The sequence below is a fragment of the Pleurodeles waltl genome, chromosome 4_2, assembly GCF_031143425.1.
Source record: "Pleurodeles waltl isolate 20211129_DDA chromosome 4_2, aPleWal1.hap1.20221129, whole genome shotgun sequence".
NCBI lineage: Eukaryota > Metazoa > Chordata > Amphibia > Caudata > Salamandridae > Pleurodeles > Pleurodeles waltl.
Genome location: NC_090443.1, coordinates 267,445,775 through 268,599,207, shown reverse-complemented (window position 1 = coordinate 268,599,207; position 1,153,433 = coordinate 267,445,775). Strand labels below are relative to the sequence as shown.

The window sequence follows — 1,153,433 nt, the reverse complement described above, 5'->3', positions numbered from 1 at the left end:
CTCAGGCAAACATAAGCACCACACATCCCACAGGCACTAAGACAAGCACCATACCCATGCACACATGCCAACATCTACTTCCTCCACTGTGTCCCCCTGCTCCACATCCTCCACATCCCTCCCAGTCTCGTCTCCACTCACACCTGCATGCACTACATCATCAGCCACTACCTCCATCACAGCACGCCCATCACAACACACCGCTCATGTGCAATCACCACCCCCACTACCATTCACACGTCCCCTGTGTCCTCTCCCAGTGTGTCTGTGAACCCTCCTCCCAAAGTACACAAACACAGACACACATCCACTCAACAGCCATCCACCTCACAACAGCCTCCAGCCCATGCACCTTCACCCAAACTCAGCAGATGTACACCTCCTACAACCACTCCCTCTTCCTCCACTCCCACACCCCCTCCATCTTTCCCGTCCCAGTGTGTCAAAAAAACATTTCCTAGCTAACATTAACCTCTTCCCTACCTACACTTCCTCCCCCATCCTTCCCCTAGGGCCAGGATGTCTAGATCCCAGCCCAGCACCTCAGCCACCAAATCTGCATCTGCTGTGGTCCCAGCAAGTCTGGTATGATCAAAGGGGGCTCCCGTCAGAGCTGCCAGTGTGCCACCGACAGATATGAAGGACCACCCTATTCCGCCACCTGCAAAGGTCAAAATGGGGCTGGTTTCCAGCAGGGTAAAGTCACACCACCCACCCAGCAAGGCCTCGCCCAAACACAGAGAGGACCGGTCCAAGGTCCCTGCAGCGACTGGCAAGGTGGGGAGGGTCCACAAGCTAAAGGGCAAGTCACCTCAGGGCACGATGTCTCCTGGTGAGGGGCTGGTGACCAGCATATCATCAGGGATGGCAGCCACCTGCACCACAGTCACCACAGCCGCTCTGCCCACCACCTGCACCACCACCTGCAACACCACCTGCACCACCACCTGTAGCGCTGCTGCCACAACGTCAGGCTGCAGCATCAACCCCAAGGATCAGCCATCCGAGGCTGCCGGAGACGGTATGGTGTCTCCTTCCACCACAACAGACAGTTGCACCACGGCCAGCACTGGCAGCATCTCCGCTGCAGCCACCGCCACCTGTACCACAATCAGCACCTCCACAAGCACAGCTGATACCACTCTGTCGGACATCAGCACCATCCCTAGTAGGCAGCCGTCCGAGTCTGCAGGTGACGTCCTGGACCCTGGACACGCCACTTGAGGCACCACCTCCAGCACTGACACGAACCAGCAACTGTCAGCCTAAGTCGCAGCAGGATGGAGTGTGGCTCTGCCTCCATGGAGTATCATGCTACCTGTTCCAGGTACATCGCGTGGCTAAGATACCCAGGTGAGAGGATGACAACTGCCACATCCCAGGCGCAGCATCACTGGGCACAAAGCCCCCTCCAGAACCAGTGGAGAAATGCATCCACTCCCCCAATCCTTGGCAGTATGAAGCAGACTGGGCACAAAGCCCCCTCCAGAGCATGTGGGAAACCCACCCACTTGAGAGACTGTGGCTTTGCACTCCCCAGGACCAAGCAGTGGGCAAACCACCCACTTGAACGACTTGAGAGACTGTGGCTTTGCACACCCCAGGAACAAGCAGTGGGCATCCCACCCACTTGAGAGACTTGAGAGACTGTGGCTTTGCACTCCCCAGGTCCAAGCAGTGGACATGGAGCACCCTCGAGGAGCAGTGGTGTCGTACCATCATCCGGCTGAGGTGCCACCCCTCCCGTTCCCCCTGAGGTGCCTGTTTTTTTTCCGACCTGATGCCCTGCAGTGTTCTCTCCGTTTTGAGGCAGGTGTCATGTGTGGGCTTCGCACATGCTTTTTGGGACCACTGGTCCACGGACATTTCCAAGGGACAGTGTACAGACCTGTGTACTTGATGTAAATATTCGTATATACTGATTATTTGCTTTTCTCTTGATCTATCTGATTGTTCCAATATAACACTAGTTAAACTAATTTTGTTTTGTCCTTGCATTCTTCCAGGGTGTGAAAGGGTGTATCTGTGATGTTGTTGGATATGTGTGTGTGTATGTTGTTGTGGGTGAGGGTGGGGGTGTTGCGTGCCGCATGCATGTGTCACTCTCTTTTCCCTCCTCCCCTCCCCTGTGTGCTAGGTGCAGTACTCACAGTTGTCGCTGCAGCCGCCACCTTCTTTCTACTTCGTGGTGTATTAGTAGATACACCAACATGGGTAGGATCTGCAATTCGGGCTCCATGGCGTCCTGGTTCTTCGTGGACTGTCGAGAGTTGAGTGGTTCCCCTTCGTTGTTCAGTTTCCGCCGTGCTTTTGATTGCGTTGGTACCGCCCCGGAAAAGCTGGTGGATTGGTGCCTTGTAATAGTGTGGGCGGTACATTGTCTTCCACCTGTCTGTTGGCGGTTACCGCCGTGGTGTTTGTTGCTACCGCCTTGGCGGTCGGGGTGTTAAAGTGGCTGTCTGTGTTGCCGGCTTCCGCCATGGTCGTGATCCCATTTTTTTAACCGCCGGACTGTTGGCAGTATTACCGCCACTTTAACACCGACCGCCAGGGTTGTAATGAAGGCCTAAGTGTGCACACTCACAGATGATTCCAACATTTCTGTATGTCACTCCCAGATGCTAGACAACAGTCAGGTAATGAACCTTCAACAATTGACATGTGCAAAGCACTTAGCCAAATAATTCAACATAAATGGCATGGAAATGTGCATTGTAAGTACTGTAGTTCTGCCTGTCACATCCTTCATTGCTTCTGCAATTGTTCGTGATAAATGACATGGAGTAACTGTTTAGGATATGTGTGACCCAACAAACAATGTTGACACAACCCTGTCAGTGGTACCACATGAACTGTATACCCATCATATAAAACTATTTTCTAAGATATTTTGGCATGCACACATATGTGATGGAATCAAACATTATCCCATGAAGACAGGTAGATCATGTATGAAACAGTAGTGGAAATGATACTACAAAAGTACAAGGTACACATTCTAACATGTAGGCACAAATACCGATGCCCACAGTGATATTACCCAAATCATTTAACTGTACATTCCCTACTTACACAGGACAAATATTGCTCAGTGTCTGCACACAAAGGACATTGTATGCTATGTCACATATATAATGGCCACGGCTACATAAGAGACAGTAGTGTGGCACCAGCACTCTTAACACACTGAAGACAAGTGACCTGTTGGGTACAGATGCCAATATACTCTCTTGACCAGGCGCATGGCTGAGTACAGTGATCCATAACCTCATCTTGGCTGATGTTGGGGATGACACACTGAAGACAAGTGGACTGTTGGGTACAAATGACACTCACAACATGAAACAACTTGAGATTATTGACCACTGCACTCAGCCATGTGTCTTCCCGAGAGAGTATAATGGTAGTGGACAGTACTCTGTTGTATCCCTGGTCACTAGGGCAAGGGGCAAAGCACATCACCATGAACCAACTACCATACCTACACAAACAATAACTCATCTTGTGTATCGGACATTGACCATCTCCAATATTCATGGGGAGATGGCTGCCTCTAAAACATCAACCTGGCAATGTAACAAGTATGAATCTGTCCAGGACCCACCCCCTTGTAGCTGCTGTGCACCCCTGAATAGCAAGGTATGTTTGGTCTGATTAGTTGCATGTAACAAAGCTAGTGATTCATGTCATGATCTCCCCTGCATTAACCAACTATCTGCACTGTGGGTTTGTCACTTGTGCAATAGGTCTGTACTGTATAAACATGACTTCTGGAAAGGTGACAACAGACGTGTGGGATTAAGGATCCTGTCATTAGGCAATGACACACATTGACAATGAGGGTCTAAGGAAATAGGTACCAGATCAGGTGGTCACTTCAGTCCCAATTCCTAATGTAGTCAATGTAAACACATTTAGGCCAAATCTTGTTTCTGAAGACTCATTTTGGCCACATCCAAAGATCAGAAGGTCTACAGGGAGTGGGCACAGTGCCTCATTTGCATAGCCACAGTTACTGTGCACCAGCCTGGGCTATGTCCCATTCTGGGAAAAGGCTTTGACCAACCTTGCTGTCTGCAGGCTGAGCATACAGTGTACATAAACAGAACAGCTTGTGCTGTAATGCAAATACATTTATGATGTTATTTACAACCATCAGAACATCAGATACATCATTGTTTGGCTGTAAAGTTTACTTGCATAGATATATGAATGCAACACAAGGAGGAACTATGGCTTATCACACAACGCCATGGCTATTTGAAATATTCAGAGTATAGGGCTCTACAATCCACAACTTATATATCCTGTATATGGAACACAGATTGTAACAACAAGCACCCAAATAACTCACTGGGACTCAAAGAAACATTTTACCTGTGAGGAAGGAAAGGATGGTTTTGAACATAGTCAAAAATGGATGTAAGATAGTTACTTGTTCCTCTAGTGAGCCATAGAGCTGATCATACAAGGGAAGAACCTCTTCAACAAGTTTCTCCAGCTCCTCTATAGAGAATGCAGGGGCCCTTTCACCTTCCTTGGCCTGGAATGATTGCACCCAGAGGCGGCAAACAGCAGCTGAAGTGGTGGAGGTGTTGATGGCAGCTGTGTCAGGAGGCAAGTGAGTTACTTTTCAAACTGGGGCGTACATGTACGCCACATATGCGGTCATCACCACAGTGGTGTAACATTGGCCACTGTGGTGCGGGCGGCCTGAGCTCCAGGGGGCCCCCTCAGCACAGTTCCCTGACCTGAGAGCTCCTGAGTGAGTTCAGAGGGGGCCCCTCCATGTACTTTGGAGGTGGGGCCTGTGAGAGAACAGGGCTGATTGCAGAGGCCCCCTAACTTTTTGCCCCCATTTTCCACCTTTTGCTGGTGTTTTCCTGACTCTGATGGTGCCCTCGGTACTGCTAACCAGTTCCAGCACCTGTGCTCTGTGTAAAATCAGTATGCAAATTAGGCTAATTATAATTGGCTAAGTCAACCTACCTATAAGTTCCTAGTACATGGTAGGGCATGGAGGTTTAGGGGCCCCAGGATAGGTAGTGCCCCCATAGGTGCACTGCGGAGGTGCCCAGTGTCATTTTAAAGGCAGGCCTGCCTTGCTGGCTGCTTTTAAATTAAAGTTACATGCAAATCGGACTTTGGAATTAAAAGTGGTTCCAAAGTCTTAAACTACCTTATTTTTACATATAAGTCGCCCCTAAGGTGTGACCTATGTTCCCCTAGGGCTGGGTGCCATGTAACTATAAGCAGGGACCTTATAAAAATAGTTTTATATGCCCTGGTGAGGTAAAACAGCCAAATTCATTTTCCCTCATTGTTGTGAATGGCCTCCATAGGCTAGAAAGACTTTATTTTAATTTTAAAAAATCCCCTTAAATAACAGATACCAAAAGTTTGGTATCAAATTAATTGTCATAATAAATCCCACAAATTCCAGTTGTGGGATTTAATATAACTTGTTCAGGTAAAGAGTTTTAAACTTTACCTGAAAAGTTGCCAACTTCAGCCCTGCAGTGTTTTTGTTGCTTTGCTATGATTGGCCAGCCTCTGAGGTGTGAAGTGGCCTGGCCTCACACAAAGAGATGTGCCTGGGGGAGGAGATCGCCCCTCAGCAGATGGGGAAGCAGGTCTTCAAAGGCAGAGAAGGACATTTGGAGCAACCCAGCAACACCCTCACATCCTGCAAAGACGATTAGGTGCCCCCTTGATTAGATTAGGCGAGGGCAGGAGAGGGGTGTGTCTAGGATTTTTAGCCACACCAGTGGGTGGGCTCAGCCAGATGTAACCTCCAAAAATCACTTTCAGCCATGATGGATTTTGAGGAATGTTGCTCCCTGTGATTGATTTTTGCCACACTTCTCAGGAAGTGGTCATCACAGAGGGAAGGACTCTGCCCCTGATTGGAGAACAAGGACCCCCCTGTTTTTCACCCAGGAGCAAGGATAAAACTGGCAGACCTGCACCCACACCTCAGATCCCCATCAGATTCCAACAAGGAAGAACTACAGGAGATGAAGGACTGCCCTACTGGACCCCTGACCTGCACCTGGACACTGCACTCTGGAGGACTGCACCAGCTGCACACTTGGGCTTCACCACTAAAAGGACTTTACATGTCTTCTACTGCTTCAAGAAGGGACTCCGTGTTTGCTACAGGTAAAAAGGAGCTGCCCAGAGTCCCCTGCATCAAGTCCTGCAAGCAGAGCCCAGCTGACCAGCATCCAGAGGCCATTTGAGGATTCTGACCAGGTGCATTCTGGGAATTGTAGTCCCAACTTCCAAGGAGCGATTCAGAGCTTCTGGAACCTTGGATCAAGTTGTGGACACTTCAAGGACACAAAAAGGACCTCTGGAAGAAGATCCAGAAGTTTGGAGACGTTTGGAGAAACTCTATAAGTTGAAGAGGTGCATTGTGGGAGTTGTAGTCCCAGGCCCCAAGAGGCACACCAGAGCCTCTGAACCCTTGGCTGGTGCTGTGAACCACTTTCCTGAATCACAAACTTCTGAAAGTAAGTGTGACAGTGTTACCTCGTGGGTGGCCTGAACTCTGGACTTTGTTCTTTTCCAGTGCGACTTTTTTTTTATAATCCTCTGAGCGCTAAAATTGATTTTGGATTTTTAAACTGTTTCCTGTGTTTTATTTAATTACTGTTTTGTGATATATGAATGCTTTACGCTTTGTCTCCTAAGTTAAGCCTTGTCGCTCGTTGCCAAGATACCAAGGGTTGAGCTAGGTTTAATTTACTGAGACCTAACTGGACCTAGGGGAGGTTAGTGGCCTATTGCTAAGTGTAGGTACTTACCTGCCCTTACCAATAACTCATTTTACAACAGGGTCCCTCAAGTTTTGTTACGCCACTACATCACCATCGACTGGCACAGCCATTGGGCCGCGACCATCACAGCGCCACCGCCTGGTAGACTTCTGCCGGCGGCAGGGGGTTCCTAAACTCCAATGAATGATGTCAGGCATCCACCATTTTGGCATTTTAAACTACAGGTTTGTTGACTATTAAATGTGCCACAACATCTATTAATGTGTATCAAGATCTGGACAGATGTAAATCTCCTTTGATATGTAGATTCTCCTACATAATCAACAGTGTAGTGTGTTGCTGGTCACAGATGCCGTATAACCGGGGTGCACTGTACCCCGCCGGTGATGGAATGTTTGTCGGTCAGAACATACTTTACAATATCAAGAGGCATAAGAGGAGCAGATAGGTGTGTTATGTGCACATATATGTTATAGACACATGTCTGGACAACTATGGGGATCATAGTTGGACCTTGAGTAGTAGACAGTTCTGATGTGTAATGGGTGTAATGTATTTCCAATCAGCAATGTTTTGTCACATGACTTTGGTCTTACTCATCAAATATTTTGGTCTGGACACAGTGAATGATGCTTCAACTCATTTCATTCCATAAATAGGTACCCTGGGAGAGGGACAAAGCAACAATCTCCAGCCTACCATCCATTTCCAGACGTCCAGACCATGGAAGAATGTGACATAATAAAACAGTTCTGTCTATATAGGCAAACAATCCAAGATCTATGTCATCAGTTGGAGCCAGATCTCACGCCTCAAAACAATAATACAACAAGTATACCACCCATTGTGAGATTCCTGGCAGTATTACATTTCCTGGCCACAGGGTCATTTCAATATGCAGCAGCTATATCTGGTGGTATGTTACAACCTATGTTCAGTGGTGATTTAAAAGACGTGCTATCAGCAATGATGAAACACATTAACAACTATATCAGGGTCCCCAGACGTGAGGATTTAGCCAATGTGAAGGATGAAGTCTATAGATTTGGTCACCTCCCACATGTTGTGAGGGCCAGTGGTGGCAACCATACTGCATTGGTGCCACCGCATGCCAGAAAGCAAGTCTATCACAACAGGAAGCACTTCCATTCAATCAACCTGCAAGTTGTCTGCTTGCCAGATCTGTACATTTCAAACACAAGTGCCCGGTTCCCACGTTCAGCCCATGATTCCTTGTTATGCAGAACAGCGCCATACCCCAGCTGATGTCACAACTGCAACCAGAGAAGGCCTGACTTGTTGGTAAATTACATCTGTCGTGATCTTGTGTGTGCATTATCAGGTGCAACAATCAGGAAGTGTGTGGCTCATTGTGGCACTTGCGTAACATTACAAAACAGGAGACTCAGCATATCCCAACCATCCTTGGTTGTTAACACCGCTGAGGAATCTAACTACGCTAGGGGTAGTCTGCTTCAATGTGGCCCATGGAAGAACACAGCAGCCAGTTGAGCGGACTTTTGGCTCCTGGATAAGACAGAGGGAGCCCTCTTCTACCCACCTGGGAAGGTGTGTCAAATCATGATGGCGTGCTGTATGCTCCATAACATCACCTTGTGAATGAACATCCCTTACATACCAGAGGAGGGATAGCCTGCGGTACCACCGAATGAGATCTGGAAATGCTAAATGAAGATGATAGCAGTGAAGAGGAAGTAGCTGGCTTGCGACAAGGTCTCATTGACAGCTTCTTCTTATGAGTGTAAGTATGTAATTATATGTCATAACTTTGACTGTACAATGAACTCTTCCTGTGATGATGTGAGCAGTATATTTGTTGGAAAAGTTCGGAAGCTGAAGCTGTGGCAAATACTGGCAAAGTGTGTCTGATGAAGTAGCTTTTGACACAATCACATTTTGGATGTTGCTTTGTTTATATGGGATTTATTGCATGGACTGTGAATTGTGTCATATGTGTGGTTTCATAACTATACTCCTTGTTTTTGTGTTTGTTCAGGTACCCTCACCATGACATCTTCTTTGGGACATTTCCAAGTTGTGACATTGGCAGGTATTTGATCCTTCTTGGACACACAAAGTGGACATGGATTGTTCCTGGGAATGTAGGTCACAGACTTTGGGTGTACAAGACCTGTGCCAAGACAGTTTGCCCAGTGATAGGATGGAAGTGTCGCAGACTCCATTGGACCTGTTCCTTGTCGTGTGGTGGCCCTGATGCATCATGTGTGTCATCATGTGGTCAAACAATATGTAGTCCTAGGCCGAATTCATGTTACTTGCCCTTCACATTGGCTAAATAGAGTTTTTGTATGAACTACATGTAACTTTTGATGTGTTTCACCATTTTAAGCAAAAGTGCCTGTGGCACATCACTGACATTTGTTTGTGTCATACCACCAGGTGCAGAAGCACTGGATTGTAACTACCCTGTGATCAGAAACGTTTGTTCTGCCATCTGACTGAGTCTTGCATTATATGATATTGGATTCCTTTAATAAGGTAGGTTACATGGCTCCAGCTGATAACATCAGCCAATTCATGTTTGCCTATTCTACAGGACAATGTCTGATATATCCCTTTCTTCCATGGTCTGGAGGTCTGTACCTGTAAATTCAATAATTTACCCAGTATGATTCAATCATGTCTGATTTGCTATGTTTCAGACAAATTGACAGCCTATGAGTTGAACAATGTAATAAAATTCCTTCTTTTACAAGACTCTTGTATGTACGTGTTTGTGTGTAATGGTTGTAATCCCGAGGTGGACACTGTGTACATGCAACATATCTCTGCTCCACAAGTAACTTGTTTTTTAATTGTATGGTCCACATGTTCTTACATATCTACATTGCTAAATGTGAAATTTAAGACAGCAGACAATGAGTTTGTGACTGGTGACTTTATCATGGTGCTAAGAATGAAAACAAACATGTGGGAAAAAGTAACATACATAAAAAGTGAAGGGGTCAGTCACAGTGAATGAAATCATAGGAGTAGATGACATATCATTGGAAGTCCAAAGTCCATCAGAAACGGAATGTGGTTCAGGAGCAGTTCACAGAGTCAATGTGTGACACACAAATGAGGACATCATAGATAAGGTTTCTTGCTGGCTTTGGTGGATTTCTTGCCATCTGCCACTCCTGGATTTTTACATGGACGTCCCTGTTTGCAATAGTGGGGAGTGGGCTCCGCTGCTGCAGAGGCAAGGGTGTCTGAGGGTGGTTGGTTCTCTGGCAGGGCCTTCTTTTCTGTGTCTGCCACAGATGTACTTGGGCTTGATGTAGTTGGCCCACAGGAATGGGTAGATGTTGGGGGAAAAGCCCTGCTCAGGATTGCATGGATGTCCCTCAGCACCTCTGTTAGGGTGGCAATGTCAAAATTATGGTCCTCCATATGTTGGTTCATGTCCCTCTGCAGCTGCTTCATTTCCCGGAGTTCGGTCAGCACCTGTCCCATCATGCCTTGAGACGTCTGATAGATCCCCAAGACTTGGCTGATGGTATCTTGGTCGTGAGTGGCCCTAGTGGACTCACTCTGCTGGCCCATAGAATCCCTCCCACTGACCCTTCTCTCACAAGCCTGTGCATTTGGCACAGGGTGCTCTCCAACTGGGTCCTGGACCCTCAGTGTCATGATTGTTGATTTGCACCTCAGGATCCAGGACTAGAAGGCACAAGATGTTGGCAATTGTGATAGGTACACAGGTTAGCGGGCAAGTTGTTGTCTGTGATGTTGAAGCTGGGGTCGGACGTGTTGTTGTGGGCACAGTGAGCAGTGGGTTAACTTGGTCAGTAAGATTGGGGGGATGAGCTTCAGATTTCCCAACAATCACGCTAGCACACCAATGTTAAAATACATTATACAAAAAGCAGGGCGCATGAGAGTGGCCTAAAAGGCAGCGGAAAGGGAGAGGAATGTGGATTGGTAGACGTACTAAGTGGGAAAACCACAATAGTTTGTAAAATAATCAAAATTTATGAGCTTTTAAAGTAGAGATGATAGAGAGTGTGTGTGTGTTTTTTTTTACCAGTATGTGCATGCAAAAATCCCAGGTGATATCTGACACCCACCACACCGTACCCAACTGAAAAGCACCTTTACCCAACTATTCATCAGAAAAAAACATTTTTTATGGGGGTGCAACATCAAAAACACCCCCTCTGAAGCTATGCCCCTGACAGTGAGACTCAATGTTGCCATCTGACCAGGCTGCCCAGATTAGTCAGGACCGTCATCCACTTTTCCATGGGTGTCTTCACCACTGAGGGCTTCATCCAGAGGTGGGTTGGGAGTGTGGTCGGTGGACAATGTCTGGCCAGGTGTTGTGCCAGCTCCACCTATTGAGAAATAGAGTACATTGGTATTGGTTGAAGTGTGTGATCTACATCCAAAGGTTTTGTGTCACTGTAAGTAGAGACCTTGAACAATCTTGAGTGGTATGTTTGCTGTTTGTGCTATGTTACCATGGTATTATGTGAAGCTTGCAGAAAATATTAGACTCAAGCAGCTCTTTAGATATGCTGATCAGTTGCACTTAAAATGAGGGAATGTACATGACATTTTAAAATCATTTAAGCCAACACAGTGGAGAGGAGACGTGTATTTGACCATTCCAAGGCCTGTTGTGTGAAATATAGACAAACACACAACGTTGTTGTAAATGTAGCTGTAGCCATCATATGAGCAGTTCTGAGTCAATGTGTTAACTATCACTACCAATCCGACAAAGCAGCTTAATGCCTTAGGAATACTTGATGTACAAACTTAGTAAGGTGTCATTCCTGTGATCAATTGTTGCATTTTGGGATACCAGGACAAGAGAAAGTTTGGGAGACAGACACGTCTTTGAGTTGAGCATGATATGTAGATTGCTCACTCCCATGTGAGTCATCATTTGAGAGATGGCACACAGTTGTATATGGACAAGTGCAGAAAGACCTGTTGGTTTGAGGTACAGAAACAGAGCCTCCTGGTAGCTGTAGGCATGTCAATTGCTGACTCCCCACACTACACAAATGCTAAAACTCCAAAGGGAGGGTACATAATTTGAGAGTTGACACACAGGTGTATTTGGACAAGTGCAGAAAGGCTTGTTGGTTTGAGGTACAGAAACACAACCTCCCTATAGTTGTAGTTAGGTCAATGGCTGACTCGCCACACTACACAAATCCTAAACTCCCAGGGGAGGGTACATCATTTCAGAGATGGCGCACAGGTGTATTTGGACAAATGCAGAAAGGCCAGTTGGTTTGAGGCAGAGAAACAGGGCCCCCTAGTAGTTGTAGTTTTGTCACTATGTGCTACCCAACACCTGACAATTGTTTAGTCTTTCATATCTGTTGCCACACTGCGGTTAGGTGGAACATAAATTTACATGTTGACATATACCATGGGTCCTGGGATGATCGTTTGATATTGAAACACTTACAGACCCCGTTTCAACATATGACACCTAATGGGGATTCATACATGTTATGTTAAGTACGACAATGCACATTGACAAGTTTGCGTCTCTGCAACTCTGGGTACTGCATGTTGGGAATGTAGATGAACAACAAAGTGGCAAAAGGTGAGATGTGAGGATACCAGACATTGAAGATTTATAATGAACAATTTGTGTTATAAATTACCAGACTCCACTCCCCCCGCTATTCCTGTCAAGCCCTCAGGATGTAGGGTGGCCAAAACCTTCTCCTCCCAGGGAAAGTTATAATGGGGCACAGGGAGGACCATCACCAGTCTTCAGGGAGTCCAGGTGTTGCCTGGAGGCCAGAGAATGCACCCTCCCTCCTCAGGTAATTCCACCTCTTCCTAATGTCCTACTTTGTGCCCAGGGCGATGCCTACAGCATTCACCCTGCCCACTATCCTTTGCGCCATTTCCATTTTCTTACTGAAAGGCGCATGCTGGACTTGTGCTCCAAACAACTGTGGCTCTACTCTTATGATTTCATCTACCATGAATCTCATCTCCTCTTCAGAAAAACAAGGATTTTTGGGATGTGACATGGATGTAAGTCAAAGTGGGTGACATGGGCTTACTTAACAAAATGATATAGGGAGTAAAGGGACAAAAGTATGTGAAAGGTGTTAAAAGGAATGGTGAAAAAAGGTTGCTGTATCTATCAATTTTTGTGAAACTCGGTGGGCTCTGGTCTCTTTCTTTCTGTGGAGAGGCAAAGGATCATGGTCTCGGGAAGGGGAAGGTTTATAGTGTGATTTGCAGGTGTGTGCACTGGGCCGATGTATGTCAGCTGTGTTGTTTTTTAATCCATCTAATTGGCACGTGTCTTTTGCTTTGCTGAATGCGTACCACAGCAGCAGAGCGCTGTCAGCTGACCACCACAAGGAGACCACCACGTCGACAAGTAAGCTAGAATAGGTGTCATTGATTTTTTAGAAATGTAGTGTGTATGCAAGATTGTCCAAGTAGTCCAAGCTACCATTAGCAGAAACTGTTACATTTTTGTCAATAGTTGCTCTGAAATTTCTTTCGATTTTTTTGAAACATGTGGTTTCAGACTACCTATCAATTATTGCACTATTCTAATTTCTTGCAAAACTTTGCTCCTTCTTCAAAATTTCCAAGAAATTATAAAGGTTTGGGTGAAGCTTATTGGTAGATTTATTGAAGGAATAGTAGTAGGACCGATCTGTCCTAGTTTTGGGTAAAATAGTCTGATTCATTAATTTAGAACTCATCCCCACATTCAGGAGGCACAAAACATAGTGCAGTTCGTTTCCTTGATTCTCACTTCAGTTTACTGTTTGTCATGTAATCCTCAACAAAGGATGTTTTTTAAATTTTTCGCCAATATGCCTGAGAAAAGTGAAAAAAAAATCCTTTAATTTGGGTTTCGGGGTACAATTTAGTAATAGTATAAATCATGGTTATTTCAAAGTCAATTATCACTTTTCTAGGGCTTTAATTCATTGTTTTGTATTATATCACTGACAGAAATTCTGTGTACATTGAGGATTGCTTGTCAGGGAGTAAACTGTATACTAAAGAGAGTGTATTGTTATTTATGTTTACATGAATAGTGTATATTTGGGTGAATGGATGAGGTGTGGAATTGAGAATTGAGGACCTGATTTCGAGTTCAGCGGACGGGATGACTCATCCACTGAACTTCCGACTGGGAGGCTGCAGCCATACTGGCTACCTCCCCGCCAGGCCCATTACAACTTTCCTGCTGGGCTGAAGGGTGGAAACCAAGGTTTCGGCCCGTCAGCCCAGTGGGAAAATGACAGCAGCATTGTCGCTGGCTCGTAACTAAGCCAGTGGCAATGCTGCCACCCGTAGGGTGCACCTGCACCCTCGCAGTGCTGACTGTCTGCAAGGCAGACTGAGCATTGCAAGGGTGCTGGGCAGATTGGCCCCTGCACTGCCCATGCCAAAGGCACTGTTCTACGCCAGCCATATCATGGCAGTGAAACCACCATGAAAAAGCTGACAGAGAACCAGGTTGTAATCATCAGGGTGGCGCTGACTTCAGCGCCATCCTGGATGATTCCGACCTCTGCCACCATCAGCCCGCCAGGATCCAAGATCCCGGCGGAGATGGTGGTATGTTGGTGGGGCTGCCCACCAACCTCATAATGTGGCCATTGGACACCCAAAACCACAGTAGTCCGACAACCAAGGCCACACTTGTAATCAGGCCCTAAATTTGACATTCATCATCCAAATATCGCTATTCTCCAGAGCTACGAGGTTATGGGTTGTGCTAAAGATTAGTATTCTTTTCTGAGGTGTTTGATTGCCATGCAAAAAGAATGATTCACTAGTGAAAGTAACAGTTAGTTCAGGGAAAATGTTAATGTCTGAATAGATTTGTGGGGTTACAGGTTGGGGGTTACATGCCTGTTTTTGTATGTGCACAGTACTCCTAAGATTGGGATTGTGGGCATACAACTTGCTACATGTATGGGGATGTTTTGGGCTACGTTCCTCAAAACTGTGCCACGGGCTCATTGGAGGTGGATGCAAGCAGTTTTATTTGTTGGACATATTCATGCACTTCAATCTCCATTGCAGAGGCAGAGTGGTTATGCTCTATGGCCTTTGCACAATGTTACCCAAAGTAACTGTTCTGCCTGTGCAATGGGACAACAAATACTGCACACAACTCCAATAACACCTGGGCTCAGTTAACCTCTCCTTACAATAAAGATGGACACCATACTTAAGGAGCCTATTCTCGCTTCTTGATTTTACATATTTGGGTCAACAAGTAGATTTCTTTGATGTTGGTTCTGTAAAATATATTTTAAAAATAGAAAGTATATGCTAGAAAAAATATTCAATGGTTGCTTATCTTGGGCCTCATTATGAGTTTGACGGTTGGATGAGCTGGCCGCCAAAATCACGAGGAGGATGAGTAATTTCCCCAACGGAGTTAGAATAGTAATTTTTGCCCCAGTCTCTGCCCAGCACCAGCCCTGACTTATGCCCCTCACAGAGTTAGAATAGTAATTTTTTGCCCCAGTCATTTTCCAGCACCTGCCCTGAGTTATGCTCCCGTCGGAGTTAGAATAGTAATTTGTGCCCTAGTCACAGTACAGCACCTGCCCTGTTGAAGCTTACATTGCAAAAATGTTATCTATTATAGATTATTATTAATTTAGACAGAAATTCTAAAACATGCCTACTTCAATGTAATCTAAGATAACTGTATTTATTTAAACTAAGAACTTAAGTCTATTAGATTCCACTAAATGAAGCTAGGAAATCGGGAAATAACTGTGAATTTAAAAAAATAAACATTATTATGTGTAAATAAGATTTACTTAGTTTATATTAAATGTGTTTTGTTATCACTTTGTACTTACTTTCACTAATGGCAGTCTCACAGTAGGAAAGCCTCATTGCTCTGCAACTGTTGTGGATGCCTGTGGTCTCAACAGAAGTCATTGAAGCACTGATCATAAAATGGTGGACGGCTGTATTTATACGTTTTTTCAGTGGATACACGCTAATTTAAAGACATCTATATTTTTATCTGTATTTGTTAAGGTCTTTTAGAACCTGACAGAATGTGTATTTATCTTGTTCAAGGAAAAGTGTTCCTTTTCCATTTCCCTCAACCTAGAACAACAGCCACTTTATTTTTAGACTAGCTAGTGCAGGTTCTAAGAAAATAAAGGAACAACTACTGTACAAAATCGATATAGGGAAACACATTTATTTAGGAGTATTGCAATATGATTTTAACAAATTGTTAATCTGCTTCCATTTTGTATTTGCATATGTTCGCTGTATAAGTGTTCGTGGTAGTGGTATTCGTGGTAGTGGTATGCATGGTTGTAATGTATCTATGTATTAGCATGGTAATGGTGGTCGTGGTAAGGACTTTCGTTGTAATGGCATGTTTGTTGTTACAACTTTGTTGTAAAGGAATTCATTGTAAAGGCATTCGTTTTTCCATCATACAGCCGTCCAAAATGTGTTGATTCATTAAGGCACAGACACTATTGCTGGCATGTAGTTGCATCAGTGAGGTTGATTAAATCATAATTGCCCCACAGGCAAATCTAATAGCATTAGGCAAAAGCAAACTAACTGCTTAAATAAAACCTATCACATTGCTTAGGATGTCATCCTTAATTCACGTTTAAATTCATATGCAATTAAGCATTATAGTGTTTCCTGAACTTAGCACCCATTTTCTTACATTTAAATTTCGCTCTCAAATATACTTTAAAATTCAGTCATGTTGTCTTCAAACATCAATATCTCAATTTGTAAAAATGCATATATTTTGTAATCACATACACGTTTTTGATTTAAGATAAAAATAATCATTTCCCCACAAAAATGCAAGTATTTTTCATTAAGTATAATTTCTCTCCCAAAATACCATTTTTTCTTTTTAAGTAAATACACAAATGACCCCAGGTGCCAGTTAGGTACTTACATGTAGTACTTCCTCACATGACAGATTCTGCTTTAAGTTCCCATGCACCACCCTCACATGCTAAATGTCTACAACATGCCAAGCACAGGAATTATGATGTCATTGCTGTGATTATAGGTGAGGTGGGCACATAATAGTATGGATGTCCAGAATATGGCAAGAATTGCCTGCATCATGTCAGGGGTGGGTACCACTATGGCAACAATGCATACAATATTCCCAAAGTGTCAGCTATTATGCCAATGCCAGTATTTTACCAAGCAATAACACCAGTGATATGCACTATTGATTGCTGTTACGCACAGGTCTGTCTCATGCCAGTTGTGGTGGACATCGTCATGCCAGGAATACCCACAATATGCCAAAAATAGTCTTAATTGTAATTTCATTAATAGCTTATTCTGAATATTATTCCATAAAAAACACCATACATGAAGTAAATAGGCCACCAATAAAACACCCAACATGTCTGAAAATACAATACAATATTTATGAAACCCCTAAAGCAAAAATGAAATCATCATACAACATTTCATACCATAGAATGGTAGAGCTACATGTGCTATATATCAAGTTAAACTGAAACATTACATTTCTTTATTTTATTCCAGATGCTTGGAGATAGCAAATGTTCCTACTTGCATTGCTATTGTTGGACTTGGCCCTTTTTGCTGGGTTACCCAAACTTTTTCCCTCCCTCCATCTATTTTTCTGACCTTCTTTTTGTTGGCGTTAGGACTCTGAGCACTTTACCACTGCTATCTAGTGCTGCAGTGCATGTCCTCTTTCCTCTAAACATGGTATAATTGATTTACACCTGTTTGGCATATTTGATTTACTTGTAAGTCCCTTGTAAAGTGGTATACCATATACCCAGTAAATTAAATGCAACTAGTAGGCCTCCCGCACTGACTGTGCCACCCACAGAGGTAGCCTTTGAAACATGTCTCAGGCCTGCCACTGCAGTGCCTGTGTATGCAATTTACTGCTACTTCGAGTTGGCATTTAAAACTACTTGCCAAGACTTAAACTCCCCTTTTATTACACTTAAGTCACTCCTACGGGAGGCCCTAGGTAGCCCTATGGGCAGGGTGCTGTTTAAATAAAAGATAGTACATGTACCTTTACGTTTTGCATGCCCTGGTAGTGACAAACAGCCTATTTCGTATTTCACTACTGTGAGGCCTGCTCCTCTCATAGGTTAGCACTGGGAATTCCCTGATACACTTTTAAGTGGTAAATCCTAATCATGAACGAGGAGCTCCCAGATGGTAGAGGCCTTCACTAAACTATGTGACAGAATTAAGGAAAGCTTACTTTTATCAGCCAAACCCACCTCTACTACCCTTCGATGCTTCAATGCTGAGTGATCCACATCTAATAGGGCCCTCTGCACTGCACTAATAGCTAAGCCCAGGGATCCTGACTTAGTGCACAGTTTGCGCAAGTCATACAAACAAATCATCAGTAAATGCCACCACAAAGTTGTATCTTTGTGCTGAGAATTACTTTTACAGGCATCACAGCAGGGCAACAGTAGGATGTTCTGGTCTACTATTTCTGAACTTAAGACTAAATTTAGGGCCTACACCACCATTTCCTATCATATCACTGGCAGTAAGTGGGCGGAACACATTAGGGAAATTAATGCAGACACTTTGAGAGATTACCTGTCACTAGTTTCTTGCTTTTATGTTACTCTGTAGGAGCTTGAGCATGCGATTAATCAAAGTAAAAGCAGTAAGGCAACTGGCCCTGAGAGGGTTCCTATAGATTTGATTAAATCCAGTGTCCTGTTTTGGGCCCCTCTCCTTACAAACATCTTCAATTGTCTTTCACACTCCACTTTACCCAGCTCATGGAGCTCGTCAATCATAGTCCCTTTCTTTAAAAAGGGGAACTGCTCACTTCCATCATGTTATAGGCCAATCTCTCTCATAGATAGTACTGCCAAAATACTAGGCCAAGATATATATATAACAGGATTATTGAGTGGGTGGACACGGGATGTGTTTTGCACAGATGCCAGTTTGGGTTCAAACACAAACTAGGTGCCATTTAGCAATGCCTTAATCTTAACCTAGTGCTAAGTAAATATGCAGTGGCTAAACAATCTCCACTTTACCTAGCATTCATGGATTTGACTTCTGCATTTGATTGTGTCAACAGGACAAAATTATGGCACATTCTCATCGCCTGGGGACTTGACACCGCTCTAGTACACCTTCTGGCTTATATACACAAGGGAATGAAGGCAAGAGTCCACATTAGTCAACAGTGAGAGGTGTCAGGAAACATAGGGATTCACCGCGGAGTTAGACAGGGTTGCGTGTTGGCCCCTCTCTTATTCATCTTATATGTAAATGATCTCCACTTTTCACCTTTAGGTGCTACTCATGATGTGCCGATAATCGGGAAAAGCTCTTTCCAGCCCTTTTGTATGCAGATGATGCAATGCTCTTGGCTCAGACTCCAAGAGCGCTGCTTCTCCTTGTGCATGCCTTTGTCAACTTTATGTCCTCCCTCGATCTCAGGACCATTTTTACTAAGTCCCATGTTATGTCTTGCGGCTCAAAATGCAGATCTATGTCTATCCTTTTTATTGGTCTTAACTTGCTGCCTAGTTCGCCACTTTTCCTTATTTAGGAATCCACTTCTCTGCTCAAGGCTCTTGGTCACAAAACCGCACAATAAAATTTTCTAAGGCGAATGGATCTTTATGTAGCCTCTTCTCAACCCCGGGTGGTGGAGCTCTAATGTCGCTGCTTCAAATTTATAAAACTCAGGGCCTCATTACATGCCTGGCGGTCAACAGACCAAATGACTACTGTCTCCGCCAGGAACAGTGTTCCTGATGGGCTGACAGTGATACAGGTCCTAATTAGCCAGGGCGGCACTAAAGTCTGCACTGCCCTGCTGATTACGAACTGATTCTCCGCCAGCTTTTCATGATGGAGAAAAGGTGTATGGGGCCACAGGGGGCCAAGGGGCCTCTGCAAAGTGTCCCCCTACCCGGCACCCTTGTAATGCACACTGTCTGCACAGCATACAGTGCGCATTACAAGGGTGCTGGTGACCCCTGTGGGTAGCAGCATTGCCGCCAGCTCTATTACGAGCCGGAGACTTTGCTGCCACCACTTTCCCGCTGGGCTGATGGGCGGAAACCTTGGTTTCCACACATCAGCCCAGCGGGAATGTCATAATTGGGCCAGCAGGGAGGTAGCAAGTAAGGCGGCAACTTCCCATTTCAGAAGTTCGGCAGACCAGTCTTCCCATCTGCCGAACTCGTAATGAGGCCCTCAGTGTCTATCCATTGCCATGTACGATGCTGAGGCCTGTGGTATTTCGAACTGTAACGCCATTTAAAAAGAAGAAAACTGATTCCTTCAGAGAGTGCTATTTCTTCCCATATCCATCGCTAACTATATCAGTCACAAAGAACTCGGGCTATCTTATCTTGAAGATTTGATCTGGGCTCGACCGGTCCTGCTCTGGCTATCAATTCGGAAAAATCCAGAGACTGTCTTCACCAAGGAAATAATAGTGGGCTGTCTCTCCCTGAATAAGGGTTTGAAATCCCTTGGATTCGCTACGCGAACTCCGTATATCAACGCATGGGGATGGAATCCTTCTTTTCTTACCCTTTTTCCTGCTCCTCTTTAAGTAAAAGGTCTGTGGCTGATGAATTTCACCAGTTTATGGAATCCCAGCAGCTAAAAGGTCTTGCAGGGAGACCAATTATAGCCAGGTACCTGGACTCATGGGACTTCAACTGCTCCACTGATTACATTTGGATTGCTTGCAGTAGGTGGAAACATTCCTTATTATTTTGTTTTAGATCAGACACTGTCAAATGCCTGCTTTGTTTTCCTCTTCATCTTAAATCTTTACCTTGTCCATGTGATAAAGTATCTGAACAGACAATGCCTAATTTTACATTTTTTTGTAAATGTATACATGTTCTACAAGACTTTTTCTAATCCCAATTTTAAAGATGTACTGTTACTATCTTAACCAATGTAGACCTGCTTTTAGATTTTTATTACTGTTAGATAATGAGGAACTGATTTTTAATGTAAGTTTGTCCTTAAAAGCTGCTATACACGCACATAGCTCAATGCTCTGATAATCTTGTTGTTATTATCTTGCACTGTACTTCAATGTAGGTTAACATTTATGAACATTTTATTTTGATTGATGCACTTTGAAATATTAGTTATTTATTTATTTGCACTGCAATTGATTTTATGGTTGTTATTAGGCTACCGAATAAAATTTGTGAAAGAAAGAAAGGTTTGGTTTGTTTAGAATTATAATGATAAATCATACCTACTGGTAAAGTTGAATTTCACATTACTATTTTAGAAATGCCACTTTTAGAAAGTAGGCATTTCTCTGTGCCTATAACTCTTGTGCTCTGCATCCTGTCCCCTATACACATCTGGCCATTCTCTCCACACAGCCACAGCACAGGAAGGGCTGGATGTGAAATGGGAAACATCTTCATTTCATATTGACAGGCTTCCTGGGCAGGGAGAGGAAGAGCTGGTTCACACTTACATATGTATAGATTGTGTCCTGCCCTCACGCAAAGGGCTGATTTACTGATTGTCTAGAGCCAGGGCTGGGCTGAAAGGTATTGTTGTGCACTTCTGAGGGTTCTTTTGAAGACATCCCCCACATCAAAGGCATTTGTGATTATAAGTACTGGGGCTCTGACCCCTTATCTTTAGACAATGCATGGGACTTGTAACCACTTGCTGCTGACTCTACAATCTGCACAGTGCCAGGGGAACTGCTGTACTGCCAGGAGGAACCGCCATTTGGACTACCTGCTTTGTTGTGCCTGCCTGCTGCCTACTGACTGCTGGGCTGCAGGAGGGGCTGCCGCTTTGTAAACCTGACTTCATGTGCTGGCCTGCCTGCTGCTCTCTTTGTGCCCCAAGTGTTCTCCAAGGGCTTGTTGGATTCTTGCCCCCTGGTCTTTAGGAATCCCAGGTTCATCAAAGATTCTCCCTCTTCATTTCTGCCACAGGACTTGGGAACTCATGAGTCCAGCAGTTGGGACTAACAGGAGTTGCTTCAATTAATCTGCACTTCGTCTACAAAGAATAGCTTGTCTTGCCTACCTGAATTACCAGCACTGTGGTGTGGAACTCGTGCCTGGGAGCGGTGCCTCGTGCTGGGGGAGAGTGAGTCACTGTCATTTGCCACTTTTGGCCTCATTGCCTGGACAATGCCAGGGAGTCCTGCGATGTCAGCACTGCCCCTTTCTATTGAGGCGTTACCAAGGAACCAATTGCACTGTGCCCCTCTTGGCCACTGAAAGCTGAACACCCAAACGGTGTGGCCACATCATTTGTGTGCCACCGTCATGGGGTCCAACCCTGTATCAGATCACCACTATTGTGCTCATGGTCCACGGGGTGAGGAGAGGAGTCAAGTGACTGCCTGCCATCCCAAGTCTAGGCCAGTGCAGGCTGAGGGAAGTCTCTTGCTGGGTGGGCAGGCTGCCGGGTAATGCTGGACCCCGCCTCCTCTGAGGGGGGAGACCACTGCAGCCTCACCTGATTCTTGACTCAGCTCGTCTAGACATGGTACTGTGCCCCCAGGACCTGTGTGGGTCTGGGAAGTATCAAGGCTTCCCTGCTCTCATGTCGGATTGGCACGCTCTTTCATCCTTACCAATCTGCTGCAATCATGAGTCCCCTTTCGAGGCCCAATGCTATGTGACGTGGTTGGGGAGGCCCTGCATTTCCCATGAGGCATGAGTGTTTTCACCAACACCCTGTTTTGGGACTTTGAAACTATGGGGAAATACCTCCCCTCATTTCTATTGTAGTTTGTGCCATTTTGCTTGTGGCCCATTGACCTGAAGTGCTGCTTAGCACTGTGCTTTACCTTAGTACCTGAAAATATGCATATGTCATGCACTTTGGATCATGTAGTTTTGGTCTTCTTATGTCATGCATAATATAGTTCACTATTTTTTCATAAAACCTGTGTGGAGTCTCTTTTGTTATGTATTCTTTGTGTTGCTGTGTGAGTGTGTTGCACAAACGCTTTACACATAGCCTCTGATGATAAGCCTGCCTACCTGGTGCTAAGCTACCAGAGGGTGAACACAGCTTATTTTTAGTGTGTAACTGACTTACACTGACTAGAGTGTTGGGTTCTGCAAGGCTCAGGTGCATACCCTAGCTAACCAGAAACCCCATTTCTAACAGTCACGAATACTGACTCCTCTAGATTAGAAGACTCACAGGACAATACAAGGCAACTCACCTCAGTAAACCCATTTAAACCTGGTTTGTTTCACTGACTACGGTATTAGACACCCTACATTCACCAACATTACTTTCATCACAATATAGCACACCCTTCTACCCCACAGACAAGTGATGTATTGGTATTTGTATTTGTATATGTGCAGTGCTTCTCAAATAAAGTAGAAATGCTATATTTTGCATGGTGAGTATGACAGGACTCTTTTGCTTATATACTGGTGTTACCTATCTCAGTTATATCTTTACGTAATTAGATTATCAACAGCCTTGAGAAAAACCCATGATAAATTAGCTGAATGGAGCAAAACATGTGTTGACTGTCCCTTGATCTCTGAAATTCTGAAATCTGTGAACAAGACCAAAAGCAGAACCGTTCAAGCAAGAAGAAGAAAGATACTTTCGCCCAAAAAACCCAGTTTCAATTCATTTGACCATTAGAACTATTCTGCTTTATGCAAACTGATGTGCAAATGTAGACTTTTCATTGCAAAGCGTTTGATCATTGACTATGGTGTAAATGCATTGACCTTTTCCTGCCCATACTTAACTACTTTCTTCACAATAGATACTGATCATGCTGGCTCTACGCAGAAGTGTCTACAAAAAGAGGGCGATGAAATGTGAAGGCTCTGCAACAGGGTGTGATTAGCCTTCCTGAAGAAACAATCTGGGAAAAACAAGGGGCAGGCCTTGCCTAGAAGGCCTGCCTTGCCTCTTAACAACAGAATCCCCGTCAGAAAGGACTAATCAGCAATCACCTGCTAAAATGTCCTCATAGAATTATGAAGGGTATTCCTTTCTCCAATCTCCCATGCTTAAGTGTGTGGTACCCATCCCTTCAGCTCCTGGAATGTAGGCCATACACTTCCACTTCTTGTGGAAGTTATATAGCAGCCTCCCTCATGTGTTATGTTAGTTCAGGGGTTATCCAGCTCTTACAATAGCATAAAGCCTTGCTACCATCCAAATCTCCCATACACACGCAAAGTGTCAGCGCAAGTATTTGGGTGCCAAATCTAAGTGGAACTTTACACAAGTGGGACCGTTAGGCCACAGTCTTCCTGCACCAGACAAAAAGTTCTATTGATTATTATAGATCCACACAAATTAGTATGATGCCAGCACTGCTTCATGTCAATAACTCAGTACGTGGAAAGTAATTTGATGTCAATAGAGGGCACAGTTGTTTAGGCCATCCAGGTCTCAGAATGATCCTAACTCTTATAATCACCATGGAAAGTCATAAGTATTGGAACACAAGCTGTCATCTGGGGCATCTAAAAGTCAGCATACCAGATGCGCAGTTGGTTCACTCGTGGCAGGGGTACAGGCCTGTTTACTATGCAGGGGGCATTCTCGCCCCAAATGTGACTCAACTTCCACTCACGGCTTGTTTCAGCAACTCAAGCCTTATCTGACCCGAGGGCTCCTGTGACCTGTTAGTTTCTTTCCGCCCTCGGGCATCCTGTTTTCTTGGGGCTCCTGTCATCCCAATATTTCTCAGGTCCAAGGCCATGTGAGACCCTAAGGCTCACTACAGCTCCTTCAGCGCCAAGTAATCCCACCTGTGTTGGAAGGGTGCTGTGAGCCCCCAGTTCCTTCCCAGACCTTTGCTGTGACAAGCAGTTTTGGAAGCAAGAGCTCTTGTTTATCAAACCGGACTTCACAGCGATGGTGATAGAGGAGGCCTCGCGCTGGCACTATCCTGCAAAACAGCCATATAGCACGATGCACAGCACTGCACCACAGGTCTAAGGCGAGCCAGTGGGGTCTGGCTGACGTTGGTTTAGGAAGTTATTCTCACCACTCGTACAATTTTCAAAGCAATAATAAGTACTCACAGCAAGCCATGTGCAAAATGTAATTTTGTGAAAATTACACATTACGCATAGGAATATCACATATTATTCTGCTTGCCCAGTGTATGTCCCTGGTTTGATCTGGCACAAAGATTTCATACAAAGACAGCTTGCCCTCCACTAAAGGGCTGCCTCTTCATGGAATCATAGGGTCATTTGTGTGGTTCAGTGCCTTTACCCTCTCCGCGAACATTACCAAAGGGTGGGCACTCAGCGATCTTTTAGCCGCGTATTTGAATCAGCTTTCAGTACAAAGTAGCTTTTGTGCACAAATGTTAATTGGCACCAGGGCCGGACTAGGAGCCCAAAGCAGCCCTTACAAATGTTGTCAGACCAGCTCCCATATGGTGCTTACCCAGTGAGTGCAGCAAGCGAGACTCACCACTAAAAGAGGGTTTGGGGGGTTTCCCCTAAAAGAATGTGGGAGGAAATGGCTAAAAAGGTGCATTCTACAACACATTTTTAAGTATATTTTCAATTGTATTAGCTTTTAAAGCACAGTAAATGATGACCTTACAGTGCACCAGGATACAACAATGATCGTTGGTGCCCTTCAATGATTCCATCAATACCACCCTCCAACAATGCCCCTCACCTCTCCATGGCCCTCTCTCATATGTATTTCATTGGTATTACAGCACCTCTCATACCAGTGTAGGATGTCGGAACACTTTACATCACACACACCTAGAGACAATGAATCATATATGTGTAAATAAGTGGATAGAAAATGTTAAATAACACAAAAGGGAATACCAGGTGTAGGATTTACACGTCACCATACAGGTAGGCATTTTTTACGAGTGTTTGGTCTGGAGAAGCACAAACACAGGATTCAAATCCTAACACAGTAGCTGGGGTTTGATATACATTCCTGGACGCCAGCCGGGAGTCATATTTTTTAAGGAATGACGCTAGCCGGCGGTAAGGCCCAGTTAGAGTCAAAATAAATGACGCTAACCGGGTCGGGAGGCATAAAGGAAACAGGAGGTTGTGTCTAAAGGATGACGCTAGTCAGGTTAGAGTCTGAAAATGACTCAAACCTGACTAGCGTCATTTTTTACGCACAACCCCCATGGACATGACTCCTGTCTTAGTAAAGACAGGAGTCATGCGGCCCTGCCCAATGGCCATGCCCAGGGGACTTATGTCCCCTGGGCATGGCCATTGGGCCCAGTGCCATATAGGAGGGCCCAAGTTGGGCGCCCCGTGGCAATTAATTATTATTATTTTTTTAATTAAAACTTACCTGGACTTACCTGGGATGGGTCCCCCCATCCTTAGGTGTCCTCCAGGTGTGGGTGGGGGTCAGTGGGGGTGTTCCTGGGGGCAGGGAAGGGCACCTGTGAACTGCTTCCATGGCCTCTGACCATGGAAATGAGCCCACAGGTCCCCTAATGCCTGCCCTGACCCAGGCGTTAAATAATGGCGCTAAGCAGGCTTAGCGCCATTATTTAAGGCCCTCCTCCTCCCGTGCATGATTTTTGCGCAGGAGGATAAATAAGGCGCAAAGGCCTTTGAGTAATTTTTTGCCCGGGAATGCTTACCTTGCATCTCATTGACACAAGGTAGTTTTTTCGCAAGCAAAAAATTACGTTAACTGCAATATTTTGATGCTAGATGGGTCTAGCGTCAAAATATAAATATGGAGTTAAGTTTGCGCCAGATTTGCGTAAAAAAAATGATGCAACTCTGGCGCAAACAGAGTATAAATATGCCCCTAAATATCCATTCTATGCTGAGGCCACTGTAGGAAATGCTGCCTTTGGTAGCCCTTCCTTCAAGATATGGATGAGATCAGGGGCCGCTGGTGGAATTTGAAAGTGGTGGGTGAAATGAAGTGCAAGTGAAATGAGTTAGCCCGTTGTTGAAAAGGAGGGTTCGGGGAGGTTCTGCCCCTGAGAAATGCTTTTAAAATTGGTGTATTTTGGTACAATTTGAAGCACTATATTTGTGACAAATGGATCACAAATAAAGTTCTTATAGGCATCTGTGAAGTGAAACGTGTAAATCCTTTCATAGAATTATTTATTGGGGTTTTTATTTTGGTTTTATTAGTTGAGGCAGAGATACACATACACATCAAGTATACATTGTTATAGTTCTCACCGCCATAAACGATCACAGGAGTTAAAGCGACATGTATTAACGTCAATCCCACAACAATGTATTCAATTAAATACAATATACAACAGTTATAACACCCGCCCCCCGGCTCCCACCCCAAAGCTTCTAAGGAAGGCACATAGTAATACATGCAGCATTGTTGATCACATTGGTATTTTTTCAAATAGCAGTAGTCCATAATTATGGAATGTCTAATATTATATAGAGATACAATTTCCCCACCTTTGGATTTCATTCATTTTGTTCTTGCTGTGATAGGGTACACTCCCTCTGCAAACTGTGATATGCAAGCAGAGTTTGAGTCATCTCCGCCCCTCTACCAGAACTTCCTGAGCCTTCTCATCTTTCCTAGTCCTAGAACTTCTGCTGCTTCTGCCCACTCCACCATGTCCATCCCCCAAGCCTCCCTAGTTGGGGCCCGGGGGTTCAACCAGTGGATTGCAATACATTGTTTTGATACCGTCAGACCCATGAGGGAATATCGTCTGATGAGTTTCCCTTTTGGGGTTTACTGAGAGGAGGCCTAAGAGACACTTCTCAACTGTTTGCAGGATTTGCCAGTTTGTGGCCTTCCTCAGTTGGGCAAGAACCTCTGTCCAGAAATCTTTTACAAAATGGCAGTGCCACACCATGTGAATAAAATCCACGAGATCCATATAGCACCTCGCGCATCTCTGGTCTCAAGATGGGTATATAGCATATAGGCAGTTGGGGATAGGCAGGTCATGTGTATGAAATTGTATTGGATTTGTTTAAATTAGGTGCTCATCGCCACTCCCTTCACACCTGCATGTATGTTTGTCCAATCCAGTGGGGCTTGGGGGCCCTCAGTGAGGCTTTGCCAGGTGTCTTCTCTTAGTAGTGGTTGTACTCTCTTATCCGCTCGTAGGACTCGGTATAAATGTGTTATGAGCTTGCACCCTCCAACATCCCCAGCAGGGTGACCTGTGTGTGAGACGGTTCCGGGGACTTCTGGAAATGAAGGCCATAGCTGTATAGCCGTTGCCGCCATCTTTGAATACTGTAGAAATTGGCCTGTGCCCAGGCAAAACGACTCCTGTGCCACCTGCAAAGTAATACATCTACCCCTCAGGTAAAGGTCAGTGAGCATTATGCAACCCCCCTTCCTGTCATCTGGCCACTGACATTGTTTGTGCTATCTGTGCAAAAGGGGAGTGGAGCCAGATATCCATGTCTGGAGCATAAGGTGCCCTTTAAATCACCTGCCTAACTGCTCTCTCCCAAATTGTCCCCATAAGTGGGACCATGTGAGGGCATGTGTGGGGTATTCTATTGTCTTGCATTAGGGGTTTCCCTAGTTGATGTCCCTCGTCAGATCCTTCCAACAACGCCCGTTCCCAATTTTGCTCACCATCCAACCAGTGCACTGCATATTGCAATTGTGCGGCTATGCAGTACAGTTCCAAATCCAGTACTTCCAGTCCTCTCATTTCCCATTGCCATTTGAGGGTAGACAAGCTCACTCTGCATCTTTTATCCTGCCACAAGAGTTTCACTGTTCATTTCTCGAGCTCCTTAAAGACCTGTATGGGAATTTCATTGAAGGAGCCTTGCATTACATATAAACAGCGGGGTAAGACTACCATCTTTAAAAGTGCAATCTTCCCCATTAATGAAAGATGTAGGGTATTCGAAAACTGTATAGAGGGTTTTAGTCCTGCCAGAACCCTCCCCATATTTAGATCATAGAACTGTTGCTCCTGGTGGGCGATAAGGACACCCAAGTACCTAACTCAATCCAATTTCCAGGGCCGATCCGACAACAGCCTCTCCCCAGGAGGGCGCCCAGCCAAGCGTCCTAACGGATACAGAACAGATTTCAATATGTTTACCCTGAGGCCTGAGAACTCTCAATATACTTGCATGACATTCAGGAGGATTGGGACTGAGATATTGGGTTGCGTCAGGTATACCATGGTGTCATCCGCATACAGTGAAACTATACGCTCTGTACCATCCACTGTTATTCCCCATCTCCTGGCAGCTCCACAGCCATGGCAAAGATTAAGGGAGACAGGGAACATCCCAGTCGCATGCTGCGCTGTAACACATATTCCTCCACAATGTAGTGTCCAGTACGGACTTGTGGCCGTGGAAGTGCATAAAGCAGCTTGATCTAGCCTACAAAGGGGGGTGCCCAATCCTGCTCTTTCCAACACCCTCCACACATACTCCAGCCTGTTCGAGATCTAAGAAGGCAGGAGCATAACATCCCTCCTGCACATGCGGGGCATGTATCACAATGGCCAGACGCCTCAAACTGCGTATGGTGTTTCTACCAGGAATAAACCCCGATTGATCGTCATGGATCAGACTCAGGAGACTTGGGAGGAGGTGGGTCACCAGAACATGCCTGAGGAGCTTAAAGTCCAAGTTCAGTATCAAAATAGGGCGGTATGACCTCATTTCTAGCTGGTCCCTGACTGGTTTAGGGATCAATGAAACTAGGGCTTCACTCATCGAACAAGGAAGTACCCGACATTCGTATGCTTCGGCATATACCCCGACCAATTTATCCAGCAGTATAGATGGAAAAGCCTTATAAAATTCTGTTGGCACCTTTGTTGTTTTCAGGGACCAGTTCTTGCTTACTGATCTTGGCACCCAATTTTTTTGCTCTCCCTGAGGCAGGGTTGATAATGGGAACTGACTCAGGTAGTCTGATAAGTCCTCCATCTCCCCTGGCAATCATGGCTGTTCATACACCACGCACATATGTTCAGTAAATACATCATTTATGGCTTGTTGCGTATTGTCCTCTTGACCGCTGTGGTCCCTTATAGAAATAATGGGCTGTGGTGTTGATTCTGATCGGATCAGCCTGGCCAATAGCCTGCCTGCTTTGTCCCCCTCAAAGTACCATCGTTGTCTAGCCCTTTTCTTGGAGGATTTTTCTAGTTGGTCCCATAAATCGCACAGATTGTGTTTTTGCCTATCCCAAGCTGTTGTTGGGTTGGAGGAAAGCTTCCTTTCAAATATCTCGAGCTCTGTTTCCTGTTTGGATAAATCTTGTTCAAGTGCACGTCACACTCCAACTGAGGTGGGTATGGATAGTCCTCAAATGACTACTTTCAAAGTATCCCATTCTATGGCTCTGGCTCCTGTGGCTGCCCAGTGTTCCTTAAAATAGTGAGTTAAGGCAGTGTCTAATGTGTCCCTAAATGCTGTAACTGCTAAAGGCTCAACATTCAATCACCACAACAGGCCTTTGGGTGGTTCCCTATGTAAGAAATATGTTAATAAAAGTGGTGAGTGATCAGACATGTAGCGTGCTAAGTATTGGATGTCGTGGGCTCGGCGTGCCACCGTCACCTGAAGGAAAAAATAATCAAGATGCCTATACATGGCTGTGGCCAGAGTGTAACATGAGTATGTATGTGTGAGGAGATGTTGTTGATGCCAAATATCAAGCACTCCCAGGCTTTTCAGGGTCTGTTGGACCAGAACTGTAGCGCAGGGTTTTACTCCTAATTGGGGGGAGGGACATCTGTCTGCATTCCTATCTAAAGCACAATTAAAACCCACAGCCAATATAATTTCCAAGGCAGGTATAATCTGGGCAGCCCTAATTTCAGAGCCCAGGAAGTCCCCATCGTCAACGTTGGGCACATGAACATTAATAAGGCAGAGGGCATGGGCATCTAAAGTCCCCTCCAGGATAGTGTAGCGCCCTTTCAGTTCTGGAGCAACTCTTGTGGTTCAAAAGGGGATCCCCGAGACTAGCCAGATAATGTCCTCCTTGCACACCCAGAGCATGATGTAGCAAAGAGCTTGCCACACCATTGTTTCTGGAGGGATTTGAGACAGTATCCTCAAGTGTGAGTTTCCTGAGGGAAAGCTATTGCTACTCCATAGCGTTTCAGATATGCTATAACTCTGTTGCGTTTCAGTGGGTTGTTTAAACCTCTCACATTCCGTGCTAACTTGTACTGTGATTCCAAACACATCCTAGCCATATCATATGTCTATGCTCCCCTCCCCTTGACCCACAACGCCTCCTGAGTCTCCTACTGCTGTGTACTTCAACATGGAAGCTCCTCCCAAAAACATATGATGTGTTGAGAACTGAATATTGATAGAAACATTGAATAGAACATCATTGAACATATCTGCCTGAAACAGCATCTGTAGTGGGGAACAATGAACATAATATATCCAAAATCCCCCCTCCAACAGGCAGTAGCCACTGATCCTCTCCTGTGCAACCACCATCAAGAAGGGTGGTAAACCCAGCCCTAAATTCCCTTCCCAAAAAGTTAGTTTTGACATAAGTGAATTCTGTATATACTCAGTGTGAAAAACTGACCACAACACTTTCACCCTGCTTGTCTTGAGTCCTTTAAAAGGGGAGCTCAGTAATCCACAGAGGCCTGGTTAATTGACCCCATCAACACGGACTGTACACAACACCCCATTAAATGTCTCTCAATGTCTTCAATGTTTTTGAGTGGCAATCTGTGCTTGAGTCTGTAATCACTTTTCTTAGTCACATTACACCCTCCTTAGCACCTGGTGTTACTTGTTGATTCAGGTTCCCTTTGTTTGGACAAGCAGCCCCCAGGGCCTCTCGGTTTCCAGGGAATAAGGCAGCTGGCTCAGTGGAGTGAAAGGGTTTTGTGTTTCTATTGTAACCCTTTCTGCCCACAGTATTCCATCCTCCAGGATGCATTCCGTAGGTTGTTTCTGAAGCGTGCTTTGATGCTGCTAGGAGGCCTTTCATTTGCGATTGGGTCTCTGAGTATTTCTACGCCGTGGTTCACCTCATTATGGAAACTGTTTTCCACCACCTAGTCCCAGGGAGTCCATCCAGTTAGCTGCCTCCCGAGGGGTCTCGAAAAAAAAGAGCCTTCCCATTGGATTGGACCCGCAAGCATGCAGGTAAAATCGCGCTATATTTAATCTGATGGTCGTGCATTCTCCATTCCTGCGGAGGTCTTGGACCAGGAAAATCTGTATGGTGGTAACTTCATACTGTGGGGGGCCATACATCCGAATATATTGGAGGATGATGTCCTGGTCACGATGATTAAACAACTGTGCAATGATTGCCCTTGGCGAGGACGCGGCTCAGGACCCAAGGTTCTGTGTGCATGCTCTATTGTAAAGAACTTAGAAAGACAAATGGCATGCTTTGCGGTCAGTATCCAAACTTATAGAAACAGTTCCACCAAGGGCCCCTCCGCACGCTCAGAAAATCCTAAGAATAGTAGGTTATTCCATCCTCTGCGTCCTACAGGAGGTCGTCCAGTTGGGTTGTGCTGCTTTTTCGACCTGCTACCATTACCTGCAATTCCTGGACCGTAGCCTGAACAGTGGCTACCTCTTCTTCCATAGTTGTTACTCTTTCAACCACTTTGCGTAGTTGGTTAATATCCATGGCCATTGTACCCATCTTTGTTTCAAGCACCTTTAAGTGAGCCCATGTTAGCTTCTAGTATTTCCCAGCACAGGGTCCCTCCATTCCAGTGAAGGAGGAGTCTCCCGATTTGTGTCCTGCTGCCCGTGACCTGAGACAGTATATTGAACAAGTTTGTTTGCTTGGGTTCCTTTAGCAGGTTTAACCTTTCCCATGGTAACATATGAACTCTGGTGAGGGCCCCGGTGGCCTGGCCCGAAATTCGAGGCTGACAAACACTGCAGGTTATTCAACAGTCAGGGCCCAACCCTTCACTCAGATCTCTGAGAGACTTCTCAGGTGTGATTCTCCCCCTCAAGAGAGGAGGGAAGATGGTCTATCCAAACCCTTCACAATATATACCAGACCAATTCAGACCCTTCGCTCAAGATCCTGTCACCTCCTCCTGGCCTTTAGGATATGGACACAGAGCTAAAGCCTCCTTCTTTCAGGAACCAGCATAGATGGTGGCATATGTAGTCTACATCAGCTCACTATCATATGTGGGGGCTTACACTCTCCTGCATGCATCCGATTGTCGGGTCAGCTGGCTCTGAGGGGTGGGGAACCCACATACACTTGTTTATAGGTGAGTCCCACTCTCCTTCTCAATGAGCAGTATACTTTTAGGTCCCAAGGAACCTGGTGAGGCTGAGTGGATTGCTCCTCATTACTGGTGGCATTTCCAGTGATGGGGCGGGCCCAGTGGTGTCAGCTTTACTTCACCGCTCTCCTAAACCGAACGGCCTTCCCCTCGAATTGTAGGCCGCAGAAAACTACCAGTCTGGTGCGCTCACCTCAGGTCCGTTATCTTGCATTCAGGGGTGGTGAACATTCATTAAAAAAAGCAAACCAGCGCACTGTCCTAATTCAGCTGACCTGCTCTTGAGCTGTTATGTGCAGGTATCCTCACTGCCCATGTCCAGAAATCCTCGCACTGACTGGGAGCGTGGGTACTTGGAGGTAGGCCTCGCCCGAGCCAATGTGCTCCATTGACAGGGCCTGTGGTCAGGGCTGCCGCTCACCACTCGCCTCCACCTGCACCCTGCCTCTTTTGCTAGTCTCTGCCATGGCTCCCCTGCTGTTTCACTGGGTACCACCGACTCCGGGGTGGCCCCGCAAGTGTCGCCCTGGCTATCAATAGAGGTCGGACTCCATGTAGTTTGGCCAGCACTTTTGTCACTGCCACCAGGCAGGGCCTTGCTCCCCAATAGATTCCAGTCCCCGGTGCTGATTAATGAATCCTCTGTACCTGCACAGGCTCCGGGAGACCGCCCGTTGTGGTGCAAAAGCATAAAAGGCTAATTTTACTATAGTGGTTGACAGGTTTGTTAGGGATTATGCCATCTGGGATGCCATCTTGCTCGGCCACACCCCCTCATAGAATTTCTGGGTTGTAAGCTAGTTTGACCTCCGAAGGGGATAGGGTACCACTGAGTGCTTTAGATCATATGTACATTATATATTGACAATAAAACATGTGTGTCTAAATCAATGAACAGGATTGTACATCCAGTCGGTGACAGTTACAAAGTGTAAGAGTCACATGCCCTTCATAGCTCACTGTTATATTGGAAGGATTATAATTTATGAAACACAAATAACAAAAGGATCTTTGTTAAAAGAAGTAACCCACTTACCTAGCTACATAAAATATAAATCTGTCATCTACATATTACATGATGTGCTTTGCAGGAGGCATGTTAACCCTCTACGCTACTTTGATTCAAAACTAGAAGCAGATAAAACAGAGATATCTCAAACAAATGTGTTAACCCCCAGAGTTATCTTTCCATTATTATTATTCACTGAGATATTCTGGGCACGCAAAGATCCCTACAACAGGTGCCTTAACCCCATAAGATATCTTAAAATGCAGACTTTGCAAACAATTGAGCAGAATAGATTTAATGCCACATTTCTCCTTGTTACCAATTTCTTTATGGCAGAGATTTAAAAAATAAATGTATAATTTGAGGTCTATATTTTGCCTCGGGGTTGCCTTACTTTTTTGGGCACAACCCAAACCCAAAATCTTGGTAAATCTCGTACACCACTCAAATGTACTCATGGTAGATCTGCTACACGTATTATGACAAATCAATGTGCTTAAAAATTAATTAAAAAAGTAAATTATTTAACATTTTAACTTATCTTATCAGACAGCTTCTCTCCCAGTCAGTCCTGAAGGTTGATGCTATTAACAGAAATACACTTAACAGAAGCAAGCTGCAGTGTATTCCGTTTAAAGCATGAAGCAGGGGACTGGAGTCTCGACCTCACAGGGTCATGAGCTTAGTCTCATGACTCTGTGAGGTCCTCTCAAATTTGATTGAAATCTTTTTAAAGTGCAGCATTACTACAATAATCAAAGCACAATACAAAGTGCAATGATTATTGTTCTAATTTGCATAGGCAATATAAAATAAAAACCCTACCTTTCACATCTTCCTATAGAGATGGGTGGGGTCACTTAAACTTGATGACCCCACCTCACCCAGTGACGACTTGGGAAAGGGCAGGGTCGTCATGCAACAGATTTGGACATTGGCAGCCTTGGGAGGTACAGGGCTTATACTGTACCCACCCAGGGCAGCTTGAAAATATTACGCTGCCTGGTATCATTTGTGGGAGATTTCAAGGGCCCCCAAACAGTGAATACAGGGCCTGCATCATGTCAGACCAAGAAACCTGACTGACTGCCCGCCTACCCTGTCTGACGCCCTTGTCCGACTCGGTGCATCATTTATCAGGCAGGCAGCTGATGGTCTGGGTAAAGGCTTCCACATTTGTTTTTAAAATGCTAAGTAACATCACCACTGGTGTTACTTAGCATTTAAAAAAAATTATGATGCCGGTAATAAGATGCAGCCCCCGTACCTAGGGAAAGAAACCGCAGCTGGATTAGATGCTTACCATTTCCCACTGTATTTTTGGACATTATGAGGCCTAACTGATCTCGATCAAGTCAGAGAAAATCAAGGAGATCCTGATTGAGCATTGTGAGGATCTCTGTGACAAAAGCAGTGGCCCATGAGCTATGCAGATTAAATACAGTTCTGTGATCTGGATGGCACACGTTCTTTGCAGCAGTGATATTAACCCTCTGCACTACTTTAGATGAGTCACAACTGCTAACGGACAAAAATCCATCTCTCTTCAGCGGAAGGATTAATCACCAAAGATATTAATCTTGACACTTTTATTGTTGCCTGAAAACTACTTGATATACCTGGAACTATTGGATATACCAGGAACTCTGCAGCAAGAGTGTGTAGTGAGTGAATATTCTTGCCAGGCCTGCTGATTTGTTACAGGAGGCCGATATTCAGTGGCGGCCGGTAATTTTAGGAGATAGGGGGCGCGCTGCGCACACATTCATTCACACACACACATGCACATCCATTCACAACACTCATCAACATTCAAACATACACGCACGCCCCAAACATTCATTTAAAAACACACACACACACACTTACCTTCAGCTCGGAGGTCCTAGGAGGGTTGGGACTGCTGCCTTCCGTTATTGGCTGAGAGGGAAGGCAGCAGTCCCAACTTAGTCACAGAGTGGGATGGGGTCAGTGAGACTGCTGACCTCACCCCACTCTGTGACGAGGTGTCACTGATTGACACTTGGCCTGGGCGCTTCAGGGCTTAAACCTGAAGCGCCCAGGTCAAAGTCAATGGGTGATGCTTCCCCTCGTCACTGAGGGGAAGGGCCTTGAGGCACCATTGCCTGACTGAGGAGGTCACACCCATAGGTGCTGTGACCTTTTCAGCCCAGCAAAGTTCAGCTCAGGCATCCAGGATTCTGCGCAAATCGCGAATGTCTCACTCCTGGGTGCCTGATCTGAACATGAAGAATGTCTGTCAGGCTGACCTTTGCTCAGCCTGACAGGCACTCTTCATGAGGGGCAAAAGGTGGGGGGCATGGCCCCAGTAACAAAGCAGCCACGACCCCTCCAAACTCCTGTGGAAACGCCTGATGTTAGGTACGGCCGGTCTGGCCCCGATTGGCATTTCTGTTTCTTTGCACAGCAATGGGGTTAGGGGTGTGCACGGAGTACTATTTTCGTTTTGCTAATTTTGGGAGCCAGACCCTTTTCTGAGGTCGATCTGGAAGTTAAAGGTGTTCATTCATATCACCAGAACTAACAATAATCATGTTCTACTATTGTTGACCAGATACTTATTAAAATAAAAACATGTGCATTTTAATGTACTAGAATTGGACATGGAAATAAATGATTATTCTGCCTCGTTTAGTGTTTATATGTTCAGTGTTTAGCTCTTCATTTACAAAATTAGAAACTCAAGGCTAATTTTTTTATGGTTGTGCTGCAACAAACTGGGAAGGTTGTCAATAAAGCAGAGGAATGGAATTGCTAAGCAACCAAGTTTAAGACAGATTGTCAATGTGATCAAAAAGCAGCAGTGTTGAAGTGTTTGGAAAACACTCAAAGTCACAAACGTATAAAGCTGATGATGAATAGGAAGGCTTGATCTGACAAACAGCAGAATGTATCTGTCAATCAGAGATACAATATACAAGAAAGGCTTTATCAATCACAGCTAACCCAACACCACAATATGAAAAAACCCAGACTTGGTAGTTGAAAGGAAAAATACGGATAACATACTATTGCCTTGATATTACTCCTTCATTACCCGTGGGATGCTGGTAGGTGGCCTGATTAGGGTGACCATCTCACTCCTGGTCATTATGGACATTGTCTCCAGTCCTGAATCATTCACCCACAAGACATTGCTTTCAGATGTGTTGCTTTAATTATCTCAATGGACTCAAACAGGACAGAGATGTAGGGAGCAAAGCAGAGGCTGAGCAAACAGAGATCCAGTTGAGCTACCAGGGATGCTCTCCCTCCAAGTAATAAGGATGACCACATACAGCATTCCTTAAGCTTGGGCATGGGCCACCCTGTAAAGACTAAGGGGGTCATTCCAACCCTGGCGGTCATCGACCGCCAGGGTGGATGACCACGGAAGCACCGCCAACAGGCTGGCGGTGCTTCATTTGGGATTCCGACCACGGCTGTAAAGCCGCGGTCGCCCAGCCGGGTCCGGCGGTTTCCCGCCGGATTTCCCCCGGCTGGGAGAATCCTTGCAGCGCCGCCATGGGGATTCCGACCCCCTTCCCGCCAGCCTGTTTCTGGCGGTTTTTACCGCCAGGAACAGGATGGCGGGAACGGGTGTCGTGGGGCCCCTGGGAGCCCCTGCACTTCCCATGCCACTGGCATGGGCCGTGCAGGGGCCCCCTAACAGGGCCCCAGCATGATTTTCACTGTCTGCATAGCAGACAGTGAAAATCGCGACGGGTGCAACTGCACCTGTCGCACCCCTGCAACACCGCCGGCTCCATTCGGAGCCGGCCTCTGTGTTGCAGGGCCTTTCCCGCTGGGCCGGCGGGTGCTCCTTTGGCGCGCGCCCGCCGGCCCAGCGGGAAAGCCAGAATGGCCTCCGCGGTCTTTTGACCGCGGAGCGGCCAAATGGCGGTGACCCCATGGCGGGCGGCTACCGCCGCCTGCCGCGGTCAGAATGACTGCCTAAGTGATAGATGAGAGGTAGATCATAGTGTATCAGTGCCCAAGGTAAACTCCAGGATATCAAAAGATTCCAGGAGGGCATTGTGGTTAATGACGTTCAACGTTTTGTTCATCATGACTAAGTAGTCCAGAACTCGTTTGTAATCCTATTCACTACAGATTCCGTATTATCTGCCTTTGGACAGTAAAACAAAGACAATCCAGCAGGGGCTGAATACAATTCCCAAACTGAATCAGAGCACATTCTCAAGCTATGCCATGATTCCCCCTTTTGTACAAGTGACCACATGATATAGTAAAGTTCAACTGGACCTTTACCTTGAATTAATACTTAAAAATGGCAATATATTTATGTCAGGCCAGAATGAATTTGTTGATAGTTAACAGGGTACCATCATGGGCCCAGCACTCAGTTAGTCTGATAAATTAATATTGTGTAGATTCTAAAAGGCCAGCAAATCCAAATTCAGTTTAAACAATTCACAGTGCATTCTCACTCACAAATTATACATTTCACTTAAGAACTTATTATTATACATTTCCGAAGAAGCGTTTGGGAGTGGTGCATCACAGGGGCAGATCTTGATTGTTGTTTTTTGCTTGTTATCCCAGTTTTTATATTCATGACAGCTGCCGGCATGAAACTGGAAGCTCATAAAGGGAAAAGCATTGTACATAAAGAGCTCAAAATACAAAATATATTGTAATTTAAAATACATTTTCTATGTGACTCAATTTTCAGAATTACATATATTAGAAAAAGTAGACAATGTTAATATTACCTCAATATTATGAGGAATCAATTTACATTCCCAAATTCCTTAATTCCTTGCACCAGAAACAGTACCAGGTGAGACCAAATATTATTACATTTTCAAATATTATTTCCACTCATCCCACTTGTTAACAAACATTCTGTAGACACTTAATCATTCTTAATGCCCCCACACCCTCCATCCAAGAGCCTTAGCTTTGACAGTCATCTGGATCTATAATGCATTTATTACAAACCTAAACACTGGCAGAGCCACAAAGATTAAGGGGGTCATTATGAGTTTGGCAGACCGAGGACCGCCAAACCCATGGTGGAGGTCGGACTGCCGTACTCCTGTCGGTCCGGCTGCCAGATTATGACCCTGGTGGTCAGACCACCAGGGGACTGCCGCCACTGCCAGGATCATAGATCCTGACAGGGTGGCAGCGGTCGGAGTCGTGGTCAGCCACAACAGCGCTGAGTTCAGTGCCGCTGTGCTGATCACGAGTCCTCTTTCCACCAGCCTTTTCATGGCGGGTCCCCGTTATTAAAAGGCTGGTGGAAAGCCAGTGCTGGGAGCCACAGTGGGGCCCTGCACTGCCCATGCCCAGGGCATGGACAGTTCAGGGCCCCCCTGCTAGCATCGCAGACAGTGCAAATTTTGAGAGTGCAGTTGTGCCACAGCATTGGCCTCGGCTTCCTTGGGGGAGCAGAGGCCAATGCCATGGCACTGTTTCCACCGGTCTGACTGGCAGAAACATGATAATACGATGTTTCGGCCAGTCAGCCCTGTAGAAACATTGTAATATGACTGGGGGAGGCCACCAGTATGACGGCAGCCTCCTCCCTGCAGCTCTGGTGGCCAGCTCATTCCAACTGCCAAAGCCGTAATGAGGCCCTAAATTAAGCTGTTCACTTGGCAAAATCACTGCAGGATTTGGAAGTATTTTTTATTGCATAACTACATGTGCAGTAGAACATTTACCATGCAAATACTGCTTTACTTATTCGTGTACGACAACACATGTACCTGCTCATCCTTACGGGCCTCACACCAAAAACTCTTTTTAAATGCTTTGTGTAGAACTACTTAAGATTCTTATATTTTTACACAATTACACATAGATATTGTTGCTGATCCATAAGAGTAATCACAAGTACCATAGTATGCATGAACCTCTACCTTACATATCGACTGATATATGGGCTATATTCCATTGCTCATTTTCCATTGATACAGATTAACTTTGCTATAGGCTATTTTAGCATTTCTCTGTTATGAAGCTCACCCGCTCACTTCAAGAGAACAAATTCCAATGAGAGCTCACATAATTTCTGATCAGAGAGAATCTGAGAGAAAAGATTTGTGTTTGCTCTGTTTGTTCTAAAGCAATAGTAAGAAACTCATCTCATTGGAACTGATAAAATGTCTATGCTGAAGAACTCCTTTATGCTTCCAAATACTTTAACCAATGCACAGTGTTCCAAGATTGTTATATCTAAGTGGAATCCTCCCATTCCCAAATACTTACAAACATTCCACATTGCAGCTAAATCTAGAGCTATTTCTTTTTAAGTAACCTTAAAGAACATTTCCAAATGGAGATTTTGGCCTCTGTTATCTTTGTCTACACAGAATGTTCGACTTCCACATTTAATAAATGCCTCAAAGATATCAGTGTGAGTGTCTAGCTGTAATACTCAAATTTAGGTATTCCCTACTTACTCATAAGCAACATGATTTGTAATATCCTAGACCCACCCTTTTCCCATATATATATATATATATATACATATATATATATGTATATATATATGTATATATATATATATATATATATATATATATATATATATATATATAGTGGAGCCAATTTATGCAACAAAACATGGTGGGTGAAAGATAGGGTTACACCCAAAATTAAAATAAACATTCAGGAAGTACCATGGAAAATGCGACAAGGCACACTGCACCAACAATACAAGGCTTGCAAAGCCTTTCTATATAAAATTAGATCCAATTATTTACTATTGAATAGATACTGTGGAACAAACTGCATGTCACTATCGAGTACTGTCTATTGCAGTTTAGGCAAATTGTTGGTAACTGAATAGTTCATAAAAACAATGAAATATGTTTTTTTTTATAAACGAAGTATACCATTGTTTTCTGTAGATCGATTTCCCTTACAACTGAAAGTGCCACAATCCATTTCTACTCCATAGAATATACGGCCCTCAAAAACACACCACTATCCCCAGTATAATTTATTATTTATCTCAGAACTAAGTTTCAGTTAACTAACAATCTTCAAGAATCACTTCAATAATACAGGGAATTCTTTCGGGATTCATGGGCCTTGATCAACAGCGTCTGATGACAATCCCCCTCACTCCCCAGAAGCTAACTCTGCACGTGTGTGAGTGAGCACAAATAGCAGTATAAACTCGGGAGGCGTGGGGGAATGGGCGTGAGAGAGAAGAGGAAACAGAGATGTTGCAATCTTTTCAACCACACATTTCTCGAACCTCAGGGGATTTACTATGGCATTTCCAAAGTTGAATGTCAAACATACACTGAAGGTATGAAAAACAAACAAGTTGTTACTAGGATGCACAAACATAGGCATAAACGTTAAATAAGGATTGATGGTAGAGCTTACACACTTTATAGAGGCAGGCCACAGAGAACCTAAGCCATAGAAGAAGAAACCTCTATTATTAATGGTGGAATTCTGGGTCAAAAGCGGACCTGGAATTCAGGTGGAAACAGACGAATTAACACAGCAACCAATATCAAACTGTAATCCAGAACCATGTCAGAGTTCAGGAACCTATTCAGTAAACAACATCAAATCATGATCCAAAAGGCAAGTCAGAGTTCAGGCAATTGGTCAGGAAATAAAACTACTTGGTAATGTTGGAGTGTAGTTATTATAATCAAAAATTATCATTAAATATTTGCGAATTAGTGCCTAATGATACCGCATAGAAAACTGTATTGGTGTGTTTTTACTAAACGTGTCTTTGAAATGTGCCCACGGGGAGTGGCCACCAAAGTATACGATGATAATTGAAACTGACGAATAGTGAAACATTAATGTACTAATGTATGATTTTGTATTAGTATTAAGAGTTATATGTTAAGGGTTTGCTAATTAACCACTAGTCCTTAGTTAGCATGAGTCGGGGCCTAGCTGTCCGGTTTCATATTAAATGTGTTTTTCTAACATGCGATGTGCTGACTTGCTGAAGGACATGTAGCCGTACTTTTCCAGAAGCTAGAAGATGTGTGTAACTGTAGTAAATTCTTTCTCATGAGACTCGACTTGCTCAAGGAGACATTCTTGCTGAATGCAACAGTGTAAACTTGCAACAGGTACAAGGTCGCCTGAACTGGTATAGACAATGGAACTACTGACTAGGACTGTGAGAGGACTGCGAGAACATGAAATTGTACCTGACATTCTACCCGTTGGAGATGTCAATTACAGAAGCCAATAAACTACGAGAGAACTGTTCTAAGGTGACAATCTTAATGAGGCGACAAGTAACTCATTGGATGGAAATAACGGCGCACCAAAACTTGCCCAATTGGAAATTAGGGGACTGTACAACAAGTTTGATATAATCGTTTGACACAAGGAGAAAGCAGCCATTCCGAGCCATTTTCTAAAGACATTACGTGCATTTGCTATTGCCTAGACACTTTGTCACTCTGTCTTAAAGACTTTGCGGTTTATCTCTTCGAACCATCCTTATTCTGCCTTGCCCAATTCATACTTTCCTCCTTATGAGGGAAGTGTCTCTTATTGTCCCGTCTTGCTGAACTTTGCTGTGTTTCTTGTCGGATGGCGAATCAACTGATGTCCTGAGGACGAAGACTGACTCTGTATGCTGACCCATTACGGAGGGTAACTATATGATAATGAAATTGTAAATTGTCGGTTTGCCTTTCCTTCTATGTACCAACTGTTTTTCTTTTTATAGAGACCATAGTTAGATGTTTTCTAAATTTGTGTTGCTAAATTGTTTTGCATGAAGCCCAACATGCCAATTGTAATTCGAGGTTAGTTAAGGAGTTCACTAAACGGGCGCAAATAGACAAATGACTGAATCTATGCTTTGTTGAATAATGCGCTAATGATATTCTGCTAAGATTAACCCATGTTGACGTCGTGCTTTGTTCTAATGTTTATGATTTTTGCATTTATGAAGTCTTATTCGAGTTGCCATATTATTACCGTGTTGATGTGTTTTCTGGTATTGAGACTAATAAACTTACTCGTAGAGGTGTAACCAATAGGGAATAAATATAATAAATCATACAAAATCTTGTTTGGTTATTCATGACTGAGAGGTCTTGGTGTGTTTTGGTTCTTACCTATGCCATTATCCAATTTGAATCGATTTGCTATAGTGAATATTGATAATGTTATTGATCTATTGATTGCTATGTTGATTAATTGTCTCGTCCTAAGGTGTCTTCAATCAGGGTCAAAAGATTCAATGGCCTAAAACGAGTCCCAGACTAATTAATTATTTAAGACGGGACGCGTTATCAGTTCTGCAAAGGCAAATCAGCATTCAAGCAAAAAGGTCAGGGAAATTAGACGGGAAACAGAACAACAAAGCTGAAAAGGTGAGGGACAGAATAACAATGAACAGACTGAAGCAATAAGGAAGAAGCGAATGTAACACAGAAAGTTGCTGGGCACATTCCCAGGGGAAGTGGACTGCTCATAAAGGCCTGCTATTGTTTATGATTTGGAAGTTCCGCCTTCCCCAGTTTTGACCAGGTTCCCACAGCCATATCAATTTTCACATTGGAATTGTATAGGGAACATTCATATACATAAGTATCTCCAAATGGCCCCCTTATTCTTGGCAAGCATAGTCAAATTTACATTAGAAGCAGTGCTTACTTCGTAAAAGAAAGAGCGCAGGTGCCCAAATCTTGCTCAAAAGCCTTCAGCCAGTGCAATAAAATGTGGCATGCAGAATACCAAGGCTGTGCAGTCTCAAATCCACATCAGGATTTTTAATTCACTACTAGACACTCCCTGTCCATTTATCGCACTCTTGCAGTTCTCCTGCTTTCTCGCTTTGTGACGTTTTGTTCTGACTTTCTATTTCTCTGTCATTCCGATTAGTGTGCTTTTCCCTCTCTTGCTCTCCGAAGTATCTGATGCAGAAAAATAAGTGCCGGTCCCCCAAAATAAGTGGTGGTGGCTCCCTCTAGCCACCACCAGCTCAAATTAAGCACTAAATGGATTGTGTTGTGACCCAAAACATTAAAGGAAATTTAAGTTGCATTTTCTGCTATCTACAACTTGAAGTATTTAACTTTTATGCAATTTAATGAGGAAAAATCCCGAACTTTTTTTTATGCGAAAGGCAGATGGTAATAAACTATTTTCAGATCAAACTGAAGCCCATCTCATGGTTTTATTTCACAAAAATATGTTGATGACAAGAGCGGCAGTAAACTCATATATTACTACAGCAATGCTTTGTACATGGGTCTATCAAGATAGTTGTTAACGTGGCTCCAGAATGTTAAAAATTCTGCCTGCTAGAAAGATTTTCTGTTCACATAAGAAAGATCATGGGTCATCAGCCAATAGAAAAGTACCCCAGCTTCCAGTTCCCCCAACATAATAATTTCAAAATACTCTGCTAGGTCTAAAAATGCTTTCACAGATACACTCCACAGTACTCCACAGTACAGATCAAAAACAAACAACTCAGGGGGTTCTGCACAGTCAGACAAAGCATAGCTCAGATGCGATCTCTCCACCAACGGGGTATTCATTTTCTACAAAAAGTCTACTTTAGTGGAATTCACTTCGCATGAACCTTACTCTGCCATGCCTGATCTCTTTAGGCGCTAGAAAACAATCTTATTTAATGGCACATTTATAAATGTCATTCATTCATCCTTTTGGTAGAAATCATGCATTCCAACGGTGTAGCTGTCATTTTCCATCAATCACATAGTTGAATTTGTAATAATCCTGGTTTGTCTTAATAGTATTCATAACTCATAATAATAATAATACACTTTAATTGCATTCAACCTGTGTCCAGAAGTTTCTGAAACTTGTTGAGTAAACAAGTGCATATTGTCCCGATCTTTTTGTTAGGTCTTGCATGCACAACCACATAATCTGCTTAAAGCATTATTGCATCTGATGAAGGGATATCATTATTCTTCCGGAATACAGTCTGCTTAGGATTCAATATTTAATGTGAAAATGAAGGAGGCAGAGGGCACCTCTGCCTAGTTCCTCTCTCAATACCCACCTATCTAAGCACAAGCACTGATAGATCATTGTAAAGGCTTTTGAAAGAGCTGACATTTTTTTCCACAAACTCAAGCACTTCCTCATCAATGACTTGTGTTTTGAAACCATAATCAACAAGTGTGCGGTTCCAAAAGAAATACAAAATGTGGCAAGCCCCACGCAGGTTCTGTGCACTCCTCACAGGTTACGGAGCTGCAAGGCCCAACTGGCCCCTCAGAGGTGGGTTCATTGTCAGAGATCTTTTCTGTTATATCTGTTTGACGGAGGCCCTCTCCCTATTAAAGAAAAATTAAATCAGGACAGCTTTACATAGGGCCATAATGACAGAATATATCCGGGCTATTGCCGTCCCGAATGGTCTCTCAGGGCCAGATGTATCAAAGGATTTTGCATTCGCAAACAGTGCGAATCGGTAAATTCCACCGTTTGTGAATGCAAAATTGCCTTTCACGATGTATGAAAGACATTTGCTATGCAAATATAAGAAATCGCAAAAATAACGATTCCTTGCAACTGCGACGAGTAAATGCGAATCGCATACTGCAATTCGCAAATACCGATGCGCATTTGCAAATCGCAGTATGCAAATTGCAAATAGTGGCATGAATTTGTGAATCGCAATCTGCGATTTGCAAATTCTGTATCGCAATGCAATGCCTCAAAAAGTCGAAATTCGCGATTATTCGCAGAATAGCTTTTTGCATGTACAAATTACCATGAAGTGAAATCAGGTGGTAAACAGGTGCAACCTATATAAAGAGCCCCAGAATGATTGAGCCTCTTTTCCACAATGGCTCCACTCTACGTGATGGTGGGGAGAATGAGGATCCTGGCAGGTCTGAGGAGAGGGAGGAGGAAACAGGAGCGCATTTTCAGAGTGCTCTTTCCCTTTTTGACCAGACAGAGGAGGAGATATATGATAAGTACAGGTTAAACTCAGCCATGATACTTGACCTGATAGCTGATCTACAACCCCTACTGCAGCAAAACACACACAGGACCAATAGCATACCCACCCGTGTGCAGGTATTATGCTCCCTGCACCTATTAGCCTCAGGGAGCTATCAAGGGGTCATAGCAGCAGCTGGAGGTGTCTCACAGAGTCCTCTCTCACGCTTTTTAAATGCATTTCTCAATGCCATGCTTAGCAAAATTCAACATCACATAAGATTCCCCAACACCCCACAGGAATTACTACAAACAAAATTCAGTTTGTTCCAGATTGCCCAATTCCCACATGTAATACGCTCCATTGATGGGACACATGTAGCTATCTGTCCACCATCGGCCACAGAGTATGTTTATTGGAACCAAAAAAGTACACATTCCATGAACATACAAGTAATAAACAATGCCTTCGACATTATAACGGATCTCGTGGCCAGATACCCAGCTAGCACACATGATTCCTACATCTTTTGGCACAGTAGAATATACACAAGACTTCTTGCTGGGGAGTTTGGCGAAGGATACCTACTTGGTTATGTTATAGTTGACAATGTTGCTTTGATGTATATGTGATGTCACGGATGTTACTCATTTTACTCTCCTGTGATTCTAGGAGATAGTGCCTATGCCATGCGGTCCTTCATACTGACACCCTATCTGAATCCTGCCACACCAGCCAAAAGGAGGTATAATGCTGCTTACAGGACCACCTGCAGCGTTGTAGAGAGGACTTTCAGCCTGCTGAAGAGCCGTTTCAGATGCCTACACAAGAGTGGTGGGGCACTACAATACAGCCCTGAAACCACTTGCAAAATCGTGGCTACTTGTGCCATGTTGCACAACATTGCAACAACGAGGGGCATACCTGTAGAACCCGCCGAGCCTGACTCAGATGAGGATGACGATCCCTTGCCACCCCTTCAGCCAGCAGACAGAACCAGTGCAGCAGAGGACAGACACAGACCTGCTGAGATCACGCACAACTATTTCTGATGTAAGTAATGACAACACCACATCTAGTTTTATGTATTGCTGTAGGTGGCATCTTTATTGCCTTGACTTCAGGTAAACTATGTGTGATTAGGACATACGTATGCACTATACACAAACAGGTGCTAGGTGCAGTGTCACACTATTAGCATCATAGTATCACTACTTTGCTACATGATATGCAAGTCCCCTGTACCTCTCAACATTACTTTCTACGTCCACGCACTCCACTTGAGTGCTCAGTGGTCTCGGTGGCACCTCTTGTTGTGGGCTCCAAGACAGTACTATGTCTGGTACTGCAACGCATAGGGTCCATCACAGGGACTGTGAGACTGCTGAGGCTAGAGAGCTCCTCATTAAGGCCACCACCCAGTTTGCTGTTTGTAGCACTCCGTGCGGTTTGCATTGTCTCCAAAACATTGGTGATTTGCACCAATCCCTGTTCAATGTCCTGACTCCAATGTGCCATTTCCACTTGTATGCCCACAGCACGTCCTGATACTAAAGCAGTTGTGGTCATGAGCCGATTGACAGATCTGCAGAACCCATCCAAACGGCCCATCAATTGGTGATGCCGCCTACGGTGGCTGACATGCTCCTGCTGCATCACAGTGCAGAGTTCCCTAATGGCCTTTGTCATCTCCTTTGTGTTTTCTGCTGCTGGTTGCTGCCCTAATGCAGCTTGCACATGTTTTCATTGAGAGACTTGAACTGCTTGTGCATTGATCCCATGTTTTCATTGAGAGACTCTGACTGCTTGTGCATTGATCCCATGTTTTCATTGAGTGCATCCACCTGCTTGTGCATTCATCCCATGTTGTCATTGTGAGACTCAACCTGCAAGTGCATTGCGCCCATGTTATGATCGATTGGCACCAACTGCCTGTGCATTGACCTCATGTGTTGACACTGCAGGTGCTGCACTTTCAGCATGGGAGCCTCAAGGCCACATAACAGTGATGGGCCCTCAACTTCCTCTGTGCACTGTCTGCCTGCTTCGCGAAGCCTCCCGAGGGGAGTGGATTGATGCGGGGGCATGGACTGCTGCCTGTCAGTGCTTGTAGCCTCTGGGGGTGGTGTAGGTACTTCATCCGGCATTTCATCAGAGTCAAGGTTATACTCAGGGAGAGGTAAAACTCTTGCCCTGCCTCTAGTTGGTGCTTGTATGAAGGACTCACTGGTGTTTGAGTCGGACTGTGGCTGAGTTTCTCTATCCCCCACATGTCCACCTTCTGCTGTATCAAGGCCACAATGTGCAGCATGTCATTCTTGGATTAGTACTCAAATAGTTGCGTAATAGTATTAAATTACACTGGCATAGTATCACTGAGAGTCTTTTTTGTTGTTTCTCTGGTTTTACACTATTTTGCTGTTTATGTGTTAGTTGTACTTTAGGGGTGTGGACTACCACTCCCATAAGGCATTGTTGTGTTGTATGTAAGATGTGGCATGGACTACTTATCACACTGCATAGTACCATTGCTATTTTCAAAGTGGCTTTGTGCATGCACGTATGGGGAAACACATCATTACTGCCCTTACCTAGCTGGTGCTGGGTGTCCCTGAGGTGTCAATGTCAGTGACACCACTGACAGCTTCAGGAAGAAGTGTGGACTCCACCATGTCTTCCATTGGTGTAGATGGTGGCTGGGTGGGTGGTCCTCTTCCGGTGCTCCTTGCCTCCTTCAGCCTGCTTGCTACCTTCTCTTTGGCACGTACCAGCGCTTGCATATCTCCTCGACGGAGCGCTGCACAACATCCACCGTGCATTATTTTGGTCTGAATGTCTGACCACAGTTTCCTCTTCTCACTTTCAGGTACCTGTAGTGAGGTTTTTCCAAAAAGTTTGTCGTGGTTCCTGACCACCTCCTCGGTGAGCACCTACAGTTCCTGCTCACTGAATTTGACTTTCCACTTCCTGTATCCTTTCTCCTTCACATTCCCATCAGGAGCCATAATCCTGTTTGGTCCTGGCTGGCTCTCAAGACTGCCTACCTGGTGCTTGGCTGGGTCTCTCTGCCTGCTCCTGTGGGTGGGGCTTCTGGAAACAGCATGGACTGACTCACTTCCTGGTTGTGATGTCATCAGGCTGTTCCAGGTTGCCTTTTTCGCAATTTGCACATACAGATTTGCTATTTTTTGCGATTCGGTATTTGCAACTCGCAAATTGTGATTGCGAATTTTAAGGAATCACTATTATCGACTCGCAATTTTCATACATCCCATTTTGCATTTCAAAAATAGTGATTTCTTAAAATTCGCTATTTAAGAAATGCAAACCGGGAGCTTGATACATCTGGCTCTTAGTAACTAAGGAACCTCACATTTTTTTTGAATAACCTAATCTTCTGAAAAAGACTGGTTCCAAATTGTGTGGCAATGCACTAGGAACTGGCTAATTGCAATCGTAAACATGGCTGAAAAACTTTCAGATGTCTTACTGGCAATGATTGTTAAATCACAAAATGGCCTAAAGAGTACTGTTGAACCCACTCTTTACAAACATCACTTGGCAGAAATCAACGCCGAACTGAATGAAACAAAACAATTCTTGACTCAACAAAAAATAACCAAACTCCAGAAAGACATCAGCAGATGCACTATGGAAAAGGTGAATACATATATTAAAGAAAATTAATAAGCAAACCAACCCTCTACAAATGAGGAAACTTCTTACCAAAAAAAGAAAACCAAACAACGCAGGTGGACTTCAAGCTGTGAGGACTGGAGCAGTGGGTATGAACCAGGCATCGGGTCCCACTGGATACAACTCTTCCACATTTCAATATCAACAACCAATAAAGCCTCCCATGATGGGTGCCCTCCCTCCATGACCACAACCTCCACGACCACAACCACCATTCTATTAAACGTTTTCTAAGAAGAGGTAGGCAAATAGGAAGAGGCAAACAACAACAACATGTTCAATGGCCAACCAAAGAATCACAACTTGTGACAAGGAGCAAGGGGAAGATGTGAACAAGACCAACTGTTTATCAACCTCTCCAATGAAATCTTGACTGACAAGATAGAAATAATTTTGAATAAAGGATTAGGATTTGTACTGACACCAAAAGTGGACTTCTTCAAATTACAATCTTTTTAAGCAAAATGAGACCACAATTATTTTTTAGTGATAAGGACCTTGGGGAGGAATCGACCAACACAGGTCTAATACCTAACAAAATTTCCACCTTTGAACAGGCTGTTCTTAAGGAGATTCAGAGCTTGAAACTGAGGAACTGTTATCAAAACCTCACAAGGAATGAAAGAGAGGCTATCCAGTCCCTTTCTGAGGATAAGACTATCGCCATCAAACCAGCTGACAAGGGCAGAGCAATGATAATTATGCAAGCCAGGGACTATAAACCAGAATATGACTGACTTTTGAATGGCACAACAGTTACAGGATAATTACCAAAGATCCCGTTATGGATCTGAGTAGGAGTTTTTTTTACTATGATGGAAGAAGCTGTAAGTAAGGGATGGATTCTGAAAAATGAGGCATAATTCTAGCAGAATTAACACCCAACCATTTCATACTTCTACACCCTCCCAAAACCCATAAAAGTGTAGTCCCTCACCCAAAAATACCCATTGTTTCGGGAATAGGCTCTCTTTTTTAGAGCCTCTCTCTAAATTCGGCAACTTTTTCTTAAAACCGCTGGTGGAGAAGACACCTTCAGTTTTGAAAGACACTAGCAAGGTGTTAAACTTTATCAATATTGTCAATGAAGAATCTCCAATTGATCTACTCATTACCCTAGATGTTGAGGCACTATACACCAGCATCCCACAGGATGCCACATTGGAGGTTATAGAAACGCAATGAGAACAATGGGATGGGACTTGATCACACCTATAAACTTTGTGATAGAGTGCGCCACCATAGCCCTAAAAGAGAACTTCTTCCAATTTTAAGGCACCTTATTTGCACAGGTAAAGGGAACTTTGATGAGAAGCACCGTCGCCCCGGTTCAGCAAGGCTTTACTTACACTATTTTGATAAAAGAAACATATGTTCTGCGAAAGTGATCCCTTCAAAGCAAACATTCAAACCTGGTGAAGATACATTAATGACATCCGAATCATTTGGAAAGGGGAGAAACATTAAAAACAGGACTTTTTATAGTGTATCAACAATCGAGACCCTTATTTGCGGTTACCCCACACAATCTCAGAAAGGGAAGTAACATTTCTAGACACAAGGATAGAAGAAGGCTCTTTAAGAACTAAAACACATTATAAGATGACGGATTGAAACAGTCTGTTATGCTACAACAGACACCACCCCAAGGCCACTCGCATGAATTTACCATTTGTCCAATTTTTGGGGGCTACCTTGGAACTGTAGTGAAATTGTTGAAAATGACACTCAAGCACAAGACCTCTCCCAGAAACTAAGAAACAGAAAGTATCCAGAAGAAACCCTAAAGAGAGCACAGAAGACGGCAAGGACACTGACAGAGATGCCCTTTTGAAGACCTTTAGAAAAACAGCAAACAAAAAAACTTTCAGAAGGCCCTATTCACTTTTAAATAGTCAAGCAAATTGAAAGATCTGTTCATCCACATACAAACAATATAAGAAACAATAGTGTAATCAATTACGTCATGCTGGGGTCGCCCACCAATAATGGGTCACTTTCCATGTGGTAACTGCAATGTCTGTGACCTTGCAACACAAACGAAAGAAGTTGATCTTGGGTCTACATAACAATGAAAATGTTCAGGGACATACCAATTTCAACGCTAAGAATTGCATATACCTTATATTTGTGTCCCAGGACTCCACAATCTATTGGAATGACAACTATAGCTTTCAAGACCAGAATTAATGAACACAGAAGCACCATCCAATGCAGACAATCTGCAACTAAACTCACAAACGGTTTCGTAGCAAAACAATCGCAAAACCTGACAAAATCACTTGGATTGTTCTGGAACAAATATAATAATCAGGTAATGTCCAACAACTATTGTTCATCAAAGATGGATTTTTGATTTGCACACCCACAAGATTGGCCTGAATGATGAAATTCTCTAGGCCTTGGTAGCAAGAAAATAAATATATGCTGTAAAGATAAGTATTGTTTTACTCACTTTTTTCCACCAATGTTAGCATGTTTCACTCTGTGTACTAACTGAGATAACCCTTAGATCATCAATAACACCTGGTAGATTCAGACAACCAATGACCGGAACGAAACAAACATGATGTGTCAACACTTGGACTCAAACCTGGCCTTAATAAATAAATTTTCCTACATGCAATAGGGAAAGGGTATTTTGATAACCATTACCAAGCACAGACAATTATTTTTAGCTCATGATGGAGGCTTTCTATACATTTTCTTTCCCCTTGAATGAGACTACACAAATAGAAATTCATAATTAATCCCTGATTTTCAAGAAAATTCATGTAGGATATATAACCAATCAAGACATTATTAAGTCATGCTTGAATCCACTAGACTTAAATACATCACTATCACCCTCTCAAATATGGCATTTGTCTTAAAATATAAAACATTATAATCTATTCCTCATGAGAAATAGTAAACATAGTAGATATTCTTCCAGCATAAATAATCAGTCCAAATATTTATTGTAGTATCCCATTGTAGTCCGGTGCCGGACGCACCGGGGCTTCCAAGATGGCTAATGCAGCCATCCAAGTGTAAGGAGCATCACCGTTCCAATGGCTGAGGAAGGAGTTACATGGCCTCCTGAGTGTGTAGATCCCATATAGAAGGACCAAAGTGGCTCAGGGCTGTCGGCGGTACCATTAAGGAGGAGGATCTTGGCTGATGTGTAGTCAGCAAGGCAACGTAGAAAGGAGGCTGACACTGTGAACATGTGGGAAGAGTGACCAAGGACCGGCTTGTTACAGACACAAAGGAGGAGAAGAAAAGGACCGATTGTGGGGAATCCAGAGAGCAGGAGGAGACCTTCATTAGCACTGCCTGCAAGCCCTGTGGTCCAAGGGAGCAGGAGGATGCTGTGACTTCTGACACTGTGACCCCGGAGGGCCATGGCCTCAGGCAAGTCCCGTTTTCTCATGTGTATGCATTGCAGAGGTGATAGGTTGGGGTGAGAAAGGCATGATAATGTCACTTGAGGAAAGGGATATACGAGTGATTTAACGGGCACCACCTTATTCACGAGCAAAGTGATAGGCACAAGCCATAGATATAATTTAATTTGCCTATTTCCATATGAATTACTTTGAGGGCCATTCTACTCCTGCTCTGTGAGGAAGACGAGTAACCGAAAGGACGGAGAGAAAACAAAAGGGGAGCCAGAATGAAGTCAGAGAACAGAAGGAGAGGCGGATCGTTATACATGACTCAAGTCTGCTGCAGGAGACAGCAGCTAGACACTAAAAGGTGAGCTAGATACTCCAGCAATAAAGCATTAAAACATCAGTGACTTGGCGTATCCTTGAGAGGGGAGGTGGAGTTGTACACACCTTATACCAACTAAATGTTACCCGTGAACTTTTTGATGATAGAAGCATGTCTAGAGTAACAAATTGATTACCTCCTTTCCTTTCCCAGGATGGCGCCCGTATTGAAACGCCTCCTTTTAGAAGACTGAAACAGCATACTGGCTAAGGCACACATACGCAATGATGCTGAAGGATGACACATACAGGATTATTCAACGCACATCCCAACCTTCCTTTTTTAACCACACACCCCCAGTCAGGTATCCCACTTCGGGGATCATGGACGTGGGTAGGTTTACCTTATGTTTCTCGAATATGGTTACTAGGTGAATTTTGGAACAAATGTTATAACAGGCACATGTGATTTCCAAAACAGCCAACACGTGTTTTTACAGAACACAGCAGCGTTATCACGCGCTGCATTTATTCACTTACGTCGGCTTTCCCCTGCCTCTCGACTCCGGGGCAGCACAGGCTGGGTCTACTCAGGCCCTAGATGTTAGGGTTATCCTATACTACGGATATACTCCACGGTACAACCCTCCGGTTCCCCACATCACAAGGAACGACCTTTACATTAATGGATCACTTATCGATTTTGGATTAGAACCGATTTTTTGGAAGTTAACAGAAGGACTCTAAGAACTTGCCTTCTTCAACTGTGTTGCTGAGCCTTGAAAAAGTCAGAGAGGACGAAACACGTGTTGGCTGTTTTGGAAATCACATGTGCCTGTTATAACATTTGGACTTGAACATTCTTTGAGGACTAATTCAATTTCCCAATACAAAGGATTAAAATAGTTCCTGCAACTTCACTCATCTTGGACTTATTATTGTGGAGTGCCCTGGTTGCTTTTTCGTCTTGCACTTTGTATTTTACAGCACATGGCATAGGTGGTGAGGCCTCTCCGCCTGTGTTCTGTGCATTCTGAAACCCTTGGTGGTTGAGTTTCTTAACCAGGATGGCACCCTTCACAAGACTGTACATATGATATGATACCCTTGAGCTCCCTGTTTCAGATGTGCAACAAGTAGCATCAACCACCTTTTCTTTAGTAACGTGGTCCTTATCATGTTAGTAAATGACCCAATCTGGCTCTGCTGATCCCAATATTGTGTTACGGTCTGGGAGGAATTCACAAATCAAGTGAGTAAATGGCCCAGTCTGACTCTGATAATCTCAATATTGTGTTACGATCCGGCAGGAATTCACAAAGTCCTAACTGTCAGTTACACCCAGGTACCAAAAATGGTATAGTTACCTCCTCTGGTTTAGGATTTACAGCTTATTAAATATAATAAAGAACCCCCAGTGTTATCCTAAGAGAGGGGTAGGCATCACACTTTTAAAAAATGAATCTGGGAGATTTTCACTACAAGGACATGTAAAACTTAAAAGTACATGTCCTACCTTTTAATTACACAGCAACCTGTCCTATGGCCTACCTAAGGCATACTTTAGGGGTGACTTATATGTAATAAAAGAGGAGGCATGGAAATGCCAAGTCGACATGGCAGAGGGACAATGGCTTCAAGCTGCAGAGGCAGGCCTGGGACAAGTTATAAGGTGCTACTTAAGTGGGTGGCACAATAAGTGCTGTAGGCCCACTGGTAGCATTTAATATACAAGCCCCTGGTATATGATATACCACTCTACAAGGGACTTACATGTAGATTAAATGAGCTAATCAGGTATATGCCAATCAAACCATGTTTTAAGGAGAGAGCACAAACACATAAGCACTGGTTAGTAGTGGCAAAATGCATATAGTCCTAAAGCCAACAAGCAAAAAGTAGGAGGTGGAAAACAAAACGTTTGGGTGTGATCCTATAGAAACGGCCATTTCCAACATCATTTAACATGCATCCTCTGCGATGTGTCAATTCTCTTCAATAGAAACCAGTATCCCAAATGACCCAAAGCATTTTGAGTAAAAAAAACCTTCATCTGGGATAACTGAAACCAAAACAATATACAAACTGATTAATAATATAGAGTAGTGAGAACCAGCACATGAGCTGATCTGGGTGAATAAGAACCACTGAAACATGTTCAAGCGCCCCGTGTTTACATGTATCCTCGGGTAGCATTACGATAGTGGTGATTTCAAACCGCATGTGTGTGCGAAAATGAGATTAATTGGATCAGCATGAATGAAAGGCCATTAAATACCAAACACCGGAATATAACAAGTTAACCCACCGCAAACCTCGGATATGAATGATGAAGTTACCTGCAATGTGACTAACAAGAAACAAAGTGAAACGCTATGAGTATACTTGCATGAACATGTTGTCAGTCTTATAAATACACGTATACAGGAAGTCTTTAAGATCATGTGAACCCAGAAGTGAAAAACCAAAGTAGGATAAAAAATAAAAATAAGAAAAAAATGAATAGACTCCAAATGAGCCCAAAATATATTTTAGCGATTAGACAATCTAAAATAACGCGCACCAGCCATGTGAATTGTTAAAAATGATATAACTGAAAATATCATGAAAAAAATAAAATTATGAGTGTGTACCTATCATGCATCTCATCAATCCACGTGTGATCAGAAAACTTTGCATAAAGCCGCAAGTGACCCACCAGGTTTAGTAAACATATGATTATTGCAAAAATAGCAAATAAACACTATTCCCTGATACATTTACCTAACCTTAGTGATAGCACACTGCCAAGAGAAAAGAAAAAGAAACTGTTGTGTACATCACAGCAGATGCCATCTTAGAAAAGAAAATTCTCTAAGGCAAAAATGTACCCAATACATGAAGATAAATGCTACGTAGCAACAAACTAAGCCATGCCCAGTCAACGCAGTGTTATTTTGAAGGATACTTATTAAAATATACAGCTTAAAAAAATTGAAAACCAACAATGCACCTTAGTAGAGACAGTGAAGAAAAATGAAATTAAAGAAAACGTGCCATTTCCAATTTATCATTCATGCCATTTAGCTCTAAAGTGTCCAGTTTTTTGATCCCAAAACTTCTCTTTGTAAACGTCTCTTGTGATTGTCAATATCATGTTGAAGATTAACCAATTCTTATTTTGATTCCTCATGTTGCTTGCGTGTTCTTTGATTCTAGTTTTGATTTTCCTTTCAATTTTGTCAACATATAAAATACCACATGTTTAAGCAATAAACAATATTTTTGGTGTCTGCTGAATGTCTAAGCGGAATAGTGTATCCTTTCTTTGAATAGGAAATGGTGTTACCAAATAGAACATTGTTAACATGAATACAGTTATGGCATTTTTGAATAATTCTCTGCATAGCTGGACTTGTTAGCAGTTAAAATCAAATTATTTGTATACAATCGATCTAAAAATATTAAAGGCTTTCCACTGAATAACCCATGAAAATCAGGTCCAGCCTCTAATAATTCCATTTATTGATGATTTTGTTGATGGCTTGAGATTTAGTGGAGAACTTTGAAATAAAAAACTATCCTGGTGGATTTATCCTGATGTGTTTTTGCAACAATGTTTCCTTTTCAAATGCATGCACAAGTTGCACAGAGTTCTCCAAAATTGATTGAGGCTGTCCTCTATTCAAAAATCTGTTCTTGTCTATTGGGTCAATTTAATCAGTTAGGGAAAGAGGCAGACAGCCCTGAAGATCATTATTGTGCTCCATTTACGGATCACAAAGGGTCTTATGTAGGGTTTGGTGGATAGATGCTCACTCACGTGGCTGACATCAGGCCTTCCTTATTGGAAATGCATTATATCTTGATACATATGTAATACGGCAGACAGGATATCTGCCTCATTTGTGATAGGGTCACATTAGCCAAACTCAAACTCTAAACCAGGTCCAAAGTCTAATTCCTGCCATACCCAAAGAAGCAACTTTAGTGAAATCAGCTCAGATTGATTTAGTAAGCCAATATTTGGACACTAGTAAAATATTTTTCTTTCATCAAAAGGGGACAGTAAGGGAAAACGTGCCATGTCCCTTACTGTTCACTTTTTATAGATCCCTCCAATTTCCCCAAGCCTCTAGCCCCTTTTTTAAATAACACAACAATTTGAGATACCTAAAATGAGAATTAGAAACATACGTTAGTGTGAACATACAGAGTGAATATTTAAAGTGTGTGTGTGTGCATGTGTATGATAAAAAAAGGTTAAAGCTAATATATGGTTAGGAAAATATTACGTTTTTATTTTATTACAAACCAAACATTATAATACACAAACATTGGCAATGAACAGTTATACTTAAGGCACACATTTAATTGACACAACTCCTTCACACTCTGATAATTAACACAACTCCAAACACACTGTTTTCTACTCCGTAACCACACACCTATAACTCACACACTCACTTTATACTAATGATACCCTGCCACATTATCTCAGTTATACCATATGAAAACATAGCGCTTGAAACAACATCTGAAATCACATTATTTGAGAGAAAACTGTGTATGGTACAGTGACGAGTTATAATTATAGTTCTGCATAAAACACAAGAGTACTTGCAGTAGGTTTCTTCAAATTGCACCAATTATGCAAGGTCACATAACGACATATCTACTGAATAATATAACTCCTTTTCCAAAACGCCTCTGTAGGTTAATTGAAATGATTACGGTATGACTCAGAATATAGGATGCAAAATTAATAGTTAACTGTCTTATAAATTGTAAGAATGTTATCATCACATTCTGTCCAGCCTGTGGTGTTTTTTTAAGTAGATGTTATAGCATCCTGATGATGCAGTGTGTGCATGATGGAAAATGACAGCAGTACAAGTAAAGTCCAACCAGAAATATAAAGTTGAGAAGTAATAAAGTTAGAAATATAGATCAGGCTTTTTCTGTTATTCACAGCGCATATTTGAATCATCAAAATTATATCCTTTGTTACCAAAATGATATACTTTGTTACCATTCCTAAACAAATTGTTGACACAAGTTTTGAGGTACAGGTTGGACGGAAATTTCATTACACAACCTTACATATATTTTTTAATGAAATTGATTTGCATTCAAGGTTTCATATATGTACAAATCTTTCACAATCCGTAACAGGGGAGCTTGAATGAAAATAATGAAAGCATTCATGTTCCCAAGAGTAGCTGATATTAAGGGATCTGAATTTGGCTAAGTCGTATTAACTATTATTTGTAAGAGTACCATACAGAATTCCTGAGCATTTTGCTGTTCATTGATAGAACGCTGAACAGTGTCTCTACAGATATCTACTATAACTCTAATGCCACTTGTACAGTGGCATATCCGGTTGTCTGACACAATTTTTTAATGAAGCTTTGTCAAGGTGTGCCACAAAGGGTGATGTACATGATGCTGTATTAGTTCTTTGAATGACGGTAAGTATACAAGTAGATTAACAATCATGTTGCTATAGCAATATTTGATTTGTTGACTGATAGCCTGTAATTTCTGTGAGTTTTGTGTTTTTGTTTTTTTCTTTTCAGGTTGGTTCAAATCTTCTTGTAGTTACATATCATTTTTCTTTTGAATGAAATTTGAGGTTTAGTAAAAATGGGCTATAGACACAGATGAGGAACTATGGGCCAGATGTAGTAAGCCGTTTGCATGGTGCAAACTGAGAAAATCGCAGTTTGCGCCATACAAACAGCCTTCTGTGATGCACATTCACAATTTGCGAGTCGGTACCAACTCTCAAATTGTGAATGCGACTCGCAAATAGGAAGGGGTGTTCCCTTCCTATTTACGACTCGCATCGCAATGCAGAATTGCTTTGTGACCGCAAATGCGGTTGCAAAGCAATTCGCAGTTACCACCAGTGTCACACTGGTGGTAACTCATTCGCAAAAGGGAAGGGGTCCCCATGGGACCCCTTCCCCTTTGTGAATGTCTGAAAAAACGAAACCAAATGGTTTCGTAATTTTTTTTAATTTTGCAACTCGTTTTCCTTTAAGGAAAACTGGCCGCAAAATAAAAATAAAAAACTGCTTTATTTAAAAAGCAGTCACAGACATGGAGGTCTGCTGTCTTCAGCAGGCCACCATCCCTGTGAGTGCAGGGACTCGGTATGGGGTCGCAAAATGCGACCCACATCATTAATATTGATGAGGTGGGTCTTTGTGACCCCATAGCGAGTCGCAGACGGTGTCTGAGACACCGTTCTGCATCCGATTTGGCGAATCGGAAATTGCGAGTCGCACCGACTCGCAATTTCCGATTCGCAAAGTCGGACTTTGCTTAATGTGGCCCATATTTCTTTCTCAAACAATTGTATTCACTGACACAGCTACTGTCTGCATTAATTCTTGTATCATTCAAATTGATAACATACAAGGCCTGATTACGAGTACAGCGGTCCTGGAAGCGCTGTACCTGTGGTGGCTGTCCTTCTGCTGCTTCCTTGGTGGTCCAACTGCCAGATTATGAAGCTGGCGGTCAGACTGCCACAAGACCGCTGCAAATGCCAGAATCACAGATCCCGCGTTTGCAGCGGTGCGGAAAGCCGTGATCAGTAATGGCAGTGCCAGTGTCTGCACCTCCACGTTGATAACAATTGGCCTTTCCTCTGACTTTTTTATGGCAGTGTGCGTGCCATGAAAAGGTTGGCAGAAAGGCAGAGAAAGGGCCACAGGCAGCCCCTACACCATCCAAGACCGTTTCATGGGCAGTGCAGTGGCCCCCCTGTGAGCACAGTTGGAATGCCCACTGTCTGCAATGGCAACAGTGCGCATTCCGACTGTGCTGGCGAGCAAACAGTGCAGCAACATTAATCTCAGCTTTCCCTTAGAGCCAAAGCCAATGCCGCAGAACTGTCTGCACCATCCAGCCCTGTGGGAACATCATAATACGGCGGTCGGGAGGACACCAGCTTGGGGGCTTCTTTCCGACAGGTGTATTGGAGGTACAACCGCCAAAATTGTAATCAGCCCCATAGTCTTGTTAGTCTTTTAATGCAAAGCAGAGCAACATATGCCATTCCCTCATGGAAAAGTGTCAACCCAATGTTAATTATTGCATAATCTAAGTGTAATTCTTGTGATTTGTGTGTTGTGACAGCGCAAGCCAAATATACAGGAAACTGTCCTCTTCAAATACATAGATCATTGATAAGTAAGAAGTTTGCTGTATACCACAAGATTTATTTTTACTCTTGAATGTGGTTAAATTTTAGCAAAAAAAATCGAAGTATTCATTATTTGCAGACCTGAGAAAGTCCACCATAGATCCCATGGCTCCATTTACAAGTCCTTCTTCTACATGTAAACTGCACATAAAATAACATAAGAGTTTTTACACAGATGTAAATCTTTCTCCAATCTTGCTGTCCGGAACACAGATTTTTCCATATTTTGTAATTTTGTAGCTAAATGTTTGCTAATAGGTATGTTTAATCTGTGACTCTATTTTATCTTTACTAGGCAGATGTACAATTTCTTATTTTTCCAGATGTTATATTTCATTATTGATTTGAGCGCATTCATCAAGAGTTGGCATTAAACAAATGACTGGTTGTGAATGTAAAAAAAAGATACTGCATCACTTGAGCAGGTCAACAAAGGTTAGGAAACAATCTACTTACACTTTGTTGCTTTAGGATAATCCATGCTTCTTTTGTGACAATGCCAAAGCGAATGTCTATAATATTTTGCATTCTGTTCAGTATTAGCTTGCCTCATATTCTGTGTTAGTTCTCTGCATGTGAAATTCAACCAAATGCTGGCAATCCCTATACTTCCCAACAAAGTTTGAGTTTGCTCCTACAAACATTTTTTGAAAATTGGTTCACTTTCACAGGTGTAAGTTGTAATAAGTTTCCAAAAACAATGACATTTTTCCCTCCAAATAGGATGTCATAAGATGTTCTCAATATTTCTTGCATCCACAAAAAAACTGAAAACAATATTAAGGTGGAAACCATGCTGACTTCATCTATGGTCAAAAACGTTCATATTTTTAGAACTCTTTATTTTTAGAAGTTCTTGACATCATTTCAAGTATTCCAATTTGTCATTATGCTCCACAGGCTGCAGCAACAGACAATGTAACATAATTCCATTTATACTGTGTGCTCCTAATCCAGTAGGAGCAGTAACTACACATGATAAATTTGAATTTGTAGATATGCACATAGGCAGTAATTACTTTGCTCTGCTGCTGACATATTGTAATGAACGTTCAAAAGTAGTACATTTACGTAATCTATTTTCATGTTGAAGTACATGGTCTACTGACTATTAAATGTCATTGTATATTTGTAGTTGTTCAAAATTTAATTGTGATACTAAGTAAACCAAATTCCCTATGTTTTTTTTTAACTTTGTCCATGGCATATTCAACCTTGTCAATTATTGGTTGTCCAAGTGGCCCAGATGTCTTACAAGTGGAAGTGTTAGACCTGTAAGCCTTAGGGTGGTCTTTCCCCAAAATGTTTAGCCTTCACTCCTCCTATTTCTGCTGAATCCATTTCGGTTGGCTCTAGGACTTTGTGCACTTTATCAATACTAACCAGTGCTAAAGTGCTTGTGCGCTCTTTGTTGAACATTGTATAATTGTCTTTCATCTGATTGGCATATTTCATTTGCATATAAGTCCCTTGTAGAGCGGTATACCATATACCCAGGACCTGTAAATTAAATGGTACTGGTGGGTTTGCAGCACTTATTGTGCCTCTCACTTAGATAGCCCCTTCAAACATTTCAGAGGTCTGCCAATTCTGCCTGAATGCAGTTGTAAACTGCCAATTTGACTTGGCAATATGACTCCCCTTACCAATCCATAAAACTCCTTTTATTGCATATATGTCACCCCTAAGGTAGGCCCGAGTTAGCCCATAGAGCAGGGTGCATTGTATATAAAAGGCTGGACATGTAGTTTCAAATGTCCTGGTAGCGAAAAACGTCTAAATTAATTTGTCACTACAGAGAGGCCTACTACTCCCATAGGATAACATTGTGTTGCCTTATTACATTTAATACAACCTTGGGTTGGGAAAAGGTAAGCTTTTTGTGTTTGGTGTCTGAGAAATTTTAATTAAAAAACCTCTTAAAAAATATGGCCGGATTTTATGTTACAATTTTGAAAATGCCACATTTAGAAAAATTGCATTTTTCTGTCTAAAACGATTTGGTGCCTGCAGCCTTCCTTGGGCAAAAGACTGGAGATAGTTGGCAGTTGGACTTTGTTTATTCCTCCCAGACAGCTACACCATAGAGCAGTGGTCTTCAAACTTGCTAATGCTGCCCCCGTGGGAAAAAATAAATCATCGGGCCCCCCTCAAAAATTTTCAAAACAATTCTATTAAGTTGACAATGCTCAAATAAGTCTAGACTTATTTACACTTTGCAGTTAGGTTCTGTTACCTTTTTACAAGTGCAATAAACATGTTTCTTCTTTAAACAAAGCACTATTATCTGCAAAATCTTTCTTTTGGACAGAGCCTGGCGCCCCACCTGGGATCACTTGAGGCCCCCCTAGGGGGGCCCACCCCCCAGTTTGAAGACCCCTGCCATAGAGGGATTAGATGTGCCTGGATGAGCCATCAACTGACAGAATGGGGAGGGATCTTCTCTAGACACAGCCCCACTTATTATTGAATAGGCTGTGCTCCGTTTTAAAACAAGGGACGTGTCACTCCCTGCTTTGTTCAAGCAGCAAGCTTGGAGTCAGGGTAGGGGAGGTATTTTTCTTCAAACTTTCTTCAAAGCCTGAAGATAAGCATCAACTGGGCCATATCCACTTCTTGCATCCGCGTTAATCATGGTCGGCCATTTTTCTCAACTTTGACCCGGTCTCGCGTGACTAGGGGCCAGATGCAGGAAACACTTTGCGACTCGCAAACGGCAAAATCTGCCATTTGCGACTCGCAAATGCGTGTTTCCAATGCAGAAATGCATTCTGCGAGTCAGGACCGACTCGCAAAATGCATTTCAGAATCGCAAATAGGAAGGGGTGTTCCCTTCCTATTTGCGATTCCTAGTGGTATGCAATACCATTTGCGACCGCATATGCGGTCGCAAATGGTGTCGCAGTTACCATCCACTTGAAGTGGATGGTAACCCACTCGCAAATTGGAAGGGGTCCCCATGGGACCCCTTCCTCTTTGTGAATGGACCCCAAATTATTTTTTCAGGGCAGGTAGTGGTCCAAGGGACCACTACCTACCCTGACAAAATACCGAAACTAAAGGTTTCGGATTTTTTTTTAAGTGCAGCTCGTTTTCCTTTAAGGAAAACGGGCTACACTTAAAAAAAAAAAACTGCTTTATTTAAAAGCAGTCACGAACATGGAGGTCTGCTGACTACAGCAGGCCTCCATGTTTGCGAGTGCCCATAGTCGGTATGGGCCCGCAATTTGCGACCCACCTCATTAATATTAATGAGGTGGGTCATTGCGACCCCATACCGACTCGCAGACGGTGTCTGAGACACCGTACTGCATAACATTTTGCGAGTTGCAAATAGCGAGTAGCTATGACTCGCTATTTGCAAGTCGCAAAATGTTTCTTTGCTACATCTGGCCCTAGATGTCTACGGTGGTGCTTTGCTCTTTTAGGCTATAGATTTTTCTTTAAACTTTCAAATTTTGTAACTCTGGTTCTACTGATTGGATTTGTGGTGTGTTGAAGTAAAATAATTTGATAAAAATGTACTCTATTTCTCTAAATTGGTTTCTAAATTGGTGTGGCAGTTTTACCATTTGTGCACTGCAAAAATACTTTACACCAGTAGTTCTTAACCTTTTTGACTTCTGTGGACCGCCACTTAATCTTTACTGGAAACTGGGAACTTCCACTATATCATTATTGGAATCCGGGGCATTTTCAATTATTTGAACCACAGAAAAATATATAATTTTTGTGGCTCAGCCTGACAGGGATTGTGGCTGTTGCTTGAACAGGTGTCACCCCATTCAACCAACAACCTAAAATCTCACAGGAGGTGTTAGTAGTTGTTAAAGTGTTGATTTGTATTTCAGCATTAATGTTATACTTTTCTGCTATCTCTTGGTCCAACATTTCCAAATATGTATGAAATTGAGGTACAACTATCTCATCTTTATATACATTAAATGCATTTGCAAAGGATTCAAGGGACTTATAATTCCTTCTCCTTTCAGCCATGGTTTAAATAGTTGCAGAAGAGCTAAATAGTAGAACTCTTTTTTTGTCCAGTGTCACAACTGAGTTGATGATGATTAATGAGAGTAGGTGTTGGATTACGTATTAAATATCCATTGGTCCAGTCAACTCAAAATTTTGCAGCTTTGATAGCTTCTGCTAAATTATTTTGCTATGTGTAGATCTGAGCAATTTCATAGACCGATACGTTTGGTAATATATGTCCATTATTTTGGTTTCTAAAATGCCTTTTTTAGTTGGATCAAAATAAGCAAAGTATGCAATTTCAGGTAGGCTTTTGAGAACTCTTCAGCTTGATGATGACAATCCTAAGCTTAGCCAAGGAATTGTGCGGAATTTACCATTCAAGCTTTAAGAACTTAAACAGTTACATGCTGCAGACCTCCTGGTGAGATGGCCTTTGAAGGATAAATCTGTTTCTTAAAGATTTCTCTGCAGGGCTTTTTCCCATACTTCCTTCCTATCAGTTTTTTCAGCCATGTAATACAGAAAGTAATATAACATTCAACTGCTGTAGAGTTATCTGCAACACATCAAATATCCATGTTAGCATCCTACATATGTAGTATTAAAGAGTTGCAGTCGTTGATCTTTTGTAATGCTTGTGTACTTCTTCTCGGCTGCAAGTTTTTTTGGGTGAGTTGCTTGTAACTGCATGTCTTGCAGATGTCATTAAATTGCTCACTCTTCTCTCTATGAAATTGGTCTTGGCAAATCCAAAGCATTACTTAGAGAAATGTCTGGATTTGTTCTGATACTTTTGCAAGAAGTATTTTCCACACTCATGTGATTGAAAACATAAAAAGTGCTCCAATAGTTTCTTGTTTTGCTCTTTATAGGGGATAACGCAAGTGCCATAACATTCAAAGAGACGTAGAACGGATTCATAAGAATCATATTCAAACATATGTGCATCTTTAATCCAGAAAAGCATATGAATATGTGGTGTTCCTCTTTTTTGATACTCTTTTCTACAGAAGAAATCAAGAACCTCTCCAATGGAATTATTATTTTTGTTGGTTAAGTATTGAAGCATGGTTTGAAATTTGTGGTTGCAATATCTGCAAACATTAGCAGGGTCTAAAAAACATAATTCAGCTGCTATTTTGCAGTTAATCTCTACAATATTAGCATATATTATTGGCATTTGCCTCAAGTAGAAATTGATATAAGGTGTCCCATGAGTACACAGCATGGCTTAAAGTAATAAACTAAGTTGGTGGTCCTAAATTTCTGAGCATACATTTTAAAGTCTCCATGTCTTCAAAACCAATATTTCTTTGTCCCAAGCTGACACGCCATAATGTTGATAAAGTTATAGTATGGGTTCTCATCTTTGTTGTGCACCTTTTGAACAAAAGCCTGTACTGGTATGTTAATGAACCCAGTTCTAGTCTGCATAACACGTCCAATAGCACAAGAGGTGATAGGAAGTTCCCTTTCCTACAGTACTGTGAAAATGTTAGGAATGTCTTGGTGAAAATGTGGATGCTCAGAATATAATCTTGCTACTGGATAAGCCAATGGAGAAATTTGTACTAGACAATCATCATATTGTCCACTTTTCTCGTTGAGGAATAAATGTGGATAACATTTTGCTTCCCAGACACTAATTGGCTCTCCTCTGGCTTCCCTCATCTAATACATTTCTAAAGCTTTACTTACCCTATCTCAAGCATGTATTGGGTGTACAGTGTTATGGTCATAGATTTCTTGTTCCTGATTGATTTCTGATATTGTCCACTAGCATTTTCATTTCCAAATAAAAAGTATGTAGATTAGATACATTTTTCAATGTCCAAATCTTTATAGTATATGCTGTTTTCCTGAAGGCAAGATATTGATTTTTGAACTTTGTAAAGGCTTATCAATTGTTGCAAAACTTCTTTGCCTTTTATATGCATTCAATTGACTAAAACCACTACAGGGTTCTGTAATTCAGGATGTATCCCAAGGGTGTTTATTTTTCTGTTTAAATCTCATGAAAGGAAAACAATGTTTCCTTTCAGTGCACATACTAATTCATGTAGCTGAAATTTCCCAGGTTTTGTATGCATTCTAACAATGATTTAAAAAGGATGTACTGTTTGAATTAGAATATTCATATGAATTTAGTTGGATTGGTTCTGATGGTATTGGAGGTCCAACGTCTGTAGTGATTCAATTTTTTTTAGGATTGATGATTTTATAAATGCATTCAGAAAAGTCTTTAGTTTCAGAATGGAAGTATCTTGAAGGTTGCAAATGGAAGTGCAATTCCATTCATATACATGTTTTGTTTTTTTCCCTCCTGTAAATCATCAGTACATTTAGTTTGTTGTTTCACATTGTTTTCTACCCCCACTACATTTCCATGTAACACTCATAACAATGTCCGTCGTGTGTGACAGAAAGTAGACAATTGGTGTGTTGATGGTGTGTCTCTTCATGAACTATGATTCACTACTTGATGTATGTCTCCAATTTCTCTGGAAAATATTGCAAATGTATAGTGCAGTTAGTTGTTTCTTGTGTAGTTTATACATTTAATAGTTTGGAATTAAATAGTCCAGCCTTTAAATGTGATGCATGAAGAAAATAAACAATTTTCTTTTCACATGAAATGCTTTTTAGACAATATGGTGGACATATTGTTTCTGTTTGAGTTTGCCTCTCTTTTCCTAATAAAAGGAAGTATTTGTGTAGAATTGTGAGGGCAGACATTTTATAGTGCTTTGCAGTAATGTTGCTAATTTTCTCCCTTGTATTTTTTTTTAGAATACTCATTGTTTTTGTTGTTATAATGGATTAATGGACATTTTGTTCTCTTTGGGAACTGTTTACTATTAAGCTTTGCAATATTCATCTTGTGTCTATAAATAGTCCTAAAATCTTTAATACTCTCACTAGAAGTGTTGTTTTTCTTCAGACCTCGTCCTTCTATCTCTACATTTTGTTTTTGCTCTATGTCTCTGCTGTACAGTTTCATTTGTTGTTTCTTCCGGTAATGTTTTGTAGGCATTGTGCACAGCATCAGCCAGCCTAGTGGTTAAAAGATATAAAAAATTAATCGTTTCACTATTAAACAGCCAAATACAGGATCACCCTTTTTCACAGTATAAAGGTGTGCTTGTACTTGCAACCAATATAACATAGTAATATTTACCTGTCATATGTTGAAATTTGTAGATTATGATGTATATTGTGTACCTGTTGCTGAATTTATTCGAAGAACAAATAGAGCCATACTGCTTTCCAAAAGTCAGCAAAGTGGCTATGGTTGTGTCAGTTATTTAGTAATATTGGGCGGTATTTGTTATGAACCAATTCGATTTATCTTTACTTCTTTCATCTATTAGTTGTCTACTTTGACATTTGTTTTCATTGCCACGTGACCAGTAATATGTGTTAAGCACAATGAGGTTGTGTTTGTAGCCGACTTTCTGTTAACAACCAATCCCATACATAGTGCTTTATTTGTGTATTGTACTTCTTACGTATTTGTTTATTAGTACCTGCTAGACCTAGCAGCCTTGGCGTGGTTTCCATTGACTTTTTGCTTTCTGACTTCCTGTTTTGCTAACTTAATTTTTATTGGCTTTAGGATTCCAAGCACTTTGCCACTGCTAACCAGTGCTAAATTGCAGGTGCTCTGTACTCTAAACTTGGTAACTTTGGCTTATCCACAATTGACATATTTATTTACTTGTAAGCCCCTAGGAAAGTGCACTATATGTGCACAGTGAACAAATGCTGCTAGTGGGCCTGCTGCATTGATTGTGCCACCAACTTCAGTAGCACTTTACACATGTCTCAGTCCTGCCACTGTAGAGCCTGTGTGTGCAGTTTTAACTGACATTTTGACCTGGCAAGTTCACCTACTTGCCAGGCTCAAACCTTCCCTTATATTGCATGTTAGTCACCTCCTAAGATTGACCCTATGTGGCTCAAAGGGCAGGGTCCGTGTATTCAAAAAGTAGGACATGTACTTTTAAGGCTTATATGTCCTGGTAGTGAAATACTCTTAAATTTGTTTCTCAGTACTGCTAGACCTATCTCTCCCATAAGTTAAAACTGGGATTATCTCATTACAGTTTACACTTTTAATTTCCAATTAGGAAAAGACAGACATTTGTTTAGTGTCTCTGGACTCACAATTTAAAATCACAACTTATGGTGAAGTTGGATTTTAAATTGTAAATCTAAAAAGGCCACTTTTAGAAAGTTGGTATTTTCTTACTTTAACTATACTGTGCCTGTGCGTGTCTCTAAATACACGTCAGGGGTGGGGAACAGCTGGCCTTTGGCAATTCCCTCTAGACAGTCACATACAAAGAGAGCTGGGTTGTGACACTCACATTCTGATGGCCCATCACCAGGCTGATGGGCCTTTCTGAGCTAGATTGGGAGGAAGGATCTAACAATTGCACCTGAATAGGGATGTGCCTATCCCAACACAAAGAGCTGCATCTCCCCCCCTAGTGAGTCTGGAGCCGGGGCAGAAAAGGCAGAGACCTTGTGTACTTCAAAGACTTCTTTGAAGTCTCCCCCCACTTCAAAGGCACAACTTCGTATAAGTACTGGGCCTCTGACACCACTGACTGAGCACACTTTGGGATCTGAGGATATTCTGCCAGGAAGAAGGACTGCTATGCTGCCAGGAGGGACTGCCACTCTGCTGGACTGCTTTGCTGTGTTGGCCTGCTGCCTCTTGCCTGGGATTGAGAAGGACTGGAACTGCAGCTCTACATCCTCCAAGAATCTAAGTGACTCCAAGGTTTTACTGGCTTGCCTCCTATTTTGAAGTCTCAGCACCATCAAAGACATCAATTCTGCTTCATCTGCTGGACTCTGCCAACTGTGAGTCCTGCCCTGCCAGGGGTTGCCAATCCAGTCCTGAGACTTAAAAATGCTTTTCAGCTGTTTGTCTACATAAATCAATGCAGTGACGACTTTGCATGAATCTGAACCAACGCAGTGCCCTTTGCCACTGATGCAACACCACTTTGAGGACATCCCTGTGCCTCTCAATGACGTTGAGGGACCCAACTGCGACCTGCACAATGAGAGGTTTGATAATGACGCATCTACCAAGCTTGGTGGATAGGAACCAACGCATTGAATATTCAATGTCAACTTCAAGGACGTCCCTGTGCGGCTCGATGACTATTGAGGACTCAACTGTGAGGATCAGAACCAATGCATCGAGTCCTCAACATCGACGCTTGCTCCACCCAACATTCTTTTCAGTGGGGCCAGCATGGGCCCTGTAGCCCACCTGCCCTCCATCGCAGTCATCCTTGGTGTGGTCTACCCTGTCATTTCTTGCCTATGCTTCCCATGTTTTGACTTTGTACTGGACTTTGTTTTTGCTGGTGTTGTCAATCTGGGCACTTTACCACTGCTGACCAGGGTTAAAGTGCAAGTGCTCCCTGTGTAAATTGTATGTGTAATTGGGTTTTCCATGATTGGCATATTTGATTTACTAGTAAGTCCCTAGTAAAGGGCACGAGAGGAGCCCAGGGCCAGTAATTAAATGCTGCCAGTGGGTCTGCAGCACTAATTGTGCCACCCACATGAGTAGCCTGCAAACATGGGTCAGACCTGCCTCTGCAGTGTCTGCGCATGCAGTTTTTAAACTGCCAATTCAGCCTGGCAAGTGTACCCACCTGCCAGGCCCAAACCTTCCCTTGTTGCACATGTCAGGCACCCCCAAGGTAGGCCATAGGAAGCCCTATGAATAAGGTGCAGTGTATGTTAAAGGTAGGACATGTACTTGTGTGTTTTTACATGTCCTAACAGTGAAATACTGCCAAATTCAGTTTTCACTGTTGCAAAGCCTGTCTCTCTCATAGGTTAACATGGGGGCTGCCTTTAAATACCTTTTAAGTGCAGTTTCCCTTTGGGAGCAGATCGAGATTTGGAGTTTGGGGTCTCTGGACTCACAATTTAAAAATACATCTTTTGGTAAAGTTGTTTTTTAAATTGTCAGTTTGAAAATTATTTTTAGAAAGTGGGCATTTTCCTGCTTGAACCATTCTGTGACTCTGCCTGCTTGTGTATTCCCTGTCTGTGTCAGACTGATAGTTGGGCTGTTTGTGAATCCCCACTAGATAGTGAAAGAAAGGAAGCTGAATATCCTGATGGGCCATCTGGGCTAGAGTGGAGGGAGGAGTGGTCACTTACACCTGAAAGGGCTGTGCCTGCCCTCACACAATGCAGTCTCCAACCCCCGGTGTAAGTCTGGAGCAAGGCCTGTGCAAGGCAGGATCTTGTGAACAACAGAGACTTTCCTTTCAAGTTTGCCTACTTCAAACGCAGAAAGGGGTATAAGTAGTGGACCCAAAACACCAGATTTTTAGATTACTTCTGGAACTAAGAGGAACCTCTGCCAAGGAGACAAGCTGAAGAGCTGGAGGAGTAATACTGCTCCTTTGCCTGTGCTTTGCTGGGTTGGCCTACAGTTGCTGTTTCTGCCTGAAAGAGGACAAAGACTGGACTTTGTGGTATATTCCTGCTTGTGAAGTGTCTCCAAGGGCTTGGATTGAGCTTGGGCTTGGATCGAGCTTGCCCCCTGTTCAGAAGTCTCAGCGCCATCAAAGACTTCCTCTGCCAGCACCTAGACTCTCTGCTGAAACTCCTACCCTGTCAAGCTGTGCCTAATCCAGTCCCTGGGCCCTTAAAAGGAGAAGCTGATGAAAAACCAAGAAGAACCAAGTGCACCTACTCTGGACTGATGCCACTGCCGAATCCTGTGACACCGCCTGCAACTGAAGCTGTGGTCCTCACTGGAATGTGACGACCCTGCAGGTCTGATGCCTCCGCAGCCTTGCTAAAGTCCAACGCTTCGCACCGACAACGCCTCACCTCCATAGCTCCACAGCAAGGACCTGATGCCTCGCACCAACACCTCCATTCCTTCATTCCAGAGCACCAAAACTGATGGCACACTGGATCTAGCAGCGCCTCAATCCCTGACTCCGTGCCCTGGCTTGTTTCCTCATTTTCACAAGGTATTGTAACTGGGCTTCCATGTGACTCCGTTAACGGCACCATTAGCATTTGATTGTGGGGAACAAATCTGTCACAATGCCGTGATGTCACCAATTTGAAGCGTTTGTGTTTCTAAGCGGTATTTTGAAGTTTAATCTTTAAAAAATTATAACTTTGCTTGTGTAGGTTGGATTTTTGTCGTTTTGGTCAGATAAATATTGTCTACTTTTCTAACATGGTGTTGAGTTATTTTGTGGTGTCTTCACCTTAATTACTGTGTGTGTTGGTACAACTACTTTACATATTGCCTCTGAGATAAGCCTGACTGTTTGTGCCAAGCTACCAAGGGGGTGAACAGGGGTTATCCTAGGTTTTGTATCTCCCTTACCTTGACCAGAGTGAGGGTCCCTGCTTGGTCAGAGTGCATACTGACTGCCAACCACAGACCCCGTTTCTAACAGCCTGAACTTGGATTTACCCCATGTACTGCACGACTTCCAGTATATATATATATATATATATATATATATATACACATATATATATAAGCTTTATTCAATTCTTTTGGATAAAAATCCTAAAAGCACAATCGCTTAAAAATCACAAAAAAAATAGTTATATATGCAGATAAAAAGTATAATACATGTGCATAGTATTTACAATAATTATTCATTCATCAACTTACAGTCTTACAGCTTCGTCGCCTTCTCTAACCATGTCCGCCATCAATTAATGTAAAATCTTTCCAACCTTGATTACAGAACATAAGTAATTTGAAAGGCCACAGCATATTTCGATAGTCGGGAGAGTTTGAAGGTATAAATAAGCTTGCCGACTTTGGAGTAAGTGAAAGGATCTTATTAATGATATTACAGATCACTTTCTCTGTCTGACGTACAGTTTACAAAATAAGATGACGTGCATTGTGCTTTGTGGTGAGGTAGAAACACAGGGACAGATTGTTAATGTCACGCTCCAATCGATCATAGTGAGAAAGCTAACCAGGCGCTGGAACGTGTCCAATCTTAGGTGAGTGAGAACAAACCGGTGCCTGGTTTTCATAACATGCGTTAGATAAGGCTGCATGCCATCCACAGTCAAGATAAGTTGGTTCCTCAAAATTCTGGGTTTTTGTACTTCCACAGGCCATCTGAGGTCTGCTAAGTGATTGGGAAACTCAGTTCTCAAATCTTTTCTGCTTAATGCAGCCAGTGACTCTGGCGTCTCGTAATAGTCTGGGTGACTCAAGTCATTAAAACAGTTCTTAATATACTTCATCCAGGGGATTCTCAAAGAGAATCCTGAGTCCAGACAGTCTCACAGGATAGCGTGGTTTAAAACGACGTGTTCCGATGTCCAAACTTTCTGCCATAAAAGTACTGGCTGTGCCATTATGATATCTGTTATAAAAGTAACCCCCAATTCTGTTTGGCAAACAAATGATGAAGTGCCTTTTGGGACAGATAATAGGAATTTCAGGAAATAATTATCCGCTACTTGCAGCGCGTTACATTTGGTGTATCCCCAGACACCCGCCTCATACATGGCAGTCGGAATGCATTTTGCTCTATACATTTTTAGGATATACTTGAGGGAAATCATACCCAGCCGCTTGGAAACATTCTTCGCAGCCATGTTGGTCTTTATACATTGTAGTTTTCTGGCATTAGCACAATGTGCCTTCTTTATCAAACAAGATCCCCAGGTCTGAGAAAGTTGCTGTGGTATCAATTTTTTCGATGTTTGTTGTGATGTCACGGCACTTAGCTGTCTTATTGCCACATTTCATAACATAAGTTTTAGAACAATTGACTCTAAGACCTATATCTAGCATATAGCTAACAAAGGTTGTTAAAAGTCACTGAAGGGCCAATGGAGTCTGTGCCATAAGAATGGCATTGTCTGCGTAAAGAAGAGCCAGAATCGCCTGGTGCCCAATTTGGGGCATATCCTTGTATTTGTTTACTAGCTTTGTCTCTAACTTATTTATGTACAGAGAGAATAGGAACGGTGCTAATACGCAGCCTTGTCGCACCCCTTTCTGTACGCTAAATGATCTGGTACATTGCCCACTTGCCCGGTATCTGACCTTGGCTCTGCATCCTGAGTACAACTCCCTTATGAAATTATTGTGAGGTCTACCCCCAGATCTTCCAAAATGCTCCATAGTTTGCGATGGACTACACAGTCGAATGCTGAGGACAGGTCTACGAAGGCCAAGTATAGGTTTCCTTTCTTAATCTTAGTATATTTCCAAATTAGGATGCTCAGGTTCAGACCCTATTCCAACATCTCTATCCCGGGGCGAAAGCCATATTGCAGATCCAACAAGCTATTATTTGTTTCTGCCCATTCCTTTAATCTATTTAAGATAAACCATCCAGCTATTTTAGCTAGTGAGTCGAGGAGCCAGATGGGTCTGTAGCAAGTGGGGTTAAGGCAGTCACCCTTCTGAAATATGGGGACAATGATGGACTCTGCCCAAGTTAGGATAAACCCTGAGGTGCAGCATGCCTTCAGAACCAAAGTCAGCAAAAGGCCCCATAATGGGATGTTAGTCATATTTATATCCACTGGAACACCATCAGGGCCTGGGTCTTTCCCGCCTTTTCTTGCATTAATGGCCCAACAACTTCCTCTAAGCTAAATGGGGGTGTAATGATGGAGGAATTATCTATATGGTTGGCTGCATCCGCTAAGGGTGCACGCCAATCCAATTTCAGTTTAGAGCTGTATATGTCAGAAAAGTAGTCAATCCACTCTCCCACCGTTATGGCAATCTCCATTCTAGGAGTTACCATCGACCCCAGCAGGGGAGAGTTAATTAACTTCCAGAATGCAATATTGTCCTTTTTAAAGACTTGCTTCATGGAGTAATTCCCAGGACTCTTCTTTTAGGCATTACTTCCTCTTTTTTTTAACTGCAATCTCATACTCTTGTATAAGTGTGTGGACCTCATTCTTCCATCCAGGTGGTTTAATTAGAGCCTTCTTAAGTCTTTAATGGACCTTCATGCATGCCAAGTCAAACCATCCATTATTTTTACACTACACCGGCCTTCCCCTGGTCATGTTAAGACCCTTTTTCACACCTCGTATGATCAAGGTATAGGCACTGATGTGTTTCATTGGGTCTACATCGTCCTTAAGACATACCCCAAAATCTTCAATGTGATCACTAATTAACTGTTTCAAGAAGCCTTGTGGTTCAATTTGAAACCAGCGTAAAGAGTACCCATTTCGTGATGCCAGTTCGATGTTATTAACCAGCTCAGGGGTTTCGGTTTGCCTGGAAATAAAAAGACCTGTATGCCCTGGGGATAATGGTCACTGATCGCTATATCTTGTGTTTGATGGTTATACATACTATGGGAGAAATGGTTAGACATCTATTACAGTGCAAGCGCTTGTGCTATCAAAGGTGGGTTTAAATTGTGGGTTATTGGTGCAAATTTCATTTAAAAAAGACAAATCAAATCTATGCATTAATTCATTTATAGCGTAACGGTATTTAATAGGTATAAAGTGGAACTGAGCTCCGTTGCCCCCTTTAATTAGACCACAAACTTTTTATGAGGATTCCTTGTATGAGTGAGTATTGAAGTCCCCACCCCATAGAATAAGTATCTCTCTCCTGGTGCTTGCATAGACATTCTCTAAGTCGTCTCCCAACCGCCTTCTGATGCTAGAAGCCTCACACAAAGAGACGTTATTATAGAAATTGATGATCATTAACTGAATCGATCTTCGTGTGTTACAAACAATCATTTGATAACATGAGTTACAAGTTAACATGTTCGACTTAGTCAGTGGGAGCTTGTTTGAAATGTTTGTACATAGCCTCCCTTGTCCTCCCATGTGTAGGGGAAATGGCAGGTGTGTGTTATGTTCTATATCCGTTGACATGTACAGGGTTCAAGAGCCAAGTCTCCTGAAGACACAGGCAGCAAAAATCTCCTATGAAGTCCACTCTGTATCACAGAGTCCTGCAATATTCCAGAATAGGATCACCCCCCTCTGTGCGGGGGCACTGTATACAGAAGGGGGGTGATCAGCTCCACCCTCTGCCCGCTCTTCACTTTTCCTGTTATATCTATCATGCATGTTTATCTCAGATACATCCTTTTTACAAACACTTGGGTTGTCACTGCTCAGTCACAACTTGGAATCTGTTGAGTGGGTATGGTACTGTTAGACATGGTCGTTTCCCCTAATAGGTATGACCAGAGTCCTGGGACTTTTTGCCCTGCATTTGCTTGATAGAAGGAACCTAGCGGCAGTAACAAGATGTTGTGACGGGATAGTAGCCTTGCACTGGCCTTTCCCAGAATTCTTTCTACCAAACTTGGGGATTTAAAAGAGAGGACCATGCATTCTCTCAGGAATGATTTCCAGTTCCTGCCACCCCATTTGACTCTCCTCTCCATCTTTATGTCTTCAAAAAGGGAGCCTACCATGCCAGTTTCTTCTTGTGTTCCAATCCAATTGAGGGACTTGTTCCTCAATGCATTCCATGATTCCTGATTATGATCAGGTAGGGTGGGGACATTGGCCAGAATAACTACATAAGGTGTCGTGAATTGAGGGAGATGTAGGAGTCACTTGGCAGGATTGGTGTGTTTGATGATGAGTGGGTCATATTTTCCCTCTAGGAATTACTCAGGCTCTTGTTTACAATGGTGGGCCAGATTGCGCTGCATGGACGTTCCTCTTTGGTTGGCATATCGGCCTGAGGTTGCCTTTCAGGACCAGATGTTGGCAAAGATTGTATATCACCTGTGGGGGTTATGCTTGAGTAGCTTTTGCCATTGACTTGTGTGGTTGTGTTGGCTGTCCCTGCCGGCAAGTTCTTTAATAGGTCTGAAATGATTGAAACATTACTCTCAACCTGACTTAGACAGTTGGATAGAGAGTCCAGGGACGATTTGACTGATGATTCCAGAGATTCAATCATGTCATGAATATTTGCAAGGAGTTTTAAGGTACTTTCGGCTGATTTCTGCAAGGTTTTCCTTGTACTAGCTTTGATTAAGGCCGATCTGCCAGATGGTGTATGAGTTTCACTCTTCATTTCAAGCTGGGCTTTCCCTTTCTTTGAATCAATATCTGCCAGGTGCATCTGAGGCTTTCTAGTGCATTTGGATGGGGGTGGTGAGTCGCCAGAGGCTGAAATTACATTGGTGATAAATTGTGCACACCCATTGTTATCTTTATCATTGATAAATTTCTCGGTTGCCTCAGCCAGGCAATCGGAGTGGAGATTAAGTGGACTGTTGTTGGAGCCAGTGAGGAGCCCCCACAAAACAGCCTTTCTTCCATGCATATAATTTGCTTGTCTATGGCCCCCATAGTGTCTAAGATATGTTTTAATATAGATGAATGTTCTTTGGGGGTGGTTTACTTTTCGTGTTTGGGTGCTTTCTCTTACCTATCCTTGGCAATCACTTATTGGGAACTTTTGGCAAGTGAGTGTTGTCTGTGGGAGAGTGCATGGTCACACCTATGCATGTGCAGGGCCTGAGAAATTCTTCCTATTAGCTTGCAGGCCTAGTGTGCCTGTATCGTACCCTAAGAACCCGATAGAGTAGTAGTTCACCAATGTCTGTAGGTGAGCTGCCAATGCTATTCTAGATATATAAGGAAGTCAACTCAAACAGCAGTCTACTAGTCCATTGTAATAAGCCCTGCATCACCTTTTCATTGAAGCAGATAATCCTAGGGGGGTGCCCCAGCCGAGCCTTCTCCGTGCTCCGACGTGCATGGACGGGCCCGCCCTTGCCCCAGGCTTTCCACATGCCCGGCCCACCCTGCAGTGGTCCTCCTGGCGCTTTGTAGTGATCGTCAGGCAGTTCCTCCCCCACAAGCTGCAAAGGATTCTGGTGTCGGTAGTGCCCTCACTGGCCCCATTCGAGAGCAGTGCGTCCCGCACTGCGGTGGTCCTTCTGGTGCTTTGTAGCGCACATCAGGTAGCTCCTCCACCCACAAGCTGCAAAGGATTCTGGTGCCAGGAGTCCCCTCACTGGCCCCCACTCGACAGCAGCGCGCCCGCACTGCGGTGGTCCTCCTGGTGCTTTGTAGTGCACATCGGGCAGTTCCTCCCCCTCAAGCTGCAAAGGGTCCAGGTGCCAGGAGTCCCCTCACTGGCCTCCAATCGACAGCAGAGACCTCCAGTAACTCCTAAACACTATTTGCTCTTAAGCACTATACTGCAGGTTATTCTGTAAAGATTCATATCTCAAGTTCTACTAAATGGATTTTTGCCGTTTTGGTCCTGTTTTACTCATACAAATATTCTATATTTTTCTAAACTGGTGTGGAGTCTTTTTGTGGTGTTTTCACTGTGTTACTGTAATTCAAGTGTTGGACAAATACTTTACACATTGCTTCTTAAGTTAGGCCTGACTGCTCTGTGCCAAGTTACCTGAGAGTGATCACAGGTTAATTTAGGTTGTGTATCTGACTTACACTGACTTGGACTGTTGTCCCGACTTGGACAGGGTGCAAATCTCTGCCAACTAGAGACCCAATTTCTAACTATCCATTATCATGTGGCCATAAATGGGTGTTTCACTGAGCTACTAATTACTTCTGAAAGTTGACATGTACAGTTTAGTTTATTTTTGATATCATTGATGGTTTTGGTAATATTGTGCTACATCTGTAGGCCAAAATGAATGTAAGAAAATCATTATAATCCTTTAAAAATTTGTCAGTGCAATACATTCTGTTGGAGCATGGAGTTTTGGACCCCAATTACCCCTTTCTTTAATATAGCTGGCATCAGGTCACACACCGATATCCCCGGAATCCAGCTAGCCTTCAGGGTGCCCTGGACCAAATGTAGACTGCCGGCCGCTGTTGGATGCCCCGAGGATGCCCTTTATTACATCGCGGCCGTGACTGCTGTGGCAGGGCACAACGCTTCCATCTTGCCTGGGTTGCGGGCTATTAGATGCCTGCTGAGGGACGACAGTGACAGGATACGGCCCATCCCCTCTGGTTGGCACCTGACACGTGGGGATTGAGGCGGGGATAGGATGGTCTCCCCCTACCCCTTGTTGCCACAAAAATGCATCTGGTACCGCAGTGGGCTGAAGCCCATTGGAGCCCATCAGGCCTGGGGTGTGAATTGATGGATGGCCCAAACATGGTGAGTCTCCAGCCCCAACACGCTACAGCCACATGGAGCCCTTGGCCTGCCACCCCTGACTGGAGAGGTACCTGGGCAGATATGTAGGAGTCTCCAGAAGTGAGGGCCCTCCTGCGAGGCAATCGGGCCCGATCTTCATACTGTGCCCCCTGCTGGCCCTCACCACGCACCACCTCATGGTGACCCCATCGCAATTCTGATGCCGGCATCTACCTAGGGCCTAAACCTATGCTGCATCAGAAGCACCCCTCTAGGCAAAGCTCTCACCTGACCTCCATGAAGTTACCCTCCACCCCATATCGTCCTCCTCCTCCAAAGATGCTGCTGGGGGGTCTTGACTTGTGGTATTGGGTCTGCCTCCCTGTTGGGTGCCAGCTAGAGTTGCTGGGGATGCAGCACTGCTCCAGCCCAGATCGACGCACCCATGAACTACCAGCAACTCCACCTTGCCTGTTGTCAGTACTATGTGCTCCGCACAGGCCCCCACATAAACACCAGCCTACAGTAGCTAAACTTGCAGATGCCTGGGGGCCTGCTGAACCCAGAGGTCAAGACTCTGCGCTTGAGCCCATACTAGGATCCATGCCAGTGCTCCACCGTTCAGTGGAGCACTGAGGTGATCCAGCTGTTTTTGGCTCAAGGTGTCACAGGAGGCACCCTCCAGCCCATCCATAACATCTGCCCTGTCTGAACCTGACACTGTGAACAACGCTGCTCCTAGCATCCCCCCTTCACAACTGGGATCCCCACATCTAGCCCAAATTCAGCACTACCACCGGACATCGTGGTCCCAGCCCCTACGTCTGTTTCGGGAGCCACCTATTTGGTAGTGAGTGGTCAGGCCATGCCAAGCGGCAAATCTTCCAAGGTGACACCTAGGGCCCCAGATATATCCCTCACCTTCCTGCTGTAACTAATTTTGATTTGAATGCTGTAACAGGCACCTAGGTGCATACACTCTGGGATGGGTTTAAGGCCTACATCAGGGGTGAGATTACCTCTATCTCTACTGCCACGATGAGAGCGACTAATCTGGTAGACACAAATCTAATCACAGAAATCAAAGGCCTGGAACGGCAGGATATTGCCAACCCATTCTGGCACACTAAACAACAGTTAGCCCTTCTGCAGGGTCAAATACTCTCTAGTTGCACCAATAAGGCAGAGCGTATCCTCCTGGCGCTCAAACAACAATTCTATGAGGTGAGAAACAAAGTAGGGACCCTCTTAGCACGTAAGATAAGACAATAATGTGCACATGCCCACATCTTGGGCTTACAGATGATGCTCGGTGAATGGACTACATCAGACATTGCAAAACTACAAGCCTTCCACGACTATTATCAAACACTATGGGCCTCATTCTGGCCAGGGCCACGGGCAACGGAAGCACCGCCAACAGGCTGGCGGTGCTTCAGTGCCCATTCTGACCGCCGCCGTCAGAAAAGGGGATCCGGCGGTTTCCCGCCAGATTTCCCCTGGCTGGGCTGAACCTCCATGGCGGCGCTGCAAGCAGCGCCGCCATGGAGATTCCGACCCCCTTCCCGCCAGCCTGTTTCTGGCGGTTTTGGCCGCCAGGAACAGGATGGCGGGAACGGGTGTCGTGGGGCCCCTGCACTGCCCAAGCCACTGGCATGGGCAGTGCAGGGGCCCCCTAACAGGGCCCCAGCATGATTTTCACTGACAGTGAAAATCGCGACGGGTGCAACTGCACCCGTCGCACCCCTGCAACACCGCCGGCTCCATTCGGAGCCGGCCTCTGTGTTGCAGGGCCTTTCCCGCTGGGCCGGCGGGCGCTCCCTTGGCGGGCGCCCGCCGGCCCAGCGGGAAAGTCAGAATGGCCTCCGCGGTCTTCTGACCGCGGAGCGGCCATTTGGCGGTTCCCGCCAGGCGGGCGGCTTCCGCCGCCCGCCCGGGTCAGAATGACCCCCTATATGCCAGCGAGGTGGCTTACCCCAGTACCATCACACAAATATCTGACAGGATACCGGTGGGACACATAGGATCCAACCTATGCGGCCCTGCTGGAAGTCCCCATCACCTCGTAGGAACTCCAGAAAGCCCTGAGAGGCCTCCCACTTGTTGGCCTTCTTTAACACCTTCAGTGCTGCCTAGGAGCTTACCCCACTATGTCTGATGCAGAGATCTCTTTATTACTGAAACCGGGTAAGGACCCAACTCTATGCTCCTCATACCGCCCTATAGCACTTTTGAACACAGATACAAATCTCTACACAAAATTGTAGCTAACAGACTAGAGCCTTACCTCCCCAGCCTTATTGACCCAGACAAGGCCAGCTTTATCCACAATAGTCAGGGTGGAGAAGGCCCATCAACATGCCACTCGTGCTTACCTTTTCTTGCTTAATGTGGAGAAGGCATTTGATAGGATTAGCAGGCCCTTCTTGCAGGCTGTGCTCCAAAACATAGGCCTGGCCCCTAAGATAATCAATAAAATTATGGCCCCTTATGCATCCCCTACTCCAAGAGTCTGAGTCAATGAAGACCTATCCCCGTCTATTCACCTGAGGAGAGAAACTAGGCAAGGTTGCCCCCTCTTATGCCTTTTTTTTGGCCCTGGCGGTGGAATCGCTGGTGGTCACCATCCGGCAGACAGAGGATGTAGTGAGGATTCCGATTGGAGGGCAATCCCATAAGATTGCTCTATTCACCGATGACCTCCTGTTGGCCCTCACACAACTGAACAGATCGCTACCAACGTTAGTCCACGCACTTCAAGCCTTCGAGGCAGTCTCAGGCTTTTAGATCAATCTGACCAAGTCTCAAGGCCTAATTCTAACTATCCCTTAGCCAGACTTGCTGTCAATTCAATTACTTACCCCGTTTTAGTGAGCCCACTAATCTATCCAATATCTTGGCCTACGCTTTACCCCCACACTATCGATCTGGTCGGGCACCAACTAGCCAGTATGTAAGAAATCTGTTTTGGAGAACCTGCACGGCTGGAAGTCCCTTCAGGTATCCTGGCTGGGATGCCTCAACTCAGTTAAGCTGTCCCTCTTGCCAAAACAATTAAATCTCTTCCAATGCCTCCCAATGTCTTTTCCACGAGATAAGAATCTGTGTCTCCAATGGAACATTCGCTCCTTCACATGGGGAGGGAAACAACTTTGTTTTTCCAATGCAATACAGGTGCTCCTTCGCGACTGGTGTGCCCTACTCTTGAATACTATTGGGCAGTGCACCTCTGCTTCGTCTCAGAGTGGGTCGTACGTGAAAGTGACAAACACTAGCTGCGTATGAACAGAGCTGTGGCCTGTTATCCACTCTGGGACCCAGCATGGCTCCCCAAACATGCAAGGCCTCAAGTGCCTATCTCACCATCCCCACAAAAACTATCCTAGATATAGGGGACAAAATTGTGTGGTCTCTCCACATTCTCCTCCCCTAACACACCTTTGGTGCACAATCCCAACTTATCCCTCCATTGCAACCTAACCCGTACAGCCACTGGCATGAGGTTGACTGCCAATTCAAGCAATGCTGTTGAGAGTTCATACTTCCAGACTCCATTAAACTCCAATATTATCAACTCTCCATTCGGTCCTTCTCCCATCCAATAAGCGGGGGCACACGCAAATTGACAACCTTTGAGGTCCTAATCTGGACCTATAATGGATCCTGTGGCCTGATTTCACGCACGTTCCAATTCCTCCAAGATGCCCCTATCTATCTACACTCCTATCAAGCCCAGTGACATTCAGACCTGGGAGACAACCTGCCCGCGAAACAATGGGAACACCTATGGTGGGAGATGTCCTAAGTCCTAAAAAGCATAACTCAAAGGGAAACAGCCTACAAGGTTATGACATGCTGGTACCTCACCCTGACCCAACTTCATACCATATTTCCCTCAACCTCTTCCCGATACTGGCACTGCTCCTCAGCCCCCAGGGAATTTATATAAATCTGATGGTCATGCGCATGCACCACCACCTTCTGGAAAGAAATTCTCAGCCACATAAAGGGAACAATAAGTTATCCACTCCCAGACTCCTTCACAACTGCACTACTAGACATCCGACCTCTCTGTCTGCAAGCAATGACCCATGTGGAATTGAACTTAATCTCCCAAATTTTGAGAGTGGCTAAACAGCTTATAGCACTATACTGGGAACAACCTACCGCCCCCTACAGCCCTGTGGTTCACACATCTCTGGCACGTCATAGCCATGAAACTGCTCTCCCACAGATTAACCCATACTGAGAGGAAATGTCCCCGCATCTGGCAACCACTCATACAATACATCTCTTATTGAATACACCTGCTTCACACCACCTAGACTCAAAGCTCTCTAACTCTTTGACGTTTTCCCACCTTCTTGATTGAGAGCCCAGCCATCCTCCCTTGCCCTCCCTTCCCCTCACACCCTTCCTTGCCCGGTCCAGGGACACAAAGAGCTAACAGAGCATTACCTTTTTGCATATGCGGCCTAATTGCCCTCTTATATACAGTGTGTATTTGTCTTCTGATGTTTTAGTTTTCTCTTCCCCTCTAGTTAAGTTGACGGGGGAGAGACTTTCTATTACTGATGCACTGGTACAATACACTATTCTCTAGCTAGTAGGTCCCCCGGTCACTACGCATGTACTTGAACATTTTGCTTAATACTTGAGGACTGTCATTTATTAAATGTATTTGATTATTGTGGCCTTGCTATAATCAAGGCGATAAGGCTTTGTTGCCTTTCCTTCATCTTAAAATTCTAATAAAGAGATACTTGCAACAACAAAAAAATGCATCAATCCCCATACTACATGCAGATGGTAATATGTGTAAATATCAAGTCTCTGCACATATTGTGTGCTGCTCTAAAAAAGGTGACAGTAGGTATGATCAAAGAAAAATACCATTTATGATAATAATACGTTTGACTTCATTGTGTTTTTGGGGTTGCTAGTGTTTTAAACTTAAAGGGACACAATTAAAATTGAGAAATAATAAATCAGAGTGGGATTAATATTTTATACATTACATAAAGCAGTCTTGGAGTGCCCCCAAAAAATGTGTCACTGCTAACTATTTTCTATTGGGCAATCATCAATCCTGTTGTATATTTGTTTTTGTGGGTGAGTGGTCCTCTTTCTAGTATGTGAGAGCATAAGCAAGGTAGTTTGTGTTTGGCTTGGAGGCACAGTTTTCTTGTTTGGGCCAGAGAACATGCTAAGAAAGTATCTTTGGAAGCTAATTTGTGTTTGTTCGGAGTAGATATTACATGGATTAGTGAAAGAGGTTTGCGATGGAATCATTTACTCCCTCTACTTTCTTCTGTTAGTGTATGTGACCATCTACACTTAAGGCCCAATTACGATTGTGGCGGTCCTCAGACCGTCACACTCGCGGTGGCTGTCGAACAGCTTTGGTTGTGGCTTTCCAACTGCCACATTACGAGGTTGGGGGAAGTCCTGCCAACCTGCCACCGTCTCCACCGGGAATGGAGATCCTGACAGGCTGATGGCAGGTACAGGTTGCAATCAGCCAGGGTGGGGCTTAATGCAGCACCGCCCTGCTGATTACAACCTGGTCCTTCGACAGCCTTTTCATGGTGGTTTCATCACCATGAAAAGGCTGGCAGAGAACACGTAAAGAGGGCCACCGGAGTATGGGCAGTGCAGCGGTCCTCCTGCCCAGCACCCTAGTAATGCGCGCTGTCTGCTGTGTGGACAGTGGGCATAACAAAGGTGCTGGTTCCCTCTGCGAAAGGTAGTATTACCGCCAGTTCGATTTCCAGGCAGTGACAATGCTGCTGTCACTTTCCAGCTGGGCTGACCAATGGAAACCTTGGCTTCTGTCAGTCAGCCCAGTTGGGAAGTCTTAATGAGGCCAGCGGGAAGGTAGCCAGCATGGTGGCAACCACCCCATCTTGGAGTTTGGCAGACCGGCGTTCCCATCAGCCAAACTCATAATCTGGCCCTTTATGGTAATTCCTGTGGAGGAATTAATATTGCCCCCCTAACTAGAGTTAAACTTGAAATTGAGATGAAAGACACGTTTCACCAGTTAATGTCTATGTTATGAAAAACACATTTTTCGCCTGATTACAACCTTGGCGGATAGAATACTCCATCACAAACGTGATGGATATCCTGACCACCGTATTACAAGTTCCATTGTATCCTATGGAACTTGTAAAACGGCGATCAGGATATCCGTCATGTTTGTGACAAAGGTGGTCATGACAACCCTGGTGGTCGGTGTTAAAGCGGCGGTAAGACCGCCAACAGGTCGGCGGTAAAAAAATTGCAATTACGACCGTGGCGGAAACCGCCAACAAAGACAGCCACTTTAACACTCCGACCGCCATGGCGGAACAAACAAACAGTGCGGCGGTCACCGCCAACAGACAGGCGGGAGACAATGTACCGCCCACACTATTATGACATGCCAATCCGCCACCTTTTCCGGGGCGGATTCACTGCGGATAAAAACACGGCGGAAACAGGAATTCCGAAGGGAAAACGCTCACCTCTACACACCCCACAAGGAACCAGGACACCATGGACCCGGAACTCCAAATTCTACCTGCAATATTCTTCCTGCTCCTCTACCAAGAGCCCGAACGCCGGCGGCGAAGAACACAGTGAGTACTGCACCTACGACACTGGGGAGGGGGGAGGCAAAAAACAGGGACACACACACGAAACACCCCCACCCTCACCCACTACAACACACACACTAATACAGCATGATACATTACAGTTACACCCCTCAACCCCCCCGGAAGAATGCAAAGACAAAAGGAAATGAGTGTAACCATAATAATATATTAAAATCCAGTACTCAAAAATATATGTACACTGTAAACAAATATATACACCAATATTACAAGTCCAGGTATTGCACCGTTTATAGTCCGTGGACCACTGGGCCCAAAATGCATGGGCGAGGCCCACACTCGATACCCGATCAAAACAGAGAGAACACTGCAGGGGCATCAGATAGAAATACAACAGGCACCTCAGGGGGAAGGTTAGGGGGGGCACCTCAGCCGGATGAGTGCACAACGCCAGATCCACGAGGGGGCTCAGTGCCCACTGATGTATCCTGGGGAGTGCAAAGCCACAGTCTCTCAAGTCTCTACAGTGGGTGGCTTGCCCACTGCCATATCCTGGGGAGTGCAAAGCCACAGTCTCTCAAGTCTCTACAGTGGGCGGCTTGCCCACTGCCATATCCTGGGGAGTGCAAAGCCACAGTCTCTCAAGTCTCTACATTGGGTGGCTTGCCCACTGTTCCATCCTGGGGAGAGCAAAGCCACTGTCTCTCAAGTCTCTACAATGGATGGCGTGCCCACTGTTCCATCCTGGGGAGTGCAAAGCCACAGTCTCACAAGTCTCTACAGTGGGTGGCTTGCCCACTGCCATATCCTGGGGAGTGCAAAGCCACAGTCTCTCAAGTGGATAACAGTCTCCACTGGTTCTGGAGGGGGACTGGTGCCCAGAGTGCTTCATCCTGTGAAGGACAGAGGTAGAGGATGGATCTCTCCACTGGTTCTGGAGGGGGACTTGTGCCCAGAGTGCTTCATCCTGTGAAGGACAGAGGTAGTGGATGACAGTCTGCACTGGTTCTGGAGGGGGAATGGTGCCCAGAGTGCCTCATCTTGTGAAGGACAGAGGTAGTGGATGACAGTCTCCACTGGTTCTGGAGGGGGACTGGTGCCCAGAGTGCTTCATCCTGTGAAGGACAGAGGTAGGGGATGACAGCCTCCACTGGTTCTGGAGGGGGACTGGTTCCCAGAGTGCTTCATCCTGTGAAGGACTGAGGTAGTGGATGACAGCCTGCACTGGTTCTGGAGGGGGACTGGTGCCCAGAGTGCTTCATCCTGTGAAGGACAGAGGTAGTGGATGACAGTCTCCACTGGTTCTGGAGGGGGACTTGTGCCCAGAGTGCATCACTCACCCCGTGACGGACCTAGTTGTGTCAGTGCCCCTGCTGCTCATGGGCTAGCGGTGCTTGAGTTGGCGGGGCCCTGTTCAGCGGTGCTTGATTTGGCGGTGCCCTGTTCAGCGGTGCTTGAGTTGGCGGTGCCTGGCCCAGCGGTGCTTGATATGGCGGTGCCCTGTTCAGCGGTGCTTGAGTTGGCGGTGCCTGGCCCAGCGGTGCTTGATATGGCGGTGCCCTGTTCAGCGGTGCTTGATTTGGCGGTGCCCTGTTCAGCGGTGCTTGATTTGGCGGTGCCCGGCCCAGCGGTGCTTGATTTGGCGGTGCCCTGTTCAGCGGGGCTTGAGTTGGCGGTGCCCGGCCCAGCGGTGCTTGATTTGGCGGTTCCTTGTTCAGCGGTGCTTGAGTTGGCGGTGCCCGGCCCAGCGGTGCTTGATTTGGCGGTGCCCTGTTCAGCGGTGCTTGAGTTGGCGGTGCCCGGGCCAGCGGTGCTTGATTTGGCGGCGCCCTGTTCTGCGGTGCTTGATTTGGCGGTGCCCTGTTCAGCGGTGCTTGAGTTGTCGGTGCCCGGCCCAGCGGTGCTTGATTTGGCGGTGCTTCATGGCCCAGCGGGGTTTGTGCTGGCGGTGGCCTCCTGGGCAGGGGCTGGTGGGGCCCTCCTGGGCAGCTGGGCTTGTGCTGGCGGTGCCCTCCTGGGCAGCTGGGCTTGTGCTGGCGGTGGCCTCCTGGGCAGCTGGGCTTGTGCTGGCGGGGCCCTCCTGGGCAGCTGGGCTTGTGCTGGCGGTGGCCTCCTGGGCAGTTGGGCTGGCAGGGCCCTCCTGGGCAGCTGGGCTGGGGCTGGCGGGCCCTCCTGGGCAGCTGGGCTGGGGCTGGCGGGGCCCTCCTGGGCAGCTGGTCTAGGGCTGGTGGGGCCCTCCTGGGCAGCTGGGATGGGGCTGGAGGTGGCCTCCTGGGCAGAAGGGATGATGGCGGTCTTTTCCGCCGTGCAGCTCGTCCCAGACTTGCCGGATTTCTTGTGGCCCTTCCCCACCTTGGGAGGTGTAACAGCTGAGTCCACACTCCCACCGGGACCCCTGGGAGCGGCTTTGGTGGCTGGAGTCTTCCCCCTCTCCCGCCGGGCACTGGCCAACTTCTGATGCTTCACAGGGGGGGGACTGGCTGTGCTGTGGCTCCGTGCCACACTGGCTGTCCTGGTGGCCGGTGCACTCTACATACCTGTGACAACAGGCACCACTGGTCCCGTAGATGTTGTGGCTGAGGTGCTACTTCGGGACCTATGAGATGGACGGGGTGGGGGAGGTGTGGGAAAAAGGTCAAGGCTGGACAGGAAAATTCTTTTGGACACACTGGAATGGGTAGCTGGAGGGGGTTTGGGAGTGGAGGAAGAGGTGGTGGTTGTAGGAGGTGTACGTTTGGTGACTTTGGGTGCAGGTGCATGCGCTGGAGGCTGTCGTGAGGTGGATGGCTGTTGGGTGGGTGTGTGCCTGCGCTTGTGTATCTTGGGAGGGGGCGTCTCAGACACACTGGGAGAGGACACAGGGGACGTGTGAATGGTAGTGGGGGTGGTGACTGCACGTGAGCGGGGTGTACTGGTGGGTGTGCTGGTGAGGGACGTAGTGGCTGTAGAGGTAGTGCATGCAGGTGTGAGTGTAGACGAGACTGGGAGGGAAGAGGGATACGACGAGGAGGGGGACACAGTGGAGGCAGTGGATGTTGGTGTGTCTGCATGTGTGTGTTGCTTGCGTGAGTGCCTGTGGGATGTGTGGTGCTTATGTTTGCCTGAGCTTCCCTTGTGTTTTGAGGTGTGTGCAGGCTGGTCTGATGGTATGCTTGGGATAGGCAGAGGTACAGGGGATTGGGTCTGGGTGGAGGAAGTTGGAGGGGGGAGGCTAGATACGGGGACAATGGCTGCCATCAGTGCTGAGGCCAGAGTTTGAAAAGCTCGGTGAAGGGCCGCCTGACCAGAATGAATGCCCTCCAGGAATGCATTAGTTTGTTGCAACTGCCTTTCTACACCCTGGATGGCATTCAAAATGGTAGACTGCCCAACAGTGAGGGACCTGAGGAGGTCAATGGCCTCCTCACTGAGGGCAGCAGGGGTGACTGGGGCAGGGCCTGAGGTGCCTGGGGCAAAGGTGATGCCCACCCTCCTGGGTGAGCGGGCACGGGGCGAAGGTTGAGGGGCTGCTGGAAGGGCGGTGCTGGTAGGGGGGTGGCGGCTGTACCTGTAGATGCGGGGGGCACAGATGTTGCCGCCACCACAAGGGAGCTCCCATCAGAGGACGAGTCCGTGTCGCTGGTGTCAGCTCCTGTCCCCGCCGTGGAGCTCCCCTCGCCCTCCATCCCACTGGTGAATTCCGAATCCGTAGTCTCGCCCTCCAGGGCCATGTGGGATGCAGCTCCCTCGTGCTCCGGTGCCACTGCTCCTCCGCCTGATGATGCTAATGCACACAAGAACAGGAAGACCAAAAAAAGGGGGGGGGGACAGAAGAAAGACATGTTGAGAGCATGGATTACCACTACCGTTGGCGGACAAGACAGACACAGAGGCCCCCTGCACTACGCCGCGCTCTTGGGCTCCACAGTGCAATTCCCGGGAAATGGCCTACAAGGCTATGGGCGACATCTGCACACATAGATGACACAGGGGCATGAATAGCTGTACTTGGCACTCTAGAGACGTGGGGTGGGGGACCACAGGGCCATGCCTTATGGAGGGGCCTAGCCTACGGAACTCGTCCTGGCCTAGGGAAACCCACAGACCTCCTCCCCCACCCAGACAACTCCACTGCACGCAAAGTCAGCTGAATGAGAGTGTACTCACCCCCTTGTGTCTGCTGTGATGCCCTCAAGCGCCCATCCAACTTCGGGTAGGTCACCGCCAGGATCCTGAACATCAGGAGGGTCATGGTTCGACGAGCACCCCTCCCACGTCGGGAGGCCATCCCCAGCTGAGCCTCCGCCGTCTTCTTGCTCCAGCAGCGAATGTCCTCCCATCTTTTCCGGCAGGGGGTGCTCCGTCTGTGGTAGACCCCCAGGGTCCGGACGTCCTTGGCGATGGCATGCCAAATATCTTTCTTTTGGTGGGCGCTGACCTACATGAAATGTACAGGGGATGAAGAGAAGTCATTACCAACTGCACCGTCAAAGGGAGTGGCGCCCATCCCTACCCTTGCCATGTGGCACATGCACACACCGTCTTACATGCACGCAGCACTCTGCCCCCTTCCTTCTTACATCCAGCCCTCTCCACAAAGGCATAGGTCATGCAACATGCTCCCTGTGTATTTACCTGTTTGTCTGGAGGACCGTAGAGTAGCGTGTACTGGGGGAGGACCCCATCAACGAGTTTCTCCAACTCCTCCGATGTGAAGGCAGGGGCCCTTTCCCCAGACGCACGAGCCATTGTCTCTTCCAGACTGAGGTCACAGCAGCACTTGCAGTGTAGGTCCTCTCCTGTCGAAGATCAGGTATCGAGTGATTGAAGTGATAGAAAATGGCGGTCACGTCCGCGGCGGTCACGTTCGCGGCGGTGTGTACCATCACCGCCGGCGTAAATCGTCATTGGCTCCTGGGACCCATAGGGCCCAATGTTAACCAATGCAGCATTGCGCCTCGGTCTCCGACCGCCTACCGCGACGGTGTACAACGCCAGCGCAGTTAGCTCACATCCCATTGTCCCACTTTAGAGGTCAGGCAGCCGCCATTTCAGGGGCCCACATGGCCTCATTTTCAACTGCGTCACACATACCTAGGCCTAGCCTCAACACACATACAGGCCACCTTTTGTGTATGATTGGTGTTCTGTGTAAACTGTGGGTACGTACCTCTGAGTTGTTTGACTCTGTGCTCGCTGTTGTCCTTCATAGGCACCGTCCGCTGGGACATGTGAGGAGATGGCGGCATCCTCCGGTGTACCGACCGTTGGTGGACCTGTCGACAATGGAGGAGCGACATTTGATAATCACCTACTGGTTTGCCCGTGCCACAATCCAGGAACTGTGTACCCAGTTGGAGCCAGACCTGATGTCAGCAATCCGCCATCTCACAGGAATCCCCCCTCAAGTGCAGGTGCTGTCAGTGCTCCATTTCCTTGCAAGTTGGTCATTTCAAACAACAGTGGCCATGGCATCAGGGATGTCCCAGCCTATGTTTTCCAACGTGTTGTCCAGAGTGTTGTCTGCCCTTCTGAAACAAATGCGGAGCTACATCGTTTTCCCTCAGGTGGAGGATTTGCCTACAGTGAAAGGTGATTTCTATGCCCTGGGACATATCCCCAACATCATAGGTGCCATTGATGTGACCCATGTGGCTTTGGTCCCCCCCCCCACAGGAGTGAACAGGGGTACAGAAACCGGAAGAATTATCATTCTATGAATGTATAGATGGTATGTTTGGCAGACCAGTACATCTCCCATGTTCCCTGGCTCAGTGCATGACGCCTACATCCTGCAGAATAGCAGCATCCCTTATGTGATGGGTCAACTCCAGAGGCACCGTGTGTGGCTATTAGGTGATCCCCTGGAAGCAAGACCGTGGGAATGGTTGTCGGGGGATATCCCTACAGGTTAGTGTGTGTCTAACAGTTGTCCCTCGCCATTTGCAGGTGACTCTGGTTACCCCAACCTGTCATGGCTACTGACCCCAGTGAGGAATCCCAGGACCAGGGCAGAGGAACGCTACAATGAGGCCCATGGGCGAACTAGGAGGGTGATCGAGCGGACCTTCGGCCTCCTGAAGGCCAGGTTCAGGTGCCTCCACATGACAGGTGGATCCCTATTCTACTCACCAAAGAAGGTGTGCCAGATCATCGTGGCCTGCTGTATGCTTCACAACGTGGCTTTGCGACGACAGGTGCCTTTTCTGCAGGAGGATGGTCCAGATGGCGGTGGTGTGGCAGCTGTGGAGTCTGTGGACAGTGATGAGGATGAAGCAGAGGAAGAAGACATGCAGAACAGGGACTCAGTGATCCAGCAATATTTCCAGTGAAACACAGGTGAGAATGCAATCCTGCCTAATACATGTACTTTTACACTACTACCTCTTTCCTGTCTGTCGTTTTCACCCAATGTATGGTCACTGAGTTGTCACTTTCCCTTACGGTTTCACAGATGTGGGTCCCACTGTGTGTCATCTGCTTAAATTCCTCATGGACTAGAGCTGTGTGACATAGGTATTTTGACATTACTATTTCAAAAACATTTTGTCACTGTAATTGTAAATACACGATTTCGAAATCACAGACAGACTCCAGATCATTTTGTGTTTTAGGTGTGTTTATTTAAATGCAAAATATTGGAGGGGGAAGTTAAATGGTGAGGGGTGATGGCGGAGGAGTGTCCATAGCAGAGTCCAGTCTATTAGTCTCACAAGTGCATTGCCCATATGGGCATAGGAAGTGGAGCTGGGGCAGTTTAATTATGGACAGGGTGAAAAGTGGGACAGTAGGATGACAATCAGGGTGGTCGCATTTCTTGGTGGGGGTCTTGGCATCGTTCTCTGTCTTGTTCCTGGATCTCAGGGACCGTTTGCGGGGTGGTTCTCCGTCTGCAGGGGGTGGGGTGCTGGTCCTGTGGTGCTGCGTCCTGTCCACTAGCGCCGGCGGAGGTGGTGGGCAGTTCATCATCCATGCTAGTGTCAGGGGCCCCTTGTAGTGCCACAGTGTCCCTCCTGGTGTTGAGTACTTCCTTCAGCACCCCTACGATGGTGCCCAGGGTGGAGCTGATGGTTCTGAGTTCCTCCCTGAAGCCCAAGTACTGTTCCTCCTGCATGCGCTGGGTCTCCTGAAACTTGGCCAGTACCGTTGCCATCGTCTCCTGGGAGTGGTGGTATGCTCCCATGATAGAGGAGAGGGCCTTGTGGAGAGTGGGTTCCCTTGGCCTGTCAGCCCCCTGTCGCACGGCAGCCCTCCCAGTTCCCCTGTGTTCCTGGGCCTCCGTCCCCTGGATCGTGTGCCCACTGCCACTGCCTCCAGGTCCCTGTTGTTGTTGGGGTGGTGGGTTATCCTGGGTTCCCTGTAGTGGTGGACACACAGCTGATTGACGTGTCCTGGGAACGGAGGTATGGGCCGCTGGGTGGGTGCTATGCTGGTGTTTCCAGAGGGGAGAAGGTTTGTGGTGGCCTGTGCCTGTGTGAGGGGAACCAACTGTCCAGAGGTCCCCGATGGTCCAGGCTGGTCATCTAGATCCAGTTGGACAGAGCTGCTGTCATCACTGTGGGCCTCTTCTGTTGGTGGAGTGGACATGTCTGGACCCTCCTGTCCAGTGACGTTGGGTAGGGGTCCTGCAGGGGTTTAAAGGCATGATTATTGCATCTGTGTGTGCCTTGGTGTGCAATGGGTGGGTGACCGTGTACCCCAGTGCTGGCATTCCTGTGTGGGAGCTTGTGTGATGATGGTTTAGGGGGGTGTATGGCTATGTGCAGTGTGCATGTTTTAGTGATGGGTGTCCATGCTTTGTTGTTGCATGCAGGGCTTGGTGTTGGGATGGGTGGTTTGTCATATTGGGACATTTGTGAGGAGTTGGTGTGATGGGGTGAGGGTGGGGGTATGTGATAGAATGCAGGTAGGGTGGGGGATGTAATAGTTAAGATTTGTCTTACCAGAGTCCATTCCTCCACCTACTCCTGCGAGACCCTCAGGATGCAGAATCACCAAGACCTGCTCCTCCCATGTTGTTAGTTGTGGGGGAGGAGGTGGGTGTCCGCCGCCAGTCCGCTGAACCGCCTGGTGGTGTCTTGAGACCATGGAACGCACCTTCCCCCGTAGGTCGTTCCACCTTTTCCTGATGTCCTCCCGATTTCTTGGGTGTTGTCCCACTGCATTGACCCTGTCCACTTTTCTTCGCCATAGCTCCATCTTCCTTGCAATTGAGGTGTGCTGCAACTGTGATCCGAATAGCTGTGGCTCTACCCGGACGATTTCCTCCACCATGACCCTGAGCTCCTCCTCCCAGAACCTGGGGTGTCTTTGCCGTGCCATGGGGTGGTGTAGGTGATGTGTGGGGTGGAGTGTGTGGTGATAAGTGTGGTGATATGTAATGATGTGTTGTGTGAGGTGCATGGAAGTTGTGTGTGGATGCTGTTGTACTTGCTGGTGGTGTCTCTCTCTGGCCTTCTTTCTGTATTTTTTGTCGTGGGGGTTTGTGGGTGATGTGGGTGTGTGTTTTATATTGTAATGGCTGTGTGGGAGTGGTGTGTGTATGTGTCTCAGGTGTATGTATTTTGATTCGTCCAATGCGGCTGTGTTTAGTAAATGTGTGTGTATTTTGTGCTCGGCGGTGTGTACCACCAATGGAATACTGGCGGTTGAAAGACCGCCGCGTGGATTCGTGTGCCGTGATAGTGTGGGTGTATTTCTGTTGGCGTGACGGAGGAGGTTTTGTTTTCGCCAGTTTATCACTGACCTTTGGTGTGGCGAATTTGTGTGGGTGTCTGAATTTTGGCGGATTCCGAGCTGTGGGTCATAATAGCTGTGGCGGAATTCCACGGCCGCGGCGGTGTGTTGGCGGTCTTCTGCACGGCGGTAAGTGGCTTTTACTGCCAATGTTGTAATGAAGGCCAAAGTATCCCATCGCCAAGGTGGTAATCAGGCCCTTTGTCTTCTCTAACATTTGTAAGACGCAAAATTGGAAGTCGTCCACTTTAAATGCTGCAGAATTGAAAAATCTCACAGACATGTTAACAAGACTGCATCAGCATTCCTTAGAGTTTGTGAAATGTCTTCCTTTAAATATTCAAATGCTGTACAGTGTTATCCAGATAGCGTGCATTTTACCAGCTTGGGAAATCATGTTTTTCTTTTGAACTTTAAAAATTGGCTTATTGAACATATTTAACTGTGTTTAATTTTCAATAAACAAAAGACTCTTGGAGAGCCACCCTATATTATATGTGACTGATCATTTTTATTAGAAGTCTTTCTTAAAAATGTTTTCAGTCTTGCTGTACGTCATAGGTGCTTCCACAGTAGTACTGCAGTACTCTATAACATGTATTTTAAAAGCAGACATGTTGTTGTGGTACTTTTCACTACCACTGCAAAGTTATGTACAGTGGGTTAATCCTTCCTATAGTAGAAAACATCAGCAAACACATGTTTCTGAATAAAAGTCACAACACATCATAACTCTGTGGCATTCAAAATGGCTTTTCATTGTGTAAGTTATTTCATTAGCTAATCAGTTTTTGTTTTCTCATCACCATGTACTGCAGGCATACCATTGTAATAACACAGTACAACTGCGACAACAGATTTAGCAATTTCTTTGTCCTTTATGAGTTAATAACCACCAAACCTATTCACTGGAAATAGCACAAATTTTCATCTACACACTAAAACCTATGTTCCTGCCAAATTTCATTAAAATCAGTTCAGTGGTTTTTGTGCTATGGCAAATGCAAAAGTCTATGAAAAATACATTGGTGGAAAAAACAGTTTTGGAACCACTCCTTTTATGTCCACCCTTAAAAAAACACCACCAAATTTTCCATCATCAGCCAATCTCGAAAAGTCTATAGGTCTAGAAAGTTTTGTGGAGATTCGTCAAACATGGGTGTACACCATTTAATATGAAATTAAGAAACTGGTGAAATTACTCTACTGAACAATATTGAAAAGACTACACCATTGTTCCAAAGACTATGAAGATATTAGGATTTATTATGGGCATTGAAGTACTATGATCTAATGGCACGTGACTGAAAGAGATGTAAGCACCTGTTTTAACTCTCAATTACCTGGGAACAAGCCAGCAATTCCAAAACACGTCAGGAAGGAAAGTGATCTTTGCTGCCAGTAACATTGAGAAATAAATGTGTGGCTTTCATGGAATCGGAGCTCAAGCACTTTGTTTGGTGTATAGATTAATTTCACTGGATTGTCCGTCCCCGTGTTTTGGAGCCACCCTGCTGGGTTGGAGGCCCCTTTGATGGAGATTGCAGCGTGGACACATATATAAATATAAATTTATATATATATTGTGTTGCGGTGATCTGGGAAGGCATTCCATGGGGAGAGTGTGGGTGTTCTCATACTCCACCTGCATATGTTGGCCCATTCACAGTCTTACCATCAATGGTAGACCTGAGAATGTGTCAAAAACCTGTGCCTCGATAGGTGATGCTAACAACCAGAAAAATCTGTATTTCTCCTCATTACTTCCTCTTTCTATGCAGCACACATAGAAAGAGGAATATGAATAATGGGATTGTTTTTGAAGAGGAAGTTGTTTCTTTCTGCACAAAAACAATCATGTTTACAACACAGGTACCCTTGCACTATGGTGGCAGCACACTGTTAGCCAGCACTGGGAAATGACAGGAGTGCGCTGTTCAATGTTAAGTACGGCACATTCCTGCCCTTTACCTATCACACAGTGTAGCACAGCAAGATGACTTGCTGCGCTGCGTGCTATATTGATAAATATGCCCCTTATTCTTTACCCAGAAAGTATAATTTTTGTGATTTGGTGTAAATCCATTTAGTACAATTTAGTATTTGGTGTTAAGATCACACAGACATTTTTAACCTGGAGCACCCATAATAAATTGGTAAATGAATATAAAGATGCACTCCAGACAATTTTAACATCACATCTCTTTTCAGTTGATGCACACTTCATGTTGTAGATGCACATACACAGAATTCTTTAACCCGCTCCGTTATAATCAGGAAGAACACCCCGGAGGCATTAGGCACCTGGGGTGGGACCCCGGTGATGAAGCATGCCAACAGTTAGATCAGTAGGTGAGGGGTCTTTTACAAGAACAAAAATAATCTTTGAGGAACACAGAAATATGCACTGAGCATAATGACTATATATGAAATGACAACCAAATGGGATTTTACAAGTAAGAAAGCAATTGAAGATATGAAAACAAGCTTCTGTTAATTGTTAGCAATCATTCCCTTTTAAAATGTGCAAATTCTTCCATCCCTGGAAATAAGTGGCCAGATTGAGAATCATCCTGATTTACATTTCTTTAACTCTAAGCAGAATTGAAAACATAGGAGACAACAGGATTAATAAGAGTTCACATCTAGGCATAACGTTATGAGGGCGGATCAATCTGCAGGGTATTGATGGGAGGAGGCCCAGCCACCATGTTCACAGTTTTGTCACATCCATTAAATGAAATAAGCACCAACCCACACAAATATTATGCTATCCAAATCCATTAACAAAGGCCTGATTCACAATCAGCTTTATGCAGTACTTACGATTGTTCTATGATACAATACCAACTATAACAACATAGAACTACAGTAATAGTGCAATTTATTTTTACCAAACTATTGTCATTCTATACTATAAAAGCAAAAACACCTATCTATAAAATATTAAATACTATGGGCATCATTACTGCCGCCGGTTTGACGGTCCGACCAAAATATTTAGGGGCTGATTCAAGCAAAGTGGTGCTGCACTCAGTGCAGCGCCACTTTCCTTGCGGCCCTTAGTGCCCCCCTACAACCACAATGTGTGCACTATATTTAAAATATAGCACACCATGGCGCAGGGTAGGGGGCAATAGCATCAGAATTCCTGATGCTATTGATGTACTCTGCAGGAGTAGCACCAACATTTTTTTTTTACTCCTGCAGAGTACATGGGGCCCATTGTATTCAATGGCATGCCCCCTTTTAACACCTGGTCTGAGCAGGCATTAAAAGTGCCGAATAAAATGGCTGAAGGAAATCTCTGAGATTTCCTTGCACCATTTTGTCACCCCCCTTGCTGCCACTTGTAAAAATCCACTTTAGTGTTGTATTAGCATCAGAAACAATACGCTATGGCAGCGCTAAGGTGGCACTAGGGCCTCTTAAATCAGGCCCTAAGAGTTTGGCAGTCGGACGTCCAAACTACAGCCAAACCTGCCGGAAACAATATTCCTGATGGGCTGACAGTAGTGCAGGTTGCAATCAGCAAGGGCGGCGCTGAACTCAGCGCCGCCCTGATGATTACAACCTGGTTCTCCCCCAGTCGTTTCATGGTGGTTTCACAGCCATGAAAAGGCTAGCGGAGAATAGGTGCAGGGGGCCACAAAGGGGCCCTGCACTGTCCATGCCCAAGGCATTGGCAGTGCAGGGGTGCCCCTGCCCTCAACCTCGTAATGCGCATTATGAGGGTGCGGTTGCCTCCTGCAGGCAGCAGCATTTACACCGGCTCGATAACGAGCCGGCGTAATGATATTTGTGTTTTGACCACTGACTTTATGTTGCACTACTTTGCACTTGGCTTAGCTGTCCACGCCACATTAGTGGTCACAAGTTACAGACTCCATTTTGTATTTAGTTTAGCCTTAGCTTCACTGCCACGTTAAAGGTGCAAGTATTTTTCTGTGAACAACATGTTATGCAACGTGTTTTCTCATTCATGTTTTTATTCTGCACGTCTGCGTGTTCTTTCTTATCATGGGCTAGGACATAACGTGGAGGAGTCAGTCAGTCTGCAAGATAAGAATGTACTAGGATGATGTTTATCGTATGGCAGGGAACGGTTTTGTTTTGGCAGGGACACCTTGGGAACCTGGCTAGTTCCAACATGTTTCTTTCAAAGCTGACCTGAAGTAGCTTTGAATAACAGTGAGCGGGGAGGTTTTCTAGAAATCTCCTTTCTGGCTTGTTTAAAGTATATAAGAAACCCAGGGTTGACAGTGGGAGATTCAGAGACTTCAGCCAGGATTGAGACATCAAATGCCTGACATCCCGTGAGAGTAGATCTCTTTCTCTTCCACGGCGGATCTTGGAGTCTACGGCTTGAAGCTACTGAGAGAAAGCTGAAGAAACAGCTGTGCCCCATGGTGATGAATTTTTACTAAATATTTGCTTTGCATTGTGTATAAATATATATATAATATATATATATATATATATATATAGGTATCTGTACTTTTGCATGTATATATTTGCTGTTTATACTGAAGATACTTTGTACATGTTCTCACTTCGTTTTGCGCACATTTTAAAGGTGCACTTAAGGTTGCACTGACCTTCCTTTACAAGCCTTGCAGAGTGATTATTTAAATGTGTTCTTTAGACTAAGAGGCACATTCCAGAGATTCTTTTGACTCTTTTCAGTGTGTGTGTATTTCATCTCGGTCAGCAGTAAAGCAAAACAGCCGGTGACAATGCTGCCCCCACTTTCCCAGCTGGCTGAAGGGCAGAAACCTTGGTGTATGCCCGTCAGCCCACTGGGAAAGTCATAATGGGGCCAGCGAGGAGGTTGCCTGTAAGGCGGCAACCTCATCATCAGGAGTGCGGCCGACGGGTATTCCCGTCCACCAAACTCGTAATCGGCTTCTAAATATGTAAAATACCTTTATATCTACGACATAAAGAAAGATAAAATATTTCTATAACATGAAATATATATAACCCTACTAAAATATTGAGAATAACAGTACCGGCTACAACAATATCATCAATCACATATGAAAGTTTAACTTTATTTCAATTACATTACATAACTAATTTCTTATGCCTTAAACTACTAAATAACTTTGTATTTAAAAAATAAATAAAAACATCTAAAATATAAAAACACAATTTATCATTTATGAATATTTTTACAATAACAAATGCAAAATGACCCTTAAAAACATGTTGATATTATTGCAACCAAATTTAATTAAAAAAGGAAACTAACAAATAGAAAATCTTTAACACATACATAAAAATTAAAACATCTAATTAAAATATTTGTAAATATGTACTTTCTAAAATAAATACATATTACACATACATAAATACAAAAAGTCACAAAACAGGCTTTATCTTACAGCAAAATTCCCAAAACATCATGGGGCTGGCAAAATTGCAGACAGAGCAAAGAAAGAATCAAAGTCCAAGGGAAATACAATAAATTTTAAAAAGTAAGCAATATAAGCACACTCGTTTACAATTAAACAATATAAACTGCCTAATGTTTTTTTTTTTTAAACATTGTTTTATTGGTTGTAACAAAGAAATACAACAAAACAAGCATTGCATGTTCGAAAGAATACATATGGAAATATACCAAAGTCATGTATTAAGGCACTTCAGTAGGACATAACATCACAATTGGCAGAACAGAAATAGTCGAGAAATGGCAAAGGGGACAATATTGCAAGGATCCAAAGACATCAAGCCAGGTATATAGCACATGATGCAGCAATATTACAATTGGTTGTCTTATCAGGTGTATATATAGGCATAGCCTGTCCAAACTTCACACTTAGGCCCTCATTACAACCCTGGCGGTCGGTGTTAAAGCGGCGGTAATACCGTCAACAGGCCGGCGGTAACAAAAATGGAATCACGACCATGGCGGAAACTGCCAACACATACAGCCACTTTAACACTCTGGCCGCCATGGCGTTAGCAACAAACACCACAACAGTAACCGCCAACAGCTAGGCGGAAGACAATGTACCGCCCACCCCACTACAACACGCCCATCCGCCAGCTTTTCCGGGGCGGTACCAATGCCATCAAAAGCACGGCGGAAACAGTACTTTGAAGGGAAACCACTCACCTCTTGACACTCAAGGAAGAACCAGGACGCCATGGAGCCCGAACTACAGGTGTTAACTGTGCTGGTGTATCTTCTCATCTACCTGGAGTACCAACGGCGGCGGCAACGATCACAGTGAGTACTGCACCTAGTACACAGGGGAGGGGGAGAAAAAAGAGAGTGACAGACACACGCAACACCCCCACCCCTACCCCCACCCTTACGCTAAACACCATACACACAAACACATGCTACAACATTACATATACACCCCCTAACCCTCTGGAATAACGCAAGGTCAAAAGGAATGGAGTCAAATGAGTGTAATATTTGAAATTAAGAGAAAAACGTTCATAAATAAATAAACAGTATGTACAATATATACACTATATACAAAATGAGGCACAATGTCCACGCCCGTAACCCTCTGGAAGAATGCAAGGACAAAAGGAATGGAGTCAAATGAGTTTTATATTAGAAATAGTCAGATAGACGTTATAAAATCAAAAACAGTATTTACAAAATATGCAAAATGTACAAAAGGCGGTACATTGTCCACTCAAAATGTCCGTGGCCCACTGGGCTATTACACATAGGCCAAGCCCACACTTGACTCCTGCCTCAAAACGGAGAGAACACTGCAGGGGCATCAGGTCGAAAACACACAGGCACCTCAGGGGGAAGGGGAATGGGGGCACCTCAGCCAGAAGATGGTACTATGCCAATGCTCCTGGAGAGGGCTCCATGCCCATAGTGTGGTCCTGGGGAGTGCAAAGCCACAGTCTCTCAAGTCTCTCAAGTGAGTGGTTTGCCCACTGCTTGGTCCTGGAGAGTGCAAAGCCTCAGTCTCTCAGTTCTCCCAAGTGGGTGGTTTGCCCACAGTTTGGTCCTGGGGAGTGCAAAGCCACAGTCTCTCAAGTCTCCCAAGTGGGTGGTTTGACCACTGTTTGGTCCTGGGGAGTGTAAAGCCACAGTCTCTCAAGTCGTTCAAGTGGGTGGTTTGACCACTGTTTGGTCCTGGGGAGTGCAAAGCCACAGTCTCTCAAGTCTCTCAAGTGGGTGGTTTACCCACTGTTTGGTCCTGGGGAGTGCAAAGCCACAGACTCTCAAGTGGGTAACATGTTCCACTGGTTCTGGAGGGGGCTTTGTGGCCAGTGTGCTTCATCCTGCCAAGGATAGGGTGAGTGGATGCCTTTCTCCACTGGTTCTAGAGGGGGCTTGGTGCCCAGTGTGCTTCATCCTGCCAAGGATAGGGTGAGTGGATGCCTTTCTCCACTGGTTCTGGAGGGGGCTTAGTGCCCAGTGTGCTTCTCCTGCCAAGGATCGGGTGAGTGGATGCCTTTCTCCACTGGTTCTGGAGGGGGCTTGGTGCCCAGTGATGCTACACATGGGGGGTGTTAGGTCACAGTCCCTCACCTGGGTGTCAGAGCCACGAGATTTGCAGTGGCCAGGATGCATGATAGTCTATGGAATGGAGGGAGGGCTACAGTCCATCCACCGGCGGCTACGGCTGCACAGTGTTGGTAGTGCCAGTGCTGGTGGTGGTGCTGCCAGTGGTGGGGGGAGGCTCCAGCCCTTCTCCTGCAGCCTTGGACAGCTGCCCACTGAGGCTGCTGCTGCTGGCAGTGGTGCTACTGTCAGCGGTGCAGGTGGTGGTGCTGGCCGCGGTGCAAGTACCGGTGCTGTCAGTGGTGGGGGGAGGCTCCCGCCCTTCTCCTGCAGCCTCGGACGGCTGCCCACTGGGGCTGCTGCTGCTGACAGTAGTGGTGCAGGTGGCAGTGCTTGCGGCGGTGCGGGTCGCGGTGCAGGTGCCGGTGCTGCCAGTGGTGGGGGGAGGCCCCAGCCCTTCTCCTGCAGCCGCAGACGGCTGCCCACTGGGGCTACTGCTGCTGACAGTAGTGGTGCAGGTGGTGGTGCTTGCGGCGGTGCAGGTGGCAGTGGTGGCCACTGCGCAGGTGCCGGTGCTGGCAGTTGTGCTGGTAGTCACCAGGCCTTCAGCTGCAGACTCGGACGGCTGGCGTGGCTTGGCTGGTGTTTTGTGCCAGTTCTTGCCCTTGGCAGATGGTTGTGTCACCTTGGGTCTGGCAGCTGGAGTCTTTGAGGTGGCCTTGGTTGGTGGTTGTGGCTCCTTCCCCTTGCTGGATGCTGTCCCCTTCTTCACCTTGCCAGGTGGCAGAATGTTCTTGCCCTAAGCAGGGGTTTGTGGCACACTGGCTGGGCTGACGGGTGCCCCCTTTGAGCCTCTGACAGCTGCAGACACCACAGCGGACGTGGATTTGGTGGCTGAGGTGCTGGGCTGGGTTTTGGCCACCCTGGCCCGAGGTGAAGGACGGGGGAGGGGTAGGGAAGAGGTCAATGTTTGCTAGGAAGAGCTTCCTAGGGACATAGGGGCGGGAAGAGGGTGAAGGTTTGGGAGTGGAGGAAGAAGGAGTGGTTGTAGGAGGTGTCAGTCTGCTGTGTGTGGGTGCAGGTACATGAGCTGGATGCTGTTGGGAAGTGGATGGCTCTCTGTTGGTCCGCCACGCCAGAGTGAATGCCCTCCAGGTATGCATTTGTTTGTTGCAAATGCCTCTCGACACCCTGGATGGCATTCAGTATGGTTGACTGCCCAACAGTGAGGGATCTCAGGAGGTCAATAGCCTCCTCACTGAGGGCAGCAGGACTGACTGGGGCAGGGCCTGAGGTGCATGGGGCAAAGGAGATGCCCACCCTCCTGGGTGAGCGGGCACGGGAAACACGCTGAGGGGCTGCTGGGAGGGTGGTGCTGGAACGGGGCTGGCGGCTCTACCTGTTGTTGGGGTGGGCACAGAGGTGTCCGCCACCGCAAGGGAGCTTCCATCGGAGGAGGAGTTGCTGTCTGTAGTGTCCCCTCCTGTCTCCGTCGTGGTGCTCCCCTCGCCCTCCGTTCCACTGGTGCCCTTACTCTCGGTGGATTCGGCCTCCAGGCCCATGTGGGATGCAGCTCCCTCTGTCGCCGGTGCTTCTGCTCCTCTGCCAGATGATGCTAATGCACACAAGGACAGGGTGACAAAACAAAAAGGGGGGGAGAGACAGAGGATACATTTGGTCAATGCCAGCAACAACACTACCGTTGGCGTACACAAAACACAGGGAGCAGCCCTATGCACTAGGCCATGCACTACCAGTTACAAAGATAGTCACCAGCCCATGGGGTACTTAGCATAACGCCATCAGGTGCACACCTGAAACAAACAGGGCCATGACCAGTAGGAGATGCCCACTAACACCATTGGGGTTGGAGTGCTTCAGACCCTGCCCAAAAAGGGACCTACCCTGCCATGTTCGCCCTGGCCTAGGGGCACCCAAAGTCCACATCCCCACCCAAGTAATACCTTAACGCGCACAAAGTCATGAATCTGAATTTGTACTCACCCCCTTGCGGCTGCTGTGATGCCCTCAAGCGCCCATCCAACTCCGGATAGGCCACCACCAGGATGCGGTACATCAGGGGGGTCAGGGTACAACAGGCACCCCTTCATTGTTGGGAGGCCAGCCCCAGCTGGGACTCCGCCGTCTTCCTTGCCCAGCGGCGCAGGTCCTCCCACCTTTGCAGCACTGGGTGCTCCACCTGTCAAAGACCCCCAGGGTCCGTACCTCCTTGGCGATGGCACGCCAAATACCCTTTTTCTGATGGGTGCTGACCTGCAGGAAAAAGACAGCAGAAAAGGGATTAGTCATACCGTCCGGACTGTCATACTCATGGCCCACCATATCCCTCCCATCCCCTTCCGCACATACATTGACCACCATACATGCAGCACTCTGCCCAGGACACCTCAGCCCCCCCATACATGTGGCTTACACACACAGCACTCCATACATTCATGGCCCACTCATGCTCACAGTATACTCACCTGTTTGTCTGGAGGACGATAGAGTAAAGTGTACTGAGGTAGGACCCCATCCACCATCCGAAGTGAAGGCAGGGGCCCTTTCCTCAGACACATGAGCCATTGTAGCTTCCAGACACAGGTCACAGCAGCACTTGCAGTGTAGGTCCTCTCCTGTTGAAGGTCAGGTAGCAAGTGAGTGAACAGATAGAAAATGGTGGTCACGTCCGCAGCGGTGCTTATCGTCGCCACCGGCGTACATCGCCATTGGCTCCTGGAACCCATAGGGCCTAATGTTAACCAATACGAAGTTGCGCAGCGGTCATAGACCGCCGACCGCAATGGCACACAACGCCAGCGGAATTACCTCTTTTCCACTTGTTCCTCCTCACAGGTCAGGCAGCCACCATTTCAGTGGGGCACAGTCCATGGCACCTAACTGCGTCACAGCAGACATTGGCACATCAACTGACTCTCGGATTAACGTACTGGTTCTGTAAATGAAGATATGCATCATTATCACAATAGATGTGTGAATATGACCCTCTGCTCACCGTTTTCCTCCCTAGACTTCAACCGCTGAGGATGAATTTGAGATGGTGACATCCTCCAGGTTACAGACCCCCGCTGGACCAGGCAACAATGGAGGACAGACACATTATCCTAACCCACAGACTTGATTGGGCTACAATCCAAGAACTGTGTGCCCAATTGGAGCCAGACCTGATTTCAGCTATCCGCCAGCCCACAGGTATACCCCCTCTAGTGGAGGTCCTGTCAGTGCTCCATTTCCTGGCAAGTGGTTCCTTCCAAACCACAGTGGCCATGGCATCAGGGATGTTTCAGCCAATGTTCTCCAACGTGTTGACCAGAGTGTTGTCTACCCTGCTGAAACACATGTGCAGCTTGGAGGATTTGGCCACAGTGAAGGCTGACTTTCATGCCCTGTGCATAACCCCAACATCATTGGTGTCACTGATGGTACCCATGTAGCATTTGTCCCCCCCCCGGAGAAATGAACAAGTGTTTAGGAATAGAAAAAGCTATCACTCTATGAATGTGCAGATGGTGTGTTTGGGGGACCAGTACATCTCCCATGTGAATGCCAAGTATCCTGGCTCTGTGCATGATGCCTTTATCTTGAGGAATAGCAGCATCCCATTTGTGATGGCTCAACTCCAGAGGCACTGGGTGTGGCTAGTAGGTGAGCCCAAGGTCCCCACCCAGTATATATTGGTGTATGGGTATGGGGTTGTCCCTAAAGGTGAGTGTGTGGCTAACAGGTATCCCTCGATTTTTGCAGGTGACTCTGTTTACCCCAACCTCTCATGGCTACAGACCCCAGTGAGGAATGCCAGGACTAGGGCAGATGAACGTTACAATGAGGCACATGGGCGAACAAGGCAGATAATTGAAAGAACCTTCGGCCTCCTGAAGGCCAGGTTCAGGTGCCTCCATCTGACTCGTGGATCCCTGTACTACTCACCCAAGAAGGTGTGCCAGATCATTGTTGCATCTTGCACAACCTGGCCTTGAGACTCCAGGTGCCTTTACTGCAGGAGGATGAGCCTGGAGATGGTCTTGTGGCAGCGGTGGAGCCTGTGGACAGTGAGGAAGAGGAGGCAGAGGATGAAGATGTGGACAACAGATGTTCTCTCATACAGCAGTACTTCCAGTAACACACAGGTAGGACACCGGAACTTCACTTTACATTGCAGTTTTGTGTTGGACATTGGACATGGCTGCATGATTTCCCTATGTCTATGGCCACTCACTGTACCCTTTGGTGTTTCTTTTTTCAGATCTCTGTGCCCCACTCTGGCTCCTGGTGTGTTTACTGCTGCCCACTACAGGCCATACCAATGTACATATAACTGTACATATGAATTGCAATGCTTACAGATTGTTGAACTAATACATATTTCAATCAATTGACAGACTCCAGACTTGTATTTGTTCCAAGGGTGTTTATTTAAGTGCTAATAGGTTGAGGGGGATGTGCAATGGGCTTGGGTGATGGTGGAGGAATGTCCAGTTTGAGTCCAGTCTCTTTGTATCACAGGTGCATTGTCCAATGGGGCATAGGGGAGCAATGGCAGTTCAAGGTGGACAGGGTAACAGAGTGGGCCAGAAGAGTGACAATCAGGAGAGTCTTATTTCCTGGTGGGGGTCTTGGCAATGTTCTCTGGCTTCTGCCTGGATCGCAGGTACGGTTTGCGGTGTGGTTCTCCTTCTGCAGGGGGTGGGGTGCTGGTGGCCTGTTGTTCCAGTGGCGGGGCCTCCTGTCCAATAGCGCCGGCGGAGGTGGAGGGCTTTTCTTCGGTGTGGCTAGTGTCAGGGGCCCGTTGGTGTGCCACTGCCTCCCTCATGGTGTTGGCCATGTCAGCCAGCAACCCTGCAATGGTGACCAGGATGGTGTGGATGTCCTTCAAGTCCTCCCTGATCCCCAGGTACTGTCCCTCCTGCAGCCGCTGGGTCTCCTGCAACTTGGCCAGTATCTGGCCCAAGGTCTCCTGGGAATGTTGGTATGCTCCCAGGGTCCCTGCAAGTGCCTCGTGGAGAGTGGGTTCCCTAGGCCTGTCCTCCCCCTGTCGCACAGCAGTCCTCCCAGCTTCCCTGTTGTCCTGTGCCTCTGTCCCCTGAACCTTGTGCCCACTGCCACTGACCCCAGGTCCCTGATTGTCTTGGGTTTGTGGGGTTGCCTGGGGTCCCTGTAGTGGTGGACACACTGCTGATTGATGTGTCCTGGGGACAGTGGGATGGGCCCGCTGGGTGGGTGCGGTGCTGTTTCCTGAGGGGGAGGGTCTGTGGTGGTATGGGACTGTGCCTGGGTGCCCAACTGTCCAGAGGTCCCTGATGGGCCAGGTTGGTCATTGTGATCCAGGCGTGCAGAGCTACTGTCATCACTGTGGGCCTCTTCTGTGGGGGGAATGGATGTTGGTGGCACCTCCTCTCCATTGAGTGGGGGTAATGTGGGGATGTAAATGCAGTGTTATTGTATCTGCGTGTGCCATCTTGTGCATGGGTGTGCTTCCCTGTATGGTTGTGATAGCCCTGTCAGCTTTACCTTGTGTGCGTGGTGATTTTGTGGGCTAGGTGATTCTCTCTAATGGGCATGCTTTAGTGATGGGTGTCCATGCAAGTCTGTGATAGCTGTCCATGCATAGGTGTTGCATACAGGGCTTGGTATTGGGGTGGGTGGGTTGTGATAGTGGGGTATTTGTGAGTTGGTGGAGTGATGGGGTGAGGGTAGGGGTAGGAGTTTGTGATGGCATGTAGGTAGGGTGGGGGATATAGTAGTAGATTTGATTTACCAGAGTCCAGTCCTGCTACTCCTGCAAGGCCCTAAGGATGCATTATTGACAAGACTTGCTCCTCCCATGTTGTTAGTTGTGGGGGAGGAGGTGGGGGTGCACTGCCAGTCCTCTGTACAGCTACCTGGTGTCTTGCAACCACAGAACGTACCTTCCCCCGTAGGTCGTTCCACCTCTTCCTGATGTCATACCTTGTTCTGGGGTGCTGTGCCACGGCATTGACCCTGTCCACAACTCTCCGCCATAGCTCCATCTTCCTTGCAATGGACGTTTGCTGCACCTGTGATCCAAATAACTGTGGCTCTACCCAGATGATTTTCCTCCACCATGACCCTTAGCTCCTCCTCTGAAAACCTGGTGTGTCTTTGGGGTGCCATGGATGTGGTGTGAGTGGTATGTGTGAGGATGTGTGGGGTGATGTGTTGGGATGTGTGCTGTGAGGTGCGTGGATGGTGTATGGGTGATGGTGTTCTGTGGCTCAGATTGAGTGGTTGCTCCTGGCGTGTCTCTCTCTGTTTGCTATCTTTTTTTTCATTGAAAGGGTTGTGGGTAATGTGGGTGTGTGTTTTATAGTGGTGTGGGTGTGGTGTGTGTATGTGTGTCAGGTGTGTGTAGTTTGAATTGTCCAAAGTGGTGGAGTTTTGTAAGTGTGTCTGTATTATGAGCGCTGCGGTATGTACCGTCAATCGTTTACCGTGGTTGAAAGACCGCCGCAATGATTCGGGAGTCCTGATTCCTGTTGGCGTAATGGTGTGGACTTTGGTACTGCCAGTTCATCACTGACCTGTGGTGTGGCGGACTTGTGTGGGTGTCGGTACGGGTGGCAGATTTCTCTGTGTGGGTCATAATACCCGTAGCGGTATACCGCCGCAGTGATGGTATGTTGGCGGACGTCAGCACGGCGGTAGGCAGCATTTACAGCCAATGTTGTAATGAGGGCCTTAATTCTCTGAGCTATCCACCGAGCTAGATTCTTACTTCTCTTGGAATTTATTAAGAAGGAAGGAGCCCCCACATCACCCTCGTCTGCACGGGTAAGGCGCGGGTGTGTCTCCTCCACCACACCCTATTCTAGCAAATCCCGGAACCACAAAGAGTTCAACAGGACCCTTGTGCCCAACCAATTAATGGCTATCAGCCTTTTGGCTACTAACAGTGCAAACTGGGAAAGTCTGTAGAGAATCCTCCACTCCTTGGGCCTCACTACCACTCATAAAAAGGCATACCAGTTAGGTTAGAGGGATGACTGTGCCCCTAGCCACAACAATGGTAGGCACCACTCCCCTCCAGATTGCCTGATCCCCAGCGCAGGCCTGCACCAGGTACAAAAAGGTCACCCCCAACTCCCTGCATCATGCACAGCGTGCCTTCCTAGAAGGGACCATTTTGTTCAGTTGTCTATGGGTAACAGGTGAAGTTCAGAAAGTTGAAATACAGTAACTTAAATCTATGATTACAGGACACCCTCTTCACCAGCTCACATTCTTGCACCCAATTCGCATCTACAATGGGCTCCCTGAGTTCTCTCTCCCAGGCCCCCGTGCGGCACAAGAGGTGGTAGCCATGTCCCCCCAGATCGCTTTACAGAATAAGGTAATCAGATGCCTCCCCTCCCCCTATTGGAAGAGACCACCAAGCATTCGAGAGGGCCGGGGTGCTGCCGGGAAACCCTTCCACACCTCCCGAGCAGTGCTTTCCAGCTTGGCATAATACAGGAAATACCCCGGTCCTACCCCAAAAGTCTCCTGTGTCTCCTGAAAGGTGCTGAAAAGCTACGCAGGATAAATGCCCCCCACACCTAGCAACCTCTCACCCTCCATTTTTCCATGGACATATTCCCTTCAATCACAAGGAACAGTGTAAGCTCCCAGAAACAAAGTTCCCTGTCAAAAGGGGCTCTGCACTGTACCCTCCCGACCACTGTCTCCCAGATCACTGCCATCTGTTGTACCAAGTATGGAACCAGGCATTCAGATTGACGACCCCACATCACCAAGCGGGCCAGGGTGTCTTCACCCAGCATGTCAACAAACAACCCTTTTTCCCAGTTGTCAGTTTCAGATAACCACTCACTGCATAATAGCAATGTTGTATGTCTGAGAGAGCTTAGCCCCCGTCTTCTAAGTCACACTTCAAGACTGTAGGAAAGTAGCCTCTTTCTAGCATGTTTACCCCCACCTTTGGCCTGTTTGTGAGTGTGTCTCTGTGTGTTTTTACTTTGTCACTGTGATCCTGCTAGCCAGGACCCCAGTGCTCATAGATAAAAACCTATATGTCAGTGTGTTTTGCCTGTCTCACTTGGATCCGCCTAGCCAGGACCCCAGTGCTCATAGATTGTGGCCTAATGTGTATGCCTGTGTAGTGCCTAACTGTGTCACTGAGGCTCTGCTAATCAGAACCTCAGTGCTAATGCTCTCTCTGCTTTTAAATTTGTCACTGTAGGCCAGTGAATTCATTTACCAATTTCAATTGGCATACTGGATCCCCCTTATAAGTCCCTAGTACATGGTACCTAGGTACCCAGGGCATTTGGGTTCCAGGAGATCCATATGGGCTGCAGCATTTCTTTTGCCACCCATAGGGAGCTCAGACAAACCCTTACACAGGACTGCCATTGTAGCCTGCGTGAAATAGTGCACACACTATTTCACAGCCATTTTCACTGCACTTAAGTAATTTATAAGTCACCTATATGTCTAACTTTCACTTGCTGAAGGTTAGGTGCAAGGTTACTAAGTGTGAGGGCACCCTTGCACTAGCAAAGGTGTCCCACATAGTTCAGGGCCATTTCCTCGGACTTTGTGAGTGCGGGGACACCATTACACATGTGCACTACATATAGGTCAATACCTATATGTAGCTTCATAATGGTAACTCCGAATATGGCCATGTAACATGTCTAAGATCATGGAACTGTCCCCCCATTCCAAATCTGGCATTGGGGAGCCAATTCCATGCATCCGGGGGGCTCCACCATGAACCCCCAGTACTTCCAAACCAGCTCTCTGAGGCTTGCACTGCAGCTACAGCTGCTGCCACCTCACAGACAGGGTTCTGCCCTCCTGGGGTCTGGGCAGCCCAGTCCCAAGAAGGCAGAAGAAAGCATTTCCTCTGAGAGCAGGGTGTTACACCCTCTCCCTTTGGAAATAGGTGTTACAGGCTGGGGAGGGGTAGCCTCCCCCAGCCTCTGGAAATGCTTTGAAGGGCACAGATGGTGCCCTCCTTGCATAAACCAGTCTACACCGGTTCAGGGACCCTTTCTCCCCTGCTCTGGTGGGAAACTGGACAAAGGAAAGGGGAGTGACCACTCCCCTGTCCATCACCACCCTAGGGGTGGTGCCCAGAGCTCCTCCAGTGTGTCCCAGACTTCAGCCATCTTGCTTTGCAAGGTGTGGGGGCACTCTGGAGGGCTCTGTTTGGCCAGTGCCAGCAGATGACGTAAGAGACCCCTCCTGATAGGTCCATACCTGATAAGGCAGCCAATCCCCCTCTCAGGGCTATCTAGGGTCTCTCCTGTGGGTTCTCTTCAGATTCTGCTTGCAAGTTTCCTTCAGGAATCCACTGCAACAACTTCAGACTCTTCTGACCTCGGATCAACTGCAGCCTGCTCGAGGAAACACTGTAGCTGCAACAAAGTGTCTACAAGAGACACTTTTCTTCAGCAACCTCAACTCCAAGTCAGCAACTGCAACAGTCTCCACGGTGTGCATGCTCTGGGGACTCCCTGTCTTCATCCTGCACCAGAAGGACTGAAGAAATCTCCCGTGGAGTGACAAAGTCACTCCTCTGCTCCAAGCAGGCACCTTCCAAGGCGACAACCAGTACCCTGGGACTCCTCTCATGGCAACGAGTGTGCTCCTAAGGACACAGAGGGTGGACATCACCGTCATAGACTGTCCTGAGGTCCTGCTGACGCAATTTGGTGGAGGTAAGACCTTGCCTTCCCCAAGAACGACAGTACCCCTGTGTATTGTGTATTCTTCGCCTCCTGAGGCCTCTGTGCACTCTTTGCAAAATTCCTTCATGCGCAGCCTGGCCCAGGTCCCCAGCACTCCACCCTGTGATGCTCAACTCGCTGAGTTGTTCTCCGGTGGCGTGGGACATTCTTTTGTTGAGCTGCATCAACCACGTTTTTTACCTCCTTTGAACCCCGATCCTGCGGCTTCCTTGGGTGCTGGCTGGCATCCTGAGGGCTCTCTAAAGTGCTCCCTTCCTCCTCACACACAGTTGAGGCCCCCAGGTCCCTCCTGGGTCCATCCAGCGATGAAAAACGCACTTTTGCCATAGCCAAGGTTTGTTGGTGCCTTCTAACACGAAATTTCATCTGCAACGATCCTCACGACGTGGGACATCTTTTGCATTATGCAGGAATCCGCTGGCGTCTTCCTAGGGTGCATTTCTGCCCTCTTCTGGGTTGGCAGGGGCTCCTGTCCTTCCTGGAACTTCTTTCGACTTCTGGACTTGGTCCCCTTCCTTTGCAGGTCTTCAGGTCCAATAATCCAGCAGTTGTTCTTTGCAGACTTGGTTGGCTACTGCAAAATCCCAAAAACGAGGTGTAGTGTGTCCAAAGGAAACTTGCAGTATTTTACTCCTGCTTTTCTGGGCTCTGGGGTGGGGTAATTTACTTACCTTTACTGTATTCTTACTCTCCCAACGATTCTACACACACTACACTTGTCTAGGGGATATTCATGATTCACATTCCACTTTTTTATTATTGTCTCTAAGATATTTTTGGGACTGTGTCACCCAAATAAATACCTTTATTTTTGGTAACACTGATTATTGTCTTTACTTGTGTATAAGTACTGTGTAACTATAAGTGATATTGCATGAGCTGTGCATGTCTCCTAGTTCAGCCAAAGTTGCTCTGCTATAGCTACCTCTATCAGCCTAAGCTGCTAGAACACTGCTACATTCACTAACAAGGGATAACTGGACCTGGTGTAAGGTGTAAGTACCCAATGTACCCACTACAAACCAGGCCAGCCTCCTACAAGGACCGACAATGCCACCCTGCTACGTCTCCCAGCCCCGACCAAGAAGTAAGTAAGCTATCCAGTTTGTGAAAAAATTGCAGCCGGAGTGGAAATAATAGGTTTTGAACAAGATAGAGGCAGCTAGGAATGAAAACCATCTTGGCCACTGTGGTCCGACCCATCACAGACAAAGGAAGTCTCTTCCAGAAGGCTATGGACCTCTCTAACCCCTCCACAACCTTTTCCACACTCAAGCACTTATAAAGCGCCTCAGTGTGCGCAATCTGAATACCTAAGTATCGGAAACCCTTTGTCTCCTAAAGGAGGCCCAGCTCAGGCAGCTGGGCAGGTGGTGTACCAATCAGGCACTCAAGTTGAAAAAGGAGCAATTTTAATGCATTAGCCTGGAGTCCAGACACCCTGCCAAAGTCAGTTAGTAATTGCATCAATGTAGATACTGACCTGTCAGGGGAAAGGACAAAGACCAATTCCTTGAACAGTAGCAGGGCTAAGGGTTTGATTGCAAGAGTGAAAAGAAGTGGCGAGAGGGGATAGCCCTGCCTGGTTCTCCTTCCTACCGACCACATGTATGTTAGTTGTACCCAACTGCAAAAGAAGGGCCCAAAACACATTACTCTCAACGCTGCCAGTAAAAATTCCCACTCCACAGTGTCAAAGGCTTTTTTCCAGATATAGATAGACCAGAGCCAACTCCTGCCCATCATCAATGGTTTCGTGCAGCATGTGTGTGAGTCTCCTGAGATGAAACGCGGTGTTAAGGATTAGCCTAAAGCTGCATTGGTCTTAATGCACGAGTTCACAATTCACTCCCACCAGCCTTGTTGCCAGCAGTTTACACAGTATTTTTTTTTCTGTATTGAGCATTGTGAGGGTTCTATTTGAGGAAGGGCCTGTATCATCAACCCCGGGTTTCAGCATGAGGCAGACAATAGCAATCTCATGAAGGGTGGTAAAATCTTGTGGACTTGTGCCCAGTGGAGAACTGCTAATATTCTCTCCTTGAGTATGGTGGAGTAGGTCTGATAAAAATCCACAGGGAAGCCGTTCCCACCAGGATCCTCAGATCTGATGAGGGCACGAATGGCCTCACCCAGTTCTTCCAGAGTGATCTCTCTCTCCAGGTTCTGCGCTAGACCCAGTGACAGGGCAGACAGCTCTACAGCCCTCAAGAAATCCAGCACCATCCCCACTGGGCCTACCTCTCTGGCTCGGTATACCCCCGTAAGGTGTTCCAAAAAAAAACATGCAGGATATCCAGACGACTGGTCACCAGGTTGCCCCCTGGAGAGAGCACATGAAGGATAGGGGGAACCGCTTGTTCCCACTGCAGTATCCACTCCAGAAGCCTCCCAGATTTGAACCCCTCCCTATGTAAACTCTGGCAATATGGCAGAAGAGTGCAATAGTCCAAAATATCCCAAATCCTCTGTACCTCCTGCCGGGCCTGAAGCACCTTTGCACATGCCACCGGTGAAGATACCTCCGAACTCTGGAGGTCAGCCAGACGGCACTCTTGCCACTTCCGCTCATCCTCCAGTTGTCGCCCCATGCCACAAATAGTTCCAATACAGGCCCCCCTCCTTGACTGTCTTGAGGGATTCCTAATCCATAGCTCTGGAGGTCGCAGTCCCCCAATTAACATCTAGGTAATCGTGAGAGAAGTCACCAGCGTGTCCCGACAGACAGTATCTGCCAGGAGTTCGGAGGGCATACGCCAGCTTCGAACTTGCCTCATGTCATAACCCCACTCCACGTGAAGAAACACCAACGAATCAGAGAGGGACCGTCCCACAAATGTGATACTGCTACCAACCTCCAAGGGTCCACCTCAGTGACCAGTAGGCAATCAAGGCGACCATTTGTGTTATGAGTCAAGGAATGGAAGGTATACTCCTGACCCCTAGGATGCAGTGAGTGACAGCTATCGCAATTTTAAAACTCCGTCTCTCAGGAACCAACTGCTGATCTCACCCCAACCCATTTCCATTGTGAAGTATTCTAGCAAAGGAGAAATAGGCACTCAGGCCCTGATTTATACTTTTTGGTGCAAAACTGCACTAACGCAGTTTTGCACAAAAAGGTTTGGCACCAGCCTGCACCATTTCTGTGCACCAGCCGGGCACCATATTTATGGAATGGTGCAAGCCAGTGCAAAGGGTAGGCTAGCATTAAAAAAAAATGACGTTAGTCGGGTGGGGCTGGCGCTATGGAAGAAGGAGGTTTTGCACCAAAAAATGACGTTAGGCAGGTTAGAGTAAAAAGAAAATGACTCTAACCTGCCAAAGGTCATTTTTTGGTGCAAACCATCCATACCACGACTCCTGTCTTAGAAAGGGCAGGAGTCATGCCCACCACCCCAATGGCCAGCACAGGGGACAAGGGTCCCCTGGCCATGGCTATTGCACCCTGTGCCATGTATGGGGACCCATTTCGGGTTCTGGGGCCTGGGGAGGGCACCTGAGGGCTTATTCCCTGGTGTTCCACCATGGAAATAGGCCCACAGGTCCCCTAACACCTGCCCTGACCCAGGCGTTAAGAAATGGGGCAAAGCATGCTTTGCACCATTTTTTGACCCCTCCTCCCTCAGTGCACCATTTTTGCACAGGAGTATAAATATGCCATTAAGGCCATAGAGTCATTTTTTGCACGGGAACGCCTACCTTGCATCTCATTAAGGCAAGGTAGGTTTCCGCATCCAACAAATGACTTTAACTCCATAAATTTGGCGCTAGACACGTCTAGTGCCAAAGTATACATATGGAGTTAGTTTTGCACTGAATTAAGTAAAAACAAATTATGCTAATTCGGTGCAAACAGAGTATAAATATGCCCCTCAGTATCTCACATGCACTGTAATCAACAAATTGCGCTCTGCAACCAGCAGGAGCATGGGACATTCTAACACCCTCAACTTCAACACTCCCCATCCCGGATGAACAGTAAAACAATAACAAAGCATACTGCATATCCATTAAGAACCCAAAACCCGTAACCATGGCCCATCAGTAACTGTGAAGGTTCTCTGACACCTGTACAGTAGAACATGCTGTACAAGAACACAGTACAAACCATTCCAGGATAAAGTCAGCACAACAAAGAAGGATAATCCTCACAGCACCCCGGCAGGTTGCCCCCACCATCCCCCTCCCTGGAAGTAGAGAAGGGAAAGGAAAGAGAAAGCTGAGAGGTGCAATTAACATGCATATCACAGTATACTGGCAAACATTAGGCAGCGGATTCACCCATGTCCAGTGCAGATTCCTGAGCGGGCACCTTCCCACCAGAATCAGAGATTGCGACCAGGGAAGCCAGTGCCATAGTACTATCCCCATGTATCACAATCCTCGCTGAACTCTCCCCGCCAGGTTCTGAGGTCTCTCCAGACAAGAGCTCCTTCCTCATTCTCCAGTTCGGGCTGTGAGAACCCCAGGAACCCCCAGGACCTGCCCACCAGGAGCCTTCCTGCTCACTGGGTCCCTTGTCTGATACCTCCAGCCACCGCCAAACAACCTCTGAAGTATCAAAGAAGTGGGATTTGCCCCCAGACTAAACATTCAGTTGAGTATTGGAGGACCCCACAGCTACCTGCTTCAGCAAAGGGGCCCCCTCAGATTGAAGTTCAGCGATGGACCCCCTCAGCCACCTGGACCTTATCAGATACTTTGGAGATCTGCTCAGAGGAGTTTCATCTCGATTGCCACTGTTGCTATCTTGCCCTCAAGGGCCATCCTAGAGCCCTGTATAGCTACCAGCAGCTCTGTCCGAGAGGGTTCTTCAGGGGGTAGTCCCATTTCCTGACCCTCCAAGTGCCCTCGTCTGCTTTGCCACTGTTAGGATGGGGCTGAAGTGGTGTTCCATGGAGTTCCCCTGTGTGGGACTGGGCTGCCTGTTCCTTACCATGCCGAAGGCCAAAGGGACCCCCCTGTGCTTACCATGTGCTCACCAAGATCCCCAGTGCTGCTGCCCCTTGAATCTGGGGTGCTCCGGATTTCTATGCCTTCCCTTCAGCAGTGACCATCTGGACCCCAACCAGCTTACAAGTCATATAAGGAGTTGGGCCCGATGACTGGGCTACAAATAAGCACAAATGACCACCAAGTGGCCCTCAACCTACAGCGTAGGCTTCATCACTGTCCCCTTGTTCATTCAAGCAAGTGACCTCCGGACAGGGGCCTCAGGGCACGGACCGTCACCACGGCACTAAATGAGATTCCACCGGGGCCCCAATACAGCTGCAGAATCAATTTGGGCATAAAGTCTGGCCAGTCGCACTCCTAAGCAATCAGGCACACAGGGGCAGATTTAAGAAAAATGGTGTTGTATCCAATGCTGCGCCTCTTTTCTTGCACCCCTTAGTGCCCCCCCAATGCCACCATGTGTGCTCCATATTTCAGATACAGTGCACCATGGCTGTGAGAATATGAAAGACGGCATAGAATATGTCATCAATGATATAATATGTGGATTAATTTGCTGTGCACTTCGAAGTCACGAGTTATAGTCACCTTAGGGTGTGAGTTTTAGTTACTTGAAAGAACTATAACTATACCTGCTGAATTTCTATGGTTTTGTATGAGTGAATTCAGAAACTAACTATAACGTCCCTGTAACCTTTGTTTCTTTCACTGAATTGCTAGGGTTTTTAAATGTATAGAAATTTTCATTGCTATATGTGAATCCAACCACCACCACACACGCCCTTCAGCCTTGCACGGTGGCAGTTGGTCAGAGGGCCAACCCCCTATAAGCACCCAACCATGCATGGCCTTCTCCTGTGTGCAGTAGGGGTTGCCCGCAAAGGCTGACCTGCAGCCAGTCCTGCAGCCAACCCCACTAACCACCCAACCCGATGTTATGCACGGCCCTTTGCGCATGCGCGGCGGAAGTTGGCCACAGCATCTCTGGGTGTGAGAATAGGTGCGAGAGGCTGTATGTGGGGGTAAGAGTGGCTGTCAGAGTGTCTGTCTGAGTGTGAGAGTGCATACATTGGTGTTTTAGTTGTTGCTTCAGTATGTGTGCAGGGCTGTGAGTGGGTGCATCAGGGTATCAGTAGGTCTGTGAGTGGGTGTGTGACGGTCTGAGTGGGTGTGTGAATGGGTGCATAACTGTCTGAGTGGGTGCGTGAGGGTCTGGCTAGGGTTGTGATTGAGTGCAAGAGAGTCTGAGTGACTGTGAGTGGGTTTGTGAGTGTCTGAGTGGGTTTGTGAGTGGGTGCATAAGTATCTGAGTGGGTCTGTGAGTGGGTGTGTAAGTGTCAAGTGGGTGTGGGAGAATTGATTGAAAGAGAGATAGAGAGAGTGAAATAAAGTGAGAGGAAGGGAGATAGAGGTTTTTAGGCTTTGATGTCGAATATACTTAGAATGAGTTATTTGTCTCCAATTTAAAATAAAAAAATGTTTTTGTTTTTTTAAATATTATAATTAAAACAAAAACAAAAATTATAGAAATTAGTCCTACTGTAGTCGAACCCCCAAATCCCTCTTGAAACTGGGTTTATCTTTCTGTTCAGTGGCCAATTTGGACTATTCAAAGACTCAAATTGATTTGGTTTTATTCATAAGGAAATTAAAAGTGTTGAAAATTCATAACTCAAAAAAGAAGGGATATACTTATGATGTTGTATATGAGGATGTACTAATCAGTGACCACAACTTTGATGACCTATGTATTGGAGATATTGAAGGCTTGGCATGTTTGAGGGAATAGGAAGTAGGAGAAAAAGTCTGGGTGTCGGAAAGGGATCTTTTAAGTAGTCTGGTGCTGGAGGTTGGCAGGAAGAGTCAAAATGATTTTAAGCCTAAATAAAAATGTAATCCCATAACTCCTCATGACAATGTTGATTCTTTTCATGAAATAGTTACCAGAGAACTGATGGAGATCTGGAAAATGAGGAAGAACAGATATGCAAGTGATTTATCTCAAGCACAGAGAGGAGAACTCATTTCCTATACACCCAACCTTTATTTGTGATTAAACCTGCTGATAAAGGGGGTAATGTGGTGCTATGAGATGTCAATAAATATACACAGAAAGCTAGAAGGCAGTTGGATTTTTCAGGGAGTTATGAACAAAGGTGCTTTCTTGCATACAAAAGCACAATCTAACAATACCATGAGAAAATAATTGACTGGCATGAGAAATACCAATTCTTACATACAAAGAAACCAATAGCACCATGTTTTTATGTGTTGCCAAAAATACATAAGGACAAGGAGAATCTGCTAGGTAAACCTATTGTTTCTGCTAATGGAAGCCTATTAGAGAATACATCTATATATCTGTATTTTCTCCTATTACCTCATGTCCTTGGTTTGCCTTCATATTGTTAGGATAGTACCGATTTTATTTTGAAAGTTAGCAATATCCCATGGAGACCTGGATATACAATTGTAGACATAGATGTGGTATCCCTATGTACATGTATAGAACACAATCTGGGTATTCAAGCTTGTTGATATTTTTTTTAGAGGTAAGCCTCTGTTTGTTTTATGATCATTGTATGATGTTGCTTGACATGTTGCATTTCTGTCTGGAGAACAATTATTTCCTATTCAGGGATCAATGGTATAGACAATTGACAGGGACTGCAATGGGAAGCTGCTTCGAACCAAGCTTTGCCTGTTTTGGGTTGGTGGGAAGTCGAGCATGTTTGGACTGATAATAATGAGAAATGAACTAAACATCTAGTGCTCTGGACCTGATACATAATCTGGTACAGTTCAGGGAGAGAGCTACAAGATTTTTTGCAATTTATTTCAGATAACAATTTAAATTTGAGATTTACACACACAATTCCTAAACGTGAGTTTTTGGATGTTTTTGTTTAGATGCAAGGTGAGGCAGTGAATACTTGTCTTTTCAGAAAGGAGACAGAAGGGAACAGTATTCTGCATGCACGCAGTCACCACCCAAAGAGTTAAAAAAGGAGTATTGCCTTTGGGGAAATGCTCAGGGCAAAATGAAATTGCAGTAACCCAGTTTTGTTTGACACAGAGCAGAGGAGGATGGTGGCTAGGTTTGTTGAAAGAGGGTATCCTATTAAATGCATAACAACAGCCTGTAAGAAGGCAGAAAGTAGTTTGAGAGAGAGTTTATTACACGAAAAGCCAAAACACTTGAAACAAGAGGCAGTAAAGTGTATCAGTACATTTAATAATGATTCTATGATGATTAAATGTATGATGGACAAGTACTGGTATCTGACCAAATCTGATCCAATAATAGGCAAATGAATGAGTCCCAATCTCAAGGTTACCTATAAAAGGAGCAAATCTTTGAGGGACATTTTGGTACATAGTCATGATACCCCAAAATATGCAACAAGCTCTTGGTTGCAAGGACAACAAGGTTTTTTATAAATGTGGCAAGTGCAAAGCATGTCAAAATAGTGTAAATAAACAAATGTGCATGTTGCTGACAGGGAAATCTAAGAAAATACAAAAATGTATAACTTGTACAAGGGATTTTTTTATATATGTCTTATAATGTCCCTGTGGTTTGATGTATGTTGACAGCACTATTTTTCTAGTGAAAAAATTAATTTGAGAACATCTAAGAGCAATCAAGAATAGAGATCAGAATTATTCAGTTGCTAGACATTGGCATCAAGACCATGCAGGAGTTAATGATAAGTTGTCATTTTTTTGGTATTGACAGGGTGCCAGTGAACCAGCGAGGTGCAGACAGGGAGAGAAGGATGACGAGAATGGAATCTGAGTATATTATATTGCTTAACAGCAAGTTCCCTGGCGGTTTGAACTGCAATGAGGAACTACATGTCCACATTGGGCAGTAGCTCTTCCTTTTTTTAGTATCTAAGATCTCTGCAAATACTGCATTTTTTGTTGTATCCTTTATAATGGGGTTGTTCCTATAAAATGATTATTGCATTTTTGTTTCTTCTTTGTTGTATCTTCTCTCTTTTCTCTGTTTTCTTTCTATTGATATGCAAATATGGTTATATGAGTCTGACTCTTATAATAACCCCCTTTTGGAAATATCCAGTACTCATGTCCAAGGAAATGTATACAGGAAATTGCAAGTAGGGGCTTTAGATAGGGAAATATTTTTATTATATTGACTTTTGTGTAATTTTACATTTTGTTAAGTTAGTATCAGGAGTGGCACTTTGTGTTTGAGATAGATTATTATTGTACTCAATTTAAATGAAATTGGTAGGCATGGGTGTCATAAGGCCACTTTGTTATAAAGGCCGGTTTGTGAAACAATTATGAAAATCAGTTCTGCTACGTAGTCTGATTTACAATACTTGCCCACTTGGCATTTTTATAAACATTATATTATATACAGTCAGCCTTGGTAGACTGGACTAACTAAGAGTGTATATTCTCTTATATCCATGGATTATGAGGATATGAAAATATATACTAATCATGTATGAATATATTTTGTATGGTATTTATCACATAATGCTTTGGAAGAAGGATGAATATAAAAAACAAACAAATATTTTGACTATGTTTTCAAAAGGACACAAAGAAAACCTTTATGTGACCACGAATCGTTAGATCTTTCTACCATTTCTATTGTTTGAATGTTTTTTTAAAGGTGGTTGTGCACTTCTGATCTGGAATATGGCCGTGATGAAGACCTGTTGATTGAAACGTGTTGCTATTAAATTTTCCTTTTACGGTGCATCTGAGAGTGCGAGTTTCCATTTGGGAACGAAAACAGATTACCAAATATTTATATATATATATATATATATATATATATAGATATATATATATATAGAGAGAGAGAGATAGAGAGTTACTTCTGCTCCTTTTTTCAGTAGTAAGTTTACACTCATGAAAGAGAGCAAAGGTGCCCCATATCGACATAGATATGGGACAGTTCAGCTCTCTCCTTGTGCTGTGCACTTTGAGCTGCCTAGCGCTAACACATGAACCTTTGTGCCATGGTGCAAGTGTACTTGTGTTAGATCTGACAGCATTAGGGTGGTCTTCTCCGAACATTTTGCCCGCCACCCTCCATTTTTCTGATCTCCTTTTTGCTAGTTTTAGGACTCTGCACACTTTACCGCTGTTGACTAGTGCTAGAGTGCTTGTGCTCTCTCCCCTAAACATGGTAATATTAGTTTATACCCAATTGGCATAGTAAGTGTCCCTTAAAGTCCCTAGTAAAGTGCACTAGAAGTGCCCAGGGCCTGTAAAGTAAATGCTGATAGTGGGCCTGCATCACTGAGTGTGCTACCCACATAAGTGGCCACTTCATGTCTCAGGTCTGCAATTGCTAGGCCTGTGTGTGCAGTTTCACTGCCACTTTGACTTGGCACTTAAAACTACTTGCCAAGCCTTAAATTACCCTTTTCTTCCATATAAGTCACTCCTGAGGTAGGCCCTAGGTAACCCATAGGGCATGGTGCTATGTAAGTAAAAGGCAGGACATGTACTCATACGTTTTACATACCCTGGTAGTGAAAAACTGTTAAAGTCGTTTTTCACTACCGTGAAGCCTGCCCCTCTCATATGATTTTAAGCGGTAAGTTCTGATCTGAAAGGAATAGACTTGTCATAGTTGGTATGGTTGGAATGGTAATGAGAAATCCTACATAGTGGTGAAGTTGGATTCTACATTACTATTTCAGAAATGCCACTTTTAGAAAGTAGGCATTTCTCTGCACTTATTGACATCTGTGCCTTGCAGCCTGTCTCGCAGCTGCATCTGCATTCATCTGCATGCAAATGGATTTCCCTGAGCAGGAAGGGTGGAGGGGCTCTCGCTTACACTTCAAAGGCCAGTGGCCTCCCCTCACACAATGACTGATAACCCCCCAGAGGACTCTTGGCAGGCGAGGCTGGGTTAAAAGGGGAACTTGTGCATTTCATAACCACTCTTTGAAGATTCCTCCGCTTCAAAGTCACTTTTGGGTATATATACTGGGTCTGTAACCCCACCAAATCAGACACTTCTGGATCTACAACTGGACTCTGTCAGAGGGACTGCCTGGCTGCCCAAAGGACTGCTTTGCTGGAAGGATTGCTGGCCTGCTTGCTGTCCTGCTGCCTGCTGACCCCTGACTGCTGGAAGGACTCTTCTTTCCTCCTCAAGTGCTCTCCAAGGGCTTGGATTGAGCTTGCCTCCTGTTCTGAGGTCTCAGGGTTACCAAAGACTTCACCAAAGAGAAGAAAATCCAGTGCATTGGGAAATTGACACAATGCCTGCAAAATTCGATGCAATGCCGGATCGACGCAGCGCCTCCTCTGCAGCTGAAAAAATCATAGTATTGCCTGCCGGATCGAGGCAGCACCTTTTGTCTCTTCTCAACGCGTTCTGGGTTTTCCCTAAGGCATCCCTAGGCATCAAAATATTCCTGCATTGCAGTGAGGAAGCAAGGTTGCACTCCTGCAAACCTAAGTACCGCCTTGCAGAGCAGAAAGAAACAATGCATCACCTTGGCCCTGCCGGACAAATGAACGCATCGCTTTACTTTTCAATGCATCTCCTCCTCTGTGACCCCTCTGCATCATTATTTTTTACACTTCACAGGTACTGTGTGTTAAAAGGATAGAACCACTGATTCTTAAGGACTGAGACTCATTTAAACCTTTAAAAAGTGGTATTGTGACTTGTGTACATTGGCTTTTTGTCATTTTGGTCTTATTTTATTCAGATAAATATTATCTATTTCCTAAACTGGTGTGCAATACTTATTGTGTTGTTTTTACATTATATTTCTGTATGAGTTATTGCACAAATATTTTACACATTGCCTTCTAAATTAAGCCTGCCTGCTCTGTGCCAAGCTACCGGAAGGTGAGTACAGGATAATTTAGATTGTGTTGTGACTTACCCTGACTAGGATTGTGGTCCCTACTTCAACAGGGTGCATATCTTTGACAACTAGAGACCCAGTTACTAACAATCTGCACAAAACTATCCTTTGAGGCGCATGCCTCTTTGTTTGTGTGCTGCAGAAAACAGAGTAACAAAGAAAAATAATTATATTTCTCCTCATTACGCAAGCCTCGGGCAGGCACACCATTTTGGAGTAAACCCATATTTACTAGTCTTGGTAAATATAGGTTTGTGTCAACATACATGGGTCGATGCACAGGAACACTGATAGTCCACTAATGAAATGCATGCCTTAAGCAAGGTAACGCAAGGCATTGCTATGTGATGTCTTGCGTTACATATTTTGACTTCCAAACCCAATCAAAGCCTTGCGAAATCGGTGTACGGATGGATTTGTAAATCTCAAAATAAATTTTGTGTTGCAGCTGTACCAAAAATTGATGCAGCACCAGCGCAAAATCTTACTAAATTTGGCCTCAATTTTGTCAGACAATATTAATGCCACCCTATTCTGGTACAAGAGCAGGTTTGGCTGTCCTGGTAAGCATCTTGGAATTACTGTGCCCAAACATTTCATCCAGAATACCACTAGTGATTATTTATTTTCTCTTTCATCTCCTATTTGTAAACGATCCACCACTTGTAATATTTGAAATTGTAATCTGATTTTCATTAGGACCAAATTCCTGAGAACTGATTTGCCACTATTGGTTTTATACCACCCATGTTGCTTTAATGTTCCATCCAACTCATGTTTGTCTTTTAAGCTGGTTTCCTGTGTAATAAAGTTCACATGGACAGTTGATTATGTAAATAAAGACGAATTTGAATGTATCTGATGTCCACTATATGGATAATATATTACACTGTCACTAGTGTTAGTGTGACAGTCAAACAGGGGAACGTTCCGCTCTGGTCTGCAAATATGAATTGCTAACAGAAGCTATTTTTCAATTAATTATGAATGTCAACAAAACACTAGTGCTTCATAGCAGCTTTGATGCTCAACCTTTATGTATTATCTGTATAGCTATAGACATATTTTTAAATTGTTTTTCTTTAATTTGTCATACCTGCTCTCTATTTTTTTATTATTTGCTCTTTCTGGTGCTTCCCAACTACATCTAAATGCTTAAAAATGTTTACAAGGTATCTGTTTTTTTTCATATGTTCATCTTTTTCCATGGTTATGCTTTTCATTCACATACTTGACCATAGGGATACATTTTTTAATCGTTCTAGAAGGAGACTCAATGCATATAAAAGGTTACTACAATACCTGGCGTCTGTTAAAGAGTAGTTTCAGACTTGACCTTCTCATACCTTAATTCCACGTCTAAGAAATTATTTTTTGACATACTTATTATATTTAATTGTAATTTTATCATGTCATAAATTAAATGATTTTACCCTCTGTTCTAGTACCTCCTAATTTTATTTTTTTAACTTTTCTGTGCACAAGAAGATTCATGGAGAAAAAAGAGAAAAAAAAACACAGTTCAATCAGCATAGTATTTCATAATCACTAGTCTCGACATTCGTTGCACTATCACATTAATCAGATGGATGGTTAAAATCGAAATGTCGAATTCTAATTCATAATCCATTGTACAATTGGTGCCTACTCTTTTGCCCCCTCTGTCGAGCCGCCCTGCCCTTACGCGCATACAATCTAGTCACGAGGAAATGCACAGATAGCACTCTAGCCTGCCATTGGTAAAAGGTTGGTGGATCAGGTTTTAGCCACTCAGCCGCTATACAGAGCCGCATCAGTGCCACAAATACAAAGCATATGACGGAGGTCTGCTCTTAGATAAACGCGGGCAGGTGTTCCCAGCATTGCACCCCGTTTAAATATCTAAGCTGGAGTGTAATATAAATTTAATAACGTTTTATTATGTTGAGGTTGTACCCCACCAGAGAGCACTAATAAGGCCCTCATTACAACTTTGGCGGGCGGCGGAGGCCGCCCGTCAAAGTTGCGCGTCGTGAATACCGCACCGCGGTCGGAAGACCGCGGCGGGTATTCAGAGTTTTCCCCTGGGCTGGCGGGCGGCCGCCGAAAGGCCGCCCGCCAGCCCAGGGGAAAACGACCTTCCCACCATGAAGCCGGCTCGTAATCGAGCCGGCGGAGTGGGAAGGTGCGACGGGTGCTACTGCACCCGTCGCGTATTTCACTGTCTGCTATGCAGACAGTGAAATACATTTTGGGGCCCTCTTACGGGGGCCCCGCGACTCCCCCTCCCGCCATCCGGTTCCCGGCGGGAGAACCGCCAGGAACTGGATGGCGGGAGGGGGAGTCGGAATCCCCAAGCCGGCGCAGCAAGCTGCGCCGGCTTGGAGGATTCCTTGGGGGCAGCGGGAAACCGGCGGGAGACCGCCGGTTTCCCTTCTCTGACCGCGGCTAAGCCGCCGCGGTCAGAATGCCCCGCGGGGCACCGCCGGCCTGTCGGCGGTGCTCCCGCGTGCCGCGGCCCTGGCGGTTCTATACCGCCAGGGTCGTAATGAGGGCCATAGTAATTTTAAAAAACGTAGAAATTCACTGAAAACAACACAGGTTACAGGGACAATATATAGAGATTGTGAATTTATTCATACAAACCCATAGAAATTAAGCAGTTATAGTTAGAGTTATTTTAAGTAACTATAACTCACACCCTAAGGTAACTATAACTTTCAAAGGCCATGCATGGTGCAGGGTTGGGTGTCTATGGAGGTTGGCTACAGCACCTGGCTGCAAGCCAATGCGTGGTGTAGGGCTGGATGCCTACGGTGGGTTGCCCTCGGGCCTGGCCAGAGGTCAAGCCCTGCAGCCAAACCCCCCACCACGCACGGCAGAGGGCTGTGCGCTGAGTAGGGCTGGATGCATGCGGGGTGCAGCCAGGCCCTGTGACCAACCCCCCACTGCTCTAAAAAAAAACATAGAAATTCAATGACAAAACCAAAGGTTACATGGATGTTATAGTTAGGAATTAGTATTTAAAAAACCTTAGAAATTCACTGAAAAAAATGAAGGTTACAGGGACTTTATAGATAGCCTCTGAATTTTGAGTTTGTGTCATAAGGTAACTATAACTCGCACCCTCATCAGGCACAGTTAATTACCCCACATAATACATCATTCATGACATCTTCTCTGGCATTACTGATATTATCACTGCAACATTTGTAATGAAATAATTATTGATGAGAAAAGTGTGCATGGCAGAGGTGCATTATAGTTACGTTAGGGCAGTAACTTCAAATAACTCTAACTAAAACAGTTGAATTTGTATGGTTTTGTGTGTGTAAATTAAGAAACCTAACTATAACGTGTCCTTGTAACCTTTGTTTTGTTCAGTGAACTTCTATTTTTATTTAACGTAAAGTAATTTTCATCACTATACATTAATTCAACTATCCTTCGGCCGTGCACGATCAGGCCCTGCAGCCAACCCCCTAAAATCAACCAACCCGCACGTCATGCACAGCCTTTGACCATGCGTGGCGAGAGTTGGCCACAGGGCCTGGGCTGTGGCCAGTCTCTGCGGCCAAGTCCCCTAATCACCCAACCCTGTGCTGTGCACGGCGTTTGGGTGTCTCTGGGTGTGAGAGTTTCTGTCTGGGTGTGAGAGTGGGTGTGAGAGTGTCTGGGTATGACAGTAGATGTAAGAAGGTGTTGCTAGGTAGGACAGTGGGTGTGAGAGTGTCTCTATGAGTGGGTGTGTGAGTGTCTGTGTGGGTCTGTGATTGTATGTTTGAGCATCTGAGTGGGTCTGTGAGTGGGTGCGTAAATGTCTGAGTGGGTCTGTGAGTGGGTGCATGAGTGTCTAAGTGGGTCTATGAGTGTGTGTGTGAGCCTTAGTGGGTCTCTGATTGGGTGCGTGAGAGTCTGGGTGGGTCTGTGAGTTTGTGTGTGAGTCTGAGTGGGTCTATGAGTGGGTGTAAGTGTCTGAGTGGGTCTGTGAGTTGATGCACGAGTGCTCAAGTGGGTCTATGAGTGGGTATGTGAGTGTCTCAGTGGGTCTGTCAGTGGATGCGCAAGGGTCTGAATGGATCTGTCAGTGGATGAGTCAGTATATGAGTGGGTCTGTGAAAGGGTGCATGAGTGAGGGTCTCAGTAGGTCTGTAAGTGGGTGTGTGAGGGTCTGAGTGGGTCTGTGAGTGGGTTCATGAGTGTCTAGGTCGGTCTGTGATTGTGTGCGTGAGGGTCTGAGTAGGTCTGTGAGTGAGTGTGTGAGGGTCTGAGTGGGTCTTTAAGTGGGTGTGTAAGTGTCTGAATGGGTGTGTTAGTGGGTGTATGAGTGTCTGAATGGGTCTGTGAGTGGATGTATGAGTGTCTGAGTAGGTCTGAAAGTGGGTGTATGACTTTCTGAGTGGGTCTGTGAATGGGTGCATGAATGCCTAAGTGCTCCCATGAGTGAATGATTTAGTTTATGAATAAATCTGTAATTTATTTTTAATTTATTCACCAATATTCATGAATTCGTAGCAATGTTATACAGGGGAATGCACTGAGCATCACTGCATATTCGTGAGTATCGCCTGTTGCAAAAATTAACGATTTTAAGGTCAGAATTTCACCCTCAAAGACCCCTATATCACAGCCCTGGTTAAGGGTACTTCCACCCTGACCCCTTATGCCACTTTTCATTTTATTTTTCAGCCCCAGGGAACATGTCCCATTAAGTAAAATGGTGGCTGCAACTTTCTGGTCAGGTTGCGGCCAGTCAATCACAGCATTCCTGTTGGGAGTGCACATTCACAAATTCGACAGGATAATTGCAAAAAACGACACCACGGATCCATAGTCCTAGATATACAATTTATTTTTCTTTTAATTTATCTTAATCTTCAGAATGGATTTACACCAAATAACAAAAAGCGCAATCTGCCTACTGAAAGCTAATGTTCCACCACATTTGGTGTCATTCTGTCCAGCAGTTCGGGCTGTAGACGTTCAAAACGTCTATGGGAATTAACATCGGAGATGCATATTTTTGACTCCCCCTTCTTCTCGACCCCCGCTTGACGGATCACCCTGAAACTTCCCAAGCGCAACAATGATCACCGGCCCACTTGTCTGGGGTGCCAAATATATAGGCAAGTCAAAAACACTTTTTCTATGAAATTGCCAGTAGTGTATATAATATATATCACCAATTCCTGTGCCTACTTTTAGTTTAGACTACAACTACAAGTATTTCCTGAACCCCTTTTTGGAGAGCACAGTATATATGAAATATAAAAACAGAGGCATTTGCCACAAAAGTTATTGTTAAAGGTTTACTTCCACCTCTTACCTAATAGGAATATGTATGTGCGTAGTCACTTGATGCAGTAAAAAAAAACAAATTAGCACACTGTACTCTTGGCTTTACTGCCTACAACACCTTGCATTGTATTTTTTTAACATTTTTAGTGGCCTCAACAATCTGAACATGAAAATGGTTCAGCTAAACTGTTAGTACCAGTAGGTGTCATCAGAGATGTCACACAAGAAATAGGGCTTCTTGGTAGCTATGTAGTTCCAATAAATGAATGAACCAATTACTTATGAGCACTCTTTATTCCCCCAATTGAGAATCCTCCTCTAACCAGTCTTAACACAATGAGAAGCCCCGCCGCCCCTGACAGCTTTTCCCATGCTGAAATATATTGTTTTTTAAAGTGTATGGTCTCCCCGTACACCTTCTATGTTCAGTACATATATTGTATAAATAGTCCATCTCCCCAACCTCCACCTGTTGTATTTCTAAAGCCAGATTTCAGAAGGTGCAAGATCGTTGGGAGGGAGTGAAGTGGAATGGTACGAGAAGAGCTCTCAATCGGGGTAATGAAGATTGCGAGTAAATAATTGGTTAATTTCCTCCCCATGGAGTCCTCCATTTTTCAGACCTAACGTAATGAGGATGCACCAAGACAATACACTTGCATCAATAGCTCAAGATGCAGGGCAGAAGAATTTAATTTCAACAATCATTTTATTGCTGAAGACAGTACAGATGCACCAACACTTTCATGCAGAGTTCTGATACATGAAGGTGCTAGTGGTAGAAGAAAATATGATGAGACCACTAGGTGGCTACCCTACAAATCTCCAAGAGCACCACCAGCTTCTGCCCAGGAGGTGGAAACTGATCTTGTTGAGTGACCTTTGATGGTACCCAGGAGGGATTCACCTTCAGAAGAATAAGTCTGAGAGTTACCTGGCAAATCTACCTGCTGAATTGGGTGTAGAAACTGTCCTGCCCTTCCCTAATGTCCCATAGGAGATAAATAGAAATTTGATAGCCTAAAAGGTTTAGGATGATCAAGATAAATGACTAAGGTTTGTTTTACAGCCAGAGAAGAGGAAATGGAAATGGTGGAAAGCCACACTGGGAATACATTTCAGATCCAACCACACAATATCGAAAATATATCAGATAAGGGAGCGTCACTGTTACTACTCCTGGCTCTCCCAACCTTCTGGCTGGCAAAAAAAGTGTTTTTGCTGTTAATCATGATAAGTCAGCTTCTTCTAAAGGTTCAAAAGGTACTTGTAATAAACCTCTGAGCACCACTGACAAGTCCCAAACGGGTAATGGGCTATGGACTGTGGGTTTCAGCAATCTAAAACTTATAAGAAGGTTTACTGCTAAGGGAGAGACCTTAGAAATATCATCTGAGAATTGACATGGCATAATTGAAGTCCACTGGGTAGATATTGTTGATGGAGGCAAACTCTTCGGGAAACCTTTCTTTAGAAAATCTGAGATATAGAAGGGACTCATTAATATAGGATCTTCTGATTTTGATAAACACCCTTTTAAGAAATTTGCTCAGTGCTTCCCATATGACTTCAGTTTGGACTCCTTTCTGGAAATTTTGATCTCCAAAGCCTATCGCTGAAGCTCTCGATTGTTCTGAGAGACTTTGGGCGTTCAACTGGATTGTCAACATTTTGTCGTGCAGTAGAAATTCTGCTTCTAGAACCATATTGATGTGAGCTCTAATGAAGTTCTTGGTCTGAGATGAAGCCAGTTGAGATTCCTGGTGGTTCAGATGCACTCCCAGCTCTTGCAGTAAATTGGTCACCTTGGTAATTTCTTCCTGAGGCCTTAAAAGAGAAGTAGCAGAGAGTAACCAATCCTCTAAATATGGGAATAATGTAATAGGTTTGAGCTGCAAACAAGCTAATACAGGTGCAAATACCTTGGTGAATATTTACGAAGATGGGGCCAAACTGAATAGAAGAACTTGGAAATGGTAATGCTGATTGTCGATTGCAAATCTCAGGAATGGTTGGCAGTCAATGTGAATCAGAAAATGAAAGCACTCATCCTGAAGGTCCAACATCATTTAATAATCGCCCGTCGTGAGCAACGGAATGATAGACTGCAATGTCACCATCCTGAATGGTTCCACCAACTTGTTCAACTGTTTTAAGTGTAGATCTGAGCAATATGCTCAGTCTGTTTTTGGTACCAGAAACAGAACTGAGAAAAATTCCAAGTTCCTTTGTTCCAGTGGGACTGTAACTGTAATTCCCTTCTCATGAAGCTTTTGAATTCTGGATAATACAAATATTCGTTTTACTTTGTCTTTTGGAAACTGTGTACATTTGAAATGCAGAGGAAGCGGAGAGTTTCTAAACTTTATTCAATAGCCATATTGGATGACTGTCTGTTATTGTGTGACTCCACTGCTGAAATAAATCCTTCAGACTTTCTCCCGCCTTCATATATTCATTTTTGCTAGACATTTTCATTACTATGTGAAGTGATTGGATGGGTTTTAATATAGAACGCTGCCCCTGGACATGTCCTCAAAAGGGCTGTTTACACTGATTGCTGAAAACTGATATCTTTTGAAAATTTGAGTTTTTGCCAAAAGAACTCTTAAATGACTAAGATTTTTTTTCTCGGCTGCAACTTTTTTGGAACATGCTATTTAGTTCAGGCCATAACAACTTCTGGCCAAGGAAAGGTAACTTATACAACAAAGCCCTCTGATTTTATTCCAGTTTCCAAGATTTCAGCCATAAAACTCTCCCATCAGCAAACTATGCCCCAGCTGCTGACATTGATGCCAACAGACTGTCAAACGTGGAGTACAGCGAAAATTAGGCTAATAACTCGATACTGGCCAACACAGCAGATGGATCTTCTTTCACCTGCAAACATTTGAGTGCATGAAAGTCCTTCAAAGGCCTGGTATTGCGCAGGCACCATACATGTTTGCTCTGGTAGCATAAATAGCTGCTGCGTAACTTCGCTGAAGTGATGCTTCCACTTTCTGCTCTACAAGATCTTATAAAGTGAAATCTTCCGAGGCCAATGCTGACAAAGAGACCATGATGGCCACACTGTTATTGACCTTTGCCGGCTGTGGAAAATTGTCCTCAAATCCATCAATAAAACATCTTTTATTGAGAAATCTTGGGATTGTAATTTTGTCAATCTTTTTCCACTCTTTCACAAATTGAGTCCTGATGACACCATGAAAAGGCAAAGGTTAGTATCGTCAGTGTTATAGTGAGCATAGAAATCCTCTTCATTCTGGGGATTTGCCTCAAATCCCAGCATATCCCTTAAACGTTTTAACACCTCCATGGGTTGAGATGCCTGGATGTACTTCACTCTAGGGTCATCATGTTGTTCTGCTTTTTAATTCTTTCTTTCTCTTCGAGCAGAAAGGCACGAATATCCAGACCACTTTTGAGAGCAAAAGGCTTCTTTATTAGGACAGGTAGGCAAACTTCAAAACTTTATTTATTTACAAACATTTATCTGAAAATACCAGCCTCACTAATACAAACAAATTCCTGACCCCCATCCTTAAGCCTGGTCCCCCGCTAATAAACAGTCCCTCACCCATCATCCAAACATTCATACTTCATCATCCCTTTCTTTCCTTCGCTGTTCTTTGAACTCTGCCCAACCATCTCTCCCCTTTATTCCCTCAGCCATGCCTACCCTGCAAGGTCCCCAACCCTTCCAGCCTGTCTGGAGCTCCTAACTTTCTGGCACAAGAAAAATACCTTGTTGAGGCGCTTTTCCTGCCCCCCCCAGTTTGCGCCTTTATTTTAAACAGAATAAAAATGCTAGGGCTGTTATCACAGCAGTCTTCAAAACCACTTGGCCACAAAAAACCCTGTAGCATAGAGGCTGTCGCCAAAACAGTTGCTAATACCACTCTTTCCTTTCCAACACCTTGGTCAAGGTGTCTTGATCTTCAGTAAGTATAACTTGTTACCTATAAAGAAGAGATGCATCCCATTCTGTCTAAACAATAAAAAATCATCCTTCCCAATATCTGTGTGTTCTAACCACCCTATCCCCCTTGCTTTACAAAAAAAGTGCATATCCTTATTCACCTTTCTCCTAGCTTTCTCCACTGCAGAATACTGCCAGACCCATCTAGGAGCAAATGCTGTCTATAAATTATGTGTACCAGACCATGACCTTATTATCAATTCCAGATCCTTTTTCGCTCCTTCATTATTCCCAAACCCAATTCCTTTAGCAAATCACTTTACCCTAGATGGATAATCACAACATCAGGGCATATTCAATTTGCAATTAAATTCGATAAGCCAGGCAAAAGCTGACCCCATTTCATACTCCTCCAACTCCACCATTCCAGATGAACATCTTCAAAACAAAAACCCAGGTTTTGCCCCATGTTCTTTCCTCTGCATGCTCTACTGCCCACATCAGGAAGGAATGCCCCACAATCCAAATGGATAAGGCCACTGTGTGGCTGTCCTGCCACACAAACCTAGAAGGAGATTAAAATATTAGCCCAATAAATCATAACTCATCCAAATCCCTGATGTGGAGCGAACAGCAGTTGGATGACCATCTACCCAGCCTCCTATTTTCCCGCATGGAAAACCCCAACTTGGCAGCCTGCGATGTTGCACCAATGCGAAAAGAATGTGTACGAAATTTTGATCAAAGTTCCCCTGCATTCCCTATTACCGTCATCATTACCACTAGAATGTAGCTGTCAACCTAGAGCCATTCTCATGTCGGAAGAAAAAAATCCCCCTTGCTCGACCCACAAATCTAAATCGGTGCCAAACTTGCACTGTACATACCGTACCTCCAATCTTTTGAAAAAGTATTGTCATCCCTGATGTCGCTATGTGTTCTGTTGCCAAACCCCTTTCTTTATTGCCCCCTAGTAGCTCAGAGATCATAAACGACCCAAAAACAACCAAATCATACAGTCTGAACAATGCCATTTCAAACAGTGAATAACAACAATGTACCAAACCTTTAGCAAGCAACAGCAACTTATCCAGAGTAACTGGTTCTCTCACCAAATTCCACTTCTTGAATTCCTTTGCCCAACTGGCTAATATCCTTCTCCTCAACTTACCTGCTGAAGATTCATACCCCCAAAATAATTTACCATAAACAAAACTATTCCTGCTAACTTCCCTGCAATAATAGTGGCTGATACATTCTTGTCAATAATAGTTATAATAAACTCTACAACATCCTCCTGCCTGGCAGCACTACTAATGTCATCCTGAGGCCTGAAACGCGCACCTCCTCTGACAAACTCATCCCAAGCTCTTCTGCAGGCATTTCTTGTGCTCACAGTAATGGATTTCTCTACTAACTCCATGATGCTCTATGTGTTAACTCCCAAACCTCCTGCAGGGCCTTGGTCTTCTGCAAGCCTGCTCCAGATGCCAGACTACGGAACCTCTGCCACTGCAAACAAGACAAAGCGTCTGCAATGGTATTGTCCTCACCTGGCACATGTTTGGCTCGAAAGACAATGCTATGCGTGAAGCAGCCCAACATGAATCTCTGCAAAAGTCTCAACAGCTGTTTGTCCCTCACCTTCAGGAAATTTACTAGACCCACAACTGTCCTCTTACCTACATTGAAAGTCAGTATTGTGCACTAGCTCTCTGCCTCACAGTACAAGCACCACTGGTAGAGGGAAAAACTCTACGAATGCTATGCTTCTACCCTCCTCTCTCCATTGTGTTGGCCACTTCTCAGCGCACCATCTACCAGCCCAGAAAACACTGAAATCTTCTGAAACGGCTGCGTCTGAGTAGATCTGCATTATCCAATTCAAATCCGTATCCAGTGACCACATCAACACACAGTCGAAACCTTTCAATCAGTCGATCCTTACTACGTGATGTGGCAGGGCCGCTAACACCATTGCAAATTCCAGTTTGCGACAAAAAGCTCTCCCAGTTCAAATCACCATACATACAAAATTTAGGAGACTCAACAACTGCTATAATTGCTGCAACTGCATTTTACTGGCTGCCATAGCCAGCTCCAACAACCTCACCAATTCATGCACCTTTGCAGCCAGCAACCTGGCCTCCATCTTGACTGTGTCCAGCCCTATGCCTAGAAAGACCGACTTAATACTGGGCCCTTCCATTTTATCAGGTGCCCCATCTCGTCTGTCAGCTTCTGAAAGGCGTACAATGCTTCTTTGCACTCATCCCTGCCTCCTGTACCAATGGAGGGAAAGTCATCCAAGTAATAGGTAACTAGTTCATGCACCATTGCAAAAAGGAAGTTAGGCCCTTGTTACAACCCTGGCGGTCGGTGTTAAAGCGGCGTTAACACCGCCAACAGGCTGACGGTAAAAAAAAAAAAAGGGATTTTGTCCCTGGTGGTACCCGCCATCAAAGACTGCCACTTTAACACACCGACCGCCAGGGTGGTAACGGCCGCTGGGCTGGAGATTTCGGTCTCCAGCCCGGCGGCCGTCACAAACCCACCCTCGGGATTACGACCCGGCCTACCGCCATGGTTTTCGTGCCAAACTTACCGCCACGAAAACCATGGCGGTAGGCACTATCAGTGCCAGGGAATCCCTACCCTGGCACTGATAGGGGTCTAGATACGGTCGGCGGTGTTTTGCTGGCGTGGCGGTGCTGCTGTCAGCAGCGCCGCCTTACTGCCGTCCGCTGCCATGACTGCCGGCGGTGTTCCACCAGCATTCTGGCAGTATACCGTTGGCGGTCATGATACGCGTAGATGGCTGGTAGCCACGGCGGCGGTATGTTGGCGGCCATCTCTGTGGCCGTAGGCGGTAGTTACCGCCAATGTTGTAATGAGTGCCTTAATGTCTCAAACAACCTGCAAGAAATGGCACAGCCCATGGGGAACACCTTACTAACGTATAACTACTGCTGAAACTGAATATCAACTAGAGAAAAATCACTGGGATGAATAGGAAGAAGTCTAAAAGATGACTTTATATCACATTTTGCCAACTCATCACCAACCTCCACTTGCCTGTTCAAGGCTTCTGCCACATCCAAGGAGGCAAATTGGTCTGCTGAGTCCTTCTGAGTAAATAAATCATTGCCAGATTACCCTTCCGGCCAAGACAGATGGTGAATCAACCTGAATTCCCCTGCATGCATCTTTGGGACCACACCCAAGGGAGAAACCATCAGCTCTGGCAAAGGCCAATAGCTAAACAGACCAGCCATCCTTCCCTACCTGATCTCCTTGTCTACCTTATCTTTGACCACTGATGGATGTTGCTTGGCCGGCTGGAGATTATCCGCAAACCTTCTAGCTCTAGGACTTTGGTAGCCTAGACGAAAACCTGTCTCAAATCCCCACTCCAATGTCACTGCTTCTTCTCTATTGGTAGACAGTGCCAACCACTCCTTCAAAACCACCAGCTTAACTGGAGTAAAAGTCCTTGCTGCCAGACATGAATGTTCCTCGACCTCTACCATGTCCAGTGCCATCAAATTGTACCTGCTCCCCAATAATTGCAACACCTCATGCCTCCCTCCACACTTTGCACAATTGTGCTTGTATGTACAAGGATTTCTCAAGCAGAAACCTCTACTAAAGCTCCAGCATGACCCCGGGTTGGTATTCTGACCTCAACTCCACCGTCGCTGTCCCCAACTCCTCCTGTAAGACATCAATGGGGCGAGATACATTAGTGTCCCCTCTTCTCTGCCCATTCTGTTTCTCCCATGTCTCCTTCCAGTAAGGAATTTTCCCTTCTCCCAATTCCGCCACCTTCACATCATAACCCAACTCACACTCCATCTCTTTCTCCTACTCATATCCATTCACACCCAGTCTCTTACTGTCACCCACACCCCCATCAAAATGCCTCCAATCAATTTTCGTAGCTCCTGTGGGCATTGATGAGGAGTCACCATCCTGCAACTGGGTAACCCAGGCCGCTTGCAACCTGACGGGTTCACTGTCATCACAGCTGGAAAATCCCTGTGGTATCATCCCACTGGTGCCCTTCAGGTGAGGGATTTTTGGTCCTCGTCCCAACCCCCTACTTTCTGCCTTCTGCCTGTGCACCATGCTCCTGTTCCACCCACACCCTTCTGGCTGGTTGCTTGCTCCCCTTACCTACCTGCTGATTACCCTGCTGTGCTTGCCACTGTGCATTTGCTTGCCACTGATCTGTCTTCTGTCACTGCTCTTAATTCCAGCCAGTGCCACCTCCTTATTCACTTCAGGCATGCCCTTATGTAAATAGCCAAAGGAACCTTTTTAATGTGGTTTACTCCTTTTTTCTCCCCTTCCCCCCCCCGAATGTATTTGCTGCATCCTGCTGTTCCTTTACATTCCTCCCCACATAGTCCAAAATGTCCAAATTCTTCATTGCATCCTCTGATGTCCCTGCCCGCTCCCCCAACTACAGAAGTCCTTCTACAGTTTCTGTGGCCACTTTCTGACTTGTACTCACGCCTCCAAACAACAAGCACACTGCAGCCCCATGCTGTGCGGTTCTGTCCCCCGCACTATGCAAAGGTGGTGCTGAGGCTGTGAGAGCTGTGCAACCATCTAGAACTCTGCAATCTGAAAGCTGCATCACACCAGTGGCATGCTGACCCTGCTGGCCCTAAAATCGGGCCCTGCCATGCCCCACGTTGGGCACACTGTCCTCCCCACAAGTAGACGTACTTGCTTCAAAATTGCACGCTACATGCTCTCCTTTTTGCTCTCTGGTGAGTTTTTCCCCTCAACTCTCACTTTGGTTTTTGCCTTAGGGGGCAAGTACGCTATAATAATCGCTGTGATGCCACTTGTACAGATCGCTTTGGTCGCATCAGGCCCACGCACTCCTGAAAAAATACACCTGGCTGAAGCATATTCTCACTACCTGCCACACATAGGTGGTCATTCTGACCTCGGCGGTAAAAGGCGCCTACCGCCGGTCAGAAATCCTCCATAATCCCGCCGCGGTCGCGGAAACCCGCCACGGTCATTCTGACCCGCAGAAGGCAAACCTCCGAAAATCCGACCGCCACAACAGACCGCCAGACCAGCGGTCGGCGGAAAGGTGGAGGTGACCAAACCTCCACCGCCACGCCAACAGAAATACGCCCATGCCATTACGACCCACGAATCCACGCGGCGGTCATTCAAACGCGGTATTCCATTGGCGGGACACACCGGCGCGGTCAGAATACACACAAACGAACAAAACTCACCCACATTGGACGATTTGAATCCCACACACCTGATACACATACACACACCACTCCCACACACACAATACAATATAAAACACCCACCCACATCACCCACAAACCCCTACGCTTAAAAATTCGTAAAGAAGGCAAGAGCGAGACACCAGCATCCAAAACATAACAGCCACAGCCACTCAACACCATCACCCACACACTATCCACACACAAAACAACACACACCACCACACTCAACTCACTTAAATACACATACTCCACCCCACACATCATACACACCACCCCATGGCACCCCAAAGACAACCCCGCTTCACAGACGAAGAACTCAGGGTTATGGTGGAGGAAATCGTTCGTGTAGAGCCCCAGCTGTTCGGCACACAGATACAATACACCAGCATTGCCCGGAGGACGGAGCTATGGCAGAGGATTGTCGACAGGGTGAACGCAGTGGGACAGCACCCCAGAAATCGGGAAGACATCAGGAAGCGATGGAACGACCTACGGGGGAAGGTGCGTTCCATGGTATCCAGGCACAACATCGCCGTGCAGAAGACTGGCGGAGGACCCCCACCTCAACCCCCACAATTCACATCATGGGAGGAGGAAGTCTTGAACATCCTGCATCCTGACGGCCTCGCAGGAGTCGGCGGAGGAATGGATACTGGTAAGTTGAAGCTTCAATACTGCTTCCCCCCCACCTGCATGCCAAATCAGACCCCAACCCTCACCCCCATCCTCGAACCCCACCCTCACCCCCACCCCCATCCTCACCCCCACCCTCACCCCCACCACCATCCTCACCCCCACCACCATCCTCACCCCCACCCCCAGCACACCTATTCCCCGCCAATGTCTCACCATCACAACCCACACATCCCAAAACCTAGGCCTGCATGCGTCCACTAAGCATGGACACCCATCACCAAAGCATGCCCAATGCATATACACATCCCCCCCACAAGCCACCCTCACCAAAGCCCCCACACACGAATGCCAGCACTTGGGGACACGGGAACCCACAGATACACCCATATGCCACACATTGAAACTATAACCATACCTCTATACCCCTGCAGGACCCGACCGTCAACACACCGCGGCGGAGGGGCCAGAATTATCCACACCCCCCACCCAAGAGGCCGTCAGCGATGACAGCAGCTCTGTCGATCTGGACACCGATGACCAGCCCGGACCATCGGGGACCTCTGGACAGTCGGTTCCCCTCACACAGGCACAGGCCACTATAGACCCTAACCCCTCTGGGAACACCAGCACAGCTCCCACCCAGCGGGCCCATGCCTCTGTCTCCAGGGCGCGTCAATCTGCGGTGTGTCTACCACTACAGGGCACCCAGGATAACCCACCACCCCAACAACAACAGGGACCTGGGGGCAGTGGTAGTGGGCACACCGGCCAGGGGGCAGAGGCCCAGGGAAACAGGGCAACTCGGCGGGCAGCTGTGCGACAGGGGGGGGAGGAGAGGCCCAGGGAACCCACTCTCCACGAGGTCCTCACCACCATCATGGGAGCATACAACCGCTCCCAGGAGACGATGGCGACGGTACTGGCCCGGTTCCAGGAGATCCAGGTGCTGCAGGAGGAACACTATCGGGGGTACAGGGAGGACATCCGAGCCATCAACACCACCCTGGTTACCATGGTAGGGCTGCTGCAGGACCTCGTAAACAGCAGGGCGGACACTGAACAACACCCAAGGGCCCCTGCCACTAGCCTGGACCAAGAACAGCCATCCACCTCCGCCGGCGCTAGTGGACAGGAGGCCCCCGCACAGCAGCAGCCCACCAGACCCCCACCTCCTGCAGGAGAAGAACCACTGCAAGAGGGCCCTGCAAGAGGGCCCTGAGATCTCGCAAGACAGAGTAGGATGTCAAGACCCCCGCCAGCAATGGATACCACCTGATGTCATCCCACTGTCCCACATTGTCACCCTGTCCATCCTCGAACTGCCCATGCTCCATCTCTCCACAGGCCTCTGGACAATGCACCTGTGTGACTGTTACTCTGGACTCTGCCATGGACATTCCTTCACCATAGCCCCCACCCACTTGAAACCACCCATCCCATTTTGAGCACTTCAATAAACACCTATTTTGCACCAAAATATCAGGAGTCTGGCTGTGATTTCAATAGATTGTAATTGACATGACAGTGCAAATATGTCCTTGTACATGGTGAAGTCAACAAACAGCTGCCACAAAGCTGTAGTCCATGGGGAAACGAAGCACAGGACTCGTAGTGGGGACCCCAGATCTGAAATAGGGAGGGAAAAGCCAAAACTCAGTCATCATACACTGGGGCAAATAGACAGGCAGCAGAGATGCTGCAGAGTAGTTAACATTTACTAAATTATCTTTGAAATGTTACCTGTGTCCTATTGGAAGTACTGTTCAATGATTCTGTCCCTGTTGTCTGTTTCAGCCCCGTCGTCTTCCTCCTCGTCACTCTCCTCAGGTTCCACCGCTGCCACAACACCACCGTCTCGACCATCCTCCTGCAGGAAAGGCACCTGGCGGCGCAAAGCCAGGTTGTGAAGCATGCAGCAGGCCACGATGATGTGACACACCTTCTTAGGTGAGTACATTAGGGATCCACCGGTCACATGCAGGCAGCGAAACCTGGCCTTTAGGAGGCCAAAGGTGCGTTCGATCACCCTCCTAGTACGCCCATGGGCCTCATTGTACCGTTCCTCTGCCCTGGTCCGGGGATTCCTTACTGGGGTCAGTAGCCACGACAGGTTGGGGTACCCAGAGTCCCCCACTAGCCATACACGGTGTCTCTGTAGCTGTTCCATCACGTAAGGGATGCTGCTATTCCTCAGGATGTAGGCGTCATGCACTGACCCTGGGAATTTGGCATTTACATGCGAGATGTACTGGTCAGCCAAACACACCACCTGGATGTTCATTGAATGGTAACTTTTTCTGTTCCTGTACACCTGCTCCCTGTCTCTTGGGGGAACCAAAGCCACATGGGTCCCATCAATGGCACCAATTGCGTTGGGAATATGTCCAAGGGCGTAGAAATCACCCTTCACTGTAGCCAATTCGCCCACCTCAGGGAAAATGATGTAGTTCCTCACGGATTTCATCAGGGCAGACAACACTCTGGATAACACCTTTGAAAACATGGGCTGAGACATCCCGGAAGCAATTCCCACGGTTGTCTGAAATGACCCACTTGCCAAGAAATGGAGTACTGACATGACCTGCACCAGAGGGGGAATCCCTGTGGGTTGGCGGATGGGGGACATCAGGTCGGGCTCCAGCCGGGCACACAGTTCATGGATAGTGGCACGGTTAAGACGGTAGGTCAGGATAATGTGGCGTTCTTCCATTGTCGACAGGTCCACCAGCGGTCGGTACACGGGAGGATTCATCCGTCTCCTCGCCCAACCCAGCGGACGGTGCCTAGGAAGGACAACATGGAGCACACAGTCAGGCAACCCACAGGTACGTACTCACAGCTAGCACAGTATACGATTCTCTATGCAGTGAATGGCGTGTCTGAGTGGCTATGCAAGGCCTAGGCCTGTGTGACGCAGTTGAAATTGAGCCATGTGGGCCCTGGAAATGGCGGCTGCCTGACCTGTGAAGTGTGACAATGGGATGTGAGGTCAATGCGCTGGCGTGGCACACCGCGGCGGGCGGCGGGCGAAGACCGCGGCGCGAAGCCGCATTGGTTAACATTGAAGCCTATGGGTTTCAGGAGCCAATGGCGAAGGGCGCCGGCGGTGGCGGGACGCACCGCCGCGGTACGCACCGCCGCGGACGTGACCGCCATTTTCTATCTACTTATCCACTTGCGACTTGAACTTTCACAGGAGAGGACCTATACTGCAAGTGTTGCTGTGACCTCGGTCTGGAAGGGACAATGGCTGCTGCGACTGGGGAAAGGGCCCCTGCCTTCACTGGAGAGGAGTTGGAGAAACTTGTGGATGGGGTCCTCCCCCAGTATGCGCTACTCTACGGTCCTCCAGACCAACAAGTGAGTTTAATTCTATCTGGATTTGGGGCCACTGGCTGGCTTGGGGGCCTGGCGGGGATGGGGGGCATGTTGGGGCTGGCGGGGGGCCTGGCGGGGATGGGGGGCATGTTGGGCCTGGCGGGGGGCCTGGCGGGGATGGGGGGCATGTTGGGCCTGGCGGGGGGCCTGGCGGGGATGGGGGGCGTTGGGCCACTGGAAAGGAAAATGCTGAGTAACTTGAACGTGGTATTTCTCCCTCCCTGTACGTGTCACATAGGTCCGCGCCCATGAGAAGATCGGGATTTGGCGTGCCATCGCCAAGGAAGTCCGGGCCCTGGGGGTCCACCATCGACGGGGCACCCACTGCCGCAAGAGGTGGGAGGACATCCGCCGCGGGACCAAGAAGACCGCCGAGTCTCTGCTGGGGATGGCCTCCCAACGTAGGCGGGGTGCCTGCCGTCAACTGAGCCCCCTGATGTTCCGGATCCTGGCGGTGGCCTACCCTGATTTGGATGGGCGCGTGAGGGCAGCACAGCAGACACAAGGGGGTGAGTACAAGCATTATCTACTCTGTTGTCGCGCAGTGGAGGTGTCTGGGTGGGGGAGGAGGGCTGTGGGTCCCCCTAGGCCAGGGCGATATCTGTAGGCTGGGCACCCCCGTAAGCCCCTGTGTCCCCAGCCACCACCCTCAGTAGTTTGTCAGTACAGCCATCCCTGGGCCGTGTCATCCATGGGTGCAGTTGTCAACTCTAGGCGTGTAGGGCATGTTCCACGGAATGCGTAGCGGACCCCAAGTGCGCAACTTAGTGCAGGGGGCATCTGTGTCTGTCATGTCCGCTAACTGTACCGGAGATCCATGTACTCAATATCCCTTTATTTCTCTCTCCCCCCCCCTTTTTGTTTGTCTTTCTGTGCTTGTGTGCATCAGCATCATCAGGCGGAGGAGAAGTGGCATCGGGGCAGGAGGGAGCTGCATCTCACATGGCCCAGGAGGGCCATGCCACAGAGTCAGACTGGACCAGTGAGACGGAGGGCGAGGGGAGCTCCACGACGGGGACGACTGGACCCTGCAGCGACACGGACACGTCCTCGGAAGGGGGCTCCCTTGCGGGGGTGGCACCATCCGTGCCCCCCGCCATTACAGGTACAGCCGCCAGCCAGCGCACCATCTCCGCCCTCCCAGCAGCCCCTCAGCGTTCGCCCCGTGCCCGCTCTGCCAGGAAGCCGGGCATCTCCTTCGCCCCAGGCACCTCAGGCCCTGCCCCTGTTACCCCCGCTGCCCTCAGTGAGGAGGTCATTGACCTCCTCCGAACGCTCATTGTTGGGCAGACTACCCTTTTGAATGCCATCCAGGGGGTGGAGAGGGAGGTTCATCGCAGCAATGCGTACCTGGAGGGCATTCATTCGGGTCAGGCTGCCCATCAGCGATCGTTCCAGGCTCTGGCCTCAGCACTGACGGCAGCCATTGTCCCTGTCTCCTGCCTGCCTCTACTAACTCCCTCCTCCCAGTCTCCTGTTCCTCTGCCTGTCCCACCCACACCATCAGACCAGCCTGCACACACCTCAACACCCAAGAGAAGCTCATCCAAACATAAGCACCACAGATCACGCAGACATTCACACACGCAACATTCCGATGCAGACATGCCAACAGTCACTACCACCTCTGTGACCCCCACCTCCTCGTCTCCCTCCTCCCTCCCTGTGACGTCTACACTCACACCTCCATTCACCTCACCATCAGCCAGTGTTTCCATCACCAGCACACCCTCCACTCCAGTCCGCACACGTGCAGTCACCACCCCCACTGCCATTTACACGTCCCCTGTGTCCTCTCCCACTGTGTCTGTCACCCCCTCTTCCACACCACACAAACGCAGCCACCCACCCACCCAACAGCCATCCACCTCACGACAGCCTATCCCTCCTGCACCTGCACCCAAAGACAGCAAACGTGACTCACCTACAACCACATCCTCTCCCTCCACTCCCATTCCCACTGTACCTACCACTCTCCATTGTCCCAAGAAGCTCTTCCTCGCCACTACTAACTTCTTTCCTGACCCTGAGCCCCCCCCTCCTTCTCGTCGGGGTAAGAAGAGCACCTCAGCCACCACCAGCCCTGCAGCCCCCTTGACAAGGGTGCAGGGGTATTGGAGCCCGCCAGCCCGCATGTCTGGATCTTCGCCCAGCAGCAAGGGGACAGCCAGCCCACCCCCTGGGAAGAGGAGCAGAAGGCGGAAGGGGCGCCGCAGGAGCCCGCCTTCTACATCCCCCCCGGACACCACCCAGAGACAGTCACCAGCCACAGCTCCAAAGGGAGGAAAGGGCCACAGGCCGACGACTAAGGAGGGCAAGGGCAGCAAGTTGGAGAGGTCAGGCAGCAGGCCTGCTGCCCAGGAGGAGCCCACAACCCCCATAGCCGCTGCCCCGGGAGGAACCGGCACAGCTGCCCCGGGAGAGCCCACCAGCCCCATAGCCGCTGCCCAGGGAGGACCCAGACCAGCTGGCCAGGAGGGCCCCACCACCCACAGCCCAGGTGGGCAGTGAAGGAGCACCATCCCCGCTGCCCAGGAGGGCACCACCAGGCATTTAGCAGTTGGCCATAGACCGTCCGGCGTCTCAAGAACCGCTGAACTGGGCCCCGCCGTCTCCAGAACCGCTGAACTGGGCCCTTCAAGGCAAGAACCGCTGAACTGGGCCCTTCAAGGCAAGAACCGCTGAACTGGGCCCCGCGGTCTCAAGAACCGCTGAACTGGGCCCTTCAAGGCAAGAACCGCTGAACTGGGCCCCGCCGTCTCAAGAACCGCTGAACTGGGCCCTTCAAGGCAAGAACCGCTGAACTGGGCCCCGCCGTCTCAAGAACCGCTGAACTGGGCCCCGCCGTCTCAAGAACCGCTGAACTGGGCCCTTCAAGGCAAGAACCGCTGAACTGGGCCCCGCCGTCTCAAGAACCGCTGAACTGGGCCCGCCGTCTCAAGAACCGCTGAACTGGGCCCTTCAAGGCAAGAACCGCTGAACTGGGCCCGCCGTCTCAAGAACCGCTGAACTGGGCCCTTCAAGGCAAGAACCGCTGAACTGGGCCCCGCCGTCTCAAGAACAGCTGAACTGGGCCCTTCAAGGCAAGAACCGCTGAACTGGGCCCCGCCGTCTCAAGAACCGCTGAACTGGGCCCTTCAAGGCAAGAACCGCTGAACTGGGCCCCGCCGTCTCAAGAACCGCTGAACTGGGCCCTTCAAGGCAAGAACCGCTGAACTGGGCCCCGCCGTCTCAAGAACCGCTGAACTGGGCCCTTCAAGGCAAGAACCGCTGAACTGGGCCCCGCCGTCTCAAGAACCGCTGAACTGGGCCCTTCAAGGCAAGAACCGCTGAACTGGGCCCCGCCGTCTCAAGAACCGCTGAACTGGGCCCTTCAAGGCAAGAACCGCTGAACTGGGCCCCGCCGTCTCAAGAACCGCTGAACTGGGCCCCGCCGTCTCAAGAACCGCTGAACTGGGCCCTTCAAGGCAAGAACCGCTGAACTGGGCCCCGCCGTCTCAAGAACCGCTGAACTGGGCCCCGCCGTCTCAAGAACCGCTGAACTGGGCCCTTCAAGGCAAGAACCGCTGAACTGGGCCCTTCAAGGCTAGAACCGCTGAACTGGGCCCCGCCGTCTCAAGAACCGCTGAACTGGGCCCGCCGTCTCAAGAACCGCTGAACTGGGCCCTTCAAGGCAAGAACCGCTGAACTGGGCCCTTCAAGGCAAGAACCGCTGAACTGGGCCCCGCCGTCTCAAGAACCGCTGAACTGGGCCCTTCAAGGCAAGAACCGCTGAACTGGGCCCCGCCGTCTCAAGAACCGCTGAACTGGGCCCTTCAAGGCAAGAACCGCTGAACTGGGCCCCGCCGTCTCAAGAACCGCTGAACTGGGCCCCGCCGTCTCAAGAACCGCTGAACTGGGCCCTTCAGGGCAAGAACCGCTGGCCCTTTGGCAGACGTGGCAGGGCAGGATCTATCTCGGGCAGGGCTGCAGGATGTCCTCTGGCCAACTTGCCTCCTCCAGTGGCAGTGGGGTCTGTTATGGACTGTATGGACTGTGGCTTTGCTCTCCCCAGGATGGCCCAGTGGGCAGGCCACCCACTGTATGGACTGTTTGGACTGTGGCTTTGCTCTCCCCAGGATGGCCCAGTGGGCAGGCCACCCACTGTATGGACTGTATGGACTGTGGCTTTGCTCTCCCCAGGATGGCCCAGTGGGCAGGCCACCCACTGTATGGACTGTATGGACTGTGGCTTTGCTCTCCCCAGGATGGCCCAGTGGGCAGGCCACCCACTGTATGGACTGTTTGGACTGTGGCTTTGCTCTCCCCAGGATGGGCCAGTGGTCATGGAGTCCCCTCGTGGATCTGGCGTCGTGTACTCAAGTGGCTGAGGTGCCCCCCCTTCCCTTCCCCCTGAGGTGCCTGTCCTATTTTCTTTCTGATGCCCCTGCAGTGTTCTCTCCGTGGAGTTCTTGTCGTGGGACTGGGCCTTGCCCCTTTGCACAGGACCCCTGTGATCCACGGACAGTGGTTGGACTACATTTAGTAGCTGTATATATTTTGTACATAGTTTATTTATTTTTTGGGATTAATGGCGTACATATTTCAATATATCTGCCCGTTTATGATCTCTTCTTTTGGTCTTTGCATTATTTCGGAGGGGGGTGGTTTGTGGGTTGTGACAGTGATCTGTGGGAATGCATTGATGTGTGTGTTGTAGTGGGTGTGGGTGGGTGGGTGTGTGCCGGTAATCTTTTCCCTCCCCTGTGTCGTAGGTGCAGTACTCACGGATGTCTTCCGCGCCGCCGGGCGTGCTCCTGGTATATGAGGAGGAATAGGAGTGCGGGGATGACCTGTAACTCTGGCTCCATACTGCCGGAATCTCGCGTGGAGTGCGTAGAGGTGAGCGTTTTCCCGTTCGTAGTCTGTTTCCGCCGTGTTCTTATCGGCGGTGCTCCCGCCCCGGAAAAGGTGGCAGATTGGTGGGTCGTAATAGGGTGGGCGGTACTTTGTCTGCCGCCGGGCTGTTGGCGGGAACCGCCGCGCTGTTTGTTTGTACCGCTGTGGCGGTCGGAGTGTTAAGTTGGCGGGCTGTGTTGGCGGTTCCCGCCAGGGTCAGAATTGCATATTTTAGACCGCCGGCCTGTTGGCGGCTTGGCCGCCGCTTTATCACCGACCGCCAGGGTCAGAATGAGGGCCATAATACCTTAAGTGCCTCTCACTGCCTGAGCCTTATCTGCCATTGTATCCCTCAATATGGATTAAACCTCACTAAACCACTAAAATTGGTCTATACTCAGACAATACCTAATAGCAGCCTACCTCCAAGACCACATGCACTAAAAGGGGCCAAACACAAGGGACAGTGACACTAAGCTGTCACTTTGACCCCATTCACGAGCCCAAACCAACCAATGCCATCCCTTGGTGGCCTAGGTCGCACCACCCGCTCAAAGAACCCCAGAGGTGGACATCCTTTGGATGCCACCACCAGGATCCTCATTTAGGTTGAGACTCTAGTAAAGCTGAATCAACTACTTCCTTAATCAGCGACTAGAGGTCTGTCTTAGTTATCTGTAAAACTTCGTTGTCTGATTCCTGCACAAAGGTCTGCACGTTTTTTATATTTTTCGGTTGCCTTCTTGGCTGCCATTAACAGGAAACTAGAGCGTGCTACAGCAAAGTCTAGTTTCTGTTGCAAGTCTAGGTTGGGTTTAATACTGTTGTGTGGGAACAAATTCATGTTTTGCGAGTCTCCGCCCCCAAACAGCCCTTGACACACTCCCTTGCCTGAGGCATGAAAGAGTGCACCAACTAGGCTTAGACAGACCTAATAAAACTTCTGAGCAGCTCCAAGAGCCAGCACCGAAATTTCTCCCCGCCCCATCTCAGCACATGGGCGGGGGATGTGCTCGCTAGGAAATGAAGACATCTGCTCAGCGAGGCAGTAAGATGCAAACAATAAACAACAGATAAAAAACACAGACACACAAGCATGAGTATCTGCATGTCGATGTCTAAACAGAAAAGCTAACAAGTGTACGGATGCAGAAGGACTATTTATCTGTGATATGTAGTGAACATAGAAGACATACTCGGAGACGATACGATTTAAAAATTAAGGATGGGGAAAAGCTGTCAGGGAATGTGGAGCTCTTCATTATTTTAGGACTGGGACGAAGACGAGTCCGAGAGAGCGTATTGTAAAGTTTACTTTTAAAGCTTGTCAAGCAACACAGCTAATGTTGCTTATTTTTGTCCCTGCTGCTGTTATATAGCCTGCTTAGGATCCAAGCTACTGCATGTAAGGCATCACACTTTTAGCCACTAAGGACTATGACAATCAACAACACGTTACATGCTTGGATGGAACTGTGAGTACCAGAATGCAAATCGCTGTAAGCATATCTAAGGCTGGCATGAGGTAATAACAAGCTGCCTCTCTCCTTTCGGTTGGTGCTTTGTGGACATCCATTCTGAAATCGTAATTATTTATACTTAACGAAAAATTCAGTTGATAACTCATGTCGGATGCTTTAGTTTTGTTCCATCTTTAGAGCCACTGAAATCACAAGTTTGTTCCTAGTACAGAACTAATGTTAAAAATAGAAAGAAAATCATGTAGTACTGGAATGTGCCATGAGTAAAATAATTGTATGATCCTCTTACCGAAAGGCCACAGCTGGAAAGTGGCCCCATGTTAAGTGTGACATTGTCTGCAAGTCTGCGTTTTTTGGCCAATAGCACTTTGCATCTGTGGACATTTTATTTTGTTTGAACCTTTAAAAGTATGAATTTAAAAGAAAAAATCATGAAAAGTACTCCCGGATAAAAAGCACTGGCTTAGGCCTTAGCACATGCCTGGAACATTTGCCAGCTGTGTGGAACTACTTTCATTATTTGTTTTATTTTACATGATCAAAAACAAGGCAATAAATCACATAGCTCAGGAGGTAGGAGCTGTAAAGAATATTTCCTCTGAGTGTGATATAATATGTCTTTGCCATTCTTTTGCGCTAATATTGCTTTATTCAGGGTTGCAGTGGAGTGGTTTAAAATATGCTACCTGTTCTTAGAAATGGGGTCTTTGGTTGACAGTCAGGTTACCCCCTGTTCAAGCAAGGACCCTCACTCTAGTCAGGGTAAAAGAGAATCACCCTCAGCTAACCCTGCTTACCCCCTTGGTAGCTTGGCAGAGCAGTAGGCTTAACTTCAGAGTGCTAGGTGTAAAGTATTTGTACCAACACACACAGTAACTTAATGAAAACACTACAAAATGACACAACACCAGTTTAGACAAATAGGAAGTATTTATCTAAACAAAACAAGACCAAAACGACACAAATCCGATATACACAAGTCAAGTTATGAATTTTTAAAGATTAAACTAAAAAATAGCACTTAGAAACACAAAATGCTTCGATGAAGTGTTAACACGGCGTCGTGACGGAGTCATTCCCAACAAGCCGACACCAGCGGCGCCAGACACGGAGTCGCGTAGACCCCCAAGTACAGTACCTTTGGTGAAGAGTGAAAATGAGTTGAAGTCGGGGATCGCGGCGTCGGTGCGAAACATTGATTCTGCGCACTTCGAGCGACGTCGGAGCAATGACTTCCACGGAGCCACGGACTTCAGCGGGGCTGCAGCGGCATCGGGCCTGTGAAGATCGCTGCGTTACAGCGAAGATCACGGAGTCGGGTGCAGGCGGCGTCACCGGATTCGGCAGTGGCGTCGATCCGAAGTCGTTCAAAGTCGATTTGCTTGGATTTCCACCAGCTTTCCTTCCAGGGGCCCAGAAACTGGATAGGGCACCACTTGTCAGAGCAGGAGTCTCTCCAGGGCTCCAGGTGCTGGCAGAGAGAAGTCTTTGTTGTCCCTGAGACTTCAAACAACAGGAGGCAAGCTCTAAATCAAGCCATTGGAGATTTCTTCACGAGATGGAAGGAACACAAAGTCCAGTCTTTGCCCTCTTACTCTGGCAGAAGCAGCAACTGCAGGATAGATCCACAAAGCACAGTCACAGGCAGGGCAGCACTTCTCCTCAGCTCGTCAGCTCTTCAGCTCTTCTCCAGGCAGAGGTTCCTCTTGTTTCCAGAAGTGTTCTAAAATCTGTGGTTTTGGGTGCCCTTCTTATACCCAATTTCTCCTTTGAAGTAGGCCTACTTCAAAGTAAAGTCTCTTTTGAATTTGAAATCCTGCCCTTCCCAGGCCAGGCCCCAGACACTCACTAGGGAGTCGGAGACGGCATTGTGTGAGGACAGGCACAGCCCTTTCAGGTGTAAGTGACCACTCCAGCCCTCACTCCTAGCACAGATGGCTCATCAGGAAATGCAAACTACACCCCAGCTCCTTTTGTGTCACTGTCTAGTGTGAGGTGCAACCAGCCCAACAGTCAAACTGACCCAGACAGGGAATCCACAAACAGGCAGAGTCACAGAAATGGTATAAAGCAAGAAAATGCTCACTTTCTAAAAGTGGCATTTTCAAACGCACAATCTTAAAATCAACTTTACTAAAAGATGTATTTTTAAATTGTGAGCTCAGAGACCCCAAACTCCATATGTCCATCGGCTCCCAAAGGGAATCTACACTTTAATCAGATTTAAAGGTAGCCCCCATGTTAACCTATGAGAGAGACAGGCCTTGCAACAGTGAAAAACGAATTTAGCAATATTTCACTGTCAGGACATATAAAATACATTATTATATGTCCTCCCTTAACCATACACTGCACCCTGCCCTTGGGGCTACCTAGGGCCTACCTTAGGGGTGCCTTACATGTAAGAAAAGGGAAGGTTTGGGCCTGGCAAGTGGGTTCACTTGCCAAGTCGAATTTACAGTTAAAACTGCACACACAGACACTGCAATAGCAGGTCTGAGACATGATTACAGAGCTACTTAGTTGGGTGGCACAACCAGTGCTGCAGGCCCTCTAGTAGCATTTAATTTACGGGCCCTGGCACCTCTAGTGCACTTTACTAGGGACTTCCTAGTAAATCAAATATGCCAATCATGGATAAACCAATTACGTACAATTTACACAGAGAGCATATGCACTTTAGCACTGGTTAGCAGTGGTAAAGTGCTCAGAGTTCAAAAGCCAACAGCAACAGGTCAGAACAAATAGGAGGCAGGAGGCAGAAAGATTGGGGATGGCCCTGCATAAGCAAAAAAAGTCCAACACAACCCCCTACCAGCCTAAAGCCAGGGGCGAACAATCAATACCTTGATGTACTTCCCTGATTGGGGCGATAGAACAAGGACCCAGGCCCACAACAGCAGGGGCATGTTCCAGTTCTACGCCTTCCTGACTCCAGTCGGATCCCTCTGTCCATACTCTCAGGGCCCACTAAGCTAACCCACGGGGAACCCTTCTCCACATCTGCAGATACCATCTGTGCAGCACCTAACTTTACTTTGCTCACAGATGTATCCCAATGGGCAGATAGCACCACCAGGGCCAACACATTGGTGTTGCCCACTCCATCCCTGGGGTGTGACTCTCGTCTCCCCCCCCCCCAGGGGCAACTCTGTCCACCAGGACAGCAAGTCACAGTGGCCCCGGACAACTGTCAGGGATGAGACCCCGACCTCAGGCCTCTCCAACCACTGTGACTGCAGAGAGTGGGGGGCGGTAGCCCCAGGTGCCTGGCACCCTTTGACCACTCTCTCTTCCACCAGGTCAGGGATGACAACCTGACCCTGGTCCTTCCCTCTGGGGCTCTGTACCCTCCCTGCGGGAGCGGCACCCCCAGAGTCCAAAATTGTCAGGGTACATGTAGAAGCAGTCCTGCACAATTCTTCCACCAGTACAGGGATGCAAACCTGCAACTGGTCCTTCAACCTAGGGTCTGTACCTTCAGGTTGGACCAGGGCCTGGGGTGAGGCTTCCCTCCCCCACCCTCCCTTCTCGGGTCCTGCACCCCCCAACAAGGAGTGGTGCCCCCAGAAGACAACATGGTAGGGGCACTGTTAGCAGTAGCCCCTTCCTCCAGGTCAGGGGGGACACCCTGGACCTGATCCTCCAGTCCAGGGTCTGTACCCACAGACTGGACCTCCACCTGGCAACCCAGGACTTTCTGGGGGGCATACCTACCCCCCACCAGGTCAGAGTTTACCCTCTGAACCTGGTCATCCAACCCAGAGTCACCACCCTGCGGTTGAACCATTGCCTGGCACACCAGGACTTCTAGGGGGGCACACTTACCCCCCTTAAGGGACACACTGTCCCCAAGGGCCACACAAGAGTCTGGCTGGCGCAGGTCTCCTGACCTCTGCCCATCTGACAGAGTCTGGATTCCCCCCAACCCAGAAATGGTCTCACCAAGGTCATTCCTGGGGGGCTCTGCTCTCAGAGCTAACCCCTGACCCTCCAGGTTCTCCACTGGGGTCCGCGACCCCCTCTCAACCCTCTGTCTGGACTTCTGCACCCCCTCACTAGGAGTGGTACTGCCAGACAGCAGAACTGGTGGGACGCTGGCTACAGCCACCCCCCCCCCCAAGTTCTCCTGACACTGTGGGGTCTCCCTCAGCAGATGGCCCTACGGTACAGGCAATTGTATTTTGTAAGTTTGCACCAATTTTGCGTTAAAAAGCGACGCAAATGTGGCGCTAAAAAGGTGTAAATATGGGCCTTAGAGTCAGTAGAGTGTCCCTCCCACCAGTAGGAATATGACTCCCCATGCCAGTTCCCCAATCCACCTCAGGGACCCTGCGCACCACTGGAGCTACCTCATACCCCTGAACCTCCTGGCGTGTGTTAACTCCCTCCTTCAAGTAGGGCACCACATCTGTGGGCATTTGCACTTCTTCAGCAGCACTGGATATGAAATTGTTGCTGCCACCGTTCCAGCTGGACTCAGCCCTCCTGACTGCCAGCTCTTCCACTTTTAGCTCATAAACCAAAATCATCTTTTTTATCTCTAAGTCCCTTTTCCACTCGTCAAGCTCCCTTTGCAACCTCAACTTTTCTAACTCCAACCAGCGAGCCCTTTCTGCCTGTCTGTCCTGCGCATCTTTAGGAGTCAGACCCTTAGAGGACCAACTGCTACCACTCCTGGAGACCCTCCCCCCAGATGTAACAGGTACCTCTACTACACCACTGTGTAGACTCTGCACTTCCCCACCCATATCTTCTGTGTGCCCCCCAGCTTCCCTGACTGTCACCCAGGCCCTCAATGCCTCTTGCAGCTCCCCCTTCCTGGCGGAGCTCTTAACGGCACAGGCAAGATCTTCACAGAACTGTTTCAATTGAGCAACTGAGTACCTCTTCAGTTTCCCTAATTCAAACGCAGCTCCAGCTGTTGCATCTCCAGATTGAGACATGCTGGCAACAAGTGCAAAGTTCCAATGGCAGAAAACAAGTTCCCAATGAAGTGAAAAGAATCAGTCAAGTGATCAGCAAAATCATGGAAGTAGGAAAAAAAGGAGTCCTTAAGAGAAAAATGAAATATCACCAAACAAGTAGTATGTGGTCACGTAGTAGTCTGAGATCAAAACAGTAGTGTACACTTAATCACTGTGTGTCAAGTACAAATACAAGTCCAAATCCCAACCGCTGATCACCAATGTTAGAAATTAGGTCTTTGGTTGACAGTCAGGTTACCCCCTGTTCAAGCAAGGACCTCACTCTAGTCAGGGTAAAAGAGAATCACCCTCAGCTAACTCCTGCTTACCCCCTTGGTAGCTTGGCAGAGCAGAAGGCTTAACTTCAGAGTGCTAGGTGTAAAGTATTTGTACCAACACACACAGTAACTTAATGAAAACACTACAAAATGACACACCAGTTTAGAAGAATAGGAAATATTTATCTAAAAAAAAAACAGGACCAAAACAATAAAAATCCGACATACACAAGTCAAGTTATGAATTTTTAAAGATTAAACTCAAAAATAGCGCTTAGAAACACAAAATGCTTCGATGAGGTGTTAACACGGCGTCGTGACGGAGTCATTCCCAACAAGCCGACACCAGCGGCGCCAGACACGGAGTCGCGTAGACCCCCAAGTACAGTACCTTTGGTGAAGAGTGAAAACAAGTCGATGTGCCAAGTCGGGGATCGCGGCTTCAGTGCAAAACGTTGATTCCGCGCACTTCGAGTGACGGCGGTGCAACGACTTCCACGGAGTCGTGGACTTCAGCGGGGCTGCAGCAGCGTCAGGCGTGCGAAGATTGTCACGTTCCAGCGAAGAGAACGGAGTCGGGTGCAGGCGGCATCACCGGATTCGGCAGCGGCGTAGGGCCGAAGTCGATTTTCTTGGATTTCCACCAGCTTTCCTTCCAGGGGCCCAGGAACTGGATAGGGCACCACTTGTCAGAGCAGGAGTCTCTCCAAAGACTCCAGGTGCTGGCAGAGAGAAGTCTTTGTTGTCCCTGAGACTTCAAACAACATGAGGCAAGCTCTAAATCAAGCCCTTGGAGATTTCTTCACAAGATGGAAGGCACACAAAGTCCAGTCTTTGCCATCTTACTCTGGCAGAAGCAGCAACTGCAGGATAGCTCCACAAAGCACAGTCACAGGCAGGGCAGCACTTCTTCCTCAGCTATCAGCTCTACTTCAGGCAGAGGTTCCTCTTGTTTCCAGAAGTGTTCTAAAGTCTGTGGTTTTGGGTGCCCTTCTGACAACCAATTTCTCCTTTGAAGCAGGCCTACTTCAAAGTAAAGTCTCTTTTGAATGTGAAATCCTGCCCTTCCCAGGCTAGGCCCCAGACACTCACCAGGGGGTCGGAGTCGGCATTGTGTGAGGACTGGCACAGCCCTTTCAGGTGAAAGTGACCACTCCACCCCTCACTCCTAGCACAGATGGCTCATCAGGAAATGCAAACTACACCCCAGCTCCTTTTGTGTCACTGTCTAGTGTGAGGTGCAACCAGCCCAACTGTCAAACTGACCCAGACAGGGAATCCACAAACAGGCAGAGTCACAGAAATGGTATAAGCAAGAAAATGCTCACTTTCTAAAAGTGGCATTTTCAAACGCACAATCTTAAAATCAACTTTACTAAAAGATGTATTTTTAAATTGTGAGCTCAGAGACCCAAACTCCACATGTCCATCCGCTCACAAAGGGAATCTACACTTTAATCAGATTTAAAGGTAGCCCCATGTTAACCTATGAGAGGGACAGGCCTTGCAACAGTGAAAAACGAATTTAGCAATATTTCACTGTCAGGACATATGAAAACACATTACTATATGTCCTACCTTAACCATACACTGCACCCTGCCCTTGGGGCTACCTTGGGCCTACCTTAGGGGTGTCTTACATGTAAGAAAAGGGAAGGTTTAGGCCTGGCAAGTAGGTACACGTGCCAAGTCGAATTTACAGTTAAAACTGCACACACAGACACTGCAATTGCAGGTCTGAGACATGATTACAGAGCTACTTAGTTGGGTTGCACAACCAGTGCTGCAGGGCCCACTAGTAGCATTTGATTTACAGGCCCTGGCACCTCTAGTGCACTTTACTAGGGACTTACTAGTAAATCAAATATGCCAATCATGGATAAACCAATTACATACAATTTACACAGAGAGCATATGCACTTTAGCACTGGTTAGCAGTGGTAAAGCGCTCAGAGTTCAAAAGCCAACAGCAACAGGTCAGAAAAAATAGGAGGCAGGAGGCAAAAAGATTGGGGAGGACCCTGCATAAGCAAAAAAGTCCAACACATGTTAACAGAAATTCAATTTTATTCCAGTACCAGCGTGGGTGAGTAATTATTTAAGGCTCTTCCTTGGTTTATGCTTTCATTTTTAATTCCCCAACAGAAGATCCCTTGTTTCAACATTGGTTATCCGAGGTCGATTTGAAATAAGATGTCCAAAACAGTCCATTGACCTCAACTAGAATAACTATCAGAAGCCCTTCACTGTGTCATGTGTGACACCTTAAGCCATTCCTAGCTTCACAGTCAATAGTGCTATTGATTTTGAAATTTTTGTCACATATGACAGGGAGCCATTTGGCAGCCAGTGCACCTTCTAAGGGCCTGTTTGCAGCTGCACCCGCTTCTGTAATACGCGCTGAGGCAAAGAGATTCCCTCATTTGCTTAGGGGCAAAGTGCCTCTCATGAGAACGCTGGCGCTACATATGCACCAGCTCTATCAGTATTACTGAAGAGTTGTTGAAGAGCAGAAAGGCAGGGGACGGTTGGAAAGAAATAGACAGGGTGAGAGAGAGAGGGAAGGGTGGGAGACATGCTTGGATAGTATTGGGGAGTAGAGTCGGGGGAGTAGGAGACTTAGGTGCATTGAGAGGAATAATGAGGGTATGGTCATTGAGAAGGTCAGGAAAAGTGAGAAACGGATACGATGGTGGTGTAAGTGTAAGAGTTAGTAATAGAGGGGGGCATTGGGGATAATGGCAGCTGGAAGTTCACATGTTTAGGCATGTACTGATTGAGTCAATTTTGAGAGAGACATTTAGGGGGTCATTCTGACCCTAGCGGTCATTGACCGCCAGGGTCAACGACCGCGGGAGCACCGCCAACAGGCTGGCGGTGCTCCCAAGGGCATTCTGACCGCGGCGGTATGGCTGCGGTCAGAAACGGAAAACCGGCGGTCTCCCGCCGGTTTTCCGCTGCCCTGAGGAATCCTCCATGGCGGCGCAGCTTGCTGCGCCGCCATGGGGATTCCGACCCCCTCACCGCCAGGAACAGGATGGCGGTGAGGGGTGTCGTGGGGCCCCTGGGGGCCCCTGCAGTGCCCATGCCAATGGCCAATGGCATGGGCACTGCAGGGGCCCCCGTAAGAGGGCCCCAAAAAGATTTTCAGTGTCTGCCATGCAGACACTGAAAATCGCGACGGGTGCTACTGCACCCGTTGCACCCTTCCCACTCTGCCGGCTCCATTCGGAGCCGGCTTCCTCGTGGGAAGGGGTTTCCCGCTGGGCTGGCGGGCGGCCTTCTGGCGGTCGCCCGCCAGCCCAGCGGGAAACACAGAATAACCGCGGCGGTCTTCTGACCACGTAGCGGTATTCTGTTGGGGGAACTTTGGCGGGCGGCCTCCGCCGCCCGCCAAAGTTAAAATCACCCCCTTAATGTTCTCAAGTTGAGGCCTGCTCTACACCTATATACAGATGAGCCACACCCAGAAGCAGCACATGTGTGACCTAGGAATTACAAATGATGTACCCAGCACTCCATCAAGAAAACCCAGGTGTTATTTAGGTGTGACACAGGAAGGTGTATTGGCCAAGATGCTATAGGTGATTTACCACAAAACAAACTATGGGGTCCAGCCTAGCTGCCATGTATGTGTGACCCAAAAGGTTACCAAACGTTTGCCCAACAATCTATGGGGTCCAGCCAAGGGGGGGCTTACTTGTGATCCTTCAAGGTGCAGCTCTCAAGAAGGTACAATGGAATTACTCAAACATTTTATGTAGTCCACCCATGTGTGTTGTAAGTGTCACCCGGGAGACAAAGATAATAAGAAGTAACAGTTGATTTATCACACAACCTTTGTGGTCCACAATAATGCACATAGGTGTGAACTAGGAGGTTATGACTGATTTACCCAAAAAATCTTTGCTGTCCATCCACGAGTAATGTAGGCACACATTCTAATGAGCTCTCAGTTAGTTGCCCTGTACTGAAGGTAGACCAATTTGCATGTTACGAAAAACATTCCAATTTTTGCATAATGAATACCAGATGCCACCTTTGAAGGATTACAAATAGTCTCAATGCCACTCAAAACTCAGCAAGTGCACACCCATTTACTTAATGTGGAAAGAAAACCTGTGTTCGCTAGAAGAACACCAAATATCTCCAAAAAGATGTCAAACATGCTTTCTGGGATATGTAAGTACCAACGCAGAATTCACGCTACACTCAGGAGCTCAATACCTTACCTCTTAAATAGCCCACAATCGAATCACTAGTTGAGTCACCATATTCATATAGTCAATTAACTGCCTTCATTCGAGAATTACAATGCCTCTTTTCTGAGGCTTCCTCGTGTTAGAAGTCAACAAAGATAATTCACATTGGCAGATTAGGGTATCATGGACAGAATACGATTTAAAAGAGATCCCAAAAGTCTGAAATGTATCCAAGTGTAAGAACATGGCAGAAGGCATGACATACACCAATTTACAATAGGTTAAAACAAAATAAAAGCAAATCCTCATTTAGTAGTAATAAATCCTAAACTCTTCAAAAAGATTAAACAAATACTTCATGGTAGACGTAAGGTGCAAATACTGCGCAGACATTACGCCAACAGCATGTCTGCTAATTTATGCAATTGGGCATCATCTCGAAAGCATAATTTTAAGAAAGAAATGGAAAAAACCCTCATATAGTACCTAATTTTTCCTACTTTACTCCTTGCTTCAATCTCACCATTATCAGCGAGAAATTCTTCAACCTCAAACTGTCATGATAAGCAGTTTTGAGGAGGGGAGAATCAACAGTTTAAAGAACTGGAACCATCTTTATGACAATGGGGACACCATCCTCTCAATCATTGGGCAGGGATCATTATGGTAAATGGCATCCTTGGCACTAACCCATCGGAGTGGTCGAAGCAGAGGTACTGGAGGTAGGGGTAATAATATTAGAAGCAGTGGTGCAACTGCCTTGCAGAAATGTGATGTTGCATATTGGAGAATGCCATCTGGAGTTTAACTTTTGATGGGAGAAACCCACCATGGGTGGGTCATACTCCCACCTTGTTGGTACTTTGATCTCACAATAGTAGGAGCAGCTGTCTGGATCTTCACAGCCCTGCAAAGTAAACTGTGGTACCAGGGGGTGGAATCCCTTGATCTGGGATGCTGGTGGCATCAATATTTGTTATCACATCTGAGGATAGTGGTAGAGACCAGAGCATCAGACAGTCACTATGTAAGGGCAAGATACCCAATCAAAGGGTGAGGAAAGAATGCAAATTAAATTTCTAAGGGCTCGTGTTCTGCCTACAGAGGATACAGCTTGGACCCTCACACAGAACTGGTGCACAAGTAAGCAGATTTTTCCTTTTCTGAGACTAGCTAATCACCTTAAAGTAGTATGTCACCAGGCCTGAAAAACTGTTATGGGAATAAGAAGGGGATGTGTTATATTTCTTTAAGCCGACAATGGGAGAACGTAATGGAACTCATCTGAGTAAGATCATCGCAGGTCCTGTTCATCTGCACAACATGTTGTCTTGCTGCAAAAAACAGAAGAACCTACTGCTGTAATACATACAAAGCTGGACAAGTTGAACTGCTCCATTTTAAAATTGGAATCAAGAATAAATTATGTTGGAGTAGATGCAGCATTTTCATCTTTCGCAGGAATCAGTGGTCCTCGAGGTGGATGAATTTTTGGTCCCAGTAAATAGTGTGGTACAACCCCAAACAATTTGAACACTGTGACCAATGTGGCCACAAAAGGAAAACTCCAACTAGGTATAAGGTTAACAGATTTATTACAAACACAAGCTCAAAGTCATGCAGACAATGCACCAAACCCAGGGCCATATGTACGAACACATTTTCCCATAGACACAGAATGGATAAAATCCTTTGCTACATCTGGCCCCATGTTACTAAGATACATATTCACCAAGGGTTGCCCAAGGCGACGAAATAGGTTTAGACGAACTAACATTATCAAAACTAAGCATTCAAGAAGAATAAAACACATCATCAACAAGAATATTTAAGTTATAGAGATGATATATTGCTCAGAGGTAACAATCATCAGTCAAATCAAATTAGCAGAGTCCATAAACATTAGCTGGGCACAGGCCAACCCTACTACTGCTCAAGTCAGGGAAAGATATGTTGTAGAGAAATACATATGGGCAAAATACAAAAAGCATAAAAAGGAACAAGTAATTTGAAAAAAGATAATCTTGGGCTGTAGGTCACTAAGTTAGGCAAAAGATAAGGAAAAAAAAGAAAGCGTCAGCTTATCAGAAGCTCCGTCAAGAGTCTTTTGAAGGGAAAAAATAAAGGATTTCTAAATCTAAAAGGGTATTTCAAAGGGGCAATAATTTGCGAGGAAGATACCTCTCCAAGGGATACACCACTCAGGGACTCTTCATCAGCAAAGCATCCGGATCAGCAAGATGTCTACAAGCGTCAGAACAGCATTCATGAACTGATCAAATTCCAATTGTCTATCGATATTTTAGAATTCCCAAAGCATTCGTCAAAGGTATCAGTTCATGTCTTGTTGAATGGGCATTATCCAATAGAAACTGATCATATGACTTCAAATTGAAACAGTTCAATTCCTTCCCAGGTTCGTCATGAGAACATTTTCCATCTGTGAGACTCTGCGCAAGTTTGAAACAATTGTATACGATGTCAGTCTGTGTTCCACGGTGTTCTTCCATCACGGACACTAAGCTTCATTCTCTCTATACTTAAACAATAGAGCCAATTACTTACTAGCTAAGCTACTCATGAGAACCTAACCTAATGAAAGTTCACGTTACGAAATGAATCATCACTTCTAGCGTGATCACAAATTACAAGCTTCAACAGGCCTCACTCATGTTAGCATAAGGAATTATGACATTACATTCAATTATTACATTAATTAAAATATATAGAAAATACAAACTTATAAGTTTAGCATTAATAAGGCTTCATTAATATGAATAATACTTTTCATTTCACAAAGAATAGTTTTGTCAATGCATTTCATTAAGTACAACAGAGAAGTGTATTTCTCTCTTCTTTGCACGTATTCTAAAACATATATGATCAGAAATTCAACATTGTTTCTTTAAGCAGTTAGTCTGTAGTCTAAATTACACTCTGACATCAATTTTAACCCTCTAACATGTGATTTTTTTTTTTTAAAACCCTAAGTCGAACTCTCAAATACAAATTAATGCACTTTGAAATTGTGTGTCAGTGCAGCTTCTACGTTTAACAGTTAGCACATTAATTAACATAGGATGTAAACTGTCACCTTCTGATAACCTTTGTGACACAAGGGGCTCTACTAAATGTCAGACTACATCAGTGTTGATGTCCAGCAACTAGCAACTTTAATCAATTGGAGGTGAAAAGATTAATAAAGAAAATAGGTGTAAGAAATTGGATTATTATTTCTGGTGGGTCACTAGCCACCTCAAGGAATAATCACAACCTTTTTCTGGGTGAGCCCTTTAGGACACTAAATTAACCCGAGCTCCACCTACTGGTAGGTATGGCAGAGAGCAGACAGGCTCAACTTAGGGAAATGTGTAAAGTATTTATGCAGTACCAACACAGTACTAAAGTTGAAATGAAAGCAATAAAAATCCCAAACCACATTAGAAAACTAGAGTAAACTTTAAATAAGCAAAATGACAGAACAATTAATAAATATAATAAGGGGGAAATGGATATATTAATTTCTAAAGTTTTAAGTAGAAATAGAGGCAAACAAACTAACAGCAACAATAATTGCCAGTGGCTGTGGTAAGCCAGGACCAAGGTGCATTTTGAGGCTGACAGAGAGGGAGTGCCGGTTGGATACACCAACATGTTAATCCAAGTCAAAGGTTTTATCTTCTGACCTAGGGCCCAATTTAAATGTTGATGGAGGGACCTTGGTCCCGCCATGGGGACAAAGTATCTGTTTCCATGGAAGAGGAGCTGCCCGTCAAATTAATAAAAAAAACACCAAACACGCTGTCATTTATAATGCATTGGCAGGAATTGCTGTCATGGTGGTTCCTGTCAATTCATATTGCTTTTTAGGCTGACTACTACACTTAGGCCCTCATTTGGACTTTGGCGGTCAATTTCACTGACCGCCAAAGCCCAACCTGCCAGACAACCGCCATATTACGAGTGCTGAAAACTTTCCGCCATTATTGAGGTGGAAAGCAGTCAGCAGTTGTGCTGGCGGTCGGCGGGTCCCTTGCCAGCACCACCAGGCCAGCAGGACTCTGCCCGCTGTCTTACAAGCTGTACTATGGATTGGCAGAGTCCTGCTGGCATGGTGGTGGCAGCGAGGGAAGACCACCAGGACCCATTCCCTCCCAGATGACCGCCTTGACTGAGGAGGTAAGTGGGCATCTGAAGGGGGGATCTGTGTGTTTGGGTTTGTGTGTGCATGTTTGGGGAGGAGGGTGCTGAATGGGTGCGTTTATGCGAGTGAATGTGAATGTGTGTGCGTGTATGTGCGTGTGAATGGGGGTTGTGTTGATGAATGTGAGTGAGTGGGTGTGTCTGAGTGCATGTATGTGTATGCTGAATGAGTGTGTATGTGTATGCATGTGTGCATGAAGCGGCGTGGGGGGGGTGTGTGGATGGGTGGGGTAGATGTGTGCATGTGTGCGGACATGTGTGTATGTGTGTGCCAGCGATAGGAATGAAGATTCCTGTCGCCGGGTGTGTGACCGCCAGGGTTTTCATGGCAGGGTGACCGCCACAGAAAGCCAGGCGGTTTGCAGCCTCGTAATCCGGACGGCAGGCTGAGGCCTGCCGCCGGGTTGGAGGTGCTCCCTGTCGGCCATGGCGGTGCGACTGCACCAGCGGGCCTGGCGTGGTTGTGGAGGCTTGGCAACTGCCAAGCCTCACAACTCTTAATGTGGCAGTCCTTACTGCCAGCTCCGCGGCGTTACGACTGCCGCGGCTAATTGGTACTTTGCAGAGGTTGTGGCAAACCCTGCTGATCTGGTCTATGCAGGAGTTAGCAGAGTTGATCACTCCTGGGGGTGCTTCACGTGGCGCCAGTGCATAACATAGAAGTCAACAGAGTCACAGAATTTAGTAAAAAACAAAAGCTATCGTCCTTCCACAAATCTTCCCATTCTGCTACTGAAGATTAAGATTGTATTTTTACATCCCAATATTGATCACATCTTTACTTTTGCCCAAGTCTAAAACAATAAGGCCAATTCATTACGGCCTGGAGATTTCATGACTACACTTTGATTTGATGTAAACACATTCATAATTGACTGTAGAACATATGTTCATATCTTCATCATAACAGTCGGCGTTGTAGCCTTTAGAACATATCACGTTTTTACCAGGCAAAGGCTCATTTTGGGGAGACCTTTTGTTAATAGAAAACACAAGGGTGAATTTTGATTTCTCCATAAAAAAAAGTACCTAGAAACTGCACAGTGGAGAGGAATTCAGTTACGCCTCAAAGGTTAGTTGCCAAAGAAAGCCTGACCATTTTATATTGTTGGAGAACTGTAACTGGAAACAACAGCAGTCTTCATGTTGAAAAGTGAAATACAAGCACCAGTGTGCAGAATCAAGAAATATCACTTTGTATAATGTGAATGAATTTGAAGTAGGAACATGGAGAATGCGCTCCATTTTTAGGTCAGGCATTAGCCAAGATCTTTTGATTTTACTAAAATAATAAAGTGTAATATACTTTCTTAAAGAGGCTTTCAGACTTCTCCCTTCACCCATTGGTCTATTGTTGTGTCATTCACATTTTGCTTTAACCCACTACAGCATACAGCGTGGGCAATGGGTCAGCCTACTTAAGCCTTTGGTTAATGGCACAGTGAGTGATGTAGTTTGTTCTTTCACAAGGTGGACATCCACACACAGTGTAGTTCCTGTTAGTGCCAGTGTTGCCTGATGTGATAGTAGGGCGCATTTGAAGTGAGTGCAGGGCACACTCCAGCTTCAGCAGTTCCTGTCTCCTAACGCTGTTATACATTTTTTTTAAGTGGACTGCTGCTTTTTTACAGCATACTTTATTGTTTTCCTGTACTCAGTTTCAACAATGGTTCTTTAATAAGGTTTGCCCAGGAAAAAAAAAAACTTTATCACGTTTAGCACTTGTACGTTTAATTTAAATATAGGTGAGGTGTTCATTGTGTTACAGTATCCAATGCTTTACACTGTGAACCCTCTTTAATTCCTTCTTTCCATCTTCTTTCCTACCTTTCTTTCCTTTTTTTCCATTCTTTTCTTCTTTTCACCTGCCTTCTTTCTTTCCATCTTTCCTTTGTTCTTTCCTTTTATCATCATTCCTTTTTTGGCTTCTTTCCTTTTTTGGCTTCTTCCATTTCCTTTCCTTCTTTCTATTTCTTTCTGGTTTTGCATTCTTTGCTTTTTCTTCTATTCTTTCCTTCTTTTCTTTCTTTTTTTCTCCTTCCTTTATTTTTGAATTCCATTCTTTCATTTATTCTTTCTTTTGTGCCTTCTCTCCATTTGTCCATCTTTATTTAATGCTTTATTCCTTTTTTCCTTCTTTCTTTGTGCCTTTGTTTCTTTTTCTTTATTACCTTTTCCCTTTCTTTCTTGTTTTCTTACTTTCTTTTTGTCTTCTATATTTACTTATTTCTTTCTTGTTGCCTTCTTTCCTTCTTTCTTTCCTTGTTTCTTCCTTTCTTTTCTTCATTTGCTTCTTTCTTTTTTGCCTTCTTTCCTTAGTTTTTCATTTGTTGCAACCTTTCTTTCTGTTTTGCTTTCTTTCATTTGTTTCATGCTTTATTTATTTTTCCTTTTTTTCTTTTTTGGTTTCTTTCCCTTTTTTTTCCTTCTTTCTACCTTGTATGTTTTTCTTTATTTTTTTTCTTCTTTATTGCCTTCTTCCTTCCGTCAGTCTATCCTTCTTTCATGTTTCCCGTTCCTTTTTTCTTGTTACATTCATTTTTGCCTTCATTCAATTTTTTGCCTTAGTTCTTCCTTTCTTTCTTTCCTTTTTTTCTTCTTGTCTTATTGCCCTTTTCCTTTGTCCCTGCTTTTTTCATTTTTACCTTCCTTCTGTTTTTGTCCCTCTCTCTTGTTCCTGCCCTTCTTCCTTCCTTTTTTGTTTGTTTTCCTTCCTTTTTTGTGTTTTTTACTTACTTCCCTTCTTTTTTTACTTCTTTCTCACAGTTTAGTCTACCAGCCAGTGTGAGACCGATAAATTGTTTTGGTCTGTTTTAGCCAAAACATTTACATTTTACTACAAGTCTGTAATTTATAGGTGTTTTCAGACAGACGTCATTCATTATCCAGTGACTGTGTCATTCACATGTTTCTTACATCTACTTCAGCAATCATCATGGGGCAATGTTAGCCCACTTCAGCCACTGTCTAACTTCACTATGAGTTATGGCATGCTGCACTTTCACAAGGAGCACACCAACACACAAGGTAGTTCCCTTCAGTACTGGCTGTACCAAGAAATATGAACTTTGAACTTTTTTTGAGACCAGAAAAACACTTTTGCCTTTATCCAATTGGTTTTTAGATTAAACAAGGGCACGGCAATTTACCGAACAATAAGGTTTTGCAAAAACTATGACAAATAATAGAACTGCCAAGAGGCTGGCAGTCAACACCAGACCTATTGGCTTTGTCAAAGCTTGTTTAAATACGAGATGGGGACATTATTTTATGGCTGTGACTCAGACTTAACATATACAGAGCAATAAAAACAGCATACAAATTAAAAAAGACAGGCTCCGATATTTCCAAATGGCAGCAGTCTGTCTCATCTCAGCCCATTAACTAAGGATTCATTTTGTGAAATGGCATGCTTTTAGTGTGTCAGGGGCACCATAGACACCCCTCATATCAGCCAAAACACCATACTGTCCAACAGCCACGGTGGCCTCTTGTTACTGGGGAGAATCTTTGCTGTTTTGGTCTCGCAGCTCATATGACAATTCTTACATTAACTGCCCTAGTCTTGTGGCTGCAAAGTTGCCATTCACAAAATCATAGGCATTCTGAGTGCAGAACCTGTTAACGCTGATTTTATTAATGATTATTCATGTATTATGAGTGTTGAATTTGCATAGAAAATGTAATAATATAGAGAAAAATAATGCAAGCATTTGAATGTGCGTCCCCCAGTGTGGCCCCCACTGTTCACAAAGTGTACTTATTATTGGCTTATTAATATGAAATGATGGCCATAACTTAGCGAGGTCTTGGCTTAGTTGCACAGCCTCATGTCAAGCTGTATTGCTTAGGTGTTTTATAAAGTGGATGCTTAGAGAATTAAATTGTGATTTTCCAATGTGCTGACCAAATGCTCATAGCTCATGAGAACTGCTTGCTAGAAGATGATGTACTAGACAAAGCAACATTGTTAATGTAGTGTGTGTAAGACTGACTTTCCCAGGAGAAGACAAAGACCATACTGACTGGAGTATAGGCTGCAACAATATTCTTACCTGACGTGCCAGATGATGAGAACAGTACGAAAGGAGCCAATCACCGACATGTGAACCATGTACTAGTAGAAATATGAATTTGAAGTTTTTGTTTTATTGGACAAAATGTGAACATGCGATTCGTGAACCAATTAGGATGTGGGAAGTAGTTTTAAGAAATCTAACTTAGCCAGACTGCACAGAGAGGAGATACCGCCATTATTTTCTTGACCGTCTTGAGAAGAGACATGCTTAATTTTACTGCTTAAAAGACTTTGCCTTTTCTGAACTTTGATGCTGAATCCTGATGCCTTGCTGGTCAGACTGATGTCCTGATGACGAAGACTGTCACAGCTTGCTGATCCTAATTAAGGATCGTTATGTTGACTATGATGTTGTTTGCTATGTCTATTTGCTTTTGTTTCTAGGTACCAACCGCTATTTGATAGAGCCATAGATAGATGTTTTTCCACATTGGTGTTGATTAAATTGTTTTGCATGAAGCCCAAACATGCTATTCTAATCAGGTGTTAGTTAGGGAGCTCGCTGATGAAGTTCGCTACATGAAATAACAAATGATGTCTTTTCTTTGCTGAATCTAAATGTATGTAATATCATTTGCGCAGTTATTCTTGTTATTAATTTGCACTGTCATTTTAGAATGTGTAGAAGCTCAAGCTTTGATTAGATTGAGATTCTTTTGTCGTTTCGGTCAGCCAGTGTTGTTCCCATATGTTTATCAATTGATTTTGAGATTAACCTACATTACATTAGCGTTGTTAATATAGGGAAATAAACATTTTAACTTTTCAATAAAGGTGTGGTTATTCATGACTGCAAGGTCATGGTGTGTGACAATTACTGACACCTATTGATTACCGATGATAATGATTGTTATTGATCTGCATGTACGGGTTTATATGGTGGGGAAACCTCGAAGCGAGTCAAAAGGTTCATCGACCTATTCGTGTCTCCCTTCTAAGTTTACTTATTATGGTCTGACGCGCTAGCAGAGATGGTAGCAGAGGATGGTTTGTCTCCTTAAGAGCCCATCATAGATGCCCGGTACAGGTTTGTCTTTTAAGAAATTATCATCAATGAGATTTGGATTTATTTTTTCAATGATACAAATTAGAGAGAGAATGTGCCCCTAAGTACGTGAAATGACTTTCCCAGAATCTTGGAGCTTGCTAATGGTTATTTGAGGATGTTCTCTGCATTCTAGTGATAGTGTGAAAGAAGTAGGTTTTGCGCTTGCACAGCTTATGCAAATCGCAGGTGAATTGTCATGTTTGTGAGGGTTTAGGGAGTTTGCGAACTCCAAATGAAGTTGTGGAAGGAGTGTGCGTACTCCGCAGTGTGAGAGCAGGGAAGTTGTCGAACTTCACATGTGTGTGGCACTTTGTGCTCAAAAGTTTTCCACGTGGTTGTTAGTATACAGACCCTGCTTGGTCTAAGACTCTGGAGTACATTGAAAAGTGTATGAGACACTTGGTTTTCATTGTAATTTGTCTGGTTTGATGGGTCGATAGGGCGTGGTTGACAAGTCAGAGTGTGAGTCAAAGTGAGTGAAAGAATTTTTCGACTGAGATCTAGCAAGTCTTATGTGCACCAGGACAGACCCACTGATCAGTTGAGAGTAAAATTGGAAGGTCAAATTTTGCTTGAGAATCAGGGAAACTGAGAAAGAAGGAGTAGCTGCTAGAGCGAAAGCTGTCAGTGAAAAATCCATAAAGTTTCTGAAGCGATTGTTTTACCCTACCTGTAGTAAACAGACAAATTGGTTTTGATTTTGTTACTGCTCGCAATAAATTGCATTTGTTTAATGTGAATCTAGGTTTAGGAGGACAAGCCGCACTCTGTCAGCCGCAGTACGTGTGAGTGTGATGTCATTCACTCTGGGGTAGGTTTGTTAGAGAGAAGGGTCGCAAACGGATTGGCAGTCGTCCGTGAAGTGCAATTGGTTGAGAAGGTGGGTGAAGAGAATTCTGGGATTAACAGTCACTTCCTGATTTGATTTTGAATAACATAAAGGTTGAAAAGAGGAAGTTTGTTAAAGCTTTTAAGAGTGCTTCAAGGGGAGATACGAACATTACAACGAGTATAGGGGATATTGCACCGCTGAAGGTACACCAGCTTACATTGTAATCAAAGAAAAGGGCGTAGCGCCATGTCTTTGGCTAAAGCAATGGTGCAAAGTGACAGAGAAGGATGGGAACTTTAGTGTTTCCTATCAACAGAATATTTAATTTGAGAAGCTTAGAGGATTTGAGGAGGGTGCTGTATGATCTGAAACCCCCTCCAACACCAGCACAGTTTGAAGCATTGGCAATTTGGGAATTAGTAGCCAGACGGCACCAGCAACAGAAATTCGAGAGGAGAATGAGAAAGGCAGAAAAGACACTAGCGGAAGCTAGGTGGATCATGACCAGAGGTTTTGGAGCACCGAGACTTTACGGGGGATTAAGTTATTCCCGGCAATAACACAGGATAGTGAGAGAGAAGGAAGGAAAGCTATGAGAAAGACTAACAGAAGCCCCTCCGAGAGTGGGGAGGCTAGAAAATCTTGGACATTAGAGGAAGAGTCAGACGATGATGAGTTTATTTTGCAGTTATTGAGAAATCGTCCTTGTTGGACTTTTGCTTATGCAGGGTCATCCCGAATCTTTTTGCCTCCTATTTTTTCTGACCTGTCGCTGTTGGCTTTTGAACTCTGAGCACTTTACCACTGCTAACCAGTGCTAAAGTGCATATGCTCGCCGTGTAAATTGTATGTAATTGGTTTATCCATGATTGGCCTATTTGATTTACTAGTAAGTCCCTAGTAAGGCGCACTAGAGGTGCCAGGGCCTGTAAATCAAATGCTATTAGTGGGCCTGCAGAACTGGTTGTGCCACCCACATAAGTAGCTCTGTAATCATGTCCCAGACCTGCCACTGCAGTGTCTGTGTGTGTATTTTTACACTGTAAATTCGACTTGGCAAGTGTACCCACTTGCCAGGCCTAAACCTTCCCTTTTCTTACATGTAAGGCACCCCTAAGGTAGGCCCTAGGTAGCCCCAAGGGCAGGGTGCAGTGTATGGATAAGGTAGGACATATATTAATGTGGTTTATATGTCCTAACAGTGAAATACTGCCAACTTCGTTTTTCACTGTTGCAAGGCCTGTCTCTCTCATAGGATAATATGGGGGCTACCTTTAAATATGATTAAAGTGTAGATTCCCCTAGAGAGTAGATGGACATGTGGAGTTTGGGGTCCCTGAACTCACAATTTAAAAATACATCTTTTAGTAAAGTTGATTTTAAGATTGTGCGTTTGAAAATGCCACTTTTAGAAAGTGAGCATTGCCTTGCTTAAACCATTCTGTGACTCTGCCTTGTTTGTGGATTCCCTGTCTGGGTCAGTTTGACAGTTGGGTTGTTTTTCACCTCGTGACCGACGCCGCTCGAAGTGCGCGGATTCAACGTTTCGCACAGACGCCGCGATCCCCGGCTTCGCGCATCGGCTTGTTTTCACTCTTCACCAAAGTTACTGTTCTTGGGGATCTACACGTCTCCGTGTCCGGCGCCACTGGTGTCGGCTTGTTGGGAACGACTCCGTCACGACGCTGTGTTAACATCTCATCGAAGCATTTTTGTTTCTAAGCGCTATTTTTGAGTTTAATCTTTAAAAATTCATAACTTGACTTGTGTATGTCGGATTTTTGTCGTTTTGGTCTTGTTTTGTTTAGATAAATATTTCCTATTTTTCTAAACTGGTGTTGTGTCATTTTGTAGTGTTTTCATTAAGTTCCTGTGTGTGTTGGTACAAATACTTTACACCTAGCACTCTGAAGTTAAGCCTACCTCTCTGCCAAGCCTCCAAGGGGGTAAGCAGGGATTAGCTGAGGGTGATTCTCTTTTACCGTGACTAGAGTGAGGGTCCTTGCTTGAACAGGGGGTAACCTGACTGTCAACCAAAGACCCCATTTCTAACAGTCCTCCACCATATGCAGCCCAAGAGAGTGGTCCGAGCACTAGTGTAAATCCTTCAGCTCTGAGTCAGGTTAATGTGACAACGAGTCTGGTGCAGGTTAATCCTAGCCCGACACAGAGCCCAATGCAGAGCAGTCTTAACGCACCTACTACCCTAGTAGTCCAACTCAGGTGCAACAGCCAAATGTCCAGAGAATTTACCCTGACTTACCCACTGTGGAGAGTGCCACAAACTTAATAGTGCCTATAGGACAGGTTTTCGCTAGACAGATATTAGTTCAGACAGAACCCACTCCACTTTTACTGCCTCAAGTGCAGTCACAGACCATGCCGAAGTACACTCCGATAACAGGGACACAGTCAGATATGTCTGTACGGATAAACCAGAATGCATGAGTTACTCTCCCACAGAACCTGAATGTTAGACCAAGCCCAGATGCTGTATCCCTGCCAGTCACCATTGGTCCAATTGTACCTTTGTTTGCACAGGAGAATAACAGAGCAGGTTGACAGGGAGTCCTGGATCAGAATTCAGTGAGAGGAGGACTCAATGAGAAGACCCGAGTAGTCTCTCTAGTGGGACATACTTTTGAAGGGACGAGATCATTGCTAGACCTTAGGCCAGTCGGAGTTCCTCCGGATGCTGTCATAGGGTCATAGCCTGACATTATTGACACTGAATACCGTTGTACAACAGGTACCTCCTGTCCAGTCCAGCAACATTTTGTTGCAAGGTTTGACTGCCCAGCAATTGACTGAATGGTTGGATAAACTGAATACCCCGCAGAGTGCCCCTACGGGAGAGGAGTACTTGAACTATACAAGACTAGGAATGGAAGCAGGTGAGCTCATTGCGGGAACTATGGGTGTGAACAGGCTAGAGTCCTACACAGAAGCAGAACTGAGATATCTATGCCCTAAAATAACGAGGGAAGTGAGCAATGTGCATCAAAAGCTCGAAGGCCTGGCAGAGAAGTATGGCATAGAAATAGAGAAAACACAACATTTGAAAAGGAGTTACAGATTAGAATTTGACATAAACGATTTTTAACACATGAGATCTGCAGGAATGAAGGCACACCTTAGGGAGTTGCTTCAGAATGCCCAGACTTGGGGAGCATTAGACAGACAGGAAATGTAAATGGGTAAAGAAAAGAGATAAGAGAAAAAGGGATTCTGCGGAACTGACTGCAAATGTGCAGCAGAGCAAGGATCCGGTGACAATTTTACCAATGAGAGAGATTCCATGGAGGGAATGTTGTACATGTCTCTTGGAGCAGAAGTGACATTTTATCCTTTACAAATTATTATCCCAGGTTGCGAGAGAAGCCACTGGAATGGTATCAGCAGACAGACAGGTTTGTGAAACTTGCGAAGTGCCTGTGGGAGGACCTGAACACTCTTTTAGAGATAGTAGTTCCAGCTGATCTATGCATGGAGTGTAAGAGGAGTATAGATTGGCCAACAAAAGAACCAGAGAGAGATCAAGTTACAGGTACTCATCTCCTGAACTAATTAAATATTACTATAAAGTGATTGAATTTTTGAAGGCGAGAATCTCGCCCAAAAACATTGACTGGCAGAGAACAAACAGGACAGCACAAGAACCAAAGAAGTCAATACATGCCTATTATGAAAGATTGTTGCAAGCATTTAAGCATTACAGTGGTACAGAGACAATTCAGCCAAAAGACACAATTCATTTTGTGTTCAGATTTGTGGAAGGATTGAGACCTGAAATTAGCCAGATGATTAAGAGTCATTTGATTTGCTGGCAAGCTAAGCCGATTGATGAGGTGTTGCAGTATGCAAAGTACTGTAGTGACGAGACTGAATTGAAGCAGAGAAAGTTGAAAGAGAAGGCGATGGTGATGCAGATTAAAGCTGCACAAACAGGGATGCAGGGAAATTTTCCACAACACCTGCCGCAGCAGCAGCAGGTAAACATGGTATTTCAGAATCAGTTGAAAGGTAGAGGTCACAGAGGAAATGGAAACCGTAGCCCTGATTTGAATACGGTAGTGGTTCAGTGCTGCCTTGTTACGCTTGCAGAGCAGTCAGACATTGGAAACAGGAGTGTCCCATGATGGTGCAGGAAGGTATCGTTCAGCAAACTAATGACATCAACTCATTTCAAAACGTGAGAGGACAGAGAATGAGGGGTCACAATCCGAATCTTCAAAATAATGTGAATCAAATGCAGAATTTTCAACCCATGCAGCAGGTGCAATTGCCATGTGAACAAATGACACAGGTGCAGCCAATGCAACAGCAGGTTCAGACGGTACCAAGACGGCAAATTAAAATATCTCAAGCCCCAATGGAACAGCAGCAGGTGATGCTTCTTCAACAGGTCACAGGTCCAACCAAAGTAATAACACAGTTCACCTATTCCCGTTACACCGTGAGATTGGAATAAACGACGATTGGGTGAGTGAGAATTCAGATGAAGAGGAATGTGTGCTTGCAGCTTCTTTGGAAGTAGATCAGAAAAGGTCCCTATGTGAAGGGAAAGGTTATGAGTCACAGAGTTTCATTCTTAGTTACCACAGGAGCTACACGCTCCACAGTAAGAAGTGAGAAGTTAAAAATGTGCCTCTTACAGGAAAGACAGTCCAGATTGTAGGAGTAGCGAATCAGTATTTGACCAACCCAATTACAGAACCAGTTCAGGTTAAAATTGGCAACCTTAAGGAATTGCACAAATTCATAGTCTGTGATTCAAGTCCGGCATCCCTACTGGGAAGAGACTTGCTGTGCAAAACCAGGTGCTCGATTACTTGTTCAAATGACAGAATCGAGATACAGACGAATAGTGGTGATGAGGATGACCCAGCTCCAGAGACCGAGTGTGAGAGGATAAGTGAGGAGTACCCCTTGATTAATTTCTTTCCAGTGTTCACAGTGAAGGAGCTTCCGTCTGATTTACATGGAACAGTTAAAGAGAAAGTGTGGGATCTGACAGGAAAGGAGATAGGTCTGATAAAGGGAGTTCAGCCAGTTAAAGTTCCTGTAAAGCCAAACGCAATTTTCCCCAGATCCCCCAGTACCACATGCCACAGGATATCCTTATAAAGGTTGCCCAGATAATTGTGGAATTTGTAAAACAAGGGGTTTTGAAAGACGTGTTGAGCAGTTCATGTAATTCACCAATAATGGGATTGAAAAAGCCCTGTGGGAAAGTTTGAATTGTCCAGGATTTGAGAAAAATAAATGGCATTGTGATCAAATGTTGCCCCATGGTACCTAATCCATCTGTGATGTTTCAGATTCCATTTAATGCTAAATCGTTCACTGTCATAGACTTGTCACAAGCTTTCTTTTCCGTGCCTTTTCATGAGGACAGACAATTTCTCGTTTGTTTCAAATTTTTAGATCGAGTTTATTGTTGGTGTCGAATTCCTCAAGGGATTTCAGAGTCACCTTCCATATTCAATCAGATCTTGAAAAAGAATTTGGAGTCATTGGAATTGCCTCTCCAATTGACCTTGGTACAGTACATTGATGACTTGCTGATTGCGTCCAAAACGAGAGATGAGTGCAAGTATGACACGATTGCCTTGATGAACCATTTGGGAAAGAAAAGTCATAAAGTGTCTCCACTTAAATTGCAGTACTGTCAGAAAGAATTGAAATACTTGGGTCACCAGATTGAGAAAGGATCAAGGAAATTATCCAGAGAAAGGGTCACAACCATATTGCAGATGAGTCCCCCACCCACACAGAGTGATGTCAGGATGTTCTTAGGGATGGTAGCCTACTGCCGCCAATGGATCCCTAATTCTTCAGTCATTTCCAAGCCCTAGCAAAAGCTGACCCACAAGTAGGTCACAGATCCCATAGTGTTTGACCTGGCTTGCATGAAAGCGTTCACTGAGTTGAGAGTCTGTTTAAAGCTCCAGCTTTGGCTAAGCCTGATTATATGAAGGCTTTCACATTGTTTTGTCATGAGCGTGATGCATGTTCTTTGTCCGTCTTGACGCAGGTCCATGGAGGTGTAAATCGCCCAGTAGCATATTTTTCAGCTACTTTGGACCCAGTTGCAGCAGTTTTACCAGGCTGTCCGCGTGCAGTTGCTGCGGGTGGATAGAGCCTCACACAGTGTGAAGGTATTGTGATGGGGCACCCCTTAAGTATCATGGTCCCTCATTCTATTGAAATCCTACTTACAAAGACAAAAACTCAATACCTGACAGGCGCAAGATTGACCAGATATGGGACAAATATTCTAGGGTCATCAAATGTGTCATTGAAAAGATGTACACTGCTGAACCCGGCAACGTTACTCCCAAATGAAAATGTTGAAATTGAAAAGTTAGAAGACATTGAGCACGATTGTCTTGAAGTAACTGATCTGTGCACGAAACTGAGACCTGACATTAGAGACATCCGATTGGAGGAAAATTACCAGATTATCTTTGTCGATGGTGCCTGCCTAACAGACAATCCTGGAACACTGAGAGCTGGATATCCTGTGTGCACAATTTCTGGTATATTGGAAGCGTCTTGGCTTCGAGAAGTATATTCTACACAAGTTGGGGAACTGGTAGCCCTTACTAGAGCAGGCCATGTTTCTGCTCAGCTAAAAGTTACCATCTTTATGTATAGCCAGTATGGATGTGGAATAGTCCATGATTTTGGCCAGTTATGGTGCCAGAGAGGTTTCATTACCTCTTCTGGTTCACCAGTGAGAAATGGTGAGAGAATTAAAAAATTGTTACATGCTATCCAAATGCCATCTGAAATCACAAGATTTTGTGTCAGTAGGGAATGAATATGCGGATTAAGCCGCAAGGTTTTGCACATTGAACTGTATATTATTCAAGGACAAGTGGGAATTGTTACCTGAAGAAGAAGAAACATGTCCCACTTTTGCATTGCATGTAATAGATACATTGGAAGAATTGAAAACATCGCAGAATAATGTTGACAGGGAGGGAAAACGATCATGGAGCAAAATGAAATGTGTACAGAGACAGGATGAACTGTGGGTTTCAGAAGAGGGGCAATTGGTTTTGTCAAATAGTCTGTTGTCTCAAAAGGTATTATCATGGTCAAGCACATGTTGGGAGGGATGCCACGATTCATTTGTTTAAACACAATTGGTTCAATCCAAAGTTTAGACAAGTTGCTGAAGCAGTTTGCCATTGTTGCGTCATTTGCCAGCAAATGAACGTGGGAAAAGGGACAGTGGTTAATTTGAGCCACATTGAAAAAGCAGGAGGTCCATTCAGCAGAATGCGGATGGACTTAATTGAGATGCCTGTGTGTGGAGGTTTGAGATATGTGTTGGTGATTGCATCTTTAGTCACTGGATTGACACGTACCCTACATGAAGAAATTACAGCCTCATGGTAGCGAAACTGCTGCATAGGGAACTGATACCACGTTTTGGGTTTCCTATCTCTTTAGAGTCAGATAGGGAAGTCACTTCAACAATTAAGTGATTAAATTACTGTGTGCATCATTGAACATTGAGCAGAAGTTGCATTGTAGTTACCGCCCTGAAGCCTCAGGACTAGTGGAGCAGATGATTTGTACCTTGAAATCAAGAATGGCAAGGATAAATACGTCCACGAATCTGCAATGGCCTGACGCACTGCTGTTAATTCTGATGACAATGAGAAACACACCCGACAGGAAGACAGGATTGTCACCACACGAAATCCTCATGGGCCAAGCAATGAGGTTGCAAGCGGTACCTGCAAATGCACTTGTTAGCATTACAGATGATATGGTGTTGGACTACTGCAAAGGTCTGGCTGAAATGGTTCGCTCTTTCTCTCAGCAGGTGGAAGCCACCACACTGCCACCGATCCATGACCCAGGGCACAGCATGAGAGCCGGTGACTGGGTTGTGGTCTGGAAACACGTGCAGAAGACGTGTTTGGAGCCTCGCTGGAAAGGCCTGTTTCAGGTACTTCTGGTTACTACCACAGCTGTGAAGTGCGGTGGAGTTCCGAACTGGATCCACGCTAGCCATACGAAGAAAGTGGCATGTCCTTTGGACGATGAAGAGGAGTTGTTGAGAGTACCAATAACGACCAGACAAACCTCAGAACCAGAAGGAGAAGAAAGAGGAACTGAGACCGGATCTGAGCACATTGAGGTTGGTTCAGTCACTCCTGTGAGAGACGAAGGAGAAGTCCTCCAGGACGGTGACAGTGAGCCAATCTTAATTGAGGCAACAGGAGAGCCTAGTCAGAGGAGAGCTTTCACAGAAGTAGATGAATCTAAGAAACAAACAGAGCAAACACCAGACCCCAAGGGGGAAGGAGTTGAGGCGGATCAAAGCCAATGTGATCTGACTCCTCCTGAACCAGTTGCAGGTCAGGCAAGAAAAATCCTGCAGAGCAAGAAGAAGTTTCAAGTTCAACACTGGAAAGAACATTGACAAAAGGTCCTCTGAAAGGAGATGAGTGGCCGGAGTCACAGGCAAAGAGAGAGGAGGCAGTTGTTGAAACAATAATCGAGGAAGAAGTAGCTACAACAAGGAGAGAAGACCTGAGTGAAGGAGAATTGTATGGAGATCGAAAGTTAAAAGGAAAGAGAATAGCAAGTCAAAGTTACGCAGGTCCTGAATCGGAGTATGCAACTACAAGTGAATGGCAGAAATAATTTTTGTATTCCTCGAGACATTGCAGGTCAATATTTTGGCACTTGAAGGAAGCGAATGAACTGAACTGTTGAAACAAATTGAGAAAAAGTCAAAAGAGATTGTTGAAAAGTATCCGGAAAAGACTTTGATAACCTGATTTGACTTTTGATAACCATATTTTCACAAGCTGCTAAACCGATTTTGGCAAGCTTACCAATTTTTGAGAAAAGGATCCTGGAAGTGAAACTGAAAGCTGTAAATAACTGCTGAAGGATGATTTTTGTTTTTGATTTTTGCTCCAATTTCTACATTTTTCTCTTCTATTTTCTGATTCTTTACAAATCATGAGTAACATTAGCCAGCAGGGTAGGAAGAACAGGTGCTGTAAATACCTGAGTATTGGTTTGCAATTGTTTGTGTGATATTCATTGTGCGTATGACTGATCTTGATAAGAGTAAAGCCAACTATACTCCGGCTTTGGAGACAACTCCTGCATTAACAGCAATAGAGAAGTTTAGGTTAGATGAGAAGTATCTGCATGTAGATAGTGCCCAAAGGGAACTTTCTTCTGATGTCTTCTATCGCTTATTGAGTGAGTATGTTGAGACAATGGATGCAAAGAATTGTTTTGTGTGTGCGCAGATGCCTTCATCAGTCGAAGAAGGAGTTACCTATCAAAGTTTGCCTCTTACTTATGGGATAAGTTGTAGTCTGATACTAACAAGATTCTATAACCAGAAGTACATTCAGTACTTTTACTACAAACGTGATGTGGGGTTTTCGTTTGTCCCCATAATTAGGTACCTGAGTAGAGTAGCAAAGGATAATGACAGTATTAGTTAGAGGTTTCTTTGAGCCTACATTAACTTTTGGCACAGCTTACGCCCACAGAAATAACCTGACATGCTTGCTTATACCTTTAGAGAAGTGCGTTTTAGATTACACAGATGACAAGAGAAAGGCATTGAAGGAGAAGTTAGAAAAAGGTTTAGAGAAAAGGACTTACACAAATGATTATGCTTTTAGTGCAATAAAAACACAAGTAAAATTAGCTTTAGATGCGCAACACGTAGGGAAGCTTTGTGTGTATATACCTAAATCTCGCACTGACACTTTGTAGGGACGAGTGAATGTATACATGTGTTTTTGTTTCAGAGTAAATGGACATGTATGTTGAAGTAACAGGATCCAGCGATTCCTGGCATATATTACATCTGTGGGCCTAATGCTTATTACCGTCTTCCAAGAGGATGGTATGGGACATGTTACTTGAGGATAGTTTTCCCAAAGATTTTCCAACTAGACGACTTAAAGAAATTTCCGAAAGTGACTGAATTACATCACATTTGACAAAGGAGAGAGTCTCCTTCTGGTATAGTGGGAGATATTTTTGGAGCAATGATTCCTTCTGTAGGAGTTTTTCTGAATTCAATAAAGATTCGATGGTTGTCTACTATCGTGGATTATATGCTGACAAATTTTTCAGGAGCCATACTCCTGATAGATACTGAATTAGCTGTTGAAAGAGCTATGACTCTTTAGAACCGCCTTGCGTTGGACATTCTTTTAGCAAAAGATGGTGGAATTTGTAAAATGCTTAATTCTTGGCATTGCTGTTCATTTATTCCTGATAATAGTAAAGAAATTAGAAGCTTACCTACTATTCTCACTAATGAGAGTGCTGAAGGAGTTGAAAGAACCAGGTGTTTGGGAGAAAGTTGTCAAAGGATTTGCGTCAGTGGGAAATTGGCTCTGCAACATTGGGAAAAGGATATTATTGAAAATAATACAAGGAATATTAATTATTATAATTTGCATAATTGGAGCATGGGGAATATGTACATTTTGTAAAAGGATTAAATTGAAGAAGACGAAAAATAATCAGAGTAGGGAAGAAAAGAAAAAGGAAAATTTGTTCAGGGAAAATTTGAAAAGGGAACGGAAATATGAGGGGATTTAAATGACAGAATTTTAGCAGAAGCAACAATTTGTGTCAAAAGGTTTAGTGTGATGACATTTAATCATCAGAGGAGGGATTGTTAACGCTAATTTTATTAATGATTATTCATGTATTATGAGTGTTGAATTTGCATAGAACATGTAATAATATAGAGAAAAATAATGCACCCATTTGAAGGTGCGCCCACCAGTGTGGCTGCCAATGTTCACGAAGTGTACTTATTAATGGCTTATTAATATGAAATGATGAGCTTTTGTTTGATTAATTTAGTAACATGTCATATTAAGGGTTATGCATTATGTACTGGCTTTTATAATTGTGGGCCTTAACTTAGCAGAGTCTCGGCTTAGTTGCATGGCCTCATGTAAAGCTGCATTGCTTAGGCATTTTATAAAATGGATGCTTAGAGAATTAAATTGTGATTTTCCACTGTGCTGACAAAATGCGTGTAGCTAAAAGTCTTTCTCATGAGAACTGACTGCTGGGAGATGATGTACTAGCTAATGCAATATTGTTAATGTAGTGTTTGTAAGACTGACTTTCCCAGAAGAAGACAAAAACCATCCTGACTGGAGTATAGGCTGCAACAATATTGTTACCTGACATGCTGGATGATGAGAACAGTAAGAAAAGGGCCAATCACCGACATGTGAACCATGTACTAGTAGAAATGTAGATCTGAAGTTTAAGTTTTATTGGACAAAGTGTGAACATGCGATTTGTGAACCCATTGGGATATGGGAAGTAGTTTTAAGAAATCTAACTTATCCAGACTGCACAGAGAGGAGATTATTTTCTTGACCATTTTGAGAAGAGACGTGCTTAATTTTACTGCTTAAAAAACTTTGCCTTTTCTGAACTTTGATGCTGAATCCTGATGCCTTGCTGACCAGATTGATGTCCTGATGACGAAGACTGTCACAACTTGCTGATCCAAATTCAGTATAGATATATTGACTATGATGTTGTTTGCTATGTCCATTTGCTTTTGTTTCTAGGTACCAACTGCTATTTGATACAGCCACAGATAGATGTTTTTCCAAATTGGTGCTGATTAAATTGTTTTGCATGAAGCCCAAACACGCTATTCTAATCTAGTGCTAGTTAGGGAGCTCACTCATGAAGTTCGCTACATGAAATAACAACTGATGTCTTTTCTTTGCTGAATCTAAATGTATCTAATATTGTTTGCACACTTATTCTTGTTATTAATTTGCATTGTAATTTCAGAATGTGTGATAGCTCAAGCTTTGACTAGATTGTGATTCTTTTGTCATTTCAGTCAGCCAGTGTTGTTCATGTATATTTATCAATTGATTTTGAGATTAACCTACATTACATTCGCGTTGTTAATATGCAGAAATAAACATTTTAACTTTTACATAAAGGTGTGGTTATTTATGACTGCAAGGTCATGGTGTGTGACAATTACTGACTCCTATTGATTATCAATTATATTGATTGTTATTAATCTGCATGTATGGGATATATGGTGAGAAAACCTTGAAGCAAGTCAAAAGGTTCATCAACCTATTCGCGTCGCCCTTGTAAGTTTACTTACTGAGGTATGACGCGCTAGCAAACCCTAAGGCAAAAGGAGGAGGTATGAAAGCGGCAACCCCTTCTTACAGATTGCAATGTAGTGCAGCAATGATTTGGGACCAGAGATGTGTATGGAAACCATGGATCACATACCTTACTGACTTCTCAAAGGGGAGAGTATGGCATTTGCAAAGTGGATGGATTACTCCCACTTTCCGAGTGTGGGATCAGGCACTGGGGGAGCACCGCATGCTGTAAATGCAGGCGTGGGTCTGCTGTTCCACGGAGGCCCCCATCCCCAGTGTTTTCATTAGGATTCACAAGCACAATCTTCCCTCATTAATATTAATGGAGCAGGATTACACAAGCACATACGGAATAGTCATTTTTTCGTGGCGTCGCAATGCATAAATGATAGCAAAACGCAAACCAGTCACTATGCAAACACTGCCACTGTTTTACGACCTGAGAAGGATGCGTGAGGACCCAGATGTCTTGTGAAGCGAGCTAGGCACATTTAACCACTCTTCTGCTGCTAACTGCTCTGACTGCCTTGGAGGGGGTTTGTGCTTTTCAGAAGGAATTGAACACGGCGAATGCAGTGGCGGTTTGTGTTGGTCACATGAAAGGTGTAACGACCTACAACAAACAGATTCTTATTTCTTCGGAAGTCTAAATATAATCAGGCCCAGAATGCTTGAAGTCGGAAGTCTGCAACCCATCCGACTGCACACACCAGTTGTAGAGCAGAAGCAGGCCCCTAATGGCCCCATTATAAGTGACGTGCCTGGAATTAAATCCCGTCTAGGTACAGCGCGGCCATTATGATTGTTTTACTGAGCTCTGTGCAACGTGGTGTGTCCTAATTGATGAACATCAGGTGCAATTGCATTAGGCTTAAAAGGCAGTCATAAAATGCACAATTTAACAGACAAGCACCTTCTTAAAATAGTACGCTGCACAATGTTACACATTTAACTTGTAAATTGAATTGTAAGGGCAGAAACGAGAAACTGCTTTCTTTAAATGGGGACCAGATGGAAGACGCCGCTCCTGTCCTCTATCCACCGAGAGTGAAGAAGGACGAGGAAAGGCAAAGGCGGAAGTTTCCGGCGCCCGGGCGACTGTTTCCAGCTGCCACTGCCACTGTAAAGCGATTGGCAGTGCTCAGCAGCTCGCCCTGGCACCTCAGTCCTTAGTTGATGATAGAGCAGGGGAGAGACGAAGCTGAAGGATCAGCCTGTTGTTTCAGCAGAGTGGGGCAAAATGTCTGGGGGCTATATTACGATTGAAATTCTGACAGATCCAAGCAGGGCATAAAATGATGAACACCAGCATCGAACAGATTGCAGAAAAGGAGGCTACTCCAGGGAGCAATGATGCAGTTGCACAAGCGGGTACAACTGTGCAGGTCTGATTGGCAAACACCACAGAGAGAGAGAATATATCACTTACAAATAGGACCATTGTTGAGGACTCTAAAAAAAGGCCCACCTCCACAACCTTTTCAGCAAGCTGAGTAGGCCTTTTCTTCCTCATGGACTAAGTCTACCCAAACAGTGGACCACGTCAGCCGCATACCAAAGATGGGCAGCCTGATACTCGAAATGGAGGAGATTTACATCCGTGTGAGCGAAAAGCTCTTTTTTTGGGTAGTACAGCAATAACTCAGCAGAAAGATGAAATATATGCTGAAGCGCATTAACATTGTAATATATACATTAATTACATTTGAGAAGAATACACCATTTCTGGCTCAATTAGTCATCCATAATTGTAAAAACACACTGCTTTCATTATTTTAGAATTATCCCCAAAGTTTTAAAATTATTTCAGGAACCCAAACATTCCAAAACAAGTTAAATGAAGGCAACTAGACAACAGTTGACATTTGAATTCCCAGGGCAACAAACATGTATCCGCTTCCATTGCAGCTGGTGATTCTGTGTTACTGTCTGGCTACAAAAAAAGTGCCTCTTTTAGAGTGTCTTCTTCAGTCCAGAAAGGATCGGCAACAGGAGTTAACAGGTCCATCGGGAGTACAACTTAAGGCATTTACCAGAGATTTCCGTTGCTGCAGGCACGTATAGAGACCGTGTAGAGATCAGTATAAAAAGACTGACTGCACACGTCATGGGGAGTATTTCTACCTCCTACTCCACATCCACGGTTCCATATGCACACAGTATCTGTAACTAGAAGAAGGGGAGCAAAATGAAATATCAGGCAGGAATGTGCTCCTCCTGGAACCCCAAGTTTCCACCGAAAACTGTGTTAACACATGCTGCCTGTCGTCTGTCCTGCCTATGGTGGGGGACCATACCCATTTAAGCGGGCAGTGATTAGTGCACACTTCAAAAACCCTTCACTTGATGAGACTGACCACACTAGTATCACCACAGCCCATAACACCTTTGTGGCGCAACATGCCTTTGCAATGGACTGAGTAACTTCAGACAGTCATTGATCATAGCGGTCACTTGGCGCCCTTTCCAGGTAGGTCGACATCCACTGTAATGCACCAACAGTCTTTAATCAGCCATGGGCCTTGATTACAGAAGCATCTGCCAGCTCAAGTCGTCTTGAAGATTGCACTCAGGATTCAGTGTCATGTTTTTCACATAAAGGAGGTAGATTCCAACCACTGCAAATCCGTTGTACGCTGTTCATCCCCTTTTCATTTATAATAATATCTTGGGCTATACTTTGCTTTTTGCATCAAAGGCTGTCACTGGAGTTATACACTTAAACATACCAATGCTCTGTCTTTGATCTTCAGGAAATTGCCCCTAGGGTGCACACTTGTATTCGTTTTGGCACTAAAACCGAATAATGCCCCAAGGAAATGGTTTAAAATAAAACAATCTTTAAGAAATGATTTTCCTTCGAAAACACAGTTTTGCTCGCTTGCAGGACATCAGCCTTCAAGTTCAAGTTGGAAAAAGACTGGTCCTATTCATACAGGTCAGTAGTCAAAAGTCTAGTTACCACTGTTCTTGTTCACTTTCTTCACATATTATATTGTGAATTAGACATGAATGATCCACATAAAGCAACAAAGCGGCATGGGTCTTCCACTTGAAGTGTATCAGTCAGTAGCAACTAGGGAGAACGTGATAGCTGCAGTGTTAACTTTCAGTTTAAGCGCTTTTATAGCGAAAAGTTATACTGGTAAAATGAGAAGACTGGATGATTGTGGAAGGGGTTATATTGTGGATCGTTCAATGTCCAAAGAAATATCTTGGGTGGAACTTCCCATGTATTCATTAAGACCCAGATTCATCAAACTTTCACACAAAGCAACATAGCAAGACACCTTGCTGCATTGTGCTCCATGAAAGAGAGATGGCACAAATGTGCCATATTTACCATTATATGGTGAATTCCTGTCCTCTTCTTGCTCTGGTGCTTAATGTGCTGCCTTGCACCAAAGCAGCTGCCCGTGCAGAGTGCTGCAAGGGTGCCTGCTTTGTAGGCAGGATTGTTTTTGTGCAGAAAGGAACACCTTTCTGCACAAAAACAATCCTCTAAGCCTTGTTTTCCTCTTTCTGTGCTGCAGAATACACCACATGTAGAATGAGTTAAGAATGAGGAGAAATAAACATATTTCTTCTAGCTATGCCTCTCCTGAGAAGATGTAGCATTTTGACGCATTGCCAGGTCTACCACTCATGGTAAGTCTGGGAATGCACCAAAATCCATGGGTGGATGCATGGGAACACCCAACCTCCACACATGGAACACCTCCCTGGTGCAGTGTAACGTAAGGAAGCAACTTGTGCCAGATTTCTGATGACAGGAGATGCCTCCTCCTTTGACTGATAGAGATGCCTGCATGCCTGCTGTGGAGTGTTTTAAATGTTCTATGCCTCATCAGCTGCTCTCCCAGAAATGTAAACACTTTCTCCTAGAAGTCACAGTCAGTCATCTAGATCTGTTTGACCCACCTCTTTTTAAACGCCGACCTAAGGGACTGAAGCGTTTCTTTCCAAGCATGCTCTAATTCAGTTCCACAAGTGCCCAATTCAAAATGTTTCAGAAATTTCGAAGTTCCTCTTATGTTTTCTGTGTTCCTTTTATCAAATACTTTTATGTGCATATATACTGATGCTCTATTCCCAAAACACGGAAGAAATGAAGTCTTTTCTGTAGCAGGAACATAGTTATGGAACGTTCTTCCTCCCCTTGGAACCATGGCTAAGTTCAGAAAGTCACTCAAGACGTGGGTGTTCCGTTAGTCTTTGCAAGAAAAACTGATGAAGTGTTTTCTTGGATGATTAAAGCTATAGCACCATGTAACCTCGGTCAACTGTAAATAAAAACAACTTGACCTATACCTTTCTCCAAAAAAATATTGAAATTGCTGGCAGGATGCTGATGTTCAAGGATGATAACTGAGGCCTAATACACAATGTGAAAATCTGTTGGCCTTCCTCCGTATAGGATATTGACCAAACGTCGGTGCTCTACTTAGTACCATTTGATGAAGAGTACTGAGAGATTAAAGAATTGGGATAACATTGTACTATGACCCAAAAGAGATGCTTTTTAAGTTTCAAGATTTGGATGAGACTCGGGTTCCGTTTTTCTTTTTCATGATATTTAGTTGGCAATTCTGTGGGAATTACAGCCATTGTAGTCATTTCAGCTTTTTGCTCTAGCAGTGCTCTGTGCGCTGAGGAGTAGGTCGTTTTTGGACTTGGGCATATTTAGTTTTTGCCTCTCCATCCCAGATCAACATAACAGATGATGCGATTACCATGTTTAATGCTTTTTTGCATATTTTTGAGAAGGGATAGTTGTGGTAATGACAGGCCACAGAGGAAATCATTCTATGAGAATATTTTAACTAAGTCACAGATGTAGACCGGTATGGGTCTCTGAGTGAGGCATCCACAAAACTAGCTTCCAAAGAATATCTAAACATGCAGAAGGACGAGGGCCTGGTAGCTTGAGACCAAAACATGCCTGAGACGGGTTACACAAGCAATTTACATGTGCATTGACCACACTTTAGAACATAGCACACAGTGCTCCTATCTATACTGTATATGGACAACCGTTCACCTGCTATCAGTTGCATCACCATAACCATTGCATCACCATAACCAATCACACACCTGCTACTTTGAGATTTGAATATCTAACCCATACAACCAAAATTCTGATTGTGCCGAATGGGTACTGACATTGTAAAAGATATAGAGCCAGATTTTTCATTGTATTGTGTTGCCCCTGCATCGCACATGGTGTTGCAAAGGCAATGCAATCTTGAAGTAAGATTTACCAAGCAACGCAAGGCCAACTTGGTAAGTCTGGAGTAACAGAAGGCAGAGCAAGTCATTGCCATGCATTACTGTGCAGCAGGAAGGCATTCAATGGTTGGAGCATGGACGATCCCGTGCATCCACCCATGGATTTTGGCACATTCCTAGATTTACCAAGACTGGTAAACCTGGGAATGTGCCAAAATGCTATGCCTTCCTGATGTCAGATCAATGAGAGATTTCTTTATTTCCCCACGTTTCCTCTTTGTGTGCTGTATTCTGCAGCAATGAGAAAAATACTTTAAGGATTATTTTTGTGCAGGAAGGTGCTCCTTCCTGTACAAAAACAATTCAGCCTGCAACGCAGGCATCCTTATACCATGACGCAAGGGTGCCTGCATTGGTGCTAGGCTGTACTGAGTGCACCAGCCCAAGAAGAGAGCAAGAGTGCACCATATCTTGGTATTGTGTCACATTCCTAGCCTCTCTATTTGACACAGCTCAGTCCAGCAAGAGTTCTTTAAAGCTTCTGCTTTACACATGGGTGGCCATTGTCAAGACCAGGGGCTCCCTCATACTTTTGTAGTTCACTGAACTTTACTTTCTAGCCTCTAGCAAAAGGGCATCCATCTTTGTAGTTTTGAAGGTGTGTAATGGTGGCCGTTGAGGACAGCGGCCCGCTGGGACAGAGGGGCGTTTTCTCCACTGTGAAAAACATGGAAAATGCTTAGGTTCCAGTACATTCTTACATTCTTCAACATATAATTCAATGCAAAGAGTCTTGATTCTTTCAGGTCATGTCTCAGCCCTTATGTTGTTTCTTCCAACCCCACCTTCAGCATCTTGGACTCTGGTCATCAATGATTTTGTAGTTGTCTCTAGTTGCTTCAATGTCATCTGCATTGTTTTTATGGCCCTGTTAAGTTCCTTAACTACTTTCTCTACTGTATTCAGTCTATTTGACATTTTTCTGAGGTCTTCCTGAGTAGCTTGGCCTCATCAACACTAAGGGGCATATTTATGAGTTTTTAGCGCAGGGCAGCACAGCAAGTCACCCTACTGTGCTGCCCTGTGTCAAAGGGAAAGGGCAGGAATGCACCATTTATTTCCAGTACAGGTCATTCTTGTTCTTTCCCCTACTGCTGTGGCGCCATTTTGTCAGCCTAGAGCCAATGAAGGCACGGTTGGACCATAGTGCAAGGGTGCCTGTTTTGCATGCAGGAATTTTTTTGTGCCGGAAGAGACATCTTCCTTTTCCTCTTTCTATGTGTGCTGTAGAATTCACACAGGTAGAAAGAGAAAAAAAACAAGGACTAATAGTGATATTTCTCCTTGTTGCGCCTCCTCTGGGGAGGTGTAAGGTTTTGGCGCCTCCTCTGGGGAGGTGTAAGGTTTTGGCACATCCCCAGGTTTACAAGGCCCATGGAACGCCAAATAGGGCAAAGCAGCTGTGTTGCGCTACTCCAGCTTTGCGGGGCTTCATACATCTGATTTAGAGCCTTGCGTCACACATGTATTATGTTGCGTGGTGCAAACATGATGCAAGGCTCTCGTAAATAAGCCCCTTAGTTTATCTTTTGTTCTGACCTTGAGTCTGTAGCTGCTGTGAGTAGGTCTGTCAACATTGGTTCTAGGAGCACATTTTATTCAGCAGTTTCTTGTATCTCAACCTTTCTATGTCCTGCCTTTTTAAGTTATGGAAAGGCACACTTATCCATTTTTTTGTTGGAGCAGTTAGCCTTCCCTGGCTTGATCCATTCCTGATTTGTGTGTGCTGATTTTCCAAGGGATACTGGGGAGGGGTTCTTGTAAGTTGTGACTTTGTGTACCTTTTTGTGCTCCTCTCGGGGGGAGTGGCAGTATCTTTCATCCCCTCACCCAAACCCAGACACCCCTGCAGGTTGCCAGCCACAGGTAGCTCCGCTATCCTCCCATTGCAGCTAGCTATAGTTTCTTAATGATTACCTGGTTTGCTTTATGGGTCCGCTGACTCTCAGCTGGCCATGAGCTGACTTTCCACAGTGGCTTGGTCCTCCCACCTCTTCCTTATTGTCTGTTTCACTGCCTGTCTTGTAGTCGATCCCAGCTTCTTTGCGGCGGCCACAGACCACTGTTATCCTCAGCACTATCTGCGTCACCGAAGGGGAAGAGTGGGCCCCTTTTCCCAAAGGGCTCTCTCCACCCGGGAATCATTTTGCCCTAGTCTTCTATCAGCCTCAGACACACAGACACTTGTACCACATCGGTCTAGCATCATTTAGGTGGCAGATTATACAAGGATGTTGGGGTAGTAGGCAGAAGGGTGCGCTAGTGCACAGCCATTTTACTTGGCTTCTGGCCACACCCCTTACCTGAACCTTTTTTAAAAATCTGTAGTATAATCAACGCTATTTGTTTCAGTCATCCACCATCTGTTTTTCTGGCTTCTAAAGATTTTTCAATAAATAATGGCTGGACTTTCCTTTACACAAAGTGGGAGTAGCTCACTTGGGTAAGCTGATGTTGCTTCTTTTCGTTTTAATTTGGTCAATCTTGTTAGTGGTGGGTACAATGAGTTGCTCCAGAAACGTAGAAGTGATCCTGCTTGTGTCGCTAGCTACTTTTTCTGAGTTGGGGGTTTGCTAGGTAGGAGAGGAGAACTAATTCAGATATTGAAAGGGAACATAAAATACTCAGCGCATTCATTAGAAATGGATGTAGTCAGAGCCATCACATACCAAGTCCAGGATGTTTTCAATTTCGGGAGTGGGGGAGCATAATGTGCTGTTCGATATTGTGAATTTGGGTTAGGGTTTCAATAGCTAATGCATATCTGCAGTTTAGGTTCCTCCATTTTAGCTAGAAATCCCCCACTAATTTGTTATGTGTTGTGATAATACTTCCCTCCGAGATATATTTTATGAGTTGTCCTATGAGTTTAGAGTTTTTCTTTGGTGGACGATACATGAAGCACAGCATCAAGGAATCATGGGGGTAAATGTTGATTGCTAGTATGACATACTCAAAGGAATCATGATGAGTGTTGCATAAGGATTTGAAATATAACTTTTTGAGAATAACTGTGATACTATCAGCATGTATAGAATATGCAATAAAAGGTTATCAAACAACGATTCTGTAATGATAATAGCATCCAGATTATGATCACTAATTAGGTCATATGGTTTATTGTAATGAGCAATCATAGTTTTAGGCTCCAGGGGAATGTTTACTGTGTTTATAGAAACCCTGCAGGGAAATAGAATGAAGGACATCTGTTTGGTGGTATGCTCATTTCAACTAGGTTTGAGGATCACATTATCATTGAAACCAAGGGTGTAATAAATTGGCAAGAATTATTGGTGGTAGGAAACAGAAGCCCTGTTATTTTCTTGGTCAAACACTGAACCAGTTAACAAAAAGAAGTACTATTGACTTACTCCTGAAATTCGGTAGTAAGCTAAGAGTTCTGCAAGTGTAAGTCACCCCTGCGCATAGCAAATTCTTTATGAATCAGGCCCATAATGATCACCCAGGACAGGTTAAACATCTTTTAGAATTAGAAAAACTAGAGACAGGTCTTGGAACCTGAAGAAAAAACATACTTTCGGGCCAGTTCTTCAGAGTTTAGGACTCATGGGGACAATTAGGCAATCCTTTTTAACAAAAATGTTGTCAGCCTCAGAACCACAGTAACCACACACAATTGCAAGTTGCCTGAAGAATAAGTTACTTACCTTCAGTAACAAATTAACTAGTAGAGTCTGACGCCTGGAGGAATTCTAAGGTAAAAATCTGCAACTAGAAGTCTCTATCAGATTTGCCATGCCCCTCATTTAAAACTTTGATTTCCAGCAGGGTAATGAAGTCGACGAGTTAAGGTGTAATCTTCGTGGAAGATGTAAATTTAAAATAACATATAGTAAGTAGACTTTTATTCACAATAGAATAAATAGCCAGTACACATCCAACAGCTTTGCAGTAAATGGTTTCTACACAATTCTGGCAACAACCAGACTTCTCTAATGCAGCATGTTAGACCTGACATGCCTTAGGGTGGTCACCCCTAACTTTTTGCCTGCCTCCCTCCACTTTTTGGACCTGTTTTTCTGGCTTTTAGACTCTGCGCTCTTTACCACTGCTAACCAATGCTAAAGTGCATATGCTCTCTCCCTTTTTAAACATGGTAACTTTGGATCATACCTAATTGGACTATTTAATTTACTTATAAGTACCTAGTAATGTGCACTATATGTGCCTAGGGCCTGTAGATTAAATGCTACTAGTGGGCCTGCAGCACTGGTTGTGCCACCCACTTAAGTAGCCCCCTTAACCTTGTCTCAGGCTTGCCATTGCAAGGCCTGTGTGTGCAGTTTCACTGCCACTTCGATTTGACATTTAAAAGTACTTGCCAAGCCTAGAACTCCCCTTTTTCTACATATAAGTCACCCCTAATGTGTGCCCTAGGTAACCCCTAGAGCAGGGTGCTGTGTGGGTAAAAGGCAGGACATGTACCTGTGTAGTTATATGTCCTGGTAGTGTAAAACTCCTAAATTCGTTTTTACACTACTGTGAGGCCTGCTCCCTTCACAGGCTAACATTGGGGCTGCCCTCATACATTGTTGAAGTGGCAGCTGCTGATCTGAAAGGAGCAGGAAGGTCATATTTAGTATGTCCAGAATGGTAATACAAAATCCTGCTGACTGGTGAAGTCGGATTTAATATTACTATTCTGGAAATGGCACTTTTAGAAAGTGAACATTTCTTTGCACTTAAATCTTTCTGGGCCTTACAATCCACGTCTGGCTGGGCTTGGTTGACAGCTCCTTGTGCATTCACTCAGACACACCCCAAACACAGGGTACTCAGCCTCACTTGCATACATCTGCATTTTGAATGGGTCTTCCTGGGCTGGGAGTGTGGAGGGCCTGCTCTCACACAAAGGACTGCCACACACCCTACTGGGACCCTGGCAGACAGGATTGAACTGAAAGGGGACCTGATGCACTTCTTAGCCACTCTTTGAAGTCTCCCCCACTTCAAAGGCACATTTGGGTATAAAACAGGGCCTCTGCCCTACCTCATCAGACACTTGCTGGAGAAGAAACCTGAACCAGAAACTACATCCTGCCAAGAATAACTGCCTGGCTGCTCAAAGGACTCACCTGTCTGCTTTCTACAAAGGACTGCTGCCTTGCTGTTGGCCTGCTGCCTTGCTGAACTCTTGTCTGGCTGTGAAAGTGCTCTCCAATGGCTTGGATAGAGCTTGCCTCCTGTTCCCTGAAGTCTCAGGACCAAAAAGACTTCTCTTTTTCACTTGGACGCTTCGTGCGCCGAAATTTTCAACGCACAGCTTGTTCCAAGGCGAGAAAAACGCCGCACACCGACGCTGATCGACGCGACGCCTTCGGGACGACCGGAACTTCGACGCACAGCCTCGCAAGGACAACGCCGCCTGACCTCCAGAGGAGAAATCGACGCGACGCCTGCCGTGAGAGCGAAACTTCGACGCACAGCCCTGCAGAACTACGCGCAGCTGGAAAACAAGCAGGAGAATCCACGCACAGACCCGGGACATCTGGTAATCCCGCGACCCATAGAAAGAGACTGTCCGCACGCTGTAAAACGACGCACAACTTCCCCGCGTGAAAAATAACGACGCAAGTCCGTGTGTGCTGGGGAGAAATCGACTCACACCCTATTTTTCCACGTATCTCTCCTTCTGCGGCCCTTTGCGGAGATTTTCCACTCCAAACCAGGTACTTTGTGCTTGAAAGAGACTTTGTTTACTTTTTAAAGACTTAAGACACTTTATATCACTTTTCAGTGATATCTTCACAAATTCACATTGCAACTTTATTCGTTTTGACCTACAAGTATCCTGATAAATATTATATATTTTTCTAAACACTGTGTGGTGTATTTTTGTGGTGCTAAATGGTGGTATTCTATGACTTATTGCACAAATACTTTACACATTGCCTTCTAAGTTAAGCCTGACTGCTCGTGCCAAGCTACCAGAGGGTGGGCACAGGCTAATTTTGGATTGTGTGTGACTTACCCTGACTAGAGTGAGGGTTCTTGCTTGGACAGAGGGTAACCTGACTGCCAACCAAAAACCCCATTTCTAACACAGCAGTTATTCTCAAAGGACGTTGGCTGACAGATTGAATGCTAAAGTGTTTAATTACTTAATTGTGGCCTAGGTGCAGTACTGGAATTTCAGGATTATTGAGCCTAGGATGGCACGCTTGAGGGAAAGATGCTTTGGGGACACATATTCATAGCCTACAAGATGAAGTAAGAAATGCTCACTGGTTGCCCTGTAGTGGGTAACAGGTGTAGGGGTTGGTGGTCTCCATAGCCAGAGTCAAAACAATCTAATAGGTAACCACTGAAAAAAGTAAGGGGGCAAAATAGAATCTGCACTCTTCAGTGACAGAACAGGTCACGGGGGGAAGAACAACAGCTAGAGCAACACACAGCACAATGCTGTTTTACTCCTGAGGCTTTTGAGCTCTTACTTCACATAGAGAGGAGGACGTAAATGTGAAGTATGCAATTTAGGTCAAGCTGGGTGGTGGGACAGCAGCACTGCAGTCATGGGCACCTCCATTACCACAGCAAACTGTGGGGCATTATGACAGGGCCCAAGCAGCTCAGTCTCTGCAGTTCCTACAATATGTTAAACTGGGTTCTAAATTACTGGGCAGATTATCTCCTTTGCCTCAATTTCAAATTACTACAGGCTACGTATTTAATCCTAGAAATCTGGAATCTTATATAACCGACAGCAATGTGCTGCTCTGGTGCAAGCCTTCCTCCGTATTGGTCAATAGCCCTTCTGCTTGAAGTGAAAAGGGAAACTGATATTACGGCCGGCATCGCCACAAAGTCTAAGATAGTGGCAGTTGGTGCAAGGTCAACAAGCCATTCAGATCTTGTACACCAACTTTCAGTTGGGCAATTAAATGGAAACAAAGCTTCATTGTTGTGAAGTTAACTCTCATGGTATGCCATGAAAAGCACAACATGCAGACTGTAATTTCCATACCTGCCAGGCCTCATTAAATCAGATATTATTGGGCTGCAGCTCATCTTCCTAAGCTGGACACGTGTATGGTCATAGAGCACATCTTTTTTCCCAGATGAGAACAGATGTCTTTGACACCTCCCTTAAAGGTGCTTCTTTATACCCACATGCAGTCCTGCTTGAAATAGATCAGACCAGTGAATTGAACACAAAAGAAATGCCTTCTTCTTTGTTTAAATGGGTATTGATGAAAACTACATACACCATGGACATACAGACCTGCACAATCAGAGGGTAAACACACGAGAAGAAATGGAGCAGAAGATACAGCAGCCAGAAAGGAATATTACTGTCTCACGTGGCATCCTACGTTCTTTAAGGTACAACCTACAGACAGGAGAGCCCTCCCAGGCTGAGGGATTACCCGCCACTGACCACGGTATACCAGGGCCTGGATATAAGATGAAAGTTACTCATGTGGGAGGGTGGTTTACTCTGGTTGAACACCAATGCAGATTCTAATAGTTTGTAGATGTAAGGCCGCATAGGACTAAAACCATCTCTACCTTGCAAACATACACATACTCTCAAATTGTCAATTACATTAAGGAATATACAAACAAGTTACTTAGCTTTCATGACACTTTTTCTTATGAATACTATATCTGCATGCAGATACTTCACGTTTTGAATATTAAAGGTGTCAGATTGGGTCTGGAAAAATGTGAATAGCTCTCCCACACCGGTAGAGAAATGGTAACCAGAAGTCCCAGGTTTTTTGGGGAAGTGTCCCAACACTTTTCTCCAAATTAAAGAAATGTTCCAGTTTTTGGGTAGTGTCTGGGTTGAGCATGCACAATGGTTTAAGATAGATGTGCACATGCTCACTTCTCACTACTACAGAAGCTATGGTGTGACGTCGCTCAGGAGAGCGTTGTAGCGGAAAGGGAAATCCTTCAAAGAAAGGCATTTTCTCGCTGGATTTCACTTTTCTTTCTACAATGAAGCAACAATGTCGACATGCCAGCCATCGGGATAACAGCATGTCAGCATGTCAGAACCACCAGCAACCAGCAGGACCCGGCTTTGCCCACAGGAGTCAGAGGTCACCACCTGCAGCAAGATCCAGCCAGCCAGCCACCACTGTGTCTCTGCTCTGCCCTTTTAAAGCAAGTGTGCGGACTGCAGCAGAGAAAAGGGCTTGGAGTGGAACCAACCTACATGGCCCTTTCCCAGCCTTAACTGCACCAGCATGTTTGGGCCCTATCTCTGCATCAGAGCTGCTTCAGTCAGGATCCTTCAGCAGCCATACAAGACTTGCCCTTTGAGCCTGCAGTCAACACATAGCTTGCAACCTGGGTATTTAAATGGCTAAGGGACATTTTTTCTTTGTTGTTCGGCCTGTGTTGTGTTTCCACCCCTCCCCCCAAAATACTGACCATTTGTTTAAACTTTCTTGGGCACAAGTCGGAGTTAGATGGGGTTACTGCAGTGAAAACGTTGCCCAGACAGTATTATCATGTGTAGACATTACAAAATATTGAAGGAATACTACAAACATGTGCCACTTAATTTGCCTTTTCTTGCTACATAATTTAGTCAACCCTGCCACAGCCCTGCATATTATATAGAGACCATTAATTATACAAGCACGTAAATCAGTGCATAGGAAATAATGCATAAGAAGTGGCCCACAACGTGTTGTAGTCACAAGTCATCCATACTGCTGGCCATTATATGTTAAGAGTGTTTGGCCTGGAGCAACAAAGGGGCATGTTTGCTGAGTTCTCACACAGCGCAGTAACCAAAGTTGCTGCATTGCATGAAATGGAAACAGCACAACAGCACCATGTCCTCGGAGATCTGGCTCTGGTGCTCCATCCCCAGCGGTGGCATACATTAGGCTGCCTTGCACCAGTGCACACACCTCTGCATTATAGTGCAAGTGGGTGCATGTCAAGCATAACTTTTGTACTGGAAGAGATCAAAATACTATGCTGTGACAAGGTAAAGTAGTTTTCCAGTTAAAGACTACCATCAAAATCCACGGGTGGTTGCATGGGTACGCCCCATTGATGTAAACCAGCATTCAGCTCTATTTTAATTTATGGCTACTTTCCAATGCAAATTGGGATTTACTTTGGAAAGTAAAACCCAAGACAACTCTTTGCTCTGGGTTTGCTTCACTTTTGTGAAGAGAACAAGGTACAAAGCATTAGTAAATCTGTCTCCAAAAACTCAACGAGGAGATACTAAGGTCTTTCTCATTTTTGAGTCAGCAACAGTGATGTAAACATTTTCTGCAAGATCTGCTACTATACATTCTTCATTAGCCATGGTGGAAAGCCTGATGTAAAGGAGCACATGCAGGCAAAAAACAAACACAAGTTGCTTCAAGCAGCAATAGCAACATTACCACTATTTGGGGGAAGGCAGCCCCTTCACATGATGAATTCAGTAGGGCTGCTGCTGGAGGTACACTAGTATATCATCTTGCTAAGCACAACCACAGTTTTTGGTCGATGGACTGTACATCACCATTGATTCGGAAACTGTCAAATGAAAAGTTTTGCTGTGCTTGCACCAAGACGGACGCTTAATTATGAAAGTACTGTCTCCTCCTGAAATGAGTGGCCCTAGTTCTGACTTGAATAACTTTGCTTGTATATCTGTGTCTATTGATGCTTCCAAAAGGAAAGATGTTAAATTTATACCAACTTGTTTCAAGTCCTTTGAGGGTGTTAAAGTGAAAATTTCAGTGTTTATCCCCGTTCCTGGTGAAGTATCTTCAATACCCTTTGAACAAGGCATTGAGAAGCGTAATCTGTTTGAAAACGTAGTTGGGTTTTGTGCAGATATTAACACAAACTTTGGGGATAGGTTAAAGCAGGAAAGAACAGTGTGTTCTGCAAGCTTAAGGAAGCTCTTCCTGATAGAGTACATTTGATAGGGTGTGTAGCACACATTGTCTATAACGCAGTGCAGACCACTGCTGAAGGACTGCCTATGGACATAGAATCTTTTGTGTTCAGATTGTATAAATATTTTCACATCTACACTGTCCGAACTGAAAACATTTTGAAAGTTTGTTGATGTAGATTATAAAAGATTCCAAAATACTAGCAACACTCGCTACCTTCTCCCGGGGGAGGTGTTGAACTGTTTCTGGGTCCGTAGTTTGGCTCTTATGCAAAAATATGTATGTACAATAGATGTAATGTGTAGTTGCATCTTCACTCAACACATTTCAGCCCTCTCAGGGGCAGAGGGCCACCTTTCCCTACTTATCACAGTGTAGCATTATTCACCATTAATCAGTTAACACAGGGCCCCGACCAGGAGCTATTGTATTTCTTGCTTACTGAAAATCAAAGTATTGGATTGGCCTTGTGCATCCTTGTGTGGCACAGGTATGATGGTAATTCCTAAGGACTATGGGCATGAGTACCTGGCTATTATTAATAATTGTATTTATATAGCGCTTACTACCCCTGACAAGGAGTCGAAGCGATTTTTGTCGCGAGGCATGCTGCTCCGGAACCCAAAAGGAATTAGTGGTGAATTAGTATAGGGAAATATGAGTACAGAATAAGTATTACTATGAGTTTATTTGAGCAGAGGATATGTGAGTTTTCTAGTTGGATTTACTGGAGTAATGGAGGGAAGAATACAGAAGTGTTAATTGGGAGTTTATAGTAGTAGGATGAGGTTTGGGATGAGTAAAGGAGAGATGGAGGAGGGAAGAGTCTGTAGAGATCATAGTAGCAGAAGGGGTTTTGGATGACTCACAGATGAGATTAATGAGGGAGAATTTGGTAGCGTGTTTGGGAGACCATAGTAGTAAATTGAGGTTTGAGGTGAGCTAGATGCGGTACAGGAGGGAAGAGCTTAGGCAGGGTTATTTTGGAGATCAAAGTAGTGGAATGGGTTGGGATGAGTCAGAGTGGGGATGGAGGATAGATTGATAGAGACATGGGGTGATGGGGAGACAGAGTAAACCTTAAGAGAGAGTAAAATGTATATTTTTTATTTATTTATTTTTTAAATGTCATTATTTATTTTCATATTTTATTTATAGATGTAATTTTATTTATATTTATTTTTTCTCTAGTACAATGGGGCTAGAGTAATAAATAAATATGTACATACATAGTAAGGGAATATACATGCAAGGAATATATTAATGGGTAAAATAATATGAGAAGTAAAGTTGACTGTATAAACACAGACTTCGAGATATGTTATATTTGATGTTAATTAATAAGTATACTTTTATAACATCCATTTACCTTTCTTCAATAGCTAAATGCTTGCTGTTAAATGGTTAAGATAACATTTGCTCATTGTGATATAAAAAAGAAAGCAGGGATTCATAAGTATCTAATATAACAACTTATCAAGGAGCTATGTAATGATCTATGAACATGTTAAGCATAGCATTAAAAAACACATTTATATGTATATACACACACACACACACACACATATATATACACACACATAAACACACATACACATATATATATATATATTAAACCGTGACTAAATATACATTTGTTAAACAGACTTGAAGAGTACGTGTATAATTTATTATTATGAAATAGTTATGATACATATTTCTTAAATAACTATACATATCTAGAATATGCACATAACCAGATTATAGATATTTATCAACCAGAATATGCATATTTATCAGATTATAAATATTTATCAAATATTTATATGCACTCCATTGCTGTTTGAATATGGTGCTTATGAAGAAAGAGCCAACTTTTTAGGTAGCCTTCTGAAGACAAGAAAGTTATCCATGGATGTTATGTTTGGGGATAATGAATTCCATAGTTTGTCTGCTTGAACAGAGAAGGATGTACCACCTATTGTCTCTTTCTTGTATGGTGATGTTTTAAGGCGGGGTGCCAATCCTGAGCGAAGGTTTCTTTGTTGAATGTATTTGGTTATTTTGTTTCTGATGAAAGGCAGTCCTGTTCCATGTATAGCTTTGTGGATGATATAAAGCAGCTTGAAAGTGGATCTTCTGGCAACCAGTAACCAGTGTCGTGCTCTCAAGGCAGGGGAGAGGTGGACCTGTGGTTTTACATGTAATAGTAGCCTGGCAGCTGATTTCTGAATATGTTGTAGTTTTGTCATAATAGATAGAGATGATCCATGGTAGAGGCCATTGGCATAATCCAGTTTAGATAGTACAAGAGAGATAGTAGCCTGCATTTTGGGTGGAAATCTGAGGTGGGGGAAGATGTGTCGCAGAGTCTTCAAGATGATGAAGCTTGATCGTGCTAATTTGTCCACTTGGGCATTCTTTGTTAATTTGGAGTCCATGGTAATTCCAAGGTTTTTTAACTTCCTTGGATACTTGAGGAGGTGGTCTCAGAACGTGAGGCCAGGTGCACAGTGGGTCATAATGTTTACAGTCACCACATATGAGTATTTCCATTGTGGAAGCATTCAGTTTGAGATGGCTCAAAGTCATCCACTGATCAACGGCTCTGAGGCAACTGAAGATTTGTGAGTTTTCAATGTCTTTGGAGATTCCAATTTAAGTAGTATTTGTGTGTCATCTGCATTGTTGTAGCGTGCGAGGTGAAAATCATTGAACAATTCTGGTAATGATATCACTTAGATGTTGAAAAGCATAGGTGAGATGATTGATCCTTGGGGGATCCCTGCTTTTGTGATGTACAGTTTGGACGAGAAGGGGGAGAATAGATAATATTAGTTCTGTTTTGAAGGTAGGATGTAATCCAGTTGAGCGCAGACCCTTGTATGCAGGTTCTGTGGAGTCTTTGAATTAGAGTGTCATGGTCAACAGAATCAAAGGCAGCTGAGAGGTCCAAGAGAAATGGTGCAACAACTCCATTGCAGTCGACTGTTTTTAGGATCATCCCTGATTGCTATGAGTGCCAATTCAGTGCCTCTTCCTGGGCAGAATCCAGTTTGGTAGTCTGAAAGTATGAAGTTGTCATCAATTAATTGTGACACCTGGGCGAAGGCTGCTCTTTCTATCAGTTTGCTCAAGAAAGGTCCATTTGTAATTGGTCTGTAGTTGTTGGGGTCATGCGGGTCTAAGTTTGTTTTCTTTAATAATGGACAAAAAATATGCCTTTTTCAGGTCTTCAGAAAAAGTTCCTGTAGTTAAAGAGTTATTGATGATTCTTCTTACAGGTGAGGCAGCAGAAGTAGATAAAAGAATGTTCTTGAAGATGTGTGGTGGACAAGGGTCAGAAGGGCAGCCGGAAGGCCTACTTGATTTGACCAAATCCATAAATCCACCTTATGATATTTGTTTGAAGGGTTGCAGAGGCTGGGTTGGTTTATTCTTGGAGAATTTAGGAAAGGGGTTGATGCTGGCGGTTTTCTTCTGTTTTAAATAGGAGTCCAATGTGTTTGCCTTTGTTGTGTAATGAGTTGCCAGTTTGTTTATGAAATCTTGAGCAGTGGGAAGACTTCCTTCCATGAATTTAGGTTTTCGAAATTCATTTGAGAATATTATAAAATTCCTAAATTGCTGATTTAGCATTTCGAATTCTGTTTGAGTAGTACCATTTTTTAAAGCTTTTTTTGATTGATAATTTGTATATTCTGTTAAGTTTGTGTTGCTGCAGTTTGTCTTGAATGTTGTTTGTTTTGAGGCAGGTCCACTGCAACCTTCTGATTTGTTGCTTCACCTTTTTAAGTTCTATGTTTCTCCATGGTGTTGGTTTTCTTTTGTCTTGTTTAGTTTCTCTGTGTGGTATTAGGATATCGAAAGCTTCTTGTAGCCATTCAATATTTTGGAACAGAATTAATTGTGTCTAGATACGTGTTGGCTGTTAGTTTTTCTTCTAAATCTTCAAAATTGAGTTTGCTCCATGGTCGATAGATGCATATATGTAAGGTGCTATGGAGCGTGTTGATTTGTGGTGTATTATGTCGGAAAGTTACCAAATGGTGGTCTGACCATGTGATTGTTGTGATGCTTTGAATGTTAACTAGTTCAGGGTTTGCAAAAATGACATCTAGGATGTGTCCAGCAATGTGTGTGGGATTGCGTACAATCCGATGTAGGTTCAATGTGACTAGGCCAATGGTGGATGGAGCATATTGTGTTTGTCAAAACAAACGTTTAGGTCCCCAAGAATGCGTGGGTTTGAGTATAATGGTATAAGGTTTGAGACTGTATCTAGAAAAGTGTCTGGGAATGTTGAATTGTTAGGTGTAGGTCTGTAAAGGAGGAGAAAGTTACAGGAGGAAGTTGGTGTAGGGTTGCATCTGGTGAGGAGGGCCTCACCATCTTGTATGGAAATGTCTGTTTTACTGAAATGTATTGCTTGTTTGAATATAGGGCCAGATGTAGGTAGGAAAAATTTAGCGAGTCGGAAATTGCGAGTCGTTGCGACTCGCAATTTGCGACTCGCTAAATGGTATCCAAGAAGAAAAAGTGACTTCAATTTGCGACTCGTAAATGAAGTCGCACCGCAGATTGCGAGTCCGCTGTTTGCGAGGTCGCTTTTTGCGACCGCGCTAAAAACGAACACGCAAATTGCGAGTGGGTGTCGCAAATTGCGACTATGCTGGAAATTGAATGCAGGTGCAGCAGAACACTCTGGAAAACACTTCCTGGCTCCTGATGATGACATCACAGCCAGGAAGTTTACAAATACACCTGGGAGGAGGGAGGACCACACCCATTTTAAACTGCTGAATTGCAAACAGGAGGAACAGCAGCTACCATGGCAGGGACACCAAGAAAGCGCAAATTGAAATTTGCAGAAAAAGAGCTGGAGGTGCTGACTGAGGAATGCTGCCAGCACAATGAACAACTGTTTGGTAGGGCAGCCCTCAGTGTACCAGAGGTGGAGAAGAAAATAATCTGGACCAAAATACAGGACAAGGTGAACTCCATGGGTGTCAGCCACCGGAGTATAGAAGAGTTGAAGAAACGGTGGTATGACCTGCGCTCCCGGACCAAGGAGAGGGTGGCATAGCGGCTCCGGGAGATGAGGGGCACTGGAGGGGGACCATCCACTGTACCACCACCCACACCCCTGGAGGAGACCTTGGAGCCAGAGGCAGTGTGCAGGATGGGAGAGCTGGACACTTCAGAGCCAGGACCATCAACTGGTGAGCGCCATGAGACATGCATGTACACCCATATATGCCATACCCCCACCCACCTTGTACATAGCAGCATGCACAACCAAAATAGCTCCATTTCAGAGTAGCAACCACCTGCATGGTGCATTATGGGCAATGTAGTCAAGTAGGCAGTTGATAGGCAACAGTTTATTAGGAAGTTGATAACAGATGGTAGATACTGACAGTGTGTTCCCTATGTCCCACAGGTCTCCCACACGACAGCACCTCCAGCCAAAGCGTCCAGGGGCCACAGGTCAGCCACCAGCCTGCAGAGGACTCAGGACCAGCCACCACAGGGACCTGCACCACCCACACACAGTCCACTCATGATGCACCAGTTGCCATACTGGTGAGTGAGCCAGCACCTGGTCCCAGCCACAGTGCCGGTGTAGATGGCACAGAGCCTCCACTGCGCCGCAGGCGATGTGTAAATGTCCCTCCAGTGCCGCAGGCTGAGTCAGGGGACGCCTCCATGTCGGCCTGCCGAGGCTGCACTCCTACGGGGTCAGCGCCTGCAGACACGGGAGAATATCAGGGGCCATGCGGCGCATGGAGCAAAACCAGAACAGTGGGCTGCAGCTGGTACACACAGAGCTGCGACAACTCAATACCCATGTCGGCGACCTTGCACTCTCAATGAGACAACTGGTGGCAGAACTCATAACTGAGAGAGAGGGAGCAAGGCGCCGTGACAGGCAGCTAATGCACCCGCTGGACCGCATGTCTGCCTCCATCGTCAGGCTGGCAGTGAACACCACTGGCCTTTCACTGCGCACGGTCAGCCTTCAGGTAGACATGGGCCACTTTGCCAGTGATGTGGCACGTAGACTGGGACGTCTCAGCCACGCCGTAGATATCATGGAGGCACGGCAGGTGGCTAGGGGCGCAGCTAACACGCTGCAGGACAGCGAGGAGGGCTCCACCGTCAGCAGTGTCTCAGCCAGTGACACCAGGGTGTTGCGCAGTGGTAGCGCAAGGCAGGGCACTGCTGACACACCAGGGACCAGCCATGCTGGTCGAGGCCGGCGTAGAGTGTGAGCTCCGCACTGTCCTGGATTAGAGGCACATGAGGTCAATGTGTCCTCATGCCAGGTGGACTTTTACAGCCCCTGAACTGTTGTTAATGTATATAGTTTTTTGGTGCACATTTTTAAAATTCCTTGTTTGTTCCACTTCACACCTGGAGTCTTTGTGTGTGACATTAGTGAGTGCGGTGACAGTTAGCACGTACCTTCCAAAGTATTGGTTTGCAATGTGGTCCCGTCTCAGTCTGCCTTGATTTGCAATGCTTCTATCCCCATGATGGCGATGTGGTAGCTCTTGCTCTTCATCCTCCGAATCTGGGTCTTCTGGGGTGAGAGGTAGCCCACATCTGGTGGCAATGTTGTGCAGGATAGCGCATGCGCCAACAATCTTGAAAGCTGTTATTGGGGTATACTGGAGGGCACCTCCACTTCTGTGGAGGCATCTGAATTGTGCCTTCAGCAGTCCAAAGGTCCTCTCTCTGATATTTCGGGTCCTCCTATGTGCACTGTTGTATCGCCTCTCTTTCTCATTGCTGGGTGTTAAGTACGGGGTAAGTATCCATGGTCGTAGTGCATATGCACTGTCACCTGTTTGGGACAAAATGTACAATGTTAGCTGGGCATAGATGGTTTCCACATTGACCTGTGTGTATGTCAGCAAGGTGTATTCAGCTATACCTAGGAGGTATCCGTCTCCAAACACGTTCTAGGCGTTGGTGTATCCCACTGTGCCTGAAAATGTAGGAGTCATGTGTGCTCCCTGGAAATTTGGCAACCATGTCAGTGATAACATAATGGGCATCACATACCACCTGGATGTTCAGTGAGTGCGGAACAGATATTCCAGATTTGCAGGAGGGCAGATTTGTATATGTGTCCCGTCCACCACCCTATTACAGGGGGGAAGTTGGCAATCCTGTAGAATTCCAACTTGGTGCTGTTGATTTCCGCCTCATTCCTGGGTAGGTATATGTATCTGGACATGTGTGTGAGTAAGGCATCTAGGAATGCTCTAAAGAACCGTGAGAGTGAACTTTGGGATACCCCACCTGCGACAGCAATGACCCCCTGATAGCTACCCGAGGCCAAGAGGTGCAGTGAGCATAGCACTTGCACATGCGTAGGGATGGCGCAGCCGCGCACAGTCTGGCGTTGAAGCTGCGGATTGAGTAAATCTATTAAATCTAGTATTGCTGCATTGCTGAGTCTGTATTTATCATATATCTCCTCCTCTGTTTGTTGGAAAAGTGTCTGCCTGGTTCTGTATATCTTCTCCTGTCTCTGGCTCCTCCTCCTCCTCTGCTGTGCGGCGTGGGCTCTCCTCCTCATTGCTATCACATATATCTCCGCCATCTTGAGTAACCCAGGTGCCTTCTGGGTCTCCTTTTATACTTTGGTTCTGGTTACCACCTGCTCTGAGTTAGTGGTAAATTGGAAGTGCAAAATGGGCTTTTTGCAACTAGTCGCAATTTGCGAGTGGCTATTGCATTTGGTTTGCGACTCGCAAATAGCGACTTCCTATTTGCGGGTCGCAAAATGGGGTCGCTATTTTTGCGAGTCGGTAATGGCTTGCGTCGCATTTTGCGAGTTGGAAATGGGATTTTTGCATCCCGTTTCCGATTTTGCGGTGTCGCAAATTGCGATTCAGGCCATTTGCGACTCGCAAAAGTTTGCTACATCTGGCCCATAATAACTAGTACACCTCCTCTTTTGCTATACAGTTTTCTGTGATGGTTTGGTAGCCTGGAGGAACAGCTTTGAACAACACTGGGACCATGTCACCTCCCAACGATGATTCAGTTTTGAATAGTAAGTCAGGTTGTGTGTCAGTGAGCAGGTTGTAGATGTGGTGCTTATTTTGTGAGCATGATCGAGCATTTATTAGCAGGCAGTTTAGAAAATGTGTGTTTGTGGCCATATTGTTTTGGAGAAGATTGAGCAGTATACTTTGAGCTTGTAGCAGGTGTGTTAGTTGTGATAACTGTATGAGGGTCACAATAGTCCTGTTTTTCTATATAGTGTTCCTCTTCCAGCAGGCTTAGAAGGCATTTTGTTGGGTCTGTGTGTGTTGGTGGTAGACTTGGTGGCTGAGAGTGACACGATGAGTGTAATTCTTTTTAATTCTTTTTTGTAGGGTAGCCTTATTGTGTAATGGACAAGGGGATGCGAAGTTGTTCAGAGTGACATGTTGTTTATTTTGTTTGCATCTATTTGGTGTGGAACGAGTATGGGTTAGCAGTGGTGGAGGAGCATGTGGATCAAAATGTAAGGCTCTAAATTGTGCAATGGATGAGAGGCTAATGAATGAATGTTGCTTTGTTGGAGTGCTTGTGGTAGATGTTTCTGAAGAGTGAGAATTTAGGATTAAAGATTGGACAGGATTTGTATTATTTATGTAGTCATGAGGGTTGGAGTGAGTATGACGGAAAGTATGAAAGTGTGTTATTTTGATGAGCTGAAGTGTGTGGTTTGTTTTGTTTTTGTGGAATATGGAGAGGAGATATTGATGTAGTGGTTTTCTGTGAAGGATTTGTTGGTGCGTTAGTGCTGGTGAGTGGTGTTAGAATATTTCAGGGGGTGTTGATGTGTTTTGGAGAAGAGTGTATGAGGTGTGTTAGAGGGGATAGACGAGGGTTAGGGGTGTTTGTGTTAGTTTTATTCACGAAGAAATAATATATGTGGTGGAGTGGAGTGGAGTGTAAGGATTGTATGGTTGTGGGTAATTGGTGAAGAGAGGGGGAGGGTGTTTTGTGGATGGTGTGTTGGAAGGCTGGGTGACGGTATTGTCATGATAAAAGGCTGGTCTGGCAGGTGTAAATAGAGGATAGCGCTGTTGGTCTGTATGAACAGGGAGTGTGTATCTGGATGGCTGAAAGTAATGTAGGTGGTTTTGTGTTGTGTGGGCGATGGCAGTAAGTGTTAGTGGGAATGGACAGAGTAGTGTTTGGTGTGAGAATGAAGGTGTCCATTGTTGTAGTTGTGTATAGGTATGGTATGTGGGGTTTTGTGCTGATTGATGAAACATTGCAATCTGTATGAGGATTGTTTGTGGCACATGAGTTGGGTGCCTTTGCTGATATTGTATTTGGATGTTGGAAGATGTGGAGGAAATGAGGTCCTTTCTGGTAAATGGTAATTTGGGCCGCATTTCGTGCCTTAGGCCAGACCGTCCTGAACAGGCCCAAACAGGCAACTGCCCTTGTCCTCTCTGCCCTTAGCCTCAACACCCGGGCTGACCCCTAGGCTTAACTAGCCCTACTGGCCAATAGAAACCTAATCTTAACCATAACCAATCAGATTTGTAACCCTAAAACCTAGAGCCAGTGGAGACCTAGCCCTATAAACCAATCACACCCCTAGCCCTGAATACCAATCACAACAGTAACCCTAAAACCACAAACCAAAATAAATCCCAACTCTACTACCAATCACAACACTAACCCTAAAACCATGTACCAGTAGGAATCCCAACACTAGTACCGATCACAAAACTAACCCTAAAACCATGAACCAATACGGATCTAAACCCTAGTACCAATCACAACACTAAGCCTAAAACCATGATCCAATAGGAATCCCAACCCTATTACCAATCACAGCACTAATCCTAAATCCATGAACTAATAGGAATCCCAACCCTAGCATCAATCACAACACTAATCCTAAAACCATGAACCAATAGGAATCACCACCCCAGTACCAATCACAACACTAACCATAATCCTTAAACCAGTAGATATACTAGTCACAGCAGCCAATCACAACAACATATGCAACAACCAATAGAAACTGATATAAGGGTCACGTTAACTGAAGCCCAAGCCCCTGTGGGAGGGAGGAGGGAAATGCTGCTCTGTTAAGTATTTTCTTGGATACATACAGGCAGAATCCACACTTCCAAGCTAGCAGAGTCTACTTTCCAGGTAGGGGATAGTTTGAAAAGCACTGAAATATTGCTTGTCACACATTCAGATATTTGGCTTTTTCAAGGCAAAAACAAGGGGTGCAGACATTTTCCAAACACAATTTAAATCACAGAAACAGATTAAGCAGTCTCCTAAACACACTCTGGGTAGCCACTGAGGTATATGTATCTTTAATTAAAAAAAAGGAGTGTGTGTTTGTGTTGGGGTGGGGGGAGTGGAGGGGGTTGGTGTTTGGCAGGCGGTTGGCTTTATATAGCCTTTTGTCACAAACTAGGAGGGAAATTTCAAACAGTCACGGGTAAAAAACAGCAGTTTAAAAAGGCCAAGCTGACTGAAACACAGGAAACCTACAGTAAACAGGCACAAGAAGCAGTACTAACACTTTTTAACAAATAACAAGATTTCCCAGAAAGTTCAGGGGTCTTACCAGTCTCCTAGGATTTCTTGATCACTGGGATGTATTAGGGCCAGGGAAAAGCTGGACTCACAAAATAGAGGAGGCTGTCTTGGGGTTCCCTCAACAAACTTAAAGGGCCACTGCAGGTATAAGAGGAGGACTCAGATTGCCTGGGAGCTAGAGAGATAATCACCAGGCCCAAGCCCATATGTGTGAAAGAGGAGAGAGCTGCTGCTCTATTCAGAATCTCTTTGTATAGAGACAGGCAGAATTCACGCTTTGAAGCTAGCAGAGTCTACTTTCCAGGTAAGGAGTAGATTGAAAAGCACTGAAAAACTGCTTGCCGCACTCTCAGATATTTGGCTTTTTCAAGGCAAAAACAAGTGGTGCAGACACTTTCCAAACACAATTTAAATCACAGAAACAGATTAAGCAGTACAACCACGTAAATATATGTACTGTTCAATCTCTTCTGTGTGAGCAGTGAGGTTATCATATTAGGATGATCACGTTGTCATGTTTACTGAGCAGCAGATATGTAGATGAGTGGAACAGTGTTATGGCCCCACATGCCTCACACATCACATTTATAGATGGTAAGTATTTGTGTGATTAAAATCAGATTCTCACTGTGTCAATCAAGTAACTGCAGCTTGTTGTTACACTGATGTTCCACCGGGAGACAACACATTCCTCATAATATCATTGCTGTTGATGTACTTGGTGTAGGAGCATATCCAAAGACAGCATGTGCAATTGACTTTAACTCGCTCTTCTTGAGATGCAAACAAGTGGGTTAGGATTTTACACTTTCAGCATGGTGTATGTCGTCCTTTCAGCAAAAAAAATACAATACTCTTTGTGGTTTTTAAAATACTGGTGTATATGAGTTATTTTTATTCAAGACTGTAGGTCCCTCACAATGTTTTTCAGGAGTCTAATTGTAGATTTCTGAGCAACAGTTGTTGAAAGCTTAGATGACCAGACAGATGCCAGTTGAGAGGCATGTTATGCAACATGTGGAGGTGAGAAGTATTTCAATTAGGAGGTATAATTTGTCATTAGGGAAGGATTGTTTAAAAGTCCACAAGTGGATAAGATCAGCAGGTTCACAAAGAGTGCAGTAACGGGTAACAAAGAAGGTGGCATGATGTTAAAACACAGGACCCATAGGAAACTGGCCAAGAGGCACTGACAATCTTTAGCTGGCAGTTCGCCAACAAACTTGGGAGCTCCACATCTTCCTCCTTTGATGGGTGTTGTGGGTGTTGTGCGCCCCCTGCAGTTGTTGTTTTTTTTTAGAAGCATCTGAGACACACACACACCAGAGGCAAATGTAGCTCCACTGGACCCATCAGCATTGATCTGTGCCAGTAAGGCAGCCAGAAAATCCCTGACAAGGGTCTGGTGGATTGCCAACAAAGCAACAACATTGTAATTGAGGGCACCTATGTAATGTAGGAGTCCACCTTGCACTCCACCGATTCCATGGTGTTACAGATGGACCACAGCTGCATCACAACTTCACTGACGTCAAAGGTAGCGGGCTGTTTTTGTTCCCTCTGCATCACGACACCAGCGATGTCAGCTTGGGACTCATTAATCGCATTGAGCCAGGTGCAGGGTCTGTAATAGCCTTTGTCCTACCCATATTTGGGTTCAGACACCTACGGACTCCTTCTTGGGTGGCCGCTGTTGTCTCCATCCCCACCCACACCTCATTAGCCATTCACTGCTGGACTCCTACCACTTGCTGTTGAAAATCAACTTGGGGGCTCCTGAATCCTCAGCTGGGATTATACTGCTGGATGGGGCCTGTCCTGTGGATGGTGGTTCCCCTGGAGATCCTGCAACATCATCTTCTCTTACCAAGACAAGAGAAGGAGAATCAATAGAGACCAGGAGTTGTGGGAAGATGTCATCATCCATGGGGGGCAGGGTAGCATCACCAACAGGTTGGTCATCAAGGACAGGTTGCTCTACAGGAGGTGTTGGTTGTCCCTCTGGAAAGAGATAAAATTATGCCAATAATGGTCCATGATAGATGTAAACATAAGTGATTTTGGTGACATTCAGACTGATTTTTTTTTTTACTTTCAAGTACACAGGGATATGTGGAACATATGTTACTACAACTGGATGAGGCCATATTACACAATTGTTATCTTTCACAGTTCCTTTAAACTGTTCACACAACCTCTGCATGAACAGGAGGGCCCATATGTGTAAGGACATACAACGCAACACAGATAGGCAGCTTATTGGTCCGCCATGCCTGAAAGAGTGAGTGCAGATAAGTGCCCCATTTGACATTTGCACCATACTCAGACAATTGCACCATGTCACCATGGTGCCTGTATTCTCTCTCGCCATCAGTTAACATCACAGCACTGACCAAGCATGTTATTTTCTAAGGTCTTCTGTCCTTCACACAGTTGTTTTTAAAACTGTTTTTATTGGCATTTCTCAAAAGTTACAACGAGGTGAAAGCCTCCAAACAACAAGGGGAAAGAGGAAAAGGCGTTGGAGGGAATAGGGGAAATTGAGAGCAGCACAGTGTCAGAAGCATTACATTTAGATGACATTATGACATCAGCATTACAGCATATCCTTTAAAACATAGGGCTAGAGAGAGGGGCGCATCTTAGGGGGAGGTAGCAATTCTCTGTCCAGGGAGCGTCTAAATGCACAAGGTTACAGTTTACAGGTGATGCTCCCTTCTAGAGGTGTCATAAAATCATGGGGGTTAAAGAGTGCTATCTGGTGCACCTGTCCCAGGTCCTGAGTCTGCAGGAAGGTCTGTATTAGACAAATCCACCCCAAGCGTAAGGGAGGGGGGGTTGTCCCTACATCTGAGATGAGCAAGCAGTGGCTCACAGGTGTCCACCAATGTCCACTGGGCAGAAATTTGGTGGTAAAAAGTCCCAGTATGTGTATAGTTGTTCATGGTAATAGGCTGCATCCTGCTGGCAGGTGCCAGCCTTTGGTATGGTTTGTCAGCCTCAGTGCATAGCAACACATCGTTTAAGCAGAAGCATAGCCGTGAGACATCTGACTCCAGGCGGGGCAGCCTTGATGTAGCCCAGAAGTCCAACTAATGGGGTTTTTGGGAGCGAATGGTTCGTGATCTGATAGAGAATGGAGTATGGAGTACACCACAGACATATATCCCGCCACCTGTGGGCAGTCTCCTGCAAGGTGCAGGAATGAGGCCATCGGCACCGAGCAATGCAAACAGTGCACTTCATACACCAAACCCATAAGTATTAGTTGCAGTGGGGTGCGGTACAGCTTGTGTAAGAATTTAAAACAGATAAAGAGCAATCTGTAATTTGGTGACAGCACAGTAGTTTGGCTGCAGCAGTACAGCCATTGCACACCTGTGATTGGGGGGGGGGGGCTCAACGTCAAGGTCCCAGGCTCTGGTATGCCTCTGCAATGTGGCAGACATGATGACAGTGTTCCTTCCTCAATTCAAACTCAATTCACAGGTTTTAGCTTTGTCAGCTGTCATGTTATCTAGGGAGTTAAAGGAAAAACGTATTAGCCCAAGTTATAAATGTAAATGATGTTTGCGAAAATAGGCTGATAATGTCATACAATTATTTGTGCTAGTCCAGAACTACACCAAAAATTAAGATAGAGATATAGACACTATACCTTCAATACAAAGACATCTCCTAATCGAATAAGGCAAACTGAGTCAAGAGCGGTTAGTGTAGGTGTACAATATGGAGATGTAGTCACAACATGATTACAACCATGTCACTCAGAACAGTGAGTGCCACTTATGATGACGTGTCAATAGGAAATTTAACACATGGTCTAGATATCAACGCTTTTGGTGCTGGTATTGCATCATGCAAGTGGGGTGAAACATGGTCATATGCATACATGAAAGGTAATAAGGTAAGCAAGTCCAGGTAGTGTGCTTCTGCATTGCATGACTCATCTGGAGTTACACAAGGCAGCACAGTTTGCTGACTTTACTTAATCAGTGTAAGGTAGCCAATACATAGATGGAGGGTGGTTTGCTCCCTCCTGCAAGACATTACTGTAGTACACTTCACCAATTTACCCTCAGGTAAATACACTGAAATCTGACATATAGCTTCTGGTATACAGTCGAGGCAAAACCATGATAACCTTTTCCATAAACTATTTTCTGTACACTCATTCTCCCAGGGCTGCGTTCCTTAGCGCACAATTTAAATAAGACAATGCATCTCAGGAGTGTGTGTATGTATGCTGGAGTACTCATCTGTACAAGAACGTTGTTGGGTATAATGCAGGGACCCTTGCACAATGATGCAAGGGTGACAGTGTTGGTGCTAGCCAGTGTAACTTACACCACCAGTAGGTGAGCAGTGTAATAAGCTGTATGCTACTAACACAGTACATTCCTGCATGTGAACTTGCACACAGTGTGGCAACATAACCTTATACCTTGCATTGTATGAATGCCTCCCAGAAATGGAACATAAGGTGTAGGAGGCTGGCCTGGCTTATAGTGGGTACCTGATGGTACTTACACATTGACCAGGTCCAGTTAAACCTTATTAGTAGATTATTAGTGTTCTAGCAGTTTAGGCTGATAGAGGTAGCTATAGCACAGCAGCTTAGACTGAACTAGGAGACATGCAAAGTTCCTACTATCCCACTTATATCATATAGTACTATGTCATAAGAAACACAATACTCAGAGTTACTAAAAATAAAGGTACTTTATTTTACTGACAATATGCCAAAAGTATCGCAGAAGATAAACTCCCTTAGGAGGTAAGTAAAATACACAAAATACATACACAAACCAAAATCAGGTAAGTAAAACACGTAGAACAGTAGTTCAAACACTGTAGAACACAATAGAATGCAATAGGAGACAATAGTCCTACGGGCAACACAAACCATATACTCCAAAAGGAGAATGCGAACCACAAATGGACCCCAGGCCTAGTATAGTGTGTAGAGGGTCGCTGGGAGTGTAAGAAAACACAAAGGGTGTCCAAGATACCCCACTTCAAGACCCTGAAAAGTAGGAGTAAAGTTACCCTACTACCCCAGAAAGACAATAAAGTCGAGATAGGGGATTCTGCCAAGACAACAACTGACTGCAAAGCACTGAAGACGGATTCCTGGACCTGAGGACCTGCAAAGAAAGGGGACCAAGTCCAAGAGTCACGCAAGTGTCCGGGGGGGCAGGAGCCCACTAAACCCCGGATGAAGGTGCAAAAAGGCTGCCTCCGAGTGGAAGAAGCCAAAGATTTCGCAACAACGGAAGGTGCCAGGAACTTCTCCTTTGGTCAGAAGATGTCCCACAGCGTGCTGGAGGATGCAGAGTTGTTTCCACGCAGAAACACCGCAAACAAGCCTTGTTAGCTGCAAGAGTCGCGGTTGAAGATAATGGGTGCTGCCAGGGCCCAGGAAGGACCAGGAGGTCGCCCCTTGGTGGAGGAGACAGAGGGGGCGCTCAGCAACAGAGAGAGCCCACGCAGAAGCAGGCAGCACCCGCAGGATTACTGTCTGGCGTGGGGAGGCAAGGACTTACCTCCACCAAATTTGGACAGAAGGACCACTGGACTGTCGGGGTCACTTGGATCCAGCTCCTGTGTTGCAGGGGCCATCTCTCCAAGATGAGAGGGGACCCAGAGGACCGGTGATGCAGAAGTTAGGGGGAAGATTTTGTCGACCCACGGGAGATTTCTTCTTGGCTTCCAGTGCAGGGTGAAGGCAGACAGCCCTCAGAGCATGCACCACCAGGAAACTGTCAAGAAAGCCGGCAGAATTAGGTGCTACAATGTTGCTGGTAGTCTTCTTGCTACTTTGTTGTGGTTTTGCAGGCGTCCTGGAGCAGTCAGCGGTTGAGCCTTGGCAGAAGTCAAAGAGAGAAGTGCAGAGGAACTCTGGTGAGCTCTTGCATTCGTTATCTGAAGAGAAACCCACAGGAGAGACCCTAAATAGCCCTCAGAGGAGAACTGGCCACCTAACCAGGGAAGAGCCTATCAGGAGGGGTCTCTGACATCATCTGCTGGCACTGGCAACTCAGAGGTCTCCATTGTGCCCTCACACCTCTGCATTCAAGATGGCAGAGGTCTGGGACACACTGGAGGAGCTCTGGGCACCACCCCTGGGGTGGTCACGGACAGGGGAGTGGTCACTCCCCTTTCTTTTGTCCAGTTTCGCACCAGAGCAGGGGCTGGGGGTCCCTGAACCGGTGTAGACTGGCTTATGCAAGGAGGGCACCATCTGTGCCCTTCAAAGCATTTTCAGAGGCTGGGGGAGGCTACACCTCCCCAGCCCTTAACACCTATTTTCCAAAGGGAGAGGGTGTAACACCCTCTGTCAGAGGATATCCTTTGTTCTGCCTTCCTGGGACTGGGCTGCCCAGACCCCAGGAGGGCAGAAACCTGTCTGAGGGTTGGCAGCAACGGTAGCTGTGGAAAAATCCCCAGAGAGCTAGTTTGGCAGTACCCGGGGTCCATGCTGGAGCCCCGGGGATGCATGGGATTGGCACCCCAATACCAGATTTGGCTTGGGGGGACAATTCCATGACCTTATGAGTTACCATTGAGAAGATACACATAGGTATTGACCTATATGTAGTTCACACGTGTAATGGTGTCGCCGCACTCACAAAGTCCGGGGAAATTGCCCTGAACAATGTGGGGGCACCTTGGCTAGTGCCACGGTGCCCTCACACTTAGTAACTTTGCACCTAACCTTCACTAAGTGAGGGTTAGACATATAGGTGACTTATAAGTTACTTAAGTGCAGTGTAAAATGGCTGTGAAATAACATGGACGTTATTTCAATCAGGCTGCAGTGGCAGTCCTGTGTAAGAATTGTCTGAGCTCCCTATGGGTGGCAAAAGAAATGCTGCAGCCCATACGGGTCTCCTGTAACCCCAATACCCTGGGTACCTAGGTACCATATACTATTTAAGGGTGTTCCAGTGTGCCAATCAGAATTGGTGAAAATAGTCACTAGCCTGCAGTGACAATTTTAAAAGCAGAGTGACAATAAACACTGAGGTTCTGGTTAGCAGAGCCTCAGTGATACAGTTAGGCACCACACAGGGAACACATATAGGCCACAAACTATGAGCACTGGGGTCCTGGCTAGCATGATCCCAGTGACACATATCAAACACACTGACAAAATAGGCTTTCCACTATGAGCACTGGGGTCCTGGCTAGCAGGACCCCAGTGAGACAGTAAAAACACCCAGACATATACTCACAAACAGGCCAAATGTGGGGGTAACAAGGCTAGATAGAGGCTACCTTCCTACATAAGGGATATACAGGGCATGCGTTTGGTATCTTAATGCAGGCTAGTACATTTGTCCAGCTGGCCACACCATGCCAATGACACTGTATCTATGCATTGAGGCCTACTGGCTCTCCATAGGTTTAACAGCATTTGACATTTGCACAACGTGCTCCAAAATATACACACTGCACTGAGATATGAAGCCTGACATCCAGTTTAGACATGCAAAGCCAAATGACCAGAACCCTGCCATGTGGACATCTACAATCACAATGTGCATCATACAGACAGTCTGGTAATGATTTGTACAACACCATGGTTAAATAGAGTAGCAGGCCTACAGCCCTACAGCGTACAGGGAATCAGTGAAATTGTTCCTCTGTCACTCCATTTCACATAGGTATGACATGGACTACTATGAGGGAGGCTCAAGTACCCCTGAGGTTGGACTGCAACAGCCGTACCCCAGGCTAAGTAAATAATAAGTAATTAAGTAATGATACAAAAATACTCACAATAATGTAATAACACCCTTACAGAAACACATGTTGAAATCACATTTGTTCTCTGTCGTGGGTCAGACCCACAATTTGGAAATCCTTTGCCCCATCACAACAACATTCACAGAATCTCTCATAGGACAAATGGTTTGATTATGATGGCTACCCTGCTGTCCTACAAGATTTAACAATTTGGCTTTTGATGTGACACAGCTACAGGGACAGGTATGTGTCACCAAATATTTTAACTGTGGATCAGCAGGAATCTTTACCCATACCTACAGTCATTCACACTGAAATTGTGTAGCAGGAGAGCTTAAATGTATGCAGCATGTATGAGCATAGTATGCTGCAAGATGGAGCAATACATGTAGCATATTGACACACATTTCTTAACACTGTCTAATTGTTTCCACTTCCTCAGCACCAGTTTCATACTCAAATATGGACATGGGCAACAAAACTGTGTCCAGAAAACATTGGCCTAGCTCATTCCATTTTGCAGATACATCTGTTAAACCATTGTTTGTTATGTTTGTGCCATTTGTGGCATGACAAAAGTTGACTGTGTTGGATATCTGCAGATGTGATGCCAAATGAAGGTTTATGTGACAAATGCATCAAAACTGTAGATATGCTAACATCACAACAGCTGCAAAAAGCAAGAATCCTGTAAGCCTGTGTACACTGCCCCTACATGCACATTGATATACATCCTTGCCAGTTCAACATTATTCTGTGGACATGTTCAGTTATATTGGCGCACTGACTTTAATTTGGTTGCAGGTGATTGATACATTCCCATACACATCACAATGTTACATCAATCATGGATCTCACACACAGACCTTACAGAGCTACAACCGTGTACTCATTACACTTACTGGTTGGTCTGAGATCTCTGAAGGTGTCAACTTCTCCCCAGGTGAATGGCACATGTCCACCTACAAGACAAAGATTGTAATATTGCACTGTGAATAGTGCAGCAACACACTGTAAAAATTCCATAAGAAATACTATGACATCCAGTGATTTCAAATATTCATCATGCTTGTCACACATGTATACATTGTATAAATATGGGATGCAGCTAGTCACTTTGCATGGCACAGCTGGCTAGACGTTGAAGGTCAGAGGTCGCTAACATTACATTCTTGAAGCATGCCTCACGTCAGTAATGTTTTCTGTATTGCTGGGCATCATCAACTCAGGCCCTCTTGCACCATGACACAAGGGTGAAACCATTGGGCCTAGGCAGACCAAAGTAGTGCAGTGATGGGAAAGGACAGGGATACACTGTATGTAATACTGTTAGGATCATATCAGACTTTTCATGAACGTGGTGCACAAAGTGCAGACTAGCGGCAATGCATGCTACCTTGCAACATGGTGCAAGTGTGCATGCAGTGTAAGCAGGTTTATATTGTTTTGTCCTGGAAGGATCACCTTCCTGCACAAAAAGTTGCCAGAGGCATTCTTATCTGTCTACGTGTGCTGCACAATGCAGCACACCTAAATGTTTCACATAAATGGAGATTGAATATATATTTCCTCATTGGCCATCACCTGTGCAGGTTTAACAATTTTTGGATTATTCCCTGGTCAATCGTGTGTTCCATACAGGAATGCTTCTCAATCCATGCGTGTTCAATGTAAGTATGTAACCCCCCCTCCCCACAACCCATTGAACAACCCCCTGAGGCACGGTATAGCAATGCAGCAATTTGCTCTGCTTTGCATTGCACTGGATTTATGTACCCACTACAAGGCATACACAATGGCCTTGTTTTGCTTAAATAATAGCACTTTAATGTCCGCATTGCACTTGAAGCAATTTGCATGGTGCAAAATCAAACCACCACATTAATAAATCTGCCCCTTTAATGTTTAAATTTTGCATAAATGATATAGCAACATTACCACATGCAGATGGTACATACATACACACCTACTGGTTCTCCGATCTCTAATCCCAGGATGTGCACCAGATCCGCCTCATGTACCACGACATCAGCCCAGCTATGTTTGATATGGGAGACAGTGCGATCACCTCCGAAAACCTGGCAGATGTGCCAATGCAGTGATCCTTCCTGTCCTTGGGAAGGGTAGTCCTGGCTGACCCTACCCCAGAGGCCAGCATGTTGGGCAAGTAATGCATAAGGAGCCATATGGGCTCCCCAACCTCTTCCCTCACTATAATTTGTACCCCTACCCTTTCCCGACTTGACCCAAACCCTCCTTAACCGACTACACCCTTAAACTAGTGCCTTCACTTAATATATAAAACCCCCCTAAATTGACAAACACCGGACAATACAAAGCCAAATACTTAAACAATATCCTATAAATACACACAAAAGGTACACAATTGACACAAGACAGGGACACACCAGACACACCAGGCCAAAACTCACACAAATCCTCCAGGCACTCTCAAAACACCACCAACAACCAGAACAATCTAACAGAATATAAGAGAAAGTGAAACTAAAGTTCACACTTCCTAGTATGCATGTGCAGTCCTTATCACCCAGCCAGGGGAGCAGCAGGCAGCATGGAGGCACAGCAAGGCAGGAATCAAGAGTACAATGCTCACACAACAATTTTCACATGCGTTACCAGTGTACACACCTGGATGTCCCCCACAGTCATACGTGCATGTAAAGATTGATGCTGGGGCCTATGTCCCACTCTTTTTTATTCCCTAATCAGCCCAATCTCCCTCTTACTGTGATGTGATGTGACCCCTTCCTTGTGATGTGTCACTAATGCAACACACGCTTAGGGAAGCACAGAGACTGGCTGGTACCCTCGTACTCAAGTGTATTTCCTAGCTAGCTTGCAGCTTTGCTGGACTGTCAAACTCCATTTGGGGTAATTCTAATAACCCTCATGTTTAACCAGGCATCCAAGGTCATCCATGTAATGTAGTGCCACAGCAACGTCTGCACTCGGTATATGTATTAAAATTTCTATTTGCATGGATATACTTTTTTTTGGTTAGTTTTACATTGGTATATGTCTTTGTCTTTGATTAGTTACTGTCTGTCTACACATTTCAGGAAAGGGAGACAATTTAATTAGCATTTTATTTAGAATTCATTAGGATCTCTCATTCATCTCATTAAGATATTATATTATCTACAAAGTACAGACACTTTCTTGTTGGTGTGCCCCACTGAATTGTTTTTTCATTATTAGAACGGGTCTACTTACGTAAACCCGGTATTACACATCAAGGCAACGATGTGTGTCAGTGTATGAGCACCCATAAGTTTATTCTTACATATTTAGAATGTGCATTTATTTCAAGTAATGAGTTGCCTTTTGTTGTTGATTGTATATGTATGACTCCAGTTGCATGGAACTTGCACCATGCACCTTGGCAAGTGGGCAATCAAACTCAAATATAATATTTATGAAGCCATGTAAGGCCACCTTGCCTAGGTCTGAGTGGCTTCTTAAATCTCAAGGAAAGCAATGCATCACGGATCACTGCATTGCCTTACTCTGTGCTAGGGAGGTGTTCCATGGCCATTGCATGGGTGTTCCCATGCAACACCCATGATTTTAGATGCATTTCTGGACTTAACAGACCTGGTAAACCTGGTAATGGGCCAGAAGGATACCCAGGAGAGGTGTAACAAGGAATGAAAATGATTTATCCTCGTTACTTCCTCTTTCAATGTGTGATGCATTCTGCAAGTGTAACACACAGCAACAGAACTTTTGAAGCAGTGTGTGAGCCAGTAGGCCTCACAGTAGTGAACCAGGGTTGAATGGTAATTTACACTACTTGCTCACTACGCAGCATGCTGTCTTTCCCACTTACACTCTGTCTTACTCTTGGCAAAGTTAGTAGGGTATATCTAGTTTGAGGGCAGATGTTTGTGTAGCTCTCCTGGTCTAAGCAGACTACAATCCCTGACACAGTCCTATGTCATGGCACGCATGCATATTCCATATTCCACTTTGGGTATATCCCAGAGATATGGAGCAGCACAACTGTGCATTTGGGCACTCAGGGCAGCGGTGCACTACTCTTACCATGCAGGGGTAATTTCATACCCACCATTGCACCATGTTCAATGAGATTGTGTATGTACACATACACTTGTGCTTGACTTTAGACATAGAAGCTTCACACATTTACCATCTCTATATTCCTGCGGCGATGTGATGTGTGGTAAACATCTCCCTTGTCTTATTTCTCTGGTTAATGACACACATTGCTACTTCAGAAGTTTATTATGTTTTATTACAGGGTTTTGTGGCTCCTTGCATTGCTGTGCAAAGCATAGTAAATGTGTATTTTGTCAACTGTGGCCAGATGTGGTATTGGCATCTGTGTGCTCAGGAAAGGTGTCACATGTATAGTGTTTTGTGGCACCCCACAAATGCTTCAATGCCTTCTTTACAAATTACATTTTAGTATCTGCACCTGAGTCTAGGCATTTGCCCATGACAACTGTCACTCATTATCTTTGATGGTATGTGCTGCAACATTTGCTGCTGCAAAGTGATGGTATTCTTCATGCTATTACATAGGTGAAACAGGCTTCAATGACGAGTTTGCCTAAAATGCTGATATTTTGGGAGATTTGTGTTCCATCATACACTGAGCACCATATGAAACACACTTTGCTGCTGCACAACACAGCAAGACGGCTTGCTGTGCTGCACTGTTTAAGTGCCTGAGGACAGGAATGGCCCATTATTATGTAGATATGTGGCAGTTCTGCCCTATCCTTTTCATGAAGTACACTGCATCACATTGATTCCCATCAGGTGAAAATGAATTGAAAACAAATGTGACAATTTGGGTACGTTTGCACCGACCTGCATTTGTATTTTGGATCTCTTAATTGTTGTCTTCATCCTCTTCCAGGTCCTCTGGATTTAGTGGCTCATAGTCCCACAGGACTTTTTTTTAAAACAAATATTGTACAATATTACACATACTAGAATTATTTTATAGACCATAGGGGGAGAGTATAATAGCTTTCCGCCTGACATCCACCTATCCACCTGACATCTGAACCTGGACTTTAGAATGCCACTCTCTACAACCTTCCTCGTCTTGGTGAGTGTCACGTTCAATCTTCTATCAGCCTACATGTGAGGACTGATGAATGGAGTCATGACCCATGGCTGCAAACCATATCTTTGGTCACCTGAAAAACATACAACAGTAAATGAATTTGCATTGTTACGTAGACATAAGTGTCAATGTGTGTCATGCATGCTGGCAAAGTCATACACAGTTCTTACACTTTTGACCAATGTGTTAGATAGTGTTGACCATTGCTTTACACATGTATCTTCAAGTTCTATGAGTCATTATACATGTTGCCCATGTCCTCACACATAGGACACTTCTACATGCTGTCATGTTTGGGCCTTAGAGTTCTTAGATAGGAACTTTTGAATGTTCATGACAGTTCTATGGTATGTGTATGCAATATATGTGCAAAGTTACAAACATGATCAGAATCTCTGGCATACATTCTACCTTATGTAAGTTGTTGCAGTGCTAACATGTTTGACACTCACATATTCATTTGTCCTTTTGTCACGACTGATGTCCTTGTTTGCCTACATGACATTAGCACAGCCTTTGATTTTTTTTCACTTAATTTAACATGGCTATTTGCTCAGTACATGTAGTGACTTTCCAACATGTGACATGGATAGTTATATAGCTTTGACAAACAACAGCTAATGCTTTTTATATGGCATGAAGTTGTGCTGAACTTAGATTGACAAATAGGTATGGCAATGTAAACCGTTTTTATATTAGACAAAGTGATGTAGATAGAGGTAACTTTATGCTACAGACCTATACACTGCACTTTTATATTTCACATGTATATATGTGAATTTGCCTTGTAGTTTATTCAGTACTTATATGCTTGATTATGACATTACTGATGTGGCAAGAGAGGGTTCAGTTTAGGATCCTGAGTACACTGTGATACCTTACCCACCTTGAATTTATTCTCAATTATTTACTGGTGTACGACGTTAGACAGCATATTAACTGACTGTGCCAGTTTAACATTGATGGACTGAGATGCAGAAAATGCAGGCAACTTGACGTACCAAACTGGTCATCTATCACATAGATGAAGTTTGTCTATGTGGGTTGATAACTATGTGTATGTTTGGACCTAGACTTTAAGAAAGGCTGAGGCATATGAGTACTTTGTACTTTTGGTATTACATATGTACCTAGATTAGCAATTTCAAACAAATTGTAGCTATGCTTACAGTGCCTGACGTAAGTGGAATTTACAACAACTCTTTCCATTAGTGTTCCTGATACTTTCGTCAACATACACATTTACTACCATGTGTGATACACTTACTTAGGAACACGTGATTTGTTCAACACCACTTATTTTAATGTAACTTTCAAAAATTACAAAGGCTAGATACACCACTGAACATACACACCTCACACTTAGATAATATGTGCCCTTTCTACATATATTGACTTCACTTGTGAACCACATCATTATTGTGCTGATTTGTTAACCAATGCAGAAAATATGTTTCAGTCCACTCACACAGTGTGAGATGACAGTGCTTGTCACAGTTACTTTTTCACTAATTTCATTGGGGAAGTATTGAGGGAATGACAATTGAACAGCATTGTCTACATGTTAGAGTCCATACATGTTAGAGTTCATTATTTCCACTATGTTCATATGACAAAAGATCCATTCACAAACACAGAGATGGTTATTAAGTCATACATTCAACTTCTGAGTTGGTATTAAGTATAGTTGTGGTTTCCTTACTAATGAGTAGGACATTCCCAGATGTCCCATTCTGAAACTGCTCATTAATGATACTGTGGCAGAAGATGAAGGCATCGTGTGCACTCCCTGGAACACCTTGCTTCTGAAGATGTGCTGCAACCAGCTCCATTGCTTTCTTGAACTTCCAGGGGCACTGGTGAGGTTGAAGGGGAGCACTACAAATTTAAAATGCTGCTGCCCCCATAGTGAACCGCTGGTAACTAATGTGGGACTGCAGGATGGGGATATAGAAACACACATCCTCCAGGTTCAATACTACCACCCAGTTTCCAGGATTGAAGGGAGACAAGACCTGGACTATAGTAATAATCTTGAACCTATCTCTCCACAGAAAAGCATTGAGAGGGTAAAGGCCTTGTATGGAGCTAAGGCCTCTGTCTTTTTTTTCTTAGGTAGTGGGAGTAACAGCTAGTTCCCACTTCTGTTTCCAGCACCCTTTCTATGGCTACTTTGGCCAGAAGGGCCTCCACTTCCCATTGTAAGATTGAAAGATGATTCTATATTAGGGGTCCTGAAGGTGGTAGAAGGTGCAGTGCGGTGGAAAGTAATTGGAGGGCATACCCTAAAGGGTTTTGCAGTTATGAAAGCTTGGGATGCTTGGTATTGGGCTGCTTGCTGCCCTTGTCCACATTTTCTATGAAGGCTGTGGCTCAACCACAAAAAAGCTGAGGGCGCTGTTGCGCTGGTTGCATGGGTGAGTGCTGGTGACATGGAAAGCCCCTACTGTAATCAGGAGATTGAACTGCTAGCAAAACAGATGCATTCGAGCAGACGGTTCAGGAAGCATGCTGTGGCCCTGCTGTCTTTAAAGCACTTGCGGATTGAGCCCACCTTCTAGTCAGAGAAGCGACAATCATCAATGGTCATGTCCATTAGGGAAGATTGGACATCCTCTGAGAATCCCGTAGATCTCATCCCGGCATTTCTCTGGAGTATCACACTGGTGCCAGTTTGCCGACCAAGACAAACTGTAGTTTCTAAGCTAGAGCAAATTGTGAGTTTTACAGGATCACAGCCACCCTGAATAGCTTGTGAAAGGGTGGGGTGCAAGTCCTCCGGTACAGCAGGTAGTGGCTGAGAGACAGAGTCCCAGAGGGCATGAGTGTATTGGCCCAATAAGCGGCTGGTGTTTATGAATCCTAATGACAGGCTGGTGAGGAAAACATTTTTCACAAAGGTCTTGCGGCGCCCATACTCTATAAACAGTGGGGTGGTAGGAAAGGAAACTGAGTGTCTGTGAAAGCCCCATTAAAAGGCAATAGGGGCTCAGTGGTACTTTGTGCAATCTGGAGGAGTTAAGTGAGAACAGTGGTTTCCATCTCCATAGTAGTTTTTACCAACCTAGTAGGTAGACTGAGGACAAAAACCTCAGCCGCCCCACACATCACAACTAAAAAGGAGGCACTTTCCTCAGTAGTTGGCCTAGGTGGAGAGACCAGCTAGGGTTCTGCAGAGGTATCCAGTCCACTGGCATATTGTAGCTCATTTTACCAGTTGTCTTCAGTGTATGGTTGAGCAGACTCATCCCCTTACTCATAGCGGTCTTTATTAGATTGTGTGCTGAAAAACTGTGAATGATCTGGGTCCTTCCTTGAGTCACGGGCAAAGTGTCAGAGTCTGATGGGTTGCTGAAAGGCTTCAGCCCAGTGGAATTAGGGTGCAGCCTTGGTTCGAGAATAAAGGGGAGGAATTTAGGAGTAGGAGAGTATTGGTTGCGCCTCTTCCTCCTAGTGTTGGCACTGATGTCAGTGCTGCAGGTTCTGAAGTCAATGTTGATGCCTGCAGTAAAGCGGATGCAGGGTTTGTAATGGGTCCAGAGGTTTAAGTTGGGTCCGAGGGTGGACACACCAGCAGAATCCCAGTCAGAGGTCCTTGTGTTTCCTTGGGTATCAAGAGTATCTCAGAGGAGCAGGCAGCATAGGAAATAGAAGAAGCATACCGTCATGGAAGTCATGGATTTGCTGCTATGTTACTGAAGAATTCAGGAATTTGGATTGCCCTTGAATGACAGTCAGATTTGGCTCTGAAAGAGATCAAGTTTGGGAGTGAGAACGAGAGGCACATTTATGCCCTTGCTCCTTTTTAGCAGTTTGAGTGGCAGGACTTCTTGGGCTTCTTTTTTGACTTAGCCAATGACTTTTACCGTGACAAATGGAAACAGGACCTTCCCTTTGACTTCAACTGGCCACGCCGAGGAGTCTTCCGGTGTTTGGTGACATACAGCTTCGCCTCATTATCCAGCATGGCCTTTGCATTCATCAAGGCTACGGGCCTTGGAGTCGTGTTCCAACCTCAAGCACCAAAACAAATTTAGCAGTGCTCTGTCACAGATATTTGTGACTTTCCTTACAAGGCTTGAACCCTGTGATTTTAGGTTGTGACATTTTCCTTTGTACTGGTATCAGAATGTCTTTTTCTAAACAAAATAGCCATGTGAAGAGACACGGAGTAGCTCCGGATCTGTGCATGTTGGTACAGAAAGAAAAGAACTGATATCCGAATATTTGAGTGGTGCTTATATGTGGCTCTGCATGTGACTTCCGAAATGGAGCAACACTGGCATGGAGCCGCACAATACCACCTACGGAGCAGAGGTACTGCTTGAAAATTTCCAGATCAAGTCTGACCTATGGGGGATATTCACAAGAGGAGGAATATGTGGTTAGAAGTATTATCCAGAAATAAAATATAAAGCGAATGTTGGATGATGAAAGAGTCAAATAAAAGAGAAAAGTCAAGGCTGGAAGGTGAGAAGGGAGTGAAATACTGGACACAGTCTATAAGTGAAGCATAGACAGGCGCGCACAAATAGTTAAGAATCCATGCAGGGGCGGATCATGGCAGTAGTACATAAGTTCATTGCCTGACCACTCAAGAGATATTTACTAGATCCACTATGTTAGTAGTCTCTCCGGCCTCAAAAAGGTCCAGTCATTTCTGTCAGTAATGTGCCTGGATTCAAGCTCAACATTGGCAAGACTATATAGAGTCTGCAGTTAATGGACATGAATCAACTCTGAAGAAAGTCTTCTTGCTCTTGATGAGGTGAAAATTAGGAGTAGTTAAGAGAGCTTTATGTTTGCTCCAGAGGCTATGACTCTGAGGGTGGCCACATAAAACAGGGGAAGGTGGTTCAATCATTTTCTGTCAAAAGAGGTCTGCCATCTGATGCCAGAGAAGGGACTTCTGGCCCTGAGATGAGTGTTTTTTTTCCAGAGCCCAATGATGGCTGTAACCTCTGTACTTTGTATTTTCTGGAGCAGAGAAACAAGAAAATAAGACAGCCCAAAATACACTGTCGTAAGCTAGCTGGGAATTTATAGGGGCTTGGTCTTCCGGTTCTCAATGTTGAGAACGCAACAGAAGAATGATCACCACTGAACTGCAACAGCAAAGATGAAGCATTGATCCACAACTTTCTTAGCTAGTTTAGACATTAGATTGACATTTTTAAGAGGTTTGGTGATAGACAAGGAGAGTTTAAAACCAAAGTTTATCAACTCCCCTTTAGAACGTGTAGATGAAAAAAATGTCCAACACTTACAACTTTATTTCCATAAACAGATGTTTCAGGCCAAGGCCAGGAATGAAGTCTGCATAAAGTGTAATATATTTGTGTGTACTTTAATATGGGAGTGGACAGCTGGACATCTTTACTTGAATAAATCGAAAAAGGCAGAAAGTGCATATTAAAAAGACCAGGTAACAGGGCACCGCAATACAACCTTCTGGTCTCAAAAGTTGAGGGTCAGAACCAGCTTGTTGTGTTATGTGATATCCTCAGCCCGGGGGCCAACCTAACCCTAGAATATCTTGCTCTTGCAACCCCACTTCCATTAAACAAGCCTTTGCAATGCAATAGATTTTGCATTTACTTGAGTTGGAGCTACTGGCATTGTAAATGTATAACTGGACTTTTTTGCCACATTAATTGGTCATCTCTGCCACATATTTAGGTCCTTTCTGTCACATCATTCCAGTGGCCCAGCCTATCACTAAAGGGCTAGTAGGCCTACTGAAATATTTTTTAAACAAGGCCCTTAAAACATAAACTACTCCCAGGTGCAAAACATATTTACTTGGCAGTTCGAAAAGGCGTCATTGCCCACGGGGCAATTAATAAATTATTGTACTCCAAGAATGCCTGCTTACTGGATCACTATCCCTTTACTGCAGTCTGGGGAGTCAAACAGAACACCCAAGATTTTTCGCAAACTTGAAAGCCACCTCACATGATATTAGTGAGTCTCAAACTGAAATGTTAGTTATAAAATTTTGACCATTGTACAGCATAAGCAACTGTAAGCTATCCTCAAGGTTAGTTTAATAAATACACGCACACAGCTCACGTTTCACAGACTTAAACGTGTGTAGTTCATCTAGTCAGGATACTACTTTGTATTTGCAGCTTGTATCACATTATAAAAATAAAACTACAAGTCCCAGAATGCAAAGCTGAACAAACTAAATGAGTGAATCACGCATCGAACTAGGGAGCTGGACACCTCTACAAATTCTACTCGTAGGGCTTGTTTCCAGCTTGTATCATGTTTTAAAAATAAAACTACAAGTCCCAGAATGAATATATGTGCTGCAAAGAACGTGTACTAAGCAGATCAGAATGCATATAATGTAAAAATGTCAAAATAACTCTGGCGATTAATGTTCTTTTTTTTTTTTTTTTAAAGAAGGTACTTTTGTCTAGTGGATGTTTGGACTCATAAATTAACACAGAGGGTTGATGTTCTCTCTGGAGAGAGAACCAACTTTTGTCTAGTGGAAGCTTGGAGTCATCGTGAGGTAGCGCACAGGGTTAATGTGCCTGCTGCAAGGAACATCTACTAGGCAAATCACAAAGTGCATGTAATGTAAAAATGTCAAAATAACTCTGGCAATTTATGTTCTTTCTGAAGAGAGAACATACTTTTGTCTAGTGGAAGTTTGGTGTCATCATAAGGTAGCGCACGGGGTTAATATTTCTGCTGCAAAGTACTAAGCAAATCAGAGTGCATATAATGTAAAAAGGAATAACGCCGATAGTGGGCGCAGTTAAAAGCCCACAATACTTACACCAGGTCAAAGCGCTTGCACGCTCAACCAAAAGAAACTCCTACATGCTACCCTAAACTTAAACTCGAAATTAAATGATTTCTAATACCCGTAGATAGTCTGCATCGAACTTGCATGATCTTTAGTGCCATAATTCAAGATCTTGCTATGTAGGGCTCAGAGACACGATTTACCAAATAACCATGTGATTGTTAACAAGGGTTAACTCTGTAATCACTCATGCGGTGCGCCCTCATAAAGATACTACTCGTAAATGACTTTGCGAATAGAAAACAATCTCAAACCTACACAAAGTATAAGTTTACCTTTGTGAATCAGACCCTAAGGGTCTTGGGTTACGAAATTTAAAAAAAAGAAATGAGTTTCCCCCAGGCAGCGAGATAAAAAATGACTTTTTTGACGTGAAAAATAAATCTGAGATTACATATACTTAAAAATAATAACAACTTGCAGTTTTTTACGAATGAGAAAACATGTTTGATACTCAAACGTGGCTAGCATATTCAACTGATATAAGAGTATTACATATACTGTTTATGACATAGGTCAGAGGTCTTCAAACTGGGGGGTGATCCCAGGGGGGGCCCCAGACTCTGGCCAAAATAAATATTATACAGATAACAGGCCTTTGTTTTAAGCAGAAGCATGTTATTGCAGTTTTAAAAAGGTAACCGTACTTAACTGCAATGTTTAAATAGGTTTAGACATTTTTAAACATTGCCATGTTTATAAAATAATTGTGAAAAATTCTGAGGGGGGCCCAATGATTTTTATTTTTCAACTGGGGGGGGGCGCGGCATTAAAAAGTTTGGCGACCTCCTATGTCATAGGTGGTCATTCCGACCCTGGCGGTTTCAAACCGCCAGGGCCGGGGACCAGGGAAGCACCGCCAACAGGCTGGCGGTGCTTCCAGGGCCATTCTGACCGTGGCGGTAAAGCCGCGGTCAGAAAAGGGGAACCGGCGGTTTTCCGCCGGTTTTCCCCTGGCCCAGGGAATCCTCCATGGCGGCGCTGCTTGCAGCGCCACCATGGGGATTCCGACCCCCTTCCCGCCAGCCTGTTCCTGGCGGTTTTTACCGCCAGGAACAGGATGGCGGGAACAGGTGTCGTGGGGCCCCGTAACAGGGCCCCACAAAGATTTTCACTGTCTGCTTAGCAGACAGTGAAAATCGCGACGGGTGCCACTGCACCCGTCGCACCCCTGCAACTCCGCCGGCTCCATTCGGAGCCGGCTTCATTGTTGCAGGGGCTTTCCCGCTGGGCCGGCGGGCGCTCTTTTGGAGGGCGCCCGCCGGCCCAGCGGGAAAGTTGGAATGGCCGCCGCGGTCTTTTGACCGCGGGGCAGTCATTCGGCGGCCAGATATTGGCCGCCCGCCAATATCAGAATGAGGGCCATAGTATACTACCAATCTATAAATCATCATCATTTCCATGTTTCGTAAACAACAAAGTTGTCAGCATATATGGGATCATCATCATCAGGACTCAAGATAATAGGAGCTGAAGAGTGAGAGCTGAATTATACTAAAATAGTAAGGTAACAATCAGTGCAAACTTTCTCTGTGAAGTATAGACAGAGAAGTGGCTTGAGCCTTATACAATATCCAGTAATCATAAATCATTTTCTACAGGGGACGTTACAGGAGTGAAAATATCTGGGTTTCAAACAAAATCTCATCCCATAGAGCCGCAATGGGATACTTAGGCTGTGTTTTTCTTTCTAATGCATGCAATACCATGCTCTCACTGCGTGCCCTTTTATCACATCTCTGCACCATGTACAATGGAGAAGGAGAATGTGATTGGCAGTTGTTAGAAATGAGGCCTCTAGTTGGCAGTCAGTTTACACCCTGTCCAAGTAGGGACTCTCACTCTAGTCAGGGTAAGGGAGCCACACTCCTAAGTGTGGGCCAAAAGCAATTTATTTTCCTCCAGAGCAAGGACCCTTTCCCTCTCTTGTTGCTTTTGCTTTATTTCAAACATTTTGCTTTCTGCTTCCAACTTGAGCTTCTCATTTCCCAGCTCATGCTCTCTGGCCTGTGACCTGCCCTCCAACGTCTCTGGGGACAATCCTCTGAATGACACACTGCTGCCACTCCTGGAGTGTACTGTCCCTACAGGTAGATCCTGAGCTCCAGAGCCCCCTTGTTGGTTCTGTACCACCACATCCACATTCTCAGACTCCCCAGCTTCTCTTGCTGCCCACCAGGCCCTTAGCCCCATTTGCAGCTCCTCTTTCCTAGTGGAACTCTTCACAGGGAAATTAGGATCCTTGCAGAACTGTTTCAGTTGAGGCACTGTGTTAGATTTCAACTTCTCAGTCTCAAACAGAGCCTCTGCAACTTCACTTGCCGGTTCACCAGACAGAGACATGAATTGTGGATAACTCCAAGGGTTGTCAAAAAAACAGGAAAAAAAATCAAAAAGCAGTATGTAGTTCTGTAATGGTCTGCACTATGCAATAGTGTACACCAATCATTGTATGTCAGGTACAAGCACAAGTCCTATCCTCACCACTGATCACCAATGTTAGAAATGGGGTCTCAAGTTGGCAGTCAGTTTACACCCTGTCTATGTAGGGACCCTCGCTCTAGTCAGGTAAGGGGGTCACACTTCTAAGATAACCCCTGCTCACCAATTTGGTAGCTTGGCATGGGCAATCAGGTTTATCTCAGAGGCAATGTGTCAAGTATCTGTATCCACACACAGTAACACAGTGAAAACACTACAAATGGACACCACCCCATTTTAGAAAAACAGCCAATACTTATCTAAGTAAAACAAGACCAAAACAACAAATATCCAACATACACAAACAAAGGTATGAATTTTTAAATATTAAACCCCAATAAAGCGCTAAGAAAAACAGTAGCTCCAACTGGTGCTATCACAGCATCGTGACAGAGTCGTGCCCAACAGTCTGACACCACTTGCAAGGGGGTGCGGCGGCGGTCACGGAGTTGCACTGACCCCAGGTACAGTACCTTAGAAACAAGGCAGAGTCAAAGATGTGGCACGGGTCAGGGAGGTGAGGTGTTGCTGGAGCTGGTGCAGCGTCTGTTCCGTACTGCTACGCAGGGGAGGTGACATGTCAGTTCCTTACGGAGGCAGCAGAGGTGAGGCAGCGTTGGAAGTGAGGCATTGGTTCCTTACAATCAGGTGGGGTCCATGAGTCCAGCGGGGCAAAACGTGATGGGACGACTGGTGTTGTGGCCACATTACAGGGCCACAGGCACCACGTCAGAGGTGGGTGTAACAGACATTGGTGACACGGCACTCGGGACTCCAGAGGTGCTGCAGCGGCATCGGGCCACAGTATTGGTCACAGTCATCTCACTTCAGCAGTGACCACAGCTTTGGGTGCAGGCAGCGGCATGGAGTCAAGCAGCGGCGCCACTTCTGGAGCCGTCCAGAGTGATATGCTTCTTCCTTCTTGTTTTATGCCAGGTTACACTCCCAAAGGCCCAGGAACTGGAGTGGGAACCTCTTGGCAAGTCAGGGTCATCAGCAAGAGAACCCTAGAGCTGGCAGGTGAAGTCTTTGATGTCCCTGAGAATATTCAACAGGAGGCAAGCTCAGTCCAGGCCCTTGGAGAAACTTCATAAGCAGGATACATAACAAAGTCCAGTCTTTGTCCTCTCCGAAGCAGAAGCAGCAACTGCTGCCAACGCAGCAAAGCACACACAGCAAAGGGGCAATGCTACTCCTCACAGCTCTTCAACTCTTCTCCTTGGCAGAGTCTCCTATTGATCCAGAAGTGTTCTCAAAGTCTGGGATTTTGGGTCCAATACTTATACTCATTTATGCCCTTAAAGTAGGCAAACTTCAAAGTAAAGTCCTTGTCGTGCACAAGACCCTGCCTTTCCTGCCCTGTCTCAGGCACACTCTAGAGGGTTGGAGGCTGCATTGTGTAAGGACAGACACATTTCTAGTCAGGTGCAAGTGTCAGCTCCTCCCACCACTCTAGCCCAGGAAGACCCTTCAGGATATGCAGGGCACACCTCAGCTCCCTCTGTGTGACTATCTAGAGTGAGTTCACAACCAGCCCAACTGTCCTTCTGAGTCAGATGTGTATTCCACAGCCAGTCAGAGGCACAGCATGGTTAAGCAAGAAAAACACCCACTTTTTAAAAGTGGCATTTTCAAAGACGCAATTTAAAAACCACCTTCACTAAAAGATGTATTTTTAAATTGTGAGTTCAGAGACCCCAAACTCCATAGCTCTATCTGCACCCAATGGGAAATTACACTTAAAAGATATTTGTAGGCAATCCCCATGTTAATCTATGGGGGGGATAGGTCTTGCAGTAGTGAAAACCGAACTTGGCAGTATTCCACTAACAGGACATGTGAAACACCAGCAAATGTCCTTCCTTTTAAATACATTGCACCCTGCCCATGGGGCTACCTTAGGCCTAACCTAAGGATGCCTTAAATGTACTAAAAGGGAATGTTGGACCTGGCAAGTGGGTTTACTTGCCAGGTCGACATGACAGTTTTAAACTGCACACAGACACACTGCAATGGCAGGTCTGAGATGTGTACAGGGCTACTCACGTGGGTGGCACAATTAGTGCTGCAGGCCCACTAGTAGCATTTGATTTACAGGTCCTGGGCACACAGGGTGCACTATACTAGAGACGTAGTAGTGAATCAAATATGATAATCATGGATAACCAATCATAACTACAATTTACACAGGGAGCACTTGCACTTTGGCACTGATCAGCAGTGGCAAAGTGCCCAGAGTACCAAAACTAGCAAAAACAAAATCCAGCACACAGTCAAACATACAGCAGGCAGAGACAAAAGGACTGAGGAAACCACACTTAGGATGACAGGTTTAACACTAGTGAATTGCAATGCACCTTTTAGCTAGAACTACCAGTCAGGTCAAGCCATTTATTGCCAGCTTTGTTTCCACTTAGGTCATTGGAACACACCCAATATACATGCTCCACGACTATGCAATTCTGTCCTGTTAAATAATTCACTAGGCCAATCAGTGACACTCTTCCAGAATAGGTGTGCCACTGGACACAGCCTCATCAGATGAAAAACAAATCAGCATCTTCTGCATCACATCTAAGGCAAAGTATGTAATTCGTTCCCAGTCATGCATGTTCTGTGCAAGTAGATGAATTGGGTGTACTTAAACCTCAAGTGACAAGAAACCAAGTGTGTGCAACTCAGAACCCTGTCCCAGCCCTTATAAGTAAAAGGCTTATTTAAGCACAGTTCGTATTTTTACTAGAGTCTTAAAAATGGACACTTGACCATCCCCAACAAAGATCTGCTTTGCCAGGAGACAGAAGGCTGCATATTATCCATTGTGAAAATCAAATGGAGTAGTTCATGTATAGGAGATTCGGATTGCCCCATCCCCCACCTTCACGTAACAGTGAACACAGGAGGCATGTTTCAAAACTAGTGTGGCAGGGAGGCCCCAGTTTGTCACTAACTGATCCAAGGGAATGGCCTGCCCATCCAAAAACAGATCACCCACTGTCAGAAGTCCCAAATCTATACATTTAGTCGGAGAAGTAGCATGGACTCCCAATCCACCTGAAAAACCAATCAGAGGTATTGTTGGGGCATACAGAGGGAGCACCCTAGTAATGTGGGTAAGCCTAGGTCAGACTCACAAAGCTGCAAACAAAAGAATATTGGTTGCTGGGAATCACTTCTCCCCTCTTTTCACTCAAGACTCTGGCAGGCCTAGTTCATTCTAAAAGCCCCCATTAGCCATGTGGGAAACCACTGCACTTGTGTGGCAATGTAATAGAGCTCAATGTGCATGCATCCAAATTCCCCCTCTGTCATCCATTACTGAAGGACCTTAAGGGATGCTATATGTTGTTTGGAGGTCCAAAATAAGTCTCCTACCATCACCTCTGATTGCCAGAACCATGCAACTGGTGTCTACAGGGGTAAATTGCTAAAGTAATGTATCCGTCTTTGCAATGCACCATTTTCAGAAAGACAATTCTCCCAAATGATAATTGTAAGCACTACCAGAACCCCATATACTACCTTAAGTTGCCAATCACTGCGTTCAGATAGCCTTCAGAATGGTCAGAAGTCCCAAAAAGGTAGTACATTCAGAGTCAAACCAGGTATAGCTATGACTCAGTCAAACTAATTTCCCAGTGTAACAGCATAGAATTCTCCAACCGCAAAACTCTGCTGACTGGAAATACTCAAGTCTTTGATCAGTTGAAATGTAAATCAGACATTCAGCTAAACTCTTGTTGATAGTTAGTCATGGGAAATATATCTTAACTCATGTCTCTAAAAAACAATAACATGTCATCCACCTATAAGAAATATGACACATGACCTGTTACTCAATTGGACACCTCCAACACTGCTGTGATTTCTCATAAATGCGGTAGCTCAGTAGTTATGGCACACAGCAGCAGAGAAAGAGGACATCCCTACCGAGTGTCTACCGAGTGTCATGGTGAACATGACATGGAGAGAAAGCAATATTGCCGCTATGCACCTACACTGTGGGCTGGGAGTTTAATATTTATGAGGTAGGTTGCAATTTGCGACCCATTAGGAATCACAGCCATCACAGGGAGGGTAGGCTGCTAGGGTCAGCAGACCACCATGTCTGTGATTGCATTTTAATAAAACATATTTTTTTTTTTAATGCAGCCCATTTTCCTTAAAATGCAGTTTCATTTTTTAAGAGTAGGCAGGGGTCATTGGGACTACTGCCTGCTTTTTAAAAATACATATTTACCATTCTGGAAGGGGAATGGGTCCCCAAGGGAGCCTTTCCCATTTGCGAATGGGTTTCCAACAGTTTTAAACTGTTGGTAAAATAGTACTGTTTTGCAACCAGAATTGGATTCGGGATTTGAAAGGGACGCTCTAAATACACCCTTTCCAAATACCAAATTGTAAATGCAAATGGAAAATGCAATTTAGTGACAAGTTACTGAACCACGTTTTGTACCATAGAAAAAACAAACGACCGAATTGGGCCATTTGCGGCTGCAAAAATGCTTCGTACATCTGGCCCCAACTGCTTTTCCAGATCCGTGCTAGTACAATCACCCACAAACACTGGTAAAGAAGTCTTGTGTAAAACCCCGAGGAGGCGCCTGATGTTAAGATTGGTATTCTGCATGGGAATAAAATCTTTCTAATCACAGTGAATGTGTAGTGAATCCTAGTTTGTTTTAACGGGAAACAGGAGTTAGCTTAGCCTTTGGTTTGCAGACTCGTTCCCCTGTCACCTAGTGACTTTTACCCTACTTAGCTTGCTCTGTTTTTAGCTAATTTATTTAATTATATCTTTTAAGATGGCTGCCTTGTTTTTAGTTAGGCCTATGTTTTAGTTCAATGTTATCAGTGCCACCGTGCTAATACGTCAATATAAAGCGACAAAGATAAACTGTAGGAGCTCACATTAGGTACTTTCCCTCTTCATGCTTTTGAGGGAATTGTTTATATAAATTACCGTCCCAAGCTTGTCTTGCTATCTATTGTTTGGGAACAGACCTACGTCAAAGGTCCCGTCCCACCTGTATAAATGCACCTCACTTAGACAAATAGTCAGAGGGATTCCGACAAGAAGCCATCACTGCTATCGATGCTGCAGGTCGCTTTGACGCTGACCCGGTAAACGTGTACCTACGGAGTCTGAGCTAGAGACCTCATTCCAAGCTAATAAGGGTAGGGTTCTCTTCTCATTGACATGGCATTGGCAGATTAGGTTTAACACTCCTAGCTCTCTTTAGGTTAGAGATTAGTTTCATCATGCTAGGGTATTAGGACACATTCCATATCTCATATCATTTTATGTTATTGCAAGATGGTGGGGGTCTTTGTATTAATGACTCTTGTCTTTACCGTTCTGTTCCTTGCATTATTCATTATCCTAATCATTGCAGCCCATGCAACGTATCGCAGATTGTAGTTTTTCTAAATAAAACCTATTGAAACTTTACTGCATCGCTTTCATTGCCTGTGTTTGATTGAGACATGTTGTTAATGTGAGAAAGGGGCGCTCTCCGTTTAACCACAACACTCCCTGAGATGTCGCACTCTTGAGTCCATGCGTAAAGGTTGCCACAAGTCACCTTTTACTGTTTGGGTTTTTGGGTTTTTGGTGAGGTGCTGCTTGTGAGCCGGGAGGGTTGGGACGGCAGTTGTGATTTGTTGTAGGATTGGCACAGTCGCCTACAAATAAGTACTGTCATCTTGAAACCAGCAGTCTTGCCTAGAGCAAGAGTCAAACTATGGCAAATGAGTGATTATATAAGGTTGAAATTGGAAAGCAAGAACCTTTCTAAGGATTTTATAATTCAACGTTGCCATGGAAAAAGGTCTATTAGGACCTCTAATCTTTGGGGTTGCCCTACTTCTTGGGAACCGGTCTAATCGATGCTTCTACCATAGGAGGTGGGAGACAGCCTTTCTCTCAGGTCTCATTATAGATGTTAAGGAGGTGAGGTATCAGAAGATTACTGTACTTGTGATATAATGAAACCAGCAGGTCATACACGCCCTGCGTTTTACCTTGAGGAAGCTTGGCAAATCCAAACGTGCAAGTATGCAGTCACTTCCTCAACTGAAGGCATGACCAGAGGTCCATAATGCTCTTTTGCTCTGCTTTGCCCAACCGAGCCAACAGCTACCTTAACCTATCAGCTTCACAATGTACACAAGACAAATAAGTCTTAGAATCCAAACAACACACTTTCTCAACCAAGGTTGTTTATATCTTTCCTTACAGGCGCCAGTTCTTGCTTTCTAGTTCAGGATGTTGAAACCACCCTTTCTAAGACATGTATAGAAGAGACCAACTCCCTAACATCCTTGTTCAATGTATGTCCCTCTCCCACCACTGTTGCAATGCAGTTACCACTGCCTTAAAAGCCTCCCACTCAATGAGAACATCAGAAGCCAAAGCCTCAGTAGTAACATTCCAAAGGGTCGTGCAAAAAAGGTGATCCTTAAACGCCATCTCTGAAGTCTCGACATGATGATCGTGCATTGCTTCCTGGCCCCCATCAATGAACATTATTAGATGGCTATGTTCGGACACGGTCTTCCCAAGCACTTCACCCAATGAACCTGTGTAGATAGTCCTTGGGAGCACATCAACCTGTCCAGGCAAGCATGAACATTATGCACCGCTGAGCAAAGAGTAGTCCCACAGGGTATCATGAATGTATCTCCAGGTGTCTACTAATCCCCAATTCTTATGCAATTTTCCACCTGTGTGGGGCACACTAGTTAAGGAGGGTGGGGGGGACCTGACCAAATTAACCTCTAGAACTGAGTCTCGCCTCCCAACGACATTGCAATTTGTGACCATTGCTGTAGCTGGGTTGAAATGTGATTATGAGTCATGCTGTTTGGTGTTAGGAGCATAAAGACTACCCAAGACTATATCCAAACCATGCAATCTACCTTGGATTAGTCCACATTGCCTTGACAATCAATATCTTTTTGAAGTGCACGAAAACGGATCTCCTGGTCTGACCCAAATCAGGGATTTCCCTAGCAAATGCAGAGTATTGGGCAGCAGATAGTTCTCTCTTCCACCTACAGCTGTGGTGTGCAACTTCAACCGGAGTTAAAAGTGTTTCATAGAGAAATATAATGTCCACCTCCCCTATATTTAACATAAAGATATATTTTTAAGCACTTAGACATGTTTCCCAATCTTCTCATATTCTAAGTCAGGAAAGTGAATTTACTTAATTCAAATTCTCAGTAAAAAGCATAGAGTTTTAGCGTCTTTCTAGCAAGTATCTATCTTGGCGCTCCATGTGCAGACATGGATCAGTCGAAATGGACAGTTGCAAAAAGTTGTAGCAATCGGTAAAAACCATTGATAGAGCGTTCCGTACCAATAATTTACCTGTATTTGGACGCTCTTTAGGCCGATGAATCTTTTGGCTAAGTGGGACTCTCTTCACCCGAGATCAGTCAATTTAATCAGATCAATAATCAATAACGAACATAAGCAATACCCTGATCAACATAACACTTAACAATTAATCCAGAATACATTTCAGCGAACCCTGACCTTTCGGTCATGAATGACCACACCAGTTTATTCAAAGTTAATGAATTTATTTCCCTATATTAACAAAGCTAGCACAATATAGATGTGTCTCAACACCAAATGATAAACATAAATGAACATTAATAGCTGTCCATAACGACGAAACAGATGCAATCTATGCAGCATTTGAATAACAAGGCATTCGATGATAGCAATGCAAATCACTAAAACTATAATCTGTAATGAGCTAATTGCATACATTTAGTCAGCATAACAAGGTCTCAAATTGCATCGTGCAACAAAAGGAATCCTCATCTAACCTCAAATTAGTATCGGCATGTGGGACTTCATGCAAAAACAATTTAGCAACATTAATTTGGAAAACTCCTAGCTAGGGATCTTATCAAAAATCAGCAGTTGGTCACCTAAAAGAAACACAATGCAATTGTACAATTTCCTTTCATATTTACCAATTACAATCAGCATTCAAGGAAGTCTTCGTCTCACAGGTACCGTTTCTCAATCAGCATGGGACGGGGCAAAGGGGCAAGGTGGACGGGGCAATTGCCTCACGGCGGCAAGATAAAACTACTACTTCATGCAAAGGGATCAAAGTTAAAGTCTCTAGGGCAAGAATCATTTAAAGTCTCTTTCTCTCGATTAGAGAAAGCATCAAAGTCTCTTTCAAAATGGCGTCGCAGCAAGTTGGGCCATAATAGCTGCAATGTCCTGCAAAATGGCGGGATGTCCAATAATGGCTGCTAATGTCCGGGTAATGGCTGCTTTCTTCTCGTGCACCTGGTTTAAATAGACAACAGTTCAAATCCAGTAGGGTCTTCCATTGGAGGGTTCATAGGTTGGCTTCAAATTGTCCAATCAAAAACAACAGTTCTCAAGCTTTTACTTAAGCATACATTATCCTTGGAGACGGGTACGCAAGTTGCAACATTTTATACCAATTAACTCACTTTCAGAGCTTCCATTGTCCGCACCTGCAGATTGACCTTGGAGCAAAGAGAAAAATGCCAGGCTGGCACGAAACCTTAAGATAAGCATGTGAACGATCTCAGTGGAAAAGTACAGCTTCAAGCAAAAATACACGTTTATTAGCACATTGGAAAAATACGAGCATCTAAACCGTGAGACCAGGCAACTAGGCCAAAGCCTCCACTAAAGTAATGCTAAGCTAAAGCATTTCAAACAAGCAAATCATAGCACACGTTTACGATTATGGCAAATTCGTGCAATTCTAATACATTACGTTATATAAAGCACGCTTATAAATGTTGGTGAACTACTCTAAGGGCACATTTTGTCCCCGTACAATCTTTATTAGTTCGGTTAAAGCCACACATGATTATTGCAGTACTACGTTTAAGCGCTAATAAATGTAAAACCTTCATTTCTGCGTCATCAATCCCTCCTCTGATGACTACTTGTCATCACACAAACTATTTCCACAAATTTTATTCCATTAAAATTCTGTCAGTTCTCTTTTCCTTTTAGTTCCCCTAGTTCTTGCTTTGTATTCTTCTGCCATTCTTTTCATCATTTTCTCTTCCTTCCTTCTCTTAATTCTTGCCATGATCATTATTATTCCCCTTTTTATTCCCCAAATTCCAAATATGCAAATCAGTACTATTTATATTCCCTGTATTATTTTTAGCAATATTCCATTCCAAATGCCACCAAGCCAATTTCCCACTGAAGCAATTCCCTTTCCAACCTTCTCCCACACTCCTGGTTCTTTCAATTCCTTCAAGTCGGCACTCTCTTTTGTTAGATTAGCAAGCATAGTTTTAATTTTCACACTGTTGTCTGGAATATACGTGCAACAGTGGCGCGCACCAAGCATTTTGCAAACGCCGCCATCCTTTGCTAAAAGAATGTCTAAGGCAAGCCTATTTTGAAGAGTCATAGCTCTTTCCGCTGCAAGTTCAGCATCTATCAGGATTATAACACCTGAAAACTTTGTCAACATGTTATCCACTATAGTAGACAACTTCCTTATTTTGATGGAATTCAACACAACTCCCAATGAAGGAATCATGGCTCCAAATATATCTCCTACCACAGCAGCTGCGGTCTCTCTTTTCTGGATACGATGGGATCCAGATGTCTTTGGAATCATCAATAGGTCATCCAGTTGATAAACTTTTGGGAACACTATACCCAAATAACATCTCCCCCACCATCCTTTCGGAAGACGATAATAGGCATTATACCCACAAATGTAATATACACCTGGTATGACAGGGTCAAGTCCGTTCATCATGAATGTCCATTTGGCCTTAAAGATAAACGTATGTTTACACTCACTCGCTCCTACGAAAATGTTATCATAATAAGATTCACCTCGATATATACAAAATTTCCCTACATGCCAAGCATCTAAAGCTATTCTCCCTTGTGTTTTTATTGCGGCAAAATCATAATGATCTACTGAAGTCCTCTTACTTAGCTCTTTTTCTAATTTCGCATTCATTTGTGCCCTTCTATCATCTGTGCGATCTAAAAAGCTTATTTCTACTGCAGAGAGCGAGCAGGTAAGGTTTTCCCTATGTGCGTGAGCCGTTTCAAAAGGTTGCATTGGCTCGAAAAATTTCCTCATTATTTTAGCATCCCAATCTTTAGCAATCTGGCTTAGCTGTGCTATTATAGGAACATATGCAAAGGTAACATCATAATTTGAATAAAAATACTGTATGTTAGTTTGACCATAAAATCTAGAAGTTACTATACTACATGTAATCCCGTATGTAAGAGGCATGTGGTGATAAGTCACCCCTTCCTTTACTGATGTCGGTATCTGTGTACACACATAACAATCTTTCGCATCCATAGTCTCAACATATTCTGTTAGCAAGCGATAGAAAACATTATACGAAAGTTCCTTCTTATCATGCAAGTGTCTCTCATCTAATTTTAGTCTTTTCAATGCGGTTAGTTCAGTGACAGTAACAGGAGCAAAAGTAGAAGCATCAATTTTCTCATTCTCACCCTTTCCACGTGTAGCAAGCACTATTCCCACTATTATTAGTACACATGCAATTATCAAGCCTATACACGCATATTTACAATATTTCACTCTACTGTTTTGTGTAGCCATGATCTGTATAGAATCAGAGAGCTAGAAGCACCTATAAAGAAACTATTTAGCAATTCAGTTACAAAGCTGAACGAGCGCAATGTTCACACAGTTTTCTTCAAGAGGCCAGTCACTTATCGGTTAGCAGCATTTGTCTCAATTCGACAATTTTTTTTTTTTTTTTTTTTTTTCCAATTCGGCAATAACTCAATTCGGCAATAACTCAGTCCCTTTTTTTTTTTTTTTTTTTTTTTTTTCAAAGTTCAATCAATAACTCAGTCTTTTATCGGTTCAGCAAATGTCTCATCCGGTTTAGCAATGTCTCAGCTGGTTGTATCACGTTAAATTGTAGCAAGCAATGTCATTTATCACCCTTTCAATCAACACTGTCCATAAAACTTTTCTTTTCTATTGGTATCTCTTCTTCTTCGTTCTCGAGGCTTAGAGATACAAATTCGTCAGTCCAATCGTCATTGACTGCATATGCCCATTCTGGACCGGAATATCTCCTGTTTGGTATCCTTTTCCTTTTCAATTTTGCTTCTCTTTTCGATTCTGCCTCACTGGTACTTTCCTCTTTGGCCAAGTCTTTTCCTTCACTTGAGGTTGGTACCACGACAGACACTTCCTTTCTTTTCTCTTTCACTTTTGGCCTTTCTCCGTCATTCAAATTTTCTCTAGTTCTTAGTTTTATTGGTGATATACTTAGTCTCCTCTTTGCACCGTGTCCATTTGATGGACCTGAGATCTTTTCTGTGGAAGCTTGAACAGTTTCGTTCTGTTCTGCCTTGTCCCCTCCTTCTGGGGAATCAATCAGGTTCTCTTTCTCCTTTTCTGTACCGTCTGCTTCTGGGAAAGCCCTCCTCTGATCAGGCTCTCCTGCTTCTTCACCTCTTTCGAGCCCTTCGTCACCTTTACTTTCGTCAGGCTCTTTATCACTTTCAGCTGCTTCAGGCTCTTTGTCACCTTCAGCTGCTTCAGGCTCTTTGCTACCCTCAGCTGCTTCAGGCTCTTTGTCACCTTCAGCTGCTTCGTCGCTGTCTGAGGTTTCTCCTTGGTCTTCCCCAAGTGAGTCTGTTGCTTCGTCCTCAGAGAATATTTCTCTCTCTTCTGTTCCTGCCTGTTCGCTTTCAGTTCTATTTTGCTCTGTCTCAGCGCTCGGCACTGTGTTATCAGGCACTGGCAGTTTCAGCGCTTCAACTTCCTCATCTGTGGGACACAACACTTTCTTTGTGTGACTGGCGTGAATCCAGTTGGGAACTCCCGCACACTTCACAGCGGTAGTTGTCGTCAGGATCACTTGGAAAGGGCCTTTCCAACGGGGTTCCAAACACGACTTCCTCACGTGCTTCTTTACCACGACCCAGTCACCTGCTTTCAGTGTGTGTCCTGGACCTTGGATCGATGGCAAGGTGGTCGCTTCCACCTGGTGAGAGAAAGAGCGAACCACGTCAGCCAGACCTTTGCAGTAGTCTAACACCATATCATCTGTAATATTCAAAAGCGCGTTTGCGGGAACTGCAGGAAGTCTCATAGCCCTGCCCATGAGAATTTCGTGCGGAGACAATCCAGTCTTTCTGTCAGGGGTGTTTCTCATTGACATTAACACCAAAGGCAACGCGTCAGGCCATTTCAAATTTGTCGATGCACATATTTTCGCCATTCTTGATTTCAATGTACCATTCATCTGCTCCACCAGTCCTGATGCTTCAGGGCGATAGCTACAATGCAGTTTTTGCTCAATGTTCAGCGCTTCGCAAAGTAACTTTATCACCTCGTTATTGAAGTGACTTCCTCTATCTGATTCTAAAGAGATCGGGAATCCGAAACGTGGTATTAACTCCCTCAGCAATAGCTTTGCAACTGTAAGGCTGTCATTTCTACGTGTGGGGTATGCTTCAATCCAGTGACTAAAAATGCACACAATCACCAACACATACTTCAAACCTCCATGCACAGGCATCTCAATGAAATCCATCTGCATTCTACTGAAAGGGCCGCTTGCCCTACCAATGTGGCTCGCGTTCACAACCGTTCCCTTCCCTGGGTTCATCTGCTGGCAAGTGACACATCGATGGCAAACTGCTTCTGCAGCTTGACGGAATCTGGGGTTAAACCAATCAGTTTTGAACAATCTTATCATGGCATCTCTCCCTAGGTGAGCCTGCCCATGATAGAACCGCGCAAGCTGCGATAAGAGACCATTTGGCAAAACAAATTTTCCCTCATTTGAAACCCATAACTCATCTGGTCTCTTTATACATTGTGATTTAATCCAGGAATCTCTTTCATCCTCCCTGACGTTATTCTGTAATGCTTTTAATTCATCCATTGTATCTACGACCTTCAAGGCAAATGCTTCAGCTGGTTCGAGTTCTGGTTCACTTATTGAATTCCATTCATCCCTGAGTAATATACAATTCAAGGCACAAAATCTTGCGACTTGATCCGCATATGCATTTCCCAGAGAAACATAGTCCTGTCCTTTTGTATGAGCACTACACTTTACCACTGCAACTTCGGCTGGCATTTGAATGGCGTGTAACAATTCCCTTATTCTCTCCCCGTTTTTCACTGGGGATCCTGAAGAAGTCAGGAAACCTCTCTGTGACCATAGTTGCCCAAAGTCGTGTACAATTCCAAACCCGTACTGACTATCAGTGTAAATGGTGACTTTCATCAGTGTAGACAATTGGCATGCTCTTGTAAGGGCTACAAGTTCTGCTACTTGTGCAGAATAGACTCCTTGAAGCCAGGACGCTTCCAAGACACCTGTTACAGTACATACAGCATATCCTGCTTTCAAAATTCCCATCCCATCTCTTAGACATGAACCATCAACAAAAACAATTTGTTCATTTTCATCAAGCTTAGTATCCTTAATGTCAGGTCGAGGTTTTGTGCAAAATTCAGTCACCTGAAGGCAGTCATGCTCGACGTCTTCAGCGTTCTCAATTTCAGCATTTTCACCAGGAAGCAAGGTTGCTGGATTCAACGTAGTGCACCTTTTCAGCTGCACATTCGGTGAGCCCAGAATTATCGTTTCATACCTTGTGAGTCTTGCTCCAGTCATGTGTTGCGTTCGGGAGCGGGTCAAAAGTATCTCAACTGAGAGAGGGACCATGACTGTTACTGGGTGTCCCATCACTATTCCTTCACTCTGAGTGAGGCTGATACCAACTGCTGCTACGGCGCGCAAACACCCTGGAAGTGCTGCTGCGACCGGATCCAAAGTAGCTGAAAAATACGCTACTGGTCTGTTTATGCCACCATGGGCTTGGGTCAAGACAGACAAAGAACATGCATCACGTTCATGACAAAACAATGTGAAAGGCTTTGTGTAATCAGGCATACCTAAAGCTGGAGCCCTGCACATCCATTCTTTCAATTCAATAAAAGCATCCATCTCATCTCCTTTCAGCTCAATTTGATCCAAGGCATCCTTCTGGGTCAGTTTCAGTAAAGGCTTCGCTAGAGTTGAGAAGTTGGGAATCCACTGGCGACAGTAGCTCACCATTCCCAGAAACTTCCTCACCTCCCTCCTTGTCTTTGGTGGACTCATTTGAAGTACACTTGTTATTCTTTCCTTCATTATTCTCCGTGACCCTTTCTCTATCTGGTGACCCAAGTATTTCACTTTCTTCTGACAGAACTGCAACTTTGAAGGAGACACCTTGTGTCCATTCCTTCCCAAATGGTTCAGTAGAGCAATGGTGTCGGCTGTGCAGCCACTTTCTGTCTTAGATGCAATCAGTAAGTCATCGATGTACTGTACTAGGGTTGACTCGAATGGCAATTCTAACGCTTCCAAGTCTTTCTTTAGAATCTGATTGAAAATTGACGGTGACTCAGAAAACCCTTGAGGAATTCGACACCAACTGTAAACTCTGTCTAAGAATTTGAAACAAAAGAGAAATTGGCTGTCCTCATGAAGAGGCACCGAGAAGAATGCTTGTGACAAGTCGATGACTGAGAACCACTCAGCATCGCAAGGGACTTGAAACATTATCACAGCTGGATTCGGTACGACAGGGCAGCATTTTATTATGATGTCATTTATTTTCCTCAAGTCCTGTACAATTCGGACCTTTCCACTCGGCTTTATTAGTCCCATGATTGGTGAATTACATGGACTGCTTAACACTTCTTTCAGTACTCCCTGCTTTACAAATTCGTCAATGAGTTGGGCGACTTTCATGAGGGTGTCTTGTGCCATGTGGTATTGTGGGGTCTGGGGAAAGATTGCATTGGGTTTTACAGTCACTTTCACTGGTTCCACTCCTTTCATCAATCCTACCTCTTTCCCTGTCATATCCCACACTTCCTTTCCGACTGTTTCTCGTAATTCAGCTGGAATATCTTCTTCAGTTATCATCGGGAAAAGGCAAATCAGAGGATACTCTTCATCGACAGTTTCCATCTCATCCCCCTCTACACTGTCCTCTTCTTCCCCATCACTGCTCGTCTGAATTTTAATTCCATCGTTCGAACACATAATCGAACATCCCAACTTGCACAATAGGTCTCTCCCTAACAGTGCTATCGGGCTTGAGTCACATACCACAAATTTATGTAACCCTTGATAGTTACCGATGCTGACTGGTACCGGATCTGTAATTGGGTTTGTCAGGTGCCTGTTTGCTACTCCCACCACTTGAACTGTTCTCCCTGAGAGTGGCAAATTTGGTACTTCAATGCTCTTAACAGTTGAACGTGTGGCTCCTGTGTCAACCAAGAATTAGACATGATGACCCATGACTCTCCCCTCTACATATGGACCCTTTTGATCAACTTCCAAGGATGCTGCAAGCACACAATCTCCTTCCTCTCCTGAACTTTCACTCTCCCATACATTGTTTATTCCACTCTCACTGTGTAATGGGAACTGTTGTACTGTGCCATTTGTACTCATTACCTGACCCGAGACCTGTGGAGGAACCATCACTTGCTGCTGACTCATTGGTGCCAAAGGTATTTGCATTTGCTGATTAGGTACCATGGGAAACTGCTGTTGCATTGGCTGCATTTGCGTCATCTGCATACGGGGCATCTGCATCTGCTGCGGCTGCATAGGTTGTAATCCCTGCAACTGATTTATGGTCTGAAAATTTGGGTTTGGACCTCTCATTTTCGGTCCCCTCATTGTCTGAAATGCATTGACATCATTGTTTTGCTGACCAACACCTGCACCTTCCTGCACCACCATCGGGCACTCGCGTTTCCAATGTCCGACAATTCCGCACATGTGACACGGCATCACCTTTTTCAATGCCTGCACACCATTCGGAGTCACAACAGTGTTCAAATCCGGACCATTATTCCCAAAACCTCCTCTGCCTCTGCCTCTCGCCCGTGGCTGAAACATCATATTTCCCTGCAACTGCGGCTGCGGTTGCGGTACCTGCTGTTGGAACCCTTGCAACCCTTGCAAACCTTGCAGACCTGTCTGAGCTGCTTTAAGTTGCATCATCATCACTTTCTCTTTCAACTTTTTCTGTTTCACTTCAATTTCGTCGCTACAGTATTTCGCATAATTCAACACCTCATCAATTGGTTTCGACTGCCAACAAATCAAATGCGATTTTATCATCTGACTTATCTCTGGTCTCAGCCCTTCCACAAATCTAAACACAAAATGAAGCATGTCCTTCGCCTCTATTGTTTCCGTGCCACTGTAATTCTTGAACGCCTTCAACAACCTTTCATAGTAACTATGAATCGACTCTTTAGCCTCTTGGGCCGTTCGATCGATCTTCTGCCAATCCACATTTTTCGCGGCAACTTTCGTCTTCAAATGCTCAATCACCTTATAGTACAAACTCATCACCATAGGTGATGGTGCACCCGTATCCCTGTCTCTCTCTGGTTCACTTGTCGGCCAACCTACAGCTCTTTTGCAATCCTCCCACAAATCTGCCGGAACCACAATCTCAAAGAGGGTGTTCAGATCTTCCCAAAGACATTTTGCAAGCTTCACAAACCTATCAGTCTGCTGATACCATTCAATCGGTCTCTCTCTCAGTTTGGGAAAATCATCCGTAAAAGACTGAATGTCGCTTCTGTGCCACGGTACATGTATTAATTTTCCCCCTGCTGTCTCCCTCATTGGTAACATGGTTACTGCATCACTACTCTGCGGTCTTTTCTCGTTGAGCTCTGGGACACTGTCTTTCCTCTTTTCCTTTCTCTTTACCCATCTGCTTTCCCATTTGTCTAAGCACCTCCACACTTGTGCACTCTGCAGCAATTCTCTAAGGTGCGCCTTCATGCCTGCTGACCCCATGTGTTCAAAATCTGTGGTCCCGAAATCCAATCTATAGCTCCTGCTCAAGTGTTTTGTCTTGTCTATATCAACCCCGTTTTTGTCAGCTATTTCTTGCAAGCTTCTATGTACCTTGTTCACTTCTCTCGTAATCCTGGGACATAGATACCTCAGCTCTTCTTCCGAGTAGGACTCTAACCTGTTCACACCCATAGTCCCTTCCACCAATTCTTGTGCTTCCATGTTCAACCTGACCCTATTCAGATAGTCTTCTCCCTTCCCACTGGCTGAGCTTTGTGTGGAATTCAGACTGTTGAACCACTGTGTCAGCTGTTGCGCATTCAACCCCATCAGTGTAGCATTCACATTGACTGCCATTGATGGTTGCGGCAACTTTTCAGTGTTCGATGATAGCGGTATCATCAGTGGGGGACTCGACCTCACCAGTGTTGACTGAGCACATATGGGACTAAACTCCATCAAGGACCCAGATCCAGTTGGCAGAGCCGCTATCGGAGTTGTCTCTGGAGTGTTTTGAATGCACCTCCTTTCCATCACGCTCTGCACCATTGATCCTTGACTGCTCATACCTGAATTTGGCTGAATGTACAAAGGTACCGGTGGACCTACAGTAATTGGTAGGGATATCGCATCTGCGTTCTGTCCATTCCCCATGTTCTGAGACATGTTCATTCCCACACTATGGGTCATCATTGCCGGCATGCCCATCTGACTCCCCGTCATCTGAGCATGTGCGGTTCCCCCTTGCATCTGTTTTTGAGGCATCAAAAACTGGGTTGATTCAGCTTGTGCCAATGTTGGGTTGTGACCATTCTGTGCTCCCATTACTGTTGGATCTATAATCATTCCCGTACTGTTATCACTGCTGTAGTACCTTGGGACCTGCGGCTGATAATTTTCTGCTGGTTTCAATATGGGCACATCTGGATATATTCTCCTAACCTGCGGTATCTGCGGGGTGAACAGTAAACTCGGTTCCTTGGATCCCGATGATGCTCCTGGATTCTGAGTCTCACTGTTCTGTACCGGTGCCGGAGGGGCAGAACTGGTACTTGGACCTTGTCCATTCTCTGCATAAGGTGGTGGACGGTCGTTCAGCAATTGCATGATTAACTCCTCATCCTCTAACTCCTCTTCTCTCCTCAACTTTTCCTCGTCCTCTCTATCTTTGGAACACCTCCTGTTTGTCTTACAGGTAGCTTTCTTGCCTGTCATCTCTTCTTCCTTAGTGATTGCGGGAAACAGTTTTATTCCCTGCAATACATCTGACCTCCACACCTTCTGTGCATTATCCCACCTAGCGTCCGCTAGTGTCTTTTCTACCTTCCTTATCCTAGTCTCAAACTTATTTTGCTGTTGTTGTCTAGCCATTAGTTCCCAAATCGCTAGAGCATCAAACTGTGCTGGCCTTGGGGGTACCTTCATGTCGTACATCGCGAATCTCAAATTCTCTAGGATCCTTATATTGAATGTCCCATGGATCGGGAACGCTACGCTCCCATGTTTCTCTGTCAGCTTGTGCCATTGCTTTAGCCAAAGGCACGGAGCTACCCCTTTTTCCTCCATTACAATGTAAGCTGGTGTACCTTCGGGCGGCGTTTCCTCTCCTACGCTCGCTTTAATGTAAGACTCCCCCTTCATCGCACTCCTTAATGCTTTAAAAAATTTCATTTTCTCGTCTTTTGTTTCACAAAGTTTGTAATCAATAGGTGACTTTAATTCCCGGAATACTCTTCGCTTGCCTTTCCCCTTCCAATCGAGCCCCACGGACTGCGTCCAATCCGTGCGCGACCCTTCTCTGCAACCAACCTATCCCAGCGCGGCTCCTAGTGACGTCACACTCACACACACTGCGGCTGACAAAGCCTCGCGGCGTGTCCTCCTTCACTCGGCTCCTCTCGTAACAACTTCTGGCATGTATCGCGAGCTACCAAAAAAATTATAATAAAACAGATCTGTCGGTTTACTACAGGAAGGGTAACACAATCGCTTCAGGACCTTAGGGATTTTTCACTAGCCTCGGCAGTTATTCCATCTTTCTCGGTCCCCACATTCGCAAGCAAATCTGACCCGCAGACTGCTCTCAACTTGTCAGTGATCTATTCTAGTGCACTTAGAATTTTGTCAAAGCCCGAAGTCGAAGTTTTCTTTCACTCCCTTAACACACGTACCGACTCGTTGACCACGCCCGATCAACCTACTAAACCGACCAGACCACAACATAAAACAAGTGTCTCATACACTTTTCAACATACTCCGGAGTCTCTTGACCTCGCAGGGCCCGTCTCAACAACAACAACCACGTGGACCTTTTTCTGCACAAAGCGCCACACGCACATGAAGTTCGACGACTTCCCTACTCTCACACTCGGAGTCGCACCTCCGCTATTTCTATGAAGTTCGACGACTTCCCTACTCCTACACTCGGAGTCGCACCTCCGCTATTCTCTAAAATCCTCGCAACCTTTTCACACAATCTGCGGCAATAAGCTGTGCAAGCGCAAAACCCTAACTTCACTCATACCATCACTAGTACCGCCAACGCTGATTCCACACCTCCATTCTCTCTATTCGCAAGCTCCGAGATCCCGGGAAAGTCGCGGTGGACCTAGCCCATCATCATTCTGTCAATCTGTTTTACCCAAGAAAAATCTAATTCAACACCATATACCTCTCGAGTGGGGTCTCAAAAGTCTAAACCATTAATTCAACACCATGTATGTCTCGAGTGGGGTCCCAAAAGTCTAAACCGTCCTCTGCTACCATCTACTGATAGAGCATTCCGTACCAATAATTTACCTGTATTTGGACGCTCTTTAGGCCGATGAATCTTTTGGCTAAGTGGGACTCTCTTCACCCGAGATCAGTCAATTTAATCAGATCAATAATCAATAACGAACATAAGCAATACCCTGATCAACATAACACTTAACAATTAATCCAGAATACATTTCGGCGAACCCTGACCTTTGGGTCATGAATGACCACACCAGTTTATTCAAAGTTAATGAATTTATTTCCCTATATTAACAAAGCTAGCACAATATAGATGTGTCTCAACACCAAATGATAAACATAAATGAACATTAATAGCTGTCCATAACGACGAAACAGATGCAATCTATGCAGCATTTGAATAACAAGGCATTCGATGATAGCAATGCAAATCACTAAAACTATAATCTGTAATGAGCTAATTGCATACATTTAGTCAGCATAACAAGGTCTCAAATTGCATCGTGCAACAAAAGGAATCCTCATCTAACCTCAAATTAGTATCGGCATGTGGGACTTCATGCAAAAACAATTTAGCAACATTAATTTGGAAAACTCCTAGCTAGGGATCTTATAAAAAATCAGCAGTTGGTCACCTAAAAGAAACACAATGCAATTGTACAATTTCCTTTCATATTTACCAATTACAATCAGCATTCAAGGAAGTCTTCGTCTCACAGGTACTGTTTCTCGATCAGCATGGGACGGGGCAAAGGGGCAAGGTGGACGGGGCAATTGCCTCACGGCGGCAAGATAAAACTACTACTTCATGCAAAGGGATCAAAGTTAAAGTCTCTAGGGCAAGAATCATTTAAAGTCTCTTTCTCTCGATTAGAGAAAGCATCAAAGTCTCTTTCAAAATGGCGTCGCAGCAAGGTGGGCCATAATAGCTGCAATGTCCTGCAAAATGGCGGGATGTCCAATAATGGCTGCTAATGTCCGGGTAATGGCTGCTTTCTTCTCGTGCACCTGGTTTAAATAGACAACAGTTCAAATCCAGTAGGGTCTTCCATTGGAGGGTTCATAGGTTGGCTTCAAATTGTCCAATCAAAAACAACAGTTCTCAAGCTTTTACTTAAGCATACATTATCCTTGGAGACGGGTACGCAAGTTGCAACATTTTATACCAATTAACTCACTTTCAGAGCTTCCATTGTCCGCACCTTCAGATTGACCTTGGAGCAAAGAGAAAAATGCCAGGCTGGCACGAAACCTTAAGATAAGCATGTGAACGATCTCAGTGGAAAAGTACAGCTTCAAGCAAAAATACACGTTTATTAGCACATTGGAAAAATACGAGCATCTAAACCGTGAGACCAGGCAACTAGGCCAAAGCCTCCACTAAAGTAATGCTAAGCTAAAGCATTTCAAACAAGCAAATCATAGCACACGTTTACGATTATGGCAAATTCGTGCAATTCTAATACATTACGTTATATAAAGCACGCTTATAAATGTTGGTGAACTACTCTAAGGGCACATTTTGTCCCCGTACAATCTTTATTAGTTCGGTTAAAGCCACACATGATTATTGCAGTACTACGTTTAAGCGCTAATAAATGTAAAACCTTCATTTCTGCGTCATCACCATTACCACACTCCAAGAAGGGCAAAACAAGATATATGGGCCAACAGATTAAAAAAAAAAAAAAAAAAAGCAGGACTGCATGCATCTGCGATGTCTCGAGCAAAAGTGGCAGCCATCTTATAGGAAAACAATTAGCCAAATTCATTACATTTCAATGGCCCTCAGTGACTGCCATTTGTGCTTGTGGACATGGCACACATGCAAAGTCCTTTGTTAATCTGCTGGCCCAGTCATCTTGTTCTGTCCTTCCTGGAGAAAAGTAACAATCTTTGCCAGCCACTCAGACTTTCTGGAATTCAGACTGATCCCCGCCTGGTTTCACAGGAGGTCCTCCAAAGCTCAGTCACTGTCATTGCTGGCTGCAGAAATTTACTGAACTTGGTCCATAATTTTCTCTTTCTAAGATGGCTGCACTTTTTGCTCAAGGACATCACTCATGCTTACAGTCCTGTTTCCATCACTTCGGTAGGCACAGCTTCAGCTGGCCGTCCTGGGGTGCGCAAATGGTTACCTTTGGCTGCTCAAACTTTTTTAAAAAAATCTGTCTAAACTGATCCCCTCCTAGAACACAGTGACAGTTACTACGGATGCGTCAACAATTTAGACTAACCATCAAATACTGTACCAGTGTTCATGGCAGGGCCCCACCACCTCACTGCGAGTCCCACCCCCGGGGCCTTCTAGAAAAACTGTCTGGTGTGCAGAAGGCACACCAGACAGTTTTTCTTATGTTAGTGTTTATGTTATGTTTTCTTAGTTTTTCACTTCATATGTGGCTTTACTTACTGGCCTTATTTACCGATTCCTCACTTCTCGCTCTATTCTTTTAGTGCAATACAGCTTTCGTTCTCAGTCTCCAATCATCTTAGGTCCTGATGATAATTCCATTTACTTAAAAGATGGAAATTAGGTCAGCCTTGTTCCTTACGGAACTTGGAAGTTATGGTGATTTGTATAAGGATAGTACGTCATTATTAACAATATATGTGATGCACTATTGTCTCTGTATTACGCTATGTCACGCTTGAGCTCCAAGCACGTTTTCTCACTCATACAAAACCGGGAGACGTTAACTTTTTACGTATATGTAATCTATTTCTTGCATTACATGTTGAAGAGTATGATTTTGCATCACGCTGAATTGGGGACCCTTGTTCCCTTTTTTTAATTACCAAGTAACCACGACCTCGGATGGATCTTTTAATTTTCGATGGGAACAATATATTTTGAAAGGAAAGACAACTGTAGCGAGGGGTAGTTGAAGTTGCAATTGTCTGTTTAAATAAGTTGAATCAGGTCATCATATGCAAAACACCTACCTGCTCAAGTAATACTCCTTACTGTTATAAATTTTAAGCTCAGTGCAATTGACCACCATGTTACCACATCCCAAAATCTCAGTCACTGGGACAACTGAGGCAATCTCTGGGGTTGAAGACTCTAATCTAGTAGAATGAGTGTTGATTCCCTCAGGGGCTTTTTGGAAGGGCAGTTTTGATGTAAGAGAAGATCAAGTGCAATAAGAGCTTCTTCTGGTCTGCCATGCCATTCCTGCAGCTCACATTCCCCACAAAAAGCTGATCGTCAAACCTAAGCACTTTCTTGCTTTTTTGCAGTTATACCAGGATTCCAGCTGATATAATCTCTCATCGTCCTCGGTGGGATGGGGTGGAAGATAAAAGGTAAGTAGGGTGACAGACTGCCCCTGATGGAAAGGGTTCACTACCTTGGGTATGAAAGCTGCTTTACCCTACAGATACATTTCTCCAGATACTAGGGTGGATGATTGCTCAAGGCCTGTTACTAATGTCAGGTCTCACGAAGGTATGGCCACAGGGAAAACGGTCTTGAAGGTCAACAAACTTAACTTGTAGCTTTGAAGAAGTTGAAAGGGAGCACCATCAAAAAAGTCAAAACAAGATTTAAATCCCTTTGGGCCGCACAAAGGGTGTCGGCGATAATGCATATCAATCCCTTCCAGAACCTGATCAAGATCTGGGATTTGAAGAGGGATGGCTAATCTGGAAGGTTGATAAAATACAAACAGGGCCACAATGTTTCCTTTGACCGTGCCCATTACACAACCCCGCTGGGCTAGCAACAGAGCAAAATGAAGGACTTCCAAGAAGTGTGCCTTAAAGGTCTAGATTCTGATCCATATACCACAGGACAAACATTTTCCACTTTCAAGAACAGGCTGATTTTGCGGAGGAGTGATGAGCCAACTCAATAATGTCGACTCCCTCTGGTAACAGCTGGAAAGAGCTTAGATGCCCCCACTCAATCACCAGGCATAAGGGTAGAAGGGCTTTAGATTGTGTTGCGGCACCTGCCCTTCTGAGCAGAAAGAGGTCTGGCCTAAGAGATAGAATAAGTGGGGGACACAGGGACTGTCTGAGGAGTTCTGCTTAACACACCCTTTGCAGGGAGTTCAGGTCGATGAAAATGGCTTAAGCCCGGTCCTGAACTCTTGATTCCTCCTGAACAGGAGGAATCAAGAGTAGTGGGATAAACACATAGTAAAGTGGAAAACTTCACTTAACCAAAACGCATCCCCAAAGCTCAATGAAAGGGTACTGTAGGGCATGGAACTGCAGGCAGTGAGTGTTCTCTTTCAAGTGGTGAAAAGAGCCACACGAAGGTAGCCCCACTGGACAAAGATGGTCTAAAGACTTCCCGGTGGAGATGCCACTCATGGTCAGCAATGTGACACAAAGACTGTTGACCTTGATGTCACATCCTGAATGCCCCGGATTATCTGAGGCAGTGGGGACCTAAAGCAAAAATTCATGGCTAGTTCCTAGAGAATGAGGGTAGTCAAGTAAACGAGTGGGAGGCCATTAAGGTTACCTAAAGAGCATCATGCATTACGACCTCAAAAGGGGTGCGGAGGACACTGAAAAAAACCTAGAGTAAACAGAGAGAACACTAAGACAGATACAGAAAGCAGAGCCAACTGACCCATCAGTAAAGACTAACCTCAGCAAAGAGAGGGAAACATATGCAAAGTTACAGGAACACATTCAGGAGATCACCAGTGCACAAAGTGCAAAAAGAACACATACAGAGGGAGGCTGGGAAGACGCCCTACTGGCATGATTAATAACCCCCCCCCCCCCACACACACACACACACAGACTAACTACACTATTCTGAGCACACACACCCGTAGGAACAAACTAGCATGCACACAAGAATTAATCAACGCCACCTTCAAAGAATACTATGCAGCCTTGTGGTTGGATACAATATCTCAGCGTGAAACAGCATTTAAAGCTTTTTTGAAAGACATAAATCCTCCACAAATTCCTTGCAAAACTCAAGACACATTAGGAGCTCCCATAACAGAGCAAAAAAACATCCTGGAGAGACGGTCTGCCTATTGAATTCTATGCCATGCATAAACCATTAATGGCACCCAACTGGTTAAAATGTACAATTATTGGTTTTTGAGCTTGACTGTTATTTCTGGCGGTTTCACACAATCGGGGGAATTCTGTCTGCCGACTCCCCACAGGGGCTATTAGTGCTTCCCTTACCAGTTTAGCGCAAACTGTTTTCATCTTCATATCGTGACAATTAAAATTTCTGGATGTTATTTGAGATTTCATACTGACTGGCGGCCCAAGCCTCATACACTCATTTATGGGGTGGGAGGCTAAGGTCGGGTGGTCCACTGCAGTAATCAATTTGTGGGCCAATTAACCTAATATAGCTCTTGTGACAAGGCTGCCTCGTTCTGTTTACACTGTCTTCCTGGTGTGATGCCATTTCATGATGGAAAGCTGCTGGACTAGAGGAGGCAAATAGTTCCTTTTTACTTGATTTTCGCTTGTGGGGTGTAGCAATTTGAGGTGCTGCCATTACCCCGGCTCCAGTTTCAGACGAATATTGGGTAGACTCCTGTTTGGTCAACATGCTTAAATGGGTGGAGTTTGTTCCTTGCACGTTTCCTTCACCTTTTAGTTTGTTTGCCAGCAAGAACTGTTTGCGCACCTACAGAGTGTGTTTGTGATAGTTGCAAGGTCTGAGGTTGTTTGACAGCAAGGACTGTTTGGGCACTTACGGAGCCTTGTTGTGATGGTTGGAGGGCTGAGGTTAAGCTTCTGCCATCTCTAGCCTACTAAGGACTTTAGAAGGGTTGTCCTGGAGGGTATTTGTCTGTCCTTGTTCCCATATTTCTAGTATTTTGTCTTGCCCCTGTTTATTTGGCTCCCTCTTTCGAGTGCCAGTGCAAGGTTCTTCAATCAAGAGTGGTTGTTTAATGTAGAAAAGATTTCTCAAGGTTACTGGGATACTGCTTAACTTGTCTATTATTAGGCCGCAGGAGAATTTAGCTGGGGATGGTGAGTAAGTAGCTTGAATCCTCGACATAAGACTGCTTGCACTTTTGAGTTTGTATTGATGTTTGAGATATACAAAGCCATGGAATTCATGAGATCAATCTGGATGTCCAACTTGTCTGACTGAAAGTTAAGAGCATCAACGGAGCCTCGAAGAGTTGCTAGAAGCAATTTCCACGGACCACAGAAGTTGTCGGCCTGTGTTATTGGATTCTTGTTGGGCCTCTTCTTCATTGCTGACAATTTAATGGCAGCTGGTCTGCTGTTACACCTTATACTACCACTCAAAGGAGTTGATCGGTTGCCTTCCAAGAGTTCCAACAATGAATGCAGAGGTGCCCCAGGATTTATGCTGAGTGTATGCAGATTTCTTAGACAGGATACTTAAGTTGCGTGTGAGACTTACATGCTGTGCTATGCGCGAAATTGTCAGTGTTGTTGACCAAGTTGATTGTCCTCACATCCATTGCCTGGGCTAGGTCCAAGTTATTTGCAATTGAGATTGAGCACAGCCAGGAACTCTCCTCCTCCTCAATGCTGTCCATACAGCTATGATGCACCTGATATTGATCAGCTTGGTTTGAGATACTTTGACTTGATGTTCAAGGGATGGAGTGAGATTGATTAGTTTCGTGAACCAGAGCTTCTACAGGGATGAGATTCGGATTAGGATTTACTCCCGACATGGAAGGAGGTCCACTGCTGTTCAAGATCATTTGACTTGAGCTGACAAGAAAAGCAACCTCCAATACTGCGTACTTTAAAAGCCAAGTGGGCCTGATTTGTCTGCGGGTTCCATCTTTTCAGGAATTAATGGATTTGGCAGACCTGGTAAATCCTCTGAGGATGAATATATTACTGATATCAGGTCTTTGAGGAAAGTAATTGGTGATTTAAATTTGGTTTGCCAAAAAAAAAATCCCAATTGCCAATCTCAGGGGGCTGTTTCCCTGAAATAAACCAACTGCAGATGATTTGTTTACTGTTTTTGCTTGACTGATTTCATTTTCCTTGTTGGCCGTTTCTCAGATTTGTAGACAGGTGGTTGCCTGGTATTCACTGATCTCATTTTACCAGGTCACTGAGCAAAATGCCGCACTGGGGGTGAGAAACAGTATTTTGATTATGGGACAGATGACCAAGAGCCTGTTAGGGTGAGGGAATAGGCTGCCCTGGGACCTGACCCAGCCGCTTTCTTAACCTGCCCTGCTCAACCCTTGGGCTGTAGCCATTAATGACACAACCATACCCAACTTAGTAGTGGCTGTCAAGACTCTCAAGAACAAAGTTAAACATCAAGATTCAACCTCCTTGCACCTTCTTGCAGCACTACTTTGTTAGCCGATAAACAATGGGAGATGTTTCCTTTACGCTTTTGTGTTTGTTAGCTCTTCAACTTGAAGGGCAGCTTGCCGTTCTAGCCGCTGCCTTCTCCCCAAGCCTGGTCCTAGGGCAGTGAACCACACAGCCTGCAGCGCGACCAGGGGCTACCAAACACCTTGCTCGGAGGAAGCCCATAAGGCTTTGGGGGCTTGATGTCAAGGGGGCACGAGCACAGTTGAGTAAGTCCGCAGCTTCTAGCAAACCTTCAACCTGGGGTAGAGGTCCAATGTCCATATTCAGTTGACTGTGTCTGTTACAGCAGGAGTGCCAGGCGTCCTTTGATTCTAGTGAGGCACACTCGGTTTCGGTCTCTATACACTCTCCCAAAAAAGCAGATCGCTCATCACAGGATATCCCCACTGGGTTGGATGTGGGGAGGTGTGAAGAGAGCACACCAAGACCACACGCCACATCTGAACTTAGTCAGGCCGCTTCCGTGGCCAGAGGGCTCAACCTGCTGAGGTAACAGCACCTACTGTTGTATACACCTCTCTGCCCTTGCCCTATCCCCACCCTAAGTCCAGCGGCTACTGCAGCCAGCCAACAATCAGTGAGTACTAAGTAGATGTTGAAAGGGCAGTCGGCCTTACCTAATCTTGCTTGGCTCCTTACTACTTGCGGTGGCCCTCTGGAGTTTAACCCGATGCTGGAGTCAGGGGACTGGGCTATCTCCTTACCCCCTTTGCCTTGCTTCCTCACTCCCAGCTCACCGCTTGCTGTCTGCCATCTGGGGACCACTCAAACTGCAGAACAACTCAGGGGCACCAGGGGCTGCCCCTCAGCTGTTTCAAAACACCACCAACTGCAGCCTCTGGACATCCAAAGCCAGGCTCCAGCTGCAGAGCACACCCGATACACAAGTTTGGCATTGACAGAGTCTGGCACAGTGTATGCTTTTGGGGAGAACAGGCTGGGGCAACTAGGTATAGGGAATCAGACCAATTCAGTTGCAAGTCCTACACAGGTAATGCAGCATCTTATCATTTTTTCTATCCTGTTCTTCTTGTCCTTTCTTCCACCCTTGTGCCTATTTTTTCCTCTTTTCTCACTTAATCTTTCCAGCCTTGAATCTGTTATGCATTGTTATGCCTCATTTTTTTTGCTCAACTTTCTTTTTAGGCAGTGTAGGTGACTGTTTTTTAATGTCACAAGTCAATATTTTGTCACTATTTAATTTTGAAAATAAGGGGCTAGGTCAATGGGATGATGAATAATATTTTCTATTAGCACCACAAACGCAGATAACGTCAAAGCCGTTTGGGTGGAAGTCTGCTAAATACTCAACATAAGTGGGTGGGGAGAATGTTTGGGGGCTGGGTTTTTGTTAAAGCATGCCAGATTCAAAGCTTATCCCTGTGCCTACATAAGAAAAAAATAATTTAAGTGCGACTCTAAATGCACCTTATTTACATAGTGAGTGAACCTGAATTCTGACATGAGACGGTCTTCCTGGAATTATATTGGATATTCCTGCTCTAGCAACAGGCCCACCTGTGCTTGCTTGCTTCAGATTTGGCCAAGGGAGCAAGTCCAACTTTCCTCATGCTGATTTCAAGGTTTTTCGATACAAGAATATTTAGCGGAAAAAATGGTGCTTGAGTGGGCTGAAGCACAATTTTTACATACATTTGCTTCTTAAAAAGTAAGACTCAGAAATGGCACTCATCAACCATTCCATCAAATTGGTGAATTCTTCAGCACACTTTCCTTAAAAATCAAGTTTAAAACTTTGGCACACACTGCATTCACCAGCACATTAGAAATGGCATTGCACATACATGAATCACAGACCAGTCCCTTGGTTTAGTATAAATGTGCTCATAACAGCATGCATTCACAACCAGTCTCCTAATACTCCGCAAACAAAACACTATGGCATATCACAATTCACACAAGTGTATGCACTAATAAATGACACCAATCCAACAACATAACACAAAAAGACAACTCTTGCTGCACGTCTAGTGCTTCACAAATATTCATCTGAGAATATACATCTGTCAGGCAATGATTATGCACGTTAGTCAAATGGTATGTTAACTGTCTTGGTGTAGCCAAACAACAGTGTCCCCAAACCTTTTAATGCCATGCCCCTTGAATAAAAAATAAAAAAATCACCTGTGCACCCAGTTTCACAACTGTATAGTATTGGCAGCTCTAAAACATACGTAACTTGTTAACAAATCAAACATAGCAGTTCTGTTCAGTTATACATTTTAGAAATACAGTTAAATACATGATTCTCAACATGCGACAGCAGTCTGCTCTCACAAAAGTGTAAAAGTATTTGCAGTGTGAACCTTTACCAGAAATGGGGAGAGAGACTTCGAAGGTTGTTTGGATGGGCATCCCTCTTCGCCAACCAAACGTCTATTTTCTCACTCAATGACGCGAGTCACAAGTGATACTAGTGGCCCATTAGTGGCTTATTGACAACCTTTTTTTTTTCTTCTCTAAAATTACAGCTGAGCATCCAGAGAAGTTCAATTATATCAAGGTCCAGGTGCATTATGGGAAATAGGTGGAGTGGAGGCTAGAAAACAAAGCGGGAGCGGTTGGACTGTAACAGTCCTTTGAGAAAGAGCAGAGAGAACTCTTCTGTTGGGTTCTATCATCTCTCCTTTTTTATTCTTTCCCTCTTAATTTCCCTCTTGTTGTCTTTCTCTCCCTTTGTCCCCCTACTGTGACTTTCAGGTTCTTAGTTTTCCCTCTCTCCTGAGTTTCTCCCACGCTCTGTCCCTCTATACTGTGCTAGTGGATAAATTCATATAGCATAGCAACATATCTGTGTAGATACATATGTTTACATATCTGAAAATGTATATATAAAGAAGAAGCTTTCGCAAAGCCAATTAATCTCATACAGACCACTTACAAGAACACGCATTATTACATATGCACACACAGACTAACACAATTACAGGCTGCTATGCATACACAAACCACGTCCTTATTGACAACCCTACACATAGCTACCAATACTTCTCCCCCTCTGATTGGCTCCTTTCTTCTATCCCTTTCTATTTTCTCCTCCTCCTTTCTTCTCCCTTCCTCATCCCTCCCCACTCCCATTCCTCTGTCTCCTTTGCCCTCTACTTTTTCCCCTCTGGTCCTCTCCTTCCCCACTCTTCTTCTTCGTCACTCTTCCCTCTTTTCCTTGCTCTTCTATTATTCCCAAATCCATTTCTTCTCCTCTCCTGGCGTCTTCCCTTTATTTGTACCTTTTGCTCACTCCTATCCTACCCTTTTTTTGTCTTTCCCTTCTCCTCTCCACTACTCCCCTAATAAATTGATTATATGCCCGTAATGTCACAGAGGTGTTCTTTGGAAGGTATAAACAACAAGACAATGGTCAGGCTACTTGTTATTGATTCATATCTTTGTCTACCAATCACCATATGTCATGTCTCTATCAATCTATCCTCCATTCCCACTCTGACTCATCCCAAATCCATTCTACTACTTTCATCTCCTAAATAACCCTGCCTAAGCTCTTCCCTTCTCTTCCACATCTAACTCACCCAAAACTCACTTTACTACTATGATCTCCCAAACAACCCTACTAAATTCTCCCTCATTTATCTCAACTTTGACTCATCCAAAGCCCCTCCTGCTACTATGATCTCCCTATCCCTTTCCACAGACTCCTCCCTCCTCCATCCCTCCTTTACTCAGCCCAAACCTAAATCCTATTACTATAAACTCCCAATTAACACTTCTGGATTCTTCCCTCCTCTACCCCTCCATTACTCCAGTCAATCCAACTAATAAACTCACATATCAGCAGCTCAAATTACCTCATAATAATACTAAAACTGTACTCATATTTCCCTATACTAATCCACCACTAATTCCTTTTGGGTTCCAGAGTACCGTTCTACTCGCCAAAAAAGCACTTCGACACCTCGTCGGGGATAGTAAGCACTATATAAATACTATTACAATATACTACAATACAATACAAGTGGGCACTCAGAAAGCCCACCAAGATGCCAGATTATGGCTCCCCCTGGCAGAATGCGCAGGGCACGAAGGGCCAAAGGCTAGGTGCAAAGCAGGAACCGCGACAGGAGCAGTTGGGCCGATCAGCAGTGGCAGCAACAGGTTAAGCCTCTGAGCAGCGTTCGAGCTACAAGGCTCATCCGCCTTGTGTGCAAACTTGGAACCAAATGAGACTAGTTTTAACTTCAATGGGTAGCTTACTGGCTGGCGGAGCAACACAACCGAGACAAGCTATACACTTAAGCAAATCCAGGACAGGTATTCCAAGCACTGCTGAACACACCCACAAAGCCACAGAGAACTCTACCGTTACTGGTCGGAACAGCAATGGAGTAATTGAGAAGGGATACTGCCTATACGAAGCCAGCATTGACCTCTTCCAAAACGGTATTCTGAAAAGGTTCCAGACACTAATTGTGGAACGGGACCATACAGACGACTAGTTTTTACCATATGGCAGGATAATGCATTCTCTTAGCGACTGTGAAATGTGGATACATATGAACCACTGGTGCATGTGATGTTGCAGACAGCACACCATAGGATGCGGCCGCAGATTGAGGGCTGTGGATTTAATGACAAGGAATGGCAACAAGTGCTTCAATATCCTAAAATGGTGTTGAAAAATGCTAGATTAAGGTATATCCAGTTTAATATCCTCTTTAAGGCATACCTCAAGCGTTAGGGCGGAATTTTCTAGAGGACCAGCAACCTGCCCTAGATGTAGACACAAAATCACCAGTTTCCAGCCAGTGATGTGGAGCTGCTCTGCCCTGCAATCTTGTTGTACTACAGTTATAAATGAAGTAGGCTGGACCACTGGAAGAACAGACATGGGAAGCATAGAGAGCTGTATGCTTGAGATATCATAGTTGCAGGGGAGGAATGTTTAAAAGGGAAATCGGGTCACACTTTTGGAAGCTTTATAAAATACATGAAAGCGGCGGGAACCATTCTGAATGCAGTGGTTAAATAGCATTAGCATTTTTTGCTTGTGGTCAGAATGGCTGCACACTTTATGTTGACAGTTGGCCTCATACCCCTCTATGAGAAGGAGTTAATGAGCTTTGACTGAGGTTTAACTGCTCTTGCACTTTAAACAGATAAGTTATGTTATAATAAGGCTAAATGATGGAATAGCAAGCCACCAAAGCTCAGTTTGTTTTAATATACACTTTTTAAATTAGTGTTTAAAGAGTTTTTGGAGGACTTCAAAAGATATGTTATGATGATGGTATATTAAGTCGCCAAAGTTGAGTTTGTTTCAACATACACAATTTTAAATTTGTATTTAAAGAGTTTTCGTATAACAGTTTTTATATATTTTCATGACTCAGTCTAGGTTACGATAGCTATATTTTCTGCAATACTGGTACTTGTAGTAATTGTATGCCATTTGATGAACAGTCACCACTTCTCAGATATGGAGGTCTACCGTTTATATATATATATATATATATATATAGCACAGGTTTGAATCGTATACTCTTTTTAATATTCTACTGATTTTACTAGGATGATTTGGAATGATTTTACTTAATCATGCAAATAGAAATAACATTCTTCTTTTGTGAGATACATATGCAACCCAAGAAAAAATTGCCACGAAATTTGCAGACCTGTTGCTGTTGGTGGCAAAGAGGGCCATGACAAAGAGATGGAAGGCACCTGGGTCTCCGGATTGGAAACCTGGAGTAAAGAGGTATCACACTAGTGTAGGCTGAGGGCTGCACAAAAACCCAACTGTGGGACAATGGAATGGAACTGTCCTACTCCTTCAAAGAGAACTGAGAGGTCGAAGATAGCCCCCCCCTTGAATGTAGACACCAATAAAACACTGACATGAAGCTAGGCCACTGGATTATTAGATAGACACTGCTCGCTGGAACAAAGTGCATGTCCACCTGAAAATGGCCACTGGCCAGAGATAGAGGGTAGAATTACATTTACACCCCTCTGCAGTCTCTATACAACCTCATGAACACAAGGGACGTAAAATTTCACCCTCCAGGGGTAAATTAGAATTTGGGGGGGGGGTGGAGGGTGTAAAGTTAAACTGTTATATGCAAGTCTGCAGACATTTATGTATGTTATGTAATGACAAAGATATTTGTGTAAAGACTGATGAATATTAGCAATGTTGTGTTAAAGATGTATACGCACCTGCACCGTCAGTAATAGCTGCATATGCGTCTTCTAACACTGTCAGATAACCTTGAGATGAAAGAAGTGAACTGTTGAAAGTGCCAGTAAATACATGTTTTGTTATTTGAAAAAGAGAGCGCTATTAGTGAGATTTGGACACGTTGATAGAAATGCAGTCAAACAGCAGGGGGACTGTTGTTTGCAGGTGATCCAACACCATTCACCTCGAGTTGACCTTGACTAGACAGTCATCTAGGTAGAGGAAAACCAAAACACTTGACCTCACTATGGTGAAGACTCGAGGTGCTGATGTTATTCCAAATCAAAGGACCACAACAGGTGCCTCCTGGGCAGCTGCAAAATCGGTATGTGGAAACAGTCTTCTGGCAAGTAGAGGGATACCATCTACTCATCTGCTTACAGCACCAAAGGAGCCAGGGAAAACATCTTGCATAGGTACATGTTGAAGGTTCTGTGGCCCAGGATCAGATGCAGACCATCACCACCCTTGAGAACCAGGAAGTACCAATCCCTAACTTCCTACTTTGGGACCAACTCCACAATCTCCAGCATGGCTGCCATTTTGATCAACAGGTGATCCTCTGACCTAAGGTAATGAGTGGCGTATCTGGGGAGAAGCCTCTAGAAAGGCTAAGGCATACCCCCTTCTCCACGATCTGTAGGACACACTGATGCAATGTTATGATTTACATGACTTTAGAAAGGAGATTACCTAGTTCCCAAACCAGTTGTGTATGTTTCTTCAAGGGAAAGGTTTGACTGAGCTTCCCGGGTGGTGCAAGGGAGGACTAGTAGGAGGGCTGCTGGTCTTGGCTAACCTTGCCTCTGCAGCTGGTTCTGTTGCTGGATTGGTTGGGCGGAGCGAGGCAGGCAGAAGGTGAAACCTCTTGAGTGGCCCAAAACTTGTCTTCGGTCTGTGACTGGAGGCCCAAAAACTGGGCTGTCTCTCCTACTTTTAACCATTCCAAGGCGACAGAAGCTTTGTCCCCAAAGAGACGTGTCCAGCAAATAGCAGGTCCATTAATGCTGCCTTAAAATCACCGAAACTCTGGTTAATATGAGCCATGCATGCCGTTGCATGGTCATATAAGAGCCCATGGTTTTCTCCATCTTGTCTGGGGCAACTCTTAAGATCTGCCTGGAGTCATTGTGACCACCATCGACCCCTCCCCGAGACTGATCTTTGAGATAGTGCGGCAGTTTAAGCAACTTCACATCAGCCAGGCCCCACAAAGTATGGGTTTATCTGTGTGGCAGTCACGTAGCATTCAAACACTGGAAGGCTAAACTTCCTGCCAAGGACACCTTTTCTTGCCCGCAGTTTCCTGTTTTAAAGATTCCATCTCGTAGGTCTGTGGAGAAAGTACCAGCATTTTGCTTGGTGCACAAGGAGGGCTGCACCATATAGCTTTCTGGTGAAAGGTGTACAGGGAGGAAGGGTGAGTTTCCAGGTATTAATCTATATAGTTTAACTATCAGGTAGTTTACAGCTGGAGCCAATGGTGGGTTTGCTCAAGCTGCCTTCTCAAGGTCGAGCAGTGCCTCATTTAATGGTGGCTAGGACTTTCATGTTGTTGTAGCCGGCTGCAGGATCTCTGTCAGGATGTTTGATCTGGACTCAACTGGTGGCTGGGGCAACTGCAACAGATCTGCTGTCTTCTCTAATACTGTATGGAAGGATGCTATTTTCGGAGGGCCTGGCCCTAAAAGACATTCCATTTCAGTATCAGGGGATGTGTCCAACCCACTGGGCTTTAGCAAGACCAGGAAGTCGGCTGGAGCCATAGAGGGAGTCGGCAAAAAGTGTGCCGCTCCACACTGCTCGCTGCATTTGGATATGGTCCAAGTCAGAGCCATAAATGTCATTCATAGTTTGCCAGTAACACTTGTGTAAGTTGTCTGGCTAAGTTTCTTACCTAGCTTCCTGGATTATTCTCTGGGCCTCGCTCCCAGATTTCATTAAGATAGCTTCCACCATAGAAGGCAGATGTGAGGATATCAGCTCTGGTGGTGGCCTGCTAGAGGGGCTAAATGAGAGGATCTCTGTGTCAAAATTGCTCCAGTCAGTTATTCCCTAAAGAGAACTTACAAGGTTGAATAGCACTGAGGGAGGGTTTGCTGGTAGACACCTATGCAGAGCCCCAAACATGCCTAGTGGGCCTTGAGGCTCATCAAAGGGAACGGCAGAACACCTGAACATCTACATCAGATCATGGAGGAAAAAGCAGAGTATGCTCCAGATGCCGCTTGTGGATGAGAAAGCTAGGGGGGCGAATAGGCCCTGTGGCAGGAGCTGATGACGCTGTGGAGGGAGCTTCTCAGCTAGCTGGCATCTTCCAGCACTGATGAATCCCCTACTTGCGGCATAACGTACCAGGGTGACTTACCTCAGGACCTCCAACAGCACTGAGGGGTGCCATCGTCCAGTCCACTCTTCTTCTTGTATTACTAGCTTTATACTTTGAGGCAAGAGAGGAACACAACTTTGAGGCCGAGCTTGATCAAACCAACATTGAGCCAGGCACTTGTCATCCGCGCTGTCTATAATAACCCTGGCCTCACAGTCTTTGATGGCGTGAGAATGCATGAGGCAGCACTTGTTCATAAAAAATGGGGGGCCCCTAATTAAATCATGAGGTGTGGAACAGGGAAATACAGAACCACAAAGCAAACACACAACCCACCTCCTCTACTGCTCAAAAGAGTCACAAGATTATTAATAGGAAACAGGGTTACTTATATAACTAAATATATTATGCCTTATTAAAATATATTATCTTTACAGATACAGTTTGCAATACTACTTTAATCAGTGTTGTAAACTGTTTACACAATTTAACTTAGCCACTGTCTCATTATGTAATACACCGCCATTGCCCCATGAAAACCTTATACACTCATACTACATGCACAGCACTAGCATACTCACATAAAACTATTCTTCAAGCCCAGTCTACATCAACGGTATCTAACAAATAAAAATGTTTCTCTATTAAGAAAATCCTAAACAAATAATTTTTATTAATCTCCTGGGTACATGTGGTAACATATTTTTCTCATAAATCACCCACAATATCTTATTTCACTCAAGAATCGCATAGGTCCTGTAACAATATCCTTGCCATATGTCAGTTATAACTGCATGTTGCTGTAATTAGTGCTTGTTAAGTGCTGACGTGCGTTTCGGTGTCAAACATACAAAGCAATACGCTTTTCTCAAGGCACAGTGCACACACAAAACAGTTTAAAATCCTGGGAATGGCCGAGGCATTGACAAATGCCTACAGATATAATAAATTACAATAAGTTCCAAAAAATGACTACAGAAAAGGCTCCAGTATCATTTGTGCATGTACGATCAGATAACAAGTCACCCAGTGAACACTGCTCACCCAAACCCGATAGGACCAACATCATCATAGCATTAGAATGTGCATATAGACAAAATGAGCAAGAAAATAGTGAAATGTTAAGAAAAAAACACCTTAAAGATAAAAGATGTATTAGTGCTACCAAGATGTTAACAGTAATGCCCAACTAACCCCGACACAGCAGAGGACTAATTCTGTAGAGCAATAGTTCACAACCTGTGGTCCGGGGACCTCTGGGGGTCCACGAAGCCTCCTCAGGGGATCCGCGAATGCTTACAAAATGATACAATATTAACAAATCAGGTCACCAGCTTTCAATAATGACTCAGTGGGGGGGGGGGTCCCCAGATTCTAATGATGATTCAGTAGGAGTCCCCGGGTTCTAGTAATGATGAAGTGGGGGTCCATAAAGTCAAAAGGTTGGGAACCACTGCTATACAGGGGAGAGCAATTCGCTGGCCTGGCTTCTAACGCGGCGGCCTATACCTATGTATCACGGTCCTTCACCTGGTGTATAGAAACAGATTTAACTAGCTAGGAATTTCTACGCTCGCGCTGGGTTCTTCCCAGGAACATATAGACTACTCCCAACAAGGTGCCCAAAAAGGAACACGCCTTAATGTACAGGTGTTGTAAAACTACACGAGCGTTGCTCCTTACTGACCACCTGCACAACATTAAACTCACATAAGTATATCAAATGAGGTTAAAGTTATGAAGAGGAACCAAAGATGTCCAGATATACCTCATGCAGCTGTAGGCTTCCTTTCTTTTAAATCATACCCGTAAAGAGACCCCGAAAAGAGAGACGGTTCCTTTTAAGATTCGATCTCTCGATAAGGACTAATTGTATTCTCGATCTCGAAAATAAAATACTCTCGTCTTGTTCCCTATCACATATCAAAAGCCAGAAATACACCTCGCTTACTTAAAATCCAATGTTTACTACAGTGCTCTCGTGTAGCTAAATGTCGACAGAAAAGGGTCCACGCCACGCCACTGTGCGTGTTCGTCGATTATAATGTCTTCAGGAAGTCCCACGTGACTCGGACCGCCGCTACTTCCCCTTTTCTCTGTCTATTTGTGTGCCATCTTGAGATGGACAAGTTCAGTCCCTGGTCCTAGGTTCAATATAAAAGCAACCCCGTCGGGTGCCCAGATTCTAATCGGGAAGTCTATATCGATCATCATATCTTACCAGTTACCTACTACTATACAACATAATGAAAAGCTCACTGTGAATTACCAGTATATATAGCTCAACATATACCAATAGGTCCATTAATTGATGTAAAATAAATAAACCCTATCTTTAATGTTGGTCGACTTGAGGTAGATGACAAGATATCAAAGATTGTTTTAAAACTCCCTAGCTTGAGTTCAATGAAAAGCACTAAGCCTATAAAATGCAAAACGGCAAGGAGAATGCTTATATACAAAGCCACATACTGCGATTTACGCACAGAATAGACATCCAAATTTGTACCTGTCAGAAAGAGATGGTTTGACTTAGCAGCTGGCAGTGTCCCCAGAACCTGCTACAGGTACGATGGAACCTGGAACCGTAGGTGCTGTATTCTCCCTGGGGTCCTCTATCATTTTTAGGTCGAGCACGCAAGCGTTTTGACCTGTTGCAATATATCTTTGGCTTTTAACCACGCCCACCGCACTCCCATCATTTTCACTCGTTCATGAGCTTGCCTTTCAAAAATAATTTGTTATCATTGGTAAATGCTTTACATTTGTCCCTCCTTGGGGCGGTTTTGTTATCGCCTTCGACACCGACTCTGTTACAAGGATAATTGCACGTTTGCTGATACGTTTGACTGCAAGCAAACTTATTTTTCTGTCTCTCTTTCGCGCTCATGCTGGTGGCGGTCATGGTGGGCCCCAGCAAGGCAGAACCTACCACTCCCGTCCGGGGTGGGTGATACATGCGCTGTATAACTTGCACTCACACTAGGGTAGCTTGGCACTGAGCAGTCAGGCTTATTACAGAGGCTATATGTAAAGCATTGGAACAGCACTCAAATACACTTAGCGTTTCAGAAGAGACTTCACACGTGCGATAGGTAAACAAAGTTTGTATTCAACATACACATTATTCAACACAACATAAACGTCATGACTTCCGGGCATAAATCACATTAGTACTACTACTAGTAGTACTAATCCAAAGCATGTTAAAAGGACATCAGTAGCATGCATACCTAGGAGAAATCCTACGTCACCTCCCCCCCTCCAGCACCCTTATGAAGTGCGATACGTTGTTAGAACTGGGCCCACTCCGGCAGTTAATATAATGCAATACCACAGAGTTATAGGATGCACCACAGATCACAATGATATCCAGAATAAGTACACAAAGATAATGACAACACTTTTAGCAACGCCAAGGCAGAACGGGTAGAACCCCCACCCCCTGCATCAGACAGTTCCGGCCACACATACACATAGGCAAAAGTTAATTAGTGCTGCACAAGGTAGAATGAGGCACTACTACGGTTATGCCCCCACCGCCGAGAGTCACAACCTGTGAATTGGACACTGCACGCAATGAACATGCAGTTGGCGTGATGCACGAGAGAGACGCGGCCCGATGGATCAAGCGGCCTATGTGGGGTCCCGCAAACCTGTGAATCCGGTCACCACCACCATCAAGACGCTTATGTGCACTGAGGCCCCACTACGCAGGGGCCACACTCCTTAGATGCAGGCAATGTTTTTGGGGCTCCGTTCCAGGCAATTCATTCTCCAGGCACAATTCTTGGTTTCATCCTCACTCCGCACTGTCAGTTGGAATCTAGCAGACGATGTGAGCACAGATGAGGCCACCAATCTCCAGGTGTCACAAGCAAACTGTGTCGATCTCTCATGGGAGGTCTTTGATGTCCCTGAGACCTCCACAAGAGAACAGGGGGAAAGCTGACAAGCCCTAAGAGAGTACACTTTAAGATGCCAAACAGCAGCAGGCAGTCAGCCCAGGCAGGCCATGATTTAGGAGGGTGTGCGGTCACTTCCAAGGGCAGTAACCTTCCTTGTACACAACAGATTCTCTGGCAGTGTGCACCACGCGGTCCAGGGTCTCCGGTCCCACGTCTCTGAAAGTGTATCTCTCCCCTGCGGCTGTATGGCACCAGTTGTTATACTTAAGTGTGCCTTTGAAGTTGGGGGTGGGTAATGGCTCTCTTTGATGTACACAAGGTGGATAAACTGAGAAGTGGCCCTGCGCTCTCACCCACAAAAGTCGGTTTATCCTCCCGAGTACATATTATCGCAATTCAACAAGGTTGAGGGAAGTAAAGATTTAGTACATGAGCTCTTGACAAATTTAAAAAAATCCACCACAAATAGAAATTGTTTAAAGATATATTGCTGTATTATTCTGTAGATACAAATCACAATTCATAAATAAACGACAAATCATGAACAAATATGCCTACTACATCAAATTTTAACAATGAAAAGAACACTCCTAAGTTACTACAAATTGAATCAACATGCAATGACCCATTAATTTTCATAGCGTGATCGCCATCAACTAAGGTTGCTGAATTCACCAAGATATGTTTTACAAAAACTCCACTTCTTCGGGGCATTGTCCAATCAAATAATAAAACTATGGATAATATCTTCCCTTATACATAAATGATAAAAAAACATCAGGTCACATCTATCCCAAACAATATTTTGCACAAAAAAACAGAATCTCCATGTAAAATGTACATCACATCTTCTCAGTTCACTGAGATGCAATGACATTTGGCAAAATTCACCATCATATTTGATGTACTTCAAGCACAAATTAGTTCTCTCCAGATGTTAGAACCAACATAAAATTTAGCAACCCCGGGTAAACATTCAGACTTAATTGCATTTTTCCTGTGGCTCTGAAATAGAACATAGCATTGCTGCACAACCCTTTGAATGTATCTTTCATCAATCAACTCTTCTGCCCGTGGAATTGGATGGGCATCTGTCTGGGTCAACAAGTTGAGCCCCCTATAGTCCACAAAGAACCTTCGTTCAGTTGTGGTGCCCACCAGGGTGGCTTTTGTACCAGAACCACCGGACTGAACTAGGTGCTGCTAGAGAGTTCTAAACCCCCAGCTCTAGCATCTTAGACTCTTCCGCCTTGATGCTAGACCTCGCCTTATCTGACAACCCATAAGATTTGCTCTTGACAGGGAGGATATTGTCTGTGTCCACCTCATAGGTACACAGATGGATAGTCCCCGGATAAGGGAAGACAGTGATGGGAACTGTCCCCAACACTCAGTCACAGTCCCTCTACTGGTTGGGAGTTAGGGTGGGCGACAGGATTACTCCTTCCACCAACCCATTTCTTTCCTTAGAGGTCAGAGAGTGGTTCACTCTCTTCCTCATCTCCATCCATCATCATTAGCATGGTGACTTCAAACCTGTTGAAGTGTGGCTTGAGGTGATAGATGTGTAGTACCCAGAGGGGCTACCTCGGGGTCGTGAGATCCACTAGGTAGGTGGTCTCTCCTTACCTCTCAATCACCCCATAGGGCCAGGTCTATCGGTCCTAGAGGGCGCCTGGCTCTACAGCATCCATCACCCACACTTTCTGTGTAGGTGTCAGCTCCACGGTAGTGGTGTTCTTGTCATACCACTCCTTCATGACATCCTGGCTGGCTTCTAAGTTGCTACTATACTCCTGGGAGTTCTCTTGGGAGACTGCTATCAGCCCTCCTTGACCAAAGTTAGAGGTCCCCAGACCGGGTACCCAAATAGAAGTTTGAAGGGGCTAAACTCCACTCCCTTTTGAGGCACCTTCCGGTAGGCAAGCAGCAGGCACAGTAAGAGGACATCCCTCTTTTTCCTGAGGGCCTCTGTCAGGCCTCTGATCATGCCTTTCAGAGTCTTGTTGAATCTCTGAACAAGACCATTAGGTTTGGGGGTGGTACACGGTGGAGGATGTATGTGTCACTCCACACTCCTTCCACATGCATGTAAGCCAACATGAAGTTATGGCCCCTGTCAGACATCGCCTCCTTGGGGAAACCCACTCGGGTAAAGATCCCAAGCAGGGCCTTCTCCACCGACGATGCAGTCGTGGTCCTCAGAGAGGTCACCTCTGGGTACTGAGTGGCATGATCCACCAGCACAAGGATAAACCTGTGCCCTGCAGCCGCCTGGGGATCTATAGGCCCTACAATGTCAGGGCTCACCATTTCAAAGGGGGGTGTCAACGAAAGGCAAGGGGTTAAGGGAAGCTTTACTTTTCAGCCCCGCCTTGCCACTGGCCTGGAAGGTCACATTGGTCCTGCAGAAGGCCTCGAAGGACACCCTGGTTCTGGGCTAATAAAAGTGAGGGGCAAAATGCGCAAATGTCTTGCCCTGGAAGGGCTAGGGCCTGCTCATTGGCAGTCCTGGCAACCTCTAACTTTAACTTCCTTTCTTCCCTCCTATCCTTCAGGTCTTCTGGGGACAGGCTCCTTGAGGATATACTGTTGTTGGTTCTGGAGGGCCCACCCCCAGATCCAAGAAAAGAAGGTCCTCCCACTCTAAAGGTTGTCTGTCAGGGCCCCTCTGGTCCTGCTCTGTCTCTTCCTCACGCTCCAACTCTCCTCCATTATAGACTTCACTCTCTGGGTGGGCCTCTGCTCTCAAGGCTTCCAGCAACACCACCTTCATGGCTCTTTCCTTGCAAGCCACCCCATTTGCCTAGCACACCTCCTTGAGCTGTGTCACTGTGTAGGTGTCCAGATCAGCCAGCTCAAACTCTACCTCAGGTAGGCCCTCAGACATGTTAGTGAACTACTGGAAGTAGAAATATAGACCTCTGAGGAACAAAAATAAGTCGCCTCTCCCCGACTACCTCTCTGTCCCTTTTAGAGACACCTTAGGAAAGAAAGGAACACGTTGCCTATGTGAAGGCGTGGCGCACAGTTACCACACAATGCTGTGCAAATGCAAGTCCTGTCCCACGTAATAGTTGGCTGTGGCGGGGTCCCAGCAAGGCAGAACCTACCACTTCTGTCTGGGGTGGATGATTACACTCGCTATATAACCTGTACTCACTCATACTTGGGTAGTTTGGCACTGAGCAGTCAGGTTTATTACAGAGGCAATGTGTAAAGCACTGGCACCGCTCTCTCACACAATAAATACAATGAGCTTCACATGTGTGGTAGGTCAACAAAGTTTGTATTCAACACACACATTAACACAACATAAACATCATGACTTCAGGGCATAAATCACACTTGGGAATATTATTAGCAGTACTAAGCCCAACCACATTAAAAATACATCAGCAGCATGCACACTTGGGAGAAATCCTACGTCATCCACCCAGCCGCCTTATGCAGTGTAATACGTTGTTAGAACTAAGCCGACCCTGGCAATCAATATTATGCACTACCACACAGTTATGGGATGCAACGCAGATCACAACAATATCCGGAACATGTACACACAGATGTTCAAATTTTACCGGCACTGTGGTGTGTGTATATATATATATATATATATATATATATATATACATACACACACACTCACTCTCTCTTTTTCTCTCTCTCTCTCTCAGCCAGAGTCATACTTAGTTGAGGTCCCAGGGAAGAAGGCAAAGGAGGTGGGTAGTGGGTCAGTTAGGAGGCAGTTGACAAATAAAGGGTTGGCCACCACCCAGGAAGTTAACCCACAGGATGCGGAGCAGAAGCGGTTGAGGGCAATGGTTTAATTTAAGGATTCCATAACAGGGCTCCTGGCACCAGCCCAGTTCTGCAAAGCACCGGGTGGGAGAGAAGAGGTTGCACAGTCTCTTGACCCGCTTCTGATCGCTCTTGGAAGTGTTCTTTCAGCCTAGTCAGTTTCTCTCACCACCCAGGCCTGGTCTGGGCAACACTACCTGGCACACAATGTCGTCGGAGGCCGGGTGAGGAGAGTGAACGTTGTTTGCTGCAAAGAGGGCCCAAAAGGAATGATCAATATGATGGGGAATGTAGCAGGGGAGCCTCTTGGAAGGTAGAGAAGGCCCTTCAGGTACACCTTGATCAGAGTGGCACCCAGGCAGTCTGAGCACAACATTTGGTGCCCAATGATCCGAGTCCAAGCAGGCAATTCCGGCTTCACACACTAGTTTCCAATTCTGTGCCTTTTTGGGAATGAAGCCTGGTGCGCGTTGATATGCGTCGCATCAGACAGTTCAAATCACTTACAATGAAGAGTTACCAATCCCGTCTCTCCTGGAAAAGGAGGCACAACGCCTGGTGTGCGTTGATACGAGTCGCACCAGAGAGTTACAATCACATACAATGGAATAATTTAGTACCTCCCTGGAAAAGAGGCACTACGCCTCATGCACGTTGATACTGGTCGCATCAGACCATTCCAATGATGCACAATCAAAGTGATGCAAATTCAGTACCTGCCTGTAAATGAGGCACAACCCTCGGTGCATGTTAATATGGATCGCACAAGACAGTTCCGGTCAAACACACAAGCAAAAGTTCAGAGGTGTTGCACAAGGTAGAATGAGGCACTACTACGGTTACACCCCCACCATGAGGGTCGCAACCAGTGAATCAGACACTACATGCAATAAGCATTTAGTCGGTGTGATACATGAGAGAGATGCGGCACAATCGACCAAGCGGGCCATGTGGGCCCCCCAACTGATGAATCCGCTTACCACCAAGACACTTATGTGTGCTGAGGCCCCACAATGCAGGGGCCACACTGCTTAGATGGTGGTAATGCTTCTGGGGCTCCAGTCCAGGCAATCTGGTCTCCAGGCACAATTCTTAATTTCATGCTCACTCTGTGCTGTCAGGTGGAATCCAGCAGACGATGTGGGTAGTTATAACGGCACCACTCTCCAGGTGACACATGCAGATGGTGTGAGTCCCTCCCGGGAGTTCTTTGATGTCTCTGAGATTTCCACAATAGAACAGGGGCAATCCGACAAACCCTTGGAGAGCACATTTCAGGGTGTCAACCAGCAGCAGGCAGTATGCCTCAGCCAGGTGCAATACAGGAAGGTGTGCGGTCCCTTCCAAGGGCAGCAATTCTCTTTGTGTACAAGAGATTCCTCTGGCATTGTGCACCATGCAGTCCAGGGTGTTTGGTCTGATGTGCCTGCTAGTGTATCTCTCCCATGCTCCTGTATGGCACTAGTAGTTATACTGTAGTGTGCCTTTGAAGCTAGGGGTGGGTCAAAGGCTGTCTTTGAACCACAGATGTCACCCCTAAATTTCAGGCCTAACTGCCAAGATCCACTGGAATACAGATCTTTAGCAAGGCCATAATCTGGCTCCCAAAAGCCACGTGTCAAACCCTCTTTCGCCGATCTATTAAGCCAGGCCCTCAAATGGCAGAGGTCTGTCCTTCAAGGAGTGTGCCTATTGTTAACAGCTTTCACTGAGGAATGCACAGATGTGCTCCCCAACCTCCGGTGTCGACTGTAGCGAGGCAGAAAGGCACGCTTTCCAAAAGTGGCATTTGTCAGCTATTAATGACAAACCCACCCTTATCATAGAAAGGGGTTTATCACTGTGAATCCAATGAGAGGAAACATCACGAAGCTGCTTCACTACAATCCATTTTGCAGTTGGGAGTGATTTCAATCATTCCCCCATGTTAGCCTATAGGAAGAGCAACCCTCAGAGGTAGTGAAAACATACATGCATACTCTTCACTACATTTAGAAACCCCCTTGGTGCAAGTGCACACATACAGGCAAGCAATGGTAGTCTGGACACATGTTAAAACACCATAGTGCAAGCGTGCACACACTGGCCTGCAACTAGTTAGCGCCACTTCCTAACATTATGTAGGAATGGCACGTGCACTTTCCCACTGTACTTACAGTTGGAAAGTGCCCAGGGCCCTAACGCCACTAAAAGAGAATCAGCAAAACCCTCGAGGAAAAAGCAAAACAGTTTGAGAAAACAGTACCTCAGCATGTCAGGACTCACACATCCATTGTAGTCACCCAGTATTAAGTGAGGGCATAATGTTACGGAGTGTAATGGGTCATAGTTCTTTGTGTTGGTGGATGGAGAATGTCTGTTTCCAGGCCACAGAAAGGTTTGTTTTGTTTGTGATATACTGGGGAACGTCTTGTCTTATTTTTGACCCAAGATGTCTGATGTCGTACATGAGTGAATGTCGGTCTCTAGACATGTACCTTCTTATTAGTTGAATGAACAGTTATACATTTTCCTCCCTGGAAAACAGACTATGAGGTATTCCACTGTGTAACTATCCCTTTTAACGCATTAATATGGTGGGGCCTGCAGTATCCTGTACTAGTAGTTCAGGGCAGTGAGAGCAGGTCTTTGGCCTCATCATAAGAGATTCAGTCTGCTCTTGAAACATTCTGGAAAGGAGTTTCATTTTGTGTCACAGAATAAAAAGAGCCAGCTAACTAAGCATCAGACCTTAAATGCATCTAAAATGCCACAATGTTCAATTTGCTTTCCTGTAGAAAAGCCACATGCCTAGGGATGTGAGGTCCAGGCTCAGTGGTAGGTGGAAGTGACAAATGTTTAGCATATCCTATTCCCCCGAAGGAAGACGAGTACTCATCTAGAATAGACTAGGAGAAATATTTGAACATACATCAGTGTGCACCAATATTAGGAGCACATACACAATAACAACATGGTGCCTGTTATTAGTGTTAATGCAGAAGCCCCTAATGCACTTCCAAATGTGCTATTATATAGGGTGGCAATGACTAGTGCCGAGCTCAGGCAGCTGATGAAACTGTGGGGAGGGGAAATTGAACTGCGCGGCTGACCTTTTGTCAGAGAAGTCCTTTTCTATTGCCCCTGGGGATAGCAATAATGCTGTGCCCTCCTTACATGACCGGTTGAAAGAAAGCACCTATAGCTTATGTGATTAAAAGCACACACAATTTATGGAATACTCCTTTTTCTCCCCTGATGCATCATTTATGCACACTGTTAGGTAGTTTTTACTATGAACTAGATTCTGGTCATCTAATGACAAAAGTTGAATATCCGTTACAAGCTTTAGAACCACATTAATTACTGCTGACATTACACTTGGGCAACTTCTCCACACTAGGACGCAAGATCAGAAACTCACAAAGAAGGATTCTCAATCCACAGTTACTAGGAGGACACACCAGGACCTTAGTTGCCCTCTCCAGACCAACCTCTGTTACCGTCTCCCGGAGCCGATGTTCTAGGAAGTCCACCATGTTATTCTTATTGATTCGTCTCGGTAAACCAATTATGCGAATATTATTCCTCTGTGATCTATTTTCTGCGTCCTCTGCTCTCAGTTCCAAAGCATGGATTTGCCCCTGTAGCTTTCGCAGAGTGAATCAATTTCAACTGATAGGACCTCTTTGATTTGTTTTTCCAAAGTCTTTCTGCCAGGCGGCGGTCGTCATTACATAGTATGGTAAGGTCAGTCGCTAATGCATCAACCTTCCCCTTTAGGGTTTCGCGAGAGGCTGTGATTGCCTGGAGAATGTCCTGGAGGTTAGGGTTTTTCAGGCCGTTCATGGCATGAGGTTTTCTAATCCCCGGTCGTGGAATCGGGGATCCCGCAGTTAAGTCTTTCCTCACCTCCGGATCTCTTTTACATCCTGTCTTCCCTATGTCTCGCCCTCAGTCTGGCTGCAATGTCAGGCCCCAGCTCCACTTGACTCCCTCCGTCTGAGCCCCTGAGTCTGATCTGTTAATCAAGTGGAATAAAATGGATTACAGAGCACCTCATGGTGGGTTGCCGGATTGTTGCAGTGGTTGCACCTTCAGCAGATTTCCCGGGGCAGCCCTTCTTTTTGTGTGTATTTGCTCAATTATTGTGTTTGTGTCGGTGAAGTGCCCTTGTGTCATGCATTCTTCAGGGCCCCAGGGCCCACGTCACCTGGTCTATGCATCAGTGGATTCTTCAAAGTCCTCGCCAATTGGGTTCCTCTCCAAGCGGCCTCTCTAGGCCCTTTGTTAGTTGCCCCTTCGCTGCTACTTTTCCTTTGCTGAGTTCAGGCACTGCTCACCCGTCGCCTCTGTGTGCTGCAGCCTCGTTCCATTCCTGTGGGGGAAATGGGTCGGGTGTACTCCACTACGAGGCGAGGTGGATGCTGGAAAGAAAAGGTGACCCCAGAAACATCGATTCTGCTGGAGCTGGTAATGAAGGGGACAGCACCTTCCAAACCAGACGTTAAATGGGGGACAAACATGGCACTGAATATGCTAATGGTTACTGCAATGTGTTTATATTAATTGCCCTGTTATATTTTTAAGTTGGTGGGATATTTAAATAACATTTTTTTATAATATATATTGTTTATGGTGCATATAATTTGAATAAACTAACAATACTTTATATAGTATAGTATTAAATATGGTCTCTTGTGTTTCCCTTTTTACTGTGAGAAGTATCTTTGTAACTGTTTCTTTCAACAGGTTTACATCCACAATTTGCCTGCAAAAATGGTCAACCTGTTAGAACCCTTAAAATCCTGCAAGAAAAATCGGCCTTCTATCACTTTTGTATTTTCAAAACCACCCTCTGCTTCTTTTTAACTTCTTTCTAACTCGCTCTTCTGTGTACAAGTCACTCTAAAAATATCATGCCTCTCTGCCTTAAAGCTCTTAGGAAACCATAACAATATCTAAGAATTATGTCTCACCTGGCCCCCACACCCCTCTAACGATCACATATCTATGTCGACCATTACCACCAAATGCATGGAATGAGCATGCAAAACTAACCCTAACCCCAATAACTGGTTGACCGACTAGTAGCATGCCACTCACTGCAAAGCGATTCAACGCCTCGCCTCGCCTCATCAGGGGTAGCAAGAGCTATGCAAATACAATTTATAATTTATTATAACACCTCCCTACCCCCCCCTCGCTTGTGGCCTCCAAGCTGTCCTCTCCTCCGGCCCACCCCCAGTTCACCTTGTCGGGGGGGGGGCAGTAGAGTCACAGGTATGTCTTGTAGTGGGAGCTCCCCTTCGTTAGAGGAGAGGTGTGAGCAGGAGTCCCGGATCTGCCGATTCCCAGGGTCATCTACTTAGTACTTGTTGCTTGGGGCAATCACCAGTTTTTCAGTGGGTTGCGACCGCCATCTTGTGCGTGGTCCAGATTCTCCTGTGCGCCCAGGTTCTGTTGCTTGCCCTGTAACAGCGTCAATTAGCAATCATTCATCATCCGCTGGGGACTTTTAGATGCTCCATATGCCCTCTCTGTAGTGCTGTGTCATCGTCCTATGCAGCAGCTCCATCCCGCTGCCACTCAGAGGATGGACCCGCTCTTCCCAGACCGCATGCGGCATTCAGGCTGTCTTCTCGTCGCGGTACATTCTTACTGCACTCTGCCTTATCGCCAAAGTTGTGTAGTTGCTGTGGTGTTTCAGCGAGGGTGCAAACGGAAGCTGTGTATTTCCAGTCCCTTCTGTCCCTTCTCTGGGCCATGGCTGCTATCTTGCTTGTAGCCCGACCTCCGCTGCTCCCGCCGATTCTCCCGCTTACCTTGTTGCAGCCTCTATTATGGATCGCTCATTGCCCGAGGGGTCATTAAATGCCTTGTTTGTCCCCTCAGGGGGGCCGGGGGAGCGCTCTGGAAGACAGGATGGTAGGGGGTGGGGAAACACCGGCAGGAGCCTCACGGAGAGGCTTCTTCCTCCATTAGCGTTAAGCCACTCCTCCTTGCATATACTAACTGCAGATTCCTCACCTTTAGTATATTCCTAGGCACCAAACTGCATCTAGAAAATGTAAACAGCACAGCTCCCATGTACCGGTAGGTGGCATCACGCAGCTTCACAATGACTTTGTTGCACCACAGAAGTGACAATGGAGCCACATATAAGGCCAAGCATACGTGTCTACGTCAGTTTCTTGACTTTTGTTGACACTCTCTGACACAGTCCACCAATAATCAGAGGTATCAGACTGCAGATCTTTAATATAGAACCTTTTTAGATGAAAAAAACCTATTCCACAGAACGGGAAGAAGGGCGGATGGTGAGGAATCTATGGTTTAAGTAACCACCAGAATGAGTGTTAGTGAAGGTTAAATAACTTGTTCTTTTGATGGATACTTCTAACTGCATATTCCTCACCTTTAAAATAGATACCAAAGCAAAACCTCCCAAAGTGGTGGGTCTCTAAAATTGCTCAGACCAAAATGTCCTGCAGGGAGAAATGCTCTTCCTGTCAGACCTGGCTGTCAAGGCAGCAGTGCTTCATAAATGTGTGAGCCGACACAGACATTGCAGCCCAACAGATGTCAATGATAGGCACTCCGCATGCCAGAGCAGTGGTGGCAGCCTTGGCAAATTGTACTTGGACCTCAACCACTCCAGAGGCTGCTTCTTTGCCAGAGAGTAGCAAACTTGATGCAAACTCTTTTTCTGCATTGCCTTGCCCTTCTTTGCCGCAGAGAACCTCACAAAGAGATGATCAGACTCCTAGCTGTCTGATGCTATTGATGTAAAAGCTCAAAGCTATTTTGGGGTTTAACCAATAGTCTTTCTTTCTCTTTAAATGGTTGTGGCATATCAAAGAATATTGGGAGAGCCATGGATTACCCAATGTGAAAGCGGTCAAGCTTAATGGCAAGAAGACTGCCTTGCTCCTCAACACTAATTTGTCTGGGTAAAAAGGTGGTGTAAGCCAGTTGGACTTTGCCATTGTCACTGCAAGCGGAAATAGTCTTCAGTCTCAGGACACATAGTGGATAGCTGTGCATTGTTTCGAATAGCGTGCACATAAAGAAATTTAGACACCACTGAGGTATAACTGAGGGTTTCTTAGGAAACAAATGATTCAAACCTTTTGGAAATCTCATATCAGGTGAGCTGATCATGGACAGCTGGCCTGGTAAACGTAAAAAAGCCGAAAGAGCACACAAATAACCTTTATCTGTACCCACTGCAAGTTCTACTTGGCCATGGTTAAAATATTCAACAGTTTGGCCTGTAACAGGTCAGTATTCCAGATCGCACACCAGGCTACAAACTTGTCCCAGTGCCAGGTGTAAATAGACTTTGTACAGGGAAGCCTGGCAGCAAGGACGACATCCTTAAATTTGGGAGAAAGACTGAGCACAGTCAATTGCTGCTGCTAAATCTCCACATATGGAGGTGCAGATTGCACAAGTTCAAGCTCAGGACCCTCCCTTGCTGCTGACAGCGAAGATTCTCCCAAAGCACTAGCCTGATCAGGAAACAGTTGCCCTAGCTCAGAAGTTCTATGTATCACTCTTCTTGCCCAATCTGGAACCACTATGATGACTTGGGCCCAGTCTTTCCTGAACATCTTCAGAACTCGGGCAGGAGATGAAGCAGTGAAAAGACATACATGAGTCCAGTGCTGCACTTTATCCAGAACAAGTCTCAGAGAGACAACCGTCTTGAAAACTCTAGCATGCAAACGTTTTGACATTGTTCTTGATGGTGGTGAAAAGGTGTAACCATAGTTTTCCTCATCACAGGAAGATGGCCTGTGCCACCCTTGGGGTGTAACCGCCATTTGTGATCTGCCAGCCATAAGCACCTGAGCTTTTCTGCCTTGACATCCAAAGATTCCACCAGTCGGTTTACAACAAGGGAAATGTCCTGGCACTCAAGCCAGCTCCACAGACGAAGTGCCTCCTCGCACAACACCCAGGAACCAATCCCACCCTTGTTTCAGTATCACCTAGCAGTAATGTTGTCTGTGAGAACTTGACCCAGCCTCCCTTTCAGGAACGGTGGAAAGGCTTTTACCACCAGCAGAATGGCCAGCAACTTTAGCAGGTTGATGTGGAGACTGACTACACCTCTCTTAGTTGACCTCATCATCCCAAAAGTGAAGATTCCACCACTGCCTTTAGCTCTGGGTGAAGCAGCGAGATGGGTCTGCTGCCGTTCCAACTGTGGTTGAGTCACCACTGCAGGTCTTTTGACGTTTCCTCTGAAAACTGGATGGAATCAAACAATTCCTTTAATTTGGGGCCACTGAGACTTCAGGTTCCATAGAAGAGCTTGCATATGCCACCTGGCACAGTCAATGAGAAGGGTGCAGAACACCCAGAAGCCTCAGAGCGACTTTCAAAGAGACTAGAACATTGGGATCATAGCCTCAATGTTCTTGACTTGTGGTTGAGGAAGGCCTAAAACTGCACATTATCCAAAATGGCTCCTTTGAAAGGGAGCCCTTGTGAACAAGTCAGTTGTGATTTTGGCATATTGATTGTGAACCCCAACAATCTCAGGAGGGGAGTTGTCCTCTGGAGGTGGTCTACGTCTGACTGTGGTGAGCCTGCTTTCAACAACCATCTGTAGAGGAAGAAGAAAACTGGAATCTCCTACCTCTGAAGATGTGTTGTGACCACTGCCATGAACACCAGAGGGGCATAGGTGAGGCTGAATGGGAGCATTTCAAAACTGAATTAAGTTCTTGGACCACTTTGGACCACACCTAGTGTCAGCAAGACAGGTACATGAAAGCAGGTGTCCTGAAGGTCTGAAGCAACCATCCAATCACCTGAATCCACAGCAGGCCACACATAGGCAGCATGAGCATCTTGGATTTGTCCTTCCTCAAGAAGGCATTCAGAGGACAGAGAACTAAAATAGGATGAAGTCCTCGGTCCTTCCTCCGCATGAAAACGGTGGAAGTAACAACCAGTCCCTAGTTCAAGGGCCAGCACCCTGTCTACATTCCTTTGGACAAAAGAATGTGCACTTCTTGAGCCAAATGTCCAAGGCTCCTCTGAAAAATATTCTGATGTCGGTGGGAGATTCAGCAGGTCATAAAGGAATGGCAGGGTACAGCCTTGTTGGACAATCTAACGAACCCATCTGTCAGATGCTATATTTTGCTAACTGTGTAAGAAGGAAAATTATACATACCTTGTAAGCATCCGTTCATAACATGTACTGCTGGAGTCACATGCTCCGCATACTTATGCCTTCTAGTCCTGTACTCTGATGCTATTTGGGTGCTTTTCTTTGAAGAAGTTTTTTGAGTCACGAGGTATAGTGCCTACTCACTTAGCTGGCAATGCCCCAGACTACATGATTAATTTCTGTACAGCAGGTGGAAGGAAACTATATGAGCACATTTGTATTGCACAAAGAGGATAGTAACTGATAAAGTAAACATATCAGTGATAAGAGGCACATGCTTCAAGGGAGGAGGTTGGGCTCATGTAAATCGACAGTACTACACACTAAAAACAGATACTTACAGGGTAACATTTTCTGTTCATAGCATGTGTTGCTGTAGATATACATGTTCAGGAGACTGTAAAGCAGTACCCCTCCTATACGTGGTGGCTAGCATGTGGATGATGTACATGTTTGGAATAAGATCCTCAGGATCCTCTGACCAACCATTGTTTGCTGTCTAGCTAGAATGTCCATGCAGTAGTGTTTAGTAAATGTGTGTGGGGGGGGTAGCCACCTTACATATACTGGCTGGGGAATGTTCCATAAGAAAGGTCATTGGTGTGGCCTCCTTGTGAGTATAGTGAGTCCTAGGTGTAACAGGAAGGGTTCTTTTGGCTTTAGGATAGCAAGTTTGGATACACCACTATCCACCTAGCAATACCAGCTTTGGAAATTGCTTGCTCTTTGTGGGGTTTTGCAATGGCCACAAACAGTTGGTTTGCCTTGTGAAAAGATTTTGTTTGGTCAATGTAATACATGAGAGTTCACTTTAAGTCTAGGATATGCAGCGCTCTCTGGTACCAAGTATGATTGGGGGAAAACAGTAGGAGTTCTATTGTCTGTTCAAGATGAAATGGAGAAACCACCTTAGAAAGAACGTAGGGTTTGTCCTGAGCATTTGTATGAATGGTTCCTGCAGTGTGATGGCCTCTAGAACACTAATGTGGTCTGAAGAGGTTACTACAATGAGGAAGGCCACCTACCAACTAATGTACTAGGGTTGGGGACCCATAAGCCATGTAAACACAATATTAAGGTTCCAAATGGGCACTGGTGGAACCCTAGGAAGGATACCTCTCTTGAGACCTTCTATGAATGCTTTAATTACAGGGATGTAGAAGAGGGAGGATAACTCACTCTCTTGCAGGTATTCGTCCAAAGCTATTAAATGAAGCTGTACTGATGTGTACGCGAGGTCTGACTACTGGAGTGCAGGTAGCTGATGCTGTCTTAGACAGCAGTACTTAGAGGGTCTATCTTTTTCGCTATTGCAGTAGTGGACAAATAGTTTTCACTTTGCAGTGTAGCTTGCCAGGATAGAAGGCTTATGGCACTCGCACGGAATATCCTTGCATTCCTGTTGGAAGCCCAAATAACCAAACTCTTAAGACATAAGGTGCCACATCACTAGATTGAATTGCTTGGAGTGCCTGATTTGGCCTTGGTTCTTAGTGAGAAGGTCCACCCTTTTGGGAATCCTTTTGTGGGGGCTGATCAACATGTTCAGTAGGACTGAATACCAAGGCTGCTTGGGCAGGGGAGGTGGGGGGGGGGGGGGACCATCAGGATGAGAGTCTGCAATGTTTGCTGCATCTTTCACACCACCTGTTGAAGAAGCAGGAGGTGTAAAGGCATAGGCTAAAATCCCTGACCAGTTGATCCACAGTGCATTGGGTGGGTAGGGGAGGTTGGGGTGGAGGGGTGTAGACATCTGGAGATAAAGTTTGGGCATTTTCTGTTCTAGGTGGTGGCAAATAGGTCTACTTCTCAAGTGCCCCAGCACTGGTAATGCTGGAGTTCCCACTTGTGGTCTTGTTGATGCGTCCTGCTTAACAAGTCTGCCAGATTATTGTCCACTCCTGGAATGGACTTCACCATTCGGTGAATTAGGTGATGAATGACAATGCCAGATTATCTTAACAGGGAAAGGGTGAATGAGTACCCCTCTGCTTCTGAAGGAAGTATACATCACTCATGTTGTCCACCCGGACAAGAACCACAATGCCTCGAGTAAGTGATAGAAAGGCTTTTACGGGTGAGGGAGACCACCAGAAGCTCTAAGTAACTGATGAGGTGCCATTGCTGAATTGGAAACCACACATCCTCTACACAGTGTTGTGACTGAGGTGAGCTCCCCACCAAAACTTGCAGGCGCCCCTGGTAATGGTGACTTGCAGAGCTAGGTCCAGAAGGCCTGCCCAACATCAAGTTGTTGCTTTTCCACCACTGCAGAGAGCAATCAGCACTGACCACTAAAAATATTAGATCTTCCGCTTGTGACCTGACCTGACTCTGATCGGTGACGGTCGCTCCACCCGCCACGCAGCTCTCCCGGAGTGTGCCCGGTGTCCCTGCCTGCTGTTCTGCCCGCTTCTCTGGTTCCCGCTCCGGTTCACCTTTTGCCGTATTCTCGCCCTCCCCGCTCCCTGCCGCTGCTCCCCTGCGGGCCGCCCCCCCTCTTGCCTCTCTACCTGTTCCCCTCCCCGCGCCACCCCGCTCCCGCCACCCCGCTGCCGCCTCCCAGCTGCTCCTCCCTCCCTCCGGATACTTAAGGACTGATAGCGCGACGGGGAGCTGTGACCTGACCTGACTCTGATCGGTGACGGTCGCTCCACCCGCCGCGCAGCTCTCCCTGAGTGTGCCCGGTGTCCCTGCCTGCCGCTCTGCCCGCTTCTCTGGTTCCCGCTCCGGTTCACCTTTCGCCGTATTCTCGCCCTTCCCGCTCCCTGCCGCTGCTCCCCTGCCCCCCTCTTGCCTCTCTACCTGTTCCCCTCCCCGCGCCACCCCGCTCCCGCCTCCCAGCTGCTCCTCCCTCCCACGACGCCATTTATGGCGGAGTCCACGCGTACGCGCAGCGTTCACGCACCAAAGGCAAGCCCGTCCGCGCCCAGCGCCAGCCCCTCTGGCCCCCGCCGACCATACGACGCCGCCACCCTCCACGCACTCAACACCGGCCGGATCCCCGGCTGCCACCGAGCCACCCCAGGACGCACCCACAGACCCTTCTCCTGCCGACCCTGCAAGTTCTCCTGCATCCGGACCTGCACCGCACCCGCCAAGCCGAGCACCAGCAACAACCACCTGAAGTGCATCCTGCTCAACACCCGCTCCGTCCACAGACACGCTGTGGAACTATGAGACCTGCTCGACACCACATCCCCAGACGTGGCCTTCCTCACGGAAACCTGGATGAACGCCTCCTCAGCGCCCGACGTCGCCATCGCCATCCCGGACGGATACAAGATCACCCGGAGGGAGGGACCACATCAACCAGACAGGAGGAGGCATCGCCATCGTCCACAAGAACACCATCCGCGTCACGACCAACTCCGACGACACCCTCCCAGCCGCCGAACATCTTCACTTCCAGATACACACCGACCCCAGGACAACAGTCAGAGGCACCCTCATCTACAGACACCCAGGACCCCGCACACAATTCAGCGAAGACATCGCAGACTTCATCAGCCCACACGCCCTCCCCTCCGCTGACTACATCCTCCTAGGGGACTTCAACTTCCACCTGGAGAACAACAACGACAACAACACCACCACCCTGCTGGACAACCTCGGACTCAAGCAACTGGTGAACACCCCCACCCACTACGCCGGCCACACGCTTGACCCAGTCTTCTCCTCCAGCAAGTACATCTCCTTCAGCCACTCCACCGGTCTTCACCGGTCAGACCACAGCTGCGTCCACTTCAGCTTCAGAAGGACCACGTCTCACCACCACTCGCAACAGGTCCCCCGCAGAAGCTGGAGCAAGATCACCACCGACCAGCTCACCACATCACTGAACCAGAACCCCCCCGCCAGATCAGCGGACCCCAACAAAGCAGCCAACAACCTCACACAATGGATCACCAACTGCGCCGACGACCTCGCACCCCTGAAAAACCATCTCAGCAGGCCCAACAGCAAGAGAGCCCCCTGGTTCGACGACAACCTCAAGAACTCCAAGAAGAACTGCCGTACCCTCGAGAAAGCCTGGCGAAAAAACCCGACTACAGACAACATGACCGCCCTCAAGCACGCCACCCGCAAACACCACCAGCTGATCCACACCACCAAGAAGACAGCATTCAAGGATCGACTTGACAACAACGCACACAACAGCAAGGAACTCTTCAGCATCGTCAAAGAGCTCTCCAACCCCAGCGCCGGAATCAACGACATCACTCCCTCACAAGACCTCTGCGACTCCCTCGCCTCGTTCTTCCACAGCAAGATCGCAGACATACACAACAGCTTCGGCGCACAGACCACGCACCCAACCACAGAACCCACGCCCCCCACCACCACCCTCCAAGCCTGGACCCCGGTCAGCACCGAAGACACCATCCACACGATGAACACCATCCACTCCGGATCGCCAACCGACCCATGCCCTCACCACGTCTTCAACAAGGCTGACTCCGTCATCGCACCCCAACTCCGGGACATCATCAACTGCTCCTTCAACACCGCCACCTTCCCGGAGAGCTGGAAGCATGCAGAACTCAGCGCCCTCCTGAAGAAACCATCAGCAGACCCCACCGACCTCAAGAACTACCGCTCCATCTCGCTCCTCCCGTTTCCTGCCAAAGTCATCGAGAAGACCATCAACAGACAGCTGGCCGCCTTCCTCGAGACGAACGGATCCCTCGACCACTCGCAGTCAGGCTTCCGAGCCAACCACAGCACTGAGACCGCCCTCATCGCAGACATTGACGACATCCGAGCCCTGCTCGACAACGGGGAAACAGCGGCCCTCATCCTCCTGGACCTCTCCGCAGCGTTCAACACTGTCTGCCACCGCACCCTAGTGCAACGCCTCAGCAACACCGGAGTCCAAGAGAAGGCACTGAAGTGGATCATCTCGTTCCTCGCCGGTAGAACCCAGAGAGTCCGCCTCCCCCCGTTCAGATCCGAGGCCACCGAAGTCACCTGCGGCGTACCACAAGGATCATCACTCAGCCCCACCCTCTTCAATGTCTACATGAGCCCCCTCGCACCATTGCACGCCAACACAACCTCACCATCATCTCCTACGCCGACGACACCCAGCTGATCCTCTCCCTCACCAATGACCCAGCCACCGCCAGAACCAACCTACACGAAGGGATGAAAGACGTAGCCGAGTGGATGATGAACAGCCGCCTGAAACTGAACTCAGACAAGACGGAAGTCCTCATCCTCGGATCATCACCCTCTGCCTGGGACGACTCCTGGTGGCCCCCGGCCCTGGGCAGCGCACCCAAACCAACGGACCACGCATGAAACTTGGGCTTCATCCTGGACTCCTCCCTCTCGATGACCAAACAAGTCAACGCAGTCTCATCCTCATGTTTCAACATCCTACGCATGCTCCGTAAGATCTTCCGATGGATCCCCACCGACACCAGGAAAACGGTGACCCAGGCACTCGTCACCAGTCGTCTGGACTACGGAAACACCCTCTACACCGGAACCACAGCCAAACTACAGAAAAGACTCCAACGCATCCAAAACGCCTCCGCACGAATCATCTTGGACATCCCCCGTCACAGCCACATCTCCGGACATCTGAGAGACCTACATTGGCTCCCCGTCAACAAGAGAATCACGCTTCGACTCCTCACCCACGCACAAAAGGCCCTCCACGACCAGGGCCCCAAGTATCTCAACAACTGCCTGACCTTCTACACCCCCACCCGCCCGCTTCGATCTGCCAGCCACGCCCTCGCCGTCGTCCCACGCATCCGAAAAACCACCATGGGAGGAAGATCCTTCTCCTACCTGGCAGCCAAGACGTGGAACACCCTCCCCATCCACCTCCGCCGGACCAAAGATCACCTCTCCTTCAGGAAGCAACTCAAGACCTGGCTGTTCGAGCAGTAGCAGACACCTCCCCCCCCCCCCCTAGCGCCTTGAGACCCTCCGGGTGAGTAGCGCGCTATATAAATGCCTTGATTGATTGACCATTGTGCTGAGAGGTACTGTTGCAATGGACACCTGTAGCCAGGTGTGGCGTACAATAAAAATACAGGAAGCCATCATGCCCAAAAAGGTGCATTGCTGTTCTTACTGTGAGGTGATGTTATGGATGAAAAAGAGGCACAAGCTGGCCAAAGGCAATGACCCTTTAAAGGTGCAGGTAGGCCTTGCCGGTGACAGAATTAAAAAATGCTCCAAGAAAAGGTTTGAACTGGAAGGGTTGGAGATGGGACTTTAGTACAATGATCATAAACCCCTTAATGTGAAGAAGCAAAATGATTGTCTGAGCATGCTGCAAGCACTGTAGGAAGCCAATTGTAAAGGTAGGGGAAAACATATATGCCACTCCACAACCCTAAGTCAGTGGCCACTATTGCTAGGCACTTAGTGAAGACCGGTCGGAGTGTTGATGACAATGAAGGGGAGTACCTTAAACTAATAATGCCCATCCGCTTACCATGAACCACAGCTAGCGTCTGTGTGGGGAGGTGGATGAGGATTTGGAAATAGGCATCCTTGAGGTGACCCCCCCTTCCAGTAGTCACCCTGCTGGAGTATAGGTATGATATGTGGCAGCGTTATGTGGAAATGTTTGGAGAGAACATATCAGTTGAGGGGCCTGATGTCCAGAATGGGTTTGAGTGAGCCATTTTTCTTGGGGTTAATGAAGTGAGTAAACACCTTTGCCGTGCTGGCTGACGGGCATTGGCTCAATGGCACTCTATTGCAGGTGCGTTTGGACTTCCTTTTCAGAGAGATGCAGATGTTCCCTGCTGAGGTATCAGTGGATTGGAGGCAGGGGATGTTGCTTGGTACTTTGAGAAGTTCTAGACATTTGTTGTACAGAACTATAGCTAACATATAGACATTTGTTGTACAGAACTATAGCTAACAGCCACTTGCCTAATGCAGTGGAGGTGCCTTTCCCTGAAGGTCCTGTGCCGCTACCTGTTATTGTTTCTGTATGTTTCTCTGGAGTATCCCATTGGACCCTGATGGTGGTAGGCCTGCTGCTGTTTCTGATACAAAGCAGAGGAGTATGGAGAAGTGGTTTTGTTGTCTGCCCTGTACTGCTGCCTCCAAAAGGAGCCCCTCAGTGCACATCTAAGGGGCACCCATAGCACTGGCTGTGCTGGTGTCGTCTTTCAGTATCAACAGCAGTTGGTCAGCCTACAGACCTTAGAGGTGCTTGCCACCGAGAGGCAGGTTGTGCAAATGCTGCTGTACCTCTGGTTTCAAACCAGACACAAGAAACCAGGCATGGTACCAGGATGCTGGTATTGACTCAATAAGCTGCGGTGTTGACGGCATCTAGTGCATAGCAGATGGTGACATTGGAAATAGTTTTCTCCTCTGCCACCAATTCTTTACCCCTCTGCCTGTATTCCTTAGGAAGGAACTTGAGGAAGTCTTGAATTTCATCCTAGGACTCCTATCGTACCAGGAGATCAAACCAACAGAGTTAGTGATCTTCCAGTGGGTAGCTGCTTGCACCGCAACCCTTTTTCCTACCACAACTATCGTTTTGCTCTTACATTAAGGGGGGAGCCTCTCCTGTTGCCTGGGTGTTTGCAAACAGTGTGCACAACTAGGGTATCAGGTTGCATCTGCTGACAAACGTTGAGTGGGTTGTTAGGAGAGAATGTTATAATCATCCCACTGGTCATCTGTAGGCACAGGGTCATAAGGTGTGCAGCAGGGGTCTGAGGGGTACATTGGGCTGCCTTCCCAGTTTGATGAATGAAGTGATTCCTCTGGAAAGTGGGGAAGAGGGAATGTAAGTGGCGACTGTGGTAGTAGAGAAGGTGCGTGTGGGAGTGGAGGAAGAGGTGGGTGGAAGAGGAGGTGGATGACTGAGAAGGCTGATACCTCTGTCCTTGTGCCTGTTGAGCTTAGGAGTTGTTGGAGGCTCCAAAGCTATTTCCTCCACATATATAAACCTCCCCTTCTGTGGCAAAGTCTGCGGTCTTCAACAGATGCTTTGTTCTGATGTTTCTTATTTGAGGGTGTGTAAATAGGTATTTCTGTCAAGCATCCAGCTGTTACTGCTAGTGCTGAAAGATGGGTTGCTCTGAGTTATCTGAGCCAGTTGATGAGGGTACTTTCCACGAGTGGGCTGTTGCAATTGAAAATGTTTTGTACATCGAAGACTGTTTCGGTATCGAATTAGGTTTTGTTACAGAGACAGGTTTTGGTCCCTGCCCCAACAGTCTTTTCTGTTTCGGGGGCCTGGCCACGATCTTCAGGTTCGATTACCTCTTGTTTCAGTGCCTGAAGAAGGGAGTGTTGTGACACTCCAAAGACTTTGGTCTTGTTACAACATGGCATGAAGGCAGTGGTGGCCTGGCTAACTGTATTTTAGCCACTAGGCTGGAGTCTGGCCCTTGCAGTATGGTGCTCGGCCTAGGCTCGGGGCTGTTGGACTCGATTGAACAGAGTTTCAAAGGGCATGGTACTCATTATCAGTGTCCTTACACACTTCTTTGAAGCACTTGTGTTGTGCTACTGTTCATCCTTGGACTCTGAGGAAATGACAGCTTTGGGCACTGAGATGACTAGCAGAGCTGAGCTTCTGAAGGTACGATTTCTTCCTTCTCTACTTCAACACCATGCTTCCTGAATAGATCAGAGGTATCTTCCAACTCCTGTCTCTGCATCCTCAGACAGGTCCACCTCGGCTCATGTTGGTACCAAACTGTCTTTTTGAACCAAAAGGTGAGGTAAAACTCCCACATGGTGTGTTTAAGGGAGAGTCAGAGATTGCAGACCTGATGGTGGGCAGACTATAAAAATTTGGAGCGTCACTGGGGACAGTACTGGAACAGCTGTCGTTTGGAATGTTTTCTGGTGCTACCGGAGTCGAAGAGCAAATAAGGGGGCTTAAAGGAAGGAGCTAGTAGTGCTGAGCTCTGCCATTACACATCTGAACCAGATAGCGGACTATGGGGGGTCATTACGACCCCGGCGGTTGGCGATAATGTGGCAGTAGTACAGCCAACAGGCTGGCAGTACTTACCGCCACATTATGACATTGGCGGGTTGGCTGAAGCCAACCCGCCAATGTACCACTCTGACTGCCATGGTGGTAACAGCCGCCGGGCTGGAGATATCCATATCCAGCCTGGTGGCCGCCCTTGTGCCACCTGTGGGATTATGACCCTGGCTACCGCCATGGTTTTAACGCCACAAAAACCATGGCGGTAGGCCATATCACTAACAGGGAATTCCTTCCCTGTCACTGATAGGGATTCCCCCCTACATCCACGCCCCCTTCACACACACACATTTTCACACACATGCATGCATAAAATCCAATCACACACACATCTGCACACACTTCCAAACAGACATGCATTCACATTTCACAACATACACACACTCACAAGTCCATACATGCACACACGCATTCAACACTCACACACCTGCATTCACGCACACACATACATTCACATCCACCCCTACAAAACACCCCCCTCCGTTGTCTGAGATCCGACTTACTCCAGGGGGTCCTCTGGCAGGGGACGGGGCTGGCCAGCCAGCAGAACACTGGCAGGCCGTATCACGTCATGATATGGCTGGTGGGGGTTTACTGCTGTGGCACTGCTGGTGGTAGCAGCACCACCTTACTGCCATCCACCAGTGTGGCCACAGCCGGATTTCCGCCATTCTTGTGGCAGAAATCCAGCAGTGGTCATATTATGGCAGATGGCTGATAACCACGGCGAAGGTCTTTTGGTAGCCGTCGCTGTGGTGGTAGGTGGTTTTTACCGCGGAAATTGAGATGGGGGACTATATACCTTGTGAAGACACAAAAATAAAAAATAAATTAAAACTTGCAAACCGTTGGAAATGGCCCTTTCTGCAGGGTCATCTCCAGACATATTGACTTCCTCCTCTTTTTTTGTTGAATTCCTTTTTGTTGGCTTCAGTACTCTGTGCACTTTACCACTGCTAACCAGTGCTAAAGTGCTTGTACTCTAAACATGGCAGAATTATCTTATCGCCAAATGGCTCAATTAATTTACTAAAAGGTCCCTAGTAAAAAGCACTACATGTGCCCAGGGCGTTTAAAGAACAAGTTACTTACCTTCGGTAGCGCTTTTTCCAGTGGATACAGTATCTAACTGTGGATTCCTCACCTTTTGAATATCCAAGTGCACCAGCATTCTATGGAAACTTTTCTCCATAGCTCTCCCACATCAACGAGGACATCACAATGCCACGGCTACGCATGCAACTCCATGTAACGTCATAGGTGTCGTAAGAAGCCCTCGGTGTACAGACATCAGTTTCCACCAAGTTTTTCCATGCCTTCGAGGCAAACAGATGAAACCATCACAAATGCAACAAGTTGCAATCTAGATAGACAGATATATATCTCAAGAAATATATGTAATTAATATACAAATAGATTTCTCTTGGCATATGCAGACAAACAATGGGGTGGGTCAGTTAAAAATCCACAGGTAGATACTGTATACATTAGAAAAAGCGCTACCGAAGGTAAGTAACTAGTTCTTCTGATGAATACATCTGTGTGTGGATTCCTAACCTTTTGAATGGAATCCCCACACAGTCACACACTTTAATGTGGGTGCTTGTCTGCTTATACCAAAATATTGTGCAAGACAGGCAAAGTGATTGTCCCTCCTCACTTCAGAGTTTAAGCAATAGTGCTTTGCAAAAGTGTGGAAGGAGGCCCAAGTTGCTGCTTCACAAATGTTAACCACTGGTATACCCTGGCTAAAGCAGAAGTGGAAGACTTTGCTCTAGTGGAAAGATCTTGAATACCATTGTTGTGTAGCCATTTTAGTTATAGCTCCATGCATGTTATTTTAGCATACTAAGCCTGCCGCTGTGCACTTTAACCTATATATATTTTATTCAGCTTTGTTTATTATTCTTATAATAGCCAGTTTTGCGGTCTTGTCTTATTTCACTCTATCTAGCTGTTTTTGCCTAGGCCAGCACTACGTTCTCAAACAAGACATTCTTGCTCACTCTGTACTTCTTTCAAGGCTGCAGTTAGATAGGTTGCCGGTGAACGTGGTGCAAGTTTTGTCTGACATTCATAGAAAAACACACATCCTTACGTAGGGACATTTTCGCAGAACATCAGCTGTTTATTATTTTTAAAAAAACACCTCCCTGTCCCTTACACGTTGGAGGGAGATTCCGGCCAGAGAGCCACGACCGAATGCTGATTGCTTCGCTACAGCTGCTTATGCAGACTTCAGACCTTTGCTCAGGTATGGGGGATGTCTTCCCAGAGAAACCTGAAGGGCAGAATTAGAGCTTAACATGCTGTGCTCTATTATAGCCTAGGTAGGAATTGGTAGCGTTATTTCTATGCTTTACTCTCCTTGTCACAATTTTAATCTTGTCATGCTGTATCGCCCAGGTAATTGCAGTCCATGCTTTGCTATCTGAGATGCAGTCGCTTCATTAAAACCTTATTGAAACATATACTGCCTCGGTTTGTCATTATGTATGTGAGACTAATGTAACTGAGAGAAACGGGTGAGACCTGAGTGACCACGGTTTCTCTGAGAAATCAATTATGTCATGCACTCGGCTGCCCAAACATCCCTGCCTTTGGGTAGAGATGAGGCACTGCTAGTTAGCCGGAGCAAAACCCTGATTGGGGTGACAGGTATCATGTGTAGTGGGTCAGACTCAGTCTCCTACACCGCAGGCGATTCTGCTGCTCAAAATCCACTAGTCTCATTAGAATAATGAGAGGCTACGCAACACCTTCAGGAGGCTCTCGGTTTGCCATGGCACAGCATATCCTTACACATAGGATGATCCACCAGACAATATCCTATAGTGCACAGCCTTGTCTATGTAGCCCACAAATAACTGATCGTCCAGCCGGAGATCACATGTCCTGTCAATATAGAAGCTGATAGCCCTTTTAAGGGTCAAGGCGATGAAGCCTTTCCTCCTCCTTAGATGGATGGGGAGGATAGAAAGTGCGACTGTGAGAGGAGGTCTGTGCACCACACCCTTCTTGACCAATCCGGGGCTATTAATATGACTTGGGCTCAGTCATGGAGAATTTTCCTGGGGGGGGGGGGGGGGGGGAATAGAGGGGAGGGAAAACAGGTAAAGCAGCTGGGAGCTCCGGTCCAACTGAAATGCATCCCCCCCAATAGTCCCTGCATTGGATACTGGAGGCTGCAGAACGACAGGCAGTGCACATTCTTGTGAGTGGAAAACAGGTTTATCTGAAGGGTCCCTCGTAGTCAGATGTGAAGCACCACTTCCAGATGGAGACGCCACTCGTGAGCGGCTGAAGCATACCGGCAGACTGTCCACATGTACTTACAGAGCTCCGGGCAGGTGATTCGCAATGATGCAAATCCGATGGCCCTGAGCCCAGGACCAGAGTCGTAGAGCCTCTCTCCAGAGAGGATACGACTCCACATCTCTGTTTGTTGATATACCACAATGCGGTAGTATTGTCTGTCAAGACATGTATTGACTGAATGGAAGGGAGGAAGGCCTTGAGAGCCAGATGTATCACCTGCAAGTCCAACAGAATGATGTCCAACAACTGTTCCTCTGGAGACTAAAATCCTTTGATCTCCAGATCCGCCAGATGTGCTCCCCCCCTAGAGTGGAGGCCTCTAATCACCATGGCCACCGAAGGTGGAGGACAAAACTGTTTCCCTTGGGATACACTGCCATTCACACCCCATCACTGAAGAGCCTCTGCAGTGTTTCTGCAGATTCTGACTGACTCTCTGTTGTGTTGAGCCACTCCCTGCAGAGGCACTACTGAAGGGCCCTCATGTGCCAGCATGCATGCGAGACCAACAGAATGAAGGAAGCAATCAGACAAGCAGGTGTAAGACTTTCAGGGCTGGAACCATTGCTCCATTCTGAAACATCAGAATCATAGCCTAAATGTCTCAAATCCTCTGAGAAAGAGGGTGGGCACGATTTACTGTAGAACAATTTACTTACCTTCAGTAACACCTTATCTAGTAGAGACATCCTCTAGTTGCAGATTCCTTACCTTAGAATTTCCCCCAGGCACAAATCTGGGTCCAGATATTTTTATCAAGCAGTACGCCTACACGCGGCATTGGTTGGCTCAGAGTCCATTGTTGTGTAAGCCAGATTTGACATCCCAGGACCTATATAGGCACCACCCCATTGCTCTGACCTCAGTTTCTTTTCATGACTTTCCATGCCAGAAGGGCGGAGCAATGAAGAACACTGACCACTTGTGGGTCAAAAACTAGGGCCCTGAAAGAGAAATCCCTGTCCCTGAAAATCAGTTCCTAGAGCAGGGAGGGTGAGTGGGTCAGTAAAGAATCTGCAACTAGACTGTCTCCATGAGATAGGGAGTCACCAAAAGTAACTAATTCATCTGATAGAGACTTCTATTCTAGTTGAAGATTCCTTACCTTACAATAGATACCCAAGCAACATCATCCTCGGAGGAGGGTCTACGAATCAAGTTCATATTAGGAAATACTGCAGGACTCAACAGGCAGAGTACCCATCCCTTCGGAACAGACTGTCCAGGCAGTAGTGTTTAGTAAACATGTGCAAGGAGAACCACATTGCCGCATGACAGATGTCCAGGAACGGAACTCCACATGCTAACACAGTGGTTGCAGCTGTTGCTCTGGAAGAGTCAATGAGCAAACCCTCCGAGGGTTACTCTTTCACCTATATGCAGCACACTTTAATGCAAAGAACGATCCTCCTCCTCCTCCTCCTCCTCCTCCTCCTCCTCCTCCTCCTCCTCCTCCTCCTCCTGGTAGAATGTTAACGCTCTTGCTGGGTCCAGGTAGTGGAGTCTCTCCTCTTCCTTAGAAGGATGTGTAAAAAGTAGGCAAGGTAACAGATTGGGCTACATGGAAGGGTATAACCACTTTTGGAAGAAAGGAGGCCCATGTGGGATGCACCACTTTGTCAGGATAGATGGAAAGGTAGGGTGGCTTGGATGACAATACCTGCAACTCGCTCACCCTGCCGGCAGATGTAACCAACAAAATGAAGGCCGTTTTTAATATTAGGAGCCTGAGAGGACAATTGTGAAGAGGCTCAAAAGGAGCATACATGTGAAATGTTAGAATCAAATTAAAATCCCATTGGGGCATGATGAATGGTGAAGGAGGAAATATGTCGGTAAGATCCTTAAGGAACCTAAAGAGGGTTGGTCAGGCAATTGCAGAGATAGCAGACAAATAACCTTTGATGGTGCCCAAAGCAGAGCCATGCTGGGCCAAAGAAAGTATTTAACAATTTTTTTTTAAATCGACCTCGGAAAAAGGGGTGTGGGTGGTGAAGGGGGACCGGGGGGGGTCAACAGACATGACTGTGCACCATGCCACAAATGTATTCCATCGACATGCATGCACCGTTTAGGTGGAGGGATGCCTGGCTGCCAGGATAACGTTACAGACTTCGGGCAGATGGTCAAAAGTTGTCAACTGCCAACGCTCAATCTCCAAACAAGAAGGTGGATGCTGGACAGGCTCGGTGAAGAACCCTTCCCTGCTGCTGCGACAGGAGATACTCCTCAGTCTGACTGGAGTATCGATGGCCATGTTCGATAACTCGAGAAGCCAGACTCTTCGTGCCCAGTCTGACCCCACAAGAATTACTTTGGCCCAGTCGTTCTTCAGAACTCTGGGCAGGAGTGGTATGGGGGTAAAGGCGTACAGGCAGTCTGAGGTCCACTTGAGATGAAAAATCACTGTTGAGCGAGATCCACCTTGGAAACTCCAAAGCGAAAACTGTTGTCATTGAGTTTTCTCTGCAGAGGTGAACAAATCTAATACTCTTCTGACTGCTGAAAGAGATCTTGCGCCACTTCCCGATGGAGGCCTCTCCCATGTGGCTGCCCCCATCCCAGGAGTGATGCATTGGTCACTACTGTCAGATCTGGTTGGTGAAAGGATAAGGATCTGCCTCTGACCCAATTGCGGATCAAGAGCCACCACTGCAGATCTTGGACAGTTCCCTCCGAGATCTGGACCATGTTAGAGAGAGTCCCCTGATGCTGCACCGACTGGAAATTCAGAGCAGAATATGCAGAGCCCGCATATGCCATCTGGCATGTCACCAGCAGGATGCAGGTGACTATGAGGCCCAGCAGCCTCACAGTCATTCTCAACGAAATCAAGGATAGAGGCTGAAATATTGGTATCATAGCCTGAATTTCCTGGATTCGCCGCTCAGGAGGATAAGCCAGAAGCTGCACAGTGTCCAGAACAGCTCTGATAAAAAGAAGCATCTCTGAGGGAGTCAGGTGGGACTTCAGCACATTTATAGTGAACCCCAGCGAATGCAGGAGGTCTACCGTAGTCTGGAGATGACAGCCTGAGGGGAACCCTCCTTCAACAGCAAGTCATTGAGGTAAGGGAAGACTGAAACCCTTGACCTGTGCATATGAGCTGTGACCACTGCCATCAACTTGGTGAACACCCGAGGGGTGCTGGTAAGGAACTGAAAAAGGTTGTGGCATACCATGAACTGCAAGTAACATCTGTGGGCAGGCAGGAAGGCAATATGGAAACAGGCATCCTGCAAGTCCAACGCTCCCATCCGGTCTCATGGGTCCAGGGCAGATAGAACCTGAGCCAGAGTGAGCATTTTTAACTTCTTCTTGAGGAACAGATTGATGGACCGAAGGTCTAGGATAGGGCAGAGGCCCCGGTCCTTTTTGGGTACCAGAAAGTAGTGGGAATTATCACCACAACCTACTTCTGGCACAGGGACCCTCTATATGGCTCCCTTGGCCAAGAGAGCTGTAATCTCTTCGCAGAGAAGTGCCAGGTGATCCTCCATCATTTGATCTTAGAATGGTGGCATGGATGGAAGGGTAGTCTCGAAGGGGATGGAGTAGCTCCTGCAGACTATTTGCACAAATCCACCTCTCTGACGTGATGGACTGCCAGCAGGGCTGGTGATGGGTAGTTGCGCCTCTGACTGGTGGGGAAGAGTAAGACTAGGAAGGTTTGGAGGCCGTTGCAGAGGGGGGCAGTGGACTGGCTGGAATGCTGGCACCCAGATCCACAAAAATGTTGGATACCACATCTCCGGCTGTGCAGAAGCTAGACAGCATGGTGGCTTGGTGGTGGGAGGAGGGGTGTAACGGACATGGTTGGGTTCTCATTTCCTAGCCACAAAAGGGGAGAACGGCAGACTGAGGGGGTGAGGGGCAGCTGCGAGGCCCAAGGACCTGGCCATATCCTGGGACTCCTAAAGGCACTCGAGCACCAAGTCTGCTTTGTATCCGAAGAGACGGCTGCCATAGAAGGGTATGTCCTTAAGGGGGAAATTGGACATCCCTGAAAAGCCAGATGTCCTTAACCAGGTGTGGCACCTCAAGGCCACCTATCTGCCTAGTAAGTTAGACTTATCCAGCCCATATCACCATATCATATTGTGAACTTCTCTGCATCTCTCCCATCAACAACAGCTTGGGACAGAATAGCCTGGGCTTCCCCCGGGACCTGTGGCAGCAGCTGTGCAACCGTGTGCCACACAGTATGGGTGTAATGGCCCAAAAGGCATGCAGTGTTCACGAACCACAATGCCAGGCTGGAGGAAGAAAACATCTTCTTCCTAAGCTGATCCAGCCTCATGGATTCTCTATCTGGGGTGCAGAAGGGAATGCACCAGGGGATGTGGAGGCTTGCATAACCAAGCTCTCAGGTTGGGTCAGGAACACTGGGTCATTTGCAACAGGCCTATGGCGGTGTCCTGTTCACAGGAGCCCCTGTGCTGAGTTTGGACCAGGTCCCCAGCACAACATCAGTGAGGGCATCATTAAAGGGCAAAAGAGGTTCTGAAGTGGAAGCCTCAGGCTGAAGCACTTCTGTCAGGTTAGTCCAGACTGCCACTGAAGGTAGCTCGAGGCCCAGGACCTCAGTTGCTCTTCTCACCACCAAGGATACTCCCTCCTCCGTTGCCATAGTAGGTGGGGAAAGCATGCCAGTGTCAGGGGAAGTGTGCAGACAACTGGCCTCACCCAGGCCCATCCTCCAGTCTATGGGATCTTCCAGTTGGTATTCCAAAGGGTCCAGGGACCCCTCGCAATCCTCACCTTAGCCCCAACCAAAGAGTAGAACGGTCAGGATCCAACCTAGGGAGCAAGGTCCCTGTTGAAGTCTGAATCTGTGTTGTGCGACGCCAGTCTGGCCCGTGCCTGAATTAGCAATGAGGATGGGGCGGACTTCAACGAGGGGCACAGATGGTGTCGGGAGCATCAATGTCAGAACCGTCATCGTGGAAGGTCAAGGTGGCGCAACCGACAATGGATCAGATCGAAGAACGGATCCAAGGGTGCCCTCCGGAGTCGCGGCTGATTCAGAACGTGAAGGGGCCACTGCCTACCCCGTGGGGCCCAAAGGCGTTCTGGCAGAGTCGGACTGCCCAAATATGTGGCGCATGGCATCATAAAACTCATGGAGTTGGGCAGGGGTTGCTCTGGCTTCTAGAAACTTGGGGAGGCATGGAGCCGATCGAGACGCAGGTTCTGAGAACAGAGGCTCCTATTCCCTCGTCTGGTTGGCCAACAGATGGGATGAAGTCGAAGAATGCTTTTAATTCTTCTACTTTTTTGGGCCTTGACTTACCCAACCGTCCCGAGGACTAGGAGTGGGACCAAGAAGAATGGAAGCTCTGCGACTGTTCTCGGACATTCCTCTCGACCGGGAGCAAGCACTGGGCCGCAATGAGCTTTAGGGACCGCTCCCTCAAAGGTTTAGGATTGCCGGCACTCTGAGCACGACTTCGGGTCATAGTCGCACTCCAGGCACCACAAGCACATGAGGTGCAGATCTATAACAGACATTGCCCGATGACAGGATCCTTAGGGCTTGAACCCGGTCTTACGTGACGACATCGACGCACCAGGAGTGTCAACACTCAAAATTCCTAGACAAAAAGATGAAAAGAACAGTCAAAAAGTGACTAAGGGGCAGCTATTCTTCAGATCAGTGCGGGCTGGCGCAAACATAACTAATATCAGCGCACTGGAGTGGTGCCTATATAGGTCCTACCACATCATATCCAGTTTGCACGATGCTGACGACTGACACAGAGCCAACCAACGCCTCCTCACAACACGCAGGGGTACTTGTCGAGAAAGTCTCCAGATCCAGACTGATGCCTGCGGGAAATTCTAAGGTGAGGAATCTGCAACTAGAAGTCTCTTATCAGATGTGCCCCGTACTGCCCCTATGAACAGGGTGCACTTAGAGGGCTCCAGGGGAGACTTGGGCATGTTTATGGATAAGGCCAGGTTGTACAACAACTGACTGTCAACTGCAAATGATGCAGCATTAACTCTGGAAGCTTGGCTTTGAGGAGCCAATCATCCAGTTAAGGGAATTATGGTAGTCCCCACCTTCTGAGATGTGCTGCAACCACTGCCATCACCTTTGTGAAAACTCGAGGTGCGGAAACTAGTAAAGTGACCTTAATATGAAATGCAGACACTTCCTGTGCGATTGCAGAAAGGGTGTGTGAAAATATGCAAAGTAGTTTGAAACCATCCAGTCTTCCTTGTCCAGCGCAAGAAGCACCTGTGCCAGCATTCTGAATTTCTCCTTTTTGAGAAACCAATTCAAAATCCTGAGGTCTAGGTTCTGAGGCAAATGATCGTTTTTTTAGGAGATTAGAAAATATCAGTAGTAACAACATTTCTGTCCCTGTCCGTGTTCTGGAACTAGCTCCACTGCACCCTTTAATAGTAGCGTTTGAACCTAATGTTGAAGAAACAGATGCTCTTTGGAACAAAAACTGTTGAGGAGGGAAGGGAGGGGGAAACTCCTGGAAGGGTAGGTGTACCCATGTTCTATAATACTCAATACCCACAGATCTGATGTTATGGACCTCCACTGTGGTAGAAAATGAATTAGCCACCCTCCCACTAGTCTTGCTCCAAGATGGCAGAACTAGGGTTGCTTTCCTCCGGTTGGCCAGGAAGGAAGATGAGGAGTAGGAGGTAGACTGAAGGGTGGCTACTTGCCGTCTCACTTTGCCACGCCCTCTGTAGGACTTGTGCAGATGATTGGCTGACTGTTGCTGCTGAAACTGTTCCCTGCCATGAAAGGAATAGTTCCAGCCAAACCTCCTGACCTTACGAAACAGACTGTGTCCTTAGGCTGGTATGAAAGACCTAAAGACAACTTCTCCAAGGCAGAATCAGCTTTGGCGCCAAACAGTCTTGTATGATTGAAAGGCAAATCCATAATAGTGGCCTGCACAACAGGTGAAAATCTGGATCCTCTCAACCAAGCGTGCCCCTGAAGATCCTCAGCAAACAAACACAAATGATGGACGGAATGTGGAACCGATCAAACATTCACCCCAGTCAGAGATCTGGGTTTAATCCATGCCAGCCCAGTTTGGACACAGCCATATGCAAATCAGCTATGACCCTGTTTCCCTGAACATCCTCAGGCAGTTTTGGAACTACAGCCCTTGCCTAATCCATCAAGGCATGAATGTAGCATCCCAAAAGACAAGTGGCGTTGGCAGATGTCAAAGCCATACTCCCCAAAGTAAAAACTTTCTTTGCGGACTGCGCCATTTTTTTTTTTTGACTCCTCGACAGCTGGAGATGTTGGGGGAGACCATGGAGTTGATTTTGAAGAACAGGAAGCTTGTACCACCAAGCGATTACTGCTTAAAACAGAGGATCCCCTTGTGCAGTCTTGTACAATCTGGAAATAGGTTGAGACACTGTCGGAGTAGACAAGGGTTTCTGTCAAATGTCTTAGACAGGTTCAGTCAAAGCCTCACTAAAGGGTAAAAGTGGTTCTGGCACCAAAGAAGCAGAATGAAGTATTTCTGGCAGTAAGGCTTAAGCTCTGCTGTAGGAAGGGGCAACTCCAGCATGTCAGCAGCCTTTCTTATTACTACATTACATGAAGTGACCTCACAAGGAGGCATGCCCTTTAGTAACAATAACTCCAATTCTGGGAAAGTATCCAGACCACTTGCCACATGCAGTCCTTCAAAGTCAGGATCATGAGACAGAATCACACATTCCTCCAAGTCAGGATCCTGCTGTGAGCTAAATAGTTCTTCTTCCAGAAGCTGTTGAATTTCTCTATGGAAATCCATGCCTCAACTCCAGAAGCAGGTATCAGGCTGAAGATTTGGACACATGAACATCCAATGCCACAGGGACAGGAGTCAAACAATGTGACACCATCATAGAGCCTTCCGACATTGGTACGGATGCATCGGTGCCGATGACTCCTGCAGAGTGTAAGTCGGCAAAGGAGTCAACCTTCCTCGGCGGAGTAGGCCAGGGTACCTGGACCATCGGCATGAGAGGCAGGAATGGAAGCTGCTGCTATGGCACCAGGAAGCCTCTAGGGAATAAGACATTGAACCTATGGGGCCCACAGGCACACCAGTTGGAGTCACGGCCCTGGTAAAAATGCTATACATAGCAATAAGAAAGTTGGAAAGATTTGTCCCTGGAGCAGGGAAAGCCGGATACTCTTTCTCCTATCGAGGAGGCGGAGGAAGAACTGGAGTCTGAGATACCACTTTTGGCTCCAGATCAGATGGCACAGGTGAAGATGAAGATCTTACTGGACTTAAAGGTGATGCCGGATAAACCACAGGGGATGGAGCCGGGGAACCTCCTCTAAACTTGGGATGCGGAGACACCAATGCCAGAGAGACATCTCTTGAAGATAGATATTGAGAACTGTGACATTGCATCTTTTTGTGCTTCCCGTTAAACGACTTTGAGGAGTGGGGAGACAAGGACTCCGAGCCAAGTCATGAATTTAAATGGCTTCTCTTCTTCCTTGCCATGGCCATGTAGAGCTTCTCCTTCCTTTTTTCCCCAGGGGCTTCAGGATCATCTTCTGGCACGAAGAACAGGCCTCTACATCATGGCCCGAGCTGAGACACCAGAGAGAGTCATTGTGAGGGTCTGTGATCGTCATCTCACCCTCACAACATGGCTTGAGGCCGGACTTCCTAGGTGACAAGATTGTTGCAGAAAAACAGAATTCACTGGTTTTCTACCCTGAAACACTGTTGCCAAAAAAAAAACTAAGGGCGAGAGGGAAAAAAAATGTTACGCAACGAAGGAGTGGAAAAAAGAGAACTGACATTATTATGATGACAATGACTTCTTATGGCTCCTATGACGTCACTGAGTTGCGAGGGGAGGCATGGCAATGTAACATCTTCATCAACATGTGAGAGCTATGGAGAGAAGTTTCTGTGGAACGCTGGCGCATTGCAATATTCAAAAGGTGAGTAGTCCACAGGTGGATGTATATATCAGATTTAAATGCTGCAAAAGGACCTGCAGCACTGATTATGCCACCCACCGAAATAGTCCTTTAAACATAAGTCAGGCCTGCAATTGCAGAGCCTGCGTGGGCAGTTTAAACTGCCACATGGAGCTGGCAAAATAAATCTTTTGTCAGGCTCAAGCCTTCCTTTTTAATACCTATGTCACACCTAAGGTAGGCCCTAGACTACCCAGAGGACAGGGTGCAATGTATTTAGAAAGTAGGATATATACTTTTATGTTTTACAGGTCCTGGTAATGAAAAACTCTTAAATTAATTTTTCACTGCTGTAAGGCGTATCTGTCCCATAGGATAGCACCGGAGTTGCCTTATTACATTTTATAAGTGCAATTTCCAAATGGGAAGAGATGACTCTTCAAGTTTGGTGTCTATGGAATCCTAATTTAAAATCCTAACTAAGGTGAAGCCAGAATTTAAGTTACAATTCTGAAAATGACACTTTGAGAAAGCTGGCATTTTCTTGCTTTAGTCATTTGGTGACTGCGTCCTACCTGGGTCACATGACTGGGTGTAGTTGGCACTTGGGCTTTGTGTATTCCTCCTACACAGCTACACTTATTGGGAGTTTAGGTGTGACTTAATGGGCCATCACTGGGATGGAGGAGCTGGGCCCAGCCTATCTTACACCTGAATAGGCTATGTCCTGTCTCCACACCAACGACCCTGCATTATCACTTCAGCCAGGCAGGGAATTCCTTGCACATTGAAGACACTGTCTAGAAGCTTCTCCCATCATCCAGAACTAGGGCAACAGTGTAAAAAAGATGGACTTCAGACACCATCACTTCAGTACACTTCCGGACCAGTGGATAACCTGTTACAAAGAAGGACTGGATTGCTGCTACAAGGACTGCTACTCTACAAGGAACTGCTGACCTGCTGCTGTCTTGCCTGGGGAAGAACCAGAACTGCAACTTCATCTTGAACAAAGAACCCCAAAATGACCCATATGGCTAGTCTACTGGCCACCTGAGCTAAGCGCCAAGGACATAACAAGGTCCCCACACCTCCCTGTTCAGTCTAACAATTTACTGACCCCCAAGAGGCACTGTGTGGCTCTTAAAGTCAAGCTTTTGGGCTCTTCGTGAGAGTCCATTTGCACCGGAACCATGCTGCTTGCATGGAAATTCAGCACGAGCCGCTGCAAATCTTTTCCCAGCCCACCTATCTGTGACTCTCGCCCTCCTTGCCAACCATCGCCGGCAACACGCTCTTGCTCCCGGCGAACTTCTTCCACTTGAACACAACTCCTGGCACAAAAAACTTGAGAAGGAAAACGTCAGTGGGACTAATCTGGGACTGTATCCGACCCTCACACCATTGTGGTTGGCCTGAACATTTGTATTTGACCAGATAGCTGCAGATGGAGCTTTATGCTTTTAAAAAGTCATAACTCCAGTTATGATTGGATTTTTGTCCTTTTGGTATAGTTTTAGTCATTACATTTTGCTCTATTTTCTACCCTGGTGTGAAAACTTTTGTGAGTGGTGTTTTCACAGTTTGAAGTGTTGCACAAACACTTTACACATTGCCTCTAAGTTAAGCCTGACTGCTCAGTGCAAATCTACCAGTGGGATGAGCACAGGTTAATTTGAGGTTTGCTTGTCTTATGCCTTAGCCTGACTGGGATTGTGGTTGCTGCTCGACAAGGGCTCACACCCCAGTCAACCAGTAACCCAATTTCTAACACAAACATTCAAGCTCAACACTAGATAAAAGGACAACGCAGAGCATTGTTTGCAGCAGTATGTGCTGTAATCTTACCTGATCCTGCCTTCCAACGGGTGGTTGTGTGCCACTGAAGTCAAATTAATTGGTTTAGAGGCTGCTTCTATAGGGGCAGGGCACTAGGAAGTCTGTGGCCCCTGTGTCTTGGACATTATCTTCTTGATCTCCGCCATGACCCCAAAAGGACTGGGGTGCCTGTGGCAAGAGCAGTGGGCTTTAGCAGTACACCAAACCTCTGGAGGAGTCTTGAAACGGGCAAAACTGTTTAGGGCACTGTCTCATAGGGGTATGCACTGTGGCCTGGCTTTCTTTAAAGTGTTACAATGCAGAATCCGCTCTCTCGCAAAACAAGCAAGAACCATTGAATGGGTTGTCTATCAGGGAGGCTTGCACTTCCTAAAGACACCCATGGCTCCAAGTATGCCTCCAAGCACCAAAGCGGTCGGTAGTGGCTAGCTCAGAGTGGATACTGTAATTTGCTGAACCTTGATGGTCTGAGCCAGACTGACCTGAAATTCCTTTGAGGCTGGTGGCAAGATCTTGCAAACCACGTCCCATAAAGCATGGTTATATCTTCCCAGAAGACATCTAGTACTGACTGACTGGAGGACTAGACTGGCTGAGGAAAATATTCACGTTCCGAATGTTACGATTTGTTTGGAATCTCTATTTGGGGAAGTTGTAGGGAATGAATTGGGGCGAAGCCTGTAGGAAGTTGGCTCTGTATGTGCTATTTCAAAGTAAGGAATAGCATGCACAGAGTCCAAGGGTTCCCCTTAGAGGTAAAATAGTGGTAAAAAGAGATAATACTAATGCTCTATTTTGTGGTAGTGTGGTCGAGCAGTAGGCTTATCCAAGGAGTAGTGTTAAGCATTTGTTGTACATACACAGACAATAAATGAGGTACACACACTCGGAGACAAATCCAGCCAATAGGTTTTGTATAGAAAAATATCTTTTCTTAGTTTATTTTAAGAACCACAGGTTCAAATTTAACATGTAATATCTTGTTTGAAAGGTATTGCAGGTAAGTACATTAGGAACTTTGAATCATTTCAATTGCATGTATACTTTTCAAGTTATTCACAAATAGCTATTTTAAAAGTGGACACTTAGTGCAATTTTCACAGTTCCTGGGGGAGGTAAGTTTTTGTTAGTTTTACCAGGTAAGTAAGACACTTACAGGGTTCAGTTCTTGGTCCAAGGTAGCCCACCGTTGGGGGTTCAGAGCAACCCCAAAGTTACCACACCAGCAGCTCAGGGCCGGTCAGGTGCAGAGTTCAAAGTGGTGCCCAAAACGCATAGGCTTCAATGGAGAGAAGGGGGTGCCCCGGTTCCAGTCTGCCAGCAGGTAAGTACCCGCGTCTTCGGAGGGCAGACCAGGGGGGTTTTGTAGGGCACCGGGGGGGACACAAGCCCACACAGAAATTTCACCCTCAGCGGCGTGGGGGCGGCCGGGTGCAGTGTTAGAACAAGCGTCGGGTTCGCAATGGAAGTCAATGAGAGATCAAGGGATCTCTTCAGCGCTGCAGGCAGGCAAGGGGGGGCTTCCTCTGGGAAACCTCCACTTGGGCAAGGGAGAGGGACTCCTGGGGGTCACTTCTGCAGTGAAAGTCCGGTCCTTCAGGTCCTGGGGGCTGCGGGTGCAGGGTCTTTTCCAGGTGTCGGGACTTAGGTTTCAGAGAGTCGCGGTCAGGGGAAGCCTCGGGATTCCCTCTGCAGGCGGCGCTGTGGGGGCTCAGGGGGGACAGGTTTTGGTACTCACAGTCGTAGAGTAGTCCGGGGGTCCTCCCTGAGGTGTTGGTTCTCCACCAGCCGAGTCGGGGTCGCCGGGTGCAGAGTTGCAAGTCTCACGCTTCTTGCGGGGAGATTGCAGGGTTCTTTAAAGCTGCTCCTTTGGATAAAGTTGCAGTCTTTTTGGAGCAGGTCCGCTGTCCTCGGGAGTTTCTTGTCGTCGTCGAAGCCGGGCAGTCCTCAGAGGATTCAGAGGTCGCTGGTCCCTTTGGAAGGCGTCGCTGGAGCAGAGTTCTTTGGAAGGCAGGAGACAGGCCGGTGAGTTTCTGGAGCCAAGGCAGTTGTCTTCTGGTCTTCCTCTGCAGGGGTTTTCAGCTAGGCAGTCCTTCTTGTTGTTGTTGCAGGAATCTAAAATCTTAGGTTCAGGGAATACTAAATTTAAGGGCGTGTTTAGGTCTGGGGGGTTAGTAGCCAATGGCTACTAGCCCTGAGGGTGGGTACACCCTCTTTGTGCCTCCACCCAAGGGGAGGGGGTCACATCCCTAATCCTATTGGGGGAATCCTCCATCTGCAAGATGGAGGATTTCTAAAAGTTAGAGTCACCTCAGCTCAGGACACCTTAGGGGCTGTCCTGACTGGCCAGTGACGACTCCTTGTTGCTTTCTTTGTTCCCTCCAGCCTTGCCGCCAAAAGTGGGGGCCGTGGCCGGAGGGGGCGGGCAACTCCACTAAGCTGGAGTGCCCTGCTGGGCTGTGACAAAGGGGTGAGCCTTTGAGGCTCACCGCCAGGTGTTACAGCTCCTGCCTGGGGGAGGTGTTAGCATCTCCAACCAGTGCAGGCTTTGTTACTGGCCTCAGAGTGACAAAGGCACTCTCCCCATGGGGCCAGCAACATGTCTCTAGTGTGGCAGGCTGCTGGAACCAGTCAGCCTACACAGATAGTCGGTTAAGTTTCAGGGGGCACCTCTAAGGTGCCCTCTGTGGTGTATTTTACAATAAAATGTACACTGGCATCAGTGTGCATTTATTGTGCTGAGAAGTTTGATACCAAACTTCCCAGTTTTCAGTGTAGCCATTATGGTGCTGTGGAGTTCGTGTAAAACAGACTCCCAGACCATATACTCTTATGGCTACCCTGCACTTACAATGTCTAAGGTTTTGCTTAGACACTGTAGGGGTACAGTGCTCATGCACTGGTACCCTCACCTATGGTATAGTGCACCCTGCCTTGGGGCTGTAAGGCCTGCTAGAGGGGTGTCTTACCTATACTGCATAGGCAGTGAGAGGCTGGCATGGCACCCTGAGGGGAGTGCCATGTCGACTTACTCATTTTGTTCTCACTAGCACACACAAGCTGGTAAGCAGTGGGTCTGTGCTGAGTGAGGGGTCTCTAGGGTGGCATAATACATGCTGCAGCCCTTAGAGACCTTCCCTGGCATCAGGGCCCTTGGTACCAGAGGTACCAGTTACAAGGGACTTATCTGGATGCCAGGGTGTGCCAATTGTGGGATCAATGGTACATTTTAGGTGAGAGAACACTGGTGCTGGGGCCTGGTTAGCAGGGTCCCAGCACACTTCTCAGTCAAGTCAGCATCAGTATCAGGCAAAAAGTGGGGGGTAACTGCAACAGGGAGCCATTTCTTTACAAAGCCTAAACCACCAAACTTTCTGCTGTAGGGTGTCAAAAAGTCATGGTCACGTAGCAATGGCAACCAGCCTGTTCACTGGTGAACAGGAACAAAACTTAAGACCAGGTACCCATAAGGGTGCCACAATCAGTATTTCATTAAATGGAAGCGTTCTGGTGAAGTTTGTCCAGGATGTCAGCACCTTAGTTTTGACTTTCATAGTTGGCATTTTTAATTCCAGGAGTTCCCCTGCCTGTCTCAGAACAGCAAAGGAGCCCAGAAAACAAATCGGCTGGATGCTGTTTCCCCATACAGGACCAAAAGAGAAACATAGAAATCTTACAATGTGCTTGCCCTACGGGATGGTTCCCTCCGTGGATGACTGCGCCACATGGGGTACAGTCTTCACTGCAATTTATACTACCAGACATGGTACTCCGACACTTGCCAATTTACGGGAGGTATTAAAACAAATTCAGAGTGAGCATGGGGCTGTACCAGGTCTAGATTTGGGGATGAAACGTATGCGTAAGTTTGACGCAGTCTCCTCAATCATACTCAGTAATATTAAAGGGGAAGCGGTAGCACTGGCTATATGCCAGAGCCTCAGAGAGATTCCACATTTGGATCAGGAGAAACAGTTAAAAAAAATTATTTTTGACATCCATACCAGTATAGGACAGGATAGTTTGGGAGCAAAGCTGAAGAAGCTAGAAGAACAAGTTACTTACCTTCGGTAATGCTTTTTCGGGTGGCTACAGTAGCTACCTGTGTATTCCTCAACTTATGAATTCTCCCAATGCACCAGCATTCAATGGAAATTTTCTTCCTAGCTCTCCATGTCGACAAGGACGTCAGAATTGCAAAGCTCGGCACGCGACTCCGTCTGACATCATTGTGGCAATAAGTCGTCCTCGCCGGGGTGCTGACGTCTGTTCCCTTTTTTCCGCACCTTCGATGCTAATGTTTTTTTTCTGGCTCTCAAACAGTTATTGTTTTGAGGAGTTGTTGTTGAGTTACAATGTCTCCACCGAAAAAATAGAGACTTAAGCCTTGTTATGAGTGCTGGGGTCGCATGTCGGTGACAGATCCTCATGAGAATTGCTTGTAGTGCCGGAGCTCGGACCATGACAGATCCTGATAATTGCTTGTGGTGCCTGAGCTCGGACCACGACGTAGAGGGATGCGTGTCCTGCCAACGGATGAACCTGTAGGTCTTGAAGGAGAAAGGGGCTAAGCTTTTCTTGGTGAAAGCTAAGGAGGAGAAAAGGGGTCATCGAAGATCCTCGCGTAAGTCTTCGAGGTCGCATAAGAAGCGACACCGGCGCAAATCTTGATGCCATTCTTCCAGGGATCGGTCTCGGTCCCCTCCGAGACAGGGCCATGTGGCATGGGAGATCAGTCCTACAGTGATGCCTCAGAGTCCACAGGATTCTCTGGCGGCGACGTTGATGGAGATCTCCGAGTCCCCGGTGGACCCTATGGCTCAGTTTTCTCCTGTGTCCACTCAGGGTCAGGAATCGGGTGTGCAGGCATCAAAGTTGGTTCAGACGCCTTAGGAGGAGCAGAGGTTTCCTGCCTTCCCGACTCCGGGAGCAGATCCATCAGCATTCCACAATGCTATGTTTAGCTTTTTTAACAGAGCTATGGTCCTCACTGGTGAGCCTGCTGGTCCCACAGGTCCGTTAGCGTTTACGCTGGGTACGCTGGCACCATACAAGCAGGCTCAGTTTGTACTCTTCTATCCAGGTTAAGCATGCTAGTTTGGCGCTGATGACTTCGCTACCCCTAATGATGCTGCCGACGGCGCTGATTGAGTCTATGACGGCGCCGGATAAATCCCTTTCGACCCACAGTCTCTTCATCTTCTCCTCCGCAGCATCCATCCGCTTTGAAACAATTGTCGGCAGCTAATTCTCTGTCGACGCCACATTTGGAGTCTAGACTGAGGTCGATGAGAAGGGACTTGAGGCTCTTGGAGAAACAGGAGTATCGGCAACAGTTGTTGGAGGAAGGAGAAATCCCGGAGCCTATGGGTGAATTCCAAGGCCTAGACTCTGCAAATGGCTTGGATACATCCCCTGAGTGGGATTTCTCATCCCCTGGAGAGCTCACAGCGGAGGCAGCTTCTTACCACAGTGTAATAAGAAAGGCTGCTGAGTTTTTGGATCTTCCTTTGCCCGCATCAGAGACTAAGACAAACATTTTAACGGAGGTGTTACATCCATCGGCTACATCTTTTGAGCCTCTCCTCCCTTTTAATGATGCCCTTATTGAGCCCATTCTGGACATTTGGAGGAAGCATGTCATGACTCTGGTGGTTTCCAGGATTGTGGCTAGGAGGTAGAGTTGCTCCAGGGAATCTGCAGTTTCTTTCTCAGTATCCTACGCCTGAGAGCTTGGTGGTGCAAGCTTCTTGTTCTGCGAGGTCTGCTCCTGGTTCCTTCCCTACGACTCCTTCAGATAGGGAGTCTAAGCGTATGGAGCAAACTCGTGTAGTATGGCCTTGGAGTCTCTCAATGCTACGTGTGTGCTGGAGAGGTATGTCCAATGCCCTCATGGACTCGGCGAGAGCTGTTGTGCCAAGATTGCCTCAGGATGTGCAGGGACAGTTTGTTGAACTCCTGTTGGACAGTCAAGCGGCAGCCAAACAGATTATTCAATCTGGCTTGGACACAGCAGATTTGGTTGCCAGGGCGATGGGCACATCAGTGGCAACCAGGAGGCATGCCTGGCTCAGGGCTTCTGGTTTCTCCATGGATGTCCAGACCACCCTTACGGACCTGCCTTTTGATGGAGAAAAGTTGTTTGGGGCCAAAGCAGACTCAGCTTTAGAACGATTTAAAAACAGAAGAGCTATTGCGAGGTCTTTGGGGCTCCAAGCTTCATCATCTACACCCCTCAGATCTTTTATAAGATTCAGGGGTTTTGGCCGGGGGTCCTCTTTCCATGGAAGGCCACAATTTAGCATGCAGCAACCTGCCAACCCTCTTTACAGATCTTATAGAGTTTGGGGGAAGGGTTAGGATGCGAGGAGCCACTCCGCAGCCTTCCGCTTCATCCTCTTCCTCTGGAGAGCCCATCAAGGAAAGAGGCCCTAGTTTTCTCTCTATTTTTCATCATGTTTTTCCCATAGGGGGAAGGTTATCTCCTTTTCTCCGCAAGTGGGAGTTAATCACATCAGACTCTTGAATGCTGAGTATTGTGGGGAAAGGTTATACCCTTTGTTTCAGGAGTTTTCCCCTCTCATGCCTTCCCGTCATTCGTTTTGCACAGAAGATCATCTCCAGTTGCTTTAACAGGAGGTGCAGGTCCTTTAGTTAAAAGGTGCAGTGGAGTTAGTTCTGGAGCAGGAGAAGGGTCAGGGATGTTATTGAAGGTATTTCCTGATTCCCAAGAAGGATGGTCGATTGAGGCCTATCCTGGATCTAAGGATTTTGAATTGGTGCCTCAAACAGGAGAAGTTCATCATGCTGACCCTAGCACAGATGCTTCTTGCGTTGAACAAGGAAGACTGTCAACTTGCAGGATGCTTATTTTCATATCCCCATTCTGAAGTCGCACAGGAAGTATCTCCGGTTTGTGGTAGGGTCGCAACACTACCAGTTTACGGTCATTCCTTTTGGTCTTAATTCTGCACCTTGATTCTTCACGAAGGTGATGGCAGTGGTTGCAGCGGACCACAGAAGTAAGGGAGTATCTGCATTCCTTTACCTGGACGATTGGCTGATCAAAGCCAGGTCCCCAGAGCTCGTGCTAAATCACTTGCAGTGACAACCCGGTTGTTGTTCAACCTGGGCTTAACAGTAAATGTGCCCAAATTCTCACCTGGAGCCCTCTCAGCGCCTCCTGTTCATAGGGGCAGTACTGGACACAACATTGAATTGGGCCTACCCTCCAACTCACAGGATTCAGGACATTCAGGCGTTGATTCTAATGTTTCAGAATGGAGCGGCTGTTCCAGTCTTCAAAGTCCTACATCTGCTCGGTCTGTTTGTTTCTTGCATTCTGTTGGTCAGGCTAGCACGTTGGCACATGAGGGCTATCCAGTGGTGCCTCCGCAAGCAGTGGTTTCAACACAAAGGGGATCTCGAGGAATCGATAACTATCTCCAGAGAAGCTACTGTGGATCTTCAATGGTGGGCTATGGACGGCAACCTTTTCCAAGGAAGGCTGTTTTGCCTTCCACCTCCAGTGGCCACGCTCATAACAGATGCTTCCACTCTTGAGTGGGGCGTTATCTGGGGGACCTCGAGATCAAAGGTTATTGGTCTCCAGTGGGACAGATGTTTCACATCAATCTGTTAGAAATATGGGCAATACGTCTGCCTCTCAAGACCTTCCTCCTGTCCCTTCGCAGTCAGTCAGTTCAAGTCTTGACGGACAACACTACTGCGATATGGTACATCAACAAGCAGAGAAAAGTAGGATCGTACCTTCTCTGCAGAGAGGCTCTGCGGCTCTGGTCCTGCGCACAGGACCAATGGATCTGCATAGTATCAAACCATGTGGCCGGAGTTCTCAACACACGTGCGGACAGTGTCAGTAGGCGTTTTTCGGACGATCACGAGTGGCGTCTCCATCCAGACCTGGTTCTTCACATATTCCGGATGTGGGGTTCCCCACAGATAGACCTGTTTGCCACTCAGGAGAACACACACTGCCCATCATTCTGCAACCTCCAGTATCCGGTGCAGGGGTCGTTGGGAGACGCGTTTCAGACGTCTTGGTGCGACAAGTTGAATTACACGTTTCCTCCCATACCTTTGATCCCTCAAGGTCTGAGGAAGATTCGCCAAGATCGGGCTCAAGTCATTTTAATAGTCCAAGATTGGCCAAGAATGGTGTGGTACACAGAAGTTCTCCAACTCTCACTGTGCCTGCCGCTCTGTCTCCCTTAAAGGATAGACCTCCTCTCGCAGTTTCTACACCTCACCTCCAGAGCCTGCACAGACATGCCTGAAGATTGACCGGGGCAATCGGAGTTCTTTTTCTCTCCCTCCAGAAGTGGTGGATGTTATCTTATCAGCCAACCTACACTCCACCAAGACTGTTTATGCCAGCAGATGGACAAAATGTGTTACTTGGTGTGGAGAAAGGCAAATTGATCCCTTAAAGGCCCATCTGATGTTTTGCTTTTTGCCATTACCTTGGCACAGAAGGGTTGTGCAGTTGCGACTATGAAGGGTTATTTGTCAGCGCTGTCTGCCATTCTTTGCCTTCCTGATCAACCTTCCTTGTTTAAGTCCCCTATAGTTATTAGGTTCCTTAAAGGGTTAACTAACAAGTTTCCTCCCACTCAGTTTGTCATGTGGGGTTTGAATTTCGTTCCGACTTTTTTGATGGGTTCACCGTTTGACCCTATGCATTCTTGCCCGTTGAGGCTTTTAGTTTTAAAAACTGTTTTCCTAACGGCTATCACGTCAGCTAGATGTGTGAGTGAGCTTCAGGCTCTTAGTGTGAAACCTCCTTTTACAACCTTTCATGCTGACAAGATGGTGTTGAGAACCAGGGCGACTTTCCTTCCTAAAGTGGTGAGTCTATAACACACTCGACGTTTTACCCTTCTCCCCATCCATCGGAGGAGGAAAGACTTCATCGCTTGGATCAAAGAGGTCCCTGAGTTTCTACATCGAGAGGACAAAAGACTTTAGAGTTGATGATCAACTTTGAGTTGGATATGTGGGCAAGATGAAGGGCAGAGCCGTCCACAGGAGAACGCTTTCCAGGTGGGTCAATCTTTGCATAAAGATATGTTATTCGCTAGCAAAGAAGGTTCCTCCTGAAGGTATTGGGGCCCATTCCACTAGCGCTAAGTCTGCTACTTCGGCCTTGGCTAAAGGCTTCCCAGTTGCTGAAATTTGTAAGGCCGCAACCTGGGCTTCCAACTACACTTTCGTGAAGCGTTATTGCTTGGACTCGGAAAGTTAGGAGGGACTGCCATTTTGCACAGCAGTAATCCAACTGGAGTCTTTCATGGATCCTTGGGGCATGAAGGCACACCACATCAAGCCCGGAGAGTGCCAAAGATTTGCAACATGGTCTCTAAGGGTCTCAATTTGTTACAATATTGCAGATGGCCCCAGAAAGTCAGTGTGCATTGTAATGAGCTGCAGAATTGACCCCTCGCAAGAGACCGGGAATGAGACAAAAAGGAACCCTGATGTCCTTGTGACTTCTCAACCTGAAAATGATGGGACTGGAACGAATCCCGCTTGACCTTCTTGTGCTCCTGCTTTGACTTTACAAAAGACTGGGACCGCGATAAAGACTTGTCGCTGGGATGGCCCTACGAAAGCAAATGGGTCAGACGTTCAACTTCAAGCAGGAGTGGGACTTCTGTGCCTTCTTTCAGTATTAGGTGATGTGCAGTTTTCACTTCACGTTCCCGCTTTGCCTTCAGATTCAGAAGGTCACACCACTTGCAGGACTAGTAGTTGTGCACCAAATGTAAACAGCCAGCAGCAGTCCCTACAAGGCTTTAACTCAGTCATCTAAGGAGAAGACATCATTCTGTTGTACACTGGAAAAATGCAGAATTTTATAAGAAAAATCTCTTTAACCAATGAGGAAAATGTTGCAAGCAAGCACCAGATCCACATAAGAAGGTAGGACAGAAAGGAGGGAAGTGACATCAATATACAGGAGTGGGACTTATATGCAAATACATTGTCACTTCCCGGGTGGAACTACGTCAACAAGGAGACCCACTGGCATGCAGTAGAGATACTGTTTAAATATTTTGTATCTTGTCTAGCTTCTGATGAATTTCTAAAGGTGCGGAATATGTAGTTAGAAGTAACCATCAAAACATGATGTATAAATCTAAAACTCCTTAAGTCAATAAATATATGATTTATTATGTGTCTTGTGTACTGCATTTATTTTGCTTTTTATTGAAAGAAATTGGGATAGGATGCTGTACATTAGATTGGGAACACCATGCGGTCTGCAATGTTGTAAAGGATCAAATAAAAGATATGGAGTCTGGAATGAGGTAGAGTGTCCTAGTTTCAACAGCTGGTGGCTTAACAGGCAAAGGAAGGTTGTCTATCATATATGCTGTATTTAAAAACACGTGATAGTAAAACCTATGGAGAGTGTTCCTTTCTGGCCCACCAAGCAGCTACTGCGTTGAGAACACAAGAATTGGTGCTGAAAATATCATTTGGAAATGCAGAACCAGGATACAGCAGTAAGATGTCTGAAAGATCAGTCTATTAACTTTGCCATAGTTTTCTTTAGGTTTTTTTTGCATTTTTATTACAAACAGTTCAAGTATAGACAAACATTTGAAATACTTTTTTTTTTTTTTAACAAAATACATATTTGTGTACACCCGTTTTACCTCCTCCAATTACATCTGTAATGACTTGCACAATGATAAAAACACATTCTGTCCTGTCCACTTTCCCTCTTTTTTTCCAATTATAGTTTAACTGTGCAACCTATGTATGGGGGGGGGGGGTCGGTGGAAATGCCCTTATCCAAGGTGCATGAATAGCTAAAAATTGACCCAAATATTGGAGATGTATTATTTCATTTTAATTTTGTGCACATCTTTACCAGAAGAAGAAGATAACTAATCCTTACTAGATATATCTTTTCTAGCTTTGGGGTACTGATAGTGTGATCTAAAGTTGGCTCACTTCTCGTTTCAAACTTTGGCAAACAATGATCACAGTTCAACACAGGTACCCTATTTCAATGTCCCAAATAGACTTTACTGCATTTTAGTATATACATAGACTCGATTTACACCATGTCTAAACCATATATCAGTCGGAACACATTTTACAGCTTATATATCATACTTTATGTCTTTTTTTTGGGCCAACAACGGGATTTAAAGGATAGATGACAACCCAAAAAATAGATTTAAAAAAAATGGCTGTTAGGCAAATATATACATTCTGTCCACATGACATGTGGGTCCCTGTTGAAAAAGAGTGGGGAAACGGGGATTGCATTGTGACAGTCAATTCTTCATCCAACATTTGGACACCTGCTGAAAAAGGGGTTTGGGAGGGCTGAATATTGCAGGCACCTCTACATCTGGAAAGGTGCGCACATACTGAAAGGGTACATTCATAACTATTGACCATGGCAGAGAGATCTGAAAATAAATGTATTATAAAGACCATATAACACTAAGGTCTTTCTTTGATAATGTCAGAAATCAAATCAGGCTTTGTATCTATCTAGCCTGAGCTAGCCTTGTTCTGGGCTAACAGAATCATCAGCTGTTATTTTAAATCAAATTGTAATTTTGTAAAGTGATGCTTTCATTTCTACATTTTTTAATGAAGTGCTTCATGTTCGGAAAGTGTGGAAATGGCTGCAAAGTTTGAGCGGAGACTGCTTTCATAACAATTAGAAAAAACGCAACTATGTATACTTATAACTGAGCGGTGTTCATCGTAGAAGGAATGATACAATAAATGCAAAACAAGCATGAAGTAAAACAAACATTTACTGTAAGCTTATATAAACCTCAGAGAACAAAAGGGTAGCCTTGATGAGTAAGGGATCCCAGGAAAGTGCAGCTGAGCAGACTCTGGATTATGTGTATTGCAACAAGAGCATCAGGCAGGATGGGCTCTAGGCTCTATGTATTCGGATTCTAGTTGTTGTTCGTTATCTGAGTTAACGCACTAGGAAACCTTATGAACAAAGAATGCATTTACACTACTTCAACCTTCCCCCAAAACATGGGCAAACAGAATTAGCAAACCACTGTTCATTTCCTGTATAAACAAATATTTTCTTCAAGAACATTACATTCTGTAAAGTACACCAATGCACACTCACTAAAAATTATATTTCACACAGTTTGTATGAAGCGAATGTTTAAAGGTTCAACATTATCTTAATAGATTCATAACAAAGATTACAAAATTATCAGAGAAACTTGGATATTGTAATAGTTTTACATTTTTTGTACATCCCTTTTACACTTTTTCCCGAGGGATAAAATATACAATACATACATCGGGGCCTTTTTGATTCACGTAGAGCAAGCTTTTACACAATGATTAGTTCATCTAGCCCACACAGCTGCGTTGAAGTAACGCCTATCTAGAAGTATTTTCAGGGAGCAAGTGGAAAGGAAAAAAATAAATCGTTTTCAAGCAAGGTGTCTACCTTGCCTGCTATACAATTGCTTTTGCAATCTGCGTAAAGAAGAAAAGATATACATATATTTGCTAAACCTTAACAAAATACATTTCAACAAATGAGGGATGAGAAACTACCAAAATGTACAATTTGCCATGTAGACTAAAGACTAACGTTATTAAAAAAAAAAATAACAAGCAAAGCCCCGGTTCTTTCTTATTTTAAGTAACTGTCCGTATCAGTATGTCACTTCAAGTCTTATGGAAGAGCCTGGAAACAACCCAGTGTTTGGAAGTTCAAGGTGAATGTCAACAGTCCCAGCCTTCCACGTTCAACAGCTTGTTGTACTGTCCTCTGCTCAAGCGCCTCAGAAATTGGCAGCAACAGGAGTCCAAGCACTTCAAAATCTCAAGTGAGATTTATTTTTCACCATGTACCTGTAAAGAGGGAATGAAGAAAGTGAGTCGTACAGAATGCTGAAGGATTCTTAAAGGGTGCACCATTTGCAGGGGCCCTAGAAGTCATAAGCGGGCTGTTCGAAGCAAACACATCACATTTAACACCAACATTAGCTCCTAATTGTTCCACCTGCGTGGAACCAGAGCGCAGCGGAAAGCGCTGCCTTCTACCAGTGGTGCTGATGTCATCTTGCCTCCCAGCATCTCTATAAATAGAAGACCGGGTGAGTAATGTGCAGATCCGGCCTTGAGTGTGCTAATGCCTTTCATAGCTTCAGTTTAAACCAAGACCAGTGTAAGCTTCGAGCAAGGCTAGAACACGACCGAATAATTTCACAAGAGAATGGCAAACTGAGAACACATTTGCTACAATTGTTATTAAAAACTAAGTCAGTCAAAAACAGATAGTGTGAACAGTTATTTACAACATAACTAACCGTTTATATTCAACTAAAGGACAAGGGCTTGAGTGTGTGGAGGGGAAGGGAGTTATGCGGGATCTTTTTTAATCCCTGCTTTCTCATTTGTAACACTGTTGCTAACTTGCCCTTCTGCCTTTCTCTACCTATTCCTCTGTTGCTCGGGGTCAAAGTTCAATGATGAAAAATAAGTTTGCGATGGAACTGCAGGAATGACTGAGGTTTGCGTGAGGAAAACCAATTCACTTCCGGGACTGCAACGTAGACAACCTTTTTAAGCACGGTACTTATTGCAGTTTGGTCTGAATTCATCATCTCAGCTGCATGCTTCAAAATCTCATCAACTAAGTCTGTCTGAATTCTGCTCTACCAAACTTAGAACTTCTTAATGTGCACTCTAAATTTTTCGTATTTACTTTTTCCTATATCATTTGCCTTGATCTCGACAATATTGAAATGTGTTTCTCATCAGTCACATACGTTAACACAAATACGTCCATAGAAACCATACTATTTACACAGATATCAATAATCATTAAAATCATACAACAAAAGATAATAAGTTCCTTCAATTTATCATTCTTAAAGCAGCAATCATTTCGCCCTGAAGCTACAGTCACCAAGTAACACACATTAACCAATAATTCAATGGTGATTTTCCATTTCAGGGTGCCATTTTTTTTAAAAATGCATATTTATGAAGATTTTTTACAAATATCCATGAATAAAAACAATCCATTAAATTATGTAATACAGTGCAATTAATACCAAGTAAACAAAAATTTCGCTTTTTTGTATTGGCTGAGAGAATTCTGGCACTGAATAGTTAAGTGTTACAACATAAAATAAATCTTAAAATCCCTTGGTGCAAGTTATGGTCAATAAAATGCAAACACTTCCTGGTCTCGCAGTGATCCTAGTGTTGAATGAATTAAGGGCAGATTTTTAACATCAAAATTCTGCGACATAGCCGCATTTTTTTTTAGTTCTGTTTTTACTAGGATATAGCTCCCATGACTTTATATTAAGGATAATTTTGTGTTTTTTTCCACATTGCTTTATCATTTAAAGTAAGGAAGTTGCCCATTGTCTCACACTATTGAGGTCTGTCCACCAACAAAAGTAAGATACTTTATCTAAACTTTGTTCTCCTAACAGTTTAAAAAAAAGGTGAGTGCGAGCAAAGTTAGTCAACGAGGTCAAACTGAATTCACACCTGATATTGATAGCCTGTATCATAACCTATTTAGGCAAATCTAATACTCTTTTTAATATAACACTTTCTAATTGTTCCCAGGGTGATTTTATATCGGGATTTAAGCTCAAAGTACCATTAATGGAATTTTTAAGAAAGGGCAATTAAAAACAGAGACAAAGAATAACATCTATACTTTCAATTGAACTTTGTAAGTGCCCGGTTAAAAATGACCTTCTTATATTCACAAAATGAAAATATTCTGTCCATTTTAAATTGCCCGTAAAGAGCAAGCCTATTTACAGCTTTTAACGTCCTCTATTTTTCCCTTAGTTAAAAAAAAAAAAAAGAAAGAGAAAAAAGGTTGCTTTTTGCCAAATATCTTTATTGCCTCACTATTTATTTTAAGAAAATTATTTTGCAATATTAAGCAAGGGTATCCAGTCCCCTCTTTAATCCCAACACTGGAAGATCAAATCACGAGTGTTAATGAAGACATGAAATATGTGTATTATCCATTTGAGACAAGAAAGAATGAGTGGGTTTAAGTATAAAAGGGAGATCAGCAAAACAAAGACTAAACAAAATGGAAGCAAGAACACAGCCTTGACACAGGCCATTTAATACTGGAATTTTCTACAGCAATCATCTTAAACTGTCAAGACAGAAATTACAGTTCACAAAACAAAAAGGTTTTCAGTTGAGCCTTAAACAAACTTTCATTCAGGAAAGTGCGAAGGTACATTGGTAAGGCATTCCAGAGACTAGGGGCTAGAAAAGAAAAACGGACTGTCACTAAATCCAATTTTTCGCACGTTAGGGCCTACAGCAAATTATGGTTCACTGAATAAAGTACCCTAGTTGGGAGATTTTGTTTTTAGCCTATCTTGAATATACACTGGGCTGTTCTGATGAATTGCTCTGTCTGTGATCAAGAGTACTTTAAATTTAATTCTAGAATCAACTGGCAACCAGTGAAGTTGCTTTAGGCCTAGCCTAACAGAGTGACTTTTTGACATGTTCAGTACAAGCCAAGCTGCATCTTTCTGGACACGCTAAAGCCAAGTGAGCAGGTCCTGAGAAATTTTAAAAAAGAGAACAATGGCGTAATCTAGTCTGGAAGCAATCAGTGTGTGTACAACCCAAACCCTCCCCCCCCCCCCCGCTCCGGGAGGCTAGAGGAAGGTATTTTAAGAACTTTGTCAATGATTTTAGAAGCCCAAAACAAGGGACAGCCATGGACTGAACTTGGGGTTTAATAGATAAAGCTGTATCCATCAACACCACAAAGATCAAGACTGATTTGCATATGGCTGGGCCCAAAATGGGGTGGCATGAGGAGCAGAAGAAATGATGGATTAAACCTAAAACTGTGACTAAGGGTTAAGTCAATAATAAATACCTCTCAAAGTGTTCCTCATTCCACATCACCCAATCAACAACTAAAACTTTCAAATACCATCAATGCTGAACTGACAATTAAAAGTGAGAGCCAAAAATGAATTTTTAAGAGCTCAAAAAAAAAAAAGAAGAAAAAAAAACTACCAAGACCTACAAAGACCGGAAGAAAAGCATTTTACCAATTCCCCAAAAATATTTTTAAAAAGTGTTTGAAAAATTAACATTGTTTTTTTTAAAAATTATAGTTAACTTAAAAACTATAAATTAGTGTTCTTATTCACAAAACATGTACAAAGCCTTCGATTGAGCTCTGGTGACTCAAGCTATTGCCTAAATAGCGAAATGCCATTGAAAAACCTCTCTGAATCCCCCTGCTATTTCAATAACTGCTATACCTATAAACGAGTTAGGAGAATATTTGTAATGATCCTAGAGCAAATATCATTTGGAATAATTAGTCCATGGTTTTGAGGTAGTCTCCAATCCCCTTTTTAGGGTCGAGCCTCCATCGCATGCGCTTGTGAGACGCTTTAGGAGTTAGAAAAGGGCTCGGAGCCCCGTTGACGTCACGTCAGTTGTGTTTCATTGGTTCGTGGGCTTGCCTGTTAAAATCTGCTTGCTTTCATTAGTGAAAGGCATGCACACGTCATGCCTTTTCCGGTGTTTAGCCCTCCTAGAGCGCAGCGACCGAGTACTGAAAACATGTGAGGCTCGCTGTTTCCCGTCAGGTTTGTGGACTACTTTTTATCATTTGTTTGCAGCGCGATCTGCTAATAGCAGCGCGATCACGCTGTTTTTTTCTTTCAATTTGGAAAGAAAAATCCAGTTGGGAGTTTCCAACTGCTAATAGCTGTAACTCAGAGAAATGCGAGACCCTAGTGCATTGCAAATGCTTGTTAAATATTGGCTTCACAACCACACCATTGTAGGATATGTGAATTTCATAATTCATTGATATCCGCTAAAATATAGGAGCTTAAAATATAGCTCGATATTCCTATTATTGTGGACCACCACAGCCAGGAGATCATCTGGTCCTGTGGCACGAGGACGTTTTAATGGCTGAATAATGTTTCTTACATTTTTAACTGAGAATTATTTGCCAATGTAGTGATCTGTCATATGTTTACTTATGATTTCATTAACAAAAAAAAGTTACATTTTTCTTTTTAACTCACAAGCGCAATTGAAACAATTTTGCATATTTGTATTTACCTTCAAATATACAGCACCACAATTGTTTTTACCTGAAGGCAGCTAGCAACATTTTTTATTCTATATTAATACCTTTGAAGCTTACTTAAAAGGTCATATTGATAAACAAAGTATTTGAATATGTGTAGGGTCAAGATGTGTACTCAAATGCACAATTTCTACTGAAAGAACTCTATTAAAATTATACCATTTTCATTTGTTTTTAAGTCAAGAAACAACGCCAGTTCTCAAAGATAACCCCCCTCAATACACAACACCTGATAATCAATGAACCAATGAAATTGCCATGCTAAAATAAAAACATCTGATTTCTGTAAAGGAATGATTTGTTTGCTGGAGAGTTCAGGAAAATACATCTGTAGAGGCACGCAAATTTCACTTCTGCCAGCCACCTATCATCTGTTCCCCACTAGAACAAATTATAGACAAAGTTCTGAAGACTATTTTTCCTACGATTCTTAAACATCACCTAAAATGTCATCTGTAACTGTAGGTGGTAACATCATATTAAAATTCCCTGCCATTAATATTACTGCTTCTGGATATTCTCCCTTAACTCGCTAAGTGTCCTATTCCGTGTGTCTCATTATCTTTAATATTGTAGATGTCTGGTTTATATGCGTACAAATATTCACCAAAATCAGAATTTCATTTCATGCTGCGTTTTCATGGATTATAATTATCTGAGTACATTTTGAATTATTGTCATTGACACCAATATTTTTAAGCCACCAGACAATATCCCATATCCAATCTGAAAGCCATTCACAATGTAAGCAGCAAATCCTTTTTACCATGTGATACTCTCGCAACCAAGATTCCAGGAGTATTATAATGTGATGATTTAAAATATCTGGCAGAACATTCTCCTTGATTAAGGTTTTCAAGCCATGAACATTTCCGCTTAGTAATTTAATGCTACAGGCGCCCACACCCCCAATATTATTTATCCCAACATACATAGGAATTAATCAAGACCAATCAGACTGTTGAGATAAAATATCATATTAGTTGGATGTTACACATTTGAATGTGGATATCTCCGAGGAACAAAAAGATAGGCCTAGATTTGTGCTCTTTTCTCAAAGGCCTATAATCCTCTACCTCTAAAACCGTAGCAATGGTCTCTTCAGTCAGCAACTTATTTTTCTATTCTCTGTCACTGCCTGTCATCTAGTTTGCAATAATACTAAAGTTTCTCCTTACACCTACATCCCCTCCTCTGCACTTCCCTTTAACAATGCCACTTGCCTCTAGTCTCTAAACCAAGCCTTATGCCCCTGCCAATCAGGCTATCAAGGCTAACATTCCCTCTCTTCTTTTCTCTGGCTCCTACCCTATGCAACAGTCCCCAATTAAAGAACCTTTTCTTGTGGATCTTATACCAAAACAACTCACTCTCAGAACACTAACAGAGAGCTATTCAATTGCAGAAACTCTCTCTCTCGTCTTCAGTCTTTTTACTGATACTGCTGTAAAACTGGCATTCAAACAAGCTAGCCGCCTTTCTCCTCACTTCTCAGACACTTTACGTCTGTTCTATCTGTCCACACTTTTTAAAAATTGCTTGTTCTCTCCCAGCCAGATCCTCCCGCTCACTTGCCTGCCTATTACCTGCATAGACCCACTCCCAGCAATACAACTGACTCTCCGAGGTGGCCCTGCACATAGACAGGATTCTATATGCCTGCACCCCATAAATTTATGCTAAGATGCACTAGCATTAATGAAAAAATCCTCCCTAAAACATTATACAAAAGCTAATGCTCAGCAATGAAACACACCTAAATAATTTAGTTTACCTAGTTCAGTTTGGATACTTGCCTAATAAAGTACGCCATCCCCACAGTACCCATTACCTTTCTCAGGAACCGCCCCAAAATAGAATAAAGAGGTCTCTCTTTTTTAAGAAATCAATTGCCTACACCTCTTTCCTATCATTCTGATGCCAAGTCTTAATGGTCAGGAGTAACCTGACACCCCCCCCCTCCCCACCACCAAGAAATCCCGACTCTTACATAGAGCTCAACCTGGATACCGGACTCTCCGTGCCCAGTCCAGAGCCACCAGGATTACTTGTGCCCAGTCGTTCTTAATCTTCTTGAGAACTCTGGGCAAAAGTGGTATGGGCGGAAAGGTGTACAGGAGGCCTGGGCTCCACTCATGATGAAAAGAGTTGACGAGTGTGTGCTGCCTTGGAAACTCCAAAGCGGAATACTGCTGACATTGTGCAGTCTCTTTGGAGGCAAACAGATCTAACCAAGGCTCTCCCCACTGCTGAAAGAGCCTTGCGCCACCTCCGGATGCAGGCGCCTCTCATAATTTGCTAGCCAACAACTGCTAATTTTGTCCGTCCTGGCATTCAGAGAACCTGTCAGGAGTTGAACCACCAGGGTTATGCCCTGCTGTTCAAGCCATATCCAGAGTCGCCAGGCCTCTTGACAAAGGGTCCACGACTCCACACCTTCCTGCTTGTTGCAGTACCACATTGCGGTGGTGCTGCCCCTGAACACCTGCACTATCTTCCCTTTGACAACAGGAACAAATGCCTTCAATGCTAGCCGGATCGTCCGGCGCTCAGGATGCAGGAGGCCATGAGGCCCATCAGCCTCAGAGTGTCTCACCAAAATCCAGGATGAAGGTAGAAACATCGAAATCATAGCCTGAATATCCTGGACTTGCTGCTCGGGCGCATAGGCCCGAGACTGCTCTGTGTCTAGAACAGCTCTGACGGAAACAGATCGTCTGAGTGGGAGTCAGGTGTGACTTTGGCATGTTTATAGTGAACCCCAGAGAATGCAGGAAATTTGCTGTAGTCTGAAGGTGGGTGACAACAGCCTGGGGTGGAGGAGCCTTCAACAGCTAGTCATCGAGGTAGGGGAAGACCACCGCCATCACTTTTATCACTGGAGGGACACTGCTGAGGTCAAAGGGGAGCACTGTAAACTGAAAGTGCTTGAGGCCCACCCTGAACCGCATGTAACTCCTGAGGGACAGCAGGATGAGAATATGGAAATATGCATCCTGAAAGTCCAACGCTCCCATCCAGTCTGCTTGGTCTGGGGCAGACACGACCTCAGCTAGAGTAAGCTTTTTAAATGTTTCCTTTTTGAGGAAGAGATTGATGTCCCGTATGTCCATGATATATTGAAGACCCTTGTTCTTTTTGGGTATCAGAAAATAGCGGGAATCACAACCACTGCCCACTTTTGCTCTTAGGATCCTTTCTATGGCTTCCTTGGTCAAGAGAGGTGATACACATTTGGTTGGTGAGCGGTTGCCATAACCCAGGAATCCTTAAAGCGCTCCAGCGCAGAGTCTGTCTTTTCAACAAATAGGTGGGACCCATTGAAGGGCATGTCCATAAGGTTTGCCTGGGCATCCCCCGAAAAACCAGAGGTATGTAGCCAGGTGTGGCGTGTAAAGGCCACTGTCAATGAAATGACCCTACCCTTTAAGTCAGTTGTGTCCAAATCACATCCTAAGATAAACTTTGCTGCATCTTTCCCATCCTCAACTGCTTGAGAGAGAATGGGCGCACGTCCTCCGGAACCTGAGGCTCCTCCTGCTCCACCGTATCCCACAAAGTGTGGGGAAATGGCCTAATAGGCATGAGGTGTTTACCGACCTCAATGCCAGGTTGTTGGAAGAAAAGTTTTTCTTTCCAAACTGATCCAGCCACTTGGACTCCTATCCAGAGGTGAAGAAGGGAAGGTGCCACGGGAAGTGGATGCTTGGACTACCTTGCTCTTTGGAGTGGGGTATTGCGCGAGAAAACTAGGGTCGTCCAGTGGCAGGTGATGGGAGTGGCCAATTGTCCTGTTTACAGGAGCCCTTGTGATTAGTTTGGACCACGTTCTGGGCAGGACATCAGTAAGTGCTTCATTGAAGGGTAACTGTTCCGATGTGGAAACCCACCCCCACCAGCCCCCCAGCTGGAGCATCAAAGTCAGGAGGTTAGTCCTGACCTGCACCGAGGACAAAGACCTGCTCTGCCCTACGCACCACCAGTGAATTTGATGCACCTTCCTGTGTAGCCACTGTAGGAAAGAAGAGCAAGCCAGTATCTGGAGAGGTGTCCATTCCACTGGCCTCTCAGTTCCTCATACCAGTCCTAGGGTTCCATATGGATTTCTAGAGGGTCCAAAGACCCCTCCCATTCCTCACCAGTGCCTGGTTGATCGGCACCTGTTGGCACTGTTGACGCCAAAATCGGCGCAGTGCGATGGCATTTTAGCTCATCGGAGATGAGAATGGAGCTTAGCCACCGGGATCGTCTATGTTGGGAGCGGCGCAGAGGACGGTCGACTGTGTGAAGCCAGCACCGCTCTGGAATTGGATCCATGAGGCGCCATCGAGGCTGAAGCTGCCGGTGCAGAACCAGACAGGGGCTCTGCTGACACCACAGGGCCTAAAGGTGCTCCGGTGGGGCTGGCCCATTCAAAAGAAAAGTGTATGGTCTCATAAAACTCCTTTAAATTAGCGGGGGTTGTTCTGGATTCCAAAAAGGGAGGAAGGCATGGAGTCAGCCGAACAGGGAGGCAAAGTTGAAGTCCTTGGACTTCTTCTTGTGCCTCTTCCCCGAATGCCTGGGGACCTCGAGTGGGATGAAGAGAACTTGGGGCTCCTGGAGCAGTCCTGGGACCTTCTCCTGGACAGGGGCCATGTCCTCTAAGGAGTTGCACTGGCTGATGTTAGCTGCAGGGCTGTCATTAGCTTCAGGGACCACTTCCTCAAAGCTTTCAGAGCCATGGTCCGGCAGTCTGACCACGACTTTAAGTCGTGGTCACTGGTGAGACACCAAAGGCATACCTGATGGCGCTCCGTCACTGACATTGTTCAATGGTCGGTGCCACACTGCTTGAATCCAGTCTTCCTCAAGGTCATCCTTGCACAAACAAAAAATCTCTTAACAAAAAGGTCAAAAAGGCCAGTCACAAAAAGACAGTGGGGTAGCTCTGCTCTGGGTCTGCTCTTAACCTGTGTGCAATGAAAAGAACTAACATACGCACGCCTGGGTGGTGACTTTATAGGCGACTTTGACGTCACAGACGGCTCCAACGACTCCACGTGGATTTGAATGCCCAATGGCTTGGGCAGGGGTGCTGCTCAGCAAAAGTTCCAGATTACAAGCTGACTCCTGAAAATCCTAAAGGTAAAGAATCTGCAGCTAGAAGTCTATCAGATTAAGAAAAACATTGGTTCATCAAAGTCACATTTTTCAACAATAGACAGTATTATGTTTGAGTATAATAGGATAAAATAAAAAACAAGATGGATTCCACATCACATAGAAAAATTGGAATTCCACAGGCTCACCTTTCAGGGGCAAAGAGGGCGTGATCTTTAGAAGGGCAAGAGGGTGGGGGAGTTGGGCCTCCAGGATCTGTAGCGTGAATCTCGTCCCCAGTCTAGAGATTACATCTTTTACTCTCTGTCCCACAAAACATACACTAAACTGGACAACTACTTGGGGACCACCGGTATCCAAACTTTACTCATGGACATTGACATTGAACCCCGAAGCCTATCTGACCACTCAGCAGTGTCCCTGACCATCCAGCTTCCTCTACTACGGAGGCAATCCCGCCCTTGGAGGTTGAGCAAGATGCTCTTACAGCATCCTGCAGTGGTGAAACGAATTGAACAGGCCTTCTCGGGATATCTGGAACTCAACGATAACCCAGGAGTTTCCGTCTCCCTAATATGGGAGGCCATCAAAGCAGTCCCACAAGGGGAATTCATACTAATCACAGCAACAGATAATAAGATCAGGAAAAAGAAAAAGTAGCTGCTGAGCCATCGGGTGTTGGAGTTAGAGAGGATTCACAAGCGTACAGGGGCCCCACAGGTCTGACGGCAACTGGAGGAGGCTTTAAACAGCTGGTAGGGCTAGATCAGGATAGAGCAGAATATGCTCTACTCAGATTACGCCACTCGTTCTATGTGGGTGGACACCGTAGTGGTCATTTATTAGCCATCTGTCTCCGTGCTCAGAGAAAGTCATCAGTGGCGGACTCCCTTTGGTTGACGGAGGGGCATGTTATTACTGGAGATTGCCCCATCGCCTCAGCCTTCCGCCAATTTTACTAAACCCACTACACGCCAGTCGTCACATGAGCCCAAGGCATACCTCAAGGGTGCCGACATTGCCCACTTGACATCAGACCAGGCAACAACTTTGGAGAGCCCGATCAAAATATAGAAGGTCATATCGGTGATTGCCAAGGCTAAACCCCATTAAATTGCCAGTAATGGACAGATTTCTGTCAGCATTTTATAGGACCTTCTGCCTACTCTTGGCACCCATTCTGACACGCCTAATCAGTGCAATCACAGGTCCTGATAGGATCCCACCCTCCATGTTGGAGGCGTCCATTGTCGTCCTCCCCAAACTGGGAGAAAAAAAAAAACAACAGTGTGGGTCTTACCGACTAAGACTACTCAATGCTGATATCAAGCTTCTTACTGGCATCCCAGCTACCCACTTGAATCCACTTTTGCCGAGACGGATAGACTCTGGACAGGGAAGATTTGTGCCACACCAACAATGCAGTGATAATACAAAATGCATCCTTCATCTAATGGATAAAGCTGGCTGCACCCACTGGGATATTATACCTCTAGCCCTCGACGCAGAGAAAGCATTCGACAGGGTGCACGGTCCCTATCTGACTGCAACATAAGTCCATTTCAGCTTTTGCCCTAGGTTTTTCTTGTGGATACACAGCACCTACAGTCTGGCGTGGGTGACAGTGCGGGTTAATGGCTTGTCTTCATCGCCATTCCCTATATGCTGGGGCACTAGAGAGGGGTGCCCTTTGTCACCGCTGCTCATGCTCTCTACATAGAGTTGTTTGCCCAAAGGGTTCAGAAAAACCCAAACATAACAGGTGTCTCTTCTGAAGGAGAAATATACACTTAGGCCTTATACGCCGACGATACTCTATTGTCTTTAGACAACCTTCAGGAGGCTCTCCTGGCTCTTCTCTAGGAGATGGAGATCTTTGGCAAGGTCTCCGGCTTCCGAGTTAATATTCAGAAATTCCAAGCCCTTAATATATCGGTACCTCGGAAGGAGCAGCTCTATCTAGAGCAACAGTTTTCAATAAGCTGGAAATGTAAATCCATACCCTACCTAGGACTATATATTGCTCAGATTATCTCTGACACAGCCCACATCAACTACCGCTGACTGCTGCTACGGGAAGAACATGACCTGGCCCAATGGCAATTCTACCCAGTTTCGTGGCTGGGTCTCATTGCCACCCTGAAAATAACGGCCCTACTGAGGATCTTGTATCTCTTTCAAACCCTACCGGTAGAGCCTCCTCCCAGCAGGCTCCAGTCTCTGCAGGGAAAACTCCAACTCTGTGTGGGTTGGGAGGCGAACTCGTTTAAGACGCGTGCTCTGTTACCAGTTACCGACCTAAGCGGGACTGGGTGTTCCCATTCTCTTACACTACTTTCAGGCGGCACAACTTGGCTTTATAGTAAAGTGGTCCAGGGAAGAGTCCGACAGGTGATGTTTATGAACCAAGAGATTGCGGACATGTCATTGTGGAACATCCCGATTTTTAACACGCTCTCCGTGCCCACAGGGCTTGTATTCCCCACCGATCACACACCCAACTATGAAGGCAGGGGATCAGGTTGCGACATGGAAGGGAGCTTACTACATTTCCCTTGCCACTTACCCCAATAGTTCATAATTTGTCCTTTACACCAGGCATGGATTGAAAAAGCCTACAGCTACTTTCATGGTGTTGTTCTCCTGGGCATCTCTTTGATGAGGAGGGTCCATTACATTGCGACACATTAAAATCCAATCATGCGCTTCTGGAGACTGAACCAATGCGTTATTTACAAAACAGTCACTAAATAATGCAGCTGGATGTCCGAGAGCGGGCTCGGAGACCCCTCTCTGCTTTTGAAAAGTGGCTCCTGATGAAGTCCTCTGATAAAGGGCTTATCACCGAAATATATGGCTTCCTGCAACAGACCCCTGCCCCAGTGAAATTCCCAGGGGAAAAAGCTGGGAATGTGAACTTGGGAAATCCCTCACATCCAAAGACTGGGACGAAATATACTACAGGACAGGTCATACAGCTATAAACATGACAAGCATTGAAACTGCAACAAAATTGTTACATACTGATACTTCACACCAGTGCGTATTCATAAATGAGACCCCACTTGTAGCCCAGAGAGTTGGCGGAACTGCTAATCCCTGGGCACACTAACGCATCTGCTGTGGGAATATCTGAAGCTTACAAAATACTGGGAGACAGTGCTAAATGACAATGACCTACACCTAGACAGGCAACTCCCCCACTTTCCAGCCTATATCCTCCTGGGCCTGCCCAACGCTCTCACATATCCTCTGAAATCCCATAGGAGGCGATTAATAGGCCTGGCCCTAGGCGCTGCTACCTGGAACATACTTACACACTGGGGCACTGACACTATCCCTACTCACCTGGGATGAATTCATCACCTGTGGCACGCTCTGGGGATGGAGAAGCTACGGCACAGGGCGACTCCTTTTGTGAGCTATGGGGTCTGTTTTTGGCACTCCTCTCTAGCGAATTTAGGGAACTGACCTGCCCCAAGTACCTTCGACTCTTTGAAACATCTGCTCCGACAATGAACAGGGAATCCTGCACATAGATGTTTCCTTATATTTTGTGTTTATTAACTAGGCAATGTGTTCGGTTGGAGGGTACATGGTAAGGGGTTAGGTTTCTTGCCCTTTTCTTTGTTTCTATTCTCCAGTTATCATCACAGCTCCATAGATCTAAGAAATGTGCCGCCCCAGTGTATGATGGGGATGCATGGCGGTTTAATGTTATACCAATAAAAACAATTTGAACTAAAGCCTGTGGCTGCAAAATCTCTGCCAACAGATTGCTGTAAGTTACCACAGCAGGCAACTACAGGTGCAACATTTGAGTGACTATGTACCACCTAAAAAAAAAAAAAAAAAATAGGTACTTTTGGCAGCTGGGGCCCACTTAAGGTTTAATTGAGTGTAATTCAGTTTCAGGTAACCGGTCTATGCCACTGGCATTTTGAAGGTCAAGGTACAAGCCAGCATCAGCATAGTGAGGGGTGAGCAAATTATCCACCTGCTAGTCATCTTCATTATGAGGAACATGCTCCAGTCCTTGGAAAGCATTGGAGTCAGAACCAAAGAGGACCTTCATGCTACTGAATTTTTTCTGGCAAAGCAGAGGAACAAGAACACTGTCAAGAACAAGAACCTTGTTATGGACAAAAACACTGTCAAACTGAGGTTGACGATATTGCACAGTGAGGCATGGCGGGGTAGCCTTGCAGACATCAGCTCTGGATCAATCAATGGAGTCTGGGCAGGATCCAGAGCTGGAGTAGGGCAGGCACTGGTACAGAACTAACAGTTAAGGGTGTTGAAGTTCGATCTTGTGCAGTAGGTGGGATGAGGCTGAATGAGGTCAGTCAGTGTTGGAAAAGGACCTACCAGAGGAAGGCCAATCGGTGGCACCAAAAGAACAGTTGGGCCCAATAGCACAAGAGAGGGATGTGAAACCATTTTCAAAACTTGCAACATGGCCTCGTTAAAGGCCGCAATCTGCTGCAAAGTTGAAAATGGTCTAGGGAATTCAGAGTGCACTGGTTCCCATACTGGAACTGGGTCGAAACATGACCTCAACATCTGGGTCACCTTCCTTCAGAGACCTGGGATGCTTGCTTTGATTTCTTGTGTTTGGAATTGCCTTCTTACTTAGTCAATAATATGCCAAAAGATGACAAGCTGAAACAAGAATGGTCCCGCAACTTGCAGCTTGACTGATCCTTCTAATGCTTGGCGTCAAAGAGTTGGCTTACTGCTCTCTGATGGCCTTCGGCTGTGTCCTTAAGTCTTTACAGCAGGACCTGGAGTTGTATTTGGTGCAGAAGCATCTAAGGCAGAAATTGTGCACACGTGTAACTGACACTGGCATGTGACAAATATGAAATGGTTTAAAACATTTTGTATTGGGTGGGGGTGGGACGACATTCCAGCACACTGTTGCTTTGTACAGTTTGGAAATCTGTAAAAGAATAAAACCGTGGGAATGTAGCTCCAGACACATGACAAAGGGCGCAGAAAAGAAGTAACTGAGGTCCACACGCAGGGATAGCGCCTGTAGGTGACTCCTCTACTCAGGAGGAAAGTCAGTGGTGACAGAGGTTGGCATGCAGGTGGAACTGCAGAAAGGTTTTGGATTAAGTCTAGCACTTGGTGAGATTCACAACGTTAGAGATGTATGGTAAGAAGTAATCACCCCAAATGAAAATCTGTTCCATCTGAAGGCATGGTTATGCTTAATTGTGGTGATCCTGGTATTTCCAAGTCCTTAGGAGAGAAGTTGCCAGATGAAGGTGATTCGTGTTGCGGTGAAGGTCCCAGTGATCCATGGTCAGTATGCAAGAATCCAGCCAGAACTGGATAAGCAACTGACATGACACACAGATCTGTGTTATTAAAACGAGGAGCATAGTTTAGTGTTCATCTTGTTCAGAGCGTCAGTATCAGTGGAATGAGGAGGGACAAAGCATGAGCAAACATCATGAACTGGTTTCTCAAAAACACTTTCCTGTGCATCCGTGGGCACTAGAGGCTTCATGTTAAGTATTGACTTTTGATATTCTGTAAGTGACAAACAGAGCCCATTGCAGTGTTCCTATATCTAAAATATGATCTTCTACAGTCTGTCGACTATCTGCCAGTTCTGAGAGCTCATACTCATTCTCCTTAAAAAGACAAACATGTGTTGCTAATACCAGAAATAGGTTCCAAGAAGAGTGAAATGATGTGATTGATCACATAGGACTACAATTGCTGGGTTTCTTGAGAGCAGGTGGAACCTCACCTTACCTTCTTTCAATAAATAGAAGGGCTTGGTCATGTTGTCTACCCATTTCTTTACCTGAAAAGTTTTCACATGTGTAAGAAGGTCTTTGGCAGTCATTCTAACGACCTTCAAGCTTTTAGTACCATATGAGGAAACCAATGGCTGCAAGTTGAAAGTTTCTGCAGATGTGACAACCCACTGCCACCTTTCACAGAGATGTCCACTGTTAAGGAGTACTGCGGTTCCTGCATACAACAATTGACTCTTAAAGATGTGTGCCTTGACATGTAACAAGGGCGACCTTCAGAAAAAGTTCTGGTTTGGTCCTTCTTTGTTCTACTATTCTGCTCCATGATGCTACTGAGCATTAAGCTCCTCTTAAATGAGCTGATTTACGATGACACTGCGATACAGAATGGGAAAATCACATTAGTTTGTGTCCCACTTTTTGCAGAAGGATATGATTTTGATTCTGCTATAGGTAGTTGTGCCTTTAGGAACACTTCACCCGTGTTTGGAAAAAGACAGATTTCTTTCAGTTTTGTGTCAATTATAAGGTAGCCAATCACTGCATAATAGTTTGCATAGAGATCACAGCCTTTGACATGGTAAAAGCATTGAAGTACCACTGATTCAGGTACAAGCACATACTTATTCCTAGGCATCCTAAATTGCACACCACAAGTGCCATGCACTTTGTAAAGATATTAAGTGCCATCCGGAAGTCAAATACCAGTGCTTCGAACTGGTGATTGTGGCTGTCGACCATGAACAGCATAAACGGTCTGTTTTGGACAGGTGGAAATTTGTAAGCATGCATCATCCAGATCTATGGACACCAGGAAGTCACCTATGTCTATGGAGACATCCTGCAGGATGACCACCATGAAATCCTTCTGTCTCAAGAACTTGCTAAACCGACTTGTTCAAGATGGGTTGGTAGTTTCCTGCATGATCACCAAAAATCTGTAGCCCCATCTTTTGAATCTTTGTATCTCTCTTAATAGCACTTTTCAATAACACCCTTGTGATGTATTTAAGAAGAGCCTGATGATGCTGGTGTGTTCCGTATTCGTAGTCTAGGAAGCCAGCCTGGTGTGTGTGGTGGACACCTTTGCTATTTGCACCTTATACCAGGTCCAGGTAATCCCTTATTAGTTAGTGAAACAGTGTCTAGGAAGCTAGGGCTCTCTAGTGGTGAGCTGCCAAGACTTACCTAGGAGGAGTGTAAAGCACTTGCAATACCACAGTATGGGCCCACCATTGGAACCCATGCACTCTTGTCAGATCCAATTCTTAACTTGGAAAGTAGCATTTCTAGTGGCAATCACTTCATTACAAAGAGTTAGTGAAATACAAGCTTTCACGATTCAAGAACCATTTATACAAGTACACAAACAAAGCTGTACTACGCACAAATCCAAAATTTCGACCTAAAGTCATCTCACCGTTTCATTTAAACCAAACAGTGGAACACCCAATCTTCTTCCCACAGCCAGACTCAGTGGCAGAAAGAGCACTGCATACATTAGATATAAAAAGAGCTCTAATGTATTACATGACCGAACAAAAGCATTCCGTAAAACCAAACAGTTGTTCGTCGCATTCCAAAAACTCCATACTGGTAACCCTATATCCAAACAAGGCATAGCCAGATGGATACTGAGGTGTATACAAACTTGTTACCTGAAAGCTAAAAGACAAATACTCATTACACCAAAGGCACATTCCACTAGAAAGAAAGGAGCAACAATGGCCTTTCTGGGAAACATGCCAATGACAGATCTGTAAGGCAGCCACTTGGTCCACACCTCATACCTTTACCAAGCATTACTGTGTAGATGTGTTAGCAACACAACAAGCCACAGTAGGACAGGCTGTACTAAGAACACTATTTCAAACAACTTCAACTCCTACAGGCTGACCACCGCTTTGGGGAGGATTACTGCTTTGTAGTCTTTGCATAGCATGTGTATCTGCAGCTACACATGCCACCGAATGGAAAATGTCACTTACCCAGTGCACATCTGTTCGTGGCATGTTCCGCTGCAGATTCACATGCGCCCTCCCTCCTCCCCGGGAGCCTGTAGCCGTTTTGTTGTACATATGTATAGAAACATTCCTTTACTTAAACTTTGTATAAACATCTCTATCCCATTGCATTGACATATTTCTATTCTCACTCTATCACTCCTACCTTACCCTCTGCGGGAAAACAATTCAAGATGGAGTCAATGCCCATGCGCAATGGAGCCGAAAAGGAGGAGTCACTCGGTCCCGTGACGTGAAAAGACTTCTTTGAAGAAAAACAACTTGCAACACTCCGAGCCCAAAAATGTATTAGGAACTGGCATGGAAAACAGCAAGCATTGGAAAGAAATAGTAGAAAATAGCTATGGCCCTATTGGGGGGGCCTAACCATTTACTAAAATAGTGGAATGCAATGTGAAGTCCCCTACCAATGATATGGAATAGTTAGAAGGGAGCTGGGAGAACTAGGTACCCCCAAAGGTAAGTACCTAGATGACTCCCAACGACCTGGAGGGCAGAGGTAAGTTACTGATCTTCCCAGAGACTAACAAGGAGACTTTAAAAAAGGAAGACTGCAAGACCAGGACGAGTCCAGTGGAACCCAACGGTGGATTCCAGATGAAGAGGACCTGCAAAAGAAAGGGACAGAGTCCAGTCCACACAGGAGTGTACAGGTGGGGAAGGCGCCACTACCCACCCTTCTGTGGATGAAGATTCAGGTTGATGATGGAAGATGAAGATCAGCTGTGGAGCCCAGGAGCTGCAGAGAGGTCATTGGAGTCATGCCGAAAATGTCCCATGTCGGTCACCAGGTCTCAGATGGTCAGTGGTAAGGAGGACCACCAACAGGCCTTGGCAAATGCAAATCTTGGCAGAAGAGGATTTGCAGAGAAGAAGAGAACCAGCAAGGTACAAGGGACTCAACCTGTCTGGACTGACACTCAGCAGTCAGTAGAGCCAGCAGAAGCAGTGACAGCCTTCACAGGAAACCCACTGGCAGCAGGCAAAGTAAGTTGCAGTGAGGCTTTATCAGCATGCCTGGAGAGGAGTCTCATGTCGCTGGAGGAGGAGAGACTGTCCTTGGAAGGATGAAGTGCTGGAGGCCGGGGCTACTTGGAGACTGAAGATCCCTTGAAGGGGGAGTCAGCAAGCCTTGGTTGCTGCAAGAGTCGCGGTGCACAGGGGCACTGTCCTGGAGGAAGGGCTTACCGTCTCCCAAGTTGGACAGTAGTTAGAGAGGCCCCAGAGGAGCTCTCCACACCACAACCTGTGTTGAATATTCTTCCTGGAGCCAGATGGCCGAATATCCTTGCTGCAGGATGTCGTTGCCTTAGGTGCCTGCGGAGGAAGGCGAGTGACTCCTTCACTCCAAGGGATATTCGTTCTTGCTTCTTTGGTTTCTTGTGGACCCCAGAGGATGCACAGCCGTGGAAATGTTTCAATTGCTTGAAGGAGCCGGAGAAACAATGTTGCAAGGCGAGGTCAGCGCAGGAGTTGCAGGCTTGTTTGGTTCCTGTGAAGTCCAGCAGTGGTTCCAGTGGCCAGGATCATAAGAGTATGATGCAGAGGAGCCCTGGTGGAGTCTTGCACGCCAAATCTGGGGACCCAGCCACAAGGGAGTGCCTAAATAGCCCTAACAGGGGGCTTGGTCACTCTGCAGGGTGACCACCTATGAAAGGGGGTCACTGACGTCAGTCATCTGTCCTGACCAACCAGATGCTCCCAGGAGCCTCTGCACACCTGGTTTACCAGATGGCACAATCAAGTGGCCACCTGGAGGAGCTTTGGGCCCCACCCCTGGGGTAGTGATGGACAAGGGAATGGTCACGCCTCTTTCTTTTGTGGGCTTTCACGCCAGACCAGGAACTGGGGGTCCCTGAACTGGTGCTAACCGGATTATGGAAGGAGGGCACCAAATGTGCCCTTCACAGCAAGCCAGTGGCATTGGAAGGCTACTCCTCCCCAGCAGTGTAACACCTATTCCAAGGGTGGGTAGTGCACTTTACAAATTCCTGATTGATTGATTCATTGAAGGCAAAGGGTGTTGCATTTCCTCTCCCACAGGAAATCCTTTGTTCTGCCTTTCCCTGCTTACGCTGGTCAGGCAGCAGGAGGATAGAAACCTGTCTGAGGGGCAGCAGCAGTGTAGGCTGCCTGCAAACCCTGAAAGACTGGTAGGAGCAATACTGGGGGATCCAATAAGAAGCCCTCCGAGTGCATGGAAGCATTAGCATTGTGGTATGATTCCGACATCTTTGATAACAAACATGCCTAGGTTCAGAGTTACCATTATAAAGCTGGACCACACCTGTCCAGTGCATTGTACAAAGTCCAGTGCATTGGAACTGAAGTTCGTAAGGGTACCTCTGCTCATGCAGCGGTGCCCACACACACAGGAACCCGCACCCTGCCCTGTGTGCTAGGAGGGCCTACCATAAGGGTGACTTACAGTGAGCTGGTGCAGTGCCCAGTAGGTGCATGCACCTTTTCACGCAGGCTGCAATGGCAGCCTGCAGACACAGTTTGAATGGGCTCCCATGGATGGCATAGTACATATTGAAGCCCATGAGGGACCCCTGGTGTACCAATGCCTTGGATACCCAAGTACCATATACTGGGAACTTAAAGGTACACCAGTATGCCTATTGCGGGATGTAAAGGGTACCAAAGTAACCAAATTTAGAGGAGAGCACAATCAATGGGATCCCAGCGAAAACAGTCTAAACACACTGATAAACAGGCAAAAAAGTGGGAGTATCCATGTCAAAACAGTGACTTTCCTACACTTAGTACCAATAAAAGGCTGAATATACAGAGCCCACCTGTGTGGAGTAAGGGCCTGCGATTGCATGAAACCTGCATGATTGAAAATTTCCGAGCTAATACTGATACAGTTCTTGGTGTGCATATGGTTGATTCTTGTAAAAGGAATAGATTTGACCCTTTGAAGAGTGGCCAAGGACCTGTCAGTTTTGGTGTCTATTTTTATGGCTTGCAGGATACAATCCATGGTTGCAAAATAGGTTTTCCTAATGAATCGACACATCCAGTACTCTCAATTGGGCCACTTGCCTGCTAGACGTACTCTTTAGCAAGCAACAATGGCAAGATGACCAAAGTTAGTAGCTGCAGCATCCATGGATGCATCACAAGAGCAGAAGAGACCTGTTCTTGCTTCTTCAAGTCGCATTTTATTGATTGCCACAGTCTTCCGGCGATATATATAGGGTTGGAGTGATACTGTGCCACAATGTGTGTTATATATATTGATAAATGCCATCACATTTTCTACTTAATAAAATGGTTGCTGCAATTGCGTAGACTATGCATTGTATTGAATTTTTACCCTTCTCTGTAATAAGGGCAAAGAAGAAACAGTGACTTTTGCTGTTGCTGGTTCTGAAATGGGGTCTTTGGTTGGCAGTCTGGTTACCCCTGTTCAAGTAAGGACCCTCACTCTAGTCAGGGTAAAAGAGAATCACCCTCAGCTAACCCCTGCTTACCCCCTTGGTAGCTTGGCAGAGTAGTAGGCTTAACTTCGGATTGCTAGGTGTGAAGTATTTGTACCAGCACACACAGAAACTTAATGAAAACACTACAAAATGACAACACAGGTTTAGAAAAATAGGAAATATTTATCTAAACAAAACAAGAACAAAACAACAAAAATCCACAATACACAAGTCATCAATTAAAAGGCAAAAAGAGCCTTTATGTAGTTTAAAACACACACTAACACTCTTAGCGTGAAAATGTACCTTGGGGGCGTCAAAAATAACCCCGCACGGGTGAGTGTGTGTCAAAAAGGGCATGCGATGCATCGATTTCACTCACGAGCTAGACCTTGCGTTGTTTCTCCTTTCTCCTTTGGTCGATTCGGGGTGCATCGTTTCTTCTCTCCGCAGGAGAGTGATACGTCAGTCCGGGCAGCACTCGCGGGTCCGGGCAGGCCTTGCATTGTTTTTACACACCCAGCAGTACTTGCGTCGGAAATCGAACCGCACGATGATTCAAGAAACACGCATTGCGAGTTTCGATCTCAGAGTCTGTCAGCGATGCTGCACGTTGTTTCTCCAGCTCCGTGAGTCAATTATTCAGTCACGTTTCCAGCGAGCGTCGATTTTCAGCCGCAGAGCCGGCAGCACATTGTTTCTTCAGCCACAGATCAGAGTTGACCCGATCTTTTCCCCGCACAGCGCTCTGCGCATGGATTTCTCAATCTTGGGCTGCCAGCTTCCCCTTTCAGAGTCCCAGGAACTGGATGGGCACCACAGGGCGGAGTAGGAGTCTCTCCAGAGACTCCAGGTGCTGGCAGAGAGAAGTCTTTGCTGTCCCTGAGACTTCAAACAACAGACGGCAAGCTCTAAATCAAGCCCTTGGAGATCTTCACAAGATAGAAGGCACAAAAAGTCCAGTCTTTGCCCTCTTACTCTGGCAGAAGCAGCAACTGAAGGATAGCTCCACAAAGCACAGTCACAGGCAGGGCAGCTCTTCTTCCTCAGCTCTTAAGCTCTTCTCCAGGCAGAGGTTCCTCTTGATTTCCAGAAGTGTTCTAAAGTCTGTGGTTTTCTTATATCCAATTTCTCCTTTGAAGTAGGCATACTTCAAAGTAAAAGTCTCTTTTGAATGGGAAATCCTGCCTTGCCCAGACCAGGCCCCAGACACTCACCAGGGGGTTGGAGACTGCATTGTGTGAGGGCAGGCACAGCCCTTCCAGGTTATAAGTGACCACTCTTCTCCTCCCTCCTAGCACAGATGGTTCATCAGGAAATGCAGACTACACCCCAGCTCCCTTTGTGTCACTGTCTAGTATGAGGTGTAACCAGCCCAACTGTCAAACTGACCCAGAGAGGGAATCCACAAACAGGCAGAGTCGCAGAAATGGTATAAGCAAGAAAATGCTCACTTTCTAAAAGTGGCATTTTCAAACACACAATCTTAAAATCAGCGTTACTAAAAGATGTATTTTTAAATTGTGAGCTCAGAGACCCCAAACTTCACATGTCCATCCGCTCCCAAAGGGAATCTACACTTTAATCATATTTAAAGGTAGCCACCATGTTAACCTATGAGAGGGACAGGCCTTCAATCAGTGAAAAACGAATTTAGCAATATTTCACTGTCAGAACATATGAAACACATTACTATGGTGGTCATTCTGACCCTGGCGGTCTTTGACCGCCAGGGCGGAGGACCGCGGGAGCACCGCCGACAGGCCGGCGGTGCTCCAATGGGGATTCCGACCGCGGCGGTAAAGCCGCGGTCGGACCGGCACCACTGGCGGGGTCCCGCCAGTGTACCGCGGCCCCATTGAATCCTCCGCGGCGGCGCAGCTTGCTGCACCGCCGCGGGGATTCCGACCCCCCCTACCGCCATCCAGATCCCGGCGGTCGGACCGCCGAGATCCGGATGGCGGTAGGGGGGGGGTCGCGGGGCCCCTGCAGTGCCCATGCCACTGGCATGGGCATTGCAGGGGCCCCCGTAAGAGGGCCCCTACATGTATTTCACTGTCTGCTGCGCAGACAGTGAAATACGCGACGGGTGCAACTGCACCCGTCGCACAGCTTCCACTCCGCCGGCTCGATTCCGAGCCGGCTTCATCGTGGAAGCCTCTTTCCCGCTGGGCTGGCTGGCGGTCTGAAGGCGACCGCCCGCCAGCCCAGCGGGAAAGTCAGAATTACCGCCGCGGTCTTTCGACCGCGGAACGGTAACCTGACGGCGGGACTTTGGCGGGCGGCCTCCGCCGCCCGCCAAGGTCAGAATGAGGGCCTATATGTCCTACCTTAACCATACACTGCACCCTGCCCTTGGGGCTACCTAGGGCCTACCTTAGGGGTGTCTGACATGTAAGAAAAGGGACGGATTAGGCCTGGCAATTGGGTACACTTGCCAAGTCAAATTTACAGTTAAAACTGCACACACAGGCACTGCAATGGCAGGTCTGAGACATTATTACAGAACTACTTATGTGGGTGGCACAACCAGTGCTGCAGGCCCACTAGTAGCATTTGATTTACAGGCCCTGGGCACCTCTAGTGCACTTTACTAGAGACTTACCAGTAAATCAAATATGCCAATCTTGGATAAACCAATTAACCATACCATTTACACAGAGAGCATATGCACTTTAGCACTGGTTAGCAGTGGTAAAGTGCTCAGAGTTCAAAAGCCATCAGCAACCAGGTCAGGAAAAATAGGAGGCAGGAGGCAAAAAGATTGGGGATGACCCTGCATAAGGAAACATTCCAACATTCATGCAGAGAAGACTCTCCTTCCATAGAAGGTCTATGATAGGTGATCTTACAGAGCCTAAACTTTTTCTTCAAGTCAGTCAAAGAGATAACAGGGTTTTTCGCCTGCTGACAAGTCATACATTTGAGAATCCTTCTCAATTAACGTTCAAAATGGAACAATAGTGTCAAGTAACACACAGAGGTCACAGTCACTAGAAGCCTTCTGGTCTTTTTGCTGCTCCCTCTACAGTTACTCCTGCCTATTTGTGATGGACTGCAGCTAGCCTGGAACATGACAGACTGCTACTACATTCCAGACCTGTCCACTCCCCAGTGTCTGGGCTGGAACAGATTCAGTCAAAATCAGCAGGGGCATTCTGGAAGGTCCATAAAGAGGAAATCAATTGTAAAACCTAAGAATCACATCCATGAGATGAGCAAGAAATATGCTGTAACGAACTATAGGAGAAACTTCCTTCATGACCTCTGACTAGATCCAGAAGTCCTTGGGCAATACCTTTATGTGTTGACAGGTGCCACTGATCGTCCATGCCTGAAGAGACATGCACAGAGCCTATTTAGATTCCACCCCTGCACCCTGACATTAGATTCTTTTGTGAATATTTCTGCAACAAAAACACGGAGCCACATTAGAAAGCTGTTTGACCAGTGTCCAGAATCTAATAGGATGTTAGGGCGAAGAGCAAGGTTAACGGAACGGGGGAGTATAGAAGGGTCAGTGAAGAATCTGCAGTTATAGTCTCTACCACAAACAACGTTACAGAAGGTAAGTAATTTGTTCTTCTGATAGAGAAGTCTAACCACAGATTCATCACTCTAGAATAGATACCCAAGCACCCCTAAGGTGGGTCTGCAAACTGACTCAAACCAGAAAATCGAGAATAGACAAAATGCTTGTGTTGAAGGACCAAACTGTCCAAGCAGTAGTGCTTTGTAAATGTGTGGTGGGATGCTCTTGGAGCATCTTGGCAGAGGTCCAGTACAGGTACCCAGTGGGATATATGTTAAAGGACAGAAGTCTTTATGGACAAATATAGTGAAGTCTACACTTCCTTAGGATGAGGTAGAGCGAACAATGTTAGAAACGTGGTGTTTTGGCCAATGTGGAAAGAGGCCTCCATTTTCAGAAGGAATAAGGCACAAGTCCGGAGAACCAGTTTGCTCTGGGTAAATGAGGGTTAATTGAAAGAGCTGGAAGCTGACTGACACTCTTGGCTGATGTAATGGCCACTAAGAAAGCCATCTTAAGCGTTAGGAGTCTGAATGGACAACTATGCAGGGCCTCTAACAGGGAGCCTATGAGAAACGTTAGGACCAAATTAAGGTCCCACTTGGGCATGAAGAAAAGGGTAGGAGCGAACAAATAATGCAAGCCCTTGAGAAAACGTGTCACAAAGGGCGACTTAAACAGGGACGGCTGATCTAGCAAACATATGAAAGCAGATATGGGCAAAAGATAATAGTGTCCAAGCCACAGAATGGGCAGGCTAAAGACATCACAAACAATAACACTCAAACAAGGGTGCCAAAATTGAGACAGCATGACAGGAGGAGCACCAAGCTACAAATCTGTCCCAAGGGCTGGAGATTAAAGTCTTTGTTGACGGACGGCTAGCTGCCAAGATGACAATCTCGGGAGGAAGATCAAAGGCATTCAACTATCGCCACCCAATCTTTACGCATGAAGGACTTGTATGCATAGATTCGGATGCAGGACCCGGTGCTGATGTGTCAGGCGGTCTCCAAGAAGCACCCTGACTGAGGACAGATGCTCATGAGTTAAGAGATACCAATCATTCTTTGCCAAGTCTGGAGAAGCTACGATGGCTTGGGTCTGATTGCTCACTAATTCCAGGATAAGCAGAACGCATCTCAGAGCAAGAGCTGCTTTAGAAACTCCAATTTGCAGGAGAGCAGATATTGCATGCTCTCAGTGGTGGCAAATTAACTGAGGCATTGTTCTCCCTATTCTCGGAAGAGACCTTGTACCACCTCCAGGTGGAGTTGCCTTCATAATCCACAAGCCATTGGCGGCTGACTGCCCTTGTATTCAGCAATCCCACCAGGTTCTGCATGACCATGAAGATGTCCTGTCACTCCAGCCAGAGGTGCAGGGCCTTCTGACACAAGGTCCACAAACCTACTGCTCCCTGTCTGTTACAATAGCACATTGCAGTGGTGTTGTCTGTGAAGATCTGAACCAAACTTCCTTTAATGGATGGAAGACAGGCTTTTAATGCCAAGTGAATCGTCCTTAGCTCCAGAAGACAGTTGTGGAGCTAAGACTTCGCCGGAGACCACAGTCCTCTGATCTTCACCTCTCCCAGGTGGCAGCCCCAACCCAAGGGCAATGTGTCAGTCACCACTGTGAGTTCTGGGAGGGAGAAAGGAGAGAGATCTCCATTAGCCACCAGATAGATCTTTTACAGCCTCCTTGTCAATCTGGACCAGCTCGGAGAGATTCCCCTGATGCACCTAATGAGGTCTCAGGTCCCACTGCAGAGCCTCTGCATGTGCCTTCGGGCGTGCTTCACCATCAGGATGCAAGAAGCCATCAGACCCAACAGCCTCAGAATCAGTCTCATCAAAATCCAGATCAGACGTTGAAACATCAGGATCAAAGCTGGAAATTCAGGGCTCTCCACTATTGGTCAGTAGACATGGTACTGCACTGGGTCCAGAATAGCTCTGATGAAAGGGAGCATCTGGACAGAAGTCAAGTGTGACTTCAGCATGTTTTTGTGAACTTCAGTGACTGCAGGAGGATCGCCGTAGTGTGGAGGTGGCTGAGGAATACTTGGGGCAAGCCCACCTTGAGCAGCCAGTCAGCAAGGTAAGGGAAGACTGAAACTCCTAACCTCAGAGGGTGTGCTGCAACCACTGCCATCACTTTTGTGAACACTTGTGGAGCATTGGTGAGGCTGAAAAGGAGCACAGCAAACTGGAAAGATTTGCGGCCTACTGTGAACTACAAGTAACGCCTGGGAGCTTGAAGGACAAGGATGTGAAAATCAGAATCCTGCAAGTCCAAAGCTACAGTCTCAGTCTCCAAGGTCCAGGGCAGACAGAAGATGAGCATCTTGCATTTCTTTTCAGGAAGGTGTTGAGGGGGCGCAGATCTAGTATGGGGCAGAGGCTTCCATTCTTTTTCGGCTCCAGGAGGTAGTGGGATTAACAAGCACATCATACTTCTGGTGCTGGCACCCTCTTGATGGCTCCTCTTAATGGCTCCTTTGACAAACGGGACCTGCACTTCCTGATGGAGCAAAGAGAGATAGTCCTCTGGCATCCGTTCTGGGGATGTTGGCAAAGGCTGATGGGTTTCCACGAACCGAAGGGTATAACCCCTGTGCACAATCTGTAGCACCCATTTGTTGGAAGTCATTTCACTTCATTGGGACAAGTTATGTCTGATTCTGCCACCAACAGGACAGCTGTGCTGGGTGGAGTGCTCACTAAAGTGGCTTGCCGGATGTGGCAGTCAGAAGGACAGGGGAGTGGACAGTGTGCAGGGACATGGTCGCACTCCATCTGTTAAGATTCTCTTCCAAAAGGTGCTCCGCCGCTTAGATTCCCTGTGGGGTGGGAGTGAATGTGTTTGGGTTGATCTTAGCTGTTCAGGCTCCCACTACTAGGCTCTCAGGGGAGGGCATCTGGGAGAGAAAGACTAGGTCTCCTGTGGCAGGGTGATGGCGACCGGCAATCATGTGATGCACAGCAGTCACTTTGCATGTTTTAGCCCAGAAGAACATCTGTGAGAGCCTCTCGAAAAGGGGAGCAATGGCTTGACAGAGCTGGACCCTGGGTGTAGCACCTCCATCAAGCCATTGATCTTGAACATGATGGCTGACAGATGTAGGTCAAGGACCTCCGTTGCCCCATGCATCATGGTTGAAAAATATGCAGCTTTTTCAGAAATAGAGCATGGAGGGGGAAGCATGCAAGAGTCTGGGAAAGTATCCAGGCTACTGGAGTCACCCACTTCCTCCTACAAGTTGCCTTGAATGAATGAATAGGATTTCTATAGCACACACCAACTCAAACAAGTGTACCAGCACTAGATAGGGATTTGGAAAAAAAAAACCACCCTTCTTAATAGGCAGCCAATGTAGAGATCTTAACAAGGGGACGATCGACGTCTATCTAGGAAGTCCCGGAATAAGGTGAGCTCCTGGATTTTGCACAACCTGCAGGTGACGCAGCAAAGCTTCAGACACCCCCAGGTAGAGAGCATTGGCATAAGTCAACCTGGAAGTGCCCAGCCCACGGACCACTGTCTTTCCTACAGCATATGTGGAGTAAGTACAAATATTTCTTGAAGGTTCACAGTAACCTAAAGTAGATGCCGACCACAGCCAACATCTAAGGTTGCAGAGAGAGCTTATTGTCTAGTTTGACTCCCAGATTTTTTTATACTAAAAATAGAGGGGAGGGCGGCAGCAGAGAGGGATGCCATGCTGCTTCCCATCAATTGGCTGTGTGGCCAAAAAGAGGAATTTCAGTTTTTACGATGTTACATTTCAAAGGACTATTATGCATCCAAGCAAAGACTGCCTGCATACCATCCATAAATGACTTCTCCGCCAAAGAGGAGGCCTCCTCAAAAGCAGAGAGCAAATGGGTATTAAGAGTGTAGGAAATAATTTTGAATCCAAATGATTTCCCCAATGCTACTAGAGAGGTCGTAAATACATTAAATAAAGTAGGGCTCAATGACAAATCCACGGGCACCCCGTTTGACTGTTTTAACAGCAGAGGTAATAGTGCCACTCAGACTGACTGCCCTCCGGAATCAAGGAACAAGTTCAGCTAATCCCACACTCTACTTTCAACCTTCCCCAGGTCGAATGGTCGTAAAAGAATTGTATGAGGGACAGTATCAAACGCTGCTGAGAAATGGGTAGGATCAGCTCCTCATTTTCACCTTGACCCAGAGACCACTTGATATGGTCAGATATTTCTTAAAGTGCAGTACTGTGGCCGAGGCCAAATCCAGATTAGTTTGGATGTAACAGCTTCTGCTGCTCTAAATAATCTGATAGTTGTAGGTTCAGTTTCTCCAACATTTCTGGAGAAAGCTGACAAAGATGTGGCTGTAGCTACTAAAAATGTTTGGATCAAGAGAGGGCTTCTTGAGCAAACGAACCACCTTAGCCAATTTCCAGATGGCTGGCATGGTGCCGGATGACAGTGAGAGATTAAAGATTTAGCTGATAACAGGATTAATTCACCTCAACTGCCATCTTGGTTAGGGTCCTCCTCAAAGGCTCCATACCCCCTTCAGGTGGGACGATTCAGTATAAGGATGGCAAGTACAGAGGTGGATATTGTCTGGAAGGAGCTCAAGTCGGCTGGCAACTGGGGGCTACCAACTTGGAGTCGAAAACAGCAACAGATTTGTCATCTAGCAACACGGGTAATGTCAGGGACTGCGTAAGGAGGATCGGGGCCACAGTAAGTGGAGGCACCTGTGGCAGCAGCACACCGAAACCAGGGCTGGATTTAGCGGGCCCAGGCGGCGACGGAGTGAGCCTGCAAGCAGTAACCCAGCAGGGGCACCTCTTAGCTCAGTGGGGCCCAAAGGCGCACCACAGGGAGTCGGTGGCCGGAAAATGGCAGGCATCATATCTTTTAATTGGAAGGGAGTCGTTCCGGCTACAGGGAACTTGGGGAAGCACGGAGCGGGTCTGGCCGCTGGCCCTGCAGGTGAGTGCGAAAGTCTGACCTTGAAGCTGTACATTTGCATGGGGAAGCCGAAGAACACTTCGACGACTTCTTGTGTAACTTTGACTTAACAGACTTCAAGGAAAACAATTTTTTAGTGGGAAGACAACCGTCTGCAGGAACGACAGCAGGAGTCGCCTGGAGATCTCCCTTGGGAGCTAAAACGATGCAGAGGATTCTCCTATTATGCAAATAGGAACTTCACTGCCCACCTGAGGATCGACCTGGGGTGCATCGACATGCACTCAGCTAAATCTTTGGGGTAGTAGTCTGACCTCTCGTAACAAAGGGACTAAATGAGGATCAGACACGGATATCAGTCTGACATTCCTCACAAGGTTTAGAGCCCGTAGGCTCATTAGGGGACATATCCCAAGCACACTGGGAGCAAAATGCCCATAAAGGGTTGAATTAAAAAAAAATACTTAAAAAGTGACCGAGGTAGGTTTCTAGATCCGCAGTGCTACCATCGGAAAAAAAGTACCTGATCTCAGCGCACCGGGGTGGCACCTATATATGCACTGCACGTGTCACTTCTGATGCCACCTACTGGTGTGCAGAGACACTGCTCAAAATTTTCCAGACCCAGTCTGACACCGTGGGAATATTTTAGGGTGAGAAATCTGCTGTTAGAAGTCTCTATCAGAACTATGGGTTAAGTCTTGAAGCAGTAAGACTTGAGTCACCTGAGAGTTACACCAAATGCATTGAGGGGGATAGTTGTGATGCACAAAGTTAAAGTCCTTATAAAAGTCATAAAATAGCCTATATTGTTACCTGAGACTTTGTTACATATGGCTGGAGTAAAGAGACAGTGTGTGAAGCTTAATATAGAAGACATGTGCAACTTGAGGCATAGGTCGTTTCCCCTGAAGATACACACAACCACTGGTGTGAACCTTCAGCCTTCATGTACATATTTTTCACAGTGAATATATATATATTTTAAAATCTATTTACAAATTACAAACCTATGAAAAAGGTTTGATAATAAGTGGCTGCCTTTAAGACAGCACAAACTTTAAAGCACTGTATCAGACTAAATAAAACCCATTTACATGCTCCACTAGGAAAAAAAAAACATATGTATACATCTGCCTACTATTGACGCTTAACCAAACACAGAGGCTCCACAGTGTTGAAGCTTTAAGGTACAAACATACCTTGATAGTTAGAACACAAGTGTTTCTCTAGTCAGAGTCACATCATCACCTGCATAAAGGCAAGCAAAATCCTTTTAATTATCTTTTCTATTGCTTGTAGTTACCTGTCCAGTGTTTCCCAGAACCGTAAGAATACTGGTCTATCCAAATGCCGCTTGTGGTAACTCAGCTCCAAAACCATTACATCCCATTTCTGGACATTGGGATCAAGGCGCACTTCATCATACTTCAGGTGGAAAGCTTTAACTAAAGGAAACAAAGTCTTAATAAAGAAGTGTAGTAAAGCCAGATCTTGCCATGCAATTTTTAAAAACATCAGTTTAAGCACAAAAAATGAAACATACTTACCAAATAATTGCTTTGAGCATTTCACTTGTAAAAGATTATCACAATTGGACCCTACCACAATTCCACAAAAGTTCCAGATTATAATTATAATTTTGGAGAACCAGAATCTCCCACTAAGCTCTAAGTCCACTGGAGCTTCATTTATTAGTCTCTTCCAAGCCCCTTCCAACTTTTCAGCAAACTTCACCACTCAGGTGATATGTGCTTTTGTAACATACAAGCAATGATGGTAGTCTGCTTAGCTTATTTCCTTCAAAGGTTGAGGAGGTAGTAAAGAAATCCTTGGAGCTCTTCTAGTGCTTCCTCTCTTCCCCTACTGTAATGGTCAATTGAGGAAAAGGTAACTACTGAAACCAGAAAGTAATGCTAAGCATTTTTTGTACAGGGAAACGTTCACCAGTTGATACCCCTAGCGAACATCCTCGACTTGGTGTCAGCAAAAAGTCAGATGTAGATTTGTGGTTGCAGAGTGCATCCAGTCGTGCACGTGTGATCAGAAAATATGTGTTGCTGAGACTTGCTGCGGATGGTGTTCTCATGTGTGCTGTTTTCCATCTGAAGCCTAGAGGCTATGAATTTGTTACCAATAACTGAGTCTGTATTCAACTTCTTTGTGTTAGCTCTTTTTTTGTTTATCAGGACTATGATTCTCCTGTCATGGCCTACCATTAAGTGTGCAGTTGGATAACAAATCAAAAACACAGTGAAATTCATACAGTAAATAAAAACAGCCAGGTTCTTGTAGGATACCTAATTACAAATATGGTGGATATGCTGTATCATACATACGCCACAGCTGCGGTAAATAAAGGCCAGAAAACAATTGTAGAATTCCCTACAAATGGTGCTCACCTTGTAGCAGCACCGTATCACAAGGGCGTATGATCTGTCCTGAGAAAATACCCACACTAAGTACTGTGAAGAAAAGACACGAAGCACTCCAAGTAGTCCCACTATTGTTTGAAAAACCTTGATACGTCAGCAGTGAAAATGAGCAACAGTTTGGAAATGTCCTTGATTTTTATTCTTCTTTATATCTTCATAAATCAGAAGAGCATATCTTCCAAAGGCAATCGACAAGTGGTTTGCTTACAAGACTTTTTCAAGGCTGAACAAATGTGTATGTGTCTATTTCTGCGATGTGTTTAGCATAGAAATATCTATATATTGTCCTAAGAGGCTATTGATGCAACACTCTTATAGCCTTCGCCCATGCCAATTCTGGGCAAAGGATAGTGTAAAGCTCAAACTATCCAAAAGATGTTTCTGAAGAAGTTCAGACCTCCTCTGTTCGCCAAACATCTAAGAGGGACCAAAGTCGTAGAAACCAATTTTGTGGAGGGATGATGTTCACAAAAGCTGCGGGTGAATCAAAGGAGTGCAAGCTGCTCTGCTCAATCTCCAGTCATTAAAGTGGGAGCTCTAGATGTTGGGATGTAGAACTTGTGCCCTGTGAACCACCCCCTCCACAACCAGTTTCGCTCAACCAAGTTCACCTCTGAAGAGTATGGCTGCAACTTTTTCAACACACAAACAATAAGAGGGTTAGGAGGGAATCCGTGACGGGGAAATGTCTACCTCAGACAAAATGCGTCTCCCAGGTCTCTCTGCAATGGAAACTTAACAGCTGAGAAAAGTTGGTAATGCTTGCTCTAGCAAGTAGAGAAAGTGTCCAGCAGAGTAGTGCCTCAGTGACCAAAGATGTCCGGAAGAACCTTAGGGTGAAGCCATAACTTGTGGTCAGCCAGAGAGCGCTGACTCAGACAATCATAAGGTTCAGAAGTCTGCCAGATGGTTGACTACAAGGGACACATTGTGAGCCTGAGTCCATGACTACAGCTTCAGAGCCCCCCAACAGAGAACGTGAGCTTACATCAGCCTGCTTGCTGATGTACAACACTGCAGTTGTGTTCTCCCCAAGGACCTGAACTAACTAACCTGAATGTGGAGCAAGAACATCCTTAACGCGTGGCAAAATGCTGTTTGAGGAGGTTGAAATTACTCCATTGCTCCACTGGAGACCAAAGGCCTCTAATTTCCAATGTCTCCTGTTAAGCATCCCACAAAAGAGTCAAGGCACCAGTCACCGCTGCTCGTGGAGAGGAGCCAGCAAGATTTTCTCTCACTCCCCCCACTGAATCCTCTACTGTCTCCAGGAATAACCAGATGGCATTCTTCAGCACATACCAGCATCGAGCCCACTGGAAGCATAAGCACTACGGCAAGGCTTGCATGTGCATTAGTGATCAATAGGATACAGTACATGAGGAGGCCAATAGGATGTAAAACTGTCAGTGCTGGAAGAATAGACCTCTGCCACAACATCAGTGTCATTTCCGGAATGTTACTGGCAGGGTGGAAGGCCCTGAGAGAGGTTGTATTCAGCTCTTCTTTGATGAATAGGAGTCACTGAGTGGGATTCAAGTGCAACTTGGGCAGCCTGATGGAGAACCTAAAGTTGAACAGTAAAGTACAGCACAGAATTATGGTTGTCTGATATTAGCTTTGAACAATTGACCTTCAACAGCCAGTCATCGGGTTACAGGAATATGGATAACTCCACCCTGCAAAGATGTGCCATAACCACCACTATCACTTTGGCAAACAATTGAGGTTGTCGTTATCATATTAGAACAGGTGAACTGCAGCACAGAAGTGGGTGAATCCCACAAAAAAGCAGGTATCTCCAGTACAACTGCAGGATCCGAAGGTGAGGATACACCACCTACAAGTTGAGAATTACCATCCAGACTCCTAGCTCAAGAGCCAACTGAACATGTACAAGGGATACCATCTTAAATTTTAACTTGCAGGCAAAGGCATTCAAGATTGTAAATGGGCTGAAGACCTCCATCTTTCTTGGGAACTAGAAAGTAACACAAGAAATTCCCCTGCCGTATCGTAATACCGCTGCTGAGCTGTTGCTCTAGGACTCCCTACACAGCACTTTTGCTGAGCAGGATCGAAACTTCTTGCTGCAGGATGAATCATGTCAGAGGTGACCTAGGGGACAGAAGGAACTGGAGAGAGAAACTCCAGAAATGGGTGGACTTGCCATGTTCTATTTGCAGGATCGAACAATCTATCATGAAGCTGTTTAAACGTGCATGTGGTTAGAAACCCCCCCTACCACTGGCCTTACACGCTCCATCAGAGACAAGCTAAAGTGGTTTTGTGGGTGGAGCGGAAGAGGAAGGCTGCAGTTACTGCTGACCACAATTACCTTTCTAGGGGATAAATTGGTTCAGCTGTTGTATGGACAGTGCAGACCAGAAAAAGCACAACAATCAAATAAGGGGAATCAGAGATATGAATTTTGATGTTCTAAGTAAATATAGCACCAAAAAAACAAAGCACCAAGTATAGACAATGATTGCTGTAACCAATGCCCTAGGAGAAAATTGAGGTAGTGGAGTGCAGGTTGGGTATACCAACCGGGTTTGTCGTGGTTAAATATTTTACCTTTGGACTTAGTGTGTTAAGTTCGAATCAAACACAGGAGTACACTTCTAAAGCTCCCAGAAGCTCAGGGGAGACAATTAGAGACTAACAGGGTGTCAAGCCAGAGGCTAACAGCAGGGTCCAGTCCAGGTCAGGTTGCTGTAGTCATCTAGGTCCTGCAGGAAAAGGCCTCTTGCAGCTGTCTCCCTGTAGCTATAAAGGGAATTAACAAATGATCCTCTGAGTCCACTTCTTTGTTGTGGATACAAAAGGGAGCAGAACCAGTCCTTCAGGGCACCTCTCAAGTCAACGGCAGCAGGGTACAGTCCTGTCTGATCTTCTGCGGGTACAGAAAGTGTTCTGAAGTGGGTGCGTGGAGGTGCCATATTTATGCTTGGCACACGCTAGTGGCCCCTCCCTCAAAGAGATAAAAGTTCCCAGGCCCTGTCCCACCCACTTTTTCAGAAGATTCTATTTGCCTAACTGCAGACAGGCCCAAAATGTTACATGTCAGATAATTTTTAAGCTGGCAAATAAGTGAGTGTGTGAGTGTGAAGTACCCACAGGAAACTCAGAGAAAGATGTCAGGTAGGACAACAGCAGGTTCTTCACCAATCAGACAGTGGACACACAAGAATTGGCTTGGCATCCTGTGCTCTCCCTCTGATGTGTGCCTCAAGTGCTATTTATGAATCCTGCAACCTGTCAAGCACTACGTAACACTGTAGTGTCAAATCGGAAGCCCACAGGCACAACCCCGTATTTTCTCTAGAATAGAGTCGTCGTCTCTGCCTGTTCATGTCAGCCTATTGTTTCTTCCTGGGAGGCATTTTTACACCTCTTCTAGGCTAATCACTGGCTGATAGAAACTGAAGAACCAATGCAAAGTAGCCCCAAGGAACATCATACAGGGATAAGATAACTTTGTAAATGTTAGTGATCCTTAAAATTCAATAACAGTCCGACTTGACCTTTAAATTGGATTTTAAAAAACTATAAAAAAATTGCTGCACACATCCAAGACCAACACTAGATGGCAGGAGTATGCACAGCACGTGTATCTACAACCCCACACGCCTCAAACAGTTATTTACTATTTGTAGCATTATTTCTGGTGTATACATGCACTTTTCGCAGATTCCTTACGTTACGAATACTCCTTCCAGGCCTTAGACTGATTCAGAAAACCTATTCCCATGAATGACTCTACTATGCTGATAAGTGGCGTGCTGTAACTTCCGCTGCAACTGCACCTATGGATGTAGCATTACCGGGGTATAATAAGTGCCAACCAGAGTGTTGATGTCAGTTCCTGATATTCTTTCTACACACCCTCGACTGCATGGGAGAAAAAGGGGTCAAAGAGTGCGGAGTGCAACAGATTAGCGTAGCAGATTCTCCTCAACCACCTGGGATGATCAAATCAGCTGTCTTGATCCTCTCCCAACTTCTGCATCACTTTAGACAGAAGAACCTGTAGAGCAGAGCCCTACAAGAGTTACACTTAGGGAACCATTTAGAGGCAAGTGCATGAAGCAAAATAACAAGTTATTCACTATCTTTCTGGGGGATAGTCTATCTAACTTCAGATTTTTCACCTTCAAAATATCCTCAGACATGAGACCTTTTATGGAATCTGGAGAATTCTCAGCAATGTTCCCTCGTGACAGTAGCTTGCATTGTATGGCTCTACAGTGGCACCATACGGAAGTGCCACAGATAAGCAACGCCCATGCACCCGAATTTCTGCTGTCTCATCTTCGGTGCCCTCAGCTCACATGTGGCACACAGAACAAATCAAATACACTGTGCTGAATTTTTACCCTGGGCCCTTTTTAAAAAAAACAAAAAAAGCACTACACAGAAAGGGAAGGTTGGAGGGCAATGAAAACATACAAGTAGATTATCCACCAGAAGAACATCTTATTACTGGGGGGAAGGGGATAGGGAATTGTCTGGTGCAGAGTGTGGAGACTCATGCTTCCGGACTCTGGCTGGAGTCTCTTTGAAGATGGTTTCTTTGTTGTAGTTTTGGACCGAGCCACTGTCCGCACAAGTTTCTAGGTGCAGGTGAGTCCTCGGAGTCCTCAGAGGTTGCTGGTCCCGCTGTGCATGTTCTCCGATTCTGGAGACAGGCCGGTAGGGCTGGGGCCAAGTCAGTTGTTGTCTCAGTTGTCTCTACGGGGCTTTCAGGTCAGCAGTCCTTGTTTCAGGTTGCAGGAATCTGATTTCCTGGGTTCAAGGTCACCCCTAAATACTAAAATTAGCGGTGTGTTTAGGTCTGTGTGTAGGCCAATGGCTACTGTCCTGGAGGGTGGCTACACCATCTTTGAGCCTCCTCCCTGTGGGGAGGGAGGCACATCCATAATTCTATTGGGGGACTCCTCCAAAACCAAGAAGGGGCTGTCCTGACTGGTGGGTGACTCCTCCTTGTTTTTCTCATTATCTCCTCCGGACTTGCTGCCAAAAGTGGGGGCTGTGTCCGGAGGGGCGGGCATCTCCACTAGTTGGATTGCCCGGGGGCACTGTAACACAAGGCTTGAGCCTTTGAGGCTCACCGCCAGGTGTTATAGTTCCTGCAGGGGGAGGTGTGAAGCAGGCTTTGTTCCTGGCCACAGAATGACAAAGGCACTCACCCCACGTGGCCAGAAACCCGTCTGGATGTGGCAGGCTGGCAGAAACTGGTCAGCCCAACACTAGTAGTTGGACTAGTATACAGGGGGCATCTCTCAGATGCCCTCTGTGTGCATTTTTCAATAAATCCCACACTGGCATCAGTGTGGATTTATTGTGCTGAGAAGTTTGATACCAAACTTCCCAGTATTTAGTGTAGCCATTATGGAACTGTGGAGTTCGTGTTTGACAAACTCCCAGACGATATACACTTTATGGCTACCCTGCACTTAGAATGTCTGAGATTTGGCGTAGACATTGTAGGGGCATTGTATTCATGTAACTGTGCCCTCACCTGTGGTATAGTGCACCCTGGCTTAGGAGCGGTAAGGCCTTTTAGAGGGGTAACTTACCTATGTCACAGGTAGTGGGTTTTGGCCATGGCACTCTGAGGGGAGTGCCATATCTACTTAGTCATTTTCTCCCCAACAGCAAACACAAGCTGTGAGGCAGTGTGCATGTGCTGAGTGAGGGGTCCCCAGGGTAGCATAATACATGCTGCAGCCCTTAGAGACCTTCCCAGGCCACAGGGCCCTTGGTACCAGGGGTACCATTTACAAGGGACTTATCTGTGTGCCAGGGTTGTGCCAATTGTGGAGACAAAGGTACAGTTTAGGGAAAGAACACTGGTGCTAGGGCCTGGTTAGCAGGTCACAGCACACTTTCAACCATAACTAGCATCCACAAAAGGCAAAAAGTTAGGGGGTAACCATGCCAGGAGAGGCATTTTCTACACCATGTCTTTCTCTCAGTCACACAACTGCGGTGCCAGTTCAGCCCTTCAACAACATGAAATATTGCTTTTGGCCACCATCAATCCCATTGCTATCCAAATATGGACCATTTGGGTAAGCTCTGTCATCCCAGATATACAGGAGGCACCACTAAGAGTCTCCAAGCTACTCCAATATTCATTATCAAGGCAAGTTACTACAGATTTCCAGTATTGCTGAATGGCAGGACAGCATCAGATCGTGTGAAAGAATGTTCCCACTAGGCCACAGTTCCAATAACTCTTTGCGGTTGGTGCCCTCACCATCTTTTCCAGAGTAGTATAGGTATAATAGCACCTGTGCAGAACTTTCAGTTGTACCAGCCGAAACCAATATCGTGTGGCCACCTCTCAAGGGAACGCCAGGGCCAACCATCATCATCCACGTCGCCAAGGTCATGTTCCCATTGTATTCGCAGTGTGGCTAAGGTGATGGGGTAATTGTTTATTAGTTTACAATAGGTAAGAGTCTTTTTTTGGCATTGGATCATCCAACAATCTATCCTCTAGCGGGGAAACTTAAGAGAGGTCTTCCTCTTTCAGTACCTCCTTCTGCAATGAGTGACACATCTCCAAATATAGTTATGTCTCAGTGGGGCCCGCTGGTACTCTTTGAAGCTCCGCAAATGGAAACACCTCTCCCCCGTCCACAGATCCCCTATTCTAGAAAGGCCAAAAATGATCACATTTATCAAAACCCCTCTGCTTACACAGTGTACCCCCAGTCGTGATAAGTCCAACAGGGCAGTGGCTTGAGTGATTTTATCCCTCCAGCCAAAGGGATGCGTTGCTATATGCCATATTGCTAGTGTGACTGCTACTGGGTTCAGGATGGGCGTGCTGCGCTGCCCTCCACAGATGGCCTTCAGGTAGCATAACGTATCTATCTATAGAGTAAGCTGGTTTCCCCTCAGGGGCATGGACCCAGTGATTAATTACCATTAGCTGCGCTGCCCAATAGTATCTGAACATCGGGCAGGGCAATCCTACCATCGTACCAGTATCATGTCTGCTTTTTAAGAGCGATCCTTGGCGGCCCCCTTCTCAGAGTAACGTTTGGATTTCCCTGTCAATGGCCTGGAAATAGGATGTCGGAACCAAGAGAGTGTACTCTGGGGTACATTAAGAAAGCGTGGTAGTGCAATCATTTTAAATAGTGCAGCTTTCCTGAGGAGTGACAATGGCAGAGCTCTCCAGTGTTTAACCTCTCTCTTCAAACGTATAAGCGGGGAGATCTATATTGTGCACGAATAAGACACTTGAATTGCTATAACATGAATCAATTAAAATGGCGTAAAACCTGTCACAATGCTAGCCTCACAATCGCAGGGCAATGACGGCGCACGACCGCTGATGAGGTAGGATCAAGGATTTGTTCCAGTTAATTGTATAGCCCGAATAGTGTTGATGCAGTGTAGAAATATGCATTATCCTATCAAGCATTGTTAACGGGTCAGAGACGTAAAGCAAAATATCATCCGCATATAAGGAGATTCTATCTTCCCAGTTGTATGTCCACCGCAGCCCCCTAATCAATGGGTGTCACCTAATCCAGGACGCTAATGGCTCCGATACCAGGGCAAGAATCAAAGGTAAGGCTGGGCAGCCCTGTTGGGTGCCACGCTGCAGGCGGAACACGGAGGACGAGCGACCAATCACTGTTGTCACCTGTGATAGGGGATCTGTACACAGGAGTCGTTTCCAGTCCATAAAATGTGGGCCAAAGCCCCTTCTGGCATGGACCGCAAACAAGAATAGCCACTCGTCTGTGTCAAAGGTGACTTTGTGCATCAAGAGATAGCATCTGTGCATCTTCACGCATCGCTGCTGCCCTTCCCAAGATGCTGCGGAGGTGCTGCAACTTGAGTGCAGCGTTGCGCCCTGGTATAAAGCTGGATTGGTTCAGATGCATCAGTGTCTTGACCACTCGGATCTGGCACAAATACAATTTTACACTCTGCATTCAGCAGGGAAATCAGTCTATACAAGGCCAGTCAGGTGATTTGCCTTCTTTATATCAACAGCTATGCTGGCCATCCTCTGATCTCCAGGCAGGGATCCCCTCTCACAGCTCTCTGTAAGCATGCGTACGACCACCACTTTATCACAGTTTAGGTAGCGGATGGCCTGCACTATTTCTGTCTCCGCAACATCTTGGTCTAGGAGGGCTCTATCTGATTGCGAAAGGCCTGGGAGTTGGATGTCAGCTAAAAAGTCCAGTGCCTTTTCTGCTGTAGCTGTGCATGCCAGGGAGTAAATATGCAAGTAAAAAGTCACAAAGTTCTCTGCCGATTCCTGTCTGCCCCCCACTCGTTCCCCTTTCTCAGTCAGTATTTCTAGGACCCAGTGGTTGGCCCTCTCCCTCTCGTCTAGCCAGACCAGAAGCTTCCCAGTCTTATCTCCCACCTCATAGAGGGAAGACTGAGCGGCAACATTTGTTGGCCCTACCTGCTTCCCTCGCAATGTTACTATAGTCCTTCTATTTGAGAGTTAAACTGTGGTGCAAGCCCTCATCTTCTGCTGCTTTGAGTTTGGCCTCCAGCTCCAAAATCTCCCTTTCCAGCATCCCAAGCCAGGACCTTTTGTCCTTTATGTCCTACTGTCAGGGAGAGGCCCTGGCCCATTATGGCTGCCTTGTACATCTAACATAGGGTTTGTGCCGAGTCCACCGACCCCTTGTTCTCCTCAATGTATCTCTCAGTGTCTTTAAGAAAGCCAGCACGGATGTGATGCATCTTTAAGTCCCATGAGCTTAACACTATATGCCTGTGGTAATGGCTTGAGGTAGACTGTATACGGCCCAAACAGGGGAATGGTCAGAAATGCATCTCTTCATATGGCAGACCTCTCGAAAGTGAGGATGTTGATGGGAAAGGGTACGGATGCAGTCAAATGGTGAAAGATTGCCATGGACCCCCGAGTGGAATGTGAACATCTGTGTCAAGGGATTTAGAGCTCGCCAAGTATCGACAAGTCCCAGGGCCACCACAAAATCGGCCAGAGGACAAATAGGGGACCCATGTTGTCTGAAAGGTCAGCGGTCTTTAGTGGTAGAGTAGTGTTGAAGTCACCGGCCATCACCAGCCTGCTCTCCGGGAGGTGGAGAAGTGGCGAGCTCAGGTCCAAGAACATTGCATTGTTTAGCCTTGAGGGGACATACCCCAACATGATATTTAGCGTTTTGCCCTCACACGCCCCAGAAATTGCCACATACGTCCAACATGTCAGGCCAAGTGTGTTGCATAGTGAAGGGCAGTGACATCTGTGCAAGAATTCCTACTCCTCTGGAGCCTGTGGTGCAACCCACGTGGGCCACCATTTTATACCACCAAGCATCCAATGCCCAGTATGTGTTGCCCTGGAGATGAGTTTCTTGTAGGAGAACATTATCTGGGGAGTGCATCTTACAGAACTGCTCTCTTGTCTCCCAGCCCATGAACATTCCAGGAGAGCACCTTAAATCTAATCTCTGCTAACTTCGTGTCCATGATCATGCAGGTGAAAGGCTGCGCAAGGGTTTGTCTCACAGCGGAAAAGGGACCAGTAAGTTCAGAGAGTCTCTGAAGAGGGAGGTGCGTGAATGATGAACACATGAAACGTCTTAACAAGTACACTCGTAACCGGGTAACTAACTTCTCCCTACTCGCTGCATAGTGAACCTGAACATGTATGCTTCCCCAACAGCGCAGAGCGTCTGTGGCCCCAACACATTCAACTATCGGTAACCGGGGCCAACACCTAAATACCCTCCCATATGCACCCCTAAGAAGTAGGCAGCAGTGTTACCAGCACTATATAGGTTCTCATGAAGTCTTTCTGCAGTTATAGCAGCATCTTCTCTGTGGTGAGTAAGCAACCACAACAAAATCAGGGCAAAACAGGACTGACGTCCGGATTCTTTACTCTGTGCACCATCAATTAGTACTTACTCCATGGGAGTGCTTCGTGGACTGCCTGTCGCAAACGCTACTACGGTATTTGTTACTCCAGAGAGTCTCAGTGCCCTTGCGGGCCGACACCATCACTCTGAAGTTCTGTTGTGCCAGAGTTTTGTCTTTGTCTCAAGCCTGGGATTTTGGACCAGTCACCTTCCTCCAAACCTCAAGCCAGTCCCATGCATCCTCAGGGGTTGCCAAATACTAAGTTTTACCCTTGGTGACCACTTGCAGCTTTGCAGGAAAGATCCCCAAATAATTTATTGCATGGTCTCTCAAGGCTTTTTGCACTTCAAGGAAGCTGCAGCACATCTTTTGAACCTTAAGCGTAAAGTCTGGAAAAAAGGGTGGTGGTGGCTTTTTCATACGTAAGCCGGGGGCACTACCAGCTGTCTGCAGTATTATGTAACGATCTCTGTAGTTAAAGATGAGGGCAATTATTTGGTGAGGTGGCGCTCCTGGCCTCACTGGATGCCAAGAACTCTGTGGGCATGATCCACCGAGAAGAATGTAGACAGGCAACGCTGTTGTAGTTTGTTTAATATCAAGTCCTCAACAAGCTTACCGCAGGACCCTCTGATGACTCAGGCACTCCTACTATACGAAAATTGCTTCGCCATGATTGCCTTTCATCGTCTTTTAGTATCGCCTTCAGGGCTTTGGCAGTGGCAAATTTGCTGACCTGGGCCTTCAGCGCCACAGTGTCAATCTTAAGGGTGCCCGTGGAGTCCTTCTCCTCCTTAACACTTGCACCCATGTTGCGCAGGTAAGCCTGCACTAGCGTCACATCAGTTGTGATAGTCTATTCTGGCTTCTAGGGAGGTCGGCATGCCTTGAATCTTCGCCATTATATTATGGAGCATGAGTGGCGCTACCTCCGAAGGTTCACCATTATTTGCGGCTTGCGAAGCTGGGGTGTCTCCTCTTGGGGACATGTCTTTTGTAAGTATATACTTCTCAAGCTTGGTCTGATGCGCGCCCTTCACCCCTTTGGCTCCTGTCATGTTCTTGGTGACTGTATTGTAGAACCTACTCCTGGGTGGCACCGAGACTGACTGGTATGGTGAGATGAGGGGCACCGCAGTACTCGCCACTGCCTGGGGTGCATTATCAAAGCTCCAAGTGGCCTATAGGGTTTTCCACCCTTCTCCGCTTTGTTGACTCCAAGTGTGCGGTTAGGATGCTGGATGGGGTTGGCGGGTGGCAGGGGGAGTTGTTAGCGGGGGGTGCTATCACCTGCACATTATCCTGAACTCACGCCCACTCGTGTACTTAGTGACAAAGCTCCTGGCAAGCTCACCTCTTTCAGGAGCAGCCCCCGATGAGTCAGCACTGCAGGCCCTGTGGGGCACTACACAACTGTTGTCTTCTGTGATCCACTCTCACTCCCATCACAACAGCCACATCCTCTGCTCCCTCCACCAGGTCTAATGGGGCCTTTCTGCGGCATCTCCCTGTCTAGTCACTTATTCCACACAATTTGCTGTTTTCAGCTCTTTTTAAGGCTGTTTGCACTATGCTCCAGGGGCCCCCTTCAGCTCTTTGAGTTGTTGTCGCCATCACTACAGGGAAGTCAGAGGGAAACACAGAGTCTGTTGTTGTGGAACCCAGAACACTCTCTGGACGCGGACGGCTCCCGACTGTCAACTTCACCCTCAGGCTGATCTCCACAGCTTCAGTCTGTGACGCATGCAAGGCCGAGGCTGAGCCACATTACACGGGCGTCTCTTTGTGCGTAGCTCTTCGGATGGTATGAGGCAGAAATAATTAGAGCATTCAAATCCTCCCAGTGAGCAGGGGACAGATCTTGGGTTTTCTCCTCGATATGGAAGGATGTTGTAGCAGATGTTTACGTGATCAGGCCGATGAGTGGCAGGAGGTGCTCTAGCAAGCGGCCATCTTGTCAGGTGGTTGGCCCAGTAAATAACCTTTGACTGAGCCTTGCTGGGCCAGAGACAACACGAAGAGCAAAACCTCAGATAGTTTGGCTTGCAGTAGATCAATCTAGTGACCATGGCACCAAACCACAGACTTGACCGAACATCAGGTGTACTCTGATTTCGTGAAGGGACGCCAGGCTGCTAGAATGACATCTGCTTTGGGAGGATAGTCAAATTAATTCAACTGCTGCTGTTCAATCTCCAAGCATGAAGATGAAGATTGCATAGTTACGGGTGCAGAACACTGCCCTGCTGCTGTGACAAAAGACCCTCCCAAAGTGGAAGCTTGATTGGAGGACACTCACTCATGCCCAGAAGCCTTGGTATCATAATCTCCTTCCTCAATCCAGAGTGACAAGATAGCTTAAGCCTGGTCATGCCCGATCTTCTACAGAACTCACAAGAGAGGTAGCTGTGGAAAGGCATACTGGAGTCTTGAGCTACACTCTGTGAGCAATGAGTCTCCAAGAGGAGAGCATCTTGGGAGTCAGGTGTGACTTTGGCATGTTGATAGTGAACCCAAAAGATTTTAAGAGATCTGCTGTAGACTGGAGGTGGGTGATGACTGTCTGGCATAAGTGTGCATTCAGGAGACAGTGGAAGTAGGCAGAATACAGGAACCCCTGACCTTTGAAAATGGGCAGCAACCACCACCTCTACTTTTGAGGATACTCGACGGGCACTGGTGAGGCTTATGGACATATATCGAACTGAAAATGCTCTTGCTCCACTGTGGACAGCAAGTAACACCTGTGGGCCTGCAGGACAGGTACATTAAAATAAACATTCTGCAGGTTCAGTGCTACCGTCCAGTTTCCAGGGTTGAGGTCAAACAAGACCTTGGCCAAGTTAAGCATCTTGAACTTGTCCCTCCGCAGAAAGGCATTGAGAGGGCGAAGGTCTAGTATGGGATGATGGTCTCTATCATTCTTAAGCACCAGAAAGTAGCAGGAGAAACAGCCAGTCACCACTTCTGATATCAGCCCTCTTTTTGTGGCTCCCTTGGCCAGAAAGGCCTGCACTTCCGGCTGTAAGATAATCATATGGTTCTTTATCAGCCATCCTAAGGGTAGTGGAAGGTGTGGCGGGGTGGCAATAAATGGGAAGGCATATCCCCAGCAGACCACTTGCAGGGCCCACTCATCTTAAGTGATTGCTTGCCAGGCTGGAAGAAAATGTTGGACCTTGCCTCCAACTAGACAATGGTGTGTCTGCAACCATACACTAAAGAGGTTCTGCAGAAGCTGAGGTGAGTGGACTGCCGCTGTCCCAGCCAATGTTGTCTGTGGCCTCAGCCACAAAAGGGAAAACCAGTCTGCTGGGCTGGATCCATGGGTAAGTGCTGGTGGTACTGAAAAACCACATACCGTAGCCATGGAGGGAACAATTGCTGGTCAAACTGATCTGTTTGGACAGACAACACAAAACACTGTGGCCCTGCTGTCTTTAAAACACTTCAGAGCTGAACTTCCCTTTCACTGAAGAGGCAAGAGTCCTCAACAGGTATGTCCATTAGGGATGATTACACAACCCCAGAGAAGAACTCACCAAGGCATGTTACCTCCAAGTCCGGGTAATCTGTGGTATCTAGCCCAAGGCCAATTGTAAATCTTGTCACATCATGGCCATTCAGAATTATTTGTGTAAGGGCGCGGCTCAAGTCCTCCGGTACATGAGAAAGTACCTCGGTGGCCAAAGGGAATGAGTATATTAGTCAAAGAGGCAATTGGCTTTGTCAGACCTTGATGTCAGGCTGGTGGAGGACTCTCTACCCCGCTGTGTGGCAGTGAAGGTGTTTGGGTTGTTCATGCTTGTGGATGCTTGTTTTCTTGTGTCGGGTGCTGCGTTAGGAAATCTGGATCAACCAGGGCAGGATGGTAGCACCTCTCCATCTCCCTATTTACGGGTGGTCCAGAACATGGCTTTGCCCTTCTTCCAAGAAGTGCATCAGGAGGGTCTCATTAAGAGGCAACAATGGCTCAAATAGTGCAGTGTCCAACTTGGAGGACTTCAATGAGAACATTGTATTCACCTCCATAGTGAGCAACTGGGGGTCAAGAACCCCAGATCACCATTGCGTCACTAAAAAAGATGCACTTTCCTCTGTAGCTGGTGCAGGTAGAGAGTCGAGTCCAGCCCAGTGTCTGGAGAATTATCCAGGCCCCTGGCATCTTGTAGCTCATCATAGTAATTGTCTTCAGGGTACAATTAAGCAAACTCATCCATTAAATCATAGAGGACATTATAGGAACCCTTGGTAAAAAAGACTGTGGAACATTTTTGCCCTTTATTGAAGCAAGGGCAAACTGTCAGAGTCCAATATATTGCCAAAATGCTGCAGCCCAGTGTGATCAGGTCGTGGCCCCGGGTGAAGCACAATCAGCTTGGAGTTGGAGCGCACTAATGGTTGGGCTTTGTCATACAGCATCAATACTGTAGGGTCTGGCGTGAGTTGTGGCACCAAGATAGATGTCAGCACCTCAACTGTTTAAGATCCAGAGGTTCCAACTGGTGGTGACAGCAGTCCAGCTACCAGAGTCCCAGTTGGAGGTCCTTACAGTGCCTTGGGGTCAGAGGGAGCCAGCAGAGTGCCAAAGAAGAGCAGCAAAGTTTCATGAAACTATTAAATAATACTGTGGTGTCACTGAAGAACACGGAAAAACTGGTTGCCCTGGTATAAGAGTGAGAACCAGCTCCAAAGGAGATCAAGCTTGGGAGTGAGACCCAGAAGCACATTTATGCCCCTGCACCTTCTTAGAAGCTCAAGAATGGCAGGAAGGGGGCAAGTCCAGCTTGGTCTTCTGGTGCCTCTTTCTGGACTTATTCAACAACTTCAACACGGCAACCCGGATGAAGACTGAGTGCTGTAACAGGACCTTGAATTTGACCAGGCATGGCGTGGTTTCTTTTGGTGTTTGGCTACATACAGCTTCACCTCATGGTCTTAGATGGTCTTTGGATTCATCAGGGACCAGTAGCTACACACATACTGATATGAAAATGTTAAAAAAATATTTTGGACCCAGAGCCTTGTGAAGCGATGAGATGTAACTCCAAATCGGAGTCTTGTGGCACAGAAACGAAGGACCTGACCTCAAAGCTTGGATAGTGCCTATATGTGCTCCACACATTTCTTCTGGAGCACAATGGCATTGAGACAAAGCTCCTCAGTGCAACCTACAGGCATGCAGGGGTACTGCTCAAGAATTTCAGGATCCAGTCTGACACCTGTGGAGTACTCAAAAGTTGAAGAATCTGTTGTTAGAAGCATCCATTAGAAAAAGTGGAGTAGCTTGAGAAAGTGTCCTCGGCACAGTCTGGCCAAAATTTGCTTGCTGGTGAGCTAACATCTACACAGTAGTGCCTAGGGAATGTGTGTGGTGTAGACCAAGTAGCAGCCTTGCAAATGTCTGCTATTGGAATGTTTCCTAAAAAGGCATCTTTTTTCTGGTAGCGTGTGCTCTTGGAACTGTAGGTAATTGCCTTTAAACCCTTCGCTGCCAGGGCTTTGCCCCTCCTGTGCCGAGACTTTGGCTATTTAACTTAACATAACTTTTTCTCCACATAAGCTACCCATGCCAAATTTGCTTTTTTCCAACATCCTAGGGATTCTAGAAGTACCCAGACTTTGTGGGTTCCCCAGAAGGAGACCAAGAAATTAGCCAAAATACAGCGAAATTTTAGTTTTTTTTCACACAAATGGGGAAAAAGGGCTGCAGAAGGCGGCTTGTGGTTTTTTCCTTGAAAATTGCATCATCAAAGGGTTTGCGGTGGTAAAATCACCATCTTCCCAGCTTTCAGGAACAGGCAGACTTGAATTAGAAAACCCAATTTTTCAACACAATTTTGACATTTTACTGGGACATACCCCATGTGTACTATTTTTGTGCTTTCAGCCTTCTTCCAGTTAGTGACAGAAATGGGTAAGAAACCAATGCTGGATCCCAGACAGCTAAATATTTCTGAAAAATAGACAAAATTCTGAATTCAGCAAGGGGTCATTTGTGTAGATCCTACAAGTGCTACACACAGAAACAGCCATTTTTCACCACGTTTTAGTCTAACTTTTTCCTGCGCTGTCAGCTTTTTGAAAGCCATATACCGTTACGTCAGCTGGACTCTTCTGATTGTGGGGATATATAGGGCTTGTAGGTTCATAAAGAACCCTAGCTACCCAGAGCCAATAAATGAGCTGCACCTTGCAATGGGTTGTCATTCTATAGCGAGTATACAGCAGTTAATTTGCTGAAATATAAAAAGTGAAACATAGGTCACAAGAAAACCTTTGCATTTCCAAAATGGCCACAAGATAAGGTGTTGAGAAGCAGTGGTTATTTGCACATCTCTGAATTCCGGGGTGCCCATACTAGCATGTGAATTACAGGGCATTTCTCAAATACATGTCTTTTTTACACACTGTCTTACATTTGGAAGGAAAAAATGTAGAGAAAGACGAGGGGCAAGAACACTTGTTTTGCTATTCTGTGTTCCCCCAAATCTCCCGATAAAAATGGTACCTCACTTGTGTGGGTAGGCCTAGCGCCCGCGACAGGAAATGCCCCAAAACACAACGTGGACACATCACATTTTCACAAAGAAAACAGAGATGTTTTTTGCAAAGTGCCTAGCGGTGGATTTTGGCCCCTAGCTCAGCCGGCACGTAGGGAATCTAGCAAACCTGCGCAGTTTTGAAAACTAGACACCTAGGGGAATCCAAGATGGGGTGACTTGTGGGGCTCGGACCAGGTTCTGTTACCCAGAATCCTTTGCAAACCTCAAAATTTGGCCAAAAACCACTTTTTCCTCTCAATTCGGACACAAAGTTCTGGAATCAGAGAGGAGCCACAAGTTGCCTTCCAACCAGCGTTCCCCCAACTTTTCCGATAAAAATGGTACCTCACATTTGTGGGTAGGCCTACTGCCCGCGAAAGGGAATGTCCCAAAACACTATCTGGACAATTATCAAATGGAAAAACAACCTGATTTTGCGGGGGGCACCTGCGTTTTTTGGTCCTGGGCTCCGCAGCCATCTAGGGAAACCTACCACACCCAGACATTTCTGAAAACTAGACAACCGAGGGAGTCCAAGGAGGTGTGACTTGCGTGGATCCCCCAATGTTTTCTTACCCAGAATCCTCTGCAAACCTCAAATTTATCCCACATTTCTATATGAGATGACCGCACTGGGACATATTTCATACCACCCAACGTTCCCCTCATTCTCCCGGTAAAAATGATACCTCATTTGTGTAGGTGGGTAAAGTGCTTGTGTCAGGGAAGGGCTAAAAACGTCAAAATTGAGGGAGAACCAAAGCGGGTCCAAAAGGGCAGTTTGAAAAACAACATTTTTAGGCTGACAAGTGCAGTCGAATTTTTATAGATGAGACAATGCTGGGTGGTAGGAATTTTGTGGATTCCTGCAAATTCCGGAAGGTTCCATCACAAAAACGTGGGGAAAATGTGTGATTTCCAGCAAAGTTGGAGGTTGGCAGGGCATTGTGGGTACGAAAATGATGGGAATCACCCAGGTATTTATTTTTCAGATGTGTCTAGGTCTTGTGGATTTTTGCAGCCCTCATCATTCCAAGTTGAGAGTTAGCCAAGCTCTCATGGCCCAAATGTAAAACCAAACCCCAAAATTATCAAATGCCTTCTTGCAGATGCGGAGGAGATCTTAAAGACTATTACCCCCTTCAGTTGGGGTGGGGGCATAACCAGGCCCATACTGGTTGGTAGCCACCACTCCACTATATATATATTTTTTTTTATTCCCTGGCATCTAGTAGACTTTCTGCCCCCGGGGTGTGGATCGGGGTAATTGCCCCATTTGCCCACTGGTGGGCAGAACAACTTTGGCCACATTTATTTGGGATAGGGGTATGGCCATACCCCCACCCTCTTATTTTGGGGACAAAAAACGTCTCTGGTGGGCTTTCGGCCCCCCCCCCCACCACCCCACCTTTGGGGGCATATGGGCCTTCCAAAAATAGGCCAATCTGCCCCCAAGGAGGGGTAGATATGGCCAACAGTAATGTGACCCCATGGGGAGCGACCCTTACCCAAGGGGCTGCCCCCTAAAGAAAACACACACACACCAATCCCTGGTGCCTAAGTGGTTTCTGCCCACCCTGGGGGAGATCGCCTAATAGAAATACGCCTATCTGCCCTCCAAGGGGAGCAGAAATGGCCAAAAATAAATTTGGCCCCCCAGTGGAGCGACCCTTGCCTAAGGGCTTCCCCTTCCATCCCTGCCTTGGGTGGTGGGAGGGAAGCCCACAGAGAGAGAGAGAGCTCAGTGCCGAGGACGTAATGGTTACGTCCTCGGCACAGGAGCACTGTGCCGGTGGACGTAACCATTACGTCCCCAGCACAGAAGGGGTTAAGCTTTCAGATAAGTTTGAATACACTTGACAATCCATCTTGCAGTCCCATTTTTGGAAATTGGATTGCCTTTTGAGGCTGTGAAAATGCTATGAAAAGTTGTTTAGATTTTCTAAAACTTGTAGTTCTGTCAATGTAATGCATAAGAGCTCGTTTAACATCTAGTGTGTGCAAAGCTCTTTCAGCGACGGAGTCTGGCAGTTGCAAAAATACAGGCAACTCAACTGATTGGTCAATGTGAAATGGTGAAACTACTTTTGGTAGAAATGTAGGGTTTGTCCTAAGGACTACTCTATCTTGGAAAAGGGTTCTTCTAAAGTGAAAGCTTGTAATTCACTTTCATGTTGTAGAGAAGTGATAGCCACTAAAAAGGCAACTTTCCATGAAAAAAATTGAAAAGCACAGAAATGCATTGATTTAAAAGGTGGACCCATAAGCCTAGTAAGGACAATATTAAGGTTCCATACTGGAGCAGGAGAAATTCTGGGAGAAGTAACCCTCTTAAGTCCTTCCATAAACACTTTAATTACTGGAATTCTGAACAAAGAAATATGGGCCACATGTACCAAAGCATTTTCCCTTTGATACATCTGGCCCTATGTTGTCTGTTTTATAGGTAAGCAGCAATAGCTGCTAAATGAAGTCTAATAGATGAGCATGCTAAATTTGCCTTTTGTAAATGTAACAGATAAATAATGTCTTGTACTGATGCTTTAAGTGGATCAGTGTGTTTAGGATTAAAGTAGCATACAAAACATTTTCATTTTGCAGCATAACACTGTCTAGTTGTAAGTTTACGTGCCTCTCTCAGAATGTCCATAAATCCAGATGGAAGTTGTAAATAGCCAAATTCTATGACTTCAGGAGCTATATTGCAAGATTGAGTGTTTTGGGGTCTGGATGTCTGATCAGACCTCGGTTTTGAGCCAAAAGGTCTGCTCTGTTGGGAAGTTTCTGATGGGGACCCACATACACATCCAATAATGTTGTGTAACAAAGGTTGACATAACCTTGTGGGAGCTATAAGGATCATTATGAGTGATGTTTGTCTCAGTTTGCAAACCAGAAATGGAATGAGTGGGAGAGGCGGAAAAGCATAAGCAAATATCCCTGACCAATTAATCCATTGAGTATTACCCTTGGACTGAGGGTGTGGGTATCTGGATGCAAAGTTTTGGCATTTGGGATTTTTGATGGCGGCAAAAAGATCTCTCTCTGGTGTTCCCCAAAGGTGAAAGTATGGTGAAGTTCCCATTCTTGGACCTGTTGCTGCATCATGATTAGGAGGTCTGCAAACTGATTGTCCATTCCTGGGAGATATTGTGCCAGTAAAAGAATAGGATTGTGAATTACCCACTTTCAAATTGTCTGCGCTAGAAGGGTCAATTGAGAGGAGTGGGTGTCCCCCCCGTTTCTGCAGATAATACATAGTAGTCATGTTGACTGTACAGACTGGAACCACTTTGTGGGAGAGTTGTGTTAGAAATGCTTTGAGGGTTAGAAGGACTGCTAGTAGCTCCAAGTAGTTGATGTGATAAGTTTTTGAATGGGATCCCATCAGCCTTGTATTGAGAGGTTGTTGAGGTGAGCTCCCTAACCTATCTGTGATGCATTTACAGTGAGATTGATCTGAGGCAGTGTCTTGAAAGGGCTGCCCTTTGCAAAGGTTGGTGGGATTCGACCAATGCAAAGAACGGTGAGTCTGGCGGTCCAACAATACTAAATTCTGAAGGTGACCCTGTGACAGACCACTGAGGAGACAGACAATGCTGTAGTCGACGCATGTGCAGTCTGGCATGAGGAACGATGGGACTGCAGAAAGCCATCATCTCTAATAACTGCATCACTAGTCTGACTGTGTAAGTATGGTTCTCCTGTAATTGAGACAGAAGAGTTTGGAAAGCTTGAATCTGTGCTAGGTTTGGATTTGCCAACCCTGAGTGAGTTTGAGAATTGCTCCCAAATAAGACTGTTTCTGTGAGGGTTGGAGATGGGATCTGAGAATGTTTATTGTAAATCCCAGACTGTGTAGAAGTTTTACTGTGTACAGAGTATGTTTCTGACATTTTTTTATGGTATTGGCTTTGAGGAGCCAATCATCCAAGTATGGGAAACGTGAATATGTTGTCTTCCGAGAAATGCAGCGACTACTGATAAGCATTTTGTAAATACCCTGGGAGTGTATGGCAGAACCTTGAATTGATAATGTTTTGCCTCAATGACAAAACGGAGCTACTTGTGATGTGCTGGATGTATGGGAATGTAGAAATAAGCATCTCGGAGATCTAATGCTGCCATGAAATCTTTTTGCTGTAACAGGGGAATAACTTATTGCAAAGTGACCATATGAAAAGGCTATGAAAGTAGGTACAGGTTGAGAGGTCTGAGATCAAGAATTGGTTGTAATGAGCTGTCTTTCTTTAGTATGAGGACGTATAGGGAATTTCCTCCTAACCCTTGCTGTGATAGGGGAACAGGTTCTATAGCCCTTTTGAGAAGAAGGGATTGTACCTCTTCCTTTAAGAGAGTGAGATGGGTCTGTAAAAGTTTGTGAGTGCGCAAGGGAAAGTTTGGTGCAATGGGAATGAGTTCTAGACAGTAACCATGTTGGATAATTGATAGAACCCATTGATCTGTGGTGATATTGGGTCATTGGGGATAGAAATTGAGTAGTCTTACCCCACTGGAGAATTGTACGATGGTGGAAGATGAAGCCAAACACTGGCATGTGTTTGAGGCAGAATCTCCAGAGGACGACGGCTTCCCTCTACCTCTATTATTGGCACCTCTATAGGAATTTCTAAAGGAACCTCTGTTGTAGAAGTATGTGCTTTGTTTGGTTTGGAAGGCTCAGTAGATGTTGTCTTGAAGCCTCCCCTAAATTGTGGGTGACGAAAAGTACCCCTTTGTGGTGTAGTAAATAGGCTCCAATGAATGGCCTTTGCTGTGCTAGTGGTGTCCACCTGTCGTACAAATAAATATACCTTGTCAAAAGGCATATTAAGCACTGCTTGTTGTATTTCAGAGCATATTAACCAAGCATGCCTCCTAATAACGCTCCTATTAATGCCCCGTGCGGCTGTATCAGCAGCATCAGTGGCACACTTAAAGGCATTATTGGAAATAGTTTGGCCCTCTGAAGCTATCTCCTGTCCCCTTTTAGGGGGTTCTTCTGGGAGATACTAGAGAAGGTCTTCCATCTCGTCCCAGTGGGCCCTATCATATTGTGCTAGGAGATCTTGGGCATTGGCGATACACCAATGTTTGGCTGCTTGTGCTGCTACCAGTTTACCCGGTGTAGGGAAATGCCTCTCTTGGCATGTTTACCCCCTAACTTTTTGCCTTTTGTTGATGTTAGTTATGATTGAAAGTGTGCTGGGATCCTGCTAAGCAGGCCCCAGCACCAGTGTTCTTTCCCTAAACTGTACCTGTGTTCCCACAATTGGCACAGCCCTGGCACACAGATAAGTCCCTTGTAACTGGTACCTTTGGTACCAAGGGCCCTGTGGCCTGGGAAGGTCTCTAAGGGCTGCAGCATGTATTATGCCACCCTGAGGACCCCTCACTCAGCACATGCACATTGCCTCACAGCTTGTGTGTGCTGGTGGGGAGAAAATGATTAAGTCGACATGGCACTCCCCTCAGAGTGCCATGCCCTCAACCCACTGCCTCTGGTATAGGTAAGTCACCTCTCTAGCAGGCCTTACAGCCCTAAGGCAGGGTGCACTATACCACAGGTGGGGGCATAGTTGCATAAGCACTATGCCTCTACAGTGTCTAAGACAAACCTTAGACACTGTAAGTGCAGGGTAGCCATAAAGAGAATATGGGCTGGCAGTTTGTCAAACACGAACTCCACAGTTTCATAATGGCTACACTGAAATCTGGGACGCTTGATATCAAACTTCTCAGCACAATAAATCTGCACTAATGCCAGTGTGGGATTTATTGAAAAATGCACACAGAGGGCATCTTAGAGACAGCCCCTGTATACCAGTCCAAACACCGGTGTTAGACTGACCAGTTCCTGCCACAACCAGACAAGTTTCTGGCCACATGGGGTGAGTGCCTTTGTCACTCTGTGGCCAGGAACAAAGCCTGCATTGTGTGGAAGTGCTTCTCACCTCCTCCTGCAGGAACTGTAACACTTGGCAGTGAGCCTCAAAGGCTCATGCCTGTTACAGCGCCCCCGGGCATCCTAGCTAGTGGAGATGCCCACCCCTCCGGACAAAGCCCCCAAAGAAAAACAACTTGTAAGACTCCTAGCCCCAACACTAGATAGCGGACTTAGGCAAATCATGTTTATCTAAAGCCACACATGCCATTGAACCACTTTTTCCAAAACCATCAGTTCCTTTCATTATCCTATCTGGAGGGCTGGCAGGAAAATTATTTGAATTAACCTTACTTTTTGCAACTTCAAAAATTAGGCTTTCTGGTGCAGGGTGCTTAGTTAGGAGGTCAGGGTTACTGGAGGACAGTCTATATTGCCTAACCACAGGTTGGCTGACTCGAAAACAGGAGCACAACTTCGATCATGCAGCCAGAAGGGCAATTTTAATGCTTCAGCGTCAATCCATAACCCTACTACAAACAGCACGTTTCTTTAACTGGTGACCCATGTGGTGAACCTAGCTCCATTTCAGAAAATATACGTAGCCCGCTGGCATTTAGAGATTCTACGTACAATGAACTCTCAATATAATCAGCAGGAGGCAACCTATTCCCCTTTTCACGTCCCATGTCTGGAGTAACATTGGTACATTCTTGCCCTGGCTCTGAATCAGAACCAAAAATATTATGAACCCTCTACTGGTACATGTGTCGGGCATAGGTACTAGAACAGAATGTAGTGGCATAACCACCACTTGCCCTTTCGCAATTAGTGCAGCATAGGCCTTTAATGGGCAACGTTTCTGCAGGGATGGATGAAACCAGCATAGTTCTTGGTGTTGGTGTGTAAGTTAGTGCCAGAGCTGGTGTAGTAGCAGGTCCTATGTGCCAGACACACTGTTGGAAGTCCAACTGGGGCCTTCTGTGTCTCAATGGGGCCTGAAGGTACGGCAGAGTTGGAAGTACAAAGATCTGCAGCATATACTCTTTAAAGGCCACTAATTGCTGCAGGTCGAGGACGCCCTATGCCAGGACGAATTCTGGGATTGGTTATATTTAGGAGTCCTTGGAGGAAAGGCAAACTGAATCCTTGAGCTCTTTTGCCTTCTTGCTATACTTCGAGTGGCTGAATGAGGCCAAAGTTCTGCTTGGACTTCTTGTGCTTGTCTAGATTTCCATCTAGACTTCCTGGAAAACTTCCTGGAAGTGGACTTTTTGGAAGAGCGGCCTCAGGACCACGACAAGGCCTGCATCATTGTGCAGTAGCTTTGACAGCAACCTCCTCTCGTACTTGGCAGTGTAGAATTCTGCCTCCTGGTCTAGAATTGCCTTGGGTGCATAACATTAGTCACACAAATTAAGAGTCATGCACCCAGCGCAAGCACCACAGCCACACTTTGTGAAGGCCCATGAAAAAGACAGCCTTCCTGTAGTCTCTGAACAGTTTAAATATTGTTGTTTTCCCTGTGGTATAATTCCAATGCACCAAAAGTTTTGGAGTTGTCAGAGAACCGATGAGGTTGGAAGTGAAGTTCTAGATTTGCATCAAAGGACCCAGACGGAAAGGATCTGAGGTCAGTGTACATGGGTAGCACGTAAAATGCAGCTCTGCCTCATCACATCTAAGGCAGCATGGAGGCACAGCAGAGTAACATGGAGCCCCCTAATGGCACACAGAGGCACTGCTAAATAATTATTTCTGGGTATATTCAGGTGCCTATGGATATTCTAAAGGTGAAGAATCTGCCGTTTGAAGTATCCATTAGAATAGATGCTTTTTTCTGGTGGTCAGGCTGAGAATTTTATCATGCCCTTGGAGTTCAAACAAAGTCAAGGTGAGAGAGAGAGAGGCTATATATGGACTCACGTCTTTTAGAGGATATGGATTGAAAACAATTTTAGTAGGTTTTTGCAGTGCTACTTAGTGCATTGGGTTCCGTAAACTACTGCTTGAGTGTTAGGGAATTGGTTACTGGTTGAGAGGAGTGAAACCCTTCTCAATCAGCAACCACATTTCCTGTAACTGTGAAACACAAGCAACCCCTAAATTACCCTGTGCTTAGCCTTATGGTATCCTGGCACAAATGCAGTCAGGTTGAACTTAGAGGCAGTGTGTAAAGGAATTTATGCAGCACACAAACAGTAATAAAGTGAAAACACAACAACGAAAATCCTACACAATTTTAGAAAAACGTGAGTAAAAAGTACAAAAATGATGTGAGGTCAAAACAATATTCAAATCAGTAGAATCGGAAATATTCAATTTTAAACTTTTAAGAGAAAACAGTGGTTAGAAGCACAAAGAGCCAGCTGTGATTATTTGGTTGCGTGGAGCTGAGGCAAAGTCACAACTTCAGGCCTACCGTAATTGTGAGTGGGCCAGATATATGGACTAACTTAGGCCTGCTGAACAAAGTACCTTATCCTGGTTGTGGAGCATTTGTGAGATCCCACCTTTAAGATGTGTCTCACATCGGTGGTTTTAAGGAAGCTGCAGGGATGCGGTGCAGAATCCTTGTTGAGGGTGCCTTTGAAGAGGAGCTTGTGATGCACCGTCCTGTGCTGAGGATGTGTTCAGCAGTGGTTCAGAGGAAGCTGCGGGGTTGCAATGCAAAGTCCTGCGTCATCGGCGAGGATGCAGTCAATGAGGGGCTTGCGATGCAAAGGTCTGCACTGAGGATGGGTCACACAGCAGCAGTTCAGAGGAAGCTGTGGTGCAAGGTCCTGAGTCACGGATGCATCACGCTGTGGTCGGTTTCGATGTGGCTGTGAGGAGATGCTCCGCACTGTGTTGAGTCAGTCCACAGGACCACAACTGGACATCTAAAGGCCCACTTCTAAGTGACTGGGATGGCACCACTTGGGGTGCAAGACTCACAGCAGACAGACTCCATGTGCTTGATTCAAGGCGGTTGGAACATTTTCAGTCCCTGAGGCTCTATTCAGGAGGCCAGCCAACTAGCCCTTGGAGTCAGTTTTGTGGTCCGGGGTTCAACAGTCTCCCTCACTCAGGAAGTAGGGTAGAAGACAGCAGAATAGCAGTCCTTCTTGAAGAGCAGCACAGCAGTCCTTCTGGAGGCGTACCGAAGAGTTGGGTCTCAGGGTCCAATATTTATACTTTGGTAGTGAAAACTTCCAGATCCTTCTGCAACTGCAAAGGTGTTGGGAATTTCCTGCCTCCCTGCCACGGCCCCAGCTTGTGTGGAGACACAAATGATTTCTGTCAAAACCTTGAGTGTGTGATTAGGCAGAGGCTTTGTGATGTGCAAGTGGGATAGTTGACAGCTCTTCCCCCTATCATGTCAGAGATGGCCCAAACTGTCAACACCTATTCCACCTTAGTCTCAGTGTCTGGGAGCAATAACCAAAGACTACCTGCTAGCTACACCTAGTCATGTGACCCAGGATAAAGGCACCAAATGGTTAGGACAAGAAAATTCCAACTTTCTAAAAGTGTCCTTTTCACAACTGTGACTTAAAATCAGACCTTACCATTAAAGAGGGTTTTATATTATCGTAACTGAAAGCTACAACTTAATAAATGTAATCCAATGTTATCCTTTGGAAGAGGTAGGCCTTGCAGTAGTGAAAAGTGAACGTTTTTCCACTAAAAGGACATGTAAAACATAAAACTACTTGTTCAACTTTTAAATACACTGTGCCGATCCCTATGGGCTGTTTAGGGCCTACCCTTGGGGTGACATATGTATTAAAAAGGAAGGTGCACGCATGCAAAAGGCTTATTTTACCAAGTGGAAATGGCAGATTAAACTGAACACAGGCTGGAATGGAAGGTCTGAGGCATGGTTAAAAGCCTACTTAAGTGGGTGGTACAATAGGTCCTGTATGCCCACTAGTCTCATTTAATATACAGGCACTGGGTACAAGTAGTACCACTTTACTAGGGACTTGCAAAGTAAATTAAATGTGCCAATTGGGTGTAAGCCAATTTCACCACGTTTAAAGGAGAGAACATAAACACTTTAGCACTAGTCAGCAGTGTCAAATTGTGCAGAGCCATAAAAGTAATCAAAAATGGGTTCAGAAAACGTGAGGGTGAAGGCATAATGCTTGGAGATGACCCTGCTGTAAGGACCAAATCCAACAATAGTAAAAATCTGTTCAGAGCTTCTGTAATATATTTTATGGGGTACGTGTTTTCACTTCTTCAGATTGCATTGTGGCAGCCTCTTTTTTGCACCTAGTAGTGAGTTTTGACCTCTTCAGACTTTGATATGTGTCACTGGTTTTCAAGACTGCGGGCTTATGAATTTTCATTTAGTAGGTTCTTCGATGAATCACATAATACTTGCTTTAATGGTTTGCTTGAGTTTGTGAGACATGGTGGGCACAATAGATACCATAAGGATGTTTTTGAAGGGACTAATAGCTTGGGGAAGATGTTGTTTCAGTTACGAACAAGAGGTGTATATGTGAGGTTGGTTAGTTTAGTGGAAGTGTAGGTATGGACAGTTACAGACTGATCAGAGCGAAGGCGTACCAATAGGTTCAGAATTGTATGCAGTAAAGTGTGTGATCTGTCATACGAGTTTGGCTGCTAACTGTTTGTTGTAGAGTGCTTGCATGTTCTCAGTGAGGCCAGTTGGGGGTGTTAAGAATAACCTATTGCCCCATAAAATGAAGTCACTCAGGATCACAATTTTGTTGGCCTTAGTCTGAAGATATAGTGACAATTCCAGGAGAACTTCTATGAATTTGAGATTGTTGTTTGGGGGCTGTAGAGAATAGTAGGGATGTACAGGAACACTGAAATTATAAGAGGGTGAAGCGGGGGGCAGGAGGGTTGTTTTTGACACAAGGTTGTTTTTTGCCTGGGTTATGTTAGGATTTCAGTGGCAGTTGGTGTGGACTTTTTGAGCTTCTCAAATGTCTCCTAGAACACCTGGAGGTTCCAATTGTTGGCCTGAACCATGATGGTTCCACTGTTACAGATCACATTGATGAGCTTTTGAGTGGTCCTTTATGACGTTAGGACAGCAAGCCTTCAGTCCCCTTGGATGTCAGATATCTGTCTGAAGCACACGGCAACATCCATCAGTTTTGTATGAGAAGAGGCCCGCCATAGCAATGTTCAAGTTCGGTCTAGTGCAGGCATCCAAAATCAGGGTCTCAGAGTCTGCCTGCACGGCATAATTTCTTTTAGTGTGGCCTTTGCGTATTCTAGACAATTAATTTGCTAGGTAAATTATGGTTAAGGTCTCCGTTGTCAGTGAGGCATGCAGTGGTCAGGCTTACTAGGCCTACGTATTACTTGGAGAAGTCTTATGAGGTGTGTAACTGGTTAGGTTGCTCAAAAGATTGGGGTGTGCAGTTCATCAAATTACCCAGATTGCACGGAGCAGTGCAGTACAGCACAGTGCACATTCTAGTTATGTAGTCCTGTCCATACTGACATCTTAGTTCAACACCATCAACCACTGTTCCCTCCTCAACAGACTTTCCACCAGAATGTGTACAGAGGAGAAGTAGCTAAACTGGTTTTAATTTTTTCACAAGGCTAGAGAGATCAGTGTAACTTGGCTCATGTCTTTATGTTTGAGGGTAGAGTGCTTTCCGGCTCAGCTTCCTCACCTATTTACCATGTATATGGAACCTACTACAGGAATGGGCCAAGGTGATTACATTTCCAAACACCTAAAAGCAAAGTGTCCAACCCTTCATATTTAAACAATCTTGAAAAACTTCTTAAGGAAGCTAAATTTACAGTATGGTTGCCTTCTCTCCGACATTGAAGCCTGGAAGGACAGAATTATTACTATATTACTCCCAAGACTGCTTCCCACTGCCCCACTCAATCACCACTTGAAAAACAGCCGAAGATCTTTTACTCTCTTGGTGAAACAAAGACTTGTCATATGATAATACCTAAACCTGATTGAACATGTAAATTACCAAAAATTGCAGCATATCGACTTAAACTTAGGAACATAAAGAACACCATCCCTCCTCCTGCCTTCAAGGACAGCAAATCAACTCTACTACTTTCCCATTCTGACAGCAAAAATGCTCTAATAGCGAGCCTTCCCAAAACCACAATAGTTGTGCCTCACAAAGCCACACTGCAGTAAAACTTTATGCAAAAAATTAAGATCACCCAAATTCAAAACAATTAGTATGGTTACATTAGAAGCATGCATCCATTTCAAATTAGCCTGAATATCACTTATAGTTCTACACTTTGGACCACTGCCTTACGTTGAAGGCAAAATACATACTGCTGGAAGAGAAAGACCGACAAGACACAAATCCTTCCTCCTCATCCTGGAGATTCATTAAGGGAGAGACTAAAAATGAGGCCTTCTGCTCATCTCCCAAAATCTGAAACAGAGATTTGTGAAAATACCAGACTGAACCCTATTGTAGCCTGCTTTAGAAAAAAACACTGAAACGTCTTTATTACAGCTCTATCTACAAGATGAAACACCCTTCATCTGACTCCTTTCCTAGAATTCAGTTCTACTATACTACATTTGCTACTGCTCGATTCCCGGTTCTGCTAATTTGTACCGTGTTATGTTCTATGCAGAACATTCAAGTTGTCCTTGTGGCTCGAGCTGCGCTCTTTAAACACCAGAAATTAAAAAAACAGTTCGGACCAACTTGTTTTCCTGAGCCACCAGCTATATCAGATGTCAGTATACAAATGTGAGTGGGAACCTTGCTTTGCTAGAGCTTGGTTGGCCTGAGCCTGTATTACCAGCATGGGTCAATGAGGTAATGGGTAAACAAATTAAGGCAGTAGAGGTTGCTTGTATTTTCTACTGTATGCATTTGTGGCTCAAACGCTTGAAGAGTGCTGACTAACAACAGGTGTGATGGTACTATGGACTTTTATGTTTTTTTTGGGAGGGCGTGCAGCTGTTCTGTGGTAGATATACAACTTGATGCACTGCAGAAGATACTGGAACAGGGTTTGAAAATATGTAATCACTATCAGCTGCAATACACAGTATTTTACATTGGTGGAAGGCTAACATCCAAGATAAGGCTTCCTTGCTTTTGCTTCCTTCATTTTCCAGTGCAGTTGCTTGGCCTGATCTGTAGGAATATGATCACTGCCACTGGGGCATAAAATCTCTATTTCAACACTTGTTTGTTTGGGGCACAAAAAGAAACAATGTTATAGTATTCCTCTCCTTATAGTACCATAATCCTCCAAACCCAACTTCTGGGTGCCCTTCCTGATTTGAAGTACCCTGGAGAATGCAGTCTGTAGGACTTCTACTGCTTAATCACAATTAGCTACACTTCTTTCAATTTAAAACAATGTTAAAAAGGCTCAGTGTCTGTAAACTTAAATTTCCCAGACGGATTGTCTCCTGACTGTTGCTGCTAATGGATGAATCAACTTCAGAATTCTTCATCGTCGTGTCATTGCCTCTGCATTTTGCATTTAAGTTATGGAGTAGGGTACCGTTCTTATGGTGGGGGGGGGGGGGGGGGGGGGGGACATGGAGGAATTCAGGGTGGCAGGAAATATGTGGCTATTTGTAGATTCCAGGACTTTCTGTCACAGAATTATGAGGACAATGTGCTTTTAAAACAAAGTATGACACTTGCAAATGTTTCTAGGTAAAATTACCTAGTGAGAGCCACACAAGTCACACACCCATGGACCACCCCAGTTGTCTATTTTCAAAAAATGTGCATGTGTGATAAGTTTGCCTAGGTACCAGCTGAATTATGGCCCAAAATCCACAGCTACCTACTGTGCAAAACAGGTTCAGTTTTCAACAGAAAAAAGGCCAGAAAAGGCCTATCCACAAAAAAACACACAATTTTTAGCGGGAGACTTGGGGGGGAGGAAGGGGGAGAGGGAGTTGGTGGAAGGATGTTTGTGGTTCCCTGTGGGCCTTTCCATCACAGGAATGTGTGGAAATGTTGTTTTAGTCAAATTGTGAGGTTTGCAAAGGATTCTGGGTAAAACAAAAAATAACAACAACCACCTTATGGGGGCCATGGTCACCCCCACCTTGGTTCCCACCAGGTATCTAGCTTTCAAAAATGTTCAGGTTTGTTATGTTTTCCTTGGTGCCAGCTGAGCTAGGCCCCAAAATCAACAGCTACCCATAATGGAATAAAAGGGTCAATTTTCAGTGGAAAAATGTGCTGTGTCCATGTTGCATTTTGGGCTGTTTCCAGTCATTGGCACTAGACCTACTCATATAAATGAGATACCATTTTTATGGGAAGACATGCGGGAGCACAGAACAGTAGACTATTTGGCATTGCCAATTGGATTTTGTAACATCTGTGCCTTCCAAACGTAAGCCAATGTGTAAGAAAGATTATATTTTTTAAAAATAACCTGTAAATCATATGCTAAGATGGGTAACTACAAACTTAGAGATGTGCAAACAACCATTAAAGATCTACAAACTTTTCCAGTGTATTCCTTTTCTAAGTAAGAGTCTTCTACTTCCTTCTATGTTCTGCTCCATCTGCCATTGCTTGTATCCCAAACTAGCAGATCTTTGTACCTAAACCGTTCCTCACACCTCCCAAGAACAAGATTATTTACTTCAAATAAACAAAAAGGGTTGAATGGGAGCTGTGCCACCTTTACCATTGAGACCTCATTGAACTGAAAGGCTGAGTCTGAACAGAAGGAAACTGAGTACCATAACAAATGGATGTTCAGTACCTCAAGTTATGCACATGAAATTAGGTTTCTTGTCCGTCACTGGCTGTACCATCAATGTTTTGTGCTCAGTACAAAGAAGCCCCTATTACTAGGTATGAATAGTCCATTTATGCCTCTAAATAGGAATGTGGTAGCAGAGGCACTGAACAATGAGCAGGCACATGGCAAAACGGAGGAGTGGGACTAAATGGCACAATCCAAGCACGATAATTATAGCACCAAATAAAGGCCACATTATCTAAACATACTGTGCAAAAAAACTAATTGTGCAGAAAAAATAACTTCAGTTTCCATCAAATTGAAAACATTTGCAAAAAAGGCATCTGTGAAACAGGGCTTATCAATCAAAACCTTCCAGTGGAGGCCATGTAAAAATGTAAGACTTTCAAAACATTGGCATTTGAACTAATTCGGTTTTTCATTTTATGGAGTTTTGTTAAGAAATATCATGAAATGCACTGCGCATGCCAAAGGTGGAAAGTTATCTACTAAATAGTAGAGCAACAAAAACACAATCGTTAACACGCTCAAAATATTAACAACTTACTTTTCGCAAAGATGTCTACAGGAGACCCATCGGGCAATACCCATGGCCAGCCCTTGAACTGCCAGGCAGGACCTTGCACAAAAACAGCCACTACTCGATCCCTATACAGAAGAGGAAGAAGGTACATAAAATATACAGTCATGTGTCATGAGAGCAGCAACTCAAAGTCATGGGTACAGTTTTTGGATAGTTATGCACTTCACGTGTACTTGCTTACTGTGCTTTCTAGAAACTCGGACTTCAATTGAACAAGCTAATGCTCCACAAAGCTGTTCTTTATTTTCATTATTACAGAAGGTACTAAATAAAAGCAATATGCAACATCGTTATATTGAACTCTTTCTGAATTCAACTGCTGGTGGTGGTGCTGGAATGGGAGCAATGGGTTATGGCAGAGCTGGAATGGGTAAGTGTAGAAATTTGTCAGCTGGGCATCTGCACACACCAAATCTGGTTTGGCGCTGTCCCAGATGAGATGTTGGTGCCACTCTAATCTACCACCTCCATCTGCTCACATCAGTCGTTTTGACAGTTTTTTTTTCTCAGTGGTCTCTGTGTCTAAGGGATGACACTCTTGAAAAAAACGATTTTAAATCATGCAGAGACTGATTGCAGATGTCTGATGGACACCCTTCTTGTCATTGCATCAGTTGCAAGCTTCCCTCCGTAGTGACTGCTGTGCAAGATGAACCAAAAACCATACTCTGTTGCAAAGTCAAAATTCGCTATTGTGGAAGTCAGTCCTGTTTGAAGAATGATCAGCCACAAGAGTGAGTGAATACATGCCCATAAGTCACGAATCTCAATTAAGAAGGCCAACGTAAAGTCAAAAATGGTTCTCCTACTCTTTGGCACTTTAGCTGTTCAGACTCCCAGCACACCAGGTACTGCCAAGCTGCAGTCTCTATCCTCCACTTCTAAAGAGAGCCAAACTTTGCTCTCACTGTCAATTTTCCCTAGGGCCAATGACTACTCCACAACAGCTCAGAGAGTGGAGATGGAATAGTTTCTTACCTGTAACTCCAGTTCTCTCGTAGGGGTATTTCCATGATAGTCATGAGTTCTGCACGCCTGCGGGGACCCCGGAGCACTGTTCTGAAGTGTGTTCTTAAGTGTAGATGTTTGCCTTTCTTAAAAAAAGGCCTGTAAAGTCACTTAGGAATATCAATGTGCAGCCTAGAGGAAAAGCTACAAAGTCCAAATTGTTCATTCTTTTGGTTGAAAAAAAGGAACCTGTAGTACAGATATACCTTTAAAACAGATTTATTCTAGAAATGTAGTAGAAAACATCTTTCCCAAACTTTTTTACAACTTCAAAATGAGGATGAAACAATGCAGGACAGTGTAGCCCATAGGCTGCCATTATACAGAATGTAAATAGAGCTGTGCCTTTAAGAAGAGAAAGTCTTCCTGTAGGCTTTTTTCCACCAGAATGCCTTCTCTTTTTGATAAGTGCCCTAGCTGTGGCACGAAAAAGGCCAAAACAGACCCACATCAAGTCTGTATTATTTGCCTGCTGTCATCTCATAAGCCTGATGCCTGTGACATTTGTAAAACCTTCTCGAGGCGCACCCTTCGTGACAGGGAGAAAATCCACCTTCAGGCCAAGGAGGACAGGAGACGGAGAGGACAATCTACCACAGAGCGAGGAGAGGGTCAGTCTTCTATCAGGGCTCTCACTGTGTTCTCTGGAGCAGCTTCCAGATCTGCTCACAAGCGTCACAGGTCCCCGACGACGTCGAGAGCATCAACGTCGAGACAAGGAACGGCTCTGGCATGCTCGCCGTCGAGACAGCGTAGACATTCGCCGTCGAGAAGTTCCCGGTCCAGGTCACCGTCGACGCGAAGGGGAAGATCGATGTCGGTGGACAGTACTCGCCGTTGGAGACGATCGCCGTCATCCCACCGACGTCGAGGGAGATCACCGTCGAGGGGCTCTCCACGGCGAGAGGAGTCAACGCCGAGAGGTACTCGGCGTCGTCGTACTTCGACGTTGAGAAGCTTGTCGGCGTCGAGAAGGCACTCAGAGACCAAGGAGCGTCTATACCACCTCAGAATCCTCGGCTTCTCTCATTCTCTTGCCACCTTCGCCTCAGCCTTCTCCTCAGCCATCTCCTCTACCACTGACACCTCTGGCACCTACAGCTCCTCCGCCGGTGCCTCTTTCAGAGGCTGCCCCAGTGACTCCTGCAGAACCCACGAGGCAATCTCGACATTCTTCGAGACGCTCTTCTGCATCTAGACATCGTCATGACTCGGATCACAGATCTCCTTGTTCCCACCATAGACACTCCTCCTTATCCACAAGAGATTACTCTCCGACGTTATCTGACTCCCCGTCTCCGAGAGTTTCTCCCATAGACGATGTCAACACTTTTCAAGAGGTACTAATTTGCGGTGCTACCAAGCTGAACATCCCTCCGGCAGTACCCACTCCAACAACCTCTGTCATTGCAGCTAAGTCGATAGTGTTGTTGGACTTAACTTGCCTTCAATCGCAGAGGATTTGTATGTAACTTCAATTACCACCATCCAAGATAACCCGATATTTGTAGTGACTTTCTAGTGACTTTATTATTATTATTATAATTTTTTTTTTATACAAGATGCTAATTCCTCTGTAGGAAGCTGGTGCAGTGTGTGGTGGACACCTGTGGTGTTACACCTTACATTGGTTCCAGGCTGTAAGTAAGGCTCACTTGGTCAAGAGCCAGACGGCTTCTCAGAGGATGTCAGGGGGCATCTATATCAGCTGGAGAACCCTGGGACACTAACAGGAGGTCTGAGTCTTTGAGGCTCACCGCCAGGTGTTAGGTTTTGCAGAGGGGAGTTGTGAAGCACCTCCACCCAGTGCAGGTTTTGTTTCTGGTCAGCACAAAGGCTCTCACCCAATGGGGTCCAAAAATCATCTCTTGGTGGCAAGCTGGCACAAACCAGACTGTTGTGCACCTAAAGGATTAGGTCAAATACAGGGGGTATCTCTAAGATGCCCTCTGGGTGCATTGTTCAATAAATCCAACACTGGAATCAGTGTAGGTTTATTGTGCTGAGAAGTTTGATACCAAACATCCCAGACTTCAGTGAAACCATTATGGAGCAGTGGCAGCCGTAATGACAAACTCCCAGACCATGTATCAAAGTGGCATATTAAAAGACGATGCTCTACGTTTTTTTGGTAAGTGTGAGTGCCATATTTTTTTTTCACATTACTCTAGCCTTTCATGTTAAAGTTTTTTAAAGACAGATATTTCACATCTGAAAACATAACTGGTAGACAAAATAGACTGGTGAATTTTACTTTCTGGTTAATTGGTGTAAGCCAATTCCTATTAAATGTTTTTTAGCTGGTTTCACTTTAGTGTTCTACGTTCTTGCATTGTATCTACCCTGTATTGAGAGATAGGTATTTCAGTGGGCTCAGTCCAAAAAAAAAGTGTCATCCCTTCTAGACAGCTGCACTGTTGTGACTTTGTACTTCAGAATAAAGTACAGATACTTTTTCATCCACAGGATAAAGGTAATTATTTTAGAATGATTTTATTTATAAGACAGAGGCTACGTAAGCAGTATCTTGTTGCATAGAGTTCAGCCTTCTAACTTTGCATACAAACTCCCTCCATCAGCTCCAAAAACGAAGCAATCCTCATAGATTTTCCAAGATGGAAGCCTGAACAAGTGGTTAGGGGTAGAATTCGAATAGGAATTCGAACACCCATTTTTTTGGCATTGTACTTGAATGAATGAACAATGAAAAGATTTGTATATTACCTCGGTTACCCAAAAGATGATGCCCTGGCACTGAGGAATTAAGGAGGTAATTAAGCAACAAAAGTAACACTGAAGAGCCAAGCTGTTAGCCTCTTTCTAAATTGAAGATGGCAGGACATATGTATGAAGCTGACCTGGTGTGCGTTGGGTACCTAAGGTACTTACACCTTATACCAGGGCCAGGTATGCCCTATTAGTGTAGTGTAGGCAGTGTCTAGAAGCCAGGCTCTCTAGAGATTAGCTGTGGATGAGCAGCCAAGGCTTATCTATAAAACATGCAAAGCTCATGCACCCGCCTTAGAACACCACCATACACGAAAAAGACTATAGGTGGTACATCCTTCTCCGTTCAAGCACTGGCCCCCTGTCTCAAGTACAAAAGTACACGTCTTCCCAACAACATGTCAGCTAGCAGAAGAGACCTTGTGCGACCTGGGGGGGAAGCTCTAGACAATGGGAACTGAGACTGCACTGTTAGATACCAAGATGAAACATCTGCAAACAGCAAATGCGGTGAGAGGAAGGAACAACCTCCTCTGGCATTAAGAGACCTCTTGGTGCCTTCAATTAACTTGACAATTCATTGAACTGTCAACATTAGAGGGGCGTTTGATTAAACACAGGCATGGTGCCTTGCCTTCTGCTTTTATTGACACACTAACTTATATTTCAAACCCAGACCCGATGATGCTTCAAAATAAACAATACATTTGATAAGTGAGACAATGAACTACCATTGTGATATTAAATAGTGAGAAGGGGCAGCAGAAACACAAAGAACGTCAAAGCACATTTGGCTGACCACCAACTGACAGAGTAATATAGCCTGAAAACTGAGACGTTAATGCAGGAGTAGGACTGAAAAAAGGAAAGGTTTGTTTTTAGAAGCAAGATAAAGGATAGCAAGATAGGTTCAAAATAGATCTCAAGAAGAAGTAGTGAATTGCAGAACTCTGGATGTGGGTACCAAGGTATGCGAGGCAGTCTGGGTTTTTCTGTAGAAGGAACAGTGAGAAGGGGAGGATATCATTACTGTGGATTTAAAGAGGAACATTGGAGACAATTCAGAGAGGCTTGAAAGTCATGCAGGAAACTTTCGAAGACAATGTTTTTGTTGAAAGGAAGCTAGAACTGGTCACTGGTTAAACATATAGGCTAGAGTTGCACACATCAGCTTTGACGCAAGTGGGAAAGGGCACAATGTTTTGTCTCTTGGTGTTGGTGTCAAGTGTGTATCTGTTACCAACTAGGCTTGTTACTGTGAGTGTAAGTTACAAATTAATGTGTTGAGTGTAGAATATGACAGAGGACACCCTACATGCATTGCTCACGTGGCCCTTTACCAGACTGCAGTTGCGCCTATGAGCATGAAACAGCGTTTGTTGTGAGTGAGCCTACTAAGTGGTGTACACTATATGGTGTATTTGAAGCAGTGAGGATAGCACAGTATGCATGGGATGCTGAGTATATAGAACCATGCGCTAGTGTGTATGAACACATTAAAGTTAACTGAATGATGTGCATCTGGGAATTTTTGTCCAAATCCTGTGATTGTCCATGTTGCTTGTGGCAGTTTGAACTCCGTCAAAGTAATGAGTCGTCGGGTCTCAAGTGTTGATTAGCTATGGTGCGTGTTAAGTACGATTTATTTTGTGATTTATTTGTATGTGTGTTTGGCAAAAGAGTGAGACACAAAGTTGCGAACCTTGGTTTACCAACTTTCTGTAAGAATATTGTATTCATTGTATTACAAACCCCAAATCACTTCCCTGATGTGTGATGAATAAGCTACTTACCTTTATTAATGCCTGATCTGGTAGAGACAATATCTAACTGCAGATTTCTTACCTTAGAATAATCCCAAATGTCAAACTGGATCAGGAAGATTTTTCATGAGCAGAACCCCTGCGCGCAGGTAGGTGGAGTTGCTTGGCTCCAGGTGCGTTGACAGCACTGTCTGCAGCATCTATATAGTTGCCAAATAGGCACGCAAACGTCAGTTTATTTATACGACTTACCATGCCAGAAGCGCAGAGCCATGAAGAACACTGACCACTGGTGCAGACAACTAGGACCCTGAAAGGGATACAGCCCTGTCCCTAGAAATCTGTCTGCAGAGCGGGAAGGAGGGGTGTGCCGGTAAGCAATCTGCAGCTAGATATAATCTCTCCCAGATAAGGCGCTACTGAAGGTAAGTAACTTGTTTATCTGATAGAGACTTCTAGCTGCAGATTTCTTACCTTAGAATAGATACCCAAGCAATACCATCCCAGAGGTGCGTCTGCAGACCAGTTTCAGTCAAGGAAGTCCTACAGGGCCAAAAGGGAAAAACACCCATCACGCCAGATCTGACAATCCAGGCAGTTTTGTCTGGTAAACGTGTGCAGGGAGGCTCCTGTTGCTGCCTGACAGAAATCAAGGACTAGAAATCTACGTGCTAATGCGGCAGTCGCATCTTTGGTGGAATGAGTGCACAAGCACTCACAGGGTTGCTTCTTGGCCAATGGGTAGCAGATTTTAATGCAGAACACAATCTATCTGGAGATGGTACTTTTCTGAACAGCACAACCCTTTTACCTCTAAACACACCCCACAAAAGAGTTGATCATCCAGCCGGAACACCAGCATGCGGTCAAGTTAGAATGACAATGCTCGTTTGTGGTTTAGGTTATGGAGAATCTCCTCTTTCTGGGAAGGGTGAGCATAGAAGGTAGTTCAGGTGATGGACTGACCTACGTGAAAGGGTGTGACCACCTTTGGATGAAAGAAGGCCCATATGCGAAGCACAACATTGTCAGGATGAATGGATGGATGGATAAATGGGGTGGCTTAGATGACAAGGTGTATAAGCTCGCTATCTCAACCGGCAGTTGTGACAGCCAAGAGGAAAGCCGTTTTGATGGTGAGGAACAGCAGAGGACAATTGTGAAGTGGCTCAAAAGGAGGGCACCTCAAGAATATGAGAACAAGATTCAAATCCTACTGAGGTATTATAAAAGTAGAAAGTGGGAAAAGATGAACCAAACTTTTTAAGAACCTATGTACAATAGAAGATTTGGAAAGAGACTTAATCAGGCAATCTGAGGAACGCAGAGAATAAAGAGCTGTCAAAGCTGTCAAGATAACATCACTGACTTCAGGAGGAAGGTCAAAGGCTGTCAATTGCCGCCGCTCAATCTCCACACAAGAAGGTGGCGATTGGACAGGTTTGGGTAGAGAACACACCCTCCTGCTGCAACAGAAGATCATCCCGAAGGGGCAGCCTGATTGGAGGATCAATGGGCATGCTCAGTAGCTCGGGATACCAGACTCTTTGTGCCCAGTCCAGAGCCACATGAAAAACCTGGGCCTGGTCGTTCTTGAACTTCATGAGAACTCTGAGCAGGAGTGGAATAGGAGGAAAGGAGTACAGGAGGCATGAGCTCCACTTGAGATGAAAAGGGTCTTCAAGCTAGGCCACCTTGGAAACTCCAGAACGCAAAACTGATGACACTGCGTGCTCTTGGCAGCAGCAAACACATCTAACCGCGAGTCTCTCCACCTCTGAAAGACCTTGCACCACCTCCGGATGGAGATGTCATTTGTGATCCAGTAGGAATCTTTGACCAAGTTCGTCCGCCCTGGCTTTCAGAGAACCAACAGGTGTTGAACTACCAGTGACATGCCCTGATGTTCCAGCCACGTCCAGAGAAGCAAAGCCTCTTGACAGAGGGTTCATGACCCCACCCCACCCGGGTGAAGTACCACATGGCGGTGGTGTTGTCCGTGGAAACTTGGACCAGCCTTCCGTTGATGGAGAGTAGAAAGGCTTTCAATGTCAGTCGGATCACTCGGCGCCCCAGTTGATGTGGTGTTCAAATTCCACTGAAGACCAGAGTCCTTTGATCGCCACCTCTCCGAGATAGCCATCTCATCCCAGTAGTGATGCATCTGTCACTACTGTGAGATCTGGATGAGGAAGGGAGAAGGATCTGCTGCTGACCCATTTGTGGTTCTTTAGCTACCACTTCAAATTTTTTGCAGTTCCTTCCGGGACCTGGACCCTGTCTGAGAGATTCCCTTGATGTACCCATCGGAAATCAGGTCCCACTGTAAAACCCACAAATGCCATAGTGCATGTGTTATCAGCAGGATACAGGCGGCCATAAGCCCCAGCAGCCTCAGAGCCTCTCTCATTGAAAGCCAGGATAGAGGCTGAAACATCGGTATAGCCTGAATATCCTGGACTAGCTGTTTGGGAGGATGAGCTTGAAACTGCACTTTGCCCAGACAGCTCTGATAAAAGGGAGCATCTGAAAGGGAGTCAGGTCAGCGAGTGCAGGAGGTCCTCCGTAGTCTGAGGTGAGAGATGACAGTCTGGGCCAAGCACACCTTCAACACCCAGTCGTCAAGAAATAGGAAGACTGACAACTCTGTTCTGTGCAGATGAGCTGCAACCACCGCCACCACCTTGGTGTACACCTGAGCGGCGCTGGTCAGGCCAAAGGGGACCGTAACCAACAGTTAATGCCCATGGGCAGGCAGGACAAGGATGTGGAAATATGCATCCTGCAAGTTCAACGCTACCATCCAGTCTCCCAGGGCAGACAGAACCTGAGCCAATGTGAGCATCTTGAATTTTTCTTTCCAGAGGAAGTAGTTGAGGGGCCGCAAGTCAAGGATAGGACGAAGGTCTCAGTCTTCTTCGGCACCAAAACGTAGCAGGATTAACAATCTAATTTTGACATCAGGACCTTCTGTACGAGATCTCTGGCCAAGAGAGCTGCAACTTCCTTGCGGAGAAGGGGGAAGATGATCCTCTGTTAGACCGTCTTGAGATGGTGGTACAGGGGAGGGGGTGGTACAGGGGAGGGGTAGCCACAAAGGGGAGCGGGAAACCCCTTTGGATTTTCTGCAAAACCCACCTGTTTGATCTTTATGGACTGCTAGCAGGGCAGGTGATGGCATATACTGCTGTGTGTTCAAATAAGAGCAGATTAGCAGGGTGTGGAGGCTGCAGATATGGGAATGATGTGTTGGAATGATCTGGTCCTCTGGTTGGTGGCTGAGTGTGTATAGGTGTGGTTGGTTGCCCCTTCCATAGCCACAAAAGAGGCGAAAAGCAGACTGGGTTTGGTGCAGGTCTGAAGATAAAGGACCAGGTGGCAACCAAACTGTCCTTAAATCTCTTGAGCGCCAAGACTACTTTGTCTCCGAAGAGCCATCTAAGAGCATGTCCATCAAAGAAAATGTGACATCCTTTGAAAAGCCAGTAGTTCGTAGCCCAGCGTGCCGTCTAAGGGCCACCGTTGACAAAACTGCTCTGTCTAGCGACTCTGCTGTGTAAAGTCCACAGCAAATTCTGAAGTTTGCTGCATCTCTCCCCCATCTGCTACAGCTTGGGAGAGCACGACCTGAGCCACTTCCGGGACCATAGGCAGCACTTGTGCAACAGTATCCCACAGACCATGGGAGTAGTGGCCTAAAAGGCATGCGGTGTTCACAGACTGAAATACCAGGCTGGCAGAAGAAAACGTCTTCTCAAGTGTCTCCAGCCTCTTGGAATCCCTAGCCAGGGGAGAGATGGGGAACAAGCCAGGGTTGACATGGGAGGTGGAAGCCATGATGACTAAACTCTCAAGGGTGAGGTATTGAGTGAGGAAACTTGGAAGTGGCAAAGGGCAATTGTCCTATTGACAGGCGCCCCTGTGTTGGGTTTGTTCCAAGTACCTTAAAGGACATCTGTAAGCATCTCATTAAATTGGAGGAGTGGTTCAGATGGGGAGACTCCCGGTTGAAGCACCTCTGACAAGACTATGGTCTCGACCACCACTGAGGGCAACTGAAGTTAGAGGACCTACGCACCCTTCCGCACCACCACTGCAAAATATGTTCCCTCCTCTGTAGCCACGGTAGGGGGAGAAGACATGCCAGCATCTGGGCAAGTATTCAGGCCACTAGCTTCACCAAGTTCCTCACACCAGTCCATATCTTGGTCATGAGGCTGGACTTCTTTAGGGTCCAGTGACCCCTCCCCATTCCTCCCCTAGACCAAGCCTATAAGAAAAGAGCTCAGAATCTGATCTGGGAGGTAAGGTCGCTGGTGGACGCCAGGAGAGTCGGCACCAGGACCAGCCCGGGGAAGGTTGAGGTGGTACGACTGGCCTCTTTCCAGATCCAGAAATGGATCCTTGTGCCTCCACTGGTACTGGGACAGCCAACGCGGAACCAGTAGTGGACCCTGCCGACCCTGAAGGTGCAAAGGAGGGGGGGGGGTCAGCCCAAGCAAATATGAGGCGCATGGCATCATAAAAGTCTGTAAGCTGTGTGGGGGTCGCTCCGGCTCCCCAAAACTTGGGGAAGCGTGAAGTCAGTCCAGGCACAGGCTCAAACACAAAGCGAGGCCTAGAATGTGGCCACTCATGCATCTTGTTAGCAGACAGACGTGGAGGAGTCAAAGCATGCTTCATCAACTTCTTTTTGTGCTGGGACTTATCCGAGTCTCCCGAAAAGTTTAAATAGGACACAGACTATGAGCTCTGAGATTGATCCCACGACTTCCCTCTCAACCAGGACCTTGACAAGCACGGATTTGCACAACAGGCCACCATCAGCCTGATGGAGCGCTCCTTCAAAGCTTTGGGATTCACCACACGGCAGTCAGAGCATGACTTCGGTTTGTGGTTGTCCTGGAGGCAACACAGGAAAACGAGGTGCAGGACTGACATTGGCTGATGACATGTACCGCAGGGCTTGAATTCGGCCTTGATGAAATCCAGGAGGAAATCTTTAAAAAAAAAAAAGCCTTGCCAAAATATTTTACAAAAATTGCAGCCAAGTGACTGAAGGTGTGCCCTTCCCAGATCTGCGTTGGCTGACGCAGAAATTAAGTGACATCAGCGCACCTGGGTGGTGCCTATATAGGTGCTGCAGACATCACTTCCAGCTCGAACTATGGACCCATAGCCAAACAATGCTTCCTAGCTGCACATAAGGGTAGTTTTCACAAAAAATCCTCCAGATCCAGTATGAAGCCTGGGGTAACTCCAGGGTAAGGAATCTGCAGCTAGAAGTCTCTAGACGATGCAGCTAGCGTTTCATCTGAAATGTCCCAAGAGTGTCAGTCAGAACGGTGAGTGAGATCTGCGAAGAGTTAAATGCAAGGTAATTGGAGTGCATGTCCCTTATATACTAATTAAGGTATGCATAATTGGAATACACTATTTTAAGTTATCTAGCTCCATTCCTTATTATTGGAACACTGGCTTTGGTGTAAAAGCTGCAAAGTGTAGTCAAAAGTACTGCAAATTCTGACAGATTAAGAGGACTGCAAAGCTGAGAAATTACGAGTTGTATGGGCATGTACTCTTGGCTTAACTTGATGGTATGTTATGACAAACCTAACTCAGTCAATATGTCATTGCAAGGAGTGCAGAATAAGTAATTTTTGGATTAAGAAAAATCTATTTCAAGAGGAAGCCAGTCAATAGAAAAGGGACAGTTGGGCAAATTGTTCAGTCCTGATATTGGAAGAAGAAATCGAGGAAACAGCAAGCTAAGTGTTTTGGAACCAATTAAATGTCACATTAAAAAAAATCACTTAATTTCCCCCAAGGCTAGCTTAGATAAACACTTATTCAGAAGACAACTGCAGTCTGAACTACTGGGTGGTCTAACCATTTTAGGCTGAGAATATGGTGCATGCTACAACCAACACCCCAGGAGATTGAACTTCCCCCACTGACCGAAACACAAGAAGCCCCAATTAAGAACATCTTTGCTGCAGGGATTTTTGGTTTCTAGAACGCCACAGAGAAGATGCAATGATTATTTCAAGACAGGAACTAATAAAAGAAAGGTCTCTATCACATACATGATATCAGTCCTGGCATACCATATGACAGCTGGGTACCCTTTTCATAATTTTCTTCAACATCTACATATGCTCATTAGAACAAGCAGCCAAATGTCAGATTTAGAAATACAAGCATATGCCAATGACACTAACATCTACTACATCTCTCCGGAAAACAGAACAGGAAACGAGGTCAACATCACAGAGCACCTTGACCTTATACCAGAATATGGAGAATTCTCTCATGCCTACATGGTACAAAAACAGATCTCAAGATAGTGTGGAAAGCAAACAATTCCCCACCTTCTGAGTTACCCTACACATTTTGATAGCCACCAGCTACCCCAACGAAAGTTAAAAAAACTTTGGCTTCACTTTTAATTCAGACGTTATTTAGACAAGGCAAAGAGGTCAAAAAGATTTGAAACTTCCCCCTGCTTATCAAAAACCATGTTGTTGCAACAAACAGCTCATGCAGTGCAAGTAAAAAAAAAAAAAGAAATCACTGGTACTGGCACAACTAGACTGCCTCAGAGGAGACAATATGCTCATAAACAGCAGGAGAACAAAGTCTGAATATAGGATATTTGAACAGTAGGAAAATGTTGTGACGTTGCCAAAAGCCAGTATACAACAACTCTACAGAACCACTATATAAATACCATAAATCAAAGTTTGTTCGGTCCATGCTACAAGTATGTTGTTAGATCTTTCACTTTTGGTGTTTTAATAATTTAAAGTGGAGCCTCAGCATTGGCTATGAAAAACACTAAATACTGTTTGATGAAATATTTGAAACTGACAGCTGATTCAAAGGAAGATATGACAGTGGGAACATAGAAGTTCAGACAAACATATTTTTGCCTAACTGTACCAGGGACTATCCATACTTCCTCTCAAACAGTGGCACAATTGTAATATTTGGTATTTACATTTACAGTTTCAGGATTAAGATCCATCAACCACCAAGAAATCATAAACGTGATACATTTGCACCATTCAAAATTCATCTCTCAACATTTATCAGGGGGTTAACACTTGTAGGCACAGGCCTAAATGTGGCCTTTAACTTAAATGGGGCAATATAAAATAATTGTAGACCACTGACTTAAGAGGAGAAAGGAAGTTTGGTAGTCATGCCTTAATAGATCACGGCTTGACATACATAGCAGAACAAGTGGTGGGGAAACAGATTTGACCTTTAATGAAGATGGAAGGCAACATTTGTAGATTTAGTCAACATGAGCTCTGAAATTGCAAAAAGTAACATTTATTTAGTCAGGGAAGTCATTATTGAAGAACAACAAGACTATGAAGGGTGAAGAGTATGACATGAGAATAGTTCTTAAAAGGGGTGAGTTTGACGAAGTACAGAAAAGTTGTTAGTATATTAATGATTGCAGACTCCAACAGCACAAAGATTATGCAGCAAAGTCATGTAAGTATTGAAACGTGAAGAGAGAGGCACCACTCACTGAACAGACAAGCTCTATGTATGCTATGAAACTGTTTGAATTTATCATTCAATGGGTGCCTTTTTAGTCACTGGCAGGACCTTTCCCATCTTGACATATCTGCTAGCATGACTGCTCTCTGCATTAACTAAATTTCCACATGATCTTTTGCTTCGTTTAGACACCTTGGTTTGTGCTCCATCAATATCAGGAGAAGCAAGTGGACATATTATGGTTACATCAGCAAAAATGTTCTTGCTTGTAGATCTTCATCTACATACCATTAACGGACAAGTCACTTAAGTTCGGTAACGTCTTATCTGGTAGAGAAAATATCTAGTTGCAGATTCCTTACCTTAGAATTTCTATAGGCGTCAGTCACGATCTGGAGATTTGTCTCAAGCAGTACCCCTGCATGCCGTTAGGTGGCATAGATGTCCTCTGCGTCCGTTGTCTACGCTGGATAGGACTTTGCAGGTCTTATATAGGCGACACCCTGGTGCGCTGACAAAGGTTCCTCTTATGACTTTCCACACCAGAACCGCAGAGCCATGAGGAACATTGACTCCTGGTGCGTCAAAACTAGGGCCCTGAAAGGGAGTCCCTGTCCCTAGAAATGATTTTGCAGAGCGGAGAGGATGGGTGGCTTGGTTAGGAATCTGCAACTAGATATTGTCTCTACCAGATAAGGTGTTACCAAAGATAAGTAACTTGTCCATCTGACAGACATCTAGTTGCAGATTCTTTACCTTAGAATAGATACAAAAGCAATACCATCCCCGGAAGTGGGTATGTGAACTACGACCATACTAGAAAATCCTCCGCGACCGAACAGACAAAGTGCCCGAAGAGAGTAGGAGGTGTAAAAGAGAGCCAACAATGAGTTGATCCTCCACCCGAAACTCTTTTGTACGATCAAGGTAGAACAACAACGCTCTTTTTGGGTCGAGGTGATGGAGACTCTCTCCTCTTCCTTAGGAGGATGTTTGGGTGCGTAAAAAAGTAGGCAAGGTGAAAGACTGGCCTACATCAAAGGGCATAACCGCTTTTAGCAAAAAGGAGGCCCTAATGAGAAGCACCACTTTGTCAGGATTGATGGAAAGGTAGGGCAGCTTACATGACAATGCATGGAGCTCACTCACCCTGCGGGCAGATGTAATGGCCAAAAGGAAGGCTGTTTTCAAAGCGAGAAATCTGAGAGGACACTTGTGGAGAGGCTCGAAAGGAGAGCACATCAGAAATGTGAAAACCATATTCAAATCCCATGGGTGAATAATGAATGGAGGAGGAAGCATGAGTAAATCCTTCAAGGAACCCATTTACAATAGGAGACAAACAAGAAAGGTTTATCAGACAACCAGAAAAAAAGCAAAAATGGCTAACAGAAAAGCTTTGAGAGTGCCCATATCAGAGCCCTGTTGGGCCAGTAAAAGGTTAAACAGAGAAAGAGACTGAAAGAGGGTTAACCGACTCAGGTGTACACAGTTTTCGTGGAAGAACGCCTGGCTGCCAAGATTACGTTACAGACTTTAGTCAGGTCAAAAGCTGTCAACTGTCCCCACTCAATCTCCACTCAAGGTGGAGACTGGACAGGTTCTGGTGGACAACTCACACCCTGCTATGGCAGAAGATCCTCCCAATGGGGCAGTCTGATCTGAGAATTGAATGCCGTGCTCGGGATACCAAATGCTTCATGCATAGTCTGGAGCCACAAGGATTACTTGGGCCGAGTCGATCCTGAACTTTTTGAGAACTCTGACAGAAATGATATGGGTGGAAAGGCGCCACCTTTGAAACTCCAACATGCAATACTCCTGACATTGTGCATTCTCTGCAAAAGAAAACAGCTCTAACAAAGGCTCTCCCCACTGCTGAAAGAGACCTTGCATCACCTCCGGATTAAGATGCCATTCGTGACTACCCAAGCATTGTCGGCTGAGTTTGTCCTCTCTGGCATTCAGACAGCCTGAGAGATGTTTAACCACCAGGAAAAAGACCTGATATTTCAGCCACATCCGGAGGCACAGAGCCTCCTGACAAAGGGTCCAAGACACCACCCGCCCCTGCTTGTTGCAGTACCACAATGGCGGTGGTACTGAACACCTGAACCTACCTTTTCTTTGAGAGAGGGAAGAAATGTGTTAAATGCTAGTCTTATAGCAAGAAGCTCCAACAGGCTGAGGTTGAATCCATACTCTGCCAGAGACCAGATGCATCTCATCTCCACCTCTCCCAGATGGCCGCTCCAGCCTAGGAGTAACAAATCCATCACTACTGTCAGATCTGGTTGGGGAAGGAAGAGGCATCTGCTTCTGACCCAATCGTGGTTCATTAGTCGCCACTGCAGATCTTGTGCAGTTCCCTCCTAGATCTGAGCCATGATTCCCCTGATGCTGCAACCACTGGAACTTCGGGTCCCACTGCAGAGCCTGCATATGCCATCTGGCATGTGTCACTAGCAGGATGCTGGAGGTCGGAGACACAGCAACCTCAGTCATTTGCACCAAAATCCAGGACAGAGCTGGAACATCTGCATCATAGTCTGAATATCCTGGACTCGCCACTCAGGAGGATAAGCCCGAAACTGCACTTCCAGTACAGCTCCGATGACATGGAGCATCAGAGGGAGTCAGGTGTGTCTTCGGCATGTTTACAGTGTACCCCAGAGAATGCAGGAGGTCTGTTGTAGTCTAGAGGTGGTAGATGACAGCCTGGGGCGAGCCCGCCTTCAACAGCCAGTCGTTAAGGTGAGGGAAGACTGAATCCCCTGACATGTGTAGATGAGATGCGACCACCGGCATTACCTTGGTGAACACCAGAGAGGTTCTGGTAAGGCCAAAGGAGAGCATGGTGGATGAAAGTGCTCGTGGTCTACCGTGAACCAAAAGTAATGTTTGTGGGCTGGCATGATGGGAATATGAAAATAAGCATCCTGCAAGTAAAACGCTACCATCCAGTCTCCTGGATCCAGGGCAGATAAATCCTGAGCCAGAATGAGCATTCTGAACTTCTCTCTCCTGAGTAAGAGATTCAGGGACTCAAGGTCTAGGATAGGGTGGAGGCCATTGTCCTTTTTGGGGACCAGAAAGTAGCCGGAATAGCAACCACGACCTACCTCTCGCACAAGAATCCTCTCTTTGGCCCCCTTAGCCAAGAGAGCCGTAACTACTGTAACTTCCTCCTGGAGAAGTGCCAAGTGATCCTCTGTCATACGATTGTAGGATGGTGGCATGGATGGAAGGGGAGGGAGTAGCCCCTTTGGACTATCTGCAAAAACCCACCTGTCCAATGTGATGGATTGCCAGTGGAGGAGGTGATGGTGGATCTGGTCTCCAAATGGTCCTTGATTGGGAACAGTCTGACTCGGAAGGTTTGGAGGCAGCTGCGAAGGGGGCAGGGGGCACATGGGCTGACTGAAGAGCTGACTCCCTGATCCACGGGGCGGTGGATTCAATGTTCCCCAACCACACAGAGGCTAGGCAGTATGCACGGCATGGGGGCTTGATGGGTATGGACGTTGCTGGGTGAGTCTTCTGTATCCACGAAAGGGGCGAAAAGCCAACTCGGGGGACGAGGGGCTGCTGTGAGGCCCAAGAACGTGGCTGTAGCACACGAATCCTTGAAGTGCTCCAACGCAGAGTCTGCTTTCTTTTCAAAGAGACGAGTACCACCAAAGGGCAGGCCTATAAAGGTTTGCTTGGACATCTCCCGAAAAGCCAGACGTCCTGAACCAGGTGTGGCACCTCAGGACCACTGGCAATGCAACCACTCTGCATAATGAGTCGGTCGTGTCTAGTCTGCATGGGATCGTGAACTTTGCTGCATCTCTCTCATCAGCAACTGTTTGGGAAAGTACAGCTCGGACCTCCTCCAGGACCTGTGGAAGCACTTGTGCAACTGTATCCCACAGAGTATGGGAATAATGGCCCAGGCATGCAGTGGTCACAGACCGCAATGCCACGATGGCGGAGGAAAACAACTTCCCAAGTGTGTCCAGCTCTTGGATTCCCTATCTGAGGGTGCAGAAGGGAACACGCCATGGGAGGTACAGGCCTGGATGACCAAGCTCTCAGGGGTAGGGTTTTGCGTAAGGGAACTTGGGTCACCCAGAGCTGGGCGATGGCAGTGGGGAATTGACAAGGCCCCCAGAGGACATCTGTAAGGGCATCAATGAAGGGAAGCAGGGGTTTGGAAGATGAAGGTCCATGCTGAAGCTCTTGTCAGGAGGTCAGTCCTGACGGTCATCGAAGACAACTCAAGGTCCAGGATCTCAGCTGCTCTTAGCACCACCACAGAATACGAAGCACTTTCCTCCATAGCCAAGGTAGGAGGAGAAAGCATGCCAGTATCTGGGGAGGTATATACAGACCACTGGCTTCACCCAAGTCTGTCTGCCAGTCCACATATTATTGGAGCTGGTATTCCAGAGGGCCCAGCAACTCCTCCCAATCCTCGCTGTAACCTATGCAATAGGAATAAGGATTGGGATCTGACATTGGGGACAAGGCCCCTGCCGACACCGGAGTCGGCATTGTAGGACGCCCACTGGGTTCTGTGTTGGAGTCGGCAACGAGGATAGGGATGATGCCTCCTGGGGACACAGGTGGCGATGGGAGCTTCGGTGTCAGGACTGGTAACGGGGAAGGTTAAGGGGGCACAATCAACGCAGGTCTGTTTCAAAGCGTGGATCAAGGGGCGCCCCTGAAGCCGAGGCCGCTGGCGTGGAACCCCAAGGGGCTCCATCCAACTCCTAGGAGCCCAAAGGCATGCCGCTGAAGTCAGACTGTCCAAAACGGAGGCACATGGCCTCATAGAATTCTGAAGTTGGGCAGGGGTCGCTTCAGCTCGCGGAAACTTGAGGAGGTGCAGAGTCAACCCAGAGACTGGGTCTGCAGATGAAGGCTTAGAGCAACGACTCCCTCGCTCCCTTGTCGGCGGACAGACGATTTCAATAGAAGCATGCTTCGCCTTTGACTTCTTATGCTTTGAATTACCTGAGGGTCCAGAGGACTAAGGGCCAGATGTACGAAAGGATTTTACCCATTCTGTGTCTATGGGAAAAAGCTTTCGTACATATGGCCCTTAGAGTGGGACAACTACGATAGAGGACTCCGCTACCACTCTCAAGACCTTCATCTCCACTGGGATCTAGACTTGAGCATAGTCAGATTCAGAGACCGCTCCCTCAAAGCCTTCGTATGCATTGCCCGACACTTGGAGCACAACTTCAAGTAGTGGTCATGCTTCAGGCACCAAAGGAACATAAGGTGCGGATCGGTTACGGGCATTTCCCAATGACAGGGACCGCAAGGCTTGAAGCCGGACTTCCTTGAAGACATGCCTCGAAACACTAGGAGTTAAACAACTGAAAAATATTGGACAAAAAGTCACAAAAGAGCAATCAAAAAATGACTGAGGGACTGTTCTTTCTGTGGATCAGTGCTGGTTGGTGTGGAAAAAAAAGAACCGGTCAGTGCACCGGGGTGGCACCAACATAGGACCTGTGATGCCATATCCGGCGCGGACGATGCAGACAATAGGCGCTGAGCCGATCAATGCCATCTAATGGTATGCAGGGGTACTGCTCAAGAACAATCTCTGAATCCAGACTGACGGCTGGGGAAATTCTAAGGTAAGGAATCTGCAACTAGATGTCTCTATCAGATAACACTGCTGTATTACCAGCCTTTGTATAGTACACATCTGCTATTCCTATAGCTTTGTACCACTACAACCCATCTAAAGTGAGCCTTTTTGTGTAGTTATAAAATCTCTCAAGCCTAGAATGCAACAGTAATGTATTGACAGGGATACAGAATAGTTAAGGCCAAGGGCATCTACTGAGTGCCATGTCTGCTAAGCTGTGAAGTCATGTAGTGTCGTGGAACACTCTTCTGTAGCCATGAACTGATGATTGGCTATGAAAGGTTTTATCTATTCCATGTATATGTCCCAGTGTGTAAGAGAGGTTGACAAGCTTTTAGAATATGTTCTCCAACAATGAATAGCCCAGTTCCGCCAAAAAGGATCGATTGCAGGTAAGTATAGAATATAAGTGTAGGATTGTTTCATAAAAAGGATGCCGGTGTACTGCTCATGTGAGCTATAGATAATGTACCTCAGACAAACTAATCAGTACAACAGTACTGATCGCCCAAGTGTCCTTTTGTGGTTGCAACAAGAGGCATTTAGGTGTGCGCTCAATGTTGTGTCTTGAAAGTAAGCTGTAGTTTGTACCATTTTGTGGCATTCTAATAACTGGGTGTGAAGCATATTGTTGACACAGGAGACTGAGAATTCTCAATGGGTTAAAAGTGCTGCTTAAGAGGTACCTAGATATTTTAGGGCTGGGGTTTGTGATGTGCTACAAGTGAAGGTAAATAAACACCTTCTATTTCATTTAGTGTAGGATAAGAAGCACATCACATCTGTGATGTGTAGAGAGTACAATGAAAATTAACCACATTCCATTGCTGAACAAAGAGTTAATCTATCCAAAACATTTCAATTTTTACTGGAAAACTATAACAGTTAATTTGCATCAGTGAGTTCTACATTGCAGTTTGTGACACAAATGGTAATTTCAGCTGCACAGGTGATCCAACCTGAGCAGCCTCTTTGCAGGGAACTGTAATTCCAAGAAAGGTGGGTCCATGCCAGATATTAAGGATATCTAGTGACTATGTGAAGGCATTCTAATGAAACACATTGCATGTAGTTATATTTTGTGTAACAATAAGGAAACTCTGGAATGGATCTTGCACTCCAGGACCTATGCTGCACCCCCTCGCTCTCTCCTCTGAATTGAGGCAGAGCATCATGCTTAGCGACCTGTAGATGTACAATAGAAACATGATGCTGTGTTACAGTCCGTTAAAAAAGACCACTTTTTTTTTCTTAAACTTTAGGACAAAGTTGTGCATGGAGAAAACAAGTAATTTTTGGGGCAGGTTGAGGTTATTCTGTAAAGAAAATTCTGCCCATCACTGGTATGGATCGGTTAGAGGAAACACGCAAGACACCTACATCACATAATTTTCAGGCCACTGTCTTGGATATCATAAGTATGAAACCAATTTTGGTCATTAGTTTATATCTGGCAGAGTGACTATCCATATACTTGTCCTAATGAATGCGCAGAAATCCATGATAGGGCTGAGAGGCGGGCAGAAACATGTGGACCTGGTTGTTTCATTTAGGTTTAAGGAATTCCCTCCCCTCTGAATTTTATTCTGCCTATTGGGACAAAAAGTCTGCTATAAGTATACCTTAAGCCAGTTTTATTTTCACAATACTCGCACTCTGCACACCCCACCCATACCTAGTTCTCAAAGGGTACCCGACCTCTGTGTTCTAAAACACTCCTAAAGAGCTCCTTCCTTCCCCTGCTTTCGGTTGAGAGGAGTTGTAGCTAACATCATGGAAGTGACACGTACGGTGTGAGGAGGGGCCCAATGATGAAGCATGCAAGCTCAGGGTGGGTGAGGGTCTGTGTCCTAAAAAAAAACTAAAATATTCTTTCTAACATTAGCTGCAGAAATTAACCACCCTGATTATTGATAATTTCTCTGACCGTGTATATCCTTTTGTATTTTAAATAGTTGTCTTTGGGAAACTATGTTTATTTTGGTCATTAAACCTCCCCCAGACCCTCTAGTGTATGTTTATGAATAGTGTACACCCCAGTTACTTCCCATATGTTGCTTCCTCAAGCTATGACCAGCTGTTTGTATATGGTCATGAATGTGCCTAATTATGTGAGTCTTTGATGACATCAATCTTTAATGGAGGAAATCAAGAATGCTCCTCAAGCCAGAGTGGTACAGGTGCAAAACTCTACCATAACTATTATTTTTCTCAATCACACCAGAAAATGACATGAAACTAGGGAGCCTACTCATTGACCGGAAGCTGTAAATGTGTGCTTATCAGTCCAGTCCTCAAACTACAATGGTATTTACTGGAGCAAAACTAAAATTCAGACTTCAGGCACTAGTTACTAACCACTGTACAAAAAGCTTTTCTATATTAAAAAAACTAATAAAATATATATACCAAAACATATGGTGTGAGCCCAGCCATAAAATACTTGCCCTGAAGCTCAATGTGTGTCTTAAAAAAAACTCTACTACAGGTCCAAACTGTTACATGATCTTCATTGAGCAACTTGAGTTAAGAGACAATCCTGTTAAAAGTTCAGAAGAACTAGCCATCTGCCTCAAGATAACCTCACATAACTAGACAGCTACTATCACTGATAAACCTTTTAGATGCAAAAAGCATAGAAGCACTGTTGGATTTCAAACATTATGTCATGTCAATAAGTGCTGTGCGAAAAAACACTCAGTTAACACTTCAGATACTTCAAAAAACATTTCTAATCACAGATTAATACAGCTCCAACTGTACTAAAAAATTGACTTTCACCTACCAGGAAGTGAAGAAAATAAACCACAAAACGATAATGCGCTTACGAATGGTAGAAGAGTATCATACCAGTCTTGGGGCATAAGCTTGAGTGGCTGGTCTACTACTCGATAAGGAACTGTAACACTGACTGTAGTTCCCCCTGGTTGCATCTGGTCTTTTCTTCTCTGAATTAAGGTTTCATTTTCACGCTGACAGCCTTGCTTCTTCTTTTCCTCCGAAGAAACAAACCTGGATACACAGGGTAAGAAGTCTGTAAGTACATATGCTGTCTATATGCTGAGCACACAATCAGAAACTGAATTTCATCGCAGATGTAGTATAGAATTGTGAAACACCAGTGACTAATTTATATTGTAAGCTTTTGTCAATGATTAATATAGAGGTTTAAACCAAAAAGTATTAGAGTTGCTACTTGGAAAATAAATAGTTTTATAACCTTTGGTGAAGCTACGTTCAACACACCCCAACCCACCCACAAAATGTGGCACAAGGTCTTATAATAGATTAACAATTGGAGGCGGTGAAAACACTGGAGAGCATACGCAGAAAGGAAGGCTTACATAAAATGACCAAACAGTTTTTAGGGTCAACTCAGGAAAGGTATACTCAAAAGGAAAAACAAATGTAAGATGGTAAGGAAGATGTGATTCTATCTAAACATGGATTCTTCACCTCTTGAATTTGTCGGTGCAAGACTAACTGCTACCACGCACCAGCAGGTTGTGCCCAAGACTCCACTGTTACCTCCCTATACCTACAGAAGTGACATTGTGGTGCCATATATAGGCACTACACCAGTTAAGTAACAAATTCCTTCCTGTCCATGCCCTTCAAAACATATTCATAGCAAACACCCCAACTAATATCTGTTTTCACCAATGCCAAAATTGCATTTTTCAGCAAACTATCTCTAGGCATGACTCGGCCATGCAATAAATGCTCTCCAATTCACCAGAAGGGATCAGGATGCAGAAAACAAATCTATTTGCCACTAAACACAAAAGCAAGGTAGGTCATACTCCAAACATAAGTTGCAGCCCAGTTCAGCTCAATGTTTTGGCCCCACATCAAGCTACCGCCCTACGGTGAATCAGAGAAGTAGTTGAGGGACAAGTTACAACACAAGAAGCCCAATTAGGACTTATCGCTATCTTGTCACTCCTGCTCTGTAGAGATGCTGCACATTAGGCACTCCAAGAAGTCCCAACTACCAGCCTGCTCAGAAGCAGGTTCAGGCATGCCCTGACCTCCCCGGGATGTAGGCCCAGCAGCAAATGAAGGCCTTTAGAGGCCACGTGAGAACTTTTTATGGTAATGCTGTCTCAGTCCATAGCAACTTCAAGGCCAATGGAGATGTATTAGCCCCTACCACTACTTCCGTCAGTGAACTTACACTGGCGCAAACTGACCAATTCCAGTCACTGCTGGCTCATAACTCCTGTGCCATCAACTCTGATGCTAGCACCAACTTTATCAGCGCTCACACTGGTGTGAATCAAACACCCCTTTCCAATCTGGAACTGATGTAGGCACTCTAGGTCGATGTCTACGCTATGATACTACAAAGGTGCGGCACCCAACTTTGGAGGAACCACAGGCTCTCCCTCAACATCAATATTTTTGCAGGCTTTTTTGGATTGGAATTCTGATGCAGTTCAAAAACTCCAAAATGTTCTCAACAATGAGGATGGTGAGGAAGTGGTCAATTTACTCTGACTTCTCATTATAATGATGCTGACCTATATTTAGATCTCTAGAATGTCAGTGGCCTTGATACTTTGCTGGAGACAGAGTTTGACTGTCTGTCTCTCCCACACCCCACCCCCAACCAGCCCACTGAAAACAGGGTGCCTATTTTGCTGTAGTAGTCTGCAGAGCAGCTGATATGCAGGGCCTACATCTCCTTACTTTAGAGACTACAGCAAACCTAGAGGCAGATGTTTTGAAGTCTGGGGCCTTCTACTTCAGAGCTCTTACTACCTTTTCACAAAGCAGTAACACAAACCTTGATGGTGTCTTGCTCTTAGCTTTGCTCAAGTACCCCAATAAGTTGTTCAGTAGCTAGGTGCCACAAGCCTGCTCCTGGATTTTTGGCATTTATGATTCAGCACCTGACTCCCAAGAGCTTGGTGGTTCAGACTTCTACTAGCAAGGTGAAGAAGTTTCTTGCTAATTTGAAACCTCTCGATATTCAGGTTCAGATCCAACGGCAGAAAAAAATAATCTAAAAATGGTGAAGTGGGGTGGAGGCTTCCAGTTTCCTGTCGAAGATGTGGCCAAACCACTTTTATTCCCACTCCTGTGGTCATAAGCGACTGGTAAGAAGCAGCATTTGTAATATTCCTGCCTGGCTTATGTGCTATAATTTCAGACCACTGCTTGCTATTCCACAAGATTTCACCCTCCCCTTCATATCCACTCCCATTGGTTTCAGACTTGTTTTTGTTAAGACTTCATCAGATCAAGCCTCCATTCTTCATAGAAGTGGAAGGTTCCAGAGGCGGAGACATGCTCTAGGTCTTCCTGGACCCTTTACTTGCTATGTAGTCCCAGAAGCAATTAATGATGGCTTCTGAGCACTTAGTTTGCCTTCCTACCCTGCGACAGCCCTCTGCCTCTTGGGTGTTTACAAACATGATGGCGATGGTCAGAGAAGCATGTTCATGGAGTCTGGCTGCTAAAGGTGGGCTCGCTGTAGTCCCTCACAGACCATCTGCAGACAGCAAAAATCCCTCCCTGCATCCTACGCAGATGATTCTCTTCCTAGGGCTCGATCCTGGGCATGGTTGTGTTCAAGCCCTTTCCACCCCTGTATTTGTCAAGGATGGGTTTTCTATTCTATTCAGCACTTATAACTAATAATGAAGACACTCTGGAAGAAGGAATAGTTACTAACCTGTAATTCTAGTTCTCCTCCAGGAGAATCTTTATTATAGTTTTATATAACTTTCCTTTCACTCCAGAGAAAAGGCAAAGGAAATAACGTCAGTTATATCCATCTATCATCTTCATAAAAAAAGAAATGGCTCAATTACCACTGACATGATGGGTTATTAGTGGTATGCTATTTTTTTAAAGAAGCAGCGTCAACTTTCCCAGACTTTCAGGCAACAGCCTGTTAGCCAACATTTACTCTCACTCTTTCTTTAAAAAACATTGTGACAGTTTTTTTGTCAGTAAGCTTTTTATAGTGACCTTGTTCTTCATGTTTTATTAATTTCTTGTTTAAATAAAAATGAGCAAAAATCTGCCAATATAGCCTTTCATATACTGTGAAAGTATTCGGTTTAAAAAAATGGCTTTTTAAAAGAAAAGTGTATTATATAAAAAAAAATCTTAAAAAAGAAAAAAAAAAATACAAAAATAAATAAAAATAAAAACCTAACTCTGGGATCCTGCATGGACAGGTCAGTTCAGTGCATATGACTAATAATGAAGATCCCCTTGGAAGAGAACAAGAACCTGCCCGAGCAGACTCCACTCTGTTAGATGGGTAGGGGGGAATGTTGTCAAATTGCCTAGAGGAAGAATGTTCAAGGAATACTAGTCCACTGGTCACTAAGATCAATAACCTTGAGAACTATTCAAAACTCTGATCAAAAACAATGGCAAGATTACAAAGCTTTTCCTTATAACAAGAGAGACAACCAGGATGGGACATCTGGGGAAGGAGCTGTTGGAGGAGGAAAAAACAAATAAATAGTACACTAGTCATGACACAGTCAAACCAACAGAAGAAGCAATTACTTATCTGTTACTTAAAGTACCCCTGCATTCTATCTTCACATGCTTGAATCGTTTCCCATTGCCTATCTGGGACCTTCCCGGTGATTTACAATAGAAATACCAAAACGTGATAAAAGATTCAAAGGGTATCCTTAGGCTCATCTAATTGGAAGATATTGTGAAGAACGAGCTTCCCCACTGCCGTTTTTCTCACAGCCTTCACTTCCAGATGGATTGTGACACAATCCCTTTTTCAGATAGTTGCCTTGTATAGGTCTGCAAGCAGTACTCCAGAATAGAGAGCTGCAGTTGCTGCTACACCCCTTGCTGAATGCTTTGTCACTGTGCACCCAAAGAGATGACTGATTTTCACATGACAAAAGGTGATACTTCTGCCATCCATCTTGCAAACCCCTGCTTGACGACAGGAAAACCATTCTGTGGCTGGCAAAAGACAAGAAATGCTAGTTATTTGAAGTGAGGTTCATTAATGTTCTCTCAACAGAACTTTAGACATCTGAAGATGTCCTATGAACGCAGCACCCTTTCATGGTCTTTACGTTTGTTTGAATCATTCCGGTGTTTAGGTGATACACTGAATATCACACACTAATTGCTATATATTATACTTAAATGACACCTTGTTGGACATTATTATGTAAATTTGTACACACTTCCAACACTGGTCTACATGTTACTCCTGTGATTTATATTGTTGTGACAAAGACTAGAGTAAGGATGCAAATGAACAGGCTGATAGACGGTAAAATAGCAAACTGCAAACAACAAAATTAACATGACATACAGGGGAATCCCTTTTGAAGCTTGAAGCCGTAGGAGTGCATTTTTCAGAGCACAGTCACACAATTGGCTGAAGCTTGAGTTTTTTTATTTTTATTAAGTGATGGTTGTAGGAAGTTGGCTCTGTATGCACTATTTCAAAGTAAGGAATTAAGGAATAGTATGCACAGAGTCCAAGGGTTCCCCTTAGAGGTAAGATAGTGGCAAAAAGAGATAATACTAATGCTCTATTTTGTGGTAGTGTGGTCGAGCAGTAGGCTTATCAAAGGAGTAGTGTTAAGCATTTGTTGTACATACACAAGCAATAAATGAGGAACACACACTCAGACAATTCCAGGCCAATAGGTTTTTGTATAGAAAAATATATTTTCTGAGTTTATTTTAAGAACCAGAGGTTCATGATTTACATGTAATACTTCAAATGAAAGGTATTGCAGGTAGGTACTTGAGGAACTTTGAATAATCAAAATAGCATATACCCTTTTCACATAAATCACATTTAGCTATTTTAAAACTAGACATTAGTGCAATTTTCAACAGTTCCTGGGGGGAGTAAGAGTTTGTTAGTTTTTGCAGGTAAGTAAACCACCTACGGGGTTCAAGTTTGGATCCAAGGTAGCCCACCGTTGGGGGTTCAGAGCAACCCCAAAGTTACCACACCAGCAGCTCAGGGCCGGTCAGGTGCAGAGGTCAAAGTGGTGCCCAAAACGCATAGGCTTCAATGGAGAAGGGGGTGCCCCGGTTCCAGTCTGCCAGCAGGTAAGTACCCGCGTCTTCGGAGGGCAGACCAGGGGGGTTTTGTAGGGCCCCAGGTGGTAGAGGGGGCACAAGTTAGCACAGAAAGTACACCCTCAGCAGCACGGGGGCGGCCGGGTACAGTGTGCAAACACGCGTAGGGTTTGTAATTGAAATCAATGGGAGACCAAGGGGTCTCTTCAGCGATGCAGGCAGGCAGGGGGGGGGGGCTCCTCGGGGTAGCCACCACCTGGGCAAGGGAGAGGGCCTCCTGGGGGTCGCTCCTGCACTGGAGTTCCGATCTTTCAGGTCCTGGGGGCTGCGGGTGCAGAGTCTTTACCAGGCGTCGGGATCTGGGAAGCAGGCAGTCGCGGTCAGGGGGAGCCTCGGGATTCCCTCTGCAGGCGTCGCTGTGGGGGCAACTCTGGCTACTCACGGTCTCGCAGTCGCCGGGGAGTCCTCCCTGAAGTGTTTGTTCTCCACAAGTCTCACGCTTCCGGCGGGAAACGCAGGTTGTTTTAAAGTTGCTCCTTTGTAACAAAGTTGCAGTCTTGGGTGAACAGAGCCGCTGTCCTCTGGAGTTCTTGGTCCTTCTAGGGCAGTCCTCTGAGGATTCAGAGGTCGCTGGTCCCTGGGGAAAGCGTCGCTGGAGCAGTGTCTTTAGAAGGGGGGAGACAGGCCGGTAGAGCTGGGGCCAAAGCAGTTGGTGTCTCCGTCTTCTCTGCAGGGTTTTTCAGCTTAGCAGTCCTCTTCTTCTTAGGTTGCAGGAATCTGAGTTCCTAGGTTCTGGGGAGCCCCTAAATACAGAATTTAGGGGTGTGTTTAGGTCTGGGAGGGCAGTAGCCAATGGCTACTATCCCTGAGGGTGGCTACACCCTCTTTGTGCCTCCTCCCAAGGGGAGGGGGTCACATTCCTATCCCTATTGGGGGAATCCTCCATCTGCAAGATGGAGGATTTCTAAAAGTCAGAGTCACCTCAGCTCAGGTTGCCTTAGGGGCTGTCCTGACTGGCCAGTGACGACTCCTTGTTTTTCTCATTATCTCCTCCGGCCTTGCCGCCAAAAGTGGGGCCGTGGCCGGAGGGGGTGGGAAACTCCACTAGCTGGAATGCCCTGTGGTGCTGTAACAAAGGGGGTGAGCCTTTGAGGCTCACCGCCAGGTGTTACATTTCCTGCAAGGGGGAGGTGATAAGCATCTCCACCCAGTACAGGCTTTGTTACTAGCCACAGAGTGACAAAGGCACTCTCCCCATGTGGCCAGCAACATGTCTCGAGTGTGGCAGGCTGCTAAAACCAGTCAGCCTACACGGGTAGTTGGTTAAGGTTTCAGGGGGCACCTCTAAGGTGCCCTCTGGGGTGTATGTTACAATAAAATGTACACTGGCATCAGTGTGCATTTATTGTGCAGAGAAGTTTGATACCAAACTTCCCAGTTTTCAGTGTAGCCATTATGGTGCTGTGGAATTCGTGTTTGACAGACTCCCAGACCATATAATCTTATGGCTACCCTTCACTTACAATATCTAAGGTTTTGGTTAGACACTGTAGGGGCACAGTGCTCATGCACTGGTGCCCTCACCTATGGTATAGTGCACCCTGCCTTAGGGCTGTAAGGCCTACTAGAGGGGTGACTTATCTATACTGCATAGGCAGTGTGAGGTTGGCATGGCACCCTGAGGGGAGTGCCATGTCGACGTACTCGTTTTGTCCTCACCAGCACACACAAGCTGGCAAGCAGTGTGTCTGTGCTGAGTGAGGGGTCCCCAGGGTGGCATAAGACATGCTGCAGCCCTTAGAGACCTTCCCTGGCATCAGGGCCCTTGGTACCAGGGGTACCAGTTACAAGGGACTTACCTGGATGCCAGGGTGTGCCAATTGTGAAAACAAAAGTACAGGTTAGGGAAAGAACACTGGTGCTGGGGCCTGGTTAGCAGGCCTCAGCACATTTTCAAATCAAAACTTAGCATCAGCAAAGGCAAAAACTCAGGGGGTAACCATGCCAAGGAGGCATTTCCTTACAATGGTACTAAATAAATTATACTGATTTGAAACATGTGAGCCACTTAAGTGATATTGCATGTTATTGTAAACCACAGTGAGGCTTTCTGCTCTATGATGGGTAGCATGTCACACATGTGAACTGTTAAAGTTCCAATGCTGAAGAATCCCAGATGCTTCAAAAGTATTGCAGACAAGAGAAATCATAAGGGTGGCCCAACCAAGAATGGCCAGGGCCATAACCTTATGGAGTAAAGTTCAAGAAAAGAGGTGAGAGAAGAACATAAATTCCTGCCCACCTCAAGTATATTAGAGGGAGAGACTCTCTTGCTCACCGAAGTGGGATACAGCTCTGAAGAGGAAGAAGATGGACAAAGACATCATGCAGAGGTGGTCTTAACCCTGAAGAAATTAACAGAAAGAGACCTTTGTCTATTATGAGAGAGCCAAATACTTCACCATCGCTACAACCTTCCTGAAGAGTGAATCAATAGATTTTGTCACAAAACATTTAGACATAGAACAATCCACTCAAGTAGCTCTTTTGATTCACTTTAAAGAAATACAGAGTGAAAGGGGAGTCACTACACCTCCGAATGAAGAGAGCCAGAAGGAGACTTGAGTAAAGTCACATGATGTTTATCCCACCAACTTAAGTGTTATCACATGGGCAAAACGAGGATTCAATTCAAGGAATCTGAAGAAATACTGAAGGGTGACTACCTAGCACCATGCAAGCCAGAAGGGTCTGAGATGGAATACAAAATATGATGTACAGTTCACAGCACCGTTGGTGGGGGGGGGGGAATACTAAGAGATAACAATCTCTTAGTTCAAGGATAGAAGAACTTGAACTATTGTGAAAGAGCAGAGGTGAGACAAGAATGAAGCATCTGCAAGTACTGTAACCCTTTTCATTTTTGCCATAAGGAGGCGCTGATGTAAATCCTGAGATGACGGATCATGGAGATGACACAAATACCTAGCATCAAAGCAGTTTTGGCTTAGACCAATTTCACCTGGATATCCAAGGTGACACTGGTCACATGCATGCCCAAGAAACAAATTATGTTAGAAGTTAACAGTGATGGGGATGTGGTAGACAGAGAAGGAACTTCTATACCTATAAACATCACTGCATAAATACGTAGGCAGTGGTAAACAATAAAAATAAACTACCAAGATCATCAGAAATGAACAAAGGGGGAAAAAAGAAGTAAAGAACATCTATTTTGGGGTCATAAATACAGATTATGATTACATGTCTGGCACTGACATGCATACTGCTTCAGAGGATCTTGCTTCAAGGGCATGAAAAGGAAATGCAGATGGTAGGAATATCATAGAAATAATGACAAACACTGATTTCATCTTAATTAGAATAAGCATTACAATGTTTTACTATTGGGGGACAGTAATGACATTGTACAGTACTCTTCCCAGAATCCTAAACTTGTACTGCAGATTTAGTTTGAGAAATGAATGCTCAATTATTAACTGATGATATGGCATAACTGCAGTAATTGCTAGTCCTCTCACAGATTATATTTCCAGGCAAGCTTTGTAAAATCATGTCTGTGGCAGATACTTACTTGAGATCCTGCAAAAGGTCCTTTGAATTAAGCATGGTTATTAAGGAGGTGGTTGCTGCAGGGATGATGATTATAGGTGTCCGTGATCCTGTTAAGATCCAAAGGAAAACCAATAAAAAAAAAGAAATGTAAAGATCGATCTATGACAAAATAATTATGGGCACCATTGGAAAATGCTTTCAAATAAATGGAAAATAATGAGAAATTGAAAACACTGAGCATTCTCCCAAAAGGAGGACTTCAAACATCCATACTCACCTTTTTTCTGATTAGGAGGAGGGCGGGCCTGAGAAACTGTAAGCAGCAGAAAAAAAGTTCATTAATGAATTTCTTCACTGAGCAAAAAAAAAGTCTCCAGTGATATAAATTAACAGACTACAAAAGAGACAGAAAATTACTACAACGTAATAGCCAAATGCTTTTTAACGCCACATGACTTGCATTTGAAACAGATACTAAACAACATTAAAATAGTCAGGTTAAAACAAAAAAATAATTTATTAAAACATCTGCTACACAACTTCACTTTTAAAACTGCAGATTAAACTAATTTAGACTAAACATCCTCGTGACGATGTAAAGACTCGAGATATGGTGTGGTACAAGCAGTAGAATGAGAAAGCCCTCAGTGAGTACATGGTACAAAAGAGGGTTGTGGGAGAAATGGCAAAAGGCACAAAATGAACGTGAAGACAACTAATAAGAAGGTAGGTTGCTTTTTAAAGTCAATGGGTGGTAACCAAGGTAATTATTTCTGGATGAGAAGTTCCCTGAAGAGGGTCTTTAGGTTTGCCCCGAAGCTACAGGGTTGAAATGTGGTGGACCTATGCTGGGATGCAGTTTCAGATACCTGGTGAATAGCAGGTGGTGGCCACTCTTCTGAATCTGATCTTTTCATTCTTGCACTTATCTAGTTCAAGTCTGATGATGGTGGCATGCTCTATGTTCACTACTAGAGATATGTTGTCTATGTATGGTGGTGTGCTGGTGACTTGAATATAACATGCAGTCGATCCTTAAAGTGATTCAGAATTGCAGCAGTAAAGATTTAGCATTGTTCTTGAGGTGTGGTTGGGTTCCTTTCACTTTCATAGTCATGTGACTACTGTTGCATGGAAGATGTGGTTATGTGCTGCAAGGCTACTATCTGACATGCTATTGTGAAGGCTTGCTGCTGTCTATGACTGGGCAGTGATGTCAGTTCTCAAATTGTGCAGTTGGAAATATGCTTTAAAGTTTCAGATAACAATTGGTGTCATGTTGTCAGTGTCTTTTTAGTGATATTGGCATTTAAGTAGAAGCTGTTGTTGATGAAGTATCCAGGTGATTCAGCACTAGTGGAAAATTGGGATGTGAACTAGTCATCGGATAGACACATTTGCGTACCATAACTACACGTGAATAATTGTGGAATACAGTGACTTGAGAAGCAAAAAACCTTTATTTGAATATAGTTCATTGAGTTTCCTGCCATACCTTGGCATCTGCTTGGGAATCAGATTTTAGACAATAGCACCTAGGGAAAGGATCAAGAGACTTCAATATTGCATCTCTACAAATGTCAAATGGGACCATTTCTGATCCATGCTGTGGTACCCGCTTTCCCTCTTGTGGAGGGAGCTTTGTGCTTTTCTGGGCTGGCTTGTTTAAAAGTTGGAAATACAAGTCACTATCCATCGTGTGCTACTTTACAAGGTGTCAGATCTTTTCTAATGTAGCCAAAATGTACAAACGTGTTTTTTCTAATATCTTTGTTTACTGTAAAACCGTAGAACCCTTTTAATATCCAACAAGGGGAGAACCTTCTTTGCAGGCACAGACGAATTAGAGAGTAAAGTTGATAAGTGATAAGTTAATAGTCTGATTGATGCAGAAAACAGACAACTTATGGTGTGTTCTTAAAACAACCTGATTTCAATGAAAAATAGTTAACGCTGAATTCTAGCAGAGAAGAACAGCAATTAAAAAGGCAGATTTTCACTAGACATGCTGCAGTGATTCTCTATGAATAGGCTCAAAAGGAAAGATAATCAATCCTGAAAGTATTAGGTTGAACTCCCATGGTGGAGATGGCCATTTCACTAGTGGAAAAACCTTTCTGTGGCCTTTTACAAACTCTTTAATTATTGGAATCTTAAAGAAAAACCTTCCTGTGGTGACTTTCTATATGCAGTTATATCAGCCAGGTGGACTTGTAGCTTTATTTGGCTAGGTACAGCAAGTAAGGATATTTAGCAAGAAATAGGATTGTTACATTTACTGTGACCATATGCACAATCCCTTCCATTTTAGTGCTTGACAATCTCATTTAACATTTTTCTTCTTTTATTATCTCTATGCATTCCTGAGAAACTTTAAGATGTCTGTACTGCTCAACTTCAGGTTCCATGCAGACATATTTAATGACTGTAGGCTCGGGTGTTGGACTGAGGCACCGCTACTTTGTGTTTTCTTGGGGGGGGACCTTGGGGCCTTTTTACTTTTTAAATTTGAGAAGCGAAGAGCATGTGTTAAAGTGACCGCTTCAGAGGACACTAGCAATCATTGTGGTGTGCCACTCTTCCACCTGGGTTAGTGGTCTAGTCCTCGCACGCACGGCCTTAGAGCTCCTGTAGTGTGGACGCATGCAGCAGTCGCACCTAAGCCAAGTCCATCTTCATCCTTCCGTGCCCAAACGGGACCAGGGGCCAGTAACCCTGCATCTTTCAGCCAGAAAGGGTGGTGTTCTCACCCAGCCAACTCAGGGAACTTCAACCTGCTTCCACCGAAGTCTGCCTAACCTCCTTAGACCCTAAGGTGAGCCCTGTAAGATGTACCCTTAGCAATTTTGCACCAATGCTTGATGACAATATCTACAATGCTACCACAGGAAACGCTTCTCGTGCCCAGAGCTCAGCTAGCAACAAAGCAGTCCCCTTTGTCAGCATTGTCAGCATTGTCAATCCCTCCCAAGAAACCAGCAACACCTATTCAACTTCCTGTGGAATAACACCTCTGACATGGCTTCATCAGGTGTCACTTCTAGACCTTATTGTCCACACTCCCTCCAAACTATTCTGTAGCTAGAAGGGACTGACTGGATAAAGCTGAAGATACATTCTCTCCTTACATCCTTAGGTGTGCCAATTTTAAACTGCTTGGAGGTCTTAATATTCATCTGGAAGACCACATGTGCAGCCTGGGTGGGATGCTTATAGAAGATTTAAGTGTGATGAATTTAGCTCTTATTAATTCAATACCCACACAAGTCTTGCCACCTCCTGGATCTCATTCTTTCAAATATCAAAGATCTTACCACAGAACCTCCCTTGCCGTTATTATGGTCGGGCCATTTGATGGTGCCTTTTGCCATTAAGACTCAGCTGACCCCCTCCACAGGAGTGGCTGAACCTCAAGTCAAATCAAGAAATTGGCCTAAATTAGACATCACTGCTCTGAATGCTCAATTGCAAAGTACTAAACCAGATCTGAAGCAGAATTTTGACTTAGCTCAACCTCTGGTCAATTGCGGATTATGAATGCGCTAGAAGTAATGTTGCCAGCAAAACTCAGTTCCCTGCAAGACTTCACTACACTGCCCCATGATTCAACAAGGCTCTTTGCTTGGGGAAAAAATGCTGCAAGGGCCTGGAAAGAGGAGTTAACATCTAAGTATAAAACAGTTTTCAAACACTCTTAAACGTGGTCAAGTAATTTTCTGACTCTAGCAAAAGTTCTCCATCACCTCTGCTGTCTCAGTCACAACGAAAGGTGTTGGCTCACTGTTTTATTAAAAAGGTGGCTGAAATCTTAATCCATTTTGCTAACACTCAAAGAGCAGAAGGGTAGGCTGGTGACAACCCCAGTGTATGGATGCTTTCTCCAAAAGATAAGCAACATATCACTAATCTGTCACTAACTGGTCCAAAAATGAATTTGTTGCCTATTGGATACCCATCGTTGTCGGGCCTTATTACAGTTGATTAAATCAGGATCTCCCCAAGACCCCCCCCTCCACCGAATAAGCTCAACTTCTTGGATCCTGATTTGATACAACTTGTAGTAAATCTCCTTAATTCCTCATTACAAGAGGGACACATTCCCCAAGCATGGAAGCATACAATGGTCCTAACCCTTTCGAAAAAGCCTAACCTGAACTCCACCACATTGGTCTAATTTTAGACCGATTTCATTGCTGGCCATCTTTTACAAAATTCTGGAGAAACATGGGAATTCACAATTCACCAAATTTGTGGAAGCCCAAAACGTTCTACATCCCTTACAAACAGATTTTAGGGCAGGGCACTGCACCGAGTCTGCCCTCCTAGGAGTCTCAGAACATCTGAAGTGACTCTTGGATGAGGGTGGCTCAGCCATGCTGATTCTACTCAATCTTTGGGAAGCCTTCAACACCGTCACTTCATTCTTCTGGAAAAACTGGAGATGTTGGGTCTCTAGGGAACAGTCTTAGCCAGGATTACCTCATTCTTGAAAGATCATACATTCCAGGTTTTCTCAAACATTGCTGTGCCACAGCCCTGCATTCTCACTTCTGCAGTCCCCTAGGGCTCAGCCCTAAGTCCGATGCTAGTCAATGTACACACACTTGCACATCTAGAAGAATGTTGCGGCCTAACCCTGTTTACGTGTGCTGATACCCAAATCATCTTTTGTCATCTGCACATGGCCATAACACCAGGGCCCTCAACTTGTGTTTGGGTCAGATCTCCACCTGAATGAACAGCAATTCTCTTTAACTTAATGGTGAGAAGACCGAGGTATGGATGTAGGCAAGAATTCCCTGCTCTGGAGTCCCCAGCATTGGCTGGAGTCTTCTGGGGCCCTGTAGGAAGTTGGCTCTGTATGCACTATTTCAAAGTAAGGAATAGTATGCACGGAGTCCAAGGGTTCCCCTTAGAGGTAAGATAGTGGCAAAAAGAGATAATACTAATGCTCTATTTTGTGGTAGTGTGGTCGAGCAGTAGGCTTATCAAAGGAGTAGTGTTAAGCATTTGTTGTACATACACACAGGCAATAAATGAGGAACACACACTCAGAGACAAATCCAGCCAATAGGTTTTGTTATAGAAAAATATCTTTTCTTAGTTTATTTTAAGAACCACAGGTTCAAATTCTACATGTAATATCTCATTTGAAAGGTATTGCAGGTAAGTACTTTAGGAACTTTGAATAATTACAGTAGCATATGTACTTTTCACATAAAACACAAATAGCGGTTTTAAAAGTGGACACAGTGCAATTTTCACAGTTCCTGGGGGAGGTAAAGTATTGTTATTTTTTGCAGTTAAGTAACCCACCTACCGGGTTCAGATTTGGGTCCAAAGTAGCCCACCGTTGGGGGTTCAGAGCAACCCCAAAGTCACCACACCAGCAGCTCAGGGCCGGTCAGGTGCAGAGTTCAAAGTGGTGCCCAAAACACATAGGCTTCAATGGAGAGAAGGGGGTGCCCCGGTTCCAGTCTGCCAGCAGGTAAGTACCCGCGTCTTCGGAGGGCAGACCAGGGGGGTTTTGTAGGGCACCGGGGACACACAAGTTCACACAAAAAGTACACCCTCAGCGGCACTGGGGCGGCCGGGGGCTGTGTAGAAACAAGCATCGGGTTTCCAATGTAAATCAATGGGAGACCAAGGGGTCTCTTCAGCGATGCAGGCAGGCAAGGGGGGGGCTCCTCGGGGTAGCCACCACCTGGGCAAGGGAGAGGGCCCCTGGGGGTCACTTCTGCACTGAAGTTCCGATCCTTCAGGTGCTGGGGGCTGCGGGTGCAGGGTCTTTTCCAGCCGTCGGGATTTTAGAGTCAGGCAGTCGCGGTCAGGGGGAGCCTGGGGATTCCCTCTGCAGGCGTCGCTGTGGGGGCTCAGGGGGGACAACTTTGGTTACTCACAGTCTCGGAGTCGCCCGAGGGTCCTCCCTGAGGTGTTGGTTCTCCACCAGTCGAGTCGGGGTCGCCGGGTGCAGTGTTGCAAGTCTCACGCTTCTTGCGGGGATTGCAGGGGTCTTTAAATCTGCTCCTCTGTAACAAAGTTGCAGTTTTTTTGGAACAGGGCCGCTGTCCTCGGGAGTTTCTAGTCTTTCTTGAAGCAGGGCAGTCCTCTGAGGATTCAGAGGTCGCTAGTCCTGGGGAAAGCGTAGCTGGAGCAGGTTTCTTTGGAAGGCAGGAGACAGGCCGGTAGGACTGGGGCCAAAGCAGTTGGTGTCTTCTTTCTTCTTCTGCAGGGGTTTTCAGCTCAGCAGTCCTCTTCTTCTTGTAAGTTGCAGGAATCTAAATTCTTAGGTTCAGGGGAGCCCTTAAATACTAAATTTAAGGGCGTGTTTAGGTCTGGGGGGTTAGTAGCCAATGGCTACTAGCCCTGAGGGTGGGTACACTCTCTTTGTGCCTCCTCCCAAGGGGAGGGGGTCACATTCCTATCCCTATTGGGGGAATCCTCCATCTGCAAGATGGAGGATTTCTAAAAGTTAGAGTCAACTCAGCTCAGGACACCTTAGGGGCTGTCCTGACTGGCCGGTGACGACTCCTTGTTATTCTCATTATCTCCTCCGGCCTTGCCGCCAAAAGTGGGGCCGTGACCGGAGGGGGCGGGAAACTCCACTAGCTGGAGTGCCCTGTGGTGCTGGAACAAAGGGGGTAAGCCTTTGAGGCTCACCGCCAGGTGTTACAGCTCCTGCCTGGGGGAGGTGATAGCATCTCCACCCAGTGCAGGCTTTGTTACAGGCCGCAGAGTGACAAAGGCACTCTCCCCATGTGGCCAGCAACATGTCTCGAGTGTGGCAGGCTGCTAGAACCAGTCAGCCTACACGGGTAGTTGGATTAGGTTTCAGGGGGCACCTCTAAGGTGCCCTCTGGGGTGTATTTTACAATAAAGTGTACACTGGCATCAGTGTGCATTTATTATGCTGAGAAGTTTGATACCAAACTTCCCAGTTTTCAGTGTAGCCATTATGGTGCTGTGGAGTCCGTGTTTGACAGACACCCAGACCATATACTCTTATGGCTACCCTGCACTTACAATGTCTAAGGTTTGGCTTAGACACTGTAGGGGCACAGTGCTCATGCACTGGTGCCCTCACCTATGGTATAGTGCACCCTGCCTTAGGGCTGTAAGGCCTACTAGAGGGGTGACTTATCTATACTGCATAGGCAGTGTGAGGTTGGCATGGCACCCTGAGGGGAGTGCCATGTCGACTTACTCATTTTGTTCTCACCAGCACACACAAGCTGGCAAGCAGTGTGTCTGTGCTGAGTGAGGGGTCCCTAGGGTGGCATAAGATATGCTGCAGCCCTTAGAGACCTTCCCTGGCATCAGGGCCCTTGGTACCAGGGGTACCAGTTACAAGGGACTTACCTGAATGCCAGGGTGTGCCAATTGTGGAATCAAAAGTACAGGTTAGGGAAAGAACACTGGTGCTGGGGCCTGGTTAGCAGGCCCCAGCACACTTTCAATTCAAAACATAGCATCAGCAAAGGCAAAATGTCAGGGGGTAACCATGCCCAGGAGACATTTCCTTACAGGCCCTTCCTAAATTGGCCGCCCAAGGTAAAGAACCTAAGCTTCTGACTGAATGAGTGTCTGGCTATGAAACCACAGGTTGTTTCCACTTCCTTTGCAGTGATGAAGTAGTTAAAAAAGATAATTCGGACAATTGTACTGTCAGCCCGAACGACAGTGATCCATGCCCTGATACTCTCAAGAATAGATTATGGAAACATACTGTATCTAGGAGTAACCAAGGCATCCATTTAATGCCTACAAATAGTTCAGAACTTCGCAGTGAGACTCCTTTACGGACTCCCTAAATTTGCCTCTTTTCTCTAATCTCCTGCGCAAGCTCAATTGGCTTGCTATGGAAAAACGAATACCATTTAAAGTCTGATGAAACAAGCATAAGGCCAAGTCTGGTATAGGCACATGTCATATTCAAGAGTTAATGGTACCCTACCAGCCTCCGTGCAAGCTGCAATCACTGAACCATTTCCTTTGCATAGTGCCTAGAATCCAATTGGCTTATACGGGAGGTCACTCTTTTGCAAACTTGGGCCCAAAGTTGTGGAATACCCTGAGTCTTTAAGAAGTTGCTCCTCTCTGAGCACTGTTCACAAACATTCGAACACCTGGATGTTCTATTCCTGGTTGCCCGCATACCCTACCTCCACCTAGCACTGGGAAATGATCTTTGGGGACCTGTGCGCTTTACAAGTCACTATAATAATAATAATCTGGCCATGAAGTCTGGTTAGATCGTGTGTGCAAGGTATTCCTCTGGTGTATGACTGACAGATCTAGGAAGTCTGGCTACTACCACTATCTCGGACAACTCGGTGCCTTCAGAATCATTTTTATTTTGGGCTTTTGTAGCGTTACAGTTACCAATGATCTGAGAAGGATCAGAGCAAAGGCCTAGACAAATGGTGCGAAGCAAATGATCTGAAGGGCATTTCCCACTGAGTTCCATTCTGGTGCCCCAGACGAGAAGTGTCTTCACTTTTTGTTTTGATGTGTCAAACTATGCTGAGAATCCCCATTCTCCCAAGATGCTTCACATGACTGCCATTCAAGACGCAATTGTGATTTTCTTTGTGATGTCGACTGAGAAACTCTGCTTTCTGAATCTAAGTTCCTAGATGAGTAATGTAGTCAGTGTGATCCCGCTGGACAATGCCCACTGCCACATCAACTGTGCCTGTACTTGTAAAGGCAGCTGAGTTAATCATGTTTGTTTCCCCCTGCTTGATGGTAGCCAGCTCCCCTGCTGCTGTCAGCCTCTTGGCTCCTTTCTCCTTCTGCCAGTCCATTTTTGCCTTTTCTTATTTTTGTCTTTTGACAGCCCCTTCCAGTGCACACTAAGGTTCCTGTTCCCCAGGGCTGCTTTTTCCTCTGGCCCTACGCCCAACCCCCCCTCCCAGGCAGATATCATGGATGCCGCCATGCGGCCGCAGAGCAGGCACTCCGCTGGCAAACCGTCCGCACCCGTCCACACTTGGATCATGCCCAGCACCAGGACCCCGGGCCCTCTAGACTACTTCTAAAGGTACTCCACCGGTGTGCTTCGCTCCATGGACTCCGGCCGTAACAACCGCGGCCTCGCATCCTGTTGTGGCTGGCGACTGGGTAAAGTGGTGCGGCTGGGCGGGGGGGAATAAACAAAAATAAAATAAAAATAAAAAAGTACCTTTATCGCACCACCGCTGTCTGCCACATCGCCCAATTGACCACAATCGATCATGCCCGCACCATCCCCAATCAACTCAGCACCACCCAACGCTGCTGGTCCAAGATGTCGCACCAACAGTAGACACTACCCCTCAACAGCACACAGCCCATAGAAACCTCCAACCTGGACCTCGCAGTCAAATACTTCAATGATCGGATCACCAGCGCCGCTGACCAAGTTGCCCCTACCCAATCAGCCAAAACACACAGACCCCGCCAAACTAACCAACTGGTATCCTGCAACTCAGCACATCCAAGTACGAACAGTTTGAGATAAGATGGCGCACCAGCAAGAACCACCCTAACAGAACCACCCTCGAATCAGTCCTCAACAAACACCATTGATAGATCAAAGCAGCAAACAGGCCCTGATCCATTGCATAGACAATAGCCCCAGTACAAGGAACTCTTCACAATCGTCACGGTTCACCTGCCCAGCAGCCATGGAAAACTCAATTTCCCCCTGCCAAGAACTCTGCGATGCCCGCACCGATCACTTCTACAAGATAGCAACCATCTACAAGAACTTTGATGCCCAACCCTCAAACCCCTGCAGCCTCAGACTGATTACCACCGCCGACGACCTTATGCTTAACACATGGAGACAGCTCAGCCACCCTCATGAACTCCATCCACTCTGGAGCACCCACCGACCCCTGCCCACACCGTCTCTTCAACCTAGTAAAAGACAAGACCAGCCCCCAACTCACCACCGTCACCAATGCTTCCATAACCACCGCCACCTTTCCTGAATAGCCCCTTGGCAGACCCCATCGAGCTCATGAACTACCATCCCATCTCTCTGTTCCCTTTCCCCGCCACGATTGTGGGAAAAAAGCCATGAACCTGCAACTCATCGATCACCTGGAATGTAACAACTTGCTGGACCCTTTCCAATCAGAAATCAGGGCCAATCACAGCTCAGACACAGCTTTGATCACAATAAGAGACTATAGCTGCACCCTAATGGACACAGGAGAATCAGCAGCACTGATCCTGCTTGACCTCTCTGCCGCCTTCGATAGGGTTTCACACCACACCCTCATCATCCCATCCACCTATGCCAGATCGGAATAACAGACACACTCACATGGATGGCGTCCTTCCTTACAGGACGCACCCAGAAAGTCCACCTCCCCCTCTTTACATCACAAGCAAAGCACATCATTTACGGCATCCCCAGGGCTCATCCATCAGCCCCACACTCTTCAACATCTACATGACTCCACTTGGAGACATCGTCCAAGCACACAACATCAACACCATCTTCTATGCTGACGACACCCAGCTAGTCCTATTGCTCTCAGTCGACCCATCTGCAACAAAGGTCAACTTCCACAACTGCATGAAGGACGTGTCAGCTTGGATGAGGGACAACTGCCTAAAACTCAACACCGACAAGGAGGAAGTCCTCATCTTTGGCAAACACACCGAACTCTGGAATGACTCCTGGTGCCCATCGGAACTCTGACCCAACACCACACTGAAAGACCCCCCCCCCAACCAACCTCGGCATTAACCTAGACAGCAAGCGCTCCATGAAAAGACAGCAAGCGCTCCATGAAAAGACAGGTCAACGCAGTATCCTCAGTCTGCTTCCACACTCTCTGCATGATCTTCAAGTGGCTCGCCATTGACAGCAGGAAGACAGTGAGCATACCCTCATAACCAGCCGTCTGAACTACAGCAATGCATTCTATGCAGGCACCTCCACAGAACTCATGCAAAGACTCCAGTCAATCCACAATTTAGCTGCCAGACTGATCCTCAACATGCCCAGAAGAGCCCACATCACCCGAAAGACCTCTACTGGCTCCTGGGCCAGAAGAGATGCCTTTTCAAGCTCCTGACCGATGCCTACAAAGCCTTCCACGACCAGGGACCTGCCTACCAGAATCACTGATTTTATTTCCACCCCAACACACACCTCGCCCTCGCACAGATCCCCTGCGCACGCCACTGCCGCACCAGAGGACACTCCTCCTCATCTTGCCGCCAAACCCTGGATTACTCTCCCACTCCACCTCCGCACCTCACCCACGCTGAGACTTCTGAAAGGGCTTTAAGACCTGGCTCTTCAAGTGAGACCTGCACCAAGCGCCTGGATACCCTCGCGGGTGACAAGCCCGCTATACAAATAACACCTGATTGATGGTATGATGCACAGTGGAGGAGTTGCCTGTTTGAATCATGATGCCTTGAATTCAGAGCTAGTATGAAAGCTTTTAGGGGAAGGTGAGTCACCTTCAGTTCTAACAGCCTAATGTGGTATGTCTCTTCCTTGGCTGCTGAAAGGCCTTGAATTGTCAGTTGACTGAGATGGTGTAACCATCCTGACAGTGAGGCATCTGTTACTATAGGCTGTTATGGAAGAATACTCCTTTCTGGAGAGTCTGATTGTTGCACTAACCACTCATAGCAAATTGTACAGCCTGGGTTATAAACATTATATGGTCCTCCTACTTGTCTCTTCTGTGACCATTGAATCCTGAGACAATGTTGGAGGGGGTCTCATATATAGCCTTGCACGTGAGACTATGCATAGGCAGGGTACCAAGGATCCTAGGAGGAAAGCTTCCTGCCAAGCTGTAGGTTGTGTTCCTCTTCCCCCCAAATATTTATTTACGATTGATTAAACACTCTCCACTGAACAATACATTTCTTTCTCTTTTGATATCTATTTTCACTACCAAGTATGTGAGACATTTGATTGGCAGTGGGTTTGACATTTCCATGCTGGTAATCAGTCTTAGTCTCTTTAACAGTTAAGGGTGGTTTTAAAGCGTTGAGCTGCTTTTTGCTGCAAGACTGCCTTTATAAACCAGTTGTCCAAGTATGGTAGAAAAATATTTCCTCCCTTACATGCGCTGCAACAACTGCCATGCACTTTAAGAATGTTCTGGGAGCAGATTTTAGTTGCAGGGGGAGTATGGAGTATTGATAGTGAACGTCTCGCTCAAGAAATCTTAGGTATTTCTTGTGTTGATCTGCAAATGGAATCTGAAAAACATGCTGCAGATCTACGGAACAGAAGCAATTGTTTGTTTTGATGCATAGAAAAATCTAATGAAGCACCAGCATCCTGAATTCTTCTCTGAGAATGTACTTTTTGACAGGTGTAAAGGGTCCAACATTGGACAATATTTGTTTGATTATCCCTTTGACTACATTAGGAAGCACATGGAATACACTCCTTGTTTTGGTCATACTTTTTTCTACTGACCTTTGGCTAATAGGAGTCGAAATTCCTCTTTCAGAACAGAAAGTTGGTGTTTCAAATTTGGTTTAGGAGGGATGGGCAGTAGCATTGCCTTGATGTGAATCAAATAGCCTTGTCCTATGATGTTCAATATCTATGTCAGTGGATATAGACTACCACTCTTCCAGGCGAGTCATCACCACGCCCCCTATGTGAGTGGGTTACCTGGAGAACCTGCTGGAAACTCTTTGGGGATTATCAGAGGAATTACTTCCCCTGGAGTGTAATGTTGTTGCAGAGTCACTTTTAATGCCTATTTCTCGGCTAGTTGTGTTGGTGAGGAGTCTGGTAAGACCATCTCGGAGACAGGACCTTCTGATAGGAAAAAACACCACTCTTTAGGTGCATTTTGTTTTAAGAACTTCAGGTGTTCCACCAGCCCTGCAGTCTTCAGGGATTCTGCTTCACTCCTCCTTTATGTTGCAGAAGAAGGTGTTTCTGAATAGTGCAGGTTAGCTATTTTGACCCCAGATCTAATGACCTGATTTCAAACTAGGAAACCTTCATTTAGCATCTCTAAGAAATTCTGTTAATGATCTTTCAGTAAATCTGACACAGTTATATACCATCCCAGATCTCACTGTGGTATCTTCCAAGCAGCGCTGTTGCACTGGCATCCTTTAGATGAGTTGATGTTGTGCCACATATCTTTTACCACACAGTAGAGTTTTTTTAATCTCTTTCAGGTGGAGCAGCGGATTCTGGAGCAAATGTATGTTTATCTCTCACCGCGGTTATGTTAACTGAGTCCAGCGTTAGGTATACCCTAAAGAAATTTGGGCTTTATTGAGGTGGCCTGTATTTTTTCTGCAGGTGTAGTATTACTGCATTTACAGAGGCAGAAGTTATATTTTTTATTCTGCCACCTCTCATACTAAGACCCAGAGATAAGGTTAAAGACATGCCCTTGGTAAAGAGTCTCCAAATATTAGGGACACCTATGGTTGGCTGGGGTGTCTCCAAAGCAATTTTACATGTTACTGCCTCTCTCATGAGTACCTTAAGGCAAGTGGGGAGGTCATCAACCTGGGATACTCTCTAGATGGAAATGTGGGAGTGTATGATGAATGGGATAAGTCCAAATCAGAACAAAGAGAGCAAGACAAGGGTATAAGGTCTACGACCTGATGTAGAAGGGGAGCTTTAAGGTGAAACAGCTCTGCTTCTTAGGGTTCCTTGAGGAGAAGATGGTTTCTTCTTTCTTAATGGGGACAAGAAGTTGATTTTGATGTCTTCATATGTGAGGAGAGATCAAGAGGCCTCAAAGGTGTCTGCACCAGGTCTTGAAAAGTAATCAAAGGCCTAATGGATCGCAAAGGCAAAGGTGCAGGGTCCAACCATTCTGCTGTCTTTGAAAGGCCAAGCAATGTCTTATTGAGGTGGCCTGTACTTTTACTGCAGGTGTAGTATTACTGCATTTACAGAGGGAGAAGCTAAACCTTTTTCTCCTGCTACCTCTCACACTACAAACCAGAGGTAAGGTTAAAATAATGCCCTTGGTGAACAGTCTCCAAATATTAGGGCCATCTTTGGTCGGTTGGGGTGACTCCAAAGTAATTTTAAAGCCCCTCACAAGCGACAAGGTCATCAACCGGCGATACCCTAGTTAGAGATGTGGGACTGTATGATGAATAGGATAAGTCCTAATCAGAACAAAGAGAACAAGACAAGGGTATAAGATCTGCGACCTGTGGTAGAAGGGGAGCTTTAAGGTGAAACAGATCTGTAAGCAGGGATACTCGTGAAGAAGATAGTTTCTTCTTTCTTAATGGGGACAAGAAACTGCCTTCAAGGTCTTCCTAGGTGAGGAGAGACCAAGAGGCCTCAAAGGTGTCTGCACCAGGTCTTGAAAAGTAATCATAGGTTTAATGGGTCACTATGGCAAAGGTGCAGAGTCCAGAAATTCTGCTGTCATCTCTGACATCGACCTTGAAAGACCTGACAGATGGCAAATCATGATCAGAGTGCAGTTGGTATGTTGTCATTGAGCCATCCTTCGACAATGAGCAGGTCAGAACATTGACTCTCAACTGACATTTGTGGACTATGTCTGTCTCCTTTAGATGGCGCCAGAAACTATGACGTAATCTTCCCCTGTCACTTGATAATTTCTCCCAAGACGTCCCTCTGTGGGGGTCTTTTTCAGGAAGTGGTAAGAAACCCAAAACAGACTGGGAGGTTTATCAGTCTAGCCTCTTTTACTTTTTTGTCCCATTCTGCCCTCATGTCCTCCAAACATGCCTCTCAGTCGCATACCCTCTCAGTCTTAAGGATATTTTTTACATCTTCTGGGCGTCATATTCAGTCACAGAAGACAAGCACATATCTTGCTGGTAGCAGTCACTTCCTTTTTTTCCTCCCATATGGGGGCACTTGGCAGACAAGGGATGCATTTGGACTGAAAAGGGGTCACACATGTCCATATACCTAGGACATTGTAGGAATAACCTATATAAAGCAAATATTGGGATAAAATGGTGCCTTAAATGTGCAGGAGTCTCTCCCCATGGAGTGAGGGCTCTGATATATGCTATGGCAGTGTCAATGGATTCTGGGGGATAATGTTTAGAAGATGAATGACTCGTGCCTGCTGCCACTGGCCCATTTTGGTAACACTCCTACATACAGACAGACAGACAAAATAACTGCATACTATCCCCAAAAGCAGAGGAATATCTTGGAAGTGTATTCCTTAATACCGCGTGACAACAGTGATTCCAAAACATCTGAGTAAGAGCTACAACAGGGCTAAAGGTTAGGTGAAAGGGCCTTACGGGAAGGTGTAACTAAAGGGAAGTGGCCCTATTTGTGCAGTGTTCCTGGTTTCTGTGTTATTTGTTGAGCTGTTTAGGGGTAGACTATTGTGAAGTACTGTGGTGATGCACGCTTGCCTGCATTTTTGTGGGAAGAGGACAATGTTAATTGAATTTGCCATCTTATTGGGACAAATTAGATGTTCCAGCACTACTGTGCTTATTTACATATCAGTCTTTTTGCTGCACCAAATGAGGTTTCTTTTGGCTGCCTCTTCTCAGCTGTTTCACTATATTTTGCATATTCTTTGTAACTTCATTGTCCGTTTTTATTCCATTCACTTTACGTGCCTGATCAGCGTGTGCCTAGAACACAGTCAAGATCAGTCTTAAGCCTGCAGCCCAGCCCTTCCTTGTGCTTTTCCAGAAAGCCAGTTGTTATGTGTTTGGGAAGGGGGAATTCTCTTTTTCTCGGTCTTTATCCTTGGAGCTTATTACTGTTTTTTCTAATCTCTGGCTTTCTCTTTCCTCAAGACATGCACTCAGCCATATCTTGTTTAAGGCACGGAAGCCACCTTTGCACTGTAGGGGACTCCTTGGTTATGGTGGAGTACCACTAGAAGGGCAAGAAGAACAACAACAAAAATTAGGCGTACACTACGGGACTCCAACATTGGTATCTTTCATAGATTCACACAATTGAATTGTTCCCCATCAGCCTGAGAACATCAGTAGTTCAATCATCAGCATGGGGACCATCAGTAGTCATTTATATGAACCAAAGTGTTCTCATAAACTCAATTAACATCCCCTCAGCCATCTATTATATGTAGTCTTTCTCAAACTCACCAAGAGAGTCAAACTCCTAAAATGAGAAGAGAGTAGCTTGCTTGGGAAACTATGAAAACCCCAACACCGGAGAACAGTAATTACAGGTTAATAACTTTCTCCTTCTTCTGTATGGGATCTTTCATGGGTTCTGATGCTTCTGTTAAGACTAAATAAGCAGTTACAGTGTAAATGATGGCAGTTAGAAGAGAAGCTCACTACCAGTGAATACATTTGACACACTGGCAGTCCCATTTTATAATCCACTCTGGGTGTTGTATCAAAGTAGTAATGCTTGGTGAAGAAATACATTGTCCTCTATGCAGCTGCTTTGCAGATCTCTCTCAAGATTACACTGGTGAAGAGTGCTGCCATGCCTTCGGTACAGCAAGTTTAGTCACCAACATATAAAAGTCTAACCCCTAAGCGTGAGTTGTTGTATTGCAGGAAGCAATTCATCTAGCCACGCCTTCCTTCAACAAGACACTGCCCTTATTTGCATCATCAAAGGCAACAAAGAACTGGTCAAACTGACAGAAAATTTCATTTACCTAAATGGAATTTCACATATCTTTTAATGCCCAGAAAATACAATAACGTTTTGGCTGCAGTAAAAATGTAGGAAAAACAATACGTTGGTTAAGGTGAAATTAAAAAAAAACACCTATGGATTAAACCTTCGATTAATTATAGGGCGAAAACCATTTCTTGAGGAAACCCACAAAAGACTCAGGAGAAAGTTTCCAACTCGTTTATCTGCCTGGCTGAGGTGTTAGCAATCAAGAAGACAGTATTTCTAAGCAGATGCTGAATGGAAACATACCAAATGGGCTTGAAATGAGTCTTCATTAAATCAGGTAACAAAAAATCCTTGATATTCTGGAATACTGGGCTTATTAAACACATGGAAGTGACAGCCAAATGTACCCCTACAAATAAGTACTTATGCCAAAGGAGCCAGATGGAGAGCTAGGGCAGAAATTGATATTGTGAGCAAGAAAAAAGATCCAGATCTTAGCTCATGCCTATGCAGAAAAAAAGTTGCTTTTCAGGACTTAAGTGTGTGCCTGAAGAATTTGCTTATGGTCCTCTGGCAGCCTAGAGAATCAATTTAAGGAGTCCGGGCATCAACTCAAGTCACTGTTGACTGGGGTGAAGAACCTAACCTCGTTCTGAGAAAGCAGTCAAGGGTCCCATCTGAACTGAATATCACTAACAGTTCATGGAACTAATGCTGCCTAGCTAAACTCAAGCTACCAGAATCATCATTTGGGATTCCATCTTCAATGCACAACATGTTAGGGATCACACGAATGGGGATAAAGGTTCTACTGTGAACAATATGCTTGTCAAAAGATTGCTCTTTAGAACACTAAGCATCTCAAACTGCTGGTAAAAAAAATGGCCTTTTGACTTGTTGCCTCTTTATGGCATTGCCCAATGCAGGAACACCAGGTGAAGTGGCCTGTTGATGTCCCATTGATATCTGCATGGTAAGATCTGCTTAAGCATCCATAAGGGTATGGAACATGCTCAACTGAAATATCAACTTTTATTCGGAGAGCCACTGCCAAAGACAAGGGGGTTTCCTGAGATACAGAAGCTATCTCAGCCCCCATTCCGCTTCTGAATGTTGTGTCATACTGTCTCTTTACCACCCACTTAAGAGCACCTTCTCAGGGGAATTAATGCTTTGAGGGTTAGCTTAACATCACTGAACTTTTAACAGGTTGATTTAAGAGTAGCTTATGTTGGTGTACAAAAGCCAGCCACTGCCATTTAAGTAATGGAGATTAAATTACCTCCCATCCAGGCAGGGAAGAATTTGTTGCGAGGAACTAGGAAATGGGTACAGTGTCTGGCTTGCAAAGATTATTAATCCATAGTAACAGTCTTATTGTTGCTTTTATATGGTGTGACACAGAGATAAGGTCATCCCAGTCTCAAGGACAGTAGCTACCCTTAAATTTGCCTCATGTGAGGGTAGCTTTGGGAAAGAAGCAGAATATACAGCTTAAGGATGCTCTTAGTCATCAGGCAGTTACAACTCACTGGGAAGCAATACAAATGGCACGAAGCATCAACTTGTTTTCCCTTTCCAAGAATGAAAAGCCTTTCCCTGCCACCATAGCAATGCCAGCACATAAAAAGTTTAGCACTTTTGAAGGATGAAGACTGGGTTTTCTTTAACTGAGAGTGAGACCCTAGACAACAGAAGAGAGGCAGACTGAACCACTTGGAGTACTTGCTTCAGATAAGGACCCTTAGTAACTAATCCCCTAGACAAGAGCATACTGCCACTTCTCGTCTTCATAGGTATGCAGCCACTGATACCACGCATTTGATGACGATGCAGGGGTCATTCTGCAGTCTAAAATGAGGTGCCTTAAACCAAAAGCGCTGCTTACCTACCATAAACCACAGGTATTTCCAGTTACACGGATTGATGGGAATATGAAAAACTGGCAGGATCCAAGATGATGGAAATCAAGAAGTCGTCACTATTTCTGAAAGGAGGGGATACCCTTCAGGGTGACCGATTAAAAACCTTGTCTTTTCAGATACTTAAGTTTGCAAAGATCCAGTATTAGACACCTGTGTCCCTAACAACCTTGACCCTTATATGCTTTAAGCCATATAATCAACAGTTTTTAGGTATAAGCTTCAAAATCTTGTGTTTGTGAACATTTCAAGATGGCCTTTTTAATTAATTAAGGTTGCAATGACAACATTAGGAACTGACATTTTCATTGTTACATCCTGTCAGTTCTCAAAGTAATGCTGAATCTTGCCCCCACTGGCTGAGTCAAACGGTAGGCTGAAAGAGGGGATCCAGCACACATGTTGTGGTGCTGGGACCTGAAGAACCATGACCCAATTAGTCCTCATCCCGTCGTCTTGTTCTGACCACCATGACGCTTCTAAAGACTGGTTGAAAGGGCAATCACATTTGTAAAAGCAATACGATCGAAAGGAATAAAAACTTCCTCCTTGTAGTAGGGTAGCCTTTCTGATGTGCCTGCTGTTTATAGGCACATTATTCCAGACAGCGCTGAAGTGTTCCTAGGATCCTGTAGCCTTTGGGTTAGTTTGGATTTGCTGCAAATTATCGTACACACACTTTCCAAAGAGATTTTCTCCATCCAATAGAAATTTAATGAGTCTAGTGTGAACTTCAGGACATAGTCCAAAAAGATGGAAAACTGTCACAGCCTATTTAGCTGAAGTTAGCTGTGGAGAAATGTATGGATGCCGCAATGACGACAGTCAGATCACCTTCATTAAGTAATATGTTACTTACCCTGTGAGCATCTGTTTGTTGCATGTAGTGCTGTAGATTTACATGTTGTACGTATTCCTGCCATCTAGCGTGGGGTTTGGACGACGCAAATTGTTTTTCTTCAAAGAAGTCTTTTGAGTCAAAGTCTCAAGCGACTCCTCCTCTGGTCGCAGATGCACGTGGTCACAGACTCCATTGTTAGACTGTGAGTGGGTTGGTACATGTGAATCTACAGCACTACATGCAACAAACAGATGTTTACAGGGTAATTAACATATTCCGTTCGTATTATGTGTGGCTGTAGATACACTGCTATGCACAAACTGTAATGCATAGCCAGTGGCAGGTGCAGGGGTTGTGGAACAAAATCCTGAGGACAGCCTGACAAACTCTGGCCTGCTCTCTTGCCCAGATGTACACAAAGCAAAGTTTTGTAAATGTGTGTGGAGTGCACAATGTGGCAACAAACAAGCAAATGTCAACTTTGGGTATATTTCACAGGAAAACCATAGTAGCACCCTGTTATTGGGTGAAGGGTGGCTTGGGTAGGACTGTCTGGCTCTTTTAGCTTTAGGCATTGCAGATCTGGATGCATTTGATGATCCACCTGGCATTCCCTGCCTTTTAAATAGCGTGGCCTTTATGAAGCTGTGAGAAAACTACAAATAGCTGCTGTGTTTTGCAAAAGGATTTGGTCCAGTTTATGTAGTTCAAACAAATGTGCTTAACATCAAGCGTGTCAAGTGCTCTTAAGCTACTGACTCAGGCCATGGAAAAAAAGACTTGACCTCAATAGATTAAGGTGGAAATGGGACACCATCTAGGGTAAAAACTTAGAACTGGTTCTAAGAACCACCTTGTCTGTGTAATTGGAAAAAAGGGTCCTGAAGTATGAGGGCCTGCAATTGAAGGATGCACCTGAGTGAGGTGATTGCTTTGAGGAAGGCACCCTTCTAAGAAAGGAACTGCAGAGGACACCTATGCAGTGGCTTGAAAGGAGGCCCTATTAGCCTAGTGAGAACAATGTTGAGGCTCCAGACTAGGGCAGGGAGCACCCTTGGTGGAACTGCACACCTAAGCCATTCCATGAATGCTTTGATAACAAGATTTTTGAATGTGAAGAATGTGCCCTGATCTGCCAATAAGCAGCAATGGTGACTAGGGGTTGCCTGAATAAATGCAAGCCAACCCGGATCTCCACCTGAAGGTGTAGGAGATAAATGATGTACTGCACTGTATGGGTGAATGGACTTATGTTGTTTGAGATACAGTAGTGAACAAAATGCCTCCACTTAGCAACACAGCAAGTCTATGTGGCGGCCTTTGGGCTTCTCTGGGTATGTCAATGCACTCCTGCGGCAAACCAAGGTAACCAAACTCTAGGAACTCAGGAGTCAAATAGCTAGGATAGGTAGCTTCATGTGAGGGACAATGGACATCTTGAGCAGGGTTGAGGGCCATGGTTGTCTGGTCCACGTTGGAGCCTCCAGGATGATGGTAAGTGATGTTGACCTCAACTTCTTGACCGTGTACGGAATTAGAGGAAGAGGAGTAAAAGAGTAGGCAAAAATCCTGGAGCAATTCAATCACAGATCATTGCCCAATGACTGGAGCTGTGGAAATCTGGCAAGAAAAGCATTTTTGGTTTACCGCCATGGCAAAATGGTCTATGTCTGTGGTGCCCCACCCGCAAAAGTAAGAAAACAGGACTTGTGGGTGGACTTCACACTTGTGTCCTTGTTGCTGCGTCCTGCTAAGTATGTTTGCAAAATCGTTGATCGCTCCTGGTAGATACTGTGCCAGGAGGTGAACCTGCTGATGGATGGTTCAATGCCAAATCTGTTGCGCTATGGCTGACAGGTAAGGTCAGTGTGTGCCTCCTTGTTTCTGAGGATAGAACATGGCAGTCATGCTGCCCCATAAGCACCAGGGCTACCGTGCCTCGAATCCGTAGGCAAAATGTTTTGTGTGCTAGAGGAACAAACAACAACTCCAAGTGGTTTATGTGAAGACCCTTAGATAAAATGGCCTTGGACTGTCACCAGTCACCCTTTAGCCAGCTACAGATGAGTATGTGGTGATGGTCACCTGCAAAATTGGGTCTTCAAAGAGCCTGCCTTGCAAAAGATTTTTGCTGTTGCACCACTGCAGAGAGCGATGGTTGCTGGCCCTTACCAACACTGGATCCTCCATTTGACCCGCTGATTGTGAGCGTAGTTTAAGTGGTACTCCTGACGCAGGAACATATAATAAGCCATTTGTGGGGCACCATGGCGATGCAGGAGCCCATCCTTCCTAGCAAGCGAACAAAGGTACAAACTGGGAGCCGACTTAGATGGAAAAGAGGCAGGCGCTGCAAGAACGTCTGTGCTCTGAGGCTTAGGGAAAGCTTTGCCCACAATGGAATTGAGGTCTGCCCCTAGAAAGGATGTGAGCCAGGCATATCTAAGCAGGGGAAGATGTGAATTATGCCCCTTCTGGGGTGAGCGGATACTATCACCAAGCACTTGGTTTAGACCCTGGGGCCTTAGTGACAGTGAAGCGCAGCACTTTGAATTGTGAGTGCTGACCACCTACCATGAAGCAGAGGCTGCACCAATGAGCTGGATGAATGAGGATGTGAAAGCACGCATCCTTCATGTTGAGTGTGGCCACGAAGGCACCTTTTTGCTGCAGGGGGATGAAATGTGGAAGTCTTCCGATAGCATGGATCTGTTGAGAGGACTCGAGGATTGACAAGAGGGGTCAGTTCTTCTTGGGCAATAGGTAGTATAGCAAGTAGACTCCTAACCCCTAGAAGTGGCTAGGCACTGTCTCTATAGCTCCTTTGAAGAGGAGTGACTGAACCTCTTCCTGTAGTGGCGTAATGTGTTCTGGGCTTAGGGTGTGGGTAAGGGGTAAGGGGAAATGTTTAGTGGGGTGTGATGAGCTCTGAGCAATAGATATGTTTGATGATGGACAAGACCCACTGGTCTGTCATGATATCCTCTAAGCAGGAAAGAAATCCCTGAAGTCTCCCCTTGACAGGTGTGAAGTTATGAGGGGGATACACTGCAAGTAAGATCTTGGAGGTAAAGTCTCCCATACTGAGGGTGCCTCTGCCCTTAGACCTATTCTCTCTAAAGGAGTCTTGCAAGAAACCCCTGCCACCCTGCTGGTGATAGCCCTTTGGCTGCCTCTGGTAGGACTGTGTAGGTTCTCTTGAAGTGGCTTTTGAGACTGCTCTGGACTGGTGCCTTTGAAAGAAGCTACAGCTAGAAGGAACATGCAAGGTACAGATTGGCTTGGCGGTCTGCAAGTCTTTCTTGGGGTTCTTAAGCATCAGTGAACCTGAGGTCCAAAGACATGCTCACCATCAAACTGGAGGTTGTGAAGGTGCTGTTGCACCTCTGGCTTGAATTCAGAGACAGAGCCAGATGTGACACTGCAAGATAACTGAGGTGTTCACTCCTAAGGGGGCACCAGCTTTATCCAACCCACATCTAATGGTGGCATTGGAGATAGTCTTACCTTCTTCAACCAACTCTCCCCCACTCAAACAATACTGGCCAGGGAGGTGCAGCAGGAGACCCTCTATCCCATCCCTGTGGGCTCTGTCAAAGCTGGAGAGGAGGCCTACTGGGTTGCTGATGCGCCTGTGCGTGGCGGCACCTACAGGCACTTTTTCCCACAGCATCAATCTGGCTTGCTTTCCTTATCAGGAGGCAGAGCGTCCCTGGTAGCCCGGGCTATTAGAGTTTACCTAGCAGTGACGACTACCAGGTAGTACCGTGGGAAATGAACCCCAGATATAAAGCAGGTCAGAGGGGGCCAAGTTTGTACTTTTTCCTCAGTACGATGCATGATTACACAAGATCTGATTAGCCCCTTAAAAATCTCAGGGGAGGATTTAATACTCCCTTGAGCATTGGGAGGTACTGTACAGAACGCTCTGTCTTGGAGAGTATCTGTGCGTTAGATAACGTTGTGGTACAATGTAGTGTCATCTAGTGGGAAGGTCCTGACAATGATATGGTCTAAATCCATGTGTGTCAAGGGATCCACATTATAATCCTCCTGGGTTCTCCTAACGCACCAGGGTAAACCGGAGCAAAGCCCGGGGTTGGAAAAGAAGGGCTTGGGATGCCGGTGTAAGAGTAACATTCAGGGATCCCCGAGGAGAAAACGCAGCAGGTGATGAAGGAGGTAGTGGAGGAGCTTTTTGAGCAGAACCTTGCCAAAGGACTAACTTTTGCCTGTGTGTGGATTGATGACAATCCTCCTCCATCTCTCCTCCAGCTCATGCTGAAAGCTCGCGAGGTTGGGGGCATTCTTAGACTTCTAGGATGGCAGGCTTCACCGCTGAAGGCGGATGTTGCCTCGGTGGCTTCGATGGTGGAGCCCGCTTCAACAGCTCTGCACCCACAGGCATCCTTGCTTGAGGCCAACCAAGGATTGAAGGCCTTGGCTGAGTCTCGCCTTGGCTCAGAAAACTTTGGTTCAATGACAACAAGCACTTGAAGGCAGTGGTACACCTGAAGGCGGTGGTGCACCCTACAGTACTGGCAGTTTTGGTATCAGGCTCGATGCCCATCCCCCTGAGGGACAGTCGCTGGTGATGGACAGCCCTAGGCTCTCACATGCGACTATTGATGAGTGATAGTCCTTGGCTCCGACGTGCGGCCACTGGTGAGAGAGAGTACTTGGACCAGACATGCAGCAGATTGTGAGCGAAGAGGCATCAACAGTACTCACGCCTGGTGTGGACTTTATGCCTGGACCAGAGTGGACCGAGAGGTCTGGAGCTTTCTCAGGTCCTCTTCTACCTTTTCTAAGAACTCCTTTTCGCCCTACCTCGAGATGTCAGAGCTGATGTATTTGGGGCTGGCTAGTGAGATGGGAACTCTGGAGACTTGCACAACCCTGCCTCCTTTTCTTTAGCACCCAAGGGGTCAGCATCTCCGAAAATGCCTGGCATCTCCAAAGATGATTAGGCCATAGAGCTGTGTGCCCACTGTCAGTCTCAGCACTGGCATAAGGTCCTCTTGCTGCAAAACACCAAGCAGCAGACACAGTGACTCATTCTGCTCCAGCAATGGGTACAAGTTGCAGCCAGCGTGGAGGTCAGACCAGGGACCTTTAGATTAGCACTAGGGGCATCTTTTGAAGGGCATCTGTTCCATTACCTTGGGAGCGTCTTCATTCTCTGATGGTAGTCAGAAGCACACGGTAGCCCAAAGCTGAGAGACCGAGACGCCAGGATCGAAGGATGGAACCAGTGCCACAAGTGAAGAAGAGTTCTTGTGATGGGGTGGAAGACAGCAGACTCGAGGCGGCTAGGGAGGCTGACAAACTCACATAAGAACTAGATTGTAGAAAACAATTTAACAAAGTCTGTGTCAATGAGAATCTACAACCAGAGGAGGAGTCACTGAGATCTTATAACTCATAAGACTTCTTTGAAGAAAAACAACTTGTAACATTCGGGCCCAACACTAAATGGCAGGTGTATGTACAGCATGCTTATCTACAGACACACATGCTACGAACAATAAGTTTACCTGAACCACATTGTTCTCAGGCAGTCTTTTCTATGAATGGCAAGGTGTTGTGTCATAACGGTCACATCAAGAAATTACTGTTTAAGCACTAGCACTTATAAGTGATACATGAGTCAATACACTGATTCTGTTGACCACTTAATGCCTCTTACTACCCTGTTTGTCAGATGGCATGGTGCACTGAGAGGAGATATTTGGTGTTGGGCTGCAGCTAACATCAAACTCCATTTTAACCTGATTGAGAGAGCAGGCTTGATAGGTGTCTAAAGCCTTATACTTTTCAAATGTAGAAAGACTGACCCATGTAGAAGTTAGATTCTTCATCTGTACTAATCTCCCATCGGCCATCCAACATAGGAATAGTTCTAATGCCCTTCCAAACCTTTGATATGAAATCAAACGTCAAACTATTTTAAAAAAGAATGTATTGGCAGTCTGAATTTATGAGATACTCTCTCCAGGTGGCACAGGATATAGCCTGTGCGCAAGACCCAGGAACTGGATCTTGAATGATCACTATGAATGATGAAGGTATGCAACTCACTTTCTTTACCAGACAATGGTCAGGCTTTATTTTTAGAAACGTTGTTGTTGAGCCTCATCACTTGTATAATCTTCACTCTTAACCATCACAATCATGGTCACTGTCTATATCCTACTGCTCAAATTACATTATGCATCGACATTGGCACACTCTAGCCGGTTCTGGAGCTTGATTAACAATATTGAGAAAGGCCCCAGAGCTGCGAACAATGCGAACGTCACAGAGGAGGCATGGGTGGGATATCTGAAATCCCACTTTAAAAAAAGATCCTCAACCGATACTGACTCAGCTCAATGAGAGGCGACTGTGGATAGGTCTGAGCGTCAGGGGCCCATTACTTTTAGTTCACTTGAAATAATTAAGATAATAGAAAAAAACACACCGAGATTGCACATCTGGCCCTAATGACCTTCCACAGACCCTATTTAAACAATCTACTCCAAGATGGGCGTATTTCTTCACCATAATGTTCAATTACATCCTAGCAACAGGCTCCATCCCAGACAGTTGGAAGGGCTCAATTATCTGCCCCACTTACAAGGGAGGGAAGGCTTCCTTACCTTCCAATTATCGTCTAATCGCCCTTTTGCAGACTTAAAATACTTCTTCATAGGAATTCAGCAGCATTTAGAACAATGGGCCATGGACAAAGAAAATCTCCTCATTAATCAAACAGGTTTTACGAAAAAAACAAGGCAAGTTAACAAACCTCATGGCATTAAGGTGGTCATTCTAACCTCGGCGGTAAAAGGCGCTTACCGCCAGACAGAAGACCGCCATAACACCGCCGCGGTCGCGGTAAACCGCCACGGTAATTCTGACCCACACTAGGCAAACCGCCAAAATACCGCCATCCACAAAAGTCCGCCACACCAAAGGTCAGCGATAAACTGGCGATGACCAAACCTCCACCGTCACGCCAACAGAAATACGCCCATGCCATTACGACCCACGAATCCACGTGGCGGTCTTTCAACCGCGGTATTCTATTGGCGGTACACACCGTCACGGTCGAAATACACATACACCTACAAAACACTACCACATTGGACAATTCGAAATACACACACCTGATACACATACACACACCACTCCCACACACCCAATACAATATAAAACACACACCCACATCACCCACAAACCCCTACGGCCAAAAATTTCGAACGAAGACCAGAAAGAGACACCACAGTCAACTACCAAGCATCCACAGGCACACAATACCAATACCCACAGAACTTCCACGCACCTCACACAACACACCACTAAATAGCACCCCACCTATCACTACACACTCCACCCCACACATCATCCACACCACCCCATGGCACCTCAAAGACACCCCAGGTTCTCAGATGCTGAACTCAGGGTCACGGTGGAGGAAATCCTACGAGTAGAGCCCCAGCTGTTCGGGACACAGGTGCAGCACACCATCATTGCCAGGAAGATGGAGCTATGGAGCAGAATAGTGGACAGGGTCAACGCTGTGGGACAGCACCCAAGAAATCGGGATGACATCAGGAAGAGGTGGAACGACCTATGGGGGAAGGTGCGTTCCATGGTATCAAGGCACAACATCGCGGTACAGCGGACTGGCGGCGGACCCCCACCTCCTCCCCCCGAATTTACAACATGGGAGGAGTAAGTCTTGAACATCCTGCATCCTGAGGGCCTCGCTGGAGTATCTGGAGGAATGGACTCTGGTAAGTCTCATCTTCACTACTTCATCCCCCCCCACCCCACCTGCATGCCAACTCATACCCCCATCCCTCACCCCCTTCACAACTACCCCTTGCAAATGTCTCACCATCACAACCCACCCATCCATCCCAAAACTTAGCCCTGCATGCGGCCCCAAAGCATGGACACCCATCACCAAAGCATGCCCAATGCACATACCCATCACCCCCCCCCCCCAAAAAAAACACCGTCACAACAGCCCCCACAAAGGAATGCCAGCACTGGGGTACACGGGCACCCACCCATTGCACGCCATTGGCACACACAGAAGCAATAACCATACTTTTATACCCCTGCAGGACCCGAACGCCAGGTCACCGTGCAGGAGGGTCCACAAATGTCCCCTCCACCCCCAGAAGAGGCCCACAGTGAGGACAGCAGCTCTGTCTCCCTGGATCTAGATGACCAGCCCGGTCCATCAGGGACCTCGGGACAGTCGGTTCCCCTCAGACAGGCACAGGCCACAGCAGACCTACCCCCCTCTGGGAACACCAGCACAGCACCCACCCAGCGGGCCCATACCTCTGTCCCCAAGACACGTCAATCAGCGGTGTGTCCACCACTACAGGGAACCCAGGCTAACCCAACACCCCAACAACAACAGGGACCTGGGGGCAGTGGTAGTGGGCACACGGTCCAGGGGACGGAGGCCCAAGGAAACAGGGGAACTGGGAGGGAAGCTGTGCGACAGGGGGGGTGGGGGGGACAGGCCAAGGGAACCCACTCTCCACGAGGCCCTCTCCTTCATCATGGGAGCATACCACCACTCCCAGGAGACGATGGCGACGGTCCTGGCCAGGTTCCAGGAAATCCAGCTTCTGCAGGAACAACAGTATATGGGGTTCAGGGAGGAACTGAGAAACATCAGTACCGCCATGGGTACCATCGTAGTGGCCCTGAATGAGTTAATCTCCACATTGCGGACCACTCTGGCACCTCAAAGGGCCCCTGACACTAGCATGGACCAAGAACTGGCTACCACCTCCGCCGGCGCTAGTGGACAGGAGGCCCCGACAGAAGACCAACAGGCCACCAGAACCCCACCCCCTGCAGAAGGAGCACCACCCCGCAAGCGGGCCCTGAGATCCAGGAAGAAGACAGAGTAACATGTCAAGACCCCCGCCAGCAACGGATACCGCCCTGATTGTCATCCCACTGTCCCACATTGTCACCCTGTCCAACCTTAAACTGCCCCTGCTCCACTTCCCACAGGCATTTGGACAATGCACCTGTGAACCTGATAGTCTGGACTCTGCCATGGACAATCCTCCACCATCACCGATTTGCAACCACCCATCCAAATTAGAGCACTTGAATAAACACACTTATTGCACATAAACAATCTGGAGTCTGTCTGTGATTTTAACAAATGTATTAGACATGACCGTGCCAAAATTGTTATTCACATTGTTATGCCAACAAACCGCTGTCACACAGCTGTAGTCCATAGGGAAACTAAGCAGATGTCACGCAGTGGGGCCCACAGCTCTGAAAACGGAAGGGAAAGTCACAACACAGTTACCATACACTAGGGGAAAAAGTCAGACAGTAGAGAGGTAGGAGTCTTTAAGTAAATGTAATATGCCGGTGTCTACTCTTACCTGTGAGTCACTGAAAGTATTGCTCTATTACTGTGTTCCTGTTGTCTATGTCGTCCTCTTCAGCTTCCTCTTCTTCACTCTCCACAGGCTCCACAGCTGCTACAACACCACGATCTGGACCATCCTCCTGCAGAAAAGGCACCTGGCGGCGCAAAGCCAGGTTGTGAAGCATACAGCAGGCCACGATGATCTGGCACACCTTCTTTGGTGAGTACATTAGGGATCCACCTGTCATATGGAGGCACCTGAACCTGGCCTTCAGGAGGCCAAAGGTGCGTTCGATCACCCTCCTAGTCCGCCCATGGGCCTCATTGTAGCGTTCCTCTGCCCTGGTCCTGGGATTCCTCACTGGGGTCAATAGCCCGGAAAGGTTCCCTAATAGCCACACACGTTGCCTCTGGAGTTGACCCATCACATATGGGATGCTGCTTTTCCGCAGGATGTAGGCGTCATGCACAGAGCCAGGGAACTTGGCATTAACATGGGAGATGTACTGGTCTGCCAAACAGACCATCTGTACATTCATCGAATGATAACTTTTCCTGTTCCTGTACACCTGTTCACTTTCTCTGGGGGGTACCAAAGCCACATGGGTCCCATCAATGGCAACTATGATGTTGGGCATATGTCCAAGGGCAAAGAAGTCACCCTTCACTGTAGCCAAATCCCCCACCTCAGGGAAAATGATGTAGCTTCGCATGTGTTTGAGCAGGGCAGACAACACTCTGGACAACACCTTGGAAAACATAGGTTGAGACATCCCTGATGATATGGCCACTGTTGTTTGAAATGACCCACTTGCTAAGAAATGGAGTACTGACAGCACCTGCACTAGAGGGGGGGATCCCTGTGGGTTGGCGGATGGGTGACATCAGGTCTGCCTCCAGCTAGGCACACAGTTTATGTATAGTGGCTCGGTCAAGCCTGTACGTCAGAATGACATGTCGTTCTTCCATTGTCGACAGGTCCACCAGCGGTCTGTACACGGGAAGATTCCTCCATCTCCTCGCATTGCCAAACGGACGGTGCCTAGGAAGGACAACAGCGAGCACAGAGTCAATCAACCCACAGGTACGTTCCCACAGCTTGCACACAACACGATTCACTATGCATTGAATGGTGTGTATGAGTGTTGAGGAAAGGCCTAGGTATGTGTGACGCAGTAGAAATTAAGCCATGTGGGCCGTTGAAATGGCGGCTGCCTGACCTGTGAAGTGTGACAATGGGATGTGAGGTCAATGTGCTGGTGTGGCACACCGTGGCGGTAGGCGGTCGAAGACCGCGGCGCAAAGCCGCATTGGTTAACATTGAAACCTATGGGTTTCAGGAGCCAATGACGATGTGCGCCGGCGGTCGCAGTACGCACCGCCGCGGTACGCACCGCCACGGTACGCACCGCCACGGGCGTGACCGACATTTTCTATCAGCTTAATCACTCGATACCTGATCTTCCACAGGAGATGACCTACACTGCAAGTGCTGCTGTGACCTCGGTCTGGAAGAGACAATGGCTGCTGCGACTGGGGAAAGGGCCCCTGCCTTCACTTCTGAAGAATTGGAGAAACTCGTGGATGGGGTCCTCCCCCAGTATGCGCTACTCTACGGTCCTCCAGACCAACAGGTAAGTACACTAGGAGCATGCTTTGTGGGCAATGCCTGGGTTGAGTCGGGTGGATGAAAGATGGTGGGGAGGGGAGCGATTGAGTCATGCATCAGACGACAGAAGAGAGCATGTGCCACATGGCAAGGGTGGGAATGGGGGGCCACTCACTTCGAGCATGCAGAAGGTGATGACAATTTTTCTCTCCCTGTACATGTCACATAGGTCAGCGCCCACCAGAAAATCGCGATTTGGCGTGCCATCGCCAAGGACGTCCGGATCCTGGGGGTCCACAACAGACGGGGCACCCACTGCCGGAAGAGGTGGGAGGACATCCGCCGCGGGAGCAGGAAGACGGCGGAGGCTCTGCTGGGGATGGCCTCCCAAAGTAGGAGGGGTGCCAGTCGTCAATTGACCCCCCTGATGTCCCGGATCCTGGCGGTGGCCTACCCCGATTTGGATGGGCGCGTGAGGACATCACAGCAGACACAAGGGGGTGAGTACACTCTCATTCTGGTGACTTTGCGCGCAGTGGAGGTGTTTGGGTGGGGGAGGAGGGCTGTGGGTCTCCCTAGGCCAGGGCGAATTCTGTAGGCTAGGCCCCTCCGTAAGGCATGGCCCTGTGCCCCTGCCCCCCACTGCTGTAGGGTGCAAAGTTCAGGTATCCATGGCCCTGTGTCATCTGTGTGTGCAGTGGTCGTCGATAGGCTTGTAGGCCATGTCCCACGGATTGCATAGTGGACCCCAAGTGCGCGGTGTAGTGCAGGGGGCTTCTGTGTCTGTGTCGTCCGCCAACGGTAGCGGTAATCCATGCACTTAACATGTCTATTTCAAATCCCCCCCCTTTTTTGTGGTCTTCCTGTTCATGTGTGCATCAGCATCATCAGGCGGAGGAGAAGTGGCATCGGAGCACGAGGGAGCTGCATCTCACATGGCCATGGCGGGCCATGCAACTGACCGATTTCACCAGTGAGACGGAGGGCAAGAGGAGCTCCACGGCGGGGACTTGTGCTGATGTCAGTGGCAGCGACTCGTCCTCTGAAGGGAGCTCCCTTGTGGTGGCGGCAACATCCGTGCCCCCGCACCAACAGGTACAGCCGCCACCCAGCGCACCAGCACCGCCCTCCCAGCAGCCCCTCAGCCTTCGCCCCGTGCCCGCTCACCCAGGAAGGTGGGCATCTCCTTCGCCCCAGGCACCTCAGGCCCTGCCCCAGTCACCCCTGCTGCCCTCAGTGAGGAGGTCATTGACCTCCTGAGGACCATCATTGTTGGGCAGTCTACCCTTTTGAATGCCATCCAGGGTGTACAAAGGGAGGTGCACCGGAGTAATGCATACCTGGAGGGCATTCATTTGGGTCAGGCTGCCCATCAGCGATCGTTCAACGCTCTGGCCTCAGCACTGACTGCAGCAATTGTCCCTGTCTCTAGCCTCCCCCCCTCCAACTTCCTCCACCCAGACCCAATCCCCAGTACCTGTGCCTATCCCAGACACACCATCAGACAAGCCTGCACACACCTCAACACCCAAGGGAAGCTCATCCAGACATAAGCACCACACATCACCCAAGCATTCACACAAGCAACATCCACATGCAGACATACCAACAGCCACTGCCTCCACTGTGTCCCCCTCCTCCTCGTCTCCCTCCTCCCTCCCTGTGACGTCTCCACTTACACTTGCATGCACAACATCTTCAGCCACTACGTCCATCACCAGCACACCCACCAGAACACTCCGTACACGTGCAGTCACCACCCCCACTACCATTTACACGTCCCCTGTGTCCTCTCCCAGTGTGTGTCACACCCTCTTCCAAACCACACAAACGCAAGCAGCCACCCACCCAACAGCCATCCACCTCACGACAGCCTCCAGCCCAAGCACCTGCACCCAAAGACACCAGACTTCACACTCCTACAACCACATCCTCTTCCTCCACTCCCATACCCACTACACCTACCCGTCACTCTCTTTCCAAATTGCTTTTCCTTGCCAACCTTAACCTCTTTCCAACAACTCCCCCACCCCGTCCATCTCATAAGACTACAATCAGCACCTCAGCCACCACCAAACCAGGACCTATCAGGACTGTTGTCCAAGGACTGTGGAGTCCCCCACCCTCATGGGCAACAACTCCGGCGAGGAGCCAAGGCACGGCCAGCCCACCCCGGGAAAAGCACCCAAAAGTTAGCAGTGCCCGGCGCGAGAGGCCACGGACACCAGGGACCAAAATCCCTACCCTGGCTCCGTCTGGAAGTGGGGTGCCACCTGGCACACCGCCAAAGGTGTCAAAGGGCCACAGACGACCAGGGAAGGGTGGGAAGGCAGCACGCCCGACAAGTCCGGCAGCAGGCTAGCTGCCCAGGAGTGCCCCACCAGCCCCCTCCTAGGTGTGCAGGAGGACACCCAGAGGCCCGGTACGGCAGCCCAGGAGGGCCCCGCAAGCCAACGGGCAGATGGGCAGGAAGGCCCTGCCAGCCACATGCCAGGTGGCGAGTGACACCCATGCCTGGGCCGGAACCGCTGAACTGGGCCCTTTCAATCAAGCACCGCTGAACAGGGCACCGCCGTCTCAAGCACCGCTGAACAGGGCACCGCCGTCTCAAGCACCGCTGAACAGGGCACCGCCGTAGCAAGCACCGCTGAACAGGGCACCGCCGTAGCAAGCACCGCTGAGCTGGGCCCTTCATCTCAAGCACCGCTGAGCTGGGCCCTTCATCTCAAGCACCGCTGAGCTGGGCCCTTCATCTCAAGCACCGCTGAGCTGGGCCCTTCATCTCAAGCACCGCTGAGCTGGGCCCTTCATCTCAAGCACCGCTGAGCTGGGCCCTTCATCTCAAGCACCGCTGAGCTGGGCCCTTCATCTCAAGCACCGCTGAGCTGGGCCCTTCATCTCAAGCACCGCTCCGCTGGGCCCTTCATCTCAAGCACCGCTCCGCTGGGCCCTTCATCTCAAGCACCGCTCCGCTGGGCCCTTCATCTCAAGCACCGCTGGCCCATTGGCGGAAGGGGCAGGCCCGCATCTGTGTCGGGCAGGGCTGCACGAAGCACTCTGGGCACTAGTCCCCCTCCAGTACCAGTGGAGACTGTTATCCACTTGAGACTGTGGCTTTGCACTCCCCAGGATTGAACAGTGGGCAACCCACCCACTGTAGAGACTTGAGAGACTGTGGCTTTGCACTCCCCAGGATGGCACAGTGGGCAAGCCACCCACTGTAGAGACTTGAGAGACTGTGGCGTTGCACTCCCCAGGATGGAACAGTGGGCAAGCCACCCACTGTAGAGACGAGAGACTGTGGCTTTGCACTCCCCAGGATATGGCAGTGGGCAACCCACCCACTGTAGAGACTTGTGAGACTGTGGCTTTGCACTCCCCAGGATGGAACAGTGGGCAAGCCACCCACTGTAGAGACTTGAGAGACTGTGGCTTTGCACTCCCCAGAATGGGACAGTGGCCATGGAGGCCCCTCGTGGATCTGGCGTTGTGTATTCATGTGGCTGAGGTGCCCCCCCCTTCCCTTCCCCCTGAGGTGCCTGTAGTTTTTCTATCTGATGCCCCTGCAGTGTTCTTTCCGTTGGTGTCAGGTATCTTGTGTGGGCCTTGCCCATGTGATTTGGGCCCAGTGGTCCACGGACAATGACAGCTAGAATTATCGGACTTTTAATATTTATGTATATATTAGTTTTAAATGTGTGATTTTTTATAAGGCAATAATACAATATATTCGACTGTGTATGATCTATTCCTTTTGTCTTTGCATTCTTCCGGGGGGGTTTGGGGGTTGTAACAGTGATGTGTGTGTTGTAGTGGGTGGGGGTGGGTGTGTCGCGTATGTGTGTCCCTGTAATATTTTCTCCTCCCCCCTCCCGTGTCGTAGGTGCAGTACTCACCGTTGTCTTCTGCGCCAGCGTTCGTGCTCCTGGTAGAGGAGCAGGAAGACAATAGCTGGGAGGATGTGTAATTCGGGTTCCATGCTGTCCAGATTCCTCGTGGGGTGTATGGAGGTGAGCGTTTTCGGTTTGAAATGTCTGTTTCCGCCGTGTTTTTATCGGCAGGGCTACCGCCCCGGAAAAGGTGGCGGATTGGTGGGTTGTGATAGGGTGGGCGGTACATTGTCTCCCGCCTGTCTGTTGGCGGTGACCGCCGCGCTGTTTGTTTGTCCCGCCATGGCGGTCGGAGTGTTAAAGTGGCGGTCTCTGTTGGCGGTTTCCGCCAGGGTCAGAATTCCATTTTTTTAACTGCCAGCCTGTTGGCGGGTTAGCCGCCGCTTTAACACCGCCCGCCAGGGTTAGAATGACCCCCTAAGTCTGGTAATAAATAGAGCAAAGACAAGGGGATGCCCCCTTTATATGTGCTTTGTGGATTTTAAGGCTGCATTTGATTGTGTTCCCCGAGATAAACTATGGATAACATTACAACAGTGAGGGTTACCGGGGAATCTATTGAATGCCATTATTCCGCTCTATTCCAACACCTGGGTAAAAATCAAAGTGGGAGACGGCTCATACTTATCCAGGCCCATCAAAACCACGGTTGTTCTGAAGCAGGGTTGTGTTCTAGATCTGCTTCTTTTTAACCGGTATATAGCGGATTTATCTCCAGCCCTGGATAAACAGCCAGCTCACCCACCAACCCTGGGTGGTCGTCAAACATCCAAACTACTTTATGCTGATGTCCTACTGCTGCTCAGTAATTCCAGAGTAGGCCTACAGAAACACCTGAACAATCTAGGAGGATATGTGTTGGCTAATGACTTAGAGATAAATTATGGGAAATCTAAAATAATCCCCCTCAACCGGAAACCTACATCACACCACAAATGGTATTTGAATGGACAGCTTATTGACGAAGTAGCAGCATACACATACTTAGGGATTAAGATCGACTCTAAAGGCACATTTGCTGGCCACAAAGAAGTAATTGGGCAGAAGGCACAAGCCTTAAATCGGGCTTTTGGAAACTTGGCAAAATCCATTCTTGGGCGGCCACTAAAGCAGATGACCATGGTTATGACAGTAAAGTTACTTCCGACTCTTGCATATGGGACAGAAATAATGAGAGGGTCAGGGGTGGCCATATTTGATAAACTACTAGTGAAATCATATAAACAAGTCTTTCAACTACCGAGATCGGCTTCCCTGGCCCAAGTCAGATTGGAATTTTCGCTAATAAAGCAATCATTGGCAAGGCCGGCAGCGTTTGTCAGGGGATGCTATTAACTACATCTAGCCCGTAAAGGGACTTTAGCAAACAGTCTGGCAGGAAATCAATCTTGAGAGGGGCAATAATGTGTTTAAGGAGTATTGGGAAAAAGGCATAGCCTAGTTGAAGCTCGGCGACCTGTGGGGCAGCTCACTGCCGGCACCAGCTTTCAGAAAAGCAGTTGACAAATCAGCTAAGATTCTAAGCTGACTAGAAGATATGGAAACTCTATCGAAACGATCACATGGATGGCTAGTTTTAAACTCATATGCATTGGACAAGGTATCACGTATCCTGTCCGCCCTACTAGCCCGAACAACTAAACAGAGCCTCTTATGGTTGAGGTTGGGAGATATACCAACTCTTGACTTCCTACTAAAATGGAAAATAGAGGCCGGGTTGCAACCAAATATATACAGACTATGTCATCAGACCAGGGAGACCGTAGTCCATGTGATTTGCATATGTCCAGCTCTGAGAAACCAGAGAAGGGAACTACTGAAAGGAGAATTAAAAACCCTAGGAGTTCGATCCTGCAGTTCAGCTGTTATGACCGCTCTCAACCAAAGTAACGAAAAGTTAAATATCAGACTAATTCAGTTTGAGAATCTTTGCCACCCTGGTGGTCCCACCCAGTTTATCCTGTTCACCATAGGTAAAGAAAGGGGCTTTTTAATTACTTAACGTTACAGCCTAGTCTACAGATACTAGGTGCTTTCAACGTGAGGGTCCTGTCTATTTTTTTGCACGGTCAATAACAGGCTGCATTGCTGAAAAAGGTATTAAGGCCCTAGGGGTCCCTAATGTGAAGGTTCTGATCATCTTGAATGTAACTTAAAACAATGTGTTTGTGCCTTAGAATTGTAATAGGTTTTTCTGTGTCCTAATCATGAGGGCTTCTTTTAATTTTTGTTTATTTTTTATTATCTGTATAAGTTTTAGGATCAGTTGATATTGGAGACTACTCTGTACAATAGCCCAGCACGTCATATGGGAGGACCCAAAAACCTGCTATTGTATTTTTTAGATGTCTTTTATGTTTTTTATTAACTAATTAAGTATTTTATGACTGACTGACTACTGCCCTTGGTGTCAAAGTTATGTAGAGGCGAAAGAGTTGGAGGAGGTATTGTAGGCAGGAAAGGATGTGGCTGATGGAAAGCAGGTTACCCAGTTGCAGTAATGTGGTAGTTACAGTGCATAATGGTAAATGCACGGACAAAGGTGGTCCTTGAAATCATCAATAAAGGTCTTCCACCATCCTTTGAAGCAAAGTGAGGCAGACTTGTGGCCCCAGACGTACAGGAGGATAAGGACTGTTATATTGCCTATTGTTTCTGTGGTAGTGAAGAAGAGGTGGTTCATGATAGTAGGGATCTCCGCATCTAAGAAAGCCTGGATGCAAGTCCACTTACTGATATTCTCTGTGGATATCAATATATTTAAGTCTTCAGGACCATCACCTCTATGCCACTTGGAGAAACACCAACAGATCTCTTTGAAGTGGCCTGCGTCATCCTGAATAATTTTTCCAGGTTCAATCTTCTTAGACAGAAAAAGTGAACAAAGTGCTGGCATCACCTTCCCCTCTCTTAAGGTGACATAGCCCAAATAAAAAAAATAAAAACTCCAGAGAATTACCTTCCACTTGATGTGTGGCAGAAAACCTCACCAGTGAAGCCTCTTAAGGCAGATGACTGTGTCTCTGTCCTGCTCAATGGCAGTAGTTTGGATCACATAATGTGGTGGATAGACTACAAAAACTATGCAGCAAATGCAATGTTAATCCAGTGTAAATGTACATTGCTGCTTCTAAATTATCAAAAGATCCCTGCCCAAAAATGGGGAATAATTTAAGCATATGAATCTAAGAAAGACCAAATGGAAAACAAACGTTTTGCTAACTGCCTTTTACCATCTAGGTAGCAGAGCTGGTTGCGAATGCCTCAGCAGCTTCTCCATTCAGGGGCTAAGAACCAAGACATTATTCCTTTTAGTTATCTACAATGATGGCAACTTTATTTTGTTTTTCCTTTAACTTTGCAAAGCACTATGAGCTGACAGGAGAAGCTTTTCCTTGATTCTCTTCTTATAACTCATGCCACTGGAGGTGTTAGAATTTTGAAAAATATTCTTTCCCTTGTATAGTTCCAGATTCTTGTTGTTGTTTGTGTTATGATATACTAATCAATCAAGTTACTTTATTTCGGCAATTTATGCCATAAAAGTCACACAACAAACAATAAAATATTAGAAGGCTAAACAAAACATGAAACAAACACAATTCAGCACAACATCATTTAAGTGCATAGTACCATTCTAAGATGCAATTAGATCATTTCTAACGAGCGTGAAACTTAGATACATAAAAACACATCTTCTCTGTTGCTAAACGCTGAAGGTATAAAAACCCAGGGCTAGCCTGCTAAAAGTCCTGAGTTAATAAAAGGGGTTTTAAAACTTTGTGCTGAAGAGAAGTATAAAAAGGACATCATAGCACAATATGCAAGTGTCGCAAGTGGAAACTGAGTCACAAGTGCATGTAGATGAGTCAGAACTTAGACCAATTATTCTCAGGGGAGGTCAGCTGATGGAACATACCTAAATTAAAATAGTTAAGTAAACGGCGCTGGTAAGTTGGTATTTCAAGGAGCAAGTATGGCTCTATCCCTGGAACGGTGTTTACCATAACAAATCTACGGTATGATGACTTTAACAGAGCTGCTGTTTCCCTCTCACCTTCCTAACTAAGCAAGAATGTCTCCTTTAGCCAAGTGACATCCTGCTTGAAGTTATTTTCAAATCCTCAGTGCATTATCAGTCTCCCAAAAGCTGTGAAATTCTTCTTTATATATACCAACCACGGTATTCAAGACATATTCTCCAAACCAACACAATCTTGAATAATTGTCCTATTAAGACTCTGTTCTTCTATTAACCAAATAGCGCACCACAATAACAGAGGTCTCAGGCAGATGAGGTCCATAATATATCTCATCCCAACTCTTCATGAATTATTTCAGAGGGAATGCCTTGGCCAACTCCCAGTAAACACTTACAAAATGTATTCTTGGCTGTTCCAACAGAGTTTACCTTCACATACCCCCAAATCTCACAACCAAAAGTTGAAATTAGTATACATTTAGCTCTATAAAGCTCCAGCATAATAGTCCTGGGCTTGTGACCCAGTTGAGATGAAAAATCTAAAACTCCAGCACATGCCCTTTTAAGGTTGCAGATGTTCTTTTTGATCAGGGGCTGCTAGTTTAGCCTAGAATCTATAAAGATTCCTACATAGGTGAAGTTTTCCACCTTGCTTAAGGTCTGACCTTGAACCAAGAAAGAAGTACTGTTTGGCCTCACAACCATCACACGTAATTTTTAAAAATTTGTAAGCGAATCCAGACTGGACATAAAAACAACAAAGATTTAAAAGCCGTTGCAAGTGTCTGATGGTACGAGCAATAAGAACAGCATCATCTGAATATAAAAGAGCCTGTGAGCAATCCACCCCCGGCTTTAGGAACCAATGCCTGGTTCCAGAAATGCATGCTCCAGGCATTAATGTACATAATAAAAAGAAAGAGCCAAAATGCCCCCGTCGGTCCCCACTTCTAAGAGGGAAGCTCCCAGTGCATTCACCATTGCTTCAGTAGCAACCTAGGGCCCGCAACACATATTGAAGATCCCCCAAGAAATTAACCAAAGGCTCATTCACACCCATGGACAAAGCTCAGCCCACAGCTTCTCTCTATTTACTTTATCAAAGGCTGAGGTCCATGAAGGAAAGATGCAGAGATCCATTCTTAGCCCAGGTATACTTATTAAGGATGAGATGGAAGTTATGGTTCTGCTCAACTGTACCCCGCCTGGAAGGAAACCCATATTGAAATAAGAAAAGATATTGTGCTCCTCCACCAAAAGTGTTACTCTGCTCAGTATAATCCTACACATAATATTGACCTCCACCTCAATTAATTAGATAAGCCTATAGCAGGAAGGGTTGTTCTTGTTCCCTTTCTTATACACAGGAACAATCAGAGTGACGCCATGAGGAAGGAGAAGAATGGCCAATAACAGAAGTAAGATACAGAGTTAGGAGAGAAGCCCAGAGATCAATAAGAGATTTAAACAGATCCCTGGGAACACCATTTGCCCCTGAAGCCTTTCTCAAAGGGAGCGCTATAATGGTGTCTCCTACTTCTTCCCAGGACAATGTTACTTTTACGCCCTGAGCTAAATGAGAAGTGAGACTCCCAAACCTGCACAGGGACAAGTGTATCTCATCTTCCTTTAAAAAAAAAAAAAAAAAAAAAAAAAAAAGAGAAGAAAAAAGGGTGGTTAATCACTTCCCAGAATAACATGCTTACTTTCGGGAGGCTAGCCTGATGCAAGTTCTCCCACAACTCATTTTTTTTTTTTTTTTTAACTCTAGCTTCCTGCATTTAACCGCAGCTCGGTATATGGCTCTGTACTCTTTAACCACCTCCCTATCCTGTGGCAGTTTTTTTTTTAATGCAGCTAAAAGTGCCTTACGTGCACGTCTACAACTATTGTTGAACAAACAAAGAATCTGAGAGTCAGCCTTAACCGGCCTAGAGGGGGCTTTACTCATAGGAATACATATCTTCTCATATGCCTCCGGGATGTTCTGAATAGAAGCCTCTGGGTTCAAACAAATCTGGAATTCCAAAGGACAAGACATAACTTTGTGGTAGTAAATTGTTCTGAGATAGCACTGCACCACTTTAATCTACGTCTCTGATCCGAAGACCTGATTTGGGATTTAAAAAGAGGGCTGGGTTTCTCTAACTGAAAATCCCAGTGAAAACTAGCAACAAGAGGATTATGATCACTGTGGCAGTTACAATTCACTGAAAAGGAAGTACATGAGGATAGCAAAGCCACTGAAACATAAATGTGATCGATATAACATCCACTTCCATGACCCTTAAAAGTGGGAGCATTACGTCCCGCCAATAAACTCTCTAGGCTTAATAAAATAACCAGGTTAAGTTCAACCGACAGATCGTTTACGACATCCCCTTGTGTGGAGTGCTTGAGATGGACTTGGTACTGAAACACCAGCCCCGACCCATCTCCCTCATATAGATAGCAACCTTTAAATGGATGTAGGCTGAAATCATCAAAAACTAGTAAAACTATGAAGGAGCTGGAGTGATGAGAATAAAAAGAATGTAGAAAAGTGCTAAGTGATACCGTAACATTTTCTTGCTCATTCCACCTACTGCATTATAAACATTTATGCAAAGGATTCCAGAGTAGTTACTTAATTTGAGAAACACCCCAAGAATATGGGAAGGGAACTACCCACACTCTTTTCTATATCATATAATTTATTGAGCTTGACCAAAGTAACCAATCCCACCACTACCTCTCCCACTAGAAGAGGGCAGAGTGCTAACTGAAAAAGAAGCATAACCATCTAAATGAAACCCCCCTCGTAGATCCCAGGTATCGAGAAACAAAATAATATCATAGAGCAAAAGGGACTTCAGCCAGTCGGGATTGTCAAGTTTCCCCAATAGACCTGCACCATTTCAAGACATATCTTTAAGTGTCCAGGCAATGTTAACGCCAACAAGGGTAAAGCACTGGGATTAAGATCCCGCACCAGTCAGTCGTGGTCATCCAGACCATTAAAACTTTCAAAGTGATTAGCCAAAACAAGGATTTTTAGACATCCCCTTTCCAGTTTACTTTTAGTTCTATTACCACAAGATGGAGACTGTCCCCCATACCACACTACTTGAGCATCAACCATAACTTTATGGTTCAAACCAGACCTCGAACTACCTTCACAGGGTGACTTTTGGCTAGATCCAGCTTCTTCAAAATCTAACACGTGGGAAACAGAAGGCTCATTCACAACTAGAGCATCCAAGCCCAGTCTTGAGTTACTTATTTGTTCCTCAACAGACAAAAATTCATTGGCAGAACTCCCACAGCATCATTTAAAAAAGTTAAATAAGAACTGTTTGTTCTAGGATGTTTATCCCTGGAGTTATTAGCTTCGGCCTTCCTTTTCCCCAAGATGCAAATTATAACAAAACAGATCAATAGGCCCAACTCAACTTAACAAGTGAAGGGGCTAAAACAACAATGAACAAGAAGCCATACCATAATTCAGCAAAGCAAGATCTTATACAACAAGCAGCAGATTAAAAGACAAGAATAAGGAGGGTGGCCCAGCCTCGTACAGGCTATTAAGGGCCCGTTTTGGAACGGTCTTCGCCCGGGCACGTACCACACTACGGGCACTAAGAGTCCTTAATATCAGACAGGTCCCGCCCACTGGTTTCAATGACAGCTGGGGGCCAGAGTACCACCCCAGCTATACTGTCTCCTGTTGTTCTGGCAAGTATGCGGGCAGGGAAACTGCCAAACAAGGGACATGCTATGATAAACTAGCAAATATCTGGACAGTAATGAGAAAAAGTAGACCTTATCACAGTGGTCCCCAACATTTTTACTTCTGTACACCCCCACTTTGTTATTACTACTGAATCATTATTGGGACCCTTCCACTGAGTCATTACTGAAAGCTGGGGACCTAATTTGTAAATTTTATTAACTTTCTAAGCCATCGTAGCCCCCCTGAGGAGGCTTTGCGGATCCCCAGGGGCCCTTGTCCACAGGTTGGGAATCACTGCCTTAGCATAATGAGCATCATTAATAATTAAATAGAGGATTACTCCAACTCTAAGTCAGTCCTTTCCGTTTCACCCTCGCTAAATCCACTGTTTTGGCTTGGCATATGGTGTAAAGTGATGACATAAGGGGACTTATATACCATAGGAGATGGAGAAGCTATCCAGGAATCTTTGATCTGTTACAGGCTATGAGGATGGAGCCTTCAGCTAAGAATGATGCAAATTACTGGTGAGTAATTCTTGCATGGAGTGCTACTGAGGGTCCTTGGGTGTGCTGAAGTATTTTTTTAAACATACTTTATTTTAGCACTTTTGTAAATAACCTCTAGCGCTGCAGTACAAGTTTGGCATGGATAGTATGGATGTGCTATTCTTACATTATAACAATTATTGGGAGAAAAACAGATGTTTGAAGTGGGCAATGTAGTACATTATTGGTGTTGAAAATGTGCTCCATAAATAAAAGAACAACCCTCTAACCAAAGACAGGTACTATCCAAAGCTCAAATCTGTTTTTCATACTGTACGGCTCATTTAAAGTTTGTGGGCATTTCATTTAACTTTATATTGAAGGTCGAATCACTAACTGCTATTGGGCAAACCCAGGTGGTACCAAAAGAAAGTTTAAAAAAATACAGCGTACACCATCACATTCAAGGTCCTGATAGACTAAGACTAATATTTTATGTTGGAGATCTTTGGCACTTTCTGTATGGGAAAATCAAATCAATGTGGAACAACTAAATAAGCAACGAGCTCCTTTGACATCATAAAAAAAATAACACTATAATTGTAGGTAAACATATTTCAAAGGTGCACCTGTAAGCCAGTCAAAACGAGCTAAACCCAAAAGCAAGAAGCAAAGACTAACACTGCACATACATGTCATTGTTGCAATTTGTTTCAAATAATTCCTCCCACTCTAACAGCATGCATAATTACAATTCAATGTTCTTACCAGGTCGCGGCACAGGTTGTGCTGCAGGGGTCTGGGTCTTTCTAGCAGATGCTCCTTCCTTTTACAAACACATAAAATATAATAAATTATAACCTCCAAAGCATTTTTAGATAGATTTATTCATTTTGAATTATCAAAATTGTTGAAACTTAGAACACATGTTTAGCTGGACACTGTATAAATTACACAACAGCAAGTGAATACTTCAAAACATATTGTAACACTTAATTTACAGCAATTGCACCTCTGGCAGACTGACAGAAAATTGCAGAAGTTTTCTCTTTCTTCTACAGGCAAATGTTATAGAGCTAGTTTAAAACAAAAAGAGAAAAAAAGACTGCAAAAACACATAGCTTGTCAAAATATCCCTTCACTTGAATATTAACTACTATCAAAGTGTTGGACTACTAATTCTTAAATCCCATCAAACTGTCACCCATTGTAATACTGTTAATTTACAATTCTAGTACGGTTATATCTGGGAGCAAATATTTCAAAAAGTAGTTGTGTTATATGTTAGGACTATGAAATGAACGCTGTAATTAATGCTACAATAAAGCAGGAATCTATGCAGAAGTAAAGGAAGTGAGAGTGGATCGCCTGCATTAACACACGTTGGTTTATTTACCAAATAAAAGGCAGGCTGGCTTTGTCAAACAATTTACTGGGATACTGACAAATGCTGGGAACAGAACAATCCTTATAGTGGGAGATTTGACTCTGGCTCAGTATGATGTGTGGGAGCACTTATCCAGAAGGCCTAAAGCAGTAGCAATTTTCTTAAGGAGATTAAAAAGATGGCTGAAGAACTGGGAGTGGAGGATCTGTGAAGTATGTCACCTGATGGTCAAGAATGACTTGTTTTACTCTCCGATTCACAAATCAGTGAGTTGAGTAAGTCAAATTAACTACTTTCATCCACTACACTGGGTTTAAAGGACAAAGTTACAGGGATCATTACAGTCATGAAGGCAACATTTGTTTCCTCTACCATTGACTTACCAACAAAGAAGCTTGCCAGGAAGGAGCTGTTTCAATGCCTCCTATTAAAGAGATATTGGAACACTTTCTGTACTAACCCAACGTACATAACTCATAAGAAGCTACTACAGGACGGGTAAACACCACCATTAAAACAGTTGTAAAGGTGGAAACTAATGGCAGAAGCTCAGTTAAAGAGTGCAGTGATGCAGGAAGGGTAGAAAAGGAACTGGAGAAACTAGAGGTTAAACATAAGGAAGCAGACCGAATCAGCTATGACCTATTCAAGTTGAAGGCATGAAACTCATACAGCTCCATTACTGTCAAACGAGGTTGAGCACCCTTTATTTAAAGAAAATTTTCTATGAAAAAAAAAAATCAATAAGACAAACAATGCTAGCCTTCAAAAATATAGCCAAAATGATATGGGAGTTCTTTGAGGAATTGGAAGAAGATCGGTAAGAGGAATGTAAGCCGGGACTCAAGAATTAAATGCAAATCAATACACCGCTGATGCCATAAAAAAAAAACACTGTTGCAACCTGTGGAGGACTGCTTCAACAGATTTATCGAAGCAGAGGAAGGAACTAAAGACGTATGATTAAAGATTATGTTTTAGAAGTTAGAACCATAAAGGTGAATAAAGCTTCAAGCCTAGACAGAACCAGTTGTCAGCTCTTGGAGAAGCTGTACCTTTTGTTTCTGTAGGTGCAAATTAACCATCCTGTCAGAAGCAAACACGTCTATAACATAGAAATAAGGCAAAGAGCACGAACTGTGCTGTTAATAATGACCAACTGCATTAATGAATTTTGAGGTCAACATGTTTACTAAAAGTCTGGTGGCATCTAGAGACAATTACCCTCATCTTGCTGGACAAGAAAGCTGTTGACAATCTAAAGATTCTTCCTTGAAAATGTTTAGATAAAAATGTGTCACATCATCAACATATGGCAGTCAATATGGACTACCTATGACAATTTAAAGACTTAATTTCAGATGAAGGGTAAACTCATGGAGGTAGTGGAGTAGATAAATGTTGCCCACTGTTCTTGCATTGTTCCAATGGTGACAGAATATGTGGAGGAAACAAAAAAAGCCAACAAGGAAATAAAGGGCACTACATTAGACGAAGAGGAATACAAACTCAGTCTGTATGGTGACGATGGTATGTTATAAGTGAGTAATTCCAATAAGTAAGTCCCAACTGTGATTGTGGAGCTCAACTGCTTTTTGGAAGACTATGAATTCTAAATTCAATATTAAAAGGTATAAGATGTTTGATCGGTCTCTCTAGGAGGATAAGTAATTTGAACACCTAGTGCTCAAAGAATGATGTGGTATATAAGAGTAATGGTAATCAGGCAGAAAAGGGAACCACACATTGATTGACACGGAACAGGGGAAAACCCTTATGAGGAAACAAATGATTAATTCTAAGGATGACCTGATCTTTGTGCAACTGAATAAATATCTCCTTCTCTGTTAGGGACTGTAGTTCATTAACTCAATGGAGCGAAAAGATTGCAACAAGGAAGAACACCTTCCATGAAACGAACTGCAATGAACAAGAGTTTAATAACAAATGGAAGAACCACGCACCAGGTGAGAACAATGTTGCGGTCCCATGAAGGGACTGGTGGTGTCCTTTGAGGAATCACTCTTTACAGTCCTTCTAAAAAGGCTGCAACAGATATTCTGAAAACTGGCTAATGTTTCCAATTCTACAGGCAAGCTGCTACAGTGCCCAGGTGTACCCTCATTGAAGAGGGAAGTAATCCTGTCTTTTGTAAGTGCAGCAAGGAGCAGATGATATCTTGCACCAACGCTTTTAAATAAAGATTGTTTTTGGAGACTGGTACACTAGTGGAAAAAATGTTTCCATCTGGGAGTGTAGGAAGAGTGTTGTTGGCCTGCTGGCTTCCTTAAGAATATGCATGCACTCCTCTTGAAGGTAATGGCATTCAAACTCAGACTATAAGTGCCAAATCTAAAGACTATTTGAGGTTGGGACATAGCAGTTGATCCTGATGGTGACTGAGGAGGTCTAGATGTAGCTTTTAGTGGGGATACATGGACATGTCCAGAAGCAACAGCAACCTTGCCCATGTGGGTACTAAGAGCATAAGCTTTACTGGTACTTGGCACATTTGCCACACTACAGACAGAATAAGTTGAAGTAGAGGAAAAGCATATGCAAATATGCTGGAGCCAATTCATCCTTCAGGCTCTACCCATGCACTGTGACTACTGGTATGAAGAGGCATAGCTTTAGCATTTTCCGTATTGTTTGTGACGTCGAGTGCTGGAAGACCTCAACAGTGCAATTATGTTTCTGGGTGTCCTGCGTATTGACCTCCTATTTTAGTGTTTAATGATGTGTCCTGCAGAGCAGTTCCGCAAAATCGTTACCCACTTCCTTGAGGCATTCACCAGGAGAAGGACTAGATGATGAATTGCCAAATGCCCATTTGTCTGAGCTAGCCTGGACAACTGTGGTGACTATGTGCACCCTTGTTTCTGGTGGTAGTACACTGTGGTCATGTTTGTGAATGAGCACTGTTCTGTTGTAAATGAGTCTCTAAAATGTTTGAAGCGCTAAATCAGCTGCCATAATTTTAGGTACACTGAAGTGCAAACTCAGTTGTAAAGGAGATCATTTAACAGATTTGTTATGAGCACAGTCCTTAGGGCTGAGGCACGGATCATCCAAATGATCTTCCTGAGCCATTTAAGCACAGCAAAACACATGGAGGCCACTTTAGACACTTGAGGTTTCATAGATAATGTATCATCCAGCAAAAAGCCCACATTTGTGACTTTCGCAGAGGGAGTCGGTAGAACCCCAAGAGAAACTGGCCAGTACTGATGGCCCCTAAGCAACTGTTTTTTGCCCAGAATCATGACCTCCGTCTTATCCCCAATGAGCTTGAGCTTCAGGTTAAGATCAGAAGGTGCAGGACTGTGCTGACGACAGCAAAAAAATTATCTGAGTGTCATCTGCATAGCTATACAAGGTCAAACCACAGCTCTCCACAAAGTCCTCCTAAGGGTGGATAAACAAATTGAACAGTAGGAGGACGTAAGACAGAGCCTGGGGGACTCTATAAGTTAAAGCTTGTGAACTAGACTTGACTATTCTAGGAACTAAAGATTTTATTAGAATAGAAAGCTGCACAAACTGATTTACACAGCCTGTGATACTTCTAAAGCCCTGCTTTATACATGGCTTTGGTCCTCCTCTGCATACTACTTTCTCCAGGAACTTTACACAGCTTTTTTATCCAGGTGCAGTGTGTCAGTAAACCAAGGAGCTGGTAATTGGCAGCGGCCAGAGCGTTTTTCTGTGGCCAGTAGAACTTCCTTCACAGTCTTCATGAGCCAGTTATGAACCAAATCCTGATCTTCCTCAACTGTCAAATTTAGGACAGGCCGAGTGCACTTAAGTCTTTCATTGAGAGCTGAAATATTTAGTTTCTGTCAATTTCTACAACTAAAGGAAGACTTCGGACGTGTAGTAAGAAGGTCATGGGGGATTACTAACATTAAACAGTACAGCCAAATAATCGGACCACAGCAAATGTTAGAGGGGGATCAGTAACCAGATCCACCACATTAGGAAAAAATGAATCCAAAAGATGGCCAGCCGCATGAGAGGGTGCTGAAATGCACAGTCTGAGGCCAAGAACACCCAAGTCCTCTATCAGGGTCGCACTCTGAGTGCACTTGGTGTGTTCCAGATGGAGATTAATATCTCCAAGTACTGTAAAATTTCCAGCTTTTAATACGGGGGCGAAATTAAGTCCGGGAAAAGAGTGATCCACTTTGCAGCATTCACTGGGGGACGATAAATCAGAGCCCCTAATATTGTCAATTTCTCTGTAACAGAGAGTGCAAAGAGCAAAGCTTCACAGACAGGAGTGGCAAAATCTTCAATCTTACAGCAATAGTCATTCTTATAAACAATAGCAATCACCACACCTGTCCTATCATGTCTGTCTTTCCAAGCTATACAATAACCAGGAGGAAGAGTAGCAATTACATCAGGTGCAGATCCCCTCGTGAATCTAGGTCTCAGTAAGAAATAAAGCATCTGGGTAGTAACCCATAAGAAATTTTAAAGTGATGTTGGTGCCTGCTCTTTACTAGCCAGCTATGGAAAAACTAGAATGATGCTGCGCAAAGGGCACTGTTGTGACACCTAAGAGTAGTACTTTGAACAAATAATGCTTCCACTTACTTCAAATCTGAAGAACAGCTGATGTGCAGGGTAAATGGAGATGTGGAAGTAGGTGTCTGAGATCCAGGGTCGTCATCTAGTCCTCTGGAAGCACAGCAGCAACTGATGTCATATAGAAGTAACATCTTGACATCTTAAGATACTCTAATGAGGTACTGATTTAGCCGAGAAGAGTACAGTACTGGTCCCAATTGCTTAACTCTTTTGCACTAAAAAAGTAGAAACTCCTTGTCCTCGCTTGTGGGGATGAGACACATCTGATTGCTCCTTGTTGAATTAATTCCTGCACCTCTTACTGCAGTAGCCCTTGGTATTCATAGTATATGGTATGCTGGAATACTGGATGGTGTGGTATGTAACTCCAGGCAATACCCATGGACAATGATAAAGTACCTACTTCTCCGAAGTAATTGCTTCCTACTAGTCCAGATATAACCCTATGCTCCCCACAGGTTAAAAGTAAGCTTGGGGGTTGCAAGGGGGTGTTTAATTGGAGATGTGGTGAACATGACTGGTTGACGGCAGAGGTCCTTCACTCTGGAAACCCCAGGATGTTCAGAGGCCATTGTGATGGGAGCCTTCCTGGTGTCAGACTTGATAATCTTGTTCGTTAGGATACCCTCGTAGATGATGGTGCACTTTACAAATACACATTCCTGGATGCCTGTGTGATATGAGGTGGCTACTGTTTGACAGGATACAGTTCCAAAGATTGGTTATCTTGTGGAACTACATTATAATCATGTAAAGCGACATTTCCGTCACCATTAGGCAGTAGTTTATCACAGGTGTGAGAAAGAGCCTCAGTATGATCAAGATCTGAATCAGTATGAAGAGGGTGCGGAGGTGAAAAGAAATTTTGTTGAAAGTGCTGGTGAAGGTCTTGGTTCAGTGTTCCTGATCTTAGATATAAGATATGCCAAAGATCTTGTGAGACACTCTCCTAAAATGTGAGGCACAGTTTCTTTCTGTATGGCTGACAATTTGGAGGTGGTACTGCTGAAGGGGGACATACTAAGATGTGACCTGAAACTAGGCCTATATAGATCTTTCTCTGCATAGGTTGAGGCTGCTTGCCTTTGTCTTCTTGTGGTGTTAGTTGACTCTGCCCCAGGGCTGGAGGTGGTTTCAAAGTCGAATTCAGAGTGTACCTCTGTTCCAAGCTAGGCATCCAGGCTCTCGGGCCGAGAGAGCGTTTCTCGGAGTTGAAGTTCAAGACCTGTGTCGCTTTTCCAGACCTGATGCCCACTTTTGGGGCCAAGATGGTTCTGGAGATGTGGTTGGAGCTGACTGCAGAGGCCTTTCGGAGGTGGGTTGTCGCTTAAGACATTGCTCTCTCAAGACTGTTCCTTGGTTTGAAGAAAGGGCTTAGCTTTAGGTCAAATTATGGAGAGAGGATCCTCTAAAGGGGCTAGTTGGGCAACCCAAGGTGTAGCCTTTGTCCCAGGTGTGGTTTATACTAAGCCTGTGGAGCCTGTTGACGGCACACATTCTGGACTTCACGCCCCTTGGATCACCGGCGTATCAGAGGATGTTCCCTCTGCCCAATCGGCGTATGCCTCCTTGATGAATTGTCAGCCAGGCACAGTTGATGACTCTGAAAACCTCAGCACTGCTTTCTATATTAATCCCACAGCCATTTCAGTCTACTTAGGAGGATGATCTTTTTACACCTAAAGGCTTTGTGGGCCTAGCAGTCCGATTCCTTGTGGTCCCTTGAAAGGCAGAGATTGCAGATCCAATGTTGATCTGCCCACAGAAACTTACTGTTGCACAGAAAGTAAAATTGGAAGGGAGCACAATACATAATCCAGCTTGCTCCTCATCCTCGAGCCAGTTTCATATGGCCTGGCCTCAAAATTTCCAGTGTGATTTGGCTCTAAAGTGATCACGCAATGCCTCTATGTGACAAGGGTAGCAATTCAGGTGAGCAGAAGCCAACGAGCTGAATTCGGCAGCGTAACAGTCAGAGCTTTGAAGCACGCATTGAAACCAGATAGAAAAACAAGCATTTGCAATGGGTCTCGCATCTGCTCGAGTTAGAGCTATTAGCGTTATAAACTCCTAACCCGACTTTTCTTGCCACATAAATTGAAAATTGAAAGTTAAACACGTTCACATAAGGCAGACGATTCCCAGCACCACGGCCGCCATGAGCATCACCGTGAAGAGATACACAAAAGGAAAAGAAGTTCGCTCGCAGTTAAACTTATTGGCAAAAGTGCAATTAGCCATGTAACAGGGGCGATGGCCAAGGTGGTAACAAAACCCCCCCCAAGGAGGGACAAAGGTAAACCATTTACCAATGTAATCAAAGGATTTTTTAAGGGCAAGCCCACAAACGAGTGGTAGTGATGGGCATGAGATGGGCGTTGTTAAAAGCCCAGATACACACCAACACGTCGGAAAAGCAGCGCATGCGCACTGCAGTGCTCAACCTAATAATACCTAAAATAGATTATATGTCCTGTTGCATTGTGGTTTTGAAATGTCACCTCTGCACCCAACACTAGATGGCAGGAGTTTGCAATGCAAGTGATGTCCATTCTAGAAACACATTTAAATATACATATATATATATATATATATTCCCCACTGGAAAAAGCAAAGGTTACAGGGACATCATAGTTAGGAACTAGAATTAAAAAACAATTAACACATTCACTAAAAAAAAAAGTTGCAGGGATGTTATAGTAGAGTTCAGATTTTACACACACAAAACCACAGAAATTCAGCAGTTATCGTTAGCTCAAATAACTATAACTCGTGCTCTCAGGTAACTATAACTCACCCCCACCGCGAATATAGCAGGGGAGGGATTGTTGTGTTTACCTAGACCACCACCAGGCCTAGGAGGTCAGGGTATTCATTTATTCATACCCTGCCCACTTATGAATTTTTTTGCATCGTTTTAAGGGCTCAGGACCAAGACTTAGGACCTAAGATCTCAGTTTGAGATGTGTCGTATCCACAGATCCTGTCTCTCTAAATATGCATAAATCTTTTTTTCTTTACTCCAAAACTACTGAACAGATTTACAACAAATACAAAAAAGCACACTTTCTCGACCAAGATGGAGTTTTTTCACCAATTTTGAACATTTCGTGAAGATTCGTCAAAACGGCACCAAAGTTATAAGCAAAACAACAAGAAACGCTTTTCCTTTGGAAACTAGGTCCTTAATTTATCTACTGGTGACTGCTGATGTCTCCATATGCTATGTAGCAACATACTATCGTATGCAGATTTTACCCTGGCATTAGAAGTAGTTTCCCTAAACAGCTGGTGGAAGGATAATGTGATGGGAAATACTTTTGTGAGGGAGCAGATCAACTCCTTTGGAGGCGCTTATGTTGCACTGTATTCGGTTTTGGTGTATTTTGTCTTGCCAATTTAATTGTGTGATATGTAACACGATTTTGGGTTAACTGTTTAAGGGCGTGTCTTTTTTGGGAGGTTTTGTTGTACTGTTTGTACTTTTATGATTTTATGAGAAAAACGAATAAAGTTAATACTGACTAACTCCTTTGAGGCATGTTGGTGTGATTTGAAATGACCAGAGTCAGAAAGAATGTGTTGCTTTTAGATGAGGTACTGCAGAAATATGTACCTCAGCAACTCCGGAACTAACAGTCCGAAAAACTTTGGCTGATATTTAGACAACCTAGGAGCTTGATCTGGACTGTTTACAAGGGACTCCAATTATACACTGGTAAACACTCAATTCTGGAACACTGACTTACAGGAGGAGATCTCCGAAGAGGAGTGGGTAAAACGTCAGAGTATGATTCATACCTGGAATGTTTATCCAGCATGGAGATTTAAATCCTAAACTAATGACAGATAGTGCTAAACATCAGTTAGAATGAAGATGTTCTCAGCTGCTCGTGTGGGTTGCCAGCAAATAATAAGTGTGGCGTGAGGGGCGATAAACATCTGATGTGTCTGTCCTAAGCTAGCTCCCTAGTGCAGAAAGGTTCAGAAGTCCATTAGCACTATGATATGCCTTGTACTACCCTAAAATTGACTTTGCCGCCTTGCTAAGGAGTCTGGAAGCGTGTGGAGATAATAACTTCTGAATTACTGTGAATTGTTACAATCTAGGGATATTCAAAGATTGTTTTTGCCTTATACAGGGAGTGCAGAATTATTAGGCAAATTAGTATTTTGACCATATCATCCTCTTTATGCATGTTGTCTTACTACAAGCTGTATAGGCTCGAAAGCCTACTACCAATTAAGCATATTAGGTGATGTGCATCTCTGTAATGAGAAGGGGTGTGGTCTAATGACATCAACACCCTATATGAGGTGTGCATAATTATTAGGCAACTTCCTTTCCTTTGGCAAAATGGGTCAAAAGAAGGACTTGACAGGCTCAGAAAAGTCAAAAATAGTGAGATATCTTGCAGAGGGATGCAGCACTCTTAAAATTGCAAAGCTTCTGAAGCGTGATCATCGAACAATCAAGCGTTTCATTCAAAATAGTCAACAGGGTCGCAAGAAGCGTGTGGAAAAACCAAGGCGCAAAATAACTGCCCATGAACTGAGAAAAGTCAAGCGTGCAGCTGCCACGATGCCACTTGCCACCAGTTTGGCCATATTTCAGAGCTGCAACATCACTGGAGTGCCCAAAAGCACAAGGTGTGCAATACTCAGAGACATGGCCAAGGTAAGAAAGGCTGAAAGACGACCACCACTGAACAAGACACAAAAGCTGAAACGTCAAGACTGGGCCAAGAAATATCTCAAGACTGATTTTTCTAAGGTTTTATGGACTGATGAAATGAGAGTGAGTCTTGATGGGCCAGAGTGATGGGCCCGTGGCTGGATTGGTAAAGGGCAGAGAGCTCCAGTCCGACTCAGACGCCAGCAAGGTGGAGGTGGAGTACTGGTTTGGGCTGGTATCATCAAAGATGAGCTTGTGGGACCTTTTCGGGTTGAGGATGGAGTCAAGCTCAACTCCCAGTCCTACTGCCAGTTCCTGGAAGACACCTTCTTCAAGCAGTGGTACAGGAAGAAGTCTGCATCCTTCAAGAAAAACATGATTTTCATGCAGGACAATGCTCCATCACACGCGTCCAAGTACTCCACAGCGTGGCTGGCAAGAAAGGGTATAAAAGAAGGAAATCTAATGACATGGCCTCCTTGTTCACCTGATCTGAACCCCATTGAGAACCTGTGGTCCATCATCAAATGTGAGATTTACAAGGAGGGAAAACAGTACACCTCTCTGAACAGTGTCTGGGAGGCTGTGGTTGCTGCTGCACGCAATGTTGATGGTGAACAGATCAAAACACTGACAGAATCCATGGATGGCAGGCTTTTGAGTGTCCTTGCAAAGAAAGGTGGCTATATTGGTCACTGATTTGTTTTTGTTTTGTTTTTGAATGTCAGAAATGTATATTTGTGAATGTTGAGATGTTATATTGGTTTCACTGGTAATGAAAAATAATTGAAATGGGTATATATTTTTTTTTGTTAAGTTGCCTAATAATTATGCACAGTGATAGTCACCTGCACACACAGATATCCCCCTAACATAGCTAAAACTAAAAACAAACTAAAAACTACTTCCAAAAATATTCAGTTTTGATATTAATGAGTTTTTTGGGTTCATTGAGAACATGGTTGTTGTTCAATAATAAAATTAATCCTCAAAAATACAACTTGCCTAATAATTCTGCACTCCCTGTATAAGCCAACTGCACAGTATTTCCTCTTAAAACTAAAGTTAGTTGTCTTTTGCCTGCGTCAATTAACACCATACCAGTATGGCTCAGGATGAAGCCTTTGTTGAAAGACAGGTGGTCCTCATGTGTTTAAGTGCTTCACTTCTGGGAATCCTAGATCTGCAAAAACGTCATCCAAAACACTTCTAGCTGTTACACTCGCTGGGGTCCTTTGATGTGCACTTCACACATCTGTTTTAACAAGTTATTCCCCTTCCTGCGTGCAAACCCTGATTTAACACCGAGAGCAGCATATCCTCTGCGCATTCGAGCCAGGATTGCACTGCTGCCTTTTTCTTGACTTAAAAAATACATGTTGACGTACCTGTGGCCCAGCATAACTCGAAAAGGATTAACACTTGCCTGTCCTGGGAAAGGTTGTAGAACTATGCCAATTGCCTCAATCTCCAGGATGTCGATAGGCAATTTTATTTACACGCATGGCAAAATCATCGGTCGGGCTATATTACACATGAAAGTGAAGTGCTTGTAGGCTAAGCTGCTGCTGTCGGATAACACGTGCAGGTACCCATGGACTGGTGAGCAGGACTTTGACCTGCCCAAGGAATCACATAGGAGTCTTCGCACCTCTAGTGGGATGGTACAGAACAACAGGCAGTGCAGCTAAAATGGTCACTGCATTCTGGGTAACTGAAGCTTCGAGGTCAGTGATGCATATGCAGGCCAGGTGGTGTCCACCATCATCTCCACTGCTGTTGCGACTAACAACAAAGTGATGAAAGGCCTGCTTGAATTATTCTCAGCCACAGACGAATTATCTGGCCGCATTCCGCTCCATTGTTTTATTCCGGGTGTGCGACTCTAAACAGAGTCCAGCCGTAAGCAAGTCACCCTCGACTCTGCACCCAGAGGAACAGCTGCTGTAATCATGCTTCTCAACAAGGGAGGTGTCCTAGTAAGTGAGAACAGGAGGCGCTGGAGTGATGTACCAGTGGTTGAGGTGTGACCCTGGAGACCCATCGGACTATTTTGGGGGGGAAGGGGGGGAGAGAGGGTTGGCTCAGAGTGTAGGAGCTGATGGGATACTGAATACTGAAGAAGGGCAAAGTACTCAATATCCTAGAAGCCACTTCACTAAGCAAAAACCAACTTCTCCTCTCACTTAGGAAGGGCCGACTGACAAATAAGCAGCTGGCGACTCACTTTTGCACGGGGAGCACCAAAACAGCGGCCAGTCAATCAACCCAGAAAGGAAGAAATGTGGAGATAACACCCCTGGCTTCCCTCATCTTCCACTACAGAAATGCATGCCTAAGGGCCAAGCAATGGAAGTAGCAGGTAGTCTCTCTAAGTAAACAGAGAGGTGCACTGCACAGAGATGCCCAGGACTTGCGGCTAAGGAAAGAAAGTATCGTAAAACAGCCAGCGCTGTACAGGAGTGCATAGAAGCGAGCATTAAAACGTACGAGGTGCTGTGGGTGTCAGAGACTGTGCCAGCTGTCATTCAGTATCTGAAGCACTAAGCCCCGCACCGAAGTGAAATCACAAGAAGCATAAATATTTGTGGGTCTTGTAAGATCTCTACAGACAAGGAGAATCCAGTAATCTAGGACAGACATTGCTTTATAATATTCACATGCCAGACATCCTCTATAAGATGGCAAGAAGAAGACAGAAATGGCCTTTCACCTGTACAAAATATCACGTGTAAATTGTAAATAACGAAAACTCATCATATGATCCAAGATTTGGGAGACAGCACATCCAAAGCTAGATCTTGCACATTATTTTTCTTAGTTGTTTTCGGAGAACTGCTTAACTAAGCTATGACAAATAGCTAAATCTGTTTGCCGGACAACAACAAAAATCTGTAATCAACAGTTGATGAGGCGGTTGGGAAGGAAAAGTGACATTTAGAATTGCAAAAGGCTTCTCTACTACTGTGCCCAAGTGACATGTATCAGTTTTCTGTTACTATTCAAGTACAACCTTTAAACTCAGGCGTTTGGCACTTCTTCAGTGTAGGACAATATAAGCAAGGAGGACGTTCGCTGGAATGACAAGGTCCAGCACTGGAGTCGCTATGAAATATCTCTGGCTTCTATTATCTGATGAAAGAAGATTTCAGGGATGCACAAGTAAAAGAAATCCTCTGTAGATCAGCCACTGGCGGCTTTTTGATGTCCACTGACCATGGTGCAGAGAATGTACAAGTGGAATATTCTTGGACCACGCTGTTTCCCTCCACCACCATAATACCCTACACTAAAAGGAGATTTATTCTCCAAAGCGCCTTCCTGAAACGATTTGCTAAAAAAGTAACTATACATAAAAAACATGATAATAAATAAATAACTCAAAAGCAGGATTGTCTTCTAAAATTGTACCATCTAGACCGAAAGGAAAAAACGCTCTGTATGTATGCCAAAAGCGAACAGGGAAAAATTATACTCTAAAATATTTCACATATTGTAGAAATGTAAACCCAGAGTCTGTGGAGGGGTTGGGGATATCATCACCTGTGACCATTTAATAGTAAATAGTATTACATTAATTAAGTCATTTAAATGGTTTATGAGACACGCAATAGCGATAAATAATTTAAGAGCACTACTTAGCAAGAATTACATTTAAGAGAGAAACAGTCATCTTTCTGAGCACATTTAGATGTATTATCCTTGGGAGAAAGTTTTTCTATAAACGCAGACAACCAATTAGACGTTATCCAACACCTATAGTTAAAGCTTCTCAAATGAAATGGAAGTCAAATGACAGCTTTTTATCAGCCACCTAGTACTGCCAAGAATGTACTACAACGTTTATCAAGCACACCCTGACTTTACTCTACTGAACAACCTGGGCTCGGGGTTCCTAAAATGAGATGCAGAAATCCTTGAGCTTAGGGGGCGAAGACTCCCTCCCTGGCACTCCCACTCTTTTTGCGTTCATTGATCGACTCCTCAATTAAGTAGGCTTGTGGGAATGTCCGGCTGCTGCCACGGTTTCGGATGGGCCACTAGCCGCTGTTCTATAGGATTATTTCCTTAAGCGCACTACTCACCCGGTAGGGTCGCCACCCCACCTGAGGGGGGTGGGGGTAGGGGGTTTGTTACTGCTCGCAAATCCATGTTTTGAGGTGCTTTCTGAAGGTTAGGAGGTTCTGGGTCTTGCATAGGTCGGTGGGGAGGGAGTTCCAGGTTTTGGGGGCGAGGTCGGAGAAGGATCTGTCGCCGGAGGTGGTGCGTTGGATGCGGGGGACTGTAGCGAGGGCGGCGGAGCAGAGCTGTCGAGTTGGTTTGTGGAAGTTGATTCGTTCGTTGAGGTAGGCTGGTCTGGTGTCGTGGAGGGCTTTGTGAGCGTGGACAAGGATTTTGAAGATGATCCTTTTGTTGATAGGCAGCCAGTGTAGGGATCTGAGGTGGGCGGAGATGCTTGTGGCGGGGGAAGGTTGAGGATGAGACGTGCGGTTGCGTTCTGGATTCGCTGTCGTTTTCTCTGAACCTTGGCTGTGGTCCCTGCGTAGAGGGCGTTGCAGTAGTCCAGTCTGCTGCTTATGAGAGCGTGATTGACCGTCGTTCTTGTTTCTAAAGGAATCCATTTGAAAGTCTTGCGTAACATGCGAAGGGTGTTGAAGCACGGGGGATGATGTGGTGTTGAAGCAGGGGGATGATATGGTGTTGATTTGCTGAGTCATGGAGAGAGATGAGACCAGTATTATGCCAAGATTGCGTGCGTGGGTGGGTGTTGGGGGTGGTCCAAGGGTGGTGGGCCACCAAGAGTCGTTACATGCCGTCTTGTTGGGGCTGAATATGATGATTTCGTTTTTTTCTGAGATTAATTTGAGGTGGCTTGCTGTCATCCAGTTAGCGATGGCGAGGAGTCCAGCGTGTAGGTTATTCTTGGTGGTAGAAGGGTTCCTCTTGAGGGAGATGATGAGCTGGGTGTCGTCAGCGTATGAAATTATGGTGAGGTTGTGGGGGGTGGATGATGTTGGCAAGAGGAGCCATGAAGATATTGAAAAGGGTGGGGCTGAGGGAGGATCCTTGGGGGACCCCACGGATGGTCTTAGTGGCTGTAGACCGGAAAGGACGGAGGCGAACTCTTTGGGTTCTTTCGTTCTACTGTAGTCTACCATTGCCGCATCGCACTTCCAGCAAGCATGAAGTTGTACTCAGAAATAACAAGCAGAAGACAACTTGAACAAAAATGTATCAATTACTTAGTTTCCAAGTTCTAATTAACTGGTTACATGATGAAAAGGCATTTTCGTTGCAACAGCTGGAAAATCTAAGGTTTGTGCAGAAACATCTTAGACTTATCACTTTTTGGCAAGTAGCAACTCAGATGAGCTGTGACACAATTGGTCCCATATGACTGCCAGGAAACCAGCACTGTACTGAGGCTCTCCAGCAGAAGGCAAGCTATCACCGTACAACCACTGTAAAATATCCCCCCTCCTACAGACAGCCCCTGAAGGAACAGCTCCACATCTACATCTCTCATCTAAGAGTTCCTGTGAGAGACAGGAGCCTTTATACAACATTTCTCTCCTGCTGTCCTGCAGGTGCAATTAGGTGTTACTTCTTACGCTGCGGTAGACCACACTTAAGCTTGTGAGCTTTGATCTGGTTGTGATCAACATCCTCAGCACTGGTACCCTCTCGCTGCACTGATGGAAGGTCAATGTTCGCTTTTCATTTAGTCTGGGAGACAAACAATGGCCCTTATGCAGAGGGCAGTTCAGGATTGGCTTCAGGTGGGGGTAGAGGGGTTTTAATATTGCTTTTCGAAGTAGGCTTTGTTTGATCAAAGGCTTTGCTGCAACAGATGTAAAGGTGCAGCTGCGTTCACAGTGCCCTTTTGTCTATTCATCTACTCTCTGAAAACAGATGCCATGCAGGGCAAATTACTGATGTGAAAATGTTCGGAAGAAATAAATTATGTGATACAAGAACCGCCATGTTCTAATACAAACTGTGTAGGGCTAGCCAGAGAACAGGGACTGAAACAGTTATTCTCACCACTAAAAACTGATCTTCCATGCTACCAGTTTAATACAACTTAAAAGTACGGCCTCCAAACACCAATGACCCCAAAAGACAAAACAAAATTCGCACAATGACATGAAAATGCAACAGCATACCCAACTTTCGTTTAATTGTTTTGGAGCAAAAAACAAAGCTTGTCTGAACTTCTATTTAACCAACTAACTCACTGACAAACAGAACCTGCAAGACTCGTGGAAGGACACTGCACAAAACGAGGGCTCAAATTTTATTTGAGTACAAAAGCGAAAAATTATTTTCCCTGTGTACTTTGATGTGGACTCCCGGTTAACTCAATACACACCGAGGACTAATACTTAGCATAGAGCAAAAGGCCATTCCCACTTTGTGAATAACTTTGGATAGGATAAACTTGGAAACTGCACAAATGCACACTAACGTTAGCGATCTAAATTTAGAAGCAAAGCAATACCACCCAAAAAATCTTCCCCAGCAAAAAATGGCAGCTGCTTTGGTTAATGGAAAGTTTCTTAATTTCAGAAAGAGGTTAGATTAAATTCATTAACCGACATTCAGATGAGCACAAAATGGAACACCTACGGAGCCCTCTGGTATAATCATGCCATGCTATAAGGACATAAATGAAAGTGGTGTGAGATCTACATAGATAACATTGGTTTCGAGCAGGGAAGCCTTCATCTTCGCTCTGTCCTGCTCACTGCGGTTCTGAAAGGAAGAAACTACAGCATGTTCACCGATAAGTCCAAACTGAATACGGACTCTTCACTCAGATGAGAGAGAGTGCAACCTGAGGGACTCATATCATCACCATAACATCGTCCAAATATATAAGTAGTCTCCCTGTAATGAACAGCAACAAAGGTAAGATGCCAGTGTGAAGTAGGCTTATTCTTGCATGGATACTAAAATCCTTGCCCACAAAGTCATCTGAGGCCTCGAGATAAGAAAACGGAAGTCTTCCTTGATTGCTACAGAAAGCAGCTAGAGAATAATGTTGTTATCGAGGACTGGTAAAGGGAACAGCCAACCTTTTAATCAACACCCCCATAGACTGCACGAGAGCTGCCACACACAATGAATGAATGTCTTCCACAAAGTACAAAGGAAGTAGGAGAACCATCTGAAAACGATGACTATTAAAACAAGTGTAATGGCGTATGGGCGCCAAGAATACATAAATAAAGGAGAGGGGAAGACAAGAGCTAAACGGAGAGAAGGGGCAGCTTTCACCTATTTGCCCCCAATGAGGGTGAAAATATGGGACCAGTACAATTAGACTCTTCTGGTAGCCATGTCGGTACAGGTCTGGAAGAATCTGATAATAACCTAAAAACGGCCATCAGTGTTACCAGCCTACAGTCATCAAGACAAAACAATAGAAATGTAAGATAGCTACAAACGTGTGTATTTATTTCCTACAGTCAAAATGAATTCAAAAAAAGTAAAACAACTTCCTGACAATAACTGACCAACCCAGCCTCGAAAACACTGGGACAGAGGAACTTTAAAGATAAAATATCAAAATAAGACTATTGCAACACAGCAAGTTGCGAACATGTGGCATGCTGTAGTTTCAGATGAACAACATGAACGGTCCAAGACCATAAAAAAGTACCACCAGGCAACAGCATGAGAAAACCACATTGAAGCATTTTAACAAAATTTTCAGGAAAACTCCAAATAAATGAGGTAAAACGAAGATTACGTTCTAGCTTATAACATTGCAAGAAAAGGTAGTTAAACGCGAAGTATAGGCTAAACAGAGTTAGTTTGAGCACTGCACGAGCAAACTATAATCTACTAAGGCAGCAACTGTATCCACCATCTTTGACTGGAAAGGCGGCGAGGGAGAAGGTAATAAAAGTAAGATGAACAAAGCACCAGTGTGATAGTAAAACCATAAGACCGTTAAACAAATATAGGTAAAGCCATTGAGAAACCCCAAGAGAGTGAGAGGAAAACTGGAGGAAAGGACAAATAAAACAGATGAAGATGGAAGGATGAAATATCTAAGGCAGCAACTGTATCCACCATCTTTGACTGGAAAGGCGGCGAGGGAGAAGGTAATAAAAGGACGATGAACAAAGCACCAGTGTGATAGTAAAACCATAAGACCGTTAAACAAATATAGGTAAAGCAATTGAGAAACCCCAAGAGAGTGAGAGGAAAACTGGAGGAAAGAACAAATAAAACAGATAAAGATGGAAGGATGAAATATCTAAGGCAGCAACTGTATCCACCATCTTTGACTGGAAAGGCGGCGAGGGAGAAGGTAATAAATGGACGATGAACAAAGCACCAGTGTGATAGTAAAACCATAAGACCGTTAAACAAATATAGGTAAAGCAATTGAGAAACCCAAAGAGAGTGAGAGGAAAACTTGAGGAAAGGACAAATAAAACAGATAAAGATGGAAGGATGAAATAAGGTCAATGTGCGGCACAGATCGCAACCGCAAGGGGAGAGGAGACGTTAGTACAATAAAAGTGACTGACAAAATGGAACATGTATTTTGTTATTCATCTCAATAATCCAACCCCCTCCTCCAAGACCAGTTCTGCATAACAAACAGGTCATTTACCTTCATTTACAGTCTGTCTGGTGGATACTCTTAGCTACCTGCAGATTCCTCACATTGTGAATATCCCCAGGCAACTGCCTGGATCTGGAGAATTCTCACCAGTAATTCCCTAGTGCCAGCAATAGGTGGCATTGTGAGACTTTAGCTCAGATCCGTCCGATATCGGATGTGACGTCAGAACTCCTACAGTCACCATCTATCTGATATTTGTCTGCATTGTCAGACGCAGAGTCTTAGTAATCACATAGAGACAGAGTGTAGGTCTCTAATATGGACTCTTACTAGCATGGGCAAGAAAAGACAATTGCACAGAACAGGGAGGAGGGTGGGTCAGTGAGGAATCTGCAGTTAGAAAGAACATTAGCAAAGGTAAGTAACTTGGTCTTCTGACTGAGACTTCTAATTGCAAATTACTCACCTTGTGAACAGATACCAAATCGGTACCACCCAGGTGGTGGCTCTGTGCAATCTGCTTGGACGAGGAATTCCTGCCAGGCAGATCAGGGAAAATCCCCCTCCCGTCGGATCTGGCTATCAAGGCAGTGTTGTTTTGTTAACATGTGAACTGACACCTATGTAGCAGCCTGGCAGATAGCCAAGGCTCTAACAACACACACTAGCACAGTAGTAGCATCTTTTGCTCTGACAGAATGAGGGTATGGGCCTTCCAGACAATCTGTCTAGAGATTAATCTTTTTTTTGAACAGCTTTTCCCTTCTTCACCCCCAGAGAATCACACAATGAGCTGATAATCCACTTAATGCTCCTTGGTACAATCAATGTAAAAAGCTCAGAGCTCTTTTTGCATCTAGGCGATGAAGCTTCTCTTCCTCTTTAGATGGATGAAATGGGGTGAAGAAATTTAGCAGGGTAATGGACTGTCCTATTTGCAAAGGTGTGACAACTTTCTGAAGAAACGCTGATTGCTTGTCCAGGAACAAGGTATTATATGGCTGCTGGACAAATAGGGCTTGTAGTTTACACCTTCTATGAACTAATATTATTACTATGAGAAACATGATCTTTAAAGTGACCAATCTGATATGGTAGCAGTGCAATGGCTCGAAGTCAGTGCACATGAAAAACTAAGAATCAGTTTGAGGTCCTACTGAGGCATCTCAAATTGTGTTGGCAATAACATATGGAGTAGCCCATTGGAAAAAGGCATCACAACAGTTGATCTGAATAACAATGGCTGATTGGGTAAACATAAAAAGGCTGAACCTATAAATTACCTTTAGTAGTCATCCCAGCAAGACCTTGCTGGGCTAAGGCTAAACAAAAGAGTAATAATTCAGGCAACTGTGCCTGTAAAGTTTGGATATTTCGTGAAGAGCACCAGACAACAAACTTCTCTCAGCGTCCTGCATAGTTAAGGGATGCCTGGCTGCCAAGATGTCACTCACAACTTCAGAAAGGAGATCAAAAGCTGTCAACTTTAACCACTCGATCGAGGTATAGGTTATGCAGGCTCAAGTGAAGGCCCCTACACAATGCTGCTGCGACAGGAGGTCCTGCCGAAGTACTAGCTGCACCAAAGGACAGATGCTCATGAACAGAAGTTCCAGGTACCACAATGTTCTCACCTGGTGGGGTGCCACTGGAATTACATGGGCCCAGTCGTTGTTGATCTTCCTCAAAACTCTGGGCAGGGGTAGTAAAAGTAGGAAGGTGTGTAGGACCCCAAAGCTGCAATCCAAGTGAAACGAGTGTCCCAGCAAGTCCTGCCTTCGTAACTCCAATGTGCAAAGGTTTGGGCACTGAGCTGTCTCAGTGATGGCGAAAAGCTCAAATCAGGGTTCTCCTCAAAGTTAAAAGATGCCCTGTACCACTTCTGAGTGCAGATGCCATTTGTGATCCACCAGACAACTTGGGAAGAGTGTTTTCCCTGGCTTTTAAACATCCTATCAAGTGCTGTAGAGCTAAGGAAAAGCCCTGTTGATGACTCAGCCATTTCCAGAGCTGCAGGGCCTCCTGGCACAGTACCCACGACCCCACGCCACCCTGTTTATTGCAGTACCACATGGCGATGATACTGTCCACAAAATCTTAATCTAGTTCTCCCTTGATGGACGCGAGGAATGCTTTCAATGGCGAGCAAATCACCTGCAATTCCAACAAGTGTATATGGAGGCGGGTTTCAGCAGACCAGAGGTCTCTGAGCTGCTCTACTTCTCCCAGATGACATGCACAATCCAGTAACAAAGTATGTCATGGCCGTTCGTGCTCAGTGGGGTAGTCCCTGCCACTTGTTCAACAGCCATCACTGCATACCTTTTGCAGACTCCTCATCTAATGGATGGAATCTGACAAGTTCCCTTGGTGCTGGGTTCCCCAGGACTTCAAATCCTATTCCAGAGCCTGCATATGCCACCGAGCATGGTCCACAAGTAGGAATTAGGAGGCCATAAAGCCTCAGAGCTGTGCTCACCAACACCGAGGGCAAGGGTGAAATATAGGGATCATAGCCCCAATGTCCTGGATTCGTTGAGAAGGAGGGAAGAACCAGAGGAGCACAGAATCCAAGATGGCTCTAATAAAGGGGAGCCGCTGAGAAGAAGTTAGGTGTGACTTCGGAACATTGTTGGAAAACACTAGTGATGTCAATGAGTTGGCAGTTGTCCGGAGGTGGTCAACGGCTGCCTCAGGTGAAGTTGCTTTCAGCAACCAGGCATCAAGGTAAGGATGACTGGCATTTCCAACCTTCAAAGGTGGCCAGTGACCACCATCATCAATTCTGTGAACATTTGAGCTGCACTGGGAAGGTCAAAGGGGGCAACTGAGACCTGAAAGTGCTTGTGGACTAGCTGAAATCACAGATAATGGCAGGGAGACTGCACAACAGGGATGTGAAAATGGGCATCCTGGAGATCAAGTGCCACCATACAGTTTCCTAGATTTACAGCAGACAGAATTTAGACCTGGGTGAGCATCCTGAACTTCTCCTTCCTGAATCACTGTAGTGTGGGAGGCATTTCAGGAGGGATGGAGAGGAAAGGCAAGGTGTATCCATCTTGGACAATGTGTGGCACACATTGGTCTGATGTGATGCTCTGAAACTTAGGAGGTCAAATCTCCTTTTACCTTCATACCGGGTGACTGTATGCAGTGCAGGACTAACTAAAGGAGTTTTGCAGCAGCTGTGGAGGTGGCGCTAAGGATTGGGTAGCCCATTGCCCTTGGAAGCCTGGACACTGGCAGCGAGATCCCAAACCTGTGCCTCAAAAGGTTTGAGAGGTCAGCTGTTGCAGAGGCAAGGTCTGTTGAGACCTCTGCCAAAGAAAACTCTTCCAAAGACTCGTAAGGGACGAAATTGTTGTGGCCTTGCACTCTTTGAAGTGCTCCTAGGCTGAGTATGCTTTGCCTGTGAAGAGACATGCCGCATCAAATGCACTCCCATCAGGAATTGTTGTACACCACTCGAACACCTGGTGGAGAGTATGCAAGTAAGGCACTGAAGCACCATACTGGTCCCAACTGCCATACCCAAGCAGTCAGTAGTGTCCAAGCCCAAGAGATTCACATTTTACTGCATCTTACACATTGTGTATGATCTGTTGAAGGTTTCTTCCGAGGTCATTCAGGACTGCTGGTAATATCTGTCGTCATGTGCCACAACACATGCAAATTAGTGGCCCAGGAGGCAGCTGGAGTTAGCAAGGGTGGCAGAGGAAAACATTTGCTTTGCAAATATTTCCCTGCTCTCTGATCCTTGATCTGGTGGGGCGGTCAGAAATGCAACGGGTTTCAGCCTGCTGGCTGAGGCCTGGACCACCAGATTGCCCAGTGTGGGCAGGAGAAAGGCAGGGTCTCAAGGGGAAGATCTGTGTCTCCTAGCTATCTGTAAGTTAACTGGTGGGCATGATTGTGGCTTCACCAAGGACCCTATCAGTGAAAGCCTATTTAAAAGGAAAAAGGGGTCCCTGTGATATCTGCCAAGGCTGCAAGACCACTGTGAGGATATCTCATCTGCCTTAATTTTATTGGAGGTTAATTGCAGGTCAAGGATCTCTGCTGCTCTCCAGAAGACAATTGCAAGGGAAGCCAACTCTTCTGTGGCGTGCCATTAGTTGGAGAGAGTGTAGACCAGCATCTGAGGAGGCATAGAGTCCACTGGTGTTTTGAAGGTCTAAAAATAATTTTTCATCATCATAAACTTGTGAACAACAATCATCATTTGGGCCAAGCAAATTATAACAAGGTGGAAATGTCTGAATTTGAATATGCTAGGGGGATTAGATGGGTGAGACCTTGGTGGAAGTTGTGGTTGATGCTCTCTTGAGTCAGAAAGGACTATCAGCTCCTCCTCTAAGCGTTGCTAACGCTGGTGACTGCACTGAGGTGGCATGGTTCTCCGTATGCGGCTTAGCAGTAGGCCCTCGATGAGTCTGATTGGCTCTGAAGCGGGACCGAGGGCCACAGTTGATGTCTGGGTCAGAGTTGCTGGCAGTAGACAAACTTGCAGCACCTTCATATCCTTAAGGCCAAAAAGCACTCTAGAGGGATACGGTAGGGTAACAAATTCACAGCATGGTCTGTTTGAAGGTCTGGATCGGCTGCACCATCACCTATGGACCCAGGAACTCTGGAATCTGGGAAAAAGGTGGCACAGTTTCTGATGCTGGCGACCATGCCCCACAACTCCTTCTGTGTTGGGAGTTGTGGGACAAAGGGGAGATGTGCTTTAACTATTTTTGCTTCCTTTTAGGGGGGTGGTGAAGTCAGCCTGGGAGAGGGAGGTATTGGGGACAAATCATTGCATGCTGAATTTTTTTTTAAAAATAAAGTCTATTAGACCTGACAAAGGAGCAAGTCTGTTAGACCTGTCAAGGGAGCAAGTTCTTCCACATCATGAGGTAAGAAAGAAACTGACATCAGTGTGAAGAGGAGATACTATGTAGGGGCTGAGGATGTCGTATCTAGAGTAGGATGGATCTCACACTGAGCCGCACGACTCAACCTAGCAATGCTGGGGAATTACTGAAGAAAACTCTCCAGCTCCAGTCTGGCGTCTGAAGGATTTAACAAGGTTATACATGTGCAGTTAGAAGTATCCATCATAATATATATGCAATAGAGAACATTCAATCACATCCCAACACACAGCAAGATACAATGGCGAACAACACTGACCACATCTCAGCATGGTCGAAAGACAAAGAAGCAATTCATCTGAGTACATCCCATGGGTGGAGTTAGAGCTGGGAAACCTCTGCTGGCCTCTTTGGTTCACCCCTTAACGAGTGTTAAGGATCATAACGAGGTGAAATAACTTAAATCAGAATGAGCACTAATCATAGAACTCTGTAAAATAGTAAGAGCGCAGATGCGAAATACAGGCTAATTCACATTTCAAGATCAACAAAAAAAATTAGTAGGCCCCTTCCCACTATAAAACAAACTTCAAAATCCTCTCAACAGATGCCACAATAAATGTAAAAGTGTATAAACCAATAGGGTAAAGTAGGTTTTCGAGATCCACTGACCTCTCAACAAAGCAATGTCCTAAGAATAATCAAACACTTCTTACTCTCAGATATCAACTTCTGATCATGTACCCACAGGGTGAAAGGGCCCAGAAGCAAGTGATCTTCTGGTCACTGAATCAACATCTTGCCAACGAGGCACGATAGATGGAGTAGCTTTTTTACCCAACTACCCAGAAAAAGGCTTACATGTGCAAGTGCAACTATCTTACACCTCTTTACTTCATGCCACATTTAATTGAAGCAAGATGCTTGCATCTACACAATTGAAGCTCCCATTCAAAACTCATGGGCAACATGTAACGTACGCCACATAGGTCATACTATAAAGCACATTCAACCAACTAGCCACAACAAATGGTGTACACCTTTACCAGACCACCAGAAGTATTTGAAGGTCTCACTAAGTGTATGACGCAAAATACAACTGCTACATTGCAATATAACATCTTTGCTGAATTTAATCTCACCTACGAATGCTAAGGTAGGTACCTATTACCACCTACGAATGAATATCGACTGGGACACCGCCTGAGCCTTACCTTTCTCACAACCACTGTATCTGGAGTTCCTGCAACGTGGAACAAATCACGGTTTTAAGATGAGTGGAGTAGCCCCTTCACTGAACAATTCTTCCTTCACAAGAAGGAAAGTGAGCGTCTTTCCTTCTTAATACACCCAACGCTAAAGAACTCCACATTTTCTTGTGAAATAACTAAGCCATGTGCAACTCAATGCGGTAATACACTAAAAATGCAGAAAAGCAACATCTCTCTCAGAGGATTTATTTGATATTCCTTCATTCAGTCATGTGCTTACCATAATACTGTAAACAGGTGTTTTTATTACGCAATTTACCTAATTAAGGGGCAACTCATTCATTGTCTGGTCTTCAGAAGAATGAATAGGAATGAAACTTGTGACCTACAGGTTGCTGAGAGACTTTCAGACTGCATATTACAGACAATACAGACTGGGCCTGCTATCAGTGGCACTGTTACAAGTCCCTTCCAATTCCTGTGACTGTTCATCAGGAATGTTTATAAAGGCTGCTGCTGCAATAGGCAGATCACTGTGGGATTTACAGAGCTTGCACTGTTAACCAGCACGGAGGATTCTGCTGCCATAACTCAATCCTGATCAAATATCCTGAACAAATTATGCAAAGACAAGGTACTTGCAAGTATATAATGCTATGAAAAGACGGAACACTTAATATTAGCTAGCTGCCACATGTGTGAATGGGCATTGATGGTGAAGTTACGACCATCTAAAGACTGACACGTGGCCCGGTGAGTTAGATTGCATTGAACACTGAAATTTCCTGCATAACTTGTTGGTATTTTGATTTCCCCATTCATACCCAGAAAAGCAAATCCGTATAGTTTGCAAACCTCAGTGTGGACTTCTGCCCCACTTACGAGGGAAAATTTCAGCTTTGGTTCATGGCAGAACTTTTAACAAGCCACACTAAACAGGGCGAAGTGATGTGTACTAATGGGCTATACATCCATATCCGTAACAAATACCTGAATATACGCGGTCTGATACCCGCAAGTCTTTCCACTCACTTTGCAGCTGTACACAGAAAGCTGTGCAGCGAGCAGGAGAATGTCACAAGACTCAACCTCCTAGGAAAAAAACAGTCAATCTTCCGTTTGTCATTTATACACTGTCCAGAAAGTTCTCTTTGCAAGGCACTGTAGCCTCTGGGTCATCTAACCTGTGGATGGTAGCCTCCGATGTGAGAACAAAATGACCTGCCTTTAAGCTACTCATCAGAAATCTTGCTTCTGCAGCTCCATGTAAAGTGGACCTCAGCTTCTTAGGAATCTTCGTAGCAATCAACCTACAGGCAACCACACCGACCTGTCAAGACTACTACCTGATGACAGCATTTTCAACAGAAAAAGTCCTCTCCTTAGTTTGGATCAAAGACCTTATCATGACCTAGAAGCTCTTGCACAACTACCTAAGGTCGATCCTCTTCTCCTGATGTTTACATTTATGACACCCATCTTCCAGGTCAGATCTGCCAGGTCAGTTCCGCTCTAAAAGGGAAACAACCCCAGACTCAATAAGTCTTTTTTGCTATGACATATGGCATACATATGGCATTGCCGACCGCTCATTTACACAGTTCAACTGCCAGCCCAAATAGTTAATAGGAGTGACTATTCCTTTGATTCATTAAATAAAAAAATGACTGTGAATCTCTGAGTGGAACACTAGTACTATAGAGCTCATGACAGGAGGAAGTCTTGCAATACAAAAAAAGATTACCTTCAGCCCCAGCTTGTTTAGTGTAGAGACAAGATATGATCTGTATTACAAGATACTACTGGACAGTTTCTGTTATATGTCACCACAACTCATTCTGAGGGGGTTGTTAAGAGCACAAGCCGAAGATGGGGCTGGCGTAAGTTGCAATTTAACTGAAGTCTGGGAGCAAGGCTAGCAGGATTAGGATGGTCTTAGATTCTCCACCCATCAGCCGGTTCCAGTGCTACATCAAATGAGCTAGATGAAATGGCCACTACATCCAAAGCCTTGTTCTCGACTGCATGGTCGTGCATTGTCAGGTGCAGGTGTTTGTGGTGTCTGAAACTGTCATTGAGCACCTTTACTGATTAGGGGCACAGCAGGACAGATTACAAGCAAACCCAAGATCTGCAGCTGATTAAGAACGAAATGTATCAGTACAATCAGGACTGCAGTCTGAGGCTGGTCCTCAGGGCCCTAGGGGGCTATGGCAGGGTTGGTGGGAGGTGCACTGGGATTGATGAAAGCTATACTAGGTTTACCACTGCCAACCCCTGCTCCTTCAATATCTTGATTGAGAGGCTTGTAGAGTCACACACTTCTTTGTAAAATGCATCTGAGGTATCAGGGCGACTTCCGAACAAGAATGAAAGTCAAGGAATAATTAAGTGTCTTTAGAGCTTAGTGAACAAGTTACTTACCTTCGGTAGAGCTTAGTGAACACCACATTTTCTGGGAAAGACAGGATCTAGCTGCAGATTCTCTATTTTAGAATCTTTCCCAGGTGCAAGACTGGGTCCAGAAACTATTTTCCCCACAGCACGTCTGCGTGTCGGAAGAGGGTGTTGCGCGACTTTGTACCGCGTCATCCATCGGATGTGACATCAATGGAGTCCATATAACCTCCTCTCCGATGTCTGTTTCTTCTGACTATTTTGTCACACTCAAAACATGGAACCACATACAGAAACTGCTTATCAAAACAGTATATTAAAATAAAAGACACCTTTGTGTCAAATAGTCACTGAATTCTCAATTCAGGATGTGAATTTCCATAACAAAATATTTGAGACAAAAGAGGACTCAGTTTGCACAGCGGGGAGGGTTGTTAAGGAATCTGCAGCTCGGACCTGTCTCTTCCAGATAATGCGTTACCAAAGGTAAGTAACTTCTTTATCTGATAAAGACAGCTAGCCGCAGATTCCTTACTTTAGAATCAGATACCAAAGAAGTATCCTCTGCAGAGGAGGGTCCGCGAACTGAGACCATTAAAAATTTCCAAGTAGAATTAAACCAGTCTAGAACAACAGAAAAAGACCAAACTATCACAACAATTTAGGTGAGAAATAATATACTCTAAAACACAAAAACCTGTGGAAGGAACCACAGTTAAATAAAGTCATAAAATATTAAGAAACAAGAGAATTAAATTATCCGTTAGTACAACAACTGAGTGTGAGAATCGACCCAAAAATATGATTTTAAAACTATTTGCACCCTTAACGGCGTCCAAATCCAAGCATGCTCGCCCCATAAAAACTGGTGAAAATACCACAGTAATAAAGTCACAAAGACATAGAAAGCATGGGGAAAACATTACTCATGACAGCAGGGGAATTTTGCAAAATGAGCCTATGAATATAAATTCATTTTCTCCTATTTCTAGACCTGAACTGCGTGTTTGAAACTTGTGAATTATAGATCATCAGGCCGTGGCACTGAGCAATACCTCTATTTCATATCAAGGACTATCCTAGCTAGACCTGCCCTGGAAAAAAAGAAAAAACACAGAGAGAGGGATTTCTCCCATGGATAAAGCATAAAAGGCTCTATAAAAAAAAGAATTTGAATACAACAATAGCAACTATTAGCACAGAATAGGATTTTGCTTTAGGAAAACTCAACTAGAGATAATACAAATACTTCTAGGATACATATATATATATATATATATATATATATATATATATATATATATATATATATATATATATATGTGTGTATGTGTGTATATATATATATATATATATATATATATATATATATATATATATATATATATATATATATATATATATATACACACACACACACACAAACACTTTTAGATTCAAAACTAAAGCTGAGTGATCAGTCAAACCATACTGATACAACAATATGGAACCCATAGTGGATACCTTACCACTTAGCAAAGCAACAGCCATCCAAACCGAAAGAGTAATACAAATTGCCTGAGACACTACCATCAAGCATATGCATATATATATATATATAGTATAAGATTGAATACGATAATAAGTTTGAAAAAGAAATCTTGATAACCTGGTGGAAACCAAGGTTAGTACATGACCCTACCATATGAACAAAGACCCATCCACAGATGATCTAGAAAAGTTTGCCCATAATTAAACCAAAAAAATTATAGGATTCAAAAATAAAAAGAAACCAACTGATTTTGTAAATTCCAACGATTGGTGATTTGCTGTACTGGATTTATTAATTTATCACCTAGACGAGCACTGATTCCTCAATTCAGTAATAAAAGCCTTCTACATAAAGAATATATTGTGAGGCAAACACCTACTCCTCTCATGTACAAACTAATATGAACATCTCCATATAGAAGAAAATGTACATCATAAGAGGGAAGGTTTCTTCAGAGAAGAAGGACAGCTTAAGTAACAAGCAAAAGCGTTGTAACGACCCCTAAAAAGTCAAGAATATTAAGACTTTTCCCAATGGAGTGAACAAAATCCATCGAGAATCTAGGTCTCCTTGGAGATCTATAAAAGCAAGACATTTGTAAGGAAAACAAACAATGTTCAAAGAACATGTATAAACTATGTCTACAAGAAGGTACAGAATAGTCCCCAAAACCGTAATGGCTATTTGACAGAACCTTAAGAAGAGAAACTGTCTTGAGACTCACAGGACAACCTTCTGGTGTACAATGTTCCAAATCTAGCAAAATTAGAGAACATTACTATGAATAATAAGTAATGTCATGCATCACCAAACATAATGCATGTGCCCAGGGTAAAAATGGAGCCCGAATAAGAAGTAATGAAGGTCAAAATCGACCTTCTTTGAAAACACAAGAAGGAATTTTGATACAGAAATCCTCAATGGGGTATAATCCCATCAATGGAATATTCTGCTGGTGCATGTCCCACAAATACTACTCAGAAGTAAAAGGCACTTCTACATAAAGACCATGATTAATAAGAGATGTAGCTAAATAACTCCCCTATCAGAAGGTAAATAATATTCTGATACTCCCCTGGAGCTGCTAATATCAAAACTTCCCTATAAAGGATACTACGTTAGAAAAAATAACAGTACAGGGGAGGGGAATACTGTACCCTCAAACAAGAGACTAACAGTTCACAAGCTGAGCTGTTGCAGCCCAGCACAAACACACAAACCTAAATATGCTCACCAAGCATCCAAAAATATACTTCACCTAGAGTAAGGAACATACCATCAAGATATCAACTCTTAAGCCCAAGCACTTTTTCCAGAGTAAAGAAAACTGTAAGACAAGTATATTAGGTATCATTTAATAAACAAAAAGGATAAATATCTGAAGAACTGTTATCGATAAGCCTGGAGTGGAAATCTACCACTTCTGCACCACCTATTGTAGAACAGGGAACAAAGCAACAGTGTATATGCACACTGCTATCAAAACACCACTAAAAGTTGAGTGAAAGCAGCAGGCATGAAAATCCCCATAGGGTCGTAAGGTAATATGTACCCCAGGGAGAGAAAAAATAATAACCTTTCATTGACAGTGTAACAACTAATAAGTTCTGCAGAAAACAGAACACCCCACCAGGTGCTATCATTAGGTGGAACAGGCACAGAAAAGAAAAAACCCTTGCGGGCACCTTCCAAGCTTGGCTCATTCGTGAGAAAAAGTAATACAAATGTCCCCCCATAATCCAGTATGGGAGGAACTGGGCAGGCAGAGCTTATTGCAGAAAATCGCTAGTTTTCTGTTCCAATCAGACTGTCACAAAAACATCTCAAAGTAGATTCAGTATGTGTGCCAACCAAATAGGCACCATTAAAAGGCATATCAAAGTGGTTTGAACAGTATCTTAAAATCCGGAGGTACGTAACCAGGCACGGCGACGTAGTGCCTCTGAAGAGGCCAGAGCCGACCCACAAAGTCAGTGCTATCCATACCACAACTAATGATTAATTTCGTTCCCTGCTGCTCATCTCACGTCAATAGAGCAAGATCATTCTGTGTATCAGCCAGCAAAGACAACAAGATGCATTTCAATGAGTCCCACAATGAATGGTTAAACCTTTCAAGAACACCATCACTCTTTGTCCAAGCCCCTAACAAAATATCATGTAGGGCTTCACTATACGGAAGTATTGGTTTAAGGCCTAATTGGCCATGATGTAAACATCCAATCTGAGGATCAGTAGAGAACTTTACTGTGGGAAGAGCCATATCCAAAACTTCTGCAGCTCTCCTCAGCATGTAGGCTAGAGGAACTCTCCTCCGTAGCCAGACCAGGTGGGGAAAGCAAGCCATTGGTTGGTGAAGAATCCAAGCCACTAGCAGCCCCCAAATGAGCCAGCCAGTAGTCCTCTGTAGGAGGCTGAGCATCAAAAGGAAACTCCAGCACTTCCACAGCACCGTCAATACCAAGACCCACTGAAGGAAACTCTCCAGAACCCAGAGCGTGGAAACAATCAATACCTCCTGCGCTTCCCTTGGGCCCAGAGGCGCTCCCAGGGGAAGGTGGTTTCCTAAAGATTCTGTAAAGTGACTCATAAAATTCATGCATCTTGGACCAAGTCGCCCCTGGAAAGGGAGGGAAATGAGGAGGCAGACTCAAGCCTCAACTCCTCAACTGAGGAGTGAAGAGACGCTGTACGTGGCGAAGTTGGCAACTGCAGCGACTTAGACCACTTGCGCTGTGACTTACTGCCTGAAGTCGATGGAGCATGACGTCCATGAGAACGACTCCTTGAATGCCTCAAATGGACCTTAGACAAAGAAGAAGACCTCAGTTAGCAAGAAGTTTGGGATGACTGAGACAGCCTTTACACCATAAGCTTCATACGCAGTGCCTTTCGAAGTTGATGACGCACTCTACAGAGTTTCGGTGCTCACCCAGGTACCACATAAAATTGTTTGGGGGTCTGTGGCCGTCATTTGTCATCCACAGGACGCACAGGGTTTAAACCACAAAGATATGGAAAGAACAAAAGCACACTGATCTGTTGACAAAAATGCCGAAAAATGGCCTAACAAACTGTTAACCAGGCCCGCTTTGCAAGTGCCAAAAAGAAGGATCTGACACTGCATCAGAGAGGAGGTTATATGGACTCTACTGATGTCACATCCAGTGGATGACATTGTACTGAGTCGCACAACTCCCTCTTCTGATGCTCAGACATGCTGGGAAAAAAAGTTTCAGGATTCAGTCTTGCGCCTGGTGAGGAATTTGCTGTTAGATGTCTCTATCAGATATCCCCATTCTTGTGTCCACCGTGAATGAGGCAACCCACAGAAAGAAGGTGGCTCTGCTACCAAGAGTATATCAAGTACACATCCTGCATTACTGTAATGAACCACGACTATGTAGTCATCTCTTGACTCTGCTTCCCAGTGATGAAATCCAGCACATCTGCTTTGTCATCAGGAGTCTATCTTGACAGGGTTTCCAAAAGATTGTTTGGCACATGATTAGACAAGCTTACTAAACACATCCGAGAGTCCTTTCTAAACACTACTCTGGACCCAGATGAATAGGCTAAAACATCCACTGTAGTGAATTCAATTGCAAGGATGTGTGTTGGAGCTTACCACTCTTGAGGTTATTTTGTTGGAAAACTTCTCCCAAATCTTCTACAACTTCACTGGGCTCCAAGCCAGGACCCACATCCTCCTGGAGTGGAATGGAAGGACCATTTACTTGTCCTGTTTATCTTCTATATCATCCATAACCAATAATTAAAGACTAGGGCACCACCAGAAAAGAGGAGAAACTGATGGAATGCTACAAAGGAGTCTTTTGTGCTCTTTTCAATCCACCCTTCTCTCATTCAAAGGCAATCTTGACAGCGATTCAATCCTATTTAATCAATGGATCTGGATCTCTAAGGCACTGGATCCTCTTGCGCCCCAAAGACTCTTTTGGCCAAAAGATTCAAGCCATCTGCTCCCTGGTTTTCCCTCGACCTAAGAGCAGAGAAGAGCCTTTGTAAAAAGCTTGAGCCCAGCTGGAGAAGGTCTTCTGCGCGAGAGGCAACATTTTCCTATAGTGCAGCTCTTAAAAGAAAATGTGCAAACTCACATGCCAAGCCATGAGCTAGCATTTTACAAGGCTCATCAAGACTGCTGCCAATTCTGCTATGGAAATTTAAATTTTAAGTCCTTTATTTCCAATGAAGCAGTTAAGAGTGCCTTTCATCCTTTGCCTGCTCTCTGCACTAGCCTCTCAGAATTTTTTGATGAAAAAATTCAATAACATTACTCCTCTTTCCTGAATAAAGCCAGCACAGTAGACCTAATCTCGTCCCCGGTAGTCTAACACTTGTTCCCTCAGAGTTCTGCGCAATATCAGAAGAATTTGAGGACTTGCTGAAATGCAAATCTGGATCCCCGGAGGACACTTGCCGCCGCCCCCCCCCCCCCCCCCCAATTCTCAAACTGGTTTTCTCAACAGGATCTGGAACAACTATCTGAAATCTGGTATCTTTCCTGCTATCTGGAGTGTTCCTGTTACCGCTTATCGAAAAGCCTAATGCGGACCCCGGTGTGCTCACCAATTTTAGATCAATCTCATTGCATCTGCAAAAGTCATGGAAAAGATGGTAAATTTCCAATTTTCTTCCTTTGTGGAAGCAAACGGTCTGCTTGATGACACTCAATCCGTCTTCCATGCTGAATATTGCAAGGAGACCACCTTATAGGAAGTGCCAGAGTCCATCAGAGAATCCTTCAACGCCGGCACCTCTGTCATGGTGGTTTTGCTAGATCTGTCAGCAGCGCTCAACATGACGGCACACTTTACCTTGCTGAAGTCCACTTGGTTTTCAGGGCATTGTTTTGTCATGGATTCGATCACTCTTGGAACAGCACTCCTTGCGGGTTTTCTAAAACCCTTTTTCTTCTGCTTGAAAGACTCTGGTTTGTTGGGTGCTTCAGGGCTCTGCTCTCAGTCTAGCTCTCAGACCTGTACCTTGGCCTCTTGGCCACCTTTATTGAAACCTGGGGAGTAAGGGTAGTTCCGTATGCGGATGATACGCAACTGCTGTTCTCATTCCAAGAGCACTCCGAAGCGGCCCTTTTCAATTGTAAAGAGTGCTCAAAAGGCATTGCCAACTGGATGGATTCCAACTTTTTAAAAATGAACCATGATAAAAAATAAAAAATAAAAAAATTAAAAAAAAGTTCTCTTATCAACCAGCTGGCCTCTTCTCCTGCTAGCCTCTGGTTGGTCGATGAACTGAATCATCCCCTGGTACTGTCCTCCTCTGCTAGAAATTTAGGGATCCTGTTTGATTCCAATCTCTCATTCGCCACCCACATCAGGCAGATTGTATTGACCTGTTTTCTGATGCTAAGAACGGCTAGAAAGCTTTTACAACTGCTTCCGGAGGAGACCCGAAAACCCATAATCCATGTCCTTGTGACATTGAATTTGGACTATGCCAACAGCCTCTATTTGGGCCTTCCTGCTTTCATGAGCCACAGACTTCAGATCATACAGAATAGGGCTGCCAGGAAGATATGGTGGGTTCCTTTCCGCCAGCAAATCTTACCTCATTTAAAGCAGCTCTACTGGCTTCCTGTTACAAAGAGGAATGAGTGCAAATCCCTTACACTGACATTCAGAGCCATTGGGAGCAAAGCCCCTCGCTACTTGAGAAACAGACTTGGGCAGTACCATCAGGAGAGACCTTTGAGATCTAATCACCACCGACTTTTGCACATCCCCAAGTTTGCCAAGTTAGTCACGGTGGCAGATCATTCTCAGTACTAACGGCTAAGCTCTGGAACACCTTGTCTATCAAACTCAGTATGGCGGAGTCTGAGAGTTGCTCAGGAAAGACTTAAAAACCTGGCTCTTCAACCAAGTGTAGATATGATTGTTCATCTCTTTCTTCAGTCTCTGCTTTTGAGCATCAGGACGCCTCAGCTGAGGCAGCAGCACGCTTTACAAATGCTTATAATTGATTGATTGAAAACGGACTGCATGTGATCTGAAGAAATTTAGCAGTCAGGCTGTTCGACTGCCATAATACACAAACTTAAGACCAAGAGCAGTACCAGGACATCCTCCATACCAATCACTTTTGTCATTGCTTTGGCAAAGGAGGAAGTTGTTTTCATGATCCAACTCAGAAAAAGATATTTCTGTCTCACTGTATACACCATAAATGTTTTATGAATCTGATAAAAGCTGAGCATCAGTATTTATCTATGTCAAAATTTGAAAAGTCTCCTTGAAGCACCAGGCCTTGCGGCCTTCTTAACTTGGCTGGTCTCAAAAGAAAAGGATGAAGGTCAGCTATTTTATAACCAGTCAATTGTAAAAGTCTATGTACAGACAAATGCCTATGTTTCTGGCATCAAAGCCTACAGCAGCAAGGGGATTTTCGGCAATGACACAGATGTTGCATGAGCAGGGTCAGCCAGTGAAAGAGTGAAGGAGGGTCTCTGATGAGGTGGCATATCCCTGAAGTTGAGCATGAAGGAGTTAAACTCCTAAATTTTGGCCCTACTGCCAGAAGGAGATGGAAACGTATGTGACGCTTCAAGGATGGGCCCAGGGATAATTTGAAGAGGAAGAGGTCAGCTGTCCTAGCACCTTGCTTAGGACTCCAGTCTCCTCCTTGGTGTACCATTCGTTTATGGGCTCTTTTAGTGTCTTGGTGTTCATGTTCAAGCATGAAGGCTAATCACTTATGATCCAGGCCAAAACCATCAGACGCACCACTTTGTTTGGGTCTGACATAGAAAACTGGCAATTGTAGTCTCTGCAAAGATTGAACACAGAACTATCTATGATGTCATTCCAAAAATCGAAATACATCTATAGCACAATGTTAAAGATAAAGAAACAAAAAAACATTGCTTAAGCCATAATCTGAAGTACATATGGCACAAAGAAAAATGGGAAGGTGTCACAGATGTGGGAGACATTTTTATGGAGCAGCAATAAAACTTCAAACACTTCCATATCCCTTCTACTGGAGTCTCTCTGGCTACACCCATTCCCCAAAGTAATGAAAAACAGTTCTAGATCTAGTGATATACTTGGAAATAAGCAGAATCTGTTGGAAGGCATATTCATTAAGGGATGCCAACTACACAAAAGTGTGTCTATTTGTCCAAATTTCCTCCACCACTTCTTCAAATAGTGAATAGGCTTCCTACATCACGTTCTTAACCTCAGTTGAAGAAGGTAAAGAGTTCTTAGGTTTGGCTAAAGTAATGTACCTTTCTTCTGTGACAGAAAATCCTTCCTGAAGCAAAAGGCTCTGATCCAGAAACTCAACGAAACAATACAGAGCAAATCTGAGTCACAACAGGGACAAAGAGTTACATTGTGGAAAGCCCATATTCAATGACGATCTTATAGGGGTGTCCCACTACTGTTTAGAGGGTAGCATTCTGCTGGGCACTTCTGCATTCTCCAATTCTGTTACATGGGCTGTTGACACGCTCATTTATCCAAAGCAAGGAAACATAGCTCCTCTAAAGATTTATGGAGCCTACTCCTTAGTACCTTTTGATATAGTGTATAACTATTATTTTTTTCTTTTAAATATTCGTATTCACATTTTCAATACTCATACAATATCTAACAAAGTATCTTCATAAATTGTGAGTTAGTAAAGCACACTTTCCATCAACAAAAGGAATACAGCAACATAAATATGCAGCTTTGAGTGGAGTTTTTCCAATTCCCAGGTGGATGAGAGAGAGAGAGATGTGTGTGGTGGTGTGTGTGGTGTGTGTGTGTGTCTACTAAGTCACCCATGTGGGACTCAAGCATCCTGAATTGTTCTTCCTGTCCCATTAGTTGCCTCCGAGCTAGCTGGTGAACTCATCCTAACTTCGCCCCCCTCACTCCCCATCCTATTAACCCGGTCACTCCAAATCTCCAGGTCTCGTTCAACATGTTCGTCCACCCTGACCTTTTTGAGTCTACATTTCTCCACTATTGCCCACTCCAGTAAGTCCTCTTGACACTTCTCCAGGAGCGGGGGCCATCTGGTTGGCCCAACAAAACACTATTCTACATCTAGCCAGGACGGGTCCCGGCAGTATGCCATTTTACTGCCTTGTTTTGGAGTTTGTAGCAGCCCTAGTAAGCAATAAAGTATTTCAAGTGTCACTGCTATTTTCAGCACCCATCGCACCTGTTTGTACAACCTCTCAGAAAGGGCATATCACCCTGCATTTCTAAGCAATGTGTATGAAATCAGACAGCATCATATGGCATCTACCACAGTTTGACTCTCGTGTGGGACAGACCCTATTCAGTCTCTTCAGGGTCACAAGTACGGCCTATACAAGAAGTAAAACCATGTTTGTTTGAATCTGGTGTTCCTCGCCACCTCCTGTACTAACGCTCTAGTCTGTCTCCATTCTTCCCCAGTGAGTGGGGAGTCAATCTCCCCATCCCAACTTGCTCTCAAGGATTCCATATGGGAGAATCTATTCTCTTTAAGGGCTGCCTGTAGTCTGGAAATAATGCCTTTATCTGAGCCAGGGTCTAGGATCACCTGCCGTACCCTCGATTCACAGGGATCCTCAGGGAATGTTGGCCAAATCTCACGAATTGTTGAGCAATACTGCATATTATAAAAATTGTCCCAGAGCTACTCCGAACTGGGTTCTGGCCTCTACAGCAGTCAGGAAGTTGCTATTTAAATATAGGTACCCAGCCATCCGGCTACCTCCTTCCTCCAATGTGCCAAATCCATAGAATCTCATATCACAAATGACATAGCCACCAAATCGGTAAGAGTTTGGCATAAGGGGTGCATTTCGTAACCATCTTGACTGTTGACTCCCACGCTCGGGCAACCTGCGTAACTATGAAGGGGTGGCAGTAGGGAGCCTGCATCCCTTCATGAGCCTCTGCTTCTATCAGGCCAGACAGAAACACCTTTTCCCAATTGGGTTCAGTTTCACATCAGAGTGCTGTGTAACGTAGTAGTCCAGCCAAATATAAATAAAGATCTGGTAGTCCTAGCCGTCCCTCAGTCATGTCTAGTTTAAAAATCTTCAATCTGACCCTGCTGTTTCCCTGCCAATAACAAGAATTTCAGTAACCTGTCCAAAGAACAAAAAAGGGAGTGCAGTAGCACACACAGCAAGTTCTAAATGACATACAGGCATCTAAGTAATAAGACCATTTTGCTCAATGCTACTCTACTAATCATCGTGAGAATTTGTGTTTTCCAGAACCGCACCGAGGCTTCAACTATGCATCGGACTCTTCCCATATTCAAATCATATTGTTGCCTTGTACCATGCATGATCTGCATTCCCAGGTAATGGAAATGCTACAGTTGCCACTGCAATCAAAGTGCCGGGGGTTCTTCCACTACTCTATCAATTTAAGAAGCCAGTGGGAAGAGCACTGTCTTGTGTGTGTTGACTTTCAGCCTGAAAGTTCTACAAAATCAGCCATGAGTTGCATGAGAATCAGAACTGAGCGATCAGGATCTGTTAAGTATATTAATGTGTCATCAGCATACATGGACCCCCCATGTGTTGTGCTCCCCACCTCTATGCTGAATGAGCTCACTTCCGATCAGAGATGAACTGCCAATGGCTCCATAGCGAGTACAAAAAGAAGTGGAAACAGCAGGCATCCCTGCTTTGTTCCCTTCTCAATAAGTAACACAGGTGACACCACCTGCCCCATTCGCACTCTGGTGCTGGGTTCTGTGTATAACAGTTATGTCCAGGACAGCAATTCTTGCCCTAAGCCCATTTGCCTTAGTATTTCCCACAAGTAATCCAATGATATGGTGACAAATGCCTTCTCAATATCGAAGGCCACCAGTGTCGCTCGCACCTGTCTGACGTCTTGTGGAGAATGAGTCAGTCTTCGCAGGTTCATGTGTGTACCTCTGCCTGGTATAAACTCTGATTGATCTTATTAGACAAGGTTACTATTATTCTACTCAGACGCAACACCAGCACCCTGGGCAGGAGTTTGACGTCTACATTCAACACAGACAGTGGGCAGTAGGGCCCTGTGTTCATTCGGTCCTTCTCTAGTTTAAAAAGCATGTTGAATAGTGCTTTCGGCATGTCTGGAGGCAAGTTCCCCTTTTCCAGAGCTTACTGAAGTGTTTCCGGCAAGGCCTGGAGGAGCGTTGGGGTAAACACCTGATAAAATTCCACTGGGAACTCGTCCAGTCCACGATATTTTCCCGTGGCCATACTCCATAGCGCTTCCTGCAGTTCTTCAAGATGCAATTCCCCCTCCATCTCCCCCTGAGTCAGTCTTGAGAGCTCCAGTCTATCTAAGAAACCGGCGAAGGCGTGGGGATCCCCCCCGCAGGTGCTACATATTCTGCAGCAAGGTGTTGTGTAGCTGCACATTTATAGCTATGTGTCCTATAACCTGCTTTCCTTCGAGCTGTTGTAAAGAATGGATCAGGGGTGGCGGTCTTTCCTGTTTCAGCAACCAGGCCAGCATTCGGCCCGACTTCTCCCCTTCTCTATGCTGTATCTGCCTGTAGTCCCTCCTGGTATGGCAGTTCAGTTTATACAAAGTGTTGCAACCAGTCTCTGTGCCTTCGCCAACTCCTCCACATCTGTACCCCATTCAGGGTGGCTGCTTTGTAGTCTAAAGAGAGCTCCCTCGCCTTCCTGTAGTTCTTCCCCTTCAGTTTTTTTTCTAGACCGTATGTCTCGCTAATACTCTCCCCCCCAAGTACTACCTTCAATGCCTCCCACTCCACTTCCCGTGATCAAGTGGAGTTCCAATTAGTAGTCATATAACCCTGTAGCACCATTTGAGTATCTACCTTGCACCCAGGATTTTGTAATGAGTCCTGTTGCAAACGCCATTGCATTATCTCCGGTCTCCTCTCCCGTAGCCCCAGTTCTAAGAGCAGGGGAGCATGATCAGACAGAAAATGCACCTGATATATGACTGATCTAACATTCAGTCCTTCAGCGGAGAGCAAAAATCTGTCCAGATGGCAATATGTTCCATGAGTGGCGGAATAGCATCAATATGTCTTGGTGGTTGGGTAGAGATCTTGCCAGATATCCCCAAACTGGAGTGTGTTCATTGTGTCATGGAGGCCTGTAACCATAAGGAGTTTTTTACCTTGTTTAGGGGGTGTCGGTCCAATTGTCCATCAAAGATACAATTAAAATCTCCACATTCCATGTGAGTACTGATAGACTCTCACCCATCAAGGCAACACACACACTGCCGCCCCCCACCCTCCGCCCAGTACATTTCCCCTCCCACCAGTGGATCCTAGTCTCAACCATACTGCTTGCAATGCAAATAACCCCAAAACTAGCAACCCCTGCCAACATGGTTAACACTTCTAAATTCAACTTATGTTTCTCCACCCATATCTAATTCCACCCATCCCAAAAATAGAGGTCGAAAAATACAACTTGCTAATATTTAGCAACTTCCACTACTCAAGATCCCTACAAGTGGTGGGACGTGTGTCAAAGGAGTTAGTGTCCAGCTTACCGCCTGCACCCTGGCAAGAGTCCTATGGCCTCATCCAGCTCAGTCTTCAGCGCAGAACGGTGCAGCTGTGACAATAGAAAAATAAAAAAAGAGGGGTAAAGGCGTCTAGAAGTAGAAACAGGAAAAAGGAGCAGGAAGGAAAGGGTAAGAGATATAGAGCAAAGGAAGGGGAGAGAAAAGGAAAGGAGTGGTCCCCAAAACTCCCAGGGATCGATGTGGCCCAGTCTAGGTGTGCTCATCTGGCGGTCACCTCCATTATTGAACAATTTGAGTTTTTGTGCCAACTGGTCTTGTGATTCTTCTCGGCGAACCAAATTCAGGAGTTCCATCCAAACTATGGCCTCCGCCTCCCACATGTTATCCATCAGTGGACAGTCATGTTAGCTCAGCATCTGTCTCTGGTTTCTGTGTCGTCTGCTGCATTTGAGCTGGTCTGGGAGTATGTAGCTTAAGTGACAGACTTCATCAATGCTCTAGCCACGTCCCTTTTGATTCTCTGCCTTACCAAGACCAGGGCTCTGTCAGAGCAGACCAACACTTGTGCGGTAGATCAGCTCTGCTTCACTTGACGATTCTTTCCCATGTGGCTGTCATGTACTGTTTTCCCTTTCGCGACTCAGTATTTGCACTGCCCATTATCTGAGCTGGTATATGTTCACTTCCCCGGACCTCCAGCCAATCCCATGCATCCTCTTGTGTTATGAAGAAGTGTGAACGACTGTCATGTAGCACTTTTAATTTGCTGGGTAAAGTAGCATGGAAGTTATTCCCATGGCTTGCAATTTTTGCTTTAGACTGCTGAAGGATCTCCGAAGCTGTTGCACAGTAGTAGTCTGGGAAAATGTGAATTGTCCGATTCAGAAACGTGAGGTTCCCCCAACAACCTTGCCTCCTGCAAGATACTGTCACTGTCTCTAACTAAAATTTTTGCTATGATAGTTCTTTGGTGACTGCCAGGTGGTGGCTATGGTACCAATGCCCTGTGGGCCCTTCCCACTGCAAACAGCAACAAGAGCCTTTCTGATAACGTCTTCCAAAAAGCTCTCGGGCTTTGATCCTTCTATCCCTTTTGGAAATCCTACAAATATGAGATTACACCTTTTTGCCTGCCCTTCAACATCCTCCACTCTGTTCTTGAGTTGGTGCGTGTGGGTTTCTAATTTGGTTACCACAGATTTTAGGACTGACATCTCGTCTTGAAGCATTTTTACATGTTGTTTCAATTGAGCATTCTGCTACCTTACGGAGGTCTGTTCATAGGTGACTGAAATCAATGGCCACAGCTTCTCTTTTGGACTGGACTACAGCACTGGATGCTTCAACCGCCGCCATTATCTGGGAGCCTGTGGGTTCTGATCTGGTACCCTGGGCTCCTTCAGCTGAGGTCATGGGTACATTGGCGGCACCATTCACCGTGTACTCATCCATCCTTGTCTACTGTATGTTTCGGTGTGCCTTATCCTAGCCCATTATGAGGGAGATTAGCTGACAAGAACTGAGGGCAGTCAATTCCACTGTGTGACAGGTAGCGTTACTCCTTCCCAACTCTTGTGGGGTTTTGCCAGGTTCTTAGTCTTCCCAGGAAAGTAGCTGCATTACTTATGCCACTTGTCCCAATATTATGTTGGGCAATTACCAGCTCATTCTGTTGTGATGGACGTCAAGGCTCATGCTGCGCTGCCAGGGAAAAGTTGCTCCCAAGGCTTTACAAGGACAGCCCACTGCAACGTGATAGCCTAGAATCTGAGTGGCACGCGACAGATTCAGCTCAATCTGGTCAACCCTAACGTGGTGTCATAGGCATCGCTGTAGGGCCTCCAAATAATTAGGGGGGCTCCTCCGTATGGTTGTGAGATGTTGAATGGGCTCAGGCTCCCCCAACAACACCACCAGTGTGAAAGTCTCTGGGTACTGGGAGGAGCACGGGGACTCAAGCAGTGATCCTGTAACAGTCACTAGGCCAACATGCAGAATACAGTTAAAGTTGGTCACCTCCTGCTGTTTTATATGCTACCGGCACCTGGGCAAGCGTCCCACTGCACTCCAATTGTGCGGTTACAGTCTCACGCTTGCACTAGAGGGGCTGTTACTATCACGACTCCTGGTACCTACTCTGCTCCTCAATGGGCCCCTCTTGCAGTCACCATGAGGCCATCATCGAACCTCCCCTGTTGCACTGTGGGCCTGCTGGGTAGATTAGTGCTCAGGCCTCCCTCAGCCAGTAGGAACCTGCGGAGCTTGTTCACGTAGGCAGCTTCACTGTGTTGCAACCATCTTCTTAGGCGAGCAGGATTTCCACGCCCTGACTCCCGTCTCCTATGACGGGTCCTGGGGGTCTCCTCACACCTCCACTGCAATCTGTTTTAATAATAATGTTGTCTCAGATTCAGATGGTGCTCCATTCCCATCTCCGTCTCATTCAGCGGTCCTCCGGTGTCATGGGGGACACAGTGTGTGTGTGTGTGGGGGGGGGGGGGGGGGGGGGGGGGGGGTCCGCATCACATGGTGGGGCTCAATTGCAGGCATCTACTATGAGCCTCCCCCCTTCGGCTTCCGACCCACCACCTCTGCTTGCAGACCGTGTGAGGTCTGTTCTTCAAGCATTCCACCGCCTGGGTTTCTTACGTGGTCGCCATTTTAATGTCAGGCGCTGTGGGGCTTTACAGGCACACTTCAACGGCTATATGGGCACGCTGAATCAGATGATTCCTTTCCCCAACTCTTTTACTCAGTTACTTTTATCTGTGCTACTGGCCTGCAGGTTTATAGGGCCGCCAGGACGACAGATTCTTTAGAATAATAAGGCCAGAAGCTCCTACTCAGCACAGCTGGTCGGCCATTTTGAAGACCGCGCCCCCACTGATTTTAAGACTTACACCCCCCCCTCTCTACAGAAGAGGGAGAAAAGGTTTCAGTGTGGACAGCAAAAATGTATTCAGTGTTTATTTTCAGATTAAGAGGTGCTTCATCCATAACCACAAACCACAATCTAAAAGAGCTTTACAGGCAATAAGAGATGCATCTCTCACAACAAACGTCACTCAGTTTGGAAGGTTTTCCCTAGCATCGAGTTTCAAAGAATTCCACCAGCATCAGATACATGCAAAGCTTACTTAAGGTCATCAGTAATCTGAAATAGTAATTGCAGTTTTCACTGAGGTTTGTGGATCCACTGCACAAAGCTTGCTGAAGGCCTTGAATGGCCACTGCAACAGACCTTCAGCTTCAAAAGATGGAAGACTAAAATCACTTCCAAAGGTGAACTTTAACAAGCAAAGCTCACCATGTTTCAAAACTCACTATCAGAAAGAAAGGTGGCTCCAGACCCTTCCCAAGACATCATGTCCAAGAGCACCACTAAAGACTGTAATGCTGAAAGAGGTAGCAACTGTTTCTGTAGTCAGTGAGAACCACATATCATACAAGAGAGCAAATGTAATATAAACAGTTTCCTATATTGTATCAGGCAAACTAGTCAGTCAGAAGTTAACGAAAAACAAAATTTTAAATTACCTGTAGGAGTAGTTTTGCAGCTTGATGAGTCTTCTGGATTTACATGTTGTGCATTATTCCGTCATTTAGTAGTTGGGTCCAGAACTGAGTTTCCCTTTTTTTTTTTTTTTTTTTTTTGCTGTGGACATCGCCAACCACCATCTGGTGGTGTGCCCTTCCGCATCTGACATCTGATATCTTCAGATTCCCCTGACCCCCACCCTTTGCAGCCCATTGATGCTTAAACTTTTTTTTTTTTCCTTCTGGGTTGCCTGTTTGACCCATCTCATGTTTGGGTAAGCAGGCGGGTCGCATGTGAATCCACAAAACTCTTCAAGCTGCAATACTACTCATACTGGTAAGTAAGAGTGGGTGGAAAGGAGTGTGTGTTTTTGACTTTTGCCCCACCTGTAACTTTCCTATTGCTTGGCTATCTACATAATAGTGTTTTAGAAGGCATGTACGGAGGCCTTTGCTGCTCCCATGAGTATGTCCGGCATAGAGACATTTGCCGGGAAGGCAAGCTTTGCCCCCTTTTTTCTGGACCGGACTCATGGCCTTTCCTTCAATGATATCTGAGCTCCCTTTTAACATATCTTTATTGTTAGCGCTATCTAACGTGCCATGGTACCCTAGAACAAAAGTGAACTTCTTGTAGCTGAGCAAAGGGCATAAAGAGCTCTGTTCCCCTCCTGATTGTGTTTCCTGTGAGTAGTACTTCACTACTCTTTAGTGTCAAATACTTGAGCTCTGCCATATGCATGGGTTCAAAAGGTTCATTCATCATTTGGGTGAGCACCAAGTTTAGGTTCCCCATCAGTGCAGGTACCACCCACCCTGGGGCTACTCTCTACACTCCTTTTAGGAACCTCTTGATTATGGATTCAGTAAAGAGGCTTCTACCCACCAGCACCCCTGTGTATGTGATAGTGGCTGTTAAGCATACCTTAATAAATGCCCAGGGTAGCTTACTCTCTGAGAGATATGTTAAGTATCTAATGACCGTAGTTTCCTGTGTTCTAGTGTTAAGCAAACCTTCTATGTTGCACCAGTGAGCATATATGTTCCACTTAGATATGTGGTATTTCCTCATTTGGGGCTCCTTGCTGCCTTCAAAGTCTCTGTGCTTCTCTTTCAGTCCAAAGTGTCCAAATTCTAGGTCCTCAGGAGCCATGCTGCCAGCCTGAGGCTTGCCGGCACCGGGTGCCATGTCTGTTTCTTCTGCATTACAAGGAGGCCCTGGGAATACGTGACCTTTACTATTTCTCCTTGGGACATCTGAGGTCCAAGAAGCATGTCTGCCTTGCCCATTGTGGCACAATGAGGATTAGCATCAATTAGAGATTGCACTTATCACCAGTGGAATCAGTGAGATTGGAGGAAAAGCGTATGATTGACTACCGCTGACTAGTCTATAGATAGGGCACGGCCCTTTGACTGTTGGTGTGGGTACCTGGACGTGAAGTCTTGACATCTGCGTTTGCTGGTGTTGCAAATAGATCTATTGTTCGTTTAACTCACCTTTGAAACACTCCTTATAGAATAGTCTTTAGCTTCAACACATTTCTGTTATTTACAGCGTATTTTTGGCTACCTTTCCCCCTGATGTTAAGGTGCTCCATTGTGTGCCCCTCACCCCTTATGAGAACCCTCTGTTAAGAAGGTCACCGTTTGAATTGGTGTCCTGAATGGTCTCTCTTCTGTATCGTCTCAAGGTTCTACCACTTTCTCTCTTTCTGCACTGCCTGTGACCACTTCTTTAAAAGCCACTGCAGTATGGGTAGCATGTGTAACCTGGCATATGGACCAAGCAGAATGCAGGATTCCGTTTGTTCCTGAGTTACATGACAGTCCAGTCAGAGACTGTGCCCTCTGTTGGGAGATTAGTTTGGCCTTCCAATGCCTGGGCTTGTTTGTGAACAGGGTTGCTTTTCACTTCCTTGAGTACAGTGTTGCACCCAGGAATACCTTTTCCTGATCCAGTGTTGAGAATGATTTTTCCATTTTCATGGAGAACCCCAACCTGCGAAGGGTAAGCATGACTACATCCCTCTGGCATTGCTTTGGCGAACTTGCCTTTACTAGCCAGTCTACAAAGAGATAAATGTGGCTCTCTCCCCTTCTTAAGTGTGCAGGCACTACTGTCAGGCAGTTTGTAAACACCCTGGGAATAGACTTTCTCCCAAAAGGTAAGACATTGAATTGGTAGCGTACCTTGTCCAAGACGAACATGTGGAATTGCCTGTGTTGGTTCAGTATATGCAGGTAGGCGTCTTTCAGATCCACCGTGGCCATATAGTCGTCCCTTTCGAGCAGCAGTATTACATCCTAGAGTGCATTTTGAAGCCTTGTCTCTTTAAATAGGTGTTAGTATTCGTAGGCCCAGAATTGGCCTTAGTGACTGATCTAGTTCTGGCACCAGGAAGTATCCAGTGTATGCACCATTGTTCATCTGGTCTTTGGGTACTATTTCTATGGCCTGTTTTTGCAGAATCTCCCTATCTTTCCCATACCGCTGGTGTGTGGTGTGTGTGCGTTTGTGCGTGTGTGTGTGTGTGTGGTGGGACGACTTAAGTGAGTGACCCAATTGCTTGTAGTGTCAGAACCACTGAGTTTGCCCTGTGCCTCATACCCTGTTGTGAAAGTTGTTGTGGTGTGTTAAGGTGCTGCCATTGGGGTGTAGATGCCTGTGCCCTGCTCCCTATTGGCTGAATGTTGAATGGGGCATGCCTGGATGGAATACTACCTTGTTTGTTAGCCTTCTTTGTGACAGGCCCCACTTTTAAGGATGTCTTGTAATTTTAATGCCCCCATTGCTCTTGCAGCCTCGTATTTGTCGATTTGCTGGTGGACCTCATTGACTGCCGGTCCAAATAGACGCTCCCCTGTGAATGGCATGTTAATCATTGATGCCTATACCTCTGCAGTAAGGCATTCCCCCTTAATCCTGTACCAGTGCACATCTGCCTGCTTGCAGTGTCCACGGTGCTGAGCGACAATTTCAGGCAAACGTTTGCAATCATCTTGCCATCCTGTATGATCACTTTTGGCCTTTTGATATTCAAAATACCGAAGGGAGGAACAGCATGCACGCCCCCAATCAGGCAATATAGAAAGAAGGTATATGCAGCTGCTAAGCAAAAAAGAGAGGAAATACATTGGAAGTAAACTAAGATGCCAGATTCAAGGATCTGACTGCTCAAGAGCAAGAACCCTCATACACCTACACTGGTGTCATGCTTCATCATCCGGCAGGTCCTCATTGGGCCGGTGCAGCAATGCCCAAAGGGCCCAGCAAGGGGGCTCTCTGCTGGAGTTTTTATTTTATTTTGCCGATGTGAAGAGTGAGGTGCAATGTGCAGTGTGAAGGATGTGAGTAGATTGGTGTAAGGTGTAGTTTAAAAATAACTAAGGGATACCCTAGTCCTTTAATATAGAGGGGCCCTTGTTATGATTAAAACATAATAATTGGCCAAGACTTGGATATAATGGTCTGAACAGGCTCAAAAAGTGAAAATGTCTAAAGCAGGTTGTAGGAAGTTGGCTCTGTATGTGCTATTTCAAAGTAAGGAATAGCATGCACAGAGTCCAAGGGTTCCCCTTAGAGGTAAAATAGTGGTAAAAAGAGAATACTAATGCTCTATTTTGTGGTAGTGTGGTCGAGCAGTAGGCTTATCCAAGGAGTAGTGTTAAGCATTTGTTGTACATACACATAGACAATAAATGAGGTACACACACTCAGAGACAAATCCAGCCAATAGGTTTTGTTATAGAAAAATATATTTTCTTAGTTTATTTTAAGAACCACAGGTTCAAATTTAACATGTAATATCTTGTTTGAAAGGTATTGCAGGTAAGTACATTAGGAACTTTGAATCATTTCAATTGCACGTATACTTTTCAAGTTATTCACAAATAGCTATTTCAAAAGTGGACACTTAGTGCAATTTTCACAGTTCCTGGGGGAGGTAAGTATTTGTTAGTTTTACCAGGTAAGTAAGACACCTACAGGGTTCAGTTCTTGGTCCAAGGTAGCCCACCGTTGGGGGTTCAGAGCAACCCCAAAGTCACCACACCAGCAGCTCAGGGCCGGTCAGGTGCAGAGTTCAAAGTGGTGCCCAAAACGCATAGGCTTCAATGGAGAGAAGGGGGTGCCCCGGTTCCGGTCTGCTTGCAGGTAAGTACCCGCGTCTTCAGAGGGCAGACCAGGGGGGTTTTGTAGGGCACCGGGGGGGGGGGGGGACACAAGCCCACACAGAAATTTCACCCTCAGCGGCGCGGGGGCGGCCGGGTGCAGTGTTAGAACAAGCGTCGGGTTCGCAATGGAAGTCAATGAGAGATCAAGGGATCTCTTCAGCGCGGCAGGCAGGCAAGGGGGGGCTTCCTCGGGGAAACCTCCACTTGGGCAAGGGAGAGGGACTCCTGGGGGTCACTTCTGCAGTGAAAGTCCGGTCCTTCAGGTCCTGGGGCTGCGGGTGCAGGGTCTTTTCCAGGCATCGGGACTTAGGTTTCAGAGAGTCGCGGTCAGGGGAAGCCTCGGGATTCCCTCTGCAGGCGGCGCTGTGGGGGCTCAGGGGGGACAGGTTTTGGTACTCACAGTCGTAGAGTAGTCCGGGGGTCCTCCCTGAGGTGTTGGTTCTCCACCAGCCGAGTCGGGGTCGCCGGGTGCAGTGTTGCAAGTCTCACGCTTCTTGCGGGGAGATTGCAGGGTCTTTAAAGCTGCTCCTTTGGATAAAGTTGCAGTCTTTTTGGAGCAGGTCCGCTGTCCTCGGGAGTTTCTTGTCATCGTCGAAGCAGGGCAGTCCTCAGAGGATTCAGAGGTCGCTGGTCCCTTTGGAAGGCGTCGCTGGAGCAGAGTTCTTTGGAAGGCAGGAGACAGGCCGGTGAGTTTCTGGAGCCAAGGCAGTTGTTGTCTTCTGGTCTTCCTCTGCAGGGGTTTTCAGCTAGGCAGTCCTTCTTGTTGTTGCAGGAATCTAATTTTCTAGGTTCAGGGAAGCCCTTAAATACTAAATTTAAGGGCGTGTTTAGGTCTGGGGGGGTTAGTAGCCAATGGCTACTAGCCCTGAGGGTGGGTACACCCTCTTTGTGCCTCCTCCCAAGGGGAGGGGGTCACATTCCTATCCCTATTGGGGGAATCCTCCTTCTACAAGATGGAGGATTTCTAAAAGTCAGAGTCACCTCAGCTCAGGACACCTTAGGGGCTGTCCTGACTGGCCAGTGACTCCTCCTTGTTTTTCTCATTATCTCTCCTGGACTTGCCGCCAAAAGTGGGGGCTGGGTCCAGGAGGCGGGCATCTCCACTAGCTGGAGTGCCCTGGGGCATTGTAACACGAAGCTTGAGCCTTTGAAGCTCACTGCTAGGTGTTACAGTTCCTGCAGGGGGGAGGTGTGAAGCACCTCCACCCAGAGCAGGCTTTGTTTCTGTCCTCAGAGAGCACAAAGGCTCTCACCGCATGAGGTCAGACACTCGTCTCTCAGCAGCAGGCTGGCACAGACCAGTCAGTCCTGCACTGAACAATTGGGTAAAATACAGGGGGTATCTCTAAGATGCCCTCTGTGTGCATTTTTTAATAAATCCAACACTGGCATCAGTGTGGGTTTATTATTCTGAGAAGTTTGATACTAAACTTCCCAGTATTCAGTGTAGCCATTATGGAGCTGTGGAGTTCGTTTTTGACAGACTCCCAGCCCATATACTCTTATGGCTACCCTGCACTTACAATGTCTAAGGTTTTGCTTAGACACTGTAGGGGCATAGTGCTCATGCACATATGCCCTCACCTGTGGTATAGTGCACCCTGCCTTAGGGCTGTAAGGCCTACTAGAGGGGTGACTTACCTATGCCACAGGCAGTGGGAGGTTGGCATGGCACCCTGAGGGGAGTGCCATGTCGACTTAGTCATTTTCTCCCCATCAGCACACACAAGCCGGCAAGCAGTGTGTCTGTGCTGAGTGAGGGGTCCCTAGGGTGGCATAAGACATGCTGCAGTCCTTAGAGACCTTCCCTGGCATCAGGGCCCTTGGTACCAGGGGTACCAGTTACAAGGGACTTACCTAGGTGCCAGGGTTGTGCCAATTGTGGAAACAATGGTACATTTTAGGTGAAAGAACACTGGTGCTGGGGCCTGGTTAGCAGGGTCCCAGCACACTTCTCAGTCAAGTCAGCATCAGTATCAGGCAAAAAGTGGGGGGTAACTGCAACAGGGAGCCATTTCTTTACACAGGTCAACATGTTTCTTGCCTTATTTAATGTCAAAAACTGATCATGGCAAATCATCAGAACAACAATCCAAATCTACTTATGGTGTGGGCCACCAAATTTGCAGGACTTTATAATTGTACCCACAGGTGCTCACACAAGTTTATAATATATAAATTTAGGATTTAAAACGGGCCCTTTCACAAAAAATGTCATGCCTTAACATGGATGGCAAGAAGACACTCACGAATGCAACAATGGGAGTCAGGAGCGCACTACGCATGAGACCTACCCAGTCCTTTGCCTTCAACATCTTTTGATGATGTTTTGGGAGGTTCTGCATCAGGTGTTCAATTTATTCCCATTGTTGATGCCATATCGATTATGGAGAGTGCTTCAGTTCGCAATCCTCCACTGGCTTGCGGCCCCACTCTCCATATTCCTATCAGCCATCTCCATCTTATTACTTTCTCTGTCTGAGGTAGTGTGTGTAGACATGGGGTTGTTCCCTCGTTTCCTGGCTGTTGAGACGATGAATGAGTCAGTCCCCGATTAACAAGAGAAACCTATTCCAAGTGGTTATTCTTTCTCATTTCATGGGTTGACTGCCTTCAAAAGGAAACAGGTTCTATAAAAGCCTCCTCTTTGGTTCAAGATTGTTGGGAGCATTAGCATGTAGAGGCTTCTTTTCTGGCTCCGCATGAGCCATCCTCAGGAGGAAGCATAATGACTCCTCTGCCTCGAGCTGGCTTTCTTATGTGTCTGCAGCTTGCTACATCGACGAGATGTAGGTTAAGTCACTCAGAGGCGAAGTACAAGGGGTACAAGTTAATTGCTTTTTCTGGTGATTCCACATCAAGCTCCTGCCATACCTCTCCCTGTGTGCAATCCCCATCATAGAGAGATAGTTCCTCATTGCCTCCTTCCTCTGTGTTAAGCAGTGATTATTAATGTCGAATTCAGGGACCCTTAGGAGCTGGCGACTGATTAGTAAATTGAATAATAGTAGATTAATAATCTGGATATAAATAAAAAAGCAAACCTGAAAATGCAACATTTATATGTTCTGTGAATAAGAAGGAACTTGAAATTGGAGGTTAAAAATTAAGTTGGTATCCTCAAACTGATTCGTGGGGCAGTCAGTACAAGTGCCTCAAAGAGAATATAATATGGAAGATGGTGGCCTCAGTTTAATGTAGAAAAGCTCTGACCTTCTGAATAAAGTTAAAATTAGGATTTCTTTTATATTAGTTTGTAGCCTAAATAAAGTATTTCAGCATATGTATTTTTTTATGAATGCTTGTGTGTGCATTTTTGTTTATAGTTTTACAGTTCAAAAAAATCAACATTGCTTAGGCCTGGGTCCCTGGCTCCCAGAATTGACCCAGTGAGGGTCCTGGATTCTAAACTATTCTGATTTAGTTGGGGTCCGGTCCCCGGATTCCAGTAATCCACAGTGTGGTCAACAGAGGTCAAAAGGTTAAGAACCACTGGTGTGGAGGATATTAGCCTACTCGTCGTGTAGCTCCTGCGTTGAAGGTGCATCAAGCTCTTTATTCATGACCCCTCTTGAATCCTGCGTTTTCAAAGGGATATGAAATGTCTTTAAAGACTTGTTAACTTTCTCTTTCTTTTGCAAAATGGCCTCCATTTCTGCCTCAAGTTGGAGTCTTGTGTTCGACCTCAATGGCTTGCTGTTCCGCATTGAGTGTCGTCATCAACTTCCTCTTTGATGTCAGAAGTTCCTTGTCCCTTTTGTCTCTCTCCCTCTACTTCTCTTGATCGCTCTTCACCGTCAATGTGGTCTCAGATGGTTTGCCTCCGGCTGTGTCAGAACTGTTTTGTGGCTTTTAATGCTTTTGAATCCCTTGAATCGTCAAATATTTGGGAGTGAGAGTGAGGGGTGTTCATGGACTCTGAGTCCATCTTTGACGTGTCACTAGATGTGTGTGTTAGCTTCCTGCGTCTGCCGCTTCCACCACTTTCCTTGCCACATTCAACTTTTTCAGGTTAATGACACCCCTCGAACTCCTCTTTCAGTGTTGGAACCTCCTCCGTGTGCAAGCTTTGCCTGCTCTGGTTTCTCCCCTTCTTCCTCGCTGGCTAGCCCGATGTCGCTGAGTGAGTTCTGCTTTTGCTACAACTGCATTGTCGTATAGTGGGACCAGCTTAGTTTTTCTCTAGCCTTCAAAGTTTCCAGCTGAAATCTGGTGCAGGCCTTGCAGTTCTCAGCTCTGTGGTCTTTAAGAAAGAACAAGTTGCGCACTTTGACAGTTGTTCTGCACAAACTAGTGGTGACACTGGAGACAAAACCTGAAGAGCACATTCTACAGGTCCACCCCCCAAAGACCCAAAGAGAACATTCTCTGACCTCATGGGAAAGTGCTACCTTGCCCCTCGACTGGAACTCAGTCCCGATTATGTTTTCGCCCAGCTTTGCCTTTTTCTTCCTCACTTTTAACTTTCCTTAATTTTCTGTAGCTCTTTCTTTGACAAACTGTTGATGCAGTTTTCTGATAGTTTGAACTCCTCTGTTCTGCTTCCTGACCCGAAAGGTGATAAAAAATAATCTGAAGGTGGTGTCCATGCACAGGGGGACAGGCACACCACCAAATAGATTTTTGCCGATGACGCTCACAACAACAACAAAAAAAGAAAAAGAAATTCAAGACTTAATTACTAGATGGCGGAATAATGTACAGCATTTGAACCCAGAGAAGACTCACTGCAAAACCTCCATTAGCCATCTGCTTGGCTGAGCGACTACCACTGTAATCTTGTGACGCACACTGAAGATGAAGGTTAAACGAATGTGAACAGTGAACTTAAAAATAAATCTGTGTGCAGGTATATGAAACATCTATCCTACAAATCCAAAAGAAAATAACCAGTCCTAGCCCTCCAAAACATGCAAAGTCTCTACCTGCATTGCCATTTGGTTTCTTGAATATTTTTCAGAAGGGATTGACAATCTTTTCGGGGGCTACAGGGCAAAAGAGATTACTGGGACACAACCATAGTGGATGGGTCCTTTCCACTGCTGTCCCTGGGCCTGGCCTACTACGGCAAGGTAAACTGAACATCAAGAACATCCTTTCAGCACATAGCTCTTGGGGCAGGGTGCAAGAACTCTAATGGAAGAAAAGGTGTTGGCATAGTGACTCAACATTTACCAAATAAGATGGAAAAATTATTCCCAATTCAGTGCTTCTCATTTAGAAACCATCACTAAATTATACAAAAAAATATATATATATTGCACAGAGGAATATGCCAACTGGCAGAGGGTTCCTTAACAGGTACAACTACGAAAGTAGCAAAAATGGCTCTGGCTCAGAATAAGTGCATGCATGCCTGCAATTAGCATAAACAAACATCAGTCTTTGAGCACTAGGCCAGTCCTTTAATGCCTCAGTTATTGGCAACCGCCACAATAGCTTTTCCTGAGACCAAAACTGTCCTATTGTCTGCTGAACACAAGTTCAATGGTGTGGAGATTATCTTACTGTAAGGAAATGCCTCCTTGGCATGGTTGCCCCCTGACTTTTTGCCTTTGCTGATGCTATGTTTACAATTGAAAGTGTGCTGAGGCCTGCTAACCAGGCCCCAGCACCAGTGTTCTTTCCCTAACCTGTACTTTTGTATCCACAATTGGCAGACCCTGGCATCCAGATAAGTCCCTTGTAACTGGTACTTCTAGTACCAAGGGCCCTGATGCCAAGGAAGGTCTCTAAGGGCTGCAGCATGTCTTATGCCACCCTGGAGACCTCTCACTCAGCACAGACACACTGCTTGCCAGCTTGTGTGTGCTAGTGAGAACAAAACGAGTAAGTCGACATGGCACTCCCCTCAGGGTGCCATGCCAGCCTCTCACTGCCTATGCAAGTATAGGTCAGTCACCCCTCTAGCAGGCCTTACAGCCCTAAGGCAGGGTGCACTATACCATAGGTGAGGGTACCAGTGCATGAGCATGGTACCCCTACAGTGTCTAAACAAAACCTTAGACATTGTAAGTGCAGGGTAGCCATAAGAGTATATGGTCTGGGAGTTTGTCAAACACGAACTCCACAGCACCATAATGGCTACACTGAAAACTGGGAAGTTTGGTATCAAACTTCTCAGCACAATAAATGCACACTGATGCCAGTGTACATTTTATTGTAAAATACACCACAGAGGGCACCTTAGAGGTGCCCCCTGAAACTTAACCAACGATCTGTGTAGGCTGACTGGTTCCAGCAGCCTGCCACACTAGAGACATGTTGCTGGCCCCATGGGGAGAGTGCCTTTGTCACTCTGAGGCCAGTAACAAAGCCTGCACTGGGTGGAGATGCTAACACCTCCCCAAGGCAGGAGCTGTAACACCTGGCGGTGAGCCTCAAAGGCTCACCCCTTTGTCACAGCCCAGCAGGGCACTCCAGCTTAGTGGAGTTGCCCGCCCCCTCCGGCCACGGCCCCCACTTTTGGCGGCAAGGCTGGAGGGAACAAAGAAAGCAACAAGGAGGAGTCACTGGCCAGTCAGGACAGCCCCTAAGGTGTCCTGAGCTGAGGTGACTGACTTTTAGAAATCCTCCATCTTGCAGATGGAGGATTCCCCCAATAGGGTTAGGATTGTGACCCCCCTCCCCTTGGGAGGAGGCACAAAGAGGGTGTACCCACCCTCAGGGCTAGTAGCCATTGGCTACTAACCCCCCAGACCTAAACACGCCCTTAAATTTAGTATTTAAGGGCTACCCTGAACCCTAGAAAATTAGATTCCTGCAACAACAAGAAGAAGGACTGCCTAGCTGAAAACCCCTGCAGAGGAAGACCAGAAGACAACAACTGCCTTGGCTCCAGAAACTCACCGGCCTGTCTCCTGCCTTCCAAAGAACTCTGCTCCAGCGACGCCTTCCAAAGGGACCAGCGACCTCTGAATCCTCTGAGGACTGCCCTGCTTCGACGACGACAAGAAACTCCAGAGGACAGCGGACCTGCTCCAAAAAGACTGCAACTTTATCCAAAGGAGCAGCTTTAAAGACCCTGCAATCTCCCCGCAAGAAGCTTGAGACTTGCAACACTGCACCCGGCGACCCCGACTCGGCTGGTGGAGAACCAACACCTCAGGGAGGACCCCCGGACTACTCTACGACTGTGAGTACCAAAACCTGAGCCCCCACAGCGCCGCCTGCAGAGGGAATCCCGAGGCTTCCCCTGACCGCGACTCTCTGAAACCTAAGTCCCGACGCCTGGAAAAGACCCTGCACCCGCAGCCCCCAGGACCTGAAGGACCGGACTTTCACTGCAGAAGTGACCCCCAGGAGTCCCTCTCCCTTGCCCAAGTGGAGGTTTCCCCGAGGAAGCTCCCCCTTGCCTGCCTGCAGCGCTGAAGAGATCCCTTGATCTCTCATTGACTTCCATTGCGAACCCGACGCTTGTTCTAACACTGCACCCGGCCGCCCCCGCGCCGCTGAGGGTGAAATTTCTGTGTGGGCTTGTGTCCCCCCCGGTGCCCTACAAAACCCCCCTGGTCTGCCCTCCGAAGACGCGGGTACTTACCTGCAAGCAGACCGGAACCGGGGCACCCCCTTCTCTCCATTGAAGCCTATGCGTTTTGGGCACCACTTTGAACTCTGCACCTGACCGGCCCTGAGCTGCTGGTGTGGTAACTTTGGGGTTGCTCTGAACCCCCAACGGTGGGCTACCTTGGACCAAGAACTGAACCCTGTAAGTGTCTTACTTACCTGGTAAAACTAACAAATACTTACCTCCCCCAGGAACTGTGAAAATTGCACTAAGTGCCCACTTTTAAAATAGCTATTTGTGAATAACTTGAAAAGTATACATGCAATTGAAATGATTCAAAGTTCCTAATGTACTTACCTGCAATACCTTTCAAACAAGATATTACATGTTAAATTTGAACCTATGGTTCTTAAAATAAACTAAGAAAAGATATTTTTCTATACAAAACCTATTGGCTGGATTTGTCTCTGAGTGTGTGTACCTCATTTATTGTCTATGTGTATGTACAACAAATGCTTAACACTACTCCTTGGATAAGCCTACTGCTCGACCACACTACCACAAAATAGAGCATTAGTATTATCTATTTTTACCACTATTTTACCTCTAAGGGGAACCCTTGGACTCTGTGCATGCTATTCCTTACTTTGAAATAGCACATACAGAGCCAACGTCCTACACTTACCCTATAGGCAGCACAGTACATAGTGCAAGGCCCTCACTCTGGAGCGAGTGTGTAATGGCCCCAAGTTCTTCTGATATTGATGAGGAGCTCTGTGCAGACCATGACTGGTCAGCAAGTGTGGCTATGGGTTCCAGTGGAGGAAAGGATCTCAGCAAAACCCCTAAACCTAAACAAACAGCCTATCATTTAGAACTGGTGCTTTTTGCATCTTGAGTGCTTCTGCGCTCACAGGTGCAATCTTTGGAGACCGCAGACATGGTCCTATTCCCTTGCTACCTCTCACTGACTGGCGTAGCATGCTGGTAATGCTTTAAAGAGCTATCAGGAGTCATGGAGACCCACTTGCGTCTTCAGCACAACCTGCCAGGGCCATTTCATTAAGATCAGGGACACAAGTAGACACACTGAGCACATCGTTGGCTCTTGCTTCCCTCCCACACTTTCTTCTTGGGATCTCAGGAATTCAGTTGGTACTCTGTTGAGTACCACTGCATCAGTTAGTGAGAAATCTAGAACCAACTGAGGAAGTTAGCGTCCAACTTTTATTTCTTTACAGAGAGAGTATTTTGATTCTACTATCAGGGTCCTAAAACTGGTTTAAAGCAGTTCCCTCTCAGTGCATTTCTCTGCTCAGCAGACCATCTTTGTTTAAGGTGATGATTTCCACAGCATGCAGTGATATGGGGCATCATACTGGATTACTCAACACAAGAGCACAAACATGCATCAAGTCCTTGCACTGGACAACCATCAGCCTTTGGGAGCAGCACCTTAAAGAAACAAAAGAGACAGGCCCTGCCTGGATAAATCCCTCTGCACAAAAAGATACCACTTTCACCATCTCCCTGCAACCTTCATCAAGATAAATGGTGGAAATCAGGAAGAGACAATAAGCAACCCTCTGCTAAAAAGGTCACTGCTGCATAGGTAAAGCGGTCATGACTATCCGACACACCTTCATGGCTGACATTAAACCCCCAGTATGGGAAGGCCATTCCTCAGCCTCAATGCTTTACTACAGGTGTAGGAAGTTGGCTCTGTATGTGCTATTTCAAAGTAAGGAATAGCATGCACAGAGTCAAAGGGTTCCCCTTAGAGGTAAAATAGTGGTAAAAAGAGATAATACTAATGCTCTATTTTGTGGTAGTGTGGTCGAGCAGTAGGCTTATCCAAGGAGTAGTGTTAAGCATTTGTTGTACATACACATAGACAATAAATGAGGTACACACACTCAGAGACAAATCCAGCCAATAGGTTTTGTTATAGAAAAATATCTTTTCTTAGTTTATTTTAAGAACCACAGGTTCAAATTTAACATGTAATATCTTGTTTGAAAGGTATTGCAGGTAAGTACATTAGGAACTTTGAATCATTTCAATTGCATGTATACTTTTCAAGTTATTCACAAATAGCTATATTAAAAGTGGACACTTAGTGCAATTTTCACAGTTCCTGGGGGAGGTAAGTTTTTGTTAGTTTTACCAGGTAAGTACGACACTTACAGGGTTCAGTTCTTGGTCCAAGGTAGCCCACCGTTGGGGGTTCAGAGCAACCCCAAAGTTACCACACCAGCAGCTCAGGGCCGGTCAGGTGCAGAGTTCAAAGTGGTGCCCAAAACGCATAGGCTTCAATGGAGAGAAGGGGGTGCCCCGGTTCCAGTCTGCCAGCAGGTAAGTACCCGCGTCTTCGGAGGGCAGACCAGGGGGGTTTTGTAGGGCACCGGGGGGGACACAAGCCCACACAGAAATTTCACCCTCAGCGGCGCGGGGGCGGCCGGGTGCAGTGTTAGAACAAGCGTCGGGTTCGCAATGGAAGTCAATGAGAGATCAAGGGATCTCTTCAGCGCTGCAGGCAGGCAAGGGGGGGCTTCCTCGGGGAAACCTCCACTTGGGCAAGGGAGAGGGACTCCTAGGGGTCACTTCTGCAGTGAAAGTCCGGTCCTTCAAGTCCTGGGGGCTGCGGGTGCAGGGTCTTTTCCAGGCGTCGGGACTTAGGTTTCAGAGAGTCGCGGTCAGGGGAAGCCTCGGGATTCCCTCTGCAGGCAGCGCTGTGGGGGCTCAGGGGGGACAGGTTTTGGTACTCACAGTCGTAGAGTAGTCCGGGGGTCCTCCCTGAGGTGTTGGTTCTCCACCAGCCGAGTCGGCGTCGCTGGGTGCAGTGTTGCAAGTCTCACGCTTCTTGCGGGGAGATTGCAGGGGTCTTTAAAGCTGCTCCTTTGGATAAAGTTGCAGTCTTTTTGGAGCAGGTCCGCTGTCCTCGGGAGTTTCTTGTCGTCGTCGAAGCAGGGCAGTCCTCAGAGGATTCAGAGGTCGCTGGTCCCTTTGGAAGGCGTCGCTGGAGCAGAGTTCTTTGGAAGGCAGGAGACAGGCCGGTGAGTTTCTGGAGCCAAGGCAGTTGTTGTCTTCTGGTCTTCCTCTGCAGGGGTTTTCAGCTAGGCAGTCCTTCTTGTTGTTGCAGGAATCTAAATCTTTAGGTTCAGGGAAGCCCTTAAATACTAAATTTATGGCCGTGTTTAGGTCTGGGGGGTTAGTAGCCAATGGCTACTAGCCCTGAGGGTGGGTACACCCTCTTTGTGCCTCCTCCCAAGGGGAGGGGGTCACATCCCTAATCCTATTGGGGGAATCCTCCATCTGCAAGATGGAGGATTTCTAAAAGTTAGAGTCACCTCAGCTCAGGACACCTTAGGGGCTGTCCTGACTGGCCAGTGACTCCTCCTTGTTTTTCTCATTATCTCACCTGGACTTGCCGCCAAAAGTGGGGGCTGGGTCCAGGAGGCGGGCATCTCCACTAGCTGGAGTGCCCTGGGGCATTGTAACACGAAGCTTGAGCCTTTGAAGCTCACTGCTAGGTGTTACAGTTCCTGCAGGGGGGAGGTGTGAAGCACCTCCACCCAGGGCAGGCTTTGTTTCTGTCCTCAGAGAGCACAAAGGCTCTCACCGCATGAGGTCTGACACTCGTCTCTCAGCAGCAGGCTGGCACAGACCAGTCAGTCCTGCACTGAACAATTGGGTAAAATACAGGGGGTATCTCTAAGATGCCCTCTGTGTGCATTTTTTAATAAATCCAACACTGGCATCAGTGTGGGTTTATTATTCTGAGAAGTTTGATACTAAACTTCCCAGTATTCAGTGTAGCCATTATGGAGCTGTGGAGTTCGTTTTTGACAGACTCCCAGCCCATATACTCTTATGGCTACCCTGCACTTACAATGTCTAAGGTTTTGCTTAGACACTGTAGGGGCATAGTGCTCATGCACATATGCCCTCACCTGTGGTATAGTGCACCCTGCCTTAGGGCTGTAAGGCCTACTAGAGGGGTGACTTACCTATGCCACAGGCCGTGGGAGGTTGGCATGGCACCCTGAGGGGAGTGCCATGTCGACTTAGTCATTTTCTCCCCATCAGCACACACAAGCTGGCAAGCAGTGTGTCTGTGCTGAGTGAGGGGTCCCTAGGGTGGCATAAGACATGCTGCAGCCCTTAGAAACCTTCCCTGGCATCAGGGCCCTTGGTACCAGGGGTACCAGTTACAAGGGACTTACCTAGGTGCCAGGGTTGTGCCAATTGTGGAAACAATGGTACATTTTAGGTGAAAGAACACTGGTGCTGGGGCCTGGTTAGCAGGGTCCCAGCACACTTCTCAGTCAAGTCAGCATCAGTATCAGGCAAAAAGTGGGGGGTAACTGCAACAGGGAGCCATTTCTTTACAACAGGTGATCTAAAATTAACCCCCTTGGCATCGCAGTCTCACACTTGTATTCAATATGTAGTTGCAGTACCAGTCACCATATATACTTCCCATACAAACACCACTCACTCAAATGTCACAAGGTTCAGACATCTCATGGTAGTAGAAATTTCCCCGAGGGAGGCATTCAGGCAGTTCACACTTAAAGAATGGAAAAAGGCCTAGCCTACATTAAACATCAGAAAAACTGTATAAGAGGACCAAAATGCCATGGACATGAACAGCAGCCTCATGTTCTTGGAAGACACGCTTGGCATGCACACCCCCCAATAAAGGGGTCTTAGAACCTCTCACATAGTCTGCGTGTTAGCAAATGTGCAGAACAGCTGTGTGCTGGGCACAGAAAACGGCAAAATACCTGTGAAGACTACAGTTGTGTTACTGAAGGCAGCAGTGTACTTCCGTAAACTAATACAGCAGACCATTCCTTACAAACCGAGGTAGATCTAGAGTTGGCGTTAATGCAGAAGGGAAGCCTTCTCTACAACCCATTTCATCAACAAGGCCAGCTTTCTCATCAAGATATTGGTATAAGACATGGAACAGAAAGGGTTGCACAGGATGGGGGTTTCTTGAGAATGGTAGGCGATTACTCTAATTGAAATAACTAAAGGACCCTTCTGGTATGAGGAATTCTAAATTCAAATCCATCAGAAAGCTTAGCATTTGAGTTGAGCATGACTTTCAAGTCAGACAACCAAAGAGGATTAGGGTTGGGAATGTAGACTAAGAACAGGAGTTCTGTTTCCATGTTTCCTTCCCTGAGCTCTTGCCCCATGAATGGATGAAGTATTGTTAGAGTTTGTGCAACTAAGAAGTCTGGTGGGAAAGGGCCACCTGATTTCCTGTACTGATGGTGGAACTGGCACCAGAATAAACAAGCAATCATTTTTTTTATTCTGATTTAATCTTTCAAGTTAACTGTCTGCCTTCACGCTGAAGAGCTTTACTCCACTAAAAGTAATAAAAGTAAGGCTCACCAACATATTGCAAAGGAAAACAGTTGCCCACATCTAGGTCAGCAAAAAATGAAGTCCATGCCCATTTATATGGACAATGATTCTGCTGTGTTCAGACTGAGTATATGGTTTTGCTTGTATGCATCCATTCAACAATTAATCTATTGTTGTGTTATGTGGATTTGAAGGGCGTAGCTAATGACCTGTGAGGGTATCCAGGCACTGAGCAGGGCTGGCCTGAGGGAGGAGATCATGCCTGCTTCATCTAGAAGAGCCATGTATTGAGGTTCTTTCAGAAGTCCATGGGGGAGGAGGCTCTGAGGTGTTGCAGTGAGAGGGGGAGGGTTTTGGGTGGGGGTCATGGCTGCGAGGTATGGGAAAGCGTGCTGTTCACTATTAGCCTTCTTGATGAGAGGGAGGAGTGCTCTTGCCTGGGACACAAGTCCAAGGAGTCTTGCTGGGCTGGTGCTGTGAACAGCTTTGTAGGCATGGGTGAGTAGCTTAAACCTGCATCTTTCCTGGACTGGGACCAGGTGGAGACTGAGGTGAGGAGAACTGTGGTTGTTTCACAGGATATTTGGGATGAGTCTGGCGTCAGCATTCTGGATGGTCTGGAGTCGGTAGAACATGGGGCTGGGATTACAACGTTGAGGGTCTTACAACAGACATGTCTTGTGACAAGAGCCTGGGTGACCGTCTGGTGTTAAGTGGGACCCACTTAAATTTTGCGAAGAAATGCAGGGCGTGGAAGCATGAGGTGAAGGAGTTGATCTGTCTGCTCGTGGAGAGAGGGGTGTCCAGGATGACCCTAAGGTTCTTGCCATGGCCCTGGGGGTGGCTTTTTTTTTGGTGGCCATGTTGGGAAGGCCACCAAGAGGCGTCCCAGGGGGAGTGGTTGTTGCTGAAGATGAGCACTCCAATTTTGTCTGTGTTGAGCTGAAGGCAGCTGTTTTTCATCCAAGCAGCTATGTTCCTGAAGCAGTATGGAAAGTTTGCTTCGGTAAGGGAGATGATGAGCTGTGTGTCATCAGCATAGGATACTATGTTGATGCCAAGGACTCTGACTATGTCTGTGAGGGGCATCATGCAGCGGTTAAACAGTGATTCTTGAACGGCTCTACAGCAGAGTTTCTTGGGTTCTAATGCGGGGGCAGTATAACTTGTTGAGATCTGTTCGTGAGGAAGGAGGATATTCACTTGAGGGCCGGTCCACAGATATCCAAGTGCTGAAGCTTTTTGAGAGAGTTGTGGGAGACCGAGGAGAAGTCTGAGGAGGAGTGCAGCCATTTCTCCTTGGTCGAGGATGCTTCCGATGTCCTTGGTGGCCACAATGAGGGCTGTTACTGTGCTGTGGTTGGAACGAAAGCCAGATTGAGTGCTGTCTTGTAGTTCATGGTGGTCTGCGAGTTGGGTATTGATGGCTTTTTCTCCATGGCTTTAGTTGATAAAGGCAAGAGCAAGATGGGTCTGTAGCTACTGAAGGTGTTGAGGCCTCCTGCTGGTTTCTTCAATAGGACGTTGACCGCTGCCTTTTTTGAGCAAAAAAGGAAGATGATGGTGATTATGGAGGTGTAACTAGTGTTGGCATCTGAATGAACTTTGGCACCACTGGAGTTGCCTCTTATTGCTTCGAAGTGGAAAAAGACACCAAAAATTGCTCCAGATCCAAAGGCGCTCTGAAAGAAGGCACCAACCATTACCTTGACACCTTCGCCTGAGTGAAGGAAGGTACAGACTGAAATTGCAGAACTAAAAAGCATAGCTCTAGGATTGACTGAAGAGAAAGCGCTCCATAGATGTGGCTGGTGTATTTAACCTGAAGATATTACTTATAACTTGTGGCACAACTTTTGTGAACTGATCCATTTGATCAAGACAGGAGAAATTGGCAGGAAAACAATCCTGGTCTCCTGTTTTTTTTTTTTTTTTCAAGAACGATGACCTGCTTTGATCACTGTCAAGGATCAAACATTAGCATCTATTTGACATTACGATCAAGATCTAGGACCGGTAACTAAAGGAGAAATAACAGTGTTGTCTTTTTTTAGCTCTATGATTTCAGAATTGAGTGAAAAGTCCTCTTTGAAGGGGTAAGAGTTCAGGTAATGCAGGCAAAATTCTCAATGGATACTTGTATGTTGATGGGGTTTCCTTTTGGTGCAAGGTTACAAATAGCTTAGTATTGTTTTTACTGGTGGTTTGGGAAGCATCAATAGCAGAGGTCACAATATATTGAATTATCGAAAAGCCACAGACACACTAAACACATGGTATGAGCATCCATCATGACCATTTTCCTCCTAGATTCTAGGCATAGCTGAATGTCGGATGATCTAGGATAAAATGAGGTGGAAAATATAAATTGGGAAAAAATCTAAAAATGTCTGCGAAATAAATTGGAGGAAACTGAAGCAATCTATCAGCTAGCTCTAAATGACAACATGTAGGCCATGACAGGAAAAAGGAAGACCACACCCACCACAGATGGTACCTTTCTTTTAGTACTGCCACCTTTGTGGATCGCTGGATGGCGCCAGCTAGAGTTTGGCTGCTAAAGTTTGCACCACTAGATATTTGTTGATGAGGCATCAGCAGATTTTAAAAAACTAGCCATTAAGAAATATACAATCACTCGCATGAGTCAGGTGGTGCCTCAACTGCCTCCTGGTGGTGTACTCATGAATATTGTCTAACGCACTAAATCTCAAAATGGAGAGCCATGGGTGACGCAGATTCAAAAGCACTGCGAAGGAATGGGAATAGTATAGACAATAATTAGGCCGCAAGTGTTCTGCACTCTAGCAAATGCAAGCACAAATTGAGAAGGGTGGCTTCAGAGAAGTGAGTCAGCAGCATAAATTCAGAAGAATCTGGAGCACTGGGTAGGTTTCAAGGTGGACCACGAACGTCGAAGCAGTGAACCTTCGGCAAGCCCGTCTGTGCCTGTCCGAGCCTGGACCGCGCCCTGCACTCGTCCTCCTGGTCCACGCACCTCCAGTGTCCCCATGCGCCTCTACTCCACCACAGAGCTCCACACTCTCAACCCAGGCCGGCACACAGCCTGCGCCCTGGCCGACCCCAGACACACCACGGACCTTTCGCATTTCACTCATGCCACTTCTCCTGCACTCAAGCCAACAAACACCACAACAACACCGAGCACCCCAATCACCTCAGCTGCATCCTCCTCAACACCCGCTCCATCCACAAGCACGCCATCGAGCTTTGGGACCTACTCACGACAGCCTCTCCAGATATCGCCTTACTCACTGAAACATGGATGAACCCCTCATCGGAACCAGACATCGCCATAGCCATCCCAGAGGGATACAAAATCACCAGAAGAGACCGGATCAACAAACCAGGAGGGGGAATTGTCATAATACACAGAAATTCCATCAGGATTTCCACCAACACCAACGACACCCTGGACGCCACAGAGCACCTACACTTTCAGATACACCTCAATGCCAACACCACTTTGAGAGGAACCCTTGTCTACAGACCACCAGGCCCCCGTCCCCTATTCTGTGACACCATCGCAGACGTTATCAGCTCCCACACCCTCTCCTTCACGGACTACCTCCTCCTCAGCGACCTAAACTTCCACCTGGAGAGCACCAGCGACTGCAACTCCATTGCCCTGCTGAACAACCTCGGAAACCTCGGCCTCAAGCAACTGGTCACCTCACCCACCCCACTCAGCCGGACACACGCCTGATGACAATATTCTCTTCCAGCAGCCACTTCGCCTTCCCTCACACCACCCAACTCCATTGGACTGACCACCACTGCGTCCACTTCTCCTTCCTGAAGCCCACCACCCACAACATCCTATCCCTCACTGCAAGTGGAACAAGATCTCCAATGAACAAATGATCTCCAACCTCGCCCAATCTACACCACCCATTACCAACGACCCCAACGCCGCCGCTCTCAACCTCAAACGATGGCTCAACGAGTGCGCAAACTCCCTAGCCCCACTCAAAAAAAACAACACCCACATCAACAAGACAGCTCCCTGGTTCACCGCAGAACTTCAGACCTTCAAATGAGAATGCCAGAAAACAGAGAGCCTGGTGCCAAGAGCCATCAGTGAGCAACTTTTCCGTCCTCAAATCAGCAATGCGCAAACACCACCAGCTCATCCGGACCACCAAACGATCCTTCTACAAAGAACGCATAGACAACGCCGCACACAATAGCAAGGACATTTTTACCATCATCAAAGAACTCACCAAACCCAAATCCTGCGCCATCGACCCTCCGCACTTGCAAGACCTCTGCAACTCCCTCTCCAGCTACTTCCACCGCAAGATCACAGACATACACGAAAGCTTCATAACATCGCCACCCACCATCACCACCACCGACGCAGCCAACCCCACAGCACCCTGCTGCACCAACGTACTGAGCACCTGAACCCCCACCAACAATGGCTCCCCATCAGACCCCTGCCCCCACCAAGTCTACAACAAGGCCAGCCAAATCATCGCTCCCCAGCTCCGGGCCGTCATCAACAGTTCCTTTGAGACAGCCACCTTCCCATATATTTGGAAACACGCCAAAGTCAACGCCCTGCTCAAAAAACCCAAAGCAGACCGCGAATAACTCACAAACTACCGACCTATCTCTCTACTCCCCTTCCCCGCTAAGGACATAGACAAGATAATCAACAAACAACTGTCCCGCTTCCTGGAGGACAACATACTCTATGTCGCCCAGTCTGGATTCCGTAAAAACCAAAGCACCGAGACCGCCCTCATTGCCTGCACTGAAAACATCAGGACCAGACTTGACAAGGGTGAAACCGTTGCCCTCATCCTTCTAGACCTCTCCGTAGTCTTCTACACCGTATGCAACCAAACCCTTCGCACATGCCTCTTAGATGCCAAAATTTGCCACAAAGCCCTGGATTGGCTCACCTCCTTCCTCTCTGCAAGAACCCAAAGAGTTTGCCTCCCTCCATTCCGGTCTAAAGCCACCAAAACCATTTGTGGAGTCCCCCAAGGATCCTCACTCAGCCCCACCCTCTTCAATATCTACATGGCTCCGCTCACATCCTCTTGCTTCAACACCCTCTGCATGCTACGCAAGACCTTCAAGTGGATTCCAATAGAAACCAGAAGAACGGTCACCCATGCCCTCGTCAGCAGCAGACTGGACTACGGCAACGCCCTCTACACAGGGACCACAGCCAAGCTTCAGAGAAAACTACAGCGCATCCAGAACGCCGCCGCACGTCTCATCCTCAACCTCAACCTCCCTCGCCACAAGCAAATCTCCGCCCACTTCGATCCCTACACTGGCTGCTCATCAACAAAAGGATCATCTTCAAAATCCTAATCCACGCTCACAAAGCCCTCCACGACACCGGACCGGCCTACCTCAATAACGACTTAACTTCCACATCCCGACCCGCCAGCTCTGCCGACCTCGCAACAGTCCCCCGCATCCAACTCACCACCTCCGGAGGCAGATCCTTCTCCCACCTCGCCGCCAAAACCTGGAACTCCCTCCCCACCAACCTACGCAATACCCAGGACCTCCTAACCTTCAGAAAGCGCCTCAAAATATGCCTCTTCGAGCAGTAATACTCGTGTTCGGGGAAAGCAGCCTTTGCTAAAACACAGAAGGCAACTTAAGGAATGAAAACATTAGGGGCACATTTCAACCTGGCTAGTGACGTCTTTCTATCTGCTCTTTGTCCATGGTGACACCTTATAATGGACACATATCCGCTTTGGTCCTAGAGAAAAGGCTGCTATTTCTGGAGATTTTGAAGTGTGGGGGATTCTTCCTACATCAATACTTTAATAGATAGAAAACTGAGGCAGTGAGGAGCACTTTTCCCCAAAAATGGCTATAGTCGTAAATGTCACTGTCATGGAGTTACCTGGAGTTGCATATTCCACGCTCTCTGTGATGCCCGTGGATGTGAGGGTGCCTACTGCAGTGCCTGCAGCCGCATGTACTGACAGCGGCCAGCGTATGCGTTCTGTACACAAGCACGACCATGACCTGGCTCTCGCACAGCTCCAGATGCATCATAATGAAAGAATCGTCAGCACTTTAGTAGTGGTAAGAATCCATCTGACATAACATGGCTAACACTGCCTCTGGTGTAGTACTGCTATGTGTAGGCCAGGGCACCGCCGGGAATCGAAGCGGTTTCAGAGAGGTCATCGATTCGCTATCCATCTGAGTACAGGAGGGAAGTGACGGACGCGGGCCTCCCTGTGGCCTGGGGCGACGGAGGACAGCGCGCGCGCACAAGGATGAGGTGTTCGATCATGAAGCCTCAGGAAGGCCTCCCCACAGTGGGTAGCGTCCGGGATCCTAAGGATCTCCGTTACTGGCCGAACGTGCCTGTGCCAGGCTCCTGCCCTATGGTGCATGCCACAGTTACTTCAATGGCCAGCACCGGTGTCTTGGGCTGGATTCTGACCCCTAAGAAGGGTCGGTGACAAGGTTAGTGGGCTGTACCGCAGCAGTGGAAGGGTCGTGCACCCAGGTGCTAGATGACAGTGAAGTGCGCAATAGTAGACTAGTGGTACGCTTAGAAGTCTGGCTGTGTTACTGAGGTGGGCAGCAACAGACGAGTTCTGGAATCTGGCTGCCACATCTAGCGGTTCGTTTACTGTGTACTGTTAGTTTGATGCACGGCAGTGAAGGGTGTTCTCGGGTCGGGCTACCCGTCTCTGGGCCCGACAGTTACTGTTTGTGACTGCGGGCGGTGCTGGAACCGGGGCCCCTCACCACGAGGGTGGTTATTTACTGTCCCTGACTTGGACGGTAGTGGGGGTGCCGAGGCCGGCTTCCAATCCCTAGAAGCGGGAGTCTGTCCCTGATTTGGACAGCAGTGAAGGGCAGGTTGGACCGGACTCAAACTCCTAGGGAGTCTGTCAGTTGGATTAAGAGATGGAGAGGGCTGTTCTCATCAAGTGCCCAGGATAGGGTGACACCAGCGCAGTGGTTTTTTTTTTTTTTCAGGTTTCGACCATGGCCGCGGCTCACATCTAGAGGCCATGTCCCATGCTTGCTGCATGTTTTTTTTTTTTTAACATAGTGGATAGTGAATGCAGAACGCCAAAGAAAGGCAGGGATCTTCATACCCAGTAAAGCGCTCATGAACGGAAGCTCAAGATAGACTTTACACAACAAAACAGGTTGTTGGTGGAACCCCGGTCCCCCGAAACCAGACGGGAAGCACAACACAATAATATCAGAGACCAGCCCACCGCTTCCCAAACAGGAGGGAGCCTCCATATGCCTCTCACAGAGCAGACAGCCCCTAGTCACAGGCAGCAGGTCTTTTCCCCCGCCCTCTCCCCAAAATAAGAACGCGCAGGCAGCCACCTCGCAGAACAAGCAGCCCACTGCCCCTCAGTGTAGTCAAACCCCTCAGAGCAGGCAGGCACCACCCCATCTCCAGCTCGGGGGGCGGGGGGGACATGTGACTCCGCCGAGCGCTGACGTCCGAGGCTGGTCCAGGAGCAGCAGCAGCCGCCACAGCCTGCGCCGGGCGCACTCCGCCTGCAGCCGGAGATGGAGAGTCGGGCCGTGGAGAGCGGTGACGGGGCAGTGGGGCTCCCGGGGACGAAGGGGCCCGTGAGGATGCACTGAGAGTTGGTGTCGAGGAGGCAGGCACACTGCGGAGGATGCACTGAACGCCGAGCTCCCGGGGAGGAAACCACCCGCTGCCTCTGCGGCCCCGGAGGATGCGCGCCGAGCCCCGCGGGGAGCGCCGGGAGCAGCATGTGTGCACGGACTCCGGGGGGCCAAGGAGGCCCTGGACACGGACAGAATCTAAGCCAGCGCCCCTCCCCCGGGTCCGCCATGAGCGAGGCAGGTATGAACACTACCCTTTAAGGGGCCTTCTAATCGAGACAGGTGTGTTGTGTACGCCGCCCTCCCTGTAATGACACCCTTATTAAGAGACGTAGGATCCCCCCACCCCACCCCGCAGTGTCCGGTAGGACCCAACACTGGAGCACAGCCATCCATGCATCCCGCCCAAAGGCGTCCTCTTAAAAGGTGCCATCCCACCGGCGTCAAGCTGTCCCCGGGTTTCGCTGGAATCTGTCTGGGGCTGCAACGGTATCCAGGAGCAATCCCTGCCAGCAAGTGTCCTCGCAGCATTCTCCATCATTCCCCTTTCTCCCGCATCCTCTGCCCACCCTTCCGCCGTTTCCCGCGTCCTCTTCCACCCTTGTCTTCAGCATGCTCCCGGTACACTCTTCCTTCAACTCTATCTAGCATCTTTTCCAACCCTCCAAGTCTCCAGCCTCCTCCCAGGGGTCCCATTATTCTCTTGTCACTGGCCTGCCCCAGCCTCACCTTCAGCCCCCTCCCCATCCTCCCGCGCCCCACACCCCACGTGACTCCAAGTACCCACCCATACTGTCCCTTCAGTAGTATATTTACCAATCTCTAACAACACCCCGTCTTTGCATTTTCTCCAGAAGTTTTGCGCGCAACCCATCCCCCCCCAAAAAAAAATAATAATAATAAGAGTACCGCCTTAATTTCATTCCTTCCAGCACAGCCGCCTAATCTCTGGCAGTTTCCTTGTCTCCACCAAACTCTTCCCCCGTAGCATATCACAAGATTTCTCCTTAACCAAAGTTTCTAGGCCAACCTCTGGCAACCCAGGTCCCTCTGACAAACCAAGGGTCTCGCTGCCAACCTCTGGCAAACCATGCCTCCCTCGGCCAAACTCTGGCATACCGAGTGTCTCTGCAAATGTTTTACAGTCCTCGCCGCCAGTTCTTGGTAATTTAAGTCTCTGTCAATATATACACGGGTTACGGAGAGGTGGATCTTCTCCATCGAGACTTAACGAGGAGCTAGCTGTTTTAGGATGTACCACGCACATTTGGACAGGAATTTCTCAAGATAAACTACGAACAGTACTGTGCTCGATACCTGCAGCTGGCAGGACCCACGGCACTAACGCTACTGAAAGGGGACATTAAAAAGCTCCAATAAACAGACCAGCAGAATTCGAGACAAACTAGGTCACTGTTAATCCTTATGTGTGGTAATCTGGAAGCAAGGATAACATGGCAGGACCATGCAAGCAAGCTGAGACTGTCCTGAAGCTGCAACGTCAAATATAATTAGTCAAATATGACTTCTCGCGCTTCAAGCACTACCCTGTGATCTTCATTTTAACATTGGGCATCATCAGGGAGTTAAATCAGAGGACAGGCAGTGTCCACTGCTAGGCGCGCAAATTCCCGCTATCCCCTCGGAGCCTCTTGATTGTCATCGCTCATCCTTGCCGCACAAAAACACAATACGTCAGTCATATTAAAACAAGTAAGACTCAAACTTAACGAACGACACATCTGGGGTAATCATCAGGTTGCCCATAAGCTTGCTCCGAAATTTGCAAAACAAACAAAAAGGCTATTTATTTCCCAGGCGGTGAGTTCAGGATTAGCTGCACACAACCACAACACCCGAGAATCAATGGTCGAAGAGAGTACTCCTCTCCCCCCCCCCCCCCCCCCCCCAACATCTGGAGATCAATGGGGAAAGGTCACATGCCAATTAGCGAGCTCAGCAGAAAGGTCATTTTAAGACCTGTTCGAGTGGCATATTAAACAGTACTCTTCAGTTTCAGCTGGCAATGTTTCATTTAAAACCAGAGCAGCACCAAATACAGATGCGTGCGCTGAGAGGGGCACCCCCGCCCCTCCAGAAAGACTGCCAACCCACAACCTCGTACACTCATTTATTAATAAGATTTTGTTTGGCAAATGTGAAAACACTTGATGCAAAAACGTGTTCTACTTCATATTCCAAGTACTACACTACAAAGAACCAACAAACTACTCGAGGACTGCCGATTAATATCACCAAACGGTAATCAGGGGCTGCCTTATCCATAAAGTCTTCCCATGAAGAGTTCCCATAGTTTAAGTAGAAGGGGGCTTTTCCACAGTCTGCCAACCTGCCGAGAGTAACAGCCATTTCTAGTACTCCTGCCCATCGTCCAGATAGCAACGGCCTTTCTACAAAGCCTGCTCCATCTCCAGATAGCAACCGCTATTTATATAGTCTGCCCATTAGCAACCCCTGCCAGGTCGCTAAAGGATGCCCTCCCCTCAGACAGCAACTACCCTTCCCGTTCGTCTACCAATCGGCAGAGGCTGTTGGAGCCAAAAAAAGGTTGCCTTGTCCCAGATAGTGCCTGACTTTTCCATAAAATCCAGGTAGTGCCCATACAGTGACCCTCTGTGCTCTATGACAACTAGCTTTGCTCAGTCTCCAACTTCATTCTGCTTTTATTACCTATCTCTCTAAAATGCAAGCCACAGACACACATACGTGTGTATATATGCCCGTGCACACATTTTCAGTGATTGCATACAACACCATAAAACCAACTGGCATCCACAAGAACTCACACGCATTTCTAGCCGTCCACAGGGAATAGCTAAGCAGTTGGACTGAAAGTTCAAGTCTAAAGTAAATTAAGGCTTAGAGTGAACAGGGCCACTATTTGTTGTTTGGTTATTTGTATAAGTGCTCCAAGCTTCTGAATGTGCCCTGCATTCGTCCATTCTCCATAGGGTGAGGAAACTATGCAGTTCTGGCACCCAATGCGATGCTACAAGCAAATCTCAGTTTAAATGGTGTAGCTGAGAGCTGTGCTGTTGTCAAACTGCCTGAGTCAGGGCCTCGGCCAGGTTGGTCTATTTTACACAAAGAGCTTGGCAAAATTAACTAAAAAAAACAGTGACAGACACTACTGGATCCGGGTGTAACATGCAATGCAACTAAAAGCAAAATGAGGCGGATGAATAAAATGGAAATTCAATTTATACAAGTTCGTTTTTCCAGCAGATACACCCAGGCATCAGCAGCGGTCACACTAATTCAAGAAAACCTCTAACAGTAATAAAAGGAGAATGGCATACATTGGAATGGAAGTCCATATGGAGCCCTAAAAACTGCAAGGGAGGGTCCAAGCAGGCCCGGGCAGTAGGTGCTTGTGGCAGAAAAGGCCCACGTGCTTCCTTTTGTGGGCATATGGTCACTCCTTATTCTTCCACCCATAAAAGTGGACGTCGTCCATGTAGAAAGAGCCCCTCCATGGCCACGAAGTCACAACTTCATACTGGAGCAATTCACGCCACAACTCAACCTTCAGGGTGTCATGCCTGGATGGTCCCTCAGTGGGCCTTAGATCACACTCCGTATTGGGGCAGTGCTCAGTCTACTTCAACAAAGAGGCTATCCCTGGCTTAGGGGCTCTTCAGTGGGAGCAAGGTCTTTGTTACAGGTCCACAACAGGACACATCTCACCAGGTTCATTGGCATTTAAGCCTAAAAAAGGGGGCCCTCGCTGGACCTTAGGCCACACTCGGTACAGGAGTAGTTCTCACTCCAAGAGTGAGGCTATTTCTATCTAAAGGGCCTTCCCTTTAGCTCAAAGTCACACCCCCGAGGGGGGTTCGTGATCTTAACTTGGCTCATCAGCTAAATTATCCCCTGCAAATCCTTTCCATGCTTCTTGCACATTAAGCACGTTGCCCGCAACCCCCAAATCCTATTGAATGGCGAAAGCAGCTGATGTGTATTTTACAGAGGTCACAGAATGACGAGCACGGTGCGAAGCAGACACCGGCATAATTGGTCCAGAGGGAGCCGAGCCGCTAGAGCTGCAGGCCGAGGGCAGACCACAAGGGGGGCACGCGGTACCTCCGCTCCAGAAACACACCTTCAACCAGCTGACACACCGGATTAACCTTAAAAATAGGATATCATCAATTCCAGACATCCTATCTTCAAACTCAGGAATGTATTCCCCAAACGGCAGCACTGTGAACTCGTGTTATTTCGCACAACTAACGCTCTCCCTCCTCACAAAGTGACAGAAAATGTAAAAGCCTACCAAATAAACAAGAAACGCCAGTCTGACCTTTTAAATGCGCGCACTCCGGCTTTGTAATGATTAAAATACGCCGCAGCGAAACCGGAACCCAAGTGCTCATTCCTTCCTACATGAAAGCTCGCCCCAGTCACGCTGCTCACATTAACCATTTCTGAAAATAAAAGTGACAGTGTATGATCAAGGTAATTTATCATAAAGTAACATTGTCAGTCACCTGTACGCAGGCACAGAAAATACTGTCAAAGCTCAGTAAAGTATAAATTATCAGCATCGGCAGCCTGCGGCTACCCGGGGAAATGTTACAATTAATGGAGGGGCCCCTCCTGCAGGCGGGAAATGTTGTGAATCCAGAACAGAAATCACAGCCTCTCTTGCCGCACGAACAATGCTGTAATATGGAAGCGAGACAAAGCGCATGCAATCCGCCCCTACTAGCAATCCAATTTACCCCAAACACCGATGCTTTTCATTTCAAGCTCAAGTGCCAAATGCTGGTACGTGAGCTTCAATGCACACTTCAAGAAACCCAATATGTCCTAGAGTATGAGTGAGGTTTAATGGGGATTTTAAGACACTCATTGCACTCAGCTAATGTGAGCTCTAATGCACAATTTAAGATTAGTTGAACAGAAAAAGGGTGAGCTGTAACCCACATTTTAAGGCGTGGAATAAGAGTGAGTTGTATGCACATTTTAAGATACTGAAAATGGCGCTGAGTAAGGGTGGGTGGTAATGCACACTTCAACACAGATTGGCGTAGATAAGTGTGGCTGTGCTACAATTTTTAATACATGGGATGATGCTTAGTAAGGATCAGCTGCAATGCACATTTGAAGACAGGAAAGGGGTTGTAATGCTTGCTGTATGTAAGACAGATGATGGTGCTTATTAAGGGGGAACAGTAATGCACATTTTAAACTATTAAGTGATAGGAAAGACGAGTTATAATGCAGATGGCTCAGATAATGGTGAGTTTTACTGTACACGTTAAAACACAGGATTGCGCTTAGCAAGAATCAACTGTAATGTACACTGTAAGACCGGAAAGCGTGGCACAAGAGTGAGTTGTAATGCATATTTTAAGATACAGATGATGGCACTGAGTAAGGGTGGGTGGTGAGGCACATTTTAAGATAGAAAAGAGGGCACTGGGTAAGGGTGAGTTGTAATGCACGTTTTAAGACCAGGGGGCACAGAGTAAGGGTAAACTGTAATGTATATGTGATGAGAGAGAAGATGGCACTGAGTAAGGGTGAATTGTAATACATGTTTTACAGCATACATGTGAAGATGAGGTTTATTGCTCATTTTAAATTACAGAAGATGGCACAGTCGGGGTGAACTGCAATGTAACTAAGGGTGAATTCTAGTGCACATTTTAAGAAAGGATACCTGTTACTGCAGGGGCCTGCAGATATTCAAGACATGGCAGTGTGGAGAATGGGGAAGCTGTAATACAGAAGATAGTGTAGAGGAAGCTTTAATGTATATTTTAAAGTAGATGATGGTGTGGAATAATGCGGAGTTGTAATGCACATTTTAGGGCATATAATGGCGCAGTAGCGGGGCCTGTTTTACACATTTAAGATACAGAGGTGGGATTCTTCACATTGACTAGTATTTGATGTCAATCATATAAACCACCACACACTTGGAGGGGTGCCACGTTAAACCAGCTGTAATCAATAACCTGCCCCAGTAATAGCGCATGAGGATACTTCTGCGGATGGCCTTTCAACCTCGTTTGAAATGTCCAAGGTCGGGGCATGATATACAGCAGATTAAAAATCTGAAACCCGTTTCCACTGAGCGATGCAAGGCTCGTTTATCAGAGCTGTGCTCAGCTCGCAGCATGCATCATCGTGAAAAAGGACAAACTGATTCAGCGGAAAACAGTCACCGTCGATTCACCATCTGAAATGGTTAAGATTTACACCTAACCCACACTGCCGATTCTTTCACACACAAAGTCCCTCCGTCAGCAGAACACACCGGTTTCAGAAATCTAGGTCTTCTGCGCCCTACACAATACAATTGCTGAAAAACAGTTCCTAGTGCAGATAAAAATGGTGTCCGGGCTTTGCTGACTGAGACGTGCCTTCAATCTCCAGCTCTACGCCGTCCAGCATCCATCACCTGGGGGACAGATTGGCTCTCTGCACCTCATACCCTGAAGTGTGGGGTGAAAGGTGATTGAAAGGTGGAAGGAAACATTTATCAGCACGCCTCTGTGGCTGGCAGTGAGCTCACTGGACCTAGGCTATGAACCTCGACATGTCTATCATTCTATAGGGGGAGGGGGGGGGGGTAACAAAGTCAGAGCTAGGGAAATCCCAAGCCGTGCAGCGAATTGAACAATGCGCACAAAACGCACCCTATGCCCCGCTATTGAGGACAGCCCCTAGTTCAGTTAAATATAAGATATATTTGAAATGGTGGCTCTGTAAGGGAGAGTCAGCTCAGTACTTCGCAGAAGAGTTAAGTGCCCAACATGAAAGGCAGACCAAGTTCTTATTGATTATATCATTCAACGCAGGGTTTCGATGTGAAGGTGCTTGCGAATAGGTATGCAACATCGCATTTTCGTATATTTGTTAAGTAAAGATCAGCCCGCTGTGGTTAACATGAAAACTGTTCAGTCCCTTGCAATTTCAAGTAGGTACCCTGCTGTCTATTTCTTGTTATGTGCTGTTGCCCTATATATAATCCTGGAATTAATGCAGGGCAAAGACTCACATATTCTTGGTCTTTTTTTTTGTAGAAATCTACCTAACCCAAACAAACAGGAAGATGACGACCAAAGAACCTCTGTGACTGCAACGAAAAAGGAGCCCTTCTCACACATCGCTGGACGACAACAACATGCTCCAGTGGAGAAGACGACATTGCTGCTTTGTGAAGATGAACTGGACCAGCAAGAGGTCTCTCTTTCGGACACATCTCATAGGGCTTCTGTCGCTCGTCTTTGTCTTTGCCATGTTTCTGTTTTTTAATCATCATGACTGGCTGCCGGGCAGGGGTGGACTCAAGGAGAATCCTGTGGCATACACTATTCGAGGATTCCGGGTCACCAAGGGCGATACCAACAGTTCTCTCAGGAACATTTTGAAGGACGTAGCTACTCAGACTCTTCGGCCACAAACTGAAGACAATTCCAATAACACTGAATTGTCACCTCAGGGGGTAACAGGATTAGAAAACACGCTCAGCACTAATGGCAGTGTTTACAACGAGAAAGGTGCTGGCCGTCCAAACAAGTACCATTTCAAGTACGTCATAAACGAGCGGGAAAAGTGCAAAGGGAAAAGTCCTTTTCTGATTCTGCTGATTGCAGCAGAACCAGGGCAGGTGGAAGCGAGGCAGGCTATTCGGCAAACATGGGGAAATGAAAGCTTAGTGCCTGGCTTGCAAATGGTGCGCATTTTCCTGTTGGGAGTTACCATGAAGTTGAACCACTACCTTCAGAGAGCCATCATGGAGGAGAGCAGGCAGCACCATGACATTGTCCAGCAGGAATATCTAGACACCTACTACAATTTGACCATCAAAACCCTGATGGGGATGAATTGGGTCGCCTCCTACTGCCCGCACATTCCCTATGTAATGAAAACAGATAGTGACATGTTTGTCAACACAGAATATCTAATACACAAGCTCTTGAGGCCAGAGCAGCCTCACAGGCACAACTACTTCACAGGTTACTTAATGAGGGGATATGCACCAAATCGCAACAAGGACAGCAAATGGTACATGCCCCCAGACCTCTACCCAAGTGAGCGCTACCCTGTCTTCTGCTCTGGTACAGGGTACGTTTTCTCTGGTGATCTAGCAGACAAAATCTTTAAAGTGTCATTGAGCATACGCCGCTTGCACTTGGAGGATGTCTATGTGGGGATTTGTCTAGCCAAGCTACGGATCGATCCTGTTCCCCCTCCCAATGAGTTTGTCTTTAATCACTGGCGAGTTTCGTACTCCAGCTGTAAATACAGCCACCTGATAACCTCCCACCAGTTCCAACCTAGTGAACTTATCAAATACTGGAACCACTTGCAACAGAATAAGCTCAATGCCTGTGTCACTGCTGCAAAGGAAAAAGCTGGCCGATATCGCCACCGCAAGCTGCACTGAGAGGCCTCTTGGTCCCCGGCCCCGGGGATTCCACGTTCAATTTGTAAATCACCGGAAAGCATGTACTAAGACTGCTAATTTGGAGATGTACCAACACATTATAGAATTTTAAAATTATTTTTTTAATTTTAAAAGAACCAGTCCTTATTCACCTCTAACTGATAAGCACATTACAAAGACAACATGTGACCAAAATGTTTAACCTAGACAAATCCCAGGCTGTATTCACCGGCTTGTTTGTGTTCAGCGCAAAGAGAAGCATGCACACCAATGTTACAACTGCTATTTTATGAGCCAATAAAATATAATTGCGCACTTGTTTCATGTGGAAAATATTTTTATCAAGTACAATTATAAAGACCTCGTCCACTTTCACTACCCTGTAGGAAAGCTCAATTTTGAATACTGCTGAAACAAAACTGTTTAACCAGAACCACATGCAGGGCTCTTTAATATTTAGTCTTCAAGGATGGCTCCTAGGCTTTCACAGTAATGACGACATGCCTATAGAAGTAGGCTGCAAAGAAAGTAGGTCTGGTGAGTTGCACAGTTTTAAAACAAACCACAAGAACGTCTAAGAGAGTAAACACATAGCTAACATCATCACTTGCCAACATTTTGAAAAATAAATCCCATATGCTGTTTCACCCCTATTTCTATGCAAGAAACGTCCCTCTGTTATATGGGTGTCTGCGTTTTCACTGGGGTCTAAATGCTGCCCCTACAAGTGGGGACGGGAATACTCCTTTTTTACCCAAATATGAACCTCAATAGTTACCTCCACACATGCCCAGCAGGGTCACTCTTCCATACATTTCCTGGTTTAATGCAGGGGGTCACCAGGCAGGGTCACCAAAATGTAGGTGGGCCAGCATAAATCCAGAAGAGGGTGCTTCCTGGAAAGCAGAGCCATTATTGCCCCATATCGTACGTCTGGCCACAGAAGAAGGCAGTAGCATACGGGTCAAGAAGTCGCACAACTCTTGCATTCAGAGTTCTCAATACCTTGTGTGACTAGCCAAAAGGGGTTCTATCATTAGATATGTATGTGATTTTGCAACAGATGCACAAACTGTGGAAACAGCAGGGATGTGGAATTACTATCGCCCGTGACATACTGTTTGGAGTCAATGGCAACACATTTTCATGTCTATTTTGTCCTTGGGACTAGTAGGCCAAACCCCCACTTGCAGCACAAACCCTTTGCTTTCCAGTTTACAGAGAAGGGATCTGTCTGCACTTGAGGAAATGTGTGTCCATATGTTAATGCTGTTCGCAGTTGTATTTATAGTTCGTTAATTAAAAGCCTTCATTATCAGGATGAGCGCTGTAAATATACGTTTTAAGGTTACACTACGGACAGTGGTTCCAGTAAAAAAGAAAAAAAAAAGTGTACACAATTTTGAAAAGTTTAAGAATATGAGGCTAAGTATAATGCTCCCAGAATGCTCTCTGATTCGATGCACATGTTTGCAGAAGCTTGTAAGCAAGAGTGAGGATTCTTTGCTTTTAAAATAAAATGTTCAGGAAAAAAATGTGAGTAGGAAAAAACGTCTCTCCCTATGACATTTTAGGGGCTATTCCTTTGAAGTGTCATTTAGTAAAATGTGTTGATGCGGGCTAGTATTTCCAAAAAATATTCCTAATGGAAAATCACAGTAAGCATTTTCAACAAGATTATGGGGAGCATGACAATAAACCAGCACTGACAAAGCCAACCAATCCAACATTTTTTGAGACTCTCTTGGTTTCATCAATGCATGTCTTGTTTTGACATGGCTTTTGTAACACAATATTGTTGTGGAAGCTGCCAGGTCCTCACCATTGTAATAAACACTGGCAAAAAGAACACAACGTTTTTGGTCTCAAAGGCATACATTGCCATAAGTGTCGTAACAAACGCCCCAGCCCCCTCCAGGGGACCCCCTCTCAGCACAGCACCTGCCTTGAATGAGTCTGAAGGTAGGCCCTCCATGTTTTGTAGTGGGGCCTCCTCCAGATTTGTTACGCCATTGGTTGCCACAGTGGCGCCTGGCACTGAACAAAACTACTTTGTGTGCCAATATACTCCTTGTAGAAGAGCAGAATGCAATGACTCACAGTAAAGCCAGCCAACAGATAGCGAGAGAAATAGAAGTTTTATAAAAACAAAATGTCTTTGTTAACACCAGACCTAATTACGGACCCAATTCTTAAATATAGTCACAAAAGTGCACCCATGGTATATGTCTTTGAAATAGTGGCTTTCATGAATTCACAAGAACTTACAGAAGTAGACCAGGAAATCGTACTCCTAGAAAATATTTGTGAACTGTATAGTGAAAAGTTTGAGTCCCATATTTCCCGTACTTTCAAATCTTCTAATGCCTGATCTAGGTACTGTCCGGATTTGGCTGTAGGATTCAAACTAATCTCCTTCCAAATCGCATGGCAGTGTTGAATTCCCTTTGATAGCTGTAGGTGTTTCCAGGTTTTAATACAGCTACATTCCCTTGCTATATTTTGGTTTAAGTAACCAAACTCCAGTCTAATTTGAGCTTGGGAAGTATACCCTGGTAATTGAAATAGAGACCTAAATATTTTTCCAGCTATACCATTTAGGATGGCGGCATCTTGCCCACGCAGGGCTTTGCTGCCATACCCTATCGTCAAATTTAGTTTAGCTGCCACAACTTGTAGCAGGGGACGGTAACTAGGGCCGCTTAGTGACTTTTTCAGAGTGCGAAAGGCAAGCAGTAGAACATTTCCTTTCCTATATAAATCCTGCTTCTGAGGGAGAAAAGAACCCCGGTTATCAAATAGTATGCCCAAGTATCTATTATGCCCAGGTATCTATAGTGATTGCCTTGTTCTAAGACTCCCCTTTGTGTATGACCTTTTTTTTTTTTATCTCTAAGGGTTTTTTTTTTTTTTTTTTTACTGATTTCCATCAATTTGTTTTTTTTCGGATTGATTTCCATTCCATTGTGTTTGGCGTATTTGATTAAACTGATGATGAGCTGTCGTAGTCCTACTTTAGTTTGGCTCAGAAATACTACATCGTCAGCATATAGCAGATTAGAGATAAACATGTCACCAACTGTAGGGGAGTGCCAATTCACCTTATTAAGCTTAACAGTCAAATCTGATAGATTTGAAATTGAAAAGCTATGGTGCCAGCACGCAACCCTGTTTCAGACCTTGTTTGGTCTCAATTTTTCTTGAGAGGAAAGATCCATCCCCTATTTTTACTCTGATCCATGTATCAGTATATGACTGCTGAATGGAGTACAGGATACATAATGACTGCAGCAGCCTACTATTAGAACCAATGTGAGTATAAGAAATTGTCCAGCATTAACTACCCCCTGCACCAGCTACCTCACCAATGTTTCTGTTGTATATGTATATGGATGCAGGTACAAAGACAATTAATTTTGTATTCCAACGACCAGAGCCCATGTGTCACCCAAAATAACACGATTAACTCCTTGTGTATTTAAATTGACTTACAAAGTCATTAACACATTATACTTTCTTCCAACAGAAAAACATTTACATCTCATCTCTAGAGGGATTTGTGCATGTTTTTTGGTGAATTTTCACAAGTCAATTTCATACACCCAAAAATAATCATCCTTAATTGATAGCTGACATGGTTTGCGGTTTGTCCTTCTTTATCAAGGCCGTAACAATTATTAAGTCTAATCAGTACCTAGCAGTTATTTAGCTTTAAAGCAATACACAGAATAATAAAATATACAAGTTTAACTAGAAACAAAGGCTGATTTTCAACATGTTAGGCGCAGATTTCTCAAATCTAAGAAACAGTAATAAAAGACTATATAGTGAATATATATCTGTAAGGCTCTTTCAAAATATAAATGAAAACAATTGCAAGGCCAAGATAGGTTGGATACAAATATTTAGTTTTAGTAAAGTACAAGTGATATGGCTGTATATTTTATGTATTCTTGAGGGAATTACTTCAAACGTCCTTATGACCTAATGAACAAGCTACCTCAGAATGATGAAAACGCTCACTCTGAAAGACATGAATACAATAAGTATCGAATCTAGAGTAGACATAAAGAGACTGGCTGAAGCCTTTTTGCACTTGAGAAATTCAAAGACTATCCGTTTGTGATGGCACACCAAGTAGTTTGTTATATTATAAGTTAATGTATTGCTTACATTTAAATATAGGAAGGATACGTTGACCCATAACTAATAAAGGCCAATGTATTACCCCTGTGATTATGTGTTCCTCATCCATATTACTATTAATAGCACCTATTTATCGTGTGACCAACGTTGTAATATGAACACTGTGTTCTTGTATTTATTGTTTAATATGAGACTTATTTGAGAAGTACTTTATAATTAAAAACAGTAGGTTTATTGTTTCACTGCTCCTTGTATTTAGGGGGAGCTATATAATAATAGATACCGATTAATCATTATTATAACTACTATTGCAACCTCGATGCCCACAAAACAGGTCTGCTGTCAACTAAGGAAAATACATTTGGTGATATGAAGTTTATTTTATAAGGTTAATTGAAAAAAACATACATACTGAACTCCAGAAATTAGATGGAAAGGTGTAAGCTTTAACAAAAGTTTAAAAAGTATTAAATACACAAGGAACACATCATGTTATACTGGACTGAACACAGACTCAAACATTTTAATTAAAATAAATTAGGTTATCTTTGTACCTCTAGCCATATGAGCGTATATGAACAGTTAACTCGGGTGTGCCGGATCATACGATAACTGAACTAGGGCCAGATATCATGCCTCACACATCTGTACTACTAGCAACCTCCACAAGCACTTATTAGGCCAGGTGAGCTGAGCCCTTACAACAGACACAACACTTATGAATACCGGGCAATCACGGGAAATAGCCGAAACATTATTGTTTTAAATAATGTATCTAATTTATCTAGAAACAGTCAGTGATGCATTGGTCTTCCTCGCTCAAATATAACTAGAAAAACATGAATTTTACCCAGGCAGAACTCTAGTCATTAGGAAAGGTGAACAAAATTAATTATGCAGCACTGCACCAATGATGAGTAGTCATACAAAGCACTTCCGCTATGTTCCAATATTGCCATGCTCTGGTTCTCGAGACCTGATCTGTGCACTAAAGGCTGAGTTCTTTCAATGTTTTATCACAACCCCCTAGAGAGCATTACAAGAACAATTTTTGCTAATCTCCTGTTTTTAGATTACACGTTGCCTATGAAGAGAATTTTTAATTTATAGGCTGTAAATAAAACCTAAAAGATCTCAATCTATGATAGAAATGGCTCACAGATGACAAAGAACCTTCTTCCATAGAGAGGTACATAATTTTCAGTTACTGAAGAATGTCTCCTATCCCATGGAATGTGCGTAGCGATTTCACAAACAGGCACTTGTAAAGGCAATAGGTATGTCACTGGCTGGCAACATTTTGTCTCAGTGCTGGTTTTATGATGTTTGTGCAAAGCCTCACTGTTGGGGAAGCTTTTGGATCTTCATTGATGTTTTTATAAAATAAAATAAAAAGTGGCTAAAAGCCAAACATGTTTTGGTCTAAAAACACTAATTCACATCATAGCATCATAGTCCCTGCCAGTGAACTGCTTTGTGTGTGGGTTTTCTCCATATGAAAGGACAGAACACCATCACTGACAGTGAAGTTAACCCATGACTGAAGTGGGCTGATCCATAACTCCATGCTGATTGTTACAGGGGGTGAGAAAAAATGTGAATGGCACAATAACAGGTCAATGAATTAAGAGGGATGGTTGAAAGCTTGTTAGTAAGTATGTATATTACATATGTAAGTTTAGTAAAAAGCCAGCCCTAAAAAGACTAGCGGCAGACAACTGATTAAAAAATAAAAATAAAACAATAACACTGCTTGCACCATTTGGATTACTCCTGTTTGTTCCCAATTTATATGGAATGTTCATCTTTGGGCACTAGTTTGCAAGAGTTAAGTTGGTTTTCTAGAGTGAAGCAAGAACATTCTATATAACCCCATCACATATAATTTTAGTGGATTGCACATGAATAAAATGCTCTCAAAAGTGATGAACCTATGTGGTAGTTCCTGGCAAAGCAAGAGACCGTCAAAGTGGGTGAAAAGTTGATGGATGCTGCCAGGTAGAGAGTTCCAAAATGGAGGACACACACGATGCTGCAACCGTGATAAGGAAGGAACATAGATTAAGTTGTGATACATTATACACAATGCTTGCAACACCATGTGCCTTGGGCTAAGGTACTGAGAGAGACAGACTATGGATTAGCAGCCTTGAACTAAACATCGGGCTTTCGATTGAACATTACATTTTAGGTGGAACACCCGAAGACCATCAGTGATGTGCTTGCTTCATGGGCTCAGGAGATGTTACTGCTGCACTTTGTGCTTCTTATTAAAGTTGGTTCAGGAACAGTAGGTAGTCCAAAGCACAAGACATTGAACTGATGAGTCAAGAATTAACTGCATGACCAACAACTAAGCCCTTTTTTGATTTTCAAAACACAAGCCATATGCCAGCCTGTTTTTCAACCTGCCTGAGAGGTATCTAGGGCAATCCTACACCAATACTTGATAGAATCTACACTGCCCTAAAATGGAAACTTTCAGAGTGATCTACGTAGCATTCTTAGTATTAGCAATCTTATGACCAATTACAAGAACATTTATCTTAGAATTAGTGCGCTCTAAACACTTTACAAGTATTCATATGACAAAACGAATCACCAATACTACTATATTCTGCTATTTACCAAACTGAAAGTACAGAATACAATGTGTGAGACCAAGAATATGTTCAAGAGGACAATAGAACACTATACTGTCCAGGTGAAATCAATATTAATGTATACTGTCGATGAAATAACTACATAGTACTGTATATAGTTCAAGAGCCACCAATAGTACTGTACACTGTCCAGGAGATACCTGCACATGTATCCCTGAAGCATCAATAATAATTAAAAAAAAATGTTACTTACCTATGACACATTTTCTGCAGTATGGGAATCTTTCATAGATACACATGCTTGAAATCATACAAGTAGTGGAGCAACTTTCATAAATTCACAAGTTTGAATCAGAGTAGCAAGCAGTCATAAAACATGTTTAATGTATGTTATGAACTGAAAAAGCAGACAGTGGCTCTAAACTTACATTTGTATTAATATTAGGCTGAACCAATTGGAAAAGATGCTGAGTACTGCTTGTCCCACAGCTGCATCCCTGCAGTGATCTGCATCCAGACAGTAGTGCTAACAAAGTATGCCTGCTTTTCCACGTTGGAGCATGACAAACTATTGATAGAAACACCAGTGAACAGAGCAGGCATTGTTGAAATTGCTCTCGTAGAGTGAGCTTTAACCTTTCGATGCAGAGGCCTGCTGGCCTTAGAATGGGAGAACTGTATTGTTGTTGCGATCCATCTTATTAAGGAAGCTTTAGTCACTGGGCTACCTTTGTTACGACTACTGCATGCCACAAACAACTGGTCCGTATTTCAAAGATCCTTTGTACGTTGCAGATACGATTTCAAGAAGGAACAGTGTACAAGGCCTGCAGTGGTGAGAGAAAGGAGGTATGGGAAGATTTGTTCAGGAAGTGACAAAATAAGGTGTACGTTCGAAGTTTGAAACCATACGCAAAAACGTTTCCATTTTAAATGATAGGTTTTGTTTGTAGCATCAGCTGTGGCCCTTGCAAGAATATCCCTGCACTCCTGCAGGATGTCTAGGTGATGCATCTCATTGTGTTCAGAAGCCATGCCGATAAATGTAGAAAAATTGGGTCTGGATGAGGGACCTGTCCATGGCTCATTGATAGCAGATCTTTCTGAGGTTTCAGCTAAAAGTGGCTCTCCTCAGACAACAGTAGGAGCTCCATGAACCAGTGTTTTCTGGCCCAACATGGAGAAATAAGCATAGGCTGACAAGGTTCCCTTCTGATTTTCTTGAGAAGCCTGGGAATGAGAGGGATTTTTTTTTGTGTGTGTGTGTGGGGGGGGGGGGGGGGGGGGGGTTCTACACAAAGGTCTCTGACCTTCTCATCAAAAATGCATTCCCCAAGACCTCTTGTGGGGATCCTGACTTGCGTAGAACCAACATTTCTTGTCGTCTTGAGATGAAAAGCGATTCAGTCGGCTTTCCCCATCTCTGGAAAACTATACTGAGAATTACTTAATTCAACTCCCATTGGTGACAAGTTTGATGTGTTCTGCTTAATGTATCTGCCAAGCAGTTGTTGACACCCGACAGATGTTCTGCTCTTACGTTTATCCAATGAGCCAATGCTCATTTCCAGATGCTTTGTGCTTCTTGCAAAACGGCTTCAGATCTCACACCTCCTGCTTGTTGTGGTAATGCATGCTAGTTGTGTTTGTTCTGATCTACACCGATGATCCTTCTATCCTTGGTAGAAAAGCTTCAAGAGCAAGCAAAATCGCTCCAAGCTCCAGAAAACGGATTTAACTTTTTGACTGTTGCAGACTCCCTTTGCCTTGTATTTGCAGGTCCTGTGAGAGAGCTACCCAGCCTTCCAGAGAAACGTCTGTTATGACGTACTCCGAAATCGGGGAAAGTAAAGTCATTCCTCATGATATTGCCTGGATTTATCCACCAAGGGAGAGCTCTTTTCATCACTGGTATGATGTGGATGATGTCAAACGAGCCATCCACCTGGAGCCATTGTGCATCCAGTTCCTCTTGAAAGGTTTAATTTTCAGATCAGCATTTGGAATTAAAAGTAAAGCCAATGTCATAATGCCCAGCAGAGATTTGAGATGGCAAACCTAAGCGGACTGTCTTTTTACAGGATCGCTGGCCAGTGCCAACAGTTTTGTTTATCTGTCTGTGAACAAGAATGCTTTGTCTTCCAGCATGTCTAAGTCTGCCTCCAGAAAACTGAACCTCGTTGAGGGAGAGAGGCAAGATTTCTGAAAGGTTATTGCGAGTCCTAAGCTTTGAAACATCTGAAGGCAAGTTGTTGTAGCCACGGATGCTTGGTGAAAAGATGGTGCTTTCATCAGCCAGTCATAAAGATATGGAAAAACTCGAAGGGCCTTGCGCAATCTATGATTTCAGACGCCGATCCTTCACCTTCGTCCAATATCTTTTTTGCTTCCACTTTCTTGTCCTCTGGCAAAAAAAAAAAAAAACCTCAAGGTATGTGGCAATGTCCGACCACATCTGGCAATCGTATCTGCCAAGAATTGCCAGGGAATTTGCTGCTCATATATAAGTGGTTGACATGGTGAACAATCTCTTTACAATACTATTAAAGCGTCCACCTTTTCTGTCAGGTGGAACTATGATGGGAGCGGATGGATTTTTGGATCTGCGTTGAGGTGCAAGGGAGATTTCAGAATCTGGTTTCAGATGTCCTATGAAACAAGGTGATCCCTCTGAAACTTTATATTTGATGTCAATACACAGCAGTACTGCTGCAACAGTAGCTGGTGTCTTCGTTATTTTAAGGACTTCTTCCCATCAAGATTGCCCTTTCTATCTTTCTGGGCTGCTCTTTGAATTCACATAAAAAGCAATGAGACTGTTTAATTGTGATTGGTAAATGAAAGTGCGTAGCTGCTCTTTCCATGTGTGTATGAATTCCACCAATGTCTTCAGGCGGATAATCAACTGGTTGCGGCACTGGAGGAAAAGTGGTCAGAATGAGGTAGTCTCATTCATTTGCTAGAGACGATGTGGCTCCTCTGATGATGACTATGATGGGTCATTCAGAGAGGGGCATAGCAATATATGGTCTTGGAGTCATTCTCAGAGTAGGTGGTGGTACTTGCTGCAGTGAGTGAGGCGCAGGAGCAGGTATTTCTATAGACGATTGTGCTTGTAATAGTCCTGGAGCATGCCTTGTAAATCCTGGAATAAGGTAGCCGGAACCTGGACCATATCCTGTGAGGAAGAGAAGTGTTAGTGCTAATCAACAGGGTGACATGCTCAATGTACTGTTGTCCTTAGTAAACAGGTTCATAGTATCCCGTCATCCTCCTCATCTTAGAATTTTACAAAGTCAGATGGGCTGTGAGCTGTACAAAAAGGTCCCTGATCATCATCATCTGACTCTTCACCATTTAGTAAAAAGCCAGGTGGGAAAGGAGACACCTTGCTGGGCGAGGTAAGTTCTGGACACATTATAGGTGTTGACTGCAGTCTTGTTGACATTGTCGTTGACAGTGGTGGCACTGTCGTGGTTAGAATTAGCATGGGTGGTTTGTTAGATTTGGTCTTCTACACTGATATGTCTCCACCCAATTACGTCATCGAAGGTGTCATACACAAGGTTTTCGTCAACGGTGACGTCTATGCAGTCACCATTGATACATACACAGACGGCGTGGTTTTTGTCCCTGGTATGGTCTTCGTCGACTATGAAGGTTTTTGTTCACGGTGTGCCTGCCACTGACAGGTGCGATGATCATTGTCAACTGGGTGATCATTGACGAGATGGTTGTGGTCAGGGAGATTGTCGCAGATGGTGTGTCAGCAGACACTTTACATTTTATTGTTGATGATTTTGACCCTGTGCTTGTGACCATTGTGATGCTAGGCACTGTTGTAAGGGCCGCATGTGCAACCTTGCGTTTGGGACAATGGCTATGCATGAAGACATCATGCCTAGTAGTTTCATCACCAGTTTGACTTGTATCTTTTGATTTGGATACATGGTCTGTATCACATTGTGGAATGTGTGAACTCTTTGTGGACTTGGAGTGGCAATCCCTTTTGCTGTGTTGATTGTTGCTCCTAAGTATTGCTGTGTTTGACACACCAGAAGGTGTGATTTTGTGTAGTTGATTGAGAAACCTAGTTTGTGGAGGATTTCTATGACATATTTTGTGTGTTGTGAACACCGTCTTAGCGTGTTGGTTTTGATTAACCAATCGTCTAGGTACGGGAACACATGTATTTGCTGCCTTCTGATATGTGCAGCTACTACTGCTAGGCATTTTGTAAAAACTCTTGGTGCAGTTGTTATTCCGAATGGCAACACTTTGAATTGGTAATGTATCCCTTGGAATACAAACCTTAGGTACTTTCTGTGTGAAGGATGTATTGGTATATGGAAATATGCATCCTTTAGGTCTAGTGTTGTCATGTAGTCTTGTTGTTTGAGCAGTGGGATTACGTCTTGTAATGTAACCATGTGAAAGTGATCTGATTTGATGTAGGTATTTAATGTTCTGAGATCTAGTATAGGTCTCAGACTCTTGTCTTTTTTGGGTATCAGAAAGTACAGGGAGTAAACTCCTGTGTTTATTTGATGTTTTGGTACTAACTCTATTGCTCCTTTTTGTAGCAATGCCTGAACTTCTAGTCCTAGAAGATCTATATGTTGTTTTGACATATTGTGTGTTTTCGGTGGGATGTTTGGAGGGAATTTGAGAAATTCAATGCAATAACCATGCTGGATAATTGCTAAGACCCAAGTGTCTGTTGTTATTTCCTCCCAATGTTTGTAAAACTTGGTTAGTCTCCCCCCCACAGGTGTTATGTGTTGGGGATTTGTGACCTTGAAGTCACTGCTTGTTTGGAGGAGTTTTGGGACTTTGGAACTTTCCTCTATTCCTTTGAAATTGTCCCCCTCTATATTGTCCCCGGAAACCTCCCCGCTGATACTGGCTCTGGTAAGTGGTCTTTTTTTGTGAGGTTGTGGCTTCTGTGGTTTGCCCTCGAAACCCCCCTCGAAATTGTGTCTTTCGAAATGTGCCTCTGCTCTGTGGGGAGTAGAGTGCGCCCATGGCTTTGGCCGTGTCAGTGTCTAAGTTTTTCGATCGCAGTGTCCACCTCCGGCCCAAACAACTGCTGTCCGTTGAATGGCATATTCAGCACAGCTTGCTGTATCTCTGGTTTAAATCCTGATGTACGCAGCCATGCATGTCTCATTGTTACTGCTGTGTTGACAGTTCTAGCAGCTGTGTCTGCAGCATCCATTGCTGAAAGTATCTGATTATTGGAGATACCCTGTCCTACTACTTGCTGCACTCTTTTTTGGAACTCCTTGGGTAAATGTTCAATAAGGTGTTGCATCTCATCCCAATGGGCCCGATCATATCTGGCTAGCAGAGCTTGCGAATTTGCAATACGCCACTGGTTTGCTGCCTGTGCCGCCACCCTTTTGCCTGCAGCATTGAATTTTCGACTTTCTTTATCTGGAGGTGGTGCATCTCCTGAAGTATGAGAGTTGGCTCTTTTGCGCGCTGCTCCCACTACAACAGAGTCTGGTGTTAGCTGTTGTGTAATGTACACTGGGTCTGTTGGTGGCGGTATATATTTTTTATCTACTCTTGGAGTAATGGCTCTCCCTTTAACAGGCTCCTCAAACACTTGTTTGGAGTGTTTTAGCATTCCGGGTAGCATAGGAAGACTCGGATATTGGCTGTGTGTGGACGACAGTGTATTAAAAAGAAAGTCGTCTTCAATGGGCTCTGAATGAAGGCTGACATTATGAAATGCCGACACCAACTGTGCGTAGCCTGTACTATCCTCTGGTGGCGATGGTTTAGCTGGATAGCATTCTGGACTATTATCTGACACTGGTGCGTCATAAAGGTCCCATGCGTCAGGGTCATCTTGACTCATTCCTGTATGAGTTGGGGATTGCATCATTGGTGGAGTGGCTACCGGTGATGGTTGCGGAGAGTGATGTGGGGATGGTGGCGGTGTTACTTGTTTAGCCACCTTTGCGTGTGGCTGTTTGTCCTTGTCTTGGAAGGCAAGCTTGCGTTTCATTTTGACTGGAGGAAGAGTGCTGATCTTCCCTGTATCTTTTTGAATAAAGAGCCGTCTTTGTGTGTGATCTGGCTCTATTGCCTGTAATTCCTGTCCAAATCTATTGTCTTCATTTGTGTGGACAGTCCTTGTTCCTCAGTGTAGGAACTTGTTTTCGGTTCCGAGGCCGGATATTTCGGTACCGAAACCTTTTCGGCTTCTTTTTTCGGCTCCGACAAAACCTTTTTTTACTTTCGGCGTTGTGCTCTCTCGGTGCCGACCCGTTTCGGTGCCGCTGTCTCGGTGCTGAATCTTCTCTGAGCCACTATCTCGGGCCCGAGATTGCTGTGTGCCGGTATCTCGACCGGAGTAGGATGACTTAGACACCAGCTCGCCCTTTTTCGGTGCCGATGAACGGTCACCTACTTTTCGGGTTAAGCCATGGCCTGTTGGCGGTGGCGTCCCCTGGGCTTTAGCGCTTTTCTCGTGAGTTCTTGGTTTCGACGTCTTACTCACGGTTTTAGGCGTTTCCTCGGGATCGATCTCCTCAGGGTCCGACTCCTGGGTGGAGAATGTTTCTTCTTCCTCCTCCTCGAAACGCTCTTGTCCTGTCGGCGCCGACGCCATTTGCAGTCTTCTTGCTCTTCGGTCCCTGAGTGTCTTCCTGGACCGAAATGCTCGACAGGCCTCACAAGTATCCTCCTTGTGTTCTGGTGTCAAACACAAGTTACAGACCAGATGTTGATCTGTATATGGATACTTGTTATGGCATTTTGGACAGAAGCGGAATGGGGTCCGTTCCATCAGCCTTGAAGAGACACGTGGCCGGGCCGACCAGGCCCCTATGGGGATGGAAAAAAAAACCCTAAGGGCCACCGGAGCTCTTCTTACTTCGGTGTCGATCTGTTGTAACTAACCCGATACCGAACGCAAACAATACCGACGATTTTTCAGAGATTCTAACTAACTTTCCGACCCGAAACACGGAGCGAAAAGGAACACGTCCGAACCCGATGGCGGAAAAAAAAACAATCTAACATGGAGTCGACGCCCATGCGCAATGGAGTTGAAATGGGAGGAGTCGAAAAAAGACTTCTTCGAAGAAAAACAACTTGTAACACTCCGAGCCCAACACCAGATGGCGGGATTTGCACAGCATGTGTATCTGCAGCTACACATGCCATCGAACATATATATACACACACGTCACCCCTAAGGTAGGGCCTGGACAGCCAAGGGCAGGGTGTACTGTATTTAAAAAGCTGGATATTTATTTTCAAGTTTTACATGTCCAGGTAGTGAAAAACAGTAACATTCCTTTTTCACAACTGCACGGCCTATTTCTCTCATAGGTTAACACTGGAATTGCTTTATTACATTTTAGAAGTGTAAATTCCAATTGGGAAGAGATGGAGACCCCACGTTTGGTATCTATGGACCCTTCATTTAAAATCACAACTTATGGTGAATTCAGATTTTAAATTGTAATTCTGAAAATGGCTGTAGGAAGTTGGCTCTGTATGTGCTATTTCAAAGTAAGGAATAGCATGCACAGAGTCCAAGGGTTCCCCTTAGAGGTAAGATAGTGGCAAAAAGAGATAATACTAATGCTCTATTTTGTGGTAGTGTGGTCGAGCAGTAGGCTTATCCAAGGAGTAGTGTTAAGCATTTGTTGTACATACACATAGACAATAAATGAGGTACACACACTCAGAGACAAATCCAGCCAATAGGTTTTTATATAGAAAAATATCTTTTCTTAGTTTATTTTAAGAACCACAGGTTCAAATTCTACATGTAATATCTCATTCGAAAGGTATTGCAGGTAAGTACTTTAGGAACTTCAAATCATCAAAATTGCATGTATACTTTTCAAGTTATTCACAAATAGCTGTTTTAAAAGTGGACACAGTGCAATTTTCACAGTTCCTAGGGGAGGTAAGTATTTGTTAGGTTAACCAGGTAAGTAAGACACTTACAGGGCTTAGTTCTTGGTCCAAGGTAGCCCACCGTTGGGGGTTCAGAGCAACCCCAAAGTCACCACACCAGCAGCTCAGGGCCGGTCAGGTGCAGAGTTCAAAGTGGTGCCCAAAACACATAGGCTAGAATGGAGAGAAGGGGGTGCCCCGGTTCCGGTCTGTTTGCAGGTAAGTACCCGCGTCTTCGGAGGGCAGACCAGGGGGGTTTTGTAGGGCACCGGGGGGGACACAAGCCCACACAGAAATTTCACCCTCAGCAGCGCGGGGGCAGCCGGGTGCAGTGTAGAAACAAGCGTCGGGTTTGTAATGGAAGTCAATGGGAGATCTAGGGATCTCTTCAGCGCTGCAGGCAGGCAAGGGGGGGGTTCCTCGGGGAAACCTCCACTTGGGCAAGGGAGAGGGACTCCTGGGGGTCACTTCTCCAGTGAAAGTCCGGTCCTTCAGGTCCTGGGGGCTGCGGGTGCAGGGTCTCTCCCAGGTGTCGGGACTTAGGATTCAAAGAGTCGCGGTCAGGGGAAGCCTCGGGATTCCCTCTGCAGGCGGCGCTGTGGGGGCTCAGGGGGGACAGGTTTTTGTACTCACAGTCTTAGAGTAGTCCTGGGGTCCCTCCTGAGGTGTTGGATCGCCACCAGCCGAGTCGGGGTCGCCGGGTGCAGTGTTGCAAGTCTCACGCTTCTTGCGGGGAGCTTGCAGGGTTCTTTAAAGCTGCTGGAAACAAAGTTGCAGCTTTTCTTGGAGCAGGTCCGCTGTCCTCGGGAGTTTCTTGTCTTTTCGAAGCAGGGGCAGTCCTCAGAGGATGTCGAGGTCGCTGGTCCCTTTGGAAGGCGTCGCTGGAGCAGGATCTTTGGAAGGCAGGAGACAGGCCGGTGAGTTTCTGGAGCCAAGGCAGTTGTCGTCTTCTGGTCTTCCTCTGCAGGGGTTTTTCAGCTAGGCAGTCCTTCTTCTTGTAGTTGCAGGAATCTAATTTTCTAGGGTTCAGGGTAGCCCTTAAATACTAAATTTAAGGGCGTGTTTAGGTCTGGGGGGTTAGTAGCCAATGGCTACTAGCCCTGAGGGTGGGTACACCCTCTTTGTGCCTCCTCCCAAGGGGAGGGGGTCACAATCCTAACCCTATTGGGGGAATCCTCCATCTGCAAGATGGAGGATTTCTAAAAGTTAGAGTCACTTCAGCTCAGGACACCTTAGGGGCTGTCCTGACTGGCCAGTGACTCCTCCTCGTTTTTCTCATTATTTTCTCCGGCCTTGCCGCCAAAAGTGGGGCCTGGCCGGAGGGGGCGGGCAACTCCACTAGCTGGAGTGTCCTGCTGGGTTGGCACAAAGGAGGTGAGCCTTTGAGGCTCACCGCCAGGTGTGACAATTCCTGCCTGGGGGAGGTGTTAGCATCTCCACCCAGTGCAGGCTTTGTTACTGGCCTCAGAGTGACAAAGGCACTCTCCCCATGGGGCCAGCAACATGTCTCGGTTCGTGGCAGGCTGCTAAAACTAGTCAGCCTACCCAGATAGTCGGTTAAGTTTCAGGGGGCACCTCTAAGGTGCCCTCTGTGGTGTATTTTACAATAAAATGTACACTGGCATCAGTGTGCATTTATTGTGCTGAGAAGTTTGATACCAAACTTCCCAGTTTTCAGTGTAGCCATTATGGTGCTGTGGAGTTCGTGTTTGACAGACTCCCAGACCATATACTCTTATGGCTACCCTGCACTTACAACGTCTAAGGTTTTGTTTAGACACTGTAGGGGTACCATGCTCATGCACTGGTACCCTCACCTATGGTATAGTGCACCCTGCCTTAGGGCTGTAAGGCCTGCTAGAGGGGTGTCTTACCTATACTGCATAGGCAGTGAGAGGCTGGCATGGCACCCTGAGGGGAGTGCCATGTCGACTTACTCGTTTTGTCCTCACTAGCACACACAAGCTGGTAAGCAGTGTGTCTGTGCTGAGTGAGAGGTCTCCAGGGTGGCATAAGACATGCTGCAGCCCTTAGAGACCTTCCTTGGCATCAGGGCCCTTGGTACTAGAAGTACCAGTTACAAGGGACTTATCTGGATGCCAGGGTCTGCCAATTGTGGATACAAAAGTACAGGTTAGGGAAAGAGCACTGGTGCTGGGGCCTGGTTAGCAGGCCTCAGCACACTTTCAATTGTAAACATAGCATCAGCAAAGGCAAAAAGTCAGGGGGCAACCATGCCAAGGAGGCATTTCTTTACACAACCCCCCCCCCAAACGAAAGAGGATGAGACTAACCTTTCCCAAGAGAGTCTTCATTTTCTAAGTGGAAGAACCTGGAAAGGCCATCTGCATTGGCATGGGCAGTCCCAGGTCTGTGTTCCACTATAAAGTCCATTCCCTGTAGGGAGATGGACCACCTCAACAGTTTAGGATTTTCACCTTTCATTTGCATCAGCCATTTGAGAGGTCTGTGGTCAGTTTGAACTAGGAAGTGAGTCCCAAAGAGGTATGGTCTCAGCTTCTTCAGGGACCAAACCACAGCAAAGGCCTCCCTCTCAATGGCACTCCAACGCTGCTCCCTGGGGAGTAACCTCCTGCTAATGAAAGCAACAGGCTGGTCAAGGCCATCATCATTGGTTTGGGACAAAACTGCCCCTATCCCATGTTCAGAGGCATCAGTCTGCACAATGAACTGCTTAGAATAATCTGGAGCTTTTAGAACTGGTGCTGAGCACATTGCCTGTTTCAGGGTGTCAAAGGCCTGTTGGCATTCCACAGTCCAGTTCACTTTCTTGGGCATTTTCTTGGAGGTGAGTTCAGTGAGGGCTGTCACAATGGATCCATATCCCTTCACAAACCTCCTGTAATACCCAGTCAAGCCAAGGAATGCCCTGACTTGAGTCTGGGTTTTTGGAGCTACCCAGTCCAGAATAGTCTGGATCTTGGGTTGGAGTGGCTGAACTTGGCCTCCACCTACAAGGTGTCCCAAGTAAACCACAGTTCCCTGCCCTATCTGGCATTTGGATGCCTTGATAGAGAGGCCTGCAGATTGCAGAGCCTTCAAAACCTTCCTCAGGTGGACCAGGTGATCCTGCCAGGTGGAGCTAAAGACAGCAATATCATCAAGATAAGCTGTGCTAAAGGACTCCAAGCCAGCAAGGACTTGATTCACCAACCTTTGGAAGGTGGCAGGGGCATTCTTTAAACCAAAGGGCATAACAGTAAACTGATAATGCCCATCAGGTGTGGAGAATGCGGTTTTCTCTTTTGCTCCCGGTGCCATTTTTATTTGCCAGTACCCTGCTGTCAAGTCAAAGGTACTTAGGAATTTGGCAGCACCTAATTTGTCTATGAGCTCATCAGCTCTTGGAATTGGATGAGCATCTGTCTTGGTGACAGAATTGAGCCCTCTGTAGTCCACACAAAACCTCATCTCTTTCTTTCCATCTTTGGTGTGAGGTTTGGGGACTAAGACCACTGGGCTAGCCCAGGGGCTGTCAGAGCGCTCAATTACTCCCAATTCCAGCATCTTGTGGACTTCCACCTTGATGCTTTCCTTAACATGGTCAGATTGTCTAAAGATTTTGTTCTTGACAGGCATGCTGTCTCCTGTGTCCACATCATGGGTACACAGGTGTGTCTGACCAGGGGTTAAGGAGAAGAGTTCAGGAAACTGTTGTAGGACTCTCCTACAATCAGCTTGCTGTTGGCCAGAGAGGGTGTCTGAGTAGATCACTCCATCTACTGTGCCATCTTTTGGGTCTGATGACAGAAGATCAGGGAGAGGTTCACTCTCTGCCTCCTGATCCTCATCTGTTACCATCAACAGATTGACATCAGCCCTGTCATGGAAGAGCTTAAGGCGGTTCACATGGATCACCCTCTTGGGGCTCCTGCTTGTGCCCAGGTCCACCAGGTAGGTGACCTGACTCTTCCTTTCTAGCACTGGGTAAGGGCCACTCCATTTGTCCTGGAGTGCCCTGGGAGCCACAGGCTCCAGAACCCAGACTTTCTGCCCTGGTTGGAACTCAACCAGTGCAGCCTTTTGGTCGTACCAAAACTTCTGGAGCTGTTGGCTGGCCTCAAGGTTTTTGGTTGCCTTTTCCATGTACTCTGCCATTCTAGAGCGAAGGCCAAGTACATAGTCCACTATGTCCTGTTTAGGCTCATGGAGAGGTCTCTCCCAGCCTTCTTTAACAAGGGCAAGTGGTCCCCTTACAGGATGACCAAACAGAAGTTCAAAGGGTGAGAATCCTACTCCCTTCTGTGGCACCTCTCTGTAAGCAAAAAGCAGGCATGGCAAGAGGACATCCCATCTCCTTTTGAGTTTTTCTGGGAGCCCCATGATCATGCCTTTTAATGTCTTGTTGAATCTCTCAACCAAGCCATTAGTTTGTGGATGGTATGGTGTAGTGAATTTATAAGTCACTCCACACTCATTCCACATGTGCTTTAGGTATGCTGACATGAAGTTGGTACCTCTGTCAGACACCACCTCCTTAGGGAAACCCACTCTGGTAAAGATACCAATGAGGGCCTTGGCTACTGCAGGGGCAGTAGTCGACCTAAGGGGAATAGCTTCAGGATACCTGGTAGCATGATCCACTACTACCAGGATATACATATTTCCTGAGGCTGTGGGAGGTTCTAGTGGACCAACTATGTCCACACCCACTCTTTCAAAGGGAACCCCCACCACTGGAAGTGGAATGAGGGGGGCCTTTGGATGCCCACCTGTCTTACCACTGGCTTGACAGGTGGGGCAGGAGAGGCAAAACTCCTTAACCATGTTGGACATATTGGGCCAGTAGAAGTGGTTGACTAACCTCTCCCACGTCTTGGTTTGTCCCAAATGTCCAGCAAGGGGAATGTCATGGGCCAATGTTAGGATGAACTTCCTGAACAGCTGAGGCACTACCACTCTCCTAGTGGCACCAGGTTTGGGGTCTCTGGCCTCAGTGTACAGGAGTCCATCTTCCCAATAGACCCTATGCGTTCCATTTTTCTTGCCTTTGGACTCTTCAGCAGCTTGCTGCCTAAGGCCTTCAAGAGAGGGACAGGTTTCTTGTCCCTTACACAGCTCCTCCCTTGAGGGTCCCCCTGGGCCCAAGAGCTCAACCTGATAAGGTTCAAGCTCCAAAGGCTCAGTTCCCTCAGAGGGCAGAACTTCTTCCTGAGAAGAGAGGTTCCCTTTCTTTTGCTGTGTTGCAGTTGGTTTCCCAACTGACTTTCCTTTCCTCTTGGTAGGCTGGGCCATTCTTCCAGACTCCAGCTCTACTTGTTCACCCTGTGCCTTGCACTGTGCTCTTGTTTTCACACACACCAGTTCAGGGATACCCAGCATTGCTGCATGGGTTTTTAGTTCTACCTCAGCCCATGCTGAGGACTCCAGGTCATTTCCAAGCAGACAGTCCACTGGGATATTTGAGGAGACCACCACCTGTTTCAGGCCATTGACCCCTCCCCATTCTAAAGTAACCATTGCCATGGGATGTACTTTTCTCTGATTGTCAGCGTTGGTGACTGTGTAAGTTTTTCCAGTCAGGTATTGGCCAGGGGAAACCAGTTTCTCTGTCACCATGGTGACACTGGCACCTGTATCCCTCAGGCCCTCTATTCTAGTCCCATTAATTAAGAGTTGCTGTCTGTATTTTTGCATGTTAGGCGGCCAGACAGCTAGTGTGGCTAAATCCACCCCCCCCTCAGAAACTAGAGTAGCTTCAGTGTGGACCCTGATTTGCTCTGGGCACACTGTTGATCCCACTTGGAGACTAGCCATACCAGTGTTACCTGGATGGGAGTTTGGAGTGGAACCTTTCTTGGGACAGGCCTTGTCTCCAGTTTGGTGTCCATGCTGTTTACAGCTATGACACCAGGCCTTTTTGGGATCAAAGTTTTTACCCTTGTACCCATTGTTTTGTGAAGAGGCTCTGGGCCCACCCTCCTGTGCAGGTTTTTGGGGGCCTGTAGAAGACTCTTTACTATTTTTAGTTTTGGTTGTCTCATCACCCTTCCCCTGGGGAGTCTTTGTGACCCCTTTCTTTTGGTCACCCCCTGTTGAAGTCTTGGACACCCTTGTCTTGACCCAATGGTCCGCCTTCTTTCCCAATTCTTGGGGAGAAATTGGTCCTAGGTCTACCAGATGCTGATGCAGTTTATCATTGAAACAATTACTTAACAGGTGTTCTTTCACAAATAAATTGTACAGCCCATCATAATTACTTACACCACTGCCTTGAATCCAACCATCTAGTGTTTTCACTGAGTAGTCAACAAAGTCAACCCAGGTCTGGCTCGAGGATTTTTGAGCCCCCCTGAACCTAATCCTGTACTCCTCAGTGGAGAATCCAAAGCCCTCAATCAGGGTACCCTTCATGAGGTCATAAGATTCTGCATCTTTTCCAGAGAGTGTGAGGAGTCTATCCCTACACTTTCCAGTGAACATTTCCCAAAGGAGAGCACCCCAGTGAGATCTGTTCACTTTTCTGGTTACACAAGCCCTCTCAAAAGCTGTGAACCACTTGGTGATGTCATCACCATCTTCAAATTTAGTTACAATCCCTTTAGGGATTTTCAACATGTCAGGAGAATCTCTGACCCTATTTATGTTGCTGCCACCATTGATGGGTCCTAGGCCCATCTCTTGTCTTTCCCTCTCTATGGCTAGGATCTGTCTTTCCAAAGCCAATCTTTTGGCCATCCTGGCTAACTGGATGTCCTCTTCACTGGGGCTATCCTCAGTGATTTCAGAGGTGTTGGTCTCTCCTGTGAGGGAACCAGCATCTCTGACTATTATTTTTGGAGTCAGGGTTTGAGGGACCCTGTTCTCCTTAGATAGGACTGGTAGGGGGGAATTGTCCTCCAAGTCACTATCCTCTTCCTCTGAGTTGCCACCCTCAGAGGGGTTGGCCTTTTCAAACTCTGCCAAAAGCTCCTGGAGCTGTATTTTGGTAGGTTTGGGGCCCATTGTTATTTTCTTTATTTTACAGAGTGACCTTAGCTCCCTCATCTTAAGATGGAGGTAAGGTGTGGTGTCGAGTTCCACCACAGTCACATCTGTGCTAGACATTTTGCTTCTAAAAGTTGGAATACTTTTTAAGAATCTACAACTGGTTCTAGAATCTAATTCAAACTTTTACAAACTTTTAAACTCTAAAAGAAATGCTAAACAGGATCTAACACAAGGCCCTAGCAGGTCTTTTAAGAATTTAGAAAACTTTTCAAATTGCAAAAATGAATTTCTAATGACAATTTTGGAATTTGTCGTGTGATCAGGTATTGGCTGAGTAGTCCAGCAAATGCAAAGTCTTGTACCCCACCGCTGATCCACCAATGTAGGAAGTTGGCTCTGTATGTGCTATTTCAAAGTAAGGAATAGCATGCACAGAGTCCAAGGGTTCCCCTTAGAGGTAAGATAGTGGCAAAAAGAGATAATACTAATGCTCTATTTTGTGGTAGTGTGGTCGAGCAGTAGGCTTATCCAAGGAGTAGTGTTAAGCATTTGTTGTACATACACATAGACAATAAATGAGGTACACACACTCAGAGACAAATCCAGCCAATAGGTTTTTATATAGAAAAATATCTTTTCTTAGTTTATTTTAAGAACCACAGGTTCAAATTCTACATGTAATATCTCATTCAAAAGGTATTGCAGGTAAGTACTTTAGGAACTTCAAATCATCAAAATTGCATGTATACTTTTCAAGTTATTCACAAATAGCTGTTTTAAAAGTGGACACTTAGTGCAATTTTCACAGTTCCTAGGGGAGGTAAGTATTTGTTAGGTTAACCAGGTAAGTAAGACACTTACAGGGCTTAGTTCTTGGTCCAAGGTAGCCCACCGTTGGGGGTTCAGAGCAACCCCAAAGTCACCACACCAGCAGCTCAGGGCCGGTCAGGTGCAGAGTTCAAAGTGGTGCCCAAAACACATAGGCTAGAATGGAGAGAAGGGGGTGCCCCGGTTCCGGTCTGTTTGCAGGTAAGTACCCGCGTCTTCGGAGGGCAGACCAGGGGGGTTTTGTAGGGCACCGGGGGGGACACAAGCCCACACAGAAATTTCACCCTCAGCAGCGCGGGGGCAGCCGGGTGCAGTGTAGAAACAAGCGTCGGGTTTGTAATGGAAGTCAATGGGAGATCTAGGGATCTCTTCAGCGCTGCAGGCAGGCAAGGGGGGGGTTCCTCGAGGAAACCTCCACTTGGGCAAGGGAGAGGGACTCCTGGGGGTCACTTCTCCAGTGAAAGTCCGGTCCTTCAGGTCCTGGGGGCTGCGGGTGCAGGGTCTCTCCCAGGTGTCGGGACTTAGGATTCAAAGAGTCGCGGTCAGGGGAAGCCTCGGGATTCCCTCTGCAGGCGGCGCTGTGGGGGCTCAGGGGGGACAGGTTTTTGTACTCACAGTCTTAGAGTAGTCCTGGGGTCCCTCCTGAGGTGTTGGATCGCCACCAGCCGAGTCGGGGTCGCCGGGTGCAGTGTTGCAAGTCTCACGCTTCTTGCGGGGAGCTTGCAGGGTTCTTTAAAGCTGCTGGAAACAAAGTTGCAGCTTTTCTTGGAGCAGGTCCGCTGTCCTCGGGAGTTTCTTGTCTTTTCGAAGCAGGGGCAGTCCTCAGAGGATGTCGAGGTCGCTGGTCCCTTTGGAAGGCGTCGCTGGAGCAGGATCTTTGGAAGGCAGGAGACAGGCCGGTGAGTTTCTGGAGCCAAGGCAGTTGTCGTCTTCTGGTCTTCCTCTGCAGGGATTTTTCAGCTAGGCAGTCCTTCTTCTTGTAGTTGCAGGAATCTAATTTTCTAGGGTTCAGGGTAGCCCTTAAATACTAAATTTAAGGGCGTGTTTAGGTCTGGGGGGTTAGTAGCCAATGGCTACTAGCCCTGAGGGTGGGTACACCCTCTTTGTGCCTCCTCCCAAGGGGAGGGGGTCACAATCCTAACCCTATTGGGGGAATCCTCCATCTGCAAGATGGAGGATTTCTAAAAGTTAGAGTCACTTCAGCTCAGGACACCTTAGGGGCTGTCCTGACTGGCCAGTGACTCCTCCTTGTTTTTCTCATTATTTTCTCCGGCCTTGCCGCCAAAAGTGGGGCCTGGCCGGAGGGGGCGGGCAACTCCACTAGCTGGAGTGTCCTGCTGGGTTGGCACAAAGGAGGTGAGCCTTTGAGGCTCACCGCCAGGTGTGACAATTCCTGCCTGGGGGAGGTGTTAGCATCTCCACCCAGTGCAGGCTTTGTTACTGGCCTCAGAGTGACAAAGGCACTCTCCCCATGGGGCCAGCAACATGTCTCGGTTCGTGGCAGGCTGCTAAAACTAGTCAGCCTACCCAGATAGTCGGTTAAGTTTCAGGGGGCACCTCTAAGGTGCCCTCTGTGGTGTATTTTACAATAAAATGTACACTGGCATCAGTGTGCATTTATTGTGCTGAGAAGTTTGATACCAAACTTCCCAGTTTTCAGTGTAGCCATTATGGTGCTGTGGAGTTCGTGTTTGACAGACTCCCAGACCATATACTCTTATGGCTACCCTGCACTTACAATGTCTAAGGTTTTGTTTAGACACTGTAGGGGTACCATGCTCATGCACTGGTACCCTCACCTATGGTATAGTGCACCCTGCCTTAGGGCTGTAAGGCCTGCTAGAGGGGTGTCTTACCTATACTGCATAGGCAGTGAGAGGCTGGCATGGCACCCTGAGGGGAGTGCCATGTCGACTTACTCGTTTTGTCCTCACTAGCACACACAAGCTGGTAAGCAGTGTGTCTGTGCTGAGTGAGAGGTCTCCAGGGTGGCATAAGACATGCTGCAGCCCTTAGAGACCTTCCTTGGCATCAGGGCCCTTGGTACTAGAAGTACCAGTTACAAGGGACTTATCTGGATGCCAGGGTCTGCCAATTGTGGATACAAAAGTACAGGTTAGGGAAAGAGCACTGGTGCTGGGGCCTGGTTAGCAGGCCTCAGCACACTTTCAATTGTAAACATAGCATCAGCAAAGGCAAAAAGTCAGGGGGCAACCATGCCAAGGAGGCATTTCCTTACAATGGCACTTTTAGAAAGTTGGCATTTTCTTACACTACCTCGTCTAGTGCCTTCTGCTTGTGTCCGAATACATCTACGGGTGGGTGACAGCTGGACTCGTGTGCATTCCCTTCAGAAAGGCACACACAAAAGGAGCTTAGATGTGACTGAGTGGCCTTCTGCATGTTAATGACCCATCCTGGGCAGGATGGGAGGCAGGAGTTATCACTTACTTCTGAAAGGGCTGGATCCGGAGTTTTTATAAAGGGCAGCATGACCCCCTGCAGCATGTCTGGAAGCAGGGCACTTTGGGCTTTTCAAAGACCTCTCTCTGAAGCTTTCCCCACCTCCAATGCACCACTCGGTTTAAAAACTGGACTTCTAACCCTACCAGATCAGTACACTTCCGGACCGGAGGACATTCTGCCAGGAAGAAGAACTGCTTTGCTGCTGAAAGCACTGCTACTCTGCTGGACTTTGCTGGACTCCTGCTTTGCTGTGCGTGCCCTGCTGCCCTCCTTGCCTGGGAATGAGAAGGAATGGACCTGCATCTCGACACCCCCAGAACCAAAGTGACTCCAATAGCTTCCTCGCTTGACGAGACTTCTTCTGAAGTCTCACTTAAAAAACAATAGACTTAAACACATCTGCTACAGCTCCTGAACCAGTCTTCAACCAGCTCCTGAACTCCAAGAGACTGCCCTCCAGAGTCCTGGGACCTTTAAAGTGTTTTTGTGGTTCCAGAAATCAAGCTTTTGGTCTCTCTCTGACTGCGAATGGGCAAGCTTGCATGACAAATCAGCAGGAGCCGCTGTAAGTTTGTCTCTGTGCACAGCAAGCATCACAGCTCATGACAGTAAGGTTCCAGTCCACCTGTCCATGACATCCGGCCAACTCTTCGTGCTCATGGACCAGCAACTCTCTCTGTACTCCTGGCGAACTTCTCCCCCGATAACTGGAATCTTAGCTCAACTATGAGAAGGTAAAACTTCAGCTGGACTGGTCTGGGACCGTATCCGTCCAATGCTCCAACACAGTCGGTCTCAGCTTTTGGATTTCACCCGGTTAAGCATGACCAGATAACTGCGGTTGGTGATCTATGCTTAGAAGCACTATATTGCACTTTAATCTTTAAAAATTCTTATCTTCACTTCTAATTATTAGAGATATGTTGTTTTGGTATTGTTTTACTCAAAATTAACACTATTGTTCTAACCAAGTGTGGTGTCTTTTTGTGTGGCATTTTAAATTTTCACTGTTTGAAGTGATGCACAAATACTTTACACATTGCTTCTTAGGTTAAGGCTGCCTGCTCTATGCCTAACTCCCAGAGGGTGAGCACAGGTTAATTAATGTTGTTTATCTGACTTACCAAACTAGGACTGTGGTTCCTGCTTGGGCAGGGTGTATGCCTCTGTCAACCAGAAACCCAATTTTTAACACTAGCCATGTGACAACAATAGTTCTGTGTACTGCGAAAGAGATATTAACAGAACTGTATGTCCCATTTGACATCAATAGCGCTACATGCAGGGAATGGGGCAATGATAGTACTCTGTACAGTTCCAAGTGCCACTGTTAGCGTGTTAAACTGGGAAATGTGTTATTTGCGCTGGGTACTGGGGATCAGACATCAATCGGACTGTAAGCTGTCCATGAGATTGTGATACTTCAGTGTACAGGGAACCACTGCCACATGTCACACTCCACCATATGGACTACTGAATAGTATAAGGTGCAAGTGAGGGCTTCAAACAAATGATCATAGGAACAAACATTACACACTGAGGCGTTTCAAGCAGCAGTCACAGTGAAGTTAAGCAAAGTAACTGCAGTACTCTGCTTTGAAGGCAGAACCCAGGTTAATAAATTATCTGCTGTTTTTAACACTACTGTACAGAACTGAGACAGGTTGCAGCAACCAAGAACCAGAGCTAAGTCAGCAAATTTTATTGATTTAACACTGGTTTTAGGAAACATGCAAAGTAAGAAAACAGCCAGGGTCCCCTGCAGGGTACAACTGGTAGTCAAATTGATAAGGCAGATAACAGTCTCCCAAGAGTTGGTCATAATCAGGCAGGGCCACACCATTGAATAAAGTCTGCATCCTCCAACTGGCATCGAGGACAGGCGGTAAACCCTGTGTAGGTAATAGTATTGGATAAGTTTGAGGGTGGCACTGCAGGAGGTTAAAGGACTATAAGCTAGAGTTATAGACCAGTTTGTGCCCATAAGTTCCAAATTCAGGACAATGGTCAACTACCAACGAAGAGGGGAGAGCTCACATGTAGTCTGAGAGATAATGGATCTGTAAAGTAGAGTAATTGCCTGTGCCCGACCTGATGATGTACAGATGTCCTTCGGGCATTTATATATTCAGGAGGTTCCAGTCCCTCCTCATCCCATGCTCTTCGAAGCACAGCCACCAGTGCGCCTTGCATGAGAAAATGTCGCAGGTAAAGGGCATAGTCATCCATCAGATGTTGAAAGGTCAGCAGCTGACCATTCACATAGCAGTCTACCAAATAATTCATGCCTTTGAGTGCCCAGCTGCGTAAACCAGACCAACAGCCTTTATGTGGTAGATGAAGAGTTGTCAGGGGAAGGTCCTTGGCATATGGGAGTTTAGTCCCTGTGTTTTGGAGTACCTGAGCCCATGCATACCGCAAGGTCGACAATAGATGGGCCTACACATACTTTGAGGTACTAGCAAAAGTGGAAGTAAGGTGGCGCAGGTAGGAACAAACCTCTGCCCAACTACTGCTCCGTTCCAAAGTGTGTCCCTCCAATAGGCCATCCATTTTAGTTAAGAACAGGCTGAACATGTTTACATGGATTTAAACTGTACAGCAGTAGTTTGAACATATTAGAGATGGGTAGGAGTGGCTGCTGGCTCGAAGTCAGACACTATGTTGGAATGCTAACAATTAATCTTCCAAAGAAGTGAAACTGCTGCCTATAGGGACAAACATCCCTTACTAAAATTTGACTGAAACAGCTCTTGTGGCTTCTGACCTGCTCAATGTCCTTGAATATTGAGATCACTGGAGAAGGCCTACACATATGTTGTCCCTCTTGCAGCAACATGCTACAATTTGCTGACTAGAGGTATACCAGCTATTTTAAGGTAACAAACGCCCCTACCAGGGTTTGGTAAGGTAAACAGTTGGTAGCAGCTGACTGCTAAGTGCATATGTACAGACTTGGAACACTACAGCTGTACCATGTGGTTGAGGTATCAGCTGACCCTGAATTGGTTTTAACCTTTACTTCAGGTTTTAAGCAGCCTTGCTACATATATAAAAGGCACCACCTATATGTATGGAAATGACACTTAACTGATGTCAACCTCAGAGAAAGTCAAAATTCTACTAAGAATAGTGCTAGGCTGCATAAAAAGCTGAATGGGTTGAATGTTTTCAAAGTTGAACCCCTCCAAGTCAGATATTATCTCAGGGTTCTTTAAAGCCAATTTATAGGAAGCCTCCTTCTGGTCTAAATCAATATGTATCTGCGCTTCTGCAAATGAAGGTGGCCAGAAATCTAGGCCTGCTAAACGACTTGAGTGCTGATATTGGAGCAAAAACAAACTGCTATTTCAGGCTCCGAATTCAAAATCTTGTTTTTCCCTCCTCACCTTTTTTTTGCAGGGCTACAGTTGCAAATCAATTTGCATGGTCCACACTGGAGTTTTATGACACACTTTAATTGGGGCTTCTGAAGAAGAACATTACTAAACTACAAAAGGTTCACAGTGCTACTGTGAGGCTCATTTTCATTCTTCATAAAATTGATAGTGTCTCAAAGAACAACAATGGCTTCTATTCCATAAATGGGTTCAACGCAAAGCAGCGTGTATGAGCTACAAGATATACAATAACAGCACTTCTCTTCTAAGAAATTCATTCGTAAAATATGTACTCTTCCTGGCTGTATGGTCTCAATCTCAAGCCCTCTTCAGTATTCCAAAGAACAAAATCAAGCAGTTTGTCAGAAGTTCTTTCAGACTGGCAATATCTAAATTCAAAGTAGGATAGTACATGGTACTTACCTTTGGTATTGGATTATCTGGTAGAGATTAAATGGCTGCAGATTTCTTACCTTTGAATTTCCCCAGGTGTCAGACTGGATCCGGAAACCTTTGTTCGAGCAATACCCCTGCACATGCTGTCGGGTGGCACTGGTTGGCTCCGCGGTCATCTACATAAGCACCACCCAACCATGCGGACGTCAGTTACTTTAATCACAACTTTCCATGCCAGGAGCGCAGAGCCATGACAAGAACTGACAAAAATGTATGTCCAAAATAGGGCCCTGAAAAGGATCACCCTGTCCCTAACAAAAAGTCCAAAGAGCAGGGAGACATGAGTCAGAGTAAGGAATTTGCAGTTAGATAAAGTCTCTACCAGATAATGCGTTACCAAAGGTAACTAACTTGTTCATCTGGTAGAGACTTCTACCTGCAGATTCCTTACCACCTTTGAATAGATACTGAAGCCATATCCTTCTGGCAGTGAGCAGCAGACAAATTCTTTCAAACTACAAAGTCCTGCCGGACCGAACTGGCGAAACGCCTATCCCTGTGGACCTGACAGTCCAGGCAGTAGTGTTTGGCCAATGTGTGCAGGGACGCCCATGTTGCTGCCTAACAGATGTCCAGGACTGGGACTTCAAGAGCTAATGCTGTATTTGCAGCTTTTCCCCTAGCTGGATGGGCTTGTAAGCCCTCAGGAGGCCACTTCTAAGCCAGGGCATAGCAGATCTTTATACAGAGAAGGACCAAGCGCGAAATGATTAGTTAATGTACTGCCCAACCTTACCTTGCTCCCATATACCCCACAAAGAGTTGGTCCTCCACCCAGAACTCTTTTGTGTGGTCAAAGTAGAACAGTAATGCTCTTTTTGGGTCCAGTCTGTAGAGTCACTGCTCTTTCTTAGAGAGATGCGGGGGTGCAAAGAAGGTGAGCAGGGTGACAGGTTGTCCCAAATGAAACGGGGTCACCACCTTCAGGAGGAAAGAAGCACAGGTGAGAAGCTATACCTTATCAGGAAATACTGAGATGTGGAGGCCTGAAACAGAAGGCCTGTTTCTCACTCATCCTCCGGGCAGATGTTATTGCCACTAAGAAGGCTGTCCTGATGTTAAGCACCCGGAGAAGACAATTGTGCAGTAGCTCTAAGGAAGCACACATGAGGTATGTGCGAACTAAATTAAGATCCCACTGAGGCATGACAAAGGGCATAGAAGAGAAACATACGTACAAACCCTTTTAGAAACCGATTTACAATAGTGGACTTAAATAAAGAGGGCTGGTCAGGCTGCCGGAAAATCAGATAATGCAGACTGATAGCCCTTAAGAGCCCCCAGAGCAGAGCCCTGCTGGTCAAGACATAGAATGAAAAGAATAACAGAGAAAAGCAGAAAGAGAATCTAAAGACTTCTCTGTACAACATTTTACAATAAATAACATTACAGACTTAGGGAGGAAGGTCAGAGGATGTCAACTGTCTCTGTTTAATTTCCACGCATGAAGGCGTGGATTTTACAGGTTCAGGTGGAGACACTTGCTGCTGCGACAGAAGATCCTCCCGAAGGGGAAGCCTGATCAGAGGATTGATGCTCAACTTCAGAAGCTCTGGATAACAGACGCCATGCCTAGTCCAGAGCCACAAGGATTACTTGGGCTAGGTCGTTCTTGATCTTCTTGAGAATTCTAGGCAGGAGTGGTATTAGTAGAAATTCATACAAGAGGACTGACCTCCACTCAAGACGAAAAGTGTTGCTGAACAATAGCTGCCTTGGAAACTCCAACACTCAATATTGCTGACATTGTGCGTTCTCTTTGGAGGCGAATAGATCTAACCAAGGCTCTCCCCACTGCTGAAAGAGACCTTGTACCAGCTACTGATGAAGACGCCACTTGTCATCCGCTAGGAATTGACAGCTGAGTTTGTCCGCCCCGGTGTTCAGAGAACCTGCCAGTTGTTCAACCACCAGGGTTATGTCCCGCTGTTCCAGCCATGTCCAGAGACGCAGGGCCTCTTGACAAACGGTTCATGACCCCATCCCTCCCTGCTTGTTGCAGTACCACATGGCAGTGTTCGTGAACACCTGCACTCATTTTCCTTTGACAGAGGGAAGAAATGTCTTCAATGCCAGTGGGATCGGCCAGAGCTCCAACATATTGATGTGAAGTCTGGATTCCGCCGGAGACCAGAGTCCTCTGATCTCCACAACTCCTAGATAGCTACCCCATCGGAGAAGTGACAAACCTGTCACTACTGGAAGGTCTGGTTGGGGAAAGGAGAGAAGTCTGCTTCTGGCCCAATTATGGTTCAAAATCCACCACTGCAGGTCTTTTGCAGCTCACTCTGAGATCTAGCCATGTTGCAGAGATTTTTCTGATGATGCGCCAACTAGAACGCCAGGTCCCACTGCAGAGCCAGCATATGCAATTTGGCACGATTTAGCAGCAGGATGCATTAGGCCATGAGGCCCAGCAGTCTCAATAGTCTCACCGAAACCCAAGATAGAGGCCAAAACATCAGTATCATGGCCTGAATATTTTGAACTTGCTGCTCGGGTGGATGAGCCTGAAAAAGCATTGTGTCAAGAACAGCTGCTATGAAAGAGATCATCTAGGAGGAAGTCAGGTGTGACTTCAGCACTTTTATTGAGAACCCCAGCGAATGCAAAGGTTTGTCGTATTCTGAAGGTGGGAGACAGCGGCCTGGGGTGAACCTGCCTTCAATAGCCAGTTGTAGGGGAAGACAGAAACCCAACCTGCACAGATGAGCTGCAACGACGACCACTACTACCTTGGTGAACACCCAAGGGGCTCTGGTAAGGCCAAGGGGCAGCATGGTGAACTGAAAGTGTTTGTGGCATACCTTGAACCGCAGTTAACGCCTGTGGGCCAGCAGGATGGGTAGATAAAAATACACATTCTGCAAGGCCAGTGCTACTAACCAGTCTTCTAGGTCTAGGGCAAACAAGACCTGAGCCAACATGAGCAAGTTGAACAACTTCTTAAGGAAGAGATTTACGGTCCCTAGGTCTAGAATAGGGCAAAAACCCTTGTTCTCTGGGTATCAGAATGTAGACCCTTTCTATGGCTCCCTTGGACAAGAGAGACGTAACTTCTCAGAGTAGAGACAAATAATTCTCCACCAGCCTTTCAAATGTTGGTGGTATGGGGGGAGAAAAGGGCTGGAAAGGTAGGGTTTAGCCCTTTCGAATGATCTGCAGAACCCATGCGTCCGATGTAATGGACTGCAAGTGGAGGAGATGATGGTAAATTCTCCCTCTAACTGGGCAAGCATGGTTCTGAAGAACCAAACTAGGAGGGCTTTGAGGTTGCAGTTGCCGGGGGATGCGTGGTGAACAACTTCTGGCTTCCAGACCCTCTAGGTCCGAAGGCACCTGTAGGAGGCTGGACTGGCTTGTAGTGAGTACCAAGGGGTACTTACACCTTGCACCAGGCCCAGGTATCCCTTATTAGTGTATAGGGTGTCTAGCAGCTTAGGCTGATAGATAATGGTAGCTTAGCAGAGCAGCTTAGGCTGAACTAGGAGACGAGTGAAGCTCCTACAGTACCACTAGTGTCATATGCACAATATCATAAGAAAACACAATACACAGATATACTAAAAATAAAGGTACTTTATTTTTATGACAATATGCCAAAGTGTCTCAGTGAGTACCCTCAGTATGAGGATAGCAAATATACACAAGATATATGTACACAATACCAAAAATATGCAGTATAGTATTAGAAAACAGTGCAAACAATGTATAGTTACAATAGGATGCAATGGGGACACATAGGGATTGGGGCAACACAAACCATATACTCCAAAAAGGGAATGCGAACCACGTATGGACCCCAAACCTATGTGACCTTGTAGAGGGTCGCTGGGACTGTAAGAAAACAGTGAGGGCTAGAAAAATAGCCCACCCCAAGACCCTGAAAAGTGAGTGCAAAGTGCACTAAAGTTCCCCAAAGAGCACAGAAGTCGTGATAGGGGAATTCTGCAGGAAAGACCAAAACCAGCAATGCAACAACAATGGATTTCCAGACGAGGGTACCTGTGGAACAAGGGGTCCAAGTCCAAAAGTCACAATCAAGTCGAGAGTGGGCAGATGCCCAGGAAATGCCAGCTGTGGGTGCAAAGAAGCTGCTACTGGACAGTAGAAGCTGAGGATTCTGCAAGAACGACAAGGGCTAGAAACTTCCCCTTTGGAGGATGGATGTCCCACGCCGTGGAGAGTCGTGTAGAAGTGTTTTCCTGAAGAAAGACCGCAAACAAGCCTTGCTAGCTGCAAGTCGTGCGGTTAGGGTTTTTGGATGCTGCTGTGGCCCAGGAGGGACCAGGATGTCGCCAATTGTGTCAGGGGACAGAGGGGGCGTCCAGCAAGACAAGGAGCACTCATCAGAAGCAGGAAGCACCCGCAGAAGTGCCGGAACAGGCACTACGAAGTGGAGTGAAACGGTGCTCACCCGAAGTTGCACAAAGGAGTCCCACGCCGCCGGAGGACAACTCAGGTGGTCGTGCAATGCAGGTTAGAGTGCTGTGGACCCAGGCTTGGCTGTGCATAAAGGATTCCCTCGGAAAGTGCACAGGAGCCGGAGTAGCTGCAAAACACGCGGTTCCCAGCAATGCAGTCTGGCATGGGGAGGCAAGGACTTACCTCCACCAAACTTGGACTGAAGAGTCACTGGACTGTGGGAGTCACTTGGACAGAGTTGCTGGATTCAAGGGACCTCGCTCGTCGTGCTGAGAGGAGACCCAGAGGACCGGTGATGCAGTTCTTTGGTGCCTGCGGTTGCAGGGGGACGATTCCGTCGACCCACGGGAGATTTCTTCGGAGCTTCTAGTGCAGAGAGGAGGCATACTACCCCCACAGCATGCACCACCAGGAAAGCAGTCGAGAAGGCGGCAGGATCAGCGTTACCGAGTTGCAGTAGTCGTCTTCGCTACTTTGTTGCAGTTTTGCAGGCTTCCAGGGCGGTCAGCAGTCGATTCCTTGGCAGAAGGTGAGGAGAGAGATGCAGAGGAACTCTGATGAGCTCTTGCATTGCATTCGTTATCTAAGGAAATCCCCAAAGCAGAGACCCTAAATAGCCAGAAAAGAGGGTTTGGCTACTTAGGAGAGAAGATAGGCTAGCAACACCTGGAGGAGCCTATCAGAAGGAGTCTCTGACGTCACCTGCTGGCCCTGGCCACTCAGAGCAGTCCAGTGTGCCAGCAGCACCTCTGTTTCCAAGATGGCAGAGGTCTGGAGCACACTGGAGGAGCTCTGGGCACCTCCCAGGGGAGGTGCAGGTCAGGGGAGTGGTCACTCCCATTTCCTTTCTCCAGTTTCACGCCAGAGCAGGGCTGAGGCGTCCCTGAACCGGTGTAGACTGGCTTATGCAGAAATGGGCACCATGTGTGCCCATGAAAGCATTTCCAGAGGCTGGGGGAGGCTACTCCTCCCCTGACTTAACACCATTTTCCAAAGGGAGAGGGTGTAACACCCTCTCTCTGAGGAAGTCCTTTGTTCTGCCTTCCTGGGCCAAGCCTGGCTGGACCCCAGGAGGGCAGAAACCTGTCTGAGGGGTTGGCAGCAGCTGCAGTGAAACCCCTGAAAAGGCAGTTTGGCAGTACCTGGGTCTGTGCTAGAGACCCGTGGGATCATGGGATTGTGCCAACAATGCCAGGATGGCATAGAGGGGGCAATTCCATGATCTTAAACATGTTACATGGCCATATTCGGAGTTGCCATTGTGAAGCAACACATAGGTAGTGACCTATATGTAGTGCACGCATGTAATGGTGTCCCCGCACTCACAAAGTCCGGGGAATTGGCCCTGAACAATGTGGGGGCACCTTGGCTAGTGCCAGGGTGCCCACACACTAAGTAACTTAGCACCCAACCTTTACCAGGTAAAGGTTAGACATATAGGTGACTTATAAGTTACTTAAGTGCAGTGTAAAATGGCTGTGAAATAACGTGGACGTTATTTCACTCAGGCTGCAGTGGCAGGCCTGTGTAAGAATTGTCAGAGCTCCCTATGGGTGGCAAAAGAAATGCTGCAGCCCATAGGGATCTCCTGGAACCCAATACCCTGGGTACCTCAGTACCATATACTAGGGAATTATAAGGGTGTTCTAGTATGCCAATGTAAATTGGTAAAATTGGTCACTAGCCTGTTAGTGACAATTTGAAAGAAATGAGAGAGCATAACCACTGAGGTTCTGATTAGCAGAGCCTCAGTGAGACAGTTAGTCATAACACAGGTAAAACATACAGGGCACACTTATGAGCACTGGGGCCCTGGCTGGCAGGGTCCCAGTGACACATACAACTAAAACAACATATATACAGTGAAATATGGGGGTAACATGCAAGGCAAGATGGTACTTTCCTACAGCACCCCTCCCACGTCCTTGCATAGCATGGGGTCGTTGCATCTGGCGCTGGCTGGCATAGGGCTGGCGCAGTGCCATGCCCCTTCTGTAGCGAAAGAGGGGTCACCGAGAGGCCCAAGGACTTGGCCGTACACGGAGAGTCCTTATAGCACTCCAGTGCAAAATCTGCCTTCTCACCAAACAAGTAGGTCTCATCGAAGGTCATGTCCATAAGGTTTACCTGAACATCCCCCGAAAAACCAGATATTTTCAGCCAGGCGTGGCACCGTAAGGCCTCCTTCCAAGCAACTGCTCTGCCCAGCAATTACAGGGAGTGCAGAATTATTAGGCAAGTTGTATTTTTGAGGATTAATTTTATTATTGAACAACAACCATGTTCTCAATGAACCCAAAAAACTCATCAATATCAAAGCTGAATATTTTTGGAAGTAGTTTTTAGTTTGTTTTTAGTTTTAGCTATGTTAGGGGGATATCTGTGTGTGCAGGTGACTATTACTGTGCATAATTATTAGGCAACTTAACAAAAAAAATATATATACCCATTTCAATTATTTATTATTACCAGTGAAACCAATATAACATCTCAACATTCACAAATATACATTTCTGACATTCAAAAACAAAACAAAAACAAATCAGTGACCAATATAGCCACCTTTCTTTGCAAGGACACTCAAAAGCCTGCCATCCATGGATTCTGTCAGTGTTTTGATCTGTTCACCATCAACATTGCGTGCAGCAGCAACCACAGCCTCCCAGACACTGTTCAGAGAGGTGTACACTTTTCCCTCCTTGTAAATCTCACATTTGATGATGGACCACAGGTTCTCAATGGGGTTCAGATCAGGTGAACAAGGAGGCCATGTCATTAGATTTCCTTCTTTTATACCCTTTCTTGCCAGCCACGCTGTGGAGTACTTGGACGCGTGTGATGGAGCTTTGTCCTGCATGAAAATCATGTTTTTCTTGAAGGATGCAGACTTCTTCCTGTACCACTGCTTGAAGAAGGTGTCTTCCAGGAACTGGCAGTAGGACTGGGAGTTGAGCTTGACTCCATCCTCAACCCGAAAAGGCCCCACAAGCTCATCTTTGATGATACCAGCCCAAACCAGTACTCCACCTCCACCTTGCTGGCGTCTGAGTCGGACTGGAGCTCTCTGCCCTTTACCAATCCAGCCACGGGCCCATCCATCTGGCCCATCAAGACTCACTCTCATTTCATCAGTCCATAAAACCTTAGAAAAATCAGTCTTGAGATATTTATTGGCCCAGTCTTGACGTTTCAGCTTGTGTGTCTTGTTCAGTGGTGGTCGTCTTTCAGCCTTTCTTACCTTGGCCATGTCTCTGAGTATTGCACACCTTGTGCTTTTGGGCACTCCAGTGATGTTGCAGCTCTGAAATATGGCCAAACTGGTGGCAAGTGGCATTGTGGCAGCTGCACGCTTGACTTTTCTCAGTTCATGGGCAGTTATTTTGCGCCTTGGTTTTTTCACACGCTTTTTGCGACCCTGTTGACTATTTTGAATGAAGCGCTTGATTGTTCGATGATCACGCTTCAGAAGCTTTGCAATTTTAAGAGTGCTGCATCCCTCTGCAAGATATCTCACTAGTTTTGACTTTTCTGAGCCTGTCAAGTCCTTCTTTTGACCCATTTTGCCAAAGGAAAGGAAGTTGCCTAATAATTATGCACACCTGATATAGGGTGTTGATGTCATTAGACCACACCCATTCTCATTACAGAGATGCACATCACCTAATATGCTTAATTGGTAGTAGGCTTTCGAGCCTATACAGCTTGGAGTAAGACAACATGCATAAAGAGGATGATGTGGTCAAAATACTCATTTGCCTAATAATTCTGCACTCCCTGTAGTTGTATCCAAGCCACACCTAATGGTGAACTTTGCTGCATCACTCCCATCTTTTACTGCTTGAGAGAGTATGGTTCGGGCCTTCACTGGGACCAGAGGCAGCACTTGTGCAACCGTATACCAAATGGTATGTGAAAAACGGCCCAATAAGCACGAGGTGTTCACTGACCTCAGTGCCACACTTGTGGAAGAAGACATCTTCCCAAAATGGTCCAGCCTCTTGGATTCCCTGTCCAGGGAGTGGAAGGGAACGCGCCATGGGAAGTTGAAGATTGGATTAACAAGCTCTCAAGGGTGGGGTGTTTGGCTGAGGAAACTAGGGTCACCCAGTGCAGAGCGATGGCAGGCAGTTGTCCTATTTACAGGATCCCCTGTGCTGGGCTAGGACCAAGTTCCCAGCAGGACATCCTTAAGTTATACATTAAAAAGCAGAAGAAGTTCGGAAGTGGAGGCCTCTGGTTGAAGCACTTCAGTCAAGATGTTTGTCTTGAAAGCCACTGAGGGCAGCTGGAGGTCGATGACCTCCACTGCCAAAAGCACCACCATTGTCTAGGAAGCTCCGTTCCCTGTAGACACAGTGGGGGACGAGAGCTAGCTAGTTAGCGCTGGGATGCCTTAGGGTAACTACGTGCTTTATAAATCCTTAAAACTAAACTAAACTACCTGGAGAGGTGTCCAGTCCACTGACCTCTCCTAGTTCCTCATACCAGTACACAAGATCCTTCTAAATGGTTTCCTAAAGGGTCCAGTGACACCTCCCATTCTTCTCCCATGCCTGGCTGTGAAAGATAAGACTCAGGCAATGATATGGCACCAGTGGGTGCCGTCGGAATTGGTGTTTTGCAATGCCGTTCCGGCTCTGTTTCACATGGAATCAGAATGGGACTGGAACCTGGAGCATCAGCGCCAATGCCAGTGCGAGAAAAGGTCACCTGGGTACGACTAGCGCTGGTTGGAAACCTTGAGCCAGATCTGTGAGACCCCATCAGAGCTGAGGCCGAAGTCATTGGCACGGAAGCGGATGATGCCTCCTCCGATCCTGCGGGGCCCGAAGGCGCACCAGAGGGGTCCGCCCACTTAAATATTCGGTGCATGGCCTTGTTAAGTTTGTTTATTTGAAATGGCAGAGAGTCTAACTTGGCAACGCCTCTGCAGAACTGTGTGGGGAATGCCAATGATCCCCGCTTGTCTCGTCGGCTAACAGATGAGGTGAAGTGGAAGTCCTCTTGGACTTTTTTTTGTGCCTCTTACCCAAGTGTCCTGAGGACCTTGAGTGCGACAAAGAGGACTTGGGGCTCCTGGAGTGGTCCCGCAACCTCCTTCTTGACTGGTACTGAGAACTTCGAGGAGTCGCGTGTGCCGGTGTCGACTGCTGGGCCACAGCAGCTTTAGGGACCACTCCCTCAAAGTCTTCAGCGTCATCGTCCAGCAGTCAAAGCAAGGCTTGGAGTTGAGGTCACGTTCTAGACACCAGAGGCAGACGAGATGAGGGTCCGCAAGAGACATGGCACGGTGACAGGTGCCACACAGTTTGATTCCTGCCTTCCTAGGTGACATCCTCAATACACTAACTAGAAAAAACAGACAAAACATCGAAAAAAGGCCTGTTCAAAAGTGACAGAGGGGTAGCTATCTCCGAATCTGCACTAACTGGTGCGGAAAGAAAAGAATTGACGCCCGCCCAGCTGGGTGGGGCCTATATAGGTGACCGCAATGTCTCTTCCAGTGCCATCGCTGCCACGCGGAGCCTACCTGAGCCACCCAAGAGCATTGCTCGATCAAAAGTTTCCGGATCCAGTCTGGTGCCTGATATTCAAAGGTAAGGAATCTGCGGCTAGTAGTCTCTATCAGATTTCCCTTAACTACACCACCAAAAACAACCTTATTCAGACTCAGCAAAAAGCTACAAAATGGCTATTTTCACCATAAGGTGTTTATAACTGCAAAGAGTTGATCCAACAGTGAACTGATTTGTTAAATCGCTCTGGTTATAATCGAATTTTGTTCTCAGTGACCGTGTCAAGAGACTCCTGGAGAGTGATGCCTCTTAATAAATACATACATAATTGAATGCCTAATTGACTATCCTTTCCTCAGTATCCACTCCTGGGAAGACTTGATAGACATGGAGGTGATGGATTGGAGAGAAAGATACTACTTAAAGAAAGAAAGCTACAGCTTAAAGGGAACTTAGCCAATCTGCAAACTGCATCTCAAGAGTTGGGAAATAGTGATCTGTTGATAACTAAGAACAGCATTAAATGTGACACGCCTATAAAAAAATAAAAGCACAATAAGTAAATTCTTTGAATATCTTCTCCCAACCCAAGTCTCACTTAGTGAAAATTAATCAGCTCACCTAAATCATGTGTTTATCCACTGTAAATGCTATGAAAACTTTATTTTAATATATAAAATACACAATCCTTCAGGGAAAATACTCTAGGAAATGACCCTGGTTTAACAAAGCATGTCGATCTGAAATCCCACCTGATACCAGCAATCAAAAACAGGAAACAACCAGAGTTATGTTAAGCCACGACTTCCTACAAGGAAACATTAAGTAAAGCTAAAATTTATTGGGAAACATCCCTTTGGGAAGACCTTCTTGAGCCAGCCCAGACCAGAAATCATTAAAATTTCTGGCACATAATGATCCATGGAGGTTGTGACCAGGTAATCCGGCCCTAAATTAATATTCTGCCTCAAGAGTGGATGACCCATTATCAATCACTGTATAGTACTGGAGATATTGACACGCATAAGCTGAAGAAGCTTAAAAACCTGAAGATCAAACAGAACCTAAGGCCAGTAACTACCCCAAAACAGCCTAGTGAGGATGTCACTTTAGATTACCACAGAATCCCCCCCTCCGCCTCCCCACCCCACCACTGCTGTTTTGCAAAAATTATACTCTGTCCCACTAATGCCCAGAAGATAGGAAAGGCACTAGGACAAGGTAAGATTCCAGGTCACTTATTCAGAGCTGAACCTGTGGTGTGGGCTCCATACATTAATATAATTATTAATGCTACTGCAGCAAGGGCCCTAATCCATTCTCCTTGGAAGGGGGCAGAGATGCCTTTGATTCAGTTCCCAGGGGAAACTCTGGGAGATTTTATATTATGGTGTTGCCTTGACCACTTCTGAATTTAGTGATCTGCTTACACAGTGGCAGTTTTACCAAACTACGATGAGGCCTAAATGATGAGCTTACTGACCCTTTACCAGTTGAGAAAAGCATAAGGCAAGGTTGTACCCTTGCCCCTACACTCTTTCTCTTCTTCATTAATGGGTGCGTCAAATATTTGTTTGACTGTGAAAATGATTCATCTATTTTGGGTGGTTTTGAAACCACCACACGGTTTGCTGATGATAGCCTCTTGTCATCAAAAACCCTGAAAGGGATTGAAACACTCGTAGAAAGGTTCAACTTTTTCTGTTCAACCCATGGCTTACTGGTGAGCTCAAATAAAGTCAAGTTCCTTTCTATCAAACCCATAAGCATTTTAGAAGAATTGTAAGGTTGAAAAGCACAAATCTGGAAAGGGTGTCAGAATTTGATTACTTAGTGGTCTGCCTGTTGAGTTCTGGCAGATGCATAAAGTAGGAAACTAAGAGCATACTGTTGCTGAAACAGAGCAACCACTATAATGTGATTTGCTGATAAATCATCTTTCCAACCTATCTCTCCCACCCGTGCCATCTGGAGGGCCGACTTGTCGCTGGTGCTACCTACAAACTTGAACTCCGGGGAAATAGTAATGTAGAATCATTGGGGTTGGTTGAAAATGCGTTTGTGAGGTCTTTGCTGAGATTACCAAAAATTACACCATTAGTTCTGTTAAGAGTGAACCTAGACTTAAAACCAATATGTGCCTCAATCAAGCTGAAGCATATTCTATATTGGTTTCGGATCTGCTCGGTCAATGAACTGGAACCATAAAGCATATATCTTTGAGACATCAAGGCTAGCCCAGGTGTGATGAAGATAACATGGCTAAATTATGTTAAAACATCCCTAGTTAACCCGAGACAATGCAAATTATGGAATAACACAGAAAAAATTAATTCATTAGCGTAAGCTGTCAATGCTACGGGGAATGCGAGTGGGGAAAACTACATTGTTCACGCTCACTAGAATCTTTGACAAACCAGTTTTTGGAGATTAAAGCTGCCCCCTGTTTTAAAGCTTTCTTTAATTATATTATTCCGTCCCCCCACCCATGGGTCAAGTCAATCTACAATAAATTTAGACTAGGGTTACTGCATTGGCCAAATTTACATCTAATTGGAGCTCCACCACACCCAGACTGGACAAGTGCCTAGCTTGTGAAGAAGTTATAGCAACGGTGGAACACATCTTCTACTGTGTAGCTTATTTTAAACAGTCAAAAACGATGGATTATTTGAATTTGTAGATCCACGGTTGTTCAACACTATTAGATAGCTCTGAGGATATGTACATATGGCACTAGGCTATGCGTCAACCTCTCAGTATCAAAATGTTTAAAATTGATCTGGCCGATAAGAACCAAGAAAGCCCTGGAGGCAATATGAAAGATAAGTAAGAACAATCAAGTGTATAAGCTAGCTTGGTATTTTCGATCACATGTAAACCATGCACAACCACTTTGTATTGGTTCTTGCCTCTAGTTTTTACCAGGATAGCTAAGGTGGTATCACTTTTCCCATCACATTTTAATGTGGTTGAATATACCGCTTATAAAAGTTCTATTAGGTTAAGGTTCTTAAGTCTCTGCTCCTCTTTTGAATAATATACTTATTTTTTTTATACAGCAGCTGTTTTTAATGTCCCAGTAAAATTCTAAACAAAGTTTTAAAATATAACTCTGAGAATGTACATTATCCAAGAACTTTATGCATGGAATTTCTAATTATTTTATTTACATTTTTAATGCATGTTAAACCATATTAATTCTGTCATCTTGAAACGTTTTGCCTGTTTAAATTATCCAAGAAGACAAAATATAAATTTGAATGATTAAATAAATCTGCAGCTCCTTATAGATGTGTGTGTGGTAGTACTTCCTTGAGATCAAACCACCTTGTCTGCCACAAGGAAGTGGATTATTTCAACATGTATCAGGCTATTTTCTTGTCTGCTTTCTTTCCTTCACGCCACCCTACACAGGGCGATAAAAGGCTTCATATTACATCCTAGAACAGCTGTGAGTTTTGTATTCAGAAAATGTCAGCCTTTCTGAAAAAGGGTGATCTGTTTTCATCTTTTGATCGTTTGTATGCTCTAAAATGGTACTTGGTGTAAGTCAGAAGTTTTGTTTCACTGGATTTCGCTGGTGCTAAGCTCCTGTATCATGGCTGGGAAAGCTCCTCCTGAAATCTTTAATGCTCATTCCATGAGAAGTTTGGTTACAACCTTGGCTCTGTTGAGGCTATTTTTGAACTGTCTATTTGCAATGCTCCTATCTGGTGCACTCAACCACTCCTTCATGGACTCATGTTTGAAAGTAGAAGTCTCTTTCAGTCTCAGTTTAAGATTGTTATACAGTGCTTTTTACCACACATGATCAACGCCCTCACCCTTCCTTTTTATCAAATCAAATCAAATCATTAACATTTATAAAGCGCGCTACTCACCCGTGCGGGTCTCAAGGCGCTAGGGGAACAGGGGGGTTACTGCTGCTCTAATAGCCAGGTTTTTAGGAGTCTCCGGAAAGCGGAGTGGTCCTGAGGCTGGTGGGGAGGGAGTTCCAGGTCTTGGCCGCCAGGAAGGAGAAAGATCTCCCACCCGCCGTGGAGCGGCGGATGCGAGGGACGGCAGCGAGTGCGACACCAGAGGAACGGAGGAGGCGGGTGGGGACGTAGAAGCTGAGGCGTCGGTTGAGGTATTCCGGTCCCTTGTTGTGGAGGGCTTTGTGTGCGTGGGTGAGAAGTCGAAAGGTGATCCTTTTGCTGACTGGGAGCCAATGCAGGTGTCTCAGGTGTGCGAAGATGTGGCTGTTGCGGGGTACGTCGAGGATGAGGCGTGCCGATGCGTTTTGAATGCGTTGCAGGCGATTTTGGAGTTTGGCTGTGGTCCCGGCATAGAGGGTGTTGCCGTAGTCCAGGCGTCTCGTGATGAGGGCGTGGGTCACGGTTTTTCTAGTGTCGGCGGGGATCCAGCGGAAGATCTTGCGGAGCATGAGGAAGCAGGCGGAGGACACGGCGTTGACTTGCTTGGTCATGGTGAGAAGAGGGTCCAAGATGAAGCCGAGGTTGCGGGCGTGGTCTGTGGGGGTCGGTGCGGTGCCGAGGGCCGTGGGCCACCAGGAGTCGTCCCAGGCGGACGGGGTGTTGCCGAGGATGAGGACTTCCGTTTTTTCAGAGTTCAGCTTTAGGCGGCTGAGCCTCATCCAATCTGCGACGTCCTTCATACCCTCTTGTAGGTTGGTCTTGGCGCTGGCGGGGTCCTTGGTGAGGGAGAGTATAAGTTGGGTTTTAGGGTCGAGCCTACGTAGCATGCGCTTGCGAGAGGCTGTGTTAGTTAGAAAAGGGTTCGAAGCCCCGTCCATGTCACGTCAGTGTCTTTAAAATGCAAGCTCACGAACCAATGAAAATCTGCTTGCTTTCTTTAGTGGAAGGCCTGCAAGCGTCATGCCTTTTCTGGTGGGTAGCCCTCCTCGAGCGCAGCGACCAAGTACTGGAAACATACGAGGCTCACTGTTTTCCGTCTGGTTTGTGGACTACTTTTTCTCTTTCTTCACAGCGCAATCTCGCTTGTTTAGCAGCGCAATCGTTTTTATTTTTTCATTTAATGAGGCAAGAAAAGTCCGGTTGGGAGTTTACAACTGCTAATAGCTCTAACTCTGAGAAATGCAAGGCCCGTTGCGTTGCAAATGCTTGTTTGAAAGGTGCAGCCTCAAGTGAGCATTACAGATTTACTATTCTTTAGAAGAAGAAGTTATTCCACTAGTGCAATGTTTTTGCTAACTACATTTTCTGAAGAGCCGTCTAAAATCTTTAGTTTTCGTTTGACCACTCTTTAGGGTGAATTACTAGTTCACCAACTTGAAAGCATCATTTAACATTATTTTGACCCATTGTACGTTTTCACACTAAATGTATGGTTCGGGAGGGAACCATATGACTCGAGAATCCTCAAAGCAGATATTTGAAATACCATTTCATTTCTGACTGGGTGTTGTGGGGGGCACATACAATGTACTTTCCTTCAGTGCCGAGGTCACAGGGTGCTTTTTGAGACCCACATTTTTATTTTTATTTTACCTTTTTTTCAATTAAAAAAATTATGCTCAGCAGCTTTTCAAAAATATCAAGACTTGCAAAAACCATGACAACACTAAAAAGCATTGGCAAAGCCAAAAGGTTGGCAGTCAATGCCGAGATATTAGCTTTATCTATGATTGTTTTGATTTAGTTTGATCACCAAGATCAGACCTCGTTTTAAATAACTGCAAGAATCTGTCCTATGTTAAAGGGTTGGTTTACTATCAAACACGCTTTTCATCACAGTGCCTGTTTTTCAGATTCTTAAAGGGCCCAGAAAGAGATCCTCACAGTCATTCTTAATGGCTGTCCAGCAGACATTAAGGGTTTAAAAAACACATGAACCAAATATAAGTGGCTGAAGAGAAGCCAATCAAACTGTTTCAGCAATTCTGTTTGGCTACTTTTAATCAATTCAGAACTAAACTCTGTTTAGACCATTGTGATTGACTGTTGGAGAGTTAATAAGAAAAGACACGATTAGCCTGCATTTTCTTGGCACTCTTATGGTGCAGGAATACACAGGTAGTCCCACTCAAGTTGGGGGAGCTAGGCACCAGGAACCCACAGCAGTCCCTGGTCTGTTGCCCGATTTTGCCTATCTGTCTATCGTTTTCCTGGCTGGGAAAGGTCGATTCCCCCATGCGAGTGATGGAGTGGCAAATATGCCTATACATATCAACAACCAATGACCCCCTTGTCAACTGACAGGAGACACTAAATCAAGAATATTTTTTGTATTTTCAACAGAGATAACAGTCACATTCAAGCAAGACTAATATACTTTATAATGTATATCAACAGTACCGCAGAAGAAAACTTCCCAGAAAGCTCAGAGGCAAACAAACTTATTACAATAACAATGGCTATCCTTAAAGAAGCACAGAGAAAAATGCATTTTACTGGCCAAAGAATCACTGCAGAGCTGAAAAGAAACACGAACTGTGAGTGTACAGATTGCTATCTCTGGTCGTGGAAGCATCAACTTATTACAGATGTGGCCAAAAAAAAAAAACACAAACACTCCTGGGGTATATGAATATACCACTTTAACTATGCTGGCTTCAATCAATAGCACGCCCAGCCAAGATAATACAGGTGTTTTCCTTCTGCTTACTGGTGGTTCTGGGTATGATGCAGTGTAAAATATTTCTATGCACCAGTGCTTAATTTGTGCTTGTTGTTTCCGGTGCTGAGCACCGTCACTTATTTCTGAGAGCCGGCGCTTAGTTTTCTGCCTCAAGCAGGGTGGCTTTAAACGGACTGAAGATGCCCGAGGTGGCTTCAGGATTACCTGCCTCAGAATTCTGTGATCCCACTTTTAATTTCAGCAGCCACGTGTTTCAGAGGAGAGCTTTGAGCACCGGCACCTTTTTATTTACAAAGTAAGCTTTGCTTTGCACTATCTGTTGAAAAGCTTGGACAAGAATATCATGTATACGCTAAACTCAAAATGCCGATAAAGTTGTTTATAAAAACAAAAACAAAGGGCTGCAAATGAGTGAGGAAGTAGTAGCAAGCATAAAGAACTCCTTTAAACGTTAGGTTTGGGGACTTGATGAAAAAGTTAACAAAAACAGACATATAACCTGACTGACAATTTAGCGTGTGCAACCGATGAATGATCAGGTGTAATCTGGACAGATATGTTGAAGCCTAATGGAGAAGAGGCGGCGTGAGCACTTGACCAGCGAATGTAATCTTGAAGGCAAAACAGACCAAGATTGGCAAAGTTAATAAGTTTTGCCAATGCAACCTTTTTTTTTTTTTCTTTTTTTTTTAAGACGTTGCACAGCGGACCAGGCTGCTGGTCAACATGGCTAAAAGTTAAGAAAAAAGTGCTATGTCACAGCCTGCGTTGAATGCTTTGTAGGGCTTTTTTTATTTCTCTAAGTTATGCTGCAGTCTGTGCTGCTGGAGGAGGGAAGTGGCATTGGAACATGAACACAAACAATGGGAGGAGGGAGGGAACGGACTGCAATCACATACACTCACATAGAAAGCGTTTAAAAAAAACAAAAAAAAACTGCAGAATCACACGGGCAGTAGCAGGACACTGGCCACTGAAAGGAATCTGCACTTGGTCCATGCTCCACAGCAGGGACAAACTCTGGAAGCGCATGAAGGAAGGTGCACTGACCAATAGAACCAAGGAAAAGAATGAAGTCGAAGCCAACCAATGGTAAGTAATGGGCGATCCCTAAGCCAGTTTTAACCTTTTTTTTGTTTTGTTTTTAACAAAAGAATTTGCTGACAATGCATGCGCTGACTCAGGTAAAACCTAAAAAACACAGTAACACATTATTTCACCACAGATTATCCTAATATAGGTAATGTACACAGATCCTACATATAACAGTCATTGTGCCAGACCGAATTACACAAAGTTTACATTTTTGCTCTCCCCAAAAAAAGATTACTAAGGAAACAGAGCAAATAGTAAAAGCACTTGGAGAGGATAATCAAGGCATTTCTTTCTGCCATGTCCATGGTCGCACTTCCACAGCCTCAGGATAGGAAATCAGTAGCAAGTGGGAGATACTCACTGGGTGAGAGGGCCAGGACAACTGTAAAATGGGAACATATTAATTAAATCTAGATGACAAATATTACCAACAGCAGCTCACCATCTGAGAAATTGCTTCCAAGCAAGTCAGGACAGAAAAGGCGACAGCTGGTGTTAGGGAAAGAATTTACTGCATTTCTATGCATGTTACTCAATCCCCTGTGAATCCAGTCGATAAAGCATAATGTCTGAGGTGCAAGCCATGAGGCTTCAGGTAAGTGAGATAAGAAGAATCCCCTATTGGAGGGAGACTGGACTATGCTTGCTTTGTATCCACTCACAACCACACAGGATTCTACATTCACCTCAGAAGCATGTGATATTCCCTGCCCTCTTACCTTATCCTCCCACAGAGCGGCCAGAAAAGTGCCAGGTGAATAACTATTTCTCTACACTACCGAGGGGAACATGACTCGTGTGGTGCTCTCCGGGAGATTTCACTTCTTAAAGTAGTACTGTGAAGGGATTTGCCCCCAAGATTTACGGACCATGTACAAATTGCAAAGGGTGAGCTCTTCTTCAATGACCTGTATGTATTTGTCTTTCATTTATTTATCACACATTTTTTAAACAAACCTAGATTCTCAGCTCTGACAAATAAAAACGATGGATAACTGTAATAATGCATAATACAAGGGACGTTTTTACCACTATAAAAAAAAACAGGTAATTACAAGCGATCTGAAGTTTAAGTCAATAATGAAGAAAACATTCAATCCACTAACTGGACATAAGTATCTGAGACACTAACACTACAATCAATAGTTTTCAAATTATTTCATAAAACAGATCAAGGAGCAGCTTTCTGGCGCACACTGGCTCTTAGGAACAAAACGTCACCTTAGATAAGGGCACAAGGCTCATCTGCTCTGCAACGTTTGCGTTTCCACACAGACTCTTCATGTCACTACCTACATACTGATTCACTCAGTACGGCCATCCACTGTTCTAGTCCTTTTCAAATTCAAAGGCAGCAGACCGGAAGGCTCTCGCTGCTCAGCGGACCCAGTCCGTGCCCATCGTCACTAATGAACTGTTCTCCAGTTGACTACCATCCATCATTCCCTTTGGCGTTACATGTGCTATTAACAACGAGTTGATCATCTTCGAATAAAGCTTAACAAAGGGCGGTGACTGGAAGGAAATGTTGAGATCATTGAGTGACGGATGCTGGGATCTAATGCAAGTGAAGAGCCATTCCGTGGCTTCAGGTCAGATATTCACTCCTAGGAATGCACCTAAAGCATCGCTGAAAGAACGCATTGAACAAACTTCTCTTATCTTTAGAGAGCTGCAAGATCAGTTTCTTCATAAATTTAAACCTCACTACTTCATGGAGACCATTTGGTTCTAAATGCAGCCTCCGCGCCCAAACATCAGACTCCATCCTCGCAAACACTGCACGAGTGCCTGGACACAAATGGGTGTTGCATCTATAGAAATGTGCATTACAGTTTATGTAGCATATTAAATGGCCCAACACATGTTTTATCAGATAACAAGAATATAGCCCTGAGAAACAATCTGCATTTCATTTGCGAAAACAGAGATGCAGGACAATAGTCTAACAAATACCAGCTGCAGGGTGCAGTCGGTAATGGATTAAAAGAAAAGAAGGAATTTAGGATGGAAGACCCCCATATCCCTGTGAGACTGCAGCTACGAGAGCTTCTGCAATCATCTAATATTGGAATACTTCAACTGTGTCACTGATTGGGTTGACATCCCAAGGCGCTGCCTCGCTTACAAAAGCATCCGAAATAAGAGCCTCAAGCTGCGACTTCCTTAAACCTCACTTGGACGGCGTTGAAAGGGCAAATCGTAGTAGTTAACTCGGCTGCTGCACAAACGCCCTGAAGGTTTTACTTTTACCGAGTGACTTATCGCTGCAGCACTTCTCCACACCAAGGACAGACCAAGTCAGAGTTCTGAACCTTGGCGTTACAGGAGGGGCGCTGCAGAACAGCGCCACCCCTTTGCTAACACATATACGGAATCCAAGGTACTTTTCAGGAACACCAGCAGCCGATATGATATGAAAGTGCTGCTGCAGCGGTCTGCAGGTCACAAACTCCAATCCCCTATCCATTGGAGGTCGGCAAACTGAGCATCTCTTTAAAGGCGATACCTGTTTAAGCACAAACTACAGTATGGAAATATATATATATATTATATAATAATATGCTACTAGTTGATATTTCTTGACGGTGGCTAGCGACCCAGATCTCAGCCTCCAGAGAAAGTCGTTCGGTTCTTTTGTTCATCATCTCTGTCCCCCGGTTACTCAGATTTTCTTTCGTGGTCCAACAAAGCATGTTTAGGCATCATGAGGCACCGGTTGCACCTGCTGAGACCAGAATGCAAGGGGCACTTCCGAATTCATTCTGCAGAGCCACCGCACTCCTCTGCAGGCAAGTCCAACAGACGCTTTTCTTTTTCACCTCGTACCCTTCTGGAAAACCCTCCCTATGCTGCTAGATAACAGTTTCGTGAATTAGATTTGGCAATCACCTCCGAGAAACTGATTACTTACATATAAACATACACATAGATCTCTTTTTGAACCGCAAACTGTGCACTGCCATCTAGTGGTTGGGACCGGAACCGCATGATTACAGATAAGTAACTTTCTCTTAAAAAATGAATGCATTACAAAATCAAAAGCAGCGAACACTTTATAAAGTAAAACGTTGCTGTCGTAGGGTGGTCCTAAATAGTTGAAGCTACGTTTTCGTCAAATGAAAATCTCGCCTTGTGTGTGAATACATTCGGAAACAGTAAAAGTAGAAAAGGTATTCGATGTTAAAAATCCATATTTTTGCAACCATGGTAACAGATCAATTCGAATAAAGATACCTTTCGCCACAAGCCCTTGACCTCACAACTGCATGCGAGTTCAAAGGGTGAATCTATGAGTCTTCTGAAGCACTTAAGCTCCCAAGTGAGGTGGGCGCTGCTTCTTGAAGTACAATTCTATTGCAAAAACGTTTGGATCTCTGGTTCTCTGAACTGAGGTCCTTTGGGTAGCGTCTTTCTTAAGGCGTCAACTCAGCTACAACTACTGATCATGGGGAGGAGAGACACCTGAAGCCGATGCCTTGCCTTCCCTTCTTTTTGTAGCTAGTATTCACTTACACCTGCAATGTGGCTTTAGTACTAGGGACAGAGGAAACGGTGGGACGCACCCAATGGTCCAATCCTTTAGCAAAAGTGGTGAAGTGTTCTGAGGTGCGCTGTGCGTAAGACATATCCTCTCAGGGGCATTTCTATCTAAATGGAAAATAAAGAAACATAGATGGTGACGTAACACAACGACCTGACCGAATGCAGAACTTGGAGACAACCAGACAACTAATCAGCTGCAGTGTCACTGGTGAAGCCAGGTAACTACGTCATGGCCAGGAGCTGAACATGGCTACAGTCGCCTTCCTAAAATCATGAATAACCATCAGCTGTGATGAGATGCACGAAGGAGACAGCAACAGACTCACTATTCCTCAAAGATCAAAATGGCATTTGTGGATCTCGGCGGGGACATCATTTTAGGACTAAACAACGTAGTCATCGACACTGAGGATCAATCCTCCAAGTCAAATACCACCAGCTAACTGCAAACACTTCTTTGCACCAGAGTGCTTTGTGCAATGTCAAGCACTAAGTAGGGGAGTCCCTAAGTGACAAGTGTCTATATAAGACGCTATAGGATAAAGTTTTACGTCCTTTCAATCCATTATTTTCTGCTCCCTGCAGAAGCCAAAGAAGATAGAGAGTAGCTGGAGCAAAATAAAAACAAAAGAAATGCTACCCTCATAAGGAGAGGTATGAGGGAGAAAGCAGTACATCAAAATGATATTGCAAGTCAGTGAGGAGTTCTGTGCTGGTACAGAAGGACAAGGCTAAGGTCTAGTTTCTTTACAAGGTCATAATACGCCGAGGTTATTATATTAATGTACAGCAAATGGTATTTTTTTATTCCTGATAATACAAGATCACACCATCATCCTTCTCACAGAAAGCTTAAATCATCGACATCTTGCGAGATCACATAAAAGAGGCAATAAGGTTGCAGACATTAATAAAAATAAAACCACATTTCAAAAGAAACACGCAGTAATGTATTAGCATTTATTAGAATCAGATTAATGTAGGTCAGATTAAAATGGCCGTATCTCTGTAAAAGTAGTAACATGATGGGAGATTCTCCCTTTCCTGTAATGAGCTCTACCGTGCAAAAAAAGTGAACGTTGCAAAAAATATCTGCTTTTTGCTGATCCCTGTTCATTTTAGACAAGCAAAACATAAGAACTAAAACAGTTTTAACTGCAGGTCTAATGATGCGTCGTGACCTGCCTTACACACAGGCAGGCTCAGACACTGAGCATTGGTACAGCACAACTCAACTATATTAACATATTATAGTGTAGCAGCTACGCTATTCTGTTCTTACAGGTGACGAGAATCGTCACAACTCGCATCTAATGAACAAATTAGACACCGTTTTTATGTATTAACGGCAGGCTTCCAAATAGTATAGGTAAGACATCTGCTGGTGATGCCATTTCCATTAGAAAGAAAGGAACATAAAATAACTTCTCCCTCTAATGGATGTTTGCTCCCACAGATTCTTTACATGAATCCACTCTAAAAGCAACTCGGAAAAAGGGGCCATGGAAACCTTGCACCTAAACTAGAACACGTGGAAGAATTGCTCTCCTGAATTGAGACTTCCTAGCTAAAGTATGCAATGAAGGCTACGTGGCTGAATGACAAATGGACTGAACCGGAATACTCATAAGAAGGCAGAGGCAGCAGTCAGCTCTCATGGGATGGGCTTAGAATCCATTCAGGAGGATCCTTATTAGCCAACTCATTGGAATGACAACACACAAGGAAATCCATCCAGAGATAGCTTGTTCACTGACAGGTCTGCTTACAGAAGGTTCCTTAAACGCAATGAAAAACTTACCACCCGCTCTACATTGGACAAATCTAAGTGCTGTCTAAGTGCTGAGCTAAGGGCCCGCAGGAAGTCCAGCCTATGCAGTCTGTCTATATGGATGAGGTGACCGGGAAGGCACAGCGGAGAAGTCACATACAATTTTAGTCTCACACTAAACTTTCACCAGTCTTGGGCAATGAAAAGATTATGTGGTTCAAACTGTGACTATATGCCTTTTACTTCTGGTGTCCTGGTGCTTATAGTTGTATTGGTTCCCAAAACGGAGCACCAAGAACATCCCAGACCATGTGGGATGCTAGGCAAAATCGACCGAAGATTTACTGAGGGAGGTAGTGCTGGGTAGAGACTCAGACCTAAGTAAAGCAAATAACAGTTAATACATCTATGATCAGCCTCTAATTCCACTTGAAAGAAAGGCTACTTTAACCGTAACAGAAGTAAATACTATACAGGAAATGGAGGAGGTAAAAATAATATCCACAATTATCATGGGGGTACTGTGACGGGAAGAGCTAGCCAATGCGGACTCTAGCACTACTACCAGATTACAAGCGGAATAAAAAACTAAAAGAAACCCAGGGCTTTCGCAAGACTAGCCAGGTACAAACTCTTTTCCATTTCCCAAGGTAATCAAGATCACAATACTAGTTTCAAAGCGGTAGGGCTGTCCTTTCTGGTGAAGTAGTTATTTCTAAACCTAGTTGCTCACTCTACCTTTACGGAGCGACACTGGAGTGTCATTCGTTTTCTGTAATCAGCCGAGGGAGAAGCACCGCTCCAGCTGGTGTGTATGGACCCGCTAGCTTCAGCAACGGTCTCTGCAGGTCCCGTGGTGTAGAAATGCGCACCTCAGTTTCGGAAGAAGCGTGGCTGGGCAGGCACAGGTAAGCAGACGTGCACTCGCCCATTACGGTCACAGGGAACGGAATCTTTGGCACTGAATCATCTTCAAAGCCAAAGCTTAAGCTCACCACCCAAAGAAATAGAAACCCCACCCAGCTTGGGTCACAGCAGTGATCTTCAAAACCAACATCTTTAAAATGTGTGCTTGTCATATCCTTCTTGAGTTGCTATAAGTAGCTTAGGATGAGTTTCTGCTCGGACTTTACGGCGTCAAAATTCAAATCCCTGCTAGATGAGCTGCTTACAATTCAATATTCTTCACTATACAGGGAGTGCAGAATTATTAGGCAAGTTGTATTTTTGAGGATTAATTTTATTATTGAACAACAACCATGTTCTCAATGAACCCAAAAAACTCATTAATATCAAAGCTGAATATTTTTGGAAGTAGTTTTTAGTTTGTTTTTAGTTTTAGCTATGTTAGGGGGATATCTGTGTGTGCAGGTGACTATTACTGTGCATAATTATTAGGCAACTTAACAAAAAACAAATATATACCCATTTCAATTATTTATTATTACCAGTGAAACCAATATAACATCTCAACATTCACAAATATACATTTCTGACATTCAAAAACAAAACAAAAACAAATCAGTGACCAATATAGCCACCTTTCTTTGCAAGGACACTCAAAAGCCTGCCATCCATGGGTTCTGTCAGTGTTTTGATCTGTTCACCATCAACATTGCGTGCAGCAGCAACCACAGCCTCCCAGACACTGTTCAGAGAGGTGTACTGTTTTCCCTCCTTGTAAATCTCACATTTGATGATGGACCACAGGTTCTCAATGGGGTTCAGATCAGGTGAACAAGGAGGCCATGTCATTAGATTTCCTTCTTTTATACCCTTTCTTGCCAGCCACGCTGTGGAGTACTTGGACGTGTATGATGGAGCATTGCCCTGCATGAAAATCATGTTTTTCTTGAAGGATGCAGACTTCTTCCTGTACCACTGCTTGAAGAAGGTGTCTTCCAGGAACTGGCAGTAGGACTGGGAGTTGAGCTTGACTCCATCCTCAACCCGAAAAGGCCCCACAAGCTCATCTTTGATGATACCAGCCCAAACCAGTACTCCACCTCCACCTTGCTGGCGTCTGAGTCGGACTGGAGCTCTCTGCCCTTTACCAATCCAGCCACGGGCCCATCCATCTGGCCCATCAAGACTCACTCTCATTTCATCAGTCCATAAAACCTTAGAAAAATCAGTCTTGAGATATTTCTTGGCCCAGTCTTGACGTTTCAGCTTGTGTGTCTTGTTCAGTGGTGGTCGTCTTTCAGCCTTTCTTACCTTGGCCATGTCTCTGAGTATTGCACACCTTGTGCTTTTGGGCACTCCAGTGATGTTGCAGCTCTGTAATATGGCCAAACTGGTGGCAAGTGGCATCTGCACGCTTGACTTTTCTCAGTTCATGGGCAGTTATTTTGCGCCTTGGTTTTTCCACACGCTTCTTGCGACCCTGTTGACTATTTTGAATGAAACGCTTGATTGTTCGATGATCACGCTTCAGAAGCTTTGCAATTTTAAGAGTGCTGCATCCCTCTGCAAGATATCTCACTATTTTTGACTTTTCTGAGCCTGTCAAGTCCTTCTTTTGACCCATTTTGCCAAAGGAAAGGAAGTTGCCTAATAATTATGCACACCTGATATAGGGTGTTGATGTCATTAGACCACACCCCTTCTCATTACTGAGATGCACATCACCTAATATGCTTAATTGGTAGTAGGCTTTCGAGCCTATACAGCTTGGAGTAAGACAACATGCATAAAGAGGATGATGTGGTCAAAATACTCATTTGCCTAATAATTCTGCACTCCCTGTACACCATTAACACAAATGCATCGTTTCTTCACACAGTGCTTAGGAGCAGACTCCTCCATGCTTGTTCACGTAAAATAGAGCAGCAGGTGGTCTCCATGAGAACTTGCACCTTCTATCTGCACAGATGCGGGAGAAAAGCCAATCAACTTAGTTTACGAAAGTTTATTTATTTAATCTATTTTGCCGTGAACAGTTGACACTAATCCCCGTGATGACTACATAAGCAGCACAACAAATAATAGAGGCATTTCCTCTAGTGTCACTTTCGATTATGGGGCAGTCTTTTGAATATACTTCCAGAGGTTGGCAACCACTAGTGTCTAAAGAGAATGTGGAAGAATAACCATAAGACTGTGAAACAGTTTTCATTGTTGTGGTCGGGCCAACTGAAAAAGCCTAGTGTGCATACTGCAAATCCGTATGAAGTAAAGAGACCAAGACATGATGTGACCTAAATGTTAGTAATCAATTCTGGATAAATACTTCCAACATTTGCTGTTGATATTAAAACATCCTGTGGGGAGGAAATACTGAAAAACATGCTCAGAGTTCTGCCGATAATAAGAAATTGAGGTGGGACTAAGGGCGATGTCTCCGAATTTATGGAAAATGACCACCTTTACCAAAATGGTGTTTGTAGCTTTGAGATGCTGAAGGCTAGACTCAGAAATAACTTTTTCTTAACTATTCGTCCAAACATGGATAGTGATGTATTACTTAGCAATGCAAAAGGGGCCACCATCACCGCCATAACTTCTGAACACATTAAGTATGAAAATCTTTCTATGAGCCGTAAAATGCAAACCTGAAAGGATACGTTTTCCGAGTGTTTTTGTTGTATTGGGCATGGAGGAGGAAGACTGCACTTGCTATCCTCTGCCAGTCTAGACCTCAGGAGGGATGAAAAAACGTTACTGCTGATGCACGGGTTGGGGTTGTTGACGTGGCGTATTAGCCCAGTGGCTGTACCTTTGAAACATTCCACATTGCTGGGACCCCCTCAGTTGCCCATCTATGTCTGAAGGGATGCAAAGAACGAACAGCCTTTTAATCATACAAGGGACAGGCAATCAAAATACATATCCAACAACCGGCCTGAACATCACCCAAGATAGGAGGGAAGTGCATCCATGCACAACATATGTTAATTAATCCAAAACACAAACCCTGGGCACCAGTATTGTTGGTTTTAAGTCCAGTTTGCATAGATTGTTTAGTCACATGAAGGCCATTCTCAACCACCAGAGTGGAAGGACGTCTTTATGAAAATCGTGCGTGGCTAGCATAAGTATCACCGGAAGTGCACACAAATACCTGGTTAGTAGGCAATACACAATAACGGCACCAAGATCAAGGATGCCTGAAGTTAATACCTTGTGGAATAATGAGTTAAACCTTTATTTCTCACTCTGAATGTAATGCTGGAAAGGAGTTTGCCTTGGATCCAGTAGATGAAACTTTAACCAATCTCAGAAGTAGGATGGGCTGAGAAAAACGGTGCATCAGAAGGTGAAAAGAATGAAATTCTAAGAAACGTTAATTAGGACTACAAATGCAGATATGTGCCTTATCAAAAGCCTCAAGAATGGGCCCATTAAAAAGTAGGAGAGGCTTAGAAACTGTTTGCCAGAACGGAATCCAAGCAATTTAGCTTGGGACTACTCCGGAAGAAGAGAAGTCTCAAACGTTTCTGCAGCCTAGGACCAACTGCTGAAAAGTGAAACTTGTCTGCTGTCAAAAGTGCTTAGCAAGAATGGAACGTTCTTCAGGCAGGCTTCATGACAACGCATGATCTAAAGATTCATTGGAAGCGCAGAGCCACCTGGAGAGGTAGACGTAGGTAGTCAATCTCATGCGCATCATGCTTATTCCTACGAGGAATGGCACGGAAAGTGAAGGCATTAGTGTCTAACCCAAAAATGTTGAACATGCTTACACCTTTTTAAATTTAAGAATTTGAGGCTTCATTGACTTTTTCAAAGGATCTCTTCCAAGCTGTTTGGAAGATCAAATCAATTATAGATGGTGGGACCTGACTCTATGGCATGGGAGCTGATGCCAGCAATTATGGTGATGGTAAATGAATACACTTAGAGACAGAGGCACAAGCCAGTTTTGCTGATCTTAAGTCAAGAGATGTCTGAAGAAGTCAGGGCCAAAGCCACTCTGGAGTCAACTTGTGCCATGGAAGCACTACAGCACATGGCCAATGGAGCTGGCGCACCTGAGGATTTTTGCAGAGATGGCAACCTAGCTTTACAAAGCACAAGGTGGTGCAAAACTTGCTGAGGAACTGGCTGGTGGTGGTAGTGGTGGTGGTGGTTGGAGGGGGGGGGGGGGAGTTTAGGGGGGTAGGATCAAAAAAAATGGTAGGCTTCAGAAGAAAAGTTCAATTGTTCGCTCGAGCGCAAGCTGCACTTCTGAGTAAGATGAAGAGGAGAACTTAGGGGATCTTCGTGGTGTTGACTGATGAAAAATATCGTAAACTGGACCTTGAGCTGGGAGGAGACCCCCACACGGCTCTTTAACAGGGCAAGAGTTAATTTTATTTCCTCTTCCTGGGTGGTCTTGGGTGTGTCTGTGAGCACGCCAAACATACCAGAGACAGACCTTGCGATGGTCAGTTTACAATATCTATTTGAGGCATTTTCCACAGGGCTTACATATAAAGGGACTTGAAGGGGAACATGATAAACAGAGAAAAATCAAATCTCACCAGAGGAGAATAATCCTAATAACTTGAATGCTCATTGTCTGCATATATCAAAAACAGAGAAAAAATTAACAGATGAGGTTTTGAGCCGAACCGCTTCTCACTCTTAATGAGCACATGGAATGATGGTGGGGAGAGGCAAGTGTGGAGGCTGGTTTTTTTTGTGGACCAAGTTCAGTCCAGTTTGTGGTTGTTAGTGTACCAGTTCAGAGGGGACCCTGGCTTTGCAGTTTGGTTGTTCCAACTAGAAAAGGTCCAAGGCTGATTTGCATATGGCTGGGTGCTGCCTGAGGTGGCATGGTGGCAAAAAACAATGGACTGGGATGGGCCAGAGAAAGTTTAGAAAATAATTCTGCAGGTGTAAATACCATAGTGTTGATGGTGTTTTGGCCCACGGTGATAAGAGGGTCCTCATCAGGACAGTCAGTAATGAGGCCGAAAAGTGAAGATAAAGGATAGACTGTTCGTTCCAAATAAAGCCAGAAGTAAGTTAATGCAATGAAAGAATGGCTTTTTACAAGGAGAAGTGCTAGGATTCATGTTGGTAACCAAAGAGGGAAAACTATATATTGGTCGTGGAACAATGTGGGCCACTTCAGAATCTGGTAGGAGACCGGATGATGTAATAGTGGATTGAGCAAACGGGTAACAAGGGGATAGAGGGAGTGCCGAAGAAACAGTCTCAGTAAGTTATAAAATCGGCAGATCTCCAGTGTTCCCCAAATGTAGTCAATACATGAAAGTCTGCAGAACTATGGTATGTTTAGCATATTGATGCTATGCGCACTAGGACCCTTGTGGTTCTGGGCAGACTTAACAGGAACCATGCGATATGCGGAGAGGTGTCAGGGTGTGGTTTTGGGAAGTATGAACGCAATGTGTAGTGTGTGAATGGATGTTCGAGAATAAAGAGATGTTCAACTGCAGCCCCTATGTGTGTCAAAATCTATTTGCATGCTCCAGGGCTGGGAAAGGCTACAGTATGGACAAGGCAGCAGAGCTGTACTCTCTATTCCATGTTGTGAAGCAAGCTTTAGTGCTATGGACTGTTGGTCCTGAAATCCTTTTAACACATGATCAGGAACCACAGGGGCTGGCATGCAAAGCTACAGGGTCCAAAGTGATTAAAAAAAAAAAAAAGTACTTCAAATCAAATGCATGAGGAAAGCATTAATAAACTATATAATTAATGATGCTAAAAATATTTCATCACCTTTCTGCAACAAAGCCTGCCCCTGTGCCTAACAACTTGCCCTAGCAGGCCTCTTCATTGGCACCTGTGTCAGCCATGTTTCTAGTACACTCATGATAAGGCACAGTAGCACGAAAAGAGGACAAGGACAATGAAAAAGTCAAACTACCCATGCACTATTAACTCTTCCCTACTAAAGTCACTCCCACACAACCTTTGAGCCAAAGCTGTGATCTCATTGTCTAGGAGACCTCAAATATTTAAGTGCTATATATCTAAACTCTTTTTTGGTTTTGGAACGCTGCACCTATTGGTATTGCCACTAAAGACAACTCGATGCTGAGCTATTTTAAGCTTATATACAAGGGCAGACAGGCAACTTGTTGGATGCTGATTGCGGCCGATCCAGTGGCAATTAATGGAAGAGCTGCCATTATATTGTAACCTTAAATTCAGTGCCATCTGTTGATGCGTAAGGGAGGGAAAAGAGTAGGTGGGAGAAGAGTAGGTGGGAGAGTTGTGGGGATCCTTGGACACAGCATAGGAATCAAGCACTGTAAGCAGACCCCTTAGTGAATGTGGTATGCTTTTCAGCCAAAAGGAAACATGCATCAAAAGTTGGCATATTACACGTGCCAAGCATCAAACAATGTTCTCATTTGATTGCCTGATGGAAAGCAACAGGAAACCCATTAATAATTACATTCCTCAACATTCTTTATGGTACACAGAGATTCACATTTCTCGATAAAATGTTGAGATGTAATTGAAATACAAACGCCAGGTGGTTATTGCTACTATGAGCACTTGTTAAACATAAGCTACCAGATTCAAAAAGGGGCATTCCTATTAAGTACACCGTACATTAAACTATTGAACCCTAGATTCATAAAATCATATTTAATTAGTTTTTTTTTGGTGGGGGGCACTGAAAAAGTATGGTCATATTAAATGGTATTCTGAAACGTGACTATCACCTCCGCTGGTATCTACGTTTGCAGTACAAGTTCCCTGTCTCCAAACAGCCACCCTCTACTCACCTTGTTTGGTATCCTCCAACTCCGTTCTAAAGTGAGGAGGCCGCGTTTGGATATTTTTGGGAGACAGTTCTTCTGGCTACAATCTGCACCACCTAGTCCGATATCTGTAGCATTCGGCTAACCACATATGGAATATCTCCCTCCTTTTGATAGTGGCCACCAAGAGTTCTCTCAACCCTCTAGTCTGTGAGCAGAGTCCGGAGCACCTTCTCTGGAGGCAGTTCTCCTATCACCCCCACTATGTGTTGCTATTGATATGCAAAGTAGTAGGATTCAAAATCAATTAGGCAAACACAATTTATCTTAGTCTAACAGTAACCTGTGCAATGCTAGCTTGACACAGACAAGTGAGCACATATGACAACTCAGCTTACTAGGTATTTGCTTGGAGAAAAGAAACAGCGCGTTGGGACGCAGCGTTTTATAAGAGCCCTCGCCATCTTGATTAGCAGAATGCACCCATTCCCTGAGGCAGTTTAACAGAGAAAGAGAAATACCATGGCAACAGCAGACAACCTTGTTGAGGGTCTTATTCAAACATCTTACTCTCCGAGATCCTGCCACTGATCTTTACTCTAGCATTAGATGGCCTCGAGGGTGGCTTTGTTTAATTTTTGAATCATGGTACAAAACTAAACTAACATAGGTCCCATAGCAGAAACCGCCAACTACGGAATCAAATGTTTTTTCGATGTCCTGGGAGGCATAAGCAGGCTTCCTCTTGAGATTAAGCAAGTGATGTTTGGCAAGAGCCTAGGACAATCTTCTAAGATTAGTGGTCATGTGTGTGGCCTAAGAACTACTGCTATTAAGTCTCTACTCATTAAGCCTGGAAATAGTCCCCAAACGTAAGCTCCTCCAGACATACTTCCAAATGTTTAGTCACAAGACTATCTGGTGTACACCAACCGAATTCCACATGGAGTCAATCAATGCCTGGGTTTCCCCACTCTACATAACCTGTAGTGCTGCTACCATTTCATCCCTAGTAGGTACTACATGAAGCAATTCTCTCAGTTCTACGTTAAGTTGAGGGAATCTTCCTGCACCTAGAATAGGCGTGCAACCTATACACCTCCAGCAGAAGGTTTCTGAAACACTTCTAACCAGATTCCTTTCATCCTGTGAATATCCCCAGGAGCCATACTGGATCCGAAAACTTTTGGTAGTGATTCCGATGCACATCAGTAGATGGAGTCGTGCAGCTCCGGACAGGATCCATTTCACCCCAGATGTGACATTGGGGCCACAATAACTGCACCACTTCTGTGTGCAGACATCAGTTCCATTCTTTCAGCACTTTCCAACGCAGATCCAGAGATCCATTGAATTCTATTAGTCTGGCAATTTTGTGTGCAGTGATCCATCTCTTTCTAAAACAACAGGGTTTAAAGTCTTGGGGTAACTGTAATCGTCAGATGTCGATAACAGATACCCACAAGGGCTGCCTCGGCTTCAAACATCAGTCAGTGGTGTGACTGCTGCTCAAGATGAATTGCAAGGCCATCTGGGTCCATGAAGCCTAACTCCGTAAAAAAGACAAAAGACAACGAGGTCCAGATATAGGGCACGGAAACGCTTCAAAGGCTGATCTCGCCACTGATCATCATTGAGGTCACATAATACATCCCTGTCTGGACCTCAATCGTCCCACCTCTCTCACCACTCAGTTGCACAACACCCTGTGCACCTGTAGGTGGCAGTTGTTGTCTAATTTCTGCACCGATTCAGACCCTGCTTCCGATGCGCCCCAGGCCATAACAGCTCAGTGTGCTCAGGCTGGGCATGGACAAGATTTTTGGTTCCTGACTGGATCCCTCTGGGGCACCTTTGGACCCTAAGCATCTGAGATGATCTCCACGCAGGCTACCCTTGGAAGATCTCTCTGACTGCACCACTTGAGCTCATCACGAGAATGGTACCCATTGTGAGCTCCACTCCAATGTCTCAGACCCCGGCACAATATCAGATACCACCTTCAGTGGGGCATCCAACTCTGCCACTCTGAGTTTGACACCGGTAGCGACTTTGAAACTGGAGCCACCACTCGCGAGGTCACAGTCACCACATCCTTACACCCATTCTGACTCAGAAGTATGTCCTGTTAACATGGTGCTGATGACCCCACTTATAAGGACAATATTTATGAGAACTTCCAGGATGCCGGGTGCCTCAATACCTTTCCAGACATTGGCCTTTGGCCTATCCTCCCCCAAATCTCCTGTGGTAAGAAAGGAATCCATTTCTTCTGCCATCGTGATCAGCAAAGCTGCATAAATATTGGACCTCACAGTAGGTATCTGAGGTCTAGGACAATATGATGACAAAGGTTCTGTACCCAGCAGAAATTGCCCAAGAGCCTCTCCTACCCTTTACCAAGGCCTTCATAGATGTGCTGTGGTGCATCTGGGCAAAGCCAGAATCTTTTACTCCACTCAATAGGCAAACATCCACAACAGAGTATTCTGCATGCCAACACTGTGGTAGCAACTTTGGCCCTGGTAGAATGAGCATGCAGTCCTTCCGGAGGCTGCTTTTTGGCCACTGGTGAGACATAAGAGGGGGACAGCTAACTGAAAATGCTCCTGCCCGATCACAAACCGCCAGTAGTGCCAACAGACCCGCAGGATGAATATATGGAATTAGTAATCCTGCAAGTCCAACACCACCATCCAGTCACCAGGGTCGCGGCAGACAAGACATGGGCAAGCATGAGCATCTTGAAATGTTCCTTACAGGGAAAGGGATCGAGAGAGTAGTGGGAATTACAACCACAACCTACTTCTGGGGCAGGCATTATCTCGATAGCTTGCACTTTCTGCTGCAAAACAGACACATGGTCCTCAGTCAGTTGTTGGGAGAAGGTTGGAATGTGTTGTGGCATTTAAAGGAACGGCAGTGCATACCCCATCACGACAATTTGCAAGCCCACATGTTTGTTGTTATGGCCTGCCAACCAGGCAAGAGTCGTCCCATCCTGCCTCCTGCCAGGTGTCTGTGCTCCACTAAGAGCATGCTAAAGTGGTTTGGCAGGTGGGGCTGCTGGTGGGCAAGGGGTGTTGGTGGACGGGGCAGGCAGATGACCTTGACAAGTACTTTCCACATTCAGAGCAGATATCTTTAATCCCTGATCATGTAAAGCTCCGAATTTCAATATGAAAGTTGGTATTTGTGCCTTCTTCCTTCCCTAAGAGTATATCATTAAGAGTGTAGAAAGATTGGTCAACATTATTGCCAGGTATGTGGCCTAACCACACAAACTGAAACTCAGCCAGGAAAAATACAATGAATTTTATTATGGGATTTGTGTGGTACAGAATGTTATTCACGCCATACACTGATCACTTCCACGCTTGGGAGCATTTCCTGTAGTGCCTTAGAGATACTAGAATGGGCATATTGTTTTAGGGAAGCGGGAAACCGGTCTCTCATTTCATTTAGGCCACAAGCAACCCTCTCTTCAAGGGGACATTCAAATAGGGGATTATTTATTCAAGCAAGCTTTGGGAAAAGTCTACGTCTACCACATTTAGTGCATACAACCATGAGGCAAATATCTAACCATACAAGTAGCATTTTTCTCTCATTAGGGTTCGTACCCACATGCTCAGCTTTACAGGGTGTACCCACTGTTAACCTGCCATTCTCTAGCAAATTTAAGTGTTTCCTTCAAGAACACCAGTCAGGCCATCTTTTACCGGAGAAAACCGGTAAGTTCTCTTATAGTCCATGACGCGAATTTTATTCGTGCCCCACATTATGTGTCAGTGATGTGGATGGCTCAGCAAAGTCTTGAGTTGACTCCCAACTCCATTCCCTTCTCTCCCCTCCCCACAGTATCGATAAACCACTACTTTCTAGTGACCACAGACAGCAGCACAAGACAACACCACTGCAGACCAACCTAAACAAAAGTTAGAAAGTAGTATTTCCTGAAAAGCTTGCACATCCGCTCCAGTTTGAAGAATCCACCAAGTAAGTACATTAGTGTGCTAAAAGGTCCTTGACACCTGCTCAGGTCCTGCCAAGCATCCCCAGTCCGTGCATCTTGCAAACCGCAACACCCACTGTCATGCTACCAACCTGGACCATCAACATTAAGCCACACTGTTACCATCAAGACATGATCATTTTATGAACATACTGACTCAATCTTACAGCAAGAGGTAAAGCAATCACCAGCCAAGATGTCCAATTAAAGCCACAGAGTTAATATAGCATAGGCAACAGAATCGGAAACAGTACACCCTGCACAGTCCAGCAACACTGACTGAAGTCTGAGTGAGGTTCCTGTTATGCAAGTTAAGTTTACAGCCACCCCCCATCCGAACTCCACTTTCCACTATTACCACAATAGTGCCATGTGTCAAATACATATTTAAAGCTATGCCCTTCCGCCCCAATTCTAGTTAAGCAATGCTGCATCAGAAATCTATAAAACAACAGCCTGAACAGAGAAGACAAAGACATGGTTTACTATTGCCCTGCAAGAAAGTCTGATCGCAGTTCAAACGTCAATGACAGTCCAGCACACCACTTTTGTCACCAAACACCATTGCAGACAGTCGCGCCAGATTGGTTGCAGAGTACATGACACAGTAGTTTCTACTAGTTTTTCCAAAGAGCACAGCTGCCAGACTGCACTTTAACTGGCACTGTTATCTAGGGCATGTCCAAATGATGCAGATTGTGCTTGAGAAGAGTGGAGGTTGTCAACTTAATGTTCCAGGTGTACAGAACTTGCTTGTTCCATAAAATCCATACACTTGAAGGAACATTGTAGTGTTGAGCTGCAGCCTACTCTCTTCAATCAGATCAAGAACTGTGCTTGGGCAGCTTTGCTTTGTACGTAATCTGCTTCTACAATAGGTCTAAATCTGATTCTAAGGCAGTCTAAAAATGCTTATTGCTAATAAAGAGAAAGTACATACCTAAGAGCTTAAAATCGAAAACTACAGACACTGATCTAAAGGACTAACATTGAGCTTCACTTGGCATTTGAAAATGTGCAATTATTCGTTAATTCAGTCAATAAATAGATTCAAGCAATCCTGTTCTTCTATGTTAATCACTGTTGATACATACTGCTCACTTCAATGAACCAGGCTGCAATGTGTAACTCACCCATGTGCAATTCAAATGCACACAGTTATGCGCTACATGCAGCAATTATCAGTGTCATGTCGCACTGATGCTGTGTTACTTTTAGAGATGAAGAGTAACCCATATTTATTGCATGCTGTAAGTCTACCAAAGCACAGCATATGGCAAGCCGATCTGGAGAGCATGTAAAGACGACAACAATAAATCATTCTTTGGCACTATTTAGGTTTGTATGGCCAACTGTATCTCTCCTTGCTACTCCAATGCCACATGGCTGTACAATGGTAGCGGGAGGAACTATTTTGTTTAACTGTTACAAAATGGCCAACATACCCACAAAAGAAGCACTGCAGCATCTCTGCAATCTCAATATAAAATCTACAGCTGATTGGGTGCAGTTTTTAAGTCTACCACAAGTGACTTGTAAATTGTTATTCAAAATGCTGTCGCTTAAAAAATAAGCATTAAAATATACAGCTCCCCTAAAAGCTAAACAGAGATCCAGAGTGAAAGAAATATTTATATATATTTAAATATAATTAGTCTGAATTGTTTCTGCTCTGGAGTGGAGTCTGGGTCCTACTGTCAACTCAAGCAGACAGCAAGAAGGGCCCAGCCACCACTCTTGGGGACACCTGCTCACTTCTCTTTCCCTAACCCACTTCTTGCTGGCACCTTTACATTTCCTTACATAGTCTTGCTTTGATACTTCTTCTCCACACAACTAAATCAACTTCTCTTCCAATCAACCACTGCTTCCTGCCCAACCTCTTAGAACTCCAGAACGGCAAAGCTGAGTAGTAAAATCATCATCTAATCTTGCTGAAGGCTATGTGCCCTGTGGACAGTAGGGAGGGAAGGGGGGGTACTATTAATTTAGATGTAGCAAACTGCTTTGGGACAGGCTCGAGGTGGAGGACAGCTGGGAGCAAAGGCAGTGGGAACTCTCCAGTAAAGGCATAGTGTGTTGCCCTTTCACGTAAGAGGCCATTGCCTCATCTGCATTATTCAGGACGCTTCCTTCATGCACCTCCAGGCTACCCCACAGAGTCTAGCGTGGTGCATCTTTCAGTGGTAGAATAAGCACAAGAGCCGAGGACAGAAGCCACAGCCTCTTGGTCTCCAATGGAGAGCAGCAGGTTGTGCACAGAGGCAATACAGTCATGACCACTGATTTAAAGAGTAACACTGATATTGACCGATATGTTTCTGCCCATTCTTTACACATTTGTAGTACTGAGCTGTCATTTACACAAACTCAGTGAATCAGGTATTTGTAGCAAAGTCCCACAATGATTGACATTTTTTCAATACCTATTATTCACTAGCAGTATGAGCACAAGATTGATATATTTGCCTTATACTCATGGGAGTATGGTAGAGTCCCCGTTAATGTGGCAGTTTACTGTCAGAGCGGAGATTCATGATTCTTCCTGGTTTGTTGGGCTAAGGGCAACATGTGTCTGAGAGTAATATTAGGACTCACTGTGTTGGCTGTTATTTATAAGTGGCATACTACTGCAATGCTACAATCCTTAAATAATGAGTAATCATGGGCTAAATGACACTCCTCTATCTCTGCTTCTGGACTCGATATTGCTCATTCATCGACCTTTCTCTTTTTCCAAGGATCCACACACATTCTGTGTATACTGGCTACATTTATGAAGTTCCTTGCTTTATAGAAGTGTAACCTGTCCCAAGTAGAAGAGGAGACCATGTAAATGGCTAGGTGCCAGCATGCCAAGAGATGCTGGTCTTTTAACACCTATGTCCACCAAAAGAGATAATTGAAAGATGAGCATTGAGCTGGAGAAAGCGGATATAAGATGTATGGAGTAAGCTGTTCCTTTAATAAGGCTGAGGTTTGTTTTGCCACTCTAATTGGCTGCCCCTTCACTATCAGAGGGGATACGTCTCCTGCTGCTACATAGCTATCTGATACCCAATCTTAATCTCCTCTTCTTTGTTATAGGGGGTTCCCTATTCCTCACTCAGCCCCAGATAGAAATATTTGTACACTACAGGAAAGGACTCTTACAAAAGTACGTCCTTTTTTGCTCAGGTCTCAAAACTGGTATTTTTGCAATTTGTGCAATTGTTTTACCAGTGGTCCACCACCTCCCACTGACTCATCTGCTGCTTGTCCTCCCTCAGATGTGCCTCCTGTTCTTTTAGCAACCAGAATGATGTGTCCTCCCCTCCTTCTCTAAACCCGAGGATGCACTAGCTGTTGTTCCTCTGGACTGGTTAAGTAGTTTATACTGATCCTTCATACCTTGTTTGATTTCTCCCAGTTCTACCCCAGACAGCTCCTTTTTCTATCTGATGACTCATCTTGGGCTCAAAAATCCATACCATTGGCACTTGCATAGTGCCGCAAAATGCAGAATATGTCCACACACTCACTAAAACATTCATGTCTCCATTGTGGTCTCAAGATATCAGTCTCTCTTCTCAGCATCAAAGATGCCATTGTCGACAGTCTGCCTTCCTGAAGCACAAATATCCTTTTGCAGCTAGTCAGGATATTGACCATGCTTTGACGTGACTTCTAAAATGAGAAGCTGATTATCTCTACGTCAATTCGAAGCACCTGCACCTGAAGCGCAAGGGAACAATGAAGCACAGGAATCTATACTTTATTATGAGCACTTTAGGCCACCATCAGGAAGAACAAATCAGATATTTTGGAATGCAAATGTCAGAAAAGGCTCCATATAGAAAATCTGTGCCTGTGATCAGTGTACTCATTCACCCAAGCCATCACGAGTGCCAGTTTTTGATTTCTGTGTATTTTGTATTTAATTCTGTATTTATTATTATTCATAGTGTCACACGTGCACAGTCAAGGCTTCAACGCACTTGAAAGGTGTAGCAAAGCCAATATGCAAAATTCAACAGTGCACAATACATAGAGCATATGACCATAAACAGATACAGGAAAAATGCATTCACAAGGAAACACTGGAGAAATCACTGATACATAAAAGGTTAGCTATAGGTGTATTTGTTTTAGCTTTAACATTTTATTGAAAATAAACATCAGATGTAAATCTTCAAACTTTAAAATATTGTTATTAAACACAAAAGCAACACCACTTGCCAAGGAAATCACTGGATTCCACAGATTAGATGCAGAGGTTACTTCAACCCAAATCTCTACTACAACATTTTCCTGAAGCATGGTCTATAACAAACATATGAGTGCTCGTAGACCGGTGCTTAAGTTATAATAAATATCTAAAACAAACAATTGCAGAATCCCAACATATTTCTTAGAAGCCCACCACCTGCAGGGATTACTGCATTCCCAAGATCTCTAGCCTCAAATCCACATCATTGCTCATTCCATGGTCAGAATATGATATATATTATATATATATATATATGTGTGTACGATTTGCAAACATGCAAGTAGAAAGAACAGTCTTAACCGCCCCACCACCCCCCCCAAAAAATCCTACAAACATACACAAGCAGCTGAATTGCTACTTTCTTGCCAAGTCTCGTTAAAGTGATTCTTGACAGCAGAGAGTGTTCTAACTCGCACTGTATAAACCAACACAGAGTACTCAAGCACAAGAAACCATTGTATTAAGGTCAATCACACAAAAAAAGGAGGGTATTTAAGACAATGACAACTAGTGAAAATAGGTAGCTGATACTGTGAGAATGTGTACCCTCATCAAAACCTCTTTAAAAGTGGAACTTTTCAAAATACCCCTATGCATAGGGTCAATAGGACACAATATTAACCTAATTATTACTACATTTAGGTTCCAGGAGTGCCTCGTGGGGGAACCTTTTTTTTCACACCTTCTCGATAAAAAAGAATGATGGATTGTTAAAGATTATTGTGTAGTTTTCAAGTATGCAAAGAGAAAATAATGTACTTCGTGGGAGGTATAGCCCAATTTATTAATATAACACAGGAAAATTACTGAACTCCTGCTTTTTTGTTTTTTATGGTACGAAGTGATAAACCTGTTCTATTTTTTAGGGAGACCCACAGACTGCTGGCTTGTGTGTCTTCCTAAAAAACATCCTGCTGCAGTGAAAAAAACAAGACAAGCAAGTACAGGCAAACCCAGTAGATGGACTTGTAGGTGGTGCAATTGTTTTTAATTACTTATTTACAACAAGCATATGCCCAAAAAATTAAATGGAAAAAAAAAATACGGCGCAACTGAAACATGAGCATTATATGTTTGCAATAACAATTTAAATTTAAAAAACATTCAGTGATGTGGCGGTTTTACTAATGATGTTTTTAAATAACAATGATTACTAAATTGTAGGAGTAGTCTTGCAGTTTGAAAGCTTTTTTTTTTTTTTTTTTTTTTTTTTTTAACATACTGTGCATTATTCCGCCATCTAGTAGTTGGGTCTGGAATAGTCACTGTTTTCTTCTCCATTTCTCTATTTTTAGGTTTCGCTAGTGACGTGCTTGCGCCATGCTTGCAAAGTTTCTTGTTACGAAACAAAAAGAAACTTAAAAGGGGATTGAAGCCCACCCATTACTTACCTTTACTTACCATTGGTTGGCTCCCACATCTCTCATTTCCTTTCTTCCTGTTGGTCAGCGCTTCCTCCTGCCTCCAGCTTCCTGCTCAGCTTCACGTATTTGTCCTTGCAGTGAAGCTTGGACCAAGTACTTTATTTTCTTTCCAGCGTCAGCATTCCAGTTTGTTGCTTGCCCGTCCCTCCCACCATCTCACCATCTCACTTTCGTCGCTGCATGCCCCCTTCCCTGCTTGCCCTTTTGTCCTACCACCTCACTTCTCTCAATGTATGCCTCTTCACCGTTAGCTGCAATGCCCTGTACTAGTCCTTTGTTCAGAGGCGGAAGGAGCACATGTGAATCCAGAAAGTGATCAAACTGCAAAACTACTCTTACAGGTAAGTAACCACTGGATTTGCTGTATGAATCTTTAAGAATTCCATGCTGTGCATTGATTGTGTTGTGGTATTCCATTGTTTTGCAGAAAACTGGATAGAAAACAAGCTTCTTTCTACAAACGTGCTTGAGTACGCTCTCTCCCACCTGTGCTTCCTTCCTTGCTTGGATGTCAACACAGTAATGTTTGGTAAAATTGTGTATGGAGGACCATATGATATCGCAGATTGAGACATTGGCTATGACGGGTAGGGGTGCCCCTCTTTTCCTTGTGAAGTGCAAACTTAGTCTTTCATCTACTGTTACAACCGCTGCTGTGTGACATCTTTGTATTATCTGGACTACCCACCTTGTTATGGTTTCCTTATTTACTGCAATCTCATAGTCATTGGGACAAACATTTGTTGGCCTTCTTTATTAGTTTATTTTCACACATTTCGATCACAGCCTTCCGATGTCCAGCGTGGTGTAGGGTGTTGAAAACCCCCCCAGGAGGTGTAGCCCTAGGTTGACATGAAATTTGTGATACTACTTAGGGCGGGAATTTGGGATTAGGTCTTATTATCACCCTGTCCTTGTGAATTTGGATATTTGGTTCCTGCACTGCTAGTGCCTGCAGTTCACTAACCCTGCATGTTATTGCTACCAGGAAGGCCATTGTTAAGGTGAGAAACCTAGTTCTGCGCTATACATTGTTTTGGAGGGTGGCTTTTTCAGCTGCTTGAGGAACAGACTGAGGTTTCATGTGGGCATGGGTGCCTCTCTGGGTTGCACCCTTACAGGATACGTTTGACCTACTTCCTATGACATCACTTGTGTATGCTACAGTGGCTGCCATGTGCACCTTCAATGCTGCATAGAAAAGCTTACATCCAGTTATTTTTGTGCTTTGCGCACCATTTCCTAAACCCTTTCCATTTTTTTGGAGCAACCCCTCAGCATTGTCAGTTTTCCAGCTTCTTTGAGAACCGCCATGGTTCTTTTTGGGCAATATGAAGTGTCAATATTCTATGTCTTCAGGAACTGTGCAGCCAAGCTGAGTGTTTTTGGCTCAGAGTGGTTTACATTACCATTTATGCATGGTAAAATGTCCCGTGGTGTTGCCTCTGCACTGCTTGTTCAATTTTGTCTTTATGAGCCACTTGTCCCAGTAGGGGTGGACGTGGATTCTTTTTTCTTGGGTGCACCGCAACTGCAGCCAGACATTTTGTGAATGCCCTGGGCGTCAATTTCATCCCAAGGGGCAACACCGTGAACATGTAGTGGACCTAGTCTATCATGATTCTCAGGTACTTCCTGTGTCTTTTGTTCATTGCACATGTAGGTGCACGTCCTTGAGGTCTATTTCTGTCATGAAGTCTCCCTTTCTGATGAGTGGAATTACCTTTTTGCAGTGAAATATTGTGTCTTGATGTATCTGTTTAGGGCCTGAGATCCGGGATGGGCTTAATGGACATAGCAGTTTCTTATTACCTAATACCATATGCGTATACCCCCAGTCCCTTATAGGATGGTGATATCTTTTTATAAAGAGCTTTTCTGCAGCAGGCCTAAGGCTTCCATTTTCAAGTAGAAGGAGTTTTTCTCTTCTTTGGGGTGTCGCCTATGGTTGGATGTTGGGCAGTGGTAAAAGTAATTTACAATATCTGCGCCAGAATATGTTGGGTGCCCATTTATGAGAGGTGATGGCGTGCCAGTCCATGAGGAATTCATCGATCCTGCACTTACTGGTGTTGCAGTGAGGGGTTAGTCTCTGAGAGGCACCTTGCTGGTGTGGCCAGTAACTCTTTGTGCTTTGCCTCCGCTGTGTCTCTCCACCCCCGCCAAAAGAGCTGCCTCTTTGATCCAGTAAACTGCACTGATTTATTGTGTTGTGGCTTAGTTGGAGTGTGTTGAAGGACGTGCGAGGGATTACTGGCTGTGAATTTTTTCCATGCACATTCTTCTTCATGGAGTGGCTCCCCTGGACTGCAGTGTACCACAGACTTTACGTTGTCTTCCGTTCTCTGAAGGGGCTTGTCCACCACCAATCCAAACAGGGACTTCCCTATAAAGAGGATATTTAAGTCTGCTGCCTGCACCTCCAGCTAAAACTAACAAACTTAGCAAGGCGTTTCTCCTGAACGAGGTCCGGTGGAGAGCTGCTTGTTGGTGGTGTCCGCCAGGTCCACTGACTTCAAGCAGGTATTGCGGACTGTCTTTCATTCCTAGATAAGTGCCTTCTCTCTCTTCTGGTACTGTTCTGGGAAGTGCTGTAGGAGACTTTCCATCTCCTACTACTGTTAGAAGGCATACCTGAGTAGGAGGAAGTTGGGAGTTACCAATCCTCCACTGGACTTCTGCCAACCGCTCTACCATCCTGCACACCATGCCCACCCGCTTGCTCTATCGGATGATAGGCATACTGATGCAGCACCCTTGTGTCCTGTGGTGGCAATAATGTAATTGGCAGCAACTGATCCCCTGATGCAGGTACAGTCCTTTGTAGAGTTTCACTATATCTTCTCCATACATGGGGTAATAGCCTTCGGCATGGTTGGTGGCCTGAAGTCCTTTCCTGACCCAGCAAACTCGGGACCATTGGGAGATAGGGGCTGAATCATTAAATGGCAGCAGAGTGTTTAGTAGAAAGCAAGACTCCTGTTGTTCCTCCTCCAGTTTGACGCAGCAGGTGTCTGATGCTCATTTCACCATCCCGTTCTACACAGCTGTATCATCCGGTGGTAAGGGTTTAAAGGGCATGTTTTGATACATTCCTCTGGCAAGTAGGATTTAACGTCCTCAGAGGTGTCTGCTTCAAACATCGCTCTCTGGTAGGGGCTACTGTTGAGTTCCAATTCAAAAACCTGTTCTTCCGCCAGCTCTGGTGTTCGTGGAGTTCTAGCTCTTCGGCTTTGGCCTCCACTGGTGTTTGCTTTCGAAGGATGGAGCTGAATCTTGTATCCCCTTACAGAGCTATATTGTCCTTTCTTTTGCTTAAGTCCTCTATCTGAGCCAAGAAACTCTTCTTCCTTTCAACGAACACCACTCTTTTCCTGGTGTCTATGTCTACCATCAGAGACTTCTTTTTCAGCACCAAAGCATCCCCCTGGTGGGTCTACTTCTCCCCTTGTACTCTACACCCCCTTTTGTGGCTGAGGCGGGTTCTGAGGGTTTGCAACCTGCAGCAGCTCAGTGTTTAGATCAGAGACCTGTGTTTGAACACTGCCTTCTTCATGCTCGAAGTAGGCCTCTTGGGTTTGGAGTCTGACACTTTAGGCTCTTTTCTCCATTTCTCTTGTATCCTATTTCTCCGGCTTTTAGCATCTGTAAGGAAATGCCTCCTTGGCATGGTTGCCCCCTGACTTTTTGCCTTTGCTGATGCTATGTTTACAATTGAAAGTGTGCTGAGGTCTGCTAACCAGGCCCCAGCACCAGTGTTCTTTCCCTAACCTGTACTTTTGTATCCACAATTGGCAGACCCTGGCATCCAGATAAGTCCCTTGTAACTGGTACTTCTAGTACCAAGGGCCCTGCTGCCAAGGAAGGTCTCTAAGGGCTGCAGCATGTCTTATGCCACCCTGGAGACCTCTCACTCAGCACAGACACACTGCTTGCCAGCTTGTGTGTGCTAGTGAGGACAAAACGAGTAAGTCGACATGGCACTCCCCTCAGGGTGCCATGCCAGCCTCTCACTGCCTATGCAGTATAGGTAAGACACCCCTCTAGCAGGCCTTACAGCCCTAAGGCAGGGTGCACTATACCATAGGTGAGGGTACCAGTGCATGAGCATGGTACCCCTACAGTGTCTAAACAAAACCTTAGACATTGTAAGTGCAGGGTAGCCATAAGAGTATATGGTCTGGGAGTCTGTCAAACACGAACTCCACAGCACCATAATGGCTACACTGAAAACTGGGAAGTTTGGTATCAAACTTCTCAGCACAATAAATGCACACTGATGCCAGTGTACATTTGATTGTAAAATACACCACAGAGGGCACCTTAGAGGTGCCCCCTGAAACTTAACCGACTATCTGTGTAGGCTGACTAGTTTTAGCAGCCTGCCACAAACCGAGACATGTTGCTGGCCCCATGGGGAGAGTGCCTTTGTCACTCTGAGGCCAGTAACAAAGCCTGCACTGGGTGGAGATGCTAACACCTCCCCCAGGCAGGAATTGTCACACCTGGCGGTGAGCCTCAAAGGCTCACCTCCTTTGTGCCAACCCAGCAGGACACTCCAGCTAGTGGAGTTGCCCGCCCCCTCCGGCCAGGCCCCACGTTTGGCGGCAAGGCCGGAGAAAATAATGAGAAAAACAAGGAGGAGTCACCGGCCAGTCAGGACAGCCCCTAAGGTGTCCTGAGCTGAAGTGACTCTAACTTTTAGAAATCCTCCATCTTGCAGATGGAGGATTCCCCCAATAGGGTTAGGATTGTGACCCCCTCCCCTTGGGAGGAGGCACAAAGAGGGTGTACCCACCCTCAGGGCTAGTAGCCATTGGCTACTAACCCCCCAGACCTAAACACGCCCTTAAATTTAGTATTTAAGGGCTACCCTGAACCCTAGAAAATTAGATTCCTGCAACTACAAGAAGAAGGACTGCCTAGCTGAAAACCCCTGCAGAGGAAGACCAGAAGACGACAACTGCCTTGGCTCCAGAAACTCACCGGCCGTCTCCTGCCTTCCAAAGATCCTGCTCCAGCGACGCCTTCCAAAGGGACCAGCGACCTCGACATCCTCTGAGGACTGCCCCTGCTTCGAAAAGACAAGAAACTCCCGAGGACAGCGGACCTGCTCCAAGAAAAGCTGCAACTTTGTTTCCAGCAGCTTTAAAGAACCCTGCAAGCTCCCCGCAAAAGGCGTGAGACTTGCAACACTGCACCCGGCGACCCCGACTCGGCTGGTGGCGATCCAACACCTCAGGAGGGACCCCAGGACTACTCTAAGACTGTGAGTACAAAAACCTGTCCCCCCTGAGCCCCCACAGCGCCGCCTGCAGAGGGAATCCCGAGGCTTCCCCTGACCGCGACTCTTTGAATCCTAAGTCCCGACACCTGGGAGAGACCCTGCACCCGCAGCCCCCAGGACCTGAAGGACCGGACTTTCACTGGAGGAGTGACCCCCAGGAGTCCCTCTCCCTTGATCAAGTGGAGGTTTCCCCGAGGAACCCCCCCCTTGCCTGCCTGCAGCGCTGAAGAGATCCCGAGATCTCCCATTGACTTCCATTACAAACCCGACGCTTGTTTCTACACTGCACCCGGCCGCCCCCGCGCTGCTGAGGGTGAAATTTCTGTGTGGGCTTGTGTCCCCCCCGGTGCCCTACAAAACCCCCCTGGTCTGCCCTCCGAAGACGCGGGTACTTACCTGCAAGCAGACCGGAACCGGGGCACCCCCTTCTCTCCATTCTAGCCTATGTGTTTTGGGCACCACTTTGAACTCTGCACCTGACCGGCCCTGAGCTGCTGGTGTGGTGACTTTGGGGTTGCTCTGAACCCCCAACGGTGGGCTACCTTGGACCAAGAACTAAGCCCTGTAAGTGTCTTACTTACCTGGTTAACCTAACAAATACTTACCTCCCCTAGGAACTGTGAAAATTGCACTAAGTGTCCACTTTTAAAACAGCTAATTGTGAATAACTTGAAAAGTATACATGCAATTTTGATGATTTGAAGTTCCTAAAGTACTTACCTGCAATACCTTTCGAATGAGATATTACATGTAGAATTTGAACCTGTGGTTCTTAAAATAAACTAAGAAAAGATATTTTTCTATATAAAAACCTATTGGCTGGATTTGTCTCTGAGTGTGTGTACCTCATTTATTGTCTATGTGTATGTACAACAAATGCTTAACACTACTCCTTGGATAAGCCTACTGCTCGACCACACTACCACAAAATAGAGCATTAGTATTATCTATTTTTACCACTATTTTACCTCTAAGGGGAACCCTTGGACTCTGTGCATGCTATTCCTTACTTTGAAATAGCACATACAGAGCCAACTTCCTACATTGGTGGATCAGCGGTGGGGTACAAGACTTTGCATTTGCTGGACTACTCAGCCAATACCTGATCACACGACAAATTCCAAAATTGTCATTAGAAATTCATTTTTGCAATTTGAAATTTTTCTAAATTCTTAAAAGTCCTGCTAGGGCCTTGTGTGTTAAGTCCCTGTTTAGCATTGTCTTTTAGAGTTTAAAAGTTTGTTAAAAGTTTGAAATTAGATTCTAGAAACAGTTTTAGATTCTTTAAAAAGTATTCCAACTCTTAGCAGAATAATGTCTGATACAGAGATGCAGGTGGTGGAACTCGACACCACACCTTACCTCCATCTTAAGATGAGGGAGCTAAGGTCTCTCTGTAATATAAAGAAAATAACCATTGGCTCCAGACCTACCAAAATTCAGCTCCAGGAGCTGTTGGCAGAGTTTGAAAAAGCCAACCCCTCTGATGATGACATCACAGAGGAAGAAATTAGTGACTTGGAGGCCAATGTCCCTCCTCCAGTCCTAAATAGGGAGAACAGGACCCCTCAAGTCCTGTCTCCAACTGTGTTAGTCAGAAATAGTGAGTCCCTCACAGGAGGGTCCCACATTTCTGAAATCACTGAGGATGCTCTCAGTGAAGATGACCTCCTGTTAGCCAGGATGGCCAAAAGATTGGCTTTAGAGAGACAGCTCCTAGCCATAGAAAGGGAAAGACAAGAGATGGGCCTAGGACCCATCAATGGTGGCAGCAATATAAATAGGGTCAGAGATTCTCCTGACATGTTAAAAATCCCCAAAGGGATTGTGACAAAATATGAAGATGGTGATGACATCACCAAGTGGTTCACAGCTTTTGAGAGGGCTTGTGTAACCAGAAAAGTGAACAGATCTCACTGGGGTGCTCTCCTTTGGGAAATGTTCACTGGAAAGTGTAGGGATAGACTCCTCACACTCTCTGGAAAAGATGCAGAATCTTATGACCTCATGAAGGGTACCCTGATTGAGGGCTTTGGATTCTCCACTGAGGAGTACAGGATTAGGTTCAGGGGGGCTCAAAAATCCTCGAGCCAGACCTGGGTTGACTTTGTTGACTACTCAGTGAAAACACTAGATGGTTGGATTCAAGGCAGTGGTGTAAGTAATTATGATGGGCTGTACAATTTATTTGTGAAAGAACACCTATTGAGTAATTGTTTCAATGATAAACTGCATCAGCATCTGGTAGACCTAGGACCAATTTCTCCCCAAGAATTGGGAAAGAAGGCGGACCATTGGGTCAAGACAAGGGTGTCCAAGACTTCAACAGGGGGTGACCAAAAGAAAGGGGTCACAAAGACTCCCCAGGGGAAGGGTGATGAGACAACCAAAACTAAAAATAGTAAAGAGTCTTCTACAGGCCCCCAAAAACCTGCACAGGAGGGTGGGCCCAGAGCCTCTTCACAAAACAATGGGTACAAGGGTAAAAACTTTGATCCCAAAAAGGCCTGGTGTCATAGCTGTAAACAGCATGGACACCAAACTGGAGACAAGGCCTGTCCCAAGAAAGGTTCCACTCCAAACTCCCATCCAGGTAACACTGGTATGGCTAGTCTCCAAGTGGGATCAACAGTGTGCCCAGAGCAAATCAGGGTCCACACTGAAGCTACTCTAGTTTCTGAGGGTGGGGTGGATTTAGCCACACTAGCTGTCTGGCCGCCTAACATGCAAAAATACAGACAGCAACTCTTAATTAATGGGACTAGAATAGAGGGCCTGAGGGATACAGGTGCCAGTGTCACCATGGTGACAGAGAAACTGGTTTCCCCTGGCCAATACCTGACTGGAAAAACTTACACAGTCACCAACGCTGACAATCAGAGAAAAGTACATCCCATGGCAATGGTTACTTTAGAATGGGGAGGGGTCAATGGCCTGAAACAGGTGGTGGTCTCCTCAAATATCCCAGTGGACTGTCTGCTTGGAAATGACCTGGAGTCCTCAGCATGGGCTGAGGTAGAGCTAAAAACCCATGCAGCAATGCTGGGTATCCCTGAACTGGTGTGTGTGAAAACAAGAGCACAGTGCAAGGCACAGGGTGAACAAGTAGAGCTGGAGTCTGGAAGAATGGCCCAGCCTACCAAGAGAACAGGAAAGTCAGTTGGGAAACCAACTGCAACACAGCAAAAGAAAGGGAACCTCTCTTCTCAGGAAGAAGTTCTGCCCTCTGAGGGAACTGAGCCTTTGGAGCTTGAACCTTATCAGGTTGAGCTCTTAGGCCCAGGGGGACCCTCAAGGGAGGAGCTGTGTAAGGGACAAGAAACCTGTCCCTCTCTTGAAGGCCTTAGGCAGCAAGCTGCTGAAGAGTCCAAAGGCAAGAAAAATGGAACACATAGGGTCTATTGGGAAGATGGACTCCTGTACACTGAGGCCAGAGACCCCAAACCTGGTGCCACTAGGAGAGTGGTAGTGCCTCAGCTGTTCAGGAAGTTCATCCTAACATTGGCCCATGACATTCCCCTTGCTGGACATTTGGGACAAACCAAGACGTGGGAGAGGTTAGTCAACCACTTCTACTGGCCCAATATGTCCAACATGGTTAAGGAGTTTTGCCTCTCCTGCCCCACCTGTCAAGCCAGTGGTAAGACAGGTGGGCATCCAAAGGCCCCCCTCATTCCACTTCCAGTGGTGGGGGTTCCCTTTGAAAGAGTGGGTGTGGACATAGTTGGTCCACTAGAACCTCCCACAGCCTCAGGAAATATGTATATCCTGGTAGTAGTGGATCATGCTACCAGGTATCCTGAAGCTATTCCCCTTAGGTCGACTACTGCCCCTGCAGTAGCCAAGGCCCTCATTGGTATCTTTACCAGAGTGGGTTTCCCTAAGGAGGTGGTGTCTGACAGAGGTACCAACTTCATGTCAGCATACCTAAAGCACATGTGGAATGAGTGTGGGGTGACTTATAAATTCACTACACCATACCATCCACAAACTAATGGCTTAGTTGAGAGATTCAACAAGACATTAAAGGGCATGATCATGGGGCTCCCAGAAAAACTCAAAAGGAGATGGGATGTCCTCTTGCCATGCCTGCTTTTCGCTTACAGAGAGGTGCCACAGAAGGGAGTAGGATTCTCACCCTTTGAACTTCTGTTTGGTCATCCTGTAAGGGGACCACTTGCCCTTGTTAAAGAAGGCTGGGAGAGACCTCTCCATGAGCCTAAACAGGACATAGTGGACTATGTACTTGGCCTTCGCTCTAGAATGGCAGAGTACATGGAAAAGGCAACCAAAAACCTTGAGGCCAGCCAACAGCTCCAGAAGTTTTGGTATGACCAAAAGGCTGCACTGGTTGAGTTCCAACCAGGGCAGAAAGTCTGGGTTCTGGAGCCTGTGGCTCCCAGGGCACTCCAGGACAAATGGAGTGGCCCTTACCCAGTACTAGAAAGGAAGAGTCAGGTCGCCTACCTGGTGGACCTGGGCACAAGCAGGAGCCCCAAGAGGGTGATCCATGTGAACCGCCTTAAGCTCTTCCATGACAGGGCTGATGTCAATCTGTTGATGGTAACAGATGAGGATCAGGAGGCAGAGAGTGAACCTCTCCCTGATCTTCTGTCATCAGACCCAAAAGATGGCACAGTAGATGGAGTGATCTACTCAGACACCCTCTCTGGCCAACAGCAAGCTGATTGTAGGAGAGTCCTACAACAGTTTCCTGAACTCTTCTCCTTAACCCCTGGTCAGACACACCTGTGTACCCATGATGTGGACACAGGAGACAGCATGCCTGTCAAGAACAAAATCTTTAGACAATCTGACCATGTTAAGGAAAGCATCAAGGTGGAAGTCCACAAGATGCTGGAATTGGGAGTAATTGAGCGCTCTGACAGCCCCTGGGCTAGCCCAGTGGTCTTAGTCCCCAAACCTCACGCCAAAGATGGAAAGAAAGAGATGAGGTTTTGTGTGGACTACAGAGGGCTCAATTCTGTCACCAAGACAGATGCTCATCCAATTCCAAGAGCTGATGAGCTCATAGATAAATTAGGTGCTGCCAAATTCTTAAGTACCTTTGACTTGACAGCAGGGTACTGGCAAATAAAAATGGCACCTGGAGCAAAAGAGAAAACAGCATTCTCCACACCTGATGGGCATTATCAGTTTACTGTTATGCCCTTTGGTTTAAAGAATGCCCCTGCCACCTTCCAAAGGTTGGTGAATCAAGTCCTTGCTGGCTTGGAGTCCTTTAGCACAGCTTATCTTGATGATATTGCTGTCTTTAGCTCCACCTGGCAGGATCACCTGGTCCACCTGAAGAAGGTTTTGAAGGCTCTGCAATCTGCAGGCCTCTCTATCAAGGCATCCAAATGCCAGATAGGGCAGGGAACTGTGGTTTACTTGGGCCACCTTGTAGGTGGAGGCCAAGTTCAGCCACTCCAACCCAAGATCCAGACTATTCTGGACTGGGTAGCTCCAAAAACCCAGACTCAAGTCAGGGCATTCCTTGGCTTGACTGGGTATTACAGGAGGTTTGTGAAGGGATATGGATCCATTGTGACAGCCCTCACTGAACTCACCTCCAAGAAAATGCCCAAGAAAGTGAACTGGACTGTGGAATGCCAACAGGCCTTTGACACCCTGAAACAAGCAATGTGCTCAGCACCAGTTCTAAAAGCTCCAGATTATTCTAAGCAGTTCATTGTGCAGACTGATGCCTCTGAACATGGGATAGGGGCAGTTTTGTCCCAAACAAATGATGATGGCCTTGACCAGCCTGTTGCTTTCATTAGCAGGAGGTTACTCCCCAGGGAGCAGCGTTGGAGTGCCATTGAGAGGGAGGCCTTTGCTGTGGTTTGGTCCCTGAAGAAGCTGAGACCATACCTCTTTGGGACTCACTTCCTAGTTCAAACTGACCACAGACCTCTCAAATGGCTGATGCAAATGAAAGGTGAAAATCCTAAACTGTTGAGGTGGTCCATCTCCCTACAGGGAATGGACTTTATAGTGGAACACAGACCTGGGACTGCCCATGCCAATGCAGATGGCCTTTCCAGGTTCTTCCACTTAGAAAATGAAGACTCTCTTGGGAAAGGTTAGTCTCATCCTCTTTCGTTTGGGGGGGGGGGTTGTGTAAGGAAATGCCTCCTTGGCATGGTTGCCCCCTGACTTTTTGTCTTTGCTGATGCTATGTTTACAATTGAAAGTGTGCTGAGGTCTGCTAACCAGGCCCCAGCACCAGTGTTCTTTCCCTAACCTGTACTTTTGTATCCACAATTGGCAGACCCTGGCATCCAGATAAGTCCCTTGTAACTGGTACTTCTAGTACCAAGGGCCCTGCTGCCAAGGAAGGTCTCTAAGGGCTGCAGCATGTCTTATGCCACCCTGGAGACCTCTCACTCAGCACAGACACACTGCTTGCCAGCTTGTGTGTGCTAGTGAGGACAAAACGAGTAAGTCGACATGGCACTCCCCTCAGGGTGCCATGCCAGCCTCTCACTGCCTATGCAGTATAGGTAAGACACCCCTCTAGCAGGCCTTACAGCCCTAAGGCAGGGTGCACTATACCATAGGTGAGGGTACCAGTGCATGAGCATGGTACCCCTACAGTGTCTAAACAAAACCTTAGACATTGTAAGTGCAGGGTAGCCATAAGAGTATATGGTCTGGGAGTCTGTCAAACACGAACTCCACAGCACCATAATGGCTACACTGAAAACTGGGAAGTTTGGTATCAAACTTCTCAGCACAATAAATGCACACTGATGCCAGTGTACATTTGATTGTAAAATACACCACAGAGGGCACCTTAGAGGTGCCCCCTGAAACTTAACCGACTATCTGTGTAGGCTGACTAGTTTTAGCAGCCTGCCACAAACCGAGACATGTTGCTGGCCCCATGGGGAGAGTGCCTTTGTCACTCTGAGGCCAGTAACAAAGCCTGCACTGGGTGGAGATGCTAACACCTCCCCCAGGCAGGAATTGTCACACCTGGCGGTGAGCCTCAAAGGCTCACCTCCTTTGTGCCAACCCAGCAGGACACTCCAGCTAGTGGAGTTGCCCGCCCCCTCCGGCCAGGCCCCACGTTTGGCGGCAAGGCCGGAGAAAATAATGAGAAAAACAAGGAGGAGTCACCGGCCAGTCAGGACAGCCCCTAAGGTGTCCTGAGCTGAAGTGACTCTAACTTTTAGAAATCCTCCATCTTGCAGATGGAGGATTCCCCCAATAGGGTTAGGATTGTGACCCCCTCCCCTTGGGAGGAGGCACAAAGAGGGTGTACCCACCCTCAGGGCTAGTAGCCATTGGCTACTAACCCCCCAGACCTAAACACGCCCTTAAATTTAGTATTTAAGGGCTACCCTGAACCCTAGAAAATTAGATTCCTGCAACTACAAGAAGAAGGACTGCCTAGCTGAAAACCCCTGCAGAGGAAGACCAGAAGACGACAACTGCCTTGGCTCCAGAAACTCACCGGCCGTCTCCTGCCTTCCAAAGATCCTGCTCCAGCGACGCCTTCCAAAGGGACCAGCGACCTCGACATCCTCTGAGGACTGCCCCTGCTTCGAAAAGACAAGAAACTCCCGAGGACAGCGGACCTGCTCCAAGAAAAGCTGCAACTTTGTTTCCAGCAGCTTTAAAGAACCCTGCAAGCTCCCCGCAAAAGGCGTGAGACTTGCAACACTGCACCCGGCGACCCCGACTCGGCTGGTGGCGATCCAACACCTCAGGAGGGACCCCAGGACTACTCTAAGACTGTGAGTACAAAAACCTGTCCCCCCTGAGCCCCCACAGCGCCGCCTGCAGAGGGAATCCCGAGGCTTCCCCTGACCGCGACTCTTTGAATCCTAAGTCCCGACACCTGGGAGAGACCCTGCACCCGCAGCCCCCAGGACCTGAAGGACCGGACTTTCACTGGAGGAGTGACCCCCAGGAGTCCCTCTCCCTTGATCAAGTGGAGGTTTCCCCGAGGAACCCCCCCCTTGCCTGCCTGCAGCGCTGAAGAGATCCCGAGATCTCCCATTGACTTCCATTACAAACCCGACGCTTGTTTCTACACTGCACCCGGCCGCCCCCGCGCTGCTGAGGGTGAAATTTCTGTGTGGGCTTGTGTCCCCCCCGGTGCCCTACAAAACCCCCCTGGTCTGCCCTCCGAAGACGCGGGTACTTACCTGCAAGCAGACCGGAACCGGGGCACCCCCTTCTCTCCATTCTAGCCTATGTGTTTTGGGCACCACTTTGAACTCTGCACCTGACCGGCCCTGAGCTGCTGGTGTGGTGACTTTGGGGTTGCTCTGAACCCCCAACGGTGGGCTACCTTGGACCAAGAACTAAGCCCTGTAAGTGTCTTACTTACCTGGTTAACCTAACAAATACTTACCTCCCCTAGGAACTGTGAAAATTGCACTGTGTCCACTTTTAAAACAGCTAATTGTGAATAACTTGAAAAGTATACATGCAATTTTGATGATTTGAAGTTCCTAAAGTACTTACCTGCAATACCTTTCGAATGAGATATTACATGTAGAATTTGAACCTGTGGTTCTTAAAATAAACTAAGAAAAGATATTTTTCTATATAAAAACCTATTGGCTGGATTTGTCTCTGAGTGTGTGTACCTCATTTATTGTCTATGTGTATGTACAACAAATGCTTAACACTACTCCTTGGATAAGCCTACTGCTCGACCACACTACCACAAAATAGAGCATTAGTATTATCTATTTTTACCACTATTTTACCTCTAAGGGGAACCCTTGGACTCTGTGCATGCTATTCCTTACTTTGAAATAGCACATACAGAGCCAACTTCCTACAGCATCCTTCGACTGTTTCTTTGGTGCATTTTCCTTCTCAGCGTGGACCATCTCAGTGGCAGAAGGATGCCACTCACACACTGGTGCCATGGCACTGCGTCTGTGCCATGGCATAGAGCACCCACCTGTTTTTCTCTTGTTATATGGTATGAGAGCAAAATCATTGATTCAAAGCTTGGTTGGAATTTGGTGCAGGTGTTGCAGCCCTCCAGCAAGTGGTCTTTGGGAAGACAAGTTGCAAACCTGATGGCTGTATTCCTGTGCAAACCTGTGGTGGTACTAAGGGCAGAATCTGACTGCCGTGTGTTCCATGCTCTACCAGCATTCTTTGGCAATGCAGTTGAGGACCTTGTGGTCTGAAGGGTTAAAAAAAAAAAAAACTGGGATATTTGATGTAAAACCAGTGAACTTCCTTAGTGTTGGTATTTCATCAATTTCCTCCAATTCTCAAATTGTTTTGAAAAAAAAAATGCTTCTGTCTGTCCCCGAGCTACCTCCACTGCATCCAGATCCAACAGTGGAATTGTTTTTTTGAAGATAGCAACTACGCAATGGAACTTCCTGGGTGTACGTCTGACATCATTAAGGAGGGACAACACAAAATGGTCGACAACACCCAAACATTAGATGGTGGAATAATGCACAGCAGGTGAATCAAGAAAGATGAATGCTGCAAAACCAGCCTTTCAGATGCTCCATGTATTTATTTTTAATATTCTTGTTTGTGAAGGAGACAAAAACAAATCAGAACCTCCTCAAGCACTCAATTGATAGGAAGGTACAGTGTCATTTAAACACAGCGTATCAGCAACTTAAAAAACAGACGAAAAATAAATCCCTTTCAAACAGGGCAGCCAAACTGCAGGCAAACTACTATATGTAGATTTTAAAAAAAAGGTAATAGGTTAAGCACAGAGCCGTATTGTCAAGCCAGACTAAAAATGAGGGCGTTGGGTACTGTGACATTTACTACTCCACTGCGATGTGTTTACCATTTAAGGAAGGCAGAGCTTAGCAGTGTGATGGATTAATGTGAGAGTTAGAGCACCGGTTAGGTTTTTTAATCAGCTGCCAGCTCTGCAGGTCTCTTATGATATTCCTATTCTCAGATTCTTTAATATGTTAATGGACCTGAGCAGCCATAAGTTGGAAGAAGAGGGTTTGAAGATGAGGGATGGACAGGGGATCTGCTGGAATGGACTCTGGTACAATCATTCCTTTTTTATGAATGTCACTGTGAGATGTCAAGTAGAGGTCATAGTATGTAGTTACTTGGGAATTGCGGTGCTGAACTAAAATTAGACATCTCCAGCAGCCAGCAGTATGAGGCAGATCTCGTCAGTTATGATGATGGGTGAGTGGTTGCCATGACAGGCACAGCACTGACAGTCATGATGAAAGTGCCTTGAACATTGCTCACCTAGTTACAGGTAGCTACTGGCGTGTTTGCAGGACTGGTGTCATTAATTCTCTGAGGTGAAGACAGAGAAGTCTTGTTGCAGCATTTTGGATTAATTGTATCTTGAATCTGATGAAACACTGAGGACACCAAAGTGTAAGCCGCTGGTACAGTTCAGCTTCTATAGTCAGATGAGGCTTTGGAATATGATCAAGCATGATCTTTCTGAGAATATTAGGTAACTAGGTATGACAAAAAATAAATAAAAACCTTGACTGGACACATGGCATCTGGAATTCCAGATATATGAATTTGAAAACAAAAACAAAATAAGTCTAAACAAAAGTTTCCAGGTCTGACTTTGCTCTCATACCATGATAACATGTTAGAAATATAAACACATACATACAGACATACAAAAATAAAGAAGCACAGAAGTTAAAAAAGATGATACTTTTTCAAGTAAGCCTGGCTTTGCTCACACAATATCTCTACATTATATAGAGAGCAACAGATATGGGGATAAAATAGCCCCTATTGTACATTAGGATGCTGCAAGACACCAAGAGTTCAATGCTCAAACAGAGAATAAAGCCTAACGCAAAGTGCTTTTATAAAGTCACATTACTTCCAGGTGACTTTTTTTTTTAATGTCGTTATTGCTTTTTTAATACTTACAATGAACAGAAACACATCTAGTACACCACTGGGGCACTCCGTATCCTCATAGGGAGTCAAGTACATTTCAATCTCCAGTTTCCATAGCTCCCTTTCATGCAGCATGTGGCAGTTGTGTATCCATTGCGTAAACCAGTCAATACGGGAGGGCCATTGCACCTCCTCCAATAACCTGAGAATACTTGTCAATAACAGCTATGCATAACAGCGCCTCTCCATCAAGTCCCCTTGTTTACTTAGACCATGATGACCAAATAAATACCTTGCAACTTAACTGACACCCCCCACCCCTCCAGCCCACGTGTATAAGTCCTTGGATGTCATTGCAGTGTATTGTCCATGTCGCCCCTGTGTGTTGTATAGGTATTTGCTATGGTGTTCAAGGTCCAGCAACACTAGTGTTATCTTCCCTCTTGGGGGAGTTCGTGTCCATGCCTACCCTGCTCCGTGTGTGCCCCTGATAGTTGCCTGTGCCCTAGAGCAAGCGGTGGCACCCGCAGTATCACCAGTGCATGCAAGGGCTCTGAGGGTGTGCAGTTATCTGAGAGCACCTCGAGTTTCTCTAAGTAAGTACCCCAGGCCCTCAGCAGGTACTCATCACCTCTCATATGTGTTTGTCTAGGAACTGCTAACTTGGTGGCACCTATCTACACATCTGCCAGCCAATGACATAGTGAAGGTGCCGTGTTTGATTTCCAGGCCATGGTTGCACAGTTTCAGTGCCAGGTTATGGAATCTTATCAACCCCTTCGAATGTTTGGTGATCTGTCTCACATCCAGCAGGTATCGGACAGGATCTAGCAGGAACAGGCAGTTCGTCATCTCTGAGATAGCTTCTGTGACCTGCTCCCAAAAGGGGAAAGAAACTACACACATCCAATTACATACAGGGGCCAATTGCGCCACAATCAGGACATTCACCACTAGCACCTGGGAGCATTCTGCCAATCTCCTGTGGGGTGGAGTTAATGAAATTGAATGAGGTGAGAATGCACATTGCATGTTACTTTCCTGGCTGATTGAAAGCACTGCTCCCATAGTTTAGCCGGGATAACTACCCTGAGCGCAAAGTTCCACCAGTCCAGTAGTTTTGTAGCCAACCCATCGGTCCACAGCCATAATGACACACACAGGCATGTAATGGCCTTCATGGAATTCCTCACCATCACCAGGGGTACCCCTATAGCAGGCTGCACCCTGTCAGACCCCCAAGTTCTCCACATCATCCTGGTAACACAGAGGGGTCTGCTTTAAGATAGGCCAATGCGTGGTTGTAGTGAAATAGGTGTTTTGACCACTGACTTTGTGCTGCACCACTTTGCACCTGGATTAGCTGTCCAGTGTTCACGAGTTACAGACTACATTTTGTATTCAGTTTAGCCTTAGATTCATTCTGACTATTGACTTTATCATAGCATTAGACACTGTCATGTTAAAGGCTGCTCGTAATTTTTCACATTGTAAACTGTGCAGTCTTGTTCTCGTGCTTTTTCTCACCAAGGGCTTTGGTTGATAAGGATGTACTCAGATTGTAGGGAACAGCCTTGTTTTGATTTAACATCTTGGGATTGTGGCCAAACCAAAACGTGTTATTTTCAAAGCTTACCTAAACTAGCTAGCATGTTTGAATTGCGAAATCGGTTTTTTTTTCCAGAAAGCTCCTTTTGCTGTTTTAAGATATAAAAAGACCCAGTGCGACAGTGAAAGTGTCAGCAGCCTCAAACAGGATTCTAGACGTTGGATGCCTGATATCTTTCCCATGAGGGTAGAGATCTCTTTTGCACTCGAACAGGGTCATCGTCTTGCTAGCATGAGAAAGATGAAGAACCTGGCAGGCCCTAAGATGATGCATTTTTAATTAATTATTTGCTTTCCATTATAAAATAGATACACATATTTGCGGTGTATATTGCAGTGGAGAATCATTTTGGTTTATTTTCCTTTCATTGCTGTGACTATTTTTAAACGTGTGCTTTCAACGCGATGATCTCCTTTTAGGAACCTTGTGTTGAAATAATAAATGTCTTCTTTTGAACTAAGAAGTGCATTCCAGAGAATTTTGTCACTGCCTGGGCTCTCTTCCTGTGCTGCCCCTGCTCCTGTGTAGTACATGAGCGGATTTAGCGACTCGCTTGGCATCTAATTCACGCTGTTGATCAGCCCCTTTCGGCATCCCAGCGGTCTATAGGGGGATATTCTCTCGGATCCCAGCCAATCCCACGCCCCCAAAGCATCTGGAAGGTAAATGCCTTTTCTCCATCCATGACTGTGTTTAGCCAGGAAAATCGGAGCCGCATCTGGCTTCGCTTCATAGTACGATGCCCTGAGGTTCTGTACATCTTCTGTGTAATTTGAGAAGATCGAGACCACTTGATTCCCCACCTGCCAGGGGCCGTTAGAGTGGGCAATTTGTAATATTTTCTCTGTATCTCGATAACTGAACAAACGTGTCACTACTGGCACCAGGCGGGGGCAGGTCGGTACGCTATGTACTCTTTCCACTGAAAAGAAGATGGAGGTTTTGCCCCTGAGGACAGTTTGTTTCAACCACTATTCCAAGGAGAGGTCCAAACTTGGTCCCTCAACTCTCTCTCGGGAAGTCCAACCACTGTGACATTGTACCAGAGTGATCTCCCGTCCACATCATCTGCTGTGTGTTTTAGCAAATCCACTCCCCTCCTCAGAGCCACTATCTGGGCATGTGGGTCCAACACAGTGGGTCTGACCTCCTCCAGAACGGACTCTTGGGCCATTACTTTTGCTTTCAATTTGTTATGCTCCTCTCGCTGATGGCCCATGTCAATGATCAAAGGGTCCAGTTTAGGCTCTATGGTCTTCTTCAGGCCGAGCACAGCTGCCAGGAGCTCAGCAAACGTAGCATTTGTGTTTTCCAGCACCACGTCAATGCTGTTGGTTGTTCCCATTAGCGCCCCTACCCCGTCTAGTGGTTAAAAGAATTATCGTTTGGTTTGGGGCCTTTTGAGAAAACCATCTTGACATCGTCTGGCTCTGCAATGCTGAGGCAAGTAAGAGCAGATTAAGTTAGGAAATGGTATGCCACCATGTCTCTACCTCACGTCCCATCACCACAGAAGGCCAAAATGCAGAGAGGGACTCCGATCGCCACCTTCAAGTGTAGCCCCCCCCAGAAGCAGGCCACCAAATAGGGTTAGTCAGTACAGCATGGGAAAACGCAGCCAGGGTCATGATAATAGGTGCTAGCTGGGGTCCTAGTCATAGCACACACCAAGTCCATGATAACGTACAGGCACCTACCCCCACTCCAGTGCTATGATTTCACATGTACCCTCCAAACGAGGGCCACAACCAACCGTTGGGGGCTGGGTAAGGCATCCTATTGGCATACCCCAGTGTCCGTGTGCCAGGTAGTATGGGACGGACCCCAAGCCTCTAGGCAGGGTGACAGCAGCTTTCAGTGTATTAGTGTCTGCAATCCAAGTCCAGCAAGTGCCAGGTCTCTAAACCCACTGCTGCAGAGGCTACAAAGAATAGATAGAAAGAGTGGGCTAACTCACAGCATAGCTAGTGATGTCACAAGTAGATACAATTAGAACTGTATTTTTCAAAAGGGACTCCAGGTTTCTGTGAATTATAGTAAGATGCAGTCAGTAGCTTGGGTCTTTCAAGAGTACAGGGAGTGCAGAATTATTAGGCAAGTTGTATTTTTGAGGATTAATTTTATTATTGAACAACAACCATGTTCTCAATGAACCCAAAAAACTCATTAATATCAAAGCTGAATATTTTTGGAAGTAGTTTTTAATTTGTTTTTAGTTTTAGCTATGTTAGGGGGATATCTGTGTGTGCAGGTGACTATTACTGTGCATAATTATTAGGCAACTTAACAAAAAAAAATATATACCCATTTCAATTATTTATTATTACCAGTGAAACCAATATAACATCTCAACATTCACAAATATACATTTCTGACATTCAAAAACAAAACAAAAACAAATCAGTGACCAATATAGCCACCTTTCTTTGCAAGGACACTCAAAAGCCTGCCATGCATGGATTCTGTCAGTGTTTTGATCTGTTCACCATCAACATTGCATGCAGCAGCAACCACTGCCTCCCAGACACTGTTCAGAGAGGTGTACTGTTTTCCCTCCTTGTAAATCTCACATTTGATGATGGACCACAGGTTCTCAATGGGGTTCAGATCAGGTGAACAAGGAGGCCATGTCATTAGATTTCCTTCTTTTATACCCTTTCTTGCCAGCCACGCTGTGGAGTACTTGGACGCGTGTGATGGAGCATTGTCCTGCATGAAAACCATGTTTTTCTTGAAGGATGCAGACTTCTTCCTGTACCACTGCTTGAAGAAGGTGTCTTCCAGGAACTGGCAGTAGGACTGGGAGTTGAGCTTGACTCCATCCTCAACCCGAAAAGGCCCCACAAGCTCATCTTTGATGATACCAGCCCAAACCAGTACTCCACCTCCACCTTGCTGGCGTCTGAGTCGGATTGGAGCTCTCTGCCCTTTACCAATCCAGCCACGGGCCCATCCATCTGGCCCATCAAGACTCACTCTCATTTCATCAGTCCATAAAACCTTAGAAAAATCAGTCTTGAGATATTTCTTGGCCCAGTCTTGACGTTTCAGCTTGTGTGTCTTGTTCAGTGGTGGTCGTCTTTCAGCCTTTCTTACCTTGGCCATGTCTCTGAGTATTGCACACCTTGTGCTTTTGGGCACTCCAGTGATGTTGCAGCTCTGAAATATGGCCAAACTGGTGGCAAGTGGCATCGTGGCAGCTGCACGCTTGACTTTTCTCAGTTCATGGGCAGTTATTTTGCGCCTTGGTTTTTCCACACGCTTCTTGCGACCCTGTTGACTATTTTGAATGAAACGCTTGATTGTTCGATGATCACGCTTCAGAAGCTTTGCAATTTTAAGAGTGCTGCATCCCTCTGCAAGATATCTCACTATTTTTGACTTTTCTGAGCCTGTCAAGTCCTTCTTTTGACCCATTTTGCCAAAGGAAAGGAAGTTGCCTAATAATTATGCACACCTGATATAGGGTGTTGATGTCATTAGACCACACCCCTTCTCATTACAGAGATGCACATCACCTAATATGCTTAATTGGTAGTAGGCTTTCGAGCCTATACAGCTTGGAGTAAGACAACATGCATAAAGAGGATGATGTGGTCAAAATACTCATTTGCCTAATAATTCTGCACTCCCTGTATTTAACACATCAGTCTCCTTGACTTTATCATATCACATTTTCTTCTCTTCTTGTTGTCCAGGTATGTCTTTGTTCTCAACTCACAACAAGCAATAGCAGGAAATCACTGCACCCTGGACAGTAATTATCTTGGGACATAAAATCTTAAACTAAATTCCAAATAACTTTTAATCAACAGAATACTGCTTAAAACTGCGAAGTGCACACCTACAACCCATACAGCATGTGGTTGCCGCAGGCATGATATCGCAAACACCGTAACCAATGAAAGCCAGTGTGATTTCTCAGTAAAACATGTTCTTCATACACAAGGTTAACCTTAGCACAAAGATTTAAAAAGCTGAAGCTGCCAGAGCTCATATTATCATACTCCTGACCACTATTGACTCAGATTGTGCCATTAAAATAAAAATATCCAAGTCTTAGATGAATGAAAGTCTCTGCATTTATACTCCAAACATTTTGCAGCAATAATTCTACACAGTTTAGTAAATCAGTATTTCACTAAGGCATCACTGGTCATAAGCCACAGTGTCTGTTTATGGAAATCTTAGAAACTTACACATATTCAGCAACAATTACAAAGGCCTTTAAACTAAGAACTGTCAATCCTTTTTGATAATCACAGATCAGCATGAAGATTTTATTGCAAGTAAACAACCAGCATCCTTTGCTTATTTTGAGATAAATTAGATATGAACATTTTTGGTAGTCACACTTTTTGTGTACCCCGTATTGACAAGTCAACCTAAAACAAACAGTTTTGTCCTGGTAAAGGCTGTGTTTAGTAACATGACCCAACTTGAGATCACAAACAATGAACGTTAAAGTTAGTCAAAGAGAGGTAAAATAAATGTGACCGAAACCATCAATTTATTTCTAAAGAGTTAATGGTTTAATCATCTATGAATAAAAAGAGGAAATCCTCAAATGAGCACAATATATATTTTAAATATCAAAATTAAAAGGAAAAATAAGAGTAGCTCACAAAAGAAATGGTAGGAGATGCTAGCCATTAACCATTCTCTGGCTCCCTCCAGGCCTAACAGAGGTATAGAGGCCGCAGGGGACAGTGCTCAATCCACATCACCAGGCAGACAGACTGAAGGGCTATTTTCATTGTGGGAACTGCACTTAATGTTTTGCCAATGACCCTGAACCTGATAAACACCTGTATGTACAATCTGAAACTGGGGACATACAAGTAGCCTTAAGAGGATTTGTGTGAAAGGGGGGTGGGGGTAAGGTGGTTGAGTTAGTGTTAAACACAGCATTGATTTACTACCTACACCTGCCTGCAAGGATCCCTCATTTTGGCTTTCTTATTTAATAGCCGTAGCTCACAACCAGCCCTAAGGGAAATGTGCCATCCGTTTGTGCTTACATTTGTTGAAACCAGCATCTATCATTTACATTTCATTTAACTTGTTTAGAATCTTTGAATATTTTGGGGATTTCACATTGCTTCATATTTCTCCACTTCACAGCAGAACAAAACAGCTTGTCCATATGTGAAGACCTTCCTCTCCACATAAGAGCCTGCTCCCCAAACCTTGTATTTTTGAAAAAGCTGAAAACCTGGCTTTCAATTAACCAAGCTACCACAGGTAGGGCTAGGCACACACACACCTACTCAGCGACAGGATACCCGCACTGGTGAGTGCTTTTACAAATACACATAACATTATTTTATGTTGAACATTTGTATTTCCTTCAGTTAAAATAACTTTAATTATTTTGTTTGCTCGTTCCTTGTGCTTCCAGTATTCTGCTTGGTTTTTTTTAACGTTATTTGAGCTAGTTTCCGTGTTCCGACAGTTTTCAATTGTTCATCTCTTCCCCTACCAAGAGTTGATCCAGAGATACGTCAAAGCACATCTTCTTTAAGGATAATTTGACAGTCTGCACAATGAGTACAACATGCAACTAGAAGATGTGGTCCAGGTGAGGTGGCATTGTCTAATATTAAATGGATAGTTGGGGATAAGTGCACCTTGAGAAAAAGAAATGACAAACTAAAGAAAAATGGCAAAGCACACAAGAAAAAACAAAGATGCTATAAAATGTACCTTGAAGCATTAGCCAGGTTGCAAAGGAGACTGGGGATAGAACCTATTGTTAAAAAAAAAATCTAAAACATTTAGATCTATTTCTGACCTTTTGCAAGTTCAGAAAAACGTCTTGGCTCCAGTCAGTTCTACAACCATTAGATATTTCTTCTCATTTTGAGGATATGGTATTAAAAGTTAAAATCGTATTAAACTGATTCTTGTCGCATTGGTGGTAGCTACAGTAACAAATTAAGGTGTTCATCTTTAGCCTACAACCTAACAGTGACAATAACCAAGCAATGGAAAAGCTACAGCTACATTTTGATCTAGGATCAAATTTGTGAAATGATGCTAGATAAATTCCGCTCCGCCCTCATCCAAGTTGTGAACAATTTGGTAAATTCCTTGCTACATCAGTCACCAAATCTTTCAGAAAGTCAGTAACCACTCCTCTTATAAAAATAACTGATGCAGATAACACCATTTGTAGTAATTAGCACATGTAAAGAGGTCTATTTAGTCCGAAGAGCAAGCAAACATTACTTCCATGTGTTCACAGTTGAGTGATGCTACTAAGGTGATTGGGTGTAGATATCTTCCAATGTGGCTTCCATGCAGAATACTGAGTGGGCATTACTGATGAAATCTGAATAATAACTAACAAGGATCACACAGGGATCGTGGACTGGTCAGCAACACTTCATGCTGATGGCTTGATAATATTTGAACATGCAATGCCAAACAATAAAATGATGAACGGGATCTGTTTTGTCTGTTTAAAAAATGCCATACTCTTGACTCTGCCTACACAACATCCATGTTAGCAGAGTACTTGTCAACGTCAGACTGCACTATGAACTCATATTGCAGGCAGCCAAAGAGCTGCTTCCCAAAGTGCAGTTGGCAAAACATGTAAGCAGGTATATATGAAAATCACTGCACACTAGACAATTCACTTTGACGTATCATCCATAGGAGAGCTGTTTGATGGAGGCCAGATTGTGAGATTCTGTCCTTGACATTTAGAAGAAGGCTTTTCAAAATGCAAAACAAGTCTAAAAACAACTGTTTCTGCAATGACTTCAGCTATGCTGTTGGGACTGGTAATGTTACTGTGATTAATCCAGAGCAAAAAGATTTGCAAACATATTGGGTGCCACTAATATTCCTAAACCTTCTCTCTTGTAACATACAACATTTTCTATAAAACTGAGAGTGCATTCCCTAAGAAGTATTCCAAAAGGTATTTGGAAGACTGGACCTCATGTTGCTGTATGTTAGGATTCAAACTGCAATTGTAAGTTTTCCTTTTCCAGCTTTCCAGATTCCAGATTCAGAAGTAGATATGGTCAGACACAACAACTTTGGAACTTTCTAGCTCTGAGGTTTTGAAGCTCATCATCTAAAATACAGAAGAGGTTCAAAACATAGCTCATTCAACAATGAAGCCAGTGTGATTATTAACATGGCTGTAGGCAACGGCCCTGAATTCTCTTCAGCTCACTCTCTAATAAAATCAATACTCCTTTTAGGTTAAGCGTGGGCTGTAGAAAGAAAATACTTAACACAACAAACAGGTGACTATACTAAAATCCCAAAACACCAAAAGAAAAGGTATTTTTCCTAACAAAGGCAACTGTAACTATTTCCAATATAAAATGGCAACAGGCACATTGTGACCCTTCTCAACAGTTGATGTAAGATATGCTTGAGTGAATGAAAAAGTAGTGCCCCTACTCTAGGGCAGAGGTTGGATCTAGTTGCTCCAAATACTTGCTCCTTATATCATAACATAAATAACCAACACCAGATGAAATACTGCTGATCTACTGTGGCGTAAATATTAGCAAAACAGATGGTTATTTAACAGCTGACGTGTTCTTGAACTCAAATTAGTGTTGCAGTGTAGTTAAAGGTCTAAATTCTGACAATAATAAAGTCTTACTTAAAAAGTAATGTTGATACCAAACTTTAAAACCAGCTGATAGGCTTTCAAACTTTAGCTGTTTGCAAAGCCCCACTATGTGGGAGGAGCAGCAGGTGTCTGAGTAGAACATAAGGAAAAGACAAGAGAGGAAATAAGAAGCACAAAAAAATGTGTATCATAAAATAAGGAGGCCCCGGAAGAGTGGTGATGGATTACAAAACTAAAAGAACTATCTAAAAGAAATTGAGATGAGTGAGAACATTTCCCAAAATGTGATGTTATCAAGTAAACATAATACAGGTTCCACTTTTCTGACCTCAGCAGCATTTGACTCAATGTGTGAATGATGTCACCACTAATAATGACAGGTTTTTAGACATGCTTGCGTGAATAATTTTGATTTGTATTTGGGAAGTAAAAAAACAGATCTGATAAGGAGGTTGCCAGTTAAGTAGACAGCCTTTCATGTCTGCACTTGACACTTTAAGGACCTTTTGAGGACTTTTTCATACAGTTTACTTGACATATAACCTGCCTCATAAATAGAATGTTGGAAACTAATGACAATTATAATAACCTAATCTGAGTGCATTTCAATTAGGAGCAACATATTTATGAAAAATAACAAAAATAAACACTTTCTCCAACAGACCATTTTGAACAAAAAATTTAATGGTTTCCAAATTGGCTCAAGTGATAATTGTGACTATAGAACAACGATAAATATGTGGCACAACCATAAGATCAGACGCGTACTTTCCATGTTTGACAAAAAAATAAAAATACAGAATGGTAGGATGTGCATCATTGCGAGTTGGGATGTGTAGAAAAACTACATCAGGCATGTTTGAGAGTTTCTGTTGGGGTTAAGGAACGTTTAGGGAAATTAGAGACATACTTTCCTGGTATTGTCAAAGTAATGGTTAACAAATGATTCTTTCACTGAGAACGCTGGCGCACACAGAACAAACAAAGGCAGCACTTACCGTCACAGATTTAAGTGTCATCCCGTGATAAGTACCCATTGTATCGATCTTAAAGCCCTCGGTTTCTATAAAAGAACATAATTCTTTAAAGAACTGCTACTTGTACATGGCAATATGTTGATCTTTGTCATAGCTTATTTACAGTAATCATATTTTTAATAATTGAACAATATTGTATACTCATGTTCACTAAACTGTCAAGATGCAAAGCTCATGTTAACTAAAAAAAAACATTTGACAGAATACTGAAAACAGAATAATGTGACCAGACAGATTAGGTAAAAAGTCTTACAAGTACCGTCTCATTTTCTTGAGCTTCTTTCTTTCTACCTTCTCTCCCCTTCCACTCCTACTATGCGCAATACTCACTGACACAGCAACTGCTCTATTCTTATCACAATTGCCCCAGCACATGGAACATTTGCAGACACTGCCAATAGCTCTAGAATTAATGCTAACTACACAATGAGGACACAATTACAAATGTGCAGGGTTCAGTCTACCTCACATTACCCCATTTCCATGTGTCCTTTACATAATAACCTCATCAACTTTTTAACCATTAATCAGACCCATGGTTTTTGCAGGTGGGCATGAGATAGGTTAAATAAGTTAAGAATGTACAGTCCGTCACTAGGGCATTCTACAAGGCTTCTCGCTGAGCCTAACCCTTTTCACTATATATACAGATATTCCCCATGGCTCAGTTGATAAGTCAGTTTCATCAATTACACTGCTGATACCCAGCTGTTAATCTCAATTGACAATATAGTGCCTAATCCATATGGTCTTCCAGGACTATATGGTACAGTTGGTTCTCAGTAATCACTTAATTCTTTGAAATTTAATGTTGATAAGACTGAGATCTCAGTGTCACGTCAAAAACACTCACCGTCTCTCAAACTGCCTAATTCACAATAACATTGTAACTAGCATACGGCACTATTTTGTTTTCAAAATACAGTGTACAGAAAACATTGGCAACTAGTAGAACATTTAACCAAAACTGCAATTTTTAGGCACAGTTTCTTTGAGACATCAGTTTGTAAAATGTGTTTGATAATGGCTAGTTTTGCCAAAAATGTAAAATTAGGGTAAAATCTGTTTAAGCCAAAATAAAGGAAACCTAAAAAAATAAGCCAGCATTGGCAAAGACAGTAGATCTGTTGTTGATTCCCAACCTTTGTCAATGTGTTTTGTTTCAACAATTTTCGTAAAACTTTATGGTTGTCGGAGCTGCAGGGCCCTCACCTATGTACCACAAGAATATGAGAATATATATATACACCCGAACTCTGGTTAGTTCCCGAGTCTAGGTGGAGAGCACTCCCTGCAACACTCTACATTTGCTCACCTCAAATGTATTTTTTTCTATCAAAGTTTTTAAGCATAGGATTGGCACAGTGCCATCCACGTAGAGCTTGAAATCGAGTCTTTTGCCATTTGTACAGCAACATCTTTAAGCATAGAATTAGCCTGGTGCCATCCTTGCTGAGCTGTAAAATGAAACAAACCTTTCACCACTCCAGGTACAGTATTACAGATTTGGGGTGGTAAAATGTCATTCAACCCAACATGGAATGAGCAAAAGCAACCCCTGACGTGTTTCTCTATCATTGCATCTCTTCAGAGAGGTTTATCTTTGTCCAAACACAAGGGAGCACCCAGTATAACTTAAAGCAAAACCCTTATAGGGTTAGAGTAACTAAATTATGCAAAACAGAAGAGCAAACTCTGGGTATTTCCCAAGTTTAGGTTGAGAGTTTCTCCAGTAAGGTGCAGCCTGCGACACTCTAGATTTGCTCACTTCAAATGTCTATTTTTCTAGCAACGTTTTTAGGCATAAGATTGGCACAGTGTCATCCATGCCCAGCTTGAAAGCCACAAAGTTTTTTGCCATTTGTACAGCAAAATCTTTAAGCATAGGATTGGCCCAGTGCCATCCTAGTTGAGCTGTAAATAACAGCCTCTCACCACTCCAGGCACAGTACTACAGATAGATAAATATACATATGGAAAATGTTACTTACCCAGTAGACATTTGTTTGTGGCACGTAGTGCTGTAGATTCACATGCTTTGCATAAGTCTGCCATCAATTGTTGGGCCCGGAGTGTTAAAAGTTGTTTTTCTTCGAAGAAGGTTTTCAAGCCACAGGATCGAGAGACGACTCCTCTTGGTGATAGTGCGCATGGACATCAAGTACTTTGTTAGATTGTTTTCCCGCAGGAGGGTGAAGTAAATAGTGTAGTGTATATGTACACATATGTAGTAAAGAAATGAGCTGTCCATGCAATGTATATACATATTTATAATATATAGTACTACAATGACCACAGGCTTCTGGGGAGGAAGGAGGGCACATGTGAATCTACAGCACTACATGCCACGAACAGATGTCTACTGGGTAAGTAACATTTTCCGTTCGATGGCATGTGTAGCTGTAGATACACATGCTTTGTATAGACTGTAAAGCAGCCCCCTCCCAAAATAAGTGGTGGCTAGCCTGTAGGAGTACTTTGAAATAGCTTTCTAAGCACTGCCTGTCCAACGTTTGCTTGTTGGCAAGATATCACACCCACACAGTAATATTTAGTAAATGTGTGTGGTGTAGACCATGTGGCTGCTTTACATATATCTGCCATTGGTATATTTCCTAAGAATACCATTGAAGCTCTTTTTTTCCTAGTGGAATGTGCTTTAGGAGTTATTGGCAATTGCCTTTTAGCTTTAAGATAGCAAGTTTGAATACACTTTACTACCCACCTGGCTAATCCTTGTTTTGAAATAGGATTTCCGTAGTGAGGCTGTTGAAAAGCCATAAAGACCTGCTTAGATTTTCTGAAACCTTTTGTTCTACGTATACAGTACATGAGAGCTCTTAACTTCAAGGGTGTGAAGAGCTCTTTCAGCAACTGAATCTGGCTGTGGAAAGAAGAATGGCAATTCCACTGACTGATTAATATGAAAAGGTGAAACCACTTTTGGCATGAATGTTGGGCTGCTTGTAAAAACTAATTTGTCTTGATGGATTTAAAAGAAAGGTTCTTCTAAACTGAACACTTGAATCTCACTAACTCTTCTTAAAGAAGTTAATGCTACTAAGAAAGCAACCTTCCATGAGATAAACTGTAGAGCACAAGAATGAATGGGTTCAAATTGTGGGCCCAGAAGTCTTGTGAGTACAATTTTAAGATTCCATGCAGAAACTGGAGGAACTCTAGGTGGAATGACTCTCTTAAGTCTCTCCATAAAAGCTGTTATAACAGGAATTCTAAATAGTGAAATATCTTCTCAATTTTGAAGGTAAGCAGCTATTTTTAAGGTAAGAAGCCTAACCGAGAAGTATGCCAGATTTCCTTTTCACAAGCGTAACAAATAGCAACAATATCTTGTCTGAAGTCTTGAATGTATCAATATTTTTGGGTTGACAATAATACACAAAATGTTTCCATTTAGCAGCATAACATTGTCTAGTTGTGGGTTTGCGTGCTTCCTTTAGAATATCCGTACATTCAGGTGGACGTTGTAGGTAACCAAACTATGACTTCAGGAGCCATATCCCAAGATTGAGTGTGCTGGGATTTGGCCTCCCCTTTGAGTCAACAGATCTGGTCTGTTTGGCAGCTTGTGATGTGCTACCACAGACTGATCCATTAGTGTGGTGTACCAATGTTGATGTGCCCATGTGGGAGCTACGAGAAGAGAGACATTGAGTGTTCCGAATTGCTCCCAGATACGGCTGTATCTGTGCTGGCTACAGGTGAGATTTTTGATAATTGATTGTGAATCCTAGATTGTGTAGGATGTCTACGGTATACTGTGTGTGTTGTTGACAGATTTGGATTGTACTGGCTTTTATGAGCCAGTCGTTTGGATATGGGAAGACATGTATGTGTTGTCTTCTAAGGAATGCTGCAACTACAGCCAAACATTTGGTGAACACCCTTGGTGCTGTTACTCTAAACGATAGCACTTTGAATTGTAGTGCTTTCCTGCAATGACAAGCCTTAGGTATTTGAGATGTGCTGGATGCAAGGTGTAGGAAGTTGGCTCTGTATGTGCTATTTCAAAGTAAGGAATAGCATGCACAGAGTCCAAGGGTTCCCCTTAGAGGTAAAATAGTGGTAAAAATAGATAATACTAATGCTCTATTTTGTGGTAGTGTGGTCGAGCAGTAGGCTTATCCAAGGAGTAGTGTTAAGCATTTGTTGTACATACACATAGACAATAAATGAGGTACACACACTCAGAGACAAATCCAGCCAATAGGTTTTTATATAGAAAAATATCTTTTCTTAGTTTATTTTAAGAACCACAGGTTCAAATTCTACATGTAATATCTCATTCGAAAGGTATTGCAGGTAAGTACTTTAGGAACTTCAAATCATCAAAATTGCATGTATACTTTTCAAGTTATTCACAAATAGCTGTTTTAAAAGTGGACACTTAGTGCAATTTTCACAGTTTCTAGGGGAGGTAAGTATTTGTTAGGTTAACCAGGTAAGTAAGACACTTACAGGGCTTAGTTCTTGGTCCAAGGTAGCCCACCGTTGGGGGTTCAGAGCAACCCCAAAGTCACCACACCAGCAGCTCAGGGCCGGTCAGGTGCAGAGTTCAAAGTGGTGCCCAAAACGCATAGGCTAGAATGGAGAGAAGGGGGTGCCCCGGTTCCGGTCTGCTTGCAGGTAAGTACCCGCGTCTTCGGAGGGCAGACCAGGGGGGTTTTGTAGGGCACCGGGGGGGACACAAGCCCACACAGAAATTTCACCCTCAGCAGCGCGGGGGCGGCCGGGTGCAGTGTAGAAACAAGCGTCGGGTTTGTAATGGAAGTCAATGGGAGATCTCGGGATCTCTTCAGCGCTGCAGGCAGGCAAGGGGGGGGTTCCTCGGGGAAACCTCCACTTGATCAAGGGAGAGGGACTCCTGGGGGTCACTCCTCCAGTGAAAGTCCGGTCCTTCAGGTCCTGGGGGCTGCGGGTGCAGGGTCTCTCCCAGGTGTCGGGACTTAGGATTCAAAGAGTCGCGGTCAGGGGAAGCCTCGGGATTCCCTCTGCAGGCGGCGCTGTGGGGGCTCAGGGGGGACAGGTTTTTGTACTCACAGTCTTAGAGTAGTCCTGGGGTCCCTCCTGAGGTGTTGGATCGCCACCAGCCGAGTCGGGGTCGCCGGGTGCAGTGTTGCAAGTCTCACGCTTCTTGCGGGGAGCTTGCAGGGTTCTTTAAAGCTGCTGGAAACAAAGTTGCAGCTTTTCTTGGAGCAGGTCCGCTGTCCTCGGGAGTTTCTTGTCTTTTCGAAGCAGGGGCAGTCCTCAGAGGATGTCGAGGTCGCTGGTCCCTTTGGAAGGCGTCGCTGGAGCAGGATCTTTGGAAGGCAGGAGACAGGCCGGTGAGTTTCTGGAGCCAAGGCAGTTGTCGTCTTCTGGTCTTCCTCTGCAGGGGTTTTCAGCTAGGCAGTCCTTCTTCTTGTAGTTGCAGGAATCTAGTTTTCTAGGGTTCAGGGTAGCCCTTAAATACTAAATTTAAGGGCGTGTTTAGGTCTGGGGGGTTAGTAGCCAATGGCTACTAGCCCTGAGGGTGGGTACACCCTCTTTGTGCCTCCTCCCAAGGGGAGGGGGTCACAATCCTAACCCTATTGGGGGAATCCTCCATCTGCAAGATGGAGGATTTCTAAAAGTCAGAGTCACCTCAGCTCAGGACACCTTAGGGGCTGTCCTGACTGGCCAGTGACTCCTCCTTGTTGCTTTCTTTGTTCCCTCCAGCCTTGCCGCCAAAAGTGGGGGCCGTGGCCGGAGGGGGCGGGCAACTCCACTAAGCTGGAGTGCCCTGCTGGGCTGTGACAAAGGGGTGAGCCTTTGAGGCTCACCGCCAGGTGTTACAGCTCCTGCCTGGGGGAGGTGTTAGCATCTCCACCCAGTGCAGGCTTTGTTACTGGCCTCAGAGTGACAAAGGCACTCTCCCCATGGGGCCAGCAACATGTCTCTGGTGTGGCAGGCTGCTGGAACTAGTCAGCCTACACAGACAGTCGGTTAAGTTTCAGGGGGCACCTCTAAGGTGCCCTCTGTGGTGTATTTTACAATAAAATGTACACTGGCATCAGTGTGCATTTATTGTGCTGAGAAGTTTGATACCAAACTTCCCAGTTTTCAGTGTAGCCATTATGGTGCTGTGGAGTTCGTGTTTGACAAACTCCCAGACCATATACTCTTATGGCTACCCTGCACTTACAATGTCTAAGGTTTTGTTTAGACACTGTAGGGGTACCATGCTCATGCACTGGTACCCTCACCTATGGTATAGTGCACCCTGCCTTAGGGCTGTAAGGCCTGCTAGAGGGGTGTCTTACCTATACTGCATAGGCAGTGAGAGGCTGGCATGGCACCCTGAGGGGAGTGCCATGTCGACTTACTCGTTTTGTCCTCCCTAGCACACACAAGCTGGCAAGCAGTGTGTCTGTGCTGAGTGAGAGGTCTCCAGGGAGGCATAAGACATGCTGCAGCCCTTAGAGACCTTCCTTGGCATCAGGGCCCTTGGTACTAGAAGTACCAGTTACAAGGGACTTATCTGGATGCCAGGGTCTGCCAATTGTGGATACAAAAGTACAGGTTAGGGAAAGAACACTGGTGCTGGGGCCTGGTTAGCAGGCCTCAGCACACTTTCAATTGTAAACATAGCATCAGCAAAGGCAAAAAGTCAGGGGGCAACCATGCCAAGGAGGCATTTCCTTACACAACCCCCCCCCAAACGAAAGCGGATGAGACTAACCTTTCCCAAGAGAGTCTTCATTTTCTAAGTGGAAGAACCTGGAAAGGCCATCTGCATTGGCATGGGCAGTCCCAGGTCTGTGTTCCACTATAAAGTCCATTCCCTGTAGGGAGATGGACCACCTCAACAGTTTAGGATTTTCACCTTTCATTTGCATCAGCCATTTGAGAGGTCTGTGGTCAGTTTGAACTAGGAAGTGAGTCCCAAAGAGGTATGGTCTCAGCTTCTTCAGGGACCAAACCACAGCAAAGGCCTCCCTCTCAATGGCACTCCAACGCTGCTCCCTGGGGAGTAACCTCCTGCTAATGAAAGCAACAGGCTGGTCAAGGCCATCATCATTTGTTTGGGACAAAACTGCCCCTATCCCATGTTCAGAGGCATCAGTCTGCACAATGAACTGCTTAGAATAATCTGGAGCTTTTAGAACTGGTGCTGAGCACATTGCTTGTTTCAGGGTGTCAAAGGCCTGTTGGCATTCCACAGTCCAGTTCACTTTCTTGGGCATTTTCTTGGAGGTGAGTTCAGTGAGGGCTGTCACAATGGATCCATATCCCTTCACAAACCTCCTGTAATACCCAGTCAAGCCAAGGAATGCCCTGACTTGAGTCTGGGTTTTTGGAGCTACCCAGTCCAGAATAGTCTGGATCTTGGGTTGGAGTGGCTGAACTTGGCCTCCACCTACAAGGTGTCCCAAGTAAACCACAGTTCCCTGCCCTATCTGGCATTTGGATGCCTTGATAGAGAGGCCTGCAGATTGCAGAGCCTTCAAAACCTTTTTCAGGTGGACCAGGTGATCCTGCCAGGTGGAGCTAAAGACAGCAATATCATCAAGATAAGCTGTGCTAAAGGACTCCAAGCCAGCAAGGACTTGATTCACCAACCTTTGGAAGGTGGCAGGGGCATTCTTTAAACCAAAGGGCATAACAGTAAACTGATAATGCCCATCAGGTGTGGAGAATGCTGTTTTCTCTTTTGCTCCAGGTGCCATTTTTATTTGCCAGTACCCTGCTGTCAAGTCAAAGGTACTTAAGAATTTGGCAGCACCTAATTTATCTATGAGCTCATCAGCTCTTGGAATTGGATGAGCATCTGTCTTGGTGACAGAATTGAGCCCTCTGTAGTCCACACAAAACCTCATCTCTTTCTTTCCATCTTTGGTGTGAGGTTTGGGGACTAAGACCACTGGGCTAGCCCAGGGGCTGTCAGAGCGCTCAATTACTCCCAATTCCAGCATCTTGTGGACTTCCACCTTGATGCTTTCCTTAACATGGTCAGACTGTCTAAAGATTTTGTTTTTGACAGGCATGCTGTCTCCTGTGTCCACATCATGGGTACACAGGTGTGTCTGACCAGGGGTTAAGGAGAAGAGTTCAGGAAACTGTTGTAGGACTCTCCTACAATCAGCTTGCTGTTGGCCAGAGAGGGTGTCTGAGTAGATCACTCCATCTACTGTGCCATCTTTTGGGTCTCATGACAGAAGATCAGGGAGAGGTTCACTCTCTGCCTCCTGATCCTCATCTGTTACCATCAACAGATTCACATCAGCCCTGTCATGGAAGAGTTTAAGGCGGTTTACATGGATCACCCTCTTGGGGCTCCTGCTTGTGCCCAGGTCCACCAGGTAGGTGACCTGACTCTTCCTTTCTAGCACTGGGTAAGGGCCACTCCATTTGTCCTGGAGTGCCCTGGGAGCCACAGGCTCCAGAACCCAGACTTTCTGCCCTGGTTGGAACTCAACCAGTGCAGCCTTTTGGTCATACCAAAACTTCTGGAGTTGTTGGCTGGCCTCAAGGTTTTTGGTTGCCTTTTCCATGTACTCTGCCATTCTAGAGCGAAGGCCAAGTACATAGTCCACTATGTCCTGTTTAGGCTCATGGAGAGGTCTCTCCCAGCCTTCTTTAACAAGGGCAAGTGGTCCCCTTACAGGATGACCAAACAGAAGTTCAAAGGGTGAGAATCCTACTCCCTTCTGTGGCACCTCTCTGTAAGCGAAAAGCAGACATGGCAAGAGGACATCCCATCTCCTTTTGAGTTTTTCTGGGAGCCCCATGATCATGCCTTTTAATGTCTTGTTGAATCTCTCAACCAAGCCATTAGTTTGTGGATGGTATGGTGTAGTGAATTTATAAGTCACTCCACACTCATTCCACATGTGCTTTAGGTATGCTGACATGAAGTTGGTACCTCTGTCAGACACCACCTCCTTAGGGAAACCCACTCTGGTAAAGATACCAATGAGGGCCTTGGCTACTGCAGGGGCAGTAGTCGACCTAAGGGGAATAGCTTCAGGATACCTGGTAGCATGATCCACTACTACCAGGATATACATATTTCCTGAGGCTGTGGGAGGTTCTAGTGGACCAACTATGTCCACACCCACTCTTTCAAAGGGAACCCCCACCACTGGAAGTGGAATGAGGGGGGCCTTTGGATGCCCACCTGTCTTACCACTGGCTTGACAGGTGGGGCAGGAGAGGCAAAACTCCTTAACCATGTTGGACATATTGGGCCAGTAGAAGTGGTTGACTAACCTCTCCCACGTCTTGGTTTGTCCCAAATGTCCAGCAAGGGGAATGTCATGGGCCAATGTTAGGATGAACTTCCTGAACAGCTGAGGCACTACCACTCTCCTAGTGGCACCAGGTTTGGGGTCTCTGGCCTCAGTGTACAGGAGTCCATCTTCCCAATAGACCCTATGTGTTCCATTTTTCTTGCCTTTGGACTCCTCAGCAGCTTGCTGCCTAAGGCCTTCAAGAGAGGGACAGGTTTCTTGTCCCTTACACAGCTCCTCCCTTGAGGGTCCCCCTGGGCCCAAGAGCTCAACCTGATAAGGTTCAAGCTCCAAAGGCTCAGTTCCCTCAGAGGGCAGAACTTCTTCCTGAGAAGAGAGGTTCCCTTTCTTTTGCTGTGTTGCAGTTGGTTTCCCAACTGACTTTCCTGTTCTCTTGGTAGGCTGGGCCATTTTTCCAGACTCCAGCTCTACTTTTTCACCCTGTGCCTTGCATTGTGCTCTTGTTTTCACACACACCAGTTCAGGGATACCCAGCATTGCTGCATGGGTTTTTAGTTCTACCTCAGCCCATGCTGAGGACTCCAGGTCATTTCCAAGCAGACAGTCCACTGGGATATTTGAGGAGACCACCACCTGTTTCAGGCCATTGACCCCTCCCCATTCTAAAGTAACCATTGCCATGGGATGTACTTTTCTCTGATTGTCAGCGTTGGTGACTGTGTAAGTTTTTCCAGTCAGGTATTGGCCAGGGGAAACCAGTTTCTCTGTCACCATGGTGACACTGGCACCTGTATCCCTCAGGCCCTCTATTCTAGTCCCATTAATTAAGAGTTGCTGTCTGTATTTTTGCATGTTAGGCGGCCAGACAGCTAGTGTGGCTAAATCCACCCCACCCTCAGAAACTAGAGTAGCTTCAGTGTGGACCCTGATTTGCTCTGGGCACACTGTTGATCCCACTTGGAGACTAGCCATACCAGTGTTACCTGGATGGGAGTTTGGAGTGGAACCTTTCTTGGGACAGGCCTTGTCTCCAGTTTGGTGTCCATGCTGTTTACAGCTATGACACCAGGCCTTTTTGGGATCAAAGTTTTTACCCTTGTACCCATTGTTTTGTGAAGAGGCTCTGGGCCCACCCTCCTGTGCAGGTTTTTGGGGGCCTGTAGAAGACTCTTTACTATTTTTAGTTTTGGTTGTCTCATCACCCTTCCCCTGGGGAGTCTTTGTGACCCCTTTCTTTTGGTCACCCCCTGTTGAAGTCTTGGACACCCTTGTCTTGACCCAATGGTCCGCCTTCTTTCCCAATTCTTGGGGAGAAATTGGTCCTAGGTCTACCAGATGCTGATGCAGTTTATCATTGAAACAATTACTTAACAGGTGTTCTTTCACAAATAAATTGTACAGCCCATCATAATTACTTACACCACTGCCTTGAATCCAACCATCTAGTGTTTTCACTGAGTAGTCAACAAAGTCAACCCAGGTCTGGCTCGAGGATTTTTGAGCCCCCCTGAACCTAATCCTGTACTCCTCAGTGGAGAATCCAAAGCCCTCAATCAGGGTACCCTTCATGAGGTCATAATATTCTGCATCTTTTCCAGAGAGTGTGAGGAGTCTATCCCTACACTTTCCAGTGAACATTTCCCAAAGGAGAGCACCCCAGTGAGATCTGTTCACTTTTCTGGTTACACAAGCCCTCTCAAAAGCTGTGAACCACTTGGTGATGTCATCACCATCTTCAAATTTTGTCACAATCCCTTTGGGGATTTTTAACATGTCAGGAGCATCTCTGACCCTATTTATATTGCTGCCACCATTGATGGGTCCTAGGCCCATCTCTTGTCTTTCCCTTTCTATGGCTAGGAGCTGTCTCTCTAAAGCCAATCTTTTGGCCATCCTGGCTAACAGGAGGTCATCTTCACTGAGAGCATCCTCAGTGATTTCAGAAATGTGGGACCCTCCTGTGAGGGACTCACCATTTCTGACTAACACAGTTGGAGACAGGACTTGAGGGGTCCTGTTCTCCCTATTTAGGACTGGAGGAGGGACATTGGCCTCCAAGTCACTAATTTCTTCCTCTGTGATGTCATCATCAGAGGGGTTGGCTTTTTCAAACTCTGCCAACAGCTCCTGGAGCTGAATTTTGGTAGGTCTGGAGCCAATGGTTATTTTTTTGATATTACAGAGAGACCTTAGCTCCCTCATCTTAAGATGGAGGTAAGGTGTGGTGTCGAGTTCCACCACATTCATCTCTGTATCAGACATTATTTTGCTAAAAGTTGGAAGACTTTTTAAAGAATCTAAAACTGGTTCTAGAATCTAATTTCAAATTTTTAACAAACTTTTAAACTCTAAAAGACAATGCTAAACAGGGACTTAACACACAAGGCCCTAGCAGGACTTTTAAGAATTTAGAAAAATTTCAAATTGCAAAAATGAATTTCTAATGACAATTTTGGAATTTGTCGTGTGATCAGGTATTGGCTGAGTAGTCCAGCAAATGCAAAGTCTTGTACCCCACCGCTGATCCACCAATGTAGGAAGTTGGCTCTGTATGTGCTATTTCAAAGTAAGGAATAGCATGCACAGAGTCCAAGGGTTCCCCTTAGAGGTAAAATAGTGGTAAAAATAGATAATACTAATGCTCTATTTTGTGGTAGTGTGGTCGAGCAGTAGGCTTATCCAAGGAGTAGTGTTAAGCATTTGTTGTACATACACATAGACAATAAATGAGGTACACACACTCAGAGACAAATCCAGCCAATAGGTTTTTATATAGAAAAATATCTTTTCTTAGTTTATTTTAAGAACCACAGGTTCAAATTCTACATGTAATATCTCATTCGAAAGGTATTGCAGGTAAGTACTTTAGGAACTTCAAATCATCAAAATTGCATGTATACTTTTCAAGTTATTCACAAATAGCTGTTTTAAAAGTGGACACTTAGTGCAATTTTCACAGTTCCTAGGGGAGGTAAGTATTTGTTAGGTTAACCAGGTAAGTAAGACACTTACAGGGCTTAGTTCTTGGTCCAAGGTAGCCCACCGTTGGGGGTTCAGAGCAACCCCAAAGTCACCACACCAGCAGCTCAGGGCCGGTCAGGTGCAGAGTTCAAAGTGGTGCCCAAAACGCATAGGCTAGAATGGAGAGAAGGGGGTGCCCCGGTTCCGGTCTGCTTGCAGGTAAGTACCCGCGTCTTCGGAGGGCAGACCAGGGGGGTTTTGTAGGGCACCGGGGGGGGACACAAGCCCACACAGAAATTTCACCCTCAGCAGCGCGGGGGCGGCCGGGTGCAGTGTAGAAACAAGCGTCGGGTTTGTAATGGAAGTCAATGGGAGATCTAGGGATCTCTTCAGCGCTGCAGGCAGGCAAGGGGGGGGTTCCTCGGGGAAACCTCCACTTGATCAAGGGAGAGGGACTCCTGGGGGTCACTCCTCCAGTGAAAGTCCGGTCCTTCAGGTCCTGGGGGCTGCGGGTGCAGGGTCTCTCCCAGGTGTCGGGACTTAGGATTCAAAGAGTCGCGGTCAGGGGAAGCCTCGGGATTCCCTCTGCAGGCGGCGCTGTGGGGGCTCAGGGGGGACAGGTTTTTGTACTCACAGTCTTAGAGTAGTCCTGGGGTCCCTCCTGAGGTGTTGGATCGCCACCAGCCGAGTCGGGGTCGCCGGGTGCAGTGTTGCAAGTCTCACGCTTCTTGCGGGGAGCTTGCAGGGTTCTTTAAAGCTGCTGGAAACAAAGTTGCAGCTTTTCTTGGAGCAGGTCCGCTGTCCTCGGGAGTTTCTTGTCTTTTCGAAGCAGGGGCAGTCCTCAGAGGATGTCGAGGTCGCTGGTCCCTTTGGAAGGCGTCGCTGGAGCAGGATCTTTGGAAGGCAGGAGACAGGCCGGTGAGTTTCTGGAGCCAAGGCAGTTGTCGTCTTCTGGTCTTCCTCTGCAGGGGTTTTCAGCTAGGCAGTCCTTCTTCTTGTAGTTGCAGGAATCTAGTTTTCTAGGGTTCAGGGTAGCCCTTAAATACTAAATTTAAGGGCGTGTTTAGGTCTGGGGGGTTAGTAGCCAATGGCTACTAGCCCTGAGGGTGGGTACACCCTCTTTGTGCCTCCTCCCAAGGGGAGGGGGTCACAATCCTAACCCTATTGGGGGAATCCTCCATCTGCAAGATGGAGGATTTCTAAAAGTCAGAGTCACCTCAGCTCAGGACACCTTAGGGGCTGTCCTGACTGGCCAGTGACTCCTCCTTGTTGCTTTCTTTGTTCCCTCCAGCCTTGCCGCCAAAAGTGGGGGCCGTGGCCGGAGGGGGCGGGCAACTCCACTAAGCTGGAGTGCCCTGCTGGGCTGTGACAAAGGGGTGAGCCTTTGAGGCTCACCGCCAGGTGTTACAGCTCCTGCCTGGGGGAGGTGTTAGCATCTCCACCCAGTGCAGGCTTTGTTACTGGCCTCAGAGTGACAAAGGCACTCTCCCCATGGGGCCAGCAACATGTCTCTGGTGTGGCAGGCTGCTGGAACTAGTCAGCCTACACAGACAGTCGGTTAAGTTTCAGGGGGCACCTCTAAGGTGCCCTCTGTGGTGTATTTTACAATAAAATGTACACTGGCATCAGTGTGCATTTATTGTGCTGAGAAGTTTGATACCAAACTTCCCAGTTTTCAGTGTAGCCATTATGGTGCTGTGGAGTTCGTGTTTGACAAACTCCCAGACCATATACTCTTATGGCTACCCTGCACTTACAATGTCTAAGGTTTTGTTTAGACACTGTAGGGGTACCATGCTCATGCACTGGTACCCTCACCTATGGTATAGTGCACCCTGCCTTAGGGCTGTAAGGCCTGCTAGAGGGGTGTCTTACCTATACTGCATAGGCAGTGAGAGGCTGGCATGGCACCCTGAGGGGAGTGCCATGTCGACTTACTCGTTTTGTCCTCCCTAGCACACACAAGCTGGCAAGCAGTGTGTCTGTGCTGAGTGAGAGGTCTCCAGGGTGGCATAAGACATGCTGCAGCCCTTAGAGACCTTCCTTGGCATCAGGGCCCTTGGTACTAGAAGTACCAGTTACAAGGGACTTATCTGGATGCCAGGGTCTGCCAATTGTGGATACAAAAGTACAGGTTAGGGAAAGAACACTGGTGCTGGGGCCTGGTTAGCAGGCCTCAGCACACTTTCAATTGTAAACATAGCATCAGCAAAGGCAAAAAGTCAGGGGGCAACCATGCCAAGGAGGCATTTCCTTACACAAGGGAATGTGGAAATAGGCATCCATGAGGTCTAATGTTGTCCTGTAATCCCTTTTTGTAGTAGGGGGATGACATCTTGTAGAGTGGCCACATGAAAGTGTTCTGAAAGGATGTATAGATTGAGAGGCCTGAGATATAAAATAGGTCTCAAAGTGCAGTCTTTCTTTGGTATCAGAAAGTATAGTGAATATACGCCTGATCCTGTTGGGATATAGGTACTATCTCTATTGTTCCTTTGAGTAGTAGTGATTGAACCTCCTTTCAGTAGAGTGAGATGGTCCTGAGAGAGTCTGAGTGAACGAAGGAAATGTTTGGTGGAACGGAAATGAGTGCCAAACAATAACCATGTGGTATAATGGACAGAACCCAATGTCTGTAGTGATGTTGTGCCATTGTGGTTATAAATTCACCAGTCTTCCTCCCACAGGAAATGTATGCGCTGAGAGAATGGTAAGTCACTGTTTAGTTGAGGTAGAGGAACCTCTGGAAGTAGATAATTTGCCTCTTCCTCTGTTGCTGGATCCTATATAGGAACCTCTGAATAATCCTCTTGTGTAGAACTGTGAGGTCTGTTTTTGCTGGGAAATTTATGTTTCTGTGGCCGGTGGTTTGAAGCCACTTCCAAACTGTGGCCTACGAAAATTCCCTCTGGTTGGTGTGGTGTATAATGCACCCTTCACCTTAGCCGTCGCAGAATCTTTCTTAAGTTTCTCTAATAGTTGTGTCAACTTCCGGGCTGAATAGATGTTCCTTGCCAAAGGGCTTTTTTAAGTCTGTTGCTGTAACTCAGGTTTGAACCCAGAACGTCTAACCAAGCATGTCTTCTGATGGCTGCGGTACCAGCTGCATCTGTAACACATTTAACAGCATTATTATTAGATATTGCTTGCCCTTCTGTGACTATTTGTTGTCCCCATTTCTGATCCTCTGGTGGAAGATACTGCAACAGTTCTTTCATCTCGTCCCAGTGGACCCTATCATATCTAGCTAAGAGAGCCTGTGAGCTGGATAGCCTCCAGTGATTTGCAGCTTGTGAGGCTACCCTTTTACTGACTGCATCTAGCTGTTTGCTCTCCTTATCTGGAGGAGGAGCATCTCCCATTGACTGACTGTTGGCCCTTCTCCTTGCTGCGCTAACCACTATTGAATCAGGTGGTAACTGAGTTCTGATAAAAACGGAGTCTGCGGGTGCCGGTTTATATTTTTTTATCCACTCTAGAAGTGATAATTCTGGCCTTCACTGGTTCTTTGAAAATGTCAGATGAATGTTTAAGCATTCCTGGGAGCCATGATATTCCTTGTGTGTAGTGTAGGGAGCTGACCTGGTGTGTGGTGAGCACCTATGGTGTTATCACCTTATGCCAGGTCCAAGTATCCCCTATTAGTGAGGTTTAGTCAGTGTCTAGTAAGCCAGCTCTCTAGAGATAGCTGTGGATGAGCAGCCAAGCCTTATCTCGGAGACAAGCAAAGCTTATGTAATACCACTGTGGTCACACAGCACTTACACACACGAAAGAACCACACAGTGTTACAAAAATAAAGGTACTTTATTATGGTAACACAAATACTAAAACACTGAATAGGCAATACCCCAAGTGGAGGTAAGTAAACACACTATTATATGTACATTAGAAGTCAAGAATTAGCATTAAAGGCAATAGAAACAGTAAAAGCAATAGTAAGTACTAAATTCCCTGAAGGGGACCAAACCATATACTAAGAAAGTGGAATGCGAAAGTCGGGCCCCCACACAAGGAAGTGGAGGTGAGCTGGAGTACCCCCAAAAGGTATGTACCAGAGTGCCCCCGGCGACCAGGAGAAGAGAGTTAAGTATCTGGCTTTCCCCAAACCCACCAAAAGGACTTCAGAACAGGATAATGCAAGACCCAAAAAAGACTGCAAGAAACCAAATGTGGATCCTAAAGGCGGAAGATAAGGAAGGGGACCAAGTCCAGTTCTCGTTGGAGTATCTGGTGGTGGCAGGAGCCACTACCCACCCGTCTGTGGATGCAGGACCAGGTCAACATTGGACGAAGACAGTCAGCAGTGCAGCACTGGAGCAGCTGAAGAGTTCCTGATGCGATGCAGTGGACGGCTCACGCTGGAAGAAGGTTTGCAGTTGGTCTGTGGTGTGGAAAAACCACCAACAAACCATGGCAAAGGCTATTGTTGTTGGAGAAGAAATGCGGAGCTGCCAGGGACCAGCAAGGTCCAGGACGACTCAACTCACAGAGGGAAGTCCTGGGTGACCCTCAGCAGTGAGGAGAGTCATGGGAAGAGGAGGCAGGACCCACAGGCATAAAGCACAGGAGTGGAGATGAGGCCCACACAGCACACCTAGAAAGGGGTCCCATGTTGCAGGAGAAGCACGCAGAGGGCTGTGTGTTGCAGAGAAGAGTTTTGGGGGCTGGGGCTACACGAAGCCTGAAGATCCCTTGGAGGACATGCCAACAATCCTTGATAGCTGCAAGAGTCGCGGTACATGGGGCTACCGTCCTGCATGGAGAGGCAAGGGCTTACTGTCTCCCAATGCGGAAAGCTGGTAGAGAGGACCAAGGGGACCATTTCAGACCACTACCTGTGATGCAGGATCCACACAGATCTGGTCGAGAGGCGATCCATGCAGCCAGTCGTCGTTGCAGTTGGTGCCTGCGGATGCAGGGGAGTGACTACTTCACGCTATGGGAGACTTTTTTTGCTTCTTGTGCAGACTAAAGACTCGTCGCCCTAAGAGGATGCACAGCCAGGGAAATGTTGCAGTTCCTGTAAGGAGCCATGGAAACAATGTTGCAAGCATTGTTGTCGCTGTGGATGCAGATTGTCGGTTCTTGGAGGGTCCAGTTTCAGTTTCAGTGGCCAGAAGATGAAGTAAACGATGCAGAGGAGTCCTGCTAGAATCCATCACATCGAATCGGAGGACCCACCCAAGAGGGAGACCCTAAATAGGCCGGGAAGGGGGATTGGTCATCTAGCAAGTTGACCACCTATCAAGGAGGGGGCTGTGATGTCACCTGCCTAGATCTAGCCACTCAGATGCTCCCAGGGGCCTCTGCCCACCTTGGATTCAAGATGGCAGAATCAAGTGGCCACCTGGAGGAGCTCTTGGCACCACCCCTGTGTTGGTGATAGACAGGGGAGTAGTTACTCCCCTTTGCATTGTCCAGTTTCACACCATAGCAGGGACCAGTGGTCCCTGGACTGGTGCAAGGCGGTTTATGCAAGGAGGGCACCAAATGTGCCCTTCAAAGCATTCCAGTGGCTTGGGAAGGCTACCCCTCCCAAGCCGTGTAACACGTATTTCCAAAGGGAAAGTGTGTTGCCTCCTTCTCCCAAAGGAAATCCTTTGTTCTGCCTTCCTGAGCTTTAGCTGGTCAAGCAGCAGGAGGGGAGAATCCTGTCTGTAGAATGGCAGCAGCGCAGGCTGCCTGGGGAAAACCCTGCAAACTGGTAGGACTCTAAGGAGCCCCCAGAGTGCATGGAATCATACAACCAATACTGGCAACAGTATTGGGGTATGATTCAGACGTTTGATACCAAACATGCCCAGGTACGGAGATACCATTATGTAACTGGACACAGGTAGTGACCCATATCCAGTAAATGGGTAAAATGTCTTCCCCCGCACTTATGAAGTCAAGGGGAATGGAGCTGGAGTTCATGGGGGCAAGTCTGCTCATGCAGGGGTGCCCTCACAAACAGGTACCTGCACCCTGCCATAGGGGTGACTTACAGTGACCTGTAGTGAAAGGGTGCACGCACCTTTTCAGGCAGGCTGCAACGGCAGGCCTGCAGACACATTTTGCATGGGCTCCTATGGGTATCATAATACATGCTGCAGCCCCTGGGGAACCCCTGGTGCCCTAAAGCCCTGGGTACATAAGTACCGTATAACAGGGACTTCCATGGGGGCACCAGTATGCCAATGGTGGGGTGCACTAAGTCAGAAACTAGCACATTTAGGGAGGAGAGCACAGTCACTTGGGTCCTGATTACTAGGATCCCAGTGAACACAGTCAAAACACACTGACAGGAGGTAAAAAGCAGGAGTAACCATGCCAAAAAGTGAGTACTTTACTACAGTAGAATTTAATGTCTAAAAAGGAAATCCTTCTCTATATGATACGTATGCATCTGCTCTGGCTATGACCTGGTTATATGCAGTAGTGCCTTCTGGAGGAGAAGGTCTAGCAGGATACCAGTCTGGATCATTTGAAAGAATGGGATCCGTATCCTGCTGAATGTCAATAAGATCATCCCTGTGTGGTGATGCGGAGGATGTCTGTGGTGAAAACTGCATCTCCTATGTGGGTGATGGTGGTGGGATTTTTTAAGAAGGACAGGAGAATGTGGTGGTGAAGGCTGTTTTTGTTGTATAGACATTTCTCTAACCTTGTCTTTTGTGATCTTCTTTGGAGGAGGTCCAGCATCTAAGGTCTCCTGAAAAGTTAATTTCCTCCTAATAAAAACTGGATGTGAAGCAATTATCCATACTGTGTTTTTTTTAAATATGCAATTTTCGCTGTTTAACATCCATCACTTCTAAAATGGGCTGTATATCCAATGTTTCTTGTGTACAAGTAGTAGGTTTACCACTTATGGCTTTCGGCTCCGAAGGTTTAGACACCGAGTGTTTAACTAGAAGGTGTCAGCTTCGAAATTGGTAACAGTTTTTTTGGCTCCCAAAATTATGTTTCAGTATTTCTGCCCGGTACAGAGACAGCTGTGGCAGTCTGTTTCGTTGATGTTGAGTGCACTTTGGTCTCAGTGCCGAGCTGAAAGGTTGGTCATCTGGACTTCTTTTTTGGATCTGACCATGGCCCAAAGACAGTGGAGGATCAACGACCAGTGTTGGATTCTTTTTTAAAGTCTTTGGGTGGTGTGGCGGGGCAGGTGGGTGTACTTGTGTACTGCGCCAGAGGTATGGAGTGGCTGTCCGCATCGGAGTCTTGTTCGGAGTCTGAATCTCTAATGGAAAATGCTGTACTCTGTCTTACTTCCTCCTGCGCATGCTCCTCAACATTATCAGGTGTGTTTCTGTGGACTTGGATGCCATTTCCAGATGACGAGGTCTTCGGTACTGGAGAGTCTTCTTACACTGAAATGCTCTGCAGGCGTCACAAGTCTCTTCTTGATGATCAGGAGATAAATAGAGAGTACACACCGAATGCTGGTCAGTGTATGGGAATTTAGCTTGACACAGAGGACAGAATCGAAACTGAGTTCGTTCCATCAGCCAGACATTGAAGTAGGCCCTAAAAGGTCAAGGCCCCTCTTAAGGACGAAGAATCGACCCCGACATTCTAAATCGGAACTACAGATAGGAAACATGATCAAAACTATACTTCGAGAAAGGTAGAATAAGTTCAGAAGTACCAAACCGATATCCACCAGAGCGAGAGGAAACACGCCTGAACCTGATGGCGGAAAGAAAACAATCCAACAAAGGACTCTATGCACATGCACAGTGTCATCGAGAGGAGGAGTCACTCGATCTCGTGACTCGAAAACCTTCTTAGAAGAAAAACAACTTGTAACACTCCAAGCCCAACACTAGATGGTGGACTTATGCAAAGCATGTGTATCTCTACAGCTACACATGCCTTAGAACATATAGTTACAGAAACAGGTGGTCTTTGCTATTTATTAAATAAAGTTACGAATATCCACCCTCGCGTTTTAAACTTATGGCTCATGAATTAACAAGAATTTACAGAAGTAGGCCTGAAAACCATGTTCATACAAAAAGTTTCTGACCGCATTTTAGATTTAACAAATATGCATGTTTGCACAGGTGAAAATCTGGTAAGCTTCCCTTTTTCCCACCATAGAAAATGTTTTACTTTTGCACTTGTCAGAAGTAAATTTCCAAAGAAGAGATGAGTGTTTTTTTTTTTTTTTTTCATGCTAAGTCGATTTATGAAGCATCCCGTCCTAATGACGGGCAGATTTTTTATACACATCCAGGCCCCTGCAGATCTAACTTTTAGCTATTACTTGATGAATGGATCACTATGTTTGTCTGTTATAAACTAAAGTAGGGATGTTTGGTTCTATCTGGTGACATTGGGTAAGCCAAAGTAGCCTCCTTTCGGAGGCTAGGTCATAATGAGTATGTATATAATCAGTTTCTTTTCGACCCATAAGAAATCCTTAACCCCCTCATCTGAAATTTCAGGAGCAGCCCAAGCAGTATTGCTAGTTGCATAACTTGAAACCAGAATAACAGCTTTGATATTGTCATCATCTTAATCATAGCTAATCGATCTAGCCACAAAAGTTTCACGCTGTGCCAGGCTTGTAAGTCTTTCTGAATAGCTTTCAGCAGTGGCCCACAGTTGGCTTGCATTGCCTGCAATTTTGCAGGGGTGACTTTAATACTCAAGTAATTTATGGAGACTTGATCCCACTGGAAAAAAAACTGAAAACAGTGGGACCTGTTCTCCTGGGACTGATGTCTTTTTTTTTTTTAATTTACCTTGAGGTCAGATGCCTTACAGTAATCTATCAATTCATCTATCATGTACGGGACGGGAGTGAGGTCACTGGGTTAGCCACTGTGACCACATTTCTTTACTTATACATATTAAGTTAACCAAGGACGCCATAGCAAAGAAAGCATGGGACAGAGGGGGCATACATATCTGGTGCTTCCCAGAATCAGGAACAGAGGTGATGGATGCCCATTAGCTCTGATCTAGACCATGGGTACCCGCAAACATTTTCCCAGGGGCCACAAAGTTTGGTTCGCTATGTGACAGAAGGCTGCATTGCTGCCAGCAGGCAGGTGATCAGGGTTTGAAGTGAAATGGGTGTAGGGTAAGCGAAGCATATACATCTAGTGTGAAATACACACTGGCAAACCAAACACGTGGGATTAAGGCAGACTTTTGTTTTGTAATCACTTTCACTCCATTTCCATATATCACATATGAGGATCTCGAAATACATGACTTCAGGATGTGTGTTGTACAAAACCTTCACCTGTGTTTGATTTAATAAACCATAATGTTCAGGTATAATATAAACTCAGGTTACACAAATAGTGCACATAACTGGGGGGGCAGGGACGGAACCTATACTTCTCAATGCACTAACAATCTTAAGGTGAAACCGTTCTGCATGTTAATGGTAAACACTTTTTGATTTCAAACAGGCTTCATCATATTTTCACACTTTTGCTGCAATATGTCTTTAAAAATAAATGTGCTCCTAAATTTAAGCTGTGCAGAACACTCGAGTTACTTAACTTAAATTAACCTTTAGATAAATGTTTGCCTGTTTAACATATTTTAAATGTTCTTGCCGAGTTGAGTACAGTGCCTTTGTTGACCAGGAGGGCACATGTAAAGGTCAGGAGGGCAGCATGTGGCCTCCGGACCTTATTTTGAGTATCACTGATCTAGACCTTTGACTCCTATCTAGTCTTGACCAATTTCAGGAACCTGGGATCCAGCCTGAAGGATTACCACATGGCAGCAATAATGGACCAGCTTACTCAACCAAACTCCTTCTAAATTTCAGGCTCAAGCAACAAGGCTCTCTTCCCTGTCCATTTGTTCTATCTCTAGTTTCTAACAGTTACATATCCGTACTGATCCAATCCACGAAGCCAGGCAGCAGGGGACTCAATGTAGTGGCCACTATGCTTGTGCACCCAAAATGAGCAGGGATATGATCTCTATTAAGAATTAATAAAGTGCATGATGTTTCCCAGATTATATGCATGCCCAGGTAGAATAAGAGCCAATATGCCACAAATAGTTTTCTAGAATTTGGCCATGAACCATTGGAATGTGTGATTAACCAGCCTTTAATTTTACTATACTTTGGATTACTTCCTCCATCTCTATTGGGTGGTCCTTGTGTGCTGCTTATTCATCCATTACTGTAAACCGTTTCTCTAAGCATATAAGGGACATGTTTGTGGTTGAATGGAGCTTTGTCTAACAGAGTAAGTTAGGAAAAAAAAAAGGCCTCTACAACCACAGTTAGAAGAGCAGGGCCATCATGGAGTGATCAATAAGTATGTATTATACATAGTCTGTGTAATTAGGGTGTCAGTTTCTAAACATTTATCAAACTTATGTCTGGAGTCAATAAAGTCCCTCCCTCGAGATCAAACCTGTTTGTGTACATCTCATGGCACTCTCAGCTTTAATACCACCCAGTACGGTCTTCACCCAAAATTAACTCCAATGTTAGTTATCCAGTATGCATCTATTTGTGGCATGTAGTGATGTAGATTCACATGTTCTGCATACTTCTGTCATCTAGTGTTGAGTTCAAAAGATTGCAAGTTGTTTTTCTTCGAAAAGTCTTTTGAGTCACGAGGTATAGTGACTCCTCCTCTTGCAAGTAATGTGCATCGACTCCATTAGCAGACTTTTTTCCCACAGGCGCTTATGAATGGAGTGTATTATAAGGTAATGTAAATGAAATGTTTATGTGTATAAATGTGTAAAAAAAACAATTACCACAATTAAAGGTGTCCGGGGAGGCGGGTGAGCGCATGTGAATGTACAGCACTACATGTCACAAACAGATGCTTACTGGACAAGTAACATTTTCCATTTGATGGCATGTGTGGCAGCAGATACACATGCTCTGCATAGCCTGTAAAGCACAGCCTCTCAAAAAGTGGTGGCTAACCTGTGGGGTTGTTAGTATTTTGGAACAGAGTATGTAGCACTGCCTGACCTACATTAGATTGTTGGCGTGCTAAAACATTCACAAAGTAATGTTTAGTGCAAGTGTGTGGTGTCTCCCATGTAGCTGCTTTACATATGTCAGTTATGGGAACATTACCTAAAAAGGCTATAGAAGCACCTTTTTTTTACGAGCTGAGTGTGCTCTAGGGGGTATAGGTAATTGTCTCTTGATTTTTGCATGGCTAGTCTGGATACATTTGACAAGCCACCTTGCTACAGTGAATTTAGTAGTAGGGTTGCCATTGTGTGGTGGAGAAAAGACAATTAAAAGTTTTTTTTTTTTTCCCTAAAGGTTTTGGTCCTATCAATGTAGATCATAAGCACTCTTTTTACATCTAATGTGTGGAGGGCTCTTTCAGTGACAAAATCAGGTTGTGGAAAAAAGGCTGGCAATTCTATTGATTGAGATAAGAACCACTTTATCCTTGTGTATTTGGAAAAAGAGTTCTTATAAGGCTAATGCATTGAGCTCACTGACCAGTCTCAGGGAAGTTATTGCAACTAAAAAAGACATTTTCAAAGACAGAAACTATAAAGTGGTTCAAAGGATGGGCCCATGAGTCTAGTGAGGACCACATTAAGGTTCCAAGAAGGCAGTGAGGGGAGTCCTGGCGATATTACTCTTTTAGGACCTTCCATAAAAGGTTTAATAACAAGAATTTTGAAGAGTAGAATGTTGTCTGTTCTGAAGGTAAGCAGCTATAGCCGCTAAGCGTAACCTTATGGAGTGTATGCTTAATTTGCCTTTTGTAAATGAAGAAAATACAAAATTATATTTTGCACTGACCCTTGTAAGGTATCCCAATTTTGAGCAATGTAATTGTGCACAAAACGTTTTCATTTTGCTGCGTAACAAGCTCTAGTAGTTGTTTGATGTGCTTCCTTAAGAATCCCCAGACATTCTTGAGGTAGGTTTCAAAACCCACATTTTATGACTTCAGAAGCCAAACTGCAAGATTTAACTCCTTGGGATTTGGGTGTCTGATTTGACTGTGGTTCTGAGTTAGAAGGTCCGGGTCAAGGGTAAGCTACTCGTGTGGCACTACTGGTAGGTCTAATAGAGTGGTGAACCATGGTTGTCTGGCCCATGTTGGTGCCACTAGAATCAGTAAGAGAGAGGTTTGCCCAGGTTTTCCGGTAAGGAAGGAGAGGGAGAGGTGGAGGTGGAAAAGGATAAGCAAATATCTCTGACATGTTCATCTATAGAGCATTGCCCTTGGACTAGGGGTGTGGGAACCTGGAGGCAAAGCTTGGGCGTTCTGAATTTTCTTTTGTTGCTTATAGGTCTATGCTTGGAAATCCCCACTTTTGGAAGTAGGGTAAAAGGACTCTGAGGGAATTTCCTCTCATGCACGTGTTGCTGCATCCTGCTAAGGAGGATGGCAAAATAGTTGTGTTCATGGGTGGTGTTCTGCTAATATGTAGATGTTGTGACGAATGGCCCATTGCCAAATTGTCTGTGCAAGTCTAGACAACTTTAATGAATGTGACCCCCCCCCCCCCCCCCCACCCTGTTTTTGCACATAATACATGTCTGTCATGTTGTCTGGGCGTATGAGAACTACTTTGTTGGCAAGATGAATCACAAACGCTTTGAGTACTAGGTCAACAGATAGCAGCTTTTAGGTAATTGATGCGTAGAATTCGGTGTGTGTGATCCCAAAGACACTGGACTGCGAAGTCCTGGAGATGAACACCCCACCCTGTCTGAGAGGTGCCCGTTGTCAGGATGATCTGTGAAATGCAGTCAAGAAAAGGCCGCCCCTTGAAAACATTGGTTTTGTTCCACCATTGCAGAGAGCAAAAGATGCAGCTGTCTACCAATGCCAGATCCTCTAAGCGACCCTGTGCCCGAGACCATAGACGTGATTGACATCTTCATATGTGCCAGTTGCAGAATGTCTATGTGGCACAATCACACTGCAGGAAGCCATCATTCCTAGAATTTTGTGACTGATTTTATAGTGAATGGGTGATTGGAGCACAAGTGAGAGCTACGTTTGAAAATTTGGTATGCTTGCTGCATTTGGGTAGGCTATTCACAACTGTGAGTAGAGAACGGCCACTAGATAGAGCTGTATCTGAATTGGATTTTGGCATGACTTTTGGAAACGGATTGTGAAACCTAGTTGGTAAACCAAGTTATTGTGGTTTAAGAATGGCGCAAACATTGAGCATTGTGGCTTTGAGGAGCCAGTCATGTATGTACTGGTATACATTAAATTTCTGTCGACACAGGTGACCTGCTACAATAGCGAGGCATTTTGTGAACACTCTTGTTGCTGTTGTGACCCTGAAAGGGAGCCCTTTGAATTGGTAGTGTTGACCTGCTATCACAAATCTGACATTTCCGATATGCTGGGTATATCGGAATGTGAAAATAGACATCTTTTAAATCCAGTGCCAATAAAAAGTCACACTGTTGCAGCAATGGGATCACATCTTGATGTGTGACCATGTGAAAACGTTCTGATATAATGATTTAAAGGCCTGAGATCTAGGATTGGCTTTAGGGAGCTGCCCTTTTTGGGTATGAGAAAATATAGTGAATATACCCTGGTTCCCTGATGTTGCAGAGGAGCTGGTTCGATTGCTCCTTTCGCTAGTAAGGACTGCACTTCCTGTTTGCGGAGAGTGACAGGATCCTGTGAACGTTTGTGAGTGTGAATTTTTGGAGGTATGGAATTGAGTTCCAGACAATAATCATGTTGAATAATATTCAACACCCATTGATCTGTTGTGACTTTGTTGCAAATTTTGGAGAAAGAGCTGAAGGTGCCCTCCTACAGGTGGTTGGTAATCAGAGGGATGGTGCAGCAAGTTACTGCTTGGAGGCACTGGAAGAGGTTTGAGAGGAGAGTGTTTTTCGCCTACGGCTGTAGTTTTTCCCTCTATAGGAGCCTTTGTAGAATCTTCTCAGAGGATGTGTGGGGTTGACTCCTATTGTAGGACAGCGAAGTTTCTGAAGCAGAGGGCTTGGAGGCTGTCTTATATTGAGGCCTAAGAAAAGCATCATGCGAGGCAGGGAGTTGGAGCACCCCTCATGAATTAAGTTTCTGATGCAGAGGGGTTGGAGGCTGTCTTATATTGAAGCCTTTGAAAAGCACCAAGTGAGGCAGGGAGGTGCAGCACCCCCATGGATTTTGCCACTTCATTGTCATTTTTCATCTTTTCTAGCACCTGATCTACTTTTGGGCCGAAAAGATGTTTCATGTCAAACGGTACATTCAAGATTGCCCGATTTACTTCCTGCTTAAAACCAGAACTGCGTAGCCACGCAGGCCAGCGTAAAAGGACACTTGTGTTTATCCCTCTCACTGCTCACCTTAGTCTAAAGCACAACGGACAGAATTGTTAGATATTAATTGTCCCTCATTAACAGCTTCCTGGCCTCTTTTCCTGTGCTCCGCTGGGAGGTACTGGAGAAGCTCCTCTAGTTCGTCCCAGTTTTCATGATCGTATCTGGCAAGTAGTCCTTGAGTATTAGCAATACGCCAGTGATTGGCTGCCTGAGCAGCAACATGTTTGCGAGAAACATCAATTAGCTTGTTCTCCTTATAAGAAGGTGGAGCATGTTGAGCAGTTTGTGAATTGGATCTTTTCCTGGCATCAGACACAAATAAACAGTCTTCAGGTATCTGACCTTTGATTTAAAAAAAAAAAAAAAAGAGGGTTAGATGGGGCAGCTTTATATTTTTTCTCCACGGTCGGAGTAATAATGGGCGCTGTAGCAGGGCCTTGAAAAATATCTTCCACATGCCTTTAAGCAAGGGTAGATATTGTGTGGACTTAAGTTATTGCAGCCAGAAGGGCTCGGTCCTGAGGGCCTCGATCGAAGTGTGTAGATCCAATTAAAAGTTTCTTTGGTCCCAGAACACAAAGGAACAGAATACCACATTCGGTTAACAATTTGATGAATTTGGAAAGGTTTCCTAAACGAAAGAGCCATAACACGGTCTCAAATATGAGCTCTGTAAAAGCATGACCGGACCAGACAGTGGAAGAAAACAATTAAATAATGGAGTTGATGCCCATGTGCATTACCAGCAAGAGGAGTCGTCACTATACCTCGTGACTCAAGACTTTTCGAAGAAAAACAACTTGCAACCTTCTGAACCAAACACTAGATTAAAGCAGTATGCAGAGCATGTGTATCTAAAGGCACTAGGAAAGCACTGGGGCTTGAGGGTAACCAATATTCCTAAAAAAAAAGGATTGTTTCCTGCAAGAGGCTAATATTACATTTTGTGTCCATGAGGATGTTTAAGACTTCTAGGCATTTGGTAAGATTGCGGAGACCCTTTCCCATTGAAAGCCAGCAATTTTCAGGACATGTGTGTATACAGGGACATCTTATGACTTTCCTCTTCACTACGCAAGTGTCAGATCGAGTGGTAGTGCCTTGCCTCGTTATGTTCACAAATGCATCATAACCCTTTGGTAGTCAGATAGTCCCTAACAATTGGGAAAACACATTAGCACCTAATCTTATCTAATAAATGCACGCAGATCCCACTTTAGATTCTGGGTTTGGGAGACCAACACCTTGAAGCACAGTTTCTTATGTTCAAAACTTATCCTTCTGAGACACCCTAGGCCTGACTATATATCTCACATTACCCACCACTATGAGTTTGTCCTGCATAGCACTGTCATGGGCAAGTGCATACGCTAGCATTCTATGGATCTGAGCCCAAGGGTGTGCCGGGATCACCGACAGCATCAGTGCCTGGATTTACAGTGTATTGCAGGTGGTGAATTAAGTTGAATCTAGAAACAGTAAAGGCCTCCAGGGAGGAGCCCTTGTATTCATGCGGGGCTTTACGGTGTTCCACCCCAAAGGTGTACATCTCTCAGAGTCTTCGGCACTCTGGCAACCATTTTCTTTAAAATCCTGTTAAAGATGACGCAAATTATGCACCCCGTTGATATACAATTTTGTGTTTGTGGGTCAAGTCAGAGATGGGTCTGAATTCACTTTTTCTTTTAAGTTATGCAGGAGTAAGTTCCAACAGAGGCAGTTCTGATCTCCGAAGAGTCATCAACTCCTTTTTAACTTCAAAGTAGTGGTCTCTTGTGATGATATCCTATGAGCTGCTGATATTAAGCCCCCTGCCCTACACCAATTCAATCTTGTCTTGGTGGTGGTCTTTCCTGTTGGCCTCTAAGTGACTTTCACTATTGAAAGTTTTAACAGATGGCGCTCAGCTATGCAAAGAATGCTTCTTATTCAAATACTGTTTCTGCATGAACTATTTTCTAAATGTTCTTGTTTGAGATGCAGTTCCTCATTTTGTTCTTGAGCAGCATGTAGCATTGTTCACATTTGGTGCAGTTCCTCCATTCAACTGTCTACCGTCTTTTCAAGGTCATCAACTGTAGCTCATAGAAAAAAAGATAACACCTTTCCATTCCTAAAAGCCTGTGTTAAAATCTGTTATAATAAGGTCCCCCTCTGCCTTTGTATCGGTAGGGAAATGGTGAAGCTAGTTCAGGTGATTTTCAACTTATCGACCTCTGCATTTAATTATTTCTGGCACAGATGTAGAGTCTATTGTAAATATTTATGGACTGCTAATTTGGAGCATTTACTTCAAGAACTGATCTGGTTTGGCACTTGCTTTGATACAGCTGCAGAGGTTATGCCAGTGGTTGGGCTGGGGCCTAACAGCTGCTGGAAGTTCTGGTTCTTCATTTCCCGCTGTCCATCCAGGGTTTCAAAATCTTAGTTCCAAGGAGTGCAATGTGCATCACCATCTGGGGTCAAATGCACTTATGAGCAAAATAAACTAATGTAGGCCTATTCCCTGTGGAACATGGGAGTGGGCTTCGTAACGGTCAGACATTAGCATAGGTTATCACGATTGCCAAGCAAGGCAGATATATTTCTGGGGCAACCTGCTAAAAATAGCAAGCATCCAAATAACATTGTTGTGTTTATTCTGCTCGGTTATTAAGCAGGTATTCAGTACCCAAGGACTGAGCACTCTATCTTTGGGTCTCAGTGCACTGCTGAAGGCCTCTCCATGGGGAGTCCAGGGTAGCATAGGAGAAGAGTTGCTTGAAGGCCAGTGTCCAGGCTGCACCACTGTTTAGAGTCTTCAATTCTCTCTCCAGGTGGAGTCTCAGCTAGAACTAAGATTTGTTGCCCCCCCTCCATTGCTGGGGCCCCACACTGTCCATAAATTCCAAGGCTATGTATTATTGTTGGCACACACCCTTGCTATTTTTGCCATCTGGCCTGAGTCCCTGGGTAGGGAGCTGCTGATTTTATGCTCCTCTCCCCTGCCAACACATTGCACCTTGGAGTGAGTCCCAGACAGTGGGATACAGGCATACCAGCCTAGTGAGCTCTGCTCAAAGGCCACCCCTTGTGGTCTGGGCTTTCCCCTGCCTATGTGAGCAATCACTCAGGGCATAAGCTCACTTTTTGTCCTGTGGTTTCTCAGCTGGGGGTAGAGACACGAGATGCAAAGGACTCAGTTCAGTGAAGTAAGAGCTCCACTCAGTTGTACTCACTGCAGAAGGAAGTGCAGTACTCCCCAGGACTAACACTTACGGGCATGTTCTGCTGCCTCAGGTATGCAGACGTGTGGGCAAATAAGTGCACCACCATCTAGGTTACTGGCCTGTATGCCAATGGGGTAGACTTAACATTCCACACCGGGAATACTGCTCAAGTCGTACAGAGGGGCCTGGAGGAGACTTGGGAAGGTGGCTACTACATTGCACTGCGAACCATGCAACCATGGTGGAAATTAGAATCTGAAGACCGGTTTCACATACTAGACCATGTGGATTATTGACATTAGCAATACTTCAACAATCCCTCTCGCCACTCCTCCTTCCCTCCATGTCAACATATTTTTCTTTACGGACTCACTAGATGGCAGAAAAATGTGCATCACGTGAATCTAGAATGAGTTCACGCTTCATCATGAGAATCTAGAATGAGTTCACGCTGCAAAAAAACATTTTTTTCTTTGTAGATCATAAAATAATTTCAACAAAAAGTAGATATTTAAGAGTAGAAGGGAATATAGGTGTCTACTCAGTGAAAAGGAATTAAAAAGACAACTGTAACAATCATTTGGAAGCTTGTGTGTTGTACATTCAAAGGCAATGCAGTATCCTGCGACTGAGTGTTGAGTTCCAAAAGTACTGGTTGGTTGTTTTCTTTAGCCGTCTAGAGTATCAGTTTCAAGAATGTGTCAAATTACTTGGGTTCAAGTCTCCTGGGACAGGGACAGCCATCTCACCTTAGTTTACATAAATATATTTACCCAATGGCATAAGTGTCAATGTGCACAAAAATTGAATTGCCAATATTTGCTTGGCTACCTTCATGCCCCAAGGGAAGTTGGACCGTCACAAGTGAATCTACAACATAAGTAATCTCAAACTGATTATTATCCCTAAGTATATTTTCCAGCTGTGCTTCCTTTCTGGTCTATATAGCCACATTGCAGTGCTGTGTAAATATTGCTTTCAACATCAGCTAATGGAATGTTTCACAAAAAACATAGATGCTCCGTTTTTGAGAAAGGAGTAAGCACAAGGTATACCCTAAGAATTTATATCTGCCCATGCTAAACAAATATGAAGCCAACTACCATTTCACACAGCAATTTCTACTTTTGAAATGACTTCGGTTGCGCCCCTTCACACACGGACTTGCGTCATTATTTTTCACACGGGGAAGACGTGCGTCGTTTTCCGGCACGCGGACCGTCTCCTTCTATGGTTCGCAGGGATTACCAGATGTCCCGGGTCTGTGCGTGGATTCTCCTGCTTGTTTTCCGGCTGCGCATCGTTCCGCGGGGCTGTGAGTCGAAATTTCGCTCTCACAGCAGGCGTCACGACGATTTCTCCTTGGAAGTCGGGCAGCGTTGTCCTTGCGAGGCCGTGCATCGAAGTTCCGGTCGTCCCGAAGGCGTCGCGTCGATCAGCGTCCGTGTGCGGCGTTTTTCTCGCCGCGGAACAAGCTGTGCGTCGAAAATTTTGGCGCACAAAGCGTCCAAGTGAAAGAGAGAAGTCTTTTTGGTCCTGAGACTTCAGGGAACAGGAGGCAAGCTCTATCCAAGCCCTTGGAGAGCACTCTTACAGCCAGACAAGAGTTCAGCAAGGCAGCAGGCCAACAGCAAGGAAGCAGTCCTTTGTAGAAAAGCAGACAGGTGAGTCCTTTGAGCAGCCAGGCAGTTCTTCTTGGCAGGATGTTGTTTCTGGTTCAGGTTTCTTCTCCAGCAAGTGTCTGATGAGGTAGGGCAGAGGCCCTGTTTTATACTAAGTTGTGCCTTTGAAGTGGGGGTGACTTCAAAGAGTGTCTAAGAAATGCACCAAGCCCCCTTTCGGTTCAGTCCTGTCTGCCAGAGTCCCAGAAGGGGGTGTGGCAGTCCTTTGTGTGAGGGCAGGCCCTCCATCCTCCCAGCCCAGGAAGACCCATTCAAAATGCAGATGTATGCAAGTGAGGCTGAGTACCCTGTGTTTGGGGTGTGTCTGAGTGAATGCACAAGGAGCTGTCAACTAAACCTAGCCAGACGTGGATTGAAGGGCACAACAAGATTTAAGTGCAAAGAAATGCTCACTTTCTAAAAGTGGCATTTCTAGAATAGTAATATTAAATCCGACTTCACCAGTCAGCAGGACTTTATATTACCATTCTGGCCATACTAAATATGACCTTCCTGCTCCTTTTAGATCAGCAGCTGCCACTTCAACAGTGTATGAGGGCAGCCCCAATGTTAGCCTATGAAGGGAGCAGGCCTCGCAGTAGTGTAAAAACGAATTTAGGAGTTTTACACTACCAGGACATATAATTACACAGGTATATGTCCTGCCTTTTACCCACACAGCACCCTGCTATAGGGGTTACCTAGGGCAAACATTAGGGATGACATATGTAGAAAAAGGGGATTTCTAGGCTTGGCAAGTACTTTTAAATGCCAAATCGAAGTGGCAGTGAAACTGCACACACAGGCCTTGCAATGGCAGGCCTGAGACAAGGTTAAGGGGCTACTGAAGTGGGTGGCACAACCAGTGCTGCAGGCCCACTAGCAGCATTTAATCTACAGGCCCTAGGCACATATAGTGCACTCTACTAGGGACTTATAAGTAAATTCAATAGCCAATCATGGATAAACCAATCAATAGTACAATTTACACAGAGAGCATATGCACTTTAGCACTGGTTAGCAGTGGTAAAGTGCCCAGAGGTCAAAAGCCAACAACAACAGGTCAGAAAAAATAGGAGGAAGGAGGCAAAAAGTTTGGGGATCTCCCTGTCAAAAAGCCAGGTACAACAAGTACTGCTTCTCAAGCATTACATTACTACCAACACTATTAATCGTACACATCAGATGTACCCAGGCTGCTCCCAGATGCATTCTGTAAATCATCTACACTAGCTGTCCACACCCTGTGTATGTAGCAGACTTCTACTCTGTCATTCCTGTGTAGACTATTTAGCTCAGCATCAATGAAGACCTGTATATAGTGTATTTCTGCAGATTATTCAGCTGTTCTTATTGGACGAACCGCATATAATTTAGCATGGTAGTCTGATTCTAGAACATCTCAGTGGGTTCTTCATTCTCGCCCCTGGGTGGACTACGTATGTATCTGCTGTGGCTTGCTGTATCCAGTTCAGTAAGGGCTAATCCTCTGTCACTGCACGATGGACACTAAAGACCATTTATACTGACAAGCAAATACTGAAATCTGACAGTCGCTGTTAAATCAAGATGATAAAGAGCTGAATATGACTTGTAGAAGTATGGCATTAGGCCATAGCCTTTTTGATTTGCAGTTTGACACATTTGCTTGTTGCCTACCTTTTTCATTGTGAGCCTGCTTTCCTGATCACATCCTCAGGATTTTTAATGCTTTTAACCAAAGCTTGCCTGTAACTTGCATTATGGTTACTCTTGAAAGCACTACATATAACATCTGACATGGTTGGTATTATCCAATGCGTGTGGGTTGCTGCTCTCACTAGAGTGTGGACTCTTCATATCATTTCTCCCTGCCTACATCCAGCAAATACAAGTTGAATGCTAGCTGGTGCTCATGAGTTCACTAGGTAAATCTGCTGTGTCTGCTTGTATCCAAACCATGTGGTGGACTGCTAATATGTTGCTGCTGGTTATACATTATAGACCATGTACTATGAAGAAGAAAAAAAGCAAACACTGAGACCTGCTTGGCAAATTGTCAATAGCAAAATACTGAATGTGACTTGGAGTAGCTAGCATTTAGAACACAGTCTCCTTGATTTGTGACTTGCAGCATTTGTTTGTCTAATTTCTTTGTCAGTTGTGTAGTTTCAGAGATTTTTGGGTCTGAATGACCGGTATCCAACACAGCAACACCCCTCACCAACGCAGTTGTGGCTGTCTTGGCTCTAATGGAATAGGCCCAAAGGCCCTCCAGAGTGTCAACATCAGGGCAGTGTCAGAGTCCCTTTTTTTGGCCAGGACACAGGATGAAACACTTGGTCAAGATTCACTTCTGAACCACCTATCCCTTCTTAGCAATGGCAAAGCTGGTTAAAATGCTAATCATTTACTTCATACTCTTTTGTGGACTCAATGTAAGAGCTAAGAACTCGTCAGGGTCCAATCGGTGGAGCCTCTCATTCAAAGGGTAAGGCTAAAAATTAAAACAAAAAAAAAAAAACAAAAAAAAAAAGAGCTAGACTGTCCCACATGAAAGGGAGGTCACATTTTTGGCAAAAGTGAAGCATAAGTTTGTGACACAAATTCATCCAGGGAAAACCGTGTATGGCAATTGCACTGATAGCTCCTGCAGCTTGCTGACAGTATGCAGAAGTAACTTTTATGGGGAATACAGCTTTGAGGGTTATTAATCTCAGAACAATTGCGAACGGGCTTAAAAAGCATGCAAATGAAGAATTCAAGGATCAAATTAAGGTCCCATTGAGACATGATGAATGGAGCAACCAGAAAAATGCAAGCAAACCCATCACAAAATGTAATACAGCTAGTGACTTGAATAACAAGAGAAGACCATGCAAATGCAGAGAGACAAAGGGGTGACAAATAATTTAACAGTGTCACCACAAAGAATTTCTTGGCCAGATATACAACAAACCAAACAAAAAAAACAGCCTGCAAAAGGTCAACTTGATGGTCTCAGCTCCTGGCCAAACACTGTATATTTGGTAGATGAGCACGTACACACAAAGATAACTGCAACATAATTAAAGAAACCTACTTATTGCAAATGATTTAAAGTGCCTTAAATCCCAAAAACTCCCCATGAAATACTTTCCATCAAAGGAGACAAATACAGCTGGGGTGTGCTGTTGATCAATCCAAAGTGCAATTTCAGAACAGAGGGACACATGACAGACGAAGTGGGCAGAAGGGTGGTGGTAAAATACATATGTTAATCTCCTGTGTGACAGGAAATGCATCACATAATAGGTTACCCACAATGACACTAGGGAAGTTGGCGATGCACCTGTATGGGAGGTAGTCCTCAGGGTACATTTTATAGAAGATGCCTTCAGAAATGATGGAAGTGTTAAAAACTCAACTGAGGACTTAATTTAAGGACGTAAAGAAAACCCACAAGCATACACAGTTCCAAAGATTATGGAGAAAAGTTTTGTCAAATTGGAGAAATATCAGAACCCTGGTAACGGACAGGGAGAATAACCTATTAGCCAAACTAGACCACGGATTCTATGAACAGGAAACAAGCCAGGTAAATTATTGGCAAACCTGCTTAGACCAGGTCAGACGAGAAGGTGCATTGTTGACTTTAAGGATGAAGATGGTTACCTGTGTGTGAAGGAGGGAGGGAGACAAAGCAGAGTGCTTTCAGATATTGTACAAAAAAACTGTACGAAAGGGAGACAGCTAGGGTCCAACGACAGAAGGGCTACCTAAATGAAGCACACCTAAAGCCTCAGATGTAGATACAGTTAAAAAAAATAGACAAACTGCTTATGAAGAGATTCTAAAAGCTACTCCTGCCAACATCTCTCCAGAACACCTGGCCCAGACAGGGTTACTGTTGCTTTTATTTATCCTTCAGTGCCCCACTACTGCCCATACTTCTTAGAGTGTACCAAGAAGGAAAACAAGAAGGTGGTGACCCCAACAATACCCTGACCTATTATATCCCTGATTCCCAAACCAAACAAGCTACCAGGTAATTGAGCCTCACATCAGTCAATTTCCTGGAAGTATACCATGCACAAATCATCACAAAGAAAGCAACACTCCACTTAAAAATAGGAATTGAAGATCTTGTCCACCCCAATCAATCCCGGTGTATTTATGGCAGACAAATGAATGACAATACGAAAACAAAATCCCTCCATCTGCTGAAACATAGGGAATAATGGCAAACGAAAGGTAGCCCAGGTCTTCCTGGAAGCTGAACAAACTGTGACTCGGTGAAGATACTCAGAAGAGTTTTCGCAATTGGGCATAGTCGTGATATCAAACCATCAACGCAAGGGTCAAAGTTAACAGTATTGCTCACAATCGGTGCATAACCAGCATGGAACCAGGCTAAGGGGTCCACCTCTGGTACCAATTACCTGAAGGATCCATGCCAACAAATAATTAAAGTTAATAAAATTAGGGGCAGATAAATTAAAGCTAGGTTTACAAATGATCAATTATTTATTTTGACAGATCCAACTGAATTGCTGCCTACCTAATGAGGGACCTGCAGGAGTACAAGCAGTTGTCAGGATTTCAAATAATGTAGATAAATCAGAAATCTTAAACATTTCAGTCCCCAAAAGAATGATCCAGACACAAACAATGCATGGTGGGGGCAAGAAAAGGGGGGGAAATGGGAGTTAACAATCTATTCCATTACTGAATGGGAGTTACCAAGCTATTCCATTATTACTACACAACACAACACTTGTGGTTTCTTAGTTGGGCTAGATGTGAGACTGACTGAGTGGTGTATGATTGTTCATTAAGCAGTAGATCTTTGCTGGTCGCATTGCCCTTTTCAAGAAATCAATGCTTTCTCGTCTGCTATATTCTATTGTTTATTTGCCCATATAGCTTCCTGGGAAATGTTTTTGCACCTTAGGTGTGCTGCTGAGTGACCCTGTATGGCAAAATGTTTGTCGCAGAGTTGCTCTAGCAAAACTACGACAGCTCCCTACAGAGAACTTCTACCTGGTGGCACAGCTTTAATAGGTGTGCTGCTGGTTGGATGAGTGCGCAATCTGAAGACATGGCCAACACCCTTGCTCTACGGCCTCTGGACAAACTCCTGCAGCTTTTCTACCCCTTGTCGTGTGTGCACTGCCACTCCGTTCTCACATACTGCGAGCAACAGCTTTTATTTTTGCATACTGGCTCAGACTGCAACCTATGTGTCAGCAATTCCCCTTCTAAGCATTCCAAAACACAGGGGTATACAGAAGTACTCCGACTTCAGGTATTGGCATTCAGCAGGTATCCTGACTACAGATGCCCATGGCACGTTTTTGTCCTTTTCAGGTATCAGATGAAGTAATTTGAAGTATACAGTGGACTATTCTTAATATAATGGACCATAGCACATTCTCTTCATACTAGTTGGACTATCAAAAAAGCAGATCCGCAAACTCACACAGTCATGCCTTAACACATTCAGCTAATTACACAGAGCACCCCTTTCACTGGCCAAGGTGAATTTTTTTTTTTTTTTTTTTTTCCAGGGTCGAATCCTCTGTGTCCCAGTTGTAGCTCACCCAACACTGACTTGATACACATGCTCCGGACCTGTCCATTCCTATCCCTTTTTGCATCCATGATCACGACCCAACTCGCACAAGCTACAGACTGTACTGACATGTATACATGGGAGGTCCGTGCCCTAGATTCTTTCAAGCACAGAAAGAAAAAAACTACCAGTGTAATTCCTATACCTTGCGATACTGCTTGGTAAACGCACCATTACGTGTCAGTGCAAGGCCAGATCGCCACTGTGTGTTCTTGCGTGAAAGCAGTCATTTCTGATTTGGATGGAGGCAGACACTAAGGATCTGCATAGGGAGGAAGCTCAGGGACTCCGTAAGCACCATCAGTTCCAGGGTTGGGACGAAATATCACACTTTCAGGCAAACTGTTGTGGCTATGCTTCTGCCTTAGATAGCCGACACCCCCCCTCCCCCCATTACCAATTGTGGGGTCAAGCGCCTCACTCAAGATGTGAACTACTCCTTGCTAGCATCTCACACCCTCAGGATCCTTACTTGAACTGCATCCCCACACCTTCTATACTAAAATTCCATTGTACTGAATGTATAATGTTATATACAATAACTCTCTAATCCTTGCCCATTCCACAACACATTATCTTTTGTCTGTCATGTTTAACTTTTTCTACTGATCTTTCTTCTTTAAATCATGACAGCGGCAAACTATACAACTAATTAAGCTATAAATCTTTCTGCCTTTGTGGAAAAGCAAGATTACGATCTATGCAAAGTGCCTGTTGATGTACATGTTAAATAACAACAATGCAAATTTCAAAAACGAGAAAAAAAAAAAATAGAAAGTAGATATTTGTGGGAGATACCTTGACACCTTAACAACAAAGAGACCCTAAGCTATCTATAGCCCCAGTTGTGGGCGTGGGACAGTCCAAGCTGGACCCAATTCTCCTCTTGATTCACACACCTTCGAGGGAATAGAGATTTCCCACCTGGCCTGGATAGGCAACATTTTTAACAAATGGCGGGAGAAGGGGTAGGGAGGTTTAACAGGGGTTTACAGGACCATACAAAAGATCCTACGGAAGAGAGAAAGTAAAGCCCTATGAGCAGCTTAAAACAGAATACCTTTCAATACCAACAACTATGGCACTGGATCCAGCAACCTCAAATTAAAAAAACAAAAACGAGCAACAGAGGACCAACTCCTTTTGCAAAAATACCTCAATTTTAATCAAAAGACACACAATCTCCTGAATCTACAAAGTGCTGGGGACATTTGGAGAGGAATTTCTATCCTAGAAGGTGTGGCAAAGAGTGTAAAATCATACTAGACGAGGGAGACATTTTCAAAAGGATTACTCATTTTTTTAGCTATGTGGGAGGAAATAAACAATGCTGGAATTATCATCACTATCCCTGGAAAGAGTAGAAGCAATAGGACACTGGAAAGGAAGAGGGTAACAATGCTGGAGGAGATGCAGTGGTACCGGCACAGAGACACATTCTTCTGCCCTTCCCCCATATGAAAACTTGCTGTCAAAGTACTAGAGACTATTGAGGAAGTCTTAGGATCATATTCAGAGGAAGACCTAGAGGTTGCAATTCTAGGCAGCTCACTATAAAAATATATACTCCCTACATATTAGGAAAATATATATAGTACACGCTATTGGTGGCAAAGCAAACTATATTAGCTCTGCACAACAACAATACGGACAGAAAACATATGGGTGAAAAAGCTATTGTGGTTAAGGGAGATTAAGAATAAGGCTACAACTATCCGGGGTAACAAAAAAAAATTTAAAAAAAAAAAATACAAAAAAATCAGAGGCAGTGGATACTACTGATAAGACTTAAGGAAATACAATAATGAACTACAATACTCTACACTCCACTACAGACTCCATGAGGGCATTAGCCATGGAGAACTAACAGAACAATAGTCTCAACCGGGAAGAGTTGCATGGAAGAAGTTGGTGGGGGTGGGGTGTGCAATGTTGTTATTACTGATCACCAGCAATCACTGTGACTATTTTGTTGAGGACGCTTCCTATTTACACGTGTGAATCCTACTTACAGCCATCCTGCAGTGCAACAAGCCGAGATGAACACTCACTTTTTGCCATTGCCTATTTATCCTTTTGAACGCTGTTATTTACAAGAAACCAATGGAAAAAGCAAAAAATCTAAGCACTCACAAAAGAGAAAGATTTGAAAGGAGTTTGGATTTTTGTTTTGCTTGAATTCAGGCTTGAGGAAAATCAGTATAGACCCAGACTTCACTGGAAATAGACTTAATGGATTCAATGGATTCAGCAAATTAATGTTCTAAGTAATGAGAAGTTACTTAACTGAGAGTTTAACAAACGCCACATTTTATGTGAGAAACGTACCTTCTTTTCCTTTGAACCGCTCCTGATCGTATCTGTTGTAGGCTGCTGGAATTGGCTGCTTGGTCCTTATCGTGGGATCCTAGAATAAATGATTTGTATGAGACTGGTTTATGCAGGGCACTCAAAACAGTGCTACTCCCCTCAGTTCCTCGATACTATGAAACATTCTGAACAGCAGGAAAATGCACCAAGGCATTTTGGCACAACAATCTTAGAAAACATGGGCCACAGACTTTTTTTTATCTTGCAACTTTCCCTAGACTAAACACATATCTCAGAGAAAGGAAATCCAGAGAAAGGAAGTTGTAGGAAGAATTAGTAGTATTAAAGTTATGTAAGTGATTAACATGTAATCTCTATAACAGGCACCTTTATCAACACTACTGGGAGGATTACAATGTTCTTAACAACCCAGAAGCATCGAGATAGTGTGTGAAATCTAAAGACGAACAAGATTGTACTGTCCAACTTATTCAAAGCATGCATTAGCTCTAGAGTGTATGCTTACAAACAGCTACATAACCCAAGCTTCTGCTTTACAGGCCGCCTCCGAACAAAAACACTGCTAAAAGGCTACAAACGTTAATGTAGCTCAAACGGGAAAGAAGCCCTTGGATTATGCAACGCTCCATTACAGGAGACAATTTAACAAGCAACAAGAGCTATGAAAGAAAACATAACTGGGCAAAGGTGAGCACAAGTGACAAACTGAGGAGAGGACCTCTAAAATATCATACAATGTATAAATAATAACCTTCCCGATACTGAGAATTAGAGGAAGATTTCCTGCTGAATATGAAAATACCTGGACACTTTAGACAGAAGCGAGGGTGAGCTCTGAAAGGAACTATCACAGTGCAACAATGTAAGGGGCTCTTCAAAAGAGAGGGAAGAGATAATTGCTAATCTTGTAGCAGATGTGAGATGAGATCCACCATTCCATATCCCTGTTCTTAAGATACTGCATACTATGGGTTGAAAGGAGTTCATGAATCACTGTAACAAATTGTAAAGTCCAAAAAAGAAAAACTTCACACATTTAAAAAAAAAACAATTACATTCATTTCTTGAACATCTCAGTACAATATTAATTTCATTAGCTCTTCATTTTCATTTTGAAAATTCGTATCTTCACCTAAGAAGCATTACTTCCAGATTTCAGTGTTAATTGTTTAACTGTCATTGATGTAGTACGAGCAGTTGGCGGGATGATGAACATGTGGTGGAGATCAGGAAGATCAACAAAATGAATTATTAGTTAATGAAGAGATGCAATGCAGGACATTTAACCCAATACTGAAATTCAGGATCATGAATTGGAGAGTTTCTAAATGCAAAGGTACAATCTTGACCAAGACCAACTTAAATACTGCATCAGACCCAAACTTCCATTGGGGTTGGCTTGAAACTTTTACTTTGCCTCGGACCCAAAAATTCAAGGCTTATAAACTACCCCTAAGAGTGATAGCAGTTATTTACTAACGTTTTACAACTTATTCCAAACTTTCTGGAGTGACTTTTGTCCTGTTTGTGTCTAATTAAAGATACAAATATGAGTGGGAATTTGTGATGTGCTTATCATCTATTGACTGTTGTGTTACTGTTATGTTATGTCAAATTGCATGCCACAGCTTATCCCGTGAGGGTATCCAGGCTCCGGATCAGGAACGTAGGCCAGGCAGTGCTCCTAGCTGAACAGCCAGGTTTTTAGTTTCTTGCAGAAAATGAGGAGTGACAGTTGTGATGTATTGAGGAAGTGTGCACCAGTTCTTGTCGGCAATGAAAAAGGTGCGCCCTCTTGACTTGCTTCTGTTGATGTGGGGAACTCGTACGAGGGAGAGAGGGGTGGAGCACAGCTGTCTGTAAGGTTGGTAGATTTGAAGTTGTTGCTGAGGTATGCTGATCTGGTTTTGTGGAGTGCTTGTAGGTGTGGATGAGCTGCTTGAATCTGCAACGTTTCTGGATGTGTAGCCAGAGTAGTTCAGTGAGACAGGGAGCAATATGGGTGCTTTTAGGAACATCTAGGAGGAATCTGGTGCCTGTCTTTTAGAATGTCTGTAGTCTTTCCATGAGCTAGTTGAGAATTCTGATATAGTGTGTGTTGGCATAGTTAAGTCTATTGGTTATGAGGGTCTGGGTCACCATGCATGGGGAGCCATTTGAAGATCTTGCAAACCACTCTGAGGATGAGGCAGCAAGATGCAATCAAAACGTTGACCTGTTTGTCCATTGTGGTTTTATTGTCAGAGATGATGCTGAGGTTTCTGGCATCTTCTTTGAGGGTGGGCATGGAACCTAAGACAGGTGGCCACCAAGACGAGTCCCAAGGGGACCTCTGCTGTCAGAAAATTAGGATCTCCGTTTTGTCTGTGTTGAGTTTAAGGCCGTTCCCTCACATCCAGTTGTCCACGTTTGACATGCAGGAGGTGAAACTGGTCCTAGTGGTGTTGTTCGTGTCAGTGAGGGAGATGAGTTGAGTGCTGCTGGTGAAGGAGACATTGTGGATGCCTTTGGCTCTTATGATGCCGGCCAGGGGTTCCATGCACATGATAAACAAGGTTGGACTGAGAGAGGAGCCCTGGGGGGACACCCCCATAAACTAGCTTCTTGAGTTTGGAGGTGAAAATGTGGGAGGAAGGTTATCCAGCTCTGGCCAGATATTTGAATACCAGAGTTCTGCAGTCTGGCGTTGAGGGTGCCATGGAAGACAGAGTTGAAGGCTGCTGAGAGGTCAAGCAGGATGAGAGTGGTGGTTCCCCTCTGTCCATAATGGACCAAATGTTGCCTGTTGCTGCCAGGAGGGTGGTTTCCATGCTATGGTTGCCCGCAGAACACTGACTGGGTGAAGTCCAGGAGGTGGTGCTGTTCAAGATGGGCAGAGAGTTGCTTACTGATCTTTCGCAGGACTTTGGTCAGGAAAGGAAAAAGCGAGATGGGTCTGTCAAATCTTTCAGGCTGGCTGACTGTTTCATCAGTAGAGCTGTGACTTCTGCAGGTTTCCAGCTATCCGGGACGTTTACGCAGAGGATGGATGAGTTGACGATGGTGGGGAGGTTGGTGCTGATCAGTGTGCTTCCCAGGATGTAAACGTGGTGAGGGCAAGGGGCAGTGGGGTAACCCGAGTGGACGGTCTACATGATTCTGGCAGTGTTGACTGTGGTTAGGGGGCTTCAGTTTGTTAGAATGTAGGTGCTCTTGGTGGAGATGTGGGCTTGTGTGATGATGCCTTCTACTGTGGGTTAGGGTGCAAATTTGGTGTGTATCTCGAGTATTTTGTTGTGGAAAAAGTCAGATATGTCGTCACTGAAAAGCTGTGAGGGGATAGTGGTATAGGAGGCTGCTTTTGGATTGTTGAATTATTTGATGATGTTAAAGAGTTCTTTGCTGGAGTTGGAGCAGGATTCTAGCCTGAGCACAAGGGCAACTTTCCTGGCTTCTTTCGTCTGGGGGTGGTACCTTCTGCGTGTGGATTTGTAGATGGCTCTAGAGGTGTAGTCTCTGTTGGTTCTCTCTCTTCTGTCCTAGTTGTTTTCAATAGCGCTTGGAGTTTTTCAGGCCTTCCTTAGACCAGCATGCTTGAGCACGAGTTCTTGTATGCCTGACCATCATGAAAGCCAAGGTGCTGGCACAGTACGAGTTCCACTTATTGAAAGTGGATAGGTCACTCAGCAGGTCACATGTGCATAGGCTGGTTGGATTCAAAGGTGTGGTTCCAGGTGACTTATTTTATGTTGTTCTAGTTGTGGCTGAAATTGATGGCTGGCTTTAGTTTACTGGAGGGATGGTGTATGATGTTGGAGCGTACAATGGAGTGGTCCGTCCATGTGAGAGTGGTAAGGTGGCTGAAGGTAATCTTCTTACTGGCTGTGAAGCCTGGGGGAGGTGTTTGCCTGGCAATGTGAGCTACGCCTTGTATGAGTTGTATGAGTCTTATGTTGTTGAGGCTCTCTGAGGTCGATGGTGTTGCAGTACGCTGGGTCATTGAGGTGAACATTGAGATTGCTGAGCAGTAGGAAGCTATTGTATCTAATGGCAATTGGAGTGATCAAGTCAACGACTGTTACTGAAGATAGTGCAGGGTCCTGGCAGTAGACAAGCATGGTTGCCTGAGATGGTTGTGGAGGGGCTGATATGTAGTTGGAAGTATGTGTGTTCCCTGAGCATAGTCTGCTCACTGCAGCAGTGCAGGTGATGGTGTCTTTGTGGATGATCTCCTCCAGGTTTTCAGAGGCTGTAATGGTAGACAATCTTGTAGCCAGAAGAGATGGCCTTTGCAATGGCTGGGATGGATCACAGGCTGGGCAGATTTCAGTGAGAAAGAGGATGTCTGGGTAGTACCTATTGATGAAGTCCTAGACAGATCTGGTATTGAGGAGCACGAGGCAATGCAGGGCAAGTTGTGTGCAAAGGCTGGCATAGGGCAGATGCTGTAAGAGAAGCGGCAGAAAGCACATGAGTAGGGTCCTTCCATGAGATGTGGTGTGCATCGGGGTTAACAATCGTGACAGCATCTGGTGTGGAGTGCTATCAAGTCAGAGAAAGTGTACTAAGCCTAGGCAATAAAAATTGGCACAAACACATGCACAAAAAGACTAGCAAAGAGCGCAAAAAAGCACATAGAAGCCTGGGCTGAGCAATGAAACAGGCACAACAGACAAACTGGCACTAAAGCCAAGCACAAAAGACCACAACAGCCAAAACACCAAAGACAATTGGGCACAAAAGACAGATGGGCACTAAAGAATACTCAAAAGAACCAAAAAAGACAAACAGGCACAAAAAACAAACAGGAACAGACACCAAGCATAAAAGAGCACAAAAGATAGAGTACAAAGTGTGGGAAGCTGGCCTGGTGAGTGGTGGGTACCCAAGGTACTTATACGTTATACCAGGTCCAGGTATCCCCTCTTAGTGAAGTGTAGGCGGTGTCTAAAAGCCAGGCTCTCTAGAGGTAGCTGTGGATGAGCAGCCAAGGCTTTTGTAGGAGACATGCAAGGCTCATGCAATACCAATGTAGTCACAAAGCACTTACACACATGAAAGAAAAAAACTCAGTTGTACAAAAATAAAAGTACTTTCTTTTTGGAACACAATACCACAAAATACTAGAAGGGCAACCCTCCAGTAGGAGGCAAAACACTAAATATATACACTATAAATCAGAAATAGGCATAGAAAAGGTAAGAAAACAGTGCAAATGGAAATAACCAATAGTGACCCTAGGGTGAGCACAAACCATATACTACAAAAATGGAATGCGAACACAGGACCCCCCACCTAGGTAAGTGGAATGTGTAGAGGTGAGCTGGGGATACTAGAAAATCAAGAGGTAAGTAACACAACACCCCACAGTGATCAAGAAAGCAGGATTAAATCATTGGAATTTCTCCCAAGCCACCCAAAAGGAGGAGAAGAAAATGAAAATGTCACTTACCCAGTGTACATCTGTTCGTGGCATCAGTCGCAGTAGATTCGCATGTTCTGCAATAGCTCGCCATCTGGTGTTGGGCCGGAGTGTTACAAGTTGTTTTTCTTCGAAGAAGTCTTTCGAGTCACGGGACCGAGTGACTCCTCCTTTTGTCTCCATTGCGCATGGGCGTCGACTCCATCTTCGATTGTTTTTCCCCGCAGAGGGTGAGGTAGGAGTTGAATTGTAGTAATAGTGCCCATGCAATGGAGTGACTAAGTATGCACCTATTTAAGGTTGAGATGATACATATATAAATAATTGAAGGTAACTTCCAAACTGCTACAGGCTTCCGGGGAGGCGGGTGGGCACATGCGAATCTACTGCGACTGATGCCACGAACAGATGTACACTGGGTAAGTGACATTTTCAGTTCGATGGCATCTGTCGCTGTAGATACGCATGTTCTGCATAGACTAGTAAGCAGTTATTTCCCCAAAAGCGGTGGATCAGCCTGTAGGAGTGGAAGTAGTCTGAAATAATGTCCTTAATACGGCTTGACCTACTGTGGCTTGTTGTGCGGATAACACGTCTACACAGTAGTGCTTGGTGAATGTGTGAGGCGTAGACCATGTGGCTGCCTTACATATTTCTTGCATTGGGATGTTTCCTAGAAAGGCCATGGTAGCACCTTTCTTTCTGGTTGAGTGTGCCCTTGGTGTAATGGGCAGCTGTCGTTTAGCTTTAAGGTAGCAGATTTGGATGCATTTAACTATCCATCTGGCTATACCTTGTTTTGAAATTGGGTTTCCTGCATGAGGTTTTTGAAATGCAATAAAGAGTTGTTTAGTCTTTCTGATGTTTTTTGTTCTGTCAATGTAATACATCAATGCTCTTTTGACATCTAATGTATGTAGTGCCCTTTCAGCTACGGTATCTGGCTGTGGAAAGAACACTGGAAGTTCCACTGTTTGATTTAGATGGAACGGTGAAATAACCTTTGGCAAAAATTTAGGATTGGTCCTTAGGACGACTTTATTTTTGTGTAGTTGTATAAAAGGTTCCTGTATAGTAAACGCCTGAATCTCGCTTACTCTTCTCAGGGAAGTAATGGCGATGAGAAATGCCACCTTCCAGGTTAGGAACTGTATGTCGCAGGAGTGCATGGGTTCAAAAGGTGGACCCATAAGTCTAGTTAGGACAACATTTAGGTTCCATGAAGGAACAGGTAGTGTTCTTGGTGGTATAATTCTCCTAAGGCCCTCCATGAATGCTTTAATGACTGGTATTTTATATAGGGAAGTTGAATAGGTAGTCTGCAGGTATGCAGATATTGCTGCAAGGTGAATCTTAATGGAAGAGAAAGCTAGGTTAGATTTTTGTAAGTGAAGCAAGTAACCCACTACATGTTCTGGAGTTGTGTGTAATGGTTGTATTTGATTAATATGGCAGTAGCAAACAAACCTCTTCCATTTACTTGCATAGCAGTGCCTGGTGGATGGCCTTCTTGCTTGTTTTATGACTTCCATACATTCTTGGGTAAGTTGTAAGTGCCCGAATTCTAGGATTTCAGGAGCCAGATTGCTAGATTCAGCGATGCTGGATCTGGGTGTCTGATCTTTTGGTTGTGCTGTGTCAACAGATCTGGCCTGTTGGGCAATTTGATGCAGGGTACCACTGATAGGTCTAGTAGCGTTGTGTACCAGGGTTGCCTTGCCCAAGTTGGTGCTATCAATATGAGTTTGAGTTTGCTTTGACTGAGTTTGTTTACCAGGTAAGGAAGGAGAGGGAGAGGAGGAAAAGCGTAAGCAAATATCCCTGACCAGTTCATCCATAGGGCATTGCCTTGGGATTGTTTGTGTGGGTATCTGGATGCGAAGTTTTGGCATTTTGCGTTCTCCCTTGTCGCAAACAAGTCTATCTGAGGTGTTCCCCAGAGTTTGAAATAAGTGTTCAGAATTTGGGGGTGAATTTCCCATTCGTGGACCTGTTGGTGATCTCGAGAGAGATTGTCTGCGAGTTGATTTTGTATCCCTGGTATAAACTGTGCAATTAGGCGAATTTGGTTGTGAATTGCCCAATGCCAAATTTTTTGTGCTAGCAGGCTTAACTGCGTGGAGTGCGTCCCCCCCTGCTTGTTTAGATAATACATTGTTGTCATGTTGTCTGTTTTGACGAGAATGTATTTGTGAACTATTATTGGTTGGAAAGCCTTTAGTGCTTGAAAAACTGCTAGAAGTTCTAGGTGATTGATATGCAGTTTTGTTTGATGTACGTTCCATTGTCCTTGTATGCTGTGTTGATCGAGGTGTGCTCCCCACCCTGTCATGGAAGCATCTGTTGTTATTACGTATTGTGGCACTGGGTCTTGGAAAGGCCGCCCCTTGTTTAAATTTATGTTGTTCCACCACAGAAGCGAGAGGTAAGTTTGGCGGTCTATTAACACCAGATCTAAAAGGTGACCCTGTGCTTGAGACCACTGTGATGCTAGGCATTGTTGTAAGGGCCTCATGTGCAGTCTTGCGTTTGGGACAATGGCTATGCATGATGACATCATGCCTAGGAGTTGTAATACCATCTTTGCCTGTATCTTTTGTGTTGGATACATGCGTTGTATGATGGTGTTGAAATTTTGAATTCTTTGTGGACTTGGAGTGGCTACTCCTTTTGATGTGTTTATTATGGCTCCCAGGTATTGTTGTACCTTGCGTGGCAGAATTTTGGATTTTGTGTAATTGACGGTGAACCCTAGTTTGAAGAGGGTTTGTATGATCTGATTTGTGTGATTTGAGCACTGTTTGAACGAATGGGCCTTGATTAGCCAGTCGTCCAAATATGGGAACACATGTATTTGCTGCCTTCTTATGTGTGCAGCGACTACCGCTAGACATTTGGTAAAGACTCTTGGTGCGGTTGTTAATCCGAAAGGCAGTACCTTGAATTGGTAATGTATTCCTTTGAATACAAACCTTAGGTATTTCCTGTGCGATGGGTGTATTGGTATATGGAAATAAGCATCCTTGAGGTCTAAAGTTGCCATGTAGTCGTGTAGTTTTAGCAATGGCAATACTTCTTGTAGTGTGACCATGTGGAAGTGGTCTGATTTGATGAAAGTGTTCACTACTCTGAGGTCTAGGATTGGTCTCAGTGTTTTGTCCTTCTTTGGTATCAGAAAGTACAGTGAGTAAACTCCTGTGTTTATTTGTGTGTTTGGCACTAATTCGATTGCATTCTTTTGCAATAGTGCCTGCACTTCTATCTCCAGGAGATTGGAATGGTGTGTTGTTAAATTTTGTGCTTTTGGTGGTATGTTTGGAGGGAATTGTAGAAATTCTATGCAATAACCATGTTGGATAATTGCTAGAACCCAAGTGTCTGTAGTGATTTCCTCCCATGCTTTGTAATAATGGCCTATTCTTCCCCCCACTGGTGTTGTGTGGAGGGGGTGAGTGACCTGTGAGTCACTGTTTAGTAGTAGGGGCTTTGGGGCTTTGAAATCTTCCTCTATTTCTAGGGAATTGCCCTCCTCTATATTGTCCCCGAAAACCTCCTCTATACTGTCCCTGGTAACTGGACGGTGTGGCTTGTGAGGTGCTGGCTTGTGTGCTTTGACCTCGAAACCCCCCTCGAAAGGGCGTTTTACGGAATGTGCTGTAATTCCCTCTGCTCTGCGGGGAGTAGAGTGCGCCCATGGCTTTGGCAGTGTCCGTATCTTTTTTGAGTTTCTCAATCGCTGTGTCCACTTCTGGACCGAACAGTTCTTTTTCATTAAAAGGCATATTGAGAACTGCTTGTTGAATCTCTGGTTTAAATCCAGACGTTCGGAGCCATGCATGCCTTCTGATAGTTACAGATGTATTAATTGTCCGTGCAGCTGTATCTGCAGCGTCCATGGAGGAGCGGATCTGGTTGTTGGAAATGGTCTGTCCCTCCTCAACCACTTGTTTTGCCCTATTTTGTAAGTCCTTGGGCAGATGTTCAATGAGATGTTGCATCTCGTCCCAGTGGGCTCTGTCATAGCGCGCAAGTAGTGCCTGGGAGTTCGCGATGCGCCACTGGTTTGCAGCTTGTGCTGCGACTCTTTTACCAGCTGCATCGAACTTGCGGCTTTCTTTATCTGGGGGTGTTGCATCTCCAGATGTGTGAGAGTTGGCCCTTTTCCTAGCTGCTCCTACAACGACAGAGTCTGGTGGCAGCTGTGTAGTGATGAAAGCCGGGTCTGTAGGAGGCGCCTTATACTTTTTTTCCACCCTTGGTGTGATTGCCCTACTTTTGACCGGCTCCTTAAAGATGTCTTTTGCGTGCCGGAGCATACCAGGGAGCATAGGCAGGCTTTGGTAGGAGCTGTGGGTGGAGGAGAGGGTGTTGAATAAGAAATCATCCTCGACCTGTTCTGAGTGGAGGCTTACGTTGTGAAATTGTGCTGCTCTAGCCACCACTTGAGAATACGCGGTGCTGTCTTCTGGTGGAGATGGCTTTGTAGGGTATGCCTCCGGACTGTTATCTGACACTGGGGCGTCGTATAGGTCCCATGCGTCCTGATCTTGGTCACCCTGGCTCATGGTGGTGTGAGCTGGGGAGTGTGATGGAGTTTGTGCTGGTGAGACGTTAATCACAGGCGGAGGAGAGGGTGGTGGGGTAACTCTTTTCACCACTTTTGGTTGTGGTGTCTGTTCCGTCTGGAACTCCAACCTTCTCTTTCTCCTAATGGGGGGAAGGGTGCTTATTTTTCCTGTCCCCTGCTGTATGAAGATACGCTTTTGCGTATGGTCCACATCAGTTGCTTGCAGCTCTTCCTCAAACCTATGCTTCTGCATTTGGGAGGTTAGTGAGTGCTCTTCTGTATAAGAGCCTGAAGCTGGGTCGCTTGCAGTTTGTTTCGGCATCGAAACCCTGTCTGCGTGTTTTTTCGGCTCCGAGGTGACTCTTTTCTTTTTCGGGGCCGAAACCTCTCGGCGTCGATCTGTTTCGGTGCCGCTGTCTCGGCGTCGAGCCGTGTCGGCACCGGCATCTCGGTGTCGAGGCTTGTCTCCAGCACTTTCTCGGTCCAGAGAAGGCTGCGTGCCGGTGTCTCGACCGGAGTCGGACGATCTTGGCACTGTTTGGGCCTTTTTCGGTGCCGACGGGCGGTCACCGAATTTATGGGTGGAGCCATGGCCTGGTGGCAGTGGCGTCCCCTGGGCCTTGTAAATGTTCTTCTGAGTGGATTTCGACGTCTTACTCACGGTTTGTGTATCGTCGAATCCTTCGGAGTCTGAGTCTTGGATCGAGAAGGTACCTTCTTCTTCCTGTTCCTCGAACTCCCGTTGGGCTGTCGGTGCGGACGCCATCTGAAGTCTTCTGGCTCGACGGTCTCGGAGTGTTTTTCGGGACCGGAACGCACGACAGGCCTCGCAGGTGTCTTCGCTGTGCTCAGGTGACAGGCACAGGTTGCAGACCAAGTGTTGGTCTGTGTAAGGGTACTTATTGTGGCATTTGGGGCAGAAACGGAACGGGGTCCGTTCCATCGGCGTTCTTCAGCACGCGGTCGGGCCGACCAGGCCCCGACGGAGGATCGAAAAACTACCCCGAAGGGCACCGGAGCTCTTCGATCTTCGATGCGGTGTGGAATCAAAGTACGCCGATCCCGAACGCAACAATACCGACGAAAATCTTCCGAAATTAGCTAATTTTCCATTCCGAAACTCGGAGCGACAGGAACACGTCCGAACCCGATGGCGGAAAAAAAACAATCGAAGATGGAGTCGACGCCCATGCGCAATGGAGACAAGGAGGAGTCACTCGGTCCCGTGACTCGAAAGACTTCTTCGAAGAAAAACAACTTGTAACACTCCGGCCCAACACCAGATGGCGAGCTATTGCAGAACATGCGTATCTACAGCGACAGATGCCATCGAACAGAAGATTTCTGAAGAAAGAAGACCTGTAGAGAGAGTGGACCAAGACCAAAAGTCACAGTGGAGTCCAGGAGGAGTAGGAGCTACTACCCACCCAGCTGTAGTTGCAGTAGTTGATCAACGGTGATGAAGAACAGGTCAGCACTGTAGCCTTGGAGCCGGAGAAGAGTTCCTGATGGATGAAGATGCCTCACGATGGAAGCAAGATCGCAGATGGGTGTCGGTGCAGGAATTCCACCAACAAGCCTTGGCACAGGCAAACTCGCAGTTAGTGGAAAACTGGTGCTGCCCGGGACCAGCAAGGTCCAGGAGGTCTCAACCCAGGAGGGGGAGTCACAGGGGACCCTCAGCATCGCAGACAGACCACAGGAGCAGAGGCCGGACCCACAGGAGTCGCAGAAGATGCCCATGCAGCACTACAAATGAGGGTCCCACGCCGACGGAGAACCACACAAGAGGCTGTGCTTTGCAGGAAGGAGACCTAGGTGCTGGTGCTAAACGTTGCCTGAAGATCCCTTGGGGGAGATCCAAACAAGTCTTGGCAGCTGCAAGAGACGCGTGCACAGGGGCACTGTCCTGCATGGGAAGACAAAGGCTTACCTCCACCAAAGTTGGACAGCTGGCAGAGAGGACCAAGAGGACTAACTCCAGACCACCACCCCGGATTCAGGATCCACGCAGCTCAAGATGAGGGGAGATCCACGCAGCTGGTCATCGCTTGTTGTAGATGCCTGCGGTTGTAGGGGAGTGACTCCTTCACTCCAAGGGAGATTCCTTCTTCTTCTTGTGCAGGCTGAACAGTTGCTGTCTTCTGAGGATGCACGGCTGGGGATATGTTGCAAAGATGGATGGAGCCATGGAAACAAAGTTGCAGAAGAGCCTTTTTCGTGGACTGTAGCATTGTTGGTTCCTGGAGGGCCCAGTCGCAGTGTCAGTGGTCAGAAGTCTAAGTGCAGGTTGCAGAGGAATCCTGCTGGAGGTCTTGCAAGCCGAATCGGAAGACCCCATCCAAGAGAGAGACCCATAAATAGCACTGAAAGGGGGATTGGTCACCTAACCAGGTAAGCACCTATCAGGAGGGGGCTCTGACGTCACCTGCCTGTCCAGGCCACTCAGCTGCTCCCAGAGTTCCCAGCCAACTTTTGAAACAATATGGCAGCACCCAGGGACCCTCTGGAGGAGCTCTGAGCACCACTCCTGGAGTGGTGATGGACAGGGGAGTGGTCACTCCCATTTCCACTGTCCAGTTTCATTCCAGAACAGGGATTGGGGGTCCCTGAACTGGTGTAGACTGGTTTTTGCACAGAGGGCACATTTGCCCTTCAAAGCAAACCAGTGGCTTGGGGAGGCTACCCCTCCCAATCTAGTCTTACCTATTCCCAAAGGGAGAGGGTGTTACCTCCCTCTCCCAAAGGAAATCCTTTGTTCTGCCTTCCTGGGCTTGATCAGATCAAGCAGCAGGAGGGCAGAAACCTGTCTGAGGGGTGGCAGCAGCTTGGGCTGCCCGAACAATCCTGTAAGACTGGTGGTAGCAATCCTAAGGGCCCACTAAGGAGCCCCGGGAGTGCATGGAATCATGCTTCCAATACTTGCAACAGTATTAGGATCATGTTACCAAACATGCTGTACGAAAGTACCATCTTTCCTGGCATGTTACCCCCAATTTCTACCTGTTTGTCAGTATGTTTTGCCTGTCTCACTTGGATCCTGCTGGTCAGGACCACCCAGTGCTTGTAGTTTGTGGCCTAATGTGTGTGTTGTCAGTAGTGCTTAACTGTGTCACTGAAGTTCTGCTAACCAGAACGTCAGTGCTTATGCTCTCTCTGCTTCCAAATTAGTCACTATAGTTTAGTGACTTCATTTACCAATTCCAATTGGTACACTGGACCCCCCCCTTATAAGTCCATAGTATATGGTACCTACATACCCAGGGCTTTGGGGTTCCAGGAGATTCTTATGGGCTGCAGCATTTCTTTTACCACTCATAAGGAGCTCAGACAAACCCTTTCACAGGACTGCCACTGCAGCCTGCGTGAAATAGTGCACACACTATTTCACAGTCATTTTCACTGCACTTGAGTAACTTATAAGTCACCTATATGTCTAACCTTCATTTACTGAAGGCTAGGTGCAAAGTTACTAAGTGTGAGGGCACCCTTGCAATAGCAAAGGTGCCCCCAAGCTGTCCAGGGCCAAATCCCTGGACTTCGGGAGTGTGTCAATACCATTACACGCATGCACTACATATAGGTCAATACCTATATGTAGCTTCACAATGGTAACTCCGAATATGGCCTTGTATGGTGTCTAAGATCATGGAATTGTCCCCCCATTCCAAATCTGGTATTGGGGTGCCAATCAAATGCATCCTGGGGGCTCCACCATGGCCCCCCAGTACTGCCAAACTACAGCTCTGAGGCTTGCACTGCAGCTACAGCTGCTGCCACCTCACAGACAGGGTTCTGCTCTCCCGGGGTCTGAGCAGCTCAGTCCCAGGAAGGCAGAATAAAGCATTTCCTTTGGGAGGGGGGTGTTACACCCTCTCCCTTTGGAAATAGGTGTCACAGGCATGAGAGGGGTAGCCCCCCCACCCCCCAGAGCCTCTGGAAATGCTTTGAAGGGCACAGATGGTACCCTCCTTCCATAAGCCAGTCTACACCAGTTCAGGGACCCCCAGTCCCTGCTCTGGTGCAAAACTGGACAAAGGAAAGGGGAGTGACCATTCCCCTGTTCATCACCACCCCAGGGGTGGTGCCCAGAGCTCCTCCAGTGTGTCCCTGGCGTTAGCCATCTTATTTTCCATGGTGTGGGGACACTCTAGTGGCCTCTGAGTGGCCACCAGTGCCAGCAGGTGACGTCAGAGACCCCCCTCCTGGTAGGTGCATACCCGGTTAGGTAGCCAATACCCCTCTCAGGGCTATTTAGGGTCGCTCCAGTGGGTTCCTCTTCAGATTCAGCTTGCAAGTTTCCACCAGGAATCCTCTGCAACTCCTGCTTCATCCTCTGACCGTCGGATCAACCGCTGACTGCTCCAGGAACCGCTAAAACTGCAACAAAGTATCCAACAAGGATACTGTGACTCTGCAACTTCAGCTCCAGCCAGCAACTGCAACAGTTTCCAAGGTGTGCACGCTCTGAGGACTCCCTGTCTTCACCCTGCACCAGCAGAACCAAAGAAATCTCCTGTGGAGAGACGGAGTCACTTCCCTGCTCCAGCAGGCACCTTCTAAGATGACAACCGGTTCTCTAGCACTCCTCTCCTGGCGAGGAGCGTGCTCCCTAGAACACAGAGGGTGGACACCTTCGACCCAGACTGTCCTAAGGTCCAGCTGTCCAGATTTGGCGGAGGTAAGAGCTTGCCTTCCCGGTTTGCAACATTATCCGTCTGCACCGCGTCATCTCTACCTCCTGAGGCCCTATTTGCAAGAATCTTTTGCGCACAGCGTGGCCCAGGTCCCCAGCACTCCATCCTGCGACGCTCAACTCGCTGAGTTCTTCTCCGGCGGCGTGGGACCTTCTTTTGTAGTGCTGCAGCAACCGCAATGTGCACCTTCTTTGTCCCCATGTCCTGGGACTCCCATGGGGGCAGCCTGGTCATCTGTAGGTTCCCTCCAGTGTCGGGAGCCCCCTCTGTCTCCTTAGTCTGAGTTGAGGCCCCAATGTCCCTCCTGGGTCCAGGCAGTGCCATTTTGATGCAAACAGCGACATTGCTTGAACCAAGGCTTGTTGGACGAATCCAGTGATGCAACTCGCCTGCATCCAACATCTCGACGTGGGACATCCTTTGCATCACACAGGAACCCTCAGCCATCTTCTTTGGTGCTCTTCTGCAGACTTCTTCCAACCAAGGAATCCTCTTTTGCACCATCTTCTAGGTTGGCAGGGGCTCCTGTCCTTCCTGGAAACTTCTGCGATTTCTGGACTTGGCTCCTCTCTTCACAGGTCTTCAGGTCCAGGAATCGACCATTTGTTGCTTGCAGTCTTGCAATAACTTATCACAACTAGGCGTGTGTCCAGAGGAAACTTGCAGTACTTTACTCCTACTTTCCTGGGCTCGGGATGGGGTATTTTACTCACCTCTGTGGTTTTCTTACACTCCCAGCACCCCTCTACACACTACACTTGCCTAGGTGGGATTCGTGATTCGCATTCCACCTTCTTAGTATATGGTTTGTGTTGCCCCTAGGCCTATTGCTTCCTATTGCATTCTAGTGTATTTTTTTACTTTTTGCACTATTCTATGACTGTTTCCTTACTTGATTTTGGTTTCTAGTGTATATATTGTGTATAATACTTACCTCCAGAAGGAGTATAGCCTCGAAGATATTTTTGGCCTTGTGTCACTAAAATAAAGTACCTTTATTTTTGGTAACACTGAGTATTGTATTTTATTGTGTGTAAGTACTGTGTAACTGTAGTGGCATTGCAGGAGCTTTGCATGTCTCCTAGTTCAGCATAAGCTGCTCTGCTACAGCTATCTCTAGATAGCCTAAGCTGCTAGAACGCAGACTACATTTCACTAATAAGGGATAAGTGAGCCTGGTATAAGGTGTAAGTACCTAGGGTACCCACTACAAACCAGGCCAGCCTCCTACACATGCCCAGATTCGGAGTTACCATTATGTAGCTGAACATAGGTAGTGACCTATGTCTAGTACACGCGTAAAATGGAGTCCACGCACTCACAAAGTCCAGGAAAATGGATCTGGAGCTTGTGTGGGCACCTCTGCTAATGCAGGGGTGCCCTCACACTCAGGTACCTGCACCCTGCCCTCTGGGTTGAGAAGGCCTACCATATGGGTGACTTGCAGTGACCTGTAGTGAAAATGGGTTCAGGCACCGGTTTTACACAGATTGCAATGGCAGTCCTGCAGAACCCTTTGCATGCTACTTGGCTGCCCCTCCCCTATTTGGACCTCAGCCTGTGACCTTGCCAACAAGGCTCTTACACTATTAGTTGTGGTTAGTCTTACTGTAGTGACTAACCACAACTTGGGTGCTCTCTTTGTTAATTTGCATAAGAAACCAGTGTGGAACCAAAGTAACTGGACAGTGGAAGCAGAAGGAATTTTTGTATCCGTCTGAGACCTCCATTTCTAAACAGAGAACTTAGAGGCGAAATCCATTTTTGCCCATACATTTTTTACAGGTAGAGGGCTGCTCTCCTTTTAGAGAAACATCCCACTGACCTTTGAGAGTTACAAGATCTTAAGAAGTTGATTTTAATAACATAACTTATCAAAAACTAACAATAACAAATGAGCATTTAAAATCAATCTATGGTAAAATACACACAGCATCTAAATCTACAACAGATTCATGCCGCAAAACTCGACCTACAACCAACGCCACTAAGCTGGCGTGTCCTGGTAAGCCCAAGGACACAGATCTGTGCTTTCTGGTGTTCATGACAAATTCCTCAAACTTATTCAGACTATTTGAATTCAAGGCTTGGATCTAATTCTACAACGACCAGCTTGGAGTGACATAGCAAAAAGAGAACTAGAGCACCTGTAAGTCTAATTAACACTACCCCAGCAGACAGGGCAGTGCCTGTGGTTATCTAATATCAGCAAGAGAAGAGCATATCTTTCAAATAGGCTTCATCTGGACACGCATGCATCATCCGTGAAGTACGCAGCACTGGCGGATAACGTTGGGGATCATTTATTAAGGTCACTTCCTTCTATATGCAATATCTCTTGTCCATCCAGCTACAATGGATCATGCCATTTCCTGAAGAGTTGCAAGCGTTTAGCACTGAAGAGTCTGCTAGCAACAAGCATTTGCTTATTTGCTTTTAGGAGCAGCACATAGTTGTTTTTCATATGGCTGGGAGGGGTAGGTTCATTGTTTGAAAGGCAGCATACAGCTTCTGAAGAAGACTCAAGAGGTGAGCAAGCATGCAACCAAGGCCTGAAGAAACTTGCTTGCAAAGGAAACAGCATCCTCCGCTCTCCATTATATTTTGTTTACAGCAATTTGGTGAATTACAGAGGAAAAATAAACATGCAGCCAAAGGAATCGTTTAACCTTTACTGGTGTGCGTAAGAAAGGGAGGGGGTTATGGGGCTGATCACTGAGAAATCTGGTGTCCTGCCTCTAGAAATATGTTGCCATTTTTCTTTGCTCTATGGACAATAAAGCCTCATTCAGGAAGCATCTTAATACTCAGCTGTTCCCCAGCTAGCAAGCAGTGTTCTAAAAAATGCAACATCCTTATGGTCACAGTATGTACAACTGGTGATAAAAGGCCATTTTTATAGGTAAAGTGTGTATCAAATAACATTATGGGACAGTACTGCTTACATTTTTCATACGAAATGTAGGCTTACCGTTGGTGGGGCGGCTGGTACCGGCCTCTGTTCAGGTACACGTCCTTCTTCCCTAGCTTTTACAGACTGAAGAATTGCAAATATATTCTTTGCAAAATTCTGAAACAATAAGAAAAGAAACAGAAAGCTGTGATGAATTAAGCATTGAATTGCACATTGTTCACTAGCAGTACCAGACCGTTCAAAACACTGTAAACATGCTAACTACTCAACAGCAACAATGCATTTACTTACGAGAAAAGGATGAAAGCTATTATATTGGGGGAAAATAAATGTCACAGCCATTATGGTATTCCTAGTACTGTTTTTGCTCTGCTTTTGCATCTGGAAGAGAACTTACACAGGAGTAGAAATATACTTAAAAAAAAGAAGAGTATCAACCAAAAAGGAATTAAGACCATGTGCATGCATCTCTCTGCATGAGTGAGCTCCACCCCTCACCTGCGCCCAGCTCCTATACGGATCTTATGACAAGCAAAAGTACAGGAAAAAACATACAAAGTGAGAGGATGACTAGATTAGTTTTATGAAGGAAGGATAGCAAGCACATACAGTAAGTATTAAATCATTAAGATTATAATTGTTCCTTACTTTCTCACACTGCTCTCCCTTGTTTCCATCCGGCTGGCAATTACATTTCACAGCTCAAAATGCTGAAGGCAAGAAAAAACAGCCTACACTATCCAACTTCAAGCTAACAAGTCTTTCCAAAAAGACTCAAATAATCTTTGCTAGAAGCATTCCAAGTAGTTCACACTGCTAACCTACAAATGTATGCAATAGGGATACAGCTAAGGAATGCAACAGATGTATACACTGCGCTGGTGGAATGAATAGGACGCCTAAGTAGTCTGCACAGCCCTAATGACATAGGATGTTGAGATGCACGAGACTGCACACCTTGAATAGTTTAAACGGCAAAGAATCTTAAGTCTAAGCTAATTTAAAAAATAAAAAAAAGTCTGACCTTCAAAATGAAAGTAAAGAACTGTCTGAAGGACAGTCAAGTCCTTGTGGAAGGCAAAGTAAAATTCTTCAGAAAAAAGATCAAGAAATTCATTCATCCTTGTGGCAAAGCTGAACCAAAAAAGACTTTCATCTTAGTAAAGTAGGTCTTTGTAATAGAGGGGTACTGGGTTCAAATGTTTTTTACATGAGAGATGCCAGGACTTATCCTTGACCATGGAGAAAAGGCGGCCTTGATTCTCCTAGACCTCTCTGCCACGTTCAACACCATCTCCCAATACACCCTCACCTCCAGACTCCACCACATCAGGATCCGAAGCAACGCCCTCAAATGTAGCCATGCCTTTCATACAGGCTGCACCCAAAGAGTCCACTTCCCACCTTTCACCTCAGAACCAAAGAGCAACATATGAGGCATCCCCCAGGGATCTTCTCTCAGCCCCACCCTTGTCAACATCGATGTGCCAAGATTGTTTGTTCCCATGGACTCAACATCATCTCATATGCTGACGACACCCAACTCATACTCGCCCCCTCAGAAGACCACACCACCCCCAGAGTCAACTTCAACAACGCCATGAGACATGTCTCTGAATAGATGAAATCCAACTACTTAAAAGTGAACATGGACAAGACTGAGGAGATCATCTTCGGAAGCAACCTATCCCCTAGGGATGACTCCTGGTGGCCCTCCACACTGACAGCCCCAGACACCAACTGACCACGCCTGCAATCTTGGCATCATCGTCAAAAGCAAACCCCCCCCTTCAAACAACAGATAACCTCCACATGCTACGGAAGATCTTCCGCTGGATGCCCATGGAAACCATGAAGATAGTCACCCATCATCACCAGGGACTAGACTACGGAAATGCCCTGTACGACAGACTCCCCACCCAGCGCTCCTCCATCTCCAGACCATCCATAACACAGGAGCAAGACTTGTCCTTGACCTCCTCAGATGGATCCACATCACCCCCCACCTTAGATGTCTCCGCTGGCTGCCTGTGCACAAGAGGTGCAAATTCAAGGTTCTCACCATCGCATACAAAGCCCCCCACAACCCTGGACCCAATCTCATCAACCACAGACTCTCCTTCCACCAGAACACTCATATCAACAACTCTTGCCCTCGCTCAAGTCCCAAGAGTTCAACGCAGCGAAGGACGATCCTTCTCCCACCTCGCTGCCAAAATCTGGAACACCCACCCTTCCCACCCGCACACTTTGCACACCCTACTCAACTTCATGAGAAAGCTCAAGACATGGCTCTTTCAGGAGTAGATAACTGATTTGCAGAGACAACCCACAGCACCTGGATACCCCCAGGGTGATAAGCCGCGGTTTACAAATCTAATGATTGATAGTGCAACCATGATTTTAAGTCCATCACTGTAGACGGACTGCAACCATACAAAACATACAATGTAACCAGTCAAGATAACCCTTTTGGCAAGTACAAGCTTTCTTTCTAAATATTAGTAAGTTACCCTATGGAGGCCAGGTAGTCCACAAGGCGGGGTGCATGGTATTTAAACAAAGGACATGTGGAAATTTAAAGTTAATGTGTCTTTACAGTGATTAACAGCCAAATGTTATTTTGTCTGTAGGAAGGCAGGCTCACCCATAAAGAAATGCGACCAGCTAGAAAAATAATTAAACCACTATTTTAATAGCTATTAAAATCCAATTCAATAGTGAACTCAGATTTGTAATAAATATTAAGGAAAAGTAACTTTTAGAAAATTACCTTTTTGCCTGCCTGATATTCCTAGAGGCTAAATTCAAACTGACTCTCCGGCTGTAGCCCAGCTAGTGATAAGCCTTGAAGTGTGAAAAAGGTGAGAAATGCCCCCCAGGAGCAAAGAAAAAGCTGGCCTGAATGGGCAGAGAGGACTCCTTTGAACTGCCTAGAATATGCAGGATGGGCACCATGGGCATCCTTTTCAGACAAGAGTGTCAAATCCTGCTGGACAGGTATAGGTTGAGCCACATGTACCACAGGACACAAAGATAATTCTTGCATACCCACTGTTGCTAGAGGCCGCTGTATTAGAACTACCAGACTACAGTGTACGGGTTTCTTGTGGATACAGTGCCTCCCTGAAACTGGATTTTAGTGTTTGATGTGGGAGAATACTTGTATTATTGAAGTGGAACACACACACACACAGTCACACACACCCACCCCTCTCCCTCAGTTTAGGTTGGCTGAAACCTTTTGCTATCCTTTAAATGCTTTAACACGTGTTTGTTTCCAGTGAACCACCCAAGAACTACTGCAAAAGTGGTTATGGTTACCCTGGGAACCTTTACCCTATAGGTTAAGGGGTGTCCAGGAATCATTCCCTCCCACTAGCTAATGCCAGCAATAAACGTGACACCTCCAGGAACCCACTTCAGAACACTTTCTTGACCTGCAGAAGATGAGAACTTAAGAGCCCGGAAGGACTAAACCTGCTCCCTATTGTGCCCAGGGCAAAGTGGACACCTTCTTGTGTGGCTACAGGGAGCCAACATGCTCCAAGAGGCCTTTTCCTGGAAGTACCCAGCTGACCAGTGGCAACTGGACCTGGACTAGACCCTGCTATTGGCCTCTGTCTCACATCCTGAGAGTCCATGAGTGCCTTAAAAGTGTACTTCTGTGGTTGATTGGGACTTGAAAGACTAAGTCATAAGGTAACATCTTTCACCAGATTGAACCTGCTTGGTGTATCTAACCCACGCTCCATCGCAGTCAGCCTCAAATTGTGCCCAGGTCCAGGACTACCGCAACCATTGATAATCGTTGGCTCTTTGGAGCCATTTCTACCTAAAACTTTTAACATTAATATATTTGATTTCCTTATTGGATTTTTGTCATTTTGGTGTCCGGTTATTCATTAAATTTTACTCTTATTTTTTCAATTCAGTTTCTGATTTTTATTGTTTTTCCATTCTGACTTTATTACTGTTCTGGTACTGCATAAATACTTTACACAATGTCCTAGGTTAAACCTGCCTGCTCCGTGCCATATTTAGGAGGGTGTTGAGTTCAGGTTTATTTTTTGACTTAGAGATTCACCCTGGAAAGGGTTGCAATTATTTCTTGAAGCATGTAGTTACCGACCCTAAATTGAAATAATCATATGTTTTACACACATTATACAACACAGTGGAGCCAGGCTTATTCTGGGGCAGTACTATGTTCCCAAGTTATCAGGAATGAGCAAGACCACTGAATGGCCACATGAAGATAAGCAGTAAAGGCAGGCGGGGTGCAAGTAGACCGTATCAGGTTTAGGTTTGCAAGAACACATAGCTAACACTGAGCATTACATGCCTTTAATGTCAAAATATACTTCTAAGGAACTTAACAAGTTGGTTCTATCACAAACATCTTATATTGAGATGAGACGTGCAAACCACATTTAAACACATTAACATGCAGCTAGCTTTTTAACTTAAATACTAACCCACAAATAAAGGAGTGATATACCGACAAATGCATAGTGCATCAAAAGGTTAATCCAGGACTCCAAAATAAACATTTAAGAAGCTATTCTGGGGGCCAGAGGGCAAGCAGGACTTGCCATGGGTGTTATGGTGGTTTGTCTCAGATGTCCCAAGATATATCCTACTACAGCTCTGAAAACTGGGTCACGTACAACCCCTTCAGCATTAGACTCTTAGTGGTAGTGATGGCGAGCAGTCACAGGCTTCTCAGACAGGGAGCGTTTTGGTTGTGCAAATTCAGAACTCAATCACCTAGCAACAAAATAGCAGCTTGTTCAACCCAGTGCTTTACTTTGATTAAAAAAAAATCTGTAAGATAAATATGAAACTTAATACTACACGTAGACTGCAAGCACACTTACTTTACTGGCAATATTGCTACTGTTCCCTGGGTTAGCTCCCATCCCCTTCTTTTCTCTTGGGTGATCCTGCTCTCGGTCTAAGCAGGTAATTTGGGTGAAAGGTCATGGTTAGGCTCGGCAAAGATCTTGAAGTGTCATAATACACTCAGGAGGCCTTTGGACTGTAGAGACATGGTCTTCTTAAGGTGTAGCAGCTCAGTTCTCTTAATCACGCTTCTTGGCGCAGTTCCTGTCTGTTACTTTTCTGGTGGTGATACTGCTCTCAGTGCGTCCCTGGACCCAAAGATTGCTTTCTGTCTTACCCCAGCAAGCAGACCCAGACTACAGGGATCAAGCCGCTTTGGTGCTTTAGATCCATCACACAGCTGATTGACATCCATGCATGTCAGGTCTATGGATCAGCTCCTTCCAGAAGTCTCCAGGGGATATCCGAGCAAAACTGTGAAGATGGCTGTTGGGCAGAAACCATCTATTTGCACAACTGTCCATTAAGCACTCTACACAAGGCCTTCCCTTCCTTGGTCAAAGAGAACTTGTAAATTGAACAAGTGGGCCAGTGGTTCTCACTTTTATACAGTCATAGCAGAAAGTGGATGAAGGTTTTCGGTCTGTGCTTTCAGTACCGGTTTGGATTAGTTTCGCTTTCATCTGTCCTTTCTAGCCTAATAGTTGAGTGATGCCCTTCACAGCAAGGTAGTCTTCCAGCTTGGAGTACCCACAACAGAGGCAAGGGGTAGAGGTTTTCTGCATCTTGCTGTCACCAGTCACAGTGAACAATGATCAGGAAAGAGACAAATGGCTCGCCTCACCTAAAGAACACTTCTAACTCTAAACACGGGCTGCAGTCCCACCCTTCAACATCGTATACAAAATGGCAGTGCTCAGAAAGACTAAGCTGCAGCTCCTCTCAGCAAAAGAACGTAATCAAATTTCTAAAGGAGCCATGTTTCCTTTTTCCCACATTTCAGTGTCTTGGTCTTCTCCCTTCAGATTCAGGAATGGCAGTGATGCTCTTCTGCTGTCTGGGGGGGAAACAACCTCCCCTCCATCTTGTGCACAGAAACAGGCCAGCTGGGTTTCGAAATGAATCTGCTGTCCTTCATTACTGTGGCTCACTTATACACAATGCATGTATCCCTCAAGCCACACATACTTGTTAGCGCTAGGAAATGGGTTAGCACATAAAAGTGGAACTTTACACAAGTGGCCAGCAGGCCTCCACTCTAATGGTGGCACAGAAAGCGACCAGGTCACAACTATGGATTACAAACATGATCCTCTGCCACCAGTGCTACACGTTAAACCTTTGACAAGCAAAGACATTTGTGCGCGCGCGAACACGCACAAGTTTAGTGTTAGTCTAGGGCTAAAATAAAAAGCAGGGTACCACATAATGGCAGTCAGGGTAGGGAACAACTCTATATCAACCAGGTGACACTGCCGTCCCAAACAAAACGCATATTTATGTATATAATACCATCACCACGTCAATCTGCAGATCGCCTTCCACTGTGATTGAAATTATCCCTTTTATTCTGACAAGGTTATTTCTCGTCAAAAGTGGACCATAGGAATTAAAACGCTGTGCAGTAAATATGGAACCATTCATAAACGTACTCTCCTCGCTTCAACACAAGCTTTATAAACTGAAGTTCTCGGTTATCAGACAATTTAAAAGGATTTCTCGGCAACTTTTCCTCTTCACACTTCTAGTCGTCAGCTTACTATTGGGTACGGAATGTGCCAAACATAAGCCACAACAGCACAAGCTTCCGAAAAGAGCAAGGAGAAGAAAGGCAGCTCAGTTCCCTTATCTTAAAAGGCACACTGGCAGCGCAGTGCGGGAGTCTCGAAATGCCACGGTCTATGTTATCGGAAAACAATCTTGTGAATGGAAACGAGGTTTGGGCGCCAGAGACGCTTCTACAGAGGAGGGGCGGACGCCTGGGAATGCAGAGACAAATAGCTATCTGCTGTTCCTGCATCTTGCTGTCAGACATCACAATAAGACAAAGCTGTCATTTAACATGAACTCTAATAAAAGCAGGAGACGGGCCTCCAATTTAAAGCAAGAACCTTGGCCTTCTTTAGTACGAGAACAACCTTATTCTATGAATGGAGCAATGTGGCCATCTAGAGTCCACAAGTTGCAATGCTATTCAAGCAATCAAATCACTGATACGAGTAATAATAGCGACAAAGGCAATAGGTGGGTGTCAGTGAAATGAACCTGGCCACTTTATGCCACATATAAAGCAGCGTATAATATTTATCTTCTGCAAAGGGAACACAGGTCTTCTGCTAATGAGGCGGTACATTTCCGAGGCACCACCATCCACACACCTCTACCTATAGAAGTCACATTTCTGGGAATGGACAATCAATTTCTTGACCGGATCCAGTTTGTGGGTAAAGGGTAGTCCACTTTGCTCCAACAAATGACTAACCAAGTGTTTGAAGAGGGCCTGACGTTGCTTGTGACTGTGGTAAATGGTAGCCGCGACTGAGGCCCTTTGGGCGGCACAGATTCTGAGTCAGCTCTCACAGTAACCTTTGTAAGAAGCACCCTTCATTCAGCGTTCTGAGAGACAGAAATGCATCACAGTAACAATGAAGGTTTGTAATCGCTTACACTGAACGGCGTGGATTAAACGGGACAGCAGTTAGATGTAGTAATATCCTATTGTAGACTCTTATATCTCCAAACAGCAATTTGGAAGCAGCCTGTAGAATGAACAAACTGCATTGGTTCCAAGTGTTTGGTCTGGAACACTTCAGCTCATCGCAGGGATTGTAATGTGAGATAATAGTTGCTTTGGCCTCTGTCCTATCTGCCATGAACAGAAGGAGATTGATAAAATCCAGTAAATACACTTTATATTGCACGCAGGTCATCCAAACTGGATCAAGCAAGAGGAACTGCCGAGGAATCACCATTAAGACACAACCAACAGCAGGTAACTCTTGCATGGATATACAGATATGAGGCTGGAAAGGAGGATCATTTTGAAATAAGCATTTATTCTAGAGAAGCTTCAAGGAACACCGCCCACGAAGTGCAGGTAGGAGCCACCGGTCAGGGCTGCAGTCCAGTCCAGCGTTCAAGGAGAGAATGCCAGACTGGACAACGGCAACAACCATGCAAACAGAACCAACAGCTTTACAATTGAAAATACACAAAAGCGACGTTTGGGAGCTAATGATATACAGTAAAACAAAAACATTATACCTACAATACAACACCCCCCTTTCTACTAAATCATGAAAACAAAGACAATCTAATATAGAATAACATCTTTGTAGGTAAAAAAATTTTTTTTAACTCGTCTCACAATGGGACTAGAAATCGATTCTCTGGTGAATGTACTCTCATCTGTAGAGATAAAACTATTCAATATTCCATGTGTGCCACTGGGACTCTATCCAAGCTTGAATACTCAGTGCAATAGCCAGATACACACTGTGGATCGAGTACATCACTGTAAGGAAATGCCTCCTTGGCATGGTTGCCCCCTGACTTTTTGCCTTTGCTGATGCTATGTTTACAATTGAAAGTGTACTGAGGCCTGCTAACCAGGCCCCAGCACCAGTGTTCTTTCCCTAACCTGTACTTTTGTATCCACAATTGGCAGACCCTGGCATCCAGATAAGTCCCTTGTAACTGGTACTTCTAGTACCAAGGGCCCTGATGCCAAGGAAGGTCTCTAAGGGCTGCAGCATGTCTTATGCCACCCTGGAGACCTCTCACTCAGCACAGACACACTGCTTGCCAGCTTGTGTGTGCTAGTGAGGACAAAACGAGTAAGTCGACATGGCACTCCCCTCAGGGTGCCATGCCAGCCTCTCACTGCCTATGCAGTATAGGTAAGACACCCCTCTAGCAGGCCTTACAGCCCTAAGGCAGGGTGCACTATACCATAGGTGAGGGTACCAGTGCATGAGCATGGTACCCCTACAGTGTCTAAACAAAACCTTAGACATTGTAAGTGCAGGGTAGCCATAAGAGTATATGGTCTGGGAGTTTGTCAAACACGAACTCCACAGCACCATAATGGCTACACTGAAAACTGGGAAGTTTGGTATCAAACTTCTCAGCACAATAAATGCACACTGATGCCAGTGTACATTTTATTGCAAAATACACCCCAGAGGGCACCTTAGAGGTGCCCCCTGAAACTTAACCGACTGTCTGTGTAGGCTGACTAGTTCCAGCAGCCTGCCACACCAGAGACATGTTGCTGGCCCCATGGGGAGAGTGCCTTTGTCACTCTGAGGCCAGTAACAAAGCCTGCACTGGGTGGAGATGCTAACACCTCCCCCAGGCAGGAGCTGTAACACCTGGCGGTGAGCCTCAAAGACTCACCCCTTTGTCACAGCCCAGCAGGGCACTCCAGCTTAGTGGAGTTGCCCGCCCCCTCCGGCCACGGCCCCCACTTTTGGCGGCAAGGCTGGAGGGAACAAAGAAAGCAACAAGGAGGAGTCACTGGCCAGTCAGGACAGCCCCTAAGGTGTCCTGAGCTGAGGTGACTCTGACTTTTAGAAATCCTCCATCTTGCAGATGGAGGATTCCCCCAATAGGGTTAGGATTGTGACCCCCTCCCCTTGGGAGGAGGCACAAAGAGGGTGTACCCACCCTCAGGGCTAGTAGCCATTGGCTACTAACCCCCCAGACCTAAACACGCCCTTAAATTTAGTATTTAAGGGCTACCCTGAACCCTAGAAAATTAGATTCCTGCAACTACAAGAAGAAGGACTGCCTAGCTGAAAACCCCTGCAGAGGAAGACCAGAAGACGACAACTGCCTTGGCTCCAGAAACTCACCGGCCTGTCTCCTGCCTTCCAAAGATCCTGCTCCAGCGACGCCTTCCAAAGGGACCAGCGACCTCGACATCCTCTGAGGACTGCCCCGGCTTCGAAAAGACAAGAAACTCCCGAGGACAGCGGACCTGCTCCAAGAAAAGCTGCAACTTTGTTTCCAGCAGCTTTAAAGAACCCTGCAAGCTCCCCGCAAGAAGCGTGAGACTTGCAACACTGCACCCGGCGACCCCGACTCGGCTGGTGGCGATCCAACACCTCAGGAGGGACCCCAGGACTACTCTAAGACTGTGAGTACAAAAACCTGTCCCCCCTGAGCCCCCACAGCGCCGCCTGCAGAGGGAATCCCGAGGCTTCCCCTGACCGCGACTCTTTGAATCCTAAGTCCCGACACCTGGGAGAGACCCTGCACCCGCAGCCCCCAGGACCTGAAGGACCGGACTTTCACTGGAGGAGTGACCCCCAGGAGTCCCTCTCCCTTGATCAAGTGGAGGTTTCCCCGAGGAACCCCCCCCTTGCCTGCCTGCAGCGCTGAAGAGATCCCTAGATCTCCCATTGACTTCCATTACAAACCCAACGCTTGTTTCTACACTGCACCCGGCCGCCCCCGCGCTGCTGAGGGTGAAATTTCTGTGTGGGCTTGTGTCCCCCCCGGTGCCCTACAAAACCCCCCTGGTCTGCCCTCCGAAGACGCGGGTACTTACCTGCAAGCAGACCGGAACCGGGGCACCCCCTTCTCTCCATTCTAGCCTATGTGTTTTGGGCACCACTTTGAACTCTGCACCTGACCGGCCCTGAGCTGCTGGTGTGGTGACTTTGGGGTTGCTCTGAATCCCCAACGGTGGGCTACCTTGGACCAAGAACTAAGCCCTGTAAGTGTCTTACTTACCTGGTTAACCTAACAAATACTTACCTCCCCTAGGAACTGTGAAAATTGCACTAAGTGTCCACTTTTAAAACAGCTATTTGTGAATAACTTGAAAAGTATACATGCAATTTTGATGATTTGAAGTTCCTAAAGTACTTACCTGCAATACCTTTCGAATGAGATATTACATGTAGAATTTGAACCTGTGGTTCTTAAAATAAACTAAGAAAAGATATTTTTCTATATAAAAACCTATTGGCTGGATTTGTCTCTGAGTGTGTGTACCTCATTTATTGTCTATGTGTATGTACAACAAATGCTTAACACTACTCCTTGGATAAGCCTACTGCTCGACCACACTACCACAAAATAGAGCATTAGTATTATCTATTTTTACCACTATTTTACCTCTAAGGGGAACCCTTGGACTCTGTGCATGCTATTCCTTACTTTGAAATAGCACATACAGAGCCAACTTCCTACAATCACTTTCAACATCTGAAGAGCTAATAGATCCAGAAGATACATATTGTGGATTGTAAATATTACCATCATGACCAAAGTCCAACTGTCTTCTGATTCACAAATACCATGTTTTTTCTTTTCAAAAAGCTCCTTCTGGTATGGTTTTATTTTTACAACAGCTCCTTTGTTCCACCAACCACGGTTCTTAAGCAAAACTGCTGAACGTGTGACTAACATTTGTGCAGGATCAGAAAAAAAAAGTCACCCTAAATAGCTTTCCTAGCACTCATTCCCCAATTTCAAACTCTGAGTTTGAAGTTTCTCACAGGCCGTGTCTATGTTTCCATTTCTATGTGCAAAATTCTCACAGACAGATTGCAGATAGTTGTGTGATCCCGAGTAAAATCCTTACAACGTGGAAGGAGTTAGGTTTTGGTTTCTCTACCTTTTAATAAAAAGGCTAAAACTAATTGATGGATGAGGTAAATTTAAAAAGCTCACCTAATTCCGTAAACTCTTGTGTACATCAATGTTATAAGCTAAAGCAGTTTGCATACCCCTCCTTAAAGAATTTGTTACATCTTTAAACCAAACCATTAGCAGCCGGAAAATAAAGTGGAGTTTTTACCTGTTTGATATCATGCTCACTTAAAAATTCAGTCACTCTTTTAGAGACAAAGTGAGTACCATTATCAGAAACCAACATTTTAGGATTTCCTTCAGTGACGACAAACATTTTAGGAAAAAGTCAATAACTGTTTCTGTGTTCAGAATATGTACAAAATCATAAATTATCCATTTGTAATAATAATCCCCCAAGACAATCAAATATTTCATATCAGTAGGTAATCTGTGGAAAGGTCCAGAAAAATAGATAGGCACCTTACACCATGATGCGTCAGGCAAATGATTCACACCAGTTTTGGTCTTAAGTTTGCAGTGTTTGTCAGATTCAAGGCATTCAGCACCCTTACTCACAAATTGCTCAACACATTAATCCATCCCTGGCCACCAATAGTATTGCCTTAACTTCTTAGCGCCTGACATACCGGAATGGCCATTGTGAGACATAATAATCAATCTATGGTGCGAGTTTTCAGGTGGCATAAATGAAACTTGCCTAGTAACAATCATTTTCAACTGCTGCCCATCCTTTTGACATTTTTTTTTTTTTTTTTTTTTTTACCTCAGTCAAGACTATATCGCTGTTAGAAGATTTAATCCATTCTTCATCAGTGATAATGCCCGACGCATAACTAGATGCATCAATGGCAGAAACCACACACTCTTGATCCTAGTTCTCTTCAGAACTCAAATCACACTTCAGAGGCATACATGACAAGCAATCCGATCTGTAATTCCTCCCACCTTGAATATACATTATGGTGAATGTATACTCTTGCTATTTGGATAATAATCTAATAACCCTTGCAATAGCTTTTCCCAAGCCATTACCATTCATAAGGTAGATAAGAGGTTTGTGATCCGTAATTAAGTCAAAACTGCGCCCCCACAAATATGACTTAAATTTCTCTAAAGCCCAAGCACAGACTAAGGCCTACCTTTCAATTGTATCGTAATGGGATTCAGATTTATTTAAGGGTCTAGAGTTGAACGCTATGGTACTCTCTCCCATAATGAGACTGAAAGTATAGCTCCCAAGCCTACCGAACTAGTGCCTACAATGACAGCACATTTAACAGCACTATTGAAATTTGTAAGGCAGGTGCACCCAAGGTAATTTTTTTTTAACATTCTGAAATGCTTTTTCCTGTTCATCCATCCAAAAGAATGTCTCATTTTTTCTGAGCAGACACCTACACGGTTTCACAACAAGTGTTTCCTTGAACAAACCTCCCAATACTCACTAAGCCCTAAAAAATACCTTAATGAATCTTTATCAGTCAGAGCAGTTGCTTTGTTAATAGCCTCCATTAAATCTTGTTTTGGCTTTATACCATTTTCAGTTATAGTATGGCCCAAATAATTGAGTTCCTTCACAAGAAACTTACATTTTCTCTTTTGAAACAGTAATTTCTCTTTTACTCAAAATGCTTCATACCTTTTACCAAGATTTCATTGTGTTCAGTGATATTTTTAGCAGAGATCAGAATATGATCCTGAAACGCTTGCACACCCCTGACGCCTCTAAATAATGAGTCCATTCATTTTCAGAAAACACTAGCAGCAGATGCTAGTCCAGATGGTAGTCTCAAAAATGTAAAGCACTAAAGTGTGTGACAAATGTAGTCAGTTCTTGTGACTTAGGAGATAATGCTATTTGATGGTATGCCGATTTAAGGTCAGTGATGGAAAGGAATGCCGCTTCATTGATTGCCATAAGCGTTTCTTGAATTTTGGTAAAGGATGGCAATCCACAACAATATTTTTGTTAAGTGACCTTACAGCAGCACACAGGAGCAAACTGCAATTTTTCTTTGTGGCCAAAACGATAGCCAACACCCCTTCTGACAATTCACAAGGCTGTATGATACAATTTTTACATAATTTATCTAATAACATTTACATATCCTTTCTCAAACTGAGAGGAACAGGTCTTACTTTGTGCCTTTTAGGCACCGCATCAGATTTTAGTTTAATGTCATGAATAACACCCTTGACACAACCTACTTTGGAATCAAAGACATCGGAGTAGTTTGCAGGAATACCACTAACATTAATTACCATTTCCACTAGCGTCAATTTGCCACTTCGACAGATGCAATATGTAATTAATCAGAAACTAGAGGTTCTTCACCTGCAGGTTTAAGTATAATGCCCATTGTAGCTAAATCACACCAAGCTACAGTATTACATCCCTTTTTTGCTACATACACTTTTGTTACTATTTTGCGTTCGAATACATTCACAGTATCAATGAAATAACCCAACACATCTATTTCCTGTCCACCAAGTGCTCTTGGGTGAATATTGTGTCAGTAAGAACCTTATTGCATTTTTAGAATAAAATGTTATATCAGACAGAATCGATATTGGTGAACCTGAATCCGCCATTACATCCACACTAATATTGTCAGTTTGTGCAACGCCAGAAGGAGCCTTGAAAGAAGTATTAAAACAAGATTGTTAATCAGGTCTTCCTGAAATTGATCTGGTGGTAAATCCAAAGTGTTGATTCTTACTGACGTATTACTAGATCTGACACTGGATTTACATACTCTTTGAAAATGTCCTTGTCTTTTGCAATTATTGCACTTCCCATTAATAGCAGGGCAATTACGGTAATTTCCTAAATATTGTTTGGATCCACAACTGAAACACAAGTTTTTTTGTTAAGTATTTGTACTGTATTTTCCTTTGAAATTATCATGCTTACAGTTTTTATTTGCAATAGCGCATACAGAATTATTACTTAGCGCCGTACCTGTAATAACTTTTGTAGAGATGGAAGATTGTTCTATACTTTTAGCTAGATCAAGCGCTACACTTACTGTAGGGTTTCTGCAAGCGAGCAGATGTTCTTGTAATTTATTTCCAGAACAGTGCAATACAAACTGATCACACAGATAAATATCTAGATTTTCACCAAATCTGCAGTCCAGCGTTCAAGGCGAAAATGGTAGACTGGACAACAGAAACAACCATCACAACAGAACCAACAGCTATACAATTGAAAGTATGCAAAAGTAGTACAGTTAAAGAGACTCTTGAGAGCTAATGAGATGCAGTCTAACAAAAACATAATACCCACAATACAATAGTAACAGTTTTGAGTGTCACTCCATACATTTCAAGAAAAGGTCCTGCCTCCACTACATAGTAAATCAAAGGATTAAAAATGCATTAAAAAAACAAGAATCACCACTGTGACCATGTGGCCTAATATGCCAAAAAAAGGTGCTAATTGATTTCTAGCAGTGTATGCAATTTAGAAGTACTACATTGGCAGCACCATTCGTAGAAGGATAAGGCTACTGATACCACATTACAAATGGCCAAAATAAACAGAAAGAACACAATTACAGGTCTGGGAACTCCACAAAAAAAAAAAAACCTTCAATGGGACAACCAGTGAACTCAGATTATGACCCTGAGGTACTTCCCTGCTTGGGCCGGAACTCCAGATGATAAGCTCATCTACATTTAAACGAATGTCTTTTTGTTTTTTTCTCCAACAGAAAAATATAGCGTATTTTAAGAAAAATTTAGAAAACAAGCAATATCCTTGAAAATTACATAAGACTGGCATACCCCATCTCACGATCTCTAGAAACACTAGCTATGGTGGCTCTGCTGCTCGCACCAATAGAAGCAGAAAGAGCAGTCGCAGCTGGCGACTCGCCAAAGCATGAGGCGGTTAGGGAGGGGGGGGGGGGGGGGGGGTGGAGCGGGAGAAGGGCAACAAAAATAATTAAAAAATTAAACTTACCTAGTTGCTTCTGCCGCACCGTCACAGCACTCCAGGCTCCCAGCCTGCCCTGCGTCAATCACAGCACTGCTCAGAGCAGCGTTATGATTGGCTGACGCACCCTGGATGGGCGCTCCAACGTAGACTAGGAGCCTGGGCCAGCTTTCTCCAACTCGGCAACACAGTGCCGGGTTGGAGAGCCCTTGTGTGCATGTGTGTTTGGCTGGTCCGTTACGGCCGACAAAACATACATGCCTACTGAGGAGAGTGCTCTGTGGACTCCCCTCAATGCTCGTCACCCCCATGGCCCGGCCCATTTAAAAATTTCAAAATTTATTTCTAAAGGTCTGCTGCTCCTGCTGGCGGAGGGGCGGCACTCCTCCGCCCTAAAGGAGGAGCTGTCCCTGAGAAAGAGCAATGTACCTCTTTGTAGCTGGAACAAGATGGCTGAGAAATTCTGTAGACTATATTATGGCTACACTGTCCTACTTTTCACTCTTTGGCTTTAAAAATGCAGTCAAAGAGTTTATTTCTCGTCACCTTGGAGGTTTGGGGCTGCTCTAAAACAGGATTAATTAAAAGAAAATAATTTTAAAAAAAAACAAGCTAACAATTGGTCAACGTAACCTTCAGATATGCCATGAGGTATACATCTGAGTACAAACTGGCTTTTCTAAGGGGAAAAAAAAAATCAGATATTTATATTACTGTAAACATGCCATGAGATTCTTCCCATAGGTGGAACTTATTTAGTGCCTAGGACTATTAATGAACATCCTTAGAGAATTATGTTGGTGGTGAGCAAGAGACTGACCTAATCAGAACTGAAAAATGGATGCTCAGAATTCGAAGCAAACAATTTACTATCCGAAACAGATAAAGAAAACTCTGACTTTGCTTTAATCAATTATATTCTCTTTTTAAACTGTTGTGTGTGCACATTCTCGCTGGTTGATGAGCCCTCTGAGACCTAGTAAAGCATACGTAATCATTGGTTTCCCAATTTTATAATGTGAAGCATCAAAGATCATTGAAGTCATCTAGTTGGGCAGAATAAATGTGTGGGGCCTTGTCTTTAGGAACTCCCTTTAGGAAGCTATTTTTTATATAGTATACCAAAAAGAGGTATGCTGTGTAAAGAGTCCAGGGATCCACTTAGAAGCGGACAGGGCTTTCTCTAAAAATCCCAAGTGCTCTATTTGGGGTAGTGTGGTCGAGCAGTTTAGGCTAATCAAAGCGGAGTGTAGACATTTGTATACACACAGTCAAATGACATACACACACTCAAAGAGATCCACACCAATTTTGAAAAATAACATGCATTTTTTTTTAACCACCAAGACCTTCATTATTGTGTAAGTACTTTTTAAGCCAGCAGTTTTGAAGTATACAGCAAATACACTTACACTGACTTTAATGCGGTAATCTTATCAATGGGAAAAGAAGCATATACTGCATAAGGGTACTTGGCAATGACTTAAAGAACTTTTTAACTGGAGTTAAGGTGTTACTATTGAACGGTCGATGTAGATGCACACAATGAAGTCGCATCACCACCGTGAACTCTCCATCGAGCCCTGACACAAAGAAACATGGTTAGGCAGACTCTGGACTTAGGCCTGAGGTCACTGACTGACAGGTCACGGGTGGTGCGGCATGTAGCCAGCAGACAAACGCACAAACAGAAAACTTAGATCAGAACCTACAGACGGGTGCAGCAACACCACAATTGTCCCAGGAGATCAGCCCCAATGAAACACATAGCCAGAGGGGGGCATACATTCACAAAAACACCAAAAAGTTAGATGCCACAATTAGTTAGGAACACTTAACTAATCAGATCACAGCAACAGGCAGAGACCAAGCGCCCCCCAGGCCGGACATCTGGACACATAATTGATCTCCTTCTTAATCAAAAAAGGAATGTTTTATAATGTTATGTCACTCAGAGAAATGTATAAAACTGCACTCCAAACTGATGCAGATTGAGACAGTCCTCACGACCCCAGTTCTGTAATTGCTCTCTCGGATGTAATGTGTAATTAAGCAAACCAATCCTGTTTCTCCAAACGCCTTTTGTCTTCTGTTTAAGGTAAATTCACATTGGAGCAACATTTTGGCACAGCAGCCAGGAGCTGATTAGTACCTCGGACCCAACTGCGACTAAAGGAAGGGGACCCTGCCCAGACAGATTCACATTTGAAAAAAATGAAACATGAGCATATTCCGCAATTGATTGAAAGTTCTGCTGAATGCGCGGGGCAGACGGCCGTCCTCAAGCCATCATCAAAAGGGCAAGATCACACATCAGAGCCTTAATTAAGCATTTGGCGTATAGCAAACTAGGAAAACAGTAACCCTGCGGAAGTCACTTTTTCCAGTTAGTGTGCTAGGAAAGATGAATGTGTTTTTGTTTTTTTTGCTTGGCCACTAGGCGTGACACAGATGGTATGCATAGGCCTTGGGTGTGATATAGGGCTGAGGCCTCAATGCATGGACCCCTGGGGGTGACACAAATGGTACATATCAGCCCTGAGTGTGATATAGGGTCCGTATGTTAATCTTGCCGTCTAGTCTAAACTGGTTTCTCAGTGCCACCGGTTTCTTAACACTGTTGGTGTCTGTACGCATGGACCGCTGGGCGTGACACAGATGGTACACATTGACCCTGGGTGTGATTATAGGGTCCGCACTTCAATCTACTTGTCTAGTCTACAAGGATTTCTCAGTGTGACCGGTTTCTTAACACTGTTAGTCTCTGTAAGAAGACAGAGGTGTTGTTATTCACTTGACCGCTGGGTGTTACACAGATGGTACACATTGGCCCTGGGTGTGATTACAGGGTCCGCACCTCAATCTTGCTGTCCTTCCTTTAAAGAAATCCCAATAAGAAGAAAGGTACAGGTTACAGAAGCACACACTGAATATCCTATCTTCAAATGGGGGAAACAGGCTGCAAATGGATCTGGAGGTGGTCTCTTTCTATTCCCATTCCCCTTTTCCCCTAGCGGATGCAGGGATCAGATAATCAGTAAAGTCTGAGGACGCTTATGTTGGATGGAGTTGAGTAAAAGGCATCTGCTCCTGTGGAAGTTTGATTTAATGGGTAATCTCCTGACAGATTGAAGTGCCTAAAAAAATACGTATTTCTACCGAGCAGAGCGGCTGAAGATTTAGATTTTAATGCCTTGACAGCACTTATGGACAAAATGCAAACAAAGTTAACCCTTGCCCTAGATGAAAACAAACTTGAGAGAGGGAATAAAAAGATCCCATGTTGAGACCCAACAGCTCATGGAAAAATTAAATAACTTCACTTCTGGGAACACCGCTGGGACTAGTGTGCTTTCAGGTAAAACCTTCCCCATCTCTACCTCAGAAATATCCACACAAGTCATTCATTCCATATTCCCCTGGTCCCACCTGAACGTTTTAGTGGAGATCCTTACTAGGCGCAGATATTTTTAACCCAGTGCTCCCTACACTTCCTTTGTCGAGCCATTATTTTTACAGAGCATCAGTCAAAAACAGCGTTTATTTTGTCTTATTTGAGTGGAGATGCGGCTTCATGGTCCATGCCTTTGACGTCACAAAATGAACCTATATTATACGATTTTGAAGTTTTTAAACCAAATTCCTTTTAATTTGTGACCGCAGAACAATTTCCCAAGCCACAGATAATGAATTACTAGACTCACAACTAGGAAACAGGGATTTGATCTGTTATCTGGCCCAATTAAACAAATTAATTGTGGAGACTGGTAGGCCTGGGTGCAAAAGGGCTGCGGTTTTAAGAAGAACTAAAAGATGCGCTCTGCCAGATTCCTCATCGACCTACTGATGTGTCAAAATTAATTGATCTAGTCTTACAGATTGATCAGTGTCTGAAAGAAAAGCTGAACAAAAGAGAATTTCGTCCTACCCCACCGCGCTTCGGCAGGCGAAAGTGGAAAGTATCAAGACCTTCGAGAGACACTCTTCGGAAGAGCCCATGCAAATCCGCAGTGTTAGAGGTTCCCTGTTTAAAGAGGAAAATTACAAGCGAAGATCTAAGAATCTATGTCTCTATTGTGGGTTGTCTGGGCATTTTGTAAGAGAATGCCCAAAGAAGCCTAAACAAGATAATTCAGGAAAAGAGAAAACTCAATCTACTAAGAGTAACCCTGGTTGACTCAACACCAACCAGCCCCTGAATCCCAATTAGTGGCAAACACCTTACAGTCTCCTTCCACTCATCTAATCATCTCCTTTGACCTCGTCTTCAGAGAAAAGAAGCTGCAGCTTTCAGTGATGATTGACTCAGGAGCTACAGGGAATTTCCACAACATCCAGTATGCCACAAAAATTGGAATACATTTTGTCCAAAAAAAAAGAATCACAGAGCCTGTTTGTGCGGTGGATTTAACAAACCTGTCTTCAGGCCCTATCACGGATGAAACAACAGTTCTGAAAGATTATCTAGGACACCAAGAAAAGATACCTTTCAATCTCATAGGTGGTCCTCAATTTCAGCAGATCTTGGGCTTACGGAGCACAACCCTGAAATTAATTAGGAAAAGAGGACTGTCCAATTAAATTCAAGCTACTGCCTGAAACATTGTTATGGTCCTCAAGAGATACGTAGTGCACCATGTCCCGCTCAAGATTTAGCTACTAAATCCAATGTGGTTTGTGCTCTGGAAAAGGTTGTCATCCCCCCAGAATATAAAGAACTATCTGCAGTGTTTGACCAAACAGAGGCAGAGAAGCTACCTCCCCACAGATCTTATTATTGCAGTATCGAACTTGAGGCAGGTGCAAATCTACCTTGCAGTAGAAACTATGCCCTTACTGAAAAGGAGAACAAGTAAAAAAAATATTTGGAAAAATATCTGCTGAACGGTTTTATTCGTCCCTCACAATCCCCAGTCCCTTTCCCCCTTTTCTTTTGTCCCAAAGAAGAAAAATGACTATTTAAGAACTTGTATCGATGATAGAGCGTTAAATCAAGTTACAGTGAAGAATAGATATTCCCTGCCCTTGATTTCAGTACTGCTAGATCAGGTAAAAGACGCAAAAATCTACACCAAATTAGATCTTTGCGGAGCGTACCCATTTAATTAGAGTTGCTAAGGGAGATGAATGGAAAATGCCATTCCGCACCCAATTTGGTCTATACGAGTGCCAAGGGATGCCTTATGGGCTATGTAACGCGCCAGCCGCTTTCCAGCACTTTCTGAACGATGTTCTGAGAGTTTTTAGATCAATTTGTAGTAGTCTACACTGATATTTTAACCTTTTCCCAGAATTTGCGCGATCACGTAGATCACATGAGAGCAGTTCTAAAGATATTGTTGGAAAATAACCTATATGTGAAGTTGGAAAAGTGGGCCTTTCATTCGAAGGAAGTAGAAGTCTTGGGATTCGTCTTATTAGAAAATGGAGTTTCCATGGATCCTGCTAAAATTCAAACAATTCTGGATTGACCTTCTCCTAAAACGGTGAAGGAGGTGCAGTTTTAGTGGCTTTCCCGATTTTTTCAGCCCGTTTATAAAAAGAGTTTTCTAAAAAGGTGGTCCCCATTACAAAATATTTGAGAAAAGGAGTACCCTTCCATTAGTCAACTGATGCTGAAGAATCTTTTGAGCTCCTCAAAGGAGCCATTACAACAGCCCTGATCCTTCTCCATCCTAAGCCTGAGGAGCTATTTTTTATGGAAACTGACTCCTCCGATCAAGTAATTGGTGGTGTATTGTCTCAGACGCACAAGGAAATTGGTCAATTTCACCCAGACGCATTTCAATCCAGAAAATTAACTCCTCCTGAAAGAAATTATCCAATTGCTGACAAAGAGCTATTGGCAGTGATGTACGCCTTTCAGGAATGGCAGCAATATTTATTAGGGGCGCGTCATGTAATCACTGTGTTCAACGATCATAAAAAATGTTCAGTTTTTAAACACTTGTAGGAAGTTAGCTCTGTATGCACTATTTCAAAGTAAGGAATAGTATGCACAGAGTCCAAGGGTTCCCCTTAGAGGTAAGATAGTGGAAAAAAGAGATAATACTAATGCTCTATTTTGTGGTAGTGTGGTCGAACAGTAGGCTTATCAAAGGAGTAGTGTTAAGCATTTGTTGTACATACACAAGCAATAAATGAGGAACACACACTCAAAGACAATTCCAGGCCAATAGGTTTTTGTATAGAAAAATATATTTTCTTAGTTTATTTTAAGAACTACAGGCTCAAGATTTACATGTAATACTTCAAATGAAAGGTATTGCAGGTAGGTACTTTAGGAACTTTGAATAATCAAAAGAGCATACACAGTTTTCACATAAATCACATATAGCTATTTTAAAACTAGACACTTAGTGCAATTTTCAACAGTTCCTGGGGGGAGTAAGAGTATGTTAGTTTTTGCAGGTAAGTAAACCACCTACGGGGTTCAAGTTTGGGTCCAAGGTAGCCCACTGTTGGGGGTTCAGAGTTACCACACCAGCAGCTCAGGGCCGGTCAGGTGCAGGGGTCAAAGTGGTGCCCAAAACGCATAGGCTTCAATAGAGAAGGGGGTGCCCCGGTTCCAGTCTGCCAGCAGGTAAGCACAGGGGGGGGGGGGGGGGGGGGGGCACAAGTCAGCACAGAAAGTACACCCTCAGCAGCACGGGGGCGGCCAGGTGCAGTGTGCAAACGCGTCTGGTTTTCAATAGGTTTCAATGGGAGACCAAGGGGTCTCTTCAGCGATGCAGGCAGGCAAGGGGGGGGGGGGATCACTCCTGCACTGGAGTTCGGATCCTTCAGGTCCTGGGGGCTGCGGGTGCAGAGTCTTTACCAGGTGTCGGGATCTGAGAAGCAGGCAGTCGCAGTCAGGGGGAGCCTCGGGATTCCCTCTGCAGGCGTCGCTGTGGGGGGCTTAAGGGGGGGGGGGGGGGGCAACTCTGGCTACTCATGGTCTCGCAGTCGCCGGGGAGTCCTCCCTGAAGTGATTGTTCTCCACAAGTCGAGCCGGGGGCGTCGAGTGCAGAGTAGTAAGTCTCATGCTTCTGGCGGGAACCGCAAGTTGTTTTAAAGATGCTCCTTTGTAACAAAGTTGCAGTCTTGGGTGAACAGAGCCGCTGTCCTCGGGAGTTCTTGGTCCTTCTAGAGCAGGGCAGTCCTCTGAGGATTCAGAGGTCATTGGTCCCTGGGGAAAGCGTCGCTGGAGCAGTGTCTTTAGAAGTGGGGAGACAGGCTGGTAGGGCTGGGGCCAAAGCAGTTGGTGTCTCCGTCTTCTCTGCAGGGTTTTTCAGCTTAGCAGTCCTCTTCTTCTTAGGTTGCAGGAATCTGAGTTCCTAGGCTCTGGGGAGCCCTTAAATACAGAATTTAGGGGTGTGTTTAGGTCTGGGAGGGCAGTAGCCAATGGCTACTAGCCCTGAGGGTGGCTACACCCTCTTTGTGCCTCCTCCCAAGGGGAGGGGGTCACATTCCTATCCCTATTGGGGGAATCCTCCATCTGCAAGATGGAGGATTTCTAAAAGTCAGAGTCACCTCAGCTCAGGTTGCCTTAGGGGCTGTCCTGACTGGCCGGTGACTCCTCCTTGTCTTTCTCATTATCTCCTCCGGCCTTGCCGCCAAAAGTGGGGCCGTGGCCGGAAGGGGGCGGGCAACTCCACTAGCTGGAATGCCCTGGGGTGCTGTAACAAAGGGGGTGAGCCTTTGAGGCTCACCGCCAGGTGTTACAGTTCCTGCAAGGGGGAGGTGATAATCATCTCCACCCAGTACAGGCTTTGTTACTAGCCACAGAGTGACAAAGGCACTCTCCCCATGTGCCAGCAACATGTCTCGAGTGTGGCAGGCTGCTAAAACCAATCAGCCTACACAGGTAGTTGATTAAGGTTTCAGGGGGCACCTCTAAGGTGCTGTAAGGAAATGCCTCCTTGGCATGGTTACCCCCTGACTTTTTGCCTTTGCTGATGCTATGTTTTGATTTGAAAGTGTGCTGAGGCCTGCTAACCAGGCCCCAGCACCAGTGTTCTTTCCCTAACCTGTACTTTTGTTTTCACAATTGGCACACCCTGGCATCCAGGTAAGTCCCTTGTAACTGGTACCCCTGGTACCAAGGGCCCTGATGCCAGGGAAGGTCTCTAAGGGCTGAAGCATATACTTTGCCACCCTGGAGACCCTTCACTCAGCACAGACACACTGCTTGCCAGCTTGTGTGGGCTGGTGAGGACAAAACGAGTAAGTCGACATGGCACTCCCCTCAGGGTGCCATGCCAACCTCACACTGCCTATGCAGAATAGATAAGTCACTCCTCTAGCAGGCCTTACAGCCCTAAGGCAGGGTGCACTATACCATAGGTGAGGGCACCAGTGCATGAGCACTGTGGCCCTACAGTTTCTAAGCCAAACCTTAGACATTGTAAGTGCAGGGTAGCCATAAGAGTATATGGTCTGGGAGTCTGTCAAGCACAAACTCCACAGCACCATAATGGCTACACTGAAAACTGGGAAGTTTGGTATCAAACTTCTCAGCACAATAAATGCACACTGATGCCAGTGTACAGTTTATTGTAACATACACCCCAGAGGGCACCTTAGAGGTGCCCCCTGAAACCTTAACCAACTACATGTGTAGGCTGACTGGTTTTAGCAGCCTGTCACACTCGAGACATGTTGCTGGCCACATGGGGAGAGTGCCTTTGTCACTCTGGGGCTAGTAACAAAGCCTGCACTGGGTGGAGATGCTATCACCTCCCCCTTGCAGGAGCTGTAACACCTGGCGGTGAGCCTCAAAGGCTCACCCCCTTTGTTCCAGCGCCACAGGGCATTCCAGCTAGTGGAGTTGCCGCCCCCTCCGGCCACGGCCCCACTTTTGGCGGCAAGGCCAGAGAAGATAATGAGAAAAACAAGGAGGAGTCACTGGCCAGTCAGGACAGCCCCTAAGGCAACCTGAGCTGAAGTGATTCTGACTTTTAGGAATCCTCCATCTTGCAGATGGAGGATCCCCCCAATAGGGATAGGAATGTGACCCCCTCCCCTTGGGAGGAGACACAAAGAAGCTACTAACCCCCCAGACCTAAACACGCCCTTAAATGTAGTATTTAAGGGCTTCCCTGAACCTAGGAACTCCGATTCCTGCAACCTAAGAAGAAGAGGACTGCTGAGCTGAAAAACCCCTGCAGAGAAGACAGAGACACCAACTGCTTTGGCCCCAGCTCTACCGGCCTGTCTCCCCCCTTCTGAAGAAAACTGCTCCAGCGACGCTTTCCCCAGGGACCAGCGACCTCTGAATCCTCAGAGGACTGCCCTGCTCTAGAAGGACCAAGAAACTCCCGAGAACTGCGGCCCTGTTCACAAAAGACTGCAACTTTGTTTCCAAAGGAGCATCTTTAAAACAACTGTGTTTCCCACCAGAAGCGTGAGACTTGCAACTCTGCACCCGATGCCCCCGGCTCGACTTGTGGAGAACAAACACTTCAGGGAGGACTCCCCGGCGACTACGAGACTGTGAGTAACCAAAGTTGTCCCCCCTGAACCCCCACAGCGACGCCTGCAGAGGGAATCCCGAGGCTCCCCCTGACCGTGACTGCCTGACTCTCAGATCCCAACGCCTGGAAAAGACCCTGCACCCGCAGCCCCCAGGACCTGAAAGATCGGAACTCCAGTGCAGGAGTGACCCCCAGGAAGCCCTCTCCCGTTCCCAGGTGGTGGCTACCCCGAGGAGCCCCCCCGTTGCCTGCCTGCATCGCCGAAGAGACCCCTTGGTCTCCCATTGATTCCAATTGAAAACCCGACGTGTGTTTGCACACTGCACCCGGCCGCCCCCGTGCTGCTGAGGGTGTACTTTCTGTGCTAACTTGGGTCCCCCCCCCCCGGTGCCCTACAAAACCCCCCTGGTCTGCCCTCCGAAGACGCAGGTACTTACCTGCTGGCAGACTGGAACCGGGGCACCCCCTTCTCCATTGAAGCCTATGCGTTTTGGGCACCACTTTGAACTCTGCACCTGACCGGCCCTGAGCTGCTGGTGTGGTAACTTTGGGGTTGCTCTGAACCCCCAACGGTGGACTACCTTGGACCCAAACTTGAACCCCGTAGGTGGTTTACTAACCTGCAAGAACTAACAATTACTTACCTCCCCTAGAAACTGTGAAAATTGCACTGTCTAGTTTTAAAATAGCTATATGTGTTTTATTTGAAAAGTATATATGCTATTGTGATTATTCAAAGTTCCTAAAGTACTTACCTGCAATACCTTTCATTTGAAGTATTACATGTAAATCTTGAGCCTGTAGTTCTTAAAATAAACTAAGAAAAGATATTTTTCTATAACAAAACCTATTGGCTGGATTTGTCTCTGAGTGTGTGTTCCTCATTTATTGCTTGTGTATGTACAACAAATGCTTAACACTACTCCTTTGATAAGCCTACTGCTCGACCACACTACCACAAAATAGAGCATTAGTATTATCTCTTTTTGCCACTATCTTACCTCTAAGGGGAACCCTTGGACTCTGTGCATACTATTCCTTACTTTGAAATAGTGCATACAGAGCCAACTTCCTACATTGGTGGATCAGCGGTGAGGTACAAGACTTTGCATTTGCTGGACTACTCAGCCAATACCTGATCACACGACAAATTCCCAAAATTATCATTAGAAATAGATTGTTGCAATTTTAGCTATTTTTCTAAATTCTTAAAAGTCCTGCTAGGGCCTTGTGTTAGTCCCTGTTTAGCATTTCTTTTAGAGTTTAAAAGTTTTGTGAAAGTTTGAATTAGATTCTAAAACTAGTTTTAGATTCTTAAAAAGTAATCCAACTTTTAGAAACATAATGCCTGGTGCAGATGAGAATGTGGTGGAACTCGACCTCACACCTTACTTCCATCTTAAGATGAGGGAGCTAAGGTCTCTCTGCAAAATAAAGAAAATCCCAGTTGGCTTAAGACCCTCCAAACAACAGCTCCAGGAGCTTTTGGCAGAGTTTGAAAAAGCCAACCCCTCTGAGGATGACCTCACAGAGGGAGAAGATAGTGACTTGGAGGAGAATTCCCCCCTTCCAGTCCTAATTAGGGAGATCAGGGACCCTCAATCCCTGACTCCAAACATAATAGTCAGAGATGCTGCTTCCCTCACAGGAGGGGCCAGCACCTCTGTTATCACTGAGGAGAGCCTCAGTGAAGAGGACCTCCTGCTAGCCAGGATGGCCAAAAGATTGGCTTTGGAAAGACAGATCCTAGCCATAGAAAGGGAAAGACAAGAGATGGTCCTAGGTCCCCATCAATGGTGGCAGCAACATAAATAGGGTCAGAGATTCTCCTGACATGTTGAAAATCCCTAAAGGGATTGTAACTAAATATGAAGAGGGTGATGACATCACCAAATGGTTCACAGCTTTTGAGAGGGCTTGTGTAACCAGAAAAGTAAGCAAATCTCACTGGGGTGCTCTCCTTTGGGAAATGTTCACTGGAAAGTGTAGGGATAGACTCCTCACACTCTCTGGAAAAGATGCAGAATCTTATGACCTCATGAAGGGAACCCTGATTGAGGGCTTTGGATTCTCCACTGAGGAGTATAGAATTAGATTCAGGGGGGCTCAAAAAAAAAAAAACTCAAGCCAGACCTGGTTTGATTTTGTGGACTACTCAGTGAAAACACTGGATGGTTGGATTCAAGGCAGTGGTGTTAAGGATTATGATGAGCTGTACAATTTATTTGTGAAAGAACACCTATTGAGTAATTGTTCAAATGATAAACTGCATCAGCATCTGGTAGACCTAGGACCAATTTCTCCCCAGGAATTGGGAAAGAAGGCGGACCATTGGGTCAAGACTAGGGTGACCAAGACTTCCACAGGGGGAGACCAAAAGAAAGGGGTCACAAAGCCTCCCCAGGGGAAAGGTGTTGAGACATCCAAAAACAAAAATAGTAAAGAGTCTTCTACAGGCCCCCAAAAACCTGCACAGGAGGGTGGGCCCAGAGCCTCTTCACAAAACAATTTTGGGTACAAGGGTAAAAACTTTGATCCTAAAAAGGCCTGGTGTCGTAGCTGTAATCAGCCTGGACACCAAACTGGAGACAAGGCCTGTCCCAAGAAAAGTACCACTTCTAACTCCACTCCAGCTAACACTGGAATGGCTAGTCTCCAAGTGGGATCAACAGTGTGCCCAGAGGAAATCAGGTGTCACACTGAAGCTACATTAGTCTCTGAGGGTGGGGTGGATTTAGCCACACTGGCCCCCTATTATGCAAAAATACAGGCAGCAGCTCTGAATTAATGGGACAAGTGTAGAAGGCCTGAGGGATGCAGGTGCCAGTGTCACTATGGTGACAGAGAATCTGGTTTCCCCTGGTCAATACCTGGCTGGACAAACTTATCCAGTCACCAATGCTGACAATCAAACTAAAGTACATCCCATGGCTATGGTAACTTTAGAGTGGGGAGGGGTCAATGGCCTGAAACAGGTGGTGGTCTCCTCAAATATCCCAGTAGACTGTTTGCTTGGAAATGACCTGGACTCCTCAGCATGGGCTGAGGTAGAACTGAAAACCCATGCAGCCATGCTGGGTATCCCTGAACTGGTGTGTGTCAAGACAAGGCCACAGTGCAAGGCTCAGGGTGAAAAAGTAGAGCTGGAGTCTGGAAAAAGGGCCCAGCCTACCAAGAGGAAAGGAAAGACAAATGGGAAACCAGCTGCAACACAATAACAAAAAGAGAACCTCTCTTCTCAGGAAGAAGTTCTGCCATCTGAGGGAACTGAGCCTATGGAGTTAGAACCTTATCAGGTTGAGCTCTTAGGCCCAGGGGGACCCTCAAGGGAGCAGTTGTGTAAGGGGCAAGAAACCTGTCCCTCTCTTGAAGGCCTTAGGCAGCAAGCTGCTGAAGAGTCCAATGGCAAGAAAACTGGAACACATAGGGTCTATTGGGAAGATGGACTCCTGTACACTGAGGCAAGAGATCCCAAACCTGGTGCCACTAGAAGAGTGGTAGTGCCTCGGGAGTTCAGAGAGTTCATACTGACCTTAGCCCATGATATTCCTCTTGCTGGGCATTTGGGACAAACCAAGACGTGGGAGAGACTAGTCAACCACTTCTACTGGCCCAACATGTCCCCGAAAGTCAAGGAGTTTTGTGTCTCCTGTACCACCTGTCAAGCCAGTGGTAAGACAGGTGGACACCCAAAGGCCCCCCTCATTCCACTTCCAGTGGGGGGGTCCCCTTTGAAAGAGTGGGTGTGGACATAGTGGGTCCACTTGAGCCTCCCACAGCCTCAGGGAATATGTACATACTAGTAATAGTGGATCATGCTACTAGATACCCTGAAGCTATTCCCCTTAGGTCAACTACTGCCCCTGCAGTAGCCAAGGCCCTCATTGGTATCTTTACCAGAGTGGGTTTCCCTAAGGAGGTGGTGTCTGACAGAGGTACCAACTTCATGTCAGCATACCTGAAACACATGTGGAATGAGTGTGGAGTGACTTATAAATTCACTACACCCTATCATCCACAAACTAATGGCCTTGTTGAGAGATTCAACAAGACATTGAAAGGCATGATCATGGGGCTCCCTGAAAAACTCAAAAGGAGATGGGATGTCCTCTTGCCATGTCTGATTTTCGCTTACAGAGAGGTGCCTCAGAAGGGAGTAGGGTTCTCACCCTTTGAACTTCTGTTTGGCCACCCTGTAAGGGGACCACTAGCTCTTGTGAAAGAAGGCTGGGAGAGACCTCTTCATGAGCCTAAACAAGACATAGTCGACTATGTACTTGGCCTACGTTCAAGGATGGCAGAGTACATGGAAAAGGCAAGTAAAAACCTTGAGGCCAGCCAACAGCTCCAGAAGTTTTGGTATGACCAAAAGGCTGCAATGGTTGAATTTCAACCAGGGCAGAAAGTCTGGGTTTTGGCGCCTGTGGCTCCCAGGGCACTTCAGGACAAATGGAGTGGCCCTTACCCAGTGCTAGAGAAGAAGAGTCAGGTCACCTACCTGGTGGACCTAGGCACTAGCAGGAGCCCCAAGAGGGTGATCCATGTGAACCACCTTAAGCTCTTCCATGACAGGGCTGATGTGAATCTGTTGATGGGAACAGATGAGGACCAGGAAGCTGAGAGTGAACCTCTCCCTGATCTCCTCTCATCAAACCCTAAAGATGGCTCAGTTGATCGAGTGATCTATTCAGACACCCTCTCTAGCCAACAGCAATCTGACTGTAGGAAGGTCCTGCAACAGTTTGCTGAGCTCTTTTCCCTAACCCCTGGTCAGACACACCTGTGTACCCATGATATGGACACAGGAGACAGCATGCCTGTCAAAAACAAAATATTCAGACAGTCTGACCAAGTTAAGGAAAGCATCAAAGTGGAAGTCCACAAGATGCTGGAATTGGAAGTCATTGAGCACTCTGACAGCCCCTGGGCTAGCCCAGTGGTCTTAGTCCCCAAACCTCACACCAAAGATGGGAAGAGAGAGATGAGGTTTTGTGTGGACTACAGAGGACTTAATTCTGTCACCAAGACAGATGCCCATCCCATTCCAAGGGCTCATGAACTGATTGATAAATTAGGTGCTGCCAAATTCTTAAGTACCTTTGACTTAACAGCAGGGTACTGGCAAATCAAAATGGCACCTGGGGCAAAAGAAAAGACAGCATTCTCCACACCTGATGGGCACTATCAGTTTACTGTTATGCCCTTTGGTTTAAAGAATGCCCCTGCCATCTTCCAAAGGTTGGTGAATCAAGTCCTTGCTGGCTTGGAGTCCTTTAGTGCAGCTTATCTTGACGATATTGCTGTCTTTAGCTCCAACTGGCAGGATCACCTGGTCCACCTGAAGAAGGTTTTGAAGGCTCTGCAATCAGCAGGCCTCTCTATCAAGGCATCCAAATGCCAGATAGGGCAGGGAACTGTGGTTTACTTGGGACACCTTGTAGGTGGAGGCCAAGTTCAGCCACTCCAGCCTAAGATCCAGACTATTCTGGACTGGGCAGCTCCAAAAACCCAGACTCAAGTCAGGGCATTCCTTGATTTGACTGGGTATTACAGGAGGTTTGTGAAGGGATATGGATCCATAGTGACAGCCCTCACAGAACCTACCTCCAAGAAAATGCCCAAGAAGGTAAACTGGACTGTAGAATGCCAACAGGCCTTTGACACCCTGAAACGAGCAATGTGCACAGCACCAGTTCTAAAAGCTCCAGATTACTCCAAGCAGTTCATTGTGCAGACAGATGCCTCTGAACATGGGATAGGGGCAGTTTTGTCCCAAACAAATGATAATGGCCTTGACCAGCCTGTTGCTTTCATTAGCAGGAGGTTACTCCCCAGGGAGCAGCGTTGGAGTGCCATTGAGAGGGAGGCCTTTGCTGTGGTTTGGTCCCTGAAGAAGCTGAGACCATACCTCTTTGGTACTCACTTCCTAGTTCAGACTGACCACAGACCTCTCAGATGGCTGATGCAAATGAAAGGTGAAAATCCAAAACTGTTGAGGTGGTCCATCTCCCTACATGGAATGGACTTTATAGTGGAACACAGACCTGGGACTGCCCATGCCAATGCAGATGGCCTTTCCAGGTTCTTCCACTTAGAAAATGAAGACTCTCTTGGGAAAGGTTAGTCTCATCCTCTTTCGTTGGGGGTGGGGGTTGTGTAAGGAAATGCCTTCTTGGCATGGTTACCCCCTGACTTTTTGCCTTTGCTGATGCTATGTTTTGATTTGAAAGTGTGCTGAGGCCTGCTAACCAGGCCCCAGCACCAGTGTTCTTTCCCTAACCTTTACTTTTGTTTTCACAATTGGCACACCCTGGCATCCAGGTAAGTCCCTTGTAACTGGTACCCCTGGTACCAAGGGCCCTGATGCCAGGGAAGGTCTATAAGGGCTGAAGCATATCTTTTGCCACCCTGGAGACCCCACACTCAGCACAGACACACTGCTTGCCAGCTTGTGTGGGCTGGTGAGGACAAAACGAGTAAGTCGACATGGCACTCCCCTCAGGGTGCCATGCCAACCTCACACTGCCTATGCAGTATAGATATGTCACCCCTCTAGCAGGCCTTACAGCCCTAAGGCAGGGTGCACTATACCATAGGTGAGGGCACCAGTGCATGAGCACTGTGCCCCTACAGTTTCTAAGCCAAACCTTAGACATTGTAAGTGCAGGGTAGCCATAAGAGTATATGGTCTGGGAGTCTGTCAAGCACGAACTCCACAGCACCATAATGGCTACACTGAAAACTGGGACGTTTGGTATCAAACTTCTCAGCACAATAAATGCACACTGATGCCAGTGTATAGTTTATTGTAACATACACCCCAGAGGGCACCTTAGAGGTGCCCCCTGAAACCTTAACCAACTACCTGTGTAGGCTGACTGGTTTTAGCAGCCTGCCACACTCGAGACATGTTGCTGACCACATGGGGAGAGTGCCTTTGTCACTCTGTGGCTAGTAACTAAGCCTGTACTGGGTGGAGATGCTTATCACCTCCGCCTTGCAGGAGCTGTAACACCTGGCGGTGAGCCTCAAAGGCTCACCCCCTTTGTTACAGCACCACAGGGCACTCCAGCTAGTGGAGTTGCCTGCCCCCTCTGGCCACGGACCCACTTTTGGCGGCAAGGCCGGAGGAAATAATGAGAATAACAAGGAGGAGTCACTGGCCAGTCAGGACAGCCCCTAAGGTGTCCTGAGCTGAGGTGACTAACTTTTAGAAATCCTCCATCTTGCAGATAGAGGATTCCCCCAATAGGGATAGGAATGTGACCCCCTCCCCTTGGGAGGAGGCACAAAGAGGGTGTACCCACCCTCAGGGCTAGTAGCCATTGGCTACTAACCCCCCAGACCTAAACACACCCTTAAATTTAGTATTTAAGGGCTCCCCTGAACCTAGGAACTCAGATTCCTGCAACCTAAGAAGAGGACTGCTGAGCTGAAAAACCCCTGCAGAGAAGACAGAGACACCAACTGCTTTGGCCCCAGCTCTACCGGCCTGTCTCCCCCCTTCGGAAGAAAACTGCTCCAGCGACGCTTTCCCCAGGGACCAGCGACCTCTGAATCCTCAGAGGACTGCCCTGCTCTAGAAGGACCAAGAAACTCCCGAGAACAGCGGTCCTGTTCACCCAAGACTGCAACTTTGTTTCCAAAGGAGCAACTTTAAAACAACTGTGTTTCCCGCCAGAAGCGTGAGACTTGCAACTCTGCACCAGACGCCCCCGGCTCGACTTGTGGAGAACAAACACTTCTGGGAGGACTTCCCGGCGACTACGAGACTGTGAGTAACCAAAGTTGTCCCCCCATAGCCCCCACAGCGACGCCTGCAGAGGGAATCCCGAGGCTCCCCCTGACCGCGACTGCCTGACTCTCAGATCCAGACGCCTGGAAAAGACCCTGCACCCGCAGCCCCCAGGACCTGAAAGATCGGAACTCCAGTGCAGGAGTGACCCCCAGGAGGCCCTCTCCCTTGCCCAGGTGGTGGCTACCCCAAGGAGCCCCCCCCTTGCCTGCCTGCATCGCCGAAGAGACCCCTTGGTCTCCCATTGATTCCAATTGAAAACCCGACGTGTGTTTGCACACTGCACCCGGCCGCCCCCGTGCTGCTGAGGGTGTACTTTCTGTGCTAATTTGTGTCCCCCCCCGGTGCCCTACAAAACCCCCCTGGTCTGCCCTCCGAAGACGCAGGTACTTACCTGCTGGCAGACTGGAACCGGGGCACCCCCTTCTCCATTGAAGCCTATGCGTTTTGGGCACCACTTTGAACTCTGCATCTGACCGGCCCTGACCTGCTGGTGTGGTAACTTTGGGGTTGCTCTGAACCCCCAACGGTGGGCTACCTTGGACCCAAACTTGAACCCCGTAGGTGGTTTACTTACCTGCAAGAAATAACAATTACTTACCTCCCCTAGGAACTGTGAAAATTGCACTGTCTAGTTTTAAAATAGCTATATGTGTTTTATTTGAAAAGTATATATGCTATTGTGATTATTCAAAGTTCCTAAAGTACTTACCTGCAATACCTTTCATGCAAAGTATTACATGTAGAATGTGAACCTGTGGTTCTTAAAATAAACTAAGAAAAGATAATTTTCTATACAAAAACCTATTGGACTGGAATTGTCTCTGAGTGTGTGTTCCTCATTTATTGCCTGTGTGTATGTACAACAAATGCTTAACACTACTCCTTTGATAAGCCTACTGCTCGACCACACTACCACAAAATAGAGCATTAGTATTATCTCCTTTTGCCACTATCTTACCTCTATGGGGAACCCTTGGACTCTGTGCATACTATTCCTTACTTTGAAATAGTGCATACAGAGCCAACTTCCTACAGGTGCCCTCTGGGGTGTATGTTACAATAAAATGTACACTGGCATCATGGCAATGATACCAAACTTCCCAGTTTTCAGTGTAGCCATTATGGTGCTGTGGAGTTCGTGTATGACAGACTCCCAGACCATATTATCGTATGGCTACCCTGCACTTACAATGTCTAAGGTTTTGCTTAGACACTGTAGGGGCACAGTGCTCATGCACTGGTGCACTCATCTATGGTATAGTGCACCCTGCCTTAGGGCTGTAAGGCCTGCTAGAGGGGTGACTTACCTATACTGCATAGGCAGTGTGAGGTTGGCATGGCACCCTGAGGGGAGTGCCATGTCGACTTACTCGTTTTGTCCTCACCAGCACACACAAGCTGGCAAGCAGTGTGTCTGTGCTGAGTGAGGGGTCCCCAGGGTGGCATAAGATATGCTGCAGCCCTTAGAGACCTTCCCTGGCATCAGGGCCCTTGGTACCAGGGGTACCAGTTACAAGGGACTTACCTGGATGCCAGGGTGTGCCAATTGTTAAAGAAAAGTACAGGTTAGGGAAAGAACACTGGTGCTGGGGCCTGGTTAGCAGGCCTCAGCACACTTTCAAATCAAAACTTTGCATCAGCAAAGGCAAAAAGTCAGGGGGTAACCATGCCAAGGAGGCATTTCCTTACAACACTGGTAAAACATTACCTCCAAGGCAACTGAGATGGTCCTTGTACTTTGCAGATTTTAATTTTACCATTACCTAAGCGACCTGGTTCTGACAATGGTAAGGCAGATGCGTTGTAATGAATGAATAATATACCTGGAGCCGGAGAAGCTGAAAAGATTCCAATTATTCCAGCAGACAAGTTTGTTTGCACCTTACAATTTTCCGAAATAAAAAGGAAGGGTCGAGAATCCATGTTTGACCATGAAATTTCAGATTGGGCCAACAAAAATGAAGGAAGAAAGGTTCTAGAAAGTCCCCTTTTTGATGAAAATGCTTTATATTTGCCAACTCGTGAGTTGCAAGAACTAGCGCTACAAGCATGTCATGATGTTCCTTTAGCTGGCCATGAGGGAATTTTGAAGACTACCGAATTAATTAAGAGGTATTTCTGGTGGCCTGCCATGATCCCTCAAATAAGACAATACGTTCAAACCTGTGATAAACGCATTTGAGGAAAGACAACACAACTAGCTCCTGAAGGTGAGCTTCAGCCTCTTCCCATTGCACCATGTCACTGGCACACCATTACTATGGATTTGATCGTAGATTTACCTTCAAGTCAAGGTTTTGACACAATCCTAGTTTTTATGGACACCTTTTCTAAAATGAGTCATTTTATCCCTCTGAAGAAGGTTCCTAGAGCTGCTCAATTAGCACAGTTATTTTCACAGCACATAGTGAGAGCTCATTGCATTCCGGTGGTTCTAATCTCAGATCGAGGTCCCCAATTTGTTTCCCAGTTCTGGAGGGCCTTTATGAAACAACTTGGAATAGACTCATGTTATTCTACTAGTTATCGTCCAGAAACAGATGGACAGACAGAAAGGGTTAACCAGGAGATAGAGCAGTATCTACGCTTATGTCTTCTGGACCAAGATAATGATCGACCAGATTTAATTTGGACAGCAGAATTTGCGTACAACAATACTATTCATGCCTCCACGGGTTATTCTTCTATCTGAACTCTGGTAGGCACCTAAACATTATCTTCAGAAGGTCAGGAGGCTCGGTCCCAGTTGCAAATTAGTTTAGTAAGAAAATTAAAAAAAGATCTAACAATCCGCTATGGAACATTTGACAAAGGTGAAGGACTCTTACAAAAAGAATGCAGACAAAAGGAGGAGAGGCAATCCTGGTTATTGTGAGGGTGAGAAGGTCCGACTATCCACTCGACATTTACATTTAATAGGGAACAAACAATTCCTATCTAGATATGTATGGTCCTTTAAAATAAAGAAAATTGTAAATCCAGTAACAGTCAAACTCACCTGGTCTCCTCAGATTAAGGTTCATCCAGTGTTCTATGTCTCGCTACTTCAAAGAAGCCCACCCAATGTTAGGACAACCACCCCTCCAGATCCTATCCAAGTAGATTCACATTTAGAATATGAAGGGAATAGAATTTTAGAATCAAAGTTTAAAAAAGCAACATTATATTACCTCATTGATTGGAAAGGTTTTGGCCCAGAAGAAAGGTCCTGGTAAGCCTTCCAAAAGGTGCATGCTCCAAGGTTGATAAAGCAATTTCATGACACTTTCCCCAACAAACCTTCTGTGGGAGGGAGTTCTTTGGAGGGGGGTACTGTCAGGAAAACTATTCCCAGTGTTGCTAAGTTCTTCCCTCAGCAAAAACAATTCCCCTTTTCCTTGTACCCACGTTGGTTGCAGCAGCGTCCTCACTCCCGGTGGCTCTTGCAGAGGCTGTTCTTAGAACTAGCTTCTTCAGGTTTAACTGCCACTCAAGATGGTGGCTGCAAATCTTTGTGAGGTCAGCACTCTAGTGTTTCTACCTTAGTCTTATGCAGAAGCATCCCTCCAGCTGTTTCTCTCTGGGAGCTGTGCACTTCTGCTGTCATCCCAAAGAGAATGAGCAGTGCTTCGTTTCATTGAGAATTGTTCCAGTTTTGAGTGATTAATTATTTTTCTTGTTATGGTGTGCACACCAGCTACTTTTTTTCCTTCTGGAGAAGCTGAATTTCTTCCTTCAACAACTGGCTATACGTCAAGCAACGGCAGTGAGGAATTCTTTTGTATGATTTCCAGACTTGCATACATACATACATATATAGAAAATGTCACTTACCCAGTGTACATCTGTTCGTGGCATGTTCCGCTGCAGATTCACATGCTGTGCATATACTTCTGCCATATACTGTTGGGCTCGGAGTGTTATAAGTTGTTTTTCTTCGAAGAAGTGTTTGAGTCACGGGATCGAGTGACTCCTCCTCTTTGGCTCCATTGCGCATGGGCATCGACTCCACGTTAGACTGTTTTCCCACAGAGGGTAAGGTAGGAGTGATAGAGTATAAAGAAAAGATATGTCTATGCTAATGGAATGTTTAATATATATATATATATATATATATATATATATATATATATATATATATATATATATATATATATATATATATATTATGTCACTTACCCAGTGTACATCTGTTCGTGGCATGTTCCGCTGCAGATTCACATGCACCCACCCAACTCCCCGGCAGCATGTAGTCGTTAAAGTTAACAACATTTCTACATATGTAGATGTAGATATATATATATATATATATATATATATATGCTGCCGGGGAGTTGGGTGGGTGCATGTGAATCTGCAGCGGAACATGCCACGAACAGATGTACACTGGGTAAGTGACATTTTCCGTTCGATGGCTTCTGAAGCTGCAGATACACATGCTGTGCATAGACTACAAAGCAGTTAGTCCTCTCATAAAAGCTGTGATTAGCCTGTAGGAGTTGAAGTTGTTTGAAATAATGTTCCGAGTACAGCTTGACCTGCTGTGGCTTGCTGTGTTGCTAAAACATCTACACAATAGTGTTAAGTAAATGTATGTGGTGTTGACCAAGTAGCTGCTTTACATACTTCAGCCATTGGTATGTTTCCTAAAAAATAAATAAAAAATAAAAAAAGCAATTGTAGCACCTTTCTTCCTTGTGGAATGTGCTTTAGGAGTAACTAAGAGCTGTCTTTTGTCTTTAACGTAGCATGTTTGGATGCATCTTACTGTCCATCTTGCTAGTACTTGTTTTGAAATGGGGTTACCTGTATGAGGTTTTTGAAAAGCTACAAACAGCTGTTTAGTTTTTCTGAATGGTTTTGTTCTGTCTATATAGTACATTAGTGTTCTTTTAATGTCTAATGTATGTAGAGCTCTTTCTGCCACTGAATCTGGCTGTGGGCAGAAGTCTGGCAGTTCCACTGTTTGATTGATATGGAAAGGTGATACTACTTTTGGAAGAAATTTGGGTTAAGTTCGTAGTACGACTTTATATTTGTGTACTTGTATGAACGGTTGTTCAATAGTAAAAGCTTGAATTTCACTGACTCGCAATGATGTAATGCAACTAGGAAGGCAACTTTCCATGTTAAGAATTGCATTTGACATGAGTGCATAGGTTCAAATGGTGGACCCATAAGTCGCCTAAGCACTATGTTTAAATTTCAAGAAGGAACTGGAGGTGTCCTGGGTGGAATGATGCGTTTTATGCCTTCCATGAAGGCTTTAATAACAGGGACTCTAAATAAAGAGCTGTGCTGGGCATTTTGGAAATATGCTGAAATTGCGGTAAGATGTATTTTTATGGAAGAGAATGCTAAATTTGATTTTTGCAAATTAAGTAAATAGCATACAATATCTTGTATTGATGCTGTAAGAGGGGCAATCTGTTTAGATTCACAATAATATACAAATCTTTTCCATTTGTTAGCATAGCACGGTCTAGTAGTGGGTTTTCTTGCTTGCTTAATCACTTCCATACATTCTGATGCTAGTTGTAAATATCCAAACTCTATGGCCTCAGGAGCCAAACCGCTAGACTGAGTGTGTTGGCATTTGGGTGTCTGATCTGTCCTTTGTTTTGTGTCAACAGGTCTGGTCTGTTTGGGAGTTTGGAGTGTGGTACTACTGATAGGTCTAATAATGTGTACCATGGTTGACGGGCCCACGTTGGCGCTTGGAGTATCATACGGAGTGTGTTTTGATGCAATTTGTTGACTACAAATGGAATGAGTGGGAGCGGGGGAAAGCGTAAGCAAATATCCCTGACCAATTGATCCATAGAGCATTGCCCTTGGATAGGGGATGTCGGTGTCTGGATGCAAAGTCTTGGCATTTTGCGTTTTCGCTTGTGGCGAACAGATCTACTGTATGTTTGGTGTTCCCCATTGTTGGAAGTATTTTTGAAGTACTTGAGGGTAAATCTCCCACTCGTGTGTTTGTTGATGATTTCTGCTGAGAACATCTGCTAGCTGGTTGTGTATCCCTGGAATGTATTGTGCCACCGGGTGAATTTGGTTGTGTATTGCCCATTTCCAAATTGTTTGAGCTAGGAGGGAGAGTTGGGACAAATGTGTCCCTCCTTGCTTGTTTAGGTAATGCATGGTGGTCATGTTGTCTGTTTTGATTAGGACATTCTTCTAAGTGAGAAAAGGCTGAAAAGCTGTGAGTGCTATGGAGACAGCTAACAACTCGTAAGTGATTTACGTGTAGCTGTTTGTGTTGGGCATCCCATTGTCCTTGGATGTTGTGATTGCTGAGGTGAGCTCCCCAGCCAATCATTGATGCATCTGTTGTAATTATAGTCTGAGGCACAGGGTCTTGAAATGGCCGCCCCTTGTTTAGATTTGTGGAATTCCACCACTGAAGGGACATGTATGTTTGGCGGTCTATCAACAGTAGATCTTGAAGTTGACCGTGTGCCTGTGACCACTGTTGTGCAAGGCACTGTTGTAAGGGCCGTATGTTTAGTCTTGCATGTGGAACGATTGCAATACATGATGCCATCATCCCTAATATTTTCATGACAAATCTGAGTGTACTGTTAACCTGTGTGTATCTGTGCGATATTTTGGAATGCCTGTATTCTTTGTGTATTTGGACTTGCTAGCACTTTTTGAGTATTTAGTATTGCACCTAAATACTGTTGTATTTGCGCATGTTGCAGTTGCGACTTTTGGTAATTTATTGAGAACCCTGGTGTGTGCAGGGTTTGTATTACGTAAAGCGCATGGTTTTGACATTGCGTATGACTGTTTGATTTTATCAGCCAATCGTCTAGATATGGAAAGACATGTATATGTTGTCTTCTTAGAAAGGCTGCGACTACTGCTAGGCACTTTGTGAATACCCTTAGAGCTTTTGTTATTCCAAAGGGTAGCACTTTTAACTTATAGTGCTTTCCTTGAATGACAAACCTGAGATATTTTCTGTGCCCCGGATGGATGTGTATATGAAAATACACATCCTTGAGGTCTAATGTTGCCATGAAATCGTGTTGTTGAAGTAGTGGGATAACATCCTGGAGAGTTACCATGTGAAAGTGTTCTGACAGGATGTAAAGGTTGAGGGTCCTGAGATCCAATATTGGTCTTATGGTGCCATCCTTTTTGGGTATTAGGAATTATAGTGAGTAAACTCCCGTCCCAAATTGATTTTGTGGCATGGGTTCTTTATCTTGTTTGAGTAATAGACATCTGACTTCTTCCTGTAACAGACTGATGTGTTCTGTGGATAATTTGTGTGGTTTTGGTGGAATGATTGGGGTAGTTTGTATCAATTCTAGGCAATAGCCATTGCGGATAATTGATAGTACCCAACTGTCTGTGGTAATGTTTTGCCAACTGGTGTGGAACCTTTGTAGTCTTCCTCCCACAGGGGAGGTGTGGAGTGGAAAGGAATGAAACAAGTCACTGTTCAGTGTGTTGTGTGGTTTGCTTAGCTGTTTGATATTTACCTCTACTTCTGGGATACTGTCCTCTATATGTGCTCTTAAAACCACCTCGGTATTGAGGCCGGTAGGCTGGTTTTGCCTGCGATGTGGATGCCTCTGCCATTTGAGCCCTAAATCCACCTCTAAACTGAGGTTTCCGAAAGGATCCCCTGTATTGTGTGGTGTATAGTGCACCCATCGCTTTTGCGGTGTCTGAATCCTTACGCAATTTTTCAATTGCAGTGTCCACTTCTGGGCAGAAAAGTTGTTTTTGTTGAACAGCATATTCAACACCGCTTGTTGGATTTCGGGTTTGAAACTCGAGGACCCGAGCCACGCATGCCTCCTTATTGTTACAGCAGTGTGGACACTCCTGGCAGCTGTGTCTGCTGCGTCTAGGGCAGACCTAATCTGATTACTGGTGATGGCTTGCCCTTCCTCTACTATTTGCTGTGCCCTTTTTTGATGTTCCTTGGGGAGATGCTGAATTATATCTTGCATCTCACCGCAATGGGCCCTGTCGTATCTAGCCAACAAAGCCTGTGAGTTGGCTATTCTCCATTGGTTGGCTGCCTGGGATGCAACTCTCTTCCCTGCAGCATCAAATTTCCTACTATCTTTGTCTGGTGGGGGTGCATCACCTGATGACTGAGTTTTCCCTCTTTCTGGCAGCGCTTACCACTACTGAGCCTGGAGGGAGTTGCTGAGTTATATAGACAGGATCAGAGGGAGGTGGCCTGTATTTCTTTTCTATCCTGGGAGTTATTATCCTTGCTATCACTGGCTCGCTAAATATTTGATCAGCATGTTTTAGCATGCCGGGAAGCATAGGGAGCGACTGGTATGTTCAAAGCGTGGAGGAGAGTTTATTAAATAAAAAATCGTCCTACAACAGTTCAGTGTGCATGGTGACTCTATGGTATGCTGCAGCCCTAGCTAAAACTTGATTGTACCCTGTACTATCCTCAGGTGGTGAAGGCTTAGAGGGATAGCAGTCTGGGTCGTTGTCGGGAATGGGATCTGGATCATAAAGATCCCATGGGTCTACATTGTCTTGTTGCGAGTCAAACAAATGTGATGGTGACTGCATTGGTGTAGGACTTGGAGGAGAGATATGCAGGTGTGGAGAGTGAGGAGGAGAATGAGGAGGAGGAGGAGAATGAGGAGGAGACAATTGAGGAGGTGGTGGTCTCCCCTATGGCTTTAGCACTTTGGCTGGAGGCTGTGTAGTGTCCAATTCCGCCTAGGTTTTGGAGGAGGTGCTGTTAAGATTCTGCCAGTTTCTTTGTGGATATGAATCCTGGCTTCCCTTTCGTCCATTACTTCACTCCCTCCTCAGAAGTCTTATGGCTTTGAGTGTCTTAGAAAGTCCATGCTCCTCGGTGTAACCTGCTCTTTTCGGCTCCGAAGCTGGCTTTTTCGGTATCGAAAAAGATGGTGTTGTGCGTGGCCTCTGAAAGGGATTTCTGAAATTTCGGCTCCGGAGAGTGGTGTTTGATGGAGTCGGACACTGAGCCTTTCGTCGACTCCGATGGTTTCGGAGGAGTGGCCTTTTTCGGTGCCGAAATGATGGTTTGGTCACCGGGTGTCTTCTTTCAGGTCGAGTAATGGCGTACCGGCAGTGGCATACCAAAGGCCTTATATTTCAGTCTTTGTGATGGTACAGGGGCAGGCATACTCACGTGTTGTCCTGCCGTGACTGGTCTGTCTTCCTCGGACTCCTGGTCGGAGTCGGAACCTTAGAGACTGCTGTCTGCATGATCTCTTCCTCTTTGATGTTCGGAGCATTTGGACGCCACCTTGAGCCTTCTGTCCCCAAGTGTCTTTTTTGATCAAAAGGATCTGCAGGCCTCCCAATTTTCTTCACGATGATCTGGGGAAAGGCAAAGATTACAGACGAGGTGTTGGTCTGTATATGGGAATTTGGCGTGGCACCGAAGACAGATTCAGGATAGAGTTCGATCCATGAGGCTCCCACGCGGTTGGCCCAACCAGGCCCAAGTTGGGCGCGCACGCCCCGAAGGTCGAGTAGAGATGTCTCTTCCGATGGTACCGAAGTATCGATAGAAGATGTAACCCGATCAATACAATATGGACGAAAAATTAAGCGTTTTCAAAGTTTTCCAAATCGAACTATGGGAGCGAAAGGAAACACGTTCGAACCCAAAGGCGGAAAGAAAACAATCTAACATGGAGTCGATGCCCATGCGCAATGGAGCCGAAGAAGAGGAGTCACTCAATCCTGTGACTCGAAAACACTTCTTCGAAGAAAAACAACTTGTAACACTCCGAGCCCAACACTAGATGGCAGAAGTTTATGCACAGCATGTGTATCTGCAGCTACACATGCCATCGAACATATACATATATATATATATATATATATACACACACACACACACACACACATACGTTCAAAAACTCTTCGCCTTGCAGACTTGCAAGTCTTAGAGACAAACGTCAGTGCTCAGACTACTTCCTAGAGACTTTGATTGAGAACATTGAACCTTGAGAAGGAGCTTTCGTTTCCTGTAAAAGACATTAGGAGATTGTATATCTGTGAACCTTTTAACTGTTCTCCAGAGAACCTTGGATCCCTCTGACTCCTGGAGAAAAGAAGATATTAAGTTAACATTGTTCTCTTAGAGAGAGGCTAGTATCTCAAAAGATTCAGGTGAGAAGAACGATAGAATTGGGTGAATGTGATTGGCTGAAAAGTGGAATGCGCAGTATATAGAATGTACTTATGTATGCTCTTATCACCCGACTGCAGGGTCTTCCTTTAAAGAAATCCCAATAAGAAGAAAGGTACAAATTACAGAAGCACACACTGAATAGCCTATCTTCAAGTGGGAAACAAAGGCTCGATCTGGAGGCGGTCTCTTTCTATTCCCATTACCCTTTCCCCCTAGCGGATGCAGGGTTCAGATAATCAGTAAAGTCTGAGCACGTATCTTTTGGAGAGAGTTGGGTAAAACGCATCTGTTCATGTGGAAGTTTGATTTAATGGGTAATCTCCTGACAACTTGGCTCTTAGTTTACTAATAGCACTGAAATCAGGGCAGGACTGTTTCTCAGTTTGTTAAAACATGCACTTTTAATAAATATATTACGAAAGCATGATGTTGGTGCACACTTTCAAACCTCCGCACTAACTTGCAACTTTACTGATAAAATTATATAATGTATCAACAATATTCTGTGAAAATTGGGTTTCAGAAAACATACTTATCCTTTGCATATCACCAAGTAGAGTGTTCTGAATTGTTTTCATCCTATTAAAATATTTTTTCATCACACAGAAGCACAAATAAAAAATGGGCTTCCACAACTACTGACATTTTTTTGGAAATGTTTGTACAGTTGACTTAGTTATTTAAATGTTGTGTTAGAAAAAACCTGACACCCAATAGCATTTAATTTCACACTTAGTACAACAGGTCAGATAGTTCACCTTACAAAAATCCTGGCATTCTGCAGTCAGAAGGGAAATTAATTGAAGAAGACAAACTAACTTTTGACCTCCATCTCAAAATACAGAGCATATGTGACAAGGTATTTTGAATACGTCTTTATTGCTCCTTCACTTTGACTGACCAGAACACCTGTTCTTTGTCAACTCGCCAGAAGGGGCGAGTAGGTCTTAAAAATAACTCAACCTGCTAATATGTGACTCGCCATAGCAAGCTGGCAAGCAGATTGAGGCCTGGAGTCTATTCAGAAATTACCACTGCGCTTGCGTAAGTACCTCTCACACATCACCTATATTTACACTGCACCCAACACTAGTATTCCACACGCACTACACAGCACCCTTTTACACAACACGTGGTATCAGCACATGACCACTGTGGGCTCCAAGACATCAGCCGGTTCATGTTACGTCTTCGCTAATACCACATGGAGTAGGCGCAGATAAGTTCTACTTGTCCCAAAAGGTAGCCCGTGAAAAACAAAATACCATCTCCACCTATACCTATGTAACATTAGGCTCAAAACACAATCTAACAGAGTAGAGCACTACAGGGTAGTAGTATATCTGACCCTCTATGTATCAATTCCACAGCATTGTATGTTCTCACCAAGTCTAGCGATATCCAAACTGAACTAGATAGGATGCGTAAGAAGGATACCACAAGGGATACGCTGTTTGGTTGCAAGACTTTCCCCCCCAAAAAAAATACTGAAGCAGGCAGTAAAACCACCTAACCAGTGCACAAACACATCCGCTCCCATCTTTGGTTCCAGGGTGGCCCTTTGCATACCGGGGGCTGTCTTCATTGACAAAAAGTGTATCACAGACATGGAGTTTCAGTGCAGGGCTATCCACCTCAATGACACAAAGGACAAAGGTCTTGCAAGGGAGGGTTGAATAACAGTACAGATACCCATGTCAGGAAGTCAGGGACACCGAGATAGGTGTATGCGAATAGAAGGAAAGGGGCAACCCCTAGTTGTATGAAAACTCACGCTGTATTCCTTATGTTTCAGAGGCAAAGGAACCATTTCGCTGGGTATGAATCAAAATTGCAGCACAATCCTGCACACTGCGGACATGCAATGGGGCACCTCCAGGTTGATGGAAACTTACTGGCAGTGTGGTGAGTTTCCATACACTCAGCTCGTCCCTGGATGACGTGGCCTCTGCTCTCTCGTCACCATACCTACTCCAACTATAGTCATTACTGGAGAAGATCTGTCAGAGCTATACCAACACCGGCTAAGGAAGAAGACAACTGGTGCATCAGGCTCAAGAGAAAATAACTGCTAATGATTTTGGCTGGGCTCAGTACAAGGACATACTGAAATAATTCAGACTGTTCTCTGACGCACAAGTATCAGCGGGAAGGTCCATACCCTTCTTCACCATGCGGACTAAAGCAAATGCCCTCTGGCTGCAAATAACCATGTGGGAATGCTCAAAATGGTGAACACTACTGAGCTCGGGCTTAATTCACTCAAGGAAGAAATGAGAGCCATCTGCCTCATGGTGATGCAACATTGGTATGTGTTGGACTTGATGACTGCAATGGAGAGTGAGGTATGCACCAAGATCAGTGCATCTTGCTGTACGTTCATACTTGGCAAATGATGTGGACAATGGAACTCCGACTACTGTCATCCAAGCACTGCACTGACTGCAAAAAGACATGCATGAAGAGGGAGGTGCCCCAGAGCAGGAGTGGTTCACAAACTAGTTCTCCTGGCTCCCCTGGTGGCTAACCGATCTGTGCACGTCATTGTTGAACCTTTACATCGCATTACTGTTTTGTGTGGTTTCCTACATGTGGGGGCTTCCTGCTGAAAAAAAAAAAAAAAAAAAAGAAGTTCTCAAATTGGGTAGAATGCAAGTAGCTAGGGAAGTGGAACAACAAGCCCCAACAATGTGACTGTCATGATGTAGGGGTTAGATGGTGTAGTTGAAAATTCAAAAAGGGGGGAAATGTTAATATTGGAGGGGAATATTGGGGGGAATGTTAATATTCAACTGGGGGGAATGGTAATACAAATCGTCTATGTCGATGCACACGACGATACATTTACATATAAGAAAAAAGAGGCATCACCACTATTAGATTACCCTGTCGGGAACTCTCCATCAACCTCAGGCAGGCTCTGAGAACTAGGCTTGAGGTCACTGACTGACAGGTCACAGGTGAGGTGGCGTGTAGACGGCAGACAAATGCGCAAACAGGCAACTTAGATCAGAACCTACAGATAGGGGTAGTGACACCACAATGGTCCCAGGAGATTGGCCTCAATAAAACACACATTGCCAGAGGAGTGCATACATTCCCAAAAAACAATCAAATTTGATGCCACATGTATTAGGAACATCTAACTAATCAGAACACATCAACATGCAGCAGCCACATGCCCCTCAGGCCAGACATCTGGATATATACTCGCTGGCCCACACTGTGTCCATGCAAGGTCGAGGGGACCACCTGAATTTGTTATCAGGGCCTTATTTATGACTCCATGAAAAGTGTTTGCAATCTTAACCCGGGAAGGAATGTTTTATTTATTTTATGGCACTCAGAGGAATTTATTATACTCCACTCCAAGACAGTCCTCAGACCCCGCTTCGGCAGCTGTTCTCATTGCCGTAATGTTTAATTAAACAAATAGTTCCGGTTTTGCATAACACCTCGTCTTCTGTTTTTCAATGTAAATTCATATTCGAGCAACAAAGGTACATATGGAGCAAGGACCAAGGCAGCACCAATTGGTCACTTGAGGAGGCACTGGGCATCCGTGTGTGAAGGTGCTTTTCAGCGTTTGCCCTAATGTTATCCCATGGGAAAGAAACAGATACTGCATATGGATACTTGGCAATGACTTACAAGACTGTTTTTCAGAGTTAAGTAAAGTATGGGGCAAGGACCAAGGTACCAACAGTTCACTTCGGGAGGCACTGGGGTGACTGGGTGCAAAAGTGCTTTACAGCGTAGGGCTTCCCATTCACTTTAATGGGAAATGATCCTGGTGAAATGATTCTGCAAGTGAGGACTGGGTGACCAGTCTGACTGAACCCAAAGTGGGGCTCAAGTCTTGAGGGGTCTTGGCCACACGTGCACACCATTAGTCCACAACAACTCAGGGTGAAGTGCGGGTGTGCAGTGGGTCTTTGTCCGGCAGGGTTGTGTTGTGAAGTCTCCAAGTTATTTGTTCCTGGACAGAAGAGGCTGCAGGTGGTGACTGGGGGGGAGCAGTTTGGCCAAACCCAAGGTGGGGTTCAGCTCTAGAGGGTCTCAGGACCTCGTTGGCACCATTGGTCCACTTTGACTCAGGCTTCGGGGCTGCGGTGAAGTGGTTCTTTTAAGTATTGGGTTTTCACGGTCTAGGGCTCATGGCTCTTCTCTGGTGCCTGCAGGGTGCAGGTGAGTAGATCTGCTACTCCACAGGATATTGCTGGTTGTTCCTCGAATTGCAGGCAGTCCTCCTAGGCTTTTGGAGGCAGAGCAGCTACAGCACGAGATGACTTTGGAACAATTGCTTGGTTTAGGGCCAAGTCAGTAGATGCTCCTCATTTGCTTTTTGCAGCTCTTCAATGTCCTTCTCGGGTCAGTAGAATCTAAGTTCCTGGTGCCAGGAGCTTCCCTAAATATTACATTTAGGGGCATTACAGGGAGTGAATGGTAGGAGACAATGGGCTACTCACCCTTGGTGTCACTACACCCCTATATGAACATTTACTGTGGTAGTGGGCATAACCCTGTCCCAAAGTTCCTAATTCTGCCATTACCAAGATGGCGGAATTTTCCTGAAGTGAAACACATCAGCCAGCTCACCTTAGTTCCTGGCCTTGATATTCTAAATTACTAACTATCCTGCTTGGAGGAGCTGTGAGCACCTTCCGCCAGAGTAGGTATTGTTTCTGGCCTCCGAGAGCAAGGGCTCTCACCTGCAGGGGGTCAGAAACCGGTCTGTGGTTGCAAGCTGGACTGTACAAGTCAGCCAGCATACTAGAGGACTAATAGGTTTCAGGGGGTACCTCTTAGATACGTGTATTAATAAATCCATCACCGGAATCAGTGTGGGCTTATTAATACGAGGTGTCTGATACCAAACACCATAGGTTTCAGTGAAGCCATTACGTAGCTGGGAAACTCGTTCTGACGGAGTACAAACCTTATGGTTGCTCTGTTCACTTGTAATGTCTAAGAATTGAATTATACATCACAGGAGCATATCTGCTCATGCAGATACGTTCTCACATGTAGTGTAATGCATCCTGCCTTAGGGTTGTAAGTCCTCCAGTATGGTGTCTTTCATATGCTGCCTGTAGTGTCTGCAGCCACGACACACAGGATGTGTGATAGGTTATGTTTTCACTTTTGTCTGCACCATGTCACACAGCTTGCAATGACAGTTTGCATGAGTGCGGTGAGGGGTCCCTTAGGGTGGCACAATAAATGCTGCAGCCCTTAGGGACCCTTCTTAGTACCCATGCCCTAGGTACCAGAGGTACCATTTACTTGGGAATTACAGGAGTTCTAAAGGCATTGCCAATTGGGGAACAATTGCACAGTTTTAGGGAAAAATCTGGCACTGTGGACTTGGTTAGTAGGAACCCAGTCCACTTCTGTCAAAATTGCATCAAATAACAGGCAAAAAGTGGGATGATCATGTCAAAAAAGGGCACATTCTTACACTCCCTTGGAGCTATATTAAAACTGTGTGGGAGGGACCTCAATCAAGCTCACTACAAACGCTTTTTAGATAGGTACTGCTACCCGGCCTATTTATATAATTTCTATTCAAATGTCAGTCCAAAACGCTGGCGAGGCTGTAATGCGATAGGGGGATGCAAGACTTATGGTGGGGTTGTCTCTGTATTTTGGTCTGAGGTCCTTAAAGCTTTCAAGATAATTTTGGGCTATCTTATTTCTCAATACTTGTTCACAGTTCTGCTAGGAATTATACCATCAACTTTTAAATATCAAATCAAAGCAGACAGTGTAACTGCCTAAGAACGACCAAGGTTATGGAGGCTTCCTACTGGAAGAAACCTCTGACCTCGTCCATAATGCACTGGCATTTACGACTGTGGATTCTCTTAACGATGGAGAACTTAATATAATAGAAAGGAGAGGTGATTTTGACACAATCTGGAATCGAGAGCTCACCTATCTTTCAGGAGGTGTCCAATCCTTGTCATAAACACCAATACTGAAGGCATTAAATCTATTGACAATTTATTAACATTAGAGAATGCTGAAGGATTAAGATACTGGAGACCCTTGAGACTACTCAATAGTCTAACATACTGCAAGACACTGGATCCTCTTTTGTCATTCTATTTTGTAAAGGATCATCAAGCGAGCACATTGTAGATATTGCCATGTAGAGTGTTGAATGAGAGTATAGGGTGAAAGATGGAAGTTTAGTTGTGGGTAGGGAAAAACAGAACCTCACATGCTACCTACAGGACCGAATTTTTAATTTCTCTAATAATGATAGCACTGGCTGTTAAACTTTTAACTACAATCTGATGTGCACTATCCCCTTGGTGGTTGAAAAAAAAGCCTGTGGGTGGGCTAAACATTTACTGATGCAGCCTGCCTTCAAGTGTAAAGCAGGGGCGAGCAACGGACCCTTCATATTTCTCCTACCGGCATGTTCTACCTGCCCTCACAGGGTGAAGTGCCTTTTAAATAAGAGTTAGGTCCCTGCCTACCACAGTCACTGTAGTCAAACTGCTAATTGTTTTAGGACATTTAGGAAAACAAAAGATCTGAGTCAGAAATGTATTTGTGCTGCATTATCACTAGGTTTTCTGATCTGCAGCCCTTTATTCCTGAATTAGGATTTTATTTCTCAAATATCAAACTTGTCATTTGTTCAGGCCTCTTTGTTCTATGACTGGCAAATAGAGTTTTTCAGATCTGGTTTGTGGCAGTGATATGTACTATGAAAGTTCATATATGCAACCATTCAATGAACAGAGTTTCTGAATCCTCTTGTTTGAGTGTTTTCAAATTCAGTAATACAAGTCACCTGAGACTTCAGATCTACTCTTGCCCAGAAATGTCTGCTCTTCGGTATTTCTGCACATGAAATACATTTTTTGCAGTTGCTTGAACTGAACTCAAACTGACAAATGCAAGACGTCTAGCCTGCCTTTTTGAATTCATACATTTTTACTGGGTTCTTTAGGGGTATCAGTCTCACTCACAACTGATCCTTGTAGCATTTGAAAATAGGTTCTTCTAAAAGAAAGTATTGCTGAGTGTCAAAAATAAATGAACTTTGCAGGACCAGAACAATGCATTTATTTTAGAATTTGAATGAATGAAGACATTGCTGACCATCAACAGGTCATTTATTTAAGTGGTCATCAAACTGGCAGACGTCTGCAGTCTCCACTTGCGGACAATGTTCTATGCAGAATGAAGTAAAATGTAGGTCTATGACATTCACTTCGATCTCTTTCCTTTGTCAGACAGTCAATGAATTGCACATAACCCTCTCCCTGTAAAACCATTAAGCCCAGGCAAAATTTCAATTTTACCAGTGTTATCTTGGGTAAGTATGCACAGTTCACAGAGCACAAACTGCCCCTGTTTACGGTGCCTGTGTTTTGGGGCTTTTCCCACACCAAAATAGATACAAGGACACATTTCATAGTAAAATATTGCGCCAAATACATGTTTTACATTTTGTGTAACTTCCCCCCCCAAATTTGGCCAAATTATGCAAATTAAACGAAACTCAGACAACCTAGAAATCAGGATGCCTTGGATTCTTCACTGAATTTAGTACTTTATTCCTTATTCTTCGTGATTTTTTTTTGCCAGTGATTCCAAAACAGTTTCTCTGGCACCAGTCAGTAGTAATAAAGTATGGGGATGCTAGCAGGAGACGTGGCTTGAAGAGCCAACATGGCGGACGCAAAATAGCGGAGCTCCGCCGCACCGCCTAATTATCATGTTGAAATCTCTTACTTGGTGGGCCGTCAAGCTCGGTTATCAGCGCACATGGAGAGTTGACAAGTTTGACCGATGCACAGTGTCCCTGGCACACCCGCATGATACGCTGCACGCCGTCCTACGAGACCGCAAAGCGAATTGGCGCTCTGACCCGCTCCCTGATTGTCAGCGGATGCTCTGCCGGCTTGTGACATGACGGAGCTGAGGGGATTAGGTAACTGGCACCCGCAACAATCACAGGTAAACTGGCACTGTCTGTGTAACGGAGGAGGCGAAGGTGGCCACATGGACAGAGGGCCGCAGATGTAGTTGTGAATTATTGGTGCAGTATGGCCACTGTAGGCCATGGCCTGAAGAATAACTATCGCTTGAAACCGCACCCTGCAATCCTGGCTGGGAAGAGAAATAGGGTTTTGTGCTTTGCGGGTGGTGCCTGTGAGGTGGGGACTGGCATTACTGTGATTCCTTGTGGGAGCTCCTTCTTTTGGATGAGGAGGTGGTATCCATTCCTCCTTTTTTCCCCCCTCGCATGGGGCACCACATGCGAATGCAGGGGAGAGCTGCACATACCATTATACAGGCCCCTGGATCTGCACTAGTACTACTGAGGGCTCTACAGGCTATGTCTATGAAACATACCTGGCTCAATACATCCGATTATAGTGGCTACGTGATCTACTGGCACCCCAGTGCCTAGTGATGCTTGTGCGGCAGGTGGGCAGGAAAGTGCTGTACCATGACCTGCTGCATTGATACAAGACGTAGGCTCATTTACTTATCTACAGTAAGGTACAAGCAATGTCGCGAATCCTGATGCGCGTCTGCCTGTACTGCTGAGAGGGGCATTTACATTGCCAGAGTAGTACTGTAAACATCCGTTTGAACACACGCCCAGAGAATGCTGTGCTGCTGTTTGTCCTGTACTGAATTGCAGCGTTAGGCCACGTGGTGAATCTAGACATGGGCACCAACGGGCTGTGGGGCATTCGACCGCCTCCCAATCCCGGACAACCACACCACAGCCACACCCTGCTTTAGCTAATTTAACATGCCCCAACACACTGGAGGACAAGCTTGATGCTGTAATATTGGCAACAGACAACACATGGACATAATTGGAGTCTCAAATAGACACGGTTGCCTCTGATCTCAGTTTCCTACATGCAAACCATAGGAAGCATGCAGACAGGATGACACTTATGGAGCAAACTGTTGCAACGTTGCCAGAACTCATAATCTGGAATCCTCTCTGCAGCTGTTGGCAGAACAGGTGCGTATACTGGAGCAACAAGCGTATCCCGAAGAAATAATGTGCACCTGGTGGGATTGCCGGAGGGTGCCGAAGGTCAGAACACAGTGCAGTACCTCGAAGACTAGATACGAACAATTCCTCCCCCAGGCGCACTGTCACAATTCTACTCCATTGAAAGGGCACACTGTGTTCCCACTCGACGACCCCCTTGATACCAAATCAACGCCCGCTAGTGATACACATTCTACATTATCGCAACAGACATGTGGTGCTGAAGGAAAAACGCCTGCTCTCCAACATGCAGGTGGCAATGCCAAAGTTATGTTTTTTCCAGGTTACACGATTGGGGTGCAGAAGCAACGGACCACATTTCTGGCGGTCAAGCGACAGCTGCGTAAGGTGGGTCTGGTTACTCCCTCCTCTTTCCAGCTAAGCTTCAAGTAATGGCTGAAAACAACACACAATTCTTCACCACCCCTGGGGAGGTATGGACTTGGCTTGAGGGCCAATCCAACCACACCACACAAAAGGAGAGGATGAGGATCAGGAGGCCCCGGTGCAACTGACATGGGTGTTAGAGGCGTTGGACCCTCACCCCCAAACCCGGCAGCCCCAGGTTTGAAGCAAAGACTTCAGGAGCATCGTGGGGCCCTGTGACAGGCGGCTTCAATTTCAGGCATCAGGTGATGCTCCAGCCAGGACATTCTGGATTCTCCTTCATCAGATGGTGAGAGCTCCATGGCTACATGGCCATCTGTGCTGAACTCGCACATTACGCCAGACGTCAACCCGCAAACAGCAGATTCTATCATTTGATACAGAAAAACCTCACAGTGCCCTTAATGCCTTACATAATACGTTGTATGTTTACCCTTTTAATTTGTGGAATGTCACTTGTCAGCTACAGCCAGTATTTATATGTAGAAATATTCAGATGGCCACACGTCATGCTTGAAAGAAGGTGGTGTGATATGCTGCTCACAAAGTTAGCACCTTGCACTTTCTTTTGCAACTGCTGGCCTAAGTTGGCCTACCCCTGCTGTAAGGCCAATTCTTTTGTATTATTTGGTTTGGGTTGCCACGTGTTTTAGTGTGCTACTCGAATGGTATTCACTATGTTACTGTTACCTTGTGCTGTTAAATGTCACTTCTTGTACAATCCATTCCCTATTAGGAAATACATGACAAACAATTATACTCGGGCATACCCCTCTGCACACAATCTATTAGGGGGCAGGCATTCGTCTCACATACTGCCCCCATATCCACTAAGTACTCTCCATATAACCTGCATTAATATACATGGAACATCCGCGGCATGCACACCCAATCACGTAGGTATGCTATATACTCCTATCTGAAACAAAATACCCTTATTCTCCTACTTCAAGAGTCCCATCTGACAACGTCAGAGGCAGTCGCACTTAGAAAAAGATGGCAGGCCAGGTATATTCCACGAAATACTCCGCCTATGCACAGGAAGAATTGTTATGGGTTCAGCCTGGGGTTCCATTTGAAGTGATAGGAGACACTATAGATACCGACTGCCGTTATGTATCCGTTAAAGGGAGGTTAAACGGACGCCACATTCTTAATGGTAACTTAGAAGTCCAACACAGACCAGGCTCCTTTTCTGCATACTCTCAATGGACTGCTGGCCCACTTTTTCCTTTGTTTATAGGGGATTTCAATTGTGTATTGGATACACACTTGGACAGGTTCTACCCACTCTTGGCACGCACTGCAGCCACTTCAAATGCCCACTCACTGGTCCAGTCACTGTAAATTGGCTAAGTCACTGGCGTTTAAATCGACGTTTGGCATCATTACAATGCCACCTCTAAGGTATACTCATTTTACTCAGCCCCACATAGCTTGCACGTTCGCCTTGACAGATATAGATGTGTACTTCTAACCTACTTCCGGTGATAGTGCAGTCGGACTACCTAGGGTGGACCCATTCCGATCACAACCCTCAATAGAGTCAGCTCAATTGGGAAGGGATCGCCCCCAAATCCCCTCAACCCTCCTAAGCCTCTCTCTCTCACTCCCCCCCCCCCCCCACCCCACTCCCCTCCCAGTGGCAACTTCAACCCACAGCACTGGAAGACCAGGCATTCCGTAGCACAGCAGATTAGTTAATATTTCAAACTCAATGGGGGCTCTGCCACTTCACTTCTGTGAAGTGAGACACCTTTAAGGTCGCAATGTGCAGACACTGCCCTAGGCTCAGCTGGGGTACGTGTAAACAGCTGGATGGAGCGGTGTCTGACACTGAACAACAGTTATCATGCTATGAGTCAGAGGCAGCACAAAACCCTAACACTTTGCCACAGTTGCATGCAAAAGGTAAAGCTCACTCTGAGCTGTTTGACACCTGAGATGCTTAAACTATGCTGCACTCTCAGCTAACACACACACACACACACACACACACACACAAAGGCGGCTAGAGCAGGATCCCTGCTTGCGTGGTTAATACAGCACGAGTGTGCACCTCACCTGGTCACAATTTGATCGCCCTCTGGATCGCTGCTGTATACACAGGATGCAAACCATAGGGCATTCCACTTACATTATACTGCTCTGCCTCAGTCGTCACACTAGATAATATTGATCTCTTTCTTGCCGACATACCCCTCCCCCTTATCATAGCCAAACATCACTTGGAGTTAGAGGGTTCCCTAGGTCCTATCTGAAGTTCAAGACGCCATCCGCTCTCTTGCTAATGGCAGTGCCCCTGGTCCAGATGGACTTCCAGCAGAATTCTTTAAGACATATTCTGCCCAGCTTGCACACTAACTGCATGAACTGTATGAGGAGGCTCTAGACCGAACTAGACTGCCCACTACACTCCGAGAGGCCACGCCAATTTCATTGCTCAAGCCACAAAGGCACCACTAGCGCTTCTAAACCCAGACTATAAAACATTAACTAAAATGGCCACATGGCTTTGTGCCCAGTCGCATAACATCCCTCAGTCTTCGCCATTTTTTTTTTTTTTTACATATCCTGATATATGCCCCTTACTGCTGGTCCCTAGCGGGCTATCTTGTGATAGACCTGGAGAAGGTATTTGATTAGTTGGAATGTCCCTTCCTATTTTAAGTCCTACCGAGATATGGGTTAGGCCCTCCCTTTCTCCATCTGGTAAGATTATTATATACCCTCCCGTTGGCCTGAACCAAGATTGGACAACATATATCGTCACCAATCCACATCAAGAGGGATACAAGGCAGGTGTGTTCCCTATCTCCCCTGCTGTTCGCCCTGGCAGTGGAGCCCCTGGCTGTTGCACTTTGGGAGCCTGGGCATATCTGGGGTATACCCCACGGGATGGGCTTCATTCTGTATCCCTATATGGGAATGATCTTCTTGTATACGTTAGGGACCTAACGGATTTCCCTAATGATATAATAGCCCTCTTTGAACATTATTGCAACATTGTTGGACCTGCATGTTAATTGGGCCAAGTCCTGCATATACCAACCACTAAGCACTCCATTCCTGTTGCTCCCGAGTTAATAGAGCAGCCAAATACATATAGATATCTTGGTGTCCAGGTATACAATACCGAAACTGATCTTTTTGATGGGAACTTGACATGTGCACACAGTAGCTCTGCGAAGCCAGGTGGCATTCTGGAAGACCCTTCCGATATCGGTGATGGGCAGAGTGGCCCTCATTAAAATTATAATTTTGCCTCATCTTTTATATTAGTTTGTGAATCTCCCATTGTCTACCACAGCCTCCTTTTTTCGATCCCTAGAGTGTGACATACCCAGCTTTATCAGGAACACCTCCCGCTGCAGAGTAGCCCTTACTAAGCTCTATCGTCCAATGAATCAGGATTGGTTATCTCTGCCAAACCTAGAACACTACTACTTAGCTGTGCAGCTACAATGGGTGGCCCGCTGGTTCTCCTCCAGATATCTCTTGTATACCGCTACTAATTTAAATGTATGGTCACATCACAAACTGTTACACCTATTTCATCCTTGTGCCAAATCCCCTACCCCAGAACCCCTATTACTGAACGTAGTGTACCACTGTTACCGTAGGTGTTGTTACCTTACCAGAGATCTGGTCTCCTATGCACCAGCTGCAGGAAAATGGCCCTTGTTGCAGTTACCCTCCAACACTTTCTGCCTGATATTGATGCTGACTTGAGTGGTGTGTGCTTGGACCCTGCTAACCAGGCCCCATCCCCAGTGTTCTTTCACTAAAAATGTACCATTGTTTCCACAATTGGCACACCCCGGAACACAGATAAGTCCCTTGTAAAAGGTACCAGTAGTACCAAGGGCACTGTGACTAGGGAAGGTCCCTAAGGGCTGCAGCATGTGTTGTGCCACCCTAAAGGACTCCTTACCCAACACATGCACACTGCCATTGCAGATTGTGTGTGTTGGTGGGGAGAAAAAAGGCAAAGTCGGCATGGCACCCCCCCCCCCTCAGGGTGCCATGCACACAAAACACTGTTTGTAGCATAGGTAAGTCACCCCTCTAGCAGGCATTAAAGCCCTAAGGCAGGGTGCACTATACCACAGGTGAGGGCATAGCTGCATGAGCAATACGCTCCTACAGTGACCGAGTCAATTCTTAGACATTGTAAGTACAGTGTGGCCATATTAAGTATATGGTCTGGGAGTTTGTCAAAACGAACTCCACAGTTCCATAATGGCTACACTGAATACTGGAAAGTTTGATATCAAACTTCTCAGCACAATAAATCTGATGCCAGTGTTGACAAATGCACACAGAGGGCATCTTAGAGATGCCCCCTGTATTTCACCCAATCCTTCAGTGCAGGACTAACTTGTCTGTGCCAGCCTGCCACTGAGAGACGAGTTTCTGACCCCATGGGGTGAGAGCCTTTGTGCTCTCTGGGGCCAGAAACAAAGCCTGCACTGCGTGGTGGTCCTTCACACCTCCCCCCCTGCAGGAACTTTAACACCTAGCGGTGAGCCTCAAAGGCTCAGGCTTCGTGTTACAATGCCCCACGGCACTCCAGCTAGTGGAGATGCCCAGCCCCCAGACAAAGCCCCACTTTTGGCAGCAAGTCCAAAGGGATAATTAGGAAAAACAAGGAGGAGTCACCACCTGAGCCAGGATCACCCCCAAGGTGTCCAGAACTGAAGTGATCCCCCTCCTTGCAGAATCCTCCATTGTGATTTGGAGGGCAGGGACCAATAGGGTTAGGAATGTGCCCCCTCCCCAAAGGGAGTGGGCACAGGAAGGGTGTAGCCCCCAAAACACCCCTAAATCTCTGAACCAAGCTAGTCAGATTTCTGACAGCCTCAAGAAAGGAGGACTGCTGAGCTGAAAACCCCGCAGAGAAGAGAGGCAGACAACTGACTCTGCCCCAACCCTACCGACCCGTCTCCTGCTTAAAAAAGCTGCAAAAGATGAAGCAACACATTCTGCAGGACCAGTGACCCCTGAAAAGCCTCCAGGGGACTGCCTGACTCACCGAGGACCAAGAAACTCCTGTGGACAGCGGACCTGTCCAACAAGAAGACAAAGAAACCATCTTTAAAGGGACTCCCACCGCGCTCCAGAAGCTTGAGTCCCAACTACTCTGCAACCGACACCCCTGGCCCGTGTCCAGAGGAACCAACCAGCCAGAGAGAACTCCAGGCGATTCTAAGTATTACTATGCAAAGTACCTTTCATTTAATGTACTTACCTGCTAAATTAATCTTGTGGTTCTAGAAATAAATTAAGAAAGAATATTGTTCTATATAAAAAAAAAGATTGGTCTGGAGTTAAGTCATCGTGTGTGTGTTTTCACTTATTGCTTGTTTGTGTTCAACAAATGCTTAACACAACCCTCTGATAAGCCTAACTGCTCGACCACACTACCACAAATAGAGCATTAGTATATCTATTATTGCCTCTGTCAAGCCTCCTGGGGAACCCCTGGACTCTGTGCAAACTATCTCATTTTGATATAGAAGATACAGAGCCAGCTTCCTACACCAGCCATCCCATTGCTGGGGGACACCATGTGGTACGTACAGCACATCCACCACTATATTGTCTCCCTGGCATGCAACGGGGATTCATACACTGGGGAATCTTTACCCTGATGCTATGCTCTACATTCAGCGCCTTGGTGGAAGACATGGGCCTGTCGATGGGAACCTTTTTATTATATAGCTCCATTAGGGGGCACTGCAGCAAGCCTGGGGTGGCTTGACAAGGGAGCCCCAAATACATCTCACAATACAATATTTACATGTGTTTGGTGAGGAGAGACACCTGGTGCACTGGATAGCGGACTCGCTACAGCTCTCCACCGCCGGTCTGCTTATAGCTTTACGTGGGAAATGGGAGTTGGATAAAGGGGGAATACTAGAAAATCCACACAATGAGATTTCACCTAATTCAACATTATACCACAAAGAGGTCCTATCTTACCCCCTGATAAGATTAACAGATATTATAGCCGTACTGATGCTGCATACCCGCATTGTCAGAGGGTGGGAGCTGATCTGTTACACATGTTGTGGTCACGTCCGAATCTACAACACTGTTGAACAGCAATCCTGAACCGCCTGACTTTCTGTGTGGGCTAATCAGTGCCACGGACATGGGAGGTCTGTATCTCGGGGTTATTTCCAAGGAGCAAAAAACTAAGAGCTACGTCTCATTTCCTCAACTTGAGCTGGTTGTTGGCTAAATGCCCTAGAACTCGCACATGGCGCTCCCGATCCACCAACTTATGAGGCCTGGCCGCAATCGCTAAATGTCTGGGCAAGAGCGGAGGAAACAGCCCTTTGTCGTGAAGACATACATGTCTACACAAATACACGCTTGCATCTCAATGGAAGTAAATCCTAGCAGATCTCTATACACCCTTTACCGCCACACCGCATAGTCAAGAGACTCCGCTGCAAGGGGAGGATGATTGTGATGTATCAGCCTCTCTGGTCGCAAATCTGAGCAGGCAGTGAAACTCTGCAGGCAGTATTTACACCGGAATAATATGTTAGTTGCAATTACTGCTGAAATTGTGCATTGGAGGTGATTGCCGCAAGGACATAGTACTGCTCGATGTAATACAAAATGTCATTGATCTGATTGCCTATGCCATCCCCCTTCCTGAATGTAAGTTAATGCTTATCGCATATATGTATTGTGTACTTTATTTTTGCTATGTTGCATGATAATTGTATGCGTTTCAATATAGTAATAATAAAAATAAAAAAAAATTTAAAAAAATGGAGATGCTTCAGATTCATGGATTATTGCTTGGTGTGCCAGGAGGCACAATATATTTTCAAGTATGATTCTAGTCTCCTCTGTACCGTGTAAATCAATAAGATTTGGTTTTTGGTGACAGTGGTTTTTTATATTAATATGGGACCTATATTTATAATTTTTTTGATTTTTAGCAAGCTAATTTTACTCTGAAAACAAACTGGTTAGGCTCTTACCTTGCCTGTGCTTTGTAAAACTGTAGTTCTCGTTCGACACACACGCTCCCTGCTGACAATGTCCCTGGTAACATCCACTTCTGCATCAACAAAACTTCTTTGTTTTAAGGCAGTGATGTCATCATCCAAATCAGTCTTGATGGTAGACCTTTTCTTGGCAATGATTTTAGCTTTGATTGATGCAATCTTTTCAACAGACATAGCTTCAGAAAGGGACCTAACAGTAAACAAAAAAAAAAAAAAGTTACTTTCAAATTTATTGCTCCAATTTTGAAGGGACTGTAAGACAAAAGCTACCTTCATCACCTTTGCAAGTGCATCATTTGACAAACATCAGTGTTAAACATGCAATCTAATTTGAATACTAGTACATAAAATGTATCATTATACGTATCGGAAATACTACACCAAACGGTCGAAACACGTAACCACTTGAGTTTATTTTTTACAATCTTACATCATTTCCATCACCTTTTACTCTACTTTTGGATAACTGACTACTTGGCGGTGCTAGCTGGTACTGATTTTGAGGTCTGAGAAAGGGAGCTGTTGAACGTTGCGGAATGTGTACCGTTGGAATTAGATTCAGTCCTTCCAACAGTGCACACAGGACTTCTAATTAAAAAAGAGTGCATGCACTACTTTCATCTTAGACAGTAGGCCCTGCCTCTCAATGAAGCAATGGGAATTAAGCAGCGACCTCCTAAGAAATGTTTTTTCCATCATATTCCTCCCCCAAAAGTTTAATCTCCAATATATATGCTGTAATAAACCGTGTTCTTTCACCCCTAATGAAAAAGTTACTTATCTGCAGTAACTATCTTTCTGCAGGATACTTCATCTACCGTCAGATTGCTCACCTGCTAAACAAATCCCAGGTGTCAGACTGGATCTGGAAAATGGAACAAGGTCGCTAGTAGAGGGCAATGAACTCATTCAGCACCGGAAGTAAGGACAGGTGACTCGACTCCACCAAGGCCATAAAGCACCTGCTCATCTATATCAGTTTTCCTCTTTTTTCCAAGCCTTCGAGGTGAGAGGGCAGGTCGACTTCGATTAAGGAGTGCACTACTAAAATATTGTAACAAGATTGCTAGCAGCAGAGTGATAATGGCGGGCCACAAGCCAACTGACCACTGAAGCAGATGAAAGCTTCTCCCATGCCACCATGATGTGTTCCAGGGCTTCCGGGGTCGTTGACGAGTGCAGGAGAACCTCATTGAGGATCTTTCATTTGTTGGCCGCTTTAAGTCTAAAACCTCTGCAGCCTTTAATATGATCTTGTTCAACTAAACAACTTCCGGCAGCGGTGATGGTGGTCCAGTGGGGAAGTCCATAGCCAGCGCAGGTGAAGTATTAAAGCCACTGGCTGAAGAAAGGCCCAGGAATTCACGGGGTCCCGATTCGGGTCCCCAGTAGGGAAGTACTCCACAGTGTCAGAATCCATCCCAAATATTTAATAGATGTGTGTTCTATAAGCCTCCTCTTACTGAATCTCTAGGCCTCCCTTTTAGAATGGATCTGAGCCTTGGCACCATATTTGGAGCCGGAGCAGCCAGCGACTTACGAACTGGACCTGCCGCCGGGAAAGGATGCTTATCAGAGTAGTGGAGAGTCAGATCAAAACAATGTGGTGATCAGGGAGGCAGGAACTAGGAAAAGCCCGGGGCCGAAATCAGAGATTCAAAAGATGGTAGTGATGGTGCCAAAGGCTGAGGGAATGGAGGTCCATAGCAGAAGCAGGGCTGAGCAGAATCAGGTTGACAAGCTCAAGTTCCAAGGAGGAAGGTTTTATGGGTGACAGAGTGACAAGGAAACTTACCCCCTGGAACGCTGCTTCTTCCTCCTCTTATGTTTTCTCTTCTTCCTGGTACATTCGGCTACCGGTGTTCGTCCTTCACCCTGGCTATAACCAGTTTGGCCTCCCGCTTCTTGATGGCCGTGGGATGCATGCGGAGGCAAGAGGAGCAGATCTTCAATTCACGGTCGGAACCCTCAACACATCAGGCATACAGGCATGGGGGTCGGTAATGGCCATCTGAACTCCAAAGTCCCTACAGGGTTTAAACCTTGACTTCTTGGAAGAAGACATTTATACTAATTTTATTCAAAAATTTGGCGATGAAATTCCTCAGAGTGAAGCTCAGGGTCTGTGTTGAAGGTGTCAAAAAAAAAAAAAAAGAGAACTGACGTTGATGCCTTTATGGCCTCGACGATGTTGCCTAACATTTCCAACGCTGGCTGAATCCATCGTCCTCTTCTGGCGAACTTCTTGCTTTGAGGTTTTCCAGATGCAGTCTGAAACCTGAAGGTTGTTCTACAAGTGAGGAATCAGCAGGAATAGGTATCCATCAAAATGTCCTTTTATGAATTGCAAATACTATAAGCATACCCATAACATCTGCACTACGGCAGAAACTTTGGTCAGATACACCCCGGTTGTGTAAAAGTGTTCAGAATTGACACCCCCTATATAAACATGTGACAAGTTATCTCACACCACAAAAGCTAAAACAAATGTATAAAAACATTGATGGTTTGTGCTGGACAGGTAGTGAGCAAGAAGAAGATAATTTGCACATATGGTTGTCAAGCCCTAAATTACAGATCTACTGTAAGAAAATAGTTGGCCATATACGGGGAGTGTTTGGCTACCCATTGAAATCTACCTCAGTAACTATCTTACTGAGCCTTTGTCCAACTGATGTACTAAATTCGCCTTTGCCCGATTGGAGGGTGATTCTAAATATGCTTTTATTAGTCAAACAATTGATTGCTCTTAGATGGAGGTCAGCAGTAATACAAACTATACAGGAATAAGCTGAAAAATGACGGACTTTGCTAGCCATGGGGAAACAGCCTTGGAATCTAAATGAAAGAGAAAAGTTCGAAAAGTTGCAACCACTGGTAGATTATTTGTTGCACAAGGGAATGCTACTGGCATGCCCAAAGTTGCTAAGGTCCTTACGATTAACGACACCATACTGTATTTGACTAGACTTCTGTTACATGATGGTTAATATGTGTTTGAATATTTCAGGGAAACTTTCACTGTTGAACGATAACTCTTAATGTTGAATAGGCTATATTGTATGTCAAAGAGGTGGTCCTGAGATCCACTCTGAGGGTGGGAGTAAGGAAGGGTAGCAGGTTTGGGGTTTAATTAAAATTGGAACTAGATCTGCTATTTTGACACTGTACACTTGCTATTAGTGTGTATAAAGTTTTTTCTAACTAAGCTCAATTAAGTCTCTCAGAACAAAAGCTACAATTGTGACAAAAATCTAATCGCTAAACAAAAATCTGTCAACATAGATTTTGTACTCAACAAAATGGTGCTCCATCAGGCACTTTTTCAAAGCAATGTAACAATGCCACACACAACCACTGCTCACATCTTCGTTCTTGGCTCACCAAGATTTCGAACCTAGAGCACTTATTTCTTCTACCAAACCTTAGCAAAGGTCACTATCTCATTACTCAGAGCTCAATAAAAGACGATTCAGAAAATTTTAAGTGCCACACGAACATTTATTTACCAGCCCATGGGTCATGTTTGTATTCATTTGTAGTTTTTGGTTACAGCTGATGTAACCTTTGCACCATTTCAGAAGAACAGCAAATTGCAAGGATTATCAGTAATTGTAATGCAAATTAGAGCAAACAAGATGATGTAAAAGGTTAGGTAAATGCTGAGCAATACATGCTCGAACCCAGAAAGTACTTACTACAAATAACTGCCTTTCAGAAGAGTAAGCAACTTTACTACAGATACCTCATCTTAGAAAAATCTGTGTGATTTTGGGGGTGGGGGAAATCAGGCCAGATCTGAAGGTTTCACTAGTATCTTTTACATAATCAGTTGATTTGAGTGGATTTGTGCTTAGAGTCCGCTATGTCATCAGTTGAAGTGACAGACTTGATGAAAGCCTGAATAACACCTGACACTGCTGCTTCAACGAAGAACTGTTACAGAAGATTGGGAAAAAAGGACAATGAAGGATCTGTAGATCAAGAATTTATTGGAAAGAACATTAAACCAATTAAAATGCTGTTTCAATGCTCTCTCTCACCTCAGACGCCTCATCTTAAAAAAGTGTTTCAAAGCCATGCATGTCCAGGTGTTGGGTCTGAAGGTCATGTCTAGGCTTCAAACCAACTGTGGAGGTAGGCTCTTCAAACAGAGCCTACAAAGTTATACCCATTCTGAGACAGACATGCTTAGGATATTTATGCACCAAAACCCAACTTGCACTCAAGATGTGCATAAGTGGATAAGCTGCCAAACACCAACTGAGCCTTGATACTTTGAGGTGGCTTAGTCTTAGCGTAATTCACATTACAGCCCATCTGGAAATGGTTTGCTTGTGAACTGTCTTCAGCTGCTCATCGGTTATCTACTCACTGGATCCATTCACATATGTATCGCGCAAGCAAGAAACTGGAATATTATTAGGGTGGGTGGGCAAGTGCCCAACTCAAGTAATAACAATTCTTTCAGGGTGAACCCTTGAAGTCACTAAATGGTCCTGAGGTCAATCCCTTGGTAGCTGCAGCCTAGGGCAGACAGGCTGTACTAAGGACAATATACAAAGCATTTTTAAAACAGTAATAAAGTTTTTTTTAAAACTTTTTTAATCCATAACTAAATTAGAAAAACAGAGTGAAGTGATATATATTTTTTTCTTTTTTTTCACTTAAAGAAAAAAGAAAAAAAAAAAAATGTACAGGGACGTTATAGTTTGGCTCATACTGCAAATGTGCAAAACCATAGAAATTCAGCTGTTAGAGTAATCTCAAGTAAATATATCTTGCCATAGGTTAACTATACCTCGCGCCCTCGCCGTGCAGTTTTCTCCTCAATAGTTTTACTGCAAATATTACATTAATATTACCAATGATGTTATCAAAGATCAAGAGAGTTGCAATATGTGGGGTAAATAACAGTGAATGGCGAGGGCGCAAGTTATAGTTACCTTAGGGCACAAGTTAGTTACTTGAAAAAACTCTGTCACAGATGAATCTTTATGGTTGTGTACATTAAAAATGTTGGCGTAACAATAACATCCCTGTAACCTTTGGCTTTTTAAGTGAATTTCTATGTTTCTTTTAAATTCTCTTTCCTAACTATAAAGCCCCTTTAACGTTTGTTTCTTTCCACCGCGCACGCCGCCCTTCACCAGCCAGGCTACCTTGAATCCAGTGGCACAGCGAGTAAGGGAAACACGTCTGGGCACTCCACTGTGCCAATGGATTCAAGCTAGCCTGGCTGATGAATGGTGATACCCTGAAACCGGTCCCATGATGCTTTGTTCCGGACCAGGGAGGACCTGGACTGTTCCCATTTGCATTTGGCTGGGTCCAAACTGGGGTGGCATGGTAAGCAAAAAAACGATGTATTAAAGCCAGATCTGTGACTGGGGATGAGGGTTTGAAAAGTTTCAGCACTCCGTCCATCGCCCTTTTGTGTGACAAAAATTGCCCTTAGTGGGAAGGGTATGCCCAGACGTGGGTCCCATATTCACTGCCATTGGATTCAAGTTAGCCTGGCTGATGAAGGGTGATACCTTGAAACCGGTCACCAGGATGCTTGTTTCCAGTCCAGGGAGGACCTGGCCTGGCAGTTTGGGCTGGACTGTTCCCATGGGGGAACAGTCTCACCACTGATTTGCATTTGGCTAGGTCCAAACCAGGGTGTCATGGTGAGCGAAAGTACAACAGATTAAACCCAGATCTGCAACTGTGGGGTGAGTGTTTGAAAAGTTTCAGCACTCCGTCCATCATTCTTTTGTGTTGCTACATTTACCCTTTCCTAGCCATCAGGGACATAAGTCTACAGCAGGTTACTTTCTTGTAAAGCACATCAAAATTCAAAAAACCATCAACTTTTTGAATCTATTTCATAGCTAGTGACCTAACTGCAAGACCAACATTAAATGCCTCCTCCAGCAGTGCACTTGTATGCAAGAGCTTCACTTCAGCAAAGAAAGTTCAGGTGTAGAACCTGCTGCACCTTCTGGGTCCACAGATCTGAACAGCTTACTTCTTAGAATGACAAACACTCTGGTTAAGGAGATTAATATAGCGCAGAGATGTGGCCCGAGCACGATTGCACCCTGAGCCGACTGCTCGAATATGGGGGCCCGGCTCGTACCGTGTCTGTGCTGCAAACACCCACAGCACAAGTAACAGCACACAGGTGGCAAATATGTGCTCATAACTGAAGATTTCCTCGAGGATTCAGAGGATTCTGACTCTACGACTGTGGGTGCGCTCGCCTAATGAGATCTTCAACTTACATGCAAAGGAAATAAGGGGGCCTACACACTGCACCGCTTCCACTGCAAGAGGGGAGAAGAGAGGGGCCTCTGTTGCCAACCACACTATAGCAGAAGGGCTCATCTGCTCCATTTGAGGCCAACAATTGCTGTATGCCTACCATTAGGTCTGCTACATGCCACAACCACAGTAAACCACTTGGAATATATATCAGGAGGCACCGATAACAGCCTACCCCACCACAAATCCAGACTAACTGCAGAGCGACTAACCTTGTAGAGACCCTGCTATCTCCTCCCTAGAAGCTGAATAGCGTTGCCCTGGGCCTTTCCAAGCATGCCTTCACTCTCTTGAACTGCACATTGCAAGTGAAACCCATATACCATCACAAAAAATCCACAATAATAAGAGCACCATAATAAGGCCCATCAGCCAGTTTACCAGGACTACCATTTGTGGCATACTGCCACAACAGTGGCTCATGGCAGAGTGGCGAGGAACCGCATACACCATCAGTTGTAACGACTAGCTCCTGCACCCAAAGGTGCCTTGAGGGACAACAGGGCTCTGATCTAGGATGGAAAACGCTGGGCAATCATCACTCCCATCACTGTGACTTGTGCCAGCATATCAGCAATACCTGCGACTTCTCAGTATTAACTTGTGCTCCTTAGTAATCTGCAACAATTGTAGGGTGTATTTTTCTATACTTTGCCTACGTGCTAGCATCTATTTCACTGGTGGGACTAAGGATTGTTCCACCATACAAAAATCCAAACCCAAAGCAGTTATTTTTTCCCCCAAAGTCTGGCCCACTGTACCCAACCCTCACAGGCCCCTATAGTGGCAGACCACAGGGGCAAACACGCTAAAGACCTGCAGAGGCACCAAAGATAATAAAACAACACTAAAAAGGGCCAGACCTAAACCACCCTTACCGGAGACACCTGTTAAACCAAAAACAGACTTGGGTGCAAGTTTGGCTATTATCCTGCAAAGACTTGAGACCATGCATGATCTTGGTCAAGACACCAAAGCAAACACTGATGCAATGCACCAAGACACATCCACCGCTACGCAGCGACTTCAAGAGCCTAGCAGGCAGAATAAGTGAAGTGGAATCCTGGACTGGCACGTTGGAGGACTTTTTTTGCCTCAAAGAAAAAAAACGAGCTGAGGCGACTGCCAACAAAGTCAAAATGCTTGCTAAGGAGATGTCACATCTCCGAGACTGTAACCGTAGAGGCAAACTACGGATAATTGGCCTTCCTGAGAATGTGGAAGGAGGTGCAAACTCTTGTGTTGAATTTCTTTAAGCCTGAATACACCATACTCTTGGGCTTTCCTTCAATAAGGACTTCGAAATAGAAAGAGCTCACACAGTCCCAAAGGGCAAACCGCAGTCCAATACTGCAAACCCAGCTTCTAACCACAGAACAATGATATTCAGACCTCTCAGTTACTGCCACACTGAAGCAATCCTCACTCACATGAGAAAGGTCCAACATATACAATGGAATGGCTCCAGAATAAACACTGCTCAAGATTACTCCAAGTAAATGGTATCCATCATGGAAAGGCTTCCTTAGCACTTCGTCAAACACTGAAACACCATGCTATCCCTTTTGGGTTTGTAGGCTCAGCTAAATTTCACATTCTCTTCAAGGGGAAAACAATGATCTTTACAAACCCTACTGACCTTCATGCATTTCTGGACTCTTCAGTCTCTTGGGATATGGTAATATGATGCGACACTGAAACCACTTGCACTGGTGGGTGCTGATGCTCCTATTTCAACTTTTAATTGTTCAATGCCACTATGATATCAGATTTTTGTTAACCTCTTGATCACCACCCAGACTGACGGTGCTGGGATGGCTCAGAGAAAGGTCTATATCCTGACTGGATGTTTATCATAGCCACACGCTAACTGGATTGCTACAAAAGACAGACTATTTTATGTCCATTATTGTGCTCGCTAAGGTCAAACACGGTTTCAAGTCTACTACTGCATGTTACATTTTCTATAAGACACTGTTTTTCCCATATGACTAATTAGTACTGAATCCCTGTTCCTGGTTGCAGATATGGTCTCAAGAGTGCTGTTAGGATGTGAGCTCTCCTGAGCTGGGTATACTGTTCAATATTTGAGGAGACTTTATACAATTTTACCATAAAGAAGTCCTATACATCTCGCATTCAACCTCACTCCTGGCACAAAAGGGTTAGGTTTAGGCTACAGGGCTACCAGCTTGCGTATACTGTTACTGCTGCCACAATTAATTTGTGTGTTCGAGTCTTGCATACCGAAACACTTTGCTGTAACTGTCCGATTTCAACTGTGTTCTTTTCCTCAGAGGATCGGGAGGAGCCTTAGTTGGCTTGAGACTGGCCTGTTTGTGGCCCTTAGCATCCCAATTAGATGAGGGGTGGGAAAATACGTACTACTTGCAATTAAGGAGAAGAGTGGACAGTAGATATGGCTTTGTTTTTTTTTTTGTTTTTTTTATTGACTTGGGTCCCTAGCTCTAACTCTCTTCTATCACTATTCTTCTCCTTTGCTCCTACTCTTTTCAGGCTACTTGACAGGCCCACAGCAACACACCTACCCGTCTCTCAGTAGAGAATGTGGCACAACATGGGATATAGGCCCTTGTATACCTATCTCAATATGCCTAATCGCACACACAAGCGTATTCATCCTGGATGTCGTCTTATCCCAACATGGCAATAAACTGCAACTGTGCATGATCTCTTACAAATGGTGTGGACCTTCATGGGGAGGTCGCACCTCGTCCCTTGGCTAAATTGGATGATAATGACGGCCAGGGCACTGGATGGATTCCCAGGCACAATGGCCCAATGGGAGACCATAGTAGGAAGACAACTTGGGAACAGAGAATGAGAGCGGACTTTTGTAGGAAGTTGGCTCTGTATGTGCTATTTCAAAGTAAGGAATAGCATGCACAGAGTCCAAGGGTTCCCCTTAGAGGTAAGATAGTGGCAAAAAGAGATAATACTAATGCTCTATTTTGTGGTAGTGTTTTCGAGCAGTAGGCTTATCAAAGGGGTAGTGTTAAGCATTTGTTGTTCATACACACAGGCAATAAATGAGGAACGCACACTCAGAGACAAATCCAGCCAATAGGTTTTGTTATAGAAAAATATATCTTTTCTTAGTTTATTTTAAGAACCACAGGTTCAAATTCTACATGTAATATCTCATTTGAAAGGTATTGCAGGTAAGTACTTTAGGAACTTTGAATAATTACAGTAGCATATATACTTTTCACATAAAACACAAATAGCTGTTTTAAAAGTGGACACAGTGCAATTTTCACAGTTCCTGGGGGAGGTAAAGTATTGTTATTTTTAGCAGGTAAGTAAATCACTTACAGGTCTTAGTTTTGGGTCCAAGGTAGCCCACCGTTGGGGGTTCAGAGCAACCCCAAAGTTACCACACCAGCAGCTCAGGGCCGGTCAGGTGCAGAGGTCAAAGAGGTGCCCAAAACACATTGGCTTCAATGGAGAGAAGGGGGTGCCCCGGTTCCAGTCTGCCAGCAGGTAAGTACCCGCGTCTTCGGAGGGCACACCAGGGGGGTTTTGTAGGGCACCGGGGGGGACACCAGTCCACACAGAAAGTACACCCTCAGCAGCGCGGGGCGGCCGGGTGCAGTGTGCAAACAAGCGTCTGGTTCTCTGTAGATTTCAATGGGAGACCAAGGGGTCTCTTCAGTGGTGCAGGCATGCAAGGGGGGGCTCCTCGGGGTAGCCACCACCTAGGCAAGGGAGAGGGCCTCCTGGGGGTCACTCCTGCACAGAAGTTCCGTTCCTTCAGGTGCTGGGGGCTGCGGGTGCAGGGTCTTTTCCAGCCGTCGGGACTTTAGGATCAGGCAGTCGCGGTCAGGGGGAGCCTCGGGATTCCCTCTGCAGGCGTCGCTGTGGGGGCTCAGAGGGGGACAAGTTTGGTTACTCCCGGTCTCCGAGTCGCCAGAGGGTCCTCCCTGAGGTGTTGGTTCTCCACCAGTCGAGTCGGGGTCGCCGGGTGCAGTGTTGCAAGTCTCACGCTTCTTGCGGGGATTTGCAGGGGTCTTTAAATCTGCTCCTCTGTAACAAAGTTCCAGTCTTTTTGGAGCAGTGCCGCTGTCCTCTGGAGTTTCTTGTCTTTCTTGAAGCAGGGCAGTCCTCTGAGGAGTCAGGGGTCGCTGGTCCTTGGGAAAGCGTCGCTGGAGCAGGTTTCTTTAGAAGGCAGGAGACAGGCCGGTAGGTCTGGGGCCAAAGCAGTTGGTGTCTTCTTTTCTTATTCTGCAGGGGTCTTTCAGCTCAGCAGTCCTCTTCTTCTTGTAAGTTGCAGGAATCTAAATTCTTAGGTTCAGGGAAGCCCTTAAATACTAAATTTAAGGGCGTGTTTAGGTCTGGGGGGTTAGTAGGCAATGGCTACTAGCCCTGAGGGTGGGTACACCCTCTTTGTGCCTCCTCCCAAGGGGAGGGGGTCACATCCCTAATCCTATTGGGGGAATCCTCCATCTGCAAGATGGAGGATTTCTAAAAGTTAGAGTCACTTCAGCTCAGGACACCTTAGGGGCTGTCCTGACTGGCCAGTGACTCCTCCTTGTTATTCTCATTATTTCCCCCGGCCTTGCAGCCGTGGCCGGAGGGGGCGGGCAACTCCACTAACTGGAGTGCCCTGTGGTGCTGGAACAAAGGGGGTGAGCCTTTGAGGCTCACCGCCAGGTGTTACAGCTCCTGCCTGGGGGAGGTGTTAGCATCTCCACCCAGTGCAGGCTTTGTTACTGGCCTCAGAGTGACAAAGGCACTCTCCCCATGGGGCCAGCAAAAAGTCTCGGTTGTGGCAGGCTGCTGGAACCATTCAGCCTACACAGATAGTCGGTTAAGGTTTCAGGGGGCACCTCTAAGGTGCCCTCTGGGGTGTATTTTACAATAAAATGTACACTGGCATCAGTGTGCATTTATTGTGTTGAGAAGTTTGATACCAAACTTCCCAGTTTTCAGTGTAGCCATTACGGTGCTGTGGAGTTCGTGTTTGACAGACTCCCAGACCATATACTCTTATGGCTACCCTGCACTTACAATGTCTAAGGTTTTGCTTAGACACTGTAGGGGCACAGTGCTCATGCACTGGTGCCCTCACCTATGGTATAGTGCACCCTGCCTTAGGGCTGTAAGTCCTGCTAGAGGGGTGACTTATCTATACTGCATAGGCAGTGTGAGGTTGGCATGGCACCCTGAGGGGAGTGCCATGTCGACTTACTCGTTTTGTCCTCACCAGCACACACAAGCTGGCAAGCAGTGTGTCTGTGCTGAGTGAGGGGTCCCCAGGGTGGCATAAGATATGCTGCAGCCCTTAGAGACCTTCCCTGGCATCAGGGCCCTTGGTACCAGAGGTACCAGTTACAAGGGACTTACCTGGATGCCAGGGTGTGCCAATTGTGAAACAAAAGTACAGGTTAGGGAAAGAGCACTGGTGCTGGGGCCTGGTTAGCAGGCCTCAGCACACTTTCAAATCAAAAACATAGCATCAGCAAAGGCAAAAAGTCAGGGGGTAACCATGCCAAGGAGGCATTTCCTTACACCAGGGGAGCTACCATAGCTGGTAAAACTCCGAGCCAGAAGTCCTCTACCTTTGTGCATACAGGTACGCTACACACATCTCGAAACTCACTAAAGACAGGCTAATCTGATTGGGTGCTCTACAATTCAGACACCCTTGGTAAATTTGTCAGTTTAAATCGCTCACAATGTGGTGTATGTGGTGGATCAACATTGCCATTGCTAACAGATGTTCTGAATGACTGACACACATATCACGGTGAAATACTAAATATATGTATGTTTTCCTAACCCCTTTACAAACCTGATTAAATCAAACAACTTCACCAGTTACAACTATGCAGATGACACCGACATCGTTTTAAATATGGATAAACACAAAAAACATCTACAATGCAAAACTCTTTAACTGCCTTTGTGCCATAAGCACATGGATGGTAAATAACCATCCAAAGGTCAATACCACAAAGACAGAATTTTGTGGACAATAGCAAAACTACCAGCATACTGCCATGTGGCCTAAGGAACTTGATGCCATTCCAACTACATCAAGAGAAGTTAGAAACCTAGGAGTAAACAGATTCAGACCTATCCTTGATACTGTAAGCTAACAAGGTCACAACAATCACCTCTACACAATAAAAACACTATGATGCACCTTCCCATACCTTCCACACCAATTTACTGCAAGCCATCCTCATATTCATTATCTCCAAAATACAACTCATCCAGAATGCTACTGCAAGGATATTTCTCCACCTTCACCCAGTGGAATGCATGACTTTACCAATCACTCCACTAGCTAGAAGGGCAATATTTCCATATTTTCCAGTGTAAGTTATTCTAGATAGTACATGCTATTTAGAAATCCAAGTCTATCAGCACGCAACACGTGTTTCGCCCTCTATGTGGCGCGACAGCCTGGGTCTTTCTCAAGGCTGCAAGGAAACAAGTGTAATGGGTTACAGTGAGTAATTGATGTTTAACAATAAGCAGGTGTGTCCATTACCATGCATGAAGTGAAAAAATGAAGAGACACCGTGACTTGATAAAGTAGGACATTGCCACTGGTCACAAAAGGCTGTATGCACGTGTCCAAGTTTTTTAATTCTCCATTCGTGAGAGTAAGGTGTTTTTCTCAGATCAAGCAAAGTCAGAATATGTGATTAGGTTATTGTAAGTGATCGGTGGTACTGACATGCAACTATTTGCTTAAGTTTGTGATCCAAGCAAAAGATTTTACTACCTACAGACTAGATGCCGAAGATACGTAACAAAGGGAAAGTTTATAAGAAAAAGGAAAAAAAACAAAACTTCCACCAATTGTCGCATCAGTATCATGCAGATAGAAGGAAGAAATTAGAGTAGTAGTAAGTTATGATTTTTTTTTTCTCATAAATTACAGCAATTGTTTTTCCATAGATCATGTAGCTCCTTTTTTTTCCCCAGTATTGGCCAATGTAATTGCACCAATTAAGTCCATAATCATATAATTTCCTTGTCAAAGTCATCTAGATAAAGGTAAATAGATGTGAGAGTTCATATAATACATGTAGTTGAGGAGACACTGGTACAGATTTGGATCTACATATTGTTAGAGTAATTCACATCAGCACGTTTTATTCTCCCAATGTATGCCAACATCTAACCAACACTTAACAAGTAGAGTATTGTACTAGAACATTGTGATTGTGTTTTTCTATCCCAAGACACAGAAAGATTATTTGAACGTGACTGTAAAAGTGCATCTAATGCAAACCACATAGATGAAGAGGTAAAGCACTCCATCAAAGGCATTAGCTTAAGTTTTATGAGTTCACTAATCTCCCAGTGGTGACAAGACGACAATGTTGAAAAACATCCATCTGCATAATAATACAGCTGGCCAAACGAGGCCGAATACTTGGCAGGGGCCTGTCTGACCATTCACCCTTAATGGTCAAATTAGGCTTAAGCTGTGCGATTCAAGGTGGCAACTGGAGGCTACCCGCTTGCGAACTGCAACAAAGATATTGTAAAGGGTCTCAGAGGTGACATACAGCTCTACAGCCAAGAAAAACAAAGGGACCCTGGACTCCAGGGTAGTCCTATGGGAAGCCTTCAAAACGGTATTCCGAGATAAAGAGCAGAATAGGATAGCCCATAGGAAGAAGGCAGAAATAAAAAAAATTGGAAACTACAATCCTTCAACTAGAAGGCTCTCCTGGTATGGAACGAGATCTGCTGACACTTCGTCGAATCGTGCCACCTCAGACAGATTATAGGGACCTAGCACAAGAGAGGCAAAAAAAAAAAAAAAAAAAAAAAAAAAAAAAAAACACTGCCAACCCTACATCGACTATTCAACGCCGGGGACAAGGCTGGAAAGTTCCTAGCATGGTTAAATAAGAGGGAACGAGGCACGGTGGATGAGGGCTTTCACAGGACCCGACGAGGACAATAAGGAAAGGAACACCCTCATTGGAGGTGAATTTGTCCGGTACTTCGAAGAAACCTACAGGGCCCGGCCACTTCACAATGCTACTGATACTGCACGTTATACAGATGCATTCCCCCCACCAGTCCTGGACGAGATGGACAGTGAATCTTTAGAGGAGAAACTGACCTGAGTGAAATACTAGTAGCAATGCCCAAACTACACCCAGAGAAATCCCAAGGGCCTAACGGGCTGCCAGATGAACTTTTCAAGCGGTACCCCAACCTACTGGGACAACACCTTCTTGGCCTCTATAACCAAGCCCTGGCCAAGGGGGAACTCCCCCGATCTCCAAAAAGCAACAATAGTAGTTATCCCCAAAGAGAGGAAGCCTAAAGACCAATGTAGCTCATACTGCCCAATTTCGCCACTTAACATAGAGACCAAGATATTAGCATCAGTATTGGCCACAAGACTGACAGAGGTAATTTCCCCTTTCATACAGCAGGAGCAGACTGGCTTCATGCCTTGTAGGTCAATGCGCCTTAACCTCAGAAGAGCTCATAATTGGGTCTATGACACCATGCAACAGTGCGCCTCTTACTACTTCCTCTCTAAGACACTGAAAAGGCGTTTGACACGGTGCACTTGTGTAGGAAAGTGCCCTCTTTCTTGGCATGGTTACCCCAATTTTCAGCCTCTTGTCAGCATGTCTGAATGTGCCCGAGTTCCTGCTAACCAGGACCCCAATAGTTATGCTCTCTCGTCTAAATTGTGCCTTTTTCTTCCCACAATTGGCATACTGGTCACCCCAATTAAGTACCTAGTATATGGTACCTAGGTACCCAGGGCATTGGGATTCCAGGGGATCCCTACGGGCTGCAGCAGTTATTCTACCACCCATAGGGAGCCCATGTAAAGAGTTCTGCAAGCCTTCCAATGCAGCCTGCGTGAAACGGGTGCATTTACCAGTTTTTCACTACACGTCACTACACCAGGTCACCCTTATGGTAGGTCCTCTCAGCCCAGAGGGCAGAGAGCAGGTACCCGTGTTTGAGGGCACCCCTGTACTAGCACAGGTGCCCCCACAAACTCAAGATTCATTTTCCTAGAATTTGTGAGTATAGGGATGCCATTTTACACGTGTACTGGACATAGGTCACTAGCTATGTTCAGCTACATAATGGTAACTCTAAACCTGGGCATGTTTGGTATCAAACATGTCAGAATCATACCCAAATACTGTTGCAAGTATTGGAAGCACAATTCCATGCACTCTGGGGGCTCCTTAGAGGACCCCCAGCATTGCTACCACTAGTCTTACAGGGTTTTCCGGGTAGCCCAGCTGCTGCCACCCTCAGACAGGTTTCTGCCCTCCTGCTGCTTGATCTGATCAAGCCCAGTAGGGCAGAACAAATTAATTCCTTTGGGAGAGGAAGCTAACACCCTCTCCCTGTGGAAATAGGTGTGACTAGCTTGGGAGGGGTAGCCTCCCCAAGCCACTGGTTTGCTTTAAAGGGCACATTTGGTGCCCTCCATACATAATCAAGTCTACGCCAGTTCAGGGACCACCAGTCCCTGCTCTGGCCCGAAACTGGGCAATGGAAAGGGGAGTGACCATTCCCCTGTCCATAACCACCCCCAGGGGTGGTGCCCAGAGCTCCTCTGGAGGGTCCCTGGGGTCAGCTATATTGTTTCCAAGGTTGGCAGGGACCTCTGGGAGCATCTGAATGGCCAGGCCAGGCAGGTGATGTCAGAGCCCCCTCCTGATAGGTGCTTACCTGGTTAGGTGACTAATCCCCCTTTCAGGGATATTTGGGATCTCTGTCTTGGGTTTGTTTGACGATTTGGCTAGCAAGACTCCAGCAGGATGCCTCTACAACCTCTGCTTAGACTTAAGGCCTCTGTAACTGCGACTTGAATATCCAGGACCCGACAAGCTGCTTTCTAGAAGGAAGGACTCTTCAGCAACATTGTTTGCAGGGCTCCTGCCAGCTTTGCAACATTTCCCTCGCAGTGTATCCTCGGAAGACGAAACACTTCAGCCTGCACAAGAAGAAGAAGGAATCTCCCTTGGAGTGAAGGAGTCACTTCCCTGCAACCTCAGGCACCAACAACAAGTGGAGACCGGCTGCATGGATCCCCTCTCCTGCTGAGCACGTGGTACTGCATCACGGGTGGTGGTCCGGAGTAGTCCTCTTGGTCCTCTATGTCAGCTGTCCACCTTTAGTAGAGGTAAGCTCTTGCCTTCACATGCAGGACAGTACACCTGTGCACGTCTCTTGCAGCTGCCAAGGCTTGTTTGCATCTCCTCCAAGGGATCTTCAGGCGACGTGTAGCTCAAGCCCCAGCACTCCATCCTGCAAAGCACAGCCTCCTTCGTGGTTCTCCTGCGGCGTGGGATCCTCTTTTGTAGTGCTGCGTGGGCTTCTTCTGCGACTCCTGTGTCCTCGTCCTGTAGGACTCCTGTGGGTGCTGCCTCTGCTCCTGTGAATTCTATGCAACGCTAGGGGTCACCTGTGACTCCACCTCCTGGGCCTTGCTGGTCCCTGGCAGCACCTTTTTTCCACTAACTGCAAGTTTCCCTCTGCCAAGGCTTGTTGGTGGAATTTCTGCACCGACACCCGTCTGCAATCGTCATTCCAACGTGGTGCTTCATCTGCATCCATCAGGAACTCTTCTCCAGCTCCAGGGCTACAGTGCTGACCTGTTCTTCATCACCGTCTACCAACTCCTGCAACTACAGCTGGGTGGGTAGTAGCTCCTACTCCTCCTGGACTTCACTATGACTCGGTCCCCTCTCTCCACAGGTATGCTTTCTTCAGGAATCCACTGCTAGTTTTCTTGCAGACTTGTCTGGGTGTGTTGTTTTTCTTCTTTTCCTCCTTTTGGGTTTGGGAAAAATCCAGTGTTTTACTCCTGCATTCCTGGTGCCTGGGGGATACTGCGTTACTTATGTTTGTGGTTTTCTGATACCCCCAGTTCCCCTCTGCATATTTTACTTACCTACGTGGGGGTACCTTGTTCGATTTCCATTTTTTAGTATATGGTTTGTGCTCCCCCTAGGGTCACGATTGGTTATTATTACTATTTGCACGGCTTTCTAACCTTTTCTATGCATATTTCTGATTGGTAGTGTATATATTTAGTGTATTACTTACCTCCTAAGGGTGACTTACCCGTCTAGTATCTTGTGGGGATTTGTTCCAAAAATAAAGTTCCTTTATTTTTGTACAACTGTAAGCGGATGATGACTTACTGTTCATCACTAACCCAAAACACTTTTTCAGACCCTGGGAGAATACAAGGCCCACTCCGGATAGAAATGTAATTGGGATAAGTCACTGATATGTGTCATATATGTCCCCCTCTCCCCCCAGGCATGACTAACCCACTTACCCTCCGATCAGGACTGAAAGTGGTGGAAGACAGTCTCAAACATCTGGGCTTATTTCTCACTGCAACTCCCGGAGGCATGTATGCACCATAACGCTGGGAAGGTCCTCAGGGATTTTAAGGACGATGTGGCCAGATGGAGAACCTTACCCCTCATCTTAATAGGACGAGCAATCATGTTTAAGATGACTGCACGCCCCAAATTCTTGTACGCACTCCAAACTACGTACTGTCCCCCCTCCCTTAGGACACTTCAAAGCAACCAACATAATGGTGGTCTGGCACTCCCAGACATAGAAGGGTATTACTGGGCCTCAAGCCTAATTGTTATTAACAAATGGATTCACACCTTTCATGACCACTCCATGTACCATTTGGAAAGGGCCCTGCTGGCGCCCAAGACCCACTTATGCTACCTATATAGAGGAGGGGGACCGGGATCCTTCTACCAGCTACCAGGGTGGCCCTAGAGCCTTGGCATAAAGCCACAGCCATGATGGGATGGGGCTGCAAGATCACCAGAGAAATGCCCCTTTGGGAGAACAACTGGCGATGACAGATCACAAAATTAACGGGTTTTGAGAGATGGGATGCCATCGGCATCTCCAAAATAGTGGACATCTTGAAACAGGAAGATCTAATGTCGTTTACATCCATGCAAACAGAATACCACCTCCACCACAGAGTTCCTCCAAAATGCCTGTCTGAACCATAATTGCCATGCGGAAAGATTATAGGGAGACATACCAGAATATGCCCCACTTTAAGGCCGTATCCTTAAGAAGGAATTGGGGAGGGGAGCAGTGTCCGCCACGTATAAGACCATTAACAACAACATGCCAGGTACTCTGGGCCCACTAAGGGAGAGATAGCACAGGGACAAGGGAGACCCGAAAAACGTAGACTGGGAGGCGCACTGATGCACCCCCGCAAAGTGGCCATAAAGCCCAGACTACGATTGATACAATCCAAAATCCACCACAGGGTATACTACGACCATCACAGACTACACAAAATGGGACGTACACAAACACCGCATTGCATGTGTTGTGACACGAACCGTGGGACCTTCATTCATACAATTCGGGAATGTACGCACAAGACGATACTGGACTAAAATTGTTGAGAAACTCTCGACCATAGTGAGGGTAACACTCTTCACTGTCCCGAAGTTCATTTTATGAGAGTTCCCGTGCAATATAGACGTGCCACATCAAAAACTTGTATTCTGCTCCTTTGCCGTAGTAGTGGCCAAGAGGGATGCAGCCAGGCATTGGGGAGCCAAGGAAGTACCCTCAAAACACGAATGGCAACAGGGGATGGCAGCTGAAAAGGTGACATACTGAAGCAGGGGATGCCCCCAAAAGTTCCAAAAGGGGGTGGGGATGGTGGCGAGCACACTGTAGACTAGAATTGATGGAGGATGCTGACAGAGCTCCCCCAGCCAGCACCTGGGGAGATGTATGAATGACATACCAGCTACACTGGATGGGGACCCACACATTTTGGGAAACTAGAAATACTGTGATGTTTTTGATTGCCTCCAAATGTAATGGGAAGATGTGCATACTGATGATCGTGCTCTATGACCATGTTGTACTGATAATGGTTTATAGGTTTTTCTTCATAACAAAAATATTAAAAACATTTATTTAAAAAAAAAGAAAAAAAAGATAGTTACACGGGTTAAATCAAAGAGCATTTGGTATGCCAGATTGGCTTAATGGGCCATCCCATGGAAAGTAGCTCAAGTGCATATTTATAATGACTAGGATAATTGGCAGGTAAGTTTAATTAAGGCAGAGCGGACCAGGTGACAGTGTCTGGTCCCTTGAGTCAGTAAACAAGTTAAATCGGAGAACGTTTAAAGCGCCAGACACGCTATAAAGGGTTATCCCATGCAAAGTAGCTCAAGTACATGCCTATAATGGACTAAGGTAGGTTTAATTAAGGTGGAGCGGACTGGGTGACCGTGTCTGCTCCCTTGAGTTTGTAAGCAGGTCCACAAGCGCTCCATGAGTTAAGTCTGCACAGTTTTCACAAAAAAAGTCATTTTCCTACATCAAGTATCTTCATGGAAATGGTCTACATTAGTAAATGGAGGAAGGCAGGGCTTATCTTTAAACATTATGAATAACAACTGTTTTTTTTTTTTTTTTTTTACCACAATCTCAGGTATATTTATTAAGAGCTCCCAGGGCTTAGAGGTCTGCTTGCCCAATTCCGGAGTAAATCCCACAGAGCAAATCCACTGGCGTGGTACTTTAGCACCAAATTTCAAAAGATAAGCCATCTAGGTCCATTCTCTGTTCTACTACTAAGGTAAGAACAGTATTATAGGGGCGATGGGTAGCCGTCATCTTGGAATGTACTGAGAGTATTACGATTACAGAGCAAAAAGGTTCTATATTAAAATAGAAATATACACATCATTTGAATAAAGATATCTCAAGTTGTAATTCTTTCACAAACTTGTGTGACCTGAACTCCCTATGAGAGACCTCGAAATGTGGATGTGAATCTGAATCTAATAGCTAATTAAAGGATCAGGCATAATAAATACTTCTGAAAGGACTAAGAGGTACTAAGTGCAAACTGGTCATAGCTAGTGTAAAGGGGCTACTCGGATACTCATTAAGTAACTCTAAGCAGAGGCCTTTTTACATCTATGTGGGAAGCAGGTATGTTTTTTGCATAGCTTAATATGTACGTAAGCCAGTGGGCTCAATATTGGTTAATTTTCTTAAGAATCTGTAAAAGATAGCGACCTAAAGACAACACCTATTCCTGTATTGATTCATTACAGGAAGCAGTTGGCTAGATAGATGGACTAGTACTTTACTTGTACAGACAATTCCTAGTGCCCAAATTAAATAGACCATAGATTTTTAAGTGATTGTTAAGATAAATTACACACAACAATAGTTCATGGTAATGGTAAGTCAGGTTTCAACTGTACTCGTAATGCACTGAATGGAAAGGTCCATTGGTTATCATTATACAACATATCAGGTTATAAATCAAAAACTTTTCCTAGCGGTTAGAATAATCAACTAGGCAAGCCTTGTTCTACTCTACTCTATGGAGTCTCTATGGTATCTCTGTACGGCATAAGTACAAGTCAGTTTACATATTAATAGTACATGAAGGCCATCTTTACATCACATATATGACAGGCCATCTTTGCATCACATAAATGACAGGCTAACATACCCAGTAGTGCTATTCAGCGACTATTCGGTCCTCTATGTTCCGTTTCGAGCATGAATATAAAGGTTTTCTCTTTTTGTCATAGCTTTATATCCAAGTCACCCACACGTGGATGTTGCTTTTGTTTTTCAAGACCACAGAAGGGGAAAATTCATTGATGAGGGTGATAAAGTTCAAAATGTTCCACCAATGGCAATTTCTGGTCAATTTAAGTGCTCCTGGATTCTCTGTTTCAAAGGCCTTATAGTGCTTCCAATATAATGCTGGCTACATGGACTGGTGGTTAGACAGATCACGTTTGTCAACTCACAGCTAATAAAATCGCGTAATATGTGATGATACACATTTATTGATAATTCTTTCATTTTTGATATGCCAAGTTTATTCACTGAACAGTTTCTATAGGTATAGAAACTGGTTGGTTCTTGCAGAAAATGTGTTTCCTCCTTTTTCCTTGAAGGAAGGAGGAGCATAATTTCTCTCTTAAGTTCGGTGCTCATTTAAAACTCAGCTTCAGGAAGGTTTTGATATTGTCCATTACAGTTGGGTTACTTGTGAGGAGTGGCCGGTATTTGTTTAATATCTTATGAATAGATTGATAGCTATTAATAAATCTGGGGGCAAATCGAATAACAGGCTTTTCCTCAACATTTTTTGTATTTTGCTGGATAGAGTTCCAGTGTGTGTTTGAAAATTGGTGCTGAATTTGTACTAGTATAGTTGGTCATACCCCTTTTGGCACAGTATTTCAGTAACTTCCATTGCTTTCTGGTCATAGTCTTCTTGCTTAGAACAGTTTCTTCTTGCTCGTCTGTACTCCCCAGTCGGAATATTAGTAATTGCATTGTGTGGGTTGTAACTACTGGCATGGAGGGTTGTGGATGTTGCGTTCGATTTTTGTTTGTAAGCAGTCTTGGTCAATATAGTATGAGGTCAAGGAATTCTACTTCCTTTCTGGAAATTTTACAGGTCATGTGAATACCCCATTTGTTCGTCGAAAGACATTTGATAAATTGATGGTGTTACTCAGGACCTTGCAAGATAAGCAGAATATCATCTACGTAAGCTTCCCCAAAAGACAATAGTTCTGGAGAAATGCTCAAACTGATTGTTCTTTAACCAATATCTTTTCATCTCCCCCATCAGGGGACATGCATATGGTGGGACAAAATGAGCTCCTGTCACACTGTTCTTCGGCACCTAGCCTATGGGTATAAATATATCTTTTGCTTGGATCACCAATGTAAGCAAATAGATGCATACCGGTACCACCGATCACTTAAAATAACCTAATCACATATTCTGACTTTGCATGATCTAAAAAAAAAAAAAAAAACACCTTACTCTCTGGAATGGAGAATTAAAAACAAGGACACTTGCATACATCCTTATGTGACAAGTGGCAATGTCCTACTTTAGCAAGTCACGGTCTCTTCATTTTTTCACTTCATGCATGGTGATGAACACGCCTGCTTACTGATAAACCTCAATTACTCATCAGAACCGATGATACTCGTTTAATTTCAGCCTTGGGAAAGCCCAAGGCTGTCGCACCACATAGGGAGCGAAACGCATCACCTTCTGATAGATTGATTTCTAAATAACATGTACCATATGGAATAACCTACACTGGAAAAACATGGGAATATTCACTGAAAATAAAATTACAATTCAAAAGAATAGATAAAGGATTCGGCATCGATTTATTTATGGGTAGACCTACTTAATCTTTTTCTACAAGAATACTGACAGTGAGGTACAGGGGGTTCAAACTTCGAATAGTGGTCTATCCCTCCTTTGGGGACTATGGGTGTTACTCAACAAGGAGAGTGCTGGACATTGGACCATATTGGTAAACTACTTCTGTTAGTTATGTGCTTATTTCATACACAAAAAGAAGAATCTCTTTGTAAACTGGAATAAATTCAATTTACACTTACCTAATCTGCCCAGTCTGCACAATGCCTTCTTTATGACCTTCCAGCCGAGCGGCCAAACGGGCCTTGTCAAGACGCACACACTCTTCATCCTAAACCCAACACAAAGGTATACTTCAGACGGTGGAAGGGAGATGGCAGATACAACCTTCAGGTAATATATCAGTTTAAGAGAGATACTATACATGTGGAAGTTATCAACAACCATCTCTAGTAGACATATCACGTAGGAATGAAAAATGACATATGTGATGATATTCCATCATAATGGACAGTTTACTCATTAAATCGATGAGGGCTGGAAATGTTTTTGAATAATAAATATAGGATTTTCATTTGAACCAATAGAATACTTTAAACTGTAAATAAACCCTTTATCCTGACTATGGTATTGGACACAACAGACCACATAATCTCATTAACATTGGCTTTCCTTTCAGTACACAAAATTAAATTGGAGGTGACAGGTATGTCAGATACACCTCCTCTTCATAAACCACATGACCAACATTCATTCCATACAATGTGCCAAATAGTGTTTTAGAAGCATAAATCTCCAGGGCACAGGGGAAGAGTCCTAAATAACTGGATCCTTCGGTACCTTATATGGATATGTTTTGCTTCTTTTTCTTGGTATTTTGTCACTGAAAGAGCACATAAACGGGCATAAAGCTGTGCCTTTCAACCCCATTAGGACTATCAACATTATAGGCTTTCAGATTTAAAGCATAATTCTGAAAAAGGGTGCCAATTTTTTGTCTGGTTCTAGGATCACCGAAAAACCCAGGTCGAACAACAACTGGGTTGTTGACTGCAGATGATGCGACACAAGCTCCGGGGACTTGGCTTTGATCAACCAGTCGTCCAAGTAAGGGAATACTGCTATCCCCTTCCTTCTGAGTTCTGCCGCAACCACCGACATCACCTTCGTGAAGACTCGAGGTGCTGAAGTAAGACCAAACGGAAGGACCGCAAACTGATAGTGTTGCGATCCCACCACAAGCCGGAGATACTTCCTGTGTGACTTGAGTATCGGGATATGAAAGTAAGCATCCTGCAAGTCGACAGACACCATCCAGTCTTCCTTGTTCAACGCCAAAAGCACCTGTGCTAGGGTCAGCATCTTGAATTTTTCCTGCTTGAGGAACCAATTCAAGATCCTCAGGTCCAGAATTGGTCTCAAACGACCATCCTTCTTGGGAATCAGGAAATACCTTGAGTAACATCCTCGACCCCTTTCCTGCTCTGGGACCAACTCCACCACGCCCTTGGAAAGGAGGGCTTGTACCTCCTGTTCTAGTAACAGGAGGTGTTCTTCTGAACAATAAGAAGGGCGGGGCGGGAACTCCCGAAAGGGAAGGGTGTAGCCTTTTCCCACAATACTGAGAACCCAAGTGTCCGTTGTAACAGTCTTCCATTTGGTGAGAAAATGCTGTAATCTTCCCCCTACAGGAGAGGAGTGAGTGGGAAATGGTGGAAGCCTAAGGCTGCTTCCCCTGCTGCACCCCGCCAGAGGATGAGGAAGAGGCAGAGTGCTGCTGAGAGGCTCCTCTGGTGCGGACCCTACCTCTCCCCCTGAAAGATCTATAGGGATGGGAAGAGGCAGGTTGCTGATATCTTCCCCGAAAGGAAGAGGAGGAAGAGCCACGCCCAAATCCACGAAACCTCCTGAAAAATCTGAAAGAGGCCGTGGAAGAAGGAGCTTGGAGCCCTAACGACTTAGCCGTGGCCCTGCTTTCCTTAAAACGTTCCAAGGCCGAATCAGCCTTGGCTCCAAACAGTTTGTCCCCATCAAACGAGAGATCCAACAATGTGGACTGTACATCTGCAGAAAAGCCCGAGTTACGGAGCCAGGCCGGTCTCCTTGCCACCACAGTTGTGCCCATTGCTCTGGCTACCGAGTCGGTGGTATCCAGTCCCGTCTGGATAATCTGGGTCGCAGCAGCCTGGGCATTTGAGACAAGATCCAAAAGACCCTGGGGAAGCTCTGTAAACGATGAGGAAATGTCATCCATCAGAGCATGAATATACCTCCCCAGGATACAGGTTGCATTGGTGGCTTTTAACGCCAGACTGCAGGACGAAAAAAAATTATTCGCCTGCGCCTCTAGCTTCTTTGAATCTCTGTCCCCAGGCACAGTCGGGAAAGAACCAGGCGCTGACTTGGCTGAACAGGAGGCCTGCACCACCAAGCTCTCCGGCGTAGGGTGCCTAGATAGAAACCCAGGGTCAGTCGGAGCCGCCCGATACCTCCTGGCCACGGCTCTGTGAACTGCTGGGGAAGAAGCCGGCCTCTTCCACACCTCTATCACCGGATCCAGCAGAGCGTCATTAAATGGCAACAGAGGCTCCGCCGCAGCTGAGGCCGGATATAGCACCTCTGTTAAAAGGTTTTGTTTAGCCTCCACCACCGGCAAAGGCAGGTCCAAAAAACTAGCTGCCTTCCGTACCACTGCATGAAAGGAAGCATCCTCCTCAGTATACTCCCCCGGGGACGAAAGATCCCACTCAGGGGAAGTGTCCAGCCCACTGGCCGACTCCAGTCCACGCAGCCCATCACCCGAGTCCTCTAGCTCTCCTTCCTCCAGGGCTCGTTGGTACTCCTGCTCTTCTAATACACGGAGAGCACGTCTCCTGGAATGAAGTCGCTGTTCAATACGCGGAGTCGACAATGCCTCCGCCGAAGTCGAAGATCGGCGCCGATCTTCAGAAGCCACCGACGCCGCGTCCGGCGCCACAGGTAACTTCGGCGCCGACAAAAGAGCAGCTGAAGCAGATGGACCCACCGGAGTCACAGGCCGAAATCCCGACTTCGACGTCGACGGGATGGAAATCCCCGGGGCCAATCCTTCTGAAGCCACCGGAGCGGCCACCGGCGCCGACACTGGCGCCGAGCCCACGTTCCCAAAAGGGAGAAAGGGCATAAAGGGTGCCGGCCGAAGAGGCGCAGGATCACCCAAAGAAAAGGCCAAAGGCCCAGCCGGAGCACCCCCTGGAGCCATCTGTTGGAAGATGGCATACATCGCATTCAAGAATGCAGAACTATCGGCTCCAGGGGTGGGAAAAGCCAGATACTGAGGTGCCTGTCTCGGAGGCGACCCCGACGCCGGCCTCGGCGTCTGCGCCGGAGAAAACACCTGAGGCTCCAATACCTCAATCACCGACGCCTGTCCAGGTGAAGTCGGAGACGCCGGAGAGGGCAACGGCGTCGAAGGATGCGGCGTAACCGTAGGACTGATCTCCCATGTCCTTCGGCGCCGATCCGAAGACCTGGAACGAGTCTCCTTCGAATGACGCCGAGATTCTCTACGGCGCCGGGAGTCTCGATGACGCCGATGTCTTGGAGAAGAAGCCTTCTTGTGATGCTTCTCCTTCGATTTAGCCATAAACAGCTTCGCCTCACGTTCCTTGAGGGCCTTTGGATTCATGTGCTGGCATGAATCACAAGTCGAGACGTCGTGGTCGGAGCTCAAACACCAAAGGCAATCGGAATGAGGATCCGTCACCGACATCTTGCCTCCACACTCACAACAAGTCTTAAATCCAGACTTTCTCTGCGACATTATTACCACAGCGAAAGACTATGCAGCAAAAATACACTGTAACCAAAAAAGTAACAGTTGCTCCCTCGAAGATAACCGTTTCGAATGCACGGAAAAAAGGGAACTGACGTCCGCACGTCGTCGAGGACCTCTTATTGCCTGTATGACGTCAGACGGCGTCGCGTGGGCTAGAGTGACGTCCTCGTGCAGAGACTAGTAAGAAGATTTCCGTTGAATGCTGGCGCCATGGGAGTATTCATTAGGTGAGGAATCCACAGGTAGTTGTATCCATCAGAAATGTAAGTTCCAGCGCTTGATTTCAACTGACATTGTATTGATGAGCCACAAGAACCACTGAATAGATTTTGGATCATTTTCTCCATTTAAGAAACATGCCTTTTTGCCTACCCAAGTCCACTAGACTACAATACTGTCAGCTTCATCGCTGGGCCGTGACCCCCTCCAGTGCCCAGGGAGCCACTCGTACACTGACTGTGTGGTGGTCATGTGTAGGCATTACCACCTTCTGGAAATAAATTCTTAGTCATATTAAGGGGACAATAGGCTACCCGATTCCAGAATGCTACGAGACTGTGCCACTTGGTATTCAACCCTAATCCTTACAGGCAATGACTCTTGCTGAGTGGCACTTGATCTACCATATGTTGGGAGTGGTCAAACAGCTTATTGCACTACATTGGGAACAACCCACTGCTCCCTCCACAACCGCATGGTTCACACGTCTGTGGCAAGTCCTTGCCACTGAGTTATTATCCTACAAAACAACCCATACAGAGGGGAAATATACCTGTATTTGGCAACCTTTCCTACAATATTTTTCCCATTTGGAATTGACATGCTTCACACCATCTAGACTTGAAGCCCTTCAGCTTTTCGATTGACCCTCGCCTTTTGGTTGGGAATCCTGTCATCTACCCTCTCCCCCTCACTCATCCTTAGTTTCTCCCCCACATTCTCCAAGAACATCAGACTCCAACAGAGGAATGTCTCTTGCCTAGTATGCTTTGCCTCTTGCGCTGTGCACGCCTTTTTGATTGTTTGGGTCTGTTCTTCTCCTCCTAAGGTAATGCTATTGGGAGAGGGTTCATTATTGTTGATACTCTGGTACTCACTCAATAAGCCCAGGCTCCCTTGTCTCCCTATTGTAGAGTGTGTAATCTGTAAATTTACCTCAACAGCTGTGGAGATTACTATCTACAATGTAGTGGATCACTGTAACCTTGCTGCATTCAAAGTATTAAGGCATTTGTTGTTGCCTCTTTTCTTTTTAATTGTAGTAAAGAGACGATGTGCAAGAAACATGCCTTTTTAAATATCAAGTCGCTTTATAGTTAATCCTTATATTTGTTTTAGAGTGTGTCACCCTATGCAACAGAAAGGGATTGGAATGTATAATTCATCTGTCAGTGTAAGGAAAGAATTATCACATCCTACAACTCCAAAAGAATTATAAGTATAAATCAGTATATTTGATTTGGGGCTTCCAGGATGTCCAGATAAAGAGCTGGATTGTGAAATAGGTGACCATATTACCAGAGCAAAATTAGAAAATATCTGTGAGTATTAAACTGATAGATGAGTAATTTCCTAAAGAACCTGCAGTCTTCGAAGAAGCCTTGATCATAAATACCATCTGCCACCAAAATGATCAGTGTGAGGAGACTTAGGGGCATCAGGGCTCTTCAACAACAACAAGGCAAGAAGAAATACAAATTTTAAAATTAATGACAGTGTCGTTCCTCAATTTTAAAGTTCTATTTTAAAGGGACACAGACAAAATAGAATTTCCATTGTTCTTCCGTGGTGAATTCAGAATAAACTGATACACAAACATGTTACTGAATGTGCTAGGACTCACAACCTTACCTCTACTCTGGGTTTTTTTGCTTCAGCTAATGTTTCATCAGCTGCCCTTTTAACTGGAAGAAAAGGAAATAAATCAGATGAGTTTCCCAACTAGCAATTGTTATTCATAAAGCTTTTTTAAAAACTATATGTAATTTACCTTGTGTTGATCGTTGCAGCCCAATTTCAAGTGGAGCACTTCTGTCAATGCTCGAAGATGTTGCTAAAGACAATAAACATGGCAATTAGACAAACGAATGTGTGGTGGTTCTACGCAAAGCACAGGCCTGAGAGTGTGTGTTAGTGGTCTGACACTTGTGGGCTAAAGAAAACCAGATGCAAAGTTTGTGGGGCTGCCTGTGAAGACATCAGAATCCAGCAATCCTAAGAACTGAAATGAGCAAAGCTTAACTGCCATACTATCCGGGATCATCTAGCATGCCGTAGCCCTAAAATAAATCTAATTTGGAACCTTTTACATAGGCAGATGCTCTTCGCCTAGAACAGCCATTCATGTATTCAATGGAATACAAACAAGAATGGTAGCGTAGTGTAATGACTACCAGCAAGGACTGTCTGCAGCTACTGGCAGGGCCAGGGGAGGGGTGTATGTTATGCTATGAACTTTTTAATTGTACACATTTTAGACAATGGCAAAAACAAGTTACTGTCACAGGTTTACTATAACCCTAAATATTTACTGCAGGGATTTGTCTAGGTTTGCACTGCACAGAAAGTGATTATGCCCTATCCATTTTTGAGGAAGATTAAGATTGTTTTCAGGGTCTTATATGCTGTTTCATGTTACAGATGTGGGTGATCGTGATTATATTCGAAGATGGTCTTAAATAAGGATCTCCAGTAGTAGACACCTATAATGAGAGAGAAAAGGCAGGAGTGATAGACTAGTCCCTCTTGCTATGAAAGAGGTTCCATCGAATCCAGAAGCTAAAAAGGCACAAGACTAATAACCAAAAGAAGTTCCACCACTGACAATCATAGAGGTCATGAAGCAACCTAGATCCCCATAATCCTGAGAATGAAGGGGAGTACTGAAACCCAAAGGATACTAATCAATCAAGACCGGTGGCTTTTAACCACCCAAGGAAAAAGCGTCTTGTGGAGGTGCCATTACCTCTGCTTCTAAGGAACGTAACGTTGGGTGCTTCAGTGGTTCTAGTGAATTAAACATCACACCAAGCACCGTACAAGCAGCTGCTGGTTTGCCTCATGCATGTACAGGATTTTAAATGTGTCCTACTTTTACAGCAAAGGTGCACATCAAAACACCATATGTTGTTGCAGAAACTATTCCTTGCAGTTCCCTTTCAGATATCTACTTCATTCCTAATCTTTTGTAACAGCTCAGCAACATCTAGGCTCAACATGGGTGTGCCCCTGAAAAGCATGTTATTAATATGGCTCTCTACTTCTGGTATATAGGTAATTCCACAAGTACAGTAACAGTCCACCACACTGAGATTCTAACAGTTTTAAAAACTGATCTTTCCTTTGCAGAGGTTAAAGTCTCTGAAATTCTAGAATCTAACACTGCTTCTTAAATACCTTAACATGAGTGCTGTAGCATTTCCTTTGCATCGGGCATTTGCTGTAAAGATGCACATGATATGCTTTCATTAAACTTTAGGCTTGATTTGTTTTTGTGGTGTGACGGGGAGGTTAAGTAATAACACAGGGTCATAGCGACCAGAATAACGAACAAGGTCGGATGTTATGTAGTGCAGTATACAAATTCAAATGTCTTTAATTCATGCGTAGTTAATAAAAAAACATGCCGTAAAAAAAAAAAAAAAAAAAAAAAACTTTGCTTAATAAATATCAAGGTGCAACTTTTTTATTTCCCAAAAAATGTAATTTTGGCTACAAAATTGCTTTGCTAATGTCGCTTAGTGTGCTTCATCTGACCCGGATTCTACTGCTTTCGTTCTTGGTGGTGTCTGAAACACAATCTTTCTGGCTATTGTGGAGGTAGCCAGTGAACAATAAACCGAAAGGAGCTGCATGTCTCTAAATAAATAATGTGGGTATGTAGCAAGAAAGTGATATTTACTGTGACACAACCCTATAAATTAACTGTACAAATCATCTTATCATCTGGCTTAAGACTGCTTTCAAGAAAACTGCTCTTTGTCAATGCTCATGTTGTGCCTTAATAGTCCAAAGTAGTACGTAGGACAATACTTCCAAAGCCTTTAAGATCAAGTAGGCTTTTGCTCCATCTCTGTGTACTACAATTCCACTACAAATTCAACACTAATAAATATAGCACATTTTAGCCGTAGAGCTTGACTCCAGACGATCAGTTTAGGTTGATGGCTGGATCGATGTAAAAGCTGTCATGGCTGGTGCAAAGTCAGTCTTTTTAATACTAACACATGACTTTACCTTTTTATTTTGTGTGGTCAGTGATTCCAGAGTTGAGGAATATGAATGTGTATTGGCCATATTTAAAAACTTTGACCAGGAAGTCAAATCTGAATTTTTCAAGATGATGTGGAAGCAGAGAGCACTAAATCAGAGAAACAGTGTGTCAGAGGCAACATACCTCTGATCAGAAGGCACCTCATATTTAGAAGATTCTGCAACTGACACTTAGGGCTTATTACATACAGATAGAGAAGTGTAAAGTATGTGGAGGCTTTTGATCCTAGCTGGACTGGATGTCACTCTCTAAAATCAGCAATCTCAACCTTTTGACTTCTGTGGACCCCCCAACTTAATCATTCCTAGATCCCAGGGTCCCGCACTGAATTATTACTAGAATCAAGGCCCCTCCCACCAACAGTCATTACTAGAAGCCAGGGATCCCGGCTAAGTTTTTCCGATGATTTGAAGCACAAAACAATACAGAAAAAAAGAGAAACAAGAATTCATCAAATAAAAACACAAAAGATTACATATTTAATTCCAAAAGAAATACAAAAAAATAAAGTTTTAATGGAAAGGTTGGAGATCGTCTAAATTCAATTGAGACCACTCATCGTCCACACAGTATTTGGTTTGATGCACTTGCACTGCCTCCCCGGAATCAATCTGCAGATACTAAACTTAAACTCCAATTTTAAATTATTTCACAATTACAGAACGTTTTAAAATTTTCAATTTTGCTTCTTTTATATATACATTGTTATTCTGTTAAAATTTAATTTTCTAAGCAGTATTGGATGCCTTGAGCAGGCTTTGTGGACACTCAGGGGTCCCTAGACCACAGGTTAAGAACTGCTGCTCTACATCAAAGGCAGCAACACCTCACCCACTCCACCTGGCCATGCTTACATCAGGAGAGTAGCTGTACTTACTTCTTGAGCACACCTCACTTAGGTGAACTTGTGAAGAGAAAACACAAAGGGGATACCTTTGTCTGTACCTTCACTGTAACTATCATCACAATGCTATTTTCTCCTTGATAGATAATGAAAAGATCAGTCTAAATTTTACCAACAGTTTGTGCACCCATTTTGGCACATGCTGCCTGCTCTCAACCTATCGCTTCCCACTACCGGCACAATCTAATCTAATCTCTCTTCACAAATTCTGCTTTGCTTCTTTCATAATCTTTCAAATTTACAACCTTCACTCTTCCACCTCCTTTCTGTTTCAAACCCTCCCAAACCCATGACTTTTGTCCTTCCTTAATTTATTTTCTTATAATCTCACACTAACCTTTCAAAGCTAATCCAATGACTGCTGTCTCGAACCTGCTCCCTTCATTTACTGTAGCAAACCTCACCTATCTCTTTTCCTGCTATTTTTCAATCAGTACCGATCATCACTCATTTATATACAGATAACTTTTCTCCACATTCAAAAAGAGCTCCTGTGTAAACCATCCTCTCTCTCAAGTGATCATTCTGTCCATCTAAATCTTTATTTTATTTCCCTTGGCACATCTCTTAGCACTGTACTGATGTATTGGTCATATCTACAATCCAGGGTGATCCATCAGTCCCTACATCTTAATCCGTCTAGTCCTTTCCATTACTGTTTTCTCCTAGTCCATCATTACCACTATCTCTCTGTTGCTCTGCTATCTATGGCACAAACTTTGCATGAGGTACAGCTCCTCTATGTTTGGGCTATTGCAACTTTCAAGTTGCCATGGTTCTTTATAAATATTATCATCTTGACTACTGCTTCTCCTTTCCCGTCTGTATCCCATCTTATATTCTTTTCTCTCACTGCTCAGTTCTGCAACCCAACACATCAGTCTCGCCCATCTTTTACCGCTATGACCTCCCACCTTATTACTGCATGATGGCTTCAGTTTCATTCGTGCATTCCCTAATTTACTTTGAATCATATTTTAATATGTCCACGGGCATGCTCCACTCCTCATCTCTAGGTTCTTCCCTCTGGCACTCTTCCTTTTGCCTTTTAATTTGACCATGCACTTCCTTATCCTAACTGTGCCCAGTCTCATGTTTGATCATTCTTAGCAAATGCTCCCAAACAGCAGAATTCACTTCAGTTCCCTAGAGGGTTTACTTCTACACTATACTATTTGAACTTCCTCCTGAAGGATCATCTTCTCTCATTTATCATTCCTCCTCAATAAAGGTACAATTATTAATTGTCTGCAGCGGTTTTTAGTTTGCATTTACAGCATTTTGGTGAAAGAGCTATAGGAATTCAATGAAATGTAATGCATAGCAAAGTCTGCAAGGTAAGGATCATCCTCCAAGAAAAACATGCTTTTAGTTTGTGCACCTACCCTGAGATGACTAATCAAGATAAAGAAGATATTTAAAAACATATTTGATATTACACTGAATAAGCTTACACATAGCAATATCAAGTATTGCCTCTAAAGACATACCATTAATTTACTATCTGTATTTGGGACACCAGATAAGAAGATTACTAAAACATAGAAAAGTGGATAAATCAAGATAGCAAATGAAAAAGGAAAGCTTTGACTCACAAGTCTCCCCATTTAGGTATGCAAGGAGATCTTTCCTGTCCGGTCTTCTCACAACAGGAATATTCTCAGTCTGAAAAATGGAATTGAAAAATAAACGAGTAAATAAAAAAATCATCATTTTTGTTCACAACTTTAAATTTGTTTGTAACCCCCACCTTATACACTCTTGCGATCAGAAGACATTTATGCACAGAAGATACTAGTCTAAATAATTAGGGCTAGCATCAAAAAGACAGACTTCAAAAATGGGCATACAGACTCTTTATTTTAATAGCTAGCTTAACAGCATTCACAAATTGAAACTAAAGGCATCCTCAGCCCAAGACGTTTGTCCTACTGTAATCTGTAGAGTGGATTCAAGAGTTCACTCTGCTAACCCTATGAGTAGGTCTGTGTGAAAAAAAAAAAAAAAACAATGTTTCATCCAGTTGAAGCACAGCTGTGTCATATCTCAATCACACCAAATATCCCTCTACTAGTTATCCAACAAACAAAGGGTTGATTGAGACCTTAAGTCTTGTGCAAAAGGGCTGCACACGACCTCTGCCACCCCAAACCTGTTAAACCATATAAGCCAGTGGTTCCCAACCTTTTGACTTCTGTGGACCCCCACTTTATCATTACTGGAATCCGGGGACCCCCACTGAATCATTATTGGAATTTGGGGACCCCCCCAATGAGTCAATACTGAAAGCTGGGGATCTAATCTGTTAATATTATTTAATTTTCTAAGCAGTCGCGGACCCCCTGAGGAGGCTTCGCGGACCCCCAGGGGTCCCCGGACCACAGGTTGGGAACCACTGATATAAGCTGATCAGATGCCAAAGGAAAAACACCAAAAGCAGAATCTTCATGCAGATAGTGAGACACATACTGCTCAGGGGCAGAATTCTATGCTTACAAGGCCGGCATCCGAAGCACCCCAGATTTAATCTTACTCCTTTACATGCTGTTGTAACAAAGCAGAAGAGAGTAAATCGCCAGGATGTTTGAAAGTCTAACACCATTTATTTTTTGCCCTTTTATGACAACCCTAGGGTCAACGGACTGTTCCTATAAGAGGAAGCTAGGTTACAAACTGGTTGTCCATCTTTTATTTTCCTTAAGGTAATAAATAGTTTTAGAGTACGCCATACCAGGAATCTGTACCCATGTGTTTTCTTAAAAGATCAAAATATTTAAATATACAATAATTAGTCTTTGTGGTTGTATTTTCTACAACTAATCAGTGTACACATGTATTACTGAGTTTACGTTTACCATGTCTGCTAGACAAAGTATGTTTCTAATCAGAGGATTATAGTTATGTCTGAGGATAACTCTGGCTCCTGGTCTTATGGTATTTAGATTTTGAAAATGTATGTCTGTATTTGTCCAGATTTATTTTTTGGCCATCTAGTTAGTATTTATCCATAGTTATTTTGTGAACAGATGAGGAGATAACTCATTTCTGCATCTACATAACAGATTAACATGAACTCATACTCTGATGCCTAACAGGTTTTAGCACACCACGCAGCCAAAAATAATAAAATAACATTACATTAAAAGGTTAGCACAGCAGCACAAATACTGTTTGAGATATTCAGCAATTTAAGCAAATCTCATTGATCTTTGTAACTCCCCATGCTGCCAATATGTAGAGATATTGGCATGAAAGTCAATCTCGGCATGGAGACTCACTCAAAAGAAGTCAAACTATCTGTGTTTTTCAGCTTTTAAAAATAAATACAGAAAGGAGACAATGTTTTCTGTCTGTATTCATGCATACACATCAGTGAAAACTAAGTATAATGTATTAAAATTTATTTTTTAGGTTTATTTCATAATTCTGATATTCAAAATGAACTGGTCTGTGGAGGTAGCAAGGTACTTCCCTTCCGGAAACAGGGAATATTGTGAGCATATGTGTATATTTTCATTGAAACCAATTATTCCCTAGCGTAACACAAAATGCCTTAATGAAGTTTGGGCAAATTAATCAGCCCCCAGTGCTCTTTACGTTTTGCTATTACTAATAATGACTATTCACATAGACAACATCAATCTCTAAATTATTCAGGTACAATGTGAACTATTATAGTAGTTTTATCACCCCCAAATAAAGTGGATGCGGCTGACCAGAGCTTCTTCAATGATCACAGTACATGTACCGCAACCAGTTTCAAGAACATTTGAAAATAATTTATCAGAACTGATGATGGCATTAAACTCCAATCTATTTTTAAAATACTCTATATTTCGGAGCCTAAAAAGTTTCAAGTTTTAACAGATCTAATCTCTAAGCATTTCTAACCGTAAGAATTTTCGGGTCTATAAGTAACATTTTAGCCAATGCTTTACAAAAAACAATCAACATTAAGCCTTTCTCCTTCACTATTAACATATTTCAGCATGGGCTCACAAAGACCATATGTTTCATTGTCCTCCAGCATCTCTAGGGTCATATATATATAATAATAATTTATTGAACATCTAATCCAGAATACAACAATTTAGAAGGCTGACTTAGAACTCTGGAAAGAGAAATTAACTATGGTCACTTACAGCAGCACGTCTGACATAAACAGGATGTGAAAGGTGCACATTATTCAACAGGAACAAGATGGAATCCAAATTGTAATACTCCCTTGGCTGCCCCTCCTTTCCAGTCCTGCAATATGTGGTAAAGATAAAGTTTGGTTAGTACTCAATCTCAAGTCAAGCTTACTTCACAACTATAACGTAGATTGTAGATGGAAGCAGAAATTGTTTTCTTCCTACTTTTGAAGTTGGGAATACAGTTGTTTTTAAAGAAAAGTAAGAAATCCCTGAGCACAACTGTTTTTACCTGTTGCACATGTAAATCAATCATTGGCCAACAGAGAGCGGGAATCCCACAGAGATAATACAGTCAAAAAAATTGTATGAATGTTCTGAGGGATAAAAGACATTGGTTGCTGTACTTTACTATATTGCAATATTTATTTTGTGGTCTACCTTTTAACAATTTTTATGGGGAGACATGCTCCTAAAACACTTCACTCACCTTCACCCTTACTGTCCTGTTTGTCTACACCTGTGCTACAATTTACCAACTCCCCCTTTGGACATTTCCCTGAGAACTGTAGAGATTTATGTGTGAGTTATTCATGAAGAATAAAAATAAATAACCTGTGCTTGATCTAAGTAGTTTGGTTTTTTGGAGGGGGCACATGGAGAGAAGGGGACTGACAAAAACAAATATGGCTAACATACAAACCAACATGCACAACTGTGCATTCCTGCAATGTGTGTATTTATTTGCATGTTTAAGCCAGGCCTGTTAGTTTTCCCAATGCTTTTTTATATATCATATAAAACGAGGACTACTTCATTGATTCTAAATGTTGCAGTCACTGGAAACAAATAAACAATGATATTGTTTGTCACAGAAAAAACAGGTCTTGGTTTGCTCCAGACTTAAAAGAGGGGGTCAGTGCTCTGCCACTGCAGTAACCCCAAAAAGAATCCACCCAAGCCAGCCTGAAATGTATATCAACTAGACATGCACAGAATCAGACAAGGAACTCTATGCTTAACCACACAAACCAAAGAGGGACTTCATGATCAACCCATGTTTTAGGAATATTCCTTAGCACTTAATTCACGAAGGATGATTTCAAGGTAAAACAACAGCATCTTGATGGAATTTGGCTGAAAGGTGTAAAGCAAAAGCAATTAGATTGACATTTGAAAATTCAGAACAAGAGTAAAAATCATTTTGATTTTGAAAATATTTAAAATCCATGTCTGTTGTAACTGAGGTTGTGTACAAGAAAACTGGTATTTTGCTCTATAGTTCTTCCAATAAGATGGAAACAATTGAATTGTGTACTGCACTGATGTGATTGTAAGAGGAAAGTAATACAAGTGGAAGAACTGAGATGTCTTTCACGTTAATTATTAATTTCTTTTGTCTGTAGTATTTGCTTAACTTTCAACATTAGATCTAGTCCTCTAAACAACTGAAACAGCCTTCTGACATTCAGCCAGTTATCATTTAAGCAGTATACAGTGTTGCTGGCATGGACAATTCAATGTTGGTATTTGCAACACAGATACAAATCCTAGTCACACCCAGTTCAAGTAATTTCGCCCTTAAGATTTGACCATCTACTGCCCAACATCAGAGTGAGCCACCAACTTTACAACAGCACCAGTAAAAGCATCAGATTACTAGAATACACCAGTCTATCTGTCACAAGGGCAGTGTGTTGACGTGTTCAAGAGCCCATAAATCATAGAGCATGTTATTACAGATCTGTAACTCAATTACACACATCAAAATTATTTACTTCTCACCACTCTGCAAACATTCAACAATGGGGACGAAAATGTTCATCCAGGACATGTAAGATGACTTTAAAAAAACAGGTCCCTGATTGAATACATACACACATATTCTTGAATAGACATTCATGGAAAGTGCTGTAAGCAGAACACAAAGAAAGAAAAGACCATTTGACAATTGTGGAGGTGCTTGTATTTACAATCACCTCACTTTTTTTCATATAAAATATTGCACTCAACTGCATAATTCAATTACACATCTGTAACAAACCATCAATGAATTATGAGCATTGGGGCACAACTCAGTGTTTACACAGAATTCTCAAGTGGCAGCACGAGACATTCATGCAGGGCTCAGTATGGATATACCCTGCGCAAGAAGCATGCGCAGAGAAAAAAGAGCAGACAGGTATGAATGCAGTGAAGAGTACAGACATTATTATTATGTTCAAAGGCACACAGATTCCACCCCCATGCAGTCCTTAGAATTTCAACAAATAATTGCACAACAAAGAAAAGCAGTAGTTATCTCCTCGAAATCATAGAAAACTTTTACAAAAAGGTCTGGCAGAGCCAAACCTGTTATTAAGAAAGCTGGGGAAGACTATTACGCAATGCAGAGAAAACAAAAACATGTATATATTTTTCCGATATAAACAACGTGCATATGCCACCCAAGAGAATCGAAAAGTGCTTCCTAGACGTACATAGTTCTGAGATGGAGGATGTAGAATACTACTGCATGGTACGGAACTGCAGAGGGCCAGCAGAATGCCTGGAGGAGGTCAATAGCTCTATTATCGTGATGACAGGAATGTGGCAGAGGCACCTAGGGTTTGCATCCTTTAGGGTTCGGACCAGTCCAGAGGGTAAGAAAGACACCAGCAGATTTACTGATCGGACATTGATGCAGACGAAAAGGAAGATTGGTTGCTGTTCAAGCTCAATCTAGGGGGCTAAACTCAGAGGCATGTAATAAGGAAGGATAAGTAGGATACAATCAGATTCACTTACCAGAGATACAAATGAACAAGGCTGACTGTCTGGAACATCCCACTCACACCCCTTTCCTCCCCATCACCTCAATAGGACAATAAATCAAAACACTCACAATAGTTGTATAAAATAGCTGAGAAAGGACAAGTGAGGGATGAAATGGCTTCCCTGCTTTACTTTTCATCTCCTCCTTTCCCAAGACATTTAAATTCAAACTGAGTAGACATTGACTTGAGTAGTCCCCGCAAATGTCATCAGTAGCAGTTTTAACAGTTTTAGGTTAATTACTGGATGCTTTACTGCAAAAACGCCTAGAATAGGTTCCGAATGTATAATAAGAACACAGAATGCAAATAAACATAGGGGCAAAAAGTGCTAACGTTGGTTAAGACTAAGTGATACATTTGACAAAGCAAGATAATGTACTTGAGAAAAAGGTAAGCCAGAGAGCCTTTAAAATGTTTACAAAGAAATGCCTCTTCTAAATATCAACAATGGCTAAGTGAGGCTTGTCAGTATGATGTTTTTACAGTACTTTGGGAATGATTAACCTTGAGACGCAAACAACCTCAATTGAATGGCAGACAAACAAGGATGAAAGATTAATTATCATTTCTCTCTCCTTAAAATCATCTATCCAACACACTACCCCTCCAGACAGAAGCTCAAATGCAGACGTTAAGGACCAGCAACTTCCATGAAGTGTCTCAAAGTATAAATAACTCGGAAAAAAGACCTGCAAAGCCATGTAGCATAACAGTAAAACAGCAAAATGTTAAAGTTATTACTCATAAATGCAAAGTGTATCAGTAAGGTGTGCTAAGCGGACGCAAAGAGCTGAAGGTCTCTAAGAACGAAATAAAAACCATGCGTCACTTCTTGTACCAAGCTCTAGTTGATCTACAAAACCAAAACCAGGAATCGTGAATTCAGGAAATGGCTAAATCTTTAATGGGAGGTTAATTTGTTTAGTTGTAGAGAGAACAGAGTCAGAACCTTGCAGAGAAACTGATAACAGAATGATGCAAGCAAAGCTCTGCAGATGAAGCAACCTGTTGCATTTTGGATTCTCGTAACCTGCTGAAACTTGAAAATGGATTAGGAGAAGGCCCGGTAAGTTCACATTTCAGGCTTGTATTAATGAATGAGTAGAAGCCACGTGAAAAAAGACAGGGATAAAAAAATCATCTTAACTAGCGCAATTTACAGCTGTAGCCCAAGTCAAGAGTTGATCCTCGACCACGTCAAACCTGCCCACAATTACTGTTTAGCAGGCTATAGTTGGATCTCCAATCGCCCCCCCATTTTGGGTCTTGTCTACTAGACAGCACATATGCTTCTGCTGAGAGAGCTACTATGGGGTAACCAAGAACATACATGAGCTTGAAGCCCTCTCATTGCTCATTATTGGTTGGCTTTCCTGGCCGACTCATTTGCTTCCTTCTTATTTGTTTTCCAAACTGTCAATCCTCTTTCCCCCCTCCCACAGAGCAGTTTCTTTACCATACTGAAAATAACTGTTCAAGTTCACAAGGTTTAATGTTAGCCGGCTTGAGTGATGCACAGTAGGAGAGCTCGCTCTGTTGCAGTGATGTGCTATTGGCTTGGCTTCTATTTTGGAAACAGCTGAAAATGGACTGCTCAGAATAAGGCTTTTGAAGGGGAAGCTGTATTTTTCCTGTGAAGCACTTGCAGACAACTACCTGCTGCTTAGAGTCTGGATCCTGTGTTAAAGCTCCTGTCAGATTTACAGAAACTGCTAGAAAATGGCACCAAATACAAAACTTTGTCATTTCCATTGGAGGATGCATGCACAAAAAAGTGATTGAGCTGAAGGTTAAAGGGCACAGTAGATACCTGAACAAGGACACCACCACCCCCAACCAGTAGAAGTGTATTGGCTGGATTCCTTCAGCCTGAAGATGGCACCACAGGCTCTTTAGAAATTCAATGATTGCATTCTTAGGAAGGGGCTGGCTGTTGATTGCTGGTCTTCCTAAGAACTACAGGTTTGATAGATAGTAAGAATAAGGTGTGAGGCTGCAGTTTCTATTTTTTTGATGAGGAAGTTTCTAGGCAGGGCCTTGCCTTTCTGTGTCTGATTCCTGCTACAGGAAAGCTGAAGGACAGACATGCAAAATCGCACACTTCATTTTGCTAATGTTTAGAAAGCTACAGACTGGAGACAGCCAGTCGCTGCCTGCCCTGAGAAGCATCACCCTACACAAAGCCAGAGTTCGGGGAGGCATGCACAAAGAGGAGCCATAGGTTCTCAACCGGAACCTGGGCTCGTTTGACTCCGACCCGTGTCCTATGGGAGGCTCAGAAGGCCACCCTCCAAGGGGACATTATTAGCTATTACAAAGGACAGAGGTCCAGACTCCGGCCAAGGGTCAACGACCTCGAAACACAGGTGCTTACCTCGGAAAAGCAATATCTTAACTCACAACAGGAGGGGCTCCTTCAAGATTCCTTCCATGCGCAATTGATCCTCAAGCAGGAGCTTACCCAGAACGCAAGAGAGGCATGGATGTCTACCAGGAGTCACATTTATTCAGTGGGCTGCACTGGTCTCGTTGGGGGAGTGTTGCTGACCTACGTTCTTTGGAATGCTCCTTTATTATATGGCGGCTCACCTCCTCATCTTGAATGACTGGTGGTTTGCTGGCTGTGATGACCGGGCCTATGCGCTAGAAGCATTGGTTATGGGACGCACTAATCTGATGCACTTGCTTTCTGGAGGGACAGTCCAGAGTTGACTGCGCTTGACCACTAGTATAGTGTTAAGGGTGTGGGCAAATGTGCTGAGGGCTACGTGTGGGCCTCCAGACTGAAGCTGGAGACTACAATGTGGTGAGGATCTCGGCTCCCGCAGGTGGGGGCCCTCAGACGGTTTTCAACTTGGAATATCGTCAGACACTGGGAGACGTCCTACAGGACGAGCTCTTGAAATCCTTTGCAAGACCTTCAAACTGAAAAATATCTCCATCACTCACAATTATTCACTTATCTCCAGTTACCACATGCTCCGCAGCCCTATCTGCCCCCTAATGTGGAGATTCCCAAATATTCCCCCTTAGAAGCCAAGTTGCTCTTGACTACATAAAAGAGCTTAAACTGTCAGACAAATACCGTATACTTGTTTGGAATGCGCCTGATTGTATGACCCGGGTGCAGGAGGCATGTCAGGCAGACTTGGGGCCGCTGGAAGATGAGGACTGATTTGAAGCACCAGCAGCCCTGTACTAGACATCAATAGCCTCACAATTTCGATTGATAAAGTTCAGAATACTACACAGAACATACCACACACAAACAAAACTTCACAAAATGGGTTTGATCCCTTTGGGCCGCTGCCTGAGGTGCAAGCATTCAGAGTGAGACCTGCTCCACACCTTCTGGCAGTATTCTAAACTAGACACTTACTGGTCTTATATATTAGATACACTGGAGGAGGTGCTGGGGTGGCCGGTCCCCAAGGACACCAAACTGATCCTACTACGTGTCAATGAGAGCACTGAGGGTAATAGATACCATCAAGCTTTGTTGCCGCTGGGATTAGCGATCGCCAAGAGACACTGGCAGGCGTGGAAATGAGCATTGGACCCTGACAAATAAATGGGCTAAAAGTATGGATCATTGCATGGCCCTAGAGAGACCAATATACCAAGGCCATGGGTGTCCCCAAAAACACACCAAAATTTATCAGGTGCGGGCCGATTATAGAGACATTCATTATAGAGGACAATGAAACATATGGTCTTTATGAGCCCATGCTGAAAGAGACATCACCCTGGAACCCTGCCTGGTCTCTGCTTGGACATTCACCAGGCATAAGGAAGAGGGGGGGGGGGGAAATCAGACAATTAGAAACTATGGTACTAAGTTGCAATGATATGAGAAATGTGCATGCAGTGGAGCAAGTAATCATAATGTAAAGTGCATGGAAATGCATCTCATGTGAGTTTTTGTTTTCCATAAACAATAAAATGCTTTAAATGACTACATCCTCCGAAAACCCTCTCTGATCACCACAGTGAATGGGGGAAGGAGCATTTCAATCACGGAATACAAAATCCTACTTTGTGGCTTCTTTCCAATGGATTTTAATGGGAAAATTAAACTATATTTTAAATTCCATTTGTGCGGAGAGGAGAGGAGATTGAGTTCTCATGGCATAAAGATATTGCAAAACATGCAAAAGTTGTTTCTTTCTATACTTTTGCAAGACTCCAGAATATTCCTAAAACCCCTTCATGAAAACTGACTCGGACTTCTGTCTGTTGACTTTACTTTTCCTTTAGAATTACTCCTGCTTTCCTTTCCATCCTCTATTACTTATCACTGTAAATTTCCGACGCATTTCTCAAGGATCACAAATTTTACATTTTAACATTCATATCCTTGCAACCAAACAATAGATCTGAGGCTCATCTATTAATACTGCTAACCAATGCATGAATTCACATACCCCCTACCACTAAAGTTCACTCTTAATCCCTATTAATTTTATCTACCACATAGAAACAGGAATAAATGCATTGCATGGTCACCATAAGAGTGTATGGCTTATCTCAATACGCAACAATAACTCAAACAAAAGCACTAACCCAGAGTGGTTTAGTAGAGTCTTGCATGGCATTAAGCACTACATCGCCTCATCGAGGGTAGTAACTGCAGTATAATTGCAATAACAATAAAATACAATATATAACCCATCCTAATTTTAAGACCATAACACTCAACAGTTGGGCAGTTAACTGTAGTTTACAGATGCTGCATAATAATTTCCCTATACTGCTTGACAGTCTTACACTCATATAACACATTTGCTATGGTCCCTGTCTATGGTCCTGTAGTGTACCAGTCCACAGCATTAACAAACCCATTACCAACTGAACAGGCATGGAATAACGCAAGAGATTCGCCTCTTGCCACCAGTCCACTACTGCAGGGTCCAACAAGCTATATACTATGCAATCGTCTTGGCATCTCACAATGACAATCAGATACAAAATATGAAAAACCATATTCTTTACAAAACCATTTCTGAACCCAGTGTAGTAACCAGCTAAGTGATTTATGAATTTAGGAAATACCAGAAAGGGACCTGCAGACTTCTTCATCCATCACACTGCTAAGTGCTGCTACCCATAACATGATAACCGCACCTCAGTAGTCAACGCACATGACAACAGAACACTTTCTACATAGGATCAAAAACAAAGGTACAACACTTTCAAACACACAGTCTACACGGTGTATGTAGTGTGCTAACCATGTAGATAAGTGCATCAGCGCCCCACACAGCGGTAGTAAACGCTATATAAATGTGGCAATACAATACATTCACTTTTGATTGGGTGGCTTATGTGCCTTGCTTTCACTGCTTACTTTTCCAGCACCATTTTTTTTGCACTCCATGGGAGTGCATTGGTTCTTCCTCCGTCTCCCTTGTATACTTCTCTTCCTGTACAATATGTGTTGCTCTGTTGCCAGTGTGCTTCTCCCTGTCCCACTCTTCTGGTTGCTTTCTCATCAAAGTGCCTCTCCACGAGCCCCTCTTTTCTGCTCTTCCACCAGCTTGCTTCTCTGCCATACCACATTGCTCTGTCTGTTTCCCCCCCACCTGCTCCAGTGTTGTTTGCACCTCTCAGCTGCTACTGTGTACCCTACACCCTGTGTTGCTCCCCTCACCTGCATTAAAAAAATAAAAGTGCACAAGCATTATTTTTAGTTACTGATCCAACTTGAATCTATAAATACAGAGAGGAAAAGGAGCATGCACCTACAAAATGTTGCAGCCGGCTGCACTGCTATGATCCAATGAGCCGCAGCATCTGGGATGATGTGCGGCATGGCTAAAAACCACTGCCAATTCCAATTGGCACCAAAGAGACCAATTTGCATTGCCAATGTTTGCTCTCTTTGGTTAATGTTTCCCATCTATGGAAATGGACATACAGGCCAGTCTATGGAACATTAGAGATGCTCTTGGACTACACTGGGCTGGAAAGGGGTTTGTTGCCCAGGGTATCTGTTGATATATGAAGTTAGAGAGCAGACACCGGGTACACAAACCACGACCGAACACCAGTAATGCACACTGATTCACATGGCACGAACATTAAAACACATGAGGCACCAAATATACAGCAACAAATGTACATCCCCTAACTGGAATGTTAGAGGCCATGAAAATGCAACTCTGAGGCACCAGGTACACATGTATCTTAGCAAAGAGTCCATTTGACCTTCCTTCAGCAACCATTTCTCAAAAGAAAGGAGGGTGAGAAGCTGCATGAAATTGGGGGGCAATTACACTGGGCAACATACAATGTGTATGCTGATCTGGATTGAGCCAGCAGAAGCTTTCAGGGAGGAGAAATAACAGTAAGAGGCAGAGGTATGCACATCCAATTTCTTGGTATCTATGTCCCAAATACAAGTTAAGAAATATACTGCACATCACTGCTACTGGTGCCCTCCCCACTAAAGCTACTGATCGTTGTTGACAACCATTTTGCTGAATGTATATGCCAACAGATCACACCCAGTGCTGCAGGGTGGACCTCGAAGAAAGCTCAGTGAGAGGTGGGTAGCAAGGCTGGAGGGTCTGACTGAAATGTGGAGAGGTGCCTTTCCAACTGCATGCATGCTCTGCACACTTGCATGAACATGATCGTCATTACACAACAGCTGAGGGAAACGTGCCTACGGTCAAACACCTGGTCAACACAAAATCAGACCATAGCCCAATAATGATGGTGCTGCCATGTGGCAGGAGGTCTACCAGGGTCTCTAACTAGAATTTACCATCCATGCTAGGCAATGCAGCCTATTAAGCTCAAAGATTAAGGTTTACACTTTCGCCATACAAACACAGTAACTGTGGGTTATGTTCTAATTGAAGGGAAGCTTTCAAAGTGTATAGAAGGAGCATCTTTACTAAAACGTGTGCCAAGATGTGCACCGAACTAGGCAGACATTTGGACAGGTTGAATGAAGAGGCAAAGTATTTAAATAGGATGTGGTTGACTTCCCTACTGAGCAGCAGCGACTGAGACAAATTAGGAGACAACCTGCTTAGCTGCACACACGTTAAGACTTTTTAATTTCTCAGAATAGGTCACCTGGCAGCCCTTAGAGGGGAAACAGACTTCTCAGATTGGCTCATGCTAGCATACCTCAAGTGAAAACAACCATTCGATAGCCAGATGGTCATTTATTTTACACACACTATCAATCTTAAATTAGATCTCTGTGAATTACAATAAACAGCAAACTCTTTTCCCCCTCCACGAGGGAGGCGTGACTGCTAAGTTATTATGGGCACAGTGCTGCTCTGCGAGTACAGATGCAAGAACAAAAGGACAGACTCATAATGCATTGATTCTATTCAAGATTAAACTAGCTGTATACCAGCTGCAGACTTGTAATGCCACTGGCAGAGACTGCCTACTTGCTGGAAATGTACTTTAAAACCACAGGGAAGACCAATCTGCTGCATACCAGTGTGGAGGCCATTACTAAAGTCCAACTGCAACCCCACTGAAAGAATATCACACAGACAATGGCCAACACCTAACCTAGATAGCAAAATTCTAGGGAAAGTGTTTGCGAGTAGGATTCATAGTGTTCCCCGAGTGCTATTTCCCCTACAACCAAAGTGTTACCAAAGCGTGTTAATCCTGGTTACAAGTAACATCACAACATACAAAGGCTTTTTCATATGTTAGACAGCGCACCAAATGACCACACACAGTGTAGCATTCATAGACACAGAGAACGCTTTTGATGCCACTGACTGGGACATTCTATTCCTAGTTCTGCAGAAGATGGGAATCTGGAGTCAGGATACAGACCTAGAATGGTGGAGTAATATTTTCACCAATCAGCAGGAAGAGAGTGCAGGGATACCTCATCCTGTTGTTGCTCATTCTCGACATGGAACCTCAAGTCTACTCTACGCAACAGAAGAGCCCAAAACAAGGCATAACCATCACAAGAGAGACCCATGTTGGGGAAAATGGCCCGCTCTGCATGGAGACCCCAAAACCTCTGCCATTTCCCCCTCCAATTTTTGCTGAGCTTGTTTTTGATGGCCATAGGACTCTGCACTTTACCACTGCCAAAGTGCTTGTGCTCACTCTCTAAAATATTCTACAATTGGCATATACCCAACTAGCATATTTAATTTACTTGAAAGTCCCTTGCAGAGTGGTATACTATACATACCCAGGGGTCAAAAATTAAATGCCACCAGTGGGCCTGCAGCAGTGATTGTGCTACACACCTAAGTAGCCCACTAAAACGTGTCCCATGCCTGCAATTGCAGCCCGAATGCAGTATCACACTGCCACATCATGATCTTGCATTTAAATCCATTTGCCAATCCTCAAACTCCCCTTTTATTCCATGTAGATCACCCCTAAGGTATTCCCTAGGTGGCCCACTGGGCAGGGTTTTGTGCACTTAAAAAGGTAGGACATGTACTTTTAAGTTTTACAGGTTATAGTAATGAAAAACTCCCACATTTGCATTTCACTACTTTGAGGGCTACCCCTCTCATAGGATAACATTGGGGATTTATTATATTTAATAAGCTCTAATTCCTACATAAGAGGAGGATGTTAAGGCATTTCTGGCACCTATGGGATTGTAATGATAAACCCTCTTTAATGGTAAAGTTGGATTTATCATTACAATTTTGATAATGACACTTTTAGAAAGTTGCCATTATCCTGCCCTTAACCCTTTGTGCCACCAGCGTGTCCTGGGTCACATGACTGGGTGTAGCTGAATTCCTCCCAGATAGTCACACAATAGTGGGGTTAGCTGTAGTGCAATGGGCCATTAAGGGGCAAGTAGGTCGTGCACAGCTCCACTTGCACCCAGAGAGGCTGTGTGCTGCCTCATCACAATAGGCCTAATTAATTACCCTGTTTTTTCACTGCAGCCAGCCTGGTGCCAGCGAAGTCAGGAAATTCTAAGAACTTTAAAGATCCATTCCATAAACATCTCCCACCTTCAAGGAGAAGAGAACCATGGTTAAAAAATAATAATAATAAATAGGACCTTCAGACCCCCTCCTTAGTTCACTACTGGACCTGCGGAAGGACTCGGAGGACTGCCTGCTGCTGTAATCTGCTGTGCACTCTACCAGTCTGCTGCTGTACCTGGAAGGACTGCTTTGCTGCATGGAGCCTGCCTTGAACCCTCAGAGGCCAGCTTCGCTGTTGAGCCCTGCCTCTACATCTGCACCCAGGACATCCAAAACATAACAGACTTAACAGGCTCCCACCACCTTGAACCCGCACATGGACCCTGCCTGAGTGAATCCTGAACCCCCAAGAGGTCTCCATACACTCCTGGACCCTTGGGTGTGGTGTTGAATGTGACCAAATGTCCACAGTTGGTGCTTTTTTTATTTCTAGGTGCTATTTTGAACATTAAGCTTTAAAAATTCATAACTGCTGTTCTACTGTTTGGATATTTATCATTTTGGTGTCAAATACTTGATATAAATGTACTCTATTTTTCTAAATTAGTTTGGGATTTTTCTTGTGTTGTGTTTTCACTTTATTACTGTTTATGTGATGCATAAATAGGTTACACATTATATAAAAGTTAAGCCCAACTTCTTTTTGTGCCAAGCTACCCAGGATTAAACATTGATTAATTTAGTGATTTTTTGCGGTTTACCCTGCAGGGCACTGTGGCCGTTACTTGACCAGGAGTTTCACCCTAATCAACCAACAACCCAGTTTCTCACACATAGCATCTCATATGTCGATGATGTCTTTCTACACATGTGCCACACTTCAGACTGGTTGGCACCACTGTTTGACCGGATGGACAAATTCAGCTAACTGTTGGCCTGGAGTACAGTACAAATAAGACATGTCTCTTCCCTCTAACTAACCGTGAAGCGTTAGAGCCCAGCCCACTAATCTGGAAAATGACCTGGTAACCTCAGTCTTCTCAATACATGGAGATACAAATACAGAGACAACAGGAAGCTGTGTATTCTCAATTCCAAGACGATGCTTCCACTTCAAATGCTTTATTATTTTTGAACATACCAATAAGGCTTGATTTCATTTTTTTCTGGACTTCAAAGACCCATTTGAACTAACTAATCCGTTGGTTGGGCAGGTGCAGTGTAGCACTAGCTGAATTACATCTACCCACAGGTGAAACTGGACTGGAAGCACATGACTTTGAAGCAAATCACCTACTAGCGACTTACCCATCAGAAAACCACAAGGTAGGTGTAAGAAATTGAATTATTTGGTGTGGGAGACTGCACCTCAAGAAATATCCGTTGTCAGGGTGAAGCCTCAAAGTCACTAAATTAACCTGAGCTCAAAATGTTGGCATATGTGGCACAGAGCAGAAAGGCTTAACGTAGGGCAATGTGTAAAGTACTTATGCAGTACTAAAGTCATAAAACAAAGCAATAAAAATCCCAGACTAGTTTGGAAAAAAGGAGAAACATTTAAGCAACAAAATGACAAATCCAATAAGGGAACTAGAGATGAATTTTTACAACTGCAGTATAAATAGCGCAAAAAAAGCTCCAATGATAATTAATGGTTGCAGTAGACCGGAACCTAGGCATTTGTCCTGGTCAAAGAATTTAACTTTTGCCTTAGTCTTGAGACTAAACCCCCTACAGGAGTACACTTCTAAAGCATCCTGAGGACCACAGTGGAGGAACTAATGCACATGGTATCAGGCAGAGGTCAACAGCAGGGCACTCCAGTTCCAGTTGATACTGTTCTGCTGGGCACTTCTAGGAAAAGGCCTTTTGCAGCTTGGTATATGCCTGTAGCCACACACGAGGTCAGCCAACTGACCTTGGAGTCCCCTTCTTTGCCCTGGATACAAAAGGAAGCAGGTCCAGTACTTCAGGGTACCTATCAGGTCACAGAGAGCAGGTCTAGTCCTCATTTGGTCTTCTGCTGGTCCAGACAGTGTTCAGAAGGTGGGTGCCTAAAGAGGCCATATTTAAGCTAGCACCAGGGCACTCCTTAACCAATGGGGTAAAAGTTCCAAGACTCTGACCTACCTACTTTTGCAGTAGTTCCAGGTTGTTTACGGCTAACAGTCCCAAAATGCCTTGTTATCAGGACATTTTCAAGAAGGTGAAAGTCTTTGGCCACACTTAAGCTAGGCTCTGAGGTCTGGGTGCGTGTGATGAGTGTACTGCATTAATCCTATTGTCTTCCCACATATAACATTCAAATCCAGTTTGAGAAAAGCACTGTACTCACAACAAACCCAGAGACAGAATTCTGGTAGGACAAAAGCAAAGTCTTTCAACAACCAGACAGGGATACACAAGAATTGTTTTGGATCCTGGTGTCTCTCTTTCATGTGTGTTCCAAGTGTTATATGTAGCTCAACAGACCTGTCAAGCAGAGTTTAAAACTATGCTGTCAAAAGTACCCTCATCCCCCTCCCTGCATATTCTACTGAACTCTGAGGAGTCATCTCTGCCTTTTCAGGACAGCCTAATGTTTTCCCCTGGGAAGCATTTTACACCTTTTTCACACCTATTCAGGGGAAATTACTGGCTAGTAGAAGCTTGAGAACCAATGAAAATCAACCTCCAGAAGCTTCAGGCAGGGAACAGGTAACTTTCTAAAGTTACTTTTCTTTATGATTTATTAAGATTCAAGTACACCATCAATTTGGATTAATCAACTATTAAAGTAGTTGGTTAGTTATTTTTCTAGGAGGTCCCATTCCCGTATTATTATTTTTATCCGTTAGCTGATTTTCTGCATAGGACAGCGAAGCCGGCAACAGTGAAAAAACCTTTTTGGTGGTAGTCACTGCAAGGACATTAACATTTAATTTCTACAATCCCTACTCTTTAGTACCATATACCCTACACCTACTTTTTAGTACCATACACATTACATTCTGGACTACAAGGTCTAAATAGGGGTAAGTTACTAATATTTCAAAGGAAGATTTTTATGCTTTAAAAACTATTTTTAAAAGGGCAATGGCCATGTTTTGCAATGTTACAGTGGTGGGTGTGAAACCATGTTTGCACTGCCATTATACTGGATGGCACAATAAGTGCTCCAGTCTACTATTGTCATACAACTCCAGGCACTCAGGTGCATTTTGTACCACATACTAGCAAATTGTATGCAAGTTAAATATGCATGGCTGCTGAAAGTAAAAAAAAAAAAAAGAGGTTCAATGACAGGCAGCCCTGGCCGAATCATATTAACTGTCCTACCTCCGTGTCGCTTCTCCAGTAAGTGCAGCCCGTGTCTGTCGAACTCTGACCCCTGTCAGAAGTTCAAGCGCCCTCCTCTTTTCTCTTTCTCACTTCCCTCTCCCCGCTGCTGCTGCCCCGCCCACCTTTTTGCACCGTTTTGTCCCCTCCCGCCTCCCAGCTGTCCTATCCTCCCCCCTCTCCCTACTTAATGGCAGCCACTGCACAGTAGGAAGAGCAACCCCACTGACCTGGTCAGTGAACTGCTCTACCTCTGTAACACCTCCAGTAAGCGCAGCCAGTGTCTGTCGAACTCTGACCCCTGTCAGAAGTTCGAGGCCCTCCACCACCCGCAGGATCCTCCCTGCACCTCATCCCTTGTGTCTAGTGGGAGAGCTTTGCTCTTCTGCTAGGCTGCCCAATGGCACTCTGCCTCTTTTTACTCTATCTTCTCCCTTCATGCTTTTCTGCTTGCCCTTGCGCTTTCTGTGCCTTTTGTATCCGATTCTTCTTTTTTTCCCCCTGTGCTTTTTACTCTCATTTTACGTTTTTGTCTCTTCCGATTTTTTGTCTTTTCTCTTTCTCACTTCCCTCTCTCCGTCGCTACTGCCCCCAAGACTCTGCCCACCTCTTCACATCGTTTTTCCCCCTCCCACCTCCCAGCTGTCCTCTCCTTCCCCCCTCTCCCTACTTAAAGCGGCCACAGAGCAGACGCGCTGCTGGCGCGCCGAAGGTAAACCCGTCTGCGCCAGACAGCAACCAGCACCAGGACCCCTGGACCTCCCACCTGCCTCCTCTACACGCCAGCAGCTCTCCACGCATTCAACCTAGGACGCAACACCAGCCGACACCCACGGACCCTTCAGCTGCCTCCGCTGCCGCCAACCCTACACCACCACCAAGACCTCCGACCCAGCACAACCCACCTGCAACACACACTCACACCAAAGACCCTGAAATGCATCCTCCTCAACGTCCGCTCCCTCCACAAACATGCCCCCAAAATCTGGGACTTCCTTGACAGCACCACCCTGGACGTCGCAACCCTCACCGAAACCTGGACCGGACATTGCCATCACCATTCCCCAAAGATACAAGATCACCCAAAAAGACGGCCCCAGCCGCCCCCAGGGGTGCGTGGGGGAAATCACCACTGTTCACAAGTCTAGCATCCGACTGAGTACACACACCCCGAAGCCTGATGGAACACCTCCACTTCAAACAAGTCCAAAGTCCACCTTCAGGGGAACCCTCATCTACCGCCAACCCGGGCCCTGCGCACCTCTCTGACTCCATCACAGACAGTATCACTGCGCAAGCCATCGCAGCCTCCAACTACACCCTGCTGGGAGACCCCAACTTCAACCTCGACAACGTACAAGATCCCAACACCACATCCCTCCTACACAACCTCCACAACATAGGGCTCTGGCAGATCCTAACGGAACCAACGCATTCGGCAGGACACACCCTCGACCCAATCTTCACAACAGGAAACTCCACCACCTTCAGCCACACCTCTAAACTTCCACTGACAGACCATTGCTGCATCTATTTCACCTTCAACACACCATCACCATCAACACACCATCATCATCAGACCCAAACACCAAACATCCAGTAGAAGCTGGACAAGAATCACCAACGACCAGCTCACCGCCATCCTCGCCAACTCCACCGCCCCCCAATCGCACGCAATGACGAGCCAAACATCGCAGCCCGCACCTTGCACAAATAGATCGCCGACTGTGCCAACTCCATAGCCCCCATCAAAAATAACAGCAGCACCCACAGCAAGAAAGCCGGCTGGTTCACTGCAGAACTCCGAGAATCCAGACGCACATGTTGAAGCCTCGAGAAAATCTGGAGAAACACCAAATCTACAGAAGCCCAAATCAACTTCAGAGCCACCACCACCATCTCATCAAAAGCACCCAAAAGAAAGCAGAAAAAGAAAGAATCTCCTCACACGCACACAACAGCAAGGAACTCTTCAGCATCATCAAGGAGCTCGCCCAACCCAAAAGTGAAGCAATGGATATCCCACCCTCACAAGATCTCTACAAACTCAACACATACTTTCACCACAAAATCAAGACCATCTACAACTTCAGCGAGGAAACCTACGTGCAGAACCCCCGCCACCAAAAAAACAACAATCACCAATTGGACCCCCCTCACCACCAAAGATACACTGAAGAGAATGAGGACCATATGGGCCCCCACGAACCCATGCCCCTAGCACATCTTCAACAAAGCCACTGAAACCATCGGCCAAAAGCTCCGCCGCACCATCAACTGCTCCCTTGCAGATGCCTCCTTCCACGATGACTGGAAACACGTAGAGATCAACCCTCTCCTCAAGAAACCCTCGGCAGACCACACTGACCTCAAGAACTACAGGCCCATCTCCCTGCTCCCTTTTCCAGCAAAGTCATAGAGAAAGCCATCAACAGCCAACTCGTCACCTTCATCGAAGACCACAACATTCTTGACGCCTCCCAATCTGGCTTCAGAAAAAACCAAAGCACTGAAACAGCCCTCCTGGCTGCAACGGACAACATCCGCTCCCTGCTGGACAAGAGACTGCGGCCCTCGTCCTGCTCGACCTCTCGGCGGCCTTCGACACAGTCTCCCACCACACCCTGATAAGCAGACTTCACGAGGCCGGCATCAGAGACAAGGCCCTCATGTGGATCCGATCTTTCCTCTCTGGCAGAAATCAACGAGTAAGACTTCCCCCTTTCCTCTCGGACACCACACCTACCACCTGTGGACTTCCCCAGGGATCCTCCCTCAGCACCACGCTGTTTAACATTTACATGGCCCCACTAGCCGCCATCGTCAGAAACTACGGACTCAACATCAAATCTTACGCTGATGACACCCAACTCATCTTCTCCCTATCCAACAAACCCAACACAGCCAGACACAACTTCCGCAAAGGAATGGGAGCAGTCGCCAACTAGATGAAAAGCAGCTGCCTACAACTCAACGCAGACAAAACTGAAATACTCATCATGGGCCCTCAACCAGGCGCATGGAACGACTCCTGGTGGCCCTCCACCCCTGGAAGCTCCCCCACCCAAACGAACCAAGCCTGCAACCTGGGAATCATCCTGGACTCAAAACTCAACATGGACCGCAAAATCAACTCAGTCGCATCCACCTGCTTCCGCACCCTCCGCAAGACATTCAAATGGACCCCCCTCGGACACCGAAAGACCGTCACACATGCCCTCGTTACCAGCAGACTGGACTACAGCAACGCGCTCTATGCCGGAATCAACAAGAAACTCACCAGCAAACTACAGAATATCCTGAACGCCTCCGCCAGACTGGTACTCGTCCAACCCTAACACTGTCACATCTCCAAGCATCTGCGCACACTACAATGGCTCCCCATAGATAAAAGAATCACCTTCAAGATCCTCATCCATGCACACCAAGCCCTCCACGACACCGGACCAGCCTACCTGAACAGGCGACTTAATTTCCACGTACCCCACAGGAAAATATGCTCAGCCAAGCTCTCTCTCACCGAAGTACCCCGCACCAGAAAAAGAAGAGCAGGGGAACGCTCACTCGCCACCACAGCCTGTAACGCCCTTCCGCCCCACCTCAGACAGACTACACCCCTCCCCAACTTCACCAAAAAGCTGAAGACATGGCTATTTGAAGACAGGGCTATTTGAGGAACCACCACACTGATGGACGCTCCAGGCCCACCCCGCCCCACACACACACACACACACACACACACACACACACACACACACACACCTCAACGCCTTGAGACCCTCACGGGTGAGTAGCTGCGCTTAACAAACACTGACTGATTGAATTGTGGGTGTGAGGCTTCTATACCCTCCTTGTTGCACGTTACTCAGAGATACAGTCTGCCAGCAATTGTAAATGGCAGTCTCAGTTTTTTTGGGGGATTTTTTTTCTCTAAACTTTCAGGCAAGCCGCACAGTAAAAGCACAGTGCAACATGAATAGAAACGCTGACAAAGCCAATAGCTTGCATAGGTGAGACTTGTTTCCCAATACTTATTTTGTGTAGCTGGCCATCTGAAAATAGCAGCTGTGATTCAATTATAGAGGAGTAGATAAGTATGCCACTGAAAAAAGGATATTCATCGTCAGTGACGCCACTTGCATTTGTAGCTGATAATTTCTGCATAATTTGAAGCAGAGAACACTAGCTGAATCTCCTGCTTTCTGGAATGGGTTTTGCAGCCAGATGCTGGATTGTCACCTGGATTTATTTTTTCACACTTTTGCTCTTTTGTTGTCACGACTGGAGAAATCAGAAGCTGGCACCAAGGTGGGGAACGTGGTGTGTGATCTGGGAAAGGAGTTGAGGGTATAATATTTACAGAAATTCTACTAGGCTTAAAAAACTAAAATATAGTATTTCACAACAAGTATGACAAGTGGGGTTTTATTAACTAATGGAATACTGGACAGTGAAGCCCTGGGTTGCAGTATTGCTGCTGGTGTTGTGAACTTGAAGGTCCTGATGTACAATCCGTTGTCAATTCTCCACCTGGAAGGCAAACATTATCGACATTAATGACAATGCACCAGGAAAGCCTGTTTACAATTGCCAAGTAAACATATTCCGGTGCTCATTTCCAGCTAAACGGACCTTTCGATCCGATGTTGGTGCAAACACACTTTAAACTTATATCAGCAATAACTGTTTGACATAGAGGCTGAGTTATCTTCTGAGTAACAAGTCATGGTTCTTGCCACAGACGAGGGAGGGTTCATTCACCCTATGTATCATGAAAACAATAGTGATGAGCGCGTCTGATGTGAATGATAAACACTCACGCATTCTCGAAGCCTCGTTGTGTGATTAGTATTCAAGAAAATATTGTGCCTGAATAACACATTCTGTAGATGTCAGCAAAAGACCCGATTCAGATGACAATGCTTGTTACAAATTCCTTGGTAGAAAACAACGTGCATGCTATGTCTATTCTCAGTCAAACAAAACAAAAACATAGGAGGGTGGTCTAGGGGAAAAGGCAATGCAACAACCTGGGAGGAGGGCAGGAAAAAAAATAGGGAAAAGTAAAACCATGGCAGGGACAAACCAGAGCAACTACACCGAAGGGCATGGGACAAACAACTACAGGTGTGGAAGGACATGGTAAAGAAAATTGGTGTGAGGGGACAATGCAACAGGAAAGCAAACCAACAACATTGGAGGGTTGAGGCAAAGCAATGCCTGGGCAAGTACGTTGTTGACTGGGCAAGTAACAACAAAGACAGTGACATATACATGCACTGCTGCAACTAAGAGAAAAAAAATAGTACCTCCAAAGTATGACGAGCAGTGGAAGGGCACATACTGGACAAGGAAGCAATATTTGGGCCATGCTCCAGAAGAGAGCCAAACATACGAAGAGGAAGTGAAGTCTGCACACATTGATCAAGACAGAAATAATTGAGAGGGACCATAAAGCCAACCAAATGTAAGCAGTGGGTGGGCTCTAAGCCCACTGTAAGAAAACAATGACTCAAAAGCAACAGTGCATGTGTGGTTTCAGACAAGCCGTAAAAAGAGGAGCAGAGGCACTTTACCACAGAATAGCACAATTAAAGTGCACAGACTTCTATAGCTAGCAAGAATATAGAATCAAGTATAAAGCAAAAAATATGGGGTAAGCACGCAGAAAAGGCAGATTTCCTACAGCAGGGTACCTCCACAGCGAGCTGGGAATCACCATGCCAAATGAATACTTAGTTTGCACTAAAAGGCTGGGATTACCTAGTACAGTCCTGTTCAGCACAGCAAAATACTGTCAGAATAGGTCTCAGAAGAGATTGCATTGCATAGGGCATACCCACCTAAGCTACCACTCCACAGTGATGCCACCCAATATTCTAGCTAACAGGTAGTAGATACTCACCTCGCAGCATGATGTGTAGAGCACTGATCATGAAAGACAGGTAACTAAACGACTCATACACACCAAGCTGGCACACTGAATGTAATGCGAATGACCTCACACTTAAGGAAACTGATGCAATTAACTTTCAAATGAAGTTAAATATCAAACTACACTTAGCACTTTGACAAGGATGATTCAGAAAGTACTACTTTTTATTAATTTGAGAGTGTGTGTTGTTTTGTGACGTTTTTGCTTATAAGTGTTAGTACTTATTAGCATAGATATTGTGAGGTCATAGCATTGCAGTGTTATGGATTGGGATTCTAACCTTAACTTACAAATTGCATATTAATTAGTAAAACTAACTGCATGTAAACTGTATTTTAAAGCTTATTACTAGGTTTATGTTTTAAAAAATATGATAATGTTTTAAAACTAAAACTAACTATAACTTCACTTTACTCTTTATTTTTTAAAGTGAGTTTTTCAGTTCTTGGCCAAATACATACAAGCAACAGTTTCATGTGTCCAAACACTATGAGCAGGAATTCAACACTGTGCATGGTGTTTGCCTATGCATTGTTGGGGTAGGCCACAAAGCTTGGCTTCCAGCAGGAGGATAAACCCTTCATCCCAGCACATGGACTTCAGAGCAGTGAGGGAAGGCAGCAGACGGCCGGGCTCTGCACCAAACCAGCGGCATATGACCAACTCCCTCTGTGTAAGACCTTGCGGCCTGAGGGTTTGGGTAAGTTCTCTCTGCCCCTTTATGCCTTCATTTTTAGCTACATGATGCTGAGTGCGCTGTGCTGGGTAATAGCAGCAAACCCTGAATTTTTAGTTTGACAGCTTTCAAATGCACATTAGATTTGCTAATCTGCAATGCATTGCGGGAGAAAAAAAAAAAAGTTTCCTCATACAATGGTTTGTCGAATTTGCAAATCCATGAAGAACTGTGAAGCAACGGTCCAGATATATAAAAAATGTAACCTCTATGTCGAGGTCGGAACAATTTTTTTAAAAACAAATTTCTCAAAATACATACTGAATAGATTTACAACATTTCAAATAGATGCACTTCCTTCAGTAAAGTTTGACATGCCAAGGCTGGTGTAACGTTCTTCAGCAATGTTTTATAATGAGGAGTAAAATAAATATATATATATATATATACACATACATATATATGCATACATATATATATATACATACATACACATATATAGATAGAATAATCACATAACATTAAAATGGGAAATGTCACTTTTGGGATGCCCCCTGTTTGTGTCTAGCTTGACAGATCTGTAAAAACTTGCCCAAAAAAACTAAGGTTGATATACTTTTTCGGAAAGTTCTGTGCAGATTCTTCATACAGCATCAAAGTTATTAAGAAAATGAAAATGTTATTTCAACAGAAATTCAGACTTAACCATAACTACGGAGAGAGGCGCTAACCTCTGCCTTTGAAATTGTAATGTAATCCTTTGTTGATCATCGAGCAAGTTGACAAACATAAATACATGAATCTCGAGGAAGAATTTGCAATATGCACTGTCATCAAGGCCAGGAAGGCTGAAATGTGATGGCATTACTGTTGGCTTTAACAAAATAGATGCAAAGGATACCAAAGCATATCTTTTCTCTTGGAAAAAATGACACTGAGAATATGAACAGTGTTCTTATGCCCTGTGGCACACACTGATGCTGTGAGGCACTCTGGCAAAGTCTTCACAAGACTAGTTCGGTAAACTATTACCATCAGCTGCAGACCCATCATAGAAAGGATTGCTGGAACTCCAACTGTATTTCTGACAAACAACGTCTCCAGGTACAAGGCTGGTGAGCGCCGCTGGGAGTTGAACTGGAGGAGATGATATGAGGGACAATCTCCCATTGACTAGCCACTACTCTCCTTTAGATATTTCACTGAGAATAGCGTATTTATTAACAGTTGTATGCACAACACAATTTAATTTTAAAATGCAGCCTGAAAGAAATGTAACAAGCATTGTAAAAGCCAATTCTCACTCAGGTGAAAGCAATTAGCTTTGCCAATGTCTTTTAGCCATGTGACTTGCCACATGGCTAAGTGGAGTGGAGTGATGCAGGGTGAGAGTGGCACAGAACAGTAGGACTGTGGGTGTGAGTAACTAACGAGCCTGCAAATAGTGTGAGAGCAATATGAATAAAAAGCTGTAAAACATGAGACATGCAAATACATGCAGTGTCGTGAACTGATTCATTGTAAATAAGACCCAATGTAAAATAAAAGCCCATCTTTTGAAAGCAAGAAACCAAAATGGTAAAATGAAAGTGCATCTTTTGAAAGCATTCTTTAAAATGAAAACATCTTTTGAAAACATTTGGTTTACCACCCTTATTTTGTAATTACAAAACATAATTTAATGTGCTTGAGTGGTAATCTCAATTTTACTTAGGTGTCAAAAGACCCGGCAGATAGGGTGAAAGCAACATAAATAAGAAGCAGTGGCACACCAATGCCGGCTGGCGTGAAGACGGCCCTCATTATGCCGCAGATTGGTTCCCTGGCCGCGCCCCTCTCGCTGAAGCCACCATAGCTGCTTGCGGAGACTGGAACACCGAGCACCTCCAACTGTGAGACAGTGGAGCATCTGCTCCTCCCTGGTGCCTCGATTGCCCCTTGGGCGGGCCGCCCTTCCGGAAGGGGAGTGTATATGGTTAGACCGAGGGCCTTAGTGGAGGCCACCCCCAGGGAGCACAGCCCGGACTGGTAAAGGAGTGAGCTAAACAATGCATTGAATGTACTGATTTTATGAGCAGGACTCGTGGTCCGGCCCAGTCATAAGTTTTGAGTGACTTGGGCCTCTTGGGGGCGGTGAGGTTACTTATCCCCTGGAGGAAGGCCAGGGCAACTTCTTTTTACGGGGATTCAACAAAGGAATACCTGCCCACCCACCCGCATTAAATATGGTGATTAGGGGTGTGTTACACCACAATATAATTGTCGCAGGGGCTTATGAGACTTACAAAGCGATCCTGCTTGGTTGAGCATAAGCCTAGGTCTAAATTTTAACAGGCCTGCAGGAGCTAACGGTCAGAGCCAATGGGGCGCTGACAGTATACTGCAGGAGCTTATGGTGCTGAACAGGAAGGAAAATCTAAAGGTTGTAGCCTGTGACCTAGAAGAACTCGGTACATAGGTGACTGGGTTATCTTGTGGGTTGGAAGCAGACGCTTGCCCAGAAGTAAAGGTTGTGCCGGAAGTGAAAGGTCATCTGGCGGGCTGGAAGGGCTTGAAGCAGACGAACCCAGAACAGGAAGAAAACAAATAGTACAATGGAAGTGCAGGGGCACCCAGGGGGCTGGAAGCAGACATTTGCCCTGAAGTAGAAGGTAAAAAGGTCAAACCGGAAGTAAAAGGTCACGTCCAGGCTGGAAGCAGATTATATGCTTGCCCATGGCACGAGGGCTGAGGCAATTACAGAGCACTGAATGTAGGGTACAGTGCTCATGGGTATGGGTAGGAGCACTGAGTGCACGGCACAGTGCTTGTGGGTAAGTTAAGGAAGGCACAGGTTCAGTGAGTAAACAAAAGATATGGTGTGTAAGGATCGCTGGTAGGTTGGAAACTACCTAAATAAACTACAGCCTCAATTCCTCCATAAAGTTTAACCAGTGTGGTTGGAGTTTGTGAGATACAGGAAGGCGACCAAGTGGGGGGAGCCTCCACTATACTAGAACTGAGGAAGCTACCCCTGAGACCCCACACAGCAGGATAACCTGCAAGCACATTCCAGCACAACCAGAGAGGACGGATGACCACTTGTCAAAACTGTTTCATGGCAGCTGGGATGGTGTGTAGGCAGCTTTTGTAACGCTGCAGGTTTCTTCTCTCGCCCCATGCCAAAGCAGCCGAAACTGGTGACTGAGACTAGAATGCTGCCGGCCTTCGACTGAGGATTTTCTCCCGTGCCACCCCGAATGCCAAAACCAGAAGTACAGTAGGATAATTTCCACTGCTGGAGTATGATTCATGATTTTGATTGCTAGAAGCAAGGTAAATTCCCCTGATCTAGACGCATTTGAATGCAACTGTTTTGGCAGGCACTAACAACCTTATGCACAGAGAGTGGTACCAGGTCATAAGCAGCATACAGAAGATTGACATACAGTGCTGGATGGGGAGAGCACATCGGGGGGGTATTGCTGCAACTGCATTTAAGACTGTATGTGGGACTGGAATTATGCCGGGTAAATCCCTGAGAGGTACTACCAAGACCAGCAAAAGGACCCCCATCGGGATGCGCACTCAGTTGGTTGGCAGTATGAGTGACTGGGTAGAAGCGGAGCACACGTGCATTGAGTATTGGCCGTCCTCTGATCAGAGCAGTGAGAATGAGGAAACCTCAGCAGGCAGTATAATTCGTAGCAAACGTTTGCGCCTACTGGAGTGTCCCAGGGGACAAAACAGGACGTACATCTTTGGGCATCAAGCTTACAGAGTTCTTCCCTCTCCAATAATAAAGAGACTGCACCAAGCAGGTCCTGTGTCCAGGGCTCCGAATCTCTCCCCCCCCTTACACAAGAAGACCCTTCAGGGGAAGCAGAAACAGTTGAACAATCACTACAGGGTATCAAGCATTTGGCAACTGCTGAGGGTCACTTTTATCAATCACTAAGAAGCAGTTGCCCTCCAGCGGGAACGTCCAGTTCGCTTGAGATTACAGGTCCCTTGCAAAGACTGCTGGCGAAGATCCTGAAGGAAATAGAGTAAGTAAAGGCGACACAACAGTTAACTGCTAAGCACATGGAGAATTGGCTAGCCAGTCCGGAGGGGAAAATTACCCAAGCACTGGATAAAATCAACAAATGGAGCAGCACCTCTCTGATTCTGAAGACAAGTTGGTAGTGGTATCGGAGTCCGTGCAACAGAGGGAGAAGCAGCTGGCACAGCTGTGAAAATTTTAATCAAGAAAATGTTTCTTTCTGAGTAACTGCAGGATCTAACAATTGTGAGGGCACATCGAGTGCCAGCCCAAGGCCCGACAAATCAGAACCCAAAATTCCTTTGTACCCTGCTGATAAATTTTGCAGACTATCGTATTAAAAGGAGAAAGTGTTACAGAAGGTGATTCAGGAAAAGGCAAATCTAAGTGAACAATGAATTTACGTTGCAAATATTTTCCGATACAACAGTGGAGTCAGCTCATAGGTGAAAAGAATTAAAAGCTGTGCTCCCAGCTTTTCGTCAAGCTGGGGCGCAGGCTAGTCTTGTCCACCCTGCGAAGATGAAAGTTTTGCACAAATGACTAATCGCCCTCTGCACAATGTTGAAAGAAGCATGAAAGCTCTTGAAAGAACTTAAGAGTGTATTTAAAGGCACTGACGGATCCAGCTGTACGCAGATAGTTCTCTTAATCTTTCATAGGGGGTGTGAGGCGGAATAGGGAAGTTAGGCACGGTTGCATAGTGCCAAAAAAGAGGAAGACAGGGGTCTTGGCAAGCATAAGGAAGGCTCCAGAGGTTTGCTGTGGATTGGGGGTCACCTTGAGGGTAAAGGTGGAGGGCGGTGGGGAGAACAAGGGAAGGGGGCAAGGATCAATAAATCTGGGAGAGTTCACATGAGGTGGGAACCAAGATTTTGGATAGAGTTAGTCTAAAATGTTTTGGCATGTAAGGCCCCAATAGGGTACAGGTATATCAGAACTGTACCTTTTATAGTCTGCAGTTTTCTAGTTTTTGTAATGCACTTAGGCACAAGGCACTTTGTTTACTAGTGGGATTGTTCTCCCTTGCGATACTGGATGAAGTCAACAAGGAGGGAGGAGTATAGAGAGATCATGAGCAAATCGTCTATTATTGGAGAAGCTTGGGGAGAGCCAGTTCCAGGGGAAATATCTACCTCAGAAAGGACTCAGATGTTTTTAAATACTTATGTCATATACAAGTGCCGAAAGGGCAAGGATATTTTGCACTTTAAGCCGTTTGCACTGAGCACATTGCACTTTTCTTTTTTTTTTTTTTTTTTTTTTAATAATAAGGGGCACTTTACCTTCTGAAGTGGATGGAGGTGTGTGATGGAAAGAGTGGGCTTTGAGCTTTTTAAATGAAGGCGAACCCCTTTTTAAGGGAGCCAACAACGGTATTCATGGATGGTGCCCCCTCTTAAGTAAGGACACTGAAATTATGGCACACAGAGATGTGCTGCAAATACTTACCTATAATGTCAATGGGCCAAATAATAGGTGAAAACGTTGAGAAGTCAAAGATTAGATAGTAAGTCATTTCCCCAAAATTGTTTTACTCCAGGAGACCCATTTCAGACATAGGGGGGGGACCCACACCCTGTAATGTTCAAGAATTGGGCGGGCTATGCATGCTTTTCCAACACTAAAGCATGGCACAGAGCAGTAGCCACATATATGTTAACAAATTCCTGAAATTCCATATGGTTTTCACTCACACAGCTGGTGAGGGTAGATAGGCTCCGATACATGCAATTCTGAGTAATGCTCAAGTCACTATTACCACAATCTACACTCCAATCACTTATGACCCAGCTGTAATGTCAGACCTTATTCAAACCTTATCTGCTACCCCGGGTAAAGTAACAGTAGGTTAAGATTTACTTGCTTCTCCATCCCTTACTGGGCTCATCCTCAAGCACTAGGAAGCAGAACGAGCCAAGGTCCGCCAAACTTCTAATTGATTATATGAAAACCCTGCAGCTGGTAGATGGTCAGAGAGATAAATACTCAGCCAGACGCAAACTTTGATACATTTCTGAATGCTCTCGGAGTGTGTTTGTGAGGGATTATATGCATATGCCAAGTGGGTTTTTAGATCTCTCTTTAGTTACAATATTAGTCTTGGGGATGAGCCGAGCTAAATCAACCGTCAGGTGGACTTTCAGCAGGGTCAAGCTAGAGGACAAGGACTGGACTAAAGAGATTGAGATCAATTATTATTTTGAGGTGAATTTGCCAACAGCAAGCCCTGACATGGTATGGAATGCCTTTAAAGCTAGCACACGGTCCTGTATAACCCCGAAAAGCATAGTGGAAATGAAGAGCTTAGCAAGAAAGCAGAATGGGCTAAAGCAGGCTCTAATGAACACCAGTGCAAAAGCGTGGCATCAAAACACTAGTGATAATCAAGGAGAGCTTTGGCAAGCAAAGCTGTTGCTTCAGGAGTTCTACTATGAGAGAAAGCACACTGCCAACAACGCTTATCATCAAAAAATATACAAGGAGAGTGAGTAGACTGGGTTGGCCTGGCAGGCCAGGAAAAAAAAAAAAGGGCTCAGAATATATTTACATTACTGTACGCTGAAGAAACTAAAACCCAAATCTCTGACCTTGGACAGATTCAGGCTTAGTTTCTGGAACATTATAGGCATATTTATAGTGTTTTGAATGAGACCGAAGTAGAACATCTTATATGTTTCTTGGGAAATCTTCCTACTCTGAGGCTTAAATCAACTTTAGCACAGGGGTTGATAGCAGCATTCACGTTAGAGGTGGTAGTGGAGATTATTAAGTCCTTACCCAACGTGAAGACCTGTGGGGGAAGACTGTTTACAGGACAAATTTCCTAAAAACAATTCTTCCCTCTATTGGCATCCAAAATAACAGAACTTGCTAATTATATATTGGGGGGGGGGGGGGAGATATCCTCCCATCATTTAATACGGCCACAGTGGTAAGTATCTTTTAAATAAAAATAAAAAAAGACAGGAATCCAGAGAATATCGTATCGCCCCATTAGTCTCCTGAAAACAGATTTTAGGATAGTCATGAACCTGTTAGCCAACTGAATGAATAAAGTAGTAGGTGCCCTCATTCACCCAGATCAGTGTGGATTTATATCAGAATAGGCAGCTGTCTACAAACACAAACTTTCTGGTTAAAGCATTAGAATATTTTAAACAAAAGGCGATTACGGCACATATATTTTTGTTATACGCCGAGAAGGCTTTTGACCTAGTAAACTAGCAGAGCCTGTTTTTATCCTTGAACAATACGGGTTTCTCGCTACTCTTATTCAAATGATTTCTAGAATTTACAAGGGCGCAAAGTCACGGCTTGTCATTATTTCTAAGGAAATAGCGATTTGAAAAATACAGCGAGGTACAAGACAGAGGTGCCCTCTTTCGCCCATTTTGTTTGAGCAACTAGTGATTGACATCGGAGATGAGAAGTGTGGATGGCAAAAATAAAGTTATACACAGATGACGTTGCCCTGTTTTTGAAACCAGAGGAGGCTACTCAACAAAGAAGTTAGTCATTTTTCAGCAATTCCAAGTGGTGGGTGGGTACAGAATCAATAAGTTCAAAACAGAGATCCTTTTATGTAACTGGGATCAATACCCTGCCACAAGAATTTCACCCATTAGTGAATACAAGACCTAAGAGGTATCTGGGCACCTACATCATAGTGGAGGAGGTCGACTTATTTGTACATAATTATCTACCTCTTATCAAAAAAATAAGGGCTCTGTTTACAAGACAGTCAGGATTGCCATCTCCCTTATACGGCAGGTGGCATTAGTTTGCATGTTTGTACTCTGGCTATTTAATTTCTTACTTTCCACTCTGCAGATAACGTTTTTCAAAGAAATTGAAGGGCTTATCTCTACTTTTATTTGGTAGAACAAAGCACTACGCATCACATTAAGCACGTTATATAGGTCACTAAAGGTGGCCTCGCATTGCCGAACCTAAATAAATATTATTTTGCACATTCTTCCTTTAGACATTCACTCCCATTGCAATCAGGTGAACCAGTATATGTTTAAGGATTTGATTGCACAAGAATATAAAATTAAGCATTTCCTATGGCTTACAAAAGCTTCAACAAAAATGTTGTTACAAACACATCTAATGGTTTTTGTTTTTATATGTTAACATACTTGTTATTAATAGCTACACTCCCCTTACTGATATCCCTGACGGAACGTAGACCTTGGTTGAGAGAGGGTTTGCTCATAAAGGGAATCTAATGGTTATCAAAAGGTTGGGGAATTCCTCAGTATCGGGTCCAGGAAAACCTAGCCAGATATAGAATCCCTTACTGAGCACGGGAAGGTACCCCTTCACTGGTCCTTTGTCCATATTAGACATTTTATTCACATTTTAGATTTAGTTAAGATTAATGCAGTATCAATTTTGCCCAAGGTTTGGAGCATGCCAAATAGGTTTAATTTTTCGGTAATAAAGGGTGCAAACCTCTGTTGGATACAATACTACACAAAGTGGCACCTATATAGAACACCTGAATTTCTACACAATATTAACCCAAGATACCTGTTTTAGATGTTCTAAGGAGAGCATAGGGAACTGGTGGCATATAATAGATAGCAGGGTACTGGGCTTCTATTAACAAATACTGTACTATTAAGTTCAACATTGGTTTTGCTAATGACATTCAAGTTACAACACGGGGGTCTTTGCAAATCCTAGATTGCGGGTGGAAAAAAAAAAAAATATATTTCTGATCACACTGATAGCCAGATCCCTAATATTCCAAAACTGAAAGTCCGAGGCTCCCTCTACATTTACCCACTGGCAAGAGAAAATGGGGAAAAAATGAAGTGCCTTAAGATCCAGCACATATAAACAGTTTAGGAAGCTATGGCCTGGACTGTGACGCTGTGTGCTTTAATTACGTTTGCAATCCAGGGAGCCTGAAACAGGAACATGGGGCTGTTTATCTGGGCTACGCTGCTAGTGCCCTATTTAATTTAATAACAAATTGATTTTTTTGCATGGTTTTGTTTGATATGCTTTGTACTCCTGTGAACTCTCAGAATAAATAAGCCGTATACTGGTGTTAAAGTAGAAAAGATCATTGCACGTCCAGGAATAAATATAGAAACGCTTATAAAAAAATAACTGTGTGTTGCTAAAAGAGGAGGAAGAACAATGACGTGTAATAACACGTACTTGGTCCATGCTCCAGGGCAGAGCTAACACAAAAAAGGAAGAGAAGCCTACAGAAGCTAAGCAACAGGAAGACTGAAATTGAGATCGACAACGAAAACAAACAAATTATATGTTATGGGTGGGTTGTAACCCCACTGAATCTTAAATAGGTCATGCCAGCACAGTGTATGCACGACCTAAAAAGGAAGCAAGCTGTTGCAACATTAGTCGCTTCAAAGAAATTGAATCTTCTGGTGCAGACTACAGTAAATGTGAGGTAAAATGATTTGCAAATGATGGACCTCCTTATATGCTTAGAAAAAAACTTTAAAAACAAGAATTGAACAAACAGTGGGAAGCCAAAGCACTGGAAAAATATAGCAAAGTGGGGTGAATCCCTTTAGGCCTATGAATCTATACAATACCATCTACACCAGTGATACTCAAAGTACGGCCCGGGGCCGCATGCGGCCCTTTTGACCTTTACATGCAGCCCCAGGGCAGCAGTAGCACTAGGCTGCTGTTTACTCTATTGAACAGGGGACACTTTATTTAAACATGATTGAAGATAATGAAAGAAGTAAGGAATTTGTCCTGCACCAATTTAACTGCAGGAACACTTTCATTCTTCAAGAAATCCTGCAGCAAATGTCTACAACTATGATAAGTGTTCTTAAAAATTCTAAAAGTGTATTTAATCTACACACAGAACCATTTAATCTAAGTACATAAGATTATATCAGTGCATGGAGAAGCAAACAAGAGATTTCATACAAAAATTCAGAAACTTTCATTCTTTCACCCACCCCCAACATTCATTCTTACCCCCACCTTGAGAACAATGCCAATAGTGAACTAAGAGGCAAGTCAGTTGTTATCTGCACTCTTTGATTTGTCCGATTTGCTATTATACATGCACAACTTTATAGTTTATTAAATCAAACACAAGAAAAAGGATTGAAAAGCGCACATACCAAAGTCATGCATTGTGAGGTCCTCCTACATACAATCATGAAATAAAACAATTGCCTAGGATCACACAGTTTGGTAAAGTGGGGAAGCTGGGATTAATGCCAGCTTTTCTGGTTTCACATTGTGCGATTAAGCCACTAGATCTATATTGTTTGCTGCCCCCTATCGCCACCATAGCGCCACAAACCCTCCCCACCCAGAGCCCCCTCCTCCCTTTCATCGGCATGCTGCTAGCATCAATGCGGCCCTCGGTCGCACCACCAACCAAACTTTGTGGCCCCTGGGAAAATGTTTGCGAGTACCCATGATCTACACGGATATACAGGATCTTAAGCTTGATACTTCTAATAAATTTAAAAACAGCTAAAACCCAAAACAGCTAAAGTGGTAGCTGCAATTAAAAGCAATCTTAATTTAATAGATCCATGGCGTAAAAAAATAAAAAAATCCCATCTTTAAAAAAAAACCAGTCATTGGATGGTTGAGGAATAGGCAAATAATTACCACTTCGCATAATATGAAGGAAATATTAAATAAATGGGCATGGTTAAACCATACTAGAATAGCAAAAGAGATAGTAACAATAACGGGGAAATTAATGAAATTCAAAAACCAAAATGCAAATAAAATATTTAGGTAGGGCATGTCTAATCATCTACAAAAATATGAGGAAGTACAATCAAAGAAACAGAAAATCTGAAAGTGGCAGAATTGATTACAAGACGGGCAGAATTTTGACCTTTGAAAAAGTCTAGAAAACATTATTAAAGATAACCAAACACAAAGAATAGAACAGTGTACTTCTGAACCTAATTCTACTCTAATATTGTAATAAATTGTGAGTTTACTTCAGATACGGACATGTATGAATATAACGAAGAAGGCCAACTGAAGGAAACGCAACATCACACCACTTGAAGAGTGGTTCAGACTTCTGAAAAGAGGACAAAAAATGAAAACACACAAAGACCAGGTATAAGGGTGGATGAGGCAACCTAAGAATATAGCAATTACAACGTGTAGAGAAACACACAAGAAAAGGATCCAAAACCACAGAGTTGAACCAAGGATCATCAGGGGGCAAGAATGAGATCCTTTATGTCTTTAATGGTAATTAACTTTTCACGATAAAAAAAAAATGTAATTATGTCAAATCTAGAGTATATTAGTTACAACTCACTGAAAAATAAAAATTATATATATATACACACACACACTAAAGTTTCACAGGATGCTACAATTAAAAAAGAAGCAGATTTAAGAAATGTTGGTATCACAAACACTAATCTGGAACATATACAGATGCAAATTGAGGCAGAAACTTTAAAGACAATGCAAAAACTAGCCAATTTCACAGTAACTACACTTTACAACTCGGGGTTACTACAAGAGTTGGTGGCTGATGCATATGAACATTGTGAAAGTGGTTTCAAACCAATAGTGAATCCCCAGCTACCCTATGATGTCTCAGATTTGTTCCAAAAGGCTGTGACTCCACAATTAAAAAAAAAAAAAAAAAAAAAAAAAAAAATTATTGGCGGAAACATTTCTATATTAGAACCACCAACATCTTGGAAAACAAAACAATTTTTTACATTTATTAAGAGAAGCTCAATCATTGAATTAAACCTTTAGGTAAGTGTGGCAATGTATGTGCCATGTGACATGTATGTACTAGAAGCAACAACTGAGTTAACTGACAAATGTTTACAATGTTATAAGCACTGAATATTACAATTCAGTTAGACAACAATTCTATTAATTAATGGACTGGAGAAATAAAAGGCCCATGAAAAAAGAAGAGCACTGTTTTTTTAACTTTGAACCTCCACTTATTCTAATTTTATACTAATGCCAGTAAATTTACAAAAATTATAAGAAACCACTGGGCAGACCTAATGTCTTCTCTTATGAAAGTTTCTTGAAAAGGCTCTTAAATATATATATAAATTTGTCTCACCATTTGACGTAGCATTACCATCTTATGTCAGCTAGCTGTGACTTCCACACAAAAATCCAGGACATAGAATTGGAGACATATTTTTGGATGACAACACTAGACTTAAATTTGTTATATACAAAAGCAGAAGGCACACAAAAGGGAGTCAATGTTTGCCAATACTTTTTAAGAGCTTGAAAAAACAGTTGTATGAAGACACAAACGACTAGATCTATGATAGAATTTTTCCTCAGTGAAAATACCTTTTTACTTTGAGAATCCTCTAATAAGCAAAGGAGAACTACGAGCATGGGCATCTGCCTAGCACTTGGCTAGGCTATCCTTTTTATGGTGGGAAAAGCAGGTGGGCTGAGTCAAATTGCTACATATGACTGACTTTTTTTTAAGGAACACAGATACACTTTTTTATTGACTGAAATGGGCCTGAAGTGTAGCAGAAGAATTCTACATTACGTCCGATGAAGAGGATTATGTATTTCCTGTTCCAGTTAATCTCTCAGCAGCCAACAATTTTTTAAGATCATATCAACATAACCCATTAGACCACAGAAAACAAGAAACAGCACTCCCTCTTTCCTTACTGCTCAGCAGCCAGGTGTTATTCTTGACAATTGGTGTATTGCTAAAATAAATAAATTGTGTGCCAACGTTACTTCTATTGCAGCTTACTGTATTAATCATAATTTATATGTGCAGCATACTAAACTCTCTCTTCCACAGCCTATTCCCTGAGGATAATACCTTCTCTGCTGGCGGTTACACTGCTGTAGCACTGCCATGTAACTGCTGGCAGAGACGGGGGCCCATGCACTTGACATGGGCGGTGCAGGCCTCCCCAGCCTGCCCCATTGCAATGTTCACGAGTGCAGGAGCACCCTACGCACTACAGCATTGGCACAGGCTCTATTATGATCCGGCATCAATGTTGTAGTCCATTTCCCGCTGGACTCCGCCTGCTGACCCAGCGGGAAACTCAACAGAGCCCACAGGAAGGCGGCAGCACTGCGGCAACCTGACCGCCGGGACTTCAGCAGACGGCCTTTTCCGTCCACCGAAGTCGTAATCGACCCCTAAGTTTCTTATAAATGCTATTTCCATTGTGGTGACCTGTAGGGGCTGTTCGAAGCATTACAGTCTAATGCCAAGCGTTTGATCTGTTTAAGGTTTTTATTGGGTTTATATGATAATTGTATACGTTATATTAATCTCTCCTTCTTGCAATTATGAGCACACATCAGGCATAATTCAGACCAATTTAACATGCTTGTTACACTATGATTGTTTGAACATTCTTGATAGGTGTGGGTGACCCTTCTAGTTTCTTTCTTGTTCTTGGGGTGGTGAATGTGGTATTCTATTGGAATTAGCATGGTAGATTTAAATTAGGATGCTAAATGGCAACATTTTCATTTTTGGCTGCAGAAAGAGGAAGAAAGTAAATGGAAGTGCTTCAGTTGTATGCATGGCCATTAGAATTGTGTGTCAAAATGTGAGACCTACTGCATTGCAAATGCTTGTTATGTTTATTTTGCCCTTTGGTCATGTAGGACCAACCCCTTGCAGCACAAGTCTTTTGGCTGTCTGTGTACAGTACCTCAGTATGGTTCTGGGAAACAGCATTCTCTGCAGTTAAGATTTGTACCCACATGTTCATGCTGTTTAATAATGCAAAGCTTTTAAAAGGGTGAGCACCGTAAAGAAGTGTTGTAAGCTTGGCTTGCACTACTGACAGTGGTTCCAATACAAAAAGAAGAGCACACACGTTTGTAAAGTTTAAAAGTATGAGGCTACCTATATTCAGGCCCACTGGAATTATGTGACAGGAGAGGACAAACTATACGGTAGGGTCTAATAAATTATGCCGAAAGAAAAGACAAATTATGCTGCATAATATGGCACATTTTGTAATAGTATTACTTAATTATTTTGTCATTTTTAAACTTGGTAACACTGTCTGTTCGTTGGTTGCATCTCATTAGTACCATATTAACACGCTACTATAGCAAAAAGCAACAAAAAGGTGACCAGCCAGCTTTGCAAAGAGCCTTCCACTGCACGGTAACTTGTCGCTACATTTTTAGTAATGTTAGAATACTGAGCTTTTAAAAATTAAAATATGCTAATTTTGCAGGAGACAATTGGTTATGTGGCAAATCTGTAATTATCGCAGTGCTGCACAATCGCACAATTCCTGTGGCCATGCCTATGATGCTCCCAGAATGCTCTCTCATTAGATGCAAATACTAGCAGAAGCATGAAGGTAAAATTGAGGATTCTTGCTTTCTAATGAAATGCACACAAGAAATATGCAACTAGAAAAAAAAGTTTTGCTTAACAGTTGCCATTTTGGGTACCATTTCTGTGAAGTATAATTCAATACAACATTTCTGATTCATGCAAAAAGCCTGGTGATTGCCAGTTTTTTGGCTTTGCCAATGTGTGGTTTGTTTCGACATTTTTTTTGTAAAATGTCATAGTTGTGGGCAATGCCAGGCCCTGCACTCTGTAACAAACACTAACTAAAAGATTTTTAGCCCGCGAACACTGCCATAACAGTAGAAAAATAATTTGTGTGCCGATTACCTCCTTGTGAAAGATCAGAATGCCTTTATTCATGGTTAAGTGAGCTATGTATGAAGATATATAAAAGGTATACACACACATAGACAAACATTTTTACTAGGAACTAAAGGTCTTTGGTCTAAAGGCCTTTGGTAACACCAGATGTAATGAGGAACACAATTAATAATGGAAGTCACAAAAGTGTAAACGGTATTATTTCTTGCTTTAGTGAACTTCTACAGCTTTCTTTCATTCACAAGAATTTACTCAAGCAGGCCAGGAAACTATATTCCTAGAAATAGTTTGTGAACTGCATTTTAGCAAGAGAAAATGCATTTGTTTGCTGATGTGAAAATCTGCTGAGCATTTGCAACATAACTTTCTCTACAACCCCTTTTTCCACACCATGGAAAAATTTACTTGTGCCCTTTTTAAGAGTACATTTCCTACCATTCCCAGTGTAGGAAGATATCAGAGAAGACTTTGTGAAAAACGTTTATTAAACATGCAAGTTTGTAGGTGTGCAGCATCAAAATGGCATGCTAACTGAGGAAATACCACTTCTCGCTACTTCCAACCCCAGTATGTAGATTTGCGGAAATGTTGCGAAATCAAGGCGTTGCTACAATCAAAACCTTGCTATAATACAATTCTTTATTAGGGGAACTTTTTCATGTACACCGTGGGCCACCACTATTTGAAATATCTGAAAATTGTAAGGAAGAACCAGAGCAACAGGCACAAACTATCAGGGTAGGTGGGAAGTTACTCTCTACACCTGATGGTGTTAAGGATTACAGGGGAAAAGGGGAAATCCCTGGACTTTTATTCAAGCCTTCTTGTCTGAAAGCACATTTAAGAGAGACAGTTGGCCCTGAAGAACATGGTCCACCTGATGATTTGGACAGAACCGTATCCCCACGAGGACTGAAGTGGTCAATATCTTCAACTTTTTTTTCTGAATTGGCTGAGAAAGGATTAGCACAGAGGACTGTCAATGCTTGTAGATCAGAGATTTCTGCAGGTGACATGCGTGTAAATGGAATACATCTAGTTTCTAATCTTCTAAGAGGTATAAATCTCATTTGTACACCAAAATTTAAGTATTATGTCTAGGACATTATTGTAGTCCTCAGATTCCTTTTAAATTTGCATTCTAATGTGTTCCTTCCAAGTAAGAAATTTTCAGTAAAATCATGATACTGAACCTAATATCTTGTACAAGTGTCTCGGATGTGACAGCTCTTGAAATTTCTTCCAAAGTATACACTCTACATAGGGTCTCCTTCAATGTGTCTAGGAGAACAAAATCTAACATAGGGTGTGTTCCTTACCTAGCTTTACCAGACAGACCTAAACTATGTGGTGAAATGCCACAGGATATATGAAAAAAGGTGACCAGGAAGATAAGATTCCCTGAAGTGTGTCAACTTTTCAACTTCATCAGGAAGCCTCTCGCTCAAGTTTCTTTCTTCTCAAGCAATCACAAAATGGAAGTGTTGGACCATGGCAGAAGCAAGGTTTGATGCCTCAATTTTGTGAGCCAGTTCTGCTACGGGCCTAATGCCTGTAAGGCGTTTTCACCAGGAGGGTCACATAGAGGATCTGCACAGACTGGTCTGTGGAATAAACTTATTAAGATTTTACTAAGTATACAGAGGCAAGGACTTTCACCCTGCATCCAGCCCTCCCTCATAAATAATCAAAAGAATGTTTGGAATAGGTATGTTTATCAATAGCTGGTCACTAACTTTGTAGATGTCTACTCCGATAATCGATTTATTTTTTACAGGAAATGTATATGAATAATTGTTGTTTGGGATGCTAATATTGATAGTATCAATCGGATTACCTTTGTTTGAACAGGGACAGAACAAAACTGGATTTCCAATAAGAATCTATCTTTCCTGAACAGCTATGTTATAGTCTTCAGCACATTATGTGACATGCACCATGTGTGTAAAAGCACATGAGGTGTAAGGATGCACAAAGAGAAGAAAATAATTCCCACAAATGCCGATTTTCTCTCGACTGAAAAAGAAGGTTGCAAATTAACATAAAAACACTGACCCAAGAAATTGGTACAAATTTTTATCACGCCAATCAACTCTTTCGAAGACAGTCACCAAACCGATACCCCTTTCTTGGGATCATTATTTAAGTCAAATCAACTTACAATTGAACACTGAATATGTATTACTATTTGATGAAACTAGGACCTCACTAATTTGTTGTATTTTTGACCCAGGACTCCCACGTTTTTCCTATTAGCACATTTGGCCTGATTTGATTGTTTTTCCAATAATAAAAAGACTCACACTGCAATAAGTTCACTGTTGCAGCTCACTGTCAGCAATTGTTTTACTTTGTTTTGAAATTATATAGAACATTCCATTCCTGATTATTTTACTTTGTTGTATTTCTGCATATCAAAACATCTTTAAGATGTTCCTCCATAGCTATTGTATGGGATTCGCCAGAACATGATTTTTAGGGAAATTGCCATTTGCTCGATTACACATTATGATAGACCCAAAAAACAAGGACAGCTTTTAAGGGATCCACTCAGCTGTCGTTCTCCCATCCCTGAAATTACCACTGGAATAGAAGATAGGAAAGGACAGTGTTTTTCACTACCCTTTCGATGTTTTGACCATTATAAACCAATGTAATTTATCACAGCGACATTTGCCAGCAGTTGGACATCAAATTCAATTTTAACACTTTCAGCAATGAAATATCTCAGCACATCCAGTCACACGAACACTCCACAAAACTACAGGAAAGTGCATTTACGCCCTTTAGAGCATGGGATCAATCAAGAACCTCAAGCAGCTTAGAGGGTCATATGACCCACATCTCTAATGCGATGCATCTTGTACAGTAAACCGAAAAATACTCCACCCTCACATTGGTTTGGTTGGCAGATCACAATGACAATCTTCAGTCCCTTTAGGAACACAAACACACAAAAACGCAACAGCCAACACACCACCCCCTCGCTATACTGAATGACCTGCCTATGGGCGAGTCACAATCGACAAACTGATAAATGCCAACTCGAACACCTTGAAGTAAAACATAAAAGGTACCAAGTAAAGGGAAGAAGACTGTTTACTTCATTTGTCACTCTCCTCTCTCTGGCACACCGATATTCTAGAACACAATGCACTACACTAATCCTGTTTCAGATGACATAACACGTATGTGGCATCTACACAGCGCAAACCAAGCATAGGGGAGCGGGAAGCTATACATAATCAAAGGCCTTAGATTCCATACCAAAATATACCATTACAAACTTCATGATAACTTAAATACCGCCTCTAATAATAGCATATTACCAGTAACATTAAACAGCACAATGAATAAAAGAATATCACATCATCCCAGCCAACAAGATATAAAAATAACCTAACACTACATTCACAGCAACCTCGTCATCCTCTAAACTGGTTTAACATCATAGAACATGACAATGTTGCCATATCATAACATGAAATAACATTCATCATTAACAACATATAAAGTGCTTAAATCACTGTTGGTATTCTCATCCTCTCACTAAGCCCAAACATGTCTTCACTTAACAGTCTTCCTTCCCAAACCAGTGCCAGCCCCTCCTCTACGTACCTTTAGCTGACACCCAATTATCATAATATCACATCATAGTTCAAATTCCAAGAGACCTGTCCAGAGTAGATAGACCAAACCCACCTTCCTGTGTACCTGGCAAAATAAATGCCTTCTTTATATCCCCGTCACATTATCCCTGGGAAGGGCCTGCCCTTAGCTCTTCAGGAGCAACACAGACCTAGACATAGGTGTGGCAACCTCTGCTGTTCGAGAATACTGGCCACTGGGAAGAAGTCTGGAAATATGGTTTTGGTAAAGTACATATATATATATATACACACCTGTGTTCAAGTGTTCAACGAACTATCACCTGAAAATGGCAGCTTGGTACTACTGGCCTAGGTCTTTTCTCAGAAAACTTGTAGTAAGTGTGTCAGGGTTATGTACCCTTTGTTGCCTCCCTAATTCTGAATGAACCAAAACAACTGCTCTATGAAGCAGCCACACTAGAAGCCCAGGATGAAAACTCTGACAATTGGGACCTTTGGCACTAGGATCAGAAAGTGTCAGTATCCATCTTTTAACAACCTAACTTTTGAAGCTATTCCTCCTATTAATTATTTGTAGTGTACCATCTCTACATATAGATTAACTGATTAGTGAAGGGATGAAAGAAAATCGGGCAATACCAGGTGATAAATGCATTAACTTGTGAGAGGAAGCACCAATGGCCCACTATCCCGGGGTCACCCTGTCTAGAGGTCTAAAAACAAACTGTCACCCATTCAGAGATGAAGGCAAGAGAATAAACGTTCATGTACTACTTACAAAGATGTTTGATTGCCTTGTTTCTCACTAAGTGAGAACAGCAGAGCTATCGGTCACCTGCCAGACAGCAGCGCCAAATAGCCAAGATATTCTCACATGCTACAGACAACAGCTATCTGTCACATTCAGCAAAGTAATCTCTTCTTCAGCTGACTGATCCCATGGTTATCTCAAACAGACCAACCCACTACAGGGAGAACCGGACATCCAAGAACAAAGGACGTTCTGTTAGGCAACCCCAAATTTGCAGGCTTGAATTTCTACAAGATCATCAAGAAGCCTAGAAACTGGCGATCACTGCAAACCCATAAGCCCGTAAGAAGGAAGAGCAGGGATAGCATGCAAGAGAGACATGCATAGGAAAATAAAAGAACAGGTTCCTGGACCCACAAGATATTACTGGCATGAACAAACCACAACTACAAAGAGCCACATCTTTTGATTGTCTTGACAAACTGAAACCCTTTCAATGGGGTTACACCAATCACCAATCCAAAGCCTGACATAGGAATCTCCTTAAATGCTCACAGTAAAGTATTTAGCCCCAGTCACCTCACACACACACACACACACACACACACTAGCACCTTACTTATGCCTAGAGGTGGGTGAGCCATTGAGGGTCCAGCCAGATGCCTACCTCTGGCTCAGCTCAAGGTCCTCTAGGACCCTCAAGCCCAAAACGAGCTGAGATGTCATGCATCTTGGGCCTGCCAACCACGGGCTAACCTCATGTGTCAAGATTTAAAGATAAGCATTAATCTAACACAGAAACAAGAGATGCTCATCTGTTGGCTGAATTGCACAATGTGACACACAAAACCTGGGATCAATCTCAGCTTCCCAACTTGATAAATGTTAGGCTTTTGTTTTCACCTAATTTCCATTTCCTTCATTATTACATGACAGCCTCTTGAAATATGCAAGTTTGAGATGGCACTGTGCAAACATCACATGTGTTAGCAACTGTAGACTGTTATGTTGCTCTGTGTCTCATATATAAAGAATATAGGCCACTTGAAGGGTAAATTTGACAACTGGATTTTTCAAAGGTCAGAGTAGGGGAAGTTAGTTATGAATGATTCTAAGTTCTTCAAAAAAAACTTATATGCTTCTTAATTCAGTGACTGAATCTAGCGTACAAAGGTGAAACACTTCTGAATGTTCAAGACAGTGTGTGAACTCTGAAGACTAACATATTTTTACATGATGTATGCTGCACAGTTTACAAGGCAAACATTTTTATGGTTTGCCATGTGTGCATGTTCTTAGAGCCACAGAAGACCCTTGGCTTGGCTCTCCCTGTTAACTTGTCTGCTCACCTATCTCCACTAACACCTAAGAAAATACAATTGCACACCTACAGCGCTAGGCCTACCAAGACCCCAAGTAGAGAGGCTGATGAAGGTCATATGGTCAGCATCTCTATTGCAAAATAGCTTGCTCAGACAACCATAAATCTTGAAGCTTCAGATGGGTTTTAGCCACCAAGTCACCCACACAGCATCCCCCACCCATTCAGAATGTAACCCTAACACCACTCTCAGTATATTGGGCCTGGTCTGTTCAAAGACATTCCGCTAATGATCATCTGTGGTCAAACCCTGAAAAGCAGTCACAAATGTCTGCACATAAAAGTGCTAAGGGGTCAAATAACTGGAAGACGTGCACTGCATAACAATCAGTGGCAATGCCAAGTCTTGCTTGTAGCTAGGGAAAGTGTCTGGTAATAGTTTTGTGATTTTCTGTGCGCTTCACCAAGTTGTCCTAGAAAGAAAGTCCCATAATGAAGCAAGCTTTTGGGCTAGAATAATAGAGAGCAGAGATGAGGCCCCTTTCTTGAATAGTCTGCACTAATACTACTTGTTTCATGACTACTGTCAAGGAAGAGTTATGAAATGAATTCAGACGTTCAGAAGAAATCTGTGTTTTAAGTGATAAACTTTAAAGACATACACAGCAAAACATTGTAGGCCATGTGGTCAAGCTACTGCATATAAAAGGAAAACTATTTCTAAAAATGCCTTAGCTTCAGATAACATTCAATTCAAGAAACATACTTTTACACTAAGTGACTTTAAAAATTGATTTTAGTGTGTGGTGCTAGATATCCGGTTGAGAGATGTGCTTGGTGTTCAGTTGCGCGGTGCCTGCATGCTTACTCCGTGCCCACACTCAACACTTCGGTGACCTGTCACAATTTTAAGCAAAATTCAATTAACTGACCAGTTTTTTAACATATAGTGATTGTCAATGTGAAAGAACTGCATCCTCCACCTAATTATATTCCCTGGTGTGAAGCCAAAACACAGGATTATTAACCCCTGAGCCAATACAATAGGGATGCTTGGAATAGTAACCACCTCGGTGACATTCAAAACTGGGGGGAAAATATCAGGAAAGTATTCTACCATTTTTTCTATATATTCCCTGACACATTTCTGATGGTCCAACGGTATAGGAAGCACTAACAGTCACAGTGGTAAACACAAAACTGAGTGCAATTCTATAGAAATTGTATTTTGTCCTTTAAGCCCCACCTACCCAGAACACAAACCAGAGAATCTAATCAGACATCATAGGACAGGCAATTCAAACGAAACGAGAACCAATTATAACAATTTAAGGGTGCCACAATGGCACCAACATGCAGACACGTCCTTGGAGAAGTCTGGGCAGAGTGTAAAACTGTCAGACAATCTAAAAAAAAAAAAAATGATTTCTTTCTGGAATGCACTGTTCTGGTTCTGTGTAGGAACAAGCTATACCAGCCCAGTCAGGTTCTCACACAGACTGGTCATCTCCAACGCAGCGAGCCTCTCACCACTAGGGTGACGAACCATCCGTAATTTTCACGGACTGCCCGTAATTTAGCCGTGCCGTCCGTTGTCCGTGATGAAAGGCTTTAACAGACAGCATTTGTCTGTAATTTAAGCCTTTCAGCTAAAGGACAAATGCAATTAGGACAATTAATTTTCCCCAGCGGGATTGAAAGGATTCTCCTGTGCTCTGAACATGAGGGCAGGGCAGACAGATAAGAAACAGGCCTTCTTGCCAGGGTGTCTCCTCTCTAAAAGAAATATAAATAAATGGGCCTGGTAAATCTGCAAAATGTAAAGGGGCTTGAAAACCTGTATTGGCTTTAATCGAAGGAGTCTCTTTAAGCTTTCTGAGAGAAAAATTATTTTCTTCTAGAGAGGTACTGTAAGGGTGTTCCAAGCTGAGCTGTGTAATGTATGGTTTTAATAGACAGTTATAAAAATGTTTGCACTAGGTATAACCTGTATATAATTGAAAACTCTATTTTAGAAGGGCTTTTTTTTTTTTTTTTTTTGTAATTTAACCTAAATGTATTTGCACATCTTGTGGCAACCTAGGTCATGGTATGTGCAATGCATGTTTTAAAAAAAGGACTAACACATTCACAGTGCTTTCTTGGACCTCAGCACCTCACAGTAATAACAAGCGTTGCCAAAGTCAATAGGTCTCGTCTGCCCAAGAGTTACTGGTTTTGCCACTGTATTTTAGCCATGTTATACACCAGAGTGGCTGCTGTTCAGCATGGTTAAAAGTTAGTGGCATAGAGGAGAGTGGTGCGGAGTGTCGCAGAATGGCAAAGAGTGGACCAGAGTGTTATAGAGTGGAGTGGCAGACACTGTTGTGTTTAGGAGCGGCACACTGTGGAGTGTCAGAGTGGTGTATAGTGGGGTGGTATGCAGTAGAGTTGACTGGTGTAGAGTGCATTGACGTAGAGTGCTGAAGAATATAGTGATGTGCAGTGAAGTGGCATTGAATGCAGCAGCATAGAATTCAGGGGTGTACAATGTAGTGTCATAGAATGCAGAGACATAGATTAGTGTGGTGCACAGCTGAGTGGTGCAGAGTGGAGTGGCACAAAGAGTGATGAACAATAGAGTGGCTGAGTGTGCAGTAGTGCAGAGTGGTGTAAAGTGCAGTTTCAGAGTGCAGAGTAGACTTGAGTGGCAGAGTGCAGTCGTGTAGAGAGGTGCAGAGTAGAGTAACAGTGGTGCAGTGTAGAGTATTGTACCGTAGAGTGCAGTGGCATTGAGTGGAGTGATGCAGAGTAGAGTGGCATAGAGTGCCGTGGCGCAGAATGCAGTAGTACAGAGTGGTGTATAGTACAGTGGCGGAGAGTACAGTGTTGCTGAGTAGTGTCAGAGTGCGGTAATGCAGAGTAGAGTAGCATGTTGTGGTGCAATGTAGAGTATAGTGTTGAACAGTGCAGTGGCGCACAGTGGAGTGATACAGAGTAAAATAGCAGAGTGCAGTGGCATAAAGTGTACTGGCATAAAATGCAGTAGTACAGAGTAAAGTGATGAAGAGTACAGTGGTAGACAGTACAGTGTTGCAGAGTAGAGTGCCAGTGCAGTGGTGTAGAGCTGAGAAGTGTGTCAGAGAGTGGTGCAAAGTAGAGTGCAGTGGCGTCCATACAGTTGTTTAGAGTGCATCGTCCTAGATTGCATCATCGTAGAGTGCAGGGGCACAGAGTGGCGTGGGGCAGTGTGGCGTGGCATGGATTGCAGTGGAGTAGAGTGGCATGCAATAGAGTGGCAGAGAGTGCAGTAGTTTAGAGTGGTGTATAGTGCAGTGGTGTAGAGTTCAGAGTAGACAAGTGGAATAGAGTGCAGTGGTGCAGAGTAGGTCAGAGTAGTGCAGAGTATAGTCCTGTAGAGTGCTACAGTGGTGTTACAGAGTAAAGTGCATCAGCATAGAGAGTATTGGCATAGAGTGCAGTGCAGTATTGCAGAGTGGAGTTGTGCTGACTAGATTGGTGTGGCCTAGAATGGAGTGGTGTAGCGTGCAGTGGCACAGAGAGCAGTGGTGTAGAGAGGTATAAAGTGCATTGGCATAGAGTAGAGTGGTACAGCATAGAGAGGTGTAGTGTGAAGTGGCATAGAGAGCAGTGGTATAGAGTAGGGTGGGGTGGTTCAGAGTGGAGTAGAGAGCAGTGTTCCAAAGAGCAGTGGCATGGAGTGGTGCAGAGTAGGGTGCAATGGAGTGGAGCAAAGTACAGTGGCATATGCATGGTGCGGTAGCACACTGTAATTACAGACATGTTCTTGATTGAAATGACCATTATGTTTTCACAGACATAGTTTTTCTAATAAAACTATCCAGTACACAGACGAGGTGTTGAAATTGCATCACTTAGTGTAATGATTTGTTTTAATCATATTAAGCTATTTGTTTCCAGCACAGTTCAGAATCATTTGTGTTCCCAATTCTGATATCCTTGCACAGTTCATTTAAATAATGTTGTGCGCTAGAAAAAACTCTTTCCTACTCCCATTATCCATCAAGATTGTCACTTAAATCATCTCACTTTGAAGTCAGAGAAAGAAAAGTAAACACCAAGCTCCCATAGAAGACATAGCCTGACATTTCCCCTATTCTTGAATGCACAGCAAATGTGAAGAGATAAGAACAAGATTTACAGGCCTGTTTACATAAAGGGAGCACTCGGAAGTATACTGTAAATAAGGTTTGGGCAAGGGAAGGGACAAACCCAAACTGGACAGCCTTAAAAGAAAAAAAAAGAAAAAAACAGCAAACTGAAAGCAACTTAAATGTGAGTTACAAACTACAAAGCCAAGCAACGGGTGAAACGCATGCCAGGTAAAGCACTATTAATGTACTTAAAATGGCAGCCACATGATACTTTGTGGGTAAAGTCCAGTATTTTAGCCCATTCCGTATCTTGCAGAGGTTTGGCCACATCAATCTCACAGGCAGTATGACAAGAAGCCCTGGAGCGGTCTCCACAATGCAGGAAAGGTCTGTACACCCATCTTATCAGTTTGCCACCAGTCCTTATGGTGTAGAGCTTCTGGCACACTTCATGTAGGGTTAGTGCTAGGTAGCAGACATGAAATAAGGCATTTAATTATTGCTTAAGGTGTTTGTAAGTAAAGAGTTGGCCCAGGTGAAGATGGTAGTCTGCTACAAGGGTTTGAAAATCTAGTGGTTCACCATCCAGAAACAAAGCCCTCATTTTTATGATGCCTGCATCATGCCACTGACGAGTTGCTCTGAGCGCAGCCATCCTGTGTGAGTGGGAAGGCCTAGCAAAGGTAATGCAAGTGCACAGCGTTCTTTCATGTCAGTGAGCTTACAGGTTCTAGCAAGGCAAGAGAAAGATGCGCAGGATAACCCTGGATGGTGTTCCCTAGAATGGTCATTAGGAAACAATGAGTAGTGCAATAAACCCTTCTTAAAGTCTTTACGGATAAACCCCATCTCATGCATGGGACGGGAACATGGCCAGCCAGCTAAATATCAGCATTCTAAGTCCAGAAGGCCTAATCCACCCGAAGTCACGGGTAGCCAAAATTGAAAAGAGCTACCCAACTGCACCCCAGCAACCAAACTGTGGCGTGCCTGAAGAACGAATGAGAGGTGAACAGGGGGAGATTTGTATTATTATCGGGGTAGCACACCAGCTTCATTAGTACCACATGGCCCACTACAGAAAGTAGAGAAGACCAAAAAAGCAAACTGGGCTCAGAGGGGAAATGGTAGATAATAATCCCTAGGTATCGAAAGGTAATTGATTCCCAATTCAATCTGCGATCTAGTTGTATATAAAGGGGAAAACAATACCATATGAAGAAAAAAAACAATTTATTACATTTCAAAATCATTCTCATGTTCTTGCATTTTGTTTGTGTAATTTACATCCCAAATATTTTGAAGATTCTATATGTACTTTGACACTTAGAGATAAGTCAGATCACTGGTTTGGCTTTTGCTCAATTGCAAAGCCTTTTTAAGGAAATGAACAGAGTGGTCAATTGCCTTGCAGAACCTTGCAAGGGGTCTGGCCCCTGTTCACCCTTCACAAGCACAAACAGTGGACCATTGCACCAGAAGAGTTTGCCAAGTTGGATTGGTGCTGCTTGTTCAACTACTTCACAGTGCCTCTCCTATTTCTCTCTTGCCCGCAGAGACAACTCCCCAGGTATGCTATACCTTCTGACACTCTTGGTGGACCCATCTTGATCTTCTCTTCCTTATTTATCCAGTTCTTAGCAACAACCCTTTGAGTCAGTTGCTGTGGATCTCCCATGTGTTCTCGATTTCATCCATCCTTTGATTGTTAGTCCGTTCTCCTAGCCCTGAGATAAATATAGAGTCCCAGACAAACACTCTAGTGTTGTGAGACTACAGACACGTTGTGGGTACCTCACATCCTGACATTAGGTGTTAGACTGTCGCAAACACCATCTGCTCTGCCTCATTATTATTTTTTTTTATTATTATTTTTTTAAAGGTTGAAAGTCCATTGGAGGTGAGTCAAATGTTTTTATTCAGCTTGTTTAAACTAGCATAAGGTTACTTACATTAATATTTCGCAAATTGTTTGCCATGGGCTTTAAAAGGTTCAGAAACATAATCAAAATGCTGCTGTTGCTTTCTCTCCTAGAAAGATTGGGTAGATTTGGGTAGGGGTGATGGCCTTGACACAACACTGAAGGGCATTACTTAACTGCTGAAAAAGGACGTAATTGTAACACCTAAATGTAGCATTCCTTGCACGGAACATATTGTTTGGGGTCAAGGGCAACAGGTTCTCATGTTTATTTTGTCCATGGGACAGGTAGGCCCAACACCCTGCAGCACAAACCCTTTGGCTGCCAGTTTACATAGAGAGGAACTGACCGCAGTGGAGGTAATGTGTCCATATTTTAATGCTGATTAAACTTGTATTTGTGGTTCATTAAGGAAAAGCCTTCTGTATTTAGGGTGAGCCCCGTAAATAAATGTTTTAAGGTCACACTGCACAACTGACAGTGGTTCCAGTAATTTACAAAAAAAAAGTGTACACGTTTGAAAAGTTTAACAATATGAGGCTACGCACATTGCTCTCAGAATGCTCTTTGATTATATGCAAATGGTTGTAGAAGCTTGTAAGCAAGAGTGGTGATTCTTTGCTTTTAAAATGTTCAGTAAAAATGCAAGTAGGGAAAAAAAACACTTTGCCACTCTGACGTTTTAGGAGCTATTTCTTTAAAGTGTAATTTACTAAGTACTTCCAAAAAATATTCAGAATGGAAAATCAATGTGACCATTTTCAACAAGATAATGGGAAGCATGAAAATAAACAAGCACTGACAAAGCAAACCGATCCGACATTTATTTATGAGTCTTTTGGTTTCGTCAATGCATGTCATGTTTTGACATGGCGTTTGTAACACTTTACTGTTGTAGGAGCTGACAGGCCCTCAACATTGTAACAAACAATGGCAAAAACAAAAAAAAGTTTTTGATCTGAACAAGCACACATTGTCACCAGTGGCATAACAAAGGCCCCGCAGCCCACCTCCAGGGGGCCCCTGCAGCACGGCACCTGCCCTGAGTGAGTCTGGAGAGGGGGATCCTCCATGTTCTTTGCAGGGGGCCCCATCCAGATTCGTTACGCCACTCACTGCCACAGTAGTTCCTGGCACTGAAAAAAACTACTTTGTGTGCCAATATGCTCCTTGTGTAAGAGCAGAATGTGATCAATTACAGTAAAGCCAGTCGAAAAAGAAGAAATAGAAGTTTAATAAAAACAAAATGTCTTTGTTAACGCCAGACCTAATTAGGGATCCAATTCTTAAAGAAAGCGAAAAAAGTGCACCCACGATATATGTCTTTGAATTAGTGGCTTTCATGGATTCGCAAGAACTTACAGAAGTAGTCCAGGAAATCGTACTCCTATAAAATATTTTTTAACTATATTTTAGCATGAGCAAACATGCATGTGTAGATTTGCTTATGTAAAAATCTATTGAGCGTTTACAAGTCAACTTTCCCTCCAACCACTTTTTCCCCAAACCTGGAAGAACTTCTACTTCTCTCATTGTCAAGAGTAAATTTTCAAGTTTTCTCATTAAGGGAAAAGATTAAAGAAGAGCAGGGGAAAAGATTAAAGAAGAGCGGGGGAAAATCCTTAAAAACTTGCAAGTTGGTGGGTTTGAGATTCAAATGCATTCCAGCCCCGGAACTACTGCTTACTGCTTACTACAGCCCCAGTATGTAGATCTGTGGAAAGGTGGCAAAATAAGGAAAGTGCTATAGCAGGGATCAAAACTGCAAGTATTCAAACCCTATTATACTAGGAGCTGTGGCACAATCACAGAGGCTATTACCAGAGCTCATATATAATGAGATTTCTGCTATAATTCGTCGCTGAACTACATGGCACCAAAGGGACAAGTAGATTTTTTTTTTACAGGACAAGTAGATTGAAGAAGCAACCTGTCCCATGGACAAGTAGCTATTTTATTAAATCCCACCTCTCATACCAGGAGACCATCACAAAAAGACCACACGGAATAAATGGTGCTATGTAAGAAAAGAGAAAATAAATGCACTGATGATGTAACTGGGTGTGGCCTCTTTTGGATGGCTGTAAAACTGACTTTTGTTGTTTAATTTTTGTCCTGAATTTTTAACCTTCTTCCTGAATTTTTGTCCCAAATGTTGAAACTTTGACCTGATATTTTTACAGTCCTGTCCAGAATTTGCCTCGATGCTAGGTGGTCACACAACTCACCGCCCACAGATGTCGGACAACATTATCTATTGTAATCCAGTATTCCGCTCTCAAACTACAGGTTGTCATTAGTTTCTACCTCTGTTGATTCCCACTAACTGCACTAACCACAGACTAAGACCCCCATCTACAGCAATTATTCCTGCTCTCACCAAGCAATCTTCCACTTCACTCCATCCACACTAGTCTACTAAACTTCCGTACAAACGTAGACTGGTACCCCTTCATCTACAACAATCAGGTACTTCCTTTGGTCCAAATCAGTCTGCCACATCTGTACCCACAAACAGTAGTCTATTTCTTTAGTCGTCTATTGCCATAACAGCCTGCCAACTCTCCGTCTGCAACAGTCTATTAACATAGCAGTCTGCCACCCCTCCACTTTCGCTACCATCTTCTAGAACAGGTGTTTTAATTAGGAATTCAGTGTTTATATATTTTTAATAATAGGTTTATGTGGAAAATGAATAACGTAGAAAAATAATGCGCATGTTTGAAAATGTGACCTTGAAGAATGGCCAGCAACGTTCACGAAATGTACTAATTAATGATTAATACTTATGAAATATTGAAAGTGTACTAGATTAATGTAGTAATATGTCATATTAAGAGTCATGAAGTATGCTCTAGCTTTATTAATTGTAGGCCTCAACTTAGTGGGTGTCTTGGCCTAGTCTTGCCAGGCCTCATGCAGAAGCTATATTTCTTAGCGTTTAATAAAAATACTGACCGAGTGAATTAAACTGTGAAATGTCCATTGTCTTGTTAAATGTGCTCAACAGAAGCTTTTCGTGAGAACCGACTGAAAGGAGATGATGTCCCCGCTAGTGTAACAACTTAAGTGTAATGTGTGTGAGATGTACTTTCCCAAGATGAGAACAATGAAGATACTGACTGGCGCTGAAGATGCAACAATATTGTTACCTGACAAGCCGGATGATGAGAACATCGTAAAGTGAACCAATCAACTGCATGTGAATAGAGAAATATTAGAATTCAAAGATTTGGTGTAGAAATGTTATTGGGTAGAGTATAAATGTACAATTAACTGACCAATAGGGAATTAGGGGACAGTTTAGGTGACTTTGATATAACAACGTGACAGAGGAGAATTATTCAGAGATTTTGCCAAGAGACTAGAGATTTTGAGATGCAGAGACTTTAAAGGAGAGATTCAAGAGTAATTCTGTCATTGGGCTCATACTCTCTGTCTGAGAGCCTGATGCTTTGCTGATCGATTGATGACCTGAGGAGGAAGACTGATTCTGCTTTGCGGACCCATACCGAGGATAGGTAGATATAACGAGACCTGACTGTTATGTATTCTATGCTTTTTCTTTCTAGGTACCAACTGCGCTGTTTTGACAGATCCATAGCTAGATGTTTTCTAAATTTGTGTTTCTAATTTTTTTTCGCATGAAGCCCAACATACTGATGCTAATTTGATGTTAGTTAAGGGCCCTCACAAATGACTGACAATTACAGAGATTGGTGAATTACTTTGCTGAAATTCTATGTATGTTATATCTTTGTCGCAAATTACTTATTGATTTGCACTGTAGCTCTAGAATGTGTCGTGGTACAAGCTTTTGATTAGGTTACGTTTCTTCCGCCGCTCTCGACAAACTGTACTGTTTTCATATGTTTCATTTGATTTTTAGATTAATCTACATGACTTTAGTATTGTTAATGGTGCGTGACATTTACTGACTCCACTGATTATTGATTTTGATTACGAATTATTATTGTGTAATGATTATTGGTTCATGTACTGGAGCTATGGTACGAACTTCTTAAGACGAGTCAAAAGGTTAATCGACCTATTCGCGTCCCCTTGTAAGTTTACTTATAAAAGTCTGACACACTAACAAATCTAAATACTGGCATTTCCCTTTTCGTACTATGTTGCCATCTCTAGCCACCCACAACAGGGCACGTTCATTCTATAAGTTACAGCCAACTCTCTCCCCAAAAGCAGTCGCCTGCCACTTTTCACACAAATCAGTCTAAAACCATCTTGCTCCGCAGTAATCTGCTACTTCTGTCCGCCGATAGCCCTCCATTCCCGTGGGTCTCTGCTACCCAATCAATTACCACTCTCTATTGCCTCAACAGTCCACAACATATGTCACTATCCACCCCAGTCTATTTTCACTTTCGACCGACATCAGTCAATTTCCCCTTCACGCACCGCAGCAATCTGCCACTGTCTCTCCATCCATAGCAGTCCCTTTCCCGAGTACACTTCCACGACTCTCTATAAAACACTTGTGGCCACTTATCGCAGTTTAAAGTGCCTAATTCCTCCAACTTTACTCCATCCCGACTCACCCCCAGATGACGTAGTTGGTCTTGACATTCTTAGGCCAGGAGAATTCCCCGAAGATCACCTCGTCTCCCTTCACCACGATCTCCTTCTTCTGGATGTTGTACTGGCGCAGGACGCTCAACACGTCCGCCATCTTCAGCCGCTGCTTCGCGAGGCCCCTGTCTGTGCTGCCCGCGCAGCGCCTGATACTTCGCAGTTCTCGGCCAGGACCCGGCCGACAGCAGCTGCTCAGAAGAGGAACAAGGACCCCACGACCGGATGAGACACAGAGAGAGGACAAGCAATGAGGTGTCAAGAGAGTTCAGCTGTAGAGCTGCGAGTTATCCTTAACAAATATAATTATGCGTTATGTGTATGACTAGACGGACAAGTGCTTCCACGGCATGCTCCTTCGAAAACTTAAGAGATAATTTCGATTTGAAAACAGAATGACAGATTTGTCAGATTCCTTGCTTGTTCAGATGTTTGCTCCTGGTACGAACCGCCTCGAATTTACATGTTTTTTTTTTTTACTTTTGTTGTGTATATCCGTTGACTAGTTGAATGCATCATAGAGCATGAGGTAATCACCAAAAGAACAAACATTTGTAATGCAATTTGTTTTAAATTTGTGAGAGTTGGAGCTATTGGCTTTGTAAATGTCTTTTATCTATGTGATTTGGTTTTGCGTGTAGTGGATGTATGCCAGGTGCGCAGCAACCTGCCTGGGCTTGTTGCTGCAGGAGAGGACACAACAAGGCCGCCATCTTGGTAGTGTTTTGCCTCCATTCTACAGACTGTAGAATTTAACTAAACTTTTATAGCACCAAATGGCTGCCTGGTTAGGTGTGCCCAGAAAGGCCTGGTGATGTTTCTGTTTGACTGGTAGGAAACCCCGTTACATTTATTGCTATGATACGTTTCATTAGAGGTAAAAGGATAGTGTTTTTGAACGTTCTAGTATTTGAATCAACTGTTGCAGACATTGAACGATTACTGGAAATCCTCACTAAAAAGAAAAGGTGTCGCTCTTCTAACATGTCTTAAATGTGTGATTATTTTAATGTAATATAATCATATTTGTATGTCTTACTTTGATCTAAAGGTTTTAATACTTAAAACAAACCCACCTATATATATTTAGAACTGAAGTTTTCTGTCCATGCCGCCACCTTGGTACGGCGTGCTGTGTACCTGTGCTCTGTTAACACTGTGGTCAGTACTACACAGTTTGCAGATGAGGCTAGATAAGTGAAAACATAAACACATTTAGAGCAAACACTTCGAGTATACGGACAGGTGCAACTCGAGCAGCACTTTGTGAAAATTTCAAGTCTAACTCACAAAAGCACAATAAAGACATTCAGAACTGTTAAGAAAATGCAGTTGTCCTGCATAACTTATCAATTAAGTATTTGCGTAAAGCACTGGCCAGAACTGATCCATTCTGCCACTTGCTAAGCTACACATTGATTTAACTGCTTCGTACCTTTAGTTGCAACACACGAGTCCCATCCACACGTACATCCAGTAAATGTTGCTAGCAAATGCGGCAAAACACACATTATCACAGTTAAGGGCAAAGTCTAAATTATACCCATCATTTGCTAAAAGGAAAATACCTAACCATGGAGGAAGAATATGTGCTGCTCCTTTCTGTTGAGTTTTGACCACAACAGTTTTCCTTGGCTTGATGTGATGACATAAAATTTCCAGGAGCATATATAAAATGAATCATACTAGGATAACATATACACCAATCAATATACCCTTTACAATGTCTACAAGGCTGCCGGCTTCAGGTCTTAGTTTTAGCCAGTGCTATGTTTAATACACAACAAACAGCCTCTGGGCCAGTGCTACAACACGGAGCTCACAGAGGTCACCTCAACACAGAGGGCACCAAATGACAGTCTTGCTCAAACAGCAACAGCTGCTTTGAAGTCCTTTGAAGGGTATTCTTTGTTGATTGGTTGGAATACAGCAAAACAGACACGTGTGTACACACTGCTGGACAGGCTGCAGTATAGCTGCATGTTAGGAGGGCATAATATATACAGTTCTGGGCGTTTCTTTTACAACACATGGGGCCATATGTACGAACACATTTTCCCATAGACACAGAATGGGCAAAACTGCTTGCTACATCTGCCCCATGGCTCTGTCTCAGGAGTGTTGTTCTTAATTGTTTCAGCTCAAGTAAAGACCAAGTCCGAGAATGTTCAATTGGTGAAATAAGGCAGCAGTAAATGTAGCTTTGTGCAAAAGAGTAAGTCTTATTTGGACAGCCATGCAGCAGATATCAGTGCAAGAGGTTTGGTTGCTTTGTCATATGCCAAGAACCTGAAACCCGAGGTCTCGGGTTAGGGTCGTGGCCTTGGGGTAGACCTGTGTACAATATGGCACCACACCAGCAGAATGCTGCAGGCAAGACCCCAGCATGTGCAGAGTAAAGCACGACCCCGACTTGACCTCCTTTACAGCACTGATCATGAGCTCAGCTTTCTAGCATGGTTACCTTCAGCAGCTTTTCAATGAGGGCCTGGGGCCACCTACTGAAAGCAGCTGCTAGACACTCAGGCCCTCATTACAACCCTGGTGGTCGGTGTTAAAGTGGCGGTAATACCGCCAACAGGCTAGCGGTAAAAAAAATGGGATCACGACCATGGCGGAAACGCCAACACAGACCGCCACTTTAACACTCTGACCGCCACGGCAGTAGCAACAAACGCCACGGGGGTAACCGCCTACAGACAGGCGGAAGACAATGTACCACCCACACTATTACAAGGCACCAATCCGCCAGATTTTCCGGGGCGGTACCAACCCCATCAAAAGCACGGCGGAAACAGTACACAGAAGGGAAACCACATACCCCTCGACACCCAAGGAAGAACTAGGACGCCATGGAGCCCGAATTGTAGATTCTTCCCATGTTGGTTTGTCTACTAATACACCACAAAGTAGAATGAAAGGTGGCAGCAGCGGCGACGACGGTGAGTACTGAACCTAGCACACAGGGAAGGGTAGGAGGGAAAAGAGAGTGACCCAACACCAGCGTGTGTGTGTACACACACACACACACACACACACACACAAATGAGTTTAACTAGTGTTATATTGGAACAATCAGATAGATCAAGAGAAAAGTAAATAATCAGTATACACAAATATTTACATCAAGTACACAAGTCCGTACACATGACACCTGCCTCAAAACGGAGAGAACACTGCAGGGGCATCAGGGCAAAAAAAAAAACAGGCATCTCAGGGGGAAGTGGGGGGGGCCACCTCAGCCGGATGATGGTACGATGCCACTGCTCCTCGAGGGGGCTCCATGCCCGCTACTTGGTCCTGGGGAGTACAAAGCCACAGTCTCTCAAGTGGGTAGTTTGCCCACTGCTTGGTCCTGGGGAGTGCAAAGCCACAGTCTCTCAAGTGGGTGCTTTGCCCACTGCTTGGTCCTGGGGAGTGCAAAGCCACAGTCTCTCAAGTCTCTCAAGTGGGTGGTTTGCCCACATGCTCTGGAGGGGGCTTTGTGCCCAGAGTGCTTCATCCTGCCAAGGATTGGGGGAGTGGATGCATTTCTCCACTGGTTCTGGAGGGGGCTTTGTGCCCAGTGATGGTGCACCTGGGGTGTGGCAGTTGACATCCTCTCACCTGGGTGTCTTAGCCACATGATGTACCTGGAACAGGTAGCATGGTACTCCATGGAGGCAGAGCCACATTCCATCCTGCAGCGACTTAGGCTGCCAATTGCTGGTCCGTGTCAGTGTTGGAGGTGGTGTCTCGAGTGGCATGTCCAGGGTCCAGGACGTCACCTGCAGACTCGGACGGCTGCCCACTGGGGATGGTGCTGACGTCCGATAGAGTCGTATCGGCTGTGCACGTGGCGGTGCTGATGGTGGTGCAGGTAGCAGTGGCTGCGGCAGAGATGCTGCTAGTGCTGCCCGTGGTGCATGTGTCGGTTGTGGTGGATGGAGATACCATACCGTCTCTGGCAGCCTCGGATGGCTGATAATTGGGGAGGATGCTGCAGCCTGACGTGGCAGTGGCGGTGAAAGTGGTGGTGAAGGTGGCAGTCGGAGCGGCGTTGGTGACTGTGGTGCAGGGGGCTGCCATCCCTAATGATATGGTGGTCACCAGCCCCTCACCAGGAGACATCGTGCCCTGAGGTGACTTGCCCTTTGGCTTGTGGCCCTTCCCCCACCTTGGCAGTCGCTGCAGGGACCTTGTGTAGGAATGGCATGTTACCTCCATTTTTCACTGTATGTATGTTGTTTTAGCCCTTGTGTCACTGGGATCCTGCCAGGCAGGACCCCAGTGCTCATAGTATGTGCCCTGCATGTGTTCCCTGTGTGGTGCCTAACTGTATCACTGAGGCTCTGCTAACCAGAACCTCAGTGTTTATGCTCTCTCTGCTTTCTAAATTTGTCACTGCAGGCTAGTGACTAAATTTACCAATTCTCATTGGCACACTGGTACACCCATATAATTCCTTTGTATATGGTACTGAGGTACCCAGGGTATTGGGGTTCCAGGAGATCCCTGTGGGCTGCAGCATTTCTTTTGCCACCCATAGGGAGCTCAGACAATTCTTACACAGGCCTGCCACTGCAGCCTGAGTGAAATAACGTCCACGTTATTTCACAACCATTTTTCACTGCACATAAGTAACTTATAAGTTACCTATATGTCTAACCCTCACTTAGTGAGGGTTGGGTGCCACGTTACTTAGTGTGTGGGCACCCTGGAACTAGCCAAGGTACCCCCACATCGTTCAGGGCAAATTTCCTGAACTTTGTGAGTGCGGGGACACCATTACATGCGTGCACTATACATAGGTCACTACCTATGTATAGCGTCACAATGGTAACTCCGAACATGGCCATGTAGCATGTCTAAGATCATGGAATTGTCCCCCCAATACCATTCTGGTATTGGAGGGACAATTCCATGATCCCCCGGGTCTCTAGCACAGAACCCGGGTACTGCCAAACTGCCTTACCGGGGTTTCCACTGCAGCTGCTGCTGCTGCCAACCCCTCAGACAGGATTCTGCCCTCCTTGGGTCCAGGCAGGCCTGGCCCAGGAGGGCAGAACAAAGGATTTCCTCTGAGAGAGGGTGTTACACCCTCTCCCTTTGGAAATAGGTGTGAAGGGCTGGGGAGGAGTAGCCTCCCCCAGCCTCTGGAAATGCTTTGATGGGCACAGATGGTGCCCATCTCTGCATAAGCCAGTCTACATCGGTTCAGGGATCCCCCAGCCCTGCTCTGGCGCGAAACTGGACAAAGGAAAGGGGAGTGACCCCTCCCTTGGCCAGTACCTCTCAGGGGAGGTGCCAAAAGCTCCTCCCGTGTGTCCCAGACCTCTGCCATCTTGGAAACAGAGGTGTTGGGGGCACACTGGACTGCTCTGAGTGGCCCGTGCCAGCAGGTTACATTAGAGACCCCCTCTGATAGGCTCTTATCTCTCTTGGTAGCCAAACCTCCTTTTCTGGCTATTTAGGGTCTCTCCTCTGGGGAATTCTTCAGATATCGAATGCAAGAGCTCACCAGAGTTCCTCTGCATCTCCCTCTTCGACTTCTGCCAAGGATCGACCGCTGACTGCTCCAGGACGCCTGCAAAACCGCAACAAAGTAGCAAGACGACTACCAGCAACATTGTAGCGCCTCATCCTGCTGGCTTTCTCAACTGTTTCCTGGTGGTGCATGCTCTGGGGGTCATCTGCCTTCACCCTGCACTGGAAACCAAGAAGAAATCTCCTGTGGGTTGACGGAATCATCCCCCTGCTAACGCAGGCACCAAAAGACTGCATCACCGGTCCTCTGGGTCCCCTCTCATCCTCACGAGCGTGGTCCCTGGAACACAGGAACTCTATCCAAGTGACTCCCACAGTCCAGTGATCCTTCAGTCCAAGTTTGGTGGACGTAAGTCCTTGCCTCCCCACGCTAGACTGCAAACCTGTGTACTGCATGATTTTCAGCTGCTCCGGCTCCTGTGCACTCCTCCAAGGATTTCTTCATGCACAGCCTAGCCTGGGTCCCCAGCACTCCGTCCTGCAGTGCTCAACCCTGTGAGTTGGCCTCTGACGTCGTGGGACCCTCCTTTGTGACTCTGAGCCAGCTCCGGTTCACAAATCTTTTAAGTGCCTGCTCCGGTACTTCTGCGGGTGCTGCCTGCTTCTGTGGGGGCTCTCTGAGTTGCTGAGTGCCCCCTCTGTCTCCTCCTCCAAGGGGCGACATCCTGGTCCTTCCTTGTCCCCAGCAGCACCCATAAACCTGTACCCCGACCCTTGCAGCTAGCAAGGCTTGTTTGCGGTATTTCTGCGTGGGAACACTTCTGCAACTTTCAGCACGATGTGGGACATCTTCCATCCAAAGGAGAAGTTCCTAGTCCTCTTCGTTATTGCAGAATCCTAAGCTTCTTCCATCCGGAGGCAGCTTCCTTGCACCTTCATCCGGGGTTTCCTGGGCTCCTGCCCCCGGACACTATCGCAACTCTTGGACTTGGTCCCCTTGCCTTGCAGGTCCTCAGGTCCAGGAATCCATCTTCAGTGCTTTGCTGGTGTTTGTGGTTCTTGCAGAATCCCCCTATCACGACTATTGTGTCCTTTTGGGGGTAGTAGGGGTACTTTACTCCTACTTTTCAGGGTCTTGGGGTGGGGTATCTTGGTCACCCTGACTGTTTTCTTACAGTCCCAGCAACCCTCTACAAGCTCCCATAGGTCTGGGGTCCATTTGTGATTCGCATTCCACTTTTGGGGGATATGGTTTGTGTTGCCCCTAGACCTATGTTCACCTATTGCATCCCATTGTAATCCTAGACTGTTTGCATTACTTTTCTGACTCTTAGGGCCAGATGTAGCAAACAAAAAAATTGCGACTCGCATTTTGCGAGTTCGTGCGACTCGCAAAATGCAAGTTGCAAAACGAGATGCAGGCAAAACAACAGTGCCGAAATTGCGACTTGCACCCGGACTCGCAACGTAGTGTGCGAGTCCACCGATTGCGAGGTCGCTTTTTGCGACTGTGCAAAAAACGAACTTGCAATTAGCGAGTGGCAGTCGCAAATTGCGATTAGCTTGTTAATTGATTACAGGTGCTGCAGAACACTCCAGAAACCACTCCAGAACACTCTGGAAACACTTCCTGGCACATGATGATGACATCACAGCCAGGAAGTTTACTAATACACCTGGGAGGAGGGAGGACCACACCCTTTTATAACTGCTGAACTGCACACAGGAGAAACAGCAGCTGCCATGGAAGGAACTCCAAGGAAGAGAAAGCTGAAGTTCTCTGAGGGGGAGCTGGAGGTGCTGACAGACGAATGCTGTCAGCACTATGACGATTTGTTTGGTAAATCAGCCCTAAATGTGCCTGAAGCCACCAAGAAACAGCTGTGGCAGGACATCCAGGACAAAATAAATTCCCTGGGGGTGAGCCACAGGAGCATTGATGACATCAAAAAGAGGTGGTATGACCTCCGCTCCCGGACCAAGGAGAGGGTGGCTGAAAGGCTCCGGGAGATGAGAGGCACAGGAGGGGGACCATCGTCTGTGCCACCACCCACACCCACCCCTGGAAGAAAGGGTGGAGGAAACCCTGGAGCAGGAGGCAGTCTCCGGATTTGGGGACCTGGACACCTCACAGCCCAGCACATCAACCGGTGAGTACCATGTGACATGCCTGTACCCCTATCAATGCCATACCCCCACCCACCATGTACCCAGGGGCATGCTCAACTAAGATAGCTCCATTTCAGGGTTACAAACGCCAGAATGATGCATTATGGGAAATGTAGTCAAGTAGGCAGTTTGTAGTCAAATGTTTATTAGGAAGTGTGCAACAGATAGTAGACACTGACAGTCTGTTCCCCATGTCCCACAGGTCTCCAACAAGACACCACCACTACTCAAATCAGCCAGCCCCATGAGGACACCTCAGGACCCGCCAGCACTCCCACCTGCACGGCCAACAGCATCCCTGCAGTATCCACACCTGCTGCAACTATATCCCAAGAGGCTGCGCCAGCAACAGGCAGGAGTAAGACAGTGGAACTCACAGGGCAGCCACCGCTGCGCAGGCGACGTAGGTCCAGGACATCAGGGCTGGAGTCCGGCCAACAACCTCCCAGCACCAGTGAGGCACAGCTGCTGCATGGTCAGCGCCTACAAAATAGAATTTTAGGGAGGATTAGTGGTGTGCTGCACCGCTTCGTGCGCAATAACCAGGCCAGCATGCAGCAACTGAACTCCAGGATGGACATGATATGCACGAACACTGGGGACCTTGCCCTAGCCATGAGGGAACTGGCGGGAGGACTACTGGCCCAGGCCGAGGGTGGGCGGCGCAGGGACCGTCAGCTCCTGCACAGACTAGACAGGATGGCCACATCCATCGGCAGGCTCGCCATGAACACCACAGGCCTGTCGAGGAGGACAGTTGGGCTGCAGGTGGAAATGGGCCATTTCGCTGGGGATGTGGCTAGGGGCCTGGGACGTCTCACCCACATCATTGACTTGATGGAGGCACGGCATCTGTCTAGGGGCACAGGGGAAACACCCCAGGACAGTGAGGAGGGCTCGACAGTGAGCAGTGTCTCTGCCACTGACAGTAGGGTGCTCAGGAGTAACAGGCAGAGCACAGCAGAAGCACCAGGGACCAGCCAGGCTGGCAGGAGGGGCAGAAGGTCATAGAGATTACCCTGGTCCTGTAGAAGTGGCACATGACGTCAATGTGCCACATGCCTGGTTTGCATTTTCATGCCCATGGACATTCATACTTGTATATAGTTCAATTTCTGCACTAATAAAATAGTTATTTTTGTTCCACTTAACGAATGGTGTGTTTGGTCAATAGGTGAGTATGGTTGGAGTTGACACGTACCTTCCAAAGTATTGGTTTGCGATGTGTTCCCGTCTCAGTCTGCCTTGATTAGCTATACTCCGATCCCCATGATGGCGATGTGGTTGTTCTTGCTCTTCATCATCAGGATCTGGGTCTGCAGGGGTGAGAGGTAGCCCACGTCGGGTGGCTATGTTGTGGAGGATGGCGCATGCGACCACAATTTTGAATGCTGTAATGGGGGTATACTGGAGGGCACCTCCACTGCGGTGGAGGCATCCGAATCTTGCTTTCAGGAGTCCGAAGGTGGGCTCTATCATGTTCCTGGTCCTCTTATGTGCATTGTTGTATCGCCTCTCACATTCATTGCTGGGTGTTAAAAACGGAGTCAGAATCCATGGCCTTAGAGCATATGCACTGTCACCTGTTGGGCACAAAATGTACACTGTTAGGAAGTCCTGATTGTTGTGCACAGTGACCTGTGTGTATGTCTGCAAGGTGTATGTAGCTCTACCTAGAAGGTATCCATCTCCAAATTCCCCACGTTCCAGGCGTTGATGTATCCCACTATGCCTAAAAATGTATGAGTCATGGGTACTGCCTGGAAACTTAGCTACAATGTCAGTGATGACATAATGGGCGTCACAAACAACCTGAATATTGAGTGAGTGGGTACACTTTCTGTTGCGGAAAATATGTTCCAGGTTTGCAGGGGGGCATATTTGAATGTGTGTCCCATCTACACATCCTATGACATGGGGAAAGTTGGCAATGTGATAAAAGTCCAGCTTGGTGCTGTTAATTTCTGCCTCATTCCTTGGTAGGTATATGAAGTGAGACGTGTGTGACTAAGGCATCTAGGAAGGCCCTGAGGAACCTTGACACTGCACTTTGGGATACCCCACCTGCCACAGCAATGACCCCCTGATAGCTTCCTGAGGCCAAGAGGTGCAGTGAGCATAGCACTTGCACATGCGTAGGGATGGCGCAGCCACGCAGAGTCTGGTGTTCTAGCTGTGGTTTCAGTAAATCAGTTAATTCTAGTATGGCTGTGCTGCTAAGGCGGTATTTATCGTATATCTCCTCCTCAGTTTGCTGGAAAAGAGTCTGCCTTGTTCTATATATCTTCTCCTGTCTGTGGCCCCTCCTCCTCCTCTGCTGTGCGGCGTGGACTCTCCTCCTCACTGCTATCAGGTATATCTCCGCCATCTTGAGTAACCCAGATGCTTTCTGGGTCTCCTTTTATGCTTTGGTTATGGTTACCACCTGCTCTGAGTTAGTGGTAAATGGGACATGCAAACTGGGCTTTTTGCGACTAGTCGCAATTTGCGAGTTGCAATTGCATAAGCTTTGCGACTCGCAAATTGCGACTTGCTATTTGCGGGTCGCAAAATGGGGTCGCAACTGTTGCGACTCGCAAACGGCTCCCATCGCTTTTTGCAAGTCGGAAATGGGGTTTTTGAATCCCATTTCCGATTTTGCATTGTCGCAAATAGCGAATCGGCCCATTTGCGACTCGCAATTTTTTGTTACATCTGGCCCTATCTTACCTGTTTTGGGTTTGTGTACATATAACTTGTGTATATTACCTTCTTACTGAGGTTACTCACTGAGATACTTTTGGCATATTGTCATCAAAATAAAGTACCTTTATTTTTAGTAACTCTGAGTTTTGTGTTTTCTTATGATATTGTGCTATATGATATAAGTCGTATAGTAGGAGCTTTGTATGTCTCCTAGTTAAGCCTAAGCTGCTTTGCCATAGCTACCTTCTATCAGCCTAAGCTGCTAGAAACACCTCTATTCTACTAATAAGGGATAACTGGACCTGGGACAGGATGTAAGTACCACAAGGTACCCACTATAAACCAGGCCAGCCTCCTACACCTTAGCACTGTCCTCTCTGTGTTTGGGCGAGGCCTTGCTGGGTGGGTGGTGTGACTTTTCTCTGCTGGAAGCCAGCCCCATTTTGACCTTTGCAGGTGGTGGAATAGGGTGGTCCTTCATATCTGTCGGTGGCACACTGGCAGCTCTGATGGGTGCCCCCTTCGATCGTACAGGACTTACAGGGAAAACAGCAGATGCATATTTGGTGGCTGAGGTGCTGGGCTGGGATCTAGACATCCTGGCCCTAGGGGAAGGATGGGGGAGAGGTGTAGGGAAGAGGTTAATGTTAGCTAGGAAAAGTTTTTTAGACACACTGGGATGTGAAGATGGACGGGGTGTGGGAGTGGAGAAAGAGGTAGTGGTTGTAGGAGGTGTACGTCTGCTGAGTTTGGGTGAAGGTGCATGGTTTGAAGGCTGTTGTGAGGTGGATGGCTGTTGACTGGGTGTGTGCCTGCGTCTGTGTACTTTGGGAGGGGGGCTCACAGACACACTGGGAGATGAGACAGGGGACGTGTGAATGGTAGTGGGGGTGGTGATTGCACATGAGCGGTGTGTTGTGATGGGTGTGCTGGTGAGGGAGGCAGTGGCTGATGATTTAGTGCATGCAGGTGTGAGAGGAGATGAGACAGGGAGGGAGGTGGAGGACGTGGAGGAGGGGGACACAGTGGAGGAAGTGTATGTTGGTATATGTGCATGGGTATGGTGCCTGTGTGAGTGCCTGTGGGATGTGTGGTGCTTATGTTTTCCTGAGCCACTTTTGTGTGTTGATGTGTGTGCATGCTGGTCTGATGGTGTGTTTGGGATAGGGTGAGGTAGAGGGGATTGGGTCTGGGTAGTGGAAGTTGGAGGCGGAGGCGGGACACAGGGACAATGGCTGCCATCAGTGCTGAGGCCAGAGCCTGAAATGCTCTCTGTTGGGCCACCACACCAGAATGAATGCCCTCCAGGTATGCATTTGTTTGTTGCAAATGCCTCTCGACACCCTGGATGGTATTCAGAATGGTTGACTGCCCAATAGTGAGGGATCTCAGTAGGTCAATAGCCTCCCCACTGAGGGCAGTAGGGATGACTGGGGCAGGGCCTGAGGTGCCTGGGGCGAAGGAGATGCCCAACCTCCTGGGTGAGCGGTCACAGGAAACTCGCTGAGGGGCTCCTGGGAGGGCAGTGCTGGTCGGGGGTGGCGGCTGTACCTGTTGTTGGGGTGGGCACAGAGGTGTCTGCCACCGCCAGGGAGCTTCCATCAGGGGAGGAGTCGCTGTTGCTGGTATCTCCTCCTGTCCCCATTGTGGAGCTCCCCTCGCCCTCCGTCCCACTGGTCCCTTCACCCTCCGTGGATTCACCCTCCTGGGCCATGTGGGATGCAGCTCCCTCCGTCGCCGGAGCCTCTGCTCCTCCGCCAGATGATGCTAATGCACACAAGGAAAGGGTGACAAAACAAGAAGGGGGGGAAAGACAGAGAACATACATGGTCAATGCCAGCAACACCACTACAGTTGGCGGACACAACACACAGGGAGCAGCCCTATGCACTAGGCCATGCACTACCAGTTAGTAGGAAAGTCACCGGCCCATGGGGTACAATGCCTAATGACATTAGCTGCACACCTGAAACCCACAGGAGCCTGCCCAGTAGTAGATGCCCACTAACACTGTTGGAGTGCCTCAGAGCCTGCCCAACAAGGGACCTACACTGCCATGTTTGCCCTGGCGTAGGTGCACCCACAGATCTGCCACCCAGATACTTCCTAAACCGCGCAGTCAGATTTATGACACTGTACTCACCCCCTTGTGGCTGCTGTGATGCCCTCAAGCGCCCATCTAACTCTGGATAGGGTACCGCCAGGATGCGGAACATCAGGGGGGTCATGGTGCGACGGACACCCCTTCCACGTTGGAGGGCCAGCCCCAGCTGGGCCTCCGCCGTCTTAATACTCCAGCGGCGCAGGTCCTCCCATCTCTTGCAGCAGTGGGTGCTCCGTCTGAAAGACCCCCAGGGTCCGCACTTCCTTGGCGATGGCACGCCAAATACCCTTCTTCTGGTGGGCCTGACCTAGAGGAAAGGTACAGGAGGAAAGGACATTACTCACCCGTCCGGACCATCAGACTCATTGCCCACCAGTTCCCAACCATGCCCTGATGCACATACACTGACCATCCTCTCATGCAGCCCTCAGCCTCCCCAACATGTATCTTCCATCCACACCACTCCAAACAGGCATTGCCCACGCATCATGCTCACAGTGAACTCACATGTTTGTCTGTAGGACCGTAGAGTAGCGTGTACTGGGGGAGGACCCCATCCACCAGTTTGTCCAACTCCTCGCGGTGAAGACTGGGGCCCTTTCCCCAGACACTCAAGCCTTTGTCACTTCTAGACACAGGTCCAGCAGCACTTGCAGTGTAGGTCCTCACCTGTTGAAGGTCAGGTATCAAGTGAGTGAACAGATAGAAAATGGCAGTCACGTCCACGGCAGTGCGTACCGTCACCGCCAGGTACATCGCCATTGGCTCTCGGAGCCCATAGGGCCCAATGATAACTAATGCTGAATTACGCGGCGGTCTTCAACTGCCTACCGGGGCGCAACACAACGCCAGCGCAGTTACCTCATTTCCCCTTGTCCCTCCTCACAAATCAGGCAGCCGCCATTTCAGGGGGGCACATGCCATGGCACCTAACTGCGTCACAGAACATTTTGGCACATATACAGACTAACTACGTCACACTCAGATTTACTAACATTACTGCAGACACACTTTTGCAACATATGTGGTATATGACCCTCTGCTCACCGTTCTCCTCCATAGGCCACAACCGCTGGGGCAGATGATGAGATGGTGGCATCCTCCGGTGTGCAGACCCCTGGTGGACCAGTCGACAATGGAAGATAGACACATCATAATCACCTACAGACTTGATCGTGCCACAATCCAAGACCTGTGTGCCCAATTGGAGCCGGACCTGATGTCAGCTATCTACCAGCCCACAGGTATCCCCCCTCTAGTGCAGGTCCTGTCAGTGCTCCATTTTCTGGCAAGTGGCTCCTTTCAAACAACAGTGGCCATGGCATCAGGGATGTCTCAGCCAATGTTTTCTAACGTGTTGACCAGAGTGTTGTCTGCCCTGCTGAAACAAATGCGCAGCTACATCGTGTTTCCCCAGGTGGAGAATTTGCCCACAGTGAAGGCTGACTTTTATGCCTTGGGACATATCCCCAACATTATTGGTGCCATTGATGGTACACACGTGGCATTTGTCCCACAGCAGAAAGGAACAAGTGTACAGAAATAGAAAAAGCTACCATTCGATGAATGTGCAGATGGTGTGTTTGGCGGACCAGTACATCTCTCATGTGAATGCCAAGTATCCTGGCTCTGTGCATGACGCCTACATTTTGAGGAATAGCAGTATCCCTTATGTGATGGGCCAACTCCAGAGGCACTGGGTATGGCTAATAGGTGAGGCCAAGGTCCCCACACAGTGTCAGAGTCACCAGATCCTCGGGGTCTGTGCACGTTCCCAACACGTCCGCCACTGAACAGCTCCAAGACTCTGATAGATAAATCACAGAGACTGAGAGAGTTCAAGAGGTGAATAGGGGATTAGGAAGGGAACAGCTGGGAAGGAGACCTGTAGTAACAAAAAGGTTAGAACACACAATAAGAAAATTATATCTCCTGAAATCAATACTAGACTATGATTCTAAGCCTAGTCACTCTGCAAACATGAACAATCTAAGAGTTAAGTTTATAATGACTAAGTTTCAAGATGGCCGGATACCTGTAGGGGAATCAAGATGAATTAAATTAAAACTTTCTTATTCAAGTACTTTCCTTTACATGAGAATCAGAAAAACATTCTGACTAAATTTTATAGTCACATAAATCCTGTTTTGAGAATGTATACTAGGACCATACAATATTGCATCTAGAAACTCTGGCCTTCTGTGTACTCTTAAAATGTTTCAACACAAATTGCATATATTGCATATATATATATATATATATATATATATATATATATATATATATATATATATATATATTAAACACCATAAAAGGATTGTGCACCATGAATAACACAATATGGATTCAGGAAACAAATCACATCACTTGTCAACTTGAATATTATATAATAAATATCTTAGAATAGTGGCATACAATAAACAACATGAATTAAACTCGAGGAGAGAATCATGCGTCTTGCCGATTCGAGTGTCACCATGTAAAATACCAAGAAATGGTAGCACGCAATGAATATCAAAGTCAAATCATCATTAATCGAATTGCGCGTCTTGCCGATTCGTAAAACACGATATAAATGTCAAGAAATAACAGCTCACAATAAATAACAAGATCAAAGTACAATGAAACAAATCGCGCTTCTTTTGCCGATTCTTAAGCCACCATGTAAATGTCAAGAAATGGTAGCGCGCAATAAACAACAAAGTTAAATCCTCATGAAACGAGTTGCGCGTCTTGCCAATTCGGAAAACATTATGTCAAGAAATAGTAGCGCGCAATGGACAACAATGTTTAAACACCATAAAACGAATCACTTGTCTTGCTGATTCTTAAGCCACCATGCCTATGTCAAGAAATGGTAGCACGCAATGAATAACAAAGTCAGACCTTTATGAAACAAATCGCTCGTCTTGCCTATTTGTAAACTACCATATAAAGGTCAAGAAATGGTAGTGCGCAAGTAATCTGTTACTCATTTAAGAATTAAACCAAGAATATGAAAATTCTAAATAACAGTGTCGGGATAGTCCAACCACCGTCTTACCGCCTGGAACAATGATCACCAATGAAGGATGAAGGGCAGAAGACTGGAAGATCCAAATAGGCCGCCGGGACAGGAGCTCCGGAAGAAGCTGCTGCTCTGCACCGGGACCTCTGAACAGTGAGCACTGGGAGTTGGGCTGGCTCTCTTTTGTAGAGTCTTGGCCCAGCCCAGAACCACGCCCAGGCATGTTGCAGGGAAAGTCTCTGGAAGGCCCTGGAAAGGGACCACACCCTAACACACTCTGAAAACCTGCAGCAATACATTGCAAAGGAACAGTATTTGTAAGCATATTAAAAATAAGTTTTCAGGATTGAACTCTGCAATGCAAAAGGTTAAACCACAACATATCAGCACAATGCATAAATTACGTTGTTTTGAGAGTGCTGGGTTTTTGCATTTTTGTCGCCAATAGAGCACGTACTGCTCTGGTATTGACACACAGTATGAGTAGGTGTCTGGGTATGGGGTTGTCCCTAAGGGTTAGTGTGTGTCTAACAGGTATCCCTCGACATTTGCAGGTGACTCTGGTTACCCCAACCTCTCATGGCTACTGACCCCCGTGAGGAATGCCAAGACAAGGGCAGAGGACAGCTACAATGAGGCACATGGGCGAACTAGGTGTATTATTGAGAGGACGTTCGGCCTCCTGAAGGCCAGATTCCAGTGCCTCCATCTAACAGGTGGCTCCCTATACTACTTACCGAAGAAGGTGTGCCAGATAATCGTGGCATGCTGCATGTTGCACAACCTGGCATAGCGACGCCAGGTGCCTTTTCTGCAGGAGGATGAGCATGGTGATGGTCTTGCGGCAGTGAGGAAGAGGAGGCAGAGGAAGAAGATATTGACAACCGAACAAACATCATCATGCAGTACTTCCAGTGACACACAGGTAAGAAACTGTAATTCCTCCTCACATTTCAGAATACTGTAGGACATTGTATAAGTCAGCCTCTTAACCTCTGTCTATGGACACTGACAGTTCACTTTGGATTTCCATTTTTCAGATCTGGGTACCCCATTCTGCCTTCTGCTATATGTACTGCTGCCCAACAAATGTCATACATTGGTATGAGCAAATGAACATTTACATTGCTATTTGTTACTAATGTTGTCATTATACATTTGTGAAAGATCAGACTGACTCCAGATTGGTTTGTGCTTAAAGCGTGTTTATTTAGGGGCTAATGAGTATTGGGTATGTGCAAGGGGCTGGGGTTATGGTGGAGAAATGTCCAGGGTAGAGTCCAGTCTCTTGGTATCACCGGTGCATTGTCCAATGGGGCATAGGAAGGGGGTAACGGTAGTTCAGTTTGGACAGGATGACATAGTGGGACAGAAGGGTGACAATCAGGAGAGTCTTATTTCCTGGTGGGGGTCTTGGCAATGTTCTCTGTCTTCTGCCTGGATCGCAGGGAATGTTTGCGGGGTGGTTCTCCTTCTGCAGGGGGTGGGTTGCTGGTGGCCTTTTGGTCCTCTGGCGGGGCCTCCTGTCCACTAGCGCCGGCGGAGGTGGAAGGCAGTTCCTCGATTTGGCTAATGTCAGGGGCCCTTTGTTGTGCCACTGCCTCCCTCATGGTCTTGCCTATGTCAGCCAGCACCCCTGCTATGGTGACCAGGATGGTGTATATGTTGGTGAGGTCCTCCCTGATCCCCATGTAATGTCCCTCCTGCAGCTGCTGGGTCTCCTGAAACTTGGCCAGTACCGTACCCATGGTCTCCTGGGAATGGTGATATGCTCCCATGATGTTGGAGAGTACCTTGTGGAGGGTCGGTTCCCTGGGCCTGTCCTCCCCCTGTCGCACAGCAGTCCTCCCAGCTTCACTGTTGTCCTGTGCCTCTGTCCCCTGAACCGTGTGCCCACTGCCACTGACCCCAGGTCCCTGATCATCCTGGGTTAGTGGGGTTGCCTGGGGTCCCTGTAGTGGTGGACACACTGCTGATTGATGTGTCCTGGGGACAGTGGTATGGGCCCGGTGGGTGGGTGCTGTGGTGGCGTTTCCTGAGAGGGGAGGTTCTGTGGAGGTTTGGGACTGTGGCAGGGTAACCGACTGTCTAGAGGTCCCTGATGGGCCTGGCTGGTAATCTTGATCCAGGCATGCAGAGCTGCTGTCATCACTGTAGGCCTCTTCTGTGGGGGGACTGGGTATGGCTGGCACCTCCTATCCGGTGACATTGGGTAGGGGTCCTGTTGGGATTTAAATGCATTGTTATTCTATCTGTGTGTGCCATCTTGTCCAATGGGTGTGATTTTCCTGTATTAATGTGCTTGCACTATCGCCTTGGCCCTTGTGTGCTGGTCATCTTGATCAAGGCATGCAGAGCTGCTGTCATCACTGTAGGCCTCTTCTGTGGGGGGACTAGGTATGGCTGGCACCTCCTATCCGGTGACATTGGGTAGGGGTCCTGTTGGGATTTAAATGCATTGTTATTGTATCTGTGTGTGCCATCTTGTCCAATGGGTGTGATTTTCCTGTATTAATGTGCTTGCACTATCGCCTTGGCCCTTGTGTGAGTGGTGATTTTGTGGCCTGGGTCAGTCTCTCTATTGGACATGCTTTGATGATGGGTGTCCATGCATGTCTGTGATGGGTGTCATGCATTGTTGTTGCATGCAGGGCTTAGTTGTGGGAGTAGTGGGTTGTGATGGTGGGGTGTATGGGAGGTGGTGGAGTCATGGGAGTGAGGGTGAGGGTGGGAGTATGTGATGGCATGCAGGTAAGGTGGGGGGTATATAGTAGTAAAGATTTGACTTACCAGAGTCCAGTCCTCCTGCTACTTCTGCAAGGCCCTCAGGATGCATGATCTCCAAGACTTGCTCCTCCCATGTTGTTAGTTGTGGTGGGGGTCCACCGCCAGTCCTCTGTACGGCTACCTGGTATCTTGATACCACGGAACGTATTCCCCCGTAGGTCGTTCCACCTCTTCCTGATGTCAACCCTTGTTCATGAATGCTGTCCCAATGCGTTGACCCTGTCCACAATTCTCCGCCATAGCTCCATCTTTCTGGCAATGGAGGTCTGCTGCACCTGTGATCCTAATAGCTGTGGCTCTACCCGGATGATTTCCTCCACCATGACCCTGAGCTCCTCCTCAGAAAACCTGGGGTGCCTTTGAGGTGCCATGATGTAGTGTGAGTGATGTGTGAGGTGATGGGTGATGTGATGTGTGGGGTGATGTGTTTGGGTGTGTGGTGTGAGGTGCCTGGTTGGTGTATGTGATGGTGTTCTGTGCCTCTGGATGATGATGTGGTCTTTGCTTTTCTCTCTCTCTCTGCTTCTTCAAAATTGTTGCACATAAGGGGTTGTGGGTAATGTGGGTGTGTGTTTTATAGTGGTGTGAGTGTGTGTGTGTGTGTGGGTGTGGTGTGTGTATGTGTGTCAGGTGTGTGTATTTTGAATTGTCCGATGTGGTTGTGTTTTGTAAGTGTGTGTGTATTTTGAGCGTGGCGGTGTGGACCGCCAATGGTTTACCGCGGTTGAAACACCGCCGCGTTGATTCGTGGGTCCTGATACTGTGGGCATATTCCTGTTGGCATAACAGTGTGGGTTTTGCTATCGCCAGTTTATCACTGACCTTTGGTGTGGCGGACTTGTGTGGGTGTCTGTATAGTGGCAGATTTCTCAGTGTGGGTCATAATACCCATAGCGGATTTCCGTCACGGTATGTTGGTGGCCGTCGGCATGGCGGTAAGCGGGATTTACCATCAGGGTTGTAATGAGGGCCTCAGTACCTTAAAGGGCTGTTAAATGCACTGTAAAACACCACACCAGAGAGTTGCAAAAAGGGCTATTTATCATGCTGTAAAACACCACACCAGAGAGTTGCAAAATTCTGTGTGTAGTAACGAGCCGGGAGGGCTGGGCCACTGATCCTGAGATTACCTGTCACCCGTGTATGTGGTAATGAAATGAAATGCCTCTGGACTGACCACCAATCTAGGGTCCATAGCCTTGAATGAACCCAGTATTTGTACTAGCAGGACAGTGCTTAAGGAGAGAGGTGGGGCGCCCAGCAGAGTGGATGCAGAGATATTCCATCTTCACATGGAAGGCACCACATTGTCAGTCAGCAAAAGGATACAAACAAGGACAATGGGCAGCACTGCCCGAGATACTAACGGCCTTGGCCTTGGGAGAATGTCTTCAAGGTCTGAGAGAACAGGGAGATGTGGCGCAACGACTAGAGCTGCTGACTTTGGAACTGAGGACCAGGGTTTGAGTCACAGCTTTGGCTCAACATTACTTAATACCCCTGTGCCCACAAAAAATGAATATGTCCTTGTATATTGTAGCTGGTACTCATGTAAAGCCTCCAATACCTTTGGATCATGTTTGGGCTACCTTAGCATTGCAAAGTTATTACAAGTAATTAAATAAACAAGTGGGCCTCCGTCCTCGCTCCCGGCAACTGCGCGCAGGCACACTCAGTGCTGAGAGCTGACGAAGAGAAAATGTGACCAAGATAACGGCCTGATTTACAGCCTTGTTTACAGCTAAGCTAAGCTGAGGGCAAGAATGCTCTGTAAATGAAAAGGGAAGCTTTGTGGAACACAAGCAGGAAACAAATGAAAAAAATGAATACGTCCTTTTATAATGTAGCTGGTACTCATGTAAAGCCTCCAATACCTTCATATCGTGTTTGGGCTACCTTAGCATTGCAAAGTTATAACAAGTAATTAAATAAACAGGCCGACTTCAGCCCGCGCTCCCAAGGACTGTGCACAGGCATATTTGGTGCAGAGAGCTGACGAAGAGCAAATGTGACCAAGATAACAGTCTGACTTACAGCCTTGTTTATAGCAAAGCTAAGCTGAGGGCAAAAATGCTCTGTAAATGAAAAGGAAAGCTTCACCGAACACGAGCAGGAAACAAAGGAAAAAAGGTCCCCTAAAGAAGAGGACAAAGCATAATTATACAGTAGATGGTCCCTTCTTCCAAAGAGGACAAGGAGGGACAAAGAAGCATGCCTGATCACTGGCAAGGAAGGATTTTTAAAAGACAGTTAAACAAGCAATTGAAATGGCTCCAAGCCCACAGAAGTAGTATACTTAAAAGTATACCACAAGCCTTATGCTTACTCTTGACCTAAAAAGAAAACATGTATGTGTGAAGTATACACAATGTAACACAATTTCTTGGGTATTTTGTGGGGGAGGATATAAGCGGAAAGGGGAACGAAAGTGATGTCCTACTCCAGTCCAGGTTTTTTTCTTTGAGTTTTGGGACCTTTAGTCCTGTTTTATAATGAAATAAACACAACTACAAGCTCCCAGAATTCAAAGAAGAAACATGGACTGTAATGGCACATCGTGCATGGGCCTGAGAAAGCTGTCAGGGCTGATCATTTAACACTTCTTTTGTAACTCAATACTATTTTTTTATCTGCATACTAGGTTCCATTATCTGCTCAGGAAACGGGGGTAATTGTACACATATTCTTAGGAGCTAGTTCGATGTACATCCCTGGTACAGCGTGTAGAATGGAAAAAGAGAAATTCACAAAGAATTGTGGTGCAAATATTTACTGGATTGAGTAACATCAGTATGGACTAGAACATAGGTGCATGGACTATTAGTTTCAGTAAGGTAAATGACAAATAATTCAACAAAAAGGGGACGCTGCACTATGTTTTTATGGGACTTGGCGATAAAATCCAGACTGAGGCTTATCCAATTTAAAATGTTACACCGGATCTATTACGATAGAACTCAGCTGCACATAATGGGCAGGGTGACCTCCCCGGGATGTCTAAAATGCAGAGAGCCGTGCAAGGATTATTTTCCATATGCTCTGAACATGTCCCATCATAAACATATACTGGCATAAAATACTAGAATTGGGTAAAGTGATAGGGACGACTGTACCTGACGATCTTAAATTTGTGCTCCTACGCATACCCATTGACATAGACCTCCCACGGATTAAACTAATATTCTGTAACCTGGGACTAGTAATTTCAAAGCGAGATCTAGCCAAACATTGGGGAGCCCCTGATGCCCCTATAATGTCCGCATTGAAAGCAGGCATTGACCTATACACGGCAGCAGAGAGCGAGTTACTGTAAGAGCAGAGATGGTCCCTGTACAGTCCGCAAACCATGGGGTAACGGGTTTGAATATCATGGTCTACATGTGCAACATAATGTTGATGATGTGTCTTCATCCTAGGATCTCTAGTCCAAATTGTTTGACTCATTGTGTAAATCAATCTACTGAAATGTTTTCACTGTCTCCTCTATTCACTGTAATAATGGATGGCAAATTATTTGGTGCAATTATGCCTTCTGCTCGGTGCTTTTAGTTACCTTGTGCACCGATTTGTGTCCCTGTTGTTATATTTTACAAAACCAAATAAAAATAAATAAATAATTCAATGAAAAGTAACAGGACTAGAGGGATGATCAAGGCATCAGTACGGCGTCATGCTGAAAAAAGTTAAAGCTGGGGGTGGGGGGGGCAAACAGCCAGATAATCCTCACCTTACCTGACATGGGCAGGGCAGCTGCTCCAACAGTAAATAAAACCTCTTACCTGTTTCCTCGATCCACTATCATTCTAAGGACCTTAAACTAGAAATCACATTACAGTGCCCAAGGTGTAAAATAATTACCAGGACATATATTTTGAGGCACGAAAGCAAGAAACAAAGCACAAAAGATGCCTAGGATGAGAGTTTGAGTTATGCTACAGAGGCACAGTCCTCGGTACTGCAGCCGGCTGGTGCAAGAAAGCATTTGTTCCTAACTTCTGGCTCATGTAGCAAGCAGCCCAAGCTATTGCTAATGGCTGCAGCAAGGAAGGATTTGGTTAATACTTGTAGCACCTCTAGTAGCGTTGCTGCTCAATGTACTGCAGCTTGTTCCAGCAAGAAAAGATTACTCTGGGCCCAAGCTAGTGTTGTGTTTTGCAACAATGGATGATTCATGTCTTATTTGTTGTACCAGTAATAACATCCCCAGGTACTACTGCCTTCTGCAGCAAGGAGGGATTTGTGTTTGAGTCGAGGAATCTCAGTGAGCATCCCAAGATTCCAAAGTCTACTGCAGCAAGGATTTATATCTCACTCAAGGAACCACAAGTAACAGCCGAAGGTGCTACGACCTACATTTGGAAATTGCTCTTCACACATTTTCAAAACCTCGAGTGCATGCACATGTGAATGTCAATGCTTCTTTAAACACACAAACTATTGTCTTAGTCAGTGTTTGTTCTTTTAAGAACTTCCATGGCTTGAGTAAAGGTTTTCTGAGTTTGGCAGGTTATTCTTAGGTAAGTACAGTTCATACGTTTTCTCTAGGGGTTCAAATGTGAAATAAGTATGTTGCTTACGGGGTTTTCTTTCTTCTGAAAGATTCTTTGTTGTGTTTATTTTTAGAGACCCCACACTGCAGTACATTTCCTAAATGAATAAGCTTAGTTGCAGGTCTTCTTTGCAATTGGTTAATTCATTTATGCATTGTTAACACTTGTACGAAAGGGTAACAATGGTACATAGAATGATAGGCACATCTTATGGAGACAGTTATTATACTGATTGAGGTATTGTGCACAGGTGCTATTGTGTGTTAGATTAACAGCAAATACAAACAGTAAACAAGACACATAAATGAACTTTGCTATAATCATATCTACAATTTAGTACAGCGAGATCTTTAGTTTCATTTTTTCTTTCTGATTGAGTGAGGTAGTATGCATGAAGTGTACTTTAAGGCATTTTTAAACGCACAGGGGCAAGTCAGGATATCAGAAGGCAGTGAAAGATGGCAGGAATAACCCTGAAAAAGGAGATGATGTCACCAAGGAAGGTGACATATGGACAGAATAGGAATGCACCTTTGAGTGAGATGCAAGTAACCCTAACTGATGGAGAGTTGGTGACCATAGCAAGGAGCCCCAGTTCACAGAGAACCAGTGGTCAGATGGCTATGAATAGAATAATTGGAGGGCAGACCCCGTGATACCAAGGATGTTGAGAGAAGAGAGTAAGATGTTATACCCCACATCTAAAAAGTTCCATGTAAGCGCCAAATCCTTTATGCTACTGGTCAAGAAGCACTCATTAGCTGCTTCAAGGAGGGTTAAACTCTACAGGGAAATGTTGCAATAAATACATCCTAGGGATTCTGGTAAGTAATCGCAGGTTATTATTTTATATGAGAAATATCATAAAGAGGAGCCAACGTCCAGCCTGTTTCCAGCATCAACCGCCAAATAATGCCTGAGCAACTGATCCATTTGAGGCAGCATGGGCTAGGAATCCAAGTTAAACAATAATACGCAAATATAGAATTCAACTCAGGACAGAGCGAGAGCTCAATCACAACCAACTAGATACATTATTAGACATATTTGAATGGTAATACAACATGAATGGTAATTGAAATACAAAAACATGAATGGTACACCTTACCCTTTTTGGAAAAACAAAGTTGAAGACAAGGTAAAAAAAAAAAACTATGAGTAAATAAATATATAAGCACACAAAACTTTCTAAGTCATGTAATAATCCTTAAACCTTGAAAGCATGGCAACATTGCCTGAAACCCTGTAAATATTGGAACTAGAGCAAACAGTTTGATCAGAGTGAGCGTCTGCATCATGTCTAATATTGTGCTGCCTTTTACCATTGAGCTTCTTCTCTGCATTTAACAAATCATCAACCAAACCAACATCATCATACTGACATGAATCTCTTGACCCAACAGTATCCTCCCCATGTCTTTTAAGGAAATGTGCTTTCGTTCTTTCCCACCAAGAGCTATCAATTGAGGAATTGTGTTTACCACAGCCGCTGACTGCTTGTATTTTTTACACTTGTTCGGGTGTAATCTTAACTACATCTCTTTTACTCCACCACCCTCTGCCATTTATCAGAACAGAGTCCTTTGACACTTTATCAATCCATACCGGTTTGGAAAAATTTGTACACCTTTTCTGACTCTCTTGGGATTCTTGACTAAAACCCGATCCCCCATATTTAATGTTATTTTCTTGATATGTTTTTTCGTATCAAAGTTTTCTTTAACCTGATTCTGCAAAGCTTCAACTCTGGCTACTACAATCGATAAGCTCTTATTGACAAGCACTTTCATTTTGCTTATTTCTCTCACCCAGTTAGGAAAAACTGAGGATCTCAGAGCTCTTTTACGTAACATCTTACATGGACACACACCTGTAGTACTGAGTGGTGTTACCAGGTGTGACCAGGCTTTTTCACTCAGAAAGGTTTCAACCTCAAAACCGTCATCAAAGCTGTTTACAGTCGTTCCTTCCAAAACATAGAAATGCGCTCTACCGGACCATTTGAGGAATGTGAGTTTGAGCACCCTTGAGGTGTGTAATGTAAAATCGTTAATAAAATCCATCATGCGTGCTGATGTAAAGTGGGTGCCGTTGCCATTGACAATTTCTTTAGGTGCACCCTCAATATCGAGAATTTTAAGAATTTGATTATAGAATCAGTGTTAGGGACTGAAGTAAAATTGAAATACACCCATTTTGAAAAGTAATCAACCAATACCATCATGTGTTTTTTATTAGGCAGCAGGTCAAATGGACAAGCAAAATTGAGTGCTTCCTCCAGCATGGGACCATGTAAGTTGGGGATTCATGCAATTTCCAGTGCTTGTCAGAAACGAACGTGGTACAATCATCTATAAATTTGGAAACCTGAGCTTCAATAGGAGGCCACCAGTAAAACAGTTTTGGGATTTTTACAGTTACTACTGACCACTAAATGACCACTGTGAGCTTCCTTAATAAGAACATTTCTGATAGAGACTGCAGGGCATACAAACATCACGCAATCACTCTAATGACACCCCTTCGACAACAGATAGGTCCTCTGAAACCTGAACAGGATGTCTCAAAGAAGCTTCAGTGTTCCTCTCTTTGGGCCAGCCTTCCTTCATGAACTTGAAAATAGATTGTAAAACGGAATCTTGTTTAGAAGCCTATAACCATTGTTTATGAGTGATTGTAACTTTGTCTCCAAGTATGTCTTGCACAAGAGCACTCACAAACTCATTCTCTTGAACAGTGTTCGTACCCTCATCCCCAATAGGTAACCTGGAAAGGCTGTTAGCTTTTAAATTTTTTCTACCAGGTATGTATTTCACAGTGAAATTGGCCTCTTGTAGCTGGGAAAGCAATCTGACTAACCATGATTATGCTTTATCTGAACCATTGCCTTTAAATAGAAGTTGTAATGGTTTGTGATCAGTAGAAAGATCAAAGTGAGAGTCCCAAATAAATGTCTTAAATCTTTCCACTGCCTAGCAGCAGGCCAATGCCTCTTGCACAATGGTACTGTAATGCGATTCAGCATCACTGAGGGTGCGAGAGGCACAGCAAATTGTCTGTTCTTTATCATGAGACACTTGTGATAGCACAGTTCCCAGACCTATTGGACTAGCATCAACTGTGATGACACACTTCCTGCTAGTAACAAATGAAGATAATGCTGGGGCAGAAATGATGAGATTCTTTACCTTCTGAAAGGCTTCTTGCAGTGAATCAGACCAGACATAATTCACTCTTTGTTAAGCAGGTTCCACAATGGTTGCACGATGAATGCATAATCCTGCACAAATCGTGAAAAGTATTCACTAAGCCCAAGAAAGGAGCGAAGCATATCCTTGTCTTTTGGTGGTTGGGCTCCCTCAGTGTCTTTAATTAAATAGAATTTTGGGGATATCCCACTGGAACTAATAGAATGTCCCATGTAATCACTTTTCTGTGCCACAAACTTGCATTTCTCTGTGTGGGGAGTGATGCCATAATCTTTAAATTTGGTAAAAAGTGTTTCAAGAATATCATTGTGTTCCTTCAAAGACTTGGCAAAAATTAGAACATCATCTTGGAAAACTTGCAACCCCATCACACCCTCCAAGATGGTGTCCATAAGATGCTGAAAAATGCTAGCAGTAATTGCTAGACAAAGTGGAAGCTTGCAAAACGTACATGCTCTGAACACGTTGTAGGAAAGTACCATCTTGCCTGGCATGTTACCCCCATTTTTCACTGTATATATGTTGTTTTAGTTGTATGTGTCACTGGGACCCTGGTAACCCTGGCCCCAGTGCTCATAAGTGTGCCTGAATGTGTTACCTGTGTAGTGACTAACTGTCTCACTGAGGCTCTGCTAATCAGAACCTCAGTGGTTATGCTCTCTCATTTCTTTCCAAATTGTCACTAACAGGCTAGTGACCATTTTTACCAATTTACATTGGCTTACTGGAACACCCTTATAATTCCCTAGTATATGGTACTGAGGTACCCAGGGTATTGGGGTTCCAGGAGATCCCTATGGGCTGCAGCATTTCTTTTGCCACCCATAGGGAGCTCTGACAATTCTTACACAGGCCTTCCACTGCAGCCTGAGTGAAATAACGTCCACGTTATTTCACAGCCATTTTTCACTGCACTTAAGTAACTTATAAGTCACCTATATGTCTAACCTTTACCTGGTAAAGGTTAGGTGCAAAGTTACTTAGTGTGAGGGCACCCTGGCACTAGCCAAGGTGCCCCCACATTGTTCAGAGCCAATTCCCTGAACTTTGTGAGTGCGGGGACACCATTACACGCGTGCACTACATATAGGTCACTACCTATATGTAGCTTCACCATGGTAACTCCGAATATGGCCATGTAACATGTCTATGATCATGGAATTGCCCCCTCTATGCCATCCTGGCAGAGTTGGCATGATCCCAGTGGTCTGTAGCACAGACCCTGGTACTGCCAAACTGCCCTTCCTGGGGTTTCACTGCAGCTGCTGCTGCTGCCAACCCCTCAGACAGGCAGCTGCCCTCCTGGGGTCCAGCCAGGCCTGGCCCAGGATGGCAGAACAAAGAACTTCCTCTGAGAGAGGGTGTGACACCCTCTCCCTTTGGAAAATGGTGTGAAGGCAGGGGAGGAGTAGCCTCCCCCAGCCTCTGGAAATGCTTTGTTGGGCACAGATGTGCCCAATTCTGCATAAGCCAGTCTACACCGGTTCAGGGACCCCTTAGCCCCTGCTCTGGCGCGAAACTGGACAAAGGAAAGGGGAGTGACCACTCCCCTGACCTGCACCTCCCCTGGGAGGTGTCCAGAGCTCCTCCAGTGTGCTCCAGACCTCTGCCATCTTGGAAACAGAGGTGCTGCTGGCACACTGGACTGCTCTGAGTGGCCAGTGCCACCAGGTGACGTCAGAGACTCCTGCTGATAGGCTCCTTCAGGTGTTAGTAGCCTATCCTCTCTCCTAAGTAGCCAAACCCTCTTTTCTGGCTATTTAGGGTCTCTGTCTCTGGGGAAACTTTAGATAACGAATGCATGAGCTCAGCCGAGTTCCTCTGCATCTCCCTCTTCACCTTCTGATAAGGAAACGACCGCTGACCGCGCTGGAAGCCTGCAAACCTGCAACATAGTAGCAAAGACGACTACTGCAACTCTGTAACGCTGATCCTGCCGCCTTCTCGACTGTTTTCCTGCTTGTGCATGCTGTGGGGGTAGCCTGCCTCCTCTCTGCACCAGAAGCTCCGAAGAAATCTCCCGTGGGTCGACGGAATCTTCCCCCTGCAACCGCAGGCACCAAAAAGCTGCATTACCGGTCCCTTGGGTCTCCTCTCAGCACGACGAGCGAGGTCCCTCGAATCCAGCGACGCTGTCCAAGTGACCCCCACAGTCCAGTGACTCTTCAGCCCAAGTTTGGTGGAGGTAAGTCCTTGCCTCACCTCGCTGGGCTGCATTGCTGGGAACCGCGACTTTGCAGCTACTCCGGCCCCTGTGCACTTCCGGCGGAAATCCTTTGTGCACAGCCAAGCCTGGGTCCACGGCACTCTAACCTGCATTGCACGACTTTCTAAGTTGGTCTCCGGCGACGTGGGACTCCTTTGTGCAACTTCGGCGAGCACCGTTTCACGCATCCTCGTAGTGCCTGTTTCTGGCACTTCTCCGGGTGCTACCTGCTTCAGTGAGGGCTCTTTGTCTTGCTCGACGTCCCCTCTCTCTTCAGGTCCAATTTGCGACCTCCTGGTCCCTCCTGGGCCCCAGCAGCGTCCAAAAACGCCAAACGCACGATTTGCGTGTAGCAAGGTTTGTTGGCGTCCTTCCGGCGGGAAAACACTTCTGCACGACTCTCCAAGGCGAGAGGGATCCGTCCACCAAAGGGGAAGTCTCTAGCCCTTTTCGTTCCTGCAGAAACCTCAGCTTCTTCTGTCCAGTCGAAGCTTCTTTGCACCCGCAGCTGGCATTTCCTGGGCATCTGCCCATCTACGACTTGCTTGTGACTTTTGGACTTGGTCCCCTTGTTCCACAGGTACCCTAGATTGGAAATCCACAGTTGTTGCATTGCTGGTTTGTGTCTTTCCTGCATTATTCCTCTAACACGACTACTTTGTCCTTAGGGGAACTTTAGTGCACTTTGCACTCACTTTTCAGGGTCTTGGGGAGGGTTATTTTGCTAACTCTCACTATTTTCTAATAGTCCCAGCGACCCTCTACAAGGTCACATAGGTTTGGGGTCCATTCGTGGTTCGCATTCCACTTTTGGAGTATATGGTTTGTGTTGCCCCTATCCCTATGTTTCCCCATTGCATCCTATTGTAACTATACATTGTTTGCACTGTTTTCTGAGACTATACTGCATATTTTTGCTATTGTGTATATATATCTTGTGTATATTTCCTATCCTCTCACTGAGGGTACACTCTAAGATACTTTGGCATATTGTCATAAAAATAAAGTACCTTTATTTTTAGTATAACTGTGTATTGTGTTTTCTTATGATATTGTGCATATGACACTAAGTGGTACTGTAGTAGCTTCACACGTCTCCTAGTTCAGCCTAAGCTGCTCTGCTAAGCTACCATTATCTATCAGCCTAAGCTGCTAGACACCCTATACACTAATAAGGGATAACTGGGCCTGGTGCAAGGTGCAAGTACCCCTTGGTACTCACTACAAGCCAGTCCAGCCTCCTACACACGTTCACAAATGTAGTTAATTCTTGGAAGTTCTCATCTAATGGAATCTAGTGGTTCGCTGACTTGAGATCCAATAATGTAAAAAAAATTGAATCACCAATAATAGCTTTTTTAGTTTGGTTCCAACACTCAACAGAACAGGTCTAGCTTTGTGTATGACTGCAGTGGCATTCTTCTCCAATTTGATTGTGTGAACATACTTGTGAATGAGACCAATCTTGCCATTAACAATTTCTGGGAATCTCTTCACACTATCATCAGTGGGGTTTAGTTTGTCTACGACAACCAAAGAAATGGGTACATAAGCTATTCTGAAAGGTGGGTCTGCACCTTGAACTAACATGAGCCATAATCTAGCAATATCCTTCCAGCCCACAATGTTCCTACCCTTAAATGCCACATAAATGTTTGTTGATGTTGATCTACCAAGGCAAGATACAGTGTCTATGAAAAACTCAACCATTTTGACATCTTGATCACTGAATGCCTTGGGATGTATGTCAGGTGATTTTAAAATAACATGAGAACCACAATGTACAGTGTACCTGAGATGATAGTAATTGATGCACCCGAGTCCACATCATGTCAGGTGTTAATACCAAACCGAAGGTAAATTGACATACAGGTTCTTTCACTTTGTTAGTGGCTACAGAATCCATATCCAAAGTCAAAACCAAGTTGAATAAATCCAATGTGCTGTCACCATCACTTAACTCAATACTGCATACTTTTATCACGTTTTTATTGGATTTGCATACGCTGTGAAAATGGCACATTTTTTTTGTACACTTCATGCAGAGTTCACGTATTGCTGGGCAATGTGCGTTGTTTCTTAAATGCGACTTAGACCCATGCCTGAAAAGGAGTTATTATTGCATTGTAAACTTTTACATTTTTTGTCTTCAATGTGAATTGTTCTGGTAAGTTATTGTAGGTTTTTATTTTATATGATAAATACTGTAAAGAGGAGCCCATGTCCAGCCTGCCTCCTCATCGACCGCCGAATAATGCCAGAGCAACCGATCCACCGGAGGCAACACAGGCCTGGAACCCGAGTTAAACAATAACATGCCTGTATAGAATATAGCTCAAGACAGAGCAAGAGCTCTTTTACAACTAAACAGATACATTATTAGAAATACATGAATGATAAAACAAGAAGCCACACCACTGTGTGTGAATTAAAAGATACTAAAAGCATCAGGAAAATGTTTCTTTCCAGATGCAGGAGGGAGTGCTCTGGGCAAAAGGGATTCCTCTGGTGAGAATGACTGCAGCACAATCAATCATAACACTTGGGGCCAGGTGTATCAAAGATCCGTTTTGCGATTCTCAAATAGTGATTTTTAAGAAATCGCTATTTAAGAAATGCAAAATGGTATGTATCATATTTGCGATTCGGTAATAGCGATTTCTTAAAAATCGCAAATGCTATTACCGAACCGGAAATAGCGATTCTGACCCCATTTGCACCTATGGGCCTGTAGGCCCATATTTGCGATTTTTTTGCATTTCCCAAATTGCGAATTCCAGTTAGGAATTCACTAATTAGGAAATGCAAACCCCAGGGTGCTGGGGGCCTACGGCCCCCTCTGCTGCACCCCCCAAAAATATTGTAGGACATGTAAGGCGCACACATGCCAAAAGGGCATGCATGCGTTTCATGTCAATTTTAAAAATGCATTTATAATGCATTTTTAAAATTTGCTCATGGTTACCACCAAATTGAATTTGGTGGTAATTGCAATTCCTTAATGCACAATTCGCATTAAGGAAGAGCTTGATACATGTGCTTAAGAAATCGCAAATAAGGATTCCTTATTTGCAATTTCTTATTTAGAGACTCGCAATTTGCGATTCTCTAGCTGGGGTCGCAGTTTTAAGGAATCACTATTTTAGCGATTTCTTAAAATTGCACAGCGAATGCCTTTCATACATTATGAAAGGCATTTTTGCATTCGCAAACAGCAAAATTTTGCGATTCGCACCATTTGCGAATGCAAATTCGCTTGATACATCTGGCCCTTGGTGACTAGTTTGCAGTTAAATGGTCGCATTTGAGGCTTATACTCAGGATCCACTTTGCTCTTGCAGCTCCATTGTTCTCTGCATAGGAGGAGATCAGACATCATTTATGTAGGAGGTAAGTCAGTGTCCCATGTTTGAGGCTCCAGGGCACTTGATGATGCTGGCACTTGACAATCTTGGGTTGGGAGAATGGATACACAACTAAGAAGCCCATCAAACAAAGGTATATTCCATTCAGCTGTGTAACGGCTGCTTGGTAGCTAGCTACCAAGTTGAAACTATCACTCTTTGTGGCTTGGGTACCTTATGAACGCTCTTCTTCACTCTCAAAAGTGGTGGTAAAAAAAAAAGACAACAGGGAAGGTCACAGATTTACTGTACCAACTCCAAAGGCGCTCACGTGCTTTTCAGTACATAATGGCATTTCTAGTTTTTTGGCATCAGTTGTACCCTTAGGGCATCAGTATGTGGAGTTGTGCTGAGATGTTAGATTACATCGTTTCAAACCAATTTTATAGTACTTGTAGAATTTGTAAGCTTCTTCATATCATAGAGTTAGAAAAGAGAAATAGTAAAAAGGCTCCTTGGACTCTCTGATCTAAGAAATTAGTTAGAATATTAATTTAGCCTCCCCTGCATCTGTAATGAGCGTGTGTTTGCTGGAAATTGCGAAAATATTTTAAGTTACATTTTGTAAAAGCTGTCTTGAAGTGGCATGCGTGAACCCCGCAATAGATGACCTTTTATCGGTTGTTCATTTTATGGCAAGGAAGGGTACTCATATTAGCTTTCCCATATACAGTTTCCAGTATATAGTTTCTCTACTCTTTAATAGCAGCCAAAGGGAAATACAGAAGTACACTTCCCAGAAGTCTTAGGCCCTTATTTCAAGTTTTTCAGGGTTTGCAGACCCCTGTGCAAACCCCTATTTACACAGGGGTCAGGATTCAGATTTGGATAAGATTATTTTTTTTGAAAAAGAAATTTTATTAAATTTTGCATAGAACAATTATGAATACAGTACAACATGATGCCAACGGGCATCAAAACAATACAATAATGGTCAAGTCCTCGGTCCCTGCTGCTTTCATCACTAATGTTACTCACCATCCCCTCTTAAAGGCCCGCTACATCCTCCCATTTCCCCCATATCTTCTTGTGTTTGTGTAAGCAACCTCTGGCCTCGTACACAAGTTTCTCTCGCTGCGCACACCAATCCACTCCCCGTCTCCACTTAGCCAGTGCCGGAGCCACCCTGGCCTTCCAGTCTGCCATTATGTCCCTTTTGGCCACCAGACATGCCACCCCTAAGAAGGACCGATCTGCTCTTCGTAGCTCTGTATCTCCCATCACCCTGAGAAGGAGGGGCAATGGCGACCTCTTTACCTCCTTCTGTAGGGTCTCAGATATCTCTTGCACCACCCTTTCCCAATAGGCCATTATAATCGGGCATGTCCATACCATGTGGTAGAAATCCGCTGTATGATACCTGCAGCGGGGGCATTCCGCTGTGGGGCGGAGGCCTGCTTTATGTAACATGGCGGGTGTGAGGTATGCGGTGTGAAGGAAATAGGATTGTATTAAACGGAAGCGTGTGGCCATTGTTAGGGAGCGTGGGGCCATTAGTGCTTCTGTCCAGTCCGTTTCCTCCATGGGTCCCACCCAACTCTCCCACCTTTGGCGAAGCTCTCTCAGGGGTCCCCCAGTGGCGGTGATTAAGGTGCGGTAAATCTGAGAAACCCCTCCCCTTCCCAGGACTCCCATCAGTGCCTTGGCTTCCATGGGGCTGTGCTCGGGTATGGTGTCTCCTGTCTGCAGGTGAACTAGTAGGGCATGACGTAGTTGGAGATATCGATGGAATTGTGTTTTGTTTAAGGAATATTGTTTCTGGAGGTCTTGAAAAGATCGTATATGTGTCCCTCTCCAAATATCTCCCAGCGTGGAGATCCCTATGGTGTCCCATTTCTGGAAGCCCTCCAGACCTGCTACATGTATCAGCTGCTTCCCCTGCCATAGCGGAGTTTGTTGGGTTAGGCGCCCCCACCACCCCGTCACTTTCTGGGCTGTACGCCATCCCAGAAGTACCATTTTGGTCACATCTGGAGTATCCCGGGGTATCGGGCTCCCGTAGAGTATGTCAAGGATCTGTGGGTAGCCCATTGTCTGCAATTCTAGTTGGTATGCGGGGTCTGTCCATCCACCTCCCATCCAGTCATTAATTACAAGTATATGCATCGCTAGATAATAGTATTGAATATTCGACATGCCCAGTCCACCCTCATAAACATCCCTCTGACAGGTTTTTAGCGACAGTCTTGTACGTGAGCCACTCCATATGAATTGGCGTGCTAAAGAATCCATCTCCCTGAACCATCCCGCGGGGAAGGGGTGTGGAAAATTCTGCAGGAGGTATAAGATCCTGGGGAGAATCATCATCTTGTACAGCGCTATTCTACCAAGTAGATTCAGGGGGAGGGCCCTCCAGCGCAGAAGGTCGGTTTTGATTTTCTTTGACAGCGGCGTGACATTGAGTTCCCACGCTAGCTCGGGGAGAAGTGAGATATGTATCCCGAGATATTTAAAGCTGTTTCTCCGTATCGGGATATTCCGTTGCCAATCTATACAGCCGTGCGAGCGATGAAGGGGGATCAGTAAAGATTTGGCTGGGTTCAGGGCCAGCCCTGAGGCTTCCGTGAAAAGTCTAAGGATCTCTAAGACGCGTGGGCCGCTTTTGGATGGATTGGAGATATACAGGAGCACATCATCTGCGTACAAAGCCACTCTGTCTTCCGAACCAGAGGGCCAATGCCAGCCCTCGATCAGTGGGTCGCCTCTCATTAATATCGCCAGTGGCTCTATCACTAGTGCGAAGAGCAGGGGAGATAAAGGGCATCCCTGTCGAGTCCCACGACCAATGGGGATTGGGTCGGAGACTACTCCGTTCACCCTGATTCGAGCCGTCGGGTTAGAGTATAGGAGTTTCACCAGTCCCCGGAATTTAGGTCCGAGCCCGTTTTTATATAAGACCTGATTGAGGAAGGACCAATCTACCGTATCAAAGGCTTTTTCGAAGTCGAATAAAAGCAGTGCCAACTGCGTATGCGATAGCACTTTGCGGTGCGCCAAAGCAAGATGTAATCGTCTGATGCAGTGTCTTGTGCTACGAGTGGGCATAAAACCACACTGGTCAGGGTGCACCAGCGTGGGCATTACCTCCCTCAGTCTGGAAGCAAGGATCGAAGAGAGCACCTTGACTTCCACATTTAGGAGCGAGATAGGCCGGTACGCTGAACATTGTCGTGATGGGGGTTGAGTTTTGGGGATCACCACAATAGTGGCTTGATCAATCTCTGTTGGGAAGCGGCCTTGATTCTCCGCTTCTTCGTACATGTTGAGCAGGTAGGGACCCAGAATATCGCTACATTTACTATAAAATTCAGCTGGAAAGCCGTCGGGGCCTGGTGTTTTGCCTGATGCCAGTCCCGATATTGCGCTGCAGACTTCCACAAGATCGATGGCCTCGTCCAGTCTGTCTCTCGCCTCTGGAGTTACCACGGGAAGGGTAATCTCATTTAATAGGGGGGACTCTCTCTCAACAGCAGGGCGTGGATGCATGGCGTATAGACGGGCGTAGTAGGAGGCGAAGCTATGTGCGATTTCCACTGCTGTTTTGACAAGGGTGCCTGAGTCATCTAAGATCTCCGGTATAATACTGTTAGCCATGGGGCGGGTGGCCAGCCAATGCAGTAGTTTCCCGTTTTTATCCCCCCATCCATAAATTCGGCTTGCTGAGGCTCTCCACATGTGCTTGGCCGAATCTAGCATTATATGTTTAATATCTTCTCTTACCCTGGTCAGTTTCCTCATGGTCGTGGCCGATGCCAAGTTTATATGTTGGCATTCGAGTCTCCGGGCCTTGTTCTCTAGCTCGGTGATTTGGGAATTATGATCTCGTTCACGGGACCGAAGAATGCTTCTGGCATGTCCTCTAATAGTGGCCTTGCAAGCAGCCCATAGCATTCCTGGGGATCGAACCGAGCCTTCATTTAATTCGAAATATTGGTCGAGGTGCAACCTGATCTCTTGGGTGTACTCTGTATCTTGTAAGTGCCACGCGTTCAAGCGCCACATAGGCCGTCTGGTAGGGTCTGCTCTACCCAGCCGGATCCGTATTGGCGCATGATCGGAGACCCCCCGTGGAAGAATCTCAGCCCCTGCTACTTTTAAGAAATCTAGGGCGGGCATGAACACCAGGTCTATTCTGGATTGCGTCTGGTGGGCTGCCGAGGTATGTGTGTATTGGCGCTCCCTGGGATGCCAGGTGCGCCACACCTCACACAAGCCAAGGCTCTCCGCCCAACTACTTAGGGCTGAGGCCCGCTTGGATCTATGTATGGTAGCTTTCCCAGAAATGTCCAGCCTTGGGTCAAGGACCGCGTTAAAGTCGCCTCCCAGCAGGGTAGTTCCTTGGGGTAATCCTGAAGTTACTCGGTGGAGCGAAAGTAGGAAGGAGTCGTGATTTGCCGGGGGCGCATAAGCGCACACCAAGTTTAGCGGTTGTCCGTGAAGAGTCCCCGTGACCACCATGAATCTACCTTGTGAGTCAGATTGCGTGGAAGTGATTACCATGGGCAGAGATCGGTGGAGCAGAATGGCCACTCCTCTAGAGCCTCTGGAAAACCCTGCATGATATACCCTATCGTATCCTCCTCTCGCAAGCATAGGGCATCTGGACCCAAGAAGATGGGTCTCTTGTAGCAGAACTACTGAGGGAGAATACCTGCGGAGGGTGTTAAATACTGCCGATCGTTTGATCTTGTCTAACAGGCCGTTTACATTCCAGGAGAGGACCTGGGTTACTGAGGACCAAGCGGGAGGTGTGACACTGTTGGGCATGTTTGGATGTGCGGGAGCAAGCCCAGGGATGACCGTTTCGGACATGACCGTAAAATTTTAAATCTACAAACCAGGCTAACCAACTTGTCGCCTCTTAAACCTAACTTAAACTTCCCCTCCCCCCTAAACTCCCCCCCTCCCTATACTCCCCCCCCCGGAAGCATCTGTCGCCCATGTACCCAACCAAAACCAGACAGCCAGTAAAACTGTCATTGGGGTGGAGTGGTGGACCCCTCCTTTCTTTCGGATCAATTACAATTAGTAGTCACAAAACAAGCGTTCAACAGCATACTCTAGGAAGCCTCCGGAGTCATCAATGTTAATCTCGCTAGGGGTCGCCTGAGAGGATCAGGCGAAGCCCGAATCCCCCTACGTCTCGCGCAGGGGTCCTACATCTCCTGTCAGCCGAGTACCGGAGACTGACTCAATCGCCCATCCTCGGCGGGTTGGGACTGTGTTCGGGCCACCGGAAGAGTCTCAATGTTAGATTTAGTATGAGGACCAGAGTCCCGGGCTGCTTCGTCCTCTGCAGGAGCGATCGTGTCTTTCTGTCTGCCTCTCCGGGATCTGGTGCGCCGCCTGCTCCTCCGGGGCCCCTCTGACGGTGAGGGCCCGACATGTGGGGTTCTTCCAGTGGTCCCGGGGGGACCCTTTCGGGCTCCAATGCCCTCCTCCGTCAGCCAGTCCCAAGCCTCCTCCGGGGAATCAAAAAAGTAAGCTTTCCCAGTCATGAGGACTTTGAGGCGAGCGGGGAAAAGGAGCATGTACGAGAGCTGCATTGCCCTTAGTTTTTGCTTAACATGTTCGTACGACCTACGGCGGGTCTGGACTTCTCTGGTGTAGTCCGGGAAAATTAGGATTTTGTGGTTTTCCCACTGCGTACCATCTTGCCGCCTTGCTTCCCTGAGGATATTGTCTCTGTCCTTAAAGTTAAGGAATCGTGCGATCATCGGGCGCTTCGGACCGCCCGGAGGTGGGCGAGGCGCGAGCGCCCTGTGGGCTCTTTCAATTGCAAACAAGGGCGAGAGGGATTGGTCAGGCATCCAAGATTTGATCCACGTCTCCAGGAATTCGGCGGCCTTGTCATCCTCTATGCCCTCCGGGAAACCTATGAAGCGTAGGTTGTTGCGCCTGGCTCGGTTTTCCGCATCTTCTGCCCGACGGTGAAGCTCGCCGGTTCGGGACTGCAGCTGGGCTACTTTGGCTTTGAGGTCAGACAAATCGGTTTCGGTTTGGGAGACTCGGGTTTCCACTTCCGTAATTCGTGTTACAGCATTTCTAAGGTCCTGTCTGATGAGGCCCATGTCCACTCGCACCTCACCAATTTTCGTTTCCACGGCTATCTGCGATGATTGAATAGCTTGGAGAATGGCACTCACCCCGTCCGGGGTTGAACCCCCACCAGCCACTTCTCCCCCTCCTCGTTGGCCCGTCGCAGTCGTGAACTGGTCGATTTTTTGTTGGGAGGGCGGGGGTTGTTTGTTCGTTTTATCCTTCCCCATCGTGGCACTTGAGGCGGGCGTCAGGTGGGCCACACCTTCCTTAACGCGGTTTCAAGCCTGAGAATTTAGTGTGTTGTTAAGTACCATGGACTGTGGGGGGGTTCGATGTGTCTGATCACGCAAGGACGGCCGGCAATGACACCGTTGGCCCCTTCTTTTCAGCTCCCTTTCTCGCTCTCTCCACCAGTTGGGGGGGACCCGTCCGAGACCCAGACCCAGGTCTCTCCACCTTAAGGGCTCTGCGCCTCCATTGTAGGCCTCGTGCCGTCGCGATCACGCTCTCGATCTCTCAGGTCGTTCCGACCAGGGTCTAAAGTCAACCAAGCACGACCCGGAACCCAGGGTATCCACTTGCCTCAAGGTGTTGCCTTCCACCGCTCGGCTCGCAGTCCAGATTTTGCCGCAGTCCAGCTCGCGCTCCACCCGGGCTCGGGCTCGAGAGAGGCTGGAGCCAAGCCCCCAGGCCCCTGAGTCCCCCCTTGTTGCTGCAGGGATGGGGGGGGGGCGGGGGCGTCACCGCTCGTCTTCTCCCTCCACTCCCCCCCGGTCTTCGATTCACTTCCTTGCCTCCCCGGGCACCACTCTGCTTTTCAGCCGGGTCCTGGTCCCCAGCACGCCTTCAGATTTAAATTCCCCCCAGCAGGGGGATCTCGGTGGCCAGGGCCTCCGCCACGGCCCCAGCGCAGCACCGCAAGCCGCCCAGGCGGTCAGGTAGGGCCCCCGGTCCTCCGGGTCACACTTGCGCCTCGCGCGCCGGTGCGGCGCCGCTCACCCCGCGCCCTCCTCCACGACAGGAGGGGGGGGGCCCGCCGGCGCCCCCGCGGCAGGGATCCACCTTCGGGGCACGCCCCAGCTCTCTCCGGGCCTCTCGCCTCCAAATTTAAACTCCCCCCAGCAGGGGGACCTCGGGGGCCAGGGCCTCCGCCACGGCCCCAGCGCGGCACCGCAAGCCGCCCAGGCGGTCAGGGAGGGCTCCCGGTCCTCCGGGTCACACTCGCGCCGGTGCGGCGCCGCTCACCCCGCGTCCTCTCCACGACAGGAGGCGGGGGGCCGCCGGCGCCCCGCGGCAGGGATCCACTTTCGGGGCACGCCCCCAGCTCTCACCGGGCCTCTCGCCTCCTCTCAGCCCGCGGCAGTCAACTTCGTCGGGGCCCCCAAGACCACCTCAGATCCGCCGGGTGCATCTCGCAGCGGCCGCCATCTTGAGCTCCTCTTCACGGGAGCAGCCGGGTCGCCGTATGAGGGCGAGCCGCCGGCTTCCCATCGATTCGCCCCAACAAACTTCTCTACGGGTCCCCTGGACACCGGGGCGCCATGTACAGCGTTTTTCCGCTCTCTTGGACCACGGTGGTTAAGGGCGGATGACGGAGGGGTCCAGAGCACTCTCAAAGTGCGACCGCCATCTTGACGCCCGAAGCCACGCCCCCGATTTGGATAAGATTTTACCATACCTCTCAATTACTGAATGTGTAAAATGCCTCTCCCTTCTTTACATTTTTCATGTCAAAGCTGCCAGAATTTAACAGGGGAAAAGAATACTTTATTTACCTACTATGTGGATTTTGGTACATTAATCACTGAAATCTGCTTGCTTGTCATAGCAAAAATAGGATTTCACCTGATGAATAACGTACCCCACAGTATTATTATTTATTAAGTGCTATAAACAGCTCTTCAATCCAACAAACGTAGAATCAGGCCCTTAGTGCTAGAGACATAGATGATAGAGGAGAGAATATCCCACTTTGGACCAGTGACAGTTTATATAATGGTGCATATAAGTGTCATCACCTCCACTTTTCTTGCTGCTCAGGCACATATTAGTGTCAGGTTTTGGGTTTGTCCCTAATATTCTAATGAATGTATTAATGATTGTTTGAGGATTTTTCTCTACAGTCATTAAAGTTGAGGACGTCCTTGTTATCTAGAGTATATTTTTATTGCGGAGTGGCTAGAGCACTGTGCTCTGTCAATTTCCAAGCCAGCTTCCCTCCTGTCCTGCTCTTAGTGTCCACATGGGTATCTTCCGCTCAATGGCTTCGAAAATTTTCTATCACAATTTCATCACCCTCACTTGATGCATTTCATTTTTTTTGTGTTTTTCACCACCTAGATCTCTGTAATATGGCTCTCTTGATGCTTGATAGTCACATTATTGTTCCCACACAGACTGTTTTACTTATTTATTTCCAAAAGGGTGTTTGCCAGTTGGTTTTCGGTGCTAGGAGTGATAAAAACAAAAGACTGGGGGGCGTGGCCAAGATGGCGGCGTGAGCGGATGCGTTGGTCCGAGCTCCGCCGCCTAGGCCCTGGATTTGCTGCCCGACCCCGATCGGGGTGGCCGTGAGGTCCAGACAAGATGCCTGGAGATGTCGGGCCCGAGCATTGAAGGCGCCCGTGACCAATCGGCGGCACGCGCGGGGCCGTGTGTGTTGGGCCGGCGCTTGCGGCTGGTGGAGGCGGCGGCCCGCGGCCTGTTCTGGGTGGCGGGCCTGGAGGCGAACCAGGAGGTGCGGCGGTGCCCTTAGTGGGGGCTAAGACCCCCTGGAGAGACGGGCCGGTGGCGAGGCCTCGCTGGAGAGCTCGGCACCAGAGTGGAGAGGCGGCGGGGCCCACTGGCTGGGCCCTGTGAGCTGAGCCTTTGCAGAGGACGGCGGAAGGGCGAGGACCCCCTTGAGTGGCTGTGCTCTGCTGCGGTGGGGACGCAGGGGGTCCTGGATGCCGGTTGGCAGTGTGGGAGGCCCGTGGTGGCCTTTACCTGGCGCGGAATCGAGCTGTTTTTAGGTGTGGCCCCGCAGAGTGCACTGCTGAGAAGAGGCTGACAGCTGCTGGTGAGGGGCCCGCCTGGGGGAGTACGGAGTCCGGTGTTGGTGCGCAGAGGTCTGGCTGAATACCTGGGCTGTAGCTGCCAGAGGTAGTAGATATGGCGACCTCCAAGCCCAAGGGAGACCGGACGGTAAGAGATATGTTGACGGGGGGACGCCCAGTGCCGGGGGGGCCCCTGAATATCCACCAGCCGCAAGGTCCCCTAAAGCAAGGAAGGAGACATCGGAGGAGGAGGCGGCCCCGGTTACAAAGGGCTTCCTCACCTCCGTGTTTGAATCGCTCCGCAGGGACCTGAAGGAACTCCAGAAAGATATATTGCATGAGGTGAAGGAGTTGTGGGTGTATCTCTCGTCCCTGGGTGAGCTATAACCCAGGTTGAGGATGGGGAAGCGGCCCGTGGCGAGGAGGTGGCGGTCCTGCAGCAGGAGGTTATACGCTTGCGGGAACAGCAGGACCTCCTTCAGATTACAGTGGAGGACCTAGAGAACCGCTCGCACAGACACAATATCCGCATTAGAGGAGTGCCGATCGGAGCGGAGAAGGATGACATTAGAGACTTCGTGGTGGCATTGTTCTGCTCAGTTCTGGACCTGGAGGCGTCCCAGGAGATCGTCCTGGACAGAGTACATTGTGTGGGCGGAGCTGGGGGAGCCGGGGACCGCCCGCCGGATATCCTGGCATGCGTCCACAACTATGGACTGAAAGAAAACATTTTGCAGCGGGCACGCAATCTCCCGCAGGTCCACTTTAGAGGCCATCAATTGCAATTATACCAGGACCTGTCGGTTCGGACCTTACAGCGACGGCGGGAGTTTAAGCCTTTCACAGAGCACTTGCGTGCACATGCTGTGTCCTATACATGGGGTCACCCGTTCCGCCTTGTTTTCTGCTGGGAGGACCAGCTTCGCTAGGTGAAGTCGGTATCTGAGGCTCACCAGATTCGGGGCCTGTAGAGAGATACTCAGGGCTCGGACTTGAATCTGGGTCCGGCGGGAGGAGATCGCCCGCGCTGGAGGAGGAAGGAGAGAAGGAGGAAGCAGCAGCGCCCTACGGAGTCAGAGCGGATATCGGAACGTCAGTCGGCAGTGAGTAGTGTAGCAGCTGAGACAAGTGCCTAGGCGAGGAATGACGGAGTGCCATTGGTCAGCAAGGGGTCGCTTATTGCGGGCTGGTGCCCATTTCAGTGGGCCTGGGCAGCGGAGTCGATGGACTTAACGGGCGATCTGGTGTGGTTCAACGGCCCTGTTGAGACTTTTCCTCTTTAGGATGTGTGTGAGAGGACTTTTTTGTTATGAGCACCTGTTGTGCGTTATTGATATATGTTTGTATGCTTCCCTGCGGGTTTGTTCATCATGGGCCCTAATGGGTTGGTCATATTTCTTGGTGCGGCGGAGGTGCTGTTCTGAGTCCCGGCCCCTCTGTGGATTCTCTCCCCCCCGAGCGATTTTCTCCCTTTGATGGTATGACAATTAAGTGCTTAAGTTTGAATGTCCGTGGGCTTAGCAACCCAACCAAGCGGTTAGCGATACTGTCTGCTCTAGAGAAATCTGGGAGCCATATCTATCTATTACAAGAGACCCATTTGTTACACAGGGATACGTTTCGCATGCGCTCAAGATGGTTCCCTAGACAGCTTTGGTCCTCAACAACTACGAAACATGCGGGGTGGCAATATTGCTCTCGAGGACATTTGCTGGGGAGATAGTTGGGAAGGTACACAAAGTCCCAGGTAGGTTCCTGGCTATTAGAATAAGGCTTGGGGCCTTCTCTATTACCATTGCTTCCCTTTATGCTCTAAATTCCCAGCAGTAGACCTTCCTGAGACAGTCAGTTTCCCCTATATTTAGTTTGCCTGATAGTGCCATTTTGGTAGGGGGAGATTTTAATCTGGTGATGGATAACGAGCTTGATAGCTCGGGCCAGCGCTTTGGGCAGACTGGAGCCTTGTCGGAAATGGGGTGTCAATGGCTGGCTGAGTGGCTGGAGGATGTATGGAGGAAGTCGCATCCCACACTCCGGTATTATTCTTTTTATTCAGCGGCGACCAAGACATATGCACGGCTCGATCTTTTTCTGGCCTCACACGAGTTTATGCCCCGGGTCAGGGAGGCTACGATTGAGCCTAGGGCCTTGACTGATCATGCCCCTATTACGGTTGAACTGGCCATGGAGATAGGTCGCGTTGGCACACCGAGCTGGCGCTTTAGGGACTCCCTGCTTCAGAGCGAGATAGCGGTGGAATCGCTTCGACGGGCGATTAGGGATTATATTAGCTTTAATGACGAGGGCAGTACCTCTGTGGAGACTGTGTGTGAGGCGCTGAAGGCGGTAGTGCGGGGCGAGGTGATGGCATTATCGCGAGGGATAATAGAGCAAGGAGAGAGGTGAGGGAGAGGCTAGAGCAGAGGGTAGCTGTCCTGGAGCGTTCCCATAAATCCACTGGCGCGCCTAGAATCTGGCGAGAATTAGAGAAGGTAAGGCAACAGCTGAAATGACTGGACTGGGATAGGGCGCAGTACACGGTAGCACGACTTAAGCACAAATACTATATTGGGAGCAATAGATACAGAAAGCTATTGGCGCACCGGTTGCGTGCGCAGCGCGCGGTGTCGGCGGTCAAATTGATTCGTTCTCCTTCCGGTGAAGAGGTCTGCACGAGCGATCAGATTGCAGAGGCATTCGCGGGGTTTTACCGGGGGTTATACGCAGCGGATGAGCGGGATGACGCGGCCCTGGATTCTTATTTAGAGGGCATAGCAATCACTCCTCTTGGTGAGAGGGAGGCGTCCCTGCTGGACCAACAGATGGGTTCACGGCATTGTTTTATTAGACCTTTTGTGTGGAGCTCGCTCGCTTCTCGTGAGGCTTTTTAATTCCTTTCGGACGACGGGAACCCTGACGCCGAGTATGCTGGACGCTACCATTGCTGTTATACATAAACCGGGCAAAGACCCGGAGGAGTGTGCTTCATATAGACCGATTTCACTTCTGAATATCGATGCTAACCTATTTACGGGGATTCTTGCTTACCGCCTTAATCCTTATATGCCGGGTCTTATTGATCCGGATCAGTCCGGTTTTATTCCAAATCGACAGTGTGGCGATAATACGAAGCGACTTCTGCATCTGCTAGATAAAGAGGCGCTTTTTCTCTCTATCAACGCCGAAAAGGTGTTCGATAGGGTCCATTGGCCATATCTCTTCCGGGTCCTGGAGCGCTTCGGTCTGGGCCCGGGCTTTAGATCTTGGATCCAATGTGCCTATTGGTCCCCTAGAGCGGCGGTCCGAGTTAATGGCGTGCTTTCTACGCCGTTTCCGGTTGGGCGTGGGACCAGACAGGGATGCCCGCTTTCCCCCCTTCTGTTTGAGCTATATATGGAGGCCCTCGCACAGCGCTTGCGGGACAGCCCCTTGGTTTCTGGGGTGAAATTTGGCGGAGACCAACATCTTATTACCTTATACGCAGATGATGTAATTTCTTACACTTGCGGAGCCTGCGACCTCTTTACCTGCGCTTATGGAGATACTAGTTGAGTTTAGCCAGGTTTCGGGATTTAAAGTGAACATGCAGAAATCTCAGGTCCTTGGTCTGTCTCTGAGCGCTGATCACGAGGAGGATTTGAAGGCTCGATATCCCTTTATCTGGTCGTCCTCACGCCTTTCCTATCTTGGGGTCGAGTTGGCGACGTCTGCCGTTAAAATGGCGAGCTTGAACTACACGAAGCTGGTTCGCGATATATAGCGGGACCTGGAGTTGTGGGGAGACATAAACTGTCTTGGCTGGGTAGGGTGGCTGCGGTCAAGATGACAGTCTTGCCGCGAATACTGTACATGTTTCAGGTGCTCCCACTAACCCCACCTCCCCGGACGATTGCCACTCTACAATCGGCGGTCCTGAGATTTATATGGGAGGGTCGTCTGGCGTGTCTACCGCTGCAGGTTTTATATCGCCCCAAGGGCAGTGGGGGATTGGTGATACCATGTCTTCTGAGATATTTTCAGGCAACACAGTTGCGCTTTCTTGTGGAGTGGATTCACCCACTCACGGAGAAACACTGGTGTTTTATGGACCATGCGGTGGCGGGCTCTCATATATGGAAGGAGCCTTGGCTCCGGCGCCGGCATAGGACGGGAAGTCTTTATTCTTCCCCGATTACCGGAACAACGTTACGCGTATGGGACGCGGTTGCTTGCCGTCTAGGGCTGATTTCCTTTCTGTCCCCTATGACCCCCATAGGCGCGAACCCTGACTTCGAGCCCGTACTCCATTTGGATGGCCTGAGACGTTGGTATGAAGGGGGCTGTGGGTGAGTAGGAAGTCTTTTTGATTAACAAGGGTTGTAGTCCTTTGACCAGATGAGAGAGGCCTATGGCCTAGTGGAGGTGGATAGACATGATGTATTATCAGGTTCGACTCTGGGCTCTCTTGCCGGCGAACAGAGCTCTAATAGATAGGCCTGTTACGCCATTTGAGAAATGTCTGTTCCTAAAGAAGGATGATAAGAGAATCATCTCAGAACTTTATCGGCTTCTGCAAGGGGAAAACTGCCCGCCTAAGTCAAAGGGTCAGTTGCGATGGGAGAGGGAGCTGGAGAGAGAACTCTCAGATGAGGAAAGGGACAGCATATTCTATAGAATACACCACACAGCATATAATGCAGCAGGGACAGAGACATCATATAAAGTCGCTTCATACTGGTACTACACTCCAGCGCGGTTGCATGCATGGAATCGTGATAAGTCGGACCTTTGCTGGAGGGGGTGTGGAGCTACAGGCACGCTTGCACATTTGCTTTGGCACTGCCCAAAGCTACACCGTTATTGGGAAAGCATTATAGATGATATTGATGCAGTGTTCCAAGTTAAGATCCCGAGACTGCCATCGTACATCTTATTGGGGCTGCCCTTACTTTTCCTTTAAGGTCTCTAAAAGGGAGGCAGATGGCCCTAGCACTTAACGCAGCGCTGCAACTGATCCTAGCTCTCTGGGGGTACAGACAGGGTCCCGAAGCGTATCTCATGGCTCCAGAAGCTGTGGTTTATCTTAGCTATGGAGAAATGTACGCTAGCCTCCCAGCAGCGGATCGGAGACTTGGGCGAGTTGTGGAAGCCGTTCCTTCGGGTTCTTTCACATTCACAACAGTTAGCAGGCAAGGGACGAATTCAATCCTAATTTCTAATAACCAATATTAACTCTTGGTTACAGGGGGTACATTATTTGCCCTTATTTATTTAATCAATTCACAGCAATGCGGCATCGGACTCATTGGAGAGAAATCTGTCTCTATCTCTATACACAAGTCTACATACAAATATTTACATCTGACATATAAAACATAAATACATGTTCATAAAGCATTCTCATATAACAAAAATCATGACAATAATACAAACAAATAATACAAAAAATACAAAAAAGGTGTGCCCGTCTTAAAAGCTTGAACAAATAGTCACTATAACACTATTCACAATGTGATTTAATATCAAATGGTAACCAAGGACCTTACACCCAGCTGAACAATACCTAGATGTTTTTTTGGATAGGTATTGTGTAGTGTTCACCTATTTATGCGTCTCAATACATTATAATTCCAAGCCCTTGATTCCATTAAGAGATGTCGACGCGTTTCGGCCTAGCACTCAAGGCCTCTTCAGGACTGTCAGGGGGCACTGGCAACACTTTCTTAACGCTATGATTAATATCCAACCTTCCGAATTAATGTCCTCTTCCTTTGTTGGTTCTACTCCTAATCAGTCGTGCTACTCGATTTTAGGTATATCCAAGGAAATGTTGGGGTTTCTATTATAGCCCACTCTGTCCACGTTCGGAAGCCTCGCGGAACGCGTCGGCTGCAGAACGGATTCTTCAATCTTGCAACGAGCCGCGCAGATTCTTTCTGCAGAATTTACTGAGCTGACGTGCCCAATCTACCTGAGAGTCTTGAGGCTGATTTGAATTCTTGGTTGGAGGGCTGGGGGGGAGGTTGGAAGGGGAGGGCTTGGACGATGCAAGGGGTTGGGGAGTGGAGAGACAGGAAGATGACATGGTTTCTCGGAGGGAAGCATAGTTGAAGTGTTTACATTTATATGTTTATGTGTTCTCATCTGTGGGACTAGCACCTTGGAAGACTATAGGACACTGCCAGTGGACACATGACCCTGCAAAAGAGAAGACTGGCTGGGTGGTTCCACTGGGTGTGGTCTTGGGATTTATGAGAGAGACCTCTGCATGAAGATATGAGATTGCTACTGTGCTGATATATTTCATTTATGTCCTGCGATGAGCTGTGTTGAGCTGTGTTTTGTATGTTTATATTTTTTTTTGCTCTTCTAAAAAACAATAAACAGATTTGATCCTAAAAACAAAAGACTGAGAATGAACAAAAGAGCTGGTTTGCAACCTGTTCTTGAACTTTCCAAAGTTCGACAAGCGATAAAGCTCCAGGGGAAAGGAATTCCAGAGCTGAGGAAGCGAAAGGATTTGCTACTAGTACGGGCTTCTGATGACAGGTCGACATGGCATTTATAGAGTCAATGAGTTCCTCAAAAGCACTGTGCCTATCGTATGGTAAACGCAGTGGACACTCTCTCTGCTTTGTCAGCTAGCTTAGGTCTCTGTGAGCTACTGAAATATGATAATATTTCAGAAGTCCGCAAACCTACCTTACTTCCAAGTTCTGTAGGTGATGAAATTTTACTAGGGTCTTAATAGGGAGGCCAGCGTAAACGGAAGTAAAAAGGTCATGTTGCGATAACACATATGCCCCTCTATCAAAGCCCCTCTATCAAAGCATGAAGCTTTGAGGGAAAGAATGAAAACATTTTTTGGTCAGTGAGATCCAAGAAATAAGCGGTTTAAACCGCGTGTACCTAAGCAATAAAGGCAGGATTCCTATCTTTAGGAAAATACCCTCTTTTGGCATGGTTACCTCCACCTTTTGCCTGCTGTCAGTGTGTTTTTGTTACTGTGTTCACTGGGAGCCTGCTAACCAGGACCCCAGTGATTGCTTTCTCCCTCTAAATGTGGTTGGTCTTGACTTTGTGCACCCCACAATTGGCATACTGGTGTCCCCATGTAAGTCCCTAGTATATGGTACTAGGTATCCATGGCATTGAGCCACCAGGGACTCCCCTTGGGCTTCAGCATGTATTATGCCACCCATGGGAGCCCATGCAAAATGTGTCTGCAGGCCTCCCGTAGCATCCTGCATGAATAGGTGCATGCACCCTTTCACTACAGGTCACTGCACCAGATCACTATAAGTCACCCCTATGGCAGGCTGTCCTAGCCCAGAGGGTAGGGTACAAGTGCCTGTGTGTGAGAGCACCCCTGCATGAGCAGAGGTGCTCCCACAAGCTCCTGCTCCATTTCCTGTGAGTGCAGGGAAGCCATTTTCCCAGGTACAGTACATAGGTTACTACCTATGTCCAGCGAAATAATGGTAACTCCAAACCTAGGCATGTTTGGTATCAAACATGTCAGAATCATACCCCAATAATGTTGCCAGTATTGGTTGTATGATTCCATGTACTCTGGGGGCTCCTTACAGGACCTCCAGCTTTGCACCTATCAGTTTGCAGGGTTTTCCCGGGCAGCCCGTGCTGCTGCCATCCTACGGTGAGGTTTCTGCCCTCCTGCTGATTAAACAGCTCACTCCCAGGAAGGCAGAACAAAGAATTTCCTTTGGGAGAGGAAGGCAACACCCTCTCCCTTTGGAAACAGGAGTTACATGGCTTGGGAGGGGTCACCTCCCCAAGCCACTGGTATGCTCTGAAGGGCACTTTTGGTGCCCTCCTTGCATAAACTGGTTTGCACCAGTCCAGGGACCCCCGGTTCCCGCTCTGGCGTGAAACTGGAAAAAGAAAGAGGAGTTACCACTCCCCTGTTCATCACCACCCCATGGGTGGTGCCCAGTGCTCCTCCAGGTGGCCACTTGATTCTGCCATCTTGAATCTAAGGTGGGCAGAGTCCTCTGGGAGCATCTGAGTGGCCAGGTCAGGCAGGTGACATCACAGCCCCCTCCTGCATCACCTACTAGGTGACCAATCCCCCTTTTAAGGCTACATAGGGTCTCCCTCTTGGGTGGGTCCTTAGATTCGACATGTAAGATTCCAGCAGGACTCCTCTGCAGTGTCTACTTTTACTTCTGGCCACTGGAACTGCAACTGGACTTCACAGGACCCTACAATCTGCAACTCCAGTGATGACTTAGCTCTGCAAAATTGTTTCTCCGGCTCCTTCCAGTAACTGCAACATTTACCTGACTGTGCATCCTCTGGGGGCAGCAATTCTTTAGTCTGCACCAAGAAGCAAGAAGGAATCTCCCTTGGAGTGAAGGAGTCACCCGCCTGCATCAACAGACGCCAACTGCAATGATGACTGTTCGTATGGATCCTCTTTCCTGCAACTCTGCGTGGGTCTACAACACCGGTGGTGGTCTTGAGAGGTCCCATCTGTCCTCTCTACCAGCTGTCCAACTTTGGAAGTAGTGAGTCTTTGCCTTTCCTTGCTAGACAGTACCCCTGTGCACCGCGACTCTTGCAGCTACCAAGGCTTGTTGACTCTTCTTCCAAGGGTTCTTCAGGTGCCATGTAGCCCTGGCCTTTAGTACTCTTCTCTGCAATGCGTAGTCTCCTGCCTGCTGCTCCATCGATGTGGGACTCCTTTCCAGGTGTGCTGAGTAGGCCTCACTGTGACTTCTGTGCCTGCTGCCTGTGGGGGCTACATCCTCGACCTCTGGCTCGCCTCACTGCTGAGGGTCACCTGGGAGTCCCCTTCTTGGGTTGAGTCCCCTTGGACCTTCCTGGTCCCCTGCAGCTGTTCCACGCTTCTTCTGCAACCCTTGCCTTTGGCAAGGCTTGTTGGTTTTTCCACACCACTGAAGGACTGCAACTCTTCCTCCTATGTGGGACATCAACTGCATCACTTCTGAAACTCTTCCTTTGCTCCTATCCTGCATAGCCGACTCCTGGTCTTCGCCATAGAAGTGGTCCTGTACCTCAAGAAGGGTGGGTAGTGGCTCCTGTCCCAACCGGACACTCCAACTGGAACTAGACTTGGTCCCCCTCATTTGCAGGTACTCTTCTGTCAGGATCCATCTTCTGTTTCTTCCAGTCTTGCTTGGATCTTGCCTCATCTCTGCTAGTTGCTGGGGGGCACTCTGGTACTTTCCTTTTGAGGTTCCTTGTGCCTCCAGCTCCCCTCTACAAATTCCACTTAGCTGTGTAGGGGTCTGCTATTCGCATCCCATTTTTTTAGTATATGGTTTGGTCTCCCCTTAGGGTCTCTATTGTTTACTGTAATTTCACTGTTTTCTATTGCTTCCTATGCCCCTTCCTGATTACTAAGGTGTATATAATACTGTGTTTACTCACCTGCTAGAAGAGTATTGCCTATATAGTATTTTAGTATTTGTGTTACTATAATAAAGTACCTTTATTTATGTAACACTGTGTGGTTCTTTCATGTGTGTAAGTGCTGTGTGACTATAAGTGGTATTGCATAAGCTTTGCATGTCTCCTAGATAAGTCTTGGCTGCTCATCCACAGCTACCTCTAGAGAGCCTGACTTCCTAGACACTGACTACACCTTCCTAATTGGGGATACCTGGACCTGGTATGGGGTGGTGACAACATAGGTGCTCACCACACACCAGGCCAACTTCCTACATTGGTGGTGCAGCAGTGGGATAAGCACTTGCAATTGCCTTATCACCCTGTCACTAGGTAATTTCCACACGAAAGACCATTTACTAACTGTAGGTACACTATACACTTAGTGTTAGGGATCTAGGGCCAGATGTAGCAACTTAAAAATTTGCGAGGTGCAAAGTGCGAGTCCATGCGACTCGCAATTTGCACCTCGCAAATTGGTATGCAGTACGGTGTCTCAGACACCGACTGCAACTCGCTATGGGGTCGCAATGACCCACCTCATGAATATTCATGAGGTGGGTCGCAAATTGCGGCCCCATAGCGAGTATAGGCACTCGCAAACATGGAGGCCTGCTGTCGTCAGCAGACCTCCATGTTCGTGACTGCTTTCAATAAAGCAGTTTTTTTTTTTTAAGTGTAGCCCGTTTTCCTTAAAGGAAAACGAGCTGCACTTAAAAAAAAAAAAAAGAAACCTTTAGTTTCGGTATTTTTTCAGGGCAGGGAGTGGTCCCTGGGACCACTCCCTGCCCTGAAAAAATAATTTGGGGTCCATTCACAAAGTGGAAGGGGTCCCATGGGGACCCCTTCCAATTTGCGAGTGGGTTACCATCCACTTGAAGTGGATGGTAACTGCGATACCATTTGCGACCACGTACGTGGTCGCAAATGGTATTGCATACCACTCAGACTCGCAAATAGGAAGGGAACACCCCTTCCTATTTGCGATTCTGAAATGCATATTGCGAGTCGGTACCGACTCGCAATATGCATTTTTGCATTGGGAAACGCGTTTAGCGAGTCGCAAATGGCAATTTTTGCCGTTTGCGACTCGCTAAACGTTTCCTACATCTGGCCCTTAGTCTCATAAGTTTGGGTAAGCTAGGGTCTGGCATAGCCTTGCTCCAAACGTTGCTGGAAGCCTAGAGTTAGAATAGCTAGGGGCTCCTACACCACTCTACCTAGACATCATATCTTCAGTAGAGCCCATCCCCCAGGCCCTGAACTCTCAATATGAGGGTTTAACTTTCCAAGAGTTAAGGGAGATGAGTGCTGAGAGAAAACTAATTACAGGTAGAAATCCCAATAAGAGTCTGCTTCTAGGCCTGCTTCTCCAGGATGACCAGGACCATGCTGGTAATCAGGAGGAGGAGTAAGAAGAATTAGAATCTGACCCCAGAGTGCTATAGAGTAGATTTAGAAATTGAGGTGGGTCCGGAAGTACCCAGGGAGGATCAGAGAGAATCCTAGAAATACTCACAGTCCTGTTAGGAGCACTACTGGTAGTGGAAAGGAAGGGGGGGGTCACATAAGTAGCTCCACCTTTGTCCCTTTGGGTTGGTTGAGAGGATTTCCAAAAATAGGAACAGATCCTCCTCTACACATTCTCATGTCTCCTCAGTCTCTGAGGAGACCCACTGCTCAACTTCAGGTGAGAAATCCCTAGACAGGGAGCTCAGGCAACTGAAACTGAAACTGGAGGAGGTCAAGCTGAGGCTGCAGCAGCAATAGCTGTCCCTCGATAGGGAGGCCTTAGCAGTGGAGAGAGAAAGGCAGGGTATGGGGTTAGCACCCCGTGGTGACAGCAGTTTTAGTTTCAGGGACACCAGGGTCAGGGAGGACTCTTTTGACTCTACAAACGTTAACAAGGTTTTCCCACCTTACAAGGTCGGTGATGACATCTATAAGTGGTGCACTGCTCTGGACAGGGCCTGAAAGGTACAGAGGGTCCCTCAGAGGCAGTAGACAGCTGTATTGTGGCTCTCCTTCTCAGCGAAAGGTAGAGACAGACTTCTCCATGTCAGAGAATAGGGTGCAGACAATAATACCGTTTTGAAATCAGCACTGTTAGATGGGTTTGGTTTGACCACAGAACAGTATAGGATCAAGTTCAGAGAGACCAGGAAGGAGTCCTCCCAAGATTGGGTTGATTTTGTGGACTGCCCTGTGAAAGCTCTTGAAGGCTGGTTGCATGGGAGCAAAGTTAGTGACTACCAGGGCTTGTATAACCTAATTCTAAGACAGCACATTTTTAATAATTGTGTATCTGATCAGCTGCATCAGTACCTGGTGGACTCTGATCTGACCTCTCCCCAAGAATTGGGAAAGAAGGCAGACAAATTTGTCCACACCAGGTGAATAGGAAGGCGCAGACAGGGAATGACCACAAGTAGAAGGAAGCTGGTAAGTCTCAAGACAAGGGAGGGGTCAAAGATAAACACAAAGAGTCTTCATCAGGCTCACAAAACTTCTCTGGGGGTGGGAACAAATCCTCTTCCTCATCTTCCAACTTCAAAAAGCCTTGGTAGTATGTCTGCAGAAACAACGGCAGGGACAGCTCCTGCCCTAAGAAAAGCACCATACCTTCCTCCACTACCAACCCCAATCCTACTCCTAGTGCCCCTAGCAATAGCAGTAGTGGTGGGACTACTAACAGTAGTCAGTCCGAGTGTAGCTGGGCTCACCTTAGGGACTGTAGTGGGGTCTGGGCTAGTTAGAGAGGCCATTGAGGCTGTCTTGGTCTCTGATGGGGGCACTGACTTTCCCACCCTTGCTGCCTGTCCCCTTAATATGGGTAAGTAGAGGCAGCATCCCCTAATTAATGGTTTTGAGGCTGAAGCCTACAGGGACACAGGTGCCAGTGTCACTATGGTGACTGAGAAACTGGTGTCTCCTGAGCAACACCTACTTGGTCACACGTACCAAGTGACTACAAAGTGACTGATGCTCACAATAACACCCTGTGCCACCTCATGGCAGTTATTGAATTCAGCTGAGTGGTGGAGGGGGGGTGCTTACTGGTCCTAAGAAGGTTGTGGTTTCCTCAGACCTACCTGATGAGTGTCTACCAGGGAATGACTTGGAGACTTCAGCTTGGGCTGAGGTGGAATTGGAGGCCCATGCAGGAATGCTTGGCATCCCAGGGCATATCTTTTCCCTCCCAAGAGCACAGGCTAAAAAGCAAAAAGAACAAGGATCCTTCAAACTTGGAACAATGGCCCAAGAGCTTCCTCAACCCAAGAACAGGAAGGGTTAAGAAAGAATGCCTAGTACAGCCTCCAGTGATGATTCAACTCCTGAGGGAGAGGAATCTACTCCTTGGGTGGAACCTACACCAGAAGAGCTGCAAGCTGACATAGCTGAGCTCTTGGGTGCGGGGGGGGCACCAGGGAGGAGCTCAGTAGAGAGCAACAGGGTTGTCACACACTGGAGAGCTTAAGGCAGAAAGCTGCAGTATAACAGGCAGGGGATGTCAGTGGCACCTGTTAGACCTAGCAGCTTTTTGGCGTGTCTCCCCTGTCTTTTTGCCTTCTGCCTTCCTGCTTTTGAACTGTGTTTTTGCTGCTTTATTGTCTCTGCGCACTCTACAACTGCTAATCAGTGCTAAAGTGCAAGTGCCCCCTAGGTAAATTGTACTGTTGATTGGTTTATTCATGGTTGGCATATTTGATTTACTGGTAAATCCCTAGTAAAGTGCACTGGAGGTGCACAGGGCCTGTAAATCAAATGCTAACAGTGGGCCTGCAGCACTGGTTGTGCCACCCACATTAGTAGCCCTGTAAACATGGCTCAGACCTGTCAGTGCAGTGTCTGTGTGTGCAGTTTAAACTGCCAATTCGACTTGGCAAGTGTACCCACTTGCCAAGCCTAAACCTTCCCTTTTACTGCATGTCAGGCACCCCTAATGTAGGCCCTAGGTGTAGGAGGCTGGCCTGGTTTGTAGTGGTACCAAGGGGTACTTACACTCTGCACCAGGTCCAGTTATCCCTTATTAGTGTAGAAGAGGTGTCTAGCAGCTTAGGCTGATAGAAAAGGTAGCTTAGCAGAGCAGCTTAGGCTGAACTAGGAGACGTGTAAAGCTCCTACTATACCACTGGTGTCATATGCACAATATCATAAGAAAACACAATATACAGATATACTAAAAATAAAGGTACTTTATTTTTATGACAATATGCCAAAAGTATCTCAGTGAGAACCCTCAGTATGAGGATAGCATATATACACAAGATATATGTACACAATACCAAAAATATGCAGTAATAGCAATAGAAAGCAATGCAAGCAATGTACAGTCACAATAGATTGCAATGAGAGCACATAGATATAGGGGCAACACAAACCATATACTCTAGAAGTGGAATGCGAACCACGATTGGACCCCAAACCTATGTGAGCTTGTAGAGGTTCGCTGGGACTGTAAGAAAACAGTGAGGGTTAGAAAAATAGCCCACCCCAAGACCCTGAAAAGTAGGTGTAAAGTGCACCTAAGTTCCCCAGAGAGCACAGAAGTCGTGATAGGGGAATTCTGCAAGGAAGACCAACACCAGCAATGCAACAACAATGGATTTCCAGACGAGAGTACCTGTGGAACAAGGAGCAAAGTCCAAGAGTCACACTCAAGTGGGGAGTGGGCAGATGCCCAGGAAATGCCAGCTGTGGGTGCAAAGAAGCTGCCACCGGATGGTAGAAGCTGTGGATTCTGCAAGAATGAAGAGGACTAGGAACTTCCCCTTTGGAGGATGGATGTCCCACGTTGTGTAGAAGCTTGCAGAGGTGTTTCCGTGCAGAAAGACCGCAAACAAGCCTTGCTAGCTGCAAGGGTCGCGGTTAGGGTTTTTGGATGCTGCTGTGGCCCAGGAGGGACCAGGATATCGCCAATTGCGTGAGGAGACAGAGGGGGCGTCCAGCAAGACACAGAGCCCACTTAGAAGCAAGCAGCACCCGCACAAGTGCCGGAACAGGCACTACGAAGAAGAGTGAACCGGAGCTCACCCGAAGTCACAAAAGAAGGTCCCACGACGCCGGAGGACAACTCAGGAGGTCGTGCACTGCAGGTTAGAGTGTCAGGGACCCAGGCTTGGCTGTGCACAAAGGAAATCCTGGAAGAGTGCACAGGAGCCGGAGCAGCTGCAAATCACGCGGTACCCAGCAATGCAGTCTAGCGTGGGGAGGCAAGGACTTACCTCCACCAAACTTGGACTGAAGAGTCACTGGACTGTGGGAGTCACTTGGACAGAGTTGCTGAGTTCCAGGGACCACGCTCGTCGTGCTGAGAGGGGACCCAGAGGACCAGTGATGCAGTCTTTTGGTGCCTGCGGTTGCAGGGGGAGGATTCTGTCGTCCCAGGGGAGATTTCTTCAGAGCTTCTAGTGCAGAGAGGAGGCAGACTACCCCCACAGCATGCACCACCAGGAAAACAGTCGAGAAGGCCGCAGGATCAGCGATACAAGGTTGCAGTAGTCGTCTTTGCTACTTTGTTGCGGTTTTGCAGGCGTCCAGAGCAGTCAGCGGTCGATTCCTTGGCAGAAGGTAAAGAGAGAGATGCAGAGGAACTCTGATGAGCTCTTGCATTCGTTATCTAAAGAATTCCCCAAAGCAGAGACCCTAAATAGCCAGAAAAGGAGGTTTGGCTACTTAGGAAGGAGGATAGGCTAGCAACACAGGTAAGAGCCTATCAGAAGGAGTCTCTGACGTCACCTGCTGGCCCTGGCCACTCAGAGCAGTCCAGTGTGCCAGCAGCTCCTCTGTTTCCAAGATGGCAGCGGTCTGGAGCACACTGGAGGAGCTCTGGGCACCTCCCAGGGGAGGTGCAGGTCAGGGGAGTGGTCACTCCCCTTTCCTTTGTCCAGTTTCGCACCAGAGCAGGGCTGGGAGATCCCTGAACTGGTGTAGACTGGCTTATGCAGAGATGGGCACCATCTGTGCCCATCAAAGCATTTCCAGAGGCTGGGGGAGGCTACTCCTCCCCAGCCCTGACACCTTTTTCCAAAGGGAGAGGGTGTAACACCCTCTCTCTGAGGAAGTCCTTTGTTCTGCCTTCCTGGGCCAAGCCTGGCTGGACCCCAGGAGGGCAGAAACCTGTCTGAGGGGTTGGCAGCAGCAGCAGCTGCAGTGAAACCCCGGGAAAGGTAGTTTGGCAGTACCCAGGTCTGTGCTAGAGACTCGGGGGATCATGGAATTGTCTCCCCAATGCCAGAATGGCATTGGGGTGACAATTCCATGATCTTAGACATGTTACATGGCCATGGTCGGAGTTACCATTGTGACGCTATACATAGGTAGTGACCTATGTATAGTGCACGCGTGTAATGGTGTCCCCGCACTCACAAAGTCCGGGGAATTTGCCCTGAACGATGTGGGGGCACCTTGGCTAGTGCCAGGGTGCCCACACACTAAGTAACTTAGCACCCAACCTTTACCAGGTAAAGGTTAGACATATAGGTGACTTATAAGTTACTTAAGTGCAGTGGTAAATGGCTGTGAAATAACGTGGACGTTATTTCACTCAGGCTGCAGTGGCAGGCCTGTGTAAGAATTGTCAGAGCTCCCTGTGGGTGGCAAAAGAAATGCTGCAGCCCTTAGGGATCTCCTGGAATCCCAATACCCTGGGTACCTCAGTACCATATACTAGGGAATTATAAGGGTGTTCCAGTATGCCAATGTGAATTGGTGAAATTGGTCACTAGCCTGTTAGTGACAATTTAGAAAGGAAAGAGAGAGCATAACTACTGAGGTTCTGGTTAGCAGAGCCTCAGTGAGACAGTTAGGCATCACAAAGGGAACACATACATATAGGTCACAAACTTATGAGCACTGGGGTCCTGGCTAGCAGGGTCCCAGTGACACATAACAAACATACTGAAAACATAGGGTTTTAACTATGAGCACTGAGCCCTGGCTAGCAGGATCCCAGTGAGACAGTGAAAACACCTTGACATGCACTCACAAACAGGCCAAAAGTGGGGGTAACAAAGCTAGAAAGAGGCTACTTTCTCACACTAGGTAGCCCCAGGGGCCGTGTATGTTTAAGGTAGGACATATAGGCCCTCATTACAACCCTGGCGGTCGGTGTGAAAGCGGCGGTAAGACCGCCAACAGGCCGGCAGTAAAAAAAATGGAATCACGACCATGGCGGAAACCGCCAACATAGACAGCCACTTTAACACTCCGACCGCCACAGCGGTAGAAACAAATACAGCGGTGGCAACCGCCAACAGACAGGCGGAAGACAATGTACCGCCCACACTATTATGAGAGGCCAATCTGCCACCTTTTCCTGGGCGGAACTAACGCGATCAAAAATACGGCCGAAACAGGACTTGGAAGGGAAAACACTCACCTCTACACATTCCACGATGAACCAGGACGCCATGGAGCCAGAAATCCAAATACTCCCTGCAATGGTATTCCTGCTCCTCTACCAGGAGCACGAAAGACGGCGGCGACAACCACGGTGAGTACTGCACCTACAACACAGGGGAGGGGGAGGGAAAAGAGAGTGACACACACGCAACACGCAACACCCCCACCCCCACGCTCACCCACAACAACATACACACAAATACATGCTGCAACATTACATTTACACCCCCCCACCACCCTTCAATAACGCAAGGACAAAAGGAAATGAGTTGAACGATTGTAATAAATAAAAATCCATTAGTCAAAACTTGAAATCCAGTATAAACAATTATGTACACCAACTACACAAGTCCGGATAGTGCACCATTCATAGTCCGTGGACCACTGGGCCCAAAATGCATGGGCGAGGCCCACACTCGATACCAGACTCCAAACGGAGAGAACACTACTGGGGCATCAGATCGAAATGAAACAGGCACCTCAGGGGGAAGGGAATGGGGGGGGGCACCTCAGCCGTATTAGTGCACGATGCCAGATCCATGAGTGGGCCCCATGCCCACTGCTGTATCCTGGGGAGTGCAAAGCCAGAGTCTCTCAAGTCTTTCCAGTGGGTGGGTTGCCCACTGCTGTATCCTGGGGAGTGCAAAGCCACAGTCTCTCAAGTCTTTCCAGTGGGTGGGTTGCCCACTGCTGTATCCTGGGGAGTGCAAAGCCACAGTCTCTCAAGTCTCTCAAGTGGGTGGGTTGCCCACTGCTATATCATGGGGAGTGCAAAGCAACAGTCTGTCAAGTCTTTCCAGTGGGTGGGTTGCCCACTGTTGTATCCTGGGGAGTGCAAAGCCACAGTCTCTCAAGTGGGTTGGTTGCCCACTGCTGTATCCTGGGGAGTGCAAAGCCACAGTCTCTCAGGTCTTTCCAGTGGGTGGGTTGCCCACTGCTGTGTCCAGGGAAGTGCAAAGCCACAGCCTCTCAAGTCTTTCCAGTGGGTGGGTTGCCCACTGCTGTATCCTGGGGAGTGCAAAGCCACAGTCTCTCAAGTGGATGCCTTTCTCCACTGGTTCTGGAGGGGGCTTTGTGCCCAGAGTGCTTCATCCTGTCAATGACTGAGTGTAGGAGGCTGGCCTGGCTTATAGTGGGTACCTTGTGGTACTTACACCCTGTGCCAGGTCCAGTTATCCCTTATTAGTAGAATAGAGGTGTTTCTAGCAGCTTAGGATGATAGAAGGTAGCTATGGCAAAGCAGCTTAGGCTGAACTAGGAGACATGCAAAGCTCCTACTATACCACTTCTATCATATAGCACAATATCATAAGAAAACACAATACTCTGAGTTACTAAAAATAAAGGTACTTTATTTTAGTGACAATATGCCAAAAGTATCTCAGAGAATACCCTCACTTAGGAGGTAAGTAATATACACAAGTTATATGTACACAAACCCAAAACAGGTAAGGAACCGTAAGAAAAGTAGTGCAAACAATGTAGAATCAAAATAGGATGCACTAGGTAGACATAGGTCTAGGCCCAACACAAACCATATACTCCAAAAGTGGAATGCGAATCACGAATGGACCCCAGACCTATGGGAGATTGTAGAGGGTCGCTGGGACTGTGAGAAAACAGTAAGGGTGTCCAAAATACCCCACCCCAAGACCCTGAAAAGTAGGAGTAAAGTTACCCTACTACCCCAGAAAGATACAATAGTCATGATAGGGGGATTCTGCAAGAACCACAAGCACCAGCAAAACACTGAAGACGGATTCCTGGACCTGAGGACCTGCAAAGCAAGGGGACCAAGTCCAACAGTCGCGATAGTGTCCGGGGGGCAGGAGCCCAGGAAACCCCGGATGAAGATGCAAAAGGGCTGCCTCCGGGTGGAAGAAGCCAAAGATTCTGCCACAACGAAAAGGGCTAGGAACTTCTCCTTTGGATGGAAGATGTCCCACAGTGTGCTGGATGTTGCAGAAGTGGTTCTACGCAGAAATACCGCAAACAAGCTTTGCTAGCTGCAAGGGTCGCGGTAGAGGTTTTTGGGTGCTGCTGGGGACCAGGAAGGACCAGGATGTCGCCCCTTGGAGGAGGAGACACAGGGGGCGCTCAGCAACTCAGAGAGCCCCCGCAGAAGCAGGCAGCACCCGCAGAAGTACCGGAGCAGGCACTTAGAAGATCTGTGAACTCAGAGTCACAAAAGGAGGGTCCCACAACGTCAGAGTCCAACTCAGCGGGTTGAGCACTGCAGGACGGAGTTCTGGGGACCCAGGCTAGGCTGTGCACGAAGGAATCCTTGGAGAACTGCACAGAAGCCGGAGCTGCTGCAAATCACGCAGTATACAGGTTTGCTGTCTGGCGTGGGGAGGCAAGGACTTACCTCCACCAAATTTGGAGAGAAGGGCCACTGGACTGTGGGAGACACTTGGACCCAGCTCCTGTGTGTAGGAGGCTGGCCTGGCTTGTAGTGGGTACCTTGTGGTACTTACACCCTGTGCCAGGTCCAGTTATCCCTTATTAGTAGAATAGAGGTGTTTCTAGCAGCTTAGGCTGATAGAAGGTAGCTATGGCAAAGCAGTTTAGGCTGAACTAGGAGACATGTAAAGCTCCTACTATACCACTTATATCATATGCACAATATAATAAGAAAACACAATACTCAGAGTTACTAAAAATAAAGGTACTTTATTTTTATGACAATATACCACAAGTATCTCAGTGAGTACCCTCAGTAAGAAGGTAAGTAATATACACAAGTTATATGTACACAAACCCAAAACAGGTAAGTAAGAGTCAGAAAAGTAATGCAAACAGTGTAGAATTACAATAGGATGCAATAGGTGAACATAGGTCTAGGGGCAACACAAACCATATACTCCAAAAGTGGAATGCGAATCACGGATGGGCCCCAGACCTATGGGAGCTTGTAGAGGGTCGCTGGGACTGTAAGAAAACAGTCAGGGTGTCCAAGATACCCCACCCCAAGACCCTGAAAAGTAGGAGTAAAGTACACCTACTATCCCAAAAGGACACAATAGTCGTGATAGTAGGATTCTGCAAGAACAACAAACACCCGCAAAGCACTGAAGGTGGATTCCTGGACCTGAGGACCTGCAAGGCAAGGGGACCAAGTCCAAGAGTCGCGATAGTGTCCAGGGGGGGCAGGAACCCAGGAAACCCCGGATGAAGGTGCAAGGAAGCTGCCTCCGGATGGAAGAAGTTTGGAATTCTGCAACAACGAAGAGGACTAGGCACTTCTCCTTTGGATGGAAGATGTCCCACGTCGCGATGAAGGTTGCAGAAGTGTTCCCACGCAGAAATACCGCAAACAAGCCTTGCTAGCTGGAAGGGTCGCAATAGAGGTTTTTGGGTGCTGCTGGGGACCAGGAAGGACCAGGATGTCGCCCCTTGGAGGAGGAGACAGAGGAGACGCTCAGCAACTCAGAGAGCCCCCATAGAAGCAGGCAGCACCTGCAGAAGTACCAGAGCAGGCACTTAGAAAATGTGTGAACCGGAGCTGGCTCAGAGTCACAAAGGAAGGTCGCACGACATCGGAGGCCAACTCAGCATGTTGAGCACTGCAGGACAGAGTGCTGGGGACCCAGGCTAGGCTGTGCACAAAGAAAATCCTGGAAGAGTGCACAGGAGCCGGAGCAGCTGCAAATCACGCAGTACACAGGTTTGCAGTCTAGCGTGGGGAGGCAAGGACTTACCTCCACCAAACTTGGACTGAAGGATCAGTGGACTGTGGGAGTCACTTGGATAGAGTTCCTGTGTTCCAGAGACCACGCTCGTCAGGATGAGAGGGGACCCAGAGGACCTGTGATGCAGTCTTTTGTTGCCTGCGTTAGCAGGGGGAAGATTCCGTCGACCCACGGGAGATTTCTTCTTGGCTTCCAGTGCAGAGTGAAGGCAGATGACCCCCAGAGCATGCACCACCAGGAAACAGTCGAGAAAGCCAGCAGGATGAGGCGCTACAATGTTGCTGGTAGTCGTCTTGCTACTTTGTTGCGGTTTTGCAGGCGTCCTGGAGCAGTCAGGTATTGGGGTGACAATTCCATGATCTTAGACATGTTACATGGCCATGTTCGGAGTTACCATTGTGATGCTATATATAGGTAGTGACCTATGTATAGTGCACGCGTGTAATGGTGTCCCCGCACTCACAAAGTTCAGGGAATTTGCCCTGAACGATGTGGGGGCACCTTGGCTAGTGCCAGGGTGCCCACATACTAAGTAACTTGGCACCCAACCTTCACTAAGTGAAGGTTAGACATATAGGTGACTTATAAGTTACTTATGTGCAGTGAAAAATTACTGTGAAATAACGTGGACGTTATTTCACTCAGGCTGCAGTGGCAGGCCTGTGTAAGAATTGTCTGAGCTCCCTATGGGTGGCAAAAGAAATGCTGCAGCCCATAGGGATCTCCTGGAATCCCAATACTCTGGGTACCTAAGTACCATATACAAGGGAATTATATGGGTGTACCAGTGTGCCAATGAGAATTGGTAAATTTAGTCACTAGCCTTCAGTGACAATTTTAGAAAGCAGAGAGAGCATAAACACTGAGGTTCTGGTTAGCAGAGCCCCAGTGATACAGTTAGGCACCACACAGGGAACACATACAGGGCACAAACTTATGAGCACTGGGGTCCTGGCTAGCAGGATCCCAGTGACACATAACAAACACACTGACAACATAGGGTTTTCACTATGAGCACTGGGCCCTGGCTAGCAGGATCCCAGTGAGACATATACTCACAAACAGGCCAAAAGTGGGGGTAACAAGGCTAGAAAGAGGCTACCTTCCTACACTGAGGTAGTGGATGTGATTCTCCACTGGTTATGGAGGGGGCTTTGTGCCCAGAGTGCTTCATCGTGCCAAGGACTGAGGTAGTGGATGTGATACTCCACTGGTTCTGGAGGGGGCTTTGTGCCCAGAGTGCTTCATCCTGCGTAGGACTGAGGTGGTGGATGTGATTCTCCACTGGTTCTGGAGGGGGCTTTGTGCCCAGAGTGCTTCAGCCTGCCAAGGACAGAGGTGGTGGATGTGATTCTCCACTGGTTCTGGAGGGGGCTTTGTGCCCAGAGTGCTTCATCCTGCCAAACACTGAGGTAGTGGATGTGATACTCCACTAATGGTGGTGCAACATGCAAGCTGCCCAGGCTCCTGGAACTGACCACCAGCCTTGTATGACTGACCACTGGGGATGGCAGCCATGTCTGTGGTGGGGACACTGGCTCAGGATGTCGCGGGGCCGCTGGCGGTGCTGGCGGAGGTGTCAGTGGCATCGGTGCTGGTGGCGGGTTCTGAGGCATCGGTGCTGGCGGCGGGCTCTGTGGCATCGGTGCTGGTGGCGGTGTCAGTGGCACCGGTGCTGGCGGCGGGTTCTGAGGCATCGGTGCTGGCGGCGGTCTTTGTGGCAGCGGTGCTGGTGGCGGGCTCAGTGACTGCGGTGCCAGTGGCGGGCTCAGTGTCTGCGGTGCCAGTGGCGGGCTCAGTGTCTGCGGTGCTGGTGGCGGGCTCACTGACAGTGGTGAGGGTGGCGGTGCAGGTGGCGGTCCTGTCCACCGTATAGGTTGGCGTCGACGTGGACCTGCCCTTGATTTTCTGGCCCTTCCCCATCTTGGATGGTGGCGCAGCTGTCTTGCCGCTATCCACTTTTGTTTTGCCTGAGCCCTTGGTGCAGGTGTTTTCGCCTTCTCCCTCCGGGATGTGGGCAACTTTTTTAATTTTGGAGGTGGCGGAATGTCCTTGCCGTCGCTCCGTGGAACAGTGGCAGCCCTGATGTTAGGCGCACTCCAAAAGTCTGCAGTTGCTGCCACCACTGTACCCGGTGATGTGGTGGCTGAGGTGCTGGGTTGGGACATTGAAAGGCGTGCCCTAGGGGACGGATGGGGGGGAGGTGTAGGGAAGAGGTCAATATTAGACAGGAAAAGCTTTTTCGACACACTGGGACAGGTAGATGGAGGAGGTTTGGGAGTGGAGGAAGAGGTAGTGGTTGTAGGAGGTGTACGTTTGCTGACTTTGGGTGAAGGTGCATGGGCTGGAGGCTGTTGTGAGGTGGATGGCTGTTGGGTGGGTGTGTGGCTGTGTTTGTGTACTTTGGGAGGGGGGCTCACAGACACACTGGTAGAGGACACAGGGGATGTGGGAATGGTAGTGGGGGTGGTGAGTGCACGTGAGCGGTGTGTGGTGATGGGCGTGCTGGTGATGGAGGTAGTGGCAGAAGATGTAGTGCATGCAGGTGTGAGTGGAGACTAGACAGGGAGGAGGGAGACGTGGAGGAGGGGGACACAGTGGAGGCAGTGGATGTTGGTATGTGTGCATGGGTATGATGCTTGTGTGAGTGCCTGTGGGATGTGTGGTGCTTATGTTTTCCTGAGCCACTCTTGTGTGTTGAGGTGTGTGCATGCTGGTCTGATGGTGTGCTTGGGATAGGCTGAGGTACAGGGGATTGGGTCTGGGTGGAGGAAGTTGGAGGGGGGAGGCTAGACACAGGGACAATGGCTGCCATCAGTGCTGAGGCCAGAGCCTGAAATGCTCTCTGTTGGGCTGCCTGGCCAGAATGAATGCCCTCCAGGTATGCATTTGTTTGCTGCAACTGCCTCTCTACACCCTGGATGGCATTTAGAATGGTAGACTGCCCAACAGTGAGGGATCTCAGGAGGTCAATAGCCTCCTCACTGAGGGCAGCAGGGCTGACTGGGGCAGGGCCTGAGGTGCTTGGGTCGAAGGAGATGCCCACCCTCCTGGGTGAGCGGGCACGGGACACAAGGTGAGGGGCTGCTGGGAGGGCGGTGCTGGTAGGGGGGGTGGCGGCTGTACCTGTTGATGCGGTGGGCACAGAGGGGCCCGCCACCGCAAGGGAGCTCCCATCAGAGGACGAGTCGCTGTCGCTGGTGTCACCTCCTATCCCGGCCGTGGAGCTCCCCTCGCCCTCCGTCCCACTGGTGGCTTCTGACTCCGTTGTCTCGCCCTCCAGGGCCATGTGGGATGCAGCTCCCTCCTGCTCTGGTGACACTGCTCCTCTGCCTGATGATGCTAATGCACACAAGCACAGGGAGACCACAAAAAGGGGGGGGGGAGACAGAAGAAAGATATGTTCAGTGCATGCAATACTACTACTGTTGGCGGACACTACAGCCACAGCAGCCCTCTGCACTATGCCATGCACTTTGAGTTCCCTAATCAATCACAGGGACATGGGGTACAAGGCTAACGCCCAAATGCTGCACACCTGAAAGTCACAGGAGCCTGACTAGGTGTAGTTGGCTCTTACCTCTTGTGGGGTTGGGGTGCCACTTAGCCTGCCTCACGAAGGGACCTTGCCTACAAAACTCGCCCTGGCATAGGGGAACCCACAGCCCACCTCCCCCACCCAGACACCTCTTAATGCGCGCAGAGTCAGATGGATGTGACTGTACTCACCCCCTTTTGGCTGCTGTGATGCCCTCAAGTGCCCATTCAACTCCGGATAGACCACCGCCAGGATCCGGAACATCAGGGGGGTCATGGTGCAACGGGCACCCCTCCCACGTTGGGAGGCCATCCCCAGCTGGGCCCCGCCGTCTTCTTGCTCTAGCGGCGAATGTCCTCCCATGTTTTACGGCAGTGGGTGCTCTGTCTGTGGTGGACCCCCGGGGTCCGGACGTCCTTGGCGATGGCACGCCAAATATCCTTCTTCCGGTGGGCGCTGACCTAGAGGAATAGTACAGGGGAAAAGGAAAATCTTTAACCGTCTGGACCGTCACAGTCAGGACCCCATCCAGTAACTTCTCCAACTCCTCCGAAGTGAAGGCAGGGGCCCTTTCCCCAGACACATGAGCCACCGTCGCTTCCAGACTGAGGTCACAGCAGCACTTGCAGTGTAGGTCCTCTCCTGTTGAAGGTCAAGTATCAAGTGAGTGGACAGACAGAAAATGGCGGTCACGTCCGCGGCGGTGCGTACCGTCACCGCCGGCGTACTTCGTCATTGGCTCCTGGAACCCATAGGGTCCAATGTTAACCAATGCAGGATTGCGCCGTGGTCTTCGACCGCCTACCGCGACGGTGTAAAACGGCAGCGCAGTTACCTCATATCCCCTTGTCCCACCTTACAGGTCAGGCAGCCACCGTTTTAGGGGGCCACATGGCATTTATTTTAAATGCGTCACACCTATCTAGGCCTTGCATACACACAGTGACACGCACATTGCGGATTAACAAATGTGTGCAATAAACATTTTTGTAATACCTCTGTGTTGGCTGACTCTCTGCTCGCTGTTCTCGTCCATAGGGCACGTCCGCTGGGGCAGGTGAGGAGATAGCGGCATCCTCCGGTGTGCAGACCGCTGGTGGACCTGTTGACAATGGAAGTGAGACACGGAATAGTCACCTACAGACTTGATCGTGCAACAATCCATGAACTGTGTGCCCAGTTGGAGCCAGACCGGATGTCAGCAATCCGCCATCCCACAGGAATCCCCCCTCTAGTGCAGGCCCCGTCAGTACTCCATTTCCTGGCAAGTGGGTCTTTTCAAACTACTGTGGCCATTGCATCAGGGATGCCCCAGCCTAGGTTCTCAAACGTGTTGTCTGCCCTGCTGAAACACATGCGCAGCTACATCGTTTTCCCTCCAGTGGAGGATTTGCCCACAGTGAAAGGTGACTTCTATGCCCTGGGACATATCCTCAACATCATAGGTGCCATTGATGGGACACATGTGGCCTTGGTACCCCCCGCAGGAGTGAACAGGTTTACAGAAACCGGAAGAGCTACCATTCAATGAATGTGCAGATGGTGTGTATGGCCGACCAGTACATCTCCTATGTGAATGCCAAGTTTCCAGGCTCAGTGCATGACGCTTACATTTTGAGGAATAGCAGCATCCCTTATGTGATGGGGCAACTCCAGAGGCACCGTGTGTGGCTAATAGGTGAGGGCGCGGACCCTATACCCTGTGAATAGTTGTCTGGGGTTGTCCCTAAGGGTTAGTGTGTGTCTAACAGTTGTCCCTCCATATTTTCAGGTGACTCTGGTTACCCCAACCTGTCATGGCTACTGACCCCAGTGAGAAATCCCAGGACAAGGGCAGAGGACCGCTACAATGAGGCACATGGGCGAACTAGGAGAGTGATAGAAAGGACCTTCGGCCTCCTGAAGGCCAGGTTCCGGTACCTCCATATGACAGGTGGTTCTCTCTACTACTCACCAAAGAAGGTGTGACAGATCATCGTGGCCTGCTGTATGCTGCACAAGTTGGCTTTGCGACGACAGGTGCCTTTTCTGCAGGAGGATGGTCCAGAAGGATGTCTTGTGGCAGCTGTGGAGCCTGTGGACAGTGAAGAAGAGGAGGCAGAAGAAGAGGATATCGACAACAGAAACACCGTTATCCAGCAATACTTCCAGTGAGACACAGGTAAGAAGATGTCACTGGCTCACACATCTCATACAATTGTTAGACCTATCATAAGTCTGTCACTTTCACCCAGTGTATGGACCCTGACTTGTCACTTTGCTTTTCCATTTCACAGATGTGGGTTCCACTGTGTGACCTCTGCTATATTACCTCATGGACTAGAGCTGTGTGACATAGGTATGTTGGCAATACAATCGACATTGCTATTTTCCTTAGTTATTGCAAATACACATTAGTGAAAGCACAGACTGACTCCAGATTGTTTTGTGATTCAAGAGTATTTATTTCAGTGCAAATTAGTGGAGGGGGTTGTAAAATGGGCAGGGGTGATGGTGGAGGATTGTCCATGGCAGAGTCCAGTCTATTTGTTTCACGGGTGCATTGTCCAAAGGGGCATAGGAAGTGGAGCTAGGGCAGTTGATGGATGGACAGGGTGACGAAGTGAGACAGAAGGATGACATTCAGGGTGGTCTCATTTCCTGGCAGGGGTCTTGGCATTGTTCTCTGTCTTTGTCCTGGATCTCAGGGACCGTTTGCGTGATGGTTCTCCATCTGCAGGGGGTGGGGTGCTGGTGTTGTGGTCCTGTGGCGGTGCCTTCTGTCCACTAGCGCCGGCGGAGGTGGTTGGCTGTTCATCATCCAGGCTAGTGTCAGGGTCCCCTTGTTGTGCCACAGTGTCCCTCCTGGTGTTCACAAGGTCCTGCAGCACCCCTACAATGGTGACCAGGGTGGTGTTGATGGACTTGAGTTCCTCCCTGATCCCCAGATACTGTTCCTCCTGCAACCGCTGGGTCTCCTGAAACTTGGCCAGTACCGTTGCCATCGTCTCCTGGGAATGATGTTGGAGAGGGCCTCGTGGAGAGTGGGTTCCCTGGGCCTGTCCTCCCCCTGTCGCACAGCAGTCCTCCCAGTTCCCCTGTTATCCTGTGCTTCTGTCCCCTGAACAGTGTGCCCACTGCCACTGCTCCCAGGTCCCTGGTTTTCTTGGGGTGGTGGGTTTGCCTGGGTTCCCTGTAGTGGTGGACACACTGCTGCTTGACGTGCCCTGGGGACAGAGGGATGGGCCCGCTGGGTGGGTGCTGTGCTGGTGTTTCCTGAGGGGGGAGGCTCTGTGGTGGCATGTGCCAGTGTCAGGGGAACCGACTGTCCTGAGGTCCCAGATGGGCCGGGCTGGTCATCTTGATCCAGTTGGACAGAGCTGCTGTCATCACTGTGGGCATCTTCTGTGGGGGGAGTGGACATGTCTGGAACCTCCTGTCCGGTGACGTTGGGTAGGGGTCCTGCAGGGGTGTAAGGACATGATTAATGCATCTGTGTGTGCCATTGTGTGCAATGGGTGGGTGACCCTGTACTCCAGTGCTTGCATTCTTGTCTAGGACCTTGTGTGATATTTGGTTTGGGTATCTGTGTGGGTATCTGTGTGGGTATCTGTAGAGGACATGTTTTGGTGCTGGGTGTCCATGCTTTGGTGTTGCATGCAGGGCTTGGTGTTGGGATGGGTGGGTTGTGATAGTGGGGCATATGTGAGGTGTTGGAGTGATGGGGGTGAGGGTGAGGGTGAGGGTGGGGTATGTGATAGCATGCAGGTAGGGTGGGGGATATAATAGTAAAGATATGACTTACCAGAGTCCATTCCTCCTGCTACTCCTGCGAGGCCCTCAGGATGCAGTATAACCAAGACCTGCTCCTCCCATGTTGTTAGTTGTGGGAGGAGGAGGTGGGGGTCCACTGCTAGTCCTCTGAACTGCAATCTGGTGTCTTGAGACGACAGAACGCACCTTTCCCCATAGGTCATTCCACCTCTTCCTGATGTCATCCTGTGTTCTTGGATGCTGTCCCACTGCTTTGACCCTGTCGACTATTCTTCGCCATAGCTCCATCTTCCTAGCTATGGAGGTGTGCTGCACCTGTGATCCGAATAGCTGTGGCTCTACCCGGATGATTTCCTCCACCATGACCCTGAGCTCCTCCTCAGAGAACCTGGGGTGTCTTTGCGGTGCCATGGTGTGGGTGATGTGTGGGATGGTGTGTGTTGTGATGTGTGAGGGGATGTGTTTGTGTGTGTTGTCTGAGGTGTGTGGATGTTGTATGAGTGATGATGCTGTGGGCCTGTGGATGCTGGCATTGTTGATGGTGGTGTCTCTCTCTGTGCTTCTTTCTCAATTTTTGTCGTAGGGGTTTTTGGGTGATGTGGGTGTGTGTTTTATATTGTATTAAGTGTGTGGGATTGGTGTCTGTATGTGTATCAGGTGTGCGTATTTCAAATTGTCCAATGTGGTTGTGTTTTGTAAATGTGTGTGTATTTTGAGCGCGGCGGTGTATACCGCCAATAGAATACCGCGGTTGAAAGACCGCCGCATGGATACGTGGGTCGTGATAGTGTGGGCGTACTCCTGTTGGTGTGACAGTGTCGGTTTTGTTATCGCCAGTTTATCACTGACCTTTGGTGTGGCATACTTGCGTGGGTGTCTGGGTTTTGGCAGATTCCGGGCTGTGGGTCGTAATAGCTGTAGTGGAATTCCGCCGCCACAGCGGTGTGTTGGCGGTCTTCTGCACAGCGGTAAGCGGGATTTACCGCCAATGTTGTAATGAGGGCCATAGTGTGTTTTATATGTCCTAACAGTGAAATACTGCCAAATTCGTTTTTCACTGTGCAAGGCCTTTCTCTCTCATAGGTTAACATGGGGGCTGCCTTTAAATACCCCTAAATCGCAGATTCCCTTTGAGAGCAGATAAAATATGGAGTTTAGGGTCTCTGAACTCACAATTTAAAAATACATCTTTTAGTGAAGTTGGTTTCTAAATTGTCTGTTTGAAAATGCCACTTTTAGAAAGTAGGCATTTTCTTGCTTAAACCATTCTGTGACTGCCTGTTTGTGGATTGTCTGTCTAGGTCAGTTTGACAGTTGGGCTGTATTGCACCTTTCTAGACGGTGACACAAAAGGGGGTCAGGGTGTAACCTGCATATCCTGATGAGCCATCTGAGCTAAAGGGGAGGGAGGAGTGGTCATTCACACCTGAAAGGACTGTGCCTGCCCTCACACAATGCAATGTCCAACCCCCTGGTGTGCGTCTGGGGCCTGGCCTGGACAAGGAAGGATCTTGCAAACACTTGAGACTTTGCTTTGAAGTTTGCCGACTTCAAAGGCATAACAGGGTGTAAGAAGAAGACCCAAACCCCAGACTTTTAGAATTTTTTGGAATCAAGAGGAACCTCAGCCCAGGAGAAGAGCTGAAGGAAGAGCACTGTCCCTTTGCTGGACTGGCCTGCAGTTGCTGCTTATGCCTGAAAAGAGTGCAAAGGGTGAACTTTGCTGTGTGTCCTGCTTGAGAGAGTTCTCTAAGGGCTTGGAGTAGAGCTTGCCTCCCTTGTGGAAGTCTTAGGGACACCAAAGACTTCAGTTTCCTCGACCTGCAGCACTGGGAACTGTGTGTTTTGTGCTGTTCAAGAGGAGAAACCACTGCGAACTGCCAACAAAGCCACCGACCGCACTGTGACCTGCCGATGCCCCACAGAACCGCACTGCTCCGCTTCGCACCAGGACCTTGGTCTCACCGACGCCGTCATCAGATGACTTCACCAAGCCGCTGCTCGCACCGTGACCTGTGGGCCCTGCACTCTGGCATCGCCTCCTCACACTGCAGCCTCGGCCTCCCCGCTCCTGCTGACACCGGCACCGCTGCCTGCACGGTGGCCTGTGGCCAACACCTGTGAGGTACACAAAGCACTGTCCCGCACCTCAGCCCCTGTCCACTGACGCCAGCACTGACTCCAGTGTCATCACCAGACATCCCTACCTGCACCGTGGACACCGCTCATGAGTAACCGCCCCGCACGGCTGGCTTGGGCCTACCGACGACAGCGCTTTAGCAACAACGACGTTGCCTGCACCGTGACCTGTGTACACCACACGTAGCCCCGCCCGTTTCACATCGCAGACCTTGTCTCACCATCGCCGCTGGACGCCATCACCACGCCGCTGCCTGCACCATGACCTGTGGGCACCGCACGTCATATTGTCCCACTTTGCACCACAGCCCGCTGCCATCCACGCCAGTGCTCCTGATTTCATCAGCCCGGAGTTCGATCCACAACGCGTGTGACCTCAAGGGCCAGACAACTCCTGCACTGACTCCGAAACCTGTAACGCCGCTCTCCAGAGCTCACCGCGAGGATCACGATGCCCTGCAAATCCAAGGTACTGTTTGTGGGTCTTCCAGACACCGTAGATGGCACCCCAACGCCGGCCTGAACTATTGGTTTTGTTGATCGCGGCGTCGTGATAGTCCCAGGTGGAGCTATCGACATCAATGAACTCTATATTTAAGATAAATCTTACAAAATTCATATCTTTAGCACTGTATGTTGGATTTCTATAGTTTTGGTCTTGTTTTACACAGATAACTATTGGCTATTTTCTAAAACTGGTGTGGTGTCCTTTTGTAGTGTTTTCACTGTATTTTATTTGGATAACAAATTTTATTGATTTTGCAGAAACAATTGAATACACAACATAAAACAAAAGCGAAGGCAAAAACAAAGACAAAAACAGGTCATCTCTCGCGCCTCCAAGCAGACCTCTACATGGTTCTTCACATCGGATATGCATTTTTGCACCAACACATTCTAACAGACCACCAGTTCTTGGTATACCAGGGGTCCCCCATGACAGGTCAGTCCCAGTTCATCTGCAAATTAGGTACACCATGTGGCTTCCCACTTCCCCCACACCTTCTTGTATTTGCCCGGGCACCCACTTGCTTCATATACTAGTTTTTCGCGCTGGGCGCACCAGTCCACTCCCCGTCGCCACTTGGCCAACGTCGGTGCCGCCCTTGCCTTCCAGCCCACCACTATGTCTCTTTTGGCCACTAAACAGGCTACTCCCAGGAAAGTCCGGTCAGCCCGTCTAGATCCCACCCTCCCCCATGACCCCAAGCAAGAACAGCAATGGGGCCGCCTCCACCCCCTCCTGCAGAACCCCGGAAATCTCAGATGTAACCGCTCTCCAATAGGTCGCGATGACCGGACAAGACCACACTATGTGATCGAAGTTGGCATTCGGGCCCGAGCATCGAGGACAGTCCGCTTGGAGTCGGAGGCCTGCCCTGTGCAACCTTAGAGGCGTGAAGTAGGCTATGTGCAGGTAGTATGTCTGTAGCACCTGAAAGCAAGTGGCTATGGCTAGGGCCCAAGGGGCCATCGGCGCCTCCCTCCAGTCCTCCTCCTCGATGGGACCCATCCACTCCTCCCACCTCCGACGAAGCCCATCTAGTGGTCGAGCGGTGTTGGTGACCAGGGGGCGGTAAATCTGTGAGACCCCCCTTTGCCCAGGCTCCCCATCATCACCTTCGCCTCCATGGGACTGACCTCAGGGATAGTTTCTCCAGCCCGGATGTACACCTGCAGCGCATGACGAAGCTGCAGGTACCTGTGGAACTGGGTTTTATTGAGTGAAAAGAGTCGCTGGAGCTCTTCAAAGGATCGCATGCGCAGCTCCTCCCAACATCACCCAACAAGGAGATTCCTATACTGTCCCATCTGTGGAATCCCTCCAAATCCGAGACCTCCGCCAGCCACCCCCCATGCCATAAAGGAGTCTGCTGAGTGAGGCGGCCCCACCAACCTGTCACGTTCTGAGCCTCACGCCAGCCCAATAACACCTCTCTAGTCACCCCATGGGCCACAGGGGGGATGGGGCGTCCATAGAGCATCTCAAGTACCCCGGGGTAACTCATCACCTGGAGTTCCAACTGGTATGCTGGATCAGTCCAACCCCCTCCCATCCATTTGTTTATTACCAGCAGGTGCATTGCAAGATAGTAGTGGTAAATGTTGGACATCCCCAATCCGCCCTCGTAAACGTCCCTTTGGCAGGAGTCAAGGGCCAGCCTGGGTCAGGTATTGCACCATAGGAACCGACGTGCCACTGCGTCCATCTCCTTGAACCATTTCCGTGGAATAGGCTGCGGAAAGTTCTGCAGCAGATAAAGGAACCTAGGAAGGATCATCATTTTATAGAGTGCTATTCTGCCCAGCAGATTAAGAGGCAAGGTCTGCCGGCATTGAAGGTCTTCCTTGATCTGCTGAGAGAGCGGGGAGATGTTAAGCGCCCAGGCCAGTTCTGGCAACAAGGCCACTTGTACACCCAGATATTTAAAGCTATTACGTCGGATAGGGATGTCTTGCTGCCAGTCTACGCAATCCCTAGAGGGATGCAGGGGGACCAGCAGAGACTTGCTAGGGTTAAGAGTCAAACCAGAGGCCTCGGAGAATAAGCCCAGGAGTTGCAGAATACGGGGGCCGCCACGGGCCGGATTGGCCAAATATACAAGTACGTCATCGGCATAAAGCGCCACTCGGTCCTCCCATCCCACAGGCCAAGACCAACCATCTATTAAGGGGTCTTCTCTCAGCAACTTCGCCAGAAGCTCAATCGCTAGCACCAAGAGCAACGAGGACAGCGGATACCCCTGGCGGGTGCCCCGGCAAATAGGGAACGGGTCCGAGATCACCCCATTCACTTGAACTTGGGCGGTTGCGTTAGAGTAGAGGAGCTTCACTAGACCGCGAAATTTAGGACCAAGGCCGTTGCTCAACAATACGCGGTCCAGGTAGGTCCAGTCCACAGTATTGAAGGCTTTCTCGAAGTCCTGCAAGAGAAGAGTCAGGGAGGATGAGGCCAGAGTGTCACGGTGAGCCAGTGCAACGTGCAGGCGCCTGATACAGTGCCTTGCGCTCCGTGTGGGCATAAATCCGCACTGATCTGGGTGTATCAACAAAGGGAGCACCCCTTCAGTCTGGTAGCAAAGATCGTGGATAATACCTTAATCTCGGTGTTTAGGAGGGAGATGGGGCGGTAGGCGGAGCGATGTCGCGACGGGGGTTGAGTCTTAGGAATCACCACTATAGTGGCCTGATCAATGCCTGGGGGAAAGCAGCCTGCTTTTTCGGCTTCTTTGTACATGGCCATCAAGTGGGGGCCCAAAAGATCACCACACTTACTATATAATTCTGCCGGGAAGCCATCCGGGCCTGCGTCTTACCCGGGGATGGCTTTCGCAATCGCATCCTTCATTTCATCAAGGGTAATGGCCTCGTCCAGACTGCGCCTAGTCGTGTGTGAAATCTTCGGGAGGACGACATCTCCCAAGAGGGGGGCCTCTCTCTCTGACTGCGGCCGGGGCCTCTCTGCGTACAGTTGTGTATAGTAGGCAGCGATGCTCTGTGCAATATCCCGCGGCGTCTTGGAAACTGCTCCTGACTCATCCGCTATTTCGGAGATAATTCTATCCGCCAATGGCTGAGTCACTAGCCAATGCAGGAGCTTCCCATTTTTGTTCCCCCAGCCGTATACTCAGGCTGCCGAAGCTCGCCAGAGATGCTTCACTATCTCAAGTACCAGGTGCCTAATCTCTTCCCTGAGAGATGCCTCGTGGTGAAGGCTGACGCCGAGGCGGCGAGCTGGCGCTCAAGTCGCAATGCCTTGGCCTCTAGATCGGACACCTTTAGGTTGTGTGCACGCTCCCGTATACGCAAAAGATGCTTGGCGTGTCCTCTGAGGGTGGCTTTACAGGCGGCCCAGACCATACCCGGCGACTGCACCGACCCCAAATTGTGTTCAAAGTATTGAGTGAGGTGATCTTTTACCGCTTGTGTATACTTTTTGTCCTGGAGATGCCAGGCATTCAGGCGCCACATCGGGAGCTGAACAGGATGCGTACCTCCCAACCTGATTCGCAATGGTGCGTACTCGGAGACCCCACGTGGCAGAATCTCTGCCCCGGTGATACTGGCGGCATCTAGTGCCAGCTTAAAAATTAGGTCAATCCTGGCGTGCGTATTGTGAGCTGCTGAGGTATGGGTGTACTGTCGAGATCTGGGGTGCCAGATCCACCAAATCTCACACAAACCAAGGCTCTCTGTCCAACCACGTAGCTCCGACGCCCGCTAGGAGCGGCTCGCAGACACAGGACCGGAGACATCAAACCCTGGGGTCCAAGATGGAATTAAAGTCGCCGCCTATCAGGGTGAGCCCCACTGGGAGCCCCGACAGCACATCGCGGAGGGCAAGCAGGAAACCAGCAAATGCATTCGGAGGGGTGTAGGTACACACAACATTAATCGGTGACCCATGGAGCGTACCAGTCACCACAACAAACCGTCCCTTCGGGTCTGACTGAGTGGCAGTTATCACAATGGGCGAGGAACGATGCAGTAGAATGGCCACCCCCCTGGAACCCTTGAGAATCCCGCATGGTAGACTTTGTCGTAACCTCCCCGCATGAGCACGGGGCATTTGCTACTGAGTAAATGAGTCTCTTGCAGCAGAACCACGGATGGTGCGTAACTGCGGAGTGTGTTAAACACCGCAGATCTCTTGATCTTGTCTAGGAGTCCGTTCACGTTCCATGAAAGTACCTGGGTTACTGAAAGCCACGCGTGGGGTATAGTGGTGTGATAATGTGTTGTATGTTGGCCGGTGAGCCCAGGAGTGACCTTAAAACACCACAATTTAACATTTCAAATAACACCCTAACCCCCAAACACCCCCCACCAATACTTTGCCCCTGCAGCATCTGTGGCCCAAAAACCCAACCAAAACTTAACAGCCAAATGGTCTGTCATTGGTGTGGAGTCGTGGACCCCTCCATTCAGCCGGATCATCTGCAATCAATAAGCAAGCCGTCCGCTCTGGTCTGTATCCGCCAGCGCCAGTCAGGGCGCACCCCCCTGCAAGCATAACACACAGAGCCACACCAGCCTTCTTTAGACGAGTGCAGGGGTCTGGCTCAGGTGGTCCTCTTCCACCTCACGCGCAGAGCCCCAAGACTCTGGGGCGTCTGTAGCTGTCCCTTTCGTTTGGTCGCTGGGCACCAGCCCTGAGTTCTCGCCAGAGGGGCCGTCTGAACCCCCCCGCATCCTGCATCGGGACCTGGTATGTTTGCGTCCTCTCCGCGTACCCACCCGGATGGCGGGTCTACCACCCGGGGAGCTCCCCGCGTTCTGGGGGGGGCCCTCCGGGCTGCGACGCCCTCCTCGGTCAACCAGTCCCACGCCACCTCCGGGGATTCAAAGAAAAAGGACTTCTGACCCATGAGGACTTTCAGGCGTGCGGGGAATAGGAGCATATATGTGAGCTGCATCGCCCTAAGTTTTTGCTTGACATGTTTATATGAGCGGCGTCGGGCCTGGGCCTCACGAGTATAATCTGGGAATACCAAGATCTTATGATTGTTCCAACGGAGGTCAGGGCAGAGTCTGGCTTCTTTCAGGATAGCATCCCGGTCTTTAAAGTTCAGAAAGCGTGTGATCATCGGCCTTTTCGGGCCACCTGGAGACGGTCAGGGTGCGAGGGCCCTGTGCGCCCGCTCGATTGCGCACCAGGGGGAGAGATGCTGCTCTGGCATCTAGGATTTGAACCAACGCTCCAGGAACTCAAGTGCACGGCTGTCTTCTGCTCCTTCTGGGAAACCGATGAAGCGTAGATTGTTGCGCCTGGTGATGTTCTCCTCGTCTTCCGCACGGCGATGTAATTCACCACTGCGAGTCTGCAATTGGGCTTCCGTAGTCCTGAGATCCGCTAGGTCGTCCTCTGTTTGGGAGACGCAGCCCTCCACTTCGGTGATCCGACCCACTGCATTCTTAAGGTCCTGCTGCAGCAGGCCCATATCCTCCCGCACTTCTCCGATCTTGGTTTCCACAGCAAGCTGCGAGGACTGGATGGCTTGGAAGATTGCGGTCACACCCTCCGGTGGGGGTCCCTCCGACGCCGTGTCCCCAACACCCTGGGGGGGTGCCGGAGTGGTGAATTGATCAATCCTCTGTTGGGACGCCGGGGGCTGCCCGCTAGCCCTGTCCATGCCCATGTTCATTCAGGGAGTTCAGGCCGGCACCTCCGCACTATAGCGCGCCGCACGCCCCCTGAGGCCCTTCACTGCGCAGGGTCTACCTTGTTCTCACTCCTCTTCCGAGGGGGGGGTTATCTCTGGGCAGGACCGACACAGGCAAGAAGTCCCCCCGCAACACCCTGGTCCGTGGACCCAAGGTGATAGGTTTCTATCCTTCCACGGGGGCCGCTCGTCGGAAGTCTCTGTTGCTTAGCAGTTCATCAAGGCTGCTCAACAACGTCCTCAGGTCCGGGGGGGGCCCAGGCAGGACGCCCCCACACATCTCCAGCCACCACGTGTCAAGGTCCCTTGGGGCCTGCTGCCACGTAGAGTCCACCGAGTTTGTATATGCTCTCTAAGGGGGCTATCCCTGGGGGGCGAGGCCCACCGGTCACAACAATCCTTGCCGCGACTTTCCGGTTCGCGGACCCAAGCCAACGGGTCCTCGCCCTTCTGGGGCATATCTTGTAAAATATAGTATTCAGTGGTTCCAGGACGCCGTTCCTTCGCCGTGCATCTTGGCCCCCAACAGCACCCTCACGGCTGGGGGCCAGCCAGGCAGGTCACCTCCTCACGCGCTCCCAGGCAACAGCCTGGCCCTGGTCCCCCCAGTCCACAGGGGCTGGCCCAGGACCCTCTACCGCTCACCTGCGCTCCGCCGCTGCATGGGGTCCGTCTGTCCTCAAGGCACTGCTCACCGGCACTGGCCCGGCCTCCATCCTCCGGGCCCACCGCTGCACCCCAAGGGACCACACAGCCGCCCAGGACCAGGTTGGCCACTGCCACGCAGCCGCCCCGGGGGTTGCAATTATTGGCTTTTCCGATGCAGGGCTGTCACCTCGTCCCCCCGGACCTGCCGCCGCTACACCTCTGCGCACGGGGCTGCGGGCTAGGCCTCCTGTTACCTACAGGGTCCATCTCGTTCCCTCCAGGGCCTCCACTCTCTACACGATGCTTGGGCCCCAGATCGGCCAGCATGTTTCCGGGCACCACCAGGCCGTTCCTCGCCCACGGGCTGCTCCCGGATCTTCGCACAGCTCTCGGGGGCGATCGTGCCTCTCACAATCAGGCACTGCTACGGCCATGCGCCATCCACCGTCATTTCCCAGGCTGCCATTCTGCGCCCGGTGCTCTCACTTGGCCGATGTCGTCCCGGACGACCAGTGATCAGGCAGGGGTCCTTAGGGGTAAGACCTTGAGCAGGATGGCAGAGGCTTGAACGGGCCGATGACGGAGGGGTCCGGAGCACTCTCAGAGTGCGACCGCCATCTTGACGCCCGAACCCACCTTTTCAGTGTTTTCACTGTATTACTGTTTGTAATGTGCAAATGCTTTGCACATTGCTTCTGATATCAGCCTGACTACTCATCCCAAGCTACCAAGGGGATGACCAGGGGTTATCTGAGCAGGTATCTCCCTCATCCTGACTAGAATAAGGGTCCCTACTTGGACAGGGTGCAAACCGACTTCCAACTAGAAACCCCATTCTAACATTGGTTGTCAGCGCTGAGGATAGGACTTGCATTTGCACTTCACCTACAGTGATTGGTGTACACTACTACCATATCGCAGACCACTATGTGCCACATACAGATTTTTGGTGTTTGAATTTCTCTCTTTGACCTATTTTTGATCTTGAGTTCAAGTGAACCCCAGGACATCATGTCTCAAACAAGAGCATCTTCAGTTGCATCCCAGGATTTGGTTTTTGAGGAGGATAGACTGGAAACCTATTCCATGAAGGAACTGAAGGCAGTTTGTAAAAACCTCTAAGTTCAGATCAGATGCCTCACCAAAAAGGAGAAGCTACAGAAGGAGCTGAGGACCTGGGTAGCAGCCAGATACCAATGGGCAGTCTGAGGATACAAATGGGGACTCTGCGTGCACAAATCCTGGAGATGATGTACTGAGGGTGCAGGAACTGCTGGGGGGGTACCTCCTGGTTCAGGCAGCAGTGATGGTTCTAAGAGCCTGACTCCAGGGGAGCTGGAGGACAGGAGAGAAGCCAGGAGAAAACCAGATTGAGTTGGAGAGATTGAAAATGGAGGAGAAGAAAATGCTCTTGGAGCATGATCTTAAATTAAAAGAGGTGGATGTGAGGAGCAGGGCCAGCCAGGATGGTGGCAGCAATTCCTCAGTGCAGTCAGACAGAATTGTGCACATTCCTAAAAACGTAGGGAGAGAGTACAAGAAGGGAGATGACATACAGAGGTGGTTTCAGGGATATGAGGCATCCATCCACATGAATGGGTTCTCTGAGAAGAATTGGGGAGCAGGATTGTGGAACCACTTCACAGAGGAGGGGAGGGACACTTTGCTAGCTTTGGGTAAGGTGTACAATGTCATCTACGTTGACATGAAGGAGGCCCTTCTCACTCGGCATGGGCTCACTCCTGACAAGTACAGGGATCAGTTTAGGCAGAGTAAGAAAACTGAGTCCCAGGCCTGGTTAGAATGTGTAGATTTGTTTTGCAGAGCACTGGATGGTTGGGTGAAGAGCAGCAATGTGACAGATTTTCAGGGGCGTTACAACTTAGTTGCGTGGGATCACTTGTCTAGTCTGTGTTTTGCAGAGTTGCGCCAGCACTTGATTGATAGTAAGCTGACTGACCCCAGGAAGCTTGCTATAGAGACGGACCGCTGGGTGAGTACCAGAATCCACAAAAAGGTATATGGGGGAGATTCTGCCAAAGGTGGGCAGGGTTCCCAGCAGCACAGTGGGGGGGACAAGGGTAAACAAAAGGAGTCATCCAAATGGCCCCAGTCTAGTAACCCGGGAAAGAAATCCCACCCCCCAGGAGATAAGAAACCATGGGCCTCGGCAGGAAAGCTTGCAGAGGCATGGCACCATAAGTGCTTTGCTTGTGACTGGGAGGGTCACATGAAGAGGAATCCCAAGTGGACACCACCATCCAGCGGTGGGTGGACCAAGGGGTTAGCCAGTGCAGCGCTTGGGGAGGAGGTGGTCCCAGGGGGTTGTGGGGATCCCACAGAGATGACTCGTCTCACTAGGGGACGCTGAGATGGTCCAGAGAAACCTAATGCCTGATAACACAAAAAAATGCAGGCAGTGAGTGACCATCAATGGGCAGAGGGTCACCTGGTGTCTGAAGAGCACATAGTCCCTGGTGTATTCCACTCTGTAGTTGCAGTGGACAGCTCAGAGCGCCAGTGTAAGGTGGCGCAGGTTCCCTTTCAGTGGGGAGGGGTCTCAGGTTCCTTGAGGGTAGCTGTGAGTCCCACCATGCCAGTTGACTGTCTGCTAGGCAACAACCTGGAGACTTCTGCCTGGAAGGAGGTGGAGCTCAGGTCGCACTTGGGGATGTTGGGGTTGCCAGAGTGGGCATGCGTGACCACTCGGTCCATGGCAGCCAATCAGGGTGATCATACAGACCTGAAGCCTGAAACAGTGGCCCAGGTGAATGCCACAAGAAAGGGCAAGGGGTGCGGAAACCCGACCCAGAAGTTCCCACGGTCAGGGAGGAGGCTCACCTCGAGGGGGAAGTCCTCGCACCTACAGGAAAGCAAGTAGCAGAACTGGGGGACCTACCTGAGCTGACCCATTGGCAGCAAGAGGGGGGTCCCACCAGGGAGGAGTTCTGCACAGAGCAAAAGGTGTGCCCTACTCTCATGGGTCTTAGGCAGCAGGCCGAAGAGCAGACAGCTGATGCTGAGCCCAAGGATCACCTGACATACTGGGAGAATGATCTCCTGTATAGCGAGCCTAAGGTTGCTGAATCTGGGGTAGCCCATGTGCTGGTGGTACCCCAGCGCTTCAGAGCCTTCCTACTGGGTTTGGCTCATGATGTGCCTCTGGCAGGACATTTGGGGCAAGGCAAGACCTTTGACAGGTTTGTCACCCACTTTCATTGGCCCCAGATGAGAAAACATTCTGATACGTTCTGCAGATCCTGTCATACTTGCCAAGCAAGTAGCAAAAGTGAAGGGAAATGTACCCTTTCCTGTCATGAGCACAACATTAGAGCAGGTGGTCATTGACATAGTGGGGCCTCTGGACCACAAGACAGCTTTAGGCAACAGGTTCATCCTGGTCTTGGTGGACCATACTGTAGGAAAGTACCATCTTGCCTGGCATGTTACCCCGATATTTCACTGTATATATGTTGTTTTAGTGTATGTGTCACTGGGACTCTGCCAGCCAGGGCCCCAGTGCTCATAAGTGTGCCCTGTATGTGTTCCCGGTGTGATGACTAACTGTCTCACTGAGGCTCTGCTAACCAGAACCTCAGTGGTTATGCTCTCTCTGCTTTCCAAATTGTCACTAACAGGCTAGTTACCAATTTTACCAATTCACATTGGCATACTGGAACACCCTTATAATTCCCTAGTATATGGTACTGAGGTACCCAGGGTATTGGGGTTCCAGGAGATCCCTATGGGCTGCAGCATTTCTTTTGCCACCCATAGGGAGCTCTGACAATTCTTACACAGGCCTGCCACTGCAGCCTGAGTGAAATAACGTCCACGTTATTTCACAGCCATTTACCACTGCACTTAAGTAACTTATAAGTCACCTATATGTCTAACCTTTACCTGGTAAAGGTTGGGTGCTAAGTTACTTAGTGTGTGGGCACCCTGGCACTAGCCAAGGTGCCCCCACATTGTTCAGGGCAAATTCCCCGGACTTTGAGAGTGCGGGGACGCCATTACACGTGTGCACTGGACATAGGTCACTACCTATGTACAGCGTCACAATGGTAACTCCGAACATGGCCATCTAACATGTCTAAGATCATGGAATTGCCACCCCAATGCCATCCTGGCATTGGGGAGACAATTCCATGATCCCCTGAGTCTCTAGCACAGACCCGGGTACTGCCAAACTACCTTTCCCGGGGTTTCACTGCAGCTGCTGCTGCTGCCAACCCCTCAGACAGGTTTCTGCCCTCCTAGGGTCCAGCCAGGCTTGGCCCAGGAAGACAGAACAAAGGACTTCCTCAGAGAGAGGGTGTTACACCCTCTCCCTTTGGAAACAAATGTCAGGGCTGGGGAGGAGTAGCCTCCCCCTGCCTCTGGAAATGCTTTGATGGGCACAGATGGTGCCCATCTCTGCATAAGCCAGTCTACACCGGTTCAGGAATCCCCCAGCCCTGCTCTGGTGCGAAACTGGACAAAGGAAAGGGGAGTGACCACTCCCCTGACCTGCATCTCCCAGGGGAGGTGCCCAGAGCTCCTCCAGTGTGCTCCAGACCTCTGCCATCTTGGAAACAGAGGTGCTGCTGGCACACTGGACTGCTCTGAGTGGCCAGTGCCAGCAGGTGACGTCAGAGACTCCTTCTGATAGGCTCTTACCTGTGTTGCTAGCCTGTCCTCCTTCCTAGGTAGCCAAACCTCCTTTTCTGGCTATTTAGGTCTCTGCTTTGGGGAATTCTTTAGATAACGAATGCAAGTGCTCATCAGAGTTCCTCTGCATCTCTCTCTTCACCTTCTGCCAAAGGATCGACCGCTGACTGCTCAGGACGCCTGCAAAACTGCAACAAAGTAGCAAAGACGACTACTGCAACCTTGTATCGCTGATCCTGCCGCCTTCTCGACTGTTTTCCTGGTGGTGCATGCTCTGGGGGTAGCCTGCCTCCTCTCTGCACTAGGAGCTCTGAAGAAATCTCCCGTGGGTCGACGGAATCTTCCCCCTGCAACCGCAGGCAACAAAAGACTGCATCACCGGTCCTCTGGGTCCCCTCTCAGCACGACGAGCGTGGTCCCTGGAACTCAGCAACTCTGTCCAAGTGACTCCCACAGTCCAGTGACTCTTCAGTCCAAGTTTGGTGGAGGTAAGTCCTTGCCTCCCCACGCTAGACTGCATTGCTGCGTACCGCGTGATTTGCAGCTGCTCCGGCTCCTGTGCACTCTTCCAGGATTTCCTTTGTGCACAGCCAAGCCTGGGTCCCCGACACTTTAACCTGCAGTGCACAACCTCCTGAGTTGTCCTCCGGCGTCGTGGGACTCCCTTTTGTGTCTTCGGGTGAGCTCCGGTTCACTCCTCTTTGTAGTGCCTGTTCAGGCACTTCTGCGGGTGCTGCCTGCTCCTGTGAGGGCTCCCTGACTTGCTGGGCGCCCCCTCTGTCTCCTCATCCAAGTGGCGACATCCTGGTCCCTCCTGGGCCACAGCAGCATCCAAAAACCCTAACCGCGACCCTTGCAGCTAGCAAGGCTTGTTTGCGGTCTTTCTGCATGGGAACACCTCTGCAAGCTTCTTCACGATGTGGGACATCCATCCTCCAAAGGGGAAGTTCCTAGTCCTCTTCGTTCTTGCAGAATCCACAGCTTCTACCATCCGGTGGCAGCTTCTTTGCACCCTCAGCTGGCATTTCTTGGGCATCTGCCCAATCTCAACTTTGTCGCGACTCTTGGACTTGGTCCCCTTGTTCCACAGGTACTCTCGTCCGGAAATCCACTTTGGTTGCATTGCTGGTGTTGGTCTTCCTTGCAGAATTCCCTTATCACGACTTCTGTGCTCTCTGGGGAACATAGGTGCACTTTACACCTACTTTTCATTGTCTTGGGGTGGGCTATTTTTCTAACCCTCACTGTTTTCTTACAGTCCCAGCGACCCTCTACAAGCTCACATAGGTTTTGGGTCCATTCGTGGTTCGCATTCCACTTTTGGAGTATATGGTTTGTGTTGCCCCTATACCTATGTGCTCCTATTGCAATCTACTGTGACTATACATTGCTTGCATTACTTCTTTTTGCTATTACTGCATATTTTTGGTATTGTGTACATATATCTTGTGTATATTTGGCATCCTCATACTGAGGGTACTCACTGAGATACTTTTGGCATATTATCATAAAAATAAAGTACCTTTATTTTTAGTATATCTGTGTGTTGTGTTTTCCTATGATATTGTGCATATGACGCCAGTGGTATGGTAGGAGCTTTGCATGTCTCCTAGTTCAGCCTAAGCTGCTCTGCTATAGCTACCTTCTATCAGCCTAAGCTGCTAGAAACACCTCTTCTACACTAATAAGGGATAACTGGACCTGGTACAGAGTGTAAGTACCCCTTGGTACCCAGTACAAGCCAGGCCAGTCTCCTACATTGGTCGTGCAGCGGTGGGATAAGTACTTGCAACTACTTACCACTTGTCATTTTGTACTTTTCATAAGAGAATAATATACAAAACAAGTTCAGTGTATGTACACCTAACCAAAAAGTTTTGCTTTTCTTCTCTTACACTATCTGCTAAGTGCTGAAAAGTACCTCTAAACTTTCAAAAAGTTTCTAAAAAGTTGAAAAAGTTTTTTTTCAATTTCCTTAAAAAGTCCTGAAACCTTTTCTTTCTTTTATCTGTCCCTAAACCTTTTTCTATCATGTCTGATGTAGGTCCTTCTCTTGATCTGGTCAGCTCAGCTTATGACCACCTTAACTGGAAAGGTTTGAGGAGTCTCTGCATTGATAGAGGTTTAGGGGTAGGGAAGAATCCCTCTAGAGAATTGTTATCTAACATGCTTATTGAGAATGATAAGGCCTTAGCTGGCACATCCATTGAGAAGTTAGGAGATGGTTCACACTCTGACTCTGGGGCACCCCTAGGAAGAGTGTTAGATGGTATCCTTCCCAACTTGCCCCTTAGCAGACCACCTAGAATAACTGGTACTAATGTGAGCTCTCATCACAGTAGGGATGTCATTCCTGTAGGCCAGGTTGTTAGGGTGCCAACTGTTAGGGCCAGGTCTCCCTCTGTTCATTCACATCATTCTTCTGTGTCAAAGCATGCCCAACCCACCCACCCTGATGACAGAATGTTAGAAAGGGAACTCAGTAGATTGAGAGTGGAAGAGTCCAGGCTAAAGCTTAAACAGCAACAGCTGGCTCTAGACAGGGAATCTTAAGACTTAGAAAAAGAAAGACAGAGGTTGGGGTTTGGACCCCATGGTGGCAGCAGCAGTATTCCAGATAGTAATCATGTGAAAGAGCATGATTCTAGGAATCTGCATAAGATAGTTCCCCCTTACAAGGAGGGGGATGACATTAACAAGTGGTTTGCTTCACTGGAGAGGGCCTGTGTTGTACAGGGGGTCCCTCAAAGGCAGTGGGCTGCTATCCTATGGCTATCGTTCAGTGGAAAGGGTAGGGATAGGCTCCTTACTGTGAAGGAAAGTGATGCCAATAATTTTACAGTTTTGAAGAATGCACTCTTGGATGGATTTGGCTTAACCACTGAACAATACAGGATTAAGTTCAGAGAAACCAGAAAAGAGTCCTCACAAGACTGGGTAGACTTTGTTGACTACTCAGTAAAGGCCTTGGAGGGGTGGTTACATGGCAGTAAAGTTTCTGACTATGAAAGCCTGTATAATCTGATCCTGAGAGAGCATATTCTGAATAACTGTGTGTCTGATTTGTTACACTAATATCTAGTGGACTCAGATCTGACCTCTCCCCAAGAATTGGGAAAGAAGGTAGACAAATGGGTCAGAACAAGAGTGAACAGAAAAGTTCATACAGGGGGTGACAAGGATGGCAAGAAGAAGGATGGTAAGTCTTCAGACAAGGGTGGGGACAAATCTAAAAATGAGTCTTCATCAGGCCCACAAAAACACTCTGGTGGGGGTGGTGGGTCCAAATCTTCTTCTAATCAAGTAAAGAAACCATGGTGCTATTTATGTAAAGTAAAAGGCCATTGGACAACTGATGCCAGTTGTCCAAAGAAAAGCACCAAGCCTCCCACTACCACAACCCCTACTGCTACACCTAGTGCCCCTAGTAATAGCAGTGGTGGTGGGAGCAAACCTACTAATAGCCAAACCAAGGGAGTAGCTGGGCTCACTTTTGGTAATTTAGTTGGGGTTGGTCTTGTTAGGGACACTACAGAGGCTGTGTTAGTCTCTGAAGGTGCCATTGATTTGGCCACCTTGGTTGCTTGTCCCCTTAATATGGATAAGTACAAGCAACTTCCCCTAATAAATGGTGTTGAGGTTCAGGCCTACAGGGACACAGGTGCCAGTGTTACCATGGTAATAGAGAAACTGGTACACCCTGAACAACACCTACTTGGTCACCAGTACCAAGTGACAGACGCCCATAACAACACTTTTAGCCACCCCATGGCTGTTGTGAATCTCAACTGGGGGGGGGGGGGTTACTGGTCCAAAGAAAGTTGTGGTTGCCTCAGATTTACCTGTAGACTGTCTACTAGGGAATGATTTAGAGACATCAGCTTGGGCAGAAGTGGAGTTGGAGGCTCATGCAGCAATGCTGGGCATTCCTGGGCATATTTTTGCTTTAACCAGGGCTCAGGCCAAAAAGCAAAAAGGACAGGGTGACTTGGATCCTGGAACAATGGACCAAGTGCTCCCTAAAGCTAGGGTTAGTAAGGGTAAATCCCTACCCACTATCCCTCCCTCTACAAATGATTCAACTTCTGAGGAAGAAGAATTTCCCCCCGTGCAGAACCTTCACCAGAGGAGCTGGAAGCAGACACTGCTGAGCTTTTGGGTGGAGGGGGGCCTGCCAGGGAGGAGCTGAGTGTGGCACAGCAAACCTGTAGTTTACTGGGAGGACAACCTCTTGTATACAGAGGCAAGGGACCCTAAACCTGGAGCAGCCAGGAGATTGGTCATTCCCCTGCAATACAGAGAGTTCCTCCTAACTCTAGCCCATGACATTCCCTTGGCTGGACATTTAGGGCAAATTAAAACATGGGAAAGGCTTGTCCCCCTGTTTCATTGGCCTAGAATGTCAGAGGACACAAAAGATTTTTGTAAGTCCTGTGTCACCTGTCAAGCCAGTGGCAAGACTGGTGGCACCCCAAAGGCTCCCCTTATTCCACTGCCTGTGGTTGGGGTTCCCTTTGAAAGGGTAGGGGTTGACATAGTTGGCCCCCTTGACCCTCCCACTGCTTCAGGCAATAGGTTTATCTTGGTGGTAGTGGACCATGCCACAAGATATCCTGAAGCAATTCCTCTAAGGACCACTACAGCTCCTGCAGTGGCAAAAGCCCTCCCGGGAATCTTTTCCAGGGTGGGTTTCCCAAAAGAGGTGGTATCGGACTGGGGTAGCAACTTTATGTCTGCATACTTGAAGGCCATGTGGAAGGAATGTGGAGTAACATACAAATTCACCACACCTTACCATCCACAAACAAATGGACTGGTAGAGAGGTTTAATAAAACTCTCAAAGGAATGATAATGGGACTCCCTGAAAAACTCAGGAGGAGATGGGATGTCCTGTTACCTTGCCTCATTTTTGCTTACAGGGAGGTACCCCAGAAAGGAGTGGGCTTCAGCCCCTTTGAACTCCTATTTGGGCACCCTGTAAGAGGTCCTCTAACACTTGTAAAGGAGGGTTGGGAACAACCTTTAAAAGCTCCTAAGCAAGACATAGCGGACTATGTACTTGGCCTAAGATCCAGAATGGCTGAGTACATGAAAAAGGCCAGTAAAAACCTTCAGGCCAGCCAGGAGCTCCAAAAGCAATGGCATGACCAGAAGGCTGTTCTGATTCAGTACCAACCAGGACAGAAAGTGTGGGTCTTGGAGCCTGTGGCCCCAAGAGCACTCCAAGACAAATGGAGTGGACCCCACATTATTGTTGAAAAGAAGGGAGAAGTCACCTACTTGGTTGTCTTGGGCACTGCCAGGAGTCCCCTTAGGGTGCTCCATGTCAATCGCCTAAAACCCTACTATGACAGGGCTGATCTCACCCTGCTCATGGCAACAGATGAAGGACAGGAAGAAGAGAGTGACCCTCTCCCTGATCTCTTCTCTTCCACAGAACAAGATGCTCTAGTGGAAGGTGTAGTTTTAGCAGATTGTCTTACTGCTGAGCAGAAAGACCACTGCATAAATCTCCTGGGTCAGTTTTCTGAACTCTTTTCTACTGTGCCAGGCACCACTTCTTGGTGTGAGCACACTATAGATACTGGAGACAGCATGCCTGTCAAAAGTAAGATCTATAGGCAGCCTGACCATGTCAGAGACTGCATAAAACAAGAGGTTCAGAAAATGCTTGAACAGGGAGTGCTTGAGCACTCTGAAAGTCCATGGGCCTCTCCTGTGGTGCTTGTACCAAAGCCTCACTCTAAAGATGGGAAAAGAGAGATGAGGTTTTGTGTAGATTACAGAGGTCTCAACCAGGTAACTAAAACTGATGCTCACCCTATACCCAGGGCAGATGAGCTCATAGATACACTGGCATCTGCCAAGTATCTAAGCACCTTTGATTTGACTGCAGGGTATTGGCAGATCAAGTTATCAGAGAATGCTAAAGCAAAAACTGCATTTTGTACTATTGGAGGGCACTACCAATTCACAGTTATGCCCTTTGGTATGAAAAATGCACCTGCCACTTTTCAGAGGTTGGTGAATACAGTCCTGCAAGGGTTGGAGGCTTTTAGTGCAGCATATCTAGATGATATAGCTGTCTTTAGCTCCACCTGGGATGATCACCTGGTCCACCTATGGAAAGTTTTGGAGGCCCTGCAAAAGGCAGGCCTTACTATCAAGGCTTCAAAGTGCCAGATAGGGCAGGGGAAAGTGGTTTATCTGGGACACCTTGTAGGTGGAGAACAGATTGCACCACTTCAGGGGAAAATCCAAACTATCATAGATTGAGTTCCCCCTACAACTCAGACCCAGGTGAGAGCCTTCTTAGGCCTCACTGGGTATTACAGGAGGTTCATAAAGAACTATGGCTCCATAGCAGCCCCTCTTAATGACCTCACTTCTAAGAAAATGCCTAAAAAGGTATTGTGGACAGCTAGCTGTCAGAAAGCTTTTGAGGAGCTCAAACAGGCCATGTGCACTGCACCTGTCCTAAAAAGCCCATGTTACTCCAAGAAATTCATTGTTCAAACTGATGCATCTGAATTAGGGGTAGGGGCAGTCTCATCACAACTCAATTCTGAGGGCCAGGATCAACCTGTTGCTTTTATCAGCAGGAGGTTGACCCCTAGAGAAAAGCGTTGGTCTGGCATAGAGAGGGAGGCCTTTGCTGTGGTCTGGGCACTGAAGAAGTTGAGGTCATACCTATTTGGCACTCACTTCATTGTTCAGACAGACCACAAACCTCTACTTTGGCTAAAACAAATGAAAGGTGAAAACCCTAAATTGTTGAGGTGGTCCATATCCCTACAGGGAATGGACTATACAGTGGAACATAGACCTGGGAGTACCCACTCCAATGCAGATGTCTTTAGTTTGGTGGGGGGGCGGGTTATGTAGGAAAGTACCCTCTTTTTTGGCATGGTTACCCCCACTTTGTGCCTGCTGTCAGTGTGGTTTTGACTGTGTTCACTGGGATCCTGCTAGCCAGAAACCCTGTGACTGTGCTCTCTCCCTCTAAATTTGGTTGTTCCTCACTTTGTGCACCCCACAATTGGCATACTGGTGCCCTCATGTAAGTCCGTAGTATGTGGTACCTAGGAACCCAGGGCATTGGGGCACCAGGGGTTCCCACGGGCTACAGCTTGTATTATACCACCTATGGGAGCCCATGCAAAATGTGCCCTAGGCCTGCCATTGCAGCCTGTGTGAAAAGGTCAATACACCAGGTCACTATAAGTCACCCCTATGGCAGGCCCTCCTAGCCCAGTGGGGCAGGCCCTCCTAGCCCAGGCAGGGTGCAAGTGCCTGTGTGTGAGGGCACCCCTGCATGAGCAGAGGTACCCCCATGAACTCCAGCTCCATTTTCCTGGGCTTCGTGAGTGCGGGGAAGCCATTTTACCCGTGTACTGGACATAGGTTACTACGTAGGTCCAGCTCCATAATGGTAACTCCGAACATAGGCTTGTTTGGTATCAACATGTCAGATTCATACCCCAATACTGTAATACTTGCATAAACCAGTTTGTACCAGTCCAGAGACCCCAGTCCCTGCGCTGGCGCAAAACTGGACTATGGAAAGGGGAGTTACCAGGGGTGGTGCCCAGAGCTCCTCCAGGTGGCTGCTTTATTCTGCCATCTTGAATCCAAGGTGGGCAGAGGCCTCTGGGAGCATCTGAGTGGTCAGGTGAGGCAGGTGATATCACAGCCCTCTCCTGATACCATAGGTGCTCACCGCACACCAGGCCAGCTTCCTACACTATCAGTCCAGACTCAGGTTCTTGCAGAAGCTGATGGCATGATCAAAGGCCCTAGACTTCCTGATCTCCAGGGAAGGGACCAGACAAAATTACTGGTACCAGCAACCAGCTCCTCCATATTTCTACCATTAAAATTCTAGAAGCAGTCACAATCTAAATCTGAATGACAAGGCTCTCCACAGGATGATCCATGGAGTTAGTAGAAGATTGGTCAAATCTTAGTAGTAACTGCTTATTATCAGTGTGCAAAAACTCTTGAAACTGGAAGACTGCACCAGCTCACACACAGCCTGCACATATAAACCGAACAAAACTGGGCAAATATGCACCCCCACACCTCAGGAGAGTTGTGGCTGATTTAAATAAAGACAGAGCCACTCCTTCTGTCGTGTCTGACAGGAAAAACAGGAAACCACCTGAGGGGCATTTTGTGGGTGCAGGTGGGAAAAGGGCAAGTTGTTAACAATCCATGCACATTGCGCATACTGCATCACACCAGTTAAAATGTTTTTATGTTTATCTTCCCTTCGCTTATTATGAATTTCCTTGACAGTACTGTGCATTTTAAGTTAAACATGTAAAAAACGTGAATGTTGCTTGAAGATGAGGGTAGCCATTAATTCGACAAAATGTACACACCTTTCTATGTAATTCTATATCTACATCGATATACAAGCCCTCTCCTCTTAACTTGAAGTGGTTGCTAAGGATATTAGTACTTCATTTGCCAAAGCTACTGGCTGGTAATTTGGCCTCTTCTGCTGGTTGTATCAGGCTAGTTTCTCTTCCTTCTGGGTATGTGAGCAGCACTTTATAACCTGGCATTCTGCCTATAAAGATGCCCTTAAGAAATCAAATTTGCAAATATTCAGCAAAAGTCTACCATGGCAACCATTTCAATATTTCTCTTCAGTCATATTCAGGTCAATGGATTTCAATATTTCTATTAATTCATATTCAGTACAATACATTTCAATGTTCACTGGAATTCTGTCTAGTTATGTTCTTTTGCACCAGTATGAAGGTGTTCCTTTCAGCCTTGCAAGAGAATCTCATGCCTTGAGGTTGATCACTTACTAGGCATGGCCGATAGGGATGATCATGCTATGCCTGATACAGAAAATTATGCTGGAGAATATTTAATTGTCTTCGGGTTAAGGGCTCACAATAGGAAAGAACTTAAAATGTCCACTGCTTCCTCTTTGGCTTATACACTTCAGTGGACACCTGGTGACATTTTTTATGCAAATAGGTATACCATGTTTACCACGCTTACACTTCAATATCCTACTTCCTCTGAATAGCATCCTTTAGATTATGTGGCAGAATATGTTGGCCACATGATGCATGCTCAAAATGACCAAGCTGTCGGCAAAAAGCTCGAGGCAGAGCATAAATAGTCAACAAATTGACCACGACTCCAACTCTTATTCCCAAGACGTTCCTTTTTATTCAGTGTGTGAAAAAGATACAGAGAGGCATACAGTGAGTGTTAGACCTGTCAGCTCTTGGAGTGGTTTGTTCTTTCTTTTTGCTTCTGACCTCCTGTTTTTGATCCTGTGCTGGATTTTGTTTTTGCTGGCTTTAGGACTCCAGGCACTTTACCAGTTCTGACAAGAGCTAAAGTGCAAGTGCTCCCTGTATAAATTGTATTGGTGATTGGTTTATCTATGACTGGCATATTTGATTTATTAATAAGCCCCTAGTAAAATGCACTACGTGTGCCCAGGGCCTGTAAATCAAATGCTACTAATGGGCCTAATGGGAGTAATCCTGTAAACATGTCTCAGACCTGCCACTGAAGTGTCTATCTGTGCAGTTTTAAACAGCCATTTCGACCTGTCAAGTGCACCCACTTGCCAGGCCCACACCTTCCCTTTTACTACATGTAAGTCACCCCTAAAGTAGGCCCAAGGCAGCCCCATCGGCAGGGTGCATTGTATTTGAAAGGTGGGGCATGTACTGGTGTGTTTTACATGTCCTGAAGTGAAATACTGCTAGATTTATTTTTCACTATTGCAATACTGTCTCTCCCAAATGGTAACATGGGAATTACCTTGAAATACTTTTAAGTGTAGTTTCCCATTGGGAGCAGATAGAGATCCGGAGTTTGGGGTCTCTGAACTCATAATTTAAAAATACATCTTTTGGTGAAGTGGGTTTTTGAACTGTGAGTTTGAAAATGTCACTTTTATAAAGTGGGCATTTTCTTGCTTAACCATTCTGTGCCTCTGCCTGTCTGCTGAATGCACGTCTGAGTCAGGATGACAGTTGGTCTGTTTGTGCATTCACTCTAGACAGTCACACAAAGAGAGCTGAGGTGGGCCCTGCAGATCCTGATATCCCATCACCAGGCTGGTGGGTCTTCCTGAGCTAGAGTGGTGGGAGGAGCTGACACTTGCACCTAAATAGGGATGTGTCTGTCCTCACACAAAGCAGTCTCCAACCCTCTGAAGAGTGTCTGAGGCCAGGACAGGGAAAGGGTTGTGAGCACTACAAAAACTTATCTTTGAAGTTTGCCTACTTCAAAGACAGAAATGTGTATGAGTGCTGGACCTTTGACATCACATATTTAGAATCCTTCTAGCCTAAGGAAATTCTACAAGGAAGAAGAGCTAGATGCTGTAGGAAGGACTGTGGATCTGCCTGTTGCTTTGTTGTGCTGGCCTGCTGCTTCTGTCCTGGGAGTGAAAGGACTGGACTTGGCTCTCTACATCCTGCTTTGAAGGCTCTCCAAAGGCTTGGACTTAGCTTCCCTCCTGTTAAGAACTGTCAGGGACATCATCATCTGCCAGTGCCTAGGCTCTTCTGCTGAGAGTCCTAGCTTGCCAAGTGGTGCCAACTCCATTCCCTAGGCAGTTGGAAATGCAAGCTGGGGATCTGAAGGACTATCAATCAATCAAACATTTGTAAAGCGCACTACTCACCCGCTAGGGTCTCAAGGCGCTGCAAAATCCACGCATCAATGCGCCACACTGGAAGAATTGATGCAGAAACCTGTCTTGCGGCTGAAGAATCAACACATCACCTGCCCGCAGCTGGATAATCGATGCAGCACCTGTCTTGCGGCTGCAGAATCAACGCAGCACCTATTTCATTTCGTTCCCATCAACAAGGCATGTCTGGATTTTCCACGATTCGTGCCTGGGTGCCAATGTTTCATCAACCTCGCACCGCAATAAGGAACCTAGGCTGCATGTGTGAAAATCGACGCATCACCTTTCCTGCAAAGAAAGAATCAACGCATCACCTCCCCTGCCAATAAGGAACCGATGCACCGTCTCACCTGCAAGGAAAGAATCAACACATCACCTTCCCTGCGCAGTAAGGAACAGACACATCTCTTTGCTTTTCCAGCACCTCACTTCCCCTGTGGCCCACATCGTCTTTGTTTTTTACACATCCCAGGTACTTTGTACTAAAGAGACACATCCATTGATTCCTATCAATTAAGACTTGCTTAAACTTTTTAAAATAATTATTTTGACTTGTGTATGTTCAATTTTGTCGTTTTGGTCTTGTTTTACTCAAATAAATATTGGCTATTTTAAAAAAAAATGATTTGGAATCCTTTTGTAGTGTTTTCACTGTGTGTGTGTGTGTGTGTGTGTGTGTGTGTGTATATACACTTGACACATTGCATCTGAGATAAGCCAAACCGCTTGTGCCAGGCTACCAAGGAGGTGAGCAGGGGATATCTTTTCTGTGTGACTCCCTTACCCTGACTACAGTGAGGGTCCCTACTTGGACATGGTGCAAACCACTGACAACTAGAAACCACATTTCTAACAGTGAGCCTGGTCTTCCTGCCAGAACAAGTTACAGGATGCAGTTGGTCTCTAAAAAAGTAACGTAGATTTAGCTAGGTTAAGGAATATGATTTCTCTATAAATCCAGGCGTTCCTTATTTCCTGGACCCAGCAGGCTTTTGTTTCCTGGGAAGTGCCAGCAGCAGACATTTTTCTAGAGTGAAAATGTATTCAAAAGTAGAACTGGCAGGTTTGGAAACTTGACTGGAATCTTAGAACATTAACTCCATATACCTTTTTGTTAAGGAAATGGGAAAGTACATTTATTCTGTTTCCTCCATGACCAAGGCATAGCGTTTACTTGGGAGAGGCAGGCGTCTTTTTTTTTTTTTTTTTTTTTTTTTACCAGGCTGGCAAATTTATGAGCCCTACCTCTTTGTCAAATGTGCACACATTCCAACAGCCATACCTTCTACCTCGAAGGCCCAACATCCCATTTTCTTCCAGGAACAATGGAGGGGTGCTTGTTTCACCATTAGGAGTACTAGGAAACGCTAACCCATTGCAAAGCAAGTGCTCCACCTCCCTCTACTCTAAAGTTGTAGGCAGAAAATACCTTATCCTAGATAGACTGGTGAAACATTTCTATAGGTCCCCGAGATTTTCAAACAGTACGAGGTTTTCACCTAGGATTTTACTTATAGCTCTTCCAAGAGGTTCCTCGACTCACTTTTAATCAAAGTGATTTCTGCTGACAACATGGAGATTTCAGATATTCTTATGAATGGTGACATGGTGGTGTTTCTTCATCCAGTGGGTTGGAGGGTAGGGGCTTCACAGAAAAACAATCTTAGTAGAAAGAAACAGCAACAGATGAGTGATAAAACAGAGGGAAATCGGTGTGTTGGGTTGTTACTCCCACTTTAAAGTGGAAACAATAGTTTCTCTCAGCAATAGCCTGTTATTAGGAATTGGTTGGTTCAACTGGATCAACAAGATGCATATCTTTTGGTTCCAGTTTTCCAGGAACACAAAGAATTCCTCTAAATTGGGTGCCAAAATCTAGTTTTTTAAATCACTTCTATCACTTTTGGGCTGTATTTGATCCCTTGGTATGCCACCAAACGTCTGATCCCAGTGTTGCCGGTCAGTGCTTAATTTCTAAAAAAAAAAAAAAAAAAAAAAAAAAAAAATGTCAGGGATTAGGGTTCTGTTTTTAGAAGAGTACCACTCACTGCCATTGCTCAACCTGCTCATTTCCACTACTAGTGCCACACTACGTCTACGTATGGACTGGCAGCACTCTCCTGCCTTCAGGTCTTTCTCCTAAGACGTTTTTCCTGTTTTGCATCTCGTATTCCTCTGCCCTACGTTCCTCGCTGGTTCTTCCATTCCATTTTCTGCATTCTTCTATCTCACACCCTTTTTCATACCCTCCTATCCTCTTTCTTACTCTCCTTACTCTCTCATATGTCTCATCCCTTTTTATGTCATCTTCCCTCTCCTCTCTCGCCTTTGTGTATCCCCTCTGTGCTCTGTCCATCTTCTTCTCCCTGACCTGTCTTCCTGTCCCTAATCATTGGTGGCTGAAGAGGAAGGGTTGAACCATTTTCTCACAAATTCTCCCAAGTGACAGACAACTCACTTCTTGCCTGTAATACCATTCTATATGTTGTAGCATTGTGTGACGTTGCTTGCATCAGAGACCTGTCTCGCATGAGCAAAGTAAGAGCAGGCGCAGTACAGTATCTGCCTGCCACGTCAGATGCTGTGTGCACTCCTTCACTACGGACAGCACAAAGTATCTACGTTTTACTTTAGTGAGGGTATGTAGTCATAACATGGGGATACTGACTGTGACTGCACCTGCACACCACAAGTTTGTCCACTACGCCACACTTGTGTTCACAGTTTACTAAGGTATCCAAGAAGAATGGCCTACAAACGAATGTGAAAGTCCACTGTCGTATAATATAGGACATTAAAAATAGAGATGAACTTAAAGTGACAGAGAGGAGCTGCACAGCAACAGAAGAGTTGGAAGACATTCTGAACAAGAGTGCACACTATTTTTATGCCGGCTATGGTCCATAATGAAGAAATTATAGAGATCATCATAAGCCAGTATCGCACTAGACCCCAGGATAAACTAAATTCTACATGTGGGTTTGACTAGGAGGAGCTGGGGGGAGGTTATCAGATGCTAGATCAGAGAGGTACGGGAGAAGCTGTGTTAAGAACTTGTTAAGGAGAGATCCTAAAGTGAAGTTGGGATGGGCTGACATGCTTGTGCACATCATACCTTATTCCTGCCCCCCACACTCATTCCTCCCTCCTCCCTTCAAACAATCCTGGCTAAAACCTAGATGCCAGGAAGGATTGAAAAGACACATTCCGAGTCTTACAGGCAGTGTGATGAGTCACAGTCATTTATTAAGGGCACGTCGACTATCTCTCTGCCCCACTGCAGCTGAACAGATTTTAAGTACACAAGCTTCCATCTAAGGAAATGAACATCAGGGAGCATGTATTTGGCACATGCTCTGGTCCAATGCTCTTTGAGTAGACAGTGTTGAAATCCACTGCCTCAAGAGAAAATAATCGCATCCAATTTAAGGCTGTAAGAATGGGTCTTAACCGTTTCCCTCTACATTTAGCCTTCTAGATCTTTACACCCACAAGCTCGCTACGGGGTCAAAAGGGTGAGGGAGGTGAGAAGAAAACGACAAGGTGACCCAAAAAGGTAGTGGGCCAATGAGAGTTTGTTGGGGCGTGGATAGCTACAAGGAGAACCCAGGGTCAGGTGATGCCCTTGTTTTCTTTCTGGGCGATGAGTCTGTGAGAGTAGAAAGCGTTTGCAGCAGAAATCAGCTGCAAAACACTGCATCAGATGGCCTTTCTAGCTCGTTAAAAAGCGGACACGTTCAAAACCAGCAGCATGCACGTTGCCACACCAGTTGCATGGCCTGGACAACTGAGGGACAGTTATGTTATCCTTGTAACACGTTTTGCCATTGTCCCCAGAAATGTAGAGGTAGCACACAACTAAAAACCCAAGGAAATGCCAATAGGAGCGTTTTGGGTTTAGACTTTCAGGGACTCAACGAGTCGCACATTAAAGGACCACTCTTTAAGGATGTATGTCAGAATATCGAGCATACAAATATTGTAGCCAGAATATTGACCACAAACATATTGCGACTATAAATATTTATAGCCAAATAGAGATGTACTATAATTTCAAATCTGCTCACAGATCAAGGTATGTAGACAAGGCATGTAGATGTGGGGTTAAATAGAGCAAATCTATACTTACCAATATATACTTCCCTTCATAATGTATTTATGGTAGATATTCTGGCTATGGTAGTTTTGTAACATGATATTTAGAAGTCGCTATTCTGGTAGTATAACCTCTTGGAAGATCGTACGGTAGTGGTAAACCATCTAGTTTAAGCAGTATATATTATTATTAGAAATTAATAGGCCAAGAAATGTTAACGTTTTTATAAAAAAAAAAAACAATAAAACGTATTGATTATTTAGAAAACATCCAAAGTAACTTCATAAATTTATATGGCATATAGTTCACATTAGATTATTTCAGCACATACATTTCTATCACCCTTTAACCACAGCAGGGAAAATCAGAGCTACAAACAGATACAAATGTAACCTACGACATTTCTGTAATGAACTGGTTACTGTCTGTAGTCTTTTTGAAGTGTTCAGGGCCCCCAGGAGGTAGTTAGTATAGCCATGTTTTAGGTCCTCCGGGTCAGTAAAGGCAGTGAACGTGCACTCACCCATGCACAGTATTTCATCAGTGCAGGCAGGCCGGATGATGTTAAGATGGTGTGTGGCAGCACAAGCACAGACGTCTGTGCAGCGGTGCGGTTGGCATGGAGGAGAATCACGCTGGCCTCTATGAGAGTTGCATGTGTGCGGCATGTAGCTGTTGCAGCAGGGATGCCACCGCTCGTTTGGGTTGCACAGGCTTGTAGCCATAACTCCCCACCACATGTGGTGTCACGCAGCCAGATACAAAGAATCGTATTAGATCCTGACAATATCTCTATATGCTTCATGTTTTTCTATCCCTCACCTGAAAAGTGTGGCATCCGGCTTTGCTGGTTGCCAGGGTACTGTCCGGTTCTGGAATGTTGTGGGTGATTATGAAGCGGACTGGCAGTTGGTGAAGGCAGAGGAACTGGATAGATTGATGTGGTATTGTACTCTTATTGATGTACCTAGTCACTTGTTGTTAAGCACTGTACATGTACTTGTTTGTATTGGAAGCTCTATGTGTTGTGAACAAGACCGTTCTAAGAATATGGAACATAGAATGTGAAAGAGCTCAACAAGGTTCCTAACTTGGGCAGTTGGAGTGGAAGGTCTTGTTGACAGGATGAGGCTTCTTTACACAGGACTTATACATAATAAAATAGATCAAATATACAAGAAATGGAATCCTGATTACTTCATTTTGGCGACGAGGATTTAAAAGACTCACGTATCTGAAGCCTCAACTGGATGCCGCCTCTTTCCCTGATTACGTGAAACAGGTCGCTCACGATCCGGCACAACATTTGGAACAGAGGAAGACGATCGCATCTCTAAAATTGCCGGTGAGTGATCAGCCAGGATAATAGTTATAACTATTTTTGGCTTAATACTGCGAAGGAACTGAAATTGTGCTCGCGCACCAAGCGCGAGGCATAGACACGTCTTCACCAAGCGCGAGGCGTAGATGTGTCTCCAAGACAACGGAAAACTGCGTAGGCGTCCGTCTGCATGCTTGTGTCTTCAAGGCAACCAGGAAGTGTATCGAGACGCTGCTTAAAGTGGCACGCACACATTCTTGAGCGTATTGTGTTCGCAGAAACAACGCGTTTCCAAAGCATTGAGAGTACGCGTCTCCAAGGCATTGAGAGTACGCGTGTAGACGCTGCAGAGACACGATTGCTGCACTTAAAGAACGGTTAAAACTGAAATAATTTTAGAGGGTGGAGAGATATTATTTCAACACCAAATTTCACCCTCCATTGTAAAATTGGATTGATCTGATTTGATCCAACGGATACCACAAAATTAATTATATATATCAGAAATTGTTTAACTTTTTGGATAAGCATACGGGAATATTGCTGTTTTCTTTTCTATTCAAATTCATACTAGAATAACTTCAACATGCAAAATGTACCAGCAGCACCTTTTTTTCTTGATATCTCCGGGGGAGCCTCCTATCAAATGGCAGAAGTGGAAAAAAGTGTTCACGAACTACGCTAAAGTCTGTGGCACGTCTCTTAGTGCTGAGAGGAAGACTTCCTTACTAATGCATTGTTTAGGCACAGAGGGACAAGAAATTTTTGAAAACCTGCCAGAGTTATCAGACAGTGACTCCAATGGACTCAATGAATATGAGATTTGTATCAAAAAACTTGATTTGCATTATTTACCAAAGATATGCACAGTATTAGAACGTTATCAATTTGGAAAGAGGTTACAACGACAAGATGAAACAATTGAACAATACATCACGGCACTACGTGGTCTGGCCACTAACTGTTCTTTTGGGTCTTCTTATGAAGAGCGACTAAGAGATCAATTCATGTTGGGTTGTTCTTTAGAAAAGGCCAGAGAAAACATGTGGCAAAAAGACAATCCATCCTTGGATGAAGTGCTTACCATGGCTAAAGCCTGTGAACACTCTAAAAATTGTGTTCAAATTTTGAAAAATCAGAATACGACCATGTTTAATAGTGATGTGGAAGAAGGGGGGTCAGTAAAGACTGTATACGATACTAAGACAGAATTCAAACATGTTAGAGAGAAGAATGATGGTAAAGGGGTAAAAGCATTTAAGGGTAAATGTTTTAGGTGTGACAATGTAGGTCATATGGCCAATAACAAGCAATGTCCTGCTTGGAGGGTAGTGTGCAAAAAATGTGGCAAGAAGGGACACTTATCAAAGTGTTGCAGGTCAAAAATGGGTATTAAGGAAGTTAGTGAGGTGGATTATCAAGATACCACAGATGAAATAGATTTGGTGAATGAAATAGATATTTTGCAGATGGGGTGTACATTGAATGGTCCTCTTGAGACTATTTTAGTGAATGATGAAAGAGTAAAAGTTTTGTTTGATTCTGGTGCTAAAATAACCTTAGTCCCCAAGAGCTTTTATGATCAACACCTGAAAAACAAACTAAGCTTACAAAAACCGGACATTTCTCCCAAAGGTTACGGGGGGGTGCCAATCAAACTACTGGGGTACTTTTGGGGTACAATTGAGTTTAAAGGACGTGTAATACCAGCAAAAGTGTATGTATCATTGAAAGGAGATTCCTTGATAAGCTGGTTTCACCAACGTGACTTACGGGTTTATCTTGACCCGAATGAGGACCCATCTGTTCTTCTTAAAGATTCCCTCAGTATTGAACAAGTCGAAGGACAAGGGAAAACATGGATAGAAAAATTCCCTGGTGTTTTTAGGAAACAAATTGGCTGTATGAATAATTATCAACTTAAGATTAGTTTGAAGCCTAATATTCAACCCAAAGTAGCAAAATTAAGGTCAGTCCCTTTCACTGTTAGACACAAAATGAAAGAAGAAATAGATAGGTTACTCTCTAATGGTATCATTCAAGAAGTTGATGCTTCTGAATGGGTGGCCCCAGTAGTCATGACAAAAAAGGCTAATGGAGAGGTAAGACTTTGTGTGGATCTCAGAGAATTAAATAAAGCTGTGATTGTGGATCATCATCCTCTTCCCAACATTAATGAAATGCTGTGCTCTCTTAATGGAGCTAAGCACTTTTCTACTCTTGATCTTTCTTCTGCATATCATCAAATAGAACTACATCCTTCTTCTCAAGATCTTACAACTTTCATCACCCCTTTTGGTACCTTCAAGTATCTCAGGATGCCTTTCGGCCTAATCTCAGCGGCATCTGTATTTCAAAGAGCACTTGAAAAGGTATTGAGAGGGGTGGAAGGTGTTAAGATCTATCAGGATGATATTTTGGTATTTGGCAATGACTTAAGTAAACACGATAAGTATTTAGAAACAGTTTTACATCGTTTGGAGAATTCAGGTCTAACTCTGAAATTTGAAAAATGCAAATTTAACACCTCTACTATTGAATATTTGGGACATGAGATCTCGGGAAAAGGGATTCGTCCCAAATCGGCTTTAGTTAACACAATCATAAATATGCCAACTCCAGAAAACAAAGAGGAACTTATAAAGTTTCTTGGTATGGCTGAGTTTTATAATAAATTTGTATCAAAATTTGCTGAGAGAACAAGAAATATGAGATGTTTATTGAAGAAGGGTAGTGAGTTCTCCTTGAATGACCAATGTTCAAATGAGTTTCATGAGATTAAACGGTTATTGCACTGTGCAGTTGATTTAGGGAGCTATGATCCAAATGATGAAATTAAATTGATGTGCGATGCCAGCTCCAAAGGCATTGGTGCGGTGTTGATACAAAGGGCTGAGGGTGTTGATAGGACAATTTTATTTTTATCTAGAAGTCTGAAGGGAGCAGAACTCAATTATTCTGTTATTGAAAAAGAAGCACTGAGTGTTTATTGGGCAATAAGAAAATTGAGGAAATTTTTGTGGGGCTGTAACTTTGAAGTCATCACAGATCATAAGCCTCTAAAGGAAGTTTTCAAGAACAAGGGAATCGATTTAGTCTCACACCGCATCCGCAAATGGGTTGTGGCCCTACAAGAGTTTGACTATACAGTTGTTTACATACCAGGAGTACTCAACATACAAGCTGATTGTCTCTCTAGACTATGTAAGCCCTATTTCTCTGAGGAAACAGAGTGTGAGCATGATACTGTTGATGATGAAGACTTGTTCAGTGATGACTTTGACCAGGATATAAGAGTTTGTTTAGTAACAAATGCTGTTATCAATGAATCAGAATGGAGAAAAGAACTACAGAAAGATACCACCTTACAAAAAGTGATGGAATGTACTAGAAATGGGTGGGGTGTTAAAGGCAGTTATGGGGAAAACTTGATGCCTTTCTGGCAGATAAAGGATGAGTTAGTGATTGTGGATGATCTTTTAGTCAGAGGTAGTAAGTTGATTCCTCCCAGTTCTTTGAGGGAAAGATTATTGACACATGCTCATTCTAGTCATATGGGTATTTCAAAAACTAAAGAAAGGCTTAGATGCACATACTGGTGGCCTGCAATGGACACTATGGTAGAGAGAGAGGTAAGGGAATGTCGCTTTTGTGTTCAGTCAGACAAAGTCTTAAAATGTAGAACACAACCCATGGTGATAAGGGAGGATGCCTTATCACCATGGTGATAAGGGAGGATGCCTTAGGACCTTGGATGGATATAGCCTTAGATATTTTGGGGCCAGTGAGGTTGGGCTCAGTAGACAGGTATGTACTAGTTTCCATTGATATGTATTCAAGATGGCCAGAGATAAAGATAGTAAGTTCAGTGGAATCTAAGGATGTAATTGCCTTTTTAGAGGAACTTTTTGAGAGGGAAGGGTTTCCCTCTTCCGTTCTTACAGACAATGGGGTTCAATTTGTGTCAAAAGCCACGGAATCCTTTCTAAAAGATAGAGGGATTAAACATAAAAGGGCAGCTTTATATCATCCTGAATCCAATGGGGTAGTGGAACGCTTCATTAAGGTACTCAAAGAAAGTATACAACTGGCACAAAGACAAGGTAGTAAATGGGAGAGCGAAATAAAGAAGAAAGTACGGGAATATCGCTTGACTCCACACTCATCCACAGGGGTGACACCCTTTCGCTTATTTAAGGGAAGGTTACCTTGTCATGAGGTAGCCCCTCGTTGGGTACAAGAGAAACGTTTGGGTATGGATCCTCTTTGCGGGGATGTGAAGGGATGGAGGAAGAAAGAACAAGAGAAAAAGAATTTAAGGAAAAAATGGTATGATGTGCACAAAAGTGTAAAAGAAACTAGAATAAGTGTTGGAGATTGGATAAAGATAAAATCTCCTAGAAGGGAGAAAACAGATACCAAATTCATAGGTCCATTTAAGGTTTTGAAACTTTTTAAAAATGCAATAAAGACGAATGATCATAAGATATGGAATTTAAACAGAGTGGCAAAATGTGGTATCAGTAGACTAGAGGAGTTTCATAAATCTGTCACTCCGGAGGCAAGTACTCCGGAAGTAATTGATGGGAGGTCTCATGTTGATGCAACAAAAAAGGTGGGTTTCAGACCTGTGAGATCAACACGGAGACCAGAGAAATTAAGGGACTATGTATAATTTTATTTGTTTTATAGTCTCCAATGGTACTATGTTTTTAGTCTGTAATGTAAGGGAGGTGATGTGGTATTGTACTCTTATTGATGTACCTAGTCACTTGTTGTTAAGCACTGTACATGTACTTGTTTGTATTGGAAGCTCTATGTGTTGTGAACAAGACCGTTCTAAGAATATGGAACATAGAATGTGAAAGAGCTCAACAAGGTTCCTAACTTGGGCAGTTGGAGTGGAAGGTCTTGTTGACAGGATGAGGCTTCTTTACACAGGACTTATACATAATAAAATAGATCAAATATACAAGAAATGGAATCCTGATTACTTCATTTTACTCCTGCTTGCTCTCTAATAAACCTCTTATCTCTACCTTAATTGCGTGCGTCTCACTACAAAAAGCACCCTGGCTTACGGAATACAGGATGGCAATACCTTTCCTTGTTCCATTTACAGCCCTTTGATTTATTCAGACTTATTCAGTGTTTCAGCTCTCATACCTTAGACATACACACAAGGCAGGATTTTAAGTATTCCAATTAAAGATATATAACAAGCTGACTTCAGGATAACGATTTCTCCTTGATGAAGTAAGTTAGCTGTAGTTAGACTCCCAGAACAAAGGATACCAATCCAGGAGCCAAAGGCAAAAACAAAGAAGCTTGCAGTAAACCAAAAAACGCAACAGAAACAAAGAGATGAGGTTCATGAAACTAATACCATGGAATCTGAATAGCAAAAAAACAAGAAAGGGGAGAGGGAGTGTAAACGTGTGTTAACTATAAACAGAAGCAAAGAGTCTTCAAAATATTGAAAGTTGCCAGATGACAAGTTACTTCTAGTGGTGCTTCTACTTGTGACCCAGAAGTGCTTATGTCTCCCACAAGCAGTTCCTTTCGATGCTGTTCTGATCCTGCCCCTCTTATGTGTCATAGCTGCCACTGATTGGTCTGCTACAATCACAAATCCCCTTTCTGCTCTGTGAGGTGATCTGCCTAAATTCAAACGCTTTAAATGCCAAACCTGTTTTACATTATGTCCGATAGTGCAACTGTCAAAGATCTGCCCCCAGATCAACTGGAAAGAGTGGGGTACCAACCATAAAAGGTGAACACCAGGTGAGCAACAGGCTCAAAAGTTGTGAATTTCCACAAGCGTTCACAAGAATCCCAATCCAATACACTGAAGTTCTCCATGGATTAAATAAGGGTCAAGACTGACATCTACTTCAGCTCAGAAACTCATCAAGCATTAGATGTGAGGGAGGGGACACATAGGATGATAAAGCCACCTTTATTCTGACATTGTGCACTAACAAATTTTGTATGTGACCCCAGAATTGTCAAGTGGTGGGTGGATAACCAGGTGAAACAGCGGATTTTATATACAAGAGCTAGAGTGTGGTTATGTTTGACTTACATCATGTAGTGCCTGAATCATTCACTCTGTCTGTCAATCAGAGGATGATAACTCATGAATTTAAAGTTACTGGTGCCCGAATGGTGAAATATTTCATTTCAGAATGTACTGAGTCCACAGACAGAAATCACCATTGCTGGTAGTATCGGTTTGGTTCCCTTCTGGAAATATTTAATGATGATCCAATAATTTTGCCTTTTGAAAATCAATCATTACTTTGGCCTCACAACAAGAGTCATAATCTGATTCACTGAGGCAATCTCCAGTTGATGGCATGGGAAATGTATGTCTGCCAGGGCTCTTCCATGTCCTTTGTCTTCAGCTTTTATCCACCTAAACATTTTTTAGGATTCAGAAAATGTCAAAGTTTACAAGTCCCCTTCAATAACTTGGAGTGGTGAAAAGGAGCATCAATTCCACTTCACTAGATGTCATTCTAGTTTTGAATTTCTTGGCTTCTCCTACCTCTCAAGGAAAATCATTTTACACTATCAACTGTTTCAGGTTGGCCATGACTTACATACATTGGGGGATCTGTTCCACCCCATCCCCTCACCAACTCTATAGCTTTACCTATTACCCTTGGTTCATTGTTAATCGACCATGCAAAGCACCCCCCTACTACCCACACAACCTCTCTCATGTATATGGTCTACTACTGTTGAGGCCAACACACCTCACTATCCTACTGTCTAAATACATTGCATTGCTCTCTTAATTATAAGCGCAGTGCCTTGTGTGATATGCATATCTTTAATATAACTGGGCAATGTATTTTTAGGGTATGTTCCTATCTTTTGAAAATTCAATAAACAGTTAAAAAAAAAAAGTTTAAGAATGTTTTAAGAAATGAACAGGCACATCAGCAAGCTGAAGGTAAGGTAATTGCTTACTAGCATTCCAAGACATTGTTACTCATGGAAGAGAAAGGACCCCTATCTTAGCCATTATAAACTATCTTTATGAGTACACGGATTACATAGAGTCTCAGAACGTTTATTACTCCCACCTGGGATTTACAATTATTTAACTGTGCCCCATATTATTATCGGATAAAATGATCATTTTCCTTCTCCAGTAGGGTGACTCCAAAACATTAAAGCCACATTTGACCATATATTTTGGGTTAGTTTCAATATATCTGAAATTAGCCACTTTAGATATTCCAGTAAGATTCAAGACTTCAGTCACATTGAGTTTAAATACTGCGCCCAGAGGATAAGACGGCAGTTGGGCCCAGAATAAAAAGGGCTTATTACTAATCATCGCTTGAATATCCTAAAACCCTTATCTGATTTTCCTTAAGGTTGGAGTTGATTCATCCACTATCTTTTCTCTGCCTTGCCAGTTGGCATGTCTCCCAAATTAGCACCAGAAATAGCAGCAACTACAATCTTAGCTTTGTAAACAGCGTTCAAATTGACAATAGACTGCTCCTCAAATGGTGAATTAAACTTCAGGATGCCATCCTCTGATTGGGTCAAAGGCAGCTTGCTTTTTCCCATCTAGTAATACCCTGAGCCAGAGGTAATGACTCACATACACAGTTTGCAAAGGAGGTAATTATTTCTAAATTTGCACCGTCTACACTAAAAGGCCATCTAAGAATGTATTTTGAGATCGTAATCATGTCTTTCATTTTTGATCTATTCATAGCAAGCACAATCTGATTACAATAATTTAAAAATGTTTCTAAATAAGCAGGGAGCACAGTTTCAGTTTAAACCATCAATATAGCATCATCAGTGAACAGCAAAAAACTACTGGCAAGTGTCCAACTCTCTAGAGATCTGGGGCTGTATCACTCATATGGCACATTTACCTTGCAAACAAGGAAAATGCGCCATATTAGCATGAATGCGCTGCTCCTAGGGCAGCCGTGAACTTGCACTGCTCTGAGGTTAGTGTATTCATGTGAGAAACAGAGCAGCTGCTTTAAAGCCTCTCCATTTTTCACCGTGCAGGTGGCAACCTCCCTGCACTTTTGAAGGGGGATGAGAGATACCCTTGCAGGTGGGTGCAGTGAGAGCTGCTTTGCCCCTGTGCCCACGTCTATAATACGGTGTGAGGGCAGAGGCTAAGGGATTCCCTCATTTGCATGGGGCCATGCCCACATCCAAATGAGGGAACACCCTCTGGTGATAGCACTGGTGTTATATGTGCGCCAGTGCTATAGGTTACAGAAGGGGGCCGTACAAGCGTCTGCGGCCCCTTCTTTAATACCAGACTGCCCTCGGCATTTCTGTAGTACGGCCCCTGGTAATATTAGAGCCAACATATCTGGGCGGTCATTTAAAACATATTAAAAGGTGCTGGGGGCACTCCTACATCAAAGTGAATAGCCCGATTGTGCACCACTCCAGATGTGAACCTTGTATAACTGTGCATTCAGACAGTTGCCACCAGATTTAGCACAGGCTGTCCTAGGACAGTCTTACTGAGGGATTACTAGAAAAGTGCTCTATTAAACACAGTTGAAAGCAGTCTACATATCTACAAAGCCTAAAAACAGGTGTCCTTTCTTGAGCTTCTCTTATTTAATATAGAAGAGGTATAGACTAAAGCTTTGTTTGAGATTGGCAACCCCTTTCCAAATTCTTGCATGCAAGGAGATAATTTTCTTTTTGTCACTTGCTCATATCTTTCAAGATGTGGGTTATGGCATTTGCTGTGAATTACACTCAGGTCATTGGCACTCCATCAGTTACAGGTGCTAGAGATGCTGTGGTTTGCAGATTGGTACAAGCCAAAATTGTAAGTTGGTGCAATCCTGGCAGACATTCTTAAGTCTGTTGATTGGCCTAAAGGTCTAATGTTTAAACACATTATTACAAGCCATTGGGTCACACATTTTTGATAATTGACAATATATTTTAACAAGCAATAGTGAGCCTCGAGTCGTGCCACGAAATGCAGATTTCCTAAGTACAATATTAAAGGGCAGTAATGATTTTATTAAATACATGTAGGCGAATAATATGCCTTTGCAGTCTTTGAAAAGTTCTGCTCCTCCTCAGCTTATTCAGACATTACACTATATTTATATGGTTCAATTTTCGGCTCATATATGGTTCAATTTTCGGCTCCAGGCATATTCTGTTCTCCCCTAGTATCTAAAGAAAATTTGCTTCAGGGTACAAAAAAATAAACGTTTGCTGCTTCTCTTGAGGCTCTTCCCATTGTTCTACTGTTTCACATTTTCCATGGTTTCCAATCTGATGTATAGTATGGGAAGGAGGTGGGATCAAGGAGTCCATGTGTTCATGGAGCTCCTTTTAAGGCTAATCCTCTTCATAAAAGTGCAACTACCGCATCCTTCTTTTCCCCGATGTAAGCCTGGACATCTAGTTAGGAGAAAGGCAGTCATGGGAATCTGGAATTAACTCATAGCTAGGAATATTAATGCTTCTGTAGTGTTCCATGTACATTTGATGATTGTCTATAAGGGAAGCAAATTTGTCTCATCACAAAGTGATGCAACTACGTTGTTCTTCCTGAGTCTAGAGGAGGGTGAACGATGGGGTTTATACATATGTGATTCCTTATGTGTCTGGTGCCTCAGTGTTAGAGTGGGATGGGGGTACTGTACCAGCCCGTAATTGTGGTAGTGTTTCCCCTGGGGTAAGGAGCCTTTGTTTGGCAGTTTAGCATCTGAATAGTTCTCATCTCTGTTCTTTTCACTCTTCTGTCTTCTCACTTCCTCCTATAGCTTCTCTGAGAGCCACCAGTGAGTAGTACTGCTATTGTGTCGAATTGCAAAGTTTTCTAAAAACTGGAAAGCACTGCAGGAAGTTATCATACAATGTAATACTACAGATTTAGGCAGGAGCAAACATTTATTTAATGTGTCCTTCCTTGTGCAAAACCTACCCGCTTCAATGCATACTGTGGAAATTACTATCCACCATTTTTTACATATATTGCTCTCTTTCCTGGCCGGAAATGTTGCCAAGTATGGTAGTTATCTATATGTGCGCAAAAACTATATCCTATATATTTCTTTTTTGTCTCCTTTTGATAACTGCTAGTTATGACTCCACTGGCTAAACTTAAATAAAAAATGAACCACATTTGGTGTACCACATCAAAAGAGAGGCTTTTGTGACATCTTTGAACCCCTATGTAAACTCCCATTTGTTGTGATTGGTTTGGTACTTCTAACACAGTGGAAAACATAATAGCCTGTTTGTATTCTAAAATTAGGTCTTGAATTTACCATGCTAGTTAGCTATGGCTGGGTTGCAGAACTGCTGGGGTTGCAGAACTGCACTGCTGTCTACATTTAGCTAGGGGTGCTTCTGCCATTTATTGGCTACAGAGTCGTGGTGACTATGCATGGTCTTTGGATTGGCTAGAGAAAGGCAATCTTGCTTACCCCGAAGCAGGGGCCCTCAGGGATAGGAAAATAACCCCATTGTGGGCCCTTCGCACAGGGCTAGTAGCCTCCTCTTCCTTGGCAGAAGAAAGGTGCTGGAAGCAGTGTCATGAAAGGTCAAAAGGGGGCAGTTGATCCCACGAAAATTCACCCATAGTAGTAGACAAGTCAAATTTGGCAGGGGCCTGACCACCAACCTGTTTTGGAGAGCCTTGCATATAATAAGGATTTTTGTGACACACGTCATCTATTGGATCTGTTCGTCACAAAGCTCGCACCCATCCACACCACAACATTAAGTAGTGGGTAATGAAATAAAAACACAGCTTATGTCTTCTGCTGTTACTGAATATTACATGTTTGTGCTATTGCAGGAACAAGCCAGCAATGAGTGGGGTAGAAAGGGGCACGGCCAACTAGAACAGGAAGGAAGGGGGTGTCACCATTCCCCTGTGTCCTTGGGAAGCCAAAAGACAGGTGCTTCTGGTAGCCAAAGAAGTGATGCACCACAGGCTACTTACACAGCACTCCCAGCCTATTCCCTCAAAAATAACAGCTGTGTGAAGCCTGAATGTGTTGCCAAGTTCTTCATTAAAACGCATGGGTGGGGAGCAAAGCCTAGTTGGAAGGTGGCTGACAGCTTGGGGATTGCCTTGCCAGGTTCACATCGATGGATGTCAGTTCGCCAGAGGTAGCAGATGTCACATCTGACAGCCTTTATTCCCAATGACATCATAAGAAGGGACATTATGGCCCTCATTATGACATTGGCGGTAAATGTCGCTTACTGCCTTGGTGACGGCCGCCAACATACCGTCGCGGAGGCGAACATCCGTTCGCCATATTATTGCACACACACACACACTAAATCGACAGAATACTGCCACAAACACATATCCGCCAGACCAAAGGTTAGTGTTAAAGTGTCAGTACAAACACTTCATACCGTTACGCCAACAAAACAACGCCCAACACATTATGACCCACGAATCACCACAGTGGACATTCACTGCAGTAAACCATTGGCGGTATACACCGGCATGGCAGAAAGGCCACCCAAATACCAAACAACACAACACTGGCCAAAACTAAAATCACACACCTGACACTGATGCACACACCACATACACCCACCCACCCACAGCCCCATAAAACACCCACCCACATTCCCACAACCCTTTACGAACACGAAAAATAGCGAAGAGATAGCCATGCAAATCACAGCAACAACTACACACACCACAAATACCCATCCATACGTCACGCACCCTGCACCTCACCACATTATTCAACACCCACTGCACAGCACACACCACACAACACCCATGTCCCCACAAAGGCACCCCCATTTCACAGATGAGGAGTTGCGGTCATGGTGGAGGAAATAGTCAGGGTAGAGCCACAGCTGTTTGGAGCACAGGTACAGCAAATCTCCATTGCCAGAAAGATGGAGCTATGGCGGAGAATCGTGGACAGGGTGAATGCTGTGGGACAGCATCCATGAACAAGGGATGACTTCAGGAAGAGGTGGAACGACCTACGGAGGAAGGTACGTTCCATGGCAGCAAGGCACCAGCTCGCCATCCAGAGGACTGGCAGTGGACACCCACCTCCTCCCCCACAGCTGACAGCATGTGAGGAGCAAGTCTTGGCAATACTGCATCCTGAGGGACTCACTGGAGTAGCTGGAGGGCTGGACACTGGTAAGTCAATATTTACAACCTATCACCCCCCAATACCTGCATGCCATCTCACCCCCTCACCCTGACTCCCATCACTCCACTCCATCCCACACAGTGCACCTACACATTTGACTAACCCCAATGCCAAGCACTGCATGCCATACCAATGCATGTGCAGCCCTCCCAGCCCTGCATGTACACCCACCATCAATACATGCACGGCATGGAGAACAAACAATCCCACAGTACATCACCATACACAAACAAAGGTGGCAGGGCAACAGCAACGATATAGGGGAAGCTAGGGATGTAGAATATGTCACAGATATGAAGCATAGTACATCACTTACACCGACAGGTGCCCCAGCCAATCCCACTGACGAGGAGGTGCCACGACTATCCAGTCCCCCAACAGAAGATGCCCCCAGTGATGACAGTAACTCTGGACTTCTGGATCTGGATGAACTACCTGGCCTATCAGGGACCACTGGTCAGTCGCCCACTCCAGCCCACCCCCAGTCCACCACAGAGTCTCCCTCCTCAGTACCCAACACCACAGCACCCACCCAATCTCCCCACACCTCTGACCCCCCAGGACAGGTCAATCAGCAGTGTGTCTACCTGTACAGGGATCCCAGTCCCCACCTCACAGCCAAGACAATCAGGGTCTGGGGTCAGTGGCAGTGGGCTCACCGGTCAGGGGACGGAGGCACAGGAGGACAGGGACACTCGAAGGACAGCTGTGCGCCAGGGGGAGGCTCAGGGAACTGAATGTCCAGGAGGCACTCGCTAATGTCCTGGGGGCTTACCAACAATCCCAGGACAAAACGGGCCAGATTCTTAACAACATGCAGGAGATCCAGCAGCTGCAGGAGGTACACCATCAGGAGACCAGGAAAGATTTGCAGGCCCTCAACACCACCATGGTCTCCTGCAGCATGGGTGCTGGCTGAGATGGCCAACATCATTAGGGAATATACAGCACACCAGCCCGCCCCTCCCACTAGCCAGTCAACTGAACAGCCCACCACATCTGCTGTAGCTAGTGGACAGGAGGCCCTGCCACAGGACCTACAGGCCACCAGTACCCCTCCCCCTGCAGAAGGTGAACCCCCCGTTAACATTCCCTGCGACCCAGACACTTGCCAAGACCAAGACCACCGCCAGGAAATGAGACCCTCCTGAATGTCTCCCTTGTGTTCCACTGTCTCACCTTGTCCACTTTGAACTGCCATTGCTCCCATTCCTATGGCCCCTTGGACACTGGACCTGTGCTACAAACAGACTGGACCAATACCCTGGACTTACATCTACCATCACCCCATTCTATTGCACTATTCCTTCTATAAATTTCACTACAATAAACACCCTTGAACACTTGAGTGATAGTGCTTTATGTGATGAAACTGTGCAATTATGTTAACAGTTACATCTTGTGCAATTGACATGAACTTTGTTACAGTATACAAATGATGAGCTGTAGCTGTCTGTAGTCATCACATCAGTGCACAGTTGTAATAACACCAATATCTGCAAATTGAGAAGGCATAGGTGACAGTCAGTTGAGATGCAAAGGGAGTGACTGCCATCCTGCTACAGTCACACTGAAAACATAAATAATTAGAGGAATGGTCAATTCCACTGTCTTACCTGTGTGTCACTGGAAGTACTGCCGTATTACTGATGTTCTGTTGTCCACATCCTCATCCTCTGCCTCCTCATCCTCACTGTCCTCAGTGTCCACTGCTGCCACAGGGGCATTTCCAATCTCCTCCTCCTGCAGATAAGGCACTTGTCGTCTGAGGGCCAGGTTGTGCAACAGGCAGCATACTACAACTATCTGGCAGACCTTCTCAGGAAAGTAGCACAGGTATCCACCTGTCAGATGGAGGCATCTGAACCTGGCCTTCAGGAGGCCAAAGGTACGTTCTATTATCCGCCTGGTTCGCCCACGTGCATCATTATACCGATTCTCAGCCCCTGTCCTGGCATTCCTCACAGGGGTCAGGAGCAACAACAGGTTTGTGTAGCCAGAGTCACCTGCAAGAATTGAGGGACAAACATTAGCCTTACACAATGGTATGGGGTTGACTCCAGAAGGCATACACTGACATATATTGTGTGGGGACTCAGGCTCACCTATTAGCCACACCCTGTGCCTTTGTAATTGTGCCATCACATTTGGAATGATGCTATTCCTCAGGACAAAGGCATCATGCACCGAACCAGGATACTTGGCAGTGATGTGGGAGATGTACTGGTCCGCCAGGCACACCATTTGCACATTGAGTGAGTGTAAACTCTTCCGATTCCTGATCATCTGTTCATTGTGGCAGAGCGGGGGGGAGGGGACAAATGCAATATGTGTTCCGTCGATCACCCTGATAATATTAGGAATATGCCCCATTGCATAGAATCCAGTCATCACAGTGGCCAAATCTTCCACTTGGGGGAAAGCTATGTAGCTGCACGTGTTTGAGCAAGGCAGACAAAACCCCTGTCAGCACTATTGAGAACATTGGCTGTGACATTCCTACTGCCAAGCCCACTGTCACTTGGAACGAACCAGTTGCCAGGAAATGGAGCACTGATAGAATTTGCACAAGAGGGGGGATCCCAGTGGGATGACGGATAGCTGATATCAGATCAGGCACCAATTGAGTACACAGCTCTGTGATTGTGGCCCTGTCCAGTCTATAGGTCAGTATTATATGCCTGTCCTCCAGAGTAGCCAAGTCCACAAGGGGTTTGTACACGTGGTCTTGCCTCCTCCTCCTATTCCTCCACAGTGGTAGGTATCTAAGAGACACAAGAGTGAGAAGGGTGTCACAAACTGAACAATGGAACCACCACTCCAGTTTAACTGAGCATGGATGTAATCGGACAATGTGAATGGCAATGTAGGTACAATTCACAGCAATGACGCTGTTTCCAATTTGTGATTGATGTCCACAACCATAAAATGGCGACCGCCTGTCCTGTAAGTATGGACAGGTGAAAGTGATGTGACTCCGCCAGCGTTGGGCGTCATGACGGAAGGCGGTCTTGCACCGCCATGCTATTCCTCATTGGATAAAATGGGGCTCTATGGAGTATAGTGTCCAATGGGGATCACCGGCGGCAGTGACGGTTTACACCACCGTGGACGTGACTGCCATTTTCTATCTATAACCTCACTTGATTCCTGACTTTCCACAGGACAACACCTACAGTGTGCAGTGTGCTGCTGTGACCTATGTCTGGATCCTGCCATGGCCCGTGTTACAAGAGAAAGGGCCCCTGCCTTCACTTCAGTGGAGTTAGAGCGCCTGGTGGATGGGGTGCTACCCCTGTATGGACAGCTGTATGTGCCTCCAGACCAACAGGTGAGTACACCATGGTGGATGATTCATGCGACAAGGTTGCATGGAGATGTGAGTGCTGGCAGTGTGTCATTTGGGTGGAGGGTATGTCTGGTGGTAGTTTACATGCATGGCTCCGGGTGATACGTGTGCCAATGGAGATGGAAATGCAATTTGTGGGTGGTATGTGTGACAGGCTGAATTGTATGGTTAATGGTGCCCTCCTGTCTATATTACATCTGCAGGTCAGAGCCCATCAGAAGAAGGGATTGTGGCATGCCATTGCCAAGGAGGTGCGGACCCTGATGGTCTATAGCAGGCGGTCCACCCACTGCAGGAAAAGGTGGGAGGACCTGAGATGCTGGGCCCGGAAGACTGTGGAGGCCCAGCTGGGGATGGTCTCCCAACGAGGGTGGGGTGCCAGTTGGAACCTAACCCCTTTGATGGCCTGCATTCTTGCGGTGGTGTACCCAGAGCTGGATGGGCGCTTGAGGGCAGCATGGAAGCCAAAAGGGGGTGAGTACAGTGAGCGTGACAACCATTTTTGTTGGCTGGCATGGGATCCTGGTGGTGGGTTTCAGTTAGTGGGTGCCCCTTAATGCCAGCTCAGACATTACTGTGTGGTCCAGCACAGGGTAAATGGGTATATAGCAAAATATTGTAACCTAGCTAGGTAGGTGGCATTCCATGTCAGACAGGGCTTGGTGGTTTCCAGGAGATGTGCAGTTGGCGGTGGTTGGCTCACACCTTGCTGTGGTACCTAGCCAATGGAATGCCACTGCAATGCTTAGTGCTTAATCCTGTTCCCTGTGTGTGATGGTAATGTGAAAGCCATCTGTGTTGTTGGTGCTGTAATTGACCCAGTGCTCCTTTTCTCCCCCCCCTATTTTCTTCCGTCATCCTGTCCATGTGTGCATTAGCATCATCTGGCAGAGGAGCAGGGGCACCGGCAACTGAGGAGGCTGCATGCCACAGGATACAGGAGGCAGAGTCCACCGAAGCCGAGGGGACCAGTGGGACGGAGCGAGAGGGGAACACCACGGCGGAGACAGGGCGTGACAACACTGACTCTGATTCCTCCTCCGATGGGAGCTCCCTGGTGGTGGCGGACACCTCTGGAACCACCCCAGCTACAGGTACAACCGCCACTCCCATTCCAGCACTGCCCTCCCAGTAGCCCCCCACTGTGTTGCCCGTGCCCACTCACCTAGGAGGGTGGGCATCTCCTTCGCACCAGGCACCTCAGGCCCTGCCCCAGTGAGCCCTGCTGCCCTCAGGGAGGAGGCTATTGACCTCCTGAGATCCATCTCTGTAGGGCAGTCAACCATAGTGAATGCCATCCAGGGACTGGCCTCCTCTCTGCTGGCAGCCAGTGTCCCTGTTCCTACCGTCCCCACTCCAACTACCACTTCCCAGTCCCTGTCTCCTCAATCCCAACCCATCCCATGCACACATACAGACAAGCATGCACACAAAACATCACGCAAGAGTAGCAAAGTCTAACACAGGCAGCGCACTTCAGGCCACAAGCATTCACACAAACAGACAGTTGCACACACAACAACATCCACTGCCTCCACTGTCTCCACCTCCTCCTCCTCCTCCCTCACAGTCACATCTGCAATCACCCCACTTCAGAAGCTGTAGCCTTATACTTCCCACCAGAGAGAATTTGCCAAGTAGCCCCCTCCAGAACCATTGGGCATGTTCCCCACTTCAGCTGAGGTGCCCCCCTTTCCCCCTGAGGTGCCTGCCCATTTCCAACATGATGCCCCTGCACAGTGGATTCCAGATTGTGTCAAGAGTCAAGTTGGGCCTTGGACTGTGCCCTGTGGCCATGTGGCCCTTTTGTACTTTCGACTGGCCATTGGCCCATTCTGGACATTGACGCCTGCATTTGCTTTCGAATAGACAATATGGTGGCTGTTGGCATCAAATTACAGTGTTCGTTAATTCTCAGTGCGGTCCTCGTTTTAATTAGACGTAGGTCCTGTGACATTGGTTTTACTCTGCAACTGGTTCTGTGGATGGTGTGTGCGTGAATGGTGTGTGTTGTGTGTGTGTCACTCTCCTTTTCCTCCCTCCCTCCCATGTGTGCTAGGCAGCTGTAATTACCGTCATCGTCTTCGTCAGCGTTGGTGTTCCACGAAGGACCATGGCATAGAAGAGTATCGGGAAGCCTTGAAGTTCCGGTTCCATGGCTGCGGCGGTCTTCTCTTTGTCCCTGAAGGTGAGTCTTTCGTCTTCTGTGCAGTGCTGGTACCGGCCCGCAAATCCTGGCGGTTTGCTATGTCATAATATGGTGGCAGGTACCTTCGCTTCCGCTTGGCTGTTGATGGCTACCACTGTGGTCAGTGGTGTTAATGCCCTGGCGGTTGGTGTGGTACACTGGCTGCCTATGGGAGTTATCACCGCCATGGTCATAATTTAACGGTATTTACCACCAGCCTGTTGTTGGTATTTTCACCACTTTAACACTCACGCTAATGTCATAATGACCACCTATGTGACCTTTGACCCAATTTCATCTTAAGAAGTGATATCACTGAAGTTAACAACCATGAAGTAAGTGTGGTGCCTATTTTTGATAACACCTATATTTTAAGGACAGTGCCCTTTCACGTTTTACCCCTTTCTGTCTTTTTCCAGTCTCCTACCCACCTCTCTGTGTCTCTACTACCCCACTCATGTGCCTCACCTCTGTTGTACATATCTCTCACAACCGTTTTCTCTCCCAGCTGTGTATTCTCTATCTCTCTCACACATATCCCTTCTTTGTCTTGCTTCCTCTCATCTGTTCTTTACAGTGTCCTCTTCGTCTTTTCAATTCTTTCATCCTTTCCTGGTCCTCTCCCTGTGGCCTCTTTTATATATTTCCTTTTCATTCAGCTAATCAGGTACATCCAACGACACGAAGACGCCTTTTTGCAATTTGTTACTTTTTGTTTTTATGTTGTTTTTCATGCCTTCCTTCACAGGCTGCAAAGTAATCAAAGGGGCTCCTCAGAAAGGAACCACCAAGTCTCAAATTCTTGTAGGGTGCAAGCATTTTATTTTAGTGTATATGCTTTACACTGTAACATTATTTTACAAAACAGAACTGTCCCTGTTCCCTGCAGGCTATAGAAAGTAAACAAAGCTCAGAGAGTCTGGTTTGCCTTTGAGGCCATAGGTCGTAAAGACAGTATTGAGGGGTCATCAAGGGGATAAGGAGGGGTCTCAACTGCAGCCCCTGATAACTCCCAAATGACGTTCATGTTAACATTACTGTCAACGGATTGTGCAACAAGACATTTTGTATTTTGTAAGTTAACTGTCCACTGATAGTTAGCATTGAGCAGATGTGGCCTATTTGGCCTATTTGGAAATTTGAATGTGAGCTGACAACATTGGATGAGCAATAAAGACTGCAGCCACTTTATTTACATGAATAAAAGGGTGATCTTCATCATTTACAAGTAGAGATGGACGAACCACTGAAAGCTCAAGTCAGATGTCTGGCTGTAGCCAGCTCGAGGTTCCTTTGCAACCCCAAGCCCAAAACGAGACGCAATCCTGGCTTCACTGCTTGAACAAATTGTGTGTTCCTTGGCAAATACTTTGTCACCAAGCCTTCGTTTTGTTCATTATCACATAACAGAGCATCTTCAAATATGTGAGTTCTGGATGTGCATAGTACAAAAACCTCTCTTACGTGTGATTTAGTAAACTATAACACCGTGCTGTGTATAATAGGAATCCAGGCCACATATAAGGTACACATGACAACTAACTTGCTTTTATTTCACTAATAGCATTGTCATCAGGGCGGCTACAGGAATGGTCTTCAGATGCAGAGATATAATCTGATGTACTAAGGTGAAACACTTCCAAAAGTTAAAGAAAATACATAAATGTCAATAGACCAGATTAATTCTGGAGACTCACAAATCTTAACCCCAAAATTGGCTTTAGTTTAGCTGTCTTCCTCCTGAAATTGCCTGTGCTTCAATAGAGGGAGAAGGGAAAATACATACTTCATTTTTCAAAAGAAAAATCACCCATCTTCCTGTTCTAAAATGTTGGCATGTATGGAAAAATGATTTACTGAATTTTGAAGACACATTAAGATATTCTAACATGATGTTCCATGTTAAGCGAAAATTTTATAATATTCATGAACAGCAATTTTCAGTTCTACTAATGACACAGAGGCGAAGACTATACATTCTCCTCTTTGCTTTATTTTTAAAGCAGCCACATAAACACATAGAAACATAAAGATGTCAATAAAAATCTACAAATCCCAGAGTTCTCATATAACCACATAGCCATACAGAATGTCCACTAGCCAATCAGCAGTCATGTATGTGTAAAAACCAGTTGAACAGTATTAACTTCACCTTTTTTGTTGTGAGAAAGGCTCCTCTTGTGTAATGAAACTCAGTGTCATTCTTACTTTTGATCTGAACTGAAAATAAAAGACCTAAATATCTTTACTATAACCAGGAGGGTCACATTGCTAAACGTTTCAAAGAATAACATAAACAAACAACATCATCAGTCTAAACAGGATCATATTGTTCAAGTATACAGTTACCAGATGGGATAATATTCACCTTTGTGTCCTTAATAAAATGTAAAATTCTTGTTCACAAATGTTATTACATTTTTGGTTCTATGTCAGGACCGAAGGGCTTCAGATTATGCAAGTTTAAAGCTTATCAACCACCACAGAAAAGGGATTACTTAATGGTTTATGATAGAATTCGTTAACCATGGAATCTGACAATCAATCCGCCATGTGGATAATTTCTTCCAAACAAGCTCCTACTGCAAAAGACTTAGAAGCCATGGCTTCTTGGACCGAGTGAGCACCAAAGATGGAAGTGTCTATCCCTGCTTCAGAAAGAAACCATTTTACCCAGTGTGCTAATGTAGGGTAAGGCACTGGGGCATGAGGATGTAACAAAGAGGTTAATAGTGGACCATAAGGGGATTCTGTTAAAGGATCAGTAACTCTCTTGTGTTCCTGTACACATCAGACAAACAGCAGTAAACACCACCTGTCTGGTTGCAGATTTAGGTCACTTTGAAATCAACAATGAAACGCCTTCACAAGTAAAGAATTTACCTGTATTATCAAGCACTCAAACATCTGAAACTCGTTTGCAGGAGACAAGGCACACTAAGAACGAGAAACTGAGGGAGGATGGAAACATTCCAAAGAGAAGAATATTTTGGTTGAGGAGGAAAAGGAACATGCTTCTCTGAGAACTTTGGAGACAAGCATATGTTCTCCCACAGGTTTGCTGGCAACAGGGAGGTGACCCGCCGAATTTGCAGATCTGTTAGAATTGGTGGTAGGGTAAGAGAGGTCATCCAAGACCAGGAGGCCAAGAACTGGTGACATGAACCACATCTGCTGTAATGGGATCCATCCAAACCATGTTTCATGCACCAGCTAGGCCATTGTTTCCATGCTGTTTGGTAGCATTTATGTGTGGAAACTGTCCAGGCTTCGTCAATGAGATTGAGAGTCTGTTCCAAAAGTTCCAGGACTTGCCAGCGTCTCCAGAAAGTCTCCAAACTACTATTCTCAGCTGATTTGCCATGACTGAAGGATGTTGGTTTACGAAAGGGTCCAGAAGGAGAATAGGGAACCAAGAAAGTAGAAGAGGACAATTGCAAGACAGTTCCAGCAAGGTAAGAAACCAGCCCTGGGCTTTCCAAAGGGATGAGATCAGGATCACCTCTGCTGCTTGATGTCTGATCTGAAGGGTCACTTTCAACAGCTTAGAAAAAGGGGGAAAAGCATAGTTCAGTCCAGTCCAATTCTGCAAGAACACATCCGTTGCTACAGGTAGCAGGTCCGATCTCCACCTGTAGAAGGATGGTAATTGGAACACAAGGTGGAATGCAAACAGGTCTATGTGGCATGGAACCCATCTATGCACAAGCCTGGAAAATGGTTTCGGATCCAACCTCCACTCACTGGTATGCCTTAGGTACCATGATTTTCAAGAAGCCACTGAATTCCAAGTGGCTGGGAGGTGAATAGCTGTGACCAAGATCTGATTCTGAAGGCAATCATGCCAGAGGTCCTTTGTAAATTCCACAATGAGTTGTGAGCATGTGCCTCCTAATCGGTTGAACTATTTGGACTTCAGACATGCTGTCCATTTTTAACAGGATACAGCAATAGAAAGGATGGAGCACAAAAGGAGCAAATCGCAAAAGAAACGGTTAGCAGTTCTAGACAATTGATGTGTAAAAAGAGTTCTGATTTGGATCAATCTCCCCCAGTTGAGATGTCACCCCAGGGAGCACCCCAACGGCTGGCGTTGGTCTCCACCACCATATCCGGAACAAGACCAAAAATAGCCATGCCAGTGCAGGAGTCCACGTTATCAACCCACCACTCCACTTATCACGTACCTCTTGAGTAAGAGCAATCTGCTCCTAATGGGACAAGCCTTTGGGTAGGTGAGTGATCCTTAGATGCTGTAAAGCCTGATAGTGGAGGGGGAATGAAAAATGGTTTGGATGGATGATTACAAGAGGCCCACTAGTTGCACTAACCAGAGAGATTAGCAAATGTCCTTTTTTATTGCTCTGATCGTTTGTGGTAGAAGAGAAAGGTGGCTGAGACAGAATCTAAGGTGAATCTAAGAAAAGTCATTTTGTGTGCGGGGAAAAGGTCAGACTTGTCATAGTTGAAGTCAAACTCTACAGACTCAAACAGGGTAATGTGAGACTCAACTGCTTCTTTAGCAAACTGGGATCGTGAGCCATCAAGTCTCTCAAGAACTTTACTACCAGTTAGAGCAGTTTGGCAAAATACCAAGGGGCTGAGGAGGTGCCCGAAGGGCACTGCTAAAGATTTGTAGGTAATATTCAGACCATGTAGTTGCCCTCTCGCAGCAGATCTCGTAGCAAATGAATCCGTTACATTTTGAAATTACAGTAAAGGATCCAAGAGGTGAACTCTGAGATTGACGACTAGGCAGAAGCATCTGCCTTTTTTATCCACAAGCCAATTGTTGCTGAGAAATCCTGCAGGATGAAGATGGCAAGAGGCTATGGCTTGTTTTTGTAAGAGAACACAACACCTGGTCATAAGGCGACTCTTGTGAGATTGAAAGTAGAATTGGCGAGGAGTAATCTTCTGAAGTGAGGTCTCATAGAACCCTGAATGGCACGAAGAACCCACTCATCATGGGTAATGGAGAACCAGTTGTGTAGAAAAAAATGAGTTTTGCCTCAAGTTTTGCATGGTAAGAATGGTGAAGACTTACCTTGGGAAGAGGTATTGGTAGGTGTTCCAATGGCTATTCCAAATCCTCCTCAGGGAATGAGGCCATGAAATTCAAATAGGCTGTTCTTAGTTGCTCTAAGGCATCCGTCTTGGGCGTCACTTTGAAAGGAAGAGGTCTTTGCCCTGGAGAAACCGGGGATACTTGAGGCATCAACCAAGGCAGGTCTCCAAAACAGGACTGAAGTTTTTCAGTCAAAGATTCTAAAGATTTAGTAATGGTGCTGTGGACATAATTTTGCATGGCTTGGGATAGAGCCTCTTTGTCAGAGCCCGAAATGAAATCTGAAATGTACTCCTGCGTTAGATCAACAGGCAAGACAGCAGGATTGGACCAAGACATCCCGGTGAAACACAATGAGCAGACTCAATTTAATCCCCACTAGTTAATTGCCCTAGAGTTTTATAGGGCACACCTCATGTCAGCAAAAGGCAAGCCTGGTTATGACAGAGGGTGGACCCAGGCAAGTTAGCAAAACACTCCCTTGCTCCAAATGAAAACCAATATATAGCTAATATATGGGTGAGTAAGCACTAATAACCTAATATATATCTACATATATGTGAATAAACAGAATAGGAAGGCTAGATGGAGCACCAATTTAAAGGAACAGGAGGAGATGGAACGTAATGTGCAACCCCAGGATAAAGCATGTCTTCAATACTTATTGCAGCCCGGAAGGGCACCAAAGGGTTAATGAACATTACAGTCCCTTTGGAGGGTATCTTGCTGTGTGAACCAGGCGCCTCCACCAGAGGATAGGCCCAGAGATAGGTCTGCAGGCGTGGCCACAATGCGCTGAGGAGCTCAATGGGGTCGTGAGGCAAGCTGATAGGACATGTGGCGCCACTGCGGTTTCCACGGAAAACACAGGAGATCAGGGAGAAGATGGCGCTGTTTTCTGCATGCATCCAGCCCCAGAGAAAGAAGCTCTAAAATGGCAGCACAGTATGGTGCTCACTAGCTGGACGACAGAGAAAGAAAAACTACCTCCAACAATAAACTTTGCATGCATCCATTCCCACTCATAAATGCCACAGTATACGCTGAATACGTTTGGAAGTTAACGGCCGCAGCTTTATTTAACAGTGTCGTACAAATGCCCACCCCACTTCATGTTCATGGGGTCATAAATCATCAAACATGTCTGTAGCCTTGACTCATTATAAATCATCAACCAAAAACTTCACAGTGTCATAAATTAAGACTACTTTAGGGACTCCTGACCATAAATCAAGCCATAAATCAGTCAAACAGGTCAAAAGCCATAAATGAAAAACCCTATTGACACCTGATCATAAATCAAGTCATAAATCACTCCAGTGGGGCAATTAAGTCATAAATCAAACATACAGATATTTTTATGATGAATTAAGAGTTATATTAAGGCCTGCATCAGTCCCTGCGTTTACTGATGATGACTGGGGTCCCTGAGCTGGAGCTTCACCGTTTGTGCGGAGGGGTATCAAACCCTCCCTTTATGTTCTGTGCCCTTTCCCCACTCTGCCCGCCTTACCCTCTCGTGAGGTGAGGCGTCCCAAGGTAAGTCACAGGTCTGCCACCCCGCTGTGGCCTTTCAAAAACTCATTAAGCTCCATTCAAAACTGCCACGCTCACCCCTTCCTGCTCCCACAATCCTTTAGGTGCAGGCAGGTGGGTGTTGCAACCTCCAGTGGCACCATCCCAGGTGCAACAGTGGCTGGGCCCTGCATTTGCCCCATTGTTCATATGGGCATGGTGCCCTGAGGGCACATTTAAAAGTGCACTTGGCCTCTGTTAGAAATGGGGTCTCTAGTTGGCAGTCGGTTTGCACCCTGTCCAAGTAGGGACCCTCACTCTAGTCAGAATAAGGGAGATACCTGCTCAGATAACCCCTGCTCACCCCCTTGGTAGCTTGGCACTAGCAATCAGGCTTATCTCAGAAGCAATGTGTAAAGCATTTGCACATAACACACAGTAATAAGTGAAAACACTACAAAAGGACACCACACCAGTTTTAGAAAAATAGCCAATATTTATCCATAAGACCAAATACGATAAAAATCCAACATACAGTAAGAAAAATATGAATTCTGCAAGATTTACTCAAAACTACAGTTCCTTGAAGTCAATAGCTCCATCTGGGGCTATCACGGCTGATCAACAAAACCAGCAGTTCAGGCCGGCTGCGGCGTTGCGGGCCAGCTATGGTGTCGGGAAGATCCGCAAACAGTACCTTGAATCTGCATGGCGTTGTGATCCTCGCGTGAGCTCCGGAGAGCAGTGTCACTGACGTTGCGGAATCAGTTCCAGAGTCGGTGCAGGAGTCGTCGGGCCCTTGAGGTCACACGCGTTGCAGATCGAACTCCAAGCTGATGAAGTCAGGTGCACCGGCATGGATGGCGTCGGGCCGTGGTACGAAGCAGGACGATGCGACGGGCGGTGTCCACAGGTCATGGTGCAGGCAGCGGCTCAGTGACCACCAGCACACAGGCTGCCTCAGGCTCAGCAACCTTAGGCTCGCTGTACAGGAGATCATTGTCCCAGTATATCAGGTGATCCTTGGGCTCAGCACCAGCTGCCTGGTCTTCGGCCTGCTGCCTAAGACCATGAGAGCAGGGCACACCTTCTGCTCTGTGCAGAACTCCTCCATGGTGGGACCCCCTCTTGCTGCCAATGGGTTAGCTCAGGTAGGTCTCCCAGTTCAGCCACTTGTTGCCCTGTAGGTGCCTGGGCTTCCCCCTCAAGGTCAGCCTCCTCCTGAACCATGGGAACTTCTGGGGCGGGTTTCCCACGCCCTTTGCCCTTTTTTCGTGGCAGTCACCTGGGCCACTGTTTCAGGCTCCAGGTCTGTCTGATCACCCTGATTGGCTGCCATGGACCGAGTGGTCACGCATGCCCACTCTGGCAACCCCAACATCTCCAAGTGCGACCTGAGCTCCACCTCCTTCCATGCGGAAGTCTCCAGGTCATTGCCCAGCAGACAACTAACTGGCATGGTGGGACTCACAGCCACCTTCAAGGAACCTGAGACCCCTCCCCACTCAAAGGGAACCTGCGCCACCTTACATTGGCGCTCTGAGCTGTCCACTGCAACTACTTGGTGGAGTACACCAGGGACTATGTGCTTTTCAGACACCAGGTGACACCAGACCGTGGTCACACTGGCTTCAGTATCTCTGAGAGCCTCTACCCTCTGGCCATTGATGGTCACCCACTGCCTGTATGCTTTAGTGTTATCAGGCATTAGGTTTCTCTGGACCATCTCACCGTCCCCTAATGAGACAAGGGTCATTTCTGTGGGATCCCCACCCCCCTGGGACCACCTTCACCCCAAGCGCTACACTGGCCAACCCCTTGGTCTGCCCACCACTGGGTGGTGGTGTCCACTTGGGACACTTAGGATCTCACTTCATGTGACCCTCCTGGTCACAAGCAAAGCACTTACGGTGCCCTCCCTCTGCAGGCTTTCCTGCAGGGGCCCATGGTTTCTTATCTCCTAGGGGGTGGGATTTCTTACCCGGGTTACTAGATTGGGGCCCTCTGGAAGACTTCTTTTGTTTACTCTTGTCCCCCCCACTCTGCTGCTGGAAACCCTGCCCACCTTTGTCAGAATCTCCCCCATATACCTTTTTGTGGACTCTGGTACTCACTCAGCGGTCCGCCTCCTTAGCAAGCTTCCTGGGGTCAGTCAGCTTACTATCAGTCAAGTGCTGGTGCAGCTCTGCAAAACACAGACTAGACAAGTGCTCCCATGCAAATAGGTTGTACAGCCCCTGAAAATGTGTCACATTACTGCCCTTCACCCAACCATCCAGTGCTCTGCAAAACGAATCTACACACTCTAACCAGGTCTGGGACTCAGTTTTCTTACTCTGCCTAAACTGATCCCTGTACTTGTCAGGAGTGAGACGATACCGAGTGGGAAAGGCCTCCTTCATGTCAGCGTAGGTGAGGTTGTACCCCTTACTCAAAGCTAGCAAAGTGCCCCTCCCCTCCTCTGTGAAGTGGTTCCACAATCCTGCTCCCCAATTCTTCTCAGGGACCCCATTCATGTGGATGAACGCCTCATATCCCTGAAACCACCTCTGTATGTCATCTCCCTTCTTGTACTCTCTCCCTACATTTTTAGGAACGTGCACAGTTCTGTCTGACTGCACTGAGGAATTGCTGCCACCATCCTGGCTGGTCCTGCTCCTCACATCCAGCTCTTTTACTTTATTTTTGTGTTTTATATTTTTATTGTTATTTTTCAGAACAATATACAGCATACAGAAACAGAGAGCAAGCAATAAGCCCTTAACATCCGCATGCATCATACAGCTGAAAGTCTGAAAGGGCCACACCAGTGAGATGTCAAACAAATAAAACAATAGAGACAAGCAATGGAGGTAAAGCTTCCCGAAAATGTCTGCTATCTAGTAATAATTTCTAAGATATACAAAATCTACTGAAATATACCATATGAAGTATCTATAATACAATACCAAAACACTGCACCTCAATGGGGAGATGCGATGATATAGCATAATAGAACAGAATAACATAACGTGTGTATAGCAGCAAGTCATCGTCACCATTTTACAATTATATAAAGTTATGTAATTATCTACCTTATTTCAGGCCTCAAAAGAGGACACAGGTATATGTATTCCTAATAGAACTAATAGACCCGCTCTCTCCAACCTGCCCCATCATTAGAGGTCCCGTAACTACAGAGACCCCCAACTGAGTGTTGAAGGAACTAGAGGCACATAGCATTTTCGTACCTCCAAGCTGGAGACATCTGACTTTAGATGGAAAATGATGTCCTATGGGACCCAAATAGAGGGGAGAGATGAGTGTCTCTGAATAGTAATGTACAATGACATGGATATAGTCATAGTTAAGGGAAATATATCTGGCAGGATAGGAATATATACAAAATTAGGCTAAAAAAGTTGTATAAGGAGAAGAAGAAATGGAAGCTAGAGGGAAAAAAGAGGGAGAGGAGGAAAATATCAAAGAAGGAAACAGAAAAGGCAAAGGCAGAAGAAAAAGTACGAGGAAAAATAGAGAGGACAGAAGCCGGGAACAGGTGTAAAATAAAAATTAGCACGATAACGAGAGGAATAATGGTGATGTGAAGATGGTAATAATAGTGAAGATGATAATGATGATAATAGTAATAGTAATAAGAGTAAGAATGACTATAGTAATAGTGACCGGGGGGGGACAGAAAACACGTCTATGGAAGACCAGCGTACATAAGGGAAAGAGGGAAAGGTATGGAGGAGTGCATGAAGAGAATGCATGTGCGCACTCAGTGGAGTCCAACGCGAAATAAAGAAGGGTAAGAAGGACCGATTTGTACTGAGGTATAATAAGAAGGTTAAGATTAAGATTATTGGAAAGGCCACGGGAGCATCTGTGACGTATTCCGCATAGGGGATAATCAGGTAACCGGCCCTGAGAGAAAGGGCGCCCATGTCTGTAGAAACACATCTGTCTTATCCTGTAGATCATAAACAAGACGCTCATGGGAGGCAGTCTGATACATCAAGTGAAAGGGCAAGGGCCTCCTCCTGTGTATCCCGGGCAGTCCAAATTGCGTGGAGTAATGTGCGAAGATGATTTCTAGACGAACAGCCCGGAACAAAACCCACTTCGGTATGATGAATTAAAGAAGGGACGACTTTCCTGAGGCGAGCCGCCAAAATCCCTGCCAGTATCTTGATATCTCCATTAAGAAGACATATAGGGCGATAGCTACCGCATAGAAGAGGGTCTTTACCCGGCTTGGGGAGAACTACTATGGAGGCTTTGTTGGAAAGAGGATGTAATGTACCCGTTTGATCAGCCCCTCGAAATGCCTCATACAATGCATCTACAGTATCTGCATCTGTCCATTTATAAAACTCTGACGTGAATCCGTCTTCACCAGGGGCCTTATGAAAAGAAAGATTGGCCACAGCTTTCTGTATCTCCTCTTTGCTAATGTCACCCTCTAAGAATGCTCTACCCTCATCTGAAAGACACAGTATGTTTGCTCTATCAAGGAAGGCCTCCAATAGTCCAATATCTTCAGTAGTTTCCTGTGTATATAGGGTTCGATAAAAACGACCAAACTCCTCCACAATTGCCTGTGGGTGTGTGATAAACAAACCGTCAGGATTGTGTAAAGCTGGGATGGCTAGCGCCGCCTCCCTCTGATGGAGTTGAGCAGCCAGTAGACGACCTGCCTTCTCACCGTGTTCATAATGACGGCCTTTCAGTCTCTGTAAGGCATATTCCGCTTGCGACGTATAGAGCGAGTTGAGTTCCATTTTAGCTAGCTCCAGACGTCGACGAACGGTTGGGGTGGGCGTTCGAGTATATTCTCGGGTGGTCTGAGCGATGCAGATTTCCAAGTCGCTCTGTCGAACTCTCTTTTGGGCACTGGAAATGGCCGCAACCCTCATAAGCTGCCCTCTGATGGTCGTCTTTGCCGCCGCCCACAATAATTGTGGTGAGGAAACAGAACCCCCATTATGCTGGTGATATGTGGCAAGATGAGACCTGAGTTGTTCTTTTCCTTTCGGGGATCGATATCTGGAGTTTGAGAGACGCCAAGGCTTACGACCCGGTGAGGCCATTCCCAGCTCCAAAGCTAGCAAAATCGGGGAATGATCAGACAATGCGGCCGGAAGAATTTCAGACACACAAACCGATTGCAATAACCGGTGGTTAATTAAAAAGTAGTCTAGCCGGGATTGAGTCCCTTGTACTGCAGAGACGAAAGTATATTTGCGATCCAATAGACCATGGTCTAACAGAACATCACGGAAAAGGGCCCGGTCCGCATTATTGCCTGCATCCAGACCAGTAGAGCGATCCAAGATGGCATCCTGCACTAAATTCCAGTCCCCGCCCAACAAGTATTGGGAGGCCCCAATCTCTGTTAGAGTTCTGTTAAGAGAGGAAATAAGAGCGTTTGGAGCCGATAGGAGTGTAAATGGAACCAATACAAATCGTAGAAAATCCAAGGGTAAGCTTGGCCAATACGTAGCACCCTTCCAGATCGTTCCATGTTTTAAGAAGCCTAAACTGGAGAGATTGAAGAATAAGTATTGCAACCCTGAACCCTGAGACTCGCCATGCACAGCTGGCGCTCCACTACAAAGCACCTTACCTACCCAATCTCTGCCAAGTTTTTCTGACTCAGATGGAGTAAGATGAGTTTCCTGTAAAAGAGCAATGTCAGTACTTTTTGATCGAAGATAAGAGAGGACCTTTTGACGCTTGATATAATGAGTCATGCCAAATACATTCCAAGAGAGAACTGTGAGCGGTGTCGCCAACCTCATTATGTAGCAGAGTAGGAGCGCAGTCTTACAAATAATTGGGGAATTCGAGATCGGTGAGACAATAGATATATGTAAGAGCTAAATATAGCGGAGCTCTGCAAACTTGTGTTTTGAAATGGGACAATTAAGGAAGGCAAAACGGGAGATGAAGAGGAAACCCCTTGGTCACAGAAAAGAAAGAGAGGAGAAAAGAGAAGAAAGGGGAAGGGAGTGAAAGATAAAACGGGAAACAGAAGGGAGAAGAAAATAAAAATAAAGAACCAGAGCTACAAGAGGGAAGAAGGGGTAGCTGCAGTGATCGAGAAATGTCTTGTCACTATAAGTCCTGTTAAACTGCGGGTCAAAACCTGGAAGACCGGCATGCCGGGTGGTCATCAGAGGGAACCGGGAGGGGGACAAGGAAATCAATCATGTTAACTAGTATGATTTCCAAGGGGCCTCCCCTGCAAACAAAGCCATGGGATGGCATAAATTTGAGAAAGAGGTCAGGGAAGAGGAGGGGGAGAGAGGTACACCCTAATTGATCATTCTGACAAGGAGCAATAAAAAGAGAACCAACTATAGTAATAAAGAAATATGCAGTCCATATCATGTACACTAAAGTCAGTAACCGTAAGAGAAGGGCAATATATAAGTCCCAGAGTTGAAAAAAAAGGACATTTGAAGCAAGGAGTACCCAGAAGGAGGAACACAATCCCAGGAAGGCCCAGCATGAGGACAAAAGGCCTGTACCCTGAGTGGAAGTGAGTGGGACGGGGAAAGGGGTGAGCCAACAGCGTCGGACTGCATGATCTCAATCAACAACCAAAGCTGCATCAAAGAACATATGCAAGATTCTAGTAGCAAGAGGGTATATCCATTGTCACTCCAAGACATAAGCCATAGCCAATCCTCAGGACAGTGTAACATTCACAAGAGAAATGGCCAGATAACCCAACCAAGAGTAGAGTTCAATCATAACAAATACAGTTAACGCTTGAGGACCAGTCGCCAGCCCCTCCCCCCCCCCACCAAGAAAGAGGACAATTACATTAATAGCTTATTTTAGCACTTAGCTGTCCGAGCAATAGGAACCTGTTGCAGAGTAAGAGGTGGGAGGATCTCAGAGCTCTCCTAGATCCAGCAACAGGAGTGTTCCTCAGGAATTCGTTTTAAAGGGGAAGCGTGACTTGTCCCTGCCCTGATCCTGAGTATGATCAATCACCGCTTGGAGGACGTGGTCGCGACCCTCCAGAGTTTTGGATGAGCGATCGTAGATCCTGCCTCTCTTTTGCGAGACAAGACGCTGTGGTTGAGACAACGAAGAGGAAGCTGCTGATAGATCCTCATGGTTGAGACTGTCCATGTCAGGGTGCGTAGCGGTGGTGTCCATAGGTTAGGAAGCCAGGCCGCTCAGGAAGGCGCTGAGGTCCGCTGGTTCAGTGAAATACCTGGATTTGCCATTGTAGGTGATCCACATGCGTGCTGGCTCAAAAAGGCCATATTTAATCTCTAAGGTCCTGAGTTGGGGATGAAGGTCCAGAAATGCTTTACGCTTATTTGTTGGTCTGGAGAAATCAGCCGCCACCCTGATTTCATGTCCCTCAAGAGAGTATGATCCTTAGGATTTAGCTGCCAAGATGGTCTGACGAGCTTGTTTTGCCTCAGGAAGCATAAGATGATGGGCCGTGGTTTGCCCGGGGTCGCTCTATGGAGAGGACCAATCCTGTACGCTCTTTGGAACTCTAATGGTGGTGAATACTCCAAACCTGTAAGCTCGGGCTAGAGATTTTTGAGGAAAGTTTTTACATCAGAGCCCTCTTTGTGTCCTGGAATACCAAAAAGGCGTATGTTATCTCTACGGCTCCTATCCTCCATGTCAGTGACTTTTGCTCGCAGGGATCTCAGCTCAGCCTCCTGACCGGGTAAGACTGCCACATGTTCTTCCATGATCGTGAGGCGCTGATCCAAGTTATGCACAGTCTCTCGAAAGCCAGCTATGTCTGCCCGGATGGAGGAGGAGGCTATAGTCATTTCAGAGATTCTGGCGTCCATTGTCTCCAGACGACGCCCCACCACAGCAATCTCCTGCAGTATGCGATCTGTCACCTCCAACGGGGAGAAGCAGCGGGTGATGATGCAGAACCTGGAGAGGTTCCCTGTGTTGCCATGACTTTAGGTTGCGCCAGGGCCTCAGAGAACACCAGGTGGTAGGAGTGTTTACAAGAAGACTTCCCGCTTGGCATAGCCCCAGGATATCGGGCGTCTAAACTAAAATGCCGAGTAAGGATGGGCGTAGAGCGCTTTGTTAGCAATGTCGCTGTCAGGAAGACTGGTGAGTGTAGTCGACAGGAGGTAGCAAACAGACAGAGCAGGACCGTAATAGGAGATAAGGTCGACGCACAGATCACACCTGTATATAGGAGGCTCGGAGCACCGGGCTGCGCCCACTTTTCCTCATATTCCTCTTTCAATGTTCAATTTAAGAAATCCCTGGTAATGCTGGGCCAACATCATTCACCAGTCTAAAGCCATGACTTAGGAGTGGAGAGCAGAGGAGGGACGACTGTGTTAAGGAGGCCCGGCGGATCCAATTGATAGTGACCCAGTCACTGCGACATTGTAAGCAGACCAAAGGTTCCTATCCTGTAAGACACTCTCCGAGGGGCTCAGCTACTCCCTGAAACCAGTGGTTCCTCACCCGAGCTCCCAATGCTGGCACTGGCTTTCGTCGAGGAAGCTCCAGACGGAATAGAATGATGCCACTCTCTCCCGCATGCTTGTTAGAACTGCGACCCCTCAATACATCAGAATAGGCCCTCAGTACAGATCTATGAGGGCCAAGTGACCCCAGTATGCGTTCGTTGGCGCTTGATTAGCGCATCCCAGGGCTTCCAGAGAGATATGTGAGGCTCCTGGGATTGCGCACATTGGTGACTGGCTGCTGTCTACACTTGGCGCCCCCGGCGGTCTTCGTAATCATTTCTGCCACTTTGTTTTCAATTAAATTACATTAAATTGAATTAGTGGCCAGAAAGGGGTGGGGGCAGATACCCCTTAACTTGTTCCTTTCAATATGGGCGAAAACAGGTGTGCACAGCCACGGGGGGCAGTCCTTACCTCCCGCTCCACTGTTGACGCGCACTCGCCCAACAGAAATTAGCGGCCAGCTATTGTCACGGGATGCCTCCTCTCCCACTCCTTGGATCCCGTATGGCTGTGGGGATCTCTGAAATAGCAGGGGAGGCTCTCTTCCGGCACCGAGCCCCCTCCGCAGGCCCCCGATCCGACCCGGCACCCGGAGCTTCGCACTCAGGTGGCCATTCGGATCGGCGGCCAAACCACGCCCCGCTCTTTTACTTTAACCTCATGGTTCAAAAGCATCTTTATTTCCTCCATGGCTCGCTGCTCCCCTGAGCCTCCATTTTTAATCTCTCCAACTCAATCTGGTGCCTCCTGGCTTCTTTCCTGTCCTCCAGCTCCTCTGGAGTCAGTCCTTTTGATCCACCACTGCTGCTTGGCAGAGGGGGTACCTCTCCCCCGGCAGCTCCTGCACCCGCAGTACATCTTCCCTAGAATTTGTGTCAGTAGACTCTCCATTTGCATCCTCAGACTGCCCACTGGCAGATCTGGCTGCTACCCAGGCCCTCAGCGCCTTCCGTAGCTCCTCCTTTTTGGTGAGGCCTCTGATCTGAACTTTGGTTTTTTTACAAACTGCCTTCAGTTCCTTCATGGAATAGGTTTCCAATCTATCCTCCTCAAAAACCGAATCCTGGGATGCAACTGAAGATGCTCTTGATTGAGACATGATGTCGTTGGGGTTCACTAGAACTCAAGATCAAAAATAGGTCAAAGAGAAAAAAATCAAAAACAAAAAAATGTATGTGGCACCTAATGGTCAGTGATATGGTAGTAGTGTACACCGATCACTGTAGGTCAAGTGCAAATGCAAGTCCTATCCTCACCGCTGACAACCAATGTTAGAAATGGGGTCTTTAGTTGGCAGTTGGTTTGCACCCTGTCCAAGTAGGGACCCTCACTCTAGTCAGGATAAGGGAGATACCCGCTCAGATAACCCCTGCTCACCCCCTTGGTAGCTTGGCACGAGCTGTCAGGCTTATCTCAGAAGCAATGTGTAAAGCATTTGCACATAACACACAGTAATGAATGAAAACACTACAAAAGGACACCACACCAATTTTAGAAAAATAGCCAATATTTATCTATATAAAACAAGACCAAATATGATAAAACTCCAACATACAGTAAGACAAATATGAATTCTGCAAGATTTACTCAAAACTACAGTTCCTTGAAGTCGATAGCTCAACCTGGGGCTATCACAGCGTCGTGATCAACAAAACCAACAGTTCAGGCTGGCTGCGGCGTTGCGGGCCAGCTAAGGTGTCGGGAAGACCCGCAAACAGTACCTTGGATTTGCATGGCGTCGTGATCCTCACAGTGAGCTCCGGAGAGCGGCGTCACTGAAGTCGCGGTTTCGGAGTCGGTGCAGGGGTCATTGTGCCCTTGAGGTCACACCTGTTGCAGATCGAACTCCAGGCTGATGAAGTCAGGTGCACCGGCGTGGATGGCGTTGGGGCTGCGGTACGAAGCGAGACGATGCGACGTGCGGTGTCCACAGGTCACAGTGCAGGCAGCGGCTCAGTGACGGCGTCCAGGGCGTCGGTGAGACCAGGGCTGTGGTGTGAAGCGGGGCAGTGCGACGTGCGGTGTCCACAGGTCACGGAGCAGGCAGCGGCGTCATCACTGCTGAAGCGCTGTGGTTGGTAGGCCCAAGCCATTGGTGTGGGACGGGAGGGTGCTTTGTGATCCTCACGAGCGGTGTCCACAGGCCAAGGTGCAGGCAGTGGCGCCGGTGTCAGCAGGAGCGGCAGCGTCAGGGATGCCCAGGCTGCTGTGTGAGCAGGCGATGCCAGAGTGCGGGGCCCACAGGTCGCAGTGTGAGGAGCGGCTCGGTGAAGTCATCCAATGACGGCGTCGGGGAGACCAGGGTCACAGTGCAAAGCGGGGCAATGCGACTCCGTGTGGCGTCGGCAGTTCACAGTGCAGGCCAGCAGCGTCGTTGGCGGCGTTGCAGTGGCTTCTCCTCTTGAAGCATAAAGCACACAGTTCCCAGTGCTGCAGGTCGAGGAAACTGAAGTCTTTGGTGTCCCTGAGACTTCCAACAGGAGGCATGCTCTACTCCAAGCCCTTGGAGAATTTTTCAAGCAGGACACACAGCAAAGTTCACCCTTTGCACTCTTTTCAGGCAGAAGCAGCAACTGCAGGCCAGTCCAGCAAAGCAACACAGCAAAGGGACAGTACTCCTCCTTCAGCTATTCTCCTAGGCAGAGGTTCCTCTTGATTCCAGTAAGATTCTAAAAGTCTGGGGTTTTGGGTCTTCTTCTTATACCCAGTTCTGCCTTTGAAGTTGGCAAACTTCAAAGCAAAGTCCCAAGTGTTTGCAAGATCCTTCCTTGTCCATGACTGGCCCCAGACGCACACCAGGGGGTCGGAGACTGCATTGTGTGAGGGCAGGCACAGTCCTTTCAGGTGTGAACGACCACTCCTCCCTCCTCTCTAGTTCAGATGACTCATCAGGATATGGAGGCTACACACCACCCCCTTTTGTGTCACTGTCTAGAGGAGAGGTGTGAACAGCCCAACTGTCAAACTGCCCCAGACAGACAATCCACAAACAGGCAGAGTCACAGAATGGTATAAGCAAGAAAATGCCTACTTTCTAAAAGTGGTATTTTCAAACAGACAATTTAAAAACCAGCTTCACTAAAAGATGTATTTTTAAATTGTGAGTTCAGAGACCCTAAACTCCACTTTTTCTATCTACTCTCAAAGGGAATCTGCGCTTTAAGGACATTTAAAGGCAGCCCTTATGTTAACTTATGAGAGAGCTAGGCCTTGCACAGTGAAAACCGAATTTGGCAGTATTTCACTGTTAGGACATATAAAACACACTAGTATATGTCCTACCTTAAACATACACCGCACCCTGCCCCTGAGGCTACCTAGGGACTAACTTAGGGGTGCCTTACATGTAGTAAAAGGGAAGGTTAAGGCCTGGCAAGTGGGTACACTTGCCTAGTCGAATTGACAGTTTAAAACTGCACACACAGACTCTGCAATGGCAGGTCTGAGTCATGTTTATAGGGCTACTAATGTGGGTGGCACAACCAGTGCTGCAGGCCCACTAGTAGCATTTGAGTCACAAGCCCTGGGCACCTCTAGGGCACGTTACTAGGGACTTATTAGTAAATCAAATATGGCAATTATAGATAAACCAATCCACAGTACAATTTATAGGGGGAGCACTTGCACTTTAGCACTGATTAGCAGTGGTAAAGTGCACAGAGACAATAAACCAGCAAAAACAGAGTCCAAAACCAGGAGGTCAGAAGGCAAAAAGACAGGGGAGGCATGCCAAAAAGCTGCCAGGTCTAACAGCCTCCTATTGGCCAGCCATTTTGCGCTGCTCCACTGCCTTTAAGTGCCCTTAGCTGCCTTTCACCCCTTTTCCTGCACACTTGAGGGGAGGGGTTGCCACTTCTGCCCCATTGTCCTTTGTCCACTCGGGACACTACTACCTGGCCTTCGAGGCCTTTTATTGCACCGTCCCCTTATGCCACTCCAGGTGCGGGCCTCTGCCATAAACTTTGCACGCAGCCACTCCCACTCATAAATGCCACAGTATCCGCTGAATACGTTTGGAAGTTAACGGACAAAACTTTATTTAACAATGTCCTCCAATTCCCCACTCCCTTCATGTTAATGGGGTCATAAATCATCAAACATATCTGTAGCTTTGACTCATCATAAATCATCAACCAAATACTTCACAGTGTCATAAATCAAGATGCAACAGTAGGGACGCCTGTTCATAAATCAAGTCATAAATCAGTCAAACAGGTCAATAGCCATAAATTAAATACTGCATTGACACTCATAAATCAAATGTACAGCCATTTTTAGGATGAATTAAGAGTCCTATTAAGGCCTGCATAAGTCTGGCATTTATTGATGATGACTGGGGTCCTTCAGCTGGAGCGTCACCTTTTGTGAGTGGCGGGTTATTCCACCATTTCTTTATTTTTAGGCCCAACTTGTTACCTTGGTTATTCAGTCTACTCTGACGACCAGCGACCCGGGCTGTGCGTGCCGTGTTCTATGCCTCTGCCTCTCTCTGACCGCCATATCTTGTTGTGAGGCACCCCAAGGTAAGTAACAGGTCGGCCACCTTGTGGTGGCCTTTCAAAAACTCCTTACGCTCCATTCAAATCTACTAGGTTCATTGCCCATGCTGCATGTGGGCTTACATCCTCGGGCAGCTCCCTCTGTAAACAGTGTTTGTTCTACTGCCAACCTGCTAACGCTATGGGCGCCTATACGGTGGACCAGAATACCTCCAGGCCTGTGTCTGATAGGTGCACTCCGTCTTTTGCAAAATACTTTGGGCCGTGCCTGATAGCCTCCCAACCGCGTGCTAGGCTTCACTTCCCCATGGGAGTCTTACATAATGCCTGTATGCTGCTGACTGCCATCTCCCTATTTCTTTGATGCTGCCCTCTGACAGCACCCACTTGGCTCCCGGGGTTGCCGCCCCAATGAATAACGAAATCAGTCGCAGGCAAACCAGCTCTTGTGAGAGCCATCTTTAACACTGCCCAAAATTGAAATCTGCTCAAGCACTCCCCATTCCTGTGTTTGATAAGTGGGCCTTCTCCGGTCGGGCGGATTCCCCTTTATTTCTTAATCAAATGCACTGGACAGACATCATTGCTCGACAAGCCCTGTAGCTTTACCAATGCTCTTTCTCCCTGTTGATCGGTTTTTGACCTTCTCAAGATCAACTCCATGTACCCTGGGCCAAGTTGCACATCTCATGCCTGGAGGCACGATCCAGCTGCCTCATGCTTTGATGAGGCCACCAGCTTGCTCACCCTGAAAGCCCCAAAGGGGAGCATGAAAGCTGCCTTGACCAATGTAACCTCTAAGGCATTCTTACATATTTCCAGCAGGACCTCCAACAGTCATGACAGTGTGTCAAACTCCATGAGTTTCTGCTTGTCCACCTTCCAAACGCTGCCAACCCTTCATTGCCATCATCAGGTAGTGAGATGAGGTAGGATACTCCCCGTGGGCGGCTTTGAGAAATGGACTAACGTCACCAAATGCGCCTGAGTCCAAGTTCTAGATTTGCGTTGATCAAATGCCCACCTCACAAACTGCTCTGCCGCTAGGGCTGCTTCCTGCACGTTGTTGAATGAGTGCAACCCTGTAACTTGCACTGTTTTCCTGTATGCGGCGTACTTCTGTGCTGTCTTAGGCACCTCTGAGTGCCCTACCAACTGGGACAGGTCACATCCGCCAGGGACTACGGCGCCACTGGGGAAGGTGTCATGACTCTCTTAGCTGTGGGAGGCAATTCCCTGAATCTGTCCATCTGGAAACAAGAGTGCATCCGCTTGGGCGTTATTGATCCCTTGCACATGCCTAGCCCTCAGACTTGCTCTCCAGATTGTTAGCACCACTATGATGGGGAACACTTCCAGACATGATATGTTCCTTGTAATTCCTGTCTCTGCCCACTCCAGGTGCCAATTTTTTGCACACTATTTGTCTCCCAGGATTGCCCCAAAACGCAGGCTGCCTGCGGTGTCAGTGTATAGAGATAGCTCCGTGCTGGATACCCAGACTTCCCTCCATATGAGCACCCCATTGAAACCTTTCAGGGATAACCAAGTCCTCAAGTCCTGTTTTGCCCCTGCGCTCAGTCATACATGGTGGTGCTTTTTCTTCAACTCTTTGGTGATTTGTGTCCGTCTTCTTGCAAATACTCTCTCTACCAGAATGACCTCAACTGCAAAATTAAATTTACCAATCAGTTCTTGCAGCTCACCCAGTGTGGCTTTCTCTCTCCCTATTGGGCCCTTGATCTTGCCTCTTATATCCTGTACCTTGTCCTCGGGGATCCACGAGGTGCCAGCACCAGAATCCAGCTCTATCCCTAAAAAACAAATCCTGGTAGCAGGTCCCAGTGGCACTCACAGTTCGTCTGCTAGTTTCTGGAAGGCAATAAGAAGGTTCCCACATTCCTTGCTCTTCTGCGCTCCTACGAATAGGAAATCATACAGATAGTGGAGCTAGCCCCCTTGCAGGTGTTTTCTGTGTAGGGTCCATTCCAGAAAAGTGGAGAACTTTTCAAAGTATGCACACGATATAGAACACCTTATGGGTTGGGTCTTATTGAAGTATGTCTCCCTCTCTAACTGAAAACCCAGGAGGTGGTAGCTATCGGGGTGCACTGGTAACAGCCTACAAGTGGACTCTATGTCATGCTTTGCCATCAAAGCCACTCATCTTGCTGTGCACACAGAATCAATTGCGTCCTTCACTGATGCATAATTCACTGTGCAGTCATCAGGATGAATCAGGTTGTTAACCGGCTCTCTTTCGGGGAATAACAGAGGGTGGATTAGTCTATACTGGCCTTGTTCTTTCTTGGGTACCACCCTGAGTGGGAAAATAACTAGCCCTTCTGGATTCAATAAGCTAATGGGACCCTTTATCCTCCCCAATTCTTTCTTTCATGATTTTCTTGCACACAATTTCTGGGTGCTGTACAGCTTTGCAGAGGTTCTTGGTTACCTCTGACCTGACATATCTTATCACTGGGATTCTGAAGCCTTTGTCAAATCCTTCGCATATTAACCATGCATCAGCCTTAACATATTGATTTGTTAGCTGTCTTAGTTAGTGAGTGTTAATGGGAGAGCATGCTAGCTGAAAACCCTCCCATGCCTTGCTTGTCCTCGGACGCTTTGGGCAACTTCTTTCTCACCTTGTATTTCTTATCTCTCTCTCTCTACCACCCCTAATTTTTTTTTAAGTCGACTGCCGGGTGCCCCCCCTCCACTCCCGTACGTTGAGCACACGTCTAATTTGCAGGCCTCCAAGTGCACTCATCTTTGTTGAATCTGTTTCATATTGCTGTGGAGCTCTTTCCAGTTTTGGAAATGCTTATGCTTATAAAAAGACTTCTGCTTCTCTTGTTGCCCTTTGAAATTGCCTTTCTGAAAGGGGTGATTCCGCCTTCCTCACCCAGCTCTGGCTTTACTAGCTACCATTGTTTTATGTATGTAGCTTGATACGTCTTCTTCATCCCACTCCATGTCTGGCTGTGCCTGTATCTTTATCCTAAGGCTCTTGTCATTGTCTAACTATGCTTTTCCCTCAAATTGTCTATAGGCCTCGTGAGCCTTTGACTCATATAACCATAGGTCCTTAGCACAATGGGGGAATTTATGACTATCACACAGGACATTATCCTGAAGGTATCCAGCCAAATATCGAAATTCCTCTTTCTCCCTCCTGGCCTTTCTCTCCTATCTTCTTCTTTCTTGTTGCACGGCGCTAAGTCTAGTCCCTCTATTTGTATTTCTAGCAGTTGTGAAGATGTCTATAAATTATTTGCGCCAGGTGCGCTCTATCAGGCTAGCTAGGCCTGTGGCCCTTGTTACCATGTATTGGTGACCCAGTGTGCCTCTCTTTAAGCCTCCGGTGCTGATCCACCCTCATCCTGTCCCTGGGCTCTGCCCCCAGATCCGCTACACCATGCTTCTATGGATACGTACTGGCTGTGTGATGTTCATTGATGGAGCTTCCTCACTAGTGCTGGCTCTACCCATGGCCACTGTTGCTGTAAACTTATCGCTTGTCTCTATCTTGTCACCCTCAGCGCGTTTGCACGATTACGCTTATCTGCTTACTATTCACTGCTTTCACCTTTTTGCCGGGTGCTGCCACCTGAGGGGTCCTTGGTTTGTCTACTTCTCCTTGGTTCTTGGCCACATTCTTGTCCTCTTTGCCGGCGATGTGATGGCGCTTCTTCTTTGGCACCTCCATCTCCTCCTTTCCTTCCAGCCGGTCCTCCAACCGTTCCTCACTTTTGCTGCTGCTGTTGCTGGGCTCTTCTGGTCTGCTTTGCCCATTCTGCCCTTCTCTGTTGGGCTAGTAGACATTCTTTGTTGTGTGTGGTCACTGCTTCTCCTGCCGCTTTTATTATTTTCTCGATGTCCTCTGGCTGCAGGCCAATACGTGGTTCTGCCATCCGTACAGACAAGTTGCATCACCAACTGGTGGCTGCCCCTGCTGCTTATGGTTGCTATGCTCATCACCAGCCAGGGTTGCGTTGCCCCTTTTCAGGGCTGTCCCCAGCCGTATTCTAGTTCCTTGGTTGTGAGTACAGACTGGGTCGCGTCAGCCTTTTCCGGGCTGTCCCCGGACGTACGCAGGGCAGAAGGTGGGCTGTCCGACTACAAATCAGTAATCAATAGTCAATCAGTAATCAATAGTTGAGCTCCTAAGTAAATGCCTTAGGTGCCAGAGGTGCTTGGCATGTATAGTGCACTCAGTGGCCGCATCTTGTTTTAGTCGATCACGCTGTAGTCAACGAGCTTCTTTTTATCTGTAGATACCACTATTGTTCTAGCCACCCTTATTGCAGAGTGCGCATTGTTGAATTGTTCTGAAAAAGCCACAAGTTCAATAATGTCTTTAAAGAATTGATAGGTTTGCCCAGGTCCGCTCCCATTTAATAACAATGTCACTGCCCATTGAGCAATGCGTCTTAATAGCCCAAGGACGCTCAACCCCTGCCTGCGCAATTACTGCCAACTTTTCTTTAGATATTCCTTGCTCGTTTACCCAGAGCCACCACTTTGTCCATGTAATTACCGTCCCATTGATCGCTCGCGCTTGACTTGCCAAAGGGTGGTCCCCGTCTAAAATAGTTTAACGTTGCCAAAGTGCTCCAAATTGCCTGGGGCCGCCCCTCCCCCCAATGCAGCTTTAACAAGCTGCAGAGACAGTCAGCCGAGTGCTCCGGTGGTGAGGGTGTACAGAGTGCCGGAGCATCCAGCGGCGCAGTCACAGCTGCAACAGTGGCTGGGCCCTGCATTTGCCCCCTTTTCAATATAGGCATGATGCCCTGTGGGCACTTTTCAAAACACGCTCGGCCTCCTAATGTCCGGCCGTTTCGCTCCACTACGCTGCCTTTTGGTACCCTTTGCTGCCCTTTCAAGAGGTGCAAGGTAAGTGTTCGACGGGACTGCTGTTAGGGTAGCTAGCGCACAGCACACTGACACAGAAAACGCTGAGGGGGTCATTCTGACCCTGGCGGTCCATGACCGCCATGGCGGAGGGCGGCGGAAGCACCGCCAACAGGCTGGCGGCGCTTCCTGGGCGATTCTGACCGCGGCGGTAAAGCTGCGGTCAGAAAAGGGGAGCCGGCGGTTTCCCGCCGGTTTCCCGCTGGCCCAGGGTATCCGCCATGGCGGCGCTGCTTGCAGCACCGCCATGGGGATTCCGACCGCCTTCCCGCCAGCCTGTTTCTGGCGGTGTCCACCGCCAGAACCAGGATGGCGGGAACGGGTGCCGTGGGGCCCCCTAACAGGGCCCCACAAAGATTTTCACCGTCTGCTTTGCAGACAGTGAAAATCGCGGCGGGTGCCACTGCACCCATCGCACCCCTGCAACTCCGCCAGCTCCATTCCGAGCCGGCTTCATTGTTGAAGGGGCTTTCCCGCTGGGCCGGCCGGGGGTCTTCTGGCGGTCACCCGCCGGCCCCGCGGGAAAGCCAGAATGGCCGCTGCGGTCTTTTGACCGCGGAGCGGTCTTTCGGCGGGAACCGCTTGGCGGGCGGCAACCGCCGACCGCCGCGGTCAGAATGACCGCCTGAGTCTTCAGGGCACTGGTCACCGGTCAAGAACCATGAGGGTCCTTGCACCACTTTATTTATGATCTTTCTTTACTTGGAACCAAACCCTTGTCACGCCAAGGGCAACCAAGTATGGGAGAGCCTGGGTGGCTCTCTACATCCTTCCCGTGTTTTAATCAAACACCTTAACATACTAAAAACAGGGTGCTGTAATTGCGAAAAGGGGAGAAAAGAAAACTGAGAGAGAGAGAAAGACAGAAAAATATAGAGAGAGAGAACAGGAAGGCATTGCACCATTAGCACATGAAATTCGTCAACCTTTGGCTGGGGTTCGGATTGGGCCGTAGGTTGTGTCTTTCACTTCTCTTGGCCAGCCTTGGCTGCATCTCAGTCTCAGGGTCACTGGAACAGGGTCTCTCATGGTACTCTTGGGGTACACCTTCACCTTCTGGTCGACCTCCATCGGGATACCCCGGTTGCGAGTGATCGCACCCAGCATGCTCCTCGCAACTCTTCTCATTGCATCTGGTTTCCAGATCTCTCTCTCAGGGCTCCACTCTTCGGAACCATGAAACGTTCTGAGTTACCCGTCATTCCCCTGTGCTGGCCGTGACCATGGTCCCTTCGATCTTCTCCACCCTCTAGACGTCAGGCTCATAGGGTGTCTGAAATTTCCACCCTGGGTGGCGATCCTTTCAAATGACGGACCCCCCTACACACAGGTCAGGGTGCTTCGCCCTCCTCTTCTTGCTGGCCTCAGCATTCGTCCGCTGTCACTTCTGTTGCGCCTCGGAGACGTCCAGGGTAGTTGGTTGCCATAAAGCATCTGCTGGGATGCCGTCCTAGGGAGGCAGCCTGAGCAACAGGGCTGCCTGGGCGCACCCCATGGTACTGTGGGGCATCTGTTGATAGGCCTGCAGGAACGTGTGAAGGCATTGCTCAGCGTCCTCCTGTTGGTTTACCCTGATTCTCAGGGCACAGTTCAAGGTCCTCATGAATCTTTCTATGTCCCTGTTTGCCTGGGGCCATTGAGGAGTGATTTGCCGATGGGATATAGCCAGTGAACGTAGATAGACCTGAAATTCCTGGCCGTGGAACGGAGGGCCTTTGTCTGTTCGTATCTTGTAAGGCAAACCCAGGAGGGCGAACGTGTTCTCCAGCACAGGCTAGATGTGCTCGAATGCCGTGGACACCACTAGCTCCACCACAGGGAAACGGGTGCAGGAGTCTATCATCACCGTGGTTAACCTGCTATCCGGGAAACTACCAAACTCCAGTCTTATCTGGGACTACAGTTGAGTGCTGGGTGGCTCCGTTACCACGGGGGCAGGAGTGGGGTCTCGGGCAGTGATGGTGCACAGGTTGCAACTACTCACTAGTTCGTCCACCATGGCATCCATCCCGGGGCAAGCCTGGCTGTGCCCGCAAAGAGGGACACCAGTGGCTTGTGGTCGGTGACTACCTTAAATTCGTGTCCAAATAAATATAAGTGGAAATGCTGGCAAGCCCGCCGGATAGCAAGCTCTTCTCGCTCAATCTGTGCATATCTGGCCTCCGTTGCTGAGAAAGCCCTGCTTGAGTAGGCCATCTAAGTCCTCTGCTGGTGACTTAGTTCCTGCAGCAGCATGGCACCCAACCCGACGGGGCTGGCGTCTACTACTACTTCGGTTTTCTTTCGGAGGTGGAAGTACGCCATATTTACTGTGTCCAAAAGTGCCTTTTTTCAGCATGAAAAGCCTTGTCCGCCTCAGGGGTCCACTCCCATGGTGTGTTGATGTCCGTGAGACGCCAAAGGAGTTCGGCCAGTGTGGCCAAATTGGGGATGAATCCCCCACAGTACGTCACCATACCAAGGAAACTCCTGACCTCAGTGGCTTTGTGAGGTACTGACCCCCCTCTGATGGCGCCTACTTTCTTGGGGTCGACCTTCAGCCCTTCTCTCGAAAAGATGTAGCACACTTTTTCTTGTGCAGGGTCAGTCTGGCTTCTGAGAATCCCTGAAGTGCGGCCCGCAGGTGTTTGTGGTGCTCCTTTAAGGTGTCGGAGAATATTAGAATTTCGTCACTCAGATTGATGATGCCCACCAACTCCAACAGTGTCTCTCGGATGGAGTTCTGGAATATTTCTGTGGCTTAGAAGACCCTGAAGTTGAGCTGCTTGTAGCGTCGGAGTCCGATGTGGGTCGAGAATGTGGTGATACTGCGACTCTCCGGGGTTAGCTCCAGCTGGTGATACCACAAGTTTAAGTCCAACTTGGAGAACCATTGGGCTCCATTGAGGTCTGCTATAATATCGTCCATGGTGAGTGTGATGTGGTGTTCCCGCTTAATGGCACTGCTGGGTAGCCGCATGTCCACACACAGTGGGATGGCACCAGGCTGCTTTGGGGCGATGACTAAAGGTGACACCCAGGGGGTCGGACCGGTTATCTTCTTGATGACCCCTTGCTTTTCTAGGGTCTGCAGTTCTCGCTCCACCTGGGGTCTCAGGTGGAAGAGCACCTGCTGATGCCTTGGAGCGGTGGGTCTTACCACTGGTTCGACATGCAGGTGGAGTTGTTTCCCCTTCAACTTTCCTAGCCCTCGGAAGAGTTCTGGGAAGTCCGCCAACGGGGATTTAGAGTGAGAGTCGTGGATTTGGCAAGCGAAGAACACTTGCTCGAGGTCTTCTGCAGTGTGGCATCATAGTAAGGATCCTTTCCTGCCTTCAGCCACATGGAATTTGGTGCGTGTCGAGTGACACGTATCGAGTGGCAGTCGCTGCCCACAGTAACCTCTATTGCTCCTCACAGGGGTATCAGGTCTCGGCCCCCATAGGTGTATATCTTGGTGCGGCATGGTTTGAGATCAAGTGTGGGCGAAAGCTGGCTGTACTGCTCCAAGTCTAGGACGTTTGCTGATGCCCCTTTGTGGATGAGCGCGGTCATTGGCGTGCCATTGATGGTTGTGGTGCACATGGGTGGTGGTCCCCGCCTATGGTCAGGTCTGTCGGCAAATGAGACGACAAATATGTCTTCGTCCTTATCGTCTTCGTAGGGGATGGCCCTTGGGTAGGTACCTGCTGCTGCTGTACTAATGTCTTCAGCTGGCGTTACTTGCTGCACCTCATGTTGGTTGATACCTGTGCAGGTGATTGACAGCTTGCACAGTTGTGCGTAAAACATGTCCACCGATTCTTTGTCGGTTTGCTGCGCCTGTCTCAGATTGAATCTCTCACAGTCCGGGTTAAGCTGCAGGTCAAAGTACCTATTGAGGGCATCAACAACTGTGTTGAAATCGTTGTCCCTGCCAGTGTTTGGCAGTGTCTCAAATAGGTCACACAGTTCATTGCCCCAAAGTGCAGCATGAGAGACCTTTGCACTGCACCATCAGTTTACCGCATAGCTCGAAAGTAGTGCCTCAGCCTGCCAAGCCAGTGGCACCATCGTGGCGGGGCTGTGGCTGGATCTGCTAGCTGGCTTAAAAGGGGCAGTACTGTGATGGATGAATGTGTTCCTGGGTTGTGCACTAGGTGCTGGTACTCTGCCTGGGGCGGTGAGCTCAGGGTTCTAAGCAGGGGCCTGGCTTGATGCTCCCTTTTCATTTATCCTTCTGTTTTTGTATTTGTATGTTGCTCTGGCACTTCTCCCCTTTTTTACAGGACAGTTACTGGGGACTTGATGGTCTGTCCTCGTTAAACCCGTGCCGGTGGGTACACAGGTGTGCCTCATCACACAGAACTTCCCATGCCCACACACTGCTGCAAGGGTAGACAGGCTGTGTCTCCTGGAGTCTTCACAGGCACCATGTGGTGGCGCAGATGAACTGGGGCCTGGCAGGTCTATTGGATCTGTTTAGCCCTGCGAGGGGCCCTCTCTGTCCAGCTGGGTGATCGTGCCCGAGGCAGGGCTCCTTAGAGGAAACCGCCCGACACAACAGACAGTAGGCCTGGCAGCCCCCTGGGTCCTTGCACTCCACTGTGGTCTCTAAAACGCATGCCGGCGGCCGAGGAGGTGCGCTCGAAGCTCAGATCCCCAGGCAACGATACAGCTCAGGTGGGGCGCGCTGCACTCGCACTGCTGCAGGCCGATGTCGTTGTGCGGATAGGAATCCACACAGTCCCGTTGTCTGCAAGGTACTGACAGGGCCCGTGACCACGTGGAGGCCGTCCAGAGGGGCTGATCGCGTCTTGGATGAGCTGCGGCAGGCCGACCCCCCAGGTGAGAAAGGGCTCTGAGGTGCGCAGATTGGTGTGGGTAGTGCCCCGCCTCATCGCCAGTGTAGAGGTGCAAGGTAAGTGTTCAACGTGCCGCTAGCACGTAAGCAAGCTGGAATAGAAAACATGAAGTCTTCAGGGCAGTGGTCACCGGTCAACAGTGCTTTAATTGGAAATATAGAAGTGCAGGTACTCTGTACCGGACAGTACCTGCCCATTTAAAGCACTGCCTGTCAAGAAACATGAGGGTCCTTGCACCACTTTATTTATAATCTCTCTTTACCCGGAACCAAACCGTCGTCACACTGAGGGCAACAAAGTATGGGAGAGCCCAGGTGGCTCTCTACACCCTTTCACCCCCTTCTCCTGCACACCTGAGGAGGGGGCGCCACTTCCGCTCCATTGTCCCTGGTCCACTCTGGATACCGCTACCTGGTCTTTGGTGCCGTTCATAGCACCAGCCCCTTATGCTCCCTCCAGGTGAAGACCTCTGCCAAATTCTGCGCAGTCTGTAAGCAAGCCAGGCGGTACTGGCAAACTGCATAAACACAACAATAATTACAATAAGAATTACATTCTCAAAACACTCAACAAACTTTTGTAATAACAAAGATTGAGTAATCTGAGGTAATACATGGCCACTGAGCAGCACAGAAAAGGCGGAGTTAATACTGTTCAACCGGTTTATATGCTGACATGACTGCTGATTGGAAATTGGACATTCTATTATCACATATGTGATTATGTTGAAACTCTGGGATTTGTAGTTTTTTTTATTAACACCTCTATGTTTCTGTGTGCTTACATGGTCGCAGTAAAAAATAAACCAAAGTGGAGAATGCACAATCTGAAGCCCCCGGTCCTCACACAGAGTCTGTGGCTTGTCCACCCTTATTTTCGAGTTGGGCACAGTGCGGCATCAGTGCTTGGGTAGGGGCGTTAGTGGCATGCACGCTAGGGCTAGGCTTGTCAATGTCGGTGCACGCTGGCTCGGTACCCCAAAACTACACACGATGTTGTTACCTACGTTACCTATGTGACAGCTGCGGAAAGCAGGCACCCAAGCCCCCAACCGCCCCGAAACCCCTGTGAATGGGCGGGCACAGAGCTGCATGTGTCATTCACCCCTCCTCTCCTGTTTTCTGTGCGTGGGCGCCGGGTTCCATAGTCAAGGCGGCAGCTGGTTCTTTAAGTGCCAGGCTGGTCTGTGGATAGCCTGCGGCCTGAAGCCAGGTAGCCTGTCCGCCCGCCCAAGACCGGCAGGAGACACCGGGAAGGTGAGTATCAGAGTTCGCCTGGGGGACTTGTAGTTTAATCCGCCTCAAGCAAACCGCACCAATAACCACCATAACAGCTTCTGTGTTGCAAATCGCAGCCGAGAGCCACACGGCCTGGCTTGCGTCATAGCTCATTTTTCGCTGCTGTCCCTCGGCGTGCCCTCTGTTTTTTAGTCCCACCACGTTGTGAGGGCTCGTGCGAGCGGGCAGACACCAGTCGCACTGGTCAGCACTGGGCAACATTTCTCCCAAGTTTTCTGTTCTGCCTTTACTTCCTCGCGCGAGCTCGCCGTGGCCAATGTCCCTCCTTCCCCAGTTCCGCCCATGGGTGTCTCTGCTTCCTCTTGGGGACAAAATACGGGGTGGCATTCGAGGAGGAGGCTCATCTCCTATAATTGCTACCCTTGTTCCAGCCCGCCTTAATGCGGCCCTCGCCAGTTTAGTAGACCGAAACCAGGTCACCCCACAGATGATGGTTTTCACCTGTATACGAAGGATTGGACTAACCTGCACATCTGAGAAGAGACACATGTAATATATCTCTCACTTCTGAATTGGGTGCCAGAAGCTCATTAAAGATAAGACCAGTGGTCGAATTGCATAAAGAAAAGTATAGGATTGCGGTCTCTGTAATAGTGTAGACAGTGTAGTCATTTGTATTGAGTGTTCTGGGATGAAATAATTGTTACCAAATTAGGAAGCACGTGGTTTAACATGTACATTTGCTGCACATCCACTTTTGAGATGGGCTAGCCTAACTATTAACCTAACTGTTAATTTGATTTGGGCCAAGGAGTTCTATACTTTGAATTAACAAATCTGTGCATTCCTGGAGACGTATTCTTGTTTTGGTTCCATTACACCAATTGACCCAGTGCACCCCAGAACAATGATTGTTAAAAAGATGCACACGGGCTGAAAATGCTGCTTCCCAGTGACCTGGATTCTTCAGTGACAAGCATGTGTTAGTAAAAACAGCTTTATTAGGCACAAACCTGTTTGGCAGGCACCATTGCCAAGGTTCATATTCCAACAGTCTATACAATAACCCACCCCTATTCTATAATACCAGCTTCGCCCCAGAACACATAATGAACTCAACTTTATCACTCGGACACTAAGCAGGACTACACCATACCTTCCTCCTCAAATACACAAAGTCTAATATTCTAGACTCTGACTATTTTGGTAACCTAATCCTTCAGTGATGTGTCTACTCAACTCACCATTGTTGTCTTCACTGCTTTCTCAGACTCGTATTCCAAAATATGATGTACAGTCATATCTTACTAACAAATATTGTTTCCTAAATTTAATTTCTAAACATATGCTTCTGTTAAGTGTAGATGTTTTGTTATGTATTCCCATGGGTCCATGATGTTGTGGATATTTTGGCATAATATAATATCAGACACAATTCTGGTAATGATGTTTTTCTACCCTCCTTTCTCACTCAGTTTTTGTGTAAATTCTTGTTCTTCCAAATCCCCATCTAGGACATTCTCTTCCGTCTTCAATTGCACTCCAGCTTGTTCAGCCAAACTCACTATCTTTATTTTGGCAGTTTCTTCTACACAAAGGTATCATACTTAAATGCCACATTCTTCCACCACTCAACAAGCATTGCACAACACTTTCACTGCCTGCAGTGGATGACTATACTTTGCTCCTACTTTCTTCAACCACCTTTACCCTCATCCATTGTCCATTTTTTCATATTTCCACCTTCTCATTTTTTTACCCAAAAAAACATGCCTTTGCCATCCTTAGCATTCTTTACCTCCCCTGTACTCCCTCTACGTTTACACGCAGAGCAGCACCATTAATCCGATTTTCCTCAACAGCATGTTATGTGTATTTGTATAGGGCGCAACTCACCTGGGAGGGTTACCTGAGATCGATTATTCTTATATAAAAACGTTAATCTGTCAATTGGGTTATATTTACATTTCCTTTGCTCATGAGATGAATTACAGGATTTTGTTGTTGTTTTTGTACATTTCATGAAGGTTTGCACATAATGTACAATTATGTACAATAAGTATCAGTTTTATGTTTGATATTATGGCTCTTCATGTGAAATTCGAACCCATTTATATTCTAGCTGTCTCTCTACATGGTGAATTGCAATTAGACTTTACCATTCCCTGGGTTTTGAAATGTAGTCATGTATCACCTTTAAAGTATAATTATGTATCTTACTCAACAGCATGTTATGTGTATTTGTATAAGGAGCAACTCACCTGGGAGGGTAACCTGGAACAGAAGCAAGAGCTTTATGGGCAGTGCCACGGTCACTGCTAGGTGAAGAGCCAGGTGTTCAGTTTCTATATGTGTGTGTGAGGACTGAAGAGTGCTTGTTTGTCATGGCAAGTTGGTTGTCTGTTACTATTCTGAGGTTATTTTTGCAGGTTGCTGGAAGGGGTGTGGGCCATGTGTGTCTTGTTTCCTCTTTATACTACTCAACTGAATTTCCTAACCAACCCATTACAACTTGGACAACACACAGAGGTTACTAGATGTTCTAATCCTAAACAATCTACAGAATCTTTCAAGGTCAAGCCTTGTGTCTAATAATGGGCATGGAACCCACCCATAACTTACCGTTTGTTCGCATCATTGTCTCTCTTCTTTGCTGCTTTTCTATTGAGCAACCCTTTCTATACGTCACTTCCTTTTCTTGCTGTAGTGCACGGACCAAGTACAGATTAATTAGCTTTGATTAGTGTCCAGCTGCTGGTCATCTGGTGCTTGTGCTGGAATTCAGGTACCATTTCTGTTAGTTCCTTCTGAAATGCATTTCTGTGCATTCACCACGGTTGTCATGTTGTTACTAAGTGTCACAATGAAGTTTCTTTTTTGCCTGATAAACTTCACCTTTTTCTGCCTGCATTCACCTTTGCTTTAACATACTATTTGTCAGCCATTCGAAAAAATATTTGACGCAGATTAGACCATACGAAGGAGTTATGTGATCTACTGTGTGAGATGTTTTTTTTTGGTCTGTATGAGTTTCGGTTTTATGAAAGCCGTCCGCCTACACATTTATCTTTTAGAGTCTAAAATTATCACTGTGACCTGAAATCATGCTTACATAAAAGCTTTAATCTATTACTTGGTTTATATTTACATTTTCGCTGCTCTTGAGCTGAATTACAGGATTTTTGTTGTTGTTGGACATTTAATGGAGCTGTGCATGTAATCTACAATTATGTAAAATAAGTATCAGACTTATGTTTGACATTGTGGTTATTTCTACTTGTGAAATTCTAACTCATTTATATTGTAGCTGTCTCTCTCTACATGGTGAACTTCAGTTAGACTTTACCACGCCCTGGGTTTTGAAATGTAGTCATGTATCACCTTTAAAGTATAATTATGTATCTTGCTCGACAAGATATATTGTGTATTTGTGTAGGGCGCAACTCACCTGTGAGGGTATCCTGTAACAGATGCAGGAGCTTTATGGGCTGTGCCAGGGTCAGGGCTAGGTGAAGAGCTAGGTCTTCAGTTTTTATATGTGTGCATGAGGACTGAGGAGTGCTCGTTTGTCATGGCAAGTTGGTTGTCTATTACTATTCTGAGGGTATTTGTGTAGGTTGTAGGCAGGGGTGTGGGACATGTGAGTCTTGTTTTCTCTTTACACGACTCGATTGAATCTCCTAACCTACCCATTACATCTTGGACAACACAGAGAGCTTACTAGATGTTCTAATCCTTAACAATCCACAGATTTCTTCAAGGTCAAGCCTTGTGTCTAATAATGGGCATGGAACCCACCTATAGCTTACCCTTTGTTTACTTCATTGTCTCTCTTCTTTGCTGCTTTCTCATTGGGCAACTCTTTCCCTACGTCACTTCCTTTTCTTGCTGTGGTGCACAGACCAAGTACAGAATAATTAGCTTTGATTAGTGTCCAGCTGCTGGGCATCTGGTGCTTGCGTTGGAATTTAGGTACTATTTCTGTTCCTTCTGAAATGCATTACTTTGCATTCGCCACAGTTCTCATGTTGCTATTAAGCATCACAGTAAAGTTTCTATTTTTGCCTGTTAAACTTCACCTTATTCTGTCTGCATTCATCCTAGAGAGGCTGTTGTATACGATTTATTAAGAGTCCGTGTCACTCTGTTCCTTTCTCTGGCGCAGGGACCAAGTACAGATTGATAACATTTAATTGGTATCCGTTCGCTGATCACGCCTGGATTGAAGTGCTATTTTTTTTTTTACACATGGCAGCTTGACCCTCACTTCTCCATGTTGCTGTCCCATTCACCCCACCCTTCCGTTCTTGCTTGCCCATACCAGCCTCACTTCATCTCCCCCCCTCCAGTCCGTCCATAATTGCCGTCCCGCTCTTCCATCTGAAAATGAAGAGCTCTGTGCATGGTGCCAGCGCTGACCGTGTCATAGTGCTTTTTTTGATAACTTTAAATCTAGCCATGCTGCACACCCAGTCTGCTGTATAACATGGCTAAAAGGCAGTGACAAAGTCAGTAGCTTCTGCGTAGCCGAGACCTATTGGCTTTAACAATGCTTTTTTGACAGGAATGATTGAACATAGCTAGAGGCAAGACTTTATTTGTTGCAGCGTAGTAACTGTCAACAGTCCCAAGCAGAAAATATTTTAATTAGCTCAGAAGACTATTTTAAATGCATTTAATTCCCGTTAGTTACGCGTTGTATGTCTTTTCTTCGTTAGACAGTACTGTTAATTGAGTTACTCTGTGACCCTTGGTCGATTAAAGAGTGTAGTCCTGCTTTTATGTTTGTGGAACAAACTAAGTTACGGCTCTCTTTGTATGCAGCAATCCCCAATAACACAGCACTTGTGAACAAAGCGTACAATGTGTAAAGCAACAAATTGCTAGCAGCACTATACACCATAAGACAGTATGACAAACAATCTGGCACAAAATAAGACACAACATAAGATGGCATTCCACACAGAATAGCCCACAGGAAGTACACCGCGCCACAGTCCTCTCTCTCTCTATATATATATATATATATATAGAGAGAGAGAGAGAGAGAGAGAGAGAGAGCTGATACAACATAAGACAACAAAAGCACATCACATACCATACAACACATAGATCAACACAGCACAAGGTATTGGGTCACACAAACTAAGGTAACGCAGTAAAATATAACATATCCTGGCGTCTCATTGGAAAACACTACATCACATAGAACTTAGGATAAAACGTGACATCTTATTGTGAGCATGATGAGCAGTTTCCCAGATACTGACTTGCTGTAGATGCCCGTGAAATGCATTCAGGGCCGGACTGGCCGTAGCGGGCCTCGAGCGCCTCCCCAGGAGCCTGGAGGGGTGGGGGCCAGTTTTGTTACTGGGGGCCTGTTTTGCAATGGTGCTGCAATATCGCCCCCCACCCAGTAACAAAAGTAGCAATCCAGCATAATCCACTCACTCTTGTTTCCAGCCTATGTGTGGGGGCTGGTCTGGCAAATTGCCAGGGCTGCTTTGTGTTCCGAGTCCCAACCTGAATCGATTTTTTGTATTTTCCCCGAACAAACCCACACACTGAACAAACGCCTCAACCTCTCCCTTCCATCCCCACTTTCATTGTATTCTCCCTGGTTCTCACCTCCTTTCCCTCCTTTGCCCCCCTCCTTTTGTCACTGACCCCCTGTTGCTCCTCCCCACTTTTCACCCCTGGCCCTCCTTTTCAACTGCCCTTTAGCCACTCCTTTCATTACAGGTTCTCTGATTTCCACTTACCCTGCTTGTCTTTTCTCAACAGGCTCCCTATATCGTCTGCCCTCCACCTGCTCTCACTTTTTTCACACGATCCATTTCTCTCCTTTTTTTCTCATTTTGTCTCCATGTTTTATTTCTGTCACAACTGCCTCTCATCTCCTCCAATGCATCTTCTATCATTACAGATTACTTATAGCTCCTCTTCTGCTCATTTCATCACATGCTTCCTGTCTTTCCTATCCCCCCTTTCATCACGAGTCCAGCCTTCCCTCTCATCCATCAGCTTTTACTTTCATAAAGGGGTCCTTCAGTTTACTCTCTCCCCTGCTCCTCTTTTCATTAGAGGCTCCTTGGATGACGTCACGCTTTTTCCGTTTGTCTTTTCTCAACAGGTTCCCTTTCTCGTCTGTTCTCCTCCTGCTTCACGTTTCATCACAGAATCCAGTTCTCTCCTTTTTTTCTCCCTTTCTCTCTATGCTTTTATTCCCATCACAGCGCTGCCTCTCTTCTCCCCTGTATCTTGTTTCATTACAGACTGCATCTTCTCTTCTTCTCCTCCTTTCATCACATGTTCACTGTCTCTCTTATAATCCCCTTTCATCACATGATTCAAGCCTACCCTCTCATCCACCAGCTTTTCCTTTCATCAGGAGTCCTTCGGTCTGCTCTCCCCCCTGCTCTTGCTTTTGTCAAGTCTCCCCGTCGCTCCACTTAACTACCGCCTGGCAAACACACACGTTCATAAGCCTGGAAAGCTATTGTATTTTTCAACATTTTGTACCAAAAAAATGATAAAACTGGCCATATATAATTTTACATTTGAACACGTGAATTTGTGCTTTGGAAGATCTGCCAGGCCTGTCGAGAAAATAAAAATAGCTTGAACAGATACATGCAATTGGTGTGTTATTTATGGGAACACATCTATAACTGTAGAAACGTTTGAATACGTTTAGTGTGTCTCTGGAATCTTCTGGATTGCCTTGCTTTGGTGACTAGAGTGTCCAACATGAGACCAACAGGAGCCAGGCCGTGGTGGTGTGAGAGCTCAGCACATTCTGCAAGAAGTAGGTTAAAAGGATTGAAGAGTCAGACAGGGAGCGTATGGTGGTTGGTTGGAGAGTCCAGCAGTGGACTAAGCAGAAAGGCACAATAGCTGACACCTCGCTGACCACTCGGTACACTTCTGAGGCCCAACTCTGAATTCAGCTTCACATCATTCGAGTTTTGTCCCGTCTGCCCACCCCAAAAGGAGATGACAAAACCCCACAAGTGAAATTGTGCGGTGATGCAATGAAAGCTCTGGCCACTCTGCTTTGGTGAACTCTATAGAGGTATCCAGCTGGGCCCATGGACCACTGACCATGACCAATGACGCAGGCACGAGTGGGGCAGCAACTCATCGCCCTTGCCGAGGATTAGATACACTTCTATCCAGGCCACTCTTGCACAACTTTTCTCGAATCTATTCTGAATTAAATTCGAAATGCTGACCATTTCAATAACTTCAATTTTGGAGCACAGTCATGCGAGCGTTTTACATGAAAACCAGATTATATTACAGAAGGTCAGATTCATTCTTAAAGGCACAGGGAGATTATGTGATTTGCCCAAGGTCACAGGATGCTACGATGATTCTGGGACTCAACAGTCAAACATGGATTCCTAGTTCCAAAGCATGTTGCTTTGGCCCTTAGGTCACATCTCCTCACCCAGTTTTCAGGTCGAAGCCTACCAGACAGCAGAGCTGTCTGGTTTCTAATGACATCTTTGGGACATTTGGAAAGACTATCTGGGAATTCATTCTGCCCATTGCTTACCATTGGTTTTGTAACTCACACTTGCTTTCTGTTTGCTAGCTTTTGTCTTGTTTTAGGCTGTCTAGCTTGAGTTTGTCCCTTCTGTGGCCTAAACTCTATTTACAGTATTCTTCCACCAGTGGTCGATTGCTGTAAACGGGCCTTCAAATCTTGTTCTTATCATGTCACATTTGCTCTGTAGTCAAAGAAAAAGGTGAACTTTAGGCTCTGTCTTCCGAGGAAGCTTGGTGTTTACTTTTCTTTCTCTGGTTTCAAAGTGATAGGATTTATGTGACAATCATGCTGGCTACTCGGTGTGCTGGACAGAACTCTGTACAAAGTATTTTTTTCTCTAGGACTCAACACAATTTAAATGTCTGGAAATGAACTGTACAGGTATTTCAGAACACTCCAGATGTAGGGAAGCACATTTTGTGGTAATTCTGAAGTGTGGTGGAAATAAATAGTTTAATACAATCAAAACAAATCAATACACTAGGTGATGACATTGTTACACATTATCATTTGGGCTGTAGTGAATCCTAATTTGTTTTAATGGGAAACAGGAGTTAACTTAGCCTTTGGCTTGCAGACTCGTGCCCAGTCACCTAGTGACTTTTACCCTACTTAGCTTGTTCTGTTTTAGCACATTTATTTAGTTATATCTTTTAAGATGGCTGCCTTGTTTTTAGTTAGGCCCATGTTCTAGTTTCGCGTTATCAGTGCCACCGCGCGAATGCGTCAGTATCAAGCGACAAAGGTAAACAAACTGTTGGTGTTCATATTAGGTACTTTCCCTCTTCACGACTTCGAGGGAATTGTTTATATAAATTACCGTCCCAAGCATGTCTTGTTATCTATTGTTTGGGAACAGACCAAGTCAGGGGTTCGAGCAGATCTGTATAAATGCACCTCACTTAGACAGATAGTCAGAGGGATTCCGACCAGATGCCATCGCTGCTATCAATGCTGCATGTCGCCTTGACGCTGACCCAGTCTTCGTGTCCCTACGGAGTCTGAGCTAGAGACCTCATTCCAAGGTTGGGGGCACTTCTTATAGGCATGGCAGTGGCAGATTAAGTTTACCACGCCTAGCTCTCTTTTAGTTTAGGGATTAGGTACACAATATTAGGGTATTATGACATATTACATATCTCATGTCATTTCAAGTCATTGCAAGATGGTGGGGGTCTTTGTATTAATGACTCTTGTCCTTAGCATTCTGTTTCTTGCACTGTTCATTATCCTAATCATTGCAGGCCATGCGACCTATCATAGATAGCAGTCTTGTTAAAATAAAACCTATTGAAACCTTACTGCATTTTCTTCATTGAGACATGTTGTTGATGTGAGAAAAGGATAATCTCTGTTTAAGCATGACACTCCCTGAAATGTCATACTTTTGAGTCCATTCGTAAAGGCTGCCACAAATCACCTTTTACTGTTTGGGTTTTTGGTGAGGTGCTCCTTGTGAGCCTGGAGGGTTGGGACGACTGTTGTGACTTGTTGTAGGATTAGCATAGCCGCCTACAAACATAAGTATTGTCATCCTTAAACCATCATTCTTGCCCAGAGCCAGAGTCCAACCACGACAGGGAGATGTATAGTTTTATTAGAAAACTTTTTTGTCTGCGCAAATGTAATGGTCATTTCAATTGAAGATGCGTTGTCTGTAATGGCAGAGCACTACCACACCATGCATACTCCCCTTTTCCTCACTCTACTCTGCACCACTCAACACCACACTACACCACTCCACACTGCGACACTGCACTCTTCTCTGCAACACTCAACTTTATGCCACTTCACTCTACATCTCTCTACTCTGCACCGCACTCTTCTATGCCAATGCACTCTACCCCACTGTGCTTTGCTAAGCACCACTGTACTCTTTACCACTACACTATACACCTCTATAGCCAAGGCCACTTCCCTCTACTCTGCACCTTTCAATTTTACACCGCTCTACTCAGCAACAATTCACACTATGCCACTTCGCTGTTCGCCAAAGCACTCTACTCTGTACCACTCCACACCAAAGCACTCTTTGCCAATCCCCTTTACGTTACTGTAGTCTACTCTGCACCACTGTACTCAGTGCCACTGTACTCTACACTACTCTACTCTATGCCACTGCACTATACCACGCACCACTTCATTTTACATAACTTCACTCTACTCTTAATTTACTCTGTGCCATTCTACTCTACTCCACACAACTCTACTCTCTAACTGCACTTTGCTCTAACCACTGGACTCTATGCCAGTGCACTCTACACCACTTTACTCTGCAACACTAGACGCCATTATACTCTACAACATTTTACTCCACTGCACTCTATGCCACTATATACCATTGTACTCTACATCACTGCACTCTACACCACTCTTTTCTACTCTGCACCATTGTACTCTATGCCACTGTAAGCCTTTCTTCTCTGCAACACTGCACTCTCAGCCACTGAATGCTAAGCCAGCTACTGAAAGCTACGCCACTGTACTCTGCTCCACTGCACTCTATGCAACTGCATGCCTGCACTAATGCACTCTATGCCTCTCTACTAACCACCACTGCACTTTTTGGCACTGCATTCTACACCACTCCAGTCTAGGCCGCTCCACTCTATGCCACTCTACTCTGCAACACTGCACTCTATGCAACTGCACTCTAAGCCAGTACACTTTACTCTGTACTACACCATGCTTGTGCACTCTATGCCACTCCACTCTTCCCTGCACCACTCCATTCCACGTCACTTCATTCTACTCTAAAACAATCTACTCTAGGGCACTGCACTCTTTGTCACAGCACTCTATGCCACTATATATGCTGCTCCACGCTACTCTTCTTTGCATCATTCTGTTCTACACCACTGCACTCTACACCACACTACTCTAAGCCACTGCACTCTCCGCCAATGCACTTTACACCACTTCACTCAAAACCAATGCACTCAACACAACAGCACTACAGCAACTAGACTGCAGTCTACAAAACTCTACTCTGCAAGACTGCATTCTTCACCACTGAACTTTATGCCACTCTACGCCACTTAACTCTGCACCACTCTACTGCACTCTACGCCAGTGCACTCCATGCTACTCTACTCTACACCACTCCACTCTACTCCACTCTATGCCACTCTACACCTCTGCACTCTCCCCCTCACCACTCCACTCTATGCCACTTCATTCTACCCAGAGACAGCCTACTCTCTGTCAATCTACTCCACTCTACGCTGTGGCACTCCATGCTATGCCACTCTACACCATTCTATGATACTCTACGTCACTGCACTCTACGCCAATGCACTCAACACCAAATTACTCAAAACCAATGGACTCTATGCCACAGCACTCTATGTCAGTCTATTTTGTACTCTACTCTGCAACACTCCACTTTACGCCACTTCACTCTACATCTCTCTACTCTGCACCGCTCTCTTCTATGCCAATGCACTCTACCCCACTGTGCTTTGCTATGCACCACTGCACTGTTTAACCACTACACTCTACACCTCTACAGCCTAGGCCTCTTCCCTCTATTCTGCACCTCTCCACTCTACACTGCAAAACTGCACTTCACTCTAGGCCACTCTCCAACACTCCACGATATTCCACTGTATAACACTGTACTCCATTAAACACTACTCCACTCTGACACTCAACTCTGTGCCCCTCCACAACACTCTATTCCACTCTGCAATACAACTCCACCCTAAGACGAATTTGTATGGTTTTTTAAACATAAAGTAATATTTAATTACTGTACGTTAATACAACTAACGTTGCACACAGCCAAAGGCTCTGCGCTGCACGCGGCGAGTGTTTTACGTGTGAGTGGGAATATTTTCTTAAGTGCTTCGGATCTGCAGATTCTTCACAAAGCTACACTAGAGGGACTTCTGAGCACCTCCGAGGACCCTTGCCTATGCAAAAAGTAAATTCTGAGGCAATTTCTTGCCCATGAGTGATCTGTATCTTGACCCCTTATGTCTTATTATACTTTATTTTTCCCTCCCACTGGTCAAGCAACAAACAAAATGGAAGCCGCAACTTCCCTGTCACTTTGCAGCCATTCAATCAGAGCAGTGCTTTTCACCTAGATCCGCAGATCCTCAGGAATGGATCCATGGTGGATCCACGTCCCTAGATATCTATATATTTGTTTTCTTTGATAACTCTAAAACTCTTGAACCGATTTACACCAAATTGCAAAATGGACTCTTTCTAGACCAAATCTAGCTTTTTGCCAAATTTGGTATAATTCCGTTTAGTGGTTCTGGCTGTAGCCGTGTCTAAAAAGTGCAAAATCCCCATAGACATTGCATGGGTAAAAGGCATTTTGAGTCCCCCAATCCCTGTTTTGTCAGCCCACGCATGATGAATCTCCCCAAATCTTTTCCAGACAGCTGCTAAACTAACTTGTATGCTAATTTTAAATATTTTGTGGAGATTCGTCAAACGACGCCAAAGTTATTAGCAAAAAAAAAAAATGCTTTGTCTGTGGGAAAAGTTTGATCTATAACTACCTACTGGCTATATATATATATATATATATATATATGTCAATAAAAATCTCAATAAAAAATTAGGAGTCGAAATATTGAAGAAAAAATGGTGCTTGGCAGGGGTGCGAGCTATAGTTACCATAGGCCGCGAGTTATAATTATTTGAAATGCCTGCAACTATAACTGCTGAATTTTTTCTAGTTTTGTGTGAGTAAATTCAGAACCTATCTATAAGGCCCCTGTAACCTTTAGTTTTTTAAGTGAATTTCTAAGTACTTTTTAGTTTTCTATGTTTTTTTTAACGTACAGGCGGCCAACCACCCAACCCCAAACTGCATACGGCGTTTGGCCTTGTTGCGGCAGGAGTTGGTTTGCAGCACATGTCTCTCTGGGTGTGAGCATAGGTGTGAGAGAGTGTCAATGGATGTGAGAGTGTCTAGGTGTGAATGTGGGTGTGGGACGGTCTATGTGGGTGTGAGAGCGGGTGTAAGAGGGAGCACTTTCTAATAGTTAGTAAGTGCTATCTCATTGGGTTAATGGCCATTGTGGGGGAGGTGGGCTTGCGTGGCCCTCCTTCTCCGGCTATATTGATATATTGTCTATATTGTTAGACACTAGAGGCCATAACCTTATGAACAAAAAATAGGATAAAGTAATGCAGTGTAACTATATACTTAGCCCCTAGAGGTTGTTTTACAACTAGCAAGCTTACTGAAATGATGTTACAAACAAGGCCTTTAGAACAAAACTTCTCCCAGCTGTAAAACAAAAGTTCTAGCTATGAGAAAGCTTAAAAGACACTGAAAGGTGGGAGGGGTTATTATTTTGAGGTACCCACTAACCTAGTGCGAGGACCCAAAGATGATGTAGACAGAAATAGCGTTTTGAAGGTGGTCCATTGTGCTAGGACCACCACATGCTGAGTAATGAGCAAAAATGTTTTGTGAAAGTAGTGCCCTACAGAGCATTATGGGGTGAGTTTCCCGAGTGCAGTGAATATTGTATTGGCTCTCTGCTGTGCCGGAAGAGCCGCTTTGGCTTTGAGGATTTCTGTTTTATGCAAAGCATTTTCCAATTTCAGGTGTTTTAAGGTAAGGGCCACAAGATGTGACTCTGATTAGGTAACTTTGAACAATGTGACCAGTTGAGAGAGCCGTGAGAAATTACTCTGATTAGATAACTGTGAACAATGTGATCATTGCTCCAATACCGCTGATCGGGTTCACGCTGTTGTGCCTGTTTGCGCTGTGAGCGCCATAGCCGCCATGCAGCATGAAGGGGAGAGACAAAAGAAAAAAATAGTTTGCCCACGCTGCAATAATGCATATAACCAGGGCAGTCTGCAAGGTGTGACAAAAACAGCCTCAAGGCAGGACAAACATAAAACATTTACCAATGACATCAAGTGATTTCTGAGAGGCAAGCCCAAGAACAAATGAAAGTGATGGGTGTGAGATGGGCGTCATTAAAAGCCCATAATACTTACAACAGGTCAAAGCACTTGTATGCTTGACCTAAAAAAGGGCGCTTTTTTGACCAAGAGCTACCTTTCTGCCAAATTTGGTGTAATTCCTTCCTGTGGTTCGTGTACTATTCCTGTTCAAAATCCTTATGGGAATTAACATGGAGAAAACACGTTTTGGGACCCCCCCCTTCTTCTCGGCCCCAGCTTGACAGATCACCCAAAATCTTTCGAGACAGCAGCTGACGTGAGTGTCGATTTGTTTTGGAAAATTGTGTGAAGATTTTCAACCGATGCCAAAGATACAGGCAAGTAAAAAAACACTTTTTCTATATAAACTAGGGCCTAGCTATATATATATATATATATATATATATATATATATATATATATATATATATATATGTATATATATTTGTGTATTTAAAAGTGCTCCGCATGTGGGCAGGACTATTCTGTGCTTATGATTATCAGTGGAGATCCCCTAAGAACAAGTTTGAGGTGTTGCTGAATGTTTTGGCTCGCTAGATAGAGTGCTATTTTGACAAGTTGCAATGTTGTGAAGATTCCTGTACTATGCAATTGGAGTAATATATTAATTACCACCTTATTATTTGTTGTGTTGGTTATGATATTTTAAACATTATTTTGTGAGCAATGAAATGACAGCACTTGAGTCTGGGAAAAGATTTTGGGGGAGGGTGGTTGTCTCTTTCTTTCATTGAAAAGGAGAAAGGGGTGCAAAGGCGTGTGGCTATGGGTCTTTCTTGAGGGAGTGCTACCTAAGTAACATGAAGCACTGTCTAACAATGCAGACTATTCTTAATGTACATCCTTTTATATACGCCATTTACTCCACATTGCTTTTTTCAGATTAGCATTGAGCTGGCCATCTTTCTTTTGTTTTACCCCTTTTATTTGCACTGCTGATTCCAAACAACTATTTTTAAATTTGGCATCCCATTATGTTAATCAATTGGCAATACATTTAGCTTTATAGAATTGACTACTAAAAACTATACTCTTTACATTAAGGTCACAGCAGCAGAGGTATAAGACATGAGATCAGTATTGCATCCCCTGCTCATTAGCTGCAATTGAAGGCCTCCTGCACTACCAAATTGTGCTCAAACTTCTACATGTTAAGCAAAAATAGGAAGGCAAAACAAGGATATGTAAGCTTCTGTAGCAATACATTGTGAAGAAAAATGCTTGTGTTGCTCACCAAGTGCTCTTGCTAAATTGGTTGGGTTTTTCAATTTACTTAAGCCACTTTCATGATCTTGTTTGTTTGGGTTGTTGCCTGGCTCACGCTGCACATTTTACTTTTTTAATATGTTAGCTTAGTTACAAACAGGTTTGCTTGGTTACTTTAATTGCTTTAATTTATTGGTTTGTTCTTTCTGATAATTATCATTTTCTTATAGTTTGTTGCAGGACACTGCTTCTTTTCTTCAGTACATCATTCTTCCTATTGTCAAAGTAATACCACATCCACTTTGTGAGTTTGCCAGCGTAACTTGATCCACTGTGTTCCATCTCCAGTGCTTCCTACACTTCATGTAAATGGGTGCAAGCAGACATCATAATCCAGTACACCCTTACGGTCCATGCTTTACTTGTGCTTTGTTAAATGGTGGTTTGCAGGCTAAGAACTGTTACTATATCGAGAAGCATGATGTACACCTGTGTTTGTTCTGGAAACATACTTCTTGGGCCACTCTGGTCCAGACAGGTCCAAAGCATTTCCCTTAGGGTACCATATTTCATGTATCGACTGCCTGTCTCCAACAGGACGTGATGTTATCAGCACAACCTCTCTAAACGTCCCCCATTTTCCTATTGGAAACTCTGTTCTGATGACGCAGAGATTCTTACCATTAAAATTACACATTAGTTCTAAAAGCAGTATTATATCTTATTAATTCACTGTCACCCTGGGGCCTCAAGCTTGTTTCTGTCCTCATTTATAGATCCTAGATCTTCCCTCAAGTTAGACATGGATAAGATGGTCCTTCTAGTGGGGTACAACATTAGATCAGCTCATGTCCTGTTCATGACCATAATTCATAGAAGGGCCCACAATGTACTGCACACCATCAACCTTATATTTGTTAAATGTTCGTTTGTACAGTTCAGGTGTGTATAAGAAGTGATCTGGTCAGTCCACAAGGTCATATTTTTTATGTTAAGCATCATTACTAAGATTGTCTGCCCCAGACACCCTTGGGTTTAGTTAATGAGGGCCTTATATAAACCACACACCCATCATTTGCCTACCATTCACAATTCTTCTATTCCCGGTCTTAATACGGATGTAAGTGCTGGCTCTTTATACCTTTGTGTTTAATGTCACCATTCCTCTGAAGCCTTTTACTTTCCACCATAGAATTTCTCTGCTCCCAGGTTTACGGAATACTTAGTAGCAGCAAATAGTTACTGCAAGTTTGTCGAATTTGGAGGACTAGCTTCTTTCTACAAGTGACAACTGTGGAAATATAAGGAACTGCTAAGACAAGCTCAATCTACCTTTTATCATTCTTGTATTGAAAATACCAGCAGTGCCACTAGATAGGTATTTTCTGTATTCAAGATCCTTGTTGGACCTGGCCCTTTTACAGGGTCATTCCCAGCCTTTTTGCCTTTTTGCCTCCTTATTTTTCTGACCTTTGTTGGCTGACGTTATGACTCTGAGCACTTTTTCACTGCTAACCAGTGCTAAAGTATATGTGCTGTCCCTTGTAAAATTGGTATGATTGGCTTATACCTAATTGACATATTTAATTTACCTATAAGTCCCTTGTAAAGTGGTATCCCTATACCCAGGGCCTGTAAATTAAATGCTACTAGTGGGCCTGCAGCGCTGCTTGCGCCACCCACTGAAGTAGCCTTTCAAACCTATCTGAGGCCTGCTAGCGATTTTTGCCACAGGGACCTGGCACCTAAATTTACTTACCAGGCCCAGAACTTCCCTTTTATTACACGTAAGTCACCCGTAAGGTACGCCCTAGCTAGTACGCCCTAGCTAGCCCTGTGGGCAGGGTGCCATGTATCTAGAAGGCAGGACATGTGCCAGGTTGCGTGGCCTGTCCTGGTAGTGACAAACAGCCTAACTTGGTGTCTCACTGCTGTGAGTGCTGCCTTTTCATAGGATTGCATTATAAATGCCCTGCCTTATGTGTAAGGGATATTGTCTGATTTATGAAGGGTAGTGTAGGCATGTTTGGTATGGTTGTGATAATGATAAGAAATGCTTCTTACTGGTGTAGGTGTATTTTTTATTACTATTACAGAAATGCCACTTCTAGAAAGTGCGCACTTATCTGTGCTTATGACTCTGGTGTTTTTTCAGCTTGCCTCAAATCCACATCGGGGCTGACTGACAGTTGGGGCTTTGTGCATACTTTTCAGACAGCCTGTACACAGGGAGGGTGGAGGTGTCACAGAGGTGCATCTACATATTGTATAGCCTTCCTGGGCTGAGAGAAGGGAGAGGCGGGGCACACCTGCATTTGTAAAGGCTGTGCCCTGGCCTCGCACAATAAGGTCGTTTACCCCCCACTGATGTTTGGAGCCTGTGCTGGAGGAGAAAAAGGGCACTCCCCGAACCAGTTGTAACTGGTTGGAACCCCCTCTCCTCCTCATTGTAAAACACACTGAAAACTTAGTATAAGTACAGGGGAATATTCCTCACAATTTAGACACACTTGAGGACTGAAAGACTTTTTTGGGACTTCAGAAAACTTACCTGGAACTGGACACAGGACGCTGTTGAGACGACTCACCAGGACCACCTTGGACTGCTGCTGCTGTGCTAACCTGTGACCTACCTGGTCACTAGGAGGAACTGCCACCATCTGCATCCCTTGTGCTGGCCTGTAGTTGGGTCCACCAGCCCTGTCCTTCTTTTTGGTTCTCATTTGTCTCCAGGAGGTAGGGTGCCGTGGCCCCTGACCCATCCTACGATCCCCATCACGAGGGGTGCTTTACCTTTTTGCCAGGCCGCTTTTGTGCTGTGTGTAGTGCTTCCTTAACTGCTTTGAATGCTGAGTGCAGCACTCTTGTGGGGCCCTAGGCACTCAGGGCACCTCACTGCCAAAGAAGATCACTGCCGCAGCCCGTTGCCTCGCGCTCCAATGAGTGCCCCCGGGGCACGAAGAAGAAGAAACCGGAGCCCGTGTGCTCCTGTTGGTGCCCCGGGGGTAAGGTTCCCGCTAAGGAGCGCCCCCGGGGCACCACTGAGTGCCTACACTTAAGCCCAAGTCACCGGCACGGCCCAGGAGTTTGCGCACCATACTCGGGTGCGTGCGGGGCCAGCGGCGTACACCATCTCCTTTCCCTCTTGACGGGAGGGGATTCCAGCCTCGGGAGGGTCGTCCTCCAGCGAGGCGGTTCCTCTTTGTGCACATCGCAGGGCACGGGGAGCAGAAAGGGAGTTCCTTCCCCCCGGCCACTGCCGTAGGGGCGCAATCGCCCAGTTACTTAACCGTGGTGTTTCGTGGGCACTATTTCGCCCCCCCTTTGTTGGAGGGCCAGTGCAGGCCCGGTGGGGCCTCCAGAGATCACGGCCCCCAAGAAGGGTCTGTTTTCCACAATAGAGAGGGTGCCGACTGCCCTTCTCCCCCCAGGAGCACCACGTGGCCCCTGTTTGGCGCATAGGAGCATCAGGGGCCCCACATTCCTCTTCAAGGCACTAGGAGTGCCTTTTCTTCATTAAACCAGGTACATTTGGGTACATATTTGATCTGGGAGCTTAGTATGGATCGCAGGGAGTTTTATATGTTACCTAGCTACTTTTATGACGCTACATAGGTGTGCTGATGTTCCTTTTATGGGCATGACCTGCTGATATATGTTTTATGACTTGTGATATGTTCTCTAATGTTCCTTTTATGGATATTTACGAGGTATTCATGACAAGTACATAGATTTATTTACTGTAATTCCTGACTACTGCTTATGTTGCAGAATCCCGAGTACTTACGTGTTCTAATGTGACAACTGTTTATTCCTGCAGAGTAATAGTAACTTCTGTAACGTTCTGACAACTGCTAAGGTAGCAGGGTATTACTGACGTGTAATGTTGGTTTAATTATGTTTTGTGCAATACAGATTATTTTTACATAGCTTAGTGTTGTGTTTACTTTGTGGTGTACGTCTTGCGTCACGTGTGTTGTGTGTGTTGCGGAGACGCTTTACACATTGCCTCCGGGTTAGGCCTGACTGCTCGTGCCAAGCTACCAAGGGGGTGAGCAGGGGTTATCTTGGACGTGTAACTTCCTTGCCCTGACTAGAGTGGTTGGGTTCTGCCTGGCTTAGGTGCATACCCTAGCCAACCAGAAACCCCATTTCTAAAAATCCTTGTATATCATATAACAGCAAAGTTGTTGTACCCAATTGATTCTCAGGCTAGTGCGCGACTGCTACCCTTCAGTCTCAGTTTAAAATCTCTTAAAGTGCTGCCACCAAATGGATGGACCACATATTGTTCCTTCTGTAAACCAATAAAACTAAGATTATAGTTTTTGACAACTCTTCAGCTTGGTTGATTGCCTGGTCTTCCCCTGTCACTTGTGAAGGAACCTGAGTCATCTTTGACGACAAACTCCCATTCCATTTCCTGATCGACAAACTCGCTTCCACCCACTTCTATTTTATGAAGAACATAACAACGTATTCCTAAATCTCACTCCTTTTCACATCACTTCATTGGCTTCCCATGCAAAAACAATATCCCTTCCGGGTTTTATGTTTGTGTCAAAAAGCTTATTTCCTGTCAGTTAGAAGGGCTTACTATTTGACATGCTCTGACAAGAACCCTTCTCCTGAGCTATGCTAATCTTCTACAGGATCTCAAATGTAGAAAGACGTGCAGGATGCAGGGCCTTTTGGGTCTTCACCACCTATGCCTGGAACTCGCTTCATCTCTGCCTTTGCTCTACTAGTTGTCTTGTTAGATTTCAGAAGCTGTTAAACTCACTTTTTTCTCTGCTTGATTATATTCCTGCAGCGGAGGGAAACATAATAAGTCTAGGGTTTAAGCATTCAGTGTTTTTAATAAGTATATTTTTCTTCAAAATATGAATGGTACCTCAGAATGCTAGTAATAGTAATAATCAGTCAATACAATTAAGAACACCATAGCACACCGGAAAAAAAGGAGAGTAAGGCAAGCCCCATGTCCAACTTTAAACTTCTTATTAGACGCCATAACCCAATCCAGCAACCATACAAAGACATAAAGCCTTATGCGACAGAACTTTAACCCACATCTGTCACAAATATCTTTTTGGGGGATTTCCCACAACAAGAGATAGAGCTAACCCACTAATAACTGTTTCAGCCAAAGAGCAAACAATGGAGGGTTTAGTTCAATCCAGGACCGTGCTACATGTATCCAAGCAGTGATTGTCATAAATCACCTGACCGGAAGCATTCCTTAAATAATAGTTGAGTTGGTGTGTAGTAAAGGCCCTGCACAACCTTAAAATGATTGACCTTCAATGTAAATATATTCACACACAGGTTGTTAAGTCAAATTTATTCAATAATCATATTCACATCACTCTGTATGGACAAATGATGAGACCATTAAATTGTCAGGGCAGCTAGATTATCAGTTTGATTTCTAACTAAAAATTATAGAATTCACCAATCCTCCCTTTGTGTTGTAAACAGTAGTACAACAGAGGGTATACTTCTGGAAGATTCTTTATCTTATTGTGAAAAAAAAGAGATTTAATCTGCAAATATTTAAAAACACTTGTCTCCAGGGCAGCATATTGGACTACCAAATCAGAAAACAACTGAAATTGAAGGTTCACAAACAGCTGTCCAACATAGCTGAGACCTTGGCAAGCTTCTGTATGGTGATCATGTGAAAAAGAAGGCAAATCCCAGATTAAACTATAATGAGGTTTTTTTTAAAACACATTTTATTGGATTTTGCATAACATCTTCCACCCTGTCAACAAGTCCCCCCTCGATCTAGATGACAAACTATGTCCACAGGGGTGTGGAATTTATTAAAATATCTACTTGTCCAGGGGACAGGTTGCTTCTCAAATCTACTTGTCCTGTAAAAAGATCTACTTGTCCCTTTGGTGCCATGTAGTGTGGCGACAAATTATGGCATCAATTAATAGCCTCTCTGATTATGCCAGGGCTACTACCATAGTAGGGCTTGAATACTTGGAGTTTCAATCCCTACTGTAGCAATTTCCTTTTTTTGCCACATTTCTGCAGATCTGCATACTGGGGCTGGAGGAAGCAGTAAGCAATAGTTCCAGGGCTGGAATGCCTTTGAGTCTGCAAACCTACTAACCTGCATGTTTTAAAGATTTTTACCAGCTTCTCTCTAATATTTTCCCATAATAAGAAAGGTTGGACATTTACTCCTGACGATGGCAGAATTAGAACTTCTTCCAGGGTTGGGAAGAAAGTGGCTGGAGGGAAAATGAACTTGCAAATGCTCAATAGATTTTCACATGAGCAAATCTACACATCGTATTTACCCATGCTAAAATACAGTTCACAAATATTTTATAGGGGTATGACATATACCATGGGTGCACTTTTGTGACTTTCTTTAAGAATTTGGGGCCACATGTAGGTAGGTTCAGATTTGTGACCTGCAAATTGCGAGTCGCAAATCCGAATGTAGGATGGTGTCCTTGACACCATCTGTGATTCGCAAGGGCTTCGCAAATGCCCACATCATAAATAATCATGAGGTGGGTCGCAATTTGCGACCCCCTCGCGAATGGTGTCTGTGACTGCTTTTCAATAAAGCAGTTTTTTTTTTTTTTTTTTATAATGCAGCCCGTTTTCCTTAAAGGAAAACGAGATGCATAACAAAAACGAAAAATGAAACGTTTTCGTTTCATTTTTTCAGAGCAGGCAGTGGTCCACAGGACCACTGCCTGCTCTGAAAAAATGTTTACAGTGACATTCACAATGGGGAAGGGGTCCCATGGGGATCCCTTCTCTTTTGCGAAAGTGTTAGCACCCATTTGAAATGGGTGCAAACTGCGATTGGTTTGCGCCCCCGTTCGCGGTCACAAAACAATCCTACATTGCACTGCGAGTTGCAATTAGGAAGGGAACACCCCTTACTAATTGCGAGTCGCAAACCCGTTTTGTGATTCGGTAACCAGGTTACTGAATCGCAAAACTGGGTTTGTGCATCGAATTGTGCTTTTTGCACGTCGCAAACAGCGAAAGTCACTGTTTGCGACATGCAAAAAGCTACCTACTTGTGGGTCTTGGTCCCTAATTAGGTCTGGTGTTAACAAAGACATTTTGTTTTTATTAAACTTCTATTTCTCTCTCTTTCGGTTGGCTTTACTGTGAGTGATCGCGTTCTGCTCTTCCACAAGGAGCATATTGCCACACAAAGTAGTTTTGTTCAGTGTCAGGAACTACAGTGGCAATCAGTGACGTAACGAAACTGGAGGGTGCCCCTTTGCAAAGAACATGGAGGAGCCCCCTCTCCAGACTCACTCAGGGCAGGTGCTGTGCTGAAGGGGCCCCCTGGAGGGCGGCTGCGGGGCCTTTGTTATGCCGCTGGTGGCAACGTGTGCTTTAAGAGTTCAAAATCATTTTGGGGGGGTTTTGCCAATGTTTGTTACAATGTTGAGGGCCTGGTAGCTCCCACAACAATAAAGTGTTACAAAAGCCATGTCAAAACAAGACACGCGTTGATGAAACTAAAAGACTTATAAAAATATGTCAGATCAGTTGGCTTTGTCAGTGTTTGTTTATTTTCATGCATCCCATAATCGTGTTGAAAATGGTTACACTGATTTTCCATTAGAAATATTTTTGGGAAATACTAGCATGCATCAACACATTTTACTAAATGACACTTCATTTGCATATAATCAGAGAGCATTCTGGGAGCATTATACTTAGCCTCTTACCCTAAACTTTTCAAACATGTGTGTACACGGTTTTTTTTTTTGTACTGGAACCAACGTCAGTAGTGAAGTGTGATCTTAAAACATTTATTTACAGCACTCACCCTAATAATGAAGGCTTTCAAATAATGAACCATAAATACAAGTTCGAACAGCATTATCTTTTGGAAACACATTACCTCAAGTGCAGAGAGTTCCACTCTCTGTAAACAGGCAGCCAAAGGGTTTGGGCTGCAGAGGGTTGGGCCTACTTGTCCCAAGGACAAAGTAAACATAAAAACTTGTTGCCCTTGACCCCAAACAAGATGTCCTGGGCGTAGCACAATATTTCAGTAACGTTCCCGCAAATTTTCAATATCTGCAGTTAACATCAATATCAGTGCTTTGCATCCCTATCTGCCTACTCTTTTGGGTAGACCGACTGACCCTCCCAACCCGCTGGTGTGGTGCGAAAGTAGGCCTAGTGTGACTTTGGAGCCCATGTGGGTGAGCAGCATAGCCATTGTGTATCTGTTGTTTTTTACGATCTTCTCGTTATGCCCCGTAAGCTTTTCTTCTTTTTATTATTCCTCCAGGCGGTCTTGTAGGGCCATGACTAGTAGTTCCCAACTCTCGCATTTCTCAATGTTCCTATCCCCTTGTATGCCCCTCTACGCAGTAGGGTCCCTTCACATTCTGCCTATTTCTCCAGTTCCTTCATCCAGGACAGCAAAGAAGGGCCTGTAGGGTTTTTCCATTTTCTCATGATTTCCCTCTTAGCTAATACCAGACCCGGGTCCTGAAATCTGCTGGTGGTTTTGTTCTTAGTAGTGTGTGGATACCAGTGTAGTGAGCAATGGGCGGTTGTGAATGGGATCGTTTTTTCAATAATGTCGGCAAGTCGTTTTACAACCTGTGTCTAGTATTGGTTTAGAAGAGGCCATGTCCACAGCATGTGAATAAAGGACGCCCCCACCTCTCTACAGCGGTAACAAGCCGGTTCTTGGGTGTTGAAATATCTATGAATCCTTTCTGGGTCTAAATATGCTCTGTGTAGGATATAGAAATTGATGACCCTAAATCTGGCATTCCTGGGAGTTCTGGCCTCCCAATCAGTCTCTGATATAGAAATGCCCAAGTCTTCCTTCCACTTGGTCCGTATTCAATCTATGGGTCTGAGAGTCTCTGTTTGCAAATGTGAATATATAGGTAAGTAACCACTTTCACTGTCCCGGTTGCTAGTAGGACATAAGAACAGCATGCATGTGTTCGCGGGATTGCATCTCCCATTCCCCAGTGCCTACGTATGATTGTCAGTGCTGCCCTGTGATTCAAAAATTGACCCCCGGAAGATTAAATTCCGCACTGAACATCTCGAATGTGTTTATGACTCCGTTCCGGAATAAGTCACCCAGTTTAGTTACACCTGCCGCTGTCCATGTCCCCAGGCCCTGTCAATTCCGTCCCCTCCTCAGTAGCGGCAAGACTGAGAGGGGGAGTTCTGGGGAGTATAGCAATTGAGTATCTGATTTTTTCATGACTGCTCTCCAGCATTTCTGCATGGTCTCAAAGGCCTGCAGGTCCATTCGAGCAGGGGCCTCAGCTCTCAGGATCAATCCAAGTAGTGTCCGATATGCCGGTGTAAACCCATCTATGGACCCATCCTGCTGCCGCCTACTTATTATCCATCTGGCAAGCCACTGCAGCTGCATTACCAAATAGTGCAGTTCAAATTCCGGAGTTGCCAGACCTCCCTGCCGTAATGGAGTGTAGCAGATGCCATTCGCCGCCGCCCACTGTCCTATATAAATGCCGTGCTAAGTGAGGTTAGCTCTTTAAAATAGTATTGGGGCACCCACAGAGGGAATGTTCCAAGAGGTACAACAATTGTGGTAGCGCCACCATTTTCAAGAGAGCAATTCTGCCCGTCACTGAAATGGGCAGTGTCTGCCAAAAGGCTATAGATGTCTTCAGGTTTCGAAGGCCAAGCCTAGAATTACCTTCAAACATGTTCTGAGCAGTTTGATATATTTTGACCCCTAGGTACGGTAAGCAATGGGGCTCCACCTCCAAATTCCTGGGCAAGTCAACCGGGATCTCATTTTCCTCAATAAGGAACTATTTGGTTTTGGGCCAATTCAATTTAAGTCCAGAGAACTCTACAAAGTGGTCCAACAGGGATTGCGCCCTCTGCAGATCTCGTCCTGTGTCCCGTAGGAATAATAACAGATCGTCAGTGTACAATGCAATACACTGTACGTCTTCCCCTGCCATGATTCCCTCAAATTGAGCTTCTGATCTGGCTAACACCCCCAAGGGCTCCATGGAGATAGCGCAGAGCAAGGTGGATAGTGGGCACCCCTGTCTCATACCTCGCTCTACCCCAAAGCCCTCTGAGATAGTCTGCCCCATCCGCACCCTGTCTGTGGGTTTAGTATATAAGAGCTTTTTCCAGGCCACAAATCTCTGTCCGAGTCCCATATGAGTCATGAATTTGCAGAGGTAGTCCCACTTGAGGCTATCAAACACCTTTTCAATATCTAAACATAGTATAGCAGCAGTTGTTCGGTCATATGAGGTGTCAGCTAGTATAGCAGTAAAACATCTGATGTTAGCTGCCGTGTTGCGTTTGGGAATAAAACCTGATTGATCAGGGTGAATTAAGTTGGGCATGTGCCTTGTTAAACATCTTCTCGACGAAAGGGGCCAAGTTTGTTGAATAGGTACTATAAAATCCGATCAGTAGGCCATCCGATCCTGGAACTTTGCCTCAGCCCATTCTTTTAATGGTCCCAGTACTTCAGGCACAGTTATTCCTTTCCCCAGTGCTACTGCATTGTCACGGCTCAGGTGGGGAACAGTGATATCTTGCAAAAATCTAGTCCGTTGATTGGGGTCAGCTAGGGCTCTGCTATGGTATAAGGTGCAGTAAAAGGCAGCAAAGTAGCCCTTTATTTCTTCTTCAGTTTCCGGGGGGGTCCCGGAACTCGAGTTGATTTTCACTATCAGGGAGCCCCTCCGCGCTGGGTTCGCAAGCCACAGCAAAAATGTACTCCCCCGATCCCCTTCATTATGTTGCATATAATAAAAGCCTTATAATCAAAGGAGCAGAGTCCTTCTGTGTGCTCCGCCACTTGCTCCCCGACCTGCAGTTGCGGCTCCAATTCTGGGTGGCCCGGTCTATCCGACTCTAGAGAGCATAGCTTAATTTCTGCATCTCTAATATCCTTTAGCAAGGTGGCGTGAACCCCAATCCTCTCCAAAATACAGTGTCCTGTAGTCACCACCTGGAACGTTTCCCACTCTGTTTGAGAGTCTGAGGCCGTGCCCTTATTTTCGTCAAAATAATGCACTATTTGCTGACTTGTCTTTTCCCAAAAAGGGAGATCCTCCAACATCCCCGATTCAGCCACCAGCTCGGTATTGGCACCACTGGTTTACTCCAGGACAATCTAAGCAGCACTGGGTTATGATCTGATAGTGTGTGTAGGAAAGTACCATCTTGCCTGGCATGTTACCCCCATTTTTCACTATATATATGTTGTTTTAGTTGTATGTGTCACTGGGACCCTGTCATCCAGGGCCCCAGTGCTCATAAGTGTGCCTGAATGTGTTACCTGTGTAGTTACTAACTGTCTCACTGAGGCTCTGCTAATCAGAACCTCAGTGGTTATGCTCTCTCATTTCTTTCAAATTGTCACTAACAGGCTAGTGACCAATTTGACCAATTTACTTTGGCTTACTGGAACACCCTTATAATTCCCTAGTATATGGTACTGAGGTACCCAGTGTATTGGGGTTCCAGGAGATCCCTATGGGCTGCAGCATTTCTTTTGCCACCCATAGGGATCTCTGACAATTCTTACACAGGCCTGCCACTGCAGCCTGAGTGAAATAACGTCCATGTTATTTCACAGCCATTTTACACTGCACTTAAGTAACTTATAAGTCACCTATATGTCTAACCTTTACCTGGTAAAGGTTAGGTGCAAAGTTACTTAGTGTGAGGGCACCCTGGCACTAGCCAAGGTGCCCCCACATTGTTCAGGGCCAATTCCCCGGACTTTGTGAGTGCTGGGACACCATTACACGCGTGCACTACATATAGGTCACTACCTATATGTAGCTTCACAATGGTAACTCCGAATATGGCCATGTAACATGTCTATGATCATGGAATTGCCCCCTCTATACCATCCTGGCATAGTTGGCACAATCCCATGATCCCAGTGGTCTGTAGCACAGACCCTGGTACTGCCAAACTGCCTTTCCTGGGGTTTCACTGCAGCTGCTGCTGCTGCCAACCCCTCAGACAGGTTTCTGCCCTCCTGGGGTCAAGCCAGGCTTGTCCCAGGATGGCAGAACAAAGGACTTCCTCTGAGAGAGGGTGTTACACCCTCTCCCTTTGGAAAATGGTGTGAAGGCAGGGGAGGAGTAGCCTCCCCCAGCCTCTGGAAATGCTTTCTTGGGCACAGATGTGCCCAATTCTGCATAAGCCAGTCTACACCGGTTCAGGGGACCCCTTAGCCCTGCTCTGGCGCGAAACTGGACAAAGGAAAGGGGAGTGACCACTCCCCTGACCTGCACCTCCCCTGGGAGGTGTCCAGAGCTCCTCCAGTGTGCTCCAGACCTCTGCCATCTTGGAAACAGAGGTGCTGCTGGCACACTGGACTGCTCTGAGTGGCCAGTGCCACCAGGTGACGTCAGAGACTCCTTCTGATAGGCTCCTTCAGCTGTTGCTAGCCTATCCTCTCTCCTAGGTAGCCAAACCCTCTTTTCTGGCTATTTAGGGTCTCTGTCTCTGGGGAAACTGTAGATAACGAATGCAAGAGCTCATCCGAGTTCCTCTGCATCTCTCTCTTCACCTTCTGCCAAGGAATCGACTGCTGACCGCGCTGGAAGCCTGCAAAACTGCAACATAGTAGCAAAGACGACTACTGCAACTCTGTAACGCTGATCCTGCCACCTTCTCGACTGTTTTCCTGGTAGTGCATGCTGTGGGGGTAGTCTGCCTCCTCTCTGCACTATAAGCTCCAAAGAAATCTCCCGTGGGTCGACGGAATCTTCCCCCTGCAACCTCAGGCACCAAAGAACTGCATCACCGGTACCTTGGGTCTCCTCTCAGCACGACGAGCGAGGTCCCTTGAATCCAGCAACTCTGTCCAAGTGACTCCCACAGTCCAGTGACTCTTCAGTCCAAGTTTGGTGGAGGTAAGTCCTTGCCTCCCCACGCCAGACTGCATTGCTTGGAACCGCGACTTTTGCAGCTACTCCGGCCTCCGTGCACTTCCGGCGGAAATCCTTTGTGCACAGTCCAGCCTGGGTCCACGGCACTCTAACCTGCATTGCACGACCTCCTAAGTTGTTCTCCGGCGACGTGGGACTCCTTTGTGCGACTTCGGGTGAGCACCGTTTCACGCATCCTCGTAGTGCCTGTTTCTGGCACTTCTCAGGGTGCTACCTGCTGCTGAGAGGGCTCCTTGTCTTGCTCGACGTCCCCTCTCTCTCCTGACGCAATTTGCGACATCCTGGTCCCTCCTGGGCCACAGCAGCATCCAAAAACGCTTACCGCATGATTTGCAGCTAGCAAGGCTTGTTGGCGGTCTTTCGGCGGGAAAACACTTCTGCACGACTCTCCACGGCGTGAGGGATCCGTCCTCCAAAGGGGAAGTCTCTAGCCCTTGTCATTCCTGCAGAAACCTCAGCTTCTTCTGTCCAGTAGAAGCTTCTTTGCACCCACAGCTGGCATTTCCTGGGCATCTGCCCATCTCCGACTTGCTTGTGACTTTTGGACTTGGTCCCCTTGTTCCACAGGTACCCTCGACTGGAAATCCATCGTTGTTGCATTGCTGGTTTGTGTCTTTCCTGTAGAATTCCCCTTTCACGACTTCTATGTCCTTTGGGGAACTTTAGTGCACTTTGCACTCACTTTTCTGGGTCTTGGGGTGGGCTATTTTTCTAACCCTCACTATTTTCTAATAGTCCCAGCGACCCTCTACAAGGTCACATAGGTTTGGGGTCCATTCGTGGTTCGCATTCCACTTTTGGAGTATATGGTTTGTGTTGCCCCTATCCCTATGTGTCCCCATTGCATCCTATTGTAGCTATACATTGTTTGCACTGTTTTCTAAGACTATACTGCATATTTTTTGTATTTTGTACATATATCTTGTGTATATTTCCTATCCTCTCACTGAGGGTACACTCTAAGATACTTTGGCATATTGTCATAAAAATAAAGTACCTTTATTTTTAGTATAACTGTGTATTGTGTTTTCCTATGATATTGTGCATATGACACTAAGTGGTACTGTAGGAGCTTCACTCGTCTCCTAGTTCAGCCTAAGCTGCTCTGCTAAGCTACCATTATCTATCAGCCTATGCTGCTAGACACCCTATACACTAATAAGGGATAACTGGGCCTGGTGCAAGGTGCAAGTACCCCTTGGTACTCACTACAAGCCAGTCCAGCCTCCTACAGTGTGCAAGCGAGATATTCGATACCCGCCACCTTGATGTGGATTTCTGGGGAGCACAGGAAAATATCTGAGCGGACATGGAGCTCATGCATGCTGGAGAAAAAGGAGTAGTCTGTTTGTACGGGATGGAGTATGAGCCAGCTAACCCAGAATCCCCAGTGTTCCTGCCACTCTATCAGCACCTTCGCTGCTCTGCGCGTAGGTGAGTCCAGCAAGGGGGGGTGAGACCGATCCATCTCAGGATCCAGTACACAATTAAAATCACCCCCCAAAATTACCCTGCTCATTAATACATGAGGTAAACTTGTAGACAATTGGTCAAAGAAGAGTGACTGGTGTATATTGGGGCTATAAATGTTAATCCGTGAGATGTCCTGTCCATCTAGCCTACCCATCACTGCGACATATCTCCCCTCAGGGTCCACCTCTGCGTGCACTAGTGAAAAAGGCAGGCTTGCCCTGATCCATATCAGAGCTTCCTGCCCATAAACCGAGAATGTAGTGTAGTATAGTTGTGCTCGCCAGCGTCCCTGCAAGGCCATCCCCTCTTTGGCAGTCGTGCGTTTCTTGCAGGAATGCAATGTCCACCCCCATCTCTGTAGGTATGTGAAAACCTTATATTGCTTAGCTAATGCATGTATGCTCCTGACATTCCACTAGATTATTTTATAACTTTTTTTGTGCTCCATGAGGGGTACGTAATTAGGGACGGGAAGTGGACATTCCTCTCCACATGCCATAGGAAATTACACAGAGCTCCCCTCCTCAGCCCAGCATGTGTTGTCGACCTTTTCCACACCAGTGGTAAATCCCAGCATTCCCCAACTAAACCTGAGTAATTAACAACCCAACTCCCATTCCCCAGGACAGGAAAAAACATTCCCCCCCATCCAAATGTCAAATTAAACAACAGTTCTATCTCAGTATAAAACTTTTCAGGGAGGTATCCAGGCAGCGATCGGCTCCCAAGAAATCCAGCCCCCACCCGTCTTCAACCATCATTTTGCTTGCACCATCTTGAGCCCTCCATCTTGGGGACGTGTAAGACATAAGAAATTAGAAAAGCCTACGCTTGACTCTTCAGGGGAGTGCCTGATGAATGTACGTCCCCCTAACAGGCATTTCATTACCACTCTCATATTCAATATATCATATTATATCAGGTCATCAGCTGAGCGGGGGAGGTCATCACTCGTAGGCCCTCGCTGGAGGAGAGCGATATATTCGATTAATTGTCCGAGTCTGAACTTATGTAAGCGCTTGGTGGTGGCATTGTTCGTTGTCCAGGCATCTTCCCTCTAATAGAGGGTACTTCTTTAACCGCTTTCAGTTTTTCTTGCTGTACCTCTTCTGCTGTGGGGGATCCCCTCACCATGGATCTTCTCCTTCTCTGGGATTGTGCACGGCGTTTCCTCACTAGGGCCCGGTCCAGGCCAGCACTCCGCCGAGGACCAAGCCTCCTGTGGAGTGAGAAAGAACTGTACTCCTGTTGGGATGATCACTCGGAACTGGGCTGGAAACTGCATAGAATATTCCACTCCTAGGTCTTGTAACTTCTTTTTTCACCGTGCCAAATGCCGCCCGTTGTTGTACTTCCTTAGAAAATTCAGGGAATATTAGCACCTTATGGTTTTCAGTTACCAGATGATCATTTTGGCGGACACGCCGCAGGATAAGATCACGATCCCTAAGGTGTAGCAGTTTTGCCCCTACCGTGCTTGGTGGTGCTCCTGGAGTGGGGGCTCTGGCCGGCACCCGATGTGCTCTTTCAAAAGCCGAAAATGAGGAAAGCCCCTCTGGAACTAACTCCTGAGCAATCCATGTCTCCAGATAGCCCACCAGATCATTTTTCTCTATTTTTTCCAGGAGGCCCACTATTTGGATGCTGATGCAGCAGGCTCTATTTTCAGCATCTTCTGCTCTAGCCTCCAGCACTTTCAGTTGCCGTTCTAAATCATTTACTCTATTACTGGCCACAGTTATTGCTGGAGTCGTCTTCGATAGTTCCCTTTCTGTCGTGGTCACTCGTTCTGCCAGGTGTCTATGATCATCGTGTAAAAGTCCCAGATCTGTGCTCATGGCGTCTATCTTCTGCTCCAGAGCTTCCCGAGATGCCTCAATTGCCTGCATCACATCTTGAATTGTGGGAGTGGGGTGCATGTTCTCTAAATGCGGGTGGCTCCCCTGTGCTTTTAGTTCAGCCCCCTAGAAACCACTCATCTAATCGTCCGCTGTCATGTGTCATTCTTTATTAGCCTTCCCCATAGCTACGAGGTTCAGTGATAGTCAGTGTGCGAGGAATGGGGCACTCCTCTGCTCCTTCTAGGTGCCCCCGACTAGTCGCACCTATGGTCTTTCTGCTACTTCGTGGCCTCTGCTTCTCACTTTACGTGCATTCTTTCTTGTCTTTGTGGGCCCCACATGCACTTCTAGACTTATCTGCAGGCCTACGATTCAGCGTATGCAGGCCTTCTTTAGCCGGAGATCCCACCTGTGCTGAATTTCATCCCAATTAATATTTATGGTGTCTCCCTGGGTGTCCGCCAGTCAGGACATCAGAGGCGGCCCATACTCTCAGCAGTCTCCAGGGCCCAACGTTTAGCCGGGCCCCCTCTTCCTCCTTCCTTTCATTCCTCTCCCCCTTTGAATATTCTGGACTTTTCCAGCTAGGGTGTGTGTGGGGAGGGGTGGGGGAAGAGCCACCCCCCATGACGCGCAGGATCTCCCCTGCTCCAACCTCCGGGGCCCCCCACTATCTCGTAGCCGGCGGTGGGGCCCCCGCTTCCTTTAAGTTCAGGTCCCCCTTCTTTTTAACTGTTCCTTGTGGGAGGGGGCAAAGGGGAGGGGGCAGGCAGCCCCCACGCAAGCAGTGTCCAGTAAAAAGGGGAGGATGGCACTGTTCTTTGCCACGGGCCCGCACGCTGGCACGCAAGGGCCCGCGTCTCCTCCATTGCAGGCCCCCGCCCTCAATGTCATTGCCCGCTCCTCACCTTCCTGTGGGCAGTCGGCGCCTCCAGTGCAGCTGGCTCCTCTTCACCCGGGGCACCGGATCCCGGGACTCCTCGCGAGCTCCACCGGTGCAATGCTGTCGAGCCGTGGCTGCCGCCATCTTGGAGGCCCTCGCTGTGTCCTGGGCCTTGCGCCTGCCGCCTTTCTGGGCCCCAACAGTCCGCTTTTCTTTGAGTTTTCATCCCCGTGGGCCACCCAGCGCTTATGTGCCAGATTTGGTCCCCGTGGAGGGCTTTATGGCAGCCGGATGGGTCGGTTGAGGGACGGTTCTTCAGAGCTCTGAGGTTCCCCGACTCACTCCATCAGCCGCCCGGCCACACCACTCAACTATAATGATGTATATTGTGTCAATAAAGCTATTGCAAACTTATCCTTAATATTTTCAAAACCAGCGTTGGCACCTGAAGTTCTTAAATTTAGTGTGCTTAAAGCATGAGCCATCATGGAACTGTAGCCTACATTCAAAATACAATGGCTGTAGAGACCAAAAATAGCTTAAGCTTTGGGAGAGACCAGCCCCCCTTTCCTTTTGGAATTTGTAGTATTGAGATTGCACATCGAGGTCGCTTATACTGCCAAATAAACTTGCTCCAGTATCTCGTCACCTTGAAAAAGAAAGCCACAATTAAGAAGATTGGTATTGCTCTGAATAAATACAAGAAGTTTAGAAGAATCACTATTTTTATTGAATGACAAGGTCTGATACGACCCAGCGGTATCTATTAGATTGTTCAACGACTTGCCTAGGCTTATCAAGCGTGGATCTTAATTCAGTCATGCAATGTTTTTAATCACTGGAAATAACTGAGCTCTTAAATATAAATTCTACATAGCATTTGTCCCCCTCATAAAAAGTATCTGCATTTTTGCTGTATCAGGTTTATAGTCAGACAATGCTCCAAATGATGTAGCTTCCTTTTCAGCTGCAAGAATAGCCATCAATGGTTCAGATGAAAATACTGCCATATCATCAGCAAAAACTGCAATTTTAAGGGGTACATTCCTCAAATGATGCAAATACAGCTCAAGATAAAGTGCAAGTAGTAATGGAGAAAGAGGATACTCTTGACACAATCCACTTTTTTATAGCACCTTTCTCAGTTACTAAGCCTAGACAAACTATGCATGCAGATAGATTGGAATAGAGCCTGAATTCTAGACAACATTTTGGTCCCAAACCCTATCACCATCAGTGTATCCCATAAGAAAGGCCAAGAAACTTGATTGAACGCCTTCTCGGCGTCCAACATAATCATCCCTGCAGGAAGCAGGATGCTTTGGCTACATCAAAAATTGCCTCCGCAAGATTAGTATGACCCAGTCTGCAAGCCTAGAAGCAATACGATTTGCCAGGGATTTTGCATAGACCTTGGTGTTACAATTAAAGATAGGCAGAACACTTCTGGTGATCTTTTCTTTTTTTCAGAAATACAACAATGAAAGTTTCACACCAAGACTGGAGTACTTCCCCAGTTTCTTCTATGTATTTCTATCAAGACAGAAACATTATTCAAAGGAATATTAGAAAAATACTTTATAAAAATCTAAAGGTATTGCATTAGGTCCAGCAGCCTTTCCTGCCAGAAACGACTTAATGGCCCTAACGAATTTCAGCCAGGTAATCAAAGATTCCATATTACCTGATCAGCTTCCAATACCACTGCTGGTAAAGCTGAGTAATATAGTGATGGATAGCCCTGTGAGGGATACAAATTGTTTCCCCATATATCTTTTTATTGATTGATTGGAAAACATGCATAATCATTTTGGGCCCCATCTGAAACTAATAATTGGCATCTCTAATGGAATGAATGTTATTCCTATTCACTGTTTACATATACTACAATGCTAATAGGCAACCCATGTCTCCACTGTTTTCAAAGGTGCTAGGCTTTGAATTATAAGATGCTTTTACTACCTTCTTCCAGATTGCTACCTGAAGCTTACCTTTAACATGCTGAAGTCTATGGGATATCTCTTCAGTCAGCTTATCAGATTTCTTTTGGCATAGTGCATCAGCATGGCCACATTCCAAATATGAAAGCTCCTGACGCAGGAGATCATCCTGTCTAACCGATTCCCTATTCTTACGAACAACATACCTTAGAGTAGCACCACGTACCACCACTTTCATAGTATCCCATACACTATCAGGGGAGGCAGACCTTGATTTTCTTCGAAGAAATTAGTCAGGACAGTACTCATATATGCACGATAAAAGCCATGTTGCAGAATAGCACGATCGAAAGTCCAAGCTTTTACAAACAATTTTAGTCAACAGCGGGTTGTGATCAGACAGTATTCGTGGATAAAGAACAGTTAAGATACCATATGATACATCCTGTTAAACCAATGTCATATTCAGACTAGAGTGATGTTGATTAGGTACGTAAATCCTGACACCTTTGCATGTGTGAAACGTCAGCTGTCGACTTGCCCATGCATATTAACTAACTGACAAAGAACCGACAGAACTGTTAAGGCCCATATCCCCTATTTGAAGTATCAACATAGATGGGGACAATTAGTAACATTAATTTCACTCCAAATAGTCGTTGGATTAGCCCATGTTGCCAGTTGTACCAGGCGCTGCCGCAATTGTGTCATGGTCATTGGTACCATAAACAGGCCTTGAAAATCATAAACATGTTTCTAGACTTGCAGGTCTAGTAACTTGAATAATCTACTCAACCTAACTGTAATGTACTTGACCCGTAAACTGGTGTCAGATTGTGTGATCCTAGGCAAATATTTTATATTATGGAGCTACCTTTTTCTTTATTATCCCATATGAGAGCACGTTCTAATACGCAAGTTGAGCATTTCTGAGGTACAAAAAAACTGTTTTGATTTAATAGACTAAGGAAGTCATTACGACCTCGGCGGTCTTTTCAAAAGACCACCGAGGCCGCGGGAGACAGAATACCGCCATTGCCGGCGGTATTCATGTCTCCATATTATGAGATTTCCGCTGGGCCAGCGGACGGTAACAGTGTTACCGTCCGCTGGCCCAGCGGAAATGTCACATCAACATTGCAGCCAGCTCGTAATAGAGCCGGCGGCAATGTTGATGTGCAGCGGGTGCAGTAGCACCCGTTGCGCATTTCACTGCCCGAAATTCGGGCAGTGAAATGCGCGACGGGGCTATGCCTGGGGGCCCCTGCACTGCCCGTGCCAAGTGCAGGGGCCCCCAGGGGCACCCCAAGTCCCCTTACTGCCGGCCTTTCAATGGCGGTGTGTACCGCCACGGACAGGCCGGCGGTCGGGGACTCATAATCCCCAGGGCAGCAGTGCTTGCACCGCTGCCCTGGGGATTATGACCGCCAGGCGGAATCCTGGCGGTATAATGGAGGGGCCGGTGGTATGGCCGTGGCAATTCCGCCACGGTCATAATTGCTGGCGGAACACCGCCAGCCTGTTGTCGGTGTTACCGCCAACATACTGCCGGCCGCCAGGGTCGTAATGACCCCCTAAATGTTTACTCCAAGAACCAAGCCCACATATAGGGTATGTCACCTGACTTGCCTCCTGGTTCACTACAAGTATTGTCATCAGGGCATAGGCATGGGTAAAGGGCTCTGATTTGTTTTCATGCTATGAAAATCTTTTTTTTCACCTCACAGAATTACATAAATGTGTCTGCATAACTACTGAAGTACATTTTAAAAGATGTACAGTTCATTTACTAGATATTTCAATGCTGTGTTAGAAAAAACAGCCTGACATCTTACAGACTTTCATTTCACATGCATTGGACAGCAGGATGTTCACACAGTTCAATTCTGTAATTTCACAGTGAGAGAAAGAACAGCAAATGTTGCAAGATAAACTGACTTTTGAACTATGTCTCTGAATGCAGAGCAAACATGACAAGATAAAAACAAGCTTTAAAGGCATCTTTTTCGCTCCTTCACTTTGTGAGTGAACAGAACACCTATAATTTATCAGCTTGCCAGAAGGGGCAAGTATGCTCTAAAATTAGCTCATCCTCATGAAATCTAACTTGCAATAGCGAGTGGGCGAGTAGATTTCTTGAGGCCTGCTAAACATAGCACGACCCCCTAAAGCTGAGACTCACCGACACCCTTCCACCCTGCACTATCTCTTTCTATTTAGTACATCTTCACAAATTACCTTGTGCTAAAATGCAACCCCTGTAGTTGGCTTGTCGTGCCCTGACACACCTATCAGATTAAAACCTCGAGCCTCCAATCTGCTCAACTTCCCTTGGCAGGTAGGGTTCCTGTAAACAAACTAGTGATGGGTTTATCGCTGTTAGCTCATGCCTAATCTTACAAACCTTTGAGGTGGACCGAGGCTCATTACCATTCCAGTTTATTATACTCACCACCTGTGCAAATAAATTACTATTTAAGTTGCTCACATAATGAAATAGTAACACAAAATACTTTCATTCCGTGTACCATCAAAAAAAGAAAAAGAGAAGAACTGAAAACACCAAACCTGTCTTCCCTACTGCCACTTCAACCTCCCTTCCTCCCATCTTCCGCCCCCTCATCCACAGCTAAGAGGCATCAAACCTATCATAATCATAATCTCCTGCCTACCCATCCCTTTAGTTCATAGGGCAAGTCTACCCTCATAAGCCCACTCTGATCTCCCCGGTTCCCAGGCATCAGTCGGCACCACCAAGTGAGTTACTACATGTATTCCAAAGTGCCCTTACATTTAATCCATGTTGGTTGCTACTTAACCGCCACCACATTAACACCCCACACCTATGCTACCTAGACCCTAAATGAGACAAGCCTACTTATCATACCCTTGCTCAGTCCTTGTCCTTATCCTTGTCCAACTGAGAAGGTTTAGGCCATTGTTCCAAAAGTTCTTTAGCACGGGATTTGGTAGCTGCAAAAAAAACCTGCTTCTTGTGAATAACTTTGAGCTTTGCTGGCTCCAGCAAGTACACCTAGGCACCCAAGGCCTTAAACTGAGAAATCAGCCACTGGAACTGCCAACACCTGGTTACACTAGTTGGACAAAAGTCTGATTGGATTAAGAAACTGATGTTCAGAATTACATCAGATCTGTTCGGACAAGTTCTATGATAGAAAAGTGGGCAAAATAAGAAATTTCCAATTTAAATTAAAATTGCCCTTGGTTTGGAGCCCACTTCTGCCCACTCAGGTCTATAAAAAGGAAAACAATGAGCCCTGTGCATCTGGCAGTCAGTGTCCCATTCAGCCAAATCAGGAAAGGCCAGCTGAATCAATTGAACATTCAGTTTGAAGTCTTGTGTGGCAGATGCGAATTGATTTTTATGATGCACTTCAGATAGCATCAGCAATTGCGGAACAGATTAAAATATCACATTTTTTCCTCATGTACCTGCCAAATTGTTTAAATAAAGTTTTAAAAATGAAGACACTGTATTGGAGTTTGACAAACGTATTTCATTCTGTTTCACAGTATAGAAGCTTTTCGCACATGATGTCATAGACACATCCTTCATAACTGCTAACTAAACTAATGTCTGACCTTTTTTGTTAGTCAAAGCTTTCATTTATTAGTCCTTAGTCTATTACACCCATCATTTTCAATGGATAAAACATACAATAATTAGTTAAAAATACATCCAGTAAGTACAACATATAATAGAGAGTAGTGGGAAAGATTGGGAAACCACATACATATACCAGATTTCTGAAGTAATATCTACCAAATCTTTTAAAACCCCTTTGATCACAATTAAACATCTCCATCCTTATGGCTTGTATCAGAACTGAAGGAGGTAATGCAAGAGGTCTTTTCACACTTTTACCCTCTTCATAATTTCAGTCCAGTTTACCCCTTAAAGTTAGAACTTCCACTCCATACAGGACCTGAGATTGGACCATTGCATTATAGGGTGACAATATGGGGCTTAGGGAAGGTCCACCATATTTTCTGCCAAATTGCTTTAAGCCTCATATTAAGGTCAGTGCTGTAGCTTTTAACAATTCAATATGCTCTCTCCACTTTAGCTTTGGGTCATACCACATGCCCAGGTATTAATACTTTTCAACCATATCCACTTTATTCCCACCCAGTAGCCGGTTACACCCCCCTTTCCTTTCCCCAGAACCACTATCTTTGTCTTGTCAAAATTGACAGTGAGCTTTTTCTTTCTTCAGTAATCACGGAAACATGCAGTTTCTTTTGTAAGGCCACTTCAGTAATGTCCATTTATCATCAGCATATACAGGGAGTGCAGAATTATTAGGCAAGTTGTATTTTTGAGGATTAATTTTATTATTGAACAACAACCATGTTCTCAATGAACCCAAAAAACTCATTAATATCAGTCTGAATATTTTTGGAAGTAGTTTTTAGTTTGTTTTTAGTTTTAGCTATGTTAGGGGGATATCTGTGTGTGCAGGTGACTATCACTGTGCATAATTATTAGGCAACTTAACAAAAAAAAATATATACCCATTTCAATTATTTATCATTACCAGTGAAACCAATATAACATCTCAACATTCACAAATATACATTTCTGACATTCAAAAACAAAACAAAAACAAATCAGTGACCAATATAGCCACCTTTCTTTGCAAGGACACTCAAAAGCCTGCCATCCATGGATTCTGTCAGTGTTTTGATCTGTTCACCATCAACATTGCGTGCAGCAGCAACCACAGCCTCCCAGACACTGTTCAGAGAGGTGTACTGTTTTCCCTCCTTGTAAATCTCACATTTGATGATGGACCACAGGTTCTCAATGGGGTTCAGATCAGGTGAACAAGGAGGCCATGTCATTAGATTTCCTTCTTTTATACCCTTTCTTGCCAGCCACGCTGTGGAGTACTTGGACGCGTGTGATGGAGCATTGTCCTGCATGAAAATCATGTTTTTCTTGAAGGATGCAGACTTCTTCCTGTACCACTGCTTGAAGAAGGTGTCTTCCAGGAACTGGCAGTAGGACTGGGAGTTGAGCTTGACTCCATCCTCAACCCGAAAAGGCCCCACAAGCTCATCTTTGATGATACCAGCCCAAACCAGTACTCCACCTCCACCTTGCTGGCGTCTGAGTCGGACTGGAGCTCTCTGCCCTTTACCAATCCAGCCACGGGCCCATCCATCTGGCCCATCAAGACTCACTCTCATTTCATCAGTCCATAAAACCTTAGAAAAATCAGTCTTGAGATATTTCTTGGCCCAGTCTTGACGTTTCAGCTTTTGTGTCTTGTTCAGTGGTGGTCGTCTTTCAGCCTTTCTTACCTTGGCCATGTCTCTGAGTATTGCACACCTTGTGCTTTTGGGCACTCCAGTGATGTTGCAGCTCTGAAATATGGCCAAACTGGTGGCAAGTGGCATCGTGGCAGCTGCACGCTTGACTTTTCTCAGTTCATGGGCAGTTATTTTGCGCCTTGGTTTTTCCACACGCTTCTTGCGACCCTGTTGACTATTTTGAATGAAACGCTTGATTGTTCGATGATCACGCTTCAGAAGCTTTGCAATTTTGAGAGTGCTGCATCCCTCTGCAAGATATCTCACTATTTTTGACTTTTCTGAGCCTGTCAAGTCCTTCTTTTGACCCATTTTGCCAAAGGAAAGGAAGTTGCCTAATAATTATGCACACCTGATATAGGGTGTTGATGTCATTAGACCACACCCCTTCTCATTACAGAGATGCACATCACCTAATATGCTTAATTGGTAGTAGGCTTTCGAGCCTATACAGCTTGGAGTAAGACAACATGCATAAAGAGGATGATGTGGTCAAAATACTCATTTGCCTAATAATTCTGCACTCCCTGTAATAGACAAGAGACATACATGCTGTTTATCTTGGGGCATAGGCTTTTACTTCCTTTAACATGTTTGGTAAATCTGTCAGAAACAGGGAGAAAAATAGGGGAGCCAAAACACAGCCCTGCCACGGGACGTTCTTAATCTGTATTTTCTTTGATAGGGAATCTGCGGTATCTGATATAAGACCGCAGGGCCAATTCTGACTCTGTATCTCCTGGAGGCAAAAGAGAAGATCCTGGTGGAATCCGAGCCTCTTCAACATGTCCCATAGTAAATCTCGGTCCACTAGGTCAAAGGCGGCACAGAAGTTAACAAAACAACAGATCAATTTCTCTCTTAAATCTATAAACTTCCTTGCCATTGCCCATACACTAAAACAATGATCAAGAGTTGAGTGGCCTACTTTGAACCTACCTTGTTCAATTGGAATGATATTATTTTCTTTCACCCAAGTCTTCATCGGATGTAACAACACTTCGGAGAAAACTTTCTCCCTCCACTTCAAGTGGCTAATTTTTTTTTCTTGGGTGCCATAGCATCGTCCTTTGTACAAATCGGACTAATGATTGCCCCTTTCCAACTACCAGGGAAAAACCCTGAGGTCAGGGTCTTCTGAAAGCTAACATAATAGAAACTAGCCCACCAATCAACATTAGTTTACTGCAAGGAGGTTGTCTGGATCTGTCGCTTTGGTTAACTTAAGGGACAGAATAGTTTCTTTTATCCTTTTATGTGAGAAGTGTGACATTATCTCATCACTCACCTCAAGGTTTATCTTCGGACCCACCTCATTGTCCTCACTTCCAAATATGTTACTTAGATGGTTAAGCCAAACATCCTCGCCTACTAGGCATCTCATTTTCCCTACCCCACTTCCTTCATGTACCAATTGCCAGAACTTTCTAGTATTATTTGTTCCTATTACCTTAAGCATGGTTTGCCATTTTTTACTTATAAAATCCATTTTCCTCTTTCTCAACAGGTTCTTATATTCAATGTATGCAGAGTGGAGGATACCTGCTTGCACCTGGCCATGCTTTTTCTTAAACAATCTCTCCCAATTCCTTATTTTTTGTTTTAATTTCCCACATTCCCTATTAAACCAACCATTCCTCTTACCCTGAGAGACTTGCTCACTTTTCTTATTTTGGGCTCTCAGGATAAATCTCACCCTAAAACAGTTGACGGTTTGTCCAATAACTCGGTCATACCATGTTAAAAATCATCCTGGCCCTCTGACACCTCTGGCAACCTATCGTCCGACATAAATTCATTAAGGACTCTTAATATTTCATCCGATATGCGTGTCGTTATATGTCTTCGATACTCGAGTTGCAATGAGATACGTTTATCTCTTTGCTCACACTGTTCTGCCTTTCACACTAACTGCAGGGGCCTGTGATCACTTCCCTTGATGTGCAACAATTCAAACTCTTCCACCAAGAAAAAGTGAAATGTGTCGATCGGGCATTCCTTATTCCCTACGCAAAAGGTCTGAATGGCTGGGCGATCCACATCTGCCTTTCTGTTTAGACAAGATAGCCCTATTGACCCTACAAACTTTGCTGGGGCGGCATTGTGTGCTGAACAACGAGTTCTCGGGAAGATGGCCAGGAGCACCTGAGTGAAAGCAGCAAATCTTTATAGACTGAATTGCAAGAGATTGGATTTAGTTTGTGGTTAACGCCCCCAAGACGTGTTATCGACTGAGTAGGATATTCTGTGTCACATCTTTTCTACTTGACTTGCTTTTTAGGGCTGGCGTCACAACACAGTTGTCTGTGAGAGCATTTGTTACCAATATTTAATAATATATCTTTGATTTTGCCCACCAGGGTATTTCTTCCTCACCTCATGCTATTAGTACTTTGGTGTATTATTCTGCCCCATGGGATGCTTGTATTGCAGTGCATCAAAACTATTCTCCAACTTAAAAGCACACCGATTCATCACACCTTAACTCATACATGTATTGTATACCTACAGCAAGCAACTCCTTTTTGTAGCGTACAAATACAACACATGCAGCAGCTGTGCAATCTTCCTTCACGCGGGCACACGGCACAAGTATAGAGTGCACAAACTGCAGTGGAATTTTCTATCACACTAGTACAGTATTGTAAACGTGAAGGGAAACACAATGAATGTTTGTCACTGTCCGTGCCACCGGCTTATCATATCTGGAGGGCAGACTGTGGGTACTTACATGGGACCGAATTGTGTATATATGGGAGGGATCAGAGAAGGCGTATGTGGCCACACACATAGCACTTATTAAATATGTGTAGTTTTTCCTTTAGGGAGGGTTGCCCCTGCACTCCACTTCAACTGCACTGAGCCAACCAGGGCCATTGCTACTTTGAGGCCACTGTAAGGTAGTCTACTCATGCTACCGCAGAAAGCACGAAGATGGCACTAATGTGAATCAAATGGCCGAAAACAGGCATTGTTGATAGTGAGAAGGAGGTGACCCAACAACAAAATATTTAGTTTGGACTGCTTAAAATATTTGGCACACTCTGGACAGATAGTATTACAAGCCAACAGATCTGGCTTTAGTTGCTGAGGCATTCAAACAGCATTTGTGCATGCCTCTATTGGCACATAAAAGCCACATCTGATGGCTTTGCTAGTTATATAGCGTTGTTTGTGAAAGTGTGTACACTGTTTCTCAAGTGAAAGAACCGGCAGAATTTGTTTTCTGTTTGTGTGACTTACAGTATCTGATTTTGTTCCCACTGGTTCTGTTTCGCTGAGAGTACTTATTTCTAGCCATCCGTGGACTACTGGTGGATCGGGCCTGCAGTAGGACCCTGAACCACCTAACGTGTGGAACGTTTAAAGTCTTATATGGCAGGTGGCTTTGTTATGGGAGTAAGGGTATGACCTTGAGCACAGTGTTTTAACAGTGTTTAAAATGTGTTTCACCCTAACGGAAAAGAAAGAATTATTCTTTATCTGTAATCCTAGTTTTCAGGGTAATCTCCATTGAAATCAGTAGGAAGTGAATAGTTTTGCCTACATAACAGGATCCTGGAGTACCTCTTCCAAAGTAGCATTTTGTGTTACATCTTCGCCTTACTTCAGAAAGGCCAGGAAGTGCATTTAGATGATTATATTACGAATTCCATTAATTCACTTAAAAAAAATCCATTAAGTCCAGAAATGTCACTAAAAAATAAGAAACCCTTTTTTTAATCTTTTAAAATGAATGATAGAGAAGGTAGCTCTGCAGGATGCAGATATGGTAGATCAGTGCTTTACCAGATGGGGTCGCAGACCACTGGTGGGTCGCCAGCCGATTTCTAGTGGGTCGCGAAAGAGCAATAAATAAAGATGCCTTTATACATAATATTTATCTTGTCACATTTGCTGTGTTTCAAAGACAGAAGTTAAATATCAGGCTGTCTTCTGACAGACTGCTGCTTATCTTTTTAACATGGCGATTTGTGTTCACATTTCATTCTCTGACAGCAAAGTGAGAGGATTTTTTTAAAGTGAACTATCTGACATTTAAGCTTGAGAACAGAGTATGAAGGAAAAGGCTGTAGGGTGTCATTTTTTGTAATACACAGCAAAATGTAAATACCTGCAAATGAACTGTACATGTATTTTAGAATACAGCAGCAATTAGGAAAGCAAAAATGAAGTACATTTGTTTCTAATTCTGAAGTGTGATGGAAACAAAGATGTTAATAGGATAAAAACAAATCAAGACACTTTTACTTTGTGATGCGCAAATGATCAATATTCACTTGTACCTGATTTCCACACATCATTATTTGTGTGCTATATAGTGTTACCAGTAAAACTGTGTATCTGTGCAGATTTAGTGGCCATTTCAGTGGAAAATGTGCTGTCTGTAAATGACACTGCTTTAGTAATATATTTGCAACAGTGTGCTCCAAAATGGACCACCAGCTACATACTCTTTGCTTATCGCTCTCCTGCTGAAATAATTTGCTTTACTTTGTGTGAAGCTAGGATTTTTCACAGTCCCTATAACTTAAGTGATATAACATTGATGTTAGCTCCCCGCCTCTGATAAGTGTTCCAGCACCACTGGTGCAAAGATACTGAACTATGGGCCGTATGTACGAACACATTTTCCCATAGACACAGAATGGGTAAAACCCTTTGTTACATCTGGCCCTGTGTCCCTACATCCAATTTTAAAATTAGCCTTACAATTATTTCCAAGCAAGACTCGGGCGAACTATGCTGTATATTTTGCAACTGCTTTTTTTCACTACACAAAGCCATTTTCAACAGGAAATGTGCTCACTGTAAGTGATCAAACATAACCATCCACTTGTGTATGACTTTCACCCATACACTGAGAATTATAGATGTGACTTAACAGCTAGAGCTGCCTACTTGAATCTGGAGAACTAGGATGTTTCAGTCCTGGCATTGGTTCTAGGCAAATCTCATAATCTCCTGTGCTTTAATATATAATAAATCTGACCTTATGTAAATTAGTCTAGTGCTCATGTAAAGAGCTCCAATGCCCTGAGGCAGCCTTCGCACTATATCAGACTGCAAAATATATATCTGGGGATCAAAATGCACCACTGGACCTAGTTTTTAACACAAAAATGATTTTGAGGCCTTACCCTATACTCTGCTGCAGACACAGTTTTCAAATGTGCTAAAATCACTGGTATCAACACAAAGGTTTTTCAGAAGTGCTATGACTTTAGTAAAGAAATGCCACAGGCCAGCATCTCACTCTGAAACGTGTACCAGCTACAGTGTAGTTCACCATCTGCCACTTTTATAGACAGATCAATATCTTGGCCTAATCTGATAATAACATACTGAAGGGCGTGGCCAAGGTCATGACATTTGTAAACAATTTCTGTTAGAGAGGTACGCAAATAATTGTAAGTTTACATCATTTAGGTAATTGACAGCATTTTGAAAACATGTCTACTATAACATTAAAAAATCGCCCGAGTTATGTCCATTAAGGTGGGCCATGAAAGTCTGTCATTCTAAAAACTGGGTCATGATTCTAAAACATTTGGAAATCACTGCTAAAGTTAAAAAAAGGACACTGCGGCTGTAGGGGGTTCCCAGTCCTCCAGAGTCTCATCATGCCCTGTAGGTGGCAGTTACTTCAGTTCTTTTTAGGGGGGTGGAAGGGTTGCTTACAATTTTAATCAAGATTCCCCTGATGAAGAACCAGGGTTACATAGTCTGTGAATAGAACAGCTAGCTCCTCCCAGAATTTGCACCAGAAGAGACAAAACGAAATCCCTAGCCCCAAGCAAAGAGATTTCTCAAGGAAGCCTATCCCACTATTGACAGTGGTTCCAGTATAAAAACGTTCACGCACGTTTGCAAAGTTTAAGAATATCAACCTGTGTATAATGCTCCAAGAATGCTCTCTAACTAGATGCAAATATTTACAGGAACTTGAAATCAAGACCGATAATTGTTTGCTTTCAAAATAAAAGGTTCTCAAAAATGCAACTGAAAAAAGTGGCTTTGCAAACTACTGTAAAATTTTAGTTGATATTTCTTTGAACCATCAGTTAGCAAAATGTATTGATGCATGCTAATTTTTCCAATAAATATTCATAATGGAAAGTCAGTGTAAGCAATTTCAACAAGACTATGGGAAGCATGAAAATAAACAAGCATTGGTAAAGCCCAAAAGGTCGACATTAGTGGTCGGCCTTTTAGCTTTGTCTATTCGTGTCTTGTTTTGACATGATTTTTTCTAAAACCTTATTGTTGTGGGAGCTGCCAGGCCCTAAACATTATAACAAACATTTGCAAAAAAGCAAAAATATTTTTTGATCACAAAAAGCACACATTTTGACAGTAGTTTCTTTGTGTTCTAATATGCTTCCTTTTCTTTTAAAAAGCAGGATGTACACTGGTAGAGAGATACAGAGAGAGACAGCATTTTAGTAAAAACAAAAGGTCAAAATGCCAGACCTAATTAGGGGCCAATTCTTAAAGAAAGTCACAAAAGAGCACCCATAGTATATGTCCTTGCATTAGTGCAGATTTACACCTTCCATGAATTCACAAGAACTTACAGGAGGAAGGCCAGGACAGTGTACTCCTAGAATTTTTTATGAACTGCACTTTCCCACAAAAACATACATATGTAGATTTGTTTATGCAAAAATCTGTCAAACATTGACAAGTTCTTTCCTCTAACCACTTTTGTTCCCCACCCTAAAATAAGTTTTAATTCTGCCCTTGGCAGGAGTATATTTCCAACCTTTCTCTGTCAGAGAAAAGATTACCAAAAAGCTGGTGAAAACCCCAAAAACATGCGAGTTAGGTTTGCACGGATGCAAAAGGGCATTCCAAAACTGGAACTATTGCTTTCTGTTATCTCCAGCCCCAATATGCAGATCTGTGGAAAGATTGCAAAATAAGGGAATTGCTAGTATTCAGAACATACTATAGTATAAGCCCTTGCATAACCAGAGAGGCTATTATCAGAGCTCCAATATAATGAAAATGCTGCCAAAAGTTGTTGCTGCACTATGTGGCACCATAGGGACAAGTGGATTTTTTACAGGACAAGAAGATTTATGAAGTAACCTGTCCCATGGACAAGTACATATTTTATTAAGTTCCACACCCCTGCGCCTTTCTAAAAATCTTTCAGAGCAGAGATTTTGAGGAAGTTTGTAAAGGACATTTTCTGTATGGAGTGATTTCCTCAAGGTGGACTTCAATAGAGCAAAAGTGGAGTTTTGCCATGGCCAAATGAGAAAGATAGGGAAGCACTGCTTTTGGCAGGTGGTTGGGTTAAAATTGTTCTGAGCTCACCAGATATAAAACCTCTACCACTTAAAGGAGTAGAAAGTTCTTCTAGACAGGTCTTCTAGCTTTTAACATGTCCATGCACTCCTGAAGAAGGTTCAAGTGGGCGTATTGTATGAGTTCAGGAACCAAGCTGCCAGGCTCAAGGATGAATGTTTGGGTGGAGTGCAGTATCCGGCCCCCAAACGGGTACGGATCTGGACTGCATTTCAGCCACATTTGGGGACATTTTGAGAGATGGAGGAGGTCTGTGAACCACCACTGACAGGACCACTCTGCAGCTATCAGAATCTATCTAGGCCTCAAGTATGTCAGCTTCATGATTGCTTCTGGTAACAGAAATAGGAGGAAAGCATAGATAAATTTGCCTGAACAGTTGATCTACAGGTCATTCCTCATTGTGTCTAGTTGCTAAAAACCTCAAGGCGAGTTTGGGTGTTTTTTGTAATTGTTTATGAGCAATTTCTGGTCCTCTTTAATGGTTCTGCTCAAAGAGTTTGTTTGAGCAGAAGCGGGGTTGGGAAAAACTAACACATGTCTGGTGATATACAGCAGTGTCTGTTTTATCTTTGGAGAAAAACTACAGCTAATTTTGAAGTAAGTGCAAACTGCGTACTGCATTTACCAGGATGCAAAGAGGCGAACTGTGCTGGGATGTGAGGCAGTGTAGTCGCTTTAAAAGGCTTCCTTGAGCCAGCAAGCTGACGAGTTTTGGAGATGCACCTGTGTGCCCATGAGTGAGTCAGTGACCTGAGAGGAATTTGGCAGCATTTCCAGCAACCCCATATAAATTTTCTTTGCACTCTTATACTTCTGCTCTCTACTGATAAAGGGCTAAACTCAGAAACATGTGTCTAGAGCTATACAGCAATGTCTGCATCAACATTGGTGAAAAACTACAGCTAATTTTGAAGTAAGCGCTAATTGTGTACTGCGTTTACCAGGATACAAAGGGTGAGCTGTCATGCGATGTGTGCTCACAACCCCACTTCTGTTTAAAAGGCTCCCTTAAACCAGCAAGCTGATGGACTTTGGAAATAAGGCCTCAGAAAATCATAAAAATGTTACTAGAACTGCAGTTCAAGTAGCTTGAATAATCTATTCGACCTAACTGTAATGTACTTGACCGGAAACGGGTCTCAAACTGTGTGATCTTAGGCAAATATTGTATTTTACAGTCTCCTTTTTCTTCATTCTCACATATGAGTGCATCTTCAAATATGTGAGTTCAGCATTTGTACTCTAAAAAAAATCCTCTGTGTTTGATTAAATACACTAAATGTTTGCTCCATGCATAATAAATCTAGCCCACATATAGTGATTCATGCATGACTTGCCTCTTAGTTTACTAATAGCTTTGCCATCAGGGCAGGAGTGTTTCTCAGTTATTGTTTAAACACTCACTTTTTTTTTTTGATAAAGAACTTTATTGGTTTTTGCGAAAACAATAAAATACACAACATAATATCAAGAAACAGTCACCTCCCACGCCCGAGCAAGCTACTAAAAAGTACTTTACATCCAAGATACAGTTTGCATAGACATATTCTAAAAACCAATGAATTCCTGCCAGGAACGGGCTCCCCACGACTGGCCGTTCCAGCCCATGAGCAAATTAAGTACACCATGTGGTCTCCCACTTCCCCCACACCTTATTGTTTTTGTTTGGGCACCCCTTTGCTTGAGTTTTTCGCGCTGAGCGCACCAGTCTACTCCTCGCCACCATCTGGCCAACGCTGGTGCTGCCCTTTCCTTCCAGCCCGCCACTATGTCTCTTTTGGCCACCAAACATGCAACACCCAGGAAGGTTCGATCGGCTCTTCTAGATCCCACCCCCCCATGACCCCAAGCAAGAGTGGCAATGGAGCCACCTCCACCTCCTCTTGCAGAACCCCAGAAATCTCAGATGCTACTGCTTTCCAATAGACTGCGATGGTCGGCCAGGACCACACCATACGATAAAAATCAGCATCTGGGCCCGAGCATCGAGGACAGTCAGCCCGGGGCCGGAGGCCTGCTCTATGTAACCTAAGGGGCGTGAGGTATGCTGTGTGTAGGTAGTAGGTCTGTAACACCCGAAAGCGAGTGGCCATGGTTATGGCCCGTGGGGCCATTAGCGCCTCCCTCCAGTCGTCCTCCTCCATAGGACCCAACCACTCTTCCCACCTCTGACGAAGCCCGTCCAGTGGCCGAGCGGTGTTCGTGATCAGGGAGCGGTAGATCCGTGAGACCCCAGACTCCCCATCAGCACCTTCGCCTCCATGGGACTGAACTCAGAGATGACCTCTCCAGCCCGGATATACACCTGTAATGCATGACGGAGCTGCAGGTACCTGTGGAACTGAGTCTTGTTAAGTGAGAAAAGTCACTGGAGCTCCTCAAAGGATCGCATACGTGGTCCCACCCAAACGTCTCCAAGCACGGAGATTCCTAGGCTGTCCCGTCTTTGAAATCCTTCCAGAGCCAAAACCTCTGCCAACCACCCCCCATGCCATAATGGGGTTTGCTGGGTGAGACGGCCCCACCAACCCGACACCTTCTGGGCTTTGCGCCAGCCCAACAGAACCGTCTTAGTCACTTCAGTGGTCGCACGGGGGATGGGACGGCCATACAGTGCCTCAAGCACCCTGGAGTAACCCATCGTCTGAAGCTCCAGTTGGTATGCCGGATCTGTCCAGCCCACCCCCTCACACCCCCCCCACCCCCCATCCAGTCATTTATTACGAGCAGGTGCATTGTGAGATAGTAATAGTAAATGTTGGACATCCCCAGTCCGCCATTTCTTTGGCAGGAGTCAAGGGCCAGCTTGGGACGGGTGCTGCACCACAAAAACTGACGTGTTACCACGTCCATCTCTATGCACCATTTCTGGGGAATTGGGTGCAGAAAGTTCTGCAGTAGGTAAAGGAGCCTAGGGAGGATCATCATTATATAGAGTGCTATGCTGCCTAGCAGATTGAGGGGTTGGGCCTGCCAGCGTTGAAGGTTGTCCTTGATCCGCCGGGAGAGGGGTGAGATGTTGAGCACCCATGCCAGTTCTGGGAACAGGGCCACCTGTGCGCCCAGATATTTAAAACTATTACGTCTAATAGGGATGTCTTGAAGCCAATTTATGCAATCTCTAGAGGAATGCAGGGGGACTAGTAGGGACTTGCTGGGGTTTAGAATCAAGCCAGAAACCTCGGAGAATAAGCCCAGGAGTTGAAGGATACGGGGACCGCTGGGGGCGGGGTTGGCCAAATATACAAGCACATCATCAGCAAATAGTGCCACGCGGTCCTCCTACCCCGCAGGCCATGACCAATCCTCGATTAGGGGGTCTTCTCTCAATAGCTTCGTCAAAGGCTCTATCACAAGTGCGAAGAGCAGCGGGGACAAGGGGCACCTCTGGCGGGTGCCCAGACAGATGGGGAACGGATCCGAGATCACCCCATTCACCTGAACTCGGGCAGTCGGATTGGAGTAGAGGAGCTTCACTAGGCCACGAAATTTAGGTCCAAGCCCGTTGCTCAACAGTACTTGGTCCAGGTAGGTCCAATCCATGGTGTTGAAGGCCTTCTCGAAGTCCAGCAGGAGAAGAGCCAAGGAGGACGAAGCTAGGATGTCACGGTAAGCCAGGGCTACGTGCAAACGCCTGATACAGTGACTTGTACTTCTTGCGGGCATAAACCCGCATTGGTCAGGGTGGACCAGTGAGGGAAGCACCACCTCCAACCTGGTTGCAAGGATCATAGATAATACCTTAATCTCTGTATTTAAGAGGGAGATGGGACAGTAAGCAGAGCAGTGTCGCGACGGGGTTGAGTCTTGGGAATCACCTCTATGGTGGCCTGGTCGATGCCTGGGGGAAAACAGCCTGTTTTTCCGGCCTCCTGGTACATGGCCAGCAAGTGGGGGCCCAAAATGTCCCTACACTTAACATATAACTCTGCTGGGAAGCCATCCGGACCAGGTGTCTTACCGGGGGATAGCTTTGCAATTGCGTCTTTGATCTCTTCGAGGCTAATGGCCTCATCCAGGCTGCACCTGGTCGCCTGTAAAATCTTCAGGAGGGCAACATGTCCCAGGAGGGGGCCTCCCTTTCTGCTCCTGACTCGTCGGCTATTTCCGAAATAATTCTATCACCCAGTGGCCGAGTAGCTGGCCAGTGTAGGAGCTTCCCATTCTTGTCCCCCCAACCGTACACTCGGGCTGCCGAGGCTCGCCAGAGATGCTTCACTGTCTCTAGTACTAAGGGGGTTATTCTAACTTTAGAGGAGTGTTAATCCGTCCCAAAAGTGACGGTAAAGTGACGGATATACCACCAGCCGTATTACGAGTTCCATAGGATATAATGGACTCGTAATACGGCTGGTGGTAAATCCGTCACTTTTCTGTCACTTTTGGGACGGATTAACACCTCCTCCAAAGTTAGAATAACCCCCTAAGTGTCTAAATTTCTTCTTTGATCAGGGTGAGTTGCCTCGAAGTGGAGCCAGACGCGGAGACTGCGAGTCGGCGTTCAAGTCTCAGTGCTCTGGCCTCAAGCTCTGACACTCACAGGTTGCGCGCACGTTCTCGTATGCGCAGGAGATGTTTGGCTTGTCCCCTGAGGGTAGCCTTACAGGTAGCCCAGACCGTGCCCGGTGACGGCACCGACCCTAGATTTTGCTTGAAGTACTGATTAAGGTGATCTCTTACCGCTTGGGTGCACTCTCTGTCCTGTAGGTGCCAGGCATTCAGGCGCCATGTCGGGCGCTGGGCGGGGTCGGTACCACCCAACCGGATTTGTAGTGGTGCATGATCTGAGACCCTGTGCTGCAATATCTCTGCCCCGGTGACACTGGCGGCATCTAGTGCTGGCATAAAAATGAGGTCAATCCTAGCATGTGTATGGTGGGCTGCTGAAGTACGGGTGTACTGTCGAGTTCTGGGGTGCCAGATTCGCCAAATCTCACACAGACCTAGGCTCTCAACCCAACCACTCAGCCCCGACGCCCGGTAGGAACGGCTTGTGGACACGGGACCCGAAACATCCAGCCTGGGGTCTAAGACGGAGTTGAAGTCGCCGCCTATCAGAGTAAGCCCCGGGGGGAGCCTCGACAGCACCTTGCAGAGCGCAAGCAAAAACCTATCAAACGCATTCGGGGGACGTAGGCACATATGAAGTTAATCGGCAACCCATGGAGTGTGCCGATCACCACAACAAACCGTCCTCGTGGATCGGAACGAGTGGCGGTTATCACCATGGGCAATGAACGGTGCAGCAGAATAGCCACCCCCCTGGAGCCCCTTGAAAATCCAGCATGGTAGACTTTGTCGTACCCTCCTCATGCAAGCACCGGCGTTTGGCACCAAGCAAATGGGTCTCTTGTAGAAAAACCACGGAAGGGGCATGCCTGCGAAGCGTATTAAACACAGTGGCTCTCTTGATCTTGTCTAGGAGTCCGTTCACATTCCATGAAAGGACCTGTGTTAATGAGGGCCACGCGTGGGATACAGTAGTGTAGTTGATTGTCTTGTGCCTGTCGATGAGCCCAGAGGTGACCGTCTCAAACAGAGAAAAAGAATAAGAAAACAACAAAAGAACCCTATTGAAACACCACAACTTTACATCTCAATGAACTCCCCACCCCCCAACTGTCCCCCACCCCATACTTCTACCCCGGAAGCATCTGTCGCCCAACAACCCAACCAAAATTGAACAGCCAAATGGTCTGTCATTGGAGTGGAGTGGTGGACCCCTCCATTCAGCTGGATCACCTACAATCATTAAGCAATAAGCAAGCCACCACCATAGCCTGCACCCGCTCGCACCAGGCAGGGTATACCCCCCTGGGATTGTATCAGTCAAGGGCCACACCCCCACTCTTCAGCTGAGCGCAGGGGTTTGGCTCAGGCGTTCCTCCTCCACCGCCCATGCTGAACTCCGGGTCTCCGAGGAGTCCATAGAAGTCCCCTCCACTTGGCAACTGGGTCCCGGCCCCAAGTCCTCACCGATGGGGCTGTCTGGACGCCCTCGTCTCCTGCGTCGGGACCTGGTGCATCTGCATCCTCTTCGCGCACCTGTCTGGGCGGCGGGTCCACGGCCCCTTTGAACCATGACGCCTTCCTCTGTCAGCCAGTCCAATGCCGCCTCCGGGGACTCAAAGAAGTAGGACTTTTCACCCATAAGGACTTTCTTGAACACGGGGAAGAGGAGCATATACGTGAACTGCATCGCCCTAAGTTTTTGCTTGACGTGTTCATACGATCGGTGCCGGGCCTGGACCTCTCGAGTATAGTCTGGGAATACCAGGATCTTGTGGTTGTCCCAACAGAGGTCGGGGCAGAGCCTGGCTTCTTTAAGGATAATGTCTCGGTCTTTAAAGTTCAGGAAGCGTGCGATCATCGGTCTTTTCAGGCCACATGGGTGGGGGCCAGGGCACAAGGGCCCTATGCGCCTGCTGGACTGCAAACCAGGGGGAGAGACGTTGCTCTGGCATCCAGGATTTGATCCAGCGCTCCAGGAATTCAGGGGCCCGGCTTTCCTCTGCTCCTTCTGGAAAGCCGATGAAGCGCAGGTTATTGCGTCTGGAGCGGTTTTCTGCATCCTCCGCACGGCGATGCAACTCGCCGGTGCGAGTCTGCAACTGGGCCACCTTAGTCCTGAGATCAGGTAGGTCGTCTTCTGCTTGGGTGACGCGGCCCTCCACCTCTGTGATAAAGCCCACCACGTTCCAGAGGTCTTGTCGTATGAGGCCCATGTCCTCCCGCACTTCACCGATCTTGGTTTCCACAGCCAGTTGCGATGACTGGATGGCCTGAAGGATTGCGTTCACCCCATCTGGTGCAGGCCCCCCCGACGCCATGTCTCCCATGCTCTGGGAGGCCGCTGGCGTGGTAAATTGGTCAACCCTCTGTTGGAACGCCGGGGGCTGCCTGCCAGCTCTGTCCTTACCCAAATTGCTTCAGGCAGCCAGGAGGGCACCTCCACACTACTGCGCGCCGACCTCTCCTGGGGCCCTTGACTGCCCCTTGTACTCACTTTCCCTCTGAGGGGGCACCTCCGGGGGGGGGGCCCCGGTGCGGCCAAACAGTCCCTCTAACGATTCTCCTGGTCCAGACACCCCAGGCAGTGGGTTACCGCCCACCGAAGTGGCCGCGAGACTTGTCTCTTTGCGCACCGGGATCTCCAGCCCTCAGGAGAGCAACGGAGCTCCCAACAGCACTCCCCCAGGCCCAGGGGGCGGCCGGGCTGGTTCCCACTCCTATTGCCTCCAACCACAGTGTGCTGGTCACTCTGGGGGCCCTTCACTACGTAGTGATCACCATGTTCTTTCTTTCCCTCTGAGAGGGGGGCTTCCCCGGGGGCGGGGCCCACATAGCCGCCGCTGTCCTCACTGTGACTCTTCGATTAGTGGACCCAAGGCAACAGGCCCCATTCACCGTGTCTGGGTTTCCGCTCCTCAGCAACTCCTCTGGGGCTCCCTGCAACACCCCCGGCCCAGGGGGGCCGTCAGACAGGCCACCACCTTACACGCCTCCTCTCAGCATGCAAGCCGCGGTCCTCTCAGTCTATGAGAGCGGCCCAGGACCACCCACGGCTCACCTGCGCTCTGCCGCCACGGGGCCCTGTCACTCCTGTTGCACCGGCCGCCAGGGTCGGCCCGGCCACCATATCCAGTGACCTCCGGCACGTTCCGTGCAGGACCAGCCGGCCGCCGCACGCCACAGTCAATCAAGCCAGGTCCGACTCGGCTACCTCAGCTCAGCAGCCTGGGGGGGGGGTGGCAGTTCACGGCCTTCCGGCCTGGGGCCGTCACCTCTCTACTCTAGACTTGCCGCTGCTGCCCCACTACGCACCAGGCCGCGGGCCGGCCTCCCGTCGCTCACGGGGTCCGGCCTGTTATCGCTGGGGCCTCCACTCCTCCACACACTGCCCGGGCCCGGGACTGCTCGGTGCACCCCTGGTCATCACCAGGCCGGGGTTCATCCACTGGCCTTCTCCGGGCTCCCGCTCCGCTTTGCTGGGCAGCCGCGCCTCTCTCAATCGGTCACCACCACGGCCCGGGGGGGGGGCGGCCTCAGCTCTCAGCCGCCATCTTTTAGGCCGCCGTTGAAACCCAGATTGCTTGCGGGCCTGCCGCCACTCCCACACGGCACCCGTCTGGCCGGTATCGTCCCCGCCGGCTAGGAATCAGGCAGGAATCATTAGGGGCAATATCTAGTGCAGGATGGCAAGTGCTTTAACGGGCAGATCACGGAGGGGTCCGGAGCACTCTTAGAGTGCGACCGCCATCTTGACGCCCAAAGCCACGCCCCCAAATACTCACTTTTAATAAATATATTACTAAACCATGATGTGGTAGCACACTCATTTACAGACAGTTAATTTCCAAGAAATCTCCAGAAACCTTCCCACTAACTTGCAGCTTTACTGATAAAATTATATAGTGTATTAACAATAATCTGTGAAAATTGGGTTTCAGAAAACATTTATCATTTGCAAATCACCAAGTAAAGTGTTCTGCCTTTTTTTCATCCTATCAAAGTATTTTTTTCATCACACAGAAGTACAAAAAATAGTCTTTCACAGCTATTGAAATATATTTTGAAATGTTTGTAAAGTTGACTTAGTTTATTTAAATGTTGTGTGTTAGGAAAAATCTGATACCAACAGCATTTCATTTCACATATTTCAGACAGTTCACCTTACAAAAACCTGGAACTCTGCAGTCACACAGAAAAGTATTTGCATTGCAAGAAGACAAACTGACTTTTGACATCTATCTCTGACCACCAAGCAAACATGACAAGAATAAGATTTAAAAGCATCTTAATTGCTAATTCCGTTTCTGACTGAACAGAACACCTGTTCTTTGTCCATTTGCCAGAAGGGGCAAGTAGGATCTAAAAATAGCTCGACCTCATAAAATAAAACTCGCCATAGCGAGTGGTCGAGCAGATTTTTCGAGCCCTGGAGATGCACCAGTGAGTGGTACTGTTACCTTAGAGGAACTTGGCAGCATTTTCATCTATCCCATATGAATTTCCTTTGCTCTCTGCTGCTTCTGCTCTCTACTGATTAAGGGGTATATCCAAAAGCACTAATCTAGAGATATGCAGCAATTTTTGCACCACCTTTGGTGAAAAGCTGCAGCTAGTTTTAAAGTAATCTCTAATTGCGTACTTCATTTATCAGGATGCAATGGGGTAAACTGTGCTGGGATGTGAGGCAGTGTTCTCCCAACCCCCCTTGAATTTGCTTGAGCATTCTGCATCCCTGGCAGGAGGACTGCTGTAATCCTGCGTTTTCTGGCTATTGGCTATCTCCAGATCGTTTCAGCCTCCAGGGACAAGGCTCTGGATATCACCCCAACCCCTGCTTGTTCAGGTGATGCATGGTTGTTGTGTTGTCCATCTAAACAGGCAAGGGGTCAGACTTGAATGTAAGGAAGGCCTTAAGGGCTAGGCGTACCACCCTCAACTCCAGCAGGTTAATGTGAATTGTCTGTTCCTTCCGAGGTCAAGTGCTTTGAATCTGAAGATGATCCATGTGAGCATATCAACCCGTCAGGGTGGCATCTGTTACTGATGTCTGTGTTGAAATATTGTGATATAAGCTCCTTCCGCAAAGAAGGTTCTCTGAAAGACACTACTGACTGAGAGGTTCCTCAGCCTGTGGTGATAGTTGTTGTAACGGTCTCATACTCTGACATTCTTTTTGTACTAGGCACAAGGCAGGGCACAATTCAGCCTTGTAGAGACAAAATTTGCCTCACTGGTGGAAGGGCTGTTTTCTTCAGATTGCCATGTTTGTGAAGGATAGATAATAGTCTGTCTTTCGAAGTAAGCACTTTTATGTTTGCTGTGTCCAAAACTGCTCCAATACAGTGTACAGATTGCACTGGGATGGAAATTTATTTTTGTAATTGTCATGCAGGCCTAATCAGTTGAGAGTTGTGACTGCAAGTTGGTAATGATGGCTTGCGTGCTGATATTTTGACACCGTGATTAGCCAGTGTCTAGGTAGGAGTGGACTCACATCCTCAATGATGCAGTGAACCCCATGCATTTTGAAATGGTTCTGGATGAGTACTTCAGGCCAAAAGGAAGGATCTGGTAATGGTTGCTTACCACTATAAATTTTTGGAATGTTCAATTTTTTGGGGATTATGAAAATAACCATTTTGAAGGTCTATGTAGCGTAGCTAATCCCCGTGATAGATTTGGGTTAGATCCCTGCAGTCTTGAGATCTAGAATGGGTCTTAACTCGTTCTTTGGTCCTTGTTTCTTCACCAGAATATAACAGGAATCAATTTCCATTTCTTTCTGAGGAGTAGGGACCTTCTCTACAGCCTTTTTTAACAAGAGGATAGAGATTTCTTGCTGAAGTTGTTCCTGATGTAAAGGGATGACATCTTTGGTGGACTTGCTGGTGGAAGGTATCTGAACCTGAGACAGTAATGCTATATTCAGAACCCATTTGTCTCTGGTTATGGATTTCCACTTTACCAGGAAAACAAAATATGCTTTCCTCTACCGGAGTGATTAACAGAAAAGGAGTGAGTAGGAACTCATTGCTTGCCACCAGTGGTGGGTTTAGTGTCTGGGGGAGATTGCTGATGACCTCCTTTCCCTCTGGATTGGTACCTTTACTGAAGCCGCCTCTGATGTTGCTGTTGACTTAGAGGCCATTCAGGTTTGTGAACCTCCAGACGGTAATAGCTTTGAGCATACAGTTTGTGGGAGTGTTTATTATGCTTCTTTTTCTTTTCCAGACCAGTGGCTCACAGAGTTTCCAATTCAGTTTTCATCTCAGATATATGTTCATCAGCATTAGAACCACATAATGTGTACCTCAAAAACAGGCAGTTCTAGATCGTATGCTGTTCCTCATGTTTGAACTATATTACTGTTATCCAGGAAAAACGGTAGAAGGCCAAACCATGACAATATCCTTGTCCTGCGAGAAATGATCATTCTGCTGCAGCACTGATAACTTGATTGGATACCATCATGCCTTTGCTTAGAATATTGCTGAAGTCTTCATGCTGGTCTCTTGGAAGGTTGTCTGTGACCAGTCGGAGTGAGTCCTGGAGTGACCTATCATACCTTACAAGAATGCTGTGGTGCTCGCTGTTTTCATAGCAGTAGCAAACATGACACATTTTTTAACTTTGCACCAAATCGAGCTACTTCATTTCTTTGTCTGGGGGTACTTTTGATGAAGCAGTGGCAAGGGATTTGCGAGCAGTAACTGAATCATGAGGGTTTAAGCAAAGAAACAGTGGCTCCTGATTGGGAAGCCTGTACTTTTTTTTTTAAGTCAAGGTGGGGCTGCCTTTGCGGGAGCTGAAGTTAAAGTTCCATTGATGGTTCAGTGAGATCTGGAACCAATGGTAGTAAAGGCCTTGAGGTAGAATGTTGGTGTAACGTCTCGAAACGTCTGACAGATGTGGATATTGCATCTGACAGAGGAGTATGCCGTTTGTTTGACTCTCTTATAAAAACATGTTAAAAAGTATTCAAATCATCAATAGGAGATAGCCTCACTGGAGTCTGTCAGTGTGAGGGAGCATCTCTCTGTAGGTGATGTCGAGTAGGAAGTCCATGGTGAAAGTGATCAGGATGTAGAATCCAATCTGCATCATGAATGCGAACGCCTGGGCTGTCTTGATCTTGAATTATATGGTAGACGGTGAGACCTTGATGTGGTCCTTGGTCTACGACGAGGTCTGGAATGTCAGGATGGAGGTCTGAAACACCTTGGTGGCATTCCCACAAGAACAGATGTGATTTGGTTATCTGCGTTAAGCCTTGGTAGAGCTTTAGGTGGACACATTTCTTCAGGAATTACTGGTGGTGGAGGAGGTGTCAAAGGACGCTGACGATGTAGAGGCAAAGAAGGAGGTGGTGGTGAAGTTGATGGTGGGAGAGTAGATGAGTCCAGTATAAATATTGGAGAAGCCGGTTTAGATGGCTACTAGCTCTGGAGTAGTCAAAGTCTGATTCTGAAGCACATCTTTGGACCTTCACTCTACTCAGCTGCTCCGCAGTCTCTTCAAAAGATTGTCCTCAGTGTTGATCCAGCCCTCGACAGCGAGCATTTTGGAGCTGTACCTCTTCTCGACATCTAAATCCTTGACGTAAAACATGGATGTTGTTTCTCGTAGTGTCTTCTCCTTTGGTATGTCCGCCCACAAGAGTTCTAAGGGAATGAAACAGGAGACCTGGTAGCGGGAGCAGCCTCTCCTCAATCCTCCAGAAATAACTCCTGCTGCTTTCACCACTCTGCTTGGCCATGCACAGGTGAATCTTCTCACGTTCTGTCAAACTGTCACTTTAAAGGAATAAAAAAGCATTTATGGAAGATGTTTTACAATTTCACTTTTCTTCCTAGTACCATTCGTGACCACATTTTTTTTTCTTCAGGTTTTCAAGTAAGTTAATAGCAATAAAGCCTTCTTAGGTCGTTATATTGAGCATTTGTGTCAAATGAACTTCCAGGCCTTTCCGAAGGAAGGCAAAGATGTAACACAAAATGCAACTTTGGAAGAAATTCTTTGGGATCTTGGATGAGAATGAAGACTATTCATTGCTTACGATTTATCAATGGAGATCCCCTGAAGGAATAATTGAGTTCCTCATGGGGCTCAAGAAATCATTAGAACTTTAGTTGTCATTGATTCCAAGTATTGGAAAATGATTATTTTTTACTAACCTTTTGACGAGTCATTAACCTTGCTATTTAAAAGATGTTTTCATGTTTTTTAAATATTGATGCTATAAATTTTCCATACATTTTAAAAGGAGATGATCTTTCCACTGAATTGCAGCACTTATCTACATATAATAGCAATATTTGATGACCCATGTGCTCAAAATTAATTGTTAATTGCTTCAAAAGTGCCTGGAGGTGAAGGGTTGCACACTGCTTGGGTTTAACCATGGTGTGGCCTAGTTCAGCTCGACTCTTAGGGCTGTCTAAGGCATGACCTAGTTCAACTTGACTCCTAAGTATTGGTGCCTAGGGCAAATACTGTTAGTAGTGTTACACCTCACCCACTCACTCACCCCATAGTGTACCATTCTATAATGTGGTTCCCACTCTTAAGGTTTTGTCTCCCAACAGTGTCTACATGTCCTGTCCAGTCCAAGTGCAGCTGAAATGTAAGATTGACCACAAATGCACAACCATCTAAAATACATTCTAGCTCACTCATAATCCTCTTTGTCAGGGGTGAGTAGTAGACGGTGTAATCCTGTGCTCCAATAGTCAAGGTACAGTGCAGTGTCATGTATGCAACAAAGTCTGGCAAGCCCTTAGTAAAATTGGAGGAGGGGAAGGATGCTGAAGCACATCATGTTTTTTATTTTGCAGGTGGTAGGCGTCCAGAACACCATCAGGGTATGGGTTAGAGCCCACCTTTCATGGGGGGTCCAACACACAGTGAGTAGGGGTCAGGAAGAGAGCTTGAAAAGGACTTTATCTGTTCCCTGCTCATTGCTTCAGACGAAAAGCAGTGACTAGATTAGTGAGCCTTCAAATGGTGTTCTCTAGTCACAATTGCCACTGTCTAAAATTTGTTGAGTTGTCACAGTAGATGAACTAAATATTGACTTGTGTTCTGTTTTTCCGCCATGTGAAATAAACATAACAAAGATGTATTGCTAAATGTCTGACAACGAGAATACCTAGAGTTATTGTGGTAATGTTTTATTGTAGCTGTTCGACTAGAGTAACATTGCTGCCAGGTGGCTGTGTGAAAAGTAACACATTAAATTATATATTTTTATTGAACTTCTATGCAGGAATTGCCCCAATCAAGAGGTGTTGGCAAGGTTTATCTATGCCACATGCATGCTCTGTCGTTCATCATGCTGGCCTACGTCTCTTAGTTTAGGAAGTTTGCACACCTAATTCAGGTCTAGCATTACCATTTGTCAAGCCTGACCCTGGGCAAGTGCCATAACAGGATGCCATGTTAACAAAGTTCAAAGCAAGTGCTTCCTTACTTGTTCCTGAAGGGAGGCCATACTGCTCTGTATGGAAGAAAAGGACAGCTCTTAAGATTTCCACCTTCGAGGAGGCAGAGCAGAATGGGAGGTCATGGCATACCCCTCTGACAGAATCACAAGAGATTGTGTTTTGTGAGTCTTTCAGCCTCACTCGCTATGGCTATTTTGTTACCTACAGGTTAGTGTTGCTTCTGCCTGCTTTCTGTCGTGCATGCTCACTGTGTTGTAGCAGCACATAGGCCACAGTCCCATCACCACAGTTGCCTTTGGCAGCACCTCTCCCTTTTCATTGAGTTGTGGGCTGATGCACCTTCCCATCTTTAGTGGTCAGGCGTTTGTAGTAGTGCAGGGTTCCACATTAAGGTGGCAAATGCCTTTTGCACACTCTTGAGCGACATCATTTTTCCTCCTTATACCCTCACCCACTTTTAGATAAGCCAGTTGTATTGAGTACCTGACCCCCTAAAATGATGATATGTTGCCTCTTATCCCACCGCTTGTAATGGGTCAGCTCTACTCTACCTCTGCTCCTTGTTTTGCACATCCCTATTGGAAGCTGAATTTAGTAGGAGTAGTCGTCACAATGAGCTGGGGAAGTGTTTCTCACAGCAGCAAACCACATGTGGAGTATCTGCCCTCCTTCACTTGTGAGCTATTTCAACAAATTGATTTTTCACAGTGAAATCTGTAGTCCTACAGCCACTGGAAATAGTATGTAACTATGGGAATGCGTTTGGCACAAACCTAGTTACGTAGCAGCGGAGAACTGTACAAAGGCAGGGGTAAAAGGTAGCATAGAGGATGAATCTGTATATTTATGCTGACTAACGTGGTGCATACTTAGTACCAAGCAATGGAGTGAAGTACAGTTCATAGAGTGAAAGGGAAAGGGAAAGTATATGTACAGGGCAAGCAGAATGCTTGGTGACTTGCCTTTGTCCGATATGATTCCTAGTAAACCCTGCTTTTTAGTCTAGAGACATTACTTTAGAGCTGTTGTTCTTCAAGCTGTCCATCCACACTGGTACACTTCAATTGAAAGGCAAATGACTCTGATTAAACAGGTTTATAGTTATGCATTACAACTGGAACAACATTTTAGGACGCTATGTGAATTTTTTTCATTCCCAGGCACCTTGTAATGTAGCTGGTGTCCATATTATGAGCTAAATCGTTTGTTGAGGTGCTACTGTCAATATTGTGTAATTCATTACTAGGGAGCAGTGTGCTTGGGGTGCCGAGACATTCTATTAATCTCTTACACATTGCTGTTTTGTTTCTTCAGCATGGGGAACAACACATCCAGTAATCGCGAGCTCTTAGATGCAGGGGCAGTGAAACTTGTGGAGGTAAGTGAAGTCTTGCTAGATAGCATCTGAACTGTATATGTTTGCAATTTGCAGCATCAGAATGTTCTAATTTTAGGATCTCCTTCTCTTCGAGGTTTTGGAAGCAGATGCTCATTTCAGTTTTTATGAGGTTCTTAAATATGACCCTGACTTGGATAAACCTTAGTGGACCAATAGTGGCTGACGTCCATTCTTGTTTACTTTGGAAGGGCATGGATGGGTCTTGATAGATGTTTCAGGGAGAGGACTTCAAATACCTGTAACCTTGATTTCCCAGACACCTGAATAGTTACCTTTTGTTTTGATGCATTGATAAAATAATGTACAAACACAGTGACAGCCTTGTATATTTGACAGCACAAAGAAATAAGTGGGATGTAATGTAATGTAGTGCGGTTTGGGATGATGGAAGTTGACAGCTGGTGGAATAAAATTTTAGTGTACCACTGAAGAACCAAAAAATGGCAGGTTCCTGGAGCAAGGAACCCTTCCTAGATAATAAGCAACGCCTTACTTGGGGGTGTTTTAATACTACCACCTAGCACACTAGTTAATTAAGGGAGCCCATCCTGAGTATCATGGGGAGGAGATTGAAACGAAAACTTGGATAGTAAAGTTGTGAAGGAAATCCTTAACAATTCTTATGAAATAAAATGAAAATATATTTTATAGAGCGCACGTACACCCGAGGGTGTCATGGCACTAACCACAAATAGAAACAAGAAGAAAGGGAAAAACCCTGCTATTAAAGATTAAAAAGCCAAGTTTTTAACTTTTTCCTAAAGCAGGAAAGTGATGATCGACTGGAAGAGAGTTCCACAGTTTGGAAGTCCTGTAGCTGAAACTATGTCCATCCCAATGGGCTTTCTTCAACTGTGAGCCAATGATGACCTCAGGGGTTTTGCTGGAACATACCAAATTAATTTGACCCTCATTACAACCCTGGCGGTCGGTGATAAAGCGGCGGTAACACCGCCAACAGGCCGGCGGTAAAAAAATTGTAATCATGACCACGGCAGAACCGTCCACACAAACAGCCACTTTAACACACCAACCGCCACGGCGGTAGCAACAAACACCGCAGCAGTAACCACAAACAGCCAGGCGGAAGACAATGTACTGCCCACAGCATTACAACACGCCTATCTGCCACCTTTTCCGGGGCGGTACCAACGCCATCCAAAGCACGGCAGAAACTGAACACTGAAGGGAAACGACTCACCTCTCGACACTCAAGGAAGAATCACAATGCCATGTAGCCCGAACTGCACTTTTTTCCAATGCTGGTGTACCTTCTCATACACCAGGAACATGAACGCCAGCAAAGACGACCACGGTGAGCACTGCACCTAGCACAGAAGGGAGGGAGGAGGAAAAAGAGAGTGACACACACATGCAACACCCCCATACACACAAACAGATGCAATAACATTACATATACACCCGTAGCCCTCAGGAATAACACAAGGACAAAAGAAATGGAGTAATAGTACAGTTGTAGATATATACGTCCTTAAACAATAAACAGTATGTACAATATGTACAATATATACAAAAGGAGGGACAATGCCCACTCCAAAATGTCCGTGGCCCACTGAGCGATAACACATAGGCCAAGGCCACACTTGACTCCTGCCTCAATATGGAGGGAAGACTGCAGGGGCATCAGGTCGGAAACACACAGGCACCTCAGGGGGACAGGGAATGGCGGGGGTACCTCAGCCGGATGATGGTACAACGGCACTGGCCTGGAGAGGGCTCCATGCCCACTGCTTGGGCCTGGGGAATGCAAAGCCACAGTCTCTCAAGTGGGTGCTTTGCCCACTGCTTGGTCCTGGTCTCTCTAGTGGGTGGGTTGCCCACTGCTTGGTCCTGGGGAGTGCAAAGCCACAGTCTCTCTAGTGGGTGGGTTGCCACTGCTTGGTCCTGGGGAGCGCAAAACCACAGTCTCTCTAGTGGATGCCTTCTTCCACTGGTTCTGGAGGGAGTCTTGTGCCCAGTGTGCTTCATCCTGGCAAGGAGGGGCTGAGTGGATGCCTTCTCCCCCTGGTTCAGGAGGGGGCCTTGTGCCAGTGTGCTTCATCCTGGCAAGGAGGGGCTGAGTGGGTGCCTTCTTCCACTGGTTCTGGAGGGGGCCTTTTGCCCAGTGTGCTTCATCCTGGCAAGGAAGAGCTGAGTGGATGCCTTCTTCCACTGGTTCTGGAAGGGGCCTTGTGCCTAGTGTGCTTCATCCTGGAAGGGCCAAGGTCACAGTCTTTCACCTGGGTGTCATACCGACAGGTGTTGGAGGGGCCAGGACGCACTGCAGCCCATGTAGTCACCACTACACACTGCTCGCTGGCGGTGATGGCTGCTCAGTGGATGCCCGTTGCACTGCAGGTGGCGGTGCTGGCCGCTGTGCAGGTGGCGGTACTGTCAATGGTGGTGGTAACCTCCAGGCCTTTACCTGCAGTCTCCGACGGCTTCCCACTGGGGCTGCTGCTGCTGGCAGTGGTGCTGTTGGCAGCGGTGCATGTGGCGGTGCTGGCCACGGTGCAGGCGGCGGTGCTGGCAGTGGTGGTGGTAACCTCCAGGCCTTTACCTGCAGCCATGGACGGTTGCCCACTAAGGTTGCTGCTGCTGGCAGTGGTGCTGCTGGTGGTGGTGGTGCATGTGGCAGTGCTGGCCGCGGCGCAGGTGGCGGTGCTGCCCGCATTGCAGGTGGCGGTGTTGGCAATGGTGGTGGTAACCTCCAGGCCTTCACCTGCAGCCACGGATGGCTGAAGTGCCATGGCTGGTGTTGTGTGTTTCCCTTCCTGCCCTTGGCAGATGGTGGTGCCTCCTTGTTTCTGCCAGCTGGTGTCTTTTTCTTGCTCTTGCTGGCTGGTGGTGCCTCCTCCCCCTTGCTGGCTGGTGTCCCCTTCTTGCCCTTGCTAGGTGGCAGACCCTTCTTGGCCTTGGCAGGTGGTGCTGGCACAATGGCTGTGCTGACGGGTGCATCCTTGGGGCCTCTCACACCTGCAGTTGCTGCAGAAACCACTGTGGCCGTGGACTGGTTGGCTGAGGTGCTGGGCTGGGTTCTGGCCACCCTGGCCCGAGGTGAAGGACGGGAGGGGGAGGGATAGGGAATAGGTCAGTGTTGGCGTGGAAAAGCTTCTTAGGGACACTTCGGCGGGAAGAGGGTGAAGATTTGGGTGTGGAGGAAGAGGGAGTGGTTGTAGAAGGTGTCAGTCTGCTGTGTTTGGGTGCAGGTGCATGGGCTGGATGCTGTAGTGAGGTGGATGGCTGTTGGGTGTCTGAGTGCTTGCGTTTGTGTACTTTGGGAGGAGGGGGCATAGACACAGTGGGAGAGGACACAGGGGACGTGTGCATGGATGTGGGGGTGGTTACTGCCAGTGAGGAGCGTGTAGTGATAGGCGTGCTGGTGATGGAGGTAGTGCATGAGGATGTAGTGCATGCAGGTGTGAGTGGAGATGCTACTGGGAGGGAGGTGGACGACGAGGAGGCAGTGGATGTTGGTGTGTCTGCATGTGCATGGTGCTTCTGTGAGTGCCTGTGAGATGAAGAATGGTGCTTGTGTTTGCCTGAGCCACTTGTGTGTGTTGATTTGGGTGATTGCTGGTCTGAAGGTGTGCTTGGGATAGGTTAGGGTTGAGGGGATTGGGACTGGGTAGAGGAATTTGGAGGGGGGAGGCTGGAGACAGGGACAATAGTTGCCATCAGTGAGTTGGCCAGAGCCTGGAATGCTCTCTGTTGGGCCGCCACGCCAGAGTAAATGCCCTCCAGGTATACATTTGTTTGTTGCAAATGCCCTGCTACACCCTGGATGGCATTCAGTAAGGTTGACTGCCCAACAGAGAGGGTCTCAGGAGGTCAATAGCCTCCTCACTGAGGGCAGCAGGGCTGCCTGGGGCAGGGCCTGAGGTGCCTGAGGCGAAGGAGATGCCCACCCTCCTGGGTGAGCGGGCATGGGAAACACGCTGAGGGGCTGCTGGGAGGGCGGTGCTGATACGGGGGTGGCGGCTGTACCTGTAGTTGGCGTGGGCACAGAGGTGTCCGCCACCACCAGGGAGCTGCCATCGGAGGAGGTTTAGCTGTTGGTACTGTCCCCTCCTGTCTCCGTCGTGGTGCTCCCCTCGCCCTTCGTCCCACTGGTGCCCTCGCCGTCGGTGGATTCGGCCTCCAGGCCCATGTGGGATGCAGCTCCCTCCATCGCCGGTGCCTCTGCTCCTCCGACAAATTATGCTAATGCACACAAGGACGGTGACAAAATAAAAAGGGGGGGGGGGAGACAGAGGGTACACTTGCTCAGTGCCAGCAACAACACTTCCGTTGGCGTACACAACTGACAGGGAACAGCCCTATGCACTAGGCCATGCACTACCATTTACAATGCTAGTCACCAGGCCATGGGGTACAATGCCTAACGCCATTCGCTGCACACCTGAAACCCACAGGACCCTGCCCAGTAGTAGATGCCCACTAACATTATTGGGGTTGGAGTGCATCTGAGCTTGCCCATCATTGAACATACCCTGCCATGTTCGCCCTGACCTAGGGGCACCCACAGCCCACATCCCCCACCCAGGTAATACCTTAACATGCGCAAAGTCATGATTCTGAATCTGTACTCACCCCCTTGTGGCTGCTGTGATGCCTTCAAGTGCCCATCCAACTTCAGATAGGCCACAGCCAGGATGCAGAACATCAGGGGGGTCGGGGTACGACGGGCACCCGTCCTCGTTGGGAGGCCAGCCCCAGTTGGGCCTCTGCCGTCTTCTTTGCCCAGCGGTGCAGGTCCTCCCACTGTTTGCGGCAGTGGGAGCTCCGCCTGTCAAAGACCCCCAGGAACCGCACCTCCTTGGCGATGGCACACCAAATACCCTTTTTCTGATGGGCGCTGACCTGCAGAAAAAAAATAGCAGAAAAGGTATTAGTCATACAGTCCGGACTGTTATACTCATGGCCCACCATATCCCCCCATCCCCTTATGCACATACATTGAACACCATACATGCAGCACTGTGCCCAGGACCCCTCAGACCCCACCCCTACACGAGGCTCACACACACACACCAATCCAGACATTCATGCCCCACGCATCATGCTCACAGTGTACTCACCTGTTTGTCTGGAGGACCATAGAGTAAAGGGTACTGAGGTAGGACTCCATCCACCAGTCTCTCAAACTCCTCCGAAGTGAAGGCAGGGGCCCTTTCCCCAGACACTCGAGCCATTGTCGCTTCCAGACACAGGTCACAGCAACACTTGCAGTGTAGGTCCTCTCCTGTTGAAGGTCAAGTAGCAAGGGAGTGAACAGATAGAAAATGGCGGTCACGTCCACGGTGGAGCGTACCGTCACCGCCGGCGTACATCGCCATTGGCTCCTGGAATCCATAGGCCCCAATGATAACCAATGCGGTGTTGCACGGTGGTCGTCGACTGCAGCAGCGCACAACGCTAGTGGAATTACCTCATTTCCGCTTGTCCCTCCTCACAGCTCAGGCAGCCGAAATTTCAGGTGGGCACAGACCTTGGCACCTAACTGCGTCACAACAGAAATCTGGATATTATTGTTGAAATATGTGTGAATATGACCTTCTGCTCACCGTTTTTCACCCTGGAGTTCAACCACTGACGATGAATAGGAGATGGAGACATCCCCCCCATGTACAGACCCCTGGTGGACCTGGCGACAATGGAGGACAGGCACATTATCCTGACCTACAGACTTGATAGGGCCACAATCCAAGAACTGTGTGCCCAATTGGAGCCAGACCTGATATCTGCTATCTGCCACCCCACAGTATCCCCCCTCTAGTGCAGGTCCTGTTAGGGCTCCATTTCCTGGAAAGTGGTTCCTTCCAAGAGACAGTGGCCATGGCATCAGGGATGTCACAGCCTATGTTCTCAAACGTGCTGACCAGAGTGTTGTCTGCCCTGCTGAAACACATGCGCAGCTACATCGTATTTCCCCAGGTGGAGGATTTGGCTACAGTGAAGGCTGACTTCTATGCACTGGGACATATCCCCAACATCATTGGTGCCATTGATGGTACACATATTGCATTTGTCCCCCTCCCCCCCCCCCACCTCCCTCCACCTGGAGAAATGGACAGAAATAGAAAAAGCTTTCACTCTCTGAATGTGCAGATGGTGTGTTTGCGGACCAGTACATCTCCCATGTCAATGCAAAGTATCCTGGCTCTGTGCATGATGCCTTTATCTTGAGGAATAGCAGCATCCCATATGTGATGTCTCAACTCCAGAGGCACCGGGTGTGGCTAATAGATGAGCCCATGGTCCCCACCCAGTTGATGTAGGTATATGGGTGTGGGTTTGGCCCTAAGGGTGAGTGTGTGGCTAACAGGTACCCATTGATATTTGCAAGTGACTCTGGTTACCCCAACCTCTCATGGCTACTGACCCCAGTGAGGAATGCCAGGACAAGGGCAGAGGAACGTTACAATGAGGCACATGGGCGAACAAGGAGGATCATTGAGCGAACCTTTGGCCTCCTGAAGGCCAGATTCCGGTGCCTCCATCTGACAGTTGGATCCCTGTACTACTCACCCAAGAAGGTGTGCCAGACCATCGTTGCATGTTGCACAACGTGGCCTTGAGACGCCAGGTGCCTTTTCTGCAGGAGGATGAGGATGGTCGTGTGGCAGCGGTGGAGCCTTTGGACAGTGACGAAGAGGAGGCGGAGGAAGAAGATGTGGACAACAGAACTACACTAATTCAACAGTACTTCCAGTGACACACAGGTAAGACACTGTAACTTCGCCTTCCATTGCAGTTTTGTGTTTGACATTGAACATGGCAGCCTGATTTCCCTATTTTCATGGCCACTTATTGTACCCTTTAGCATCTCTATTTTCAGATCTCTGTGCCCCACTCTGGCTCCTGGTGTGTGTTTACTGATGCCCACTACAGGTCATACCTATATATAAATATATTACAGTACATTAGAATTGCAATGTTTACATTTTGTGACACTAATACATATGCCAAACAATTGACAGACTCCATACTTGAATTTGTTCAAAGGGTGTTTATTTAGGTGCTAATAAGTGGAGGGGGTATTGCAGTGGGCTGGGTTGCTGATGGAGGAAAGTCCAGGGTAGAGTCCAGTCTATTTATATCACAGGTGCATTGTCCAAGGGGACATAGGAAGGGGAGCAATGGCAGTTCAAGGTGGACAGGGTGACAGAGTGGGACAGAAGGGTGACAACCAGGAGAGTCTTATTTCCTGCGGGGGTCTTGGCAATGTTCTCTGGCTTCTACCTGGATCGCAGGGACCGTTTGCAGGGTGGTTCTCCTTCTGCAGAGGTGGGGTGCTGGTGGCCTGTTGTTCCTGTGGTGGGGCCTACTGTCCACTAGCGTAGGCGGAGGGCTGTTCTTCGGTGTGGCTAGTGTCGGGCCCGTTGGTGTGCCACTGCCTCCCTCATGGTGTTGTCCATGTCTGCCGGCACCCCTGCAATGGTGAGTACGGTGGTGTGAATGTCCCTCAGGTCCTTCCTGATCCCCAGGTACTGTCCCCCCGGCAGCTGCTGGGTCTCTTGCAACTTGGCCAGTATCTGGCCCATGGTCTCCTGGGAATGGTGGGATGCTCCCAGGATGTTGGTGAGTGCCTCGTGGAGAGTCTGTTCCCTGGGCCTGTCCTCCCCCTGATGCTCAGCAGTCCTCACAGCTTCCCTGTTGTCCTATGCCTCTGTCCCCTGAACCGTGTGCCCACTGCCACTGACCACAGGTCCCTGATCGTCCTGTGTTTGTGGGGTTGCCTGGAGTCCCTGTAGTGGTGGACACACTGCTGATTGACGTGTCCTGGGGACAGAAGGATGGGCCCGCTGGGTAGGTGCTGTGGTGGTGTTTCCTGAGGGGGGAGGCTCTGTGGTGGGTTGGGACTGTGCCTGGGTAACCGACTGTCCAGAGGTCTCTGATGGGCCAGGTTAGTCATCGTGATCCAGGCATGCAGAGTTGCTGTCATCACTGTGGGCCTCTTCTGGGGGGTGGGAGGGCTGGATGTGGCTGGCACCTCCTCTCCGGTGACGTTGAATGGTGGTCCTGTGGGGATGTAAATGCAGTGTTATTGTTTCTGCGTGTGCCATCTTGTGCATTGGTATGTTTCCCTCTATGGTTGTTATTAGCAAGGTAGCTTTGGCTTGTGTGAGTTGTGATTGGTTTGGCTAAGTGATTGTCACTAGTGTGCATGCTGTGTTGATGGGTGTCCATGCAGGTCTGTGATGGGGGTCCATGCATTGTTGTTGCATGCAGGGCTTGGTATTGGGTTGGGTGGGTTGTGATGGTGGGGTATATGTGAGTTGGTGGGGTGATGGGAGTGAGGGTAGGGGTTGTTGTTTGTGATAGCATGCAGGTAGGGCGGGGGATAAAGTAGTAAGGATTTTACTTACCAGAGTCCAGTCCTCCTGCTACTCCTGCCAGGCCCTCAGGATGCATGATTGCCAAGACTTGCTCCTCTCCTGTTGTTAGTTGTGGGGGTCCACCGCCAGTCCTCTGTACAGCTATCTGGTGTCTTGCAACCACGGAACGTACCTTCCCCCGTAGGTCGTTTCACCTCTTCCTGATATCATCCCTTGTTCTTGGGGGCTGTCCCACGGTGTTGACCCTGTCCACGACTCCGCCATAGCTCCATCTTCCTTGCAATAGATGTCTGCTGCACCTGTGATCCGAATAGCTGTGACTCTACCCGGTTGATTTCCTCCACCATGACCCTTAGCTCCTCCTCCTCTGAGAACCTGGGGTGTCTTTGTGGTGCCATGGGTGTAGTGTGAGTGGTATGTGTGAGGGTATGTGGGGTGATGTGTTGGGGTGTGTGCTGTGAGGTGGGTGGATGGTGTATGGGTGATGGTGTTTTGTGGCTCAGATTCAGTGGGTGCTTGTGGCTTGTCTCTAAGTTGTCAAAATCTTTGGGTCGTAAAGGGTTGTTAGTAGTGTGGGTGTGTGTTTTATAGTTGTGTGGGTGTGGTGTGTGTATGTGTGTCAGGTGTGTGTAGTTTGAATTGTCCAATGTGGTGTAGTTTTGTTAGTGTGTGTGTATTTTAAGTGCAGCGGTGTGTACCTCAAATGGTTTACCACGGTTGAATGTCCACCACAGTGATTCGTGGGTCATGATGCTGTGGGCGTATTTCTGTTGGCGTAACGGTGTGGGTTTTGGTACCGCCATTTTATCACTGACTTTTGGGCTGGCAGACATGTGTGAGTGTCGCTATAGTGGTGGATTTCTATGTGTGTGTCATAATACGGGTAGCGGTATCCCGCTGCGGTCGCGGTATGTTGGCGGCAGTCAGCATGGCGGTAAGCGGCACTTACCGCCAACGTTGTAATGAGGGCCTTTATGTTTTATATGTAGTGCTTCAAACGCTATACACAGCTCTTTAAAATAGATGCGCTTGTATACAGGCAGCCAATGCAACTGGACCAGGGCCTCAGATGCTGACTGGTATTTTGGGATTCCTAAAAGGAGGAGCGGGTGGCCTTTTGCAGAATCTTCAATTTGTTCTTTAGCCGCTTCTGAAGATTGATATATAGGGAATTACAATAATCCAATTTCGAGAGAATGAGCCCAATGATTACTAATTTCCTTAACTCTAAAGGAATGAAGAACAAATTACTTACCTTCGGTAACGCTTTTTCTGGTGGAAACAGTAGCTACCTGTGGATTCCTCACCTTTTGAATACTCCCAATGCGCCAGCATTCAACGGAAATCTTTTCTTTCTAACTCTCCACATCAACAAGGACGTCACAATAACAAGGCTCCGCACGCGACTCCGTCTGACATCATTGGAGCCATAAGAAGTCCTTGTTGGCGTGCTGACGTCACCCACTTTTTGTTTATCGTGCCTTCAAGGCGAATTGGTGAACACCAACATCATGTGCATACTCAACACAATAACATATATATATATATATATATATATATATATATATATATATATACACACACACCTATACCTATATAAACATACAATCTGAAAATATACTTTTCTAGAGTTACATTTTTACAACATATACAACCCATAATATTCTTGGTATATCCAAAACAGGGAGGCAGGTGGCACTGTGAGGAATCCACAGGTAGATAATGTATCCACCAGAAAAAGCATTACGGAAGGTAGGTAACTTGTTCTTCTGATGGATACATCTCCCTGTGGATTCCTCAGCTTTTGAATAGAATCCCAAAGCAGCCCTCCACTCGGAGGTGGGGGCCTATCTGGCTATACAAGAAATCCTGTAGTACTGACTGTCCCTCCTCACTTCAGAGTCTAAACAGTAATGCTTTGCAAAAGTGTGGAGGGAAGCCCAAGTTGCTGCCTTGCAAATGTCAACAAAAGGTACACCTCTAGCCAAAGCAGAAGTGGCAGACTTAGCTCTGGTTGAATGAGCTCTAATGCCCTCAGGAGGATCCTACTTTGCTAGCGAATAACATATTTTTATGCAAAGAATGACTAACCTTGAGAGCGTTCTTTTTCCCACATAGCCAATGAAGAGTTGATCACCCGTCCCGAAGTCTTTCGTCCTGTCCACATAGAAGCTCACTGCTCTCTTTGTATCCAGACGATGCAGCCTTTCCTCCTCCTTCGACGGATGGGAGGAGGGTTAAAGGACAGAAGGGTAATAGATTGTCCTAAAGCTGCCCTGGTTCACAAAACCACCTTATCAGCATGGAAGGTAGTAAAAGGGGGTTTTACGCTTGGAGCTTGAAGTTCGCTAACATGTCTAGCCGACGTGATAGGTATTAGAAAAACAGTCTTAAAAGTAAGTTTCAACGGACAACTATGCAATGGTTCAAACGGTAAACCCATCAGATATGTTAGGACAAAATTAGGACAAAATTTAAATCCCACTGAGGCATTAAAAGTGGAGTGTGAAGAAACCTATTGGTCAAACCCACCTTAATAGTATAGGGAACTTAAACAAATAGGGTTGATCAGGTAAACAAATACAAGCCGACAACGCAGATAGGTAACCTTTCACTGTCGCAACTGCGCAACCTTTTTGCGCTAAGGGAAGAGCAAATTACAAAACATTAGATAAATGGGCCTTTAAATGATCAATGTGTCTCTCCTCACACCATTTAACAGATGTTGCCCATCTGCCGGCATGGACAGTCTTGGTGGAGTGTCGCCTGGCCAATAAAATGAAATCCACCACTTCAGGGGAAGCGAAAAAGAATTCATATTGCCCTGTTCAATCTCCAGGCATGTAGGTGCAGGCTCTGGAGGTGGGGGCGTAGAACCTGCCCCTGCAACTGCGAGAGGAGGTCTGCCCTCTGAGGGAGGCGGAGGGCACAGTGAGAATTGAAGGAGGTCTGTGCATCACACCCATTTTGGCCAATCCGGAGCTATTAATGTGACTTGGGCCCAGTATTGGCGAATCTTCCTTGGAACACATGGAATCCAGGGTATGGGGGGAAAATGCATAAAGCAGCCGGTTGTTCTAGCTCAACTGAAACGCGTCCCCCAATGCTCCCTGCGTTTACCATGCATATGCTTGGTAACAGTAGAAAGAGCAGCCAGGCGGAAGGAAGGAAGGAAGCAGGAAGGAGCATCGACTAGAGGAGAGAGGTAAGTGGGGCCTGGGTTGGGGAGGGAGGGTTGTGGTAGTTTTTAGGACAGGGTGGGGGACCGGGGTAGGTGTTAGGACAGGGCGGGGTAGGTTTTAGGACAGGGTAGGTTTTAGGATTTAGGGTGAAGGTGGGGGTTGGGGTAGTTTTTAGGACAGGGGGTAGGTTTTAGGACAGGGTAGGTTTTAAGGTTTGGGGCAGGGGGTTGGGTAGTTTTTATGACAGAATGGGGTAGGTTTTAGGACAGGAGTAGGGTAGGTTTTAGGGTAAAGGCGGGGGCCAGGGTAGTTTTTAAGACAGGGTGGGGTTGGTTTTAGGACAGGGTAGGTTTTAGTGTTTAGAGCGGGGGTCAGGTAGTTTTTAGGACTGAGCGGGGTGGGTTTTAGGACAGGGTAAGGGTAGGTTTTAGGGTTCGGGGTAGGGCGGGGGTTGGGGTAGTTTTTTGGACAGGACAGTCTAGGTTTTAGGGTTTAGGACAGGGGGTTGGGTAGTTTTTAGGACAGGGCGGGGTATGTTTTGGGACAGGTCAAGGTAGCTTTTAGGGTTTAAGGCGAAGACGGGATTGGGGTCCTTTTTAGGACAGGGCAGGGTAGGTTTTATGGTTCAGGATGGGGCCTTGGGTAGTTTTTAGGAAAGGGTGGGGTAGTTTTTAGGACAGGGTAGGTTTTAGGGCTTAGGGCGGGGGTGGCAGGAGCCGGGTAGTTTTGAGGAAATGGTGGGGTGGGTTTTAGGACAGGGTAGCTTTTAGGGTTTGAGGCGGGGGAGGTGTGGTTTTTAGGACAGGGCAGGTTAGGTTTTAGGGTTAAGGGCATGGGGCCGGGTAGTTTTTAGGACAGGGCAGGGTAGGTTTTAAGACAGTGAAGAGTTTAGGGTTTAGGGCAGTTGGTCAGGTCGGGGTACTCCTTGAGATCTCTTTTGTGTTAAAACCACTGCTTGCAGAGGCACCACTGGAGATCCATCATGTGCCAACATGCCTGAGTGACCAGCAGTATACAGGAAGTGAACAGAACGAGCAGGCATAGGACCTTAAGGACCGAAACATCTGCTGCATTCTGCAACATTGGAATCATAGCCTGAATGTCCCAAATTCTCTGAGGAGGTGGAAAGGCATGATTCAATGTTGTGTCTAGTTGTGCCACTGTGAACAGGAGGCTCTGAGAGGGCACCAGGTGAGATTTGAGCACATTCAACGAAAAGCCCAGGTTGAACAACAACTGGGTTGTCATCTGCAGATGGTGCAACACAAACTCTGGGGACTTGGCTTCGATCAGCCAATCGTCCAGGTAAGGGAATACCGAAATTCCCTTCCTTCTGAGATGCGCTGCAACCACTGCCAACACCATGTGAAGACTTGAGGAGCGGAAATAAGACCAAATGGAAGAATTGCAAATTGGTGGTGCTGCAACTTCACCATGAAACAGAGATACTTCCTATGCAACTTCAGAATGTGGATGTGAAAATACGCATCCTGGAAGTTGATAGAAACCATCCAGTCTTCCTTGTCCAGCACAAGAAGCACCTGTGCCAGGGTCAGCATTTTAAGCTTCTCCTGTTTGAGGAACCAATTCAAAATCCTTAGGTCCAGAATGGGCCTTAAACAGCCATCTTTCTTGGGAATCAGGAAATATCTTGAATAACATTCCTGACCACTTTCCTGCTCCGGAACCAACTCCACTGTGCCCTTTGACATCAGATTTTGAACCTCCTGCCGAAGCAAAAGCAGGTGCTGTTCTGAGCAAAAAGATTGTTGGAAAGGGAAGGGAGGCGGAAATTCCCAAAAGGGAAGGGTATAGCCACTTTCTACAATGCTCAGCGCCCACGAGTCTGATGTTATCAACTCCCACTCTTGAAGAAAATGAAGCAACTTTCCCCCTACGTGCAACACATGCTGATGAAAGGAGAGAGAACTAGGGCTGCTTTCCTGACAGGTTCCCAGCAGAAGAGGAAGAGAAGGAGGAGGAAGGCTGCTGGGTGGCACCATGTGATCTAAGTCTTCCATGACCTCTGTAGGTTCTGTAGAGGGGATTAATAGGCTGTTGACCCTGGAACTGCTGCCTTCGTCGAGAAGAGGAGCTACGGCCAAACCCCCTGAACCTATGGAATGGTTTGTAGGTTGTGGAGAATGTCTGAAGACCCCAAAATTCAGCAGTGGCCTTACTGTCCTTAAATCTTTCTAGGGCCGAGATCAATCAAATGGAAGATCCATTAAAGTGGTTTGTACATCAGAGGAAAACACCGATCCTTTGAGCCATGCATGCCTTTTGGTCACAATTGAAGTCCCCATGGCTCTAGCAACAACTTCTGCAGTGTCCTGATTGTATCACCTGTTTCGCTGCTGCCTGACTATCTTGCAGAAGCTCAGGAAAATGGCCCTATACATCCTGTGGCAATTTAGGGATGACCTCTTTTGCTGAATCCATCAATGCATGAAGGTACCTGCCAAGCACACAAGTTACATTGACTGACTTTAGTGCCATGTTTCCTGAAGGAAAGGTCCTTTTCGCTGATCGGTCCATACGCTTAGATTCTCTATTGGCAGAAGTTGTAGGAAATGACGCAGGAGCTGATTTAGATTAACAAGATTCTTGCACCACTAAGCTTTCAGGAGTCGGATGCTGACTCAAGAACTGCAGGTCACATGGTGCAACTCTGTACCTCCTGGCGATGGATTTAGGAATTGCAGGAGTAGTAACAGGCTTCTTCCATATATCTAATATTGGCTCCGACAATGCGTCATTAAATCGAAGAAGGGGTTCTGATGACAAGGTAGAAGAATGGAGAACTTCAGTCAAAATATTAGATTTTAGCTCTATAAAAGGCAGAGGCAATTCTAAAAGTTCTGCTGCCTTTCTAATTCCTCCATGGTATATAGTAACCTCTGGAGCAAGCATACCCCCAGGGAATAACAATTTCCACTCAGGATTTGTATCAAGCCCACTCGCTATCTCAATTCCTTGAAAGTCTGTGGAAGGCAATGGTATCTCTCCTTCTTCCTGCTGTTCCTCCAAATACTGCTATTCCTCTAATCCGCCTCAAAGCTTCCCTCCTTGATCTCAGCCTAGACTCCAGACGCAGCATCACTAGAGAATTTACCAACGTCGATGAAGCCTGCTGTAGCAAAGGCGAAGCCGGAGGTGGCACCAGATCCTTACTCCGCGCCGGAGTAGATTGACTCGACGCCTATCCATAGTCGGTATCTGCGGCACCGTCATCTCTGACGGAGGTGGTGTCTTCGGTGCTGACCCAGACCACTCATACGGAGTTGAAGGCAGAAAAGGCATGAATGGAACCTGCTTATACGGCGGCGGTATTCCAAGATTAAATGTCAATGGACCCATGGGACCAGCAGGCGCACGAGAGGGGAAAATTGCTCTTTTGAAAATGCTAAACATAGCATTAAAAAAATCAGATGGATCCGTTCCCGGAGCTGGAAAGGCCAGATTCTCTTGTTACTTTTGTGGAGTTTGAACTTGACTTGTCACCTGATCTTCCAACTCCTGACCTTGTGTGGATGCAGGAGAAAATTGAGCCACAGGACTCGAAGGCGACGCCAATATCCCCACCAAAGATGGCGCCAGTGACGTCTCAGGTGACTTCTGTTGAGAAGAAAGAGTAGGACTCATTTCCCAAGTTGTGTAGTGCAGAGAACTCTAAGTCAGAAATACTGATCGAGGGCTGTCATCTCGAGACGAGCGACGCCTTAAACCATGGCGATGTTGTTTCTTGTGGGATCTCGAAGACTTATGTGACAAAAACTCCTCCCAAGGCCTGGACCTTCGTCGGACTCTCTTCTCCTTTTTTGCTTTTGACAAAAAGAGCTTTGCCTCTCTTTCTTTAAGAGCCTTCAGATTCATGATCTGACAAGACGAGCATCCTCCAATGTCATTGTCCAAACTCAAACACCAAAGACAGTTCTCATGCAGGTCAATCACTGACATATGGGTCCTGCACTCCTTACAAGGCTTAAAGCCAGATTTCCTAGGCTGAGACATTGTAGCAATAAAAATATCTCCCTCAAAACAGTTGTAACACAACGGAGCGGTAGAAAAAAGCATTAGCTTAGAAAAAAGGGAACTGACGTCGGCAAGGACTTCTTATGGCTCCGATTATGTCATACGGGGCTCGCATGTGGAGCCGTGTTATTGTGACGTCCTCGTTGATGTGGAGAGCTAGAAAGAAAAGGTTTCCATTGAATGCTGGCGCATTGATAGTATTCAAAAGGTGAGGAATCCACAAGTAGATGTATCCATCAGAAAGGAAGTAGCTTTCCAAGAGTTTTCAAAGTGAGAAAGCAGGAAGAAGTGACAGAATTAATTTGTTTGTCAAAAGAAAGCTGCTTGTCAAAGAGAACACCCAGATTTTTAACTTTGGAGACAGCGACAGGAAAACTGCCCAGATCTTGAGGCCACCAATCTTGGGACCAGAACAAATTATTGTTCCCTAGAAAAAGCACTTCACTTTTACTAGCGTTAAGTTTCAAATAGTTATTGTCCATCCAAAGACTGATCTGGCGCATACAGCTGAAAAAAGTAGGTGCGGCTTCTTGCTGATGGTCTGAGTGCTTGTTTCCTGAGACGGATACTACAATCTGTGTGTCGTCCGCATAGCTGACTACAGAATACCCAAAGGATTTGATCAAAGATGCCAACGGGGTCACATACAAATTAAAAAGACCAGGGCTTAAAGAAGAGCCCGGGGGACTCCACAGGGAAGAGCAAAGTAACTAGAAGTGAAATTATCCAGGGCTACAAATTGCTCTCTCTCTCTATGAAAGAAAAGACTTAAGGAGGTCTAAAGCAGAACTTCTTACACCAAGGGACTGGACACGGTCAATCAAAACCTTTTGACTGACCTTGTCAGATGCAGCCAATAGATCAAGCATAACCTAAGTCTGTCACACAACTCCTATCTAAGATATCCCTCAGTTCTTCTTCAGCTGTTTAAAGGGCTGTCTCAGTGTTGTGCTGGCTTCTGAAGGCAAATTGGGTGTGATCTAGCATGCAATTAGATTCGATGAAGGACATCAGTTCTTTATTTATTGCCTTCTCCACAACTTTGGAGGGGTAAGGAAGACAAGAGATGGGGTGATAATTAATACAGTCCAGAGGGTTGAGATGAGTTTTTTTTTCAGCAGTGGCACAATAGACGCAACCTTCCAAGCTTTTAGAGAGTATCCTTGTTGGAACATTTCGTTAAAGATAGGGGTCAGATGGGTGGCGATGGTTCTGGGAACTGACTGCAAGACGTTTTGGGGGACAGGGGCCCAGCGGTGAACCCGATCAAATAGTTAAAATCAACTTGTGGACTTGATCCATATTTAGTGGGGAGAAGTTGGAAATCCGGATGGGTGCTGCCTTAGGGACGTTGTCTTTGCCAAGGTGGAATGAAGGCAGACCTGGTTGCTGTTAAATGTGTTAAGGATATCCAGCACTTTCGAATGAAAAGCAGATTCAATTTTGTCACAAAGAGATTGAGAACTCACGATCTTTCTCTGATCTTCGAAGTTGGCTAACATTTCCTCACAGTAAAAAAAAGTTCCTTAGGCGAGTTTCATTCTTTTGTGCGCGAAATAAGCAGATTTCTCAGCCAGAATTAAGGTTTTATACTCAGAGAGATTTTTTTTATATAGCGGTTTTATATTTGGGCCGTAATGAAGCCTCCAGTGACGTTTCTGGCGCCTGCAAATCTGTTTTGGGGACCTACGTTTCTCCGAAAATCAGGGTTGGAAGAGAGATTGCCTACGGTTGAGTGCTACTTTAGGAGAGGCTAAACAATTAATGGCTGAGGTTACCCAGCCGTTGCAAGCCTGAATATCCCCATCAAGGTGATTAATTGCAACCGGAGAAGATAAGAGTTTGTCGTTCAGCTCCAACGAATCGACTTTGTGCCAAGGATGACGATAAAAGATCGCTGCAGAGGCTGCCAATTTGGAAATCCTATTCTCAAGCTGAATTTTAAACATGACTGCTGCGTGATCTGACCAAGTTAGAGGTAGGACTTCAGAATAGGATAAAGACGCATTATCTGAAAAGATGCCATCTAGCGTGAGTCCAGAAGAGTGGGATGTGGCCGTGACCAGCTGATTCAGACCAAGACTATTCATTAGGTCAAAAGATTACCGAATCCCTGACTAATACATTGTCCAGATGGAAGTTTAAATTTCCTAAGATGGTAAAATTATCTGAGACGGCCTTGACCCCTAACAGTCCAGCAAAGCTGTGAATGAAGGTGGACCTCGGTCCAGGCGGTCGATATATTAGGAGCCTGTTAAAGGAGGTTTGATGATTCAAGGTGATCTTAAAGTTCAAGGCTTCACAGTGAGTGGAAGGAGGAGCAGCAGAAATGGAGCCCTTCAAGTGATTTTTAAAGACAATCGCTAAACCCCCGTCCTGCTTACCAGCACAGTCTAACTTAAAAAGTGAATAACCATCAGGAACATCTAATTCTGCATCCGAGCACAAATGTTGGTCTGCCCAAGTTTCCATGCAGAAAGCCACGTCAACATTCTGAGTTTGCAGAAATGCAAAAAATGTGAATGTGTTTTTAATTTGTGATCTGGCGTTAATTAATGTGCCACACAATTTGATTGGGAGCCCGCTTTGCTTTGGAAAAGGGCGGCGCGTAGGCATCGTCAGTAGATTTAGGATTAGCGGCATCGCGAAGACAACTGGAGCAAATCATACCACTGACCATGGTTGACGGATCAAAGAGTTTGCAATTCATGCAGCCCCGACGGGGGCACAAGCTAGAACAGTTTCTCTAGAATAAGATAGAAGCCGGCAGGCCTCTGCCCCCGAACCGGCAGAATAGCAGACACTGAGCGTGGTCCCGGCACAGACAAGCTGATCTTTTGCGCGCCATTGCCGCCCCTGCTGCATGGACACGCAGCTTTGGAGTTTTTATATCCCCACATCCGGGTCAGGAAGGGGCGTGCCCAGAACACTCCAAAGCGCGATAACAATGAGAGCAAACCATTAACTAAACCAGGGGTCCAACAACCCCTATGCAATTGTTAAGCTCCTTGTCAAATTGCATAGACTGGTAAATAATAACAAATTTAAGAAATAATATGAGAAAAACGGTAAAATCATAAAATCAATTAAAACGGCTATCGAGCCTTGCTATATGGCACTCTGATCAGCCAAAAAAGGGAGCCGGGCACCTCCCAGAATGTGCACGCTAGTGCTGTACAAGGAAAGAAAAGCAGGTTAAGTACTTGTCATCTGTACGTGATAGCGCAGACCAGCAGCTTTGCAGTTTTTATATCCCCACATCTGGGCCAGGAAGGGACATGTCCAAACGCTCCAAAGCACGATAACAGTTAGGGCAAACCAGGAATTAAACCGGGGTCGAGCAACCCCTATACTATTGGCAAGCTCCCTTGTCAAATTGCATATACTAGTAAATAATAAATTAAAGTAAATATGATAAAGCGGTAACATCATAAAACCAAATAAAACGACTACCAAGCCTTTCAATATGGGGCTCTAATCGGCCACAAAAGGGAGCCAGGCACCTCCCAGAATGTGCACGCTAGTGCCGTACAAGGAAAGAAAAGCAAGTTAAGTACTTGTCGTCTGTCCATGAAGACAGCTGCTAACATTGTTTAAATAACAGATGATACTGCAGCATATTCCTTTTTCGTATTCTTTCAAATCAAAGACCGTTACTAGGTCTTTTATAGACAGGTAGAACGGAGTGGTTTTTTTGATGCTGCTCAAAATATAGTATCCTTATCTTCTACTGCTGTATCTATCAAAAGTAAAGTCAGTTTCTCAGCAGCCCAATATGATAAAATAGGATGGCACCTAGCATTCAGGTGTGCGTTCCTGTTTTTCAGTACGTGCCTACTCTTTTCATCGTTGTCATAAGGCTAGGTCATGATTTGCCTCCTAAGGTGTTGGTGATTAAATCTTGCAAGAAACGTTGCAAATATATCTCCCCTTCTGATCCTCACAACATCTTTATTTGGTGTCGGAAATAGAAAGTGTCCCTTTGGCCTCCGACCTGTGTGAATCCAACCACCCCGAAAACATGAGGAAGTGGGAAGTCCAATTGTTCCTGACTCAGGCCCTCAAGGAGGCTCTAAAAATAGTTTCTCTCTACTCATTCAGGTAAGTTGAGAGTGATCGTCCAAAGGTTATTACCGCACAAAAATAAACACAGGTGGGGGCAAACCTACCTCTTTCTCTTCCAGGAAACAATCAAATTCTTGGGGCTGGTTGAAGAGTTGACACAGTTCCTATCCCTTCCTCCTAAGACCTGGTTCTCAATCAGAAGACACTCAAGCTGAAGGTCTTTCATTGAGACGGGTAGGATCTCTTCAGAATGCCCTTCCTCTTTCAGGGACCCCATTAGCACCCAAAGGACTGGCGAATCCTCTAGGTATGGCACCTTTGACAGCTCCAGACCCAGCACTTTCTGACCTTGGTCTACATTGGACTCCTGCCTCTGCAGTTCCTCATTCAAAGCCTACTCCTCTGCCATCTGCACTGGTGTGTCCAGTACTGAATCGACTTTCGATGTCTCCAATGAGGCAGCTTCTGGAATCACATCCACAAACTGCAGACAACTTTTACTAAATCTCAGGAGAGCCTAATTTCTGCCAGAAAGAAGGTCCAGGTATGCTTGAGATCTTCCCAGGGCTCAAAGATTTGCCTGTCTTGAGGAGCATTTTGGCTCAGATTCTGACACACGGATATTCCATACATGGATTTCAGTGCACTGATGAAGATGATTTGGATAATAACCTCCTATTGCCCCATTATACAAAGGATGGGTTTTGTTTGAAACTCAAGAACACCACCACCTCAATACATCACTTGGATTGGATATTCCTTACTCCTGAGGCCCACCTTCTGAGGAATTTTGTTCTTTTACAGCTGTGGTACGCAAAGCTAAGAAGATGCTTGAGGCATCCCACACAATTGCTGAATTGAAGTCAGAAACTCCAGTGGGAAATTTTGTAGCCTTCCATTGAGGCACGTGTGCCTGTTCTGCCTGTCTCGAGAAAGCCTTTTATGTCAAATTGTGTGCCGTCAGCCTGCATCCACAGTAATAACATTTCTGTTGATCACTCCTCCTTCAGAAAGCATGGTAGTCCAGGAGTCCTCAGCAGAACTGAACCCCAATGCTTTCTAATCTTACTCTGAATCCCTTGGATACCGGTGGAGGGAAGGTGTATCCCAATTTTCACAGCTTCTGGAGAACTCAACCCTCTGTGACGAGTCAGCTGTCTCAGCTGGTGCCAAACAAAAAAACACTTTTTCATCTACTTTCCTGCAAGAGGTGGCAGGAAGGCAGACTTCTGCAAAAGAAGCAAAGATCATCACCAGCAGCTGCAATTTCTGCAGCCACAAAAAAGGGATCAATGTATGAGCAAGGGTATTCACTACATTTTCTGGCAACTTCTCTGGAGAGTCCCACCCCAAAGCAGGTTCCTCAGAGCATCCTACCTTCAATCATACTTGCTATTCAGACCACACCTTCATCCTGGAGGTGGTGATTCTGGCTAGGCCTGAAGAAATTTAAAATTTGCTGGCCTAATTTGCATATTTTTTGGAATTTATCTACACATTTGCTACACAAAATTCCTGGCATTATGCCACTTTGTGTAATTGTGCCATTCACTGTGAAAATATACCACGAATGGTGCAATTTTCAGTAATTGAGACAGCAGAACAACAGAGTGCTCTTGTTAAATGCACCCTCATGCAAACAATTGACCTAAGGATGTATTTCTCAATAAAGTATTGCACAACATGTCAGATATGGCTTTCTCCTAATTTCACAAATATGCTTTTGGATTCAATCCACGGTCTGTATTGATCCAGCAAATTATATTTTCGATCTACGGATGGTGTCTGTGTCTGATTCATTGACTGGCAGCACTACTACGGCACAAGGATCTCTTATGAGAACTACTTTTCAGGTGACTTCTTCAGATGCTCTAAGATGTTCACATATGAATCAGCTCTTTCTATTAGTGTTTCCTTCTTGTCCTGATGATGACCCCCTCAAATCATTTCAATGGGTTGAAACTTCGACATCTTGCTGTGTAGACTGACATTGTTTTTTATTTGCCTGAACTGTACTCTACATTGGAGTCTTGAAAATAGTTACACAGATATTTTTTATATTCTTCATCTTATCTAATGCACCGTTATTCACTTTGTCACTACCACTACACCGTTCACAAGAACACCTATATTATTCAAATATTGTACTTGAATGGTTAGTTTGGTACAGGACAGTTACATCTGTTAGGATCATATGTGTGTGCATGTTGTTTTTTAGGCGTGGTGTTTCCACTGAGGGAAATTCTACACTCTCTGTTTTTGGATGCCAATATTAAGCAGCAGTACGCAGTGGGGTTTACGGCTGAAGGGAGAATGTTCTAGTAATTTGGAACAATGGTGTCAAGAGGCAAGGCCAGACTGTTTTCTCTTTGCATCCAAAGGGTGGCTGGGTTCAGTTACAATGATTAAGAGACCTCCATGTTTGGACTAAGTAGCATCATGCATCACAGGGGAAAAGTAGATATTTATCAAACAGAAATGGCATGGTGATTGAAGCAACATCATAGGCATCAAGCAAAAAATCACTCACCATAGGAAAACTAGAATAGATATGGTAAAATCCCAGAAAGGAAAATTGATGCTATTTACAGTCCCTCCTTGGCCAACCCTTTCTTTGGTGCTGCTCACTGTTTGTCTTTCTCAATGGGTTTCTGCCCCCACAGCTCCAGAGGACAAGGCAAGAGATGTAGAAACATGGCAGACGCTGTAATTTGCGCCATTAGCAAACTGTCTTGACGAGGTGTGAGACCACAGACACTGGTAGGGCATGGCTCTGCATTCAGTCATTACCGCCAGTGTTGCAATATAAAAGATGGTTTTACTCTTAGGATGCAGATGCATCCCACATCCATTCCTTAGTGGCACTCTAACTTCACACCTTCCTTGCCAATACAAAGGTAAAACTTATTGTCTAAAACAACGTCGGATAAACTTGTAAAGTTCATCTAAATGTCTAATTCTAAATCCCTAACCCATGCAACTGTATATTAAAGCTCTTGTGTTATGGTTGTTAAAGACTAGAAAGTATTGCCCTGCACTCGTGGTTCTAGTTTTCATTTAAGAATCATTGTAAATAAAGTTGCTAATCTATCTGTAAAAAAATGAATTATCAAATGATTTGGAAGTGTCAATAACTGAAGCTTTCAGGTGTCTTCTAATCTGTTTTAAATTTGAATTCTCTGACTTCAAGGGAAGCATTTTATTTTGGTGTAAATGTTACTATGAGGTAAAAAACTGATTATTTGAAGAAGTACAAAAAAGTATTGAAAGCATGTTCTGGTTTTAATACTGCATGTTTAATAATAACTGTCTTCCCTTGCCTGTTGTAGGAAGCAATTTCACACAACTGTGTTGTGATCTTCTCAAAGACATCATGCCCCTTCTGCACCATGGCTAAAAATGTATTCAGTGATCTCAATGTGGCTTATACTGTGATTGAGTTGGATATGCAGGAAAATGGAAACCAGCTTCAAGCTGTTCTCCACCAAATGACGGGAGACAGGACAGTGAGTACAATGTTCCCCTGCAGTATTCAAAATTGAGTTGTGACTACCTATAATGAAGTACTTAGTTCTCTGTTAGTCCAGTGCAGCATATAACTTCTTTCCTAGGTGCATGTACAATTATATGATGCAGTCACTTTTACAACGAGTTAGGCCTCACATATATCATTATGTATAAAATCTTCATGAATTGGCTGATGATGGATGTATTTCATCTTGATGAAAAACCAAAATGAAGACTGTCACTCTCATGATGGTGAAAAATGTTCATCATACGATGATCTGGGCTCATGCCTGGAATAAAAGAGAAAGGTTCACATTTTGCTAAATATTAGGAGTTGTGAATATAATTATGTTTTTTATAAAAAAAAGGTAGACAGGTGGACTAAGGATACTAGTTTTAAAAATAATTCTATTTTATGTATATAAACAACTATACAGTTATGATTTGAGTCTAAACAAACAAGATGCAACTCTTGAACTCAGTGCTTAATTTGTAAATAAAGAGGTGCCGGTGGTCAAAGCCCTTCTCTTAAACACGAGTCTGCTGTAATTAAATCTGCCAGCACTGAATACTGAGACCGCGTAATCCTGAAGCCATCTCGGGCTTCTTCAATCCATTTACGGCCACCCATGCCCCTTCAGCTCATCCTTTCTCCCTTTATGACGCTTTTTAGTTTTTCCTTCTTCCGTCTTTCTCATATGCGTCTTTGGCTCGCAGCAATAGCTTGAGGCATAAGAATAAGCCCCGGCCCTCAAAAATAAGTGCCGGTGATCAGCACCGGAAACAACAAGCACAAATTAAGCACTGCTTGAACTTCATCCTTCGAAATGCCATCACATTATTAATAGAGATGTGAGGACCTTTAGGAGATCCACATGAAAAGATTTGAGGGGGGAACAAGAATAATTTGCTTCAGTTGCAAAACCAGTTGCATGCTCGCTAATGTTTTTGTTGCCAGATAAGCAACAACTCCTAGCAAATCCTTTACACTCCTAACATATTAGACTAATAGAAAGGATATCACATTTATCTAATATCTGCTGTTCCCTTATTCATTTGTATTATAGAATTACGAAGATTTACGCTTTTCATATTTTAAAAAATATAGCCTTTCCTGTTGCCTTTCCGTTGCATGTTAGAGAATTCACACTTTACCACTCTGAGGAAAAGATTTCCTTTTGATTTAATGAAGAGGCTCTTACGTTCTTCACAGTCTTTTGCCATCTCCAAAAAAATCTATATTTTGTGATAATAATGGCAGAGATCCTCTTGTTTCCACCGTGGCAATTCCCCGTACATTCATTCAAACGTCATTGATGCATAATATCAACAATGGAGCTGTTTCATCTCTTTCAGAGCCCCATGGGCTGCCCTTGTTGATTCAGAGACATATGTCCACATGGATTTGATTCTTCTCCGTATCCAGGTCAAGCACATCAATTACCCACATGCCTATAGAAAGGCCGGACCCAACCCTTCCAGCTCTCTGGGAGCCACACCATTGTTATCTGGTTTTGTTGTATGTGGTTTTCCAGTTTTTTCCAGGAAGTAAGGGGTCGATTCTCTCTTATCAGAAGCTCAGTTTTCCTGCTAACACTGCAAAGTGTGGGTGACTTCTGTGCCTGTCTCTAAACCACTGTAGCCAAATCACTACTTGTTCTGTCCTCCAATATTGTAACTCTTTCATTACAATAGCCAAATTGTCCTTCTAGTGTGAAGATAGATTTTCAGTTTGACCTAGTGCCACAAGTTCCTAGAAGGTGATGACGAGTTTATTGCTTTTTTATCTTGGAATTTTAATTGAATTGAATTAGACCTTTATTTCGATTATAAAAAAAATAATCATAAAAGCACACAAAAGTCACAAACTTCAATAACCATATAATAAATAGCCACAAGTGTTAAAAACCATTAAACAAAATAAAAATTAAAAGCATTGTTATGCCAATGCCATGAATTCTAAATAGATATACAATATATTGCTTAAAAGACCTGAAGGATTTAAGGCCCAAAGTTCATAATCTTATTCCAGAGTAATGCATTCTTTAAAAAAAATTAGAGACTGCCAATGCAACAATGGGTGCATTCACGATTTGTAAATATATAAAAGCAGGTCGATATTGATAAAATCCTTTGGCTTTAAGAACAGGCAGGAGAAATCTTCTTCTAAATGGGTTGTAAAAACTACAAAACAGGACCAAATGTTCTAAAGCCTGGGGCGAAACATTATCACAAGGGCAAATCTTAATTGCAGACGGCTCATATTGCCAAGGCGGAAAACATAGTTTACATCGGACAGAACCTAATCTAAACCTATTGAGAAGAACTCTTTCCATGGATTTCTGACAAAGAAAAGATAAGATTCCAATCCAGAAGTGGTATTTAAAACTAAACTGCATAAGTAACAACTTCTTCATAATCTTTCTGTCTGCCCGTTTTAACGATTCTGGATTATAAAATAGTTCACAGTGGCCCAATGATAGTGCTGTAGATCTGATATAATTAAGCCATGGGATTTTGTAAGCTAAATCAGTGGTTCCTATCCTGTGGTCCAGGGACCCCTGGGGGTCCGCGAAGACTCCTCAGGGGGTCCGCGACTGCTTAGAAAATGAAATAATATTAGCAGATTAGGCACCCAGCTTTCAATAATGACTCAGTGGAAGTGTCCCTGGATTCCAAAAACGATGCAGTGGGGGTCCCTGGGTTCCAATAATGATAAAGTAGGGGTCCACAGACTTCAAAAGGTTGGGAACCACTGAGCTAAATCACAACCTAGACAATCTCAATAACTTTCCTGTTAAAAGCAGTCGATTTTCCACTCCAAACTGTTAGCCACAACAACATTGGGCCAGTTTTTACATAATCTTCTGCAAAGTCCAAACCCAGCTTCTCATACATAAACAAACTCAGGCTGGCAGGACCCACCCCTAATAACTTTCTGCAGAAACAATTTTCTTCATGTTGAATAGACTTACAATTTGAATACCCCCAAATTCCTGTGCCATATAATAGTAAAGGTAAACACTTAATCTTGTAGATCTGCAGACAGGTTTGCTCCCAGCTATCCAAGCAAATCTGAAGAGCGCCCCACATGACTGGTCAAAACGCAAACATCGATTTGTGAGACATTGAGCCCATGTACAATGCTCATCGCATGTAACCCCCAGATAAGAGAAGGTGGTCACCCTTGATATCACCTGACCCTTGATTGTAATTGGTCTAAGTATCGGGTTCTGCTTCCCACATATTATAAAGTGCATTTTTTGAGGTATTTACATCCAATTACAAGTCATTCATAAAATCAACCAGCAGATCCACCGGAGCTTTGAGGCCATTCAGCGTGCAGGAAAGAATGACTGCTTCATCTGCATATAATAGTGAGGGGAGTTCAGGCCATTATTATATAGTAAAAATAAAATTGGCACCATGACACAACACTGCCTGACACCCCTTTTCAGTTGAAAAACATCAGAACATTCCCCTGCCTTCCCAAATCTTACTGAGGCATTAAGATCAAGCTGTAGGGCCCAGTGAAAGTTTACCAAGGGTTGAGGCACCCCAAGGCCTTCCAAGATTGGCCTTAGCTTTGATCGATTTAACCCTATCAAAAGCACAGCTGAGGTCCATAAAAGCCAGACATACATCTCCCTTCTTGGCCACCACATATTTGCCCACCAGTAGATATAGGTGAAGACACTGTTCCATTGCCCCCATACCCTCTCTGAATCCAAACTGAGCCGGGCAAATAATATTATTTGCTTGAATCCATTCTTCGATACGAAGAAGAAAAATACGCCCCACTATCTTGGACTTTACCTTTCTTTCCTTCATAGAAGAATTGGTCAACCTCAGCTTACCTTTGCTGTTTTAGGTTACCATGCTTCTCCTATGTTATAACTGTTTGGCTCTTTAAAGTGGGTAAAGGTGCCTGACCTCAATGTGGCTCACTGTTTATTAGTCTCACTTTTCTGTTTACTAAGTAATTCTGTTCTCCACCTAAGCCGCCTCTATGTTGGCCAGGGCCTTTGGCGTTGTACTTGCATAAGGACGAAAGATGCATATTATGGATTGATCACTTTTAATATTGAGTCATTTCTTGTTCTGCTACTCATCAGCAATCTGTTTTACTTTTCAGCACTTCATTTGAATTCTTTGCTAACTCCTCTCCATTTGATGGGGTCCCTACATGCTGTCAGATCAAATATGCTTACCATAATGGTCAACATAGACTATCTGTAGAAAACAAAGATCCAGTATCTTAACAGCAGTGTGTTAAAAGTCAGTGCTGATGTGTTTTAAAAGATTATGGTCCAGAAAGAGGATTGAAAAGGTCAATAATTGTGACAAAGTAAAATAATCTAGGAAAGACATGGTTTAAGTAGGGCAGGTCTGCCTGTAGGGTTGTGTCATCAGTGATTTTCTGAAACTGAGAAAGTTGTCTTCTAGACAAAGGAAGTAACTTTCTTTTTTTGTGTTTTATATTTTTATTGTCATTTTTCAAAACAATATACAGCATACAGAAACAAAGAGCTAGCAATAATTCCTTAACCTCCGTATGTATAATACAGCTGGACAAGCAATGGATATAAAACTTCTCAAAAATGTCTGCTATCTAGCAATAATTTCTAAAATATACAACATCTACTGAAATATACCATATGAAGCATCTGTAATAAAATACCAAAACACCGCTCCACAATGGAGAGATGCAATGACATAGCAAAATAGAACAAAATAACATAACGTTCGCATAAGAGCAATTCATCGTCTTCATTTTACAATTATATAAAGTTATATAATTATCTACTTTACTTCAAGCTTAAAAAAAAAGGAAAAAAAACACAGGTACATGTATTCCTAATAGAACTAATCGACCTAATAAACCCGCCCTCTCCAACCTGCCCCATCATTAGTGGCCCATCATTACAAAGCCCCCAACTGAGTGGTCAAGGAACTATAGGCACAGAGCATTTTTGTACCTCCAAGCTGGGGACATCTGACTTTAGTACATGGTACATGATGTCCTATGGGACCCAAATAGAAGGGAGAGATGAGTGTCTCTAAATAGTAATGTTCAATGACATGAATATAGTAATATTTAAGTGAAATATATCTGACAAGATAGGATTACATACAAAATTAGGCCAAAAAAAAAAGGTGTATAAGGAGAAGGAGAACTGGAAACTAGAGGGGAAAAAAGAGGAAGAGGATGAAAATATCAAAGAAGGTAACAGAAAAGGCAAAGGCAGAAGAAAGAGAATGAGGAAAATTAGAGAGGACAGAAGCCGGGAACAAGTTTAAAACAAAAATGAGCACGATAACTAGAGAAATAATGGCGATGTAAAGATGATAATAATAGTGATAATGATAATGATGATGATAATAGTAATAGTAATAAGAATATGAATAACTATAGTAATAGTGACCAGGGGGGAGGGGAGGAAGAACAGAAAACACGCCTACGGAAGACCAGCATACATAAGGGAAGGAGGGAAAGGTATGGAGGAATGCGTGAAGAGAATGCATGTGCGCTCGCAGTGGAGTTCAATGTGTAATAAAGAAGAGTAGAATAAAAAGGACCGGTTCGTACTGAGGTGTAATAAGAAGATTAAGATTATTGGAGAGGCACGGTGCCACTGGGGCATTTGTGATGTATTCCGCACAGGGGATAATCAGGTCACCGGTCCAGAGAGAAAGGGTGCCCATGTCTGTAGAAACATTTCTGTCTCATCCTGTAGATCATAAATAAGACGCTCATGTGAGGCAGTCTGATACATTGCAGAGATCCACTCCCCGTGGGAGGGTACACGTGTCGCTCGCCAATAGCTGAGGATACATATCTTTGCCGTGGCTAGCGCAGTGTGTAACAAGCGACATTGTGGTCTGGAGAGATTAGGGAGCTCCCTGTTGTTGTGTATTAAGAGTAGATGAGGGGTAAGGAAAAGTGGCAAGGGTAGTGTTTCCCTCAGGATAGCCCCCACTGCTCACCAGAAAGGCTGTATGGCTGGGCAATCATGCAAAATGTGAGGTAAATCGCAGCGCTCATGAGGACACCTCCAGCAGGAGGCATGATGTAGTAATCCCGCAGTACGGAGCTTCAAGGGGGTCCAATACCAATTGTGTAATGCTTTAAAAAGACTGAATTTTGAGCGGGCCTCCCGAGCTCCATGGTCTCTAGCTTCGATTATTTCCACCCCATTCCTCCAAATCGTAGTCAACCTGTAGATGTGCCTCCCACTTATTCTTGAGAGAAACCAGGAGGGGGAGCAAAAAGAGGTGACAATTTAGCAAGGCTTGCAGGCCTGATACGGCCCCCTTCAGTTGTCCCCGCGTTTCCAAGTAATGAAGTATTGGAGATTGAATGAGTTGTTGAGGAGGATTCCCAAGACGACTCATCAGACAGTGCTTGAGCTGCATAAAACGCCATGAATGGTTTTTGGAAAGCCCGAATTCCTCCTTAAGTTCCGAGAACGTCTTCCACCTGTCCCCCTGTGAGAATGAAATGATCTCCTCCAATGTGTTTCATGCCTGGTAAGATGGTTTTGGGTATTAAACACTGTGTGTCTGCTGTGCCATCTAAAGGACTTTTGCGACATTAGGTCAAGACCTATTTTGGGGCCCCAGGTTCAACACAACTTTGAATTTCTTTACCAGTTTTCTGCCAACTTATGCCCTCGTGATGCAAAACAATATTACATTATATGTTAAACTTTCAGAAACTCTGATACACAAAAACAGGCAAAAGCTCAAATTGCCCAGCATTCTCTAGCCCAGTGCTTCCCAAACCTTTTATACCCACGACTCACTTTTTAGAACTTCAAATATTCGCGACCCACCTACCTTTAATGAACATGGGGCAGACAATTTGTTAATGCAACTAAAGCATTTACAGACAGCACATTGGCCATTGAAGTGGCCACTAAATTTGCACAGACATACAGTTTTACTGTTAAGACTACTGTACACGGGCGTGGCTTCGGGCGTCAAGATGGCGGTCGCACTCTGAGAGTGCTCTGGACCCCTCCGTCATCCGCCCGATTTTGCCGCGATCTGCAGGGTTAACGGCACTACCCCATGCACTCCTGTAGACTCCCTTCCCCTTGGGGAGCATGCAGATATGTGAAAAGCGATCCATAACGGTCCCTGTGTCCCTCCCTCACCTCGCCTAACCTAAACAAAATGGCGGCCGGGTTCGAGCCGCGGCGGCGAAACTGAGACACGGAGCCTCAGTCGAGGTCAATCTGGACCGGAGCCCCCGCAGGGGCTAACAGAAAGAAGTGGAGCGGCGCTCCTGTCACAAACTCCCGGAGGCATCGGAGTGCTGCCGGTAGGTGAGGCGCCTGCTGAGTTGGGCCGCTGTCGTGCCTCCGCCTGGGCGGAGCGGGATCGCAGATGCCGTCGTGAGGGAGACGGGGGCGCGGAGCACGGTGCGGTGCCCCCCGAGGGGAGGATAGCGTGCCCGCTGGCCCGAGATCGGAGCAGACGAACTGGAGGGCAGAGCGCCCGAAGGAGACGGAGGCGTGTGCGACCTCTGGGAGAGTGGTCGGACACGAGACCGCGCTGCGAGTGCTAGACCGGGACCACGGTGCATCATAGGAGGTAAATGCCATAAGCGGAGTGGGGGCTCCCCGACCCGGTAGGAAGAGAGGAGAGGAGGGTGCGAGGACCTGGGTCCTCCGGGCAACAACCCTGGGGCATGGAGCGGACAAGCCCTTTCCTCGGACACCGTGAGGGCTGGAATTGAGCAGCATCCATGCGAGGGGAAGAGGGATCCACTAAATCCCCCACGAGTGCATAAGGCTACGGCATGGGCAAGGAGCTCCCCTAGGATGAATATCAGGATCGGCCCCGCCACAGGGAAATTGATGCCCGGAGGGTGCCGAGGGGGTGCCTCGGAGTGCTAAGAGTTCCCCTGGGTCTTGGGGGACTCGACGGTGCCAGGGGAGAGGACCCTGATCCGGTGGCCCGCAGGATTCGGCACCGCTGCCGGGGCCTCCGCTCTTCGCTCCCCGTGTTGGCCGACCGGAGAGACCGAAAGTTCCCAGCCTGCTGAGCTTCGTATAAAGAATAGTGCTCCCACAGTCGGGTCCGCATCTCCCGAGGCCCCTGTGATTCCGGGGTGGTGCTTCCCGTGGTCCCTGAATTCGGGGAGCTCCATGAACACTGAGACCCTGCCAGAGTAACAAGATGGGAAGAGATAAACCGAACAAACAGCCTCCTGCCTCCCAGCAAAAGATTGACCAGTTCACAGCACCGGCAGGTCCACGGAGAGACGGAGACTCAGCCAGCGGAAGCCCAGCCCCGGATGGGGTGAATGCCATCCTTCTGGCGATTCAATCATCGCAGACCGCCGTGGAAACCAAGATCGGAGAAGTCCGGGAGGACATGGGCCTAATTAGGCAGGACCTCAGAAACGCGGTGGGCCGAATCACTGAGGTAGAACACCGGGTCTCCCAGACCGAAGATGAACTATCTGATCTAAGAACCAAAGTGGCCCAACTCCAAACCCGTACTAATGAACTACACCGCCGTGCGGAAGACGCAGAAAATCGCTTGAGACGCAACAACCTGCGCTTTGTCGGATTTCCGGAGGGCGCGGAAGAGGATAAAGCTCCCGATTTCCTGGAACAGTGGATCAAGACCTGGATCCCGGACCAATCCCTCTCGCCCTGGTTCGCGATCGAACATGCTCATAGAGCCCTCGCTCCACGCCCACCGCCAGGCGGCCCCAGGCGCCCGATGATTGCACTCTTCTTTAATTTCAAAGACCGAGATATGATCCTTAAGGCAGCCAGGAGCTCAGATAACCTTCAATGGGAGAATCACAAGATCCTAATATTCCCTGACTACACCGGCGAAGTGCAGATTCGCCGCCGATCTTATGAGCATGTCAAACAAAAGCTAAGAGCAATGCAACTCGCCTACATGTTATTATTCCCGGCCAGACTCAAGGTCCTAATGGCCAGAAAGGCCTTCTTCTTCGACTCCCCGGAGGAGGCGTGGGACTGGCTGACTGAGGAGGGCTCTGTGGCCCGGCGGGGTCCCCGGGGCCCGGTGGGTGGCCCCTCCTGTGAGGTGCCCCCCCCGTTGGAAGGGCCTCGGAGAAGCAGACGATGAACCAGATCCAAAAAGGGTAGGCAGAAAGATCTGGACGCCAACACGAACAGTGGAGCACCCTCGGCCTCTGATGCACGGGAGGGGGGGGGGGCCTCCGGCGGTTCGCCAGGTCTTCGGGACCCAGACCCAGCCCGGGTCATGGACGATACTGACTTGAGCCAATCTCCGGAACTCGGCTGAGACAGGACAAGCAACTTCTGACGGAACGGAGGGACATGGTCGAGACTCTTATCCCGGATGTGCGGCCATTGGAGGTGACACTTCAGAGGTCTCATGACCCCTGCGATATACTTTCTGTGAGACCTACTTAATAGCCGTTAACTGCATTTGATCCGACTAAAAGGAGGGGTCCATCACTCCACTCCACAGCAGTCCAGCTGACTGCTTTGCTACAGTTGGGTAATAGGGCGACAGATGCTTCCGGGGAGGGAGTATGGGGTGGGGGGTGGTTGGGGGGTAAAAAATTTGTCATGGGTTTAGATAGTATTGTGTTATTAAGTTTATTTTGTTATTTAAATATTTCACTGTTGCAACGGACACGGTCATCCCCAGACTTACAGAAGGGCACCCGGCATAACATAGCAAGCACGCATCTCATAATTGGCCCTCATTGACTCAGATCATCTCATGGAATGTGAATGGGCTACTAGATAAAATCAAGAGGTCCGCGGTATTCAGGTCCCTCCGTAGATACTCCCCCTCCGTGGTCTTATTACAAGAAACCCACCTCCTTGGAACTAGGTGCCCCATGCTCTCACGGGGAGGCTATGATAGAGTCTACCACGCAGGCTTCTCCAGAGGCTCTAGAGGGGTAGCTATCCTGCTCCACCGCTCACTACCTATGGTAATTACGGACACGCACTCTGACCCACAAGGCAGATTCGTGGTGACCACGGGAGTTCTTCACGGATCACCACTAAACTTGGTGAGCGTATACGCCCCTCCGGCGGGGTTTGAAGCTTTTTTAACTTCACTCCGCCAGGTAATTGCGGGGTTACCTCAGGGAGCCACCTTAATAGGGGGGGATTTTAACGCTGTCCTCGATCCAAATCTAGACGTATCAGGCGAGATTACCACGGGCAGATCCAACCGGGCGTCGACTCTTACGGGCTGGGCTGGAAGCCTGGGTCTCAGCGATATATCGAGAATCTGGCACCCTAGGGAACGTCAATACACCCACACATCGGCCGCCCACCCGACACAATCCAGAATTGACCTCGTATTTATGCCCGCCCTTGACGTCACCAGCGTCACGGGCGCAGATATACTACCCCGTGGAGTTTCTGACCACGCACCAGTGAGGGTCTGACTCGGGGGGGCAGTTCCCTCCAGACGCCCGGTGTGGCGCCTTAATGCTTGGTATCTACAAGACAACGACTACACCCTTGAGGTTAGGAATCATCTCAGTTACTACTTTGAAACGAATCAGGGATCAGTTCGGTCCCTAGGCACACTATGGGCCGCATGTAAGGCCACTCTTAGAGGACACGCTAAACATCTTCTCCGTGTCCGCGAGCGCGCCCGGGACTCACAAGTATCTGCTCTAGAGGCAAAGGCTTTAAGACTGGAGCGGCAAGGTGGGAGCTCCGATTCAGCCTCCAATTCGAGGCACCTCACCTTGGTGAGAGATGAAATTAAACACCTAGTGCTAGAATCAGCAAAGCATATGTGGAGGGCCTCAGCTGCTCGAATATATGGATGGGGAGATAAAAACGGGAAACTCTTGCATTGGCTGGCAACTCACCCTCGAGCTAACAGAGTCATTCCCGAAATTAGGGAAGACTCAGGCTCCCTTTCTAAAACACCAACCGAAATTGCACAAAGCTTTGCCTCCTACTATACTCGCCTTTACGCAAAACACCCTCGACCCATGACCGAGATAGAGTCTCCTCTCTTAAATGACATATCCCTCCCCAGAGTTTCCCTTGAGACAAGGAACAGGCTCAACAAAGCCCTCAATCTAACTGAGATTACTAACGCGATCTCCGGCCTGTCTTCGGGCAAAACTCCAGGGCCAGACAGATTCCCGGCAGAGTTATATAGCAAATGTAGTGACATCCTAAGCCCCTACTTGCTTGAAATGTACACTGATGCCGAAAAAATAGGTCGCTTTCCGGATGGGATTGATCAAGCCACCATTGTGGTAATCCCTAAAACGCAACCCCCGTCAATACACTGTTCGGCATATCGGCCCATTTCTCTCCTGAATACAGAGATCAAAGTACTGTCCTCAATCCTGGCCGCTAGATTGAGGGAGGCTATTCCCTCGCTGGTACACCCTGACCAATGCGGCTTCATGCCAGCCCGTGGCACTAGGCACTGTATTAGAAGGCTGCACCTGGCCCTAGCACACCGCGGGACTCTGTCACGTAATCCCTTGGCACTACTCCTACTAGACTTCGAGAAGGCCTTTGACACAGTAGACTGGTCCTACCTTGACCAGGTGCTGCAAAGAAATGCACTTGGGGCAAAATTTTGCGGCCTGGTAAAACTGCTTTATTCCAACCCGACGGCCCGAGTACAGGTGAACGGGGTGGTTTCTGACCTGTTTCCTATTGGCCGGGGTACCCGGCAGGGATGCCCCCTATCCCCCCTACTTTTCACCTTAATGATTGAACCTTTGGCGATACTATTACGCGGGGATCCCCTGATTGAGGGTTGCTATACATCTCCAACCCAGCCACGAGCGGCCCCCGTGTTCTACACATATTGAACCTCTTCGCGGAGGCCTCCGGGCTGGCCCTAAATCATAGTAAATCCTTGCTGGTCCCCCTCCACCGCTCTCGAGACTGCGTGGACTGGCAACACACCATTCCAGTGAAAAGAAACAGCTTCAAATATCTAGGAATATACGTCTCACTACTCCCGGAATTAGCCTGGGAACTTAATATTACACCTTCAATCAGGAGAATTGGGACTGACCTCCAACGCTGGAGAACCCTCCCCTCAATCTCCTAGGTAGAATAGCGCTTTATAAGATGATGGTCCTCCCCAGACTTCTTTATCTTTTACAAAAATTCCCACACCCCATCCCAAAGAGATGGTTTCGGGGGCTGGACACGTTGGCACGCCAGTTCATATGGAGTGGCGGTCGTCCACGGCTGGCACTCGTTACCTGCCAAAGGGACTTTTACGATGGGGGGTTGGGCATGTCCAACATTTACTATTACCACCTCGCAATGCACTTACAAGTGATCAATGATTGGATGGGAGGGGGATGGGCGGACCCGGCATACCGATTAGAGCTCCACACACTGAGCTACCCGCGGATTTTCGATGCCCTATATGGGGGCCCGATCTCCCGAGATACTCCTGATGTAACTAAGGTGGTCCTTGCGGGTTGGCGGGCGGCACAAAGGGTGTCGGGGTGGTGGGGACGCCTGACTCAACAGACACCGTTGTGGCATGGGAAACAATTACATGAGGTCGCGGGCCTAGAGGGATTCCATAAATGGGACACCATTGGTATATCAACACTAGGCGATATTTGGAACGGGACACATGCGATCCTTTGAGGAGCTCCAGAAACTTTTCTCGCTAAACAAGACGCAATTTCATAAGTATCTCCAGCTTCGACACGCCCTACAACCACACATACAAGCAGGGGACACCATACCAGAATACAGTCCGATGGAGGTAAAGACACTAATGGGGAGTCTTGGCAAAGGAGGTGTCTCCCAGATATACCGCGCCCTGGTCACCAACACTGCCCGCCCCCTGGAACTGCTCCGTCAGAAGTGGGAGGGATGGGTGGGCCCCATAGAAGAAGGGGATTGGGGCGAGGCGCTGATGGCGCCCTAACGATGGCCTCTCGATTCCGACAAATACAGACCTACTACCTCCACATAACATATCTGACACCCACTAAACTTCACAGAGCGGGCCTCCGATCCTCTGCTGAATGCCCTCGATGCCTAGATCCCTCTGCCGATTTTTTTCACATGGTCTGGACTTGTCCGGTCATAGCTACTTATTGGGGGGCGGTTCTAAACGATGTCTCGAGTGTCCTACAGGTAGATGTGGAGAAATCACTGTTGTCCTCCCTTCTGGGAATTATGGGAGACACTGGGTTGAGAAGACCAGACAGGACCTTTCTGGGGGTGGCCTGTCTGGTGGCGAAGAGGGATATAGTGGCGAATTGGAAGGCCAGAGGGGCTCCTGCCTTGATTAAGTGGAGGCGTGGAGTGGATTGGTGCGCGACACGGGAAAAATTGGTTTATGAGGCCAGAGGTTGTCCGAATAAATATAATAAGATATGGGGAAGGTGGGAAGCAGCTACAATGGCCTCCCCTATACCACCAAGAACTACCTCGTCACAGAGGATCGAAACAGATCCACCGCCTATCCCACCCTCTCTGTGCAATACATAATCCATCAAGGCCAATCCTGTAGAATTGTGTGCAGCTTGCTTTTTCCTTTCATTTAGTGTTCAAGTACGTGTCGCTGGAACGGGGGAATGACCATGTTTAGTGTGCCTGTTGGTATCATGTTTTAAATGTTTGTATCGTAGTTATTCTACTTGTTTGAAAAATAATAATAAAAACTACTTTATCAAAAAAAAAAGACTACTGTACACAAATGATAATAATATGTGGAAGTTGGGGTCCAGTGGTTATCATTTGTGCATCACCAAGTAAAGTTAAAGTTTCTAGATTTGTTTTGATCCTATCAAAATGTTTGCTTCCATCACACTCAGAATTACAAAACATGTGCTTTATTTTTGCTTTCCTAAGTGCTGAATGTATACAGATAATTTACAGGTATTTACATTTTGTTGTATGTTACAAAACATGACGTCCTACAGTCTTTCCTATGGAAGATTGTCACGTAATGTTTAATGGCATGTGTGGCTGTAAATACACATGTTGTACATACTACTGCCATCTAGTGCTGGGTCTGGAGTGTTGCAAGATATATTTCTTCGAAGAAGCGATTTGAGTCACTGGATCGAGTGAGTCCTCCTCTCGGTGATACTGCACATGGGCATCGACTCCTTTGTTAATTGTTTTATCTCCACTGTTGTGTTCAGACGTGTGTGTCTTTGCTCTGTCTTTCAACTTGCTCTGGTTCGAATCCTTTCTTTCCCTCTTCTCTTTTTCAACGGTATTGTCTCTTGATCATGCATTCCGTTCTGTGTGTTCGTCAGTCTGGACACCGATCATGTGCCCTCTGGGGTGTCCTCGCCTGTCTTGGGCCTTTCTCACCACACGGCACTGGCCATTATGCAGAGCTGATGGAACGAACACTGTTATGTTTCTGTCCTCATTCCCACGCTAAATTTTCCCTCACTGGTACAACATTTGGTGTGTAACTTGTGCCTCTCCGCCGATCACCAGGAAACTACCTGTGACACCTGCAGATCCTTCAGGTCGAAGAAGACACTTCAAGCCCAAAGAGCCTGCTGACTGGAGATGGCACACAAGACTCTGGACGACACCCCAGATATCTTTGGAGAGCAACACGACCAGGAGGAACCTGAATATCAAGAGGAGGCCTTTTTGATCCAGGACTCCGACTTCGACAAGCAGTCGGACATGGCCACGAAGTAACATCCACACAACACATGAGTACTGTGGCCCCTCCTGGCCGACTCAATACTATTAAAAAGCCCCTTGAAGAGGTTGCCATACTGCCACCAAGCCATGGTCAGATCTGAAAAAATGTCTCTCTCCGGAAATAGCAAAGACAAAGACATTGTATTCGGCCTCCGGTACCTCGGTCTGAGACATTGTTACCATCTCGATCCGAACTTTGGCTCTTAACTGACCGGTTACCACCTCCACCTCAGTGCCAAAGGAATCGCGCCGACTGAATAGTTTGGTGCCAAAATCCACAGATCCGAAAACATTGGAGTATAAAGACTCCAGTCTGTCTTCAGCTACACCTTATCCTCTGGGACCCATTCTAGAGACTCTGGACGCTCATCTGCGCAGCCTCGATATCCAGGAGGGTACAGGATGCATTATTGTGTCTCCCTCTATACTTTTCAAAAGGAAGCTGTTTTTCCAAGAAGCTTTGGACACTTCTCCACTTCCAAAGAAGACTAGCAAGGAAAAGGCTACCAGCACACCTCACAAGCGTTCTCCACCTTCACCTCCTCCTCCTCAGCCTTCTTCACCTCCTCCACCTTCTCTTCCACTTTCCTCCCCTCCTTATTCACCTTCCTCACCTACTGCAGGAGATTATACCCCTCAGGGATCCCTTTTAAATGCTGGGGAAAATTTGGGTGAGACACAGCATGACCCAGATACATGAGGCACTTATGACCCTGACCCCATCCTGACCAGTGATCCAGACTTGTTCCCTGCACACCCCTCACCACCAGAGGATAGTACATCCTACCAGCAGATAGTGGCAAGGGCAGCCGCTTTCCACAATGTGGTGCTGCACAGGGACCCTCTCGAACAGGACTTCCTGTTTGTTACGCTTACATCTACCTTCAGGGATATCCAATGTCTCCCTATGTTCCCTCGCATGCTTCGTCACACTGAGGACACTTTCAAAGATTTTGTTTGCTTTAGGGTTATCACCCCTAGAGTAGACAAGAAATATAAGCCTGCTCCCTCAGATCCATTATACATTAGGTCATAGGTCCCTCCAGATTCCATAGTAGACATCACTGCACGAAAATGTGTCTATAGCCAGGCCACAGGGGACTCTCCTCCTCTTGACAAGGAAAGTAAGAAAATAGATGCTGCCAGCAAAACAGTGGCTGCACAGGCAGCTACCCATTGGTATACCGTCAATTCACAGACCTTACTGGCTAGGTATGACTGAGCTCACTGGGATGAGGTGGAGGAGCTCCTCCAGTTTCTCCCAGAGGAGCACCGCAAGAGAGGGCAGCAAATTGTTGCAGAGGGGAAACAATAACTAATAGTTCTATATGGTGTGCCCTAGATGCCGCAGATACAGCTGCACACTACATTAATACACGTGTCTTAATAAGAAGGCACGCATGGCTTCGATGCTCTGGTTTCAAATCTGAGGTACAGCAAGCAGTGCTTAACATGCCCTTTGATAAGGAGCATCTTTTCAGCCATCAAGTGGATTCTGCCGTTGAGAAGCTGAAAAAAGACACAGCTAAGGCCATGGGTGCTTCACATTCCCCCACACAAAGGGGCGCTTTTCGTCGCCCCCACCTTCAGAGGTGCTAACAAATCCACATCCTCCGAGGCGTCTACCTCTCAACCCAGACAGCCTCCACCATCTTATTCTAGGGGTTTATATAGGGGGTCCTATATAGACAACAACAACAAGGGCAGATGTAAGAGCACCGCCTCCTGAGGCGCTACCTCCACTGCAAAGCCTTGGCTACCTCTGTCTTCCCCCCACTCACTACACACCTGTTGGGGACAACTTCAAGATGTTTATCCAGAATGGGTCAACATCACCACGGACCAGTGGGTCCTTTCCATTATCTAACATGGGTATTGTCTGGAGCTAATTACCACTCCTCCAGACATCCCCCCTCGCACTCACAGGCTATCCCAGGAGTACCTCACTCTTCTCAAACAAGAGGAGCAATCCCTTCTTCCAAAAGAGGCCAACAAGTCTGTTCCCTTACAACACCAGGGATCAGGGGTATACTCCCTATACGTCCTCATTCCCAAAAAATATGTCTCTCTCAGGCCTATTCTGGACCTCAGACCATTAAACCAGTACATTCTCTCAGAACACTTTCATATGGTTGCTCTTCAAGACCTTATCCCACTTCTGCAACAAGATGACTTTATGACGGCTCTAGATTTAAAGGACACCTAATTTCATATTTCCATCCACCCTGCACACGGAAAATACCTAAGATTCATGTTTGCGGGCAAACATTACTAGTTCAAAGTCCTGCAGTAGTTGCGGCACACTTCAGAAGACAAAACATACACATGTTCCCTTACTTAGATGATTGGCTCATCAAAGCCGGCACATTACCACAGTGCCAACATCACACTCAGTTGACAGTGGATCTCCTTCACACTCTGGGCGTATCAGCCATGCTTCATCACACTTCTGGACCTATCAGAAGTTCCCCGTGAGAAGCTGCCCAACAAGCCAGACCTTCTAACTCAAAATAAAGAACAAATCAGACATCCAGACCCCAAGTCACTCATCATTGGGATATGGCTCCTGAAGTCATAGAGTTTGGTTACTTAGGATTGCCTGCGGAATGTATGGACATTCTCAGGGAAGCTCGTAGACCCAAAACCAGAGCATGCTATGCTGTAAAATGGAAACGTTTTGCATGCTACTGTCATACCAAACATATTAACCTCATTAAAGCTACTTCAAGACATTGTTTGTTATTTGCTCCATCTACAAAAAGCACATTTAGCTTACACTTCCATTTGCTTACATCTCTCCGCTATACCTGCGTACCTGCATACCTGCATATCTACAGAACACACCACATACGTCTTTGTTCAGCATCCCAGTCATTAAGGCATGAACGGAAGGCCTCAAAGGGGTTATTCCATCCAGGGCGATTCCCTGGAATTGTGCTAACCAAGCTCATCGGCCCTTCCTTTGAGCCACTTCATTTGTGTCCTCTTTAGTACCTTTCTCAGAAAGTGCCATTGTTAGTTGCCCTTACATCACTCAGGCCTGTCTGGGAGCTCCAGGCCCTAACCTTGTAACAACCTTTCTTCCAAATTCATAGAGATAAGGATGTCCTTCACACAAAACAGAAGTTCCTTCCTAAAGTGGTTTCACAATTCATATCACACAGTCGATTGAGCTACCAATCTTCTTTCCGCAGCCTGACACTGTGGCAGAAAGATCTCTCCACACACGTTAAAGGAGCATTTATGTTTTACATTGACAGAACCAAAGACTTTAGGAAAATTAAACAGTTGTTTGTAGCATTTTCACTACATCACAAGGGCAGTTCAATATCCAAAAACTGCATAGCTAGATGGATAGTAAGGGTTATACAGACTTTTTATGCTTAAGCAAAGAGGAAGTTACCTGTTACTCCTAGAACACATTCTACTAGGAAAAAAGATGCCACAATGGTTTTCCGTAGAAACATCCCTGTAGCTGACATTTGTCAGGCGGCTACATGTCTACACACATACATTCACAAAACATTTCTGTTGTGCATGTACTAGAATGACAGCAAGCCACTGTAGGTCAAGTTGTGCTACAAACACTTTTACAGTCAACTGCAATTCGCTCAGGCTAGTCACTGCATTTATGGGGGGACTCCTTTACAGTCTTTGCAGAGCATGTGTATCTACAGCCACATATGCCATCAAACAGAAAATGTTAATTAACCAGTAAGCAGCTGTACGTGGCATGTAGTGCTGTAGATTCACATGCGTCCTCCCTGGACACGTGGGACCATTCCAGTTACTTCATATTTGGATATAGTTGTACATATCTAGTTACATTTGCATGGCCATTACTTTCTCTATACTTTCTCTACACTCCTTTTCTTACCCGCCTGCAGGAAAACAATCTAACCAAGAAGTCGATGCCATGCGCAGTATCACCGAGAGGAGGAGTCACTCAATCCTGTGACTCAAAATGCTTCTTTGAAGAAAAACAACTTTCAACGCTAGATGGCAGAATTATGCAGAGTATGTGAGTCTACAGCACTACATGCCCAAAACAAATGCTTAGTGGTTAAATAACATTTTCCTTACTTTATTTGTCTTTCTCTGACTGCAAAGTACAAGGAATTTGTAAACACCAATACCCATGTTAAAAAACATTAGGCAGCGCTTTCGTCAGAAGACACAGCCTGACATTTGACCTGTGTCTTTGAAGCGCAGCAAATGTGACGAGATAACTACAAGAAAAAAGCAACTTTATTTATTGCTTGATTTTCTACGGCCCACCAGAAATCATCTCAGGACCCACCAGTGTGTCGCACTCCATGGTTTGAGAAACACTGCTCTAGCCAAATAATTGTTTTGCAAATATATTTTATGTGGAATTCAGTATTTAACCAGGCTATTTCTCTCACTGTCACTGTAGTAAATACACCATAGGTGTGACTTAGATAATGCTTAGTGAACTTGTGTGTAATATTAAAATAAGACATATTCACAGAGCACTTGAAATTGTTGCTTTAATTGCTGGTTATTCATAATCACAAAACCCCACTCATTCAAGGGTGATAGACTGCCCTATGTGAAAGGCAGACACAATTGGCAGGCAGGTATGAAAACCTTTGGTAAAAGCCACAGAAAGGTAGCCAGACCAATAAGGTCTGTTATTTGCCTACCCCAATCTACAGAGTAAGCAGGCAAATTGGGAAACCTTGCATAGTATCTAATGCTGTATCCATAAGAAATATTAAATTTAAATCCACTGAATAACAAGAAAAGGGGGTGGGAGGAAACCAGTATAACAGGCCATTCCAAAACTGCTCCACCAAGGGTGACCTGACCTGGACAGAGCAGGCCAATGTCTTCACATGTGCAGATGAAGCATTTGAGGATTGCAGTAGAGGATCTGACCATATTGCTGCAAAAACAAATCTATTCTGAGAACGAGAGCAAAAAGGAGCTCAGTTCAGAGTTCCAAAAGATCGGTGTAATAAATCTTCCTTGCTGAATCTGGGTTGATGAGGATCAGTTGTGCTCAAACTTCCTGCACTTTATGCAGAACCTTTAAAAGGACAGGAATCAGAGGGAACTGACCCTTTGACTAGCTGAACTTAATGGTGTTTCCCTAGAGACCTATTTATGGGGAAGTGCAAGGTACAAACAGAGAACATTTCCTATTTGGGACCAGTGCAATGAGACCCTCAAGGGTATATCTCAAACTAGAGACAATCATGTTGATCATAAAGAGTTGAAACTCCTACTCAGGGTCTTCCAATGAAAGGCAAGTCTAGGCATCTTTCTCCACATTTAGGATCCCCACTGGATGGACTGCTACAGGAATATGCCTTGTTGGAGAGCCCCCCTCCACCAGTTCATAGGGCTTCCAGGGTCCAAGAACCCAGACCACCCTGTCTTTATATAATAGACAGTGGTTGTGTTGTTTGAAATAATTTGAAAAACGCTTCTTCGGATGAAAGGAAAACGGCTTTAAGGGTGAGGCAGGACCACACAACTCCAGCACATTGATTTGCAGCTGTTGTTCTGACGTGGACTAAAGGCCTTATGTTTTTATGTTCCCCAGATGAGTGTCACAGCCCATCAAGATGCTTCCATAACAATGATGGCCTGCGACTGTGGAGGCCCAAGCAGACAACCCACCATCAAAGTGGAGGGGCACAGCTACTGATGGAGGTCTGAGAGAACAGAATGTAAGTTCTCTGGGGGGGCTAAAAGACTCCTCACATGGTGGAGCTACTGTTGTCTAAGGCATCACTGAAGGGCCCTTCCAAGTGATCTGGCGTGTGGCACTGACAAAATGCACAAGGCCATCAAGTCCGGTAGGCAGCTGTTTTGCAGAACTGAGATGGGAATCTGATTCTGAAAATGAGAATATCTGCAGCCCGTACGGCAAAGAGACGCTTTCATGCAGGTTGTGTCCAACACTGCACCAGTGAGCTCAGCCTCTAAGGTAGGATGAGTTGAGATTTCTGGATGGAGAAACCCAGGCTTTGTAGAGGAGTCACTATGCTCTGAATATGCACTTTCTTGCTAAAAGAAGACAGTCTTGCGGAGGAGCACTAGCGGTTGATCATGTTTGCTTCTTAGATGGTCAAGTGGTAGAACCCCTTCCCTACTGGAAGCTGGTGGTGGAGTGAAAAGTAGTAAAAGTGTTTTTGAGGCTGAGGATCCAGAGATGGATGGATGAAGGAAACTGGGCTTACTGTTGTTGGGGCCTTTAGGTCCACCGCTGCCGTGAACAGACTAGAATAACTACTGTGGGGTCTGAACTGGTTGGAAAGTTGCTGCTGCTGTGAAGGTTGGATCCTGGAGAAGCCACACAAGCTGATGGATGAACCTTTTCACTGTTGATAAAAGGCCAAGCAATAGAGCTGTTGAGTGGCTGCTCCTGAAGTTTCTAGGGAGGTGTCTGCCGTCTTTACAATAGTGATGTCTGGACATCTCCCAAGAACCCAGTTGAATGCATCCAGGCTTGTCTGCAAGGATTGACCCTGTAGCCATGGATCTAGCCATTGTGTTATCCGAATCTGAGCCATACTTTAGAATCTATTTCGAGGCATCAAAACTGGGGCTCAGCAGATTAGAGAAGGCCTTCATAGGGTCAGAAAGGCTGAGTGCGGCCATCCTGGCCAATTTCAATAAGGCATGGACATACAGTCCTAGACTGCACATAGCATGGGCACCGTACACTGCTAGACAGCCAGACATGAGTATGTTTCCTTTCAGTGAGTCAAGTCATTTACACTCACATTCCTGTGAATCACAGGACTGTCTGTGAACCGCTGGGCCTCAGAAGAGTTTCTCTAAAGCACCCAGTACAGGTTGCTACAATGTTGCAATAAATGGAGGCAGGGTTTCCTGAGATGCTTGGAGGATTCCTGTCAGAATTTGGGATTTTGGCCTCAAATCAAAAAGGGCATTTCCAGTGCCACCTCTGCTTTTTGTATTACAGATGTAATAGAACACACATCCTCAGAACAAGGGTCAAATGGTTAAAAAGTGTCTTCTTCTGGAGGTGTGTCAAGACCACTTCAGGCACCAGAACTGGATCTGGAACCTTCTTGAACGCCACCAGCCAGAGCTTTGTGGGCGCAGCCATAACTCCATCCATCCAGGATGTGATTAAATCGGATTATAAGGTGCCTGCAGCAGTTCTGGGTACTTGTTCTGCACTTTATCAAGGCATGTGGAGAGGAACAAAGAGAGCAGACCCCACCTGCCCAGGATTAAATGAAATCAGATTATATATGGGGCAACTGTTTCTCTGGCATCAGTTTCAAATTCTTTTGCTGTACCGCATCGAGGTGTACGGATAATAAACAGTAATATATTATCTACAGCGACAATAAAGTAAATGATTGCACACATAGGGATCTTATTAATCGTGGCACTAACTCATCAGGGGAGCATAGAGGGTAGTGAGGAATTTATCCACCAGAATCACTGTAAATGGAGATAAGTAACATTTTCTTCTGATGGATACTTCCTGCATATTCCTCACCTTATAAATGTGTCGAGTCCAAAGCAATATCTTCTTGGGCAGGTGAGATTGAATAGTCATGATTAACTAAATTGGTAGTCGAATACAACCCTGACAAACTCTCCATTTGCGTGTACTTGAGCAGTGCAGCTGTAATATTTACCAATAAGTATGTAAGGATGGCCACATAGTAGCCTCTACAAAGGACAAATATAAACCACCAGAATGCCTCTGGTAAGAGCAGTAGAAATAGCTATAGCTGTGGTGGAGTAAGCACGAATACCAGCTGGAAGTCTTTCATAGCCAAGGCATAACAAAATATTTACTGTGACTGTCATTTGCAATAGAACCGGTGCCAATAGGGCGTCTGTGGTTGAAACCATTAGCAGTAGTTTGCCTGCAGAGGAGCTGGTGAAGGCCAGAGTCATTGTTTAGGAAGCTGTTGACCAGCTATACAGATGGTCTGTAAAAATCCCTAATTTTAGAATTCGCCTTAGCAGTAGACTTCTAGGCCTTGTCTGACTTAATGTCAGATTTTTATATTTTTCTTATTTGTGGAGCAGTTTGTAACACTTTTTCTAGATGATAATATTTGAGCCAATATCCCCGTCAAATGAGCGTTTCTGTGACACTTTGCCTTATTTTGATGTTGTTGAAACAGGCTGCTCATGTGATGACATCTGGTCACTAGTTTTTTCTTAACCACCGTAGGATATGATCTTTTCTCTGTTGTTCAGGGTTTTTAGAAGAGAATTTGCAACAAGTATTTTTGTCTTTCTGTTTATGCTATGGGTGGAAGTATTCAAAGGAATCTAAATGTGGGTCATTTTTAAAAGCTTTTTTGCTACGTGAACTATGCCTTGTAGAGACATTTCTTCAGTAATTCAGCCATAATAACAGAAAACATTATATTTCAGGCAAAAGTCTGAAGAGTAGTTGAACATGACACAGGAAACTGTCAAATCTAGGTGAAAAACTGTCAAACTAAAGTAATGGAAAGTTTCCTGAGGTGAGCTCTGAGATGAACTCTCCTCCACATGACATGCTGTAGAAATCTGAAGTATGGAAGTGTAGGAAGCTGGCTATGTATATACTATATCAAAATGAGATATAGTGTGCAGAGAGTCCAGAGGTTCCGCAGAGGCTTAACAAAGGCCAAAGTAGATACTACTAATGCTCTCTTTTGTGGTAGTGTGGTCGAGCAGTTAGACTTATCAGCACACAGACAATAAAGGTAGCACACACTCAATGACTAACTCTAGGCCAATGGTTTTTATATAGCAAAAATATATTTTGTTGCTTTATTTCTAGAACTACAAAATTCAGTTTGAAGGTAAGTACATTTGCAAGTAAGTATCCAACATATGTATCAATACCACCGTTTCAATTTGGCAAGTTATGGTTTTCGAATAAATAGCAATAATCTGTTTCAAAAGTCAACAGTGCAATTTTCAAAGACAGTTCTAGGGGGGAAGAAAAGTTAGCACAGTTTCAAAGTAAGTACAAGACTTACAGTTCCAGTCTTTGAGGGTTAGGATGTCCACAAGAGGGGGTTCAAGTTAACCCCAAACACCACCAGCAACACGGGGCCGGCCGGATGCAGAGTTCAAAGATGAGACAAATTTACTGTGGACTCCTATGGAGACTAGGGGCACTCTGATTCAGGCATACTTGCAGGTAGGTACCCGTGTCTTTGGAGGGAAGACCTGGGGGTTTTATGAGAGCACTTGGTGGGAAGGGTGGAGGGCCAGGGTACATGTCAGCACCAAACACACCCTCAATGGCACAGGGGCGGTCGGGTGGAGGGTTCAAACACATGGTCGGGCTCCAAATGCTTCTCTATAGGGGGAGCCCGGGGATCACGTAGATGCTGCAGACTGGGGCCAGGAGGTCGGTTCTGGAAAACCACGTACTGGACAAGGAGGAGGGCCGCCTGCTGGACGTTGCTACACCGGAGCTTGGATTCCCCAAGGCCAGGCGGGTCTGTCGGTGCAGAGTACCTTTTGCCGACGGGTATCTTCGTCCGGTTCTGTCGCGATCAGGGTAGTCCTCCGGATACAAGCTGCAGGCGTCATTGCGTTGGACAGGAGGGTTCAACCCAGGGTGGGCACTTGGTAGGAATCGCCTGGGGACCAGCTCCAGTTGGTTTGGCTACCTGGACACGGGAAGTGGGCGTCAGGTGCAGAGTGGACAGGACTTGCGGATCCGGGGAGGCTCTGGAGTCCTTGGATGGAGTTTCTTCTTGGACAGGGCTTCTGTCCACAGGTGTTCTTGGTCCTCTGGGGTGCAGGTGGCCCTCTTGAGAATTTGAAGAGGTTGCTGATCCTGCATGATGCATCGCCTTCATTTAGCAGGGCTTTAGAAGCTGGACACAGGCCGGTAGGGCTGAGACCAAGTCAGTTTGCGTCTTTCAGTCTTCTCTGCTGGGGGTCAGCTTAGCAGTCCTTCTTTCTTCTTGTGAGGTAACCAGAAACCTGAAGAGTTAGGTTCAGGGAAGCCCTTAAATCCTGGGTTTAGGGGCATTACAGGGGTCAGAGAGCAGTAGCCAATGGCTACTGTCCCGGAGGGTTGCTACACCCTTCCTGTGTCCAGTCCCTTTGTATCCCTTTGGAAAGGGGAACACAGTCCTAACCCTAGTGGTCCCTGTCCTCCAAACCAAGATGGAGGGTTTTGCAAGACGGAGAGTCACCTCAGCTCTGGTCACCGTAGATGTGGTCCCAGCTGAGGTGGTCACTCCTCCTTGTTTTCCCTGCTTCTCCTACAGGACTTGCCACCAAAAGTGGGGCTTTGTCCAGGGGCTGGCATCTCCACTAGTTCGAGTGCCCTGGGGCACTGTAACAGGAGGCCTGAGCCTTTGAGGCTCACCACCCGGTGTTACATTCCCTGTAGGGGGGAGGTGTGGACAGGCTTTTTTTCTGGCCACAGAGAGCACAAAGGCTCTCACCCCCATGTGGTCAGAAACTTGTCTGAAAGTAGCAGGCTGGCACAGACTGGTCAGTCCTGCACTAGCACTTTGGCTAACATACAAAGGGCTTCGCTAAGATGCCCTCTGGGTGCATTTCTCAATAAATCCAACACTGGCATCAGTGTGGGTTTACTGTGCTGAGAAGTTTGATACCAAACTTCCCAGATTTCTGTGAAGCCGTCATGGAGCTGTGGAGTTCGTAATGACAAACTCCCAGCCCATGTCCTATATATGGCTACACTGCACTTACATTGTCTAAGAATGGACTTAGTCACTGTAGGGGCATATTGCTCATGCATGTATGCCCTCACCTGTGTTATAGTGCACCCTGCCATAGTGGTTTGGGGGCATAGCACCCTGAGGGGGATGCCATATCGAATTTGGATTTTTCTCATCACCAGTACACACAAGCTGCAAGGGCAGTGTACATGGGCTTGGTGAGTGGTCCCCCATGGTTGCATAACACATGCTGCAGCCCTTGGGGACCTTCCCTGACCACAGGGCCCTTGGTACCATAGGTACCTTTTACACAGACTTAACTGGGTGCCAGAGGTGTGCCATTTGTGGGAACAATGATACAGTTTTTGGAAAAGAACACTGGTGCTGGGGCCTGGTTAGCAAGATCCCAGCACACTCTCAGTCGAGTTGGCATCAATGTCAGGCAAAGCAATGGGTGGGGTGGGGGTAACCTTGCCAACAAGGGCACTTAACTATAGGAGGTATCTGTAGGTTGTGGGGATGAGTGCATTTGCACCTCATTGGTTGAAATGTAGTCTTTTCTACTGAGGTGATTGTGCTACTAAAGTTACTTTACTTTTGCTTTTTAGTATTTATTTGATACTGCTATTGAAAAGTCATTGTGGAACTATCAACAAAGAATGATTCAAACATGTGTATCTATAAAATATCCAAGCTGGAGAACAAGTTTTAATGGAATGGGTGCCCGATGTGTAATGGTTTGCTTGGTCACGGCTTAGGTCTTCTTGGCACCGACAAAGCCCACAAAGAGCTGATCATCCACTCTGTCCTCTAGAGTTTGAACGATGTAATAAGAGCCTGCACACCAAGGGTTTGGTCTGTTCAGCCACTCCTTCTGCGTGAAAAAAGGAAGCGGTGGGAGAAAGATGGAAAAAGTAATTGCAAGGCCCATGTGAAAGGCAGATACTGCTTTCATTAAGAATGATAGACAGGAATGAATAACCTGTTTATGTGTGCTTTTGAATGATGGCTGGCCTGAGAGCGCAGAGAAGAGCAGCAACCCTTCAGACTGAAGTCATTGCCATTTCCACTAACAAGACAGTTTGCAGGTTTAGAAGTTGAAACAGGAAATAGTGCCTTGAGCAATGTTAAAACAAAATGTAGATCCTGCAGATAAACAATAAATGGAGAGAGAGGAAACAAGTAGAGTTAACTTTTCACAAAAAATGCCACTAGAAATGACTTTAAGAAGGCACACCACGAAGATACATGAAATCAGATAAGGTAGCCAAATAATCTTTTATTGTAGCCTCTGTAAGGAAATGCCTCCTTGGCATGGTTGCCCCCTGACTTTTTGCCTTTGCTGATGCTATGTTTACAATTGAAAGTGTGCTGAGGCCTGCTAACCAGGCCCCAGCACCAGTGTTCTTTCCCTAACCTGTACTTTTGTATCCACAATTGGCAGACCCTGGCATCCAGATAAGTCCCTTGTAACTGGTACCTCTAGTACCAAGGGCCCTGATGCCAAGGAAGGTCTCTAAGGGCTGCAGCATGTCTTATGCCACCCTGGAGACCTCTCACTCAGCACAGACACACTGCTTACCAGCTTGTGTGTGCTAGTGAGGACAAAACGAGTAAGTCGACATGGCACTCCCCTCAGGGTGCCATGCCAGCCTCTCACTGCCTATGCAGTATAGGTAAGACACCCCTCTAGCAGGCCTTACAGCCCTAAGGCAGGGTGCACTATACCATAGGTGAGGGTACCAGTGCATGAGCATGGTACCCCTACAGTGTCTAAACAAAACCTTAGACATTGTAAGTGCAGGGTAGCCATAAGAGTATATGGTCTGGGAGTCTGTCAAACACGAACTCCACAGCACCATAATGGCTACACTGAAAACTGGGAAGTTTGGTATCAAACTTCTCAGCACAATAAATGCACACTGATGCCAGTGTACATTTTATTGTAAAATACACCACAGAGGGCACCTTAGAGGTGCCCCCTGAAACTTAACCGACTATCTGTGTAGGCTGACTAGTTTTAGCAGCCTGCCACAAACCGAGACATGTTGCTGGCCCCATGGGGAGAGTGCCTTTGTCACTCTGAGGCCAGTAACAAAGCCTGCACTGGGTGGAGATGCTAACACCTCTCCCAGGCAGGAATTGTCACACCTGGCGGTGAGCCTCAAAGGCTCACCTCCTTTGTGCCAACCCAGCAGGACACTCCAGCTAGTGGAGTTGCCCGCCCCCTCCGGCCAGGCCCCACTTTTGGCGGCAAGGCCGGAGAAAATAATGAGGAAAACAAGGAGGAGTCACTGGCCAGTCAGGACAGCCCCTAAGGTGTCCTGAGCTGAGGTGACTCTAACTTTTAGAAATCCTCCATCTTGCAGATGGAGGATTCCCCCAATAGGGTTAGGATTGTGACCCCCTCCCCTTGGGAGGAGGCACAAAGAGGGTGTACCCACCCTCAGGGCTAGTAGCCATTTGCTACTAACCCCCCAGACCTAAACACGCCCTTAAATTTAGTATTTAAGGGCTACCCTGAACCCTAGAAAATTAGATTCCTGCAACTACAAGAAGAAGGACTGCCTAGCTGAAAACCCCTGCAGAGGAAGACCAGAAGACGACAACTGCCTTGGCTCCAGAAACTCACCGGCCTGTCTCCTGCCTTCCAAAGATCCTGCTCCAGCGACGCCTTCCAAAGGGACCAGCGACCTCGACATCCTCTGAGGACTGCCCCTGCTTCGAAAAGACAAGAAACTCCCGAGGACAGCGGACCTGCTCCAAGAAAAGCTGCAACTTTGTTTCCAGCAGCTTTAAAGAACCCTGCAAGCTCCCCGCAAGAAGCGTGAGACTTGCAACACTGCACCCGGCGACCCCGACTCGGCTGGTGGCGATCCAACACCTCAGGAGGGACCCCAGGACTACTCTAAGACTGTGAGTACAAAAACCTGTCCCCCCTGAGCCCCCACAGTGCCGCCTGCAGAGGGAATCCCGAGGCTTCCCCTGACCGCGACTCTTTGAATCCTAAGTCCCGACGCCTGGGAGAGACCCTGCACCCGCAGCCCCCAGGACCTGAGGGACCGGACTTTCGTTGGAGAAGTGACCCCCAGGAGTCCCTCTCCCTTGCCCAAGTGGAGGTTTCCCCGAGGAACCCCCCCCTTGCCTGCCTGCAGCGCTGAAGAGATCCCGAGATCTCCCATAGACTAACACTACAAACCCGACGCTTGTTTCTACACTGCACCCGGCCACCCCCGCGCTGCTGAGGGTGAAATTCCTGTGTGGGCTTGTGTCCCCCCCGGTGCCCTACAAAACCCCCCTGGTCTGCCCTCCGAAGACGCGGGTACTTACCTGCAAGCAGACCGGAACCGGGGCACCCCCTTCTCTCCATTCTAGCCTATGTGTTTTGGGCACCACTTTGAACTCTGCACCTGACCGGCCCTGAGCTGCTGGTGTGGTGACTTTGGGGTTGCTCTGAACCCCCAACGGTGGGCTACCTTGGACCAAGAACTGAACCCTGTAAGTGTCTTACTTACCTGGTAAAACTAACAAAAACTTACCTCCCCCAGGAACTGTGAAAATTGCACTAAGTGTCCACTTTTAAAACAGCTATTTGTCAATAACTTGTAAAGTATACATGCAATTTTTATGATTTAAAGCTCCTAAAGTACTTACCTGCAATACCTTTCGAATGAGATATTACATGTAGAATTTGAACCTGTGGTTCTTAAAATAAACTAAGAAAAGATATTTTTCTATAAACAAAACCTATTGGCTGGATTTGTCTCTGAGTGTGTGTACCTCATTTATTGTCTATGTGTATGTACAACAAATGCTTAACACTACTCCTTGGATAAGCCTACTGCTCGACCACACTACCACAAAATAGAGCATTAGTATTATCTATTTTTACCACTATTTTACCTCTAAGGGGAACCCTTGGACTCTGTGCATGCTATTCCTTACTTTGAAATAGCACATACAGAGCCAACTTCCTACATTGGTGGATCAGCGGTGGGGTACAAGACTTTGCATTTGCTGGACTACTCAGCCAATACCTGATCACACGACAAATTCCAAAATTGTCATTAGAAATTGATTTTTGCAATTTGAAAAGTTTTCTAAATTCTTAAAAGACCTGCTAGGGCCTTGTGTTAGATCCTGTTTAGCATTTCTTTTAGAGTTTAAAAGTTTGTAAAAGTTTGAATTAGATTCTAGAACCAGTTGTAGATTCTTAAAAAGTATTCCAATTTTTAGAAGCAAAATGTCTAGCACAGATGTGACTGTGGTGGAACTCGACACCACACCTTACCTCCATCTTAAGATGAGGGAGCTAAGGTCACTCTGTAAAATAAAGAAAATAACAATGGGCCCCAAACCTACCAAAATACAGCTCCAGGAGCTTTTGGCAGAGTTTGAAAAGGCCAACCCCTCTGAGGGAGGCAACTCAGAGGAAGAGGATAGTGACTTGGAGGACAATTCCCCCCTACCAGTCCTATCTAGGGAGAACAGGGTCCCTCAAACCCTGACTCCTAAAATAATAGTCAGAGATGCTGGTTCCCTCACAGGAGAGACCAACACCTCTGAAATCACTGAGGATAACCCCAGTGAAGAGGACATCCAGTTAGCCAGGATGGCCAAAAGGTTGGCTTTGGAAAGACAGATCCTAGCCATAGAGAGGGAAAGACAAGAGATGGGCCTAGGACCCATCAATGGTGGCAGCAACATAAATAGGGTCAGAGATTCTCCTGACATGTTGAAAATCCCCAAAGGGATTGTAACTAAATATGAAGATGGTGATGACATCACCAAATGGTTCACAGCTTTTGAGAGGGCTTGTGTAACCAGAAAAGTGAACAGATCTCACTGGGGTGCTCTCCTTTGGGAAATGTTCACAGGAAAGTGTAGGGATAGACTCCTCACACTCTCTGGACAAGATGCAGAATCTTATGACCTCATGAAGGGTACCCTGATTGAGGGCTTTGGATTCTCCACTGAGGAGTACAGGATTAGGTTCAGGGGGGCTCAAAAATCCTCGAGCCAGACCTGGGTTGACTTTGTTGACTACTCAGTGAAAACACTAGATGGTTGGATTCAAGGCAGTGGTGTAAGTAATTATGATGGGCTGTACAATTTATTTGTGAAAGAACACCTGTTAAGTAATTGTTTCAATGATAAACTGCATCAGCATCTGGTAGACCTAGGACCAATTTCTCCCCAAGAATTGGGAAAGAAGGCGGACCATTGGGTCAAGACAAGGGTGTCCAAGACTTCAACAGGGGGTGACCAAAAGAAAGGGGTCACAAAGACTCCCCAGGGGAAGAGTGATGAGACAACCAAAACTAAAAATAGTAAAGAGTCTTCTACAGGCCCCCAAAAACCTGCACAGGAGGGTGGGCCCAGAGCCTCTTCACAAAACAATGGGTACAAGGGTAAAAACTTTGATCCCAAAAAGGCCTGGTGTCATAGCTGTAAACAGCATGGACACCAAACTGGAGACAAGGCCTGTCCCAAGAAAGGTTCCACTCCAAACTCCCATCCAGGTAACACTGGTATGGCTAGTCTCCAAGTGGGATCAACAGTGTGCCCAGAGCAAATCAGGGTCCACACTGAAGCTACTCTAGTTTCTGAGGGTGGGGTGGATTTAGCCACACTAGCTGTCTGGCCGCCTAACATGCAAAAATACAGACAGCAACTCTTAATTAATGGGACTAGAATAGAGGGCCTGAGGGATACAGGTGCCAGTGTCACCATGGTGACAGAGAAACTGGTTTCCCCTGGCCAATACCTGACTGGAAAAACTTACACAGTCACCAACGCTGACAATCAGAGAAAAGTACATCCCATGGCAATGGTTACTTTAGAATGGGGAGGGGTCAATGGCCTGAAACAGGTGGTGGTCTCCTCAAATATCCCAGTGGACTGTCTGCTTGGAAATGACCTGGAGTCCTCAGCATGGGCTGAGGTAGAGCTAAAAACCCATGCAGCAATGCTGGGTATCCCTGAACTGGTGTGTGTGAAAACAAGAGCACAATGCAAGGCACAGGGTGAAAAAGTAGAGCTGGAGTCTGGAAAAATGGCCCAGCCTACCAAGAGAACAGGAAAGTCAGTGGGGAAACCAACTGCAACACAGCAAAAGAAAGGGAACCTCTCTTCTCAGGAAGAAGTTCTGCCCTCTGAGGGAACTGAGCCTTTGGAGCTTGAACCTTATCAGGTTGAGCTCTTAGGCCCAGGGGGACCCTCCAGGGAAGAGCTGTGTAAGGGACAAGAAACCTGTCCCTCTCTTGAAGGCCTTAGGCAGCAAGCTGCTGAAGAGTCCAAAGGCAAGAAAAATGGAACACATAGGGTCTATTGGGAAGATGGGCTCCTGTACACTGAGGCCAGAGACCCCAAACCTGGTGCCACTAGGAGAGTGGTAGTGCCTCAGCTGTTCAGAGAGTTCATCCTAACATTGGCCCATGACATTCCCCTTGCTGGACATTTGGGACAAACCAAGACGTGGGAGAGGTTAGTCAACCACTTCTACTGGCCCAATATGTCCAACATGGTTAAGGAGTTTTGCCTCTCCTGCCCCACCTGTCAAGCCAGTGGTAAGACAGGTGGGCATCCAAAGGCCCCCCTCATTCCACTTCCAGTGGTGGGGGTGCCCTTTGAAAGAGTGGGTGTGGACATAGTTGGTCCACTGGAACCTCCCACAGCCTCAGGAAATATGTATATCCTGGTAGTAGTGGATCATGCTACCAGGTATCCTGAAGCTATTCCCCTTAGGTCGACTACTGCCCCTGCAGTAGCCAAGGCCCTCATTGGTATCTTTACCAGAGTGGGTTTCCCTAAGGAGGTGGTATCTGACAGAGGTACCAACTTCATGTCAGCATACCTAAAGCACATGTGGAATGAGTGTGGAGTGACTTATAAATTCACTACACCTTACCATCCACAAACTAATGGCTTAGTTGAGAGATTCAACAAGACATTAAAGGGCATGATCATGGGGCTCCCAGAAAAACTCAAAAGGAGATGGGATGTCCTCCTGCCATGTCTGCTTTTCGCTTACAGGGAGGTACTACAGAAGGGAGTAGGGTTCTCACCCTTTGAACTTCTGTTTGGTCATCCTGTAAGGGGACCACTTGCCCTTGTTAAAGAAGGCTGGGAGAGACCTCTCCATGAGCCTAAACAGGACATAGTGGACTATGTACTTGGCCTTCGCTCTAGAATGGCAGAGTACATGGAAAAGGCAACCAAAAACCTTGAGGCCAGCCAACAACTCCAGAAGTTTTGGTATGACCAAAAGGCTGCACTGGTTGAGTTCCAACCAGGACAGAAAGTCTGGGTTCTGGAGCCTGTGGCTCCCAGGGCACTCCAGGACAAATGGAGTGGCCCTTACCCAGTACTAGAGAGGAAGAGTCAGGTCACCTACTTGGTGGACCTGGGCACAAGCAGGAGCCCCAAGAGGGTGATCCATGTAAACCGCCTTAAACTCTTCCACGACAGGGCTGATGTCAATCTGTTGATGGTAACAGATGAGGATCAGGAGGCAGAGAGTGAACCTCTCCCTGATCTTCTGTCATCAGACCCAAAAGATGGTACAGTAGATGGAGTGATCTACTCAGACACCCTCTCTGGCCAACAGCAAGCTGATTGTAGGAGAGTCCTACAACAGTTTCCTGAACTCTTCTCCTTAACCCCTGGTCAGACACACCTGTGTACTCATGATGTGGACACAGGAGACAGCATGCCTGTCAAGAACAAAATCTTTAGACAGTCTGACCATGTTAAGGAAAGCATCAAGGTGGAAGTCCACAAGATGCTGGAATTGGGAGTCATTGAGCGCTCTGACAGCCCCTGGGCTAGCCCAGTGGTCTTAGTCCCCAAACCTCACACCACAGATGGAAAGAAAGAGATGAGGTTTTGTGTGGACTACAGAGGGCTCAATTCTGTCACCAAGACAGATGCTCATCCAATTCCAAGAGCTGATGAGCTCATTGATAAATTAGGTGCTGCCAAATTTCTAAGTACCTTTGACTTGACAGCAGGGTACTGGCAAATAAAAATGGCACCTGGAGCAAAAGAAAAGACAGCATTCTCCACACCTGATGGGCATTATCAGTTTACTGTTATGCCCTTTGGTTTAAAGAATGCCCCTGCCACCTTCCAAAGGTTGGTGAATCAAGTCCTTGCTGGCTTGGAGTCCTTTAGCACAGCTTATCTTGATGATATTGCTGTCTTTAGCTCCACCTGGCAGGATCACCTGGTCCACCTGAGGAAGGTTTTGAAGGCTCTGCAATCTGCAGGCCTCTCTATCAAGGCATCCAAATGCCAGATAGGGCAGGGAACTGTGGTTTACTTGGGACACCTTGTAGGTGGAGGCCAAGTTCAGCCACTCCAACCCAAGATCCAGACTATTCTGGACTGGGTAGCTCCAAAAACCCAGACTCAAGTCAGGGCATTCCTTGGCTTGACTGGGTACTACAGGAGGTTTGTGAAGGGATATGGATCCATTGTGACAGCCCTCACTGAACTCACCTCCAAGAAAATGCCCAAGAAAGTAAACTGGACTGTGGACTGCCAACAGGCCTTTGACACCCTGAAACAGGCAATGTGCTCAGCACCAGTTCTCAAAGCTCCAGATTATTCTAAGCAGTTCATTGTGCAGACTGATGCCTCTGAACATGGGATAGGGGCAGTTTTGTCCCAAACAAATGATGATGGCCTTGACCAGCCTGTTGCTTTCATTAGCAGGAGGTTACTCCCCAGGGAGCAGCGTTGGAGTGCCATTGAGAGGGAGGCCTTTGCTGTGGTTTGGTCCCTGAAGAAGCTGAGACCATACCTCTTTGGGACTCACTTCCTAGTTCAAACTGACCACAGACCTCTCAAATGGCTGATGCAAATGAAAGGTGAAAATCCTAAACTGTTGAGGTGGTCCATCTCCCTACAGGGAATGGACTTTATAGTGGAACACAGACCTGGGACTGCCCATGCCAATGCAGATGGCCTTTCCAGGTTCTTCCACTTAGAAAATGAAGACTCTCTTGGGAAAGGTTAGTCTCATCCTCTTTCGTTTGGGGGGGGGTTGTGTAAGGAAATGCCTCCTTGGCATGGTTGCCCCCTGACTTTTTGCCTTTGCTGATGCTATGTTTACAATTGAAAGTGTGCTGAGGCCTGCTAACCAGGCCCCAGCACCAGTGTTCTTTCCCTAACCTGTACTTTTGTATCCACAATTGGCAGACCCTGGCATCCAGATAAGTCCCTTGTAACTGGTACCTCTAGTACCAAGGGCCCTGATGCCAAGGAAGGTCTCTAAGGGCTGCAGCATGTCTTATGCCACCCTGGAGACCTCTCACTCAGCACAGACACACTGCTTACCAGCTTGTGTGTGCTAGTGAGGACAAAACGAGTAAGTCGACATGGCACTCCCCTCAGGGTGCCATGCCAGCCTCTCACTGCCTATGCAGTATAGGTAAGACACCCCTCTAGCAGGCCTTACAGCCCTAAGGCAGGGTGCACTATACCATAGGTGAGGGTACCAGTGCATGAGCATGGTACCCCTACAGTGTCTAAACAAAACCTTAGACATTGTAAGTGCAGGGTAGCCATAAGAGTATATGGTCTGGGAGTCTGTCAAACACGAACTCCACAGCACCATAATGGCTACACTGAAAACTGGGAAGTTTGGTATCAAACTTCTCAGCACAATAAATGCACACTGATGCCAGTGTACATTTTATTGTAAAATACACCACAGAGGGCACCTTAGAGGTGCCCCCTGAAACTTAACCGACTATCTGTGTAGGCTGACTAGTTTTAGCAGCCTGCCACAAACCGAGACATGTTGCTGGCCCCATGGGGAGAGTGCCTTTGTCACTCTGAGGCCAGTAACAAAGCCTGCACTGGGTGGAGATGCTAACACCTCTCCCAGGCAGGAATTGTCACACCTGGCGGTGAGCCTCAAAGGCTCACCTCCTTTGTGCCAACCCAGCAGGACACTCCAGCTAGTGGAGTTGCCCGCCCCCTCCGGCCAGGCCCCACTTTTGGCGGCAAGGCCGGAGAAAATAATGAGGAAAACAAGGAGGAGTCACTGGCCAGTCAGGACAGCCCCTAAGGTGTCCTGAGCTGAGGTGACTCTAACTTTTAGAAATCCTCCATCTTGCAGATGGAGGATTCCCCCAATAGGGTTAGGATTGTGACCCCCTCCCCTTGGGAGGAGGCACAAAGAGGGTGTACCCACCCTCAGGGCTAGTAGCCATTTGCTACTAACCCCCCAGACCTAAACACGCCCTTAAATTTAGTATTTAAGGGCTACCCTGAACCCTAGAAAATTAGATTCCTGCAACTACAAGAAGAAGGACTGCCTAGCTGAAAACCCCTGCAGAGGAAGACCAGAAGACGACAACTGCCTTGGCTCCAGAAACTCACCGGCCTGTCTCCTGCCTTCCAAAGATCCTGCTCCAGCGACGCCTTCCAAAGGGACCAGCGACCTCGACATCCTCTGAGGACTGCCCCTGCTTCGAAAAGACAAGAAACTCCCGAGGACAGCGGACCTGCTCCAAGAAAAGCTGCAACTTTGTTTCCAGCAGCTTTAAAGAACCCTGCAAGCTCCCCGCAAGAAGCGTGAGACTTGCAACACTGCACCCGGCGACCCCGACTCGGCTGGTGGCGATCCAACACCTCAGGAGGGACCCCAGGACTACTCTAAGACTGTGAGTACAAAAACCTGTCCCCCCTGAGCCCCCACAGTGCCGCCTGCAGAGGGAATCCCGAGGCTTCCCCTGACCGCGACTCTTTGAATCCTAAGTCCCGACGCCTGGGAGAGACCCTGCACCCGCAGCCCCCAGGACCTGAGGGACCGGACTTTCGTTGGAGAAGTGACCCCCAGGAGTCCCTCTCCCTTGCCCAAGTGGAGGTTTCCCCGAGGAACCCCCCCCTTGCCTGCCTGCAGCGCTGAAGAGATCCCGAGATCTCCCATAGACTAACACTACAAACCCGACGCTTGTTTCTACACTGCACCCGGCCACCCCCGCGCTGCTGAGGGTGAAATTCCTGTGTGGGCTTGTGTCCCCCCCGGTGCCCTACAAAACCCCCCTGGTCTGCCCTCCGAAGACGCGGGTACTTACCTGCAAGCAGACCGGAACCGGGGCACCCCCTTCTCTCCATTCTAGCCTATGTGTTTTGGGCACCACTTTGAACTCTGCACCTGACCGGCCCTGAGCTGCTGGTGTGGTGACTTTGGGGTTGCTCTGAACCCCCAACGGTGGGCTACCTTGGACCAAGAACTGAACCCTGTAAGTGTCTTACTTACCTGGTAAAACTAACAAAAACTTACCTCCCCCAGGAACTGTGAAAATTGCACTAAGTGTCCACTTTTAAAACAGCTATTTGTCAATAACTTGTAAAGTATACATGCAATTTTTATGATTTAAAGCTCCTAAAGTACTTACCTGCAATACCTTTCGAATGAGATATTACATGTAGAATTTGAACCTGTGGTTCTTAAAATAAACTAAGAAAAGATATTTTTCTATAAACAAAACCTATTGGCTGGATTTGTCTCTGAGTGTGTGTACCTCATTTATTGTCTATGTGTATGTACAACAAATGCTTAACACTACTCCTTGGATAAGCCTACTGCTCGACCACACTACCACAAAATAGAGCATTAGTATTATCTATTTTTACCACTATTTTACCTCTAAGGGGAACCCTTGGACTCTGTGCATGCTATTCCTTACTTTGAAATAGCACATACAGAGCCAACTTCCTACAGCCTCTGATAGACTACTCTGAGCAAAAGAGAGACTTAAGCGCAGAACATTGGAAAAATTCAACTTAATTGGGTTCAGACTTTACCACTCGCACCACTGAACAAACCTGTTCCATCAACCCACATAAATGGATATTGTGGTGGGTTTCCTGGCAAGGGAGATGGCATCTGCAAATTCAGATGGAAAGCAGACAGACCGCAGTTGACAGCGCTCAATCTCCATGCATGCAGCTACAGCTCTTGGGAATAGTGATGAAGGAAAGACCGGGCCACCCTACTGTGAGAGAAAGTCCACCTTGTGTGGGAGAGGAAAAGATGGACAAGTGCTGAGTTGCAGATCCTCCTTGCCCAGCCCTAGTCAATCCAGATGAGATGTGTTCTATCGTCATTCAACTTCAGCATTATTCACTACAAAATTGGAATCAGCAGGATTGCGTAAAGTAGGTTCTGTAACGAGTCGTTCTTAAAGGCACCTCACCCCCTATACAGAGGGAATAGTGTGGCACGGAATTGAGGACATTTACGATTTGGGGCTGAAAAGAAGAGATCCATGCACAAACACCTCAATGTGTCAACAATAATCTCTATCTAGCATGCTCCTCTTAGTGCAAGTGACTTAAAGCAACTGATCTCATATTGAGGATGCTTCTGAGGTAAATTGCAACTGTTAGAATACCCCATTGCTGGGTCCACCATCATAGTCAAATCGCCTCTCAACACAGGATCCATGACCGTATACCCCGGTCTGTTAATGTAATGGGCAAGGGTGCTATTGATGGACAGAACTTGAATCAACTGCACTACTTCAGATTGACGGAAGGAAGGCCTTTATGACAAGATGAACAGCTCCAACAGGTTTATGTGTAGATACTGCTATCACATGTACCAAAGGCCTAGTGTCTTAATATTGCCCAGTTGAGTGCTCTAACACAGCGAGTAGGCATCTGTGGTGGACTGAAGGGACAACTCACCAACAGATTAGAGGAGCACATTCACAAGAACAGATTCAGCATAGGAGTTGAAAATCTGTACCTGAGCTGAGAGGCTCCCCTGATGCTGGAGCCATTTCTTCCTTAGGCACCACTGAAGTCTTTCATTTACATTTGAAGGTCTGCTTCTACGAAATGAGGCAAGAAATCGGGATTCTTGGTGTTGTTTGTGAAACCCATGTCGTAAAGAAGAGTCAATGTGCACTGTAGAGTTTTGTGACCAGTGTAGAAGACCGTGCTGTCACCAAGTCGTCCAAATATGGGAAATACCTGTACTCCAGACCTTTTCAGTAAAGCCACTATCATGAGCATCACCTTGGTGAATGCTCACAAAGAGTCGTCTGTCCAATTGGCAGTTCCAGAAGCTGAACCAAAGGAGCATTGTTAAAGATTGGTAGATGAAAGAAGGAGGTCCAGGGACACCAGCCATTTCCCTGCATTGAGGGCCAGCAAGACCACCTAAGGAACAGCATTTTGAACTTGGCTTTCCAAATGAAAAGGTACAAAAGGCAAAGATGCAGGATGGGTCTCAGATCGCTGTCTTTCTAGTGGGCCAAGAAGTAAAAGGGATACAATTGTGTGCCCTTTATCTCTATGGGCCCCATCTCCATTACCCCTTTGTTCAGAAGGACAAGAGGTTTTGCCTCCAAATTTGAATTGTGGTTCAGAGAACTTGTCCCGGTCGAGGCAGCACGGTTCTGACGGGAAGACAGAAAGGGAAGGACGTAGCCTTTGCTGTTTAGTTGGACGACACAGAGATTTGTCTATTAGTATAGATATGGCAACCACCACACCTTCACTACCACAAGTTGGTGGCATGCAGCCAGCGCGAATTAAGAGGTCCTGAAGCAGCAGAGCCAGCAGAAGTTGACTGGAGATACTGCTGCTGGTGATGGTGGCGTCCTCTAGACCTGTCCCCACTAGATCCATTCCTGCCTCAAAAGAAGTGGTACATATGTGGGGATGTTTCAACAGGCTGCGAAGGTTGACACTTCCAAGGCTGTTGTGCCCCGGAGTAGCCTTGGAACTTACTATACTGCTAATGGAATTGTTTCACCACAGAACCCAGGACCATCAATTGGTCTCGGAGCTGCTGTTTTTTAAGCACTCCTGGAAGAGGAGTGGTTCTTTACCCTGAATAACCACTGGCCGTAAAGAACAAGTTACTTATCTTCGATAACGCATTATCTGGTAGGGACTCTATCTAGCTGCAGATTCTTTACCTTTGAATTTCCCCAGGTGTCAGACTGGATCTGGAAACTTTTGTTAGTGCAATAATCCTGTGCTCGCCCTCGGGTAGCTCTGTTTGGTTCTGCGTGGCGTTTGCGGCATCATTGATGCCGGATGTGACGTCACGGTCACCTGTATAGGTGCCACCCAGGCGTGCAGATGTCAGTTACTTTTTTCACATCTTTCCACGCCAGGAACGCAGAGCCATGAAATGAACTGACGATTGTGTGACTAATCTAGGGCCCTGAAAGGGAAGACCTGAGCTCGACCGAATGAGCCCGAAGAGGGGGAGGCATGGCTGGGTGTAAGGAATCTCCAGCTAGAAATAGTCTGTACCAGATAATGCATTACCAAAGGTAAGTAACTTGTTCATCTGATAGAGACTTCTAGCTGCAGATTCCTTACCTTTGAATAGATGCTCAAGCCATTCCATTCTGGCAGTGGTCTGCAGACACATTTTCTACCGTAGGATGTCCTGCGGGACCTAACGGGCAAAATGCCCGTCTCTGCAGACCTCACTGTCCGGGCAGCAATGTTTTGCAAACGTGCATTGATGCCCACGTTGCTGCCTGACATCCAGGACTGGAACACCGCGTGTTAACACTGTGGTTGCAGCATTACCCCTGGTGGAATGGGCCCTCAGGAGGCTGCTTCTTGGCCAGTGCGTATACAGAGAATGACCAAGCATAAAAAAGTTATATTCTGTACTGCACACCCTTTCTTTGCACTCACATACCCCACAAAGAGTTTCTCGTTCACCCAGAACTCTTTTGTGCAGTCAAGTTAGAATGACAATGCTCTTTTTGGGTCTAGCTGTTGGAGTCACCCTTCTTCCTTAGAGGGATGTGGGGGGGCAAAGAAGGTGGCAGGGTGACAGTCTGTCCCAAGTTAAATGGGGTCTCAAACTTTTGGAGGAAAGAGGAACTGGTGCGAAACACCACTTTATCAGGAAACACCGTGAGCTATGGAGGCTTGGATGACAAAGCCTGTAGCTCACTAACCCTCGTGGAGGATTTTAAGATGTTTTGGTGACGAGAAAGGCTATTTTGATGGTGAGCAGCCTGGTTGACAATTATGAAGTGGGTCAAAAGGAGCACACATCAGAAATGTAAAAACCAGGTTCAGGTCCTAATGAGGCATAATAAAGGACTAAGGTGGAAACATATGTACAAGCCCTTTAAGAAACCTATTTACAATAGGGGACTTCAATAAAGAGAGTTGGTCAGGCAGCCGCAGGAAAGTGGGTAGAGCAGACAGTGCCCAGAGCAGAGTCGTGCTGGGCAAGGTACAGAATGAAAAGAAGAACATCACAGAGAGAAGCAGAAAGAGGATCCATGGACTTAATCTCTGTACAATATTTTACAAATCTTTGCCAAAGGCCGGCATATACCATTTTCGTAGAGGAATGCCTGGCTGCCAGAATAACATTACAGACTTCAGGAGGAATGTCGAAGGCTGTCAACTGTCTCTTGAAGGCGTAGAGTTGACAGGGTTCAGGTGGAGAAGCCTCCCCTGTTTCTGCGACAGAAGATCCTTCCGAAGCGGCACCGTGATAGGAGAATCAATGCTCATTTTCATAAGCTCGGGATACCAGACTCTCCTTGCTCAGTGTAAAGCCACAAGGCTAACTTGGGCCAGGTCATTCTTGATCTTCTTGAGAACTCTAGGCAGAAGAGGTATGTGCAGAAAGGCGTACAGAAGGCCTGAGCTTCACTTGCAATGAAAAGTGTTGCTGAGTGATTTCTGCCTTGGAAACTCCAAAGACAGATCGTCTGAAGCTCCAGCAGGTTGATGTGGAGTCTTGATTTCACCTGAGATCATAATCCTCTGATCTCCACCACTCCCAGGTGGCCACCCATCCCAGAAATTACGTATCTGTCACAACTGTGAGGTCTGGTTGGGGAAAGGAGAGGAGTCTGCTTTTGACCCACTCTCGGTTCTTAATACACCACTGCACGTTTTTTGCAGTTCCCTTCGAGATCTGGACCATGTAGGAGAGATTTCCCTGGTGCTGCGTCCACTGGAACTTCAGGTCCTACTGCAGAACCTGCATATGCCATCTGGCATGTTTTACCAGCAGGAGGCCATGAGGCCCAGGAGGCTCAGAGTCAGTCTCACCGAAACCCAGGATAGAGGCCGAAACATTGGTTTCATAACCAGAATATCCTGGACTGCTGCTCAGGAGGATAAACCCGAAACTGCACTATGTCCAAAACAGCTCTGATGAAAGAGAGCGGGGGTCAGGTGTGACTTTGGCACGTTTATTGTGTCAGCGAATGCAGGAGGTCTGCCGTAGTATGGAGGTGGGAGACGAGCGTCTGGGGCGAGCCCGCCTTCAACAGCCAGTCATCGAGGTAGGGGAAGACTGAAACCCCTAACCTGCGCATATGAGTTGCAAAATCTGCCATCACCTTGGTGGACACCGAGGGGCGCTGGTAAGGCCAAAGGGGAGCATAGTGATCTGAAAATGCTTGTGGCCTACCTTGAACCGCAGGTAACACCTGTGGGATGGCAGGAAGGGGATGTGGAAATACATATCCTGCAGATCCAGCGCTACCATCAAGACATCTTGATCTAGGGCAGACAAGACCTGAGCCAAAGTGAGCATCTTGAATTTCTCCTTCTTGAGGAAGAGATTGATATTCCGTAGGTTTAGAATAGGGTGAAGGCCCTTGCTCTTTTTGGGTATCAAAAAAGTAGCAGGAATAACAACCACTGCCTACTTCTGATATGGGGACCCTTTCCATGGCTCCTTTGGCCAAGAGAGCTGTAACTTCCTCTTGGAGCAAAGTAGTGATCCTCCGCTAGCCGTTCATGTGTCAGTGGTATTGGGGGAGGAAATGACTGGAAAAGCAGGGCATAGCCCTTCTGAATGATCTGCAGAACCCAAGAATCCACTGTTACGGACTGCCAGTGGAGGAGATGATGTTGCATTCTCGCTCCAACTGGACAAGCGCGGTCCTGCAGAGTCAAACTAGAAGGGCTTGGAGGGTGCAGCTGCCGGAGGTTGGGTGGCAGATGACTACTGGCTTCCAGACCCTCTAGGTCTGAAGGCACTGCGTCTACATCCTCGCATAGCTTTGGGAGGTTGCGCAGGACGGTGGCTGGCATAGGGCTGGCGTGGTGGTACGCCCCTAACATGGCCATGAAAGGCAGACTGTGAAGGAGGGGGTCGTGGAGAGGCTCAAGAACATGGCCAACGCCTGAGAGTCCTTAAAGCACTCCAGCGCCAAGTCTGCCTTCTCGCCAAACAAGCAAGTTCCATCTGTGGGTATTTGAGCTCTCAGGTTGGGGTGTTGGCTGAGGAAACTAGGGTCACCCGGTGCAGGGCAATGCCGGTGGGCAATTGTCCTATTTACGGGAGCCCATGTGCTGGGTTTGGACCAGACTCCGAGCAGGACATCAGTAAGTGCTTCATTAAAGGACAAAAGGAGTTCAGAAGTGGAAGCTCCAGGTTGAAGCACTTCTGTCAAGAAGTTAGTCTTGACAGCCACTGAGGGTAGTCGAGGACCTCTGCTGCCTTATGCACCACCATTGCATGGGAAGCTCCCTCCTCCGTAGCCACAGTGGAGGGAGAAAGCAAGCTAGAATCTGTAGAGGTGTCCAGTCCACTGGCCTCTCCCAGGTCCTCATACCAGTCCAAAGAACTATCTGGTGTTCTAAAGGGTCCAGTGACTCATCTCCCATGCCTGGCTGTTGGACATAATGCTTAGACAACAATCTGGCATTCATAGGAGCCGCCGGCACTGGAATCGATGATGTGCATTGCCATTCTGCCTCCGGATCATCGGAAATCAGAATGGGGCTGTTGCCGTTGGTGGGTGTCCGCAGTGCCGGGAGCATCGCCGTCAAGATCAGAGGCAGAGAACGTCGTTTGGGTACAACCAGCACCGATCTGGATTCGGATCCATGAGACCCCACTGGAGCCGAGGCCGAAGCTGCTGGCATGGAACCGGATGGGGCCTCCTCCGACCCAACATGTCTGAAAGCACAGCAGGGTCGGCCTGCTTGAATATGCAGGCAATGGCCTCGTAGAAGTCTTTTACATGAACGAGGGTCACTCTGGCTTCCGGATATGGAGGGAGGCAAAGAGTCGGACCTGCATTGATTCCGCACAACTGTGCCTGGAACGCTGATGTACTAAACTTGTTGTGTCGGCTGACGGATGAGGTGAAGTCGAAGTCCATTCTTGTGCCTCTTCCCCGATTTTCCCAAGGACCTTGAGTGGGAAGAAGAGGACTTGGGGCTCCTGGAGCAATCCTGTGACCTTCTCCCCGACCAGGACCGTGACCTCGGAGGAGTCACGCCAGATGACGTCGACTACCGGGCTGCAAGCAGCTTTAGGGGCCGTTCCCTCAAAGCCTTTGGTGCTGTGGCCCAGCAGTCCAAGCCTGACTTCGAACCATGGTCGCGTTGGAGACACCATAGGCAGACAAGGTGAGGGTCCTTAACCGACAATGCATGGTGACAGGTGCCACACAGCGTGACTCCTACCTTTCTGGATGAAATCCTCTACACACTTTCAAAAATACTTGACAAAATGCAGAAAAAAGCCTGTGGAAAAATGACTGCGGGGTAGCCCTCTATGGAAATGTGCTAACTGGTGCAGAAAAAAAAGAACTGACTTCCATATGCCTGGGTGGCACCAATATAGGGGACAGCAACGTCACACCCGGCACCAACGACCTTGATGATGCCAGCAGAACTGAACAGAGCCACTTGATGGCACGAACAGGGGTATTGCTCAAGCAAAAGTTTCTGGATCCAGTCTGACACCTGGGGAAATTCAAAGATAAGGAATCTGCAGAAGTCTCTGTCAGATGAACAAGTTACTTACCTTCGGTCCGCATGGAACCTATGCTGCTCTTAAGATTGTGTTTAGAAGTGTCCAAATCATTGTTGCCCGAAAAATAAATCTGCTATTTCATGTGGTCAGGTAAACTAATAAAGACCAGTGTTGCCAGCTTCCCCAGGACATGGCATGGCCCAGAAGACAAGTGGCGTTCACAGTGCAAAGGACAAGGATGCTGGAGACTTTTTGGCCCCTAGGGTATAATCCCTTTGACCCTCCTTCAGGAGTTACCGTAGGAAAGGCTTTTGGGTTAAGCTTGAGAAAGGAAGGTTCGCCCACTAGGCTCTCTGCAGAGGTGTATGCCCATAAGAATTTCAGGTCATGAGCTGTATCTTGTCACCCTTCAATTTTTCTGTGGACTGCTAACGTGAGAATGTTTTCTCCCAGGCAGCCAGTGGTGCTTCGGTGAAGAGTATCAGGGGCTCCTAGAAGGCAGAAGATTAGAATATTTCTGTTAATAGGTTTAATTTGGCCTCCGTAGTGAGAAAAATCAATTCTATTGCTTCTCCTTTTAATACCACTGTAGTAATCAGTGGGAAGGAGATTACCAGCCTCTGAATCATCCTCCTCTCTGGTCACATTCTGTCTAGGGCATGACTAGAGTATCGGTGTTAGACCTGCACAGATCCTCCTTGTGGGGATATCTGTGGATCATGGTGAGGTATTGTGCAAAAGGTTTAAAAAAAAAAAATCAAAATAGGCCCATGCATTTGCTTTTGCTGCTTGGATGACGCCACTTACGGAGTGTTTTGAAAACTGCAGCGAAATTGGCACAGTGAGTAGTGTCATGTCCATAGACATCGCTGAGTGGAGGGGTTTGGGGACATGGCGGATAGAGGCCTCATCAACACCAGTACCAAGGATAGATCCCGTAGAAGCATCAGGGTCACAGCTGCTGAATCATCAAACCCAGAGGAGCGGGTTTACCCTTGGGGAATGGCATATAGGGTACTGGATGCATCTTAAGAATATTCACCATGGTCTTCTGTAAGACCTGTGCCGTGTGGACTGATATAGTCAGAAATTCTGACTTGGTTTGTCTTTTAATATTGAAAAGTAAAGAAAAAGGTTCCAGTTCCAGTCTGGCGCATGGAAGATTTTCATAAGCTGAGAAATCTGCAGGCGGAAGTATAAATCACAAAATAGTCAGTATGGTCTTTCAAGACCTTGACCTGGGAAGGGTCACTGGTTGGAGCCGGAAACTTTGGTTTCATCTTTTTGAGAACCAGGTTGGGTTCCAGGAAGACACTGGGCTGCAGTTTCTCAGAACAGTATTTAGGGCAGAACACTTTCCTTGAGGAAGAAGACTTCTCCTTCCAGTGGTGTTCTTTGTGGGAGGACCACTTAGTTAATTGCTCCCTCTCGGGATACTTACCTCAAGGAAAAGAGTGGGACCACTCTGGTGTGTGCTAATGGGTCCTTGCCAAAAATAATTTGGCTCCCCACTCCCTGATGGCCTTCAAAGGTACGGATCAATAGGAGTTGCAGGACAGAGGTCACGAGGAAGATGCCTCATGAAGATGTCTTGTGGATGTAATAAAGACATTGGGCCTGATTCTAACTTTGGAGGACGGTGTTAAACCGTCCCAAAAGTGGCGGATATACCACCTACCGTATTACGAGTTCCATAGGATATAATGGACTCGTAATATGGTAGGTGGTAAATCAGCCACTTTTGGGACGGTTTAACACCGTCCTCCAAAGTTAGAATCAGGCACATTGTCTTTATCAGAGTGTAAACCTGACCTTAGGAGTTGACATTTAACCTAGTTGCTGATTGTTTGAAATGGGGTCTTTGGTTGGTAGTCAGGTTACCCTGTGTCCAAGCAAGGACCCTCACTCTAGTCAGGGTAAATGAAAAACACACCTGGTTAACACGCATTTACCCCTTTGGTAGCTTGGCACAAGCAGAAATGCTTAACCCAGTAACAATGTGTAAAGTATTTGTACCAACTTACACGCTGGCACGTTTATTGTGTCAGCGAATGCAGGAGGTCTGCCGTAGTATGGAGGTGGGAGACGAGCGTCTGGGGCGAGCCCGCCTTCAACAGCCAGTCATCGAGGTAGGGGAAGACTGAAACCCCTAACCTGCGCATATGAGTTGCAAAATCTGCCATCACCTTGGTGGACACCGAGGGGCGCTGGTAAGACCAAAGGGGAGCATAGTGATCTGAAAATGCTTGTGGCCTACCTTGAACCGCAGGTAACACCTGTGGGATGGCAGGAAGGGGATGTGGAAATACATATCCTGCAGATCCAGCGCTACCATCAAGACATCTTGATCTAGGGCAGACAAGACCTGAGCCAAAGTGAGCATCTTGAATTTCTTCTTCTTGAGGAAGAGATTGATATTCCGTAGGTTTAGAATAGGGTGAAGGCCCTTGCTCTTTTTGGGTATCAAAAAAGTAGCAGGAATAACAACCACTGCCTACTTCTGATATGGGGACCCTTTCCATGGCTCCTTTGGCCAAGAGAGCTGTAACTTCCTCTTGGAGCAAAGTAGTGATCCTCCGCTAGCCGTTCATGTGTCAGTGGTATTGGGGGAGGAAATGACTGGAAAAGCAGGGCATAGCCCTTCTGAATGATCTGCAGAACCCAAGAATCCACTGTTACGGACTGCCAGTGGAGGAGATGATGTTGCATTCTCGCTCCAACTGGACAAGCGCGGTCCTGCAGAGTCAAACTAGAAGGGCTTGGAGGGTGCAGCTGCCGGAGGTTGGGTGGCAGATGACTACTGGCTTCCAGACCCTCTAGGTCTGAAGGCACTGCGTCTACATCCTCGCATAGCTTTGGGAGGTTGCGCAGGACGGTGGCTGGCATAGGGCTGGCGTGGTGGTACGCCCCTAACATGGCCATGAAAGGCAGACTGTGAAGGAGGGGGTCATGGAGAGGCTCAAGAACATGGCCAACGCCTGAGAGTCCTTAAAGCACTCCAGCGCCAAGTCTGCCTTCTCGCCAAACAAGCAAGTTCCATCTGTGGGTATTTGAGCTCTCAGGTTGGGGTGTTGGCTGAGGAAACTAGGGTCACCCGGTGCAGGGCAATGCCGGTGGGCAATTGTCCTATTTACGGGAGCCCATGTGCTGGGTTTGGACCAGACTCCGAGCAGGACATCAGTAAGTGCTTCATTAAAGGACAAAAGGAGTTCAGAAGTGGAAGCTCCAGGTTGAAGCACTTCTGTCAAGAAGTTAGTCTTGACAGCCACTGAGGGTAGTCGAGGACCTCTGCTGCCTTATGCACCACCATTGCATGGGAAGCTCCCTCCTCCGTAGCCACAGTGGAGGGAGAAAGCAAGCTAGAATCTGTAGAGGTGTCCAGTCCACTGGCCTCTCCCAGGTCCTCATACCAGTCCAAAGAACTATCTGGTGTTCTAAAGGGTCCAGTGACTCATCTCCCATGCCTGGCTGTTGGACATAATGCTTAGACAACAATCTGGCATTCATAGGAGCCGCCGGCACTGGAATCGATGATGTGCATTGCCATTCTGCCTCCGGATCATCGGAAATCAGAATGGGGCTGTTGCCGTTGGTGGGTGTCCGCAGTGCCGGGAGCATCGCCGTCAAGATCAGAGGCAGAGAACGTCGTTTGGGTACAACCAGCACCGATCTGGATTCGGATCCATGAGACCCCACTGGAATCCGAGGCCGAAGCTGCTGGCATGGAACCGGATGGGGCCTCCTCCGACCCAACATGTCTGAAAGCACAGCAGGGTCGGCCTGCTTGAATATGCAGGCAATGGCCTCGTAGAAGTCTTTTACATGAACGAGGGTCACTCTGGCTTCCGGATATGGAGGGAGGCAAAGAGTCGGACCTGCATTGATTCCGCACAACTGTGCCTGGAACGCTGATGTACTAAACTCGTTGTGTCGGCTGACGGATGAGGTGAAGTCGAAGTCCATTCTTGTGCCTCTTCCCCGATTTTCCCAAGGACCTTGAGTGTGAAGAAGAGGACTTGGGGCTCCTGGAGCAATCCTGTGACCTTCTCCCCGACCAGGACCGTGACCTCGGAGGAGTCACGCCAGATGACGTCGACTACCGGGCTGCAAGCAGCTTTAGGGGCCGTTCCCTCAAAGCCTTTGGTGCTGTGGCCCAGCAGTCCAAGCCTGACTTCGAACCATGGTCGCGTTGGAGACACCATAGGCAGACAAGGTGAGGGTCCTTAACCGACAATGCATGGTGACAGGTGCCACACAGCGTGACTCCTACCTTTCTGGATGAAATCCTCTACACACTTTCAAAAATACTTGACAAAATGCAGAAAAAAGCCTGTGGAAAAATGACTGCGGGGTAGCCCTCTATGGAAATGTGCTAACTGGTGCAGAAAAAAAAGAACTGACTTCCATATGCCTGGGTGGCACCAATATAGGGGACAGCAACGTCACACCCGGCACCAACGACCTTGATGATGCCAGCAGAACTGAACAGAGCCACTTGATGGCACGAACAGGGGTATTGCTCAAGCAAAAGTTTCTGGATCCAGTCTGACACCTGGGGAAATTCAAAGATAAGGAATCTGCAGAAGTCTCTGTCAGATGAACAAGTTACTTACCTTCGGTCTGCATGGAACCTATGCTGCTCTTAAGATTGTGTTTAGAAGTGTCCAAATCATTGTTGCCCGAAAAATAAATCTGCTATTTCATGTGGTCAGGTAAACTAATAAAGACCAGTGTTGCCAGCTTCCCCAGGACATGGCATGGCCCAGAAGACAAGTGGCGTTCACAGTGCAAAGGACAAGGATGCTGGAGACTTTTTGGCCCCTAGGGTATAATCCCTTTGACCCTCCTTCAGGAGTTACCGTAGGAAAGGCTTTTGGGTTAAGCTTGAGAAAGGAAGGTTCGCCCACTAGGCTCTCTGCAGAGGTGTATGCCCATAAGAATTTCAGGTCATGAGCTGTATCTTGTCACCCTTCAATTTTTCTGTGGACTGCTAACCTGAGAATGTTTTCTCCCAGGCAGCCAGTGGTGCTTCGGTGAAGAGTATCAGGGGCTCCTAGAAGGCAGAAGATTAGAATATTTCTGTTAATAGGTTTAATTTGGCCTCCGTAGTGAGAAAAATCAATTCTATTGCTTCTCCTTTTAATACCACTGTAGTAATCAGTGGGAAGGAGATTACCAGCCTCTGAATCATCCTCCTCTCTGGTCACATTCTGTCTAGGGCATGACTAGAGTATCGGTGTTAGACCTGCACAGATCCTCCTTGTGGGGATATCTGTGGATCATGGTGAGGTATTGTGCAAAAGGTTTAAAAAAAAAAAATCAAAATAGGCCCATGCATTTGCTTTTGCTGCTTGGATGACGCCACTTACGGAGTGTTTTGAAAACTGCAGCGAAATTGGCACAGTGAGTAGTGTCATGTCCATAGACATCGCTGAGTGGAGGGGTTTGGGGACATGGCGGATAGAGGCCTCATCAACACCAGTACCAAGGATAGATCCCGTAGAAGCATCAGGGTCACAGCTGCTGAATCATCAAACCCAGAGGAGCGGGTTTACCCTTGGGGAATGGCATATAGGGTACTGGATGCATCTTAAGAATATTCACCATGGTCTTCTGTAAGACCTGTGCCGTGTGGACTGATATAGTCAGAAATTCTGACTTGGTTTGTCTTTTAATATTGAAAAGTAAAGAAAAAGGTTCCAGTTCCAGTCTGGCGCATGGTAGATTTTCATAAGCTGAGAAATCTGCAGGCGGAAGTATAAATCACAAAATAGTCAGTATGGTCTTTCAAGACCTTGACCTGGGAAGGGTCACTGGTTGGAGCCGGAAACTTTGGTTTCATCTTTTTGAGAACCAGGTTGGGTTCCAGGAAGACACTGGGCTGCAGTTTCTCAGAACAGTATTTAGGGCAGAACACTTTCCTTGAGGAAGAAGACTTCTCCTTCCAGTGGTGTTCTTTGTGGGAGGACCTCTTAGTTAATTGCTCCCTCTCGGGATACTTACCTCAAGGAAAAGAGTGGGACCACTCTGGTGTGTGCTAATGGGTCCTTGCCAAAAATAATTTGGCTCCCCACTCCCTGATGGCCTTCAAAGGTACGGATCAATAGGAGTTGCAGGACAGAGGTCACGAGGAAGCTGCCTCATGAAGATGTCTTGTGGATGTAATAAAGACATTGGGCCTGATTCTAACTTTGGAGGATGGTGTTAAACCGTCCCAAAAGTGGCGGATATACCACCTACCGTATTACGAGTTCCATAGGATATAATGGACTCGTAATATGGTAGGTGGTAAATCAGCCACTTTTGGGACGGTTTAACACCGTCCTCCAAAGTTAGAATCAGGCCCATTGTCTTTATCAGAGTGTAAACCTGACCTTAGGAGTTGACATTTAACCTAGTTGCTGATTGTTTGAAATGGGGTCTTTGGTTGGTAGTCAGGTTACCCTGTGTCCAAGCAAGGACCCTCACTCTAGTCAGGGTAAATGAAAAACACACCTGGTTAACACGCATTTACCCCTTTGGTAGCTTGGCACAAGCAGAAATGCTTAACCCAGTAACAATGTGTAAAGTATTTGTACCAACACACACAGTAATACAGTGAAAACACCATAAAATTACTCAATCCGACGCCAATGGCACTGGTCACGGAGTCACATGGACCCCCAGGTACAGTATCTTGTGTAAATGCAGAAATAAGTTGAGTCACGGAGTCGGTGATTGTGGCATCGCTGGATCTGAGGCTGTGTCAGTTCCGGTGCTGCAGAGGCGTCACAAAGAGGCGTCGGGTCCTTCTTGCGGAGCGGTGGAGGTGAGGGGGCATTGGTGCGAAATGTTGGAACCGTGCACTTCCGGTGGAGGCGATGTCTGGCGGTCACAATGTTTTGCGGTGACTTCCACCGAGGTGCAGACTTCAGCGAGGCTGCAGCAGCATTGGGACTGCGGGGTGATCACATCTCCAGCAAGGACCACGCCTTTGTTTGTAGGCGGTGTAACAGGATTCAACAGCAGCGTCGGTCTGGAGTCATCGGAAGTCTGTTTACTTGGTTTTTCTACCAGCTTTTTCTTTCAAGAGTCTCAGCAGAGTCCAGGTGATGGCAGAGGAAGTCTTTGATGGCCCTGAGACTTCAGAACAGGGGGCAAGCTCAGTCCAACCCCTTGGAGATTCTTCTGAAGCAAGAATATACCACAAAGTCCAGTATTTGTCCCCTTTCACAGGCAGAAACAGCAACTGCAGGATAGCCCAACAAAGCAGTCACAGGCAGGAGCAGCACTTCTCCTCAGCTCTTCTCGTTGGCAGAGGTGTCTCTTGGTTCCAGAAGCAAATCTTAAAGAAATCTAAAGTCTGGGCTTTTGGGTCCACTACTTATACCCCTTTCTGCCTTTGAAGTTGCCCAACTTCAAAGAAAAGTCTCTGTTGTTTACAGGACCCTGCCTTGCCAGGGCCAGGCCCCAGATACACACCCAAGGTTTGGAGACTGCATTGTGTGAGGGCAGGCACAGCCAGTTTAGGTGTAAGTGACCACTCCTCCCTCCACTCTAGCCTAGATGGCTCATCAGGGTATGCAGGCTACACTCCAGCTCCCTTTGTGTCACTGTCTAGAGGAGATTCACAAACAGCCCAACTGTCAGTCTGACACATTAGGGAATTCACAAATAGGCAGAGTCACAGGATGGTTACAGCAAGAAAAGGCCTACTTTTTAGAAGTGTGATTTTCAAACTAACAATCTAAAAAATAACTTCACTAAAATATTTATTTTTAAAATGTGAGTTCAGGGACCCTAAACTCCAAACGTACATCTGCTCTCAAGGGGAAACTGCACTTTAAGAATATTTAAAGATAGCCCTTATGTTAACTTATGAGAGAGATAGATATTGCAACAGTACAAAATGAATTGGCCAGTATTTCAGTGTTAGGTTATGTAAAACACATCAGTACATGTCCCACCATTAACATACACTGCATCCTGCCCATGGGGCTACCTATGGCCTACCTTAGGGGTGCCTTACATGTATAAAAAGGGAAGGTTTGGTCCTGGCAAGTGAGTACACTTGCCAGGTCGAATTGGCAGGTTAAAACTGCACACACACACTCTGCAGTGACATGTTTGAGCCATTTTACAGGGCTACTCATATGGGTGGCACAATCAGTGCTGCAGGCCTACTAGTAGCATTTGATTTACAGGCCCCAGGTACTTCTAGTGCACTTTACTAGGACTTACTAGTAAATCAAATATGCCAGTTATGAAAAAGCCAATTACACATAGGGAGCACTTGCATTTTAGCACTGGTCAGCAGTGGTAAAGTGCCCAGAGTAACAAAAACAGCGCCCAGCACACAGCAATAACCTGGGAAGCAGAGGCAAAAAGTTAGGGGAGACCAAGCCATGGATGCCAGGTCTAACACTGATGAATTAGTGTACCATTTAAATTAATAAATATCAAAGAAGAGCTCCAGACCCATATCGATGAGGTGTGGGAAAACAGGAATTGAAGCCAGTGCTCTAAAAGGTGCCATATGCACCATTGTGCAGGACCACCATTATGCAAAGCTCTGCCACTGTTATATCAGGAATGGCCACCATTCTGCCAGAGATTACCCACTATACGTCCTAAGGGGTGGAGGAAAGTGCCAACTTTCTAGCATAGTTACCCCAATTTTTGCCTTATGTCAGTGTGTTTAGACTGTAGTTCACTGGGATCCTGCTAACCAGGTCCCCAGTGTCTGTGCTCTCTCCTTTAAATTTGATTGCTGGTAAATTTTTACACCCGCAGTTGGCATACTGTTGTACCTACGTAAGTCCCTAGTATATGGCACTTAGGTACCCAAGGCATTGGTACACCAGGGGACCCCCATGGGCTACAGCATGTATTGTGCCAACCATGGGAAACTATGTCTTCGGGCCTGCCATTGCAGCCTGCATGAAATGGTGTATGCACCCTTTCACCACAGATATAAGGCTTGCCTTGTATCCTGGTCACTGCACTTAGACACTGTAAGTCACCCCTCTGGTAGGCCATTCAGCCCAAGTGAAGGGTCCATGTCCCTACGTGTGAGGATACCATTGCATGAGCAGGGTACCTCTACAAACCCCAGCCTCCATTCCCTGGGTTTGTAAGTGCGGGGAATCCATGTTAAAGTATGTAATGGACACTGGTCAAAACGAGTGGTCCATCTACATAATGGCTTCTCCGAACCTAGACATGTTTGGTATCAGACATGTTGAAATCATGCAACTACGCCTATTCTAGTGCTAGTTGCATGATCCCCTGTACTCTGTGGCTTCCTTAGAGGATCCCCCAGTTCTGCCTGTGCAGCCTTATGGGGTCTGGCTGGCAGCCCACACTGCTGCAGACCCCAGATACTGTTCTCCCCTCCTGCTGGTGAGCTTGGCTCAGGCAGAGGATGGCAGAACAAATGTTTATTTGCAAGGGAGTCTGACCACCTCCCCCTTTGTATTAGATGTCTAAGGGGTGGGGGTGGGGTGGCCTGGCCTCTGAGTGCCACCATACTGCTTTGAAGGGCACATTTGGTGCCCTCCTTGCATAATACGGTTGGCACCAGTTCAGGAACTGCTGGTTCCTGCTTTGTCATGACAACAGCACAAAAAACATGGGATTGACCACCCTCCTGTCCAGCTCCTCCACCAGGGAGGTGCACAAAGCTCTGCCGGGTGGTCTCTTGACTCTTGACTTGCCATCTCAAAAACAAGATGGGCGGAGGCCCCTGGGAGCATCTAATGTGTTAGGCCAGGTAGATAACGTCCCTGACCCCCTCTGTTAGGTGGGTCACTTCAAAGAGTGACCAACCCCCTCTTAAGGTTACTTAAAGGCTCCCCTGATGGTGGGTCCTCAGATTCTTTGAGCAAGACTTTACAAGGAACTCTCTGCAAGACCTCTTTTGCTCCTGGCCTCTGGAACCGCTGCTGGTCTGCTTTGGAACTAAACACATCTGCTTCTGGTCAGAAGTCTCCCATTGCAACATTGTTTCCCCAGACCCTGCAAGAATTCTGCTGTGCATCCTCCCAGGTCACAAGGACTCTGTTTTCACCTGTAAGCACGAAGGATTCTCCCTTGGAGTGATGGAGTCACTCCCTGCATCCGCAGGCACCTCAAGAGAATGTGGACCGGCTGTTGGGGTCTGCTGTCCCACGCGTATCAAAACATCCTGCATTACAAGTGGTGGGTCTGTGGCCTCCTCTGGGTTCTGCTTCTCTTCTGACCAACTTAGGAGACTACGGGCCCCTGTTCCTGCCACTGGACTGAAACCCCTGTGCACCTTGACTGTTGCTCTTGCCAAGGCTTGTTGACTCTTTCTCCAGGAGATCTTCAGGCACCAAGAAGCCCCGTCCTCCAGCACTCTGCACCTCGAATATCAGCTGCTGTCCTGCAACTCCTGCAATGTGGGACTTCTGTTTTGTTGTGCTGCTGAGGCCTCTTTAGTGACTTCCTGTGTCCATCGCGTGTGGGTTACTTGTAGGGGCTCGAACGAGACTCATGGGTATAGTCTCCTGGACCCTGCTGGTCCCCAAAACTCTGCTAATACATCTTCAGCTCCTGCTTACATTTGCCAGTGCTTGTTCATGATCTGGCTGGTCACTGACCCTCCTGCAATCCGGCGGGGGACAGCTGGTAGGCAACTCCTAGGATCTTCTGCAGTTCCTGGACCCCGCAGCCGGACTTCTTCCTCCACCGATTTGCAGGAACTTCACCTGTAAGAGGGTAGGGCATTGGCACCTGCACCACCTGGGCACCTCCAATGGTGATGGACTCTGTCCCCTTCCTTTTCAGGTCTTCCAGTTTCGGTATCTGTCTCTGGGTTCCACCAACCTGGTCGACAGGCCGCGACAGCAGCTGGGCAATCCGAGGCTTCCACTGGCTTTAGTGAGAGTCCCTTCTCCCCTCTGCATCCGGGTCTCCTGGTGTAGGTTCTCCTGTCTTCTGGGTGTCCTTGATTGGGGGCACTCTCCAACCTTCCTCTTGTCTGTTGGTTTTCTCTGGGTCCACTGGGCAGGGCCCTGAAACACACAAACTCCAACCACTACTACCCTGTGTTAGTCTATGGGACGACTGGGTAGGTGATCACTTCGCACCTGGTCGCTGGGGGCACTTGCTGTACTTACGTCTGGTGTTTTCATCTACCTCCAGCCTCTAGCTAACTACCACACTTACCTCGTTTGGGTTCACTATTTCACATTCCACTTACTTAGTATATGGTTTGGCGCCCCAGAGGGCCCTTTTTATTTTATGCTAGTTCTGCTTGGTATTCTGTGTACGTAGTCCAAAAGGAGATATAACAATGCTAGTCAAGTAGTTAATGCTGTAATAAAGAATCCCTTTATTTTTGCAACACTGTGTAGTTCTTTCTTGTGAGTGAGTTACTGTCTGATTACTGTGGTATTGCAAGCACTTTATATTCCTCCTGGATATGCTGATCACCTCAGCTTTCCTAGAGAGTTTTTGCTATCTGGACACCTATTCACTGTCAGTAAAGGTTGCCTGAACTCATTATAGGGTGCCACACCATAGGTGTAGACTCCTACAAGGAGTACCAAATGTCAGTGGTGGTCTCAAATGATAAGGTGAACAGTATCTTAGAGGGCGGGTTCCCCACACTAGACACAGATATCCGTAAATGTGCATACAGGCATACTTGAGAACATACCCCCACGCCCATGCCCCTCATACAGTTAGGAATTAGCATTCATCAGCCTCTCTCTCTCTGGCCCTTGTTCTTTTTGGATTGGAAAGCTTCCACACTCAGTTGACACACTTGCACCTCACCAGGCATGCATTAAAGGTGTTTCAGCTACCACTGCAAACATGGATGTCTGCAACATGACCAACCATCATGCAGCTTTTCCCACTAGAGGTTTGTCTTATTTTGCTACAGCCAGTGGTATCTGTCATATTCTGTGCATGTGGTTTTGTAGCAGGGCGGTGATGTTGGTTTCTCTAGCTGCCACCCTGAGGGTATGGAGCTGAGCAGCACTGCACATTGTATCCAAAGCTGAACATCTGAATACCTTACTGGGCTGGACCTAATGTTTGTGAGCTACTTACTAGAAGCTGAGAGACCAACAGTAGGTGTCTGGTTTAAAGCCTATGTCAGAGACTGATTTCCTTTTTGTTTTTTGATTTAAAAATGTAAAAAACAGTGTTTGGAAGTCAGACTCACTTTATGACTGCTTTGGCTAATTGGCTTAATTTTATTTTTTTAAAACACAGAAGGTAGAAGGTGGGATGCGGCTTGGAACGTCAAGATGGCCGTCACACTCTAAGAGTGATCCGCTCCCACCCGCACGCCATCTTGAAGCCGCTTCCTTAAATATTGTGCAATATAGTGGCCCCGGACTTGCCCTGCACAATGCCCACCTTGGCGGGGCACCAATGCCCCAGATGTCCGCCGCAGCCCCTGTCTCCTTCCATCATGGCGGCCTGAGTATGCCCACTGCTGCTGAGCCATTATGTACTGAGGGAGCTGCAACCTGTATTGTGTAGCAGGCTCTTGCGACTTGCGCACCCCTGGAAGTGGCGCTGCAGGCCTGGTTGCATGCAGGGCGGCCACCCATCTGAATGTGCCGACACCTCAACGCCTGCCCTGTGCCTGCACCGGAGTCCACCTACTATGGAGCATGGGCCCCTTGCCCTGGCTACAGGACCCCGCCAACTCCTTCTTGAGGGGGCCTGCCGGCCGTGTCCCCGTGGATGCTGGAGCCTCTGGTTCACCTGCTGGTTGCTGTCTGGCCCGAGTGGAGGCTATCGGACTGGAGGCCCACGAATATTCTTGGGGCAGTGAGTAGCGCACTGATTATCCGGCAAGGCATTGAAGATGTTGCCTGCCTCTTGGCCCCCAGGTATGTCTACACGGGCGGTAGGGCCCTAATCAACTAAGCAGAGTTTGGGCTAGCGGTGACCATCATGAGACGCTACTCCCGGCGGACATTCAGACCCATTTTCATCCCTGCGGTGCTGTCAGTGAATACCAAACGATCTGAGACCCGCAGATCCTGGAGGCTGGTGTGACTTCAAGGGGACCCGAGTTCACCACAGCCATAACACCAATTGACACAGTCTTGGTCAGAATAGATGGTGATCTAGCACGACCCACTCCCTTGCTACTGTAAGACTGCATAACGCTCTGCCATTCACCTACTTACCTGCTGCTCCCAAAGACGCTGTGTCCTTTACTTGATTGAATCAAGGCTTGGTCTACTGCGGCACTGAGTGGAGCCAATCCCAGTAGTGACGACTGGAAAAGCTGACTTGGGGGGGGGGGTGCCCATCTTCCTCTGTCAACGAGCACCATGACCCAGGGTTCCCTGGGAAACTGTACGTGGCACGATATCTGCAGATGATACTATCAGCAACAGGGTCACTCCTACTTTTCATGCTGCTCCTGACGCCTTGGGGTTCTTACCACGGATGCCCACTCACGGATGGAACTGAGATAAGCTGCTGCACTTGCTCTACGTCCCAACTTCTCATGCTGCTGGATCCTTGCGGCAAGTGAATCGGGCTGCTCCTGGATCTTTGTTACACCATTCTGGCTTACTAACTCCAAGGGCAAAGACAACCCCAACCGGCCTGCGGCCTCCCAAACCAGAATGGATCAATGTACTACAGGGCACGGATAAGTCAGAAGTACTGTCACAGACAAACCACTGATATCGGATAGTGACCTGCCCATGATCCTACAAGCCATCTGTACCTCCCAGGCCAGTTTGGAGACCAGGATTGTAGAGGTGCACATCGATGTGGCTCTCCTACCCCAGGACCTATGTGATGCAACAAACAGAATTGCAGAGGCTGAGACCTGCTTGTCCATGTTGGAAGATGATGTCACTCATTTTAAAACTTACTACCTTAAAACTCAGGTCTGCCAACTCCTTTCCCACAAAGCAGAACACCACCGCCATGAGGAAGATGCTGAAAACCGCTCTAGGTGTAAAAATCTGTGTTTCGTGGGAATACCTGAGGGAGTGGAAGCTCCACAAGCAGCAGAGTTTCTCTAAATCTGGCTCTGATTCTGGATGCCTTCGGCCCTACTATCCCCTTGGTTTGCGATCGAAAGTGCCCATAGGGGACTGACCCTCAAGCCACCTCCAGGGGGCCCAAAATAGACCCATGATTGCTTGTATCCTCAACTTCAAAGACAGGATTGCTATCTTGAAGGAGGCCCGCTCTTGTCCCGACCTTAGATGTATTGACGCCAGGGTGCTTATATTTCCAGATTACATCAGGGAGGTGCAACTCTACGTCAGTTATATACAGCAGTGAAACAGAAGCTACATGTGCTTAACATCTCCTATAGACTACAGTTCCTGGCTTGTACATGCAAACAAGACTCATTCCTTCGATAACCCGGAAGCAGCCTGGACTTGGCTTATCGAGGAACGGTCGCTTCATCAACCGGGCGGCCACTCCTGCTCAGAGTCAGGGCCCCCCAAGAGGACGAAGATGGTTGCAATCCCCAAACCGAGGAGGCATCGCACTCGCTCCTGCAGAGGCGGTAGGACTCAAAAGTTTAACTTACTCTCCCTGTTTCCTGATGCGCGGGTACTACCACCACCTGCCTCAAGTTTGTCCCTGTCTACTGCTGAGCTGGACTTCTTGCCAAGTCAGGATGCACTCGTTGTGGCGGCACCCAATTCCCTTCCAGACCAAGAAGCAGACACTGATCTCTTGCAGAGTCCCAAGATATGACTTATCGGTTTCCTCACCCTTAGCGGGCATTGGACCTGTCTGGTGTCACTTGATAGTCATCTTCACTCCTGATGGCAGTATTTGACCTTTATGGAGAGGTTTACCACTCCATTCCTTATACTAAGATGTGTTGTGAATCTGTTTCTAGTTTGTGGGTGACAGACGCTTCTGGGGTGGAAGTGTGGGGTGGGGGATTGTTGGGAGGTTTGGGAACTAGTGTTGTTCTGTTCTCAAAGGGGGAGGAGTTTGATTGCTTAGTTCTGCACTTCTGTTGTACACTGCACTCAGGTACGCATCAGTACTATTCACCACACCTTGGACACGTTGCCCCTTGACGCACACGAAGGTCAGCCACTTACATTTGCCCCCACGGGGTTCAGTCTTCCCCGTCTTTCGATTCTCACACACTGATTTTGTGCATACACGGGGCCCTTGAAAGTCTTGTCCTGGAACATTAATTGGTTGATGGAGTGTGTGAAGCACACCGGAGTACTGCAATACATGAACTGAATCGCCCTGGATGCCATGCCACTCCAGGAGACCCTCCTGATCGGGAACCACTGTCCATTCCTGGCACGCCAGGGTTACAACAGGGTACAATTCTGATTATGCAAGAAATCCCGAGGGGTGGTGATCCTGCTTTGCCGCTTCTTCCCCATGGCAATTGCTCAAGTACCATCAGATTCTCAGGGCAGCTTAGTAGCTATTACCGTAAAGATTGAGGGTGAACCACATACCTTGTGTGCGCCTACACTCCCCCTGCAGGTCTACATGCTCTCCTCTGAGAACTCTCTCTAAGGTGCTGTCTGCCTTTCCAGAGGGGCTAATGATAGTCAGAGGGGACTTTAATGTGGTCCTTGCCCTGGACTTGGATGCTGCTGGCACCCCCTCCGTCTCCTGCCGTACTTGGGCTCACCTCCTCTCAGGCTGGACTTCTGCTCTTGGCTTGTGTGATGTCTGGAGGGTATGGAACCCCCAGGGCCGTCAATACGCTCACATCTCTGCTGCACACCATATACCCACCTTTAGGGGCTTTGCTAAGGGTCGTATTAGGGAAAATGAATGCAACCGTTCCCAACAGTGAGTCCGATTGGAAGCCCATGACCTTCAGTGGGAGACACGTCTTGAGGCCAACCCACAGGATGAAACGCCCTGACAGGTGAGCTTGGTGCGTGAGGAAATTTGTCTCCATTTGCTTGAAGCTGTGAAACAGATCTGGAGTGCTTCAATGGCTAGGGTTTATGGGTGGGGGGCAAGAACGGCAAGCTACTGTATTGGCTTGCCTCCCACCCACAGGCGAATAGGATAATACCTGAAATCATAGACAAACATGGGCAGGCGCACCAAACCCTTCCAGACATAGCACAAACATTTGCTGACTGTATATAAGCGCCTGTATATGGTGCCCCAAAGCCAGGACCTGAACCAGACCCCTACTTCTTGTACGAGGTGCCCCTCACTCAGCCGTCTCAAATGGAGATGCAGTTGTTGGTCCAACCGCTATCGACTGAGTAGGTGGGTGCAGCGATCTCTGTGGTGACCTCAGGGAAGACACCCAGTCCGGATGGGTTCCCTACCGAATACTACTATACATTCTGGAAAATTCTAACGTCCTGATTCCTGATGCTCTATAACGAAGTGTTGAATTCTGGGACCTTTACACCTGAACGTTGTTGTGATTCCAAAGATACAACCCCCTTTGACCTCCTGTTCGGAGGCCATAAAAGGACATGTCCATGAGTGACTGCAGAACATCACTTGAGAATACTGTCAAGCATATCCAGGTGTGGCGCTGAAGCACCACACTAATACCAAGTGTCCAGGCCTGATATATTTACATATTTCACTATGCCTTGGCTATCCAGAATGATTTGTTAAAGACTAGAATGAAGGTCATCAGGGGCCGCTGGCTAAATATCGGCCATCATGTCTCATAATGCATGCGAAGGGCACCCCTGGCGACAACTTGAATTGACAGACCTAAGTGCAAGGTTGCCAGATGAGAACATGCGTTCATCAAATGCTTCCATTTGTTTAGATGCTCTGTCTGATGGACTGAATGGGAACACATTTGAGTTCAGCCTACTGGTAGAGGCCTGAACTAAGAAACTCTCAGGTGTTGTCAAGAGAAAAGATGGGGCCCACAGAGCTGGTCTGACTCCTGGCTTCGACTAGGAGACATGAGAGTGTTTATGAGTGCCTCATTGAAGGGCAGGAGTGGCTTTGCTGAAGTCTGCCCTAGCTGCAGAACGTCGCTAAGGAGGTTTGTTTTAACCTCTACTGAGTGTAGTTTTAGTCCCTCCCACCAAATACACCTATATTCTTTTCATAGGCTTTAATGCATCAGACAACACATAATGTGGGGCACCTAAAAGAAGGGTACAAGATGGATTCAAGTTTGAATCTAGTCTTCTTGGCAGTGGTAAATGTTAGTTTGTCTGGTGTAAACATCTTACCCAAAGATGTCCAGTGCCCTAAAGTCCGACACCCTGCAACAAACTACTAAACAAAGGAGTGTAAAGCTAGTTTGCTGATATCGCCTTCCTAGAAATATATTCATTTTCCAGTCAAGACAATAAAAGATTCAACCGTAAGTTGACACCCAACAACTTTGACTACTTGGGCTTTGGTGGAAATGATATCTAATGCCACCTGAGTACCTCATACATCATATGATTCCCTACTGACAAGTCATTCAATGATCCCTGTCCTTCTGAGATTGCCAATCTGAAGGTCTTCACACTCCCATGCCATGCAAGCATGTGACTATTGGTGTCAGGCCAATCAGTAATCCGTAATAGTCTCTGACCATGTTCTCAGAATGAACATTGCAGCATGGCCCAAAAGGCCTGAGGCCCTCCATCTCCTTTAATCCTTAGAGCCGTTACCCTCAACGAGTCTTCCAGGACCAGCTGATGCAAGAGACTTTAGTTCACAATCTTCTGAAAATGGGATAGACGTATTTGAAAATCCCACGAAAGTTCCTGTAGAATTGGAAACTACACTAGAGATCTCCAAACAGCTGTCACCAAGATCACCTCCAAGTTTGTCTCCACACCTGCACTACATCTCTGATAATCATGAGGCAGACAAAAAGTGATGGTAACATTTGAGGCTGCATTCCATTCCATCATTTTTTGCCCAGTATTGGACTACTTTGGTTCTCAGAATGTAGCTTGCTTACAGTGGCACAGTGAGCCCAGGTCCCTCGCCTAGGCAAACCCGTTGCACTTCAGAATGCAAAAAAAATGAGTACAATGCTTGAATTACTCTAATTTGCTGGTAATTCCCTGGGGCTGCATTCCAGTGCATTTGTTTTGCCCACCATGCATCCTCATACTGGAATTAACCATATGCAAAACTTCTTTGTTCCTGCTCCTGTAAGAACAGTGCAGTCGACCTGTCAGGTCCACTCTGAGCCAAAACAAAAGTAGCCGCATACTGGTTTTGGCCTATTAGGCCTGGTCAGTAGCGCACAGCTTTGCTCTGTTGGCACATACCTAGACCATAAAGAGGGGAACTGTGTTTTGACCCTATCAGATCCTGGGCAAATAGTACTGCTACACAAGGCGGGTTCTCCATGGGTATAAATTAAAAAAAAAAAATGTAGTCCACACTACTACCAGCGTATTGGACCTGTGGTGTTATTCAGCCAGAAATATTATTTCAGTACATACCACATACAACCTTTCCCAACCATCTATAGAGCGTCACTACATATATAGGATAGATATGGCATGTATTTTTACATTAAGGAAACAATTTATTGCTATTTTGGAAACATTGAGCAGTTTTAAGCCAGTACTTCTTACTGGCGTTCAGTTTGTATGCTGTGATTATATGAAGATCCCTGTCGGTGACCTAAGAAATTAAAATCCTGAAAAGTTAATGTCGGCTCAGATGGTGTTGCTTATTGCTGCTAAGCGGTAATAAAGGAGAGAGGGAATGCGCAAGCCTGACTTCCAGTCCAGATGTAGAAACTCCAGGGTGTGGAATTCTTGTAGTCCGAAGCCCAGAACCTGTTGTTTGCGATCAAGCACACCACGTTTTCAGAATTATTTTGTTCAGTGGACAAGGAGGCCAGGCCCTAACCCCTGCAGGACAAACCCCTTGGCTACCAGTTTACAGTACCTCAATGTGTTTGTAGAAATTATTTTTTGCCACTAAAACAAGATGTGTATCCATATGTATAAGTTGGTCAACATTTTATATAAGATTAATTTTTGCAAGGAATGAGCACTATAAGGAAATCCAGTGAACTGTAAGCTCAGCCTGTAATACCAATGCTGTTTCTATGTAACAATGCATACGTATGTTTACAAAATCAAACTGAGGCTATTTATAATGCTCCCAAATTATATGCAAATACATGCATAAGCACAAAAACAAAATTCTCAAAATAAATTGTACACAATAATTTTGCTGAACACTTATGCAACCTTAAATTCCATTTCTTCGCGGCATTGCTTAATAAATAGTTTAACACTTGCCAATATTTAAAAAAGAAGTATTTGAGAATCAGTATAAAACCAATAAAAGGCAAAATGAAAAATGTGGACAGCCACATTCTTGAGAAAATCTCAGAAGTACTTGCACCTCCAGGTCTGGGATTGTGGAATGCTGAAGACAAATGATTTGTAGGAATTCACAAGTGTTTACAAAAGTAGTCTGGAAACCATACTCCTAGCAAACATTTTGTGTATTGCATTTTTGCATAAGCAAATATTAAAACATAAATATGCTCATAGGAAAATCTGCTTAGCGATTGCAGATTCTTTTGAAATAGTTTTCAATTTTTTCACCAGGAAAATGCCTTTCCCTACAAACCAACCTTTTTGCTTCCATATTGGGAAGGATTTATTCCTGCCTTTGCCACAAATACATTTCCAACCTTTTTCCAGTGTGGGAAGCAAATGCAGAGGCAATGCGAGTACCTCTAAGTATAAAACTTTGTGGGTGTGCACAAACTCACAGGGCATTTCAACCCTAGAACAAAAGTTAATGTAGAAATACAGAAAGGTGGAAAAGTTAGAGGTTTGCTAGAATCCAAACCCCAATATATTATGGGACGTGGTATTATCATAGAGCTGATTATCAGAACTTTAATATAATGTGAACATGACTGCTGTCATTTATCACCTTATTGCATGGCAGCAAAATGGACAAGTGGGTTTTCTTGTAATTATTTCATATACCCACACACCCCTGATCTGAAACGAAAATGCGGGACCTGCCTCAGTGTAGCACGTTAGCATACATTCAGATGTTTACAGGGGCAATAAAAAAATTCTATTAAGCCTGGCCAGAACCTTAGGCTATTCATAATTGCATCCTGCATTCATGACTTAATATACACGATGAACATTTTCATATTCCACTTTCTCCACTATTTTTCTGTCTTCTTCATCTTTGAGAAACAGTGGGAAACTTTGTTTTCGACCCCAGCACACGCACTGTACTAAGGGGGTGATTCTGACTTTGGCGGGCGGCAGAGGCCGCCCGCCAAAGTTCCCCCGCCAGAATACCGCAGCGCGGTCAAAAGACCGCCGCGGTAATTCTGAGTTTCCCGCTGGGCGGGTGGGCGACCGACAGAAGGCCGCCCGCCCGCCCAGCGGGAAACCCCCTTCCACGAGGATGCCGGCTCCAAATGGAGCCGGCGGAGTGGAAAGGGTGCGACGGGTGCAGTTGCACCCGTCGCGATTTTCAGTGTCTGCTATGCAGACACTGAAAATCTTTGTGGGGCCCTGTTAGGGGGCCCCTGCAGTGCCCATGCCTTTGGCATGGGCACTGCAGGGGCCCCCAGGGGCCCCACGACACCCGTTCCCACCAGCCAGGTTCTGGCGGTCAAAACCGCCAGAACCAGGCTGGCGGGAAGGGGGTCGGAATCCCCATGGCGGCGCTGCCTGCAGCGCCGCCATGGAGGATTCTTCAGGCCAGGGGAAAACCGTCGGGAAACCGCCGGTTTCCCTTTTCTGACCGCGGCTTTACCGCCGCGGTCAGAATTGGCCTGGATGCACCGCCAGCCTGTTGGTGGTGCATCCGCGGTCCCCGGCCCTGGCGGTCTATGACCGCCAGGGTCGGAATGACCCCCTAAATGTATGTTTTCTCTGTGAGATTGCGTTGCATTTAATTGTGCAGATCACTATAGATGTAACATAATAAGGCAATTTGACAACTATGTGTCAAGTAAGTAGAGAACTATCAGGTAGTTAGATGACTCCTTTATCTGACATACTAAATGTATGCTCTTGCAGCTTGTTGCTGGCCTGCATATTCTTGATGAAACATTATCAAACATTCACTCTTGAATGCCTTCCAATGAATTGTGATCTGTATGAACCACAGACCTACTGCCTTCAAATAAGAGTTGAAAATGTGTTCACTGCTTCCTACACCCCCAGTGCTTCTTTCTGTTGCACTACTGAACCTAGATTCAATTCTGAGCAATTGTGTTGCAGAGGCAGCTATTAATCATTTTCCTTTCTTCCTCCTTTGATAACACAGCTTCTGCCTCATAAGTACTACCATCTGTAGTTATTCCTGACAGTTTCCTCATCAAACATTCCCAAAAAACAAGAGAAGGGTGATTTGTTCTTTCAAGCACACAAATTTACTCTCACTGCTTTTTTTAATTAGCCATTTCAAATGCTCTTCTCTGTTTTCCCTGTTAGCCATGTTCCGTATACATTTTGAATAAATCCCCCCATTCCTAAAAATGACAACTCTTAATATTGGTCCTTACGTATTGAGGAACATCAATAGATTGTGCAGTACTCTATTTGGTTTTTACTAGTACCATTTAGCTCATTTCACACCTATGCCATCTTAGTCTTGCCAAACGTCCACTTCTGTCAACTCTTTCTTTCTTAAGATCTCCAGCACTCTTCTGAGTTGCTTCTGACGTCGCACTACCAAAATGTTATGTTGTAAGACATATACACTAGGAATACCCTTTAAGAAATGATGCATTATATCCTGGAAGGCTGCCACTGCTGACACCAGTTCAGACAGCATTCTGCAAAACTTAACATCAAAATGTCACTTTAGGTGTTATAAGTCATGCACATTTTAAGTTAGGATGCAGCATGATCTGATGATATGCCAGTTAGATAGTTGTTAATACATAAGGATTGTCCAACAAAACATAATTTATCTTGTTTCAGGCTTTTAGCAATACCTTATTTTGGCTTAGACAACATATGTCTATGCAGATCCTACTTGCACACCCTGGGTTCCTTGTTACAACTACAGAGGTAAACCATTAATGGGCCTACACTTCCTCTATAACTTCTTCATTGCATAGTCTCTCCAGTTCCTCTCCTGCAGCATCTATCAGACATATTGGAATAATTCTTACTTTTTTGAACTGCTGGCACTACTCGTTCTTTTAGTCTGATCCTCGTGTACAAAACCTCTCAAAGAATCCAACTCTTCTCTAAGCAAATCACAGAATGTCATTCAAACATTTACTCCTGTACTCTCTAATGTAACACCGGACAGTCATTTAAAAAAACAAAAAAAAACAGTTGCACCTGCAATCTGTTTTGATGAGGTTAACGCAATACTGTTTCAACCATCCTCGTCATGTACTTTTACTCTTATCCTTAATTTCTTCTGCAAGGAAATCACAGCAATAAAACTTTCACCTTGGCCACTTGCATTAATCATATCTGCACATAAATCCACATTATAAATAAAATATATTTTAAGACATTTTTGAATTTAGGGTTAACTTGGACTTCAAGGTGATCTATCCACTCTGTTTTATTGCACAAATGTTCCTCCTCTCCCGCTCTAATCATAAGAACTGTAACTTCTAAATCACCTTTAACATCGCCCACAACCTTATCTCACACTTTGCATAATTTCTGGCAGCATCTGCCCATTTATCCTGACCTTACCTACCTCATGTTCCACATGTCATCTTTATAGCCAGGCTACCCTGACTACTGCTATACAAGTTGTTAAATGTGTGTCACTGCCACATCTATGAAACAAATCATATTCACCAGTCCTTGTTCCATAACTTATCGTTTTTCCCAAACTTACTATAAATACCTGCCTTTTTTTGTCCATGACATCTATTCACACAATTTCAATCTTTGGCACTTGCCTGCAGTTTTAAACACATCACAGTACTCCACTAATTTAGCAACCTTCAACAGTTCCCTGAGATTGAAGTTACATTTGAACTTAAACTTTTCTTTCACCTTGAAATACCTGCAATGAAATATGAGTTGATCACATAACCATTTTTCTACCCTTGCCCAAAGCGGACAGATTTTGGCTAATTTTCTTAATACTCTCCCTCTAACATCATTCCCCTGCCTAGATGGCATCTTTTAATAATCATGCTTACCTTAGGATAATAGTGTTAATTCATCCTAGTAAGACATGATTCAAACTTATTCTCATTTAGCCTTTTGGTTGGTTCTCAGAACACAGCTTGTCCTTTCAGACCCAGAAAGTGCAACAACTGGCCTATTCTGTATTCACATTTGTTTCATATACGTCAAACCAAAAAAATCTAAAAGCACGTTCTTCAACTTTCTCGAATTGATTGTGGATTCTTTAGAATGAAAGCAAATGTAGGGGCTTGGACTTTTTGCATTTCTCTCTCCTGATACAGACGTATTTTTTCCCTCTCCTCCCTTCACTTGACATCTTTTGCCAAATATAATAAACTAAAGTCCCTGATGCTCCATATAGCACCCAACCTCCTCTCCTATATTTATAGTTGTACCCAATACAGAAGTTAATTTACACTCCCACATTGGAGTTCAAAGACCAAAGTCCACACCCAATAAACTGGGTGGAATCTCTTGGCCATGAAGCGGACAAGCATGTGATTGACTCATAAATTCTTAAAGCGGTAAACAATGAAGCCTCAAATCACTGTGCCCTTATACTGTAAATTGTGCTACACGGACTATGCTGTTTGCTGCGCCCTGGTAAATATGGTTATGGATTACATATATAAGAGGTGTCTTCTTTAATGCTTGTGATAGGTCTTGTTCCAAGTTGTGACTCATGGACTGAACTTCCTGTTTTAAAAATGTGCTCTCATGACTGCCCATATGGTCTGGCCAAACTCCCCAGAGGCGCTGATACATAAAGGCAATACTACGAAGAAGTAAACAAACCACTTGCATTGTGAGGCTTGCAAAGTCATAAATATCTATCACAAAGGGGATTAAAGATGATATGGGCTTGAGAGAGCCAGGCACCACTTCGGTGAGTTACGAGACCAGATGTGCAAAACTAAAGCTCGCCAATCCTTGTACACTGTTTCTTTCCTATCATGCAGCATCACTAAGGAAGCCTATTACAATCTCTCAGACCTGAAATTCACCATGGCACCTATATTGTGATAAACCCCAGCAAACTGGGTCTTTCCTGCAATGCCAGTTACTCCCTCTGTCCCATTTTAGCGCCCAGAGGCAATCCAGCAGCCACTACAGTCACAGGTGTCGTGCCCAGCTCATGCCTTCACCCATTTTGAATAGAGCTTCACGGTGCCCCACCACCTCGGCAAAGGAAAAAAGGCAAGGATTTCACCTATGGGAGCATTTTTGAGCCAGAACTCCTGCCATGCCCTACTCAGTACCCCAGCAAAGCCACCTCTGTAGCACTCGCATACCCACACACCCATACCATGCACAGACACAAGGACATTTTCATTTTGTAGGCACACTTGATTGTCTTGAGTTCCTATGTATGTTATTTATTTGTGGAACCCTTTCATATCTTTACAATATAAATAAAATCGTAAAAACACACAAATAACCTCATTCACATACCATTCATTGCTACGCACATACCACCAATAGCACAAAGTCTCAAATCATGGCCGTCGATGCGTATTTGGCCGTCATCCATACTCCTGGCATAGATGACATCATACAACATAATCTTGATGCGGTCTTCATCACAGGAACATGGTTCACTCAAAACCCACAAGCAGCTCTGTGTAGATTATTGTACTGGCCTAGCTTCCTCTCAAAAGATCATAGCAGAATAGATACTTTCTTGTTTTGTCACTTATGATGAAAAGCTAATAGGTCCATAACTGATAAACCTTGGGCTGTTTCTGCAAGGAGGAAGGCAGCTACTGCTACTCTTGTGGGAAATCTAGCGATTCCAGAAATGTATAATGCTGATTCCTGGAGATCAGTCCATACGTTTACTGAACATTGTCTGTACTTGGAGTCCAAGGCGCATTGTTTTTTAGGAGGGGAGGGGTGATGTGTCCCTTAGTACTTTTCTACCGAACAAGTTCTATCTGGCCCTTTTATTGCGGTTTTATGCCTCATTTCGCTTGCCACTCTAGTCCAACTTCATGGATACATCAGGGATAACCCCATGGTGAAGAAGGAAAAACTACTTACATGTAATCCTAGTTCATCACTGCAGCTTTTCTTCCCCCATGTCCTCCCCATGCCTCAAAAAAGAGCCATTTGACATTGTCGCTGGACATGATGGCATAATGCTTACTTCCATGGTAGTTCAAGTAGCTGGGTCAGTGTGCACTATGTAATGTTTCTTCGTTAGAGCACCCTTTCCTGCTTTTTCTTGTGCTCGAAGAAGGTGTTAACATCCAAATGTGTATTATAATTTGGCTAAGTGGAAAAAGGGCAGTAAAGGATGACCGATTGGCTTGTTTTCTATTTAATGGATGAAAGGAAACCATTAAATACATAAATAATTGTGTTCTGGAATCTTGCAGATCTTTTTGAAGTAATCTTCCTTTTATGAATGTCAGAGCGAAATCCCCTGGTGAAGAACAATAGCCAGACACCAGTGCTGCCTTAAACTCGGGGGTCAAGGAAAGAAGGGTATTGTTTTCTGTATGTGTTGGTTGCATTATGTGCAGTGATCCACATTGAGCTGTACCATGCTTTGTATGCTCCAGCTACAACGACACAACAGAGATGAAGCTTTGTCATGCAGCCTTCAGCCGATGCAGAGGCGTATTTTGCGTGCCTGGAACAATGTTTGGATGAGGCTTGTCATGCCTTGAATGAAAAGATGTTAATGCACTTATGGTATCACATTTCGGCCCCCTGCACAATCTCAAATTGTTTGCAGAATTGAGGAGCTGCTGAATTTGTCCAAGGGAAGCAGGGTCAGCTTTTTTGTGCTCATTACAATGCTTCTTTCATGATCCATACTAGCAGTAGAACAGCACTTGTGGTCCATGGTGTCATGCCTGTACTGCCATCACAGCCACCTGAAACCAAAAAAAAAAAAAAAACACTATATACGATAAGCCTGAGAACACAATAAAAACTAGTTGCCTTGTTGGCAACAACAGCCGGATTATGCAGTAAAGTGGATAACCAATAGGATGCAATCGGCAGATGGACTTTTCATAGGGAGCAATTATAAAGTGGGAGAAGATTTATTTTTTGGTAACAAATCCTGTAATAAGGATAATGGCGTTTTTAATTCAGCAGTTAATCACATAGATGCTGTCAACAATTATCTCCTGCCACCATTTATCTGCCACAAAACAGCACACTAGATTTTGGTTGCAAATGACTTGCAGACAAACGCCTCCTCCAGTTCTTTAAAATCTCCTTGAGAGATTCCTTCCCCATCATCATGACCTCTCCACTGAACTTGCCAACTAGCATTCTATTTGTTATTGCAACTATCCCCTAGTTTGACATCTTCCACACATCTGTCTCAGCCTTAAATGCGGCTGCTTCACATTTCCAAATGTCGGATGCCAACCCTATTATTCCCTGGTCAAAACTTCTGCTAATGTGATGACCTCAACCCCACAGTAGAGCATCATCATGACATCTATGTACCCTTTGTAATACGGTAACAATAAATACGTAAAGGGCCGCTCGCCAAAGATAGATACTCATTCAACTCTGAATAAATACATCATAGAATTAAACAACTATAGATGTGTGTCTCCAGCCCTATCAAATGGAAAAATCCTTCTTTTCCAGGACCATATATTGCCCCTATGGATCCTATTGCCTCAATTCTTAACCTGTTTCACTTTTAGTTAGCTATTAATAACATTTAGGCCAATTCATAATCAATAGTTAGTCGCTGACATTTTGTCTGTAGATGTGAAAAAAAACTTTAGACGTCTTCATAAAGATTTACATTGTCCTCTCAAGTAAAATGTGAGAAGCCCCCTGGATTAGGGAGATGAGCCCAGAACAAAAGGAAGGCAGTAAAAGCTATAGAGTTGGCAGGAAAGTAGTTCAGGGTGTACTGAATAAAACAGCTGACTGGAAGAATCAGTTCCCAGCAGAGCACAGAAACTCAGGCACATGGCAAGGAAATTGCCACAAGCGTGACTTTGACTTGACCGTGATTCAAGGAGAAGCTGTTCTGAAGCTCTTTATATAGAATTGAAACAGAATGTTCCTCCATCTCAGAACTTTCAGGAAGGTATTTTAGAATGTTCTCCATACATTATAAATCCCCCATGAGCGTTTAAATATTGGAAAAAGAAAATATCCAATATTTGGCTGGCCTTGGAGTCGCTGCTACACAACACAACTGAACATCACCACGCAGTGTGAGAATGGTCCCTGGGAATATAGGGCCTGATTTAGATCTTGGCGGAGGGCTTACTCCATTTCAACAGTGGTGCATATACTGTTCACCAAAATCTAAATACCATAGAAAAGAATGGTATTTAGATTTCGGCGGACGGATATCTGTTACCTTTGCAACGGAGTTACCCCTCCACTGGGATATAACTCAGGCCCATAGTCTTGAGGAAGGACCATCTCTGGATAGCCTATCTGTGTTCGGTAGAGGGATTAACAATAGCTAAGAGGAGACCAGCACGGACCGCCACAGATCCAAAGATGCCTGTTAGAAATGGAGTCTCTAGTTGCCAGTGGGTTGCACCCTGTCCAAGTAGGGACCCTCACTCTACCCAGGGTAAGGGAGTTACAGAGCTAAAATAACCCCTGCTCACCTCCTTGGTAGCTTGGCTCAAACAGTCAGGCTTATATCAGAGGCAATGTGTAAAGTATTTATACACACACAAGTAACACAGTGAAAACACTACAAAATAACTCCACACCAGTTTAGGAAAATAGCCAATATTTCTTTGAGTAAAACAACATAAAAACAACAAAAATCCAACATACACAAATCAAAATATCTCTTTCTACAAGTTTTAAGCAAGTCTTAATCCATAGGAATCAATGGATGTATCTCTTTAGCACAAAGTACCTGGGATGCATCAAAAACAAAGACGATGCGAGCCACAGGGAAGGTGAGGCACCGGAAAAGCAAAGTGATGCGTTGGTTCCTTACTGTGCAGGAGAGGTGATGTGTTGATTCTTAACTCGCAGGTGCGACAATGCGTTGGTTCCTTATTGGAAAGGGAGGTGATACGTCAATTCTTTCCTTACAGGAAAAGCAATGCATCTGTTTTTCGGACACGTGGCCTTGGTTCCTAACTGCGGTGCAGGATAGATGCAAAAATTGGTGCCCAGGGATGATGCGCAGAAAATACAGACGTGCTGTGTTGCTAGGACCATGGTGAAACTGGTGCTGTGTTGATTCTGCAGACGCGGGACAGGCGCTGCGTTGATTCTTCCAGTGCGACACATTGATGCATGTATTCTCACCTTCAGATCACCAGCTTGCACTTCCAGGGTCCCAGGAACTGGAGTTGGCACCACTTGGCAAGTCAGTACTCTCAGTAGAAGAGCCCAGGCACTGGCAGATGAAGTCTCTGATGTCCCAAAGACTTCTTAAAAGGAGACAAGCTCAGTCCAAGCTCTTGGAGAACCTTTGGAAGCAGGGTGTAGAAAGCCAAGCCAAGTTCTTTCACTCCCAGAACAGAAGCAGAAAGCAGCAAGCCAGCACAACAAAGCAACAGGCAGAGTGGCAGCCCCTCCTACAGCATCCAGCTGTTCTTCCTGGCAGAATGTCCTTAGTGCAGAAGGATTCTAACTATGTAGTGTCAAGTAGGCAAACTTCAAGGACAAAGAATAGTCTCTGCTTTCTCTGTCCTGGCCCCAGACACATTGCAGGGTGTGGAGACTGCTTTGTGTGAGGACAGGCACAGCCCTATTCAGGTGCAAGAGTCAGCTTCTCCCACCACTCTAGCTCAGGAAGACACATCAGCCTGGTGATAGGCCTTCAGGATATGCAGGGCTCAGTTCCCTTTGTGTGACTGTTTAGAGTGAATGTACAAAAAGCCCAACTGTCATCCTGACCCAGACATGTATTCAGCAGACAGGCAGGGGCACAGAATGATTAAGCAAGAAAATGTCCACTTTCTAAAAGTGGAATTTTCAAACTCACAGTTCAAAAACCAACTTCACCAAAACATGTAGTTTTTAATTGTTAGTTCATAGACCCCAAACTCCACAGCTCTATCTGCTCCAAATGGGAAACTACACTTAAAAGATATTTCAGTATAATTCCCATGTTACCCTATGGGACAAATAGTTCATGCAATAGTGAAAAACAAATTTAGTAGTATTTCACTATCAGGACATGTAAAACACACCAGTAAATGTGCTACCTTTTAAATACACTGCACACTGCACGTGGGGTGGCTTTGAGCCTAATTTAGGGGTGACTTACATGTAGTAAAAGAGAAAGTGTAGGCCTGGCAAGTGGGTGCACTTGCCAGGTCGAAATGGCAGTTTACAACTGCACACACAGACACTGCAGTGGCAAGTCTGAGGCATGTTTACAGGGCCAATCACGTGGGTTGCACAATCAGTGCTGCAGGCCCACTAGTGGCATTTGATTTACAGGCCCTGGGCGCAGATGGTGCATTTTACTAGGGACTTGCTAGTAAATAAAATACGCCAATCATGGATAAACCAATCATGAAAACAATTTATACAGGTAGCACTTGCACTTTAGCACTGATCAGCATGGGCATCTGCGGGGGAGCAGACACCCCCCCCCCCCCCCCCCCCAAAAAAAAAAAAGATTTCTGCTGTCGCCCATGCTGGTCAGCAGTGGTAAAGTGCTCAGAGGCCTAAAGGCAGCAAAAACTAAATTCAACACAAGATCAAAAACAGGAGGTCAGAAGCAAAAAGACAGGGGAAAACCAAGCCAAGAGCTGACAGGTCCAACACATGTCCCCACCAGCTGAAAGTGGGGAGAACTACCCAACCTCTTGGAAGTTCTCATCAGTAAGGCAGAAGAACCTGGTAAGAACATCAGCATTGGCGTGTTCTCTCCAGAGAGTTATTCCACTGGAAAGTCTATTCCCTTTAGAGAGATGGACCACCTCAACAGTTTTGTATTCTCCTCCCTCATCTGTGTTAACCATCTGAAGGGCCAGTGGTCTGTCTGAAACCCGGAAGTGAGTCCCAAACAAGTAGGGTCTTACCTTCTTCAGTGCCCAGACCACAGCAAAAGCTTCCCTTTCTGTTGAGCTCCACCTCTGCTCCATGGGAAGTAATCTTCTACTAATGAAGGCTACAGTTTGATCTAGGCCCTCTTTGTTTAGCAGTGAAAGCACAGCTTCCGTACCATGGTCTGAGCCAGCTGTCTGTACATCAAATTCCTTGGAAAAGTCAGGAGCCTTAAGCACGGGTGTGGAGGACATGGCCTCCTTCAGGGTGTCAAAAGCATTCTGGCACGCCATTGTCCAGATCACCTTACGTGGCTACTTCTTGGAAGTCAGCTTTGCCAAGGGGGTGACAATGGTGCCATCCCCCTTGAAGAATCTCCTGTAGTATCTGGTGACGCCTAAAAAGGCACGACCTCTTTCTGGGTCTTGAGGGATGCCCAACCCACAATGGTGTAAATTTTGGCTTGTAGGGGCGCCACCTGGCCACTCCCTATCTGGTGTCCCACATACACAACATGAAACACTGGAGTACCAGCAGCACAAGGGCTGCCCCAGGTTCAGAAACCTTAGGCTCACAACATAGAAGATCATTCTCCAGGAGAGATCCAGAGCGTCACTAGCTGCCTGGGTCTCGGGCCTGTTTCTGAAGACCCTGAAGAGTGGGGCACTCTTTCTGCGCTGCGCAGAACCTCTCCCTGGTGGGGCCCACTGTCAGTGGGTAAGCTCAAGTATGTTCCCCAATCAGCCACTTCTTCTCCTGTAGGTTCCGGGGCATCCCACTCAGGTTCAGCCTCCTCCCAGACCATGGGAATCTCAGGAGCAGGTTTCCTGCGCCCCTTGCCCCTCCTTCTCCTGGCAGGCACCTGGGCCACTGTTTCAGGCTCCAGGTTGTTCTGATCACCCTCTCTGGCAGCCATGAACTGTGTAGTCATGCACTCCCACTCTGGGAATCCTAACATTTCCAAGTGGGACCTGAGCTCCACCTCTTTCCAGGCGGTATGCTCCCGGTCGTTCCCTAGCAGACAGTCAACAGGCATGGATGAACTCACAGCTACCCTCAGGGGAACCTGAGACCCCCCCTCATTCAAAAGGAACCTGAGCTATCAAACAGGCACTCACTGTTGTCTACTGCTACAACCTGGTGGACCACATTAGGGATTACCTGCTATTCAGACACCAGATGACAGCAGACAGTTGTCATGCTGACTCCTGTGTCTCAGTGCCTCCACCCACCTCCCATTGATGGTCACCCATTGCCTGTGCTTCTGTGTATTGTTAGGCATGAAAGTTCTCTGGACCACCTCACCCAGGGAGACTAGGATTAACTCAGCTGTCTCCCCACCACTAACTGGGGCAAGCTCCTCCCAAGCGCTACACGTGCCACCCCTAGTGACTGCCCACTGGTGGGGGGCTGTGCCTGCTTGGGACACTTGGGACTCCCCTTGGAATGCCCTTCCTGACTACAGGCGAAACGCTTTAGGGGTTCCTTCCCTGCAGGCTTTCCTGAAGGGAACCAACTCTTCTTTTCATCAGAGAGTTGGGAATCCTTACCCTGGGAAATAGTATGGGTTCCTTTTGAGAACTCCTTACTTTTATCCTTGTTCCCCCCTTCCTTCTTCTGTTAGGTACCCTGCCACCCCTTGAGTGAGTCTCCCACCTACAACTTCTTTCGGACCCTGATGCTGAGCCAGCGGTCTACCTCCTTGGCAAGCTTCCTAGGGTCAGTAAGCTTGCTGTCAGTCAAGTGCTGCCGCACTTGATTGTGACTAGACAAGTGCACCCATGCAATCAAATTGTACAGCCCCTGATAGTCTGTTACTTTGCTGCCCTTCACCCAACCTTCCAGTGCTCTGCAAAAAGAATCCACATACTCCACCCGGGTTTGAGACCATACCTACTGGTTCTGGCTTCTTTCATGACGGGCTACCTCATCCAATTTTCTGAATCTAATGCCAACAAGGCGTCCCTCCCCTCTACTTAGAAGTACTTCCACGGGCCTACCCCCCCAATCTATCTCAAGGACCCTGTTCATTCTCAGTGCCACCTCATAACCCCTAAACTACTGTTCTATGTCATCCCCACAACAAAATCCTTCTCCACATTCTTAGGTATATGTACCTTTCCCTCAGACTGCACTGTAGAACTGGTGCCACCATCTCTGCTGGACCTGCTCTTTTAGGCCAGCCTGGCTTGTTTCAACTGGAGCTCCCTAGCCTCATGCCTGTCCCCCAGTCCCTCTGGGGACAGACCTCTCACAGAAACACTGCTGCATGTCCTGGAAGGTGCCTTCCTCCCAGGCAGATTCTGATTCACAAAATCCCCATGCAGGCTCCACTCCTCTCTATCAACAATGGCATTCTCCTCCTATGTGTGCTCAACAGCCTTCTTTGCTCCTAACCAGGACCTCAGAACCTTTTGCTGCTCCTCCTTCCTAGGGAGGGCTTTATTAGGACATTTGAGCTCCTTGCAGAACTTTTTGAGCTGATGTGTCCAATAAGTCTTGGTGGACCTGGCCCTTTTTACAGGGTCATCCCCAAACTTTCTGCCTTCGTCCTCCTATTTATTGATGCTAGGACTCTGAGCACTTAACCACTGCTGATCAGTGCTAAAGTGCATGTGCTCTTCCCTCTAAACTTGCTATGATTGGCTTGCACATAATTGGCACATTTAATTTACCTGTAAGTCCCTTGTACAGTGGTATCTATTACCAGGGCTTGTAAATTAAATGCTACTAGTGGGCCTGCAGCGCAGCTTGTACCACCCACAGAAGTAGTTTTTCAAACCTGTCTCAGACCTGCTACCACAGCGCCTGTGTGCGCAGTTTACTGCCACAGGGACCTGGCATCTAAATTGATTTGCCAGGCCTGGAACGCCCCTTTTAATACATATATGTCACCCCTAAGGTAGGCCCTAGCTCGCCCTGTGGTCAAGGTGCTGTGTATGTAAAAGGTAGGACATATCTCTTTATGTACTACATGTCCTAGTAGTGACAAACTGCCTATTTCCGGGTTCTCACTACTGTGAGTGCTGCCTCTTTCATAGGTCTGTATTGGATTGCATTGGAACATGCCCTAACATATGCCTAAGTTGTATTGTCTGATCTATGAGGGGAAGAGATACATGTTTAGTATGGTTGGAATGGTAGTGGAAAATGCTGCTTACTGGTGTAGGTGGATTTTTTATTACCATTCTAGAAAGGCCACTTAGAAAGTGAGCATTTCTCTGTGCTTATGACTCTGGTGTTTTGCAGCTTGACTCCAATCCACGTCTGGGGCAGAGTGACAGCTGGGATGTATGCATACTTCTCAGACAGCCTGTAGACAGGGAGGGTGGAGGTGTCACAAGAGTGCGTCTGCATACTGAATGGACTTCCTGTGCTGGGAGGGGGGTGGGGTCACACCTGCACTTGTAAAGGCTGTGCCCTGGCCTCACACAAAGGGCACGTTTACCCCCCACTGATGTCTGGAGCTAATGCTGGAGAAGAAAGCGGAGATCCCTGGAACGGTTAATGCTGGCTGGAACCTCTTCCTCCCCTCCTTTGGTGGAGGCAGTGCAAAATGAGTATAAGTACAAGGGGTTGTCCCCCACATTGGTAGAGAACTTTTGGAACTGGGACTGAACCTCTGCCAGAGGGGCTACTGGACTGCACAAAGGACTCACCTGGACTGCCCTTCTGCTTGTTGCCCTGCTGCCTGGTGTCTGCTGGGTGGCGCAAAGGACTCATCAGTTTTGCTTTTCTGCTTGTTGCCCTGCTGCCAGCTGCTCCCTGACCCTGTTCGCTAGAGGGCTGTTGCCAGGAGGAACCGCCATTATTGTTACCTGCTTAGCAGTGTTAGCCTGCCGGCTGCCTACTATGGGGCTGCAGGAGGGACTTCCACGTTCGCACTGAAATTAGTGTGCTGGCCTGCCTGCCCCTGTTGTGCCCCCCTTCTTGTGCCCCCATAAGTGCTTCCCAAGGAGCTCAGCACATGGAGAGTGATGTTTTCCTGCTTCCCTGCCTGCTTCTGTCTAGCGCTTGGTGAGGTCCTCATGTATTATTTTTTTTCTTTACCTCCCTTTGTTGGCCAAGCACATTAAGCGCTCTGGCCAGCTGACTCGTAAGAAGGGAACATGTACTTGCTACGGATGGATCAGTGAGGCCCTCACTGATCCTTCCCCCCAACGTAGCCGCAACTTACTCCTGTGTCTGCAAAGGGTCCTGGGGTGGAGGAACTTGCACCGCCCTCCCGTGACACATTCACAGGCGGCTGAGGTTGTGTCCCATTGTGGGTAGTCCCTGCCCATCGGGGCTAAGTTCCAGCACCCGCACCACATGGATGCGGGAAGCCACCTTGGGGCACTCTTCAAGCAGGGAACCTATTGAGGTTGCCCCGCTGATGTGGGAGATCTGTGTGCCCCCCCCCCCAGTACCTCTATGCAGCATACCTTGCTGCATGAGGCCCCGAAGGGTTCCGGGTGGGCCGCTCAAGAGGTAGTGCTTGGGGGCCAATAGCACCTGTGCGACACGCACGCGTCGACTGCCGGATGATTTCTGTTCTTTTCTTGGTGTGGGGAAACGGAGCCTGCAGGAGCCACCCGCCCCCAACACACCCACAGTGCCACATTTCTTGTGGTAGTGGCCCCCCATAAGGGGGCGGGCGATTACCCTGGATACCGCAAAAATATCATATTTACCGTAATAGGAGCGCGGAGGCTCTTGCGCTCCGTGGGAGAATTGGGCAATAACCGTGCACCAACTGTAAGACGCGCAGGGCCACAGGAGCCTTTGTGTGGAAGGTGATTCTAGCGATGATTGTACTTTCCCAGGACGTACGCGCCCCCATGTTGCCTGCAGCATTTTTTATGCCCTATGGAAATGTTTTCATGAGTGGTGCATACATTTTGGTGACAATAATAACAATCTGCCAGTTGGGAATGTTTCATTTTATGTGCACCAATGATGACGTCCTGGCATAGTGTGTTTATCCTGACCTGTGCATTTTTGGTAATAATGACAACCTGGCTACTGCTTGTGTTGCAGAATACCAGTGACCTATATGTTTGCCTGACTACTGCTTATTGTTGCAGACTACTACTCACCTGTGGGACAACTTCTTGTGTAGCAGGGTATTACTGATACATGTTGTGTTTGGTCTAATGATGTTTTATGCAATACAGTTTATTTTTATATAACTTGCTTTTGTGTTTCCTTTGTGTGTTTTTATTGTGTCATATTTTGGGTGTGTTGTGCAACCGCTTTACACATGCCCTCTAGGATAAGCCTGACTGCTCGTGCCAAGCTACCAAGGGGTTTGAGTGGTGAGCAGGGGTTATCTTGGGTGTGTAGTCCTCTCACCCTGACTAGAGTGGTGGGTCCTGCCTGACTTAGGTGCATTCCCCAGCCCACCAGAAACCAGATTTCTAACAGGTCTCCAAACTCTCCTGCTCACACAACAAATATGCATCTCCAACTAATGGCTCACCAGAATGAGACATGATTGCAAGTAAAACTCAAAAGTTGCAAAGAGAGAAAAATCAAACCAGCGTATTGGGGTGTAATAATGTGCGATTTGGAAGTAGTGTACACCAATCACTGTATATAAAGGACAAATACAAGTCCTATCCTCACCGCTGATCACCAATGATAAAAATGAGGTCTCTAGTTGGCAGTGGTTTGCACCCTGTCCAAGTAGGGAACCTTACTCTAGTCAGGTATAGCTGTATATCATCAGCTTAAAGATGGTAGAAAAGGATTTATGGTTTTAGAATTGTCAGAGGTTCAAAATACAAGTTGAAGACGACTGAAAATAAAATAGCCCCTGTAGCACCCCTAGCATTACCGGAGCTAGATTAGTGAGTGAACTGTTCAGTTTGATTAGTTGGGAGTGGTTCTCTAAATTAGAGCAGACCTACATTAAGACTGCAACGCTTACATTCTTTCTTTGAGCGTGTGGAGCAGGGAATTGCAATTGACTTTTTGAGTGCTGCTGATAGGTCAGCGATTATGATTAGGCAAGAGTCTCCATTTTCAATGAGGTTGAGAATATCTTCAATCTGTAGCATTGCTGTTTCTGTACTACAGTCACGCCTGAAAGTCAGAATGAAAATCGTCAAGAAGATTATGGACTCTGATAAATTGTTTCAATTGAGTTGGAACACAGCTTTCAAGAATCTGTGCCAGAAGGGGGAGATTGGTGGGTGGGTTGAATGTATTTAAGTCTTCGGGGTTTGCCCTGTTTTCAGACAGTTTGAAACTTCACCATAGGCCAGCGAAAAGTTGATCAGTTGAGTACAGCCAGAGGCAATGCGAGCAATAAACTACTTAGTATGGGAACTGTTAGACCTGTCAGCTGTTGGCCTGGTTTCCCTGTCTTTTCGCTTCTGACCTGTTTTTGATCCTCCCTCCAATCCTCTTTCCCTCCCCCTCTCTACCACTGCCAGATGTCTAAACTCCAGTTGTGCTGAAGTGCAAACTGAAAATTATTGAAATCAACAGATCCCTCAGAACCACTCCTGATATTATTCTGAACCTGTAAACTTATGCCTCTGCAGAGAAGGCCCGCTATCATCTCAAACATCTCAGAGCAATCAAAACTTTCACCCCAGAACCAAACTTTAAAAATGTGGTATAATCATTAATCATCTCCCTATTGGACTTTGGGAATGGGCTTCTCACGAGACCCCAAACACACCTCACTTCAATGAATGCCACCCGTAACGAAGCAGAAAGAATGCTGTCTTGAGTAAGATGTTTGCACCATTTTATGAACTTGTATTACTCTTAGTTGGCTCCCAATAGAAGTAAGATACAAGTGGCTTGTGTTAGGTACAGAGCTCTGCTTTGTGGAACCCGGAAACACCTTGCACAGAAACTCGACCTTTCAGTAGGTATCCTTTGTCACTAAAGATGTGAATCGCTTCTCTTAGAACCACCCATGTTCAAGGAGCAAAGAATTATCCCCTAGTCCTTCTGATGAAGCCTATATCTCCTAAAATGCACAGTGATCTTGCATTCGAAATCTTCAGTAGGAACTTACAAGACCTACTGATTGTGAAGTACCTACTGAATTCACCTCTCTATCAGTTCTTTAAGGTTGATCTTTATTAGTGTTGTTCTTTTTGATGGTCTGTGATTTAATTACTCGTATATTCTTTGCTGCTATTGTATGTCCTAATGTTTTCTGCAAAGCACCATGATACATCCGGGTCTTGTTCATGTTTTATAAAACTGCAAATAAATAATTCTGTCTGTTTCTCTGGGTGGGTCCACACATGTAGTAAGGACTGTTGAGGAAGTAGGATGAAGTGTTAATGTAAGAACGGGTTGCGAGTTAAGGTACCTGCATCATAGACCCGTGAGCATCTTGCAGATCTGTTTACTTAGTAAATTGTGACAACTGATTATTAATTGGACTACTAAGCAACACAGCAGTAGTCGCTAGGACTGAATACAGAAAAGCTTTTCATTCATGTTTTCGGGCTATGTGAGTATTTTTGTTATATTTGGCAAACACTACCAAAGTAAAATTTTGTAAAGTCATGTATTGCTTTAAGTACCAAACCTCTATAAGTAAACATGTCTCACAATAAATGTTTTATATATGTGTCCATTTAGGTCCCAAGAGTGTTTGTGAACGGAACGTGTATTGGTGGCGGGACAGACACTCGCAAGCTTCACCAGCAAGGGAAGCTTCTCCCTCTTGTCCGGCAATGTGCAGCGAGCTACGAACATTGAAATGGAAATGTTTTGTAACAGGCACCCTGCTTAAAAGGAACGTAGTTACTTGTGGTTGTGCTTCAAGAGAAGCCATATTAACAAGTACGTGGAGCAGTATGTTTATATCATCGGAAAGGAGCAGTCTGCTTTCTTTTAATATTTTAATTGTTTACAGCTTCCCAGTAAAATTGTCTGCAAAAATATTTTGTTTTGTTTATGCTGAAACTAGTAGAGGTGGTTGTGAACATACGAAGCTGTGGGTCACTGCCCTTGAAGTAGTCTCTCATTGTGAGGGTTATGTTATAAATTGGTATTAGTGACGATAATTCAGTGACTGAGAACTTTCAGATTTACACATAGCTGCTACATGTACAACTTGACAATCAAAACAATCTTGACATAGTTTCATTTCCTTGGGGACACAGAAACCGCTACTATACACTCAGTGTAGTCTTGTACGGCGACTCGTAGGGAAATACTTTCTCATTTCTGTGGTACAGTAGTTGTACAATTCATTGTGCTGCACAGTCAGTATTCTTGTTTAAGGCATCAGTACACTTTACTATTGTTATTGCCACATAATTTGTATGGGACACAGTGGAATGTATGTACCTATGTTGGAGTTATTCTGTTATACTGGTTTTATTAATGTATTTTGTTTATATTTAAGAGGCTGATACACACTTATGTATTTGTTCATTAAAGTGATTTTTTTTCAGAATACATATGTTGTAAGACTTTTTTACTCCAATTCGGAAAGAACATATGTAGCAAATATTTACATCATCTGTTATTACATGATCAAACAAACATAATCAGGGAGGTTTGCAGTATAACCGAAGGGTGGTAGAAAGACACACTATAAACCACGACAATAAAGCAATTGATCTGTAGGAGAATTCATTAGTTACCACTTCTTCTAGACGTGCCACTAAAATACAACTACAGCAGGGGTTATTTTAAGCAAAATATGTGTATGAGCACAGTGAATCTGAACATCTTAGAGTTACAAATTGTATGGTGATTAAAGAAAGCCCTCAAGGTTTGGCCAACTTGTGCGATCCCTAGTGCAGGGTGATGGCTTGATGAACTTTTTTCTGGACGCATTTGTCTCGCATAAGAAGAAAGTATACGGACCATGCAAGACAAAGCCGCAAGTACACTTATAATACTTGTTTTCAAAACACGGTTAAGAGTATGAGTGCTCAGGTGGGAACTGTGATGATACAACACAAAATAATCAAAATCTAGGTCTGGCTTCTCAAAAGAATACCTCGCCAGCAGAGTGCAGTTCTGTTGCACGTTAACTGGTGCACGCAGAACACACACTGGCCAGCATTTGAAGAAGTGAAACTTTTACAAGTTCCTGGTGACAGTGTGCCGTGCACAAGGTGCTCATACTATGCATCACTGATAGAGGTGATAGATATTAGAATTAAAAAACATCCCTCACTTGGGAGGTGCAGGGCCCAGATATCTTAAATTAATGACAACCACTTTGCTCAAATTGTCGTCAATGGATTGTTTGTATCTCTCTGATCAGTTTTGATTTTCAGTACTTCACAGTTATCCTTTCCTAACTGGGCCACATGGACGTTTGTAGCTACAGGCATTTTGCCAGTTAAGCCTGTCTTGGCTGCAAGTTCATTTAAATGATCATTGTCTTTCGGAGATTCTCCTTATAGCGTTCCAATAGACATTTGGAAAAGGATCTACACTCAACACAGTATAAAATGTCTGCATTATTTTTTCCTCGATCTTGCATTCATCTTTGACTCAAGTGATTATGCTTCCGCATATGCAGTCTGTGGCGTAACGGCAAATCTTTGAGAAGCGAATGTTCTTCCTGTTTAAAGAAAAGAGAGAGGAAAGTTAAAGGATACTGCCTCTACGAGTACTATTTTTTTTTTTGTGTCTTCAGGAATAGTCACTAACTTCTTGCCAGCTTAGTACTTATAACATATCAGTCCTTTAGCAATCAAATATAGTTTAACTCCAGTTTGTAATAGAGAGGAACCAATGTAAGAAGAGTAACCAATACAATTCCAAAAAGTACACCACACCGCTCATATGGACCGATAACTCCATCATCCACTTCCAAATCAACACGCTTCAAGTCAACACCCCTACCAGGTTCAACATTCCAAGCAGCAGCTGGAACAAAATCACAGAAGCAAACTGGCTCAGCGCCCTCAGCACTGATCAACCTAGCCCCACAGACAAATTCGACAAGGACATCAACAACAAGGTCAAGAACTGTGCGGACTCCCTTGCACCCATTAAACCTAACAAGCGTATAGATCAAACAAGCAGGCCAGCTGGTACACAGAAGACCTTAGAGACACCAAACAGCACTGTAAATAGATAGAAAGGAAATGGAGAGCTAGGCATGACACGACAGACAGAACTACTTACAAGGCTGCACTCAGATGCTATCACCAGCAAATAAGTGAAACCAAGAAAAAAGCTCCAGTGGACCACATCAAAGGAAACTCCAACAGCTGCAACGACATCTTCTCAATTGTCAAGGATTTCACGTCGCCCTTAGCCACTGTCACTAATATCGCTGACTCCCAACAACTGTGCCACAACCTATCCAACGTCTTCCACAGCAGAATCGCAAACATCTACAACAACTTCGCACACCAACCTAACTCCAGAGAACTCGTTGCTTACCTACCCACCACCAACCAAAATGGCCACCTGACCGAATGGACATCCCTCATCAGAAACGACACAGCGGCAATCATGCAGACCCTCCACTTGGGAACCCGAACTGACCCTTGCCCCCACCACATCCACAACCTGGGAATATCACCACCACCCTGACCCACACCATCAACACCTCCATCACGTTCGCCATTTCCCTGATGAATGGAAACTTGCAGAAATCAACGCCCTTCTCAAGAAGCCCACAGATGACCTGAATCAACTGAGCAACTTCCAACCTATCTCCCTGCCTCCCTATCCAGCCAAAGTGATTGAGAAGGCCATCAACAAGCAACTTACAACCTACCTCGAACTTCACCATCTGCTTGACAACACTCAATCAGGATTTGGAAAGAACCATAGCACTGAAACAGCACTCCTCACGGCCACTGATGACATTCAAATTAACCTGGACTGAGAGGAAACAGTGGCCCTCATTCTGCTCCACCTCTCTGAGGCCTTTGACACTGTCTCCCTTAACACCATCATCAGAAGAATCTACGAGATTAGCATACAAGAATCTGCTTTCAAATGAATATATTACTTCCTCACTGGAAGAACCCAAAGGGTAAGGCTTCCACCCTTCACATCAGAGACCAAGAAATTGATATGGAGAGTCCCACTGGGATAGTCCCTCAGCCCCACTCTTTTCAACATATAGTTGACACTACTCGCCAACGTCATTTGATCACATGACATCACTGTCATCTCCTATGCCAATGAAATGCAACTTAGCCTCTCCCTGACGGACAAAACAACCAGTGCCATAGCCAACTTCACCAACTGCATGATCATGGTAGCAGACTTGATGCAAATCAACTGCCTGCCGCTGAACACTGACAAGGCGTACTGGTCTTCAGCAAAAAGATCTCCCCTTGGGACTCCAACTGGTGTCCGTTGGAGCTAGGACAAACACCCACAGACGACACAAGAAATCTAAGGATCATCCCAGGCGACAAGCTCGACATGATGGCTCAAGTCGAGCTTGTATGCACCTCCTGCTTCCACATTCTACACATGCTGTGAAAAATCTTAAAAGGTTGCCTCAGAACACCAGATGGACTGTCACACAAGCACTCATCACCAGCAGGCTGGACTACAGCAACACCCTCTATGCCAGAATCTCCAAACGACTCCTACAAAGACTCCAGACCATCCATAACACATCTGCAAGACTCATACTCTGCCTCTCACGCTGCACCCACATCACACCACACTTCAGGAAGCTTCACAGACTCTCCATTCACATGCACAGTCAATTCAAACTTCTCACGTACACATACAAAGCCCTACACAGCAAAGAACCAGAATACCTGAACAGCTGCATACACTTTCACCAACCCACCAGACACCTACACTTTGCTTCACTCTCTTTCATTCCCCACATGTGCAAAATCAAAACTGGAGGGAGCTTATTCTCTTACATCACGCCCAAGACATGGAACGACTTCCCTCTACACATCAGAGCCTCCTCCTCACTTCTTGAGGTCCACAAGAATCTGAAGACTTGGCTCTTCAAATAAGTAACACAAAAGGTTGATGGACGGAGTGCTGACAATGCAAACACTCTCCCCCAGTCACAGATCTGGGTTTAATCCATCATTCTTTTGCTCACCATGCCACCCCAGTTTGGACCCAGCCATATGCAAATCAGTCTTGACCCTGTTCCTCATGGGACAGGAACAGGGTCAAGACTGATTTGCATATGGCTGGGTCCAAACTGGAATGGCATGGGCAGCAAAAAAACGATGGATTTAGGCCCAGATCTCTGTACTGGGGGTGAATGTTTGACATTGTTCAGCATTCCGTCCATCACTTGTTCTTTTTACATTCTTCAAATAAGTACCTTGGAGACCACAAAACTACATACATGCCCAATGACCCAAATACCGTCTCGGTGATTAGTATGCTATAAAAATCAATGTAGCATAACATGACCTATCAATCTAGTCTCTAACTAATTTAAAGGCTTTAATGTGCCTTAAGGACCTTTTACTTAATGAGGCAAAAAAATCCTGGTACTCTGGCTTAAGTACCGCTTTTAAGGGCTTTCTGGGGCATTACAGCAGCAACTAAAAATTGGACGTGCTTTGTTGCAGGAAAGGAAGAGAGCAAAACTGTGCCATGTTTACACAAACATGGTGCACTTCTGCTCTTGCCATTCGCTGGCACACTTGTGGCAGCCTAGTGCCAATACAAGCACCCTTGCGCCACGACACAAAGGTGCTTTTGCTATGTCTAGAGTAGTTTTTGTGCATGAAAGGATAACCTATTCCTCTTTGTATGCATGCCTCAGAATGCAGCACATATGCAAAGAGGAAATGAAGATATTTCTCATAGTTACACCAGCCTTGGGTAGGCATACCATTTTGATGCAAATCCTGGTTTTATTTAACCTTGTTATTTCTTGATTTTTGTCAAAACCCTTGGGTGTGTGCGCCAGAACGCCCTTTGCTCCACCCATGGAGCACCTACCATGTCATGCAAGGGTGTCCTATATGCTGCATTCATTATTTCTTTCATCTGACTTTGCGTGGCTTAGTAAATCCAGTTATACATTTTGTGCCAGGGCTACATCAAAAAGTGATGCAACCCAACAAAACGTGCTATAAATCTGGGCCTAAATGCATGAATACTCACTATATCTGTGTTTGTACATGCTAATGGAAAGCCAGCTAGCTGAACTAAAACCACGCTTTTTACAGAAGCAATTTTTTCTTCTAACCATAAACTACAAATAACAAGCTTTGACAACGCCAGTGGGATTCATATAGACAAGATCCAGTGGCATGGTCAATGTTTTTAGACATGTTAGACATATCCAAGAAAGTTATGCACTTTTGGCCTAATAGCTAGACCCGGTTTCAGGTGTTAAATATACCATGCAGGCCTGCAGCTACTGTGTCGTCCCCAGGGAGGCACCTGGAAATAGGTAGCTTAGAAGAGTATGGTGTATGTGAGGTAGGAACAGGCATGACGTCAGTCACCCACAACAGAAGTCTGTGAGGGGAGAAACCACTTACCACAGACCATGTAACAGGTAGGTGGACCAAACTACAAATCTCTTTTTGCAAAATGCATAGAACATATACAATGTTATTTATTTCCCTTACTGTGCTGTCTTTATAGTTCCTTAAGTAGCACATCAGTAGTTACCATTTCGCGGACTATTCCAAAGTACAAGCCTAAGTGAGACTTCCCTGGGAGCAGATTGATTTTGTACAGATCTCTATAGCAAGTACCAAACAGCAGAGTGATATTACAGATGACAATAGTCCGAGATAGCTATATCAATCCTCTCCTGCATTACCTGTCTCTAGCAAGTAAAATCTGGAGCTATTACTTCAGTCCTCTCTGCATCAGAGACACCATGCTAGGCATCACCCCCAAGTCAAAGACAGAAAGCACCAAAGAATGTAAACATCAAGGGGGAATACTGGCATGTTCACTCCCTGCATTGATCTCCCGGAGACAGACATCAAGCACCAACAATCACAACAGACAAAAGAGGTGCGGTATCGAAAGCGTCTTCATCAGGAGCATAACCAGTCTAGCACAGAGGATGCTAGCAGTGGTGTAAGGAAGCTTGAGGGGGGCCCTCTGGACTTATTCAGGAGCTCTCAGGCCCAGGTGCTGTTCTGACGGGGTCCCCTGGAGCCTGCAATCCCCTCCCCAACTTCCAGCACCACAGGGGCTGCGGGGGCCTTTGTTACACCACTGGATGCCAGAACTATAGACCAAACAGTAAAAGATCCCTAAACAGTGGTAGATGTGCCAGGAAAAAAACCTAATAAACAAACAATATAAGGGAGGGAGGGGTGGGTAATAAAGCATGGAGAATGGGTGGGAAATAAAGCTCGGACAGCGAGAGTAAGGTGGTGGCAAAGCAACAAGGGACAGCCAGAGAAGAATGGTGTGGTGAGAAAGCAACAGCGGACAGTAAGATGAGGGTGGGGGGAGGGAGACAGACTACAGAGACCTGCATTCTATAAGTGCATGTTAATATGTGAAAAAAAGAGTAACTTCAGGAGTGGAAGGACACTGGCCGCAGACAGGAAGATGTACTTGGTCCATTCTCCAGGGCAGGGACACACAAAGCCCCAGGAGGAAGCCATGAAGGAGAACAACTAATGAAAAACTAGGAAGCAAGAGTGACGGCAGAACCAAGCAATAGTAAGTAAGGAGCAGGCCACTAAGCCCTTTTTAAGATTTTTTTTTTGTTTACAAGAGATTTTGCAAGCGCTGTGCAGGTGAAACCTAGAAAGGAAGGTAAACCTTTAAATAGAAGAAAAGTCCCTTTAAATTATCTTCTAGAAAGAGAACAGCAGGCAATAACTTTCGCTAGGCAGCAGCCTTATTAGGGAGGCAGGTAATGCCAGAAAATACAGGCGGTAGTATACCATCAAGTATCCCAAAATACAGTGCAGTAATAGTTTAATGCAGTACACTGTTGAGTGGATGGAGATTCTTGATAATTTTATTGGGACTTTTATGTAGATAAATGTTTTTATTACAATCTGGAGAATAAACTGTATGTTCAAATTACGGAGCACCTGTGTGCCAAATTAGTGTATGCAGTTTGGCAGAGGCTATGTTATGTTTAGGTTATTTCAATTTGTATGGTGCAACTTATCAACTGTGGAGGTATCCAGGAGCAGAAACATAGGACGGGCGGAGCTCCTAGATGATTAGCCAGGTCTTCAGTTTCTTGCAGAAACTGAATAGTGAAGGGGCATTCCTGATGTGTTGAGGGAGTTCATTCCAGGTCTTGGCGGCGACGCAGGAGAAGCAATGCCCACCGGACTTGCTTCTACAGATGCAAGGGACACGTGCAAGGGCAAGTGAGGCTGAGTGTAGTTGTCTGGTTGGATGGTAGAGTTGAAGTCAGTCATTGAATTATGGCTGTCCGGTGTTGTGTAGGGCTTTGAAGATGTGGACAAGCAGAGTGAATTGGCATTGTTTCTGGATAGATAGCTAGTGTAGTTCTGTAAGGTAGGGAGTGATCTGAGCGGTTCTGGGGATGTCTATGATGAGTCTGGGACCATTGAGTGAGCTAGTCTCATGGTTATGAGGGCCTGGGTGACAGTCCGTCTTGTGTACATGGAAAGCCATCTGAAAATCTTGCAGAGCAAAAGGAGTATGAGGAAGCAGAATAAGGTCACTGTGCTCACCTGTTCAGTCATTTTGAGTTTGTCATCTAGGGTCCCAGTTCAGGTGGCTACCAGAAGGAGCCCCATGGGGAGCTCTTGTTTCCGAAGATCAGGATCTCTGTTTTGTCTGTGTAGTTTTAGGTGGTTCTCTCTCATCGCATTGGCCATATTGGTCATGCAGAAGGTGAAATTATTGGTGGTGAACTCGTCAGTGAGAGAGAGGATGAGCTGTGTCTTATAGGCATAGGAGACAATGATGATGTCATGGGCTCTTATGATGTATGCGAGGAGTGCCATGTACACGTTGTAAAGGGTTGGGCTGAGGAAGGATCTATGGGGGACTCTGCAAACTAACTTTGTTTGGAGGTGTATGGGGGGGTGGCTTTCATACCCCAGTGAAAAATAAACATGTTACTTGTGAAAATTTGTACTAGATATGTCTTTTGACCACTCTGGGTGGGGATGGAAATAGGCAACTCTGACTGGCTTAGGTGGTCACATGGTCAGTGGCACACACTCCACACCCACCATGAACAGCTGCAGTGTAGCAGCCACCCCAAAATCACTGCACTAGTGGTGTGTCAGAGGCAATCCTGTGTGAGCCTATCAGTGATTGAAAAGAGAAATGGCTGGTTTCCTTGATAACAGAACCAGACGGGGTTTGAAATACAAACAAGCACTGGCAAAACCAAGAGGTAACACATATGAGAGCTTACTGGCTTTGTCAATATTTTGTAGCCATGTTGTACAACAGTGCAGCTAAAATTAATTTAAAAAAACAAAACACTATGACACAGCCAGCTCTGTCCACAACATAGCTGTTTTGTTTTTGTTGCTCCCCTGAGACAACACGGAGGGTGGGAAGTCTGTTGATGCGTGTGGGGGTTAAGAGGAGATGCAAGAGGGGATGGCACAGCATGCATATTCATGCAGGAGGGTACGATTCACTCCCGCTCATTTAATGGCGGGCAACATCGATGCAGTAGCGTTGTGTGATTCAGCGCAGGCATAGTAAATTGTATGTGGGTATACTGTGAGCTATGGGTGAGTTGTATACCTCCAGGGGTCGAAACTGGGTAGAATTATGGGGAGACGGACTTTGTTACTTTGGAACAGTGACATACATTCCGACGCAGGAGGTGTACTTTCAATGTGCTTTTGTAGGGGAGATGAGCATGGGGCGCACAGGTTAAGGGCTCTATGGTCGGTTGCATGGGGGAGGTGGGGCCTCTGAGAGACGGGCGAGGCTACCCTTGTTTTGCATAGTGGGATGCGTTGTTGAATGGTCACAGTGACTGATGGGGATGCCCACCATTGTGGGTATTGTGCCTCATGAGTGTCTAGTATCGTCTTGAGGGTTCTGGTTGAAGGGGGCGAGGATTGTTGCCCAATGGTGTGAGATAGGGTGGCGACAGAGGCCCTGTACCTCATCCCTCTGCAGGGCCTCCTCTTTTGCCACCCTCCATTTGGACATGGCTCCTCTCCAGGCTTTCACCAGGGTGAGGCAGGAGATTGCCAATGCAGTGTGATTGTGTGAATTGCTAGCAGTAGTGTTAGTGTTGCACAGCGTGATTGTTTTTTTTATGCATGTAAGTGCCGAGAGCACTGGCCTCCCCTGTATTGAGGTCGGGCAGGTCCAACAATTCCTTCAGGGTGTCGTGAATTGTGGACCAGTAAGAGCAAAGTGTTGGACAGGCCCAGAGCATGTATTGAAGGTCTTCCTCCGCTTGTGGGCAGCGTGCGAATGTGAGGCGTGCTGTGGGGTAATATTTGTTTAGACGGCCTGGTGTGAGGTACGCCCTGTGTAGAAGGTAAAACTGAATATTCTTGAAACTGGAGTTATGGGAGACTTTACTGGGGTAATATAACGCCCATTTCCCTGTCACTCAGCTACCTGCCCAAATCTGTCTCTCATCAGCATCTAAGGAGCTAGAGTGGTGCCTAGGGTGTCAAGTATGGCACCATATAGCCAGGTTATAAGGTGGCAGCTGGGGCTCATGGTATGTATTATTTGTATTCCCTCTTGGGAATCAGGAAATATCTTGAATAGCAACCATGACCCCTTTCCTGCTCTGGAACCAACTCCACTGCACCTTTTGATAAAATGACTTGAACCTCCTGCTGCAGCAACAGGAGATGATCTTCTGAACAAAAAGAAGGACGGGGAGGGATGGGAGGAGGAAACTCCTGAAAAAGAAGGGCATTACCTTTTCCCACAATATTTAGTACCCAAGAGTTCAATATGACTCCCACTCATGGAGAAAATGAAATATCCTGCCCCTACGGGAGAAGCATGACTTAAGATGGATGGAAACTAGGGCTGATTTCCTTGTTGTGTTCCCCCAGAGGATGAGGCAGGGTGCTGCTGGGTAGCTCCTCGTATCCTAACCCTCCCCTGCCCTTTAAAAGATCTATAGGGGGGGTTGGCAGGCTGTTGAGTGCTGGACTGAAGTCTTCCACGATAAGCGGATCCACAGCGAAACACCCTAAATCTTCGAAAGGATCTGAAGGGAGTAGATGCAGAAGCCTGTAGCCCAAAGATCTCTGCTGTCTTTGAAGCATTCTAAAGCAGAGTCCGCTTGGCCCCAAACAACTTTTCGCCATCAAACGGGAGGTCCAACTAAGTTGCCTGGATATCTCTGAAAACCCAGAAGACCTTAACCACGCATGTCTCCTGGTGGCCACCGAAGTACCCATTGCCCTGGCTACTGAGTCTGCTGTATCCAGACCAGACTGGATGATATGTTTGGTCGCCGCTTGGGTGTCCAAAAGGAGCTCGTCAAACTGCCCCTGCATATCCTGAGGCAAGTCAGGCACCACGGCTCTAGCCGTGTCCATCAGGGCATGAACACAAGCACACAGGGAGCATTGACTGATTTTAGGGCCATACTACAAGAAGAGAAAGTCTTTTTAGCTGCTTGCTCCATCCTCTTAGACTGCCTGTCTGATGGAGTAGCAGGAAAGGAACCAGGTGCAGAACGAGCAGAACAAGAAGCCTGGACCACCAAGCTCTCGGGAGTCGGATGTTGGGATAAAAATCCTGGATCCCCAGGAGCAACCCTGTTCCTCCATGCTATAGTCCTGGACACAGCTGGCGACTGTCGAGACAGGGCCACTCACCTGAAAAGCAGGATGTCTGCAGGGGTGATGGTATGCCCCCGACCTCCTGGAACACCTCTCGGCACTTCCTGGTGGACACATAAACCCAGGCAGGTGTTCCAAAAGGAAAGGGGGAGTGGAAGAGAAAGAGACAAAACACTGCCACATCTTGCCGGTCCAGCCAGGCACCCTTTATCTTCGGGGGGCAGGTCGTTGTTAACAGAGTGATAGTAGAGTTAGTGCACTCAACTTCCTTGAAACTGAATCTCTCTTTCTGATATGGGCACTGGAGCGGTAGAACAACACTGGGATGCTCCAGC

The 1,153,433-nt window shown here is 45.8% G+C and overlaps 3 protein-coding genes across 3 annotated transcripts; 2 read left to right on the top strand and 1 right to left on the bottom strand.

The window, feature by feature from the left end:
* Positions 1–313,582: 313,582 nt before the first annotated feature.
* On the bottom strand, positions 313,583–829,227 carry CDC73 (cell division cycle 73). Its single transcript, XM_069231104.1, has 17 exons — positions 828,981–829,227; positions 776,379–776,484; positions 773,832–773,901; positions 769,050–769,112; positions 768,911–768,963; positions 763,485–763,573; positions 740,673–740,889; positions 681,505–681,603; positions 663,866–663,944; positions 624,573–624,637; positions 452,538–452,595; positions 409,612–409,647; positions 409,354–409,441; positions 400,569–400,730; positions 379,017–379,117; positions 346,306–346,447; positions 313,583–315,901 (listed from the first exon to the last, which is right to left on the bottom strand). The coding sequence occupies exons 1-17, from the start codon at positions 829,109–829,111 to the stop codon at positions 315,865–315,867; spliced, it is 1,596 nt and encodes a 531-aa protein (XP_069087205.1). The 5' UTR covers positions 829,112–829,227; the 3' UTR covers positions 313,583–315,864.
* Positions 520,483–529,472, top strand: B3GALT2 (beta-1,3-galactosyltransferase 2). Its single transcript, XM_069231103.1, has 2 exons — positions 520,483–520,970; positions 527,788–529,472. Exon 2 carries the CDS (start codon positions 527,889–527,891, stop codon positions 529,152–529,154), a length of 1,266 nt encoding a protein of 421 aa, XP_069087204.1. The 5' UTR covers positions 520,483–520,970; positions 527,788–527,888; the 3' UTR covers positions 529,155–529,472.
* A 146,370-nt stretch (positions 829,228–975,597) lies between the features above and the next one.
* GLRX2 (glutaredoxin 2) lies at positions 975,598–1,142,878 on the top strand. Its single transcript, XM_069231102.1, has 4 exons — positions 975,598–975,972; positions 1,037,144–1,037,207; positions 1,060,182–1,060,358; positions 1,142,054–1,142,878. Exons 1-4 carry the CDS (start codon positions 975,740–975,742, stop codon positions 1,142,171–1,142,173), a joined length of 594 nt encoding a protein of 197 aa, XP_069087203.1. The 5' UTR covers positions 975,598–975,739; the 3' UTR covers positions 1,142,174–1,142,878.
* The last annotated feature ends 10,555 nt before the right edge of the window (positions 1,142,879–1,153,433 follow it).

Coding starts and splice junctions, on each gene's coding strand:
- GLRX2 (XM_069231102.1), top strand. CDS start 975,740: ATGTCCCTCCTTCCCCAGTTCCGCCCATGGGTGTCTCTGCTTCCTCTT. Junction 975,973..1,037,143: donor ACATCTGAGAAGAGACACAT/GTAATATATCTC, acceptor TTGTTTCTTCAG/CATGGGGAACAACACATCCA. Junction 1,037,208..1,060,181: donor GGGCAGTGAAACTTGTGGAG/GTAAGTGAAGTC, acceptor TGCCTGTTGTAG/GAAGCAATTTCACACAACTG.
- CDC73 (XM_069231104.1), bottom strand. CDS start 829,111: ATGGCGGACGTGTTGAGCGTCCTGCGCCAGTACAACATCCAGAAGAAG. Junction 409,442..409,611: donor TCCTCCTAATCAGAAAAAAG/GTGAGTATGGAT, acceptor GGATCTTAACAG/GATCACGGACACCTATAATC. Junction 400,731..409,353: donor GACCTTTTGCAGGATCTCAA/GTAAGTATCTGC, acceptor CTGTGTATCCAG/GTTTGTTTCTTCGGAGGAAA.
- B3GALT2 (XM_069231103.1), top strand. CDS start 527,889: ATGCTCCAGTGGAGAAGACGACATTGCTGCTTTGTGAAGATGAACTGG.